The 1,153,433-nt window shown below is 38.1% G+C and overlaps 17 protein-coding genes and 2 long non-coding RNA genes across 21 annotated transcripts; 12 read left to right on the top strand and 7 right to left on the bottom strand.

The window, feature by feature from the left end:
* The first annotated feature begins 3,473 nt into the window (after positions 1 to 3,473).
* LOC125225176 (Down syndrome cell adhesion molecule-like protein Dscam2) lies at positions 3,474 to 167,270 on the top strand. Its single transcript, XM_048128757.1, has 7 exons — positions 3,474 to 3,537; positions 12,055 to 12,223; positions 106,988 to 107,130; positions 135,162 to 135,323; positions 162,075 to 162,224; positions 163,760 to 163,877; positions 167,105 to 167,270. The coding sequence occupies exons 1-7, from the start codon at positions 3,474 to 3,476 to the stop codon at positions 167,268 to 167,270; spliced, it is 972 nt and encodes a 323-aa protein (XP_047984714.1).
* Positions 167,271 to 167,679: 409 nt separating this feature from the next.
* LOC125225175 (Down syndrome cell adhesion molecule-like protein Dscam2) lies at positions 167,680 to 218,680 on the top strand. Its single transcript, XM_048128756.1, has 30 exons — positions 167,680 to 168,086; positions 169,012 to 169,222; positions 187,084 to 187,291; positions 202,991 to 203,144; positions 203,601 to 203,749; positions 204,096 to 204,186; positions 204,502 to 204,683; positions 204,767 to 204,912; positions 205,003 to 205,138; positions 205,246 to 205,365; positions 205,592 to 205,768; positions 205,903 to 206,047; positions 206,137 to 206,285; positions 206,476 to 206,683; positions 206,766 to 206,991; positions 207,153 to 207,387; positions 207,478 to 207,605; positions 207,682 to 207,850; positions 207,955 to 208,081; positions 208,417 to 208,589; positions 208,694 to 208,876; positions 209,171 to 209,350; positions 209,558 to 209,746; positions 209,878 to 210,162; positions 210,684 to 210,816; positions 212,556 to 212,698; positions 213,310 to 213,480; positions 214,410 to 214,538; positions 214,875 to 215,013; positions 217,914 to 218,680. Exons 1-30 carry the CDS (start codon positions 167,680 to 167,682, stop codon positions 217,963 to 217,965), a joined length of 5,145 nt encoding a protein of 1,714 aa, XP_047984713.1. The 3' UTR covers positions 217,966 to 218,680.
* Positions 218,681 to 220,241: 1,561 nt separating this feature from the next.
* LOC125225839 (integrator complex subunit 8-like) lies at positions 220,242 to 227,580 on the bottom strand. The gene is made up of 9 exons (XM_048129699.1): positions 227,306 to 227,580; positions 227,014 to 227,202; positions 225,706 to 225,803; positions 225,247 to 225,377; positions 223,449 to 225,033; positions 222,995 to 223,181; positions 222,256 to 222,595; positions 221,533 to 221,776; positions 220,242 to 220,976 (listed from the first exon to the last, which is right to left on the bottom strand). Exons 1-9 carry the CDS (start codon positions 227,424 to 227,426, stop codon positions 220,737 to 220,739), a joined length of 3,135 nt encoding a protein of 1,044 aa, XP_047985656.1. The 5' UTR covers positions 227,427 to 227,580; the 3' UTR covers positions 220,242 to 220,736.
* Positions 227,581 to 235,695: 8,115 nt separating this feature from the next.
* On the top strand, positions 235,696 to 485,467 carry LOC125225172 (Down syndrome cell adhesion molecule-like protein Dscam2). Its single transcript, XM_048128749.1, has 8 exons — positions 235,696 to 235,769; positions 272,569 to 272,669; positions 290,390 to 290,561; positions 342,350 to 342,492; positions 409,886 to 410,035; positions 411,306 to 411,426; positions 476,424 to 476,644; positions 485,346 to 485,467. Exons 2-8 carry the CDS (start codon positions 272,624 to 272,626, stop codon positions 485,465 to 485,467), a joined length of 975 nt encoding a protein of 324 aa, XP_047984706.1. The 5' UTR covers positions 235,696 to 235,769; positions 272,569 to 272,623.
* Positions 238,272 to 242,123, top strand: LOC125225609. The gene is made up of 2 exons (XM_048129396.1): positions 238,272 to 239,231; positions 242,007 to 242,123. The coding sequence occupies exons 1-2, from the start codon at positions 238,454 to 238,456 to the stop codon at positions 242,018 to 242,020; spliced, it is 792 nt and encodes a 263-aa protein (XP_047985353.1). The 5' UTR covers positions 238,272 to 238,453; the 3' UTR covers positions 242,021 to 242,123.
* A 4-nt stretch (positions 485,468 to 485,471) lies between the features above and the next one.
* Positions 485,472 to 535,586, top strand: LOC125225608 (Down syndrome cell adhesion molecule-like protein Dscam2). Its single transcript, XM_048129394.1, has 31 exons — positions 485,472 to 485,592; positions 490,791 to 490,944; positions 491,367 to 491,518; positions 491,671 to 491,761; positions 492,497 to 492,663; positions 494,487 to 494,632; positions 495,106 to 495,241; positions 503,189 to 503,308; positions 503,524 to 503,700; positions 504,512 to 504,656; positions 517,673 to 517,821; positions 518,202 to 518,421; positions 519,163 to 519,308; positions 520,877 to 521,045; positions 521,983 to 522,131; positions 522,474 to 522,620; positions 522,985 to 523,137; positions 523,325 to 523,454; positions 523,932 to 524,110; positions 524,521 to 524,700; positions 525,218 to 525,406; positions 525,794 to 525,982; positions 526,445 to 526,590; positions 527,462 to 527,603; positions 527,754 to 527,904; positions 528,573 to 528,724; positions 529,047 to 529,190; positions 530,069 to 530,209; positions 531,725 to 531,791; positions 533,732 to 533,806; positions 534,115 to 535,586. Exons 1-31 carry the CDS (start codon positions 485,472 to 485,474, stop codon positions 534,164 to 534,166), a joined length of 4,479 nt encoding a protein of 1,492 aa, XP_047985351.1. The 3' UTR covers positions 534,167 to 535,586.
* Positions 535,587 to 551,101: 15,515 nt separating this feature from the next.
* Positions 551,102 to 590,173, top strand: LOC125225489 (gamma-1-syntrophin). The gene is made up of 14 exons (XM_048129230.1): positions 551,102 to 551,541; positions 554,056 to 554,199; positions 554,776 to 554,935; positions 556,466 to 556,591; positions 557,433 to 557,551; positions 558,004 to 558,142; positions 558,334 to 558,404; positions 558,887 to 559,003; positions 570,055 to 570,213; positions 571,470 to 571,715; positions 583,735 to 583,850; positions 584,585 to 584,675; positions 586,423 to 586,543; positions 589,882 to 590,173. The coding sequence occupies exons 1-13, from the start codon at positions 551,506 to 551,508 to the stop codon at positions 586,534 to 586,536; spliced, it is 1,638 nt and encodes a 545-aa protein (XP_047985187.1). The 5' UTR covers positions 551,102 to 551,505; the 3' UTR covers positions 586,537 to 586,543; positions 589,882 to 590,173.
* Positions 579,401 to 581,099, bottom strand: LOC125225486 (potassium/sodium hyperpolarization-activated cyclic nucleotide-gated channel 1-like). The gene is made up of 4 exons (XM_048129228.1): positions 580,863 to 581,099; positions 580,513 to 580,599; positions 580,060 to 580,166; positions 579,401 to 579,587 (listed from the first exon to the last, which is right to left on the bottom strand). Exons 1-4 carry the CDS (start codon positions 581,031 to 581,033, stop codon positions 579,464 to 579,466), a joined length of 489 nt encoding a protein of 162 aa, XP_047985185.1. The 5' UTR covers positions 581,034 to 581,099; the 3' UTR covers positions 579,401 to 579,463.
* Positions 582,270 to 586,679, bottom strand: LOC125225488. Its single transcript, XM_048129229.1, has 3 exons — positions 586,666 to 586,679; positions 582,820 to 582,961; positions 582,270 to 582,660 (listed from the first exon to the last, which is right to left on the bottom strand). Exons 2-3 carry the CDS (start codon positions 582,909 to 582,911, stop codon positions 582,270 to 582,272), a joined length of 483 nt encoding a protein of 160 aa, XP_047985186.1. The 5' UTR covers positions 582,912 to 582,961; positions 586,666 to 586,679.
* Positions 590,174 to 604,168: 13,995 nt separating the features above from the next.
* LOC125225271 (atrial natriuretic peptide-converting enzyme) lies at positions 604,169 to 785,911 on the bottom strand. The gene is made up of 17 exons (XM_048128888.1): positions 785,786 to 785,911; positions 765,442 to 765,551; positions 736,211 to 736,289; positions 717,542 to 717,749; positions 716,712 to 717,359; positions 702,000 to 702,140; positions 682,953 to 683,147; positions 673,876 to 674,008; positions 672,381 to 672,533; positions 671,374 to 671,592; positions 669,732 to 669,879; positions 668,891 to 669,072; positions 611,990 to 612,170; positions 611,613 to 611,766; positions 611,278 to 611,401; positions 609,170 to 609,318; positions 604,169 to 606,829 (listed from the first exon to the last, which is right to left on the bottom strand). Exons 2-17 carry the CDS (start codon positions 765,455 to 765,457, stop codon positions 606,629 to 606,631), a joined length of 2,931 nt encoding a protein of 976 aa, XP_047984845.1. The 5' UTR covers positions 765,458 to 765,551; positions 785,786 to 785,911; the 3' UTR covers positions 604,169 to 606,628.
* Positions 785,912 to 955,921: 170,010 nt separating this feature from the next.
* On the top strand, positions 955,922 to 957,482 carry LOC125225693. Its single transcript, XM_048129525.1, has 2 exons — positions 955,922 to 956,944; positions 957,373 to 957,482. Coding segments are annotated over exons 1-2 (912 nt in total). The 5' UTR covers positions 955,922 to 956,034; the 3' UTR covers positions 957,375 to 957,482.
* Positions 957,483 to 960,234: 2,752 nt separating this feature from the next.
* On the bottom strand, positions 960,235 to 961,863 carry LOC125225171. The gene is made up of 2 exons (XM_048128748.1): positions 961,780 to 961,863; positions 960,235 to 961,657 (listed from the first exon to the last, which is right to left on the bottom strand). Exon 2 carries the CDS (start codon positions 961,615 to 961,617, stop codon positions 960,235 to 960,237), a length of 1,383 nt encoding a protein of 460 aa, XP_047984705.1. The 5' UTR covers positions 961,618 to 961,657; positions 961,780 to 961,863.
* Positions 961,864 to 961,928: 65 nt separating this feature from the next.
* LOC125225758 (sulfite oxidase, mitochondrial) lies at positions 961,929 to 975,518 on the top strand. Of its 3 annotated transcripts, none has more exons than XM_048129602.1 (11): positions 961,929 to 962,101; positions 962,903 to 963,054; positions 963,580 to 963,724; positions 966,908 to 967,086; positions 967,772 to 967,925; positions 968,744 to 968,933; positions 970,694 to 970,828; positions 971,653 to 971,845; positions 973,286 to 973,486; positions 974,375 to 974,538; positions 975,168 to 975,518. In XM_048129602.1, exons 1-11 carry the CDS (start codon positions 962,076 to 962,078, stop codon positions 975,291 to 975,293), a joined length of 1,665 nt encoding a protein of 554 aa, XP_047985559.1. In that variant the 5' UTR covers positions 961,929 to 962,075; the 3' UTR covers positions 975,294 to 975,518. The 3 variants fall into 3 exon arrangements, with proteins under 3 accessions (XP_047985559.1, XP_047985560.1, XP_047985558.1); XM_048129603.1 differs by lacking the exon at positions 970,694 to 970,828 and adding an exon at positions 970,401 to 970,532 and having other exon boundaries at positions 961,930 to 962,101; XM_048129601.1 differs by lacking the exon at positions 970,694 to 970,828 and adding an exon at positions 970,398 to 970,532 and having other exon boundaries at positions 961,931 to 962,101.
* Positions 975,519 to 981,375: 5,857 nt separating this feature from the next.
* Positions 981,376 to 982,864, top strand: LOC125225392 (gamma-butyrobetaine dioxygenase-like). Its single transcript, XM_048129094.1, has one exon. The coding sequence runs from the start codon at positions 981,521 to 981,523 to the stop codon at positions 982,754 to 982,756; it is 1,236 nt and encodes a 411-aa protein (XP_047985051.1). The 5' UTR covers positions 981,376 to 981,520; the 3' UTR covers positions 982,757 to 982,864.
* Positions 982,865 to 982,906: 42 nt separating this feature from the next.
* Positions 982,907 to 983,741, bottom strand: LOC125225393 (mitotic spindle assembly checkpoint protein MAD2B). Its single transcript, XM_048129095.1, has one exon. The coding sequence runs from the start codon at positions 983,510 to 983,512 to the stop codon at positions 982,928 to 982,930; it is 585 nt and encodes a 194-aa protein (XP_047985052.1). The 5' UTR covers positions 983,513 to 983,741; the 3' UTR covers positions 982,907 to 982,927.
* A 3,058-nt stretch (positions 983,742 to 986,799) lies between these two features.
* On the bottom strand, positions 986,800 to 988,273 carry LOC125225731. Its single transcript, XM_048129572.1, has 3 exons — positions 988,101 to 988,273; positions 987,357 to 987,443; positions 986,800 to 986,903 (listed from the first exon to the last, which is right to left on the bottom strand). Exons 1-3 carry the CDS (start codon positions 988,197 to 988,199, stop codon positions 986,877 to 986,879), a joined length of 213 nt encoding a protein of 70 aa, XP_047985529.1. The 5' UTR covers positions 988,200 to 988,273; the 3' UTR covers positions 986,800 to 986,876.
* A 949-nt stretch (positions 988,274 to 989,222) lies between these two features.
* Positions 989,223 to 1,020,483, top strand: LOC125225475 (tripeptidyl-peptidase 2). The gene is made up of 24 exons (XM_048129218.1): positions 989,223 to 989,398; positions 989,482 to 989,613; positions 989,756 to 989,942; positions 990,421 to 990,571; positions 991,653 to 991,816; positions 993,284 to 993,527; positions 993,730 to 993,860; positions 995,205 to 995,367; positions 996,197 to 996,267; positions 996,664 to 996,803; positions 997,401 to 997,578; positions 998,575 to 998,740; positions 1,000,276 to 1,000,436; positions 1,001,116 to 1,001,294; positions 1,007,494 to 1,007,711; positions 1,008,803 to 1,008,914; positions 1,011,329 to 1,011,451; positions 1,012,107 to 1,012,262; positions 1,014,416 to 1,014,504; positions 1,014,989 to 1,015,212; positions 1,016,060 to 1,016,171; positions 1,016,649 to 1,016,807; positions 1,018,442 to 1,018,613; positions 1,019,925 to 1,020,483. The coding sequence occupies exons 1-24, from the start codon at positions 989,234 to 989,236 to the stop codon at positions 1,020,132 to 1,020,134; spliced, it is 3,807 nt and encodes a 1,268-aa protein (XP_047985175.1). The 5' UTR covers positions 989,223 to 989,233; the 3' UTR covers positions 1,020,135 to 1,020,483.
* A 69,363-nt stretch (positions 1,020,484 to 1,089,846) lies between these two features.
* LOC125225604 lies at positions 1,089,847 to 1,090,999 on the top strand. Its single transcript, XR_007176998.1, has 2 exons — positions 1,089,847 to 1,090,457; positions 1,090,550 to 1,090,999. It is a non-coding gene; the product is annotated as an uncharacterized LOC125225604 (long non-coding RNA).
* Positions 1,091,000 to 1,094,694: 3,695 nt separating this feature from the next.
* Positions 1,094,695 to 1,097,693, top strand: LOC125225804. The gene is made up of 2 exons (XR_007177023.1): positions 1,094,695 to 1,097,151; positions 1,097,244 to 1,097,693. It is a non-coding gene; the product is annotated as an uncharacterized LOC125225804 (long non-coding RNA).
* Positions 1,097,694 to 1,153,433: the final 55,740 nt, after the last annotated feature.

Raw genomic sequence — 1,153,433 nt, 5'->3', positions numbered from 1 at the left:
AATATTTTCAGAAATAATCGCTCCTAAAGGAAAAAAAAGTGCGTCCCCCCCCCCTCTAACTTTTGAACCATATGTTTAAAAAATATGAAAAAAATCACAAAAGTAGAACTTTATAAAAACTTTCTAGGAAAATTGTTTTGAACTTGATAGGTTCAGTAGTTTTTGAAAAAAATACGGAAAACTACGGAACCCTACACTGAGCGTGGCCCGACACGCTCTTGGCCGGTTTTTATACAAGTACTTTTAATACCTACATGTTGATAGAAAATTATAACTTAATTTTACACATTATAAATAAAATAAAGCAAATGTATCGTTATTTCGAAGCTCGAAGATGGCAAACAAGGAAGATAACTAAACAGGGTGGCTTCCGTGAGTCTTTAATTACCTGCATGACCTTGTCACGGAAAAAAACATGCATTGCATGGAGAAAAGGAACGGCGCCCTCAAACGGCTCTGTTCCACATAGATCACTTTTGGAGCTTTCAGAGTCAGTGATGTTAATGTATTTATAGCTGTCAGTAGCAATATAAATTAAATCTATCTGCAGTCATAAATATGTTGCAGAATTTAAACTCGATTACTTTTGAGAAAATACTTATTTTTTTTATTATCTTCGCTCCACAAGTATAACTTAATTTAAAAAAAAAAAACTATCGTAGTACTACAGATAATTGTTATAAAAGTTGCCATTTTTGTCTTTAAAGTCATTAAGGGCAAGAGCTTTCAGCCGCTGTCACTTAAAGTGACGCCTCGAACGAGCTGTTATGATAAACAGTTTATCCCAGATTGGGGCGCCTTAAAACGTCTATTATTTTATAAGTATAAAATACGAGTAAGTATTTAGGATTTTTTGGCAAAAACGACCGTAGTAATTTTATTTTTAATTTAATAATGTGAATTTCTTGTACCGCCAGCTAAGAGGTTTCAGTTACAGACACAGAGTATTCATAGGAGATTGCTGATACATTTCCAAACTAATGCAATAATGAGCAATTTATGTGTCTATATGAAAATTTCAAAAATACCTTAGGTATGTATCTACTCTAAAATTGTACACAATACACGTGTGAAAAGGGTCTTCTCGACTCACTTCGATTTTAAACAGTTTCTCGGTCGCCACGTGATCGCCATACTTATCGAAATGAGTGCGTGTGTGAGAAATCACTAAAGTAGAACTTTATAAAGACTTGAACTTTATAAAACTTTATAAGGACTTGAAGTTTATAGAAACTTGAAGTTCAAAATAATTTTCCCAGGAAGTCTTAATAGAGTTGAACACTTTTTGAAAAACATACGTGAAACTACGGAACCCTACACCGAGCGTGACCCGACACGCTCTTGGCCAGTTTTCTACTTTTTCCTATTTGTAAAAGTACTAAATTCTGACACCGCGGACTGTCTCTATAACTAGGTATGCTAATAAATTCTCAGCGAAACACTGGAGATTATTTTAAGCGTCTAGTTGTCTTAGCGTTTCTAGGAGGTATTTTAATAGTTATTTGTTATACAAGGGGGCAAAGTTGTATTTTAACGCCGAGTGTGGAATTGAAAAACGAGCAAGTGAAAGGATTCTATAGTTGAACCACGAGCGAAGCGAGTGGTTCGAGAATAGAATCCTGAACTTGCGAGTTTTTTAACACACGAGAAGTAAAATACATTTGCACCCGAGTGTAACACAAAACTTTTCCCCTCACTATAGCGGAAACTACAACGCAAAAAATGCGTTTATCACTGCTTCCAGTAGTTCCACAGGTGGTAAATCATCTTTATTACTAGATTCACCTACTTTTATCAATTTTAAAGTAGTTAATTTGACCTTATTCAAGGTCAAATTACTTTACCCACTAGTGGATAAAGTAATTTGACTTTGATAAATGCGTTTTTACCCGCTGGTATTAAAGGACAAAACACGTGTTTCCGAGCTAGTGAGGGGAAAAGGTTTATTAAGCCGTTGATCCAGGATATTGTAGACTACGAAGCCACAATCCACTAGCAATTTTAAAATTCAACTTTAAATATAAGTACATAGATAATAGACATAATAGTACATTACGATACAAGATCGTAAAAAGGGAAGTTCAAAACGAGTGGCGATAAATTAAAACACGACCGAAGGGAATTTAAATCGACACGAGTTACGAAATTACTTTTCGCACGTGTATCGTACGTTTTTCAGTACAGATGGCTCGTGTCGATTTAAAACACTCCCTTCGGTCACTTCGGTCTTGTTTTAATTTATCGCCACTCGTTTCTACCTTCCTTTTTCTCGCACCTGTATCGTAATGTACTATTATTCCTATAATATGGTCTGAGCAAATATTGTTTAAGTATCATTGTACTTAGAGACAAACGAGAAAATAAATCGCATGATGGCAAGCGATTACCGTGTCCCATGTTATACTATAGAGGGGTTGTGCAAGACTTGTAAATAGAAAAAGGAGTAAGTGTTATACCATAATAAAGAATGTAGCTATATCAAATCTTCATCAAATAACCGAATTCATTCAGGTTGAAAACATATATCAAATGTATACTAATGATAAAGGGGTTTTTTAATAGGAATAAAATGGAATTTGAAACCCACAATCAAGGTCTAAATTGTATTACCCAAGAACAAGGGTATTCTCCAATCCTATTTGCTCACGAAGCCGAACAAGCTTTTGATCTGCGGCTATGAATTTCATTACATTAAGTACCTAGTCTTTGCTAAAACAAAGAAGATTTTTTCTTTTTTTGCAGAAAAATAGTGTTAGTAAATATATTGTGGTGCAATTGCATAGTTTACAGAGTTACCCCTTACCCCCCCTTATTCATAAACGTTCACTAAAGTTATCAATCCGATAAAAAATCGTTTATCCCTTTCGGACGTATTGCTGTAATAGAAAGGGACAAACTAACTTTATTGGCTTGATAACTTTATTGCACGTTTATGACTAAGGGGTTTAGCCTATAGGCTTTACCGCAAATATTTTCCAGTATTTGTAAAAGTGCAAGTTTAAACTAAATAAAATTAAGTTATTTATGAGAAATATATGTAAGTGGTCTTTAATTTAATTAAATAAATCGCATTCTAAAGCTACAAAACGCTTGTATATGGTGGTCAGACCACAAGTCACAACCGTCGACCGGTATAATAACAGCAAGACACCGAAATTTTTCTTGATAACGGTAGATTTTTTCGCATAATTGCGTATTTTCCTGCGTTGAACAGAAAACAGAGTATTCTGCTGAAAAACGGCAGCACTCCAAGTTGTAATTCATATAAACAGTACCACTAAACATTTGCAACGCAACCCTTTGAATATTAACACACCTATTGTACAACCCATAACAATTTCCAATAAATCCTTTCATCCGCCAAACACCCACTAGGCTCATCATCATCATCATGGGCCTTTGACATCAATTATATGATGTATTAAGCAGCGTCCGTAAGATTGCGGCATTTACGCAAATGACTGGTAAGTCCGATGCGAGAGCGGCAGCCGCGGCCGCACAACTGGCAGGAGAATATCATGCCAGATGACGAAGGTGGTAAATCAGCGCGTTGGTGTCTCAGTGTTCGCCTAGAGTGAAGGAGGTTGAACCATGCTTCATCGTGGGCAGCAACTCCGTGGCCCAGGGTTTTCCTCCAGTGGTCGCGGTCTTCTGCCTCCTTTTCCCAAGCGCTGGGATCGATCCGGAAGGATAACATGTCTCGTTTCGCACTATCCTTGAAACGAAGCATTGGTCTCCCAACCGGTCGTTTCCCGTGCGCTATTTCACTCAGGAGAGTCTTACGTGGCAAACGAGAGGGCTCCATCCTATGCACGTGTCCCAACCACCGCAGACGTCTCTGTTTTAAGACTGCTGCGATGCTAGGTAAACGTGCGATGCTAAGTACCCTCTCGTTTGTGACTCGATCTTTCCATGAGATGTTTAAAATGCGTCGAAGACAGCGCATATGGAAGTTGTTTAATTTTCTCTCCTGTTTAGCATACGACGTCCAAGTTTCAGAACCGTACAAGAGTATGGACAAAATACATGTTTGATAAACAATCACCTTCGTGTTTACTGTAAGATGTTTATTGTCCCATACTCTTGTACTGAGCCTCCCAAACATCGTGGATGCCTTACCAATACGGATGTTAATCTCTGCATCCAGTGACAGATTATTGGTCACGGTTGAACCCAGGTAGCAGAAACTTTCAACAACCTCCAGAGGCAGATCATCCAACTGTATGGTTGGGTCACGATTTGTGCCTTGAGCCATTATGACTGTCTTTTTGACGTTAATGGACATAGAAAAGAGACTGCACGCCGCATTGAATTTGTCTACCATACTCTGAAGCTCCTCCGGAGACGTAGCGACAAAGGCAGCGTCATCGGCAAATAGTAAACTGTCAACATACAATTCCTCGCGGTACCTCTTGGATTTTAAGAGTGAAATGTTGAACAGTTTACCATCCGCCCTGGTGTGTAGGTGTATGCCTTGAGTAGTATCTCCGAAGGCAACTTTCAGAAGTACGGAGAAAAATATCCCAAATAAAGTAGGCGCCAACACGCAACCCTGTCTAACTCCTCTACGCATTTCAAAAGGAACCGAGATGTTACCGTTGTAGACAACAGAGCCTTTCATACTAGGCTATATTGATCCTAACCACACATCCATTACTGGGTGGAGAGGGGATTAAAGTAAAGCTGCTCTTGTTAAGCAGCGGTGTGAGTGATCCAGTTCGGAAATTTCCTCGAAGGTGACCGCCGGGGAAAGGTGAACCTTGGTAAATTTCAATTTACGTCTCTCGTGAGCATGTCGCGCATACATATTGGCACATCAAAGGCATTATTCGGGCGGGCCAAGTTAAAGGAGTTGCATATTAATAATATGATCCTTAATACGTAATGACCGTGAGTGGTATTCAAAGGTATTCTCGGTATGTTTACTAACGAATAGTGAAGGGTATATCAGTGGTATGTTTTCACTTTTTTTTTATGGGATAGGAGGCAAACGAGCAGACAGGTCGCCTGTCACTGAGAGATATGTAATTTAACGTGTGTTTTAATCCTGTGTGGTGACGGGTTAAGAATTTCACCACCCCCTTTCTTCCCGTGGGTGTCGTAGAAGGCGACTATGGGATATGGGTTAAATTGTGGTGTAGGCGAGAGGCTGGCAACCTGTCACTTCAATGCCACAGTTTCGTTTTCTTTTAACCCCTTATTTGCCAAGAGTGGCCCTGAAGCTTTAGTAGTTTCATGTGCTCTGCCTACCCCTTTATCGGATACAGGCGTGATTGTATGTATGTATGTTTTAATATTGAATTTGGAACCTTCAACGTTGCACATCAAAACAGATCAAGGAAACCAATTAGATGACAGATGATAAATTTACTACAGTCATCTTCGTCTAATAATTTACGTTACATAAATTATAATGACATATTATTGTCATTTAAAAAATATGCCTATTTAGAAACAACAGCCTAAAATTAAACCTTGGTCTCCTGGCAAGGGGCACGTGGGCAGCATTCTTACAATGACCGTAATTAATTATACCACTCAGCCCCCCCCCCAACATCTAGCGACTCGCGAGCGTAGCGTCGGGCCAACTGTACGGCAAAAACGCGGCGTCTTTTTCCATACAGTTGGCCCGACGCTACGCTCGCGCGACGCTAGATGTGGGTCATCTTAAGTGACCGCGTGATAATTGTATAACTTCAGAAGGTTCCTCCTCACACAAATCACTTAGCTATTTGTGTTTATGTGACGATACGTTTATATGAATTATGGTAAATCACTCCTATAACTTGCAGCCCTATCCCGGAAGGGTTCAGTAACGCGCGTGTTTACGGGCGAAGGGTTAACAGGCCGGATAGTGTTTGAAGTTGCCCGGCGGCCCCAGGGTTATAAGACAGGTCTACACCGACTGATGTTATTCCACAGAACTTTATTTAGATAGAAGAAACAAGTTCATCTATTTGTATAGGGGCCGAGCGTGTCAAATTTTGTACTGAAGTTGTTTCTTGCCTGTAATTTTAAATATTATTATGTCTCAGGCTCTTGATTGTTCATAATAAATTGTTGTGTTGTTGCAATTGAATATCACGTAACGAGGCATTTTTTATGTTTTGATTGACTTCAACTTACAAAAATTGACGCCCGAAAGCTGCAAGCTGCGATTAAAGACGGACAACTCAGTGGATTTCACTGAGTTCATTTGACACGCTAAGTAGATACGTTTGCTTGATCTATGGTATATATGACATCTGTGTGTTATTCAGTGTGCGTAGCCGAATGCACAAACGCTCACGAAACGAAACGCTCGTAGATATATCTATTTCTTTCGCTCTTGCGTATTGGCGCGACAGAGCCAGACTACCTTTCGCGGCCTTTCGTTTTCGTTTCGCGTCGCAGAAATGCCAGTCGGCTACGGGGCCAGGTAAAAGTGATTGTTAAGTCATTTCTCTGTAAGCGTATTTTAATTTATTTATTTTTATTTATTTATTTATTTATACAAGGAATTCCAACAGCTATGAATGATACAATATACATTTAGAATAGCAATACAGAGCCAATTATAGGAACTCACAAATAGAGACTGGATGGATAGTTTTTACACAGTAATTTAAATTATGATACACAATACACATGCACATGTGATCGAGATACCTAGTACATGGATATCCTAAGTGGTATTAAGTAACTCGAAGTAAGAAACAAGATAGTTATAATTAATGAATACCTATTTGATACTAAGGTACATTAAGGTACATTACATTTCATACAGCACATAATTTCTTATACAGCCTGTTTTTATCGATTTCCATTAACTTTAAGGGAAGGTTCTTTAAGTCAATTACAATTATTGTGTTTAATAAACTAGTGTCTTAACTCTTACTGTTATTGAGTTAATTATATTTTGTATTTAAATACAATTTTAATACATTACAGTTTAAATCTAATTTACCTACAAATTCAATTAGCATCAGGTATGTATTTGTTAAGAAACTTGAGAGGAGTAAGACGCTCACATTTTCCTCACACCTCAAAAGGCTGTGACCAGTCACGTGTTCAGCAAATAATACTTTTTTTTTAATTACAAATTTAACTCTAAAACTCCATACTTAGTATATTCACAAAACTACGTTTCTGTGATAAATAGTGTGAAACTTGTCTATTTTGAACCTATTCATATGCTTTTGAAGCTTGCATTTTACATCCCATTGAGTCTCAGAGAGAGAGAGATTAATAGTTACATGCATGACTGACGTTACTAGGCTTCCTTTGTTGCTATCCTCTTGTAAATCCTGGTAAATATACCGGATTTATCCCGGTGACATCAACCGAATGTAGCGAGTTACTTTGTGCACACTTATATAATATGAATTGCGTTGCAACACGTGCCATTCTCAATATAACAATCCCAAGTGGTTTGTGTCAACCCTGAAATTGAGAAACTTACGTTTACTAAGTTATGCAGAACCCACCGGCTTATGAGACGACGTAGTTTGATAGTTCACGACTATAAAATACTTGAGTAAATTGCTAAGCAACTTCAAATAATATGAGGAAGCTAGAAAGAGAGGTGTATGTGTATAGAAATTACTTTCTACTAAAGTTTGCACATATTAAATCCCTAACAATTGCTGCTAATATATTATGTGTGTATGTGTAGTATGAAAAGGATTTCCTTCGGAAACGTTCGTATTTGTCATGCTAGTTCAGTCAATGTCAGTACATCTTGTACTGAGACTGACTGAAATAGCATGACACGTTCGTACGTTTCCGTAACAATACGAAGGCAATTCTTTTCGCACTACATCTGTACCTATACCTACGGCCTACTGTATACTACACGGCCTACAGTACCTGACTGTATACGGCGTGTGACAACCAGTGAAGCATATCTCCTTCCAGGCCCCGTAGCCGAATGGCATTTCTCCGACGCCAAACGAAAGCGATACGCCGCTGGCTCTGTCGCGCCAATACGCAAGCGCGATAGAGATAGATATCTACTAGCGCTTCGTTTCGTGAGCGTTTCGTGAGCGATTGTGCCATTCGGCTAGCCACCCTGGCCTCAATTATTATCCTTAGCAACAGAATTACATACATTGTGATGAAACTGATGATTATCAACTTACCTCGCTTCATTTCTGTTCTAAAAGTAGATAATATGTACAGTAAGCTGCAGAGAAAAGTATACTCCTTATATAGAATTGTCTCACAAGCTAAGCCAATAGGATTGCTGACTGTACCTATCAATACGACACAAAAATAAAAAAACAGAACGAAGACCTCTCAAGAAACACCCGTGACATTATATTCCCGTAATGAAATACAATATGCTATCTTCAGTTAATGTAGAAGGCATTAACTCTAAATGCCGCAATGAAACGTTTATCGGTAAAGTATCATCGGATGAAGAGATAAAGAAGTCGTATCATGTTGTTATATCGAGCACCTGCCAACTGGGGATATCAATTGAGGTGTACACTGCTACCGACTTATATAAGAACAACCGAAGGCCGAGGCTCTTATTTGGTTAAAATAAAAGGAGTAACAAACATAAACTTCTGCAAGATCTTTTGTTTTACAAGGGGGCAAAGTTAGCGTTAACCCGTTCGTGCTAATAATGTGGCGAACAACGAAAATAATATGCACACATGTGGATAAAATTTAACTCTTTCATACGTTTTTGAGGTATCAAGAGAAACGTTTACCACTAGAAGTAAATCGCTACAATTCATTCCATAGTCAGAATGTCTGCAGAAGAAAAATCCTCTTAAATCCCACAGTTGCCAACCATTTAGTACTATTTGTTTACTAGCATGTGCTAAAAGTAAGTCGACTAAACTGAGAATTAAAATAACTCCCAAAAACTTAACCAGTTTTCACTATCCCGGATTACAGAAGCAGCGTACATATAGCCTGAGCGCTATATTCGTCTGTTTTACGCGCCTAACGCAGCAAAATGCTGTTTTATAGTCCAGGAGGCGACGCCCGAATTTAAATGCCCATCGCGCGCTGCGTGTAATACCGTTTCATTAAGTTAACGCCGTAAGCAAGTTTACGCACGTGCCATTTGGTTAAGGAGTTGAGAGCATAAAGTTTGGTTATATAGGGAAATAAGGAAACATTTTGGGTCTCTTTATTTTCAGGAAAAAACTTGTGTTAAGAAATAAAATATATTAACTCAGTAGAACTTTAGAAACTAAAACTAGTCAATTACTTTCACCCGCTCAATACTTATACTGTTTTGATTATTTTCTTTTCTTTTTGACACTTTTGGAATATTCTGATTATACCATATTTTTATTTGAATAACTCAAAGAAATCATCATCAAATCTAGGTACGTTCTTATTTAACTCCTCGTTATTGACTTAATGAGTACAAAAAATCTGTATTTTTTTTTGTATTAGATACACACAAATTATTTCAGCCTTAGTAACAGACATGTAAAACGTAGAGAACCTGGCAGGTACCAATTATGTTGCTCCTAAAGCAAACCTTTAAGTTGTTCAAAGTTTTATATGTTTTAATAGCCCTTTCAAAGTCACAAAGTTCATTGAAGAAGCCGCACGAGCGTGACATTCACAATTCAGCGAAATTAGCAAAGTAAAACATGCTTTAAATGTTTATTTTCCATTTTCGTTACCCACAAAGCATATTTGCCGACGGAACAGAACAATTCGACTTCACGGAGTCAATTAGAGCACCTTTCATTATGCAAAACAAATTACACACGTTCCGCGTCTGCGTCGTTGGGTTCGGGAGTTCAGGCTGATTGGTTGTGAAACAATCTTACGGTTTTCGCCAATGGTTCATGAGGTATATTTTGCGAAAAGCACTCTTTATCAGTTTTGAAATCACAAAATATGCAAACCAATTAAACTACAATTATTAAAAGAATTGATATTAAATAACAAAAGCGAAAGATTCGTAGACTTTTATCGTAGTAGTGAAAGGATGGCAAAAAGCGCATGTGATAAGCAGAGATCGGACGGATTTGCGACATTCTTAGTGACTTACGTCATTTTAATGACTTTTAGTATGAGATGACGCACAAAAATCCGATCTCTGGTGATAAGGTACAGCGGGGCAAATCTCGACTGGGGGGCATTTGTAACTGATTATTTTTTTCCATTATTACACTATGATGTTGAGTTCTATATGTATCCACTGAACACGCCTACCATATATAAACCGGTGGACACTCTATTTAACACTGCAAAAAACATTGTAAGTGCGTTTTCACATTATCCGATCCGATATCGGATTTCGGACCGATATCCCATACATTACAGGCGCCATCTTGGATTTTTTCTATTGAAATCCTTCCGACATCCGATATCGGATCGGATAATGTGAAAACGGCCTAAAACATGGAAAAAATGGACCAGTTACATTTGCCCCCCAGTCGGGATTTGCCCCGTTGTTTCTTCTTAAAACAATAGAAAAAGGTACGATGTGACTCCGAAAGCTATGCAATAATAATTTAAAACATTCAAACATTCACTGTCCGTATGAGCTACGGCTTACGTTCTTAGTCGATAATACGTGAAAGCCTGTACGTAGGTACGAGGCAAAAAAGCCTACGAAAAAAACCCGCCCAGGAAGTTTCGGGATTAAATGTTAATAACCATAAACCCACTAAAAGCCGTGAATGTGAGTTACCTTAAATCTTAAAGAAAACCGTTCGTTTTTGACACGGCAACAGGCTGATATGTCTAACCGACTCCGCACTGTCGTCGTAATTAGCCTACAGCCTGCTTTATTGAAATTCCTGCGATCCGACGGTTTGTCGTCACCGGCTTGGTCGAGTGATGGCTGCGATTTCACACAGCTCGTTATCTGTGACAGCTGTTTGCTTTTAAATTTTTATTGCAATTTGGCTGAAAATTCTTTGGTAATTGAAATTCCTGCAAGTTTGTCGTTATCAAACTCAAGCCAAGACTTAAAGTGATGAATGCAATTTCGAGATACTTGTTACATAAACATTAACGTGTATGTAGCCATGACAATAAGCATAATATCAAATCTAGATCGACTCAAGAGTGATGCATACTAGTAACAATATAAGCGAGCGAGCTACAGATATGCTTATTTGCTACCGTTATTAAAAAAAGGTAATAAAGTACACCCTACTTCCTGGCACGCTCGCAGTCTATTTCCACCGCACTCATCCCTCCCGTGTGGAATCCGCTTTGAGCCGCTTTTGATCTTAGGCTAGGGTACCTAGTCAACGTCACAACCGCTTACGCTACATATTAGCTTTCTCTCCTATCGCTCTTCTTTAGTGGCGCGACAGACCAGAATCTGTTTCGGTAGCCATTTAGCCTTAACGATTGTCACTTCGGCTAAGCCGGCTGGCTCATACCTACTCTCACCGACATACGTGGGGGCAAATTCGAAGTTATGAAGAGTTATTAAACTAGTAATTGAAACCTAAACAAATGAAACCCGCAGTTTTGACAATTCAACCTATATCCTTTACAAATGAGTCTTAAGTTTATATTGCCCGCACAGAATTAAACAGAAGACTATTGTTCAAAGGTAAAAGTTAGTTTCAGCTTAAAGATCCCTTCTATTACAGTAGCAGTTACATTTAGCGAATTTAAGTTACAAACTTAGACGACGTTAATACTTAAGTTTTCACGTACTAGTATTACATTTACAAGCTAAGGATGTCTGTACAAAGTAGGTAAAAACATTTTTACCACATAAGCTCTTTTAAAAAGCGATGAAGTTACAAACTAACTATTTTGAGTTTCTGTCTCATGTTTGCGGGTGACAAATTTAAATAAATGTCATTAGTTCATTTCCTATGAGAATTCTTTGTATCTGGATTTGTTGGTAAAATGTACTTAGTAGATGTAGTAATTAATTATAACCATTGTATCAATTCCAATTTTACCTTATTTCCGTCGTTTCAACCAGGTAGCACTCGCTGTGTTCACCACCACACTGGCCTTCCGTGACTCTGTAAAAAGCAATCATAAAAGACCGTTTTACTATCCAGCGATTTATATAAATAACTACTATCACATCTAACCTCAGATTTTTCTTTGTTTCAGCCGCGCCCGTATATAGCCAGATAATGTTCCTGATGGAGCCGCCAGCTCGCCTGGCGTTCTCCAACAGCACGGGCGCCCGGGTCGCCTGCGCAGCACACGGCTCGCCCCCGCCTGTCATGTCCTGGCTAGGCGAAGATGGGGCGCCGCTCACTGACATCCCTGGCTTGAGGTAAGTGGACATAATATAATTACTCTTCATTGTCTTTCAGCAGAGGCGTTAGATGTTTGGTTCTCTTCTCTAGGTACTTGAGCTATTAAGTTTTGATCTTTATCAGTAACTGTGCTCCTTTATAGCCAGTTCATTATTCTGAAGGAGCCGCCAGCAGATTGGGTGCCTCTTAGTGACATCATGGCCCACGACATGATCGACCGGCAGCAACGGCACCGAAAACTATAGGTTGCAGCGAGACACAGCGATGGGACATGGGACCATCTGCTCGCCCCTATGGTCGCCAGTTTCCGTTGTCGCTTTAAATGAATATTCCGGCCAGCCTGTAACTTATTTTATCAACATAATATTATTATATCTTTTATAACGTTAATTATTTTTGAAGAAACAGCTTTTTAAATACTTAAGTAGGTACTCAAGTTTATATTCACATAGTAATACTTTCTGATACAAAGTGCTTGATACAACAGTTAATCGTAACAGCAAATTAAATAAATTTAAAACTTATTACATTTTTATTTGTTCAATAAATCTTAAACTTAACACTCATTCCTTATAGCAGGGGGAAATTAGCTAAAATTACGGCATAATTAATGGAAGGTTTTTTTAAATTGAAATATGTACGTTATAGACCGAAGTTATTTTTCATCAACCCTCCCCACTCCTCCCTCCTCTGCGTCACCCCTCTACCCTCCCTTAAAGTGCCGAAAATGCGGTTTTTCTCGATTTCTGACAAAACTGTTGAAGATACAGAAAAAGCGCGTAGTAACGAAGTAATTCTTAATAAATTTACTACAAATCATTCATTAACACTTTGGTTCTAGCACTTATAGTTTACGCGTGATCCGTCACGAAAGTTGGTCCTTTGCTGCAATCTTCTTTAGTGAATGTTAAGTTTTCGCCCAAAATGCATACGAAATCGTCGAAATTTGTTTGATATAACTAAAATATTGTAACTCATGACTAAAATAAAATTAAGGGGGAAAAATCACTACCATGGGTGGAATTTCCAATATGTCTTGGAATTCCAGTAACTATTTAAGACGTAATATTTTCACGGTAGTAGTCGCTAGGAGTACCATTGATCTATATAGTGTATCTATGACTGGGGATGAGCTTTTGGTAGCTGTTGGTAGAGCCCTGGAGTATCAATCCAGAAGCCGTGAGTTCAAGTCCCACCCATGGTAGTGATTTTTCCCCCTGAAATTCATTTTCAGTTTATATTATTTTAGTAATATCAAACAGATTTCGTAAGCAATTTGGGAGAAAACTTAACATTCACTAAAGAAAATTGCAGTAAAGGACCAACTTTCGTGATGGATCACGCGAAACCTATAAGTGCTAGAACCAAAGTTTCAATGAACGATTTGTAGTAAATTTATCAAGGATTACTTTTTTCCTACAAGCTTTTTCTGTATCTACAACGGTTTTGTCAGAAATCGCGAAAAACCGCATTTTCGGCTATTTAAGGGGGGGAAGAGGGGTGACGCAGAGGGGGGAGGGATGGGGAGGGTTGATGAAAAATTACTTCGGCCTGTAATGTACATATGCCAATCAAAAAAAATCTTCCATTAATTATGCCAACATTTTCATACATAACTTTCCAGAAGCAACGGACTATTAACCAATGGCTAAAGTGATAAATGCTCAGAAGTTCTAAGCGCGGGAGGCGAGTAACCCCCTACTGGGCTATTACCACTCGCAATACAAACACGAGTTCAGAACAGAAATAAGCAGGGGCAGTAAGCAAAAGTAAACTTTTAGTTGCAGTAACCTAATAATTGCAAAACTTTATAACGTCGTTGTGTAATGACGATGCGTAATTCCTATGGTAAGTACCTAGATGTCGCTAGCCGCAGGTCATAAGAAAAGATTAATTAAGGGCCAGTCGCATCAACCACATTTGACAGACACATTATCGTTACGCAGCAGACGACTATGGAACTTCCCATACAATAAAATTTAACTAACGCATTAACGGTGACAGACGGTTTGATGCAACCGGCGCTAAGTCTCCAAATCTCAATTGATTAGTGATCATCTGAGTGAAATTTTTTCACTTGTTTTTCTAAGAATTACAGGATCGTATGCGGATATATTAATTGGATAGTTGCATTTTTTAGCGTTTTATTATGAATCTAAATATGAAACTTTATAAACATATTTATAAACGCTACTAAAAATACTTTTTCTAACCTACACTTCTACTTGTAACATAAACAAGGTTAGAGAATATTTTGTTTATAAAATAGAGGTATAATAAGTACCTACGCATTTATTATGTTTATGAATAAATAAATGAAATGAAATTATGCTGATCCACAAAACTAGTATCCTTGTTCATAAATGGCTCTTTAAAAAAAGTGTTTTATTTTGCAAAAAGATTGCAGTACATACATTCACTCCTCTTGTATTTACGTACTGTTAACACTCCATCCACTGTTGAAGTAAGTCCAAGTGTTTAGCGCCGGACGAACACCGACTCCCGCGGCTGCGATTTATTCCGCAACTTTTACTGTGCATCTATAACCGCACCTTTTATTTTGCTTGCACTTGCTTTAAGCTTTTTATTGTGTACAAATTGCATTATAACTTTCGTGGTGATCCTTTATGTTTATATTGAATTAGTTTTTGACAAACAAGCGCTAGAGTAAAAGACTATTACAGCATACTAGCTGTAATAGTCTTTCGCTCGCGTTAGAAAGAGACAAAAAGTAGCCTATGTCACTCTCCATCCCTTCAACTATCTCCACTTAAAAAATCACGTCAATTCATCGCTCCGTTTTGCCGTGAAAGACGGACAAACAAACAGACACACACTTTTCCATTTATACTATTAGTATGGATATACATAGGTATAATACGACACTTTGTTATTTGCATCATCCGTACCAGGTCTAACTTGGTGCAACGTCAACAGATGGTTTATAAGTTTTATAACTAACTAATGTCAAAATATTACACTTAAAATGACGAATAAACGTAGTGTATTGACGAATACACTACGAATATAAAAAAAATAGTACTTATTCTTGTATTTTTAAATATAATTTAATATATCTTGTGTAGTTTTGTTTACATTTTCCAACAGATTCTGGGAAAAAGATAGCAGGTTTGAAAATCATATGGAATTTTCCCACTATGAAATTTAGGCTAGGCAACAAATGCTCAAAAAAGTTGTAAAAGGAAATTCGTGGAACGCATTTTTTTTAAGTTTATACTTTTTTTCTAGTTAAGAGGTTAACATGTAAAACTTTGGTCCGTGGGGATAAAAGCTTTCATTTTTCGGTTTTTTATTATATCTTGAACAAAAATTGAGTTCTAAGCACACCTTTCGAATCTTCCTTTTGTTACATACAACATAGACATACAGAGAAAATAGTAGCAGTAGTAAAACTCATATCCAATTGCAGATGTTATAACCAATTGGAACCCTAGGCCAGTGAAGTCTACAACCATGTCAAAATGACAAGCAGTAAGATATTCCTTACAATCTGATTTATAACGTCACTATGACATAGTTCTACAGTGGCCTATGGTTCCAATTGGTTGACTGTACGTTGGACTATTAATATTTAATGTATAATCAATCCCAATACGGTCCCAACAGTGGTGAAGTAAGTACGGCAATTACTCGTACTTACTTCACCACTGTCTGTATTTTTTGATTAAATAGTATAAATATGGCACCATATTTCAGTTAACACTCGTTATCACTTTTCTACATCAAACTAAGTACCACCCTACTACGATGAATTGCTCAAATGATCCTCCCAAAGTGCCTTATTCTCGTGCCGTCCAGTGACAAAAATTAATAGCGTCCCGTAGTCCGGCGAACGATAAAAGCACATCATTCATTCCGGACCACAGATCCATCTCCCGCCAGTGAACTCACAGAGATACAAGCTTTCGTTAAACTTGGGCGTTAACGACTTTGTTTTTATTTTTCAATTAAGAGCCGATTTATCTGGATTGTGGTTTGATTAAAGTTCAAAGAGTAATAAAAGTGTTAAAATTGGTATTTTACTTACAGTCTTGATTTTCATCGTCATCTGTGCGAACAGCGCCATCTAGTTTTAAGTCTAAAAACCCATACATTTCAGGGGTACGCATTTTTTGTATGGGCTTTGTCAGTCCAGTATTAAATCGTTCTTAATATTTACTTAAGTTTAAAATAAGGCTATAAATTGTTACATAGTTAATAAATCTAAATAATAAGAAAGTAAAAGAAGTGATGTAAGGATATTAGAAAAAGCTAAATTCTGCGAATGAAATCTAACTAGAAACAGGCGTGACTATTTTACGTACGAGTATGTTTATTATGACTAATTAATAAGATGAGATGTGTGATATTTAATAAGATGTAAGAAGCGCTTGGCATCCGTTAGCTCGTTGGGTGGACGACATCCGGGAAATTGCGGGTCACAACTGGATGAGACTAGCTCAGGACCGGGACAAGAGGCGTACTAGAAGAGAGGCCTATGCTCAGCAGTGGGCGATAAAGGGCTGATGATATGATGATGATGATGACTAATTGTCTGTTATTTGTGTGTCTGTGTTTAATATAAGTACTATTTATTAAAAAAGATTTCATACATACATACCTACATACAATCACGCCTGTATCCCATAAAGGGATAGGCAGAACACATGAAACTACTAAAGCTTCAGTGCCACTCTTGGCAAATAAGGGGTTGAAAGAAAACGAAAGTGTGACATTGCAGTGACAGGTTGCCAGCCTCTCGCCTACGCCACAATTTAACCCATATCCCATAGTCGCCTTCTACGACACCCACGGAAAAATATTTCATTACATTACAAAAACTAATATAAACTCTAAGAACGCCATAAAAGTGGAACTCGGGAGGAAGCCGGGACAGTTAATCTCTACGCGACGACAGGATTTACCGTCGAGGCGACTTGCGGCAAAAAAGCGAAAAATCTACCTTAATAGGGTTAATCCGCGATAATGAGGAAGACGGGCACACTTTCAAATTAGTGGGAGGAAATACAGGTATAGATTTTGCTGTTTACTTTTTCACGTCTGAAATGAGGGCGCGAAAGATATTGAAAATGTATTTTCTTATTACAACCGTCATTACTGTGTGATCCTCAACCTTACAGTGTAATTTGTTAAATATGTTTGAAAATTTGTCTACATTTTTTGGCCTCAGATTTTTTTTATTATCGATGCCCGAATATTGTAAGTTACCTATCGAAGTCTACCTACAGTATTGGGCCAATAGATGGTAAATATTTATTGCTTGTAGCTACTTATTTGTCGTGATTTAGCTTTATCACTTAAATACGAAATGCTTGAAATGAATGTCCTATATTATTTACTTATCTATTACGTAAATTAAGTGCGTATATCTATTCATCACGTTGTGTCCGTCGAAGTTAAGAGTAATAGATATTAAGTCATTATATCTACATTACACATCCCTGCCTACAAACATATTAATAACAGCCTGACAAGATATCAACACAAACTACTTGCTTCCCAAACTCGATCATCTACTGCTGGCCTAGCCGAAGTGACAGTCATTGACGGTAAGTAGCGATCGAAAAATACTCTGGCTCTGTCACGCCACTATAAACAAGCGATTGGGAGAGTTATCAACAAAGCGTAAGCGATTGTAACGTTGGCTAGCTACCCAGCCTTTCTTGAATAAGTTATAACTATAAGGTCGGTAGTCGACACCTTTTACAATACAGCTTAAGCGCCAACTCTTATCAAACAACTTTCGACTGTACTTGAAAGGGGGTAGGTCTTCAATATTATGTAATGAAATTAGTGGGTCCCAACTAATTGCCGTGTATACGTCAGTGCGGACCGGCGTAAGTGTATTGAAGGTAATTGATTACTGATCAAAAGTTATATCGTATGTATAGGTATAAAGGGGGAAGTTTAATCATTTAAACTTAGTTGATCTAGTTTATTACCTACTTTAAATTTGGAATAGTGAGGACTGAATGAAAATGTGACAAAAACTGAAAAAATTACGTTTGAGATGGTTTCAATCCGAAAAGAATGAGTGAAAGAAGGATGATAAAGAGAGTATATGAAGAAGGAGTAGAAGCAGGTGTCGGACAGGGTAGACCTCATCGGAATTTGTCTAGTGAAATTGGGGAAATCTCGGAGAAAAGCCAGATCAGGACCACTCTAAATCGGCGAGCGTGTATGAGAAATGCTATGGAAGTGATTACCTAGTAAAAGAATCAAAAGAAGTCCAGTTCCATCTGCTTTTAACATTTTGTGTGAATATTGTTTGTTCTACCTTATAACAATATAATAAGTTTCTACAGACGTATTCGGTACTCGTACTATAATACATAATGTTCATAAAACCTTTAACCTGAAACATGTGTAAAATCATTTGCTTTATGGGGTATAAACCCCATTTTGTCTAATTGGCACACGGTAAAACATACCCCAGTATAACGAAAACAGTTTTTCCACTAAGCCACAGAACAAACAGCAAATCAAATAAAAATACCAACAGGAATTCTCGTGATCCCCATTCACGATGCTCGATTGTCTTCATAATCATCTTAATTTGTTCCGTCTGAGTATTTTCTGCGCGGAGTTGAGCTTCGAAACCATAATGGCTCTAATCGCCTTACAATGCACAATGTTCCGAATTTATTATGTCTACAGGAGATATATAGTCTTTAAAAACAATATTAAATATGTATTTATAAGGCATTTTTGGTCTTTCAGAAATATAGGTAGGTACAACTTGAAAATGTGCGTTTGAAATACGGCAAGTTATGAAACTTTGTTTATTATAAAACTTATAAAAAGCCTATCGTTTTATGTAAGTAGGTAGTTCGGAAACAATTCAACATACATAAGAATTTTTATTCATAACTTTTCAAAACCCGATTTTGTTAGTCTTTAAAAACAATATTATCAAGTATAGTACAAGGAATATAGTCTTTAAAAACAATATTAAATATGTATTTATACGGCATTTTTGGTCTTTAAAAAAAAAAGGTACAACTTGAGAATGTGCCTTTGAAATACGGTAAGTAATGAAATTTTGTTTATGATAAAACTTAAAAAAAACCCCATCGTTTTATGTACGTAGGTAGTTCTTAAACAATCCAACACAAGAATTTTTATTGATAACTTTTCAAAACCTGATTTTGTTAGTAAATATATAACATCAACATAGTTCGCTAGTTCATACTTGTATTGAAGGTTTGTTTTTGTCTAATACCTACATTTTTTGGGTAGACACTGTATTGCATAGAGGCACATTATGTTTTCTTATCGACAGATAAATATTTAACATACACGACATAAAAATACAAGTTTTACTGATATAAAAAAATAAATGCAAGAAGCCGAATATTCTAAAAATACAAACGAGGAGCAAACGAGGAGTACCGACTACCGACTTTTCATGAGCATATATAATATTGTACATTGAAAAAGAGTGTAACCAAACGGACTTATTAAATTTTCTGTGAACTATTTCATAACAGAATATACCTACAAGGAAAAATATCCACAAACTTTTGTTTCAATGTAACAAGTCTTTGGCTACCCAGCCGTCTCAATGAAAATGTTTATTTAGGTAATTAAAACACCAAATGGACGTTTTCTTTTACCTTTTACTTGACCCAATGAAAATTCGATCCCATATGGAAGACGTTTATGTAAGATTGTTTTGATATGTTTTATTTATCTGTTAGTACAAGCAGAAAGGTTATTTCATTAATAAACAATGATATATTACCTAATTTGACCTTAATATACATTACATGTTATGATATGAATCGGACTACATGCGCATTGCAAGGGCTCAAGTATTTCTAAGGAAGTTAATAGGCCTTGCCTAGCACCGTCTGAAAATCAGGTTTTTGTAGTAACTATACTTGTTCCAGGTTTATAAATAATTTAGTTCTGTGAACCTAATGTATAATGTCCTAAATTTGTTTTCGAATTCAGTGTAATAGTTTAACTAGTTTTTATATTTATAAAGTCTGTATATCATATGTCAGTGTGTTACGGTTTTTTCACTCACGTCACTTTTATGCACTAGGATATTACGATATTACATATTACGCTAAGATATTACCTTCCATCCATGTTATATCTAATTAATATTCGACGTATATTTCAACCACTAAAATATCACAGGAACTAAACGTATATCCATATACCTTTAACAAAAACATATCCCTAATATCGGCCATTAAAACTTGGCACCAACACGAGGCCTACAAGTTTAAACCTATCATCAATCTTGTTGTCCCTTCCGCGCCATTGGCCCCGAATAATGCCCATTGCCCAGTGCCCACTGCCCACGCCCACGCTGCCCACTGGGTCGGCAATATCGTGGGCAACTAGCCGCGTGCTTAATAAGCGTGATATGGAACTTTATGAAAACTTTATATTTAGACAGTATGTTGAACGAAGGCCCGTGTGGTTGCAAAATTGAACATAATTGACAGATCAAAGGAACTGTTAGCAGGTTCAATTGTTAGCAGGTTGGTATTCTATAGATAGAGACAAGATAGTGCTTTTATTTACTCTTTTCCGAAACGTTTTTTTCGTCTTTTCCGAAAAGACATTAATTAAATTTTTATCAATTTTGTCAACTCAACATTCGCTCCAATAGGCAATCAGTTTAACCCGATATTCCTACACGGAGAGAAAATACAACCAGTTTTCATGTTAGTTCAACAAGTTTTTTGGTTAAAATAGCGCCTACGTGCTCTTTGGTTCAAACAACAAGCTACTTGTCATTTGAATCGGCAATATATTTGAATCAACAAGTCGATTTTATAAAAACAACCTGACACATATTGTTTTAAACATACGTTTGGCTGATTCAAACGGGTAAACCGCAACAAGTCGAACTTGTTAAATTCACAATGCAAATTTCTCTCAGTGTAAGTTTACACAATGCGTTATTACTTAATGTTTACAACGCTTCGAAGTATTTTAGACCCAGTAGTCTAGTTTTTTGTTCATAAACGATTTCCGCTAGGTACAGACCTACGCAGTACGCATTCCCCATGTTGTCGGCTACCCAGCTACGCTCGGAACGCGTAGCACGCACTAGTATATACTAACTAATAGTGATATTCTAATACGCACGAGTTTCATGAATTCTCGTGTGAATTATGAAGTGGTAATATGGAATAAACTTTACAATCAGGTCGCCACAATAACCCCCCTCATCCACACTGTCTCGTACAACGATTTAAATGATACCTATCCCAATTACCACGCTCATATTCTTCGTAGCCTAGTAACGATGCATGCGGACGGTGACGGAGCGTGGCGAATGCCGCGTCAGGAGGTTATTACGGTAACGAAGACAAACTGCGGACGGTACGCGAATATGAACCGCGCGAACGCCGGCCTAAATAATTAGATGGAGCGGGTGTCTTAAGAGGGGGTAGAGCAGGGAGAATTTTCAGAATCTGTCAAATTACCCCATTACACACACAAACACCCTTCACTCACACTACCTCAATTTACTGTGAAAGGTCAGTGACCCTTAATTTTTTTCAAGAGTGTTATTTTGAGTTTGTAGTCAACTACTGACCTCCTTTGAGAAATTAAAACTGTAAAAAGGTAGCATACAAGACAGAGAAAAAATACGCGTCATCTAGCTTTCCTTCTCTGTCCATGTCTCATGTGACTTTAATTTACCTAAATATGTAGATAACGTTCCTTACTCAGTTGATTGTTTACCTAGGTGTATTTCAAATTACTTTGCACTTCATTTTGCGTTACTTTTCTATACTTAGATTAAAAATCGTCAGCCTGCCTATCCCCGCAAACATTTTTCAAAGACGTGTGTGAAGGCCGATACCTCCAGGCAAACAATTATGGTCGCGTGCTAAATGATAAAACATCAGCCCTATCGCTTTATTTGTAAGTGCGATAGGGACGGCCCGATGTTTTATCATTTATCGCGCGACCATGATTGCCCTGCAGGTCTTCAGAGGCCTGAGCTGTGCATTACGTATATGCGGGTTGTATTAAAGACTATCAGATATTTTCTTTATTATTTTTGGTCGTTAGGTTTTTTTATCATTTAGTTTATACAAAAATAAAGCATGTGTATAAAATAAAAACCTAATGAATAGAGTACAGCTAGCAGCAGTCAAGTCAGAGACCCAAAGGAAGACAGGGAATATCGACGCATATCTTATCATATCCAATACCGCCATCGCTATCTGCATCAGACTCTTGATCTTACCCAATGTCCTAGTCTCTTCTCTTAATTTCAGTTTCTTGAGTTGAAAATGTTGAAACTCATACTTAGTATTAAATAAAACACAAATACATATAAAAATCACAATATAATTTTAAATTATGGCTTAGGCCCTGTACCAGTTGTAGTCGCCACGTCTGTAAAGCCACTTGTAGTTTCTTTTAAATGGCTAAATACCTAGATGTTATGTCATAAACATCTGTGACGTGACTGAAAATTAAAAAACATCGCTCAGAGATAAGGTTCAAATTAGCATGGCAAAAAATACAACAGTGCAGTCAAAATACCATCAAAATACGAAAAAGCAAATATCAATGTCGCCGTATTTCAGGCAATAAGGGATGTTTTCTCAAATATGAAAAAATCTCAAAAGCAGAACTTTATTAAGATTTTCTAGGAAAATTATTTTGAACTTGATAGGTAGAACAATTTATAAAAGTTTTACAGAAAAAAATTCTGAACTAAGTTTGTAACTATATGAAAAGCATTTTTTTATCTCAGATTGCATATTTTAGTATCGTAACGATTTTTCTTTCAAATAAAAAGAGAATTATTAGAAAAGGTTCACGGTGTCTGCCGTAAACTGGGGTTACATTGACCAATTTGGGAATTTAAACTTCTCTAGCTTCTACATTTAATAGGTATTTTTACCCATTAAATGTAGAAGTTAGAGAAGTATAAATTCCATAATTGGTCAATGTAACGTAACAAAGAAAGAAAAAAATGGGACCATCAACTTTTTTAGTCTTTTCCTGCTAAAAATCTAGAAAGGTAACAAAATAATGTACGCAAAAAAAAACGATGTTATCAAACTTAAACTGACATTGGGGTTACTTTGATACCTTATGTATTTTTTTAATGGTAATCGAATGTAATCCCTTACAAAAGTATTTTATTTCAAGAAAAGATAAAAAACGGTTCGCAGAGTCAAATATTACAACTCTTTAACACTATTTTGGGGTTACTTTGATTAAAAATAAAAATTACCATCTTCGAAAAACCAACTTTATTTGCAATTGTTTCAATATTTATCACAAGAAGAGATCAAATTATCAGTCTCAACAAGTACCGTGACATAATCAGACAATAATCAACTATGTGTCATTATGGTCAATGTTACCCCATGCAAGTGATCAAAGACACCCCACATAGTAAATAATTAGTAATAAATGCCTAGTTTGACTTTATGATACAACACTCAATACAATGGTATAGCTAAACACATGTCTGGCAAGCTAATATTCACTGTGAACCTTTTACTTTAATACCCACTACGTTAGTTTAGAAGTTATTTAAACATGAAAAATAGCAACAAACTATGCTTATATTTTGACACGTTATCCGCATTGCCCACGACCATACTTACTTGTTCACTGCATCAGAGCACCATATAACTATAAAGGTTGGTTTAGGGTTATCATATGTCTAGATTTCGATAAATTTATTTTATTAATACATTACCGACTACTCATAACATATTAGTTCCTTATTTTTTGATAAAATAAATATAATATGCTCGTGACAGGTCAAATTATTGATGAGTTACACAGGGGCCACTTAGGTATGAATAAAATGAAGGCAGAGGCTCGACTGCGGTTCTGGTGGCCCGGCATGGCGGCCGACATCGAGCGGCGCGCGGCCGGCTGCGCGCAATGCTCGCGCCCTGGCCATACCCACCAGAGGCGTTCCATCGCGTTCATATGGACATTTTGGGCCCTGCGCATGGGAAATACTTCCTAATCATCCGGTCAGGTTTTGTTCGTAATCCAAAAAAATCAACCCTAACACTTTTCCCTAATCACCCCCTTCCCAACCCTATTCACCCCAACGTTAGGGTGAGCGAAAATTACTAAATAAAACGACATATTTTCAAAGACAACCCGAAGTTCACACCGCTGGAAGATTTTTTGTATAAAAAATTAGCATAGCACATATAAAAAAAACTACTATCGACGTTCAAAAGTTGGTTTTGGCCCTATTCACCACAAATTAAGTTAGTTCATACCCGTTCCGACCCCATGAACCCAAAATCTTCAGAAAACGATGTACTAAGTAGCCCAAAGTACAGCGCCATCTCTAGGTGAATTGGGTTACTAATTTATGCAAACTACTTAAGTCGCAATAGATGTCATTTCATTTAGTATTTTGGAGGTAACTAGTAAAGGTAATTTAGTTTCACAATTGTGCGAAAATAGATTCTCATTTGGCCGGATTTTTTAACCGAATTCCAAAATTCAAAAAGTTATAAATGTATAGTTTTTTTTAAATATCACTCCTGGCCCAATTTAATATCCCACAAATATTAACGGCAAACTGATAATGACTTAAGTATTTTTGAAATAAATTTGTGACAAATGTGGGTAGTTTAGTAATTAGGCGCCGATTGATTGTGGGTAGGTTATATTTTCGCTCTCTGCTAATAAATCTTGTATGGAACGGACGTGTTTTCTTTGGTGCCTCTTCATCAGCGCTGATCTTCGGCTGGGAGCATACCTTACAAAATTGAATGCCGAAAAAAAGTTTATCAGCAAAAATTACTTACTTGAAAATAAAGTCATAACCGTTTTCATACTTATGCATTGAAATAGATATCACGCACGAAAGTAAGAATGACAAGGCCTCCTGGTAGTCCTGGTGGCTGAGCCGGGAATCGAACCCGCCATCTCTCTCGCTATACCCTAATCCTCTAAGTGCCACTTGCACCAACGAATATGGAGGGTTAACCTGAGGGTTAACCCACCATTTTACATGGAATTTGACAGTTGACAGCCCACTAACCCTGAGTTAGGTGGTTGGTGCAAAAGGGCCTTAAAGATTCATATACGAGGTGGTCAAAATGTGCCTATCAGAGATAACATACACTAGAGAAATTTCGTCGGGTACCACACGGCGGGCGGGTGGCCTAGTGGTAATGACGTTAGCTGCGTAAGCTGAAGACCCGGGTTCGATTCCCGGCTCGGCCACCAGTGGGCCTTGTCGTTTTTTCTTTCGTGTATGATATCTATTTCAATTTATGTATGTATGTATGTGAACACTTTATTGTACATAAGACAAGTTAGGACATAAAAATATTATATATCGTCGCTGCGCGTGCAAATTTCGCTATGTGTTTTTAACCTACTTTACAGGAGACACAAAAAACTGTTTATTTCGGCAATTATTTAACATAAATAAATCAATATTTTTATGGCATAAGTATTTTCACTTTTGCATACATTAAGAAATTACTTGAAATTATATTTTAGTTATTATAAGGTTAAAAAAATATTTTTTCATAAATATGTTACATAGCGATTATAATTTGAGTCGTAAATAATCGGTATGTGTCTTACAATCACATAACTAGATTTTATTCTTAAGGAACAAAATACAATTTGTGCACTTTATCGTCACATAGTTATTTAATCATATGATTTGAATTAACTATGTTGTTGTTTATTTGTAATTTATCAATTCATTTTCGAATAAATTATTTCAGAAAAACCACGATTTAATACTATAAGCTTAATACACAATACTATAATAAAAAACTCGATTTAATTAATATATTACTTTACTACCAATATATTACAACTAGAATAATATATTTATTCCATTAATTTTTATGAATGGAGGTTATTTCAGTTACAAAGTTGCTCAATGTGGTATTATGTAAACATTTACGCATTGAATAAGTTTTCATTATGCATGTTTAACTTGAAAAAACCGGATAATGCTAGTCTGGCTCGAACACCGAAGGTTACGTGTACATTTTACTATTTTTTTCTCACAACTATATATTAATAACCATGTACTGATGTATGGTGTAATACGATTTATTTTCCAAATTTTATAGTTTAGGTCAACCGGAAGTACCCTATTAATTTTGACTTCCTTGAGAGTGTAGATTTTTTTTCAACTCAATTAACCTATGTTGTATTTACTTAGAAATAAGGTTTTTTTACAGCTTCAAGGAACGGTACAGTACACTTGAGTATAGGGTTTTTCCGAAATAAAGAATATTGACAAATAGATAAACGGATAGACAAGAAAGTACATAATTGTATAAGGGTTCCATTTTTCCCTTTTGATCCGAAAAAGATAAAAAATCTTTGTCATTCAAAACTTTATGTGATTTCTCAATTCAGCTTTTTTTCATTTATTAAACATTTCATTTTCATTAATTTATTGTAAAATGTTTCCAGAAAGGATAGGTAGATCTTATCACACAAAATTTCATACAAAACGATGTCTTGCCACTTCAAGGCAATGATAAATCACTTGCTATTTTTTTGAGTTACTTAGCATAAATTTATCTTATTTCGATAGTTTGTAATATACGTTTACACACACTGAACCCTACACGAAATTTGTCAGTATACTAAACACTATAAATTTCTGACAGTTAATCTTAAAAATCAATTTGAAATGATTTATTTTTAACTAATATTAAAAAATAACTATTCGGTCAGAGTGAGTACTTTCAGACATAGTCTCAATAAAAAGGGAAACTACACTCTGTCTCATTTATAGAGGTTATACTTGACGACAAACCCAGCTACCATACACCATTTAAACAAGTTTTAAAAGATTTTTATAAGAAAAGCCTGCTATGTGACGCAAAACACACGATCTGGAAACATTCACGATTTCTACAAATAGTACTAAATTATCGCTATGTATGAGATTGTACAAATCGGGCACAAACATCTAACACATCTTATTATACAATATTTCCAAAAATATAGCTATGTGTCATAATTCACATAGCAGGCGCAATTCCAAAACTGCTGTTATAAGAAGATAATGTAGTTATGTGATTTATTGCAGTTAGCGATTATAGGAAGAACATTCAATGTATGGGCGTCACATACCTACTTTTGATAAAACCTGTAATACTGAAATAAGCTCGACGCTGTTTTTGGAGCATATGTATCTAGAAATAAGGTTTAAAATGGCATTGAAAACGAAAAATCGTTAAAAATCACATAGCGAATTTTGCACGCGCAGCGACGATATAAACCATTATAAAAATGAAAATATGTCTTATGATTTTCTGTTAAACATAAACTTTAGAAGTGTAGGTATACACTACATTCAAAAGGATAATGAACAAATTCTTAGCAAAATCTCACACAAAAACCGGCCAAGAGCGTGTCGGCCTGTCGGGCCACGCTCAGTGTAGGGTTCCGTAGTTTTCCGTATTTTTCTCAAAAACTACTGAACCTATCAAGTTCAAAACAATTTTCCTAGAAAGTGTTTATAAAGTTCTACTTTTGTGATTTTTTTCATATTTTTTAAACATATGGTTCAAAAGTTAGAGGGGGGGGACGCACTTTTTTTCCTTTAAGAGCGATTATTTCCGAAAATATTAATATTATCAAAAAACGATCTTAGTAAACCCTTATTCATTTTTAAATACCTATCCAACAATATATCACACGTTGGGGTTGGAATGAAAAAAAAAATCAGCCCCCACTTTACATGTAGGGGGGGTACCCTAATAAAACATTTTTTTCCATTTTTTATTTTTGCACTTTGTTGGCGTGATTGATATACATACTTGTACCAAATTTCAGCTTTCTAGTGCTTACGGTTACTGAGATTATCCGCGGACGGACGGACGGACGGACGGACGGACGGACAGACAGACATGGCGAAACTATAAGGGTTCCTAGTTGACTACGGAACCCTAAAAATGAAGTTAAAATGAGTAAAAAATCCAATAAATTTGAATGCCTACTTTGACAGACATTTTCATGTCTGTAAATATATTATTTACATAAATCATAAAATATAGTATTTAAATATAATAGCATTATATACCCCGGGAACCCTATTCACCCCAAATTACGGTATTTATTAAATTGTCAATATGTAAAATGTCGGAAACTACGGAACGGAACCCTACACTGACCGTGCTCCGATGCGCTCTTGGCCGGTTTTTCTTCTTAATGATATGTAGAGATAATATAAAAATTCACCTCCCAATTTATAATTATTAATATTATAATAATTAATTATAATTATAATTTATAATAAGTTTTAAAAAAATCATTTTTGGCACAGGCTTTACCTTAGCCGACTGTACCTTTCTTTCAAAAATCATCTATTGCTCTCCGAGATATTTCTAAATACCCCTTACTCAATGGGGATACGACGTTTCATAACAGAGTTCCTCTGACCACCTTTCTGCTCCATCATCAGATCACCTCCATGATACCAGAATATTGCATTGTCACGTGATTTACATAAGTGTGCAAAATTTCAGCTCAATCGCAAATCGGAAAGCGGGTCAAATATAGCTTCTACGTTTTGGCCCAAACTAAGATATCAGCAATTCCCGTCAACTTTGTACAAAAATTAAGGGAAAAGTTAATTTTTTTTTTATTAATTCCTATTTTGTTACCAAGATTTTGTTGATTAATTGAGATTTTATTAAGTTTTATTTCGTCATTAAGGTTCTCTAGTATCTATATTTTCTTAATTATAACAATTATCCTGTATATATCTAACGAAAGTTGAATTATATTACTAAATGATGGTAACAAAATAGGATCAATTAAAATTTGCTGACGTGGCATTGTACAAAGTTGACGGGAATTGCTGATATACTAACAAGGCAAGTTGAATAAAAGCTTGTAAAAAGGCTTCTGATATCAGATTTGTAATAAGTTTACTTGTCATAGTTTAACAACAGATGAGACAGACATATGCACTGACAATACTGCACGTGTTTCGTGAGTCTGATGTCAAATCACCTCATACAATTTACCGCTCTAAGGCAACTAAGGTAGGGTTTGTTATTGCACTTTAATTACATATTAATGATTTCTAGCCCGTAAGATATATATTTGCTTTAACAATGGATAGATATTTATGCGAGTGAGAGTGTAATTTAGATTTTTATTTATAAGGAATCAAATATTTTTAAGCTACCCGATCAGATATTTCTGCGGATAAGGACACTCCCCACATCTGCCGTCTAGCAATCGCAGCGTCGGGCCAACTGTATGGCTAAGCCGCGCCGACGCGGCGTCTTTTTCCATACAGTTGGCCCGACGCTACGCTCGCGAGACGCTAGAAAGAGAGACGATGTTTTTGCCGGTCACGGAGCATCACAAATTTTTGCCGGGAATATGTCGTCATATACTTATGGTCCCCTATAGAAAATTAGATATTTTTGCACGGCCGTTCATAGTCATATATGCTGGTGACTGTTCCATGAATATTTGGTCTAGTCTAGTTGAGTGGAGAAGTGCCATTCAAAACGAGCGTTAACTTTCTAAACAACAATATATTTACGTACTTTATAATTATTATTGTTTTCAACTTACGGTTACGTGTTCGTGATATGCACAGAGTAAATCTTTAATGAAATTGAGACATTTTTTTATATATACAATTAAATTTGAACTAGAAGCACTAAACCTATACCCGCTCGCATTCCCCTTTTTTCTATTCTAAGTAAGAATCAATTAATAAGTATCTGAATATATGTATGAATAAATTAAATTGTAATTGTTTACATACAACCTGTGAAGTTTGGTTGACAAAATTTGACGTAGGTGCTGTCATATATATTTTTAAAATGACGTACTGTTAATACCAGCGTAATGAAAATGTATTCCGATGAGTAAAAGAAAACATTAAACTTTTTTCAATTTAACCGAACTAGAATGAAATCATTTATACTCATTCGGTTGTGTTCGTTATTTTCTTTAATAATGTGATATATTTTTATTTATTTTTTATGCACAAGCCATGCACCTTTAAACTTTAAATGAGATTGGATCTCCACCTGACATTATTGATTTACCCTATTTATTTTGAGCACAGTTTTACACTGGTATGGTTTTTCGTGTACGTACACTATTTTCTGTCAAAATATTTGTCAAATTTAAACGTCAACGCGGAGCGACCGGCGACACGTCTGCCTCCGATGAGCCGCTCAGGGCGTCTAATCGAAAGGAGAATTCTGACAGCAATGGCGAATGTATGGAAATTTTACGATAGTTTAAATTTAAGGTAAAATTTCTTTGTTGCCTTTGAGAGGAAAAATATAAAAAACCTCAAAACCTGTAGTCCATTTATCTGGCTTTTAGAATCACTTAATGTTATAACTAAAATATTGAATTTTTTTAACAAAGTTTACTAAACGGCGACATACGTTTTTCTCATTTTAGGTCAACTTTGTGTGGGTTTAGTTATTACACCGCTAATAATTGGAGATTGTGAATAGTCAAAAGTTGTAGAGACACTCTTTAAGATAATAACTACATTTATTTTATTTCATTTAATTTAGAAATGTGAGCAGCATTTGTTAAACGCCGAATGCACTTTTCGAGGATTTCGTACGACCCCCTCTTAACCTTTCATCTGTAGCTTGTAAAACTTAAAAAGTGATCTGCTTACATTTTTTTTAATAGCGCAATGACAGACGTCCAATTTGAGTATTGCCTACAACTACTGGCCTCAAAAGCATCGCTTTTGGTAGCCAAACAGACATATGCGAGAGCGACATACTTTGCCACATAGCTGAAAGGAAGCTTGTAACCGATTGCTTCGTTTCTCTACACTGCCTTATTTTCCTTTTGTTCAGAATTTATCTAATTCGCGCCACGCACGCTGTCTGTTTGTACTGTTTGGGCGCTGTTCACTACCTCCATACAATTAATGTCATTTTCCGTCACGTTTAAGTACGCTAGTGAATAACGTATTAAAAACTCATAGTAGCCACAATGAAGAAGGAATTTCTTTGACTAAAAAATCCGTTCCAGTAAATGAACCTTGAAACAGATTCAGGAATAAATTTTACTTGTTCCCTTTTTGGGCAACTTCGATATAGGTAGTAGGTAACATGAAAACAGCCCGAAATCTTAATATCAGCCATTTAGTAAGGCCAAAGCTTAAAAATGAACCACTTACAACTGCCGCAGACGTAACAAAAACTGAAATTTCTATATTTTAAAACATTCGCAAACGATACAAAGAAACACTTCCTCGAGCTTTTTAAGCTTCTTTCCGAAGCTCCGCTGCCGCCCGTCCCGCAAAAGCTCCTCGCTTCCATATACATAATTTATCAATCATTTATCTCGCGTATTATACGCCCTATAATAGCGCCCCACGGAATTGTCTCTAGAATGAAATTCAATGGTGAAATTGACGACTTCATTACGAATTATGAGAAACATTGCGGTTACTTTGAATAATGTACCTAATTAAAAGGATTTAACAAGAATTTTCCCCATGTAGGAAACAAATCAAATTATTTTATTAAATATTTTTCGATTTGTTTTTTTTTTTAAGTAGTGACACTACCATATAAAAATTATTAACTGAAATAGATACCATACACTAAAGAAAAAGCGATCAAGCCCACTGGTGGCGAAGCTGGGAATCGAACCCGGGTCTCCAGCTATCGCGCTTGACGTGTTCGACCGCTACACCACATTACGTTACGTTGCGTTAGGCGGTCGGGGTGGTGTAGCGGTCGAACACGTCAGCTGCGATAGCTGGAGGGAGACCCGGGTTCGATTCCCGGCTTCGCCACCAGTGGGCTTGATCGATTTTTCTTTAGTGTATGGTATTTATTTCAGTTTATAAGAATTTTACTCAAATTTGTAAAATCACATTTTAGGGTTAAGATCTAGAAGGTGAAGAGGCTATTAATCACGCAGTCAGATCGGTTATATCTGTGACGTGAAAACTACCCCAACCTATGTGATTAGTTTCCAAGCAGATTCCAGACTCCCAAGAACGGCAACGCGCATGTGACACCCCTTGAGTTGCAGGCGTCCATAGGTTACGGTGACCGCTTTCCATCAGACGGACCGTATACCTGTTTGCCACCGACGTGGTATTAAAAAAACCGTGGCAGTAAGCGAGGATAACGGAAGGAAGATGATGATGGGTTCTCCTTCTACGCTCCCTCATGATTGAGAATTGTGACTACCTACTATTATGTACTACCTCCTTCCGTCACTTATGGTCAGCTGCCTCTTCAGTCGCTATCAGATATATCTGAGCGACCGGGGCGCGCAAAAATACCTAAACACGTCTTATCGCCTTGACAACCGAGGTGTGTTCAGATATTTTTGAGAACCTTGACTGCTCCGATATATGTGATGGCGGCTGTACTAGCAGCAGCGGCAGCTTGTTGGTCCGTTGGTCTTCTCTGATTCTATTAGACCTTCGTTGCGGACTCCGTCTTCTAGAACAAATTCCTAAGACGACTTATAAACATGTAACTACAGTTATAAGTGTTATAACTTTACACTTCCTCGTCCACATAACCCCTCCCGAGCCCCCGACACGACCCCCGGCTCCTGACGTGACCCCACTTTATTCCGGAACCGTCCGTCTTTATTACCCGCACATACGAACAACACTTTATCACGAATTCCCGTCAAACTCGAAAGGTCACTTAACACCTTTTCGCCGCCAGTAAATTTTCATTTAGTGACGGTTTCTGATATTAATATTTATATCAGTTTCAAACTTCATGCTTTCGTCTTATGGTCTTTGGGTTTTAGGCACCTGCAGTTGCAACTGAGCAAGTTTTCATTCACATTCTTGTAATTTGATTTTGACATTTTCTGCCAATGAGTAACCTAAATGTTATTTTTTCATGATTTTGTAGTTAGTGCCTCAAACAGGTAAAAATGGCTCAGTATAACATATATATTTATATAATTAGCTTCATAAATCATTGCAAATGTGTCAACACCTTGTATTAAATCCATTACCTCTTTCAAGCACAATCTTAAACACCATCTACTTGAATCTCAACTAAATGATTAACACACACACGGCCACATTTTTATTTATTTACATTTATAAATAATATGTTCTGTCAGTAGGTTAACACACACACACACATTTTCTCTAACATAGTTTCTGTATAAGTGATCATACGTTCTGTTTAGTTATAAGACCTAGTTATTAATTTTCTGGGTGCCCTGAAAACCAGTGCCGCGTCTATAAGACACGGTATTCGCTGAGTGGCATCCTATTTGGTGTACTAGTTATTAAGTATTATGTACTTGTTTTTATTATGTAGGTATCTGTATGCCAAATAAATATTTTCTATTTCTATTTCTATTTATTATTTCTTGAAACATCCTGGAAAAAACCGGCCAAGAGCGTGTAGGGCCACGCTCAGTGTAGGGTTCCGTAGTTTTCCGTAATTTTATCAAAAACTACTGAACCTATCAAGTTCAAAACAATTTTCCTAGAAAGTCTTTATAAAGTTCTACTTTTGTGATTTTTTTCATATTTTTACATTATGGTTCAAAAGTCAGAGGGGGGGACACACTTTTTTTTCCTTTAGGAGCGATTATTTCCGAAAATATTAATATTATCAAAAAACGATTTTAGTAAACCCTTATTCATTTTTAAATACCTATCCAACAATATATCACACGTTGGAGCTGGAATGAAAAAAAAACAGTCCCCACTTTACATGTAGGGGGGGTACCCTAACAAAACATTTTTTTCCACTTTTTATTTTACTACTTTGTCGGCGTGATTGATATACATATTGATACCAAATTTCAGCTTTCTAGTGCCAACGGTCACTGAGATTATCCGCGGACGGACGGACGGACGGACTCTCTAGTTGACTACGGAACCCTAAAAAGCGTAAAATAATATGTTATGACAGCAGATACTGGCAATTAGTTTTGTCCTCTCCATCGCTCCTTCAGTACAAAAGTACCCTGATTTCTCTTCAGTCTGTGAACTGTCTGCTTCCATTATGGTTGTTTTTATTTGTTTAACTCTGACTGAACAAAACCGCATCAAATGGTCATCATTGTGAATTGGATTTTAAAATCTTTCTTGCCTAAGCATCAGCTGCACAATCGTACCGCCATTTTGGATTTGTACCACTATTTGCACTCCACTGCACACCGAGAAGACGTCTAGTGTTTTTCAGTCAAAGTTGTACATAAACATTATATGGTCGATTGATCGTTGATCACACTTTAGAGCTATTAAAGAATTTGACGATATATATACAACGTGTTTCCGGTATCACTCAAAACCTCAGACACCCCAACTGATTTTTATTTTTTTAAACTCATCTAGAGTATTCTTCTTTTAGTTTGATGGTTACTTTTTTTAAAATTGAATTTTTAATTTTCTGTACAGATCTTTTTAGCTCTACACTCAATAAAATAATTGTTAACTACTATCATAAACCATAAAACTATTTATTTGTGTACGTTACTGCAACGACATAAGGTTTACCAATAGACAGCTAAGATGTCATTGTAAAACACTTTAAAGCTTTGTCACAGTAAACTTCAAATTGGACAGGTAATCGCAGTAAGCAAATTTAAACACAATATTCAAAATGACAAGGTTGTAATTAGGTACGAGTTCAATTTGTTATGACTTATGATAAACAGTAAGATTAAACTGACAAACAACGTCAAACTCGTAGCGGAAAAAATAATCGTCCAAGTAACCAGCCAGTATTTAAACCCCAAATAATGAAAAAGGTAAACAACGTATCAATGCGATATACACAATGTTGTATTACGAATACAATAGAATAGGCACATAAAAAATTACTAATAATACTAATCTAAACAAAAATATTACCCCCATCAAGATATAGCTCAATCGATTCTACTCTCGATTCTGAACAAACGGTTTGCAGGTTTTTAGTGTTAAGTGAAACACGGTGTATAACACCATCGGAGATCCATTTACATATATATACCACTTAATAATGAATTTCGAGATACCATGTTTTATTGGATTTAAAAACATTTTTGAAAGCTAGTTATTTTCACCCAAATAATTAAATTTGATTTTTATTCTTACCTTAGGATTTGTGGGTTATCCAATCTGAGTTAGTTGTATAAGGTATAGCGGGTCAAATCTCGACTCCCCAGTTGCAACTGGTCCATTTTTTCCATGTTTTACAATGTTTGCATTATTATATAGAGTGTCCATCGGTTATAAGTTATAATTTATAACCGATGGAACATACATACATACATACATACATACAATCACGCCTGTATCCCACAAAGGGGTAGGCAGAACACATGAAACTACTACAGCTTCAGTGCCACTCTTGGCAAATAAGGGGTTGAAAGAAAACGAATCTGACATTGCAGTGACAGGTTGCCAGCCTCTCGCCTACGCCACAATTTAACCCATAAATCCCATAGTCGCCTTCTACGACACCCACGGGAAGAAAGGGGGTGGTGAAATTCTTAACCCGTCACCACACAGGCAACAACACACACAGGCAGGCAATGGAACATTAACATTGTAAAACATGGAAAAAATGGACCAGTTACATTTGCCCCCAGTCGAGATTTATCCTGCTATACCTTTATCAAACTTAGAAGTGATTGACAAATTTAAAATCCGATTCTAGTTAATGTCATAGAATAGGCGACAGTTCTGAACTGAAAGAGGAATAAACTTTTCTCACGGAAATGTACTGATGCTCATAGACTATTATTATTGCTTCTATTTCTCAATTCTCTCTATAAATTGTGATAGACAAATTTAATATCGTTCGAATGTGGCAGCGGCCGGCCACGTACGGCGCTCGTTTGTCTTCGTTACCCCTCGGTTCTCTCCGCTCCGGCGATAATTGTGGATGATGTATCATTGTCTACCACCTTACTACCTATCACAACCTTACTACGGAACTCATAAGGTTTAAAGTTCAAATCTCAATTTGGCGCATATTATGCTAAATCAGGGGTAACGCTCGATAAATTCATTTTTTCGCCGAATTATGTACGTAATAGGGTACCTACCAGGGTGCGTTGCGGTTCAGTTTATTACGTTTCTTACTTCATTAAGTTTTTGACGGACGTAATTTATTTGGAAAATATTATCTTAGCCGCTGCTTCGTAACCTTTGATCGAGGTTTTTAAAGTCCTAATCTTGCTTTATAACGTAAGGCAACATTGTAAAACATTTTTTGAGCGAACGGGATGCATTGACGTTTGTTTAAACTGTGATAGTACAGTCATTAGTATTTTCTCATACTCGGCACCAATTTTTTCTTCTCTGCTTAGAAGATCATACTGTAGCATTAAGTCCGTCTTTTGTAACTATATATTATTTACTGCACATCATTCTCTTGCCCTTATCCCAGTCACTTGGGGTCGGCGCAGCATGTCTTTCTCTTCCATACATCTCTATCACTGCACATTAAAGTTTAAATAAATAAATAAAATTATTAGTATCATACTAAACGTTTCTGAATACGCCTGTAATAGCCTAATGACTTCAACGTCATGGCTGAAAGACAGCCATGTTACGGCTCATATTTTTACATTTCCTTCGTCAGTGAGCCGTGAATTCTGATAGCGCTGAGGTTTCCTGTATTGCTTCGACTGCAAGTCAGCGTTTTTTCGAATACAACTAATATACTCGTAGTTTATTCAATTCGCATGACAGCAGACATCGCAGACATATTTTATGGACAATGGCATTATAATTATATGTATCTGAATAAAATTTTGTTTTAGTTATTGTGCGATGTGCGTCTCACCCGCGCCATGACATGTGCAAACACGATAACTAAAGGACATCTATATTAAAAGTGACTTGTGAGCGTTTCCATTCTTTCTTTTTCCTATGTCTTATCACCAAGGTTCGCACAAATGCCCGTCATTTTGAAATAAAAACCCTAACTTAGGATCCATTTATGAGTCTTAAATTGTTCGTAATCTGTGATTAACTTTCTTCTTTCATTTTATGATTTATGGCATTGAAATAAAAGAGCTGTCCGTACGTACGTAACTCAAAAATTCAGCTGCGATGAAGCGGAAATTTAAAATGGTTCGAACCAGTGAGTTATGATTTGACCATTGGTTACACTTTACTTTTAAAAATTCTGGCCCCGTAGCCGAATGGCATTTCTCCGACGCCAAACGAAAGCGATACGCCGCTGGCTCTGTCGCGCCAATACGCAAGCGCGATAGAGATAGATATCTACTAGCGCTTCGTTTCGTGAGCGTTTCGTGAGCGATTGTGCCATTCGGCTAGCCACCCAGGTCGCATTTTTTTACTATAGACTCACCTTTGCGGTTGAATTTGTTTCATTTTTTAACCCCCGACGCAAAAGTGAAGGGTTGTTATAAGTTTGACGTGTCTGTCTGTGTGTGTGTGTGTGTCTGTCTGTGGCATCGTAGCTCCCGAACGGATGAACCGATTTAGATTTAGTTGTTTTTGTCTGAAAGCTGAGTTAGCCGGGAGTGTTCTTAGCCATGTTTCATGAAAATCGGTCTACTATGTCGCGGTCGGGGGTTTTTTCAAAATTTTAATTTTGTGGTTAGGTTATAAAACTTTAACAGTAATTCTCTATGTAGGCACTCAAATTTTGCCGGTTTTGTGTAGCTATTTTTAATGGTGGGCGGTTAAATTGCGTAAATAATTGTTGCTAGTTGTTACAGTAGGTACCTTGTTGAGGTTCCGAGCTGGAAGGCCCTCCCGTGTTCCGAGGGCCTTTAGCGCAGTAAGCTGCCTAAGCAGCCTTCGAGAAGGGCCCGCAAGGGCAACGCTGACGGGGTATCGGAGGCCTACAACCGAGTGCCCGAAACCCCGTCCAAACAGCGAGCGGCGGAACGCCCCAGGGGGTTTAGTCCGTGCGAGTCGGACATACCCACTGGCTTCTCCCGGGCCAGTGGGATCCATAATGGATTCCCCCTGGGTCATCAAAAAAAAAAAAAAAGGTACCTACTTGTAAAAGACAATATTTCAGATTTAGGAATTACTATAACAGCAGGACACGCCGGCGTCGGCATAAAGTAAAATAATGCATATTATCTTCATAACCATCAAAATAATATCTCAGATCAGCAGCGCTGGCTGCTCCGCTATAACTATATTATCAATGCTATGAGCATGCCAAGCGTTATCTTAATTCTGACATATCGAAGACGTCGGCACAATTGACTGGCCAGTAATTTAGAAATATGTCCATACTAGCTTTTGGCTTTTTTTTGGCGGCTTCGCTCGCGTAAGAAAGAGACAAAAAAGTATAATAGTCGTAGCTATTCCAAGTCCGATAAGAGAATCATTGCTATGGAAATCGGAGAGTTTCTGTTTTCTTCTAATACGAAACACATATTATGTGTTTTAGTGATAGGACGGCAGTATTGTTATTAACAATTATAATAGGCCCGTAATAACATAAACCGTCAATTGGAATGTATGCTCACAGCCTTTTTTATATCGTATGCTATAGTCTGGTGTTCTGACATAATTTCACAAAATTAAATTAAATAGTAATCTTGTTTATAATAATTATAATGAAAAATACAATTTATAAAATATAGTCTAGTATAACTTTACATTCTTAAGCTTTATGAAGTATTTTGTAATAAATCATGCCTTACAAATATTGTATCCAATATATAAAACATATAAACCGGGTAACTCACTTGTAAATAGTCTAAATTCACTCGGCATGTTTCGCTCAGCATTTTCAATTATTTAAATTGTGTCAAATACTTAGCTGTTAACAGAGAATCTGTCGAAAAAAATTCAAATTTCTTACTCACATCTTAGAAACATTGTTCTAATACAATATATCTAGTAAAATAAGTTAAGTTTAAGCTTAGGGTCCAAACATTTTCAAATACGTACTACACACTCAATATTTTACCCAGTGAGCATAGAAGCGTTTTAAGTCCATTCACAATCTACTTTTCACTTCGTAAACTAACATAACACTATTCTCTAGTCACAAAACGTCTTACTTGAATACGAAAGGGCTGTCGGATAAGACATTATGTGAATAGAAGTTGGAACTATCGGGCGAGCGCCAAGAAAGCAGCGGCGAAATGTAACAACGGAAAATGAGTCAAGTAAACGTTGAATGAAATGTTCACACAAACCTATCGCCTTGTGGCAGGCGGGCACAGACTTGGGTGAGAAGCTGAATCAAAATGAGTTCTTGTTTTTCTGCTTGGCTGGTTCACGGTTTGTCGACGGTGTGGAAATAGGAGGTTATTGTCGGAAATGTGTTTACATTCGAGTACTAAGTCATGAAAATTTAATGAATATTACTTAAATTTGCCATGACAAATACTCATAATGTAAAAACGGGGGATAAATAAATATAATTATAGTCATTTTATTTGTACGATCTCTTTATTATCTTTAATTGATACGCTAAAATATAAGTTTAATGAAGTAGCTGTATCTAAATCGGTACAGCATCACCAGGGTGCTCTTGCGGAAAAGTGTCTGGTGGGCGCTGTTGCCTTACTGTTCGTTGATTAATGGATTGACTATTAATTTGTTCGGGTTTTGATGGATTATGAAATTAGAATGTTCTGTACTGTAACTAGAAGATTAAATTGAAGGATACAAATAGGTTGAATTTTGCCATGGTAAAAGTAATTTTCTGATTGAGACTGACTGTGAGAAACAAGGAAGTTTTTCCAAACAGTCGGTTCGATTCAGACTTTTATGTACATTACGTGGAATATTAGATCTGGATCATAGATATAGGAATGATTTTATGCTCTGAGATCTTGATACAATATATGAATTGGACATGTCATTTAAATGTCACGCTACTTCAAACAACAAGGTCATCAAATGTCAGTGACGAAAATATTTTTCTCCTTAGAATAAATGCCACTTTAGACACTGTCAGATTAGAACACAACTTTGAAGTATCGTTTTAACACAGCAGAGCACGTTTCATTTAATTTCTTCCCACTGACTCATCTGCTCCCATCTGCAGCTGCTGACATCACAAGCGCATTCTTGCGGAAAAATGTCAAACCGATAGCGCCGGCCCTTGCAGGGCGCGCTGATTGATGTAACCCCGACCCGACTCGGGCTCGTCGTTGAGTTGTGACTAGATATGATTTGTAGGGATAGAATTGATTTGGTGTATCAACGACCCACGTCACATTCGGTATGTATTTCTTGCGCCGTATAAAGTGTTTGCTTTTATCAATTAGTTGGTTATATCAGCATTGTAGTGCGTCCGGCATGTTTGCCGAAGTGCGAACTGACGACTTTTTCGCAATCAGACGCAAGCGTGTTGGATCGTTGCTTAGGCGAGTGCGTGGCAGCAGCAATAGCCTCCTCAGAGTACTGTCTGGGAACTACGACTGCCCCATAATTAAATACTGGGTGGAAGTTGCCATCGGCAAGGCTAAGTAAGAGTGTGTGTGTGTGTGTGTAATGTGTGTGTGTTTTCTTGTGAGTGTGTATGATAATTATTATGAATCTAATAACATAGTTTGTAAGTTAAAATTGTTACTAATATATTCTATGGATCAGTGGTCTACAATAATTTTTTTTTTTATATCTTTTTCTTTTTTTCTTTATTACTGCAGCATGAATTTTTAAATGATAATGTGAAAAAAAAACATGTAAATCAATTTTAGAGTTACAGAATTAGAGAATTTTAGTTTAGAGATTGAAAAACAGTGGCGTTTTTGTTTGAAGACACGTCTCTTTTGATACTCGTAGATCAGTGTCGAATTGCAGTTATATCAGTCATATGTACCTAACCAAAGAGGATCGAGTATTATAGAGAGTTACTATCAAAGTAAAATGTGTAATCACAGTGCATAGACTGCCATCTCTCGACACAGGCTTAAAACTTTTGAACCTCAGTTTTGACAATTTGGCCCATATTCTTAGCTTGATATGTGTTAAAATGTCAAATATTAATATTAGCGCCATCTAGCCGAGCGTTCCCCAAAGGTGTATCGCCATCTAGGTCGCCGTACCTTTTTCGGTATGCTTTTGAGGTACGCTTTTTTCTTAAACTTTATCTATCTATACAGAGTTACATATGTCTTTGATGTAAATTACATATTACAATAATAAAATTATTAGTGTGACACATCAGTGGACAGGACACTTACTTTTAAAATGTCAAACCGATAGCGCAGACCTTTTGATAGTCCCGAGCCTGACAACGCGGACCGTGGAGTTGTGACGAGATATGATATGTGGCAATATCGATATCGATAGCATCGATTTGGTCGTATGCGTGTTTTCAATTCGGTCTGACCCACGTCAGGTCTGGAATATATTTCTTGCGAGAAGCTTTAATGTGATGATTTACTGTTGGCTTGAATTTGTTAGTAAGTTATGTTTACTTCAGCTTTAGTAGTTTCATGTGCTCTGCCTACCCCTTTATGGGATACAGGCGTGATTGTATGTATGTATGTTATGTCTACTTTTCTAGGAAATATTTTTCTTTGATACTTAAAAAAAACATTCTTAGTAATATTTTAGGGTCTATGGACAGGTTCAATATTCAATGTCATACGAGTAAATGTTTTTTCATGAGTACTAAAGTTAAATGAATGCGAAATAAACCAACTTACCAATTATATTTTTATGTAAATAATAAATCCTATTTTCCCCTCACTGGCTCGGAAACACGTGTTTTGTCCTTTAATACCAGCGGGTAAAAACGCATTTTATCCACTAGTGGGTAAAGTAATTTGACCTTGAATAAAGTCAAATTAACTGCTTTAAAATTGATAAAAGTAGGTGAATCAAGTAATAAAGATGATTTACCACCTGTGGAACTACTGGAAGCAGTAATAAACGCATTTTTTGCGTTCTAGTTTCCTCGCTATAGTGAGGGGAAAAGTTTTGTGTTACACTCGGGTGCAAATGTATTTTACTTCTCGTGTGTTAAAAAACTCGAAAGTTCAGGATTCTATTCTCGAACCACTCGCTTCGCTCGTGGTTCAACTATAGAATCCTTTCACTTGCTCGTTTTTCAATTCCACACTCGACGTTAAAATACAACTTTGCCCCCTTGTATAACAAATAACTATTATCAATTAATTTAACTAAAGTATTCCTTTCCCGACCGAGATCCTCCCGGATCACCCGACGAGGGATCCATAAATAAAAATAAAAAAGTGTTCTACCAAAAAAAAGTGAAAAGCTAGAGATATAACTTAGTATTACACCAATAATTATAATTCATTTAATTTTAATGTTATTCGAATCTTTTTCTATGAAAAATGCAATATCATTAATTAATATATAATGTAAAATAATAATAAATAATAATACACATAATATAAATAAGAACACAACAATTTATATGCAAGTAAAAAATAAAGCACGAAGAACAAAAAATGTCACTGAACTAAACGAATTAGCATGTAATTTCAAAGTTGGAATAATAAAGCCTTTTTTATTTTTATTTATATTCCTTTAGTTAAAAACTTAACTCATTAAGGCCTACTTGCACCAACTACTTAACTCGGGGTAAGTGGGCTGTCATCTGTCAAATTCCATATAAAATGATGGGTTAACCCTCCATTTTCGTTGGTGCAAGTGGCCCTAATTAGTATAATATTTTTAAATGTATGTAAGTACGTATTTTAATATTATAAGTTGGCAGGCCATTGGTGGCGGTGATAATAAGCGGACTGTATTTTTAAATTAATAAAATCTTCGTGATAGTAAAAAAATATTTTATTTACTTAGCACACGACTGATACATTAGGCGAATATATTTAGAAGAGAAAGATTATAGTTCCTATGGAAATAAATAAACAAAAAGATATTTGAATTCAGAACAAATCATTCTTTTGTTGATATTGTTGCCAACATAATTATAAGTAGGTACCTACATCATTACCGCTGAATCCGAAATTATCATAGAATATGCTAACAGCTTTTTTGCATTTACAAATCAATAGACTATAGGTATTAATTAGGAAAATATTGACACAAACAATAATATGTAGGTAAACACAATCTTAACCATCCATACATATACTTCCCCCTAATTCTCCCTCCCCATTCCCCAGATATCCCATTGTCACCGGTAATGTGTGGACACCTACGCTAATGTGTCTATTGATACAGCAAATATTCAATAACACGTCGTTAGCAACCTTTGTTCTGTCCGATGTTTGGATATTGTCGGTGCTAAGTAACTTTTGATAATACACGTGTAGGTACTTTGTCCCTTACCTGACAATAGTGTAGTACCTACTAATTTATATATTAATATGCATTTAAATAAATTACTCCATAGAAGGTGATTAGAAACTTCAAAGGGGTGAAAGAAATCACACATCTCGAGGGATAAACAACGCGAAAATTTCATTTATTTTCAAAAAATACGAAAATTTAGGTAAAATAAAATAAAAGAAAATTACGTATAATTATACTATTCGCCAACAGATCACTAACAGAGTATTTGTCACGACTCACTACTACTTCTTTCAACAAATGTTTACTAACTAGGTACTGCTAGTTAGTTTTACCTTGACCAGCCAGGCAATTATGGTCGCGCGATAAATGATAAAACATCTGGCCGTCCCTATCGCACTTACTAATAGTGCGATAGGGACGGCCTGATATTTTATCGTCTATCGTGCGACCATGCTACCCGTGCAGACCATATTGTAACTTTCTTAAAATCGTCACAGTTATATGTCATGACGTGTTTTTAGTTTTAATATTAAAGAAGGTTTCCGTTTTACAAACTAGACAAAATGCAAGCTTGTGTTACTCTTAGATAAACTAACCTTGTAACCTTGCTTGTGTAACTAACTGGTATTTGGAGTCGATCTCCACTCCTACAACTATAACGTCATAGCGTCATTGTTATTATGTACTAATTATGTAGGTAGGCTAATTAGTTAGTAAGTAGTATAATAAGTTGTCAAATTTAAACTAAAACAGTGTATATGTAATATTGTGTAGTACTGTCTAGTTCGTTAATTTTATTCAATGTACCTATTATATAGAGTTGTGATTTAATGTAATGTAACCTATAAATTACATGTTTGGTTTGGTGTGGAGTTTAAGTTGGTTGATAATAAATGAAAATGAAATGAACCTTTGAACCCGTGGCCTATTTCACAATAGTGACAATTGTCGCCCGACTTCTTCGCCGTTCATCGCCTGTTCAACAAGGACATGTAATGTTGATGCTGATTAACAATGTACTTATCAATCCAAAAATAGGCACAGAAAGTGGTCAAATAGCCCGCAGGCAAAGAGGATCGAGTATTATAGAGAGTTACTTTCGAAGTAAAATGTGTAATCGCAGTGCATAGACTGCCATCTCTTGACACATGCTAAAACTTTTGAACCTCAGTTTTGACAATTTGGCCCATATTCTTAGCTTGATATGTGTTAAAATGTCAAATATTAATATTAGCGCCATCTAGCTGAGCGTACCCCAAAGGTGTAATGCCATCTAGACCACCGTAACTTTTTCTGTATGGTACTGAGGTACGTTTCTTTCTTAGACTTTATCTGTCTATACGGAGTTATATATATATGTCTTTGCCGCAGGTGATATATTATATTTAACCAACAAACAAAGACAGTCAAAGTACGAGTAATACCATGTTTTTGTCAATTTCTCCCCATTGAACTGACAATAGTTTTATAAATAAGGTTTCTGTTTTGCACTAGCCGAGATGCAAGATTGTGTTAGTGCAGTTGACATAAGGCACCCGGTCCGTCCGTTTCGCTCGTTAGTTGCTATCGAGTTTGGAACGGGTCGTTCCCGGGGGAGTACTCAATGGTTTATCTAGTTTGATTACAGTGATTAGGATGCTTTAGTTTTACTATTTTGATTATTAGATATTCTTTGCAATTTTACATAAAACATGCAAACCCCAAAATATTAAAATACATCATGGCTGTTGTTTCGTGGTACCTGTTTAGACAACAATCTATTTTCTTTAAATAGGTACCTCCTATTTTAAACTTACTACTTAAAAAAACAAATCAATCAATCAATATTTAATAAAATAATTTGATTTGTTCCCTACATCAATATTTAGAGATTTTAATTATTAATTGTTTTCGTTACTATTATATTCTAATTATATTTCGTTTTATTAGAATTTAGTTAGGAACTAAACGAAATATCTTCAATTAACAGGCACTAATATTAGAACGTAGAATAGCTTATTACGTCTTCTGTTTAACTCGTAAGATCCTCAATAAAAAAAAATGCTTAAAAAACTTTGATACATTTTGTAAATGAACTACCTATAAATATAACATTTTTTATCATACGACATAAAAACTTTAAGTGAGCAAGTAGTTTTAAATAATTATTTACTCGCCAATCACAAGCATGCAGTGGCAGCAGACCGTCAGTTGGAAACTGAATTTCATATCAACCCCGGCCTAAAAAACAGTTTTTAGCGGGATGAATCCCGAAAATTCCTCATAAAATTAAAAAGCGTTTAGTCAGAAGCGACTGGCGATTTTGATTTAACATTTTTTTATCCGAAAACATGGTTTGAATTCAGAATACGCATGCATTAATATAAACAATATGTAGTAAGTGGCCAACATAGCCTATAGGTGCCTGATGTAATATCAATTTGGTTACATGCACATTGCCGACCCTCAAGTATTATTAAAAGCTGTATGGCCGTCGGGAAAAAACTTCCGCAGAAGGAATTTTGTCTAAAACAACATAAGGCGCAACTGTGGTATTAGGGCTTGAGGCCATAATGTAGAAAAGTTGTTCCGAACATATTAGGAGTAAATTGTTCTCAAAGTGACATCACACATCGGATGGCATTTCGTATAGCGCATCTTTCGGTCGATTCAAAGGATTATTGTATATATTTCCTTTGTTTATATAGGTACCTACACTGAGAGAATTGTGAATTTAACAAGTTCGACTTGTTGCCGGTGTATCCGTTTGAAACAAAAGTATTACGGAATAAATCACAATAATGATGGTATAAGTCGAATTTGTTCGAACAAAAAGGTCAAACTTGTTAAAAAATATTTGATTGAATCAGCCAAACATATGTTTAAAACAATACCTCTATGTGTCATGTTGATTTTATAAAATCGCCTTGTTGATTCAAATATATTAATGATTCAAATGACAAGTAACTTGTAGAATGAACTAGTTACACTTAACAAGATATAACTTGTTGTTTGAACCAAAGAGCACGTAGGCGCTATTTTAACCAAAAACTTTTTGAACGAACATGAAAACTTATAACGAACGAATATGAAAATTTTTGTTCATTATGATTACTGATTAGTTTTGTTCACTTTACACTTAAGCCTTCCGCTAACGCCAGCTTCCATAGTTGCTATATTATGCACTATCCTCACCAGTCTCGCCGCAACAAATGCTGACACGTTGGCAACTTGACAGGCGCAGCTGTATTTGTGACGTAATTATACTTGACTGTACTAAATGCACCTAATATTATGGTAGCAATGAGGTGTGGTAGCAATGAGCAATTGTGTATGAGCGTCTAACACATACATTTCGAAGTAAAATAATATAGATACAAGACTGCATCAAATCAAAATTTTTAATGATAGGTATTGTAGGCAAAACAGACGTATAACTGGCATGATGGTAAACGATTTCCTTCGCCCAAGTACAACTTAAACCCCCACTTTCTCTTAAAAGTTACAAATTTGTACCGGTCTAGAAAACCGGCAGTGACAATTTATTCCATATTTTAGGCATGCGGGAAGTTTCTAGAGAAATCACACATGAGCACTGTCATGAATAATAATGATACAATTTTTTTTGTTCTATTAAAATATACGATTCGATCTACAGTTTTATGGTAAGGTGTATAGGCACATTTAATTCTCAGTGCTTAGTAATACGTTAGTATTAAATGCTAGTAAAATATTTCGGACAGCATGTAGCGTGTTACAGACAGGCGTGATATTTCAGTTTACCGAAACAATACAAAATTCGAACCTTGATATTCGACATATAAATAAATGAATTGACTCTCGTAATATCCAACTTCAGTATTTACTAGAATCGACTGGTGCTGCCCTCGTGTTGTAAATTTCCGATGTTATATCTCATGAGTCATGAAGTCAAATTTGATGTATTCCAACGGCTACCACGAGCATTAAATTTCTACTCCGCCCTTCTCAGTAGAAAGTTCACTGGTAAAATAAGACTTAACCACACCTCGGACACTGGCCATCAAATAATTATATGAAAGAGGCGCGTTCCTAGCACACAGTCTAAGCTCGTGTAGGTGAACGCGTACTATGCTTGTATGAGTGAAATATGACAGGTCGACTGTTCGCGTTTTTACAGGCGGTAACTGTGAGGTAACCGAGAGGGGGTGGGCGGCACTTCCAGCGGGGAGCGAGAGTGGCCATACTGTACGATAGTACTCTTTATTGTACCGTGACTTAACTATCCGCGATATCATCGGTTTCCATATAAAACATCGTGAGGAAACCGGACAAATTGCAATAAGTTTTACTTTACCCTTCGGGTTGGAAGGTCAGATGGCAGTCACTTTCGTAAAAACTAGTACCTATGCCAAATCTTGGGATTAGTTGTCAAAGCGGACCCCAGGCTCTCATGAGCCGTGGCAAATGCCGGGATAACGCAAGGAGGATGATGAATAACTATCGCGCTAACCGAACACAATTAAGACTATAAATAAGTAGTAAGGTCAGTGTGGTGAAGACCGTCTACCCAGAAAGACCTTCTACTGACTATAACTTTTGTATTTATATATCTATCACTTCTTACACCTCCGAAGGTAAACCAGTTTTTCATCCTTAATCCATTGGTCTTCAATAGATATCCCTAGGACGAACACTAGTTAACAAAAAAAAGTGATTCGTGTTTCGAACTCGGCCATCGAGTTCAACAAGGTTAGGAAAAAAATTTAAATTAAATAGAATCAGTTGGAATATTTGTGCATTATGTATGTAACGTAATAATTTAATAATCGTTCTTCCTGTCTAGTACAATTAATGCTCTTAAAACGCGTTCAATTTATTGTTTTATGTCCTGAAATATGTAACTTCGAAATTGTGCCCAGTCGGAAAGACCGGCATATAAGAGTAAGGCACCTTTTTTAGGCTTTATGGGAAATAAGTCGAGTTTAAACGGGTGTTGTAAGTGAATTTTAATTATAAGTTTCGGCTTTGCTTTTGTCTGGACCTGAAAAAAGACGGTTATCAACCTCATCTACGGGACATATGACGGTCTTGCCTTATATAAGTAAATAGAGAAATGCTGATATGTTGAAAATATCAACGTTATTTGTTTTAATATCTATCACATTACTCCTTGTTATTACAGAATATAACAATGAACATGATTTTGATACTTATTTCCATAAGAAATTACGCGACAACGAGCACTAGACGGTCTTACTGTACTCAGCGCGTGGGGACGGTCAACCCTCCGAGCCTTAAAAAAAGTGATTTTTATCACATAAGTTTACTTTAATTCACCAAAGTATTACAAAAGCTGTGTATAATATAAAACTTTCTAGCCTATAGGACCATGCGGATCACTCCAGACTACTTTAATAGTCTAGTTTTATCCACTCAAACTTTATTTCAAATTATGCCGGTCTTGCCCGCACTGACCTTACTTATTTATTTATTTAATCATTATTGCATAAAAAAACATCGTACAAAAGGCGAACTTAATGCCGTAAGGCATTATCTCTACCAGTCAACCATTAAGCTAGGCAGAAAAGTTGTATGCGGTACTTATGTACATACTTGATGACAGTCGACCCCGCGACGGCTTACACGACAGGACGCCCAAGTCCGTGCAAAGCGTAGGTATGTACTTATAGTTTTTTAAAGAGTTACCCTAAAGTAAGTTTAAGTTGGAATTGTAGCCATTTGTCGTCCGTTGCACAGGAATGACGGCCATTCCCTGCCGGCAATACGTCTGTGGCGGTCATCGATCTCTGGCAGGCTTACGGCTGCAACGGATGGCTTGATTCTAACTTTAAGATACGTCAGATATGTGACTTTTCATTACAGACGGGTCTTTACACTATAAGAAATTATGGTAATTTCATATAAAATGTTCGTTATTGCAGATGAAGTATGAACCCTTTAGACATGGAACGTCACAATCGCCTGTACTTCGTAAGTTGCGCGACAGAGCCAGACTGCGTTTCGATTGTAACTCCGGGTTGATTATTAAAAAAAATACATATTTATTAATATATTTATAAAATATAGATTTACCCGAGTTTGAAGTTAAGAGACACAAGTACAAAGTGCATTTTTAGTGTAATTTCTCCGTTCCTTTTTTTAATGTGATATTTGTTTATTCCCATAAATTATGTGTGTATTTATTTAATTACTAGCGACCCGCCCCGGCTTCGCACGGGTACTATACCTACATGTAAACCTTCCTCTAAAATCACTCTATCTATTTAAAAAAACCGCATCAATATCCGTTGCGTAGTTTTAAAGATTTAAGCATACATAGGGACATAGGGACAGAGAAAGCGACTTTGTTTTATACTATGTAGTGATTTGTCTTTTTGGTACCTTGTTGTACATGTTGCCGCATTTGTCACCCTCATCTCTTTTTATCCTCTCATTCACTCAAAGGTTAACTGGAAGAAATCCCTCAAATGGATAAGTTCGCCTTTTTACTGTTCGTTACTGTAATTACTGTTATTTGTTATTAATTGTACAATAAAGAGTTTACTACTACTACTACCTACAACTTTTATAATTTGTTGGTAGAAATGTTGAACAACGCCGTAAATGTGTGAAAGGCGCAGAATCATACTACTGTATAGTGTATAAAGCTTCTTCTTGTAAACGGATCACGTAAAATAAAAATTTTGTTTGCCAATTCTTAGCCACTTCAAGTCGGAGAGGTGGCCCTAGAGCTAATATTTGACGTAACCTAAAGTTCGGATTGAGCCAAACGGCCCGTGGGCTTTACAGCCATGCAACGTGTAACAACGGTTTCGGCTTTATAGACATGAATGGTTTAAAACGTTTCTATTGTCAATGGAAATATATATTTGGTATTAGGCATTTGGGAGGTATTTTAAATGTAAAGATTTTTTGATTGGTTCATACAATATTCTATTGTAACGTATATACTTATACATCCACGAAAAATACTTTTTCAAAATAAAGAACGACTCCAAAAAAACGGAACGGGACGGAAAAACGGGCTGATGTAATGTCAATTTTACGATAAGTGTTGTCAAGTGACAGCCCGGAGATCCCGTTTGACCCCCCATATAACCATAATCGGTCGCCGTTCCTACGCAAATCCTCCTATTTTGTGTACACACAGGTCTTCGGGTCTCAATGCTTAGTCGCAGTACGGTCGACGTTTAGTCGCGGCGACCCAAATGGGGACGATTGGTAACAGGCACAAATGGTCACAGAAGTGACAGAAGTGTGCACTACGCGTGCACACATTGTTACCGTTTGGCGACTACTTTCCCAAAATCATTCGTTCATTTCATTCTTTTCAAATGGCGACTGTCAGAGACGTCAAAGTAAAAAAGAAATAAAATCATTTGACATTAAAATGTAGGTAATGGCGTAAGAATTTGTTAAAGATAAATATTGTTTGCATTTGTAATATAATGTGGGCTAATTACCATGGCCAATTAAATTGCTCGAGTGATTTCATAAAATAAGTCTAAATTTATCAACGCGCCATCAATTTACCTCAGTTTAACCAGTAATAATATTATTGACTACTCGGTGTTTGCGTGTTATGTATATTGAATGGTGAAGTTTTAGTGCTCCGGTGCATATACTATACTGAAATAATAAAAATAATGCCTAGAAAACCAATAAAGTTGTTAAAATATGGATTAAGACGGTAATATTCCATGTAAAAAACAGTCGCCAAACGGTCACCAAACGGTCGACAAACGGTCGCAAAATGGTCGCAGCGTACACGCGTGACCGAAAGCAGTGAATATTTATTATATTTTCAAAATGGCTTCTTGTATTTATTTTTTCCAGGTATCCTCAAACTTTATAAACAATTAAATATGCCGTCGTACTCAGTTGCCCTCACTAAAGAAGATTAAAAAAAAATTGTAACGTGCGTACCGAGCTGCTGGGTTGTAAAGGATCGGGGATCATATTATTATGGTCTTCTATAGAGCAACTAATATTTTGCGGCATTTCACAATTGACACTTGTTGAAGTAGTCTTCATTAATATTACTATCAACATTCATTTCAGCGATCTGTACTTCTTTTGCCAAGATTTTTGTATAGATAAGTGTCTACAAATTTGTAATGTTAAAGAGACATAAATAAAACGTAGTAGAGTAAATAATGTGTTTTTTTTGTAACCCAAACAAAATACTTGTAGATACGAGTGCGGAAAAGAGGAAAATCGATACGAGTAGCGATAAATTAATACACGAACGAAGGGAGTGTTTTAAATCGACACGAGTTGTGAATGTCCTTTTCGCACGTGTATCGTACGACGATTTTCAGTACCTAAATCTAAGCTAAGAGTTTCGACCAGACAAGAAATGAATCATTGCTTGATTTGCTCGCACTACTGCGTTAAAAAAAGGAGCATCTGTACTGAAAAAAACTATCATTGCGCAACAGAAATTCTATTAATATCACAGTAAATACTCTATTTCATTTGATTCCTACTTTTATTGTGTAAAGCAACACTACACTTCATTTTTATCAATAAGAATTAAAAATTATATATTTAATACATTAAGTAACTATAAAGTGCTTATCTATTTGTATTATCATTCTGCACTTTTCTTAACTTTCCCACATTTCTATAAAATGTCGAAGAGTGCTTAACACTTTCGAAACCGGGCTCTACGCGGCGCTACGACATTTTCGCTACATACGGGGAAACCCATGTAATCGGCTACGCTTCTACGAGCGGTGTGCCCGACAGTCGGGTTCTTGGTAGCGAAAGTGTTAAATGGTCGTCGTCGTTTATTATTATTTAATTCGCTCATATTTAAATGATTCAAAGCAACCAGTCCACAACTTCACAAGACAGTTTGAGAAACCTTCGTATTTCAGATTGTCATTTGCGGATACAGTGGTTTAGGAGCAGTTCGGTAATCAGACCTACACATGTGTGTACAAATTCTGTCAATGTCACTGTCAGAAACCGTTCTGACAGTGACAATGACAGCCACAAATTCGTCCACATGTTGTTACCGTTATGTGTGCAAACGTCGACTAATAAAGTGTCGTTAAAAGTCATTCTGACAGTGACATTGACAGCCACAAATTCGTACACATTTTGTTACCGTAACGAGTGCACACGACGACTACATTTTGTTATTGTATCAATACGGTCGCATTGTTTGCACGACGTTACCACGCGTTATGTCACATTTGACAGTTAGTTACTGATTTGAAGATTTTGCGACTGAAATGGTTGTATGGGGCCATTCTGTAGATATACATATACATCAGTCGGTCCCGTCCGGTTCCATTCCAGCGTAATCAATCCATAAAATACACATGAAATTAAAAAAAAACCCTTACCAAATAAGTACCCTTAATATACCCATTTGGTCAACTCTCCCAAAGAGAATATAAAATTGTAGCCCAATATGCTAGACTTCATGGATTCTTGTTTCAACTAGACTCATCAGTTCCTTGCGTTATCCCGGCATTCGCCACGGCTCATGGGAGCCTGGGGTCCGCTCTGACAACTAATTCCAAGATTTGGCCTAGGCACTAGTTTTACGAAAGCGACTGCCATCTGACCTTCCAACCTGAAGGGTAACTACAAATAGTCCGGTTTCCTCACGATGTTTTCCTTCACCGAAAAGTGACTGCCAAATATGAGCCGGGGTTCAAACCCGCGACCTCCGGATCGAAAGTCGCACGCTCTTACTGCTAGGCCACTAGCGCTTGTTTCAACTAGACTAAAAACTCTTTTCAGAGACGAAGACGAACTTTCAGAGCTATGAGAAAGCCCGTTTGACAGAGCAGAGGCGTCACCCGACGGCCATTCGTTAACGCGGCCAGCTATAAACAACGTCCCTGACAGAGACGCATGGCGCTCACAAACAATATATATTATTGTATTAATGCCAGCGATAATTGATGGAAACCGACTGGAACCGGTGACGGTTAAATTGGAAGCGAGGCTTTTTTGTAAATTACCGTGGGCCTTTTGACAGACGCAAACGAGCGGAAAAATACAATGGAGCCGCACGAAGCTCAAAGCTGTAATTCGACTTCGATTTGTAAATGCTCGTTTGCCTACAGTACGTTTCAACCATTTTTCTCACAGGTACCTTCTGGGACTTCGAGGAAGGAGTTGTTTTGTTTTAAAATTATTTTTTGCAAAGCTATTCGGGTAACATCCTTGGATACCTTCAAGTCGGCTATAAAAGCTTGTGCCAAAAATGAAATTTTTGCAAAAAATCTTATTATACACTGAAGAATTATCTTAGCTTACTATTAAATTTCTTTTCTTTAATAAGTTTACTAGACAAAATAGTATTTTTTAAGTATTCGGAAAACATATTATTCAAACAGATATTTAAAAAAAATTACTGTTGCTTGATATTGGTTCAGTTTTAGTTTCAAAATATAGCCCTGTAGGGTAAACTCACCTCATTCGGTGACACGCCTAATTCGGTGATACAAGTTTTGAATCACTATTCCGAAAGACGATTTTTGGTTGTTTCACCGAATTAGGCATGTCAACGAATGAGGCGAGTTTACCCTACAAGTGTACATTGGGCTGATTGCTTGACTCCAACTACAAAACCCAATTCGACACAAAATCAGCAATTCATTCGAAGAGGTGTGCCATTGCCGTGTTCATTTTCACAGAAAAGTATTTAATTTTAAAATTCATGAAAAAGTTCAAATAAGAATGATAGGTACTGAAATTATATCACCATCACGCTGATGCCAGTTGATATTCGCATTTGAATTGATTTCGGTTGATTGTTTGTTCCGAAATACATCAACGTTTCCTTGAACCTTGATTGCAACTGCCCCCATTGTTCTGAGAGCTACAACTACGAAACACAATTCAATCTCCACTGCGTACAAAATCAGTAGGTACAGTCGCGTTCATTTACATATACACTGGTACACGAAAACAAATATCTACGCACGCTTTAATGTTCACAATACTTCTACTGTGAATTTACCTGCTCAATTAAGAACACAGTCCATTTTTTGAAATTATTGAATGAAAAACCTGGATAAGTAGTCTAATGTTATAAGTACTGAACTTTATTTTTTATTTAAAACGCGATAGGAAGAAAAAAATGTTTTATTCATTAAATAACTTGTTTTAAATTTTAATAGCTCAAACTGTATATGGTTTTCAGGATGAGGGTAAAAATCGTGTTCAGATATTTATGTTTTCGTAACTGGCCCCGTAGCCGAACGACATTTGAAACACCGCAGAAAATTTAATGTAGTCTGGCTCTGTCGCGCCAATACTCAAGAGCGATAGAGATAGATAGCTACGAAAGAGATATTATCGAGAGCGTTTCGTGAGCGTTTGTGCATTCGGCTACGCACACTGTGTAGATGTAACTGAGCTCGACTGTAATTAATGTGAAGGAGTGAGTGTGCTATTGTCGTGCTCCACAAAGCGGAGTTGGGCAACACGACCAATTCTCAATGACCGAACTGTGATGGAGGCATTCCACGAGAATGTCGCTTACGACATGCAAATCTTCTAATACTTCTGAAGACTCAAAGAAAGCGAAGTTGTGTCTGACAACCTTTCATGACCAGTTTAACCAATTGGCAGTAATTTCTCTACTTTTACGGATTTTATTGATATAGCTGCCATACAAGGCAAAAGCATGTCGTAAGCGACTTTCTCGTGGAATGCCCCAATGGAGTGTCGCCTGTTGCCCTTTGAAACTGTTAGAGAATTCTTAATCACGATGATTGAAATCCTTTATGAAATAAGTAGGTACATTTGAAAACAATTTAGAACAATCGATGGAATCAGGCGTTACTTTGCGGAAATCCATGTTAATCGTAAACTAGAACTTTCCTTTGCTAATCCGCGAATAGATAACGTGCAAGTCAATCAGTGCTAACCTGTTATAATTACTTGCGTATTTTTTACATGCAATTAATTTTCCCACCCTCCCACCGCAAAAATAAAAATAAATACGCAAATAAATATAACAACCCACCACCAAAAATACAAAACTCGACACGTGTTTCGCCTCTCTACGAGGCATCCTCAGGAGCTGATGTTGACGGTCCGAAGTCCCGCAACTGACAACTGCAACCGCCACTGTCAGTTGCGGGACTTCGGACGTGTCGAGTTTTGTATTTTTGGTGGTGGGTTGTTATATTTATTTGCGTATTTATTTTTATTTTTGCGGTGGGAGGGTGGGGTGGGAAAATTAATTGCATGTAAAAAATACGCAAGTAATTATAACAGGTTAGCACTGATTGACTTGCACGTTATCTATTCGCGGATTAGCAAAGGAAAGTTCTAGTTTACGATCAATTTAGAACAGTTTTTTTATGATAATTATATATTTCGATAATTATAATTTTCGAGCTGAAACTTTTTAACAACTAAAATAATATCATTATCATATTTATCATGCTGCCAAGTGATATTCGCATTGCCATATAGGTTGAAAATGTTTAAGTTTAAAAATTCCTGACCACATACATACAATGCTTCACAAAATCAGTACCGTAATGAATTTGAAGGGGTGAGTGCCATTGTCGTGCTCCACAAAGGCGGAGTTGGTCAACACGACCAACTTTCAATGACCGAACTATAATGGAGTGTTGCCCTTTGAGACTGTTCGAGAGGAATTCTTAATTACGTTAATTGGAAGCCTTTATGGAATAGGCTACGAGTAGTTTTAATATCAACCTGTTTGTTCCACTTATTTTAATTTTAATATTGTAATGTAATATTAAATAAAGTCTTTCTATGTCTAAGTCTAAGTACACCAATATTTAAAAAAAAGTGAACCATATTATATTTTAATAGCTTTTGACTAGAAAGCGCAGGCCAGATGGCAATCTCTCTTTTTGGAGGCCAGGATTCATTTTGGATTATTGAGCCAAAATAGTTAGTTTTCATTTGACAAGAAATTGAAATAATCACGCTGCGACATAAAAATCACCACAAACTGAGAGTCGTTCGAGAATGTGCACCTTTGTAATTTATATTTGAACTTGCTTTTGCCTGCTGATTTTCTCACGTTACATACAAACTTCCGATTCCCATTTTATGGAAGTGGGGGGTTGGAAAAAGAGATTAAAATAACCACAAAATTAAATTTTGAAAAAAAATCCGACATAGTGACCGATTTTCATGAAACATGGCTAAGAACACTCCCGATTAACTCAGGTTTCAAACAAAAAAAAAAACTAAAATAAAATCGGTTCATCCCAAACGATGCCACAGACAGACACATACACAGACAAACAGACAGACAGACAGACAAACAGACAGACAGACACGTCAACCTTATAACACCCCGTCGTTTTAGCGTCGGGGGTTAAAAATCACGTCAATTCGTAGCTCCGGTTTGCTGTGATAGACGGAGAAACAAACAGACATACACTTTCTCACTTCTAATATGACTTAGTATGGATATTGTCCCATATAATATGTTAGTTTCCCTCTTCATAAGTGTTGGGTTATTGAAATTTCAAATGTTTGTTGTTTATTACTAAAGTTGGACGTAGATTAGTATTCCCTAGCTAGACCACCCGTCGACGTCAAAAGTTTCATGTTTACATTTCATATCAAAACTAAAGTCTATATTTCATTACACAATCAGAAACTAATTTAAACCTTATTATATGAAAAGCTCATCCGAGGGCTCACATTCTACATCTGTTTTCATATTAGCAGTATTTTCGGTTTTTTTATTTCTTTTGCAACTGCAAAACAATATTTTTCGAGCACCATTGTACGAGATGATTAGTTTGATACCCTTATTTAGTATATGAAGTGAAAAATAAATTTTAGAAAACTATTTGTTTCAGATAATTATTATCATTTTTATATACCTTTAATTAAAAGCCTTAAAAGTTCAAATAGGGAACAATAGTTATTTGTTTTACAAGGGGGAAAAGTTGTTGTTTAACCGCACGTGCCAAAGTTGATACCCGAGCAAGCGAAAGAATCTTGAGCGTTGCGAGGGTTTCAAGGCACGTAGGTTAAACAAAATTTGCCACCCAGTGAAACACAAAATTTTTCACCACACCAACACTATGAAAATATTAACTGTAAAACATCAAACTAAATCAAATCCATCAATTTATTTAACATTTATGATTCAAAATCAACATTTATACGTGAATTCCTACAGCCAGCTTTGGACATCAAGTTAAAATTTGTATGAAATTACTTTGCACTCTTGTGGATAAAATGCAATTTTGCTATCTGTTTTCGAATAGCAAAGAGTGCCTTTACCAGTTGGTGTGGTGAAAATAAAATTATTATCCCCAGCTCGGCCATCGATGGGCTTGGTTGCTTTTTTTCGCGTAGGTATAATATTATATTACTTCTTTATATTAATCTCAATTAAATTTCTTCAAAGTTTCCTATATACAAATGGAGTAATTTGTCTCATTTGTAGAATACGGATCTAATAATAAACACACATTTAGAATAAACAATTGTACACACACAATAAAAATTTAACATGCAACAAAAGACCCTAAAATAAATTTCAAAGATTTCACCAGCCTTCCTCCATACACATGGTTATACTTTTAACTGCGCATTTCTTGATTACCAAGCTCCGTAATACACTGTCTTTGTCCCACGGGCTCTTACAGACCCTTAAAACATGCGCTGCTGAGCGAGATCATAACCATGTATAGGACATTTTGGTTTCATATTGAAATATTTTTGAGGTTGACTTATTAACCTAACCACAACCAGTGGGCCTTGCCTTGCCGTTAGACGGGCGTGTGGGCTAGTGGTAAAGACGTTAGCCGCGTGAGCTGCAGACCCGGGTTCGATTCCCGGCTCGGCCACCAGTGGGCCTTGACGTTTTTTCTTTCGTGTCTGTGTCGTGTGACATCTATTTAAATTTATTATATATTTATATATAGTAGTATTGTAGTGTAATATATTCAATTAAATAATTTGATTTGTTCCCCAGTTCTAACCACAAAATTTAAATTTTGAAAAAAGAACCCTGACATAATCGACCGATTTGAATCAAACATGGCTAAAAACACTTCCGACTAATAAAATTCAGCCCTCAAACAACAAAAAAATCTAAATCTAAATCGGGTAATCCGTTCGGGAGCTACGATGCCACAGACAGACACACACACACAGACAGACAAACAGACAGACACGTCGAACTTATAACACCCCGTCGTTTTTGCGTCGGGGGTAAAAAAAAAAAAAAACATTTTCTCAGTTATGAACGTGGCCAGCCACGCTTCAATGGAACATGAAACACAGCCTACCTGGCTATTGTGCGACCACCAATTTTCCCGGAGTCGGCATTTCCCATTATGTGAGGATAAGGGCCACGATTATTTTAAATGTGTTTTAGGACAAGAATAAGCTCGGGTTTTTTTTTTGATATAGTGAAAATAGGGATAATATAATGCGGTGAATTTTAATATAAAAATCTTTTGGTTGAAAAAAATCTGCTTTATGAAGTAGGAATGAGTCTTCTTGCCTCGTTTTTTTCCGGCTGCGTGCGTAGCTAAGACACGCTATGTAGTGACCAAAACTTCCATGACTCTGTGTCAGTAATATTATAAGACATAGAAACATACATAATTGATAGAAAGATACTTCCATGTCGTTCACCAGGGAGCAAAAAATTGTCATCTTCATGTCATCACTAGGTACTCACTCTGGTGTTGTTAAAAAAAACTGTTTATTTCAGTTATTTTTTATAGAATTTTACAAACAAAACTCTTAATCTATTATTATTTAGATTCTTATTGAGAGGTCTAATTCACCTAAATAGTTTTTCATATAGTGATCAATATGCAACCCAGATTCAGCCATTTTGGTCGGAAAGATAAAAATACATTAAGAAATCACAAAGAGAAGAGTTTATGTATAACGCTATGCATCTAAAAATGTAGTGCGAAAAGATTTGCCTTCGTATTGTTACGGAAACGTACGAATGTGTCATGTTATTTCAGTCAGTCTAAGAGGTATACTCACATTGAGGAAACCCTTTTCCAAAGAGGATCAAGTATTATAGAGAGTTACTGTCAAAGTAAAATGTGTAATCACAGTGCATAGACTGCCATCTCTCGACACAAGCTTGAAACTTTTGAACCTCGTTTTTGACAATTTGACCCATATTCTTAGCTTGATATGTATTCACACACTATACAGTCTATACATAATATACAGTACAGCACATGAAACCCCTTGAGGTGTAGCAAATGATAAAATTAGAGAATATAAGTCAAGTAAGATTTATAGCGATACATAGAGTCAAAAAGAGAAGAAAAAAAAATATTTAAAAAAATATGGAAAAAAGTGTTGCAAAAATTTTTCTTACGTGTTGATAAACGAACCTGTCTATCCTCCTCAGTTTCATGCAAATTCTTAACAAATGACGTAAGAAGTACGAGTACATACAAACTAGGTAGTGTATTGTGTTAAAATGTCAAATATGAATATGAGCGCCATCTAGGCCACCGTACCTTTTTCTTTATGGTTTTTGAGGTACGTTTTTTTCTTAGACTTTATCTGTCTATACGGAGTTACATATGTTTTGCCTTTTTCGCTGTACGTATATCAAATTCACGAGTATCGTCCCTAATTAAGAGAGTTACTTAATAAGTTTTAATTTTGAGTTTAAGTTAAATTACAACACAAAATAAATAAACAGTGCATAAAACAAACCAAAAACGCTACAAACACGATTTAATATAAAACGAGTTTGTTTTAAACGAGAGTTAATTTTATTACGAAATTCATCTGCCTCAAACATAAACAGAGGGTCGCGCTCTAAGATTGGACTTTAATGGGTCGACACAAAGTTTTGTTTTGCGTTAACTTAAAACTGTCAAATATTTGTAATATAAATAAGTTTGTTGAAACTTTGTTCAAGCCAAAGCTTGTCTTGTAATATTACGTAGAAAGTAGGGGTAGGGGTAACGTATTAACCGATAAAATGATACAATATTATTCTTCGCTTGATTCAAAATGTTCACCAAGTAGGTTCATAGCTGACACGAAAGTGTATGAAAAGATAAGTTATTTTTAATTTTTTGCGTGACTTTTGTAGATATAGGATTACAAAAGCTATATGATAATTGATAAAATAATACAATTATATTTTTTACACAAATACTGCTATAGTGTGTCGAGATCCGCTGTCGTACCAAGATGCAAGAGGTAGGTTTCGTCATTATATTATAGCTTTTTATCTTCCATACATGTTATTGCGTATTTGGATGTTCATATGTATTTATATTATTGTATGGCCCCTTTCGGGTAGAATTACCAAACTAAAATGGAGTTGGGTGGGACGTGTCTAGGCAAAGGTGGACTAAAATTTTAACAAAATGTTGGCTGTAAGCACAGGCTGGGCGACATGGAAAATTGCGGGTCACAACTGGATGAGACTAGCTCGCGTACCTCCTAGAAGAAAGACCATTGCTCAGCAATGTCACAGTATAATAAAGAGTATCCTGTGTGTGCCATAAAGGTCTGATAATAATGATGGTGAGGATGATGAATGGAAGCGCCATATACTACATGCTTTCAAAATTGTTTAATTTATGGATGGATCCTGATTTTTTACTATACTTCACTCAATCTGGAAATAAATCTGTTTCTCCTATAATTAAACCTCTTTCTGCGAAATTCAACGTACTCAAAATGAATGCAAGTTTTCGACTGTGTCGTTTTCAGCGAGGTAAATAACAGGCCGGGCCATTTCACGCGCGAGCGACTCAAATTAGGGACGCGCGAACTTAAATTAAAGATGGCGTGAACTAACCGACTGTCAGCTGTAACTGGCTGATTATGAAGCAGTAGCAAATGTAATAAAAGACCGATGACTGGTAGTATTCTATTCTACTTTTGAAATACCTCGTCGTTTTATGCAAAAGAAACCAAAAGTCTATCTGCGCTTGCGTCACAACGTCACAAACTACATCAAATGTAATGTGTACATGTTATTTGTAATTATTTATAGAATTAACAGTTTAATTTTTTTTTTAATGGAAACAAAATGCAGATCTTAAAGAACGATATTATTCTCTATTTTGTGATGTATGGGCATGAACATAATGGTATGAAAATTGTGATGGGCATAAACTTTGCCTTCTTCCAACCGAACGGTTATCGTTAGCAAAGGTTCTCCGTGTTTACTCCCACAAGCACATTTATGTATTTGGTATATCCGTTTTCTAGGGATCGCAAAGTTTTAGTCTTCTCAATTGATTTTCGTGAAATTTTCGAAAGTCTATTTTTATCATAAATCATAATATCCATCCTATAAATCCTAGTTATAAAAAATGTGTTACGTTACATATTTTAGTCGACAAGCTCGCGGGCGAAAGCTAGTCAGTACAAATGTCGCACGGAACATCATAAAATGCAAGAAGTCGACCCGTAAATCAACGGACTTCAAATGGTGCGCACGAATAATTGTGCTCTGCCTTTGTCAGCAGAGGCAAGCTTATTCTGATTTACAATACGAGGGCTTCTATTGCTTCTAACCTTATTTGGAAGACCAGATTCCAGTGATTTAGTTATGTTTTCGTTCTGAAACTACAGTATATTATTTATTTCACATGTAAAATTTATTTACTCGTTATTATTTTCCATTAAATTTAAGTTTACCAGAGGTCAACGAAAGTGCGAAGTGATAGGGTCGGCAACGCTCATGTGACACTTTTGGAGTTGCAGGAGTCCAAAGGTTACGAAAACTGCTGACGATTAGGCAGGTCATATACATTTATTTTGATTTGGATGCCTCTTTTAAATATTACCTAGTACCTTACCTAATAGTTATTTATAAAATCTAAAATATCAAATTATATACATTTATTAGGAAAGCACGACAGACAATTGCCACCTAAAGCTCAATAAAATGCAAATTGAACATCGGAACCAGAATACGGCTGCAAAAGAATGCTTTTCCAAATGAGAGAACATGAAGGAATTGTAATCACAGACGTGATTACAGCTTTCGAAAAAGAGACGTTGCACAGTGCAACTCTTGGTGCGAGTATTTTACATTATGAAATTGGTGGGTAGGTACTATTATTGTAGGTATCTATTTGATTCATCATCATCATCATCATTTCAGCCATTAATCGCCCACTGCTGAGCATAGGCCTCCCTTCGTATACACCACTTATCCCGGTCCTGGCTAATCTCATCCAGAAGTCCGCAGTTTTTCGAATGTCGTCCACTAACGAGCCAACGGATGCCAGGCGCTTCTTACATCCGATAGCGGCCACCATTCGGTCAACATTTTGGTCCACCTGCCATCACTCTTCCTGGCAACATGCACCGCCCAATTCCATTTGAGTTTGGAAATGACGTCACCCACATCCCGCACCCTGGTGCGGCGTCGGATCTCGACATTCCTCACTCGATCTTGAAGCTTAATGCCGAGCATGGTGCGCTCCATCGCTCTCTGTGCTACCCGTATCTTATGCTATTTGATTAGTATCACTGTTGTGTCTAAAAGTTGGAACGAAAATGTTTATTTGAAAGCTATATCTATTATTTGCTACTCTGTAGTCAAATTAAACACGTGTTACGTACCTCATTACTAAAATCAAACCAAAATTTGAAATCCTGCATTTTGGTATTTATTGGGAGTTCGGTTTATTTCAGATCTAAAGTTTATCCCAAATATCCACGACCTTTACCTTAGACCCTAGAGCCTTTATATTTGGAAAGAAACGGTGATGAGCCATCAAAGCGAATGGTCCCCGCGTGGCCATTGAGGCGCATGTCAATGTGTGGTCTGAACTACGTGCGGGCAATGAAAGCGGACGCTACGCTCGGAGAAATGTTCGGTTTAAGTCATGGAAAGTAGCGGGAAAGGCATAAATGGCCGAGACAAATGTGGAAAGTTAATTTTAGTATAAAATAGACGTACAAAGGCAGGTTCTCGATTATTCAAAAACCCTTATACCATAACTATATTTTATCGAACAGACACGTCTTATGTATAACCTACAATTTTATTTTCCCCTCACTAGCTCGGAAACACGTGTTTTGTCCTTTAATACCAGCGGGTAAAAACGCATTTTATCCACTAGTGGGTAAAGTAATTTGACCTTGAATAAAGTCAAATTAACTGCTTTGAAATTGATAAAAGTAGGTGAATCTACTAATAAAGATGATTTACCACCTGTGGAACTACTGGAAGCAGTGATTAAACGCATTTTTTGCGTTGTAGTTTCCTCGCTTTAGTGAGGGGAAAAGTTTTGTGTTACACTCGGGTGCAAATGTATTTTACTTCTCGTGTGTTAAAAAACTCGCAAGTTCAGGATTCTATTCTCGAACCACTCGCTTCGCTCGTGGTTCAACTATAGAATCCTTTCACTTGCTCGTTTTTCAATTCCACACTCGGCGTTAAAATACAACTTTGCCCCCTTGTATAACAAATAACTATTTCTGAGTTCTAGAAGTCACACCTCCGGCAGAACTAGCTCCTGCGACCTTTTGAAGCAGCGGTAAAATCTGACCTCTAACCAATCGCACCAGGGACCGGAGGCCTACCAGATGATTGCAATTTTTATGCGACTTCTAAGTCTTCTAACCGACAGCGCGTAACACTCACGCCGTGTCTTGCGTGGGCGACTGTCGCGCGACCGTCGCCGTCGCGTCTCATACTTTCATATCGATAAGGTTTGATTTCGTATGCATCGCATCGCCGTCGCGCGACCATCGCGCGACCGTCGCCCACGCAAGCCACGGCGTAATTCAGTCTTACATTACGCAACGCCAAATCACTCATTCAATCTACTTGCATTGGCAGCACATGACACTTAAATTTGCACCCATTCGTATAAACCACGGTGGTCCAGTGGCATTCATGGTACATTCTTGCACTCACGCTAGCCATAGTTCTAGGTTCAATCCCCGACAAAACTTTGTATTTTTATTATTTCTTCTAGTTGCCCCTAGCTACCACTATTTTTTTATGCCTTCTCTGAATCCTTATAATGGCAGTAGTAAATTGTAACATCTACCTGTAAGAATTTTAGCTATCATCAAAACTAAAACCTAACCTAATAACCTAACCTAACCACAAAATTAAAATTTTGAAAAACCCCCGACCGCGACATAGTAGACTGATTTTCATGAAACATGGCTAAGAACACTCCCGACTAACTCAGCTTTCAGACAAAAAAAAACTAAATCTAAATCGGTTCATCCGTTCGGGAGCTACGATGCCACAGACAGACACACACACAGACACAGACAGACAGACAAACACACAGTTCGTTTTTGCGTCGGGGGTTAAAAAATAAAAATAAAACTGTAATAGTTTAATACTTGTACCTCACAACCCGTAACTGCACGCTGCCTTTACGAGCGAAGGGCAGGCATTGTCCGAGGACCGTTAGGGCCAGTGGCCAAATTGAATTGCTTAGCACCTTGCCTTACTTAGCTAATTGGCGATAGTGGCGAAGGCAGCCATGTAACTCGATTTCCATTGGATTGTTTATTCTGTTCTATGTGTTCTTAACACTGATTTAAACTTTCACGAATTACACTATAACTTTTAATTTCAATCGAGACGAAGGTTTTAATATTTCATCCACATGGAACCCGGTCATTAGTAAATGTAAGAAGAAACAAATATCGCAGGTTGAAAAACCGAATATCGTGAGTGTTGTGTGTCGACAAGGTGACATCCCTAGTGCACAAACTGTTCAAGTGGGTAGTCAGGACCAAGTGCGGGTAGTTCGAACCACTCGTACAGCTAGAAGATGTTGATGTCAACTTCAGCCAGTCTGCTCCGAGACTACGGGGACAGTGCCGTCCTTGAAACGTCGGAGGTTAGTGTTTAAAACAGTAAATACGCGACTATGTGTTCTTGTAGGGAAAAAAGGGAAAGAAAATTCTTCAAATTCTTACATCCAGAAAAGGTTTCTACAGTTAAGACCCCTTACTCCTTAGAGCGCTCATCAATTTCACGAAACGGCCATCGATAGATGGCGTTGGCGCTCGGTACGCGAGCACCGGCAACTCAACGCGCGTTTCAACGCAGACACGAATAATCTTGATAGTTTTGAATTAAATTGCTAATAACATAATTTTCAATTTTATATGGGGACTCTTTATTTAATTTCATATTCATAGTATGGTAGTAGTAAATAAGGTATATGAATGTAGTAAAAGTATAGTATTAGTCTACATGTACATATATAAATTCAGGTTTCCTAATTGATTGATTCAACAACCAACACCGCTGAGCCGAAACTACGAAAGCTAGAAAGTCGAAATTTGTATAGATTGCATTAACAAAATTTCGAAGAGATAAGAATCGATTATGAAAATTTACACCCCTAGTAGAGGGAAAAAGGGGGTGAAAGTTTGTAGCGGGATCAATTTGTTTTTTTTTATTAGGAAAATTTTAGTTAGGAACTTGAAATTAGAGAATAGTTTAATATTGATTTCTGTTTTTTAGGGTTCCGTAGTCAACTAGGAACTCTTATAGTTTCGCCATGTCTGTCTGTCCATCCGTCCGTCCGTCCGTCCGTCCGTCCGTCCGTCCGCGGATAATCTCAGTAACCGTAAGCACTAGAAAGCTGAAATTTAGTAACAATATGTATATCAATCACGTCAACAAAGTGCAAAAATGAAAAATGGAAAAAAATGTTTTATTAGTGTAAAGTGTAAAGTGGGGGCTGATTTTTTTTTTTTCATTCCAACCCCAACGTGTGATATATTTTTGGATAGGTATTTAAAAATGAATAAGGGTTTACTAAGATCGTTTTTTGATAATATTAATATTTTCGGAAATTATCACAGTTATACTGACTTTCATATTTTTATAAGAACAGCATGCACTTACGTCCAGAACAGTGACATTTGGTGCATTGGAACTGCTCATGATGTGTCACTTTTTAACCATCGCCTCAAATCTCTCAGATTCTCAATTCGTCTGTATGTTTATTTATTTTTTTCATTTTTTTATGTTTGTTCCTCGATATCTCCGTTGTTACTGGACCGATTAAAAAAAAAATATTGAATGTATATGAATACAGATTGGTCCCATTTTTCTCAGAACCCAGTTCTGATGATGGGATCCTGGAGTAATCGAGGGAACTCCTCGAATCTGAAAGGCATACGTATGGTGATTTTTGTGTTTTTAAAGGAACAGCATGCATTTAGGTACGGAACAGTGACATTTGGTGCAGTGGAACTGCTGATGATGGCCAGAACGGAACTTCTCAAATCTGAACGGCACGCTTATAGTGACTTTGGTATTTTTATAAGAACAGCATGCACTTTCGTCCAGAACAGTGACATTTGGTGCAGTGGAACTGCTGATGATGGTCAGATCAGAACCTCTTCTCAAATCTGAACGGAACACTTATAGTGACTTTGGTATTCTTATAAGAACATCATGCACTTACGTCCAGTCCAGAACAGTGATATTTGGTGCAGTGGAATTGCTGATGATGGTCAGAACACTCAGAACCAAACTCTTCAAATCTGAACGGCACGCTTATAGTGACTTTGGTATTTTTATAAGAACAGCATGCACTTACGTCCGGAACAGTGACATTTGGTGCAGTGGAACTGCTGATGATGGTCAGAACCGAACTCCTCAAATCTGAACGGCACACTCATAGTGACTTTGGTATTTTTGTAAGAAAAGCATGCATTTAAGTTCAGAACAGTGACATTTATTTAGCTATGTTTGTTAAGCATAATTATTGAGTTTTCAAGTCAAAGTTTGTCAAGCTTCGATTTCTTATAATCGGATTCATGAGGAATTGAGAAACTCTCAAACCTTAGCGTTATACGTATATTGATTTGTGTTGCCATCAAATAATTAAAGCATTAAAAGCAGTTTTAAAAAATACCTACACATTTCTACATAATCCAACATTCGCAAGTAGCTTTCACCACAACCCGAAAGGCGGCGGTTTTTTTTTCTTAAAAAATATTAAACGTTTTTTTATGGGATAGGAGGCAAACGAGCAGATAGGCTGCCTGATGGTAAGCGATCACTGCCGCCCATGGACACCAGAAGCACCAGAAGTGTTGGATGCGCGTTGCCGGCCTTTAAGATGGATGTACGCTCTTTTCTTGAAGGTTTGATGGTCGCATTGGTCCGGAAATACCGCTGGCGACAATTCATTCCACAGTTTAACTGTGCATGACGTGACCAAATTTGCAAAACGTTGCGTCTTAGAAACATTTTAAAGGGTGAAAATCAAAATATGTACACCGTGTACAATAAGTTTGAATACAGCACAAATAGCCAATAAAACAAAATGAACAAATAGTTACTACATTATTATTATATTTTATGAATGGCACTCTTATTTACTACATTCACAACAAATGTTTTGGAATAACTCCAGCATTAACTTGTTTACCAGCCTCAAACGCTTCTCAAACGGATCACACGCGGCACGCACCGTTTTCTTCACATTTCATCCCAAATACTCTCAATAATCTTTTTGAAATGATCTAGGTTTATGATTTTATAAAAATTTAGTCTTCAAAGCATGTATGACCATACAAAGTAGTCTAATACGCCTAAACCTGGAGGCCTGGGTGGCCACTCATGTTTCGGATAAAAAACTGCCAAATTAGTCTGAAACTACGCTAGAATACCATTTGCCGAATGTGCTGGAGGTGCGTCTTGTTGGGACACATGATACTCATTCCCAAGCATCCTTTTTAACTTTAAGGCATTTTTTTCTCCAAAACCTTGGTTTTAAAGAAAAAAACGTTGATTTTAACGCTTTTATCTGTAAGTACTGAAGGTAGTTTACCTCGCTTACATACTGCATCCCACACCTGGGCCGATGGTGAGCTCTGGAACCTAGGCACATTTTTCTAGTTGCCCGGAACGTTATCTATCCTCGGTACCCATAATAGTTTTTATGTTAGTATTTCATGAACTTTGTGCTTGTATTTTATTAAAAGGAATATACTCTTCAGTTTAAATAAGAATTTGATGGCCTGTGATCCCTATATCTTTAGAACTGAGGTAAAATGTGAGTATTCGGACTTATTGGACACGGTGTACATGTTCGTTCTAAAAGTAGCTGATCAAGCATCGTCGGTTTGGAAAGCCTGCGGTAAAATTTTTGCTCATTACTATACATATTCGATTTAAAGGGTTTTGAGATTTAGGAAATAAAACAACGCTTCATTAGATTTAATTTAATAGCATTATGTAATTATAATCTCAATGTAAGTGCAAGCAGTCTTATTTACAATAAACTTAAAAGCGGAAACAAATATATGCAGAAAGAAAAAAAAGAAGCTGTCAATACTGAATCCCCTAGGGTGGCTATGTATGAATAGCACAGAAAAGTATTAAAATAAAATAAAAACCGGCCAAAAGCGTGTCGGGCCACGCTCAGTGTAGGGTTCCGTAGTTTTCCGTATTTTTCTCAAAAACTAACCTATAAAGTTCAAAACAAATTTTCAAAGAAAGTCTTTGTAAAGTTCTACTTTTGTGATTTTTTTCATATTTTTAAACATATGGTTCAAAAGTTATAGCGATTATTTCCGAAAATATGAAAATTATCAAAAATCGATCTTAGTAAAACCTAATTCATTTTTAAATACCTATCTAACAATATATCACACGTTGGGGTTGAAATGAAAAAAAATATCTGCCCCCTCTTTACATGTAGGGGTACCCCCTAATAAAACATTTATTATTATTAACGACGAATTCCACATATGTATTTATAATGAGCCCAAACATGATGGGGTTATGATGAGGAGAATAACAGTTCTGTTGACCACCTCCTGACTCCATCATGAGAACTTGGACCTCGTCTAGTTCGATGGTGCTCGTCAGCCCAAATCGAATGAGCCCGAACATGATGGGGTTATGATGAGGAGAATAGCAGTTCTGTTGACCACCTCCTGACTCCATCATGAGACCTTGGACCTCATCTAGTTCGATGGTGCTCGTCAGCCCAAATCTAATGAGCCGGAACATGATGGGGTTATGATGAGGAGAATAGCAGTTCTGTTGGCCACCTCCTGACTCCATCATGAGACCCTGGACCTCATCTAGTTCGATGGTGCTCGTCAGCCCAAATCTAATGAGCCCAAACATGATGGGGTTATGATGAGGAGAATAGCAGTTCTGTTGACCACCTCCTGACTCCATCATGAGACCTTGGACCTCATCTAGTTCGATGGTGCTCATCAGCCCAAATCTAATGAGCCCAAACATGGTGGAGTTATGATAAGTAGAATAGCAGTTCTGTTGAACATCTCCTGCCTGACTCCATCATCATGAGAACCAGAACCTCATCCTGGTCCCAAAATATAATAATAATTCAAACTCTCAACAAACTTCACGTATAACTTAAAATCCAAAATCATATGAAAAGCATGTCGAATGCTAAAATTGCATAAGGTGTAAAAAGGATCAAGATTTGTTTAGTCGCAGTTTACGGCACTTCTCGGAACTATCGAGCTGCTTACGAAAGCTAGGTGCGCCGGACGATCAAACGCAGGTCCGTTGTCTTCGAGCGCTCGGCGCAGACTGAGCGGGCTCGGGTGGTGGTGAGTTGTCGTTCGACACCCCTGCTGGGGTGTGAGTGGCCCCTTCCGCGCTGGGCGCTGTGGGGGCTGTGTCGGGGCGCGCCCCATCCTTGTGGGGCGGTCTGACGCCGTCTTTGAGCGGGCTCGCGTTAGCACAGTGTCTTTTATTCGAATTTTAGGTGTTTTAAAAACATATCTATCGACAGAAAGGTATGTCTTATATGTATGATTTTTTTCTTATAGGTCAATAAGAAGTTCTAGTTTAGGATAATATTATTTAAGAGTTACAAAACATGCAGGAATCGCAGGAAAAATACATAATGTAAACCTCTTTTTATCGAAAAAATGGGGAGGATACGGAAGGTTATTTATCCACCATTTCAAGTAAATCTTAAAATGTCAAAGTATTAGCTAACTCGTACAGGATATAACAAATAGGATTGTGATCATTTATTACCCCAAATAACATTTTTAACAGCACAATCACGATTCTAAACGAGCTATCCCACTATGAAAATTGAAAACGTCTTCCGAAAAAACTGATTTTTCGGAAGTATAAAAAGACATATTTTGAAGTAGTACCAATTGACTTTCTAGCTTAAGATATGTACTTTTAGGAACATTATCATTTTTTTAATAATCATTTATAGTTTCTTTATAATTTTGAATGAAAAAGGTTCTATTTTGCAAAAAACGCTCGTCTTTAGGAATAAGGCCTCTTAACAGAAAAGGTTGCTAAGTTGTCCAACTTATGTGTTGTCAGTGTTTTGAGCTCTTCTGGATATCCAAAGTATACGTACCGTTCTTATACAACGTGTTTCCGGTATCACTCAAAACCTCAGACACCCCAACAGATTTTTATTTTTTTAAACTCATCTAGAGTATTCATCTTTTAATCTGGTGGTTACTTTTTTTTTAATTTAATTTTTAGATTTCTGTACAGCTCTACTTGACTTTTAGCTCTTCACTCAATAAAATAATTGCTAACTACCATCATAAACCATAAAACTAGTTATTTGTATACGTTACTGCAACGACATAAGGTTTACCAAGTAATTAGGTACGAGTTCAATTTGTTATGACTTATGATAAACATTAAGATCAAACTGACAAACAACGTCATCGTAGCGGAAAAAATAATCGCCCAAGTAACCAGCCAGTATTAATACCCCTAAATACTGAAAAAGGTAAACAACCTCTAGCAATGCGATATACACAATGTTGTATTACGAGTACAATAGAATAGGCACGTAAAAATAGTTATTTGTTATACAAGGGGGCAAAGTTGTATTTTAACGCCGAGTGTGGAATTGAAAAACGAGTAAGTGAAAGGATTCTATAGTTGAACCACGAGCGAAACGAGTGGTTCGAGAATAGAATCCTGAACTTGCGAGTTTTTTAACACACGAGAAGTAAAATACATTTGCACCCGAGTGTAACACAAAACTTTTCCCCTCACTATGGCGAGGAAACTACAACGCAAAAAATGCGTTTATCACTGCTTCCAGTAGTTCCACAGGTGGTAAATCATCTTTATTACTAGATTCACCTACTTTTAATAATTTTAAAGTAGTTAATTTGACTTTATTCAAGGTCAAATTACTTTACCCACTAGTGGATAAAATGCGTTTTTACCCGCTGGTATTAAAGGACAAAACACGTGTTTCCGAGCTAGTGTGGGGAAAAACAACTAATCATACTAATTTAAATAAAAATATTACCCCCATCAAGATATAGCTCAATCGATTCTACTCTCGATTCTGAACAAACGGTTTTCAGGTTTTTAGTGTTAAGTGAAACACGGTGTATATTAGGTAGGTTCTACTAGTATTCCTGATTGATATTTCTCAGCTATGAATATCATCACTATCATCAGTCAATTTGTCATCGACAGTACATTATCCTTGTTACTATTTATACTTACATAGGTGTTTAATTTTAAATATTTACTTATTCCCACGTGTAATTAGTACAGTCAACCAAATGGTACTCTAAACCACTGTAGAACTAGGTCATAGTAGCGTTATAAACCAGATCTCAGAAATCTCTTACTGTTTGCCATTTTGACATGGTTGTAGAGTGCCCTAGTGATTCCAATTGATTGACTGTACATAATTTTTTTTTCCATTAAGCACTTTTCAATAATTATACAACTAATTCAAACTTCCAGCTTCCTTTTCTCGGATTCCTTTACACTCCCCATCACCGCACAAATAGCCGTAAGGAGGTCAAAGTTTAATATTAACCTTTAAGGATTCTACATCCTCCTGTTTATGGGTCGCACTGTTAAATGTGACCTCCATAACTCTATCGCGTAATTAAACAACTTCCTAAGCCAGTGCTTAAGCTGTGTAATCTCAAACACAATAACCCTCACCTGGCTTCAACAAAAAGGGTTATTTTTATATGCAACGAAAATGTCAGTTTCGCCTTTCTAAAGCTTTTTCAAGATTATACTGTATTGTGAAAATGCCTTAACTGTGTACAAGAGTTTATTATATAAAATACCTTTTGAAACTGAGAAGGCAAGTCTACCTGACCCCGAGGATTACTAGTATAGAGGATTACTAGAGGAGTACGAATACTAGTATAATTATAATCGTTTATAGAAATAATACTTAATCACAAACGTCACTTTCTAAAAAAATGGATTAATCTAAGTTAAAACACACATACAACAAAAACATATAATCACGCCTGTAGCTCATAAAGGGATAGGCAGAGCACATGAACTACTCAAGTTTTAGTTGCAATCTAAGTTTCGTATTACATATATTATACACGTTAAACTTTCGTGAGACATATTCAAATAATTAATTGAAATACGGTTGTACTCACGTTATTATATCGCTATTGCTGCGACATGTTTCGGGCCAATTCGGAGGCCCCTCTTCAGGCATATAGGAGTTCACGCGACGGCTAAACTCTGCAGACTAACCGCGCCGCTCCTATATGCCTGAAGAGGGGCCTCCGAATTGGCCCGAAACATGTCGCAGCAATAGCGATATAATAACGTGAGTACAACCGTATTTCAATTAATTATTCGTATTATTGTCAAAATAAGGATTATTATTTCATTTTTTCAAACGTAGTGACATAGTTAATTAGTCCATGGGCCAGCTGGTCCAATTATGCCAAACGGTATAATTTGGGGGTACTAAGTTTCCTTTTTACAGCAGTTAGGTAGGCTGTAACGTAGTATATTTTCTTGGTCGTAATTAATATTTTTTTATAAATCTAAAATCGAAATTTCTTTAATTTTATTTTGTTTCAAATCCTCAATTAGTGCAAAAATACTTGCATCCACACATGTATGCACTTTTCTGCATAATCTGTGCATGGGTTGCCAGATAGCTAAAAATAACCCATTTTATGAGATTTTAAATTGTTACTCCAGTACATTTTGATAAATTAAATTAATATAATTATATAGAAATAATGCAGAAATTTATCTTAAATACATAACAAAATACTGTAATATTAATACTCTAAATAAGAGGCCTGTCTGGAGTGACAATCTTGCTATGTACATCATAGTAAATCTTTCATGACTCTGATGGAGTCTCAAATAAATATAATATATTAATTCGATATATTATGTCTTCCTGGGTTTGTCACCCTATGTCCTTGATTGCTCCATATGCAAATAGGTTAATGATCATGGGTGGTCCATTTCCTTTTTTGACCCTTTTGGGTGCACACGCACTTTCTCCACAAGATCATACCGCATGGTGGTCAAAACGGTGGAAGCAGAAGGCCTGCAATAATCCTCAGATTGAGTAAGTATCTGAATTGTTCTGATCAACTCCATAATGGCGTGAAACGTTGTGGGTTTGTTCCTAACCATGTCCTTGGTTATTCACAGGGATGATCTGTCTTCTGCTGTGGGATTGGGAGCGCTCCGCTAGGAAATTTCTTTGACCTTCAGCGGTGAGCTAATAAATCAGATTGTCTTCATTTTGTCATGCTGGTCTTGAGAGCATTAGACTAATGTATTTTTATGTCGCTTTCAGGAGCCGGGAAATATTAAAAATATTTATAGATATATATATATTATTAACTCTGGAAATCCTTGTGACCGGCGCAAGTTCTGAGTCCTGTTTGCTGGAAGACGGCCTGCCTCTGCCGCATTTGTCTCGGTGTCCACGTGGCACGCGTTCCGGGTTGAAAAGTCTCCGCAGTGCAGCCAACATTCCCCGGGAGGTCCCGTGTCACCTTCCACAGCTTTCCCGAAGGTTCACCATCTTAGAGGTCGGTCCAATTTATCCTTCTAATGGTCAGGGCAACTGCGTCAGCTGAAATTTAGTTAGATTAAATTCATAGAGTCAGTAATTTAGAGCAAGCAAATATTTTTGAGAACTGGTACCTAGGTATTTTAATAGTATAATTTCTAGTAAAGATTGAGATAACTTGTGTGAAAATTTACTTAGAACCCTTTTAAGCGACCTAGCTTCCCGCTGAGCTCTGTACATTGCATTGGTGTCGAACAAGAGAATTATAGGTCAGTTTTCACACGGTTAGCGCAGTAAGTAACTAAATTAAGAACCAACTGAACAAACACATTTTGGCAAGAATTTTCTTTATAAATAAATGTTATAAAATATACAAAATCTTAAATTATTTATCTCCACCATATACTTCCCCTAGCAAGCTTATTTCGACACCGGTTTTTATTATTTTCAGTTTTAGTATTTTTTTTCTATTATTATCACTTGTGTCCTTAATTTTGTACAGCCGGAGCTTTAAGTTTATTTAACAATAAGGCACCCTGTGATAATTGGCGCCCAAAGTTTTGAATTTAAAAGCTTGCTGAAGGAATTTTGTGGAATTTTGGTACCAGAGAAATATTTAGAAACTTTTTGTGACTCACCTTTTGTTTTTGCTGCTTGCTCTTAGACTATGAAATATTCCTTTTGTGTTATTATTGAAGTGCATTTCTGTTGATTTCCTGCACATTTTTTTATATATTTAGAAAGGAGAAAGTTTAGTGATTACATAATCATTTTGAGGTTATTCAAGTGTCAAAGAAAGTTGAACACGTGTTAGTGTGCATTGACTTCCATAGTTGGAAATTTGAATAATTTTGTGTGCATTTTCTATAATTTGTCGCCTTGAAACTTTTATTATTATTTTGAACGTTTTACAATATTTTTTGGAAAACTAAAAGTAAAGTGAGTGAGTGAAGTGAGTAAAGTGACGGTACATCTGTGTATAAAACGTGTTTGTGAATTAATAACTAGCGAATTATTTGGCGAAGAAATCCGCTGGCCCGATAATTGCAACGATATTCCTAGAAGGTTTATGGCATATAACATTCCCAGAATAGCTGGCATAGTTGACGGATCTCTCATACAAATGGATGCGCCTCGCCAAAATGAATCGGCGTTTGTTGACAGAAACGGAGATCACTCCATGAATGTCATGATCGTATGCGGACCTAATTTAGAAGTTTTTTATGCAAGTGCGAGATGGCCTGGTTCAGTTCATGATGCACGAGTGATGAGGTGTTCTTCGTTAGCACGGAAATGGGAAAGTGGATGGAGACCATTTCCCAATGCAATCATATTGGGAGATAGTGGATATAGTCTACAAAAATGGCTCATGACACCTAGAATTCCAGTACAAATACCAAGAACAGCAAGCCTAGAAAGATTTTTGCGTGCGTTTAGATCTACTCGGAGGATGGTGGAAAATGCACTAGGAATCATAAAAGAAAAATTTCCTTGTCTTAATTATATGAGATTACAGCCAATAATTGCTTCAAAAGTAATATTATCTTGCATTATTCTACATAATATAGAAAAACGACTAGGCTCGCAATTTTACGTTCCCTACGACGACAATGCGGTTCAAGGAAATAATTCAAACAGTAACAATGTTGTTGAACATGATAACGCTATGGTTGCAAGAGACGAGGAAGTAATTGAACCGGAAGCTATTGAAACATTGCAGTCATTAATACAACTGTTTGATTGAGTAACTTATATTTTCAGCTATTGATTGGTTACATAGTATTATTTAGCGCTTCCTGCAGAATATCATTAGTCCCTTCAACAGAATAAATAATATGAATATCCTTTTCTTGTTCCGCTGGTACAGAATCAGCAAAACTTACATTTTGTAAATATAAAGGAATTGTAAAATTAGATGGTTTTGTTATATTTAGTTCTTTTTCCATCCTCAGCAACTCCAAATCTAACTTATATTTTTCTCTTTTTGCTATTTCTACTTTTTCTTGTAAGAGCATGACCTCTAATTCCATTTTTTGTTTTTTTAATTCCATTAAATCATTTGGGGTGTCAGGCTCACAGGTTGATATTCTCGCCGATTTCCTTCTTGGCCGCTGATGCGGTATATGCGGGTGCGTACCATTATCTTGTTGAATAGAATCTGGAACAGATATTTCAGACTCTTGTGATCCTGATGATTCTGGCACCGGAAGACCATTTAGAACCGGAGAATTTTTTCCTATTATCTTAAAGATCAATTCATCGGAATCATCGTATTTGCACTTTTTTCCTCCTCCTGACCCAGTCTGCAATCGATTATCTCTCTTTTCCTAAAAACAGATCAAAAATAATTTATAAAAATACTCTCTAAGTAAGCTCACTCACTCACTCACAGGGCTAGGTCGATTTATATAAAATTGTCCTATGATATTTAATAAATTAATTTATTATTTATTACATCATAATCTCATTGTAGTCGTAGACATACATATATAAAGTACTTACAACTGTCCTTTTCCTCCAGTTTTGCCAGGTTGTGTCACGAAGATATTTCCAATCTTTGTTAAATACTCCCAATCCCTTCAATTGTTCTGTGATGCTCTTCCATTTATTTATTTTAATTTCGTGTGTTAAAGTATCACTAAATTTGCCAAATAAAACCTCTTTGTTTTCATAGATGAGCCCTAAAATTGTTAACTTCACGTCCATTTCAAATAGCAAACAAGTTGACATAAAAACGAAAGTTAAATTGTGGTAGGAACTTTTCTGATATTACCCTCATTTTGTCTCATATGTATGCCTCGATGTTGTGTTGTGACAAATATGTCGGAATTAGTGACAAATTTGTCATTGTCATGACAAATATGTCATAGGATATTTTCTAAGATACTTGACAGGTAAAACCTGACAATTGTCGTATTTATTAAACAGTTTTTTAGCCCGACAATTTTGTCAGTATTTACCTGTCACATTTGGACTTAATTGTCATCTTTATTAAACGCCACTTGTCACGACATTTCGACTAATTTGTCATAAAGTGACAAAAAAGTCGAATTGTCGCGATTATTAAATAGGCCCCTGCACTTGTAAGCAAAAGTTTACCAGGGTTTTGATTAAAAGTAGTTGCATTGACTTTCAAATTTGCCAGAGCTTTATCATTGTGTTACTAGATTTTATATTTAGCTTAGAGCCAGCAAGCATTTGGTTTTTGTTTTTTTTGTGGCTTGTAACTCTAAGACTGTTTAGGACACATATTTTTTTTGTTTTGTGTTTGGACTTTGGCAAGTTTAGAAAGAATATTAGATTTTGTCAGTCAGCTGACTGTTTTAAAAGGTAACTCAAATAAAACAAGGTTTGAATTTTTTAAAAGAAAATTTATAGTTTAAAGTACACACTTTTACATAATAGAGCATTGTAATACCAGTATTCTCAAGTATTAGATTCACATTTAGCAAAATGGAGAGAAATATTCAGTTTCACGCATTGTTGAAAGATGAGCTGACTTATGAGGTGAAAATTCGTTCTGAAACTCCCGCCAGTACAGTAGATGCTCTGAGGAAACAGCTTCGGGTTCTTGTTGTTGAGGCTCCAAGCGAAGACATTTTGGAAACTTCGCTAGCGGCTGACACGGAATTAGATATTGTGGCTAGGAAGATTGATGATTTGTCGTCCCTTGTCGCGAAGTATAGTGAGTCAAAGGAAAGGTATGCCTTGAGCCGAGCGAAGGCATTAGGGTACCATATTTATCATCGTCTTGCTAGGATCCAGCCCGAAGAGGATGACCAGGCATTGTTGCTTACGAAGTGCAGTTTGCAGTCCAGGTTGGAGAGTCTGCTGGCGGAAATTGAAGGTCCACTTGCGGGAACTACAGCACCAGTTTGTGCCGCTGAGGGTTCGAACCCAAGTGCTTCAGCTTCGGCCGGTAGTTCTGAAATGCCAACAGATAGTTTTAGAGAAATGCGTGTACAATGCTCAAGTGACTTGAACATTTCTAAATGGCAAGTCAAGTTTAATGGATTGACAGACCCGCGCTCATTTTTGGAGCGTGTGGAAGAATTAAAGGAGGCAAATGGTGTGTCAGATTCCAAATTATTTAAGGCAGCGCCTCACTTGTTTATTGATGGTGCTTTATTATGGTTCCGTGGTATTAAGAGTTCGGTTTCAAGCTGGCAAGAGTTAAAGTCACTCTTGCTAGATGAGTTTGTCCCTGGTGATTATGATTTTAGGTTGAAACAGGAAATTCAGGCTAGGACACAGGGCGAGAACGAGCCCATTCATTTGTATTTTGCAGTAATGTCAGGAATGTTTGCTAGATTAAAGTCAGACTTACCGGAGGAAGCGAAGCTTGACATCTTGTTGCACAACATTCGACCACATTTTACACAGCAGTTAGCATTGGTAGACATCCATTCTGTCGCCGAACTGAAGACTTATTGTCGAAAGGTTGAGTTTTCACAGCAAAGGGCGAAGTTATTTGTAGAACCGCCGAAGGTTAGTGAACATACACTTTGTCGCGATCATGTGTATCAGGCCTCCAGTTCCAAACATCAACAAGTAAACGCTATTGCTGAAAAACAAAGCTTCGCGAGGAAGTCTGACGGTTCGGTGCCACAGTGTAACACTTTGCAACAGAGAAAGCAACATTTTAAAACTAATGACTTTAATATTTCAAAGCCACAGCGGCCGGTGTGTTACAAATGCAACAAAACTAATCACAATTTCAGGCTTTGTAAACAAAGGCCTAAAAATGGTTCGTTTAAATGTTACGGTTGTGGCAAGCCTGACACTGTGCGGTCAAAGTGTGACATTTGTTGTCAAAAGGGTAACGTTCAGAAACCGATACCACAACAGTCAAAAAACGCCTAAGGCAGAATCGCAGCAAGTTAAATGGCCAAGTGAATCGATTAAATTTAGAATCGATTGCACAAAACAATAATTTAAGTTCGATTGCTACGATTCTGTTTACACCAAATAAAAATGATATTAGGCCGTATTTAAAAATAGGTGTAAATAATTTTGAGGTTTACGGTTTAGCCGATAGCGGCTCAGCATTGTCGGTTTTAGGTAACAATGCACATTTGGACTTTTTGAAATTCGGTTTTGTACTTCAAGAGGCACACTCCAAGTCGTGTAGTGTTGCGAATGGAGTCGATTGTGAGAAAATCGGGCATATTTTTGTCCCGGTTACTTTTTTGAATGCTACCAAGGTTATTAAATTTGTAGTTGTACCCTCTATTGTTAATCATGTTGTTTTGGGGGTAGATTTTTGGAAAGCATTCGATTTATTGCCTGACGTTTTAAAAAATGCGAAACGTATGACTCCACCTGAAAATTATTTTATGTGTAACGGTTTAAGTGCGGAACAAGTAAACACGATCCGGTCTTACGAACACTTAACTGCGGCCGAGAGGGAACTCGCGGATACCGTTGTAGGCAAATTTAAAAACATTTCGTTCGAGGAGAAGGGGCTTGGCAGAACCAGCTTAATGGAGCACACCATTGACACTGGCGACGCCATGCCCATCAAAACGAAACAATATCCTTTGTCTCCGGAAAAACGCGCTGCTTTAGCCTCCGAGTTAGACCGTATGTTGAAGTTGGACGTAGTTACGCCCTGTGAGAGTCCGTGGAATAATCCGGCTCTTTTAGTTAAAAAATCTAACGGTGATTGGCGATTTTGTTTAGATTGCAGGAAGTTAAATTCGATCACGAAAGGAGATTCGTATTCCATTCCGTACATTCCCCAGATTTTGGACAGTTTGAAGGAAGCGAAATACCTGACCACGATCGATTTAAGTTCCTCATTCTGGCAAATCCCGTTAGCTAAGGCCTCACAGGAGAAAACCAGTTTTTGCGTTCCCGGTCGTGGTATGTTTATGTTCAAGGTCATGCCCTTTGGCCTCTGCGGAGCGCCTGCGCGTCAGCAGAGGCTAATGGACAGCCTTATTGACCATAATATAACGAGCGACATCGAAAACGGTTTAGTTTTTTGTTACATCGATGACATCGTTATTTGTTCATCAGATTTTCAGACGCACATACGGTTGCTAAATCGTGTGTTGGCGAAGTTGGAAAAGGCGAACTTAACCATTAATTATGAGAAGTCTAAGTTCTTCAGGCAGTCTATAAAATACCTCGGTTACGTCGTAGACGAGTTCGGGTTGCGTACTGATCCTGACAAGATCTCTGCCGTTCTCAACTTCCCCACACCAACGAGCGCGCGTGACGTAAGGGCATTCTTAGGAACGTGCTCATGGTATCGACGGTTTATCCGAAATTTTGCATCGATAGCCGCTCCTCTGAATAAACTTACGTCACAGGGCAAGAAAGCGCCACCTTTCGAATGGTCTGTAGAAGCAGAGGAAGCATTCAAAACTTTAAAAAACGCTTTAGTTACGGCACCCATTTTGGCGGTACCGGATTTTAATAAACAATTTACAGTACATTGTGATGCGTCGTCCTACGGGATTGGCGGAATGCTTTCTCAGACCATCGACGGTGTTGAGCATCCTGTTGCATACGTTAGCCGCGCCTTAAATAAATGTGAGCGAAATTACAGCGCCACAGAAAGGAGGCTCTCGCGGTTTTATTTTCAGTGGAGAAATTTCAGGCATATTTAGGCTCGCGTAAATTTAAAGTGATCACTGATCACGCGTCACTCAAATGGTTCATGAACCTTGAAAATCCGTCAGGGAGGTTAGCTCGTTGGGGTTGCAGACTGTCTCAATTCGATTTTGAGATTGAGCACAGAAAGGGATCGCTTAACGTTGTGCCTGACGCACTTTCGAGACTTATGAAAGTTGACGCTATAAATGTTACGAATGATGACGCTGAGCCAGACGAATGGTATGACAAGATTGTAAATGGCTGTAGGTCATTTCCCGCGAATTTTCCGAATTTTTGTTTAAAAGACGGGAAACTTTTTAGACTTTCGAAGGCCAAGTATAATTTGTTGCGAGAGTTTGATTGGAAAGAAGTGGTGAAGAAGAGTGATCGAAAGAGAGTTTTGCAGCAAAACCATTGCGAAGCAACTGCAGCTCATTTAGGTGTTTTTAAAACTCATCGCCGGTTGGCGTTGACATACTTTTGGCCTGGTATGTACAAGGATGTAGTCGAGTTCGTAAAGGCTTGCGATGTCTGTGCAGCGTACAAGCACTCGCAGAAACCGACTGCAGGCCTCATGGGACAACCAAAGGTATGTCATCGACCATGGTTGGTAGTTAGTATCGATCTCGTCGGTCCGCTTCCGCGCTCTCGGGCAGGTTATACATTTTTGTTGGTTGTTACATGTTGCTTTTCGAAACATACACTGCTGTTTCCACTTCGCCGCGCTACTAGCGCTTTGGTGGCGAAGCATTTTGAAAACCATGTCATTTTGGAACATGGCGTACCTGAAACCGTGATTTCGGACAACGGAGCGCAATTCACGGGATCAGAGTTTAAGCAGTTATTGAAACGCTACAACGTACCTAACATTTTTTACAGTCCGCGCTATTCTCCGCACGTGAATTTGGTGGAACGTTATAACAAAATTGTAATGACCGCCGTAGCGTCTTACGTAAAGGAAAATCACCGTACATGGGACGAAAAACTGCACCAGATTAGGTTTGCCATAAACAGTGCAGTCAGCGAAACCACCGGGTATTCTCCTTTCTTTTTAGTGCACGCTAGGGAACCGGTCATTAACGGCTCCTTTTATAAAGATACCGATAAACAATATTGTGTAGGTATACCTAGAGAGGAGTATGCGGGCGAATTTGGTTGTTTGAAAGACATTTTTGAACAGGTTAGGGTACGTATGTTGCAAGCACATGAAACAAATGCCAAGTATTATAATATGAGACGCCGAGAGGCGAGATTTTCGGTTGGGGATATTGTTCAGAAGCGTACGTACACGCAAAGTGACGCTTCTAAGTTTTTTATGTCGAAGCTCGCACCTAAGTATGAACCGTGCAGAGTTAAGAAGGTTTTGTCCCCATTAGTTTATGAGCTCGAAAGGTTGGACGGTCAACCAATCGGGTCGTGGCATATTAAAGACTTTAAGTAGGTATTAACGGGAGTCAGGTTTTGAGGTGGAAGTCATCTCTGGACGCAAAGCCTCGAGCCTATAGGGCTTGTCGCTTTGCCGCCAGGGTTGACAACTGCTATCACCTAGCTCTCGTAACATAACATATGCGGTTGAAATCGTTAGTAGTGTTAAATATTCGGTAAATATTTAATTCACGAATTTTGTTCGGAACGTGACGAACAGGAAAGCTGCTTCGTTACTATGTTTGCATTGTGTGATGCATGTTAGGTATATAAATGCGTGATGTATGTTAGGCGCGATCGATACTGTGCTCAGTCTTAAATCGAATTGGGCTGTAGGTACTTATAGTTTGGTTAAGAGTTTGGAAGAGTTATCCTTGGACGCACGATCCCTCGTCTAGTACCTGTCGTCGTGCCGCCAAGGACGACAAACCACTCACCAGCTACTGTACCTCTCAACCTCAAGGTCAGAGCCGTCTTTAATATGACCAAATAGCAACATTTGTTGCAAAAATTTTGTCAGGTACTACCATACCGGACAAACATCGAAATAGTACGTTTTTTTTGTATTTTGTTAGCGTATCCTTTAGGTAACGCGTCGTTAGGCTAAATACCTAACGTTTTAGTTTAGGTACTATTTCGCATGTTGCCACGCCTTGTTTTTGTTTACGGTATACCATGTTTTGTGGGTGTTGTGCAACATGATTTTGGATGTTTCGTTTCCTCCGACGAGTAGTCGGGGACACGCTTTTGGAATATTTAGGAGTTCTAACTAGGAGGGATTAAAACTTAGATTTTGACGATTTTGTTTTGTTTGGAACTTAGGTTCTTTGGATTTCGGAGTCGGCCCATAGTTTATGGACTAGACATTTTCATTTTGCCCGGACAAGCAGAGTATATTTTAAGGAATGCTGATCAGCGGTCCTGGCGTTGGATATTGGCTTTCTTAGCACAAGGTGCTACATCGCGTTGTGCTGAGAACGCCAACGGTTCGTTCACTGGTTGTTAGGTATTACGGAGGTTTTTTCTATGTGTTGCGCGGTTGGCCTCATAGTTTTTTTTACCTGCCGTTATTGATTACGTGGGTTCGAGATTTTTTTAGTTTTGAGTTTTGTGGATATGGCCTTTCAGGCAAGTTGTTGAAAATGGTAGAATTGTTTAAAACTTAGGAAGCTTTGATGGGTTTGTGTAGACATTTTTTTGAAATAAAATCTCGAAGCCTCGTTTTGTTTTTCCCTTTTTCATTGTCCTTCTGGGATACTATTTCTTTTAGTATTATAGTTTAGTTTTCTTGCCTTAGGGTTGTTTGTTGCCTTGGTTCCTCACAGTTCAATGTGATGAAAGCCGCTGGGGACAGCGGGCGGTTCACCTACGTTGAACCTTTAAATCGGGGAGGAGGTATTGTAACGTAGTATATTTTCTTGGTCGTAATTAATATTTTTTTATAAATCTAAAATCGAAATTTCTTTAATTTTATTTTGTTTCAAATCCTCAATTAGTGCAAAAATACTTGCATCCACACATGTATGCACTTTTCTGCATAATCTGTGCATGGGTTGCCAGATAGCTAAAAATAACCCATTTTATGAGATTTTAAATTGTTACTCCAGTACATTTTGATAAATTAAATTAATATAATTATATAGAAATAATGCAGAAATTTATCTTAAATACATAACAAAATACTGTAATATTAATACTCTAAATAAGAGGCCTGTCTGGAGTGACAATCTTGCTATGTACATCATAGTAAATCTTTCATGACTCTGATGGAGTCTCAAATAAATATAATATATTAATTCGATATATTATGTCTTCCTGGGTTTGTCACCCTATGTCCTTGATTGCTCCATATGCAAATAGGTTAATGATCATGGGTGGTCCATTTCCTTTTTTGACCCTTTTGGGTGCACACGCACTTTCTCCACAAGATCATACCGCATGGTGGTCAAAACGGTGGAAGCAGAAGGCCTGCAATAATCCTCAGATTGAGTAAGTATCTGAATTGTTCTGATCAACTCCATAATGGCGTGAAACGTTGTGGGTTTGTTCCTAACCATGTCCTTGGTTATTCACAGGGATGATCTGTCTTCTGCTGTGGGATTGGGAGCGCTCCGCTAGGAAATTTCTTTGACCTTCAGCGGTGAGCTAATAAATCAGATTGTCTTCATTTTGTCATGCTGGTCTTGAGAGCATTAGACTAATGTATTTTTATGTCGCTTTCAGGAGCCGGGAAATATTAAAAATATTTATAGATATATATATATTATTAACTCTGGAAATCCTTGTGACCGGCGCAAGTTCTGAGTCCTGTTTGCTGGAAGACGGCCTGCCTCTGCCGCATTTGTCTCGGTGTCCACGTGGCACGCGTTCCGGGTTGAAAAGTCTCCGCAGTGCAGCCAACATTCCCCGGGAGGTCCCGTGTCACCTTCCACAGCTTTCCCGAAGGTTCACCATCTTAGAGGTCGGTCCAATTTATCCTTCTAATGGTCAGGGCAACTGCGTCAGCTGAAATTTAGTTAGATTAAATTCATAGAGTCAGTAATTTAGAGCAAGCAAATATTTTTGAGAACTGGTACCTAGGTATTTTAATAGTATAATTTCTAGTAAAGATTGAGATAACTTGTGTGAAAATTTACTTAGAACCCTTTTAAGCGACCTAGCTTCCCGCTGAGCTCTGTACATTGCATTGGTGTCGAACAAGAGAATTATAGGTCAGTTTTCACACGGTTAGCGCAGTAAGTAACTAAATTAAGAACCAACTGAACAAACACATTTTGGCAAGAATTTTCTTTATAAATAAATGTTATAAAATATACAAAATCTTAAATTATTTATCTCCACCATATACTTCCCCTAGCAAGCTTATTTCGACACCGGTTTTTATTATTTTCAGTTTTAGTATTTTTTTTCTATTATTATCACTTGTGTCCTTAATTTTGTACAGCCGGAGCTTTAAGTTTATTTAACAATAAGGCACCCTGTGATAAGGCTTATAAGGATGTTAAAAAACCATGATTGCCATCTCAAAATGGTAGCTAAACAAAATGGCCGCCAATCCAAGATGGCGGATATTGAGTTTTAAAAAATCGACCATAACTCCAAAAGTATTGGTCCGATTTCATTTTTCTATTTTTTAAACGAAAGCTCTTTTTGTGTACTTAAATACTTGTCATATTCTATGTTTCGCTAAATTCAACCATTAGTTAGTAATTAACGAAAAATGTAAAAAAAATATTTTTTTCTAAGACTTTCTGTCAAAAATCATGTTTCTACAAAATACCTTGCATATTCTAATAAATATTTAAATGCAGAAAAATAGTGCCATTAATCACCTTTGATTTGATATATAAAAGATACAGATTTAATTTACAAAAACACATAGAGGCTTAAATTTAAAGCTGCCTTCGTAGAAATTCACCGTTGTGCATACAGTACTAAAAGCTTCAGGTTGGAGTCACAGATCAATACAACAAGATGGCCCTTACAGGGCGACTCGCGGTCACCAAGCATACGACAAATCAGGTTTATAAAAGTTTGAACGCGTGCGACACCGATCAGTAGCGCCCAAGTATACGACCCGCTAACAGTGTCCGTGTCCGCTCGGGAAAAAATCTTAAATAATCAATTTTGGTTGCAAACAATGGTCTCTTACAGCATAAAGTGGTGTGGCAAGTCTTCTAACACTTCTACATGTAAAAAAGATGGAACAACATTCCACAGTTAAGTCGAATTAATTATTTTGTTGAATATTGTTTATTGTCCGCGGAGTTCATTTATACTGGTCAATATGGTTGTGCTGAGCGGCGCCGAGGCGCGTCCATCCCTCTTTACCGAGTTAACAATGTGATATGCTATCCCTTTCACGTAAACGACTAGGCATGGGGCCATGTTAGTTTATGTCTGTTGCGGGAACTTCGTACTGCCGTTCGTACCATGTGCTACCATTTTATGAAATATAAAAGAAAGCAGATTTGTAATAGTGAATAATTATCTAGAATCTGTAGAGTCTGTAGTGGTATTTAGTTCATTGATTAGTTTAGAATATTTAGTTGGTTATTTAACTTAGTAAACGTAAGTAAAAATGCACAGTTTAGTTATTAGTTACTAGAATGATTTTTATTGAGATGCTATCACAATTATCATCCTCCTTGCGTTATCCCGGCATCGGCATTCGCCACGGCTCATGGGAGCCTGGGGTCCGCTTTGGAAACTACTACCAAGATTTGGCGTAGGCACTAGTTTTATGAAAGCGACTGCCATCTGACCTTCCAACCCGAAGGGTAACTAGGCCTTATTATAATTTAATTATAATATTATAATTTGTTGCAAAACAAATTCACCACAGTACTGGTACCGGTACCATTGTCTATAATAGACATGTCCCATTCCCATCCCTACTGCTAATCATAAAGGCGCGCCATTATTTGAAACGACCAATGGCAGCACCGTGCGCGCCCGCCTCACCCCGCAAGGATTGGTGATTTGCGTCTCGAACAATATCGCTTGCATTTGGCTTCTAGTGGGGTGTTCTGTGGGTTGGAGTGCATAGAGTACTAAAAGATGTGTGCAGTTAGGCTGCATACAGTACTAAAAGATGTTGTAGAGTACAAATATGCTATTTTTAGTTTATTTTAGCAATTATACAATTATAATAATAGTATTGAACATGATAGTATCCATGAATTTGTGGGTATTCGATAGTACCTACTAGGATAAAATTTGTTTAGATACCATATGTGCAACACACCTCAATGATGAAAATTAAGTATTTAAGTGTACTAGGTATATGACGAACATGTGTCGAGACTGTCAAGATAGAACCATTAACCTTTTGACCGCCACGGACGGTCACGGTGACCAGTAAATTCTTGCCAAGGACGCCAATGATACGGACGCCAAATGCAATGAAATTGAGACTCCGTAATGCCTAATTTCGCTCATATATTCGCGAATTCGCAATGCAATTCTGTTTCGATTATGCTTGGGAGACGGAATACTCCGTCATCATCTTGCGTTTAAGGGTTAAGATCGTATTCCGGATTGAAAATCGTTCCGCATTCAAGGACTCTCAGATTTGAAAAAAAAAAACCTACGCACGAGCGGGTTAGTGAAGAGCACCCCCAGAATTCGGGCAAACTTTAGAAATGTTCTTTAGTACAGCATTAATAGATATTCCTTACCTATATTTTACCGATTGCTAAACAACGAAGCCGTGAAATACCGGTTGGACAAACTTTGAGACATTTATCACCGCTTAAAGTAGAGCCAAATATTATTAACATGTATTGTTGGTCATTACCGAACGAAAAATGTTAGACGTTAATAACAGACGTTTTAATTACCGTGAGTTGAATTTTCATAACAGGTGTACCAAAATGCGAATGTTTCTATGCAACCTGCTATTGAATCAGAAGAAAAGTTTGCACCCGTATCGACGAATCTCAATTATTAGAGAGGAACTCCGGGGTTATGCAATTTGGCCAAGTTTTTAAACAGGAAAGCATTTATAAAAGCCTCAATAGGGATGATAGATTATAAATGTATGCCTCAATTATCTTCGATATGCGGATAACATCGTCATCTTCAAAGAAGCACGTGTTCCCCGTCAGATGCTGGAGGAACTGTATGCCGTCGGTGAGTGTTGGGTTAAAGTAGTTAAACATATGTACAAATTGAAAGTTACGGCAAGGACAGGCTTATCCAAAGCTCCATATATCAGCCTTTATAACAAGTAACAGAGGACAAGTTATCCGGAACAACCAATAAAGCTTGGGTTAAGGAATCCCATAAACGACTAACAGAGGTAAGTCATAATAACAAAATCATCCTTCAATGGACCAAAGGACACAGTGGATCTCGAGGTGATGATGTGGTCTACGAGCTGGCCAGGCAGCTGGGGTCGACTGCCGATTCTCCTGATGCCCCTCAACAAGGTATGCTCAATAGGAAACTACACACAGCACACTGGCAAAACCAGATCAAATGCTGCTTTCAAACAAGCCAAGCCTAGCATCAATGGAAAACTCACAAAGACGCTGCTTCAACTAGGGAAAGTCCGCATGAGAATGGTAACCATCAATGTCAGAACAGGTCGTAGACTATTTAACAAACATATTTTCATAACAGATGCTATGAACATTCCCCTGTGACGAGGGTGCCTCTCACCTGGTGATGGAGTGAGTGGCTCCATACAGGAAAAAACATCTCGGATCCCCGAGAGACCTCTCCAAAGTTCTCCTACTCAACATTAAAGGTCTAATAGGATTTCTCGAGGAGATAAGCGGGCAGGACTAGCTAAATCCCCCACATCACGCAAAATAGGCACAAAACGTCGAGTTGTGGCGAACCATACACAATACAGAGACTTGGGTCGGCCTCGCTGCCGGCGGAGATCACAGGGAGGACTTGGATGCCTTTTCTAGGCTAAAGGACGTATTAAGGGCCAGAATACCAGTCACTGAAGACCAACATGTTTGATCAGTGTGTAACTGGGTACTTCTCACCGTGACATAAGCTTGCGAGACGTGGACACTAACAATGTACTAAATGAAGAGGCTAAAAGTTGCATATAGAGCACAACACGTTCGGTAATTCGGTATGTCTTTCTACGATGGAAGCGAAACGAGATGATGCTGATGCGGCGACGGGTCAGAGTTATAGAGATCGGATTGCTACTCTAAAATGGGCTTCGGCCGGGCCAGGGCACGCAAGTCGTGATTGGAGGGAGTCGTGTATTGTTTTGGAAGCATAGCCCAGAAACCAGAAACAAGACCTGCCATAAAAGTTCGAAAAATTAGGAGAAAATTAATCTGTTACCTGTGATTGTCTTGAAGGCTTGATATTAGTGATATTGGCTCTACAATCTACATTAGCGGTAATAAGTAATATATTTCTGTGCGTAGGTGAATTAAGGTTTATTCGGTAGGTACCTATATCACGTTGTTTATTAGTAGTCGGATACTTCATTGATATTATGCCTTATTAATGCATTATATATATTTTATATTTTTCTTTTGGGGTGTGTTCTTCACCTTTTGTATGCAAGGATTATTTTAACTAAATATAAGTTTTCTCGACACGGATCAGAGATCGCTTAACCTTTTAAACACCAAATAGTGAAAAAGAATATGTCGTGCCCCGGACACCAGACAGACGTGAATCGCGATTATTTGAGCAAAATTAGGCGTTAAGAAGGCCCGCATGGGTCCCAAATGTAATTGGCAAAACTGATGGCCATGGTTAGCGTCCTTAGGAAGCATTTCCAACGACGGCCATATCCCACCATGGTGGTCAAAAGAATAATGTGATGAGATAGGAACTCAACAATGTCTAGTTTATTTATTTTGTATTATCTCGGTTGGTTGGCGCTGCATAACTAAAGAAATTTTATACATATAATCAAATATCTAAAACTGTACTTTACGTCCTATGAGTCCTATGACGTATTTTATTATGTTCTGAAAGCTAATGGATTTCGGATACTATCATGTTCAGTTCTTTTCTTAATAAAATTGTAAGTACAATTGCAGAAATATCATATAAATATATATAATCATGTCTTTATTAGTGTTCTTTACATATCCCGCACCTTTTTTGGTCTTCTCTGTTTGGCCTAAAGGTTGACTGGTAGAGAATGCAATGTAGCATGAAGTCCGCCTTTTGTAACTGTATATTTTTACTGTGCAATAAAGTTTCAATAAATAAATAAATATACTAAAAACAGCATATTAGTAATCTACAACTTCGACCTGAAGCTTTTAGTACTGTATGCACAACGGTGAATTTCAACGAAGACAGAATTAAAATTAAGCCTCTATGTGTTTTTGTAAATTAAGTCTGTTTCTTTTATACATCAAATTAAAGGTGATTAATGGCACTATTTTTCTGCATTTAAATATTTATTAAAATATGCAAGATATTTTGTAGAAACATGATTTTTGACAAAAAGTCTTAGAAAAAAAGATATTTTTTTTTACATTTTTCGTTAATTACTAACTAATGGTTGAATTTATCGAAACAATGAATATGACAAGTATTTGAGTACATAAAAAGAGCTTTCGTTTGAAAAAAAGCAAATTGAAATCGGACCAATACTTCTGGCGTTATGGTCGATTTTTTAAAACTCAATATCCGCCATCTTGGATTGGCGGCCATTTTGTTTAGCTACCATTTTGAGATGGCAATCATGGTTTTTTAACATCCTTATAAGCCTACCTAACTGCTGTAAAAAGGAAACTTAGTACCCCCAAATTATACCGACTTCTTCACTGGCCCATGGACTAAATATGGTAAATATATATGAAATTAAGTAAAAATATTTTCCTTAATATCATCATTATCCAGAAAGAAACATGGGGACTACGTTTGTGTAGAAGCAGACGTTCCCTCTCCTCTAATTTATCAAACTCAAACACAGAGTTAAATTGTGTCTATAAAATTGAATTTCATTAATTATATTCTATGACTGATGGAAATTTAGTTGGTTTAAGACGTTATAAAAGTAATCACTTTGAAATCTTTTTGCCAGAAATTTATAGTAACGAATGTAAATTGGATCTAGATATTAGTATTACAATAAATACTAATACATTTCTGGAAATGGCACAGAAGCTGTGAAATATAAAAAAGGCATTCACATTTACAACTTAAATAAAATATTTTACTTTTATGTTCCAGTCAAAAAATTCTAATTTCTCTCAAGTAATCTCAGGTACCTACGGGTATACGAGTACATACTCATATTTTAGGGGCGTTTTTAGAAATTGGGACCCAAAATTAGTGTAAATGATGTGTGTGTGATTTAGAAAAATTACGTAGTCTTTATTTATTGGTGACGTTAGTTTAAAATAAGACAATGAGAAAGTTCTATTTAGGTATTCATATTGTAGGTAATTTATGACTCGTTTAGTATGCGATAATGCTGCCTATTCTGATACACTGGCCCATTAAGGAACTACACATATTAGGGCATTTTCAGAAATTGGGACCCAAAATTAGTGACAGTTGTTAACAAAAATTAACTCGATGTCAGTTTTGTGACGACAATTAAGAATAAAATTTGTCTAAAAACCAACTTCTTTCATGTTCTAAATGTAGATTATTGCTTATAGTTTATGTAATTAACACAAAAGCAATATTTTCATTGAAATTTCATGGTTAATTGTCTTCACAAAACTGACATCGAGTTAATTTTTGTTAACAACTTTCACTAATTTTGGGTTCCAATTTTTGAAAATGCCTTTAGCGGATGTAGGTAAGGTTATGTTCTGAAAACAAACTGCACTGACAGATCCGGATCTTGTCAACCACATCGTGTGACCACGTCAGTTACTAGCTTTAATACACATTCAATGGCAGCAGGGTAACATGAGGTCCACTATGGAACCCGAACTATAGAGGCTATTCTCCCAGTAATGGACAGGTGGGTTGATCGGAGGAAGGGCGCCCTGACTTATCGGGTCACGCAGATAGTGTCCGGACACGGGTGTTTCGGACACTATCTGCATAAAATACAGAGAGAACCGCGGCCTCAGTGCCACGAGTGCGGTGTAGCGGACGACACGGCCCAACACACTCTGGAAGAGTGCACTCGTTGGGCCGTGGAAAGAGCTACCCTCAGGGCAGAGACGGGAGCGGCGGACCTCTCGCTACGCGGCGTAGTAGAGACTATGCTGGGTAGCGAGAGAAAATGGAAGGCGGTGGCCTCCTTCTGCGAAGCAGTCATGTCGCGGAAGGAGGAAGCAGAGAGAGAGCGAGAGGCAGCTGTTGACGCTCCTCCGCTACGACGAAAGCGGCAGGGTCGAAGGCGGAGAGCGTACGCTCGCCTCGAGCCCTAGAGGGGCCATGCCCCATATGTGATGCCGGGAAGGGGGATCAAGCGTTTCCGATCCTCCTTTACGATGCGGGTGCCCTGGTCAGGGCTACCGGAGAGCGCAGTGGTGAAGTGAAACGTTCCGAACCCAGTGCGCTCTCACAACGGAAAAGAGGGTGAAATGCCGGAGTGGGTTTAGTGGGTAGGGCCGTTTCTCCCCTTCTCGTCAGGAGAAGGGAAAGCAACGGCGAGTCCCACACAGCGTGCGCAACAGCATTCCCACTCCGTGAAAAAAAAAAAAAAAAAAAAAAAAAGGGTAACATGAGGAAATGCGTAAACATATAGTGAAAATCAGAACAGGCCTAGAACCCGACTATCAGGTCACTGGCACTGGATGTGTAAACTTTGCAAAGATAAGTGGCACCTTTAAGATATCCTACTTTTCTTGTCTTACCATCTAAAATATATTAAGGGCGGAAGCAGCAGGCACCGAGTGTTTGGAATAAAATTATTGAAATTCTTCAATCACTTGAACAATTCCGAGCCGTCACCTCCCGGTATCAAAGGTTATTAATCAAAGCCTCTTTCAATTACAAGATGATTTTCGTTGGGTTCCGTAGATAAACATTTAAATGTTCGTTGAAAGGTGTAAAAAATTTTAGTGAAAGCTTTTAAAAAAATATGATTACTTGTGTAGCTGTTTCTATTGTAGATTTCGTCCAAATGGACAAAATTATTAATAAGGTTGTGAATATTTACTTCTTCTTCTTCTTCTTAGCATATTTGCGTCCACTGCTGACATATGCCTCTTTCATGCATTTCCATTCTTTTTATAAGCGGCGGTTCAGTACCAGGTCGGCCCTGCCGTCTTTTTGATGTCGTCCGATATCTGAATATTACTTATACTATCCATACTAATATTATAAAAACAAACAGATACACACATCTGTTTGTTTTTTCCTTCTTTCACGGCAAAACGGAGAGAGTTAGAGATAGTTGAAGGGATGAAGAGTGACATAGGCTACTTTTTGTCTCTTTCTTACCCAGCACATCCCTAAAATGGGGGGTGGAAGTTTGTATGGAGCATTCCGTAATTTTCGGATTTAACGCGAGCGAAGCCGCGGGCAAAAGCTAGTATAACATACAAATACAATCACTCAGACTATAATGTAAATGTCAGTAGTTTAGTTAGTATTATATACTTAACAAATCATATCCAAAACATACATACATGCATTAATATTTATTTCGTGATATTTCTGCCATTCACTGGCTGTGAACTAATTCATTACCTACCCCTCAGATTGTGTCAATGCATACATGTTAAATGTGCGTAAAATAGTTATCACTATAAAAAGATTTATGACAACAAAATGTATATATGTACAGAAAGCTGTTTTTCTCAAACATGCAATGAAATATTGTCTTTACGTTCCTTAAAATGGGCTGGGAAGTATCGCTTTTTGGGCGCAACAACTCGAGAGGACTGTAAAGGGATTTCATATTATTTTTCAGGCCTAGGCCTGCAAAGTAACTTTTTTTTATAAAATATTGTCCTTTAGAGCATTTTTTTTTATTTCATTGTATGTTTGAGAAAAGCACTATACATGCCTCGGCGTGAAAACGGATTCCCGGCCTCGTATCCCTATCCGGCCTCGCTCGCACGCTCGCTCGGCCGTATATACCCACTTGGCCGGAAATCCTCATTTTCCCGGCCTCTGATGTAATGTACTATTGTACTGTGTGAATTCACGTAAAAGTAACGTGAGTCACGAATTCATTGAGTGTCTATTTGAACTACAGCTGGAAATGTAAAGATGTATGCATGTATCGGGAAAGTAACACTTATTTGGAGATAAGTAGATTATCACTTGAACTCGCATCGTGAATAAATAGAAAATGCTATAAAATCGTGACTCATGTTACTCTTGCCGCGGATACAACTTTACATGCCGAACGTAAGTGCTAAGTAAAACATTTTCAGTAAATACGTATTACGTTTATTTCTGAGCGATACCATAAATCTGTTGGGTAAACTCAAACTAAAAAGCATTTTACTTCCATTTATCAAAGTGTTAAGTGTTAACAATATAAAAAGCAAACAATGTTAAACGTAAAGCACAGTAAAAAAGCCTAGTCATCTAATAGTCGGAGAACCCTCACCAGCCGTGGCCAGTTTTGGAATTCCAAATCGTTTTAATACAATCGCGAGAAAGATTAATGGTTGATTTTCGGTTTAGAATAAGCGGCTTTGAAGGGGCGAGCCCGGCCTTAGGCGGGAGGCTAGTGATGTGGGAAAGTTTTACAGATACATTGTAAATTGTAACATTAGACTTTCATTGAGAACTTATACCGCGGGTCCTACTAGATTAATTTAGTTTTTTTTATTTTTATCTAGCCTATAATGGTGTCCCACTGCTTTTTTTTTTATGGGATAGGAGGCAAACGAGCAGACAGGTCGCCTGATGGTAAGCGATCACCGCCGCCCATGGACACCCGAAACACCAGAGGTGTTGGAGGTGCGTTGCCGGCCTTTAAGATGGGTGTACGCTGCTGGGCAAAGGCCTCTCCCCTTAACCTCCATGACTCCCGGTTTAGTGCCTCTTCCGGCCAGTTGGTGAGGAAGGTGTCTAGGTCGTCCCTCCATCTTCTTCTGGGCCTACCGCGTCCGAGCTCTATTTGTGGCATCCACTTGGTGGCTATACTAGCCCATCTGTCAGGATGCATGCGGCAGACGTGACCAGCCCAGTCCCATTTGAGCCTGGCAGTCCTCTCGCCGACGTGGGCAATGCGGGTTTTTGAACGCAGCGTGGTGTTCCGGATACAATCGGTCTTCTTCACACCTAAAAAAATACTACGCTCAATAGCCCGTTGGCAAACCTTCAATTTAGTTTTATTAATTGCAATTTTAATTTTAATTTAATTTAGTTAATTTATTATGTTAATATTAGTAATAATCTATGAAATTTATTTCCGGCAATAAAATAATTTCATATATATATTTTTTTCTTTTTCTTTTATACTTAATATGATGTCGTTTCGAAACCAGCTTCGTACCTTTTGGAGACGAAGTTGTCACTGTGATCTCGGAGACGACTGTCTAAAATTTACATCTTCAGCTCTTCTAACAGCTACTCGAGTTGTTTGAACTACTTGCACTTGGTCTTGTTTATATACGATATACACATTAGTGAGTATTTCTTGAAAATATGTCCGTGTGGTATCAGAAATAATTTACACTTTACAGTTTAGTTGCTTTACAATCGTTATATGAAAATAAAATATCATAATTATAAAGAATTACAGTGCAAGAAGGTAGGTACAGTTAGAGAAAAAAAACATAATGAATGAACCAAACATTGTATAATTATAAAATATTGCAAATCAATATGTTGTTTTCATCTATTTAGAATACAACATTAAAAAATATGTGACACACCACTAGTTAGAACGCCGCCATTAATACACTGTCCAGCTGAAGATTTTATTTCCAGATTCTCTTTCAATGAAAGGGCTAAAAATATACATGAGATATTGTACTCTTTTCTTTGAAAGAAATAAATGACCTTGCTGGCATTTCATGTTTCATTCGGGTGTTCCTACTCGTAGGCTGGGTTAACGATAGCCAGCTGGATAAAAGATTTTTCTGTCAAGTTAGGTTTAATACGGTATTTCAAGAAAAGGGTTTTGTCGCGATTTATTTATTGAAATATTTTGTTTTATATTTCGTGTGACAATTTTTGTTCAAACTTTGAAAACATTGTCAGAATAATAATTCTTCAATTCGATGGATTCAATTTATGCCGCAATATTTTTTTTTACTAACCAATAAGTAAGGTGTGAAAAATTCCATCCATTTTTAGGGTTCCGTAGTCAACTAGGAACCCTTATAGTTTCGCCATGTCTGTCTGTCCGTCCGTCCGTCCGTCCGTCCGTCCGCGGATAATCTCAGTAACCGTAAGCACTAGAAAGCTGAAATTTGGTAACAATATGTATATCAATCACGCCAACAAAGTGCAAAAATAAAAAATGGAAAAAAATGTTTTATTAGGGTACCCCCCCTTCATGTAAAGTGGGGGCTGATATTTTTTTTCATTCCAACCCCAACGTGTGATATATTGTTGGATAGGTATTTAAAAATTAATAAGGGTTTACTAAGATCGTTTTTTGATAATATTAATATTTTCGGAAATAATCGCTCCTAAAGGAAAAAAAGTGCGTCCCCCCTCTAACTTTTGAACCATACGTTTAAAAAATATGAAAAAAATCACCAAAGTAGAACTTTATAAAGACTTTCTAGGAAAATTGTTTTGAACTTTATAGGTTCAGTAGTTTTTGAGAAAAATACGAAAAACTACGGAACCCTACACTGAGCGTGGCCCGACACGCTCTTGGCCGGTTTTTATAACATATTAATCCTATTCGCCTATAAGTATAAACTTCGTGAAGGTTTGCATTTACCATCATCAATATTATCACCATTTTTATAGTTTTCATTCAGTCGCTGTAATAACTATATGGCTCGAATTTTTCACACATATATTTCATTTTTGTCACACTATCCATTAATCACGTGTACTTACAGTGTATAACCTACATTCGTAACTACATTCAAAAATAATATACAGCAACGGGTCCGAAATTTTGTCGCATGTTTTTATAAATTTGGTCAACCACTGAGCACAGTTAAAATATTTTAATCTACGTGTCTGCAACCCTCGCTCCGCTCAAGTTCCACTTTCTGACCCACTCTTTAAGCACTATTTAATATTAGAATCTTTAGCTTGTGAGTTCTAATTTTGGCACGTGCGGTTAAACAGCAACTTTGGCCCTTGAAACAAATAACAATTATTATACTTACACTATATTCTTATTTAAGTTGACTATTGTAGTAATAACCTGCAAAGCGGCCAACAATTTCCTTACTTTACGACATACCTAGTTTCCCCAGCGATAATAAAATAGTAAGTTTATTTGAACAATCATGCGACTGAATAATGTATGAGTTACGTGATGACTTGGCAACTCGTTCTGTACAGCGTGCGTAGCCGCATGCACAAATGAAACGCTAACAATAATATATTTTTTGTAGCTATCTATCTCTATCGCTATTGCGTATTGGGGCATTTTCAGAAATTGGGACCCCCCAATTAGCGTAAGTTGTTAACAAAACCACTGCAATGTCACAGTTTCGTTTTCTGTCAACCCCTTATTTGCCAAGAGTGGCACTGAAACTTGAGTAGTTTCATGTGCTCTGCCTACCCCTTCAAGGGATACAGGCGTGATTGTATGTATGTATGTATGTATGTATGTTAACAAAAATGAACTCACTGTCAGTTTTGTGATGATACGAGGGTGCCTTTTAAGTTGTGTCGTTTGGAAAAACTAAAGACAGGTTTAGTGTTAAATGGTATTTATTGTTTTTCAAAGTAGTCACCGTGATACGCAATACACTTTTTCATTCGATCGAACCAATTTTCGAAACACTTATTCCATTCTGAAGTCGGGGTCTCCAAAATGGCGGTTTTATATGCCTCAACCCCTTCTTCAGGCGTCTGGTACCGTTGACCACGAAGTTTTTGTTTGATTTTTGGAAAAGTAAAGAAATCATTAGGGCTTAAGTCTGGACTGTAAGGCGGGTATTCCAGATTTTCGACGCTTTTCTCTTTTAAAAATGCAACTGTCTGCTGGGCGGTGTGTGAGCTCGCATTATCGTGGTGCAGTACTATACGACGCCTTGGGTTATTCGGAGCTCGCCGATAACTTCTGGCAAACAGACAGTGGTATACCAATTAGCGTTAACTGTTTTACGATCTGCTAGCACGATGGTGGCAACGTAGCCACTTTTCGCTACAAACGTGGCGACCATTTTTTTCGAAGTGCTCCGTGAGCGTATTACTTTGGTCGGTTTTAGCTCGTCTTGGAACACCCACACAGTCGACTGCTGTTTAGAATCCGGATCGTAAGCATATATCCAAGATTCGTCACCACTGACAATGTCATAAACGTGTTTAGAGTTTCCTCGGTTGAATTGCCGCAGCGTTTTGCGACACCATCTAACGCGAGCCGTTTTTTGGTCTTCACTAAGTAAATGTGGTATCCACAGATGTCATATATACCATAGATCAAGCAAACGTATCTACTTAGCGTGTCAAATGAACTCAGTGAAATCCACTGAGTTGTCCGTCTTTAATCGCAGCTTGCAGCTTTCGGGCGTCAATTTTTGTAAGTTGAAGTCAATCAAAACATAAAAAATGCCTCGTTACGTGATATTCAATTGCAACAACACAAAAATTATGAACAATCAAGAGCCTGAGACATATTTAAAATTACAGGCAAGAAACAACTTCAGTACAAAATTTGACACGCTCGGCCCCTATACAAATAGATGAACTTGTTTCTTCTATCTAGTTCTGTGGTAGTATCCAACGTGAGATAAATTTTTTTACGCCTAAGTGATCATGCAAAATTTTTTGAACACTTGTCCCTGAAATGCCTAGTGAAGCTTCTATCTCACGGTATGTCGCATGGCGATCTTCGGTGATCAGGGTCTGTACAGCATCAATATTCTCCTGGGTTACGGCTGTTTTTGGCCGACCTTCACGATGCCTATCACTAAGACTAGAGCAACCACGTTGAAATTCCAAATACCAACGTTCCACAGTCCGGAGACATGGTGCTTCATTATTAAAAACCGTAGTCAACTCTTCAAAGCATTGAAGACGTGTTAAACCCCTTTTGAAGTTGTAAAAAATTATCGCACGTAAATTTTCCTTCGAAATTTCCATTTTCACAACTGACTTGTAAACTTTGAATCGACGCTATTCTAAAACGGTTCGCCCGATCTCGAGTCATTCTTTTGTTTTCGAATTCTAAATTAAAATATTTTAAGTTGATATTAGTTTTTTTTTTTAATAATCACGGGAGGTTTGCAAACGACAGAACTTAAAAGGCAGCCCTCGTAATTAAGCGTGAATTTTTTATAAAAATATTGTTTTTGTGTTGATAACATAAACTTTAAGCGATAATCTACATTCAGAATGTGAAAAAGTTAATTTTTAGACAGATTTTATGCCTAATTGTCGTCACAAAACTGACAGCGAGTTAATTTTTGTTAACAACTTACGCTAATTGGGGGGTCCCAAATTCTGAAAATGCCCATTGGCGCGACAGAGCCAGACTATATTTATGCGGCGTTTCGATGGCATTTCGCGTCGCAGAAATAACATTCGGCTACGGAGTCAAGGTACCTGCCGACGTCACAATCGCGTACATTCGTAGGTAGGTTCTCCCTATCGCTCTTCTGTAGTGAAGCGACAGAGCCAGACTGTGTTTTGATCAGCACATAGCGTCAATGATTGCCACTTTGACCAGGCAGCTTGAAATGTTATTGGCGATCATACGCTTGCTGATCAAATAATGACACAATGCGAATTTTGTTTCGGAATATTACATGAAACACAGAACATTATTGATTACGGTGTGATATTACAGCTCTCTTTTGTAATTGGAGATGATAATTTAATTTCATTGTGTTTGTTGATAATTAATGATTGACGTGTGAATGAATCAATATAGAGAAACAGGGTAGGTAAATAGTAACTGAAAAAACAAAGAAGCATATATTATATTAAACATTCATTTTGCATAATAATTTCTACCATAGATATTGTTGTTACATGTCCTGTAGTACACACACAAGTAGGTATTTTAGCAAGATGATCATTGCTTGATGCACTGACCAGTCGGCTTTCCAAAGCGTCATTTGAATTGTCCCGACTTGCTCCGGCACTCACATGTGAAAACCTTCGTGCGGCATATTACGCATACGTAAATTAAATCCTTGCTTATGGCATTGACCTGTGGGGGCTAGCGGCTGATAGGGACAGGGTTTTCTTACTGCAGAAAAGAGCGGTTAGGATGTTGGCTGGGGTGCCGCCGTTTACTCCGACTGTAGGGCTTTTTCGTGAATTAAAAATTTTGACGGTGCCATGTTTATAAACATATTTGAGGTGGCAAAATATATGTATCGTCACAAGAATGAATATGTCCTACGTCGACCTGACCAGAGAAAGACTGATCGTGATATTAAATCTGTATTAGTCAGGCTCGCGAAATCATCAAACTCATTGGAGGTGGTGGGTATCAAAATATATAATAGTTTGAACCGTGACATTAAAGAAGCGGCTTCTTATGAGTTGTTTGTTAAAAAGCTGAATGACTTTTTAATTTACAAGGCATTTTTTACGGTACGTGAATTCTATAGTAAGTTTAATTTAAAATGATGAATGTGTGTTTTTTCTTTTGACATTTTTGTTTTAATTTCAATATGTTTATGGTTAGTATTTATCATTATTTTTGACTAAGTTGTTTAAGATTATTTTAATTTCTTATTTATTGTACATATGACATTAAAGGTTTTGAATTGAATTGAATTGAATTGAAAGCCGAGTAAATACTTATCTTTAGTCTTAATAAGGTTCTCAAAACTGTAGTATTGATAAGAAAGATGCGACTTTTGCGTAACTTTTTTCATCCGGTTGTGTGATAATAAGAACAATCTTACTGGACTTTTTTTATTTTTAACCCCCGACGCAAAAACGACGGGGTGTTATAAGTTTGACGTGTCTGTCTGTCTGTCTGTCTGTCTGTCTGTCTGTCTGTCTGTTTGTCTGTCTGTGGCAATCGTAGCTCCCGAACGGATGAACCGATTTAGATTTAGTTTTTTTTTTGTCTGAAAGGTGAGTTAGTCGGGAGTGTTCTCAGCCATGTTTCATGAAGATCGGTCTACTATGTCGCGGTCGGGGGTTTGTTCAAAATTTTAATTTTGTGGTTATCTCAAACGTTGTAACGTACAGTAAGTTCTAATAAATTATAAAAGTCTCCGCGAAACTTATAAAGGTTTTATGGTAGTCTGACAACTGAATATATTTTCTAAAGAAAATACAGTTCTCCAAATATGCCTGATACAATTTAAATAATTTAATATCAGCCCATAAAATAAATTCGTTCAATTAACTCTTAACAAGCACAAATCATGTTTGCCACTAATGCTTAACATTCAACACCACATACTCAAATTTCACCGCGTTCCCGAGTTCAGAAACAAAGGTTTTCATATTTGAACTAGCTAATTCCTGAGTATCAGTTTTCAACCTGTGGAATCCAGTTCCAATTAAACTCCGTCTTTTACTGTGATGTCAGCCCTTCAGTGCTACCGCCAATAACGGTCTGATTTGAGCTTTAATATATGTCAAATATTTGCTGTAAGGTACAACGGAACAAATCTCGACTAAGGGGCAATTGTTAACCGATCCATTTTTCCCATAATTACACTATGATGTTCAGTTCTACATGTATCCACTGAACACGCCTACTTTATATAGTGGACACTCTATTTAATAATGCAAACATTGTAAAACATGAAAAAAATGGACCAGTTACATTTGCCCTCCTTACCTTATTGCACCCTACAGTCACACCTCGGACACTGGCAATCAAATATATGAAAGAGGCGCGTTCCTAGCACACAGTCTAAGCTCGTGTATGAACGCGTACTATGCTTGTATGAGTGACATATAACAGGTCGATTGTTCGCGATTTTGACAGGCGATAACTGTGAGGTAGCCGAGAGGGGGTGGGCAGCACCTTTCAGCGGGGAGCGGGAGTGGCCATACTGTACGTTAGTACTCTTTATTATACTGTGCTACAGTGATATCTATGAAAACAAAACCTCTCTTAACAAATCTGATCCTTATCACATGATTAGGTAGTGTCACCAGAGTTTAGACCACGCTCAGCACATCTTACTCAATACTTCATGTATATAATCTATTTAATGGTATGGCATTCATGATTGCATGTGTAGGCAATAGAGTACAACTTTGAGACCATTAAGCCAGAAACTGCGTCGAATGTCAGTCATCCAAATCATCTGCTGTCATGTAACGACAACGGAATTTTGAAATTAAAGTCATATACCAGTAATCCTGATTGAGGAAAATTTTCATCTATCTGAAACATTTTCCATGTTTTAAATTATTAATTCGACTGCCGAATACGTGAGTATTCAGTGGATACATTAACTCTGTAGTACATCTAGACCAATTAATACCTATATCAAATTTGAAATCAGGCACAAACGCCTGCGTAGGTAAATTTGCTAATTGGTACTGTAATGAGAGACTAATGATAGAGCTTTGAGTAAAGTTAGCAGAGTTTGGAACTGTCATCATCATCATATTATTTAAGAGCCAGGCTCTTGTCTGTGGAGTAATCGCCATTCCGTTCTTTTCTCTGCCACTTTTTTGAGGTCCTGATACGTCACTACGTTGGTCTTCTCTTTAAGTTGGTCTAAAAACGCACGCCTCGGTCTTCCCCTGCCTTTCCTCTTTTCTATTGGAATTGTAACTGTAACTAAATTTAATTGTAATCGCAAGTAACATTTTGTTTATGTTATGGTAATAATACGTTTTATCAGCAGGGCTAGAATATGGTTGGCGCGACAGTATCTCGTCAAAAAATATCTAGATTATCTAGGCAGTCAGTCTATATTATCACATCACAGCGACATAACCACGAGCCCATCATACACTAGCCCTGATGGATACTTTGTGCTAAATCCAAAAAAAAAGGCCAATCGCATGTTTCGCAAGACCGTATTTAATATTGTGTTTTGTTTTAAAATAAATGTTTAGTTTTATTTTTCTACTAGCTTCTGCCCGCGGCTTCGCTCGCGTTAGAAAGAGACAAAAAGTAGCCTATGTCACTCTCCATCCCTTCAACTATCTCCACTTAAAAAATCACGTTAATACGTCCCTCCGTTTTGTCGTGAAAGACGGACAAACAAACAGACACAAACACTTTCCCATGTATAATATTAGTATGGATTATTAAGCTGCCATTTATAAAATATGACAGTCACATTCTGTGCTTTAGCAAATACTTAGAAATGTAGTTGTAATCCCTCAAGTAATTCTTGAATTGTGTAATTTCAGTCTCCATAGGGACGATGTCTCAAATAAGAACTATTTTACTCTGTATACGCGTTACCTTCGTTGATCTCTGGCAAACTTTAGCCATATTTACCCAACGTATTAAAGCTGATACAGACGGAGAGCGACTTCTGCAACGTTAAATTGTAGTTCCCGTCCAAGTTGCAGGTGGATTACAGTTTGTCTATACCGACTTTTATAATCTAAATATATAAAAGATGAAACTAACTATACTGACTGACTGGCATGTCAACGCACAGCCGCAACCGCAGGTCCTAGATATTCAAAATTTGGCACGTAGGTTCCTTATAAGGTGTAAATGAGCACTAGGATTTTTCAAAATTCACATCCTGAGGGTGAAATGGGGGTCCAAAGTTCAACATTTGAATAAGATTACTTTTAGTACGCGGGCCGAGCCGCGAAAAAAGCTAGTTATTTCATAAAAAAAATATCCATACATACAATCTAAGGGCCGAGTTACTACAATTTTCAAGCCCGGCTGAATTGGATGTAACCTCAATTAATAGCAAACTATTTCAAATCGCACACGATTTCACACCATCTAAACGAGCCTTAACACATTTATATCATAAATAGAGTAGCCACTTGTGGAAAGCGACTTGTATGATAATGCAGCCAAGTTCCGAAGTTCGCGGAGTTTCGCCGCCAAGTTTAATTACGTGCCGGATTATCTCTCACCACTCGCGGCCCGGGATTATTTCTGGGCAAGCACATAAGAAACGGTCTCTGGAAAGTTTTTTAACCGGTACTCAAAAAGGAGGATTTATATTCCGCTACACTGTCATTTTATGTAATTCGTCATCTGAAGGCATTTTATCTTATATACTTGTAAACGTTGCCGCTTCAAGTAAACACAGTCATATTTAAACGAGACAGTAACTCACATTACATTAAAATAATCTCTTAGTATTAATTTTCATATCATCATACATTTTTTTTAATACAGTTGCTCAAAAAGTGCCCGTTTTTTGGCTGTTTAGCGTGCGAGAAGTTGTATTTTACGAACTAGTGCGTAAAAAGTATATACGTTCCATTTTACGACTACTTACCGAGCTGTTTTCATATTAGTCTAGTTTACTAAGACAGAATAAAACTATAAACATACTATTAAGTGATTAATATTTAAAACGTTAATATTTCATATGTAATTGTTTACTTTTAGTCATACTAAACATAATATATAAAATGGTTTATACTTTGAAAAATCGGTCATAATGAGTCGTGTAAACAGAACATGATTGGAACGAAACTCGTCTTCTACTGTCAAAGTAGAGGCGTCTACCATGTTTTAACTTAATGCACGTTCAAAAAACCTCAATATGTTACGCGATTTGTCATAATTATTTTACGTTATTTGCAATACGTCGGGGCATAAATGGATCGATTAAATTAAAATGTAGTTGTACATTAAACAATCGTCCCAAATCGTAAATGTTTATGTTTTTATGGCACCCAATGAAATCAATTATGTTAGATGAATAGCAAACTCGAAAATATGCACGCAAGTTTAAAAGCTTCAAAAATACGCCTTTGAATTGTCAAATAATCCGTCAATGTCCATGGGAAAATTGATAGTTCGGATTGTTTTATTTCGTTGTAAGTAAGTAGTAATGTTTTTTCGCAACTGTATTAAAAAACATCGTTCGTCACACGTGCGAGAATGTCATTCTTCACTCGTCCCGAGATTTGCCACTCGCGTGCCGCTCGTGGCAAAATGTCTCGGGACTCGTGAAGTAATGACATACTTCTCGCACTTATAACGAAATGTACTATTATATAACTTGAATTTCGTCGAATTCGAACGACCACCAGTCTGATACAATTTATTAAAATATCTTATACTCTATCTAAATATATAAAAGAAGAAGCTGACTGACTGACATATCAACGCACAGCCGAAACCGCTGGTCCTAGAGATTTCAAATTTGGCACGTAGGTTCCTTATGTAGTGTAGAGGAGCACTAAGAAAGGATTTTCCAAAATTCACCTCCTAAGGGGGTCAAATGGGGGTTCAAAGTTTGTATGGGGAAACAAGATTAGTTTGACTATTTTATTCGAAACTTCACAGGAAGATTCCTTAAGACATATGACTGAATACGTGTTTCAGGTTTTTTGAAAATTTAACCCCTAAAAGGGTGATAAGGGGGTGATAAAGTCAAAAAATCAATATGGGTATCGTTTTTATGGTTTATCGGGTCGCTGATCACGATAAATACAACGTTTTTAAAATCTAACGAGGCGGAAGTGAAATACCTTCTCCCCTGTTGTGGTGCAATGGGGTTTAAATATCAAAAATATATATAAAAGAAGATATTAACTGACTGACTGACATATCAACGCATAGCCGAAACCGCTGGCCCTAAGAGATGTCAAATTTCCTTATATAGTGTAGAGGAGCACTAAGAAAGGATTTTTCAAAATTCGCCTCCTAAGGGGCTCAAATGGGGGTTCAAAGTTTGTATGGGGAAACAAGATTAGTTTGACTATTTTATACGAAACTTCACAGGAGGATTCCTAAAGACATATGACTAAATACATGTTTCAGGTTTTTTGAAAGGGGTGCAAAGGGGGTAAAGTCAAAAACTCTAATGAGGTGGAAAAGAAATTTTATCCCCTGTTGTACTGCAATAGGGTTAAAATATCCAAAATAGCCATAAGAGGAGCACTAAGAAAGGATTTTTCAAAGTTCACCTCCTAGCATGATAATTTGACAGGGGCAAGGACAGGGACAGGGATAGGGACAGGGACAGGAACGGGATAGGGTTACGGTTAGGGTTAGGGATAGGGATAGAAATAGGAATAGGGGACGGGGATAGGGATAGGGGAGGGACGGGGATAGGGATAGGTATAGGGATAGAAATAGGGATAGGAATAGGGGACGGAGACGGGGATAGGGATAGGGGAGGGACGGGGATAGGGATAGGGATAGAAATAGGGATAGAAATAGGAATAGGGGACGGGGACGGGGATAGGGATAAGGGAGGGACGGGGATAGGGATAGGGATAGGGATAGAAATAGGGATAGGAATAGGGGACGGGGATAGGGATAGGGGAGGGACGGGGATAGGGATAGGGATAGAAATAGGGATAGAAATAGGAATAGGGGACGGGGACGGGGATAAGAATAGGGATTGGGGTCGGAATAATCGGTCGGCAATCGATATCTAGGCAGTGTAAAATGCAGGTGGCTCAGTGGTAAGGGATTAAGTACGTAGGCATCGGCGAGTATCCTGCATCCGTGATAACTATTATATTCAATGTGCCGTAAGAAGATCGTTGTTTGCTTGCCTTTTATATGTTTACGTTTGCAATAAGTATAAGCAAAATGGAAAAAATTGTAAGCGATAATGCAAGGAAGTACTTTTTACCCTACCGATCATAGCGTCGAGATACTGGCTATGTGGGTTGTATGAAGTTTCCCCAGTATAAATATTTATATAGGTAAAATACATACATATTCGTACCTACTACCTACGCTGTGGTCGCTGTGTAACAATTCTACAATCATTGCAAGAATTTCTTTTAAAACAATAGTAATATGTGTAAGGTACAGTCAGCCAAAAAGCAGTGTAAGGTTCTTGGCTGACCGTACAGCAAATAGATCAGTTACAATGGCCCCCCAGTCGAGAATTGCCCCGCTTTACCTTAATCGAAATAATCGCGGACAGATGTACCTACAAAGAAACCTACGGATCCAAATGAAAATCTTATTTTTTGTAAACGTTTCAATAAGAATACTTTTATTACGCGGGCGAAGCCGCGGGTTAAAGCTAGTCTAAAATAAGCCTAAACTTTACCTTCAAATTAACCTATATATACCGATAGCAATCAAAAAGTAAACAATATGTTGATTGTTATAAACATATAACTAATAATTTTTATGTCAATATAGTTGAATTAAGGAAACTTTAAGTCTACAATATTATTACTTTTACATTGTAACAATTGTCACAATATGAGACTGTTTGTTTCTTAAGAAATAAAATAAACAAATAAGTTAAATCAACTTTTTTTTTCTTCAACAGAGGAGCTCTTCCAAACGGCACACTATGGCTGGGAGCATTCAGCGCAGCGCAATACCGCAGCGACGTCCACGCGGCGACATACCGCTGTCGCGCGGCGAGCAGCGTTGGTGCGATTTTGTCGCGAGACATGCGGGTTGAAGCAGGTAAGTTGCACCACTAACGTACGTATTCATGACTATAGGTACTTATGCTGACTCGGATCACCAAGCTAGGACTGGAGCGTTCTGCGCGCTGCAATACCGTAGCGACGTCCACGCGGCCACATAACGCTGATGCACGGCTAGCAGCGTCGGCGCGATTTTGTCGCGAAACATACGAGTTGAAGCAGGTAAGTTTTACCACTAAAGTATTCATGACTATACGTATGATGACTCGGGTAACCAAACTAGCGCTGGAGCGTTCTGCGTAATGCAATACCGCGGCGACGTCCACGTGGCGACATACCGCTGTCGCGCGGCAAACAGCGTTGGCGCAATTTTGTCGCGATACATGCGGGTGGAAGCGTGTAAGTGACGTCACTGTTTTATGATATAGACGGCAAACGAACGGACGATTTACCTATTCATTTAGTTACGCACGCTGTGGCTGAATCATTCAGCGCAGTGCAGCACAGCAACATACATACCACTACCGCGCCGCGATCAACGTCGGCGTAGTATTGTCGCCAGACATGGGTTGAAATGGGTTTGCGACGTCACTTATTTACTTGTGCTAACAATGGTACGTGGTAGCTGGATCGTTCAATACAGTACAGTAATAGTGACGTGCTGGTGGCAGCCTACCAGTTCCGCGCGACGATTAGCGGTGGCGTGAATCTGTCGCGAGACATGACTGTGGGCTGAATTAGTAAGCTAGCGCCGTTAACTACTGTAAAATATTCAAACTCAGGCACGGTATGATAAAGTTCGTACGACTTGATGATAGTATCCCAAACCTCCGTAGTATATCGCCAGATACCTTGTAGGTACCGTAGCGCGTTTATCCACACATTATACATTCCAGGGTTCCAATCAAACATTCAATAGTAACGTCGAATTCTCAGTAATCATAAGATACATCAAAACCTGATATAGTAGAGCGGCGAGAGGGTCTCGGAAAAAGTTAATGTGACTGGAGAGTATACTGCTGACAAGTGGTATAGTTGTGATCGGTAGACTTTACTGAGTACGAAATAATGACTTGTCGCATTCTCAGACTGTGGGGGGGTTAACTATGACGTCACAAAGATCGCGGTCCCGGGTTTCAATTTTTTGCCAATTTGTCTAGAACCCCTTATCCAATTTTGAAAAATGAGGTGTCGATTGAAAGCGTATAACATGCTAATTAAGATTTATTATATGGGAAAAGTATAGTTTTGTTAGTTATTTTTTAATTAACAATAATGCAAAAAATACTTTTTTTTTACTCTCTTTTTTGATTTTTGGGATTAAAAAAGGCAAGGAAAACGGCCACTTAGCTAAAAAATATGTTATATAAATCATTTAACTACATTATTAAGCTATCTGTTGCGTTTTAAATTTCTACGATCGGATAATAAATGAGCAAACTACAACCACATACCTGTAGGCGGGGAGTACCGCTTGACACGCGTTCCCATACATTCGGCGTCTACCAAATTACACCTCGCGCAAAATTCGTTTCAAGCAGATATACCTCTAATCTTATTCATCGTAACCTATCAATATTGATATCATTTGAAAGCACAATTAAAGTACTTTAAAAAACAATGTCAATCATTTTTTTTAAATCAATAATCGCCAGTCTGTGGTGGTTACAAAGGAAAAAAGTGGGTATGCAATTTGACTAGTTTCCTAGGTTTGATACCCTAGACGGGTTTAAAAGGGGAGGTAAAGGTGACATATGGGTTTTTCTCTGGCCTAAAAGCTACACAGAGGGCCAGGGGAGAAAAAACTAGGGTTTAAGTTTAGTTTTAAGTTATTTTTTCCTTTATTTGTTGATTTTATTGTGTTTAATTATTTTGTAATTTTATCAAGGATACACGTTGGTTTCTTTTGCTAAAAGTTACCTTTTTTATGAGAAATGTTATGAATTTTATGGCTTTTTCCGATAGAGACTAAAATTAACTTTCAAATAAGGCCACATAGTCATACTTTAACTTATATAATATTAAGGGTATGACTATGTATCAGTAGGCCACATAGTCATACTTTTACTTATATAATATTAAGGGTATGACTATGTATCAGTATGACTATGTGGCCTTATTTGAAAGTTAACTTTAGTCTCTATCGGAAAATGCCATGAAATTCATAACATTTCTCATAAAAAAGGAAATTTTCAGCAAAAGAAACCAACGTGTATCCTTGATAAAATTACAAAAAAATTAAACACAATAAAATCAACAAATAAAAGAAAAGATAACTTAAAACTAAACTTAAACCCTAGTTTTTTTCTCTTCTGACCCTCTGTATAGCTTTTAGGCCAGAGAACAACCCATATGTCACCTTTACCTCCCCTTTTAAACTCGTCTAGGGTATCAAACCTAGGAAACCAGTCAAATTGCATACCCACTTTTTTCCTTTGTAACCACCGCAGATTATTGATTTTAAGAAAATGATTGACATTGTTTCTTAAAGTACTTTAATTGTACTTTCAAATGATACCAATATTGATAGGTTACGATGAATAAGATTAGAGGTATATCTGCTTGAAACGAATTTTGCGCGAGGTGTAATTTGGTAGACGCCGAATGTATGGGAACGCGTGTCAAGCGGTACTCCCCGCCTACAGGTATGTGGTTGTAGTTTGCTTATTTATTATCCGATCGTAGAAATTTAAAAAGCAACAGATAGCTTAATAATGTAGTTAAATGATTTATATAACATATTTTTTAGCTAAGTGGCCGTTTTCATTGCCTTTTTGAGTCACAAAAATCAAAAAAGAGAGTAAAAAAAAAGTATTTTTTGCATTATTATTAATTAAAAAATAACTAACAAAACTATACTTTTCACATATAATTAATCTTAATCAGCATGTTATACGCTTTCAATCGACACCTCATTTTTCAAAATTGGATAAGGGGTTCTAGACAAATTGGCAAAAAATTGAAACCCGGGACCGCGATCTTTGTGACGTCATAGTTAACCCCCCCACAGTCTGAGAAAGCGACAAGTCATTATTTCGTACTCAGTAAAGTCTACCGATCACAACGATACCACTTGTCAGCAGTATACTCTCCAGTCACATCAACTTCAAAACTAGACGACTTTTTTCAATTCCGCCGCCTTACTAATATGGATTCTACATTTTCTTTACGGTTCCATTCTATAAACTAGTCGTGGCAGAGCTAAATAGCGGACTATTTCCAGTTATATTTGGGCACTTCTGTGAAATGTCGTACGTCCAAAATATGTGTTTTCAATCAGCAACACGACATTTTCGAAGATAAAAATCTCCCATATTTGGTACATTTCGTTGTGTTCATGACATAGGAACTGGGATCGTAAGAACTAGAGTTTATAAATGGAAATATTATTTAAAAAATAGTAAGTAGTAGGTATATACCTACACCTCAATAGAAATATTCACACCAATAAAAGAAAACGGTTATTAAAACCCCGAGTAAAAATATAATATGACGTCATAAAAGAACAAACATAAAAACTCTATGTACTTTTTTATACCAGACAAGGATCATAAGTCTCTTGTTCTTGTACTTTTTTCACTCACAAATCTGAGTGAAAAAAGTAAAAAAAATTAAGGACATGAACTGCAAGATAGTAATGCTTAATTGCTTACGCTAGAAAAGAAGAAAGAAAGAGTATCTATCTCTTCGAATCTTCGAATCATCTCTTCGACAAACATGTCCACTTTTTTCCTAATAGAATTGACACGCACCTGAAGTGACCAACAATTTAGTCTGCGACGATATAAAATAAAATTCTCAAAATATTTAAAATAATTATGCTGTGATTATATATTTTATAGGACATTAACGGACGGATTTTATAGGACGTGGCTTTGTGCCTGGGCGCGGAACTCGTGAGCAGATTTTTAACGTGCGCCAAATCATCGAGAGATGCCGCGAATGGAACAAGCCGCTGGTCCTGTGCTTTATTGATTATGCAAAGGCATTCGACTGCGTCAGATGGAAGAACATGCTGAATGTGCTGTCTGAGATGGGTGTTCCTGCCCATTTAGCGCATCTGATAGAAAACTTATATGCCGAAAGTACTGCCAGAGTCCGCATTGAGAATACGTTGTCAGACTAGTTCAAGCCGGAAAGAGGAGTGAGACAAGGCTGTATATTGTCTCCCAATCTCTTCAATATCTACGGCGAATATATTGTACGCAAGTCCACCGAGAACTGGGATGGCGGCATATCGATTGGCGGGAAGACAATATGCAATCTGCGCTATGCTGATGACACAACACTCTTGGCTTCCGATGAAGAGGAAATGAGTCGTATATTTAGACGAATAGAAGCGGAAAGCATCAAATTAGGACTTCACGTCAATCATGCTAAAACCAAGCTGATGTTTGTGTACCGGAAAGAACCTCCTCCGCGAAGCCTAGAACTAAAAGATCTTGATTGTGTCAGCACCTTCACCTATCTCGGCTCGCTAATATCTAGCAATGGTAACTGTGACGCGGATATTATTCGGAGGATCCAGATAGCAAAGGGTGCCATGGCTCGGCTTGATAAGATCTGGAAGGACCGTGGTATACTGCAGAAGACTAAAGTTAGACTTGTGCGTTCTCTGGTGTTCCCAATTTTTATGTATGGTTCGGAAACATGGACAATCCGAGCAAATTTGAAAAAGCGTATCGATGCGTTTGAGATGTGGTGTTGGCGCCGGCTTTTACGGATACCATGGACGGCATTGCGCACTAACCAGTCCATACTTGAGGAGTTACGCATAAAGCGCCGGCTGTCAACAATATGCCAGGACCAAATCCTTCGTTATTTCGGTCACATCTCCCGTCGCCCGCCAGATAGCCTGGAGAGAATCATTATGACGGGCAAAGTTGAAGGCACGAGACCTCAGGCTCCTCCCGCTACTAGATGGTGCATTCAAATTACTGCACCCATGCAATTAAAACTGCACGAGGCCATGCGCTTGGCGAGGAATAGATGCCTATGGAGGGACATAGTCTTCAACAGAATGACATGATGTCACGATCCTCAGCATTGAGGGACCGACTGAAGAAGAAGAGGACATTAAAAATTATAAACTAATAAGTTATAAAATGCAAGTTGGTGTTCTAACTTAAAAAAATACCCATTTTCCTCCCAATAGAATCGGCAGTTCCGCACGCATCTGGCCCCGTAGCCGAATGACATTTCTCCGACGCGAAACTCCGCGAAAGGTAGTCTGGCTCTGTCGCGCTAATACGCAAGAGCGATTGAGATAGATATCTACGAGCGTTTCGTGAGCGTTTGTGCCGTTCGGCTACGGGGCCTGAAGTGGCCGGCAATTTGGGCTGCGACGCGATTTGCACCTCGAGGCTCTTCTCTCCTAATCGCTCGAACAATGCGCTCTTGAGCTCGAGTGTGCCGGAGTTTTTGCGAGCGCTCGAGTTACTGAAGTTTTTTCATGCTTTTGACCGGAGTGAGATTATCTAAAAGATTCTGATCTTTGAAATACAATAATTACTCTACTATAACAGTTCCAGGACAAATGTAATGTAGTAGGTACTATAATACATACATACATACAACATACATACAATCACGCCTGTATCCCATACAGGGGTAGGCAGAACACATGAAACTACTAAAGCTTCAGTGCCACTCTTGGCAAATAAGGGATTGAAAGAAAACGAAACTACTACTACTAGGTACTATAATATTTGATTAAAATTCTAAAATCATTGTTCAATTGGGCTATACAGTGTGTTACCGACACCCGGCCATTTATTAAAACCAATAGTATTGTAATACATTCATTTAGCAATCGTTTGCGCATATAGTAGATCATAGTATTTAAATTAACGGAAAGAATAATTTTCCGAAATCCCAACATTGAGCTCATACTCATAGTCATTGCCCTCACTTGACAATCGTGTGTACATTGCTAGCGATATTTTTTTTGTTAGAAAGTTTATAAAGTCAAAAATTTTAATTGTTATATTGATTTAAACTAACACGGTCTTCACTCATATTATTAAACGTAAGTTTTACGCGATTAAGTCCCGTTTTAATTTAATAATTTTAATTGTTATTTAAATTAAGGGACATGGTTAAGTTAAATAAATACGTAATATTACGTCCTTTTTTAAAAATGACCACTCGTTGGTAACACACTGTATATGAAAGTAAACGTTGGTAAATTTTATGTTAACGTAAGTATCGAATAAGATTACTGAAAAGAATTACATGGTTCCTGAATGCAATCTCTACAACTTTTAGTCTCACGCCCTGCTCGCAATAAAACAACTTAAAAATTGTAGAGAGAGTAGTATTAACTTCCAAAAAATTGCTCATCAACAAGAAGAATCGCGACTGTGTAGCCCCTTGACACCAAAAGGCTAAAACCCACGGTTCTACGCTAATAATCCACGTACAAAGCCAAGAAAATGGCAAGTCAATGACCCAGTGAAACGTTTTGCTGACAACAGCTTCAACGAGCCGTGAGCGGTCTCGTAGCCTCGTAGACGTAGACTCGTAGCTCTCGTGGCGGCGTAGCACGTTGTCCTCGTAGCATGAGTGGTTTCACTTTTTATGCCTTTTTATTTTGCTACGCCGAAGTTCTTTTAGTTTTATGGAGTTATGATGCTTAATATTGACTGTTATACAGAGTGGGGCCTGTAACCAAAGTGAAGAATTGAACCCTAGGCTATTCTCCTTATACTGATCAACATTTGTTCGGCGACTTTTAAAAATAACTTGTATTTTGATTTTTATCACCCTTGAAAGTTTTTTCTAAGAGGTAATGTATTGCGAATTCTGTTAAGTCTAAAGTGTGACAGTTTGGTGACAGACAACGTCAATGACAACAATAATGGCGTACATTGAAGCTAATATTTATTTTGTATGAAAACTTAAAAATTTAAAGACTTCATAATTTTTAAAAGTCACTGAACAAATGTTGATCAGTATAAGGAGAATAGCCTACAGTTCAATTCTTCACCTTGGTTACAGGCCCCACTCTGTATTTATCATAATTTTTATTGTATGATATGCTATTGTACAAAAAATTGTCATCTGGTTCAAGTCTCTATAAGTACAAGGTGTTTCAATAATCGAAATAAGTGATTCCGGCTCTATTAACGACGAAGAATATAATGCACGTATCCAGGTCTTAAAATTCTGTGTATTTTTTTTCTAATTTTCTAACAAAATAAATAAATCCAATTCTCGAAGTGTGGTCACTTATTGTGACGTCATGGCATGTCTTGCTAGATATACGTCAGTTGTACCTGTGTCTTATCAGTTAAGAAGGTGTTGATTATTGTGACAAGTAACATGTCAGAATGCATTTTATTCATAAAACGTCAGTCTAGATAAACAAAAAGGTGAGTTTATACTACATAATTTTTAAGAAAAAAAAACCGTCGCCTTTCGGGTTCTGGTGAATGTTGGATTATGTAGAAATGTGTAAGTATTTTTTAAAACTGCTTTTAATGCTTTAATTATTAGATGGCAACACAAATGAATATACGTATAACGTTAAGGTTTGAGGAGTTTCCTCAATTCCTCATAAGAAATCGAAGCTTGACAAACTTTGACTTCAAACTTATGATCAACAAACATAACTAAATAAATGTCACTGTTCTGAACTTAAATGCATGCTTTTCTTACAAAAATACCAAAGTCACTATGAGTGTGCCGTTCAGGTTTGAGGAGTTTGGTTCTGGCCATCATCAGCAGTTCCACTGCACCAAATGTGACTGTTCTGGACGAAAGTGCATGCTGTTCTTATAAAAATACCAAAGTCACTATAAACGTGCCGTTCAGATTTGAGGAGTTCGGTTCTGACCATCATCAGAAATTCCACTGCACCAAATGTCACTGTTCTGGACGAAAGTGCATGCTGTTCTTATAAAAATGGCAAAGTCACTATAAGCGTGCCGTTCAGATTTGAGGAGTTTGGTTCTGGCCATCATCAGCAGTTCCACTGCACCAAATGTCACTGTTCTGGACGAAAGTGCATGCTGTTCTTATAAAAATACCAAAGTCACTATAAGCGTGCCGTTCAGATTTGAGGAGTTCGGTTCTGACCATCATCAGAAATTCCACTGCACCAAATGTCACTGTTCTGGACGAAAGTGCATGCTGTTCTTATAAAAATGGCAAAGTCACTATAAGCGTGCCGTTCAGATTTGAAGAGTTTGGTTCTGGCCATCATCAGCAGTTCCACTGCACCAAATGTCACTGTTCTGGACGAAAGTGCATGCTGTTCTTATAAAAATACCAAAGTCACTATAAGCGTGCCGTTCAGATTTGAGGAGTTCGGTTCTGACCATCATCAGAAATTCCACTGCACCAAATGTCACTGTTCTGGACGGAAGTGCATGCTGTTCGTATAAAAATACCAAAGTCACTATAAGCGTGCCGTTCAGATTTGAAGAGTTCCGTTCTGGCCATCATCAGCAGTTCCACTGCACCAAATGTCACTGTTCCGTACCTAAATGCATGCTGTTCTTTTAAAAACACAAAAATCACCATATGTATGCCTTTCAGATTTGAGGAGTTCCCTCGATTTCTCCAGGATCCCATCATCAGAACTGGGTTCTGAGAAAAATGGGACCAATCTGTATGCATATACATTCAATCAAAAAAAAATTTTTCAAAATCGGTCCAGTAACGACGGAGATATCGAGGAACAAACATAAAAAAAAAAAAAACATACAGACGACTTGATAACCGTCCTTCTTGAGATATGAGGCGACGGTTAAAAACTAGGTTCGAACTATTTTCTCTTAACAACCTAGGTAGGGTGACCATGTTGTGGCCAAAACAACAAGATTTAGGAAAACAATGATATGAATGATTATTAACTAGTTTAACAATACGCGACCTAACATAGTGTTTTAGCAATAGGAAAACGAGTTTGAAAAACATGTTTTGTATTACGTTCATTGTAACACCCTGTTTATTTAAATTCCACACGCGTTGCGCGGGTTGAAAATTTCACCACCGCCTTTCCTCCCGTGGGTGTCGTAAAAGACGTTGTAGGGGTTGAACTGTAGTGGTGGCGATGGGCTAGCAATTAAATGTCAAGAGTAGCAGTGAAATTCGATCAGTTTCATAGGGTATAGGTTAACCTATGAAACTGATCTTAGAGCCTACACCGTTTGCGAGTACTTGCGTAAGTTTATGTAGATGTATTATGTATGTAATTTGCACAGTACATGTGTGTTTGTCGCAAGTTGATCGAACTAATCCTCTGCCCTTTAGCTGTTTGTCACGTCGGTCGCGTGACCGGCCTGCTGATATTCTATAGACGTGGCTTGACTGAAGATCGCCCTGAAAGTTATTATTACGGTAAAAACTACTGGAAATACTACATTGGTTATTTGTACCTCTTTAATTTATTTTGGGGGTGAAAATCCATTGTTTAGTAAACCTCGATACGCTTTATATGAGCTTATTTAATCATTTTCGAGTGAGAGCATAGATGAGCATATAACATTGTCCATATTTTAGATTTTTACACTTTAGCCGATTATTTAAGACAAAATAGTTGCCATCTAGATGCGATTTGAGACTATTCTCATACGTACCTATTACCTATGTATCATAAATAAGGTTTTTATTTGTTGAAACGTTCTTTTTGAAACTGCCATATCCGATCCATATAGTACCTATCTAGAAGCAATACACGGTGTAATATGAGGAAACAGGAAGATTTTAATTACGCATTTCTGAGGACAAAATAAAATTAAATTGTTATATTACCTCAAGCAAATTTCGCCAAAAATTTTTTATTTGTTTTTTTGGATGTACTTATTTTCACTTAAAAAGTAAATTTTATTCGTAAAACTTTCACTAAAAAAAATTCTTTTTTTCAAAAAAAAAAAATAATAATTTGCAGTTACTACTTAGTTACTTTTGATATCTATCGACGAGGATAGTTAGATTATGTCCGATAACGGCATCATCGCCATCAAAACAGCGTCTTGTTCTGAGAAATAATAAGTAATTGTTATTTTGTCTAAGCGAAATCCGGAAAAGTTTATATGACATTTTACTCTTCTAATATGATGAAGAATACGCTGTTAAAATTATTCGGTTTCCTCCGGTTACACCTTGTAAATGTCTTTTTTAGGGTTCCGTAGTCAACTAGGAACCCTTATAGTTTCGCCATGTCTGTCTGTCCGTCCGTCCGTCCGTCCGTCCGTCCGTCCGTCCGCGGATAATCTCAGTAACTCACGCCAACAAAGTGCAAAAATAAAAAATGGAAAAAAAATGTTTTATTAGGGTACCCCCCCTACATGTAAAGTGGGGGCTGATATTTTTTTTCATTCTAACCCCAATGTGTGACATATTGTTGGATAGGTATTTAAAAATTAATAAGGGTTTCTTAAGATCGTTTTTTGATAATATTAATATTTTCGGAAATAATCGCTCCTAAAGGAAAAAAAAGTGCGTCCCCCCCCCTCTAACTTTTGAACCATATGTTTAAAAAATATGAAAAAAATCACAAATGTAGAACTTTATAAAGACTTTCTAGAAAAATTGTTTTGAACTTGATAGATTCAATAGTTTTTGAGAAAAATACGGAAAACTACGAAACCCTACACTGAGCGTGGCCCGACACGCTCTTGGCAGGTTTTTTTAATAGGAGTCGAGCTGATGACCTCCATTGAACATTATTGCGATCTCTTTATCTCAAATTACCCAATGATAAAAAATTTAACAATCTTCTTCAAAAAAATTCAACAACCACTGAGAAAGGCAAACAATGAAATCGAAGACTAACAGCTAGCTGTCACAATTTAGAGAATACATTTCAACAAATTGTTTTAAACAGGTAAAAAACCCGAATTCAATATACGTCGAAAACGATTTCACTCCAGCCTTACAAAGCATTGCCAGTGTTTAAGCCGAAGTGCAGCTTACTGGTTTCAGGTAAGGGTGGTTTTTGTTTGAGAAGTGTAACTCTTGACCCGCCGTATTGACATTTGGAAAGGCAAGTCTATCAGCCTAGCTGAAGTGACAACCGTCGATGCTACGTCGCGATCGAAAATCAGTCTCTCTTTATCACGCCACTACAAAAGAGCGATAGAGAGAGCTATCTACGAAACGCTTGCGAAGCTTAAGCGATTGCGCCGTTGGCTAGGTACCCTGGATCAATCTCGAGGCGAGAATGCAAATACGATTCTTTATTGGAGAAGGTCGGAGGGTCCAGATTGAGGTCCGGGCCTTTGTGGGGCCGTTAATGGAATAAACGCTTGATGGCGCGACCCGTGTGGGATATGCGGAATCCGTACATGTATACTTTATGATTTTCTGATGTTTTTATGTTACCGTCGACGGTAAGGGTATTTTTGGAATGTTGAAGACTTCTTGCTATGAAGCGGCGCTCCAGCTTTGGCTGTGATAAATAACAGAAAACAAATTTAATCATTTTAAAAACTGTTTTTGTTCCCCAAGGAAATATGGCAATTCGCAAAAACAAATGTCTACCGGGATATTTGCGTCAGGGGATTAAATGCATGTTTTGAAGATATCTTCTAAACTGAACATTTGCAACCATCTATGTTTTAAGTATGGTGAACCAATTTTACATTAATACCTACGGGTATCATGTACTCCGTTTAGGAGATAATTCAAAATACGCATTTACCCCACTGCACGCAAATGTCCCCGTTGACCTTAATCATAACGTATATAAAAGTATGTACTACTACTACTACTTACCATAGTCTGTATGACAACTTACGTGGGGGAAGGTTGCTATCATTGGACCACTTAGCTGCTCTATAATTTATAGATTTTACGTCAAAAAATAAAACTAGTTTGAGAAGTTTTAATTCTTGACATCTATTTATGAATTACCTTATTCACAATAAAAAAAGTATAATAAATTTAGAGAAAAATCGTGAAAAGGTTTTCATAAGCTGTTGCCTTCGTTGGACCAGAGTCGCCGTCATTGGACCACAAAGTCGCGATCAATGGACAGGAAATTTAGACCAATGGTCCAATCAAGGAAACTTATAGAAATCGACAAAGAATAAATTTTGTAATGAATTATATATGTTATGATTTATATATATTATGAATAATGCCTAGCTGTACTGGGCAAAGTGATTAATCATCACATTGCCCGGTCATTATGATAATGCTACGTGACCATTGGGCAAATTGATAATAAGTTTAACAAGATTGTCTAAACGCCATTTTTTATCACATTGGCCGGTCACTATGATACTGCTACGTGATCTTTGGGCAATTTGATAATAAGTTTAACAGGTTTATCTGAACGCCATTTTTTGTCATATTGCCCGGGCATTATGATACTGCTACGTGATTGTTGGGCAATTTGATAATATGTTTAACAAGTTTGCCTCAACGCTAAATTTTATCACATTGCCCGGGCATTATGATACTGCTACGTGATTGTTGGGCAATTTGATAATGTTTAACAAGTTTGCCTGAACGCCATTTTTTATCACATTGCCCGGGCATCATGATACTGCTACGTGATTTTTGGGAAATTTGATAGTAAGTTTAACAAGTTTGCCTGAACGCCAAATTTTATCACATTGCCCGGGCATTATGATACTGCTACGTGATTGTTGGGCAATTTGATAATAAGTTTAACAAGTTTGCCTGAACGCCAAATTTTATCACATTGCCCGGGCATTATAATACTGCTACGTGATTGATGGTCCCCGCCAGTTGCAAAGACTATTACACTTTTGTGCTACGATGGGAGCTCAAGTCATGGGTTATTGTTTTGTAAGTTGGATGAACTGGATAAAGGGCTATGGGAGGAGACTATCGGACACCTGCCGTGACAATAAGTCTCACAATTGTAAAAGACAGGAGGTGACTTGTCTTGCCAACTCATTGAGTGGGCCCTGCAAAACGGCCGCACACACGGTGCGACAACAGAGCAACACTTGAAGAGTGGCTGAAAGGTTGTCGAGAGGTGAGACTGCGGTAGCCAGATTCCGGTGATCCGTTCAGCAGGCCGCTGGCGTTATGACACTTTCCCATTTATAATATTAGTTTTTTTTTTTTAATAGCCTATAGTGTGTCCCACTGCTGGGTAAAGGCCTCCCCTGTTTTCCGCCACTCGTCACAGCTCTGTGCATGCTCTCGCCAGCCGCCACAAAATGAGTGCAGGTCTTTCCGCCATCTCATCTTTGGTCTACCTCGGCCTCTGGTAATTTGTGGCACCCATTCGGTCGCTACCTTGGCCCATCTCTCCGGATGCATCCGACAGACGTGTCCCGCCCAATCCCACTTCAGCTTGGCTGCCTTTACACCAACATCTGCGATACCTGTTTTGGAGCGCAGCTCCGTGTTCCTTATCCGATCGATTCCACGGACTCCAAGTATGCTGCGCTCCATTGCTCGCTGGCAAATCTTGAGTCGGGACTTTTGGGCTTCTGTCAATGACCAAGTTTGGGTGCCATAGGTTAGGATGGGCAGAATACACATGTCGACAAGTCTGCGTTTTAGCGCAATTGGAAGATTACCCTTCATTAACGCCTTCATGGACCAGAAGCTCTTCCAAGCATTCTTGATGCGTTGATCAATTTCCTTGGATTGCCTGTCCTCGAAGGATGCTATCTGGCCCAGGTATGTGTATTGGTCGACATATTGTAGATCCTGCCCATCTACCGTGACCCTATGTTTCATGCCATTGGTCATTAACTGGGTTTTTGCCCTGTTCATTTTGAGTCCGACTTCAATATTAGTATAAAATAAAAAATGTCTATAAAATGTCTATTCTTGGGCAAAATTCAGTTATTTGGTGTGTTATTATTACTTTGCCCAACAAAGGATGGGCACTATGTATATAATGCCCGGGCAAAATTCAGCTTTTCGGTATGTTATTATCACTTTGCCCGACAGAGGATGGGCATTATGTATAATGCCCGGGCAAAATTCAGCTATTCGGTGTGGTATTATTACTTGGCCGTACAGAGGATGGGCATTATGTATAATGCCCGGGCAAAATTCAGCTATTCGGTGTATTATTATTACTTTGCCCAACAGAGGATGGGCATTATGTATAATGCCCGGGCAAAATTCAGCTATTAGATGTGTTATTATTACTTTGCCCAACAGAGGATGGGCATTATGTATAATGCCCGGGCAATTTAATTATTTGAATAGTTATTATCAAACTGCCCACTCACAATGGGCATTATGTATATAATAGTGCCCGATTTATCACTTGGTCCATAACATATATAATATATACATTATTATTTTCATATGTACTAGTTTTTTCTTACATGCTGTGTATATTTGCGTACGGCTACAGTACTATTAAAAATTCTAAAAAAAAGTTGCCATGATTGGACCGGTCCGATGATAGTGACAGGTGGTCCATTGATAGCTAGGTATATTATCAGAAATATTTTTTTTTTAAATAGAGAAAACAAATGGCTGGAAACTGTTGTTTTAAATTTTCTTATTAATAAATGTTTAAGCATTATGCGTTAACACACAAATTCAATTGCAAATGTATTTATACTTTCGTGATTTTATTCCTTCGCGTAATTTAACTTCAACAGCGCTCGAAACACGGATGCATCTCTCTTTTCCGCGAAGCGAGGCGCGACTAAGGTTACAGGATGGCCCAAGGTGAGTCCTAAGGTCACCTTGTACCTTACTGGATTCCGTCTAGCACGATTAGATTTTTAAATATTTAAGTGGTCCAATCAAGGCTCTGGTCCAATAATCGCAACCTTCCCCTAAGTACAATATCAAAAAAAAATGAATAAAATAATGACGGCCGGATATATTTATCATGCATTTTTCGAAAATTTTCATGGTGAAAATAAGTCAACGTATGAAAATTTATCAGAATACAAAAACTTTAATATTAAGTCCAGGTACCCACCTGTCTATTTTTAATTTCATCACCAGTTTTTATGGGCGGGTATAAACTTCCCGTTTAAATCTGCCGGGCATTATGTAAAGCAGTGCATGGGGCTATGGCCGCACCAGCTGTTACCGTTCCGCCTAATTAACTTTTCCTCAAGGAAATATACCAAAAAACTACCTACATATTAAATTATGCTTAGGTACTATTTTTTTTAACAATTTTAACTTCTTTTTCCGACAGATCAGGTATCAATTTTCATTACGAACAAACTTTTTAATTTGATAATTACAGACATTAAAAAAGAGCTGTTCTCGTAAAGGACAGTACCAAAGTGATCCAAAGAGTTGTCTCATTTCATAGATCATTTTATTAACTATGTTTCATTATAAAGACATCTAGTCAAATTCCTATGAACAGTTCGTTAGTTATATTATAGTTCGGGCATTTTCCACAAGTCGACAACCATTGTGCCTACATTCCTATGAACAACTTTACTGTGAATTTTTAACTCTTTTTACGGCCATTTTAAAAACCTGCCGCGCATTATGTAAAGCAGTGCATGAGGCTATGGCAACTTGGCAACAGCTGCTGCCGTTCCGGCTAATTAACTTTTCCTCAAGGAAACACGCCAAAAAACTGCCCACATAAATTATCTCTACACGCTTTGAAAATGTAACGTTTTAATCTGCAGCGATTAACACAAAAAATTAAGGTCCGACCGAGATTCTCGGTAGCGAATAATTTGTATGAAGACTCATACAATTTATTCGCAGCCGAGAATCTCGGTCGGACCTTACAAAAAATGGAGTAGGTATTATACACGGCTGGAAGTAAATTTTGTTTTATTTCTGAGTGTTATTTAATATTACTAACCGCAACAGGCATAGAAAATCTGGTATTTGTACCACAAATATATTGACTAGAGCGATTCATAGATATTTAAATTATTTAAGTCTCAACATGATTCAATAATTGTATAATATACTGACTTCTTTTTATATACATTTTTTTTAATGTTTTCCTTTAAATAAGAATTTAATAACTGCGACTATTAAAATAACCTCTGTAATTTGTTTTCCAAGTTGTACATATTATAAGCTATAAACAATATAAAAAGTATTTCCAAACATGTCGGATGCAAATAAAATATTGCCTAAATTTGTTCCAATATCCAAATCTGTACCCCGTCAGCGGAAACACGTTTTTAATTTCGCACCAAACGCAGACGACAAACAGAACTTTATGATCCGCAAGTTCGGTTCTCCACACAAACGTACACTCGAGCAAAAAAGGCAACATTGTGGTGTCGGCTCGTCCCTACATACTTACTAATAAAATATACCTATTGTAATTTTAACTATAAAACTCCCGTGAGACTCATACATATTTAAAAATATTTTAAGCGGGTTACTCACGTATTAAGTCGATATAGCGTTCGACATGTTTCGGTTCAATTTCGAGAACCTTTCTCAAGAGTAGCGACCCCGCCTTTACATGTCGAGAGCGCGACGCATACTGCGGGCGCTTGCTCGGTGCGCGCGGCTGCTGAGGACGGGCGCAGGGGGGGTCGGCGGCGCGAGCGACGTCACCGTGGCGAGATCGGAGCTACCCACTATGTTACTTTTGTCAAAAGCAGGATTGTACACAACACTTATTACGTCACTTGTTAAGGGTGCGTTTACACTGGGCCTAGAACTGTTTTCCAACTAGGTGGCACCGACACCAACCACTGTCACGATTGAAATTAGGATGTCGACTAATTTCTATAGCTTCCCGTATTTTCCGCTGAACGAAGAACTTTTCTCGCGCCAGTACGGTTACCCTATCAAATCTTACATAGTGCGTCGTGTCCGAATCCAATACGTGTTCTGTCACCGCAGAGCTGTGGATGTCCCGGCCCTTCATACTACGTATGTGTTCAGAAAGCCTTGTCGAGATGTTCCGGCCGGTCTCTCCAATGTATGACTTCCCACAGGAACACGGGATCCTGTACACCCCGGGAACGTTTAAGGGCTCCTTGTCTTTTGGCGAACGCATCCATTTCCTGAGCTGCGTGTGAGGACGGAAAATCGTCTTGATGCTATATCTTCGGCGTAACAAGTGTCCGATCTTATCCGTCACTCCCTTGAACCGAAACATGTCGAACGCTATATCGACTTAATACGTGAGTAACCCGCTTAAAATATTTTTAAATATATACCTATTGTTTTGAAAAGAATGATAATAGAGTTGCCACATATTAATTTCTTCTCTTTTGGACAAATTGTAGCTTACATTCTCATTTAGCTAGATTGATCCATAACATTTTGCCTATAGAATATTCTTAGTGTTAGTTTGTTAATAAGCGTTAAGATAGTAAAAAGGTACAGTAAATGTAGATTGTAATAAAAAACTAGGTATATTGAATACCTCATGTCATTGCATGTATAAAGCTTTTTTAAGTAAATTAAAATCATATCGATGGTCAATCTTAGTTTAGCCTGACCGATCTAAATAATTCCTTTAGAAAATAAATACATCCTGTAAAATCCATACTAATATTATAAATGGGAAAGTGTATGTGTCTATTTGTTTGTCCGTCTTTCAAGGCAAAATGGAGCCAATTAACGTGTTTTTAAGTGGAGATAGTTGAAGAGATGGAAAGTGACATATGCTACTTTATGTCCCTTTCTCACCCCCACTTGCCTAAAATTGGGGGGTGGAAGTTTGTATGGAGCATTTCTTAATTTTCAAATTTAACGCTAACGAAGCCGCGGGCGATAGCTAAAGTGTATTAATAAGACAGAGGAAAAATAGTGTCGAAATGAGTATGTAACTCTACAGGGTGGCCCATTCAAATCGGTCAGTATGGGAAAGTCTGAAACTATAAGACATACGAAGATTTGTTCTTAGGAACCATGTCACCGATTTTGATAAAAAGAAAAACTGCATTCATACAATTAAAAAAAAAGTGTACCCAGCTGGGGAATCGAACCCGGTTGTTTTGAAAAAATAAACTTACACTATTTCTATTCAGATATCGTTTGTGTAGGTCTTAAGCAGTAAATATCTCTAAGAAACATAATGTCTAAAATGAATAAAATGCATTTTTTCACATACTTTAATTTATCATAGTAGGTGTTCAAAGTGACCACCGTCTTTTTCAATACAATATTCAACACGTCTAGGTAACGATCTTACTATTGCATTTTGTATCTTCATGTGGTGAATCTGCGTTAAAGTTGACTCTATGGCTACTTTTAGGTCTTCAACGGTGTTATAGCTATTTTTGTACACTGTTGTAAAGATGAAGTGAACTTGCTGAATATTGTAACGGTGGTCACTTTGAACACCTACTATGATAAATTAAAGTATGTGAAAAAAATGCATTTTATTCATTTTAGACATTATGTTTCTTAGAGATATTTACTGCTTAAGACCTACACAAACGATATCAGGGTGGCTAGCCGAATGGCACAATCGCTCACGAAACGCTCACGAAACGAAGCGCTAGTAGATACTTATCTATCTCTATCGCGCTTGCGTATTGGCGCGACAGAGCCAGCGGCGTATCGCTTTCGTTTGGCGTCGGAGAAATGCCATTCGGCTACGGGGCCTGAATAGAAATAGTGTAAGTTTATTTTTTCAAAACAACCGGGTTCGATTACCCAGCTGGGTACACTTTTTTTTAATTGTATGAATGCATCATTATTTTTAAAATCGGGACTTAATCGCGTATAACTACATATTAAACTGACCTCCAACGTTTCAAGGACGGCGTTGTCCCCGTGGTCTCGGAGAAGACTGGCTGAAATGACATCAACACCTTCTGACAGCCGCGCGAGTTTTTCGAACTACCCGCACTTGGTTTTGATTATCAACTTGAACTGTTTGCGCACTAGGGATGTTACTCTGTCGACATACAACACTGACGATATTTGATTTAACGACTGTCGATATTATTTTCGGCTTACACTTATTAATGACAGGATTCCATGTGGATGAGATCCTAAAACCTTCGTCCCGATTGAAATTGTATGTAGTTATACGCGATTAAGTCCCGATTTTAAAAATAATGATGTGTAATAATCGTGAAAGTTTAAATCAGTGTATGAATGCAGTTTTTCTTTTTATCAAAATCGGTGACATGGTTCCTAAGAACAAATCTTCGTATGTCTTACAGTTTCAGACTTTCCCATACTGACCGATTTGAATGGGCCACCCTGTATACGCCACCCCAAAGGCATGTATAAGTACATAAGGAAAGGAATGGAAAGATTTGCAAGAGTCCAGCATGGCTTCCGTAAATCAATTGGTTAAAAGTAGCTGCCCGCTCTGCAGATTATGCAAGTTCAAGTCCCGCCGGAAGCGTAAATTCATCCCCTTTATCCCTTGATATAATAATTTGAAGTCCGTTTGTATGGGAACGCGAAATCCGTCCAAGCTTGCCGAGACTCTTAAAAACAGAATTTATTGAGGCACTGGTTCCACCGCGAGCTAGTAAGCAACGAGTATGAGCTATCGGCTATAAAAACGAACAAAATATAAGCACTCCCGTGCAAATAAAAGAGACACGGCGATATTGATAGCTCACCACGTAACTCCAAACTTTTATTTACATGGGAGTGATTATCTTTTGTTCGTTTTTATAGCCGGTAGCTCATAGTTTACTAGCTCGCGGTGGGACCAGTACCTGAGTCTGCCGACCATCCGGCCGCCTCCCAAGTTACCCGGCAAATTAAGTTTGTAATATTTAATAGGTTAAGAACAAATCAATGCGATCCGATTCCGATTAGGGGAAAATGCAATCGTTTTTCAATTATATTTTCAATTTCTGGGCAAGGTCTCTCGAATTTCCCAATTTACTTTTGCGCTTTTTGTAGACTCACAGGTAAGCAAAGACGATAACGGTTATTTAATTAGTTCCAATTTTATTCCCTTAAGCAAATCTTCTAACTCACTATTAAATTAATTAAAGAAGGTAAATATTTTGTTTCTGTGAAAGTAACCTATTTTTAGGGTTCCGTACCAAAAAGGTACAACAGGAACCCTTATGGTGCGACTCTGTCCGTCTGTCTGTCCGTCTATCACATTCCTAAATATCTCGAGAACTACTAATGCTATCAACTTGAAATTTGGAATAGTTGTGAACATTGTAAACCTCTACAAACAGAAAGTATAATTTTGTTAAATATATTAATTTTAATTGTAGAAAATGGCCAAAATGAAAGGGGGGCAAACTGTAAATTTCAAGTTACTAGGTCAAGTGGGGTATCGTTGGAAAGAGCTCAAATTGAACGTAAATAAACTATTTTTTATAATTTTTTTGTTGTGGAAAAAAAAGAATTTTGAAGGAAAATGTAAAAAAAAATACCGTTCCCCCCCCCCTTATCTCCGAACTTTACCAACGAAAAATTATGAAAATTTAAGTAAACATTGGTTTTATGCTATATATTACAGGAAAAATATAATCGTGTTTGTATTTTGAATACTTTTTTTTAATTCACAAAAAACTTTTCAGATTTTTACTTTCAATTTACCCACCCTTGCGGATGTATATCGTACTTAAAATTAATACGAGATGTTACGTAAACCATCTTCTGTCCAATAAAGTAAAAACTGTTTAAATCGGTTAACATTATAAAGAATTATCCCTGAAAAACCAGGTCGCGCAAATTAGTAAGCAAATCGACCGGGAGATGGCGCTATACACTATAATACTCATAAGTGCCCATACTTTTGTCTTCTAGTCAAGTCATTAGAGTTATATGAAAATATGAGATTATTTTTACTAGGTAGTTTGAAAGAAAGTTTGTACGGAACCCTCTGTGGGCGAGTCCGACTCGCACTTGGCCGGTTTTTTTAAATAGAAGAATGAAACTAAACAGACATGCATATTGCTTTTTACATGTAATTAAGAAAAGCGTTGTAAATATTTAGTTTGGTATAAGATTAGTGAGTGAGCAAGATGATAATATTTAGTTTAGGTAATACCTAAACTAAATATTATCATCTTGCTAAACGAAAAAAGATTCCTCAGCGTAGTGAGGGATTCAATTCCCAGGTGTCAAGCGATTTTAGTGCCCAAAGAAGAAATAATTGACCCTACTCATAGTGTTGTGTTCCTGCCGGTGAGTAAGGCTGCTAGAGCTCAATGAGGGTGCGGTGTACTGGTGACGGAAGGATCTCCGGAACTAATTTGTTCCGTCTATTGTCCTTTGAGTCGTCGGCATCCCGAACCCTCCTTAGAGCTTGTGCACTACTTTTTGCTGTGTACTTAACACAGCAAAAAGGAGTGTACAATTTTCGATTGGGTTGGCAGCGCGCATGTGACACTCCTTGAGTTGCAGGCGTCCATAGGTTACGGTGACCGGTTTCCATCAGGCGGACCGTATGCTTGTTTGACAACGATGTAATCACTAGTTTGCTTTTACTTCACCTATCAGTAAATGTTTTTAACCATCTGAATTTGAAACATATCTGTGTAACGCCGTGGCTTGCGTGGGCAACGGTCGCGCGATGGTCGCGCGACGGCGATGCGACGCATACGAAATCAAACCTTATCGATATGGAAGTATGAGACGCGACAACGACGGTCGCGCGACGGTCGCGCGACCGTCGCCCACGCAAGACACGACGTAAGTATTTTTTTGTAATTGTAGTTACATAACTATGTATCATATTACTAAACTGAAATCAATTGAAAACTATTAATAGTGCCTAGCATGCTACCAAAACATTTAAGAAAAACCGGCCAAGTGCGAGTCGGGCTCGCGCACAAAGGGTTCCGTAGCAGCAAATATATAAACTTATTATGTCAATTTATACACCTGCCAAAATTACAGTTAAATCAACCTATCTCAAAAACTATAAGAGATACTTTGATCAAACCAAAAATCGTTGAAAGAGTTAATTAGCATGCATCACCTCTATTTTTTTTAGAATTTTATACCCCGTAGTTATAAAAATAGAGGGGGGGGGACATACTTTTTACGACTTTGAGAGCTGATATCTCAAAAATCGTTCACTTTAAGAAAAATGTTTTTTAGAAAACTTTATATCATTTTAAAAGACCTTTCCATTGATACCCCACACGGGTATGTACATCGAAAAAAAAATTTTCATCCCTCAGTTACATGTATGGGGGGCCCCACCCCCAATTCTTTTTTTTACTATTTAGTGTCATAATTTTGTAGCGGTTCATACAACACATATTCCCATCAAATTTCATCACTGTAGTACTTATAGTTTCCGAGTAAATCGGCTGTGACAGACGGACAGACGGACAGACGGACAGACGGACAGACGGACATGACGAAACTATAAGGGTTCCGTTTTTGCCATTTTGGCTACGGAACCCTAAAAAACTACTAAAACACCGCAGCGTTTAAGCAAAAACTACTAGAAACAATCGCAGCGCTACTATGATTCTTTTAAAAGTGGTTTTTGATCGATAGCAATTCCCGCCGCGGAACAATGCGCCTTTGTGACAACACTGAAGCACCTCTCACGCTATAAAAGAATCGAGGGCCCTCCGCAAGTGACTAGTTAAGGTTTATGCACCGATGATCTGATTACGTGCTGGGTCTTTTATCGGCGGAACGAGCCATTGTTTCGGCTTTGAGGACACTTAATGGTGTAACTACGGTCTGGATCGCACATGGGCATTGTCAGAATTTGGGACCCCCTAATTAACGTAAGTCGTTAACAAAAATTTACTTAGTTAGGTGACGATAATTAAGCATGATAATTTCTATAAAAATATTGTTTTTGTGTTAATTACATAAATTTTAAGCGATAATCTACATTCAGAATGTGAAAAAAGTAAATTTTTAGGCAGATTTTATGCTTAATTAGTCATCACAAAACTAACTAATAGCGAGTTAATTTTTGTTAACAACTTACACTAATTCTGAAAATGCCCACACAGGCGTAAACGTATTTGACACAAAATATTTTTATTTGTTCACATTACTATACACAACTACATAAATTACTAGTATAAACTGAAATAGATGACAATAATATGCATAGGCATATTCAAGAAAACGTGACTTTAAAAGCTTTAGTGGCCGGGCTAGTGCCTTAAACCAATAAATAAGAGATATTTTTTTATTTGTATTCTATATAATTATATATATATATATATATATATATATATATATAATAGTAATTGTTATACATATGCGTTCGTATTCGAACAGTACCTGCAAAATGTCACAATGATACGACAAAGTAACCTTCCTTCAATCAAAAACTTCGCCTTTGTTTTCTCACAGACGAATCAATACTGTTCTCTAGTTCGAATGAGCCTTTATGGACTAAGAGCCCAGAGCCACCAGACCTTCCCTATTTTCTCAAGGATGAAACTTTGGGGTAATATGGAGTTCGCATCGACGTTTAATATCTGCATTATTATTACCTAGTTCGGCCCGTCGGCCATTTTTTTGCTATAAGGTTTTAAATAAAACACTAACTTTCCTCAAATTCTCAAGGCTGATTTATAAATATACAGAATTCGTGAAACTAAGTGTGTTTTCACATTATCCGATCCGATATTGGATGTCGGACCGATATCCCATACATTACAGGCGCAATCTTGGATTTTTTCTATTGAAATTCTCCCGATATCCGACATCGGATCGGATAATGTGAAAACGCACTTAGTTTCACGAATTCTGTCAATTGCTAGTATGTGTACACGAGTAACATAAAATTACTTGAATATTCACTCAAAATTCAAGCACGTGCTTGAAATAATTTTGTCCTTTGAACAGTTTCAAAATTTCCAACGTTATACATCATGCCTTACCTTACCTACAAAGACGTTTTACAGCGTGTGTATTTCATACGGACGCATATCTTAATAAAGATTAGTATCGGACCTAAAGAGCCTAATTACATGGTTTTTTCTTTGAATAGATGAAAATTTTTTATACATAATAATCCAGCACGTAATGTACACCGTGATTTTTCTTGCTTTCCGTTAAATTCGACACGTCGTTAGGTTTGTTATCAGGGACCGGCCTGTATATCACTTTTAGTTAAATTCGCAAAAAAAAATTTTTCATCGTTTTCATATAATTAATTAATTAGTGTGAGAGACTCTTAAGAATAATATTCAAGTTAGTGTCAAGTGGTTGACGGCACATGTCAAAACAAATAATATTAAGAAGTGGTAAAGGCACACGTGTTCAGTAATTCTTTTTATTTTTTTGATAACTCAATATCCGTAAGAGATAAGACGCTAGTTTCTTAGATAAATTAAATGTATTTGATATAAAGAACCTTCCCTTAAAGTTAACGGAATTAAATAAAAACAGGTTGTATAACGTCCACATCAATTAGCCTACCTACCTAAATGTCATTACGACATGTCATTTATGTCATATCAAATTGAGTTGGACGGCGTACATTACCGCTTGGTCAGATTTCAAAAATGTATTACTCTAAATTAATAACACATTTTAACAAAATGATTATTAAAAACCGAAATAAGATATCATATATTAAAGAAAAAATGACGGACACTACCAGTGGCGAAGGCCGGATTCGAACCAGCGTCTTTAGCAATCCGGGCTAACGCCATGAACCCCTAGGCCACCCCGTCACAGCGGAAGTCGTCTAAATTTCACTTCTATATGACATCTTTGTAAGACTAGGCGTCTTTGACCAGCTCTAAGTGCAAGCAGTACATGCTTGCACCTCCTATACGAAACCTTTACAGGTTTAGGATATAGCTAGAGGCTGGTGCTGCCATCTATACGCAACTATGGAAACAAATCAAAGCCTAAAAATGATTATTCTATACGATTCGTATAATCAGCTTATACCATAACTGCATACATTATTCGCCCGTATGGAATCCACATCCTGTATAGAAGTCTATTACGCTTCATTATTACTGAATAGTGGACTTTAGCCGTATTAGTTACGTTTGAGTGAACAACATTCTGTAAAGGACAGTTCTGAGGAAGACCGAACTTTATTACTTTATCCAGGAACGGAGTTACACACGAAGAAAAGTTTTTGTGTGGAGTACTGAGGACAATAGTAACTAAAGTGATATAATAACTGACAAAAACTTTACATTAGAGCAAAACAATTAATTATACGTAGGTAGTATAATGTTTATATAACGACAATTTTGTATTAAATAAATATAAATAAATAAATATTGGGGACATCTTACAGAGATCAACTTAGCCCCAAACTAAGCAAAGCTTGTACTATGGGTGCTAAGCGACGATATAGATACATACATAGAAAACATCCATGACTCAGAAACAAATATCTGTGCTCATCACACAAATAAATGCCCTTACCTTAGGACCGTAGCAGGCAGGGTCACTACCGACAGTACCGACTGAGCCAGACCGGTCGTCAAACCAGACCAGACATCAGACCGTATTCCGTGTGATGACAGGTAAGAATATCACCATCCCCTTTCCTCCCATGGGTGTCGTAGAAGTCGACTGTGGAATACGGGTTCAATGGTGGTGTGGGCGATTCAACCTGTAACTGTAATATCACAATTTTATTTTCCTTTAACCCCTTAATTCCTTAAGACGATACAGGAGGGGTCAATTCTGCATACGAACGCTCTCGACTAAATATTTCCACCCTGGTTTTTTAAGATAGAGCAATGATTTTTTCAACACTTTTTTCAACTCAATGATTTTTTTGATATTCTTATTTTTAAAGACGCTAGAGCCCATGAAAAATTTCCAAAAAACGGCCTTATTGATTATGGCGCAAAAAAAGGTGTGGCATTCTAAATTCGTAAACAATTACTAGCCAAAAAAACTAAACGGTCCGACACATATTATTTCATTGTTATTCAGATTCTCCAATTTCGTTACGATTGATTAAGTTTTGAAGGAGGAAACAGTCAAAAGCGGAACCTCGATTTTAAAGATTTTTTCACAGTCTTTTAACTGAGTTGTTCTGAATGGACAGTTTTTTTTTCGATTAATCTTTTTTTTTTTATACCACGTCGGTGGCAAACAGGTATACGGCCCGCCTGATGGAAAGCGGTCACCGTAATTTTGATAATTTGAACACTTAGCAGACGTTTAAACTTAAAGCCAATAAGGTTTCTCAAGTAATTATTTATAACTTCTTGGTACATCCACAGTAATCTACACAGCTAACTGAACTGCTATGACCGCAAATATTACCAGTTTATGCTTCAATTTATCCTTCTTACAGCGTTATATTTATGAAATCATTAACCAGCCGTCTAGACACCGACCCAACTCTAAGAACAACATTAATTTTAACTGCCGTAACGATAAAAAATGCACTTATGATGTGGTATAAAATGAAGCGCTGAACGAGTGAAATAAAATATTGCGTAGTAAAAATATTGCGTTTTTATGTACCTAGAGAAGACCGTACGGTATTGTATATTTATTCACTACAGTAGCCAGAAATTGTGTTTTTATAACAAAGAGTCACACATACCTTCAGATGTTCGACCATATGCAAATAAAGAACTTGAACTTGAACTTGACCTGTTAGTTTTAGTAAAGCTCTTCTAATTTAACCTCACAAACCAATTTGGGTCGAGCACTGATATCAAAGTGATACAAAAGAGAGGTAAAGTACAGCGGGGCAAATTTTGACTGGGGGGCAAATGTAACTGGTCCATTTTTTCCACTTTTTACAATGTTTGCATTATTAAATAGAGTGTCCACCGGTTATAATTATATGGTAGGCGTGTTCAGTGGATACATGTAGAACTTAACATCGTAGTGTAATAATGGAAATGGATCAGTTACAATTGCCCCGTCGAGATTTGCCCCGCTGTACCTTACAAAGTGTTTCGTTTGCATAGCTCAAGCGATTGTTATCTTGTCTAGGATAGGATAGGCACTTAGGTAGTTAGCTATAATTCTCGCGTTCATTTCTCTCGATTTCTGTTGACTCCCGACTTCAATGTTGACAATCAGACATCAGTATACGAGCACGTCATGTCTAGGTTTTGAAGATTTAAGTATTAACATTTACCTACCGCTATTACTTGTATTTTACGGCACCCTAGCCATCCGTTTCGGCCATCGGCAACAGGGGAAATCAGAGTCCGACCGCTTATTATTCATGGCGCGGTGGATTTCATTATATCCACACTGTCACCTTTCACCTGATTAAAGTTGGACTTTTTTCACAGGTCATGCACCTGGCCACTGGGAATTGTGAGAAATGATTGTGTGTTGTTCGTTCGTCAGAAGGAATGGTGCTGAGAACCCTGATTCTCTTGAAAAAAAAAACGTTGACTGAATTTTACATTATGTGGCGCATACAATTTTTTTTATACTACGTCGATGGCAAACAAGCATACGGTCCGCCTGATGGAAAGCGGTCACCGTAACTTGTACTTACACTCCTTTTAGCTGTGTTAAGTACCTATTACACACACGTCACAAGTGCACGTCATTCCGAAGTTTGAGAGAGACAACGTATATCTCAGTAAGCCATATGCCCAATTAAATATTGACCGATTTCGTACGCAATTAAAAATGATTTCAGCCAACATATCTAGAAAAACCTATTACCTATGTGGAATATTTGAAATATTTTATACGAAAAATTTACTCAAATGTTAGGCAATTTTTATACCTAATTGCCTACTTATATTATGTAACGCGTTCTTTCTTAAAACTATTACTTTCCCGATTTACTTTCGCTGAAGCACTGTTACTTTTATATTGTAAACCAGGCAGTGCCCCAGCCCAGATCCCGATAATCAGGTCACTCGTCACGTGACGTGTTTCGGGACAGTGACACGCTAACGATGTTGCGTCACTGTTGCAATACTGCGGGACTGCTGGGAGTATAGTCATTGTTACGTAAGGCTTGCGTCTCAATATTTGACCAAACCGATGGTCAATTAGGTCAAAAGACTCAAAAAGATTAGAGATCATTTCTTCTAATGGTTATGTAGCGAGAGAAGACCTCAAATCAAATAGTTACCTAATGATATAAGAAACTTAGACATTCTGACTTTTCGAGCTCTCTAAAGCATTCTTGGCTAAAGGGAAACAGGCGAAATATATCAATTCACATCTGTCAAAATGAAAGCACCTAATCAAAGCAGCATAATATGAATAATCTTAGTATTCTTAGTATGTACATTGGTAAATATGTACACAAAAAATGAACAAAACCATGTACTTAAAGTATTATGTTATATGAGTTGTACACATTTGTTACAGTGATGGACGAATCCTGGGAAGTACGCGTGCAAGCGACGCACGGCGTGACCGGCGGCGCTGCGGTCCTAACCTGCGCGGCGTCTGTGCCGGTGCGCGCCCACGTCACGGTCACACGCTGGTACCGCGACGGGGTACCGCTGACGCACGTGTCGGCGGAGGCTGGTGAGTAACTAAATATAGATAAACTGAGGAGTTTTGGGAAGAGTAGCAAGAAGTGCGGGTCGAGAGGTGCTAACATGCGCGATGTCCGCGCCGGTACGCGTGCCCTTCACGGGGTATCTCTGACGCACATATCGGCAGAGGCTCACGTAGCGTCTCATGGAGAATAGACCTTTTCATGTTTTCGAGCTGTCCGTCAGTCACTACACGTACACACTATCCTGTCAGCAGCTTTCAGTTGAAAATAGTTCCCGCGATATTTTGTTTACCTGGACAGTCAGTGTCCCGCTCCATTTCCCTTTTCACGCCTACATACCTATCCTATTTTATGTTTTCCAAAGGTTTCTGAGTAAATTGAACTCTAAGTCACATTTATGGATGTGAGGAGACATGTGACAACGTTAATCGTTTCGTTCGTTGAACCAAACTACAGATCATACTCCGGAAAACTGATTTCATGCTGAGTTACGCAACCTAATAGCAAGAATCACAGATATACGAGTATTTGTGAATTTGTAATAATAAAATGGCGGTTTGAGCCCCTCCCTGATTCAAAATGTTACAAGGAACACTGCTGAATTGACATGCCGAACCTCGTAATGTTTTTGTGTTTCTTTAAAACGTCACTTTTGACACTAAACTTATATAGATGTGTAGAGTCAGGCCATAAGTTTAATATTACGATAGCCCGACCTGTGCAAGGATTTTAAATAAGAAGAAGCTGTTAAAATCGTTACCAACTAATCGTGGACTACATATGATTAGATTTTTTGATTTGATTTAATTTTGCATAATATATCATATCGCAGCGAGATCTATTTCACATCTTAGAAGAAGTATTGTTCAAATACGGCTATTTCAAAATCTAAATATTTAATTAACTCATGAATTAATGGAATGAACTCAATAACAACCGGTCAACCGCATATGTCATAATACGCAGCAAGTTCTGATGAGCGCAATGCATATCAACCAAGCTTCAAATCATGTCGCTCAACACACAAGTGATTGCACGAGTTTCCGTTTCTATTACTAGTTCGAGCAATAGTTCCGCGGACATACGCAAGCCAATTCAACCGTACGATATCAAAACGATATCCGAAAGATGTCATTCAGACATCGTGCGTCTCGATCGCGCCACGCCAATCAGGCACGAGCGAAATGCATGATATCCGATTTATAATACATCCTTCAAATGTCCTTATGACATCAGTGTAAGTTCGAATTGGCCTGTGGAAACTAGCTGAATATTGCATAGCAGCCAACTAGTTTAGAGTAATATGATTCGGAAACAAAGGAAACCTACAGATTGATGGTCGTAAAGCAGGTCCGATACTTTTAATCGATAATAGCTGCCGTCTGTTGCTTCTTAGTTAATTTGTTTTGTTCTAAAAATTGTCTAGGTCACATTTTATATTGTTAATATAATTGTATTGTTAATATAATTGTATTGTTATATTTTCTTCTGTGGACATGACAAAACTTCAGGATGTAAAGCAAATATTTAGGTTTTATTCTTACTAGCGGGAGACATTTTTTCAGCCTTTGAGACTCAAATAAGAATAACGTAGTCCACAGAAAAGTGACGAAATCTGTTAGACCCATTAATTTCTTACAATTTAAACAGACCTTGACTGCACGTCGCTGTCAACGTCTATGACGATACAGTTCCCGAAAGAGATTTAATTCGATCGAATTTGTGGCGCAAACTTCTTCAAATAATTCTATATCAAGTTTAAATTGGATCGCAGTCGAGCCTTTCCAATTACGTTTACTAAACATTGAAACATTTTATTATAACTTCGTTATTATCAAAGTATTTGCTTGGAATGCGAAATCATATTTCTTTAATTCCATTAGAGAATACTAAATTCAATTTAATAATAAGTTGGAACAAGACAACAAAGCGTTTCTCATATTTGGTAAAATCATTTAAATGAGATTCGATAATACGTTTCGTATCTCGACTGCGGGGCAATTGTAACTGGTCCATTTTTTCCATTTTTAGGGTTCCTTAGTCAACTAGGAACCCTTATAGTTTCGCCATGTCTGTCTGTCCGTCCGTCCGTCCGTCCGTCCGTCCGCGGATAATCTCAGTAACCGTTAGCACTAGAAAGCTGAAATTTGGTACCAATATGTATATCATTCACGCCAACAAAGTGCAAAAATAAAAAATGGAAAAAAATGTTTTATTAGGGTACCCCCCCTACATGTAAAGTGGGGGCTGATTTTTTTTTTCATTCCAACCCCAACGTGTGATATATTGTTGGATAGGTATTTAAAAATAAATAAGGGTTTATTAAAATTGTTTTTTGATAATATTAATATTTTCGGAAATAATCGCTCCTAAAGGAAAAAAACTGCGTCCCCCCCCTCTAATTTTTGAACCATATGTTTAAAAATTATGAAAAAAATCACGAAAGTAGAACTTTATAAAGACTTTCTAGGAAAATTGTTTTGAAGTTGATAGGTTTAGTAGTTTTGGAGAAAAATACGGAAAACTACGGAACCCTACACTGAGCGTGGCCCGACACGCTCTTGGCCGGTTTTTACACTATGATGTTGGATTCTACATAATGTATCCACTGAACACGCCTACCATATATTTAATAATGCAAACATTGCAAACATGGAAAAAATGGACTGGTTACATTTTCCTTCCAGTCGAGATTTGCCCTGCTGTACCTTACAATTAATTAGTGAACTTTTTTACATGTTTTTAGATTGCATTTATTGCTTTAAATTGTTAATATAAATTTTAATTAATATGTTGTATAACCTTTATTGTATAAACAGCAACGACGTAAGTAAATTGAATATCAATACTGATTAGACATATCTACTCTCCGAAAATGGAATTGATTATGAATTTACTTGAAGTTCAAAGCCTGATTTGAAATAGGATCCCCATTGCTAGTAAGTAATTTTATATCTCAAAGAATCCCTTCAGTTCTTAGCTTTCATAATTTCTAGAGTAAAAGTAGAAATGATTAGATCTGAGCGCAGCACAAATTGATTTAGATTCGGTGTCGAGTAGATCGGATCGCCGTAAAACGCCTTCCACGGTTGTTCTGGAGTGTTGCCAGTTCGCGCTGACTTTGTGAACACAATTCTTTTGGTCAGTATAACGGAGACTTCGTTTGTACTAAAAACTTAATGTACCTACTTATTGAATTTTAGAATTTCGCTGTAGTTAATTAAAACATAATACTTAAAATATTCCTCAATTTATTATTGTTTCACATGCTATTTATACTTAGAGTTTATCTTCATAGTTCACCACTTGTTTATTACTACGATGTGGAATTTTATTATATTGTTAAGTCCGGGAATTTCGTCCAAAGTGTAAAAATAATTGTTCTCAGTTAAAAGAAATAAGCATGAAACTAGCATCGCTTAGACTAAAACTACAAGTAATCTATTTCTCTAGAAAAATGTGTAAGCTGATTGCACGATTTCCCAAAGCAGCCAGGATTAAATTCCCGCCAAGACGCGAATTATTGTCGGCGAGCAAGGGTGAAGCGGCGAAAATAGAGGATTTTTACGACGGCGACAAAGCTGTCCCGGGCAGAAACAAGCGATTTCTTTATGAGTTCTAATTCTTCCAAGAGTCATAATCGCTTACGCATCGTAAGCGATTCGTAGCTCGCTCTCGCTATCGCTTTTCTGTAGCGGAAACAAAGCCAGACTGTGTTTTGATCGCCATGTAGCGTAACGATTGTAATATTGGCTAGACAGGCCGGGCAGAAACGAGCGATTTCTTTGTGAGCTCTAATTCTCGCCAGAAATTCGATTAACGTTTCATTTCGGGGAGGTTTCCTTTCTTTTTCGATTACGGGACACTTAATGAGTAATTAGAAATGTTCAATTTCAATTTGGCTCCTTTGTCGCGGAGGAATTGACCGAGTTTTATTTACACGCTTTGTAGATTGCTTTTGTTTTGGGGATATGCCGCTTCGGTTCGGTTCTCTTGAATTAGATACTTACTGCCATTTTAATAATTTACAGAGTCAACGCGTGATTAAAATTTTATGGGTCATTGACTTCATAAAATTAAAATATGTTGGTGTGACTTTGTAAAAGTTACTTAGTGTGATGTGTCCAATAATAAAGGTGGGTTATCTGATAGATCTATAGTAAATAAGTACGAGTATGAGATACTTGTGACTCTGCTTATTTCACAGTCCCTTATTGTTTATGCAAGTTAATAGATACAATTAAGGTTATTAATCCGGTAATATAATTGCAAACACAAACGTTTAAATGACCTATCGTGTTCCACCGAGCATTAATAAGCTTGTGAACTAATATACACTTAGAACTTAAATCCCCTAGACGTAATTAATGTCATTGTTTGTTCTGTAATCCAGTTTGAGTAATTATTAGAACATGTATTCAGGTGTGTTGTGTCTCATATAATCGGATGTGTATGGCTTATCTTATCAATAGCATGTATGTCTTAATTAATAGGGAGACTTACAGAGGTATCATGCCTCGATGGATGTGGCTACATACAATGGGATTAAAATGCCATGTTAATACAGATTGATCGATTAAGATTAAGGTTCCCATGCATAGTCTGCAATAGTAGTATATGCTACACAAGACTGTAAAAATTAGTGACTCCTTACGTATTACTTCGCCGTTTTTGTATTATGTGGATGTCTAATTGTCTACCGTCTCAAACTCTCCCTCAAATGCTCAAAAGGTTAACTGGAAGAGATCCCTTAAAGGGATAAGTTCGCCTTTGTACTGAAAGTTTTCATTTTAAGTATTACGTGCTGTATTCTTTTCTTGTACAATATTTGTTTCCTTACTTACTTTACTTCGTAAAGACAAAAATATTGAAGATCTCAGTTTTTGCGTCAAATATAATTACAGATAACCTCGTCAAATATACTTGCCTACTTTAGTATTTAGATTTTATTAAGTTAAGTTTTCTGTACCTACTTGCTAATTTGTTAATCTTGTTAATCCGTTTCTGTGGCAATAAAGTTTCAATTTCAATATAAGTACTTCTAAAGGCAGCATGGGGGCATCGGACAAGGTAGATCGAACTACGGTAAAAATGCAGACTTGGGGCAATAAATATTTATCGATATTCATACCTACTGAATGTGTATTAATACTAATTGATAATTTCAAATTAATATACCTACGCTTGATTGCAAACTCAACTATCCCAATAATTTTAATGGATATTTACTCTCATCGTTTATTTATTTTTGCCTACTGTTAATTTCGAAGTAGGTATTACACTAATTACATGCTCGAACACAAGTTTATCTAGCTCAATATATGTATGCATCGCTGTTCAATTACTTGCATTTCGAAGCAAAAGGGCTATTGTTTATTTTTATTCATAAATACATATGCAGTAACATGGTAAAAAAATTGTGAATAGGTAGGTACCTTCCTACCATTTCCTTAGCGACAAATTGTTTAAAGTATGGTTTTAGTTTAGAAAATTAAGCTGATAAGCGATATTATATGAGGTATATACAGCGCGTAAACCTAATAAGGGCTATAAATGAAACCAGGCATATAATTCAATATTGTTATCATTAATTAAGAGGTGTTTTTGAGTTACTCTTAATTTTCACCCCATAATGAATTTTTGAAAAAAATCCCAGCAGCAATGTACTGTAAACGTTGTTGCGATGACAATCAATGACAACTATCAACGAGCGTTAAACGCGAGTGTGTTTGCATTACGTTGCGGGCCGAATTAATTTGTATGGATAAAAAAAATATTTCAATTTTAAGTAAGAGTTATCTAATTCCATTTTTTATGTCATATGTACTCACCACCGTTAAGAGGTTCGCCCGTATTAGGTTTACACCCTGTAGGTATGTGCAAGCGATCTCTGAACTATGTGTCAAACTTGACTTTTCCATATTTCGATTTTGAAGCTCATCTCATACTTATTAAATAAATAGTACCTAAATAAATAATAATAAATATTGTAGGACATTTTTACAGATATTGACAGAGTCCCATGGTAAGCTCAAGAAGGCTTGCGTTGTGACTACTCAGACAGCGAGATACATACATTGGCCTCAGTACAAAATACATCAAACATCAGTGTGACATTAGTTGTCCGAATAGCAGTAGCACAACTTGTCTTGTCGCGCGCGAGTCCATACTTGAAGTCGCGCTTGATGTATGGACTCGCGCGCGACAAGGCAAGTAGTGCTAAAGGGGCTGAGCACATGATTGTCGCAACATTATGTCGCCACGAGATAGACTATTATTTAGGTAGCCGTTACAATCATGTGCTAGCCCTTGCTTCTCGATATCTTATCCTAACCATATCCACATGCCAAATGATTGTCTCAATAATCAAACTTGCGCTATATCTTAGCGCCTCATAACGAAAGATGGGTTGAATTATAATAGTGATATTGTTGACGAGGGTTGTTTCGATTGGACCCGTATTAAAATCACCCGACTGGATATTCTGTTATTCCCCTACAGAGTTATGTAGCTCTAAGCAAATAACATTGTTACCAGGATAAATGTTTGTCTTAAGTAATTGTCTGTTGATTCTTGATGATGATGAATTGTGGATAAATACCTAATAGAACGACTATGTATGTATGCTTTGAATGAAATTCATGGTAGACTTGATTCACATAAGAGTCCTTTGCAAGTATACCGTTAAAACTTAAATAAAGGTAAATTAAGTACCTCCGTATCATTCAAGCGTTAAAGTAGTTACAGTCAGTATCGAATAATCGGAATGCATCTTTATATGTGTATTACGATATATTTGGTGCCATTGTCATTCAATTCTGACTGTACCTATAACATAAAGTACTAGCTTTTGCCCGCGACTTCGCTCGCGTTAAATTCTAAAATTGCGGAATGTTTCATACAAATATTCACCCTCCATTTTATCGAAGTAGGGGGTCAGAAAGAGACAAAAAGTAACCTATGTCACTCTCCTTCCCTTCAACTATCTCCACTTAAAAAAATACGCTAATTCTCGCTCCGTTTTGCCGTGAAAGACAGACAAGCAAACAGACACACACACTTTCCCATTTATAATAATAATTCATAATAAATAATATGGATTTTCTTATGAATATTTTACATGTTAAAATGGCACAATTACCTCCTAAAAGCTTTAGAATACATTTTTCAAGTTACGATATTTATGAAAATAAAAGAAACGTTTTAATGTATTTAAATTTATGATAAAACATCGAAGAACTTGATGAAGCTTATGCAATATTCCAGAAAAAATATGCTGAATCGAATAAAGATCTTAAATCGCACGGCAAACTTCGCGCGGCCGCCGAACGAATGCAAAATTAAAAGTTTCAATAAAACTCCGAGCGTTAATGCAAGTTTAATGTCCGTCTTTGGTGCAGTTGCGAGAAATAGTGCCGCGGGGAACTGAGGACGTGGAAGAGCTAATTCGCCAGCGAGACAAAGTTTTATTTGTATTGTACGGTTATGAATTTCTGTGAAAACCTTTATTAGTTTTTATTCATTTTATTTACATGAACATATATTTCCCCACTCTCACCCAGTTCTCTGAATTTTATACTAAGTTATTTACCTACATAAATACACCATTGAGCGACATATTTTCTTGAAATTATATTCATATATTCCTTGGAAGTTTAAATTTCAATCTATAGGTAGTATTTGTAAATAAATTCTTGTTGTCAGTGTACTTAGTTATTTTCTTTTCTTACAAAGTGTGGATAAGAATTACTCGTAAATGTACGATTAGCAACAATAGCAACAGCATAGATAACTGTTTTTTACAAATTTTTAACAAACTACCTACCTAATAAGTAATTTGCTGAGGGCCCCGGGTAATCATTGTGTAATTATTGTTACAAACATTAAGATTTTTCTTTAAATTATTTAACTCGACATTGTCTAAACACTCACAATGAATCTTGAACATCAGTTTATCTCTGCCTCTTGATCTTCAGACTGTATGTAAGTATAGACAACGTTGCGAAAACTATTATGTTGGTCATGCGACGCACGACAAAGTGGACATTATCGTCGCAACGCAGACGCGAACACATTTTATGGGGAAGGTTCTGCAGGGCTAGCACGCGATTGCCGCGAGATTATCTCGCCGCGATATATCCGTGCTTGTGCCGTAGCCGAATGGCATTTCTACGACGCGAAACAAAAACGAAACGCCACGAAAGGTAGTCAGGCTCTGTCGCGCGAATACGCAAGAGCGATAGAGATAGATATCAACGAGCGTTTCGTTTCGTGAGCATTTCGTGAGCGTTTGTGCCATTCGGCTATGTACCATATGTCATATAGGTACAATTATAAAAAGACGTCTGACATGTCTCGGTGAGATACTATCGCGCTAATTAATAATATTTCAGCCATGCTGGCAATAATAGTTTTATACTTATTTTGGCACACATTTTAACAAATGAAAACGATAACAGATGAACTTGAGTAACAGTATAGCTACCATTAGCTTATAAAACGATACTCGATAACTAGAACGTCTGGGAAAATGTATGTAATGTTTGGCTTTAGTAAGTAGCCGACACGTTGCAACTCCTAATTAAATAGGGTATATGCACGATATTTTTATTAAATACAATTCTACTAGCTATTACATCACTAAAAAATAAAACACATCCAAAATATACCACTTTCCACCAATTCACGGACAGTGTAAAACTGTAAACACAGTCATTTTGACGCGTTCGATCTATTGGTAATTTGACGTCCCACGTCTGGTAGCAAAGATAATAGAATTAGTTTATGCCTGGTCGGCCGCACCGTATACACGAGTGAGAGCGAGAAAGAATTATTTTTTCTCGAGAAATAATTATTCTTTTCTCGAGAAAGAATTATTATTTCTCGAGAAAGAATTATTGGCACTTGGCACTTACAAGATAGTATCTACACGCACACAGTACAAATGATCATCACAGAGCTTGACGACCTTCTTTTACAACCAGTTGACAGTGTTGACAAAAGACGTCAAGTGTATCATGACGTCACATCGCGTTTTGAGAATTTGTGGCAGGAAAAAAGCCACTTTTTGAAAATTAAATTTAACTATTAAATTACGAAAAATTTTACGTAACCCCACGTGCATATTCCTCTATTGCTTTTTCACATTTTATACATGTATTAATTTGCAATATCTGGGCGACCGAGCTTCGCTCGGTTCTATTTTAATATATCACGTCTTTAGATAAAAAAAAACTCTTATAAATACAAAAACAAAAAAAAAGACAAAAAACAAAAACTTAATTTCTGGCCGGGATTCGAAACCCTGACACCTACGATCTATCTGCGTACATTAGACCGACCTCGTGCGACTGAGCTAAGCGGAATCGATGCGCGCGCGGCGAAACTAAGGACCATATTTTACGTTTACAAATGCGAAAGAAAAACTCATGAAAACTCGAAAATTCGCGTTTTCCGGGATCTAAGGCTACGCTAGATCGATTTTTCACCCCCGAAAACCCCCACAAAACAAATTTCAGCGAAATCGTTAGAGCGGTTTCCGAGATCGTCGGTATATATAAATAAATAAATAAATAAATAAATATTCAAGAATTGCTCGTTTAATAGTATAAGATATTGATGTTTTTGTGCATGCGGAATCATAAATTGTATTTTTATTGCCTTTAAAACGAAATACCTTTTTCATCACACCCGCACTTTAAATGTGCTATTGCGCGCAGGCGGAGCGTGAGTTATAGAAAAATCGTTCTCCCAAGGGAATAATGAAATTTCTTGTACCGTACTTAACTTTTTAACACGCTTTTATTAGGTCGTCGTGTATGTAACTAACTATGTAATGGAATCTGCGGAGGCTAATTTAACCATCTTCCAAGGATCGTAGCGTAATGAAAATTGGCAGCTATATGTAGTTCCGATGACAATACAATGATATGGTACTGTTGAGCTGATCTGATGATGGAGTCGGAAGATATGAACTGGAACTACATGATGGAACATCGTATCATAGCTGTTTTTGGGTTTCTTAGAAAAGTCTTGTAATGAACTTTGACTACGATTAGGTTTCAAGGTCTGATGATGGAGCCGGAAGATATGAACTGGAACTACATGATGGAACATCGTATCATAGCTGTTTTTGGGCTTCTTAGGAAAGTCTTGTAATGAACTTTGACTACAATTAGGTTTCAAGGTCCGATGATGGAGCCGGAAGATATGAGCTGGAACTACATGATGGAACATCGTGTCATAGCTGTTTTTGGGCTTCTTAGAAAAGTCTTGTAATGAACTTTGACTACGATTAGGTTTCAAGGTCTGATGATGGAGCCGGAAGATATGAACTGGAACTACATGATGGAACATTGTATCATAGCTGTTTTTGGGCTTCTTAGAAAAGTCTTGTAATGAACTTTGACTACGATTAAGTTTCAAGGTCTGATGATGGAGCCGGAAGATATGAACTGGAACTACATGATGGAACATCGTATCATAGCTGTTTTTGGGCTTCTTAGAAAAGTCTTGTAATGAACTATGACTACGATTAGGTTTCAAGGCCTGATGATGGTGCCGGAAGATAAGAACAGAAAAAGGGGGGAAGGGGGGGCTCGAGGGGGGAAGCATGAAAGAAAGATCAACGTAGTATTTAAAAAAAGTTGGGTTAGCGTTTTCTTGTGACCTTTCAGAGCAAACAAAGGGGGGCTCGGGGGGCGAAGCCCCCCGCATGAAAGAAAGATCAACGTAGTATTTAAGATAAGTTGAGTTAGCGTTTTCTTGTGATCTTTAAGAGCAAACAAAGGGGGGCTCGGGGGGCGAAGCCCCCCGCATAAAAGAAAGATTAACGTAGTATTTAAAATAAGTTGGGATTGCGATTTCTTGTGACCTTTCAGAGCGAACAAAGGGGGGTTCGGGGGCGAAGCCCCCCGCATGAAAGAAAGATCAACGTAGTATTTAAGATAAGTTGGGTTAGCGTTTTCTTGTGACCTTTAAGAGCAAACAAAGGGGGGGCTCGGGGGCGAAGCCCCCGCATAAAAGAAAGATTAACCTAGTATTTAAAATAAGTTGGGATAGCGTTTTCTTGTGACCTTTCAGAGCAAACAAAGGGGGGCTCGGGGGGCGAAGCCCACCGCATGAAAGAAAGATCAACGTAGTATTTAAGATAAGTTGGGTTAGCGTTTTCTTGTGACCTTTAAGAGCAAACAAAGGGGGGCTCGGGGGGCGAGGCCCCCCGCATAAAAGAAAGATCAACGTTGTATTTAAAATAAGTTGGGTTAAGTTTTCTTGTGATCCTTAAGAGTAAAGAAAAGGGGCCTCGGGGGCGAAGCCCCTCGAATGAAAGAAAGATCAACGAAGTATTTAGAATAAGTTGGGTTAGCGTTTTCTTGTGACCTTTAAGAGCAAACAAAGGGGGCTCGGGGGCGAAGCCCCCGCATGAAAGAAAGATCAACGTAGTATTTAAGATCAGTTGGGTTAGCGTTTTCTTGTGACCTTTAAGTGCAAACAAAGGGGGGCTCGGGGGGCGAAGCCCCCCGCATAAAAGAAAGATTAACGTAGTATTTAAAATAAGTTGGGTTAGCGTTTTCTTGTGACCTTTCAGAGCAAACAAAGGGGGGCTCGGGGGGCGAAGCCCCCCGCATGAAAGAAAGATCAACGTAGTATTTAAGATAAGTTGGGTTTGCGTTTTCTTGTGACCTTTAAGAGCAAACAAAGGGGGGCTCGGGGGCGAAGCCCCGCATAAAAGAAAGATTAACGTAGTATTTAAAATAAGTTGGGATAGCGTTTTTTTGTGACCTTTCAGAGCAAACAAAGGGGGGCTCGGGGGGCGAAGCCCACCGCATGAAAGAAAGATCAACGTAGTATTTAAGATAAGTTGGGTTAGCGTTTTCTTGTGACCTTTAAGAGCTAACAAAGGGGGGCTCGGGGGGCAAAGCCCCCCGCATAAAATAAAGATTAACGTAGTATTTAAAATAAGTTGGGATAGCGTTTTCTTGTGACCTTAAACAAAGGGGGGCTCGGGGGGCTAGGCCCCCCGCATAAAAGAAAGATCAACGTTGTATTTAAAATAAGTTGGGTTAAGTTTTCTTGTGATCCTTAAGAGTAAAGAAAAGGGGGCCTCGGGGGGCGAAGCCCCTCGAATGAAAGAAAGATCAACGAAGTATTTAGAATAAGTTGGGTTAGCGTTTTCTTGTGACCTTTAAGAGCAAACAAAGGGGGGCTCGGGGGGCGAAGCCCCCCGCATGAAAGAAAGATCAACGTAGTATTTAAGATCAGTTGGGTTAGCCTTTTCTTGTGACCTTTAAGTGCAAACAAAGGGGGGCTCGGGGGGCAAAGCCCCCCGCATAAAAGAAAGATTAACGTAGTATTTAAAATAAGTTGGGTTAGCGTTTTCTTGTGACCTTTCAGAGCAAACAAAGGGGGGCTCGGGGGGCGAAGCCCCCGCATAAAATACAGATTAACGTATGAGTAACGTATTTAAAATAAGTTGGGATAGCGTTTTCTTGTGACCTTTCAGAGCAAACAAAGGGAGGCTCGGGGGGCGAGGCCCCCCGCATAAAAGAAAGATCAACGTTGTATTTAAAATAAGTTGGGTTAAGTTTTCTTGTGATCCTTAAGAGTAAAGAAAAGGGGGCCTCGGAGGGCCAAGCCCCTCGAATGAAAGAAAGATCAACGAAGTATTTAGAACAAGTTGGGTTAGCGTTTTCTTGTGACCTTTAAGAGCAAACAAAGGGGGGCTCGGGGGGCGAAGCCCCCGCATGAAAGAAAGATCAACGTAGTATTTAAGATCAGTTGGGCTAGCGTTTTCTTGTGACCTTTAAGTGCAAACAAAGGGGGCTCGGGGGGCGAAGCCCCCCGCATAAAAGAAAGATTAACGTAGTATTTAAAATAAGTTGGGTTAGCGTTTTCTTGTGACCTTTAAGAGCAAACAAAGGGGGGCTCGGGGGGCGAAGCCCCCGCATGAAAGAAAGATCAACGAAGTATTTAGAATAAGTTGGGTTAGCGTTTTCTTGTGACCTTTAAGAGCAAACAAAGGGGGGCTCGGGGGGCGAAGCCCCCGCATGAAAGAAAGATCAACGTAGTATTTAAGATCAGTTGGGTTAGCGTTTTCTTGTGACCTTTAAGTGCAAACAAAGGGGGGCTCGGGGGGCGAAGCCCCCCGCATAAAAGAAAGATTAACGTAGTATTTAAAATAAGTTGGGTTAGCGTTTTCTTGTGACCTTTCAGAGCAAACAAAGGGGGCTCGGGGGCGAAGCCCCCGCATGAAAGAAAGATCAACGTAGTATTTAAGATAAGTTGGGTTTGCGTTTTCTTGTGACCTTTAAGAGCAAACAAAGGGGGGCTCGGGGGCGAAGCCCCCGCATAAAAGAAAGATTAACGTAGTATTTAAAATAAGTTGGGATAGCGTTTTTTGTGACCTTTCAGAGCAAACAAAGGGGGCTCGGGGGCGAAGCCCACCGCATGAAAGAAAAGATCAACGTAGTATTTAAGATAAGTTGGGTTAGCGTTTTCTTGTGACCTTTAAGAGCTAACAAAGGGGGCTCGGGGGGCAAAGCCCCCCGCATAAAATAAAGATTAACGTAGTATTTAAAATAAGTTGGGATAGCGTTTTCTTGTGACCTTAAACAAAGGGGGGCTCGGGGGGCTAGGCCCCCCGCATAAAAGAAAGATCAACGTTGTATTTAAAATAAGTTGGGTTAAGTTTTCTTGTGATCCTTAAGAGTAAAGAAAAGGGGGCCTCGGGGGGCGAAGCCCCTCGAATGAAAGAAAGATCAACGAAGTATTTAGAATAAGTTGGGTTAGCGTTTTCTTGTGACCTTTAAGAGCAAACAAAGGGGGGCTCGGGGGGCGAAGCCCCCGCATGAAAGAAAGATCAACGTAGTATTTAAGATCAGTTGGGTTAGCCTTTTCTTGTGACCTTTAAGTGCAAACAAAGGGGGGCTCGGGGGGCAAAGCCCCCCGCATAAAAGAAAGATTAACGTAGTATTTAAAATAAGTTGGGTTAGCGTTTTCTTGTGACCTTTCAGAGCAAACAAAGGGGGGCTCGGGGGGCGAAGCCCCCCGCATAAAATACAGATTAACGTATGAGTAACGTATTTAAAATAAGTTGGGATAGCGTTTTCTTGTGACCTTTCAGAGCAAACAAAGGGAGGCTCGGGGGCGAGGCCCCCCGCATAAAAGAAAGATCAACGTTGTATTTAAAATAAGTTGGGTTAAGTTTTCTTGTGATCCTTAAGAGTAAAGAAAGGGGGCCTCGGAGGGCGAAGCCCCTCGAATGAAAGAAAGATCAACGAAGTATTTAGAACAAGTTGGGTTAGCGTTTTCTTGTGACCTTTAAGAGCAAACAAAGGGGGGCTCGTGGGGCGAAGCCCCTCGCATGAAAGAAAAATCAACGTAGTATTTAAGATCAGTTGGGCTAGCGTTTTCTTGTGACCTTTAAGTGCAAACAAAAGGGGCTCGGGGGCGAAGCCCCCGCATAAAAGAAAGATTAACGTAGTATTTAAAATAAGTTGGGTTAGCGTTTTCTTGTGACCTTTCAGAGCAAACAAAGGGGGGCTCGGGGGCGAAGCCCCGCATGAAAGAAAGATCAACGTAGTATTTAAGATAAGTTGGGTTAGCGTTTTCTTGTGACCTTTAAGAGCAAACAAAGGGGGCTCGGGGGCGAAGCCCCCTCATAAAAGAAAGATTAACGTAGTATTTAAAATAAGTTGGATTAGCGTTTTCTTGTGACCTTTCAGAGCAAACAAAGGGGGGCTCGGGGGCGAAGCCCCCCGCATAAAAGATAGATCAACGTTGTATTTAAAATAAGTTGGGTTAAGGTTTTCTTGTGATCCTTAAGAGTAAAGAAAAGGGGGGCTCGGGGGGCGAAGCCCCCCGCATGAAAGAAAGATCAACGTAGTATTTAGAATAAGTTGGGTTAGCGTTTTCTTGTGACCTTTAAGAGCAAACAAAGGGGTGCTCGGGGGGCTTCCGCATAAAAGAAAGATAAACGTTGTATTTAAAATAAGTTGGGTTAGGGTTTTCTTGTCACCCTTAAGAGTAACGAAAAGGGGGCTCGGGGGGCGAAGCCCCCGCATAAAAGGAAGATTAACGTAGTATTTAAAATAAGTTGGGTTAGCGTTTTCTTGTGACCTTTAAGAGCAAACAAAGGGGGCTTGGGGGCGAAGCCCCCGCATAAAAGAAAGATCAACGTTGTATTTAAAATAAGTTGGGTAATGGTTTTCCTGTGACCCTTAAGAGCAAATAAAGGGGGGTTCGGCAAAAAAGAAATACTTAAATTTTGTTTGAATTAGTTGAAATGTGACAATATTTTCTAATCGAGTCAAACAAAATCCCACTAGCTGAGAGCTTCAAAACAATGTATGGCGAAAGTATGTCTCTCTAATGTCTTCAAAAAGTCCGCGATGGCACATGTCTATATTGTCTATCTTTTACGGATAACTTACTAGGTATAAACATTTTTATGATAATACCGTAATAAGAAGGTAGCCGCTAGTTATTATTAAGTAGCAATTAGCAATAAGTACACGTTAAGCCACAAATGGCATGTAAAATCCGCCTACTTGAAATAAATTTATGTATAAATGTTAAAAGTATTTCATTATTAATGACTAAAAAGTATAAAATAAATTAATAGTTTAAAAAACACTATAAAACACGCTTTTATAAATGCACGTAAAAGCCAAAAATAAATTATGGATCGTTCAAGTTGTCTCTATTTGTGAGCTGAAGTTTAAAAACTATGTGCTTTTAATTATAATATTTGATTGTAAAAGCGTGGGGCGCTGGAACAGGAAAGACTTTCTTGTAAACAAATACTAATCCGAACTTCCTGGCGAATGAAGTTGCATAAGAACATAACGTTTACATATGCCGCCTAAGGGTTACCAAAGAGAACCAAAGATATCTCGTCCACGAACAAGAACTCTGCATCCTGTCACTGTAGACACTTTCCCCTTTTGTACTTTGATTACTGTCGACTCTCCTCGCTACTAGCGCATATTTTGTCTGAGTTCGACAAACTGGTACCTACTTTGAACACTGACTTTTAATTGATTTGACTGTTTAAGAGCGTTATAACATTTCGGCGTCGGGCGAAATTAGGTATTTTACCCGCCGCGCGAGCCCAATATGCCGACCCTTTCTAGCACGTCTTATCACTCGCTCGCACTACAATAATGGACAAAACAATCTTGATCCTTTCTATGGAATTTTGATAACAACCACAATCTACTATCTCGATATAAACTTTTGGTTTCTAATAAACATTATTTTGTACGAAAATACGAGAATATAGCGCGAAATAATATCAATTATGTTATAATTTATTTAAAAAATTAAAGTAATAATTATAAAAGTAGATCCCATCCCAAATATTTGCTTTTGTTATATGATAAGTATTAGAGTAAAGTATATATTAATATGATGATAAAATAAGACAAATACAATTCTAATTACTTCAAGGTGGTGCTCAGGGTCTGATGATGGAGCCAGATGGTGGTCACCAATACCAATGAACAATATGACTATACAACTTCGTGGTTTACATGTCATTCTAGCATTTTCACTTTCACATTTCAAGTGCATATACCACGAGTATAGGTTTTCGGGTGTGCTGATTTAAAAATTAATGACCGATTTGGAATCTGACATTGCTGACTGTCACTTTGACACAAAAGTCATCATGGGTGTCGTAAAATAGGTTTTAGGGGGTGCTGATTCCAAAATTAATGACCAATGTGGAATCTGACATTGCTGACTGTCACTTTGACACAAAAGTCGTCATGGGTGTCGTCAAATAGGTTTGCGGGGGTGCTCCAAAATTAATGAACAATGTGGAATCTGACATTGCTGACTGTCACTTTGACACAAAAGTCGTCATGGGTGTCGTAAAATTGGTTTTAGGGGGTGCTGATTCCAAAATTAATGACCAATGTGGAATCTGACATTGCTGACTGTCACTTTGACACAAAAGTCGTCATGGGTGTCGTCAAATAGGTTTGCGGGGGTGCTGATTACAAAATTAATGAACAATGTGGAATCTGACATTGCTGACTGTCACTTTGACACAAAAGTCGTCATGGGTGTCGTAAAATAGGTTTTAGGGGGTGCTGATTCCAAAATTAATGACCAATGTGGAATCTGACATTGCTGACTGTCACTTTGACACAAAAGTCGTCATGGGTGTCGTCAAATAGGTTTGCGGGGGTGCTGATTCCAAAATTAATGAACAATGTGGAATCTGACATTGCTGACTGTCACTTTGACACAAAAGTCGTCATGGGTGTCGTAAAATAGGTTTTAGGGGGTGCTGATTCCAAAATTAATGACCAATGTGGAATCTGACATTGCTGACTGTCACTTTGACACAAAAGTCGTCATGGGTGTCGTCAAATAGGTTTGCGGGGGTGCTGATTCCAAAATTAATGAACAATGTGGAATCTGACATAGCTGACTGTCACTTTGACACAAAAGTCGTCATGGGTGTCGTAAAATTGGTTTTAGGGGGTGCTGATTCCAAAAATAATGACCAATGTGGAATCTAACATTGCTGACTGCCACTTTGACACAAAAGTCATCATGGGTGTCGTAAAATAGGTTTTAGGGGTGCTGATTCCAAAAATAATGACTAATGTGGAATCTAACATTGCTGACTGTCACTTTGACACAAAAGTCATCATGGGTGTCGTCAAATAGGTTTCCGGAGGTGCTGATTTGAAAATTAATGACCGATTTGGAATCTTGACATTGCTGACTGTCACTTTGACACAAAAGTCGTCATGGGTGTCGTCAAAAAGGTTTCCGGGGGTGCTGATTCCAAAATTAACGACTATTTTGGAATCTCACAGTGCTAATTGTCATTTTGACACAAAAGGAATCATGGGTGTAGTCAAATAGTTTTTAGGGGTACTGATTCCAAAATTAATGAAATGATTTAAAAAGTAATGACCGATTTGGAACCTGACATTGCACAGTACCCCTGGAAACCTATTTGACGACACCCATAACGACTTTTATGTCAAAGTGACAGTCAGCAATGTCAGATTCCAAATTGATCATTAATATTGAGATCAGTACCCATGAAAACCTATTTGAAGACACCCATGATCACTTTTGTGTCAAAGTGACAGTCAACAGTGTCCGATTCCAAATTGGTCATTAGTTTTCAAACACCTCCGGATACCTATTTGACGACACCCATGATGACTTATGTGTCAAAGTGACAGTCAGCAATGTCAGATTCCAAATTGGTCACTAATTTTGGAATCAGCACCCCCTAAAACCTATTTTACGACACCCATGACGACTTTTGTGTCAAAGTGACAGTCAGCAATGTCAGATTCCAAATTGGTCATTAATTTTGGAATCAGCACCCCCTAAAACCTATTTTACGACACCGTTGTGTAACGTTGTGGTGCTCAGGGTCTGATGATGGAGCCAGATGGTGGTCACCAATACCAATGAACAATATGACTATACAACTTCGTGGTTTACATGTCATTCTAGCATTTTCACTTTCACATTTCAAGTGCATATACCACGAGTATAGGTTTTCGGGTGTGCTGATTTAAAAATTAATGACCGATTTGGAATCTGACATTGCTGACTGTCACTTTGACACAAAAGTCATCATGGGTGTCGTAAAATAGGTTTTAGGGGTGCTGATTCCAAAATTAATGACCAATGTGGAATCTGACATTGCTGACTGTCACTTTGACACAAAAGTCGTCATGGGTGTCGTCAAATAGGTTTGCGGGGGTGCTCCAAAATTAATGAACAATGTGGAATCTGACATTGCTGACTGTCACTTTGACACAAAAGTCGTCATGGGTGTCGTAAAATTGGTTTTAGGGGTGCTGATTCCAAAATTAATGACCAATGTGGAATCTGACATTGCTGACTGTCACTTTGACACAAAAGTCGTCATGGGTGTCGTCAAATAGGTTTGCGGGGTGCTGATTACAAAATTAATGAACAATGTGGAATCTGACATTGCTGACTGTCACTTTGACACAAAAGTCGTCATGGGTGTCGTAAAATAGGTTTTAGGGGTGCTGATTCCAAAATTAATGACCAATGTGGAATCTGACATTGCTGACTGTCACTTTGACACAAAAGTCGTCATGGGTGTCGTCAAATAGGTTTGCGGGGGTGCTGATTCCAAAATTAATGAACAATGTGGAATCTGACATTGCTGACTGTCACTTTGACACAAAAGTCGTCATGGGTGTCGTAAAATTGGTTTTAGGGGTGCTGATTCCAAAATTAATGACCAATGTGGAATCTGACATTGCTGACTGTCACTTTGACACAAAAGTCGTCATGGGTGTCGTCAAATAGGTTTGCGGGGGTGCTGATTCCAAAATTAATGAACAATGTGGAATCTGACATAGCTGACTGTCACTTTGACACAAAAGTCGTCATGGGTGTCGTAAAATTGGTTTTAGGGGTGCTGATTCCAAAAATAATGACCAATGTGGAATCTAACATTGCTGACTGCCACTTTGACACAAAAGTCATCATGGGTGTCGTAAAATAGGTTTTAGGGGTGCTGATTCCAAAAATAATGACTAATGTGGAATCTAACATTGCTGACTGTCACTTTGACACAAAAGTCATCATGGGTGTCGTCAAATAGGTTTCCGGAGGTGCTGATTTGAAAATTAATGACCGATTTGGAATCTTGACATTGCTGACTGTCACTTTGACACAAAAGTCGTCATGGGTGTCGTCAAAAAGGTTTCCGGGGGTGCTGATTCCAAAATTAACGACTATTTTGGAATCTCACAGTGCTAATTGTCATTTTGACACAAAAGGAATCATGGGTGTAGTCAAATAGTTTTTAGGGGTACTGATTCCAAAATTAATGAAATGATTTAAAAAGTAATGACCGATTTGGAACCTGACATTGCACAGTACCCCTGGAAACCTATTTGACGACACCCATAACGACTTTTATGTCAAAGTGACAGTCAGCAATGTCAGATTCCAAATTGATCATTAATATTGAGATCAGTACCCATGAAAACCTATTTGAAGACACCCATGATCACTTTTGTGTCAAAGTGACAGTCAACAGTGTCCGATTCCAAATTGGTCATTAGTTTTCAAACACCTCCGGATACCTATTTGACGACACCCATGATGACTTATGTGTCAAAGTGACAGTCAGCAATGTCAGATTCCAAATTGGTCACTAATTTTGGAATCAGCACCCCCTAAAACCTATTTTACGACACCCATGACGACTTTTGTGTCAAAGTGACAGTCAGCAATGTCAGATTCCAAATTGGTCATTAATTTTGGAATCAGCACCCCCTAAAACCTATTTTACGACACCCATGACGACTTTTGTGTCAGAGTGACAGTCAGCAATGTCAGATTGAACATTGGTCATTAATTTTGGAATCAGCACCTCCTAAAACCTATTTTACGACACCCATGACGACTTTTGTGTCAAAGTGACAGTCAGCAATGTCAGATTTCACATTGGTTAATTTTGGAATCAGCACCCCCTAAAACCTATTTTACGACACCCATGACGACTTTTGTGTCAGAGTGACAGTCAGCAATGTCAGATTGAACATTGGTCATTAATTTTGGAATCAGCACCTCCTAAAACCTATTTTACGACACCCATGACGACTTTTGTGTCAAAGTGACAGTCAGCAATGTCAGATTCCAAATTGGTCATTAATTTTGGAATCAGCACCCCCTAAAACCTATTTTACGACACCCATGACGACTTTTGTGTCAGAGTGACAGTCAGCAATGTCAGATTGAACATTGGTCATTAATTTTGGAATCAGCACCTCCTAAAACCTATTTTACGACACCCATGACGACTTTTGTGTCAAAGCGACAGTCAGCAATGTCAGATTCCACATTGGTCATTAATTTTGGAATCAGCACCCCCTAAAACCTATTTTACGACACCCATGACGACTTTTGTGTCAAAGTGACAGTCAGCACTGTCAGATTCCAAATTGATCATTCATTTTGTAATCAGCACCCCCTAAAACCTATTTTACGACACCCATGACGACTTTTGTGTCAGAGTGACAGTCAGCAATGTCAGATTGAACATTGGTCATTAATTTTGGAATCAGCACCCCCTAAAACCTATTTTACGACACCCATGACGACTTTTGTGTCAGAGTGACAGTCAGCAATGTCAGATTGAACATTGGTCATTAATTTTGGAATCAGCACCTCCTAAAACCTATTTTACGACACCCATGACGACTTTTGTGTCAAAGCGACAGTCAGCAATGTCAGATTCCACATTGGTCATTAATTTTGGAATCAGCACCCCCTAAAACCTATTTTACGACACCCATGACGACTTTTGTGTCAAAGTGACAGTCAGCACTGTCAGATTCCAAATTGGTCATTCATTTTGTAATCAGCACCCCCTAAAACCTATTTTACGACACCCATGACGACTTTTGTGTCAGAGTGACAGTCAGCAATGTCAGATTGAACATTGGTCATTAATTTTGGAATCAGCACCCCTAAAACCTATTTTACGACACCCATGACGACTTTTGTGTCAAAGTGACAGTCAGCAATGTCAGATTCCACATTGGTCATTAATTTTGGAATCAGCACCCCTAAAACCTATTTTACGACACCCATGATGACTTTTGTGTCAGAGTGACAGTCAGCAATGTCAGATTGAACATTGGTCATTAATTTTGGAATCAGCACCCCCTAAAACCTATTTTACGACACCCATGACGACTTTTGTGTCAAAGTGACAGTCAGCAATGTCAGATTCCACATTGGTCATTAATTTTGGAATCAGCACCCCCTAAAACCTATTTTACGACACCCATGATGACTTTTGTGTCAAGTGACAGTCAGCAATCTGAGGTACTACATATTCGTAATCTGAAAGTAATCAAGTCAATAATTTCAGTTATTTTGAATCGACTATGATTCCGAATTATTGGTAATATTAATGATTGTATAGATGATTAGTGATTCCTTTACATGTAATGGTAATTTACCGTTTCACTTGATTACATTACAAGTAATCTGACACCCAGTAGTGTCAGATTACAAAGTAAAATCAAGTAATCGTGTAATCCGGAATCGATTACGATTTCCCCATCTCTGGGTTTAGTTATATGGTTCATTGGTACTGGTGACCACCATCTGGCTCCATCATCAGACCCTGAGTACCACCTCTTGTCAAAGGTCTTGTTGAGACGAACCCAACGAGCCTAAACACGAAGTCGTTTACTTACATGGTTCACTACCTTCTGGCTCCATCATCAGATCCCGAGTACCATCTTGATGTGTCTTATCATCTTGACCGTATTGTAATTTTCACATTTTTATCATCACAACGTTGTAATACTTTAACATTCAAACATAACAAAGTATTACAAAAGCAAATATTTACGGATCTAGGATCAAATTCGTTGGTCGCTGTTTACACACACACAATGCGAGGATAGCCCGTGTAGAAACAAGGCGTCCGACCCACACAACAATAAATATTCTCGACGTTTGCGATGAAAACTCGGAGACCAAAGCGACATACGTCTTACCTGCTCGAGCTCCGGCGCGGCACTGAAATCGCAGGCGTCCGTCGCCGGTAAAATAGCGACAGGAAGGCTAGTTTTCAAAAAATTGGCAAAAAATCATGATAAAATATTATAACGACAAATGGATAACAGCAGTTTAAGCACATTGTGCAGATTATTTATATACTAAAATAACTTCGATAACATGTAGATTTTCGGAGAAATGATCACTTGTTTCGATGTATTTTCAAGACAAAATTGAGTTCGTTTTACTTTCAATTTCTCAATTTCAAAGGATTAAATGATAAATATTGTTTAATGGGCCTTAAGTACAAGATATTTGGAACTTAAATTTACCTCATTTATGAGAGTGATCTTATCAAATTGTACATAATAAGAGCTCCGAATTCTGTGCTTCACGCGGTTTTTCCTAAACGAGCATCAGAAAAACAATCATTACTAATTGAAAAAGCTTTTTTTTTTCATATGTTTTTTATTTAACCGACAGTTAATAAGATGTTCTAACTGAAACAAGTACTTTCACTGTCTTTTAGTATGAGTAAAGTGTACAATTTTGTCGATAAATATTGTGCATTTTACAATATATCGCCTTTTTTTGTCATAGCGCTCTTAATGTAGAACCTACTAGTCATGCTGCAACTCCAGTTAGCGCGTCAATCTGTGTAACCTCCTTCCCGTAACATAGCATAATTTGATTTATCAGCAAATTATACAAAAAGTCTTTCCTGTTCCAGCGCCCCACGCTTTTACAATCAAATATTATAATTAAAAGCACATAGTTTTTAAACTTCAGCTCACAAATAGAGACAACTTGAACGATCCATAATTTATTTTTGGCTTTTACGTGCATTTATAAAAGCGTGTTTTATAGTGTTTTTTAAACTATTAATTTATTTACATCTATTTACATATTTTTTACATTATGAGTGTGATGAAAAACATTGTGTGTAACTCGGGGAGTATGAATATTACTCACTCGAGTCTTTAAATCGCTCCGGCAAGCCGTCGCGATTTAACTTACTCTCGTTAGTAATATTCAACTTCCTCCCCTTGTTGCACAATGTACTATTGTTTCATCACATTTGCAAAACAGATTTATTATTATCCTAAAACTTTTTCGTTTATTCCTGGAATATAAGTGGATCCCTAAACGAAGTGAGACGCAAGATGTCGTAGTAGCACATTTAGAATTCATTGAAAACTCGCGAGTGAAAGTTATCTGATCGTAAACCGGGGGTAGAAGAGCAAACAGCGAATAGCCCGAGACTTAGAGCATTCTGACCGGAGACGCCATGTCTGGAATCTTTTTATGTAACACCTAAAGTTTAAATAACATTTTTACTATTTTTGAGGCGATGAATCAGGTGTGGCTTTTATGTATGTAGATAAAGTTACGTAAGCAAATGTTCATAATTAGGCATTAAAACACACGTGTTATCTTATTACGAAACTTGCCTTTCGGGTCATATCATAAAACGACACTCGTGATATAATGTTACTCTTTTTAACACGTCACATTAAAAATATGTATCGATTTTTGCGGGGAAGGAGAATGTCGAATAAGCTAAGCCATGTCAGATAAACGCCAGTACATACAATACGTACTCGTATCACTATTAGCCACTTTTTGGTAGCTCTTATATTCCGAAAATAAATTATACAAATCATTGTAGTCTCGTCCCGTTTTGTTACATACAGCGTGTATATTCCATTCGGGTGAATAACTTAATAACAATTAACGAGCCTAATTGCATGGGTTTTTTTCAGTAGGTGAGATATTTTTTTTTCATACATAATAATTGTCCACATCAATAAAATTAGTGTACCTACTTAAACGTCATTACGACATGACGTTAATGTCATGTCAAATTAAGTTGGACGTCGTACATTGTTGCTTGGTCAGATTAAAAAAAAATTACTCTTAATAACACTTTTTAACAAAAATGATTATCCTATACGATTCGTATGATCAGATACTATAACTGGATACATTATTCGCCCGTATGGAATCCACATACTGTATATTGATTTAAAAGTGACATCACTACAGTGGTTATTTTATTTTTCTAACTATGAAGACAACTCCTGACTTCATGCTCAACGACCTGGGGGGCTACCATGAAGTGCTAAAGCCGTTCAGTTTAGGTTGAGAGAGAGGGACGGAGCTATGGAACTGCTATAGCTTCGTCCCTTTCTCTCAACCTAAACTGAACAGCTTTAGCACTTCATGGTAACCCCCCTGAGCTCAAGGCGGGCGCTTGGGAACAACTTTACTACCAAGTATTAAGTAGACTGTTTTATTGAGTATAAGAACGACGATCCATATTTTCTTTTATTTGTTTTTTCTACTCCCGTACTGTTATTCGTGAGTTACAAGGTCGTGCATAGAACTTTAAAACCCTACATAAAAGATGTCAGGACAAGTCTATCTAGTCTATACCCTGAAAACATTTAGTAGCAGTCGCACGATATAGCTGTTTTACAGTTCAGTAAATACATTGCTACTAACTTAACAAACCAATTCGCAGAGTCGAGACTCCTTCGTTTTCTGCTGCGTTCATTGGCGACGCGTCGAATCGCATTCAAATGTATAGAACTCGATTCAACTCGGCTCGATTCGTCTTAGTGGCCAGGCTTCAAAGAACCATACCATAGACAGTTTTATTTTCATGTTTTCACTCAAACTGCATAGGTATTCAAAATGGTAGGCGGTCCACCTAGATAACTAAGATGACTGAAAGTAGGTATTTGTTGAATTTATAATTTTCTTTCAAAATAAGTGCTTGGTCGTAGAAAAAGTATTGTATGCAACGGTGTTTAACTGAGTCAAAAAATGCTCGTGGCGTCTTTATTAACAATTTTCGGCTTCGCCTCAAATTGTTACCCACGCCACTCACCTTTTTTGACCTCTTTTAACCACCAATTGCATAAAATACTATTATGGCTGCCAGTTTGAAGGGGCATCGTTCTCGATGGGCGTTTTGAGGTTGTTCTGATCATACTTGACTAAAATTGAATATTCATGGTGTTTTATGTGGTTTTTTACAATAAAGTGTACTACTACTACTATAATACCGTTCCTTCATTTCCTTTCTTTCTTCTATTTAATTTAACTATTTACCATGCAAATGTACTGTTATCGCTAAAAGCTATTTGTGTTGCTTAGGTTCAAACTTGGGTAATTTATTCTGCTATAAGCTTGATTATCTTTCAGATCATAATGTATAATCAACCTTACAGCAGAATGGATTTACCCAAGTTTGAAGGTATGCGACCCATTTAGAAATATGTAAATAGGTTTCAGCCACGGACTGCTTTACATGCATGCAATGCAAGCAACCTCGATTTGGCGAAGCTATTCTGTTTATTCTGTTAATTGTTACCAACACAATCGCTTTTTATGGATAATTTATGTTAGTGCAGGTTTGCCAAGTTAAACCAGGCTGTCAATTGTGCTTCTAGTTTATTCGTCCAGTATAATAATATACATAATTAATGTGACACTGAAACGTGCAAAGTCAACAAAACTACAATATGACTTGACTAGTCGACACAGGCAAGCCTTATCATTTATTTGTATTAACCTTCGTGAAACATCTTTTCTAATGACTTGTTAGGCTAATGCGAGACTAATATATACGATGTTGGTGCCACTATCAACTGCAATATCACCACTGGAAATAATAAAATTCAGCTACTGATTATTCGGCGACCAGTCGTGTCTTTTTATCGACACCTAATCTCCAAGGCATGAGCACTTCCTAGTCCACTCTTGCACGTCTTAGACATTTTGTCTGCTCTTTCAAATGTATTTCAATGTAAGAATGTTAAGAAAAATGCGTTTGTATTACAGAAATTAATACATAATTATATAATATAATAATGGAAATCAACTAGAAAAATATCGAACAAAGCAATGAACTTTTTTTCCTGTTTATTGTCCCTTTTTAACCGCCACTCCAAATTTCAATGAAGGGGGTTCTCAATTCGTCTGTATTTTTTTTGTTTTATGTTTGTTATTCGATTTCTCCGTCGTTACTGGACTGATTTTGATTTTTTTTATTGAATGTATATGCCTACAGATTGGTCTCATTTTTATCAGAACCCAGTTCTGATGATGGGATGGTTGATTACGGAGATTTAAGCGAATATACTCATGTTAAAAATGTATCCTTACCCTTTTATAATACAAAGTATCTGAGAAGATTGTCAAAGAAAAATCTTGTCCTTGCCCAGGTGGTCGCTACATCGTCGCCGGTAGCAAAGGCGACGTCCTCGTGGTTCGAGACGCTAGACCTGACGACACCAGTGCATACTCCTGCGAAGCTCAACACACGTTGACGGGAGAGAAGAGACGGAGCGCTTCTGCTTTATTGGCTGTCTCACGTGAGTATTCAATGTAGTAAGAGCTTTTAACCGGGAATTACCCTTCCCTGACAGATATTTGTGAATAATACTTGCCATACTTGTCTTTTTGCATAATTATCCATTTTGGCACATTCTTTTATTTTAGTTAGGTTACGCGTTTTATTATGCGAAATGCCTTAGGTATGCCAATTTTTATCTGCTTGAAAATATTTTGATCATGTAATATAGCAATACAAAATTCTAATAAACAACTACATACTCGTATATATAAAGCCTTTAAACCACTATCAAATGTTAAAAACATTTTTTCAACTTACTTTCATATTATTTGATGCAGGAGCTCTTTATTATTTAGCCAAACATTGCAGCACTTAAATTTCAAAATTAAAACGATTCCCAAACGGGCCACTGCCGAGAGCGCCGATAACATAAACACATTACTCTTCGCTGACGTGTAAACCTGGGCTGCTATGCTGCAAAAAGATTTCATGCTGCTTTCCAATTCTCAGTCGTTTTCGTAACAAATCCCTATATTTTCCGTCCAATATTCGCTCGCAATACAGACCTGTTGCTCGATTTCTTTATCCAGCGCACTTTGCGGGCTCGTTGGGGACCAATTTTACATTTTATCGTCGGCATGGTAACTTGGAGAACACTTAAGTTTATACTTCGCTCGCTTCCTAGGTATTTTTTTTTATGGTTATCGAGTTATCGATTGGGTCAATTACGCATATTTCTCTACAAAAGTCCGTAAAGACGCAGTCAAGTACATTGTGATATTAAAGTCGCTTCATGACATGACATTCCATTCTTAAGAACATCCTCATTGTAATATTTTTGATCAACAACTCTTTTAACATTACCTGAAATATTTTCCTTGGCAACCAATTTTCTTTACATCGAATGAAACGGCTGCCGATTTCGTATCAACCTTTTGTTGCAATTTTGATCATGTTGATAGCAATTTAAAGAGCCTTAATAAGATTTTTAAGGGACGGTTTCTGATTAAACTATTTGTACTTTACTGAATTACAAGTCTAGGCCAACCTTGTGGTCTAGTCGTTTCATCTTAATTTATTCACGGAGTTAACTAGTTTGCGAAAAGGTAGAAAATTAATTAAAGGTATTATTTTAAATATGTCTCTTAATAATTATATTCTCAGTATTTATTTTCATTCTTAGGCTAGGTATTTTACAATATGTATAAAAAAATAAAATATAAAAACATTTACAGAACAATATAAAAACATATAAACATATTATAAAAAACCTAACCTAGGGTGCCGCCAGCAGCGGGGCAGGGCCCAAGCTGCCGCTGGTTAGGGCCGCAGAGATAGGAACCGTCGGACTATCCGCGCCGTGTCTATATGCCGTGACTATCCACTAAATTATATTATTATAATATTGTTAGCTTATTTATTTCAATTATTGTTAAACCTTTCTTTGTTTACATTGTCCACAAATTACATATATTTATTGATGGCGACTTTGGACGTCAACGGTCGGGAGACGTTACTGTGGGATGATCCTTACGATAAAATGTTTGTGCACAGATGCCTCCGGAAGCATGGCACCACGAATGCTGATGATATCAGAGGATGAGACCGTGGTGCAGGGAGGAGACATTCGACTAGTATGCTGCGCTATTGGAAGCCCACCTCCAACATACAGGTAAATTATCTCAAATGCTTAAAACTGCAAACAGGATTTATTCGCGTATAGCTAGCTGTTTTAAATTAACCTCTGACGTTTCAATGTCGCCGTTGTCTCCGTAGTCTCGAAAAGATTGGCTAAAGCCAATTATTAAGCCAAAAATTCGCACTTGGTCCTTATTATTCACTTGAACTTGAACATAATCTCAAATGTCAACGAGAACACTTCTGCAAATTGTTCATTTATTAACGCTTCAATTTTGTGACTTCATAAAACGATAGCTTTTGATGAGTTTTATTCAAATTGAACTTATAATTTAATCAATTTCCGACTGAATTCTTCCATAGATGTATTTATGTGGGTCGGAAATAAATTGATTTCCGTAAGAAGACGAGTTTAATTAAGCATCTGTTCGATGGGCCACTCAATTAATTCATCCAATATTGACAATTCGACAGTTTCATCAGTTGTACTTGACTGCTTGGCGGTTTTCTACATAAAACGTAGTTTATTATATTGGGTTGGCACAAAAGTAATGACACACTCTACAAAACTCTATACATTTCCTTTCTTAAGTTAATTGTTTTCGATAATATTCTAGTATGTTGTAGAACATTCTAGGTACTTCTAATGTGAGGGTATATAAAGCCGCCTTCGTGATTGGTTTAGTTACATTGAAATAAAATGGACGAGCGACAAGTTCGAACACTTTACTTATACGAGTACTTGTTAGACCACAGTGCGCGGGCTGCGGCTGACAATATCAACACTGCATTAGGCGCTGGAAGTACAAGCCATGCCACGGTGTCCAGATGGTTTGACCGTTTTAAATCAGGAGACAGGAACCTTGAAAGTCAGTCACGCTCAGGACGACCACCTGTATTCAATGATGACGATGCTACTACTCGTGAATTAGCGGAAGCACTTAACTGCAGTCACCACGCTGTGGAATACCATCTGCATGAGCTTGGGTATCGAAAAGTTTTGGCTCGATGGGTACCGCACATCCTTACCGACGCCAGTCGTACATTCCGTGTCGCTATCTGTCAATCATTTTTACTGCGACCCCGACGTAAAGAGTTTTTGACTGATCTGGTTACGGGAGATTAATCATGGATTTATTATGAGAACGATACACGTCGTGCATTTTGGCTGCCTCGAGAAGAAACGCCACCAACTCAACCGAAGCTGAGTCAAGAGAACCGCTTAAAAGTTTTGCTTTATTGTTTCTGGGACTCGCAAGGCATGCTGTTTCATGAACCACAATGAAACTGTAAACGCTAACAAATATTCAACACAGCTCACCAAACTATCTTCAGCTATCAAGTACAAGTATCGTACATTCGGAGAAGGCGAGAGCCAGCTTACTGCGGATTTGAGGAGCTTGGAGGCATACTTTCGGGAGTGGAGGCTTATTCCTAGCGCCAGAAAAACGGAAGTGTACTGCTTCCATTTAAGCAATCACTTAGCTAAGTACGAGCCATCCGTCACTTTGGGTGGTGAAAAGCTGCCATACAATCCTTCCCCAACGTACCTTGGCATTACTTTAGACAGGACCCTAAGTTACAAAGCACACCTTACCAAGCTCGCTCATAAAATATCGACCCGGAACAATATAATTCACAAGCTGTGTGGCACCTCATGGGGGGCATCTGCGGACTGTTTGCGCTCAACGGCCCTAGGACTAGTCTACTCGACGGCGGAGTACTGCGCCCCAGTATGGCAACAAAGTGCACACATACAGCTGGTAGACTCGAAGCTCAATGTCACCATGAGATGCATTACTGGAACAGTGAAATCTACACCGTGTCACTGGCTTCCTGCGCTCAGGCGAATCTTACCTCCACATCTGAGAAGGAAGCAAGCGCTGATAAGGGAAACTGAGAAAATCAAATCAGCTCCTTTCCTCCCAATGCATCAGGAGTTTGTCAACCCGCCTTTAACCAGACTTAAGTCCCGTCGCCCGGCTTACGCAGCTGCTGCAACACTCACACAAAGCTCCTTCGATGCACAGCAGCTTTGGAAACAAGAATGGATGAGGCAGGCTGACGGTACCCCAGCTGTGGTCATCGACCCGACATCCATGAACAAGGGAACCAACCTCTCCAGGAAACTATGGTGTCAATTAAACCGCCTAAGAACCGGGCACGGACGTTGCAACTTTTTTCGGCATAAGTGGGGATGGAGAGACTCCGCGCTATGCGACTGCGGCACCGAGGACCAGACCATGGAGCACATCATACAGCGGTGCCCACTTCGCGCATACTCGGGTAGCCCGCATGATCTGCTGGACTTGACGCCCAACGCTGTGCAGTGGTTGCAAGACTTGGATGTTGCCTTATAATCTTTTATTTTGCCTATTTGTACATATCGCCATACGATTAAATAAAGAAAAAACGACGAAGACGAGCTACTGTAATTTTACTACATGATAACGCTCGACCGCATGTCGCATCTACCGTTCGCCAACAGCTGCAGAACTTGGGCTGGGAGACGATACCCCACCCATCTTATTCTCCAGACCTCGCACCATCAGACTTTCATTTGTTTAGAGTCCTGAAACGATATTTGCGGGGTAAACAATTCAATGATTTCCATGATGTACAGTCAAGTGTTAAAATATGGGTGCGTACAACTTATCAAAAATATGTCCCATAGCACTTTATGTCGGCGGAATAAGGTCTCGGTACATATTTTTGAGCGGATAAAATCGATACGTATTTTTGCACTTGACTGTACAGGTGGAGTTGAACAACTTTTTCGAGGCACAGCCATCAGAGTTCTGGGCGAAAGGCATCCAAACTTTGCCGGATCGTTAGCAAGAAATCATAGATGCTAATGGTGATTACATCATCGACTAAGCTTTTTGTATTGTAATAATAATAAAAAATATAAAACGTAAACCAAGTGTCTCATTACTTTTCTGCCAACCCAATACATATACTATGAATATAGCTTCCATTATGCATGTAGGTAATTATACGCAATATTTTCATAAACGACTGATGATGTTATGCCTTCATCACATTATTGTCATTTGATCAGTCATACAAATATTTGAATGAATTATTTATACTTAATGAAACTACGAGTAAACGTTCAAATAAATAGCTAACTTAAATCTAAAAGAGAGCCTTGAAGAATCGTATCAAGGATGCTGTCGGAATTTCTTCGATGTATCGCAATTATTGCGAGGAAATCACCAGCTCTTTGACCTCCTACGTCATACTTGTATGTTTTTCCAGCTGGTTCCGTCACAGTAACGGCCGTCTTAGCCCCGTATCAAACAGCATCCGAATATCCGTGTCCGACCAAGTACTGATCATCCGTCGGGCGCAGCCGGCGGACGCTGGTGTGTGGACGTGCCGCGCCCACAATCAGTATGGGGAGCAGAAGCACTTTGGGTGGTGAAAAGCTGCCATACAATCCTTCCCCAACGTACCTTGGCATTACTTTAGACAGGACCCTAAGTTACAAAGCACACCTTACCAAGCTCGCTCATAAAATATCGACCCGGAACAATATAATTCACAAGCTGTGTGGCACCTCATGGGGGGCATCTGCGGACTGTTTGCGCTCAACGGCCCTAGGACTAGTCTACTCGACGGCGGAGTACTGCGCCCCAGTATGGCAACAAAGTGCACACATACAGCTGGTAGACTCGAAGCTCAATGTCACCATGAGATGCATTACTGGAACAGTGAAATCTACACCGTGTCACTGGCTTCCTGCGCTCAGGCGAATCTTACCTCCACATCTGAGAAGGAAGCAAGCGCTGATAAGGGAAACTGAGAAAATCAAATCAGCTCCTTTCCTCCCAATGCATCAGGAGTTTGTCAACCCGCCTTTAACCAGACTTAAGTCCCGTCGCCCGGCTTACGCAGCTGCTGCAACACTCACACAAAGCTCCTTCGATGCACAGCAGCTTTGGAAACAAGAATGGATGAGGCAGGCTGACGGTACCCCAGCTGTGGTCATCGACCCGACATCCATGAACAAGGGAACCAACCTCTCCAGGAAACTATGGTGTCAATTAAACCGCCTAAGAACCGGGCACGGACGTTGCAACTTTTTTCGGCATAAGTGGGGATGGAGAGACTCCGCGCTATGCGACTGCGGCACCGAGGACCAGACCATGGAGCACATCATACAGCGGTGCCCACTTCGCGCATACTCGGGTAGCCCGCATGATCTGCTGGACTTGACGCCCAACGCTGTGCAGTGGTTGCAAGACTTGGATGTTGCCTTATAATCTTTTATTTTGCCTATTTGTACATATCGCCATACGATTAAATAAAGAAAAACGACGAAGACGAGCTACTGTAATTTTACTACATGATAACGCTCGACCGCATGTCGCATCTACCGTTCGCCAACAGCTGCAGAACTTGGGCTGGGAGACGATACCCCACCCATCTTATTCTCCAGACCTCGCACCATCAGACTTTCATTTGTTTAGAGTCCTGAAACGATATTTGCGGGGTAAACAATTCAATGATTTCCATGATGTACAGTCAAGTGTTAAAATATGGGTGCGTACAACTTATCAAAAATATGTCCCATAGCACTTTATGTCGGCGGAATAAGGTCTCGGTACATATTTTTGAGCGGATAAAATCGATACGTATTTTTGCACTTGACTGTACAGGTGGAGTTGAACAACTTTTTCGAGGCACAGCCATCAGAGTTCTGGGCGAAAGGCATCCAAACTTTGCCGGATCGTTAGCAAGAAATCATAGATGCTAATGGTGATTACATCATCGACTAAGCTTTTTGTATTGTAATAATAATAAAAAATATAAAACGTAAACCAAGTGTCTCATTACTTTTCTGCCAACCCAATACATATACTATGAATATAGCTTCCATTATGCATGTAGGTAATTATACGCAATATTTTCATAAACGACTGATGATGTTATGCCTTCATCACATTATTGTCATTTGATCAGTCATACAAATATTTGAATGAATTATTTATACTTAATGAAACTACGAGTAAACGTTCAAATAAATAGCTAGCTTAAATCTAAAAGAGAGCCTTGAAGAATCGTATCAAGGATGCTGTCGGAATTTCTTCGATGTATCGCAATTATTGCGAGGAAATCACCAGCTCTTTGACCTCCTACGTCATACTTGTATGTTTTTCCAGCTGGTTCCGTCACAGTAACGGCCGTCTTAGCCCCGTATCAAACAGCATCCGAATATCCGTGTCCGACCAAGTACTGATCATCCGTCGGGCGCAGCCGGCGGACGCTGGTGTGTGGACGTGCCGCGCCCACAATCAGTATGGGGAGCAGAGACGTGATGCTCGGTTGACGGTCCGAGCGAGACTGGTGGCTTCTGTGCATCCTCAGCTTCAGGTGATGATTCTATATTCATGATTTTATTTTACAGTTACTTCTGTGTGTGTGTCTGACATAAGTATCTGACAACCTGAATAACTTACTTAAATATAGATACATTTTGTACAGTAAAGTTCTCGGTCAGAAATTTCTAAATTAAATGATTTATTCTATGTGTAGACACATCTCTTTTTATTTAGCGGTTACATAATGGGGTCTATAATCGTAGCTCACAGAACCAAGTAGTAAATAGTGTTTGTGGAAGGCTGAGCAGAGCATTTGGATTAGAACACAATTAATACAACATTAAATAAATTGGGGACACCTTACACAGATCAACTAACTAAGCAAAGCTTGTACTATGGGTGCTGGGCGACGATATACTTACTTATACAGATAAAACATACTTATATACATAGAAAACATCCATGACTCAGGAACAAATATCACACAAATAAATGCCCTTAGCGGGATTCGAACCCAGGACCGCGGCTTAACAGGCAAGGTCACTACCGACTGAGCCAGACCGGTCGTAACATTAGAATTAGTCCATCGAACCCATAAATGTATTGCAAGAAGTTAACGACGAGAAAATAACCAAGTACGTAATTTATATTTGCCATTCTTTACTATTTATTTATCATTAATAATTATGATCTATGATCCCACGCAGAAGCCTGTTGGGTTCTCGGCCCCCAGACGGGAATGGTCCCAGTTGAACAGGCTTAGAACGGAACATGGGCTCTGCGGAAACTACATGTTTAAGTGTGGCTGGAGAAACTCTCCGGCACTACGGAGCCTCTGTCCAGACAATGCAACACATAATTCATGACTGCCAAAAGAGGAAATACACAAGCCATTCCCTGGATTTGCTCAGCCCTGATGTGAACGCAGCCCGTTAGCTAGTTAGAAGCTAGATATAAAATTATAGTCCTGAAGTTGATAATATTTTGTTAGTAAGCGACCAGTTTATAGCCATACGATTAAATAAATAAGTTAAGAATTGGACATACCTTCATTAATATTCCAAGTCAGGTATCTAGTCAGTACCTTCCAAACAAATTAATCTCCGTAAGTAAAGTTAGACTCGAATTTTGAACATTCTAGACGTACCTATTCAAATTTAGTAAAGGACGAATAAATATCCTCGCAAACTTGGCTATTTAGTTAACCTTTCGCGAGGTGAAAGTTTAGACGTTTTGAGTTACTGAAAGTTGTTAAAAAATCTGTTCAAAATACCTAAAGACTTTTTAGAAAAGATAAGATTTAAGCGAACAAATGTGAGGTAAAAGTTTTAGATAACATATTTAGCATTCATTTTTCACTTGTAGTGTTATAAGTATTATGCCTAACTAGCCGTTTCAATTACTTCCCACATCGCACACTTTTTAAAACTGGTTGCATTTATTTTTAAAACAGCAGCCTTATCTTATCACAAGTCCCTGTCAGTGTCAATACTGTCAAATTGGCCAATATCTGCAATTGGCTACGTGCACGATAATTACGCCCTCTACCATGTGAACTTGAAGTGGAAAATGTCAAAAAATGACATGTAAACAAACATATATTTTAACGATTTTTAGTTAATTTTAAATAAATCGAATAACAAGAGCTACTATTTCAAGTGAAATTTAGGTAGATAGATTATAAAGACATGGATATAATAATAAAAATCAGTTTCCAAAGCATTACTCACGGTATAAACTTCCAACCCCAGACCACAGAAAGAGGCAATAAATTGGTGCTGGCAGGGTATATAAGGAATCTTGAAGAACATAGGAGTAATGGTAGAAGTTCTACGAGCGAGTGATATGGTATTCGCTAAACCTCCGTCCCGTTAATGCCATATCGCCGTGTGCCTGCTATACGGCCACAACTCAAAATTTTTAATTTTCTGGATTATTGCAGATTCGTATTCAAAATCGTTCAATTTACGACCTTACTTCGAGAGCCATAGCAAAATAGGTCCTTAAGAGCCTTTTTCTCACAAGTGGCTGTATGGAATTGACCATAAATTGTCAGAAGATTCCCTGCAATACGGCCACTTGCCAGTTTGTTCGCATGTAAACCGACGGCCGTTTTGAGTTGTGGCTGTATAGCACACATTTTAAATGTAAGTTTTGAGTTGCGTCCTAAAAACTTGAGTGATAATTGCAATAAATCCCTTTAAATATTGTGTCAAACAGTCAGTATCAAACATATTATTACAAAATTACCAGCCCGACGCCGAATCTACTACACAAAATGATTAAACAAATCTCAACTTTGTTTTCTTACAAGTGCAGTTCAATATGTCTCATTACTAAAGTCATAATTATTTTTACCAGTCAGTACACGTTGTTCTCTACTTAAATTATTAAAAAACTAGACTTAAGATATTCAACGGCATTTGTCGAAAGTGTCTTAGCTGTCACAGCGGACCCCAGGCTCCCATAAGCCATGGCAAATGCCGGGATAGCGCAAGGAGGATGATGATTTGTCGAAAGTGTCTTAAAATCTGCCCTTTTTCCGCTAAACATGGTTATGGGGCACTCGAAGGCTATATGGTGCACCGTCGGATCTGGGTGGCCACACTGTCACTCACAGACTCGCACCATCTCCATCTGCACCACAAAGATGAGCAGTTTCCGATGCCTGTCCTGATACGGTTCAGCCGACACCAAACCTGTCGAGGCTCCTTAAATCACACCGGTCGGGCCCCAGTATCGAACTCGTACAGCTCTGTAGGAAGAGCTCTGGCTATCCAGTCCATTATCCATGCCTCTAAGGGGCTTACTTGTAACCCACTTTAGTGGAATTCAATTTGGGGGGTAGTCGAGACCTCAGTCTGAGAGAATTTAGCGCGTCGAGGTCTCGATGGATGGGTAAACTTGTGTCTGCTCGAATCTTGGCGATTTCACGAAATAGGCACTTTTCTCGGCGGAAGTTTAGAGGTAAAATATGAGTCAGCACCGGCAACCAGTGTGTGGGAGTTGGTTTTAGGCAGCCTCTGATGAGTCGCATAGTGTGGTTCAGCTGGGCGTTACCGCGGTAGTATGGGTGCTGTTTAGCCACACCGCTGAGCAGTACTCGGCAGAGGAGTAGACTAGGGATAGTACGGTTGTCCGAACTGTTGCTGCGCTGGCACTCCAGGAAGTTCCAGTAAGCTTGTGAATGATGCTGTTCCGGGTCTTGAGCTTCGCAGAGAGGCTGGTCAGATGTTCCTTGAAATTCAGGCTTCTATCCAGGGTGACACCAAGATACGTAAGCTACAAAGTTTTATTTGTTTCAATTTTAAATAATTAATATTATTTGGTAATGACGTAATATAATGTTGATGATTATAAGCTACACATAATTATTGTTATCGTTACTGTCAAAGTTCGTAAATAAAATTGTTTTAACTATTTGATGTTTTTTCATATATATTTGCATGATACCTTTATCAAATAATATCGTTTAATTTTGGACGCATCTCAAAATCATAAAAAAATGTTTCTGCAATACAGCCATAACTCTAAATACCTGTCTTTCAGGCATTGTATCTTAAAAAAAAGATTTTTTTTGCGAAAAGTGTCGTGATCTTATGGAGGGTTATATCATTCCGAGTAAAAATAGCTAAATTTCAAATTCATAGACCTAAAACTCAAGAAGTAAGATCCTATTTAACAGCCTCAACTATACTCTCAAAACTTTGAGACGCGATTTCTCGAAAAAATGGTTTTTTGAATTGTGGCCGTATAGCAGGCACACGGCGATATAAAACAAATCTAAACGTAAGTACCTAGTCATGTCCGCGGCCGCAGAAATATCCGACACGGGCCTATTCCCAGGCTAGGCCTGAATCTTTAAGCATAATCTTTTATGGTAGGAAAAATACTAACAGCGTATTGAATAATATTAGGTAAACAAAGCTTAAATATAATTTATTATAATGTTTTGTTTTGGCATGTGTAGACAACCCTAGGGTTGCAAAAAAACGGTCTTTTTTCTGGCTTGAAAAAAACACATGAAAAAAAACCGTGAAAAAAAAACAGTTTTTTTTCTGGAGTATGTTTTTTTTCTAAAGTACGAAATCTCAAAATTTGAAAGTAGTTAATACTTTTATACGGTTTTTTAGACTTAATGTTAACTATTAAACGAATTTAATCGAATAACTTTAATTTCTGGTCTTATAAAAGTAACATTTACGAAATCTGTAGTTGGTAGTTATCACTTTTTACTGTTGGCAACACCACCGCCTCCCCACGCTACACGCAGCATCGGGGATTCCCCAACAAACGTTTGTATACTGAATGTTAATTGAATTAAAATTTACGTTATTGTTATTGAAACACGTTACAACTCACGAAAAACCGTTATTGTCGTACTATTTGTTCATCTGAAAAAAAACCATTTTTAGAAAAAAAACCAAGGTGCTCGGTTTTTTTTTCATGTTTTTTTTCACAATTCTGAAAAAAAAGCATTTGGTTTTTTTTCTATTTACAACCCTAGGCATGTCACTTACGTTTTCTTTTCACGGTAGCTATCCATTTAGTTCTTTGATCCAATTTCCAGTGTGCTTTAAGAAACGCATAGAACGTGCAATGATTATTTATGCCATTATTTTTACAATTAACAATGAAACAACATTGGTGCCCCATATCAAACATTACACATTGTATTGTATTTTATGAGTTTTGATAGATGACAAACCACAATCAGTGTCGATTTTGACCACCGCAAGCACTGCGATCGCTTTGCTTACCCCCTCCATGCACTTCGCAAGAAGCCAATACGTTTCGCTTGCACTACTGCTGGTATATCTCACTAAGAGTGAGACACTTACATAGTAAGTTGAGGACAGGTTTGCAAACATAATATATTAGTGTTTACAATGACGATTACTTTTGAACTTAAGGCTACAACGCTGTCTTTATTAACTGACATTTAAATGAACCGACGCCAAAAAAGAAGAAAATTAATAATCGGTTGAATTATAGTTTTCATGAGACATTAATATATACGAATAGACGCCAAGATTACCGTTTTATTTTTGTCGAGCTCCCGATATTTCTAAGCAGTTACACTTACATGCATCATGCATCGTGATCATAACGATGAGAACCATTCAAAACTCTTAAAGTTTTAATATTTTCAGAAGTTCATTTATTCGCAAATGCACACTTAATAATATAAGTGTGCGTTTGCGAATAAATGAACTTCTGAAAATATTAAAATTTTAAGAGTTTTGAATGGTCTATTTTATTCTATTCTATAAGGCTGTACCTAATAGATGACATTATTCTCCAGTATTTGAAAGCCGTACATAATACCAGTTAACAAGGCAGCAAGGCACAGGGCTCAGCCAGTCGGCAAAATGCGAGTTACTGTGGTTCAGTTAGCCTCAAAGGTTCGGTCTTTGAACCGTTTTGGCCACAGAGAGTCAAATAGGAGCTGGAATAATTAGGTAACTGCGTTTTATCTTCATTATCCCATAGGATATTTCACTGTTAGATCGCAGCAAAATGTGTCAAGAGTCAAAGTTTTACTGTGATGGTCCCATAGTAAACGTTGCAAACGTTGCTGAGTATAACCAAAACAGATTTGAAAAACAGTTTTACGTCAATTAAAATACTATAAACTTAAACTAATGAAGCGAAAAGCGACCAAATCTACTGATGTGGGAACCGACAATCGAACTGCTGGGAGTTCTGGGGTCGAAAAATGATAAAAATTTACTTGTTTCCTTAGTTTTACCAAAGACATAATGTAACTCCTCTTTGGTTTTACATGCTTACTATAGACAGAAACTGACAGTAAATCGACTTGATTATAATAAAATAAGTAATGAATATAAATAGTATTCAAAACCAGGATGAACTGTTTTTTTTCCATAATTTATTTAGAATATATTACATGAACGTCACGTTCTTATCACAATACATACACCTACACCGTACACTTTTCCGAAACTCGTGATAAAAATATAAAGCGTTCGAACACACTAAATTCAGATCACAACCCCCATCGTCTCGAGAAAATTGAAAAATAAATATTCAGAACGCATTCTTAGACGAAAGACACATCCGACCGATGTCATATGCTCGTCGGCGGAATATCTAGCAATTCGTCGGTGAAATGACGGAGTTTTTACTACATCTTCATAGGGCATATTTTCACATGGCTCAAAGATGCTCTGTGTACCAAGACAACGTCACAATTCGTAACGGTTTCGTAGCTAGCTTTCCTTATCGCTCTTCTGTAGTGGCGCGACAGAGCCAGACTGCGTTTCCATCGCACGTAACGTCATCGACTGTCACTTTGGCTAGACCCACTGGAGTGTGTAATGTGGACTGACACCTGACGAGTACGAATGGAATGCGAGATGAGAAGTGAACTGTAACACTGCGAAGTAAGGCTGCGAATAATAGATATACTATATATAGTGACTTGTGAAGCGGCACAAGCCACGAAAGATTGGAAGGACACCTTTTGTGGGACTTTAATAGAGATATATCGTAAATAAATGTTTGACACACCATATTTATCAATAATTATTGTTTGTAATGATGAGAAAAGCATTAAAGTTTATAAGTTCGTACTAATCAATATAAATAAAGTCGTAGTCGATGCTGCCTTTGACTGCGTCCCAGATCCATGAGGGAAGGCAAGCGGGAAGCATCCGCTCGCTCTACCCTTTTAGTTGCATTTAAAAAGTATCAAAATGGCATCTACGTTGGCTTCTTCTCAACATACGAATCCCAAAGGTCCAGATTACTATTGTTCCATGGTAGGAAAGACTTAGTTCCAGTTGCATCAACCACATTTGACAGACACATCATCGTCACGCAGCAGACGTCTATGGAACTTCCCATACAATAAAATTTAACGAACGCTTTAACAGTGACAGAAGGTTTGATGCAACCGGCCCTTACACTGACCATGGCTACAAATCTAAAACCGCAATACGGAGTTTAACTTAATGTCTAACCCCCTTATACATAAACGTATACTAAAGTTATCTAGCCGATAATGTTCGTTTGTCCCTTTCTATCACAGCAATACTTTTAAAGTAACGCTTCTGTTCATAGGGGTGTTATAGTATTATTTATCGTTACAAATTTACCTAAGCCTAGGCAGGTACGTACCTCAAATAAAATAGCTTGCATATTAAGGTAATACCTGTTCGGAATAACTTTCTTATAAAAAGGACTACGAAACTTGGAATTTCTTCATTTTGTCGAATTTGGTCTAAGGTTGTAAGTTCGTTAAAGTTCTCGGCGAGATTCAACAAACTTCTAATTAATTAGAAATAAATAATTAAGTATATGTGAGCTCATTCATTAGTATCTACTTTCCTTTAATTTGTAAATGTATCTATATTATTTATGATTCTCTTATTTATTTTATCTCTTAGGCTAGGCTATTTTATAATATGATTATAAAAGTAAAATACAAAACCACTTACAAAACAATACAAAATATATAAACACATAATAAAAAACATTTATAATTATTGTTATAAAACGACACATATATTGTTGAAATAAATATACTCTCCGTCAACTTTTACTTAATTTTGTGCCTGTTCTTATTGTATCTGGGACATTTGTTCATATTACAAAGAAAAGTGTAAGTTCAAACACTTTAGCCGATTTTTCAGACCTACGACATAAGTCGTAACCTTGAAATAAACATCGGAATATTGATAAAACTATGTAGAGTTACTGAATAGACATACTTACGTAATTAATCGTAAACAAAGATGGAAAACAATCTTGGGTAAAAGTTTAAGAACACCTCTGGTTCCGTAGCCGAATGGCATTTCTACGACGCGATACGAAAACGAAACGCCGCGAAAGGTAGTCTGGCTGTGTCGCGCCAATATGCAGGAGCGATAAAGATATCTACGAGCGTTTCGTTTCGTGAGCGTTTCGTGAGCGTTTGTGCCATTCGGCTTCGTACCCTTTGCGCAATGGCTACTTTAAAGGTTGAATTTATTCGTATCATATTCCATGCAATATTGGAGGTCGCTTGCCAGTAAGTATGGCTACCATAAGATTTTAATATTTTTGTTACTCGATAGAGTAAGCGCATGAACTGGCTCTGGTAGCAATGGCTACTTATATGATTTTATATCAATTATAATTCTATGCAATATTGGACTTTGTTGGCCAATAAGTAGTCCAAATGTTGATATATTGGGCCAACCCAGTAGTTACGTCACGTGCTGGCAGCTGAATAATGCATGGTGCGCGCCGATCGCCTGTCAAACCCGCGCGCCTTTGTTTGTGCCTGAGATGGCCCAGTGATTGGCTCCGGTTGGGCCAGTCGTTGTAATGAAATTTTTTTTCCGACTGATTGGTTGTGTCTCTGTCATACTGTCTGTATTATATTGTAATTTTATTAGACGACCGGTCTGAGCTACACCGGCAGTGAACCTGCCTGCTACGCCGCGGTCCCGGATTCGAATCCCGGCAAGGTCATTTATTTGTGCTATGAGCACAGATAATGTTCCTGAGTCATGGATATTTTCTATGTATTTGTATTGTATTACAATTTCTTGAGCTTACCGTGGGAGTCATGGGACTCAGTCAATCTGTGTAAAAAATGTACTAGGTATAATATTTAAAAAAAATTGGGTACTAGAACAAAGTGACACTGGTAAAATACCTACGCTACAGTTGCGTGTCTGATTTATGTTTCTGTGCCAACAGTGTGTGTCGTTATAGGTTGTTGACAAATTGTTATACATAAATAATATATTATATGAATTAGGTAATGTAATATATTTATAACAGAACCATTCCCAGCCGTGGTACGATTTATTGACCATGTCCGCCTATAGAGGTACTCGACTTTTTCGACTTTGGTATTCAGATTTAAGGTTAAAAATTAGATTGCAGTTTCGGAAAATTAATATGACTTGTCTCCAAATAAATCGTCAAAGCTGGCTTAATTGGAATATATTTTGATTTTTAGCAAAACCACAAGGTTTGGTGGTGGTAAGCAGAAAATATTAGACCACAAAATATATTATGTAATAAGTATTTGTCGTGAGTTTTGACACATTTTTATTCATAATATTAGGATTAATATTTGTCTTAACATGTTTACTTTTTAATTTTTCTTTTCATAAGTATGAAGATCATAATGTCCACCTCCCTCCTCCTCCTCCCTCCTCCTGCTTCCTCTGTTAAAAACGATAAACAATCGAAGCAAAAACATCGAAGCTCACAAAATAAAACGAGTATGAAAATGTTTTTATTCAGTTTAAAACGCCAGAGTTTATCTCATATCCGAGGATATTAGATAAACAACTAATAGACGATATGATCAAACAAACTTTAGCATCTTAAAAACTTAAGCATAATATCAAAGTTTCCCTGCACAAAGTTTTGTTTCCTCGGCAAACGAACCGTATCGCCTAAGTTATGATATGAGAGTTGATAAAAATGAAGATGAGAACAATTTGTCATATTTAAATTACTAATAATATTATTTCACAACAGAGACAACAATGTTAAACTATATAATTATCTTCCCCTACCCCTACCCCTTTATGGGATACAGGCGTGATTGTAGGTATGTATGTATAATTATCTTCATAAAATGTTTCAGAGTCGTCGAATATACATTTATCAGTACCTATATAGGTACTCGTATATTTCTCATATACTCGTATCTTAAAACTGATTGAAAATGAGATTCAATTAAACTGGTAGATTTGCTGTATACGTAGGTATACCTTTATTATTCAGTTTCGTAAAAGTATTCTTAAAATCTCGTTTCGTAAAATTTTCTGTTAAATGATTAAGAGGGGGTCGTACGAAATCCTCGAAAAGTGCATTCGGCGTTTAACAAATGCTGCTCACATTTCTAAATTAAATGAAATAAAATAAATGGAGTTATTATCTTAAAGAGTGTGTCTACAACTTTTGACTATTCAGAATCTCTAATTATTAAAGGTATAATAAATAAACCCACGCAAAGTTGACCTAAAATGAGAAAAACGTATGTCGCCGTTTAGTAAACTTTGTTAAAAAAATTCAATACTTTAGTTATAACATTAAGTGATTCTAAAAGCCAGATAAAAATGGACTAGAAGTTTTGAGGTTTTTTATATTTTTCCTCTCAAAGGCAACAAAGAAATTTTACCTTAAATTTAAACTATCGTAAAATTTCCATACATTCGCCATTGCTGTCAGAATTCTCCTTTCGATTAGATGCCGTGAGCGGCTCATCGGAGGCAGACGTGTCGCCGGTCGCTCCGCGTTGACAATTAAATTTGACAAATATTTTGACAGAAAATAGTGTACGTACACGAAAAACCATACCAGTGTAAAACTGTGCTCAAAATAAATAGGGTAAATCAAATATGTCAGGTGGAGATCCAATCTCATTTAAAATTTAAAGGTGCATGGCTTGTGCATAAAAAATAAATAAAAATATATCACATTATTAAAGAAAATAACGAACACAACCGAATGAGTATAAATGATTTCATTCTAGTTCGGTTAAATTTAAAAAAGTTTCATGTTTTGTTTTACTCATTGGAATACATTTTCATTACGCTGGTATTAACAGTACGTCATTTTAAAAATATATATGACAGTACCTACGTCAAATTTTGTCAACCAAACTTCACAGGTTGTATGTAAACAATTACAATTTAATTTATTCATACATATTCAGATACGTATTAATCGATTATTACTTAGAATAGAAAAAAGGGGAATGCGAGCGGGTATAGGTATAGTGCTTCTGGTTCAAATTTAATTGTGTATATAAAAAAAATGACTCAATTTCATTAAAGATTTACTCTGTGCATACCGCGAACACGTAACCGTAAGTTGAAAACAATAATAATTATAAATCACCTAAATACATCGTTGTTTACAAAGCGCTTGTTTTGAATGGCACTTCTCCACTCAACTCAACTAGACCAAATATTCATGGAACACCAGCTGGTGACCAGCATAAATGACTATGAACAGCCGTGCAAAAATATCTGATTTTCTATAGTGGGCCATAAGTATATGACGACATGATCCCGGCAAAAATTTGTGATGCTCCGTGACCGGCAAAAACATCGTCTCTCTTTCTAGCGTCTCGCGAGCGTATAGCGTCGGGCCAACTGTATGGAAAAAGACGCCGCGTCAGCGCGGCTTAGCCATACAGTTGGCCCGACGCTACGATCGCAAGACGGTAGATGTGGGAGGGATCCGCATACATATCTGATCGGGTCGCTTAAAAATATTTGATTCTTTATAAAAACCTAAATTACACTTTCACCTGCATAAATATCTATCCATTGTTAAAGCAAATATATATCTTACGGGCTAGAAATCATTAATATGTAATTAAAGTGCAATAATAAACCCTACCTGGTTGCCTTACAGCCGTAAATTGTATGAGGTGATTTGACAGTTCACGAAAACGGTATAGACTTGTGTCATTGGATATGTCTGTCTCATCTGTTCTTAAATTATGACAAGTAAACTTATTGCAAATCTAGTATCAGAAGCCTTTATAGGTACAAGCTTTTATTCAACTTGCCTTGTTAGTAGGTATGTTAGTTTGAGTCAAAACGTAGAAGCTAAATTTGACCCACTTTCCGGTTTCCAATTGAGCTGAAATTTTGCACACATATGTAAATCAAGTGACAATGCAATATTATGGTATCATGGATCTAATCTGATGATGGAGCAGAAAGGTGATCATAGGAACTCTGTTATGAAACGTCGTATACCCATTGAGTCACGAGTTTTTAAAAATGTCTCGGAGAGCAATAAATATTTTTTCTCAAACATGGTATGAAATATTGATGTTATGTGCCTTCTAATTGGCAGCGAAGTATGACGTTGCAGGTGCGGCTAGGACGATTGATAGATAATGGAATTTCATACAAACCTTGCAGGCCAAGGCGGGCAAAGTCTTCTTTTTTAATTTCCAAACACAAATAATTGTGACATAACATCCAGGTATTTAGCCAATTAAAAAAAAACTATAAGGGGCTTTATAGACGTGCCGACTGCAACTGGTACGGGCCCTAGACAATATTTGATTTTGGGTGCGTTTTCATACAAAAAAAATTTTTTTCGTTTTTTTTTTAAATTTTTTTTGAATTTTTTGTTTTTTTATATGCGTATACGTGGTGTTAAAGGGGAACGAAAATTCGATTATTTTTGCGCTACGACGCACCGTTTAGGAGATACAGCCATCCAAAGTTACTATTTTCAGTAGACTTTATTTATTTCATACCATGTTTGAGAAAAGCACTATACATACCTCGGCGGGAAATGGGTTAAACCCCATTTGTCCCGGCCTCTGTAGTAATGTACTATTTTTGCAAAAAAAACTTATTATAAATTGGGAGGTGTAATTTTTTATTATCTCTTACATAGCAATAAGAAGAAAAATCGACCAAGAGCGCGTCAGTGTAGGGTTCCGTAGTTTAATAAATACCGTACCGTTCCGTAGTTTAATAATGACAATTTAATAAATACCGTAATTTGGGGTGAAAAGGGTTCCGGGGGTATATAATGTTATTATAATAATAATTCTTGACATATTCCTTTTCCATTTCCGCAATCAAAGTAGGAAAATAATATATTATGTTTTTTTTATTATTATTATTATTGGTATTTAGGACAACAGCCGTAAATATTCAACTTACATAGGTATTTTTACATAGTCTTAGGCCAATAACAGTTATCTGTTGAGTGAAAAGTATTATACACAATATGTTACTAAAAAAAATGTGTTACATATTTAAAATTACAGTGAAAATGTGCAAGCCACACATTTTTATTTACAGTTTCATGTCTGTCAAAGTTGACGTTCAAATTTATTGGATTTTTACTCATTTTAATCGTTCATTATCCTTTTGAATGTGTATACACTTCTAAAGTTTATGTATGACAGAAAATCATAAGATATATTTTCATTTTTATAATGGTTTTCATGAAGAAAGCGATGCAACTGTGTTGGGGAATTTTTACGGGATGAATAAATATCCGCGGCCTGAGGGGTGACTGGGATCAGGAATGGGGGAATCGGGTCGCAAAGGGGGTGAATAGGTTTACGAAGGGGCTGATTAGGGTCGGAAGAGGGGTGAATTGGGATGTGTGGTCAATGCTTGTCACATTGTATAAAATATATATTATATAACTTACCTAAAGTGGTATTTTTATGAATGACCTCTCTGTATATGGACGCAATTTATACGTCAATGTATTGCTTCGTAGTTAGACTAGATACAAGAAATTAACACTTAGAAATGTTAATCACACTTCTGTCTACCTCCACGTTTCTACTTAAGTCCGCAAAAATCACCCATGGTTGCTATAATATAGACGGATTACTTTAAAATAAAAATCATAAGTATGAAAGTATACAACTAAGGAAGAAATAAAATTATTTTATTGAATCATTTTTGATTTGTTCTTTTTCAAGTTTATATAAATAATAAATTTTCAATTCGCTCAAAGGTTGGAAGAGATCCCTTATTGGGATAAGTTCGCCTTTGTACATCATAACTATACTGTATTTTTATGTCCTAACTTGTCTTATGTACAATAAAGTGTTCACATACATACATACATATTATTGAAATAGATATCATACACGAAAGAAAAAACGACAAGGCCCACGGTGGCTGAGCCGGGAATCGAACCCGGGTCTTCAGCTTACGCAGCTAACGTTATTACCAGTGGCCACCAGGCCAGGTTAAAAAAACCGGCCAAATGAGAATCTATTTTCGCACAATTGTAAAACTAAATTATTTTTACTAGTTACCTCCAAAATACCAAATAAAATTGGGCTACATAGTACATCGTTTTCTGAAGATTTTGGGTTCATGGGGTCGGAACGGGTATAAACTAACGTAATTTATGGTGAATAGGGCCAAAACCGACTTTTAAACGTCAATAGCAGTTTTTTTATATGTGCCATGCTAATTTTTTACACAAAAAATCTTCCGGCAGTGTGAACTTCGGTTTGTCTTTGAAAATATGTCGTTTTATTTAGTAATTTTCGCTCACCCTAACGTTGGAGTGAATAGGGTCGGGAAGGGGGTGAATAGGGAAAAGGGTTGACTCTTTCGGATTGCGAACAAAATATGACCTGTCACGAGCGTATTATATTTATTTTACCAAAAAATAAGGATTTAATATGTTATGAGTGGTCGGTAATGAAATCTACACATATTATGATAACCCTTAACCAACCTTTATAGTTAGATGGTGCTCTGACGCGGTGAATAAGTAAGTATGGTCGTGGGCAGTGCGGATAACGTGTCAAAATATAAGCATAGTTTGTTGCTATTTTTCATGTTTAAATAAACTTCTAAACTAACGTAGTGGGTATTAAAGTAAAAGGTTCACAGTGAATATTAGGTTGCCAGAAATGTGTTTAGCTATACCATTGTATTGAATTTTGTATCATAAAGTCAAACTAGGTATTTACTACTAATGATTTACTCTGTGGGGTGTCTTTGATCACTTGCATGGGGTAACATTGACCATAATGACACAGTTAATTATTGTCTGATTTTGTCACGGTACTTGTTGAGGCTGATAATTTGATCGCTTCTTGTGATAAATATTGAAATAATTGCAAATAAAGTTTTTCGAAGATGTTAATTTTTATTCTTGATCAAAGTAACCCCAAAATAGCGTTAAAGAGTTGTAATATTTGACTGCGAACCATTTTTTTTATCTTTTCTTGACATAAAATACTTTTGTAAGGGATTACATTCGATTATCATTAAAAAAAATATATAGTGTATCAAAGTAACCCCAATGTCAGTTTATGTTTGATCACATCGTTTTTTTTCTGCGTACATTATTTTATTTATTTATTTATTCCTTATTGCACATAAAAAAATAAGTACAAATGGTGGACATAATGCCTTAAGGCATTCTCTACCAGTCAACCACTGGGTTAAAAAGAAACATTTCATACGTGCAGGCAGCGTGACAGAAAACAATAATCCTGATATCACTTATTTTGTTACCTTTTTAGATTTTTAGCAGGAAAAGACTGAAAAAGTTGATGGTCCCATTTTTTTTCTTCCTTAGTTAAAATACCCATTAAATGTAGAAGCTAGAGAAGTTTAAATTCCCAAATTGGTCAATGTAACCCCAGTTTACGGAGACACCGTCAACCTATTCTAATAATTCTCTTTTTATTTGAAAGAAAATTCGTTACGATAATATGCATATAAAATATGCAATCTAAGATAAAAAATGCTTTTCATATAGTTACAAACTTAGTTCAGATTTTTTTTGTACAACTTTTAAAAATTGTTCTACCTATCAAGTTCAAAATAATTTTCCTAGAAAGTCTTTTTTCTACTCCCGAACTATTATTCGTCATTTACAGGGTCGTGCATAGATCTTTAAAACCCTACATAAAAGTCTATTCCCCAAAGCCAGTGTCCGCCGGCTTTCCGCGCATGCGCGCAGTATCGAAAAAACTGAAAACGCATTGTTTGGCTCTGTAACCATGGCATCGCCTTATAACGATACGGCGCGCGTGCGCGGGAAGGCTTTGGGCAGCTGAGCTGACAGTGCAAACCTTTGCGTCAAAATACAGGAAACAGTGTGAATTTCACGAAAGTTATTCAAGAAACTATTAAAAACTAAGTGCATGGTCGTAGAAAAAGTATTGTATGCAACGGTGTTTAACTGAGTCAAAAAATACTCGTGGCGTCTTAATAACAATTTTCGGCTTCGTCTCAAATTGTTACCCACGCCACTCGTCTTTTTTGATCTCCTTTAAACGCCTGTTGCATAAAATACTATTTAAAGTTCTGCTTTTGAGATTTTTTCATATTTGAGAAAACAGCCCTTATGGCCTGAAATACGGCATACGGCGGTGATATTGACATTGACATATGCTTTTTCGTATTTTGATGGTATTTTGACTGCACTAAATTTTTTGCCATGCTAATTTGAACCTTATCTCTGAGCGATGTTTTTTAATTTTCAGTTACATCACAGATGTGTATGACATGACATCTAGGTATTTAGCCATTTAAAAGAAACTACAAGGGGCTTTACAGACGTGGCGACTGCAACTGGTACAGGGCCTAAGCCATAATTTAAAATTATATTGTGATTTTTATATGTATTTGTGGTTTATTTAATACTAAGTATGAGTTTCAACATTTTCAACTCAAGGAACTGAAATTAAGAGAAGGGACTCGGAAATTGGGTAAGATCAAGAGTCTGATGCCGATGCCGATGGCAGTATTGGATAAGATAAGATATGCGTCGATATTCCCTGTCTTTCTTTGTGTCTCTGACATGACTGCTGCTAAATAGCTGTACTCTATTCATTAGGTTTTTATTTTATACACATACTTTATTTTTGTATCAAATTTAATACACCCCGCATATACGTAATGCACAGCACAGGCCTCCGAAGACCGGCAGGGCAATCATGGTCGCGCGATAAATGGTATAACATCGGGCCGTCCCTATCGCACTTACAAATAGTGTGATAGGGCTGATGTTTTATCATTTATCACGCGACCATAATTGTCTGCCTGGAGGTATCGGCCTTTAGCCCTTCACACACGTCTTTGAATAATGTTTGCGGGGATAGGCAGGCTGACGATTTTTAATCTAAGTATAGAAAAGTAACGCAAAATGAAGTGCAAAGTAATTTGAAATACACCTAGATAAACAATCAATTGAATAAGGAACGTTATCTACATATTTAGGTAAATTTAAAGGTGGAAACCCATTACACCATATCATGCTATGACCGTGCTATGAACGTGTCAGGCACGGAATGTAACGCGACACGGATGGCTATGCCCACTACAACGTGTGCACATCATTTCATATCCGGGCATAACGAGTTAAGTGACCGTAGTGTCCGCGTATCATCCCCGTAGCATAGACGAGTATAGTGACCGTAGTGTCCGCGTATCATCCCCGTAGCATAGGCGAGTATAGTGACTGAAAGAAGTATGACAACGCGTGTATAACGTGCTTCAAACGGTCACCATACGCGGTTATACCCCGTTTGACCGCCTGCACGCACCGTTCTATCGCCGTTGCGTGCCATTCACGGAGCGTTTCGACACCGGCAAAATATCCTCGCCGACAATATTTGACGGTCCGTGCATGGCACGCTACGGGTATGATCGGTGATGGAACGGGCTAGTATGCATAGCCTCATACTTTGTAATACAAAGAATATTTTTTTGTCTGACACGTTCATAGCACGGTCATAGCATGATATGGTGTAATGGGTTTCCACCTTAAGTCACATGAGACATGAACAGAGAAGGAAAGCTAGATGATGCGTATTTTTTCTCTGTCTTCTTGTATGCTACCTTTTTTACAGTTTTAATTTCTCAAAGGAGGTCAGTAGTTGACTACAAACTCAAAATAACACTCTTGAAAAAAATTTAGGGTCACTGACCTTTCACAGTAAATTGAGGTAGTGTGAGTGAAGGGTGTTTGTGTGTGTAATGGGGTAATTTGACAGATTCTGAAAATTCTCCCTGCTCTACCCCCTCTTAAGCCTGCTGTCTGCGTCGCATCACATACGACGCTCGCTTTCCTCATTTTACGCTAGCTTGCGGATTGCATGCATCCTGCGTAAAAAGAACAAAACTTTTCGACGAAGCGGCCCTGTCGCATTTGAGTATCGTCAATCTTACATTATAATCCACCTGCCATCACTCTGCCTAGCAACGTGTCCCACCCAACTCCACTTTAGTTATCTATTAAAAACATTGCTCAAATATAAATGCAAGCGTAATTTGTAGTTTCACGACGATAGGATGTTTCATGAAATAATATAATTTAAAATATTCCAAATATCCCTGTAAGTTGTGTTAAGATTTCAAGACTGCTTTAAGTTGTAAATGTGTAATGCGAACTTCTTACTTCCAGGTGGCTAACTCGGGGAGCTCAGTGATGTTCAACTGTTCCGTGGAGGGGGAAGCGCGGGTGCGGTGGTTGCACGACGGCGTGCCAGTTGGAGGGGGGGAGAGAACCCTACGAGTGCATGGAGTAGTACGAGCACACAGAGGGATGTACCAGTGTGTTGCTGAAAGAGATATGGATAGCGCTCAGGCGGCGGCTGAACTGAGGCTTGGAGGTAAGGTTATTGAATCAGGATTATCAGGAAGTTATGGGTTTAAGGAGCTCAGTGGCGTTCAACTGCTCCGTGGAGGATTATAGTTCGCTGCAGGATGGCGTGCCCGTGTGAGGCCCGGATACTGCGCGTGTATGGAGTGTATATAAAATTAGGCAAAATTTGCCGTTAATATTGTTAAAATATGTATCTAAATAATCTAAGTTAACTACTACTAGCGCCATCTGTTATCTATACTGTGTAACCTACACATGTCACTATCTGTGATGTTTTTAAAAAAATAAAAAATAGTCTCATTGCAACGGCTACTCGTTTCATTTCAGGTTATGGCCTAGTCCGTGTTTTTTAAAGTAAAATAGTAGTTTTTCTTAAAGTATTTCGTGTGTGATTGCCAAAATGTCGACATCAAGTTACATAGTTAATGTGCCTAAACTCAAAGGACGCGAAAACTATGATGATTGGGCGTTTGCGGTGAAAAACTTTATGCTGTTGGAGGGCGTTGATATTGACGCCATTGATGAGAAAATGTCTGAAAAAGATCAGCAAAAAGGCAAAGCTAAGTTAGTGATGACTATAGATCCTTCGTTATATGTGCATATCAAGACTGAGACCACTATAAGTGCTTTGTGGAAAAAGTTGAAGACATTGTTCGATGACAACGGATTTACACGAAAAATTAGTTTACTTCGGACCGATAATGGCGGTGAATATTGTTCGCAAGAGATGCAAAGTTATCTGAAGACGGCAGGTATCATTCATCAGAGAACTAACCCCTACACGCCAGAACAAAACGCAATCTCAGAGCGATATGTGAGATCGGCCACAGAAAAAGCAAGGTGTTTACTGTTTGAGGCTAATTTGGAGAAGAAGTTCTGGGCAGAGGCAGTGAATACGGCAGTGTACTTGAAGAACAGGTCGCCGGCCTCGGGCTTAGGAAATATGACACCATTTGAAAAGTGGACAGGAAGAAAACCAGATCTGAGCCATGTCAGGGTCTTCGGCAGTCCAGTGATGGTGCACATTCCCAAGGAAAAAAGATTAAAATGGGACAAGAAAGCAGAGAAACATATTTTACTTGGTTTCCCAGAAAATGTTAAGGGTTACAGGATATATAACCCAAGAACACAGCAGATAACTACGAGCAGAGATGTGTTTATTATGGAAAAAGAGACAGACACTGCTCAGATGATAGTGCAGGAAAATGTGGAGGAACCAGAGCTGCAGCCAGTGGAGGAGGAATCAGAAGTAGAGAGTACCTTCATAGACCCAAATGATTCGACTTATGTTGGGGAATCATTGCCTTCGGATACAGTGACATCAGATGACTCAGATTCCACCTTATGTCAAGATGAGAGTGATGTATCACAGTCAGCGGAAGACAGTCCCATAGTGAATAGCAAGAGAGTCAGAAAGCCAGTAGACAGATATGGTTTTTCAAACCTATGTGTGGTAGACGAGACATGTGGTGAAGAGATCACTTATGAGGATGCTATCAAAGGTCCAGAAAAAGAGATGTGGCAAGAAGCTATGCAAGAAGAGCTCAAGGCTTTTGCAGACAATCAAGCATGGGAAGTTGTTGATGTTCAAGAAGCAGATAGAGTGATACAGTGCAAGTGGGTGTTTAAGAAAAAGCTTGAAAGTGATAACAAAGTGAGATTTAGGGCTCGTTTAGTGGCAAAGGGTTTTACCCAGAAAGAAGGTGTGGACTATAAAGAAACATACTCACCAGTTCTAAGATATTCAACACTAAGACTGTTATTTGCTTTAAGTGTTAAATTAAATTTTAAAATTACCCATCTTGATGTAACAACAGCTTTTTTAAATGGCTATCTTGATGAAGATGTATACATGCAAGTGCCGCCAGAATTGAATTGTAAATCAAATTCAGTGCTCAAATTAAAGCGAGCTATATATGGCTTAAAACAATCTGCTAGAGCTTGGAATAAAAGGGTAAATGATTGTTTGTTGAGCTTAGGGTATGTGAAGTCAAAGCTTGAACCCTGTTTGTATAGTAAGCGTGTAAAAAATGAGCAGATTATTATAACTGTATTTGTAGATGATTTTTTCATATTCTCAAATAGTAAAGTGTTGACAGATGACTTAAAAAAGAATTTAATGTCAAACTTTAAAATTAAGGATTTGGGTCAGGTGAAAAAATGTTTAGGTATGAGGGTTAAAATGTATGATGATGGTAGTATTTCATTAGATCAAGAGCAATTTGTTAATCAAATTTTGATGAAATTTAACATGTCAAATTGCAATTCTGTGGATACTCCAATAGAAAATAATTTAAAACTAGAAAAATGTGAGGAAGTTTGTAAACAATACCCTTATCAACAGCTGATAGGAAGTTTAATGTACCTATCTGTACTTACTCGTCCAGACATTAGTTACAGTGTCAGTTATTTGAGCCAGTTTAACAATAGCTTTTCAGCAGTTCATTGGTCACATGCAAAAAGAATATTAAAATATTTGCAGAAAACTAAATCTTTTGGCTTGATATTTAAAAATGATAACAAAAATTTAGAAGGTTTTGTTGATGCTGACTGGGCTTCAAATAACATTGCATCTCTTGCGAACAATATTCACCGCCATTATCGGTCCGAAGCATCTTAATTTTATTTCCAGTTTGAGTTTCAGCCATGCTCCGAAATTCTTTAAAACACTGGAGAACTTGATTCTTCTCTTTTAGGAAATATACAAAGCACATACGGCTTGCATCGTCTATGAACAGTACAAAATATCTTGCCTGGCCAATTGATTTAGTCTCCATAGGTCCTGCCACATCGGAATGTACAACTTCTAATAAATTTTCTGACCTATGGTTGCCCAAAGGAAAAGGTAATCTCGCCTGTTTCCCTTCACAGCACACTTCACAATTAGACTTCTGCAAATCTGGCTTGTCTGTGTAAGATACACCAAGCACTGCACCATTCTTCATCTTCTCAAGGTCATTTGAGTTAATATGTCCCATTCTTTTATGCCACTGCCTTGAATCTGTTGTATGTATAGCTGCCGCTGCTATCACCTTCTCTGGCTTCACAGTATTCAGCCTGTAAACTCCATTTTCCAAATCTGCTACACCAATTAGCACATTCTGTTGATTACGGATATAACACGCTCTTTTTCCAAATGAAACTGCGTTTCCGCTTTCTATCAACTTGCTTATTGATAGTAAATTTGTAGTGAGTTCTGGAATGCACAAAACATTTCGCACAGGTATATCCATCTGATAGTCGTTCACTTTTGTTGTGACTTGCGTTTCACCGGCACAAACAACTGGCATGGTCGTTTTGTTTGCAACAACTATGTCTCCTATCTCGTTTGCTTGTCGTGTGTGCAATAAGCTTTCTTTCTTCGCTGTCATATGATAACTGGCCCCCGAATCCACGTACCAATCTTCTGTACTAAAGTTGCCGTTAAGAAATGCAACACTAAATGCACCAGCAACCTTTTTCTTCGCTTCTGGACATTGATTTTTATAATGACCCGGCTTTTGACAAGAATAACATTTTATTTGTTTTCCGTTTGACGTTTTGCTCGATGACAGCGATGACACTGACGTTTGCTTTGACTTATGATGGCTAGTGTTGCCAGTTTTCTGTCGCACACTCGAATAGAAAGCTGTTTCTGCTCCACTGCTGCCAACCTCAGAAGTCATATCGAGCAACTTCGTTTTAATGACGTCTGCACTTATGTTCAAACCAGAATGTTCGATCGCCATTATCATTGGCGCGAACTTTTCGGGTAGGCCGGCTAAAAGTAATGAACCGATCCACTCGTCGGTTATATTAAAGCCCGTTCCTTTTAATCGTTGCGCTGTATCCACCACTTGAGTCACATAACTTGTCATGGAATCACAATTGTCGAGACGAATAGATATTAAACTAAATCTTTTGGCTTGATATTTAAAAATGATAACAAAAATTTAGAAGGTTTTGTTGATGCTGACTGGGCTTCAAATAACATTGACAGAAAATCATACACTGGTTTCTGCTTTAAATTATCAGGTTCTGTGATTTCTTATGAGTGTAAAAAGCAGCAAACAGTGGCCTTAAGCTCGGTTGAATCGGAGTATATGGCTATTTCGGAAGCAGTCAAGGAGGCAATTTATTTAAAAAATTTGCTTTCAGAAATTGTCATATGTGACTATAAAATAGTTATATACAATGACAGCCAAGGAGCTCAAAAGTTGACTGAAAATCCTTTGTTCCATAAGAGGACAAAACATATAGATATTCGTCATCATTTTGTTCGAGAAGCTGTCGCTAACAATCTTGTTAAAATTGTTTATTTGTCAACATCTGAAATGCCCGCAGACATTTTAACTAAAGGTTTGAGCAGTGTAAAGCACAATTATTTTGTAAAAGCAATGGGCATTCAGAGCATTGTTTAGCATAGTTAGATATAATTTTTATTTTGTTTGTTTTTTGGAAACTGTGCTTAGATTATTTTGATAAGTGGAGGTGTTAAAATATGTATCTAAATAATCTAAGTTAACTACTACTAGCGCCATCTGTTATCTATACTGTGTAACCTACACATGTCACTATCTGTGATGTTTTTAAAAAAATAAAAAATAGTCTCATTGCAACGGCTACTCGTTTCATTTCAAATATAAAAATAGGTATTTCGTTTGACTAAAAAGCAAGATTTACTGACTCTCATACATAATTGAATTTTTGTACACCGGACCTTTCTTCAAAATAGGCATAGTTTGAGACTCCAATAAACGTGAAGATTAACAAAATCTAATCTGAAACTTTTTGAGTCGCCGGCAACAAAGGTTTCATTACGAATTAAAATATTCAGCCCTTTGGGAAGGCATTAAAAGGCGGGATTAAACGTAACGCCATCACTGTAAAGTGCCCCCGAAGTCTAGTTCCCTTTAATTGATTTTCTTTTCTTTTCTCAGCGTTGGGGCTTCATTTGATTTTATGGACACATTACCTTTTACTGTCTTTGGATTTTCGATTTTAAAGTTTATCGCGAGTTAATTTGCAAGTGAAGGCACGGTTAAGTAGAATTTAAGCTTATTGAAAACCATATTTTCACCGTTAACTGATAAAACGGATGGTACAGTCGCCATGAGTCTTTAATTCGGAATCGCCAAGGTGTTCGCAAATTTGTGAAGAAAACCTCCATATTTATTTTTATTGATAAGCCTCCATTATAAATAAGGTAACATGTGTTAATTTTGGGTGGGAGGAGGTTACCCAAACTGCTCAAGACCGGAGTAAATGGAGAAATATTATTCGAGGCCTACACCCCAGCAGAGGGTAACAGGATGCAAAGAAGACGGGTTAATATTGAAGGGATCGTCATTACTGGTAAGATAGAAAGCCGCTGTAGTGCTTCGTATTACGGAACATTTTTCATCTCACCCCTCAAGAAAATTCCTCCATTCCTACTCCATCTCACCTTAGCGCTTGTGAATATTTTAAATCACGATGTGCGTAAGCCTTCATTAAAATTATTGGAAATATCTTAGCCACTCGAATATACTTGAGCCTGACGATGTGAACCATCAATCTATTTTAAGCTTGATGTAAACAATATTTCATGATTGTCTGAGTCGAAATCAGATTCCCTTTAGGAGCGTAGGTTCGTATCCTACCGACTGCGCCATTTTTATCTATGTAAGGACACAGGGAACGGGAAGACGAGCGCTGCTTTCAGACTGATTTCTTGTTTTTATGCAACCACCCTCCACATAATAATGTATATGATATGATATGACAGAACTCTTAATAAGATTACCTACAAGACCTGCTTAAAATATTTTTAAATATGTATGAGTCTCACGGGAGTTTTATAGTTAAAACTAAGACCTACTCAAAGTCGCACGAGCGGACACGGACTGAAATGAACTTTGTACCTTTACTCCGTTACCTCTTTATCAACACAAAGTTGAGATAAGCTGCCCTACAACCTTGAAACTAAAGTCCGAAACCAGCGAATGGCTTCATAAAAAAAGCGGCAAATTCAAAAAATCTTTAGATTGTAACACAAAGTTTGATGTTTTAGTTTATGAATTATGTCCAAAGAGAAGCTGTCAACTTTTTGACAGTTGTTTCACACTTTTGACGGATAAAATTGTTGCTATACGAAAAATTCTGTAAAAATGCTTGTGCAAGCACTCACTGGTAAGACTCTAAAGCTAAGTATCAAACACGTTTGAACGTTCATCAATCACGTCGGAACGTATATTAAATCGTTACTCGACAAAAACCGGCGAGGTCAAAGCGACAAATAGAAATATCCTGTTAGTATCGAATGGTTTGCCTTTGACTTCGGGTTATTGCTTTGCCTTCGTTCGGGGATTTATCGGGGGCGTGCTAATTGTTCGGTTTTATGTTGTTTTTCTAATACTTATTTGTGAGTGTCTGGTTTATTGTTATTACTGATTAGGTATTGGGGTTGATTGTCTCTGGAATCGGTAAACTAATCAGTTGCTAAAAAACTGAATAAGTTGTAATGCTATTATTTTATATTCAAGAAGGCCAATAATTACTTATCATCAAAGCAAAAAGTCCAAAAAACGTTATGAAATGGCCTTCATCAAATCAAGGCCCCTACATTTTTTTAGGCCACCATTTTTGTTATGTAAGTATGTAACTTATTATCACAATTCAACGAAGCCTCATATGTCAAAAACTGCCGTTGGGACTATAGAATGTGCCAAAAAACTTTACATATTTACATAGTAGAAAAAGTCAAGGTAAAGAGCCAATATCACATCGTAAGCGTATCGCAGCTACCTATAGCTCTTGCTGTCTCTCTACTGTAGCGTTTCAATCGCCCGTAGCTTCGCATAGGCCGATTGACCAAAAATATATGATTATGGCATGCTGTTACTGCCGTGTGTCATATTTATGTACTGAAAAAAAAATCTAATGAAATTCCGCAACCATATTTAAAGTCACACACAGGTCGAACGCGATTAATTAACATAATTTTTACCTTTTTTCCCAACGTTTCGGCCAGGTTGCACTGGCCGTGGTCGCGGAAGACTGACGTCCCAGCAAAGTGTCACCGGAGATGTAAACAACACAAAACTACCCGATATTAATTTATATAAATGTTCGGGGTAGACAAATAAATATAATCTACACGCTTTTAGTTATTGTTTATTTCCCACCGCACGACACACAGCACTCACAACATCCGCGCACTGGTCCGAAGATAGATCTTTTGGTTTGAACATTTGAATCACTGGTCCCCATGTTGGCGATAATCTATACCCGTCTTCCCTGTTAAAGTTTTTAGGATATTTTTTAATTTCGATCGCCTCCCTCACAATCCGGGGATAATAGTGTCGCTCGGTGGAAAGAACTTTGGGTTTGTGTAGCTCAATCCAGTAATTCGTTTCCGCAGTAAGCAAGTGCTCGGCGATTGCAGATTTGTGTATATGGCGATTTTTAACTGCCGCTATGTGTTCCTTCACCCTCTCTTGAACGCTGCGCTTTGCTTGGCCAATATACGCACTTCCACAACTGCAATCTATCTTGTAGACACCCGGACTTTGGTACGGAATGACATCCTTAGGACTGCGTAAGAGACTCGCTACTTTAGATAACGGTGTGTATACAGTCTTAATGGAGACTTTTCTTAGTACTGATCCAACTTTATCCGTTATCCCTTTCACATACGGCAAAAAGGCTGGTTGCCTGTCAACCTGCGGATGTCTCTCCCTCTTCTTAGTCTTGCGCGGGATTGTCTGCAAATACCCATTTTTCCTCAGCACCTTCTGAACATGGGCTAACTCCTCGTCTAAGTGTTCAGAGTCACATAAGTCTCGAGCCCTGTTAACCAGGGATGTGACCACCGATTGCAGATGTCTCGGATGAAAAGGTAAAAATTATGTTAATTAATCGCGTTCGACCTGTGTGTGACTTTAAATATGTGTACAAAGCGCGAGAACTTAAAGTGTTATTCCGCAACCATGTTCATCATATCAGCCGAAAGACGTCCACTGCTGGACTTAGGCCTCCCCCAAAGATTGACACAATGACCTGTCCTGCGCCACCCGCATCCAGCGGACTCCTGCGACTTTCACCAGGTCATCAGTCCACCTACCCACACTTCGCCCTCCGGTACGCGGTCGCCACTCGAGAACCTTTCCGCCCCAACGGCCATCGGTTCTACGTGCTACGTGCAACCATGTTCATGTTTTGTAAATACATGTTTCTGGTCAGATTTTCCTAATTTTACACGTGTTACCTTCCAAAATATAAACGAATATAGATAAGCTACCTCATGTCAAAGCCAACATTTAATTTCGCTAAGCCCGTGTAAAATGTTGCGCGAGGCCTAAGCATGATTCTGACAATTACAGCGGAAATTGGATTTTAGAATGGCGAAATAAATAATTCTTATACGTATTTAACATTGTACATTACCTTGGTACAGCTCACTCGTGTAATCAAATTATATTAATAACATAGCCTAATAATAATGCCCGCCAAAGGTCAATAATGATGAGATTTGTCTGTTCTCTGCAGTGTTGTTCGAATAACTGTCTTTAAGTCATTATGCCAAGCGATTGTATTTTTAGTTTGGAAACCACACATCATTTCAAAAATCACCAGCCAGCCATGATAAGTATGAATCAATGGAATCACACTACGTTGCACTACGTTGAAACAAGGCTCAGTCTTTGTTCGAAATTGCTTCCCATTTTAGCATGCACAAAACCTACATACATACCTACATTTCGCGGAGGCAATTGTCGAAAATCATTAGCACTTATCAATCATTGCATAATTATTGTTTTAGCATGCAACAAAGGCTTGCATTCGGAATTTTGTCCCTCGAGAGGTAATCAACGAAAGTCATCACCACTTATCAATCAATGGAAGAACGACGTCGTCTTCTCAAAACAAGGCCCAATCGTTGTTTGAAATTACATATTGTTTTAGCATGCAACAAAGGTTTGCATTCGGAATTTTGTCCCTCCAGGGGAAATCAACGGAAATCATCACCACTTGTAGATCAATGGAAGAACGACGACGTCCTTTCAAAACAAGGCCCAGTCGTTGTTTATAATTGCATATTATTTTTAGCATGCAACAAAACGAAAATTATCACCACCTATAAATCAATGAAAGAACGACACCGTCCTGTCGAAACAAGGCGCAGCCTTAGTTGCAAATTGCATCCCATTTTAGCATACAAAGGCTTGCATTTGGTTTTTGTCTCTCGCACAGGCAATCAACGAAAATCATCAGCACTTATCAGTAAATGAAAGACATGCGACCTCCCGTCGAAACAAGGCCTAGCCTTTGTATGAATATCCTCCCATTTTAGCATGCAACAAAGGCGTGTATTTGGCATAACCCAGTGCGAAATGAGCCGGGCATTAATTACCCGTCGCGATTGACCGGCTCGCGGACCGGGTGGGGCTTTATTGATTAACGCAGCGGCAATAACCGGACAGGCCATGCATCACGTCGGTGTGACAAGTGTTGAGTGGTGCAGGCCATGAGAACAGGCGACGAAGGATTGAGATTTTGCCAAATATTATTCTAATCTCAGCAGGTCGTATTTAATAAGGGTATTGAAGTGATCTTTAAAATAGATTGTGACTCAGAAACGAAGCTTCAGTTGGAGTGGAACCCTTCCAGTAGCAGTCCCAATCTTGACGGTCATAAGAGTTAGAAGGCAAAATTGGGAACGGGGAGTTAAGAGGCAAAATTGCCTAATTATAATTATACATTGTTTACAGTAGTCAGTGATTCGCTAACTTATTAAGATCATAGTTTTTTCGTGCCGGTCACTATGCGAATTGATTTGTAGGTGCATCATCATGCATTAGTGAAATTAATAATTATCCATCCATACTAATATTATAAATGGGAAAGTGTGTGTGTCTGTTTGTTTGTCCGTCTTTGACGGCAAAAAGGAGTGACGAGTTGACGTGATTTTTTAAGTGGAGATGGGTGAAGGGATAGAAAGTGACATAGGCTACTTTTTGTCTCTTTCTAACACGAGAAAAGCCGCGGGCAAAAGCTAGTATCGTCATATATGGCCGCTACCCTGTCTTGCTCTCACTTCCCTAGATTACAAACGCGAGCATAGTGTGATTTGATTATGAGCTATGAACAATTTCGATAACAGAATGAAATTGATGTTGGGCTGGAACCTCATTAAATTTGCGATAATTTAGGACAACATTTTGAATATTACAATTTGATCAGAGGCCTGATAGCAAAATTGTAATCTTTCTGTCAATAGTTAATTAGTAAAAGCTTATACGGAACATGTAGCCTGAATATTTGTTTCGCAGTATTTGTTTAATGATGCGCAAACATTTATATTTTGTATAGTAGATTATGTTAAATTACCAATGCTTTTTTCATTATGATTGAAACCGTAACTCGATATACAGGGTGGCCCATTCAAATCGGTCAGTATGGGAAAGTCTGAAACTATAAGACATACGAAGATTTGTTCTTAGGAACCATGTCACCGATTTTGATAAAAAGAAAAACTGCATTCATACAATTAAAAAAAAAGTGTACCCAGCTGGGGAATCGAACCCGGTTGTTTTGAAAAAATAAACTTACACTATTTCTATTCAGATATCGTTTGTGTAGGTCTTAAGCAGTAAATATCTCTAAGTAACATAATGTCTAAAATGAATAAAATGCATTTTTTTCACATACTTTAATTTATCATAGTAGGTGGTCAAAGTGACCACCGTCTTTTTCAATACAATATTCAATGTATCGCTATTCGGCCAGTCACACCGACACGTTCCATTTTCAAATGAGGTTTAACACGTCTCTGTATCTACAATATCTACATACTTACTTTAAGTGGGCTTTTCAATTGATTGTTAGTGTTTGATTAATAGAAGTAAGCAGTTGCAATAATAGATAATAATATTACTGTAGATAACAAAACTTCCTTAAAGGTTTAATGCAATGCCAATGCCACATGATACATAACACGGTGTATGTAACAAGTAGAGAGGTACAAACAACCATAGAGACAATTTTACATGCCTGAACTTGCTGAATATTGTAACGGTGGTCACTTTGAACACCTACTATGATAAATTAAAGTATGTGAAAAAAATGCATTTTATTCATTTTAGACATTATGTTTCTTAGAGATATTTACTGCTTAAGACCTACACAAACGATATCTGAATAGAAATGGTGTAAGTTTATTTTTTCAAAACAACCGGGTTCGATTCCCCAGCTGGGTACACTTTTTTTTTAATTGTATGAATGCAGTTTTTCTTTTTATCAAAATCGGTGACATGGTTCCTATGAACAAATCTTCGTATGTCTTACAGTTTCAGACTTTCCCATACTGACCGATTTGAATGGGCCACCCTGTATATATACACACTATTATAACACTAGTCGAGTTGAGTTTAAGTTCGAGTGGTGTCCCCCAATATTTATTATAAATTATTTTCTGTCTATTTCAAAGAAACGTAATTCAATGATCTTTATTTCATTCAAGAAGTACCTACTTAAAAAGGTTATTTTCTTATTCATTCATTCTGCAGGTACAACAAAACGTTTACTGATTCCCCCTTCAAATCCTACCAACAATTAAATTAATTAAGAACGTTCCCCACAATACAAGAACATTTGAAAATACCGTCTTAGAGCCCTATTCAAATTTTCAAAACCGTTATAATTGCGATCTCGTTACGATATTTATTGGATAAGTCAAGGACAAAAGTAACGTTACTTTTGATATTTTGATTTTTGACGGATATATTTCTAATTGAGGCGTGTGATGTGTTTCGATCGCTACGCGTAATGGCCGCTGTACACACATGGCCAACAGTTCCACCAACCCCCTTGGCCATGTGTGTAGAGGGCTACTTGGCCGTAAGTTGGCAGTTGGCGCTTGCGCTTGCCGGCCAACCGATTCGTGTCGGTTTTTTGTCCACACATCAAAGGATCTTGGCGCCAATGGCCAACTGCGTTTACACGTTGGCGCTTCATTCAGTTGGTCGTCAGCCGTCAGAGAGGACAGTAGTGATATATTTACGAAAATAATAAGTTTATCTATGCCAATAATAGTGTAGATTTTAGGAAATAAAATAACCTTGCAAATGTTTAATGTATTTCCTAAAAAAGATAAATGTTCTTATCAGAATATTCAAAAAATTGTTAATATTGCAAATAATTTAATTTTACTACGGGGTTATTATTTTTTAATATTTTTTTTCTGACAACGTCTATGACCAAGAATTTCCTAGATTTTTTCATTACACGTCCATCTTTCATGAAGAGCCAATGCCAAGTGATTGGTTCGCCAATGTGTAAACAGCGGCTCTTATCTTGGCCAAGGGGTTTCACAAAGGGCTGGTGGAACCGTTGGCCATGTGTGTACAGGGGCCATAATATACAGAGCGTAATCGTTTGGCATATGAGTAGGTACTAGGCTTACATAAACCAGGTCCCGTAGCCGAATGGCATTTCTACGACGCGAAACGAAAACGAAACGCCGCGAAAGGTGGTCTGGCTCTGTCGCGCCAATACGCAAGAGCGATAGAGATAGATATCTACGAGCGTTACGTTTCGTGAGCGTTTGTGCATTCGGCTACGCACGCAGTTCCATCACTTCTCATGCGATCCATGCCGTATCAATATCACGATTTTGACGATTTGTCAAATTAGAATGCCTGTTAATCCTGTAAACAATGCTCGCAAACAGAAATAAACAAGCAAGTTAAAAGGAACCATTTCACTAAAGGGGTAGTCAACAATTACGCAATTAGTCCATCGGGGTGGAATATTTTGTTATTAATATAAAAGCTAACAATGCAGCGTAGTTGGCGTTGCGCCAAATATACAAAAACGGTTCAAGTAACAAGATAGGCTACTGTTCATAAACCTTTATTTTCATTCATACATTTAGTTCTTCGGTGAGTATTTTTTCATCACATTAAAAACTAGTCCACGTAACCCCAAGGAATACAGCTCGCATTAATAATCACATTCGTAATAAATATTTATTCTATATTAATCTTAACTTTACTTATTAGACCACTTTAACTTCGTTGATCAAATAATGCATTCTTCCGATACTTACGTTCACTAAAAAGTTATCAAGCTAATAAAGTTAGTTTGCCGCTTTCTCTGACACCAATACGTCGGAAAGGGACAAACGAACTTTACCGGCTTGATAACTTTAGTGAACGTTTGTGAATAAGGGGGTTAGTAGATAGATCTTATACATATTTCTGTATACTCAAACCCCGGGTACTTTATCTGAGAAGAAACTGTATCGTACTCATTCATAACCAGACAGATCCTTTGTAGTACGCTTGTCGACATGATTGTTTGGTAAATTGTCTTCATATACTTACAAAAAAATAATATGTCGATTTTCTCAGTGACGTTCATATCCAGCTTCAGCTTATGAACTTCGCCACACAGTAAAGTATCGCCTGTCGCAGCGTCCGGCGTCAGGCCGTGTAATAAAGACCTCACGACCGCTGCCCGCGCAATTTAGGGCCCATAACTTGCTGTCTGCATCTAATTGTTGCAGTGTGCGCTCCTTGAAGACACTCGTAATGTCAGATTAATTTGGCGGCGTGGAATCTTGATATAATGTACTTTAGTCTGTGGTATGTGAAATGGGAATACGCTAATAGCAATTTAATTAGACTAGTACAGTCCACGTCGAATATATTGTGACAGTTATTGCGCCAAAATCATAAAACTCGTGCCATAAAAATAAAGGTGTGTTCCAGAAGTAGGTAAATACTTATATTCGATACTAACTGCATAAGTAATAAAGATAAAATATTCAGAAAAAGATAATACACCTACGTAATTTAAACATCTAGCAGTAATTTTGCAATTTGTCAATTTATTCGTCGCGCTCGCGTCACTAAGCAAATCAAAAATCAGCAGACTGAAAAAAATAATAACGCAATTGAATATTTATTTACGTATGAAAAGTTCTAACTCGTTAACAGCTGCGTAAGTTTAATAAGATAAGATAAGATAATCGTTAATAATTGCGAACCATGGTTACAAAGTTGTTTTCATACATAGGATCACATGGAACCCTGGTAGGGTATGGCAATAAAGCTTCATGCTGTGCATTTCAGGTTTTATATGAATTAGGTCATTCTTGGGGATAGTTTAGGCATATATCTACTTAATTTGTTAAGGTTTTGAGTGAATTGGTTGAAATATGGCTAAGTTTGTTACTGTAGTCGGAAAAAATCACTCTGGCTAAGTTTTAAAAACGCTGCCTTAGCCGTTTCATTGACAACACAAGGTAATTAATGCTGAAAATGTATATTTTTTCTACACTAAAAGAACACAGTGGCACATCTTTATCTGCAAAACTTAGGTACCTACTACAGCCATATTATTATATCGCCCGTGCAAACCGGGGGCGGTTCGCTAGTAACTTTTAATAGGTATTTTCGTAACTGGTATCTAAATCGCTAGTGATGTTTGCGCTCACTGATTGGAATGTGTTTTCGTGTTGATTTATCTAACAATCCGTTGTTCGCAATCATACTGGCATGATATGATTGCTGTCACAGCAAAAATATACAGTAGGCAAACGGTGAGGTAATGAAAATAACTATAGTTATCGTCATCGTAGATTCATATTTATAATCAAGATGTACGTAGTACTTACCTCTTTTAAAGTTATAATATTCAGATAGGTACCTAATTACATAAAACAAACTTAACAATAAAATTACAAAATAAATATGAGTAACTCTATAACAGTAAGACTTAAGACACTAGTTTTTAAGAGAAATATTAATGGTAACTCACTTAGAGTGTTTTCCCTTAAAGTTAACGGAAGTCAATAAAAACACGGTGTACATATATCCATCTCCGTCCGTCGTACCAACAAATATGTTCTTACAATAAAAATGACAAATGGCTTCCTACTCATCACTAGATTGATAGACAGATTACTCAAAACCTAGCATGTGTATTTGTTTTCCTTATGGGACCAGTCAGTAAACATTATCGTCGTATGTTAGCCTAACATCAGTCTTATTGTTTTTCTTGGCGTTTTTCCGGTCATTTACGGGTGGCTTCCCGTAGTGGTTGGCTTAATGTTTGCGCCTATCTTGACTCATTAAGGGGATGAACTTTACTGATGTAATATTTATTTATGCCTGTAGTTATAGGGATTGGGATGAATAATGATAAGAGATTATGGGGTTAATAGTATCCGAAAACCATTTAACCATAGGAAGGCACGTATACCTATATATACGCAAGTCACTGTCGTGAGTTCAACCCCAGCGCTTGATTTATGATAGTTATTCAACTCTCATACAAATTTTACCGGAGGTTGTTTAAGTTGTGTCCATTAGGTACTAATTTGATAAAAGATAAGATAGAAAACTAGCTGATAATAAAACGAACTTTTATTTACACTTCAACCTTTACCACGACAATATTCAACTCTACAGACTGTTATTTAAATTCCAATTTCAACTAATATTTTATTTATTTCCTGCGGGAAGGGGATTAACGTTATTAGTACTAAAGTTTGGTCCTAGAGCTAACCCATTTTGATTAGTTTCAAATTTGAATTCAATATTTAAAAAATGTGAACAGTTCAATATGATTTAATACTTCTGTACATACATATATTACCAGACTATTAATAACAATCATAAATTTTGGCCGATCTTTTGACGATTTTCGGCGTTCATTAAACGGTAATTATTGTCCACAGACACAGCACCCGAGTTGCACTATACATTCATCGAGCAGGCATTGCACCCGGGACCGGCGCTGGCGATGCACTGCGCCGCATCAGGCTCGCCGCCACCACGGTTCACCTGGCTGCTGGATATGCAGCCTATAGAAGAGCTTAATACACCGCAAAGGTATATTCGCGGGGTGGTAGTAAGTGGAAGGTTTGAAAAGCCCTTCGATGACGAAAAAATTTGAAGGTCCAAGTGATGGACGGTATTTTGAAGGATGCAATTGTGTGTTTTGACGTCGGGAGTATTAAACAAATAAACACCGCCGACTTATAAATAATCATTGTGTTATCAAAAATACTCACCGCTCAGTACAGGTATGCTGTGACACGAGATCTATAAAAGCAGTAGCGGTATCCTGACCGTAAGCGAGACTCCACCATAATCATCTTCATCGCATTCTCCGGCATGCCTCCTTAGAGCTTGAAGTCCGCTGGATCACTAGCGGGTTTACCTTAAACCCTAAGGCACAGTAACAAATCTGGAAATGGCAGATGTAATTCTTTACGGGGAAATAGAGGCGGCTAGTGATTACTACAATGCATTGAATTAATTTTAACCACATTTCTATAATTACAGAACCATCACTCAATTCATGAGCGCCAACGGTGACGTGGTCAGCTACTTGAACATCTCGTCGGTTCGGCCAGAAGACGGTGGACGATACACTTGCCGCGCGCACAACTCGCGGGGTGCCGCTGAACATTCCACACGGCTCAACGTTTACGGTAAATATGGCTTATTTTGCCTCTTGCCAACGTTAAGACATTGGTAACATAACTAGCCAGTGATTTTGTCGGCAGTATAAGAGCATATTTGTTACATGCATGGATTCAACGCTCAGTAGATCGCATTAAAACAACAACTGCGCGCTAATTAGGTACAGTGGTAGATTAACGAAAACTATTATTTGGACAGTGATAGTTGCGTTTCGTTCGATTGGCGCGTCGGCTGACGCACCCAGACGTATTCATTTTCCTACACAGTGCTGTTTGTCTGGAATTTTATCCTATAAATTTAGTAACTTATAATATACAATGTAGTGACTGAACTAGATCTTGGCTTGGTTTCCAGGTCACCCATCAATCCGCAGCATTGGCCCGGTGCGCGTAGTCGCTGGCGTGAACACTACAGTCTACTGCCCCTACTCTGGATTTCCAATCAGGTTGATGGAGGTGCATTTGCTTAGTAAACTTATAAGTTTCATTTTATTTCCTTTTATCTTTTTAGTCGTTTGTTCTGTTACCCCTTACCTATGTGTTATCTTTACAGATTTCTGGTCCGAGTTAGTAATCAGATCTAGGTAATTTCTTATTCCTTTTTTGTATAATAGCGCTGAGCATACCTATTTCGCATGTTTAAACAAAACAAGCCTTGTCTATATTCATAGCGACAAGAAAAACAGCATTACAAGAACATGTTTACCCAAAAGTGGTCAAACGTGTGTCTGTAGACCCCCTTAAATAAAATTTTGTTCCAGTGAAATAGTCTGGCAGCGCGGTGGTATGGATCTGAACCCAAGCGGTGGGCGAGCTCTCTCAGGGATGGGAGGCGAGCTATTGCTGTGGCCGGCGGAACCCGCAGACGCAGGAGTCTACTCTTGTCGAGTCACAGCACCTTCGGGGCAGTATGCACAGAAAGATGTACAAATTTTTGTAAGAAGTAAGTCAAAAATGTGTGTTACAGTGTAACAGATTTCATTCTGTCAATTACACCAGAGTAAGCGATCTAAAAAAATGTTTCAGATCCTCCGAAGATTTCTGGATTTACATTCCCTCCTGACCTCGTTGAAGGGAGCTCCATACAAGTGCTGTGTGGAATTACGTCAGGTGATAAACCGGTATACTTCTCATGGTTAAAAGATGGACAGCATATCCCTTCCAATCTTCAGGTGAGTAAGTCGTGTGACTCATCTGTTTATTATGCTGAACAACATGATGTGATTCCATGTCCATCTTCTTAATGAATTTCTACGTTTCAGGTTCAAGAAAAGTCACTCGATGAGTTCAGCTTCCTAATCTTTTCACACGTGACCTCAAAACACAGCGGCGAATATACATGTGTTGCCACCAATTCTGCTGCAGAAGTGAACCACACTGCGAGACTCGCTGTCAAAGGTTTGTATTTTTCGTGACTTCTTGTGAATCAGCTTAGATAATTTTGTATATTTAGAAATTATTTTCTTTCACCGGTCTCTTTTCTTTATAGTTCTTTATTATTACAGTGGCGCCATCTTGGGTGTACGAGCCACAAGATGTTTCCGCTCTTCTTGGCACTCAGATACTGGCACACTGTGCTACTAAAGGCTACCCAGAACCTAGAATCACTTGGCTCAAAGGTCATGGTAAGCTATTTCTTAATCATTAACATACAGTCAACCAATTGGAACCCTAGGTCGCTGTAGAACTATCTCATAGTGACGATATAAATCAGATTGTAGGAAATCTCCTACTGCTTATCACTTTGACATGGTTGTAGAATATCCTAGGGTTCCAATTAGTTGACTGTACCTCTATATTGTCATGAAATATACCTGGTTTGTTCTTCATATTGTCGTTATCTTTCATCAGGTTCTGGTGTCAATGACTTCAGGCAAGTATCGAACTTGGACCTGCAGTTCTCAATTCTGTCCAATGGTTCGTTGTCAATATCTCCAGCAGCGCATCATCACGAGGGTCAATACATGTGCCGCGCTGAAAATGGCATTGGCAGAGGACTATCCAAGATCATCACTGTTTCTGTCAATGGTAAGATTACCGAAAATATTTTTACTGCTTAAATCAAACCAAATTCGAAGCTTCTGCTCCTTTTGTCTGATAATACAAATTATTTGGTCTTCACACCAAAAAAAAGTACCCAAAACTGTTTTTACTATATACAGAGCCAGCACACTTCGAGTTCTCATCAAGAAACATGACAGTAAAGCGTACGGGGCAAGCAACACTAGTATGCGAAGCGCGCGGCGACCCACCACTTGCATTACAATGGACACACAACATGAAACGTGTAGACTTAACCACATACAGGTAATATATATAAAATGGAAACAGCATTTAGAAGTAGCCATTGTAGTGTTTATCTAACTGTTAATTTGAAAACCGCACATTTGTTTCAGAGTATCTGTCTCCGAAAAGCGCTCAGACAGCGGTGTGAGTTCTCAACTAAACATCGCTCACGCCGAGAGACATGATTCAGGCGTGTACCGTTGTCGCGCTGAAAACGCTTACGGGAGAGACGAACTGCTCATCTACTTAGCTGTTCAAGGTACCCACACGACCAATTCTTTAAGAGGAATTTATGAAATCTCCTCATCGACTTCCATTATTTATCCGATTTTATTCTCAAAAGCTTATTTTGTTGGTTTTTAAATAAATTTGTGAATTTTGCATTAATTCCTTGGATGGTGCTCAAGAATATGCTCACTAACATACCTAATTGTAACATTTTCTCACAGAATTCCCTGAAGCACCCCGAGGGCTATTCGTGGCGCGTTCCGATACTCGTGGCGCCACCATCGCCTGGCGACGAGGGTACGACGGCAACGCACGAGTGCGAGTATACCGCCTGCAATACAGAGTCGTCGGTGACCGACACAGACCCGATAGTAATGACTGGACCGATGCGCCTACCAGGGAGGTACCAGCAGACAGAGTTTACGAGAAGTAAGTTTATTTAGGGAACATTACAAAAATTTTAGCTTACACAATCCAAGCAAGTGGTTTGATAAATCGTTTTCTGTTTTAGACAAGAGTCTTCAGACCCAAACGCAGAAATTACGCTGGAGTACCGTGTAGAGGGTCTTCGACCTGCTACTGCGTACGCGTTACGGCTCGCTGCAGTAAACGCTATTGGAGACAGCGACTACTCCGAGTCAGTTATTGTGCAGACTAAAGAAGAATCTCCTTCAGAGCCACCTCATAATGTCAACGTTCAAGCGACAGCTCCTGGAGAGCTACTCATTAAATGGGAGGTATGTCCAATTGTCCACAATCCAGTTTGACACTTTCTAACTGCCTGTTAATTTACAACGTCATCACCAGACTTGAAACTAAAATTCAGTTACCTATGTAATGGTGATTTTAAGAGTAGTTCCATTTATGTAAGTACTAAAGACCATACTTCTTACCTTAGGCACCACCTCAGGACTCATGGAACGGGCAGTTACTAGGCTACGTAGTGACGTGGCGCGAAGCAGGCGCTAGCGACAACGCGACAAGGGCGCTGACTATTTCGGGCTGGGGCGCGACAAGCGTCACGCTGGCTCCGCTGCGAACACACGCGCATTATGATGTTCGCGTTAGGGCTTTCAATGCTGTTGGTGCGGGACCGGCGAGTGCACCGCTCACGGCTACTACGTTGGAAGGAGGTAACAATCCATTATCCTGGTTATTTCAACTGTATGCTATAGTTGTGAAACAGCTCTTTCAGACACTCTAATATGGTTTTTTGCCCTTAGTGCCTGAAGCAGCACCGCAGCGTGTCCGATGCGAAGCTTTGTCAGCACAATCTCTACGCGTATGGTGGGAGCCTCCTCCACCGGCGCTACGAGGAGGAGTTCTTCTCGGCTATGAAGTTGTGTACGAGGTTAGGAGAAAAACTATAACGTATCTTAAAAATGCGTTGTGTCAAATGGCAATCTCACCTGATCATTTTGTTATAGGCAGTAGATGACCCATCAGGGCAGGTAGAGACGCGACGGGCAGGTGGTACCGAAGCTGTATTGCAGTCTCTACGCCGGGCAGCAAACTACTCGCTCGTACTTCGAGCTCGAACAGCTGCTGGACCTGGTCCACCTTCATCGCCAATCACTTGCACCACACATGAAGACAGTTAGTATGTTTAAGTACAGTATTCTGAAAAATTTGTGGTCAAGATCGCTCTTCGCTCTTCTTTAACTTAAAGTTTCTTCCTTACTCACCATTCTAACTATCAGTTCCAGGTGCCCCAGCAGACATAAAAGCGTTGGCAAACTCAGAGAGCGCGATCATTGTCAGCTGGCTACCGCCTGCGCAGCGCAATGGCCGAATCAAACACTACACCGTCTACAGCAGGCCGCAGCGGTAGGTCCGAAGAATACCTTGCTAGGCGGATTATTTGGCAAGCGGTGCGGTAACCATCGGCAAACAAAGGTCATTCTAATTTGCATTCGACCAGATGTACGGCTTTGATTTGCCGCTTGTCGTACCGTTTGCACCCAAATCTTTGTTCTAGACTACCTATCGCACTAGAGCCTTTACGACCAAATCAAATCAAACAACGTCATACACAGTAGACAACCAACAGGGATTTTATTTCTGACTCATGACTTCTGAGCATAATCGCTGCCAGCTTTCGATTACGCAGTGCAATAGTAAATTATGGATAGAATACATTACTTCGTAATGGTTCATTCCAGGGTCAGTCCGCATAACCATCTCATGGTGATTCACAAAGACGATGAAGAGGAGTTCTTCGCCGAAATACGTGGACTACAAGAGCACACGCTGTACGAGTTTTGGGTGACGGCCGCTACTGCTTCTGGAGAAGGAGAGATGAGCGCTATTGTTGCCAGAAAACCAACACCAAGAGGTTAGTTGACAACAAGGACTATCAGCAGTTACCTGTTTCTTGTCGCTCGTCCTTTGAATTGTTCGAGTACCTAAGTACTTAATCATTCTTCATAAAATTTCCAGCTCCAGCAAAGATCCTCTCGTTTGGCCGTCGCATCGTGGCAGCAGAAGGGTCACGCGTGCGACTTAGGTGTGCTGCTGCAGGCTCACCAACGCCGCTGCGTGTCTGGTCACGGGCGCGGCCGGCGCCACCTCTCGCTATCGACCCAAGGATAGTTGTGAAGGACCAGGTCATCATTATACAGAGTAAGTTCAGATACCGATCACAGCGTAGCTCAACCGTTCCTTTGTGGCGAGGCCAAAATCAGATGACATGTCATTGCGAAATTCTTGAAGGTCATAAATTGAAATAGGTACAATTTTTTGACAAAATGAAAGGTTATGGACACTAAACTATATAGTAAGGGATCTGTAATACATTACCTCTTTCTGCCTCGTCTGTTTTCAGTTATACTCAGTCAGTATATCTCTTTTCATTTTAACACAGCTCAGGCCTGCGTCGTTTACTTATTCAGCAAAGGCACTTTAAACCTATTTCAGAACTGGACCGCAGCTTAGCTGACAACTACACGTGTACAGTAAGCAACCCTTGGGGCGAGGAGCGGGTGACGTGGGAGGTTCGAGCGTTGAGTCCCGTCCCTCGCCCATCGATCAGGCTGGTCGGCGCTGCGCCAGCGCGGCTGTCCTTGGCTTGGGATGCGCCTCCTAGTCCTGTGCATAGTAAGCAGCTTATGGCAATATACACAAACGTATGTTAAAGAAGTTGTAGAAATACGTAAGAGTTCCGCGCTCTAAGTATCCTAGAAATTCGGCTAGACAGTTATAAATAAAAAAAAAAACAATTTTAATTCAGGCAAAAGACCCATATAAAAATAAAAGTGACAATACAGTGTAAAAAAGTATAAAAATATACATCCACATCCACAGGTTATACGCTAGAGTGGACGCGCACAAACGAAATCGGCTGGGCTGTAACGCGACTGCCGGGTGAAATACGCGCATATACGTTGGAACGACTCGCGTGTGGGGCTGCGTACAGAATACGACTGCGCGCTCACAACGCTGCCGGGCCCAGTGAGCCGAGCGATGAGCTTGTGCTATCTACGAAGGGTGGACGTGAGTACCTGTTCACACTTTTTTATCTCCTTTGTGAACTAAGCCGGCTGAGCTAATTCACGGCCATATGCTTTGATCAATCTAAGCATAATCGGAATTAAATTTATGTATGTTATTACCTGTGTTTCCAGCTTCAAAAGCGGCAGCAGAAAAAGACCTCATCACCACCAACAGCACCTGCGTCCGGCTGAACCTCCTAACATGGGACAGCAATGGTTGCCCCTTAAGCCAGCTTCAAGTCTCCATCCGCGGGTTCGACGAATCAGCGTGGCGGTCGGGCGCCGCAGGCCCGGCTGAACCGCTGGTGTGGTGCGACCTGAATCCTGGGACGTGGTATCATTTGAAAGTGGTGGCGACTAATTCCGCTGGGACTACTGTTGGGACGTATTATTTTTCGACGCTTACTGAGGAGGGTGGTAAGTTGCGAATTTTCAATGACTTCATAATCAATAAGATAGACGCTCCAGAATAGAGTTATTCTTGCGTAAATATTTATTATTTATTTATTACTTATTTATTTAAGGAGTACCAACAGCTTTTTAACACAGATAATACAACAAACATTAAAACAAAAAGCCAATTACAGGAACTCACAGGTAGTGATAGAACAAAAATAAAAAGATGTACACACATTCGTGTCACCGCACACGCGAACATAAGAAGAGAAAATGGGAAAAAAAAGTTTTAGCAGGAGAAATTAAATTTCACGATTTCGCCAACTTTAAAAAATACACTTTGTGAGATTCTTTGTGCAGGTACCTACCTATGTACTCGTAGTTAATTTATCGTTCACACTTTAACAAAGACTCAACGTCTTTTTTTTTTCCTCCTCTAAAGTTACTGGGTCCGAATTTTACCTAAGAAAAAGTCATAATTGTCGTAAAAATCGCTGACTACTGATGATACTGTCTGATTAAAATTTCGTCATGGATTGCAGAGCGCATCCCAGCACCAGCTCACTTCCCACCAGGCAGCGGTGGTGGGGAACACACCACCTTAGTCATGGCAGGCGCAGGTTGTGCCTTACTCACTGCGCTGCTGTTGCTGGCCATCCTTGCGTGGAGGAGAAGGTAACTATTGAAGTGGAATGTTGTGAAAATGTATGGTGTATCGAAACGTTAGACTTCACTTCCTTGCGACGCGTAGGTTTCAATTTCAAGAACAAAGTAACGACGTAGCACATAAATCATTTCTATCAGTCTAGACATGAAAAAAACAGTAATGGACACATGCATTCTACCTTGTCTGACATATGCCTGTCAAACCTGGGTGCACACTGACAAGAACAAAAGAAAAATTAGAACATGTCAACGGGGTATGGAAAGGAGCATCTTAAATATAAAACTAAAAGACAAAGTTAATAGCAAGCACATCAGATCAAAAACAAAGCTCATAGACGCATTAGAGTTCATACTGAAACAAAAATGGAGATGGGCTGGCCACATAGCGAGAATGACTGACGACAGATGGACTAGTAAAATCACCAAATGGCCAGGACCATATGGAAAGAGAAAACCTGGAAAACCAAAAACAAGATGGTCAAAAGACATTACAGAAATAGCGGGGGAGAGTTGGCCAGTTAAGGCCAAAGACCGAGATAAATGGAAAATCATGGAGGAGGCCTATACCCGACAGGGGTCCTTGATATAAACTAGAGATATATATTAAATCATACATGTAAACTCTGATAAGGAAATAAAAAGGCTTTATTATTATTATTTGTATGTCTTTCTCATCACGGAACAATGGTGTTCCGGACCTTTGGGAGGCGTGCGCGGGGCCGAAGCCAACACGTAGAGACCCTTTCGACACTTTAATGAAACGAAAATGTAAACGAAGGGGTACACCGAGCGGATGTTGACCTTGCCCGTATCATGGGACACACGCAGAGGCAACACCCGCCAGGGTGTAAGGACTATTTGAGAGTTAATGGAATCTAAAATGAACTGGTCTATTTTGATGAAAGTGATGGACTAATTACTGGGCTATGGATAAAAAACCGGACGCCTGCCTAATAAAACGGTATCCAATTTTATTTCCGGCAGACGGTGACTCGTCCCCACAAGATGGGCCCCCACAAAAAGCGACATCCAAGATGGCTCAAGGGCAACACCGGTGTCAGAACTCAAGGGTGTCGAGAGGTGTACACCGCTTTCTGCCCAGTGGCTGTTAAGCCACTGCACCAACTCGCGTCTTATGCAAATTTGCACCCCTGGGGCATATAGCCCTAACGACTCCACTCTGGACGGCCAGCCAAGGCAAGCCAGAGGTAGAGAGTACTGTCCCACCCACCCGCCTTACGGGTAACAGAACTCCCCAGGAGCACTCGGGTACGTGGGGTCGCTGTTCCCCAACAGCTCGCCACAAGCTGCCCTGCGTTGACTGATTGCACTGGTAAAACCAATGGGCGATGGGGTCGTCACATCCCTACGCCTTTATTATTATTATTACATAAATCATTTATACCTAAGTACATACATCCATCCATCCTGATCTCCATAGCGTAGGTAAGTACGCAATCAGACCAGGTGCCGCAGCCGAATGGCATTTCTGCGACGCGAAACGTAAACGAAACACCGCGAAAGGTAGTCTGGCTCTGTCACGCCAATACGCAAGAGCAATAGAGATAGATATCTACGAACGTTTCGTTTCGTGAGCGTTTGTGCCATTCGGCTACATGCCCAGTAGTGGAGATCTAGGCAGAAGTAAACTTAAGTTGTTTGTACCTGGAGTGACCTAGTTCAGATTAAAGTCGAGTATGAACTAGGCAGAAGTCTCTTTTAACTGACAGTGTGACATTTGATTGCAGTGAACCCGCATCTTGTTTACGCAAAGGCTACGAACCGGGCGAATCGGAGGACAAAGCTATCGAACCCCGAGATAATCGCCGAAACTGCCAGCAAGTTTATACGTCGTCCCCCGGCAAGCCGCCGCCATCGAAAGAGCAGCAAGGTAATCGTCAAATATTTCTTATAAGCTTTGGTATCCTAAGCGTAATGCATGACCGTTTTTGTCGCCATCAAGCAACTCAATATTAATTATACTTAAAATTCTACGAGTCTCGAACATGACAAAATACTTAGGTACCATGGCTGCGTGCTCTAACAGGTAGATCTAAGAATTGAGTGACCCACATCATTTTGATATGATGAAGCAAATCAATACCTTTAGAACCTCGACATTGGACGTACGATACAACCATAATAGTGATAGATCCCTAAACCAAATCTGTGACCTGTGTCGCTCCGATGCCACCTTTCCCTGGTCTACTTTCGTAGATATTTAAAAATATTTTAAGCGGGTTACTCACGTGTTAAGTCGATATAACGTTCGACATGTTTCGATCCATTTCCGAGGATCTTTCTCAAGAGTAGCGACCCCGCCTTTACGTGTCGAGAGCGCGACGCATACTCCGGGCGCTCGCTCTGCATGCGCGGTTGCTGAGGGCGTGCAGAGGGGGGGTCGGCGGCGCGGGAGACGTCACCGTACTTTCGTAGATACTCGTACCTACAACTTTCCAGATATGAAAGTTGACAAACATACCTTATATTACGCTATTACAGAAATGTACGAGATCAGCCCGTACGCGACGTTTAGCATGTCCGGAGGCGCGACGGGGCCGGCGCGCGGCGGCGCGGCGACGGGCGCCACGCTGCGCACGTTCGGCCGCGCCGAGCCCGCGCCGCTCGCCGCCGCGCCGCCGCCGAGCAAGCAGCGCTCGCTCACTAACGCAGGTGTGTGTGTGTGTGTGTGAATATTTAGCCTACTAAATATATCAGTGTTACTAGCCGTACGAGCACGTCTGTATATCAGCCACGATCAGCATGTCGGGAGGCGCGCCGCCGCCGAGCAAGCAGCGCTCGCTCACTAACGCAGGTGTGTGTGAATATCTAGCCTACTACATCAGTGATACTAGCCGTACGAGTGTCTATATCAGCCACGATCAGCATGTCCGGAGGCGCTACGAGGCCGCCGCGCCGCCGCCGAGCAAGCAGCGCTCGCTCACTAACGCAGGTGTGTGTGTGTGTGTGTGAATATCTAGCCTAATACATCTGTGTTACTAGCCGTACGAGTACTCAATATCAGCCACGTTCAGCATGTCGGGAGGCGCGACAGGGCGCTCGCTCAATAACGCAGGTGGGTCAAATATTCGATTCTCTACCCTACAGGCGATGGAGTTAGCCGTGGACCTCAACGCTTTGGGCAATGGAGCATAGTAAAAAAGTGACTACTTATTCGTTTGAGAAGGACAATAATTGTGTCGCGTATAGTTTCAAACTTGGGTAAATCCATTCTGCTTTAAGGTTGAATATGTAAAAAATATAATAAAATTCGAAAGATATTCAACATTATAGCAGAATAGATTTACCCAAGTTTGAAGTCAAGCGACACAAGTTCAAATAAAAGTTATGAGTCTTAAAAGATTCTCCAAACCAAAAAGGTATTTTTTCGCCCAATTCTACCTAACTACTACTAAATCCTCATATCACACGTAATTACGTATACCCACAGTCGGGTTAAACAGGCAAATTGAATTATTACGGGATCTACTAAGATTGAAAACCTCCGGGACAGGAATCCGGTAGCCATAATTGGTCTATTTGTCCATATAACTCATGGTATAAGCTACCGACATGTCTCTAAGCTTTATTTTCTCTTTCAGATGAATACACATTATCACGAGCCATGACGCTGCTGGTGCGGCGTTCGGAATCGGACTCCGATTCGAGCGGCTCGCCCTGCGCGGAGTGCACGTCTGGCTCGTACCGCATACCCCAAACTACACCTAAAGGTAGGTTTTGATAGAAGACCGATTTTCATGAAACATGGCTAAGAACACTCCCGACTAACTCAGCTTTCAGACAAAAAAAACTAAATCTAAATCGGTTCATCCGTTCGGGTGCTACGATGCCACAGACAGACACACACACACAGTTAGACTGACAAACAGACAGAGAGTCCCCGTCGTTTTTGCGTCGGGGGTTAAAAATATACTACAAAATACCAAAATTCGCTATACCGATATCCCATAAAAAAATCATTCAATTATTTTTTTATTATTCCTAACCCTCGCTTCTAAAACCAAATTACGTATACGTTCTCAAACAGTAGAACGTCTATATTCCAGTAGCAGAGGAGGTGTTCCGCGCCGTGACGGACTCTTCGGCGGAGTCGGCGTCGACGGGCGACGCGCGCTCGCTGTCGGCACGGGCGCACGACAAGGCGCGGCGGCGTCCGCGGCGACACCACGCGCCGCAGGCTACCAGGTGCGTGAGACAGTGTAGTTCAGTAGCAAAAAGTTACCTACTTCAAGCCTACGCCTAAGCCTAGTTACCTACTCAAGGTACCACATGTGTAAAAACACTATAGTTCAGTAGCAGAGTTCTGGGCTGTGATAGTCTCGGCGGAGTCGGCGTCGACAAGGCGCGGCGGCACCGCACCACGCGCCGCAGGCTATACCAGGTGTGTGACAACACTAGTTCAGTAGTACAGGTACGCGCCGTGACTGTCTCTTCAGTGGATATCACGCGCCTCAAGCTGCTATGTGTGGAAGAACAACTATAGTTCAGTAGCACGTAGCATAGCATAATTGTGGGGCCACTGTAGTCCTGTGAGGAGTTCCGTGCCGTAATTAACACTGCAGCGGAGTGCCGTCGGCGGTTGTATAGGATTGTATACCTACATACCATTTAAATATATGAACATAAACATAGTGCTACTTACTCGTAAATAATAAATAAGTAATAAATATTGGGGACACCTTACACAGATCAACTTAGCCCCTAACTAAGCAAAGCTTGTACTATGGGTGCTAAGCGACGATATACATACTTAAATAAATACATACTTATATACATAGAAAACATCCATGACTCAGGAACAAATATCTGTGCTCATCACACAAATAAATGATGCCCTTACCGGGATTCGAACCCAGAACCGCGGCTTAGCAGGCAGGCAGGTTCACTACCGACTGAGCCAGACCGGTCGTCAAACACACTTATTACATACGCTACAGTTGATGATAAAATTTATTTATTTTATTGGTATTCAGGATAACAACAGCCGTAAATATAACTAAGACATACTACTGCTTACGTATAAGAAGGCCAATAACAGTCATCCATTAAATTACATTTTGTAAGAATTAAATTAACTAAATGTTATATAAACAATCAAAATGTGCAATACACACAAATGCTCCAACGGCTTAAGTACATACAGGTTGTTGATTAAGTATTCTTATAATTACGTAACTTAAGGCTTCAATAGCTATCCACCTACTTAATTCATTAGAATACTAGTATAAATACCCATAAATACTCATAAGTCAGACACCAACAAAACTTACGTCAAGAATTTACAATTGGGACCGTGCGCGACGACACGCCACGTGACAGGTGACCATTATGGACAATATTGTCGCTGCTGTTAAGCGAGAAGTAAGTAAAAATTGTGAAAAAATTAATGAAATCTTGTGTTATTTTACTATATAAGACAATTTTGGACGATGGTGGTTACAACATTATCGCCAATAACATTAAAATTGTTGTTTTCAGTGAGAAATAAACAAACTGGTGACTAAAACGGGGTTTCGTGCCATCGCTCACGAAATCATTTTCCAACCTAAGACAATGAATAAAGACAAGAAATGGTGCTAGCTGGGCATTTTCTATAGATTGAAGACTTTTTTCCACCATTTGTACCTATGTGCAATAAAGTATAAAATAAATCATTGGTTTTTGAAATTGTTGATCAGTTCACTGCTATGCTATGTCATTTTCATAGGCTAACTATAGGTATTATAAATATCATTTACAGGGTACAGGTTTATTGTAAAATAAAAACAAACTAGCTATAATAACTTTTAATTATAGTATACATTACAAAAACTTGTTTCATTTACTTGAAAATATTGGAGGTTTAGCAGATATCACATCAAATATGTAATCATCAATGCGATGAAATAAGTTCTCAGGAATTTTATTTAAAATGTGATAAACCTTCAGCGGATGGACTACTTCTGCTTTTATTGTTCTCGTGCTCCTTCGTCCGATTGAAACGTCGATATTTACGCATTTTCGTCAATCCGTTTCGATTTGTACACATGAGCACACTTAAGGAAACAAATAAAATGATTTTGGAACATAACTGGGATTGGCTTCCACATCGGCTTTTCTACCTCCAATAAAATGTGCACTATGAATTCACCGTAAATTCAATGCAATACTTGTATCAAAAGATTACGCACTTTTAAGTAACACTTCAGAGGTTGGACGACACTTTTCTTCTTACGGCAATTATTCACTTAAACGGTGGTTTCGTTTTCACCACGGTCATGGAAATAGCTAAAATTTTGTCGATATTTTTCTTGGAGTTATTACAATTCACCATAACAAATTTTACTAGGCCCATATTAAATTTATCTCAAAAACTATATGAAAATGTTTACAGCAATATGGATTTGACAGCGTAAGTCAGCGACTAAGATGTCAATTTTGGCCGTAGTGTGCGCTGTGATCGTTTTAGCTACCCCCTCCACCCGCTTTGCACCCTGCCAATAGTACCATGGCCGATAAATAGCTTAGCATTCCCCTAGTACCCAGTAAAAGTTACGAAGCAATTAATATATAAAAGTAAAACTACCTATAACCTACTCTAATACTGATTTTATTTTATTTTTTGATTTTATTATTCATTTAAGTTTCATTAAAATTTTCGTTTTCACTGAGCAAAATAGCATAAATATCTTTTTTATATCTATGTTTCGACCCTATAAAAGGATCAGAAGAGGAAAATTCGGTGTTATACAAGTGAGGGATCCTAGATAGAACGGAGTTCGAACCATAGTTAGTAGTGTGAAAGGGAACATGAAAGAGAGTTGTGTGTCGGGTTCGCCGCCTTGGGAAATGGGAAATAATCAACTATAAAAACGAGTTGCATTGAGAAGAGCAAATCTCGTATGCCTTAGTCAAATTACTGCAACCACGACATCTATCGCCCATTCCCGAAACTAAGCACAGCGGGATATTACTATCTTTGTAAGAGAAAACTCATCCATCCCTACAACCCCTCTTGATGCCCTCTAGTTATGCCGCAACCTTCTCAGTTCCTACCACAAACGCTAGATGGCGCTAACATTAAAACAAAATATTTCTGTTTTCAGGTATCAACAGCGCCAAGAGCAAGAAAGGAGAGATTTTACGATACACGTTTAACATAAATGACAATAAAGACTGCTATAAGCAAAAATAATCAGAATTATAGAATGTTAATTAGATAGATATAAAGATACATTAAGTCTAAGACTGTAAATATTTCGAGTTTTGTAAATTTTATTACAAAAACCAAGGCCTATTTGGAATTAAAAATTAAGTCGGGACTCAAAGTATCATCGATAAAATGGAATTAATAACAAAATTCGAAAATTGTTTTGTTACGTAGTTTTTAAGTATTTGATACTATAGCGTATTTCATAAGATATCACAAAGCCCGGAGGTGAATACAATATGTATTATTTTTTCTTACAGTGTCATGTGTTTCACTGTCAAATCACATACATTTGTGAGTGTGTTTAGTAAAAGGTCCCACTTTGTCGGTTACCATTAAGGCAAGATTTACTTGCATCTTTATATGAATGAATGAAACTGACAAAGCGGCTTTATAGCAATCGACAAAGTGGGACGTTTTCCCGTGCACACTCACATTTTTCGAAGATGTATACATACAAATGCTGTACTCCGTACTTGCAGCAGTTGTGGTGGCGACATCTGTCTTAACTTTCATTTTGCCACCACATTCCATATTTGACGGTGATAACACTTCTGCATTTTATGTTATCAATTTCTCTAGATGGTTATGCCGTGTCTTGCGTGGGCGACGGTCGCGCGACCGACGCCGTCGCGTCTCATACTTCCATATCGATAAGGTTTGATTTCGTATGCGTCGCATCGCCGTCGCGCGACCATCGCGCGACCGTCGCCCACGCAAGCCACGGCGTTAGCTTGAACAAGCAACCTGGCCAGAAATATATCGTCACTACTTTTAAAAAATCTCGTATCTCACGCTGCTCCTCAAAGTTAAAACGCAGTAAGTCTATATGCATTCCATACATACTTACTACAATTTTCTTTTCATTGACAGACGAAGATACAAGTTTTTTTAAAAGGAGTGACGATATGACTACGCGCCATGTTGCGGAATTTTATTAGAACTATTTTCTTCATACTACTGAACTGTCACCGCATACATCAGAATAACAGCGCCCTCTTGACAATATCAATAGTCTTTTTTTTATTTTATTTTTTTATTATATACTGGCCAGTGATTGACCTTAGTCACACCTGATGGAAAGTGACGACAAGGCCGAGGTTGTAGCTCACTGGTTCAGTAATTATATTTCTGGCCAGGCTCTATACAGTTTCAGCCCGTCTAAGCTAAATCTGCAATGGAATACTTAATATACCAATGATTACCATAGACGACGGTCATTATCTGAAATGAATGCTGGTTTTGCCATATTTTTCAGCAGGTATCATCACAGACGGTTTCCGACGATGAATTAGGAAATTACATGAGACATGATCCGTTTTATTATGGAAAAGATAAGTAAAATTATAAAATACAATAAATTTAAGGAACTAAGTGAATTTTTAAAGACGGTCATGAACGCAAGGTTTGCTACTTAATTAAAAGGACAATATCTCTTTCGTAAGTAATATAAATATTTTTTTAAAGATTGTAAGTTTTTGATCAATCCCGACCACCAAAATTTTGTACATACAATTACATACCAACTTACATATCGTAACCACAGTTAAATCTGGCATTTGTAAATCGTAACATTTAAATAATTGTCCCTAACATATAGATAATAAAAATAAAAACTGGTGCAATGCAATGTTGCCGTAGTTATTTGAATCCAAAATTAACATAATTTTCCTGCCGTAATTTAATAGGTTTATTTTATTGATAACAATTTTACCACTTCTCTGACTGCCAAAAGACTAAAATATTATTATTATTTTAATAAGTATGACTTGACTGACAATTAGGAGTCAAACGAGAACACCCTTTAACATTCACTGCCTAGACGTTAAATATACAATTGTAAATATAGTTTGTAAGGAAGAACAAGTAAAAATGGCAATCAATAAATAATGAAGTTGATTATACATTATACGTTCGTTGTTTCATTTCATTCACCATACAAAATGGATCGTCTTAGGATATATGATTGAACCTGCACAAAACATAATAAGCCCTCCTTGCCGCCTTGCCGGAGGCTACATTTCCGAGCTCATTAACCCGGCAACCTTCAAATCAAAGGTAAACAGACATCTTCTGGGCGAGCTCACTCCATCGTAGGCCACGTCTTTGCCTTTGGCTAGTCTGTGGCCAAGAGTAAGCCCATTTATAATTACCTTTATTAAAAAAAAAAGGAATAAATGCATGAAGAAGAAAGATAATTATTAAATTCAATGGATTTTATTAATTGAATAGATAATCTTACATATTAATAAATAATAACACTGAATACATATATAGTTAGTGTTGCCATACGTAGAAAGCGTAATAAAATGATTTATAAAATGTTACAAAAGTGGTAGTAGTTTACTAGCCTTACTTCAAATAGTAGACTCCAAGGCAGTCACAGCACATGGCCAAGAAATCTAGCAAACGTATTACCTCCTGTTTAGTATGAACGCAAAGCAGGGTTCTCTTGCCGTCCAACAAATGTCCGCCTCTAGAATTCAATCCCGACAGCATAATTAAGCAGCACCGCAGCGCGTCGCTATGACAACATCGAGTATATAAGCAGCCATAGTATACGTCCAAGAAATCTAAGATACATACTGGTCAGTATGAGCGCGAAGCAGCCTCGCTAGTCGAACGGCAGTACCCTCTCGCCACCCTTCCTCACGGCGCCGCGCGTGCGTTGCTATGGCAACCGCAAGTACTGTCCTACAGCAGCCGTAGTACAAGGTATCTAACAGACATACTGATCAGTAAGAGCTCGAAGCAGCCGCGCTCGTCTAACCCCAGCAGCCTCTCGCTGTATCTCCTCACTGTTGTTAGCGTTCAGTTCAAGCGAGCCGATGGCGGTGATGGCGCGCGCTCGACGCCCTGCCTCGCCACGCCGTGTGTGCGTTGCTATGGCAACCTCGAGTAGCGTGCCGTCCCATAGGCACCCGTAGTACGCGTCCATGGAATCCGACACGTTGGTAATCTGAAATGAATATACAGTAAATGAGTATTTTCATTCATTTTGCAACAAAATTAAGGCAATTTTTTTATAAAATTAAGGCCACCAATAAATGCGACAAATATCAATTAAAAGTACGATCCACCCCAATCCCGACGACACTACACCAGCAAACTAAGGCCTAGGTTCGCTAGATAAGAGTTCATCACCCATCACACGTTTTTTGTACAGGACGCGAAAGTAAAGATATAGATGTATCGTATGTTAGGGTTGGTTGGTAGGTATGCTTTATCAGTGAGACACTTGAATACGCGCGTATAGTCAGGCTCCCTATAGACAATTGACAGAGCGCAGCAGCTTGCATCGAAGCAACCATCAGCGCCCGGTAACAGCTCACTAAACCACCTTGGCCGGACGCGTTAAGACGCTACAGGAGCGAAAATGCTAAAATGGAAAGCCCCCTTTTAATTTGGGAATTCTAGTTTAATATACTAGTGTTATGAACTAGATTTATCGAAAAAAATGTCCATTAAGAACAACTCAGTTAAAAGATATTGCAAAAAAAGTAGCAGGACTATACCTTCTCAGTGATGCACTTGAATGCACGCGTGTAGTCAATCTCCCTAGGCAGCTGGCATAAAGCGGCGGCCTGTGTCGGAGCAGCCAGCACTTGACAACAGCCCGCCGCTCGTTTCACTATGTCGTCCTCGTTACGCGCCTTCGAACTGAAGTATTCGGACCCGGCAGTCAGTGCGCATAGGTAGTGACGAAGCGCGGCGGCGTGGCGGCTTGCTGCTATCTCTGCGTCGCCGTACAGTCGTAACCTGTTACCGTTAATAAATTAATAATCTGTCAATGGATGTTGACCACGATCATGTAAAAATAGGTCGATCTAGGCTGCTGCCGATGTCTGCTGGCTGACACGGGTTCACGGGTACACACGTAAAATCCATCGCATCACGCTTCTGCAGCAGTTAGCGTTCCTTGGAATCCGCACGAATATCCGTGTAGAAATCGTCTTTTGTTTACCGTCAGTATATCAACATCCGATAACGACCTTCGCGGGTGGACATGCACACTTGAACACTGCGGGTGAGCAGGTTAACGAAAAATAGTACAGCATAGTTATGTTTGCTAGCGCCGACTGACGGAAAAGACGCTTTTTACAAGGGTTTTCGGGCGGATCAATATACGTTTTTTAACGTTTACTGGATTGAATCGATTTATTTATCTTTGAAATATATGTAGGACATCCTCCTGTCGATCCCTTTTAGTATCAAGTTACGAATCGCAAACAACTTACCACGAAGTATTGTAGGGGTAGAACTTCAAACTCCTCTCCAGCAGCTCAATCAGCGACTCCAAAACATCCTTAGGATTGTAACTATTGATATTTGCAATATGATTCGGCCAGAGATCTGTGTATTCCACAAGAAGTTCCGAGGAAGGGTCGTCAACAAGAACATTATATATTTTGGCGAGAAGTGATAGAAATACGCTGATTGCGAGCGGGTCTCTTAAACCTTGGGCGACGACTTGGTAGGGGCTGAGATTCTGGAAGCGGTTCGCGTAGTTTGGTATGTGACGGCTTGTGTATGTGAAACGCTTCCGCTGGCTGATAGAATTGTCGAATGTGTTCAGAACTGCAAAATATGAAAATAGGCTTTATAATAAAATTTATAAACACACGGCGATCCTACCACGTGTGGTTTTAGAATTTGAAATCGGGAAACCACATTCGCAATAATATTTATATCTGCTAGGTACAGTCAGCTTTAATAGTAGAGGATAAAACACTTTTCTAAATAAAAATAAATGTAAGTCAAGAAGTATCGTCTTCAAACTTTAGGTTTACAGTTCGACGTGATGTAAAACTGTAGAAATTATTTTATTATTTTTTGTACCTACATTTTTTATGGGTAATGACCGGGAGAAATCAGAGTTATTCCATATTTATTTCATAATATTAGCAGTAAAAAGTTTACGCTGTATTTAAAATTAATCAATGCCAATTGTGACTCCGTTAACAAAGTTGTACTTACCGAAGTCCCATAGCCGTCGCGGCAACTTGCGCGCACCCTTGCCTCGTTGCAGCTCAGCACACGCAATGCACAGCGCGGCAGCAACATCGGCGGCATTCGTCCCACCCGCCCTTTGACTTGCGCCTGGGCCTGTGACTTGTTGCCACACCCCCATGTTCAGCACACCTAGCCACGCTGCCAACACCACCTGCGACATAATCCCAGCTCAAAAATTTTGTTTGTTTACTAGAGAAGAGTACAAATTGGAAAGGCGCGGAAAATTTGGTTAGCCGATTTAGATATTCACAATCATACATTTTTAGAGTAATTTCAGTTCAAAGGCGAAATGCAGTTAACAATCTTTCTTATTAGGCAAGTTGATAAAGACCAAGGTTTTAATAGTTACAAAAAACTCACCTCTTGAAAATAACTTAAATTTCCCATCATTTTAAATGGTTGAAAAGATTTACAGTACCTGTGAGCTTGGAGCGTCCACATCCCTCTCAGCAGCGGAGATAGCCGCTTTGCACTCATTGGTCAGCAGAGTGGAGTTAACTCGATGGTGCGGCCATTCCGACAACATTACTTCGACCTCAAGCAGAAGCATCTCCCAGGCTATTTCACGACACAGCTTGAACAAAGCAGGATCGTTGCCAGCAGCAAGTTGATTACGCGTCTCGCTCTCGACTACTGACAAGAGCGAGAGAGCAGTACGAGCATCACCGGCTTCCCACCGCGCCCGCGCTGCACCAGACATTACCCCGATAAAATCCTGCAAGAACCCTCGCGGGAGTGCCTTTAATGGAACTTTCAGGTTTCCGATAGGCTTGCAATAGAGATTATGCTTCCATAACGGCAATGAAGGTGACAATGTCGCCAGCTTTACCAAAGACATTCGTACATCTTCCGTGCTGGACACCTCTAAGAGCCGCTTCTTCAGCCGCCCTATATCCAACACAGGCGCATTGTATACTAAATCAGCCACATCCCAATTGTTTGTCAGCAACTCGCTAGGTATGTCCATATTTTTGTCGTCACTATTAATCTGATCTCTTCTTAGAACTTCCAACTGCTTCTCGCTAATTAGCTTTGATCGAATTTCCAAAGCTCGATCACCAACATACTTCTCCAAATACTCGTCTATCCTATCTATAGGCAATCTACATTGATACGAAGTGGTTAAATGGAGAAAAAATATCCTCAACCTATTCAAGTCTTCTTCGGATAATCTTGACACCAAAACTGGAGTCAATGCCCAAAAGAGTATATCGAAAAACTGTTCACCTATGGTGTTGAATTTATTTAGAAAATCTGGTTGAGTGGATGGCAATCCACCATCAAGAGCATATCTAACTGCGTTTAATGCTGTCACACGAATCAGCAGGTCTTTGGGTACCGATATAGCACTGATCAAAGCAGCAGCTTGTATATCTAATTCTACAACCTGTCTATGGATCATTGGTATATCTCTAGATAAATTATCTGCTTGGAAAATAGCAATTATGTCTTTGTAATCATTAGAAATTGATTCTTGAAGCCTTTGTAACAAAGACCGCTCTTCATCCAACAAATCTTGGCCCAGATTGAGAGCTCTAATGTAACCAATAATTTCATCTTCTGAGAGACTTGCATAGTTTAAATTCCCCCATGAAATAGTATCATACTCTCCATTACCATAACCTTTACTTTTGATTTCAAATTCAAGAAGTTTCTGGTTTTTTCTGCAGCCCAAAATATGTTTCTTAGCTTCCTCAAGTTGTCCATAGAAAAAGTAATTGTAACAGAGATCAAAATGAATTTGCATTAAAAGCTCATACTGGGTGATACAAACACCAATATCCCAATTATGGGCCATGTTATGCATATCTTCAGTTGGATGTGTAAAAGTGTCCATAACTGGGACTCTGATTTGTAGTGCTTTGTTGCTGTTCCCTTGAGAATCATAATATGCAATGACTTTCTCTAAATATTTTCTGCTTTGAATGCAGTCATTTTCACTAATCCTCAATGATTTTACTTCTTTGGTTTGAGGGTACCCTATTTGAAGTGGAGTATTAGGGCTGTAAAAAGTACAATATATTTTATAAAATTATTAAATATAGGTAGCATTATTTTCACCAATATATTATTAGTGCGTTTTCACATTATCTGATCCAATATCAGATGTAGGACTGCTGTCCCATACATTTAAGCCACCTTTGATTTTTGCCTTTGAAATCTATCCGACATCCAATATCAGATTGGATAATGTGAAAAGCCAGGTCTCAACTTACATGCATGAAAAAGGAGGCTTCGCAAACTTTTCTTTAGAAGTTGCTTTTACAGGATATCTTAAGATCCATCTATGATGTAAAGTCAATGCAAACTGCATTTGTGGCTTCTGAATTATATCCATCGAGATCTCCTAAAATAATACACATACATGTAAAGAATATTTTGTGATAAGAGAAATTCCTACATTACATAGTCAGTAAACGTGCTACACTAACTACATTCATCATCCTCCTTGCATTATCCCAGCATTTTTGCCATGGCTCATGGAAGCCCGGGTTTGGCTTTTGACAACTACATTATGAGTTATTAAACTACAACCTAGATCAAACCTGACTGTAAAAATAAATATCGAAAATAGGTAACATATTAGGTTAATATATGGGTGGCTTTATATGTGATAAAGGTAAAGGGATGTACAAACTCTATACTTTAATAGTCAGAAACGATTTAAAAAATACCTGAGGGGGAACAGGGAACTTGCCATCAGATGCCATAAAAACCAAATCTTGCAGTAGCTTCTGTTGTATGGAAGGTGTTAGTTTAGTTTCAAAAGTATCTGAAAAAATATTTTTAAAATAAATAAGTAAATCCTACACATTTGTGATACCTGCTCTCAAGTTTAGAGTCTAATCATATGCTAAATGCATTCAACTGAAACTTAGAACTTGGAATATGTAAATTTAAAAAATTGGACAGTATTAATTAGAGATGGGCCGAATATGGACTATGCCGAATACGAATATTCGGCCGAACATTCGGTTCAGCTCTTACCGAACCGAACATTCGGCCGAATATTCGGCTACGCCATGTTTTAAAAGGGGATGTTCATTAAACTATTAAATGATTGATAATGGTTACATATGTTTCTACAACTATGTTTTTATGATTTAGTAGATAACTAAAACTTCGTTAAAAGTGTTAAAACCGCTCTAAACTCTCCTCAACTCTTAAACTAAGGTTTTTTATCTTTTTTACACAGCAATTGTATTTATATTTTGACGCATAGGTTTCTCTCTTTTTAGCAATTCCTTTAAAAGCTACTAAAATAGGAGCGTATTATCCAATGGAATACGTAGGATTTACATTAGTTATTTACTTTGTTTATTTGGTAAATATTCGGCAATGCAACCGAATTATTCGGCCGAATACGAACATTGAAAATCTTGCCGAATATGCCGAATACCGAATATTTACCGAATATTCGGCCCATCTCTAGTATTAATATATATTTCAAATTCTTTACCAGATCATGTATGCAAGTAACTACTTCATATAAGTACATAGATTGTTCCAATAATAATGAATAAATAGACTTGTGAACAAAACAACAATGTATTTTTATGAAGAAAATTCCAGTACTGCATACCTTATTATAAAAGACAATATCAATTAGAACCAGAATGCCGTATTGTACTTTAAAAATATTTTAGTACTTACAAAAATATTAAACAGTGAACATTTTAATTAATGAATCTAGGGTTGTACTCACGTTATTATATTGCTATTGCCACAACATGGGCCAATTTGGAGGCCCCTCTTCACTTCTTCTTGGGTCCACGGAGTTTAGCCGCCATGTGAACTCCTATATGCCTAAAGAGGGGCCTCCAATTTGGCCTGAAACATGTCGCAGCAATAGCGATATAATAACGTAAGTAGAACCATAGATTCATTAATTATTTGAATATGTCTCACAAAAGTTTAACATGTATAGTGAAGATTTTGCTTGGTAAATTATTAACCATTGAACATTTTGCTTGATAACTTACCTAATTTCCATTTAAGAGCCGAAGCAATTTTAAGGGCAAGTATTTTAAGTGCAAGCTGTTTTCTTGAAATATTTGGTTGACTATGCAACTTGGACATGGATGTGTGCTCCGAAGCGTTTGGACCGTCCTGAATGCCATTGCTTACATCCACTGTTAGAAATTCTGCTATTAAGTCCGTAGCAGAGGGCTCTGAAAGTTACTAATATGATTTAAATCTACTCATAATCAAACCAGAATGACACATAAACAGAAGTTACTTTTACGGGTTTTAAGATGTATAATATTCAAATACCTGGGTTAGGGTTTTGAAGATGCTCTTGCAAAAGTTTCTGATTCAATAAAAACTCAAACCATAGCATCTTGTCGGTGGATATTCCGGGCATTCCACCCGGTCGTAGCAAATCCACAACCATTATTGTAAGCTTAATACTAAGAGCAAAACTGTGACCCACAGCTTGAAGATATCACGAATTTTGTAGAGTGCAGTTTAGGTACTTGCGAAATAAGGACTTCGTTTCTATGTATATGGAAAGCGTATTAAAATTGCATTAAATTAAGAACGAAAACCATAACAAAATAAAACTGACAAGCCGGCCTAACCTAAACGGATGACATTGACATCTAGAACACATTGTCAAATATGTTCAGTTCAGAAACTAGTGCAAATATGAGCAATCTAGACGGGATGATCAAATCGACCAATTTGAACTCAAATTAAATTGGCGTCAATCTAAAGGTGCTAACGCACGGCCACACAAGCACCGTACCCAAAGAGTAGTATAATATATATGATGGGGCGCGTCTTACGTCCTTCCTATACAAAATGTACTGAGGAGACGTTTTTTGAATTACACTCAGGTGGCGTGGCGCGGACGTCCGTTGCGCGCCCCGAGACACGCAACGCTCTGATGTGGCCGGTCCCTAACAGACGTATGACTGTGCGTAGCCGAAAGCACATACAACAACAAAAAATATCTGTTTCGCAACTATCTATCTCTATCGCACTTGCATAATTGGCGCGACAGAGCTAGACTGCATTTCTGTCGGCGTCCGAGCCGTCCGGCATCGACGATTGCCATTCGGCAACGAAGGCAGGTCCTTTCAAAGTAGGGCTGCCATCCGTCCGGGTTTCCCCGGATTTGTCCTAGTTTGGAGGCCGTCCGGGGGCCGTCCGGGCGGGGAGTCAAGAAGTGTCCGGGGAAAACCCGGACACTTTTCACGTAACCACGTAACGTGCACCTCATTGGTTAACTATCTGTTTACATAATAAAAAAACCGGCCAAGAGCGTGTCGGGCCACGCTCAGTGTAGGGTTCCGTAGTTTTTCGTATTTTTCTCAAAAACTAATGAACCTATCAAGTTCAAAACAATTTTCCTAGAAAGTCTTTATAAAGTTCTACTTTTGTGATTTTTTTCATATTTTTTAAACATAATTATGGTTCAAAAGTTAGAGGGGGGGGGACGCACTTTTTTTTCCTTTAGGAGCGATTATTTCCAAAAATATTAATATTATCAAAAAACGATCTTAATAAACCCTTATTCATTTTTAAATACCTATCCAAAAATATCAAAAATATATCACACGTTGGGGTTGAAATGAAAAAAAATATCAGCTCCCACTTTACATGTAGGGGGGGTACCCTAATAAAACATTTTTTCCATTTTTTATTTTTGCACTTTGTTGGCGTGATTGATATACATATTGGTACCAAATTTCAGCTTTCTAGTGCTTACAGTTACTGAGATTATCCGCGGACGGACGGACGGACGGACAGACAGACATGGCGAAACTATAAGGGTTCCTAGGTGACTACAGAACCCTAAAAAGCGGCCAAGTGCGACTCGGACTCGCCCTCCGAGGGTTCCGTATTCGTACAAGCTTTCAATGGTTAAAACTAATGACTTGACTAGAAGTATAAGTGCTATTTCTCGGTGAATTATCTAACTAATTTACGCGACCTGTATTGTACGATGGTTTTTCAGGTATAATTCTTTATAATGTTAAATGATTTCGACAGTTTTTACTTTATTTGAAAGATAATGTTTTAGCCGTAGAGATGGGCCGAATATTCGGTAAATATTCGGTATTCGGCATATTCGGCAAATTTTCGAATAGTTCGGTTATCTTGCCGAATATTTACCGAATAAACAAAGTAAATAAATAGCGTAAGTTGTTTCGTAATTCGTCGGATAATGAGATCCTATTTCAGCATTCTAAGGAACTACCAAAGGGAGTTAAAAATGCGTTAAAATATAAAATACAATAATTTTGTAAAAAAGTAAAAATAACGTATCTTAAGAAACAAAAACCAAAATTTTCTTATGCACTAAATTATAGGAACATTAAGAGCCTTAGTAAGATATTTTGTATACCCATTACCAATCATTGAAAAGTTTTTAACTGTAAGCCAGAAATTAAAATATGGCTCAACCGAATATTCGGCCGAATGTTCGGTTCGGTAACAGATGAACCGAATGTTCGGCCGCATATTCGTATTCGGCAAAGTCCGTGTTCGGCCCATCTCTAGTTTTAGGTAAAATCTCGTATGATTTTGAAATATGATATGGAAGTATAATATGTATATGAAAGGGTGGTAAAATTAAAAGTTGAAATTGAAAAGTTTTTTATCAATTAAAAAAACAGTTTCCAAGATACACACTCGGTTTAATTTTTCCTGTAATATTTAGCATAAAGCCAATAATATGTTCCGTAAAATTTTCACAATTTTTCATTCGTAAACTTCGGAGATAAGGGGGGCGAGGGGAGAACGGTATTTTTTAACATTTTCCTTCAAAATTCTTTTTTTTTTCTCTAAAAAATTATAAGAAATTAGTTTTGATAATTATGTGCAATTTGAGCTCTTTCTCACGATACCCCCTTTTGACCTAGTAACTTAGTAACCTAAAAAAAGACAAATTATTATTTTTTGTACGAAAAATTGTTTTGTTATTGTTTATTGCAAATGGGCATTTTCGCGAAAAAAGATTCAAAAACTTTTTTGTAAAAGAGGTAAATTTAATGTTTTTCCTACTCAGAATCACGAGCCCTTTCGATCCTACTAGGTAAAAAAAGCGTTCCAAATTTAATTTTTCCACTTCGTTGCCATTTTTCAAACACTTTTTACAGCGGTTACAAAGTGGAAATTACGCAAAATAATAACAAATTTTGTGGCCACTTTTTTGTCTCCTAGGGTTTTTCCTAGATAGAAAGGGCTCGTGATTTTTAGTAGGAAAAACAAATTACACATTGTGTGAAATAAAAAAATAAATGGATGAAAATTAAAGGTCATGTTTTTTAAAAATAAATTCTGACTCGTCCGGGTAAAAAATGAGATTTACGCCATATGTCCGGGTTTTTTAGGGTTCCGTAGTCAACTAGGAACCCTTATAGTTTCGCCATGTCTGTCTGTCCGTCCGTCCGTCCGTCCGTCCGTCCGTCCGTCCGTCCGTCCGTCCGTCCGTCCGTCCGTCCGTCCGTCCGTCCGCGGATAATCTCAGTAACCGTTAGCACTAGAAAGCTGAAATTTGGTACCAATATGTAAATCAATCACGCCAACAAAGTGCAAAAATAAAAAGTGCAAAAATAAAAAACCATCGTACAATACAGGTCGCGTAAATTAGTTAGATAATTCACCGAGAAATAGCACTTATACTTCTAGTCAAGTCATTAGTTTTAACCATTGAAAGCTTGTACGAATACGGAACCCTCGGAGGGCGAGTCCGAGTCGCACTTGGCCGCTTTTTAGGGTTCCGTAGTCACCTAGGAACCCTTATAGTTTCGCCATGTCTGTCTGTCCGTCCGTCCGTCCGTCCGCGGATAATCTCAGTAACTGTAAGCACTAGAAAGCTGAAATTTGGTACCAATATGTATATCAATCACGCCAACAAAGTGCAAAAATAAAAAATGGAAAAAAATGTTTTATTAGGGTACCCCCCCTACATGTAAAGTGGGGGCTGATATTTTTTTTCAATCCAACCCCAACGTGTGATATATTGTTGGATAGATATCTAAAAATGAATAAGGGTTTACTAAGATCGTTTTTTGATAATATTAATATTTTCGGAAATAATCGCTCTTAAAGGAAAAAAAAGTGCGTCCCCCCCCTCTAACTTTTGAACCATATGTTTAAAAAATATGAAAAAAATCACAAAAGTAGAACTTTATAAATACTTTCTAGGAAAATTGCTTTGAACTTGATAGGTTTAGTAGTTTTTTAGAAAAATACGGAAAACTACGGAACCCTACACTGAGCGTGGCCCGACACGCTCTTGGCCGGTTTTTTGTATCTTTGTCCGGGTTTGGCGAAATTCGAGATGGCAGTCCTATTTCGAAGAATACAAATACCTACATGGGCATGGGATGTTGAAATCTATATATGCAGATTAGAGATGGGCCGAATATGGACTTTGCCGAATACGAATATTCGGCCGAACATTCGGTTCAGCTCTTACCGAACCGAACATTCTGCCGAATATTCAGTTACGCCATATTATTTAAGGGGATTCATTAAAACTATTAAATGATTGATAATCGTTACATACGTTACTACAACTATGTTTTTATGATTTAGTGGATGACTAAAACTTAGTTAAATAAAACAACTCTGAATTCTTCTCAACTCTTAAACCACGGTTTTTTAACTTTTATAAAAACAATTATATTTATATTCTAACGCATAGGTTTCTCTTTTTTTAGCAGTTCCTTAAAAAGCTATACTAAAATAAGAGCTTATTATCCAATGGAATTACGTAAGATCTTCATTAGTTATTTACTTTGTTTATTTGGTTAAATATTCGGCAATGCAACCGAATAATTCGGCCAAATACGACCAATTAAAAACTTGCCGAATATGCCGAATACCGAATATTTACCGAATATTCGGCCCATCTCTAATGCAGATCATACTGATCGGGTCTAGAGCCTTTGACTTGCTCGTCCTCGTCAAGACATTGAAAAGGCACACCGAGGCAGCTAGCCAACATCACAATCACATCGCTTCGTAGCTAGCTCTCCCTATGGCTGGTTTTAGTGTCACACGGACGGACCGAGCTAATATGTGTTAACTTCAGGGAGCGTTAGAGTGGCGCGGACGACAACATCAACTTCATTCAAATTGATCACGCTCATCGCTCCGCGCGGACGCTCCGCGTGACATTAAAAACAGCCTATGGGTCTCCCCAAACGTATCGACGCCGGTTCAACGTTCGGCTTTCGCCTACTAAAAATCGCTCGTTAATATAAACATGCGGGTTGCGTTCAACGGCGATGACGCATAAGCGACTTTATAATATAAAGAACATTCATATTATGAACAAGCGATTTTTGGTCGGCTATCGCCGATTCCTCGTCGATATTTTTGAGGAAACCCTAGTATTTCTCTTTTGTAGTGGCGCGAGAGAGTCAGACTGCTGCGTGTCAAATATTGTTACATTGGTTAAGCACGAAGCGCCGTAGATCACTCTAGGGAGTCTTAGAGGTTTGCGAAAGAAACTAAACTGTAATAAAGTCAGCTTAGATGTAATTGTGGTCTAAAGGTCGCGTTCAGGCCTCGTTCTAACTTAAACGCAAGTTCGGGGAGATGTGACGTAATCGTACATTTTACGTAGCGTACAAGCGTAGTGTGGGAAAAAGCAGACGTTTGACCATTTTGCAATGCAATTAAATATGCCGTGAAATAATAGGGGTAGTGCGGAAGAGTATCATATATCATAGCCTATGAATACTCTCAACCTTGAAATGTGTACTTTCTGAGCATTTATGCAGTGTACAGTCTGTGAAATTTCCAAAGAGCATTCGGTTTTTGGGTGAGATCGGGCCTCGGGCGTAGGTAATCGTAAAATCCACATTGATTTGTCTTATTCTCTTATCATCACTGAAATGCAAAATCTCACGCACTGCCAACTATTTTGCATTGATTAAAAAAAAATCTGCGACCTATTTAAAATAAACGTACTACGACATCAAATGATTTATATCTCTCACCTTTTAAATTAGTGCGACCAGTTGTGATGCATTTAATTTGTGTTACGATTAGCATGTAGACTAAACCGCACCTTGTTTAATGATAGGTATGCTTATTACAATCATTTGATATCCATTTGCCGGCAGGATTAGCACATGATTAGCGCGAAAATGTCACCGAGACTAACGTGTGATCTATGTCGTGGTGAGATATGGTGAGGTATCAAAACATCGTTAGAAAACGGCACTAATCTCAATAAGGCTTTTCCGTCTGGGATTTAATAAATGAGGATTTTACCATCTGCGTTGAACGGTCAGATGTCAAACGTTTTTCCACACTCCACAGTAAAGTCAATTTTCGGAATTAGTTTCTAATTTAAGGAGCTTCTAAACTGGCCATATTTTCACTGTAATATGTGGCCGGCAACTATTATTGTCTTTCTCTAATATACGAAGTCCGAAAGAGACACCCATAGTTGCCGACCGCATATTAGAAGTTCTTTTAGGTTTTTATGAAATCTAAATCGAAATTGTGGAAAAATCCCGATACAAATTGTAGGAAGATAATTGATAGTTCTTTTGTTTTACCCAATTTCCTCTTCACCGTCCAGATCTCAATGACAACCCATGTCGTCTGCAAAATCTCCAACTTTTATATGTCAAGATTTAAGCAAAATATGACCTTAACCCGTTCGCACAATGCTCAGACAGGTGCATAAATAATTTTGTACTTTTAGGCAACTTTTCCAATTGATATTCTGGGTAAAGGAATTACTAGCGTTTTGTTCCTGACGTTTTGAGATTGAAAAAAATCATATTATCAGTTTCGGTTATAAGCGAGTACTAACATTACTTAGTGCTTTGTACTTTATTTTCTGAGCAGAGCAGTATCATATTAACTGTGATAATTTAATAAGCAAAGGTGTTCGAATTGGACCTTATGCTTTCGTAATCGTTTCGTAGCTAGACTAGCTAGAGCTCTTCCTATCGCTGAATCTTATGTAGTAGCACGAGCCAAAAGGCGTTTGCGTTGCGTTTCGACCACGTAGCATCAACGATTGTCACTTCGGTTAAGCCGTCAGCAAACACTCACGGTACAATGCTACGGGTGCTACGCCGTAGCACGTATTACTATGGCTACGCCACGCCGCATTCGGAATATTCCGAAAACTTCATACAAATGACGCCCAACTGTTCGATCTCTGATTATTATTTATTGATTTAGTGCATAATGTCAAATATGTTTTTAACTAGGTTAAAAATCTTTAAAACTTGTATCACAGTAACTGCTTCTCAGTTTTCATTACTTTAAGTTAAGTGCATTCTTGCGTAGTAGCCTTTACTGGTGTTATCAATAGAGGCTGTTCTGCTATTCTCGCTGCTATCAACGCATGCGAGCTTTCGACTCCTGACAAACCTATGACTACATAATCCGTTTATACTCTGCATAAACTGGGATCATACCTTTTCTGGTTTGCTTCAAGCAAACACTCTTCCGGAGCGCATTAGGAGTAACAGCCCTGATCCGAGGCACCGAGAGTCCTTTACCTTCCTCAAGCGCCAACTTCAAAAGCGCGCCGCATCTTGAACCACAAACACATGTACCCTTCTCAAATCTATACACAACCTTAAGACGGTAAACACAAAGATGCCATTTCGATAACTTTGGTGCGCTACGCTTTGAAGGCTTCGCGCATGCGCGTCAGAAGCGGCAGCCATTTTCAGGGAACTAATACAAATAAACGCCGACGTCAGTACACGTACACGGGCACTTGTCACACACTAGCAAATGTAACAAATCAAGAAAGGATGCGGGCTTTTCGATGTGTGCGTGAGTATGTGTCTGTGTGAGAGGGATGCTGGGTAAGGCCTTGTTTACATTGAGTGGCTTTTGGGGTATAGTTGTTTGTTTTTCGGCTGAAGAGTAAAGAAACTCGTTTTGCTGTGATTGTCAATAAATAAGGAGTGACTGTTTAGAAAATATTAATAATGTTCAAAACAGCATAACTTTGTTGAAAATCAGTAGGTAGTTATACTCGTTTCAAAAGAGTTTAAAACTTTGTATAAAATATTTTACTTATTTTACGGTACCTACTCATATTATTCCTAGAGTTTTTTTTAAGAAGCTACAATACGTGTGAGATGTTGTTCGTAGTTCTTACGTAATGTGGTTACCTACTAATTGTAAAAAACGATCTCCTATCATCATAATAACTATTGAAGCTGAAAAGACCAGAACTGAAGCTGAGGATTAAAATTAACGTTTCAAAAAATATTTGGCGTTTATTAATGCTCGAACTAGTCAGAAGATAGATTTAACATCTTAATATTACTACTGTTACGTTTCATTAGTTACCTACTTCACTTAAATATTCGTTGTTTTAAAATAAGGCTAACTTCATTTTAACAACAAAGAATATAAAGGACTTGTACAGGTTAATTTATTCGTTTACTAAACTAGCGAGTAGGTAGCATATTACGACCTTACGAGCATATGTATTATTCCTGATCCCAGATATCAGTTTGGTTTTGCGCGCAGTACAATTCACCAGCACATCACAAAACATTGACCTTCTAAACCAATCAAACCCAATGAAACTAACCGTTCCTCCAAAATCACAAGACCCTCTTTAAACATTCATACAATTTATTATCCCTTGGTGAACACACCCGAACACCTGACCTGACCTGGAGAGGCACAGATTCTGATTTAGTCAGCCTCGCGTCGCCATCGCGCGCGGTCGTCACGACCCGTCTCGCAAACTGTAACTACCCGAGAACGGTGAAAAAACCGGGTACGTAATTAAGATTATGCGGTAGCTGTAGGGTTAAGGCCCTCTGGAGTGCGGTGCTTGTTTGTTGTGTGCGTCAGCTGTCGCTATCGATTATTATGACATCGGCTGAATGCACGTGTCAGCTTGCATTGCACTAGCGATAAGCTGAGTAAGTAGTTGTCAGAGTAACACGTGGACTAACCCAATCGCATTCGGAATTTCTTGGAGATTTTAGAGAAATGTACGCTGTGAATGAAGTATATATGTCGTCTGTCTACGTATGTAGGTTTATAATTTTGCGTGGATATTGAGGATTGTTTATTACGAAATATAAAAATGCAAATGTGTGTCTGTTAGGTGATAATTCACTTTGTTATTATTAATATCAAATAGATAAATCTAATATAATTACATAACTTTCATCTTGTGGCAGCCGAATAGTAATTGGAGTTTGCTAGGTATCGAATTATGCAAAATAAATTAATTATTGAGGCTGACGTTAAAAAAATGACCACTCTTACTTATAAGGCAAACGAAATTTGTATAAGTATGGCAGATTCGTTGAAAATAGAATACAGGTTTGAAGTGCCGCAATAGGAAGATATCAATATCATATCCCTAAGCTTAATGAAGGCTAAAGTTTAATAAGATCTTTCTTTTTCCTAGAAAATGCAAACATTTTTTATTTGCGTCAGTCATTTATTTTGATACAAATGCGGAAAAGGGGACTTCCCTTGATCGTGTTTTAATTTCTCGCCACTTATTTCTAATAACCTCTTCGCACGTGTACCTTTGCGCCCTAGAGCGGTAAAGTACCGCCATCTGGGTATTTTTATTTTGGTGTAAAGTAATATTATAGGTTAACAATTAGGCCTCTTTAGAATAGAAAGATATATAAACGGACCAGTTAACCGTATATGTAATTGGCCGAATCTGTACATCCTTTGAAATAGGTCACTTGTCGACTAACCGGCCTGGGACCGATATTAATTGGATCCGCAGGCTAATGGCATAATTTTGATTGCTAATATCGGGGCGCAATGCTGAACGTCAGATGTGATATCTATTTGCGATATAACAGAGCTTTTATCAGGAGTTTTTGACATTTTAGAAGACGTTACTCGACGTCACGGAAATTGTATGCAACCCTTTAGCACAACTTGCCTTGTCGCGCGCGAGTCCATACATCAAGCGCGACTTCAAGTATGAACTCGCGCGCGACAAGGCAAGTTGTGCTAGAGGGGCTGGTTTAAATATTCGTTGTAGGCGATGTTAACTTGCTACATACAATGAATGACATTTTCCCTGACACGATATCGAGTAGGTAACTCACCTATTCTAAATGTAAAATAAAAAAATCATGGTAGAGACAATAACCGGCCAAGAGCGTGTCGGGCCACGCTCAGTGTAGGGTTCCGTAGTTTTCCGTATTTATTTCAAAAACTGTTCAACCTATCAAGTTGAAAATAATTTTCCTAGAAAGTCTTTATAGTTCTAGAGGTACTTTTGTGATTTTTCACATATTTTGAAACTTACGGTTCAAAAGAGGAGGAGGAGGGGGCGACACACATTCTTTTTTCCTTTGGAGCTCTTATTTCCTAAAATATTAACAATATCAAAAAATGATTTTCATAAACCCTATTAATATATACTTAGTAGGTAATGCATATGAAAAACAAGTTTTATTTTTGATACAAATCGTAAAGGAAAAGTTTTTGTCGATTTCTGACTTTTCTTATCGGAATTAATAAAATAAAAGAAAAAAATTGGATCGATTGGCATACAAAATCGTGAGACCTTTTCTCACAACTTGTATTTTTCTTTTTTCCAAAATCTGTAACATACTATTTTTAACCGACTTCAAAAAAGGAGGAGGTTCTCAATTCGACTGAATGTTTTTTTTTGTTTTTTTTTTTTATTATTATTTTTTTTTTTGTATGTATGTTACATCTCCGAGAGTCGTGGACCGATTTTCAAATTTTTTTTTTTGATCGAACGGGTATAACTCCGAGATGGTCCCATTGGCACCAAGTCGGGGACTGATGATGGGATCTTGGAGAAAACGAGGGAACCCTTCAAATGTTATAGGCACATGTAATGTTTTTTGTGTATTTTTCAAAGGTACACCAGTATTTGCGCCTGGTGGTAATAATTTTATGTGGCTGAGCTGATGATGGAAGGTCAACTCCTCAACGGTTAGGAGTTAAAGGACAATTCTTTCACTACTGTACATATATTCGGACTGATACATATAATATCACTAGGAACCACTAAAAATCAACAAATAAATAAACTTTTTAACAAAAAAATAAAACCGCCTTCAAAAAAAGCGTGTTACAAAACACGGAGAAACTAAAAAGCCAAAAATAATAAACCTTCGAATTCAGATTTCTTATTGGATTGCAATAATCTAAACATCCAAATTATAAACAAATCAATTATTTTTGGAGTCGGGGCCAGCCTGCTGCGTATGGTTGGGTGGGGCAAACAGGAAATAGCAAGGCGACGAACAGGTCTTGTTGTATATGCATGCATAGGTATAGATAAGTACGCGCGGTGGCTGCGCCCACCCTGTTACCAATATAATAAAGCAGTTCGCTAATGGCTACCTGTCGTTTCACTCGTGTGCCTTCCCGACCCATATATCTATCAGTGGCGACGTTTCGATAATTACCTCACGTGTTAAACGCCGTGTACCGTGTATCATGGCAACTTCAAACTCGGTTGGCTTGTTTTCAAGTTTTAATCATCAACAGCAAGAATGGCTTACGTACAAAAATAGGCTAGAACAGTGGTTCATCGCAAACAACATCGATCAAGCAAGCGACAAAGCGGGTGTGAGAAGGCGCGCCATCTTGTTAAGTGCGCTTACGGAAAGTACCTATCAATTAGCAAGTAATCTTGCACTGCCTGATGTTCTTGAAACTAAAAGTTATAGTGAAGTGGTGGAGTTGTTGGATGCGCATTTTACTCCGAAGCGCTGCGTCTTCGCGGAGCGTTATCACTTCCATTCGGCTACGCAGAAGGTAGGCGAAACTTCGGCGCAGTGGGCCGCGCGGCTGCGCGGGCTCGCGGCGTATTGCCAGTTCAAGAACATTGAGGAGGCGCTTTTGGACAGATTCATCATGGGCATGCAGTCTGGAAAAGAGCGTGAAAAATTGTTTTCGAAGGAGCTCGGCGAACTCACCCTAGCGAAAGCAATAGACATCGCTGAAAGTGTGCGGTGCGCGCGCGCCGCAGCCAGCGCGACCTTGGCGGCCGCCGCGACGGCGGCGGTGCCCGGCGCTGAGAGCGTGTTAAAAATCGGCGAAACTACGGCGGGTCGCGGGAATAAGTGTTCTGTGTGCGGTCTAAGTAGTCATAAAGCTGAAAACTGTCGTTACGTAAATTACAAGTGCAAAAGGTGTAAAAAAAAGGGTCATTTACGTAAGATGTGTAACCTCAAATACGTTGAGTCGGAGGAGGTGAGCGAAGATGATGATGGTAAGTTTTTTAATATCCGTTCGGTGAAGGGTGAACCAATGTTAGAAACAGTAATTATTAACGGGTTATCGATAGAATGTGAGATAGACACCGGCTCCCCGATTACCGCCATTTCACAAAAAACTTACGAGTCTTTGTTTAAGGAAGTGCCATTATCCCCTAGTAACAAGAGGTTTACCGGTTATAATAAAACTCCGATACCAAGTACGGGATTTATACAATTACCGGTCACGTACATGGGCAAGACTTTTATTCTTGATGTACACGTCATACCTAAAGGGGGTCCGGTCATCCTTGGGAGAAATTTCATTTCCAAATTTAAGTTGGAGCTCACGCCTATTCTCTATTGTACAAAAACAAAGTCTGAAACTGACGAGGCGATAGACTTGATGTCGCGTTATCCAGAACTATTTTCGAATAAACTAGGTCGTTTCAAAACATATAAAATAAAATTAAAACTTAAGGAGGACGCTAAACCAGTTTTTTTCAAAGCCCGCCCCGTGGCATTTGCCTTAAAGGACAAAGTCGATAGTGAAATTAAACGGTTACAAAGTTTAGGTATTCTTGAGCAAATTGAATATTCAGATTACGCGTCGCCTATTGTACCAGTGCTCAAACGCGACGGATCAGTTAGGATCTGTGCCGATTATTCTCAAACAATAAACAAACAATTACTGATTGAGAAATATCCCCTGCCTACCATTGAAGAACTTTTTCGAAATTACACGGGGGGTACAGTTCACGAAGCTAGATATGTCCATGGCGTATAATCAATTTGAAATCGACGACCCCGATAATATCACGTGTATCAACACCAATCGGGGGTTATTTAAATATCGCCGCTTAATTTTTGGGCTCTCTAGCGCCCCAGCGGTTTTTCAACGCGCCCTAAATAATATTCTTGCCGATTTAGAGGGAGTATTATGCTTCCTGGATGACGTGCTCATCACGGGCCGGAGTAGGGAGGAGCACGTGGCGCGCCTGCACCAGGTGCTGCAGCGGTTCAGAGACGCGGGGCTGACGCTTCAGAAGGAAAAGTGTTCTTTTTTCCAGAATGAAATAACGTATCTAGGCCACGTTATTAACAAAGATGGTATAAGCAAATCTAAAACCAAGGTCAAAGCTATAGTCGAGGCACCTGTCCCTAAAAACATAAATCAACTTCAATCATTTCTAGGGTTGATCAATTATTATAGGAACTTTGTGCCCCGAGCTTCTACCATCTTGAGTCCACTTTACGATCTTTTAAAAAAGATGTAAGGTGGGAGTGGAAACCAGAACACGAAAAGGCTTTTACGGAAATTAAGAAAAAGTTAGCGTCAGATCAAGTCCTTGCACATTATAATCCGGACGCTAAACTTATTCTCACTTGTGATGCGTCTCCCCAAGGTCTTGGCGCAGTTTTATCCCAAATTGAGCCAGACGGATCTGAACGCCCCATTTCTTTTGCTTCCCGGACGTTAAATGCCGCAGAAAAAAAATACGCGCAAATACAAAAGGAAGCAACAAGTTTGATATTCGGAATAAAAAAATATCATCAATATTTATATGCACGTGCGGAACCATTCATTTTACGCACCGATCACCAACCATTGTTATCTATATTCGGACCGCATCGAGGAATACCAGAGATAACAGCAAACAGACTGCAAAGATATGCAATATTCTTATCTGCATATAATTACGTAATAGAATATGTACGTAGTGCCAATAATTGCGCCGATTTCTTATCTCGCGCGTCATTACCGGATGAGCCAGCCGCCCGCGCGGGGTCGCGGAGGCTGACAATGCTACATATGTAAACTTCGTATTAGAGGGCAGTTGTTTGCCTATTACTTTAGATCGGTTAAAGCAGGAGACGCATAATGATGCGACTCTAAAAAAAGTTGTTTACTTCGTGCAGAACGGCTGGCCGCGCAAAACTAGTGATAACGATATTCAGGCTTACCATCAATGTAGATTTCAGCTATCGGTTGAAAATGGTGTCTTAATGAGAGGCCATAAGGTCGTTATTCCTTTGAGCCTACAAAGTCAGGTGCTGGCAGAGTTACACGACGCACATTTAGGTATCGTTAAGAGTAAAGCGGAGGCGCGTTCGCGGCTGTGGTTCCCAGGCATCGATGCCGCCATCGAGAACCTGATCGGGGCCTGCGAGGTTTGCACTCGGTTGCGGCCAACTCCCCGCGCGTCCCACTTGCACCATGGAAAATTCCAGCACATGTATTTCAAAGAATACACATGGACTTTTTGGGCCCTATTAATGAACATTGGTACTTAGTCATAGTCGACGCTTACAGTAAATGGGTAGAATGCTATGATATGAAAAGCAATTCGTCATCAATCAATGTAGTTGATAAACTGTACGAATTCATGTCTAGGTACGGTATCCCTTGTACAGTAGTCAGTGATAACGGCACTTCTTTTGTAAGTCAATACTTTGAAGAATTTTGTGTTTTAAATGGCATACAACATCTAACATCACCGGTTTATCATCCATCCAGTAACGGATTCGCGGAGGCATATATTAAGGTGATTAAAAAGGGCCTAAAAGCCGCACTTATGTCAAACGCGAAAGGTAAAAGTGTGAATAACCAATTGTTAAAATACCTATTTCACTACAGGAATTCAAAACACACTACTACAGGGAAATCACCAGCACAGCTGGTATTTGGTAGACAATTGAGATCACGATTAGATTTGTTACGTGTTACATCAGAAAAGTCATCATCATCAACTCCGCTCACCACATCTGACTCTTTTGTTCACAATAAACAGTGCTCGCAGATTAAATATTACGGTGGAGTAAACAGATGTTCATTTATTACGAACGAGCCAGTTTTATATAAAAACTTTATAAATAAAAATCGTTTCACTTGGATCCAAGGGACTATAATCAAAAAAGTAGGTCGTGTGCTTTATCTCATAAAGGACAACAAAACAAACAAAATAGTGAAAAGACACATAAATCAAATTATTAAATATAAGGGCCAAGTCACACCGACAGCCGTGAGTCATCCCGAGTCCAGTCAAACACCGGCTGGAGACAGCGAGTTATCACCTCCTGACTTACCTCCCATTTTTGATTCCGGCCCACAGGCCGCCTTACCATCAATGGCACCGCCCGACATTTCAGCCGATGAATCAGAGGCAATGACCAGGCAATCCCCGTCTCACCAGCCTACAGGCCTCAATATCGAAGAGGAACTGACGGTGGAGGAGGAAGATACGACGCCTACAGAGAAGGAGTCAGTAGCTGCGGCAAGCCCGGCTACCGTGCCTGCGCCGGCGCTCGCCGCCGACCGCGCGGCGCCGGACAACGCGCCTCCCGGGACCGCGGACTCGTCCACGAGACTCAGACGTGCTCGACCGCGTTTTGATTATAAACAATATTTTTAGAATAATAAGGACGTGTTAGTTTTAGGTTAGAGTAAGGAACTATGGGGAAGGGATTGTTGTATATGCATGCATAGGTATAGATAAGTACGCGCGGTGGCTGCGCCCACCCTGTTACCAATATAATAAAGCAGTTCGCTAATGGCTACCTGTCGTTTCACTCGTGTGCCTTCCCGACCCATACCGACTACAAAAATAATTGATTTGTTTATAATTTGGATGTTTAGATTATTGCAATCCGATAAGAAATCTGAATTCGAAGGTTTATTATTTTTGGCTTTTTAGTTTCTCCGTGTTTTGTAACACGCTTTTTTTGAAGGCGGTTTTATATTACTTAAAGTTGTTACCATATGGAGCAGATCTGCACACGAGAGGTTAAGACAGTTTTCGTGTAGTAGCACGGAATCTGGTAGCTACTGGCAGAGACCCATTATAAATTCAGCCTGCATAATACCATAAATTAAATATAACAAGATCATACCATCCCATACATTAAAATGCGACCGCCTACGAACGCGCTTACACTCCACCACACATAGATGGCGCCACAAAAAATGCCTTGTTGCCACCGATTATTTGTAGATTGGCATTAAGTGTCAATTCCGAGCCGTATTTCTATGTCACAAGTGACACTTAACGCCATCTACAAGTATAATCGAAAGCTACATGACATTTTTTTCGTGGCGCCATCTATGTGTGGTGGAGTGTAAGCGCGGTCTTAGGCGGTCACATTTTAATGTATGGGATGGTATGATCTTGTTATACACTATGTAACATAATTGCCGAAGATAAATCCTACGGCTTATACATTACCTTCTATAGTACCTTTAATTTTCATGGTGTTTATTTTAAAAAAAGGAAGTGGTATTCGTAACCGCTATTCGATACCGGTTATGCTCTTAAATGGATCACCAGCATTAATACCTAACTTACCCATTGCCTCGTCTTAACAAGAGATTTTCGAGTCAGAAAATATCCAATATTCTCTGAATAAAAACCGTGAAATGTAGATACCTAATTCGATTAGTTACTTTCATGAACTTCAAAGTATGTAAATAAGTCCGTAGCAAACCCGACTCCACGCGAATGAAGACAAATCGCTTCGCGTCCTCAATTCCCAACGCTATACCTAAAAGAAGCACGAAAGCTTTAGGCAAATTCAATTTACAATATTATTAGGTAAGGTGTGGGTATGCTGGGATATTTGGGATGATTTCGTGAACAGGGTAGTTTCGAAAATTTTAGAGCGTTATTAGGTACTAAAGACTGTATCGTTAAGTATGAGGACAACTTTGAGTAGCCGTATTTATTTGCTATTATATTTTTTTCTTAAAACAAGACATAAGGCACATAATAAGGTTCACATTTTGTCCTAGAAACTCGACGTAAAGCAAGTGGTTTAGACAGTATTGACTTAATCCTCCCGAGTAACAATTACGATTCCGGACAAATGCTACTAGAAAATTCACAAAGTGCGTAAAAAACGATACGATTGCGAAAAAAAATTGTACTGTGTGAACCTCAACGACATATGATCCACAAAGCAGAATATCTGGACATAGTCTAGCCACGACAATCCGGAACGTTGCTCAAAATAGCGTTTTTTTTAATTATATAAATTCACCGCATTTATTCTGCAAGTACCCAATTGAAAAACCATGAAGAGGACTCTTAAAGAATATATTTTGGCAGCATATTAACCTTTGTTTGTTGAAATCGTACAAACAGTCATTGAAATATTCTCAAATTAAGCCAGATAGGGGTTGTCCGAAATTTATTTGCTAGACCTTAATGAAAGTACCATAAAGTCTCTAAAATAAAAATAAAATTAGGCCTTCTTATATCAAATAGTGCTTACCAATACCTTCAGATCATACTCTCGGAACATAATAATATAAAATTATGCACACGTCAACATTTAGACGAGGTTTGTTTTGTCCTTATACTTATCGATACAGTCCTTACATTAGTCTTCTTCTTCTTCCTTGACCTTTTTCCCAAGATCGGCCTTTCTTGTCCCTTTTCTAAGTACTAGTACAAGGTTAGTCTATCGCCATAATTTGTTTGATGAGAGCTTGATGCAGATTTCTCGTCCTGAAACAGTTCGGAGAAATTCCTATTCACCTTACCACCAAGTATTTTACTTGTGGAAAAATTTAATGCATCATTCATGTATTGAAAAAAGAAAAACTAAATAATAAAAATATATTCAATTGTATCTTACTCAGCGATATGTATAGGTACAAAACATTTTAAACAAATTACTACTCTACGTAATCAATATACGCTTAAAAATGTATGTGTTATTTTTGGGTGAAAGGTCACTCTACTGATTAAAAATATGACACTGAAATAAAAGCTATTAGAAGTCGTTATTTTTGTCGTCGATAATTATATTAAAATCTTCCTGAAATATCTCTGAAATAATAGGCCGTCCACCCGATTTGAATAATACGCTAAATATTTAGATCAAGATACGATATGAATGTGACATTTCATCGCCAGGAATGGTGTTTTTGAGAGAGGTTAGGTATCATAATTATAGCAGTGGCATTCTACTCACATCTTAAAAGATATTTTTCAAATACCTGTCGCCCCTCATTGTAATAATAAGGTCTGGCAAGTTTCAATAGATCAGCGACCAATCAATCGTCAGTCCCATTTGAGGGTCTCTACAGCCTTCGTATTCGGATTCTTGATAACCATTCAACCTTTCGGACGTGTGTGTATTACTAAAATTTTGGGTTCAAAGTTCAAGCCTCAGTCGTACATAAAAAAGAGTATTGTAATGAAATACTAGTTCAGGTTATTTATGCCGCTAAATTTTAAATGATGTCTTCTCCTTATTGACACATATTTCACACATTTTACATCTTTAAAAAACTGAATTGAAACAAACATTGATAATATTCAGGTACATTTTAACTCGACTGCCTGCAGATACCCGTAGGTATTTAAGTCAAAATTTCCATTCTTTTCTTCTTATGATTAATACGGCGAAGTTGTTTCAAAACTCGCAAATTAGGAACATTTATTTGCATGAAATATGAAGTGTTTTTCAGAAACAAACACGGTAGAGAGATCGTATGTAAATATTATTGGCGTTAAATTTAAATGAAGGCCGAAATTTCGCTCGTGCTGCGATCAGGCGATATTTCCACGATATCATAATGTATGGTTATGATTTTATACCATTTGATGCTACATCTACCATGAACTAAACAACTGACAGAGGAGCTTGTGGTGAACATAATATACTAGTACCTATAATGACTATGATATAATTATCGTGGGTGTCGTAGAAGTCGACTGTGGGATATGGTTTAAATTGTGGCCTAGGCGAGAGGCACTGCAATGTCGTTGTCTTTCAACCCCTTTTTGCCAAGAGTGGCCCTGAAACTTGAGTAGTTCATGTTCTCTGCCTACCCCTTAATGGGCTACAAGCGTGATTGTATGTATATATGGCATTGTTAAGGTATACTTGTAATTTGTAATCTTTCGAGAAGATAGTCAACTCTACCTAACGTACACACTGTTTACTTTGTTCGGGTTCCACGTACCCACCGTTCAAACTAACTAATCAACGTTAACGGCTCAGCCACGACATTGGTCTAAGCGCGACAGCGGCGAGCGGCGGCATACATTGAAGCGAGACACAGCGATGGGACTTTTCATTCGCACGTATGGCTGCCGCTCGCCGCTGCCGCGCTTAGACCAATGTCGTGGCTGGACCGTAAGGTGCGTCCAGAAAATTCCAAATGATGTAACAAATGCTTTACACGGCCTGCAAAGCAAAGATGCCCCCGTAATTGCTTTTTGTTTACGCAAACATCTTTGCTTCAGTTTCGAGCTTTAATAATATGTACCTACATATTGCAACATGGGTAAGTTAAATATTGCGAACAAGAGAATATTTTAAATCGTGACACTCAATTTCAATAATTGTGATTAGCTGATACACGCAAAAAAATTGTAATATCTCGTTATTATCGGTTTTAATAAATGCCTGCATTAATATGCAGTGTTGCCACTATGCAGAGCATAACGTAATTATTAGTCACTGACGTATCTTATACTATTAAACGAGCAATTCTTGTATATTTATTTATTTATTTATTTATTTATTTATTTATTTATTTATATATACCGACGATCTCGGAAACCGCTCTAACGATTTCGCTGAAATTTGTTTTGTGGGGGTTTTCGGGGGTGAAAAATCGATCTAGCGTAGCCTTAGATCCCGGAAAACGCGAATTTTCGAGTTTTCTTGAGTTTTTCTTTCGCATTTGTAAACGTAAAATATGGTCCTTAATTTCGCCGCGCGCGCATCGATTCCGCGTAGCTCAGTCGCACGAGGTCGGTCTAATGTACGCAGATAGATCGTAGGTGTCAGGGTTTCGAATCCCGGCCAGAAATTAAGTTTTTGTTTTTTGTCTTTTTTTTGTTTTTGTATTTATAAGTTTTTTTTTTTATCTAAAGACGTGATATATTAAAATAGAACCGAGCGAAGCTCGGTCGCCCAGATATTGTTACTTTAATAAAGACAGCCATGCAAGTAAATATAACACTTTAAGTTCTCGCGCTTTGTACACATATTTAAAGTCACATACAGGTCGAACGCGATTAATTAACATTATTTTTAATTTTTTTTTTGTAAATATATGCAAGTAAATGTTAATAAACTTCAACGGAGTTTTAGTTCAACTGGTTCTAACGTGGAGGCGAGCCAAGCTCGCCTGTCAAGTGACCGGGCTTTATCGCAGCGATATGTCTTCGTGCGCGTCAAACTGTATCTGATATACAAGTCACATTAATGCAAGTTACTAGCGTTGGCACTTATTTGGAATCTAGGATCGGAGCATAAACAGGGTGTTAGAGTTTTATTTGGTTGGCTAGTTGGCAGATCAGTACGGCAGGAGTAAATTATAATGAAAGTCCCATATATCCCATACTTCCCATAGCCAGGCCTGTCCCACTCGCGCGTGTAGGTATCTAATCGTAAGCACCCCTTGCAGGTGGCATTCAGTAGGGCCTCACGGGCGAGCGGTGACGCACGCGCGAGAGGTGTTCGTCGCGTACCTACGTACTGATTCGACCGCTGTCACAGAATTGATACGAGTATTAATAATCTGATAACAATGAACAAAAAAAGGCCAAAGAAATATTGTGCAGTGTTTAGCTGTCTTAACACGGATTGCGAACCAAATTTAACTTTATTTAAGCTCCCTAAGGACGATATAAGGTAAGAACTGTTTTTAAATTGAAATTATTATTATAGGTTTACATCCAAACATCCAATTACACATTACTTATCATTATATGATTATACTAAATAGGTTTAATACTTCTAGGTAAGTATAATACACGTATAATATATACTAGTTGGGTTACCAAAATAAGTAGGTAGGTACCTATATCAACGTAGGTAGGTAATAAAATAAGTACTGGGTTGGTGTTATTGAAATATTAAGATTATATTATTTTTTAAAAGGAGACTACCCTATATCGTCAGAAAAGGTACGATTTACGCGATAGAAAGAGAGCGCGCTTCTACGTCAATATAATTGTAGGCATTTAGCGTTGCGCGGTCGGAATTTCAACTTAATAGTATCGTAGCGCGAGTCGTTATTTCTTTAGATGGGCTGTTGGAGTGGGCTTTCTGTACTTGTACTAATATGTATTCTGTGCCATAGCCCATTGTGTTCCATTGCTTTTACCCAAAAGCCCAACTTATTTTAGATTATTTTCAGGTTTCAAATAGTCCTTACATCCTGGTGGGTGCTGCCTCTTCATTCATCCTACCTTACAGTTCATAGAAGTGACAAAAAAGATTAGGTGTAAATTGTAATACGTGTTGGTTTCAGTTCCGCGCTTGTGTCCCGAAGGTCCGGAACACTGTTTTTCCATGATAAGAAAGCTAAAATAAGTATTTAAGTAGTAAATAAAATACTAGTAGGTATAATTACTAATAATTAAGGTAACTTTTGAAATTTGAATGATGTAGTGAAACGAATACTTATTTATTCATTTTACTTAAGTATTTAAATTAGTGATAAATTATACCGTTTATTTATGAACTAGAAAAAGATATACAATATGTTATTTTAACCGTATAGGAACTATACTTAATCATAGTGATTAATGATGTTTTTGCTATGCGTGACATCAAGGGGCCGATTCGAATGTCAAAAATAATAATATGTATGTCAGTTTAATAACAATATTTCAAGAAATTCAAGATATGTGCATAGTAACAAAAAATATTTATGACAGTAATGTGTGCGTGTCAGTAAAAAATAATAATAGATTTTAAAACACAAATGCGGCGTCTTGGTAGGTCCAAGTATAGGTATTATTTTGTCCTTCCTTCTAATGAGTACGTGTAGTGGCTTACGTACATCTACGACTGTATAAATTGTACACACCTACATTTTTTTTTTATACTACGTCGGTGGCAAACAAGTATACGGCCCGCCTGATGTAAAGCGGTCACCGTAACCTATGGACGCCTGCAACTCAAACAGTGTCACATGCGCGTTGCCACCCCATTAGAAACTTGTACATTCCCTTTTGCTGTGTTAAGTACACAGCAAAAAGGAGTGTACAGGTTCTAAGGAGGGTTCGGGTTGCCGACGACTCAAAGGACAATAAACGGAACAAGTTAGTTCCGTAAGTCCGCCCGTCATCAGCACACCGCACCCTCGTTGAGCTCTGGCAGCCTTACTCACCGACAGGAACACAACACTATGCATACTACACTACACTACATATTCAATTCAATTCAATTCAATTCAATATTTATTGATAAAACTATAATTTTACACGTCATAATACATACATACATACTATACTACATTTTATAATATCAAAATAATGTTATTATATATTTCAATTTAGGTAGGTACCTACTCATTTGAGGGCCATTATCCCTCACAGTGAGTACCTATTCAAAGTTGAGGATAGACACGGGGAACAAAATAAGAGGGTCAAATGCGGTTCCTTTTATAACTATTTTCATTGTTGAGAATTTTAATCCACTTATTAGTAGGTAATTCATAACACATAAATAAGTGTTCAGGAACGTTATGATTGTGAAAGTGCGTGGAGCGAAAGTTTGTCAGGGCCGTAGCAAATGGAAATCCGTGATCTCTGCCTACCCCTCTGGGAAACATGCGTGAGTGTATAATAGTATTTTATACAATCGTGATATAATACAAAGCTTTTCAGTCGAGTACCATGTTCAGGCCACGAAGCTTGCTGAGTGGCCTAATAGTACGGTACGAGAGTGAAAAGCTTAATTATATCACTATTGTATACAATACTTTTTCTACGAGTTATCATCTTCATCATCAATTGACGGAAATATCATCATTCAAGTCAAAATGAATGTTAGTAGCGTCGTTCGCCGTTGTATCAACATCGAATTACCTAGCAACCAATTGTTTGTAATAAACGTCTCTGACTGGCCGATAACGCGACAGATAAAAAAAATGTGTTTCAGATGCAGAAAAATTTGCCAGGTATCGCAAATTAGTATAGAAATTGTATGAAGTTCTATTTTTGAAATTATTACAGTTTTAACTAAAGTCAACTATAATGAGATATTATAGTTGATTCGGAACTGCCATAGAGTATCCATCCAACACTGAAAAGTTAGCACTTATACGTTAGCTGGAGACCCGGGTTCGATTCCCGGCTTCGCCACCAGTGGGCTTGATCGCTTTTTCTTTAGTGTATGGTATCTATTTCAGTTTAGCACTTATAGTTTAGTCTGTGTTGTCCTAATTGACAAATTAAAGTTGACGAGTAGAAAAAAGTATTCATAACACAGTGACAACTCTAATTGTAATAAGAAAATAAAAGTTGCACCCTTAACTGTGTTAACACTTAACACCGATCTCGGCAAACTTCGTCACTCGTCGAACTTCTCCGAGTGTTTTCCAAACAAGCCTCTAACCTCATTATTATTTTATTGTGGCCTACGATACTCCTCAAACGAGCAGATAACTTCCTATTTACTTACTTATAACGGCTATATTTGCTTGAAGTAGAATGGAATCATAGGAAAGTAATGGGTACTTAGGTTTATGAGACCATGTCGATAAATTATCCTTATTTCAGTTATTTATAACTATTATATGAGGCTTGTTAACATGAACATTAATGTTGTTACATTTCTTGTAGAAGAATGGCTAACAATATATGAAAGAGTATTAAGAGATTGTGGTTGTACAAATTATTTAGTATTATTAAGTTTTATGCGAAATTAAAAGTTGTTATAAAACTCAAAACAAAGTTGACCACTTAGATTATTAAAATTAGCGTGTAAGCGCGCATATGATACCATAGTTATTGATTTCTTCACATATTAATCATATCATTCGAGTGTTATTCATTATTTTAATGCGTAGGTAGAGATTTTTTCAAAACAGTGTACGTTTAAACCGGGTGCATTAAAAAGTCGCATAACATTATGTATTGATATACCCTCGTGATTAAATGCCTCATGTTTGTTGGGGATATTACCAGGTTGATGATGAAAACTATTACTTGTACCATCACATTTACTTTATTCACTTATAACAAACATATTAACAACCAATTTACAATAAATAATTCAAGACTTCTTCACTACTACTCGTCTGTACTCGAACTGGCCACCGTCACTGCTTGTCCGCCATTTTTATAACATTCCAAGTCAATTGATATTCTTTAATACTTTCATCATAAATGACAGTAAGATAAATCAAAATAAGGCATTAATAAATAATTACTCTAACAGCTCGGCCATCCTGTTCGAGGCGAGACCCTTCGCCAAAACTTAATGTGAAATAATTCAAAAGAAAGACAATATCAGTTTATACAAGAAAGATTATAAAAGTGTAGTATAATATGCATTTGAAATAATTCTTAAACAATAGAAATACAAAACATCACTTCACTTCATACCGATACCTTTACCACATAATTACGATATGCTATAAAATGGATTTTTAAATATTTCCATAAATCTTATCAAGAAATATAGGCCCGTGAAAAATAAATATATGAATAACATTAACTTCGATACAATTAAATTAATTAAATTAATTACATCTAATTAAATTCATTACATCCAATTGAATTCATTACATCTAATTAAATTATGATAATTAAATTAATTTCACAAGTTATAAACATATTTAAGTAAACAATGCAACACTTCATTTCACACTTCACTCGCGAAACAAGCAAAAAGAACATATTTACACGGTTTTATGACATCACCACCTTATCACACGATTGAATGAAATTCCCGTGCCGCCACGGGCTTCGGCAACATGATGTACCCGTCCGCTGCAACAGCATCATGGGCCACCCAAGCTCTGTCAGCCTGGATAGTGCTGCCGATGCTGCTCATCACGGACGCCGGACATTGCGCCGCCAGACGCAAGCTCGCATACCATGCCAGCGTATGAGGACCCACGGTGGACGATCGAAACAGAGGTATCTTTACCCTGACCCTCTCACCTGGGCACTCCTGGGTCGGAAGTGAATCTACACCCCGACCCTCTCACCTGGGCACTCCTGGGTGGTAAACGAATACCAGACCCTGGCCCTTTCACCTGGACGCTCCTCGGTCCTTGATCTGAAACTTGCAACACTTTCTTTAGGAACATAATTTCGACTGTCTTCGAAATTATGGTAAAACGATTATGGTTCGGTAATCAATTCAATAAGTCATAATGTATCGATAGTCGTTATGATTAATTAAATTATTGTCATCGCCTATTAATATATCTACTGTTTATATATACTGAGTATATTCAAGATTTTTCAGATGTATATATCATACACATTTACAGAATCTTTAAATACTCAAATGACCTGTCAATAAAATATCGCGCCTAGTTAATATTTACCATTTGTAACGTAAACATATTATATTACGCAACCATTTAAGACTAATCGCAAGTACACGACTACGGTGTAGGTCCTTATTATTATTATTTTTATCCTGTTATTATTATTATTATTTTAGGTACTAGCTAAGATTGATGCAATAGTATGCCGAAATAGAAAAACTCTTTGTACATATACTATTTAGGTTACAGGTCAACAATAGCGACACCCGTCAGACATTATATACATAATCTCTTTTTTTTATATATACCGTGTCGTATGAAAAACCAAATACGATATCCGACGTATCTTTATTCGCGCTGATTACAAGCCGCAAGTGGTAAGCAATTCATTTAATTATCAAAAGATCTATTCACACATAAAGCAAGTATATATTTTCTTTTCATGAAGAGCTATCGCGAATTTAAAGACAAAAGATTATTAATGTTTGCTCTCTAGATTTCAAATTGCACATTTTCAATTTATTTCTTTTATCTATGAAAGGGAAACTAGTCGTTAGTAACGATTTTATTTTAAATCTAATAGGTCTCTTCATAACCGATACAAAGTTTAAGTACTTCACTTTTAATATTTTACGAGCTAAACCTGCTAGGTATTAAGTTTTATATGTTATCAATAAAGTCTCTTTTTTTGTTACTTTATTCTTGATCACCTAAGACTATAAAACATGTAAAGAACTGGATACACGTATTACAAGTAGCCAAAAGATAAATATGTAATTATTGCTGTACTGCTTTATCCAATCAAAAGTCGCAAATAATATACATTCTGATATTAAGGCACAGTCATTTATGTTGTACTTTTATATTAGAGAGTAGTTACTTTTATATTAGAGAGTAGTTATTAATGGAACTCATTCGGCGGGGTCCCCGGTAGCCCTCGGAGTGCCTCAAGGTTCAATTCTTGGTCCCTTCCTCTTTTTAGTATATATTAATGACCTACCCACTCTTGTTAAAGGCAGACATGATATAGTGTTATTTGCGGATGACACTTCTCTTATATTCAAAGTGGACAGGAAGGAAAATAGCTTCGACAGTATTAATGATGCCCTATCAACTATAGTTAACTGGTTTACGGCAAACAATCTACTTTTGAACGCCAAGAAAACCAAATGCATCAAGTTTGCGTTACCTAACGTCAAGCAGATAAATAACAGCAAAATCCAAATAAAAGGTGATACGCTGGAGTTTGAAGACCAAACTGTTTTCCTGGGAGTCACTTTAGACTCAAAACTGCAATGGCACGCACATATTGCTACTTTAGCTAACAAACTTAGTTCAGCTGCCTACGCAGTAAGGAGAATCAGACAGCTAACAAACGTAGAGACGGCCAGGCTGGTATACTTTGGTTACTTCCATAGTGTTATGTCGTATGGAATTCTGTTATGGGGTAAAGCCGCAGATATTCAGACGATATTTGTGCTGCAAAAGCGAGCTGTACGTTCCATATATGGACTGGGCGCTCGAGCTTCCCTAAGAGAGAAATTCAAAGAGGTGAACATTCTTACCGTTGCCTCTCAGTACATACTTGAGAATATTATGTATGCTAGGAAAAACATCCATGAATACAAGCTTAACAGTGATATCCATAACTATAACACTAGAAACAAACATAAACTTGCCGTGCCCTTCCACCGTCTCCGTAAGGTTAGTACGTCTTTCGTTGGGAACTGTACACGTTTTTATAACAAAATCCCCATTGATGTAGTGAACTTGCCACTCGGCAAATTTAAGTCACATGTTAAGCGCTGTTTGCTAGGTAAAGCTTACTATACGGTAAATGATTTTATAAATGATAAAAATGCCTTTAAGCCAGTAGCTTGATTATGGTAGCAGAAGTTTGTAATACAACCGTACTAGTATCCAGTAAAAATGACACAGCGTAATTTTTCTCATGTGATTGTATTGTATCATTAGTTATGTTAGTAGGACGCTTAGAGACCTTATACACCTCTAAGAATTTTGTTTTCATTATATAGCGTAGTTATATAAAATTTATTTAAAGTATGATAGTACACTGACCCTTAGAGACCTTTACATCTCTAAGTCACGTTGAGCATGTAATTAGTTATGTATAGCTATACTAGGCATTGTTGCCCTCTTTAATGTCACCTACAAGCTTAATGTCGTGTTTCACTGTGTCGATTTTTCTTTTTAACCGACTTCAAAAAAGGAGGAGGTTCTCAATTCGACTGAATGTTTTCAGTTATTTTTGGAGTCGGTACCAGCCTGTGTATGGTTGGGTGGGGCAAACAGGCAATAGCAAGGCGACGAACAGGTCTGGTACCGACTACAAAAATAATTGATTTGTTTATAATTTGGATGTTTAGCTTATTGCAATACGATAAGAAATCTGAATTGAAAGGTTTATTATTTTTGGCTTTTTAGTTTCTTCGTGTTTTGTAACGCGCTTATTTTTGAAGGCGGTTTTATTTTGTCAATTTGCTGTTAGCTTGAACATGTCATGCTCGCTTAAAAGTCTTTGCTTACGGTGGCGTGTTGATCGGGTCGCCACCTTCCCGAATGGAGGTTGAGGGAGGCGATGGCTGAGATACGCGTCATACTCGTGAACGGGTGCTGTTTGTGGAGACTGGTCTGTTCAAGCTTACCTGGGCCACATGTTTTGTTAGATTATTTAACTTTACTTTTGAGCGGATTGCGAGACACTACATTCGGTTCTTGTAAGAATTAAACTTAAGTAAGTAATGTCTTAAGGATGACACTAGAGACCATCACGTTGTCGTTTAATTTAGTTAATTTTAGCTTTTGGACACTTAGAGACTTTATACATCTCTGAGATTTTGATTATATTTTATTTTAAAATAGACTCCTCCTTACTTTAATGACCTTGTTGTCGTTTGATTAAGTTAATGTTAGTTTTTTGGACACTTAGAGACCTTATACATCTCTGAGATTTTGATTATATTTTTAAACTTAATTTGTAACCTTGATTGGCCCTTATTTGTAAACTTGATTTGTTCTTTAATGATTGACAACTAGAGACTTGTACATCTCTTGAAATGTGTAATTTAGCTGTTCATTTTCTGTATTTTTTATTTTTTTTTGTATTATTTGACAAAGGTTTTTACTTTTAAATATTTTAATTTTATAAAATTTTACTCTTGGAGACGCTATACATCTCCATGGATTATTTGATTAAGTATAATATTTTTACTTGTAATATTCAGTCTTTTACAACTATTGAAGTATTATAGATTTCTTTTATCTTTGTATCTGTTTGCACTTTCTTTATGTATTGATTATAGTTAGTAATAATATGACATTTAGAGACTTTATACATCTCTAATTCTATATCAGTGTATAGCTACTTTGCTTATGATTAATATTTTTAGTTAATATTTCTATTAATTTCATTTGTTTAACTTTAATGAATACTCTGTAATGTTGACATGTAAAAGTGCCCCCGTGGCCTATTTGCTGAATAAATGATTTTGTATTTTGTATTTTGTATTAATGTTTCATGTATTTATAAAGGTTGAAATGAAAGTCTTTCACGTTCATCAACGTGCTTAAATGTTATGCACGTATATCCACGCGCTTTGAATCTCGCACGTTCATCCACGCGCTTTAAATCTCGCACGTTCATCCACGCGCTCTAAATCCCGCACGTCCATCCGCGTGCGTCAACCATATTCCACAAGATACGATTCATTGTGGAATACCCTGGCTCAAGTCATTATTTTATACTGGGGCCAAAATACTCGAGTTTACGCGTACATATGACTCTATGACCTACATATGACTGACTCTACATATGACTGACTCTACATATGACTGACTCTACATATGACTGACTCTACATATGACTGACTCTACATATGACTGACTCTACATATGACTGACTCTACATATGACTGACTCTACATATGACTGACTCTACATATGACTCTACATATGACTCTACATATGACTCTACATATGACTCTACATATGACTCTACATATGACTCTACATATGACTCTACATATGACTCTACATATGACTACATGTGACCATCACCCGTCATGTCACATGCACCATAATATATAAGCATATCAAGATTGAATCGTTATTCTCAAGAAGCAAACAGATATTACTAATAGTCTGAAACATGTCTTAATGATATTTATTCACACCATAGATGTAATTTTTCGATTTCCCATCGAATTATCACCCATGATCACCATGGTAAAATGCGAAGAATTTTATTTTATACGTTACTTTGATTAAATAATTCTGCCATCACTGGCCATTATAAAATAGTATTCATAAATGTGGTAGCATACCGTCAACAATCAATATGAGATCAATCAGTCCAATTCGTGAAATAAAACGTTGAAAAACAACACATTTCAATTCGTTGAGTTTTAAAACTTTAAAACGCTAAACATTTTTATAACGAGTTATCATAAAATATCTGAAGATGATTAGAGATACAACTTACTCTCCATTATTCATACCAGGGGTTGGCAACCTTATTATCAAAGTTGTTTATTTAAATTCAGTACTTAACAGAATTAAACTACCCACAATTGCACAACTTCAATTTTAACGGTTAATATAATATGTTAAATTCACTATTAAATATGTATTTGCAAATGAACAGGAATCGTTTTTGTTCAAAATCGTACTTAAAGCATTAAATATCAAAATTAAGAACTGCATTATAATTCTCAGTTTGAATTGAGATCAACTTTTCATAAGTATACATAATTTTTACCAATCTTGTGTTACCGGACACGAGGGATTAAATTATTGAAGTACTTTATGAGAACATATTTTACACAGCGTATTTCATTCAGTATGAATGTTTAATTGTTTATCTGATCTGTATAACTTGATAAGCTCGAATATGTATAATTATATAACAGAATACAACAGCAGGACAATTGCCTCGTTGGAATAAATTACACCACTTTTCGGAAACAACATAAAATGGCTTGTGTTTAACAACTCGAGGCATCGTTAAATAAAGCAGTCGTTTAATCAGAACTTTATTTCTATTGATAAGATACAAATTTACTTTACTCATAATTCCACGATTTCCTTATGCCAATTAATTTATGAAATTTTACTGTCACAAACTGAATGACGTATCATATGACGGCGCTTATTGTGTATCCAGAATATACTAGTCATATAGTTATCAGATTTATGTGTTTCAATAACTAATGGGCAATGTAATGTTACACACCTTTTGTAAAAAGATTTTTAGGTACAAAAGTAAGTCATCTTTTAAATAAAACAATAATGAGAGCTCATCAATTTATACTGCCATGAGGGTAGATTATCAAACCAGTTTCAGAACATGAAGTTTAATTTTAAGAAATAAATATAATACATGTCTCACTTACCAAAGCAATTTAAATGCACGTTTCGTTAAATAAATCCGTTACATTATTTTGACTAAAAAAAAAAACCTTACACTTGTGCGGCGTGGCAAAAATCTTATCGATTTTTGTTTCGTCCAACTTCTGAACTGTTGGGGATATTACCAGGTTGACGATGAAAACTATTACTTGTACCATCACATTTACTTTATTCACTTATAACAAACATATTAACAACCAATTTACAATAAATAATTCAAGACTTCTTCACTACTACTCGTCTGTACTCGAACTGGCCACCGTCACTGCTTGTCCGCCATTTTTATAACATTCCAACATGGCGGAAACCCAGTGACTACTATTAGTCAATTGATATTCTTTAATACTTTCATCATAAATGACAGTAAGATAAATCAAAATAAGGCATTAATAAATAATTACTCTAACATGTTAAAGGAACCCAAATCTATGCCTCTTTGTAGTAATCGCAGTAATAAAATAAAAATGTTTTTAATTGGACTCAAACACAGCAGGCCTAGCACATGATGGCCGCGGGAGTAAGTCGCCGCGAGATAGACTACCTGACCTTATGTCATTAATACAATTAGACAAAGACGTGTCACCTATCTCGCGGCGACATACTCCCGCGGCCATCATGTGCTAGGCCTACAGAACTTAATATCGTCTAAGAGGCCTTTAATTATAATCCATACTCCACTACTATACAAGTTGTATTCCATTGCTAATACAAATCGATAGAACATAAAGCATTGGGTTCTGCCATTGTGAGTTGAGAGCCGAATCGCGTCTCCCTGAATAGGTCCACTCCATTATTAACCGCCGTACTGACCTGCATAATTGATCCCAGGCTTGCCAAAGGTATAACACCAGAACCTATTCTACCCATGCAATTCTAAGCCTTGTGGAAACGTAATATTGTCTAATATAATGGCACGGTTCTGTTGGATCATGGTAGAGAAATAGACAACATTTCGCAGGGAGATTGGCAAGGGAAGAAAAAATGTTTGGCGATCTAGGGCCACCGTGTAGGTGTTTTGTATTGCTCGTTTTTGTAATAGCTTGCTCTAGGGAATAAAGGCCATGCCTATGACGGATGTCAGTACTGTCAGTAGTGCTTTTAGTTCTTTCGTGATATATTGTGGTCCTGTGAGAATATTGTCAGTTGAAAATTGGAAGCATTCTGATTTGAAAAGAAGAGAACCAATCATTTATTCCAAAGAGTATCTTTTATCTTTTGCTGCAACTATTAATACCTTTTTGGCGTGTAACCCCTATATAAAAGTAAACTCACAGATGTCATATATACCATAGATCAAGCAAACGTATCTACTTAGCGTGTCAAATGAACTCAGTGAAATCCACTGAGTTGTCCGTCTTTACTCGCAGCTTGCAGCTTTCGGGCGTCAATTTTTGTAAGTTGAAGTCAACCAAAACATAAAAAATGCCTCGTTACGTGATATTCAATTGCAACAACACAAAAATTATGAACAATTAAGAGCCTGAGACATATTTAAAATTACAGGCAAGAATCAACTTCAGTACAAAATTTGACACGCTCGGCCCCTATACAAATATATGAATTTGATTCTTCTATCTAAATTAAGTTCTGTGAGTAAACTTAAAAATGAAGCATTGTCGACTGTGGTATACTAAATATATTTATTATTTAAATATTGCTTTATTATGATAAATAATTATTTACTTATAGCCTGACAAGTTTCTATTTGACCCTCGCCACGTTGCGGATTTTCAGTTGAACTAATTTCTTTTACTGTCAAGGATTACTATTTGACACCCATCGTCGAAAGTCATAAGTGATGTAAACAAGTAGTAAGCATTTTAAATTTTCTAACGGTTTTATCGTTAATGTGACCAAAATAATATGAAAAAAAAAGTGAAAATAATTATTCTGAACGTGATAAATTATATACAACAAAGAAGGATGAAGGATTTCACAATAATCACAATATTTCGATAACAATGTTCTGAAATCTGTTCTTGACAAGTCCGATACTGACAGTTTATAGTGTGGTTATCCTGTATTGGTTAGTTGGTTTCGATGAGCATTATATTCTTTTCTTTCGATTTAGCTTAATATATTTTTTGTTCTTATTTAAGGTGTCTGTAGCCCTGCCGTTAAAAATATTGATAGAAATGAGGCCGTTCCATCATTGCCTCCAGTACAAAACAAGGTCCCACGCAAAAACAAAATAAACATCGACGACTTCAATAAAGGCACATGATTCTTAAATCATGTGCCTGTGATTTTAGGCTATGCGGTAACAAGTAGCGAGTCTTAAACCTTGCTTATTAAATTTTGAATCTCTAAAACCATGTTTTTAATTTTTTACAAATAATAACGCGAAACCAGTACACTCTGTCCCCATTATATTATATATGACGTCCGCACATAATTGCCATATGAAAGCGGTTGTAGCGACACTCTTTCAGGGTCAAATAAAAACTTGTCAGGCTATAATTAACTAAAACATGTTATCTTTTTACTTGGCATATTTCTTTAAATAATTAATGAATCTACGGTTGTACTCACGTTATTACATCGCTACTGCTGCGACACGTAACGTCTATATAAGGTCCTAATTTATTAGTTGCAGATATTTTAACACATGATACTTTACATTAAAATAATTAACTTTAAATATAAATTAAGAAATCTTTTCATGTAACTTTTTTTATTTCATTTTCCTAACAAAAATATTAATTATAATTTCGTCTAAAAAAAATCATCATGTGCATTATCACATGTCACAATAACACTGTCTGTCATGTCAACAATTGTTTGTTGTAAATGTCGTAAAGGTTCGGCGGGAAAACTGCACATGTCATTGAAGTGGCCAGTTACAGTTAAAAGTGGTACGTAAAAGAGGTACTAGAATCTGTTCAATGAGTTTTCATTTAATAATCACATAAACAGGGTGTTTATTACGTAGTAAATTTGTTTTTCCGTTTTCTCCAAAAAAACATCGTAAAAGTTATAATGTTTCACGGTTTAATATACTCCAGAGACCGAGTACTATCAGCTTTAAAATTATCTGCATCTAATAAATTAGGAGTTAGGACCTTATATATATTTCTGTCTTCGTCGATTTGCTTTTTATTTACAGCAATACTAAACAACAATAATAAAAAAAATAGAATTCTCCTGATTTTCCAATAAACAATGTAAGTTACCAGCATCGATGCCACAGATTTACTGAAGTAAATTCTTGGTTTTGTATCAGATATATCATTTATCGGGAAAATGTTATTTCAAGTTTCAAATCAGTTTGTTATATTATATCGTATCGAATCTTGAAAACGTTACAGTTTCAGTTTATTTGTTTTCAGAAGTGGATTTATAAACAATACTAGCATTGGTCTGCTATAATTATTTATTTGAAGATTAAGGTAAAATTTTTATTAAGCGATATTAACATTGGCAATACCAGGATCATATTATGAAGGATACCTACATGGAAAGACTAGGTATGTCACTTTGACAACATTTTAAGAAATGATGTCATGAATAATTATACTTTTTCGTTAAAAGATGTGTTAAAAAACCGGCCAAGAGCGTGTCGGGCCACGCTCAGTGTAGGGTTCCGTAGTTTTTCGTATTTTTCTCAAAAACTACTGAACCTATCAAGTTCAAAACAATTTTCATATTTGATTTTTTTCATATTTTTTAAACATATGGTTCAAAAGTTAGAGGGGGGGGGGGACGCACTTTTTTTCCTTTAGGAGCGATTATTTCCGAAAATATTAATATTATCAAAAAACGATCTTAGTAAACCCTTATTTATTTTTAAATACCTATCCAACAATATATCACACGTTGGGGTTGGAAATAAAATAAATATCAGCCCCCACTTTACATGTAGGGGGGGTACCCTAATAAAACATTTTTTTCCATTTTTTATTTTTGCACTTTGTTGGCGTGCTTGATATACATATTAGTACCAAATTTCAGCTTTCTAGTGCTTACGGTTACTGAGATTATCCGCGGACGGACGGACGGACGGACAGACAGACATGGCGAAACTATAAGGGTTCCTAGTTGACTACGGAACCCTAAAAATGAGTCGTATTTATAAATGCAAAAACTATAAAAAATGTAACGAATAGTTAACTGCAAAAGGGTCATTCCAGCGAAACCGACACCACAGGCATAAAAATTAAATAACTTAATTTACATTTAAATCTACATCTAGAGAATAGAACATTATGCCTAATTTTATGAATCAATGAGTTTTTTCTTTTTATGACATTTTTTTGCATTTTATATGTGTCCAAACGTACCCCTAGCACCAGTTGTCTAAGGTGGCATATATATACCCTAAGTTGGCAGCGCTATTTCGCGCTTTTAATAAACATTATGGAGAAAGTGATATGTGTAAAAGAAAATATATTTAAAGCTGTTTAAACCAGTGGCAAGTAAATTTAAATTAAGTTTCATGGTTAGGATTTATTGGGCGTCTACACAATGCGTAACTCACGTCCCGCCCGTCACAATAAAACAAAGTTTTTTCTTGTTTACCCTAAAAGTATCTAAACTCTTGATGTCTTACTTTGTGAAAGTAACAATTAGGTTGAGGTTAGTTATTTTAGCTAAAAAACGCGTTGCTCTTGTGAATAAAAGTATACTTTTAACGCTTTTCAAAGTAGGTCCCACCCGTCACAGTGACGGGTGAGCAAAATGGGTTATCTGATAAAACTTGAGTTAATGAGTATAAAATCCTTCTTTTAAGTTTAGTTAAACCTAACTGGGTTATATTAAAGCAAATTATATGTCTAATATTGCTTAATTCGGTTGTGGTATTACTTTTTAGAACACAATGAATGCAATGAGGCCTATGAGTCAGGAAGAAGTCTTTTTCATTAAAACTGGTAAAATTTTTGACATTATTTCTGACCCACTGATAAAAGTATGTGGTAATAGACTGTTTGACAAGGTTTGACAATTTTCTGAACCTTTAAAAATTCAAGTTGAAAAAATATTTTTTTTGGTTTAATGCTCTAAGAAAACTACTGAAATTGTTACTTGTAACATTAAATAATTAATAAAAGAGCTGATTTAAAGTAAATACAAACGAACTGTCTTTATATTTTTCATATATTTGTATACTCAAATGTTACTCGTCCCACCCGTCACAAAGCGCTGTCCCACCCGTCACAAGCATTGAGAAGCAAAATTATTTTTGTTTTACGAGTTATTTGCGTAAATTATACTAATACCTAATCTATATAATATCAGGAATTAAATAAAAAATGGTTGTTTAACAAAAGTTTCGTAGTTTCTTACCAATTGCGAATTGTGTAAGTCAAGTCGGAGAGGAGAGGCACTTTGAAGTCCCACCCGTCACACTTCTTATACCATCAATTTCTCATAATAATAATGACATTTTCATATTTTTTTTGATGGTACAGTACGCATTGATTATTCAAGTAATTGATAATGTCATATTTAATACGCTAATTGTTGCCGTTTGGCAGAAATAAAGCAAAATGTAGGCAAAAAAGAGTATAAATATCCCACCCGTCACAATGGAATGACCCAAAAGCTATTCTTTTGAGATTAAGCTCATTTTTTGAAAAGAATTAAATAATACACATTTTTTTTTCATATACCATATTGCATATATGCATAATGCAATTTTGTCTATTAACTAAACTAATTAAGACTTTAATATTTTGATGAATAAGAGGGTAATCTATAAATAGTCCACTGAGTTAGTGAGTATTGACATACGCCTACGCTACGTACAATAAATTGAACGCGAAGATATTTCGCAGTTACCCATTAATTTATTTCTAAGAATCTGCTATTTCGGTTACATTGGTCAAGGGTCGGTGTATTCAATGAATGAGACTACTATTTAGGTATTTCGTATATTATTCTAGTTTTTAACAATACCTCCTTAACGCGCTTAGTCTGTGCCGAACGGCTGTGGTAGATTGACGTATCGCAATGAAAAATATTTCGTCTAAATAATGTGTAGTGAGGTACTGTACAAACTTCTCAGGAAAATCTAACTAAAGCCAAGGTATACGTGGTTAACTGCATTTTTGTTTAAACACGCTTACTGTATCAATATAAACTCATGCCGAAGCTTTTCGTTGAAACTAAAAAATGCAACAAAAGCAGACGTGACAAAAAGTTAGTTTAAGTTTCCTATCAACTTAAATTGATTATCGACGCAAAAAGGTTATTTAATTATTATTGTGACTATTCGGTCTATAATAGATTCTCAATACGCGTGTCGAATTTCATGGTATAAATGTAAGTGCATTTTGAATGAATTTAAGACGGTCACGAAATTCAAATTTTCTATGGGACGATAAACCCGCGCCCATACATACATGGATGTAGATAAAGTTATGTATGCGACTATACATAATTAGGCATTAAAACACTCATGTTATCTTATTAACACAACAAAAACAACACATGTTTTAATGCCTACCATTATGCAAATGTCACATAAATAACTAATATCCAGTTGCGGCTACACATGTACGCTTAGTCCGTATGCAGCTTTCTATGTGGGCATTTAAGAAAATTGGGACTCACAGAGTTAAGAAAAAGTTAAATCGCTGTCAGTTTTGCAACGATTAATTATCGCATTAAATTTAGCATGGAATTTCAATAAAAACATCGTCATTGTTTTAATTATGTAAATTATACTAAGCTATAATCTAAATTCAGAACGTGAAAAAAGTTTAGTTTTAAATACAGATTTCAAGCTTGATTGTCGTTACAAAACTAACAGCGATTTATGTTTTTTGTTAACAACTCACGCTAAATGTAAACCCATGTCGCTTCTATACTACGACTTCTAATCTATGCACTCTATGCAGGGCTCATTATCGCGATCGAAAGGTCGTAAGCGCCGAGTAAAATCGCAGCGCTTGCGACGTTACGGAAGCAGGCCATTGGTTCACACCCCGCCCCCTCGCCCCGCCTTCAGCTTGCAGGCTGTGACACGTTCGTTGTTTGCTATAGCTCCTCTATACCAGGGGCGGCTCACTCCGCGATTCTATCGCCGCGCTACAAGTACATGCCGGCGGCCGCGAGTTCGCGGCCTAATCAGGGGTGGCGCGCGTTCTCCCGGAACGCACGTTTGCACTTTCTAATTTTACTTTACGTCGCGAGTTTTTTTTTAAGGTTCATATGGGATGTCCGCGTGTGGAATGGCTAATAATGCTTAGTTAAATAGATAATATCATGAAGAAAATAAATACCACACATTTTTAAACAGATCTACTACTGATTAACTCCACCAAAAAGATTCAATAAGGCTTGTGATGTTGGAACTCAAACAACAATATATGTATATATACCTAGAAAGTACCCAAGACTTGAATATAATAGTGTAACATTTTACCTGAGTATTCGTTTTAGTCCATAGGCAACCCTATCGCCGGGCGCCGCGCACGTGCGGCTCGTTTCTTTGTAAGAATTTTGTAGGCATTTAAAAAGGCGGCATGTCGTGAACATCAAAGCAGTGGGTCTTCTGTACTTGTACTATTATATATTCTGTGTCTATACGAAGGAATAATTACTCAATGGACGTTATATCATTTATCACGCGACCGTGCTTGCCTTCCTGGTTGTGATAATCTCATCGGAATATCAGTTTAAATTACTGAGCCTTAAAACAACCGGAAGGAAAATTAAGATATCGAATGTTAAATTATGTACTCGAATGGTTTTTGTTGGGTTGGTATGAATTCGAATGGCTAGATTCAGGATATTGGAGCGAGAAATCAGCCCGTCTTTTAATGTACAGTCAACCAATCTGAATGGGCCACTGTAGAACCCTTTCACAGTCAAAGTCAAACTGACTTCTATAGCAAAAGCACGGTTTCGATACGACAGGTTTCTAGAGTGGCCTAGGATTCTTAATTGGTTGACTGTACTTATGTCGAAATTTAAAGGGTAGTAAATAATAAGTACAGTAGAATTGCATATTGTAGGTATGCCTATACATATGTGTTTTTTTTAATCAGAAGAACATTTACGAACGTACATTTAGATATTTAAGTAATGTTATCATTCGTGCTTGTACTTATATGTATAATGACAACAAAGAGTACCAAGACATAAAGAGTTTTGATGTCAACATCGTATTGATTTTCAGAGATTCCCAGTTCTTTATTTTTTATCACACATTTATTATCAACGTATTTTGTATCGTCAAAAACTTATAGTAAATAGAGGTCCTTACCAGTACCGTACCTATGGAAATATATATATATATATATATAGGTATATTATTATTAATATTTTTGCTAGGTACCTACTACAGCTAAAAATTACATTTTATGTAACGTTTACGTACAACGTATTTACATTTGAGTAACGTATGAATATTCTAAAACGTCAAATGTTCACGGTAGACCTATCTGCAGTATCATCACGGTCACTTGATATGGTCTATACTTAAAGGCATGCATATCAATATCATAGTATTGTGCTGAACTCGGGCCTCTAACTCTCTACAGCATATAGAAAGCAAAAAAATATTCAAAAAATAAATTGCGTCTGATATGGGTTGAGTCAAGTTGAGTGCACCGAATTTCCGCCGACATTTTGTTGGATATTCTACTTCCGTGCGACCGCTGGGCGGAGTTGATTGATTAAGTACTCACGGCCTAATGGTGTGATTCGATTTTTTTGTTTGACACTTTATGACTTTTTTTTATGCTTTAATAGCTCTGTTTAAACGGTAATTTTGTGAGGTAATGTGTTTTTAATATTGCTGAAGCGTGAATTTTAATATTTTACATTATTTTGGGTTCATCATAATCATGCTGTATTTGTTTTTCGATATAACTTGTTTGAAGCTATTACTTATTGATATTATGATTTTTAAATATAACTTTATTTATTTTGAATATATTTTCAAATTAAAATAAAGGAGGCGCAGGCGAGACGCAAGATGACTGTCCGACATTTTTGATATACGGCAGTGCCCTTATAGAACCAAGATCATTAAAACTTGATGTTTCTCTATATCGACTTAAGGCGAGATGATCTGTCAAATTAACCAATCCAAGGGGGTGAGGTGCGCGGCGTCCGGGCAGCCCCGCCCGCGCGGCTCTGTTCGCTTGTCGCACGCGGGAACTCAAATTCGCGCGGCAGCATGGCACAGACGGATCGCAGTATAATGATCGCCGTATTTTAACTGGGCTTTCTTAGTTTTTGCATGAAATAGGAGGCAAATGAGCAGCTGTATCGCCTGATGGTAAACGATCACCGCCTTTATTTTCTTTATTAGGTTTCATCATTTGTGTAAGTAATACTAATGATTTAAATGATAATGATAATGATAATGATATTTATTTTGCACGATTTTAGGTACGTAAGTACAATTGGGTGTTAAAACAAAAGAAGTGTCCTCTAAAATCTGCCGTTCATGGCATGCACAATTAATTCCTTATAAAATAAGTCTTAACATAATATCTTAAAGTAATATTTACAAAACATGCAATAGAATTAAAATAATATTTACAGTAAAATTAGGAACATTGATTACGGCATTGAATTAATTTAATAGGAACTATGTCAATAAAAAATAAGATTATTAAAACCATTCACTCAGTTTCAAATGAATCATTGAGATATTCCTTAGTACTATAATAACATTTATTTACTAACATTTTTGTTAACAAAGACTTAAATTTATTTAAATTGGCATCTTTTATTTCAATGGGTAGCTTGTTGTACAGTTTAGGTGCCATGACACATATACTGTGGCCCATTAATGCCGTTTGATATCTCTTTATAGCAATCATCGGCTCCCTGGGTCGTAAATTACCCATAGGATTGGGCTCAGTCATTTTAAATAAAGATGGATTATTTTTTACAAAACTACAGCATTCATAAATGTACAGACAAGGTAGCGTGAGAATCTTTTTAGACTTAAAATACGGTTGGCAGCTCTCCAGTTGATTAAGATTATAAATAGCTCTAATACAGCGCTTTTGGGCTTTAAACATCTGATCTTTATAGGTTGAGTTGCCCCAGAATATGACACCAAAGCGTAAGTTAGAGCTGACAAATCCATGATAGGCCGTCAATACGGTTTTCTGGTCAGAGATCTTCGCTAATTTACCTAACGCATATGAGAATGTGTATAGCCTTTTACATATTTCTAAGGAGTGTGCCTCCCAAGACATGTTGCTATCAATGAATATACCTAGAAATTTGGTGACAGAAGTTTTAGTTATTATCTCTCCGTTATACACCACGTCTAATTTTGGCACAGCTTTTCTCTGAGTGAACTGCATAACATTAGTTTTACTAATATTTATTTTTAAATTATTGTGGTCTAGCCAGCTTATTATATTTGTAATGGTAGAATTAACATTTTGTTCATAATTTGTATTAGTTTCAAGTTCTATAAAAACTGTGCTATCGTCAGCAAAGAGTATCATTGGGTATTGGCTACTTTTTACGATGTCATTGATGTAAATCAAGAACAACAGAGGTCCTAGTACACTCCCCTGAGGCACTCCATATTTTACGTGTCTACGTTCTGATTTATATGTCTTTTCTTCTCTGGAGGAGGTACAAATTTGCGTTAATTCTGTGTATTGTTGTATGTCATCTATGTAAGATTTTAATAAATAGTATGCATTTCCTCGGATACCATAGTATTCTAATTTTTTTAATAGCGTATTATGATCGACGTGATCAAATGCTTTCGTCATGTCCATAAATATGGCGCATGACGGATTTCTTGAGTCCAGATTGGTATAAATTTTGCTGACCAAGTCATATATTGCCATGTTAGTGGTGTTATTTTTCCTAAATCCTTTCTGTTCTTCTATTAATATTTTGTATTTATCAAGAAATGTATAAATTTTGTTGTAAATAATTTTCTCAAACACTTTAGCAAATATAGGTAACAACGTTATTGGTCGGTAGTCTTGCACATTTTGTTTGCACCCTTTCTTATGCAAGGGTTTTACAACTCCTATTTTAAGCTTATTTGGAAATACGCCAGTAGTAAAACTAAGATTAATTATGTGGCTTAATGGTAAGGAAATGGATGCAGCCACATATTTAACTACCTTGGTGCTTATACCATCAAAACCAACGCTATGACTGTTTTTTAAGTTTTTAATAGCGTTTAAAACGTCATTAGGCGAAGTCGGAGCAAGGAAGATAGTATATGGATTACTAGTTATATTGTGATTGTATTGTTGGGAAGCATAAACATTGTTTTGTATTTCATCAATGAAGTAGTCGTTAAATGCTTTTGCAATATTAGTTGGGTCTGTTATCTGTTCATTGTCTACTATTAGTTGATGTATTGGCTCTGGTGGTAAATTACTTTTACATTTATTTATAATTTGCCATGTAGCTTTTGACTTGTTTCTCGAGGTTTTTACATAGAAGTCATTTTGAGATTTTTGAGTAAGCTTAATAACTCTTTTGAGTCTGGCACTGTACGACCTTAAAATATGTAGTGACCTTGCTTTTTCGTTTTTTCCACTAGATCGGTAAGACCATAGCATTTGTCTTTTCTTTTTGCAACATAATTGGATTCCTTTTGACATCCACTTTGGTTTTGCATTCACCTTTTTTTTGAAGCTAAGGTACGGAAAACATAGATCGTATAATAGTTTAAAGGTATTTAAGAAGGAATCATATGCAGAGTTTACATGATTACAATTTTTCACATCGTCAAATGTAATGCTTTTTAGATGTCTACTGAACTTTTCAAGATTTTCTTGACTATAGCAACGGCGCGTGACACGCCAAGACTTAATCAGACATATTTTCTTTACAGGACACTTTAAGATTTGGGCTGCATGATCCGATAGAGCCAATTCCACGACTTCTCCCTGAGACCCCTTTATGTTATGTGCGAAATTATCTATGCAGGTTCCGCTACATAACCTTGTTGGTTGTTTAATTTCAAGTTTTAAATTTCGACTTAAAAGATGGTGTAAGAATTCGTGGCTTTTTGATGTGTTTTTTTGGATATATAAAAAAAAAACTGAAAATGAATATATGAAAAACTGAAGGGAGGAGGGGAAAGATTAACATCTCGGCGAGTTTTCTACTTCATGTAGAAGTTTTTTCTTATAAACATATTGTTAACAGAATACAGTAACCGTCAGCTTCTTTGACCATAGACTTTATGTAAAAAGATTATTATGTCATGCCACTGTTGTTTAAAAATACACATAAAATTTGTCAGTCGTGAATAAATAACGCTTTTTCATTTTCATATTGAAAGCTTTTAAGCTGTATACATGCCAAAGTTTCGAATTTTATTCTTGTTGTTTATGAACCTACTAAGAGCAGGTTACTTACTTGTATATTTTGATGATCATCATTCAAACATGATGAAATCACTCATCCAGTCACTGATGAAATCTATGCTATTTATATTAAGATATGAATAAAATCTAAAGTATGAAAACTATGCAATTGAAACTTTGTCTATTTAATAAAGTTGCTATTGAGTATTGATATCATATCCTGAAAATTATATTTATCTGGTTTAAATCAGACCCAAATTTCGAGGATTCAGAAGAACGACAAAATGCTTCAAGAAAACAGCTTTTCTCTTTGCTTGACTCGTGTTGGCGGGGGCATTACCGCCACTACCGTACCTCCAAATAAAATACAACCCAGCACAATACCATTACCATTACCAATCAATACCATTCTATGCCTACCTTGAATTCTCAAGTATATTCATATCAAGTATCAACTGTTGTCAAAGGAGTCAGAGAGCTTGTTGAAGGATTCATATAATCTTGCAAATTAGACAAATATCTGTAAATATAAAGTACCGTAATCATACCCACCAAATAAAAATAAAAAAATTGTCCAGCTTTATCAATGTATGATTATGGACTTTCATCAAAATTTATTGAGAAGTTAAAATACTGAAATCTCTTAACTATTGTGGAAAAATGGCGACAGTTGTCAAACAAAATTTCTGTCAGGCTGGCCACATGTTTGGCATAGACACAGAAAAAATATAGACGGAGGGTAGCACGATCTAATTAACCTTATACCAAATTTTGAAAGACAGAAATACCTACCCTACCTGATCTTCAATCAGTACTGTACCTACCGCCGCCTTTTCTTTCGAACAACTCAATATTTTTATGAGAAATTATACGTAAGTTTCTTCACTAGCTGGATATCAGTCATATATTTTCCAAGTGGAAAAGTTGTGCTGTAATGACGTCACAGACGCGTCATCTAGGGGTTTCTAAAATCTATGATGTTTAGATATCGTAAATGTCACTTGATAACATCATATGAAAATGAAATACTTACGAGTATATATAAATTATCATTTTCCTCCCTTTTCACAGTCTTTGATTAGAATTTTCTTTATTTTATTTGTTTTCTAGCACGCAATTATTTTTTCTGCCTCCTCAAAGCTTTGTTCCCCATTGTTTCAATGACACGTGACCACGCGGAGAAAACTGACACAGGTCCATCCTCTGAAAGCGCCGCCGCGCGACTGAAGAGGCCATAAGTGCCATCGAAAATGTTTTCAATTTCAAAAAATTTTTCAAAAAAATTTTTTTTTTGCAAAAACAGGATTAGTAACAGGTCTTAAAATTGGGTTCATAGTTGTTCCATCTTTCCTTTGCGGATTTGGTAGTATTTGGTAAATATTATATTATTTTAATGACGCTACCGGCACAAACTCATCAGATTCGTCTAGATAATCTTATTACCTATATATTGAAGTAAAAAACAAGTCAAAAAAGTTTTTATCCTAGCTATGGGAACGATTTATTGTTAAAAGAAGAGGTAACTTTGGAGTCATTTTCTATCGAGCGAAGTTGTAACATTCATGTTGTTCAACTCCATAACATACTCACCAGATCCTGAAATTTAACATATATCGTTTTCAGATTTTTCCATTGCGTTTTCCTATGTTTTTAACGGCTTCAAAAAACGAGTGCGCGCAGTGTCTACGGAAATATATCGCCTTAAAATTGCGTTTTATAACTGGGTCTTCAACCCCGCAGCTTCCTAACCCCCATCCGGAAGTGAGATACTTTATCAACGCCGTTACTTTAAAAACTCGTCGCGTTCATTTATTATCGGACAAGATTTATGCCAGCCAGGATTAATTGTTTTTTTAATTCTTTCGGCGTCCGTTATGATCCTTCTCTAGGGCCGATTTATGCAAATTTTTCAGACCTGGGAATAATAAATCAATATTATTTTTGAGCATTGTTTTCTGAGTTCTTTTGTAGACTATTTTTACAAGCCTTTGTTTGACTTGGTTGACCTACATGTTAATGTGTACTTTTCGATTTTCGTTTGAGATATGCACTATTGATTATGATTAATTGTAATCAAATTAGATACTCCGTGATAAATATCAGTATTTATAACGATTTAGCAAATATCCATACTAATATTATAAATGGGAAAGTGTGCGTGTCTGTTTGTTTGTCCGTCTTTCACGGCAAAACGGACCGACGAATGTGTTTTTTTAAGTGGAGATACTTGAAGGGGTGGAGAGTGACGTAGGCTACTTTTTGTCCCGTTATAACGCGAGCGAAGCCGCGGGCAAAAGCTAGTTCTACATAAATTTAATTAAGTTTTGTTGGTAAAATAAATTGCGTTACCTCATTTCTTATTTAAAATTGTACAAGTTATAGAATTGGGTATATACCTATTTTTTGTTGCAGATGCCCATGCTCCAGTTTGCCACTAATAGCGATGTGAGCAACCCGTGACGTCATCATGAGCTCGTGGGTGGTGTCCGCCCTGCTCATCCTATTTGCCATGGGTAAGAAATAATATTTTATATCGTGTACAGGATAGCCATTTTAGAATCAGACTTATGTTGACCGGGATATAGGCCGTGATTACCTTTTCGCGCACTGTCTACGCAACTTTGACATCCACCCACGTCATGATGCATGAAACTCCGTTGAAATATCGGGAGCTCGAAAAAAATCAAAAAGGTAATCACGGTATATATCCCGGTTAATATAAGTCTAATGAAAATAACCGTAAATCATTTAAAACTCTCATTTTAGAATCCTTCACTTGCTCGAGTATCAAAATATCTGCACTTGTCCCCTTATGATGCAACATTGTGTTTATAATTTTCAGTGTGGGAGCACCATTAAATAACAAATTTTAAGATTCTTGCTCAAGTGTATATGCATTCGCGTGCGAAGTTCTTTTTGGCATCACATAAGTTGTCGAGATGGTGACAAAGGAATTGCTCAAACTTTCGTTGGAGCTAGGTTTAATTAAGAAACTTGCAAATTCTTCTTTCAGTAACTTGTAGAAATATCTAGTTTTTACTACCAGCAATTTTCTTTTCCCACTTCGTTGTGTCCCGGAAGTCCCGGAACACGGCTCGCATACTTCAAAAAACACAGAATGTATGATAGCGCGTAAATCGTAAGGCGTGTATTCTGTACCTGCTGTGACAAGAATTCAACCATAATTCTCGATATAGGTCAATTTCGGCACGGTTCCGTAAACAATAGCACAACGCAACCACTATACCGAGGCGCACTCCATCAGCTTCATGCTTCACAGAGCAAAAGCCAGTCAATATTTTTACAACTCTAATCCTGGCACAACAAAGGCCAGATTTACATCGAAGCCCTGTCAATTAAAATGGAAATTGGGGCCTCGGGGCCCGGACGTGTACATAAAACATGCACAGATATCTCTTGTTTGCGGATTTTTATACGTGACTAATTGACTATGTATATTTGGTAAATATTCGACATCGTTATTTTATTTTTTGACGAATAACGCAGAGGTTATACACAAATAAAATATGTATTTCATATAATAATTTGTATGAGGTATCCATCCATCCTATCTACTCTTAATACTCTTAGATTCACCGGTTCTAATGGGGGTCAAAGATCCATCGACGGTCGGTCAATTCTAATGTATTTCACCCTCTTTGTAAAAATCATATTAAAATCACGTATTGAAAGCAACTATTTTTATAAGGCGGACAATTACGTCTATTTCATCTGAAATAAATATTATATTTGGATTCATTTATTAGTTTTAGTTATATACATAAATTTTGCAACTTTTTTGCTGATAAGGAACAAAACCTGTTTTTAAATTACCTACTTAGGTATTTACTTTTTCCCCTCACTAGCTCGGAAACACGTGTTTTGTCCTTTAATACCAGCGGGTAAAAACGCATTTTATCCACTAGTGGGTAAAGTAATTTGACCTTGAATAAAGTCAAATTAACTGCTTTAAAATTGATATAAGTAGGTGAATCTAGTAATAAAGATGATTTACCACCTGTGGAAGCAGTTATAAACGCATTTTTTGCGTTGTAGTTTCCTCGCTATAGTGAGGGGAAAAGGTTTGTGTTACACTCGGGTGCAAATGTATTTCTCGTGTGTTCCACATTCGGCGTTAAAATACAACTTTGCCCCCTTGTATAACAAATAACTATTTTTTATTCGTAACGTTACTTCTTAACAACCACTATAAACTTAAATTACTGCTCTGAAACTATCGTATCACAAAATAGAAGTTTCACATAATTGTGTAATGTGTATTTATTTTAAAACTGCTATCTACTCTTCCACTTATTAACTGTTCCCAAGTTCCTGGAGACTTGACCCGTCTAACGGAAAACTCGAACGAATTTCGTAACGCACCCGCTTGAAGCGATTTATTTCCAGGGAGTTGGAAAGTTTTTCTTTCTAAACTAGTTGCATCTCGTACGATGCAAGATTTTATGCTATTCGATAAAATAAGTCTCGTAAGTGCTATACTTTTATAATAGTTTATCGTTCTAAAATTATGCACATTTATATACAGCTCATTTCCATACTAAAACGATTAAGAAAATATACTCGTGATATGACAGTTATTAAATTAGGTTACCGCAAGCCAATTAAATATTAAAAGCAAAGTCCACTCCGTAACTAACGATGTGGTTGAAATATTTTAAGCTCTGAGTTATTGAAAGTATGTGCAAAATATGTCTATTTGGTTTCATTAGTGCATTAAATAAATATTTTAAATTAATAAATATTTAAAATAGGACATTCAAACACAATTTGACTTTACCTCACGGGTAAGTTCAAGAAAGCTCGTGTTGAAAGACCACGTTAAATATACATACAAGTACATAATTATCAAACACATCCAGGACTCAAGAACAAAATAAATCTGTGCTCTCCGCATTAGATATCCATGCTGAGATTCGAACCCAAGACCATCCTTAAGGAACGCCACTATCCAGATCAACTAGGCCAAACCAGTCGTCAAAATGAGCAATAACTTTTTGTATCGAAAAATTACAACAATTTTTTATTTTTATTTTATTTTATATATGAGTTATATGACGTACTTATCGCCTTTCGTCATTCGCCAAGGAGAAAAGTAAACATAGGTAGTCTAAGAAAAACTTAGTGATATTGTCTCTTATATTCTAGTCCGTTTTTAAAGTTAATTAGTATAACTATAAACGTTTAATAAACGGATTAATGGAAAAGTCTCGTAGCAACGAAAGGTTTTTCCACTCATTCAAGTTTTTCATGAATTTTATCATCTCATTAGCTTTCTTTTGTCTAGACGAAATTGAGTTTTTAGTGTTGTAAGAGAATTTCTAAATATGTAAGACCTCATTCGTATTGACATTTTTTTTTAATCAAGTTATAATAGATACCTACCGAGTACCGAACGGTTGAAAATAACTAAAACGCGACTGCATCGCACCGCGACCTTAAAACTTTCGCATAAGTGAGAGCGAGAAAAAAAAACTTTTTCGGTCTCACCACAGAATATATAAAAGTACAAGTACAGAAGGCTCACTGTCAACAACCTGTCAATGGACTGCATACGACATTGAGTTCTATTGCGCAGCGACAAGGTCGTCAAACTTTATGAGCCGCGAACTCGCGGCCGCCGGAATGTATGGAAGAAATGCGGAGTGAGCCGCCCCTGGTCTCACTTACAAGATAGTATGTGCTAGATGACCTATGCGCGGTGCGGTTGTGTGTTAGCACTTTAAACTCGACTGGTCTGGCATAGTTGGTAGTGGCCTACCAGCTAAACCGATCGGATGGTCCTGGGTTCGAATCCCGTTAAGAGCATTTATTTCTTTGATGAACACAGATATTTATTCCTAAGAATCCTGTCATGGGTTATTTCTATATATATGATTATATTTGTATTGATCTCTGTAAAAATGTATAATATCGTCGCCTAGCACACATTGTACAAGCTTTCCTTAGTTTGGGTCGTTTGGGACTAGGTTGATTTGTGTAAGGTAGTCCCAATATTTATTTACCCCCCACGCCAAAAGGCTTAATATTTATAAATCGTTATCGTTATCTTAACTATAAAACTCCCGTGAGACTCATACATATTTAACAATATTTTAAGCGGGTTACTCACGTATTAAGTCGATATAGCGTTCGACATGTTTAGCGTTATCGTTATCGTTTGAAATCGTAGTCGACACGTTTCAGGTCAATCTTTCTTTTATTCAAACACTGCTTAAACAATGACCAAACGAACTCAAGAAAGTCTAATTAACAGTAACTTCCCTTCCGTTTTCTTCGTTCCCTTTTAATGATAAACCTTAAACTGACGACCTCCGTCCTTCCCTTTCGCACCCTTCTTTACGACCCCTAATGAGTTCGCCAGCAGTTTCATTAAACGTCGCGAAAGACTTGTTGTCCCTTGTTTATATGCTAATGATTTTTGCGTGCAAGACGAAACTGTGTATCACCAAACTAAAGTCAACCTAAAGACAACGCTGCAGAGTTGCTGTTTCGTAAAATAAATATAATAATGAATTTATACAGAAGATCATAGGTTAGCGCTGAGTTTTTTGATGGATGTCTTATTTTAAAAATTATGGTTGTTGTTTAGGAAAGGTTGTTGTACCATCTTCAGGGACCGAAGTGAAAATTCATGTTAAATTTAAAATTATGTTCGGTACGTTTTGTAAGTTCAAAAGTTGGAATGAAATATTGTCTACCGCTACTAATACAATTATTGCAATGCAAGAGGGTACCATTTTGTACAATTTGGCGATGTCATGAAGTCCCAGCTCAGACAAGTTATTCACTGATGTCGCGAAGCGTTATTTTGGCGTAGCTGACCCTGTAGCCGAATGGCATTTCTACGACGCGGAACGAAAACGAAACGCCCGTGATTCTGTCGTGAGAGCCGTCGCAAGAGCGATAGAGATAGATATCTACGAGCGTTTCGTTTTGTAAGCGATTGTGCATTCGGCTACGCACGCTGGTGACTGAAGAGCTGGCGATATCTATCCTTGCACAACGTATTGCCATTAAGCGAACCGCTAACGTTCTTGGTACAATATCTCAATCAAGGGCCTAATTACTTAAGTTTTATGCTAAGCATTCGTTTCACTACGTTTTGTCCAAGTATAAAACCGGCTAAGAGCGTGTCGGGCCACGCTCAGTGTAGGGTTCCGTATTTTCCTAAAAAAACTAGTAAACCTATCAAGTTGAAAACAATTTTTCTAGAAAGTCTTTATAAAGTTCTACTTTTGTGATTTTTTTCATATTTTTTAAACATATGGTCCAAAAGTTACAGGCACAGAGACACTTTTTTTTCCTTTAGGAGCGATTATTTCCGAAAATATTAATATTATCAAAAAACGATTTTAGTAAACCCTTATTCATTTTTAAATACCTATCCAACAATATATTACACGTTGGGGTTGGAATGCTATGGATATGCTTTCTAGTGCTAACGGTCACTGAGATTATCCGCGGACGGACGGACGGACAGACAAACATGGCGAAACTATAAGGGTTCCTAGTTCACTACGGAACCCTAAAAACGTTATCAATATTGTATTGCCTGCCTCATATGTACGTAAGGTACAGCGGGACAAATCCCGACTGGGGGGCAATTGTAACTGATCCATTTTTCCCTTACTACACTATTATGTGGAACATGTATCCACTGAACACGCGTGCCATACATAACCAGTGGACACTCTAATTAATAATGTAAACATTGTAAAACATGGAAAAAATTGGATCAGTTGCATTTCCCCCCGTCGAAATTGCCCTGCCTGTGCCTTAATAAATATTTTTCACTTCTTAAATAACAACGGCTGGACACTAGATTCACCAGATTAGAGTATTAAGAGCTTACTTTAAGCTCGTGGTCGTAATCAAGCTCGCATTGACCGCGTATATCGGCGAATCCCAGATTTTGAGCTTAGTTAACTCGCTCTGACACTTCATTAATTCCTTTGAGCTGAATTTTCAATTTCGAAATGTCTATTAAACTTCACGTGCAATCTAATTGGCATTACTTGGTTATTTCACACCCAAAGTTACTCATTTCGATGAGAGTTAGGTTTAGTTTATTAGAATTGGATTTTGAAAAAGTGTGACTTGATCGATGAATCGATGGAATCAGGCGTTATTTTGAAGAAAATTATTTTGCTAATCCTTTGACTTCATGCCTGTGATTGACGCCTTAAAATTAAACACATACGGTGCATTGGGGTAATTTAGAATCACAGAAATGCTCGGGTAATTTCGAAAGGGAAATCTTGATGTGATAGAAATAATGGTGATTTTTATGTGACTTTCGAACTTAGACGGCTTACGAAATTACGAAATTGGCCGTTGTTATTGACATTCTGAGGACAACCAACTGTAGCTACGATGCAGCCGTAACGACACAACAGATGTGCAGTGTTTGCATGAATAACACACATCCCACTTTACATGTACTTATTTGAAATTGCAAACAGGACTATCGCGTATAATTACGTTTTTAAAACTAACCTTCTGGCCTTATTGGCTGTTAAAGACACTAAAATATTTCGTTTCACCCGGTTTTTAATTGAAATATTTAGTGATTTATAATCCTGTTCAGGCTATTAGGTTGCCCTCATAATGATAACTATAAACCCATTCTAGAAACCTTTATGCGACATACATCCGATCCACGTCAGATCACAGATGCCTCAGCCTTTCAACCCAATCGGATTACAGAAAAAAAGTACTAGCGTGGTGGAACAGGCTTCACATACGATATAGGTTTATTGTAGGTAGCTTTCGGATATCAATAAATGCCAATCCGAAGAAAAACTCGTAGGGTCACGTAATGAGAAAGTGTTGATATTTTTTCGAAACTAACTTGGAAGACAATATAACACGATTCATCTATAAATTATTGGAATTTATACGTATAAAACTAAATTATTCGAAAAATATACGTGCGACCTCTGTCGTGTAAAGTAAAACGGACTTAATTGACGGGACGAGACTGGTTTTAATATTAATAATATCTTTAAAAATATTTGAAATATCGTAAATTTTGACACTGACATATCACATCCATTTTGTTTCTGGCACTACGATTTGACGTATGATGTGTCTAAAATATTATCTTAAAGTTTCGAATCACACCGGAAGCATCATTCTAAGTTGTATAATAAAAGAGAAGATATTTATTGAAAATTTCACTCAACTCAAAGTTATTACCAAAATAGGAATCCTAAAAAACGTGAAGTCGCATACTAAATTTAACCCAATTTGATAAAAATATCCACGAGACGTGTTTTTTATTGAAAGCGCTCGCTCGATTCCATTACTCGGAAACCAGTCAAAATGGCTAAATGCTGTTTCTAAATTAAGAAAGAAAGAAATTGAAAATATTCTGATATTTACCACTAGTATTCATTTTCATTTCTATCAAAACAATTTAAATGCCCAGAAACTTTCAAAACGGAGGTAGCGGGTTCGAATCCTGACCGGATCGTACGAAATGCCATTTGAATCTAGACGCTTTTCGGTGAAGGAAACCATCACAAGAAATCCAAATAAGGGTAACTTACCCTTCGGGTTGGAAGGTCAAATGGCAGTGGCTTTCGTAAAAACTAGTGCCTACGCCAAATCTTGGGATTAGTTGTCAAAGCGAACCCCCAGGTTCCCATGAGCCTAGGCGAATGCCGGAATAACGCAAGGAGGATGACGAATTTAAATGCTTAGAAGATGAGATACAGAATGAAATAAAAAAAATCGAGTGATAAAAAATGGCGCAGAGTAGGTAATTTTAAGAGCGGAAAGCAAAAAAAACATAGCTATTGTTCAGTCCAGAATCCGCGCAGATCTCGAACAAAGCCTGCTGCCAAAAAAACCGGCCAAGTGCGAGTCGGGCTCGCGCACAAAGGGTTCCGTAGCAGCAAATATAATAAACCAATAACTTAACCAAAATTACAGTTAAATCAACCTATCTCAAAAACTATAAGAGATACTTTGATCAAACCAAAAATCGTTGAAAGAGTTAATTAGCATGCATCACCTCTATTTTTTTTAGAATTTTATACCCCGTAGTTATAAAAATAGAGGGGGGGGACATACTTTTTACGACTTTGAGAGCTGATATCTCAAAAACCGTTCACTTTAAGAAAAATGTTTTTAGAAAACTTTATATCATTTTAAAAGACCTTTCCATTGATACCCCACACGGGTATGTACATCGAAAAAAAATTTTCATCCCTCAGTTACATGTATGGGGGCCCCACCCCCAATTCTTTTTTTACTATTTAGTGTCATAATTTTGTAGCGGTTCATACAACACATATTCCCATCAAATTTCATCACTGTAGTACTTATAGTTTCCGAGTAAATCGGCTGTGACAGACGGACAGACGGACAGACGGACAGACGGACAGACGGACATGACGAAACTATAAGGGTTCCGTTTTGCCATTTTGGCTACGGAACCCTAAAAATTAAAACTTGCGCAATTGAGATTTTCATCAAGTTGAGAGTTGTAGCTGTTTCGCTGCTGACGTGACGGGTAGTTAAGATTAATGTGTCTTTGTTAAATTTTAATGGTTTTGTTAAAATACCCTTGCGATTTGATTTTGTGAAGCAAAAGGGTTTAAGATTTTATTTTAGTAAAGATTAAATTTGGGAGTAACTGTTACAGAAGTAACACAATACTTTCAGGTTTTACAATCTATACAATTTTAGTACATTTTTATCGGTGTGAGAACAGAGCCGCTGTTAGCCCAAGTTTAACGATCTAGGGCTCTACGGTCTACGCCGTTTTACGTCTATGAGCTACATGTTTGCTACAAGTTTGGTAGCAGTTATGACTTTGTACAAGTTTGTAGACGAAAATAAATCCATACTAATATTATAGAGATACATTATAAGTAAAACTCATAGAATTATTATTACTAATGATGTTAACCCTGGCAAAAGGAGTAAAGATCAGTCTGAAAATCAACGCTGGCTATTATAACCTAGCACATGTTGAGACCTGAATCCTTTTACCAAGCACGAAAAAAAATGTACTTAGCTCTTATTCTATGCTTAGCTTCAGTGAATTTGCATATTACTTTTTTATTTTTATTTTTTCCATTGCTGTACTCTTTTTGTGTTATGGTAATAAACGTATTTTTATTTTATTTATTTATTTTATTACAGATGGGAAAGTGTGTGTGTCTGTTTGTTTGTCTGTCTTTCACGGCAAAACGGAGCAACGAATTGACGTGATTTTTTTAAGTGGAGATAGTTGAAGGGATGGAAACTATGGAGTTTATTTTATTTTGTTTATTTTACAATTAGTACTAACAGTACAACCTTACGTACTAATCGGTGCTATAGGTACTACTTATGTCTATCATGCATACATATAAGCTTAATTAAGCAAATTTAAATTACAAAAGAGCATAACATAAGCTATTTTTTGTCTCTTTTCAACCCCCCACTTCCCTAAAATGGGGGATGGAAGTTTGTTTGGACAATTCCGTAATTTTCGAATTTAACGCGAGTTTTTGGTAATTTAGATGATAAAAGGCGAAAGCAAGTTAATGAGATGACGGGTGATTGAGATGTATGGAAGAGGATCACATGCTGCGCCGACCAGAAGTGACTGGGATAATGGCAAGCGAATGATGATTATAAGAATTTGGACTGGTGTATTTTCATAAAAAGTCAATGAGGGCAGCTATTAGACCCCGTGCTGCACATGAAAACTGTCCTAGTGATAACATGAAATCTCTCGATTACAAATCTATGAAGAGATCGGTGTAGATCGGACTATCCATTACCACATTTCTTACAAAATTAAACGACGAACAAGCGAATCCCGTAAAGTATTTTTGAAGCTTCAAGGCATTGCTCTGTTTAGAACGTTTTAGATAAAGAGAGCTCCTTGTTGTACTCTCTTCTATGTCGTATCGCGTAAAGAGTTATTTTTTTTATTTTAATGAAAAAAAAATTTTTTTTTTACTAAAAGCGTACAATAAAGTAGAACACGGTCCCATGTACACGGTGCGAGAACTGGCATTGTCATTGAATTAGAAAAACTGTACGCGGATATATTATGTTATGGTTTTAAAATGTAAAATGATGACAAAGAAATTCAAAATTCAAAAAGATAAAAAAATCCTGTGTAATCGCAAAAGTATTTTTTATGTGAAATAAAGGCATTTGGAAGGAAAAGGAAGGAAAGGGGCTTGATTTGGTAATTAGTTAATTATTAAGGTATCTGATAGCTTCCGTGAAATTTTGAATAATTAACGTTTTATAATTACCCCCTCGTACTGCCAGAATTCGTTTAGAATATATAATCTGCGCTTAGTGATAATGATAACTCGCTATTTGGGCTTAGATAAATAAAACAAGATTCAGAATATTTGAAGAATATGTCAACTGACCCAAAAATTATGAAACACAAACATCGTATTAGAAATATTCAGTCGTACACTATGTATGTGTTACCTAGTAGTAGGTTATGTACCTACAATACCTACATACTTAAGTTTAGTAAGTAATGTGGCATTCTAAGGAGTATATCTCTTACGGATGAGTATTAATTTTTCAAATTGTTGAGTAGGTATAGATTCTGTGTCGCGAGAATACCATTACTTATTCTATTACCTTATTAATAGACTTAATTTCCTACTAGTTTTCCTCCATAACAAACAATCTTATGCTTTGAATTATAGCACAGGCTCATTAATACCTATCTTAGTAGCTGTATTGGCACAAGCGTATAGTCAACCAATTAGAATACTAGGCCACTCTAGAACCCTGTTGTATTGACACCGTGCTTTATTTTCTATAGCAGTCACTTTGATTTTTATTGTGAAAGGGTTCTACAGTAGCCTAGGATTCAGATTGGTTGACTGTACTTACGATATAATTTTGTTGTCAGTATTGTCAGTGTAAATATGTTTCAAATGGCCTTACAGTGATCTTTCGTTGACAGTGCTCCACCTGTCGACGTACTGTCACTGAAAAAACATATACATACGATGTCCTTTCTGCGGCACTAGTTCGGCTCTCGACGTAGTGTCAGCGAATGAGTAAATAATGAGGAGGCACACTGACATTTTATCCCGCCAGGCGGCGCCTGTGCAAGTGCTTGGGCATGTCACAGTCATTCATATGTGAGAGAGAGAAAAAACATATCTTCTCGCTCTCACGTATGGAATTCTTTATCTGTGCAATGGACTAAATAATAGGGTGGCGCCATATGTTATAACCTTTGAGTGTGACTCCTCATTGTGGCTACTGTACGGTACGGCATTTTGAGATTAGGAAAAATGAAATATAAAGAAACTAGGCATAATTAGTATTTCAGATAATTTTACATAAAAAGGATGTTTAGCCTTAACATTCTTCGACTGAATATTTACTAAACTACAGAAGCACAGTACGGCAGACGTTGGATAGTTAATTTGCTGCAACATCGGGCAGCAATTGAATCACGAACTGAGTAACGTTTCTAGGCACAGATTGGTTTAGCTCTGCTCTGTAGGAGTTAGCTCTGTCATTTCTTGATTGCTGAGATTTTAGCATCTGGTTGTTATTCTCTCCCTCGATGTGACATAAATTGATATTTTTTTCTGTTGTCTGTGCGGAAACTGTGGACATTCGATCCATTGTATTAAACGAAGTTACCGTTTTCCATCACTGTCAGATAAGAAAATGGTATACAAATCTAAACGCAAATTTTCACCAAGATAACCAAAAGTCATGTTATCTATGATCTGCTTTTGTAATAGAAAACCGAAAGAGAAGGCAGCATTTCTTGAATGGCCTAATGCTGAAATAATGGTACATTCTTCAGTTTCTTAAAATTAATTGTCTGACCAGTAAATATACACTGAACTTAACGAACACGAGCGTTAAAGCAGCTACTTTGGTACATCTTCTTTGGAATAACTATTGAGATTTGAACCATCTACGTGGGAAACAGCGGCGTAATTAAAACCGACGTTTTGTTGCGTATTTGACGTTTTTCAAGGAACAAAATGCGCTTTCCTTCAAAGATTTCATAATCAGGATAAGGCAATTCCTGTCACTTCAACTGTGCGCCTTAGGGGGACAACGCGATTATTTGATGAGTTCGCTACCGCACGCGATTGGTCGCATAGACGGCACAATTGGCTCGCATTCATGGACATCGATGTTACGGAGACCGCTGTGTCACTATTTTTGGTGTCCGTATGCCACGTCCTTACGAATTTGTATATAAGTCAATGGCTTGCCCTAAGCACGTCGAATATTAAATTTGTTTAAGTCCAGCTGATCTGGATCATCCGAAGAGGATCATCCATTCATCTTGCTGGATTATCGTTCTGGGCTCCAACTTCTTAATTTATGAAAACAGTTATTGTTATAAACTAAACTCTTGGAAATTTATCAAATTATGCTTTCAGTTTATTTTGTGTTTCAGTATAACCTGAATCCATACTAATATTATAAATGGGAAAGTGTGTGTGTCTGTTTGTTTGTCCCTCTTTCACGGCAAAACGGAGCAAAGCAACGAATTGACGTGATTTTTTAAGCGGAGGTAGTTGAAGGGATGGAGAGTGACATAGGCTACTTTTTGTCTCTTTTTAACCCCCCCGCTTCCCTAAAATGGGGGGTGGAAGTTTGTATGGAGCATTCCGCAATTTTCGAATTTAACGCGAGCGAAGCCGCGGGCAAAAGCTATTACAAAATAAATGGTTGATGCCTGATTTCCAGTAAAGGAATTTTCCCGTTATTTCAGAAGTCACATTTTTTATTTACATCGTTCGTTCCTGGGTTTATAAATTACATTTATATTGACATAAAATACGAGTATGCAAGAGGAAGCTCTCTGGTGGTAGTTTTGACGAACTTTGTGCTCAGTTCTGTAAAAAGAACCCGTGCGCTTGAACCCCATGGCTCAGGGTCGCGACTCCAAGTTCCAGAACCTTTTCATAAGGCCCACAGTATGGACATTATACCTTTACTCGTAAGTTACTAGTTATATTATTTTTCTACTCCCGTGTTGTTATTCGTCATTTAGTGTCGTGCATAGATCGCTAAAACCCTACATAAAAGATGCCCGCCCCCGCCCGGCGCCCCGTGCACCCACGCATACGATATAGCTCTTAAAGCATTGTTAGGTAGCCTTTAAGGGATATAGCGGGCCGCGGGGCGCCGGGGGCTGGCGGCGGCGCGGGGGAGTGCGAGCGACAGGGTGAGTGCAGAAACAGAGGGGAGGCCGACGCGTATACAGTATACAGGAAACAGTGCGAATTTCACGAAAGTTATTCTAGAAAACTATTAAAAAGTAAGTGCATGGTCGTAGAAAAAGTATTGTATGCAACGTGTTTAACTGAGTCAAAAAATAGTCGTGGCGTCTTATAACAATTTTCGGCTTCGCCTCAAATTGTTACCCACGCCACTCGTCTTTTTTGACCTCCTTTAAATGCCTGTTGCATAAAATACTATTATGTGACTGGCGCATAAGCCAATAAAACTAAAGTGTTGTTTTATGAAACGAGCCGAAAAGCGAGCATTATATATGAGAATATGTGTTTTAGTCCTAATTATGTACAGTTTTATACATAACTCTATAATAAGTCTTCTTTTTTTGTTTAAAAAAAAGATATTTAGCAATATAAATAGCTGAAATTTACTTGAGTTCTTGAGATCTCTGGGAATTGGCAAAACTCAGCAAACTTCTAATTTATCTAATGTTAACTGTGATTTACTAAATCAGCATTTCTCGTCTTCTACTTGTTTTAGCGGTCCAAATAAGCTTAGTACCCTCCATCATTTGTCATCTTTGCCGAAACCTGATTACTCTTCTTTCTCTTTTTGCCAATTCACAGAGAACGATGTCAGGAAGGCAGTTTTAAGCATCACTTCCAATGCTATTGGTGTTGACTGTATTAGCCGTAGTATGATTCTCCCTCTTCTTGATTTGTTTGTTCCCATCCTCACTAGTATTTTAAATTTTTCCATAGCATCTAGCACCTTCCCGAGTTTATGGAAGGATGCCAATATTATACCATTGCCAAAAAAATCCAACCCCAGTTCTTATTCTGATTATCGTCCCATCTCCATTCTACCTTTCTTATCCAAAGTCCTTGAACGGCTAGTACATAGGCAGTTAACTTCCTTTCTGAATAGAAATGACCTATTAAATCCACTTCAGTCTGGTTTCCGTCCTGGCCACAGCACTACTACGGCTCTTGTCAAAATCACCGATGACATCCGAATGGGTATGAACGATAAGAAACTTACCGTTCTTACTCTCTTAGATTTTAGCAATGCCTTCAACACGGTTGATTTTGACATTATGCTCGCTTTGTTACGGTCTCTTAACATATCTGATACGGCGATTGACTGGTTTTTTAGTTATTTGGTTGGTCGTCGGCAAAGAATAAAGATTGATAACTCTTATTCTTCTTGGTGCAGCACGCTGGCTGGTGTTCCACAAGGCGGTGTGCTGTCCCCTCTCTTATTTTCTATATTTATTAACTCCATCACTCTTAATCTCTCTTCTTACTATCACCTTTATGCTGACGACCTTCAAATTTATTCGCAGGGAGTGTTCAATGAACTTGATTCAGTCATAGAGGGCACAAATCGTGACTTGAAACGCTTATCAGATTGGAGTCAGAATTATGGTCTTAAAGTAAATCCAGGGAAAACTCAAGTGATTGTGATTGGCAGCCCTAAACTGATTTCCCAAATCGATTTCGTTAAGCTTTCTCCGGTGGTGTTTGATGATGTCCAAATCCCTTATTCCAACCAGGTGAGAAATCTTGGCGTTATCATGGATAACTCTCTAACCTGGGTACCTCAAGTGAGCGAAGTGAGCAGGAAGATGTTTGCCGCTATAGGTTCCCTCAGGCGACTTCGTAACTTTCTACCTATTCCTACAAAGATTGCGCTTGCTCAGACATTACTTCATCCCATTCTTGATTATGCTGACATTTCTTATTTGGATATTACTGAGGATCAGCTAAGTAAGCTTGAACGTATTCAAAATGTCTGCATTCGGTTCATATTTGGGCTGCGCAAATACGACCATGTTTCCAGTTTTCGATCTCAACTAAAATGGCTCCCCATCCGTCGTCGTCGGAATTCTCACATAATTTCTCTTCTTTATTCTATACTTTTTAATCCAGCAACTCCCCGCTATCTCAAGGAGCGTTTCTCTTATCTTAATTCAATTAGATCCTCTCAAAATTTCCTTCTATCTGTGCCATCTTCATCTTCCAAATTTTATAATCGTTCATTTACTTTCCAAGCTATTCGACTGTGGAACTCTCTCCCTGTTGAGTTAAGACGTTCTCAATCTATTGCCTCGTTTAAATCAAACCTTAAAGAATACTATCTTTCCCTTCCTTAGATTTTATGAATGACACTGCTGTTTGTTTCTCTATGAATATAAACCTTTTTATATATATATTTATGTGTATGTTTATGTATGTTTATGGTTATACTTATTTATGTATGTCTATTTGAATGAGTGTTTTGTGTTGTTTGGTTGTATTTAAATTCTACTTCTCATATTTTTAGAGCCACCTACCATATATTCTGATTATATTAACTCCAGTACCCAAAGGTTGTCTGGAAGAGATCGCTCTTCAGCGATAAGACCGCCTGTTGTTACCTCTGTTTAATTTGTTTTGTTTCTTGTGTATTACTTGTAAACTATGTGAGGTGTGCAATAAAGAGTATTGTATTGTATTGTATTATATTTAGCCATAATCTCTCAAAAATCATACAAGTGAAGTGTTAAATGTTAAACCACATCCCTAATTGATAAATCAATATTCGCCCAGAAACTGACGAACCCGTCAATCGGTCCCGAGTTAGCTGCGATTCGCTGAATTAGCAGACGGACGGACATGCATAATACGACATTTGCATCTCTAACTTGGACGGGGAATTACTAATCCTTAGTATAAAAAAATATGTCTGTCTTGTCTGTAGGTTTGCCTGACTGGAAATTACTGATACATACTGTATGTCTGTCTATTTTCCTGTCTATCTATCTGTGTCTCCCTGTATGTCTATGTATTACTTCTTCACGTTTTCCTTAAAATTAGAAATGTTGAAAATACTGCTAAGTATTCAGTTTAACCCCATAATCTCTCAAAAATCGTACAAGTAACGTGGTTAAACCAGCATCCTTAATTGATAAATCAATATTCGCCCCAGAAACCGACGAACCCGTCAATCCGGTCCCGAGTTAGCCGCGATTCGCCGAATTAGCAGTCGGACGGACATGCATAATACGACATTTGCATCTCTAACTTGGACGGGGATTTACTAATCCTTAGTGTGAGAAAATGTGTCTCTCTGTTTGTCTGTCCTTATCAGACGTTTCGTTTGTCTCGAACATGCATATTTGATTAAGATTCAGATTCAATGGTTTATTCATGGTAAACACATTATTAACTACAAAATAGTATTTTAAAATTGCAAACATAAGATTACATACATACATACATATAATCACGCCTGTATCCTATAAAGGGGTAGGCAGAGCCACTCTTGGCAAAAAGGGGTTGAACGAAATCCAAATTGTGACATAAGATTAAATTTGCAAAAATCGTCATTTGCACCTTTTAATTAGGCGGGAAATGACTAGTCCTTAGTATGAGAAAATGTGTGTCTTATCTTGTCTGTAGGTCTGTCTGATCTGGTACGTCTGTCTGTTTGTGTCGGAGATGCCATCACATATTAATTCATTCATTGGGTCATTTACATTTTTCACTTGGTCTTGGTAATTTCCAACATTCATACTTTAAGAAAATGTGCCTGTCTGTTTAGCTTATATTACTCCTTCACACTTAATCCGCATTACCATTTTGTTGAAATTTGGTAAATGATTATGAACCTTCCCTTAACACAAAATTCATCCCTAAAAAGGCTAAAAATGATGTCACTTCTCTTCAAGTTAGATAATTGAGGCGTCGCCTGATAATAGATAAAAGCATTCCGCTAAAATTAGGTTATTGCCTTTTACTTTTATCAGGCGTTATAATTGTTTCTTAAATATAAAGTTGATGATGCAGGGAATCAATAAAGAATAGAATAAATACTATTTCCACTTAGGCGAAGTCAGGGAAAAAAAACTTGTTCTATTCTTGGTGTCGAATGTCTGTCAATGTTAATTTCGTATTCGTTCAAATTTTTTTATTTTATGCAAGTGATAAAGTCACTTTATTGTCCTTTTTAAATCTAAAGTTTTTAAATAAAATATAATGTTTAGATTGAAGCACAATTCATATGTAGGTATTATGTACATACTATATATATACATGTGACAAAAGCCTGGGCAAAGAAATAAATTCACTTCTGCTACCTAAACCTATTAAAAACTAATATACTCGATAAGTATCAACTAAATAAAATCCATTGTTTTAATTTTCCATTATTTTACTTTTTGACGAATAACGGAATGACTAATAACGGAGTTTGTATTCAGCTGACGAAGCCTGCGTTGCGGATTTAAGAATATGGTCTCGAAATAGATTGTCATTTCACTAAATAATATATATTTTAGACATCACCATTCAAAACATTTACTCTTTACTTATTCATTTTCATTCCATATTCATTATAAACAAAATAAAGTTAAAACTACTTTTAGTCGAGTCGAGTCGCGTAATAAAAATATGAATATGCATTTTTAAAACATTATTACATCAAATATGGTCACGGCGGATGTAGTACAAATTACATCGTGATAAATCCTGTAAAATATGTAATAATAGCTCTTATTTGGAAAGTAATAGGGAAAGTTTACTGATAGCGTAGTATAATACTAAGTCCGATAGTTTTATATAATGACTTTATTTGTAGTTAAGGAGAAGTATGCGAGGTAATTTACCCTGTACTTAGTAATTTTTTACACCATTTTTTAGGGTTCCGTACCAAAAAGGTACAACAGGAACCCTTATTAAGTAGAGAGTTGCAGTGGTGTCCACAGGTTATGGTGACTGCTTATAACAAAGCGGGCCACATACTTGGTTGGCACCGATGAAGTAAAAAAAGGGTTCTGAAAATGTTCCGGCTCAAGTAGGTTAAGTATTTAATGCATGTTTATAGACTTTGTGTGGTAATAGAAAAGTCACAAAATAGGACATCATAGATAAAACAAACACTAAATGAATATTGTGTTGTTAAAGTTGATATCTTCTGTCTTCTCGAATGGTTTGTATAGATGCGCAATAAACTGAAATTTTGTCCCCAGGTGGCGAGGGCCAAGAGCACGGGCCCGTGTTCCTGATGGAGCCGCCGGCCCGGCTGGTGTTCGCCAACAGCACCGGCGCGCAGGTGTCGTGCGCGGCACACGGCTTCCCACCGCCTCAGCTCGCGTGGCAAATGCCGGATGGCGCGCCGCTCGACGACGTGCCTGGCCTAAGGTGAGTGTGACTCAATGTGTATTAACAGACCAACGTGATAAGTATAAGTGGTCCATATTCCTGATCGATCTGTTGCGGTTGATGTTCGTCAACAATACTGAAACAGGTGTTGTGGACGGTACACGGTTTCTTACCACATCTCACCTCATCGTGGCTGGCTGACTTACCTCTGACCTGATGGCCGCTGTACACATGGGGCCAACGGTTGGGCCAACCCTTGGAGCACCCCCTTGGCCAAGATAAGAGTCGCTGTTTACACATTGGTGAACCAATCACTTGGCATTAGCCCTTTATAAAAGATGGACGTAGAATGGAAAAGGCTAGATAATTCTAGGTCATTAACGCTGTCAGCAAAATTTAATTAATAAATGTCCCCCTAAAAAACCTCGTGATAAAATTAAATTATCTGAAATATTAACAATTCATTGAATATTCTGATAAGCACATTTATCTTTTTTTGCCAATAAATTAATCATTTGTAAGGGTATTGTATTTCCTAAAATCAACACTATTATTGGTATAGATAATCTTATTATTTTCATAAATCTTTCATTACTGTCCTCTCTGACGGCTGACGACAAATTGAATGAGGCGCCAACGTGTGAACGCAGTTGGCCATTAGCGCCAAGATCCTTTGATATGTGAACAAAAAACCGACACCAGTCGGTTGGCTGGCCAGCGCTAGCGCCAACTGCCAACATACGGCCAAATAGCCCTCTACACGCTTGGCTAAGGCGTTCCACCAAGAGTTGATCCAACCGTTGGCCCCATGTGTACAGCGGCCTTGAAGTGAGTGTTGGCAACCAGCCAACCAGGGTTCCCAGAGCTGAGATTCTACGTGCATGATCTCGAAACCAACATGCATTTCTTGAAGGTCTACATGTAGTGTACTAGCAAGTAGGCTCGTTTAAAGGAGCATCATTTAACATAGTTATTTAACTAAAACATGCGTTTAATTTTATTAATTAATTTTATTAAGGTTAACACACTGTTTAAATACGTACGAGCAGATATTAGTTTGTTTTAAAATCACACAAACATGACTTTTTAATCTGAAAGAACGAACTAATGCCGAACTTGTAAATTATTATACAGTTATTATAACATTATTTAAAAGGATTACAGTTTACTGGAAGAACTAATTTAAAATAAGTTCACTCCTTTGAACTTTCACAAGATTAAGTACGTGACTTACAAAGTAACATGAAGAAAGTCAGCGTGAACCTAGAATATTTGCATGTAGTTTAAACTCCATAGCATCGCTTGAATAAACCAAACTGTACGTAGTGTTTGTGCTAGCTAGACTGGGACCATTCATAGCGTAAATGGCAGGATAAAGCAGTCCGTACGCACAGTGTAGACAAACCTTTTCTGCTTGATGAGTCGTTATTATTAAAGTCTTAGGATTTGCGTATACAGAAAAAACTTCTACGTTTTATATTTAATGGTTTTAAAAGTGTCTCCTTGCTGACACAATTCCTTTTTATCATAGAAAAAGTAAAACACAAAACCTGGCGTTATACATATTCTCCGTCATCATTGTGTACGTTGAAATGAAATATCTTTGTCAGTTTTCAAACGCAAAACAAAGGTACTCCAATTTCCAATTCTAAAATATATCCAAACACTTCCTGCGAATTTTCCGCGAACACCGAGCTTCTTGAATAAGTAAACCAAAAATCGAATTGACATTCACCGAGCTTTGAAAAACACCACGCGCCATACATTTATAAATATCTGGGCTCAGGTGCTGAGAACTCTTTATTAAGGAGATAGGCTACGTGCTTCTTGGCTGACATATTGCGCTTCCTACCGAATTTGGTTATACCCTGCCGAATTCCAAAGTTTACATGCAATAGGGAACTTGACTGTAGTTAAAATAAAATGTTTTTTACTATGCACGAAATAAGGCATCAGATAATTATACGAAAAACATGGACAGAAGTTATTTTTGAATCCAATTTCTATTTAATAAGTCAGGTAAAAATATATAAAGTAACTCAGTTGACCGTGACGTCACTCAATTCGATTTCATATAAATTCCATAAAAGCAAGTCGTTCAAATTCGTTTTGACAGTTCTTAAAAAGAAGCTGATTTGACTAGGAGGCAAGTAGCCTATTTTCCGCGGTTTATACCCGTAGGGATAGCACATGATTGGTAAAAAATTATCTCGTTGCGAGATAGACTACCCGTCCTTATGTCATTATTATCATATAGAAAAATAAATTGCGAAATATATCGCGGCGACATACTGTCGCGACAATTATGTACTTTATTTTGTGTGGTAGGTTTGTCTTCAACAACTAAACTTCCATCTAGAATTGCATTGCATGTTGTCGATCTCTCTAGGCATCGAACGACTGTTACCAGACTTACCAGTAATACATATTCAACGTCATCCGAGATCGAAACCTCTTTACCATACATTTTCCGCTCGAATGTATGAACTGCTTATTATTCAAACAGGAGTTCAGTGGTGGCGATAAATTCGTGTCACTAAAGGCCTAACTACATCTATTATTTATTTTATTACCCAAATATACTTACTTAGTACCTACTTTAAAACACGGTTGTTTTGTCGGCCTTACTATTTCTATGTAGGTCTTGTGTATACTCATACTCATACTCATACTCATACTCATACTCATACTCATACTCATTTATTTGTAAAGACATTTTACGCCATTTTTTTATATTTGAATTCTTTCCAATGGCTGCCATTCATCGCTTATTTAAACTGTGACATTCTCACCATCGTATCTCATTTTTTCACACATCTTGCTAGTAAGAACGGAAACATTAACTTTCATGAATTGAAAAGCATTGTCAATGTTTTTTGTTGTTTAAGAGTATAAGTTTCTTGAAGTTCTAAAACACAGAAGTTACATTGACTCGTACCGGTGATCAGTTTTTATTAAAACTTTCCAGCACTAAGTAACTTTGAAGTTCAAAGACAAAACTATTTGAAACGCCAGAAAAACTTGTCTAACTCAAACAGCTGCTTATGCATTCCGCCTTCAAATCCTCCAGCTACGCCGAGGATTGAAACTTACAAATTGTAAAAAGTTATCAAACAGAGGCGTATAAACGACCGCCGCATAGAATATGGATCAGGTGCTTTGCTTTGAATAGAGTGTATCGTAGAGACATAGACTGGTACCACGTTGATGATATACCTCATGTCGAATAGTCTGAATATTCTGCGTCACCGCACACTGCAAACTAATTGTGAAACGTATTTCAGTGTCCAAACCGATTTTTGCACCATGTACTGTACCTACTACAAAAATCTCCTGTCTCATCCCATCACGTCCTAGCCTGTCGCTGGCAAAAAAGTGAGAAGTGACAGCGCCAAATAATACCGGCCCCCCCGCCGTTGCCCCTTTTAAAAACGTCAGGGGCCTCTATTAAAATTTTAACTGGCGATGTCAGAATTGTTATGCCTCATTGGGTAGTACAGATCAGCCGGCCTAGCCGAAATGACAATCGTTGACGCTCTAGCTCTGTCGCGCTAATACGGAAGAGCGATAGAGATAGCTAGCTACGATAACAATATTATCGTGAGCGTTTGTGCATTTGGCTACGTACCCAGCGGTTCACTATGAATAGATGCGGGTATCGGTAACAGCCTAGCAATTATAAGACGCTGCAGTATGTACGGGAAATTCAGATAGGAAGTGAAACCTTGCAAGCCTTGTACCAATTAGACCGTGAAGTTTCGTTATATGCAAGAATGTTAGACTCCTGGGAAGAATATTTCGGTATTTCATTTCAAATGTTCTCGGAAATCGTGATTACAGTTCACGTACAAATTAAAATGTTTGTGGGTTCTGATTCAATTCAAGAACTTAATTTTTATAATTCTTATTCTTTGCGCTATCCCGGCATTACCATGGCTAATGAGAGCCTAGGGGCCGCATCGGCATTGCAACTAATCGCGAGAATTGGCTTAGGCACTAGTCTTTATGAAACCTCCAAACCCCCTGACCTTCCAAAGACCCTAAAGGTAAACTTGGCCTTATTGCAATAAGTCCGTTCCGGTTTTCCTTGACCGAAAACCGACTGGTAAATGTGAAATGACACTACTTGCTTAAGTTCCGAAAAACTTATTGGTACAAGCCGGGATTTTAACCAGAGATTTAAAGTCACACGGTCTTATTACTGGACCACCAGCGCTTCTAATTTATATATTTCTAGTAAACAATAGTATTTTATACAATCGTGATATAATACAAAGCTTTTCAGTCGAGTACCATGTTTAGGCCACGAAGCTTGCTAAGTCGCCTAATAGTACGGTACGAGAGTGAAAGGCTTAATTATATCACTATTGTATACAATACTTTTTCTACGAGTCATCATCTTCATCATCAATGGACGAAAAATATCATCATTTAAGTTAAAATTATTGTTAATAGCGTCATTCACCGTTGTATCAACAGCGAATTACCTAGAAACCAATTGTTTATAATAACCGTCTCTGATTGGCCGATAACGCGATCGATTAAAAAAAAATGTGTTTCAGATGCAGGATAATTTGCCAGGTATCGCAAATTAGTATAGAAATTGTATGAAGTTCTATTTTTGAAATTATTACAGTTAACTAAAGTCAACTATAATGAGATATTATAGTTGAGTCGGAACTGCCATAGAGTATTCATGCAAGTTAAAATTAATGTTAATAGAGTCGTTCACCGTTGTATCAACATCGAATTACCTAGCAACCAATTGTTTGTAATAACCGTCTCTGATTGGCCGATAACGCGATCGATTAAAAAAAAATGTGTTTCAGATGCAGGATAATTTGCCAGGTATCGCAAATTAGTATAGAAATTGTATGAAGTTCTATTTTTGAAATTATTACAGTTAACTAAAGTCAACTATAATGAGCTTATTATAATTGAGTCGGAACTGCCATAGAGTATCCAACACTGAAAAGTTAGCACTTATAGTTTAGTCTGTGGTGCCCTAATTGACAGATTACAGTCGACAAGTAGAAAAAACGATTTAATCCGTCTAGATTGTAAATAGACATGCCGCCCGTTTGCCGACATGCAGACTTCGATAAATGACCATTTCTAATACGAATACTAACACCAACACACCTTATGCCGGGCTTTCAAGAGCTACTATCGCGTGGATTCGCTTCCAATATCACCATGTCCGGGCCAACAACTAAACAGCACAGCACGTCCTGCCAAAGGTGCTTCAGCGAACGTTCAGAGCTTCCATTCGCCGAAATACCTTACTCGATGATTCTTGTCGCTTACCTAGCTTTAGGTAGTCAAACGGCACTGTTTAGTGTAACTTCGAGCTCGAAGTCTGCAAAAAAATCGAGCACGCTTACGCTGGTTCTTCTACGTCCATCTCGCTCGTGGTAAGCGTCTGTAACAAATAGGACGCATCTAAACGTCGGCACCTGATTCCGTGAACGTGTTCTGCGTGCCAAGTGAGGCTTTGCAACGGAGTTTTTCGAGTTTAGTGTGAGCCAGTTCCAATATTTTGAAGCGGTTAGTAGAGAATGGCTGATTGCATTAACCTTAAGGAACACAATTTCATATCTTTAAAGTTTTTGGTTCCATATTACGTATCGAATGCGTATCAATGAAAAGACGGTCGCTACTGGATATATACTCATACTCATACTCATACTCATTTATTTATAATATTGTTACATATTACACGTCACAATTGATTTAGGTACATAGTTATTATATGGTATATTAAAATTAAAATTATTATATTAGTATTCGTAGTTTGCTATGTCGAAATATGGTAATACATTTTTAAATTACATTATGGACCATTGAGCATTATATAATATTAGAATAGAATGGATACAATGTTTTGTGACTGTTAATTACATAGTTAATTATAGTATTTTATGCAACAGGCGTTTAAAGGAGGTCAAAAAAGACCGAGTGGCGTGGCGTTGAGGCGAAGCCGAAAATTGTTATTAAGACGCCACGAGTATTTTTTGACTCAGTTAAACACCGTTGCATACAATACTTTTTCTACGACCATGCACTTACTTTTGAATAGTTTTCTAGAATAACTTTCGTGAAATTCGCACTGTTTCCTATAAGTATTTTGACTTGTCCTCTGCAATGTTTCTGCACTCACCCTGTCGCTCGCACTCCCCCGCGCCGCCGCCCGCCCCCGGCCGGCGCCCCGCGGCCCGCTATATCCCTTAAAGGCTACTAACAATGCTGTAAGAGCTATATATCGTATGCGTGGGTGCGCGGGACGCCGGGCGGGGGCGGGCATCTTTTATGTAGGGTTTTAACGATCTATGCACGACACGGTAAATGACGAATAACAACACGGGAGTAGAAAAAATAATTTAAAAGATGTAGAATTCATTCATGTCATAAAAAGCGTGGGCGATAAGCCATTTTTTTAACGCTCGTGTGAATTGGTTCGAAGATTCTATACAGGTAATGTCTTTGGGAAGTTTGTTAAAAATCTTGGGACCTTGTACCTGCATAGTCTTGGAGGACTTAGTCAGACGACAACTGGGGAGGAGCAGGCGTTCTTTGCTTCTTAGACGGGTTCGTGTTAGCTTGCTTGTATTAAATGTGTGTCTGTGTGTGTGTACGTGTTTGGCGATGTTAAAAATGTATTGTGATGTGAGTGTTAAAATGTTGTCTTATAAAAAGTTGTTTTGCTGGTGATCCGGGGGGAGCGAAGGATATTATTCTTATCGCCCGTTTTTGTAAAATAAACACTCGATGCCATTCCGCTGCTGTTCCCCACAGTTCGAGGCCGTAGCACATGGTCGAGTGGAATAGGGAGAAGTAGCTGGAGCGTTAGTTGCTTCTGAGGTAGCACGTGAGCGAGCCTTCCTAGTGCAAAACACGCCCCTGAGAATTTGCCACATGTGACGTCTATGTGCTTGTCCCACTTAAGCGAAGAGTCCAGAATGACACCGAGAAATTTTGTGTTGTGTACTTGTCCGATGTTTGCGTCATCTATGCGAATATTTAGAGGTTTCGGAGGCTTTCCTCCCAGATTTATGTGCAAGAGTTGAGTTTTAACTAGGTTTAAGACTAGGCCGTTATTAGAGAACCAATTCTGCATTGTTCTTATATCAGTCCTTATAATTTCCTCTTGACCTCTGCATCAAGCGAAAGGTTGCTCGACACGGTCGACCCTAAGTAGCAGAACTTATCGACTACATCCAAGGGTACGCCTTCCAGCGAGATGGACGGCTGGAATGTGTAACTCTGCGCTAGAATTACTGTCTTCTTCGTATTTATGGACATGGAAAATAAGCCACAAGCGTAGGCAAATTTGTCCAGCAGGACTTGGAGCTCATGAGGTGTTTCGGCAACAAATGCTGCGTCATCGGCAAAAAGCATGCTATCAAGAAATAAATCTTCGTGGTTACGTCGAGCTTTCAGAAGTTGAGCATTCAGCAACTTACCGTCTGCTATAGTATGAAGGTGGATTCCCTGCAGAGTGTCACCAAAGGCAATCTTTAGTAACAGGGAAAAGAATATGCCGAATAACGTTGGCGCTAAAACGCAGCCCTGCCGAACCCCATCGCATCGGCAAGGCGGCCACGACGTTCGGTAGGCTGCGTGCAGGAGTATGGAACAACAAACACCTTACGACGAAGACCAAGATGACTGTCTACCAAACTTGTGTCTTAAGCGTGCTCTTGTACGGGGCCGAAACTTGGACGTCGTATGCTAATCAGGAACGAAGACTGAACACCTTCCACATGCGCTGTCTTCGGAGTATACTCGACATAACATGGAAAGATAGGGTCACCAACGAAAGTGTGCTGGACATCGCTCAGCTGCCTAGTATTACCGCGCTCCTAAAGCAGAGACGCTTGCGGTGGCTGGGCCATGTGCAGCGTATGGACAGTACTCGTTTGCCCAGACGGACTATGCTGTGCCAACTCGCATCAGGCAAGCGCAATGTAGGACGCCCACTCCTCCGCTTTAAGGACTGTGTAAAGCGCGATATGGTAGCTTTTAACATAGATTTTAACTCGTGGGAAGACCTAGCAGCAAACCGCGTCGAGTGGAGGGCCAGCCTTTTAAGAGGTCGTGAAACCCATGACAGGTCCTGGTTTCAAAACTTAGCCCGAAAACGGGCAATAAGGCATAACGAGGATCGCGCTCGTGTAGAGATAGAGACTAATTCTAGTTTTATTTGTGACAGATGTGGTAGGTTGTGCCGATCACGAATCGGGTTATATAGCCACAAGCGCCGCTGTCCCTAGATCTGAGACGCTGCTTGAATCATCTGTAAAGATGTACAAGGCCTGATGATGATGAATTTCCTCTAGGCTTTGTACGGAATCGGCAGATAAATACGTCGCATGCATCATCGGCGAATAAATACATGTCACCACGAACAATTGAGGGGAGGTCATTGACCGGTATCAGGAAGCATAAATTAGCTAAAGACGATCCCTGTGGGACTCCGATGTCGATGCCGCCTAAATGGGATTTTTCCTGGCCGTTGTCTAAGGCCACCACTTGCTGTCGGTCTTTTAGGAACTCCAACAGCAGTTGGTGGGCAGGACCACGGATACCTAAGTGGTGGATCTTTTTCCCTAGTACTTCGTGGTTACACAAATCGAAGGCGCGAGTCATGTCACATAACAAAATGGCAACATGAGACGATTTTTCTTTGGCAACCATGATTTTTTGGATTGTTTCGCGTATGACATTTATGCATGACCTGTTTTTCCTGTAGGCATATTGTTTGTCGCTAATTAAGCCAAAACGTTCAAGAAAAGATGTAAAGTTCAACGTTCAAGAAAAGTATAAAGACTGGACATAAAGATTGTCACAAGGAACGGTTCGGGCACTACCCTTATCTAATCACGGCAAAGATACCGGTATTACCGGCAAAATTTTCAAACCGATGTCATATAAAAATATTACCTATAGACATAAAAACTTTTTCATTTCGATTTCGTTACAAATCTTTTTTTTCCACAACTTTTCTACGAATATCCGATAATAAGACATCGAGTTTGTCAAAATTTGAGCTGAAATCACAATATACAAATACAACAAATACAAATACAAATAATTTATTAATAAAAACATAATTGTACAGTGATTGTTCTTAAAGGCTAAGAATTGTTATACATATAAGAGATGAATATACTTAACAAACATAACAAAGAGAACAAATCTCCTAACTAATAAATGTCGCTGTTCTGAACGTAAATGCATGCTGTTCTTATAAAAATACCAAAGTCACTATAAGTGTGCCGTTCTGATCATCATCATCCGCAGTTCCACTGCACCAAATGTTCCGCGCGGAAGAAATGAAACTTCGTCATGTGGAAATGAAAATATTTAAGAAAGGGTAGTTCAAAATTCGAGTTGGTGACACTGAGCGTTAAACGTTTAACGCTGCCAGTTAGCTGTCAGTTGGAATTAGCATTTGAAATTTCACTTCAAAAAATACGTATTATAAATTCTTAAGATTACAAACAGGAGATGAGACAACGATTATCAAAATTTTTATAGTAGGTAAGTCAAATTATCCAAGATACATTAAATACACGATCATTAATTAAAGAAGCTTTTTTATTCAACTCGTTAGTATGTTAGTGTGCGTCAAAACGTAGAAGCAAAATTTGACCCACTTCCCGGTTTCCGACTGAGATGAAATTTTGCACACATATGTAAATCACGTGACAATGCAATATTATGGTATCATGGAGCTGATCTGATGATGGAGCAGAAAGGTGGTCATAGGAACTCTGTTATGAAACGTCGTATCCCCATCGAGTATGGTAGCTGGGGAGTTTATTGCACAACCTTAAATTTTTTGACCAAAGCATGAAACTTGGCACAGTTGTTCCTTATATCAAAATAAGCCGATTAAGATCGGGAGCCTTCGGGAGCCTCCCCCCTGGGGCCCGGGAGGGGGGGTCAAAGTACCGCTTCACCCGGCTTGGTTTGAAAAATTCTAACTTACCCCGTTTAGTTAATACGTCATGTTTGGTATCGTTTTCGAGTAAATTAATAACGTAGAATTCGTTTTTAGTACTAAAATTATAATTTAATGGTAAATAAAATTAAAAAAAAATAAAAAATTTGAATTTTCTATAAATAAAAAATATGACATGATAGCCTATTTAGTATAGATTATAAAAAATATAACTTTTATCCACCTTTACTAACGTTAAGTTCCACAAAAAATTACTTTAAGACGCGCGGCGTCGGGACGCCGCGAGCGTAATTTTAAAATGCCTTTATTTTAGAAACTCTATTAGACCCTGTTTAGCTATTAGGTCATGTTTGATATCGTTTTCGAGTAAATCAATAACGTAGAATTCATTTTTGGTACTAAAATTATAATTTTATGGTAAGTAAAATTAAAAAAAATAAAAAAAATTGAAATTTTTCATCCATGATTTACAAATTCAAGTCATCATAAATGACAAACTGTTTGCTTTTTCTATAAATAAAAAATATGATATGAAAGCCTATTTAATATAGATTATAAAAAATATAACTTTTATCCACCTTCACAAACGTTAAGTTCCACAAAAAAATTACTTTAAGACGCGCGGCGTCGGGACGCCGCGAGCGTAATTTTAAAATACCTCTATTTTAAAAACTCTATTAAACCCGGTTTAGCTATTAGGTCATGTTTGATATAGTTTTCGAGTAAATTAATAACAAAGAATTTATTTTTGGTACTACAATTATAATTTAATGGTAAATAAATAAATAAAAATATTTATCTATGATTTGCAAATTCAAGTCAACAAAAATGTCAACTGTTTGCTTTTTCTTTAAATAAAAAATATGATGTAAAAGCCTATGCGTATGTCACCAAACACCCAGACAAGTTTGGTGGAAACTTCCTTCACGAACTGCTTGGTGTCTGATGACCATGGTCCAAATGTTTCAAATGCAATTGCCGCAAATATGTAGTTGTTTTTTAAAAATGCATATTTGCGCGTTTAAACTGGGCGTTTTGCAGCAGCAGTCCCTGGTTTCTGGGCCGAACGTTAGACGTTGGACGGAGCCAAGGTATCCACACAGGTCACGCCCCACGCCAAGGGTCGTCCCAGAAACCAAGGCAAAAGCGAGCAACCAGCAGGCCGCTTTCCGTCTGCTGCTGACAAGCCGACAGGTTCGAGGGTTGTCGGTATGTTCGCTGTGCGGAGAGCCTTGCGGATTAAATCGTTAAGTGCAGCGTGTCACAAAATTCGGCCAGCACTAGACTGGCAGTGGAGTCCGTGGTGTCCTAATGCGTCGGCAGCAAGGGTGTGGTTGGCATGTCTTTAGCCCCAGTCTTAGACAAATGGCAGTATATGATGAAGTAAGGCAGCCTCGGAAGGAGGTATGTTCTCCAAGTGTCGATCTTTTCTAGTAAAGAGGTTCTTCCGGCACTCATTCACTGCTGCGTAAGGACCCTTGATCTGAAACAATATGTGCATTGTCATTTTATTTAAACAGATTCTGCAACTATCAAATTACAACATTTTGGTGGATCACCTTCACTATTACACACTTACCTATCATACAAAATAATTACAAACTTTAGTAGAATCTGATTAGCCTATCTATGATATTGCTCCATCTCGTAATAGTTTGAAGCCTTGGGTGGCCAGGTTTCTCCCTTGTTGATCGTTTCAAGCTGCGTTTATCGTACCTATCCCATACTATGTCTAATCTAGAAACGTTTTCTTTTGGCTTTGAAGCTTAGCCAGGCCACCCAAGGTGTCAAACTATTACAAGATGGAGCAATATCAGAGGCAAATCAGATTCTACTAAAGTTTGTAATAATTTTGTATGATACGAGTACGTAACGTAAGTGGGTAATACTGAAGGTTACGTGATCCACCAAAAAATTGTAATTTGATAGTTGTAGACTCTAAAATGATAATGCACATATTGTTTCAGACCAAGTCGTTGCGTAACGGTGAATGAGTGGTCGAAGTACCTACCTCTTTAGGTACCAGAAAAGATCGACAATTGGAGAACATACCTCCTTCAGAGGCTGCCTTGTATCAGCATATACTGCGCACAGTGTACCAGGGGCCCATTTCTCGAAGCTACAAGTTACAATTTTCAACTGGTTGTCAATGTCTAATATGACAAGTTGCAAAGAGACTTCCGCTTGTAACTTGTAACTTTCAGTTTTGAGAAATGGGACTCAGGGCGTTCTTGTTTGGAGTCAGGCGTTGGTGCCACACCAAAATTTGCCAAGTCCGTCTTCTTGGGGATGGAAGGAAGAAGGAGACGAATGGGTAGTGTGGTATTCGTCTCCTTCTTCCTTCCATCCCAGTCAGGCAACACTGAAGTGGCCAGTATATGCTTAGAAGTTACAAGATGTAAATGTAAATCAGGTTGCAAACACCGATGCAACTGCATAAAGAGGGTAGAGCCTTCTTTATGCAGTTCCATATGTACCCAGCTATGTCTCTGTGAAGGGAATGTATAGTATGAGTATGAGTATGAGTATGAGTAATCTGTCAATTAGGACACCACAGACTAAACTATAAGTGCTAACTTTTCAGTGTTGGATACTCTATGGCAGTTCCGACTCAATTATAATAAGCTCATTATAATTGACTTTAGTTAACTATAATAATTTCAAAAATAGAACTTCATACAATTTCTATACTAATTTGCGATATCTGGCAAATTTTCCTGCATCTGAAACACATTTTTTTTATCTGTCGCGTTATCGGCCAATCAGAGACGGTTATTACAAACAATTGGTTGCTAGGTAATTCGATGTTGATACAATGGTGAACGACTCTATTGACATTAATTTTAACTTGCATGAATGGTGATATTTCCGTCCATTGATGATGAAGATGATGACTCGTAGAAAAAGTATTGTATACAATAGTGATATAATTAAGCTTTTCACGCTCGTACCGTACTACACATGGTACTCGACTGAAAAGTTTTGTATTATATCACGATTGTATAAAATACTATTATATAAATTTCTTACAGGATTCACTACAATGAATAAATAACAGGTACAGTCGGTCTTTAGATCGTGTGGTCCGACCCGAGTGTTGCCGTTGTCGACACCGGAGTCAATAATAATAAATCTTTTTCTATTTATGCATTAACACACCTCTGACACTGGCGATCAAATATATGAAAGAGGCGCGTTCCCCGCACACAGTCTAAGCTCGCGTAGGTGAACGCGTACTATCCTTTGTGAATAGGCTTTAATATCATATTTTTATATTTATAGAAAAAGCAAACCGTTTGACATTTATGGTGACTTGAATTTGCAACTCACAGATTTTTTTTTTTTAATTTCATTTAACATTAAATGGTCATTTTAGTACCAAAACTAAATTCTACGTTATTTATTTACTCGAAAACGATACTAAACATGACCTAATAGCTAAACGGGTTCTAATAGAGTTTTTTTTAAATAAAGGCATTTTAAAATTACGCTCGCGGCGTCCCGACGCCGCGCGGCTTAAAGGTTTTTTTTACAAAACTTAACGTTAGTAAAGGTGGGTAAAAGTTATATTATTCATAATCTATATTAAATAGGCTTTCATATCATATTTTTTATTTGTGGAAAAAGCAAACAGTTTTGACATTTATGATGACTTGAATTTGTAAATGATAGATGAAAATTTCAAACTTTTCATTTTTTTTTATTTTATTTACCATTAAATTATAATTTTAGTACCAAAATGAATTCTACGTTATTGATTTACTCGAAAATGATACCAAACATGACCTATGAACTAAACGGGGTATGTTAGAATTTTTCAAAGCAAGCCGGGTGAAGCGGTACTTTGACCCCCCTCCCGGGCCACGGGGGGAGGCTCCCGAAGGCTCCCGATCTTAATCGGCTTATTTTGATATAAGGAACAACTGTGCCAAGTTTCATGCTTTGGTCAAGAAAAAAAAGGTTTGGCCTCTTTTTGTCGATAAACGTCCCCACTAACTTATTTTAGGGCCGGTTGCATCAAACCATCTGTCACCGTTGAAGCGTTCGTTAAATTTTATTGTATGGGAAGTTCCATAGACGTCTGCTGCGTGACGATGATGTATCTGTCAAATGTGGTTGATGCAACTGGCCCTTATTGTAATATTCAATTAGCAATACCTTTTTACTGAAAAGTCACATACGTATGCCAATATAATACCAGTTTCTAAATTATTAATTTCAAGTAAAATAAGTCAAGTTTTAATAATTCTGGATTATCCTGCGTCCTGGGGCTGCGCAGCATCACATTGTTTTATTATATTTCTTTTGAATGAGATACGAGTATAAATGTTCTGCTATTTAATTAGTTCTATCGTGATGCTGTGTTTTCAGAAATAGTATTTTTAAATTCAAGAGTATTTTGCACCAGAAAATGACTTCTGCATTTCATCTGCCTGAGGCGTAGCGCCAACTACATTTTTATTAAAGCTTGTCTAGGATTGTATTTGTATTTTTTCCTTTTCTCAAAAGTGTATTTTTATTAGTTTTTTTTACTTTGATTTATATCAAAAACACCGAACATGAATTGTTAGTTAATTTCAAATTTTATAGAAATATTTCACAGCTTTTGAGCGAATTAAGAAAAAATTCACGGAATTCGCCTTATTTTTCACAACAAATCCACTAATAAGACAACGTCATTACGTCCTCTTGCAGTTACTGTCGTACGTTATCCCTATTTACTGTGTTTAGGTTCTTAACTAAAATTTACTTATTAAGACGACCGTTATTTAATCGGGTCCATAAGCATTGATTGCTTACGGTAGTGAATTTTACAGTCAGTACAGTAGCCGCCAGTTGGCCAAATAATTTGTGACACCATAAAATATAATTATAAATTTAGTATACCTATTGTTCTTCAATTTCTAGAACTGAGTTGCAAATTCCATTTAAAATCGTATTTTCATTTAAATAACGTTAGCGGAAAGCTAAATAAAGAACGATCGATGGCCGGGTACGTCTCTCTGGGAATTCTCCCATTAATGATTGCTTTAAAATTCACTACTCCGACTTACAGGCCGATTCAAACTTTCAAACTTATACTAACATAAGAACGATATCTAAAATATATAAACTTAAAGCCTGACAAAATTTAATTTGACCCTGAAAGAGTGTCGCTACAAACCGCTTTCATATGGCATTAATGTGCGGCGTCATATTATGTAACGGGGACAGCGTGTACTGGTTATCCGTTGATATTTGTAGAAAATTAAAACATGGTTTTCGATAATCAAAATTTAATAAGAAAGGTTTTCAGACTCGCTACTTCCTTCCGCACAGCCTAAAATCCATGAATCTTGTGCCTTAATCGAAGTCGTCGATGTTTATTTTCTTTTTGAGTGGGACCTTGTTTTGTACCGGTGGCAATTATGAAACGGCATCCTTATTTCTATAAATAATTTTTAAGGAAGAGCTGCAGACACCTTATATTAGGCTAAATCGAAACCAACTAACCAATACAGGAGAACTGCACTATAAACTGTCAGTACCGGACATGTCAACAACCGATTTTAGAACATTGTTATCAAAATGTTGTGAAATCCTTCATCCTTTTTTGGTGTAAGTTATATTTATAACGTTCAGTATAATTATTTTCACTTTTTTAAATATTATTTTGTTCATATTTGCGATGAAATCGTTAAAAAATTTAAAATATTTACTTCTTATTGACATCACTGACATTCAATGACTTTCGACGGCGGGTGTCTAATAGTAATCCTTGCCAGTAAAAGAAATTAGTTTAGATGAAAATCCGCAACGTGGCGAGGGTAAATAAAAACTTGTCAGGCTGCATACTTGTATTTACTAACACATCTAGAGATAAGATTAATTATTGTATACTAACAAATTGTATGAGTCTTGTTACTTGTGAAATAAAAATGAAATTGAAATTGAATTGAAATGAACTCAAGCATGTATGTATTTCCAGACGAGGTAAACAGAGTCCATGAAACGATGAAGTTTCAGTGTCACTCTTAGAAATTAAGGTGTTCGAAGAAAGTGAAAATTGTGATATTTCAATACAATCCCATAGTCAACTAATCGATAGGGGTTCAATCCACCCATCTCACGGTAGGAAAGGGGTAGTGATAAATTCTGAACCACACGTGTAAAGAATAATTAAGGTAATACGTAATAACTAATAATACATATGAGGTAACATGTGTACCTAAATAATTATTTAATTACCATATGTTTTTGAGAATTAAGCACTTTTGATGCGAACTTTTGGGAATTAAGCCCTTTTGTTGTGGCCTCGTAGCGTAAACGTTATTATTTTAAAATAGTTTTATTTAATTTTTGGATTTTGTATTAAGTTAGTTGATATCAATGTTGTTGTACTACATACATTGGTTTATCCACATAAATAATCATTACACATTTTTCAAAATGTGTTCTAAACTTTGATGTTACTCTTTTTTTTTAAAGATCAGGGCGAGACTTTTCGAGCTTTAATCTAATTTCAATTAAGTGTTGTATTACTGGCTAATCAATATTTCAAATTTATATTTCTTTTTACACAATATGTATTCCAACTGATGTTCTATGTCACTTCAATCAATAAAGTCAATAAACAACATACGTTATCAGCACGAATGCTTATATTTAATTGAGTTTACACGTTTAAAACTGCAAATTCTTCATTTAAAAGTGAATAGGCGAGTTTTAGCTATGTGCGCGTGTATAATTTATGAAAATCCGTGAAAAATAATAGTTCACAAATTTTCAATTCGAACATTTGTTGTTGTTGTGACGTTCGAAACAGCTGTGATTATGTCAAGCAGTAATTCTCTCGGTGCGATTAAACCACTAGTCAACAGAGATGGTTATTCGTCGTGGAAATTCAAAATCCGTATGTATCTCATACACGAGGAACTTTGGGAGACCATTGCTGGATACCCACCAGGTAACGATACCTCAGCTGAAAAGAAGCTGCGAAATGACCAAAAAGCATTGTCGAAAATATGCCTAACTTTAGACGGCATGGCCATCACGCACGTAAGGTCATGCAAAACAGCAAAGGAGGCATGGGACGCGCTGGCGTCCGCTTACGAAGACAAAGGCTTAGGACGACGCATAAGTCTTGAACGGAAGCTATACAGGTACTGCCTTGATGATTTTGAGTCCAATATAGAGATGTACATCAATGCTGTAATGACAACTGTACAAGATTTAGTCGATATAGGCAAAACCATAGAAGATGCTTCAATTGCTGCAATTCTTCTAGGAGGTTTAAGTCCTCAGTATGCACCTTTAGTAATGGCTTTGGAAAACTCCAATATAAACATTACCGTAGACCTGATTAAGACGAAGTTATTGAATGAACTGAACAAGCCTAACTTAGATAAGCCTGATTCTGCTCTTCAAACCAGAATGAACCAGACCAAACGTTCTCAATCAAGACAAAAGAAGCCCGTAGTATGCTATGATTGCATGGAACCAGGACATAAGCGGCCAGATTGTCCAAATAAGAAGGATAAGAAGAGAAAACCCGTTAATCACAGGAATTCTCTATGCGCGCTGAATGTCAATGACAGTTTTGAAGATAGCAAGTTCTATATAGACTCGGGAGCTTCGGCGCATATGTCGTCAAGAGTTGATTGGATGGAAAACGTGAGAGGTTCTTCAACTGGGACTGTGACAATTGCAAATGGAGAAAATTTACCCAGCGAAGGCGTTGGTGATATTTCTATTACCAGTTGCGGTCACAATACTGATGTAAAGAAGATTACGGATGTAGTTCACGTGCCGAACTTGAAATCTAATCTTATTTCAGTAAAGAAGGCTGTTGATAAAGGTTTTAGTGTAGTTTTTGATAAAACTGGTTGTAATTTTTATGATTCTGATGCTTTTTCTTGTAAAGGTGATGTAATTTTACATGGTTCTGTTTGTGGTGGACTGTATTCTTTAGATTGTACCGTCAACCCACCTCGTCAATTATCCGCATTTGAAGCAAACTCCGATGTTTCTAGCTTCAAGCTTTGGCATAGACGTTTAGGTCACCTGTGCCGCATCGGAATGGATCAACTAAAGAAAGGTCACGCTGTCGGCGTCGACTACACAGCGGTAGACAAGGAACCCTGCATCCCTTGCATTGAAGGTAAGCAAAGTCGCAAACCTTTTAAAAGCGTATCGCATAAGAGATCAACTTCAGTTTTAGAGCTTATTCATTCAGACGTCTGTGGTCCTCTGCCTGAAACCTCATTTCAAGGCAACAAATATATTTTATTTTTTATAGACGATTTTTCTCGTATGACTTTTGCGTACTTTATTTCTTCAAAAGCTGAAGTAAAGAAAATGTTTTGTATTTTCCAGTCTGCTGTGGAGCGGCAAACGGGAAACAAAATCAAGACGCTGAAAAGTGACAACGGGACGGAGTATGTTAATAATGAATTTTCAAGCTATTTACAAGGCCAAGGAATTCATCATCAAACAACAGCTCCGTATAGCCCCCAAATGAACTCAATCTCTGAAAGGACGAATCGTTCTATTATGGAGAAAGTCAGATCTATGCTCTCTGAAAGCTCTCTTTCTCCGGCCTATTGGCAAGATGCTGCAGAGGCAGCTGTGTATCTCAAGAACAGATCGCCTCACCGTGCTCTAGATGGCAAGACGGCGTACGAGATGTGGTATGGTAAGAAACCAAATTTGTCTCATCTACGAGTATTTGGATGTCGAGCTTTTATTCATGTCCCCGCATGTCATCGGAAGAAACTGGATATGAAAGCATCCGAACACATTTTCGTAGGATATTCAGATGATCCACGATGCTATTACTTTAGGGACTTTAGATATCCCAGAAGGATAGTGAAAAGCAGAGACGTGATTTTCTTCGAAAATCAATTTCAAGATTTGAAAGGTAAGTCTGGTAGTGATTCACCTGAACCAGCACTTATACCTCTTCTCTTAAGTTCAGAAGCGAACTCATCAAATAGTTCATCAGTCACCTCTGATAAACATGTTCAACCCGATATTACGCATGTATCAGACCCCGTGTACAACACTAGTACCGGAGCTGAGCAGGTTGATCCTGTTGCAGCACCTTCATCAGCTGAAGAACAATCTGATACGGAAATTGCAGAAGGTACGCGTTATAATTTGAGACCAAGAATACCTAAACCTGAAGCCAACTGCGTATGTATGCAATCTTTATCCCATAATCAAATGGATGAGCCTACATCTTATATACAGGCTATGAATGCAGAAGATAGTTATATGTGGCATCAAGCTATGCAAGATGAATATAAATCTTTGCATGAGAAGAATACTTGGGTTCTCGTTGACAGGCCAGATAAGAAGGTCATACCTTGCAAGTGGGTATACAAGCTGAAGAAAAATGCGGAGGGTGACGTAATTAAGTATAAAGCCAGGCTCGTAGCCAAAGGCTATAATCAAACATATGGCGTTGATTATTCTGAGACATTCTCTCCAGTCGTTCGGAATTCTTCTCTGCGAATGCTGTTCGCGCTAGCTGCAGAACAAGGTATGAAGATGCATCATTTAGATGTGGATACAGCGTTTTTAAACGGCGATTTGGAGGAGGAGGTGTACATGAGTCAGCCGGAAGGATTTGCTAAACCTGGGCAAGAAAGTAAAGTGTGCTTGCTAAAGCGTTCGCTTTACGGCCTTAAACAAGCGTCGAGGGCTTGGTTTAAGAAATTAAGCGAAATTTTACTTCGTATAGGTTTTAATCAAACTCCTTCTGAATCCTGCATTTACACTAAGAAGTTTGGTACCGAGGTTATAATACTCGCATTCCATGTCGATGACATTGTCATTTTCTATAAAGAAAATATAACTTTAGACAACGTCATAACTGACTTAAAGGAATATTTTAGCTTGAAAGTGCTAGGCCCGTTAAGTTACTATTTAGGTTTAAATGTAAATAGTAAACCTACTCGTAATGAGATTAAAATATCTCAAGGAACTTACATCAAGGATTTGCTGCGAAAGTTCAATATGTCGGATTGCAAGTCTGTGCCTACGCCATTAGAAATAAAAAAATTGCTGCCCTGTGAAGATGGTAATGTAAACAAATCTTCTATTTATCCATATCAGCAATTAATTGGCTCGTTAATGTTTTTGGCAGTAAATACCAGACCAGATATCGCTTACGCGACGTCGTATTTGAGTCAATTCAATACGAAATATGATAAAAGTCATTGGACTGCCGCAAAACGAGTGTTACAGTATCTGAAAGGTACTATCGATTTGGGTATTACTTACAGGAAAGGAGGTGGAAATCTACACGGCTATGCAGATGCAGATTGGGCCAACTGTCCTGTAGATCGTCGTTCTTATACTGGATTTTACTTCTCAATGTCCGGCGGAGCTATTTCGTGGCAGAGTAAGAAGCAATCCAGTACTGCCCTTTCATCAAGTGAAGCTGAATTCTTATGTTTGACGAGTGCGGCGAAGGATGCTGTGTTTTTGAGACGGTTGATGTTTGAAGTCACAGGTGAGTTGACTACTATACCGATTTATAATGACTCACAGTCTGCCCAAACGTTGGCTCTGAATCCAGTCCATCACAATAGAACCAAGCATATTGACACGCGTTTTTATTTTATACGCGATTTATTGAATGACAAAATTATTAATGTCATTTATACTCCTACTTCGGAGATGTGGGCTGATGTTCTCACTAAGCCTTTAGCGCGTATAAAGCATCAGGGTTGTGTAAAAGGGATAGGTTTAACTTTGTAATTTTTATTTTGATTACGGCGGAGTATGTTGTATTACTGGCTAATCAATATTTCAAATTTATATTTCTTTTTACACAATATGTATTCCAACTGATGTTCTATGTCACTTCAATCAATAAAGTCAATAAACAATAGATGAATTGGGCATTGTTTTCAGAGCCTTTGGTAGGATTGTTTGTATATGACTGTAATGTATTCCTTTATTTTATTGTATTTATGAGTAAGCTTTATGACCAAAAACTATCTGGATAAAGCATGCATATCGTCACTTTCACAGCCCATACAACCATTTCAGTCGCAAAATCTTCAAATCAGTAACTAACTGTCAAATGTGACATAACGCGTGGTAACGTCGTGCAAACAATGCGACCGTATTGATACAATAACAAAATGTAGTCGTCGTGTGCACTCGTTACGGTAACAAAATGTGTACGAATTTGTGGCTGTCAATGTCACTGTCAGAATGACTTTTAACGACACTTTATTAGTCGACGTTTGCACACATAACGGTAACAACATGTGGACGAATTTGTGGTTGTCATTGTCACTGTCAGAACGGTTTCTGACAGTGACATTGACAGAATTTGTACACACATGTGTAGGTCTGATTACCGAACTGCTCCTAAACCACTGTATCCGCAAATGACAATCTGAAATACGAAGGTTTCTCAAACTGTCTTGTGAAGTTGTGGACTGGTTGCTTTGAATCATTTAAATATGAGCGAATTAAATAATAATAAACAACGACGACCATTTAAGCACTCTTCGACATTTTATAGAAATGTGGGAAAGTTAAGAAAAGTGCAGAATGATTATACAAATAGATAAGCACTTTATAGTTACTTAATGTATTAAATATATAATTTTTAATTCTTATTGATAAAAATGAAGTGTAGTGTTGCTTTACACAATAAAAGTAGGAATCAAATGAAATAGAGTATTTACTGTGATATTAATTAATAGAATTTCTGTTGTGCAATGATAGTTTTTTTCAGTACAGATGCTGCTTTTTTTAACGCAGTAGTGCGAGCAAATCAAGCAATGATTCATTTCTTGTCTGGTCGAAACTCTTAGCTTAGATTTAGGTATTGAAAATCGTCGTACGATACACGTGCGAAAAGAACATTCACAACTCGTGTCGATTTAAAACACTCCCTTCGTTCGCGTATTAATTTATCGCTACTTGTATCGATTTTCCTCTTTTCCGCACTCGTATCTACAAGTATTTTGTTTGGGTTACAAAAAAAACACATTATTTACTCTACTACGTTTTATTTATGTCTCTTTAACATTACAAATTTGTGGACACTTATCTATACAAAAATCTTGACAAAAGAAGTACAGATCGCTGAAATTAATGTTGATAGTAATATTAATGACGACTACTTCAACAAGTCAAGTGTCAATTGTGAAATGCCGCAAAATACTAGTTGCTCTATAGAAGACCATAATAATATGATCCCCGATCCTTTACAACCCAGCAGCTCGGTACGCACGTTACAATTTTTTTTAAATCTTCTTTAGTGAGGACAACTGAGTACGACGGCATATTTAATTGTTTATAAAGTTTGAGGATACCTGGAAAAAATGAATACATTAGCCATTTTGAAAATCCAATAAATATTCACTGCTTTCGGTCACGCGTGTACGCTGCGACCATTTTGCGACCGTTTGTCGACCGTTTGGTGACCGTTTGGCGACTGTTTTTTACATGGAATATTACCGTCTTAATCCATATTTTAACAACTTTATTGGTTTTCTAGGCATTATTTTTATTATTTCAGTATAGTATATGCACCGGAGCACTAAAACTTCACCAATCAATATACATAACACGCAAACACCGAGTAGTCAATAATATTATTACTGGTTAAACTGAGGTAAATTGATGGCGCGTTGATAAATTTAGACTTATTTTATGAAATCACTCGAGCAATTTAATTGGCCATGGTAATTAGCCCACATTATATTACAAATGCAAACAATATTTATCTTTAACAAATTCTTACGCCATTACATTTTAATGTCAAATGATTTTATTTCTTTTTTACTTTGACGTCTCTGACAGTCGCCATTTGAAAAGAATGAAATGAACGAATGATTTTGGGAAAGTAGTCGCCAAACGGTAACAGTGTGTGCACGCGTAGTGCACACTTCTGTCACTTCTGTGACCATTTGTGCCTGTTACCAATCGTCCCCATTTGGGTCGCCGCGACTAAACGTCGACCGTACTGCGACTAAGCATTGAGACCCGAAGACCTGTGTGTACACAAAATAGGAGGATTTGCGTAGGAACGGCGACCGATTATGGTTATATGGGAGCGTTGTCAATCACTCATATTAAATACTATCATATTCATACTAATATTATAAATGGGAAAGTGTATGTGTGTATGTTTGTTTGTCCGTCTTTCGCGGTAAAACGGAGCGACGAATTGACGTGATGTTTTAGGTGGAGATACTTGAAGGGATGGAGAGTGACATATACTACTACTTTTTGTCTCTTTCTAACGCGAGCGAAGCCGTGGGCAAAAAAAGCTAGTCATATTTATACAACATAAAATAGACAATAAGTAAAAGCAATACTTTCCTCATTATAATGATACTTGTAGCCAGCTTAATAATACGTAGTAGAGTATAGTAGAAGATTAATTTTACCACAATTTTCATCGTCGGATCTTTTGTTCGAAAACTACGAATGTTTTTGTCGTAATTTGTGCATTACCGTCTCCATTATACTCTGTTTCCCGCTTCACTTGGTTAATGGTTTTTGTGCGTTTACGCTAAATGGTGCGTACAGTTAACCACAAAATTTTTAAGTTTTGAGGATATATCATAGCGTTAATGGTTCAGTCATTTGTTTTTATGAAAGCGATCTGAATATACCGTCTGTTATCACACGTAATTACCATTATTTCGTTTCCTTTCAACCCCTTAATTGCTAAGAGTAGGAACGAAACTTAAGCAGTATCATGTCCTTTGCTTAGGTAATAACATAGACATTAGTTTATGTATACATAACACGCAAAATGTAATCACAACAATTCAACATTCACAAAAGTCTATATCATGCGAGTTAAAAGCAATGACATGTCCATTTATAATCTCTCTAAGAAGGAACTTGTGGATCGAAACAAAAGCCACACAACGGAGCATTTCAATTTAGGCTAATACCCAAATCGTCCGGGCGTTCGTAATAAAACAATAACAGGGGAGGAAAATTGGAGCAAAAACCATAATATGATTAAACGCCAGTTAAGAAAAAAACAGAGGCAGCATGAAGCAAATAAAAATAAGTTTAGATTCCTCGCCGAAATCCCAAAAAGTGTCTGTATATTTAATGAAGTGTTTTATTTTGTATTTTTCTATTGAGGTTAGGTGTATTTTTTGATAATTATATAATAGAAGCCAAACTTAAAGATAAGAAGTAATTTGTACCTATTTCTAAGTAACAAGGAACCCTGAAACAGTATTAGAGTTGCTCCAGCCGGTGGTTCCGTAACTCACGAGCCGCACGTTTGTAATGCTCCCCGCGGACTTAGCACCGACGAAGCAATTTGGATAAAAAAGGAATCTTCGATTGTTGGTAGAGATAACACAAACGTTATGGTAAAGAGATTAGGGTAGGTGCCTTTGTTGGGACTTTACTAAGCTGTTTTGGCATGCAAAGTAAAATATCTTTCTTAAATTTTGTTCATGTTTACGATGTTGGTTTCTGATAAGTGTCAAAAACGAAATTCTACTCTTGTTTACTTCAAGAATAGACTGGACACTATTTTACATGATTAGGAATACGAAGCCTTTTAAATTGCATTAAATATAACTTTGATTAACTACATTCATTGCACAAAAATATTACTTTAATTTATACATACATAAACTCACTCCTTTATTCCCAAAAGGGGTAGGCAGAGCACATAAAACTGCTGCTGCTTCAGTATCACTTTTAGCAAGAAAACTAAATTGTGATATTACAGTGATAGGTTGTTAGACCATCGCCGGCATCGCCCACACCCCAATTGAACCTATATCCCACACTCAACTTCTACGACACCCACGAGAAAACTAGGTGGTGCAATTCTTAAATATTAACCCGTCTATACACAGGACAACAGACACTTTAATAGAGGCACACCTCGGACAGTGCGATCAGATATATGAAAGAGGCGCGTTCCTAGCACACAGTCTAACCTCGTGTAGTTGACTGGTGAACGCGTACCATGACTACCATGCTTGTATGAGTGAGATATGACAGGTCGACTGTTCGCGGTTTGGAAGGTAACCGAGAGGAGGTGGGCGGCACTTTCAGCGAGGAGCGGGAGTGGCCATACTGTACGATAGTACTCTTTACTATACTGTGATAGAGGTGAGAAAAAAGTAGCTACCTATTAGCTTAAAATCACGTTCACCTAAGTATGTACAAGTCCTACAACTTTGTTTAACCCCACGCTCCTTCTGCAGAAACAGTTTACGCTAAGTGAAAAATAAGTAAGTAGTCGTTAACTAAAATACTAGCCAGCCACAAAACAACACATAGACACAACATAGTACTTTACACATGAAGCTTTTATATTACATAATGCTTTAGCATTGTCATGACATTACACAAGTACTTTAGTTACTTGTATAACCTTATTTCAGTGCTGCTTTAAAGCTATCTCCTTTCCTGACCGCCATTTTGTGAGCTGTGCATCCGAAATTAAAACATAATGCAATAACACTACAGTTTGCCTGGCAAATATACTGAAACGCTATTCTGTGTAAACTCATCGCTCTTATATATGAAATAGGGATGTGACAAAATGGCCGAACGAAGTTGGACGAGTTCAATTTGAGAGTTACTAACGGTATCTTCTGGTTAAAAAAAATATTTGTAGATATTGGACAAGGCTTTTCTGAAAGCTCTCCAAGTATGTCCCTACATATATCGAAATCGGCAAATACCAATAGAAAGTAATAATACCGGGTGGGCCCTGTAACAAAAGCAAAAACTTAAACTGTAACCAACATTTGTCAGCGACTGGACCTGATTATAGAGCCATAACATCCAATTATTCTCTAAGGGCCACTTGCACCAGTTGCACCAACGAAAATGGAGGGTTAACCCACCATTTTATATGGAATTTGACAGTTGACAGCCCACTAACACTGAGTTAAGTTGTTGGTGCAAGTGGACCTAATTGGCAGAAGTTATATACTCGTAGTAGATTACTCATATGAGAGATAATTTCGACCTCAGCAACTGTGACCTGGGTGGCCAAGCGGAAACAGGCATCTGCCGCGATTGCAGGGTACGCTGGTTCGATTACAGTCTGGCATCAGGCCCCTTATCCGAATGGCATTTCTGCGACGCTAAAAACGCCACCGAAACGCCGCAGAAATGTAGTCTGGCTCTGTCGCGACAATACGCAAGAGCGATAGAGATATTGTCGTGAGCGTTTCGTGAGCGTTTAATGCATCCGGCTACGCACACTGACGTCACTTTACGGTTTTCATTTCAAAACTCATTGTGTTTGAGACTGTTTTGATTATTGCGTTAGTACCAGTCACATGAAAGAAAAGCACGATCAGTGATAAAAGCTTAAAAAAACTTATTACCGTTTCTACTCAAGTTGGATAACTCCTGAAATGTTGCAGGAACTTTAAAGAAATAATAAAAAATATAATAAACCTTTATAGTTATGGTACCTATAAACATCACACATATAAAACATCAAATGTAACGTTGAGGCTGTAAAATACATTGTAACATACGGTGAAAGTATTTTAATTGTAGTTACAAAAAATAAGGGAGACAATGCATTTCTAGCCAAAGCGCCTATTATTTGGGCTCCTTAGTGAACAAAACACCAATATCTCAATCGCACATACTTATATTTTATACATATACATGTTTAAAAGGACGGAGGACTACTCTGTGCGGAGCGTACCTAAATAATTGGTACTTAGGCTGGGCAAGTAGGCATTCTCAAGGTGGGGCTACTAATGGTCGCTGGGAAAGGAACCTCTATCTAGAGGTACACCATATTCGGAAGTGGATTATCTAACGGTTTCTATTATTGGCCCAAGAAAACATCCGCATTACCAAAATGTTACCAAGTATTCGGCTTTAGTGCTGGACAACAGTTCGCTTCACAATCGTCGCGGCGAGTTATGACGCCGGCACCGTCACGCTCGCTATCTGAATTATACTCGGTTGGACTTTACGGGTGGCTATTATTTTAGTGCCCACTACGTTTAATATAACTCCCATACCAATGTGTGTTATTTCGTTTTGCACCATATTCCAAAATAACTTTGATAACGGTCTCTGTTCCTGATCCGTCGATGGTGAAACTCTGCTTTAGAAGAATGGTACCAATATTCGTACTGATGGACAACAGTTCGCTGCAGAGAATCGTCGCGGCGAATCTGACTACGCTTAATAAAATCTCCCATGGAGTGATATTTCTTATTTTGGTGTATAAATATTAACTATATTACATGGTACATTTTCATTTAATAAAAGTGGGACAATTAAAATAACAATGTAAAATCGTGCATTTGCGTTAAATGGAAAGTAAATTTCACAATTAAAATGAATTTCTTTATGTTTTTATCTGTATAATAAATAAAATAGGTACAAACAAGAATACGAGTATTGTGTAATTCATGTTGCATAAACGACTGCTGGAAGAGATCCCTGATAAATTCATGTCATATTTGTTTGTAGTAATGACTAGTGTTTTTTTGTTGTTTTGTTTTAATATTATGTACGCAACGATACTACAACACGTTACTGAATAAGAGAACAAGTATTTTTTTATAATTTTATTAACTAAAGTATCTACCTGTTATATGATGTAAATAAAACTACTTAACAATGTTGCAAAATTATCAGTAACTATTTGCATCATTATCGCCGAGAAAATATAGTATTATATGAAATACGCTTCCGTGTATCACGAACCAGACAGGTACCGGTTCCGTAAAATCTTGTTTTGTTTCCCTTCATGCATATTCAGGAAATTATCGTGTGCCATCGCGTCTGTGTGTGTTGAGGAATGGCCCTCAGGTGTAACGATATATTACATGTACTGTGGGATTTACTTGTAGTAAGGGAGGCCTTTGCCCCGCAGTGGGACACAGTAGGCTCTGAATAATAATAATAAGCCCGCGGGGGCAGCTTGTGGCGAGCTGACGGTGAGTGGCGACACCGCGGACCCCTATTCCAGAGGGCCCTTTTTTATGGCCCTCGCCTCTGAGCTTGCCTTAATCGGCCGGCCAGAGTGGATTCGCAAGAGCGGGACCTATGCTCCAGGTTGGAAGTGTAAAATGTCATAACGCCGGCGGCCTGCTGAACGGATCACCGGGATCTGGCTACCGCAGTCTCACCTCTCGACAACCTCTTAGCCTCTCTTCAAGTGTTGCTCTGTTGTCGCACCGTGCGTGCGGCCGTTTTGCAGGGCCCACTCAATGAGTTGGCAAGTCACCGCCTGTCTTCTACAATTCCGAGACTAATTGTCACGGCAGGTGTCCGATAGTCTCCTCCCATAGCCCATTAACCAGTCCATCCAATTTGCAAAACAATAGCCTTATGACCTTAGTTCCCATCGCAATACAAAAGTGTTGCACTGCAATAGTCTTTGCACCTGGCGGGGACCATCTTCGGGTGTATCACATTGTGCGCTCGGGGATGGTATCCGCCACGTGTATCCCTTGCCTTTATATTAAAATGTCTTAAAGGGCCTCTGTGTTGTTGGCTTCGGCCCCACGCATGCCTCCCAAAGGTCCGGGACCCCATGGTCCCGAGATATGGAAAAGACAAACAAATAATAATAATAATGGCGTAGGGATGTGACGACCCCATCGCCCATTGGTTTTACCAGTGCAATCAGTCAACGCAGGGCAGCTTGTGGCGAGCTGTTGGGGAACAGCGACCCCACGTACCCGAGTGCTCCTGGGGAGTTCTGTTACCCGTAAGGCGGGTGGGTGGGACAGTACTCTCTACCTCTGGCTTGCCTTGGCTGGCCGTCCAGAGTGGAGTCGTTAGGGCTATATGCCCCAGGGGTGGAAGTGAAAATTTGCATAAGACGCGAGTTGGTGCAGCGGCTTAACAGCCACTGGGCAGAAAGCGGTGTACACCTCTCGACACCCTTGAGTTCTCACACCGGTGTTGCCCTTGAGCCATCTTGGATGTCGCTTTTTGTGGGGGCCCATCTTGTGGGGACGAGTTACCGTCTGCCGGAAATAAAATTGGATACCGTTTTATTAGGCAGGCGTCCGGTTTTTTATCCATAGCCCAGTAATTAGTCCATCACTTTCATCAAAATAGACCAGTTCATTTTAGATTCCATTAACTCTCAAATAGTCCTGGCGCCCTGGCGGGTGTTGCCTCTGCGTGTGTCCCATGATACGGGCAAGGGCAACATCCGCTCGGTGTACCCCTTACATTTCATTAAAGTGTCGAAAGGGCCTCTACGTGTTGGCTTCGGCCCCGCGCACGCCTCCCAAAGGTCCGGAACACCATTTGTTCCGTGATGGGAAAGACATAAAAATAATAATAAGGGAGTCCAGATTATTTTTGTAATACTCTCTGAGAAACATAACCTCAGTCTGTTGGTAGCTGGAGTGAAAAGTAGCCTATTACTGAAATAACCATATCTCTTACCTTTAGGTTAGCTCCATTGTACGCCCTGTCCTCAATTTCCATCAGGTATGGCTAGGATCAGTTGCCGATAAATTTTTCGTACCCTTACTACAGTAAGGGTCAGTTGGACTAAACCGTTATTACCTACCGAATTTAGCATCCGTAAATTTTATTTTTATGGGTATTTCCATACACATTGATTTTGATATGCCTGCATGTTAACTGTGGTTGATGCCTCTCCATTTTTCCATGTATCAAATATAAGTTGTTATGTACACGCTCGTCAGTAGGTATCAATGTCGGACTAGTACAAAGTGCATTATTGGTCTAAAGTTTAGTCAACATTATAGTTCCTAATATTATTTATAATGGTAAAATAATTTATCTCCGCATAATTCATTCACCGTTTGTCATTGGCAAAATAATATACCTAATTCTGAACTTGTTGTTTGTATATAAAAAAATATTTTCGTTCTGCAAAATTCATACACATATCTTTTTTCCTTTCTATATTATTTTTGCGTAAGTACAGCCACAAAAGTGCCTAATGGCATCAAGTTACACGAATTTAGAAGATGTTATCGGACGTGGGTCACTCCGCATTTAATTTTATCTACGTGAAGATCTTGCTTCAACTTAACAAGTTAGATTTAATTTGTTAGAGCAAGGGCAGTACTTACTACAAGTGCGTCCGGCGATAACAGGGATATAATATAGATTTAAATCAGTGTTCAGCCAAGTTGGTAATTGTTTAAGGTACAGCAGGGCAAATATCGACTGGGGGCAATTGTAACTGATCCATTTTTTCCATTATACAGCGTGTGGATTCCATACGGGCGAATAATGTATCCAGTTATAGTATCTGATCATACGAATTGTATAGGATAATCATTTTGTTAAAAAGTGTTATTAATTAAGAGTAATTATTTATTTAAATCTGACCAAGCAGCAATGTACGCCGTCTAACTTAATTTGACATGACATAAACGTCATGTCGTAATGACGTTTAAGTAGGTAAGCTAATTGATGTGGAGGTATTACATTGCGTGCTGAATTATTATGTATGAAAAATAATATCTAACCTATTAAAAAAAAAACCGGCCAAGAGCGTGTCGGGCCACGCTCAGTGTAGGGTTCCGTAGTTTTTCGTATTTTTCTCAAAAACTACTGAACCTATCAAGTTCAAAACAATTTTTCTAGAAAGTGTTTATAAAGTTCTACTTTTATGATTTTTTTCATATTTTTTAAACATATGGTTCAAAAGTTAGAGGGGGGGGGGGGACGCACTTTTTTTCCTTTAGGAGCAATTATTTCCGAATATATTAATATTATCAAAAAACGATCTTAGTAAACCCTTATTCATTTTTAAATACCCATCCAACAATATATCACTCGTCGGGGTTCGAATAAAAAAAAATATCAGCCCCCACTTTACATGTATGGGGGGTTCCCTAATAAAACATTTTTTTCCATTTTTTTATTTTTGCACTTTGTCAGCGTAATCGATATACATATTGGTGCCAAATTTCAGTTTTCTAGTGCTAACGGTTGCTGAGATTATCCGCGGACGGACGGATGGATGGACGGACAGACGGACGGACGGACGGACGGACGGACGGACGGACGGACAGACAGACAGACATGGCGAAACTATAAGGGTTCCTAGTTGACTACGGAACCCTAAAAAAACATGTAGTTAGGCTCCTTAGGTCCGATACTAATCGTTATTAAGATATTCGCCCGTATGGAATACACACGCTGTATGATTTTGAGTTCTACATGTATCTGTCGCAGTAAGATAGATAAATCCGTTATATAGTTATAACCCTAGGAATATAATTATACGTCGTAACATAGTTAAACAAAAGCGATTAATTGCTATCTTACTAGGAATATAACTATAATACGTTACTAGTTTAGTCATATAGTTATATGACTGGATTCAGTTTAGTGAAATGATTGTAGGCAGGAGTGCGGCGGTGCGGCGGAGTTATAGTTATAACCCTAGGGATATAATTATATGCCGTAACATAGCTAAACAAAAGCGATTACTATCTTACTTGGAATATAATTATAATACGGTATTTAAGGACTTAATCGCGTATTAATTACTATGTATTAAGTCCCGTTTGCAATTTTAAATAATTATGTGTAAAAATCGTGAAAGTTTAAAACAGTCTTTTATAATACGTATAGCGGGACGATTTGGAATAACAACACCGTCACTGACGTTAGAACAAAGTTTATTTTGTATCGAACATAGTACACAAGGTTTGGTTACTAAACAAACGAATTCCCGCATGCTCCCGGTATTTCCCGGTTCTTGATTTCCCGGGAAATCCCGGTAATTTTATGGTGGCGAAAGAACCGGGACAAAAATTTAGGAACCGGTCCTCCCGGTTCTTTTCAAAATATCCGATTTATTAGGGTTCCGTAGTCAACTAGGAACCCTTATAGTTTCGCCATGTCTGTCTGTCCGTCCGTCCGTCCGTCCGTCCGCGGATAATCTCAGTAACCGTTAGCACTAGAAAGCTGAAATTTGGTACCAATATGTATATCAATCACGCCAACAAAGTGCAAAAATAAAAAATGGAAAAAAATGTTTTATTAGGGTACCCCCCCCTACATGTACCTAAAGCGGAGGCTGATATTTTTTTTTATTCCAACCCCAACATGTGATATATTGTTGGATAGGTATTTAAAAATGAATAAGGGTTTGCTAAGATCGTTTTTTGATAATATTGATATTTTCGGAAATAATCGCTCCTAAAGGAAAAAAAAGTGCGTCCCTCTAACTTTTGAACCATATGTTTTAAAAATATGAAAAAAATCACAAACGTAGAACTTTATAAAGACTTTCTAGGAAAATTGTTTTGAACTTGATAGGTTCAGTAGTTTTTGAGAAAAATACGGAAAACTTAATCCAGTCATATAATTATATGACTAAACTAGTAACGTATTATAGTTATATTCCTAGTAAGATAGCAATTAATCGCTTTTGTTTAACTATGTTACGACATATAATTATATCCCTAGGGTTATAACTATATAACGGCTTTATCTATCTTACTGCGACATATCCACTGAACACGCTTACCATATAAAACCAGTGGACACTCTATTTAATAATGCAAACATTGTCAAACATGGAAAAATAGACCAGTTACATTTGCTCCCAGTCGAGATTTGCCCCGCTGCACCTTACTACTTATTAGGTACATATTTATATGTATATATATGAAATTGATCTAAACTAAATCATCAGTAACCCGAATATAAACATTTTTCTATCTTTTACAATTTAAGTTCCATATAATATATGTACTAGCTTTTACCCGCGGATTCGCTCGCGCTAGAAAGAACCAAAAAGTAGCCTGTCACTCTCCACCCCTTCAAGTACCTCCACTTAAAATCATCACGACAATGCGTCGCTCCATTTTGCCGTGAAAGATGGACACAAAAACAGACACACACACTTTCCCATTTATAATATAAATAAATATTAGTATGGATGTCCACTGAACAAGAGTGCCACATGTGAGCAGTGGACACTATTTAATAGTGTAAATTTCTAAAATATGAAAAAATCGATTAGTTGAAATTATCCACCATTCGAAGTTGTCTCTCTGTACCTTACTTGCGTTATTTTGACCTAACTCTCATTCGAAAATCTACATACATAAATAGGTACCGGGTGGGCCCTATAACAAAAGCAAAAAATTAAACTGTAGGATATAATGTGCAACGTAATATAAATAACTTATTCAACTCGTTCACGCCTAAAATTTTTGTCATCGTTCCGTTTTTTTATTTAATGATTTTAATGTTTTTAAAATGTTTATTGTTTATTTATGCTGTTGTCAACTTATTTTAAATTGTATATTTTTTTTCTATACGATTTAATTTCCTTTGTGATGTGTATACTTTCCGTGGTATCATTCGGCATGGCCCTGACGGAAGATCAGCGTTGGCCCTCCAGGCTAACACCATGCTGAGTCAGGACCATCTTCGTGGCAATTATGTGTACCTACTTAGCTTATTGTGATGTTATGTGTGTAAATAATTTTCTGTTGTTGATCTGTATTTATGTGTGTTTTTTTTTAAATTATTTTGCCATGAATAAAAAATATTTCTATTTCTATTTCTATAAATATTTCTATTACCTACTATTAACATAGCTAATGTGATGACGCCACTCAGTAAAATGCTTTCTAGTTTAAATATTAGGGCAGGGCTGTCACGCTAATAATCCCAGGGGTTTGCTGCGATTTACATAATTTAGGGTTGTCAAAGCGAGCGGGTTAAATACGTTTGCCGGGACGAACAAGGTTACTCTTCTAAGCGGGACAGTAATACGTTTTTTGCGAATTCAAAAGAGCTTCATAATCAAATTCTGGGACATAATTTTGTCTTTTAAAAATACGTAACAAGTTTCGGCAAAGTTGAGAGTTTTTCAATATATTCAGTGCCGTGAAAATGTTTTGCTTTGAGATTTATTTGTTTGATGTTTTAATGATAAAATGGAATAGACTTAAAAAATACACAAGATGATAATATTGATTTGATGTGAGCTATGTGTCTATAACCTAACCACAACATTTAAATTTCGAAAAAACCCCCGACCGCGACATAGTACACCGATTTTCATGAAACATGGCTAAGAACACTTGCTTTTATCTCGGCTTTCAGACAAAAAAAAACTAAATCTAAATCGATTCATCCGTTCGAGAGCTACGATGCCACAGACAGACAGACACACACACAGACAGACACGTCAAACTTATAACACCCCGTCGTTTTTGCGTCGGGGGTTAAAAAGTAAAATATAGCAAAAATATAGGTGACTGTACTAGATTTATTTTGGGGCTAGTCTGTATTCCCAAAAAGTAGGCACATGAAACTGCTCACATCTAATATAGACAAAAACAAATAATACAAGGAAAATCATTAGTTACCGGCTGTTAAAGGTAAACGAATGGCCGTAGCTAATGCTAGAGCACAGATCAAATAATACTAGTACAGATACCTAACCCCATACTAAAAATGGGCGCCGTCCTAAGTATTCTAGACCTGTGTACTAAATTTAATCCACACTCAAAGAGCTAGATGGCGCCAGTAGCCACGCGTGGCCAACAAAACTCTTATCAGTATCCTACGTCGAAATAGTCATCAAACTGCAACATCTTGCGACATCTGTTTTAGCTTTCACGCACTAAACATACAACGTCATGTGCACGTTTAAAGTCAGACATTACTAGATGGCGTTGTAGACATAGCCTACCAGTGGATTGTATGCCGCGCGGTTTGTATGTGTGCGTGCAGGTGGTGCGCAATGTACGTACGCGCTGGGTCCGCTCATCAGTGTGCGTAGTCGAATATTTGTTTCGTTGTATCTATCTACCTCTAATTATAGCTGTTGCGTACTTGCGCGACAGAGCTAGACTACATTTCTGTCGGCATATGGTGTCGACAATTGCCATTCGGCTACGCCGGCTGCTGAGTAAAATATAGCACGCACCTATTATTATTGGTATTATTTTTAACCGTCGCCTCATCTCTCAAGAAGGACGGTTATCAAGTCGTCTGTATGTTTTTTTTTTTTTTTTTATATGTTTGTTCCTCGATATCTCCGTCGCTTCTGGACCGATTTTGAAAAATTTTTTTTTGATTGAATGTATATGCATACAGATTGGTCCCATTTTTCTCAGAACTCAGTTCTGAAGATGGGATCCTGGAGAAATCGAGGGAACTCCTCGAATCTGAAAGGCATATATATGCTGATTTTTGTGTTTTTAAAGGAACAGCATGCATTTGGGTACGGAAAAGTGAATTTGGTGCAGTGGAACTGCTGATGATGGCCAGAACGGAACTCTTCAAATCTGAACGGCACGCTTATAGTGACTTTGGTATTTTTATAAGAACAGCATGCACTTTCGTCCAGAACAGTGACATTTGGTGCAGTGGAATTGCTGATGATGGTCAGAACCGAACTCCTCAAATCTGAACGGCACGCTTATAGTGACTTTGGTATTTTAATAAGAACAGCATGCACTTTCGTCCAGAACAGTGATATTTGGTGCAGTGGAACTGCTGATGATGGCCAGAACCTAAACTCCTCAAACCTGAACGGCACGCTTATAGTGACTTTGCCATTTTTAGGGTTCCGTAGTCAACTAGGAACCCTTATAGTTTCGCCATGTCTGTCTGTCCGTCCGTCCGTCCGTCCGCGGATAATCTCAGTAACCGTTAGCACTAGAAAGCTGAAATTTGGTACCAATATGTATATCAATCACGCCAACAAAGTGCAAAAATGAAAAATGGAATAAAAAATGTTTTATTAGGGTACCCCCCCCCCCCCTACATGTAAAGTGGGGGCTGATATTTTGTTGGATAGGTATTTAAAAATGAATAAGGGTTCACTAAGATCGTTTTTTGATAATATTAATATTTTCGGAAATAATCGCTCCTAAAGGAAAAACAAGTGCGTCCCCCCCCTCTAACTTTTGAACCATATGTTTAAAAAATATGAAAAAAATCACAAAAGTAGAACTTTATAAAGACTTTCTAGGAAAATTATTTTGATTTTGATAGGTTTAGTAGTTTTTGAGAAAAATACGGAAAACTACGGAACCCTACACTGAGCGTGGCCCGACACGCTCTTGGCCGATTTTTTATAAGAACAGCATGCGCTTACGTCTAGAACAGTGACATTTGGTACAGTAGAACTGCTGATGATGGTCAGAACCGAACTCCTCAAATCTGAACGGCACGCTTATAGTGACTTTGGTATTTTTATAAGAACAGCATGCACTTACGTCCAGAACAGTATCATTTGGTGCAGTGGAACTGCTGATGATAGTCAGAACCGAACTCCTCAAATCTGAACGGCACACTCATAGTGACTTTGGTATTTTTGGAAGAAAAGCTTGCATTTAAGTCCAAAACAGTGACATTTATTTAGTTATGTTTGTTAAGCATATTGAGTTTTCAAGTCAAAGTTTGTCAAGCTTCGATTTCTTATAATGTAATCGGATTCATGAGGAATTGAGGAAACTCCTCAAACCTTTACGTTATACGTATATTCATTTGTGTTGCCATCTAATAATTGAAGCATTAAAAGCAGTTTTAAAAAATACTTACACATTTCTACATAATCCAACATTCGCAAGTAGCTTTCACCAGAAACCGAAAGGCGACGGTTTTTTTTCTTAAAAATTATGTTGAGCCGTTTTATTATGAGTCCTGTGGCACATTGTTGTTTATATACCAAATGTTAAAACTCCAGTTTTAAGTAGGTAACATGAATAACAAATTATTTAGTTTCACTAATCAAATTGATTGCTCTATAAATTGATATAATCTGTCAAACAAGTCTAACAGTAAATAAGAACAAAGAAAACTATAGGTATCCTTTTCTATAGCACCCTAAAGAAAAGGACGCGTGGTGAGCTGGTGACGTCTTAGAAAAGTTACTTCGTTGGGTTAGTATCGACACAGATCGACTAGAGAGGTAGTTTATCGATACAATATGTTCGAGAACAGCATATTAATGCAAGTTAAAATAAATCATGTAAATAAAATTGTTATTTGTTATACACACTGTTTTTATTGAATTCTGTTAACTTTAAGGGAAGATCAAGTGAATTTAATGTCTCTAAGAAACTTAACTCTTACGGTTATCGAGTTATTAAAAAAATAAAGATAATTACTGAACATGTGTGTGACTGCCTTTACCAAAGATAATTACTGAACACGTGTGTGACCAATTCCTAATGTTTTTTGTTTTGACATGTGCAGTCAATCACTTGACACTAACTTGAATGTTATTCGTAAGGGTCTCTCACACTAATAAATTCATTTAGGTACATAGAGGCACACCTCGGACACTGGCGATTAAATATATGAAAGAGGCGCGTTCCTAGCACACAGTCTAAGCTCGTGTAGGTGAACGCGTACTATGCTTGTATGAGTGACATATGACAGGTCGACTGTTCGCGTTTTGACAGGCGGTAACTGTGAGGTAACCGAGAGGGGGTGGGCGGCACTTTCAGCGGGGAGCGGGAGTGGCCATACTGTATGATAATACCCTTTATTATACTGTGATAGAGGTATACATCAGGGTGGCAAACGGCCTCCGCGCGGTTAGTATGTGTGCTCGCCGCTTACGTACTCGCTCTATCCGCGACACATGCAAGTGGATGTGAATGAACAAGATAGTCGCGGCCCCGCGCCCCGCGCCCCTACCTACCTATACTAGTACCTATTCTACGCATCACATTTGCACTGACCTTGAGAGGCCCGAGCCCCCAATCAAAGAATGAGTTGGTTTATTAAAATTTAAAGCACTCGAAAGCAGGCGCGTAGTTAATTAGAAATGTGGGAAAAAAACCGTCGTCGGTGTCGTTTTTCCTTTCGTGTATGATATCTATTTCAATGTATAAATATGGAAATGTATATTATTAAGTAAACAAATACATGTACTTAATATAAAAAATAAAAGGTAATGTTGTCTTCGGTTACCGCGATAGTTACTCATGAAATAAAATTATGGAAACGGATTAATTAACGTTTCCATAGTTTTATTTCATTGTCTAGAGTAATTTTTACTCATGAAATTGAGAAAAACACCGAAATTTGTTATTTACTTAAACTTGACGTTCACATGTTCATTGTAATATGCCTACTTGAAAAATAAATATTTCATTTTCATTTCATTTCAACACATAATTACTATTATCTGTTATGGCCTTATGGCTGCCGGCCAGATGAGCCATTTTTTTTAAAGTTGTTCACTCCGGTTTTTTTGTTACATGGGTGTTTTTTACGCGATTCATAACTCAGAATCTCAAGGTCTTTCGATCCTGCCTGATAGGAAGTAAAAAAAATGTCTTAAGATATCCATAAATTTTTCAAACCTTCCATTCCGTTACTGCCATACAAAACGTATGAAAAAAAAACCGGCCAAGAGCGTGTCGGGCCACGCTCAGTGTAGGGTTCCGTAGTTTTCCGTATTTTTCTCAAAAACTACTGAACCTATCAAGTTCAAAACAATTTTCCTAGAAAGTCTTTATAAAGTTCTACTTTTGTAATTTTTTTCATAATTTTTAAACATATGGTTCAAAAGTCAGAGGGGGGGACGCACTTTTTTTTCCTTTAGGAGCGATTATTTCCGAAAATATTAATATTATCAAAAAACGATCTTAGTAAACCCTTATTCATTTTTAAATACCTATCCAACAATATATCACACGTTGGGGTTGGAATGAAAAAAAAATATCAGCCCCCACTTTACATATAGGGGGGTACCCTAATAAAACATTTTTTTCCATTTTTTATTTTTGCACTTTGTTGGCGTGATTGATATACATATTGGTACCAAATTTCAGCTTTCTAGTGCTTACGGTTACTGAGATTATCCGCGGACGGACGGACGGACGGACGGACGGACGGACGGACGGACGGACGGACAGACAGACATGGCGAAATTATAAAGGTTCCTAGTCGACTACGGAACTCTAAAAATGGTAACGGAATGGGAAAAAACTTGGGAGACTTTTTTTTCCTATTAGGAGTGAAAGAGCTCACGATTCTGAGTGGAAACCACATAAAAATTTCCAAATTCAAAAAAAGTCGGGTGGACGTACAACTTTGACAAAAATAAAAATGTCCCAGATAACAGTTCTAATCAACATTCAACAATTAAAATGATTTATTAATAATGAAGAACTAACACGATAAGGTAGGCAAGCACGAATTCAAATTTGTGATTTTTGTGTTTATTGCCATCGCGCAGTCGGGGGCGGTGCCGCTCGGTCGCATCAGAAGTCCGAAACTAGAGAAATATAGAGAGCGCTCGATCGCGAGTAGCTACTTGCGCCGGCGGCGGACGCGGTTGTGTGGCAGGGCCTCTCTGTGGGTTCCACTTCCACCCCCGTCAGCGCGACGGCGATAAAGACCTAAAAATCTCAAATTTGAATTCGTGCTTCGGTATCGTATCCTCTTAAGGGTTAATTCGCCTTCTGAATTTGTTATGAAAGTGCGTGCATTAGTGACGAATCGCTTAGTGGACGCCAGGCTTCACATATTGCTTTTCGTTTTACCAACAACGCCATTCATTCATAAGTTTCATTAACGATACCATGTGGTTACGGAGTGCACACGAGTTGAATACGGCTACGTAACCAGTCTAAAATGTGCCGTCCAGACGCGTAAGAAGATCATGGTTCCGGAGAGCGCCCTTACACTGGTTTTTTGAGCGTATGACTAGCCCGCACTCAAGTGGCTATTCTAATTATATCACGTACGTTATGCACAGTCACTCCATCTAGTGACGAGAGGTAATAATACTTAGACGACTCAATAACGTTCAATGCGAGTTTGCTGATGTTGTATTCAGTCGTGTAATAAATTTTAGATTCGAATTTTGAAAAATATTGCATTGAATTCGTGTTTGTGTGGATTTGTGTATTAAATTAATGATATTCTTAATGCATGAGACTAAAATAATACCTTTGAGACCTTTAAATTTATTGAATAAATAGGTCATAATGGCTAATCGTGGCACGTAGCGCCATCTATGATTTTGATTTGACATTAATTATACGATGTTCCGGATGAGACCCCATGGCTAGAGTAACCACGAGAAAACTGCGCAATAAACAACAACAATAATTATCCCTTCGAAGAAATCCTCGACTACCTTTGAAGGGAGATAAGTTGCCTTAAAGTAGGGAAGAACGTGGAGGATCTTAAAGGTACTTATAACAGTTTTTATGATTTTCCTTTGCTGTGGAATTTTCTGTGTAGCGACTTATCTTCTTTAAACTTTCGCTACTTACGTAGAATATTTATTCCATCTTAATATACGACCACGCATTTAATTACACCACGGCCACTTTTTACATTGTAACATAAATAACCTAACCACAAAATTAAAATTTTGAAAAAACCTCCGACCGCGACATAGTGGACCGATTTTCATGAAACTCACCTTTCAAACAAAAAAATAAATCTAAATCGTTCATCCGTCCGGGAGCTACGATGCCACAGACAGACACACACACACAGACAGACAGACAAACAGACAAATAGACAGACAGACACGTCAAACGTATAACACCCCGGCATTTTTGCGTCGGGGTTTAAAACACAAACGTGTTCCGTTAAATGGCTGTGGCCTGAGAATAGATATGAATTATTTTCAGCATTGGTATTTTGATATCGTTGTTAATCCGACCGTATCAGGCCCCGTAGCCGAATGGCATGTCTGCGATGCGAAACGCCGCAGAAATGCAAACTATCTCTATCGCTCTTGCGTATTAGTGCGACAAAGCGAGACTACATTTCTGCGGCGTTTCGCATCGCAGAAATGCCATTCGGCTACGAGGCCAGTTCCTTTAGCCAAACGGTTACATTCATTGACGTTCTGTGGTAAACGCTGCAATGGTTCTGTCGTACCAATACGGACGATAGAGTGAGAAAACTACAACGATTTCACGCTTGTCTAGCAGGCCAGGGTGGCTAGCCGAATGGCACAATCGCTCACGAAACGAAGCGCTAGTAGATATCTATCTCTATCGCGCTTGCGTATTGGCGCGACAGAGCCAGCGGCGTATCGCTTTCGTTTGGCGTCGGAGAAATGCCATTCGGCTACGGGGCCTGGTACAAGATCAAAAAATAACTAACCCAAATCAAACAACTATTAATTCAAAAACTCTTTATCACACACTCAACTTGGGTGCACTGGCACCTAAGTGTTACATAGGATGCCTCAAGTAAGCTGACAAGTACGTTTCGCCTCGCTCACCCCTCATGACAGTCGTCCTTCGTAAATTTTCGCGGGCCACTGCTCAAAGGATGCGGGATCATTAGGGAATGCTTCCTCGCTGAAGAGTGCTGAAAAAATCGCCAAGTGTTGATAGTGAGATGTTGGGATTAATTGGATCTTGTCTAGCCAGAATTGTTGAAGTGATTCATAGACATAACAAGGTCATTTAGATGGCGATTACTAAGATATCCGATTATCGAAGCTAAATAGAATGGAAACAATAAACGAATTTTTATATTGATTAGGTACACGTTTATACATGTAGGTATATCACTATACTAGTAATACATAACATCAGTGACAAACTGAAATAGATACCATACACTAAAGAAAAACTGGTCAAACCCACTGGTGGCGAAGTCGGAAATCGAACCCGGGTCATCGGGCCTCAATTTTTTTAATATAAAATTGATTTGTGCCCTTAAACTTAAAAATTTAGACCTATATACCTAGGTATAGGCAGGTTTTAAAGATTCGTTTAAAGTGAAGAATTTAGTAAAAACTTTCAAGTATTTTACCTTTATTATAGAAAGAAAGGTTAGAAGTTCTTAGAAGGAAAGGTTATAACTACTTTAAATACGACTTCTTTAAGAAAGCTCATGTTATGCTAACAAGATGTGGGCAGGTACTCATATAAAATAAAATCTAACTACGTCTGAGGCTTAATAAGTTCGCGGAACCTGCGCTTGCCTGACTTAAGGCCTATTTAGACGGTACGAGAACTCGTATACGAGTTTTATTACATTACGGTATTTGATGGCTGTGCAAAATTGTATGTACCCTCAACGGCCCGCAATGTAACTAAAATCGCATGCGAGTTCCCACGCCGTCTAAATCAGGCCTTAATGACAAGGGTGATGCGGCACTAGCGCCATTTCTGATATTCTCTTATCGAAATCATTAAAATTAGACATGGTTTTTATTTATGTTTCTCGATCGCTAAGGAAACACCTTTATAAATCACTGTACTGTACAATGGCTTGTTTATATAAAAACTACCACTATTACCTATGCACGTTTTTAGGGGTGGAAGGAAAATGGAGGGAAATTGTGTAGTAAAATGTACAGCGATTTACAAAACGGGTGTCTTTTAGCCACTGATGTGGAAACATAACTAAAATATATCAGCCTTCGCCTTTGGTAATTAAATTTGTGTTGTAGCTTGACTGACAACGGTTTAGCTTGTGTCTTCCTATGAAACAACATGTTTTCTTGTAACAAAGAGGATTTAGTATTATAGAGAGTTACTGTCAAAGTAAAATATGTAGTCACAGCGCTTTGAAGCCTCAATTTTGACAATTTGGCCCATATTAGCTTGATATGTGTTAAAATGTCAAATATTAATATTAGCGCCATCTAGCCGAGCGTCCCCCAAAGGTGTAACGCCATCTAGGCCACCGTACCTTTTCCTATATGGCTCTGAGGTACGTTTTTTTCGTAGACTGTAGCTGTCTATACGGAATTACATATGTCTTTGCTTGTAAGTAATCTTAATTTTGATCTTGGCATAATAGCGACCAACCAAACTCGGTAATCATAATCATAATAAATTTATTTGTGAGACTATTGGTCAAGTTTTTTTTTAAATATTATCTTTGGTTAACTGGAAAACATATAAGTACTCAGAAAGTTGATTGGTTTGCTTTCCTCTTCTTTCCTACCTCCATACAAACCTCAATGACAACTGTTCTTGTATCGCACGCACCGCAAATGTTTCCAACGAGTATCAGTGCATTAACGGACCAGGGTTCCTAGCCAACGTCACAGTCGCTCACGCTTCGTAGCTAACTCTCCCTATTGCTCTTCTGTAGTGGAGCGACAGAGCCAGACTGCGTTTCGATCGCCACGTAGCGTCAACGATTGTCACTCCGGCTAGTCTGGCCGGAGTGATCCGGGGCTGAAAGGCTCAAGCATTAGTCTAATGACTGGCCGAACTGGATGCCATTCACTTTGAATGTGGCTGGCGAATCAACACGCCCTGTAGTTACTACTGTCTGTGTATGTGCATGTGTAGAAATGTACAGGTACAGTCAGCAACCTGTGAATACAAAGTGCCAAAAATATGTATACACATCTTAATGTACAGGAAATGAAATTCTGTATACATATTTTTGGCACTTTGGCTGTATTCATAACTTTGTTGCTGACTGTACGTGTCTGCGAGTAGTTATGTGTAAGAGTTGCAGAATCTGTGTAATGTGTAGTATGTAGACGCAATTGTAACAAAATGAAATCATCAGAACACGGGTGTTTTAAAGCTTTATCTACAAATTAAATCCTCAAATTATTTTGTAATCAGGAGTTCGGGAACCGTATGGTATGATTATGTCTGCAATTGAGGTTTTCATAAGAATTATAACGTCAGCTTGAGTGTTGATAAAATTTAGATGAATTATTAATATTAGAGGTATTATCAATTTGCTCGGTCCCAAGCGATATCACGACAGTTTTTGCCGACACCGAGTTGACGGAGATATGCCTCTAACTAATCCACTCAATTATATCTTCAAAATCATTCACATTTCTTAGACTTACTAAACGACTTTGTTGCCATAAATTTCCACGTAGTGTCGTATTGAAATAGCTTGAAACTTTCACGTCACGTCAGTGGTTTGATCTGATGGAAAGTTTTCGGTCATTAACAATTCCTTCACCAACTTGTGTCAGGTGTTCGAAGTTTGATAGACAAACTGATCTTGCGCCAATTGACTCAAACTACCAGTTTCGTAAATGGATATTCTGATACTACGATGTAAAATTTTAATTGGATGTTATTTCAGTTTGGTGGGTATTTTCTGCTTCTGAAATTGAAGATTGATATTGCAACGAATTCTCGATTGTTTTCACGGTAAAATAATTTAGCTTCTGGTTTTGATTTCCTGTTTTTTGAAAAAATATTTAAATCGCACAATGTTGCTAACATAGGTAACTACATACTTGTTACATAATGGATCATAACCCACCTACCTTCCTACCTAGTTACCTACTTCTGTAGCCTCTAAAATTTGGCATATTGATTAGGTCAGATATATACAAACAGCGCATTTCCAAAAAACAAACAGCGTCTCTACTAAAAATTAACAGCGTAATAAGCGAAAACTCGAATTTGAGAAGTATACAAAACACAAGTGAAAATAATGTATTTTCCTTCACCTTTTCAAATTAGATATTAAAATTCTCAATTACACCTCAAAGTTGGCCAAAACAAAGTTTGAATCTCGTTAACAAAGAGGCCCCATAAGCGGCAACTCAAAAACAAAACTTAATGGCCCCTTATAAGCCAGCCGCTTAACTTTTGACATAAATTTTTATCATGGAGTTTAATGAGATAGCTGGGTCATGTGATTTAAAGGGACTAAGGGTTTTGTAAGGTTGGAATTAGTTGGCTTCTTTATTAGTGAGGTACTCGTATTCATTAGGAAGGTTAAATTAATAACAACGTACATAGTCAAAAACCGTTATTTATTTCCGTTTTGAGCTAAGCGAAGGCCAAGGATTGAGCAACCTAGGTAGGCTGTCTAATGTTTCCTAAAATGAAAAATTCCTATCACAAATGAATAAGCCACTTTAAGAATAAATGATGAAAAATAGTTATTTGTTTTACAAGGGGGCAAAGTTGTTGTTTAACCGCACGTGCCAATATTGATATTCGAGCAAGCGAAAGATTCCAATATTGAACCGCGAGCGAGGCGAGTGGTACAAAAAGTGGAATCTTGAGCGTTGCGAGGGTTTCAAGGCACGTAGGTCAAACAAACTTTGCCACCGAGTGAAACACAAAATTTTTCACCACATCAACACGAACAAAATATTGACTATAAAACATCAAACTAAATCAAATCCAGCAATCTAATCAATACTTTTGAATCAAAATAATTATTTGTAGGTAAATTCTACCAGCCAGCTCAAGGCATCAAGTTAAAATGTGTATGAAATTACTTGGCACTCTTGTGGATAAAATGCAATTTTGCTATCCGTTTTCGAATAGCAAAATTGATCTTTACCAGTTGGTGTGGTGAAAAAGTAAGGACTTACCTGCTTAGGTACTTACGAGTAATAAAATTGTTGGAGCCATATATTATTATGCCCAAAAATAGAAAAGCTGTTAGGTGGCTCCAGTTAGGGGATAAATCGACTTAGGAAATTTCCCTTGGGCATATTATATCAAAATTGTTATAAATTACATCTACATAATTATCTTTACGCATATTATATGTTATAAATAACCATAGATACTGTGTTTACTTCCTTAAAACGTGTAAAAAAATATTTATGAAATTTTTGAGCGATTTCCGAAGTTTTCAATCCCAGGTGGTGTTTCGGTAATAGGTATATTTTGAAGTAGGTCGCATCCTGGTCATAATTACGGATTGCAACAACTTGTAATGTAAATTATATACAATATATAAAACTTAATAATAACTGTACAAAACTAATTGAACTAAATACTTAAAAATAAACTTATAATAAATAAAAATGATACTAACAGTTAAATAAGGAGGTACTAAATAAGGGAAAAAAAAAGTCGTAGAAAGAAAATCCCGTCCAGTGAGTCCTCGTGCGGCATCGACCCCAGGACGCTGGCCGCATTACCTCTCCGGATTGCTAGCGATATACGCTGGGAGAGGTAAGCGCCAGCCCTTGGGTCGCCGGATGCGTCTATCAGCCGGGTCGACAGGGCACCCATGAAAGATTTCATGTCTGCCGACCAAGGGCCCATCGTCTCCACTGCAAGCGCCGCAAACTCGTAGTCTTGTAATAAAGACGAGTACTTGCGGCGCTTGAGTAGTTGGGCCTGGTCGGCAGCAGCGCCGGCCTGTAAACAGGTAGCTTGGATGTGGGACTGCGCAAATGTGTCCACACATGTGGCGTCCCACACCGGGGGTCTACCTAGTTTCCACGGCACTAGTGTTGCTCCGTCAGGTCGCTTGCCATCGTCTCTAGCCATGCCCGTGGGTTCAAGAATGGCAGGCACAGACACGGTGGCAAGCGAGCGACGGATTATCAGATTACGTCTATTACGGATGATCAGATGACTCAAGTAGTCATGAGTCTGTACTCATGACTCACCCGAAGTTGCTGCGGAACGCAAGCGCCATCTCTGTGGCGCTGTACGGAGTCTAGGATAAGGGACACAAAAATGGGGAGAGGTCATTTTTCCAGCAATTGTGAAGAACGCTAGTCTCTTAGGAACTGTACCGCGTTTCGTTAGCACTACCTAGGTTACCTAATCAGCAATAATTTGATTTGTGATTGGAATTGAGTTGTTATAAATGGATTAAAATAATAATCAGTGTTCACTTGAGTGTTAATTATGTCCGATAAACCCCTTGACCCTCCTGATCCGTCAAAGCATAAACACGCATTGAAAGTTTTTATTTCTTTCCACACTTTCACAAATTATGATTATAAAATATACCTTCAGTAGTACTTATTTTAAAATTGCAAACGTGACTTAAAAGCGTATTATTAAAAATCGAAATAAGATGTCTTATATTAAAGAAAAAGAAAAAAATATATAAAAAATAATATAAAAAAAAATATTTAATTTATATATAGTAATATATATAAATTTTAAGTAGTGTGACTACTTAAAAAACACAAATCAAAATATTTGTTAAAAATAATTTGATTTGTTCCCATAATAGCGTATTATTAACCGAAGAAGAGGTGGATGGACTGTGTGAGACATGATATGGAACTAAAACAAGTTAATGATGAGATGACGAGTGACAGAGATGTATGGAAGAGAAAGACATGCTGCGCCGACCCCAAGTGACTGGGATAAGGGCAAGAGAATGATGAATAGCGTATTATTACTTTAAATATGTGTAAAAATCGTGTAAGTTTCAATCAATGTTATTGTACTTGTAAGGGAGTACATTACACTTTTAGTACCTATTTTCGGACTGGATGAATGAGAGATTAGAAAATCATTGTTTGTGTTGTTCTAAAATACCGTAACAAAATAAAATTATTTCTTCTCCATTTTATGTAGCATGAGAACCATGGAACAAGAAAGTTCCCTAAGACCCTTATAAATTCATTTAGGGCATATAAAGGGAGCAAGCTAAACCCAACGCAGTTTGGAGAAGAAATATGGTCCGCGCAGTAACTTCAATAACTGCTAGCAAGTGTTACTCTGAGTTATTTTCAATTCATCTATCCTGGCATTTTATGACGCCATTGAACATTTATAAGTAGCCAGAAAACAGAGATAAACAGGCATAGTTTCAGGAAATTGCCTCTACGACCCATTTTCGCTACATACGGGGAGATCCAATTTATCGACTGCATTGTAGCGCTACAACCGTAGCTCAGCGGTGAATGTGTTAAATTAAATTAAATGAATTGTCAATTCAATCCAAAATTTTAAGGATAAGACTATGTACTCTAAATACTGATCCTGAGAGCTGTAAACCTTGGGAAAATAAATAATAACGTGTTAAAGAGTGAAATAATAATAATAAATAATTATCAAATAGTGAAGCCTACTCTAAATGTGATAAATTAATTGAGTAGCGGCCTGAGTTTTGAATTTCGAGCGATCGATTTCGTGTGATTGGTCTAATGTTATCGCCATTGAATTGAAAACCAGTAGTCAATTCCTAGGTTACTAATTCAAATTCATATCGCTCGTTTTCAATATACATAGCAATTCGTCATTTTCCATAAATCGAGAAAGCGACATAAAGTGAAATCGAATACTCGAAAGAAGAAATCAACCACAGACACCCGAAATGACATACGAAAGCGCTTTTCACGTAATTAATTGCTGCTTTCCAGATCATAGGATACCCTTTGCAGTTTCCGTGAATAGTACATTACATCAGAGGCCGGGAAAATGAGGATTTCCGGCCAAGTGGGTATATACGGCCGAGCGAGCGTGCGAGCGAGGCCGGATAGGGATACGAGGCCGGGAATCCGTTTTCACGCCGAGGCATGTATAGTGCTTTTCTCAAACATACAATGAAATAAAAAAAAATGCTCTAAAGGACAATATTTTATAAAAAAAAGTTACTTTGCAGGCCTAGGCCTGAAAAATAATATGAAATCCCTTTACAGTCCTCTCGAGTTGTTCCGCCCAAAAAGCGATACTTCCCAGCCCATTTTAAGGAACGTAAAGACAATATTTCATTGCATGTTTGAGAAAATACTGTTTGCTTTAGAAAGCTTTTACAAAACAATTTACAATCATACAACTCAAAGTTGATTTTCCCATTTTCCAGTAATCGGAAAACAATTACAATCAAAGGAAAGCGGCCCAGCGTTCAATTTTACGTAATGTTGCGAAAGGTTGGATTGCTTCGGGATTCGACGAATTGTAAATTAATTTTGAATTTTGTATTTCAGAAAGGCAGAAAATTAAACTGATTATGTATGATATAACTTGTTTGAAGTCAGTTACGACTTACGAATAGGTACATAGATAAATTCTGTGGCTCTATTGAAAAGTGGCGGAAGTCCTGAGTACCTCAGGACACTTATGCCCTTTTACACAGACTTTATTAATGCTATGACTAATACCAGCGAGTGAAGCACTGACGCGTGATATAGCCTATGGCATCAGTGCGTCCTTTTCGCACGTTTAGTAGGTGCCTGACCCGTAAATCATACAAATACTTATACATTATAGTCATACTTGTTATGGAGAATTTTTGGCCAAAAGCTGCACTTTTGGATGGAAGCAAGCCGCTTTGCATGGTGATAGTAGACATCATAGTAAACGGTTTTTTCCGAGGATATCGAAATTTCATCCCTTAGGAAGCCGAGCGTAGCGAGGTGTTTTATGAAAATTTAAAAAATTCTATCTTTTTATTGTATCGTCCGATTTTGACAAAACGTATCTCAAATGAAAGGTATTGATTTGTGTAATTTAAAAAAAAATACAAAGAAAAAAAAATTAGAAAGAAAAGTAAGAAAAAAATAAAAAAAGTAAATTTACGCCTCGCACTGAATAACTTCAAAGAATGACAGACAAAATGTACAATGTCGATATACGAGTTTTTTTTAATCGAAGACAGATAAATTTTTAGTTGAAAACTGAAGACCGCATCGAAATCAGATTAGCATTTTTTAAGATACAAGTTGCCAAAGTTGGGAAAGATCGCTTTATATGGCCACTTTGAAATTCCTTTGCCAGAAAGTCAGAAATAATATGTTTTTCTTACACAGAAAAATACATAGTAACAGTACACATCAAAATAAAATTAAAAATTCCGAGGATATTATAATTTCATCCCTTAGAACGACGAGCGTAGCGAGGTCGGTTACGAAAACCGAAAAAAAATCTCATTTTTTTGTACGTCGTCCAATTTTGACAAAACATGTTTCATTTGAAAGGTATTGCTTTATGTAACTTAAAAAAAAATATTGAAAAAAATTGGAAAAAAAATGTAAGATTTTTAAAAAAAAAACCTTAATTTTCGTATCACACTGAATAACCGCAATAAACGGTAGACACGGTGTATAATTTCAATATATGATTTTTTTAAATTAAAGACAAATAAATGCATGATTATAAACTAAAAACCGAATCGAAATCGAATCAGTAGTTTTTAAGATGCAAGTTGTCAAAGTTGGCTTAGTTTGTTTATATGGTCGCTTATAAATTCCTTAGCCAGAAAGTCAGAAACATTATATTTTTCTTACAGTTAAAAGTATGCAAAGGTAATAGACATCATTATAAACATTTTTTTACAAGGATATAAAAATTTCATTCCTTAGAAACCCTTAGAAAGACGATCCAATAAAAAAAAACTGCCTTTTTTTTGTTTTTCGTAACAGACATCGCTACGCTCGGCTTTCCTTGATTGGCTCGGATTACCTATGCATACTTTTAACTGTAAGAAAAATATAATGTTTCTGACTTTCTGGCTAAGGAATTTATAAGCGACCATATAAACAAACTAAGCCAACTTTGACAACTTGCATCTTAAAAACTACTGATTCGATTTCGATTCATTGTACATTTTGTCTGTCATTCTTTGAAGTTATTCAGTGCGAGACGTAAATTTACTTTTTTTATTTTTTTCTTACTTTTCTTTCAAATTTTTTTCTTTGTATTTTTTTTTAATTACACAAATTAATACCTTTCATATGAGATACGTTTTGTCAAAATCGGACTACACAATAAAAAGATAGAATTTTTTTAATTTTCATAAAACACCTCGCTACGCTCGGCTTCCTAAGGGATGAAATTTCGATATCCTCGGAAAAAATCGTTTACTATGATGTCTACTATCACCATGCAAAGCGGCTTGCTTCCATCCAAAAGTGCAGCTTTTTTTTCATAACTAGTATGACTATTATAAGTAAATATTTAATGTCTGAAAACATCTTCGCCAACTTCTTAGTTCCGCCTTTTTAAATATTCCGAGTTCCGACCAATCTCGGGGCGCGGTCCAGGCGCCAATTACATTCCTTCTTTTTTCTTTCCTTTAGAAAAATAAACAAGGCAATCTGCCCTTAATTCTGTCGCCTGCCAGTCCGCTGAGGAAATTAAAGTCGAACATTGGAATTTTATCACAATTGATGAGTTGGCAAATGTTTCGTGTTGCTGATTGTTTGTGATTACCCCTCGTAAGTGAATTACGGTTGTTTTCCGAACTTCCGTGTCTTTGTTGGAGGGAACTTAGTGATGGAGAACTTGATAAAACGATCTCGTGACCAAAAAGTAATGAATTCTTGGATAATGTTGTTTATTTAGATAATAGATTATAAGGTTTGTTATATAAACATTGTTAGAAACTAATATATTAGAACGTTGATTATACCTTGAGGTAGCATTTGGTCACCATCTTTAAGCTATAAGAAATTAGTGTAAGTTAGTATAAGTTACTTTTAAGAATTGCTATGCCCTTACGGGGCTCATGTATGAAACTTTTATTGTATAAGACCCAATATATGTACTAACTATATGAAAGCAAATAAATTACTTGATTACTTGAATAATATTATTAGACGAGATATTAAGGTTTCAATGAATTTTGCTTATTCGATGTATATCTTCTTAGACATTTTGATTTTAAAAAGACCTGGTCTACGCTCCCATTAGTAATTTTTTTGCTCAATTTCATCTCTTATAGCGGAATACACATTTTAATACCCATCATTTCCATAATTCATTCCATATTAGAAGATAATAATTTTAACAGTACTAAATAAGATTTTTAAGACTGATTTGACATAGTAGGTATGTTTATTTAGGAATGAGTGGATAAGCTATAGTTTGAATAGATATGAATGTTTGAAGTTTTTAATATTCTCTTAATTCACTCAGCTACTGAAATGGATATTTATCTCCACAGAAAGTAATAGCAAAAAATCTGGTGCTAGTTATTTTGTATTCATTTTTAGGAAAATAGTTCTTACTTTGAGTACAAATATTATAGTTTACTTGACTATCACGTATTATTTATCACATGGCCGACTTTCAGGAATCCAGAATTAATTAATACGGACAGTGTTTGGCAGAGCATTATTAATTTGTTCGGAAAAGTACTGTTTATGTTTTTATGGAATTTACCTTCGGCTCAAGATATTTGTCATCAAATTAATGAAATATGCACTCGGCCAGTGTCCTGGGAACAATGCCTCGGGCAACATAGCATTGTCCATTAAGATATAATATTTTAGTTTATATTTGTTACTTTGTTACAGGCAGGTGCTGGACAACGGCACGCTAGTGCTGTTACCATTCCCGGCCACACGCTACCGGCAGGATGTGCACGCTGCCGTGTACCGCTGCCGCGCGCACAACGCGCACGGTGCCGTAGTATCGCGTGACATGCGCGCGCAGGCAGGTCAGTCACGCTAGTCACAGGTTACTGCACGCTAGTGCTCCCGTTCACGGCCACACGCTACCGGCAGGACGTGCAGCCGCAAGCACAACGCGCACGGCGCCGTCGTGTCGTGTCGCGCAACCTACCAAAGGTATCATCGGTAATTCGGTACGCACGGTTCGGTGCTACTGTGCGCAATGAACCGGCAATCTGAAGATGCGAGTTCAAATCCATATTGCCCAGAAGTTGATCACTCATGATTTTTTTTTGTGATTGACATGTACATTTACCGTTTATGTATTTTCTAGAATTTAATTTAAAAAAAACTTAGGACTAGATAGTTTCGAACCATGATAAAAATAAAATAGAAATAAATAGAAAAGAAAAATAGAAATCGTGCCTTATACGGCCTAAATTTTATATTGTATTGCACAGTAGCCTTACCATGACTTTTTTGAGTTAAAAAATACGTTACGTTTTCAGTGAGAGTTACAGAAAATGTATGGAAAAACTGAATAGCGCTCCAAGCGGAAACGCTCACGTACTAAAATTTTCATCGGTACCATAAGTTATTAACGTGTTTACTCCGAGTTTTCAATACGTTCCTAACTTTACAGCTAAGGCGCTCTCTTTCTGATTGTATGAAGTCAATAGAACCAGAACTATTTGACAGTCTCTAGTGAAAACTCAATACTTTACGTGAGTAATCATTGACAGTCACTAGCGTAAAAGTAAACCACTAATTCACTGTGATGTGTCATTACTGTCAAATTATATAACAATCCCACAACATTTTCTCGATTATATTTGCAATTTTAAATACAATTATGACTAATATGTATTAATTTATAATATTACGTGAAATTCAAGAACAGCTTAAATGTAGCAGTTAGTCAGTAGTTCGATAAAAAGATAAACCAGTGATGAAACCAGTGTTTGATACTTTTACAAAGGTAATGAGTTATATTTATTCATCATTTTGTACTGTTTAGCTACAGTTGAGATGATTATATTATTATATTGCTTGCTTTCAGAAAAATAAGATATTATTGAAAACAATATTTCCATGCCAGCCGTATGGTATTCAGCAAACCCAACGTAGAAGATTGTTCAAATTGATAATGATAAGGAATGAGGCAGTTAAGAATCAACTGATTACCTACAGCAGCAGGCAGTACCAATTCATGGGCATGTTAGTTCCTACCACCATATCTCGTGGGTATATATTAAAAGTGAACCAAAGGAAAAAACTTCAAAAAAATTATCCTATTACTGAAATAAAGTATCTCATTCTGTGACTTTGTTTATTTTGTAATATTCTTGAGTAACAGGCTAAGTATTTAATAAATTGATGTGAAACGAAAACTAAAAACCTAAAATTCAGCGTTTTCGTACATATCAAACATCAATTACAACGACATCGACATAGGTAACGCTAACGACAAAGTCTAAGGTAAGGTATAGAACTTTTGAAGGCGATAAGCCATTATGGGGTGTATATGAAGATTATAATTTGATACAAAAGTGAGTAGAAAAAGCATTTTGAAACAAGTAAAAATTGTATCTAATTTTTTGGCAGGGCACGTAGCCAAATGCACAAACGATTATGATTAACATCGTTATCGTAGCTTAGCTATCTCTATCACTTTTCCGTATTGACATGACAGAGCTAGACTGAATTTCGATCGGCGTTTAGCGCATAGATTTAAAGTCCATGGTTCAGCGTCAACGATTGACATTTCAGCTAAGTCCTAGTGTCAAAGTTGACAAAGCTAATTTTTATTTTTATTTATTAGGAGCATTGGCAACTTGGCAATCAGCACAAACATACAATATTTAATACAACATAAACAATTACAATTACAGGAATAACAATTACTTTGTTAATCATAAAAGTAATATTGCACATATTGAAATGCTAAACTTATGACTATTTAGTAACTACACAATACAATGTTTTATGAATGAAAAGAAGTATTTTTGAACAATTACAAATTATTTACAAAGCGCCAATAGTGTGCATAATAAATTCATAAATTATAGGGTTTATGCCTACAGCCTTCAAGTTCATTTCCCGGTTCTTTGCTTGGCGGAAAATCCCAACAAACCCTAATAGGGATAGGGGTAGGGTTAGGGATAGGGATAGGGGTAATCGGTCGGCAATCGGTAATTGTAAGCGATAATGCGAGAAAGTACTTTTTACCCACCGACAATAGTGCTCAGATACGGAGCTATATGAGTTCTGTTGTACAATATGTAATTTCCTCAGTGTATATAGAATACATACCTACTCGTACCTACTACCTACGCTGTGGTTGCTGTGTAACATTTGTACAACCACTGCAAGCATTTCTTTTTTAAAAACAATAGTAATATGAGTAATTGAAAAAAACGCAGACAAACGTCTGCATAGAAACCAAATGAAAATTTTATTATTTGTATATGTTTGAATAAGAATTCTTTTAGTACGCGAGCGAAACCGCGGGCAAAAGCTAATTCTATATAAGATGCTATGTACCCTTTTTCTGTAAAAAATATTTCTATTTCTTTACTACTCAAGAACATCACAAATAAACAAAGTCAATTAATGAAATACTTTATTTTAGTAACAGGATTATTTTTTGGAGTTGAGGTTTTTTCCTTTATTGGAGCACTTCTATACATATAACTGTGATGATCATGGCCAATAATACCATTAAGTGCATCGCGGAACAAAAACACCTATAAATTGGTACTGCTCCCCTCTTCTGCTGCCCTAAGGTTTTGAGTAGCGTAACTGCCAGAGTGCCACAGTATTAATATCAATTGAACCATCTTCCATGTTGACTGAATACCATACGAGTTTGTTCGGAAATATTGATTTCAATCATAGCTTCCGTCATCCTTCTGAAACCAAAAACTGCTTTGAGCATTATAATCATCTCAATTGTAAATAGTACAATATGATGGCCAAAAATAACTCATTACCTTATTTGATTTGTTCACTGGTTTATCTTTTTATTCAATTTTAGCTAATCTTGAATTTCACGTAATATTATAGATTAATGCAATATGTTAGTCATAATTTTATTTAAAACTGCAAATATAATTGTGAAAATTCCGTGTGATTTTTGTATAACTTGACAGAAATGTCACGTCAGAATGACTTTGCCTATGGTTTGAGGCCTACTACCGAATACTGAAGTTATCGACATGTGGACATGAGTCTCTTTTACTCTTATCAGTATAAAGTGAAAGAGGAAGAATCCCTCAGTGCGTATGTTTCGAAATTTGCAGTAGACCCTGTATTGACAGATTTCGATAGGTAAATTACATTTACTTATGATTTTAGTTCCATCGCGTAAACACCAGAGGCGTAGCATTCGCCTATAGTTCTTTCTCCGTTTATTGATAAACTTAGAAAGGGATAGAAGCAGCTTCTTTGGCGTGAAGTTAGGCACAATATATTGTAAACAAACGTAAACTCACTTACTTTTTGAGTAAAGTAATACGGCTCTCACTTGGGCAGCCCATGGTAACGGTACAGTAGGTATGTACATACGTAGCCTTTTCTTTCGCACCGTTTACATTATTCGTTTCCATAATTCGACAGACAGATTTTTATTATCCGCAAGCGATTTTCTTTTATTTTCTTCTCTAATTTGGATGTCACAAATATATCATACATATTTATATTGGGGAAGTTTGGAAGGGAGCCAGTCTCGTTTGCGAAGCATTACAAACAAAGACGTAATCTAATCCTTCTTGGTTCAACCTTTTCGTTCAATATACATGGGATTTTATCTCACAAAAATATGACACGTGTATGATTTTAGTCACATAATCTAAAAGCTTAAACATGTATTCGAAAGAATTTTAGAAAATATTAATGTATTATCGAGTCAAGAATTTATAACGAACATGGATTTTCATTCACGTAAACTGTAATCCATACTAATATTCCTTCACGACAAAACGGAGCTTCGAATTGGCGTGATTTTTTAAATTGGAGATAGTTGTGATGGAGAGCGATATAGGCTACTTTTTTGTCTCTTTCTAATCCCTCACTTCGCTAAAATGGGGGTAGATTTTTTATGGAGTATTCCGCGAGCGAAGCTGGTGGGCAAAGGTTAGTTCCATAAAAGTTAAATGCCCATAATCTGTGAGTGTATAATTGCTGGCTAAAATTTTTAATATTATTTAAAACAAATTTAATGTTACGCAAGGTGAACGAATCCAGCGGCCTTCATAAATGTAGATGTGAGCGCTTCAGTCGAAAATTAAACAGTTTAATGGTCCAGGTCGAACGGCTGGCAAATAATAAGCATGCATTATTTATGCCGACGGCGGTGGTAGCGACATGATCTATAATAATTAGACTGAAAAGGAGCGGGCAGGCATATTTTAAATTTTGAGCGTAAATGTTATTGAAAAGGACATTCAATTGTATGTGAAAAGCGAACACAGCCCCCAAATGGTAACTTCCTAGAACCAAAAACACAAACATTTTCCATGCCATTTACATTATCGAGTAACGTATTCTTATGGTACTTAAAGGTTTTTTGGACAAGCCTTGACTTAGAACTGGGGTTTTTTCTCTTAGGTGCTTAAAAACTTAAAACTATAATAAAAATTGTTTAAAATTAACAAAACATATATTAGGGACCACATGTATGTATTTCGGTTTTATCGTATCACATAATTATATAAAATTAATGGCAAATGCAATGCAGGTGGACAGCTGGGTACGTAGCCGAATGGCACAAACGCTCACGAAACGAAACGCTCGTAGATATCTATCTCTATCGGTCTTGCGTATTGGCACGACAGAGCCGGACTACCTTTCGCGGCGTTTCATTTTCGTATCACGTTGTAGAAATGCTATTCGGCTACGGGGCCAGGTATCAACAATGGCTATCGCTATTACTATCAGGATGACGTTAACAGTCCGCTCGTGGGCAGTTACCTTGCCGCACTAATGAACGCTCCGCTACGATTTATTGTTTGCCGAAGGCTACATGTATTTCGACTTTTCACTATAATTGGGCCAATTGTTTCATGAGTTTGATATTTCCTTGGAAAGAAATAGGTTTAAAATTCGTTAAATAAAGGTTTTTATAAAGACAAAGGCAATGGATATAGAGGATTTTGTCAAAGAAACATTTGTAGTCAAATTGCATCTCAATACAGGATTAAAATAGTTTTGACAATTAAATTTAAGCCTCATTGTTTATGGGGCCACCTAACCGACCATCAACGAAAGATATGGAGCCGTTACTTATTTTAAACTTGCATATTTTTTCTTTTCAGACAAACAGTTGTATATTTTTAATTAGCCAGCCAGGAGAATCATTGTGAATACCTCTAAACAGAAGTATATGGACATCGGTAAATGAAAACTTCAATTAATTACTTAGCTTTCAACTTACCTTTATAGCCTTATTGATATAATTGGAACTCAGGTTTCGTTTATCTCGGTCAGTGTCTACTCAAAGGCTTTCTGAGAAATAAAATAAACCAAGAAATTTACAAACTACTGGAAAAAGAAACAGGTTACTTGGATTGATTTCTAGAATAATTATTTTAACTTCTCGCAAAAGTAAATTTTGGTATTTATTAATAGTTTCTTTTTTATCTTCATCTTCTACGAACCCTTTTTATACAAAAATGCATAAACTCTTATATTTTGTAAGCCACTCTTCAACCTGCTATGCGACCCTCATTAAACTGGAATAGATTTCAAAACGTACATATTTTGGATATTTCAATGTGGGTAAGGATAATTAATGTAGAGACGAGGGTCTGACGTGACTATTTCAGATATCCATGGCTGTATGTTTTATTTGCCGAATAAGACTACTAATTATTATATTATTCTGTTAACACGTACAGTCAACCAATTGGAACCCTAGGCCACTCTACAACCATGTCAAAATGACAAGCAGTAAGAGATTTCTTACAATCTGATTTATAACGTCACTATGACATAGTTCTACAGTGGCCTAGGGTTCCAATTGGTTGACTGTACTTGATGTAATGTTTAAACATAACATAAGATTCAAAGTCAGATAGTTCCTTTATAATAGACTAGCTTTTGCCCGCGGCTTCGCTCGCGTTAAATTCGAAAATTGCGGAATGCTCCATACAAACTTCCACCCCCCATTATAGGGAAGAGGGGCGTTAGAAAGAGACAAAAAGTAGCCTATGTCACTCTCCATCCCTTCAACTATCTCCACTTATAAAATTACGTCGATTCGTTACCGTTTGGCCGTGAAAGACGGACAAATAAACAGACACACACACTTTCCCATCTATAATATTATTAGTATGGATTACTTAGATATCTTATTGATCATTATGCTAAGAATTGAGTGAAGGTCTAATATTTTAAGAAGATAGCGAACTAAAATAAACAAACTGTGCTATAAAATCAAATGCAGAAGCATTAGCTATGATTAATTAATATGTATAAAAGTGTGCAAATATTAATTGAGAACTATGTTAATAAGAAAAGAAAACCGGTTCCAAGGACATAATTTAGTTTTTGTTTTTGTTTAAGTACTCGCGCTTTGTACACACATATTTAAACACACAGGTCGAAAGCGATTAATAACCATTATTTTACCTTTTTTACAACCTGCAACCTGGCCGAAACGTCGGAAAAAAGGTAAAATAATGTTAATTAATCGCTTTAGACCTGTATGTGACTTTAAATATTTGTTTAAATTCATATCCATTTAAGATTTCTATTTTGAAAAAGAAGATTTTTTGCATATATAAAATTGAAACGAATTAAAACGATTATAGGAATTCTTTACGAGTATTTCGGTCAACCACAACTGCATGTGTCCAATTAATCTCCATCCCAAACAGTGCACCATTGTCGTCCACGTCACATGAATATGCATTGTTAGCATTATTTTTGGACATAATCAACTTCTTTCTGCTTCAAGATATCAAGCTTCATTTTAAAACGACCTTAGTGATATAAACAGACGTCTTTGGGAGGGTTGAAATATTATTCCAATATTTTTCTAAAACACATGACATGATCATACAGAAAGTATAGACGTAGTGAATTTATTTCACACTTGTCCAAACGTTGAGATTGACACTGACGACGAGACGCACGATGGCTAAATAACATGATTCAAATATCAATTTTAATAGTGTAATTAGTGCTACGCTCGAATTAGCCTGGCAGAATTCGTCATTCGGATAAATAAAATCTCAACAAAAAAGTAAAGACTTAGCAATAATCTGACAATGTCTTTCGAGCAAACATCTACTAACGAAACTCACCTTATAATTAGTTGGAAGAACCACAACTTCTTTAATTTTTGACAGCCCTATTTGAAAAAGGTAGTGTCAAGCTTAAAAAGAGACAGCCAGATTCAACTCTGAACAGATGTCTCCCTTGTGTCATTTTGTTAGACTGTGTGCTTGCTGTTAGACTAATTCAATCTGCTCTTCCCATTGTTGTGAAGCTTTTGTTTCGTTTTCAATTGATGTTTAGCGACGGCTGGCGTACACCGCATCGACATCGACAGTGTTGTAGAGCTTCGAATAGATGCGAGTTCACAAATTCGCGCTGGATTTGAACAACGCTTCTAAGATATGAGTAAGATATCACTGCGATATGACACTGATAACAAAATCACATTTTTATCCATATCGTTCTTAAATCCAAACGCTGCAAATGTCATAGGGACTTTTATTAGCAGCACAGTGCATTTTTTTTCAGTAATGAGAACCTCCCTCATTATTAATTTAATAAATTTACTTGTCGTGGCCCTAGTAAAAACGTTATGTGTAAAATGATGTAAGTCTTGGCCCCGTAGCCGAATGGCATTTCCGCGACGCCAAACGCCGCAGAAATGCAGTCTGGCTCTGTTGCGCTAAAAGCAAGAGCGATAGAGATAGATTGCATTTCTGAGCTAGGCGAGACTTAGGTATTGTGTCTCCTACTTGGCATTAGGACCACTGTACCTTACTTGCCCACACATTGATGAAATATTGGTTTAACACTTTCGCTACCAAGAACCCGACTGTCGGGTACACCGCTCGTAGAAGCGTAGCCGATTACATGGGTTTCCCCGTATGTAGCGAAAATGTCGTAGCGCCGCGTAGAGCCCGGTTTCGAAAGTGTTAATTCTCGAAGAGGCTTTGCTCTGGTGCTTGACGTCATACTATTAATGATAGGTTGGATTTGACAAATCTACCCGTCATCATGAAAAAGTCGTACGATTGGTCGATGTGTAATTATATATCTATGAAATATTTCTAAAAAAACTTTGGGCAGTACACTATAGTTCACTGATAGCTACACAAATAAATTTTCTTGAGAGATGATCCATCATACCGAGTAATGTCTTACACAAAAGTTGAGCATTATCATTAGTGTAGATTGTGGAAAGTTTATTTTCTCAAGAGGTAAGTACGCATTATAAATTTAAGGTTAAAATTTCCGCTGGGATTATACAAATACATTGAAGCGATATTAGATTCTGACGGGCTTCTAAGATATTATCTTGGCAAGGCTATTCAAATTTGGCTCTGACATCTAAAGTAGGTAATACCTAGTTTCATCTCAATAAATTGTAAGCGTCATTTAAATATTTATGGGATGTGTTTTTGTCACCTTTGTCTGTTTGATTTTGGGATAGTGATCCCAAACGTCAAAACCGGCCAAGAGCGTGTCGGGCCACGCTCAGTGTAGGGTTCCGTAGTTTCCCGTATTTTTATTTCAAAAACTGTTTAACTTGTCAAGGTCAAAATAATGTTTCTAGAAAGTTTTTTTTTTTACTTTTTTTACTTTAGGACCGATTATTTCTGAAAATATGAGTTATCAAAAAATGGTTTTAGTAAACCCCTATTCATTTTTAAATACCTTTCCAACAATATTACTCGTTAGGGTTGAAATGAAAAAAAAACACTCCCCTCTTTACGTGTATGGGGGGTACCTTACTAAAACATTTTTTTCCACTTTTTATTATTGCACTTTGTCGGCGTGATTGATATTGGTACCAAATTTCTGCTTTCTAGTGCTAACGGTCACTGAGATTATCAACGGACGGACGGACGGACAGACAGACATGGCGAAACTATAAGGGTTCCTAGTTGACTACGGAACCCTAAACACGTATTTTGATGGTCATACTAGTCTACACAAGTGTTCCTGGGACAAATAATAATATATAATAATAACGGCTCGAAGTTAATAGACGAGACGTGTGGGCCCAGGAGTCGGCACATTTTTCATTATTTTTATATCGGTCTCATGGGACTGGTTGTGTAAGTATGACTATCTTAATAGGGGCAAGTGTTCAACCTGTGGACGCGTGTACCTTTGGACACTAACAGTATTTAAAAAACAAAAGGCCATAGACAAATATCGAGTACGTATTCAAATAGTATTTTTCTGATATGGCAACACTGGTCGGACGCCATTTTTATAAATGGAGGGAATTGTGTCTCGTGCGGCTGTTGAAAGTTTTTGTGCCAAAAAGTAAGTTTATACTTGCATTTTCAATGCGATTTTTGCAAATTATGTAATTAATACGACTGTTTTAGTGCTCACATATATAAATTTAATGTTTGATCATTGCTTTCTTTGGTTTTTACTTCCCGAAAGTAGTTTTAAAAATGATCGGTAACGGTTTAAAAATAAAAGTGTCGAATTTGTACCTGTGGACAGTTTCTTGAATGTACCTATGGACTGTCCACAAGTACAATATTGCTTGTTGTATCTGTGGACATTTCAAAATTATAAATATTTTTATTTTATTTCAGTGCCTCGTAGTAAAAGTGGACAAATATGTAGCAAGATATGCCCCGATACTTTAAGGGATGCAGTTCGGGAAGTAAATAATGGATGTTCTGTGCGGAAAACTGCTGAAAAATACAAAATTCCAAAGTCAACGATTTTTAAGTACCAAAAATTATATCTGGGCCAGAATCTCGACCAAAGTCGCTTGGACAGTTCAACGTGAAAGAAAACCTGGTAAAACAAGGATACTAACTGATACGCCAGTGAAACTCAATTCAGATGGAGGAATTAAAGCGAAAAATTAATAAAAGAAAGAACACTGCTAATAATAAAAAAGGAAATAAGAAAGAACTACATCAGTCAAGTACAAGTAAAATTAAACCAAAAAAAGCCATGAATCCTACCAAAGTTAAGCCTAAAAATGTGCAAGAATCACCTAATAAGGAAGACGTAGCAATACCTAATTGTACTAAGTCTGACCAGGCATCAGACACAAAAAAAGTTTGTATCTTAGAGAACACTAAGTTATCATACAAGATGTGTGTTGTATGTAAAAATATAGCAAAAAAGCTTTACTTGTGTGCAGCATTTGCAAGGCAGAATACCATGCAAAGTGCGTATCAAAAGCTCACAAGGACAATATAGATTCTGATGATGAATCTAGTTTCATTTGTCAAAAGTGTTACGTGCTGAATGATGATTCCGATGACTGTGTTGATCGTGGAAACTCATCCCACTCTGACGAGTTTGCTGAAGTTGTATCAAGAATATTGCAATGCCAAGAAGCAAAATGTCTATTAAAATATAACCGACGTGTTACTTAGTAACTTGATTATTATTTTATTTTGTTCATTAAGAGTTTAAGAAGAAAATATTTTGTTAAATCTATATTGTTGATTTTATGTCCTTAGGTACAGTGCCGTCCATAGGCAGGATGTCAAAGTCCACAGGTACAAACGCCTGATGTACATGTGGACAAAAACTGCATTTAAAAAAAAGAGCTCATATCTTTTGTTACTGTATAGCTAGCACTATAAAAGTCTGTGTTGATTAAAGACTGATTAGTTGTTCTTTGGAAAAAATAAAGAGTGTAATGATACTGTCAGTGGTGTTTCATTAAAATTAAAAAATATATCCAAATCTGGAAAGTGTCCACAGGTTGAACACTTGCCCCTACATTTTTATATTTATGAGGGTTATCGCCAAACTGGATAACCTTTAAAATGTAAATTCAAATCAATTTCAAATTTTTTATAGTAAAATTATTTAGTTTCAAGAGACCAGTATCAGATTTTTGATTACAATTATTGAGTTTTTATCCCGGTTCCAATAAACCAGTAGGGCTGAGATGGATGGTTGTTGTATACGACGTGTCATGTTCTAAACGTGTGCACTGTGCAAAGTAAACGCACGACATGACAAGTGACAAAAACACGCCCACCGCCTGCTTTGTTGTATTTAATCACTGTCAATGATAACACGTAACGCAAACCATATCGTCCAAATTTGTCGAGACCGGAACAAAACAAATGGACACAACTCCGTAATCGGTTTAAGAAGATTAATGAGCGCACTGCCGATCGGTGCGTCATCCGATACGGACAATACCTCATTTGTCAAACTACATCGGTATAGACGCGAATACACTGCCCCACTTTAGACTCCGCATTAGAAGAGTTGATAAAAATGAAGACCTCATGAGTTCAAGCGTCCTAAAATGCGAATTTCGTTCGAGCTCTGTAGCGCACTGGTAGCCAACTCTCTCAATCATTCATCGATATTAGTGTGACAGGGACAGGCTCGTTTCGTTCGCAACGTAGTTTTTTTCTCTCACTGTCACTTAAAGGTCCAGCAGTCCACTTACACAGTACAGCGTGTTTCCGGTATCACTCAAAACCTCAGACACCCCAACTGATTTTTATTTTTTTAAACTCATCTAGAGTATTCATCTTTTAATCTGATCGTTACTTTTTTTTAATTGAATTTTTAATTTTCTGTACAGCTCCACTTGACTTTTAGCTCTACACTCAATAAAATAATTGCTAACTACCATCATAAACCATAAGACTATTTATTTGTGTACGTTATTGCAACGACATAAGGTTTACCAATAGACAGCTAAGATATCACTGTAAAACACTTTAAAGCTTTATCACAGTAAACTTCAAATTGGACAGGTAATCGCAGTAAGCAAATTTAAACCCAATATTCAAAATGACAAGGTTGTAATTAGGTACGAGTTCAATTTGTTATGACTTATGATAAACATTCAGATTAAACTGACAAACAACGTCAAACTAGTAGCGGAAAAAATAATCGTCCAAGTAACCAGCCAGCATTAATACCCCTAAATACTGAAAAAGGTAAACAACCTCTAGCAATGCGATATACACAATGTTGTATTACGAGTACAATAGAATGGGCACGTAAAAAATAACTAATAATACTAATTTAAATAAAAATATTACCCCCATCAAGATATATCTCAATCGATTCTACTCTCGATTCTGACCAAACTGTTTTCAGGTTTTTAGTGTTAAGTGAAACACGGTGTATAGATAAATACATATTAAACATTCATGACTCAGCCCGCGTATTATGCTTCCTATTTTATCACTTATCCACGTGGATAAGACATCTGTTACTCTCACACTAACATACTTGCCAAAGCGTGACGGATGCTTTATCCACATAGATAAGTGATAAAATTAGAAGCATGATGCACCTGCAGGAACGAAATATCTGTCTTCATCACACAAAATGCCCTTAACGGAATACAAACTCAGAACCATCGCCTTATCCGGCAGAATCACTACCGACTGTGTGGTCGTGAAATGCTACATCTAGCGAGTCTTGATCTGTGCCAACGTGCTACGCAAGCCACATCTACGTCAAGATATATCGGAGTACTGGTATATATTGCTGTTTGGAACGGTATTGGTTACTCGGCGAATAAAGGTTTTTGTTTAGTGTTGTGGTTTCTTAGTTCAGGAAATATTTTGAGAATAGTACATTACTACAGAGGCCGGGACAATTTCACGACTATGATATTTCATACCATGTTTGAGAAAAGCACTATACATACCTCGGCGGGAAATGGGGTTGCCCGCCTCAGACCTATCCGGCCTCGCTTCGCTCGGCCGTCTATAAGTCTTCGGCCGGCAACCCCATTTCCCGCCGAGGTATGTATAGTGCTTTTCTCAAACATGGTATGAAATAAATAAAGTCTACTGAAAATAGTAACTTTGGATGGCTGTACGGCTAAACGGTGCGTCGTAGCGCAAAAATAATCGAATTTTCGTTCCCCTTTAATACGAAAAAATTTTTTTTTGTATGAAAACGCACCCAAAATCAAATTTTGTCTAGGGCCCGTACCAGTTGCAGTCGGCACGTCTATAAAGCCCCTTATAGTTTTTTTTTAATTGGCTAAATACCTGGATGTTATGTCACAATTATCTGTGTTTGGAAATTAAAAAATAAGACTTTGCCGGCCTTGGCCTGCAAGGTTTGTATGAAATTCCATTATCTATCAATCGTCCTAGCCGCACCTGCAACGTCATACTTCGCCGCCAATTATAAGGCACATAACATCAATATTTCATACCATGTTTGAGAAAAAACCTTTTGATTACATTTGAAATAGAAAGACTGCTGCACTTTTGCAATCCTTATTGTCTTAAACTTATACAGGGTGTTCCACGGCGATGCCACATGGAGGGAAAGTACCTTAAATATCATAGATAGCATATTTTGCTGAAAGAAGACTTTATTTTATTTTCAAAACTTAGTAAAAGTGCATTCAATTTTTTTTTAATTTTTACTATGAGGACTTATACAGGGTGTATTTTGATAGCGGGTCAGTAAGGGCAGCTATGAGATCCCGTTGTCCTACATGAAAATAGTCTAAGGGGACCATCCATCAATTTCAAATTGATGAAAAATGGCATTTACAGATTTTGGAAAAAACATACAGGGTGCGAGAAAAAGGGCATTTTTGACAAACTTTTTTTTTTGACGCCAATCGATCCCATTCCTATCCAGGATCAAAAGCTTGTATGAGACCAAAAAAAAATTCCGGCTAGAAAAGTCACAAATCACGAAAAACTTTTCCCATACAATTTGTATGAATTTTTTTTTTCCACATGGTATTTTTATGATGCCAATCGATTCCAATCCTAATCAGTATCAATAATTGCTTAGGGGTCAACTCACGACAATGCACCAAAAAAAAAAGTTTGTCAAAAATGCCCTTTTTCTCGCACCCTGTATGTGTTTTCCAAAATCTGTAAATGCCATTTTTCATCAATTTCAGATTGATGGATGGTCCCCTTAGACTATTTTCATGTAGGACTACGGGATCTCATAGCTGCCCTTACTGACCCGCTATCAAAATACACCCTGTATAAGTCCTCATAGTAAAAATTAAAAAAATTTGAATGCACTTTTACTAAGTTTTGAAAATAAAATGAAGTCTTCTTTCAGCAAAATATGCTATCTAAGATATTTAAGGTACTTTCCCTCCATGTGGCATCGCCGTGGGACACCCTGTATAGTATGCCTATGTATATCTATTATCTTTTTTCATGTCTTTCAGAAAAATGATTTCGCAAGAAGCATATTTTACATTTTTTTGCTTTTCAGTTTGTGGACGCAAACTATCACAATGACCCTTAAAAGACGAAATTAATCACATGGAATTGGCATTAATACTTAATACTGTATTCTGAAAGTAACACAATAAATTAATAAATTTTCATTATTCATCTGCAACAATCGTGTTTGTTGGACATGTAATATAAACTCAATCGTAAATATTTTAGCACTCGCCGTGGTTCCACGTATGACGTAATTAATTGCTTAAAACAATTATTATGATGCATTATTATTCGTTAATAAGGTTACCTATAAAATATGATGCATTATTATTCGTTAATAAGGTTACCTCATAATTGCATCAAGTTGATGCGCAAATTATTATAAATGGATGTAAAATCTACGATTTCAATACTCATTCACATTCCATGCAGCTACCAAAGGCAAATATTTTTTGGCTACGAACATGAGTCGTTGTAGCCTGTAGGGATACCTACAGTATAGCAACACCATACAATATATGCTACGTGATTCATACCAACTGGTTCGAATTTCAGATTAAATGTAATTTTTATGAACGGGTTTCAGATTTCATACTCTTCCCTCCCTCTTTTTTTTACCCTTGAGTGTTGTAGAAGTCGACTGCGGGATATGGGTTTACCTATGGTGTGTGAAGGGCTCTAGCAATCGTTTTCTTTTCCCTTTCCTTGCTAAGGGTGGCACTGAAATTTGAACAGTTTCATGTGCTTTGTCTACCCGTTATGGGAATACAGAGCTGATTAAATGTATGTATGTTTTTCAGATATCAAATGAAATAAGTTCTTGGTTCATCAGGATTTTTAAATTCCCAAAGACTTAAAAAAAACTACTACGGCCTACGGTTTTAGTCTATAAAATTCGTCTTTCAATGTCGACAATAAATCGACACCTCATTCACCAAAGGTAACGTTTCGGAATATAAATATGAAACTTGTATTCAACCTAAATTTACATATGTACATTAGACGTATCGTAGATATCAAAAGAATATCGATAACATATTTTGAGTGTGCGATCTATTGATGTATAAGTAAACAAGTTTATGTGGGTGGGTGGGACAGTGAAGTAAGAACATAATATTCTTATCAATATCATTTAAATAGGTATTTATTCTATACTCATACCATAGGCAGATATCATAAGGCTTTCCATTTGCTATGTTTCTGACAAACCACTTTTTATTCACTCACTTTCATTACGTTCCTCATTCATGCTCGTAAATTTCGGGTATTTCTGACCAGTGTGCGCAGCCCAATATACAAACGCTCACGATAATATCTCTTTCGTAGCTATCTATCTCAATCGCTCTTGCGTATTGGCGCGACAGAGTCAGACTACATTTCGGTGGCGTTTCGCGTCGCAGAAATGCCGTTCGGCTACGGGGCCTGGCCTTTTTGCAATATTTCCTCGATTTGGTCAAGAAAAGTTCTCCTAGGACTTCCACTTACAACTGATCCTTGCACTCGTTTTCCATGACATTTCTTCGTTACTTGCCCTCAAACGCTGTTTCTAATCCTATCTCTCAACTTCACACCACACATGCATCTTAGAGCTGTCATTTCTACTGCATTTCGGTATTTATTTTAGTTATTTAATACACTAATCCTAGATTGTCAGCAACATGCAAACACATTCAGAAACAACCCGCCCTAATATACCCGACGCCGGGATTATTTGATTGGTCAAAGCTCGTATGGCACCACAAATTGATTTAGCGACTGTCAAACGAGTTATGTGATTTATTCGACCCTTCGTCTGTGGTTTGGATATAATTATTATTCTATTTTTCTATGTCACATCGACACAGATAGAGTCAATTGAAAGGTTTCAAATAAACATACTATTGATAGTGCCAGGTAGGAAAAATTCCTTCAAGGTGAACCGAATTTCAGAGAATCTTTAAATCGGGAATTATAAGTTTAAATCCGACGTTTAACGACCGGTCTGGCTCAGTCGGTAGTGACCCTGCTAAGCCGCGGTCCTGGGTTCGAATCCCGGTAAGGGCATTTATTTGTGTGATGAGCACAGATATTTGTTCCTGAGTCATGGATGTTTTCTGTGTATATAAGTATGTATTTATCTATTTAAGTAAGTAAGGTACAGCAGGGCAAATCTCGACTGGGGGCAAATGTAACTGTCCATTTTTTCCATGTTTTACAATGTTTGAATTATTAATTAGAATTTGTTTGAAATATAGTGTCCACCGGTTATATATGGTATGCGTGTTCAGTGGATACATGTAGAACTCAACATCATAGTGGAAAAAATGGATCAGTTACAATTGCCCCCAGTCGAGATTTTCACCGCTGTACCTTATGTATATCGTCGCTTAGCACACATAGTACAAGCTTTGCTTAGTTTGGGGCTAAGTTGATCTGCGTAAGGTGTAACCAATATTTTTTTTTAATCCATTTTCTCCGAAAAGGCCTGTGTTCATTACGTGGGACATGCTTTGTCTAGGAAAGCCCACCAATTGGTCTCAATAACCGTAACTAGATTGCGAGTATAATAAACAATGGAAATACACTAGTCCAACTATGGTCGCAGCTAGAGTGTCAAATCGGTTACCATTTACCCCATGTACCGCGAGATAAAACGCTCGAATCGTATACGAAAACATCGGGGTGTGTATAAATCAAGTGGTATCGCGGGACAGCCCGGCCCATTAGTCCGGGCGCCAATAATTCAGCTCGGACAACTACATTAGACATTCCATTTAAACGTCCGGCTGGTGCAGTGATTTGGGGTCACCCTAGTGCTTAGGCTAGGTTTGAATAAATTGTGCTGAATTCGAGCTAGATTTGTAAGTGACCAAATTTGGGATGCTCACATTTTTAATGTAAGTCCCTGGCCTGTCTCTCTCTCTGGCAGAATGTAAGGATAATTTGTTCTAGATGTTTATATTCTGCTTTTGTGGTTTAGCATTACCTAATTACGATGGTATATGTAGTAAACTCATTCTGGATCGCGCCAGTTCCTGCAAAGTCCGCGTACTGAAACTAGCATTTAAGCGCCAAAATGCATTAAGAGCATTCTTTGATGCAAACGTAGAGTATATTCCCGATTTGAGCTTGAAGAAATATCACAAATCACAAGTTTAGTGACGATATTGCTTGAAGAAACGTCATTTTTACCACCGAAATATCGCATTTAATGCTAATATTTGACTAAAAATGTATAATGAACCTTTAGACCAGCGTTAACCTCATATTTCTTCTTCATTGCATACTCAACTTAGCTATAGTACTCTATCCTGTTTCTAAGTACAAATTTTAGGTTTATTAATCTGAAATACGCATCTCAAGATTAGTTAGCACGTTCATTTACATAGCAAGTGTGTATTCAAAATGTTTCCCACGTCGTGAATAAACTAAACCGGCCCAACCCGAACAAATCTTAACAACATTAAGAGGGTTGTAATGGCGCTATATTTTATGGGAAGATAACTGCTTAGCTTCCAGCTCTAATGAGCTTACTCCTATAGTGGCGGGGAACGCGGTTGATGTACTTCCGGTGTTTACAAACTCACTAAATACAAGTGCTAACAGTCCAATTCTAACATACACTAATATCATTAGGACATCTGAATCAAGTCATACAAACTTTCTAACCCCCCATTTCTCTAAAATGGGGTTAGAAAGAGACAAAATTAGCCTATGTCACTCCATCCCTTCAACTATCTCTACTTAAAAAATCACGTCAATTCGTCGGTCGGTTTTGCCGTGAAAAACGGACAAACAAACAGACACACACACTTTCCCATTTACAATATTAGTATGGATTTTCTATTAAGTAACTGTCCAATGTCATCAAAGCATAATCTATCAATACAGTTTAGGTATTGATAAAGACTGAGCTATCTACGAAGTTTAATGTGAAGGGGATGTAGAAGTGAGAAAACTTTCTCATCATACTTTACTGGACATAATGGATCATCTATCTTAGTACTTCTTCTAGAGTCGGTTCGGAAAGTCGTGGAATGTATGGGGTGCAATACATTCCACGAATTCCACGATTCACTTACATTTCGTACTGTTGCGTATGCATACAATTCATCTCAGCCATCAAATACCGCAATGTAATGAAATTCGCATGCGAGTTAACGCACTTTGTCTTATTTTTTAGCAAAGCTACCAGTACTTCCTCTAAACTAACAGAGCAAATTGAATGGAACGGCAGAACTGGCCAGGAAATGATGATTGTCAGTTTCTAAGAGTATTTTCTAACACGTGTACCTATAAAAATCGACCTTAAAAATTCAGGTATCAAAATCGGTTCATACTAGCTAATATACAGACATTAAACGTCGATACCATCTCTATATTATCCCATTTGTTTCATCTTTGATCAAAGTACAGTCAACAACACAGCTGTGTATACAGACAAAGTGCCAAAAATATGTAAACAGAACTTTATTACCTGTACATAAAGGTGTGTATACATATTTTTGACACTTTGTCTGTATACACAGCTGTGTTGTTGACTGTACAGTGTATAAGCTTAGTACTTAAATGCGAGTGAGTCGCCCGCACAAGGGACAGCTAATAAACTTAGCAATGACATTTTACAAATCGATTTGATGTCATTTTACGAAATCATTTTTTTTAGGAACAACTTTCTATAGTATTTTATTATTGTATAGAATTTACAGGTGTCATTAGTATAAAAAAACTTAACCTAAAACGAAGTACAAAACTAAAACTAATACTTACCTAAAAATAAAATAATATGAAATAGTATTTTATACAATCGTGATATAATACACAGCTTTTCAGTCGAGTACCATGTTTAGGTAACAGGTTTAGGCCTAATAGTACGGTACGAGAGTGAAAAGCTTAATTATATCACTATTGTATACAATACTTTTTCTACAAGTCATCATCTTTCAAATATCATCATTCAAGTTAAAATTAATGTCAATAGCGTCGTTCACCGTTGTATCAACATCGAATTACCTAGCAACCAATTGTTTGTAATAGTCGTCGCTGATTGGCCGATAACGCGACAGATAAAAAAAATGTGTTTCAGATGCAGAAAAATTGGCCAGGTATCGCAAATTAGTATAGAAATTGTATGAAGTTCTATTCATATTATTAAATTAAAACGGGACTTAATCGCGTAAAACTTACGTTTTATATTTATTACGTTTTATGTCCTGGTTCTAAAGGCGGATAAAGGGAACGCCACGGTGGTCATGGACTCGACAGATTACGACGACAAAATTCGGCTTTTACTGAATGATACGAATGTGTATAAGCCCGTTTCATATGACCCTACTGCCAGAGTTACGCGCCGGATAAGGGCTGTCATTAGGGACTACAGGGAGTTGTTCCAGGATGATGTCTTTGACCGTTTACACAGGCCTAGAATAGTGCAATCGCCGAAATTGTATGGGCTGCCGAAGGTACACAAAGCTAACGTGCCCTTGCGACCAATCGTAAGTCAAATTGCCTCACCTACTTACGACCTGGCAAAGCATGTAGCATCGGTGTTGCAGCCGCTTGTGGGTAAAACGTCGTCCTTTGTGAAAGATTCTCGTCACTTTGTGGACATTCTGAAGGATGTTAAGCTGGAACCAGATGACATAATGGTGAGTTTTGATGTCGAGTCGCTTTTCACCAATGTTCCAGTTAAGGAATGTCTTGAGGTAGTTAGGACAAGGCTAGCTGACAATGAGATACTGGAGTCGGTCATGGTGTTATTGCGAAACTGTCTAGAAGGGAGCTACTTTTTATATCGACGAAAGCATTATCTCCAGATTGACGGAGTTGCTATGGGCAGCCCGGTGGCGCCGGTTTTAGCAAATATCTGGATGGAGCATTTTGAGGCAAACATAGACCTGCAACCATGGGCAGTGAAGTTATGGAAGCGGTATGTCGATGATGTCTTTTGTATCATGAAGGGTGGCAAGCAAGAAGTTGAGCAATTACTCCAGTATCTCAATTCCATTCATCAGAAGGTGAAATTTACGTATGAATTGGAATCAGATCGAAGTTTGCCTTTTCTGGACATAAAAGTGATAGGTCGGATGGATGGATCCTTGGCGCACACTGTCTACAGGAAGCCTACTCACACAGATAGATACCTCAATGCTCAGTCTCACCACCACCCTCGTCACCTACTGTCCGTCGTTAATTCCCTAAAGAACAGAGCACATGACCTTTGTGACCCTGAATTTTTAGAGAGTGAGATGTCACACATTCAGGAGGTTCTTAGAAAGAATGGGTACAGGGTGGATTGTCGGCAACCAAGACGAAAGCCTGCGAAGAAGCATCCGAATGTTGCAAGACGACCGGCATTTATGCCCTATGTCAAGGGAGTGACAGACAAGGTTGGTAACCATACTAAAGAAGTATTCGATACAGACTGTGTACATGCCGTTGTCGAAGGTGGCGGGGCAACTAAGGTCAGCAAAGGATGTTATTCCATATCAGACGCCAGGCGTTTATAAGATTGACTGTAGCTGTGGTAGTTCTTATATTGGAGAAACCAAACGCACCATAGCGGAAAGGGTCAAAGAACATATCGCGGCGGTCAAAAAACGACAAATAAATAAGTCTGCGGTTGCCGAGCATTTGCTAGAGTCAGGACCGAACCACTGGATTGAACTGCATAATCCCAAAGTCCTTTCAACTGAACGTCTTTACTATAGCAGGAAAGTACGTGAAGCGATTGAAATCAGGAAACATCGTAATTTCAATCAAAATGAAGGGCAAGGGATTTCATCTTCGTGGAATCCAGTGATTAGCAAGTGTAAACGTGAGAAAACTTCCCGTCTCATACCATCGGATGTCGTGAGTGTTGTATGTAGGCAGAGTGGCAACCCTAGCGTAAAAGTGACTGATGACAATCAAGTGCGGGTAGTTCGAAAAACTCGTACAGCTAGAAGATGTTGATACAACTCCCAGCCAGTCTACCCGTGACCACGGACGTAATGTCATGTCCGAAACGTCGGGTTAAATATAAAACGTAAGTTTTACGCGATTAAGTCCCGTTTTAATTTAATAATATGAGTGAAGTTCTATTTCTGAAAGTCAACTATAATGAGATTATGCAACTGCCATAGAGTATCCAACACTGAAAAGTTAGCAGTTATAGTTTAGTCTGTGGTGTCCTAATTGACAGATTACAGACGACGATTGGAAAAATATTTTTTAAGTAACTCTTATAAATAGTAATTATTTTTATACTATTTGTCAGATATTATGATAAACCCAAATAAAAGAAACTGACACTAAGAAATAATGCTGCCTCTACAGACACTTTATTCAAATGAAACCTGATGCCAACAGTTCGCAGCCGCTGGCCGCACAGCATTTGCAATTCTTTTTCAAAGCCTTAATTCCCTTAATGTAGGTAATAGTCGGATCGTATTACGCAAGCCATAAGACCTAGTTTAATAAATCATTCTCTATCAAAGAGTCGTGGCCGTATATCATTTGTGGCAAAGACATTAGGCATTCCCCTGACTCAGCTCTGCAATGAATTATTTCTCTCTAGATCCGTTCTGGACATTATATTCTTTTTTACACAGAAATGAGAATGTTTGGGTCACAATTTTAAAACTTCCTGACGGCGCGAACAAAATGCAAAATGCACGGCGGCGACCTATTTTAAAGTTAATTTATTTTTTGTCAGCTGCTCTCGTATTTGTTAGCTGTTTTAGGTTCAAGTTTAAAACCGCTGGTTTAATATATTTTTTCGTTTTTCTGTTTGAAACAGAATACCGGTAGTACCAGAATAGGTAATATAATAGGCTACTAGACTCATATCGAATTTGGCACAATAAATGATTGCCGTCTGTAGTGTTTGACACAAAAAAACAATATTTATAGATTTTGGGTATAAAAGTGTATGATTACGTATTTTCGATTAAAAATGTGTATAATTTTTTATTTACTTTGGCTACCGAAAACGCTGTCAGCGATGTAGTGACGTCATCGAATTCGAACCTTACTGCATGTCAAAACAATCACTGACATATTGAACTTTATGCCTTCATACTTAAAAAGTCAGAAAATGAATGACCTGATGCATAGATAATCTCTATAGATTAACATGACTGTGTTATTTTCGCTTGATTACGTAAACTACGTATACTTCAAAAATATTTTTTGCTGTTTTTAAGTCATAATAAAATATGGTAATATTTTATTTCGGTTGATTGGACAGTACTTAATCATATAAGACAGACTTTAAAAAAACCGGCCAAGAGCGTGTCGGGCCACGCTCAGTGTAGGGTTCCGTAGTTTTCTGTATTTTTCTCAGAAACTATTGAACCTATAAAGTTCAAAACAATTTTCCTAGAAAGTCTTTATAAAGTTCTACTTTTGTGATTTTCATATTTCCGAAAATATTAATATTATCAAAAATCGATTTTAGTAAACCCTTATTCATTTTTAAATACCTATCCAACAATATATCACACGTTGGGGTTGGAATAAAAAAAAATATCAGTCCCCACTTTACATGTAGGGGGGGTACCCTAATAAAACATTTTTTCCATTTCTTATTTTTGCACTTTGTCGGCGTGATTGATATACATATTTGTACCACATTTCAGCTTTCTAGTGCTAACGGTTACTGAGATTATCCGCGGACGGGCGGACGGACAGATAGACATGGCGAAACTATAAGGGTTCCTAGTTGACTACGGAACCCTAAAAAGGGTCAAGTAGCCTATTGGTTTGTTTTATGAAAGACTGACGCTAGGACAGGACGGAATAGGACGAGTCTAATCTTGCTAGTGTGTCGTGATATCGGCCGACAATGCTATCAACACACTTGACACTGACATCGTTGGTGATAATTATTTTTAAAATCGGGACTTAATCGCGTATACTACATATTAAACTCCGAGACTACGGGGACAACGTCGTCCCTGAAACGTTGGAGGTCAGTTTAATATGTAGTCATACGCGATTAAGTCCCGATTTTAAAAAGAATTATGTGTAATAATCGTGAAAGTTTAAATGATTGGTGATAATTACATTGCTACAAAACTCAATAATCATGCTGGAAAATATAAGTAAGTTGCTTCTTTCTTTGCTCTTTGGTTCTGATTGTGTCACTGACAAACAAAATAAGACGGCATTCCCCTTACATCATACTCGTACTTATCCTGAACCAAAATAAAGTAATCTCTCTCATCAAAAAGAAGATACAATTTTTATGTTTCATAAATCTATTTCATGGTAAAAAAAGATTTATTGTCTGTGGATATATCTTGAATGATATATGATGTAAATCTCGATGGATGATATGTAAATTTCGTGATGGTTGGGTTACAAAAAATAGTAACTAACTTCAATTAAACACTGTTTTATTGACAAAGGTCAACATGTACCTACTTAGGATCTACATTTATTGTACTACTAAGTACAAAGCTGATCATCATCCTCCTTGCGTTATGCTTTTGCCACGGCTCATGGGAGCCTGGGGTCCGCTTTGACAACTAATCCCAAGATTTGGCGTAGGCACTAGTTTTACGAAAACGACTGCTATCTGACCTTCCAACCCGAAGGGTAACTAGGCCTTATTGGGATTAGTCCGGTTTCCTCACGACGTTTTCCTTCACCGAAAAGCGACTGGCAAATATCAAATGACATTTCGCACATATGTTCCGAAAAACTCATTGGTACGAGCCGGGGTTCGAACCCGCGACCTCCGGATTGAAAGTCGTACGCTCTTACCACTAGGCTACCAGCGCTTATTAAGTACAAAGTACAAAGCTGATCATCTGGGAGATATTTCGAGTCTACATTTTTACCAAAGATACTGTTTCCTGTTACTCTCTCATTATGTATAACAATTCTTAGTCTTTAAGAGCAATCACTGTTCAATTATGTTTTTATTAATAAATTAATTTTATTTGTTTACATCTCACAGCAACACTTTAGTCACGTTTGTAATTTGCGCACTCCCTTGCAGGTGACACGTGCTGTCAAGGGGATATAACGGAGCCCGGTCCGTTAGTACAAATGTTGTGTGAGGTGAATGGTTTCCTTCCATAAAGAAACTATATTATAAAAGGCAAAATATTCCATATTTACCCACCCACACCTTTTCGTTCTCTCGTTTTGTGTCCATGGTTGCACGAAAAACATATTCATTCATGGAATCTTGTTGAGGGGAACAAATTTAAGCTTTAAAAAAAACGTTATACCTATGTACTATGCACATCACTTTTTTGCCAATTGTTTCAAGAACACAATAATAATTAAGGTGGCTCGCTTTCCATACAAAAAACATCTACCATTTATTTAGTCACCGCACACTACAACTAAATTAAAATATGCGCATACATCTACTATACATTATCCGTCGTCGCGGTAGTGAATGAAATACATTGTTTGATACAGAAATCATGGACAAATTCATGTGAATTTTTTATTAATTTTACGTAAATGTGCGTGCCAAATTTTGTGTACAGACACAGAGCCGTCATATTTCGCGCATTTTTAGTTGACATTGTCATCAGTGACATTTGGCTCTTGACAAGTATTTATTTAAAGATATTGGTTTAGTTAACTCAAGCAGACTCAGAAATAATGACGCATTTTGTCAACAAAGATACATATCGTGTATTTCGACACTGCTAATGTAAATCGAAATGGCGTCTCGGTCAAACGACCGACTATGATGCAGAAGATCGTGGGTTCGAGTCCGAAGTTTTTTTAATCATTTGAACTTTTATGGATTTATTAAGTATTTTTTATTTTTTAATGGAATATTTGACTAACCACAACTTTTAATACCCTCGCTAAATATAATATTTTCTCGAAATTACTCCTTAGATAAAAAAGTCCACTTGAGTTTTAGCATTACGTTACTCAGTTAACTATTGCATTTTCATTTACTAATTTAAGATTTCAAAAGCGATTTGAATACCCTTGCTCCGTCGAAAATAAACAATTAGAAAAAAAATCATTCGAATCGTAGTTTAGAAACTAAAATTTATCTATACTTTTTGGAATTTTTTAAAATATCAGATTAGGATAATTATGTTAGAAATTCTGAGTTCGACGAACCCAAAAATTATTACCATGTAAGAGAATAGGTTTTTAATATTTTTTGTGGAAAACGCTCAGTACATATACATTTATGTATAAATAATAAAACAAAAAATAGTGTCTCATAGTGTTGTGTTCCTGCCGGTGAGTAAGGCTGCCAGAGCTCAACGAGGGTACGGGGTGCTGACGACGGGAGGACTTACGGAACTAATTTGTTCCGTCTATTGTCCTTTGAGTCGTCGGCAACCCAAACCCTCCTTTGAACTTGTACACTCCTTTTTGCTGTGCACACACAGCAAAGGGGAGTGTACAAGTTTCTAATGGGGCGGCAACGCGCATGCGACACTCTTTGAGTTGCAGGCGTCCATAGGTTACGGTGACCGCTTTCCATCAGGCGGACCGTATGCTTGTTTGCCACCGACGTAGTATTAAATAATTTTTAAGAAAAAAAACCGCCTTCCTTTGGGGTTCTGGTGATAAATACTTTCAAATGTTGGATTATGTTATCAATTCGTCTGTATATTTTTTAATGTTTGTTATTCGATATCTCCGTCATTTCTGAACCAATTTTGAAATCTGGATGATTCTGAAGTACTTACAGATGAGAATGATTATCAGAACGGAACTCTAACCAGAGGCGGCTCACTCTTCATCAGCAGTTCCACTGCACCAAATGTCAATGTTCTGGACGTAAGTGCATGCTGTTCTTATAAAAATAGCAAAGTCACTATAAGTGTGCCGTTCAGATTTGAGGAGTTCCGTTCTGACCATCATCAGCAGTTCCACTGCACCAAATGTCACTGTTCTGGACGTAAGTGCATGGTGTTCTTATAAAAATACCAAAGTCACTATAAGTGTGCCGTTCAGATTTGAGGAGTTCCATTCTGACCATCATCAGGAGTTCCACTGCACCAAATGTCACTGTTCCGTACGTAAATGCATGCTGTTCCTTTAAAAATACAAAAATAACCATATTTATGCCTTTCAGATTTGAGGAGTTCCCTCGATTTCTCCAGGATCCCATCATCAGAACTGGGTTCTGAGAAAAATGGGACCAATCTGTATGCATATACATTCAATCAAAAAAAAAATTTCTAAATCGGTCCAGTAACGACGGAGATATCAAGGAACAAATATTAAAAAAAATAAAAAATACAGACGAATTGAAAACCCCTTCCTTTGAGATTTGGAAGGCGGTTAAAAAAAAAAAGAGAAAAAGTCCTGGATTCGAACCCAGTACTTCCATGCAAATCATGCGATGGCACGTATTTACCGCAAGGCTATTTAAACAAGCTGTCGCCGCGTGAAATTATCGACTAGAAGGGATACAAAAACACTGTTTGTATGTGTGAGTGGTACTTAAAAATAGTGTAAAATAGTAAATTTTCTACATTGATGGGATTAACGTTACAATGAGAAGTTGAATGTTTGTTGTAATACGTCAATTTTAATATTAAATGTTCGCGAAGCATAATGGAAAGTATATTAATGCCTGTACGACTCCACAAAAAAAATAAGACCGGTAATTTGCAGATTAACGCCATCTAACGCAGCCTGAGCTTCGGGTAACCTAGGCGAGCCACCTTAACACTATTCTGATTTTTCTGAATCAGTATTAGATCTATTTAGTACAAAACCTGCGATGATATCTATGTACAAGACATTCAACGAATTCAAAAGGACACGAGATCAATTACAAACCCACCTAGGTATACCACTCTATTTATAACACATTTTTTCAATGGTCACTGCGTTTCCAATGTTTTATTCGATTTGGGATCTGGCGCAATATTCCTATCGCTTCTACAAATAAAACTGAATCATTGATTCGCGAGGCTTTCTCTTTGATTACAGAATAAACGTGTAAATAGAAATCGGTTCGTAGTTTATTTTTACGTCGGCTTTTACAGGTTTTTCGGTAGTTGCAAAATAAATGAGGAAAAATAGTTTAGAAAATATTTTTACTGCACATACGCTGCGTTCCGGGAAGCTTTTGGCCGTATTTGCCTTTCTATTAGTGTGGCAGAACTAATACGTTGTTAGATAGTTGGTCGATAGGGTAAAGTTCACGGTAAATGTATGTACCTAATTATTGGTTCTAACAAGTAACCGATTGGGAACACTTTTCACATTCTCCAGACAATTACATTTTTCGCGGCGTTTTCCCTATCGAATAACTCAATAAACATGCCTGCATGCATGTTTATTTTAACGAAACCTTAGGTGGATGAAGACTCTGTAATATGACGAAACCTGCGCTGTGGATCTGAACTTATTTTTAAATTATTACTTTTTTTAAATACATTATTTATTAAAACCGAAATAAATTACACATATGAAAGAAAAAGTGACCAAGTCCTCTGGTGCCTGAGGCTGGAATCGAACCAGCGTCTCGAGCTGTGTCGAAACCAACCTGAGTTTGGTTTACACGGAGGGCAAGAACCATACCGTTCTGCCCTAGGGGTGGACAGAGGGCGCTACGAGTCCTTGTATAGATTACTCATATGAGAGATAATTTCGACCTCGACAGCTGTGACCTGGGTGGCCGAGCGGATTAAGAGGCATTTCCCGCGATTGGAAAGTACGCTGGTTCGATTCCAGCCTCAGGCACCAGAGGACTTGGTCACTTTTTCTTTCATATGTGTAATTTATTTCGGTTTTAATTTATATACATAGTAGTGTGACTACTTTAAGACAGCACAAGTTGGAATATTTTCAATAGATTATAATTTAACTTGTGTTCATTAGGACATTATTTATTGTTTTATATATTATATATATCGCTGTCGGAGTACCCACAACACAAGCCTTCTTGAGCTTACCGTGGGCCTCAGTCAATCTGTGTAAGAATGTCCTATAATATTTATTTATTTTATTTATTATTTTATCGAATAACGCACTCCAAAAAGTCAAAGATAAATGCTTAGCTTTCTATGCGGCGGTAGGTTTTTTCTATTCCCGTTATTTTGTAGAAGAAATAACTGTAATACTGTTGATATTGCAAGTATGCTACTTAAATAATATTCGCGATATTTTTACGTATCGCATTTTGTACGTTGTAAATGTTGTAATAGTTTTCGGTTAAATGTTTCATTGGTGCGGCACGGGTACAATTTATCCGTAACCCAACACCCCGTACCTTACTGGAAGGCATGTACCCACATGGATATGCGGTAGCGCGATATATATGACAATTCATTAGTATCGAACGATAATACATAACTCAAGTGTGCGTGAAGTGTGTATAAGAAATATAGTAAGATTAGTAAGTACCTATTGTCTTCAAAATATTATCTACTCTAAAGATCTAATTTAATGTGTATTCCGTATTTGAAATAAAAGTAATTTCCTATTTAAAAAAAAATGTTTTTTGTTTTTGTTATTAAATGTGAATGAATAATACATTTGTTGTATTTGCCTGTATGTATCTAGAAGATAATAAATACATTGACAACTAAAAATAATTGTTTAGTATGCCAGTTACCCTTTATACATTATTAAGAGGGCTTTCGTGTGAAAAACAGTGAAATCGCAACCGAGCGCTTGATTATACCGTCTGTGGTATCAAATTAAAGGGCTTTGCAAGTAGTTTACAAATATATATCACATTATAGGACTTTTTCTACTTGGTCTAACAAAATATGAGAAAATGTCCAAAAGTGGTAATAATTTAATTGTACCGGTGTGAAGGCTCGTTTTCAAAAAATTGCCAAAAATAAATAATAGCAATTTATATAATCACTATGGCATAACAGCAATTAGTAAACGTTGCAGATTAATTAAGTTCAAAAATTACTTCGATGTAATGTAGATTTTCAAAGAAATTGTCACTTAATTTTAGGTAATTTCTAAAAAAAATTGAATTCGTCTTATCCTCGTTTACTCTTATTCAAAACCTTATAATAAAAATGTAGTCTGAGAAGATTGTAGTACAGAATATACGAATTATAAATTTATATCTTTTAGTATTCAAAATTGTCTATATTTTACAAATAAGATCGACTAATTCAGCTCTATACGTGAGTTTTTCTAAACGTGCATTATAGAAAAATTCATAATTAATTTTGTGAGTTAGTTTTCAAAAATCCCGTCTTATAAAAATCAAGATAATAAGATGATCTAATGAAACATGAATTAAATAAATCTATTGGATAACGGAAAGTGTAGTATTTCTCTGACTAAAACTATCAATTTTACATTTTTTTGACGTTTGAAAGCACCCTTAACCCTGTGCGACAAGGGAAATATTATATTCCCATTTAATTAAGTTAAAAAGTGTTCACACTAAAATCTAAGCATGTAAAGGAATTTTTATTACAAATTGAATTTAAGCGTCCGCAGCCAATTAATGTACCTACACTACGAGTTACACCGAAATATATAAATTATGGAATGCACATTTCCAAGTATAAGTTGTAACGAAAACAAAGCCGTTGTATTTTTAAAAGTTCTGCCTTCGCAAATACTATTTTCACGTTTCCAAATTGTTATCTGCAGAGGAAAATATCCGCCGAGCCCGCCACTCGCAGATATTCCCGGGAAATCTTCTTCGCGTCATTTTATTTCGGTATTTTCAAAGGAATTTAAAAATACATATACGGCCACGGATTTTTCTAATACAAAATAATAAAAATAAGAACATAAGTAGGAAAAAACTTTTGACGGCGATACTTTCTTCGTAACTGTGATATGTTTGACGTAAAAGTATGACATAGACATAGACATTTTATTAATAATATTATAAATATTACACGTTCATCAATAAAATTAATGTATGAACATAGCAACTTTTTTGCATAAATTTTTATAGTTGACGACCGATCTGGCCTAGCGCGTAGTGACCCTGCCTGCTACGCCGCGGTCCCGGGTTCGAATCCCGGTAAGGGCATTTATTTGTGTGATGAGCACAGATATTTGTTCCTGAGTCATGGATGTTTTCTATGTATATAAGTATTTGTATATTATGTATATCGTTGTCTGAGAAGGTATTCAACAACTTCTTGAGCTTACCGTAGCACTCAGTCAATCTGTGTAAGAATGTCCTATAATATTTATTATTATTTATTTATAGTACAATTACTTATAAGTTTTTGTCATGTTTATATTTTACTTATTGAACTCATATTTTTTCAGATTTAGAAATGTATTAACTTGACATTCCACATTTTTTAATATCATGCATGGTTGCGTTTAATTAAAGAGTGGAACTCACTTCCTGCATGTCTGATTGGAACTCATTTCCCGTTCACTATAATTTTGATCTTTTGAAATCAAGAGTGAAATAGACATTTTTGGGTAAACAATTAAACCGCTTGAGCCTAGACTACATCGGCTTTTTCCATCAGGTCAGACTGTGGTCAAGTTATTTACTTTTTTCATATAAAAAAGATATACATACATACATACATACAATCACGCCTGTATCCCATAAAGGGGTAGGCAGAACACATGAAACTACTAAAGCTTCTGTGCCACTCTTGGCAAATAAAGGGTTGAAAGAAAACGAAACTGTGACATTGCAGTGACAGGTTGCCAGCCTCTCGCCTACGCCACAATTTAACCCATTACCCCATAGTCGCCTTCTACGACACCCACGGGAAGAAAGGGGGTGGTGAAATTCTTAACCCGTCACCACACAGGCCATAAAAAAGATATATATTATAATTATAATCCTTTCTCTTAACTTTACTCAAACAAATCGTTTATTTTTTGAATATATGTAGGTAAGAACGATATAACGTGTATTTAGTGTAGATGCTCTATGCCGAATAAATTATATACAAGGTAGAACCCGTCGCTTCACACTACCGTTGCACTCTCTTTTCGTCAATTTAACACCCGCCTGGAGTAAAAGGCACGACCAAATTGCATCATGTGTTCTGCCTTTGCAGACTCCCTGCGTTGACGAGAGATATTACCATAGACACTGAATGAACTACTTTGTTAACTTACTGTTACTGTAACGACCGGTCTGGCGCAGTCGGTAGTGACCCTGCCTGCTACGCCGCGGTCCCGGGTTCGAATCCCGGTATGGGCATTTATTTGTGTGATGAGCACAGATATTTGTTCCTGAGTCATGGATGTTTTCTATGTATATAAGTATTTATATACTAGCTGCCCGGCGTACTTCGTATCGCCTTATACTTGGAGGCGCAAAACATGGGGCAAGGCAAAGAAGTGACCATTTTTACTTGACACAATTAAGTAGCTACATCATTAATTACATTATAGCGTACCTATTTAATATACACATACCATACCTATTGAAGAGATAAGATGACTTACCTTTTTCCTCTTGTGGCAATCATCCGGTTATTGCGTTGTTTTAGTTACTAACTGTAATACTTTAAATTGCTTTTGAAATCAATTTGGAGTTTTTTTACCATTCATTTAAAATACACCATTTAAGCTAGTTTATTCCAACTACAAAAATATACTATTTTTATTTTATCTCAAAACACAAATAGTACGTTGCTTCTGGAAAGTTATGTATGAAAATATTGGCATAATTAATGGAAGATTTTTTTGATTGGGATATGTACATTATAGGCCGAAGTTATTTTTCATCAACCCTCCCCATCTCTCCCCCTCTGCGTCACCCCTCTTCCCCCCCTTAAATAGCCGAAAATGCGGTTTTTCGCGATTTCTAACAAAACAGTTGAAGATATAGAAAAAGCGTGTAGAAACAAAGTAATCCTTAATAAATTTACTACAAATCATTCATTGAAACTTTGGTTCTAGCACTTACAGTTTTCGCGTGATCCATCACGAAAGTTGGTCCTTTGCTGCAATTTTCTTTAGTGAATGTTAAGTTTTCTCCCAAATTGCTTACGAAATCTGTTTGATATTACTAAAATATTATAAACTCAAAATGAATTTCAGGGGGAAAAATCACTACCATGGGTGGAACTTGAACTCACGGCTTCTGGATTGAAACTCCAGGGCTCTACCAACAGCTACCAAAAGCTCATCCCCAGTCATCGATATACTATATGGATCAATGGTACTCCTAGCGACTACTACTGTGAAAATATTACGTCTTAAATAGTTATTGGAATTCCAAGACATATTGGAAATTCCACTCATGGTAGTGATTTTTCCCCCTTAATTTTATTTTAGTCATGTGTTACAATATTTTAGTCATATCAAACAAATTTCGACGATTTCGTAAGCATTTGGGCGAAAACTTAACATTCAATAAAGAAAATTGCAGCAAAGGACCAACTTTCGTGACGGATCACGCGAAAACTATAAGTGCTAGAACCAAAGTGTTAATGAATGATTTGTAGTAAATTTATTAAGGATTACTTCGTTCCTATGCGCTTTTTCTGTATCTTCAACAGTTTTGTCAGAAATCGAGAAAAACCGCATTTTCGGTACTTTAAGGGAGGGTAGAGGGGTGACGCAGAGGGGGGAGGAGTGGGGAGGGTTGATGAAAAATAACTTCAGTCTATAACGTACATATTTCAATTAAAAAAAACCTTCCATTAATTATGCCGTAATTTTAGCTAATTTCCCCCTACTAAAATCACAGCAATAACAGTTGACAACGTCTAACAGATTTTTTTTCTGTTATGACAGCTCATTCTCATTCATTTCATTTCAAGCAATATTTTTTAGCCGCATTACCTGGCCGCTACATATTAAGGTGGATGATACACTGGCTCCGGTTGTGCGATGCGAATCGGAGCCAGTGTGACATCCACCTAATCAACTACTTGTTGCACGATTAGAGTGAGATGGAGCAATAGGTAGAGAAGGAGAAACATGTATTGCCTCACTCTATCGCTCTATCTCACTCTAATCGAGCAACCGATCGCCATGTGTGTAGAGATCTTGAGGATTGTGATCGTTTCGGTTTCCTTCGCCTAAGTTTTGCACGGAGCGAATGTAACTATTTATTTGCGATGGTACCGGTTCATCACTACTTTTGTGAAGTATAAAATTAATAGCTGTAACAAACTGTCAGATTTAGTTCGAGTCGGACAGCGGATTTAATTCGCTCCGAACCATATCCGGCCGTCTGTAGAGCACGCGGACCAAATCCGACCGGTCCGGCCCGAACCAAATCTAACCGTCTGTTACAGCTATTAGAGAAAATTTATAAATCTGGCAAGCAATTTGACAATGACAACTTCATAGACTACTTAAAATAGCTGTAACAGACGTGTGCGTTCGGATTTAGTATTATTTCTTATTTCTTTAACGGAATAATTACTAATTTTCACATTATTTTGCCATTCCTTATTTCTGTAATGGAATAATTACTAATTTTCACATTATTTTGCCAAGATAAATTAATAAAATCACAATGCGTTTGGAACGCATCCGTCATTAATGTAAGTTTGGAACGCACCTGTCATTAACGTCACGTCATTGTCAAGTTGTCAGGTAGGAACAATTTGTATGGGAAAAAAGAATCACTGTTTTCTAATTATCATCACAATATTTACGTGTTTTTACACTGCCTAAACCTTCTGCGGTCTAATACAAACATTTAAATACCAAAATTACGTAAATCGGTCCAGCCGTTCTCGAGTTTATAGGTAACTAACAAACGCATTTCATTTTTATATATATAGTTCTGTGTAAAGGAGTCTACGTGTCCTCATATTCACCCACTGTGGTAGTAGTAGTTATGTCTGAGACCGATTTATCGTGTTTCACGATCGCTGCACTCTCGTCAACCGGCTCCCTGAGCTAATTGGAATAGATTAAAGAGCGGGGGGTGCAGGGCCACTAGCCAAACGTCCAATCATTGACGCTCCGTTGCAAATGATACGGAACTGGCTCTCTCGCACCAATATCAAACAGCGATAGAGAGAGAAAACTACGAAATAGCAAGGTCGTTAACATAGTGCTCTGCCTATAAGCCCAGTTCTCGAGGAGATAAATAGTGCACTGTCGCCTGAAGCGTACTACGGCAGCGCTCGTTACACCGGGATCGCAGTATAATAAAGAATACTATCGTACAGTATGGCCACTCCCGCTCCTCGCTGAAAGTGCCGCCCACCCCCTCTCGGTTACCTCACAGTTACCACCTGTCAAAAATGCGAACAGTTGACCTGTCATATTTCACTCATACATAGTACGCGTTCACCTACACGAGCTTAGACTGTGTGCTAGGAACGCGCCTCTTTCATATATTTGATCGCCAGTGTCCGAGGTGTGCTGGGATCCTAGACGATTCCTTTAGTAATAACAAGTTATAAATATTGTAAGTGCCGATATAAACTGATGTAATATACAATTATTATGATGAAAATCAAAATTGCCATTGTACGAAATTCCTACAGATGCATGTCCTATGGTTAATTGGCCTATTTTTAGAATGCCGAAAGGACGGTACTGCTAATGTACGAAAATACTATCGACATTTTTCCTACGTTTAGTTTACGTTACGTTTAGTTACGTTTAGTTGACCTAAGTTTAAAATTTATTGATTACGTCGAAAGATGTTTGTCGTATGTCCAAGAAGTCAGTTGAAACATATTAAAAATACACCTTTATAAAGATTCTCAAGTTTTATTCTAAGCTATATCTTATGGGAAACTATTACCGAACCCTACAAGTTCCTACACTGAACATGAAGTAGACATGGTAATTCTCTTCGAAAAATAATCATTAGGATTTTAGAAAGTATTAATTTTAAGAACTAGATTTAACGACTTTCGAAGTATTGGTGTAAGGCATTTTGGACAAAGGAATATTGAATTTGCATATTTAGGAATTTCGTACATTAGCAATTTTGAGTTTCGATATCATGTCTTTCGGAAATTCGTACTTCGGACAAGTGATTTTCGACATTCTACTACGTACCCTTCTGTTGCAATTGCAGTACCTACTTACTGCCGTTAAACACATGACATGTCAGCAGTACTATTCACCATTAACAAAATGAGAGAAGTATAAACTCTTAGAATTAAATACTTAATACCAAGGATAATTTATATAGGACTAGCTTTTGCCCGCGGCTTCGCACGCGTTAGAAAGAGACAAAAAGTAGCCTATTTCACTCTCCATCCCTTCAACTATCTCCACTTAAAAAATCACGTCAATTCGTCGCTCCGTTTTGCCGTGAAAGACGGACAAATAAACAGACACACACACTTTCCCATTTATAATATTAGTATGGATTTACAGTCTCCAAACTAAGAATTATTGTACCTCATTGTTTTAGCGCCACCTATTAAATACTATCATAACTACACTGATGATGCCTACATTTTTTTTTTTCAAAATGTGTATTGACGTGATATCATGATATTAAAATAAAGAAGCATGTCAATTGTTGTTATAAAAAATAAGAACATGCAAAAATATTCCGGGAAAATATGATTTTGGCCACTTCCAGGCTGGCAAAAGCGCCATCTAGTTTTAAGCCGGTACGCTTTTTTGTATGGGCTTTATCTGTCCCGTATAATATGGCCTTTGAAAGTGTATTTCTTTCGTGTTATTTTCTCATAACTGGCTGCTCAAATGAATTTTAACAACAATCTAGACAGAGTAATAGCCTGTCGTCTCCGTATTGTCTAGAACATAGTGGTCATTTTTCATCCTCTACCCTTGAACGCAAAGCTGTAATCAGGGGAGGAATCATTAATCAACTGCTATCTCTTTCAGTATAAAAACTAAAAGGCATCCAGTATGAAAAGGGAGAGATTACGATTTTTATGACCTTAAGAGACGGGTAATCTCCAGCTACATTTTACCTTGCTTTTACAAAACAATGAAGACTATATTCTATTGTTTTGTACATTAAGATAGAGTTTCCAAAATACTTAAGTTCTGAATTTATACGCAAACCTTTATAATTTAAACAAATATGCAACGAAATTTACTGAGTCAATAATATATAAGTACAACATAGGTGAGACTATCATTTTATGGAATCTTTTAGTAATATGGATACGTACGTACACGTACGTACTTAAGTACAGTCGAGTTCATAATATTGCATAGAGTTAAGGTGAAGAAATGTACACATATTTATGAACTCGACTAAGTTACTGGTGCTTTTCTTGATGGAAATGAACTTAACCTATCAAGTCCAATGTCCATGTTAGAAGGTACCATTAACAAAACTGCAGCTTTATATTAATTTACAAAGGAGAAAAAAGGTTGTGTGAAATAAAACCTAAAATTTTCTACATTTTACTCACATTTTGGCTACATTATTGCACCTAGATAAGTACATAATTCGAAGCCCTTGCGTTGGATAACTCTATTTGCATTATTAATAGAATATAAAGTCAATAATTAGCTTTATGTGACCAGTAATTCACCAGTATTGAATTACAGCTATCATCGGTTCAGTATATTTAGCGATTCATGAAGCAGCAACATTCGTGCATCGAGCTTTTGATGAGTATGTCAATATACATTATCGTACTAGTACATCAATATACTAATATTATAAATGGGAAAGTGTGTGTGTCTGTTTGTTTGTCCGTCTTTCACGGCAACTTTTTGTATCTTTCTAACGCGAGCGAAGCCGCGGGTAAAAGCTAGTTATCTATATTCGTACTAGTACATAGATACATAAACTCAAGACTATATTCCTAAACGCGGGAGGTGCACATGAAACTGCTACATTTTCAATGCCAATGGAAAACGAAATTGTGATATTGCACTGACGGTTATCCTCATCATAAGGCCGCGTACATCTTGACAGATGATTTAAACAGCGTCTGAATGCGAGAGACAACGCCTCTCGTGACTATATAGACCTATCCGGGAGCGACATGTTCACGTTCGTCCGCATTTCTTACATTTAAATTCGATTGGGACTCAATTGAAAAGTGACGGTTATACATTTTATACATTCGCAGAAAAATCTTAAAATATGGCCTCCTTTATCCCTGGTAAATTTTTGTGCTTTTGAATTAGAACTTTCTTTTATTCCTGTAAATGTTCAAACCTTATGTACTCGTACGAGGTACTCCTGAACCCAGTAGAAAAGGAATGTATTTAAAAATCTACAAAAAATTATAACTTTACTAGCTTTTGCCCGCGGCTTCGCCTGCGTTAAATTCGGAAACCGCGGAATGCTCCATACAAACTTCCACTCCCCATTTTAGAGATGTGGGGGGTTAGAAAGAGACAAAAGGTAGCCTATGTCACTCTCCATCTCTTCAACTATCTCCACTTAAACAATCATGTCAATCCGTCGCTCCGTTTTGCCGTGAAAGACGGACAAACAAACAGACATACACACTTTCCCATTTATAATATTACTTAGTTAAATTGTGGCGTAGGCGAGGGGCTGGCAACCTGTCACTGCAATGTCACAGTTTCGTTTTCTTTCAACCCCTTATTTGTGTCGCTTAACTTCAAACCTGGGTAAATCCATTTTGTTTTAAGGTTGAATATATAAAAAATATAATATGATCTGAAAGATAATCAACCTTATAGCAGAATGGATTTACCGTTTTGAAGTTAAGCGACACATTTGCCAAGAGTGGCACTGAAGCTTTAGTAGTTTCATGTGTTCTGCCTACCCCTTTATGGGATACAGGCGTGATTGTATGTATGTATGTAATAATTATTACTTAGTACTTAGTATGCATAAATTTTGTTTTTATAAACGTCATGTGATCGTATATTTTTATCATTGTTTAATAAAACTTTGAAGTTGTTTCTACTATTAAATTCATTGGATTTTCTACCACTAACGCGATGGCGCAGGTAATCATATGTGAACGTATGTTTATAGTATATTTGAAGGCTGGTTGGTTTGTGAATTCTGCTGGATTACCAGCCGATAATGGGCGAGGCATATTGATTTACAGTGTCCAATATTAAGTCAACACTAGCTATGAATACAGTAACGTATAATACCTACATATATGTACAGTACGTACATAGGACACTTAAAACATATATTATTCTATGTACCTAAGTATTTGTTATTTTATAAATAATATAATCATTTCTATTTATTTATGACATTAGATAAACTCGTATTTGTCTCTCACATACAATTCATACAAATATCGCATTAAAGTAGATTTTTTTTGGAAGGGTATAATTGTTAAACGGAAAAAGTCCTAGAATTCATCTAATCTAACTTCCCCAACGCGAAAAGACTGTAATTTCCTCAAACATTTTACAAAAAAAGTATTAGAAAAGTAAATTTACTTTTAAGAAGTCATTCTGTACCTACTTAAAGGTGCGACCACACCGCTGCTTAAAAAACGGCGACGGTACGGAATCGCAGTGACGAATCGTATCCGTACCGTTTTTACCGCATGCTCCCCACACCGCTGCTCAAAAAACGGCGACGGGACGTTTAAGCAGCGGCTTGGTCGCGCCTTAAGAGTTTTTACTACTCTAACACGAATTTTGTTTTCCACGTTGAAGGGATAGGAACCATTTACCCGTAATACCCGTATAAAAGGTGTTTCGTGTCCTTGCCGTTATAGCCTATATTTGTGCCTATAGGGATTGGTCGGTATTCAATCAACCCAAAAAAGAAAATCACTTCCACGTGCTTTGAGACCAGTGTTATACAGCCCGACTACACTTAACAACTATCTTACTAACGATAGTGACGAAAATATAAGGAAATATTTATTCTACAGAATATTTATCATATCGAACAATACTGAGTATATTGAGCCTACGCCGAAAGAATGTATAGGTCCCAATTCTACTAAGTCTTTATTTTTTTAGGCTGCGTAAAAGACACAAATTTTAATCAATTTGAGGAAACTGCGAAATTCTGAATGAATGGGATGTCAGCTAGATAACCTAAACTTTTGACCACAGGGCCCTTGCACCACCCGCTTAACTCAGGGTAAGTGGGCTGTCATCTGTCAAATTCCATATAAAATGGTGAGTTAACCCTCCATTTTCGTTGGTGCAAGTGGCCCCAAGTGAATTGAACCGTTGGCGTTTTTTGATGTACATTAAAAAAATCGTTTATTCTCAAAATAAACCCTTTTTTGACAACATTAAATCTTCTGCCAAACTGCAGGACAGTTTGTTGGCAGAGGGGACTCCCTTACATAATATAAGTGGGTAGAACTATCGAAATAAAGTTTACGCTAGGTACAGTTTTGATGTATTGCTTACAGAAAGTTTTAACTTCAAATTATCTATGAAAAATAACTATCTAAGTGGATACATTATAGGTACAGCTTTGATGCTTTGTTATATATCGTACGATTTCATTTTACTGGATCAACCCCGGAATTCAGTCCACGTAAACTTCATTTCAAGTTATGAATACCCAAATCAACCTTGTGCGATCACGGTTTGACCCCAATGACAATGAGTTTGTTTAACTGTATTACTTTGATGAAGAGACATTTAGTTGATTAAATGGCATCATTATAAGAACTAGGTTTGGATGGGGGATGTGCGCTGAATAGAGCCCTCTAGAATACCTCGACGTGTCTTGCTAGGTGCAGTCGCTATGCTAAAAAGAACGTTGAAAGACCGATGCTATGCTTCAAAGACTGTGTTGAGCGAGACATGTCTGCATTTCAAATCGACCATTAAGCCTGGGAAACCTTAGCTGAAGACCTTGGTCAATGGCCAAAGCGTGTTGTGGAGGGGAGAAGGCTATGCGACGAAGCCTGGTTTAATATGTTAGATAGCAAAAGGTGTCGCAGAAAGCAAACCGAGACTGGAACCTCAGACTCTTTAGCACAACTTGCCTTGTCGCGCGCGAGTCCATACTTCAAGCGTGACTTCAAGTACGGCTCTGCAAAAAATGTGGCAGGTCGTGTCGCTCTCGAGTCGGCCTCCACAGTCACCAAACCCGTTGTCGAAACAGCAATGTGTAAATTGTGTAAATCGTCTGCAATAGACGCAAAGGCCTGTGATGAAGAACTAGATGTGAAATATGTTCCTGTCCTTTGAAGTCGATTATTTTCGGTCTACCATACAATCAATTCAATTCAAAAACTTTAATGTGAAAAACAACACATGTCAAAAATACAAAAAATAATAATACAATTAAATATAAGTATACATAGTAAATTTAAACTTATCTTAAATTAAAGATAAGTATTTAAATTAAAGATAAGTATATATTTACTATGTATCTATTTACTAAATTGTGATGGGCGCAATGACACAGCGCCTCGACCCGTGCATTCATTCATGCACTCGCGAATGTGAACATTATTGGGAGTGAATGTTTACCGCGGCGCGACATATTTAAATCAATCAGCGTGATGATGATTTTATACTTGTAAATACGTAGTTTTAAGACATTATTGTTGTATATTTTTAATATGTAATATAGTTTATTAGTAGTGTAGTATTTTTAGTTAGGTAATTTAGTAGTTTTAAAAGTTTATTTTTTAAGAATGTAACGTATTACGTTACATATACCCCCCTCTCCAGGAAAAGGGTTTTATTCTAAATGAAAACCCGATTAGGTTGCAATCAGTATTACGCTTTCATTCGATCATCTTACACAATAACCTTTTACACTTCATCTTATATCATAAAAGCAAATTCAACTTTTCAAAGCTGACAACGCGTCCTTTCATACAAAAGGCATCTGTGATATTATATTGCACATATGACTTATACCGATAGCAAGGTTTTAACTACAGGGCTTGTGCTTATCTAAGGTTGCTGGCCAACTTGATATCCTTAATATGCCATACCCCTAAATTCTTCCCATTCATGTCCTCTAAGACATAAACAAGAGGAGACTTTTTTTCGATTATACGACACTTAATGAATTTAGGCGCTAATTTTTTGCTAAAATATTTGTCTTTATCGCTTAAAATATAAGTTCGTTTTAAAACTATGTCTCCGATATTAAAATCAGCAGGTTTACGTCGTAAATTATACTGAGCCGTGTTTTTTACATGTGCCTGCCACAGTGAAGCTTGCACATCATCAAACACAGAAGCCAGACAACCACGGTTTTCTGCGTAAACTTCTCGAGGGAGAAATAATATCTCGTTATCCAGATCGTTGTCTGTATAATGAGATCCACATAGGACGAGTTCACGACCAAACACAAGAAATGAAGGTGTATAAGCATGAATCGACTCATTCGCAGAATTATTGATGGCAAACTTTATTTTGGGGATAAAAGTGTCCCACGTCCGGTGGTCGTTTTCAACAAACGTAGACAAACACGTGACTATTGTTTTGTTATAACGTTCCACCAAATTGATTTGCGGCGTATATCTTGGCGTAAAAAACACATTTGGAACGTTATACCGTTTAAAAAGAGTGTCTGTTGCCGAGCTCGTAAATTGACTCCATTATCAAGGAAAATAGTTTGGGGAACGCCATGGACCAAAAATATGTTTTCCTCTAAAATTTTTACCACTAAATCACTAGTCGCACGACGCAGTGGAAATATTTCGCAATATTTAGAGAAACAGCAAGTAATGACAAGAATGTAACTGTTTTGTTTGCGTGTAATAGGTAACGGGCCAATAAAATCTATAGAAATCATTTGGAAAGGGCGTGAACACTGCTTCGGACGTCCCATCTCTCCCAAGGTCGTATGATTTTGAGATTTGTACGATAAACAAACAGAACACGAGCCCACGAACTTGACGACATCTTGGTGCATGCCAGGCCAGAAATAATTTAGTGCTAACCGCCGATAAGTTTTAAAAATACCAAGATGTCCAGCTGTCGGTTCGGAATGATTTTCCTTAATTATTTGTTCGCGATATTCGTTTGGTACAACCTCTTTCCAATCGAATTCCGAAGTAAGTTGATCAAATTTAGATTTACAGAGCCGAAACAAAGAATTATTTTTTATAAGAAAATTAGGGTAATTGCTTTGAGAATTAATGCAACCGTTGTAAATCCGTTTATACCAATCGTCATTTGTGGAAACTATGGAATTAGACAAAGACATTGCACTAATTGGGACTGCGCGAGAAAGAGCGTCAGGTATAACATTATCGACTCCGCGGCGATGTTTAATTTCAAAATTGAACGCTGACAACCTTACTCCCCAACGCGCTAATCTGTCCGTGGGATTGTCTAGAGATAAGAACCATTTTAGCGCAAAATGGTCAGTGTACACTATAAAAGTCTTACCGTTCTCGAGGTAACAGCGCCAATACTCTAATGCTGTTAAGACACTAAGAGCTTCGCGTTCCGTGATGCTGTAATTCCTCTCGGCCGGGGATAAGGATCGACTCATATAAGCGATGGGGTGTTCTTTACCATTTAGAGTCTGTGTTAACATGGCGCCAACTCCATAATTACTAGCGTCACAGTGCACTTCGAACGGCAACGAGTAGTCCGGACAGGATAGAACTGGTGCGGAAACCAAGGATTCCTTTAAAGCGTTAAAAGCCGCATCAGCTTCCTGAGTCCATTCAAATTTCGGAGCCTTTTTGCGATTCGAAGTCAACTTGTTTAAGGGACCTGCTACAGTACTAAAGTTGGGCACGAAACGACGGTACCACGTGGCGGTTCCTAGAAAGCGCTGCAATTCCTTTTTATTAGTAGGAGTGGAAAAGTTAACTATGGCTTCAATTTTCCCGGGATCGGTGCGTAAACCACGACCGTCAACTACGTACCCGAGATATTTTAATTCACTCCTAAAGAATTTGCATTTCTCAAAATTTACCGTGAGATTTGCTTGTTTCAATTTGTCTAGAACTCGCAACAGACGTGACACGTGTTCTTCGAAAGTTGAGCTAACGATAATAATGTCGTCAAGGTAAGCAAACGTCTTAAACTCTGTGTGACCAAACAAGCTATCTACCAACCGTTGCTGTGTCGCAGGCGCATTAGTTAAGCCAAAGGCCGTGGTTTTAAAACGTAGAGTACCTCTACCAGGAATGTAAAAAGCTGTCTTGTCACGATCCTCAGGCGCGATAGGTATTTGCCAGAAGGCCTTAGATAAGTCTATGCTTGAAAGGTACTTAGCATCACGGAGGCTATCTAAGATTTCCGACACGTACGGCAAACAATAAGCGTCGCGCTTGGTGACCGCGTTCAATTTACGACTGTCAAGACAGAACCGTGGTTGTCCATTCTTCTTGTTCACTATACAGGAGACGACCAAGCGCTCTCACAAGGCTCTATCACATCTAGGGCCAACATCTCGTCTACTTGCTCCAACAAGATGCGCTGCTTCTCCGGAGACATCCTATAATAACGCTGTTTGATAGGCTGAGCGTCTCCGGTATCAATAGAATGTGTGATTACGCTAGTACGACCTAAACCCTTCTCCTCAGTGGATATGGATCGAAATTGTCCAATAACGGAATCAGCAATTACTTTCTGTGGCTGCGTCAAATTGTCATAAGAGAGAATAAAGGTCTCTTCAGTGCTAGTTTTAATTTCTGAGATGAGATTATTTGACAATGTGACACTACCAACATATTTTGGGCAAATACCGAATGCACGCCAAAAATCAACGCCGAGTAAAACAGGAGACTTAACTTGTGGTACAACATACGCCTTAATTATATGATATTGCCCTTCAAATGTAATGGGTAAATTCATGTACCGAATACAATTCATTATCTGACCGCCAGCTGTTTCCATATCATTGGAGCTCAGGTTGTCTTGATTGTGGTGCAAAGTGCAGTCGATTAACGACTTATGAGAATTACTACCTAATATTGTGACTGCAGCTCCACAATCTAACAAAGCGCAGGCGTCAATATCATTAATCTTAATATTAACATAAGGCCTATTGTCATGTTCAGGTTTGGATTGCAGAATTGTGGAAACTTTGTAAGAAGAGGTAAAGATTTTTATAAAATTAAGCCAGGTGTCCCAATCTTCCTTATTGAAGTTTCCACAACTCTGCCTAGCTAGTTTTTTTGTTCCTGTTTGCCTTTAGAACAAATTGGGCAATCAGGTGTCTTCACATCCTTCTTTCCGCACTTGAAACAAAAAATGTCACGACTAGCTTGACATTGACGAATGTGATGCGTATTATTACGGCATCTTGGGCAGTAAGGTTGATTTTTACTATTTGTTTGAACGCTATTGATATAATTTTGTTGTTGTGATTTTGACGTATTTTGACTATTTTGATTATTATGTTGTTGTTTGTAGTTATAGTTTTTATTGTAATTATTTGTGTTTATGAAATTTTGCCTATTAAAATTACTATTATACTTATTATTGTGCTTATTTGAATCTAAAGTGTAAGCAAATTCAGGTGCAACTGTGTTCGATGTAACTTTAGGTGGTTCTTGAAATTGTGACAGACGAGCTTGAACACTTTCATAATTTCGACACAATGTGCTCAAAGATTCTATGTCCGAAATAGAAGCCACTGATGCCAGAGTCCTTGCATAGCAAGGCCTTATATTGTGAAGAAGGATTCTCAACTTCTCAGCCTCTGAAGGAGGATTAGACAAACGTGATAACATGCCATCCATGATAGAGAGATAAATGGTGATGCTCTCACGTTCACCCTGAGTACGAGTACGAATCTCCTGGTCCAGTCTATAGTCATAATCTGACTGGTCAAAGTCCTTCCTCAATAGAGCCGCTAATTCGGACCAAGAATCTACCTTGTCCTTCACAGAACGGTACCAATGCAAGGCATTGTCTTGAAAAATCTCCGTTGAGTAATTTAAAACTTTACTAGAGGGAATATTACGCGCTTTAATAAACTCATCAACACGCTGAATAAAAGAGCGCACGCAAGTGGTGCCGTTAAATTTCAACTTCCCAAGGTCTGCCGAGGTTCGGTCGCATGTCACCGAAATCACGTTCTGCAACTCGGGAGCCGCAGGTCCAGATTCAAAAGAGCTGGTGGAGCCCACGCCGGAAGTACTCGCGAAAGGTTTATTTGCCTGAAGGGTCTTAAACTTTTTGTAAGAAGATCAAATTCCTTAACAACTTCGTCATACTCTTTTTTAATGTCGTCGCTACGTGTTATCCTCGCAATACGATTATATAAATGGTTCAGCATGTTTTGTGTTCTCATTAATATAGGAACTGTAGGATCAGGAACGTCCAAATTTGACTGAATTTTAGTGAGAACTTCGCAGCAGCCTTGAAGGTCCTGTCTAACTTCGAGTGGAGATTCTAAAATGTGCTCTGAAGGAAAATCCTTTGAAAGTTTAACAATTTGTTTGCGTAACTCCTCAACGGATGAAGCAGGAGTGGCACCTCTAATGCGCACTTCATACTCCAGCTCCGACTTTTGAAGAGACAAGTACTTCACGGACAGCATGATGAACCAGTTAAATATTTGGGTAAGTGGCGCAAATCAAAAGCAACTACTTAAAATTAAAATCAACTATTGTTCTCCGCACTGTTACAATGAAGAATGATGATGATGAACGTTTGGTTTTTATGATTGAAATTAGTAAAAATAAAAAATAAAATTGTTAGCACAAAAAAAGCAACGCTACTAATGTGTACTAGTTTATCGTCAGTCAAATAATACAATATTTTACAAAAAAATCACAATATAAAACAATTTATTCAGCTTCTGTGAGCAAGTTACAAGTAAAAAAGAATCGAGAAAAAAAAAATATGATTCAATAGTCACTAAAATAATAAAACTATATAATAAAATGTATAATGCTGAAACTTCGTACACCTCAGTAGCAGAAAAAACCAAGAAGAAAAGAAAAATAAGGCAAAATAAAAAAAACGTTTCACAAAAAAAAACCACAAACATACACTAACTACAAGGCACAAAGAAAAGCGGAATCCGATTAGTATAAACCACGTGTAAGGGCGCCAGTGTCGCGTTCTCTAGCGTTCTAACTCCTATCGTCTCGTTAGGTATGAGGAAATTTAAATGAGGAGTCAGAAGAACGGTAAAACAATATTTATTCCCATGAAGCTCAGCCGGTAAGATGGGTAAAAGTCGTGGTTCGTAAAAAATACTAGTCAAGATCGGATTCCGCTAGTCGATTGTAGCCACAGTACTCCCCTGACGATGCCGAGGTGGTAGGCGCCGTTTTTCTGATCGGCGCTGAGTTCAGCGCTGCTCGAATCTGCGTGGCGCTGAGTCGGGGAAAGGGGCCAGAAGCAATACGGCAGGCGGGCGGCAAGCAGGAAGCCAAAAGAAGTCACTCTGGACTTGGGACCCCAATTCGGGGTACACTATTAAGCATAATTAAAACACCACAATAATTTAACAAGTTGAGGAACACGTAGGGACGCAGTTAAATTCGATTACGAATTTCGATTGGTATCTGATCCGTAGCAGAGATCGATAATTAACGACGTGCGTTCCACTCAACTCCAAAGATAAAATGGACGAGTGAGTGATGGGCGCAATGACACAGCGCCTCGACCCGTGCATTCATTCATGCACTCGCGAATGTGAACATTATTGGGAGTGAACGTTTACCGCGGCGCGACATATTTAAATCAATCAGCGTGATGATGATTTTATACTTGTAAATACGTAGTTTTAAGACATTATTGTTGTATATTTTTAATATGTAATATAGTTTATTAGTAGTGTAGTATTTTTAGTTAAGTAATTTAATAGTTTTAAATGTTTATTTTTTAAGAATGTAACGTATTACGTTACAATGTATAATGTACTAGCTTTTACCCGCGGCTTCGCCCGCGTAATAAAAGTATTCATTAAGATTTTCATTTGGATCCGTAGGGACCGTAGGTTTCTCTGTAGGTATATTTATCTGCGATTATTTCGATTGCACATAATACTTTTGCTTGCAATGATTGTAGAAATATTACACATCGACCACAGCGTAGGAAATTCTATATACGCTGGGGAAACCTTTATAAACATCCCACATACCGACACTATGATCGGTGGGTAAAAAGTACTTTTTTCTATTATCCCTTACAATTTTTTACATTTTGCTTATACTTATCGCAAACGTAATCTTCAAGCAAGCAAACAACGATCGTCTTAGAGCACATTGATTGTAAGAGACCGCCGACCGATTATCCGTATCCCTCTAACGATACCCATATTATCCGTATCCGTATCGCTATCGCTATCCCTATCGCTATCCCTATCGCTATCCCTATCGCTTTCCCTATCGCTATCCCTATCCCTATCCCTTATCAAGATGTTTAATGATATAACACTAAGTTCTCGCGCTTTGTACACATATTTAAAGTCACATACAGGTCGAACGCGATTAATTAACATTATTTTTACCTTTTTTCCCAACGTTTCGGCCAGGTTGCACTGGCCGTGGTCGCGGAAGACTGACGTCCCAGCAAAATGTCACCGGAGATGTAAACAACACAAAACTACCCGATATTAATTTATATAAATGTTCGGGGTAGACAAATAAATATAATCTACCCGCTTTTAGTTAATGTTTATTTCCCACCATGTTTATTTTAAAGGTAAAAATAATGTTAATTAATCGCGTTCGACCTGTATGTGACTTTAAATATATGTTTAATGATTTCTTATCAAGTGCTAAAATATAAAGTTTCATGGTTTTATCATTTAAAATTAAGAAATCCCATACAAACTTTCAACCTCTTTTTCAACCCCTTCATCCCTTTTTTTCGAAATAAAAAGTAGCCTATGTTCTGTCTCAGGGTCTAAAGATTGTCTGTTCCAAATTTCATCAAAATCGGTTGCGTGGTTTAAGCGGGAAAGCGTAACAGACAGACAGACAGAGTTACTTTCGCATTTATAATATTAGTATGGATTTGTGCCCTGTGTAGTATTTATGTCCTTTAAAAACAGTTAATTTATCTAATGCCAAATGTAAATTGTGCTGTATCATGCATGTCCGTGTAAGTATACCTATTGACTGTCATAGTCACAACCATTTTACTTGCAAACTATAGATGACATTAACAATTATTTTTTTATTAAACAAAGAATAGTCTTTTTTTAATTTTATTTGCACCACGACGGCAACAAAGCTTAACTGCTTTTACAGCTACCTACGATTCGTTTTATTATATTTTGTAAGCGTCCCTTTTCGTTGAAATCTAGAAATAATTCCTTAATTTTATAATTTAATAATTATCCGCCATTGATTTTAGACTTTTGTTTTTGGAGAGCATTTACCTATTCTTCATAAAAAAAAATAAGTCGTAACGCCAACCTATATACTTAAATAGGTATACCCACAACATTTTCGCAGATTCGCTCTTTAATCCCGCCTAATACAATTTCACCTTATAAAAAGTCATATACGTCACTGAAATCCCAAGACTTTACAGCTTTTAAAGCAGCCAGCAAAGTATATTTTCCCTCCCGTGGATGTCAATATCGGAAGCACCGCCATCTTGTCTCCCAGGAGCATCCGGCGATAACTAGCCGCCCGAGGCGACGAACGAGAACTTTGTTATGCTAAATAAAATCTGATTAGCTTATACGTGTAGACTTGTGAGGCGACGGGTGTGGGAAATAAAATGAGATCTTGCACGGTAAAGCTTAAATTTAAGGTTACGTTATGTTGAAAAAAATATTGGAACATTAATGCTTACCGTGACTACCGTGAGGTTGAGCCCATCTATGTAAGAATGTCCTACTTATTGTATTTATTTAATATAAACATAATATAAAGTATGTAACGCCGCGTCTTGCGTGAGCGACGAACCCGCGACGGCGACGCGATGCGATGCGATGCGACGAAATCAAACCTTCTATCTCTATGGACTTGTCTTAGGTGGGCGACGGAACGCGACGGCGATGCGACGCGACGAACTAGCGATGAACATGCGAATGTTAAGCGACGCGATGCGACGCGATGCGATCAAACCGCTGTATTCATATGGGAGCGTCTTGCGTAAGCGACGGCCCGCGACGGCCCGCGACGGCGATGCGACGCGATGCGATGGCGATGGGCGCGCGATCAAGCTATTTGATTTTTAGAAGCAAATTCAATACGTAGAGAGGTCGGACTAGAGAAATAACGATTGATTACTAGTCTCACATTTCATTCTTTATATTTTCTTATAATAAAAATTCAAAATATTCAAATTAACATAAGTTGACCAAAGGAGTAATGTGCCTAAAAAGTAAGGAAATTACAACTTTTGTAACTTGTATTGACAGCCTTTGATTATGTGCACGGTGATACGAGATTGTCTGCGTAAAATATTAAAATTTAAGTGTGAACTAAAAATATGAAACACTAGTGCGATGACCTTACGATATATGTACTAGCACTTGACTTTGGTGAATAGGATCACAAAATTAACTAGTTATTACAACGGGCTCGTAGCCTAGCGGTTTCGACGTCTGGACGCCGCGCCAGCGGTGTGAGTTCGAACCTCGGCTGAGGCGTGCTTTTGCAGTTTTATTTTTGTTTCTTTTATTTTTTATTAATTGATTGTTTACTTTTTTCTTTCTGTAAGAATCTTCATTCTTATTTTTATTTTATTTTTAATAACTCCGGCTTTTATACTAACAAGGAAAGGTACCCATACAAAAAAAATATAATTAGACTACTCTTTAAGGGGCGTTCATTGTAATTCCTGCGATTCCTGCATTTATTGAGATATAATCCTAAACCAGAACTTCTTGTTGCCATATTAAAAAAAAATACATATAAGACATACATTTGTGTCGATAGATATTTTTCAGTACAGATGGTGTTTTTTTTACGCACTAGTGCGAGAAGTGGTTCATTATATGCCAGGTCGAAACTTTTGAGGCTCATCTGTACTGAAAAACGTCGTACGATACACGTGCGAAAAGGAAATTCGTAACTCGTGTCGATTTAAAACACTCCCTTCGGTCGTGTTTTAATTTATCGCCACTCGTTTCGAACTTCCTTTTTACGCACTTGTATCGTAATGTACTATTTTAAAGCACATAAAATTCGAATAAAATACACTGCTGACACGGGCCCGCTCACTGCTCAGTTCAGTCTGCGCTGCGCCCAGCGCTCATAGACAGTGGACCTACGTTCGATAGTCCGGCCACAGATCAAATAATACTAGTACAGATACCTAATCCCATACTAAAAATGGGCGCCGTCCTAAGTATTCTAGACCTGTAGGCTAAATTTAATCCACACTCAAAGAGCTAGATGGCGCCAGTAGCCACGCGTGGCCAACAAAACTCTTATCAGTATCCTACGTCGAAATAGTCATCAAACTGCAACATCTTGCGACATCTGTTTTAGCTTTCACGCACTAAACCTATAACGTCACATGGACGTTTAAAGTCGAACATTACTAGATGGCGTTGCCGTGCGGCTTGTATGTGTGCTCGCCGCGTACGTATAATATACTCGCTCTGTCCGCAACACATGCAAGCGGAATTGAATGAACGAGATCCGCGGCGCCCCACCCCGCGCCCCACGCCCCGCGCCCCGCGACCACGGCGCCGGCGACCTTGAGTTGAAAGGCCCCAGCCCCCGACCAAAGGATGCATTGATTTGTTAAAATTTAAAGCACTCTAAAGCAGGCGCGTAGTTAATTAGAAATATGGAAATGAATATTATTATGTAAGAAATACATAAGTATAATAGCTAAGAATGTACATGTAGTAAACATAATGAACAAAATGTAAAGTACGTATTTGATAAAACATTTTCGAGAGTAATATTTTTATTCATAAAATTGTGCAAACACTGCAAACTTAATTTAAACTCCGAAACTATTTATTTTCTGAAACATGGTATGAAATGTTGTCATTACGTCCTTTTAAGTTAAAATATGCTTCCCGGTACCACAACATAGTGTAATTTAAAAATACAGATATAAAATTAATACTTCGCAAATAAATTACGACTATAAACACATAAAATTATTAAAACACCAAGACCAGACAATTTAAGCCTGGCGTCCACTAGGCGCGCCGATCGAGCCTTGGTAACCCTTAGGCCGTTTTTACATTATCGTTTTTACATAAAAAAACCGGCCAAGTGCGAGTCGGACTCGCCCACCGAGGGTTCCGTACAAACTTTCTTTCAAACTACCTAGTAAAAATAATCTCATATTTTCATATAACTCTAATGACTTGACTAGAAGACAAAAGTATAGGCACTAATGAGTATTATAGTGTATAGCGCCATCTCCCGGTCAATTTGATAACTAATTTGCGCGACCTGGTTTTTCAGGGATAATTCTTTATAATGTTAAACGATTTAAACAGTTTTTACTTTATTGGACAGAATATGGTTTACGTAACATCTCCTATTAATTTGAAGTACGATATACATCCGCAAGGGTGGGTAAATTGAAAGTAAAAATTTGAAAAGTTTTTTGTGAATTAAAAAAAGTATTCAAAATACAAACACGATTATATTTTTCCTGTAATATTTAGCATAAAACCAATGTTTACTAAAATTTTCATAATTTTTCGTTGGTAAACTTCGGAGATAAGGGGGGGGGGGGGGAACGGTATTTTTTTTACATTTTCCTTCAAAATTCTTTTTTTTTTCCACAACAAAAAAATTATAAAAAATAGTTTATTTACGTTCAATTTGAGCTCTTTCCAACGATACCCCACTTGACCTAGTAACTTGAAATTTACAGTTTGCCCCCCTTTCATTTTGGCCATTTTTTACAATTAAAATTAATATATTTAAAAAAAATATACTTTCTATTTGTAGAGGTTTACAATGTTCACAACTATTCCAAATTTCAAGTTGATAGCATTTGTAGTTCTCGAGATATTTAGGAATGTGACAGACGGACAGACAGACGGACAGAGTCGCACCATAAGGGTTCCTGTTGTACCTTTTTGGTACGGAACCCTAAAAATCGTATTGTTTCTTACTACAAAAGGTCCTTTCTCATTGATAGATGTCGAAAAGTGAAAAGTAAAACCTTTGTTGAAAAATTTAGGTTTTTAGAAAAAAAAAACGTTTGAACTCTTTTTAAGTGCCAGTCTGAAAAAATATATTCAAAAATATAAAATACATAGTTATTTGTTATACAAGAGTGCAAAGTTGTATTTTAACGGCGAGTGTGGAATTGAAAAACGAGCAAGCGAAAGTATTCTATAGTTGAACCACGATACACAACAACATTTTCCCTCACTATAGCGAGGAAAGTACAACGCAAAAAACGAGTTTATCACTGCTTCCAGGAGTTCCACAGGTGGTAAAACATATCGTCATCACTAGATTCACTATATGACTATATTCAAGGTCAAATGACTTTATCCACTAGTGGGTTTTTACCTGCTGGTATTGAAGGACAAAACGCGTGTTTCCGACCTAGCGAGGGGAAAAATGCAAAAATGTAGTGTGTTTTGGTTTGGTTTGGTCGGGGGGGGGGGGGGGGGGGGATTTTAAAATGCTGTTGCGCTTCGCGCGACGCAAGTCGAGGTCTAGGCCCACTCCGCCGCAAATCGGCGACCGAGCGCGCATTCGTGTGCGTTCGGAAATCCTAGCCAGTCGGCAATCGTCGCGTCTCATACTTCCATATCGATAAGGTTTGATTTCGCATGCATCGCATCGGTCGTGCATGTAGCAAATGTCGGAAGGATTTCAAAGGCAAAAATCAAAGATGGCGGCTTCAATGTATGGGATATCGGTCCTACATCCGATATCGGATCGGATAATGTGAAAACGCACTAACGGTTAATGCTTAGGCCGTTTTCACATTATCCGATCCGATATCGGGTGTCAGATCGACATCCTACATCCGATAAACGCTTCCGATAGTGTCGGATGTACAGTCAACCAATTGGAACCCTAGGCCACTCTACAACCATGTCAAAATGACAAGCAGTAAGAGGTTTCTTACAATCTGATTTATAACGTTACTATGACATAGTTCTACAGTGGCCTAGGGTTCCAATTGGTTGACTGTAGGTCCGATAAAAAGCATTGTTCCAAATCAATGAAGTATGATTTTGTATCAAAAAGTATTTAAAAAATGTTTTATATTTAATAATTATAAGCACTATATTCCAAATATTATATTGTAAAATTAAAATAACGGCATAAAAAATACTCAAGAGTGTCAGGCAAAATAAATAATTTTACATTCAATTGTATCTACTAAAAGATGATAAAACTAGTATCCACAATTCGGACCGATGCATTACAAACTTTTTTTTTTTCAATGGAAATTGTTCAACTAATTTGATTGAATTTCGATCATTGGCAGCTGTTTAATAGAAATAGACGACATTTTTGTCACGCACACTACGACAAACGTATACCTACATTATTTAACAAACAAATATTATCGGCTGACAGCTGAATATTCTACGAACACGCGAGCGGGAGCGAGGCTGCACGATTTTGGTGACGCAATCATAGACTAAAAAGTTAACCGCGCAGATGTGCCATTTTCATTGTTCCTACTAATGTGTTTCACCTCTAATAGATTTGCGAAATATATTTATTTCAATTTGGAAAATTATTAGGTAACTACTTACTACTTTATGAATTATGTTACTATAATATAAAAAAAAAGTTAATTTGTTTATTGATTGTTAACAGTTATTGAGTAAAATTGTATTTTTAGCACGCTCACTTTTTGCTGTTTTCTTTGGCCTGGTCATGAAAAAAGAGAACAATGGATACCTACGCTTTGTCCAAAAAACTGACCGCACTATATATATATTATTATATATAAGTATATATTTGTATTTTAAAGAAGAAGATAAATCTTCAAGAAAAGAGCGTACATCCATCTTAAAGGCCGGCAACGCACCTCCAACACCCCTGGTGTTTCGGGTGTCCATGGGCGGCAGTGATCGCTTACTTTGTATTTTTTAAGTTGTAAATAAATAAATAAATAATTTTGACAGGCGGAATATAATAATGTGTCACATCTGATGGTGGACTTACTACTCTACGCGTAAATTACCGCTTCGCGCACTCCGCGCATTTGTCAGCTTGTGCAGAGTTTCCGTCTGGCAACGTCGCCTATAGTACGTAGTACATATATCTCAATGAACGGAACGCACACAATCGCACCGTTTCGTTGGCAGTATACTGTAGATAGTGACAGCTCCATCTAGTGACAATATGCAATAAAATTTAGGTAGCTCGATACTGTTGCGCGCAGGTTGTTCACGTTGTTGCGTCATAGTCAGTAGCAATATATTACGTGATATTATTTCTTTGAAAATTTCTAAAATAATGCATTAAATTTGTGTTGTCATCGATGTTTGTATTTAATTTATAATGTACTTAATTTATGACGCTTCAAGTACCTTTAAATCTATTTGATAAAAAAATAATAATCGTCAATCGTGACACTTAGCGCCATTTATGATTTCTATTTGTAAATAATTTTGCACTGTTCCGGATGAGACCCCATGCCGCGGGCAAAAGCTAGTAGAACATAAAAGAAAAAAAGTAAATAAAAATGCAAAAAGATTGCGTGAGCCGAGATTCGAACTCACGACACTCATGGCGCAAACGATTCCACCTAGAAGTCAAACCCGCTAGACCATTTGCACATTGTGAAAGACGGCGAATCTTGTGATTCTAATCACCAAAATGCTAGTGCCGAAGTTTCGCGCGATGGATACGCGATGACCTTGAGCCATCGCCGTCGCATCGCGTCGCATCGCGTCGCGTCGCGTCGCGTCGCCCGTCGCTCACGCAAGACGGAGCGTAAGGCGTGCGTGAAGGCTTGGCGCTGGTTGTCACACATACACGTACTAGGAATCTGTTGGTACAAAATATTTGATTCCACAATATTTAACATGGAAAGCCCACAAAAAGGTCAATGCCAATGTGCAATTCTGTCAGTGGGAAAATTATTGTATTTTTTAAATAAAACCAAATGAAACCAAAACCAAACCAAACCAAAACCAAATTATTATATTTTTTAATACGGCTTCAGAACCTCATTCAGCTAAAAACTGAAATTGTATAATTGCATGAGAAACAACAGTCTCGTTCTAGGAAGTGTATTCTCTGGACCTTTATTGTTGTGTAACAAAGAGTGCTATTAGTAAGTGTGTACGTAGTGTGCACACATTTAGCAACTAAAACAAAGGCTTTCGATCCGATTACGGAGAAACTATATAACTGTCATATTTTCGCAGAAATAGCTACAGGCTTTCGGCCTGAAGTAAATATCTAGTCACCGCAAAGCTCTGATTTCCTAGGAATGTTAGTGCTGCACTGAATTGATAACGACGATAAAATAATTGGACGTAGTTGTGCAGAAACGTTCCAATACATCTGAAATTTTCATTGAAATTAAAGACTTTTGTTTTCCTAGGAACATAGCGTAACAATATAGCGGTCGCTTGATATGGAAACACAAGATTTACAAATACAATTTTATTGAGAAATAGAAACTAAATAAAAGGGTAAACTATTTATCAACTAATCTCTACGCATTGTCCATGTATATCTAAATCAAAACAATAAACACTCAGTAAATAAAAATGAACCTAAAAACGTACCTGTCATGTGATTCATTTCCGTTTCAATTAACCTATGGGTAAAAATAGTGTAATTTATTTTTCAGTACAGATGGTCGTTTTTTTACGCACTAGTGCGAGAAGTGGTTCATTATATGCCAGGTCAAAACTTCGGAGGCTCATCTGTACTGAAAAACGTCGTACGATACACGTGCGAAAAGGAAATTCGGAACTCGTGTCGATTTAAAACACTCCATTCGGTCGTGTTTTAATCTATCGCCACTCGTTTCGAACTTCCTTTTTTATGCACTTGTATCGTAATGTACTATTAAATCAGTCAATATAAAAAATGAGATCGTTTTTAACAATCGTTTGCAAACTTTATAATATTTATCATGCACGCATTGCTCACAGGTGGCAATAATATCCTTAAACAACAACATGATAAAAAACACTTTGTTTTTTTGCAAAGGGACAAAGTTATTGTTTACCAACCGAGAGAGCTTACAGTGAAAGCCGAGCTAGCGATAGATCCAAAATTGAAGGCTTTCGCGGCTCAAGACCGAAAACAACATTGCTTTTGAAATTATTTTTGCCTTGTTACAAGAAAGCTAGGTGATAAAATTGATAAGGCTTGTAATATCAAATAAACCAAGGTTAATATAACTGCTACATATGTTTATAGGAGCTACTCACAAATTTCGCCATAACCAAGTAAATAGCCTCCCTAATATATTCATATTTAAACTCTTTGTCAGGTCTGTACTCTCATCATCATCATCATATCAGCTCTTCAGCCCACTGCTGAGCATAGGCCTCTCTTTTAGTACGCCACTTGTTCCGGTCCTGAGCCAGTCCCATCCAACTGCGACCCACAATCCTCTGAATGTCGTGTCGTCCACCCAACGAGCCAACGGATGCCAAGCGCTTCTTACATCTGTGATCGGCCACCATTCTGTTAACATTTTAATCAATCTGCAATCACTCTGCCTAGCAACATGTCCCGCCCAACTCCATTTTAGTTTGGTAATGACGAAACCCACTCTATGTACTTATTGCCTAACACAACACAAGCACATAATAAATATTTAATAAATATTTTTTTCTACTCGTCGACTGTAATCTGTCAATTAGGACACCACAGACTAAACTATAAGTGCTAACTTTTCAGTGTTGGATACTCTATGGCAGTTCCGACTCAACTATAATAATATATGTAATCTCATTATAGTTGACTTTAAGTTAACTGTAATAATTTCAAAAATAGAACATCATACAATTTCTATACTAATTTGCGATACCTGGCAAATTTTTCTGCATCTGAAATACATTTTTTTTTATTTGTCGCGTTATCGGCCAATCAGAGACGGTTATTACAAACAATTGGTTGCTAGGTAATTCGATGTTGATACAAAGGTGAACGACGCTATTAACATTAATTTTAACTTGCATGAATTATGATATTTCCGTCCATTGATGATGAAGATGATGACTCGTAGAAAAAGTATTGTATACAATAGTGATATAACTAAGCTTTTCACTCTCGTACCGTACTAATTAGGCCACTCAGCAAGCTTCGTGGCCTTATCATGGTACTCGACTGAAAAGCTTTGTATTATATCACGATTGTATAAAATACTATTAGAAGTTACATACCTTTACCTATCCTATCTATTCTATCTTCACACTCATATGACGTATGTATTTTACATAAAGAAGTGTATATACTTATATACGTGTTAATCAACTGAAACGCTGCAAATTTTACGGCTGTTATACGACTCATTTTTAATTGCTCGGGCGAACGCCAGGGGACTCGTAAAGGTGACTTTTGTTCAATTTTGCAGAAGAAAATAAATGAATTCGTTGGAAATACTGACATTTAGAGTTTTCAATTATTAAAACTTACTCAGAATGCGAACAAAGCCAATTAAATTGTAACTGAAAACCATCATAACCAATTAAGGTATTCTCGCTGTCCCAACGTTTGGTTATTATAAACCCTATTGGAAAAATATAAAAAGGAACAATTAATACACTTAGGATGTACTTTGTGTAAAATCGCCGTCAATAGAAATTGTCAACAATGTAAACAAACTATTATATAAAATATCAATATTTTAGCACAATTTTATTATTTTAAAGGTTGACGATCATAACGTGAGATGAATTGATTAAATAACACATGGATTTAGCCAGTATCTGATGAGTTAGAATGGAAATTAAGGACATTTTGACTACAAGGTTTGTTTACATTGTTCACCAATTCTATTGACGGCGACTTTACTGCATGTTATCTTCATTTGACTTTAAGATAGCTTAGTGTATCAACTTTTCTATAAAATGTCGTTGATCACATTCCAAGAAAAGGAGCCGGACGTAACCAAATACTTAAAATGTCAAAGTAAACTAAAATGGTCAACGCGAGCCACCCTAATGAGGTCTACTGACTTCACTTCGTCGGACGATATCGGCCTGTCTGTTGGAAGTAAAAACTGACAGCGCTGAATAACTAACACGTCGTTATTTTTCGTTCAACTGGTAGTCAGTGGATTCCTTTACACAATGGTACCTTGAAATATACCGCAAAAGCCCTCAATATGCAGCCGTTAAATTGTATATTCACATACCAAATTACATAAAGGCAGAGGAAAGGGACCCTATAATTATATGCTAATAAGTTGTATCGCTCCTCGCAGAAAAAGCATTATTATTCAGTCACAGATTTTCTGAATGACAGTTTTATTTAATAATACAGTGCCTATCTCATTTCCAAAAACTATTGTTAAGTGTATTTTATACTAACATAATTTAATAATTGATGAAACTTAGCTTAAGGAAATGTTTGCTATACCCTTATATAGGGTCCATGAGAAATTGCATGTACTACCTAATTGTAACATCTTTTTTATATTTACCATGGTGCAATAAATATTGAATTATTGATTGATTGATATCTAGATAGGTTCTAATGTCACAATCTAAAGACTCTAACGATCTTCAGTATTCGTGTGACGAACACAGTCGATGCCACGGCGACACGAGGATGCGTGGCGTGGGCAGTTTTTGCCACGTAGCTTCAAGCTGTAGCTTCGGTTAAGCCGGCAGGCATTCAAAATGTCTGGGGATACGTATGCTCTGTTGTACTGGGAACGTAGCCAAATGCATAAACGCTTAACGATCATATCGATATCGTAGGTAACCTATCGCTTTTCTGGATTGGCACGACAGTGAGAGAGTGTGTTTCAATCGCCACGTAGCGCCATAGCACAAGTGCTATGGGGCTATACAGTGGGCATAGCCAAAGTTTTGGCTATGCCCACTGTTTTGTTCTACCACAGAATATATAATAGTACAAGTACAGAAGGCCCACTGCTTTCATGTTCGCAGAATGCAGCCTTTTAAATGCCTACAAAATTCTAACAAAGAAACGAGCCGCAAGTGCGTAGCGTCGGACAATAGGGTTGCCAATGGATTAAAACGAATGAATACTCAGATAAAATGTTATACTATTATATTCCAGTCTTGGGTACTTTCTAGGTATATATACAGTATATACTCGTATATATATATTTTTGTTTAAGTCCCAACATCACAAGCCTTAATTGAACTTTTCCGTGGGACTTAATCAATAGTAGATCTGTGTAAGACTGTCCTATTTTATTCATGATGTCTATTTAACTAAGCATTATTAGCCATTCACACGCGGACATCGCATATAAAACTTAAAAAAAAAACTCACGACGTAAAGTAACAATAGAAAGTACGAACGTGCGTTCCGTGAGAACGCGCGCCACCCCTGATTAGGCCGCGAACTCGCGGCCGCCAGCATGTACTTGTAGCGCGGCGATAGAATCGCGGAGTGAGCCGCCCCTGGTTCTACTGTGTTTTTAAACCGTCCCGCTTAGTGCACTGTTCAAAATCACACTCTAATGAGGTTTTCAGGTGCCGTAGCTGAATGGCATTTCTGCGACGCGAAACGAAAACGAAACGCCGCGAAAGGTAGTCTGGCTCTGTCGCGCCAATACGCAAGAGCGATAGAGATAGATATCTACGAGCGTTTCGTGAGCGTTTGTGCCATTCGGCTACGCACCTAGTACACATGGCGCTACTTTATCGCACTAGTGCGAGAAGTGGTCTTTGTATGTTTATGTCAATTATGTCGAAACTTCGGAGAGCTACTATATTATTATGTACTGAAAAACATCTTACAATACACGTGCATAGAGGAAATTAGTAACTCGTGTCGATTATCTCTTCGGTCGTGTTTTAATTCGGTCAGTCGTGTTGTATCGCTACTCGTTTCAAATTTACTCTTTTCTGCACTTGTGTCGTAATGTAGGTACTATTATCGAATCGTTACGTTACGTGACGTTTTCGAATAAAATTTACATTCAAGGTACAATATTTTAAAGATTCATGAAAACTGTCACCACGGTTTTAGGACTGTTTTGCCAATATCCAGCTGACGGGCTGGAAATATATTTTGCTATTTATAATTTTCCATTTAGTCGACTCGTGCTTGGATATAAAAAAAAACTCATAATTTTGCTGTATTCAAATAAGTTAAGGTTAACTACATAGGGAAAAAAGTGTAAGTCACAAAGTTGTGACAAAACACATTTAGTTATTATAAAGGTCACTTCTGTGGACAATACCACCAATAATCAATATAATATTTAGGTACCTACTTTCCGTGGCTAAGTACGAATATTAATATTTATCAGGTTATATTTCATGAAGAAAACGTCTCATATTTGTCAGCACTTTAAAAACAAAAATAGTAGGTACTTATGTTTATATGTATACGTACGTAAAACATATCTACTGTACAACCATTATCTCTAGTCAAATGATTCTACTTAATTCTATTGAAATCCATACTAATATTATAAATGGGAAACTGTGTGTGTCTGTTTGTTTGTCCGTCCTTCACGGCAAAACGAAGCGACGAATTGTCGTGATTTTTTAAGTGGAGATAGTTGAAGGGAAGGAGAGTGACATAGCCTACTTTTTGTCTCTTTCTAACGCGAGCGAAGCCGCGGACAAAAGCTAGTATTTTTTAAACTATTAATATTCCATTTCAAAACTTCCACAAAATAAACCCATTATGCTAAACAATGGGGCAGAATTTTCTATCTACAGTTACGAAAACAATACATTTGTTTGAGCTTTGGGCCGTCCATTTGATCTGGGGTCAAACCTAAAATAACATCGACTATTTTATGTTTTGCTTATAAAACACTCGAGAATAATGTTTTGGTAATGGAATATCAATTGACACTTTACAAAATTGTTTTTCTACTTGTCGACTGTAATCTGTCAATTAGGGCACCACAGACTAAACTATAAGTGCTAACTTTTCAGTGTTGGATACTCTATGGCAGTTCCGACTCAATTATAATAAGCTCATTATAGTTGACTTTAGTTAACTGTAATAATTTCAAAAATAGAACTTCATACAATTTCTATACTAATTTGCGATACCTGGCAAATTTTCCTGCATCTGAAACACATTTTTATCTGTCGCGTTATCGACCAATCAGAGACGGTTATTACAAACAATTGGTTGCTAGGTAAGGTAATACAACGGTGAACGACTCTATTAACATTAATTTTAACTTGCATGAATGATGATATTTCCGTCCATTGATGATGAAGATGATGACTCGTAGAAAAAGTATTGTATACAATCTTATACTATTAAACGAGCAATTCTTGTATATTTATTTATTTATTTATTTATATATACCGACGATCTCGGAAACCGCTCTAACGATTTCGCTGAAATTTGTTTTGTGGGGGTTTTCGGGGGTGAAAAATCGATCTAGCGTAGCCTTAGATCCCGGAAAACGCGAATTTTCGAGTTTTCATGAGTTTTTCTTTCGCATTTGTAAACGTAAAATATGGTCCTTAATTTCGCCGCGCGCGCATCGATTCCGCGTAGCTCAGTCGCACGAGGTCGGTCTAATGTATGCAGATAGATCGTAGGTGTCAGGGTTTCGAATCCCGGCCAGAAATTAAGTTTTTGTTTTTTGTCTTTTTTTTTGTTTTTGTATTTATAAGAGTTTTTTTTTATCTAAAGACGTGATATATTAAAATAGAACCGAATTAGTAATATAATTAAGCGTACCGTACTATTAGGCCACTCAGCAAGCTTCGTGGCCTAAACATGGTACTCGACTGAATAGCTTTGTATTAAATATATCACGATTGTATAAAATATTATTATAGGTATTTGCTGTTCGTAGTATGAATTTTAAGTGAAAAGTGAACGAGATTTTAAAGTAATAAATTGAATTTAAAATCGTTGATGAGTGACTGAAATAACGTACACACGTTATTTGCACCCACACGGTATTTCACACGCCTAAGTTATGAATTGATAAAAAATACAGGACGAAGTACCTATTGTTAGAAACATTATATTATGGCAGCTATAATATTATACTTAATTTATAAGTAAGGTACAGCAGGGCAAATCTCGACTGGGGGGCAATTGTAACTAATCCATTTTTTCCATTATTACACTATGATGTTGAGTTCCACATGTATCCACTGAACGGCTCCTACCATAATTATATATACTTCTGAACATCTCTGTAAGTAAACATAAAGTAACTGTGAAGACAGCGGAGGTGAAAGGTCTAGTGCTATAGGCTACTAGACTTTATCGAATTCACAAGAAATGATTGTTTCCTGTAGTATTTGACATAAGAAACCAATTTTTATAGATTTTGGGTATTAAAAGTGTATGGTGGCTACGTATTTTCGATTAAAAATGTGTGTAATATTTTTTTAACTTTGGCCACCGAAAACGCTGTCAGACGTGTAGTGACGTCATAGAACCTAACTTAACTTAATGTCGAGTCAATCACTGACATGATGAACTTTATGCCTCATAACTTAAATGTCAGAAAATTTTGAGTTCAATTCGATTTACGTCATGCGCAGACAATCTATAGATTAACATGGCTAATGATGTTTTTGCCTAATTAAGTTAAAGTAAACTTTATAAATGTTTTTTGTGGTTTTCAAGTCGTAATAAAATATGGTAGTATTTTTTTTCGGTTAATTGGACAGTAATAAATAATATAAAATAGACTTTAAAAAAGGGTCAAGTAGCCTATTGAGTAGTTCATGTGCTCTGCCTACCCGTTTATGGGATACAGGCGTGATTGTATGTGTATGTGTATGTGTGTGATAAGTAACGTTGTTACTCGGCGTCAATATTTCCTTGTTGAACAGGCCATGAACGACGATGTGTCACTGTTGGGCGACAATTGTCACTATTGTGTAATAAGCCACTGGTGTCATTACTCGTATCACTACTAGTCATACTAGTTATGAAAAAAAAGCTGCACTTTTGGATGAAAGCAAGCCGCTTTGCATGGTGATAGTAGACATCATAGTAAACGATTTTTTCCGAGGATATCGAAATTTCATCCCTTAGGAAGCCGAGCGTAGCGAGGTGTTTTATGAAAATGAAAAAAATTCTATCTTTTTATTGTATCGTCCGATTTTGACAAAACGTATCTCAAATGATCCTTGTAAAAAAATGTTTATAATGATGTCTATTACCTTTGCATACTTTTAACTGTAAGAAAAATATAATGTTTCTGACTTTCTAGCTAAAGAATTTATAAGCGACCATATAAACAAACTAAGCCAACTTTGACAACTTGCATCTTATAAACTACTGATTCGATTTCGATTCGGTTTTTAGTTTATAATCATGAATTTATTTGTCTTTAATTTTAAAAAATCATATATCGAAATTATACACCGTGTCTACCGTTTTTTGCGGTTATTCAGTGTGATACGAAAATTAAGGTTTTTTTAAAAAAAAAATCTTACATTTTTTTTCCATTTTTTTAATATTTTTTTTTAAGTTACATAAAGCAATAGGTACCTTTCAAATAAAACATGTTTTGTCAAAATCGGACGACGTACAAAAACATGAGATTTTTTTTTCGGTTTCCGTAACCGACCTCGCTACGCTCGTCGTTCTAAGGGATAATAATATCCTCGGAATTTTTAATTTTATTTTGATGTGTACTGTTACTATGTATTTTTCTGTGTCAGAAAAACATATTATTTCTGACTTTCTGGCAAAGGAATTTCAAAGTGGCCATATAAAGCGATCTTTCCCAACTTTGGCAACTTGTATCTTAAAAAATGCTAATCTGATTTCGATGCGGTCTTCAGTTTTCAACTAAAAATGTATCTGTCTTCGATTAAAAAAAACTCGTATATCGACATTGTACATTTTGTCTGTCATTCTTTGAAGTTATTCAGTGCGAGACGTAAATTTACTTTTTTTATGTTTTTCTTACTTTTATTTCAAATTTTTTTTCTTTGTATTTTTTTTTAAATTACACAAATCAATACCTTTCATTTGAGATACGTTTTGTCAAAATCGGACGATACAATAAAAAGATAGAATTTTTTTCATTTTCATAAAACACCTCGCTACGCTCGGCTTCCTAAGGGATGAAATTTCGATATCCTCGGAAAAAATCGTTTACTATGGTCTACTATCACCATGCAAAGCGGCTTGCTTCCATCCAAAAGTGCAGCTTTTGGCCAAAAATTCTCCATAACAAGTATGACTATACAGCTAAAGTAGAAAGTTATCGACAACGAAGACATCTTGGCGCCTGTTTCTGAGATTCTCTGTAAGTAAGCATAACTGGGTGGCTAGCCGAATGGCACAATCGCTCACGAAACGCTCACGAAACGAAGCGCTAGTAGATATCTATCTCTATCGCGCTTGCGTATTGGCGCGACAGAGCCAGCGGCGTATCGCTTTTGTTTGGCGTCGGAGAAATGCCATTCGGCTACGGGGCCTGGCAGGCAAGCACGGTCGCGTGATAAACGATATCACGTCAGACCGACCTTTCCGCACTATTTGTAAGTGCGATATGGACACACCGATGCGATAATAAAAAAAATATAGGACATTCTTACACAGATTGATTGAGTCCCACGGTAAGCTCAAGATGGCTTGTGTTGCAGGTACTCTGACAACGATATATCCATACAAATATTATAAATGGGAAAGTGTGTGTGTCTGTTTGTTTGTCCGTCTCACGGCAAAACGGAGCGCCGAATTGACGTGATTTTTTAAGTGAAGATAGTTGCAAGGGATGGAGAGTGTCTAGTGCTACTTTTTGTCTCTTTCTAACGCGAGCGAAGCCGCGGGCAAAAGCTAGTAAAAGTATACAAATACTTAGAAAATAGAAATATATACACATAGAAAACATCCATTATATACATAGAAAACATCCATGACTCAGGAACAAATATCTGTGCTCATCCCACAAATAAATACCCTTACCGGGATTCGAACCCGGGACCGCGGCGTAGCAGGCATGGTCACTATGCGCAAGGCCAGACCGGTCGTCAAATAAAGCTTATCCAACTAGTCTGCTACGTCCGCTGGTGTCATTATGATAATTGTATTGCGATGGCCGCCTTAGTGCCGCGGCTTGGCAGGCAAGGCAAATATCAGGCTGTCCCTATCGCACTATTTGTAAGTTCGATAGGGACGGCCTGATGTTTTATCATTTATTGTGCGACCACGATTGCCTGCCTGATGTAGAAATTACGAGTACATCTTCTGTGTGACAAGAGCGGTGGGAGGCCCGACGCTACAATATTGACAAATTGCTGACACTGTAATGTTATCAACAAGTATAAAAATAGTTTTATACAAGTTTTTTACTAGTTTAGTTTTAATGGAGCAACTTTCCTATTACACTATAAAATTAAGTGTAATTTCAGTAAAACTAGGACAAAAGTTATTAATTTGTGTGGTACGACACGCGTTAGCTAGTTTTCCAAAAAATAATTGACCGACATCAATGTCATAGCATTCGATATAGGTTACTAAATTACTGATAGATTATATCTATATTTGGTCTTATTGTTGTTGTAATGTAATTGTATTTCTGGTTTTAGATATTTCCAACACGTATTTTAAATAAGTGGCATGGAACATGCCATTACCAAATTATCAGTAGGTAAATAATTTTCATTAAGAGTAGCTACGTCGAAACTCAATATCAATGTGGTAAGCGTTAGAGTCCTACGCTATTAATATTAGTTATACTTTAACTAATTAAAACACCACTATGAATATGTAAATACTTACTACAATGTTGAATTTGAAATATTGGGTTGGTAAGAAAGTAATGAGCGAATCATAACCAATATTGTAATTTTTATTTAATTTATTATTTTAATCATTTATTAAAAATATAACGGCCTTCGTTATCTACTACTTGTCTCCATCGTTCTGGTAAAGAATGAATAGCATCGGCGAAGAAGTTCTTAGGTTTAGATTCAAAAAACTCAGCTATGTACTGTCGTAGATGGGCTTGATCATCGAACTTTTTTTCATTCAAGGCATTGCTTAGCGATCTGAACAATGCGTAATCCGTAGGTACCAAGTCTGGAGAGTACGGTGGATGAGGTATCACTTTCCAACCTAGCTCCAATAGCTTTAGCCGAGTCACTTTTGCAATGTGTGGGCGAGCATTGTCGTGTAAGAAAAAACTTTAGCATGCTGTGGACGATTCTGACAGATTTTTTGGTTTAAATTTTCAAGCTGATTACAGTATACTGATGCGGTAACAGTCATTCCACTTGGTAGGAGTTCCCAGTGAATAATACCATGAATATCCCACCAAACGGACAGCATAACTTTTTTCGGGTGAGGCTCTGTTTTTGGTGCCTCTATTCCTTTTTCGTTTGGAGCTAGCCACTGACGTTTGCGTGTGTGATTTATATATAAGACCCATTTTCCATCTCCAGTGATAAGATGGTCCAACCAGTTGAATGTGCGGCGAAAAGACAGAAGTTGTATGCAGATATCGGCACGGCGGTTTAGTTGATCTCTATCAAGTTCGTGCGGTATCCAAACACTGTATTTGTAGTTTTTTCCCAACTCGTGTAAATGTGTTTCTATGGTGACATGAGAGCAGCCTAACTCGGTAGCAAGAGTACGACTCGTTAGCCTCGGATCTCCTTCAATTAAGGTTTTTAATTTGGCTACATCAATCTTCACCGGTCGACCAGACTTAGGTTGATCTGATAATGAAAAGTCACCACTACGAAACTGCTGGAACCATCGTTTCGCCGTGGCCTCAGACACAACTTCAGGAGCAACACGCTGACATATATTACGCACTGCTTCGGCGGCTGAATGGCCAGACTGAAATTCATATAGTAAGCAATGCCTTACATGCACTTTTAATTCGTCCATTTTCTTCCTTATATTAGCTCGGCGACAGCTAGTGAATGACTGACGAGAAACTGTGCGACTCGCCCTTTATATACTTTCGACCATAGAAGATTCTAGAACTCTCTCAAAAATTTTATGTGGAATTCAATCGATCGCTCATTACTTTCTTACCAACCCAATATTATTTCCATTGAGTGCTGATTATTGTTTTTTCCTTACTATGTCAATGACAAACAAGCATTATGTCCCATAATACAAGTTTCTCAATAGTGGAAACTCGTTTACTGATGTACCTCAACATCATCCCCTTTGCGTTATCCCGGCATTTGCCACGGTTCATGGGAGCCTGGGGTCCACTTTGACAATTAATCCCAAGATTTGGCGTAGGCACTAGTTTTTACGAAAGCAACTGCCATCTGACCTTCCAACCCGAAGGGTAAACTAGACCTTATTGAATTAGTCCGGTTTCCTCACGATGTTTTCCTTCACCGAAAAGCGACTGGCAAATATCAAATGACATTTCCCACATAAATTTCGAAAGACCTCCGGAACGAAAGTCGCACGTACTTACTAGGCTACTTTTTGTATCTTAGCTGGCTCGACGCTGCTAGTAGACGAAGGCTGGAAGCTGGTCGTCCGCTCGGTGCGAGCTGAGGACGCGCGAGCGCAGTTCTCCTGTTCGGTGCTCGATTCGCTCACCGGCGAGAGGCGCCGGAGCGCGCCCGTCAGCATCGACATTGCGCGTGAGTATCATTCAAACATTTATTTAAACTTACACAATTTTTACACATATTTAAAATTGCAAACGGGACTTAAGAGCGCATTATTATGATTTTAACACTGACCTCCGACTTTTCAACGACGGCATTGTCCCCCTGGTAGCAGATTGGCTTAAGTTGACATCTTCTCTCTTCTTGCTGTACAAGTTTTCCGAACTACCAGCACTTGGTCCTCACTACCCACTTAAACGTTTTGTGCACTAGGAATGTCACCTTGTCGACACACTCACGGTATTCGGTTTTTCAACCTGAGATGTTGTTTTCTTTTCGAATTTAACTATTAATGACTGGGTTCCATGTGGATGAGATAATCAAACCTCCGTCTCTATTGAAACTTTTATAATTCTTAATTTCAATGGCTTCACGTATTTTTCTACTAATAGAAACCACGATCTGTAGAGAGAGTTTTTGGGTTGTGAAGCTCAATCCAATGCCGTCCTTGAAACGTCGGAGGTCATGTTAAAAACATAATAATACGCGATTAAGTCCCGTTTGCAATTTTAAATATCATTCAAATATCTCATCTGCGGTAGCGCACGCAAAGGAACATCGTGTTCTACCAACCCTTAGTCTAACGGCCCAGCCACGACATTGGTCTAAGCGCGACAGCGGTGAGCGGCAGTTATATGTGCGAATGAAAAGTCCCATCGCTGTGTCTCGCTCCAATGTATGGCTGCCGCTCACCGCTGTCGCGCTTAGCCCAATGTCGCAGCTGAGCCTTAAGGCCTAAGTGCACGCTCATATAGGGCCTGCATTGGGGCGGGACGTGCGGCGTGCATGTCAAACAATTGAAGCTCATAAAAGTGTGCCTGTGTGCCTGTGTGTGCGTGCGTGCATGGTTGCGTGCGTGCGTGCGTGCGTGCGTGCGTGCGTGCGTGCGTGCGTGCGTGCGTGCGTGCGTGCGTGCGTGTGTGTGTGTGAAGCCTGTGTGGTGACGGGTTAAGAATTTCACCACCCCCTTTCTTCCCGTGGGTGTCGTAGAAGGCGACTATGGGATATGGGTTAAATTGTGGCGTAGGCGAGAGGCTGGCAACCTGTCACTGCAATGTCACAGTTTCGTTTTCTTTCAACCCCTTATTTGCCAAGAGTGGCACTGAAGCTTTAGTAGTTTCATGTGTTCTGCTTACCCCTTTATCGGATACAGGCGTGATTGTATGTAAAAGTGTCCTGAGTCGACGTTGCAAAGAGCAGCCCTATGCTTTTAAACAAAACACTAACGCACCGCCATTTTCAGCGTCAACCGGCGCGGCAGCTCCACGCGCGGTGTACCACGGTCAGTGGGAGACGAGCGTGCGACGCGGCGGCGACGTGGTCCTGCCGTGTCTGGTGCACGCCAACCCACCAGCGACTATCACGTGAGTCCCTTTATGAATCTTGCCATGCTAGAGCTTACGCCGTGTCTTGCGTGAGCGACGGTCGCGCGATGGTCGCGCGACGGCGATGCGACGCATACGAAATCAAACCTTATCGATATGGAAGTATGAGACGCGACGGCGACGGTCGCGCGACCGTTGCCCACGCAAGACACGGCGTTACTCGTAATATTAGTGATATCACTCTAATAAATTGATTAGATACGAATAAAAATATATTTTAATTGTAACGTGTTGGCAACTTGATCCGCCAATATGTGTGCAAAATACCAGCGACTTTCTATATAATTTACAATGGAATAAACCTTTCATATGTAGCCTGTCAATATTGTGTAAAAAATAGTAGAGAAGATAATTAAGTATGTCATACGTCTGATTCGGGTCTAGACGAAGGGCAAACTAGGGCTTAATACTAGTGATTAATTTTACTGATCTTGATAAACTGTATTGGATACTTAAGATACGACAGTCACGGCGCCGCACTGTTTTTGTCGTTACTGTGGTTCACTGCAATTCGCTAGCGACTATATTCTGAGTCCTTCATAGTTCATAGCACATCAGCGACAGAACCGGAGTTGACAGCAGTCACCTTGGCCGTTTTCGGCCGTATTATTATTCGTTTTCCCTTTAAAAATGAGTAATAACTTCAAATATTAGTGATTACAGGATATTTTGATTAAAGATGTAAATAAAATAGGACTGTAACTTGGCACAGAAACGAAACAAAAATGGATTTGATTCTGAACTAGGTTCTTGAAATGAAAGTGGGTTGTGTTGTAAGTGTATCGGCAGTATTTTTAATTTTGTAATCAATTTTGATTGTAAAAATTGTTATTTTCTAACGGTAACATTGTCAACATTAACTTGATAAAATTACAAGGTTGATTATGATAATCAATATTGACGTATCTCATGTACGTGGTCAATTTTAACCCCCGACGCAAAAACGAAGGGGTGTTATAAGTTTGACGTGTCTGTCTGTCTGTCTGTCTGTCTGTCTGTCCGTCTGTCCGTCTGTCTGTCTGTCTGTCTGTCTGTCTGTCTGTTTGTCGGCATCGTAGCTCCCGAACGGATGAACCGATTTTGATTTAGTTTTTTTTGTCTGAAAGCTGAGTTAGTCGGGAGTGTTCTTAGCCATGTTTCATGAAAATCGGTCCACTATGTCACGGTCGGGGTTTTTTTCAAAATTTTAATTTTGTGGTTAGGTTATTCTTCAAGTAAATCTGTCCTTTGCCAATTATACTTAATTCTGTAATATATTCTGCCACGCCAATACCCTTGACAATATTTGCCCTAGTGAACTATTCTAATATTACTTTATGTTACGTAATGCTCGTAGAGTGAATAAGTTTTATGTAAGTACGAGGAAAATCATTTCCCCTTTTATGGTTTACATGTTTATTATGTCCAAAATACAATACCAAATACTCTTCACGGCACATTTCAAAACGGAAAACATTCCCATGAATACAGCCATGCGCCATGGAACGGACTTAATATATTCATGCTGAAAGAACTTAAATGGTAAACAAGAAGCTGTCTTATGACTAGAAAGCTTTTTTCTTAGCAATCTTGAGGTAGCAAAATTTAATAAATTAATTAGATTAATAGCGAGACTTAATTAATTCTGTGTGGTATTAGTACCGGTTAAAAAAAAATGACGCGCTGCCTCCATTATCTCACTTTCGCGGTGTATGTGAGTTAATTTTTATCCTCTTAAGGGATAATTTCTGATATAAAAAATCCTATGCTCTTAAACTAAATTGATTCAGCCGTTTACGCATCAGGGGATAACACATATACAGATACCTAAACACGCTTTCGCATTTACCTGCATGTAATATTATTTATGGTTACTTATTCTATAGACCCATTTTATCCAGATTGACAGGACTACAAAAACGACAGGGTTGAGTGGAAGAAGCGAGGGGACACCTTTGCCCAGTACACTAAACCAGGCGAGTAAAAAAAAACATTCATTTTTTTGCCTGATTGGTGTAGGTTACCCTTAGGAGGCAGGATAGGCATAGTTACTCAGTGAGCATAGTAATTTATTTTTTCTATAAACTACTGCAAGTTTTAGGTCAAACGGCACCCGAGGGCCACATTCAGTAAATCGTAATGAACTGCTCTTAATTTGCACGCCTTTGAACTCGTTGATTACATAGATATTACCTCTTAACCAACATGCCAACTTACACTTTCAGCGTTGAACATCTAAAGGATATCATTCAAATATCGTGTATTTCGATGGTCTTTGCTCGTACCTGTGTTGGTGCGAGCAAGACGCGCCTACATCAATAGCAAAATTACTTTTAGATATCGTTCTAATGTCAATATAGTAGTAGTAGTAGTAGTAATCACTTTATTGTGTACAACAGTTTATATACAATTTGTAGGAATAGAGATACAAAAGCGAGCGAGGAGGCGAATATATGTTTGAATTGGCCGGATTGTCTATTTAAATGATGATGTACTTAGTTCATCGTCCGATTGCTACAGGTTAGCCCAGTCAGCATACCACTATTACTCTTTTTCTATAAACTGTTGCAACTTTTAGGTCAAATGGCACCCGAGGGCCACATTCAGCAAATCGCAAAGAAGCGCCCTTAATGTGCGCGCCTTTGAACTCGTTACATAGCTATCAGCGCTAAACTAAGTGTGCCATTAAATATGTTACATATACTAACTAAAGCATTATTAACTAAAAACCTGTTTGTTGCGAACTAGGAATACAAGTAACTAAACTAAAATTTGCAGTCTAATCGCGGATTAGAAAAATACCTACATATAATAAAAATCTATCTGTATTGTTATCAATCATGGGATTGCGGCGTAGATTATTCAAATGTCTTAACAAGAACGAAGGAGAAAGAATATTCCCTCCAAAAATTAAGTAAATATAAACGTTAACATGACTATATTAGAATTAATTGCTAATTTTACTTAAGCATATAAAGGTCACGGACTGATCAAGAGTTATTTGCACGTCTCCTACATCAATTTAAATTATTTGTCGTCTCGCCGGCTAAATTTAGTAAATTTCATTTAGTTGAAAAAGAAAAGGAAGGAAGGTAATTTGTAACTAAGAACATATAATTTCTAATTAATATAATGACCTCGCACTCGCAAGATCTAATTAAACACAATATCTGAAATGACAATCCTAATTAACAATACGACTGTTGTGTATTCGTGTTGAAATCGTTTCATGCAGGAAATTTTGATTAGCTATTCTACAATATCAGAATATTTATTCCATATATAATTTTGCGTAATATTTATTCCATATATTATTTACGCACTGAAAACGCCTGGAAGAGCTATTGGTCAATGAAACACCTAATGAAAGGAGACCTACCTCTGTCACTCAAACGTAGGCTCATGGACATGTGCGTACTTCCAGTTCTCACGTACCGTGCTCAAACCTGGTCTTTGACGAAAGCTCAGAAGTCCAAACTCGGGGTTTGCCAGAGAGCTATGGAGCGCAGCATATTAGGTGTAAAATTAAGGGATAGGATCCGGAACACCACGCTGCGCTCTAAGACTCAAATAATAGACGAAGCTCGGAAAGCGGCTAAGTTGAAGTGGGACTGGGCTGGCCATGTCTGCCGAATGCCGGACGACTTGTGGGCCAAGATAACCACGGAGTGGGAGCCCCACGAGTCAAACCGGGGATCCGGCAGACCACACCGGCGATGGCGGGATAACCTGGACTCATTTTTGATTGGCTGGCCAGAAATAGCACTAGACAGAGAAGATTGGAAAAAGAGGGGAGAGGCCTTTGCCCAGCAGTGGGACACAGTAGGCTCTGAATAAATAAATAAATAATAATATTATTTAACGTTTGCGTTATTTCGATTTAAAATATTTAGTTAAGAAATATCAAGTAACGTTATACTCTTAATTGTTTTCTAAAAAAAAAGCTCTTTATTTCAGACCATACAGTGAAGAATAATCTTTAAAAAGTTATTACACACACTGATGAAACTGATTAACATATGGATTTTTTTATACTTCCTCGCACCACCTTTTATTAGGTAATATTTGGTGAGGTGATGATGTAAACGGATGCCGGAAAATTCATAACGAAACCATCGTTAGGTGTAAACTTTTCATTTTTGTAAGTGGCGATTTTTATATGTAACTAGTAACGTAAATAGATTTGTATTACCTCAGAAATTCCCGTCAACTTTGTACAATGCGACGTCAGCAAATTTTAATTGATCCTATTTTGTTACCAACATTTATTATTATTATTATTATTTATTAGTAAAAACATGTTTACATGACATTACAGTAAAGCCTGTGTGGTGACGGGTTAAGACTTTCACCACCCCCTTTCTTCTCGTGGGTGTCGTAGAAGGCGACTATGGGATATGGGTTAAATTGTGGCGTAGGCGAGAGGCTGGCAACCTGTCACTGCAATGTCACAGTTTCGTTTTCTTTCAACCCCTTATTTGCCAAGAGTGGCACTGAAGCTTTAGTAGTTTCATGTGTTCTGCCTACCCCTTTATGGGATACAGGCGTGATTGTATGTATGATTGTATGTATGTATGTACAGTAAAACCAATGCGTCACGAAACTTAGATAACAAAAAAGAGAGAAAATAAAGAGAACAATAATAAAAATAAAATTAAACAATGGATTTGGGCGATGACGTCACAGCGTGGCTCCGTTGCGTCGTTTGCCCGGTTTCGTCGTTATTTAGTAATATAATTCGACTTTCGTAAGATATATACAGGATAATTGTTATAATTAAGAAAATATAAATACTAGAGAACCTTAATGACGAAATAAAACTTAATAAAATCTCAATTCATCAACAAAATCTTGGTAACAAAATAGGGATTAATAAAAACAAATTTAACTTTTCCCTTAATTTTTGTACAAAGTTGACGGGAATTGCTGACCTACACATTTCGAATGTGATGTCAGATGTGTCAGTCAATAATAAATTGATAAGTTACGCTTCATAACAAGAAGCTTCAAAGCTTTTCTTTCAAAAGAAATGTTGTAAAATCATGTAATTAATTTTTATATCAATATAAGACGATAAATCTCCAATTTTAATTCAAACTACGACCGGCTTACAAGGCAAGAAGTTAAAGTTTTTGAAGCTATAACTCAACGCTGTTACTTCAGAACTTGCGAACCATTTAACAACTGATACAACTCGAATACGCTGGTCACAGATTACACAGAAACCGCATTATGAAACGTGTGGCGCAGCCTTAACTTCCTACGTTGGCAAAGCGCGTGGTCACCAGACAATACAATTTTACTGGTAATTAAAATACCAGAAAGAGCAGCGCTATTGAGTAGCATCTTTCACCATTACATAAATAGTAGATATATAATTTTTAAGAAAAAAAAACTGCCGCCTTTGGGGTTCTGGTGAAAGCTACTTGCGAATGTTTGATTATGTAGAAATGTGTAGGTATTTTTTTATAATTTAAAAAAAAAACCGCCGCCTTTGGGGTTCTGGTGAAAGCTACTTGCGAATGTTGGATTATGTAGAAATGTGTAGGTATTTTTTAAACTGCTTTTAATGCTTTAATTATTTAATGGCAACAAAAATCAATTCCTCATGAATCCGATTCTAAGAAATCGAAGCTTGACAAAATTTGACTTGTAAAGTCAATATGCTTAACAAATATAACTAAATAAATGTTACTGTTCTGAACTTAAATGCATGCTGTTCTTATAAAAATACCAAAGTCACTATAAGTGTGCCGTTCAGATTTGAGGAGTTCGGTTCTAACCATCATCTGCAGTTCCACTGCACCATATATCATATCATATCTGCATCATATCAATTGTTTAGTTGTAAACTTTATTGTTTGTTTTTTTTCTCTTTTTCATGTTCTTATTTACTGCTTTTTTTTTTAAATTTAAGTTTCATGACGCATTGGATTTATCTGTAATGTCATTGAAATATGTTTTCAAATAAATAAATAAATAATAATACCAAAGTCACTATAAGCGTGCCGTTCAGATTTGAGGAGTTCCGTTTTGACCATCATCAGGAGTTCCACTGTACCAAATGTCACTGTTATGGACGTAAGTGCATGCTGTTCTTATAAAAATACCAAACACTGATTCAAACTTTCACGATTTTTACACATATTTAAAATTGCAAACGGGACTTACGGGAACGTCGGAGGTTAGTGTTTAAAACATAGTGTTTAAAACATAGTAAATACGCGATTAAGTCCCGTTTGCAATTTTAAAAATACCAAAGTCATAAAAATGCCAATAAGCGTGCCGTTCAGATTTGAGGAGTTCTGTTCTGACCATCATCAGCAGTTCCACTGCACCAAATGTCACTGTTCCGTACGTAAATGCATGCTGTTCCTTTAAAAACACAAAAATCGCCATATCGATACCTTTGGGTTCAATTGGCGTAAAGGACAAAATGCAGGTTTTCAGGAGAAGCAAAAAACAACTTTTTTTTTAGAAAAATGTTCATATCTTTTTTGTTTTTTGACCTATATTTGTAACGTATATAGAAAAATATGTAGATTTTTAATATCCTTAACCTAGTGTAGCACCTGTAGTGATAAACTAAACGGTTTAGAAGTTAGATGGTTGTAAAGGACATGTCAAAATGCTATGAACGACCTTTACACCCACGATTTTTTTGAACAATTAGAGTTGATAGGGTCGTAAATGACGGTCTTAGATGATTTTTATACAAATTCGGGGCGTAAATGTAACCGGAATGGTACAAATGGCAACTGTTTTTAGCTTAGTTTATAATTGAGAAACTTGAAAAATGTATCAAAACGTAGTTAATATGGCATAGAATAGCCACAATAGTGTTACAGTGTATATTTATCTAAATATTTAGCAAAGACAAAGAACAAGACTATTTTGTATCCAGTTTTGCAATAAAGAAACAACATTTGCTTAAAAACTATCTAGTATTTTGGAAAGTTATTATTTTAGTACTCGCCGCTGTCTCAATAAGTTACGCATTCAGTAGGTATTTAATTCTAGCAGGGAAACGCTTTCGTAGTTTAAGTAAATATAAAAACACTAATGGTAATCACGTAAACTTTAATCAGCAACTGTGAACAGTAGACTATATTAATACTAGGGCTTGCATTTTTTCCGATATTACAGTTCCGGAATTGAAACACATAATCTCGAAAATTCCGGAATTGAAAAAATATATATTTTTAGATAAAAACGTGTAATATCAGCCTGGTTATTTTACAAAATTACCACAGAATGTATAAGAAATATGTAAATTCATAAGTTAGACACTGCTCGGACTCAGGTAGTACCCTATTTTATGGCTAAAGGGGCTAGTTAGAGCGAGATAGTGTAATTTTAAATTTTAACCCGCTAATGGCGCTAATATTAACCATTGTCACTTTCTGATTTTGCGAACTTAAATTCAGATGCGAAACGTAGTATTTGGTATTACATTCATTCACAAGCATAACGTCGTAGTTACTTATACACTTTTCACAAAGACGTGTGCATATTTTACTAAACTGGTGGACTTTACTGCAATGTATGGAAAATGGTGGATATGAAAACTATGCTTTATTTTTTACAAGAATTCAAGGTCTATATGTACATGTACCTAGGTATAAATCAGGAAATCTGACTTTTTGGGCCTCGAGTCTGATACAGGTAATTCAATATTTATTTTATTACATTTATGTGAATAAGACGTTGTGCTATTGTTGTAAATTATTACTTTTACATTATTTCGGTGGACAATCGACCATTTAGTCGATCATTTATGCATTTAAAAGTTTTAAAACCTTTGTTTTTATTAGATTAAATTGATAAAACAATAATGTTGTCCTCGTCCATATTGCTGTAAATCCTCAAATATGAAATAAGTTCAGAAGGAAAACACTGTATTTGGGGTAGTTTTATTTAGTTTTTGTCTAAAATATGTAGTTTTTATTACTGATTGATGTGTCAAATACTATTAAATAATAATGCTAAATATATTTACTTTAATGTTAACTACTATCACAAAACTGGCACTAAAACCTCGTTTGTATCGTTTGTTGTTGTTCGAAATACTTAGCAAGACCGATTTTGACACAAAATGAAAATTGAAAATTGCAGTGTTATATGCCTTTTAGGTACGGAGTTATTGTCTTAAACGTCGATTAATAATAAATTATAATTTAAAATTGTATTATTTCATCAGAAATCCACCAGAAAACAAAACGAAAAAAAATTGTCCAATTCCGGAACTAGTTCCGGAATTCCGGAATTGAAGTCCAATCTCGAAAACCAGTTCCGGAATTGAAAATCGTCCGATATTGCAAGCCCTAATTAATACGACAGTAATTCTAAGTCTAAAGTAGAAAGAAGTTCTAAGAATAACTAAGAGTTAAGTACCTATTTATAAATGCAAGTTAGGACGCGTATACAAACTGTGACCAACTAATAAATAATAGTAACTATGTTGATTCATATTTTTGATAATTTTAAAACAGAAGATTGTTATTTAGTCTTTAACCTGTTAAATAAGAATAATCTTAATTATGAGTTCAATCCTAGGAATATTATAGTCAATGCTTTAAGTACCTGGGTACATAGCCAAGTCACCAAACGCTAACGCTCATTCGCTAGCGAAACGCACCTGTTATTATCGCACTAAATGTTAGTATAGTCTGCTGTTAAAGTTTACTGCCGGCGTAGCTGAATGGTAATCGTCGACGCCAGACGCCGACAAAAATGCAGTTTGGTGCAATACGCAAGAGCGATAAAGATATATAGCTACGAAATAGATATTATCGTGAGCGTTTGTGCATTTGGGTACGTACCCTGATTACCATAGTGTTTTTTTTAATTACCTACATCTCGCCGCAGTACAATAATACTACGAAAGCGTTTCCCTGCTAGAATTAAAGGCTGAATGCGTACCCTACTGACTATTCAACAGCGGCGAATACTAAAAAAATAACTTTGAGTTTGTTGCCAAAGTATAAGTAGATAGATTTTAAGCAAATATTGTTTCTTTATTACAAAACTGGATATAAATAAAATAGTCTTGTTCTTTTTTGTTGCTAAGATAGCTTAGATAAATAATACACTGCATTAAACTAATGTAGCTATTCTATGCCATATTAAGTACGTTTTGACACATTTTTCCAGTTTTTAATTGTAAACTTAGCACATCATTTGTACCATTTCGGTTACAATTACGCCCCGGTTTTGTATAAAAATCATCTAAGACCGTCATTTACGACCCTATCAAATCATGGGTGTAAAGGACGTTAATAGAATTTTGACGTGTCCTTTACAACCATCTATCGTCTAAACCGTTTAGTTTATCACTACGGTTGCTACACTAGGTTAAAGATACTCGTAATCTGCATATTTTTCTTATACACGTCACAAATATAGGTAAAAAAAACAAAAAAAGTGGGTTTATCTTTCTCTTGGAAACCTGCATTATATGTCCTTTACGACAATTGAACCCAAAGATATCGATTACAGTTGCGGATAAAATATTTTTAGTGCTGGTCGTAAAGGACGAAGAACAAAAAACTTGTCCTTTACGCCCAACTTTACCACACTACTATAGAAAGTGATCCTTAAAAAGTAAAGGCTTAAAGGGCAACAATATATATCAAGGTGACTTACGACTATATTTTTATTTGTAGATTTCCTTTACGACACAAATAATAATTTATAATTAATGACTTGATATTTACGCCCCTTCAGAAAAGCTATTTTTGCAAGTCCATAGTAGAAAATCTTGGTCGTAAAGGCAACTTTTTAAGAGATATCGAAATTTTAACTACACAGATCGATAGCGCTTGAAATTCTGAACAAAACTGTATATATAACTCATTTTCGCCAAAATGTCCTTTACGCCAATTGAACCCAGAGGTATCGATATGTATGCCTTTCAGATTTGAGGAGTTCCCTCGATTTCTCCAGGATCCCATCATCAGAACTGGGTTCTGAGAAAAATGGGACCAATCTGTATGCATATACATTCAATCAAAAAAAAATTTCAAAATCGGTCCAGTAACAACGAAGATATGAAGAACAAACATAAAAAAAAATACAGACGAATAGAGAACCACCTTCTTTTGAGTGATTTGAGGCGGCGGTTAAAAAGCTCGGGTTCAACCCTCATTTTTTGTAAATATTCCAAAATTACACGAGTGCTGGTTGTAAGCATTTACACAAATAGATCGAACGGTTTTGTTCCCATACTAAATTACTACGGTAGAACATGTGCATGTGCAATGTGCAATTGTGCATGGTGACTTTGAGTTGGTTTAAAACTTTTCACCACGCCAACTGATAAAGGCTTTCTTTGCTATTCGAAAACAGATAGCAAAATTTCATTTTATCCACAAGAGTGCAAAGTAATTTCATACAAATTTTAACTTGATGTCTAAAGCTGGGTGTTGTAATTCACGTATAAATAATGATTTTGAATCATACATGTTAAATAAATTGAAGTATTTTATTTATTTTGATGTTTTCCAGTTCATATTTTCATAGTGTTGGTGTGGTGAAAAATTTTTGTGTTTCACTCGGTGGCAAAGTTTGTTTAACCTTCGTGCCTTGATTACCCTCGCAACGTTCAAGATTCCACTCTTGGAATCTTTCGCTTGATCGGGTTTCAATATTGGCACGTGCGGTTAAACAACAACTTTGCCCCCTTGTAAAACAAATAACTGTTAACACGTTCGCTGCGGCAAGCCAAAACCTTAACCCAAAATCTAGTGCGTTACGAGGCCCAATCCGCCCCGTAATAGTTTACATCGTAGTGCGTTACGGGTATAAAAGTGCCCCGTACGCCTAAGTCTGTTAAAAGTGCTGTAAGTTCCTGAAATATTGGATTTTCCAATATTTTTTTCGACTAACTGTAAGAGTATGAAATTTCCTACGTCTCTTTATCCCCGCACGTGGATACGATAAAAACCTAGAAAATTATATAGAAAAGAAAATACGGGGTTATTTTATCCCCGTATCGTACTAAAATTGAAAAAATACGGGGTTTAGTACACCCCGTAACGCATGTAATGTATTAAGGTCGATAAATTAGTAGTGATGGGAAATAAAAAAATCGATGTATATGCTGTTTTAATAAAAAAATTACACATCAAAAATATGATACTTCGCACTCTTGTATTTTTGTGAAAGTAGTTAATATAATTAAGTAACAAAGATTAATAAAATAAGATAAACCACCACCGTTTTTACATATTAAAAACATATATTTAATTACCTGCCTGCAATTAGATGTCAATTTGTGGTGATTTTGACGTTTATTGTGTGGGATAACCTTTGTTTTTGGAATATAGTAGTTCTAACGTGTGGTTCGAGCGCTTCATGTTTAATTTGCCGATAACAAGTATTTCAGTAAGCACTGCACTAGCGATACTGTGCCCACAACCCCGTACGGGCCAGCAAATTCTTTTACGGGGCTCACGGAGACCCGTATCGCACTAGAAGGTAATTTTTGTCCCCTGGTCGGTACGGGGTTCCTGAGACCCCGTATATAATTAATATATGAATAAATAATACTTTTGAACAGAAATCCAAATGTATATTTGTCATTTTCGTAGTTGTAAAAATGACCAAAATACAGCTTCCGCACCAGCGGAGTGAACACGATTTTTCTCACCCGCACTGAGTGATGACAGCGTACGGGGTTCAAAAACCCCCGTAACGCAGTGAACGTGTTAAATGCTCCGTCTAGTAGTTGAGGTGGTCTGTAACGCCGGTTTAAGTTAAAGCATAAGTTGAATGAGCTAGCTTAACCATGGCAAATATTTATTGCACTTGTTATTATAGCTTAATGGCGAAAATGAGTTGCTCGGCTCTGCGCAAATGTTTGTCTGGTTTAAAAAGTTGTTAAGAGAAATGGGAGAAACGTTGGAGGTTTATTTCGTTGAGCTGGCGTTTCTTTATTTTTTCTTATGTTATTAATGGAGTTTACAGTTGAGACTGTACTGTGATAATACTTTCAATTTAATAGGTAGGCAATAGGTATGAAAACGAAGACAAAATGTGCTACATTAGACTTAAGAGTTTTGAATGATTCACGGTTATTTTCATTAGACTTATATTGACCGGAATATAAACCGTGATTACCTTTTTGATTTTTGTCAAGCTCTCGATATTTCGACGCAGTTGCATGCATCATGATCACGGAAAACTGACAAAGGCGGGTGGATGTCAAAGTTGCGTAGATCATGAAACAAGCAACTGCGTCGAAATATCGGGAGCTCGATAAAAATCAAAAAGGTAATCACGGTCTATATCCCGGTCAATATGTCTACATTTGTATGTAAACTATTAAAATTTTAATATGTGCACATATACGAGTACATACACTATTGCTATTAGAGTGCGTATTCAGATAGATTTTTGAGCACCTCTATGACTGAAGAACTAAAGGTGTTATTCCATATGTCCCATTATATTTGTGTCATTTTTGTATGAGAGGTTGAGTAGTTACGTTTCTTGTTTATGAAGTAAGAACTAGCAGCGAACGTGACAAATGTCTAAAGATTTAGGAGACAAAAAGCTAATGATCCCGAAATGGCCCGACTTGCTGGCCTTACAAAAACGACGATACACGCGACAGCTAACGAGCGGGCTTCATTACGGCCATTTCGAGGGCTGTACAAGTTTTTATTTGACCCGAAACATTGCTAAGGGCGCTAAGGTTTACTGGGCAGCCGCGGTTACAAGCTCAGGCTAACCAGTATAAGTTAGGCGCGAAACCGGTTTGAAAAATTGTCGTAAATACCGATTTATTTCAGCTTTAGTATAAACTTTTATGAGAACGCTAACGTCTTATAAACTTTATTGTAACTTAAATTAACCACTTCATTTGACAAGCGACGTTGTTCGACTGTCGTTGTGAAGATTTCCACATACGAAGAAACCGGTTTTTAAAGTTCTAACCCGGTTCATCGGAGCAGAACTTTATAGAACTATTTTCCTAAAACCGGTTTAAAAATAACCGAAATTATTGTTGTCCACCAGTGGCCCGTTTCTCGAAAGGTACAATAAGCCTTGTATTACAAGTGTGTTTCCATGACAACTCATACGATTTGACAGTTCGCGCACTTGTAATACAAGGCTTGTACCTTTCGAGAAACGGGCCCCTGGTATGTAGTTCTTTACCTACATATATGACTACGGTTTGGAAATGCAACCGGTTTTCGAGCCTTGGTGTTACGCTCAGTAATTAGACAGTTGCCAGGGACGTCAAAGGCACATAACTGGGGACGGCGTGAGAGCGATCCTTGCGAATTTACAAGGTGAAAATAAGAGCAATTGACAAATATGTCAAGGTGTATAATGAGTTGAGAAAAAAATACCTTTTTTTAATAAGTGTGTTCATGCTTTTATAAGTGTAAATTATTCAAGGAGGAGCATTATTCTTGAAATATGCGCCATTAATCAGCAGTAATATTTCAGCACGACGTTACTACTGCGTCTTGCAGTCAAAATAAGTTCTTTATTAAGTCTGGATATCTTAAGAAACGTGGTGAAAAATAACAGCAACTGATAACCGTGGGTACCTACCAAAAAGTGTTTTAATTAGTTAAATGCGTTTTACTTCGTGACTTGGCAACTTAAAATTAATTGCTTGAGCCACATTATCATAGCGACCTTATTATTAATGCATTTTACATTTATTGACGACTTTAATTTTTATACAGATATTTCCTATTTGTTTGTAGATACGTGTATACGTAGTTCTAATAATATGAAGAAAATGTTAGCTCTAGTAAACTAAAAAGTCGACAAAAAGATAAAAATAAATTGTCACAACAAACTAAGTTAACAACGATTTTGATAGCGCCCTTGTATATGTAAACAAGGGTTAAGTAAACGTCATAATTCCATACAAGTTTGACATTTAAAACAATATTTGCACCGGCGAGGCCAGTATATTTCAAACGACTAGTATTTAATTTTACTGTAAAACAAGCAAAGTGGATAAACAAACTGTATTTATTTTACGTCTACTATAACCTTCTCCCACAAAACCCTCGTACATTAGAGTCGCCTCATCGTAAACGCGCGTAATAAAACGTAAAGCGAACGTACGCGTTACGTTGCTGTTAAGGATTTAACGTTGTTAGCTGCTAATGCCTAGCAAGTTCATAAACCACGGTAGAGCAAAACTCGCGAGTAAACTAAAGCTTAGGGTGTGGCCTGTACCATCTGTATAGTAATACTGAAGACTAGAGGTTCAAACCGGTAGGTTTCTTTTTATATAAGAAATCGGTTTTTTTTTATGATAAGTACAGGCGTCAAACGAGCAGACGAGCCGCCTGTTGGGAAGCAGTAATTGCCGCCAATGGACATAAGCTACATCAGAGAAGCCACTTAAGCGTTGTCGACCTGTTATTTAAATTCTAATGGGAAAATATTGGGACCATCTGATAACACGAAGTTGTTGCCTAAATCAATGACAATTATATGTCAAGAGCTTGAGCAAGAACAATCCACAGCATTTTACTATTTCTTTTTTTTTTAAATAAATCAATGAATTTTGATCCTAATAGCAAATAGTCATGGAAAATAAATAATTCAGCAGATTTTATGAAATAAATTTATAGTTTAAAAAACACTAGTAGAACACGCTTTTATAAATGCACGTAAAAGCCAAAAATAAATTATGGATCGTTCAAGTTGTCTCTATTTCTGGGATGAAGAGTAAACTATGTGCTTTTAATTATAATATTTGATTGTAAATGCGTGGGGCGCTTCAGTCGTGCTGCAAGTCCTTAGCGCGCCAATCTGTGTAAACTGCTTCTTGTAACATAGCTTAACTTGATTTCTAAGCAAGTTATACAAAAAGTTTTTCCTCTTACAGCGCCCCACGCTTTTACAATCAAATATTATAATTAAAAGCACATAGTTTACTCTTCATCCCAGAAATAGAGACAACTTGAACGATCCATAATTTATTTTTGGCTTTTACGTGCATTTATAAAAGCGTGTTTTACTAGTGTTTTTTAAATATTACGTTGATCTTTCTTTTATGCGGGGGGCTTCGCCCCCCGAGGCCCCCTTTATTTGCTCTTAAGGGTCACAAGAAAACCCTATCTCAACTTATTTTAAATACTACGTTGATCCTCCTTTTTTGCGGGGGCTTCGCCCCCCGAGCCCCCCTTTATTTGCTCTGAAGGGTCACAAGAAAACCCTATCTCAACTTATTTTAAATACTACGTTGATCCTCCTTTTTTGCGGGGGCTTCGCTCCCCGAGCCCCCCTTTATTTGCTCTGAAGGGTCACAAGAAAACCCTAACCCATCTTATTTAAAATACTACGTTGATCTTTTTAGTAGTTCCAGTTCATATCTTCCGACTCCATCATCAGACCTTGAAACCTAATAGTAACTAGTCAAAGTTCATTACAAGACTTTTCTAAGAAACCTAAAAACAGCTATGATACGATGTTCCATCATGTAGTTCCAGTTGATATCTTCCAGCTCTATCATCAGACCTTGAAACCTTATCGTAGTCAAAGTTCATTACAAGACTTTTCTAAGAAACCTAAAAACAGCTATGATACGATGTTCCATCATGTAGTTCCAGTTGATATCTTCCAGCTCCATCATCAGACCTTGAAACCTAATTAATTGTAGTCAAAGTTCATTACAAGACTTTTCTAAGAAACCCAATAACAGCTATGATACGATTTTCCATCATGTAGTTCCAGTTCCTATCTTCCGGCTTCATCATCAGACCTTGAAACCTTATCGTAGTCAAAGTTCATTATAAGACTTTTCTAAGAAACCCAAAAACAGCTATGATACGATGTTCCATCATGTAGTTCCAGTTCATATCTTCCGGCTTCATCATCAGACCTCGAAACCTCATCGTAGCCGAAGTTCATTACAAGACTTTTCTAAGAAACCCAAAAACTGCTATGATACGATGTTCCATCATGTAGTTCCAGTTCATATCTTCCGGCTCCATCATCAGACCTTGAAACCTAATCGTAGTCAAAGTTCATTACAAGACTTTTCTTAGAAACCCAAAAACAGCTATGATACGATGTTCTATCATGTAGTAGTTCCAGTTCATATCTTCCGGCTTCATCATCAGACCTTGAAACCTTATCGTAGTCAAAGTTCATTACAAGACTTTTCTAAGAAACCCAAAAACTGCTATGATACGATGTTCCATCATGTAGTTCCAGTTCATATCTTCCGGCTCCATCATCAGATCAGTTAAACAGTACCATATTATTGTATACATACAGCTGCCAATTTTCATTACGCTACGATCCTTGGAAGATGGTTAAATTAGCCTCCTTAGATTCCATTACATAGTTAGTTACATACACGACGACCTAATAAAAGCGTGTTAAAAAAAGCTTCACACTTCATTTGTACTTAAAGTACCTACAGCGGGGTAGATCCTGACAGAGAGGCAATTGTCACTGATCCATTTTTTCCATTATTACACTGAGTTCCACATGTATCCACTGAACTGAACACGCGTGCCATACATAACAAGTGGACACTCTAATTAATAATGCAAACATTTGAAATTGCCCCGCTTTACCTGTTATTCTGTTATTTTACCATTTTCTTGAAATTAATGTAATCAATATTAACTTAAACTTATTCTTTTGTCATGGTTCGTTATCATAATATCCCAACGAAATATCCATAATCAATGATGTATCAATTTCAATCTTCCTAATGAAATTTCATTGAATCGCCTACTCGAATATTCGATCAAAGGCCGTGCGCTTACCACCTGTAGGTAGGATTCATAAGAATCCTATGTGTATTACCAATATGTTTGATTATATAATGATCAGACTATTTTTATTTTATTTTCAATGCCATCTCATGAGATGTTTATTTCCATTTTCCCTCTGCATTTACCTCCTAATTATGTTTACACAGTTGTAAACAAGGTACTGCAATCTAGTCCAGTGGTGGCTGGTGCAAATTACTGCGAGGCAACACTAAGCAAAAAGAAACCTACCTTATCATTAGGTGCTTTAGTAGTAATCAATTTTAGGCAAGCCGGTGGGAATCGGCTTGTATGGACCAGCCGCTGCTGCTGAATCTACGCTGTGAGCAATAAAATAAGTAAACTCTACATTGGAATAACGTAACCTTTAACATTTGCCTTAATTTGCTTATTGTTAGTGGCGTTCTAGCTCTAAAGGGTTTATCTGCAATGGGGACGAATTTCAGTTGGATTTCAGATGATCGGATCAAGAAATTCACCACCCCTTTTCCTCCTGTGGGTGTCGTAGTTAGTTAGAAGGTGACTGTGGTATATGGCCGATATGGCTCCCATTTTTGTGTGTGCGATGGGCTGGCAACCCGTCACTGCGTCACAATTTCGTTTTCTTTCAACCCCTCAATCGCCAAAAATTGCACTGAAACTTAAGCAGTTTGATATGCTCTGTTCACCTCGTTTAGGAATACAGGCGTGAGGTTATGTAGGTATGCACCTATATTATTTCAGATGAAAATGAAGCATAAGGACCCTTTGTAGGCTCCCATTTTTGTCTGTGCGTCGTATGACATTTCAAACAAGATATTAATGTGACAAGGTATAGAAATTATCACATGTTTATGCCGGTGACTTTATGCACCTATATATTTCAGATGAAAATGAAGCATAAAGACCCTGTGCACATAGAAAGCCACAAATGCTATTAAAAACGAAAATGCTCCGCAATTTTCTCAGTAGTGATTCTAAGTTACGATTCCTTAGTTAGATTAGAGAGGATTATACTCGTAGTTGCCTACGAGTAGTTGTAACGTAGTTGTGTGCATAAATGGAATTTTCTATTGAGATTAGGGTTACCTTAGTGAAATTCTAGGGTGGAATCACAATTTTAGTGCTCTCAAAAAATACTTGCCAAGTGCGAGTTGGTATCCCTCGGTTCGTTTTATTATATTTTTTCTGTACTAAGTATATTTGTAAAATTTTATAGTTCTAGGTAGAATGTAAAATATACCTACTAATTTACGTTTTTTGCAGCAGAAGCCTATTTTTTTCATGTTAATTTATAAATCTGGTTTTTTAGAATTTCAAGGGACTGTAGACTTGAATATTATCAGTGATCGGAACTATGGTAGTAAAACTTTAAGAGCTGACATATATTTAAAATAAAACCAAGATTATTATTGGTTGTCTGGTAGAGATTGCTCTATAGCGATAAGACCGCCTGTTGTCTGCCTCTATTTATAATCATTTGTTTGGTCTCCACTGTATCTTTTTTCTGAATCTTTTGCTGAGATGTGCCAATACAGAGATTCTATCTTTCTATTATTTTCAGATCAGTGTTAAATTTGATTCTATACCTGAATCCAAGAATTCCAATACATATTTCTACGAGGATATTAATATTTTCATGGCTGTAAGTACGCTAAAATGTCGACTTAGCAAGTTTTGTTATAGTTTTAGTCCCATAGTTCCGATCACTGAACATTATGAATTTAATTTCAACTCAATTCCTTTACCTACGCGTTGTTGAGATAATAGTTAAATAGTATCAAAGTAAATAATAGGTAGTACAGATAAACACTGTTAAGTTAAAAATCGGCGTAAATACAAAACTAGCAACTGCTAAAAAGGATTCACTTAGCTCATGGTGGCGGATCGGATTATGTATACAGGCATTATAAACTTTTATTATTATTACAAATAATTACGGCAAAGTACTTGCGTGACTTGCGCTTGATCAGCGATTACTTAAGAAAAACTACATTCTCAGATATTTTATTCGGTGTCTGATTGTAAAAAAAGTCTATGATGTGACATTATGTATTTTAGGATTTCAAAATATCACACAAATTAGGAAAGACGGACTAACGGACACACAATAGTTTATATAAAAACAACAATATAAAACTTAATTGTGATTTAGCGCTTATCTATCACACCCTTATCGCGCAAGTGAAGCCCGTAGGCGAAAAAAGTTACACAATCTAACATGGTTACAGCGCGACCTAACCTTCCCGGTTTCACATCAACAACACCCTAGTACATCGTCACTCACCCCACGCAAAAACAAGAGAAAAGCGCGTACAAACGGCGCGGGTCCGCGCTGTCAACATGACAAGAGGGCGGCCATGTTTTTTCCACCGTGATATCACGGGACGAGAATTAAGCCGCTTTATGCAAATAAAGCTTGAATGGGTAATGAATGTATATTTTTGCAATTTAGCCTCACCTCATATATTTTTGAGTGCTCTTTGAATATTTAAAATACCCGAATTATTATGTTGTTTATAAAATATTCTCCTCTAATCCCATAATAACATACTTTTTTGTGGGTTCCATATTTTTTTCAGTATCAGGTATTTAATATTTATACAGAGCGAAATTATTAAAAATAGACGTCAACAAAGTGATCATGAACCTTACTAAAAGTAGACTGCGATAACTCGTAGAAGGATAGTGATCCAATAAGGCTTCCGTTTTTTCAAGAACAGTAAAATTATATAGCTAAAAACGAATCCAATATAAAAGAGATGTATCAGTTGAGTCGTGAGTGTCGTGACTACACAATGCACAAACAATTTTTCAATTAAAATAGGTAGCACTCATATTTCGTCAAATTCGTCAAAAGTGATCCTCTGGAGAGTGAGCTAAATGCATCGTTTCTGTTTGAAAGCCCACAGGATTTCAAATAACTTTTTATCTCGTGTTACAATCGAATATTATACAGTCGTATTTCACATCACAAGCCACAAAACAATGCGTTTCAAAAGGAATATCCAGAACATAAGTTTTTAATACCTAGTAGAAATTTTACATTTGCGTTCCCTGCACTAGTAGATAGCAAGTTCGAACCGTCCGTAAAACTTGACAGTGACAATTCGTCATAGATTGCTACAAGCAGGTCCAATGCATGTCTAACTTAAACATATTAAGTATATGTTGTAGGTATGTATACAGCGCGTAAACCTAATAAGGGCGATAAATGAAACCAGGCATATAATTCAATATTGTTATCATTAATTAAGAGGTGTTTTTGAGTTACTCTTAATTTTCACCCCATAATGAATTTTTGAAAAAATTCCCAGCAGCAATGTACTGTAAACGTGGTTGCGATGACAATCAATGACAACTGTCAACGAGCGTTAAACGCGAGTGTGTTTGCATTACGTTGCGGGCCGAATTAAATTGTATGGATAAAAAAAATATTTCAATTTTAAGTAAAAGTTATCTAATTCCATTTTTTATGTCCTATACTCACCACCGTTAAGAGGTTCGCCCGTATTAGGTTTACACCCTGTATGTAGGTTAGGTATAGTTGTTACTTATCGATTCAGAAATAAACGATTGGGAAATAATCAGTGTTAAGTGTCAGTTGTCACCGCGGTGAAATACGTTCGCAACATGCTAGCTTTAACTTTTTCTTCAGACTAGATATTTTTTATTATTTGTCTGTATTATGTGTACCGACTCGTATTAATCCTTTGTTAGTGTTGGCTTTAGTAAAGTTTCAGTTTAACATTACTAGTCAAAAGTGTTTTAGCCTTATACATCATTATAATATATCGCGATATTTTATACCCATACATCAACCGGCTTAAATTTGTGGTGAAACAGGATCCTCGTTTATAAAAAGTTGGCCATAATCCTTAAATATGGCAACCCTAGCTTAGCCCTCATTAACCTCTGCGAAGTGCCTTCGGGTACCGTCGGCAGAGGCATAAATGTGACATTTAATGTGCATATGCTAAGTGCCATGGCCTAGTTTAATTATAACTTACTTGGCTTAGTGTCGTTAATAAATGTAACCTGGAATAGGTTAATAGGTACCGTCACCGACAGTTGATTTATTTTATACTAGCTTTTTCCCGCAGCTTCGCCCGCGTTCGTATTCCTGTTTTCCCATACAAACTTTGGACCCCCATTTCACCCCCTAAAGGTGAATTTTGAAAAATCCTTTCTAAGTGCTCCTCTACGCCTTATAAGGAACCTACGTGGCAATTTTGGAATCTCTAGGGCCAGCGGTTTCGGCTGTGCGTTGATTTGTTGATATGTCAGTCAGTCAGTCAATTTCTTCTTTTATATATTTAGGGCCGGTTGCACCAACCAACCCTCCTGTCACCGTTAAAGTGTTCGTTAAATTTTATTGTATGGGAAGTTCCATAGAACTCTGCTGCGTGGCGATGATGTGTCTGTCAAATGTGGTTGATGCCACTGATCCTTAGACATTTATTTTATACATATTCATAAACAAGAGGGATATGCTGAGCGCATGTAACTGTTCAAGTTTCAGTGCCACTGGGATGTGATGTGATGATTAAGGAGTGAAAGAAATAGTTATTTGTTTTACAAGGGGGCAAAGTTGTTGTTTAACCGCAGGTGCCAATATTGATACCCGATCAAGTGAAAGATTCCAATATTCAAAATGTGGAACCATAGGTAAAGGGTGCACGTAGGAACAAACTTTGCCACCGAGTGAAACACAACATTTTTCATCACACCAACACGAACAAAATAATGACTATAAAACATCAAACTAAATCAAATCCAGCATTCTATTCAATATTTATGATTCAAAATAATTTATTTGTATGTAAATTCTACCAGCCAGCTCAGGCATCAAGTTAAAATTTGTATGAAATTACTTTGCACTCTTGTGGATTAAATGCATTTTGGTTATCCGTTTTCGAATAGCAAAATTGACCTTTAACAGTTGGCGAGGTGAAAACGAAATTGCGATATTGCAGTGACAGGTTGCTAGCGCATCACCAACAACAATATTATATTGGTGTTTAAATTCTTAACCACTATACAAGTATAAACAGTTTTTACCGTATTAATTTTTAGAAAATCTATTTTTTAATTTAAAAAATGGCTTAACTAATGTTAGTAAATAAAGTATGATTACGGTTTAATTATTCGTTCGTGTTACAGAAAGTAACCGGTATGTGGTTAATTTGTTATAAATTTTCAATTAAATGTAAATTCAATTGACTATCCGCTTAACGCAGTACAGTTAGCTTTTCAATTACTAATTTAATTGTGGTTAAATCTTATTTATTTATATAAAAAGCATTTAGCTGTACATTAATTATCTTATACTTTTAAACGAGCAATTCTTGTATATTTATTTATTTATTTATTTATATATTTATTTACACTGACGATCTCGGAAACCGCTCTAACGATTTCGCTGAAATTTGTTATGTGGGGGTTTTTAGGGGTGAAAAATCGGTCTAACTTATCCTTAGGTCCCGGAAAACGCGAATTTTCGAGTTTTCATGCGTTTTTCTTCGCGCACCATCTCGTGTGCAGTAGTTGTACTGTTAAGACAGAATTCTTTCGGTCGATGTAAGTACTATTTATTGCAAACACTAGATGGCGACACAGGTCAAGGCTAAAACGAATAGAAAAATACACTATTTGAGTTTTTGTGGCGAAATGCGCGCCATCTCGTGTGGAGTAGTTGTGTTGTTAAGGCTGAGAATTCTTTCGCTCGATGTAGGTACTATTAATTTTTGAACTAGATGGCGACACATGTCAAGGATACGAAACAGAACCGAGCGAAGCTCGGTCGCCCAGATATTAATTTAATTAAACCTTACATACTCCACTGATAACAAGGCCGGTTTATATCCATAGATAAAAGCGGTCTGTTTCACCAAATTTAATTATTGTGACGAACAGAGAATGCCCATAATTTCATAGGAAGTTGATAATTTCACCTGAGCTACACACGTTGTTAACGCCGTGTCTTGCGTGGGCTATATCGATAAGGTTTGATTTCGTATGCGTCGCATCGCCGTCGCGCGACCATCGCGCGACCGTCGCCCACGCAAGCCACGGCGTAACTTTAGATGTACCTAAATAAGTATAAACGAATATATAGAGGACATACACAGATTGATTGACTCTAAATGCCTGGATCCGAAACCAGGACCGCGGATTAGCAGGCAGAGTCATACGGGAGCAATTCCCGTTAAGTTTGTACATTTAGATCACGTCTCCGATTTTGATTAAAAATTGGTAGGCTGATAGAGTCCATAATGCTGAGCAAGATCCACTAGGTTTCCCAAAATGTCCTAGGTTGATTGTATGAAACTTTCCTTTTTTTGTTACCGAAAATGCATAGAAATCTGGTAACAAAAAAAGGAAGGTTTCATACAAACTACATAGGACATTTTGGGAAACCTAGTGGGTCTTGCTCAGCATCATGGACTCTATCAGCCTACCAATTTTTATCAAAATCGGAGACGTGATCCAAATGTACAAACTTAACGGGAATTCACGGAAACTCATTCTACCCAATCGGACAGATATACTGTGACGTTACTCGATAAAGTGATTTAAGGCTCATCGAGACAGCCCCTGAACTCGAATGCGATTTCAGATGCATTACGGACTATAGAGGTCACATCCAATTAGCCAAGCTTATCAAACACGCATACGAGACCTTGTAACGTGTAAATCAGCCCTTAGAGTTGCTTGCCCACTACGTTTTTGTTAATTCCGTGACACGTCCGTCTGTTCTGCTAGCCGTGCTCGCAAAAACCGCGTAGTTACGAGTACAACTGCTCGCCCTCGTTTTATTATTTCCTTATTCAATTAGGAGTTCGTCCGCGTTTGAGTTATGGTCTCGAGTTAGGACATTCGCTAACCTCGTCAAAGGAGGGTTTATAGGTGTTCTCTCATGGTTCTTGAATTTTCTAGGCTTTGAGACGTAATCTCTAGGTTGAAATATGTATGTAGGAGGCCAAATGCGTATCGTTTGCCACGGAATGTCAAAAATTGTGTTCTTGGCGTGAAGTCATGAGATACGGTCGTAGGGTTACGTCGTAGACGATAACTTTTAACCAGTGTGTAGCAAAAATGATTCGTTAAGGCTAGACGAGAACATATCGTGATAAGCAATGAATGATTTCATATTTTCATCAGTTTATTCGGAATCCAGATCCTGACGTTACTGTATGTATTTGGTTGGTACTTCTTTCTTAGCTAAGAAGGATACCTAATGTTTTTCTTGAGATATAACTTTATTAATAATTTCTACCATTTTCGCTTGTCGATGCGTCACCTTATTCGTAATGTTATCTAATTAATATTCAGTAATTATATTTTCTTGTAAGTTATGAGATTTGAGTCAGTCTGTTAGGAAATAGGAGGAAACGATACAGATTAACTCTTATTTTTGAAAGAAGCAATGAAAACAAGATAAGCTCTTATTTTATACAGCTGCGCAATATTTTGTTGCTGTGCTTTACTAGTTTGCAGCAAAATTTAAAACCTAGCTAGCGAGTAAATGAAGCTTTATGTGTGCATCTTTGGTCCTAATCATTACTAATGATGTTCAGTGAACACTTAAATTACAGCAAAGTATGTTGGAGTTTCTTATATCCAAAGATTTTGGCTCTCTTTAAAACATTCAAGAATGTTTATGACACCATTTTGGAAAACCGCTATAGGTATAATTTATATGATAAAAGCTATCAGACGTTTTTCCAAAGTAGCTGTTAATGAAAACGTTTGTAAGATAGTTTTAATATTATTGATATAATATATGATGTGTATTATAACTCGCAGTGACTCGAGTGATTATACGGCGTAAAAATTAGCTTTGATTATTTGACACATAGGCATGCAAGAGAGTATCCTATATTTGCAATTCAAATAATAATATAATTTATTGTACATATAAATCGCTACTGCAAATTACATTCAGGCAATTCCAAGGAAAACATGAAACTACATCTCATAATCAAATTACGCATTACTAAGAATTGACTCCCGCAATTATTCCACGCAGTAACATTATGTGAACGCACGTACATCATCCGTGTGTGCTCACATGAGGGCCCTCATTACGCGACGCGCGTGCCGCGGCGGTTAAGTTTTAAGCGTGTGTGCACCCACGGTGTGATATGGCACCGAGCCTGTTTGACTTCCTCTCTTAGTTTGACTTTGGCATCGGCAATACTTAAAAGGACTTACGTACCTACTTCATTCATCATCTTGAATGACTTTAGCGGGTAGTTGCCTAACACGCTATTACAAACTCTTCGCTTTTGAATTCTGTGGTTGAAGATACGCATAGTTATGTGTGGAGTTCTACCGAAGATCGGTAGGTGAGAAGGAGCAAAACATTTCTTTTTGTATCCGATCAACGTACTTCGTCCAGTATATACCTACTTGACGCTTTAAAAATGTACTTTGCTCCGATCATCTTGCATGAATACAAGAGTCCTCACTCAACGAGACCTATTAGTCTCTCCAGCCCCGCGGCTAATTTTGGCGATACATCTGACAAATAAAAAAAATCACAGGTCACCAGTACATTCCGTACATTCAGTTACCTTTTCCAAAGTAAACACTAGCGCTTCCCAGTTCCGACGGTTTAACACTTTCGCTACCAAGAACCCGACTGTCGGGCACACCGCTCGTAGAAGCGTAGCCGATTACATGAGTTTCCCCGTATGTAGCGAAAATGTCGTAGCGCCGCGTAGAGCCCGGTTTCGAAAGTGTTAACCTCGTATGTTTTAATTGTGCGTAGCCGAAACTCCAAACGCTTCACGATTCGCTCACGATTCGTGAGCGTTTCGTGAAGCGTTTGTGCATTCGGCTACGCAGACAGGCATTGCTACTGACACAACAGGCAGTTTGACACTAATTTGACACGCGTTTTACTCTCCGTAATTTTATTTTATCTACCCCATTCGGTCTCCTACAACGTTTACGCGTGTGGATTACTAATTATGATACGGTGTAATTATTTTCGTAGTTGTGATTATCTTTTGTTTTCATATACATTTAATATATCCGAGAGCAGTTTAGCTCTAAATATGGTACCATCAGATAGAAATTATGATCTGACATGCGGTTAGCATACCAAGTAGAGCAAAATGGACGGTTGTGTATCATTTGTCACACGTCACATTCAAACAAGAAAGTAGGATGAAAGCAAGTACAAGTAGGTGTAGGTGTCTAAGCAAAATATGAAATGCTTCCAATTCTTATCGTTTTCGGTTTTTAGTATCTCATTATTTTGAGAGGAACGGTGAGATAAAGAAGGCGTGTGTAAGAATCCGTCAATCCTCTTTTATGTGTGCTTCACTTTCTTTTCTGTTAAGTACTTTCCATTGCATTTATCTTGAACTCTTTGTTCCATGTGGTGTGAGTACACATGCAATATTTGCATCATTAATTTCCTGATAAACACAAATTACATAACAAAATTATAATACTGTAATGTCAGAGTCAAATGCGAAAACTGTCGAACCATAATTTAGTTTGCCTCTAATGTACGAAGTTACTGATATGCAGCTGACATGCCTGAATCCGATGAACATGAATTTAATTTAAGTTACACGCATCTGCTATGTCGTGTCATTCACGACGGCGGTTGATATGTATTGTCATGCCATTAAAGGTTGGAATTGAATGCGCGCAATCGTGAGTGATGTTACGACTTATAACCTATTTATAGTGAAGCATGTAATGTATTGTTGTATGAGTTATTAAGAACGATGCGCATACCAAAACTTGAACTATTCTCTTCCAGCAGCATACGTAATCCATACTAATATTATAAATGGTTTCCCGTTTATAATATTAGTATGGATTACGTATGCTGCTGGCTTTCGTGTGTGTCTGATTGTTTGTCCGTCTTTCACGTCCAAACGGAACGACGAATTGACGTGTTTTTTTTAATTTGAGATAGTTGAAGGGATGGAGAATGACATAGGCTACTTTTTGTCTCTTTCTAAAGCGAGCGAAGCCGCGCTCAAAAGCTAGTTTAAGAATAAATTACTTTTATTTGAATTACTTATCGAATGTTGGATGTAATCTGTCGAGTGCCGACGACGGACTCGAAGGGTTCTAGGATTGGCAGGTGAAACCTTTCTATTCACGAGAATTCTTAATAAATCGTATTTTAGTATTTTTTTCATATCTTTAAAGTTAATCAAACTTTGGAATATCAATCCAGGAAAGTCTGGGCTGAAGATCAATAGTGTATCGTTTCCAGTTTTCTGATAAAAGAACTGAGATAGGTACGTTTTAAGATTCAATTATATTGGATGAATAAACGGCTGGATAATCATTATTACCAGTAAAGGAATGACATAAAACACTTCGACGCTCCAGGCCGTTGAAGGTGCGATTGAAACACGTTGCAGTTTTTTTCTTTGACAATTTCCATTTTATAATTTGCGGCTCGGGCCGCGTAGCCGAATGGCATTTCTGCGACGAGAAACGCCACCTAAATGCCGCAGAAATGTAGTCTGACTCCGTCGCGTCAATACCCAAGAGCGATAGAGATAAATAGCTACGAAAAAGATATTATCGTGAGCGTGGTCACCGGTTAGTGAACGTTCTCAACGATTGTTTCCTAGAGGTTTTTAATTTAAGAAAATTTTCTTCGAATATTTTGACGAACATCAGTCGATTATCATAATGTTTTGGCTATTTTGTAATGTTTTGCATGATAGGTAAGCCAAGGTACAACGTATGTCATTACTACTAACCGATACCTTGACACAAAATGAATGAAACTTAATTTATCGAACAGTGTCCAACTTGTTTTCTTCTTGTCCAAAAATTTTGTTATTCAATAAGTATTATTTGTAGTAAAGTATATAAGGATTTTCTTTCATACGCGACTAGGTATTCCTAAGCACTTTTGGGTTACAAGCACAAGCAAATTTCGGGTAACAATTTTGCATGGTAATCCCCACCTTGGTCTCAAACGCCTTTATGGGACAAGATCCTGAATTAATCTGACCTCCCGTTGCTAAGTCGGCGAATCTTCTCAAGCCTTGTCGCATTAGAGCCCCGGACAAATATGCATAAATTCGTGTTTGTGCTCATGAAACTTGTACAGGTAGTAATAAAGCTTTACGCGAGGCGAGGGAAACTAAACCTAGCTGCGATGTTGTGTACATTTAACAATTATAAGCTATGCTTATATTTCGCCATTTAACGTTACATTATTTGTACAATATACACGGGATACCCCCATTTGCCAGAATTTCATTTGCCATAATTTTATTTGCCATCCTATTCAACAATCATAATATTGTTTCTCATAACATCTTATGCCATAATCATTGTTTACTATATTAATCTAGTGCCAGAAACTTTGTTTCCCATAAAGTCAGTTTCCATAATGTCATTTGTCAGAATCATCGAAATCCGTAATTACCACATTCCATACCATCATTTGTCATATAAATTAGCGTCCAGAAAAGTCAATTTCCATAATTTGTTTTGGCAGAATCGAAAACTACTATAATAGGTACTAGAAGGACTAGAGAATGAAACTGCTATCAGAAAGTAGGTTAGGTTAGGTTAGAACTGTGACCCCCTGGAAAATGAAACTGCTATCAGAAAGTAGGTTAGGTTAGAACTGTGAACCTCTGGAAAAGGAAACTGCTTGAAAAGTAGGTTAGGTTAGGTTAGAACTGTAACCCCCCGGAATATGAAAATACTATCAGACAGTAGGTTAGATTAGGTTAGAACTGCGACCCCCTGGAAAATGAAACTGCTATCAGAAAGTAGGTTAGGTTAGGTTAGAACTGTGTCCCCCTGGAGAATGAAACTGCTGGAAAAGTAGGTTAGGTTAGGTTAGAACTGTGACCCCTGGAAAATGAAACTGCTATCAGAAAGTAGGTTAGGTTAGGTAATAATATGGGCAACAATTAATATAGCAATAATTGCTTATGGCGTTTGAATATTCTATGAAACCATATTATTGCACTTAATAATATGGCTAACAAATAGTATGGCATTGTATGATTATGGAAGGTAATATTCGGATAAACAACGAGTATGTCATATGATTTTTATGGTAAACAAATCATTCGGGCAAATGAAATTCAGGCAAGTTAGATTCGGGCAAATGAATATTATGTTAAATGACTGTCGGGCAAACAATAGACAACCAATATACACACTCACATGTACATTTCACTCATTTAACAACAGAAAATAATACGCAGGAGGGCACTAATTAAATGAGAGAGGATGAAAAGTAATTAAAAGGAAGATATGTAACAATTAAGATTTGTTGCTAAATGTAAGCATTATTAATTTTGCAGTTTTATTAATTTGGTACCAACTTTTACGTAGTTGTTGTCTTTATTAGATAACAAAAGATGTGCCTGCCAAATTTTACAAATACTTTATACAAAAATATCTACTAAGTATGAAGAGACAATTATGTACTTATTATTTTTAGTACAAAACATTATTAGTAAAATGTTCAATCTTCAGGATATTATCTAAAAAATTGTTCACTTAAAATAACCGAATAAGTCATATTTCAGAGTTTTCCACGCGGAACAATTTAATTACCCCCCACCGTCGCTACTCCGTAAAAGCGTGCCATTTACCGTGTCGTCAAGATTGACAGAGGCGTAATAAAAGGCTTAAAAGGGGCATATTTCTGGGAAACTCAAACGTGGCATAATTATGCTGCGCTAGCTGCGAAGTATTCATTCTGACAGCTCGGCTGTAGATGTATGCTACAAGTTAAAGATACGGACTATGCTTTATTTTAAACTAACTTCTGCCCGCGGCTTCGCTCGCATTAAATCCGAAAATCAACAAGAATATACCAAATTCCACCCCCCATTTTAGGGAAGGTGGGGTGTTAGAAAGAGACAAAAAGTAGCCTATGTCACTCTCCATCCCTTAAACTATCTCCACTTAAAAAATCACGTCAATCCGTCTCTCCTTTTCGCCGTGAAAGACGGACAAACAAACAGACACACACACTTTCCTATTTATAATATTAGTATGGATTGTAACTATCTACCACAATAAACATAATTAGAAGCTCACAACTGAACTGACTTGGTTAACTACATACCTACTAAAGTATGAGCACAAATTAATACACATTTAAAAGTATAAGTGTTTTTTGACAATCTTTACGAAAACGTTGATAAAATATTTCCTCTATCATGCACGTCCAGATTATTTCGTGCCCACACTCGAATATGTGTCATTAGGTCAAGTCAGGAAAAACGGTCATTATAACGGAACAAAAGATATGACCTGCCTCGCGGTACTTGACAGGACGGGACTTTTATTATAATTATAACATAACTAGCTTTTACCCGCGGCTTCGCCCGCGTAATAAAAGTATTCATTAAGATTTTCATTTGGATCCTTAGGTTTCTCTGTAGGTATATTTATCTGCGATTATTTCGATTGCACATAATACTTTTGCTTGCAATGATTGTAGAAATATTACACATCGACCACAGCGTAGGTAATTCTATATACGCTGGGGAAACCTTTATAAACATCCCACATAGCCGTATTTCGACACTATGATCGGTGGGTAAAAAGTACTTTTTTCTATTATCCCTTAAATTTTTTTACATTTTGCTTATACTTAGAGCACATTGATTGTAAGAGACCGCCGACCGATTATCCGTATCCCTCTAACGATACCCATATTATCCGTATCCGTATCCGTATCGCTATCGCTATCGCTATCGCTATCGCTATCCCTATCCCTATCCCAATCCCAATCCCAATCCCTATCCCTATCCCTATCCGTTATCAAGATGTTCAATGATTTCTTATCAAGTGCTAAAATATAAAGTTTCATGGTTTTATCTTTTAAAATTAAGAAATCCCATACAAACTTTCAACCTCTTTTTCAACCCCTTCATCCCTTTTTTTCGAAATAAAAAGTAGCCTATGTTCTGTCTCAGGGTCTAAAGATTGTCTGTTCCAAATTTCATCAAAATCTGTTGCGTGGTTTAAGCGGGAAAGCGTAACAGACAGACAGACAGACAGACAGACAGACAGAGTTACTTTCGCATTTATAATATTAGTATGGATGGATTTCTCTTAAGTTCTTTACTATGCCTTCTGCATGATATATTATGTAGTAGCATGATATCCAGTTGCAACTATTAGTTCAATGTACATACAAAAGTAACTAGATATTACCAGTGCAAACTGACCACCAGCAACCCAATTTCACCTATCGCGTTGCTCCAATTTCTCCTCAAACAAAGACAAGCCAAACCACATTACCCTCTAGAACAATTTCTAGTACCGCATATAATTTTTATGGTTCGGACGTTAAATTGTAAGTAACGCGGTAAAATTTTACTCGAGTTGTTAACTGTTTTACGAAGTTTCTGTTTTACGTTTAGAAATACCAAGTGTGAACTCTTTATACTCGTTATATTTTTAACAATGTATTAAGATTAAGAATAGTTTTTGTAAAATTAAATCACATTCGTTGGTACAATAGAAATTGTGAAAGAAACTGTTTGTGTTTTCTTTCAAAGTACATGTTGCTTTTATGTGAAACATAAATATTTGAATTCCCTTATGTTCTGCCAGACATAATGCAAGTAGCAATAATGAACAGAAAAAAAGTTCTTATTGCAGTTTCACGTCACTTGGGAGTCATTTTCAACAATAGAAAACAAGCTAACGGCAACTAAATAAGTAGTTATTTTTTATTAGACCTCGGCATTCAAATGTTGAGGTTCAACAATGATGTTTTTTTTTCAAAAATCTACTAATCAAGTAGCAGAAACCTAGATCCTACCCAACATAGCTATGTTGGGCTACAAATCTTCCAGATAGGTCTTTCAGTTTGCACAGATAAAATACATACATTATTGTTCTTATATTGTGTGATATGAGCGTATAAATCGTAGTAGCGTGGTTTATTGCACAACAATATTACTTTTATACCAGCTTATTTATTTTTCATTCGTGGGAGCACTTAATTTTCGGTAGACACGTGTAATGGTCGATCAATGAAAATTCCTGAGCTAAAATTATTAAAAGTTTGTTTAAGACAAATTTAATAGCATTGAGACTGTAGATCGATTTTTTAACTAGCGAGGGTTTTAAGCCGGAACGCTTATTGCATGCTCGTATCGACTTAACTAATTAGAAATTTAAATAATGTTTACTTACGTTACCTACATACCAGTGGCGGCTGGTGAAAATTTCTGCTAGGCAACACCGAGCAAAAAGAAACCTACCTTATATTAGGTACTTTACTAGTAGTAGTAGTAGTAGAATCGGCTTGTATGGACTGGCCGCTGCTGCTACATACATAGACTACATAGTTTGATTTGGTACCCCTTTAACATAGTTATTCATTGCCGGCGTGTGCTGCGTGCTACGAACGTAAGCAATAACATGGGCGAAGCTTGAAGCGAAAAACGCCTACGAACACAGAACCGTAATATCAGGGCAGCGGCACTGACTGTTTTCTTTTATTATTCGTAATTTATTTTGTGAAGTAAATAGTTATTGAATGAGTACTAAATCACAGAAACCCACACATTAGAAATAGGCAAAGGCTTTAACGTTGTCATTATATTGAGCACCTTGAATCTCTCCCACATCTTACATATTCCCATAATCGTATTACAGTTTTGCTTGGCCAGTCCCGAATCTACGGCGGGGTCCATTTACCAGACCGCCAGCCATTTGTCACGTGTCACTCATCCCGGCGGCCACTAATGGATCTTTCTCAGAATACACCCCAACGCCCTTTATTGCACAGTAACACAGAATATCTTGAAACTCTTAGAGGTTATAATTAAGTGAGAAGTTTATGCTAATTAGTGAGGTGGTTTTGTAACGAATTTCTTAATTTACTTGGACCTTTTATAATATCGATTACTTAGTAAATTTTACGCCTTGAATCCAAGGTCGGCAATAAAGTTGGTGGTCGTTTTCATTTTTTGGGAATGTATTTATTTGTTAATTTATTGTTGCACAAAAGACATACTTAATGTACAAAAGGCGAACATAATGCCACTAGGTATTCTCTACCAGTCAATCTTAAAGCAAAACAAAGAAAATTGCAGACAGTGCATTGGAAACCAAAGAACAAACAATGTATAAACAAGAACAAGAATGTATAAACAATTAAGAACCCTTATAGTGTCGCCGTATCCGTCGGTTTATTCAGATCTGTCTATCTGTACGCGGCTTCGCTAGAAAATGGATATGTAAATACATTATCGCAGACCGTAAAATAGAAAACAGAAAAATATTGGGTTGAGATTTTTTTTAAATGATTGCTCTGAAAGAAACTAAAAACTGTGCCAACTTAGCTGTAACTTTTGAATCATGGATTAAAAATGATGTGATGATGATGTCTGTTTTATGTAATATTTACATTATGAAATAAAAAATAAAATAAGAAAATTCTATGTAAAAAAACTACAAAAGATCACAGATGGTCAGAGCGATTGATACCTATACGAGTAAGAACTATTTGGCTGTTATCCAGCTGCCACAGTTCTGTGTTCTGTGAGTTTAGAAAACATGGGAACTGAGAAAACATGTTTGCGTCGAATTGATAAATTGTTTTAGGCTAAACGCTTTCTTGTGACACTTTTGCAAAAAAATCTCCCTTTGATCCCGTAAAGTATAACGGAATTTTCGTATTTGTAGAAATAGCGAGAAAGGCAAAGTATTTGTTGTGCGATAGTTCTGACAAAGAAAAACAACAATGCCTGATGGAAAATCGATTGCAGTCGTAACTTTTAGTTTCGGGGAACTTTACTATGAAGATATATACTTTACTTTTTTATGATTTAAACGTTGCCACTATGATAAAGCCGGTATTTGTTGTAAATTAAATATAAAATCATTATTATTTTAGGAACGCAGGCTTTGTCAGGTACAAAGAATTCGCGATCAGCTACATGCTTTGGTAGTTGTAAACCACTACAAAGGGAAAACTGATGATCATAAAACTAAACGCATTAAATGAATAGACCTTAACAGAATCATTTAAGATTTATAGGGTATTTTTTTTAATGTTTCTGTAAGCCTCATTTTGTATGGCGTTTTTGAACAGCGTGCCAAGTGGAACATTTTGGAAACACAATTTATCTAGGGGCCACGTCATAATATAGGCAAAGTAAGTAGGTAGGTACAGTCAACCAATTGGAACCCTAGGCCACTCTACAACCATGTCAAAATGACAATCAGTAAGAGATTTCGTACAATAGATTTATAACGTCACTATGACATAGTTCTACAGTGGCCTAGGGTTCCTATTGGTTGACTGTACACTGAGCCAGAGAATGAACAAGAAATGTTCAACAGTCGAACTGCGCACAACAGTCTACATCCGTCATAAATAACATAGAATGTGAATCTGAGGAACATGCGAATTTCACTCCAAACATTACCATAAGTAGGCAAAAATTGAGTAAGCTCTACGGGAACCAGATTACGCGGAACCGATTTTTACTATTGCATTTATCGATACACGTAAAATTCGTAAATTGACAGCGTGCTGGGTCGTTTTCTTTTATTTTATCATCATTCCAGAACATAATATCACTTTTTATCATTTACTAGATATAATACAACATTAATAGTAAGACATATAATGTGAAAAAAAAAATCGTTTCGTATATTTTGCTACTAGAAACTGCAGCTAACCGGGAAACGAGGAGTTGAAAAGTTTTCTTTTTAAACCGGGACTGCATCGGACGATACTTTTAATTGATTTTCAATGTTCAACTTGGCCTGTTTAGACTCAAAGTATTATTTCTTGAGCACTAAGTACATAAAAAATATACGGAATCGTGTGTCAAAGTTTATTAATTCTCCTATGTTACCATAGTTTTAATATTTTTTAAGCAACATAAAATTTGGCTGATGGCTGATTAACATACCATTGGAAGAGCTATACTGCCTTAATTCAGCGACAAACGTATAATCCATACGTATATAATATTATAATTAGGAAAGTGTGTGTGTCTGTTTGTTTGTCCGTCTTTCACGGCAAAACAAAGCGACGAATTGACGTCATTTTTTAAATGGAGATAGTTGAAGAGATGAAGAGTGACATAGCATAGGCTACCTTTTGTCTCTTTCTAACGCGAGCGAAGCCGTGGGAAAAAGCTAGTAATTTATAAAGATTATTGTGTATACAATACATAGGTATTTTATGATGACACATCAAATTATTTGCACAAAATAAACATTACAGTATACTTTAACAAAACATGTCTCGATTTTACAATGCGCAATTAAACTAGAACCCAATTATCAACATTGACGCATGCCTTGTTATCGCTGATTGGTGTAAATAAAATAGTTTTGATTTATTCCAATTGTCGTGCGAATCGCATGTGTATACAGCTCGAGGTTTAAATTGTGAACGGATTTTATAATATTTTAAACTGTAAAACAGAAGCGCGAGTTTAACAAAACCCATTTATTTTAAACTGTGAAACTACCTGATCGTATATCAAAGCGCGGAGAGCATTTCTTTCTCGTATAGTGAAGAGCTCTATTTTCATGGGTTATTAAGATAAAAACTTTTTCTGGTTAGATCTAAAGCTAAACAGAAGCACGCTTTGATAAATTCTTTGTATTAAGGTACAAGTTAATCTTATAAAAGTGACAACTTGGGATCTTTGACACATACAAACCGAAAATACTACGAAGCCTGCTGACAAAAGGTTGGCTAGTGCTGTTTGTTTCATCTTGCAGAATCAGGGTCGTGCCCTCTGATAAGTTCGCTTTTGTAGTAAACCGTTTTTTTTTACTGAAACCAATATTTTTCGTCCGACTTGCTTGAAAGCGTGGCACGTTTTTCTAGCTTGCGAAGTCGCTGCTTTTTGTAAAATGTTTTCAAACGAAAGGACTTATAAATAAGAAAGTATAATATATTAAATTTTAACTTCTGATTAGCAGAAACGTCTGCAATCGATGCCACTAGGCTTAGAATAAATTTAAAAGTGGAAAATGTCTGCCTTGGGTGAGACTTGAACTCAGAGATCTTGACTTGATCCAGAGGCCGTGAGTTCAAGTCTCACCCAAGGCAGACATTTTCCACCTTTAAATTTATTCTAAGCCTAGTGGCATCGATTGCAGACGTTTCTGCTAATCAGAAGTTAAAATTTAGCATGGTTAGCGCATCGTAACTGGTGAATTTCCAATATGACTTGGATGAAGTCTTGGTGGCTCAGTTGGCAGAGCGCTGGAATATTTATCCAGAGGCCGTGAGTTCAAGTCTCACCCAAGGCAGACATTTTGCACTTTTAAATTTATAATATAGTATGTTATGTAATTACTATATTATATATTTACTAGCTTTTACCCGCGGCTTCGCCCGCGTAATAAAAGTATTCTTATTCAAACGTTTACAAAAAATAAGATTTTCATTTGGATCCGTAGGTTTCTATGTAGGTACATTTGTCCGCAATTATTTCGATTAAGGTGCAGCGGGGCATTATACTTCTACATGTATCCACTGAACACGCTTACCATATATATTCCCCGTCCCCGTCCCTCCCCTATCCCTATTTCTATCCCTATCCCTATCCCTATCCCTATCCCTATCCCTATCCCTATCCCTATCCCTATCCCTATCCCTATCCCTATCCCTATCCCTATCCCTATCCCTATCCCTATCCCTATCCCTATCCCTATCCCTATCCCTATCCCTATCCCTATCCCTATCCCTATCCCTATCCCTATCCCTATCCCTATCCCTATCCCTATCCCTATCCCTATCCCTATCCCTATCCCTATCCCTATCCCTATCCCTATCCCTATCCCTATCCCTATCCCTATCCCTATCCCTATCCCTATCCCTATCCCTATCCCTATCCCTATCCCTATCCCTATCCCTATCCCTATCCCTATCCCTATCCCTATCCCTATCCCTATCCCTATCCCTATCCCTATCCCTATCCCTATCCCTATCCCTATCCCTATCCCTATCCCTATCCCTATCCCTATCCCTATCCCTATCCCTATCCCTATCCCTATCCCTATCCCTATCCCTATCCCTATCCCTATCCCTATCCCTATCCCTATCCCTATCCCTATCCCTATCCCTATCCCTATCCCTATCCCTATCCCTATCCCTATCCCTATCCCTATCCCTATCCCTATCCCTATCCCTATCCCTATCCCTATCCCTATCCCTATCCCTATCCCTATCCCTATCCCTATCCCTACCCCTACCCCTACCCCTACCCCTACCCCTACCCCTACCCCTACCCCTACCCCTACCCCTACCCCTACCCCTACCCCTACCCCTACCCCTACCCCTACCCCTACCCCTACCCCTACCCCTACCCCTACCCCTACCCCTACCCCTATCCCTATCCCTATCCCTATCCCTATCCCTATCCCTATCCCATTTTTTTTATATTTAAACCCCATTGCACCACAACAGGGGAGAAGGTATTTCACTTCCGCCTCGTTAGATTTAAAAAAACGTTGTATTTATCGTGATCAGCGACCCGATAAACCATAAAAACGATACCCATATTGGTTTTTTGACTTTATTAACCCCTTTTGACCCTTTTAGGGGTAAAATTTTCAAAAAATCTGAAACACGTATTAAGTCATATGTCTTAAGGAATTTTCCTGTGAAGTTTCGAATAAAATAGTCAAACTAATCTTGTTTCCCCATACAAACTTTGAACCCCCATGTGACCCCCTTAGGAGGTGAATTTTGGAAAATCCTTTCTTAGCGCTCCTCTACACTACATAAGGAACCTACGTGCCAAATTTAAAATCTCTAGGACCAGTGGTTTCGGCTGTGCTTTGATATGTCCGTCAGTCAATATATTTTTTTGATATTTAAACCCTTTTGCACCACAACAGAGGAGATGATATTTCACTTCCGCCTCATTAGATTTTTAAAACGTTGTATTTATCGTGATCAGCGACCCGATAAACCATAAAAACGATACCCATATTGATTTTTTTACTTTATCACCCCCTTTTCACCCTTTTAGGGGTTAAATTTTCAAAAAACCTGAAACACGTATTCAATCATATGTCTTAAGGAATCTTCCTGTGAAGTTTCGAATAAAATAGTCAAACTAATCTTGTTTCCCCATACAAACTTAGAACCCCCATTCGACCCCCTTAGGAGGTGAATTTTGGAAAATCCTTTCTTAGTGCTCCTCTACACTATATAAGGAACCTACGTGCCAAATTTGAAATCTCTAGGACCAGCGGTTTCGGCTGTGCGTTGATATGTCAGTCAGTCAGTCAGTCAGTCAGTCAGTCAGCTTCTTCTTTTATATATTTAGAAGAAGTACATATTACCGACCGTGGTTTAATTTTGACGACCGGTCTCGCCTAGCGGGTAGTGACCCTGCCTGCTAAGCCGCGGTCCCGGGTTCGAATCCCGGTAAGGGCATTTATTTGTGTGATGAACACAAATATTTGTTCCTGAGTCATGAAAATGAAAAAAATGAAAATGAAAAATATTTATTTCGATAATAAATGTTAACATTTTTAGTTATAGGTTGGAGCTTCCTTTTAAGTATAATATACCTGTATCAGGAGTCATAGATATTTTCTATGTATTTGTATATTATATATATCGTTGTCTGAGTACCCACAACACAAGCCTTCTTGAGCTTACCGTGGGACTCAGTCAATTTGTGTAAGAATGTCCTATAATATTTATTTATTTATTTATTTTATTTATTTATTATTACCAGTTAGTTAGGTGCTCAAATTCCACACAATACTTCCTTCCTACAGCCTCAGTCAAGTCATAATTTACGGTATCAAATCGTCCGTATGACATCGCGGGTCGTAAATGGCCAAGCAAGATGGATGAGCTTCATTACGACTGATGGGTGTTTGCATAGCTTAGGCTTTGCGGATACAGTGTGGATTTTAGACGCATCGCTCTTGTCGTTTAATTTCATCTATCATTTTATCAAATTATTTACAGGGCTCTAAATTCACTCGTTAAATTTTTGAACCTCTCTCTTGGAAAATTAACATTTTTTATAGGTGGTTTTGTTAATTACATACGATTCTCAGTTCCGAAGTTGTATTTAAGCTCATATGAGCAATTTTTTTGATCAAAAATGGGAATGCCACACGAATAGGATCCAATGAGTGCTACTTATAAGTTTTAAACTTAAAACTAAGCAATATTTAGACAATTTTGAATTCACCATCATAGGTTTCTGTGTTCATAATTTAAGTCCATAACTAGATGTACATTATTAATTGTCTTTTCCATCACGGAAATCATTGGTTATTCCGGACCTTTGACCTTTAGCGTGCATTATTAATATTATTGAATTAATGCATTATTAACATAGAAAACACAGTACCTACTTTTAAGTTTGGACTGAGGTCCTGTTAACACTGTTTGAACTTGTTTGGCAGTAGGTTGGTATATAATTAAGTATGTTTAGGTTTTTATTAAATAATTCTATTTTAATTTTTTCCTTGAAATAACCCGTTCTGCGTATTAAGCTCAAAATCATTTTATTGTTACCTAGTATTAAAAGCATTCCGTAAAATATTTTGTAAAATACCGAGCAGGAAAAAATGGATTACCAATTCAAATCACTAGTGGTGGTTTGAGGTTTTTCTTTCGGTCAGTAAACCAACGCTATTCAACCAACATGGCTAAACATGGCTAAGAACACTCCCGACTAACTCAGCTTTCAGACAAAAAAAAACTAAATCTAAATCGGTTCATCCGTTCGGGAGCTACGATGCTACAGACAGACACACACACAGATAGAGAGACAGACACGTCAAACTTATAACACCCCGACGTTTTTGATTTACCTTCCTTTACTTTATAAAATTGCGGCACATTTATCTGTATAATAATTCACCGATAATGTTTCCAATTAAAAAAGGAAATGAGCGGTTACACCAACAGTTCCGTTTTTTAAGCTTACGTTACTTATATATATCTAAAGTGGCAAAAACAACTTTGCTATGAAGAACTTTAGTTTCATTTTCCAGGAAACGAGTCGTAAGCCCGAGCTCAGAAAAATAATAGTTAATGAGGCAACTACGGAAAATCAAACGTCTCATTCCCCCATTATAGGGCAACGGGTCGCCAGAGTGGGCGGAACGTATAAATCGTTGGAACGTTTCCCGCTAGCGCATCCGCTGTCGCTACCGCTTCCGCTTGTTGGCTGCCAAACGTGTGACAGGATTTCTGGTACAGACGTTGAAAATAAGTTGGGCAAGATAAAATTTTATCTGTTTTCTTTTACATCTTACTTATTTTGCACTTTGATAATAAAGTCTTTGCAAAACGGAGACAATATTGCCACTAATAATGGGCTGACTGTGAGGGGATTTTTGTTGCTCACGATAAAGTCCTGATTTATGACCAATTGGCCGTAACAATTTACAGTTTTTGGTAGGTAAAATATAGATAAAGGATTCGAGATACACCAACGATGATTCTTAAGCTCTGGTTTCCTAGGAAAGCACTGCCGTTATTAAATAATAGAGCGGGTTACCATACTTCATAGTGTGGAGACGGCTCTGCTACCTATATGACGGCACCACATAGGAGGCGAGACGGTATAATAATAAATAAATAAATATTGGGGACACCTTACACAGATCAACTTAGCCCCAAACTAAGCATAGCTTGTACACTCACGGACTTTAACTGTTGAGCCATTCAGAGGCCACAATAATTTTGTCATGACAGTTAAACTGTGACGTGTCCAGTATAAAATGGGCTAGAAGTGAATCAACAATTAAAGTCCGTGACCATACCATGGGTGCTAAGCGACGATATACATACTTAAATAGATAAATACATACTTATATACATAGAAAACATCCATGACTCAGGAACAAATATCTGTGCTCATCACACAAATAAATGCCCTTACCGGGATTCGAACCCAGGACCGCGGCTTAGCAGGCAGGGTCATTACCGACTGAGCCAGACCGGTCGTCACGGACCGAGATACGTTCAACACGAGCGCTGGTATCATGTTGGCAGAAAAGATTTTCAATTTCAAGAGTTATTTCTAGTCATAGATATTTAATTATTCACAGAAAATATATCTTAGTAACGTCTTAGAAACCTTTTAGTCCGAGCAAAAACCCTTACCGCATTTGCTTCCCTGGGACGCTTTCTTCTCATGTATGTTAGAAGAATTTTATTATATCCAAGTCCAACATTTATGTTGACACAATTTTTTTTAACCCCCTAAGGCCCACTTGCACCAACCACTTAACTCAGGGTTAGTGGTCTGTCATCTGTCAAATTCCATATAAAATGGTGGGTTAACCTCTGGTTAACCCTCCATTTTCAGTGGTGCAAGTGACCCTAATAAGAGTGGCACTCAAATTTCAGAAGTTTCACGTGCCCAGCCTACCCCTTTTAAGAATAGGGGCATGAGTTTATGTATGTATTTCTGTTTATTTATTTATGTCTGTATTTCGTGCGAGTAAATAGGTCTAACAGTAGCACTTAAATGATAAGGTCTAAATATTTTTTTATAGACATCACGAGCATTGTTTGTACACCGTGTCCAATAAGTCCGAATACTCACATTTTACCTCAGTTCTAAAGATATAGGGATCACAGGCCATCAAATTCTTATTTAAACTGAAGAGTATATTCCTTTTAATAAAATACAAGCACAAAGTTCATGAAATTTCCGAAGTGTCTAAGAAAAACAAAGAGGTAAAGTGCCAACAAAATACTTGCTCGGCACGCAGGTGACGAGTTATTTTTTATAAGCAGAATCTGTATGTGATAAAACAGACGCCACGTGTCCAAAATAAACTATTATGGGTACCGAGGATAGATAACGTTCCGGGCAACTAGAAAAATGTGCCTAGGTTCCAGAGCTCACCATCGGCCCAGGTGTGGGATGCAGTATGTAAGCGAGGTAAACTAGTTACCTTCAGTACTTACAGATAAAAGCGTTAAAATCAACGTTTTTTTCTTTAAAACCAAGGTTTTAGAGAAAAAAATGCCTTAAAGTTAAAAAGGATGCTTGGGAATGAGTATCATGTGTCCCAACAAGACGCACCTCCAGCACATTCGGCAAATGGTATTCTAGCGTAGTTTCAGACTAATTTGGCAGTTTTTTATCCGAAACATGAGTGGCCACCCAGGCCTCCAGGTTTAGGCGTATTAGACTACTTTGTATGGTCATACATGCTTTGAAGACTAAATTTTTATAAAATCATAAACCTAGATCATTTCAAAAAGATTATTTCTCAATAATACTCTCGTATTTGGGATGAAATGTGAAGAAAACGGTGCGTGCCGCGTGTGATCCGTTTGAGAAGCGTTTGAGGCTGGTAAACAAGTTAATGCTGGAGTTATTCCAAAACATTTGTTGTGAATGTAGTAAATAAGAGTGCCATTCATAAAATATAATAATAATGTAGTAACTATTTGTTCATTTTGTTTTATTGGCTATTTGTGCTGTATTCAAACTTATTGGACACGGTGTACAGTCAACCAATTGGAACCCTAGGCTAGGCCACTCTACAACCATGTCAAAATGACAAGCAGTAAGAGATTTCTTACAATCTGATTAATAACGTCACTATGCCATAGTTCTACAGTGGCCTAGGGTTCCAATTGGTTGACTGTACTTCCCAGATACACTTTCTTCTCGTGCTAGGAGAATGTTATTAATCTCCAACATTTCTGTGTAGCTTGGGCATCAAATTGAATTTGAATAGATAATGAAGACGACTCGAATTGATTTATCGTACGTGTTCCGTTTTGGGGTTCCGTAATACGCTGTGAATATGAAATTCAGCTTCCTACAAAGATGAATGTTTGGATGTCGTTCCATTTAGTATACAATAATAGTAGCCCTCGGTTATAACTAAAGATCGTTATCAGCGTGCTGTATTGGTGGCAGAGTATGGTTGGCAAAAAAACAAATACACAAGTATTTAAAACATTATATAGGTACTTAACAAATTATGTAATATACACATATTTATAATTATTTTTCTAAATTACATTGAATAAATAACTAAAATTTGTTCAACAGATTTGGCTTCGTACACTACTTTTGACTTGAACTGGGTACTTGAATAACAATTCTAGATAGTCTTATCTAGAGTGCATTTGATTATTTGGATTAAAATAATATGTCTACACTTCGCGTAATGTATTTTTATGACATAATTAATGTCATTTACGTTCCAATATTATTTTCAAAATATATTATAGTTCATCGGAAAAGGCTTTGTACCGTAGAGGTGTAATCCTAAGAAGGTAAGTATTATTTTGTAGTTAAGAACAAAGTGAATATTTAAATGTAAGTATGTATTTGTTTTTTTTTTTCAACCGTACCGTTTGCCACGAAAAGTGCACCTTGATAACGATCTCTAGTTATAACATTTAGCCAAAGCGAACTTCCAAACTAAGCTTTATGAATTAGTGGGGTAGGGAGTGGTCTAATTTAGCGTTTAAAATACTTATTATGATATATAGATAACTGGTCATTAAGTATGTTCGCAAAGAATTGTATAGGAGAATGTATAGTCACAGAACAGTCCACAGTCCTATACAGTCCGTGACTCTACATATTTTTCTATACATTCTAAGAGTCTTGAAGGTCTTGATCATCACACGACTTTTCCCTCTCCCAACAGTCTCTAAAAGCGTCCACTTAGAAAGCGAAGTGAAGACCTGACAGGCGACCTGATCGTCACTATGGACGACAGTAACAATAACAACACCCGTGTATGTATGAGCTTATGCCCATTAACCATCTTCATCAATTTGTTACTGTACTTAATCGTGTTGGAAACTATACTCTGTCAAACAAGTCTGTCAGTAAATAAGAACTATATATATATATATATATATAGTCCTCCATGTCGTATCCGACAACGGCGACCTTTACAACTTTCTCTGATGAGCACGTATATGGCTCGCAAAACCGAACTTCGTTTTAAATATTCGGTCGCACTGTGCGCAATAAAGCTGCCCTTGGTCGTTATATGTATACGCGTGTTATATGCAACTTAAATGGAGCGGTCACGTTTGGCGTATGGATGACTGTAGACTCCCTAAATCTGTTTTCTATTCGGAACTTGAGTATGGAAAACGAAGCCACGGGGGACAGTTCCTGCGTTATAAAGACGTTTTGAAGCGCCATCTTAAGGCTTGCGACATCTCATGTGAACGTTGGGAGGAACTTGCGGTCCAAATAAGAACTAAGAAAACTATAGGTATCCTTTTCTCTAGCACCCTAAAGAAAAATATGCATTTAGTTTTCTTTGTTCTTATTTACTGACAGACTTGTTTGACAGATTATATGTAATTATCTTCTACTTTTCCTCCTAGGTATTATATTGTGTTAAGTGCAGTAGTATCTTCTTTTGCGCCTTCATTATTAGTGTACTTTCCTACACATGTCGTGCATAATTGTTTTCCATTATATTTTCTCGGATAGTCATGCTAGTTTGGTCAACGTTGGTATATCTTGTACTGAGAATGACTGAAGTAGCATGATACGTTTGCGAGTTTCCGTGAAAATACGAAGGAAAAACATTTTGCACTACATCTGTATTATATTTCACGCAAATATTTTCATTATTTTTATTGCTATTTTCCATTCGCTGCCAGGATCATGTTTCTAGAACGTCCGGCTTTAGTTTGCTCTATCTTGATGGGCTTCGCCGCTGTATAATCCCGACTTTGATCAATAATTAGCAATATCCGACATTCGTGCGTATTCAATCTAACCTCTACCATGAATTTTGGACGTTACTCCATCGTTTGAACATCAAGGAAAATACATGTATTTTTGGGGACGCTGTACACATCATACTTGTTTTTTTTTTTAATGGGATAGGAGGCAAACGAGCAGACAGGTCGCCTGATAGTAAGCGATCACTGCCGCCCATGGACACCAGAAACACCAGAGGTGTTGGAGGTGCATTGCCGGCCTTTAAGATAAATTTAACTTTCAGTGATGTTTACGCTACCGAATAACATATTCTATAATTTAAAAACTCATGGTAGCGGTTCCTGACTAGCCTAGTGGGTAGTTAACTAGTTACGCTGCAAGCGAAGTCGATAGTTTTGGGTTCAAATTCTGATGAAGACTTTTATTTGATGATCACAGATATTTTGTTCTTGAGCCATGGTTTTCATGTTTATAAGTAGGTATGTGCCATCGTCGTCTAGTACGCATAATCCATAATACAAGCTCTCTGTTTGGAGCTAGGTCGATGTATGCAAGGTGTAAACTTTACAAGTAGGTAGGTCACGGCATAGGCGAAAATATGAATATTTATTTGTTACGTACAAAATAGGCACGATTAAGCACTAAAACAGTTTAATAGTGAGTTTTCCGACGCGGTCCGTATATTATTAATATGAGCAACTTGTGTAATTTTACGCCGCTCCGGTCACGTTAGGCCGAGCAAGCTTCTCTAAATTGAACTAACGAGTCATAGTTCGCTTTGCTTGTAATTAGTTTATGTGGAATCGTGGGCCCACATGAAATCTCTGGAGAGCATTAAACGTACGAATTTAACAGAAGTTTATATATTTCAAAGGGAACTTCCAGGGTGGCTAGCCGAATGGCACAATCGCTCACGAAACGCTCACGAAACGAAGCGCTAGTAGATATCTATCTCTATCGCGCTTGCGTATTGGCGCGACAGAGCCAGCGGCGTATCGCTTTCGTTTGGCGTCGGAGAAATGCCATTCGGCTACGGGGCCAGGTATTTGATTTTACCTACTTCATCGAACGACTGTATTCTAATTTCTAACGTCATTAAAGGTAAATTTACTTTTTGTTTCAAATGGGAAATCCTTTACATTGCCAATTAAATAAATAAACTTTATTTTATATCATTTATACTGTATATCCATATGCCACTGAAACTTAGTAGTTCGTGTGCTCTGCCTACCCCGTTATGGGATACAGGCGTGATTATATGTATCCATTTGCCAAATAGTAGGTAAATATTACTCCGAACCCATTTCTGTAACAATATTGGCATAAGTATTATTAGTATTTAGTTATGAATACGTACCCATACAATTTGATAATTCGAAGACAGGCATTATTACTAGCCTAACATCGTATTAGTTAATTTTCATCTAACAAATAACTTTACATGTCTAAGAAGCAGGGTCTACCCAACTTCCTAGAAATATCTAACATCCGTCCACCATATTAGTGATACAGTGATGTCGCCAACATCGTACCTCACACTTTAACGAGAATCGATGCCCGCAAGCCATCCCCATAACATGGGGGCAACTTCATAATTCAGGAGTCGTAACATTTGATGTCGGTGTTTGAGCCTATCGCATGAAAACAACTTCAACTTGTAAATTTTGTGTGTTTACGACACGAGTATTTTGGTTCAAGTGATATGAAAACCAGTCATAGAGGTGTTTATAAACCTGGCTAATCATCCATGTACATATATTAAAAAAGAAAAATAGAAATTGCACTTATATTGATGACGCTCCATTGACAATAACCAAGATTATAAATGACGTGAAGATTAAACAGATCTATGATTGGCAAGGATCAACACTGGCATATAAGAACTATTATTCTTCTTCTAGTTTTGTTCCCTTTAGTCTTTGTCTCAATTTGTTCTATCGTCAGAAGTTGTCGACAATCTTTACAAGTGTTTAAACTAAGACCGGCCGAGTACGCGTAGGTACTCTTTGAATACCCGGGTAAGTCCAGTTTTCAATAAGTCAGTATGCAATAATCACAAGATTCATAACAAGATGAAAGAAAAGAGCAGTTTATACTGATTTGCGCACTCCTTCAAAGTAGCCGGCATCTTAGCGACTAGCTTGGCGTCCAAAGTTTTGTTAACCACTCAAACCTTGCTAAGAGAAGACTCGCGTTGCTGTCGACAATCGATTGTGTAAAGTTTGCTCATTACAAAGGGCTCAGTTTTAAAACAGTTTCAGAGTGTAAACATTCCAACTATCACATTGTTTTCTTAGCTTCGATAAAAACGGGTTCGATCAGACTGATCTTAAGGAATTAAACTTTTTCCCTGGACATGAAAAATATGTTTACAATATTTGATGTTTTTAATCACAAGCTTGTCTTATTATTATTATGTCTTAAACCTTTTCTTAGGTGTGTATATAAAAAACCAGCCCCCTTTCACCATAACCTACTTTGTACTTTGATCAGTTCGGTGTTTAACCTTCTGATTACGATTCGTTTTTTCGTTTCCTCTTAACCCGTTTCAATTTTCCTTTTGCCTTTTTATACAATCTTATAGAAATAAAGTCTTTGCTAACAAACAAAATCCGTATTCGCTTGAGGTTGGTCCATGTCAGTATTTTATTTATTTCATTTCATTACCTTCTGCCGTGAGGTAACCGCAGACCCGGCTTATTGCCTATCGAAGGTATCTCCGCCTTGATATCCCTCCGGGGTGCAACAGCCGTTTCGCATTACGCCTCGGGCGAGCCGACCATCTTTTGCTTTCAACACAACGGTTATTGGATACCCATGAAACTTCCACGTCCAAAGGTTTAACATGAAAAGATTCAAGAAGTTAAGGAATCCTTGCAAACTTTCCATTTAGAACGCCGACTAAATCGCATTCATTTCCTTATTCCATTTTCTCGCAAAGTTTGTTATTACGTTTTCCTTCAATCTTCAATTTCATTCAAGAGCATTTTGTCGCTTTCGAAATTATGAGGTTAGGGAGATGTATCTTCGCAATGAAATGGTACGTCGCAAAAACACGCGTTATGACTGTGTCGTATTCGGTAGAAGTAAACGAGGACATTCGTGGCGATGACATAAATAATATCGTTGGTTATTACAGTAAGGGGTTCTCTTATAAGTAACTGGCGGACAAGTACGTATGTTATTTCAGTTCATTTTATTTGTTTCTTAAAACTGGGTCTGTATTCTGTATTAGTACCTATTTAAAAGTAAACTCTACAATTAAAATAATGAAACATTATTTAGGTTTACAAATTTACATTGGCGGCTTAACTTGTTTCTTCCTTTTAAGAAGTGCAGTTCCAATCGTCATTCAAGGTTGTCTAAGTGTATACCCAAATAAAACAGAAGGCGTTAGGTATATTCATCTACATAATTTTAATGTCATAATTTTATATTTCAGTAAAGATTTGCCCACGCAATATAAAGATAATTTGAATGCTGCTCTTTTTTTTTTCAACTATAACATTGTTATAAAACGGATTATCCTGACATTTAAATGACTTATGACAATATATATTATTCACAAATCGCAACATTCAATAGCTTGGGCGCTCGCCAATTCCTCGCCCCGAGCGCCATATCATGCCGCTGAGCTCGCTCCCTCGGGGGCCCAGATTGACCAATAACGCGATAGCCAATCTGTTTCGATCTTTGCCATGTTCAAGGTCCGGGAAGCTTTTTTTAGATATGTTTGCGTAAATATTCAGTTATAGTTTCTTGTTGAACTCTGATTTGCATTTAGAGTTTGAGTCCCATTATGCCCGGGGTACAGAATATGCTATGGCTAAAAAAGCTTTCAACGCAAAAAAACACCTATTAAAACCAATATCCCAAAAAATTAGAAAGAGATTTGTGAGGACCTACGTCTGGAGTATAGCGTTATATGGAAGTGAGACGTGGACTAATACAGCGCGAGAGAGACAGACTGAACGCTTTTGAAATGTAGACGTGGAGAAGAATGGAAGGGATAAGCTGGAAAGAGAGAAAAACATATGAACTAGTATTGGAGCAAGTCGGGGAGAAGAGATCTCTGCTAACAACAATTGAAAATAGAAGAGGAAACATGTTGGAAGCACCTAATACGGCACGATACTTACATAAAATCAATAATCGAAGGGCGAATAGAAAAGAGGAGAGGCAGGGGAAGACCGAGGAGTGCGTTTTTAGACCAACTTAAAGAGCAGATTACTTTCATTTTCATCTGGCGTTACTAAGTAGTTCCACGAAGACAAAGTCGTAGGCGAAAGCTAGTTGATCTTAAATGTGAGTTTTTATCGTACCTATGGCTTTGTAAATTACCTTATTAGCATACCGACTAGTAGTAAATATAAATTCGGTTTCAGTAACAAATCAAGGAGTTCATTAAAAAATATGTTAACTTATATTATTTACCTATTGAAAAATCTATCGTCTAATTACTAGAATTATCCGTTAGTATCTAAGGCATCAATTTGACTCTCATGGGAATATAGAGAACGCTGCAGCTTGTAACTTATTTCACTCGTGGCCCGAAGCCGTATCCATCACATATCGCTGAGTGGTGTCTCAAGAGGCTGTCAACTTGGTGTGGCCAACGGTTTATCGACGATTTACAAAGGAAGAATATGACATGAGAGGAGACTATAATGTAATTCTAAACTTGGTAAGTATATGCTCTTTAAACCTAGCATGATTGTTAAATTTACTTACCATAAATACTTCATCCTACGCTGTATTTATAAGTTGTAACCGCTTGCTACACTTTTTCCATCATAACATCAGACTTCACTGCGAAAATTCTAGTCATGTTAGTGGCTAAACCTCCGAAATATGACTCTCAAAGTACTGTTGAGACTGGACTCTTGAAGCCGCTGCAGCTTGTAACTTGTTTGACTCGCGGCTCGAGGCCGTATCCATCTCATATCGCTGAGTAGAGTCTCAAGAGACTGACAACTTGGTTTGGCCAACGGTTGCGGTTCGACGCACTAAGTGTACAAACACTCAGCAGAAATTTAATTTATGACAGTTGATTAGAATTTGATACTAAACTAGGTAGGTATATGCAATTCCAATTTTGTACGTATTGAAATATTTCTCGCTCTAACAAAGATTGAATTGATATGTTTTTCTGGTTGAATAAAAATTACAAAAGCATTCGTAACATTTTCGATAATATTACTTATTTACAAATTTTATTTAAAAAATATTTTTCTACTCCAGCACTTAAATCTGTCAATTAGATTATTGTCAGCGGTATCCAAATTAAGTTCATTTGAGTAACGATGAGAAAGTCTATTTGTCTATAGGTTCATATGATGACTGCTAGCAGTAATCATATGAATATAGGAGTTCTGCTAATTTTTTTAAAAGCACAACTTCCATTTATCAGGTATGTTTTCATTTGCAGCAATAAGTAACTTTTAATAAATAATATAATATTTAGGTTCATAATTTAAATCAAGATGAAAAAATAAACTGAAATGCGTTTTTAATATGAGATATTGCAAAACAAAGGTAAAAATCATAAGTTTATCCAATAATTTTACATTCGATATTTAAATATTCTTGAACGCAACCATATTTTTCGTAATTGAAAACCGGCTTATTTTCTATTTCTCTTGTCTATGGTATGTTTGACATTTGTAAACTTTTGACGAAACTATTTGAACTACATATTTCGGTGTTGTGTAGTTTGTTTTAATTCGACGTTATTGTGCAAAATCTTAAGTGATTATGAGTGATTCTGGTGAACAATGTACTTCCGAAGAAATCAAGGCTATGGCGCTCAAAGTGACTGACAATTTGTTACCTGAAAAGTCACCAAAAATGTTATGATTGTTTTGACATGGAAATTGCAAAAAAATGTTTCAACTTTCTCTGAAACCGCGTTGTTGGCATATTTTGAAGAATTGTGCAACAAGTTCTCGCCATCAACATTGCGGACAGAATACCTAAGATCCGCACAAATGTTCCCATTCATGATATGAAGTACGTAAGTAGGTAACCCATTTTATTATTCTCGAATACGTATGTATTTGGCTGTCGTAGAAAAAGTATAGTATACAATCGTAACATTATGAAGGCTATAAAAGTCTCGTACCTTACTTAGGCCACTCGGCAAGCCTCGTGACCTAACCGCGGTACTCAACTTTTATAGCCTTCATAACGTTACCGTTATATAATATACTATTAACTAGTCAAAGTTACAAAGCAAATGGATTACTTTTAACACCTAGTGAATTAAAAAATAAAGCTTGCTAACTAGTTGTTCACTTGTTTGAATACAAAGAGAAATGATCAGTAAGAACTGATAAATAGCCGCTGCTGGTTTGTTGAAAGTTACATTCATTAGGAAGAGGATTCACAAACTTGTGTAGATATGGAGTTCTTAATGTGTTAGAAAATATATTACCTACAACATACGAGTAATATAATGCTTGCATTGCTTTTGAACTTCATTTCAAAGCTATAGGAATCAATTTTGTATTATTTGGACGCACGTTTTTTAAAGCGTTCGGTCGTCGGTTTACGGACGGTAGTTTGACGTGACAGCGTCCTTGCGGAACGGGACACGTTAACTTTTTCGTGCATGCACCCCGTAGTAACTAGTTATTAGACGTTGTCACGTCAAAATGAACAATAGTCTTTCCTCTTGACCTGTCTGTAACAAGACGTGACGTAGTCACGCCGCCGTGTTAGCGACATCGTCGCGACCCTCCTAATGAAGTTGGAAAGGGTACTAAACGGTTCAGCGAACATGAAATACTACGTTTATACTGGCCTTTATTCAATTTTCAGCTTTATTTGCCAGTACCTACATAATTTTACTCAGCTGGTCGACTTTATCTTGATTTCAATATTACGAGTCTCGCATTGAATTTGCTCTTTTCATCTGAAAACTTAGTATTTTCAAATATAAAGTAAAATTACGATGGTCGTGTAATAGAAAAAGTTTTAAAGCACTCACTGATTAAGCTATTAAATTAATAGTATATGTATATCCTTTCATTGCTCCTTTGAGCATTGGCCTATCTTTTGAAGTATTAAATAATTATAAATGATCGGTCTCGAAATTCGAAAGGCATTAAATATTCTTGTTATGAAAATATTTGAGACAGTTCGTACAAAATAGAAGGTAATGTGTTGTTTTCTCTTGTTTTTTTACTGAATTAAAGTAAATATTTGATAAGACTACTAAAGAGATTTAAAAATATTCAAACAATAAATAGTTAATGTTGATAGAGGTTGAAGATTTTAACAACGAATGTCTTCCTATATTATCAAAAAAATACTTTTCAGTTTTCATGTACGAGTATGCAACAAAATTATTACTAACTCATCATCCTCCTCCTTGCGTTATCCCGGCATTCGCCGCGGCTCATGGGAGCGTGGGGTCCACTTTGACAACTAATCGCAAGATTTGGCATAGGCAATAGTTTTACGAAAGCGAGTGACCTAATTCCAACCCGAAGGGTAACTAGGTATTATTAGAATTTTATTATAATGAAAATCATGACTAACTAATAAATTAAATCAAAAACGAATTCATCCAAAGCCGCAATGTGCCTTTCACGAAAGCAGCATTCCCGTGCTGTATTGCGATAGCGAATTCTAAAAATAATAATTCTTTATTGGTACCTAATTTACAAGGTGTAAGGTACAGCGGGGCAAATCTCGACTGGGGGTCAAATGTAACTGGTCCATTTATTCCATGATTTACAATGTTTGCATTAATATAGTGTCCACCGGTTATAATATGGTATAGGCGTGTTCAGTGGATATATGTAGAACTAAACATTATAGTGTAATAATGGAAAAAATGGATTACTTACAATTGCCCCCAGTCGAGAGTTGCCCCGCGCTACCTTGCTAATAACAATACCCTAATCAATAACAAAATTCCGTCTAAACGGCATAAAACAGCCCATTCGTATTCAGATCTCCTAAAAGCACCAAGGGATGCGAAGTTCGTAGTTGTGAAGTTGTTTGCTTACATTTAAATCCCTCGCCAGTTCTGCCGTGACGCCCGAGGCATTCCTACCGGTATCGTAAGAACCAATAGTCCCACTTAGGTCCTCTTTCTGCATACTGATAAGCGTTTAATTTTTAAGGTTATGTTTTAAATGAGACAAAGGAGGTAGTAGACATAGGTTAGATAATCTTAATTCTTTTGCGTAATTTTATTTACAACCTGTTTACGAGTAAAGAGGTATTTTCCTCTATTTTTTTATTGTAGTGTTAAAAGTTGTTAGTGGCTACATAAGAATTATGATAACTATGGATTCAAGACACGTCAATTATTTTTTTAAGAAGTCCTATAATACCTACTTGAAATCCTGAGGATGCTAAAAACTGAGCAACGTAAAGAAAATTGAATCAAAATTCGGACCCTGGCAGTAGGATGGGGAACCGCTGGGTAGAAAATGAAAATATTGTTTTTATTTAAACATCTGCCCCTTTAGCACAACTTGCCTTATCGCGCGCGAGTCCGTACTTGAAGTCGCGCTAGGATAGTTGTGCTAAAGGGGCTGTAGTACTCGTATATATTGTTCCAATAATTATAATATATTCTTTTGTTTTGTATATCGTATCATTTATTTGCACGCCGTGCGGAAAAATCCCTGACATAAAAGTGAAAAGGAGATCACAATTATAAAATGTTATATCTAAATACTGACTTGATCCATTCATCAGGAAAGTCGTTACTGAAAAAAGTGAACATTTACCAAATGTAGTCATGCTATAATGAATTTTATGTCGATAGAATAAAGGCTTTACAGTTACAAACCAATAGATGTATCCTTAATGAAACGATTGTCAAGGAAAATATCCAGTTATTATGCTGGAAATTAATTCAAATCTTCCTAATTTAATATTTTAACTTAAAAGTTCTTGAAAATTGAAATATTAAACAATTTCATTTCAAAGAGTAAAAGGTAAGTTTTTGTTCCATAAAAAGAAAATAATAAACGCGTGGAAGAAGATGAAGTGCGTAAGTCATAGGTACTTGACGCCTTTGGAGTTTTATATTTCATATTCACACACATATACAATTGTTTTTGAGATTTTCTGCGGTTATATAATATAAATCTGCAGGGTTCAGATTTCAGACTATTACGAGTAAGGCTCGCTACATATTCTAAAATATAAGTTGTAAACAATCTAAACAAAACATTCAATGAAGTATCCATAAATCAGAATCTAGAAAATTACTTTGCTAATCCCCGATCTTCTAGCGCTGTTGGATATAAACAATATGTTTCTCGAGCCATAAGACAAGTAACTTACCTACATTTCCTCTTCGATACGGAACGGTCTACAATAACCGTTAACAAGGAATTGTCACACTGAGACGGTCTGTATTTAAAATTGAGTTGCCTTCGACTCGTGGACAGAACATATCCCCCTCGTAAACCTGATCGACCCCCTCTTTATTACACGGTTTTATTACCAGATAGCTTTCGCACGACTTTGTCTACTTTGTAAACAGAGAGAGCTATGTAGATTGGTTTTAAGAAAATTGCTGCTGGAAGAAATATAACGTGAAAGAGAACTTAAATCGACTTGTGAGGTTATACCTCTCGCCTCGAAAGTAATCTAATGAAACCTAGTTCATATGACAATTCGTTCTTATGTGGAGTATTAAATTGATGACTTTGATTTCGTTTGAACTCTTACAATTATTGTTTTCCTCCTGTTGGTGTGGATAAATCTCTACTACTGTTTGACTCGATGGCAACATTTGTTTAACGTTCCCTTTTTTCTCATGATTCCACATTCTGAATCACTCTACGCTCGCGTTTCAATATTGTAGCTGTATTGTGCAATATTTTAGTTGTTTCAGTATTGTGAATATTGTGCTCCGGTATCAATATTTGCACGTGCGGTTAAACAACAACTTTGCCCCTTGTACCTAAAGCAAATAACTATTTCATACATGGTATACAGACAGACCCCACATATTCGAGTTAAGCAGACAAAGCAGCAATATTTCCCCAGTTTTAGCCATATTCTCGGGGTTTCTTCAAATCGTCTCGCCCGTTACCGAGTCTTACAAAGTGGCACATAACATATACTAGTATGTATTTACTGTATGTATTTTACTGGCTTTTGTACACGGCTTGCGGACTTTTCTACTACAGATTGATAAATCCGCTTATTTTTCAATTTGGTTGTGGGTTGTCCGACCGATAGCTACCAAATTAATTTGGCTGTTTGTATGCATAGGTATGTAAAAAGTAGATACTAGTTACAGGTACCCACCTACTGTTGGTGTATAAAATACACAAGGACTGTCGCAAAATAAAGTAGGTAGGTAATTACGTTAATGAATTAATGTGACATAAACTCCACTTTCAGAAAATTTATTTTGAGTCTACCTATAGAAAATATATATAGGATGTGACATTGTGATGTGATGGTTTTGTACTAGATATGAACTTAAAATCGTAGAGCTAATATTAATACATTAGTAATACCTATTAAACATTGGATTTGGGAAAAATCTGCGTATCATCGAGAATAGAATGAAACAAAGATAAGTTTTCATGACCTTTCTTAGATACTTACCTTTTCATGGAAATGCCGATGAATTTTGTAAAATCAATTTTCATTTTATGATTTTCTATACTTCATTAAACTTCTACTGTCAATATTGTTACAATTGATCGATACAGTCATGTTCATATTACATAGTTTCCAATAGTTATGTCAGCACGACGATGCCTCAAATTGGTAGTAAAACACAGAGAAAATGCACCCTTTGTGAAACTGAGCTCACTTGATGCCTAACCCCGACGTTGCGAGAAATTGCTGCACTCTTTTGTTATACAGCCCCTATTTTTAACCCTTGACGGGAGGTTTGTGCATGTACATACAATGTCTATACCTAGGTATTCTCTACTCGTACAAGTACCGTACCTTTTTAGGGTTCCGTAGTCAACTAGGAACCCTTATAGTTTCGCCATGTCTGTCTGTCCGTCCGTCCGTCCGCGGATAATCTCAGTAACCGTTAGCACTAGAAAGCTGAAATTTGGTAGCAATATGTATATCAATCACGCCGACAAAGTGCAAAAATAAAAAATGGAAAAAAATGTTTTATTAGGGTACCCCCCCCCTACATGTAAAGTGGGGGCTGATATTTTTTTTCAATACAACCCCAACGTGTGATATATTGTTGGATAGGTATTTAAAAATGAATAAGGGTTTACAAAGACCGTTTTTTGATAATATTAATATTTTCGGAAATAATCGCTCCTAAAGGAAAAAAAGTGCGTCCACCCCCTCTAACTTTTGAACCATATGTGTAAAAAATATGAAAAAAATCACAAAAGTAGAACTTTATAAAGACTTTCTAGGAAAATTGTTTTGAACTTGATAGGTTCAGTAGTTTTTGAGAAAAATACGGAAAACTACGGAACCCTACACTGAGCGTGGCCCGACACGCTCTTGGCCGGTTTTTATACGCATGTTACGCTTCACTTGAGGTATTTGGTCGTATTCTTATTGCAATAACAGGTCATGAATCTGAGCTGCATTTTTATGATGATGCAGCCTTTGTCAAAATATCCAATGCCTGCATTGTTTGTTGATATTAATACAGTTAAAGGGGCACCAGAGAGTGGAACGGCAGGACATGAACATTACCAATCAATAAAATAAATTTACATAAAAACTTAAAAGGAACTTTGAAAATCAGAAGTTTCTGAAGGCTCTTTCTCTAACTCTCTCTCTGAAACTGTCTTCAAAATCTGCGACAAGAGTATTCGTGCAAACCTAAACATTATCCAAACAATCACTACCCTGATTTTGTATTGAATCGGTTTTGTGTGCTTCAATTACATCAGCTGTTTATCGACCATGCTTAATAGTCGCGCTAGATGTGTGAAGTCGCGCGCAAGATCGTAACTCATTCTAGACAAACGTATAAAATAAATGGTATACCTACATGATCTTAACTTACTTAAGATAATAAAATAATCGGTAAGTATCGTAAAAATAACCAAACCAAACTATATAAAACTTTGTTTTTACCTTTAGGTATCTCTGCAGTAAAGGGAAGGCTTAAGACAGGTTCCAAATTAAATTATCCCACGGGCCTCCCAATGTAAAGCCGTCTAAATGCAAATAGAGGAATTTGAATTTTAAATTGTACGGCAAAGAAATAAGCTTATGACTAAAAAAGTTTTCAACTAAGGATATCTGTATTAGATAAATTATAGAGACGGAATTGTAAACTTAAATAAATGCAATTATAATACAAACACGGAAAGGTACCCAAGTGTCCAGCTCCGATTTGATTGATTTTTATTGATGTACATTTTCATGTGGTCGATTAGGCCGTTTTCACATTATCCGATCCGATATCGGATGTAGGAAGGATGTAAAATGTAAGATTTATGCGCTTCCAGGTCTTCATTTATGTATTTAATAGATCACTATTACTAAAAAACGATATAAAACGCAAAAATTGCGGATTTAATGCCGATGGCACTTTCCTACAACAGTTTTTGTCCGGGGCACCATCGAACTGCCGATATCGGCAGGACGCTTCCGACATTTTTTGGCATGCCGGACCCCCCGCCAGTTCTTGTCGGCCGATAATATTTGTTTGTGTGCGTATATAATGTATGTATACGTTTGTAGTAGTATGCGTGAAAAAATGGCGTCTATTAAACAGCTGCTAATGATCGAAATTCAAAATAGTTGACAATTTCTATGGAAAAAAGAAGGTTGTAATGCATCGGTCCGAATTGCGGATATAGTTTTTTCATCTTTTAGTAGATATAGTTGAATGTAAAATTATTTATTTTGCCTGACACTGAGTATTTTTTATGCTCGTTATTTTAATTTTACAATATATTATTTAGGATATAGTGCTTATAATTATTAAATATAAAACATTTTTTAAATATTTTTTGATACAAAATCATACTCCATTGATTTGGAACAATGCGTTTTATCGGACCGACATCCGACACTATCGGAAGCGTTTATCGGGTGTAGGATGTTGGTCCGACATCCGATATCGGATCGGATAATGTGAAAACGGCCAGTCTAAAATAACAGACACATATTTTTTATAGCGGCCCAAACTCATCCTGTTCTAGGAGAAATAAACCTTCAAAGTACTGAAAACTGACCAACTATAGTCATGTGCAAGTTCCGGAAACTTTCCAAAAAGAAAGAAAAAGAAATTCACGAAACAGGGGATCGATTTTTGAATTTCGAACGCACGAATTCGCCGTTCGAAAGTCTGTGGAAAACGACGTAATGCTATTTTTGAAAAAGGACGGCTAGTAATTTTAAAACTAGTGGTAATGACCACTCGTTTTCGATTCTGTTAGTAGAATTTAAATCGCTAGTAGTGGAGATATTATTGAACGAATTTCACGAAATCGAATGGCCGAGATTCAAAAATCGGTCTCCTGTCACGAAAAATAAAAGGAATTCAAATTTATGAAATGAAAAGTTTCCATTCATACAATTGTCCATACAAAATATGGAAAGTTTCCGAAGTGATCCTGTGTGAAAATTTCAGAATTTTGGAAAGTTTCCATCGGCACATCAGTAGACCAAACCTTCTAATTTCTAAAATAAAAACTATGTCTAGGACTTAGGACGATAAAGTGGCAAAACGTATTCCAAGTTTTAAGTAGGTACTTACCTTTTCAAAGTAAACAATCCCTGGGCCGGTCATTTGTTATTCAAATTGGAAAAGCTTACATATCGAAAAAGGTTTTTTTGCTTGTCCTAAAATATACAATTGAGGGCTAAAAATGCTTACCATACCGTTAAACGTGTTTGTCATTTAGAAAGGTTACCAGAATTTTAGTTTGCACTCTCTCACAATTTCCCACTCTTGAAACTAGCACACGCATGCCATTTCAAAACTGACAACACTGAATATGATTCAGGTTATATGAAATGCATGAATGGTTACGATTTTATATACAGGTTAGATCTAGAACGACAATATTCAGGCACTGGTCTGACTGGTCCCACCGCGAGCTAGTAAGCTATGAGTTATCAGCTATAAAAACCGGCCAAGAGCGTGTCGGGCCACGCTCAGTGTAGGGTTCCGTAGTTTTTCGTATTTTTCTCAAAAACTACTGAACCTATCAAGTTCAAAACAATTTTCCTAGAAAGTCTTTATAAAGTTCTACTTTTGTGATTTTTTTCATATTTTTTAAACATATGGTTCAAAAGTTAGAGGGGGGGGACGCACTTTTTTTTCCTTTAGGAGCGATTATTTCCGAAAATATTAACATTATCAAAAAACGATCTTAGTAAACCCTTATTCATTTTTAAATACCTATCCAACAATATATCACACGTTGGGGTTGGTATGAAAAAAAAATCAGCCCCCACTTTACAGGTAGGGGGAGTACCCTAATAAAACATTTTTTTCCATTTTTTATTTTTGCACTTCGTTGGCGTGATTGATATACATATTGGTACCAAATTTCAGCTTTCTAGTGCTAACGGTTACTGAGATTATCCGCGGACGGACGGACGGACGGACGGACGGACGGACGGACGGACGGACGGACGGACGGACGGACGGACGGACGGACGGACGGACAGACAGACATGGCGAAACTATAAGGGTTCCTAGTTGACTACGGAACCCTAAAATAGTTATTTGTTATACAAGGGGGCAAAGTTGTATTTTAACGTCGAGTGTGGAATTGAAAAACGAGCAAGTGAAAGGATTCTATAGTTGAACCACGAGCGAAGCGAGTGGTTCGAGAATAGAATCCTGAACTTGCGAGTTTTTTAACACACGAGAAGTAAAATACATTTGCACCCGAGTGTAACACAAAACTTTTCCCCTCACTACAGCGAGGAAACTACAACGCAAAAAATGCGTTTATCACTGCTACCAGTAGTTCCACAGGTGGTAAATCATCTTTATTACTAGATTCACCTACTTTTATCAATTTTAAAGCAGTTAATTTGACGTTATTCAAGGTCAAATTACTTTACCCACTAGTGGATAAAAATCGTTTTTACCCGCTGGTATTAAAGGACAAAACACGTGTTTCCGAGCTAGTGAGGGGAAAACGACCAAAAGATTAAGCACTCCCGTCAAAATAAAAGAGACACGGCGATATTGATTTGATAGCTCATCACTGGGCGAGTAACTATAAACATCGCCGTGTCTCTTTTATTTGGTCGGGGGTTCTTATCTTTTGTTCGTTTTTATAGCATAGCTCATAGCTTACTAGCTCGCGGTGGGGCCAGTGCCTTAAGCTACGTTTCCGCTTGTTACAAGTTAAATGGTGTCGTAAAGTCGCACGCATATGGATATGACTCGCATAATTTATTAGGTATGTTTTCTACACACAAAAAAATGTATCGGAACGGATGCTTTTGTGAATATCGGGCAAGAATTATGATGATTATACCTAAATAAAAAAAATGTTTGTTATTATTTTTTATTTTTTAAGTAAGAAGAACAACTTTAATATTAAGAAAATAAACTTCTATTACGACTCAAAAAAGAGAAAAATTAAAATAATTTGCTTCCTGTAGGTATACAAACTTCTTTTAGAATACAAAAACTTTTCTTTAAAAGTAGTTTGTTACAAAAATAGCATTAATTTAATCTAATTATTCAGCGAAGTTTGCGGTGTGCGATGTAATAATAATAGATTATAAAACCTTATTATAAACCATATGACATGTATTTAAAAAATTGCACTAGTCATATCCATATTAATATTTAAAACGCTACCGGAAACCCTCTAATTATGATACTGCGAGAAAATGCTGTCAGAATTCTTGTTACATTTCTACAATGACCAATTTTAGATTTAAGCAAGCTTAGCAAGCAATTTAGTCGTACGCTTGTTTCAAATTTTCATTTTCATATTTATCAAAACAACGGAAACCTGTTACTTATAACACATTTCAGAAATTCTAGACAAAGAGAATACGAGGGTCATGCCAAAAGAAGTTAGATACTCCATGGTCATTTGATCGATACTGGCCAGTTATACACCATTGTAAAGGTAGGTTATTTGCTTATAAATTTAAAAATGGAACACTTGGAAATTCTTAGGATTCTTTTTTTAATTTTTTTTTTCTAAATAATTTTGGCGGGAATTTTCCGCAACAATGGACCTTACTGGACGTGATTTTCGTGTTATGATATATTATGACTTTAAAAAAGGTTTAAAACCTCAAGAGTGTTTTGAACTTTTAGTCTCGACTTTTGGAGAGTCTGCGTGTTCACGTGCAACTGTTTTTAATTGGTTTGCTGAATTTAAAAGAGGACGGGAGAGCTTTAAAGATGAGGCGAAGACCGGACGGCCGCCAACCGCAGTCACTGAAGAAAATGTACAGGCTGTGGAAAAAAATATTCGTGCGAACCGACGAATTACATATGTAGAGCTCGAACGTGAACTGGGCTTTGGATCAGCAGCATTGCAAACTATAATTCATACTAAACTGTCTCTTCATAAGCGTTTTTCAAGATGGGTGCCGCACAAGCTCACCGATTTATAGAAACCCCGTCGCATGGATTGGTGCAAATTTATGATAGATAAATTCGACGCAGGCGAGAAAAAAAACGTATATGATATACTTACAGGTGACGAAACATGGCTATATAACTACGATCCCGAAACAAAGCGACAGTCCACAGTATGGTGTTTTGTAGATGAACCGACGCCAACAAAATGTCGCCGAACCCGAAGTACACAAAAACAAATGGTCGCCTCATTTTTCTGCAAGACGGGACATATTGCTACAATAGTGCTAGAAGATCAAAAGACAGTTAATTCAGAATGGTATGTGACAGTTTGTGCCCCAAGAGTACTGTCAGCTTGGTGTGACAAGCGGCCGAAGTCAGGAACCCGGCACCTGCTCTGGCACAACGACAACGCTGCCCCGCACACTTCCGCTAGAACACTTGACTATTTCAGCTCAAAAAACGTGACTATTCTGCCCCACCCCCCATATTCCCCTGACCTAGCCCCCTGTGATTTTTACCTTTTTCCTAAAATTAAAGAAAAAATAAAAGGAAAGAGATTTGAGAACAAAGAAGACGCCCTGGCTGCGTATAATTATGAAATTTCTGAGGTGTCTAAAGAAGAGTGGTCATCGGTATTTTCTAAGTGGTTTAGACGGATGGAAAAGTGTATACGTGTTCACGGTGAATACTTCGAAAAAAATAGATAGCTGTAATAAATAATAAAGTATGTAAATTTTGAGTATCTAATTTCTTTTGGCATGACCCTCGTAGATACTACATCGTTAAATGAAATGGCCAAGTTTTGAGCAAAACGAACAATAAAATTACAAATTGCACGCCACGGTAACATGTAGTGCAATCAACGGTAGTGCATCATTCTAGGAGTCTGTGTTTATGAAACCAGTTAAATTCGTCGCTGTTATGACTGTATTTTACAAACTTTTGTTTTAACTTACAGTGTATGGTCATGTCACTCATGTCTGTTGAAAGCCAAGTGATTTGTAAGCCAATATCACCACAGAGTACAGATGTAGTGCGAAAAGATTTGCCTTCGTATTGTTACGGAAACGTACGAACGTGTCATGCTATTTCAGTCAGTCTCAGTACAAGATGTACTGACATTGACTGAACTAGCATGACAAATACGAACGTTTCCGGAAAAATACGAAGGAAACCCTTTTCGCACTACATCTGTAGCAGCTCCACTCAAAGTATTGTATCAATTGGACAAATCACGTCAGTGACGGCGGGAGCAGTAAGGTTTCTTTACAGAAGTATAGCCGAAGACTGCACAAAACCAGGACGAATCGATAAATCGAGAAAGGAGTTCTTTCGGTAGGCAGTGGGATACTCTGCAATCATTAACGCTCCGTGGCGAACGATATGCAATGAGGAGGCACACTGACATTTAATCCCACCAGGCGGTGCCTGTGCCAGTGCCTAGGCATGTCATTGTCAATCATATGTGAGAGAGAGAAAAAAATATCATCTGCTCGCTCTCACGTATGAAATTCTTTATCTGTGGACTAATAAGGTGGCGCCATCTGTCATAACCTATGAGTGTGCCTCCGCATTGTCTGTGTCACTCCACTCGCATCAATATGGAAGAGCAATAAATACAGATAACCACGATACGCTACGGAAGATGAATGATGGTACGAGCTACGACTAGCTGCTACAGCTAGCTGGCTACGAGCTCAGCCGGTGTATCATGCTTCCAATTTCATTACTTATCTACTCGTGTGGATAAAGTATCCGTCACCCTTTGGCAAGTATGTCAGTGTGGATAAGTGATAAAATTGAAAGCATAATACGTCGGCTGGTTCTCAATTGTTAACGATTTCTTTGTTAAATATTTTGAGCACTTATTGAACTGCAAGTAGTCACCTCCTCCTAGTCTGTAGAAGACGTGCCGGGCCAACGAAATCCAAATAAATCTGTAAATAATTAAATGACGGAACTCTTAAACGTAACTAAACCTTGTTCTTTTTATTTTGCTCGTTTACTCGGTCTGCGTCCGACATCAAAGGCAGAATTATGCTCCATAATTACTTTGAATTAGACCCATCGCTTGAAACGTAAAAGAAATAATGTTTCAAAGGAATTTAACTGACAAATTTCCTTTAGGTCCAATTACCTGGAGTACTTAGTTTATTGATTATTACATTTTTATTGAAATTTGCTAAGCGTTTCCGTGATTTACACCCATACAATACAATCTTTTCCCCCTTTTACTAATTTCGATGATTCAGCGGCCCGAAGTGGATCTTGGCCTCCGACACTAGACTTCGCCATTTGCTCCTGTTCTGTGCGATTTATTTATCCCCTTTTAAATTACTATACTAAGCTTAATAATAGCAATCAAAAATTAAGTTAGTTTCCGTGATCATGTATGTGCAAATAGTCTAGTCTCGTTCATGCGAATAGTCTAGCCTGCCTATGAAACCAGCCTTTTTATAAGATGAACTTGGTTGGAACGATAAAGCGGGACTCACGCTTTATCGACCGAGTTTTTGAGACTTGATTACTAATCAGTGTGGTCAGCTGACATTAAATTAAACGTAATGATACATCCTCAAGTCGTGATCATTTTGTAACTCGCGAAATAATCAAATACACGTGGCTGAAAGCAAAACCTCAAATATTCATAGTATCACAACAGCCTTGACACTGATAAACAAGATAAGAATACATCATCTCTAGCTACTACCGAAACACGTGCAACTTACCGTTGCCTACATTCCATTTCTTACTGCTATCAGCATTACAATATCGTAATAATGTTGGCTACGTTATAATAGGGCAATATGATATCACAGCTTTATAATTCTACCAACATTACGTACGTAAGACACGTCTTAGGTAATAATGATAATAATTCATATTGAGCAAGAACGAGGAAATTGAGTGATTCATTAGAGACGCAACCTAAGCTGATGTTTTAAAATATTGGTTTATTTTCCTTATACGTATTATGTAGGTAGGTATCTATATCACGAACTGCAGAGCTCCATTAGACAGTCGCAGTAAATGCATTTTCGACAAGAATAGAATGCACTTCGATTCGACTTCGAAAGCAACTACTAGAATTAGCAACCATTAAAGGTCGATTGCACCTAATCGTCTGTCACTGAATTTTGCATTCGCCAAATTTTTTGTATGGGAATTTCCACACACTTCTGTTGCGTGACATTGATGTGTCTGCTGTGAATGATGCAACTGGCCCTAAGTGGTGTATCCGCTATAAACCGCTCAATTAAAAGGAAAGGGCATAGTCGTTCTTACAAATGTTAAACTAATCCTAACTCTTAATAATAGTCCAAAATTATGAAAAAATAACAATGAGGCGCAAAATATTTTCATTCACATAATGAAGACTCCGTTTGAATATAATAAAATAATTTTCGTAGCCCGTCCACTTCATCTTAAGCTTGCTGTCACTATTCGAAGCTTAAACAAAAGAGACGACACTTGCCAGGCTTCCGCCGTTTGAGGCGGAAGACGGCTCTCGATTCTAATGAAAGGATGTGGTGTGTTTTGTTCAATTTACCTATTTATTCTTTATTGTAAACCGAAGCGGAATCTCAAGCTTCGAGTTCCTTTTGTCTTAATAACTCGATTAAACTTGTATTCACAATAAAGTATTTCACAAGAAACTTTATTATCAAAGTTTTAGCTTTTCGTTAGGAAACCGTCTCTAATTATTTGATGTGTTTTGCGCGCTTACTGGCACTCATGCATATCTAATTGTTGGAGAGTGCTACGCACTGCAGTGCTGTAATAACGTATTAACAAATTTGGGTTATATGAGAGATACGCAGATTTCAGACCCAACAAGTTAATTTAAACGTACACTAACACCAGAACAATATCTGAAATATTTAATTTAGTTATATTAGTACGTCCGCCCGCGCCCATTGGCACAGCGAAGCACGTGTAAAATTCATCGATATTGGATATCCTTTACCTGTATACTGCCAATGATATTCACGTAGGTTCAAAATAGCCTGTTAAGTGCTGAATTGATTATTCTTAAAACAATATCCACAATAAAGTTTTCCTTGTCCACAGCTGGTACCGCGAGAGCGCCGGCGGCGTGCTGAGAGAACTCCGCGACGGCGAAGCGGGCGGGCGCTACACGCGCGCACGACGCGCTGGGCGTGCGCCGCGCCGACGTCCAAGATGGCGGCCGGTGGGCGTGTCGCGCGGCCAATGCGCACGGGCACATCACGCTGCGGCTGCAGCTCAACGTGCGCGCACACCTCACGACGCACGTGCAGCCACACACGCAGGTGAGGGTTAAACTTTTTGTATTTTTGGAAAACTCCCTAGCACTGCAGTGCTCTTTTACATACAGCAGTACTCAACCCTGTAGGATTCAAGCACGCACCTTAATACTGGACGCCTATGGTATTCTTCATACAGTAAGGTTAAGATCGCGCACAATTTGTACTTTTTTCTGGATTATAGCACTGACCTCAGGCAGTAATTAATTACATAGGCCCATTAGTTAATTATGTCTATTTATAAACAGCTTTTTTTTCTATTGAATACCTTCTCCGAGATGTCGTGGGATTTACACTCTCCAAACACTCACCAGATGGTAGTACGTTTCATGTGACTTTTGTAGCCTCTCTAAGAGCCTAGTCCCAATTTTTTTTAATAACGGTTACCAGTAAGCTACTCAGTGCATTCTTTATTCAGCACATTTCAGCACAAACAACGCAGACTGCACGTGCACACAACCTGCATTATTTGTAGAGGCTTCTATGATAAATTTTTGAGCAATCCGAATTTAAGCAAGCATTCTGTGTTGTCACACTGCTTGTCACTGGGAGCTAAAAGCATGTCGCCCGGGCACTTTTATGATTCAACTGGGTCTCGTGAGAGGAGAAACATCGCGAATTATCACGTAGGATTTGTAGGTAATACTTATACAAAATGGCCAAATATGATAGTATGTACTGTAAGTGTAGGTACAACTTGTCAAATGCTACGCTGCTACTATAGGATAATGACGCTTACAGTAAGCTTTATTTAATTAATGTAAAAAAATGCATTTTTTTTTATTTTGATAAGTATTTCACAGTTTCGTTTTCTTTCAACCCTTTATTTGCCAAGAGTGGCACTGAGACTTGAGTAGTTTCATGTGCTCTGCCTACCTCTTCATGGTATACAGGCGTGATTGTATGATAAGTATTTTTAGGGAATTTTAGGTCAATTGTATTCAGAATCACGAGCACTTTCAATCTCAATAGGAGACAAAAAGTGTTCCAGAATTTCCATACATTTTTGTTACTTTCCTCTTTTGTTACCCCACACAACATGTGCGGAAAATGGTACCTAAGAAAATAATAAAAAATCGTATGGGACAATTTTTTTACCTATTAGGATTGAAAAAGCTAGTGATTCTGAGTAGAAATAACATAATTTTTTTTTTCAGAATATAACATTTCATAAGTGGCGAAAAAAAGAACGCTCGTTTATGAGTGTATTTAATATTCCTACTTGAAATAGTTATTTGTTTTACAAGGGGGCAAAGTTGTATTTTCACGCCGAGTGTGGAATTGAAAAACGAGCAAGTGAAAGGATTCTATAGTTGAACCACGAGCGAAGCGAGTGGTTCGAGAATAGAATCCTGAACTTGAGAGTTTTTTAACACACGAGAAGTAAAATACATTTGCACCCGAGTGTAACACAAAACTTTTCCCCTCACTATAGCCACACCTCGGACACTGGCGATCAAATGTATGAAAGAGGCGCGTTCCCAGCACACATTCTAAGCTCGTGTAGGTGAACGCGTACCATACTTGTATGAGTGAGATATGACAGGTCGACTGTTCGCATATTTGACAGGCGGTAACTGTGAGGTAACCGAGAGGGGGTGGGCGGCATTTTCAGCGGGGAGCGGGAGTGGCCATACTGTACGATAGTACTCTTTATTATACTGTGCTATAGCGAGGAAACTACAACGCAAAAAATGCGTTTATCACTGCTTCCAGTTCCACAGGTGGTAAATCATCATTATTACTAGATTCACCTACTTTTATCAATTTTAAAGCAGTTAATTTGACTTTATTCAAGGTCAAATTACTTTACCCACTAGTGGATAAAATGCGTTTTTACCCGCTTTAAAGGACAAAACACGTGTTTCCGAGCTAGTGAGGGGAAAAATAAATTATCTTTATCATACAAATCCTAGCCAAAGTGACAATCGTTCACGCGCCTTTATGTATCGGTACGACAGAGCCAGTTGCGTACGTACTTCTCTTTGTTTCACTCATAATGAAATTTAGTTATATATATTGCTTGAAAGGTTCGTAAAAGCAGATTAGGGATAATGAATGAAAATACGGCTTAATGGATTATTCATTACATTAAATTCCAAATATACCCACGTAATTTAATATGTGTATCAAAGTAGTATTAAATTTACAGGTATTTTTCCTTCAATAAAATATTAATGTAATAATGTGGGTATGTAACATACATAACAAAATACGAATAATTTAGTTGAAGAGACAAAAAGCCTTTATCAACTCAATTTGCGTATTTTACGTATTAAAAGACAAGTCACATAACAATCTAATAACATTCATGAATAAAGGGATACTCGCACAAAAAGAGCAAAGCTACAAGAGAACTTAATAAAATTCTATCCCAAGCTAGCCTAGCCGAATTGACAATCATCGACACTGCATAGCAATTGAAACGCAGCCTGGCTCTATCGCGTTACTACAGAAGAGCGGTAGAGAGAGCTACGAAGCGTAAACGATTACGATCGTGTCGTTGGCTAGGTACTTTGAATCCTAAAGTGAAATAAATAAAAGTAAGTTTATATTGCTTTGAAGTTAACATAGCGAGGAAATAAGATAAGGGAAACAATATTGCTTTCGGCATTAGTAGGAAATCGTAATTTGAATGTTTTTTTTTCGTAATTCGTTTATCGAGATAAAATCTCTTTCGGGCAAGCTATTCGATTAGAAAATCAAATTAAATAAATGTGCCCACAAAGCGTGATGCTTTTATGCTGAATAAATTGTATAATTTTATATTGATATTTAATTCCTGACAACATTATTAAATCGATCAAAACAGTTTTTTTTTCAATAGTCACTAACGTAACAAAACAATGCTTCACACAAAGTTCTAGATGTCTAATACCATTATAAATTTATAATAATAGTTAAGTCACGTTTCCTTAAACAAAAACAACCTAATAATTGACTTATATCAAAGACATAATTATGTAACTCCGTATAGACGGATAAAGTCTAAGAAAAAAGCGTACCTCAGAACCATAATGAAAAAGGTACGCTGGCCAAGATGGCGTTACACCTTTGGGGAACGCTCGGCTAGATGGCGCTAATAAAAATATTTGACATTTTAACACATATCAAGCTAAGAATATGGGCCAAATAGTCAAAACTGAGGTTCAAAAGTTTTAAGCTTGTGTCGAGAGATGGCAGTCTATGCACTGTGATTACAAATTTTACTTTGACAGTAACTCTCTATAATACTCGATCCTCTTTGCTTATATTGACGTCCGAATTTGACGTAACATGGGTAACAGCTATTTTAAAAAAAGAATTACTATGCTCATAGCATCACAGCAGACAACCAAAATATAACTTTTTTATGCAATAAAAGGGTGCGGAAGGTCGCAGTAAGCAAACGTCCCCAGAGGTAACTAATATGTCCTTTCCGACCCGACTGGGTGTCTAGCCAACATCACAATCGCTTACGATCCGTAGCGTGTCGTAGCTAGCTCTCCCTATAACACTTCTGTGTGCGAGTGTGCGTAGCTGAATGCACAAACGTGGCACAAACGCTCACGATAATATCTCTTTCGTAGCTATCTATCTCTATCGCTCTTGCGTATTGGCGCGACAGAGTCAGGTACCGTAGCCGAATGGCATTTCTGCGACGCGAAACGAAAACGAAACGCCGCGAAACGCCTACGAGCGTTTCGTTTCGTGAGCGTTTGTGCCATTCGGCTACGTACCCAGATTACATTTCTGCGGCGATTCGATTTCGTTTTACGCCGCAGAACTACTTTTCGGCTACGCCTCCTGTAGTGGTGCGACAGAGCCAGACAGCGTTTCGACCGCCACGTAGCGTCAACGATTGTCACTTCGGCTATGCCGCCTGGCCGGTGGGGTCAAGGCATAATATATTTTCGTTCCTTACACGTGTTTTCGTCGTGAATTGTGTTACTATGACTGAATTAGCCGAAAATGTGACTGTAAGGACTTGTAATTGCTTTTATTTAAAAGAAAAGTAATCTTATCATTTAATTATATTTTTTTAAGAAAATTACATAATACAAGCTTCTTATAATATGTAGATAATACATGGAGTCTTGTATTTCACATGAACCCTTGTGTGAACATATGAAAGTTAAGGTGGGTATTTGATCCCCTTATCACAAATATGTAATTCATACACTTATTGTCACCTGCAATAATTTACAATGTGAATGTTTTTTTTATTTCGTTATAAGAAAAGAAAACTTACAATAAAGTTTTGTATTATGTCATAGGTAAGGTAAAGTCAAAAATATGTATCACTAATCAATGTAATATACACTACGATTAAGATGCTAAGGTACATATTTTTTCACCACACCAACTGGTAAAGGCTTTCTTTGCTGTTCGAAAACAGATAGCAAAATTGCATTTTATCCACAAGAGTGCAAAGTAATTTCATACAAATTTTAACTTATTTAAAATTGCAAACGGTCTGCTCCGAGACCACGGGGACAATGCCGTCCTTGAAAGGTCGGAGGTTAGTGTTTAAAACATAGTAAATACGCGATTAAGTCCCGTTTGCAATTTTAAATATGTGTAAAAATCGTGAAAGTTTGAATCAAATTTTAACTTGATGTCTAAAGCTGGGTGTTGGAATATACGTATAAATGATGATTTTGAATCATAAACGTTAAATAAATTGCAGTATTTTATTTATTTTGATGTTTTACAGTTCATATTTTCATAGTGGTGGTGTGGTGAAAAATTTTGTGTGGCAAAGTTTGTTTAACCTTCGTGCCATGATACCCTCGCAACGCTCAAGATGCCACTTTTTGAACCACTGGCTACGCCCGCGGTTCAATATTGGAATCTTTCTCTTGTTCGGGTATCAATATTGGCACGTGCGGTTAAACAACAACTTTTGCCTTGTAAAACAAATAACTATTATATGGGATTGCAAACTTTTAATATAACAAACCCCGAAAACACATAAAAAAGTATTTTCTAACCATACATAATCATCTCTCGCCTCGCTAAAGCCCGCTCAAGACTAAACGCGCGAATCACGGCGCTACGCCGCGAATGCTAGTGTGGAACTTTCTGCGTATCGAACCATAAACAGCCGAAAGTTCATATTTATTAGTCAATTGACATTTACTTCACAGTTTCGTTTTCTTTCAACCTCTTATTTGCCAAGAGTGGCACTGAAACTTTAGCAGTTTCATGTGCTCTGCCTACCCCTTTATGGAATACAGGCGTGATTGTATGTATGTATATATGACATTTACTTATAGGTTAACATTCATTTATTATTCACTATGGTACGAGTATCTATGTAAAGGGCTCTAAGCGGCTCTTACAAAAATATATATTTAAACTAGCCTTTGCCCGCGGCTTTGCTCACGTTAGAAAGAGACAGAAAGTAGCCTATGTCACTCTCCATCCCTTCAACTATCTCCAATTAAAAAATCACTTCAATTTGTCGCTCCGTTTTGCCGTGAAAGACCGACAAACTAACAGACACACACACTTTCTCATTTATAATATTAGTATGGATTAGTATGAATTAGAATGATAAATCAAGAAATACTGTTTTGATTGATGGAGTGTAACAAGGCCTGTCCTTGGCCAAGACTTAGTCTTGTGGTCTGAAGATGCCTAGATATGACCTGAAGGATTTCATTTAAAACCGAATAAATTAACGGCCAGGCAGGCAAGTGTGGTCGCGCGATAAATGATAAAACATCAGGCCGTCCCTATCGTACTTACAAATCGTGCGATAGGGACGGCCTGATGTTTTGTCATATATCACGCGACCGTGCTTGCCTGCCTGGAACTAGGTATTTTATTGCTATAGCTAAATTGTTTACCAACAACCTGCTACAGTTAATGCTTCTTTCCTTATGAATTAGATAAGCACTGCTTAAGTAGCTACTTAGATAAAAATTTAAATTAATACCTTTATTAAATAAAATACCTACAATGTAAACGAGCGACAACGGCGGCAGATATACCGTTAGCGGTTTTCGCTCGCTGTTCCAATGTAAACAAATAGTATACAAGTATTCTTAACCCCCGACGCAAAAACGACGGGGTGTTATAAGTTTGACGTGTCTGTCTGTCTGTCTGTTTGTCTGTCTGTCTGTGTGTGTGTCTGTCTGTGGCATCTTAGCTCCCGAACGGATGAACCGATTTAGATTTAGTTTTTTTTTGTCTGAAAGTTAAGTTAGTCGGGAGTGTTCTTAGCCATGTTTCATAAAAATCGATCTACTATGTCGCTGTCGAGGGTTTTTTTCAAAATTTTAATTTTGTAGTTAGGTTATTACATAAATAAATAAAATAAAAAAATGCGAAGCTTCCGACGGTATAAGGCTTAACCTTATTTGAGCTACTATACAATTTGGTGACAAACCAGTTGTTACTAAACTTCGAAGATTGATTCATATTAAGTACCATGACAAATAGGTATTTGTCATAATATGCCAAATGTGTCCACCGCAATTAAGTATAAACCAACATGTACGTTAACCCCAAAAATAATAGAGCCCGACCAAACTTGATGTGTTTTTATAATAAATTGTCGCGTTTTTCCATTTGGCGTTAAAGCTGCGGTTTGTGAAGTTATAGAATGCTTGCACAGGATTGGCCGATATGAAATCGATTCGAATGAGTGGCATAATATGAAATCGATTTTTGACGAAATCGTTTTAATTCGTGACAAAGGCATTTATTTTAACTTTAAAACTCCCGTGAGACTCATACATATTAAAAATATTTTAAGCGGGTTACTCACGTATTAGGTCGATATAGCGTTCGACATGTTTCAACATAGTGGGTAGCTCCGATCTCGCTGTATTTCGGACAATCGATATTCTGCAAGATAAAGGGAACCCGTCTATGTGTGTGTCATCGTCTGTCTGTGGCATCGTAGCTCCCAAACGGATGAACCGGTTTCGATTTAGTTTGTTTTGGGTTGAAAGCTGAGTTAGTCGGGAGTGTTCTTAGCCATGGTTCATAAAAATCGGTCCACTATGTCACCGTCGGGGGTTTTTTCAAAATTTTAATTTTGTGGTTATTAATTTCTACTCTTTTTGATCAGACTGTAATCGTCTACACCGCAACCGCTAAACAATTTTTGCTACTAATTGTACCTCCCGTCACTGTGAGATACATATATTATGAGCGATCAAGGTGCTCACAAATACCTACCTGAACGCATCTATTTTGAACACATCGAGCACTTCAAAATGTGATGGCATAGTACGTAAATACACACTCCTAATAAAATTGCCGAGTGTTTTGTCACACTTAAAATTCTTCACATGTTACAAATCTTCAGCTGAAGCAGCAGTAAGACCGAACGGTCCCTTTCTGATTGTTTCAATTGGGTCGGACGACGCAAACATTTGTTCGGGGTGCTCCTGACCCTTTAGGAACAAGGAATTGCAAATGAGATTGAAGAACGGTGGGCTATAGGTCACATTAATTTTTAAACAACCTCACCTTGATGAATAGTTTTGAATAAAACGGCTATTTTATTTGGGTAGCTCGTGATTTACATACATTGACTTAAGGATTTCCTTCACTTCGCTACCTAAATATATTGTATCATGGGCTTACCTTCTCTGACTCAGTGACCCAAGGTGTGTCTTAGCCTCTTTTTAAAGATTAAAGGGGTGTCCAAATTTCAATAATTACCCCCTTATTCATAAACGTTCACTAAAGTTATAAAGCCGATTAAGTTCGTTTGTCGCTTTTCAACGTATTGGTGTGATAGAAAGGGACAAACGAACTTTATCGGCTTGATAACTTTAGTGAACGTTTATGAATAAGGGGGTTAGGCTGTACGAAGAAATCGTTTTTAGGGTTCCGTACCTCAAAGAGGAAAAACGGAACCCTTATTTGCAATAGGAATCCATTGCGCATGCAGCTCTGTTTAAAGTCCTGGTGTCCAGGATTTCAGCAGAAAAAATATGATTCATAAGTGTGAAGCCTGGTCACTATCTTTGTATGAAGGTAGATCGCTCTTTAGCGATAAGACCGCCTCTCGTTTTACCTCTTAAGTTGTTGTTTATACTTGCTATGTTGTTTCGTGTATTGAGGTGTGCAATAAAGAGTATTTGTATTGTATTGTATTGTAGTTATACTGTATATTATCAGATATTACTGATATAGTTTTAACAAACTTCCACATTAAACTAGATTTATTAGATCCGTCGCTACGTCAATAATCCGAGCATGACTTTCGGTGGAGTTTTGATCACAATATTATCATAGCACAATGTAGACAGTGTATCTAGCGCTGCGAAAGTTTATGTGCGCTACAGGGGGCTTAGTGGCATAGACAAAGTTTTAGTCCATTAATGGCCACTCTAACTCTAATGTTGCGTTACTGGAGAACTTGGAAGTTTAATAGAAGCTCAACATGTGGACACTAATTTAGCTTTCAAACTTAACAGATGTTAATCCGTTAGGCTATTTTTTTTTATTCTTACTCTTCTCTCTCAATCTAAAAACTTCAACCCTTCTTGCAAGTTCAGCTACTATTTTAATCGATATTGTAACCTAAGTAAGTTTTGTAAAGGTCGGTGCATTATTCGGCCCGTCTAATTCATTTAAAAGAACAGTCTAAAGGTGAACTTGGGGAGAGGTTTTTTGCCTGCCTCACATTAGCTTCACATTTCCATAGCAATCCTAAAAAGTTATACACAGAACCCATTAAAATATCTTGATTCTTTTCTAGGTGGTGAACAGTGGTGGCACTGCCACCATCAACTGCTCATGGAGCGGTTGGCCTTCGCCGAGGCTAGAATGGCTCCACAACGGTGTTCCACTCGGGGCTGGCGTGTCGGGAGGTCGTGTTAGAATCATGGGACATGGGGAGCAGCTGGTCATATCGGCCGTCCACCGGGCGGATAAGGGCGTGTACCAGTGTATGGCGAGGAATGAGAGGGACTCGGCGCAAGCCAGCGCTGAGTTGCGGTTAGGAGGTTAGTCTGAGTTGCAATATTACCCCTCCCAGATCTTAAGAACTACTTAAAAAAACCATTGATGTTAAAGGCTTATTACAGAGTCGAGGACTATTTGACAGACAATCATGCATGGCTCGAACCAGAAACTACAAAAACCAGAAACTACAGTGTATTGAGCGGGGTCATTGACCCCTGCATAAGTGAAAAATAATGTCACCCAAAAAGACTTTAGTAAAATGCTCTAAATGTAATATTGTAATAAGTGAAGTGCTGTGTTTCGTGCAAAATAGGCTGGATGTTATGAATGATATAAACATTGTTCAAATCTGTACCTCGGCGTTTTCGGTGAAAGAGCTAGAAAATGCAAAAAGTCTCCTTTTTCAAGCTGTACCGGAGAGTAAAAGGCAGATAGTGAGAAAGAATGCGGGCAAAGAAATTAGAATTGTTGAAGATATTATCGAGTTGTTTAGAAATACAAACTCTCAGAGCTTGCCATTGTTTGTTGCTCGCGATTTAAAAAAGCTGCCCCCTGTTAACTTTGACCATGTTGATGTTACGCAAATACTTCGGGACTTAAACCAACTCAAATTCGAAATACAAACCGTTAAAGATAATTACGCGACTCAAACACAAGTGCAAAAACTGATAAATGACGTGGATATATTAAAAAGTAATTCTCAAGACAGGGAACGACGTGATAGTAATAATGTAAACAGACGGAGAGGAGCATACAGATTACAAGACAGTTTTAATAGTTATAATTTGGACAGCGGACCGGTAGGTATGCCGCACTTTACACCGGTTTTAAAAAGGTCGACGGTGGATATCACTAACGGCGAAGATAAGGATCAAGTGCAGTGCTCGCTCTCGCTTGCACCCGCGGGGTGCAGTACTTGTAGCGAATCAACTGTCGCGCCTCACTTGTCGAATGATACATTAGAAGAGCTCGGGTCAGAGTTCGTGGAGGCGAGCACCGCGGTTTCGAACGAGCCGAAATCGTCTCAGGCGCAGGTAATTGCGGCTGAGGTACCTGTGACGGAGCCGATAAGAAATGCGGCCGTTAATGACGTAGCGAATAGCGGGAAACAGGCAACCACCGATGCGACTGTGAGTGAATCGTGTAACTACAACTTAAATAATCAAAGTAATGGAGTTGTGAATGTTGCTCAGAGAACAATGGCGGATATAGTACGAGAGGGTGGTAGTTTTCATGACAATAAAGATGAAGGCTGGATTGCAGTACAAAGACATAGACTGAGAAATCGCTTTATGGCAAGTACAGGAAAGGCAAATAACAAATCGAGTGGGACTTTCAAGGCTGCCGTGACAAGGATTCCATTTTATATATATAACGTGGATAAGGATACATGTATCAAGGATATTGAAAGTTATGTATATAAGATGACGTCTGTGAGCATTGTGCCCGAGAAAATTCAAATGAGACAACCGAAAGATTATGTTGCATACAAGTTTTATATACCTAACAACAAACTTGCATTGTTTATGGATGAAAACCTATGGCCTGACGGAGTAGCGTTTAGGCAATATGTGAATTTCAGTAAAAGATATAGTCGTCCTGTTAGTTCTCCTGTTCAAGGCTAAGTTTGAAGTTGTAGCAAATATATTATAATATATGGATCAGAGCTCTCGGACTAAATTTATTACGTTTAACTGTAAGAGTATCAAACGATCGTGGGACTGTGTGAGATTGCTATGTAAACAAAATGATATCGTGGCACTGCAGGAGACTTGGCTTATGTCGCATGATTTGGAGATTTTAGGTAATATTGACCCTGACTTTGGTTTCACCGGGAAATCAGCGGTGGACTCTGCGGCTGGCATTATTCGAGGTAGGCCCTTTGGGGGAGTAGCTATATTGTGGCGTAAAAGTGTTTTTCGTCAAGTATCCGTTATACCCTGTAAAAGTGAACGAATTACGGCTATAAAAGTAGTTGTGCGTGATAGTCCGGTGTTGGTAGTCTGCGTCTATATGCCTACAGATTCTAGAGATAATCTTTTGGAGTTTAGTGAATGCTTGAGCGAAATTGCGGCTATTGTTGAACAGTGTGATGTGGGGCCAGTATTTATACTAGGAGACCTAAACGCTCATCCTGGCGAGTTATTCGGTGATGAAATGTTGAATTTTTGTAATGATCAAAAATGGTCGTGTGTTGACATGCAGTTTTTTGGGGAAAAATCTGATACTTATACTTTTATAAGCGAGGCCCACGGTTCTAGTCGATGGCTCGACCACTGCCTAGTGACTGATTCCGCTAGTAAATTGGTAGAAAATGTAAAAATTCTGCACGACATATTTTGGTCAGATCATTTTCCAATGGAGATACAATGTAATCTAGATATAATTCGACCTAGGAAATTAATGACATATATAATAAAAAACAATGTTATATGGGGAAATAGGAATTCACTTGAGATAGATAAGTATAAAAAATTATGTCAAAGGTCGCTTAAACAAATAGATTTTCCTCAGGAGCTTAGTAGCTGTTGCGATAAAATGTGTGACAACCCTGACCACAGGCAAGTGATAGATTTATTGTATGAAAGAATAATTATATCCCTGTCCCAGGCTGCTAGCGACGGTCGCGAACTGATACGAAATGTTCGGGGTAGAAATAGAGCTGGCTGGAATGACCACATAAAGGATGCCCACTCGGAGGCTCGTCGTAGCTTTCTCAAATGGGTAAATTACGGTAGGCCAACCACTGGTCCACTATATTGTGAAATGATTAAAACCAAAAAATGTTTTAAAAATAAACTCAGATTCCATCAGAATAACGAGGAACAAACAAAAATGGACAAACTCGTTAATTCTCATAAAGAAAAAGATTTTAAAATGTTTTGGAAAGAAACTAACAATTTGAAGCCCAAGGTGGGTATCCCAGTGTGCGTGGGTGGTTATGAAAACCAGAAAGATATAGCCAACTTGTTTCAAAACCATTTCTGTACAAAGCCCAGGCTGACCAGCGTTGAGCAGGATCTGGATGCTGCTGCTCAGTGTGCAAGCTTTCCTATTCTCATTACAGCTAAAGATGTTGCCTCTGTAATAAAGAAAATGACTCGGGGGAAATCTCCAGGGCACGATGGGCTAAGCATCGAGCACCTGCAACACGCTGGCCACCATATATACAGGCTGTTAGCTATGTTTTTTACTTTTGGATTAAGACACTCCTACTTACCGGATGCGCTTCTAAAAACTATTGTTGTACCGATATTAAAAAATAGAACAGGTGATGTGTCTGATATTAATAATTATAGACCAATCTCTTTGAGTACAATTATCGCAAAGGTTCTTGACGGTGTGCTGGAGCGTCACCTCAGGGGCTACGCAAATCTTGACGATAGACAGTTTGGGTTTCGAGCGGGTATGTCCACAGAGAGTGCTATTTTGGTTCTAAAGCACACCGTCAGGTACTACACTGACAGGAGAACACCCGTCTGCGCTGCGTTTCTTGATCTTTCGAAAGCTTTCGACCTGGTACTGTATGAAAAACTATGGGAGAAGTTGCGTAAGGCTGGTCTGCCTCAGGAACTTATTATGTTGTTAAAATATTGGTACAACTACCAGCATAATTTCGTTAAGTGGGGGGTGTCGGTCTCGGACGGGTATAAGGCTCAATGTGGAGTGAGACAAGGAGGTTTAACATCTCCATTGCTATTTAACATTTATGTTAATCAGCTGATCGTGGAGCTCAGCAGCACCATGGTTGGCTGTTCAATCGGAGGCAAAATGGTGAACAATATAAGTTACGCCGACGATATGGTGCTGCTGAGTCCTTCGATCAGTGCAATGAATAAACTGCTAAAGGTGTGTGATTCGTACGCTGAGTCTCACGGGCTCATCTATAATATTAAAAAAAGTGAAATGCTTATATTTCGAGCTGGTAACAAGACCCTACCTATAGTTGAGCCGGTGACACTTGGAGGTGTTGCTTTGGGCAGGGTGTCCAGTGTCAAGTACCTTGGACATATACTGACCGAAACTTTGAAGGATGATGCGGATATTGAAAGGGAGCGCAGGGCGCTGGCTGTGAGAGCAAATATGTTGATTCGCAGGTTCGCACGTTGTACAGTGGAGGTCAAGAAGACATTGTTTATGTCTTATTGTCAATCATTCTACACGTGCAGCCTGTGGATCAATTATACGAAGCGCGCTTACAGTGCCCTGCGTGTCCAATTCAACAATGGGTTTAGGATGTTGTTGGGGCTGTCACGCTTTTGCAGTGCCTCTGGCATGTTTGCGGAAGCACGCATGGACGATTTCTACGCCATAATGAGGAAAAGAGTCGCTTCTCAAACAAATCGCCTGCGGGATAGCTCCAACAGCTTGCTGGCCGATATCGCCAGTAGATTGGACAGTCCATTTGCTAGACACTGGGCGTCCCTTCATTGTCCTGTATACCAAGACCCAAAGTAGTAGGTAATAGTTTGTCAATAGGTTAATTAGGTTAGAATGTACTAACACTAGTCATGTAAGTCTGTAATTAACACTCTATGGGCAAATTGGCCTGAAATAAAGCATTATTATTATTATTATTATAAAAAACGAATAGCAATTAAAATAATTGTATTATGTGTAGAGGACACAGTAAGAAAGCACATCAAATATTTTATGTTGTGTAAAGTACATATTTAATGACATTCAGATTCAGATTCAGATCATTTATTCATAAAAGTAAAATATTTATACGTCAATTTATAATACATAGTATAGTCATATACATGCAGATCATTGAGATTTATGTTATCTTTTTCTTCTGTGACAATTTGATATGTTTTCTCTGAAGAAGAATGACGTATTATTAAGCTATAATATAATTTATTGAAAAGAATTTCCATAGAGTACCTAGTCTGTTAATATTTTTTTTGATGAAGACTTTTGCATGTTAAATTGTATCTTTTTATTTAATGCATGTTAATTATAAGATGTAATGTTTTGAAAAGAAGTGGCCCGCCGAGTTTCTTGGGGCGGTCCCATAGTGGGATACCCTCCTCCCAACTGAAGGGGGACTAAAATCTTCTCGAGGCTGAGGCGTAGGGTTAAAGCCAGCGTAGTTTTATTTGACGTTCATATGATGCGCATTGTACTACTTGAAAAGTAAATATTTCATTTTCATTTCATTAGCACTTCACTACTTACTTTGCTCAATCCTAACTCACTTTAAACTACTTAAAGTAAATATGTGTTTTTTCACCAGACACCGCACCAGAACTCCAGTACACATTCATAGAACAAGTCCTCAGGCCAGGGCAGGTGGTGACCCTCAAGTGCTCGGCCGCAGGATCGCCGCCCCCGCACTTTACTTGGATGCTGGACGGCCAGACCCTCAACACAATGGCTAAGGGACATCGGTAAGTCCATCGATCCTATTTTAGTCAGGTGAGAGCCAATATTCGCATCACATTGGACATGAAATTTCATACAACGCCATTAAAATAAATAAATATTATAGGACATTCTTACACAAATTGATTAAACAAACGAAATCTTTTGTGTTTGGGTCGCTCCAAAAAAATTGTAGTCCAGTTGAAATCAGTATTAAGAAAATTTACTAGCAGGCCAAAGGGCTCGTAATTAGGGTCATCGAGAAAGTTACATAAGTTTTTTTTTTATACCATGTCGGTGGCAACAGGTATACGGTCCGCCTGATGTAAAGCGGTCACCGTAACCTAATGGACGCATGCAACTCAAGGGGTGTCACATGCGCGTTGCCGACCCATTAGAAACTAGAAATTTCGAAACATACCTTATAATTATTTTTATCTGTGTCCAGTTACAGCGTAGAACAGTTTGCGACCAAAACCAATGACGTAGTGAGTTACCTTAACATCTCGGCGGTGAGGTCAGACGATGGCGGCCTCTACACATGCAAGGCGGCCAACTCTCTCGGCGAAGTCTCACACACCTCTAGGCTTAATATTTATGGTACGTTGTGGAAACTTAATATCTGTGTAGCTTATTACTGTTACCTTAGGCGACCTGATAACGTGACGATATAAATATTTCTGATAAGTGCGATGCGACGCGTACGATAAAATGTAACTATCAAGGAAGTTATGGTGTTATTTTTTTCCCAGGTCCACCATACGTCCGTTCCGTGGGCCCAATCAGAGCTGTAGCCGGCCGGGAGCTAGTAATGTACTGCCCTTACTCGGGTTATCCGATCAGGTACCTAAGAGCTTACTTTTGTTAGTAAGGTACAGCGGGGCAAATCTCGACTGGGGGGCAAATGTAACTGGTCCATTTTTCCATGTTTTACAATGTTTGCGTTATTAAATACAGTGTCCACCAACCGGTTATACATGGTAGGCGTGTTCAGTGGATACCTACATGTAGAACTCAACATAATAATGGAAAAAATGGATCAGTTACAATTGCCCCCCCAGTCGAGATTTGCCCCGCTGTACCTTATCTACATTTATAAATTCGTACCTATAGATCATGTCATTCACGAAGACAAGTGCCTTGATTGGATTGTCATTTTATTAACCCATGCAGTGCCAATCATGTCGCGCTGTCATTTTGACTCTGCGAGGCATTTACGCCGCATACATGAAAATCCATTTTATTCGGTTACGACGTAGTAATACGACTGTAGCTCAGCGGTAAATGTGTTAAAGGTGAGGTTTGCAACTCATCATGAATTACTCGATATTAGTTACTCCGTAGCACGTTGGTACTTACGATTACGATTGCACATCGGTTTTTCGTCTTCGTAGAGTGTTGTCTCTTTCTTGCTTATATGACGTTAATTGTCTGATTGTCTCTTTCCAAAGACCGATGTGCATTCTTTATCTCCGTTTACTGTACTCGTAGCATAGTCCCGTAGCAAGTCGGTGATGTAGCGCAATGCGTTCGTAGACCCGTGAATCCTGTAATGCTAATCCGTTATTCTTGTTACAGTTCAGTGAAATGGGAGCGGGACGGTAGCCCAGTAGAATGGGATGGTAATATGGAAGGGGCATTGCGTGTGTCGCGAGTAGATCCCTCACAGGCCGGCGCCTACATGTGCACTGTGACCGGCCCACATGGAGAGATAGCTCGCCGAGAGTTACAGCTTGTTGTTAGCAGTGAGTACAAGTACTACTGATAGATTACAGTCATCGGAACGAGAGGTAACTCCATTAAAATGGAAAAATCTTAGATCATGTCAGAATTAATATGACGAGAAATGTACCAGATGGTACAAAAAAATCCTCGGTAATTTGTATGTTGCTTAATTATTTAACTGTCATTTTGTAAAAAAATGGATTTCACTTTGGCTAGGAAATTAATAATGACTCGCAAACATACATACAACCATATGGATTAATTTGAACACCTTCTTTTTTGAAGTCGGTTAAAAATAAAACACCACCCATTAAGAAAGTTATAGTGAAATAATTGTTTTCCGCATTTTTACTTTACCTTCTAATTTTTGTTTCCCTACGTAATGTTCTGTGTCGTTTGTTGAAACAACTCTCAAAGCTGCAGATGATAAATTAAATAACTTAAAATTTGCACAACGTTCTAAAGCCTAAAATGTAGCTAGCCTGTATAATCCGCTTAGTGCAATATACAATAGAGTGCCTACTTAGCGTCGCTTCGTTATGAATTGGAAAGCAAGCTCTTTGTCATGATAATTCATAACTAATTAGACGTTGCTTGATTGTTGGACATGAATAGTCTGCTTGGAAAGCTACATTATATCCACGGGCACCATTCCAGCTTTATAAATTAGTTTTCATATTTAAAACTTGGATTGTTTTAAGTCATAAACTATTGGAAACGCCGAGGAGGCAAGTGAACATTTCAACGACTTCTATAATGTTCTGTGAAGTCACTTTGACATCTGTCCATGGCCACACCTCGGACACTGGCGATCAAATATATGAAAGAGGCGCGTTCCTAGCACACAGTCTAAGCTCGTGTAGGTGAACGCGTACTACACTGAGAGAAATTTGCATTGTGAATTTAACAAGTTCGACTTGTTGCGGTTTATCCGTTTGAATCAGCCAAACGTATGTTTAAAACAATATGTGTCAGGTTGTTTTTATAAAATCGACTTGTTGATTCAAATATATTGCCGATTCAAATGACAAGTAGCTTGTTGTTTGAACCAAAGAGCACGTAGGCGCTATTTTAACCAAAAAAACTTGTTGAACGAACATGAAAACTGGTTGTATTTTCTCTCAGTGTATGCTTGTATGAGTGACATATGACAGGTCGACTGTTCGCGTTTTTGACAGGCGGTAACTGTCAGGTAATCGAGAGGGGGTGGGCGGCACTTTCAGTGGGGAGCGGAAGTGGCCATACTGTATGATAATACTCTTTATACTGTGCCATGGCCATAACATTTTATAGTTGTAATGGTGACATGTGCCCGACTAGATACGACACTGATATTTAAATGTTAAAGGCACCGAAAGAAGCACAATAGAAATATGTGTACGGAGCGGGTGCCATGTAAAATCCGGGTGCAGGAAAAATATGTTTAGCCCATTGTTAGTGCGTTTGCGTTAAATTCGAAAATGGAAGAATGCTCCATACAAACTTCCATTTCACCCCCCATTTAAGGGAAGGATTAGGAAGACGAAAAGTATAGTAGATACGATACGTATGTCACTCTCCATCCCTTCAAAACCAACCATCTCCACTTAAAAAGTCGCGTCATTCGTAGTCGCGTCAACTATCTCCACTTAAAAAGCCGCGTCATTCGTCGCTCCGTAATATTGCCGTGAAAGACGGACAAATAAACAGACACACACACTTCCCATTTATAATATTAGTATGGATTATTGCGATGTAATACATTTCCATAGTATAATTTCAAGAATAACTATCACGGTAACCAAAGATATTCCTAATAATATTATGCAGGTAACTAAACTACTCGTAACCTCGTACTTTCCAGATCCACCAGAAATCGAGCCATTCTCGTTCTCAGCGAACCTGCAAGAAGGCAAACGCGCCCAGGTCAGCTGCAGCGTTACTTCTGGTGACATGCCGGTCCACTTCACCTGGCTGAAGGACAATGTGCCCATACCCTCATCTCTTCAGGTTAGCTCAATTTCTACGGACTTATCGCTGAATCCATGAATTCATGCAATTGAACATTATGCACTGTTTCATAATCAGTTAACTAATTCAACGTTGTGGAAATCACACTACCATATTATATATTTTCTAAGTTATAAACGGATCAACGATGGTGTAGCTTAGGGTTTCATGGGGTTAGACGCGGAAGCTACAGACGTCGGTTCGAATCCGACTTCAAGCACTGAAGTTTTTATATTCTTACATTACCAGTGACATCTATTTCTGTTAAAGAGTAACTTGTCATATGTCGTCCAAGGTAATCAATTTCATTAAGTAATCACATAACAACATCATTCGTTGTCGTTAGTGTTATTTATTTTATTATGTCAATACTTGTAATTACATCAGTGTGTCCTTTTTCAATTGATTGATTCGACCTACAAACATTTTCTACACGTGTATCCAAAATATGAACGGTAAAAATACTCACATAGGTGGAAGAGCGAGGCGCCGATTTCTTTAGCAACCTCGTATTCAAAGAGGTGTTCGCGCGACACAGCGGTCTATACACTTGCGTTGCCTCCAACTCTGCAGCCAAAGTCAATTATACCGCCGAACTGGTCGTCAAAGGTACCCCCCTTCAGCAAGCACATGAGCACTTGTCCACCCGAGCACTTGAGCACCCGAGCATCCAAGCACAAGCACTATCACGCTTAACGAGCACCGAGTTATGTTTGTAAAAGATTGGCGATGTTCACTTGTCATCTAGTTTTAAAACGTGCACTGTTTGGTATGTGTAAACTGAGTCTTGTTTCTAACGGAATAGAGTTCGGACTATGAATCAAAACTGCCTGTATTTGCAACATACAAAGTATTCATATATTATATTTAGCATTGACTGTACCTCGTTATTGCAGTCTTTTTTCTCCTTTATTAAAAGGAAATTTCCTTTATGTATTATAAACTTGTAGGTTTTGACCCAGATAAAAAGGAGTCAGTGTACACATAAACCACGCATTTTATAATAGAATAATGATACACCCTACAAAGAGCACTTCTATATTTAATGTTCACTTTTCACATGCAATGTTATAAAGTTGTATTTTATGTTTGTTTCGCTCAGCATTGGAATACAGACAGCTAGAGGAGTTGGTAATTTGACCTGTGAGTGTGTGAAAGGAGATACTGAATAGTCTATAAGTTTGGGGACGAAGTTCGCTCCACGCACCACGCATACATACGTATAATGATATCATGACTTCGAAACTTCTGTACCAAACTTTTTTACTAAGTTTTACTATAGCCTGTCAACCAAATTTTGGCAGTAGCAATGTACATCAAACTAAAGTATGGTATCCCTATGAAAGGAACAAAAACCAGCAATGTACGTCGAACAGCCACAGATATATTTTTTTCAAGGGGCTCGCTCCTTCCTTACGAATTAGATAATGTATTAAAAAGGGACGGATATGTGCTAGTTATTTCTCTTTTTGGTAGGGTGGAGATTTCCACAGATAAGATACAAATGACACGCGAATTTCCACCGATTTTCAAAACTAGTGTTGCTAGCCCGCGATTTTTCAAATTTGCCGCATTTTTCTAGTGACAAGATTTGGTTGACGGTCTATATGTTATCTTACAAGAAGTTTCGAAGTCTATTATTATTCGGATACTTGTGGTTTTATTACATGATTAGGTAGGTATGTGTGTAAATCTGAATAATTAATATCGTTATGCTTTAGAAATAATTACTTAGTCAGAAGTATTGTAGGTAGCTTTTGAAGATATTTTTGTGTGTTGGGAACAAAGGCTCTTGCGCCCTGTCGCCAACTGGGTACGGTGCGCGCACGCCTTGCGCACACGCAACCGATGAGAATGGCCCCCTTGTGGGCCTCTTGATTTGCAGCCTGCTCGTCCAGCTAGCTACGTGACGTCATGCTCCTCGCATGTTCCACTAAATGTTGCCGTCAAAGACTTACTCGCTTCGACGATCACCTTAACACATTGCTAGCACGCCGTGCGTGCTCGTCCACGATGACTCGGTCCCCTCGTGGTCCGCCGAGTAGGTCGCGTGCGCGCCCTGCGCACGCTGGTCTGATGAATGCCTGTCGCCTCGACTAGGCTCTGCTTTGGCCCGCCCTGGAGCCGGGAAGACGCCGCTTCAGGTTGCTGAATGACGGCGCACGCCTCGCGCCGTTTAGGTTAGGTGATTGAATGAAAAGCACTGACTCTCTATAAATTGTGTGTATTCGTTACACCAGGCTTTCACTTATCACTACTACACTGAGATTAAACTATAAACTACTTAACCAAGATAAAATAGACACCGCCCCGCGGTCTACATCTTTAGCCACGTGGGCCATGGCGGCTTCGGAGCCGCGATACGCACCGCGACGGTAACGCGACCGATCTATATCATGACCAGGAAGGAAGTGTGAGAGTCCTGGGGTCAACCATACAGCATTGAATGAATGAGAATGAGCGGTCACCTCATTGATCCGTTCATTCAGCGATGTCATTTGAGAAATATGAAATACCGTCGATTTGGCGTGAACATTCCTGCCCCGGGCAGCCAGGGGTTGACCCGAAGACCTGAGGTCATCAGCAGTAAGTCCTACTTACAATGATTAACATTGACATAGCCAGCAACGGCTGTATACAAAACAATAACACTAGCTACAGTGGTTAATAACTTAATGATAACAGTTGACCTATATACATAAGGTAGGTCAGTGACACGACATAGGTCAGTGACCTTATAATACACATTTCATAATGAGTTATACATACCAAGTAAAATTAAATCTAAGTACATACTACATAGTGTAGGTCAGGGACACATCATTGGCCAGTGACCCTACAACATTCATTCCCTAATGAATAACACACATGCATATATAAAATGAAACCTATGTACAGAATGTAGGTCAGTGACTCTCACAGGTCAGTGACCCTACGACAACCATTTTCTAATAAATTGCATATATCAAGGGACATGAATTAAATCTGCGTAAGCGACTTACATATTGTCCATGGGTCGGATAGTTTCTCCGACATAAACCTTCTATTCCACAAATTGACCTGATCCTGGCTACAGTTAAAAATCAAGATCTCTATGCCGGGCATAGTTAGATCACATTCATCCTTGATGAGAACTATATCAGTTAGTTTGAAATTACAACATGCTTTTACCATTAACTCTAATTTACAACTAATAGGTACATCAATTGCCATTTGATCAAAGTCTTATTATACTTATTGAATATTAACACAAATATTGAATAAATTGGAAACAAGACAGTTAACTTTCTAAGTGTCGTTCCTCGGATGCTCTGGTAACTACACCAGGGCCTGGGGTTGAATTCCCAACGGGTACCGTGACGACGAAATTCCTCTATAGGATCATTTCGCTATCAAGAAAGACTTGACTGGCCTCCGAGAGGTATGAGCTAATACTAGAAATTCGTACCTTAATCGCTCCGGCCGAGCCGGCGCCTACGTCGGCTGACAAACCTGGAGAAATCTGCATGACTGCCTCGATGCTCAGTGACGACATAAACTCGAGGTGTGCTGCTTCGTACCTAATTAACATATAAAATTACACAGGTAAGCTTTAACTAAGTAAGGCCAGCGAACTCAGTCGCTATTCTTGAAATACGATAAAATTAAATATGACATACAATCGCGATTGACGTGACAGACGTTTGATCTCGCTGCAGGTATCCAATACCTCTGACACTTAACATTGGTGACTGCGCTCCTTGACGTGATACAATGGGCTCAATGATAATGCTACATCAGCAATTGAGTCTACCTATGATCCTTATAGGTTTGGATTATGACTCCGACGAGCATTAAATGGTTTTCTTCTATGAAAACCCTGCGTTTGAAACAATCCTTTCGATCCTTTCTCGTTTCAACAATACAAATTCCTCTTTGCATGAATCCATTGTACATACTTGATCCAATGACTAGTAGCGTCGCCAGTCTCATCCAGTGTTACTGAATCGCAAAACCTGTGAGACATTGATGAATATTCTTGACATGTGACCAAGTGCTTCATAATCGCGCATGAATTCCTTGTATTTGCCTCTTTGGCTTCCAATGAAATGAGTCCGTGCATGACAAGCGTTCTTGTCCGCCCAGCCTGGGTCTGTCTGCCTTCCGTGGTAGACATACCATTGATCATGATATTTAATAATGGAAGAATACGACCTTGAGTATCCTATGTAGGTATTCTGGTTATTCCCGTTTCTTCGTCGGGGCTGCTCCGCCTTCCAGAACCTCTCCAGAACTCCTTGAGTCGCGTGGTGGAGACCGTAGTCCTCTACTGAAGTCTCTCTTGCTTGAACCAATGATGATGATGATGCGTGCATCTGCACCACTCCCATGATGACCTGCCTGACGCCCGTGTCTTAGGCCTCGACTCCTGGAATGTTAGTGAACATCTTTGAACCAGCGAGCATATATTTTATTACATCAAGTCCTTGCATGATGGCCATATATTGATCCTTGTTGAAATAACCTTTAGCTAACCGTAGCTTTGATGAACTTAAATGAACTTCTAATCCTTGGTTACAGTAGGGTATGTTTCCCATGACTTGATACATGGTTGTAGTCACCTCTTCAATGACTGGTACATTTACCCTAGGTCTGACTGAAATCCCTGTGACTGTGCCTGGCACATTCATCCCTGTATCATGAATATTATTTCCAATACACTGTTGTTGCAAGTGATATTTATCTACAAATGATTCCTCAACAACTGTACAATCCACTTCGGTGTCAATTAAAGCCCTCGCTTTCACATACTTACCATTGCCTGACCTGATCATGATCAAGGCCGTTTGAGTTTGAAGTAAATTGAGTTTATCGAAAAATGATCTCTTCACAACTATGCGTGTCATGCCTGACGCCCTCGGCATGGTCGGTGGCGATACCCGCACACTATGCACAGTTGACTCTCCTGTCATAGGTGTTCGCCTCACTGCACCTCCGTCGCATGGTGAGTCGTGCCCTGACGACTGACACTCTGAACTCGAGCAGTATGAGTAAAATAACTGAGGTACGTTCACCTGTTCATGGTTCTGTTCCACAGCTAGGACCTTCCTTGAAGAATGCCCCGCTGCTCCGGGTCGACCTCGGGCAGGGGCCGGGCCGCACTGCACGGTCCGCAGCTCCTCCGCTGCAGTTGGCACTGCTTGCCATCCTCTGCACTGCTTATCCAGCAGTTCCAGCAACTGCTTGGTCGTGGGCAGCACCTCCAGGTTCCTTCCATGCTGCTCCTTGAACAGTTTGTGGATCCAAGCCGATCGTTTCTGTAACATTGAGTTAATTATCAGATATGACCATGAACTGACTGGCTGGCTAAGCTTCTCCAGCGCTTGTAATGATTCCCGCGACGGGTCATAGTAGGCAGACCTCATATCGACACTCCAATGCTTCACTGATAGCAGACTGAGGGTCCGCTCGGTGTAGGTAACTATAAACAACCTACTGTCATAATATCTCTTGTGCAACAGTCCTAATGCTACACTATAACTAGCGCCGTCTAACGGCAGGTGCTGTATCACTGACAGCGCCTCACCTTGTGGTGACACACACACAATAATATTTTCCTGCATCAAATATACAAGCGTCTACAAGTGACGTAAATAACCTTTTACTTAAGGTGGGTAAACACACTGACGGTAATTTGATCTTACCTTGGTTTAACGTAGCAGTCCTTGCTGCCGCTGCCTCCTCCGTGGACGCACTTAACGCTTCATCGCGTTCGATGAGTGGCTCGTTGGTCTCGATGTAGTTTTCCCAAAACTCCAATCGTTGAACTCGCAATAGCTCCGAGAGCATTAGGTAGTTATCGCTAAACTGTACCTTTACCGCTTCCACGGCCATACTCACTTGGCATTCTATTGATTATCAATTTACAAGAAAACTGTTTCCAATCTATTCTTTTAATAAATAAATCAAATAATTATTTGATCCTATTCCAATATAAAGAACGTTAGGTATGACACTGAATTGACATTGACGTTTCTGAACGAATGAATGAATGAGTGAATGACTGACCAGTGACCACAGACACACTTAATAGTCTCTAACAGATGATTGAACCGAATTGTTCGATGAACGCTGAATGACCGGTGACCGAATGAACGAATAAGTGAACGAGTCGAGCTGCTGCGCTCCCGTCGTTCTCCACGTGATAACCTCGAAATTGTGCGATTCACTTCACTTCACAGTAAATCTACGAGTAATTGCCCATACGCGCACTGATTCTAAACTTAATGATTTTTAGCAAACACAGTCGTCGCCGCGCGTCGTGCTGCGCCAAGCGTTCTTCTTTCCCTGCTGTGCTGTGGTCCGTCGTACGCCGCCTCCGTCCCACGGAGCGCCGTATTTTCTTTCTTCTTTATCGTGCTTTGGTCCGACGCACGCCGCTTCCGTCCCACGGAGCGCCGCACTTCCCCTCTTTATCGTGCTTTAGTCCGACGCACGCCGCTTCCGTCTCACGAAGCACCGTACTCCCCTCATGGGATCCACCAAAAATGTTGGGAACAAAGGCTCTTGCGCCCTGTCGCCAACTGGGTACGGTGCGCGCACGCCTTGCGCACACGCAACCGATGAGAATGGCCCCCTTGTGGGCCTCTTGATTTGCAGCCTGCTCGTCCAGCTAGCTACGTGACGTCATGCTCCTCGCATGTTCCACTAAATGTTGCCGTCAAAGACTTACTCGCTTCGACGATCACCTTAACACATTGCTAGCACGCCGTGCGTGCTCGTCCACGATGACTCGGTCCCCTCGTGGTCCGCCGAGTAGGTCGCGTGCGCGCCCTGCGCACGCTGGTCTGATGAATGCCTGTCGCCTCGACTAGGCTCTGCTTTGGCCCGCCCTGGAGCCGGGAAGACGCCGCTTCAGGTTGCTGAATGACGGCGCACGCCTCGCGCCGTTTAGGTTAGGTGATTGAATGAAAAGCACTGACTCTCTATAAATTGTGTGTATTCGTTACACCAGGCTTTCACTTATCACTACTACACTGAGATTAAACTATAAACTACTTAACCAAGATAAAATAGACACCGCCCCGCGGTCTACATCTTTAGCCACGTGGGCCATGGCGGCTTCGGAGCCGCGATACGCACCGCGACGGTAACGCGACCGATCTATATCATGACCAGGAAGGAAGTGTGAGAGCAGTGTTGTCACATCTACCTATTTATAGGTAGATCTACCTATTTTGCCTCCCGTCTACCTGTCTACCTATTTCGGTCCTAAATCTACCTATTTTCTAAAATATTACTATTGTAGAAAATTCTCCATGCGTGTTACGAAATTAAGTTTTACCTGTCTTATAATTACAGCATTTTACTTGAATCGGAACGTGTTTAGTGAATAATCTGTGGGTGAGTCAGCAAAGTCTTGATGTTTGACAGTTTTGACACTGACAGCCTGGTAGTGACAGTGACAGTGTCATTTGACAATGACATGACACTGACACTTCTGACAGCCTGACAGTGGCAGCTCTCGGAGACGCTAGCTTGTGTTTAAAATATTTTAACAAAAACATGTATAAACACCATAAAGAACTCACCAAGTAAACCAATAAATATATTTTTAATAGTTTAGAAGCATTTTTAATCATTAAAACTGGACTTACCTTAGATGGTATTAAAACAGGTAGATCTACCTATTTTTCGTTTCTAATTCTACCAGTTTCTACCTATTTTTTCACCCTGGTCTACCATTTTGTTCAAATTGTATGTGACAACACTGTGTGAGAGTCCTGGGGTCAACCATACAGCATTGAATGAATGAGAATGAGCGGTCACCTCATTGATCCGTTCATTCAGCGATGTCATTTGAGAAATATGAAATACCGTCGATTTGGCGTGAACATTGTGAATTAATGATGTGCGTGATGCCTGTTTGAAAAATGGTTTTCGAGGAAAGATATACCTGTTTTACGTAAGATGAAGATTTTTTACCTACATTTAATGCTATATTATTGAAATAAGAATGAAGTAAGTTTTGTTTTATCAAATGGTGAAGAAATATTAATATTAATAGTTTTTGTGTATATTAAGGTTATGATTTTATAGATGAATAGAATTTGATTTTTTTAAGCAGCAGGATAAGGTAAAGTTATGTAGATGATAAAGTACCTACCAGATTTTGTTTTGTAATTATGAAATACTTAGGATAAGCTAGGTAATCACTTATCGTCAAAGCTGTGTACACGTAATCTTCGTACGCCCATTATTAAAGTTTCAATTAAGGGTAACTCTTTCTAGACCGGACCGAGTCTTTCTAGTACTCTTTCTAGAAGCTACCGGTGGTGCGCCGTTTTCTTTAAGAAGCATCACGTGTTCACCGACCAGTGGACATTGATAAGGGTGTGTAGATAGTCCGGTCGGTCTAATCTGAGTCATCCTTTAAACTTTAACTATATAAAATGTACCATCGCCTTCAAAATACGTTTTTGCACAATAATGAGGAACCCAAAAGCATGTCCAAACAACGGACGTAACCCAACACCATTTCATCGCCTAACGTTTTGCCTTTTTTACATGCTGCAGTGTCTCCAAAATGGATAACAGAACCAAAGGATGAAGCGATTCTGGCCGGGGAGCCAGTGGCTTTACATTGCCAGACCACAGGCTCGCCCAGTCCTCAAGTTACATGGATGAAACAGAGAGGTAAACATGAAACACTCTCTCTCTCTCTCTTTCTCTCCCCCCCCCCCTCTCTCTCTCTCTGTCTTATCAAACGGGCACGAACGTACCTATTTCTGCCCTATCACTTAAAAATTGGCTGTTTAATAAAGAGGTGACAGTCAAAACAGTTGATATCATACTCGCAAGTAATGCTTCATTCGTAACCCAGTAACTTTAAATTGTCATTCATAACCCAGGTCCTGCATCATCAGACTTCGTTCCACTAGTGAACCTCGGTGGGCGTTTCCAGTTCTACACCAACGGGACCCTGTGGATTGAGTCAGCGCTGCCCTACGATGAGGGGCAGTACATGTGCAAAGCTGAGAACGGGGTCGGTTCGCCCCTGTCTAAGACTATCAAGGTCGATGTCAATGGTATGTTATTCTTAGCATTATGCATTTTAATAATAATTTAGATTAATTTAGGACCTCGAAGAACTAACTCAATCGAAGTTTTTAGCATAAGCACAAGTCGCGAAATCGAAAAATGATTAGTGATTACTGTCTACATAGACCTTTGAAAGCTTGAGTTACGATTAAATGGTTATTGTTAGTAAATTGATGATTCCTTTTTTGTTTGTTCAATAAGCTGGCAGAAGTCTGATGTTGTTGTTACGCTTGAACATCTAGTGATAATCCTTGAAATCATACTGCTCAGATTGCCCGGCGAGAAGCAAAGCGTTCTCCTGTCAAAGCGCTTATTGTGGATGACGATCTGACGATTTATTGATATGAAAGAAAAGTAGATTTATATTTATTATCTTTAGTTGTGACATCTAGAGCCTCTTAGAACCATTTTACAACTCTAAAGTTATTTTAGTATTTTTTTATTTGTATCAGTTTGTTTTTTTTATCGTGTTTAATTTTTAAATGTACTTTGACATTAAGTCCCGCTTGCACCAACCACTTAACTCAGGGATAGTGGGCTCAAGGCTGTCATCTACCAAATTCCATATAAAATGGTGGGTTAACCCTCGGGTCATTTTCGTTGGTGCAAGTGGCTCTTGAGACTCTATACGCCTCTTATTAATTATAGTAACTTTGTACTTTCGTTGATTTCATTTTATTTAATTATTGTAACGTTGACATGTAGAATAAGTGCCCCTGTGACCTACTTGCTGAATTAATGTTTTTGATATTTGAATGAAAATCCATTGATTACCTAGCTTTCGTTATTTCTCTTCAGAGCCAGCGCGGTTCGAGTTGACATCGACCAACATGACGGCACGACGCGACTCGCCAGCCACGCTACTCTGCGATGTGCGCGGCGACAACCCCATACGCGTGCAGTGGTCGCATAACATGAACCATCTAGATCTTAATACTTATAGGTAAGCATGGAGCCAAAGCAAATGTTTTGATGCTTTTTTTGACGACTGGTCTGGCGCAGTCGGTAGTGAACCTGCCTGCTACGCCGCGGTCCCGGGTTCGAATCCCGGTAAGGGCATTTATTTGTGGGATGAGCACAGGTATTTTGTTCCTAAGTCATGGATGTTTTCTATGTATATAAGTATTTGTATATTATCAAAGAGAATATAGTCTTCTAGAGCGCTACGGTCTAAGTCAATTGTGTAACGGACTACGTGAATTGCTTGGCTGTCGCTAGATGACTCTAGCAGTTCTTTTTCATGGAGTTACGTCCTTTTGCCTCAAATCATTTTGAGTTTCTGCTGCTTTGACAGTTTCGGAATTCACAAGCATTCATTAAGTTGCGATAGCTTTATAGCCAACTAATTATTGTTAAAATGTCACATCAGATGGCGCTGGACTTGGGTTGTCGACAGATTTCATAGATTAAATAAGTTTTGTTCAATTTGACACAGTGACAATAATTGTCATTCTGGTTTTCAACTTGACATAAATTGTAAAAATGCCGTGTACATGTGCATACGTGAACTGCAAAAATCTATCCGGAGAAATTTTAGTGTTCCGATTCCCGGTTAACGAAGAAGATAGGTTGGCGTTATGGGTGGAAAATTCAGGTACCTACAGCTTCATAAAAAAAAAGATTAAGTTGGTAAGCAAATACTTAAATGGTTGAGCATGAAACCCGAAGCACTTCCTGTCTCGAGTCATTAGACGTGATACATTAGGGGCAGGTACCGGTGTTATTTTTAACATTTTATCAAGCGAGCGAGTGCTGAAGAACCATGTTTTTAAATTTGAATCACACGGCTAGGACGCCCAGCACTTCGATGTTTTAAGTTGAACTATAATATTAAATTAACATCTGAGGAAAGTTATATCCAGCAATAAGTTACGTTTCTTCTAATTCAAATAATTATAGTACACTTAATTCTGGAAATTTCATAATTTCAAACGGGTACAATGTTTAGTTTCAGTGTTTGTGTAGGTACACAAATGATTACGTGAATATCTAATAAGAAACTATTCCATAATTCAATAACTCAGTTTTTAGGGTTCCGTACCTCATAAAGGAAAAACGGAACCCTTATAGGATCACTCGTGCGTCTGTCTGTCCGTCTGTAACAGCTAATTTTCTCCAAAACTACTCAACCGATCAACTTGAAATTTTGGCACAGGTATGTTAACCTGTGAGCCAAAGATGGACATGTAATTTAAAAGTGAATATTAAAAACTGAAGTTTTTTGAAGTATACGTACCTATTGTGTTACATATCAAATGAAAGAGCATGAGCGAGATACTAAGTTTCAAAAATATGTTTTTAAATAATTTTTTAACCATTCGAGTCCCAGCGACATCATATGATGTCAGTAAAATATAAGTAAATAGGTACATATAGATGCTTGGGACTCGAAGGGGGAAGCCCTTCTTGTAGTGTACGGAACCCTTGCAACGCGAGTACAACTCGCACTAGGCCGTTTTTAGGGTTCCGTAGTCAACTAGGAACCCTTATAGTTTCGCCATGTCTGTCTGTCCGTCTGTCCGTCCGTCCGTCCGTCCGTCCGTCCGTCTGTCCGTCTGTCCGTCCGTCCGTCTGTCCGTCCGTCCGTCCGTCCGTCCATCCGTCCGTCCGCGGATAATCTCAGTAACCATTAGCACTAGAAAGCAGAAATTTGGTACTAATATGTATATCAATCATGCCAACAAAGTGCAAAAATAAAAAATGGAAAAAAATGTTTTATTAGGGTACCCCCCCCCCCCCTACACGTAAAGTGGGGGCTGTTATTTTTTTTCATTCCAACCCCAACGTGTGATATATCGTTGGATAGGTATTTAAAAATGAATAAGAGTTTACTAAGATCGTTTTTTTAAAATATTAATATTTTCGGAAATAATCGCTCCTAAAGGAAAAAAAGTGCGTCCCCCCTCTAACTTTTGAACCATAAGTTAAAAAAATATGAAAAAAATCACTAAAGTAGAACATTATAAAGACTTTCTAGGAAAATTGTTTTGAACTTGATAGGTTCATTAGTTTTTGAGAAAAATACGGAAAACTACGGAACCCTACACTGAGCGTGGCCCGACACGCTCTTGGCCGGTTTTTTTTAACATCTTAGGCACATTTAGACAAGATTCATTTATTTCATAATACAATTTTTTTTATACTACGTCGGTGGCAAACAAGCGTACGGTCCGCCTGATGGAAAGCGGTCATCATAACCTATGGACGCCTGCAACTCAAGTACATTCTTGTCACATGCGCGTTGCCACCCCATTAGAAACTTGTACATTCCCTTTTGCTGTGTTAAGTAGGTACACAGCAAAAAGGAGTGTATAAGTTCCAAGGAGGGTTCGGGTTGCCGACGACTCAAAGGACAATAGACGGAACAAGTTAGTTCCGTAAGTCCTCCCGTCATCCAGCACACCGCACCCTCGTTGAGCTCTGGCAGCCTTACTCACCGGCAGGCACTATGAGTAGGGTCTAGTGCTATTTGGCTGCGGACTTCTGTAAGGCGGAGGTACTACCCCAGATGGGCTCTGCTCTAGATTCGAGCGAGACGATATCCGCTGTGCTGTGCCCTAACACACAAAGCGGAATATCACTCGCTATGCCCTACCAGCCCTACCTCCTATGATAATTAGACTGTAAATTATTTATTCATAAGCAATACTACATTATGTTTTATACGGAAACTAAAATAAAATTTGCATGACAATCTACGATCGTTTAAGGAATTCATATTATGATCGTCAAGTATAGTACCTACGCTATGTTGTATGTGTTAAATCGTACAGTGACCTGCAAAATTGCATGGAAATATTATAAATTCGCCATCCACTTCTGCAGCTCACTGTGCATAGTTCTTAAAAGTAGGTAAATAATTACAATTCCATACCATTTCTAATAAATCTCCTGGAATGGATCGTCAAATTACAAAGGGTTTATTTATTGGATAAGGTTTCCTCAAACCTATTGGCAAAGCCGATTTCATGGCTTTCACCGACTAAAAATCGATGTCGCGAAAGCATCTATGAAGATGAACTAACGAGCGATTTTTGGTCGGCTAGAGCATATTTCGCGTCGATAGGTTTGGGGAGACCCTTACACATCAATTCACAATGACTACAGTGCTGGACAAAATGCTTCATACACCGGCATATAAAATAAACTTTCGATCATAAGTTACCTTACCTCTTTATACCTACATATATGTACAATTAATGACAAACAATTAATTTAAAAAGTAAAAAGTTACAAAGGTCATGGATTGACTGTGTCTCAAATACAGAGGTAAATTCCTATACCATTCTAAACAAACAATGAAGTGAATGTAATTAGGGTTCCGTACCTCAAAAGGAAAAAACGGAACCCTTATAGGATCACTTTGTTGTCCGTCTGTCCGTCCGTACGTCCGTCTGTCAAGACCCTTTTTCTCAGGAACGCGTGGAGGTATGAAGCTGAAATTTATATCAATTACTCAGGTCTACTGTCCCTTGAAGCTGTGAAAAAATCAAACTTCTAAGCCAACGCAATCAAAAGATACAGCCGTTTATGCCGCAAATTTTCGACACTTGCAAGGGAATCAAAACCTACAGGGTGCTTCCCGTGAACTCAGAATCTTGAAATTTGGTACGAAGCAACGTCTTATAGCATAGATAAAGGAAAAATTACGAAAACCATAAATTTTTAGTTACATCACATAATATATTTTTTTTTAATAATTGTAAACCTTGCAGGTTTGTACGGAACCCTCGGTGCGCGAGTCCGACTCGCACTTGGCCGGTTTTTTTTCAAATATAGTCTCATTAATAGATACCTCTATTACTGAGACTATATAAAAATACACTCTGTCTCACTAGTAGAGGTAAATGTGACTGTGCAGTCGAAAAAGCTTATCTCAGTTATAGAGGTCTTATTTGTCTCACTAATACAGGTAAAGCAGTGCACTTATAGTGACTTTGGTATTTTTATAAGAACAGCATGCACTTTCGTCCAGAACAGTGACATTTGGTGCAGTGGAACTGCTGATGATGGTTTGAACCGAACTCAAATCTGAACTGCACACTTAAAGTGACTTTGGTATTTTTATAAGAACAGCATGCACTTACGTCCAGAACAGTGACATTTGGTGCAGTGGAACCGCTGATGATGGTTTGAACCGAACTCAAATCTGAACTGCACACTTAAAGTGACTTTGGTATTTTTATAAGAACAGCATGCACTTTCGTCCAGAACAGTGACATTTGGTGCAATGGGACTGCTGATGATGGTCAGAACCGAACTCCTCAAATCTGAACGGCACGCTTATAGTGACTTTGGTATTTTTGTAAGAACATCATGCACTTACGTCCAGAACAGTGACATTTGGTGCAGTGGAACTGCTGATGATGGTCAGAACAGAACTCCTCAAATCTGAACGGCACACTCATAGTGACTTTGGTATTTTTATAAGAACAGCATGCACTTACGTCCAGAACAGTGACATTTGGTGCAGTGGAACTGCTGATGATGGTCAGAACAGAACTCCTCAAATCTGAACGGCACACTCATAGTGACTTTTGGTATTTTTATAGGAACAGCATGCACTTTCGTCCAGAACAGTGACATTTGGTGCAATGGGACTGCTGATGATGGTCAGAACCGAACTCCTCAAATCTGAACGGCACGCTTATAGTGACTTTGGTATTTTTGTAAGAAAAGCATGCACTTACGTCCAGAACAGTGACATTTGGTGCAGTGGAACTGCTGATGATGGTCACAACCGAACTCCTCAAATCTGAACGGCACGCTTATAGTGACTTTTGGTATTTTTATAGGAACAGCATGCACTTACGTCCAGAATAGTGACATTTGGTGCAGTGGAACTGCTGATGATGGTCAGAACCGAACTCCTCAAATCTAAACGGCACGCTTGTAGTTACTTTGGTATTTTTATAAGAACAGCATGCACTTACGTCCAGAATAGTGACATTTGGTGCAGTGGAACTGCTGATGATGGTCAGAACCGAACTCCTCAAATTTAAACGGCACGCTTGTAGTTACTTTGGTATTTTTATAAGAACAGCATGCACTTACGTCCAGAATAGTGACATTTGGTGCAGTGGAACTGCTGATGATGGTTAGAACCGAACTCCTCAAATCTAAATGGCACGCTTGTAGTTACTTTGGTATTTTTATAAGAACAGCATGCACTTTCGTCCAGAACAGTGACATTTGGTGCAGTGGAACTGCTGATGATGGTTTGAACCGAACTCAAATCTGAACGGCACACTTATAGTGACTTTGGTATTTTTATAAGAATAGCATGCACTTTCGTCCAGAACAGTGACATTTGGTGCAATGGGACTGCTGATGATGGTCAGAATCGAACTCCTGAAATCTGAACGGCACGCTTATAGTGACTTTGGTATTTTTATAGGAACAGCATGCACTTACGTCCAGAACAGTGACATTTGGTGCAGTGGAACTGCTGATGATGGTCACAACCGAACTCCTCAAATCTGAACGGCACGGTTGTAGTTACTTTGGTATTTTTATAAGAACAGCATGCACTTACGTCCAGAATAGTGACATTTGGTGCAGTGGAACTGCTGATGATGGTCAGAACCGAACTCCTCAAATCTAAACGGCACGCTTGTAGTTACTTTGGTATTTTTATAAGAACAGCATGCACTTACGTCTAGAACAGTGATATTTGGTGCAGTGGATTTTCTGATCATGGTCAGAACCAAACTCCTCAAATCTGAATGGCACACTTACAGTGACTTTGGTATTCTTATAAGAACAGCATGCACTTACGTCCAGAACAGCGATATTTGGTGCAGTAGAACTGCTGATGATGGTCAGAACCGAACTCCTAAAATCTGAACGGCACACTCATAGTGACTTTGGTATTTTTGTAAGAAAAGCATGCCTTTAAGTTCAGAACAGTGCATTTATTTAGTTATGTTTGTTAAGCATATTGAGTTTTCAAGTCAAAGTTTGTCAAGCTTCAATTTCTTATAATCGGATTCATGAGGAATTGAGGAAACTCCTCAAACCTTAACCCTTTATTTGATTTTGTTTATTGGGATATACACTGACGAAATATAAATCTACAAAGGTTATTAAGTACGTTAAATTATTTTTAATAGCAAATACTATTGACTCAATCTGCACATATTCGCTAGAAAATTATTACAAAGTTGTGGCAACACTTTTAACTGTCAGTTTTATCCAAAATGGCCGAATGACGGAAACTGCCGCCGTTTCGCAAGGTTTTTAATGCTTTTTTTCATGTTTTTAACAGTGTATATAGTTAAAAAATAGATCGAGCAGGTTGATAGACATATTTTTGTTTGTTTACTATGATTTGTATACCGATTGGATTGCTTTTTCATCGTCGGTGGCCGTTTAATTCTATTTGTATATCACAATATACAATGCCAAGTATACGGCCAACTACCATAATAGGTGTGTATTTACTGTGATAAACATTGCCAAGTTTGTGCAATTTTTGGAATTAGTTTCATTTTGATTTTTTTGCTTGTCAACAACATGTAGTCCAAATAAGATCTCCTAAAATATTAGCCCTAATTCCTAACAAAAATGCCCCTTCTGAGACAAGTGACAATTATGATGACGAAAGAGAGCTTGACTATCTTGGATGTTTTTTGTTGATGGATGTAGTTTGTGCAATTTTTGGAATTAGTTTCATTTTGATTTTTTTGCTTGTCAACAACATGTAGTCCAAATAAGATCTGCTAAAATATTAGCCCTAATTCCTAACAAAAATGCCCCTTCTGAGACAAGTGACAATTATGATGACGAAAGAGAGCTTGACTATCTTGGATGTTTTCTTCGTCAGAACTTTTCTCTTCAACGTCTTCTCTTGACTCTTCTTACGCCCAAAACCCAACATGCGAGGAACAAGAAAAACAAGGGCCAAGAAACAAATTGCACCACGGGGCCGATTTTTGAATCTCAGCCATTCGAGATCGTGAAATTCGTTCAACAATATCTCCACTACCAGCGATTTAAATTCTACTAACAGAATGGAAAACGAGTGGTCATTACCACTAGTTTTACAATTACTAGGCGTCCTTTTTCAAAAATAGCGTGACGTCGTTTTCCACAGACTTTCGAACGGCGAATTCGTCAAAAATCGATCCGCAGTTCCCTGTAGGCCGAAAAGACTGAAAAAGTTTGTCCTTAGTTACACATGGTCAAAAGCCCCATGGAGCTTCTGTTGAAGTAAAAGATGATTGGAAGATTTACCTGCAGACGATTCACCATGTTGGACATTTCATATTCACTGAAAATTACATAGGGTGCTGTGAAAATTGCCAAAAATTGACGATTGTTTTTTGCATTAAATTTTAGGGTGTTTTAGTTAAAGAGAAGAATCCCAGAAATTGTTTTTTGAGTGTCCATACAAAATAATGTACCTATGGTTTGGTTTTTGTATACTGCGATTTGATTTTTGGTATACAAATGAAATAAAAAGTGAATTTATTTATTTCTTTTTATTTAAATTCTACTGACCCATATTTGGAATTGTCTATCCTAATATACATTGCCGAACATACATAGCACTGCATTACTTTGGCACTGTATACTGTGATATACATCAGTTTTCATGAAAACTGAAAACGTTAGATTTTTTTTAGTAATTTTTACTAACCTATTTTTGACCCTACATTTCAGAAAATTTGTCAAATAAAGCAATTTGGACATTTTTTAGCCCTGCCAAATAAAGGGTTAACGTTATACGTATATTCATTTGTGTTGCCATCTAATAATTAAAGCATTCAAAGCAGTTTTAAAAAATACCTACACATTTCTACATAATCCAACATTCGCAAGTAGCTTTCACCAGAACCCGAAAGGCGACGGTTTTTTTTTTCTTAAAAATTATTTTATCTCTATAACGCGAACGAAGCCGCGGGCATAAGCTTGTCTTATATATAATTATTTGATTATATATTATACAAGCTTATGCCCTTTGTCAGCGTGATTGATTTACATATTGGTACCAAATTTCAGCTTTCTAGTGTTAACGGTCACTAAGATTATCCGCGGACGGACGGACGGACGTACAGACAGACATGGCGAAACTATAAGCGTTCCTAGTTGACTACGGAACCTTAAAAAGTGTCTGTTAAATCCATACTAATATTATAAATGTGAAAGTGTTGTGTCTGATTGTTTGTCAGTCTTTCAAGGTGAAGGACTGACGAAACGACGAATTGACGTGATTTTTTAAGTAGGTAGATATAGCTGAAAAGATGCAGGAGAGTGACATACTTGACTATACTATTGTATGAGAGCTTATGTAGGCTAACATTATAATGCAGATGGTTTAGTTGTAGTCTAATTTGAATCTATTTGTATGTGTGTTTATGTGAGTATACATCCCATCAAAAACATAAATGCGTGTGTGTGTGTGTGTGTGTGTGTGTGTGTGTGTGTGTGTGTGTGTGTGTGTGTGTGTGTGTGTGTGCGTGTGCGTGTGCGTGTGCGTGTGCGTGTGCGTGTGCGTGTGCGTGTGCGTGTGCGTGTGCGTGTGCGTGTGTGTGTGTGTGTGTGTGTGGATGAAGTGCCTTGATGTGACCATGTTAAAAGTGTTACTCGCACCGATAGCATGGTCGCGCGATTAACGGTAAAACATTAGGCCGTCCCTATCACACTTACAAAATAGTGCGACGGGGCGGCCTGATGTTATATCATTTTATTTTTATTTTTTATTAATCGCGTGAAAATGCTGCAAACGGAGACGGCAAAACTGCCGAATCTTGAAAAAATATTGTTGGTAATTAGAGATAAGAAAGTCTCTCCATAAGTTCCAACCATTCATTATTTATTCTTATTTATTGATCATATTTTTGTTTTTAGGAAATTCCGCCCTGCACTCCCTAACAAAAAGGAATTGAGCCATAGATTTCTATGTGCTGCTCATTTCCATCCTCTCCAAATAGCCAAAGGAAACGAGATGTGCCGCCTTCTTGGTCCACAATCTAAAGTCAAAAAGTTGTTGGGATAATGTTTATTGTGATTTACCCTGGACAATTCCTGACAATCTAAAATCAAAAAGTTGTTGGGATAATGTTTATTGTGATTTACCCTGGACAATTCCTGACAATCTAAAATCAAAAAGTTGTTGGGATAATGTTTATTGTGATTTACCCTGGACAATTCCTGACAATCTAAAATCAAAAAGTTGTTGGGATAATGTTTATTATGATTTACCCTGGACAATTCCTGACAATCTAAAATCAAAAAGTGGTTGGGATAATGTTTATTGTGATTTACCCTGGACAATTCCAGACAATCTAAAGTCAAAAAGTTGTTGGGATAATGTTTATTGTGATTTACCCTGGACAATTCCAGACAATCTAAAGTCAAAAAGTTGTTGGGATAATGTTTACTGTGATTTATCTTACAATACTCTTCTGAACAACTTTACAGCTCCAGAACACGCGACTCGCGAGGTTTTTTGAGGTTGGAGCCCGGGAAGACGGTTACTGGCTACATGCCCATCTCGCACCCAATACTGGTATTTTCTTGGATTCGACCTCCCTTATACTGGCGACTGGCTTGCGACTCGGAGTTTGGATGGGTATGCCCACAGATTCAAGAAAAATAATTTTTTGCTCTGAGTGTGTGCCATACATATGTATAAGTATGCTCTTGTGGCACAGACGTGGAACGTGGACCAACTGGGACATCATGGATTATCTTGTCAAAAAAGTGCAGGTTAATTTTTAGTCTTAGTTTCTATGGTAGCTATCTCTATCGTTCTTACGTATTGGCGCGACAGAGCCAGTCAACCTTTCGCGGCGTTTCGTTTTCATTTCGCGTTACAGAAATGCCATTCGGCTACGGCACCTGTTATTTGTCATTTACAAGGTCGTGCAAAGTTCTTCAAAACCCTACATTAAATATGCCACGATAAGTCTATAGTTAATTTCCCAAATACGTATTGTGTTTTTGGATTTTAACGTACCTATGAAGGACATTACATTGTAAATTGTGATCAACTTATTTAGATAGTAGGAATGTACTATGTTAGCTACGCTTTATATAATTGTTCTGTTGTTGTCTGTTTCATTTTGGTGGTACAATAAAGTGTTTAATTCCATACTTATTTACTTAAAAACCCAGGAACAAACATGTGAACCATAGACGTGTTTTTTCAAGCCGTCAAACTTTGTGTCAAAATGCAGGAGCAGTGTCGACTTCAAAGTTATTATAGTCTAGTTTACTAACCGGAGCTACAGTCCGGTGTGGCAGAAATAAACTAATTCGTGTTGCTATAATGGTCAATTATCTTATCTATTGATTAAAAAAGTAAAGATTACAATAAGTTTCATTTAGGTTCTTAATTTGTCAAATTGCATTAGGTACAGTTTGTTGGCAGCAAACAAGTTTACTCTCCCAAATACTCCTAAATACAATATCGGTAGTGGCAATTGGCGACTTTGATAGTGTGGGCCAAATGAGTACCTATATAATTATTTTGTTCGCCCTGCCTCTGCAATTTAAGGAATTGAATCGCATTTTGATGTTTAAATATCATTTTCATCGGCGAGGCTATCAAAATCGTTGCTAACTTACCTTGGACTGACTCTACCAACGCAGTTAAGTCAACAGCCAGCAAGAGTAGAAATTGAAAAATGGCAACATCGGTGTCGTCCCGTTTTCTTACTACTGATTTGAAATGGACGACACTATGATGTCGCCACATTTTAATATAACTTTTTTTGCCAACGTTTAATATCCATGCATGTTTGGATGTGATTCTTTCCTTCCTCAAACGTGACGTTAATTTTTGAAGAGAGAAGTCTACGAGTGGGTAGGTAATAAATACAATAAAATAAAGGCCCTCATTTTCAACAAACAGCGAACACAAGCAACAAATACGAACGTGTGGAATGTGTTTGTTGTTGTTTGTCGGTTTTTTTTTCATGAATGAAACTTGCACGTTCTCTAAGCGTGGAGAGTGAGGACGACGGTAATAAAATTATAAGGTAAAGTAAATTAATTGAATAGTGCAAGATTTTTTGTAAGTATTCAAAAAAATGCAGGTATCAAAACGAAATAGGTGTTATGGAACATAATGAGGAGGCACACTGACATTTTATCCCGCCAGGCGGTGCCTGTGCAAGTGTCTAGGCATGTCACTGTCATTCATATGTGTAAGAGAGAAAAAACATAATATATCGTCTTATCGCTCTCTCGTATGGTACTATGGTGGTATGGTAGACAGAGACAGACATAGACTAAGGATTATTCTATTATTTTCGGACTAATAGGGTGGCGCTATCTGTCATAACCTTTGAGTGTGCCTCCTCATTGGCTAAACCTAAAGATTTTTGAAGATAGGCAAATAATATTTATTTCTGATATAATACGTTATAACGATTACGCAAAGGTGGCTCTTATATTTCGTATTATTTATTTATTATCTTTTTTAAGTAACTGAAATAAAATGTAATAGCAGTTGAGGTGAAAATACGTGAATGCCTTTGCTCGTGTTGAATTGTAAGAAAAACAAACACTAGTGACAAAGCTGTCAGTGATGTGGTGATACTTAGCTCTAAGTGACACTGACAATTGGCATCGCTTTTTTTCTAATTTCATATATTGAGCACACGCAAAGGCATTGGTCACCTCATCTGCTATTAAATTTCGCAAAGGTCATTTCGGTCATGTAATAAGATAATAAATAAATGATACGAAATAATAATAAAAGAGCCACCTTTTCGTGATCGTTTAACGTGCTATCAGAAAAATATATTATTTGCCAATCTTCAAAAAAATTATCGGTAGTTAAATTTATAAACGTTAAAAAAACAGCTCATTTAAGTAGAGCTCTGATAGTTTGTCCCTTGTCTTAGTGCGTTTTCACATTATCCGTTTCAATATTGGATGTCGGACCAATATCCCATATATTTACGCCGCCATCTTTGATTTTTTTTCTTCGAAAACCTTCCTACATCCGATATCGAATCGGATAATGTAAAAACGCACTTACTCTCACCACTCAAACAATTCTAATTATATCGCTAACCTTTTTCTGTTTTCATACTTTTTAAAGACCACGATAAGAAACAGGTTATATACCTATAATATACTGATTGATTTAATTGCCATCTATCGACATTTTAATAATTACCACGACAGAGTTGTGCATTTATACAATTTACTGCCATCTATTGACACGGGGTTATAACTTTTAGCACGGTATGTAACCTAAAAATTTAGGTCAAACCCATGGCCTTAAACTGACATGTTTTAAGTCTCAACCAGAGTCGCCATCTAGGTGAGCGCACCCCAAAGGGTGTGGCGCCCTCTGGTTGAGCGTAGCTTTTAACCGGGGTACGTTTTTTTCTTAGACCTTGTACGTCTAGAAGCTATATAGGTCTTTGATATTATATATATCGTTGTCTGAGTACCAACAACACAAGCCTTCTTAAGCTTACCGTGTGCCTCAGTTAATCTGTGTAAGAATGTCCTATAATATTTATTTATTATTTATTTTCTTGTGATAGAATTTCCCGTAGTTTCAAGTTCATTCAATGTTCATTTCGTTCCGACTTTGCGTTCTTTTCAAAAGTTTTGAGAAGTGGCCCAAAAAATTAGTCACATAGAGAATGCAACGAATGAAGATTTCAAGCTTCAGCCGCGCTTAATTACATGCATTCTTTTATGTCCTGCCCAGCATGGTCACGCGATAAATTATACCCCTACCGCTATTTGTCCCTTTCGCACTAGTTTTATCTGCCAGATATTTATTCGCGAAGAGTCAATTTTAAAAGAGATGATCCATGGATTAACTTTATGTGGATCTATACATTTCGTGATTTTTCTTTTTCCGCACAGACTCAGGGATAATTTCAGTCGCATGAAATGCATATATGCAATAATGCATTTAAATTCCAAAGCTTACATCCTTCCTGTATGCATTTCATACTCAACCAATATATTTTTTTGTTTCAGGCTAAGTGTCTCCGAAGCAAAGACTGATAGTGGTTTAAGGTCCCAATTATACATCAGCAGAGCCGACAGACCGGACTCTGGGGTGTACAAGTGCCAAGCCGTCAACGCCTATGGTCATAGCGACCATTACATTTATTTATCCGTCCAAGGTAAGTCATTTTTAAACTTGCAATTCTTACTAAAATAGACGTAAGACGTATCGGAGTGGCGTTCTAAAATATCTGAACACGCCCTAACGCCTGGAGGCCTTGACAGAGGTGTGTTCAGATAGATTTGAGCACTTTGACTGCTCCAATAAATCTGATGGTGGCTGGACATGATCAACCTGCTTGAAGTCCAAATGTTCCTACCACTAGATTTTAAAATTATCTTCATTTACCGATTGCCACCGTCACGTGAATCGCTTATTCTCAGTTTCACCTAGTGCCATCTCATCATCATCATTTCAGCCATTAATCGCCCACTGCTGAGCATAGGCCTCCCTTCGTGCCATCTAATATTTGTTAACGTGTAATTTTTTGCTCCTCAGAGAAACCCGATACGCCCCACTCTCTATCCGTGACGGAGATCCTGAGCCGCGCAGTAAGGTTATCCTGGAGTCAGGGATTCGACGGCAACTCCCCGCTCCTGGGTTACACCATACAGCACTGTACTCTGAGTGCTGTGGGGGCAGTGCGTGTAGACCAGTGGCACGCCGCTGTCACTGTCAACGTCTCCGTCCACGGGGCGGCGCAGCAGCCACAAGTCGCGTAAGTAACTGTGACTCCTGTTGTTATGATGTCTAAGGCAACTCACCGCTCCTGGGTTACACCATACAGCACTGTACTCTGAGTGCTGTGGGGGCAGTGCGTGTACACCAGTGGCACGCCGCTGTCACTGTCAACGTCTCTGTCCACGGGGCGGCGCAGCAGCCACAAGTCGCGTAAGTAACTGTGACTCCTGTTGTTATGATGTCTAAGGCAACTCACCGCTTCTGGGTTACACCATACAGCACTGTAATCTGAGTGCTGTGGGGGGCAGTGCGTGTGGACCAGTGGCACGCCACTGTCACTGTTAACGTGTCCGTCCATGGGGCGGCGCAGCAGCCACAAGTCACGTGAGTATCCCCCTGCAGCCAGGGAAGGCAACGTTCTGTCAATTTCATTCATGGGTCTATGCAGCGCTACACTTAAAGTGATGTTGGGGCATCCACTGCCACTGTACGCGTGTCTATAGTTAGATAATTTTAGTTTCTGGTATTGATTTCAAATATACAGCATGAAACACCTTAGAGCACCGTGCTGACCGTGCGCAGAGCATACCATAGTTACACCATCAATCATAATTCAACTTTCACTTCAGTTACCACCACCAGTGTTACTCGAAAAGTTGTTAGGTTGGGAAAAATACTCAGGACGGTTAATACGTAGTCGATGCAGTAATTCCCTTCTGGTTACATTCTTTCTTCCCTTTTAGTTATATTTTGCAGTGAAATGATTATTCTGTTTCAGGCTGACTAAAAAAGGCGATATCCACTACGAGGCACTGCTCAGTGGACTGAAGCCACACACGGCCTACATGATTCGGTTAGCAGCCGTAAACCAAATCGACCGAAGTGCCTACACCGAACCCGTCGTCGTGAAGACGCAAGAAGAAGGCAAGTTATAGTTCATTTTGCCTATTTTAGGACGCGTGAAATCTGAAAGTTCAGAAGATTGAAAAGGGTTTCCTAACCCGACCTTCCAGTAGTACGGAAACGCGAACTTCCAGGTCTACACAATGCTGTCGTCTGAGAAATTTAAAAGCGGCACTTGAGGCAGTTAGAAACCTCCTCCTTCTTCTTGTCCTAAGCCTTATCCAGTCATCTGGGGTCAGTTCTCCTTGCCTGCCGTTTCCACTCCCGGTTCTGGGCTACTGTGTTGTCCACTCCTCTCTCTTTCAGGTCCTTTTGTGTCGTCGTCAACCAGGTCGCCAACTCAGGGCAACTCATACCATATGTTTTTCAGGGCGGCGGAGTATATGTGTATACCAACGTTAATTATTTAGAAACCCATTTATTTATTTAAACTTTATTGCACAGTAAAAAAAATGTACAAAAGGCGAACTTAATACCAAAAGGCATTCTCTATCAGCTAACCTTTGGGCCAAACAGAGATCAATAAGAGCTATCTTAATAAACCTAATAAATGGTTACGTACATATTGTTATACATCATACAAACGTTTATAAAAATAAAACTACATAATACGCGTATACCTACTTACAAATTTACATAAATATAGATAGATAAAGATAGATAAAGACAAAAATCATTTATTGTATAAACCATTCTACATATGGCGCCTTAACCTACGTTACAAGAACAACTTACTCTCTAAACATTTAAGGTACTAGATACTGATTACACCTAAAACCAGTTACACAAAGATAAACGCAAAAATAGATGGTGCATCAGTAGAACAAAAAAAAAAATAAACAGGGATTGTGGAAGAAACATTGGCGCCTGTGTAGTGGCAACAAAAGGACGCCACTCAGCATATGCTATGATATGAGTACCACAGCGCTGGTCTTCCGTAGCGCCCCGGGTTGAGGGGTAGCTTTAGAACTATTACCTAGGTAATGGCAAATCTATAATATTGCAGAGCACAAGAACACAGATATTGAGGGGAACAGTTGTAGTTGGAAATATGCATACACAAAGATACTAGTTATCGAAACAGTTAAGGGCAGGTTTATATAAATTTTGAGATACTGACGTGACGGTTAGGGTTTAACTTTTATGTACCATTATTATTATGTATAAAAGATATATTAAAATAATATATACTTACATATACTATACATATACATATATATATTTATTCTATACCTAGAAGCTTATAGAGGTACAATGCTGTTGTGAGTTGATATATTATGTAAGGTACAGCGGGGCAAATCTCGACGAGGCCAATTGTAACTGATCCATTTTTTCCATTATTACACTATGATGTTGAGTTCTACATGTATCCACTGATCACGTCTACCATTTTTTATATATTATAGGACATTCTTACACAGATTGACTGAGTCCCACGGTAAGCTCAAGAAATCTCGTGTTGTGGGTACTCAGACAACGATATATATAATTTGCAAATACTTATATACATAAAAAACATATACATAGAAAACATCCATGACTCAGGAACGGAATGGACACTCGATTAAATAATAATGTGATATTTTCAGCTCCCTCCGAGCCTCCCACGAACGTGCACGTGACGCCGGGCGGGCCGGGCGAGCTGCACGCGGCGTGGCGCCCGCCGCCGCGGGAGGCGTGGCACGGCGAGCTTCTGGGCTACACCGTCTCTTGTACTGAGATCAGCCCGGGAGGCACGCCTGTTAGGAACTCTACTAGGTACTACTTAGGATTTTGACAAATTAATGTTCATTACTAGCTTTAGTTGTTGCACTTTATATTATATTATACCGATTTTTTTTTATGTTTCTTCAAATATTATGCTTTGTTTTTGTGTGCCTAGATTTAAGATTCAAACACAATGTAATATTGTTATTGAATAAATAAATATGAATGAATATGAATAAATATGGTACCTAATAATAAAGAGGATCAAGTATTATAGAGTAAAATATGTAATAACAGAGCATAGACTACCATCTCTCGACACAAGCTTAAAACTTTTAAACCTCAGCTTTGATAATTTGGCCCATATTCTTAGCTTGATATGTGTTAAAATGAGGGTCCCCCAAAGGTGTAACGCCATCTAGGCCACCGTACCTTTTCTATATGGTTCTGAGGTACGTTTTTTTCTTAGACTGTAGCTGTCTATACGGAGTTATATATGTCTTTGGTAATACATATTAATCCTTCATCTACAATAAACGGGTGGGCTAAACCACCTGCATATCGCAAGATGCCCGCCTTCACGGGAATCTTTATTACTAAAGCCCTAAAAACACGTACGAATTTGCTATACCTAATTATTTTGTATTCTTTTTTTGTTTGTGTTTTTTTGTGTTTTTATACTTTTTTTTAGTTTCACAGTGCTTTGGTTTTTTACTGTTATACTGTGTAACTTATTTGAATAATAAATAAATAATACCAATACTATACGCTACAAGATGAGTAAAATTTGTGCTTTTTAGGCTCGGGATGGTAGTTTAAATAGACAATTATTGATACTTCTTACTAAGCGAAAATGAGTCTCGCTCAGTAAGAAGTCGTTACGAATATTTTTTGCCAGTGATTACAACACATAGTTACGGCTTTCTTTTAACGGATAAAATGATGTCGCTTCAGAGTAGTATAAAAAAAACCCCAAACATTATTCCAGGACACTAACAGTAAACGGGTGGTCAGCGACAGAGCTGAGCCTGTCAGCTTTAAGGAAGTTCACGCGGTACGAAGTGCGCGTGCGCGCGTTCAATGGCGTAGCCGCCGGCCCGCCGTCTGCGCCGGTCGCTGCCACTACTTTAGAAGGAGGTAATTAAGTACACCAAAAAATGAGATTACAAATCTTTACCCTGGAGCCTTATAGCCCATGGGCTCCACATGTTGTCCTATTTCTTGTGCTTCGTACTTGAGTTTGCTTCCAGTCTTCCTAATAGTCTTCACCTGTGCAATATCTGGAAATAGAAAAATTTTAAAGAAAAAAAATTACTTCAGATACTCACCTAATACCGCCACATTTTGGCATATGGTTCCCGTAGCTCTGTACCCAAACTAAAGAATAATCTAATAGCAGTAATCATAAGCTCTCGAATCTATACCATGAGTCATGACATATACATGTTTTAATTTTTACATGACTTATTTTTTTCTTAGTTCCCGAGTCACACCCGACAAGAGTGACTTGTTCTCCGCTCTCATCTTCAAGTATGAAGGTGGTGTGGACCCCACCACCTCTAGGTCAGCACGGCGGCCTTATCCAAGGATACAAAGTCATCTACTCACCGCTTACTAGTGACCATGGTAAATATTGTTCCATCCAAAGAAATAAAACAGAAAATTATAAGTATAATAACTTTAGCAGCCATATACGATTCGTAGTTCGTACCGTACCTAAAATGAGCCCTATGCCAAATGTAGTATAAGGCCGCACTGGCAAGGTCGCCATGTGGTTTTGGGTGTGCAAGGAAACAACTGGGTTCGAGTTTATTTATACGTAAATGACGCATAATAGAACTTCATCGACTATAGAAGTTTATATTTATTACAATCTAGATTTATATTTTTCCTCATTTTGGGATTTTATTCATTTGAAAGGCATATACACTAAACAACACTAATTATAATTAATTTAAATAAAGTTAATCATGCCTTTCTGTACCTTTAGCTGACGTGGGTGAAATCAAACGAGTGACAACGACCGACACGTACTTGCACACGTTACGCAAGTACACCAACTACTCCGTGCAAGTACTTGCGTTCACCAACGCAGGCGACGGCAAGCGGAGTCCGCCAGTATACTGCATGACTGAGGAAGACGGTAAGATTTGTGGGTGAAAATTTATCTGACGTTTTTGAAAGCAAGCATGTGACGTGGACTGACATGTTCTTGCTTTCAATCACATAAAACAGCATTTTTTAAATTCTTATGTCAGAGCTAAATAGGATAACTAGCTAGATAATTTTTGTTGAATATTTCTGCTTAAAAATTGTATTTTTTTTTTCAGTTCCATCAGCCCCTCAGAAGATCAAAGCGCTGGCGTACTCCAGCGACTCTGTCCTCGTGAGCTGGCTGCCGCCACTTCACCCAAACGGCATCATCTCACACTACACCGTTTACTACAGGGAAGCAGGCCGGTAAGTTACTCGTAAACTTGCAATCTTATCTTGTTAACAATCTCTGGGTATTGTCCTGTACTTCAAAGTTGGATGTACTCTGCCGATGTAGCGATTCCGACCTCGTAAGCTGGCACTCACCATTTCAGGTCGGTAAGTTACCTACTCCTAAATATCTAATAGTCTTTGGTCTTTAAAGGTCAATGTAGCCTTGACAAGAAGTCCACCAAACAAGGTGATCTTAAAACCATCTATAATAGTAGATTTAGGCTACTGCCTAAGGAATATATGTAGTTATTAAATTAAAGCTCCAAAGATGTCGACCCACTTCATTGGGTTATACTGAATTCCTTTTGAAAATCGTCAAGAATCTTAGCTCGTGATAGTAAACCACCTGTTGCCTTATTGGAGTGGCCTTTGATACATTAAAGATTCCATACAGATTTTACATTTTACTTCATTCCTCTTTATCAAACTTGAAACATCTCACGTTTTCAGGTTAGGCAAACACCAGAGCTACACGGTAACAGTGGACAAGGGAAAATCGGAGCTCGAGCTGATGTTTCCCGTCCGAAACCTGCAAGAGAGCCAACTGTACGAGTTCTGGGTCTCCGCTACCACGGGTTCGGGGGAGGGAGAGAGCACACTTGTGGTGGGACAAGGACCGAACGCTAGAAGTAAGCACATTTTAAAGATTCTGTCTGATTTGATGTCGCTGATTTCAATGGGACAGATCATTTATTGTATCGACAAATTACCCACAACATTTTCAACTCAAAGAGCATCATCAGATCAAAACTAACAGCATGGTGCACAAACATTTCAAACGACCGGAAAACTGCGTCCTTATAAATAAATAAATAATAATAAAAATCATTTATTTCAGACTCAGGGTCCATAGATGGTTAGTAGAACATTACAACTCTAAAGAGTTAATATTAGTGTTAGTAAGACATTTACCTAATGCTAAGACTTAAAAAACTTATACTATCACCCCGTCGACAAACCCTGTTCTAGAGAATGTTTGTAATCTCTGATCCAAGGCATGCTGTAAGTCAGTAATAACCGACTGATAATCTTCTTCCAGTTCCAGCACGAATAGCATCGTTCGGTGGCGTGGTCGTTCGCGGAGCGGGCCACGCCGCGCTACTAGCGTGCTCGTGCGTGGGACTGCCGGCGCCGCGCTCGCGCTGGACGCACGCGCGCACGCCCGTCACGCACCACGCCTTCTACCAGGTCACACCGCGCGGACACCTGCACATTAGAGGTACGTCCTATTGCACGGAACGGCAACGTCGCTCTGCTAGCGTTCTCGTGCGTATAGATAGGACTACCGGCGCCGCGCCTGCGCTGCAGCTGGACGCGCGCGCTCTCCTGTCCCCACCGTGCCTTCTACCAGGTGATACCCCAGGGACACCTGCACATCAGAGGTACATCTTTCTCGTACTGTGAGCTGTGGTAATATGCATCAACCACTATTAACAGACATGTCAACATCACGCAGCACAAGTCTATAAAAAATCCCGTACAAAAAGTCTCAATTCGGTAACGGACGGTTTGGTGCAAAAGATCCTTACAATAGTGTAGTTATGCCTCGGTATTTCTTGAGAATATGAAGTGATCGCTATGTGAAGTGATGCGGTCCTTAAATGCTTTGCAAACCAGCCTTGGTTCAGATATATAGAAGAGACAAATATTTTGAATAAGCAACTTAAAACAGTGATACTTATTTCATCCGAAATAGTTACGAGTCTGAGTTTCATATTATGTGTACATTTTTGCAGAAGTAAACGAGCAATCATCAGGCAACTTCACATGCACGGCCAGCAACACGCTAGGAGAGGACGCCATCACGTACAGCGTAATCGCGGTGCTCGCCCCAGGAGCGCCCGCTCTCACTTTACAGTACACCACAGCGTCTAGCGCGCGGCTACATTGGCTGCCGCCTGCTGACGGTGGCTCACCGCTCTTGGGTAAAGCATCTTCTTCATACCTTCATGTCGTTTTTAAGCTCCATCTTCGCCTCCAGCGCTCTTTCAGGTGACACAATGGGCCTTCGCTTCTACGAGGATCTCAACCTACGATTTTGTCTCCTTGACGCTTCGCTTATTAACACTGCGATCTGCAATGCACTGTTTCCGTTGGTTTGGCCAGCCAGTTCGGTTAAAGACAATTGGTTCTAGGCATCACTCTTACTTACAATAATTTACGTCTGACTGGCGGTGTATTAATCATGAACATTTTTAAAATTCTTTTAAGACTTATCCTAACTAGTTTTAAAGGTTCTCTACGCCCTATAAAGTAGGACTAAAGATCATGTAACCATGTAACTAATGAAATTAAATCTCGTGTCATTTCAGGCTACATTCTGCAATACAAGCAAGCGACCGACACCGATTGGCATACCGTGGAGCTGTCTTCAGAAGTAACATCATACACCATGGATATGCTGAAATGCGGGACCACATACAACGCAAGGATACAGGCTCGAAACAAAATCTCCATAGGACCACCATGCGAGATGCTGACTGCTACCACCAGGGGTGGAAGTAAGTCATAGGCTACATACAAACTAGCGGTTGACACTGTTGTTCGGGCCCAAGTTGTATAATGGACATATATGTATATTATACAATATACAATAGTGCGGCTGACAAGTGACAACTAACAAACAACTGACTATTACTTTTTGCTCATCTCGGACACTGGCGATCAAATATATGAAAGAGGCGCGTTCCTAGCACACATTCTAAGCTCATGTAGGTGAACGCGTGGCATGCTTGTATGAGTGAGATATGACAGGTCGACTGTTCGCGTTTTCGACAGGCGATAACTGTGAGGTAACCGAGCGGGGGTGCAGGGTGGCACTTTCAACGGAGAGCGGGAGTGGCCATACTGTACGATAGTACTCTTTATTATACTGTGCTTAGAGAATTATAAAACAAATAACTCCCTCCTCGCGCTTAGTTTGTATTGTTACTTAGGAATAACTTCCATTGCACTTTTTAAAGGGCCCAAGCCTCCGAAGCCCGAGGACCATGTCTACATGAACTCTACGGCGATAAAAATCAACTTCTACGCGTGGCGGGACGGCGGCTGTCCCATACTGGGCTTTCGAGTTTCGTATCGGAGAGCGGACACCGAGCACTGGATTAAGGTAATCATTAAAAAGTGTATCCCAATACCACAGCACTTCTCTGTATATTAGTGTATACATATAATTAAATGACTAAGTATCACGTTATTACCATTTTTTGAATCCTTGAGAGAAACTGTAGAGCCTTAACACCTTGGTGGATACTAGTATCTAGGCGTCTAGACGCCTGTAGGCGTAATCCCATTGTTCTTTGTATTGTGTCTGGTCTGTGTGCGTAGCCGAATGCACAAATGCTCACTAAACGATCACGATAATATCTCTTTCGTAGCTATCTATCTCTATCACTCTTGCGTATTGGCGCGACAGAGCCAGGCTACATTTCTGCGGCGTTTCGGTGGCGTTTCGCGTCGCAGAAATGCCATTCGGTTGTGTGAAAGAAATGTCATGTCCAGCAAGGTGTTACTCGCGTAAGTGACATCTGACGTTCCTTCATCGTCGTTGTCCCTACCCGACTGTCAAAAGATTCTTAAATCAGACTCTTAATCTTCTAAAATCAGGGTTATTAAACAGACATCCAAAAATGATACTTGATGTTTATATTTCACTAGCTTCGAGTTTTCGAGTTACTACTGTTTGCTGGCTTTGCAATGCTTTGCCCGAGCAATGATGATTGATTACAATGCATTGTGATTAATCAAATTAATCATTATTAATTTAATTTTTAATGTGACATGTATTAGTATTATTTATAGTTTTGTGGCTTTTCGATATATGTATGTAAGATAATTTGTTCGTTTAATAAAATTATGTAAGTTATTATTATTAATTAGCACGTAAGGTCTATCTGTAAGTGCTGACATGTAAATAAAAATAAACAAACATTATATTATCTTGTAGCATATTTCACCTACATACATACCTCCTTTTTCAGGTGGGCGACAGCCTTAGCTCGGCCAGCCACGTTCTAGGTGACCTGACGCCGGGAACTTGGTATGAGCTTGCCATTGAAGCTGTCAATGATGCTGGCACCGAAAGAGTGACGCTTTTGGCAGACACGCACACACTGGCTGGAGGTATGGGTCCATATATTACGTATATTGTGGTTGGAATAGTCAAACTGCGGCTTTGAAGTACATCCATTTAGAGTCCTATTTTATACCTTATGTATAATATTAACAATTGATCACCTACATATTAACACACAATTATTATAACCTTTCCAGGTCGTATACCTCCGACAAAACCGATGTCTCCCCTTTCGGGTGGAGACCGCCGCACCTCGCTACGTACAGTAGTACTGTCATGTATAGCGAGCGCCATTGTCATCGTGATCACCGTCGCGGCCATCATCTGCGTTGTGCAGGGCAAGCGCAAGTGAGTACACAGATGGAAGCTTGCATGAAACTATATCATTAAAATATTCATTTCGGTGCTATTAACTGCCCACTTCTGGTGGTCACCCAAAATATCGTTGGGCGGGTAGGTTGACCTCCGTGAGCTCGGCGACGGCGAAAGCTGACGCGATACCGCTCAAGACCGAGCAACGTGGTGTGATCTTGTTGGAGACCAAAACTCATTTTGGGTTATCGCGCTAGCTAAGTAAGTAAGAAACTGCCCACTTCTTTTTTAATTTGGTTGCGTCTTTACTAAAAACTATGTTCAGCGTGCGTGCAATGCACTCCTGCTGCTGTACCTATTCGTGTATCTACACAAGATGCAAAGCATTTTATTACTGCTGTGCCGCAACGACCTGACCAGGTCTTGACCTCTGAACAAATACCACTATGCTTCTCTGTCCAAAGTCGTTTCTGTCCAGTCGCTGTCAAAAAGTTCACTAAACTCTATTTGCACTTATGTTTTTAGTCAATTGGTTTTCCAAAGTTACTCTTCTCCGACTAAGAACCTGATATTTTTTGATGCTTTTGAAAGCTTCTACTGACTTGGACTAAACAAAAACTCCGAATTGCATCTTTAAAAAAAATATTATAATTCACGTATTACAGTAGATGATAAGTGAACATTCTTACACAAAATACTTTCAGATTCTTCTGTATATCCAGTGATCACTACATGCGAGACGACCGCAAGCTGAGCGAGAGCAACGAAGCTGAACGGGAGAAGCTTAGAGAGGGACAGAAGCTATACTCCTCCTCGTCTATCAACGGGAATGAGAAGTCCAATGACGACTCCTCTGGTAAGCATTATTCTTATATCAAAGACATAAGCAGTCATAAGAGTCGACCAGCCGCCGTCGCTCAGGAATCGCTAGCATTCTGTCGGCTATAAAAACGAACAAACACGATAACGAACAAAAGAGAGAGCGAGCGATTTGTAGTTCATAGCTCGGCTACGAGCTATAATAAACTATCATAGCGTCTCTTTTATTCAATCAAAATTCAACAATCTTTTGTTCGTTTTTATAGCCGATAGCTTAGTTTACTCTCTTATGGGACCTCTTAAGCGGCCCTATATCCTCTTTATGTATCGTCCCTGTACCTTATTCCTACCGTCCCCAGCAGAGCTGTACGAGATCAGCCCGTACGCGACGTTCGGCGTATCGGCGGCGCACTCGCTGCAGTTCCGCACGCTCGCGCGCCGCGACGACGACGCCGCGCCGCCGCACCGCCGCCGCCACCGCACCTGCGAGCACTACCGATACGGTAACAAAAAGAAAATCCTATTATTGTGTCACTCGCGATCACAAGAGCTGGCACAAATGGAACGAATGATTGTATGGAAACATGCTTAACCAATAAAATGGTGGCTCCTGGCTGTTAGGACTGAAGGTACCTATATCAATATACGTGTCACTCATGCAATCAAAGTCTTGTTTATTCCATTCGTACCAGCTTTCGTGAAACGATCTGTATGTACTGGTAACTAGGCAAACAGCTGACCTAGCTGAAGTGACAATCGTAGTTATCTCTCGCTATTGGTGCGACAGAGACAGTAGTAGCTTTTTGGTCGACACGGACGTGAACAATCGTAACTTCGGCTAGGCCGGCAGGTATGAATTTGTCATTGGCAAAGAGACAGAATTTAACCAAAGGTTTGGTCAGAATTAGACCGTTTTCACATTATCCGATCCGATATCGGATATCGGAAGGATTTCAATAGAAACAATCCAAGATGGCGTCTGTAATGTATGGGATATCGGTCCGACGTCCGATATCGGATCGGATAATGTGAAAACGCACTTACAGTGAGAGAACTTATTACTCGTCTTCAATTTGTGTAATGAAATCATACCTACACAATATTAGTTCCCTTCTAACTTACTTTTACGGTATAAGCCCAGATTTCTGTGTAGACAAGCCATTTCAAATGCTCGACAGTTGAAGCGAGGGACTGCATAATACGGTAGCCACGTCACGACACTGTTATTCTGACTAAAATTTGGTGTTTGTCTAAACGTTGTACCTATGATATGCAAGACAGTAGAAATTCCTATAGTAGCGATCAAAATTTCCCCCACACAAATTGGCTGGTAGTCTCCTTGTATCTCACCTCGAGGGTATGAGCACAGCTTTCTGCGTAGACGAATCGAGCCTGTCTAAATGCTCGACAGTGGAGGCGCGGCATCGGATGCGCGCCGCGTGCGCCGGCGCACAGGGCTGGCGGGACACGCACACCGACTCGGGAGATGACAGCGACAGTGCTGCTAATACTACTACAAAAGGTAATTATTTTAAAAAAATATGACTAAGGCTTCGGTCGCAGACAGCGTGTGACGGCACATCTCTCGCGGCGTCTGAATGCTATGTTTGAAAACGTTTAGGAGTGGTCGTTCTCACCCACTGCAAATACAGACGCCGCGGGCATACGGGCCGCTGAGTTTGCTTGATGTGCAGCTTACCATTTAAAAATCACACATGACAGTGAATGTGTTATGTATAATATTCGTATCAAAACGCTAAAAGGAATCTGATTAATCATGTGGCGCCCAGGCTTAGAGTAAAAGACATAAACGCAATTCTACGAGTATTCGTGCAAGCGTTGACAATGTCTTTTGTATAAAATTTTCATTTACTGAAATACGTACCTGCCTGGTTTTTTAGGGTTCCGTACCTCAAAAAGGAAAAACGGAACCCTTATAGGATCACTCGTGCGTCTGTCTGTCCGTGGTCACAGCCAATTTTCTCCGAAACTACTGAACCGATTAACTTGAAGTTTGGCACGCATATGTAAACCTGTGACCCAAAGACGGACATGTAATATAAATTAAGAAAATTTAATTATAGGGGCCACTTTTGGGGGGTAAAAGTGAAAATTAAAAATCAAAGTTTCTAGAACTATATTGTGTTACATATCAAATGAAAGAGGTTTTTATAAGTATTTCAAAAATAGTTTTTTAATAATTTTGGCAAAAAACTAAGGCAAAAATGACCATACCCCCCCCCCCCCTTATCTCCATAACTACTATGCGTTAAATTTAAAAAAAAATACACGAGATAGTTTTCAATCTATAGATTACAGGAAACCTATTAAAAATCTACAGTAAAGCGTAAGTCGGACTTACAAGAAAAAAACTCAAATTAAAAATTTCACTCACTGCCGCTGCAAGGAGTTACCAAATCTCTGGAAATTGTTTGAGCGCGTTTGAATATTACATATAAACTCATTTCTGTTTCGTTTTGTTCAAAATATCGATTATTCGCAAAAATGACTTATGTTCCTACTAAAAAGGAGGAGCTTAAGCCCTTCTTGTAGTGTACGGAACCCTTAGAACGCGAGTAGAACTCGCACTTGGCGGTTTTTTTTAATTGTTTAGGTTTTATAAAATTCGTAGAAAAACTATGTATGTTATATATTCAAGATTTTCAATGTAGTAGGTATTACTACTTTACCTCACTTAGGTCACATCTCAGTACAATGGCGATCAAATACATGAAGGCGCGTTCCTACGCACATAACCTAAGCTCGTGTAGCTGAACGCGTACGTTGCTTGTATGAGTGAGATATGATAGGTCGACTGACGCGTTTTTTAACAGGCGTTAACTGTAAAGTTAACCGAAAGCGGGTGGGCGGCACTTTCAGCGGGGGTCGGGAGTGGCCATACTGTACGATTATTATATTGTGCTTAGGTCAAACATGTCTGAAGTTTAGTATTTAACTCCAATTAAGAATATCCATTATAAAAAAAATTGTCATTGTGCAAACTCGGTGTAGTAATATTTTATTGACGATGACTTAGGTTCGGGCGGGTCGCCGGGCAGCGTGTACGGCAGCGGGCGGCGCAGCGCGGCGCGCACCACCAGCAGGTAGACTCAGGTACCTCCCCGCCCTCCCCCACACCGCACCTACACCGCACCCACACCGCACCCGCACCCACACGCACCCGCACCGCTATACGGCTGCTTCGTGAATAGCTCGATAGCATAGAGGAATAAGTACCTAAAGAAAGAGTTGTAACTCCTTACATCAGTAAATTGGAGTTATTTGTAGTGACATCTAGCGTCAAACGCGCGTTTCCTTTTCGTTTAGGAAAAGTCTAATGCTCAACAATTTTTAGCTAATAATATTACAATAGTATTAATCAGTATCCGGTTTTCAATTCCTTCAGCTTGTAACTTGTAATATATCGGGTGCCCGGTAATTAATGGGCAACCTTTTATCCACCAAGAGGGCACCTTATACTGGTCCAGAAAATCGACTTCAAGGTTTAGTAAAAGTCGCCTGGTTTTCGAGATTTTCACACTTCTTAAAATTTTTGGTAGTATTAAAATTTTAAAAATTGTGAAAATCTTGAAAACCAGGCGACTTTTACTAAACCTTAATGTCGATTTTCTGGACCAGTATAAGGTGCCCTCTAGGTGGTTAAAAGGTTGTCCATTAATTACCGGGCACCCTGTATATAGCTTGTAAACTCTTTTAATATTATTTTTTTGGAGAAAGAGACGCGACACTGTTGACGCCTAGCGTCGAGTAGTGGTACTGATAATTTACGCTATTTGACGCGTGTTTGACGCTAGATATCACTACGAATAACTCGAATTTACTGATGTAAGGTGTTACAACTCTTTCGCTACTTATTCCTCTATGGTTGATAGGGATACCGAGCTGATATGACTACGGCTTTGATAGACCTATATAATGAACCGAACCTCATGCGGGATTTTGAATAAGTGACATTTATTTAACCGATCACATCACCTTTAACATTGCCTTTAACAGATAGATCGGTATTGTACCGGTGTGAAAAAAAATACTTATATTTACACTTTTTTTACCTCATTAATTTACAACACGAAGCAACCGTATTCCGAATGATAAAAACGAGCACGTAAATATACTAACTTTAATTCAACACCAAAAACATAACTAATGTCGAAGTAATAACGCTATTAACTTATCGTAACGCTTAATCTGAGTAGTAGGTATACTTAGCTATAAACGCTAACTAAATAAGTACAACCTACGTATTTTAATCTCCCAAATAAGTACAACCTACGTATTTTAATTTCTCCGTCTCCTCCGTCTGAAAAATAACAAAACAGTATTTTTTCAACCTGACGCTTGGTGACAGTCGTGACCTCATAGGTAGGTTCTTCATACTTCATGTAGGATGGTTGCGGGAGTAAACCCCGGGTGAAAAAGCTTGTAATTTTTATTTATAATACCTAAATCGCTAGATAATGTTAATTAATTTAGACGACCGGTCTGACCGGCCTGGCTCAGTCGGTAGTGACCCTGCCTGCTGAGCCGCGGTCCTGGGTTCGAATCCCGGAAAGGGCATCTATTTGTGTTTTATATTTGTTCCTGAGTCATGGATGTTTTCTATGTATGTAAGTATATATTTATCTATTTAAGTATGTATATCGTTGCTTAGCACCCATATTACAAGCTTTGCTTAGTTTGGGGCTAAGTTGATCTGTGTAAGGTGTCCCCAATATTTTTTTTTTTATATGTCAGTATAGGTTGAGAAAACACTGTAGGTAATAAATATAAAAGATACTACCTAACTAAATAGGAATTACTGGGTCTACAACTACAGCCTTTAAACACCACTACTCGCATGGTTATAAAAATAGTCCAATAATTTAGCTACCAAATCATTTTTTGTAACGTTTTTCTTGTTTGATTTAAAAGTAAATCAAAAGTAGCTTAAGAATTAAATATAATCCCTGCACTGAATGCTCCAGGTAGAAGCACTCTGTATAAAGACTGTTGGTACAGAATATTTGACGGTATTTGTTCGCAGCGGGGGACCGAACGGGAGCGACGGACACTCTGTCTACGCGCCCGTGCCTGCCGATATATCATCTCTCATTGACAAGTGAGTACCTATACATTATACAAGGTGTCACCTGCTACTGGAAATCTCGTCATACTGTTTTTTTTACTACGGGACCAATACCCGAAGTCACTAAAACAATATATGGCTATTGAATATATTTCTCCTGTGGGCTAAAAGTGTTGAAGTCATCATCGAGATAGAGTAGGTAGACTTTATTCCGAGATTTTCTCCAAGGCACGTCTACATTGGACTTTCGCGACGTGCCTCGCTCTGTATGGATGGACCCGGCTATTATCGTACTTAATTACGTACTTATCACCAACTAATGCCAACCATTTTTTTTTCAGATATCAACAAAGGAAAGAACAAGAACGTCGAGAATGCACAATACACGTTTAACAGTAAACTGACCAATGACTGACTTACATACGCTAAAAAAATAATTAACCCGTGTTCGACATTTTTATAGCACTTAAATAAGTCTACTCTGTTAAAAAGCCAAAATCTGTTACAATTATTCCCTATTTTTAATAAAACAACATCAAGTCATGAATTGACAGACCTTCCTAAAAAAATTTAAGGGTGTCTGCTAGGTGGCATGGGTGAACTGGTTAACGAAAATAGTATTTTTGACAGTCGTTCATGCTCCATGGCGAACGAAACGCAACTGGCTCTGTCACACCGATACGGAAGAGCGATAGAGAAATAATTCCGGTACACTACCAATAAGCGTAAACGATTGGCATCTTGTCTACGCACCCTACTGATGCATGACGGATTTTAGTCTGCTAGCGGACGCCCTATAAACGCAAATATTTTTCCCAACTTTTGTTGTGAAGAACAATCCGATCAATTGATTGGTCCGTCCAACATTCAGATGCCGTTCGATTGAGAATACTTGCCTATTTCGCTCGTCCTCTTAGAAAACTTCAAATGAGATTGTGGTTTTTATCTGAAAAAGAGACTTATACAATTACTAAATGTCGACGTTTGGGCGTGTGATGTGCTTTTTTATACATTTGGTACTGTTATTGCTTGGTTTAGAATTATTTTGGACACTTATTTTGATACGCTACGCTATACGCTAAGATGTAATCTTTTATAATTTTATGTCGTAGTTTTGTTCAATGTAAATGGTTAAAGTATTTCTTATCTACGATATTTCTAAGGATTGAATTGTTCCGAGTACTTATTAATATTTCTAAATAATTTTTACACATTTCAAACTTCATCCTAATCATAATTCAAAATATTTTGTACTTAATTATGAGACCACTAGAGAATGTAATAAAATAAAGACCTAAATGTTAAATATAAAAACATACCCAATCAGAACGGATAGTTTTACGTCAGTTCCACGTCTGTGTACGTAAAAACTAATAATACATATAAAATAAATAACTATAAAACTGTTTAATTGTAATAAGTAGGTACCTAATACAGCTGCCAATTTTTGTTGAAAGATGTGGAGTGATTTTTAAAAGTGGTGATTTTAAAAATAAATTTGGAAATATTCTGCATGCTGCATGCCAGTAAAATCGTAGAGTAAGTACCTACATAGAAATTCGTAGGTACTACTCTCCTCTCGATTATTCGATGTCTACAAGAAATATAACGTAATTCTATCCGTTCTATGTAGGTAGTTTCTAAGTAATGGGCTAATATAATTGTGATGCGAACTCGCTACAGCAAATACCCCATAACTGTTAACGTTAATTGTTGCAGCAACTATTCGATACCGTGTTCTAAATAACGATGTTATTATATAATAATTTTGCTACTCTTGTCTTAAGCCCCAATTAGATGGTACGAGTTTCTCGCCTCGAACGTACGATTATCGAAGTACGAGAAAAAATATCGTATCATGTAAACTATGCGTACGATATCGCACGAGAGAGGGCGATAATCGCCTCGCCTTTGATATTTATATGTCTCCGTGTAAACAAAACACATATGCGAGAATCGTATACGAGTTTATGCGCTACTCAGTCGAAATGAATTCAGTAGAAATCATGTAAAACATGGTGTTTTTATATTTATAGCTGCCTCTCAGTAACTGCTAAAACCAAAAATAAATTCGGCTTATTAATATTATACAGTTAACACTTTCGAAACCGGGCTCTACGCGGCGCTACGACATTTTCGCTACATACGGGGAAACCCATGTAATCGGCTACGCTTCTACGAGCGGTGTACCCGACAGTCGGGTTCTTGGTAGCGAAAGTGTTAATGTTTACCTACTGACATTTTACCCCATATATCTATGGGGCAAAATGCCTACTATAATTTAAAAAAAATGTTTATATTCTATGTTTAATAATATCCTAAACCTAACCTGCGAGGCTATTTTCTCCATAAGGCAACTGCAGGAGAAATCTAGAGAACAAGGTCAGCCAATGTTTCTTTGTTTTGTTGACCTTGAAAAAGCTTTCGACAGCGTGCCTCGTGAAGCTTTATGGGTGGTTTTGGCGAAACTGGGATGCACGGAAAAGTTTGTTAGGATGGTCCGGCTGTTGCATGACAACATGCAGTGTTGCGTAAGTGTCAAGGGCGAACAATCAGAGTTTTTCTCTGTAAGTTGTGGCGTGAAGCAGGGGTGTGTGCTTGCGCCCACTCTGTTTGCTTTGTACTTCGCTGTAGCAGTTCGGGAGGCACTACAAATTTCTTCTGATGGCATCCGTATTCGCTATCGCACCGATGGTGGTATATTTAACTTAGCCCGGCTTAAAGCGCGCACTAAAGTGTCTCACGCAGTCATAACGGAAATGATGTATGCAGACGACTTGTGTTTTGTGGCCGACTCCCCAGGTGCTCTACAAGACCTTATGTCGAGTCTTGATGAGTCTTGTCAAAGATTTGGCCTTAAAATAAATGTGAAAAAGACCGAAGTCCTAGCTCTTGACACGTTTGCCAATCCCCAAGTAGACATAAAACTCGGCCGGGACTCGCTTAAGCAAGTAGAGCAATTCAAATACCTGGGTAGCACGATTACAGCTAAGTGCCACCTTGACAACGAAGTAAATTGCCGAATAGGTGCCGCTGCAGCAGCGTTCGGCAAACTTCGCTCAAAGGTGTTTCGGTCGCACGACATAAAACTCTCAACAAAAGTTGCTGTGTACATGGCTATTGTCCTACCAAACCTTCTCTATGCCTCTGAGACGTGGTGCCTCTATCGTAAGCATATTCGGTCTTTGGATAGCTTCCATCTTAGGTGCCTCCGCGACATTATGGGTGTCCACTGGTCCGACCGTGTTAGGAACACGGAGATCCTTAGGCGTGCCGATGTCGCCGGAATAGAGGCCTACCTTATGAGACGACAGCTACGATGGTGCGGTCACATCTCGCGCATGTCCCAAGACCGAGTCGCCAAACGCATCTTCTACAGCGAACTGCAAAATGGTAAGCGGAAGCAAGGCGGCCAATTTTTGCGGTTCAAAGATGTGTTGAAGCGACATATGAAGAGAGTTCATATAGAGCCAACGACTTGGGAGAGTCTGGCCAGTGATCGCCCACGGTGGAGGCATACCGTGCAGACACAGGTGCGTCAGTTTGAAGCTAGAAGGCAGACAGAACTCGACGCTAAGCGCGACGAGCTAAAAGCCAGACCACCTGTGGCTATTACCTACAATTATGTCGGAGGGGTGCTGACCTGCCGCGAGTGTGGTCGCACATTCGTAGCAAAAATTGGCTTCGTCAGTCACCTGAGGGCACACCAGCGACGCTCTCATCTATAAAACGCAGTCGCCGTAGCCGAAAACGGCTAGGAGGAGATGATGATGATGAAACCTAATCGCAAGTATCGCAACCAAGATTTTATTAGCTAGGTAACGCTACGGTCGAAATCATTATTTTCCCTATTGTATATTATTGAGACCTTCATAAATCATTTATAGTGTTTTTAATAATATTGGGTACTATTCATCTTAAATTAAAATAAATCCAAGGTAAATTATACCCAATATTATAAAAAAGCATATAAATAATTAGCAACTAGGCACGCAAGTTGACAGGCAAAACTCGTATGAAAATCAGTTCGCTCCGATTCGTGCGATAATCGCACGTTCGAGAAAAAATGTCATACGAGAACCGGTTTAGACGAGTCGAGAAATGTTATGGAAATATCTCCCGAAAATTCTACTCTCCGTCTAAACTATTTCGCCTGGCGATAATCGCCTGGCGAGTCTCGCATACGATACTCGTATGCGAGTTTTTATTTATCGCACTAATGTAAACGTTTTCGTACGATACTCGCCAGGCGATTATCGCATACGATAATGTCATACGAGTTTCTCGACCAAGACGGGCGAGAAACTCGTACCATCTAAATGGGGCTTTATGTGTATTGGTACTAAAATGGTAGGGACATTTTCTTACCTAAGAGAAGTGTCTACGTTTAAAAAACTTCTAGCCAGATGCAAAAAATGCGTAGAATGCGTAGAAAATGTTCCAACCAATGAACGATTTGGAAATCACCAGAGTTGACTAGAGTGGTGTTTAGATTTTTAATAGGTTGTAAGATTGTACAGTTAAAAAGTAACGTTTATGTAATTAGTTTGATCATTGGTAACAAACACTATCAATATCGAATATTTTTAAATCCCTAAGCGTTTGCGACGCTTGAAAAGTACATTGAGAAATGCCTGTCTTACTATGAGGACCTACAGATGTAGTGCGAAAAGGATTTCCTTCGTATTTTTCTGGAAACGTTCGTATTTGTCATGCTAGTTCAGTCGATGTCAGTACATCTTGTAGGCACTAGACTGACTGAAATAGCATGACACGTTCGTACGTTTCCGTAACAATACGAAGGCAGATCTTTTCTCACTACATCTGTATCTAAAAATACACGGCACGGGCATTATGCAAGGGCACGACATTAAAAGTGAACCTTCCACTCCATATTTTAATAACTAAGCCACAGCGACATATCTTGAGTTGTGAAGCACACTGTACTTAAATATTTGTTTTTTGAACTTTACGGTTTTCTGTCTAAAATCAAAAGAAGTTTGAAGTTCTACAGGGTTGGGATAAATTTATCATATAAATAAATAAATTCTGATGGGAGAGGATCGTGGTGTGAGAAAAGCATATGTGGGACACCCGGGTGGAAAACGTCCGCGGGGGCGTCCCAGATATCGCTGGTGCGAAGAAGCCCAAAGACCTGTCCGCTCTCGCTTTGCCCAACTGACGTGAAGTGGCTTAGGATAGGGTAGAATGGCGATCTCTTGTGTCGGGACAAGATCCTTTTTGGGTTACTGAGCCAGTGAAGTAAGTAAGTAATGTATCGCTTGTAATTAGAATCTTGAGGTCAGGAGTCAGCAAGTATGCCAAGTTGCGAAATAGGTACGAAATAACTATGATTAAATAATGATAACGATTTCTGTTTTTGTAATGAAAAGGCATTGATAGTGTTTGCTCCTTTTACAAGATTCGCGTCATATAATGTCGCGTAGTGATTTGTGAAATATTTGGCCTCTTTGAAGTTGTCAGACATTGTTTTGTTATTTGTAAATGGTAGTTTTTTACGAGATTACATTTACAAAGTAAAGCACTTAACTTATGATTAAATAAAATGGCTCATAATTATATAGTTGATTTCAAACTTATTGGAATGATTGGCAAAGTCGTAGATTAGGTATAGAATTGATCTTTCCTAAAAGTAATTGAAATCTGCTATAAAATTATAATGATGGTTCTGAATTTATAGCCAAATAGTTACTTTCTGTTTCTTCCTATTAATAACAAAATAGACAGAAACGGATGCTATTTGTATATTAAATTAAAGAGCTCCATTTAAAATATTTCATGTGCATTTGTGGTGATTGATACAAAAGTAAGTGTAGAGACCGCTTTATAAAACAAAATTAAATACCGACTAAAATGCAAATGTCTTGTTAAAATCATTTAGCCCACTAACGCGCAATAAGATTCAATGCCGCTCTACAATGATTAAAAACATTCAAACTTCATTTCAACTCAAGTAAAGTACCTATCAGCAGCTGCTGGTTCATACAAGCCGATTCCCGCCGGCTTGCCTAAAATTGATTAATAGTAAAGTACCTAATGTTAAGATAGGTTTCTTTTTGCTCAGTGTTGCCTAGCAGAAATTTTCACCAGCCGCCACTGGTACCTATATTTTCGATGCATTTGAGGTTTATGGAAACAGCTAAATGATAAATAAGGCTTTGTTTCTATAAGGCTAGCAAATAGCACAATAAATGCACATAAAGTGTTTCTATCAGAATGTAAGTTAATTATAAAATTAATTAAACTGTAACGATAAATTAATGTAAACGGCTGTTCCAAACTGCAAAAGATACATATCATTATAATAGACTGCCAATGTTTAAGTGATTCGTAATTATTTTACTTATTGTTGATTAATATAGTCAAATAGTATTAATTATACACTATTGTATAAAAATCTTTCTATATACATGTTGTGTAATATTAAAATTAAAAATATAATTAGTAACACGATGAAAGGAAATAAAGATGTGTGTTGTGGTATTTGGTGTTTTATTACTAGGTGCATAAACACCTATAAGTCTAGTCTGCTATAGTTAACAACATATACAATATAATTATGTACATAAGTAGTTTCACTTTTTTTTCTTAACAGATTCCGTTTACTCAACAACGATGCCATGAAATTAAACCATTGACATCGATCACTAAATAATTATAATACTTAAAGAAAAAAAACCACGGCTGACTAAGAGCAGTTGAAGCTGCTGTCCCCTATTTATTCCCAGTTGTAATTTTTTATAAGGTATCTTATACGTTACGACAAAGAGGATCGAGTATTATAGAGAGTTACTGTCAAAGTAAAATGTGTAATCACAGTGCAGACTGCCATCTCTTGACACAGGCTTAAAACTTTTTTCTCTATGGCTTTGAGGTACGTTTTTTTCTTAGACTATCCGTCTATACGGAGTTACATATGTCATTGGTTACGGTCATGGACTTTAATTGTTGATCCACTTCCACTTCTAGCTCATTTTATACTGGACATATCATAGTTAAACTATGAAGTTCCAATATAAAATGAGCTAGACGTGTATCAACAATTTTATTCATGTCCGTGACGTTACTGTAGATCTACCTAGACATGCTGTCGGCTTCCGGACCATAACTATACATTGTGTTACTACCACCCGGACCTTTATTACAACCAATAATAATACAGTCATTTAGCAATCATTTTGCGCATATATTATCAGTCAATCATAGTTATTTACATTGAAAAAAAAAACCGAAATCCCAACTTTCAATGTAACGCGTGCACTTCTTAATTGTCATTACTCACATCGCACCACGGAAGTATAACTGAAGCACATCGCACATACTTATGAGTTATGAGCTGTCATTGCCCTCACTTGACAAGTGTGTGTGCTGTATGGCTGGCAATAAAATTTTTGTTAGAAAGTTAATAATGTCAATTTTTTAAATTATTAATTAAACTAAGGGCATGGTTAAGTTAAATATCTATGCAAGGTTACATTCCTTTAAATAAGCCCACTTGTACCTAAAGTATTTCTAACTGCCTGTGCCTATATCTATTTCAGCGCGAATACTTAGTTCTTTCGAGCCGTACAAATAAGAATGGAGTAGGTAGGTATACTAGGCTCGCCGAATCGAATCTCAATAATTCGCCTTCCATGGCCTGGCAAAGTACTTAGAGAAGAAATTAAACTAACTTTTTTAAACAATCGTGCCTAAGGCATTCTAGCCCAGCCCAGCCCTTTAACATTAACAAACTTTAAACTTAACATATAGAAGGTCAACCAAATCTTGGCACTGGCTCTTATAATAGACTCATATCGATACCTTTGGGTTCAATTGGCGTAAAGGACAAAATGCAGGTTTTCAGGAGAAGCAAAAAACAACTTTTTTTTTAGAAAAATGTTTATATCTTTTTTGTTTTTTGACCTATATTTGTGACGTATATAGAAAAATATGTAGATTTTTAGTATCCTTAACCTAGTGTAGCACCTGTAGTGATAAACTAAACGGTTTAGAAGTTAGATGGTTGTAAAGGACATGTCAAAATGCTATGAACGTCCTTTACACCCACGATTTTTTTGAACAATTAGATAGGGTCGTAAATGACGGTCTTAGATGATTTTTATACAAATTCGGGGCGTAAATGTAGCCGGAATGGTACAAATGGCAACTGTTTTTAGCTTAGTTTACAATTGAAAAACTTGATAATGTATCAAAACGTAGTTAATATGCCATAGAATAGCCACAATAGTGTTACAGTGCATATTTATCTAAATATTTAGCAAAGACAAAGAACAAGACTATTTTATACCCAGTTTTGCAATAAAGAAACAACATTTGCTTAAAAACTATCTATTATTTTGGAAAGTTATTACTTTAGTACTCGCCGCTGTCTCAACTCTCAATAAGTTACGCATTCAGTATTTAATTCTAGCAGGGAAACGCTTTCGTAGTTTAAGTAAATATAAAAACACTAATGGTAATCACGTAAACTTTAATCAGCAACTGTGAACAGTAGACTATATTAATACGACAGTAATTTTAAGTCTAAAGTAGAAAGAAGTTCTAAGAATAACTAAGAGTTAAGTACCAATTTATAAACGCAAGTTAGGACGCGTATACAAACTGTGACCAACTAATAAATAATAGTAACTGTAGTCAAGACTACCTACTATGTTGATTTTTGATAATTTTAAAACAGAAGATTGTTATTTAGTCTTTAACCTGTTAAATAAGAATAATCTTAATTATGAGTTCAAACCTAGAAATATTCTAGTCAATGCTTTAAATACCTGTGGGTACATAGCCAAGTCACCAAACGCTAACGCTCATTCGCTAGCGAAACGCACCTGTTATTGTCGCACTAAATGTTAGTATCTTATCTTATCTTATCTTAAATCTGCGGGGGCCCTTACGGATACACTTCGACCCATCGGGATCTTTTGTGCAATTACCCCCTACGATCCTAAGATCCTTCAGCTATTCAGGAGCTTCTCGACCATCTCCACGTATCGGATGATGAGGCTCATGGGTAGCTCTCTGAAGTCCTTCGGTGCCAGGTAGCCTGCTCCAAAGTTCTTCATTCTTTGTCTGGCGAGGGCGTGACATTCACACATTAAATGTCTGACGGTCTCTTCCTCTTCGCCACACATGCGACAATCAGTGTTGTCGGCGTGTCCCATCTTGGCCAAAATTCCTTTGACCCCGTAATGGCCTGTGAACACCCCCGTTATAATTTGGAGTTGTCTTTTGCCTAGCTTCCCTAGCTTTTTGCTCCATCCAGAGTCTACCCTCTGCATAAAGAGCTTTGAATGCTTCAGACCAACCAGGGCATCCCACTCTTTTTGGTGACTAGCCTTTGTTTGGTCTTTCATAGCCATTCTGATGGTTCCTTGTGAAAGGCCCACATAAGGTTCCGGACCTATGAAGTTGTCTTCAGATCCGGCCTTGGCAAGTTCATCAGCGTTTTCATTGCCAATGAAGCCTTCGTGCCCCGGTATCCATACCAGTTGCACCTTGTTTTGCCTTCCAAGCTTGTTAAGAGCTTGGATGCCGTTTAAAACCAGTCTAGAGGTAACTCAAATGTTAGTATAGTCTACTGTTAAAGTTTACTGCCGGCGTAGCTGAATGGCAATCGTCGACGCCAAACGCCGACAAAAATGCAGTCTGGTGCAATACGCAAGAGCGATAAAGATATATAGCTACGAAATAGATATTATCGTGAGCGTTTGTGCATACGTTGTGGGTACGTACCCTGATTACCATAGTGTTTTTTTTTTAATTACCTACATCTCGTCGCAGTACTACGAAAGCGTTTCCCTGCTAGAATTAAAGGCTGAATGCGTAACCTACTGACTATTCAACAGCGGCGAATACTAAAAAAAAATAACTTTGAGCTTGTTGCCAAAGTATTAGTAGATCGTTTTTAAGCAAATGTTGTTTCTTTATTACAAAACTGGATATAAAATAGTCTTGTTCTTTTTTTGTTTCTAAGATAGCTTAGATAAATAAAACACTGCATTAAACTAATGTCTAATATATATTCTATGCCATATTAAGTACGTTTTGACACATTTTTCCAGTTTTTAATTGTAAACTTAGCACAACATTTGTACCATTTCGGTTACAATTACGCTCCGGTTTTGTATAAAAATCATCTAAGACCGTCATTTACGACCCTATCAAATCATGGGTGTAAAGGACGTTAATAGCTTTTGACGTGTCCTTTACAACCATCTATCTTCTAAATCGTTTAGTTTATCACTACGGTTGTTACACTAGGTTAAAGATACTCGTAATCTGCAAATTTTTCTTATACACGTCACAAATATAGGTAAAAAAAACAGAAAAGTGGGTTTATCTTTCTCTTGTAAACCTGCATTATATGTCCTTTACGACAATTGAACCCAATGATATCGATTACAGTTGCGGATAAAATATTTTTAGTGCTGGTCGTAAAGGACGAAGAACAAAAAACTTGTCCTTTACGCCCAACTTTACCACACTACTATAGAAAGTGATCCTTAAAAAGTAAGGGCTTAAAGGGCAACAATATATATCAAGGTGACTTACGACTATATTTTTATTTGTAGATTTCCTTTACGACACAAATAATAATTTATAATTAAGAGGCCTTATTCCTAAAGACGAGCGTTTTTGCAAAATAGAACCTTTTTCATTCAAAATTATAAAGAAACTATAAATGATTATTAAAAAAATGATAATGTTCCTAAAAGTACATATCTTAAGCTAGAAAGTCAATTGGTACTACTTTAAAATATGTCTTTTTATACTTCCGAAAAATCAGTTTTTTCGGAAGACGTTTTCAAATTTCGTAGTGGAATAGCTCGTTTAGAATCGTGATTGTGCTGTTAAAAATGTTATTTGGGGTAATAAATGATCACAATCCTATTTGTTATATCCTGTACGAGTTAGCTAATACGTTGACATTTTAAGATTTACTTGAAATGGTGGATAAATAACCTTCCGTATCCTCCCCATTTTTTCGATAAAAAGAGGTTTACATTATGTATTTTTCCTGCGATTCCTGCATTTTTTGTAACTCTTAAATAATATTATCCTAAACTAGAACTTCTTATTGACCTATAAAAAAAAATCATACATATAAGACATACCTTTCTGTCGATAGATATGTTTTTAAAACACCTAAAATTCGAATAAAAGACACTGTGCTAACGCGAGCCCGCTCAGTCTGCGCCGAGCGCTCGAAGACAACGGACCTGCGTTTGATCGTCCGGCGCACCTAGCTTTCGTAAGCAGCGCGATAGTTCCGAGAAGTGCCGTAAACTGCGACTAAACAAATCTTGATCCTTTTTACACCTTATGCAATTTTAGCATTCGACATGCTTTTCATATGATTTCGGATTTTAAGTCATACGTGAAGTTTGTTGAGAGTTTGAATTATTATTATATTTTGGGACCAGGATGAGGTTCTGGTTCTCATGATGATGGAGTCAGGCAAGAGATGTTCAACAGAACTGCTATTCTACTTATCATAACTCCACCATGTTTGGGCTCATTAGATTTGGGCTGATGAGCACCATCGATCTAGATGAGGTCCAAGGTCTCATGATGGAGTCAGGAGGTGGTCAACAGAACTGCTATTCTCCTCATCATAACCCCATCATGTTTGGGCTCATTAGATTTGGGCTGACGAGCACCATCGAACTAGATGAGGTCCAAGGTCTCATGACGGGGTCAGGAGGTGGCCAACAGAACTGCTATTCTCCTCATCATAACCCCATCATGTTCGGGCTCATTAGATTTGGGCTGACGAGCACCATCGAACTAGATGAGGTCCAAGGTCTCATGATGGAGTCAGAAGGTGGTCAACAGAACTGCTATTCTCCTCATCATCAGTAGCCGTAAGCACTAGAAAGCTGAAATTTAGTAACAATATGTATATCAATCACGTCAACAAAGTGCAAAAATAAAAAATGGAAAAAAAATGTTTTATTAGGGTACCCCCCCCCCCCTACATGTAAATATATACATGTTTACCCCTACCCCTACATGTTTTTTTTATTCCAACCCCAACGTGTGATATATTTTTGGATAGGTATTTAAAAATGAATAAGGGTTTACTAAGAGTTTTGAATGATTCACGGTTATTTTCATTAGACTTATATTGACCGGGATATAGACCGTGATTACCTTTTTGATTTTTGTCGAGCTCCCGATATTTCGATGCAGTTGCATGCATCATGATCACGGAAAACTGACGAAGGCGGGTGGATGTTAAAGTTGTATAGACAGCGCGCGATCTACCCTCCTTCGCGCGCGTCGGCTGCGTTCACTCTCAGCGTTACCACTGGTCGCGTTCACACTCGATGGTCTGTCCAAACACACTACACTCACAGTGTCACTACGTTTGTTCAATTCTGACTTCACCGGTTTTTTACACAAACAAATCACTGGATTCCATACATTAGATAGTTTGAAGCCATCCTCACGATTGAAATTTTTATATTTGTGAATCTCAATGGCTTCTCTGAATGGCTTCTTTGGCCGGTGAAGTCAGAATTGAACAAACGTAGTGACACTGTGAGTGTAGTGTGTTTGGACAGACCATCGAGTGTGAACGCGACCAGTGGTAACGCTGAAAGTGAACGCAGCAAACGCGCGCGAAGGAGGGTAGATCGCGCGCTGTCTATACAACTTTAACATCCACCCGCCTTCGTCAGTTTTCCGTGATCATGATGCATGCAACTGCGTCGAAATATCGGGAGCTCGACAAAAATCAAAAAGGTAATCACGGTCTATATCCCGGTCAATATAAGTCTAATGAAAATAACCGTGAATCATTCAAAACTCTTAGTAAACCCTTATTCATTTTTAAATACCTATCCAAAAATATATCACACGTTGGGGGTTGGAATAAAAAAAAATCAGCCCCCACTTTACATGTAGGGGGGGGGGGGGGTACCCTAATAAAACATTTTTTTTTCCATTTTTTATTTTTGCACTTTGTTGACGTGATTGATATACATATTGTTACTAAATTTCAGCTTTCTAGTGCTTACGACTACTGAGATTATCCGCGGACGGACGGACGGACGAACGGACGGACGGACGGACGGACGGATGGACAGACAGACATGGCGAAACTATAAGAGTTCCTAGTTGACTACGGAACCCTAAAAAACAGAAATCACTATTAAACTATTCTCTAATTTCAAGTTCCTAACTAAAATTTTCATAATAAAAAAAAAACAAATTGATCCCGCTACAAACTTTCACCCCCTTTTTCCCTCTACTAGGGGTGTAAATTTTCATAATCGATTCTTATCTCTTCGAAATTTTGTTAATGCAATCTATACAAATTTCGACTTTCTAGCTTTCGTAGTTTCGGCTCAGCGGTGTTGGTTGTTGAATCAATCAATTAGGAAACCTGAATTTATATATGTACATGTAGACTAATACTATACTTTTACTACATTCATATACCTTATTTACTACTACCATACCATGAATATGAAATTAAATAAAGAGTCCCCATATAAAATTGAAAATTATGTTATTAGCAATTTAATTCAAAACTATCAAGATCATTCGTGTCTGCGTTGAAACGCGCGTTGAGTTGCCGGTGCTCGCGTACCGAGCGCCAACGCCATCTATCGATGGCCGTTTCGTGAAATTGATGAGCGCTCTAAGGAATAAGGGGTCTTAATTAGGGATGTACCGACTAGTCGCCGACTAGTCGGGAAAGCCGACTATCCGGCCACTTTTGTAGTCGGCGATTAGTCGGCGACTAGTCGGCAAAAAGGCCGATTAGTCGGCACTTCATAAGTGATAGAAAAACAGTACAAAAATAAATCAACAGGTGATGTGGTTGTATTTTATGTACCAATTTGTTGTGGCTTACTTAGTCCAAACAACAAATATCTGTGATCATCACAGAAATAAATGTCCTTCTTAGGACTATCAATTTCATAAGCAGGATCACTAATTCACTACCTACTATGCCAAACCGGTTGTTAAAAATGAAAAATTCTTCTCATAGACCTTTGAACCTGTAAAAAAACTAAAAAGACATGAAAAGCGCGAACGAAGGACCAAAAATTACATTCAAAATGTGAATATAGTAGAAAAACCGTTTTGGCCGACTAGCCGACTAATCGGCCACCCCAGCGCCGACTAGTCGGTAGTCGGCCTAGTCGGCCAAATCAATAGTCGGTACATCCCTAGTCTTAATGACTTCATATTTACGCCCCTTCAGAAAAGCTATTTTTGCAAGTCGATAGTAGAAAATCTTGGTCGTAAAGGCAACTTTTTAAGAGATATCGAAATTTTAAATACACAGATCGATAGCGCTTGAAATTCTGAACAAAACTGTATATATAACTCATTTTCGCCAAAATGTCCTTTACGTCAATTGAACCCAGAGGTATCGATATGTGTCGATTAACTTCATACTCGGGTAAATCCATTCTGCTATGAGGTTGATTCTTTTTCAGATTATTTATATTTTTATACATAATCATTAATCAACCTTAAAACAGAATGGATTTACCCGAGTTTGAAGCTAAGCGACACATTATAGTGATATTGATATTATACAACAATAAATACCTGCATTAGATGTAGCCAATAACACAGATTTACATCAATAACGCGTCACAAAGCTTCAAATAACCCTTCAGATGGCGAAATCCGGGAGCCGACCGCACGTAAAGTGGCAGGTAACCGGGAGCCGGACTTGAAATAAAAAGCTGTTGAGTGGCAAGGATACCGATAAAATGACAGAAAAAGTTTACCCTTGAGTGGCGGGGCCCTCACGGGTGGTCATCGCGAATGTCACTTGTGTTACAAAAATTATAATTTCTCAAAAAGTGTAGGGATGTTGTGCATTAACCATATATCACTGGATTCATTATGAAACGGCTAAAATCATTCCATAGCAAAACAATACATTCCATTTATGTGAATTTTGCTAGACTCGATCAAATATCAGGTGGCTACGTTTTCCACTTCCATGTATTAAAGTAACTTTATTTAGGAAAACAAACAGTAAATTGTATAAAAAAGTAATTCAGGGACTTAAATATACATTTATTTACACTTATATCCCTTTTTTTAACATATTACAGTACAATTTTTGCAAAAAAGACGGTTTTTAAACACGTGTCTCAAATATGGCAGGCGGTTGGTCCAATCAAATTGGGTCATATTTCAAGCTGTTTTGAAGTTGAGGGTGTTGGACTTTTACTGAATGCCGTCCTTGTTTAGTGACGAATGGTTCGTGCAAGTGTGAGGAAGCTAGATACAGTTTTAGACGGTTTTATTTATATATTTAGGTATATCGTCGCACGGGGTCCGGGAGCCGGTCCCTGCCACTTATCGGCTTGTTTTTCCCAGAGTCCGGCTCCCGGCGCCTGCCACTTAACGGAATGTTTTATAAAACGACCGTGCCACTTATCCCCTATGCAACTTGTAGCTCCGCCACCTGAAGGGATAATAATTAAATGACTGTACATGATGAGAGAATAAGATTTTTTTTTCAAACTAAAAACAAAAGACGCGCGAAATTTCTCAGCGGCCAGTACGCGCGGTGGCTGCAATAAGTGTGCAATTCCCGTTAAGTTTGTACATTTGGATCACGTCTCCGATTTTGATAAAAATTAGTAGGGTGATAGAGTCCAAGATGCTGAGCAAGATCCACTAGGTTTCCCAAAATGTCCTTTGTAGTTTGTATGAAACCTTCCTTTTTTGTTACCAGATTTCTATACATTTTCGGTAACAAAAAAGGAAAGTTTCATACAATCAACCTAGGACATTTTGGGAAACCTAGTGGATCTTGCTCAGCATCATGGACTATCAGCCTACCAATTTTTATCACAATCGGAGACGTGATCCAAATGTACAAACTTAACGGGAATTGCTCAAGTACAGCATACAGGTTTGCCACGTTAACCCTGGGGACCCCGGTCTGAGTTTCTTAGTAAATGCAGAAGGCGAATTATTGTGATTTTGATTGAGCCTAGTGAAACGCTATCGCCAGCCTTCATACCAAAGAGTAGGTAGTATAATAAGTAATATAAATGAGACTTCATACCCGGACAACGCCATGTAATTTTTCTATCCCAGTACCAGAAGAGAGTGAGTATGAGTAAGACAAAAGAAAATTATATATGGAACTTCGGCTATTCGCGGTTTTTTTTAATTTCCCTCCGTTTTCAACTGACAAGCTTAGAACTTGGCAAAAAAAATAGTTGAAATAAGCTAGTTTCCTATATTTAAAATAAAATATTTTATCCAGTGCACGAAATAAAGCACCAAATAATTAGAAGAAAAATATGGACAGTAGTTATTTTTAAACATAATTTCTATTTAATAAGCCAAAGAGAAAGATATAAAGTAAATGTCACTCCTCAGTATTTCATAGTAATTCCATATTTAACAAATCGTTTGGACAGTTCATAAAAAGAAGCTGATTTGACTAGTAGGAAACTAGCCTATTAAAAAGTGGCAACATCATAGTAGTGTCATTCCGTTTTCGTGATTGCAGCATAGATTTAGAATTATTAAACTAGATTGTTTAGTTAGGTCAAAAAGTGTGTCCATATGAGAGGTAATTGTTTGGGCTGGTGTCCCTCTCGCACTTGCTGACAATGTCAACATTATTCAGTGACGTCATCACTGTCATAAATTGGGGATACCAGTCAATTTTCAAAGTTACTACTAAATCTACTAACACCCAATTGAAAGTATTTTTTAATTATACAAATCTTTGATTTACTGGCATCAAAATAATTACATTATAATTATTTTCTAATTTTTTGAAATATATCGAAACCCTAGTTTGAATATAACATTAAAATAAAATAAGAAGTTATAAAGTCAGGTAATATACAGATAAAAATACTACTAATATGGGAACCTCATTAACACTGGCAACACGTGCGAGAGGGACACCAGCCCAAACAATGCCCTCTCATGTGGACCGTTTTCGCTAGTCTGATACGATCGACTTTCTGTTTCAGTAATAAGGTTTAATTTCGTATGGCAAAAAATGTGATTGAGCTGTCCCCTGTAAAGGTCTTTGGATTGCAGTGATTGATTAGAAAGGGATGACATTACGATGTTGCCACTTTTTAATTTTCTACTCTTTTTTTTTACCGGACTGTATCGTGCCACACGGTGATGCCGTAGCATTATTTGTAAAAATTGTAAAGTTGTATACACATTGCGACGTGTTTCTGGTTAAAGTAATTTTAAAAACGCTTCAAGCCTACTCACACATTCATACAATGGTCATGCTAGTCTTGCTCGCTCCATCGCATTCGTATTGTAGAGTAGGGAATTCTAATTAAAAATAGGTCTTAATGATTGTTTTTACTTGGTAAACAATGTTTATCAGATCAACAATATCGTTACTAAACACCTAGAGTAAATCCATGATGATTTTTATGTGTCAAATATTTGGAAAACAGTGATTTATGTATTGTTTTGGTGCCAGTCACTTATATTGATTTATCGTAAGCCAGTGACCTGTTTTTCGTGTTATAAATGTGTTACTCGTAAATAATTAATGAAATCATTAGGAAAAGACCTGAAGATCATTGAAGATGACTTTCTGACAATAATTTCTACATATTACCTAGTTATATTTGGGAAGAAACCTATGAACATGGGTACGGAATCGAAATTCGGAAAACAGTGTTGATTTTTTCTAAATAATTGCTATTTTGTTATGGTGTTCTTGTTTTAACATGATGACACCAATAGAAGAAAATAAAGATGACAAGGTAAGTTCTAATTATCACTTATAGGTCAAAAATATAAACAAACTTGGTTGAAATAAACTTCACATAAAACAAAATATAAATTAAATTAAATGACAGCAGTACTAACTGTTAACTTACTAAGTGTTAACTTTTATTTAGTAAATTATTTGTGTATGAATACCTAGTTGAAAGTCAAAAGATAACTGGTATTATATTGTTATTCAATTTAAATTACATTATTTTATAGCATATTCTGCATAGGTATCTTGCTTCAATTTGCACAGCCTCATACAGTATCAGATAGAGATGGCCCGAATATGGACTTTGCCGAATACGAATATTCGGCCGAACATTCGGTTCAGCTCTTACCAAACCGAACATTCGGCCGAATATTCGGTTACGCCATGTTTTAAAAGGGGATGTTCATTAAAACTATATAATGGTTACATATGTTACTACAACTATGTTTTTATGATTTAGTAGATAACTAAAACTTAGTTAAAAGTGTTAAAACCGCTCTGAACTCTTCTCAACTCTTAAACTAAGGTTTTTTAACTTTTTTACAAAACAATTATATTTATATTTTGACGCATAGGTTTCTCTCTTTTTAGAAGTTCCTTAAAAAGCTACTAAAATAGGAGCTTATTATCCAATGGAATACGTAAGATTTTCAATAGTTATTTACTTTGTTTATTCGGTAAATATTCGGCAATGCAACCGAATTATTCGGCTGAATATGAACATTGAAAAACTTGCCGAATATGCCGAATACCGAATATTTACCGAATATTCGGCCCATCTCTAGTATCAGACTTTGCCAAGGCAGACACGCTAAACATGCTTAGTGACATAGTCAACATGAAAACTGATAATTTAATTAAGATAACTACTACTTTGAGTCAGCAGAGTTCTACTCTTTTTTGTTTTTTGTAGAATGTAAATTTGCTTCTCTACTTCTTATTTTCTGCTTCTGCAACCCTCATCCAAGCAAATTAATGTGTTTTGATGTTCTGTTATAAGGTTTAAAAAAATAACTGGTAACATAGCAAAAAGGTACTTTTTTTAGAAAAGAAAAAGTAAATTTTTATTTTAAGTGCCAGTTTTAAAAAATAACATTTACTTTTTATGTGAAAATGCACCCAAACTTAAAAAAAATTACACAAAAATATTTGTTTTTGGCGAAATTCGCTTGATGTCATATAACATTTTACCTTTAGTTTGCCCTCAGAAATGCGTAGTTAAAATCTTTCGGTTCCCTCATGTGACATTGTGTATATGACATTATGACTATTGTCAAGAGGGCGCTGTTAGTGCGTCTTCACATTATCCGATCCAATATCGGATGTCGGACCGATATCCCATACATTGCAGGCGCTATCTTGGATTTTCTCCATTGAAATCCTTCCGACATCCGATCGGATAATGTGAAAATGGACTTATTCTGATGTATGTGGTGAGAGTTGCGTATAGTATGAAGAAAATAGTATTAATGAAATTTTGTAACATGGCGCATAGTCATATATTATAACTGGTCACGCTTCAGAAAATATTTTGTAATATAGAAAAACTTTGCAAATTACCTATGTATTCTTAAGGATCTCAAGATAAAGAAACAAAATTGCACATACGCTGCAGACTCTAAAAGATCCCCAGAATAAGTGTTATTTTAATACCAACACTTCTTCAACAATATTTTTATGTAGTTATCTTTATAGGTCATGTTATCAGGAGACCTGCTGGATAAAAACACCAAGCTTCATTAAGACTCCCTTTTTAAAACTTTATTTTAAAAGGTAGTGAAGCGAGATAATGTCTAATGGTTTAACAATAAGTAATGGGTATAGTATTTAGCCAATGGCTGGTCTGTTCATATGACAAAGACTTAACTAAACAATAGCAGCTCTTATCAAAGAAGTATTTTTAAGCTATTGTGGTGTTACACATTCCAATATCAATTGTGAAAAAATACAATTGTAAATTGTTGGACATAGGATTCCAAATACATATACTGAAATAGAAGACCTTTTTCTAGACTTCTCAACAGTTGTTAATGTCATAATATTTATTTAGTTCAATTTATTGAGAAATTAATTTAAAAACATATGTTCAGATCCTCAGTGCAACGTCATACTAGAGTGTTCGGTTCGCCTAAGATTTCATCATAATAAAATTTAAAAAAATGCCCATTCATGATGTGAGAGACAAAAACACATAAGTGATATAAGGGTTTCAACTAAAAGTAGACCTCTGCCATGTTTACTCATCGATTTTTATGCAGTTTTCACAAGGTTAGTCCCATGACATTCAATGTCCTAACACTGGTACAAAATAACTCTAATGAAATTGAAATCCTAACCAAATGGAACAGATTGTTTTGATTTATAAACAAAAGAAATTAATCTCTTTTTTGCCAGAAAAGTTTATTCAAATAATGTGGCAATTTTCCTTGTAGCTAGGGGTTAAAGTGATTTTTGAGAAACTGGTGCAAAGCCAGAGCAGTCAACTGGTGATTAATAACATAAATCCTATTTTCAGATCCGTGTGGGCATGGTGCAAGTATCGGACGGCAAGTCGCGGCCGCGGCCTGCGCGTCTCGTGCTCAGTATGGATGCAGTTACCGTGCAGCGAGAAGTACCTGTAGTGGTACCCGTGCGGGACAAGAATGTGCCTCATGCTAGGGTTAGTTCTTGTATTCTGTACAGGCGTAGTGCAAAATATTTTTCCATTATATTTTTATGGAAATGCACAAACGCAGTACAAGAATAACAGAGAAATATGGAAAACTATTATGCACTAAAGCTTGACCAGAAATATATAACTTTTGTCAAGAGGGCGCTGTTACTCTCATGTATGCGGTGACAGTCCAGTTTAGTAAGAAGAAAATAGTTCTAATGGAATTCCGCAACATGGCGCGCGTAGACAGATTTCTTTTCAGCCTTTACAACCGTACCAGGTCGAGATAACTCTTCACAACTCACAGGCCGCGGACCCCATCAGCAATGAAAAAACTCAAATGTGAGCCCTTGTCAGAATACTTTTTGGAAATATCTCTTATTCCACATGTGAGCTCAGTTGCCCAATGAAACTTAAGCCTTAAGTTTGAGGGTTACACAAAAGTTAGATGAAAACTGGCATCAAAACAATAATATGGTATCAATTGGGGTGGGATGCAGCATTATTGCCTTTCAATTCTGAATAATTGTGATGACAGAATATTGGTAATTGCATAGTATTGATAATTTCTCTTCATTCCAGGAGCGTATGGTGCAAATAACCCGACAGAAGGTTGGCGGCCTTGGACTTAGTATAAAGGGTGGGGCCGAACACAAGCTGCCGATTCTTATATCCAAGATTTACAAGGACCAGGCGGCGGACCAGACGGGGCAGTTGTTTGTTGGCGATGCAGTTATAAAAGGTGAGGGTGATGTGTTTTATATAATTTACTAGCTTTTGCCCGCGGCTTCGCTCGCGTTAGAAAGACACAAAAAGTAGCCTATGTCACTCTCCATCTCTTCAACTATCTCCACTTAAAAAATCACGTCAATTCATCGCTCCGTTTGGCCGTAAAACACGGACAAACAAACAGACACACACACTTTCCCATTTATAATATTATATATAGTATGGACTAGCTCTCCGCCCCAGCTACGCACGGGGATTAAATCATAAAAATGTTAATAGTAACTTATTAGCACTAGCTTATATTGCACGCCAAAGAAAAAAATGCAGAGCTCGCCTTGCTGATTCCGAATATATATGTAATTTTATTTTAATAAAAACACGAGTTACTGCACTCTACACCCGCGTCTGATTTGCGTTCGAATCGCGTTTGTATTGATATGCATGCTTTTAGTAATAGTCCTGCAAATGCACGGTTTTAAACACTCGGTCTTATTGCGCTTAAAGTACAGAGAACAGCAACCGAACTTTTTTCAACTCAAACTCTCCAAACCTATCGTGATTATTTATAGAATTCCACTTATTCTCAAAGGCCACTCAATATTTCCATTAAAGCGAGTCTGCACTTTTTCTTGTCACCAACTTAATGAAAGTTTTAAGCCTTTCCAATTTCTACTATTATTATCCAATTCCCACTTTCCTAACAAGTTTAAACTGAGAAGCTCAGACTTTTCAAATGCAAATGGCCTAGTTTATTGAATTAGACAGGACGTCTGGCGTAATTGGGGGCAATCAAGCCAAGTCTTGAGCTAATTGCTCAACTAGTGCTCCTGCCCAAATGAGCACATAGTTTCGCTATTGTTACAGTGCGAGACAGGAATTTTAATGCCTTTTAACAGGCTGTTCTAGATTCAATTATTTTTATTCATAGGCACAAGTGTAATTTGGCGACGTGCCAAAAATAGGGTTAAAACTGTTAAAAGTAAAAATTTTGGAAATATGATTTAAATAAATGAATGTACGAATATAATATCTATATCTACATTCTACCGATAGGGTATGAGAATGATTATAACAAAAAAAAAAAAAAACATTTTAATTTAAATGAACCTTTAGGTAGATTTAGAACAATAGCAAGTACTTTGCTGTTCAGGTTTGTTAAAACCGTGTATTTTCACTTGTGCCTACAATAGGCTAGTTTCTACTAGTCAAATCAGCTTCTTTTTAAGAACTGTCAAAACGATTTGCTAATATGGAATTACTATGAAATACTGAGGAGTGACGTCACGGTCAATTCATTTACTTTATAGCTTTCTCTTTGACTTATTAAATATAAATTATGCTTTAACATAACTACTGTCCATATTTTTCTTCTAATTATGTGGTGCTTTATTTCGTGCATTGCATAAAATATTTTATTTTAAGTGTAGGAAACTAGCCTATTATATGTAGATATGCAATAGCCTTTGCGCTTAAAATTGTGTGTAATGAATTGTCATAGGTATACTCTAAACAAAACTAAAATATAGTTTTATTTATTATGTAGTAAACGGCGAGTACATCACAGCCTGCTCACACGACGATGCGGTCACCATACTACGAAACGCAGGCGATATTGTCGTCTTGACGGTCAAGCACTATCGCGCAGCCACGCCTTTTCTACAGAAACAAGGTATGCTACTTTCTTCTAATACTTTTCCCATGATTATAGTGCAATATCTGGGCTTTTTCCAAAATAAATCTTGAAAATCGAATTCACCAGATCTGGAAGAGTTTGGGGGCTCATTCTTCTCAGAATCACGAGCTGATTCGATCCCGACGATAAAAAAATGTGTACCAAATTTTTTATACAAAATTCGAGGTTCCAATACGTCACGCTCGTAGTAAGTTCATACTAATATCGTGACGTAAAGGAAGAAAAAAGAGGAAACATTTTTTGTCTGGTGAAATTCGATTTTCGAGATTTATTTTGGAAAATGCCCGTCTATGTCCTAGCTGGGTTACACGACGTTATCAAAGTACTTCGTAACGTCGAAGTAATTCACGACTTGACAATCCTATGATACCGACCAGTCGACCTTTCAAGGTTCAATAAGCACTGACATTACGTTAATGTCCTTAACACTTAACATTGTAAACCTTACGGTTTTGTACTAAAAGATGTTGTGACCCATACACGGGGACGTTGGAAAGTGAATGTATCAAAGCTTTCGTAGTTGATAACAAATTCAGACAGATCTAATCTGCCTAGTTGGTCACTGGAGATTTATTGTAATGGTTGGTGTTCCTTCGAAAGAAGAAAGCGTTAGCGGTACATATTGATGTATTGCGAAGAGATTTGCCTTCGTATTGCTACGGAATCTTATGAACGTGTCATGTTATTTCAGTCAGTGTCAGTACATCTCGTGCATGACAAATGATGACAAATACGAACCATTCCGGAAAAATACGAATGAAACCCTTTTCGCACTACATCTGTACTATGTTCCTAATGCTATGGCATCTATTTCTAGCGGACGGCGCGTCAGATACAGACAGTAGTACGGGCGACGAACACCCGTCCCTACACGGCAAGCCTGTCGACGCTAACTGCAATGAGAAGAGCGCGGAACAGACCAATGGCGGGTGGCAGGTATTTACCTATTTGTCGATCTGGTAGATGATCGCTTTATTGTTGCACTGTTTCTAGTTTCTGATTAAATTTTACGCGTTACGCACTGTACAATGTCTCCAATCAGCCACCAAACCATTAGGCACAGTTATAAAAAAGATTGCTTTATCGAAAAATTATTGAAGTGAAACTTCTAATGCGACTAAAATAAGGATGTATCGTAATTGCACAACGGTGCCACCGTGGCTTAGTTGTAAGTGGTCGGCTTCGTACTCTGGAGGCCGCAAGATCGAATCTCACAAAACCAACTGACAGCGTTAATCGTTAAACGTAATAAGTTTAACACTCAATGTTGCCAACTCGAATTTTGAAAAACAACACATTACGAAGTTTAACTTCTTCGGCGCAGAGGGGCTCGCACTATTTTTGTTTTGTATGTGAAGTAGATTTGAATTAAAATGACTGGTTTTCAGACTGCGTGGGGCGAGGAGGAAAACTCCAGGCCCGGCAGCGCGGCTGGCTCGCTCCGCTCTCGACCGTCATCCGTCGCTTCTGACAGACTCACCGCCGACCAAACGCAGGGAGCTAAAGAGTGGAAAGACGTAGTTTCAGGTATGTTTCACAAACGCTTCAGCTGATATAAGACACATTGGGTGTAATATTTTTGTCTTTACTAAATCTTGTAATTAAAGTACTATGACATATTTTTAAATTAACGGAAAAATGGAAAAATTGTGGCGGTGGTGGTTAGGGTGGTTAAGTACTATATATGAGTAACACTTATCATTGTGTTTTGTTTTCAGTACCTTTAATGATGGGATATGTTACAAGATACGTCTTTGGAACGGACAAGCTAAGGCCGGGCGCTTTCGAAGTAAGAAAATAAAATTAATCTCATACAGCACAGGGTTTTTACCTTTTCGCTCTACAGAGTGGGGCCTGTAACAAAGGCGAAGAATTGAACTGTAGGCTATTCTCCTTATACTGATCAACATTTGTTCAGTGACTTTTAAAAATTATGAAGTCTTTAAATTTTTTATTTTTCATACAAAATAAATATTCGCTTCAATGTACGCCATTATTGTTGTCATTGACGTTGTCTGTCACACTTTAGACTTAACAGAATTCGCAATACATTACCTCTTAGAAAAAACTTTCAAGGGTGATAAAAATCAAAATACAAGTTATTTTTAAAAGTCGCCGAACAAATGTTGATCAGTATAAGGAGAATAGCCTAGAGTTCAATTCTTCGCCTTTGTTACAGGCCCCACTCCTTCGCTCAGTTCCGAAGCTCCGCGTATTCTTCCTTAGAGTATATTTTTTGTCTGTGCTAAATTCCTATTGAATTTGTCGTAGGTCCGCGGAGCCCGGCCTCAGATAACGACGGGCGTCATACACGCGGAGGACCCCGCGGCACTGTCGCAGTGGCTTAAGAGCATATCGGACAACATTGTTGGACTCACCAATCTACAGGTTTACAATTTAGAACTTTCAAGTTTGATTTAATAATTATAAAGTCCAAATTACAAGTGGACAATATGTTATCAGCTTAGAATTGTTTACTGAGTGTGCTTTTGACACGCTAGCAGTACGAATTTATATTATACTAGCTTTTTCCCGCGGCTTCATAGGGCAGCTTCCGGGGGAGTCTCTTCCAAACAAAACTCAAAATTCAATTTACACCACTTATTTATTATACCGTTCAACACCACTAAATATTACAAGGATTTTAAGAGCTAATTAAACAGCTAGACGTTACTCACTAGACTAGACTAATTTTCTTAGATACATGCTTTTATAAAATAATGCAATGACGTAAACGATGCGGCGTAAGTAGTTCACACGTGTTACCTACATTCTAATGCTGGCGCTGCATATAACAGCCCCCCCGATAAGACGAAGCTTTATCTCAAATAGATGAAGCTGAGTACAAAGGAAACTTCTGTCGTTTCGATGGAGTTAACATTATTATGAGGTTTACTTTTGCTTTCATTATTACGCTGGTTAAATATTTGAATACAATAGTTAGATGCTGATGAACGCTTATAATTACCATTAATATAATAACACTTGAAACACTTAAATATAAAGCTTAGCATCATAAAACCAACTAAAGATAAGGTAACACTAGAATAGTATGTACCATATTTCATAGGGTGAGATTGCTGCTGTAAGTTATCTTTATCATTTTCTAAACTGTCTAGTTTATGAGATGCGGATTTTTAAGAGTCGAGATTTATATTACTGAGGGAGATGGGTGTTAGTACAGGTACTGTATTATTGAACTTTCCTTTCTTACCTTACAGCAGTCATCTTCTATGATATTGAAGTCTGATCGCATATTATTGGGATCAATACATTTTTAGATGTACTAGGTACTGATAGTTTTGGAGTATCCAATACAAATCTTATCTTAATTTTAAAATACCAGTGCCAAATATAGCATTTTTTTTATATTATCATTTATCATTACATTTTACATTAAGGTGAGGTTTTGGTTATATTAAATACTATTTATTGTTATTTAGGACATGCCAAATCAATTTAATAACAATTCGATCAATTTAGAATCACATTCTTTGGGTAAAGATTTCGATACTTCAGTAAAAAGTCGTATTTCACAACATGGGTTGTTTATGCTAGAGTAAATAGTTATTAAAGGGCAAATGGAATATTCGCTACTGACTGTGGTACATGTATCTAGATTTTCAAATAGTGCGTAATGTAACTTGTCATCGGTTATCGCCATGAAAGAGCTAAAAGGGTGTATGAGAGAGAAATTGTTAGGATTTTCTACTTCGTGAGGTATAGAATAGAATAGAATAGAATATCTTTATTGCGAACCATGGTACACGTAGAGTTGTTACATTTCATTAAAATATAGGCAGAGGGAGAGCTTTATAAACGGTGTATTTTTCGGGACAAATCAATGGGATACTTAAAACAGAAACTAGCTTTCGGTTATTTCGATTATAGTCATTGGAACAGGAAAATCCAAGTTATGATTAAAAATTGATATATTTTTTTAATAATTCCTTATATAAGTTAAAGGGTGAGAGGACTGAGGGGTGTAAAATATTCGTTTTGGAAAATAGAATTGCATTCAAGACAGAATCTAGGTAATTGGATGCCGCAATCAATGAACTCCATTACATTTACTAGGTTGTTGACGCGCGACATATAAGTCAGCTGTTCATTTATCATTGTAACTTGAGCCGGTAAGGCTCGGTTCATATGCTCGAGTTTAATGTTTATTTTAAATTCGTTTGCATTTAGAGTTGAATGTATTTATGCTGAGTAGAAGTGAGTTTAATTAGGGATGAGCGGGTTTTATTTCATTGACATGATACTTGGTATGACGGCGGTTAATACAAAGAGTGACGTTATGTTTGTTATTGATTTTGATTATTTTGTAAGGGCCTTTCCACACTGGGGATAGAGCCTTGCGTAGTCTAAGATGTTGTTTTAAATAGACAAGGTCACCAGTTTTATACGATATTTCACGAGATGGAGAGTCGTAATATTTTTTAGAAGTTTCTTTGCTTTTAAGGATATGCTCTAAGGCTTTTTCACGGCTAAAGCGCATACGATATTGAAGGGCTCGTACATACTCATTGTAAGTCAGATTATCACTTGTTTCATACATAGAATTAGGAATATGAGGTTTGTGTCCGTAGAGAAGTTCGTAAGGTGTGTATTGAGTTACACTATGAGGAGTGGTGTTGTAGCAAAGAATAGCTGTAAATATATAGCAGTGCCAATCATTCTGATTTTCATTCACAAACGATTTCAAATATTCTTTCAAGGTCCCGTTATTTCGTTCAAGGGCACCGTTTGTCTGTGGGTGATAGGGTGTAGAAAAAAGTGATTTTATCTTAAAGATATTGTTAATCTGTTTAAAAAGGTCAGAAGTGAAACAGGTGCCGAGATCGGTTAAAACCATTTTTGGGATACCGAATAGGGCCATGAAATGTACAAGGCTACGAGCTACTTCTTCACTTGTAGCTGTGACTTGTGGGTATGCGCATGAGAATTTGGTGAGATCATCTTGGATGGTTAAGATAAATTTGAATTTCTGAGGTCCAGCTTCCGGAAGGGGACCTACTATGTCGAGTGCTAATCGTTCAAATGGTTGTGTACTGGATGAAGTTATCACCATAGGAGCCTTATTGCATTTTCTTAGTGGCTTATTGATTTGACATAGTTTACAGGATTTAACGTAATTTTCGATGTCCATGCGCATTGTTTTCCAATAGTACGAGGCTTTTATTCGATTGAGCATACGGTTCATCCCGGGGTGTCCGGCGATGGTGGAATCGTGATTTTCTTTAAGAATTTGAGGGACTTCGGCTGGGGTAGGGTATATCGTTTTGTTTTTGTATATGTGTATTTTTATGTTTGTATTATGGAAGATAAAGGAAATCATGTTATATATTTTGCTGTAAGAGATTTTTGTGAATGGCTCTGTGAAATCTGATATCGCTAAGTCGGTGAGTGTGGGATTGTTTTGTAAAATGATATCTCGTAAGGACATGAGCAGGTTAAAAATAGATTTATAATTTGTTTCCTCGTAGTGATTTATTTTTGTGAATAAGAAATAGTAAGTCTTTTCGTTATTGGGAAATGGCAGTACAGTATAGGGTTCGCGTTCGGAGTTACGTAATTCGCCTTGGTTTGGTAAATTGTTTAATATTTCTTCGAGGTTCGGCATAGAGGGGTCAAAGTCTAGTGAGGTAGGACATGCGATTGAATTAATTTTAGACCGCAATAATTTTTCAGAATGCTCTTCAATTTTAGTGTTATTTTGCCCAGTAGCGTTAATAAATTGCTTTTTAGAATATTGTTCATAAGTATCTTGGTTAGGTGTGTTTGCAATTTGGTTTCGGGTTATAGCATGTACCGGGATGCGAGATAGGGCGTCAGCATTGGAATTAAGTTTGCCTTGCTTGTAAATAACTTCATAATTATATTCTTCTAATTTTAGCCTCCAGCGTATAAGTCTGCTTCCCGGATCTTTCACATTAAAAAGCCATGTGAGTGGTCGGTGATCGGTGACAATTTTGAATTTGTTTCCGTATAAATACGGACGGAAACATTTTACTGCAAAGATTATAGCTAAGAGTTCCTTTTCGGTAGTAGAGTAATTACATTCCGCCTTGTTCATCGTACGGGACGCATACGCGATGGGAAGGTCCTTTCCTATAGGACCTTGTGAAAGCACGGCACCGACTGAACTGTTACTTGCGTCAGTCGTAACTACAAAAGGTTGTGAAAAGTCAGGGTATTGGAGTAGAGGTGCTGTAGTCAGTTTTTCTTTGAGATGATTAAATGAAAGATCTTGTTCTGAAGTCCAATTAAATGTAACATCTTTCTTTAGAAGGGAGGTAAGTGGTTTAGTTATTTGAGAAAAGTTGTCTATAAATCTGCGGTAGTATCCAACTAATCCAAGAAAGGATTTTACTTCTTTAGCGTTTCGCGGAACAGGGAATTGAGTGACAGCCCTAACTTTATCGGGGTTAGGTTGCACGCCTTTGTCGGTGATTATATGACCTAAGTACGTCACTTCGCGTCGGAGAAATTCACACTTATCGGGTTGCAATTTTAGATTATATTCTCGGAATCTGTCGAAGACGAGATGAAGTTTTTGGATATGACTCTCGAGGTCATGTGAATATATGATACAGTCATCTAAGTATATGTAGCAGTGTAGGCCTTGTAGGCCTGAAAGGACGAGGTTCATAAGTCGTTGGAAGGTAGAAGGTGCGTTTTTGAGACCAAAGGGCATTCTATTAAATTGGAAATGGCCCGATATTCCACTGGGGTTGAGAATCGTAAAGCCTGTTTTCGCTGAGTCAGCAGGGTCCATTGGAATTTGGTGAAAACCGGAAACGAGGTCTAATGTCGAAAAGTATTTAGATTTTCCTAATTGATCAAGGATATCAGTTATAAGTGGAATTGGATAAACTTCGGTTACCGTGACGTCATTCAGGCGCCTGTAATCGATTACGATGCGCCATTTTCTTTGACCTGAGGCGTCGATTTTTTTAGGGACGATCCAGACTGGTGCACTCCAGGGAGATATAGAGGGTTTGATAATGTTTTGGTCTAGCATTTTCTTAATTTGCTTATCAACTTCTTGTCGATGACATTCTGGGAACCTGTAGGACTTAGCATTGATAGGCGCAGCGTTGCCTGTGTTAATGGAATGTTTCAGAGCTGGGGTATGAGTCAAGGAATCCCCTTCGAGGTAAAATATATCTGCGTATTTACTGCAACATTGTAGTAGTGATTTTCTCTCTTCTGGGTTCAAATGTTCGTGACGTATGAGGTCTAACACGCGCTGAATACGATTGGACTGACCTGAGGTTACATTGTTTACACAAGTAGTGTGTTCTGATGAGTCACTCATAAGAGCGGAGTAATCTATTGGAGTAATAGTGACATTACATTCTTTAATTTCGATGGAAGAGTCGGTAGTATTTAAAATAGATACGTTGGCGCGTTTGTTGCATTTTATAGTAACTATACAATTGGCTAAGTAAACACCGTCTTTGAGCTTGTGATCTAAAATGAGGCCCTCTTTGATACCCGCGAGTTCAGAATCTGGATTGGAAATAACACATTCTATTACGCCTTCGGATCGAGCTGGGATTATGTAAGATTGTTGATTAAAATGGATTTGTAAAGTGTGGCCCTGTAGGGACAGAGTGTTAGTTCTATAATCTATGTTGCATGTGAAGAATTTTAGGAAATCGTTACCTATAATGCCGTCATATTTGAGATTGACTTCGTCTTTAATGACGTGAAACTTGTATGAAATAGTATCATCTAGGAGAGGGAATTGTAATTGTGAGGACCCTAGTGTTTCACAATAAGAGTCTGTGTCGTTTATTCCTTTAAGTTTAATAATCTCAGAGGAAAGGCATGGTTTTTCTTTGAAACTGGAGTGTTTTATAATACTGACACTAGCGCCTGTGTCGATAAGGAAACAGAGAGGTTGTTCAGAGTCAGACATCGTCAAGTATGTGTAAGGCAAAGATATCCCCTTTTTCAATGAATGAATTTCGTAACATGGTATTGGATGGTGATAAGCAATAATGTGTCAACCCACACGCCAACCATTTTGAGAAAATGGCGTCTAAAGATTTTTTCTCATTTTTTTGTGTTTCTCTTAAAAAGATTGTTTTTTATATAGATTGTTGTGTTTTTCAGCTATAATACGTTCAGTAGTAGTGATTATTGTAGCTTAATTTCAAAACAAACGTCAATTTGACGAAATAATGCCCTTTTCTTTTATTGCGAATTGTTCGACGACGTCAAACTTTTTCAAGACTGTGTTATGATACTTAACCCACTTTTGCTAATTGTTTAAAAATATCTATGAGTCTTAAATAAACATGTTAAAGCACATAAATTGTTATTGTAAAATACTCTACCTATGCATATTTTTAACTTTATAAGTGTTAAGTAACATATCAGTCATGGTCACTTATGTTATTAGGTATAAATAATAAAATAATAATAAATATTATAGGACATTCTTACACAGATTGACTGAGACCCACGGTAAGCTCAAGAAGGCTTGTGTTGTGGGTACTCAGACAACGATATATATAATATATAAATACTTATATACATAGAAAACATCCATGACTCTTGACTCAGGAACAAATATCTGTGCTCATCACACAAATAAATGCCCTTACCGGGATTCGAACCCGGGACCGCGGCGTAGCAGGCAGGGTCACTACCGACTGCGCCAGACCGGTCGTCATGTAGGAATCAATACATTATTTATTAATCAAACCTTTTAATGATTTTTCTACTCCCGAACTGTTATTCGTCATTTACAGGATTGTGCCTATCGAAAAAACTGAAAACGCATTGTTTGGTTCTGTAATCATGGCAACGCATTGCATTAACGATACTGCGTGCGTGCGCGGGAAGGCTTTGGGCAGCTGAGCTGACAGTGCAAACCTTTGCAATACAGGAAACAGTGTGAATTTCGCAAGAATTATTTAAAAAAACTATTAAAAACTAAGTGCATGGTCGTTGTAAAAGTATTGTATGCAATGGTGTTTAACTGACTCCAAAATACTCGTGGAAAGTACGCCACTCATATTTCTTGACCTCCTTTAAACGCCTGTTGAATAAAATACTATAAATTAACTATTAGAGTAATGATCATTTCTAGACACATATTTAAATTATCTGTGCTTTTTCAACAAAAAATCGTTACAAAAACCAAATAATCATCTTTAAAAAAAAACAAACTACTTATCTAAAATATACAACAAAATATTTTTTACGCTAAGAAATAGACTAAGTCATTTAAATTATGAATAACTCATGACTTGTACAAGAACAAAACATAAAATATCTTTAACAAAATAATTAACTACCATTCAGTAAGTATTCAAAAATCAAACAATATTTTTATGCATACATTAACACGTCTTAATGTAATTAGTAATTATAAAAAAATAGTAGCTTATATTAAATTTTTATATAAACACGTACTTGTAAAAAATGTTTGCAAATTATAATAACGAATATGTATATTCATGACTTAAAATGTTCAATTTCGTACTGAATTTACCATTCATGTGCAAAAATATACTAATGGACTAAGTCATAACTTATTCAAACATAAATTAATATGAACAGTTATATTTTACAATATAGTGTCATGGTACTTACACCAAAAACGAACAATTTATGACCCGAATATAATTTAACAATAATGACTTATGTTTTATAACACGGGTCGTAGCATAAAACAACGAATAAAATATCATTTTGCAATAATCATTCAAGTCTCATAGTGGGTAACTATGTCATTTTTTGCGTTTTGCAAGAATGGGTCAAGTGTAAAAAAATCGTTGAGTCAACCCTCATAACACATTATTGTAATTTAAATATGTCTTCTGCCAATTACTATCATAAGTTAAGGTTCTTGACACATTAATGCAAAACAGGCAACACACGATATAGGATTTGTGTTAACCTATTTTTTTACTTTTGGGATAGTAAAAATTTTCAAAATGAAAAGGTCATTTTTGCAAATAGAAGTTTAAAAATCCAGCTATAACATGGCATTAAGATCTCATTTTTTTAGTTTTTGTGGGTTGACACATTATTGCTTATCACCATCCTTTCAGATACGGTATCGTGAAGAGCAGGGGCAGGTTCTTTCTTAGACTTGGTGGGCATTTTTGTGCTTGATTCAGTGAGAGATAATTTAGGTATTGATTCTAAAGATGAGGAAGGGCTTAGTTTGTTTACGTTAAGGTTCAATAGAGACTGGGAAGTAGGACTCCCTTTGGAAGGAGGTGTGAGATTGTCATGAGATTTAGAACGACTCAACTGCAGTCTGTGTGGTTGAGATGAACAAGGAATAGTAGGACTCCGAATTTGTGGAGATGTAAGCTTAGCATTGGATTTAGTAAGACTCAACTGCATTCTATGTGGTTGAGATGAATAAGGAATAGTAGGACTCCGAATTTGTGGAGATGTAGGCTTGGTATTGGATTTAGTAAGACTCAACTGCATTCTATGTGGTTGAGATGAATAAGGAATAGTAAGACTCCGATTTTCAGGAGATGTGAGATTGGTATACAAATTTGGGAAACAGCGAGAGACAGTGGTCGTGTCCTTTAATAAAGGTGATCTCGGCAGACACGCGACCGGGATCTTATTCAGTTTAAATGATCATCATAATTCGTTTCTAATTGCAATTCGCAATAATTCGTATTGACCTGGTTACCCGGTGTGTTTGAACTTTGAGCACCGGCATTAGCTGCTGACGCGGAATTTGAAGCGCCGCCGCCGTTAAGGCGCATATTATTAATATATTGTCTCTTGCGACACTCATTTATTGTATGTCCTACATTTTTACAATAGGCACAGACCTTTGTTTTATTTGGGAATTGGTTTGGAGGATAATCTGAGTTTGTAGGGGGCCTGTTGAAAGAATCGGGATGCTGACGAGGTTTTATGTAGTAGGAATAACGTTCCTTTTTAGAATGGAAACATTCAGATGAAGTATGGCCCGGTTTGCGACAGACGTTGCATGTTTTAGGTGTTTTAGGAGTGCTACGGTTAAGATTAAATATCTTTTCTTCCTCAATCGCGTAACTGATTCCTTCATTAAGGGTAGAAGGGTTTTGACTTCGGACAATGTGTGAGAAATCGGGGTTTAGACCGAGAAGGAAGGTATTAAGGGCAAGATCTTCCATGGCGGCTATGCGACCCGGCAGTTGTCTTGCATCTTGACAAGAGTATTGAATATCGGCTAAAATTCTAGTTAAACATGACTCGACACGCAGCGAATAATCTGTGACTGATTCAGTAATAAGTTGCTTACATTTTTGAAGTTCTAAAAGTAAATGTATGGAATGTTTCTTTTCACCAAATGTAGTTTTAAGAAAGGATTTTATTTCGGCCCATGATGTGAAGGTTTTTAGGCAACACGCTAGTTGAGCTTTGCCTTCTAATTGTGACACAATATATTTACATAATACATTCTGTTGTTCTGTACTGGCTAGGCTTATGGCGTTTTCACAATTTGTTAAAAACGCCGGAAGTGATTCGCGATCCCCGTTATAGGGTTTGATGAATTTGGTCAAAACAGATAGAGTTACTTTGTCACTCATTTTGATTTTGGAAATTTCTGGGACTTGTTTAATTTCGTTTTCGGTGTCAGATGAACTATCTGTGGAAAACGAACTCGATTTTTCAGACTTGAATTTGTCCTCAGATTGTTCTTCTTTCACTAATGACATTAAAGTTAGTTATGCATGTACAGGACAACAGGTGTAAGTCTTAAATTATAGATATAGGTATAAGTACTAATTAAATTATGTAAAATTAAGTTTAACGGCGAGTATACGTTGAGCACTTATTCACTTGAACTTGGTTTTCTTTTGAAACTTAAGTACTTTCACTGATAATAATGAAATTGACTCACAGGAAGATGATTAGGCGCAGGAACATCCTTGGCGATGTCAGTAACTGGATGCTTTGAGGTTTTGCCGTGAAGCGTTGCGTTAGGTGTGGTGCGGGCTCGTCTGTGTACGAGGCTGATCGTCGACCTGGTGTGGGCTGAACGGGGGTGTTCCGAATGCGGGCTCAGCAAGGATGCTGAGGCTGACCGTCGATCCGGGGCTGAGATGCGGGCTTGGCGGAGATGCTAAGGCTGACCGTCGATCTCGTTATGATGCGGGCTCAGCGAGAGGCTGAGACTAACCGTCGATCTGGAAGCTGGCCTTGGATTCGGAATAACGCGACTCTACGAGTTGTCTCTTTGCGTTATCCCACCGCTGCCACCAATTTGTTATAGGGCAGCTTCCGGGGAGTCTCTTCCAAACAAAACTCAAAATTCAATTTACACCACTTATTTATTATACCGTTCAACACCACTAAATATTACAAGGATTTTAAGAGCTAATTAAACAGCTAGACGTTACTCACTAGACTAGACTAATTTTCTTAGATACATGCTTTTATAAAATAATGCAATGACGTAAACGATGCGGCGTAAGTAGTTCACACGTGTTACCTACATTCTAATGCTGGCGCTGCATATAACAGCACGCGTTAGAAAGAGACAAAATGTAGCCTATGTCACTTTCCATCCCTTCAACTATCTCCACCTCAAAAATCACGTCAATTCGTCGTTCCGTTTGACCGTGAAAGACGGACAAACAAACAGACACACACACTTTCCCATTTATAATATTAGTATGGAATGGACTAAAGCAGGGTATAGTAGTAGTAGTGAAACACTTTATTGTACCAGAAAATAATAGACACACACAAGAAAAAGAGCTTATATAGGGTATAGTATAGTATAGTATAGTAGGGTATAGTCGTAGTAGTAGGGTGGGGTAGGGCTTAGAGGGTATAATAGTATGTAGGACTACGGCGGTTAAAGATATTTTTTTTTTATTGTACAGCAGATGCAAATTATTTGAACGGCACCCATATTATAGTCAGTGTTGGCCGTTTGTTTACATGGAACACTGATATTTCATAGCTGATTTACACTGGGCTGATACGGCACGGTACGAATTATCGTTTAAATAGCCCTAAATTAGCTATGGCATTTCGGGACCACACACTAGTGCTTCTGGCGGTGATTTCAATCGGCCTTATCGTGCGTTGCATTCAATGTTTCGATCTATGAGTTCATTTCATGACCGCACATCAAAATGATTATCTTCTAAGGCCCATTTGCACCAACCACCTCAGGGTTAGTGGGCTGTCATCTGTCATATTCCATATAAAATGGAGGGTTAACCCTCCATTTTCGTTAGTGCAAGTGGCCCTTATAGAACAAGGTCCAAATTCAGAATGGGAAAACTAGCTATGGTGAGCCTTACGAGGTTAACTAATGCAGGAAGAACGGTAGCTTATGTCGCGGCCGGATACTGTTGCGACCATCATGTGTTTACCTTGCTGATTGGTCCAAATGCGCTCTATGAGTTCACATCATGGACTCATATAAATGTGATTTGTCCTAGATGAAGCTGTTCAACCGTCAGCTAGCCGTCGGCGAGCGCATCGAGTACATGGGCTGGGTGCACGAGGGTGTGCTGTGCGGCGCGCAGCCGTGGCAGACCTACCGGCCCAAGTTCCTGCTGCTCAAGGGCACCGACGTCATGCTGTTCGACGTGCCCCCGGTGAGAAAGCAATAAAAGCTAGATGGGCCATTTTTTTCAAAGTTGTCCACCCCACTTTTTTTTTAGATTTGGAAATTTTTATATGTTTTCCACTCAGAATCGCGAGCTCTTTCAATCCTAATAGGAGAAAAAGGTTTTTTTCCCATTCCGTTACCACTTTTTCATACATTTTGTATGGCGGTAACAGAATGGAAAGTTCGAAAAAATGTATGGAAATCTTGGGACTTTTTTTTTCTCCTATCAGGATCGAAAGAGCTCTCGATTCTGAGTATGAATCGCGTAAAAAATACCCATGTTACAAAAAAGTGGGGTGAAACTTTGAAAAAAAAAATTGCCCAGATAATATTCAGTTGTAACATGGGTGAAAAAACTTTTTCTTGCCTGATATTGCCTTGGTTACGGTCCCCTGAGTCACGCTGGTTTTATGCAAAATTATGCTACTTAAATTATGCAAGCATGTAGTCCATGTTTGTAAGTGCCTAATTAAGGAAAGTGCATGTTAACACCAGAAAATGTATGTTTGCATAGATTAAGTAGCATAATTTTGCATAAAACCAGCGTGAATCAGGGGACCGTAACTAAGGCAATAACAGGCAAGAAAAAGTTGATTCACCGGTACACTAAACTTTCTTCCCGTGGGTGTCGTAAAAGTCTACTGTGGGATATGGGTTAAATTGTGACGTAGGCGAGAGGCTGACAGGTTGCCCTGTCACTGCAATGTCACAATTTGGGTTTCTTTCAACCCCTTTTTGCTAAGAGTGGCCCTGAAACTTAGTATTCATGTGCTCTGCCTACCCCTTTATGGGATACAGGCGTGATTAATATGTATGTATGTATGTATGTACACAAAAAGGGATAATATCACTCAAAGAAGTTGATATACCTTTATCCCGGTTATCCCGGCATTTGCCACGGCTCCCAAGCCTGGGGTCCGCTTTGACAACTAATCCCAAGATTTGACGTAGGAACTAGTTTTACGAAAGCGACTGCCATCTGACCTTCCAACCCGAAGGGTACCTAGTCCTTATTGGGATTAGTCCGGTTTTTTCACGATGTTTTCCTTCACCGAAAAGAGACTGGCAAATATGAAGTGACATTTCGCACATACGTTCCGAAAAACTCATTGGTAAGCCGGGGTTTGAACCCGCGACCTCCGGATTGAAAGTCGCACACGCTCTTACCGCTAGGCCTCCAGCGCTTTTTTAAAGAAGTTTATATAGAAAATGTCAAATTTACACCTACATTCTTGTCCACAGATGAACATCGCCGAGCTAGCAAAATGTCCAGAGACCCTCAAAGTGTACCAGACCATGTTCCGCACAGTGAAAGAGAGCGAAACAGTAGACTGGCGGCAACACTGCTTCCTCGTGCAGAGCAGCGGCGCCGGGCCCGGCGGCGGCGCGGCCGGACCCCGATACTTCAGCGCGGAAACCAGGAGGGAACTGCTCAGAGTCGAGGCGGCCTGGACCAGCAACATCGTCAACTCTGTCACCCGGCTACAGGTAGAGTGAGACAGCAGACTAGCGGCACTACTTCCTAGTATAGAGCAGTGGCGCTAGACCCGGCGGACCCCGATACTTCAGCGCGGAAACCAGGAGGGAACTGCTCAGAGTCGAGGCGGCCTGGACCAGCAACATCGTCAACTCTGTCACCCGGCTACAGGTAGAGTGAGACAGCAGACTAGCGGCACTACTTCCTAGTATAGAGCAGTGGCGCTAGACCCGGCGGACCCCGATACTTCAGCGCGGAAACCAGGAGGGAACTGCTCAGAGTCGAGGCGGCCTGGACCAGCAACATCGTCAACTCTGTCACCCGGCTACAGGTAGAGTGAGACAGCAGACTAGCGGCACTACTTCCTAGTATAGAGCAGTGGCGCTAGACCCGGCGGACCCCGATACTTCAGCGCGGAAACCAGGAGGGAACTGCTCAGAGTCGAGGCGGCCTGGACCAGCAACATCGTCAACTCTGTCACCCGGCTACAGGTAGAGTGAGACAGCAGACTAGCGGCACTACTTCCTAGTATAGAGCAGTGGCGCTAGACCCGGCGGACCCCGATACTTCAGCGCGGAAACCAGGAGGGAACTGCTCAGAGTCGAGGCGGCCTGGACCAGCAACATCGTCAACTCTGTCACCCGGCTACAGGTAGAGTGAGACAGCAGACTAGCGGCACTACTTCCTAGTATAGAGCAGTGGCGCTAGACCCGGCGGACCCCGATACTTCAGCGCGGAAACCAGGAGGGAACTGCTCAGAGTCGAGGCGGCCTGGACCAGCAACATCGTCAACTCTGTCACCCGGCTACAGGTAGAGTGAGACAGCAGACTAGCGGCACTACTTCCTAGTATAGAGCAGTGGCGCTAGACCCGGCGGACCCCGATACTTCAGCGCGGAAACCAGGAGGGAACTGCTCAGAGTCGAGGCGGCCTGGACCAGCAACATCGTCAACTCTGTCACCCGGCTACAGGTAGAGTGAGACAGCAGACTAGCGGCACTACTTCCTAGTATAGAGCAGTGGCGCTAGACCCGGCGGACCCCGATACTTCAGCGCGGAAACCAGGAGGGAACTGCTCAGAGTCGAGGCGGCCTGGACCAGCAACATCGTCAACTCTGTCACCCGGCTACAGGTAGAGTGAGACAGCAGACTAGCGGCACTACTTCCTAGTATAGAGCAGTGGCGCTAGACCCGGCGGACCCCGATACTTCAGCGCGGAAACCAGGAGGGAACTGCTCAGAGTCGAGGCGGCCTGGACCAGCAACATCGTCAACTCTGTCACCCGGCTACAGGTAGAGTGAGACAGCAGACTAGCGGCACTACTTCCTAGTATAGAGCAGTGGCGCTAGACCCGGCGGACCCCGATACTTCAGCGCGGAAACCAGGAGGGAACTGCTCAGAGTCGAGGCGGCCTGGACCAGCAACATCGTCAACTCTGTCACCCGGCTACAGGTAGAGTGAGACAGCAGACTAGCGGCACTACTTCCTAGTATAGAGCAGTGGCGCTAGACCCGGCGGACCCCGATACTTCAGCGCGGAAACCAGGAGGGAACTGCTCAGAGTCGAGGCGGCCTGGACCAGCAACATCGTCAACTCTGTCACCCGGCTACAGGTAGAGTGAGACAGCAGACTAGCGGCACTACTTCCTAGTATAGAGCAGTGGCGCTAGACCCGGCGGACCCCGATACTTCAGCGCGGAAACCAGGAGGGAACTGCTCAGAGTCGAGGCGGCCTGGACCAGCAACATCGTCAACTCTGTCACCCGGCTACAGGTAGAGTGAGACAGCAGACTAGCGGCACTACTTCCTAGTATAGAGCAGTGGCGCTAGACCCGGCGGACCCCGATACTTCAGCGCGGAAACCAGGAGGGAACTGCTCAGAGTCGAGGCGGCCTGGACCAGCAACATCGTCAACTCTGTCACCCGGCTACAGGTAGAGTGAGACAGCTGACTAGCGACACTACTTCCTAGTATAGAGCAGTGGCGCTAGACCCGGCGGACCCCGATACTTCAGCGCGGAAACCAGGAGGGAACTGCTCAGAGTCGAGGCGGCCTGGACCAGCAACATCGTCAACTCTGTCACCCGGCTACAGGTAGAGTGAGACAGCTGACTAGCGACACTACTTCCTAGTATAGAGCAGTGGCGCTAGACCCGGCGGACCCCGATACTTCAGCGCGGAAACCAGGAGGGAACTGCTCAGAGTCGAGGCGGCCTGGACCAGCAACATCGTCAACTCTGTCACCCGGCTACAGGTAGAGTGAGACAGCAGACTAGCGGCACTACTTCCTAGTATAGAGCAGTGGCGCTAGACCCGGCGGACCCCGATACTTCAGCGCGGAAACCAGGAGGGAACTGCTCAGAGTCGAGGCGGCCTGGACCAGCAACATCGTCAACTCTGTCACCCGGCTACAGGTAGAGTGAGACAGCTGACTAGCGACACTACTTCCTAGTATAGAGCAGTGGCGCTAGACCCGGCGGACCCCGATACTTCAGCGCGGAAACCAGGAGGGAACTGCTCAGAGTCGAGGCGGCCTGGACCAGCAACATCGTCAACTCTGTCACCCGGCTACAGGTAGAGTGAGACAGCTGACTAGCGACACTACTTCCTAGTATAGAGCAGTGGCGCTAGACCCGGCGGACCCCGATACTTCAGCGCGGAAACCAGGAGGGAACTGGTCAGAGTCGAGGCGGCCTGGACCAGCAACATCGTCAACTCTGTCACCCGGCTACAGGTAGAGTGAGACAGCTGACTAGCGACACTACTTCCTAGTATAGAGCAGTGGCGCTAGACCCGGTGGACCCCGATACTTCAGCGCGGAAACCAGGAGGGAACTGCTCAGAGTCGAGGCGGCCTGGACCAGCAACATCGTCAACTCTGTCACCCGGCTACAGGTAGAGTGAGACAGCTGACTAGCGACACTACTTCCTAGTATAGAGCAGTGGCGCTAGACCCGGCGGACCCCGATACTTCAGCGCGGAAACCAGGAGGGAACTGCTCAGAGTCGAGGCGGCCTGGACCAGCAACATCGTCAACTCTGTCACCCGGCTACAGGTAGAGTGAGACAGCTGACTAGCGACACTACTTCCTAGTATAGAGCAGTGGCGCTAGACCCGGCGGACCCCGATACTTCAGCGCGGAAACCAGGAGGGAACTGCTCAGAGTCGAGGCGGCCTGGACCAGCAACATCGTCAACTCTGTCACCCGGCTACAGGTAGAGTGAGACAGCTGACTAGCGACACTACTTCCTAGTATAGAGCAGTGGCGCTAGACCCGGCGGACCCCGATACTTCAGCGCGGAAACCAGGAGGGAACTGCTCAGAGTCGAGGCGGCCTGGACCAGCAACATCGTCAACTCTGTCACCCGGCTACAGGTAGAGTGAGACAGCTGACTAGCGACACTACTTCCTAGTATAGAGCAGTGGCGCTAGACCCGGCGGACCCCGATACTTCAGCGCGGAAACCAGGAGGGAACTGCTCAGAGTCGAGGCGGCCTGGACCAGCAACATCGTCAACTCTGTCACCCGGCTACAGGTAGAGTGAGACAGCTGACTAGCGACACTACTTCCTAGTATAGAGCAGTGGCGCTAGACCCGGCGGACCCCGATACTTCAGCGCGGAAACCAGGAGGGAACTGCTCAGAGTCGAGGCGGCCTGGACCAGCAACATCGTCAACTCTGTCACCCGGCTACAGGTAGAGTGAGACAGCTGACTAGCGACACTACTTCCTAGTATAGAGCAGTGGCGCTAGACCCGGTGGACCCCGATACTTCAGCGCGGAAACCAGGAGGGAACTGCTCAGAGTCGAGGCGGCCTGGACCAGCAACATCGTCAACTCTGTCACCCGGCTACAGGTAGAGTGAGACAGCTGACTAGCGACACTACTTCCTAGTATAGAGCAGTGGCGCTAGACCCGGCGGACCCCGATACTTCAGCGCGGAAACCAGGAGGGAACTGCTCAGAGTCGAGGCGGCCTGGACCAGCAACATCGTCAACTCTGTCACCCGGCTACAGGTAGAGTGAGACAGCTGACTAGCGACACTACTTCCTAGTATAGAGCAGTGGCGCTAGACCCGGCGGACCCCGATACTTCAGCGCGGAAACCAGGAGGGAACTGCTCAGAGTCGAGGCGGCCTGGACCAGCAACATCGTCAACTCTGTCACCCGGCTACAGGTAGAGTGAGACAGCTGACTAGCGACACTACTTCCTAGTATAGAGCAGTGGCGCTAGACCCGGCGGACCCCGATACTTCAGCGCGGAAACCAGGAGGGAACTGCTCAGAGTCGAGGCGGCCTGGACCAGCAACATCGTCAACTCTGTCACCCGGCTACAGGTAGAGTGAGACAGCAGACTAGCGACACTACTTCCTAGTATAGAGCAGTGGCGCTAGACCCGGCGGACCCCGATACTTCAGCGCGGAAACCAGGAGGGAACTGCTCAGAGTCGAGGCGGCCTGGACCAGCAACATCGTCAACTCTGTCACCCGGCTACAGGTAGAGTGAGACAGCAGACTAGCGACACTACTTCCTAGTATAGAGCAGTGGCGCTAGACCCGGCGGACCCCGATACTTCAGCGCGGAAACCAGGAGGGAAGTGCTCAGAGTCGAGGCGGCCTGGACCAGCAACATCGTCAACTCTGTCACCCGGCTACAGGTAGAGTGAGACAGCAGACTAGCGACACTACTTCCTAGTATAGAGCAGTGGCGCTAGACCCGGCGGACCCCGATACTTCAGCGCGGAAACCAGGAGGGAACTGCTCAGAGTCGAGGCGGCCTGGACCAGCAACATCGTCAACTCTGTCACCCGGCTACAGGTAGAGTGAGACAGCAGACTAGCGACACTACTTCCTAGTATAGAGCAGTGGCGCTAGACCCGGCGGACCCCGATACTTCAGCGCGGAAACCAGGAGGGAACTGCTCAGAGTCGAGGCGGCCTGGACCAGCAACATCGTCAACTCTGTCACCCGGCTACAGGTAGAGTGAGACAGCTGACTAGCGACACTACTTCCTAGTATAGAGCAGTGGCGCTAGACCCGGCGGACCCCGATACTTCAGCGCGGAAACCAGGAGGGAACTGCTCAGAGTCGAGGCGGCCTGGACCAGCAACATCGTCAACTCTGTCACCCGGCTACAGGTAGAGTGAGACAGCAGACTAGCGGCACTACTTCCTAGTATAGAGCAGTGGCGCTAGACCCGGCGGACCCCGATACTTCAGCGCGGAAACCAGGAGGGAACTGCTCAGAGTCGAGGCGGCCTGGACCAGCAACATCGTCAACTCTGTCACCCGGCTACAGGTAGAGTGAGACAGCAGACTAGCGACACTACTTCCTAGTATAGAGCAGTGGCGCTAGACCCGGCGGACCCCGATACTTCAGCGCGGAAACCAGGAGGGAACTGCTCAGAGTCGAGGCGGCCTGGACCAGCAACATCGTCAACTCTGTCACCCGGCTACAGGTAGAGTGAGACAGCTGACTAGCGACACTACTTCCTAGTATAGAGCAGTGGCGCTAGACCCGGCGGACCCCGATACTTCAGCGCGGAAACCAGGAGGGAACTGCTCAGAGTCGAGGCGGCCTGGACCAGCAACATCGTCAACTCTGTCACCCGGCTACAGGTAGAGTGAGACAGCAGACTAGCGGCACTACTTCCTAGTATAGAGCAGTGGCGCTAGACCCGGCGGACCCCGATACTTCAGCGCGGAAACCAGGAGGGAACTGCTCAGAGTCGAGGCGGCCTGGACCAGCAACATCGTCAACTCTGTCACCCGGCTACAGGTAGAGTGAGACAGCAGACTAGCGGCACTACTTCCTAGTATAGAGCAGTGGCGCTAGACCCGGCGGACCCCGATACTTCAGCGCGGAAACCAGGAGGGAACTGCTCAGAGTCGAGGCGGCCTGGACCAGCAACATCGTCAACTCTGTCACCCGGCTACAGGTAGAGTGAGACAGCAGACTAGCGGCACTACTTCCTAGTATAGAGCAGTGGCGCTAGACCCGGCGGACCCCGATACTTCAGCGCGGAAACCAGGAGGGAACTGCTCAGAGTCGAGGCGGCCTGGACCAGCAACATCGTCAACTCTGTCACCCGGCTACAGGTAGAGTGAGACAGCAGACTAGCGGCACTACTTCCTTGTATAGAGCAGTGGCGCTAGACCCGGCGGACCCCGATACTTCAGCGCGGAAACCAGGAGGGAACTGCTCAGAGTCGAGGCGGCCTGGACCAGCAACATCGTCAACTCTGTCACCCGGCTACAGGTAGAGTGAGACAGCAGACTAGCGGCACTACTTCCTAGTATAGAGCAGTGGCGCTAGACCCGGCGGACCCCGATACTTCAGCGCGGAAACCAGGAGGGAACTGCTCAGAGTCGAGGCGGCCTGGACCAGCAACATCGTCAACTCTGTCACCCGGCTACAGGTAGAGTGAGACAGCTGACTAGCGACACTACTTCCTAGTATAGAGCAGTGGCGCTAGACCCGGCGGACCCCGATACTTCAGCGCGGAAACCAGGAGGGAACTGCTCAGAGTCGAGGCGGCCTGGACCAGCAACATCGTCAACTCTGTCACCCGGCTACAGGTAGAGTGAGACAGCTGACTAGCGACACTACTTCCTAGTATAGAGCAGTGGCGCTAGACCCGGCGGACCCCGATACTTCAGCGCGGAAACCAGGAGGGAACTGCTCAGAGTCGAGGCGGCCTGGACCAGCAACATCGTCAACTCTGTCACCCGGCTACAGGTAGAGTGAGACAGCTGACTAGCGACACTACTTCCTAGTATAGAGCAGTGGCGCTAGACCCGGCGGACCCCGATACTTCAGCGCGGAAACCAGGAGGGAACTGCTCAGAGTCGAGGCGGCCTGGACCAGCAACATCGTCAACTCTGTCACCCGGCTACAGGTAGAGTGAGACAGCAGACTAGCGGCACTACTTCCTAGTACAGAACAGTGGTGCTATATCTGGCGGCGGCGCGGCCAGCCCGAGATACTTCAGCGCAGAAACTAGCAGGGAACTGCTGCGAGTTGAGGCGGCCTGGACCAGCAATATCGTCAACTCTGTCACAAAGCTACAGTTAGAGTGAGACAGTAGGCTAGTGGCACTGTTTCCTAGGCTAGCACTGCTCCTCGTGCTAATAAACCCAGATACTTTAAGGCGGACATATCGTCAACTCTGTCACGACACAAATTCAAAATCTTTCATGTAGCACCGGTCTCAAAATACCAAGTCCTTTTCTAACTGTATTAATTAGAGAGGGATGGGTAGTTATACTGTTTTATAAAGCGCATTTTATAAAACATTAAATGCAGAACCGAATAACATGATCCAAGAGCACCCTGCGTTTCGAAATCTAATTCTAAAGGTTTGAATTCAATTAAAAGTTTAAGATCTATTCTCCCGTAATATAGGCTTTATAATATAACATAAAAAAATAGTTAATCCAGTGTGCGACATGCGGCATGCATATGTAGATAAACGATCCATGCTGTATTAAACCACACCTCGGACTCTGGCGATCAAATATATGAAAGAGGCGCGTTCCTAGTACACAGTCTAAGCTCGTGTAGGTGAACGCGTACTATGCTGGTTTGAGTGAAATATCGACTGTTCGCGTTTTTGACAGACGGTAACTGTGAGGTAACCGAGAGGGGGTGGGCGACACTTTCAGCGGGGAAAGGGAGTATGGCCACACTGTACGATAGTACTCTTTATTATACTGTGTTTATTATAAAAATCTAAAGCTTGGAAAATAAATGTATACTTTAACTGATTAAGAGTTTGTCTGTCGTCGGCCGGGAAAGATTCGCCCCAGCGAGCGCCGTTGATTCTCCGACAAGCGTTCTTGTATGTGCGGGTAAAGCTCGACGCACGCGGTGAATTCTGCGTTCGATAAACTGAAATAACGAACAAAAAATACGGTTACGTAGTGGTAGTCGTATTTGTGGAGACTAAATGATACTTATGAGGGCTCATCCCTGTTATTGTTACTAAACAGTGCCAGATTAAGTCAGCACGGGGATTGTAGCAAAGAATTTGCTAGCGAAGATGACCTTAAAATCCACCATATACTACATGTAAAGGTGTTAAAATGTATGCTTAAACTTTTCCATTTTCTCCAAACTTTCAAGACTGCTTTGACTTTAAAATGACACTTGCACAGCATGTGCTAATAATATTGCTGCCAACTTGGGTTTGGCCAAATTTGCAATTTTCGTCCTATGATAAATCCGCGAATAACACAATGCGTTCAACACCTTAATTCTTTGCCTTTTGGAAATACAGGCATGAGTTTATGTATGGTTATCCGTTAATTACTGTTAGTAACCGAAGAATTCTCAAATCCTTTGCTAGCATTGGACTACTCACGTGTATATCTCGCTGATCTCCAGCGCTGTGACGGTGGTCGTTGCCGGCTCATTGGGTCGCAGTAGCGCTTCCTCGCCAAAATGTGCTCCGTCGTTCAAATATTGTACCTAAAACAGACAAGTCTAAACTTTACGGGCCGATTTAGGGCCGGTTACATAAAACCGTCTGTCACCATTAAAGCGTACGTAAAATTTTATTGTATGGGAAGTTCCATAGAAGTCTGCTGCGTGACTATGATGTGTACCTGTCAAATGTGGTTGATGCAACTGGCCCTAGACAGCGCCTGCTAAGGGTTAAGGTACGATTCAGCATATCAATCGAATGCCGCATTGTAATGAGAATGAGGCTCGCATGCGAGTTCTCGCTCCCTTGGTCGGTACGAGATTTCGCATGCGAGTATCATCACAATGAGGTATCTGATCGGCCAGGCGCTTTTTCATTAAACTTAGTTACCTCATTGCCTAGTTCATCTGTAAACGCCACAGTTCCATAATAAATGAAATACATTTTATCAATTCGATGTCCACGCTTTATCACCTCCTGAAAAGATAAATATAGTACAGAAGATGTAGTGCGAGATGTTTTTCCTTCGTATTTTCACGGAAACTATGAACTTGTCATGCTATTTCAGTCAGTCTCAGTGCAAGAAGTACCTTTCAACGTTGACTGAGCTAGCATGACAAAATAAATACGAACGTTTCAGAGAAATTACGATAGAAAACTATTAAGCATTACATATGTAAGACAAAATTGCCTTGAAAAAATTGTTAAGTACCAATTTGATCTACAAACAAGTGCACTACCTGATCTGGTATAAAGACTTCTTGCTTCAGTGCAAAGATGATGGTATTAATCAACATGATGGGAAACCCTTTAAACAGCGGTACAGTCACAACGAGTCGCCGGCAAGTATGCATGTTGATATCTTGCTTGATATGTTGGTTGATAGTATTCAGAATATATTTCTCATCCATGTAATTCCCGCCAAATTTATAATTGATGAACAACCTTATTTTATTCTGCAGGCTCTTTGGCAGGCGTTTGACGCTCATGTATTTCTCTAGGTCCTTCATTGCGCCGTCGAATATAAAATTTGATTGCGAACACAGAATGAGACGGATGACGATCATGAAGCAATATATTAAGAAAATAAGGCTGAAAACGTCCGTAATGCAATTTTGGACCATCTCCGGCATGACGTGGTCCCGTACCTCGGCCACGTAACCCGCGCCCAAACTTCTAGCAGAAACGTGGTATAGATTAGTCACGTATTTAGTGAATGGGTCCGCTCCAGGATACACGTTTAAACGCTCGAGCCACCGTTCTTCCCCCAGCGTTAAGTTATTAAGGTCGAAATAATGTACGCAGATCACTGGCACTTGGTACTGCCAATAAGTCATCCAATTAAAGAAAATTACGAGTCTATTGATAATTGTAAACATGACGGTGCAAAAATACGGGGCTTCGAGCTGCTCCATAACAGTTTCACGTATCTGTAGAAATGATCTATATCTGAGCAGTTTCGTCGGGAAGAAAACTGTATGCGAAGGATATCGACAACCTTCGAAAGGCTGGTAAAGCTGCCATGGAATGGCAGCAATCAAATCTAAGAAGAAATGGCCTTTGATATAGTTCCGCGCAATCTTTTTGGGCTCGAAAACAATTCGTTCGTTGTTCTCGTCATGGTAGCCCGAACAAAAGTGGACAATGATGTCGCATAATGTCAAGAAGTCAATAGTCAAGATGAATGGGTTTGCTGGATCTGGACCTAAAACAAAAAAAAAGTTTAATCCAGTTTTCACGAGGCGGACTCGCGCACCGAGGGTTCCATAAAAGTTTCAGATTGTACCTAAATACTCACGGTATTCGCAATTTTGCCATATATCAAGATTCTGAGTTGACGGGAAGTACCCAATAGGCTTTGATTTCCTTGCGAGTGTAGAAAGGGGCATACACAGCTGTATCTGTTGATTGCGTTGGCTTAGAAGTTTGATCTTTTGACATTGACAACTCCAAGACCTGAGTTAGACCTGAGTATCCATACTAATATTACAAATGGGAAAGTGTGTGTGTCTGTTTGTTTGTCCGTCTTTCACGGCAAAACGGAGCGACGAATTGACGTGATTTTTTGAGTGGAGATAGTTGAAGAGATGGAGAGTGACATAGGCTACTTTTTTTCTCTTTCTAACGCGAGCGAAGCCGCGGAAAAACTAGTTTGATATAACTTCCAGCTTGATACCTTCACGCGTTCCTGAGAAAAAGGGTCTTGAGTCAAGACCAAGACTCTTGACGGCCAACAAAGTTATCCTATTAGGGTTCCGTTTGTTCTTTTCGAGGCACGGAACCCTAAAAATAAACAAAGTGATTGAGTTCTTACAGTCAGCAAATACCTCCAACGGCACATAAAACTCGGTGAAAACGTTGACCACCCACAGAAAACACTCGAAGTAGAATTTAGCCGGACTGTACGGGTGCCAGATGTACCAATACCCTGAGGCGATCTGTCGCTGCCGCTCCATCTCGAGGGCCTTGCGGCTTCTCAGGAACACGAGGGTGCCGTAGTGCCAGTCGCAAGGCAACAGCGTGTTACGCATACGGATTCTGCGTGCAAATATATTGTATTTTTTATACGTTGGTACTTATTTTTGGGGGTTATATGTAAATCTAACTAAATTAAATAGTTGAAAAGTTGACTTATGTTTCCTTTGACTACTTTACGTTTTTCATGTTTAAACTTTAAATAGATGAATCAGTAACTACCTGATTTGTTCCCACCAGTGTGCCGTTGGGTGTACTTCGTCGCCATAACCCGCAGGTTTAGGCAGCATGCACGCATGCTTTGTGTGTTCCATGTTTCCACAACTTATTATTTTAGTTCGATATTTTCCTACAGCTGCAGAAACTGGAAAAAATTAAGAATGGTGACATCGTGGTGACATTGACATAACACTTCGTTTATGGTATGGAGATTAGAGGTTTCTGGTTTCGTCCCAACAGGATTGATAAACTTTTCAGAACTTCAAAATTCACATTTTTTGCTTGTAAAATATTTTTTTCGGTGTCTATGTTTCGAACGATCACGGTGACGCATGGGTGACGGACGCTTTGGATGCGATTTTACCAAGATTTTACCATGTACCATGTATTTACTGTTTTCCCTGTTTTTCTCTAAGTTGTCTTTAAAGTTTCTAGCAGTCATTTTTGCTATTGTCGCTTAGATAAAATACATCAAACGTTTTGAAGTATTAGTCTACCGGGCATGTGGTCATTGCCGCCAAGAGTTTAACAATTCCAATTGTTACTGAAACTCTTAATGGAACTGAGTATTTATTCCTACTTTGTTATAAATGTAAATATTTGACTCATATTAATATTTGACTTGATTGTGTAACTAGCTCTGTAACCTTAACTGTAACTGGTTCCCCACGATACAGGCACATAATAAAGAGTACTCTCGTACAGTATAGCCACTCCCGCTCACCGCTGCAAGTGCCGCCCACCCGCTAAACGCACCCGCACCCGCCAAACGCGAACAGTTGACCTGTCATATCTCACTCACAAGCATGGTACGATCGCCAGTGTCCGAGGTGTGATACAGGCGTGGCCTAGTGTACCCCTGGTACATTCTGTTGTAAACTTTATTGATGATAAACATATTCTTATTCTATTCCGCAGAAAAAGACGTTCACGGTGGTGCACGGCGGGCGGGCAGCGGGCCTGACGCTGGACTGGTCGTCGGGCTTTTCACTCAGCGAGGGCACGCCCGGCGCGCCGCCTGTCTGGGCGTACAGGTAAATATCACAATGAGGAGCCAAACTAACTGAGCTGGCATCGGCAATGCGGCGTCGCTTCACGGTCACGGCCCAGCCACGACATTGGTCTAAGCGCGACAGCGGTGAGCGGCAGCCATACGTGCGAATGAAAAGTCCCATCGCTGTGTCTCGCTCCAATGTATGCCGCTCACCTTGCGCTTAGACCATTGTCGTGGCTGAGCCGTTAGTATTCCGAAAATACGCACTAAGCGTTTCGCTTCAACATTTCTCTTGCGAACTGCCAAGGAGTAGAATACCCCGCCTGAGTCTGTGTTTCCGCATGACTACAATCCGTGTAATCGTGGTCACACGTCTACCTATTCAAACTAAAAAAATAAGCGTATACCTCGTGGTGTCAAGGTGGACATACTGAAAGTTCTTGGGTATAGAGGGGAGTTGAAGATAACTTTTCTCCGATTTTTGGTCATACCTTGAACATGAAAATGAGTAGCATTATGATTTCTTTTAATAAAAGTTTCAACAACAATTTTTTCTTATTTATTTTTACTTTACGATTATGTATAGTTTAGTATGTATGTATGTATATAACACACGACGCGTTTCTGTAATCAGGGTGTACATTACTTTTGACTGTCATTTAATATTTTTCTGAATCAAAATCGTTACCACTATTAAGCTCCGGGCACGACTTAGAAAACCAAAACTAAACCTCAGAACTTTGTGACCATAAAGTGACTATCTTTTTTGTTCAGGTTCTCTCAGTTGAGGGGGTCAAGTGACGATGGAAAGTCGAAACTAAAACTACATTTCCAAGATGCTGAGACCAAGGTCATAGAAACAAAGGTAAGAATTGTAAGAATGTTTAATTCGTATTTTATTTTGGTGAAATAATGATGCCATTAGCGCAAGTGGGTAGGGACTTAGGCGCCGAGCGTATAGCAGGGGGAAATTAGCTAAAATTACGGCATAATTAATGGAAGGTTTTTTTAAATTGAAATATGTACGTTATAGACCGAAGTTATTTTTCATCAACCCTCCCCACTCCTCCCTCCTCTGCGTCACCCCTCTACCCTCCCTTAACACTTTCTAAACCGGGCTCTACGCGGCGCTACGACATTTTCGCTACATACGGGGAAACCCATGTAATCGGCTACGCTTCTACGAGCGGTGTGCCCGACAGTCGGGTTCTTGGTAGCGAAAGTGTTAAAGTGCCGAAAATGCGGTTTTTCTCGATTTCTGACAAAACTGTTGAAGATATAGAAAAAGCGCGTAGGAACGAAGTAATCCTTAATAAATTTACTACAAATCATTCATTAACACTTTGGTTCTATCACTTATAGTTTACGCGTGATCCGTCACGAAAGTTGGTCCTTTGCTGCAATCTTCTTTAGTGAATGTTAAGTTTTCGCCCAAAATGCATACGAAATCGTCGAAATTTGTTTGATGTAACTAAAATATTGTAACTCATGACTAAAATAAAATTAAGGGGGAAAAATCACTACCATGGGTGGAATTTCCAATATGTCTTGGAATTCCAGTAACTATTTAAGACGTAATATTTTCACGGTAGTAGTCGCTAGGAGTACCATTGATCTATATAGTGTATCTATGACTGGGGATGAGCTTTTGGTAGCTGTTGGTAGAGCCCTGGAGTATCAATCCAGTAGCCGTGAGTTCAAGTCCTACCCATGGTAGTGATTTTTCCCCCTGAAATTCATTTTCAGTTTATAATATTTTAGTAATATCAAACAGATTTCGTAAGCAATTTGGGAGAAAACTTAACATTCACTAAAGAAAATTGCAGTAAAGGACCAACTTTCGTGATGGATCACGCGAAACCTATAAGTGCTAGAACCAAAGTGTCAATGAACGATTTGTACTAAATTTATCAAGGATTACTTTTTTCCTACACGTTTTTTCTGTATCTACAACAGTTTTGTCAGAAATCGCGAAAAACCGCATTTTCGGCTATTTAAGGGGGGGAAGAGGGGTGACGCAGAGGGGAGAGGGATGGGGAGGGTTGATGAAAAATAACTTCGGCCTGTAATGTACATATCCCAATCAAAAAAAATCTTCCATTAATTATGCCAACATTTTCATATATAACTTTCCAGAAGCAACGGACTAGTATTTGAACGTCACTATTCGCACAATTTAACCCTTAATAAACCCTAAATAAACGAATAACAATGTTAATGTTATGTATTAGAAAGGGACAACATATTACAACCCAAACCTGTCAAACTTCGGTTCGGTTCTTCGGGTGTATTGCTGTCAAACTTCGGTTTTGTAGGAATGGTATTTTTTGTACAGTAGGTCAAATAGTACTACTACTAATGCTGTGCCCATACACACAACAAGTTCTAAATTTTTTATTGACGATATATTATGTAAATATTTACAGCTTGGCAAAACAGAATAGACATGGAAGTATTTTTTTATCATAGCTGTTTTCATACTGCAAAGTTTTCATAGCAAAACGTTGCCACATGCAAAACGGTTCACATAAACGGTGGCACCCCTATTATTTTCTACTTTTTTGCCAGGCTGTAGTTGCATACAATAGTCTAACTTGTGGTATTATATCTAGGAGCTAGAATGCCAGATCCTGCAGAGCCTCCTGTTCTGCATGCACGCCTTCCTCACGGCCAAGGTGGCGTCTGTCGACCCCGCCTTCCTGGCCTCCATGCACCAGAACAATTGACACACGGGTGAGTACACATTACTCACCAACAGCCAATACGAAGTAGTTAGTATGTACAACTAGTAGACATGTAGTGAGGAGGAATGCTAGATCCTGCAGTCTGCTGTTTTGCATGCACGCCTTCCTCACCGCTAAGGTGGCGTCCTTCGACCCCGCCTTCCTGTAAGTAAAATCGCCGTCAATAGAATTTGTGAACGATGTAAACAAACCTTGTAGTCAAAATGTCTTTAATTTCCATTCTAAGTCATCAGATACTGGCTAATTCGATGTGTTATTTAATAAATTCATATCACATTATGAGCCTCAACCTTTTAAATAATAAACTTGTGCTAGAATATTGATATTTTATAGAATGTTTTGTTTACATTGTTGTTAAATTATATTGACGGCGATTTTAGTTAACCGTCGTCTGCTGTCGTCCCCACGACGCTAGCAACGCCTAAGTTGCTATGGCCAACGCTGTGAAGGCAATTATCCTGCTGGCAGTTAAGGTTTATTTTCGTTATTTACTAGTAGAGGTATTATGTTTCGAGTGTCAAAGCGTTCAAAAGGGCATTTTCAGAATTTGGGACTCCCCAATTAACGTAAGTTGTTAAAAAAATTAACTCGCTGTCAGTTTTGTGACGACAATTAAGCATAAATATGTCTACAAATTTACTTTTTTCACATTCTGAATGTAGATAATCGCTTAAAGTTTATGTAATTAATACAAAAACAATATTTTTATAGAAACTTCATGTTTAATTATCGTCACAAAACTGACAGTGAGTTAATTTTTGTTAACAACTTACGCTAGTTGGGGGGTCCCAAATTCTGAAAATGCCCAAAAGGTTAAGTACACATTACTGACACCAACCAATACGAACTAGTTAATGTGTACAACTAGTAGACAACGACTTGTAGAGGAGGAATGCTAGATACTGCTGATGTTTTGCATGCACGCGTTTCTCAAGGCCAAATGGCGTCCGCTGCGACACAACCGTAGAGTTCGGTCTACACTAGCACAGTATAATAAAGAGTACTATCGTACAGTATGGCCACTCCCGCTCCCCGCTGATAGCGCCGCCCACCCCCTCTCGGTTACCTCACAGTTACCGCCTGTCAACAACGCGAACAGTCGACCTGTCATATCTCACTCATACTAGCATAGTGCGCGTTCACCTACACGAGCTTAGGCTGTGTGCTAGGAACGCACCTCTTTCATATATTTGATCGCCAGTGTCCGAGGTGTGACACTAGTAAGGTGTAGTACGTATCCGTACGTTTTCGCTATTTAGAGTTCTTTTTTTATGCAATTAAAACACAATTAACTATAAACCACCTGAGCAAGAACATTTCGAGAATCAAAACATAATTGTACGATAAACTTTCGTGAGACATATTCAAGTATTTAGTCGATATAGGTTATTACGTTATTATACTGCGACTGTTGTCACATGTTTCGAGTAATTTAGGAGACCCGTCATCAGGCATGAGTGCTCGCGGCGGCTGCTGCACTCCGTACATAATAACGTGAGTACAACCGTATATTGATTAAATATTGGGTTGGTAAGAAAGTAATGAGCGATCGATTGAATTCCACATAAAATTTTTGAGAGAGTTCTAGAATCTTCTATGGTCGAAAGTATATAAAGGGCGAGTCGCACAGTTTCTCGTCAGTCATTCACTAGCTGTCGCCGAGCTAATATAAGGAAGAAAATGGACGAATTAAAAGTGCATGTAAGGCATTGCTTACTATATGAATTTCAGTCTGGCCATTCAGCCGCCGAAGCAGTGCGTAATATATGTCAGCGTGTTGCTCCTGAAGTTGTGTCTGAGGCCACGGCGAAACGATGGTTCCAGCGGTTTCGTAGTGGCGACTTTTCATTATCAGATCAACCTAAGTCTGGTCGACTGGTGAAGATTGATGTAGCCAAATTAAAAACCTTAATTGAAGGAGATCCGAGGCTAACGAGTCGTACTCTTGCTACCGAGTTAGGCTGCTCTCATGTCACCATAGAAACACATTTACACGAGTTGGGAAAAAACTACAAATACAGTGTTTGGATACCGCACGAACTTGATAGAGATCAACTAAACCGCCGTGCCGATATCTGCATACAACTTCTGTCTTTTCGCCGCACATTCAACTGGTTGGACCATCTTATCACTGGAGATGAAAAATGGGTCTTATATATAAATCACACACGCAAACGTCAGTGGCTAGCTCCAAACGAAAAAGGAATAGAGGCACCAAAAACAGAGCCTCACCCGAAAAAAGTTATGCTGTCCGTTTGGTGGGATATTCATGGTATTATTCACTGGGAACTCCTACCAAGTGGAATGACTTTTACCGCATCAGTATACTGTAATCAGCTTGAAAATTTAAACCAAAAAATCTGTCAAAATCGTCCACAGCATGCTAAAGTTTTTTTCTTACACGACAATGCTCGCCCACACATTGCAAAAGTGACTCGGCTAAAGCTATTGGAGCTAGGTTGGAAAGTGATACCTCATCCACCGTACTCTCCAGACTTGGCACCTACGGATTACGCATTGTTCAGATCGCTAAGCAATGCCTTGAATGAAAAAAAGTTCGATGATCAAGCCCATCTACGACAGTACATAGCTGAGTTTTTTGAATTTAAACCTAAGAACTTCTTCGCCGATGCTATTCATTCTTTACCAGAACGATGGAGACAAGTAGTAGATAACGAAGGCCGTTATATTTTTGATAAATGATTAAAATAATAAATTAAATAAAAATTACAATATTGGTTATGATTCGCTCATTACTTTCTTACTAACTTAATAACTTATATTAGAATAAAATAATAATTATGTATAAAATCAAATTAACAAATCTAAATGACATATCATATGTAATATAATCAATGAATGCATCTTTCAATTAAATATTCGAAATTATAACTAGACTGAAATTGTAATAATCTTAATTTAATTGCTGTTAAATAATTTTATTGATGAACGTGTAATATTTATAATATTATTAATAAAATGTCTATGTCTATGTCTATGTCTACCAACCCAATATTTATTTATTTTGACGACCGGTCTGGCCTAGCGCGTAGTGGCCCTGCCTGCTAAGCCGCGGTCCCGGGTTCGAATCCCGGTAAGGGCATTTATTTGTGTGATGAGCACAGATATTTGTTCCTCAGTCATGGATGTTTTCTATGTATATATCGTTGTCTGAGTACCAGCAACACAAGCTTTCTTGAGCTTACCGTTGGGACTCAGTCAATCTGTGTAAGAATGTCCTACAATATTTATTTATTTATTTATTTCATATTAAAATTCTACGCTTAGTTTGATAGTCAAATAACTGTCTTATTTCTCAATTTTCAGAGACTAACGACTAAACGCGTTCAGGACGTCTAGTCGTCGACAAGATCTTACTGAGGTAAAACTAAAACTCACTTTGCTTTACCCATTTTGTCTCGTTGAGGCGTTGTTTATCGTTACATTTTAAATTGTTTCAATTGTTAGTATTAAAGCGAATCTTTGACTATGGGGCGAACCTAGGATGATACGTGATTATATGTATATTACAGTACATCTGCTACTTTACAACACCAGACCTAGCACAACTTGCCTTGTCGCGCGCGAGTCCATACTTGAAGTCGCGCTTGACGCATGGACTCGCGCGCGACAAGGCAAGTTGTGCTAAAGGGTCTGGTGCTATGATAAGTATATTACGTAAGTACGATACACGAGCGAAATTAATATTATTCGCACTTGTATACTAACTAATTTAGCCACCACAATTTACAAAACAAAATTGTTTTATGTACATAAAAATTCGTATCAGCTAAAGTTTTCCCTATAAACCCATTAGGGTTGTAAGTCATGTTAATTCTGTCATAATGACAGGTAGTTTGTACTTTCAAGGTATCTAACATTTTCAATGGCTTAGTATTTTTCGAAACTTAGACAGCGAATCAGGAGACTACGTTTTCTACTGTAATTCTAGCGTCTTACGATTTAGTGTCCTGTTAATATGAAAGTAGCTTTCAAATTCAACTGAATCGGTAATAAATGTTGCAAACGATTTAAATAATTGCAGATATACTCTGTCAAACAAGTCTGTCAGTAAATAAGAACAAAGAAAACTATATGCATCCTTTTCTTTAGGGTGCTAGAGAAAAGAATACCTATAGTTTTCTTTGTTCTTATTTACTGACAGACTTGTTTGACAGAGTTTAGATCAAAAATAATATTCAATTGCATAGGACGAACGAATTCGGCATTTAATTAAATGTCATAAAACTCATAAACCTGAAATACATATAAAATAAAACTTATTATTTGAAGAAGAGATAACGTCAAATTATGGTGTTTAGCTCACTAACTGCCATATTTTTCGTTATTATTAGGTATGGATGAATATTGAATAGGTTATAGTGCATATTCATTTACCATGGTATTCTCACGGAAACGTACAAACGCACTATAAAGCTGACTGCGTTTCAGTGCAAAAGTTCTGGGGTTGACTGGTAGCACGACAAATACGAACTTTGACTAATGTCTAATAATACAGTTATGCACACCGGTTCAGATTAAATTTTCCTATGATATCAATATTGCGCGTCTTCCTTGCAATTCCCTCTAGACTCAAATCTATTTTATAAGTACTTTGATTCTTAATACTCTCAAGATCTAAGGTTTTTCTTAAGAACGAGTAGCATTATCTGAGTATGGGATAAAAAGTACTACAACCAAAGTTACAGCCACATCTAAACTCGGTTGACAAAGAAGTTTTCATGGAAAAAAAATTAATGAATGAAGAAATGATTGCAACATAAGAGTTGTTGAAGCAAATCTTTAGTTGTAGTACTGTAGAATAGAAGGAACTTTGAAAGAGTTACATTCAGTATTATTATTTATTCTTGCTTATTTTAAGACTCGATACAACATCTGTTAGACCGATTACTTTACTCTGGTTGGTTAGTGATGTAAAGATATGTAACGTATGTCGGTCACAAAGTCTAGCGGATCGTTTTAAAAGTGGACTTTCCGATACTAAATTATAAATCATCGAATTCATAGTTTTACGAAGTAGTTTTACGTATAATTACTATTAATTATCTAAGTATTTCTTTACTGATACTTTCTAGATATATGATTTCCTAGTTTTAATATAATATTAATTATTACCGATTATTTTTACCAAAGATATTAGCTGAAACTCAATTAAACCAAAACTATTACAACTGAAAGTAACGGCGATATTATACAATGATTTTTTTTACATGTTTGAAGCTGTCCTGTTTTAATTACATATAAAATACATATGTACGTATTATAAAAAGTTTGAAAGTATTGTTTGCTCGAGGCTATGATTTTGACTGAAACTCGAATTGTATTTAAGTGCTAGATTTTAACTAAGTTTAATTATTCATAGGAATACGCCTGTTATATATATTAGAAAATTTTGCGCTTGCGTCATATCATTAAATTTAAGTGAGAGTAAATATTGCTATATCAATTTTATTATATCTATGTTTAAATTTTATCTGACATAAATTCATCTCGTATAATTATTTGGTTGTTAAACGTTCATATATTTTATGGAAAGAACGATCGGCCGGTTAGAAAATGGCTTGAGAAATATAGTATTTTCAATATTATTGTATTAAAATAGTCTATTATATTATTTTGTCTGTAAAGGGGTATTTCCGAGGCCACTGTAATTTGCATCCAAAATGTATAAAAATAGTGTGTGAATCCATAGAATATTTTATATTGAGAAATAGTAACGCTAAGCAGCTGACAGTGATATTATAATATGAAGTAAAATTGTTTATTAAACTGACTTTACCATGTGTTAAACACTGCATATTCGCTAGCTAATGCGTTTATGGGCATTGTCAGAATTCGGGACCGCCCAAGTAGCGTAAGTTGTTAACAAAAATTAACTCACTGTCAGTTTTGTAACGTTAATTAAGCATGAAATTTCTATAAAAATATTGTTTTTGTGTTAATTACATAAACTTTAAGCTATTATCTACATTCAGAATGTGAAAAAAGTAAATTTTTAGACCGATTGTATGCTTAATTGTCACAAAACTGACAGCGAGGTAATTTTTGTTAACAACTTTCGCTAATTGGGGGGTCTCAAATTCTGAAAAGGCCCTTAGCCCCTTGTCATAGAATCTCGTATTGAAATTGGAGTAAGAGAAAGTACAGTCAACCAATTAGAATCCTAGGCTACTCTAGAACCCTGTCGTATTGACACCGTGCTTTATTTGCTATAGCAGTCACTTTAACTTTTACTGTGAAAGGGTTCTAGAGTGGCCTAGGATTCAGGTTGGTTGACTGTACTGCGTTTGAGTTAACGCTAGTATCGAATATGTGAATGTCAAACTCTTGGTAATGGTACAGGTTGGCCTACTGATCTTTCGATGCTAGTAGGTACTTAGTACTCTACCTGTATTTAGTTTTTAAGGAATTTCTTATGAATTGAATTGTTGACTATCGAGATTTTTGTGGGTGTTCGAAATTTTTATTACTGTATTTTAATCATCACAAAAAGTTATTATATGAAAGTGTTTATGTGAACGTGTCTTAAGATATGGACATAATTTGCTAGGTATTTTTTTTGGCAGTTACATGCTTATATTACTCTAGATCTGAAATATTTATGTAAGTAGTAGATTTAACTTATTTTCTTGTGCTAAACTGTTTGTTACAATGTATATACAATTATATGCGCCTTGTGTAAGGTCAATTCGTAGCAAAAATATTATTTACTTTAAATTAGCGAAGAAACGGGTTTTTAGCAAAATTATATACCATATAATCAATACTCGATATTATCAAGGTACGTGTTTATAAGAAATGATTTTTATCTGTAGATTTGATCCTATTTTGTGCTGTCAACAATAATGGATATCGTCGCTACTTTGAAAAAATCTCGTATCTCACGCTGCTTCTCAAAGTCAAAACGCAGTAAGTCTATATGCATTCCATACATACTTACTACAATTTTCTTTTCATTGACAGACGAAGATACAAGTTTTTTTATAAGTAGTGACGATATGATCTTGTTAAGTAACTTACTTCAGTTGACAACTGTTTGCAGTATTCATCACAAAGAATTCTACTGAACACATATGTGAGTGTGTTTAGTAAAACGTCCCACTTTGTCGGTTACCATTAAGGCGAGATTGATTTGTCTTTATATGAATAAACTGACAAAGCGGCTTTATTTTATAACAATCGACAAAGTGGGACGTTTTCCCGTGCACACTCACATATATTCCTGATAGAGCCAGACTAAGCTAAGTTAAGAGGTATTATTATAGGATAGACGCACTTTATATTATTAAATTAAAACGGGACTTAATCGCGTAAAACTCCAATCATCCGAATGTTGCAAGACGACCGGCATTTATGCCCTATGTCAAGGGAGTGACAGACAAGGTTGGTACCATACTAAAGAAGTATTCGATACAGACTGTGTACATGCCGTTGTCGAAGGTGGCGGGGCAACTAAGGTCAGCAAAGGATGTTATTCCATATCAGACGCCAGGCGTTTATAAGATTGACTGTAGCTGTGGTAGTTCTTATATTGGAGAAACCAAACGCACCATAGCGGAAAGGGTCAAAGAACATATCGCGGCGGTCAAAAAACGACAAATAAATAAGTCTGCGGTTGCCGAGCATTTGCTAGAGTCAGGACCGAACCACTGGATTGAACTGCATAATCCCAAAGTCCTTTCAACTGAACGTCTTTACTATAGCAGGAAAGTACGTGAAGCGATTGAAATCAGGAAACATCGTAATTTCAATCAAAATGAAGGGCAAGGGATTTCATCTTCGTGGAATCCAGTGATTAGCAAGTGTAAACGTGAGAAAACTTCCCGTCTCATACCATCGGATGTCGTGAGTGTTGTATGTAGGCAGAGTGGCAACCCTAGCGTAAAAGTGACTGATGACAATCAAGTGCGGGTAGTTCGAAAAACTCGTACAGCTAGAAGATGTTGATACAACTCCCAGCCAGTCTACCCGTGACCACGGACGTAATGTCATGTCCGAAACGTCGGGTTAAATATAAAACGTAAGTTTTACGCGATTAAGTCCCGTTTTAATTTAATAATATGAGTGAAGATCGTGTTAGTTTAAATCAATAGACGCACTTTACGTTATAATTTGATAGGTTTTAAGTTTTGTGCAATCTGTGGTATCAAAATTGTTTTTAACTTAGTTTGATTTGACTCTAATACTTGTATAATACATATGTACAAAGATGTAGGGGTGTATATTGGTTGTCAACTAAGATAAGTCTATAGTCTGTAACTTTAGGTATTTGAATAAATGTAAACAAAATCTACTCTTTAAAGCCTCCGCCACACTTGAAGCGTTTTGATGGCGTAGCGTTAGCATTCAGCGCGCATACCGCTCGCATTCCGCGCTCGTTAGTTCCCGCCGGCGTCCGTTGGGCGCAGCGCCACCGTTCGTCCGGCGCACCGCTATCATTGCGCTCCGCTGACGCTCCGCCTACGCTCTGTGTGGCCCAGCTTTAAAAACTCGCTAAACCATACGATCATACGACCAAATAAGAAAGTTAAAAACAGGTCGCTCAGTGACGGATCCGCTTGGTTTTATATCTGTGTATAAAAAATATTTGTTTCCTTTTTTTTAATACCTAAAAGTACAGTCTATAGCAGTTTGTTAGTGTACATTCTACGACCTGACTGGGTAGTCTTAGTAGGTTTTGGCTGTTTGAGGCTATCGATTATAAGTGATAGGTATGGCTTTGAACTCTACACTGGATTGTATGAGCTATATTAACTCGGTAGGATATATATTGCGCCTTCTGGCTGGTAAGCATCAACTAAGCACGATGGGCTATACGAAGTTGCCGCTTTCTGACTGCGTGAAACAGAAAATTGGTATGCAAGTAAGACAGTCACGCACATGCTAACTGTTGGCCGAAGTCGATACACATGAGATCCTTTTTCTCACCTGCCCTTGATATGTAATATTCTATTGTCAATTCAGAGATGTAATTAATGTCGATTAAGAATATCGTATACACCTAAATATATAAAAACCTTAATTTTAATGTTTGAAATATTGTAGACTAAAATCCAAAATACAACAAGGTGACAATATCTCGTCCGTGAAATGAATTACCCATCCCTCAAAGTGGCAACATTGTAGTATAGTCCCAATTTTCTACATTCTTAGATGTATTGATTTTTACCTCCTGACGACCGACTTTCAAAATTTGCCAGCTTCTCTGTCAAATTGACAAAGAGTCAAACCTTAGTCGGAGCCTATGTCTAGGACGATCTATAGGTTAAAAGGATGACACTCCATTGTTGCTATCGAACTGTAGAGGATCGTAGTCTATCTCACGTGAGATGTATTGTCGAGGCGCTTCTGTGGTAAGAAATTATAAAAAAAAAATACTTGCAGCGACAGTTTGTTGTCAACATTGTGATGTCAATGAACAATCCAGTGTACGTGTTGTGTGACACGTCACGGTTGAGTGACATGTGTCACAATTGACTTGTCTAGATAATAATTAGCTTCGAGTGTCTGCGGATTCGCTACTGAGAGAAAAGGTTATAGTATAACAACAACGAATATAACTCTAGGAAGTAGTGTGATGTTACCTGTAAAGTTAAATCGCATGCGATTTGTCACGTATTTTTTAAAACTTCTTTAAAATATTGTTTGAGAATAAATTATAAGAAATAACCAGATAGATTATACATATTTCAAACTTACTTCTTCATATATATAGTATCAATGAAAAATATACTTAAAGTATAATATGTTTTAAATTCATAATTTGAGGGTAAACGAAATAATGATGGAGGTGATTAATTCTTTCAAATGTAACAGTCTGTGCATTTCGTATTTAAGCCAATTCTATGTATTCTTCAGCGATCTTTACTCTACATTGTGACTTTTCATTTTCGCACGAAATTCTACACCGAAATAAATAAACCAATAAGCAATAACCAATTTTGTTGATATGACGAGTTAATACGTGACAAGCCGCATACGGTAATTTGACCAATCGAAATCCTGCATAATAATCGCCACTTACCAGTTGGCCCGTCCACTTTATACCCGGGTACCTATCTCGACTTTTTTAATCTTTTAAAAAATTACGTAGACTGAGTGGTAGTTTTATTACTTTGTACTACGATAAAATTAAAACTACGTAATAAACTAGAAATTTTATATAATATTAAATCATATGAGCTTTTCTTTCACTATCGAATAATGATCAGTAACCTAGTTTAATCCCTACTACGTAAATGCGAGTGAACAACAGCATGTGCCCGCGCGATGAAAACTTATAAAGTCTGCACTCGTTTTAAGCGACTTATATCGATTTTTTTGTCGCTCGAGTGAAAATGAAGAGCTTACTTTCCAAACGGGCCTAGCTGCATAAAAGTTACAAGTTTACCCGACAAACAATATAACGAAATTACTATTTAAATTCTGATAACTAACTAATGAAACGGTTTGAACTCGGCTACCACTGGTAATAGACACAATATAGTACCTAATCTATTTATGCAATGGGCTACTAATTCTTCATGCGGTTTTTCCACTGAGGCGGAGTACAGCATTTGCACTTGAAACTCGGCTCACATTGGTTGTAATACTTGTAATCCAGCCGGAGAAATGATATGCCCGAATTTCTCAGTGGAAATACGGCCACAAACAAATCAAGTCATAGTCGTATATACTAGTATATCCTTGTGAGTACGCGGGCATTAGCTGAAAGTTATATGGGAATCGATTAGTCAATTTAGAGAGTATATTCAAGACTGAACTGAATCAATGTCATTCGCAGTTTCTTTTGCCCTTTCTTCGTAACGGGTCAAAAGCATCGAGACGCTTACTAAATCTTGAAATTATTGATAAAATGACTGACATTCGTGACTGCTTTACTGCTGTGAATCACGTGCGTTAAAGTAATGTAGTTGCCGTCGCTATTTAGATCTCATTTTTAAAAGGAAAAATAAAAACCGACAGGCTATTCTTATTTGATTTGGAATTTCACCTCTGTATTTAAACTTATTTTCTTACTCTAAGCAAGCGTCTCAATGTTTTTAAAATGTAACTTTTGGGAACCTGCCTGTTGGCATCTGGCTCTGGCATTTCACTATTCCCATATTATGTTTCTTCAACGGTACACTTGCAGTGCAATATTTATTTGGTTGCACTATGTCTGTTTTTCCCTTGACTGTATGTATATAAAGCGTTATTTGATTTTAATGACAGGTTATGATAGGTAATATTTGGATTATTTATACCTATGATCAGTCTTACTTATTCATCAAGTGTTATTGGTTTATGAAATATCAGATCCCATCCATAATTCGTTTATAAATATCATGTTATTAAAATCGGATAAGGTACAGCGGGGCAAATCTCGACTGGGGGTCAATTGTAACTAATCCATTTTTTCCATTATTACACCATGAGTTGAGTTCTACATGTATCTACTAAATACTCCTACCATATATACAAACCCTACCTACCATATATATTTAATCATTCAAACATTGTAAAACATGGAAAAAATGGATCAGTTACATTTGTCCCCCAGTCGAGATTTGTCTTGCTGTACCTTACGTTACGTCTGTTAATTGCTCAGAGCAATGTGCGCCTTTATCAATACGGCCTTAGTGTACACCGTCAGATAAAATAGAATCTAGTTACCACCACTCATTTTATTTCAACTAGACATTGTACGTTTTTTATAATAATTTAAATTAAAAATTGATCTAAGGTGTACGGAATCGGGTAGACCTACGAATCTTCTCAAATATTTGTTCAACTGCTGCTCAGTAAAGGGGTTATTCTCAGATTACAAGACTGCGTAATACTACTTCGTCAAACTACGCACATACAGGTTGTATGGAAAGTTTGACGGGGTTGAGTCTAATCGCAGTCATACATATAATTTGAGGACGACATCGACACAGAATTACCCAAATCTTGAGATGTTTAGTAGGTGCTCCCTGTACGTCGTTGGAATCGAAGCGTTGTATACCTGTTCGTGGGAACCACCATATTAGATGTGGTAACCTAGTTATTTATACATATTGTTGACATGTAACTATATTGTAACCATTAGTGAAAATAAACATTTCGTAACTAATTTTGTTTTTGGCAATATACCCATTATGATTTAGAGCCCATTTAATACAAGGTACGATTATAAGTTACATTTCGTACTGGTGGAGGTTAAATACAAGTCAGAGCACACCAATACAACACCGCTATGTAATACATACTCGCATATCGAAGTGAGACCTGATAAGTTGAGCAAAATGGTTTTTGAAAATTCGAACTAAGGTACAGCGGAGCAAATCTCGACTGGGGGGCAATTGTAACTACTTAATCAATTTTTTTCCATTATTATGACCATGATGTTGAGTTCTACGTGTATCCACTGAACACGCCTACCATATAAATATAACAGGTGGACACTATTTAATAATAATAACATTGTAAAACATGGAAAAAATGGACCAGTTACATTTGCCCCCCAGTCGAGATTTGCCCCGCTGTACCTTTTGTGTAATTTCCACAATGTTCTTATTTCAAGGACAAATCATCTCGATTTATCGGGTTTCACCAGTAATCCCTCGATATGTGAGTTCTTGGTACGTGTCATTGAGCCCTTTCAGCTCACCCTGACGGCGTGTGAACTCGCGTGCGATAATTGTAATTGTGTTGTTGACGACCGGTCTGGCTCAGTCGGTAGTGACCCTGCCTGCTAAGCCGCGGTCCTGGGTTCGAATCCCGGTAAGGGCATTTATTTGTGTGATGAGCACTGATATTTGTTCCTGAGTCATGGATGTTTTCTATGTATATAAGTATGTATTTATCTATTTAAGTATGTATATGTGTGGTGACGGGTTAAGAATTTCACCACCCCCTTTCTTCCCGTGGGTGTCGTAGAAGGCGACTATGGGATATGGGTTAAATTGTGGCGTAAGGCGAGAGGCTGGCAACCTGTCACTGCAATGTCACAGTTTCGTTTTCTTTCAACCCTTTGTTTGCCAAGAGTGGCACTGAAGCTTTAGTAGTTTCATGTGCTCTGCCTACCCCTTTATGGGATACAGGCGTGATTGTATGTATGTATGTATGTATGTATATCGTCGCTTAGCACCCATAGTACAAGCTTTGCTTAGTTTGGGGCTAAGTTGATCTGTGTAAGGTGTCTCCAATATTTATTTATTTATTTATATATTACAGACTATATTATATGCCTGTTATGTGGGAACCTCTCCACATTGGCCATAGTCGACCACCCGATTCAATACTTAGAAATAAATCTAAGTTAGTAACTCATGCAAGTACTCTCGATGAAGGAGTCTTTTAGTAGAGATATCGGAATGGAGAATAGCAAGGCTCACGAATAAAAGACGCATTTTACTGTAATATTTAATCCAAGCTTGAGGAACAAAGTAAATCTACACAATAAAAACTATCATAAGCGGTATCGGTTGGGCACCAAACTATTGACGCTATGGACTGGAAACCAACGTCATCCAAACCGCGTGCAACTATACTTCTTTACGGTAACATATAACAGTATTTTTATTATTTTTTGGCATATGATGAACCCAGATCAATAAGGTATTTGCAAGTAACCCTGTACAGTCGCCATCAGAAGTGCTCAGAAATTGATGCCTTGACATTGACACCTGTCGCCGACTGTACAGTCAAAATGGTAACACAAGTTGCATAAAATCTATTGTGATATTAATCTCTGGACAATTAAGGAAAAATATTCCGGCACCCTTCTTAAGCACGTTAAAACAGTTTAAATACATAAAGACATTGACCTGAATTCGTAAAATATAAATACCTACAAGCAAAATACAAAGCGTTTTTAGAAAAATATCTCTGGACAATCGATCCTAATCTTAAATAAGCTATGAAGTCCGCCACATGAAATGCATGATCCGATATGTAGGTAATTAATATGATAAAAATACGTCCTCCGAAGTTATTGTCTTATTAGCGACAACCGTCACATTCAAAACATATAAAATGGATGAAGATCACTTTCATATATATTTTTTTTACATTTTCTGTAAATTTCATATAAAATCGCGAAGTATAAACAGGCTCTGGAAGCAACACTGCGTCTACGACATAGGTACAACATCAATATAATAAATATCGGTATATAACGGAAAGATCTATTTTAGTGGCTCCACAGTACATAATTCCTTGTGCGTATCTATTACGTGTCTACAATCCTTACACTAAATGTTTGTATTCATAAGTAACACATTCTAAAGGAAATAAGTGATATTCGGGCCCTAGTTGTGCCCAATCACTCCATGCTTTGATATCGCCAAAAATCGTTTTTCGCGTACACAGTGACTAGGCCGATTAAGACGGACGGAAACGCAACTGTAACTTGTCTACTTTTCTATACAAAGTCTAATGTGGTGCTCATAGATTCAGTAATTACAGTAAACGGCCATAAAGAATGCACATCGGTTTTTCGTCTTCGTAGAGCGTTGTCTCTTTCTTGTTTAATGTGACGTTAATTGTCTCTTTCCAAAGACCGATCGCTGTGCATTCTATATGGCCGTTTACTGTAATAGCCGAGGAACATCGATGGTTTAGAATTCCATTGTTATATAAGGTTGCAGTCCGTCTGTGATCGGTCCTAGGGACCACAGAGAAAGTTGATAACCACCAAGGTAAAACTAGAACAAGGTAAAACAAATAATTGATAAAACTAGAACTGCTACCATTTACAAATCGATCCGAGCTTTAGCGAATTCTCTACCATTTACATAAGGTACCTACTCTTTGAAAAATATAGGTTTACATAAAAATTAAGCTAAAGTTTTATTTATTGTCGTGAATTTGTCTGTATTTGGCATTATTTCCATTAATTTAAATTAGGAAGAATTTGAGGCATAATGTTTCATTTTTTAATATTTTTCATAAATTATAACATCTACTTAGTGTATAATATGTAAATCGTGTAACAACACGGTATTGTCAATGTCAATATAATTATTTTCAGTGTAACTTTAGAATAAAGGTCCTATAAAACTTCATAAATTATTGTCAAGTTTTCATTGAGCTTTATCATCTAGGACTTTTGAATAGTTACTCGTACATATTTGCTAAAATCGTTGAAGGCCTGAAATTATAAGTATAATATATTTATTTCTAGGTAGTATGTAATATGTTTCTACGTCCAACATTCAATATGGGCCAGTACTAACACAGATTTATAACAGACACAGCTAAACATGTATGACACAACCTTTATGTTAGACTGATTGGATATGACTTTCTAAAGTAACATAGTAGGTATATAATTTACTTAATCTGCCTTATTGATTTAAGTTTGACGCTCGAATTGGCTTGTTAATGTCGTAGATTCTGGCCTCAATATACACGCATAGGAATAGTTAGGTACTATTGCACGAAGGTTAAACAAATTTTACTACCGAGTGAAACAACATTTGTCACCACACTAACACGCCTTGAAACCCTCGCAACGCTCAAGGTTCAACTTTTTGAACCAAATTTTGATATTGGGGTCTTTCGCTTCTTCGACATGGCACGTGCGGTTAAACAACAACTTTGCCCCCTTCTAAAACAAATAACTATAGCACTCTTGTGTACGTTCATCATCATTTTACCAGTTGGTGTGATGAAAAACAATATACAGTGTGTGAGCTTTCAGAGGGGCCTTATTACACCCGAGGCTCTTTTGAAATGTCACGCTTCGTGTGTTATGTGCAGAACTGTCGTAGGTAGAGTCTGTTCGGAAAGTGAAGAGTTGTGGATTGTATTGGATTTCACGAATCTTCACTTTCCGAACAGACTCTAGGTACATAACTTATTTATTGTAATTTGTAAGCGACTACCTTTTCTTACATTTGAAAACGTTTTACAGATTTTGCTCATTACCTTCTAAATAGAACATCTATAATAAATAAGAATCTCTTGAACAAAATGTAAGACTTAGATTAAATTTTAATACAGTAGAAATGTTCATTTTCGTTCATACAAAAACATTATTGTCTCTAATTTACGCTAGGAGTGACCCCGCGGGCTCAAGACCTGAACACTTAACTTTGTCTACTTAGACTCTGAACAGCAATATTCTACTAATCATTTGCTTAGTTATACTCGAAAGACGCTCTAAATACACTATTTCCTCATTTAACAAAATACCATTAAACAGAGATATTTTGTCGTTTATTAATGTTCGTTGCATTTATTAAAGAGCTATTAAATCATACTCGTAGTTCGCAAAATCCTAGGAGGTGTGAAATTTTTTGGGAGCCTTAGGCCTGATTTAGACGGCGTGCAAACTCGCATGCGATTTTAGTTACATTGCGGGCTGTTAAGGGTGCATACGATTTTGCACAGCCATCAAATACCGCAATGTAATAAAACTCGTATGCGAGTTCTCGAACCGTCTAAATGGGCCCTTAAGAGATATTTTTCTTTGGATAATATTCGTAAATTACAATATTCATAAAAAAAACCCGCCATGAACTATAATTACTACCAACGTCGAACCAGGGAAGTTTCTTTCCAACTTGTCATATTAGACATTGACTACCACTTGTAAATTGTAACTTGAAGCTTCGAGAAATGGGCCCGAGGTCTGGAGGAACAAACATAATGACGCGTGTTTTAAGATTTTAACATGATCGTATTAAAAGTGAAGAACTTTAAACTTTTGAATAGCTGACTACGAATTCGTAAGGTAAGACATTTTGGATACCTAGATATTGTAAATTAAAAAAAAATAGCATACCGCCTGGGATTTCACAAATTTGAATACACCACATTAAGGAACAAATAGAGGCATTAAAAGGATTTCCATATAGATGGAAATTTATTGATTTAGCAACGACTTTCAAATATACCCAAGAAAATGCTATATTTATAGTATACAAGTAGGTACATTACAAACGACTTGTATTACTTGTCTACGGTCGTATTCTATACTTAAGAGTTGTAGTGCATTATACTACACATGTTCTATGATAAAGCCAAATACCAATGCATTTCTTTTATGTTATTTATAAAGTTTAGGTATCATTTTTAGTTGTAAATAATTCTATTCCGTTTCTAGTAATATACAATTTAACATAACGAGGGTTTTCCGGATAAAACTTTTTGGACATTACTTACAGGTTTTAAAAAAATCTTCAGACTAAAACTGTTTTTATTTGGTTATTATCATATTGTCTTTAATTCTTTACGTTTCTTTATTTATGAATCTAATATTTAGTTATTGACATATTTTGTAAATAACGGGTTTCTGCCATATAAGGCTACAAGACCACTTTTGTGATTTTTTTTATTAGAATATTTCAAACTGTCATTTTTATTTAAAATTCCAAAAACATCAAATTGACTTCTAATTGTAACACGGTAAAAGTTGACTTTTCAGATAACTTTCTATTATAACCAATCAAGTATGAATATGTATACACAGTGTTCGTGAGCATTGCGAGAGATTTTAACCAAGTATTCCTGAGGACAAAAGAAAGAAAAAAAAAATACAGATGAGGATGCCAATATATTTTTTTTGTATTTTTTTTACTATTATTGAATGTATTTTCACATAAAAAGTAGGTAACACTAGGTAGGTGGCACTTAAAATGAGTTTTAAGGTATTTTTTTTTCTAAAAAACTAAATTTGTAAAGTTTTAATTCTCATTTTTTGACATCTATCAATGAGGATAGTGAGACTATTTGTAAGCGAGGCCGTTAAATAAGCCTTTTGTACTGAGTAACAATAAGAAAATATATTTTTTCCAATTGGTAATAACTCTGAAATTAGGCGAAATCCAGAAAAGTATAAATTGGATCAGGAATAGGTAAGCTGTTAAAATCTCTCGCAATGCTCACGGGCACCGTGTATAGGTACTCAATAGATCTCTGTCTAGACGTTACGATGACTTTTTTTATAAGAAAGTTGGTACTTGTTTTTAAACTTATTGTCATTTTTTTTCAAGATGTTGAACAGTTTGTGGAAGATTTTGAAGTACAAAAGTCATAAGTTTCACTTACGATTGACATTAAATTCTATCTTAACCTACTTTATTAGAATTTGACTAGATTGAAAAATTAAACACTGATTTTACTTTGATTTTAAAGACCAAAGTTTGGTCTCTTGACAAGTTGTAGAAGTATTGTAAAACTTTAAATACTCGTCGAAACATTTGAAAGAAAGATTTGATATTTATCTGTTTTATATGTGGACTCCTTAAAGGATATCTTTCCTTCTGTACGAGGAGGAGTGATTTTTCTAAATATTTATTTATAAAAAAAACTTAAACGTTGTACCATCCGATCGTTTCCACCCTTGTTTCCGTAGATTAAATCTTTTATTTTTCTTTAAAATGATCATTAAATTCTCTTCCATTAATATAATTATTATGTTTGTTATTTAGATATTTCATATAAAAATTTTCAATTTTAACAATTCTAGGAGAAAGCTCGAATAAGAAGAAGACTCATAAGAGGTCGACAACCATACTTCCATTACAGTTAGGGTAAATTACAGTAACTAGCTAAGTCTCTTTTATATACGGTAATTGATATAAATTTTCACAGTCTAGATAATAATTTTATTTATTGCTAATCTGTTAATAGATTTTTCACTAAGTATATAGGTAGGTACATAATCTTACGATGTGGCTATAGCTAGTTACTGAAACATTACCTACTTACCTAATTAGTTTATCTATATCGCAAGGCTGCCAACTGAACCATTAAACATAACACTACAAAAATCTTTCAGAGCTGTTAATGTAGGTAATCTATGACCAATATACAAGACGGGTAGTAATCAAAATCATAGACAGCCCTGCTAGTTACATCAACGTTGAGCATAGCTTCTCCTACACACAAAGGAATGTTACCACGCGGTCCTGAAACCTCCTGCAGAACTTCTAATTTAAAACAAAAAATAGTTACTACTAGGCAACTACGAAATTTACTGTTTTGCCTTATACAAATCCTGCTACCTACACTAGCTACTTCTGTTAGCATCTAAAGTTATTATTCTTATGGACTATTAAAGCTATTTTACTAATTTCTTATGAATACCAGTATCTTCATTTTATAAAATGTCACTACCTAACTACTAAACAGTTAAAATAAATTTTGTAAATAGTATTTAAATATCAGATTTCCAAATTATGCCTGTAACTACTAGGAGAATGTACAGTTCGTTACCGCTAAAACTAAGTTTTGTAAATATATTGTCGAAAAATTAATGTATTGTCATTATTTCAAGGATATTATTGTCGATTAATATTACATTATAAACACCATATATAGTACGAGGGAAGTGCGCTTGAAGTAACACGTGACTTATGTCAATTCATCTATGTAGCCACATTACGTGGAAGGTACGGTACACATAGAGTCTGCTATGGCGAACAACAGGAGAGATCTACTCGAGGATCTACCTATTACATCAGACTACTATCATTAAATCAAAATTACACTTACTTCCAATCTATAAAAGCACTTTTCCCTAGACTACTAACACCAAACATCAAACAAACAGACACTCAATTTATAATCGAGACTAAACGTCCAACAACACTGAATAGAAATGAAAAAATCAAGGGCCATATAAAATCCTTTCAAAGATTAGGCTAAAGCTTTACGAGCCTACTTGACCGTAAGCTGCAGGTGACATCCAACACTCACATTAATCAATATATGTATATCTAGGACTTACTTAAGACTTATAACCCCGAGAAAAAGTATCGAGAGTTTAAAAGAGCAGACATCATGAGTAAACGTTGAATACAATACGATAGGTCTCATTCACAATACACGGCTTATTATCACAGCTTCAGATTTACCTCACACGATAATCGAGTGATATGTAAAAATAATTAGCCATTTCATTCTTGTCGAAAATTATTGTCAACAGTATTATTTTATTGTCGTAGTTCACGAGCGCCGTGCGGCGCTTTATAAAACTTCTATCAATTTATAGTGAATACTTTGGTTAGCGTAAGGTCAGAATCCGGCTGATGTGGTTGGAGTCTTCCCTCTTGTGCGAGTGGGGGCGTCGTGTTACTCAAATGTCCTCGGAGCGCGCGGAGTCGTCATTGTAGAGCTGCATCTGGCGCTGTATCCAGGAGATGTACTTGGGCACGTAGGCGTAGACGCCGGGCAGGCGCGGGTGCGCGCACTTGATGCCCCAGGACACGATGCCACCCACGTACCAGCGCGACGAGTCGCTCGGGTCCTTGCACAGCAATGGACCCCCAGAGTCTCCCTGCAATTCATCAAAACACAATCAAACCTGGATTTTATTGCCATGTGGAACGATTTTTTTTAACCAGCTGATCATATCCGATCCGGCGGTATTTATAGGAAATCCCAACATTTTTCGCGGACATTAGTTTAATTTCAAAGTTTTTCGTATGACCTATTACATCCGCACGCGTTCAGAAACCTTTCTCATAAAAGATCGCGGGCATCCTTAACTCCACCAATAAGGTACATCTACCAAGAATGATCTGACGGAATTTAGTTCCAGACATATTTGAGTTCTCCCTGCGCAAAAATTTGGTCTGACCGCATTTTAGAGCACAATCTACGTTTCGAGTTGGTACGCAAAAATATACCGTTAAAGTTTGCAGGTCGTATTATTTTGCAATTTAAATAAGAATCCTTTCTCCGTCTCCATGCCTTAATCCATAGTGAACATTTGTTTCTACCTAATCTGCGTAGATACCTTCCTATAGAGGTAAATGACATTCTTCTTAGACAATAATTCATTACAAAATCTGTCCTCATGAAACTTGAGAGGATGGATTTATCACAGTCAGCTTCACTTTACCTGAACCACTACCATGAGTTTTTCACGTTATAAAATCGTTACTCGATTGCGAAAACGCCACTGAATATGTATTTTTTGGTTTTAGTATGTAACTTTGGGGCACTGTTCACTTTCTTCATACAGTAACTGTGATCCGTGACGATGGCACTATCGAGTAATTCGAGTAACGTACCTAATTACCTATTCTAATAAAACGTCAAAAATATCCTAGTAGAGGTTCTGGTATCGATTCGGCGACTGTTTGCGGGATGCGACTACAAACGATTGCGTAATCTCTAAAGAAACGGGATGTTCTAAGCAAACATTGTCGAGGTTTTTTACCGAGGTTATTGGATATCGAAGATTACATACACTTTTGCGTTTAGGGCGGACCCTTGTCAGCCCTTCAGCTCGAACATGTAGTAAAGATTCCCACTAAAAGGCCGTGTCAGAGGTAAACGATTTTTAGGGGTTTTACCCGGAAAAAATTGGGAGTTACAAATATTTTCCATTTAAATACATATACTCCTTTTAAAAGCCAATCAGATAACTTAGGTATGTTTAATATGCGTCTTAGAACACTTTTCTTTCTGCGATTCAATCACAGTTGATTGGGAACGTATTCCAAAGGATTATTCATCCGCTACTACAGTGTGTTACCAGCACCGTACGAGCATTTATTAAGACTGATAAAAACAATTATCATCCATTTGCAGTCGTTTGGGTGAATCCATGTAAAAGTAACGTGAGTCACGACTTCATTGCATTTAAATTATGATACACAATACACTGCACTTAGCACACAATTATCACTACAGCTGCAAATTAAAGGATCTATGCACATATTGAGAAAGTAACACTTATTTAGAGATAGATTATCATTTGAACTTGCGTCGTGAATAAATGGAATATGTCATAAAATCGTGACTCGTGTTACTCTTGCCACGTTAGCAAACTAGTTATTTTAATTAAAAGGTGAATTATTTTTAATCCGCCCATTCCATCTACTGCGTGTACTTTGTAGATTGTCCTTGCCTACTCACATCGCCTATACTCACGACCGCCACTGTAGGTACTAACTTGACCATTTACTGTGCCGTCCATTGTTGGCAGTAACATTTTTGTTAGGGCCAATTGCACCAACGAAAATGGAGGGTTAACACGAGGGTTAACCCACCATTTTATATAGAATTTGACAGATGACAGCCAACTAACCCTGAGTTAAGTGGTTGGTGCAGTGGGCATTATATAGTTTATAACGTATTGTTTATTTGTTAGATAAACGAAGAACATGGTTAAATAACTATGTTAGATTACGTTACCTTAAAAAAAATCCACTTGTTGGTAACACACATAAATCCAATACAACCGCTGTACCGGTCAATTTCGACTGGGGGACAAATGCAACTAATCCATTTTTGCAATACAACCGCTGTACCGGTCAATTTAGACTGGGGGACAAATGCAACTAATCCATTTTTGCAATACAACCGCTGTACCGGACAATTTAGACTGGGGGACAAATGCAACTAATCCATTTTTGCAATACAACCGCTGTACCGGTCAATTTAGACTGGGGGACAAATGCAACTAATCCATTTTTTTCCATGTTTTACAATATTTGCATTATTAATTAGTGTCAACTGGTTAGGTATATATGATATGCGTGTTCAGTGGATACATGTGGAACTCAATAATGTAATAATGGAAAAATGGGTCAGTTACAATTGTCCCCAATAATCGGGATTTGCCCCGCTGTACCTTACTCGTGTAAAATTGGATATGGTTAGAGACCTGACAAGCGTCCTTGCCCCCCTCGGGGTAGCCCGCGCAGATCATGCCCTCGGTGACGTTGAGGTCGCGGTGCTCCAGCCACTGGTTGCACAGGTCGCGGTTCAGCACCGGCACCTCCACCTCGTTCACTGCCGGCTCGTACTCCGACACTGAATACGCAAATTAAATAATATGAGATAAATATAAAATTAAAAAAAAAAAAAAAACATTTATTTCAGATAAAGAAATCCATATAAGCTTTACACAAATTTACTAATAAATTGTAAGCGCATCAGGTAGGTAAGCATGGTCGCGCGATAAATGATAAAACATTAGGCCGTCCCTATCGCACTATTTGTAAGTGCGGTAGCGACGGCCAGATGTTTCATCATGTGTCGCGCGACCATACTTGCCTGGCAGATGACAATATGTAATATACATACATCCATACTAATATTATAAATGGGAAAGTGTGTGTGTGTTTGTTTGTCCGTCTTTCACGGCAAAACGGAGCGACGAATTGACTTGATTTTTTAAGTGGAGATAGTTGAAGGGATGGAGAGTGACATAGGCTACTTTTTGTCTCGTTCTATCGCGAGCGAAGCCGCGGGCAAAAGCTAGAAGTACATATATAAATAAAGGTACTTATAAAACACAATATATCTCGAAAACTGTTCTCCCAGGGCTCCGTAGACATGGTGACTACCGATTGTTCATCAAAATATTTTAATTCAAATTAGGTATTACATTACTTAGGGAATATATACATATAAATAACCTGAAACGACAAGCTGATTCTGCCTCTATTATGTAAATTTTCTGATGCCTTACAAACTCTTATAAACAGTGATCGGAACTATGCGAGCAAAACTTTAACAAAACCTTAGAGCTGACATAAATTTAAAATAAAACCAAGATTATTATTTTCAGATCAGTGTTAAATTTGATTCTATATCTGAATCGAAAATTTCTAATACATTGCTACAAGGATATTAATATTTTCATGGCTGTAAGTACTCTAAAATGTCCACTTAGCAAGTTTTATTAAAGTTTTGCTCCCATAGTCCCGATCACTGCTTATAAAAAACCTAAAGGAACTGTTCTATGTGGAACGTAGGTACTAAATTCCTTTTCTTTAATTACAACAAGTCAATGGTATGCCACCTAGACTACCTAGCCATTTATTCTGTTATAAAATGAATTGTCTCCAGATCTTGAGACTAATTATAAAGATATTAAATTAAGTGTCTTAATTAAAATACAAATACTTAATTAATAAATAGTCTAATGATTTTTCGATGTTCATCATCCGACATCCGATATTAGACGATAGACTGGAAACAGGTGTCTGTTTTTGTCATCCCGCTTGCCCCAGCCGATGACAGTGCAGTAATTTCCCGGTAGCAACACGCGGTCCGTTGGTGGGAGACATATGGGCATCATGTACTCCACGTAACACACCAGATGTAGTCTACTCACTGTCTTTGTCATCCCGCTTGCCCCAGCCGATGACAGTGCAGTAAGTGCCCGGCGGCAACACGCGGTCCGCTGGTGGGAGACATATAGGCATCATGTACTCCACGTAACACACCAGATGTAGTCTACTCACTGTCTTTGTCATCCCGCTTGCCCCAGCCGATGACAGTGCAGTAAGTGCCCGGCGGCAACACGCGGTCCGCTGGTGGGAGACATATAGGCATCATGTACTCCACGTAACACACCAGATGTAGTCTACTCACTGTCTTTGTCATCCCGCTTGCCCCAGCCGATGACAGTGCAGTAAGTGCCCGGCGGCAACACGCGGTCCGCTGGTGGGAGACATATAGGCATCATGTACTCCACGTAACACACCAGATGTAGTCTACTCACTGTCTTTGTCATCCCGCTTGCCCCAGCCGATGACAGTGCAGTAAGTGCCCGGCGGCAACACGCGGTCCGCTGGTGGGAGACATATAGGCATCATGTACTCCACGTAACACACCAGATGTAGTCTACTCACTGTCTTTGTCATCCCGCTTGCCCCAGCCGATGACAGTGCAGTAAGTGCCCGGCGGCAACACGCGGTCCGCTGGTGGGAGACATATAGGCATCATGTACTCCACGTAACACACCAGATGTAGTCTACTCACTGTCTTTGTCATCCCGCTTGCCCCAGCCGATGACAGTGCAGGAAGTGCCCGACGGCAACACGCGGTCCGCTGGTGGGAGACAGACCGGAGACAAGTGCTCGTGGTAACGTACTCGGACTGCCAGCTGTTATTCATACCAAATATTATATTAATTCATCATCGATGGTTTATTAAAAAAAATACATACATTCACGCTTGTATCCCATAAAGGGGTAGACAGAGCACATGAAACTGCTAAAAGTCTCAGTGCCACTCTTGGCAAAATATAAAGAAAGATATTGCTGACATAGTATTAAATTCCGAACTAAAAATGATAATATTTGAACAAAAGTTACTTGAAATAAGGCGATGTCGTTGTCATGAGCGACACCGACGTTGTACAGCGGATGCGGCACGACGCGGCGCACTTTCACTTTCTGGCCGTAGTAGGCGTGCGAGCGGCGCCGGGTGATGCCCAGCTGGATCGTCCACCCGTTCACGTCCGAGTGGCTGGGAACAAATCACTTGCTAAACTTGGGTAGGTGCGCCGACAGTGAAGGCCACTTAAATATTGACAATTAGCACTTTAAGTCACTGAGCATTCTTACTCCGCCATCTCTTATTATTCTTTCTTAATATGACAAATGGCGTGGCATCGTATGGCAACGCAGGCATGAGGCCTACAATGCGCTCTCTGCCTGCTTCTACCGGACAAGTTACACAGAACACTCACTTGCCCACGCAGTGGCTAGCGGTAAGCACCCACTGGTCAGCTACCAGGACTCCGGCGCAGTAGAACACCTCTTCAGGTCCGCCGAGGATGGCCGCGAGGAACGGCCAGTCGCCCGGAGTAGCCTCCACTCCTCCCACGATGCGCTTTGTGCCCTTCGGCGGCGTACGGCGGCGACCGCATTCTGAGGACAATTATTTATAATATAGTATCTTACAACAAGCCAACGTTTCAATAACATATTATGTAAAAATGTGTGTGTGTGTGGTTTGCAGCATCAGATTTTTTTATGAAGTGACACCGTGAATAAACAAATTTAATATATCTACATACATAGAAAATGACCCACTGTTTTGTAAGCAGTGATTTAAACAGTGATCGGCAGTGCATAAAAACAATCTACTTACTAGAAGCTAGACGCTTTTAATTTGTTTTTCCCCTCACTAGCTCGGAAACACGTGTTTTGTCCTTTAATACCAGCGGCTAAAAACGCATTTTATCCACTAGTGGGTAAAGTAATTTGACCTTGAATAAAGTCAAATTAACTGCTTTAAAATTTATAATAAAAGTAGGTGAATCTAGTAATAAAGATGATTTACCACCTGTGGAACTACTGGAAGCAGTGATAAACGCACAGAACTATATTTAGATAGAAGAAACAAGTTCATCTATTTGTATAGGGGCCGAGCGTGTCAAATTTTGTACTGAAGTTGTTTCTTGCCTGTAATTTTAAATATGTCTCAGGCTCTTGATTGTTCATAATTTTTGTGTTGTTGCAATTGAATATCACGTAACGAGGCATTTTTTATGTTTTGATTGACTTCAACTTACAAAAATTGACGCCCGAAAGCTGCAAGCTGCGATTAAAGACGGACAACTCAGTGGAATTCACTGAGTTCATTTGACACGCTAAGTAGATACGTTTGCTTGATCTATGGTATATATGACATCTGTGGATAAACGCATTTTTTGCGTTGTAGTTTCCTCGCTATAGTGAGGGGAAAAGTTTTGTGTTACACTCGGGTGCAAATGTATTTTACTTTTCGTGTGTTAAAAAACTCGCAAGTTCAGGATTCTATTCACGAACCACTCGCTTCGCTCGTGGTTCAACTATAGAATCCTTTCACTTGCTCGTTTTTCAACTCCACACTCTGCGTTAAAATACAACTTTGCCCCCTTGTATAACAAATAACTATTAACACACTAACACAGAATATTATAATAGTACAAGTACAGAAGGCCCACTGCTTTGATGTTCACGAAATGCCGCCTTTAAATGCCTACAAAATTCTTACAAAGAAAAGAGCCGCACGTACGCAGCGTCCGACGCCAGGATTGTCTATGGATTAAAACGAACTAATACTCAGATAAAATGTTGTAATATTCAAATCTTGGGTACTTTCTAGGTATATTATATATAACAGAATTGATATATTTTTGTTTAAGTTCCAACATCACAAGCCTTATTGAACTTTTCCGTGGGACTTAATCAATAGTAGATCTGTGTAAGAATGTCCTATGGTATTTATTTTATTCATGTCTATTTAACATATCATTATTAGGTATTCTACACGCGGATATCGCATATGAACCTTAAAAAAAACTTTCGACGTAAAGTAACAATAGAAAGTGCGAACGTGCGTTCCGTGAGAACGCGCGCCACCCCTGATTGGGCCGCGAACTCGCGGCCGCCAGCATGTACTTGTAGCGCGGCGATAGAATCGCGGAGTGAGCCGCCCCTGACACTACTACAACGTGTTTCCGGTATCACTCAAAACCTCAGACACCCCAACTGATTTTTATTTTTTAAACTCATCTAGAGTATTCATCTTTCAATCTGATGGTTACTTTTTTTTAAATTGAATTTTTAATTTTCTGTACAGCTCTACTTGACTTTTAGCTCTACACTTAATAAAATAATTGCTAACTACCATCATAAACCATAAAACTATTTATTTGTGGACGTTACTGCAACGACATAAGGTTTACCAATAGACAGCTAAGATGTCACTGTAAAACACTTTAAAGCTTTGTCACAGTAAACTTCAAATTGGACAGGTAATCGCAGTAAGCAAATTTAAACCCAATATTCAAAATGACAAGGTTGTAATTAGGTACGAGTTCAATTTGTTATGACTTATGATAAACATTAAGATTAAACTGAAAAACAACGTCAAACTTGCAGCGGAAAAAATAATCGTCCAAGTAACCAGCCAGTATTAATACCCCCAAATACTGAAAAAGGTATACAACCTCTAGCAATGCGATATACACAATGTAGTATTACGAATACAATAGAATAGGCACATAAAAAATAACTAATAATACTAATTTAAATAAAAATATTACCCCCATCAAGATGTAGCTCAATCGATTCTACTCTCGATTCTGAACAAACGGTTTTCAGGTTTTTAGTGTTAAGTGAAACACGGTGTATACTTAGGTCCTCAAAACCCAAAAACGGCTTAATATTTTATTCCTGTTTGTGTAGGTAATAAATAGGTATGAGTCACTCGGAAACCCCAACTGATCAGTGGGCTCAAAGGCTCAACGGACGTCAAGTAACTTTACAAGTTGAAGAAATGTGCTTGGATGTTCAAGCGCAAAATTTATGTCAGTTCCTACACATACATTTTAGAATTCCTACCTAAACCTATTCTGATTACGGTCAAGGACTTCCCACCATCCACCATATTGATAGGTAGAAAGGCTTTCTATATTCCTCGTGATTCCTACTTTATTGTAGTACTTAACCCTGAAGTCTATATTTGAATATTGTGCCTGTTTTCCGTCTACACGTGTAAATAAAATTATATCTTATTCTCATATTGTAGGCTTCCAAGAAGACGAGCTGCGATATAAGATAAATTCAATGTTCCTTTTTTCTAATACTGGCGATAACGAATTTAATATACACTCGCGAAATGTGTAAGCGAAGTCCGGTACCGTCTTGCCTCTTCATCTGCCACTTAATTTGCCCTAGTGTATCCTTGACTTTGTTACCTAAGTAGTCTAGACTTGTTTATATATCGAAACAAGCTTTAAGTGTAGGTAGCTTGGTGTAGTAGTAAGTAGTAGCTTACACACGAGTACGTTTCTATTCCATTGTACCATTCTTATAATAGGTGTACGTTTACAAATACCTTCAACACATTTGCGCTTCCGCAGCGAAGTCAATCCCAGCTTTATAGAAAGCTAGCTTTGTACATCGAGAAGTATTTTTAAATCTGTAGTACTTAAGTTTACAAACTGTTTAAATTCTAAAGGGGGCTAAACAGCACGGGAAAATAGGTACAGGTACCCAATTATAATGGCTTCTATTAAACAAATGAGGGGACAAAAATGAAACCTCTCGTCGGAATGAGTTCGCTATTCAGCCGGAGCGGCGTTCGGAGGGTAATTGAAAATAAAAAACCCTTTCTGTAGTACGGTAAACAAATTATAATGTCCCAAGTTACACGACTCTTACCTTTTGTAAAGCTAAAGAGATTTCGTTTTACTCTATGTTAGGTATGGTTTTTAGTTTAGGTATTTATTAATATTTTTCTATGTATATAAGTATGTATTTATCTATTTCAGTATGTATATCATCGCTTAGCACCCATAGTACAAGCTTTGCTTAGTTTGGGGCTAAGTTGATCTGTGTAAGTCGTCCCCAATATTTACTTATTTATTTAATATCTCTCAGGTGCATAATTATTGGTTTTATAACAGATTTTGAATTTGATCTGGATGACTTAAAGAACAAAGCAAGAGAAAAATTATGTTAGCTTAGAGGGCAAAATTATATAATGTAAATTTGCATGTGTGGTCGAACGCATATTACAGAAACTAAAAATATACACTACCGTCAAAAAGTTTAAGACCAAACACGATATATGCAAATAATCAACATTTCATGAAGTTCCTATGAGAATATTACTTTTCAGTACCTACAACCGACAAAATAAAGCGTATAACAATTTTTAAAAAGGGATCATAATAAGAAATAAAAGCTAAACGTTTTTCTCATCGAAAAATCCTCCTCGACGCTTTTTCACTTCCGAGCAGATTCTTGGCATTCTTGCTACTATAAGTTTGTGTAGCGTTTCTTGGCTAATGGATTTCCACTCGTACTGCAGTATCTCCCATAGACCTGTTGCAGATGTCGGACATTATTGTCTTCGGACTCTACGGTCGAGTTCATCCCATAAAAGTTCGATCGGGTTAAGGTCTGGGGAGTGGCCAAATCATATTTTTTAACACACCTTGGCGTTCTTTATTGATTGTGTAGCTTCTACAGATCTTTGCTGAGTGTTTGGGATCGTTATCTTCTTGCAGAACAAATGGGTTGCCGATCAATATAATAAGATTACGTTGTTATTGATTACAAATTTAGTTTGATGATTTTTAGAAGGGTTTATAACAATGACACTGAACATTGTGTTTGGTCTTAAACTTTTTGACGGTAGTGTAAATGTATAGAGATGTCTTAAGTATTGTGTTAAATTAATCCTCATTTTTAGAACGCGGTTGAGAGGTTATTCTGCATGATGTAATAATAATAAAAACTCATTTCACATTACATTCAGATTAAACTGTTCTAAAGGGCCTCTGCGCTGTTGGCTTCGGCCCCACGCATGCCTTCCAAAAGCCCGGGACTCCATGGCCCCGAGATATGTAAAGAATAAAAACTGAGGAAGAAAATTAAAACATTTGAATATGAAACATTAATTTGACTTCCAGGCGCTACGAGGCTTTCGGTTCGCGTGGCATTTATAACAGATGGGCACTTCCCTTCTTCTGCTACGGTGTAGAACTGAGTTTACCCTTCATGCTTCGGTACAGGCTCATTGTCTCTGCAGTACATAGTCTTGATTTGACTTTGTAAATGAAATAAGAAAATGTCATCCGGGTTAGGTCACTTCACTTGGATTAACTACATATTTTAAAGATACACTTCTAAGGCCCACTTGCACCAACCACTTAACTCAGGGTTAATGGGCTGTCATCTGTCAAATTCCATATAAAATGTGTGGGTTAACCCTCCATTTTCATTGGTGCAAGTGGCCCTTAACGGCACAATATATTAAAAATATTACCTATACAATTGTAACCCTCTATGTATGCTCAACATCCTGTAAGTTACGTTTCTAAGGTATCTTCAAGAGACGCATTAATTAACTATAAGTAAACTAATGGGCGTTCTTTGTTAGTTCCAACGTATAAAATTTATCGTGATTGCATAAATTTAATATTATAGGGCATTATTACACAAACTGACCTAATCCCACGGCAAGCTCAAGAAGGCTTGTGTTGTGGGTGATTGACGATTGCATTGGAGTCAATCTTCATTCAGCCGTAGGTAATCAATTCTCCACAAACGATTAACTTTACCCCGCTTTCGCTATTAACTTAAGCAAGAACCGCACACCTGACGGCCATTGTTGGTCTCGACAAAAACATAATTAGAAAAGTTCCAGTAATCGCCCCCGTCAGCATTTATATTAAGAAAAATGACCCTGCCACTTGGGACCCCGACTACTTAAAGGTCTTAAAGCAATTTCGCTTTAAGCCTTTTGATAAACACAACTTTGTTTCTGATTAAGTTATGCATTTGATTTTAAAAATTTACAAACTTTTTGACTCATCGTGTAATCGCAGCACAATAAAGTTTGGATTTGCTCAAAGATGGCTGGTAAAAATTAAATTAAAGTAAATATTTTGTTATTGGTTATCAAAAAGTCTTAAGAATAAATTAATAGTTTAAAAAACACTATGAAACACGCTTTTATAAGTGCACGTAAAAGCCAAAAATAAATTATGGATCGTTCAAGTTGTCTCTATTTGTGAGCTGAAGTTTAAAAACTATGTGCTTTTAATTATAATATTTGATTGTAAAAGCGTGGGGCGCTGGAACAGGAAAGACTTTTTGTATAATTTGCTGATAAATCAAATTATGCTATGTTACGGGAAGGAGGTTACACAGATTGACGCGCTAACTGGAGTTGCAGCATGACTAGTAGGTTCTACATTAAACAGTCAAATCAATTAAAAGTCAGTGTTCAAAGTAGGTACCAGTTTGTCGAACTCAGACAAAATATGCGCTAGTAGCGAGGAGAGTCGACAGTAATCAAAGTACAAAAGGGGAAAGTGTCTACAGTGACAGGATGCAGAGTTCTTGTTCGTGGACGAGATATCTTTGGTTCTCTTTGGTAACCCTTAGGCGGCATATGTAAACGTTATGTTCTTATGCAACTTCATTCGCCAGGAAGTTCGGATTAGTATTTGTTTACAAGAAAGTCTTTCCTGTTCCAGCGCCCCACGCTTTTACAATCAAATATTATAATTAAAAGCACATAGTTTTTAAACTTCAGCTCACAAATAGAGACAAATTGAACGATCCATAATTTATTTTTGGCTTTTACGTGCACTTATAAAAGCGTGTTTCATAGTGTTTTTTAAACTATTAATTTATTTTATACTTTTTAGTCATTAATAATGAAATACTTTTAACATTTATACATAAATTTATTTCAAGTAGGCGGATTTTACATGCCATTTGTGGCTTAATGTGTACTTATTGCTAATTGCTACTTAATAATAACTAGCGGCTACCTTCTTATTACGGTATTATCATAAAAATGTTTATACCTAGTAAGTTATCCGTAAAAGATAGACAATATAGACATGTGCCATCGCAGACTTTTTGAAGACATTAGAGAGACATACTTTCGCCATACATTGTTTTGAAGCTCTCAGCTAGTGGGATTTTGTTTGACTCGATTAGAAAATATTGTCACATTTCAACTAATTCAAACAAAATTTAAGTATTTCTTTTTTGCCGAACCCCCCTTTATTTGCTCTTAAGGGTCACAGGAAAACCATTACCCAACTTATTTTAAATACAACGTTGATCTTTCTTTTATGCGGGGGCTTCGCCCCCCAAGCCCCCCTTTGTTTGCTCTTAAAGGTCACAAGAAAACGCTAACCCAACTTATTTTAAATACTACGTTAATCTTCCTTTTATGCGGGGGGCTTCGCCCCCCGAGCCCCCCTTTTCGTTACTCTTAAGGGTGACAAGAAAACCCTAACCCAACTTATTTTAAATACAACGTTTATCTTTCTTTTATGCGGAAGCCCCGCGAGCACCCCTTTGTTTGCTCTTAAAGGTCACAAGAAAACGCTAACCCACCTTATTCTAAATACTACGTTGATCTTTCTTTCATGCGGGGGCTTCGCCCCCGAGCCCCCTTTTTTTACTCTTAAGGATCACAAGAAAACCTTAACCCAACTTATTTTAAATACAACGTTGATCTATCTTTTATGCGGGGGCTTCGCCCCGAGCCCCCTTTGTTTGCTCTGAAAGGTCACAAGAAAACGCTAACCCAACTTATTTTAAATACTACGTTAATCTATCTTTTATGCGGGGGCTTCGCCCCCCGAGCCCCCCTTTGTTTGCTCTTAAAGGTCACAAGAAAACGCTAACCCAACTTATCTTAAATACTACGTTGATCTTTCTTTCATGCGGGGGGCTTCGCCCCCCGAGCCCCCCTTTGTTTGCTCTGAAAGGTCACAAGAAAACGCTAACCCGACTTATTTTAATACTACGTTAATCTTTCTTTTATGCGGGGGCTTCGCCCCCCGAGCCCCCCTTTGTTTGCACTTAAAGGTCACAAGAAAACGCTAGCCCAACTGATCTTAAATACTACGTTGATCTTTCTTTCATGCGGGGGGCTTCGCCCCCCGAGCCCCTCTTTGTTTGCTCTTAAAGGTCACAAGAAAACGCTAACCCAACTTGTTCTAAATACTTCGTTGATCTTTCTTTCATTCGAGGGGCTTCGCCCCCCGAGGCCCCCTTTTCTTCTTATTCTTAAGGATCACAAGAAAACTTAACCCAACTTATTTTAAATACAACGTTGATCTTTCTTTTATGCGGGGGGCCTCGCCCCCCGAGCCCCCCTTTGTTTGCTCTGAAAGGTCACAAGAAAACGCTATCCCAACTTATTTTAAATACTACGTCAATCTTTATTTTATGCGGGGGGCTTCGCCCCCCGAGCCCCCCTTTGTTTGCTCTTAAAGGTCACAAGAAAACGCTAACCCAACTTATCTTAAATACTACGTTGATCTTTCTTTCATGCGGGGGGCTTCGCCCCCCGAGCCCCCCATTGTTTGCTCTGAAAGGTCACAAGAAAACGCTAACCCAACTTATTTTAAATACTACGTTAATCTTTCTTTAATGCGGGGGGCTTTGCCCCCCGAGCCCCCCTTTGTTTGCACTTAAAGGTCACAAGAAAACGCTAACCCAACTGATCTTAAATACTACGTTGATCTTTCTTTCATGCGGGGGCTTCGCCCCCGAGCCCCCCTTTGTTTGCTCTTAAAGGTCACAAGAAAACGCTAACCCAACTTGTTTTAAATACTACGTTAATCTTTCTTTTATGCGGGGGGCTTCGCCCCCCGAGCCCCCCTTTGTTTGCTCTTAAAGGTCACAAGAAAACCCTAACCCAACTTATTCTAAATACTTCGTTGATCTTTCTTTCATTCGAGGGGCTTCGCCCCCCGAGCCTCCCTTTGTTTGCACTTAAAGGTCACAAGAAAACGCTAACCCAACTGATCTTAAATACTACGTTGATCTTTCATTCATGCGGGGGGCTTCGCCCCCCGAGCCCCCCTTTGTTTGCTCTTAAAGTCACAAGAAAACGCTAACCCAACTTATTCTAAATACTTCGTTGATCTTTCTTTCATTCGAGGGGTTTCGCCCCCCGAGGCCCCCTTTTCTTTACTCTTAAGGATCACAAGAAAACTTAACCCAACTTATTTTAAATACAACGTTGATCTTTCTTTTATGCGGGGCCCGAGCCCCCGAGCCCCCTTTGTTTGCTCTGAAAGGTCACAAGAAAACGCTAACCCAACTTATCTTAAATACTACGTTGATCTTTCTTTCATGCGGGGGCTTCGCCCCCGAGCCCCCTTTGTTTGCTCTTAAAGGTCACAAGAAAACGCTAACCCAACTTATCTTAAATACTACGTTGATCTTTCTTTCATGCGGTGGGCTTCGCCCCCGAGCCCCCTTTGTTTGCTCTGAAAGGTCACAAGAAAACGATATCCCAACTTATTTTAAATACTAGGTTAATCTTTCTTTTATGCGGGGGCTTCGCCCCCGAGCCCCCTTTGTTTGCTCTTAAAGGTCACAAGAAAACGCTAACCCAACTTATCTTAAATACTACGTTGATCTTTCTTTCATGCGGGGGCTTCGCCCCCGAGCCCCCTTTGTTCGCTCTGAAAGGTCACAAGAAAACGCAATCCCAACTTATTTTAAATACTATGTTAATCTTTCTTTTATGCGGGGGCTTCGCCCCCGAGCCCCCTTTATTTGCTCTTAAAGATCACAAGAAAACGCTAACCCAACTTATCTTAAATACTACGTTGATCTTTCTTTCATGCGGGGGCTTCGCCCCCGAGCCCCCTTTGTTTGCTCTGAAAGGTCACAAGAAAACGCTAACCCAACTTTTTTTAAATACTACGTTGATCTTTCTTTCATGCTTCCCCCTCGAGCCCCCCTCCCCCTTTTTCTGTTCTTATCTTCCGGCACCATCATCAGGCCTTGAAACCTAATCGTAGTCATAGTTCATTACAAGACTTTTCTAAGAAGCCCAAAAACAGCTATGATACGATGTTCCATCATGTAGTTCCAGTTCATATCTTCCGGCTCCATCATCAGACCTTGAAACCTAATCGTAGTCAAAGTTCATTACAAGACTTTTCTAAGAAGCCCAAAAACAGCTATGACACGATGTTCCATCATGTAGTTCCAGCTCATATCTTCCGGCTCCATCATCAGACCTTGAAACCTAATCGTAGTCAAAGTTCATTACAAGACTTTTCTAAGAAACCCAAAAACAGCTATGATACGATGTTCCATCATGTAGTTCCAGTTCATATCTTTCGGCTTCATCATCAGACCTTGAAACCTAATTGTAGTCAAAGTTCATTACAAGACTTTTCTAAGAAACCCAAAAACGGCTATGATACGATGTTCCATCATGTAGTTCCAGTTCATATCTTCCGACTCCATCATCAGATCAGCTCAACAGTACCATATTATTGTATTGTCATCGGAACTACATATAGCTGCCAATTTTCATTACGCTACGATCCTTGGAAGATGGTTAAATTAGCCTCCGCAGATTCCATTACATAGTTAGTTACATACACGACGACCTAATAAAAGCGTGTTAAAAAAAAAGGTTTTTATGTTAAATGAAGTAAGTATTTAGGGTTCTCAAAGGTCGGCTACGCATAAGTGGCTCCCCTGATGTTGCATACTTTTATGTTCATGGGCAGCGATGACAGCGTTTGCTGCCTATATCATAAAAAAAGTTTTCTTGGCAATAAAAATCGGAATAATCATTTAGCGCGATAACGATATTATGGTAGCTTAATTTGTTGCATAAGAAATAAAATAAACGTAGCACCATATATCTGTTGACGTAGTATGTGTGTGTGTAGAAACCAACAGTTCACTCAGGCATGGGTTTTACTAAAAAAGAAAACTGTAAAAATAAACATTCAGTCGAATTGAGAACCTCCTCCTTTTTTGAAGTCGGTTAAAAAGCAGTCAATGTTCAAGTAGTTTCTCAGTTGGTATAATAGAATAACTTCCCAGAAGCGCCAACATATTGAGGCATTTATTACGTCATCCTATTGTCGTAGATCTAGCAAATCTTCCTTTATACTGTCAGACGCAAAGATTTACTCCCAATTTATTAGTAAAAGCGTACTGACGGAGACTGATGGTGATGGCACATCGAGACGAATGTTGGTAAACATACGACGTTTATGTTAAATTTCCGCGATAAATTGAAGCGCTCAGAAACTCATAAAACATGGGACAAAACTGTAAAAAAATTAAATAAACAATATAAGCCGACCGTTACAACGTAAGTGGATCCCATAGTCAATGGGCACTTATTCAGGAATATTATTTGTTAAGATTATAATATATGTCACATTTTGCCTTAGCTGGGGCAAGTGAATAGATAAATATTTTTGAACAAGGCATTAAGATGTAGTTGCGCTTTCTGAATGTTTCTTATAAGATTACTCTTGAGTAGACTTCATCATCATTGGATGAAGTATAAACACGTGGCGTGGCAGTTTTTGTGCAGAGCTTTTGTGTACCATGCTTGCAATTTAGAGAATAGCCGGTACACGTGTCCCGTCCCCATTGCTTGCCAACCACAGGTAAGATTCGTCTCATGTCATCTAATATAACCTAATCTATCTAATGTATGGATGCTTTTTGAAGAACATTGTAGGTGATCGAGAATGATTGAAAGTAAAGAAAATCTTAAATAACAAACAAAGGGCAGTTTTTGTCAAGAGCGGATATAATACCTGAAGGTAAATGTGGAGATCGATAAATTATAAATATTGATGAAATAGCCGTGGAAATCTACCAGAAACTCTCGCTTTTATTTTGCATAGATTAGGATAATTAGGATTAATCTGTCTAGAGATTTGACCTACAAAAGAAAGTAAACAGCTCGTGTTACTTCTATTGAGCAGGTCTATAATTTATTATTTAATTTAAGTAGGTAAGTATTTCAAATTAGTATTAGTATTTTTTGCAGTTTGGCAGTAGGGTGTCTGCTCGAGAGTCTCGAACTCGAGACTTCTCGAGAATTTCGGCTTCATTCGAGACGAGAAAAAAATGACAGGTACTCGAGACGTCTCGAGTCCCGAATGTAAAGTACGACCTGAAGTGAAATGCAACTTTTTACCTTCTGCCCGGTCTCATCGCGAGGCGGTGGGGACGGTGTCGAACGGCGGCCATAAATTATAACGAGATAAAGCGATCTAACTTCTCATTCCAACGTAAGCTGGCAGCGACTTTGGCTAGTTTTGACAGCCTCGTGTTATTTAAAAACCGACCGTTACAACGTAAGTGGATCCCATAGTCAATGGGCACTTATTCAGGAATATTATTTGTTAAGATTATAATATATGTCACATTTTGCCTTAGCTGGGGCAAGTGAATAGATAAATATTTTTGAACAAGGCATTAAGATGTAGTTGCGCTTTCTGAATGTTTCTTATAAGATTACTCTTGAGTAGACTTCATCATCATTGGATGAAGTATAAACACGTGGCGTGGCAGTTTTTGTGCAGAGCTTTTGTGTACCATGCTTGCAATTTAGAGAATAGCCGGTACACGTGTCCCGTCCCCATTGCTTGCCAACCACAGGTAAGATTCGTCTCATGTCATCTAATATAACCTAATCTATCTAATGTATGGATGCTTTTTGAAGAACATTGTAGGTGATCGAGAATGATTGAAAGTAAAGAAAATCTTAAATAACAAACAAAGGGCAGTTTTTGTCAAGAGCGGATATAATACCTGAAGGTAAATGTGGAGATCGATAAATTATAAATATTGATGAAATAGCCGTGGAAATCTACCAGAAACTCTCGCTTTTATTTTGCATAGATTAGGATAATTAGGATTAATCTGTCTAGAGATTTGACCTACAAAAGAAAGTAAACAGCTCGTGTTACTTCTATTGAGCAGGTCTATAATTTATTATTTAATTTAAGTAGGTAAGTATTTCAAATTAGTATTAGTATTTTTTGCAGTTTGGCAGTAGGGTGTCTGCTCGAGAGTCTCGAACTCGAGACTTCTCGAGAATTTCGGCTTCATTCGAGACGAGAAAAAAATGACAGGTACTCGAGACGTCTCGAGTCCCGAATGTAAAGTACGACCTGAAGTGAAATGCAACTTTTTACCTTCTGCCCGGTCTCATCGCGAGGTGGTGGGGACGGTGTCGAACGGCGGCCATAAATTATAACGAGATAAAGCGATCTAACTTCTCATTCCAACGTAAGCTGGCAGCGACTTTGGCTAGTTTTGACAGCCTCGTGTTATTTAAAAGCAATTCGTCATTAAGTACGAAAAAGTCAGCGCGTTTATGTGTCTTGGGTCATTGATAACCGATAAGCGAAGAGTACGTCAAAATAAAGTGCGATTATTTCGATCTCTTGTCTTCTCGATAATCTCGATATTTATGTTTGGTGCCGAAACTTGGACCCTGAAAAGTTTTGGTGTGGCTAAGATTGACGCTATTGAGATGTGGTGCTGGCGAAGACTGCTACGAGTATAACTTGAAAAGCTAGAAGAACTAACAAACATCTCTATTTTGCAAGAACTAAATATCACCACACGGCTTTCCAAAATATGCCGAGAGCGACCCTCAGATTTTTCGGACACATTATGAGAGCACCAATGCATAATATGGCGAATTAATGGTAAACATTCTTGGGTTGGGGCTCGTAAGAGATGGTCTGACTGTGTGAAGAAATCGTGTGGCGATAGCGTATTCTGTGCAGTCCACATGGCTTATGACCGCGTTCAATGGAGACACGCTACTTGTGGTCGCGATCCTCGGCAATGAGGAAACGAGGAAGAAGAAGAAGTTATTTTAAACGTTTAATTTCAATGACATTATGATTTAATACAAGACATTTTAATTTACTTAACCCGTGCACAGGCGGGGAAGTTAAAGGATTAGGTATTATTTTCAAGACAATAATTGTAGTTTTCTTGTTAAAATTTGATTTATGTTTATTTCAAAGAAGATTTTTATTGCTCTTACGCATTTTTTATAATAGTGTGGTGCAATAAAAACTACTAATCATATTGTTGTTTACTATTTTATCAAACTTTTACCATTTATAAAAAAAGACTCGAGACTTTGGGCTCGAGATTTCTCGAAACTCGAGACTTCTAATAGGTCGAGAAATCAGAAACCCTATTTGGCAGAGAAGTTAAAAACTTTACTGTAAGTTTCTTTTCTTATAATAAAAAAAAAGTTAAAATAGGTATGTATATTTGTGTAAGAATGTAAAGGTAAAATACGAAACTAAACACAAAACAATACTAAAACACTAAAAAAAAGCTAACCTACGGTGCTGCCGGCAGCGAGGAAGGGCTCAAAATGAATCAACATCCACATGGCGACCGTCGTAGCGTACCTACGGATATGTGGGTGGCTTTCCGGACAGAGCGGGCAATGGAGTCGCCTAAGTACATTTTATGATTAAATGAATAACGATTGAATGATTTATCTAAAACATAAGTATTACACTTTTTTTTACAAAGGATCCGGTGAAATAGTCTCAAATTAAGCCCGATAGGCTTGTCTGTAATACATTTTGCTCTACGATATTAAAAGCACCATATAAACTGCCTTAATACAAACAAATATCAGACCTTCTTGTATCAGATATTGCTTAACAATACTCTCAGATCATACTCTCGTAAGATAATAATACAAAATTATGCTCATGTCAAATTTAGACCAAGTTTTCGGTGTCTTTAGAATTAACGATACAATCTTTAAATGTGAAAGAGCAAGAGAAATAGATTTGAAAGTAATAATATTATAAAATAAAAAAAATATTAAATCACAAGAAAGTTACTAGATAATAACGACTCCATTGCCCGCTCTGTCCAGAATGCCACCACATGTCCGTACGCTAGATGAGCCAAATCCCGGCTTTCACGAAATTCTCATCATCGAATCACCGATCGTTCGATGATGCGATCGATTCGTATTTAATATTGTTATATAAAATACAAATATTTACAGGATATAAAAAAGATCATCGTCAAAAAGTTGCTGTACCTAGATTCTGGAGTGGATCGCATATTATGTTATGATACCTACATGAAGATTTTTGGTGGATTCAAGACGCGGACTGGATTTCCGCCGGAAGCGTAGATTTTGCGTTTATTAATAAAATATATTTATATTTATTATGTGTGTCGAAAAGGTTAGATGTGGATAAGTCACGAATCTGATCTGCGTCAGTACCAAATGTGACCTTTAATATTGTCGCATTAGTCCACAACTTATTTAGACATATTGTTTAACCTGTTGTTAAAAGCCAAACACGCCTGTGTCATAACCACGCAATATAACAAACAAGGTTCCAAGTCGCCATGTTTATTGGCACCGTCGCTGTTTGCATGTTTATTGTCATTGTCATTTGTATTCGGCGGTTACGTGGATAAACTATCGTAGACGAGGTAACTTAGCGTTTGCGTTAGCGTTCGAGACGCGTTGGCAATTTATTCCCTGTCAAAACCGCCCTTTGTCCTGAAGGAATTTAATAAAACTTGACATTAATCTAAGCTTTATCCGGTGATGGTAGAATAATGGCGGGTGGGGTTTGTAAGCAAATGTGCTTATAATACGCAGGTAGATTTTCCGTAGCCAACTTTATACAAGGGATTTGAAAATATTATCTACTCTACTCTAAATGCGTGGGGGAAATATAAAGCTTTTTATCGCAATAAAAAAGGCAAGGGTGAGAAAAAAGTAATATCGTATTATGCCTAAGTAGGTAAATAGTAATACGACGCTTTTCTGTTATAATATTGTAAAATCACATCAAATAGCAACATTCGTACTAAACATATTTTTACAATTTTTTATTCAATAAAGCAATAAGGTCAATAAGAGTAAGTGTGTTATAAGGAGAAGTGTTGGCCTTCACATTTTGACCATTTTATTCATTGTCACAGGTGTTTTTGCAAGTTCATACTTTTGCTACTTGCTACTCATGATTAGTGATAAACGTATGAACTCTCAAACTGATTATTGGTATTGACCTTACCTACATCAATATCAAAACAATAAAAAAATACTTAACTAAACTTAATCTAACATATCTACAAAAAGAAAATATATATAATAATACTGTAGTTTTTGTTTAGTGTTTGATTTTGATTAAGTTTTGTTTGGATTGATTTTTTTTTACTGACATTTAACACAAAAAAGTGTCAGTTTCATGAGTGTAACAAACTGTAACTGTTACATGTGAACATTATACACCATTTTTAGGGTTCCGTAGTCAACTAGGAACCCTTATAGTTTCGCCATGTCTGTCTGTCCGTCCGTCCGTCCGTCCGTCCGTCCGTCCGTCCGTCCGTCCGTCCGTCCGTCCGTCCGTCCGCGGATAATCTCAGTAACCGTTAGCACTAGAAAGCTGAAATTTGGTACCAATATGTATATCAATCACGCCAACAAAGTGCGAAAACAAAAAGTGGAAAAAAATGTTTTATTAGGGTACCCCCCTACATGTAAAGTGGGGGCTGATATTTTTTTCATTCCAACCCCAACGTGTGATATATTGTTGGATAGGTATTTAAAAATGAATAAGGGTTTGCTAAGATTGTTTTTTGATAATATTAATATTTTCGGAAATAATCGCTCCTAAAGGAAAAAAAAGTGCGTCCCCCCCCTCTAACTTTTGAACCATATGTTTAAAAAATATGAAAAAAATCACAAAAGTAGAACTTTATAAGGACTTCCTAGGAAAATTATTTTGAACTTGATAGGTTCAGTAGTTTTTGAGAAAAAAACGGAAAACTACGGAACCCTACACTGAGCGTGGCCCGACACGCTCTTGGCCGGTTTTTATAGTTGGAAGTAGGAAAGATCATAGTACAACTGTTCCTCACAGTGTATAGCGGAATATCCTTTACGAGCTTATCTTTCAATAGAAGCTCACTGCAGGTTTCAACCATAGTTAAAAGAGAAGAGTATCTCTGAAAAAACATAGTTTAGTATATTAAAATTTACATATCAGCTTATATTACTATTACTATTGGTATAATGATCGTTACAAATTTTAATGAAATAAAAAAGTTAAAATTACAGTTAAAAGGGAAACAATTAGTGCGAACAAAAAATAATTAAAATATCAGTATGGTAAAACTAAAATAAATACATTAAATTGTACTAAATTTAATGTATTTATTTTATTTTTATTTTTGCCATGTAGATAGTACAAATCAAAAATAAACAATGTCAATAATACAATAGAATAATGAAAAATAATAATAATTACGGAAATGGGTAAAGTTGTAAGTAGTACCTACTATAATTAGTACGTATCAATGTCAATAATCAAATTATAATAGGAAATAATTCATGCCAAATAAAAATCGTCCATAATTTATAATCGTTCATATATTCAAATATAACGCGGACATACATTTGGCACTTATTCATTATTAAAAAAAAAAATAGTTAAATTGTGTTCCATTTTTTCGCAAATACAAAAGTCAACATGACAGATAAAAGCAAACGATTATTAGCTAATTCAGGTTTATGCGGGTCGCCATAACTGATTAAATAGCCTCTTCTTGCAAGGCACCAAATAGCAAACTGTTAAAAATATTACTAAATAGCTTTGCCCGCGGCTTCGCTCGCGTTAGAAAGAGACAAAAAGTAGCATATGTCACTCTCCATCCCTTCAACTATCTCCACTTTAAAAATCACGTCAATTCGTCGCTCCGTTTTGCCGTGAATGACGGACAAGCAAACGGACACACACACTTTCCCATTTATAATTTATTTATTAAAGAAAGAAACAAATGGTCTTTTACAAAAATATTAGTACTTACTTAGTATTTTTAAAATCTAAACCTAGAGTTTTATTTATGTTTTAAATATAATGCAGTGCAAAACAGTGAGTAACACATTTTACCTTGTAAATCTATTACACTAAGATAACAATAACTTTAGTGATGCTTATACAATTCATTTATCTAAAATAAATGTGCTTAAAAAAATCGGTAGCTTGAAGGAATATCAGATGATGTTTTTTATGATGATGTTGTTTAAATATCATAATTTAAACAACATCATCTGAAAGCACGTTTAAGGGAGACAACAATACAGTTGAATTGAATATATCAATTTCTTGAAGTCTTACATTATCATTAAATAGTCTACACGCGCGTCTTATAAAAACATTTTGTGCGTAACAAGTGCGGCTTTTTGATATTGAGAACAAAACTTTTTTTCTACATTGGCGCTGACGAGTTCGAGGGATTTTAATTTGAATTTGATGGAGCAGTGAGGGAACGTCTATTATGCTATGTAAGACTTTAAATAACATGACAGAGTAGCAATTATAATATTAGTATGGATTAGGGCTTGCATTCCGGAATTCCGGAATCTCGAAATTCCGGAATTTCGGACAATTTTTCCGATATTACAGTTCCGGAATTGAAACACATAATCTCGAAAATTCCGGAGTTGAAAAAAGATATATTTTTGGACGAAACGTGTAATATCAGCCTGGTTATTTTACAAAACTACGACCGCGTCTATAAAAGATATGTAAATTCATTAAGTTAGACACTGCTCGGATTCAGGTAGTGCCTATTTTATGACCAAAGGGTTGCATCCAGGGCTAGTTAGAGCGAGATAGTGTAGTTTTAACCCGCTAATATTATACCATTGTTACTTTCTGGTTTTGCTCTCAATTGTTTTAGCTAATAAGTGAAATATATAATCAGTTTAAAGTAAATATTTGTTGTAGAAAGTTGTGTTTTGTGATAATTTAAAATGACTAGCCAGGAGTTGAGTGTTATGCTCGAATACTGAAGGAAAATTAAATATAAATAAATAACATTAGGTACATTATTATTTTATTAGCGTTATTTATGCTCAATTTATTAGATCGAACTTAAATTTCAGTAATAATCTAAATTAATCGGTATTCTCAAAATCTATAAACTCAAAATTTTACTTCTTTTCTCATAGCACTGAATATTTTAGGCATAAAGTCTTAAGTTCAGACGCAAATCGTAGTATTTGGTATTACATTCATTCACAAGCATAACGTCGTAGTTACTTTATACATTTTTCACAAAGACGTGTGCATATTTTACTAAACTCTATCTAAGTCTATTACCACTTACCACAAAATCAAAAGATTTGAGAAGCAAATGTATGGAAAATTATGAATATGAAAAGAATGATTTATTTCTTTACAAAAAATTAAGGTGTACATGTAGGTACCTAGGAATAAATCATAAAATATGTCTTTTTGGGCTAGCTTGGATATATTTTGTCCCTACTCGAATCTGATAAAGGTAATTCAATATTTCTTTTATTACAGTTAAATGAACAAGACGTTATGCCATTCTTGTAAATTATTACTTTTATATTATTTCGATGGTCAATGGATAAAAAAATAACTGTAACGTTGACCACTATCAGAAAACTGGCACTGAAACCTCGTTTGTATCGTTAACTGTAGTTCGAAATACCTTGCAAGACCGATTTTGACACAAAATGAGCTTTCCTGTAAAATTACTAAAATGAAAATTTCAGTGTTATATGCCTTTCAGCTACGGAGTTATTGTCTTAAACGTCGATTTATAATAAATTTCAATTTAAAATTGTATTATTTCATCAAAAACCCACCAGAAAACCAAACCAAAAAAAATTGTTCAATTCCGGAACTAGTTCCGGAATTCCGGAATTGAAGTCCAATCTCGAAAACCAGTTCCGGAATTGAAAATCGTCCGATATTGCAAGCCCTAGTAGTAATCGCCCCGCCGTGTATCAAAGCCACATATGACGTGATTATCCTCACAGACGCCGTCTGAACGTGTATAATCCCCGAAAGACGGTCGGAACCACCTAGACAACAGGTCTATGAGAAAAATAAGGCAGTCGGATTTGCCTAAATGTATCCATTACTACCTACAGTAGGGGTGGCATACTTCAACTGTATGTTATATTCAGGATAATATCTCCAAGAGCTTATCACTAATATCATTATATGTAACACTAACATATATAATAACAAGATAATGAGTCAATTATGGTGTGAGCGATAAGATAGCAACCTGTGCCTGATAATTTGTTTTTTTTTTTGTGGGTAGTTTCACGTGCTCTGCCTACTCTTACAGACAGACATTTTTTTGTGGCGCCATCTATGTATGTGTGGTGGAGTGTAAGCGCGGTCTTAGGCGGTCGCATTTTAATGTATGGGATGGTATTATCTTGTTATATTTAATTTATGAGGTAACTGAAGTGAGTAACTCTAGTAGGTACGTAATAAACCCAAAATCTAAACATACCTAGCCAATGTAAAACAAATTGAAAACCAAATCCTCAACACTTTATAGCGAAGCGTAACATTTATGCGACATCTTTTATTCTAGCTCGTAAAAACCGCGACGGGCCTGTATGAGCGATGGCCGATTGAATTAAATCGGCCAAACTTATGGCCGGCCGTTACGCGTAATGAGACCACTGGGGCCACCCCGCCAAGGAAACAACCTTGACCCCCAGGCTGTAAGTCCCATTTTGGTTAACGAGAAAATCTTATCGTTTTTACGGCTGCGTAGAAGTAAAAAGTCTAAGGTAATGAGAAACGTAATACCTGGCTAATTTACTCGTCCATCAAAGATTGTTTTACGCGTGTCTTTGCTTAAATTAAGTTTTGAGTGCGACGTTGTCAAAGTGTGTACCTCGTTTTTTTTATTTTCGCTAAGTGCTGCGGCGCTATGCCTTAGAGAGTTAAATGTAAGTCGTTGAAAGTTTTTCAGTAGGTACCTACGTACTTTTTTCGCTTTTATATATTTTACTTTGGTACGTACTTTTAGTTTATTTTGATAATATATTTAAGCAGTAATTGGTTGCAATTTAAACGAGTATAGTAATAGAACAGTTAACTACGTTGAATTTTCTGCTTTATTAAGTACACGGTGTATAAGCTAGCTCGTAACAACGCCACTTACCCCTAAGTCTAAGTTAAACACTGTGCACTGCCTTAGACTTAACTGTTTGAACCACAGACATATACCTAGGTAGTCATCCTAAGATAAGTAACTACAAAAGGACTTAAAGGACTCATATACCTATGTAGGTAATTAATAACCTAAGTATATAAGTCCTTTAATTTTAAAATCAGACAAATCCACTCTACCTTTCATACCATACCCTATTCAATGCTTTCTAACTCTAAACTTGCTAAAAAATATTACAGTTGGGTGTATCCATATTTGAAATTAAGCCAGATATGGAAAAATCCTGATAAGTAAGGTAAAAAAATTAAATAGTACCTGACGCAAGCAAATAACAAGGAACACGATGAAGCAAAAAATATATATTATTCAAGATTAGCCATAACACAATAAAAGCAAAATTAAAATGATTCATGTCCTTTAATTAATGAAGATAGGAAGAACATGTAGCGCGTCTGAAAGATCGCAAATAGACAAAACTCAAGTGAGTCCCTTTCCCTTAGATTTTTTGTTTTATTTGTTTTACATCGCCGCACAAGTAGATATGCGACAGAAAAATGAAAGCAGGCGGGCAAGTATGATGGTGCGATAAATGATAAAACATCAAGCCGTCCCTATCGCACTATTTGTAAGTGCGATAGGGCGCGCGACCATGCTTGCCTGCCTGGATGTAAGGACGAAATCCTTTGCAATCGCTTACGAAGTGTATGCGAATATGACATTGCATTGGGTAGATACCCATTAATAAACATTGGCAATATACCTACACGGTACTCTTTAGCATTCCGAGAGATTTTAGCATATTCCTGATTCCATTTTAAGACTAAAATGTCATATATATCTTTTTTTGGATTTCGCCTACTTTAAGAGTTATTACCGACTGAAAAAAAAATGTCTTATTGTTACTCAGTACAAAAGGCATTTTTAACGACGTTGATGCCATTATAGAGAATAGTCTTACTATCCTCATTGAAAGATGTCGAAAAGTGAGAAGTAAAACCTTTCAAAAATTAGGTTTTTAGAAAAAAACGACCAAACTCATTTTCAGTTTCATGAGTAACATTTACTTTTTATGTGAAAATACATTCAACATTAAAAAATACATATAATTTTTTTTAAAGTTTCCTCATCTGTTTTTTTTTTTTTTTGGCCTTATAAATGCGTGGTTAAAATCTCTCGCAATGCTCACGAGCACCGTGTATTTATTTGAATACGGTGTTCGCGCCCTTTTCATTCATTATCATTCATATCGTCCATCCCGCTCGCTCTTCCTTATGATAGGTTCAACCTCATTTTTAATTGTCATGTCACCCGCCTCTTTGCCAAACTTCTTAAAAAATATAAAATACGTCAAGTGTCAATCCGCAAAAAGAAAGTCGTTGTCAATGGTGAATAAAAATATCCGCAACGAATTAAGTTATTAATTAATTATATTATAATAGAACGATTCGCGAGTGTGCAGTGCAAGGAAAGAGAGAACCAAGCTTTGCAAGGGTGGCCACCCGATAAACTCTCGAGACGACAACATCGGTGAGTTTGGCTCCCCATCAATCTCCATAATTTTATTTTCCGTTTTGTTTTATTTTATTACAATAGTTCGTTAGGAACTTCGTATCCGCAGGTCCTTCAACATTTCTGGTCTTCGAACCTGATTCTCTTCCCTGTTCCCCTATTTTCTCCTCATACATTCATTGCGAATCGTTCTCCTCCCGCACCGCCCGTATAAATATTACCTAAATTATTCTTACTTACTCGCTCCCGCAGTTTAGGTATTTATTTATACGTGTATAACTTTATTCGTCGCTCCGCCCTTATAAATTATTTACCTAAATATATATTATTAACCGCACCCGCAATTTAGGTATACGTTTATAAGAGTTTATCCTTCATAGGAACATAAATTGATTTACCGCATATTTAACCCTTCTCATGCAATATGGCAAAAGAAACAAAAGCCGAAAGCGTTGACAGCTGGTGTTATGAAGACGAGTTGTCAATGCTTGAAGCAAAACGCAACGTCTTCTTTGAACTCGTCCAGGGTATTTATAAAAAGTCGCTAGTTGCCGATACAGATGCAGTGAGTCGCGAAAGTTTTCTTGACGCTGCTGACACTATTGACGAACTTCGGACGGAGTTCAAAGAAGTGGTAAATGAGTACAACCGCACGCTACTGAGGACTAAGACGGCTGCTGTCCCTAACTATCAGCCGCTCATAGCCTTTGAAGATTTGTACTGCCGCATCAGGAGAGTGGTCAAGCGACTGCAACCAGCCGCACCGCCGGCCTCTTCGCCGCCTTTATCGGTGGAGAGAGCTAGACCTTCTTTGCCAACGATGGAACTGGTAGCGTTTGATGGAGACATACGTAACTGGCCGCTGTTCTACGCTAGTTTTAAATCGAGAGTGCACGACAATCTGTCACTTACCGACGAGGAGAAGCTGTTTTATTTAATTGGGAAATTGTCACCAAAAGCTCAAGCCGTCTTTGCAGGTATAACTCCGAGCGCTGACAATTATCAGCTTATTCTAGATAGTCTACTTGACAGATTTCAAGATAAGCGCACTCTTGCCTCGACTTACATGGATCAAATGCTCAATTTGAAGATTAATGGTCCCGCTTCCTCGTCTAACTTCCAGACATTCATTGATAAGTTTGTGACAGCTGCGAATGCGCTTAAATCGCTTAAGCTGGATGATTTAAGCGATTTTATGCTTATGCATATAGCTTTAAAGAAGTTAGACCAGGAAACTCTTCGAGCATTTGAGATGCTGCATCGAAATACGAAGTTGCCTACATTTCGCGATCTGTCAGATTTCATGAAAAGTCAGTTTAGGATTTATCAAAACTCGCAACCATGTACCGCCGTCTCCGCCGCCGTAAATCCATCGCGCGAAAAAGGTGTTAAGTCGATTCAACCGCGTAGTGCCGCACCTAAACTACAAAGCTACGTTGCTTGCGCGAGCACTACTAAATGTATTTGTGACAATATTGTCCATGAACATTTATTCAAATGTCCTTCTTTCAACGACTTAACGTCTTCTGATCGCTTCAAACGCGCTAAAGAGCTTAAAGCATGTATTAACTGCTTAAGCATTAAACACCGCACCCGCGAGTGCAATTCCGAGGTGAAGTGTCGAGTTTGTCATCAAAAGCATCATACTCTGTTGCATTTTGACAAGAACAAGGATGAAAAAGCTACGACCTCTGATGAGTCAAATGCATCTACGAGCAACGCAGCTATTAAAACATCCTCGCCGCCGGAAGGCACGTCCTGTAACACGTCTATCGTGACGCAAGCACTTGCTGCCTCTAACAATAAAATGTCAAATCAAGACTCAGCATCTTCGTGTGACACGGTTTTGCTGTCCACCGCAAAGGTCATCGTTCGCGACAGTAAGGGTGAAACGCAGGTTATCAAATGTCTGCTTGACACCGCGTCACAAAGTAACTTCATTACTGAAGAATGTTGTAGGCGCTTAGGTTTAACTTTTGATAGGAAACCAAGCTCTGTATTTGGCATTGGAAAAACCAAGAAAATTGTTAAGGGGAACGCAAACGTAAAAGTATTTTCGCGATTCGACGATAATGTCAACTTCGACGTTTCGAGTTTGGTGGTCGATCGCATCACCGACGACCTGCCGTCAGTGCCCGTGGACATGTCAGCACTGACACATGTTCATGGTCTCCCTCTAGCTGACGACACGTTGGATACGCCCGTCGCCATTGATGTACTGGTGGGTGCAACTATATTTCCACATTTGCTGCTGCCGCACATCGTCAAAAGCGAAGTGGACTATATGCCACCAGCTATACAGACGGTACTGGGGTATATTTTAATGGGTTCGGTGCCTGCTTTACAGCCACCGCGTAAATATACTTCAGCTTGTTGTACTTCCGTGGATTCCATGGACCACCTCCTCAAAAAGTTCTGGGAACTTGAGGAAGTATCCGCTCCGCCCGCTCAAAGCCAGGATGACTTTGAATGCGAGGAATATTTCCGCGCCACCACTACGCGCGACGCTAGTGGTAGATATACTGTGGCATTGCCTTTCCGAGATGACGTGTTCAAGCTCGGAGAGTCGCATTCGGCTGCTAAGAGGCGCTTTCTTTGTCTTGAAAGAAAGCTAGAGTCATCGAGTGTGTTACGTGCCGCCTATGACGATATAATTCGTGAATACGTCAGTAAGGGTTATATATCGGACGTGACTAACTCTCTCAACGCGAACACCTCTTCAGCCCTCGCATACATAATTCCTCATCATGCTGTCGTGCGTGAGGATAAGACCACTACCAAAGTTCGTATGGTCCTGGACTCGAGTAGCAAGACAACTACAGGCCTGTCGCTGAATGATGTCTTGCACTCAGGGCCCAATCTTCAAGGGGATTTATTTTCAATCCTCTTGAACTTTCGCTTATTCAAAATAGCGCTTTCAGCCGATTGTCGCCAAATGTTTTTACAGATTGGTGTTCGCGAATCGGACCGCCAGTTTCAACGAATCTTATATAGATTCCGCCCGGCAGATCCCATTTCGACATACGAATTTAACCGTGTGTGTTTTGGTATGAAGTCGAGCCCATATCACGCGCTCCGCGTCGTTCGCCAGCTGATTGCAGACGACGGAAATAAGTTTCCAATGGCAGCAGCGATCGCATCGTCCTGCACATACATGGATGACGTATGCTTCAGCATTATGTCAGATGATTCGCAACAGCAGGATGAATCTGTTGCTATCGCTGCGGCTAAGGAGCTTATTGACCTATTCAAATGCGGTCAATTTGATCTTGTCAAATGGACCTGCAACTCAGAGACCGTGCTACGTGAGATACCTGCTTCTCATAGGGCTTCCGTAGACTTGGAAATAGACCCAGGAGTCTCGCAAAAGGTCCTTGGCTTGTGTTGGAATAAATCTGGCGATTATTTCCATTTCAAGGTGACAGAGCCAGATCCAACGTGCACTAAAAGGACAATCTTGTCTGCAGTGGCTCGCCTATGGGATAACGTCGGCTTAGTAGCTCCAGTTGTCCTTTACGCAAAACTCCTCATACAGGAGCTTTGGTTGATCAAATGCGACTGGGATGAGACTCCCCCGACCCATATTGTAAATTTATGGGAACGATTTTGTTCTGAGTTGCCAAAATTGAATGAAATTCATATACCGCGTCATCTCGGGGTAGTACAAGGTTGTACTATAAACCTCTTAGGCTTCGGTGATGCTTCCGAGCGGGCATATGGAGGTGTAGTTTATCTTCAGGTCATAAACGGGAATGAAGTGACAGTTCGATTGGTGTGTTCCAAGTCGAAGGTCTCTCCCTTGAAGACAGTCTCTGTAGCGAGATTAGAGCTGTGTGCTGCTGTCCTCCTGGCAAAGCTCATGCGGAAGGTGCAAGATAATTTCGAGCCCCGTTACAACATTAACGAGATCTACGCCTTTACCGACTCGAAAGTTGCGCTCTGCTGGATTCAGTCATCACCACACCGCTGGCAAACATTCGTTGCCAATCGCGTTGTTAAGATAATTGAAGCTGTACCGGCCAGCTGCTTCCATCATGTGGCGGGCTTAGAAAATCCCGCGGATTGCTTGTCGCGTGGCCTGACGCCTGCTAAGCTTGTGGATCATCCTTTGTGGTTTACAGGACCGGCTTGGGCATCCAAGCATCCATCAGAATGGCCTTTAAGGGAGCTCGATCGAGAGTCCATCGGAGAAGTGCCGGAGCTTAAGCCTCTTGCACACGCTACTACTACGGATGTGTCAGAGTCACCACTTTATTCCCTCGCGCAGCGGATATCGTCGTGGTCTCGATTACTGCGCATCGTCGTATACGTGTACCGCATCCTTAATCCGAAACCGCTCCCCACGGCCCTTACCCGATCCGACTTAGAGTTTGCTGAAGGCAAAATTCTCTCATCGTTGCAAAACGAACATTTTTGTGACGATATTGAGAAAATTAAGAGCAAGAAATATTGCTCACCTGCTTTACAAAAGCTCAAACCGTTCTTAGACAAAGACGGTCTAATTCGTGTTGGAGGCAGGTTGACAAATACAGACTTGCAGTATTCTCAGAAGCACCCAATTGTGCTCCCGCGACGTGATCATGTAGTCAATATGATCGTTGACTACGTTCACAGAAAGCATTTGCATGCTGGTCCCGAGTCAATGATGACTATACTTAGGCTTCAGTATTGGATTCTGTCGGCTCGTCGTGTCATTCGCGACCGCATTGCCAAATGCAACACTTGTTTCAGAGCGAATCCACAATCGTCTTTTCCGCTCATGGCAGACTTACCGGGCTGTCGCGTGAATCAAGTGGATAAACCGTTTACGCATACAGGGTGTGATTATGCAGGCCCTCTGCAATATACGCCTACTCGTGGCAGAGGAGTGAAGAGTCGCAAGGCTTGGTTATGTATTTTCACTTGCCTCACTACGCGCTGTCTTCACATTGAGATAGCGACGGAATTGAGTACCGCCAACTTCATGGCTGCATTAAAGCGCTTTTTGGCACGCCGTGGTCCCGTCCAATGCATGTATTCGGACAATGGAACCAATTTCGTTGGCGCCAATTCTTATATGCGTGACCTCTACAAGTTCTTGGATGCTCATCGTCCACTTATAGAGATGGAACTAGCGGAGAACCGCATTGATTGGAAGTTCATCCCTCCTGCTTCTGCTCATTTTGGAGGCGCATGGGAGTCTATGGTGAAAATAGTAAAAAATCACCTTTTCAAGGTGATCGGTACGCAAATACTGACGTACGAAGAACTTCTAACGACGCTTGCTCAGATAGAAGCGCTCGTTAATTCCCGGCCTCTAACAGCCTTGAGCAGTGACCCCGCTGAGCCATCAGCTCTTACTCCTGCTCATTTTCTCCATACTGCTCCACTGTTGTCGTTACCTACTCCATTGGTCGAGTCAGGTAACTTACGTGAACGACATGCCCTCCTAGATAGGATAGTGCAGTCTTTCTGGCAACGATGGCGAGCAGAGTATCTGCATCAGTTGCAATCTCGAGCTAAATGGACAACGCCATCAGTTCCCATCGCAATTGGCACAGTAGTCGTCATTAAAGTAGATAATGCGCCGCCATTCTCATGGCCATTGGGTGTTGTAGACGCAGTGCATCCTTCAAAGGACGGCTCAACCCGCGTTGTTACTGTCAGGACAAGTAAAGGAAGTTTCGTCCGTCCTGTCGTGCGGTTGTGTCCTTTGCCTAACCAGTAATGGAATGGGTATTATGTTAGAATAATATTATTTTTTTTCGCTATTATTTTACTCGAAGAAAAGGGTCATTATTTATTTATTTTATTTAGTACTTCTTTCCTTTAAAGGAACCCTTTAAAGCCGGGGAGAAATGTTCGCGCCCTTTTCATTCATTATCATTCATATCGTCCATCCCGCTCGCTCTTCCTTATGATAGGTTCAACCTCATTTTTAATTGTCATGTCACCCGCCTCTTTGCCAAACTTCTTAAAAAATATAAAATACGTCAAGTGTCAATCCGCAAAAAGAAAGTCGTTGTCAATGGTGAATAAAAATATCCGCAACGAATTAAGTTATTAATTAATTATATTATAATAGAACGATTCGCGAGTGTGCAGTGCAAGGAAAGAGAGAACCAAGCTTTGCAAGGGTGGCCACCCGATAAACTCTCGAGACGACAACATCGGTGAGTTTGGCTCCCCATCAATCTCCATAATTTTATTTTCCGTTTTGTTTTATTTTATTACAATAGTTCGTTAGGAACTTCGTATCCGCAGGTCCTTCAACAGACATGGTTGTAGAGTGGCCTGGGGTTCCAATTGGTTGACTGTACCTGATAACATGGAAAAATGGGCATGTAGCGGTAAACACCTACGGACAAAGGAACCGATATCTGGTCAGCGGCACTGAATGTCTTGAATAAAATAACATTATGCCACTATGGACAAATCTATATAATTTAGACGTTATTTATGACAATTTTATCATTTATTAAACGGACACTGAAATAATTAAACCATAACAAGTCAAAAACTTTATCTGATTTATCGTTACCTACACCTATTTGACAACCTATGATGTCATCCACATCATCGGAGAATCAACATGAAAATTGGCCGAGTCATTGTTTAAATAGACTGTACATTGAAAGGAAGTGAAAGGGAGTCAAGCGGTCAAATTGTATTTAAATTCATAAATGCGTTTTGGTTGAATTGGGGCGGCGGCTCACCGACAGAGGCCATGACCCTCGTTCCGGGTCTTTTCTGATGCAAAGGCTGTCTATCCCAATTCAGCGTGGGGACGCATCGAGTGTGATGGGCACCTTTGCATCTGAGAGGGCCCGGAACGAGTTTTGTGAATAGGGTTTAGTTTTATAGTAATGTTAGTTTTAATAGAGTAGTATTATTTTAATTAGTATTTTTAAGTTAGTTTTACATGTACCGAGATCTTTTGAATAAAGTTGTTTTTACTTTAAGGTTCGTTCTCAAAAAAGTGGCACCGTCAGGGTAAAGTGAATGAAAAAAAATGAAAATGGTTTTTTGTACCTTTTTGGATTTAAATATGTTTTTGAGTGCATCAATGATACGGAATTTGCAGGAGGGAACGAAATAGTCGTAAAAACGTAGAACTTATAGCGAGTTGAAATTTTAGACATACAGGAGAAAGTGAATAGACAGGGTAGCAGGGAAAAAGTGGCAGGATAAAGAGAGTTTGAATAAAAAAACAAGTTTACCACTAATAATTCAACGTATATCGACTATTATGATTTCGTTAGGATTCAATTTTTTTTCTTTAAGTAGAAACAAAAGCAAAAAAAGGTATTTTTTTAAACAATATCCATTATTTTTTATTCAAAACAGTTGAAGTACAGTAAGTGATATCTGATTATTATTTTCAGTCACGATGCCTGCAGTTTTTGACTGGTAGAGAATGCCTTAAGGCATTATGTACACCATTTTGTACTTTTTTATGTGCAATAAAGAATAAATAAATAATTTAAGTACCTACAATCACAGTCTTGTAAAACAACAAAGTACATATCATGATTCACAATGTGAGTTGTACTTGTGCATGTAATGCCTGCAATGGCTGCCCCAGTGGAAGAGTTGGTTCGTCTCCTTGATGTCTCCTTGGTAACAGATGTCGAGATAATGAGGTCAGTATTTAAAATGAGGGCCACTCTAGGGCCGGACGGTGTGCCTTGGCTCTTTAAACATCTTGGAAGTAGATTACGTGGCCACATTGACGACTGCCTCCGAGAGAGTATAAATTCTCGTTGGAAGGTGGGCAGACTGTGCCTTTCGAAAAAAGGGTAGTCCAGCTGACTGTCCCTTAGGATACCGTCCCATTGCCCTCCTAGATGAAACTGACACGATGTTGAGCGCATCATCGTAAGTCTCATCTACTGCTGTGCACGCATTTTGAAAGACACGTGCCCAAACATCAGAGATCGGGTTCTGGGAGGAGCGATAGACGCAATTGATGCGCTGCATAAATACAGCGGTCTGGTAGCAGAGAAAAGGCAGGGAGCTATCTCAGTATCTCTTGACATTGCCAATTACTTCGGCTTTCTTCCTTATGTGGTAATAAAATAGGCGCATTGCTTCCACGATGCGCCTTTCTATTTGAAGATCATCATTCACCATAGGGCATTACCTAGATAGAGTACTGCTCAATGAATCAGGAGGAAGATGCCTAGAAAGGCGAATGGAGTGTGGTGTTCCTACCGGCTGCGCCATATAAACGTATAGGGACAGGTCAATGAGACTACGTGCTCAAATCAAGACTGACTTCTTTATTCTTCTTCTTACCCACATGCATATTCATAATAATCATAACCTACCCACAGTTTTCCACAGGGGTCGGTACTGGGCGCCTGCTCTGGAGCATTGGCTTTGACTTGGCTATCAGAGTAGTCCAACTTCTCCGCATGATCACCATTTGTTATGCCGATGACACAATAGTAGCCGTGAGGGGAAGAAAGTACCAGGATAATAAGGAGAGCCACAGTGGCAACTGAGCTCACAGTTAGGCGCATTAATTTGTTTAGGCTTGCGGTGTTACTTGCCACGACCGATGACGTGGTTTTCGAAGGAAAGGTTGGCTTCTGCCTGAAGAAAGTGATTGCTGCCGACCTAGCCAAAATGATAATTGTTGACGCTATACGCCGATCGAAATGCAATCTGGTTCTGTAATGCCTATATGCAAGAGCGATAGGGATGTTGCCTTGCCTATTGGCGGTGAGGCGGTCCCTCTTACGCCCCAAATTAAGTACTTGGGCTTAAATTCAAACCAAAATTGGTACTCCGAGGAACATTTTATCAAATTGGTTCCTAGCCTCGTCGGGACTGCTTCGGCGCTGAGCAGACTATAGCCCAATATCGAAGGACCCAATGCCCCATATCGGCGCTTATATGCGAACGTCATCCGCAGCGTGTATACAAAATTTCAGCTCAGTCGGTTGAATATTTCTGCTTCAAATTGGGTTGCAAGATTTGACCTCAACATACATACAAACATACATACATACATACATTGCAAGTTAGTAAAAACCATGTCAAAATAGCTTTTTTTACTTGTGTTTCTTTATCCTGTCAACAGTCACTTTACCCTGCAGAGTGATGGCAGGATAAAGTTACACAGGGTGTAGTGAAAATCCGATTAACTAGATATTATCTCCGAAACTGTTGATAATACAACTGTCATAATTTTAATATACATAGTTATACTTTAATACAACATTAAAATGTTATTGGTAAAAAAACTGCCGTATTAATATTTTAAAATAATCATGCCAGAATAAAGTGGACATACCTGTTACAAACTCCGAACGTCACACTTTGAAAACTTCTAACCACAAGACCGCAGCACCTCACACACAAACCTTTACACCGGCGGCTAGAACCATACTGGCTACGTGTTTTACGTATATTAGGGCCTCAATAAGACTTTCTGTGTGTGAGTGAGGTGCAATACCGCGGACGCACAGGATATGGAGAAAATATCGATGGACAAACTTTGAAGGTGAAAATTAGTGTTCAAAAGTAATCGAAACATCCCGTGCAACGTATATTTAAGAATATAGTAGTCTATTCTCTACAAAAAACGATATTTTATTATCATAAAACTGCAATTTAATAATCTATAGAGCGAAAACTTGAGCAGTGTCGCGTTGTGACAAGGCAGGGTACAGTAGAAAACGGTCTTCTTTATTTTTTTTACAAAAGTATTATATTTATAGAAAAAATATGTGTTGGCCTCGATGTGTCACGTTAATGCCTACTTATGAAAATTTTAATTATATGTGAAAATTATATATTTCGCATACTTTCTATTCAAAAACGTGATGGCAGGGTACGATGCCACTATTTTGAGAATTACCCTTAAATAGATACAAACTCAAATGTAAATGTAACATTCGAGATTAAAGTCTACTTGATGTCTCGCACTAGGTACATTTATTTATTTATTTATCTATATGTGTATTTTATTCATATATATGTATTATTATGCTAATATATATGTAGGTTTACTTATTGTATTTGTGTATGTTTATTTTATAATAGTAGGTATCGACTTGTATTTAATCGTTACAATCTCATACTGGCTTTATAATCTTGTGCACCAAACTAACTATTTCTGTTTTGCCCAATGGTTGACTGGTAGAGAATGCCATAAGGCGTTAAGTCCGCCATTTGTACTTTTTATTGATAATTTGTGCAATAAAGTTAAAATAAATAAAATAAATAAATAAATGCTTTATAAATGCTGATCTAAGTTCTCTTTAATGGGTATTATAAGACTTGGTGTAAGTAAAGTTTACTGAACTCCAACCAACGTTGGTTCAAGCCGTAAATCCTGTGCAAGCAAAAATCTCCCGCATATCAGGGATTATCACAAGTGGCGTAGGCCCATAATTCATAATTCATAATTCTTTATTCGCATTTAAAAAGTGTTAACATGATAGGTCTTACATAAATTGTGTGTACCAACTTTTTAGCTGTGTTTTGGCAGCATGCAAATTATACAATAACTAAAACTACATTAAAAATTAACTTAATTACTTAACTTATTATTAAACTAAGGTATACAATATGTACAATATTTACAGCATATCTTACTCTGTTGATACTTCCCCATTACTATCCACAAATTCTTTAATCGAGTAGAACAGTTTTGCCATTAGCCATTTGAATAGTGCATTTTTAAATTTATTGCATGGTAGGTCTGTTATATCCTGTGGTAACTTATTATAAATCGTGACACACATAGAATAACAGTTACTTTTAAAAGCGGCAGTTCTTTGTTGTTTAGGTACAACAAGTCTGTTGGTATTCCTAGTATTTCTAGGGAACACTTCCTTGGCAGTCTTAAACAAGTTTACATTTAATTTCACAAATTTACATACTTCAAAAATATAGAGACAAGGCCCAGGCCGTTGAACTCCATACTCGTTAGTGGCACCATTCAGCGTGCGTAGCCGAATGGCATTTCTCCGACGCCAAACGAAAACGAAACGCCGCGCCAGTTCGTCCGGCTCTGTCGCGCCAATACGCACGAGCGATAGAGATAGATATCTACTAGCGTTTCGTTTCGTGAGCGTTTCGTGAGCGTTAGTGCCATTCGGCTACGCACCTTGATTTGGGTACCTAGCCAACGTTACAATCACATTCGCTTTGTAAGAGTTTCGTAGCCAGCTCTTCTTACCACTCTTCTGTAGCAACAAGGCTGACCTGCGTTTTGCAGGGCATGTTCAGAATTTGGGTCCCCCCAATTAGCAAAAGTTGGTAACAAAAATTAAGTCGTTGTCAGTTTTGTGACGACAATTAAGCATTAAGTCTGTCTAAAAATTTACTTTTTATCACATTCTGAATGTAAATTATCGCTTAAAGTTTATGTAATTAAAACAAAAACAATATTTTTATTGAAATTTCATTCTTAATTATCGTCACAAAACTGACAGTGAGTTATTTTTTGTTAACAACTTTCGCTAATTGGGGGGTCCCAAATTCTGAAAATGCCCTTCAATCTCCACGTCGACGATTGTCACTTCGGCTAGGCCGCCTGATTAAAGGCAATCAGTGTAACATTTTGAGTGATAGTTAGACGTATACAATTTTATTGTACCTATTTGAAAATTATTTTAGTAAGCAAATTTATTTACGCATATTAAATGCCGCCTAACTCAGTATATGGAAGAGCTATAACTACGGTCGCTACGGATTGCGTAGCCCCTTGGAACCTAAGTTAAGCGCTGTAAATAATAAATATATGGCAGGAATGCCAAAGACGTGACATTGATCAAACTTGATATATTTTTTCGCCAGGCGCAAAACTTCAATGACAATAATTCAGCAGATCTAATCAGCAAACAGTAATAGTTATTTATAGATTAGCGTGTACCTATTATTGTTAAAGCTCTTGAGGTCACATTATACAGAGTGGGGCCTGTAACAAAGGCGAAGAATTGAACTCTAGGCTATTCTCCTTATACTGATCAACATTTGTTCGGCGACTTTTAAAAATAACTTGTATTTTGATTTTTATCACCCTTGAAAGTTTTTTCTAAGAGGTAATGTATTGCGAATTCTGTTAAGTCTAAAGTGTGACAGACAACGTCAATGACATAACAACAATAATGGCGTACATTGAAGCTAATATTTATTTTGTATGAAAAATTAAAAATTTAAAGACTTCATCATTTTTAAAAGTCACTGAACAAATGTTGATCAGTATAAGGAGAATAGCCTACAGTTCAATTCTTCGCCTTTGTTACAGGCCCCACTCTGTATTGGCCTGCTACAAAATCCTCATTGTTCGCGGCAGCCCTACCAATATCGCTCCCGGTCGGATCTTGTAAAAAGCTATTTCATCGGCTAGACACGTGGAATATTGGTACGATAATTTAGACGTAGTTTCTAGCTGTATTGAAAAAGATTGGTAAAATAAAATGTATGTAAGTCATAGTCATAGTACTTTATTCATAAACAATAATAGCATTGTGTCTGAATTTATAAAATAGTACATACATGAAAAGAAAGAGGAACAAAACACTTCCGAATCTAGGTATAACTATACAAAAAGTATATTCAAAGAAAAACAATACTTAAAACTACACAAAAACAGACAAATCAACACTTAAGACATATTAAAATCAAATATTTCCTCTATGGAATAAAAACACGCCCTCTCAATAAAAACGGTAGTAGAGAACTTGCTGAAGTGGGGCGCCCTACACGGCTCAGATACCCAATGCTCATGTGGGACGGCTCCACAAACGATGGAGCACATGCTGTCCAGGGTGGCTAGCCGAATGGCACAATCGCTCACGAAACGCTCACGAAACGAAGCGCTAGTAGATATCTATCTCTATCGCGCTTGCGTATTGGCGCGACAGAGCCAGCGGCGTATCGCTTTCGTTTGGCGTCGGAGAAATGCCATTCGGCTACGGGGCCTCTCCAGCGTGCCCATTCGCCTGCTCTCAACAGGACCTCCGTGATGCGACAGACAGGGCGTTAAATGTCGCTACCTTTTGGGCCCGCACAGTCTGAGACCATCGACACGAGAAGAAGAAGAAGAATAAAAACGGTTTCAAGTATATATATTATATAATATATGCATGTTCCCGTATAAGTATGCATGTTCCCGTTGCTCGGGAGATATAACATCTGGGAAAACTTGTCAACAAACTGGTGCAGTTAGCATTGGATGGTAGTATACTAAGTACCTTCGAATATTTCTCCAAATGAAGATTATATTTATGACTATAACTTAAGTAAATATTAGTAAAAACCGCGTTGAGAATTTTAGTAGCATTGTACAGGGAGTAAAAACAATCGTAGCCGGGATGTTAAAAACTGGGAAGTTCGTATGCGTTTCTAGTCTATAGAGATAAGATTAAAATAGTTGTATCCTAAAATGTAATTAAACTCAGGTCTACAAAAGGTGGGCATTGTCTGAAAGTACTAAATCAGGGTTCAGCTCACATTTGCGTAATGAACAAACCGCAAGGGCGCGTGGGTTCGATCCTTATTCAATATCAAAGTTTGTTATCACGATTATACTCTGGGTTTAAAACGTTTGGTGAATGAAAATGATTTAGTTAGCGAGAGGGTAAAGGTTTCACGGTTCGAGTAAAATTTAAGGGCTAAGGTAGAGTATATAGCGACATATAAATCATACCAAAGACCCAAAGACATATATATGTAACTTCGTATAGACAGATAAAGTCTAAGAAAAAAACGTACCTCAAAACCATACAGAAAAAGGTACGGTATGAAATGAAATGAAATGAAATGAAATGAAATGAAATATTTATTTATAACAATGGTTACAAGTCAGCTTATAAGTACAGGAGTTTAGTTGAACTAAACTTTTACAGTTTACATAATATACACATATCTAAATAATTAGTTTATAATTGCACATCCATCAAGTAGTACCCACTACATGTAAAATAATGGGCGATATTACATCACTTAGCATTATAAGGTAAGTGGCATGTCAAAGAACTCTTTATATTCGTAAAACATGTTATTAAGGAGCCACTTGTTTAATTTCGTTTTAAAACTGGCGGCAGAAGTTGCATTTCTGATACATTCCGGTAGGCGGTTGAATACTGATGGCCCGAGACAATAGACCGATTTTGCCGACTTCGCCAACCTGTGGTGCTCCGCTACTAGTCTATCCGCGTGTTTATTACTGCGTAATGGGTAATTAGTATTAATACCTCTGCATTTGAATTGTAGGCGGTTGACGTATGTGAATACAGATACCTGTTGTATAAATATACACGGTAGGGGCATGATTTTGTATTCCACAAAGAGATCGCGAGCGGGGGCGTCATTAGGTTTGCCGGCCATACTACGAAGAGCTAGCTTCTGTAAGGAAAAAACACGGTACCAGTCGGCAGCCCGAGCACACAGCTCCGTACCGTAGGTTAGCAGTGAGTGGACCGTCGCGAAGTAGCACTCCCGCACCGCGGCCCGGCCAGCTGTTCGCGCCAGGCGGCGCAGAGCGAAGCACGCCTTACCTAGCCGGCTGCATAGCTAGTCTATGTGTTGCTCCCATGTGAAGGCGGTGTCGAGGAGGGACCCAAGCAGCGGGTGCTGGACACCTGCTCTATGGGGGAATCGTCTACACTCACGCGTAGGCTTTCGCTCGGGTGGCCGTTAAGTTTCACTGCCATGAAGCAGGTTTTGGTTTTGTTAAGGAAAAGTTACTCCCTGAATTAATTATGATTTTTTTCCTGACGCTAGTTTAAGAAAACCCGCAAATAGTGCTCACGTTTGAGTGAGCTGAGCTCAATTTTGTATACTTTAGGCTGCTAAAATTGATGCTGTCGCATTACTTATATCCTAAACTAAAAATTCAGTAGTTTACATGTGTGTTATCATGCTACTAAAATACAGTAAATGGAAGTTAAACGACATCAATATTTGTCTATAAATACTTCGAATCAAATGGCAATTACTTCGAAAACCTTTTAGGCAAACAAAAGGCTTTCTTGTTAATTATAAACTTTAAGTATGTGTATGCAAAATAGTGTGTAATACAAATCAGGAAACACTTCCAATTTTAGATACATACTTACTTAAAGTTGTAACTAAAATGCGGTCGGCCCCTGTCGGCATCTTCATAAATTTGAATATGTACGACCGTGTTTTAGTTTTAAAATAATGTTATTTTATAAGCTAGATAACTGGACTACAGAATTATTACCTTTTCATATTTTTCCTTACAAAGAGAACGAATAAAATCAATGTTGAATATAAACTTTCGTAAATTTTCCATACAAACGTCAAAACTGCGAACAGATTCTATTGAGTCAGACCGGTCAGACGCCCGATCGGGCTCGTTCGGAGCGGACGTGTCGCCAAATTTGCTCCAATGACATTTGTTTTTGACACTGGAAATCATATACGGATACAAAAAGATTGCCAGTGCTATGAATGTATTCAAAAGTAATAAGGTAAATAAATATGGTCACGTCTAAAAGAGTCTCAGTTTAAAATCGTTTTTTTTGTGTTGTTTACTACTTATTATTGTTGAGAAATAAAAAAATATATGTAACTTTAATACAATGATAAGAAATATAGGTATTTTTTGTCTTCTAAACTTTATTAAAATGAAAGAGTTTTAAAAATAATTTTAACTCGTTGGACTTTATTTTCATTATACTGGTCACATTATTTAGTGTGTCAGTGTGTGTAACATTCTCTTTCGCGAAGAGACATTCAGTGTGGCGTATGAAAAAACTAACAGAACTAATCATTATAATTATATTCTATAAACGATTATTTACGTAAATGGCGAAATTATTAATTAGAATAATATATTATCTTATCACAAAATTGTTCTGTATGACTTACCTTCTTACGTTCAATATAATTTTTAAATGGTGTTTGCACACGGGGCACGTAACCTTAGATTCAGACAACTTTAACTAAATTTTGAAAATTATTATTTTAATGAAGAATTCTATATATGGCAACAATTTTACATGTAAACTGACTGTCAACCTCTGTTCATACATAACCTCAACCTTTGTCTCAGTGCATTTATAACGGATGTTATAACATGTGGCTAAACCGATCAGGAACAGTGAATTATTTTAATTCATTCGGAAAAAGGTTTAACCATTTATAATTAGAATAAACGAAGCACTGTTTTTTACACCAGAGTTGTTTTGATTTTATATGGTGTATGCACAAATTTATTTTGAAAAATAATCGGAGTCAATTCGTGTGAGATGGTAACACTAAATTGACACTGTCCGCAATCTAAACACGCGGCAGCGTGTCAAGCCAAGTTCAAGTAACCGAACTGGCAGACAACATCGTGTGTAATATTACACGAACTATTTGGAGCCTCTATGGGCGTCCTCACAACAAAAACTATTTCACATAAACGTCTTAAATCTGGCTCTTATATTGATATTTATGACATACATATGTGCCTGTCGTGATTGTTTCACCGGATGGTCTGATCGGAAGATTAGACCATTTCGTTGGATCTCCTTCTTGTTTATGTCTTATTATTTGTAACGTTTATTTTGTGTGTGTGTGTTAACGAATAAATTAATTATATTCTATTCTATTCTATTATAAAAGTTATAAGAAATGATATTTTATGTCATCAATTGTCATAAAACATTTTGAGGACTGCCATTGAACTTGGCACCCGTTTAGATCTCACTGCTTTTGTCGTTGACGCCAACAACCAAGGCATATATAATATTGAACTTGGCTCATATTTCCCTTTTTTGGTTTTGATGGGATTTTAACGTTACAACTGATCTTCAGTGAAACTATAGACCTGTCTTAAGTTCCTCTCACTTAGGTCACTGACCTCTTCCAGTAAATTGCGGTAGTGTGCGAAAAGTATGTTGGTGAGTGTGACGTGCGTTAGTGTGTGTAAATGGGGTAATTTGACAGATACTGAATTTTTACCCATCGTGACGGGCTCTTAAGTTGTAGTACTACGCAGTTCACCGCGGCGCCTAGTTCATTTTTCGTGGGCGTACTTACAACTGCCGTGACGTCGTCGGCGTACATGTACGTATCCGCGCCTTTTATTGCCAGCGGCAAGTCGTTAAGCAGGATGCTGAACAGGGTGTTTGAGAGACATGACCCCTGCGGGACTCCCAATAGGTTTTGGCGCTCTGACGATGTGACACTGCCACATCCTCCGACAACCACTTGTGCTCTGCCGGTCATAAACGAGAGCAACAGCTTAAGTGCTGGACCACGGATCCCATAGTGCTCAAGCTTATCTGCCACGAGCCCGTGGTCGGCAGTGTCGAAGGCGCGTGAGAGGTCACAACAAACTATAGCCACATGGCGTCCCGCCTCGCGGGCGCGTAGTGCACAGTGTGTCACCTCCCTTATTAGGTCGGTGGTCGAACGACCCTGGCGGTAGGCGTATTGGCTGTCCGAAAGTACGTTCCTAGTCAACCAAAATGACAGTAACCTCTTGTTTAAGCCCACCTCGAGGCACTTGCTGAGGGCCGGTACTAACGCAATGGGACGGTACGATTTTGGGTCAGTTTTGCTTCCTTTGCCTTTATATAATGGACAGACCTTAACTTTCTTTAGCTGGTTCGGGTATATTCCTAAACGCATACAATTATTAAATAGTTGGGAAAGTATGAAACACAATACAGGACTGGCGTGTTTTAATAAATTTGCGGATATACCATATATGTCAGTACTGTTTTTTGCCGCTATAGATGACGATATGATTGTATTAACCTCGCTCGGTGTGAAAGAAGAAAGTCTCAGTGAGCTATCGCTATGTGACGTGTGGCAGTGTATAGACGTTAGGCACCGCGCACGATTGGCGGCAGGTGCGCCGCACGCGGTCGGTAACCTAGATGGCGATACACCTTTGGGGGACGCTCGGCTAGATGGCGCTAACATTAATATTTGATATTTTAACACATATTAAGCTAAGAATATGGGCCAAATTGTCAAAACTGAGGTTCAAAAGTTTTCAGCTTGTGTCGACAGATGGCAGTCTATGCACTGTGATTACACATTTTACTTTGACAGTAACTCTCTATAATACTCGATCCTCTTTGATCATACTAATGGGTAAGTTGCCGTCTTTAAGCATTTTACGACATCAATGTGATAGTTACAAAGAAAATCGGCACTTTTATTTGCTGTAATTCTATTGGGCCCTGTAGCCAACTACTTATTTTAATACTTCCTCCCCCCCAGCTTTTAGCCACGTCTTACGGAAGTGTAGTTGTCGTTTGGCGACTTACCCAAGAATCAGCTTAGGTGCCAGTATACGAAACCTAAGATGACCTCTGAATCCAAGTGAAACTAAACCTTATCGAGATTATAAGTTCACTCATCGGTGTCCACACGATTTTCCTTTACGTACGGTAAAACAGCCAGTCAATCTAATACCTTTAAATGAGCAAGAGCGAGAGAGAGAAATTCTTGTAAGTATATTTATTTATTTTTCCCCTCACTAGCTCGGAAACACGTGTTTTGTCCTTTAATACCAGCGGGTAAAAACGCATTTTTCCCCTCACTAGCTCGGAAACACGTGTTTTGTCCTTTAATACCAGCGGGTAAAAACGCATTTTATCCACTAGTGGGTAAAGTTATTTGACCTTGAATAAAGTCAAATTAACTGCTTTAAAATTGATAAAAGTAGGTGAATCTAGTAATAAAGATGATTTACCACCTGTGGAACTACTGGAAGCAGTGATAAACGCATTTTTTGCGTTGTAGTTTCCTCGCTATAGTGAGGGGAAAAGTTTTGTGTTACACTCGGGTGCAAATGTATTTTACTTCTCGTGTGTTAAAAAACTCGCAAGTTCAGGATTCTATTCTCGAACCACTCGCTTCGCTCGTGGTTCAACTATAGAATCCTTTCACTTGCTCGTTTTTCAATTCCACACTCGGCGTTAAAATACAACTTTGCCCCCTTGTATAACAAATAACTATTATCCACTAGTGGGTAAAGTAATTTGACCTTGAATAAAGTCAAATTAACTGCTTTAAAATTGATAAAAGTATTTGAATCTAGTAATAAAGATGATTTACCACCTGTGGACATACTGGAAGCAGTGATGAACGCATTTTTTGCGTTGTAGTTTCCTCGCCATAGTCAGGGGAAAAGTTTTGTGTTACACTCGGGTGCAAATATATTTTACTTCTCGTGTGTTAAAAAACTCGCAAGTTCAGGATTCCATTCTCGAACCACTCGCTTCGCTCATGGTTCAACTATAGAATCCTTTCACTTGCTCGTTTTTCAATTCCACACTCGTCGTTAATATACAACTTTGCACCCTTGTATAACAAATAACTGACCATTCCGCTGAAAGTTGTGTGGGGGTTTTCAGGGGTAAAAAATCGATTTAGCTTGGTCTTAGGTCCCAAGAAACGCGTTTTTTTGAGTTTTCGTGCGTTTTCTTTTATAATAAAATAGAACTCCGAGCGAAGCTCGGTTGCACAGGTACTATCAAATAATTTACCATAAATAATTAATGAATAAGAGTTTGAATTAAGTTTTTTCATTATATGTGGATAGGTTCTCGTACCTTCTAGGAACTATATTTTCTCAAACATGCAATGAAATATTGTCTTTACGTTCCTTAAAATAGGCTGGGAAGGATCGCTTTTTGGGCGCAACAACTCGAGAGGACTGTAAAGGGATTTCATATTATTTTTTAGGCCTAGGCCTGCAAAGTAACTTTTTTTTATAAAATATTGTCCTTTAGAGCATTTTTTTATTATTTCATTGTATGTTTGAGAAAAGCACTATACATGCCTCGGCGTGAAAACGGATTCCCGGCCTCGTATCCCTATCCGGCCGGTATATACCCACTTGGCCGGAAATCCTCATTTTCCCGGCCTCTGATGTAATGTACTATTACAACACAATCTGCGTTGACCACTTAATACACATTCCGCTTTATTTTTCACTTCACCTTTCCAAGAAGGAGTGTCGCTAGAAAACTAATTTACTACATGTAATCAAAAAAGCCTCTGTTGTGTATTTTTGATATTGGTTCACTGGAATATTATAGATATGGTTTGTCAAACGCATGGGTTGTAAGTGCCACTACCCCAATTAAATTCTGTGGATTGCTTAATACTGCAATAATAACTCAATATTATTGCACGCAACATCACTCATATGCCAATGTAACGTATATATTGTCATACTATACACCGTGTTTTTATTGACTTCCGTTAACTTCGGCATATAGTTAGGTCCATTATAGGAAACAGAATGGCAGAGTTAGTTTTCTTAAACACATTTTTTTTTTTCAAAAAAAAAAAGCATATACACGCGATAGATGTGACATCAATTGCTCTGTTGAGAAACAGGCTTTACAATTAACTCACACTAATAAGTGTCAAAACTATGAAATAACAATCTCATATCGAACACACAAAGTCCGTTTCTTAACAGCAATTATTGATGTAGCATCTATCGCAGGTGTAGGTATAGAGTTTTTCAGAAAAACGTTACGAAATAAAATAAAACTAACTACGCTATTATGGACCTAACTATATGCCGAAGTTAACCGAATTCAATAAAAAAATGGTGTATATCAATTGGATTTTCGTCCATACGTAAGTAGGATGGATAGACAACCACTACAAGGTAAGTTGCTCGACTTCAACAGCCAGTACCCAATTATTTAGATACGGGCTCCATCACCATACGCATAATTTTGAATTTCTATGATTACAACAACAAATTCTTAAATATTTTTGTTTGAATGTGTCCATTGTATCACCTATCCGGTGTTATTAAATCACTAACTGCAAATTGAAACCTAAACGAGGGATTTAATGGGCGGCGCGGCGTTTACAGCCCGCAGACCGTTCGATCGCCATTAGCCGGGCCGGACGAATCGCTCACTCGGAGCCATTACGGGTCACGAACCGGCAACCATTTTTATATACACACTAGCTTTTGGCCGCAGCTTCGCTTGCGTTAAATTCGAAAATTGCGGAATGCTCCATACAAACTTCCACCCCCCATTTTTGGGAAGTGGGGGGTTAGAAAGAGACAAAAAGTAGCCTATGTCACTCTCCATCCCTTCAACTATCGCCACTTAAAAAATCGCGTCAATACGTCGCTCAGTTTTGCCGTGAAAGACGGACAAACAAACAGATAGACACACTTTCCTATTCATAATATTATAAGTATGGATGGTTATATGTGCTTCTTGTTACTGGTTTAAACTTTCACGGTTTTTACATATTATGACCTTGTAACGCGGGACTTTATCGATTAAGTATAGGTAACTACATTTAGAAACGGTTTGAAGACTACACTACATCCATATTATAAGTTCTAAAGGAGCGATAAACAAAAGGTAAAACTAGCGTATAGTCAGGTGAAATCCACAAAATAACTTTTTCCCCTCACTAGCTCGGAAACACGTGTTTTGTCCTTTAATACCAGCGGGTAAAAACGCATTTTATCCACTAGTGGGTAAAGTAATTTGACCTTGAATAAAGTCAAATTAACTGCTTTAAAATTGATAAAAGTAGGTTAATCTAGTAATAAAGATGATTTGCCACCTGTGGAACTACTGGAAGCAGTGATAAACGCATTTTTTGCGCTGTGGTTTCCTCGTTATAGTGAGGGGAAAAGTTTTGTGTTACACTCGGGTGCAAATGTATTTTACTTCTCGTGTGTTAAAAAACTCGCAAGTTTAGGATTCTATTCTCGAACCACTCGCTTCGCTCGTGGTTCAACTATAGAATCCTTTCACTTGCTCGTTTTTCAATTCCACACTCGGCGTTAAAATACAACTTTGCACCCTTGTATGTATAACAAATAACTATAGCACAATTACAATTACACACATACAAAATTATAGCGACATGATCAGAATTAGTCTAAGGCACTTATCAGTTCCAACTTGCGTATTGTAAACTTCGGTCGCATAGTTGTTCCAATATGTATTGAAACTTGAGAGCAATATAACTATTGATTTCCACAAGAGCCGCAACTATGTACAATATGTACATAAATGGCGGAGTAGCGGCATTCTGCGGGCGGCCGGTAATATTTGATTCAAAGCGCAGCCAGGGGCGGCTCACTCCGCGATTCTATCGCAGCGCTACAAGTACATGCCGGCGGACGCGAGTTCGCGGCCTAATCAGGGGTGGCGCGCGTTCTCACGGAACGCATGTTCGCACTTTCTATTGTTACTTTACGTCGCGAGTTTTTTTTAGGTTCATATGTGATGTCTTCGTGTGAATGGCAAATAATATTTAGTTAAATAGACATTATGAATAGAATCGAACAATCTTACACAGATCTAATATTGATTAAGTCCCACGGAAAAGTTCAACTAGGCTTGTGATGTTGGGACTTAAACAAAAATATATAAATACTGCATGGATATATATATATGTATACCTAGAAAGTACCTAAGACTTGAATATAATAGTATAACATTTTATATGAGTATTAATTCGTTTTAATCCATAGGCAACCCTATCGTCCGACGCTGCGTACGTGCGGCTCGTTTCTTTGTTAGAATTTTGTAGGTATTTAAAAGACGGCATTTTGTGAACATCAAAGCAGTGGGCCTTCTGTACTTGTACTATTATATATTCTGTGGCGCAGCGCACGAGCCGCTTCTGCCGCTTAAGGCGCTGTAGAATCAGAGGCTATACTCGACATGAGAGAACAGACTTTTCGTGTTGATTACGTTAGATATGCTGTTGAAATAACCTCGACTAATTTAATAACTAAATTTTAATCAATGCTCAAGTTTAAGAAATAGTGTCCCTTAAGCCACAAATATGTTACTCAAAATGTTGAAGTGACTAGACAGTCATGTTGTTTACATTTACAGTCGAGTTCATAAATATATGCACATTTCGTCACTTTATGCAATAAGGGGAAAAATTGTAGACATATTTATTAACTCGACTGTAGCCCTTCTACGAGTATGTTTTAATTATTTTCCCCTCATTAGCTCGGAAACACGTGTTTTGTCCTTTAATACCAGCGGGTAAAAACATATTTTATCCACTAGTGGATAAAGTAATTTGACCTTGAATATAGTTAAATTTTCTGCTTTAAAACTGATAAAAGTGGATGTATTTAGTGATGAAGATGATTTACCACCTGTGGAATTACTGGAAGCAGTGATAAACGCGTTTTTTTGCGTTGTAATTTCCTCGCTATAGTGAGGGGAAAAGTTTTGTGCTATACACACGGGTGCAAATGTATTTTACTTCTCGTGTGTTGAAAAACTCGCCAAGTTCAGGGTTTTATTCTCGAACCACTCGCTTCGCTCGTGGTTCAACTATAGAATCCTTTCACTTGCTCGTTTTTCAATTGCACACTCGGCGTTAAATAGATAACTTTGCCCACTTGTATAACAAATAACTATTACTCGTGTTACATGAAACACCCGGTATATTTGTATATGTGAATTCCAGCGTTACCCGATGCCCCTTAAGCGTCCATGCAATAACGTGCTTGCCTATTTTTATTTGCATTGTACGAGTATAAACGTTCTACGCGCTGTTCCACCGCCAAATTTCTGGCATTTATGTTCCACTTTATACACGAGCCGTGTGGATTTTGTAAAAAATATTGTGCAAAAATAAAAAAGATTGTTTTAGCCTTTAATGGTATTTCATTTTCTATTACTTATTATTTATATGACGTGAATAGAGCTGTGGACGTTGTGGTGTTTTACATCATACTATATTATACATATACGTACATAAAGGTTGAACACAGGAAGGGGATTAGTATAATTTGGTATAATAAATGATTTGCTAATATGGAGTTCATAAATTGAGTGACATCGCGGTCAACTCAATTACTTTTTTATATTTCTATCTGTGGCCCATTTCTTATGAGCTGAAAGTTACAAGAGGAAGTCTCTTTCCAACTTGTCATATTAGACATTGACTACCTACCACTTGTAAATTGTAACTTGTAGCTTCGAGAAATGGGCCACTGATCTATAAATCAATAAAAATTGGATTTAAAAATAACTACATACATACTATCCATGTTTTTCTTATAATTATCTCATGCTTTACACTTAGCAGCAGGCACTTCCTAGTAAAGTGATGATAAGATAAGTAAGTATAGTCTCTTGGCTCCTAACCATTTCAGAATAAGAATTCTGAAATGGTTAGGAGCCAACACAATCCATCTTCAATTAAACAATCGCCCAAATCGGATATGTAAAATCAAAACGTAATAAACACCCGAGGTGCGACTCTGAAACCTTCGATAAAGTAAAGCTGATCTGATTCGATTTACCTTTCGCGGAAACTTAAGAAAATAACGACCGATCCACTCGGGAAGATAGCAAACCCGGGAACATTTCACTCAGCGCCAGGTGTCGCCTAACAGCGCCTTTGCGGCCTATATAACAGGGTCCATTTTCACCCGGCGCTGAACTCGTAATGGAGATCGCTCGATAGAATACAATTATGATCTGTGATTTCGTTTTTATTGGATTTATAATGGAATAAAAACGTTTATTGTTGATTTAACGCGAAAAGCGGTCTAATTTAATTTGGTGGAGTTGATTATTGTCGGTTGTTGTTTTTTGAGGGTTTTGGAATAAGCCTTTATTGATTGAGCGCGGGCGCCCGCGGCGGTGTCCGGCTCATATTATACCATACACGTATAAAGGATTTACCAAACTTTAATAACATAATGGATTGTCTGCAAACAGAGCATTGTTTTAGCAAATTAAATTTCCTACAATACGATCTCAATAATACGCTGATCATTTTGAAAAACCAACAAGGAATATCATTAAGACGCAACGCAACGTATATTTTAGCGGCAGATATACCAATGTATCTCAGTAATTACACAACCCATCAGAATATTGAGCTACAAACCTGCTATTGAGGATATTTACTACATTATTGTAATCGTCGTTACACGATTATTTAACCTTCATAGCAGAGATTTTCGGCTCAAAGATGACTCTTTTTTAACAAAGATTTGGTTGGTACATACAAATGAAACCTTTAAACTTACCATGTAGATTAGTCGCAACACACACTTCAATAATATCACTGTGATTTATCGAATAATTTCTGTTTTCTTTACTATAAACGGTAAAAACCGTTTTTCCGCATACGTCATTATAGAATAAGCTAGCGTTCGGGAATTTTTGTATGAAATCTGACCCCCTCATTTCACTTCGAGCGGCCGTCAGGCCCAGACGCTTTTCGATTTTACTGCAGTACTTGTATAGCATGAAAACCTTATCCGTGAGACAAACACTGTATAAAAAGGGCAAAAAAGCAGTCAAACCCAGTAAAAGCTTAAGAAAAGCTAGCAATGTAACAATAATGTTATGAAAATGTGACTTGAGCATTACAGTCTTAGGTCTGCAATATTCTATGAAAATCTATTACATATCATCCTCACTCAACGAACCAGATACGTAGTACCTACTTCCCGAAAGTTTGAGAAAAATAAATTATGCAAAACCAGACTAATAAGAATAAATAATTTCGGAGTAGTGCGTGGACAAACATATCTTAAGATTAAAATAAATAAATATTATAGGACATTCTTACACAGTGGTAAGAAAGCTTGTAAATATTTTGAGCACTCCGACAACGATAGGTATGCATAATATACATAGAAAACATTCATCACTCAGGAGCTCGCAGTGCTCATCACACAAAAAAAAAACACTTACCGGGATTCCAACCCCGGACCGCGGCTTAGTAGGCAGGGTAACTCCCGACTAGGCCAGGCCGGTCGTCAAAATTATCATTATTATGAATACAATGCGCTCCTACTAATTAGGTACATGGCACATACAGATACCTACGTGACGAATTCATTTTACTCGTACTTGACATGATGATGATGGTCTTGATTTGAAGTCAGAAAAAATAAACAAACACAGAATAATATAGAGGTAAGTGGAATGACGACTCCATGTCTATGTCCTAATGCTACGCTCGCTGCACGCTGATAACATTGATAATGTGTGTCACAACGTACAACCGCTTAAAAAGCGCGCGCACGGATGATGACTGCGGGGGGAGCATGAGGGGAAGCGCGGGTTGCGGGGTGCAGTCAGCGCATTTTTCCGATTTTATTGTTCATCGCTTCCTCGCCTTAATTGAGAAAATGACTTCCGTTAGTATACTTTTCTATAGTAAAGGAAGGTTCAATTAGAAAGACATTCTGTGCCACAGCAATAGCATCCTATCATTTCATTTTTCGCTTACTCGAGTATCAACAATAACTTTGCCTCGTAATAAATAATTACTGATTACTTTTCCGATTTTCTGGATTTATTATATTTTGTTAACACACTCGGCGCAATTGTTAAATAAATACTTATGACATTGATTTTATTTTTGTAGGTACTAGGTAGGTATGTGAATTGTTTTGGTCGACATGTAGGTATTTACAAGTTTTACAACAATACTCTTGACAGATTACTTTTCTGCTTTTGTTGCTTCTGCTTTTACGTTAAACTACAAATATCATAATTTATAATCATCAATACTTATTTCAAGAAGTTATTACAAAACTTGAGTAAATTCATACATGCATTTCGTTTCGTAACGTAACACTGAAAGTGTATAACAGGAAACAGCCAAAACGCTACTGTTTATAGTTAACTGACTGGCATACAGAAATGCTAGGCTGCCGAAAGCCCGGGGCCAGACAGCTGCCAGCGGACGAACAACAGGCCAAGAGTTCCCACTGGTACCGATAAGGCAGGCGGGACCACTTTTTAATAACCAAGGTAATATGACCTCGTGGACTGAATGTCTACTGCAAACATCGAAATTTATAAGTTGGGTACTTTCCTCTCCTTTCTTATTACGCCTTCCCTAGATATTGACATCATTAGAAATATTGTTAAACAATTTGATTGATCATGGGTAAAAAATTAGGTGCGTATTTCGTACAAGTTTTTAAACGCTATAACGAATACTCGCAATAATCCAACAAAACGAGCAAACGCACGGGCAAAGATATTTGACCGCAGCGAAGCAAGGGCTACGTTTTAACTCAAGCAATTTGCTTTTGTATGTCCGGATGTCTCGCTCTACAGCTCGCATTTCCCAACCGATTCGCGTGAAATTTTGTGACCAGTTTCTATGACTCAACAAAATTTTTTTGTCGTCCCAGATTTTGGAAATTGTTAAAAATGACAGAGTCATGGGGCCTCACGCCTTAACTTTTAGCCGTATCGATATCTTAAAAGTCTTGTCTTTTAGATGCATGTATGTCGAGTGCTTGGCAAAAAAATCAGACGTTTTAGAACACAGGTTTAGACGGTAGATGTAAAAATATGTAATTTAGAATGAGAATAAGCATTTTAATTTCGCCAATCTACGTATGTGTTAGGGTGGCTCAGTGGTAAGTCACCGTGCTTTTTTTCAAATTTCTAATCACCAAGTTCTGCGTTCGAATCCTCCAGGTGCCATAATTTTTGTATTTTTTTTTGCATTTGAATTTTATATTAATAATTATATTTTAACCAACTAAGCGATATATACATTTAATATACTTATAATCATTTTTTTTTCAGTAGAAAGTAAAATCCTGTTTGCTTGTTGATCGAAATTTGCATTTTTATGTCCGTATATTTTCCTCTATTCAACCGATTCTCGTACAATTTAATTATGTAACGAGACTATTTATATTTATTTTTTACGATCCAGTGTTTAATAATTTTGAAGTACAAAAAAAACTTATTATTTATAAATAAATGTACTTAGTGCCGAAGATGGCAAAAATAAGAACTAACCAATTTGATATAGAAAGGATGAGCTGAAATAATTACGATGCCTCTCCTACAACGTCACGCCACAATATTCTCACAGATGGCGTTAAACAGAAGATAAAAACTTACCTCGGAAAAATCAACAAAATTGTGTTTGACTAAATAAAACGGAGTGGAGTCCCTCCGCGCGGCATAAGTGAAACTTCGTAACATAATTATGATAGCTGTTGGCAACAAGAAGAAAAATAATAAAAATAAAAATACAAAAAGTTTTGCAAATGCCGGGAATCGAACCTAGAAATATGACTAGCGGGCAAAAATGTACCATGAATGACACTGCACCAGCGTGGTTTATACTACACGGTGCGAATTTAAGTGTTATGTGCTGCCAACTTTCAAGTAGATTTCATGAATTAGTGAGTTGGCGATGCATCGTAGTATTTAAAATAGTTGGGTTAGGGTTTTCTTGTGACCCTTAAAAGCGAAAATAGGAAACCCACTTCCCGGGCTAGCGTCGACACGTTTACTTTTGTTTTGTAAACGTTGATAACTAAACGAAAATGGACGACGAGGGGCGAAGCACCCACAAGGGGGCTCGGAGGCGAAGCCCACCGCCGTCAAAAAGCCAACGTAGTACGTATTGAAAATAAGTTAGGTTAGGGTCTTTTTTACGACCCTTAAGAGTGAAAATAAGGGGGGGCTCGGGGGGCGTAGCCCCCGCAAAATTGAAATACCGATTAAGTATCCAAACTAAGTAAGGTTAGGGTTTTCTTGTGACCCTGAAAAGCGAAAATAGGCAGCCCACTTCGCGGGCCAGCGTCGACACCCTTAGAAATCAAAAATTGATAACAAAACCAAAATGGACGACGAGGGGCGAAGCACCTACAAGGGGGGCTCGGGGGCGAAGCCCCCGCCAAAAAGAAATACCAACGTAGTACGTATTGAAAATAAGTTAGGTAAAAGGGTCTTTTTTACGACGCTTAAGAGCGAAGATAAGGGGGGGCTCGGGGGGCGCAGCCCTCCGCAAAAAAGAAAGATCAATTAAGTATCCAAACTAAGTAAGGTTAAAGTTTTCTTGCGACCCTTAAGAGGGAAAATAAGGGGGGGCTCGGGGGGCGTAGCCCCCCGCAAAATTGAAATACCAATTAAGTATCCAAACTAAGTAAGGTTAGGGTTTTCTTGTGACCCTGAAAAGCGAAAATAGGCAGCCCACTTCGCGGGCCAGCGTCGACACCCTTAGAAATCAAAAATTGATAACAAAACCAAAATGGACGACGAGGGGCGAAGCACCTACAAGGGGGGCTCGGGGGGCGAAGCCCCTCGCCAAAAAGAAATACCAACGTAGTACGTATTGAAAATAAGTTAGGTAAGGGTCTTTTTTACGACGCTTAAGAGCGAAGATAAGGGGGGGGGGGGCTCGGGGGGCGCAGCCCCCGCAAAAAAGAAAAATCAATTAAGTATCCAAACTAAGTAAGTTTAAAGTTTTCTTGCGACCCTTAAGAGGGAAAATAAGGGGGGGCTCGGGGGGCGTAGCCCCCCGCAAAATTGAAATACCGATTAAGTATCCAAACTAAGTAAGGTTAGGGTTTTCTTGTGACCCTGAAAAGCGAAAATAGGCAGCCCACTTCGCGGGCCAGCGTCGACACCCTTAGAAATCAAAAATTGATAACAAAACCAAAATGGACGACGAGGGGCGAAGCACCTACAAGGGGGGCTCGGGGGGCGAAGCCCCTCGCCAAAAAGAAATACCAACGTAGTACGTATTGAAAATAAGTTAGGTAAGGGTCTTTTTTACGACGCTTAAGAGCGAAGATAAGGGGGGGGGCTCGGGGGCGCAGCCCCCCGCAAAAAAGAAAGATCAATTAAGTATCCAAACTAAGTAAGGTTAAAGTTTTCTTGCGACCCTTAAGAGGGAAAATAAGGGGGGGGGGCTCGGGGGGCGTAGCCCCCCGCAAAATTGAAATACCGATTAAGTATCCAAACTAAGTAAGGTTAGGGTTTTCTTGTGACCCTGAAAAGCGAAAATAGGCAGCCCACTTCGCGGGCCAGCGTCGACACCCTTAGAAATCAAAATTGATAACAAAACCAAAATGGACGACGAGGGGCGAAGCACCTACAAGGGGGCTCGGGGGCGAAGCCCCCCGCCAAAAAGAAAAACCGCTTAGTACGTATTGAACATAAGTTAGGTTAGGGTTTTCTTGCGAAGTTTAAGATCGAAAATAAGGGGGGGTTCGGGGGGCGCAGCCCCCCGCAAAATAAAAATACCGATTAAGTATCCAAACAAAGTAAGGTTAGGGTTTTCTTGTGACCCTGAAAAGCGAAAATAGGCAGCCCACTTCGCGGGCTAGCGTCGACACCCTTAGAAATCGAAAATTGATAACAAAACGAAAATGGACGATGAGGGGCGAAGCACCCACAAAGGGGGCTCGGGGGGCGAAGCCCCCCGCCAAAAAGAAATACCACGTAGTACGTATTGAAAATAAGTTAGGTTAGGGTTTTCTTGCGAAGTTTAAGATCGAAAATAAGGGGCTCGGGGGGCGCAGCCCCCCGCAAAATAGGAGTACCGATTAAGTATCCAAACTAAGTAAGGTTAGGGTTTTCTTGTGACCCTGAAAAGCGAAAATAGGCAGCCCACTTCGCGGGCTAGCGTCGACACCCTTACAAATCGAAAATATCGAAAATTGATAACAAAACCAAAATGGACGACGAGAGGCGAAGCAGCCACAAGAGGGGCTCGGGGGCGAAGCCCCCGCCAAAAAGAAATACCACGTAGTACGTATTTAAAATAAGTTAGGTTAGGGTTTACTTGCGAAGTTTAAGATCGAAAATAAGGGGGGGCTGGGGGGGCGCAGCCCCCCGCAAAATAGAAACACCAATTAAGTATCCAAACTATGTAAGGCTAGGGTGTTCTTGTGACCCTGAAAAACGAAAATAGGCAACTCACTTCGCGGGCTAGCATCGACACGCTTACAAATCGAAAATTGATAAATAATCCAAAATGGACGACGAGGGGCGAAGAAAGAAATACCAACGTTGTACGTATGGAAAAGATGTTAGGGTTTTCTTGCGGCGAAACACCCACCTGTGGGGGCTCGGGGAGGGGGTGGGGGGGTAGCCCCCACGAAATACCAACGTAAAACCTATTGAAAATAAGTTAGTTTAAGGTTTTCTTGCGACGAACAAGAGTGAAAATAAGGGCGGGGGGGCTTTGGGGGCCCAGCCCCCGAAAAAAGAAAGACCTGTTAAATATCCAAACTAAGTTAGGTTAGGATTTTCTTGTGACGCTTAGAAGCGACAAGCCCACTTTGCGGGCTAGCGTCGACACGATTACAAAACAAAAGTTGATAACAAAACCAAGGGCAGGACTATGATGCTTGCCATTTTCTCACTTATCTACACGGATAAAGCATCCGTCACGTTGTGGCAAGTTAGTCAGTGTGAGATTGACATATGTCTTATCCACATTGATAAGTTATAAAAGTGCAAGCATGATAGCCCCACAGTTTTTATATGTTAAATGCAGAAATTGCCGTTAAGGGCTTGAGTTGAGTGCCTATAGCGTACGAGTATATGTCGCTTGAAACTGTTGCTGTCATGTGTCTGTTGCGATAATCACTAATTAGCTTTCAGTTTTGCGTTCTCTAAGCATTTCGCGAAGGTCTACAGCTCCCAGAGCCACTAGTTTTAAAATACATCAGATTGTGTAAAAATATTTTCCATAATGTAATGTTAATACCCAGGTAAGAAATTGAGGATATTTGTATGGAGAATAGATCGTCTCATATCCTCTTAATTGTGCTACCACATTACAATGGAATGCAATACCGGTCCGTACGGAATAGATATGGTCGAGTCCATGCAGCGTTGCAACGTGGCTGCAGCGACGCCGATATTCCGGCGCGGCATTCAGCGGGCGGCTCGCTGACAACAGCGAATCAGCGTTGCATTTTCCGACTGCCAGAAAATGTGAAATTGTGGGTGTCAAAGCGAGGCGCGCGGACATTTTGATAGTTCCGAATTTTTAACTAGCGGAATTTATAACTGAGTCGTCGATTATAACGAAAACTTGGCAAATAAAATACGACACGTCTAACTGAACTTTAAAAGATAGAATTGAGTCAAGTCTCTATTACTAAACACATTAAAGAAATATTAAATATGTAAAATCGGATAACTCACGTAAAATTGTCGAAGGTTGTGGAAATTAAAGAAATAAGGTCAGTGTGGCGAAGACCGTCTACCCAGAAAGACCGTCTACTGAATATAAGTTTTGTATTTATATATCTATCACTTATTACACCTCTGAAGGTATACCAGTTTTTCATCCTTAGTCCATTGGTCTTCAATAGATATCCCTAGGACGAACACTAGTTAACAAATAACTTGATTCTTGTTTCGAACTCGACCATCGAGTTCAACATGATTGATTACGCAAAAAATTAAAATAAAATAGAAGCAGTTGGAATATTTATACATTATGTATGTAACGTGTTAATTTAATAATCGGTGTTCCTGTCTAGTGCAATTAATGCTCTTAAAACGCGTTCAATTTATTATTTTATGTCCTGAAATATGTAACATCGAAATTGTGCCTAGTCGGAAAGACTGGCGTATAAGAGTAAGGCACCTTTATGGGAAATAAGTCGAGTTTAAACGGGTGTTGTAGGTTAATTTTAATTATAAGTTTCGGCTTTACTTTTGTCTGGACCTGAATAAAGAAGGTTATCAACCTCATTTACCGGACATATGACGGTCTTGCCTTATAAATAGAAAATTGCTGATATGTTGAAAATATCAACGTTATTTGTTTTAATATCTATCACATTACTCCCTGTTATTACAAAATATATAAATGAACATGGTTTTGATACTTATTTCCATATGAAATTACGCGACAACGAGCACTAGACGGTCTGTCTGTACTCAGCGCGTGGGGACGGCCAACCCGCCGAGCCTTAAAAAAAGTAATTTTTATCACATATGTTTACTTTAATTCACCAAAGTATTATAAAAGCTGTTTAGAATATAAAATTTGCTAGCCCATAGGACCATGCGGATCACTCCAGACTACTTTAATAGTCTAGTTTTATCCACTCAAACTTTATTTCAAATAAAGTATGCCGGTCTTGCCCGCACTGACCTTAGCCCGTTAGTTACTTTAACAAAAGTGAAATTAACTACAAAAGTCTAAATCCAGGACAAATCACGTTGTTCTATGGGACTATCCTTTTGTCCCTAATTAAATCAAGAAAACCACTATTATGGTACGTAGGTATGAAGAATTTTACTTAAATTCAAACATACTGAAAAACACACTCTTTTCTCGCTCCCGAAGAAGTATTTCATTAAAGTTGTATTATGAAACCCTCAAAAATATATGTAATAAGTAAAAAATCTACACCACATACATTTGTTCGTCGAAAAGTTTATTATGCTAAAGTTTATAACTACTACCAAGATTAGGTATAGTCGACCAAGTTAAAGTTCGTTTGAACGTCATGAGACAACAAGGGCGATTTCCGCTTGCAATAATCTTATGTCAGTGACAATTGCTCTGTCTATATTTGATATTTACGTCATGCCATGTGTCAAGTTAACCTTAGCGATCGTTAGAGCTCACAGAAACTTTTGTCAAAGGTAGACCACTTCCTTGGCCCACTGTACCTATAAAAATAAATTTTATGGAGCGGCGTAAAATAGCTCGTTTTAAACTTTAGTACCCATAGCATCTAGAGGTAAAATTATTAAAATTGAAGTTTGGTACCTATACCAACGAGCTAAACCGTGCGTGGTTACGACTTAGAGCATAGAACAACTGGAATAATCTATGTAAATAATTAGAATAGAAACGTCTCGTCTTGCTAAATATAAGATTGACAACGTATCGGGACACATCATACTATTATATGATTTATATGGCACAATCCCATTCAACTATTGATTGATGTTTCTCGAAAATTTAATAGGTAATAATTTTATCTGCGGTTATGCATGCATAAGAACGCCAAGTTGCAGGACTTGTAGTAGTTACAGCAAAATTAAGGATTTTAATTGTCCATAGCAAAAGCCCTAAGTTTCCTCTGCTAAAAGACTTCTTCTATTCATAAACGTACTCTAAAGTTATCAAGCCGCTAAAGTTCGATTGCCCCTTTCCGACGTACTGATGTGTTAGAAAGGGACAAACGAACTTTATCGGCTTGATAACTTTAGTGATCGTTTATGATTAAGGGGGTAAAAGGGGTAAAAGTTTACAAACGGAGGACTCTGGTTGGATACCAGTTTTGGAGTCTGGACTCTGGAGGCATTGGGTATTTTTCTTAGTATATTACATTTGTTTCTGATTATACTTTAAAAATTAGTGTGTCGACTTAAAAATGCAAATTTAAATATATTATCATACAAAATACTTTAATTTATTCCTAGTGGGCTATTCCATGATGGTGTTCTCTAAGGGCTACGGCCATTTTGGCGTGGCCGCAGCGCGCTCGCCAGGGCTTCATTTCACGCCCGATCTGCTCCCGCGCGCCATTACCGCGATACAAACTGTTGTCCCGTTTATTTGATCGCGGAATTTTGCTGGAAACACAATGGGTTTCAGGGATTTCATCGCTTTGTGGATATTGCGTAGTTTGCACTGTTAGGACGGTGGTTACTTTGAAATTGTTTCGTTTGTATGTGTAATTTGTGTGGTTGATTGGCTGGCCTTATTTGGTGTACGGACGAGGAATTGGATTCTGTAGTAGCTCACGGATAACTTTTCTATGTTGAGAGATCTTGGTATAAGTATATCCAACAAAATTGGACCATTCATAGTTAAATAGTCGATTTTGTTCTCGGGCGTGTGACTAAGTTGAGTGACCGAAGTTAGTTTTTGTTGTTCACTTTTACTTGTTAGCCTAATCCAAAAAAATATCGGAAAGGTCTTACTTTTATAGAGGTCTTATACGCTGGTTATAAAAAGGGTTAATGTGAATGATGTCTACAATGACGCAGCTCGCGAAGCAATCCGCCTTCACTGCGCAGTAACCAGTTGTACTTCTGCGCCGGTTACTGCCTGATTTTATTACAAGAGGGACTGACCGTATTGGTCGCAGACGAGCTTGACGTGCGCGGTGTCTTGCCCACACTCGCGCAGTTCTCGTAGCAGGCCGCCTTCACTGCGCAGGAACGAGTTGTACTGCCGCGCCGCGCCTGTGTAGGCGCCGTGCATGCGACCCGCGCGCGGTCCGGCGCCGGCTACGGTCGCGCTGCTGTTCATGTGCCTAAAGGTATTCAATGTTTTAATACACACCAATTGGTAAAAGGACAAAAATTTGGTATGTCGTCGGGTAATGTTGTCTCGGAAAAACTAATATAATACAATTTGATATAACATAACATATTGAAGAGAAATCGGGTGGTCAATTATTTAAATACTAGCTTTTGCCCGAGGCTTCACCCGCGTACTAAACTCATATATTATATGTTTCAGAATACCCCAGTAAAGTTTCGAATAAAATAAAAAAATCTTGTCCTCAAACTAAAACTTTGGGCCCCCATTTCACCCTCCCAGGAGGTGAATTTTGAAAAATTATTTATGAGTGCTCCTCTACACCTTATAAGAAACCTACGTACCAAATGTGGAGTCTCTAGGACCAGCGGTTTCGGCTGTGCGTTGATATGTCAGTCAGTCAGTTTCTTCTTTTATATATTTAGATGAGGAATTCTACTACTTAGGATCAAACTATAAAATTTTAATGCGAAAGCACGAGCACCGCTTATTAAAAAACATGGCCGACCCGATTTAAATTTTATGATACGAAAAATATTAGCTGTAGATAGTCAACTGTAGCGAAAAAAAAATGTGGCAATAAAATCCTTCAAGTGATGAACGGGTGGTCGAACAAGTTAGGTAATAGAATAACTTTTGTATGGATCTTACGAATATCCCAGCATGGAGCAGAGTTTGGTGGCCGTGCCCTCGTCGAGCGTGCGCGGGCTGAGGCAGGCCGGGAACCAGGACTGGTTGGCGGCGCGGAACACCTGCAGCTCGCCTCGGCCCACGTCGCCATTCATCTCGCTTAGTCGCACTATAACAAGCCATTGACAACAATCCATTTAAAAAATAATAACAAAACTAATGTGAGACACTGGCATATTAATTATCATATTAAACATATAAACCGAGTCACTCACGTGTAAACAGGACGTCGCACGAGACGGACGAGCTCAATAAAAATGCTCCTCGTCACAAGTAGAGCGATCTACTAACTATCAGACTATTTACACGTGCGAATTCGAACTATCGCGAGTCATATCTATTAGTTGTAAATAACACTGTATAAGCACTATAAGCAAATAGTAAGGGAGACGTGACAATTCAATTCTAAGCACTCCTGCTTGAAAATTGAGTTCTAGGCTCTCTGAAATATGTCGAGCGTACACAAAATCGTATTTAGGTAACTACTTCCTTGTGCAATTTACATAATTAGGTATACGGGGCTTCCTCGTACCTACATCGTATTAGCATTGCGATGTGATGAGGAAATGCCACCAGCATACTTGATACAATGGCCCAGAATCTTACTTTAGACTTCGTTCACATTACCGTATTCAATTTCATCCGTACATAGGTAGAGTCCAACAAAACAGTATGCGACATTTGAAAACAAAAGGCCGTAAATGAATGCTTTAGACATACATTTCTGTAGGCACCTAATTAAAAGAAAATCCACAAATAAAACCCGCATTGCGAACTCACAAATCAATCCGGCATTCATCGTTTAAAATTTTGGAATTGTGTAGGGAGCCAATGATACGGGCCAATTTATCAATATCTACGCAATTACGGGCTTGAAAGGAATCCCCAAAACGGTCGTCAAAAGAATGTTTTGTGGCAGTCTATTCAATGCCGATAATTATGGAGGAAATATAATGTTTACAGTACAATATGCCATGGTATTACCACCTATTAGGTTTCAGGCACGGCACAGACCACCCAAATCCATAATAATATAAATCCATTTAATGTATTTAGTACCTACCAAATTTTCCGCCAATTTTAATTTGTTAACATATTAAAGATATACCTACCTATGTATCTACACCAAGAACTTTATTACAACTGTGTAAACTGTGTTTTCACATTGTACTTACTGAAGTACAATGTGAAAATACAGTACAGTACAATATCGAAATCGTTCTACTTACGGCAGTTCCTCTCATCCTGTTCACAGCATTATAGCTCTGAAAGATACAGTGATTATTCCCGCAGTGCACATCGCCGTTCTTATTGCACGTGCGGCAGTTGAGCTCGTCGTACCACCAGCCGTACGGGTTGCAGTGCTTTACGTCATAACACATGTTATTGAAGGGTACTCACAGCAGTTCCTCTCATCCTGTCCCCAGGGGCAGTCAGAATGTCCGTCGCACATGTGGCTCTGGGAGATACCCACATCTGTCTGGGATATTCCCGCAGTGCACATCGCCGTTATTCTTGCACGTGCGGCAGTTGAGATCATCGTACCACCAGCCGTACGGGTTGGTGCTATACGTCATAACACATGTTATTGAAAGGTACTCACAGCAGTTCCTCTCATCCTGTCCCCAGGGGCAATCGGAGTGTCCGTCGCACATGTGGCTCTGGGAGATGCAGTGGTTGTTCCCGCAGTGCACATCGCCGTTCTTCTTGCACGTGCGGCAGTTGAGCTCGTCTGAACGGTCGAGGCAGTCCACGTGCCCGTCGCAGCGCCAGTCGTGTGGGATGCAGCGCTTCACGTCGCATTGGAAGCCGGTGGGGCATACTAAAGGAAAAAAATGTTATAAAGCAGAATTTACGAAGGAATTATGTAATGATAATAAACAAGTAGTTAGTTGTAGTCCGAAAGAAGAAACATCAACTCTTTGTCCAACTAGTTAGAGGCCAGCGCCAGCGTCGATAGGATAAAGATAATCTTGCATTGAAAATTCGTGGACAATGGGACGTAATATGCATTTGGTCTTATTAGTCTAGGACTATCTAACTGCTTTATAATTTCACCGCGTTTAGGTCTAGAATGAAATATGTACTCTGAAAGTTCATTACATAATACATTCGACCGCAGAAGAATGTATTAGTAGGTTCTACGGCGAAAAAAAAACATAATTGGAATTTCTTGCATAATTATTTTAGATATACCTAGAGAAACAGATAGAGATTTTTCTGTAATTCATCTGTTAGATAAATCAGATACAAAAGGCTATACCTTACCTGGGCCATTTTTTTCAAAGTTTTTTCCCCACCCCACTTTTTTTTGTAACATGGGTATTTTTTACGCGATTCATACTCAGAATCGAGAGGTCTTTCGATCCTGATAGGAGAAAAAAAAATATTTCCATACATTTTGCAAACCTTCCATTCCGTTACCACCATACAAAATGTATGAAAAAATGGTAACGGAATGGGAAAAAAACCTTGGGACACTTTTCTCCTATTAGGATTGAAAGAGCTCGCGATTCTGAGTGGAAAACACATAAAAATTTCCAAATACAAAAAAAGTGGGGTGGACAACTTTGAAAAAAATGGCCCACCTATTTTGTAACCTCCACTTACCAGGTTTAGCAGCGCGGAACTTCGCTTCTTTGACCTCGCGGTTGCCGAGGCAGACGTCGGTGTCGGTGGACTCCGGGAAGATCTCGCACTGGAGGTAGTCGGGCATGGACAGCCCGAATACCTCGAGGAAGAACCCGCAGCGACGCATCGTTTCTGTACAAAAAGCCAAAAAAAATTACAAATGTGAAAAATCACGTTCTTGGCTAAAGTACACGTCCTAAAATCAATAACACACAGTGAAGTCATTTTTGAAGTCGTTGGAGTATCACCAGATTTGAGATGGTAAAATAGTACATTACGATAACTCATGTCGACAATCTGTACTGAAAAAGTAATTTGAGGTTTATACGTAATACTAATACCTACTAGTGCTTTTGCTCGAGTAAGCTTTATACATTGAATTAAAACTCATAAAACACTGTATTAAAAGATTGAAACTAAACTGAATTAAAATCCGTTTCGTAAGTTTTGAGTTTATCGCAATCTTGCAGACAAATGGACGCGACGGGCTACGTTGTTTTATTACATAGCAAAGTAGATGTTGTATAGTCGCGTTTAGTGATACTTATTATAATATACACAGTTTCAGGAACAAAAATATCTGAATACGCTTTTATACACTGTGAAATAAAAAGGATCGTTCAAATTTTGCATAATGGCTTTTGAGGTAATAATAAACAAAACTTAAGGACCAATGACGAAATCGCAAAAAATAATTTGGACTGTCATGATGCCACTCATTTCTATGGAAAAGCCAATTTTTTTTTCGCGATTTCAACATTAGTCCCATAATAAAAGTTGTTCATTATGACTTCTTGTGTTGATAGCTACTTACTTTGTTTTATATGCCGATTCGATTTTATATACCGATGCACTTTAGCTGTGTTTGTCTACCATTTCCTATTTTCCTCTCTCAGTCATTCTAAGGTTAGCTGGAAGAGATCCCTTAAAGGGATAAGCTCGCCTTTGTACATAACCATTATAATTATTCACTGTACTTGTAGGTTATTTGTTCTGTGCAATAAAGTTTTTACTACTACTACTACTTCAAAAGTCACTATGCAAAGTTTGAATGGTCCTCTTTATTTCACCCTGTATAGATGTAATAAAATTATCGTAAGTGTAATAAAATAGTTATTTGTTTTACAAGGCAGCAAGCGAAAGATTCCAATATTGAACCGCGAGTGTAGTGAGAGGTTCAAAAAGTGGAATCTTGAGCGTTGCGAGGGTTTCAGGTTAGGTTTAGGTTAGGAGCATGCAGGTTAAACAAACTTTGCCACCGAGTGAAACACAAAATTTTTCACCACACGCACACACAAATATTTATGATTCAAAATAATTATTTGTAGGTAAATTCCAGCCAGCTCAAGGCATCAAGTTAAAATTTGTATGAAATTACTTTGCACTCTTGTGGATAAAATGCAATTTTGCTATCTGTTTTCGAATAGCAAAGAGAGCCTTTATCAGTTGGGGTGGTGAAAAGTAAATTTCTAACCTTGACAAAGGCTCCTGCAAGGGCGCACCATGTGCCCGAGAGGCCCGCATTTGGGCACGAACAGCGAGCAGAGGAACAGCGCCGTCAGCTCATAGCACCGCACGTCCACCACTGCGTCGTATATCTCCAGGTCCTGGTAACAAATACCTCTACATATAAGAAATATAACAGTTCGGTTATTAGTGGTTTGTTAGTGGTTGGTGTTGGTGGTTAAAATAAGTCAAAGAGTGAAGTTAAAAAAGGTTATCAGTGTAATGTTGCGGAGGAGTGCCGAAACGTGCCTGCGACCTCGTCCAATAAGCCCTGAGGCGGCAATAGAGGGGTTTTAGTGGGTACACCATGGGTCTCATTAGCCTATATGGGAGTCCCTCATAACCATCCCAGGCCGTCCCTGCGCCTGGAATGGTATGCGTAACGCATTTCCCCTCGTAAAAAAAAAAGAGGTTATCAGTGTAATAATCACAGTCTATATCCCGGGAAATATAAGTTTCATGAATGTAATAACCGTGAATCATTTAAAACTTTTAGTAACTAGTTAGATATTTATCTACGAACCATGATATTTATCAAATCATAATTCATCATCATCGTTCACCTGCCCTTATCCCAGTCATTTGGGGTCGGCGCAGCATGTTCTTCTCTTCTATACCTCTCTATCAACTCGCCCGTAATTTCATCATTCCTTATCATACCATCTTTCACACAGCTCACTACCTTTTCCTCGGTTTTCCTCTCTCTATATATTTTTATTAAAAAAAAATAGCTGATAACATTTTGATGACAAAGTTTGACTCGTCATCTAGGTCAGGTTGTGTGATGTGAAAGATCTGATTTAGGTACCCACATTGTCGATCAAGGTAATGAATTATTTTTATTGGACATAAAACTTATGTAACAAATAAATAATACATATCTAACTCTAAAAATGATAATAATAAAATAACTTATAATTAAATTAAAAACTAAACTAAACTAAAATATAAGTATCTTTAAACGTAGAGTGAATAGGCTATTACTGAATCGGTGAGCTCCATCTTAGACTCTGTCTTCACTTCCCATCAAGTGTGACTAGGGTCAATCGCCAATCAGTCCATAATAAAAAAAAAAAAAAAAGTACGTCTAAATATGGCCCCCGCGGCATGGTGCCAAAGATGCTGGCAGCATTCCCTCGCTGAATAGCAAAGCTAATGCGTTGCGAGAGAAAGCTGCCAGCTCTCTGGTCACCGGTAGTTTCTTTGAGCTTTGCGCTCAGCTCTTTAAAGGTAATGAATACTTCCATGTTTTTCCATTTCCATTTTTATTTTATTCCGATAGCTGTATTCGAGATAAATATGACCTAAATTTATTTGCAACTTTAATTTCACGGAACGGAAGCACTTTTAATTTTAAGATAACATTAACAATGATTAAACTCATTCCATTCGGTAATATCAAGGTAGAAATGACAGAGAGAAAAACAAACACAATGGACAAAATACAGAAGGTTTACTTCAGAGAGATCCTTCTAAAATTATGGTAGGTAGGCAGATTAAGAGGCGAGACCTACATTTCAAAAACGAGATAAATCCTGAAATAATAGTAAAATTATCTGTGCGGAACTATTTAAAAAAAAATGTACCTATTGCAAAAGAAAATATGGCTTAGCCACGGAGGAATCAATCTAGTAGGTTATAAAAGGAAATGATAAGTCCTAATGATTTTTAACAAGCAATAGGTTCACTATTCAGAGTTATGAACTCATGAAGTCTAATACAAACGCGTATTAAAATACAAAAGGTAACTTGTATACACACCTAGAATAGGTAGGTAGGTGTTCATTCCGCATGAAATAAAGCTTTCAACTTTGGTTTTATAATCACAAACGAACAAGTTGCGGACGACTTTTCACAACTTTGTTGATTATTAAACGGGAAAATTTTGCTAATTCTTGTTATTGCCGAGATATTGTAAACAAAGGTTTACTTATAAGATTGTTTTCGCTTCTCTTTGTTTGAGGGTAGCGATGCTTTTGTTTAGAGGGATCTGCTTACACGCCTCATCCTATAGGCACGTAGGGATTCGCACAAACATTTTAATTTGTTTTAAGAAGGCTGTATTCATAACTCATTGCTGCGGAGAGAAAATGGCTAAAACTTTTGCTATGGTTCTTTCCTGGCCCCGTCGTAGCCGAATGGCATTTCTACAAGGCGAAACGAAAACGAAACGCCGCGAAAGGTAGTCTGGCTCTGTCGCGCCAATACGCAAGAGCGATAGAGATAGATGTCTACGAGCGTTTCGTTTCGTGAGCGTTTGTGCATTCGGCTACGCATGCTGGTCCGCCAGTATTTTTGCGTTTGGTCAGGTGAGTATGTCGTAATTACATGTCTTGTGTGAATGTCATGGCCTAGAGGGCTGCATGACGTTAGCATAATGAATTTAATCAAAAACGATATCGTCACTACTTTAAAAAAAACTTGTATCTTCGTCTGTCAATGAAAAGAAAATTGTAGTATGTATGTATGGAATGCATATAGACTAACTGCGTTTTAACTTTGAGGAGCAGCGTGAGATACGAGATGTTTTCAAAGTAGTGACGATATACCAGATAGCTTCTGTTTACCTTTCGTCAGTCTACAATAAGGCGTTAGACTCTCAACATTTATATCAGCACTACGAGTACTAATGATTTATGACATATTTTTGACTGTTAAGTCTATACGAATTCAAGAAAAAAAAACATAGTGTATCTGTATATAGAAGTGTGACTATTTAAAAAGACACAAATCAAAATAAGTATTTGATTAAATAACTTGATTTGTTCCAAAGTTGAGCAGATCTTGTTTGAAGTTGTTCCAGAGATCGGCTCATTTTATATTGCAAACCTTACAAGGCCTGATGAATGTTGCTTCAGATTCATCCCGTCGGGGTACAAGTCGTTGCCCTGCTGCAATCTGGCGCGAGCATTCCTTGCCATCCCTGTATTCATGATTCATATGAACAACGCGAGCGCGGGCGCGACCAATGTAGGGGAACCACATCTAAGGCGATACAAATGCTCTCGACTATTTCCTCCCTGGTGTCGTAGCCGAGTGGCATTTCTGCGACGCGAAACGAAAACGAAACGCCGCAAAAGGTAGTCTGGCTCTGTCGCGCCAATACGCACGAGCGATAGAGATAGACATCTACGAGCGTTTCGTTTCGTGAGCGTTTCTGCCATTCGGCTACGTACCCAGGTTTTTGAAGATAGCAATGATTTTTTCAACGCAGATTATTATAATTTTTATCTGTGTATCCATTTAGATTTTTTTGATATTCTTATTTTTAAAGACGCTAGAGCCCATCAAACATTTCCAAAAACTCCTTATTGATTGTGGCGTAAAAAAAGGTGTAGTATTCAAAATTGGTAGCAAAAAAGCTAAATGGTCCGACACAGATTATTTCATTGTTATTCAGATTCTCAAATTTCGTTACGATTGATTAAGTTTTGAAGGAGGAAACAGTGGAGAGACCTCGATTTTAAAGACTTTTTCGCAATATATTTCAACTGAGTTGTTCTGAATGGGCATTTTTTTTTTCGATAAATCTAGTTAATAACACTAGTATATTTAACTAAAATTACCAAATTGAAAGCGGGGCTCCTTTCCATTTTAGTATTTTCGCTCCTGTAGCGTCTTAAGCTAATATTGTTAGCGTAGCTAACTCTTTGTGTGGCGCCAAATACGGAAACGCGATAGAGAGAGATTTCACAATAAAAACAAAATAATACGAAGAGAAAAAGTCTATAAGAAAAACCCATTATTTGATGTTTTTTTTTCACCGGCAGAGGGCTATCTTACCTACAAATACTAAAAAAAATTCTGCAGTTAAAACGTGAATGTGATATTATTGGCCGGACGTAGCAAGTTGATGTTTGCATAACAATTATAGTCCAAGAGCGAACTTGAACTGCTCCGCTAGTCTTCATTCTACTCGCCAACTCGCCACGATTCTGTAAAAGGTGCTTCAGGACGGGAATGTCGACATTCTACGCTACATGACGGGCAAAGGTTGCACCTAATGAAAATATATGAAAGTGCCAGCTTTCCTAAGAGTTTCTTTATAAATTTTCCGTATTATCTTAGCAACTCTAGAAATATTTTCAATAGAGAACTTCTATTAGGTGTTTGCGTAGTTAGTTACGCACCCTGTAGATTTTAATTTTTCAAATCTAACGTTTAATGGTACGACAATACGAAAAAAGGCACACGTCAACGGCTTTTATACAATAAGGCACTAATATTGTTTTAAATACATGGTGATATGAAAAGGAGCGTTCAAACTTTGCATAGTCACTTTTGACGTCATAATTAATAACTTTTATTATGGGACCGTTGCTGAAATCGCGAAACTAAATTTTGCTATTCCATAGAAATGAGCGGCATCATAACAGTCGAAAATGTCGAAATGTAATAAACAGGCAATTTTTTTTGCGATTTCAGTATTGGTCCCATAATAAAAGTTGTTCATTATGACCTCAAAAGTCACTATGCAAAGTTTGAACGGTCCTTCTTATTTCACCCTGTATTTTTTTTATCTTGTCGTTGATAATTTACTCACGTTAACGTATGATGTATTGTGTCTTATAAGATATGTTGTATAGGTATACCATTACAAAAAAAGACCAATTAGTTATAAAATCGACGTCGTGCTGAATGCCCAAAATATGCCTGTAAAACATCTGTAAATATTTTAACAAAGCAAGCTGTCCAAGTAAATGCCGGGGTAACGATTCGTTTAAAATTGTAAAGCCTTCCCACCTGTCAATTATAAGCAGTATTCTAAAGACTCCGTCACAATACCGAACGATCATTAAGGGAATCAATCTTTGTCAGAGGACAATCGGCTGTGTTTCAAAGATTTCAAAGGTAAGGTAAAGGATAAGACAATTCATATAATTTCTTTTTTCTTGGTTGATTGGTTGATGAGTACGTATCGCGCGTGTGATTGGTCGCATGGACAGCCGCTTGGCTCGCATTCATACAAGGACCTCAATTATACCACTGTACTGGCACTATTTATTGTGCCCGTACGTCACGTCCTTATCCTTACAAAGTAATATGTATGTCAATGCTGTGTTTAGAATGTTCCTGAACATCGAACACCGGGATAATGAGTCCTTCGGTTGTTTTTGTTTCTCATTGGTGTTTCGGTAATTTTGAAGTTCGCTTAGGGTTTGAAGGTAAGAGTTCAATAACAGGAAAAGGTCTGACCAAATTGTTACTAGATGGAAAATGCCAACATTAATGTTACGCGTAACTATGTCGTTTCAAAAAGGCCATTACTAACATTTGATAGAGCAAAGTACAAGCATAATAGATAAATGAATTAAAATAGGCCATTTTCATTAGTTAGAGTTGAGTCATTTTCAATTTAGTAAGCTCAAAAAATGCCATATACTAAACAAATACAGACAAAATTTATGACTCAGGAACCAGTGTATGTGTCATACACTTATAGAAATCAGTTCAGAATCAGGAATCAGTTTCATAGGCAGTGATAGTGACACCTGCCCACTTGGCCAACAAGTGTAAAGCTGCATTTTCCTGAAATTATTGCGTAACTGTTGCCAAAAGATTAATTCCAAGATTATTTGGAAACTAGTCATCTCATTAAACATGAAGCACCTACCTATAAAGCAGCTAGAAGATGCTCAGTAATTACATATATCTTCATCCCATTAATTAAAATTGTTCATTATAAATGGGCTTACTCTTGGTCACAGACCAGCCAAAGGCAAAGACGTGGAGTGAGCTCGCCCAGAAGATGCCTGTTCAGTTGTTCACCCTTCATTTGAAGATGTTGGTGATTAAATAAACATTATCAATACCAAAGACATAAGTAACTCCGTATATTAGACGGATAAAATCTAAGAAAAAAACGAACCTCAAAGCCATAGAGAAAAAGGTACGGTGGCCTAGATGGCGTTACACCTTTAGGGAACGCTCGGCTAGATGGCGCTAATATTAATATATGACATTTTACCAAATATCAAGCTAATAATGTGAGCCAAATTGTCAAACCTGAAGTTCAAAAGTTTTAGGCTTGTGTCGAGAGATGGCAGACTGTGGACTGTGATTACACATTTTACTTTGACTGTAACTCTCTATAATACTCGATCCTCTCTGTCACTACCAACAGTGTAGACATCTACCTGGAAACAACCCACGAACGTCTGCGTAACTGTTGCCAACAGATTAATTCCAAGATTATCTGAAGCGTGCCAACCTATCCAGTCATCTCATTTAGCACGCAGCGCCGATCGACCACAGATAATTAATCGAGCGCCGCTAAGCCGTGAGAGCGTCCCGCGGGCACGCGCCTCCGCCTATCCCAAATTTGATGCCGCCACGTTATCTTTGCTTGTAAAAGCATCTAATATATCGTGTCATTCACGTAGACGTGCGTCATGACTTTTATTATCATGTTACTAGCGACCCCTAGGCCCACTTGCACCAACCACTTAACTCAGGGTCATCTGTCAAATTCCATATAAAATGGTTGGTTAACCCTCGGGCCCTAAGGGCCACTAAACCAACCAACGAAAATAAGGGCCAACAAAAATGGAGGGTTACTTACTTACTTCACTGGCTCAGCGACCCAAAGAGGATCTTGGCCTCCGACACAAGAGATCGCCACTCTGCCCTATCCTGCGCCACTTCACGCCAGTTGGGTAAACCAAGTGCGGACAGGTCTTTCAGGGCTTCCTCGCACCAGCGATATCTGGGACCCCCACGCGGACGTTTTCCACCTGGGCGTCCCACATATGCTCTTCTCACACCACGATCCTCTCCCATCCTTTCCAGGTGGCCAAGCCAGCGGAGTCGTGTGGCTTTGATCTCGCCAATTATATTAGGCACCGCCATTAGCTCTTCCAGCTCTCTATTTCTCCTGCGCCTCCAGGTTCCATCTCCCTCTTTGATTGGCCCTAGAATCTTCCGCCAGATTTTCCTTTCCGCCACTAAAAGCTTGTTCTCTTCTTTCTGTGTCAGTGTCCAAGCTTCACACCCATACATCAAAATTGGTCTAATAACAGTCTTGTAGACTCGAATTTTGGTTGGTCTACTGATCAGCTTGGACACTAACACTCGGTGGAGCGCTGCCGAGCATCTTAGGGCGTTCTGGATCCGAATATCTAAATGGAGGGTTAACCCACCATTTTATATGGAATTTGGCAGTTGATAGCCCACTAACCCTGAGTTAAGTGGTTGGTGCAAGTGGGCCTTATTGAATTAAAACGTAGTTTTAAAGATCTAAGCGTATGCTTGCACCGAATACCGCTACCCCTCATATTATTAAATGAACACGAGACTTATACACTTACAGGAAAGCAGACGCACTCTCTCCTTTCCTGTGACCTTGCCTCTCTATCTGCTTGTAACCACGGACGTCATGTCACGTCCGAAACGGCGGGCTGAACATAAGCTTAGTTTTACACGATTAAATCCCATGTTAATTTAATATTACGAGTGAATTATATTATTTTAACTCAATATACCCTTACCCGATCTATTTGTCCCTGTGTAATGGGACAGAATGCGGGAAGCTTTGTTTTAATACTATGTAGTGAGTGATTACTGATTAAATGTTAAATTTGACAGATTTGTCAGATTTCTGCGCGTCATCGTCAATGACACCGAGTACACCTACAGAACGCAGCCCTCAAACGTGTCTGTCTACTGTTTTCAAGTTTAAGAGCACAAGCCGTAAGTACTTACAATTATTCAAATGTCAACCTACGTCAAGCAGGGTCAACCGCTGCGCTGTCCAGATTATTCAAATGGAAAGACATAATACATCAGGATAAATTCCCTATACATATAGGTAATTATGACAGAGCGCTGTTACTTTAAAAATATAAGCGAATTCAATAAAGCAAACAACAAAAAAAGTAAGCATTACCACGGTCCGAATATACTTTGTTGGTTCTTGTATAAAAGACGTTTTAAAGAATATCTGCTTCACAAAAAGTTGTAGCATCATAAAAAGCTTGTAAACTTAAAACACTGACATTAAGCATTAAAAGTATTAAAACTGTCTAGTTCGTACTACCTAATTAAAATAGGGCTAACAAACGTTTGAAGCCTTATTAATTAATATTATTATTTGATATTTTACGAAAACATTGTTAATTGTTAATAAGCTTCTTGTTTTTGAGTTGATTATTTATTCTGTGAGTGTTATAGATGATTTTCATTAAGCTTAACTGTTTGTAGGAGGGATTTGTTAATTTCGTAAGCCTTTTGTTTAATATTTTGCGAAACGAAATACGAATTTAGAGAACGGAAGCCAACGCTCGGGTGTGTACTATGGTGCGCGTGTTTTTGCTTATAACACATTTCAAATTATAATATTTTATAACAATATTTGACTGCTTACGTAAATCTAGTTGCTCTTAAGCATATTACTTAATGTTCTTTGCTTTTTTAGTTGACTAGACACCCAAACATAAATAATATATGGGTCAAAAACTTGATTCGAAAAACTATTAACGTTCAAGGTTGCCATACTGTGCAGCGTATTTTAATTTTAATAAAAGATTCTAAACTAAATCTAAATGGATATGCTGTGTCAAAAGCAGTATTATGATCTTTTGACATTGACAAATCTATATCCATAACTACCTGCCTGTCATTAAAATATGAAAGCTATGTTAGCCCATATAACGTATAAGCGATCGCTGGCCTTGTCCTCTATACCTTGGACGATGAGGATACGTTTCTGTAGAGTCCAAGAAAATCTCTTTTCTATTTAAAACCGTGACTAACAGGCGGAGTTGTATTGAGATGACTGCGTAATCCTTAACAGATAAACCACTAGTAACCATGACCGCCAAGCTTAATGTCAAACGAGAACAACTGAGATGGAAAAATTCTCATACATAAGCATCATCATCCTTGCGTTGCGTTATCCCGGCATTTGTTCACCCGGTATCTGGGGTTCATTTGTTTAATTTACCTGTTACCAATGACGGGGAGACCCAAGCCGGGCGCCGGGGTCCGGGACCCAGGCGGTTCTGTTAGCGCGGGGAACGTCACTACGGAGCTGCGGTTCACATTTACCTGCTGTGCGTCCCTCTGTCCAAAATGGCCGATGTAATTCGGAAAGACGGTGAAGTTGTAGGAGACGCGGTGCTGCTGGCAGAAGCTGACGATGACGGGGAGACACACGCCGGGCGCCGGGTTCCGGGAGCCGGGTGGTTCTGTCGGGGTTGGGAACGTCACCACGGAGCTGCGGTTCACCACTTGCGACACGTACTGGAAAGAAGATATCTTGTGAGATATGGTTTTTAAGTACTAGGATTGGTTAAAAAAGTATTCATAAATTAATGTGTTATAGTATCTCTCTTTAACCATTAATTAAATATTAAAGTAACTGATGTGTGCACAGAGTACCTACTCCAAGGTTAATATACTTTTCTCTTTGCGGTTGTAAAATATTTGAGAACTAAATTCAATAACATTTATTGTACAAAAACCTATAATTGAACTTTAAAAGAACAACCCAAAAATATACCTAATACCCAAAAAGGAAAACTCTTCTATTTAAATCCATGCCTAAAACTAGTCCACCGAAACCTTAATGGAGCTAAAAATGTACGCAGAATTAATTTGAATAGCCCCGAGCGGCGGCTAAACTCGATACGGGCATTCCGGCGCAAGAATGGCCGTCCCTAAGCAAAAATTTTGTTAGATATGCGGTGATTAAGGGTCCTCGGCGCCTTTTTAAGCGCGTCTTATTATTACGGTTTTAGGCAGAGTGTATGTAATCTATGTATGTACCTACTCGTGTTTTTTTGTACGTGACCGGCTGTTGCCGTTATAAAGCCGGGGATAGACTAGGGACAATTGTTTCAGGACACGTGTGGCCAGCACCGCCCTGTCTTTCGCGAGGCAATTTTTCCAAGTGTATTGTAAGTAAGCACCGCACATTGGCCTAGCCGAGTCTATGCCGGACTGACAATCATTGACGCTACATGGCGAACGAGACACAGTCTGGCTCTATCGCGCCACTAACAGAAGAGTGATAGGGAGAGGTTACGATACGCTTACGAAGCGAGCGATTGTGACTTTGGGTAGCCAAGGTAAGAATGATTCTAGAAATTTCTTACGGTACCTTGAGGCCGTGTAATATTTGACGCGGTAAACGCAGATGCACTGTATCATTGTCATTTTATTAATTACTTTATTGCGATGGAATACACAATACGCGCATCAAATTAATGCACTCTAAACAATTAGGTATTTAGTTATGTGTCCATTCTAATACCTACCCGAAGAACTATAAACGGAACCCCTTAATAAAAGCAAATACGAACAATCGGAGTGGTTACCGGCTACATCCCCGTAAGCCCCGTGTTAATACTGGGGAGACGGTAAATATTCCACTCAGCATAATGCGGCAAGCACTGGTTTTCAATTACCCGCCGTCCTGCTGAGTAGTCCACTTGACTATAAAGTGCTTTCCCTTTTTTAATCTGCTCACTACTACGTGAACAGTCAACTGAGGTTTTACACTTTTGTCCAATTACAGGGAGGTTGATATGCATACATACATACATACATATGCATTACGTATAATTAAACGTAATAAATCTAATAAAAATACGTGCGAGCCGGACACACCACACTCTTCAAGGGTACGGTGTAAACTTAAATATTTTGTTTACTTTATTCTCAGACTTGTAAAGTAAAACGATTACTTGTCCAATTCTACTAAAATCTACCTTACGAATTTAGGTTATTCATAAGTGTAAAATTATGGTTTCAACTCTCCTCCTCTAGTCGGCGAGTTTCTAAGCTAAAGAAAAGATCTTAGTGGCACTCTTGACTTGAGAGACGGGCGGACAAAAAAGGTATTCTTTTGATGTATCCTATTATACATTATATTTACCTATATAAAAATAGGCTTTTCAGACCTCTACAATTCCCCTTGACCACAACTGGTTAAGAATTCAACCACCCCTTTTCCTCCCGGGAGATGGGTTCAATTGTGGTATGAGCTTTAGCGAAATTTCATTGTGATCCAACTCCTTAATTGATAAACGTGTCACTGAAACCTAAGTAGCTTCTTGTGTTCTGCGTATTCCTTTTGGGAAGACAGGCTTGAATTTATGTATGTAAATGTGAAAAGTTCCCTTCTATGTCTTCATTTTTAACCCCCGACGCAAACACGACGGGGTGTTATAAGTTTGACGTGTCTGTCTGTCTGTTTGTCTGCGTGTGTCTGTCTGTGGCATCGTAGCTCTCGAAAGAACGAACCGATTTAGATTTAGTTTTTTTTTTTGTTTGAAAGCTGAATTAGTCTCCCGACTAGCCATGTGTTCTTAGCCATGTTTCATGGAAATCGGTCCACTACGTCAGGGATTAGTCAGGGGTTACGTCAGGGGTTAATTTTAATTTTGTGGTTAGGTTATTGTCAGCTACATTTGACTTGTAAGAAGATTATCAAGCCAATTTCATGTAATTACAGAGCTGTGCGTCAGCAGGTGATGGATCAGTCTGCGGGTAACGTTACGCCGACGTCGATACTGTATTGACGTGGTAATCCAATGTGGCGCGGTCGGGTAGACCATCGCTCGTATAATCACTACATAGTATAAAACAAAGTCGCTTTCTCTGTCCCTATGTCCCTATGTATGCTTAAATCTTTAAAACTACGCAACGGATTTTGATGCGGTTTTTTTTAATAGATAGAGTGATTCTAGAGGAAGGTTTAAATGTAGGTATAGTACCCGTGCGAAGCCGGGGCGGGTCGCTAGTAAAGTAATAAAATAACATATAAAGGCAATTACTGAACCAGTGAGCTACATCTTCGACGTTGTCATCACTTTCCATCAGGTGCGACTAAGGTCAATCATAGGCCAGTTTATAATAAAAAAAAACGGTCAAGTGCGAGTCGGACTCGCTCACCGAGGGTTCCGTACAAACTTTCAATAGTTGAATCATCAAAATGTTATTCATAGAACTCTACAGATTTGACTAAATACCTCAAGACTCAATTTCCCACATAACAAGTAATATTTTAATATACAATTTTATTGTTAGACGACGTCCAAATAAAATCAAGACTATTCGACTTCAATAGTTTACGACTTACGACATGTCGCAAGGACGCTCCTGAACCGACCTCATTATATCAGGAAAAACGCGATGTAGGAAATGAGCGTTCAACGTACAGCGACATCTATCGGCAAATTGAGTAAGCTAATGCGCGCGAGCTAGTTATGGAAGATGATTTTTATGGAAAATTGTTTATTGCGTGAATCGATTTTAACCATTTTGCCTCTATTTGAAAGCAGGTAATTTCATTGTTATTTTGTTAAAAAATACAGGTACAATAAACACCCGCAAGGGCGTTGAAATTGAAAATGTAAATCTGAAAGGTTTTTTATAAATAAAAAAAAAAGTTTTCAAGATACGTGTACGATTTTATTTTTCCTGTAATATTCATTATAATAGCCATGTTTGGTGAAAATTTCACAAATTTATGTTAGTAAACTTCGGAGATAAGGGGGGGGGGGGGCGGTATTTTTTTAAATTTTCCTTCAAAAAACATTTTTTTTCCACAACCAAAAAATTATAAAAAATGGTTTTGATATGTACAATTTGAGCTCTTTCCAACGATACCCCACTTGATCTAGTTACTTGAAATTTTCAGTTTGCCCCCCTTTAATTTTGGCCATTTTCTATCATTTATATTAATTAATTTAAAATAAATATACTTTCAACTTGTAGAGGTTCACAATGTTTATAACTATTCCAAATTTCATATCGATAGCATAAGTAGTTCTCGAGATATTTAACAATGTGACAGACGGACAGACAGACGGACAGAGTCGCACCATAAGGGATCCTGTTGTACCTTTTTGGTACGGAACCCTAAAAATGAAACCTATTATACAGTAACTTTCTTAAATCCTGTAATATGCCTGCGATGGGCTGTGAGAAATGAATGCTTGAGGTTCTGTGAGGTGATGGATGCGAAACCTACCACTGTGAGAGTCTGATAATTTATTCATAACTTATAATTATTTACAGTTTGTAATAATTATTATGTTTTATTTAAGTTTTATGGCGCATTGGATTGTCTGTCAAGCCATGTAAACATGTTTTTCAAAAAATAAAAAAGTATTATAGTGTTTGAATGTATCAGCTGAGTATACCTAATGAGCAAAATTTGCTGTGTAGTAAAAAATCTGTATGTCGTTTTTTTATCAGATAGAAGGCAAATGAGCAGACAGGTCATTCTGATGGTAAGCGATCACTGCAGGCTATACGAGTACACCTGCAACAGCAGGTGTGATCGTTTTATAGACTCTTAGGGCCCATTTAGATGGTACGAGAACTTGCATACGAGTTTTATTACATTGCGGTATTTGATGGCTGTGGCAAAATTGTATGTAACCTCAACAGCCCGCAATGAGACTAAAATCACATGCCATCTAAATCAGGCTTTAAAATGCCCAACCACCTTCAGTGCCCTATCCCTCAAAACTTACAACTACAATTTTACAAGTGTAAAGTTACAAGTTTGTAGTAGTACAAGTGTGCGTACCACAAAATACATACATTACAAAATTGTAGCGGAAAATTCTGACAAATATGTAAATTGTATCGACAAGTTTACAATTCATTGTATCACAAAACTTTACAAACGATACACATATTTTCCGGAAAACGTACAAATTTGTAGCTGACAATTGTTTTGTGCTACATTAAATTGTGGTAACAGTTTTACATATATGTATAATTGTACGTACAAGTCAACAATTCTCTAAACGAGTGTCACACCCTCTTACAAATTTACGAATAGACACATTGCGGTATATTTTATCATATTCACTAATATTCAGCGATTTCAACCCTTAATTTGTACCACGAAATGTTTAGTGCAAGTAGCAGTGATAGTGAAGAAGAATTCATTGTAAGACGTCCAAGGACATATAGGGAAAGAATAAATTTAACTTTGACCATGACGGATTTTACATTTAATCAAAGGTTCAGAGTGAGTAAATCTACCGTCGAATATCTATTGCAAACTATTGGTGGAAACCTTAGACATCCGACAAGAAGAAGTCATGCTCTTGATCCTAAACAACAGTTACTGACTGCTTTAAGATGGTTGGGCTCAGGATCCCAATATCACATCACTGGCGATGCTCATGGTGTTTCCAAAATGACAAATTTGCCAAAAAGAATGTTTTTGTTTTCGTGAATGTGGTTTAAGATGGTCATTTTGTCTTGTAAGTCCATTGTAATTAAATATAATCAATCTAATTCCTTCGTAAGTATTGCGTAAAAAGTGAAACTACCTTCAATATCAAGAAGCTAAATAAATTGTTACATATTTGTAGTTGTAACATTACAATTTTTCGCTTGTATATTTTACAATTCACAGTCCTACAATTTTATAGGTGTCATGACATACCCTTATTCTTTGTGATACGCTTTCACAAAAGTGACTTATTTGTACACTGCACACTTGTAGCGAACACATATTTGTAATTATTGTGGTACATTATTATGTTTACAACTCAACAATTTTGTCGAATTGTACGCTTGTAAATTTTTGTGGGATAGGGCACTGTGCCTGATAGGGATAGGGTACATAATTTTCTGCTACATGAAAATTCCAAATCACAAACATTAAACAAAGCAATTTCCTCTAACTATTAGATTGGCGGCCCGCGATGGATCAGCCTGTGGCACGTTGCGGGGATGTCGACAATGTATTCGCGTGGTAATCCGGTGGGCACCACATAGGCCGTCACGGCATTGTCGTTTGTGAAATGAAAGCTAATATTCAGCGTCCCCAGTGTCAGGCCTACGTCACTCGTTCCGTTCGCGGTCGCGCGTCAAATACCTACCTGCTAGCATTTGCCAGGCCCCGTAGCCGAATGGCATTTCTCCGACGCCAAACGAAAGCGATACGCCGCTGGCTCTGTCGCGCCAATACGCAAGCGCGATAGAGATAGATATCTACTAGCGCTTCGTTTCGTGAGCGTTTCGTGAGCGATTGTGCCATTCGGCTAGCCACCCTGGAGGTAACAAGTGGCCGAGGGGCACCACGCGCCCGCCTGTGTAGTCGTGTAGCGCGTACCTACTGTTCTTCTGAGTTTTACGTAATAACTTATTAGTATTAGTTAAATAAAGCGTAGGCATTTGTCGTTTTGCGGGCAAGTGAAGGATCTGTTACGTTAGTAACTTATTAATAATCTGTGCCAGTGTGTTTTTTTTTTTATGAGGAACAGGTAAACCATTTGACCGCAATCTCACCTGATGGAAAGTGCCGATGCAGTCTAGGATGAAGCATGTTTACCCAAAAAATGCAGGAAATAGACATGCAGGAAGTGAGTTCCCTCAAAAACATAACTCTCGTTTGCAGACGTTTCTGCATGTTAAAAAAAACCGGCTGTGCGAGTCGGACTCGCCCACCGAGGGTTCCGTACGAAGTTTCTTTCAAACTACCTAGTTAAAATAATCTCATGTTTCTCTTATTAACTCTAATGACTTGACTAGAAGACTAGAAGCTAGAAGTACTAATGAACATTATTGTGTATAGCGCCATCTCTGTATAGTATGTTGGGTTTTCAGGGATAATTCTTTATAATGTTAACCGATTTAAACAGTTTTTACTTTATTTGAAAGTAGATGGTTAAATTGAAAGTAAAAATCTGAAATAGTATTTTATACAATCGTGATATAATACAAAGCTTTTCAGTCGAGTACCATGTTTAGGCCACGAAGCTTGCTGAGTGGCCTAATAGTACGGTACGAGAGTGAAAAGCTTAATTATATCACTATTGTATACAATACTTTTTCTATGAGTCATCATTTTCATCATCAATGGACGAAAAATATCATCATTCAAGTTAAAATTAATGTTAATAGCGTCGTTCACCGTTGTATCAACATCGAATTACCTAGCAACCAATTGTTTATAATAACCGTCTCTGATTGGCCGATAACGCGACAGATAAAAAAAATGTGTTTCAAATGCAGAAAAATTTGCCAGGTATCGCAAATTAGTATAGAAATTGTATGAAATTCTATTTTTGAAATTATTACAGTTAACTAAAAGTCAACTATAATGAGATTATTGACCGCAGCGAAGCAAGGGCTACGTTTTAACTCAAGCAATTTGCTTTTGTATGTCCGGATGTCTCGCTCTACAGCTCGCATTTCCCAACCGATTCGCGTGAAATTTTGTGACCAGATTCTATGACTCAATATAATTTTTTTGTCGTCCCAGATTTTGGAAATTGTTAAAAATGACAAAGTCATGGGGCCTCACGCCTTAACTTTTAGCCATATCGATATCTTAAAAGTCTTGTCTTTTAGATGCATGTATATAGAGTGCTTGGCAAAAAAATCAGACGTTTTAGAACACAGGTTTAGACGGTAGATGTAAAAATATGTAATTTTGCAACAGAATAAGCATTTTAATTTCACCAATCTACGTATGTGTTATGGTGGCTCAGTGGTAAGTCACCGTGCTTTTTTTCAAATTTCTAATCACCAATTCACCAAGTTCTGCGTTCGAATCCTCCAGGTGCCATAATTTTTGTATTTTTTTTGCATTTGAATTTTATATTAATAATTATATTTTAACCAACTAAAGCGATAAATACATTTTATATACTTATAATCATTTTTTTTTCAGTAGAAAGTAAAATCCTGTTTGCTTGTTGATCGAAATTTACATTTTTATGTCCGTATATTTCCCTCTATTCAACCGATTCTCGTAAAATTTAATTATGAAACTATTTATATTTATTTTTTATGATCCAGTGTTTAATAATTTTGAAGTACGAAAAAAAATTATTATTTATAAATTATAAATAAATGTAATGCCGAAGATGGCAAAAATAAGTACTAACCAATTTGATTATAGAAAGGATGAGCTAAGATAATTATGATGCCTCTCCTCACGTCACAACGTCACGCCACAATATTCTCACAGATGGCGTTAAACAGAAGATAAAAACTTACCTCGGAAAAATCAACAAAATTGTGTTTGACTAAAGAAAACGGAGTGGATTCCCTCCGCGCGGCATAAGCGAAACTTCGTAACATAAATTATGATAGCTGTTGGCAACAAGAAGAAAAATAATAAAAATACAAAAAGTTTTGCATTTGCCGGGAATCGAACCTAGAAATATGACTAGCGTGAGGGCAAAAATGTAACATGAATGACACTGCACCACCGCGGTTTATACTAAACGGTGCGAATTTAAGTGTTATGTGCTGCCAACTTTCAAGTAGATTGAATTAGTGAGTTGGTGATGCATCGTAGTATTTAAAATAGTTGGGTTAGAGTTTTCTTGTGACCCTTAAAAGCGAAAATAGGAAACCCACTTCGCGGGCTAGCGTTGACACGTTTACAAAACAAAACTTGATAACTAAACGAAAATGGACGACGAGGGGCGAAGCACCCACAAGGGGGCTCGGAGGCGAAGCCCACCGTCAAAAAGCCAACGTAGTACGTATTGAAAATAAGTTAGGTTAGGGTCTTTTTTACGACCCTTAAGAGCGAAAATAAGGGGGGGCTCGGGGGGCGCAGCCCTCGCAAAAAAGAACGACCAATTAAGTTTCCAAACTAAGTAAAGTTAAGGTTTTCTTGTGACCTTGAAAAGCGAAAATAGGCAACACACTTCGCGGGCTAGCGTCGACACGCTTACAAATCCAAAATTGATAAGAAAAACAAAACGGACCACGAGGGGCGAAGCCCCCCGCCAAAAAGAAATACCAACGTAGTACGTATTGAAAATAAGTTAGGGAAGGGTCTTTTTTACGACGCTTAAGAGCGAATATAGGGGGGGGGGGGGGGGCTCGGGGGCCGTAGCCCCCCGCAAAAAAGAAAGATCAATTCAGTATCCAAACTAAGTACGGTTAAAGTTTTCTTGCGATCCTTAAGAGGGAAAATAAGGGGGGGACAAAATAGAAATACCCATTAAGTATCCAAACTAAGTAAGGTTAGGGTTTTCTTGTGACCCTGAAAAGGGAAAATAGGCAGCCCACTTCGCGGGCTAGCGTCGACACCCTTACAAATCGAAAATTGATAACAAAACCAAAATGGCCGACGAGGGGCAAAGCACCCACAAAGGGGGCTCGGGGGGCGAAGCCCCCCGCCAAAAAGAAATACCACGTAGTACGTATTGAAAATAAGTTAGGTTGGAATTTTCTTGCGAAGTTTAAGATCGAAAATAAGGTGTGTAAGTATCCAAACTAAGTAAGATTAGGGTTTTGTTGTGACCCTGAAAAGCGAAAATAGGCAGCCCACTTTGCGGGATAGCGTCGACACGATTACAAAACAAAAGATAACAAAACCAAGGGCAGGACTATGATGCTTGCCATTTTATGACTTATCTACGCGGATAAAGCATCCGTCACGTTGTGGCAAGTTAGTCAGTGTGATATTGACATATATGTTATCCACATTGATAAGTGATAAAAGTGCAAGCATGATAGCCGCACAGTTTTTATATGTTAAATGCAGAAATTGCCGTTAAGGGCTTGAGTTGAGTGCCTAACTGCCTATGCGTACGAGTATATGTCGCTTGAAACTGTTGCTGTCATGAGGTCATGACTTGACTGCGATAATCACTAATTAACTTTCAGTTTTGCGTTCTCTAAGTATTTCGCGAAGGTCTACAGCTCCCAGAGCCACTAGTTATAGTTGAGTTGGAACTGCCATAGAGTATCCAACACTGAAAAGTTAGCACTTATAGTTTAGTCTGTGGTGTCCTAATTGACAGATTACAGTCGACGAGTAGAAAAAGTTTTTTTGTGAATTAATCAAACTTTCTACTTGTAGAGGTTTACAATCACAACTATACCAAATTTCAAGTTGATAGCATTAGTAGTTCTCGAGATATTTAGTAATGTGACAGACGGACAGAGACGGGCCATAAGGGTTCCTGTTGTACCTTTTGGTACGGAACCCTAAAAACAAACATTTTTTTTTTATAAATAAGCATTGTTTATTAACTCATTCAACAACACTACCCACAACCGCGTCTGTCATTAAAAAGCATTCCCGCTACGGCTCGTAGCACTACGTCGTAGCCAATATCACGGCTCGCTCGATACCTAGCCTACGGTCGTAGCTAAGCTGTGACTGCGTAAAGAAACAGGTAGGCACCCTGTGAAGAGAAGGGGACTATCGCTAGCGATATCAAAACGCTTTTTGGGTCTCTCTATCATTTTTCTACTTTTTTCCATGTTAGCGGGATAGTGACAGTTGCGTTTCGATCTCTTAGCGTTTGTGACTTTAGGAAAAACATTTTCGCTCGACCCGTACTTAAATATATGTCGGAAATTTGCTTTGATCTCTCCTACCATTTAAAAATATAAAAAAATCTTCAACTTTAAAATTGCAAGGCAATTTTGTCGCTGGCAACAAACATGTCGATAACGACGCGGTAATCCAATGACGCTGTCGGTAGTAATGCCACCTTGGTAACTAGGTATGTATAGGTAGTTCCACGGGAGTAGAGGTGAATGATCAATTGATCACACACAGCTACATGAAGTCCTGGGGCCCATTTCTCAAAAGTGAAAGTTACAGGTGCAAGTCTCTTTCCATCTTGTCATATTAGACATTGACTAACGGTTGTAAATTGTAAAGTGTAGCTTCGAGAAAAGGGCTGATTTTATTATAATGAATGAATGAAATGAGTGAGTAAGTGAGTCGCTTAACTTCAAAGTTGGGTGAATCCATTCTGCTTTAAGGGTGGTTAAATAAAAAATTATTGATACCGAAATATAACCAAACCAACCCAATAGATTTACCCAAGTTTGAAGTTAAGCGACACAAATTTAAATAAAATTGTTTAATAGTACATTACTACAGAGGCCGGGACAAAGGGGTTGCCGGCCGAAGACATTCGCGAGGCCGGATAGGTCTGAGGCGGGCAACCCCATTTCCCGCCGAGGTATGTATAGTGCTTTTCTCAAACATGGTATGAAATAAATAAAGTCTACTGAAAATAGTAACTTTGGATGGCTGTATCTCCTAAACGGTGCGTCGTAGCGCAAAAATAATCGAATTTTCGTTCCCCTTTGTTACCCCGTATACGCTTATAAAAAAACAAAAAGTTAAAATAAATTCAAAAAAAAACGAAAAAAATTTTTTTTGTATGAAAACGCACCCAAAATCAAATATTGTCTAGGGCCCGTACCAGTTGCAGTCGGCACGTCTATAAAGCCCCTTATAGTTTTTTTTTTTAATTGGCTAAATACCTGGATGTTATGTCACAGTTATCTGTGTTTGGAAATTAAAAAAGAGGACTTTGCCGGTCTTGGCCTGCAAGGTTTGTATGAAATTCCATTATCTATCAATCGTCCTTGCCGCACCTGCAATGTCATACTTCGCTGCCATTTATAAGGCACATAACATCAATATTTCATACCATGTTTGAGAAAATAAACTTTTTAATATTTCTTGCAACTCACTGCTTAACTTGCTATCGGTACAATAAAAACAACATTCATTTTAAAACCTCGCTGTCATTACCTGACAGTGTTGTGCGCGTGGCCTAATACATGTCTGATGAAACATTTTATAGGTCAGTTTATTGCTAGGAAACAATTTCTAATGAAACCTTATTTTATTTGAATGGGTATTATATAGGTGGCGTTGTTTCCTGGATGTTTGTTTAAACAAAGACATTACTTATTTCTGTTTTATAATAAATACAAAAAAAACAGCGAAATTTTTCTTGATTTCATATAACATTTCATCTTTCTTTTGGCCTCAGAAATTCGTTGTTAAAATCTTTTGGTCCCTAATGTTACACCGTGTATTTATTGTCGACTGACAAGTAGAGGCCAAGGTAGACCGAGTATTAGCCGGTAACTAATACTGCACGGGAAGCATGGTCGCGCGATAGACGATAAAATAGCAGGCCGTCCCTATCGCGCTATTTGTAAGTGCGATAGGGACGGCCTGATATTTTATCGTCTATCGCGCGACCATGCTTCCCGTGCTGGTAAATCCGCCGCCTTGTCGATCGCGACAAGTTAATCCGGTGTCCTATCATGTGGCCAGAGGGGCTACCGCCTGCACTGATTTTTTTAAATACCGGGCATATCTCTCTCGGCCACTCTCATCCTCCTTGCGTTATCACGGCATTTGCCACGGCTCATGAGAGCCTGGGTCCGCTTTGACAACTAATCCCAAGATTTGGCGTAGGCACTAGTTTAAAGAAAGTGACTGCCATCTGACCTTTCAACCCGAAGAGTAGCTAGACTTTATTGGAATTAGTCCGGTTTCCTCACGATGTTTTCCGTCACCGAAAAGCGACTGGCAAATATCAAATGACATTTCGCACATTTCGACCTCCGGAACGAAAGTCACACGCACTTACCGCTATAGGCTACCAGCGCTTCGCTCTCTCGGTCACTCTATTTACGCAAAAGGGAAAGGTGCAAGCATTTTACGAAATTCGGTATACGCGGTAGGCCTCTAGGTATCTAAGTTCGTTTCTAGGCATGTATAATATCGCTTGTATCTTAATCGAATTAGCTTCTTTCCTTAGATTGGCCTCGTGGGCTAACTTGTAGGAACTTATTGGGCATTCAATACGTATTGTCCAGGTAACAAAGTATTTAAATAGCACAAATCGCGAATTTCTGTTTGGCCCTATGGTTGACTGGTAGAGAATGTCTTAAGGCATTAAGTCCGCCATTTGTATTTTTTTTCAATTGTGCAATAAAGTTTTAAAAAAAATCCCGACTCGCAAATGTCATTGATCCATTTTTTTCCATGATTTACAATGTTTGCATTGTCAAATAGAGTGTCCACCTGTTATATTGGGGTGTCCCAGAAGTAAAGAGACAATAATAAATTGATTTTTTAAATAAAATAACTGATCAAAGTAAATAAGTTACGTATAATAAAAATTAAAAATATAATAAAATTAAACATTTTATATCAAATTTGCACCAACGACGCCTTTGTACCCAATTTTTCTCAGATTAATTGCTGCTCGCCGCATGACAGCTTTTCCTGACTTAGCTGCCACATTTTTTGCCAATCTGGTCCACCGATGTTTGAAAGCTGTTATTGATTTGGGCTTATCTGTTCGTTTTTTATATTCTTTCTTACATAACGCCCAAAACATTTCAATTCCTCGAGCTTGGGGCACATTTGGAGCATTATTACGCTTGAGTATATACTCAATCCCTGTGGACTCCAAGTACTGGGTGACTTCAGACGCGTAGTGACAAGTCGCCATGTCCGGCCAAAACACAACATCTTCCGTGCGATGATATTTGTTTATAAACGGAATCAATCGTTTAATTATGCACTCCTTGAGATAAACCTTTGAGTTCATAGATCCAGTACAAATATAAGGTTCAGATATATTGCCGTTTTGGTCAATCGCTTGCCAAACGAGATATTTGTTAAAAAATTTAGCCTTTGGCAAGACTCTTTGCGTGTAATCCACAGCGTCTCGAGTGGTTGAGTGGAAATATTGCTTTCCAGGCACATCGCTCGGGTCCACCGGTACATATGTCTCATCATCAATAATAAGGATTTTTTTCAATGTTTTCGCGTAGACTTTACGACATCCTTTTTTAGCACGCACCTCCTGGTCTTTAATGTACTTGGGAGCAGATAGCTTTGCATAGGCTTTCATATTTAGGTCGTGCCTTTTAATTCTAGATACACTAGACTTGGATATTTTTAATTTATCCGCCACGGCTCTGACAGATATCGAGGGAGCCTGGTTAAACGCCTTTTTTACCTTATTTAAGTTTCGAGCCGTCGAAACTACACGTGGTCTTCCCGGTAGGCTTTTGAAATTTTGCTCTTCTGTTTCTTCAAAACGTTTAATTATTCGATATAAGCTCGTTCTTCTCGATCCCTCTTGTGTAAAATGGTGTATTGTGTCTATTTTACCATGACACTCGTAATATTGAATAACTCGCTTCGCGAATAGCTCATATACAGCTCGTTTCATTTTCGAAAATCTTATGAAACCAATACGCAAATGCCGAATAATTTGACGTATTTGCTCATGTCAGTCGCCATGACAGTTTTTTTTCTTTTTTTGAAAAATCTGTTTTCGGCCAGTACGACATTAAAAAGTTGTCTCTTTACTTCTGGGACACCCTTTATATGGTAGGCGTGTTCAGTGTCATGTAGAACTCAACATTATAGTGTAATAAATAATGGAAAAAATGGATCAGTTACAATTGCCCCCAGTCGAGATGTGTCCCGCTGTACCTTATAAATATTGCAGAAGGTATAAAGAATGCACCATTGATATATTCAATAGAATAGTATTTTATTTTTCTGTATAGGATAGATTATATATGTCTTTGGTAATACATACTGAATTTTTATGAGTTCTTTATTCACTCTTCTTAATAAGCACAGTACCTACACGTTATATTTTAGTATACTTACAAATAATTTATTTTTCCCCTCACTAGCTCGGAAACACGTGTTTTGTCCTTTAATGGCAACGGGTAAAAACGCATTTTATCCACTAGTGGGTAAAGTAATTTGACCTTGAATAAAGTCAAATTAACTGCTTTAAAATTGGTTAAAGTAGGTGAATCTAGTAATAAAGATGATTTACCACCTGTGGAACTACTGGAAGCGGTGATAAACGCATCTTTTGCGTTGTAGTTTCCTCGCTATAGTGAGGGGAAAAGTTTTGTGTTACACTCGGGTGCAAATGTATTTTACTTCTCGTGTGTTAAAAAACTCGCAAGTTCAGGATTCTATTTCGAACCACTCGCTTCGCTCGTGGTTCAACTATAGAATCCTTTCACTTGCTCGTTTTTCAATTCCACACTCGGCGTTAAAATACAACTTTGCCCCCTTGTATAACAAATAACTATTGTCTATTCTTTTTATTATTCTAAATAGGATAATTTGGCCACAGACTAGTCAAGGCGAAAATGTGGACTACGATGGAGCGAACTCACCCAGAAGATTGTCTGTACAACCCTGATTTGAATGTTTGCTGGGTTATATGAGCTCGGAAATAAATGTTACATGAAGTATTATGTTTCTTAGACTACATCTGTCTATTCGGAGTTGTATAGGTCTTTGCTTATAACATTTGTAACATTTAACCTACCCACCTACAATATAGTATAACGTGAAAAAATAAACAAGACTAAAGCCCAGTTTTTCGCAATCATGTTTACTCCTTGGGACATTTTCGGTTCAGAAACCATGCGGGTTCGGGCACGACGAAACATCGGCCTTTGAAATAAAGGTCGAACGTATAAGTATATTGACTCGTTCGGGCGGGGCCTAGACTATCCCCCAGAGACTCCTTGATTCGATAATATGCCATCATTATATCTCTACCACACATAAGATATTGACGTGATTTTTGCAACCCAGAATGCCCGAAATTGATATAGCCTAGCCAAAATAAGTCGGGCCTCGTCTATCAAAATCGTCTGCAAGAGTTAATTAAAAGTAATTATTTCATCAGTTTGACGTTTAAAATAACATTTGCCGCTGATTTTGGACTGACTCTAGTTATCCGGCATTTGAAAGAAAAATCACGATAAGACTTTGAACCACTGTCAAACTGTTTTGTAGAAAGTGTGTATAGCTGTACGGCGGTACATACTATACTGTGATGTGTCTTCATACAAAAACGTAATTCTTGGCACTGTCATATCCAATCCATATTATATCGTACCTATTTGATGTAGATATATTAAAGTTTGTTAGGGAATACGAATGCACAATAAGGCTATGTTAAATGCAATTGTGTCAAAATGACAGTGCAAAGTAGTATGTTAGTGACAATGTCTCTATCATTCCACAGTGTTTTAAAATATGTCACTTATGCACTATCAGCTGCAAAAGTGCATGGCGAATTTATCAATGAATTCATTTATAAGTTCTCCATGAACTTTTGCAGCTGATAGTACGCGGATAAAACATTAACCATAAAGTTAGTTGTGCTTAAATGAATGCATCGTTAGGTTTTCCCACTTGTGCCTCAAAGTCTGGGGAAAACCCAAGCGTTGCTCCGTCTAACTACTAGATAAGTGATCTATAAACCGGGAATTCCTACGTCGCCAAGATTACACTACGAAAACGATACATGTTACGTATTATCCATACGACATACGACGTTTTAATAAGGGAGCTACTGCTGTAAGTATGGGTTTCCTAACGGTTGTTTTTTAATCTCTTCGTGTACTCTCAAAGTAACAAGTCTTATCCGATTAGCTTTCATTTCGCGGACATGAGGATAACTTAGTCGAAAAAGATGGGAAGCCTATTGAGCCAATAAATTAAGTCTTTCAGTGGCTGGATCAGTGAGTCTGTAACATAAAATCAAATATCCGATTGCGATCCGAAATTCCGATTGAGATAACATTGAACATGAAGTTTGCAAATGTACAAAATTCCTTAAGATGCATGTCTTACTACACTTTTAATCGAATGATCACATTTTGGAACGACTCCTTTGTTCAAAATGGGTTATACCAATACTTTGAAAGTCAATACATATATCTAGAGGTACAATTACACAAACAATCTGCAGTTTCGTTTATACGTTGGACACGACACGAACGTTTGACTTGACAACTTAGTGATTGGACTTTATGAACGAACCAAAAAAGATAAAATGAAACTAGGATGACAGGATGTACTAATTGAAAGGGCACCATAACCACATTTCATTATACATAGGTTATATACTTCTTAACTTTTACTCACGGCTATACTTAATTACATCCGGCAAAACATTACTTTTTGGAATAATGAACTACTTACAAATCCGCAAGCGCTCTCTCATTGTACCACGAATTACCTAATTAACTACGACTTCACAAGAAGGCTTTTGCGTAAGGGATTTGATTGGCCGCTGTAAAGAATAATTTTAATAACCTGCAATATTTTTTCAGCCTAAAGTTCAGTAGAGCGAATTGTCACCATAAAAGTTCTAGTTTGACGCTGCTTTAACATAGAAATGTGAAATAATGTGTAAAAAATTGAATTCGGTGGGGCAAATTGATTACATAATTTCGGTGATTTTAAAATGTCAGATTTCTTACGAACTATAAGGTTCTAATGGAGGCCTCCACCACCAATATTTTTTATATTTAGGCTAGATTTTAGTAAATTGACTGACATATTAATAAAGTAGTAAATAAAAATCAGCACCGAAATCAGGCACCGAACGTCATCCCTGAGAATCGCCCATATTGCATGTACGTACGTATATTATAGATTGTAGAAACCCTAGAAGATGGCTTTATCATGTCATCGTGCCACTACGTCACTTTCCACTACGACAATACAAGTATATGACAGATAGTTAGTGTGACAGTGTAAGTAAGCTGTATCATGACGGTACTGATTGATAGCTAACTATACCTGTTTCTACGGTATGTTTCATGAGAGTGTACAGTGTATATAGGGTAACAAGATTATTTACTTCCTGTTCATAACCTTCTATGTTTTTCTATGTCTATGGCCTTTATGTATTTCTATAAGTTAGTAATTAAGTAGGCAATGGATTAAAGACGTTGACATGATGATTTGCGCCAGTAAGGGATAAAACATACAAAATGCCTGACACTTCGAGACAGAATTAAGAACCAATCTTTGAGCATTTTAACAAAAAAAATTGTCTATTTATGGTATGTCACTGATACATGTAAAAATATTACCGTTAAGTGTGTTATATAATTAGATAAATCTATTTTTTTTTAAGTTGAAATTTATAATGCAGCAATGAGACATATTTGAAACACAGCGTACATAAATTCAGCTGAAATTAAAACGTATGTAACATTTTTGAAGAAATTACATTATAGCCACTGTTCACAATTTAAACGCACACGAAACACAAATAACTCTAGGCTACATTTCCCCAAGAAGCGTCACTTTATAAAGGTCTTAGTCTATTTTACATATTTGTACGATGTGTATAATTTTCACACTTAGCATTCTCTTCACATGAAATGGAAACAAAGGCACAAAGAAGCCCTGGCGCCAAGAATTTGTCAAGAGGCGACGGCAATAATTCAGCCTTTGTACCGCTGCGGGCTCTGCTTACAAAAAAAAAACTTCTGCAATACAATCTACAACAAAAACGATTGTACAGCTAAATTTTTGTAAAGCGTAAAGCGTTTATATAACGTACCTTTAGAATGCTTTCAAAAAGTTTTCAGGTTGTTTTTAAATTCCATGGCTAAATTGGTTGCCAAATATTTCAACATACTTAATATAGAAATATAGCTTTCGTCACACAAGATATATATGTCTATCTAGCTAGATTTTGGACTTTTACTAACTGTTTTAGCCAATAAAATCTAATTAAAATATTAGTTTCGTTTGTATTCCTCACAAGTGTGTTGAAAAACGTCGTATGAAACACGTGTCCAAGGCACACATTTCGCCTCGTGTCATCATCATCCTCCTTGCGTTATCCCGGCATTTTGCCACGGCTCATGGGAGCCTGGGGTCCGCTTTGACAACAAATCCCAAGATTTGGCGTAGGCACTAGTTTTTACGAAAGCGACTGCCATCTGACCTTTCGACCCGAAGGGTAAACTACTTTAGACCTTATTGGAATTAGTCCGGTTTCCTCGCGATGTTTTCCTTCACCGAAAAGCGAAGTAATGATCATTGATCAACCTAGGACTCGTGTCATAATTTACTCATTTTGAACACTGTATTTTGGGCCAGTTTTTTGCCGAATATTGCTGTTATCTGTAATAACGAAATAAATACGTTTGATAGATCCTTCAAAGCCTGTTGTTTTGTATGGATCTGAATGCTGGGCGACGAAGGTGGAGGATGAAAGAAGAGTGCACGCAGCGGAAATGAGAATGGTGAGATGGATGTGTGGAGTGACCAGAATGGATCGGATCAAGAATGAACATGGAAAGTTTGGTTGGCGTGGTACGGTCATATAATGAGGAGGGATGAATGGCAGATTAATTTTGATGGATGAAGAGGAGGGTAAACCCAAACAACGATGGATGGATTGTGTGAAAGAGGATATGAAAAAGAAAGATGTAAGTGTTGAGATGACGAAACATAGAGGAGAATGTAAGAGGAAGACGAAGGAAGAAGAAGAAGAGATTGTTTGATTGACATACCTGCACAGCGGGGTTGGCCCTGAAGTACGCGAACAGCGCCCCAGTGATGGCGAGCAGAGCGACGGCGTTGAGCGCCAGCTGCATCACGCGGAACTTGTGCGGTGAGCCCTCGTTGCTCACGCCCCGCATGTCGCGTAGCATCTGTTCACATATAGGTACTGCTTTCATTTGTTTTCATCATTACTTCATTACTAAGCTTAGAGATATATTACAAAGGAAAGAGACTTCTGGGTGGGACTTGAAATTACCTACGGGGCTAGCAATCCAGTAGTCGCTATACTATGCTAACAATACACCATAAATGAAATTAAATATAGATATTAGGATATCATAATATGAAATATAGATAGGTAAGGTGGATTAGGGTACTTACGAATGACAAAAAAGCTCTGGTAATTCCGAAAGGGGAATCTTGATATGATGGAAATAATGGTGATTTTTATGCGACTTTCGCAATTAGACGACTTTCGGAATTACCCTAATGCACCTAATATGGTATTTATTGTAAGAGTATTAACCCTCTGAAACAGGAGTCACATGGGAAATTCACCAGCAACGATGCATTATCCACTACATTCATTTTGAATCAAGCGTAAGTTACAATGGTTTTTATAATTATACATATTGGTAGTTCTTATTGTGTATGTGTACCTACTTATTGGTAGTTCATTAGACCTATACAAAAACTAGGTTTTTCTTTTTCGAATCTCCTTCGAATACGCCTCTTATTTATGGCAAAATGATGAAAAGAAACAAAAAGCCTTTCATAAAACAAACATCTGGCAAGAAACCAGGGAGGCTCGCTAGCTTGTTTGACAAGTATTAATTAACTTTTTTGTAATAACAACATCTCAAATTAATAAAATAATATTCTAGCTGTTTTACTGCATGATTTCTCAGTATGATTACAGAAATATTATAGAAGGATTACATTCCTAATGAAACTTCATAAAATTCATATTTTGATTTATTCTTACTAAAACGGTAGGTAGATAAAAATTATTTTACTTTGAAGAAACCTTTCTGAAAGACTACTTAAATATGTGCCTTTGTACACCATAACTATACTGTATTTCTATGTCCTAACTTGTCTTATGTACAATAAAGTGTTTACATACATACATACATATGTGTACAAGGTTTTAATTTAAGGCAATAGAGTGTATACAGTGTGTGTGCACTGGTCACGTTAGTCGCAGGACAGACTCAGCCGAAAGGTTCTCGAGTGGAGACCGCGATTCGGCACACGTGGTGTAGGACGCCGTGTGACAAGATAGAGAGACGACATCCGCAAGTTAGCTGGTGCGGGCTAGATGAGATTAACTGAAGATCGGGAGCAGTGGCGTGCATTGGGGGAGGCCTATGTCCAGCAATGGACGAAGATAGGCTGCTAACGATGAGAGTGTATACCAGTGGCAGCTGGTGAAAATTTCTGCTAGGCAACACTGAGCAAAAAGAAACCTACTTACATTAGGTACTTTACTAGTAATCAAACCTGTGGGAATCGGCTTGTATGGATCAGCCGCTGCTGGTGTATACATATTCTTGACACTTCAAACACTTATATATTTTTATTGCTAACCGTAGAGCAGTAGCCATGTCCATGCAAACACGTGCTCAAACACTGAGAGAAATTTGCATTGTGAATTTAACAAGTTCGATTTGTTGCGGTTTATCCGTTTGAATCAGCCAAACGTATGTTTAAAACAATATGTGTCAGGTTGTTTTTATAAAATCGACTTGTTGATTCAAATATATTGCCGATTCAAATGACAAGTAGCTTGTTGTTTGAACCAAAGAGCACGTATACGCGCTATTTTAACCAAAAAACTTGTTGAACGAACATGAAAACTGGTTGTATTTTCTCTCAGTGAACAGACGCACACTCCAGCACTTACTGAATCCGTTTGATTACGATCACGGACGAGCAGGACCCAATGTTTGCAGTTCAAAGCCTGTACTAAGAACCAATTTACCAGGGACTAGTAAATACTTCCGTCGAATGGCGATTTACCCAAAATGTATATTTCCATGAATTTGTAGTTAGGATGGGGTTTCAAATTGATCGCGATATAAGTTAAATAATAAGGAAGAAGAATAAAACATGTAATAGTATCCGCACTAGCACAGTATAATAAAAAGTACTATTGTACAGTATGGCCACTCCCGCTTCCCGCTGAAAGTGTCGCCCACCCCCTCTCGGTTACCTCACAGTTACCACCTGTCAAAAACGCTACCAGTCGATCTGACATATCTCACTCACACAAGCATGGTACGCGTTCACCTATACGAGCTTAGACTGTGTGCTAGGAACGCGCCTCTTTCATATATTTGATCGCCAGTGTCCGAAGTGTGGCACTAGCCTGTTTCTGAGTTGCGGGGAGTCGGATTTACCTGGCGTACGTTGAAGATAATATTAAATTTGTACATAAGAGAAATCTTCATAATTATTGAAAGTATCGTTAGGAGTACAATCTACGTTCCTATTTGCTCGTGTTACAAGAAACACCCGTTATACATACACGGTGAATAAATAAAAACAGTTTATTTAACCTCTGGGCCCAAAGCTGTAGGTACTCACTCGTATTTAGCTCCACTGATCGACATCCGTGAAGGGTGTTCTAATGAGTTCTGTTCGCCCCCAATCAGAGGCAAAACGGACCAATGTGGCAAATACGAAACTATTTCCCGCAATAGGAAACTAAGTGTGTCGCTAAATTTCAAACTTGGGTAAATCCGTTCAACATTAAGATTGATTATGTATAAAAACATATAAAATCTAAAAAATAATCAACTTTATAGCAGAATGGATTAACCCGAGTTTGAAGTTAAGTGACATAAATATCGAACAACGAATACGGTATCTGACTAACATTCTAATCAATTTGAATTTTTTGAACTGCCAAAACGAATTGTTGCTATGGTTTTATATGAAATACATATAATGTAACGATCTACTGACATTTATGAAGTTCTATTTTCGAATTTATTACAGGTAGTTGCCTAAACCGTATCGAAAAAATCATAATAGTTGAGTAGGAAGTGCCATAGACATGGAAAAGAGTAATGTTACAGTATAGCCTTAATACACAACACATAGGTATCAAAAAATATATAAAAAAATGTTGAATAGGTAACTTATAATAAAATAAATAAATAAATATTATAGGACATTCTTACACAGATTGACTGAGGCCCACGGTAAGCTCAAGAAGGCTTTGTGTTGTGGGTACTCAGATAACGATATATATAATATATAAATACTTATATAGAATACATCCATGACTCAGAAACAAGTATCTGTGCTCATCACACAAATAAATGCCCTTACCGGGATTCTAACCCGGGACCGCGGCGTAGCAGGCAGGGTTATACTACCGACTGCGCCAGACTAGTACTAGTAGACGAATAAAAAAATCTCCTTTATAGGTGACCCTTTGCATATCTTAGTTAAGGGTTAGATGTGGAACATGACTGTCTTGGATGACACTTGACCTCAAAGACCCTGCATCGCTGCTCTTGACGACGTATTATGAGGTCTGGTGGCTCAGGTAGTCGAGAAAAGAGGTCTTGTGCTCGAGTGCTACCTACAAAAGTTTATTTTTCCATTTTAAAAGTAAAAAAATGCGATCATGGAGCCCTCGGACATAATAAATACGATAATCTAAAAAGACCGGCAGCAGATAGATAGATAGATAGAATACTCTTTAAAGGCACACCTCAGCAAAAGATACAGTGGAGACAAAACAAATGATTATAAATAGAAGCAGACAACAGGCGGTCTTATTAAATATTTTCCTACAAGAAGATTTGCAGTTTCTAGATATTTTTTACAGAAAAGGCCACTTCTAAGTACAAGTAATTAAATATATGACATGAATTTAATTGTATTTTATTTTTAATGATTAATATAATGTTTTAGCCTTATTATGTAAATATATGACATTTAAAATTTTATATGTAGCCTTATAACAATGATATGCCCATTGATATTATTAAATGACGTAGGTATTTCAAATTAAAATAACCCGTCATTTAGCAAATATATGCCTCCAGAAAAAATGTGTAGGTATAGATTAGGCTAACGGAAATTAATAGTATTTTATGCAACTGGCGTTTAAGTGAGGTCATAAAAGACGAGTGGCGTGAGTAACAATTTGAGGCCAAGCCGAAAATTGTTAATAAAGGCGCCACGAGTATTTTTGACTCAATTAAACACCGTTGCATACAATACTTTTTCTACGACCATGCACTTACTTTTTAATAGTTTTTCTGGAATAACTTTCGTGAAATTCGCACTGTTTCCTGTATTTTGACGCGGCCTCCGCTATATTCCTGCACTCACCCTGTCGCTCGCACACCCCCGCGCCGCCGCCAGCCCCCGGCGCCCCGCACACCCCCGCTATATCCAATAAAGGCTTCCTATCAATACTTTAAGAGCTATATCGTATGCGTGGGTGCGCGGGGCGCCGGGCACTGGCAGGCATCTTTTATGTAGGGTTTTAAAGATCTATGCACGACACTATAAATGACGAATAACACTACAGGAGTAGAAAAAATATTTATCGGATAACGTAGAGTAGATCTAAGTAAGGTAATGTAGTTATTAAAATCCATCATTATCTTAGAATATTTCGATTTCTTATATTTCTCGTAGAATCTATTGAAATATTAGTTTATTTGCAAATATGCCATAAAATGGAGTAATACCTATTTTTATGAGACGAAAACGAATATCCGCGTTACGTAAGTCTGTAAAATATTTTTTCTACTCCCGAACTGTTATTCGTCATTTACAGAGTCGTGCGTAGATCTTTAAAACCCTACATAAAAGCCTATTACCCAAAGCCAGCGTTTGCCGGCTTTCCGCGCATGCGTGCAGTAACGAAAAAATTCAAAAAACGCAATGTTTGGCTCTGTAAACATGGCAACGAATTGTTATAACGATACTGCGCGTGTGCGCGGGATGGCTTTGGGCAGCTGGGCGGACAGTGAAAACCTTTGCGTCAAAATACAGGATAGAGTTTGAATTTCACGAAAATTATTCTAGAAAACTATTAAAAACTAATTGCATGGTCGAGGAAAAAGTATTGTATGCAACGGTGTTTAACTGAGTCAAAAAATACTCGTGGCGTCTTTATTAACAATTTTCGGCTACCCACGCCACTATTAATAGTCTTTTTTGACCTCCTTTAAACGCCTGTTGCATAAACTACTATTAGCCTCGATTTTTTTTTCTCAAAACAATTTAAGACCTTTTTTGTAACACAATAATATTTCAAAACAGATTTGAAAATATGTACAAACATTTGCACCCAGGGACTAAGAGGATAAAATCCATCGTTTTCTGAGAATATTTCGATATCTTCAATCGCCTGTTTACATGTTTGCTTCACGTAAGATGCTTTAGGGCACGTCGACATAGTCGGGACCACGGTACGCGTACATCTCCATATTGCTGTTTACTCGGGATGGGTTTGTCGTGTGTACAGCGGTTTAGTTTTTAATAATGCTGGTTGCGACGTTAACTTTTGTTTAGATTCTAAACTTTGGGACAATCTTTAGTAGGTAGTACCAATTTACTAGAGGGCTGATGATGTATTGTTATAAGGCTTGCAGTAGAATTTAATTAATCTGTTCTAAAGGACACTGTAGTAATGTATGTATGTATTCTTTATTTGCTAGAATCATGGTACAGCTATTACAGATGTCGTGTATATAAAATTATTAGATCCCGCACAATTCTGCCACTTGTGGCGTGCAAATTTTACAATAATTACTTACAATCTAACATGCATCTATTCTATAAATATTTACAATCATGGATTTGATGAATATGTACCTACTTTAATTAGTAACAAAATCATGTTCTGATATAAACCTATTTAATTCGTTAAGAAAAGATCTCCATCAACTAAAATAATGAATACTATACCTATCTATAGTATGGTGACTTGGTGTGTAAATTTTGTTTACAATGTAGCTAGTTTATATAAACCGAATTGAAGCACATTCCAATTTACAACATTAAAGAATGTCTGTAAAGTTAGTTATTTGAATAAGGTAAATCCTTTAGGACTTCAATATAATTGAAGTAAACCCTTAAAGTTAACAAAATACAATAGTCACTAAATGTCTGTAACGTCATTCAAAAGCGATAAAGAAATTCCGAACTCGAGCGATAATTAAGCCCCAGAGTACCTAGCCAACGTCACAATAGCTTACGCTTCCAAAACGTATCGTAGCATTCGTAGCTAACTCTCCTTATCGCTCTACTGCAATGGTGCAAGGGTGCAACAGAGCTAGACTGCGTTTCAGCGATTGTCCCTCGGGTAGGCCGGCAGACACTCGGGAGAACATTTAAACAGAAACAAAACTCGTCTGTTTTAATTCCAGCTCAATACTTCTTTCATCAGATATTCTAATTGATAGAACTTACAAAGTGCTCTATAAAGTAGGGATTACTAATCGTTTGAAGGGCTGGCACGTCCTCGTTTTACTGCTAAAGTGTTTAAAAACCTTCGCGGGAACATTGTTCGACTTTATTTACTTCAAGTTAGCTTAGAGTTCAAGGTTCTTTTAATTATCTTACAAGTATCTCTAGGTATCTAACTTCAAGATTACTTCGGGAAACACTTGATGGTTCTTCAAATCGGTACTCAGACAGTTTCTTTTAAACTAATTGTTTTATTTTATTAGTTAATACTTACAGATAAAGTTTAAAGGAACTTCAGATTCATTCTCATTAGAAAATAGTCATTCAGACGTCAAACGTATTCAGTTGCGGCAGTGATAACAAATGCCAATAGCATAGATAGTACCAAGAAGAAACTCGTCTGTATAAAAAGTACCCTGTACGATATAAAACATCAGGTAATTATAAGAAAATCATGACCTAAGTTATTTTATAGCGTATTGCAACGTAAAGAGACGTCTCCTCGACTTAGTTTTGAGGTAAATTAGTTTAGTTTAGTTCTATAGCCGCTATTTTTACTTCCCCATAAGCAACTAGTTAGTAATCAGTTTTGCCCGCGGAGGGGAACATAAAACTTATACTTACTCGACGTGTACGTTGCTGCCCATCCCTGTGTGCGTAGCCGAATGCACAAAAGCACACGACACGCTCACGATAATATCTCTTTCGTAGCTATCTCTATCACACGTATTGACGCGACAGAGCCAGAATACATTTCTGCGGCGTTTCGCGTCGCAGTAATGCCATTCGGCTACGGGGCCTGGCCCCGTAGCCGAATGGCATTTCTCCGACGGCAAACGAAAGCGATACGCCGCTGGCTCTGTCGCGCCAATACGCAAGCGCGATAGAGATAGATATCTACTAGCGCTTCGTTTCGTGAGCGTTTCGTGAGCGATTGTGCCATTCGGCTAGCCACCCGGTACTCGTACTCTGATGAGTGCACGGAATTGAATTTATATCTAAATATGTAAGTGAAAACGAAAAGAGTTGTATTTCCTTAATCTCTCAGTTACAGTTGACACTGAAAAATCGGGTCTATATTATATACAGATCTAATTTTTAGGGTTATTAAAACTATGTAAGATACGCTTGTTTGTGCCTGTAAACTGTGAGTTAGAGAGACCCAGCAGTAGACTTATTTACTTTAGTCTGAGATAGCTTGATCTCGTTAGCCAACATAACGGCAAGAAACAAACTTCAAACTTTGTGTCAGTCACATCAGTTGTAAAATTAATTATGTCAGTGAACAGCGAACTTTCTAACGTAAATCATACTCGTAAATCATGTTTAGACGAACCTTGAAACAACACAAGTGGATCTACCTGAAGGAGTAATAAATGTAAGTTACAACGTTCTAGCCTAAACTTTAAAGGAGAAAGTTTTCTGACAAATATGTTTTTTATTATGGAAAAGCTATATTTTTGGTGTTTCTCATTCCATACAGAAACCTAAATCGATACTTCTATTCGTTTTATTGAGTTTTTCTAACTATTACTACATCAATATGTGCGTATTTATCTACTAATAAACATTCAGCCAAATTGAGAACCTCCTCTTTTTTTTGAAGTCAGATAAAATACTTATGAAATGACTTTGTTTCATACCGACATTATGGAAGAAATATAATGAGGGGGCACGCTCAAAGGTTATGACAGATGGCGCCACCCTATTAGTCCATACGTGAGAGCGAGAAGATGATATGTTTTTTCTCTCTCTCACATATGAATGACAGTGACATGCAGAAACTTGCCCCCGGGCGGGATAAAATGTCAGTGTGCCTCCTCATTCTAACAATTAACATGAAGGTGTTGTTTCTCCGTGTTTATGTGGTTTTGAAAATAGATAATTTTTAAGAAAAAAAAAACCGTCCCCTTTCGGGTTCTGGTGAAAGCTACTTGCGAATGTTGGATTATGTAGAAATGTGTAAGTATTTTTTAAAACTGCTTTTAATGCTTTAATTATTAGATGGCAACACAAATGAATATACGTATAACGTTAAAGTTTGAGGAGTTTCCTCAATTCCTCATGAATCCGATTATATTATAAGAAATCGAAGCTTGACAAACTTTGACTTGAAAACTCAATATGCTTAACAAACATAACTAAATAAATGTCACTGTTCTGAACTTAAATGCATGCTTTTCTTACAAAAATACCAAAGTCACTATGAGTGTGCCGTTCAGATTTGAGGAGTACGGTTCTGACTATCATCAGCAGTTCCACTGCACCAAATGTCACTGTTCTGGACGTAAGTGCATGCTGTTCTTATAAAAATACCAAATTCACTATAAGCGTGCCGTTCAGATTTGAGGAGTTCGGTTCTGACTATCATCAGCAGTTCCACTGTACCAAATGTCACTGTTCTAGACGTAAGCGCATGCTGTTCTTATAAAAATGGCAAAGTCACTATGAGCGTGCCGTTCAGATTTGAGGAGTTTGGTTCTGGCCATCATCAGCAGTTCCACTGCACCAAATGTCACTGTTCTGGAAGAAAGTGCATGCTGTTCTTATAAAAATACCAAAGTCACTATAAGCGTGCCGTTCAGATTTGAGGAGTTCGGTTCTGACCATCATCAGCAATTCCACTGCACCAAATGTCACTGTTCTGGACGAAAGTGCATGCTATTCTTATAAAAATACCAAAGTCACTATAAGCATGCCGTTCAGATTTGAAGAGTTCCGTTCTGGCCATCATCAGCAGTTCCACTGCACCAAATGTCACTGTTCCATATCTAAATGCATGCTGTTCCTTTAAAAACACAAAAATCACCATATGTATGCCTTTCAGATTCGAGGAGTTCCCTCGATTTCTCCAGGATTCCATCATCAGAACTGGGTTCTGAGAAAAATGGGACCAATCTGTATGCATATACATTCAATCAAAAAAAAATTTTCAAAATCGGTCCAGTAACGACGGAGATATCGAGGAACAAACATAAAAAAAAAAAACATACAGACGACTTGATAACCGTCCTTCTTGAGAGATATGTAATGAGGCGACGGTTAAAAATGTATCCAAAACCTTATTAATTGTCCTATTCAAAAGTAAAGCTGTACAGAGACACATCAAGAACCTTTTAACTAACGGACGAGTGGTGTGGAAATCCGAACTCACGAAGAAATTGAAACGAACACCGACATCAGAACGATATCATTCAGTGACCGTGCGTCTCGCTGTGCCAGAACCGCCACGGGAAAGCATGAGAGATGTAGACGATATCTAAATAACATCCTTCAGATGTCCTAATGATATCAGTGGAAGGTGGAATTGGCCTGTTAATGTCGGGAGCCGAGAGCCAATTGCGAAATTAAGTGTTCGCAACCGTTGAGAGCGCCGTGAGATTTAGAGTGATTTTCGGCCAATACTTACACTCGCGGTCAAATAATACTAGGCATTGATGAAAACCTTTATAGTTTTCAAACTTATAGCTGTGTTTGCATGGAGCTAATTCTGTATTAAAGAGAAATAAAATTGTATTTAATTCAACCTTCAATATTCTTTCTACATGAAAACCGGAAGAAATTTGAAAAAAAAAAAATTCTATTTTTTTCTCACTTTTGTTTTCAATCTGTCATATAACAATGATAATAGGCAGTCATTGTTTTATTTTATCCTTATCATTGTTTTATTTTATTGATATCGCTAACACAAGATGAATGGACTCGTATCATCACTTGGCGACAGCTCCGAGAAGCTAATTTCAGCCCACATAGAACGGTAAATGTCGCAGACCTTGAAAGAGCAAGAAGACTGATGATGATCAAACGATGATGGGGTGACGAAGAACAGGCAAAAATTTGGTTTCCAGACAGCAAAATGGCCGTTGGAAGCTATAATGTCAGGGCAGAATCGGTAGCCTAGCGGTAAGTACGCGCGACTTTCGTTCCGGAGGGGGGTTCAAACCCCGGCTCGCACCAATGAGTTTTTCGAAATTTATGTGCGAAATGTCATTTGATATTTGCCAGTCGCTTTTCGGTGAAGGAAAACATTGTGAGGAAACCGGACTAATTCCAATAAGGTCTAGTTTACCCTTCGGGTTGGAAGGTCTGATGGCAGTCGCTTTCGTAAAAATTAGTGCCTCCAAATCTTGGGATTAGTTGTCAAAGTAGACTCCAGGCTCCCATGAGCCGTGGCAAATGCCGGGATAACGCAAGGAGGATGAATGTGAGGGCAGAATCAGGAGTACAATAGCGAATATCGTTCTATTTAAAATTAAGTATGACGTGGTATGACAAGAGCATCTCCAGAGTAACAGTAACCTACTGCCCGTGGCCACGCACCACTGAGCGTGACATTCGATTACCGCGAGGTATGTCTCCGTGCTCGAGTGCTCGTGTATTTAAAATCTAATAACTTAGGAATATTTTCAATTTCATTTTATTATTGGCGTTTTCCTCTGTTGATACCACATTCCGAGCTTTGGATGTGTATGCTGTCAGTTTAAGGCTGAATAAAAATTAAAAAAAAAAAACAATTAGTTGATGCATTTACTTTACATATGTATATCTAACAAATGATCCCTCTTAACTGTCTTATACGTCGAATATAGCTGAGGCTCTAGTGAAAAAGGGTACAAAAAGTCTAGCGGAGCGCAGGTGAAAAAGGGTGTATGTCCCAAATATGACTTATACCGTTTTTCACCTGCGCTCCGCAAGACTTGTACCATTTTTCCCACAGTTCTGCATTGTAATATGCCTACTTGAAAAATAAATATTTCATTTTCATTTCATTTTTCGTTTCACTAGAGCCACAGACAGGTACCTAAGCGTTAACTCCACTTTGATATTCCGCACCTTCGCTCGAAAGGGTTAAAAATTCGAAAGTAGGTAAGCTTCTACACATGGGTCACAAATGGCTTTTAACCTCTCAATCGCCTTGTTCCAGATCTGTCCCAGGCAATTTAAACTGTAATTAACAGATTGAAAGTTATTAATTCAGTAGCAAATTTTTGACAACGGCGTTCCAGGGGTTAAGCAATACTTAAAAAATACCCTTTGAAACTTTTTCTCCTTCCGAACTTTTATTTGTCATTTACGAGTCGTGTCGTGCACATATCTTTAAGACCCCGCCTTATGTATGTAAATAAAATAATATAAAATAAATGTCACATAGTATTCCCCAAAAACGCAATTGTGCATACATTCAGTATATCTTTGGCACCTAAAAACGTACTGCATGTAAAGACCACTTTATAACTATCATCATCATCCTCCTTGCGTTATCCTGGCATTTGCCACGGCTCATGGGAGCCTGGGGTCCGCTTTGACAACTAATCCCAAGATTTGGCGTAGGCACTAGTTTTTACGAAAGCGACTGCCATCTGACCTTCCAACCCGAGGGGTAACTAGGCCTTATTGGAATTAGTCCGGTTTCCTCAGGATGTTTTCCTTCACCGAAAAGCGACTGGCAAATATCAAATGACATTTCGCACATAAGTTTCGAAAAACTCATTGGTACGAGCCGGGGTTCGAACCCGCGACCTCCGGATCGTAAGTCGCACGCTCTTACCGCTAGGCCACTTTATAACTATAACACATGAAAATGCAATAAAAAAAAAGAAATGTCATCAGTGAACCATAGACTTGTTTTTGTTGGTTGTGTGGTATAAGAACTTTTTATCATAAAGTACCAGTAAATCTAGAAAACTATTTACCTCTTTTTTGCTCGACTTGGCGGGGCCAGATAAGTAAGTGCATGATCGTAGGAAATGTATTGTACCGCAAACATTGTACGTTGTTTTTTTTTTATTTAAGCCAAAAAAAGACTTGTGGCGTTATTAACAATATAACTTTTCCAGCCAGATTCCAGCTCAGAACATTTGGAGGCCTTGGTCACTTTTTCTTTGTATATGAAATTTATTTAATGTTTATAACTTTTCCAGTTTCAATGCCGACAACTTTCTGTAAGTGCAAAAAGGAGGCACCGACGCGATAGGCCATACCACGCTACCGTGCTTGCCCGCCAGGTCTGAAATATAGTGGAACCCCCTCGATAACTCGAACCTCGTAAGTACAAAAACTTCCTAACTCAAAATAAATACCTTTTTAATGTTAAACGACAAACGAGCTATGTCTCTCTTAGCGACTATCCAGTACAATATTTACACTGAGAGAAATTTGCATTGTGAATTTAACAAGTTCGACTTGTTGCGGTTTATCCGTTTGAATCAGCCAAACGTATGTTTAAAACAATATGTATCAGGTTGTTTTTATAGAATCGACTTGTTGATTCAAATATATTGCCGATTCAAATGACAAGTAGCTTGTTGTTTGAACCAAAGAGCACGTAGGCGCTATTTTAACCAAAAAACTTGTTGAACGAACATGAAAACTGGTTGTATTTTCTCTCAGTGTACCTATACATAAATAAATATATTTCTGGTCAGGCTTTAAATTTAAGAAAATAACTACTATTACTACTACTGACCAGGGACCAATAATGTATATACACATAACCTTATAGTTACAATAAAGAATATTTTATTTTTATTTACTGAACATTGCACGTTTTTAACATGTGCATTGTGCGTCTGTAAGGTAAAGACTCGCTAACCCAAAATTTCAAAGTTCATTTTATCGAGGTTTCACTGTAGGTATATCTCAGCAATGGCCTTTGCAGAACGATATTACGAGTAAATACTTTGAATCGCGATGGGTTCTGGCAAATTGTTCGTCCCATTTAACGCAAATAATGCAAACTATTTCTAAAGACCCGAGTTTGTGAAGTGTCGTAATGGCAAGTTGGGTATCACCGAGTTAACTTGGGACAGATTCCCGGGTTTTACAGGGGAGTTTCGTATTTAATGTTTGTACAAATTATACATAATATTGTCTTCGGTAATACCGCGATAGTTACTCATGGAATAAAACCATGGAAACGGATTAATATCGCGTATAACCGTTTTCATTGCTTTTTTTTTGTTTTATTTAGTAACGTTAATGTTGAGATGAAAATACAATAATTAGTCGAGTAACGAGAATCATTCGAGTTTCTCATGAATACAGTGTAAATATCACTAAAATATAGCTTGTAGTGTGTAAAAATGCTGGAATACCTACACGAACGGATATAGCAACATTATGAATATACAAGAGTTGTATTTTGCTCTTGCGAATAATATTGTCCATACAAACGAACCGCAGGTAAATTCAATTTAGCTTATATGGCCATACAATCATGTGAATCTTTAGCAGGGGCGGCTCACTCTGCGATTCTATCGCCGCGCTACAAGTACATGCTGGCGGCCGCGAGTTCGCGGCCTAATCAGGGGTGGCGCGCGTTCTCACGGAACGCACGTTCGCACTTTCTATTGTTACTTTACGTCGCGAGTTTTTTTTAAGGTTCATATGCGATGTCCACGTGTGGAATGGCTAATAATGCTTAGTTAAATAGACATCATGAATAAAATAGGACAATCTTACACAGATCTTATTGATTAAGTCCCACGTAAATGTTCAATAAGGCTTGTGATGCTGAAGGCTTAAACAAAAATATATAAATACTGTATATATACCTAGAAAGTAGTCAAGACTTGAATAAATAGTATAACATTTTATCTGAGAATTAATTCGTTTTAATCCATAGGCAACCCTATCATCCGACGCTGCGCACGTGCGGCTCGTTTCTTTGTTAGAATTTTGTAGGCATTTAAAAAGGCGGCATTTCGTGAACATCAAAGCAGTGGGCCTTCTGTACTTGTACTATTATATATTCTGTGTCTTTAGTAGCGAATAGGGAACTACTAAGACGTACATGCCATGCAATCTGCCAAACGAAGTTTGATCAAAGCTAAAACCAATTAACTGACGCAAAGGATATTTCCACTGCCCAATACCCCGCAACGACCCAGTGTAAAATAGATATAGATTCGAGAATTCCCATTAATAATGAAACTCCATTTCCGTATACCGGTTATAACTAGTAATACATTTCATTGTAAACAAAAGACTGAAGCATTGCATTGTGACGATTCCATTAGTGCATTCAATAGAGGCATTCCCGGGACGGACGTCGTTTAATCAAGATGTACGAGTGACAAACCTAATCAGAATTCAACATTCGCTATATTTCAACTCAGACGTAAGTAGGTTATGTGGCGAAATGACGATTCGACAGGACCTTGCAAGTGAAGAAGCCAAGGATTATCTAATAAATAGAAGGTGAACTTTCTTTCCAGCATATATTGTGGAGTAAATATGAGTGTATTAATGGGCTGATAAGATAATATTGGACTTACCCGGTGTTGTAGCGACATGTTGCTGCCATTCTGGAAGCGAACTATTGTCTGCAGCGACGCAGGAGTCGACATGCTCTTGGTTATAGACGAGTTACCCGCCTCTTTCTCCTGCTGTTCTTTCAACATTAAACCTCTCGCTATCTTAGCATTTAAGCTTTTGTTTACATGTTGGTGAGGTAGCAAAGGAGCTTCCATCGTCTTCGTCGTATAAGACGGTGACGAGGTTTGGCTGAACGAGTCCGAGGATACATTCGAATCTTGTCTAACACTTATATTCGATCCTGAACTGGGAGATCTTTTCATCGTCTGATTTTGCGTAGGGATCGGGGCAGGTGTTGGCGTGTACGGTGTGTCCGGTAGACTTTTTAATGGTCTTCTCGGGACTTGTGGTTGAGGGTTGCGATTGCAATCTAGTCGCGGCTGAGGTGAAACGGATGCAGTTCGCTTGTTGCCGTTTGGGTCCGTGGCTGGACTGGTGGGCGCAGGTCTGGGCGGCGTGGGGGGCGGCAGGCGGCGCGGGGGCTGCGGGGAGGAGCGGCGCGGCGGCGCGGGCGGCGGCACCGGCAGAGGCGCCGGCGGCGCCGTGCGCTGCGGCACCGGCGGGGGCGGGACTGCCACAGGTTGAATAATTTGTGGAGGTGGTTGTAACTGGAGACATGGAAAAAAAAAGAATATACAATTATTTTCGATAGGTGTTTCCTATAGGACAATAAAAATACAAGAAAATATCAAATAAAAAAAGTACTGACACCGTCAAATCCGCTACGCGTAAGCTACGTCTTTATGAATTATGAAATAATATATATGTGTCAGTGTCTATTACTCTATACCTTGAGTACAGGCCGGGACGGCGCGATCCGCGACGGCGGGCAATAGGGCAGCGCGTCAGACGGGCAGTAGACGAAGCCCGAGGGCCGCGGGGGCTGCGCCGGCGCGCACGCGGCCGTGGAGTGCCGCCGCGGCGCGCCGGCGCTCGGCCGCAGCAGCTCCAGCAGCTTCTCGCCAGGTGTTGCGGCGAGGCTGCCGGCACGACCGCATCTGTCAAATGAACATAACGTTTAGTTACGTTGATCTCCAGCCTCTTGTATGTCACTTGTTAAATTTTATAATTGAAAGTGACCTTGACATTTGCAAATTTGCAATTTTTGCGTAATATTCCCTATTCAAAAGTATTTTGACCACGGAATATAAGTCAATGTATTTTTTTTGACGACTTCAAAGTCAACATTTTTTCAATATTACCTAGGTACCTATGGATTTTTGCCAAAAAACCTTTTGGATTCTCAAATAGGTTTTAATTTCCAACATGAAAAATAATTATATAGGTAATAATTTACAACATAAAATATATTCAAGATGCAGGCCGTTTTTACAAAGATGAATACCAAATCTTATTCGGGGCTCTATTTAAATTATACTTACCAAAATTCAGTAAAGAGGCCTTTCAAATATTCAGCTTAGTTAAAAATTATAACTATACCGAATTGAGAACGAAGTTTATTCATTATGAAAAGTTACTAGTACCAACTAGTACCTACTTGTAATTAGGTACCTACAATGGGATATTTAATTAAATCTACTTAATAACCTAAAACAATATAATTTTCTACGCGAACTTATCGTAATCCATAAGTTTTTTTCTTATTAATAAAGTTTAAAACTCAATTTTGCAGAGTTCTTGTTGTAATAAAATATTCTGCTTAATTAAGTTTTGCGGTCGAGGATGCTGGAATTTAACAAACCTGTCTAACAAGTTTTGTTTCATTTATTTGTATCGCAATTGTACTTACGTACCTACGTACTTGTTTGGGAAGACCGAACCTTGCTCGGAAAACATACTAAAACTCAATAAAGATATTAGACCTAGCTAGATCTATTTTTTGTTTATAGATGTCGCTATATGTCCAATCTTTTAGCTGATTTGCCGTTTTATAACATATTAATAATTCACTACGCGCGACTTAAATTTTATTATTATAATAGTACATTACGATACAAGTGCGTAAAAAAGGAAGTTCGATACGAGTGGCGATAAATTAAAACACGACAGAAGGGAGTATTTTAAATCGACACGAGTTACGAATTTCCTTTTCACATGTGTATCGTACGACGTTTTTCAGTACAGATGACCCTCCGAAGTTTCGACCTGGCATATAATGAACCACTTCTCGCACTAGTGCGTAAAAAAACACCATCTGTACTGAAAAACTTTTTTCAATTTATGACTCATTAAATTTTAACAGCGATAGACCGCAATCAATCCCCGTCGTGTCAAAAACAAGCCAAATTAACAAAAACAATAACGTTAGCTGAAAGTCAAATACTCGTAATAAATAGGATTTTCACGTTGGTACGGCTTTAGACTAATCTGCGAGTGCTGAACGCTGACAGCGACGAAGTTCGGTTTCCGATGTTTACCGAAACCTGCCGAACGCTGCTGGGAATCACCCGGATTAATCCAGTTAGACAATATTATGGTGGTATGGTCTTGGATCATCCCATACGTTTTTTTGTCGACTAATTCGTCACAAGCCAATCATGTAAATTCAAAATTATATCTCCCACTTTGTGGCTTGCCGTAAAGACGTTTTGACCAGTTAGTCGTATAAAGATACAAACAAATATCGGTCTTATGATAAGCGACAAAGTGGGATGTTTTACTAAACTTCCACACAATGTGTTGTGTACACTGTACACACAACAAACGTAATATGGAGTCGATACACTGAATCACCTGAAACCCCTCCCCTCCCTCCTCCTTTTTGCTGTGTACTTAACACAGCAAAAGGGAATGTACAAGTTTCTAATGGGGTGGCAACGCGCATGTGACACTGTTTAAGTTGCAGGCGTCCATAGGTTACGGTGACCGCTTTACATCAGGCGGGCCGTATACTTGTTTGCCACCGACGTAGTATAAAAAAAAAAAAAAACCCCTTAATGCTGTATTCGAACAATGCTTTTAAAATGTAAGATGTCACTGCGATATGATAACATTTATCATGTTATGATTAGAGACCGGATTTCAGGTAGCGATTTAAATATTATTATGGATATGACTGGCATAATTATATTTATTTCAACACACAAAAAAATGTATCGAAACATAAAACTAAAAACCTTTTTGGGTGCATTTGTGAATAGGTATTGGGCAAAAATTATGAATGATGAAAAAAAAAATGTTTATTTCCTTAAATAATTTATTTATATAAGTTCTTTTTCTTTAATATTTCTTCAGTATTTTGCACAGTAAAAACTTTTATTACCACTCAAAGTATTAAAATAAATGAACAAACCTTTTTTTAACATCATAATTTTTTCCCAATATTCACAAAAGCACCCGGATCCCGGGTTTTACTTTTATGTTCCGATACATTTTCTTTGTTTCTAGAAAAAATAACAAATTATGCCAGTCATATCCATATGAATATTTAAATCGCTAATTGAAATCCGCTCTCTAATGGCAACATCATCAAGTCGAACAAAAACGCAATTTTTTTTTACTGAAATATTATCTTTACGTATTGAGATGGCAACCCGTATTCCACATACGTGAATACGTGCTTTACTAAGTAGTTATAAATAGGTGATTAAAATTGCCATCGGTTAAAAGTAATAAATCTAAAATGGCTAGCCGAAAAAAAAAAAGGGCGGCAATAAAAATAGAAAGCAGGCAGTTTCCCATTCTCGGATTACCCAATATTTTAGTTAAAAGATATTCTATAGAATTTTAAAAACAAAACCCATTATAAGATTTATTTATGAGTTTACTGGAACAACAGAAAAACCGCTATCGCACAATGCACAGTACGCCAAACCTATAACGTAATTATACTCTAATATGGTATATTATTCCATACAAAGTCTACTCTCCTTGGTAAACTGTTTCCAGGACATCTGGAGCCCATGTGTCGAGGCATTTGACCATGACCGTACCCTTCGTTGCAAAAGTGACAGCGGGGGGTTCCTATGAAGACCCGACCACGCCGAACGAGACAACGTGCACCGCTGCAGTAAGAGAGAGCGAGACAGCGCACAAATCAGAGCCTTGGAAGGGATAAGATCCCATAGAGAAAGCGTGGGCGCAATTGGATAATTGTAGCGACGAAATCCTTATATCATTGTTAATAAAGTTGATATTAGCGTAACTAGAAATAAGTTGGGGTTGCAGGGACTCCAGTTAGGATGAAGGCCGGGAGTTGAGGACACTCTGATTTTAGACTCCAAGAAAGACCCAAGTCTTTCCAGCTTTGTTTCAATTTGTTCCCTGATCATGTATAATTGTAATAATTGTTAAAGATTAATTTAGTACTTCTTTATAGTAGAAAATAGATAAAGCCAGTGGTTCCGGATCCGGCGATAAACGAGCTAAGTACCTCTTTTATCAAAACAGCGTCTCAAGTTGTATTTTAAGTAACACAACATATTTTAATTATCTTTGTTCAAGTGCAAGGCAAGTTCAATTCTTGCGTTATAATCTGGATTTATTGTTGGGACAAATTCTATAACCTCGTAATGGTTAATTAGTATTTTAAAGTAACTGTATAGTGTTTCTTCAGCTTTGTGTTACATATCTTGTATGACATTTTATTGATGAATATTAGTGCGAGTTCGAGCCTCGCCACCATGTTAAATATATTCCATATATATTTGTTGAAACCAGGATTCGAGTTCCTGAGATATCTAATTTTCCTAAATACATTTCGTAAAGGATTGAAACGAGACGACCGATATTATATTGTTATATCCTACAGATTAAACAACATGTGCATTTATTATAACTCAAACTGTGTTTAGAGTAAACTGTCTTGGAAATTCTGTTATTACAATTCCTAATGAATTATTGTATTGTTGTATTAAATAGAGCATAATTATAGACGTTATGTAGACATTGTATGTAGACGTTACATTAATAAGGCGAAGTAAGGGTTTTAGCGGGTTTTCCTTACTTCATGAGCCATTGATTTAATATATTGTCCCCGCAAAGGTATGGGCTTGACTTGTATTGTATACACTTTTGTCTTATAATTTATATAAATATTTCAAGTGATAAAGGCCTAAACTGTTTTCCTCAAGTACGTATTTCTGTAGTGTATTCAAGTTCGCATTCATAGATTTTTGATTTCATTTTATATAACGAATGCCTTATAGATTTCTTTGATAGGAACGCCCTATACCTTAATAAATTTGCGATAATATATTTCAATTTTATAAATCGCCATGTGCCTTTCCTTACAACTACCCCATATAGTAGCTCAGACTCCTTAGATTCATCTACACCTTAATCAATCTAATTTATTTAATTCTCTAAAGCCTTCAGCATGGTATTTTAGGTCCCCCAATACCATTACACGTGGCGCTAGTGACGCAGGATCTAGTGCTTGTGTCTAAAATCATTTACAAAAAGACACAACTAGAAAAAGAACTTCTAACTTTTAAAAATTAAACACAACGTAGGAAACCTTAAATTTTATAAACTTAATATGACGATCACTTCGATTACTTATACATACCTATGAAGAGTCTGAGAGGGGTGTTAGGTTGCTCTATAAAGTGCTATAATAATTTGCATTGTTAACAATATTTGTGTATGCAGGTTGCTGTAATATTTTAACTATTATCAGAAATTCCAAGACAGTGTACCTACTTTTATTCTATTGAATTTTATTGCGTGTGTTTTGTGTGCAATGGCGTGTTTTGTGCTGATATTTAAATAGCAATAGTCAGTTGTAACATAAACGTATTGTTCCCGCGATTTATGTAACTTAAAATCAGTGTTGTAGTATCAGTTTTAGAACCGTGTTGTACAAAATATAAATGATGGTCAATAATCGGAATAGAGTGTGACCTGGGCAATTCGAAATTTAATAGCAGCTTACCGTAGAACAAAGCGTTTTGTTGTAGAAAATTAGAAATATTGACCACATGGCAGAATACAATAATATTATCGTATTTTTGACTATACTGGCGTGGTATATTATTTTCACTCTTAGTAATACGGATTACGATTTAACATTGACGATTAATATTAAAATAAAAATAGCTTGCAGTTAGTTCAATCGAATAAGCTACATAAGCAGATAGATGCATTAGAGATTAGCAGATAAACGTATCGTACGTTGTTTTGTATTGTTGTATTTTATGAAGGTGTGCAATAAAGAGTATTGTATTGTATTGTATTGTATTGTACTTGTAGTTCAGTTAAAGGAAAATTTGATGATATTGTGAAGGCTTGCGGTAAAGAGAATGTCAAATGATTTTGTGATGATACACAGATAATTACCAAAGTAGATTTCTAGTACATTTAATATATATCAGAAGGGGTGCTCCTCGAATATTATACCATAAATCGTCTGCAATAGACGTTAACGCCAATGATGATGATGATTATGATAATATATAGACGTCATAGTAACATTCAAATGTTGTTGCTTTTATTAAAGTTGGGAGAAACTAAATATATTCGGTTACGAATCTAGGTTTGATGATTTATAATTTCAGTTGCAGTCTATAAATTACTAGGTTTTGCCCGCGGCTTCGCTCGCGTTAAAAAGAGACAAAAAGTAGCCTATGTCATTTTCCATCCCTTCACTTCAACTATCTCCACTTAAAAAAAAATACGACAATTAGTCACTCCGTTTTGCTGTGAAGGACGGACAAACAAACAGACACACTTTCCCATTTATAATATTAGTATGGATCCCAGCGATGTAAAATGTAGTAGGTATAAATGTGTTTCGCATGGATATATAAATATGAAGTTATTTCAGACATAAAGGATGTAGTATGTATGTATGTCTAAATATTTTGTGAGTCGAATACACGTTATTAATCTGCTTAAATCACCAGTCACTGATATAGTTTGTCGATACTAGTTAACGTTGAAGTGAAGCATCTTACGAAGCAGGTAGAATATTATATAATCATACATTTATCACAATAGATAAAACAAGAATGAAAAAAGAACATGTGTCTGAATTCCATATTGCTTACCTTAGTTTGAAAGTTAAAGCTACTACTCGATTTTCGGTTATTATTGTTATCATAAAGGAACTTACGTGACCGATCTAATAATAGAAGCTTTAAACCTTATAATTCTCTATTACTTACCCTAGTATTTTGTAATTTTATGTTGTTATTATAATACATTTACTATCATTAGCCTTAAACTATTGGTGTTATTATAACTAAAACTTATTTAGAATAATAAAGATTACGTTTCAGTGAATTACCTATACTTAAAGTCATACATATAAACCCAGTTTAACGGTTTATTACACAGCTCAAGTAACGAAAGTATAAATTAAATTTGCGATTAATACATACATGGATAAGCGGTTGAAGTAGAAGTCTAAAACGTTATTACACAATAGGTAATTTGTGTCAAGTTTTGTTGTATTTCTGGCCGAATGCGTTTTGATAATAAGGAGGACAATTCCTATAACTACCTACATGATTATGTCTATTTTAATAAATCAATGTGTGTTTAATAACAACACTAATAATATTAATGTTTTGCATCTTAGACTCCTAAATATTAATTGCCTTATTGACATGATGAAAAGCAAGCAGTATACCTAAATTGGACAGACAACAGGGTATTTAATTAAAAGTTAATACCTGGCATACCCTACGTACCTGGCTTTAATAGGCGACTAGAACTGATGCCACGGCACCAAAGCTTCGATGTGTATTGGCAGTTTTGACGCGAACTTGTAAGGGATCCACCTGACTGGGGTGAACTTGTAAGTACGCTATCACTGGGTTGTTCATAGCGATATGCTTAGAACAGGAACGCCATTATCAATTATAAATAACTGTAATTAGATTACCTTTGGGTTAACGACGTTCATTCGTCAAACGGGCATAGGGAATCGATTAATTGCCAAAACACATCGAGGTTATACGGCTTGCGTGGAATAACCTGACTTCACTTGAACTGAGGCGCCGGGGTTAGCCGCAGTGATCACTCACAAGTAGTGTCAAAGGTATACCGTTTAACATCTGACACCAAATCATTACAAATGAATGCCCTACCATGCGCTTGCGCATTCGCTAACCCCCCTACGATACTTTGATACGTAGCCTCACGTTTTGAGTACTTCAGTCCTCGTAAGTATTACAGACGGGGTCAGTTTTAGAAGCTTTGGCACCCAGGGCTGCCCTGAGTAGTACATCTCACTTACGCTTAGGAAGGACTGTTTCTACGCCTCCGCTCACGCTGGACGCAGTGTGACCCGAGAATTAATTCTCTCGTCTCAGACGAACGCGTTTTATAGTAGATCAGGCCCTGTCCGTGAGGAAGTGACTCTGAGGTGTGTGGCTGAGGTATTTGTCTGTCCAAACTTTACTAAATAGGGTCATAATACCATTACATGACGTATGGTCAGGCCATTGTCTGTTCAAATCATTTTTTCATAACAAAAGTTCAATTGCATCACTTATTAACAAAAGTTAAAGTGAATTTTCATTTAGCTGGCATCACTATCATAATACTATCTAAATACCCTAAAGAACAGAGATGACAAAGGGTTTTATTTTATGACAGCTATACTCAACAAATTTAATGATGTAAATAAATGTCCCTAAATAGAAAATAGACATTTATTATGCCACAATATAAATTATATGACACAAAATTATTTTGATCAGTGTAATTTGAGATGCGAGATCTCTTGACGACAACATAGGTGTTATTTACATATGTAATAATCTACTACAAGCTATCAAGTATTATTGAAAGTTGATTGTAAATTGTAATCAATAAACTAGAGGTCTTATGTGTGAACTTTGTGTGGAAAATCCCTGGCCAGGGTAATGCGTGGTTGTGAAAGGAGATGTGTGATTGCAACTTAGTATCTTGGGAAGGTGACGATGTGTGAATTTCGAAGATAGTATGGTGATGTATGAGTCAAGAGATCTTGTTAACACAAACTGTAGTGTACTTGGTTAACGTGAACTATAGATAATTATATGAAAACGCATAAAGCTTGAAATACAAGATACAAAATTAATTAAATTTCATTAGCACTTCCAAATAACGCTCTAAGATAGGATGTCGTTTGTGCAAAGAGACATATGGTTAATCGTTAGAGGCAGTAATTGTAACGGTCTAAGTGCAAACAATAAGATACTATAAAAATTGTTATATTTTAAAATATTAAATTCATTATTATTTTATTATCCGTGCCCAAACGTCAGGTAGTTCCTTCAGAAGTATAGGCGCCGGCGCTAAGATATTATTGTTATTGGTTTATTGCCCATTACAAGTCTCATAGTGTGGTTTTGTTAGAGAAGAAAGAAGCATAATTAACTTGTTTAAAGCTACCTTTCGTTTTGTAAACATTGGGACAAAGACGCGAGTAGCAGGATAGCATTGATTGACAAGCGCGCTACCTTTTCGCGGATTAATAAAGTAGTTTTCTAGATTTGAGTATTGTGGACGTGCACAAAGTAACGCCAGATTCCATCGCTAATTAAGTAATTATTAAGATATAAATAAAAAGTGTTTACATTTTTTCCAAGTTCTCGTATTCATGTTATATAAGTTACGTGGAAGACAGGGTAATTTTGTTCGACTAACCAGAGAGGGGCGTGAGATGGCAACCCGTATTCCACATACGTGAATACGTGCTTTACTAAGTAGTTATAAATAGGTGATTAAAATTGCCATCGGTTAAAAGTAATAAATCTAAAATGGCTAGCCGAAAAAAAAAAAGGGCGGCAATAAAAATAGAAAGCAGGCAGTTTCCCATTCTCGGATTACCCAATATTTTAGTTAAAAGATATTCTATAGAATTTTAAAAACAAAACCCATTATAAGATTTATTTATGAGTTTACTGGAACAACAGAAAAACCGCTATCGCACAATGCACAGTACGCCAAACCTATAACGTAATTATACTCTAATATGGTATATTATTCCATACAAAGTCTACTCTCCTTGGTAAACTGTTTCCAGGACATCTGGAGCCCATGTGTCGAGGCATTTGACCATGACCGTACCCTTCGTTGCAAAAGTGACAGCGGGGGGTTCCTATGAAGACCCGACCACGCCGAACGAGACAACGTGCACCGCTGCAGTAAGAGAGAGCGAGACAGCGCACAAATCAGAGCCTTGGAAGGGATAAGATCCCATAGAGAAAGCGTGGGCGCAATTGGATAATTGTAGCGACGAAATCCTTATATCATTGTTAATAAAGTTGATATTAGCGTAACTAGAAATAAGTTGGGGTTGCAGGGACTCCAGTTAGGATGAAGGCCGGGAGTTGAGGACACTCTGATTTTAGACTCCAAGAAAGACCCAAGTCTTTCCAGCTTTGTTTCAATTTGTTCCCTGATCATGTATAATTGTAATAATTGTTAAAGATTAATTTAGTACTTCTTTATAGTAGAAAATAGATAAAGCCAGTGGTTCCGGATCCGGCGATAAACGAGCTAAGTACCTCTTTTATCAAAACAGCGTCTCAAGTTGTATTTTAAGTAACACAACATATTTTAATTATCTTTGTTCAAGTGCAAGGCAAGTTCAATTCTTGCGTTATAATCTGGATTTATTGTTGGGACAAATTCTATAACCTCGTAATGGTTAATTAGTATTTTAAAGTAACTGTATAGTGTTTCTTCAGCTTTGTGTTACATATCTTGTATGACATTTTATTGATGAATATTAGTGCGAGTTCGAGCCTCGCCACTATGTTAAATATATTCCATATATATTTGTTGAAACCAGGATTCGAGTTCCTGAGATATCTAATTTTCCTAAATACATTTCGTAAAGGATTGAAACGAGACGACCGATATTATATTGTTATATCCTACAGATTAAACAACATGTGCATTTATTATAACTCAAACTGTGTTTAGAGTAAACTGTCTTGGAAATTCTGTTATTACAATTCCTAATGAATTATTGTATTGTTGTATTAAATAGAGCATAATTATAGACGTTATGTAGACATTGTATGTAGACGTTACATTAATAAGGCGAAGTAAGGGTTTTAGCGGGTTTTCCCTTACTTCATGAGCCATTGATTTAATATATTGTCCCCGCAAAGGTATGGGCTTGACTTGTATTGTATACACTTTTGTCTTATAATTTATATAAATATTTCAAGTGATAAAGGCCTAAACTGTTTTCCTCAAGTACGTATTTCTGTAGTGTATTCAAGTTCGCATTCATAGATTTTTGATTTCATTTTATATAACGAATGCCTTATAGATTTCTTTGATAGGAACGCCCTATACCTTAATAAATTTGCGATAATATATTTCAATTTTATAAATCGCCATGTGCCTTTCCTTACAACTACCCCATATAGTAGCTCAGACTCCTTAGATTCATCTACACCTTAATCAATCTAATTTATTTAATTCTCTAAAGCCTTCAGCATGGTATTTTAGGTCCCCCAATACCATTACAGTATCTAGTCCGAATGGGGGCTTTGGTTCGATTACGGCACACATCACGTAGCAACAATTTGTGCAAGGGCACGCATAAAGCGATACAGTCATTTTGTGGTTAGTCTGTACCGTGGCCTTGTTTTCTTCTCCTTAATAAGATTTTTTTTTTCAATTACGCTATTTGCATATGTTTATTCAGTATTTCAAATGAGATTACGGCCTTTAGTTACAGATGGTTTGCTGTCATAAAGTGAGGTTCAAAGAAATAGAAAGTGTTTTGCAACCGCTCGTGCCAGTATTAATACCCGAGCAAGCGAAATATTGAACCACGAGCATAGCAAGTGGTTCGAGAAGTGAAATCTTGAGTGTTGCGAGGGTTTCAAGGCACGAAGGTTAAACAAACTTCGCCGTCGAGGGAAACAAAACATTTTTCACCACATCAACACGAACAAAATACTGACTAGAAAACATCAAACTGAATTAAATCTATCAAATGATTCAATATTTTTGATTCAAAATCATCATTTATAGATAAACTAGCTTTTACCCGCGGCTTCGCCCGCGTAATAAAAGTATTCATTAAGATTTTCATTTGGATCCGTAGGGACCGTAGGTTTCTCTGTAGGTATATTTATCTGCGATTATTTCGATTGCACATAATACTTTTGCTTGCAATGATTGTAGAAATATTACACATCGACCACAGCGTAGGTAATTCTATATACGCTGGGGAAACCTTTATAAACATCCCACATAGCCCGTATTTCGACACTATGATCGGTGGGTAAAAAGTACTTTTTTCTATTATCCCTTACAATTTTTTACATTTTGCTTATACTTATCGCAAACGTAATCTTCAAGCAAGCAAACAACGATCGTCTTAGAGCACATTGATTGTAAGAGACCGCCGACCGATTATCCGTATCCCGCTAACGATACCCATATTATCCGTATCCGTATCCGTATCGCTATCGCTGTCGCTATCGCTATCGCTATCGCTATCGCTATCCCTATCGCTATCCCTATCGCTATCCCTATCGCTTTCCCTATTGCTATCCCTATCGCTATCCCTATCCCTATCCCTATCCCTTATCAAGATGTTTAATGATATAACACTTTAAGTTCTCGCGCTTTGTACACATATTTAAAGTCACATACAGGTCGAACGCGATTAATTAACATTATTTTTACCTTTTTTCCCAACGTTTCGGCCAGGTTGCACTGGCCGTGGTCGCGGAAGACTGACGTCCCAGCAAAATGTCACCGGAGATGTAAGCAACACAAAACTACCCGATATTAATTTATATAAATGTTCGGGGTAGACAAATAAATATAATCTACCCGCTTTTAGTTAATGTTTATTTCGCACCATGTTTGTTTTAAAGGTAAAAATAATGTTAATTAATCGCGTTCGACCTGTATGTGACTTTAAATATATGTTTAATGATTTCTTATCAAGTGCTAAAATATAAAGTTGCATGGTTTTATCTTTTAAAATTAAGAAATCCCATACAAACTTTCAACCTCTTTTTCAACCCCTTCATCCCTTTTTTTCGAAATAAAAAGTAGCCTATGTTCTGTCTCAGGGTCTAAAGATTGTCTGTTCCAAATTTTATCAAAATCGGTTGCGTGGTTTAAGCGGGAAAGCGTAACAGACAGACAGACAGAGTTACTTTCGCATTTATAATATTAGTATGGATGGATTCTACCAGCCAGCTCAAGGTTTCAAGTAAAATTTTTTATGAAATTACTTTGCAGTCTTGTGGATAAAATGCAATTATGCTATATGTTTTCGAATAGCAAAGTAAGCCTTTACCAGTTGGTGTGGTGAAAACAAAATTGTAATGTTGTAGTGACAGGTTGCTAATCCATCGCCTCCGCCACAAAATAAAACGATAAGCCGCACTCGACTTCTACGACAGCGGGAGGAAAAGGGGTGGTGAGCTTACCACCATAGGGCACTTTGTGTGTAAAAGAGCCACTAAAACTAAACCGGTTTCTTTTTTCTGCCTATACGTTGAATATAGGTATAATGGCACTTACATTTACATTTTACACCTATTTGTATGAATGTACCTATGTCTTTACAAGTCTATTGTGTTCCTGGCTAGGTGTCTAGTACTTAATATTGTGTTCGGTTACCGCGATAGTTACTCATGAAATAAAACTGGGGACACGGATTATATCGCGTATAATTTACAATTCATCCCGGCGTTTCGAACACTTTACTTCATTCGTGGTCAACGGGTGACTGAGGAAAAAATGTGCAAAATATTCATGACATATAAATGCAACACTGGTCTCCCGCGGTACAGGCCTAGCCTAGTGCGGGGACCCCTGGAAACTTGTGTTAATAATAATTAGGATATGCACAAATGGATGTAACCTTATCCCTCAACAATTGTATTTGTGTTTATGTGCAATAAACGAATTTTTATATTTTATCTTATCTTATCCTTAAGAAACCCACATATACAAGAAATATTAAAGAACCATAAATAATATAGATTTTTAAGGCTGCTTTACACCATCATCATCATCAGCCTATCGCAGTCTACTGCTGGACATAGGCCTCCCCAATTTCACGCCACCGTTTCCGATCTTCGGCTGCTCGCATCCAGCTGCTGCCAGCCATCCTGCGCAAATCGTCGCCCCACCTTGCCTGAGGCCGTCCTACACTACGCTTTACACACTGTTTACACACTGTTAATAAATTAGCACTGTTAATTGTAAATTCAATATACGCGACATAATCCATTTCCATAGTTTTATTTATTTCATGTCTAGTACTTAGTTGGCGCATTAATACCTACTGTTGAAACAAAAGGCCAACGGAGGGAACTCTGAACACAAACGCAACTTGAATAGCTGTCAGTGGTGAGTGGATTGGTGTCGTCATGTCGGTGATTAAACTGATTAGTCGTGTAATGAATGGCCATCCGAATACAACTGCTATTATGTCCATCAGGCTGTATCGTCGCTGAAGTTTCATTATCAGTAAGGACTTTTTGCTTCTGAGCGGTGGCTTGTGTGCGTCGCTGTGAGCAGATGTGATTAGTATCAGATTGGCTGTTTGGTATGTGGTTTACAGGAAATTGATTTTCTTGCTTCAGCGCCGACAGATGGACGAATTGAAAATAAAGTAGATAATACAAGTACCTAAATTATTTATATGATTACACAATTTAAAAAAAGTCTCAAAATTTTCTTTGAAATATTTACGTAAGTAAACAGATATCATTTATATAATATAAATATTGATAGACTATTTTTAAACTTGATTTTGTAGCAATAGGCTCGATAGAAAATAATTATAAGTAAATTATCTTTCATTACCATTATTGTATCTGCTTTTTCGTAATATTCATGTTATTTTTATGATCAAGGCCAGTAAATATCGATAAGTACTAAGTCATTAATTAGTAAGCAGACAGTTCGATTTATAGATATAACCAAGGTCAATATGCATAAATGTGTCATAAGGAGAAGTGTGTCTAGCTTTCAAATTTAGTGGGTACCGTGGGTAGCACGTTGCAAAAGCGTGAACTCGCAAAAACACATGTGACTATGAGTAAAAAGGAGGAATGTGAAGGCCAGACACACTTTGCCTTATGACACACTTAAGCTAGGAACATACTACGCGGACGTCCGTCGTAAAACGACCGCGACCGCGACCTATCAGTGTGCACGGAACAAAACATCCAGAGAGCCAGATTTCGATCGGACGTCCGTGCGCTCAAGGCCACGTCCGCGTCCGTCGACCGATAGTTTGCACGGTTATGTGTATATCCATTGTCCAGATTCCCGTCCGCGGTCGATTTACGACGGACGTCCGCGTAGTGTGTTCCTAGCTTTAGCCGTATTTGACCTTACAGACTTTATGTAGAAGTCATGTACCTGTCATGACTTCTACATAAAGTCTGTAAGGTCAAATACGGCTAAGTGTGTCATAAGGCAAAGTGTGTCTGGCCTTCACATTCCTCCTTTCATCAATTGTATTTAAGCACCTGTCAATCTGCAACTGGCTTTAATTTACCATAGGGACACGAAATCGGCCATCGGCCCGCGGCGCCGGTCTATAGTTGTAATCTATAAATCGAAGGGCGCAGCTAATGAAGTTGGATCTATGCCAGCGCGCCAAGGACTCTGTTTAAGGACTCGATGTAGTTTTTACTTTTCATTTACTTAGTTACTTAGTTTAGGTATTGGCGTAAAATAATATTATGTTGACCTGCTTAAAATTTTTGCATACAAGACTTTTTTGTTATTTATGTCTTTCTAAACCATGTTTGTACCTATATTTATAGTTTTTAAGCATTATTTAAGAGAATTGTGATTGTTTTAATTTTAGATATTTTTCTATGAAATAAATTTTATCTTATCTTATCTTATCTTATCTTATTTATAGACACAAAACTTAATAACCTAACCACAAAATTAAAATTTTGAAAAAACCCCCGACTGCGACATAGTAGACCGATTTTCATGAAACATGGCTAAGAACTCTCCCGACTAACTCAGCTTTCAGACAAAGAAAACTAAATCTAAATCGGTTCATCCGTTCGGGAGCTACGATGTCACAGACAGACACACACACACAAACAGACAGACAGACAGACAGACACGTCAAACTTATAACACCCCGTCGTTTTTGCGTTGGGGGTTAAAAAATATATATATATTTACTTACAAGTATAAATTCCACTTAATTAAAGTCGAAATTGCAATCTTGATGCTGTATGGATAGGATGTTAGTATTATCAATTACCATTGTGTTTTCTGCAATCAAAAACATTACTGACAAATACGGCTCCTACATACGGCTAGTATTAAAAATGTAGGTTGCTATCAACTCGTGATTAAGTTGAAAAGGCGCAAAATTAAAATTTTCTATTGAGTGGCCTCGTTGTTTTTTTTAACTTTGCCGATTTAATATTTATTAAATAATTCAATAATAACCACAAAATTAAAATTTTGAAAAAACCCCCGACCGCGACATAGCGGACCGATTTTTATAAAACATGGCTAAGAACTCTCCCGACTAACTCAGCTTTCAGACAAAGAAAACTAAATCTAAATCGGTTCATCCATTCGGGAGCTACGATGTCACAGACAGACACACACACACAAACAGACAGACAGACAGACAGACACGTCAAACTTATAACACCCCGTCGTTTTTGCGTTGGGGGTTAAAAAAAAAATATATTTACTTACAAGTATAAATTCCACTTAATTAAAGTCGAAATTGCAATCTTGATGCTGTATGGATAGGATGTTAGTATTATCAATTACCATTGTGTTTTCTGCAATCAAAAACATTACTGACAAATACGGCTCCTACATACGGCTAGTATTAAAAATGTAGGTTGCTATCAACTCGTGATTAAGTTGAAAAGGCGCAAAATTAAAATTTTCTATTGAGTGGCCTCGTTGTTTTTTTTAACTTTGCCGATTTTATATTTATTAAATAATTAAATAAAAAAGGAATTTTGCGAATAAAAACATAGCCAATCATCTGTGCAGCCAAACACACTTAGCCAATCCACTAAGTGTGTTGGCTTATTTTAGGTTAGTTATTTATTTTATCTCCACGTTAATTAAATGCTACTTGTATACTAAAATAATAACATAACGGAGTAGGTATTTAATTACTTTCGGATTAAGTGAAACAATTAAAGGCTTTCTCAGAGCCGAGGTAAGTTTTGTTTTTCTACAACGTTAACTTTTCACTATTTGTATTAACTTTTCATAGCTATGTTGTTTTTCTCACCGCATGTAATTAAATGTTCGTAGATTTTTTATTGGCTAAGCGGCAGACTCTGCGTCTACATACTAATTAAGTAGTATACTTACAGCAGCGGCTGGTCCATACAAGCCGATTCCCACCGGCTTGCCTAAAATTGATTACTAGTAAAGTACCTAATGTTAAGGTAGGTTTCTTTTTGCTCAGTGTTGCCTAGCAGAAATTTGCACCAGCCGCCACTGATACTTAAATATCTAGTATTATTTAGGGCTGCAAACCTAAATATGTATACATAGGTATATCTACAACTACCTTCATAATTATAATATAATATTAACAATATTCAGAATGAAACAGACCTTTCGAATATACAATTAGCCTGAAAACTGGAGAATCTACCTAAGATTTTTTGAATTGCATTTTGCAAGATTTAAGAGGACATTTTCTAACCCATAATTAAAAATACAATGAATTATATAAGCTAGATGTCAATAATACATTTAATATATGTACCTAAACATGTACTTACGCAGTGTCTTGTCGGGCGACCGTCGCCGTCGCGTCTCATACTTCCATATCGATAAGGTTTGATTTCGTATGCGTAGCATCGCCGTCGTGCGACCATCGAGCGACCGTCGCCCACGCAAGCCACGGCGTTACACAGTTTGAACTCATATTAGACATAGACATAGACATAGACATCATTTATTGGTAATAACATATTACAGGTCACAATTGGTACTTATTTCTACATATCTTATATCTACTGTACAATTATTGCATCAATTAAATATTAAATTTATTATTATTACATATTATTCCACTTTATGTCGTAAGGACTAAAAATTTACCATTAACTTAACTTTCGATCGATGTTTCTGGTATTTAGACGTCGAACTGTTGTAATATAAATTAAATTACACAACCCACCTTCAAAACACTCAGTTAAATACCATTTATAATTCAAAATTCCCTAAATAACTCTCACTAGAATGTCAATAATTCAAAATCTAGCTTCCGAAACGGAATTTGAATAATTAAAGTATAATTGTGTTCGAAAATACTTATCTTTAATTAATTCTAAATTATATTTGTTGAGAATACTGAGAATATTCCGTGAACGAATCCAATCGGGAAATCTCTAACAACGGTATTCCGAGATTTCTTGTAACTAAAATAAGAAATTCTTATAAACTCTCACTCTCACTTTGCCATGTGCATTCACGCCCACATAATTGTATTTATATGTATGAGATATTTTTATTCACATGGTTATATCGGTTCATTCGGAAAAAGCAAAAATGCCCATTTTATTTGCCTTTTAACTATTATCTTAAAGTAATAAACGAATTAAATTGATTGTACAAAATTTGTAAGAAAAAAAGTGAAACGTCTATAATTTTAATTTTAAGCAAATACCGTATTTTTACCGGAGGATTTACTGTCCCTTCTTACTACGGTAAAGTAGCAGATCCTACACCTCTGTACTTCAGAAACACTTTAACATTATAGCTTTATAATAAACATGAAATCGCTTCGAATATTTTCGTCACCGCAAGTGACTCGTAATCTGTAGTGATTGGCGGCAACCCGTGGCGTAAGACGTGTACGACGGGACGAAAAGCCTGACATGCCTACTTTATTTTCTTTTAGTGGAAACGCCAGCTTAATATACTGGAGGCCTATCCAAGTTTTTGTAGCATGATAGTAACTTGACGTACATTAATACTTAAATACGTCGCGCTATTTTTTATGCAAACCGTAGGTACAATAAGAGGTTAAGCATTACTTTCAAGTTTCAACTTTGCAATTGGGTAGCAGCAGTCCTTCGTACTTTTTTTCAGTTGCAAGCCAATTCGACTGTAAGTTTTAATTGCCAATTGACGTACGTATGAACAAGCTAAAATCATGATAACTTATGTATGTTCAAATTGGACCGTCGGGCAGTCAATTTAGTCTCATTTCATTGCCAACATGCCACTTCGTCTCATACATGAAAACATTATGTCCCATTATTTTGCATGAAAAAATTATGTCAGTGCGTCGCGTTTATGCAAGTAAAAAATCTTCCATAGAAAAAAGGCTCGATTGAGAAAGAACGCTTTCGGGACACGTTTTTTACGTGTAAGGCCTGAAAGTATATAGTCCTCCTCATCGGTTTCGATATCGGCGACCTCAGCAGATTATGAATTATTTTGCCTGTTATGGGCTCTTATGTGGCTGGCCAGGCCGAACTTGGTCTTAAAGACTCTTTTGTAGGCCTGAAAGTACAAATGGTTCTGAGAACAATGAGCCTAAAAAGTGAATATTTTGAAGGCGAGAGTGTAATGTACAATTTTACAGATGGCTCACCTGGCTTTCATGTCTGCGTCGTCTCCCGCTCCAGGTTGCAGTTGCATGCCGCCTTGCGCCCACGTCACCGTTAGCCAGTCTGTAACAACACATACAATAGCTTAGTATACTATACTCGTAGGTCATTTTTGATACTCCGTATTGACAAAATACGCGCACATAATACTGTCAGAATGGCTTGCTTTCAGCTTTGGCTGATCAGTGTGAACAGGCGCGGCTTTTAAATTTACTAAGATCTAACATTTGGTCTGTGGTCAAGGAATGTGGCTAACAAGCAGGGTGAAATTATGAGTCACTATTTTCTTAACGCAAAAAAATACCATTAAAATGCAATTATAGTCTGTTCAAAGACTCTTGTCTTTCCGAACAGACTCTAGACAGAATCTTGCTTACAGGACATTTTCCATATATCTCTTAAGTAAGTTATACCAAGCTTAGTTAACATCCACTTTGATAACCCTGCAAATGCAAAATTAAACAAGAATAAATCTTTAAACCGATAACGCTTACTTAATCCTGGCCTGGCACTGGCGGGGCTATCAAAACCGTTTTTTAATTTAGTTTCGTACGACTGTAGTTTTCAGAAACAATATTTAACATTCTAAAAGTCATATCTTTATGGATGAAAGACTCATGCTATGAAGATCCAAGCTCAGGCCGAGACACATTAAGTTTCCTATTGATACGCTTTGAGCGTCTAGTTGCACCTTGTTCGTAGGAATCAGCAACCGCTACCCACGGCCCCCAAGGTGGTGTTAGAAGTGCGATCAACTTTTAGAATCAGATCTTCTGAGTAAAGTAACGTACCTATATTATGGCTTGTGACCTACAAACCTATATTATTTAAATATAAAATAACAACATACAAAAATAGGGCACACATTTAAATCTTTAATACATATGTATTCATAAGAAACATCAAGATTTACCTACCTTATTAGTTATGTCGCTCGTTTTCTTTGAAGAGACTCAACAGAAATTTAAGCCCCCGCAGAAATACCTACGGTAGCACTTCAGTAGCTACGTAAATCCCATGAAAAATAAATCATGAAAAATATGTTTATTCGTCTTGACCATTATAGTTACCACGGTGACCGAAAATTCTTGTGATAACGAATAAGAAGTTTCTAACGAAATAAATAAGAGTTGTAACTCCATATATCAGTTAATGCAAGTTTGACGACCGGTCTGGCGCAGTCGGTATAGTGACCCTGCCTGCTGCGCCGCGGTCCTGGGTTCAGGGCAGTTCTGGGGTAAGGGCATTTATTTGTGTGATGAGCACAGACATTTGTTCCTGAGTCATGGATGTTTTCTATGTATATAAGTATTTATATATTATATATATCGTTGTCTGAGTACCCACAACACAAGCCTTCTTGAGCTTACCGTGGGCCTCAGTCAATATTTAAGAATGTCCTATAATATTTATAAAAAAAAAAGTTATTTTTAGTGACATCTAGCGTCAACCACGCGTCACAAATAACTTGCATTTACTGATGTAATGGAGTTACAACTCTTTCCTAACTTATTCCTATATGCCAAATACTAAAATGCCTAGACGTAAATGGCACGATTTTTTATAACTTGATATGTGTGGAGGGTTAGCCAATTTAGGCCCATTTCTCAAAACTGAAAGTTACAAGTTGCAAGCGAAAGTCTCTTTCCAACTTGTCATATTAGACATTAGATTAGATTAGATTTCATTTATTCACAAGAAATTATGGTACATAAGATGTTACAAATGAAGATACAGAGCCTTAATACTTTTGGCCGTTAGGCATGTGAAAATTGGTGTAGGCATAGCCTGCTTATTCTAGTGCATGCATATATTACTATTGATAATTATAATTATTATGTCATTCAGTCATAACCATCACTACTATATTGACTACCACTTGTAATTTGTAACTTGTAGCTTCAAGAAATGGGCCCCTATTCCTTATAAAAATATATTATTAAAAAAATATATTCTAGGTGTAAAACCGGCCAAGAGCGTGTCGGGCCACGCTCAGTGTAGGGTTCCGTAGTTTTCCGTATTTTTCTCAAAAACTACTAAACCTATCAAGTTCAAAATAATTTTCCTAGAAAGTCTTTATAAAGTTCTACTTTTGTGATTTTTTTCATATTTTTTAAACATATGGGTCAAAAGTTAGAGGGGGGGGGGGACACAATTTTTTTTCCTTTAGGAGCGATTATTTCCGAAAATATTAATATTATCAAAAAACACTCTTAGTAACCCCTTATTCATTTTTAAATACCTATCCAACAATATATCACACGTTGGGGTTGGAATGAAAAAAAATATCAGCCCCCACTTTACATGTAGGTAGGGGGGGTACCCTAATAAAACATTTTTTCCATTTTTCATTTTTGCACTTTGTTGGCGTGATTGATATACATATTGATACCAAATTTCAGCTTCCTAGTGCTAACGGTTACTGAGATTATCCGCGGACGGACGGACGGACGGACGGACGGACAGACAGACATGGCGAAACTATAAGGGTTCCTAGTTGACTACGGAACCCTAATAAAAACAGTGGGAGTCCGTTTAAGGGAACATTCGGAATCGTATATATGGGTCATTACTCTTCCTGACATAGGTACGTAAACTTATTATTAACATGCAGGCAATTTAACTCATAAACTGGCTATTTTCCGTTCATTTTATCCATCCATACTTCCATACTAATATTATAAATGGGAAAGTGTGTGTGTCTGTTTGTTTGTCCGTCTTTCACGGCAAAACGGAGCGACGAATTGTCGTGATTTTTTAAGTGGAGATAGTTGAAGGGATGGAGAGTGACATAGGCTACTTTTTGTCTCTTTCTAACGCGAGCGAAGCCGCGGGCAAAAGCTAGTTAGGTATAAATGGGAAAGTGTGTGTGTCTGTTTGTTTGTCCGTCTTTCACGGCAAAACGGAGCGACGAATTGTCATGATTTTTTAAGTGCAGATAGTTGAAGGGATGGAGAGTGACTAAGGCTACTTTTTGTCTCTTTCTATCGCGAGCGAAGCTGCGAGCAAAAGCTAGTTTAAATATAACTTAGTCAGAGTCTCTTCAGAAATACGTAAAGCATAAGAAATTCGTAACAAACGTTTCACTAAATTCGGTTTCCAATCTCCAATATTTATAATCCTATATTTAGAAGTTTGAAGAAGCGTTTGGTTCGATTTCTTATTACGTTTTAGATTACACGTAGAGATAGCTAATTCCGATTCCTCGAGATCTGTATCAATCACTACCGTGAGTTTTTGACGTTTTTTCATACAATACCTGATAGCGTAAATGTAGTCAATAGTAGGTATATAAAGCCTGACTGGAAATACACAGTGGCCACAGTTCCTATTTACTTCAGAGTACTAGTTCGCATTCGCAGCATTTCAGTAACTTTTCGCTCACTATACTTACAGCAAATGTAAAGCAGATACTTTTGAGCAACAGTATTACTTAAAAAAGTTCTTTTTTTCAGTTCAAGTTCGAAAAACTCAAACATTTTTCTTCAACATGAGGTACTTTTAGAACTTGGAGTGTATTTCAGCAACGGAGGACAGTATGAACCTTTTTTAACAAACAAACGGCCCGTCTTAGGCACTGGTCCCACCGCGAGCTAGAAAGCTATGAGCTATCGGCTATAAAAACGAACAAAAGATAAGCACTCTCGTGCAAATAAAAGAGACACGGCGATATTGATAGCTCACCGCTGGGCGAGTAACTATAAACATCACCGTGTCTCTTTTATTTACACGGGAGTGATTATCTTTTGTTCGTTTTTATAGCCTAGCTCATAGTTTACTAGCTCGCGGTGGGACCAGTGCCTTAAGACCTCCGAATGTACTTTGATTTTATTCCGAGCAAGGACGATATAATACGGGACAGACAAACCCTTACAAAAACGCGTACCCCTGAAATGTATGGGCCTTTTAGACTTAAAACTAGATGGCGCTGCTTCGCAGCTTGGAAGTGGCTAAAATCATATTTTCTCCAAATATTTTTGTGTTTTTATTTTTTATAAGAACAAATGGCATGCTTCTTCATTTTAATATCATGATATCACGTCAATAGTCAATACACATTTTGAAAAAAATAAATTTGTAGATATCGTCAGTGTTAGTTATGATAGTATTTAATAGGTGGCGCTAAAAAATCGAGGTACGATTCTTAGTATGAAGATTGTACCTAAATCCTATATAAATTATCCTTGATTCCGAGTAAATTTGGATGCTGATAAGCAACAATGTGTCAACCCACACGCCAACCATTTTGAGAAAATGGCGTCTAAAGATTTTTTCTCATTTTTTTTGTGTTTCTCTTAAAAAAAATTGTTTTTATATAGATTGTTGTGTTTTTCAGCTATAATACGTTCAGTAGTAGTGATTATTGTAGCTTAATTTCAAAACAAACTTCAATTTGACGAAATAATGCCCTTTTCTTTTATTGCGAATTGTTCGACGACGTCAAACTTTTTCAAGACTGTGTTATGATACTTAACCCACTTTTGCTAATTGTTTAAAAATATCTATGAGTCTTAAATAAACATGTTAAAGCACATAAATTGTTATTGTAAAATACTCTACCTATGCATATTTTTAACTTTATAAGTGTTAAGTAACATATCAGTCATGGTCACTTATGTTATTAGGTATGTAGGAATCAATACATTATTTATTAATCAAACCTTTTAATGATTTTTCTACTCCCGAACTGTTATTCGTCATTCACAGGATTGTGCGTATCGAAAAAACTGAAAACGCATTGTTTGGTTCTGTAATCATGGCAACGCATTGCATTAACGATACTGCGTGCGTGCGCGGAAAGGCTTTGGGCAGCTGAGCTGACAGTGCAAACCTTTGCAATACAGGAAACAGTGTGAATTTCGCGAGAATTATTAAAAAAAACTATTAAAAACCAAGTGCATGGTCTTTGTAAAAGTATTGTATGCAATGGTGTTTAACTGACTCCAAAATACTCGTGGAAAGTACGCCACTCATATTTCTTGACCTCCTTTAAACGCCTGTTGAATAAAATACTATAAATTAACTATTAGAGTAATGATCATTTCTAGACACATATTTAAATTATCTGTGCTTTTTCAACAAAAAATCGTTACAAAAACCAAATAATCATCTTTAAAAAAAATAAACTACTTATCTAAAATATACAACAAAATATTTTTTGACGCTAAGAAATAGACTAAGTCATTTAAATTATGAATAACTTATGACTTGTACAAGAACAAAACATAAAATATATTTAACAAAATAATAAACTACCATTCAGTAACTATTCAAAAATCAAACAATATTTTTATGCATACATTAACACGTCTTAATGTAATTAGTAATTATAAAAAAATAGTAGCTTATATTAGATTTTTATATAAACACGTACTTGTAAAGAATGTTTGCAAATTATAATAACGAACATGTATATTCATAACTTAAAATGTTCAATTTCGTACTGAATTTACCATTCATGTGCAAAAATATACTAATGGACTAAGTCATAACTTATTCAAACATAAATTAATATTAAAAGTTATATTTTACAATATAGTGTCATGGTACTTATACACCAAAAACGAACAATTTATGACCCGAATATAATTTAACAATAATGACTTATGTTTTATAACACGGGTCGTAGCATAAAACAACGAATAAAATATCATTTTGCAATAATCATTCAAGTCTCATAGTGGGTAACTATGTCATTTTTTACGTTTTGCAAGAATGAGTCAAGTGTAAAAAAATCGTTGAGTCAACCCTCATAACACATTATTGTAATTTAAATATGTCTTCTGCCAATTACTATAATAAGTTAAGGTTCTTGACACATTAATGCAAAACAGGCAACACGCGATAAAGGATTTGTGTTAACCTATTTTTTTACTTTTGGGATAGTAAAAATTTTCAAAATGAAAAGGTCATTTTTGCAAATAGAAGTTTAAAAATCCAGCTATAACATGGCATTAAAATCTCATTTTTTTAGTTTTTGTGGGTTGACACATTATTGCTTATCACCATCCATTTAATACAGTAGTCGAGACAGACGGAAGGGATTTTCCCATCAGTACCCGCTTTTACGTCTCTCCTTCATCATGACATGGATTATACAAGTAGTCGCATCTTCAGTAAATTGTGGATTATGAAAATTCAAGGTTATTATGACAAATATACTGAATATATTGATTTAAACTAACACGATCTTCACTCATATTATTAAATTAAAACGGGACTTAATCGCGTAAAACTTTCGGTCATATACCATCGGATGTCGTGAGTGTTCTATGTAGGCAAAGTGGCAACCCTAGCGTAAAAGTGGCTAATGACAATCAAGTGCGGGTAGTTCGAAAAACAGTCCCGTTTTAATTTAAAAAAAAATATTCTGAACTTGGGTAAATTATAGTGTAAATTTTTAAACAACTACCTCAAGCAAGGACGTATCGTATATGGCTGTTAAGGGGGTTCCGCTTCATCACCATCCTTATCATAATCAACTTATCCGGAAGACGTCCAGTGTTGGACAAAGGCCTTCTTAAAAATTGTGTTAAGGTACAGCGGGACAAATCTCGACTCGGGGCAATGGTAACTGATCCATTTTTTCCATTATTACACTATGATGTTGAGTTCTACATGTATCCACTGAACACGCCTACCATATATAACCAGTGGACACTCTATTTAATAATGCAAACATTGTAAAACATGGAAAAAATGGACCAGTTACACTTGCCCGCGGTCGAGATTTGCCTCGCTGTACCTTATTACTTTATTGTTATGTGTGTATCCTGAGCGTATTTATTTATTATGAGCAAAACATTGATTAGAAATGTCTCAACAAGGTTTGAAGGTCATCATTACCACAGTGATCAGCATCATTGCCATTTTACTGCGGCAACGTTGAAAGGGTTGCACTTTTGTCATTGCGACATCACATCACGTAATGAGATCAAAACAATTCATCAAGAAAATTGACAGAGAAGTCACCTGCACTGTATCGCAACAACGGCTGCAGAGCAAGTACATGCACTGTACTATAATCCGTAGTCGCCTTGAGTCAGTCGGTAACAAATATCGTGTCGCATCTAAGCGCATATCCGAAAAGTAAAGGTACCCTATAAAACTCCGGTATTACGTCATACCGTTTCATATCAGTTGGATTTCTGTAGTAAAAGTTATATTTCTGTAGAGGAATAGGTATAAACCAGTAAGGTCAATACGGGTAAGTGTGTCATGAGGAGAAGTGTGTCTGGCCTCCACATTTGGCCTTTTTATTCATTGTTACAGGTGGTTATGCGAGTTCATACCTTTGCTACTGGCTACTCACGATTATTGGTTAACGTATTGAACGCTCAATAAACAATGATCATTGTTTAAACATACCAAATGTGAAGGCCAGACACACTTCTCCTTATGACACACTTACCCGTATTGATCTTATAGTTCGACATTAGAATTAATTACTATCGAAAAATAATGTCTATTCAGTACTGCACCGTTTTTGTTGTGCTGGCAACGTGCACAGGTCTCGTGAGGAAGTTCCCTTATTAGTTAGGTACCGTGCTGAAATCAGACAGTCAATCGGGTTCTCGAATCTTTAACATAATGCTCATTTTCAAGGGCTTAAGTAGACTAAACACCCATTAATGCGGTAACATCGTTACAAATATTTAGGCTCCCATAAGGCCAAGTTCAAAAGTGTAGGTCATTACTCAGAGCAATTAAGGCAACTCAAACATCACACGATAACTCAAGTGTGGTGGCAACTTGTCGTAAGTTCCACCATGATACCTTACAGTGGCACATTGTATCTACCCAACCACCCATAACGACGGTGGCTTCGACTATTATGTACCTTCTTCTCATGAACCCTTGAGTGTAAATTTCAATCAAATCCTACAACCTGACGACCGTACTGTCTTCTGACCTCACAGTTCTAATTAATACACACCATACGATAAATAAACTCGAAATTTTGACTGTAGCCGGCCAACCAGCAATAAATTAAATAAATTACAAAGAAAATTAGCCTCTCTAATCAGCCTCTACGTGTTGGCTTTGGTTCCGCGCTCGCTTCCCAAAGGTCCGGAATATCCTATGGTTTTCGAGATGGGAAATACATACCAATAAATAAACACTAGTATGACCAAAATACCGCAAATTTTCAACATTAGTGTAACCAAGTGTACGCTATATCACATCGTGCAGACGTAAGCATAAGGGGCATTTTCAAAAATTGGGACCCAAAATTAGTGAAAGTTGTTAACAAAAATTATTGCATTTGGACGTAGTTACGCAGAAACGTTCCAATCCACATGAATTTGTCATTAAGTTTTAGACCTTGTATGAAAAACAAAAGTCTTCTATTTCAATGACAATTTCAGATGGATTATTAGAACGTTTCTGCGTAACTACGTCCAATTAAGCATGAAATTTCAATAAAAATATTGCTTTTGTGTTAATAATAACATAAACTATTACCAATAATCTACATTTAGAACATGAAAAAAGTTCGTTTTTAGACAAATGTTATTCTTAATTTGTAGTCACAAAATCGAGTTAATTTTTGTTAACAGCTGTCACTAATTTTGGGTCCCAATGTCTGATATGTGTAGTTTCTTAATGGGCCAGTGTATCTAGTCATAAATTACCTATGATATGAATAGGTACCTAGTGGGTACCTAAATAGAACTTTCTCGTCATCTTATTTTAAACTAACGTCACCAATAAATAAAGACTAGGTACTATGACAGAAATACCGTAATTTTTCTACATTAGTGTCCTGAAGTGTACGCCATATCGCACGGCACCACGCAGACGGTAAGCATAATGTGTGTAGTTTCGTAGCTCGCCAGTGTACCAGAATAAGCAGTATTATAGCGCTAATCACACAATGCTCCTAAGTGATATCATTAGCACCTAAAGTGTTATGTAACACTCGAGGAAACGTTAAACATATATGAGATGGAATACATTGTTTCATATTTACAAGCTGTAGGTATATCCTGCTTAGAATAGTTATTTAGAAGACATGGCATACTTAACAATTTATTCCACATTAGTAAAGAAATACCAAAACGATGCGCCTAAGCGCTGGTAGCCTAGCGGTAAGTGTATGCGACTTTCGTTCCGGAGGTCGCGGGTTCAAACCCCGGCTCGCACCAATGAGTTTTTCGGAACCTATGTGCGAAATGTCATTTGACATTTTGCCAGTCGCTTTTCGGTGAAGGAAAACATCGTGAGGAAACCGGACTAATTCCAATAAGGTCTAGTTACCCTTCGGCTTGAATGGTCAGATAGCAGTCGCTTTCGTAAAAAAACTAGTGCCTACGCCAAATCTTGGGATTAGTTGTCAAAACGGACCCCAGGCTCCCATGAGCCGTGTTAAATGCCAGGATAACGCAAGGAGGATGATGAGTACGTAAATATGTATAAAGTTACTGGATTGCCATCCTGAGATGTTGAGACTTCGACCATTCGATTTCATGTACTTCGTTGAATAATGTCTCCACAATTAATTAAGTTTCACTACGAGATTTCCGATTTGAGAATATTTAGGTATTTGTTTTACGTATTTGCCAAAATAGATACCCAAGCAAGCATAATAATATTTTATTTAAAATACAAAAAAAAATGTTCATTAGAAAAATAGACCCCAAACTAGGCTGAGCCTGGGGTCCTGATAGGTGACTAAATAAAGCAGATTTCTTGCAAACAGATTTATATAACAATAACAAAAACGTCCCCACGGAGGCAGCTTGTGGCGAGCTGACGGTGAGTGGCGACACCGCGGACCCCTATTCCAGAGGGCCCTTTTATATGGCCCTCGCCTCTGCGCTTGCTTTAACCGGCCGGCCAGAGTGGATTCGCAAGAGCGGGACCTATGCTCCAGGTTGGAAGTGTAAAATGTCATAACGCCGGCGGCCTGCTGAATGGAACACCAGGAACCAAGCTACCGCAGACTCACCTCTCGACAACCTTTTAGCCACTCTCAAGTGTTGCTCTGTTGTCGCACCGTGCGTGCGGCCGTTTTGCAGGGCCCACTCAATGAGTTGGCGAGTCACCGCCTGCCTTTTACAATCCTGAGACTAGTTGTCATGGCAGGTGTCCGATAGTCTCTCCCAATAGACCATTATCCAGTCCATCCAACTTGCACAACAATAGCCTAATGACCTTAGTTCCCATCGCAGCACAAAAGTGCTGCACTGAAATAATAGTCCTTACACCTGGCGGGGACCATCTCCGGATGTACCATATTATGCACTCGGGGATGGTATCCGCCAAGTGTGTAATTGTGTATCCCTTGCCTTTAGATTAAAGTGTCTAAAAGGGCCTCTGTGCTGTTGGCTTCGGCCCCACACATGCCTCCTAAAAGTCCGGGACCCCATGGTCCCGAGATATGGTAAGACATGCAAAAACATAATGCATATATTTAGTAAATCTAAAACAATTTTACGAGTCGCGAAACTATTTCTAATATCCCGGGTGCTTCTCAATATTTCATCTAGTAACATGAGTGGACCTGTTTCTATTAAATATGGCGGGTTTCTAACAAAAACCCAAGCGGGAACTCGCACATTGTTTCGTAATAAATCCCACTAATTATAATGCTGCTACATATTTCGGCCGAAGGTCGAGAGAACAAAGTCATTGTGAACGTATAGTAGGTATTTAATCTTTACAAAGACATACACAACCTGTATGTCTGTGTGTGTGGGTGGCTGGCAACCTGTCACTGCAATGTCACAGTTTCATTTTCTTTCAAACCCTTACTTGCCAAGAGTGGCACTGAAGCTTTAGTAGTTTCATGTGCTCTGCCTACCCCTTTATGGGATACAGGCGTGATTGTATGTATGTACAAAGACATACACGAAAGAACATACACACAAAGAGTCCAAAAATTACCTAAAGCATAGCGATATGTATAATTTAGTCTACCTTACGGCAAATGTTTTTTTTTTTTTTAAGTATAATATAAGTATTTTTAAAGATAACAACACTCAAGTCCCAAGTTAGGTACAGTGAGCTGCAAAATTGCATGGAGAAATTATAATTAATTGATAACTTCGCCATGCACTTTTGCAGCTGATAATACCATCAAACACTGCTAACCGATACTAAATATTTTTAAATCACATACTTATTTTGAATTACTTCTTTTAAGAGTAAATTTTAAATCATAAAGAATAGAAGTTAAAAATATGATGTATAATATCCATAGGTACCTACTTAATATTATAAATGGGAAAGTGTGTGTGTCTGTTTGTTTGTCCAACTTTCACGGCAAAACGGAGCGACGAATTGACGTGATTTTTTAAGTGGAGATATTTGAAGGGATGGAGAGTAACATACTATGTTACTCTCCATTATTAGGCTGTTAGGCTACTTTTTGTCTCTTTCTAACGCGAGCGAAGCCGCGGGCAAAAGCTAGTATAAGTATTAATATTCGTCTCTTAAAATGATTTAAGAAAATTGGTTTCAATACAATAATTTACTTACATATTAAAACCCCGACCTACCCTGACCTTTTCAACCCTTTCGATAAAAGCGGGGACTGATGTAGTCCGAACGCATAATACACAAGGGATAAACGTACATACATTAAACCTTTCAGGGATTATGGCCAGGTTAGAGTGACAGAGGTTCCAGATTCAATAGCACTTAGCTCTGGAAATGTACTTAATCTTAAAACCTATATGGTCTTTAGTTAGATGTAACTGTGTGCCTGAGCTCGGATAGAATGTAACGTATTAATTATAATCAATGGATTCAGGCAATACTTTGCGGAAATCCACTACAATTAAAAACTAGAAAACTACTTTTTACAGAAAGATTCTAGTCGGAAACGAAGGTTAGGTATTACCTAATTATACTTAAATACTTAACGCTTTGACCTGTCTATGTAAACAAATTGCTTACAAGTCTAGGCGTAGCGTAGGAAACGTTTGTTCTTTTGCTATCGTATATTAATTGTGTTTGTTTATTTTTTTTTCTTTAACAAGTACAATTCATCTTCTAAACAACTAATTCTTTTAATTTCCAATTCGACGAAATTCTACGTAACATATACATATGTAGTCGGTTGTGTAGATCTAGAAATGGCGTGTGACGTGAACAAGAGATTTCCTTTAGTAGAATTGATCCTTAAGACCCAAGGTTGGATTTAAGAAATGAGCATTTCTTTATTTTTTTTTGCCAATAAAAATTTTTTGATTGTTTTAAGGAATTTTAAGTCAAATGTACTCAGAATCACGAGTACTTTAAATCTCACTGGGAGACAAAAAGTGTCCCAGAATTTCCATACATTTTTGTTACTTTCCTCTTTTGTTACCCCATACAACATCCTACGGAAAATGGTAACAAAATAAGAAAAAATCGTATGGGACAATTTTTTTAACTACTAGGATTGAAAAAGCTAGTAATTCTGAGTAGAAATAGCATTTTTTTTTTAATATCACACTTCATAAAAGTGGCAAAAAAAAGAAATGCTCAAATAATGGTTCCTCTTAAAAATTGTGTCGCTTAACTTCAAATCTGGATAAATCCATTCTGATTTAAGGTTGATTAAGTATATAAAAATACAGTATTATCTCAAAGATAATCAACCTTATAGCAGAATGGGTTTACCCGAGTTTGAAGTTAAGACACACAATTATCTTTGCTAATTCACGCTAGTCAATCAGTGCGAGCACCAAAAATATCTGGGTGCCTCAACTTCTTTAAATACTCGTACATCTAAGGAACACAAAAATATTTTTTGTGCCAAAGTACACCCTTTGTTCATTTAACCCCGTGGTTGAACTTTTTTTTAACTAATACCAATGAAGTGCAAACAATAGGTGGGCTAAACAAAAAAAAAACAGCTTTGTTTTTTATTACTCCCACTTGCTCTGTTTTACTTTGTTCTTTGTAATTGAAAGCTTTTAACGTTTGTTGTCCGAACATCAGAAATCATATTAAATTCTGTTATGTACTCGTAGAATGTGGCAAAAGCGCTGGTGGCCTAGCGGTAACAGCGTGCGACTTTCAATCCCACCCCGGCTCGTACCAATGGGTTTTTCAGAACTTATGTGCGAAATGTCATTTGATATTTGCCAGTCGCTTTTCGGTGAAGGAAAACATCGTGAGGAAACCGGACTAATTCCAATAAGGAATAGTTACCCTTTGGGTTGGAAGACTTGGAAGGTCAGATGGCAGTCGATTTCATAAAACTGTTGCCTACGCCAAATCTTGGGATTAGTTGTCACAGCGGACCCCAGGCTCCCATGAGCCGCGGCAAATGCCGGGATAACGCAAGGAGGATGATGAGTCGTAGAATGTGGCCGGATCCAGATATTGGCTGTTGTATTTATTTGTGAACGTTTATCATATTTTGTAAACGAATGTATCTTTAATGTTTTGTGCATAGTTACTTGTAAAAGTGCCCATGTGGCCATGTTTATTTCTTGCAGAATAAATTCTGTATTTGTTACTCGACAGCGAGAAAACCACAGAAAATGTACCTATGCAATTTTTGGTTCTGACCTGGCGTTAGACTACCTACGATTATTAAAAAAATATACCTACTTAGATTTATAAACAAACATAAGTATTTTTAATTACGCGGATTATTCAGGATAGGTAATGAGATTACTTAACAGTTACAAGACTCGCCTAGCAACAAAACTTAGGCTTTTTAACACGCTTTTATTAGGTCGTCGTGTATGTAACTAACTATGTAATGGAATCTGCGGAGGCTAATTTAACCATCTTCCAAGGATCGTAGCGTAATGAAAATTGGCAGCTATATGTAGTTCCGATGACAATACAATAATATGGTACTGTTGAGCTGATCTGATGATGGAGTCGGAAGATATGAACTGGAACTACATGATGGAACATCGTATCATAGCCGTTTTTGGGTTTCTTAGAAAAGTCTTGTAATGAACTTTGACTACAATTAGGTTTCAAGGTCTGATGATGAAGCCGAAAGATATGAACTGGAACTACATGATGGAACATCGTATCATAGCTATTTTTGGGTTTCTTAGAAAAGTCTTGTAATGAACTTTGACTACGATTAGGTTTCAAGGTCTGATGATGGAGCCGGAAGATATGAACTGGAACTACATGATGGAACATCGTATCATAGCTGTTTTTGGGCTTCTTAGGAAAGTCTTGTAATGAACTTTGACTACAATTAGGTTTCAAGGTCTGATGATGGAGCCGGAAGATATGAGCTGGAACTACATGATGGAACATCGTGTCATAGCTGTTTTTGGGCTTCTTAGAAAAGTCTTGTAATGAACTTTGACTACGATTAGGTTTCAAGGTCTGATGATGGAGCCGGAAGATATGAACTGGAACTACATGATGGAACATTGTATCATAGCTGTTTTTGGGCTTCTTAGAAAAGTCTTGTAATGAACTTTGACTACGATTAGGTTTCAAGGTCTGATGATGGAGCCGGAAGATATGAACTGGAACTACATGATGGAACATCGTATCATAGCTGTTTTTGGGCTTCTTAGAAAAGTCTTGTAATGAACTATGACTACGATTAGGTTTCAAGGCCTGATGATGGTGCCGGAAGACAAGAACAGAAAAAGGGGGGAGGGGGGGCTCGAGAGGGGAAGCATGAAAGAAAGATCAACGTAGTATTTAAAAAAAGTTGGGTTAGCGTTTTCTTGTGACCTTTCAGAGCAAACAAAGGGGGGCTCGGGGGGCGAAGCCCCCCGCATGAAAGAAAGATCAACGTAGTATTTAAGATAAGTTGGGTTAGCTTTTTCTTGTGATCTTTAAGAGCAAACAAAGGGGGGCTCGGGGGGCTAAGCCCCCCGCATAAAAGAAAGATTAACGTAGTATTTAAAATAAGTTGGGATTGCGTTTTCTTGTGACCTTTCAGAGCAAACAAAGGGGGGATCGGGGGGCGAAGCCCACCGCATGAAAGAAAGATCAACGTAGTATTTAAGATAAGTTGGGTTAGCGTTTTCTTGTGACCTTTCAGAGCAAACAAAGGGGGGCTCGGGGGCGCAGCCCCCGCATGAAAGAAAGATCAACGTAGTATTTAAGATAAGTTGGGTTAGCGTTTTCTTGTGACCTTTAAGAGCAAACAAAGGGGGCTCGGGGGCGAAGCCCCCGCATAAAATAAAGATTAACGTAGTATTTAAAATAAGTTGGGATAGCGTTTTCTTGTGACCTTTCAGAGCAAACAAAGGGGGCTCGGGGGCGAGGCCCCCGCATAAAAGAAAGATCAACGTTGTATTTAAAATAAGTTGGGTTAAGTTTTCTTGTGATCCTTAAGAGTAAAGAAAAGGGGGCCTCGGGGGCGAAGCCCCTCGAATGAAAGAAAGATCAACGAAGTATTTAGAATAAGTTGGGTTAGCGTTTTCTTGTGACCTTTAAGAGCAAACAAAGGGGGGCTCGGGGGCGAAGCCCCCGCATGAAAGAAAGATCAACGTAGTATTTAAGATCAGTTGGGTTAGCGTTTTCTTGTGACCTTTAAGTGCAAACAAAGGGAGGCTCGGGGGGCGAAGCCCCTCGAATGAAAAAAAGATCAACGAAGTATTTAGAATAAGTTGGGTTAGCGTTTTCTTGTGACCTTTAAGAGCAAACAAAGGGGGGCTCGGGGGGCGAAGCCCCCCGCATGAAAGAAAGATCAACGTAGTATTTAAGATCAGTTGGGTTAGCGTTTTCTTGTGACCTTTAAGTGCAAACAAAGGGGGTCTCGGGGGGCGGAGCCCCCCGCATAAAAGAAAGATTAACGTAGTACTTAAAATAAGTTGGGTTAGCGTTTTCTTGTGACCTTTCAGAGGAAACAAAGGGGGGCTCAGGGGGCGAAGCCCCCGCATGAAAGAAAGATCAACGTAGTATTTAAGATAAGTTGGGTTAGCGTTTTCTTGTGACCTTTAAGAGCAAACAAAGGGGGGCTCGGGGGGCGAAGCCCCCCGCATAAAAGAAAGATTAACGTAGTATTTAAAATAAGTTGGGATAGCGTTTTCTTGTGACCTTTCAGAGCAAACAAAGGGGGGCTCGGGGGGCGAAGCCCACCGCACGAAAGAAATATCAACGTAGTATTTAAGATAAGTTGGGTTAGCGTTTTCTTGTGACCTTTAAGAGCAAACAAAGGGGGGGCTCGGGGGGCGAGGCCCCCCGCATAAAAGAAAGATCAACGTTGTATTTAAAATAAGTCGGGTTAAGTTTTCTTGTGATCCTTAAGAGTAAAGAAAAGATGGCCTCGGGGGGCGAAGCCCTTCGAATGAAAGAAAGATCAACGAAGTATTTAGAATAAGTTGGGTTAGCGTTTTCTTGTGACCTTTAAGAGCAAACAAAGGGGGGCTCGGGGGGCGAAGCCCCCGCATGAAAGAAAGATCAACGTAGTATTTAAGATCAGTTGGGTTAGCGTTTTCTTGTGACCTTTAAGTGCAAACAAAGGGGGGCTCGGGGGGCAAAGCCCCCTGCATAAAATACAGATTAACGTAGTATTTAAAATAAGTTGGGATAGCGTTTTCTTGTGACCTTTCAGAGCAAACAAAGGGGGGCTCGGGGGGCCAAGCCCCCCGCATGAAAGAAAGATCAACGTAGTATTTAAGATAAGTTGGGTTAGCGTTTTCTTGTGACCTTTAAGAGCAAACAAAGGGGGGCTCGGGGGGCGAGGCCCCCATATAAAAGAAAGATCAACGTTGTATTTAAAATAAGTTGGGTTAAGTTTTCTTGTGATCCTTAAGAGTAAAGAAAAGGGGGCCTCGGGGGGCGAAGCCCCTCGAATGAAAGAAAGATCAACGAAGTATTTAGAACAAGTTGGGTTAGCGTTTTCTTGTGACCTTTAAGAGCAAACAAAGGGGGGCTCGGGGGGCGAAGCCCCCTGCATAAAAGAAAGATTAACGTAGTATTTAAAATAAGTTGGGTTAGCGTTTTCTTGTGACCTTTCAGAGCAAACAAAGGGGGGCTCGGGGGGCGAAGCCCCCGCATGAAAGAAAGATCAACGTAGTATTTAAGATAAGTTGGGTTAGCGTTTTCTTGTGACCTTTAAGAGCAAACAAAGGGGGCTCGGGGGCGAAGCCCCCATATAAAAGAAAGATTAACGTAGTATTTAAAATAAGTTGGGTTAGCGTTTTCTTGTGACCTTTCAGAGCAAACAAAGGGGGGCTCGGGGGCGAAGCCCCACGCATAAAAGATAGATCAACGTTGTATTTAAAATAAGTTGGGTTAAGGTTTTCTTGTGATCCTTAAGAGCCCCCCGCATGAAAGAAAGATCAACGTAGTATTTAGAATAAGTTGGGTTAGCGTTTTCTTGTGACCTTTAAGAGCAAACAAAGGGGTGCTCGGGGGGCTTCCGCATAAAAGAAAGATAAACGTTGTATTTAAAATAAGTTGGGTTAGGGTTTTCTTGTCACCCTTAAGAGCAACGAAAAGGGGGGCTCGGGGGGCGAAGCCCCCCGCATAAAAGGAAGATTAACGTAGTATTTAAAATAAGTTGGGTTAGCGTTTTCTTGTGACCTTTAAGAGCAAACAAAGGGGGGCTTGGGGGGCGAAGCCCCCCGCATAAAAGAAAGATCAACGTTGTATTTAAAATAAGTTGGGTAATGGTTTTCCTGTGACCCTTAAGAGCAAATAAAGGGGGGTTCGGCAAAAAAGAAATACTTAAATTTTGTTTGAATTAGTTGAAATGTGACAATATTTTCTAATCGAGTCAAACAAAATCCCACTAGCTGAGAGCTTCAAAACAATGTATGGCGAAAGTATGTCTCTCTAATGTCTTCAAAAAGTCCGCGATGGCACATGTCTATACTGTCTATCTTTTACGGATAACTTACTAGGTATAAACATTTTTATGATAGTACCGTAATAAGAAGGTAGCCGCTAGTTATTATTAAGTAGCAATTAGCAATAAGTTCACGTTAAGCCACAAATGGCATGTAAAATCCGCCTACTTGAAATAAATTTATGTATAAATGTTAAAAGTATTTCATTATTAATGACTAAAAAGTATAAAATAAATTAATAGTTTAAAAAACACTATAAAACACGCTTTTATAAATGCACGTAAAAGCCAAAAATAAATTATGGATCGTTCAAGTTGTCTCTATTTGTGAGCTGAAGTTTAAAAACTATGTGCTTTTAATTATAATATTTGATTGTAAAAGCGTGGGGCGCTGGAACAGGAAAGACTTTCTTGTAAACAAATACTAATCCGAACTTCCTGGCGAATGAAGTTGCATAAGAACATAACGTTTACATATGCCGCCTAAGGGTTACCAAAGAGAACCAAATATATCTCGTCCACGAACAAGAACTCTGCATCCTGTCACTGTAGACACTTTCCCCTTTTGTACTTTGATTACTGTCGACTCTCCTCGCTACTAGCGCATATTTTGTCTGAGTTCGACAAACTGGTACCTACTTTGAACACTGACTTTTAATTGATTTGACTGTTTAATGTAGAACCTACTAGTCATGCTGCAACTCCAGTTAGCGCATCAATCTGTGTAACCTCCTTCCCGTAACATAGCATAATTTGATTTATCAGCAAATTATACAAATAGTCTTTCCTGTTCCAGCGCCCCACGCTTTTACAATCAAATATTATAATTAAAAGCACATAGTTTTTAAACTTCAGCTCACAAATAGAGACAACTTGAACGATCCATAATTTATTTTTGGCTTTTACGTGCATTTATAAAAGCGTGTTTTATAGTGTTTTTTAAACTATTAATTTATTTTATTTATTTATTTTATTGATCTATGACTTCCGAGTCCAGTCCCCGCGAATGATACGGGCGGCTGAATTCAATAAATCTTTTTTTTTTTTTTTCCGTATTCATAGGTAATCTATCTGTATTAGTTGATGAAATTTGTGGAATAATGTAGTGATGAAAATGATGAATAAATGAGCGATAATGAGTTATGTACCGTTGAATTTTTTGAGTTTGTTGACTATATAAGTGATAAATTTACAGAATGATTCCAAAGTTGAGTTTTTTGTAATGATTTCCAAAAGGTTATAAGGGTCAATTTTGAGGTTTTGACAGATAATTTCGTGGTCTAGACGTGGGTTCATAAATTTAGGGCAATATTTGAGGAGATGATCTATGGATTGTGGGGTGGTTTGGTCGGCTTAGGCTTCTATTCAATATTTTAATGATTATTTTGGCTTAAAATATAATCCAAACCTTCATAACAATCGCACCACATTACTTTCGCCCCAACAACAAAAGAAAGAAATACTGAAAACATTTCTCTACCCAACACATGGTAATCAGCTGGCCTAGCCGAAGTGACAACCGTTGATGCTACGTGGCGAACGAAAAACAGTTTGGGAGTGCGATGAAATGGTGGCTGTAACATTAAACAACAACCGTGTATGGAATATAAACTTGTTTATTACGGATTATGTCTACAATCTTAATTGGACAAACTTTATAATAAACGTGTTCTTATCGTTCTGCAGTTTTTACCACGAGTGTCAACAGGTCAGCCCAGTCAAGAAGCGCTGGTACCCTAGCGGTAAGTACGTGCGACTTTCGTTCCGGAGGTCGCGGGTTCGAACCCCGGCTCGCACCAATGAGTTTTTCGGAATGTATGTCGTCACTACTTTTAAAAAAACTTGTATCTTCGTCTGTCAATGAAAAGAAAATTGTAGTAAGTATGTATGGAATGCATATAGACTTACTGCGTTTTAACTTTGAGGAGCAGCGTGAGATACGTGATTTTTTCAAAGTAGTGACGATGTGCGAACTGTCAATTGATATTTGCCAGTCGCTTTTCGGTGAAGGAAAACATCGTGAGGAAACCGGACTAATTCCAATAAGGTCTAGTTTACCCTTCGGGTTGGAAGGTCAGATGGCAGTCGCTTTCGTAAAAACTAGTGCCTACGCCAAATCTTAGGATTAGTTGTCAAAGCGGACCCCAGGCTCCCATGAGCCGTGGCAAATGCCGGGATAACGCAAGGAGGATGATGAGGATGTCAACAGGATAGCCCAGTGTTGCTGTCGTATTTTATAAAGGCGGCTATACACTAATGTAAATGGTCGCCACAACAGTTTGGTTTGGCCCTGTCGCGGCACTACAGAAGAGCGATAGGGAGATTACGAGTACGAATCGTTTACGAAGCGTAAGTGATTGCGACGTTGGCTAGGTATCCTGTTCATGCCATTAGGGGATGATTGTTTCTCGCGATTGTACAGATTCGCACCGAACACGTACATCTAAACAAAGTTGCCAACTTCGTTTCATTAAGTGGGAGTTAAAACTTTGTTATCTGGAGTTCGGGGCTTGACGACACTTTCCTGCGTGCGTTACACTTAGTTTAAAATTTAATTATCTACACCTAATGTTGAGTGACAAACCTGGCAATCCATACTAATTATTATGAATGCAAAATTCTGTCTGTGTACATATATGTACCTCTTAACATTTAACCACTTAACCGATTTCGTTCAAAATTGGTACTTACAGAAATCTTTCTCGTCTCAGGGAAGGACATACGTCACTACTTTTAAAAAATCTCGTATCTCACACTGCTCCTCAAAGACAAAACGTAGTAAGTATATACGCATTCCATACATACTTAATACATTTTTCTCTTCATTTACAGAAGAAGATACAAGTTTTTTTTAAAGTAGTGCTGATATGATGGAATGGTTTTTAAACCCTGAAATCATCACTTAAGTGGGTAAAAAGATTCTCACTTCTACCAGTTCCACCCCAGAAGTGAAATAATTTAAACATTCAAATTCAAAGGGAAAATCAACCAGTGTTGTCACATACAATTTGAACAAAATGGTAGACCAGGGTGAAAAAATAGGTAGAAACTGGTAGAATTAGAAACGAAAAATAGGTAGATCTACCTGTTTTAATACCATCTAAGGTAAGTTCAGTTTTAATTATTAAAAATGCTTCTAAACTATTAAAAATATATTTATTGGTTTACTTGGTGAGTTCTTTATGGTGTTTATACATGTTTTTGTTAAAATATTTTAAACACAAGCTAACGTCTCCGAGAGCTGCCACTGTCAGGCTGTCAGAAGTGTCAGTGTCATGTCATTGTCAAATGACACTGTCACTGTCACTACCAGGCTGTCAGTGTCAAAACTGTCAAACATCAAGACTTTCAAGCTGACAGCCACAGATTATTCACTAAACACGTTCCGATTTAAGTAAAATGCTGTAATTATAAGACAGGTAAAACTTAATTTCGTAACACGCATGGAGAATTTTCTACAATAGTAATATTTTAGAAAATAGGTAGATTTAGGACCGAAATAGGTAGACAGGTAGACGGGAGGCAAAATAGGTAGATCTACCTATAAATAGGTAGATGTGACAACACTGAAATCAACTTCAACAAAGGATGTAGAATATAAATTATCCTATAGAGGTAGTATTATAGATACGTTTTATCCCTAGCAACCATAAGACTGATTGCAGAGGTATCCATAGTTATTAATATTATAAATTGGAAAGCGCGTGTGTCTGTTTGTTTGTCCGTCTTTCACGGCAAAACGGAGCGACGCATTGACGTGATTTTTTAAGTGGAGATAGTTGAAGGGATGGAGAGTGACATAGGCTACTTTTTGTCTCTCTCTAACCCCCCACTTTCCTAAAATGGGGGGGGTGGGGGTGGAAGGTTGTATGGTGCATTCCACAATTCGATAATTTAACGCGAGCGAAGCCGCGGGCTAAAGCTAGTAATAATATAAGCATTAATAGTTATTTGTTATACAAGGGGGCAAAGTTGTATTTTAACACACGAGAAGTAAAATACATTTGCACCCGAGTGTAACACGAAACTTTTCCCCTCACTACAGCGAAGAAACTACAACGCAAAAAATGCGTTTATTTCTGCTTCCAGTAGTTCCACAGGTGGTAAATCATCTTAATTACTAGATTCACCTACTTTTGACAATTTTAAAGCAGTCAATTTGACTTTATCCAAGGTCAAATTACTTTACCCACTAGTGGATAAAATGCGTTTTTACCCGCTGGTATTAAAGGACAAAACACGTGTTTCCGAGCTAGTGAGGGGAAAACGATTTTATCCACGGATTCCCATTCAGCAACCACCAGGGCAACCCGGTGGGCTTATTCACCTACACAACCATGTCACAATGTTTACGCTCCGTTGCGTACGACACGCCAACAACTAATAAGTATAGAGGTACTATCAGCTGCAAAAGTGCATGGAGAAATTACGAATGAATTCATTGATAAACTCTCCATGCACTTTTGCAGCTGATAGTACATACACATACATTACATACACAAATTCACGCGTGATATCAAAAAATCGAATACAAATAGTACAAAAAACATCAACATAAACGGTGTAACATGAGGAAACTGAAAGATTTTAACTACGCATTTCTGAGCGCAAAATAAAGATAAAATGTTATATGGCATCGAGCAGATTTCGCAAAAAAAAATATTTTTGTGTATTTTTTAGTTTTTTTGGATGTATTTTCACATAAAAAGTAAATGTTGTTTGTAAAACTGGCACTTAAAATAGATTAGATTTAGATTTCTTTATTTCATGATAAAAATTACTCTATAAATTTGTTACATGCCAAAGTTATGTCTATCTTCTCATCATGATCGTCAAAAATTACATTATAAATTGAAAATAATAAAATTAATAGTTTCTCCCAATAAGGATCGTCATTTACAAAGAGAAATACACAAAGCACAATAAAATTAATAAATGAAATAAAATCTGAAGTCAGTGTAATCAAATGCATGCTATCACAAATTCAATTCCATGTATAACACTTTAAGTTCTCGCGCTTTGTACACATATTTAAAGTCACACACAGGTTGGGAAAAAAGGTAAAAATAATGTTAATTAATCGCGTTCGACCTGTGTGTGTCAATTCCATGTACTCAATAAAAAATTACATTTATTTTCTAAAAAAATATTCTTTTGCAACGAGTCACTGTTAACTTTTTGATATCTATCAACGAGGATAGTTAGGTTATGTCCGATAACGGCATCATCGCCATCAAAACAGCGTTTTGTTCTGAGAAATAAATAAGTAATTGTTTTTTTTTTTTTAATGCTTATAACTCTGGAAGTAGGCGAAATACAGTAAAACTTTATATGACATTTTACTCTTCTAATATGATGAGGAATACGCTGTAAAAATTATTCGGTTTCCTCATGTACACCGTATATATTATAGGAGACACTTCTCAAAGATTGATCTAACCCAAAACTAAAAACCAGCCAAGAGCGTGTCGGGCCACGCTCAGTGTAGGGTTCCGCAGTTTTCCGTATTTTTCTCAAAAACTACTGAACCTAAGTATCAAGTTCAAGACAATTTTCCTAGAAAGTCTTTATAAAGTTCTACTTTTGTGATTTTTTTCATATTTTTTAAACATATTATGGTTCAAAAGTTAGAGGGGGGGGGACACACTTTTTTTTCCTTTATAAAAAAAAAGAAAATATTAATATTATCAAAAAACGATATTATTAAACCCTTATTCATTTTTAAATACCTATCCAACAATATATCACACGTTGGGGTTGGAATGAAAAAAAAAACAGTCCCCACTTTATATGTAGGGGGGGTACCCTAACAAAACATTTTTTTCCACTTTTTATTTTACTACTTTGTCGGCGTGATTGATATACATATTGATACCAAATTTCAGCTTTCTAGTGCTAACGGTCACTGAGATTATCCGCGGTCGGACGGACGGACAGACAGACATGGCGAAACTATAAGGATTCCTAGTTGACTACGGAACCCTAAAAATGCCTTATACTAAGTTTGGGGGTGACATGGAAGAGTGATAAAAAGAATATGTTTAATCTACGAAGCGTAAACAATTGGCTTAAAGGACAGACTGGCTAAGCAACTATGATTATTAAATGTACGGTCGCCAACCCCTGAGCCGCTAAGTTAACTAAGGTTTCATATCCGATATAACGTAATACAAGAATAGGAACTGTTTGAATATTACTTCCTGCAGTGGTATATGAAAAACACAGATTCTTAATACATTTATCCAAGGCTGTATATCGTGACTACTTTTAAAAAATCTCGTATCTCACGCTGTTCCTCAAAGTTAAGACGCAGTAAGTCTATATGCATTCCATACATACTTACTACAATTTTCTTTTCATTGACAGACGAAGATACAAGTTTTTTTAAAAGTAGTGACGATATTTGTTGCAGGTTGGGATAATAAATGGATTCAAAAGGTTTTCCGTTCGTGAGGCTTTTAGACGGCCATTTTTCATCGCTAGCGATGTCTCTTTCCGAATTGTAACTTTTTACAGTACGCGAGTTTTTATTTTACAGTATTTCATCCATACTTTAAATTAATTGTATAGACACGTCGTATTTTTCAGGGTACGTAACACAATATGTATATGTGATATAGTAGTCATCATCCTCCTTGCGTTATCCCGGCATTTGCCATGGCTCATGGGAGCCTGGGGTCCGCTTTGACAACTAATCCCAAGATTTGGCGAAGGCACTAGTTTTACGAAAGCGACTGCCATCTGACCTTCCAACCCGATGGGTAACTAGGCCTTATTGGAATTAGTCCGGTTTCCTTCACCGAAAAGCGACTGACAAATATCAAATGACATTTCGCACATAAGTTCCGAAAAACTCATTGGTACGAGCCGGGGTTTGAACCCGCGACCTCCGGATCGAAAGTCACACGCTCTTACCGCTAGGCCACCAGCGCTTTCACATATGTAATATAGTAGTACGCAACGATATTTAAAAAAAGCAAGGGTGATTTATGTTTAAACATAAAAGAAAGACGTTAGCAACTAAATAGCTATATATGTAGGTGACAAGTGTGACAAACAACACATTAACAGTAAGTGCTAGTAACAAACACATTTTTGTTACATTAGTTCCTTAATTAATACGTTTTGGTTGTACAGTTTATCGAATCAATAAGGTCAATACGGATAAGTGTGTCATAAGCAGTGATCGGATATTTGGATGCCACACTGAGGGATGTCAAGTAGAAACAGTAATATGGATACGCCGTCTGGCCCGTGATATTTTTTTTTTTTGTCATAGACGTCATAGTAGACAATAATTAGACGGATCGCCTGATCGTAAGCAACTACCGTCGCTCATGAACAATGAGGTTACAAGTAAGCTGTAAATTAAACTGATCAAAAAAGAAACGCTATTCCCGTGCAAGTATTATATTTATAAAATTAACGATGTTGAAAAGCAAGCGTTGGTTACGGTATTGCAAATATAGTACATTACATCAGAGGCCGGGAAAATGAGGATTTCCGGCCAAGTGGGTATATAGGGATACGAGGCCGGGAATCCGTTTTCACGCCGAAGCATGTATAGGGCTTTTCTCAAACATACAATGAAATAAAAAAAAAATGCTCTAAAGGACAATATTTTATAAAAAAAGTTACTTTGCAGGCCTAGGCCTGAAAAATTATATGAAATCCCTTTACAGTCCTCTCGAGTTGTTGCGCCCAAAAAGCGATACTTCCCAGCCCATTTTAAGGAACGTAAAGACAATATTTCATTGCATGTTTGAGAAAAAGTGATTTTTATAGTTATAAATCACATATTTTATTGTAAGTGAGGCCTGTACTACACTAATTAAGAAAAAATAATTCAGCAGTAATAACATTGATGATTAATATTTTTAATTACTATTAGGTATCAGAAAAAGGTACATTTATAATAGTTACAAGTGCCCTACAAAACGGTTTACAAAGTTTGACTGTGGGATCAGAGTGATTATTTGATGTCGCATTTAAAACATTGACCCGTAATAGCAAGATATTGACTATCAATGTGTAATATAATGGTAATATTATGATAAAAAAACTGTCCTTTATCTAACCACGTAAAGCCCGGAATACCGCGGCATATCCATACTAGCATAATGATTGAGGTCATTCACCCCGTGTGGCATCCAAATCCCCGATCACTTGTCATAAGGCTGTGTCTGGCCTTCACATTTGGCCAGTTTAAACCAATTACCAGTATTTATCGAGAATCGATACGTCAAACGGTCAAATGCGATCCTTATGACACACTTACCCGTATTGACCTTCGGTACTTTATGGAAACAACATGGGATGAAATCAACTTCAGCATGCATGACGAATAAGGCTAGGTTACTCAGTCTCTCAACGATAACAGTTGTTTCCACGGTGTTGTTATCTCTTCACAGACTGCCGCTCTTATATCGAATGCATTCTCCTGGAAAAGTGACAAGCGCTGTGTCTCGACTGCATGTGACTGACGCGCTGACGCCGAAACCGACCGAATACCAAACTAGAGAAGACACAAAATTAATTGACGTCTACGCCAAGGAACTGTCATGTCACATGTTATATTAATGCGATACGAGACGCAAATTGATATAGCAAGTTGGCTTCAAATTACATGTTGGTTAAACTTTACTATGATTCTCTCAGGGTAGTTTATTCGTAACTATGAACGAAAGTTATAATTTTGCTTGGCTAATCAGTGAAAACAAGTTATTAGTCAAAAAGTTTTACTCGGTATACTTAATTAACTACGTGGTATTTTCATGAAATTGTTGTAATAGACAACGGTTATTTCTTGATGTAAAGAGGGTTTGATGGCTCTTGTATTGTATCTGAAAACATCCTGTAGTTTTACACTTTAGAATACCGCGGCATAGTAGAAGTTACATATAATAGAATAGAAGTTGGCAAAAATCTTTTCTACGTTTTCTACACAGTAGGTAAATATTTTTGTCCTAAACATTACAACTATATATTTTTATAATTTATCGCTGGCTCATTCGGTAGTGACCCTGCCTGCTAAGCCGCGGTCCTAGGTTCGAATCCTGGTAAGGGCATTCATTTGTTTGATGAGCAATTGAGCACAGATATTTGTTCCTGTCATGGATGTTTTCTATGTATATAAGTATGTACTTACCTTCTAAGTATGTATATCTTTGCTTAGCACCCATAGTACAAGCTTTGCTTAGTTTGGAGCTAAGTTGATCTGTGTAAGGTATCCCCAATATTTATTTATTTATTTATTTATCGCTCCCCTTTGTTGAGGAAATTTAAAATAAAATCTTTACATTACGAGTAGTCGATATGTTTTATGTACGTATATATTATGAAACTCAATTGAATAAAGCTCCGTTTGCACGACTTGAGTACCTATCTCAGTAAGAAAAGTGCGACGAAATAAATACACTGATAATTTATCCGAAAATTGAGGGTCAAACGAAACCAGATTCTCAAGTAATTAATTAAATTTCCCATAAAAGTCGAACCACTTTGATGAGATTATGTACAAATTGATTCAGAGTTCATTATATTAGGGATGGAATTAAGAAAGGGCACAATCGCCTGGAAAGCGGTGTCTCATACTAACGTTTTGTTTTTCTCCCTGGAAAATGGCATTATAATGGGCTTTTTTGTCCTCGGGGGGAAAACGAAAAATTTCCGGCCGCTGCGCTAAACGATATTACCGCTACTCGGCTCCTTCGAACAAATCGATGAAACATACAAATCTTTAAATCATGTTCTAAACGAGAGATCTTTAAACCTGGCCCCGCGGGCCAAATTTGACCCGCTAACTAAACAAATATGAGAAAATCGAACAAGCACCAAAATTAAATTAAAAATACACCAAATCGTGAAATAATACATTAGGTACGATACAAGTGCGGAAAATATGAAGTTCAAAACCAGTGGCGATAAATTGAAACACGACCAAAAGGAGTATTTTAATTCGACACGAGTTACAAATTTCCTTTACGCACGTGTATCGTAAGACGTTCTTCAGTAAAAGATGGCCCTCTGAAGTTTCTTCTTCCTTTCTTCGGTCGAGTTTTAATTTATCGCCACTCGTTTTCAAGTTCCTTTTTTTCGCACTTTTATCGTAATTTAAGGACTATTTTTTCATAATGTCAAAACCCAGGGAGAAAAATTAGGACTACATTTGTACGGCGGACCGTTACTCTCTATGCTTTTAATGAATAAAATTCTTTACAGTGAATTATTTCTTGGTAATATTTATCGGTAATGGCCTATTTCGAAAGGGTTCTGCTTATTTTTTTTTCTTTTTTTTTTATTATGAATAAATAGGCTTACTCTTGACCACAGACTAGCCAAAGGCAAAGTCGTGGCCTACGATGGAGTGAGCTCGCCCAGAAGATGCCTGTTCACCCTTTATTTGAAGAACCCTTGGTTTTGATGATGTTGACGTTCTTAGTTTTCTAAGGCTAGTAGGCAACATGCCAATTGCCCCGTGTGGTGACGGGTTAACAATTTCACCACACCCTTTCTTCCCGTGGGTGTCGTCGAAGTCGACTGTGGGATATGGGTTAAATTGTGGCGTAGGCGAGAGGCTGGCAACCTATCACTGCAATGTCACAATTTAGATTTCTTTCAATCCCTTTTTGCCAAGAGTGGCACTGAAACTTAGTAGTTCATGTGCTCTGCTTACCCCTTTATGGGATCCAGGCGTGATTATATGTATGTATTAAATTTAATTAAGGTAACAAAATCGTTTTATAAGACTGTCTCATTAAAAAAAACAGTGTGTGGAATCCCTCCGCGCGGAAGAAGTGAAACTTCCTAACATAACCTCAAAAACATTTAGTCAAGTGACCATCACGTTTTTGCGTTTAGTTACGTCCATCTTTTTACTGTTTTAAATGTTTTACATATCTATTTGCTCAAATGATTTTGCGCTCGATCTAAATATAAAACACACACACAAACGGGCCTACAGTTAATGAGTAAAACAAATGAATTATTCAGGAGGCGAGACCGCTAAGATGGCGGTCGAACCAGACGTTCCACATTCCAACCATTTTGTCACATGACCATCACGTTTTCGCGTTTAGTTACGTCTATCTAAATATAAAACACACACATTCCAACCAACCATTTCACCATTCAAAACCATTTTGGGCATTCTGTTCTGTCACTGACTGAGTGAATGAATGGAATGAGTGAGTCGCGTTGAGCGCAATGACATTGGCAGAATGTTACGCGCTGAGTGAGCGGCGTTTCACGCAACGTAACAATGACTGAGTGTTATGCGCCGCCGTCGGAAGTCGCATTCAAAGTTTCACTTCAATAAAACAATAAACCAAAGAACGTAATAATATCGGTATTTTTGTATGAGGAATAAACCGGTTCCGAGCTTTGTAAGTACGCATGTACTCGTATGCTTGTTACAAACTCTAGCTTGTCTGTTAATAATGATGAATACTGACAGATTTTATGAAAGTAATTAAGCAACACACTCACCTTTGAATGAGGCCATGTTGGTGGGTCGGCGCGTCGGTTCTCATTTAAGGATTAATCGCCCAATGTGTCGCAGTCTTAATTACAGGCGGTGTCACTCGCGATGGCTTTACCTGGAAATAAAAAAAGGTTTTACTGACTAAAAAATACAGGAATATTAAGCGGCAATTACACTGAGTCGTTCGCCGCATGAAAACAATGTCTGTTGCCTGGCAACCCCATACTTTTCATGCGGTGAACGACGCAGTGTAATTGCACTCTTAAACTTTCACAATTATTAAATGTCATAATTTGGTGAGTGTGTATGAGAATATCCACCATTTCCACCATGTACCGTAAACAAAACTACAACAAAAGTTGTACTTAAAAAAGTATTATACATTTGGAAAATTAAAATAACGATTGGGCATTTCAGGCTACGTAGCCGAATGGCACAAACGCTCACGAAACAAAACGCTCGTAGATATCTACCTCTATCGCTCCTGCGTATTGGCGCGACAGGGCCAGACTACCTTTCGCGGTTTTTCGTTTTCGTTTCGCGGCGCAGAAATGCCATTCGGCTGCGGCACCAGGAGCTGATACCTTACATCAGCAAATGCCAAAAGAAAAATTAAAATATATCGGGAAGATATAATTTTGTAGGTTTTTGGTTTTACATAATATACATGTATGGTATTATAGTACCAAATAACAATTTAGTGCGTGGTTTTGGACTCGGTTTCGTGCGGGGTTTCGGACTCTGTTTCATGCGGGGTTTAGGACTCAGTTTCGTGCGATTTAATAAATATACATACATAGAACATACAATCACGCCTGTATCCCATAAAGGGGTAGGTAGGCCACATGATACTACTCAAGTTTCAGTGCCACTCTTGGCAAATAAGGGGTTGCAAGAAAACAAAAATTGTGACATTGCAGTGACGGGTTGCCAGCCTCCCGCCTATGCCGAAATTTAACCCGTACCTATCCCATAGTTGACTTCTACGACACCTACGGGAAGAAAGGGGGTGGTGAAATTCTTACCCCGTCACCACACGGGAAAAATATACTTATTACTAATTCTGAATTACCTTGTGTGATTGTAATTAATCACATTTCCCTTAGCAAGGCAAATTAATTTCAAATGATATCATTTTGTACGAAAATAAGTCTTGTACTATAGTTACGCGTGTAGGGGAGATAGGCGCAATTGGCACCCCCACCCTCAACGCTTTTAAACCTCCGTTCTACAATTACAGGTTTAATTACATTAGGTGTCGCGAAGCATTGTACGTGCGCTTTCGTTAGCAAATGGCAGAAAATTTGGTTAAGCATTATGTAAGCTACGTACACGAAATTAATGGCAGGTTTGTATAAGACGGAATTTAATGTACAAGCTCAAATGAGACGGCGCGCAATTACTTTAAATAGCTATGAAATTACGGCTAAAATCTACATTCGCAGATCTTTAGGCCCAGTAGGTCTATGTTCTTTGGTTTCATTGAGCGTAAGAGTTATAGAGAGATATGACCGTTTCGTCCACTGCGAAGAAATCGATTATTACGAGTATTTAAGTTTTACTCCTAAAATGTTTTGATCAAAATAAATAAAGTAAAAAGTTCCGTGAATAATGTCAATATTTGGCTGCTAATGGTACTTTCCTGGAATACCTGGGGGCCGATTTTTGAATCTCACGGCGTTCGAATTCAGAAAATTGTCACCGAAATTGCCTACTATTTTCAGTGACAATTTTCTGAATTCGAACGCCGTGAGATTCAAAAATCGGCCCCCTGAAGGTTATTTAATTTATTTATAACCGAAGACGAATAATACGTAAGCAAAGGACACGTTCCAGGCAGTTCCCGAGTGGGAGGAAAGGGAATTGTTTATTTTTTGCGAATTTTACAAACTAGTATCAAAATATCCTCGGTTTTTTTACATAAAAATCTAAAAGATAAATAATTTCATGTACTTTATTAATTGTACATTTTGTCAAATATTATATTGAATCCAAACCAAATAAAAGGATCCTATAATTGAATCTTAAAGCGTAGCGAGGCATTCTAAAATAGGGTCCAGTGTCTAGTGAGAGATTCAAGCGTGGACGCCCAAGGTGAAAATTATATATTTTGTTACCATGTGGCACATCTATTTACATCACCTATGAGAATATTCAAACAATTATTAAGTATTTATTAATTATGGTATCATGAACATACTACTTTGGTCCCTCCTAAGAGGGAAGTAAAGTGCCCTTTCCGAATGGGTGATGTGGAATAGTTATTGGTTTTACAAGGTTTGAACAACAACGTTGGCCGCGTTGTTGTTTAACCCCGAGGTGCCAGCCAAAGATTCCAATACAAGTCTTGCGAGTGGTTCGAAAAGTGGAACCTTGAGCAAGGTTAAATAAATTTTGACACCGTGTGAAACATTTTTTTTACCACATGAATATCAGCAAAATTTTTTACTGTAAAAGTAAATCATCAAACTAAATCAAACCCATCAATTTATTAATCATTTTATTATCACTATAAATGTGCACTAAAACTGCTGTCGTTCCAAATAGTACTTGGATTGTAAGTTATCCGATTAAACATAAATAAATAATAAATATATACGCACTCATTTTCAAAATCTTTTGCAATGAAAATTAAGAAATGACATCAGTTTCAATCTGTCAATCATTGTATTTTAATTTGGTCGCGCGAACCGGACCAAGGAAATGAATTTTCCGTGTAGTCAACTTAAAATATACATACAGTTTTCGAATATTTTAAAGTGGAATATGCTCATACAGTATAGTTATTAATTAATAGAATTTTAGGATTGTACAGTTAGAAGCTTGACCCTACTTAAGATCCAAAAACTTTTTGACAGCCTTGTTTTATGAACTGGCAAAATTTTACATGACGATGTTTTTGGTGGGATGTCATATTTCGTTAATATGTAAAGCCTTCGCTTAAGAAAATAATAAACTCTGTTTGGACCTATATACAATATATGTAAAAGTTTTAATACGAAATCTAATCTAATGAATCTAAAAATTCCCCTCCGCTAGAGACTGCGTAAAGCGTAGAATCGTAGAATGTATTTTCCAGTCTTCTCTTTCCGGACAGGCTCCATAATAAATGAAAAGCGACCACATCTAAATGATTGACCCAATTAGGATGAGAGGTACAGTTTTCTTTATAAATAGGAACATTAGTAGCCCCTCTGTTTCCACAACAATCTTATTTATTCGAGAGCAGGGTTTACCTACTCACTAATTATTTTTCTACGAATACAGTACTTAGTTTTGTAACACGATTCTGCGAAAATAAAATAAGTATAAACAAGTCGCTATTACTAAGATTACTATGCTTTACATAATGATGTATGTTTCGTCACGAGCTTGCTGCTTTAATTACCTACATAAACATTATTGCCTAAAACGTTTCACTGATAATTGATTTAAATAAAAATACTATAGCGCCTGAGAACCCGCTACACAGAAAAAAACGAGTATTTTGTAATTAAATACTTAATTACAAAATACGTATTTTGGAAACGTCTATGTTCGCAGTTGGTAAGGCATCAGCATCAACAGATAAGATTGAAGCTAGATAAGCTACGTACAATACTAAATAAAATTATACAATCACTATACACGTGAAACACATGAATTTTACCCTGCCCTACATATGGTAGTCAAACATGGTCAATAACAAGAGACTACATTAAGCAAATTCAAGAATGTCAAAGATCCATAGAGAGAAGTGTCCTAAACATAAAGTTAATCGACAGAGTCAAAAACACAGAGATTAGAAGAAGACCAAACTTTCCAGACGCGGCACGACATATATTAAAACAAAAATACAACTGGGCAGGGCACATAGCCAGAATGAGGAACAACAGATGGACAAAAATTGCAACATACTGGAACCCAAAAATTGGCAAGAGAAAGAAGGGGAAACCCAAAACAAGATGGGAAAAAGACATCATAGAGAAAATTGGAAAAACCTGGGCAGAAATAGCCACAGACAGGCAAAAATGGAAAGAAATGCTAGATAAATACCTAACCATATTAGATTCGAAAGAGGCCTAGGTCAAAAGACCATTAGGTACGAACATGAACAGAAGAATATACATATATTAAGAATAAAAACAAATGAAACTAGTTCGTGAAAAGAAAGGCTTTAATAATAAGTACATTTATGAGTCCTCGTTACTTGAAATAAATGAATTTTAATTTTTTTAAAATAATAATAACACACGTGAAATATTTCGCACATAAATTCCAATGAGTTTTCCGGTATTTATGTGCGAAATGTACCTAATTTGATATTTGCCAGTCGCTTTTCAGCGAAGGAAAACATCGCGAGGAGACCGGACTAATTCCAATAAGGTCTAGTTTACCCTTCGGGTTGGAAGGTCAGACGGCAGTCACTTTCGTAAAAACTAGTGCCTACGCCAAATCTTGGGATTAGTTGTCAAAGCGGACCCCAGGCTCCCATGAGCCGTGGCAAATGCCGGGATAACGCAAGAAGGATGATGACTATACACGTGAAACTGAGAAAGATAGGTAGGTAGAGATGTCTGGCTGTTTTATTTCCTAGGCAGTTTAATTTCCTGTGTCACGGAATATTTGAAGCTGAAAAAGTTGGCAGACTGCCGGGAACTTAAAGTCGTTTAATGATTTTTTTGTATTTATAACTGAACTAAAATAGTATTTTGTACAATCGTGATATAATATAAAGCTTTTCAGTCGAGTACCATGTTTAGGCCACGAAGCTTGCTGAGTGGCCTAATAGTACGGTACGAATGTGAAAAGCTTAATTATATCACTAGTGTAAACAACACTTTTTCTATGAGTCATCATTTTTATCATCAATGGACGAAAAGTATCATCATTCAAGTTAAAATTAATGTTAATGGCGTCGTTCACCGTTGTATCAACATCGAATTACCTAGCAACCAATTGTTTGTAATAAATAATACTTACGACAATAGTTTTTTTGTTTTACAAGGAGGCAAACTTGTTAAACCGCACGTGCCAATATTGACACCCGAGCAAGCGAAAGAACCCAATATTGAACCGCGAGCGAGTGGTTCAAAAAGTGGAATCTTGAGCATTGCGAGGGTTTCAAGGCATGAAGGTTTGCCCCCAAACTTTGTTCGGCAATCTTTGCCCCCGAGTGAAACACAAAACCTTTCACCACACCAACAAGAACAAAATACTGATTATAAAGCATTAAACTGAATCAAATCTATCAATTTATTAACTATTCATGATTCAAAATCATCATTTATAGGTAAATTCTACCAGCCAGCTCAAGATATCAAAATTTGTATGAAATTTTACTTTGCACTCTTGTGGATCAAATGCAATTTTGCTATCTGTTTTCGAATAGCAAAGTAAGTCTTTATCAGTGGGTGCAGTGAAAATTAATATTTCAACTACAAATTAATACTTACATGAATTCATTGATGCTTGGATGTTTCCTAGGTCGTATAAAGCTGGTTTGTCCACGCAATCTGCTCGACGATTTAGGAAACAAACAATTCACGACAAGGAACAGGGGCGTGGCAAATGGATCGGCAAATAAAGATCGAACATTCTCGAAACAATGCCCAAAGCCTTCGCAAGCAACGGTCGCGGTTGAGAGAAAAGTTCAAAGAGAACTACAGCTTGGAGGAAACAACTGCCGGCTTAGACGAAGTGACAATCGTTGACGCTTCGAAGCGATCGAAACGCAGGCTGGCTCTGTCGCTGCACTGCAGAAGAGCGATACGGAGTGCTAGCTACGACACGCTCACGAAACGTAAGCGACTGTGATGATGGCTAAGTACCATGGCGCGAAGCCATTTGCACGGCTTATTGTAGACGTTGGTATAATAATACATCGACCAAGATAAAAGTTTAAAGTTTTTCTCAGACGCTGGTATTCTTGATCATCATCCTCATCTTTCCTTATGTTATCCCGGCATTTGCCGCGGCTCAAGAGAGCCTGAGGGTCCGCTATGACAATGGTATTGGTATTTTTGATAATGTACTATAAACCTAAAAAAACGTTTTTAATGCATGCGTAAATACGAAATACTTTTGAAACCTTTTTTGAGCGCCCCAATAACATAGGAGAGCTGTTTTAACAAATGTTTTAAGTTCTCAAATCGTATAAATCTTAAATAAAACTGTATAAATGCAGAGTCAAATGACATGACTAATAGATTTCGTGCGATATCGACACCAAAGCTCCAAGTTTTTTTAGTTTTTGTTTTTTCAATGTCACTTTTTTTTCAGTTTAACCATTTTTTTGTGTAATGTTTGGACTATTTTGGCAGTTTTTTTTATCAGATACAACATACCTACGAGTACATATGAAAAATAAAACAACTAAATATCACTATTTAAACGTTCACACTTTTTACACGTCATTCAAATTTAGGACGTTTATTCTCGATCGTTCTTTGATTATGTATGTACATTTAGTTCGACGGTTAACGAGAATGAAAAATAATAGCAAAATCTTCACCATAAAACCTACGGAAGTTAACTTACAGCATTTTCGAAGGCCTCTAAAGGCTCATAAATATGATTTATGTGAGCCAAACCGGCTTATAAGGTACGATATACTCAGCCTCAGCATATAAACATCGGCCATCCATTATTCTTCAACAGGTTAAATTGACTATGAATTTGGGAAAATATTTTTTCCGCGGACAATAAATCATTCTCTTCTGTCTTTTTTAATTAGGTAAGTAAAATAAAAGTGTTTTAGGTTAAAAATTACTATCTTTCGTGGTAGGTATTGCTACCTTCCCATTGTTGTATCGCTGTAAGTAGGGATTGCAATCCAGCAGTGTTTTCAATCCAGCTGGATTTTTGCTGGATCGGCGCCAATCCAGCTGGATCCAGCGCGGATCCAGCAGGTAGAAAAAATGCCAAAAAAAAATTACATTTTGCTCTACTATAGGGCTCTTATTACTAAAATTATTTGAAATAGTGAAGGGAAGGATGAAAACGCGCAATTTTGTAATAAAAAAAAAAACTTAAAACGGTTCTCTTATTTATCTCTGAAAATTGTATGACCGAATATCACTTCCCAACGCACGTTTCGCGGAATTTTATTCCGCCGAATGTTCATTTCCCAATTATCTTTTTTTTTTTTTTTAATTTGCCAACCTTGCATTTACCTACCAACTTAAAGTTTGGCCGTTTTTAGGGTTTTTCAAAAGGCCTTTTTTTAAAAACCAAACTTACATGTTATCTAATTTTTTACTTGACGTAATATACAACTAGTTGTTTATTGTATGTTTTATTGAACACCGATAATATCTATGGCGTATTTCGAAAAATATGCAATACTGAGACTCCTATGAACTTCTAAATTTATTGACAGGGATGCAATTACGTATTTTACTTACGTATTTTTTTTAAATAGTTACCTACTTCCTTTTTTTGGAAGAATATTGTTTAATTTATTGTTATTACATTTCAAAAGTTTTTTTCGGTTTGCTCACAGTCAACCTAACACGCCCCTCCTAGTTTCGCTCGTCGTCGCCCCTAACTGAACTCTGTCATATATGATTATACTGCCAACATAGTCCGTGAACAGAAAACTGCTACTTTGCTCCCTCCTAACAGGGAAAAAACTTAAAATTTAGTTGTAAAAAGTTGGCATTACTTTTTGTAATCATTTTTATCCTTATAGCAATCTACATAAATAAAAAATGTCATTAAGAGTGTAACAACGATGAAGCGAAGGTACTACAATAAGTAGGTACATAAATACTGCTATCAACCAGAGTAGACATGGCCTGCTTTTTTGCCACAACATTTGGGCATTCACTAGTTCATATTGAAAATTACTAATTTACTTACTAGTACTTAGTTTAACTTACTTAATATTTATGAAAAAATAAACCTCTAATTAGGTATATTATACGTAGACAAACATCAATCAATATTCTGATCTAAACATAAGTTGAAACTCAAAAGAAATTTTGCGGTAGGTAAGTAAATAATTAAATACTATAAATACATTTTGAGATTTCAGTAGTTATACAGTTTCAAACTACTTACGTTTTTGAAAAAAACATACAATTGTAGCGAAATAGAATTATTTTGTGCTAAGAGGCCACAGGCTACGCGCGGGAACGCGGAACCGTTTTAAACATGACGTAAAATAAGTTTACTGAAGTTAATTACGCATTTTATTGCAGATTTTTTTATTTGCGGATCCGCAGCGCTGGATCCAGCGTTGGCTGCTGGATCCAGCAGACCGAAAAATGCGCTGGATCCAGCTGGATTGCTGGATGCTGGATCCAGCAATTGCAATCCCTAGCTGTAAGACATATGTAGGTTCTTATGTGTACGTTTCCTATTCGTATTACCATCACTCTTTATTGCCTTCTAACAAAAGCTGTGAAATAGCATTCATTTTATCAATATACAGTCAGCGCGTTTTCAAACTAACCGTTTTGAGAGAGCTGCTAAGCCGACGAGCTTGGATTTTAATCCCGTGAACGTGAGTCATTGATATTTATATGTATTTGTATACCATATGTATCGTTATTATTATTATAGCCTCATTTATTCCTTAGGTAATACATTCACATTCAAATAATGTACAGATCATAATTAATTTCACATGCATTTTTTTCATAGCTATTTCATATTAAATTTTTAAAATTAACTAATTTAAATTTACTCGTTTATAAATTAAACCATTACTATTAAGAATTTATTAATTTTTCTCAATAATTTCATGCGAATTAAGATATTTATAATTAATTTATTTTATCATTTTTTCTTATTACTTAAGGACCTCTCTTCGAGTGAAGGCCTCCTCCATATTATTCCATACATCTCTATTGTTGGCTTTCGACATCCAGTCTTTACCAGCTACTGTATTTATTTCATCTACCCATCTTGGTCTTGCTTTTTTTCACTTATGTTGTGGTCCTGGCTAGATAGTCGCTTTGTACGTCCATTTCTCTTTATTCATACGTGCTACATGACCAGCCCATCTCCATTTCTGTTTTTTGCTATATTCCAAAGCGTCTATTACATTTGTGTTTTTTCTGATATCTGCATTGCGTTTCCTGTCATTTTTTCTGATATTAAGGATACTTCGTTCCATAGCTCTTTGGCATACCTGTAATTTATTTTTTATGCTATTACTAAAGATCCAAGTTTGACTGCCATGTGAGAGACAAGGGAGTATACAAGTATCAAGTACTTTTTTCTTTAGTTTAATAGGTAGGTTTGACTTCAATACTTCTTTGTAGCTCCAGAATTTACTCCATGCATGTATCGTTATATGGGCACTTATAACAGAAGCCTTCTTAAGGTTACCTTGAACCTTAGTAAATCTGTGTAAAAATATAAGCAAGTGTGACAGAACCTTAAAAAGACATTGGAGAAACCTGGCAATAAATGTTATCGCTGTTCATAACAAAATAAACTGGGAACTACAACAAAGAATCGGGAATGGATGTTAACTACCTTCATAAAAACCGAGTCAAATAACGACAATAAAAAACGGGATTTCGCTCTAATTCAATTACAGAGTGAAACTTCTAAATAAGTTCCCAAAAAGTTGTCAATGTTTGCAAATATGCCTAACTTTGCAGAGGGATCAGAATTTGATATTAAGTTTTGTTCAGAAAAAACTGGGATTGTTAGGCGGGACATAAATTGAGTTGGAAGAAAGATTACACCGTTATAAAACTTCAAAACAGCCTTAAGTTATGCCAGAATATATGTAAAATGCTACGCAGATAGAAGCAAAACAGAAAAGCACTGTGAGTTTTATTAGCAGACCAAATACAAACTTAGTTTTCAAAATATCAAAAAAAAATGTATAAGGAGAATTTACCAATAAGTAAATGGCCATTTGTAGTGAGGCCTTAAATAGTACCTATTGTAATAAAATTATTGATGACCGACTATTATTTGATTGGTTATTTTTAATTTCGTAGTTAAACTATTGATGTTATTTCACCAAAATTATATATTTGAAAAATTTGTAAAATTTATCGTTATTACTAGTAATGTAAGATGTTTGTAAACAATGTTTTTCTACACCCTTTCCAGGGTCCATTATCTACATATGCCCATGTAACATATTGGAATGTAAATAAAGATCTATCTATCTACCTATAAAGCAAACAGATACATATAGTGCATAATAGTTTTCCATCGTATTTTTTCAAAAACGTTCGTATTTGTCATGCCGGTTCAGACTATATCAGTAGGTATTTAAGTATGTACAATACCCACAGCTGGAATAGGCCTCCCGGCCGCATTTAAAAAGATTCCACGGCGTGCAACCGACAAATTGCGATTTCTGCTTCAAGTAACTTTTATTACTTTTTCCTATCGTGGGTATAAGGCAGAAACTTGCCAAAGATCATAATTACGTTTGTGTGTTCACATTGAACGCATCTTTTTGCTTTGTTTTACCCTGGAGTTCAGCTCATGCTCTGAAAGTGGATTAGTCATCTAAAAAGTTGATGTTAATATTACTTAGTCCCTATTTTATATGAGCAACAAATTGTAAAAACTGGAAAAACGTTATATTGTCTTCGGTTACCGCGATAGTTACTCATGAAATAAAACTATGGAAACGGATTAAATCGCGTATAAAGAATTTAAAATACATCCCGACGTTTCGAACTCTTTATTGAAACGTCGGGATGTATTTTAAATTCATTATACGCGATTTAATCCGTTTCCATAGTTTTATTTCATGGAAAAACGTTATTCGTGAAATAAATTACCTTACAATAAATCAGTGGTTATCAGCTGCGGAACATAGTATGCTCTGAATAATTTCAAACAATATGAGATGAGAGTAGTGAGCACCTAACGTGCTGAGCAAAGGTGTCAAAATGTTTCCAAATTACTTAAGTATCAAAAAAGAGATATAATATATACCATCAAACTGTAAGAGATCCCTTTTCATGGAAACTGTAGAGATTTATTAGAATTGAAAGCTATTTGAAGGTATTCTGGGCGGCAGATAGTTTTGGTTCCATATTCCTTCCGTTACCGGCACTATACTCTGGGCCCAGTGTGCAGTGAGCTACACAAGTGCATGGAGAAATTATGAATGAATTCATTGATAAATTCACCATGCACTTTTGCAGCTCACTGTACAACATATAGTAAATACCAAAGGTTATAGGCTACTTTCCTACACTTAAAATAATAGTACATAGTGCAACAAGGGGAGGAAGTTGAATTATAATATTACTAACGAGAGTAAGTTAAATCGCGACGACTTGCTCGAGTTAGTAATATTCATACTCCCCGAGTTACACACAATGTTTTTCATCACACTCGCAATGTAAAAAATATGTAAATAGATGTAAAACAGATAAGTACGGTACAAGAAATTTCATTATTCCCTTGGGAGAACGATTTTTCTGTAACTCACGCTCCGCCTGCGTGCAATAGCACATTTAAAGTGCGGGTGTCATGTGATGAAAAATATTTTTCACTACAGATGGTATTTTTTTTACGCATTAGTGCGAGAAGTGGTTCATTATATGCCAGGTCGAAACATTGGAGGCTCATATGTACTGAAAAACGTCGTACGATACACGTGCGAAAAGGAAATTCGGAACTCGTGTCGATTTAAAACACGACCGAAGCGAGTGGAGTGTTTTATGAATCTATCGCCACTCGTTTCGAACTTCCTTTTTTACGCACTTGTATCGTAATGTACTATTATGCAGTGCACGAAATAAAGCACCACATAATTAGAAGAAAAATATGGACCGTAGTTATTTTGAAACATAATTTCTATTTAATAAGTCAAAGAGAAAGATATAAAGTAAATGAATTGACCGTGACGTCACTCTTCAGTATCTCATAGTAATAGCACAGTATAATAAAGAGTACTATCGTACAGTATGGCCACTCCCGCTCCCCTCTGAAAGTGCCACCCATCCCCTCTCGGTTACCTCACAGTTACCGCCTGTCAAAAACGCGAACAGTCGACCTGTCATATGTCACTCATACAAGCATAGTACGCGTTCACCTACACGAGCTTAGACTGTGTGCTAGGAACGGTCCTCTTTCATATATTTGATCGCCATCAGTGTCCGAGGTGGTAATAGCAAATCGTTTTGACAGTTCTTAAAAAGCAGCTGATTTGACAACTAGGAATCTAGCCTATAAATACCTTCCTATTTCCAAACGAGAGCACCATACATTCACCACTTTATTTGCCATTAAAACTTCGAGCTCCGTACGCCCGAGCGTAGCCTGCTTGCCGCATAACTATTCGCATTTCGCCAAAAAGTTTGCCGTGTTTCCCAGAAATGTTGAATTTAGTCAGAAGCCTGTATGTTTATTGTTTCGCCTAATATTATTTTAGTATAAGTAGATGCAGGTAACTGAATATATTATTAAATTAACAGGATTTAATTATACAGTGCATTAAAGTAATACGTACGAGTAGGAAGTGTTTCAAAACTAGCTTGAACAGCGGTAACAATTTAAATGGCTTGGGTCTTTTTTATATAAGATAAAATAATGCAATGCAATACTGCCTGCTGCGCCGCGGTCCCGGGTTCGAATCCCGGTAAGGGCATTTATTTGTGTGATGAGCACAGATATTTTTTCCTGAGTCATGGATGTTTTCTATGTATATAAGTATTTATATATATATATATTATATATATCGTTGTCTGAGTACCCACAACACAAGCCTTCTTGAGCTTACCGTGGGCCTCAGTCAATCTGTATAAGAATGTCCTATAATATTAAAAAAAATATATACGTGTAGTATATAGGAATATGTATTTTTGTTTGTTTTTAATTTAGTAAGGGAAGTAAGAGAGCATCAACAAGAAAGTGTGGCGACATAAATGAGCATAATGTTTTCTTTATGGTTCCGAGAAACTTTTATTTCTCACACTTCATTTATTTTAAACGGAGTTATAATATCTTTGATTTACATACCCAAGCTGTGTTTCCCTAACGTCCCGCCTTAGGCGTCATCCATATATTACGTCACAGTGTAAGGGGGAGGGGGGGGGGGGGTCATACTAAATGTGACAAGCCCTGTTAAAGGGATACAAAAAAGCGTGACATAGGGGGGGGAGGGGTCCAAAAACCTGAAATTTGGTGTGACGTAATATGTGGATGATCCCTATGCGCTGTTCAAAATTCCATACAAAAGGAGACACCAAAACATTTACCTCAACTCCACGTTTTCGAATGAAGTTTACACTATTACAATATCCTGTTTCCGTTCTTTTCTTTTACACTCACACTAATGCAATGCACATTTACACAAAATCAACACTCATTTATTATTATAGTGTATGCTTAGAAACTGTCTTTAGTTTAGAAATCGTACTAAAAATGTACATATTAATTAGCTTTTATAAAATGGTATAGTTCCAAATCGTTAGCTTTTGTTACATTTAGCATTTCATTTTTGATTTTCCTTTTTAATGTATGTCAATAGCCGAATCATTTTTGTTAAACTATCTTAAGTAACCGGACTTCCGCGATACAGGCTTTGCCTAGTGTGGAAGTCACAGTAAATGATAAAATTGTCGCTATTCCTTTTCTTGGTAAATAAATTATTCTTATATAATAAAGGAGAAAGACAAAGTTAAGTTATTTCTTATCTTATGATAATTATGGTGTGTTCTAATAAACTAATTTTATTTTTCTAGAATCTTAATTAAATTTTGCTTTTATCTGAAACTTTGTACCCTACCCTTAATACGTGCCAAAAAATAACTCAGGTGCGATTAAAGCATTAAGTTAGAGCCTTCATGGGCAATAAAATTTAATAATCCAATTCGCAAGTCCAAGCGTGATTGGCACAACTTTCACAATATCCCCAAGGTATCCCGACCCTTTATTGATCTTCGTACTTCAACAGAGGTGAACTCCAGTTGTTTGAAAAAAAAAATGTTTTGTCATGTGACTTTTTATAAAAAGAGTCAAATTGTATATTGAGTAGGTATCTAATTAATCTACTTTTAACTATTACTTAGTGTGGCCATTTTTTGGTAGCATTAATATCTCTTGAATATATAAATATGTATGTTGCAAGCAAAAATGTTGAATTATTTACATTTCACACTAAATTTAGCATGAAGCTACTGTATTTCAACATTCTCAGAAGCACTGTACCTGCAGTTACTCGTTATGTTTAGCAATAATATTTTAAAATATTAAATCAAGACAATTTTAATCAACGAATCGAAACATTATTAAAACAGAAGTGTGTTCAAAGACAAAAATTATGTAAATATGTACTTATTTCCGCGACGTACTCGGAACGTCCCCATACAAACATAACCGATATTTATTAGTCAAGTTGTCGCATTAATTTGGCATCCCCATCTGCTGGCCTACCCAAAGTGTCAATCGTTGACGCTACGAGGCGATCGAAAAGCAGTTTGGCTCTGTCGCGTCATTACAGAAGAGCGATAGGGTGAGAGATACTTGAGAGGAGCTTAAGCGATTGTGACTTTGGGTAAGGCACCCTGGTCTGAACTTGACCTAGTTCGGTCAAGGGTCTTCTTTCGCGATTATCTGCGAGTGGGAAAGAGAGGGGAGGCGTCTTGAAGGTTCGTGTAAGGCTGATGTTATGAAGGGTTGGTGTAGTGACTTTGATGTGCCGGGTGGTTTAGCGTTGAATATCATTCTACCACGTGAAGCTGTTTAAACATTCTATTAGAGGGGGTAATTGACCTTTCTTGACTTGTAGTTAGAAGGTAGGTAACGATTTTCAGTTTGAATAGGTAGACCTAATATGATAATATGATATCTCCTAGATACTTGACAGAGTTTGCAAACTGATTTGTAAATTTCGAAGGTCGCTTTCGCAGAGACTATTTCTCCACAGCAGCTGTCACGATCCTTGCCATGTGCGGGGAAAGATCCACTTTCCTTGTTCGAAATACCCGAAAGCAAATACAAATATTGACTTCATTTTCCTTGTCAATCTATGGCGTGGCTACGCCGCGGACCTACGCCACACCTCGGACACTGGCGATTAAATATATGAAAGAGGCGCGTTCCTAGCACACAGTCTAAGCTCGTGTAGGTGAACGCGTACTATGCTTGTATGAGTGACATATGACAGGTCGACTGTTCGCGTTTTTGACAGACGGTAACTGTGAGGTAACCGAGAGGGGGTGGGCGGCACTTTCAGCGGGGAGCGGGAGTGGCCATACTGTATGATAATACTCTTTATTATACTGTGCCTACGCCGTAGAATCTTCGATAAAGATATATTGCATGGAGCCGATTTGTACTTACTGGAGGCAGTTTCTGATTTTGAGTTTGGATGTCTAAATTATAACTACATCATAGATCGTATTCCTATTTACCTATATCGATTTTGCTCTAAATTGGGTATAGATTGGACTTTAGAGTCAGCAAAAATTTTGTTAGCAGAAAAGTCTGTTTTGTGTTAAGATTAATTAGCATCATCGTATCTTTTCGTACACGACGCGCGATGTATGTGTTGACGCGAGCAAGACGCACATAGATATAAAAATTTAAGTCTGAATTGGCCTCCAGGTTTATGACAATTTAATCTCATTTTTATGCTCTGCCGTCCCTCTCCTTTTATGTATCTTCAATTACTACATGGTATTTATTAAAATAAAATTGCAAATCAATATCAGGTTTTGTAAGATTAAAATAATGTTGTGATTATTCAAACGCGGTAGAAAAACGGTGCAGTGGAAGTGTTTAAATACTGTTCGTTCGTACTATGTTTAAATTCGATAAACGTAGACTACACCTGAACATTCTTCAAAAATTATACGTGAAAACCACGTGAAAATCCGATCAGTAATCAAACTAACAAACAGACACACAGAGATTTTCATCAATAATTGTAATTACGAACGGATGACATCAAAAACTCCTGACATTACGAAGTCTAAATTGTCTATGAGTCATTATGTTGGAATGACAACTTATCGTTATGAACGATCGATATGAACGTTTGAGTTTGTATAGCTTTGAAAAAGTGCGTTGATATTAATTACAATAATTTATCAGATTTTTTACCGACTTCTTTACGTTTTATTTCCTACCTCTTTACAATAAATATTTTACTATCAGTATATTTTCTGTTGTATTAATGTTAATGTTAGGTACTATAAAATTAATACTGTACTAGCCTTTTCCATAGGATTGTTGCAAATGTGACGAAACCTAACAAAATTTAGTTTTTACACAAATATTGTGTGACGTAAAATTGAAAATCCTCTGATGACGTTAGCAGCGTTTATTTACAAATTATCGTTACATCATTTTATTGACATTTCCAATCACTAATAATTGTCTTTGATCATATTTGACGTTTCGTTTGTTTACATGATAGGACAAGTAAAGATGAACTGACTGTAGACTCACCCAGATCCCACAGTCAAACTGTGTAAACAGTTTTGGGGGACATTGTATTTACATTTAAGTTTCTATGTAAGATGTTTTATTAAATAAAATAAATAATAAAAAAAAATGTAAAGACAGACACGGCGGGCAACTTCATTTTATCAGGCGTAGTCATGGCGTACAAGCCACTCACAGCGTCAGGGCAACAAATTACGAATAATAGGTATCCATTATAAACTCCGTCAATAAACAAAACATTAATATTATTTAGGTATTTTCGTAAAGGAATTTTATGATTAAATTTATTACTACTAGCCCCGATGCATATGGTTTCGTCTAGTTAGACCATTTTTTGAGGTTCTCCTTTTTGTACACAAATAAAGTCTTAGTTCAAAAATCATTAATGTTTAATACTAATACTAATCTAGTTTATTTTTTATGGTAGTATTGTACAATAACTAAATCTAAATACAAGAAATATCATTGATACTGAAAGGAAAAAAAATACGATTTTTATTTTATCTTTTATCGATGGGTATTATAATACATGACTGATGTAAGGCGGCCCAAGGAAACTAACTAAGTTCTGCTAATAAACTAAAAACAAATCTTAAAGCCTATGCATGCAGAACTGTTATAGGAGACGAGAACGTGATTAAGACAACATTTTTTTAAAGTTTTGGTTTTAACAATACAAATCACATGCAACTTTATTTTACAATCAAAATAAACTATATTAGAGTACTTTTACAATTCTCACTACTGGGTCGTGATATACCTACATGTGTAAACGTTATTAGAATAAACAGAATATTTCTGTATTACTAGACGAACTCTTCTGCATCGGGGCTAGTAGTGGAGTTCGTATTTCAAAATATTGTACTCAATAAGAGTAACGATAAATAAATCATATAATTTTCTGACGGATGTGCAATTTTCTGGATAACCTGCGGGTATCATTTGGGGAAGTCATTCAACATTCTTTTAATAATTCGTAACATTTACAAATTTGTAAGGTACGGGGGCAATTTTGACTGGCAAATTATAAAGTACAACTTTGACTACCTACCGACAAATTAATTTTACTGGCATTTATATTAAAGATTAATTAACTACTTAGGTATTTTTTATAGTCACAAGTCAAACAAATGCCTTTTTTATGCATATAAAAAGGTAATAAGAGTTTGTTTCAATTAGCCAGACGACAAGCAATTTACTATTGAAAAGTCTCATTACAAAAAACTTAAAACGGCAAACCTGAGATAATGAAGTTTATCGTGATTTAAGGAAACAAAATGTAATGAGAAATGAAAACACTAAAAGGTGTCAAAAAACAAAAAATCTGAATATTGCTATAAATTTATTTTAACAGATTTCACGTTATAAGTTTTCCAAGTGATTCAGAGACACACTTCACCGGTGTTTACGGATGAGCTAGCCCCATAGGCTAAGTAATAAGATTCCTGACTGTGGCACCCCTTTAGACAAGAACAATACATCGTCCGATTTTAAAAGTCATTCCCTAATCCGGAAGAAAAGAGTGGAAATGAGAGCAACTTTAAGACTGGAAAAACTGTTGCAACTGCTTGCAATTCGTCCAGGCAAGTCAAACAAGTATATCACAAAAAATTATAATTCAGTCAAATCCAATTCAAAAGTAATTAATTTTAAGATTCCCTAGTGTGCCATTGCTCCAAACCATATTTCCATTTCTTTTTTTAATTATATATGGGCCTAACTCATCGCCACAGGCTAGCTGAGGCAAAGACGTGGCGTACGATGGAGCGAGGCTTCTGTCCGTAATTATTAGTACTAGAAATCTGCAATTGTGCAGGCACATACAGGTATTAATTAGGAATGCTGATAGAATAGTAAAATATCCATACTAATATTATAAATGGGAAAGTGCGTATCTGTTTGTTTGTCCGTTTTTCACGGCAAAACGGAGCGACGAATTGACGTGATTTTTTATGTGGAGATAGTTGAAGGGATGGAAAGTGACATAGACTACATTTTGTATCTTTCTAACGCGAGCGAAGCCGCTGACAAAAGCTAGTATTATCAGGGGCGGCTCACTCCGCGATTCTATCGCCGCGCTACAAGTACATGCCGGCGGCCGCGAGTTCGCGGCTTCTTCACTGGTGACGACCTTCACGCGGTGCAATAGAATTCAATGTCGGCTGCTCGCGTGCGGTCCGTTTGTTAATGTAGGTAAGAATTTGTGGCGGCATTTTGTGAACATCAAAGGAGTGAGCCTTCTGTACTTGTACTATTATATATTCTGTGGTATTATTATATTTTATATAGAATCTGCCTCTAGTAAAACAAAAGTGATGGTGATTTATTTCTTTTTAACCCCATTAATGAGGAGTGGTATTGGAAGTTTTTACTAACTAATATGAGTTAACTAGAAGCATTTTTATACTCGGATGCGATAGCTCTGAAAGATAAAAAGAACTTTCAAATATTGCATGGAAAGAAAGTGTGGTTGGAGCAGCTTATGAGTTAACTAAAAAACCTTTTTTTATGTGTGCCTTGATCATTATACTGCAACTACCTACTGGTATTTTATAATTATTGTTTTAAGTATAAATTTCCTTTTTCTATCTTATTATATTTTTACCAATGCCTACAGAAAGAAAAAATATTTAACTACGTACCTCCTATAATTACTAAAGATATTTTTAATATTAATTACTTAACATATAATTTAGTCTGTGTCTGTCTCAATCCCCACACCCCTGTGCCACATCCGTAACTCTTAAATTATATTTTTTTTCGTCATCAACGTTAGAAAACGATTTCGGTATTTCAAAAAAAAATTACAGCTATTCTTTTTATCAAAAGGAACAGGTATGGAATAAAATAGGCTTATTTCAAATTAAAAAGCGTAATACTTATCGTAGCACCGTTAATTACATAAGAAACAAATAAAGTCTACGGAAGCGTGTACCTACTATCTACTATAGAACATGACATGACAAATGGGGTCTTCTATCAAATGTATTTTAAACGCATCTGTTAGCGCCTAATGGCAAGTCAACTCGATAAAAACGATTATAAATTAACAGGATCCTTTTTTAGCAACCCGATTGAATATTTATTAATGTATAACAATACTAATATTATAAATGGTAAACTGTGTGTGTCTGTCTGATTGTCCGTCTTTCACGGCCAAACGGAACGACGAATTAACGTGATTTTTTAAGTGGAGATAGTTGAAGGGATGGAGAGTGACATGGGCTACTTTTTGTCTCTTTCTAACGCGTGCGAAGCCGCGGGCAAAAGCTACTAACAATATATACGGAGAATAATTTCAAACATAGGACAAGTAGATCCGTTTCCTACCAGGTTTACCAATAAAATCTAGTCTGAATTAGGAATGAGAAAAGAAACATGAAAAGTACGTAAGTAGCTAATTAACTACCTCCCAAACATAATTATGACAACTGCAGTACCTAGTCTCCTATTAAAATACCTATTTTTAAACCAAATGTAATCACAGTTCTATCTGCAAGTCGCCGAAACCGGTTGAATTAACATTTGTTGGCTAATCAATTATTTCCGGGAAATAATTGTTCACGTTAGGAATTTGAGAATATCAAGAATTTGAGGTTGTCAAGTAGAATCTTCTAATCTCAATCTGTACAAAAGCAAACGAATCGAAGTGCTTTGCCACTTCTCTACCGAACTCATCTATCGTTGAAAACTTGCAATATAAAATATTATATTCTTCACGTCAACAATTTGAGAATATTAAAAAGTCGAGATTGTCAAGTAGAATCTTCTATCAAATTTATTATTCTCATCACAGTTCAGTTCGTAGCCAATAATAGCGAATTTAAATTAGTTACGGGAAAAAAATCATGAAAAGTATCTACAGAACTAAGTGCTTCCAAACATATGACAACTATAGAAGTCTCTCAAATTTATTTTTAAACGCATCTGTGATCGTGAAGCGGCGTACCGATTTTATATTAGCGGATTAGTGAGACTTACCTCATGGCTTGATCGGGTCGTGTTCGTGCCAAGAGGCGCCGCGGGAGGCGCCGGGCGCACGGCCCGGCCGCGCTGAGAGCTGTGCGCACCAGGCGTGACACGTCCGCGCCGTCGAGCGTGGGCGGCCGTCTGCCGCGCCCCGCGCCTCCCGGCCTGACCCTCTACCATGAGCAGGGTTTTGGATGCCACACCGCGGTATATCAACTTATAAAGTAAACCTTTCATACGGGGATACCTTTAAAACTACTAAAATATAGTGCTATTGATATGTAGGTAATGTTTATTCTAACATTTAATCATAAGCAATAATACATTATGTCTTATATAGAAACTAAAAAAAAAACATTAACTTAATAAAAACAATATGCGGTATTATGTACAGCTTAAAACTAATTAAAGATATATTTACAAATAAAAAATGCTCCCCAGGTCTTCGTGGGCGGTAATGGTGCCCAGTAGGCTGGCAGCGTTGCCTTTTTAAATGGCCAAGCTTAATCGCTGGCCAAAGTAGCTGCCAGCCCTCTGGTCACCAAATGCGTCAACCAGGCGTTGGGAAATTTCCTTAAATATGATTTTAGCACTCGAGCCCCACGGTCCAAGTGCCTCGACCCCAAAAGGTGCAAATTTAATCTTTATTACATAATGAAAATACAATTTTACACAAGGCGGACTTACTGCTATAAGGCATTCTCTAGCAGTCAACCTTGCTATGCCCTTGCAGGGCTCATGTTTGAAACATTCATTGTCATAATTTTATACCTATTTATACAACATATAAAGAACAAATAAAGAACTTGAACTTGAACTTTCGAGCAAAACAGAAAAATTATAGGCGGTGCAACTTTAAATAAATCATATTAAGAACAAAATCGACATCGACTTTTTTTTTTTAACAGAGTGGCAACCAAAACCCTCATCATTGACCGTGAGTGAAATATTGTAAACCGAGGGCCAATTATGTGGTTCGCGAAATCGGCGATTTTAGTTACATTGCGGACTGTCGAGCTGACATACAAATCAGCATACCAATCAAATGCCGCAATGCAATGAAACTCTCACGCGAGTTTTCACACTGTGTAAATTGGCCCTCTAATAGTGAATAAAAGCTGTACAGTTGACTATAAAGAGATGTATCCACTTTTTCACCTTATTGCATTGCAATAATGTGAAAAACTGCATACATCTCTTTGTAGTCGACTATACCAATATATAAGCGAAGTAAAGTAAAAGATATAATTTCATTTGGCATTTTAAATCGCCCATTGCCAACTTAGCGTGGTAAGATTCTAACATAGTTTTAAAACTGACCTTGGACGTTTTGAGGACAGCGTTGCCTCCGTCGTCTCGGATAAGTCTTTTCTTTTGTGAATATTTATACCAGTTTTCGAAGCGCTAGTATTAGCCTTAGCGGTAAGCGAAGCCCTGGTATCCTAGCGGTAAGTACAAGTGGCACGCACTTACCGCTCGTTCCGGAAGTCGCGGGTTCGAATCTCGGCTCGCACCAATGACTTTTTCGGAACTTATGTGCGAAATGTTATTTGATATTGTTAAGGAAAACATCGTGACGTGAGGAAACTGGACTATCCAATAAGGTCTAGTTTCGTAAAACTAGTGCCTACGATAATCTTGGGATTAGTTAGATCAAAGCGGATAACGCAAGGAGGATGATGAATGTTTATATCAGTTTTCCTATACCATATTTACTCAATAGTGTAAAGGTTACCAAAAATGTAGGATTTTTTTATTCCAGTAAACTACCAATCAGGGGGCAATTTTTACAACTCGCATACGGGATTTTGTCACTAAAATACCGGTTGAAAACGGTGACTTGCTTATTATTTTCAGTGACAATTTTCTGAATTCGAACGCGTGAGACTCAAAAATCGGCCCCCTGATGAGAAAGTGAAACTTTCTTAATGCAACGAATGCCATTTCCCGTGATGCTTGCGCTATTGAGTAACGGATTCCAAAAACCCATGGTAGATGCTCTGGGACTACTTCATATGGAATTTTGAGTTTAATGTTTCTTTTAGTACATTTCGGGGTTTTTACAGATTTATTGGAATGCGAGGATTAAAAATATTGCAATTTTTCAACGATAGATGAGTTTGGTAGAAAATTAGAAAAGCACTTCGATTGGATTGCTTTTATGTCGGTTCGAACTTTAAAATACTCCAAATGGTAAACGATACGTTCTTTATCAAATGTGTAACCACCAATGTTTCTAAACAAGAGTTATCCTCCTGATAATTCAAACTTATTTTGTTTTCCTTAACTACTGTAGTGGATATCGTATCTAGAGGTAATATTTGATGTATTTTAAAGCTCGAATCAGGCCCTAAATTAGTGAAAGAGTACCGAGAACTGCTGGTACAGTCAACCAATTGGAACCCTAGGCCACTCTAGAACTATGTCATAGTGACGTTATAAAAATAAATAAATAAATAAAATAAAAAGCTTTTATTTCAGGCATAATGATCCCATAGGTTACAACTAGCTTAAAACTAAATATAATAAAAATCAAATTAAGTGTCTTGACCCTTTAAAGGGGTGCTACTCATTTAAAAATTTAAAATTAATAATAATATAGCACTAGATCAGTGCTGTGTCAGTGCTGTGTCAGTGCTGTGTCAGTGCTGTGTCAGTGCTGTGTCAGTGCTGTGTCAGTGCTGTGTCAGTGCTGTGTCAGTGCTGTGTAGTCAGTCGAGTACCATGTAGGCCACGATGCTTGCTGAGTGGCCTTATAGTACGGTACGAGAGTGAAAAGCTTAATTATGTCACTATTGTATACAATACTTTCTATGAGTCATTATCTTCATCATATGGACGAACAATATCATCATTCAAGTCATCTACAGTATTAACATTGTCATCGAATTTCCTGGAAACCAATTGTTTGTAATATCTGTCTCTGATTAGTCTATATCGCGATAGATAAAAAAATGTGTTTCAGATGCAGAAAAAATTACCACGTATCGCAAATTAGTATAGAACTTCTATGAGGTTCTATTTTTGAAATTATTACAGTTAACTAAAGTGAACTGTAATGAAATATTATAGTTGACTGAGTGTCAAAGACTATCCAACACTGAAAAGTCAGCACTTATAGTTTAGTCTGTGGTGTCCTAATTGACAGATTAAAGTCGACGAGTAAAAAAAACATTTTTATAGCACAAAACCCTACGTGTCCATTCAATTTGGAGGTAGGTATGTATTTCTACAAGTTGAGTCTGTGGCGTCTAGTCTGTTAATGCCAAAGGTGTGCCACAATAATATAATAGATGGCGCTTAACAACTGCTAGTAGGCCAGTGCGGAAAGTTGTATCAATTCTACCACTAACGAAGTTCCGAAGGACTGACTTTCGGGACATATAGGTAGAACTTCTGTCAATCTCTATACGGGCTTCGGCCTCAGAGAGTACTCTCTATTGTCATCCATCGTCATTTTTCCCACAAGTCTAAGAATAAACAAATAATATTTTATACTTACCTACCTACGTACTAGTTATAATATTTTGCAACTGGGATAAGTACTGTGACACTTGAATTCTGAATTACGCATTACAATGTTCGCAAAATATTGTTGAAGAATAATTTATATTTTGACGTAAAATATTTATGTATTTAATTAATCGTATGGCACGAAAATAGGCAAATAACAGGTTTTATACAATAAAACCAGTCAGTAAGAATACAAATCTAAAAGCTATAGGTCAACATTTAGACAATTAAGCCACTCTGCTGCGTCTGGTGCTGGTCTGGCATAATCTAGTATGCATATAAAAAGTCGTATGATAGACATGCCAAGTGGTAATTCGTAACGTGCCACAGGTTTTAAATGTCCTTTGATGTGAGATTTGTAGGCTCTCTAGCCCCGGTGTATAGCCCGGGTGGGGGACGAATGTTACTCGCGTCCGCAAGAGATATGTACCTACCTACCACAACCCTGCACGCGTACCCTGGCTGGTGGTAAAGAGTGACAAACCAAGAGTAGACTAAATAGACATAAAATATTGATAAATATATAAAAAGTATAACTTTTAATAAGGTACAGCGGGGCAAATCTCGACTGGGGGCCAAATGTAACTGGTCCATTTTTTCCATGTTTTACAATGATTGCGTTATTAAATAGAGTGTCCACCGGTTATATATGGTAGGCGTGTTCAGTGGATACATGTAGAACTCAACATCATGGTTCATTATTGTCAGTGTTTATTAAATAGATTCGAAAAAAACGTCTTATAATATCCCAGTCGAAAATAGTAGGTATAGTAACTGTAGTAGGTCTTACTGAACAAACATTTGATTACTCGATTTAGTTCGTAGGCACGTGAAAGGATTAGGATTAAATACAGGATCACAGGGCACACATATCGTTATAATCGTCTTCTAGACAACCTTGAGATACATTATATTTTATGAAAAACCTTTTTCTGAAGTTTACAGTAATCAGGGTATATTTGATCTTTAAATAAATAATGATAGTGAGTTATGAATGCCAACATAAAGGGACTAATGCGGGCTCACAGTTTGATATCCAAATGATGTTATTTTTTTCACAATTTATCTCCTTATTCTTAAAAAAATAAAGTTTCCAAAATACTAATATAAAAATGTTATAAAAATGATGTATAGAGTTAGTTCGGATATAGGAAACCCTTTTTTCATCACATTAGCTGTTTAAAGGTCTCATTGCGTCTACGTGTACTGAAGCATAATGTACTATTTTATTCCCAAGGGAATAATGGATTTAGTTTTAAAAATTAATAGAATACGTATAATACTTCAGGCAAAGGATGTTTCAATCAGCCAAGGATTTTTGTTGCACAACCAAAATTTGACTATTAAGCTACAAAAGATATTATACGATATGAAAAATGCAATTTATTTATGTTTTAGAATTATTTCAGTGTGTTTTGCATTTATTTCGTAAATTTAACTCAGATACATCGTTATAATTTACAATCTGACAATATGTTCTCGACTCGCGCTTGACCGCGTGCCAGCGCGAGGCGCCCACCGTTGCCTAGCAACGGAGAGTACAACAGATCAAACTTAATGAATGAATGATAAATAAGTAAAAATTTAGTTCAATTATGTGATAATTGAATTATATGCTTTTTTGAACATTGCATTTAATTTATATGCGGGATTTTTGTGTTTGTGTTCGTTCAAATAGTGTTTGGTATCAAAAACAATGGAATTTAATGTGAATAATCTGATACAGATGAAGATACACTACTGGTCTTTGCGTCGTCGTTGCATTGAAGGTTTTGCCTTATGACTTTTTTTTGTATTTTTCTCTCAAATGTGATGAAAAACATTGTGTGTAACTCAGGAGGTAAAGATATTAAATACTCGTGTCTATATTTACTCCAGCCCGCGGCTGTCGTGAATATATCAGGTCACTCGTATTTAATGACCCCCTTACCTCCCTTGTTGCACAATGTACTATTTTGCATTTCCACACAATCAATGTTGTAATGTAACCTATGTCGCACAATGTTATACAGCATTTTAATAACAGACTGTATTGGACTGGGTCAAATATTGGAAACAATATTTGAGCCATTATACACCTACGTTACTTTAATGCCTATCGAATTAAAAAATAATAAAACTCGCTCGCTAAGTGCGTAAATTGCTAATTTATGTGCTTATATCGAAACTTCAAAGGGCCATACGTACTAATATTATAAATGAGAAAGTGTGTGTGTCTGTTTGTTTGTCCGTCTTTCACGGCAGAACGGAGCGACAAATTGACGTGATTTATTTGGTGGAGATAGTTGAAAGGATGGATAGTGACATAGGCTACTTTTTATCTCTTTCTAACTGCTTACTTCTTAAAATAGGGGGGGGTAGAAATTTATATGGAGCATTCCGTAATTTTAGAATTTATCGCGAGCAAAGCCGCGGGCATAAGCTAGTATGCATATAAAAAGTCGTATGATAGACATGCCAAGTGGTAATTCGTAACGTTCCACAGGTTTTAAATGTCCTTTTTTCCGCACTTGTAACGTAATTTACCATTTCATGCTTAATGATTTAAATTCGACAAAAAAATTTGACGCTTTTCGTGATTAGATACTGAAAAGCTCTTCAAACTGATGGGAAAGCTCTATCTCGCTGGAGCTACTTAGCAACTAAAAGCTTGTCTTTTACCACGAAAAGAGGCTTTAAATAATAAATACTTCGCCTCGTAGATACATTAAATTTACAAAGGTACGCAAAATGTGAAATAGTAAGAAATATTTTACAGATTTCTAATAGAAGGTTCTTTGTTCGGCTCGTTAGTGCAATTAGTATTCAAACAAATATTTAAATAGAAAAATGGATTTATTCAGATGAAAGCTCTTCATATAAACAATACTAGGGATTTTGATTAAAATAAGGCATTATATCAATAATTATAACAAAAACATGGACAGCAAGTAAGGTAACGGACCCAATCATGGACAGTTTAAGGAAAATTTTCGCCTGTTTTTGATATTTCACTCATAAATGTAAAAATTCTACCGCTAAGCGTGTTAAATCTTGAATTTCCTATCCTTCTTTTACATTTCAAGCGTATTGCAGAATGGTTACTCCTAATAGTTTCTTCATACTTAACAAATTAAAACTAGGTGTTTTTTCTCCAATTATGGACGGCAGTTCTCCAGTAATGGATCCCCCATTATGGACAGTGAAATAAGTGTAAAATTTTACTTTTAAAGCCAACTGATACTCAATGAGTTAATTTTATATACCATAAATACAATTATTTTGAGTTATTTTAACATAGGATTGTTTCTAGTAAATTTTGGTTTTGTAAATTGTTCCTTGTCCATCATAGGAGGTACGCAGTTTTTCGGTTCCAGTAATGGACACTCGCAAAATAACGCCATTTCTTTATATCTTTGGAGCAACAAACTAGTATGTTTTATACCTTACCTCATGCTTAATGCAGTAAGTAAAACGCATTCAAGTTTACACCGAGTATTATTTTTTTATTATTTTATACATGAACTCAACTCTCTTAGCAACATTACTAAGAATTCGTCTTGATATTTTTTTCAGTAAACTAATGAATTTTATCTTGTCGCCAAATATTTCAGAAATAACCGAATTAATTGAAACTTCAAAATGAAACAGCTCTACAACTCTAGTTTATGGTACATAGCCGTCAGTTTTTAGAAACTAATTTTAGATACTTATTTTTAAGGATTTGTGTTTTTTTGTCCATAATGGCATCACCGTCCATTATGGGCTATTTCACCTTAGGTATCTTTTAAACCCAATTTATATTTAATAAGTCGAATAAAAATATACAAAGTAAATGAGTAGACCGTGAAGTCACTCGTCTAGGTTTCATATTAATTCCATATTAGCAAAGAGTTCAAGTTTGTTTTGAGATTTTTTTTAAAGCAGCTGATTTGAGGGCAAGTAGCGTATTAGAAAGTGGGAACGTATTTAAATAGATTTGAAAGGGATGACTAAAAGTGATAATTCCCTATTTTATTTTGAATATGAAACGCCAAAATGTAATACCTTGAAAACGCACAAAAAGTTCATACTTTATTTAGGATAGCAAAAACAGTAATATAGGTATACTAAAAATATGACTAAATAATTAAAACTATAAAATGTTCATTGATTCGCTGCGCTTTAATACATATTAAAATAATGAGAAAGGAGGCCGCCTCACTTGGCCTCATCTAGGCGAGCCTGGAGGAAGAATCGTGAGATCTTAGGCGATCGAAATCCCTTCCGCGAACCCTTACTGAGGGAGTCCCTACTGAGGAATAACAGTATATCAGAATCATTATTTATCACCATGATTTATGGATTCTTAGTTTCGTATTCAATGTGTTAATACCATGCGGACATTTATCAAAACTAATAATAATCGAGTGGTGACGGGTTAAGAATTTCACCACCCCCTTTCTTCCCGTGGATGTCGTAGAAGTCGACTGTGGGATATGGGTTAAATTGTGGCGTAGGCGAGAGGCTGGCAACCTGTCACTGCAATGCCACAATTTGGATTTCTTTCAACAACTTTTGCCAAGAGGCCCTGAAACTTAGTAGTTCATGTGCTCTGCCTACCCCTTTATGGGATACAGGCGTGATTATATGTATGTATGTAATAATAATATGATCCATTAGCAATCGTTTGCGTAAATTTATTTTTTTATTTATGAAATTAAAGACATTGTTAAATTAAATAACTATGCTATATTACGCTTCTAAAAAAAAATACAATTCTGGAATAGTTTCTAATCCGAAATGTGTTTTATCCGAAATGTGGCGCAATTTTTTATTGTTAAAAAAACATTGTATTTACTTTTCTATAGACATATTTCGGTGAAGGAGAACATCTACGATATTAAAGGTCTTACCCTTCACGTCTCAATAGTCCTGGAACGTCCCGTATATTACAAACATACTTAAATAATTTTTAAGAAAAAAAAAACCGTCGCCTTTCGGGTTCTGGTGAAAGCTACTTGCGAATGTTGGATTATGTAGAAATGTGTAAGTATTTTTTAAAACTGCTTTTAATGCTTTAATTATTAGATGGAAACACAAATGAATATATGTATAACGTTAAGGTTTGAGGAGTTTCCTCAATTCCTCATGAATCCGATTATATTATAAGAAATCGAAGCTTGACAAACTTTGACTTCAAAACATATGCTTAACAAACATAACTAAATAAATGTCACTGTTCTGAACTTAAATGCATGCTTTTCTTACAAAAATACCAAAGTCACTATGAGTGTGCCGTTCAGGTTTGAGGAGTTTGGTTCTGGCCATCATCAGCAGTTCCACTGCACCAAATGTCACTGTTCTGGACGAAAGTGCATGCTGTTCTTATAAAAATACCAAAGTCACTATAAGTATGCCGTTCAGATTTGAGGAGTTCGGTTCTGACCATCATCAGAAATTCCACTGCACCAAATGTCACTGTTCTGGATGAAAGTGCATGCTGTTCTTATAAAAATGGCAAAGTCACTATAAGCGTGCCGTTCAGATTTGAGGAGTTTGGTTCTGGCCATCATCAGCAGTTCCACTGCACCAAATGTCACTGTTCTGAACGAAAGTGCATGATGTTCTTATAAAAATACCAAAGTCACTATAAGCGTGCCGTTCAGATTTGAGGAGTTCGGTTCTGACCATCATCAAAAATTCCACTGCACCAAATGTCACTGTTCTGGACGAAAGTGCATGCTGTTCTTATAAAAATGGCAAAGTAACTATAAGCGTGCCGTTCAGATTTGAGGAGTTTGGTTCTGGCCATCATCAGCAGTTCCACTGCACCAAATGTCACTGTTCTGGACGAAAGTGCATGCTGTTCTTATAAAAATACCAAAGTCACTATAAGCGTGCCGTTCAGATTTGAGGAGTTCGGTTCTGACCATCATCAGAAATTCCACTGCACCAAATGTCACTGTTCTGTACGAAAGTGCATGCTGTTCGTATAAAAATACCCAAGTCACTATAAGCGTGCCGTTCAGATTTGAAGAGTTCCGTTCTGGCCATCATCAGCAGTTCCACTGCACCAAATGTCACTGTTCCGTACCTAAATGCATGCTGTTCCTTTATTAACACAAATATCACCATATGTATGCCTTTCAGATTTGAGGAGTTCCCTCGATTTCTCCAGGATCCCATCATCAGAACTGGGTTCTGAGAAAAATGGGACCAATCTGTATGTATATACATTCAATAAAAAAAAAAAATTTCAAAATCGGTCCAGGAACGACGGAGATATCGAGGAACAAACATAAAAAATAAAAAAAAACATACAGACGACTTGATAACCGTCCTTCTTGAGATATGAGGCGACGGTTAATAAACTAAAAAATAATTTTCTCGGTTTTACTCGAAAGTGGGTTTCTTCCAGTTACTTACAATTAAGCAATTAAGAGCGCTATGACAAAAAAAGGCGATATATTGTAAAATGTACAATATTTATCGGCAAAATTGTACACTTTACTCATACTAAAAGACAGTAAAAGTACTTGTTTCAGTTAGAAAATCTAATTAACTGTCGGTTCATTAAAAAACATATGGAAGAAAAAGCTTTTTCAATTAGTAATGATTTTTTTTCTGATGCTCGTTTCGGAGCTCTTATTATGTACAATTTGATAAGCTCACTCTCATAAATGCGGTAAATTTAAATTCCTAATATCTTGTACTTTAGGCCCATTAATAGTTATTTGTTATACAAGGGGGCAAAGTTGTATTTTAACGCCGAGTGTTGAATTGAAAAACGAGCAAGTGAAAGGATTCTATAGTTGAACCACGAGCGAAGCGAGTGGTTCGAGAATAGAATCCTGAACTTGCGAGTTTTTTAACACACGAGAAGTAAAATACATTTGCACCCGAGTGTAACACAAAACTTTTCCCCTCACTATAGCGAGGAAACTACAACGCAAAAAATGCGTTTATCACTGATTCCAGTAGTTCCACAGGTGGTAAATCATCTTTATTACTAGATTTACCTACTTTTATCAATTTTAAAACAGTTAATTTGACTATATTCAAGGTCAAATTACTTTACCCACTAGTGGATAAAATGCGTTTTTACCCGCTGCTATTAAAGGACAAAACACGTGTTTCCGAGCTAGGGAGGGGAAAACAATATTTATCATTTAATCCTTTGAAATTGAGAAATTGAAAGTAAAACGAACTCAATTTTGTCTTGAAAAGTTTCATGAAAATCGGTCCACTAGGTCGCGGTCGGGGGTTTTTTCAAAATTTTAATTTTGTGGTTAGGTTAGTTCATTATGTCGTTTACCACTGACTTTCGAACGGCGTTCGAAAGTCAAAAATCGATCCCCTGATGCTTTTCGTAAGAAATCTCCTTGTAATATGCGGGTTTCGGAAACTTGTTGTTTCGGAATTAGTAAGTTAGACATCCTTTTTAACCCCCGACGCAAAAACGAAGGGGTGTTATAAGTTTGACGTGTCTGTCCGTCTGTCTGTCTGTCTGTCTATCTGTTTGTCTGTCTATCTGTGTGTGTGTCTGTCTGTGGCATCGTAGCTGCCGAACGAATTTTTTTTTTTTTTTTTTTTTATACTACGTCGGCGGCAAACAAGTATACGGTCCGCCTGATGGAAAGCGGTCACCATAACCTATGGACGCCTGCAACTCAAACAGTGTCACATGCGCGTTGCCACCCATTAGAAACTTGTACATTCCCTTTTGCTGTGTTAAGTAAGTACACAGCAAAAAGGAGTGTACAAGTTCCAAGGAGGGTTCGGGTTGCCGACGACTCAAAGGACAATAGACGGAACAAGTTAGTCCCGTAAGTCCTCCCGAATGAACCGATTTCGATTTAGTTTTTTTTGTTTGAAAGCTGAGTTAGTCAGGAGTGTTCTTAGCCATGTTTCATGAAAATCGGTCAACTATGTCGCGGTCGGGGGTTTTTTCAAAATTATAATTTTTTATATTAACACTTTTAACTGCGAGGAGAATAAAATGCAGGACAACTTGTATACTGATGCGTAAACCCATTTTTTTGCCAAAAAAAAATAGCAATAAGCTTATTCTTTACGATTTTTTTGCATAAATCTCGGTGCAACAAGCGCTGACGTTACAAAGTGCTGGTTTTTATAGTAGGGGGAAATTAGCTAAAATTACGGCATAATTAATGGAAGGTTTTTTTAAATTGAAATATGTACGTTATAGACTGAAGTTATTTTTCATCAACCCTCCCCACTCCTCCCCCCTCTGCGTCACCCCTCTACCCTCCCTTAAAGTGCCGAAAATGCGGTTTTTCTCGATTTCTGACAAAACTGTTGAAGATACAGAAAAAGCGCGTAGGAACGAAGTAATCCTTAATAAATTTACTACAAATCATTCATAAACACTTTGGTTCTAGCACTTATAGTTTTCGCGTGATCCGTCACGAAAGTTGGTCCTTTGCTGCAATTTTCTTTAATGAATGTTAAGTTTTCGCCCAAAATTCTTACGAAATCGTCGAAATTTGTTTGATATGACTAAAATATTGTAACCCATGACTAAAATAAAATTAAGGGGGAAAAATCACTACCATGGGTAGAATTTCCAATATGTCTTGGAATTCCAGTAACTATTTAAGACGTAATATTTTCACGGTAGTAGTCGCTAGGAGTACCATTGATCCATATAGTATATCGATGACTGGGGATGAGCTTTTGGTAGCTGTTGGTAGAGCCCTGGAGTTTCAATCCAGTAGCCGTGAGTTCAAGTTCCACCCATGGTAGTGATTTTTCCCCCATAAATTCATTTTCAGTTTATAATATTTTAGTAATATCAAACAGATTTCGTAAGCAATTTGGGAGAAAACTTAACATTCACTAAAGAAAATTGCAGCAAAGGACCAACTTTCGTGATGGATCACGCGAAAACTATAAGTGCTAGAACCAAAGTGTCAATGAATGATTTGTAGTAAATTTATTAAGGATTACTTTGTTCCTACACGTTTTTTCTGTATCTTCAACGGTTTTGTCAGAAATCGCGAAAAACCGCATTTTCGGCTATTTAAGGGGGGGAAGAGGGGTGACGCAGAGGGGGGAGAGATGGGGAGGGTTGATGAAAAATAACTTCGGCCTATAATGTTCATATCCTAATCAAAAAAAATCTTCCATTAATTATGCCAATATTTTCATACATAACTTTCCAGAAGCAACGTACTATTTAGGGTTCCGTAGCCAAATGGCAAAACGAAACCCGTAGTTTCAAAAACGAAATTTACGATATTTAAACCGTTTGAACGAGATCCTCTTGGTATATCTATAAATGATATACTTAGGTACGAAAGTTCAGGTTCGGATGGGCCCGTCACTAACCATCGTCCTTAATAATTAGTTTTGCGCCCTAGTGATATGAACTAGGCTTGCAACACAAAACGTAAACAAGTCTATTTACCCAGCCAGCTGATCGCCCGCCACAACAGTAGCGTACTACGGCGTAGCGGCGCTACGCCCACGCGTAGCTCGTAGCAGTCTCGCGTAGACCAATTAAGGTCACCCTCCAACTTTATAGTGCTCCTATTGTACGGGTGTTTCTGAAGAATGGGTTGATTTAAGATTTTCAATAGATGTTGAAAACCGGTCGGATTTTGATATTTGCCAGTCGCTTTTCGGTGAAGGAAAACATCGTGAGGAAACCGGACTAATTCGAATAAGGCCTAGTTACCCTTCGGGTTGGAAGGTCAGATGGCAGTCGCTTTCGTAAAAACTAGTGCCTACGCCAAATCTTGGAATTAGTTGTCAAAGCGGACCCCAGGCTCCCATGAGCCGTGGCAAATGCCGGGATAACGCAAGGAGGATGATGATGATGTTGAAAACCGGTCTGACCTAGTGGGTAGCCCTACCTGCGACACCAAAGAAGCTCTGTTCGAATCCCGATAAATGTATAAATTTATACCTGTGTGATGAGTGAGGAATGCAAATATTTGTGGCCGTGTTTATAGAGATAATTTGAGAAATACTTCAAATTTCGAATAGTAGCCAGTCATTTTAAACAATAATTTAAACAATTTTAAACAATGTATTCTATAACCACAAAACTAAAATTTGAAAAACCCCCGACTGCGACATAGTAGACTGATTTTCATGAAACATGGCTAAGAACACTCCCGACTAACTCAACTTTCAGACAAAAAAACTAAATCTTAATCGGTTCATCCGTTTGGGAGCTACGGTGCCACAGACAGACACACACACATCCAGACAGACAGACAGACACGTCAAACTTATAACACCCCGTCGTTTTTGCGTCGGGGGTTAAAAACAGTGTAGCAAACAGAAAGCAGAGCAGAATACGTGTAAAACATTTATTCAAACAAACATTTTCAGCTGTAACGTCAGAGTTTATTAAAATTCCCGCCGCGTTTCCGCCTGCAATTCCGCGGATACCTTTACTATCCCACCATGAGTTCATACTTTACTCGATTGCCAACATGTCACGGAAAATGTATGTTATTTTTGGTTCTTGTCGTTGCGTTATACCTAATTAGTAACTTTAATTAGTTATACTCTCACTCAACATTCTGTATATTTATAACATGTAAAATGGTGCAATAAAGAATATTTACTTACTTACTTAATTCTGATTTATGGGCAGTGCCCGACAACTTTGTAGATAGCCACGTCAGCAAATTTTAATTGATCCTATTTTGTTACTAACGTTTAGTAATATTTTCGAGATTTTCACACTTTTTAAAATTTTAATACTACCTAAAATTTTAAAAAGTGTGAAAATCTCGAAAACCAGGCGACTTTTACTAAACCTTAATGTCGATTTTCTGGACCAGTATAAGGTGCCCTCTTGGTGGTTAAAAGGTTGTTCATTAATTACCGGGCACCCGCTATACAGGATAATTGTTGTAATTAAAAAAATATAGATACTAGAGAACCTTGATGACGAAATAAAACTTACTAAAATCTCAATTCATCAAAAAAATCTTGGTAACAAAATAGGAATAATAAACTTTTCGAGAACTGTTGTTATATTACATTAGGACACTTTGTTCGAATCTCGTTTATTTCCTTTCTTTTAGTGAATATTTTAATTATATGATTTTGACTCTTGGAGACCCTATACATCTCTAAGGAGAATTAGATTAAGTATACATTTTATCTTTGTTTGTGACATTTAGAGTCATTTGCACCTCTAAAGTAATTTTAGACTTTTTTTGTATCTGTACTTTCTAGTGTAGTTCTTAGTTGTAATTCATTTGATATTTAGAGACCTTATACATCTCTAATTAATTGTAGAAGAGTTATATTTTAGTTAGAACAGAATTAGTAGTATCAATTGTAATTTCAATTCAATTTTCCATCTTTTCTAAACATATACATGTGACGTGTACAAGTGCCCCTGTGGCCTATTTGCTGAATAAATTATTTTGATTTTTTTAAATTTGATTTCTTGTAATCGGTTATTGCGCTGTTCACTTCCACCATAATAATTATTTTATACAATCGTGATCTGAGTGGCCTAATAGTACGGTACGAGAGTGAAAAGCTTGATTATATCACTATTGTATACAATACTTTTTCTATGAGTCAATCAAGAGTCATCAGAGTGATGGCAGATGGACTAAAATGTTAACAGAATGGTGGCCGCTCACAGATATAAGAAGCGCTTGGCATCCGTTAGCTCGTTGGGTGGACGACATCCGGAAAATTGCGGGTCACAACTGGATGAGACTAGGTCAGGACCGGGACAAGTGGCGCACTAGAAGAGAGGCCTATGCCCAGCAGTGGGCGATAAAGGGCTGATATGATGATGATGATAACGAACAATATTATTATCATCATTCAAGTTATAGTTAATCTTAAATGATAAAAAAATGTGTTTCAAATGCAGAAAGTATTGCCAGGTGTCGCAAAATAGTATAGAACTTATATGAAGTTCTATTTTTGAAATTATTATATTTGTCTACGGAAAATTATAATGAAATATTATAGTTGTCAAGTGTCATAGACTATCTAACACTGATAAGTTAGCACTTATAGTTTAGTCTGTGCCGTATGGTGTCCTAATTGACAAATTAAAGTCGACGAGTAGAAAAACTACGTTCTTGATATCTAGTCACAGACCATCTCAACTATATACTAGACGCAACATTCAAGCCAACTCAAAGTCACCACCAATATGATTTTCCGTAGTAATTTAGAATGTCAAGGATCCCAAACTTACAGGCGGTATTGAACCCTTAAGTTTAAAGAGAAACTTCGCCTCCTTATGTGTGTACAATGGGTTGTGTTCTGAGGAACTGTTTGACATGATGCCAACGTCCACTTTTCATCATCGCACCGCTCGCCATCGACAGGGCGCTCATCCACACACATTGCAACCTAAGTGGTCGCGTACCGTGCGGTTTCAGAGGAATTTCCTCCCTCGAACGCTCCGGCTGTGGAAGTGGAATGAGCTCCCTGCCGAGGTATTCCCGATGAACTAAGGTATGGGGTTCTTCAAAAAAGGAGTATACAAGTTTCTAATGGGTCGGCAACGCGCATGTGACACCCCTTGAGGTGCAGGCGTCCATAGATTACGGTGACCGCTTTCCATCAGGCGGACTGTATACCTACCTGTTTGCCACCGACGACGTGGTATAAAAAAAAGTATGGCGGCGCAATCGGTTGATCCGGTTGTGTCAACGTTCACAACCAGAACTCGTGTAATTTAGGAATATTTTATTAAAAATGTGTTTTATGGTTGAAGCTGGGTTGTTCTACACCCTGTTTTTATTGAATTCCGTTAACTTTAAGGGATGGTTCTTTAGATCAAATACAATTAATTTATCTAAGAAATTAGCATCTTAACGCTTACGGTTATCGAGTTATTAAAAAAATAAAAATAATTACTGAACACGTGTGTGACAGGCTGACAGCATTTAACACTTCCCTTCCCAATGTTATTTGTTTTGACATGTGCCGTCAATCACTTGACACTAACTTGAATATTATTCTTAAGGGTCTGTCACACTAATTAAATAAAACTAAAAGTGATATAAGGTGCATTAGGTTAATTCCGAATGACAAAAATGCTCTGGTAATTCCGAAAGGGGAATCTTAATATGATGGAAATAATGGTGATTTTTGTGCGACTTTCAAAATTAGACGACTTTCGGAATTACCCAAGTGCACCTTACAGGATGGTTCCTGATAACGAACCTAACGACATCGACATCGAAGTCGAATTTAACGGAAAACAAAAAAAAACACGGTGTATACAGGTACTATGTAATGGTGTAAGATGCTACTCAATAGGCTAATTGATTCTTTCTTTAAAGTTTGTCTTATATTATTAATTATTGTCCAATTAACCGAAAAAAATATCACCATATTTTATTATGACTTGTAAACCGCAAAAAACATTTTTAATGTATACTTTTACGTAATCTGTCAAAACAACATCAGCCATGTCATCTATAGATTATCTGTGAATGAAGTCATTCAGTACGAAAACAACACTTTGTGACATTTAATTACACTTTAAGTACGAGGCATAAAGGTCATTATGTCAGTGATTGATTCGACATAAAGTTGGTTCGTTTACTATGACGTCACTACACGACCGACAGCGTTTTCTGTGACCAAAATTTAAAATTAAAAATACGAGGTAATTTCAAATTGTTTAATGCTGTGAAATATCAATTAAATAGTGTATTGCGTAATGTCAGAATGAGAGATTACATCGTGCTCATTATCATAATGCTAAGGGATTAATTCTATGTTTACGCCAATATGCTTTGAATTCGTGTGTAATATCCGTAATATCAAACACGTGTCTGAGAGATATTCATTACGAATTACAAGACTGATGTTTTAGAATATCTTAGCCTAGACCTAGAGTAAATGTCACGGAACATTCATTGTACATTATGGTTTAACTGAACAGCGCCCCCAAACGAATTATACATCAACTTTTGACGACCGGTCTGGCTCAGTCGGTAGTGACCCTGCCTGATAAGCTGCCGGTCCTGGGTTCGAATCCCGGTAAGGGCATTTATTTGTGTGTTATTTGTGTGATGAGCACAGATATTTGTTCCTGAGTCATGGATGTTTTCTATGTATATAAGTATGTATTCATCTATTTAAGTATGTATATCGTCGCTTAGCACCCATAGTACAAGCTATGCTTAAGTCCACAGCATATCATAGCAGCTATCTCTCTCTGCCGCAGTAATCAAGAAGAGAGATAAAAAGAGATAACTGTGTATTACATTACATTTTTACAACACATATAGTTCTACTTTACCGCCCTAGAGTGGTATTTAGTAATTGCCGTGCCTATGTCGTAAATTAAAAAGGTAATATACGTACAAACATCGGTGAATAGTGGCAATATATTCGTAAAACAGCAATTCCCGTCAACTTTGTACAAAAATTAAGGGAAAAGTTAAATTTGTTTTTATTAATTCCTATTTTGTTACCAAGATTTTGTTGATGAATTGAGATTTTATTAAGTTTTATTTCGTCATTAAGGTTCTCTAGTATCTATATTTTCTTAATTATAACAATTATCCTGTAAATATCTTACGAAAGTCGAATTATATTACTAAATGTTGGTAACAAAATAGGATCAATTAAAATTTGCTGACGTGGCATTGTACAAAGTTGACGGGAATTGCTGAAAAAATAAAATAACGAAAACAAAGCAATGAGATTATTTTCACTCAGTCACCTACTCCTACCCTCTTATACATAAACGTTCACTAAAGTTATCAAGCCGATAAAGTTCGTTTGTCCCTTTCTACACACATACGTAAGAAAGGGACAAACGAACTTTATCGGCTTGATAGCTTTAGAGAACGTTTATGAATAAGGGGGTAAATGTTGAGCTCATATATTACGTACTGTAAAACTTAAGTGATACACGTGCCAATAGATAACGGCGAAACTCGTGTCAATTTACACATATTAGTCCCTTTGTCGAGGCTGTTTTGTGGTTTATAAGCGGCGTCTTACGTTTGTGAATTCGATGTAACGCGAATCAGTCGAATTGTGACACCCATTATAACCCGGGAGACATACAAACCAATTTTATTTTAAGTACAGTCAAGTTCATAAGAATGTGCACAATTTATTCAAATATTCGGTCCACAATGTCGCGGTCGGGGGTTTATTCAAAATTTTAATTTTGTGGTTAGGTTATTTAGACTTAGCTAGTCGATGCGGCTCGAGCCGCAGTAATCCTGCGCACGCGCTACGGGTCTCGTACCTTCGCGGGGGTTCTATGATGGGGTTTGAGCTCACTTCATCACGCACATTATTTGTTACCATCTGTAATATTAAGAGTGATCACACACTGTCTGTATGTAATTATTCTATTTTAACTCCCGTGTGGTGACGGGATAAGAATTTCACCACTCCCTTTCCTCCCGTGAGCGTCGTAGAAGTCGAATGTGGGATATGGGTTATGTTGTGGTGTGGGCGATGAATGGCAATCTCTCACTGTTATATCATAATCCTTTTTTTTGCCGAGCGAGTAAGCGAACATAAAGTACATAATAACTTCTGTTAAATGGGAGCACCTGTAATATTAAATTGCTTCGCCAGGAATCTCAAAACCGACTAGATTATAATACGAATAACTTTAACCATAGCAAATACGTTTTGCAGACAAGTTGTCCGATCATTAGCCAGGTTCCGCTTCGGAATCGTCGCTATTCGAACTTATAATGCAGTTGTCGGATTCTGTTACACCTTACGATGCTTCTGTAATAAATGGAGGGTTTCTAACTGTGAGCTATTGTACCATTTGCAATCCATGCGTTTTTATAAGTTATGTTCTTCCTTTAAACACACCCCAGAGGCCCATTTCTCGAAGCTACAAGTTTTTTTTTTTATTATAAATGGGCTTACTCTTGACCACAGACTAGCCAAAGTTACAATTTACAAGTGATTGTCAATGTCTAATATAAAAAGTTGGAAAAGTCAAAACTGAAAGTTACAAGTTACAAGCGGAAGTCTCTTTCCAACTTGTCATATTAGACATTGACAACCAATTGTAAATTGTAACTTGTAGCTTCGAGAAATGGGCCCAAGGTCTTAGCTTATATGTATACACTAAAACGCTCATGGAGATTCCACAAAGGAAACGAAATCAAGGCTGCCAGTTTTTTTGGAGACGACTTTTGTCTCTCCACTTCAATCAGCCAGGTTGCTGTTCTGATAGGAAAACGTTCATCTTGTTTGGTTTGGCTACCCGATGTCACATTTCGATGTCGCAAAGAGTCGTACAACGAAGGTATTTGATCAATTTGATCTATGAAATCCTGAAGAAAAGCCAGGCGACATAGGGACCACATTAAACCAGTGAGCTCAGGAATGTTATGAAAGTAAAAGAAGCGAAAGAGGTATGTCAGGATTCTCAAGATCGTAGCAAGTGGAAATCGGGGGCCTTCCCTTCCGAGAACAGGCGCGTGTTTTCAATAAGTGGTTATGTTTGTACGGATTTCATAGAAAAATAAGCTATAGTGCAAAGAAAATCCGACGTCGCTTGTTGTAAACAGTATTGCCGACCAGTGCCGGTGTATCGGGGCAGAGGATTAAGTTTTAATCGTCCGGACGGCCGACTTACTGTGCGCTACGAATGCAGTCGAGAGTAAGTAATTGGAACAAAACAAATTTTCAGGACTTTTATTAAATGTTGAGTATTTATTAGTTTAATTTTTAAATCAAACGTGACATGACGTGAGACTAGTTAAGACTACATACTTGATACGTGTTAATTAATGAATAATTTACTATTTAATAATTTATCTTTAACCATCATAAAATATCTTTAACCGTTATGTTTGTATGTTTGATATATATATATATATATATATATATATATATATATATATATATATATATATATATATATTGTCCTCCTTTCGGCCGTTGTTGATCAGGCTAAAATCCGCATCAATTGTTGATCTGCCTTTACGGGCCTGTTACTAAGGAAGTTTTGATTTTATCGTGCTAATATTAGTATATATTAATTCTCCTCCTTGCGACGCTGTGCCTAAGTGTGCCACAAAGCCTCTAACTCGTCACGCACTGGCACGGCGGTTGTTGATCTTGTAACCGCCTTTTTTTTTACACATAATAATACTTTGTTGATCAATGTAAACATTTCTTGATCAACATTTACTGCGGAATCTAGTATTTTTAAAACGGCGCGGCGCAACGGCAACGTCGCAAAAATGAAACGGAAGTATATTGAAGTGCGATGGGGCTACGTACGCAAGTTTACTGCGCTTTCTGACTTGGTCTGTCATTAGTCTATTTTCGTGCAGTGGATATGTTTTGCAGTTGGATTTGGGTTGGTTAGAAAAATGGAAGACACAACAAGTAAGTAACTTTAATTTGAATTAAAGTACTATACATATTTTATTGAATGTTAGCTTTATTTTTAACCGACTTCAAAAAAGGAGGAGGTTCTCAATTCGACTGAATGTTTTTATTTTTTATTTTTTTTGTATGTATGTTATTCGATATCTCCGAGAATCATGGACCGATTTTCAAAATTTATTTTTCATTCGATCAGGTATAACCCCGAGATGGTCCCATTGGCACCAAGTCGAGGTCTGATGATGGGATCTTGGAGAAATCGAGGGAACTCTTCAAATGTTATAGGCACATGTAATGTTTTTAGTGTATTTTTCAAAGGTACACCAGTATCTACGCCTGATGGTGATAACTTTATGTGGCTGAGCTGATGATGGAAGGTCAACTCCTCAATGGTTAGGAGTTAAAGGATAATTCTTTCACTACTGTACATATATTCGGACTGATACATAGAATATCAATAGGAACCACTAAAAATCAACAAATAAATAAACTTTTTAACAAAAAATAAAACCGCCTTCAAAAATAAGCGCGTTACAAAACACGGAGAAACTAAAAAGCAAAAAATAATAAACCTTTGAATTCCGATTTCTTATCGGATTGCAATAATCTAAACATCCAAATTATAAACAAATCAATTATTTTTGGAGTCGGTGCCAGCCTGCGTATGGTTGGGTGGTGCAAACAGGAAATAGCAAGGCGATGAACAGGTCTGGTACCGACTACAAAAATAATTGATTTGTTTATAATTTGGATGTTTAGATTATTGCAATCCGATAAGAAATCTGAATTCAAAGTTTATTATTTTTTGCTTTTTAGTTTCTCCGTGTTTTGTAACGCGCTTATTTTTGAAGGCGGTTTTATTTTTTGTTAAAAAGTTTATTTTCGTAATTTACGAATACAACAACCAAACACCGTCGTGTTTGGGTTTTTTAGAATTGCCTCAATTATTATAAGTTGACCATGGGAAGGAAAGTACAGTCAGCCAAAAAGCTTGTGTCAAAAATGAAATTTCTGTTAGAAAGCTTACTTGTTGTATGAAATGTCTAATTTTTAACCCCCGACGCAAAAACAACGGTTTGTTATAAGTGTGACGTGTCTGACTGTCTGTCTGTCTGTCTGTTTGTCTGTCTGTCTGTCTGTGGCATCGTAGCTCCTGAACGGATGAACCGATTTAGATTTCGTTTTTTTTTTTGTTTGAAAGCTGAGTTAGTCGGGAGTATTCTTAGCCATGTTTCATGAAAATCGGTCCACTATGTCGCGGTCGGGGGTTTTTTCAAATTTTTAATTGTGTGGTTATAATCGCTGTTGCTTTATAATCCTCTTCACAATCGATTCGAGGTTAAAGATAGGCTTAAATTTTTGCACCTTTATGTAATGGAATAAGATGAAAAAATGTAAACATTTATCTTTGATCAAAAATATGTAGGTACCATGTACACTGCCTATTCGCAATTTCCGACTTATTAAACAGACTAAAACCATTCACTTTTTCTAGGTGCCTGTTCAAATACCAGGATTATGTCACCAATATTAGACCCTGATTCACTATCTGAAACATCTTCGATAGTGCCAATTGCGAAGGAAATTAAAATAAATACCTAATATAGATATACTACGTGATTACGCAATGATTCGGGATTCTGAATCTGAAACTGATGTCGATATGCAGGTGGGTACTACCTATTTATGCTAAGTAACCTCTTAAAAGTAGGCACAATGCTATGTACAGTTAGTTTGAAGACTAACAATTTTAAAGTCAACAAAAATGCACGCGTTACTTATTAGACAACTGGCGATGGCGCCAAAAGTTTTGTATGGTGCCATTTGCCTACTTGGCTTGGACTAACAATTTTAAACCCGACTTAAATGCGCGCTACTTGGTTCGGGAGAATAGATCACAGGCACTGTAAAGCCTGGCAGGCCTATGCAGTTAGGCATCAGGGTCTGTGAAATGCGTAATGTTGGCGCGTGAGCGGCGGCGGTGCTGCGCTGCTTCTGTGATTGACTTCGTTTTTATGTTTTCAGTTACTTGTTGAGCTTATATTATTGTCATTATTGAGTGATTAGATAAATAAGTTAAATAAATGTTACAATTGAAGAATGACGTTTTTATTAACGGGGAAAGGGTACGTCAAAGTTGGTATTTTTACCAAAACCAACGCCTGACTTGACTTCCTGGATATTTCTTATATAATTAAGTCACACAAAATACAGTCTCAAAGATCGATGCACAAAACACATTCGTTGTACTTACAGTCTTCATCAGATATATCAGGCCCCGTAGCCAAATGGCATTTCTCCGACGCCAAACGAAAACGAAACGTAGTCCGGCTCTGTCTCGCCAATATGCAAGAGCGATAGGGATAGATATCTACTAGCGTTTCGTTTCGTGAGCGTTTCGTAAGCGTTTGTGCCATTCGGCTACGCAACCAGAGATGCAAAGGCCCTCATAAGACTCTAAGGCAGCGTCCACGCTCATGAGACGCATGTCTTGCGACGCGGAACGGACGTCTCCGCCACGCCGCCCGAATGTAATTCAAAAAACGTCTCCTCAGTACATTTTGTATAGGAAGGACGTAAGACGCGTCCCAGGCGGCGTGGCGGCGGCCTGGCGTGCGCCGCACCGCCGCAAGACTTGCGTTTCATGAGTGTGAATGGTCCCTAACGCCTTGGTAATAGAGGCGTGTTCAGATATTTGTGAGCGCCTTCACAGCTCTGATATATCTGATGGCGACTGTAGGTTATTCTCATACAATAAATTATATTGTTAGTGCTAGGCTTGTATTGTAGGTACATACATATTGTACTTGTAGCATACCTACTGTGTACTTTGTTAAACTAGCCAGTCCACACTAACACCGGTTGGTGCACATTACACATTATGAAGAGAAAAAATTAAGTAATTATAATGAATAACAAAACGATTTTTAGGGTTCTATACCTACCAAAGGGTAAAACGGGAATCTATTACTAACACTACGCAGTCCGTCCGTCTGTCACTAGGCTGTTGTATCTCATGATCCATGATAATTAGTCAGTTGAAATGTTCACAGATGATGTACTTTTGTTGCTGCTAAAACAACAAGTACTAAACAGATAATAAAATCAATATTTAAGGGGTTCCATAAAAAAACCATTTGTTTTTTTCGCTGTACTGAAAACATAAGAAAATTTATAATTAAAGGGTCTTCCATACAATAAACATAATTTTATTGCCGTTTTTGTAGATAATGGCACGCAACTCTTCGTGCGCGAGTCCGACTCGCACTTGGCCGGTTTTATTTTTATTATTGTGGCTCAGAAATACGAAGCTATATCTTTAGGCTAGCCTTTTTAGGCAACCCTAGGCACGCCACGTAAATATTAACATAATGTTCGATTTCGGTTCGATTCGGATTCGAACTGAGGAGCTTCAGCTTCATAGACAGCGTCACTACCCACTAAGCTAACCGGTCGTCTAACCCAATTGTTCTTTACTCGTTCATATACCGGACGCTCTCTCTGTCGGTTCATACTTAAAATCCAGCGGGAGAACAACAATTTTAATGTAGTTTCTTTTACAGACAAGTTCGCAAAATGAGAGCAACGTAAATATAATCTCTAATATAAAGATTTCAGGATTATCAATATTTCTAAATTTAGGCGAAGTTTCTGACAATAAAGTAGTCTCCATATCAGATTTAAATTCAATCGACCCTGTGCGCCTTGACCAGGTAAAAAATATTTTATTATTAGGTATTACCTATCCTAGACATAACATGGCATAGCAATAAAAAGTCTAGTAATTTAAAAGTGTACTAATACCTACATAGTAATAAATGGTGATTTTGATTTTCAGGGGACAGAGGATTATCCGGAATTATTAAACAAAGAGAAGAAACCAAGAAAAAAGCGAAGAAGGGCATGTCGCAACTTAACTTTAACCCAAAACCTCGATTCCGAAACTGATACACAAGATTTTTCTCCCAGTGATGGCTCAGATTTTGCCCCGGATTCAGCCAGTCGATTTAGTGATGACTCAATGCAATTTACTATTACTTAGCAATATGCATTTGTATGAGAACAACTCCTCGAACTGCTGCATGACACTTGCAGTCGAGGGTACCTTGCAAATGCATACTGTTGAGTGACACCGTCTGCCGTTCCCGCCTGCCGCTGCCATTGCTGTCTTATGTGTTTAAACGTGTTATGCTTAAGTCCATGTAACTACCACTATCCACCGCCCTACTCGGCTGTCAATGTTGGTATAATTAAGACCTCAGATTACAACAAAGTTTTTTTCTTGCATGTCACTCGGAATGCGTTAGCAGTGGACTAAAGCAAAACACTTCAACATCTACAATGGTAACGATATGGCGGTTAAAAACACTATTTTTACATTTTTCTGTGAAAAGGGTGTCTTATTCATCTACATAGTGAAATAATAAAAAGCACTTTTAAAATTGTGTCGCTAACTTCAAACTCGGTAAATCCATTCTGCTTTAAGGTTGATTATGTATAAAAATATTTATATAGGTACCTAATCTGAAAAAGAATCAACCTTATTATAGCAGAATGGATTTACCAAAGTTTGAAGTTAAGCGACACAATTCTCATCCATTCCCTACTAGTAATAAATAAATACATCTCTGAATAAATATTGGGTTATACTTACGTTTGTAATCAATAAAATTGTCTCGGTTGAATTGAAATTCTAATAAATTAGTAAACAATGAGTAACAAAATTTGTTTTATTAACCAAGGGCCCATTTCTCGAAGCTACAAGTTACAATTTACAAACGGTTGTCAATGTCTAACATGACAAGTTGGAAAGAGATCCGACTTCCGCTTGTAAGCTTGTAACGTGTAACTTTCTGTTTTGAGAAATGGGCCCCAGTGGTCTTCATGTCTAGGTATCTTAACTGTAGACGTAGGGCCAGTCACTGATTAATGTTAAATATGGCGGGGTAGCTCTCACTCCTAAGAGAACAGTCAAAACCATCTATACGATGAATAATTACAATTACAGACGGTTTGATGCAACGTACCCTTAGGGTGAGTAGCACCAAACTGTAAAAACTTCTCATACACGAATGAAAAGTTTTGACAGTTCTATACGGGATGACAGCTGCCGCGCCATATTTGACATTGATCAGTGTGTTAAAGTGTGTTGGTATATACAACTCGCCCTTATTGAGTCATCGTTCGTCATTCCGCCGCCGATTTCGTTGCTCATTGTTGGGCTATCCATCGTTATAGCAGGCTCGTTGCTCGGCGAAGAGATCGGCCTTTTGCTGGGCTAGCTTGGAATGAGAATGCGCATAGTCGGTCGCCCTGTTGCCCGGGCGGGCGCGACGCAGGGCGGCGGTTGCTCAGTTTCCTGGGTGGGCTCGTTGAACAATTCAATGATTTTAGGGTTTCGTAGTGAGAATGGGCAAGAACGGAAACTTATAGTTTTGTCATGTCCGTCCGTCTGTCCGTATTTCACAGCCGCTTTACTCAGTAACCATAAAGCCTACGTTGATCAATTTTTACACGAAGGTGTGTTTTGAGTGCCGCTACTAGGATTTGTAGATAAATAATGAAAAAAAATTAGGGGAGAGGGGGCACTTCATACATGTAACTAAGTAATTTTTTTATTTAGCAAATATCCTAGTGTGGTAGGTACCTACTTTATTAAATAATCGCTCTTTTTATGCCAAAACTCAAATTACGATGACAATAATTTAGTTTATTTTTTCGTAATGATCACTCATTCAACCTATAAAGGTTCAATGACCTCGCCGAGAAATATTAATCCTGTCAACAAATGTTGATCAGATGGGTTGTGACATCAGGTAATGGTTGATCCGTTGGCAACAGTTAATATGAACAGTTTTTGTTGATCTGATGTATGACTGACTCTGCATACAGATGATGCTCGATCAGATCTGATATCTGATCAACAATAGTTGTCCCTTCTGGTTAGGTTACGTTAAGTCCAAATAGGAGGAGGTAGGGCATAGCGAATGATATTCCGCTTTGTGTGGTAGGGCACAGCACAGCGGATATTGTCTCGCTCGAATCTAGAGCAGAGCCCAACTGGGGAAGTACCTCCGCCTTACAGAAGACCGCAGCCATATAGCACTAGACCCTACTCATAGTGTTGTGTTCCTGCCCCGGTGAGTAAGGTTGCCAGAGCTCAACGAGGGTGCGGGGTGCTGACGACGGGAGGACTTACGGAACTAATTTGTTCCGTCTATTGTCCTTTGAGTCGTCGGCAACCCAAACCCTCCTTTGAACTTGTACACTCCTTTTTGCTGTGCACACACAGCAAAGGGGAGTGTACAAGTTTCTAATGGGGTGCACACTCTTTGAGTTGCAGGCGTCCATAGGTTACGGTGACCGCTTTTTATCAGGCGGACCGTATGCTTGTTTGCCACCGACGTAGTATAGAAAAAAAATAAGATTCACCTTTTTAACACGTATCACATGTCTTTTTATTTTAAAAATAGTATTTTTTACAGTTTAAAATCCTAGCTAAAAAGTTTTATTGTAAATATGACAAATAAGCCTGCGGCCTCACGTGCTTGGGAGCTTCTCAGAGACGCTCCAGGCCTTCGGCCCTATGCGGAGCTCGGCTTCCGGCCCTCGCTGGGTTTCGAAGCTCAGCGTTGGGCCTCCGGCCCGCCGCTTCGCTTTTCAGACACTTTTATTATTGTTCTGCGTGGGAGCACTTGTAGTTGTCCGTCCGGAGCTCGGCCTACGGCCTCGCGTGCTTGGGAGGCTTGATATATTGTTGGATAGGTATTTAAAAAGGAAAAGGGGTTTACCGAAATCATTTTTTGATATTGTTAATATTTTCGGAAATAATTGCTCCAAAAGTAAAAAAATGGGTGTCTGCCCGCTAAGACTTATATGTATTCTGTGGTTCCATTTATAATTTGCGGTTGTGTAGAATCTCTGCTACAACTATTGCTAGGGTTCCGTAAGCCAAGATGGCAAAAACGGAACCTTTATAGTTTCGCCATGTCTGTCTGTCTCTATCTGTTTGTCTGTCCGAGGGTAATTTCAGAGACCGTTTGCACTAGAAAGCTGTTATTTGGCATGAATATACAAATGTGAGTCTATTTTAGTAAAACGTCCCACTTTGCCGTTTACCATTAAGGCGAGATTTACTTGTATTTTAATATGAATAAACTGACCAAGCGGCTTTATAGCAATCGACAAAGAGGGACGTTTTGCTGTGCACACTAGGGCTCCCAAATACCGGACCTTATCCAATACCGGTATTCATTCCGGTATTGGCGATTTCAATACCGGGATCCCGGTATTGAAATCGGTAAAATATAAAAACCAAGTAATTTGCTTAAAATAACAAATTTTATTCAAAATTTCGTTGGTTACTTTTCATGCGTGTTATAATACAGCGGAATCTTGCCAATCCGACTTATAAATGGGTCAAATCGATTAAATTTCCAACTTTAAAAGTTTTGATTTCAACCCAAAACGGTTCGCAAACTTATGTGGCCAAGTCGGATCAATTTTTATTGTTTTTAAGTATACATAATAGTTCAAAAGGCTATGCTTTTTATTTTTTTTTATGAGTATTAAAGAGGACGCAGTATAAAAGCAAGCGGGAAAGAGCGCCAGATCTACTCAGGTGATTCTGTAAGTTAGATATCGCCGCCAGATCGGACATTTTGCAAGAAGACGCGGCCATAGCAAACCATGTTTTCTGCCAAATCGATCTTTTTAAGCTCGTGCGGAATAGAACCTTTTACATTTTAATAATCACAGGCCTTTGCATCTATAACAGACGATTCAAGCAGCATCCTAGCGTCACTTACATTCGTGGCTGTATAGCCCAATTCGAGAGAGGATCCCTCGTCCGCACACACGGCAGGTATATGCTCCCCCAGATGGGCGGGGGTTAGAGGCCTGCTCGTGACGCCTCATGCGTTTATCATTCAAGGAGGAGAACCAGGCGTTGGCGTGCTTAGATTGACCGTCATGGACAACACGGCGCCACGTGGGTCGGTCTCTGGCCAGTCGCTGCCACTGGTTGCATGGAATATCAAATGTGACCATGTCACGCTTCACGCAATCTTTAAAGCGCAGCATTGGCCGTCCGACCGGTCTCTTTGCATCTGCAACCTCTCCCAGCAGGATTTAACGTGGCAAATGAGTCCGCTCCATTCGATACACATGCCCGAGCCACCTCAGTCGCCTCTTCTTTAGTATGGTTGTGATCTTGTGATACTAGGAAGCTGTGTCTCATTCATTCTGTGTTACATTTTATAGTTAATGTTAATGGTGTAATTGTACTGTAGATTTAACTTTAATATCACTTTATTAAATAACAATAATTAAGAGCATTTCTCTATTACACACACTCTATAGTTTCAGTGGTATTTTTGTTTTTCGTAGCGCTAGAGGCGCTAAAGCAGTAATAAAATAAATCCGCCAAATCATTGAACAATTAGCCAAGAAAGCTAAACTGTCCGACATAGATTATTAAAAATAACATTAAGAAATAATGTATGGAATCACAAATCTTGCGGAAATCCATGATAATCAAAATCAAAAAGGAACACTTAATTTACGGATAAGAAAAGTAATTTTCATCATTTTGATAGTTGAGTAGTGAGTTCCCAATTTCGTTACTGTAGGAAATGTTACGGCAAAATTTTGAGCTAGAGTTCAACACACTAACGCACACGTACAGTAAAAATAGAGTAGCTACGGTATACGGTATACGTTAGTTCATATGCATTAACCAATTTTTTGACAAGTTATATTTATGATATAAATGCATCAAGGCGATTTGTTTACAGAGGATCTGTGGCCTGTTGCAACTACGTTTGACGTGTTGCTTCTCTGTCACACTTACGTACAAATTCACAAGTGCGACAAATGTGTCAAAAAATGTTCGCGGCAGACCCTCCTCAATGAATGCTTTTGACACGTATCTTTAATTCTTTATCTAGGTAATCATCGAAAAAAACTACCATTTTCTTACAAATATTGCAAAAACACCAAACAGAGAATGTGTCAAATCGAAAAACGAGAGCAAGAAGCAAGATTTACGCGTGTAGTGACCATCGTGATGCAGAAATTTAACGTTTTTGATGAGTAATTTTCGTTCATTTGGCATAATTTGTTAGTTTCTAAAAATACCGGGATCCCGGTATTGCTAAATTAAATACCGGTATTGAAAAGTGCCCAAAAAAAGGCGGGATCCCGGGATCCCGAGATACCGGGATCCCAGTATTGGAAGCCCTAGTGCACACTCACAAATAATTATTAGTTATTAGGTATGTGACTAACATAATAAAGGGCATTAAAACTAGGCTTGTGCCGTTTCGTTCGTTGATCGGAGCGCTCCGATCTCTTTCAATCGCTCCCACGAACTAGTTCGCTCTTTTAGGTCTTTCGCTCATTTAGTTCAGCCAGACCAGCGACCATTGCGGTCGGAAAGATCAGAACGAATGGGACCGAATAGTGTCAAAATGATACTAATAGTCCACAGAGAGTAACATTCCGGGCCCAAAGGTTGTAAGTAACCGAACTTTAATATCAAAAATTTGACGTTTTTTTTGTTGCTCTGCTAAGTAGCTCTCGCTCTCAGTCGGCGCAGTCACACATTCGTTCTCGATCCAAACCGCTCGCGCTCGCCGATCCTATACTGAACTAAATGAGCAAAGACCGAATCTTGGAGCCTGGAAAGATTCAGTTCATTTCGGTCATTGATGGGATTTTATTCCTAATAGTTCATAGTTCGTGAACGACACAAGCCTAATTAAAACACGAGTGCGGTTTTATGAAACGAGCTGTATTAGGTGAGTTTCATAATAAGATCACACTATTGTTTTAAAACCTAATTATGTGCAATATACAATTGTATACATAACTTTATCCATATAAATAATATTATAATATCTAAAAATATATAGGCTCCATTTATTTGTTTACGGTCTCTCAAAACAAATGACGCGCGCCTGTGCTGAGGCGCGCACGGCCTCCGGGTGATAATTAGGGTTCCGTACTTAAGGGTAAAACGGGACCCTATCACTAAGTCTTCGCTCTCCGTCTGTCTGTCACCAGGCTGTATCTCATGAACCGTGATAGTTAGACAATTGAATTCTTTACGGATAATGTATTTATGTTGTTATAACAACAAATACTAAAAACATAATAAAGTGAATATCAAAACGGATAATGGTACGGAACGCACTTGGCCGGTTTTATTACTGTACGATATCGGCACAGAATAAGTAATAATACTACATAATATGGGCATCGGTTGCTGACAGCGTGATAGTAGAGATTACATACCTAGGCCGTTTAAGTGGGAAATGTCTCGGATACCATGTAATTGTCGGCTGAGGCGAAGCCGAGGTGGACTAGCATGTGATTCGAAGCTTTCCCATTTACCGACCGAAGTTTGTATAGGTACTATTTTTCTGTAAATCCGCCAAACGATGCGAGCTGTAGAGAATACCTACTCGATCAGCTGATCGTAAAAACCGGCTCCATATTGGAGTGACAAGGCCTAGGCCGGGAAAGTTGTACGAAATTCCATTACAAGTCCTCTTCTATTGCCACGCTCTAAATGGGCACGTATGACATTTCTCTGCATACTTGAGAATAAGTTATTTTCCCCTCACTAGCTCGGAAACACGTGTTTTGTCCTTTAATATCAGCGGGTAAAAACGCATTTTATCCACTAGTGGATAAAGTAATTTGACCTTGAATAGAGGCAAATTTTCTGTTTTAAAATTGATAAAAGTGGGTTAATCTAGTTATGAAGATGTTTTACCACCTGTGGAACTATTGGAAGCAGTGATAAACGCGTTTTTTGCGTTGTACTTTCCTCGCTATAGTGGAAAAAGTTTTTCCCCTGACTACCTTGGAAACACGTGTTTTGTCCTTTAATACCAGCGGGTAAAAACGCATTTTATCCATTAGTGGGTAAAGTAATTTTGCATTGAATAAAGTCAAATTAACTGCTTTGGAATTGATAAAAGTAGGTGAATCTAGTAATAAAGATGATTTACCACCTGTGGAACTACTGGAAGCAGTGATAAACGCATTTTTTTGCGTTGTAGTTTCCTCGCTATAGTGAGGGGAAAAGTTTTGTGTTACACTCGGGTGCAAATGTATTTTACTTCTCGTGTTTTAAAAAACTCACAAGTTCAGGATTCTATTCAACTATAGAATCCTTTCACTTGCTCGTTTTTCAATTCCACACTCGGCGTTAAAATACAATTTTGCCCCCTTGTATAACAAATAACGTGTTACACACGAGTGCAATGTATTTTACTTCTCGTGTAAAATGTATTTTAATTCCACACTCGGCGTTAAAATACAACTTTGCACTCTTGTATAATAAATAACTATTTCACCACCCCAACTGGTAAAGGCTTTCTTTGCTATTCGAAAACAGATAGCAAAATTTCATTTAATCCACAAGAGTGCAAAGTAATTTCATACAAATTTTAACTTTATGCCTTAAGTGGGCTGGTAGATTTTACTTATAAATGATGATTTTGAATCATAAATATTGAATTATTCAATGGATTTGATTTAGTTTCATGTTTTATACTCAGTACTTTGTTCGTGTTGGTGTGGTGAAAAAGTTTGTGTTTCACTCGGTGGCAAAGTTTGTTTAACCTTCGTACCTTGAAATCCTCGCAACGCTCAAGATTCCACTTTTTGAATCTTTAATCTTTAATCTCTTAATATTGGAATCTTTCGCTTGCTAATATTGGCACGTGCGGTTTTTTTCATATGGTTTATTGTTATTTATCGTAAGTTTTAGTATTTAATTGTTAATAATTTTAAGCCTGTTTGGATGCAGACCAATACATCAGCCACTGGCAGTACGTCTACGTCGTTACAAGCGTTTCCTTGCGATCAGTGCGACAAATCGTTCTCTACAACTCGTGGTCTAAATATTCATATAGGAAAATGCCACAAAATTGTAAATCCGCCTATCATCGCCACATGTCCACTCATAATAGGACACCAACCCAGCCCTCTAACACCTGACATCGATGTAAATAACTTAATTCCTCCTCCACCTCAGCTATCTCAAAAATAATTTTCCTGTAATCAAAAGAATACCGCGTGGAGCAAGGATCACCGTAGCTAGTCGACTAACCGACGTTATCAATACCTGCGTAGAAAGCAACAGCACTGATTCTTGGAAACACTTACTAACCTTTTCCTTTTCCACTCTTCATGCGACTTCTGATAATAGATGACTGTCACTCACACAAAAAATAAAAAACAACTGTGCCCACCCCCTTAATCACAACCCTTCCGTTAATCAGAAAAACAGCTGTTCACCATACCGTTCTAGCAACAATTTAAAAAAGACTGTTGAGGGAAAAGTAAGCAATGGCGACCTTAAAGGAGCCGCACGCTTGCTTTTTTCAACCGACGTGCTGTCTGTGGACTCACCTGAGACTTTATCGGCTTTGCGCGACAAGCACTCGTCTGGCCCAGCAAATCCATACTTTTTAGATCCGCCTACAGAACCTAATGTGTGTCTTCAAGTACAAGAAAAAGACACAATAAATGCAATTTTCACATTCAAAACGGGTTCGGCAGCAGGTCTTGATGGAATTTCTCCACAATACTTAAAAGACCTAACCTCACACTGCGTCGGCGATGCTGGCAAACGCCTCGTTATCACTCTTACTAAATTAACCAACTTCATGCTGTCTGGAAAAGTAAACCCCCTCTTTGTACCCATTATTTATGGCCCAAATCTTATTACCCTTACGAAAAAAGATGAGGGTATATTAGGCCCATTGCCGTTGGTTCAACTTTTAGTCGTTTAACATCCAAAATTTCTGTGCGACATATACCTACTTACAAAATTACAGAAAGAATTCGAACCTGTACAACTCGGCTTTGGCACTAGGGGTGGGTGTGAAGCGGCAGTACACGCTCTCCGCACCTGCCTTATCAATGACCAGTGTGAGGTAGTGCTTAAACTGGATGTCAAAAATGCATTTAACTCGCTCAATAGGGACGCCCTGCTTGCAGAAGTCAATAACCACACTTCAGAACTCTACAACTATTTATTAAATTGCTACGCAAATCCCTCAAAATTGGTATACAAAACCCATGAACTCTCCTCTGAAGTAGGCTGCCAGCAGGGCGATCCTCTCGGACCAACCGTTTTTAGTCTAGCCATAAATCCTATTATTCAAAATCTAAATTCAAAATTTAACGTATGGTACTTAGATGACGGTACCCTAGGAGGTGATGCTAACACAGTATTAGCTGACCTATTGGAAATAAAAAATAAATTTCAACGAATTGGACTTGAATTAAATTCCGATTAATGCGAATTACCTATATCTCAACAGTTTTAATCCCGACACCATTCAAAAATTTCAAGCAATTACGCCTAACATTAAATTTGTCAACAAGGACTCATTAAACCTCCTAGGGTCACCTATCTTCGAAGAAGCCATTCCTAACGTCATTACAAACGCGACTTCCTAATTCAAAAACTTGCGCTGATCGCTTACTCGAGATAAATTCTCATTCCGCTCTGACTATTTTAAAATTCTGCCTTTTTGTACCAAAATTTACTTATTTGCTTCGCTGCTGCCCTTTTTGGAAGCACCAAAATTTATTATCACCTATTGACGACCTCATTAGATCTTCTTTAGAGTCAATTTTAAACATTCAGCTCAGCGAGCGTTCCTGGAACCAGGCGTCCCTTCCCATCAGATTCGGCGGGTTGGGTACGCGCAAAATTTCTAGTGTTGCTTTGCCGTCGTTTCTATCACCTGTCCACGGCACGTCCGCCCTCGTAGGTAAAATATTAAGGGCCTGCCCTTTAAACTTCGAGACGGCGTGCCTGACGGACGCTAGAAACGCCTGGCTGACGGCTTGTCCGAGTCAAATTTTTCCTAAAAAATTACATATCCAACGTTGCTGGGACGACACTATTTGTACCTTCGACGAACTCCTTTCCAGTCCTGGTACCACTGCCACAATGCGGGCGCGGCTGTTAGCAGCCGCAGAAAAGGAATCCGGCCAGTGGCTGCACGCTTACCCTTCGCCTCCCAGTGGTCTAGAGCCTGATACCCTGCGCCTAGCCGTGAGCCTCAGGCTCGGAGTAAAGGTCTGCACCCCTCATAGGTGCCCCTGCGGCACAACCGTCGACGAGCTTGGACACCATGGCCTTTCTTGTCAACTCAGCCCTATTTAGATTTATTTTAGTTTAGATTAGTTTTTAATTTAATTTTAAGTTGTTTTATTATTTTTTTAGAGTTAGCTTGTTATTTATTTGTTACTTAAGTTTTATTACCTTAATAAATCTCTGTAGTACATATTAGAAGGTTACTTAGTATGTACAATAGAAGGATATTGATTGCAGAGAACAGTGGCAACAGCGCACAATAGCAAACAACCAATCGTGGAGAAGGTGTTCCCTGATTGGTCCATTTGAATCAGATCAACAATTGACGGAGCGGATTTGTATAAAAAATGCTATGAATAGTTCGTAATTTTGCCGGCAGATGAACAGCAGTTGTTGATCCGGTCGGAGCCACATTTGTATGCAGAGTCATACATTAGATCAACAAAAACTGTTGTGATCAACAATTGCCAACGGATCAACAATTAACTGATGCCAAAACCCGTCTGATCAACATTGACCGAGTGGAGATATCTATATATATATATATATATATATATATATATATATATATATATATATATATATATATATATATATATATATATATATATATATATATATATATATATATATATATATATATATATATATATATATATATATATATACGACGTGACGTTTAAAAGTGCCTCTGTGGCCTATTTGCTGAATAAATTATTTTGATTTTGATTTTTTGCCAACACAAAGTCGTATGGTTTTCTGTATAAGTATAAAATGTACACAATCATAATCACATACGCAGTTAAATGAGCAGCGTATATGTACTATGAGGGTAAAGTTAGAAGGCAAAATAAACGTTATTAAGCACGAAATGAAAAGTTTATGCGTATGGCACGTGCTGCTTTGACGTGAAAATCAAATAAATGTGACTAAATCGTAATAATTTTCTGCCCCAGGCAGAGCAACTATAAACTTTAACTTATATTAAAAACCTAACAGGTCAATTTGATACCACTCTTGAGCCTTGATATTGTATTTAAATTACGACATAGTATCTATTTCACATATTACATAAGGTAATTTCGTTTTATTCCAACGCCTTAATTGCCTTAATGTACGACACAAGTAATGGATATAGTAGGATTGATATAATACCTACACTTGTAAATACATACCCTATGTCGAGTGGTTATTTATTTACTTATTCTCAATTCTTGTATGAGGTGCTGTTTTTTTTTATATTTTTCTACTCCCGTACTGATTCGTGAGCTACAAGGTCGTGCATAGAACTTTAAAACCCTACATAAAAGATGTCAAGACAAGTCTATCTAGTCTATACCCTGAAAACATTTTGTAGCAGTAGCAAGTTATAGCTGTTAAAGTTCTGTAAAACATTGCTACCAACTTAACAAACCACTCACAAACAAATTAAAATATTGTATGAAATACATTGTTGCAAACCTTAGAATGTCAGATAAAGCCTGGCATTCGCAGAGTCGAGTCTCGTTCGTTTTCTGCTGCGTTCATTGGCGACGCGTCAAATCGCATTCAAATGTGTGAGAACTCGATTCGACGCGGCTCGATTCGTCTTAGTGGCCAGGTTTCAGAGAACCATACCATAGACAGTTTTATTTTCATGTTTGCACTCAAACTGCATATTCAAAATGGTAGGTGGTCCACTAGATAACTAAGATGACTGGAAGTAGGTATTTGTTGAATTTATAATTTTCTTTCAAAGTAAGAGCTTAGTCGTAAAAAAAGTATTGTATGCAACGGTGTTTAACTGAGTCAAAAAATGCTCGTGGCATCTTTATAAACAATTTTCGGCTTCGCCTCAAATTGTTACCTACGCCACTCACCTTTTTTGACCTCGTTTAACCACCAGTTGCGTAAAATACTATTTCAGAGATTGGATTTAGAAATTTCTTTAAAATTGACAAATTTTCCAGTCTTGTCCTATTTTAGCGTAATCCATCCTTTCAGTTTCTAAATAAACGCTGTTTTTACCTCTCCAAAGAGCAGTTGATCGTTTCGTAGCTCTCTTATTTACAGATGCATTTGAGTATTTATTTTAACGCAAGCCGGACAATTCACTACGTTTTTTTACTCTTTCCCCGTTAAAGTAATGGAAAATCAATAGTGATTCAGCTGGGAGTAGAGGACTGGGCCAACCTATATAACCGTATTTAATTCTCGGTCTACCAGTATTAATAAACTTCGACCTACGTAGGTTATAAGGAAAAATACCCAAAATGTATACTCATAATTACACTTAATTAAAGATGGAGATGTTAGTATGGTATTTCAGTTTGGTTATGACTTTTGTTTTTATTATATTATTTTTAACCATTAAAGATTTATTAATACTTTCACTTAAATGTTTTAAAACAAATTAGGTGTTTGATGATATATGTAAGCGCCATTTTCCTGGATAAACGAATGAAATCATCTCAACAGTTCTTATAAAAATTCTCAATACACGTGTAATAGACCTATTTCACAGTCGTACAAAACCTGAAGAGTCTCCATAATAATGTAGAAATTTCGAAGTTTTAAAACGGCTGATTTGTTAGCTGCTAATATTGAAATGTCTAACTTTAAGTCAAGGTAACTTCCATTCCATACGTCTACAAACACGATTTAGTCGTTTATTACACACCAAATAAAAACCTCTCGACGTGCTTAATACTCTATCAAGGCGAAAAATACCTCTGTTCACGGGGCACCGCGCGCAAACACCGATACATTACGAAGGAACAAACTCATTTCTGCCAATCGGTAGACATATGCGGCGAAACACGCAGATTCAAGCTTTAAGACCATGCTTTAAAACCTTGTCCGATCGCAAACATAAGCAAGTTATTTTTGTCATGGGAAAGTTCAGACAAAATTAGGTTCTTTTTCCTGGCGAAAAGGTTGGTTTAAGGTTAGTTTTTACCCGTGTTAGGTATATCCACGTGTCGTATGAGTGCAGAAGGTAGTTTACGGATTTCACATAGAGCGATGCTCGGTCTAGAGCAAAGTGTCAATAACAATATGGTGATGAGGGGCACTTGTAGCATTATTCTTTGTATTGTAGGTTTGGAGAATTGTGGACTTACGCGTCCGCCACGTGTAGCCGCTGAAATAATAAATTGTTTCCGATTTGAATATGGAGACAGGGTGAACCGAGAGCTCAAAATATGGGTTTTGAGGAATTCATATATGACTTGAACATATATGTATTTAATACAAGATTGTATTATGTTTCAGAATTTGCTTTATTTCATAATTAGATTAATTAGTACCTACTTATACAAAAGAAAATTCAGTTATATCACACAGAAATTGAGTAAAATCTATTTCTATCGGGACAGGAGTGTACATAGGTATTTACAAATAAAATAGCTTTATATTTTGGCTAATATCAAAAGCACTGATAAGATAATATTTTGCTGCTGATTTTATTCACAAAGTCAAGTCCTATTTGACATTGGTGCGATTAAATTAAAGTGAAACATTGAGTTTGCTGACGGCCCGGCCACGACATTGGTCTAAGCGCGTTAGCGGTGAGCGGCAGCCATACGTGCGAATGAAAAGTCCCATCGCTGTGTCTCGCTCCAACGTGTGACCGCCGCTCACCGCTGTCGCGGTTAGACCAATGTCGTGGCCGGGCCGTGAGAGTGAGCAGAGTGTATGCCACGAAGTCTCCTTATATTTCAGTAGGTACATAATATGCAATGAAAACGTTGCGCGTTCACAGCGAATTTGCTGCGCATCCGCGGCGAACTCGTTGCGCACCCGCCTCGTTTTTGCTCGCTTTGGCGGTGACCGCTTTCCATCGGGCGGACCGTATGTTTGTTTGCCACCGACGTAGTATAAAAAAAAATCTTGCCAGTGTGAAAACGCTATTACTAGCAAACGGCAAAGTAACGTTTTATGACAAGAAGGGCGGAAGTTCGATCGACCCTTGTCACATTCTCATGTCAGTTTCGGAGTTGATACTACAGACAAGTTAAAAACAAGGATTGTATATATTTCTCATCATCATCAACTCGTTCTTTTAAGAGATTTACTTAATAGGTACACAAATTGTGTATAATTTTAGTGTTTTATTTAATTTAATGTTATAATTATAGAAATGATTTGTAATGAGTTAATACACAAATCAACATAGCTAGTGGTTTTTTTTTCTACTCCCGAACTGTTATTCGTCATTTACAGGGTCGTGCATAGATCTTTAAAACCCTACATAAAAGTCTATTCCCAAAGCCAGCGTCCGCCGGCTTTCAGCGCTGGCGCGCAGTATCGAAAAAGCTGAAAACGCATTGTTTGGCTCTGTAACCATGGCAACGCATTGTTATAACGATACTGCGCGCGTGCGCGGGATGGCTTTGGGCAAAAAAGTTATTCTAAAAAACTATTAAAAACTAAGTGTCGTAGAAAAAGTATTGTATGCAACGGTGTTTAACTGAGTCGAACAATACTCGTGGCGTCTTTATTAACAATTTTCGGCTTTGCCTCAAATTGTTACCCACGCCACTCGTCTTTTTTGACCTCCTTTAAACGCCTGTTGCATAAAATACTATATTTGGAAAGCAAACAAAACAAAACATTCTCTTATTTCCTAAACAGCTCTCACTAAAAACATTTAAGTATATGTTCAATTAAAAAGTCACCTACGACCATTTACGAGGTAGGTAAGTACAGTCAACAACACAGAATGTGAATACAAAGTTCCAAAAAGATGTATACACACCTTAATTTTAATTTAATAGAACACATATACATGACATTACAGTGACAAACTAATGCGCCATGCGGACAATAATAATGACATAATTTAAATTACAAATACAACAACATTCAATACAATAAAAATAGGATCAGATAAATATGAAAAATTACAATTTAAAGAATTATAGTATGATTAACATACCAAAATACAATTCAATTCAATAAAATACAATTCACATTTTTTTTTTTAATAATTTAAATATTTTTTAAATAGAATACAATTCCATTCAATAATGTGATTACAGTACAATAATGTGATTAATGTACAGGCAATAAAGTTCTGGATACATCTTTTTTGCACTTAGTATTGACAGCTGTGTTGTTGACTGTACCTACGACCTGTAACGCGAGAAAAATTAAACTGTAAGCTATATTACTTGAACTGACCAACAATTATACAGCGACTTTTAGAAATAGCTATTATTCAGATTTTAGCATACTTATTTAAGTTTATCAATCAATCAATATTTATTGCACCATGGTAAATATACAAAAGATGTTACAATTAGGTAATACATGCAGTCTCTCATGGACCCTAATATAAGGGTGTAGCAAACATTTCCTTAAGCTAAGTTTAATCAATTATTAAATTATGTTAGTATATAATACACTTAACAATAGTTTTTGGAAATGATATAGGCACTGTGTTATTAAATAAAACTGTCATTCAGAAAATCTGTGACTGAATAATATGCTTTTTCTGCGGGGAGCGATTTCAACTTATTTTAGCATATATAGGGTCCCTTTCCTCTGCCTTTATGTAACTTGGTATGTGATTATACAATTTTTATTCTAAGATGCAGTGTATGAAAATTTGAAACGCTGAGAAAAGCATAGTTTTTTGGACATTACTATAAGTTTTTATTTTTGACTCGTCTATATTTATACGAAAGAGGTCTATACATTCGATAGTGTTCTAACAAAAGAAGGCAACTGGGAGCACACGGAAAATTCTATTCAGATCGATAACCACAAATAAAAAAGAGGTTCTCATAGAGTTAGAAAAAAAGAGAATAATGCAAATAGTGTCAATGGTATTTAAAAAATGTATGGAACTAACCTATCGATTCTATTTTTTAACAATATTTTTTTTTAATACCAAATGATGTTATTTTTTCAAAATTAAAATTTCAAAATCCACAGGAAGAAATAAGGAGTATGTTTACCTATATAAAAATCCTATTTTGGGGCGGGCATCCCTTTCGTCGTCAAAATTAGCGTTCAGTAACAAAATACAAACAAAACCTTTAATATTCAAAATACGAATTGATTATCTCGGGACAGTCCTTTAAATAAATAAGTTGGGGCAGTACATAAAGATCCTAAAAGGTCCCATTCATGTGGACATCGATTTGGGGCACTTAAGGGTGGGTCCCTTGCCCGCAAGTGGCTCTATTAGAGGTCGCCAGATGGAGCAACCTCGGCTGTGTAACTTTGATTCTATTTTTAACCGAGACAATGAAAGTCAAATGAGAAAGTTTAAAGGTTAGATTATATATTCGTCTGTCACATAAGACGTATTTGGCTTATTCTAAGAAGGTCCGAATGGTTCCAAAAAAGAACCCGCCTATTAGAATTTTATTAATAATACACAATTACATCATCCTCCGTGCTTCCCGGCATTTGCCACGGCTTGTGGGAGCCTGGGGTCCGCTTTGACAACTAATCCCAAGATTTAGCGAAAGCACTAGTTTTACGAAAGCGACTGCCATCTGACCTTCCAACCCGAATGGTAACTAGGCCTTATTGGAATTAGTCCGGTTTCCTCACGATGTTTTCCTTCACCGAACAGCGACTAGCAAATATCAAATGAAATTTCGCACATTAGTTCCGAAAAACCCACACAGAGTTTACACAATTCTATCTATCTATCTATAGCAGCCTCTAAAGCGCCCGTCTTCGGACATAGGCCTCCTCTCCATTCCTCCACGCTTGTCGGTCCATTGCCATCCGCATCCAGTTATCGCCAGCTAGTTGGCAGATGTCGTCTCTCCATCTAAGGGGGGGCTTGCCGCGACCGCGGGTGTTAGCGGGCTTCCACACCATAGTTCGTCTCGCCCAGCGACTATGGTCCATCTTGGCAATGTGCCCAGCCCATCTCCATTTTCTGTGTCCAATTTCCTCCACCACGTTTACACAATTACATTTCACAAAAACTTTTTTCGCATTTCAGGCTACAGCTTGGCAAAAAGAGTCGAAATGAAAAAGTGGCACGAAAAGAACGAATTTTTACTAAAACGCTCGCCCGCCTCGCTGCACGCCCCGCTGAACGGTCCGCTCCGAGCGTCCACTCAGGCCGTAGAGTCAACCAATTGGACCCCTAGGCCACTGTAGAACCACAGTATAATAAAGAGTACTATCGTACAGTATGGCCACTCCCGCTCCCCGCTGAAAGTGCCGCCCACCCCCTCTCGGTTACCTTACAGTTACCGCCTGTCAAAAACGCGAAGAGTCGACCTGTAATATTTCACTCATACAAGCATAGTACGCGTTCACCTATACGAGCTTAGACTGTGTGCTAGGAACGCGCCTCTTTCATATATTTGATCACCAGTGTCCGAGGTGTGGTAGAACTATGTCATAGTGACGTTATAAATCAGTCCTAAGCCCTACACATACACCTATGACGCAAATGGTGATCTGTACTGCATGACTTGCGACCGGAAGATAAAAACAAAACTCGGCTTTGTAAGTCACGTTCGAGCCCATTCACGTCAGAATTGATTAAATACCTGATAAATGTCCAGATGTCGTCGTCGATGGATACGTCTGGGAGGACATCATCATCATCATCGTCATAAATCAGTACCAGTACTAGTATTATTACACTATGATGTTGATTTCTACATGTATCCACTGAACACGCCTACCATATATAACCAGTGGACACTCTATTTAATAATGCAAACATTGTAAAACATGGAAAAAGTGGACCAGGTACATTTGCCCCCCCAGTCGAAATTTGACCCGCTAATAAAAATAAAATAAATGAATAAATAAATAGAGAGAGAGAGACAGAGTCCCACGGTAAGCTCAAGAAGGCTTGTGTTGCAGGTACTCAGACAACGATATATATATAATATACAAATACTTATGTCTTATATACATAGAAAACATCCATGACTCGGGAACAAATATCTGTGCTCAGCACACAAATAAAGGCCCTTACCGGGATTCGAACCCGGGACCGCGGCTTAGCAGGCAGGGCAGGGGGCAGGCTTAAATCAGATTGTCAGAAATCTTACTGCTTGACATTTTGACATGGATGTAGAGTGGCCTAGGGTTCCAATTGGTTGACTGTACAACTAAGGATAGTAAAATATACTGCAAGACTGCAAGTATATGTCAATATTTCTGCCACTTTTCAATTTGTGTCGTGATCGTCCAACAAATAAAACTGCAGCCGACACAAGTCTGTAAAGCCCCTGACTCTGACAACCCGGCGCAATAGGACTACCAAGAGAACAACTACGAAGTAACGAGTAGCTATTAAGCTGCCCGCAAGCGAAAGCTTTTGAGGAAATCATCATGACGCTAACAAAATCTTGTATTGGGGCATTCCACGATAAAGTCGCTTACGACATGCTTTTGCCTTGTATGGCAGCTATTTGAATCAAATACGTAAAGCTCGAGAAAATACCGCCAATATGTTAACCAAGTCATGAAAGATTGTCGGACGCGACTTCGCTTTCTTAGCGTCTTCAGAAGTATTAGAAGAAGTACATGTCGTAAACGACATTTTCGTAGAATGCTCCTATTTAATCGAACTTGTTGCGGGCTCGTGGCAAACACGTCGCGCACACGCGGCAAAGTCGCTGCGCTCTCGCTGAAAACTCGCTTCGCGCTCGCCTCGCTTTCAACTCGCCTAATGTGGAAGCGACCTAATAATTAGTAACTGGCAGGCACGCTCTCGTTTCATAGTCCCATGACTCTTTTGTATATTATCATTGAGCCAAAACAGTTAGTCACTGTTATCACACAATTAGTCTAGTTCTCCTAACCGGGAATCCTACTTATTTTATTTGGTTAAGCTACGTTAAGTGACTTTTTTTTACAGGAATTGACTGTTGAAACTTTGGTATCGTATCGCTCTGACATATGTAAATCATAGAAAATCGCCGTATAACATAAGAATGAGTCGTCTGCAGATGACCTAACGTACACAAGCTATAAGACGAATTGATAGGAAATTGAATTCTAGTTGGAGATTTTCCTTGGCAAAATAAACAAAATGTGACATCTAGACTATTGTTATTTGTTTTCATGACCTGCGCAACTAGGGCAGACCCAGACCTATTAAAGTGAACAGTACTATGGCATTCAACTATTATGGAACCTAAAGTATTTACTACTGTGCGTTTAAAGCATTACTGTCAAATTTGACGACCTGTCTGGCTTAGCGGGTAGTGACCCTACCTGCTAAGTCGCGGTCCCGGGTTCGAAACTCGGTAAGGGCATTTATTTGAGTGATGAGCAGAGATATTTGTTCCTGAGTCATGGATGTTTTCTATGTATATAAGTATTTGTATTATATATATCGTTGTCTGAGTACCCACATCACAAGCCTTCTTGAGCATACCGTGGGGCTCAGTCAATATGTGTAAGAATGTCCTATAATATTTATTTATTTATTTGATTCACTCTTCCACAAATATGAACAGATTTTTTTTTTTGTTTTTACCCGAGGCAAAATAAGACAAAATCAAAATATTGATTATGGTACGCGGATTTACTTACTAGAACCAAAAACTACATAGGCACGTTTTACGCTATCGGCCAATGACTTTTACGCTATCGAACATCTCAAGGTAGCCACACTAATTACAATCAATCACTCAATTGAAGAACACAATTGTCTGTTCGAAGAAGCTACCCCTTAACATTCAATGCCATGGCGTGATTGCGATACAGACTTTAAACTCAATTTAATTTAAATAAACATCTGCATATCAACAAATTTAGGAAATTGCATTCATATCATGTCGTAAGTCGTATCTATAAGGTTCAACTTAGCAAAGATGTTGGGTGAAAGTAAAATTGCCAAGTCTGTTTAATTTGAAAAGTTTCTATCATAGATGCTATCAACGATAGATAGATTTTACGAAATGATATAGATACGAGAATTTATTAATTTATTTTCTTAATGTTTATTACTATGTGCAACATACTACATTGTTGTACAGTGAGCTGTAAAATTACATTGAGAAATCATTTTGAATTCATTGATAAATTTGCCATGCACTTTTGCAGCTCACTGTACATTGATAATTATTGTAATTCAAAAGAATTATATACGAAAATGATGATTATTCTTAACTTCATACAAAATAACTCAAGAAAAATTAACTAATACATACTATAAAAATAGCAATGACAAATGTTTGGGTTGGATTGAAAATAATTTTTTCTCAAACATGCTGTGAAATATTGTCTTTACGTTCCTTAAAATGGGCTGGGAAGTATCGCTTTTTGGGCGCAACAACTCGAGAGGACTGTAAAGGGATTTCATATTATTTTTTAGGCCTAGGCCTGCAAAGTAACTTTTTTTTATAAAATATTGTCCTTTAGAGCATTTTTTTTTATTTCATTGTATGTTTGAGAAAAGCACTATACATGCCTCGGCATGAAAACGGATTCCCGGCCTCGTATCCCTATCCGGCCTCGCTCGCACGCTCGCTCGGCTGTATATACCCACTTGGCCAGAAATCCTCATTTTCCCGGCCTCTGATGTAATGTACTATTACTTTTAAATGCCCAATTAAGACACAAAATATGTTGGTATATAAATAGACTAGCTTTTGCCCGCGGCTTCGCTCGCGTTAAATTCAAAAGTTGCGGAATGCTCCATACAAACTTCCACCCTCCATTTTAGGGAAGTGGGGGGTCAGAAAGAGACAAAAAGAAGCCTATGTCACTCTCCATCCCTTCAACTATCTCCTCTTAAAAATCACGTCAATTTGTCGCTCTGTTTTGCCGTGAAAGACGGACAAACAAACAGACACACACACTTTCCCATTTATAATATTAGTATGGATTGCATTTTTTCACGTTACACAAAAAGGTAAGCATTCAGTACCTAAATGAAATAAAGCAATATTTAAAGATAAACGAGTCTCATTTACCATGAATCTATCTTCGGTTTGAATTTACTTATACTTGAACACCGTTTGACTATCCTTTGATGGCTGATTGAGATTTAGATTCCCCTTTGAATTTGGAATAACTTTTATTTATTAATTAAACATAAACAGTGGTTTCACGATACTTAGAATCTCCTTTGGTTGATTCAGAGGACTATTACTAATTGAAATTGAATTTGTAATTTGGATAGTAATTATATATCAACACTAAACATTATATAACTTGGACTCCTTTTTGAAAGATTGGCCAGATGTTGCTCCACTGTTTGGAGTGAGTGAGTGGAAAAAGAGGGGGGAGGCCTTTGCCCAGCAGTGGGACACATTAGGCTCTAAATAATAATAATAAACATTATAAGGACTAAGTCAACAAAGTATAGTTTTGACGAGCTTCCTATCCAATGAGTTACTTACTTACATTTAATTTAAGCACGTACTTAATGTATTGTATTGTTATTAGAACATGTATTTGAATGTATTTTGACCTGTAACTCGATGTTATAAATAAAGTATTGTATTGTATTGTATTACTTTTTATCGGTTATTATGTTTACGATTTTAGATATTAACATTAGTTTTTAACGTATACCTGAGGTCAATCTGTGTAAGAACGTCCTATAATATTTATTTATTTTATTTATGTATACAGTCTTTAAGTATTCAAGTAAAATAACTTTACAAGATGTTATCAATTTTATTTGAATAGACAAATGTTCGTTATTATAAATGCACATTTTACTCTTCAATCAAGGCTAAATCATCCTTGTTACATGGCTCTGAATAATCGCATCCCTCAGACAGTTGACCTTTTCAATCGTGACGTCACTTAGCACTTTACTTCAGGAATGCGAACTTACTTTTTCTCGAGTTTCACACTTTTCTCATTCTAAAATAGCCCTTTATTCCTACAACAGAAGGTTGGAGTTTTCAGATGAAATGTGTTGAAATTTCGCTCTTTTAGTGCTCGCGCCGGTTAAGTTCTTTTTTTTAATTAAAAGTCGAATGCCTTCTCCCCCAGTTATTACTGAAGTTCCCAGTTTTTCACATTTTCTGCATTTCTTCTGAATTGGTTCTCAATCGAATATGAAATATTAAATATTTCACGTCTAATTGATTTTGAGAATTTATTTAAAGTGTTAAGACTTAGAGACGGGCAGTTTCCATAAATGGGCCAAAACAAGGAATATAGTCAGGAAAATTAAATATCTTCTATTTTTACCGTTGCATACTGCTGCATTACGTACATACGAGTATAAGGATGGCCTCTTACTAACTTCTTTAGACGAAATGCATGGATAAGCACTCAGCACTACCAGTACAACCTGTTTTTAGTGATATCCGTTAACCTATTGTATTGTGTTGTGTCTACTCTTACTTATATTATAGCATAAACTTGATGAAGCATTTGATGTTATTAACCACGACTTACTATTAACCAAACTAAGCATGTACGGTATTACAGATTCTGCTCTTAAATTGTTCGCGTCATTCCTGTCGGACCGTAAGCAGGTGGTGAAACTGACCACGAATGGGAAAATACTCTCCTCGGATATGGGTCATGCACGGGTCATGTCAACTTGGGTATTCCCCAGGGCTCTGCGATTGGCAATACGTTATATTTGCTATTTATTAATGATCTGCCTTCAGCAATAACGAGCGGCATTCCTATACTCTTTGCGGATGACACGACAGTTGTAGTGAGGACCCAATTTTTTTTTAAACGAACAGTTGGCTGAAAGAATTAGTGAGGCATGTGAACAGCTTCAGGCGTGATTCTCATCGAATGGTTTGCTCCTGAACGTCGCGAAGTCAAGTGTGATGTTTTTTCGGCCCGTAGTACTGAAGCACCTTCATGTATTGAAAACGGTCCAATGCCATTGTGTTTCGAAAGCAAATTCCTGGGTTTTACGGACGACTCGAATCTTAACTGGAAGTGCCATGTTAACAAGTTATGCAACAAGGTAAGTGCTGTCTTCGCAATTAAGAAGCTTCAGCCACTTATATCGAGAAAAGCACTGTAGGCTGTATATTTCTCAAATTTTCACTCGCTAATATCTTACGGGACGTTGATTTGGGGAAATTCCACGGATGCGAAGTGAGTTTAAATCATTCAAAAACGTGCGGTACGACTACTAACCGGAGTACAAACTAGACATCCGTGCAGGGAGCTCTTCAAACAGAATGGTATAATGACACATTACTTACTCACTTTACCTCTTCCAAGTATTAATGTTTGTGAGAAATAATTTTTCGATGTTCAAGCGCGTTGCAGTTTCCGGGAAACAAATTCGATCCACAGGGAGATTGCGAACAGTGCCTCGTCGCATGGCGCTTTCAGTAAAGAACCCGAGAGTGATTGGACCGACATACTACGAACGACTACCCGCGAAATTGTGAACAGAAACATCTGACGAAACTTTTGAACGCCTATTGAAAATCTTTTTATTGGAAAATCCATTATGAGTATATGGAAATGACATGTAATATTAATTGACTGTAATCCATTATTGTATTTATTTTATTCGTATTTTAATTTTAGCTTGACGATCATTATGAGATGAACCTTGTTTTTTTTTTTCCTTTTTATGTAAAAATTGATATTGTGATTATTCATAATTCATTATTATTTTTTAAATAAGTATCAAATTGTAATTGACATTTCTATATAAATCATACTTGACGATCATAATATAAATTCGTATAGATTAAGGTAGAATAATTTATAATGTAATTTTATTATATAGGTAATAATTATTATAAAATAAATCATAATATAGTAAAATATAACGAAATCACGGTGTCAGCGTGCATACGCTGACGTCACTGCCGGCCGGTCTACTGCAACTAGCCGGGTCAATGCACCAACTACAAAGGGATGTGAAGTACGGGCACCTGCCAAGGAAAATACTTCCCGCACCAATGTGGATGAAGAGGGGTTCACATTGGTGGAAAAGAAGAGCAAGGCGCGCAGAGCGGCTCGCAAGACTATGTGTGGCTCTGCGGAACCGGTGAATTCTTGGTCTACGGATTGCCACACCGAGTAGGGCGCTCTACGTGTCTCGCCTGCATTACTCCGCCATGTCCGACGAGGTGGTGGACTACGTTCGCCGGAAGACTGGCTACACGCTGAGGGTGCAACAGCTGCAGTCGCGTCACTACGTGCACTTCAGCTCGTTCGTTGTGCGCGTGCCGCGGCCGCTGCAGGACACCATCGCGAGCGCAGACTTCTGGCCGAAAGGTGTGGTTTTTCGGCGGTTCCGGGGCAACCTGCCAAATCCCACACCGGGGCAAACGACGCAACGGAGCCACGCTGTGACGTCATCGCCCAAATCAATTGTTTAATTTTATTTTTAATTTTGTTTTCTTTATTTTCCTTTGAGTAATTATGTTAACTAGAGCGGGCACCTCAACTTGATTTTGTGTAACAACACTTAGAGCTGATCAGCACAAACGCGCTTAGTCTGAGCCAAACGGATGTGGTAGATTGACGTATCGCAATGAAAAATATTTCGTCTAAATAATGCCGTCATGTGTAGTGAGGTACTGTACAAACTGCTCAGGAAAATCTAACAAAAGCCAAGGAGTGACTTTTCATACGTAGGTTTACTGCATCTTTGTTTAAACACGCTTACTTTTAAAAAAATGTATCAATATAAACTCATGCCGAAGCGCCATGTTGCGGCGGCCATGTTTCGTTGAAACCAAAGAGTAAAAAATGCAACAAAAGCAGACGTGACAATATCGCAAGTTAGTTCAAGTCTCCTATCATACATTAAATTATATATATTTATCGACGCAAAAAAGGTTATTTAATTATTATTGTCAGAATTGCACAGTTTTCCGACATGTCCGTCTATAACAGATTCTCAATACGCGTGTCGAATTTCATGTGACTATGTAAATGTAAGTGCAGTACCTAACCTGCCTGAATGAATTTGGGTAGGTAGACGGTCAAGCAAATTATGAGAGTATAATAACGCGCGAAATTCAAATTTTTATGGGACGATAAACCCGCGCCCATACATAATACATGGATGTAGATAAAGTTATGTGTGCGACTATACATAATTAGGCATTAAAACACTCATGTTATCTTATTAACACAACAAAAACAACACTCATGTTTTAATGCCTACCATTATGCAAATGTCACATAAATAACTAATATCCAGTTGCGGCTACGTGTACACATGTACGATCAGTCCGTATGCAGCTTTAAAAAATGTGGGCATTTAAAAAAATTATGACTCACAGAGTTGTTAAAAAAAGTTAAATCGCTGTCAGTTTTGCAACGATGCATGGAATTTCAATAAAAACATCGTGAATTATACTCAAGCGCGGATCCAGCTTCGTGCCCAGGGGGGGGTCACGTGGTATAAAGACACAGGCCCCAGGGGAGGTCACGTGGTCTATTTGTATGGCCAACCTAGGCTCCAGGGGGGGGGTCATGACCCCTATGACCCCCCCCTGGATCCGCGCATGATTATACTAAGCTATAATCTAAATTCAGAACGTGAAAAAAGTTTAGTTTTAAATACAGATTTTCAAGCTTGATTATCATTACAAAACTAACAGCGATTTATGTTTTTTGTTAACAACTCACGCTAATTGAGAGTCATAATTTTAAAAAAATGCCCATGTAAACCCATGTCACTTCTATACTACGACTTCTAATCTATGCACTCTATGCAGGGCTCATCATCGCGACCGAAAAGTCGTAAGCGCCGAGTAAAATCGTAGCGCTTGCGACGTTACGAAAGCAGGCCAATGGTTCACACCCCGCCCCCTCGCCCCGCCTTCAGCTTACAGGCTGTGACACGTTCGTTGTTTGCTATAGCTCCTCTATACGAAGTAATAATTACTCAATGTTATTTTCTGTGTTTTTTGTTATCTAAGTTTCGTGACGCATTGGTTTTACTGTAAGGTCATGTAAACATGTTTTTACTAATAAATAAATAACAGATACATGTACAAGAGCGCACCGCCAACAAACTGTTATACAGTTTGGCGGTTACTTGTAACTTTAAATCTTAACACATTCGTGGACACGTATGCTATAGCATACGCGTAGTCATTTGTTTCCTTTGGTCTATGACAGAATAGATGACGTCACTAGCCGTCCGTGAACGTGTTAAACGTGTGAAACAAACTAATCTAAATTGGTTCATCCATTCGAAAGCGATGCCTTAGACAGACAGTAAAACTTATTGATAGCTAGCGGGGTTGTGGACTGTTATTATTGACGTGAAATGATGAAAACATGTAATAAATGCACTAATTTTAATTATTGGTAAACAAACACAAGCTTAGTTTCGTGACAGAAGGCAGACTGAACACCGATTGATTATATTTCATAACATGAGGACAGTTTTTGAAAGTGACATAATTTTAAACTATGAAGGAGGTCGCGCACCAGCCAGTCGCCAACATACCGGACCCCCAGTGGAACACTAACCACTGGTGGCTACTGGCTGGGTCGCGGCTTCCTAGGTAAACTTTTGTTACCCTTCCTAGTGGCTACAAACCACGAGGAAGCGTAGGGTCAGCGACCAACACCACATCACCCTCACCAATTTGTCATACAGGGAGCGTAGTAGTCCACGGGAGGCGCCGACGAAGTTGGTCCCGCTGTCGGAAAACATACTTAGTGGTAGGCGATCCTCGGCGAACAATCAAGTGCCTGAGGCTCATGCGCTATCTGCAGTGAGTGAGTGCACAATTTCCAGGTGAAGCGCTCTGGTTGTGAGACATGTGTATAAGGCAACGTATCGTTTCTCGCGCCGTCTGTATAGCGTTACCAGAATAGGGCCAAAGTAATCAAGGCCGACGTGGGTAAATGGTCTTTTATGATGATCTAGGCGTTCTAGAGGTAAGTTACCAATCTGAGGTTGCATAGGTTTCGTGTTCCATCTCTTGCATTTTAGACAGGAGCTTGCTACGCTGCGAATGGTTCCTCTGGCTCTTGAGATCGAAAACCTTTGTCGAAGTTCATTTAGAACGAGCTCATTAAACTGATGTGAGGCTTTTACATGTTCGTGAAAGATGATGAGTCTTGAGATGTAATGGCGGCCGTCAAGAATCATGGGGATTTTGTCTCGTTATTCACTCCTGGTGCGGAAATAATGCGTGTGTCTTGACGCATGAGGCCTTCTTCATCAAGTATAGGGGCGAGTTTCTTAATCCGACTGTCCTTGGGCACTGGCTTCGAGGATCGCAGGTTTGTCAATTCCTCTGGGAAACTCTCTCTCTGGGCTTGCCGACGTGGGTAAATGGTCTTTTATGATGATCTAGGCGTTCTAGAGGTAAGTTACCAATCTGAGGTTGCATAGGTTTCGTGTTCCATCTCTTGCATTTTAGACAGGAGCTTGCTACGCTGCGAATGGTTCCTCTGGCTCTTGAGATCGAAAACCTTTGTCGAAGTTCATTTAGAACGAGCTCATTAAACTGATGTGAGGCTTTTACATGTTCGTGAAAGATGATGAGTCTTGAGATGTAATGGCGGCCGTCAAGAATCATGGGGGATTTTGTCTCGTTATTCACTCCTGGTGCGGAAATAATGCGTGTGTCTTGACGCATGGGGCACTGGCTTCGAGGATCGCAGGTTTGTCAATTCCTCTGGGAAACTCTCTCTCTGGGCTTGCCGAACCAACATCTTCTCCGCTTCTATGATGTCCGCTGCGTGAACCTGGTGGGGAGATGTGGTGTGGTCAATATACAATTTAGAATTTGGGTGTATTGGTCGAGAGAGTTTAAGCCGGAAAAGTCGTGCGCCCTGGAGAACGCGGGCGGTGGCGCGAAGTAAACGCAGCCATGAGTTAAAACGCGTCGGATCAGGTACCGAATATGGAAGTGGGATATCAAGGAGCAGAATCAACAGATTTGATTTTAGCTCGGGGTCTGGTTAGGTCTCTTCCTCGTTGATGTGTCGCTCGGTTGGCCAAGCGGACGTCGGTTCAACAAGAAACTGTGGACCAGTGAACCACCGATGAGATGCTGTAAAATCAGTTCTTTTTGGTTTTGTCGCATCGTCGGCGACGTTGAGAGAGGTAGGGATCCACCTCCAATCGGATGGATTAGTGGTTTCCAATATCTCTCCCAACCGGTGTGTGACGAACGGTTTAAAAGCGCGCGCGTCACTCCGGATCCACTTTAGAACAGTAGTTGAGTCGGTCCAGAAAGTGGTTGCGGAGGGTTCAAAACGATGAGCTTGCAAAATAGTCTGTGCGAAACGCGACGCGATGAGTGCAGCTTGTAATTCCGATCTTGGGATCGAAATCGGTTTCAGGGGACTGACTCGGGCCTTGCTGCCGACGAGGGCTGTCGACACGGAGTCATCGCTGTAAGTAAAACGCCAATAGGCAACGCAGGCGTAGGCTTGTTCGCCACCGTCAGCGATTAAGTGCAGCTGAACGTCTGACAAGTCTGACCTGACCATGTACCAGCGCGGGATTTTTATATCGGCTGCGATCCGTAGCTGTGCAAACCAGTCTTTGGATTCGCTTACGTACATCTCAGGTAAGTCTGTGTCCCAGCCAATGCCTGCCCGCCATAATCTTTGAATTATAATACGACCCCAGATCACGACTGGCATCAATAGACCTAAAGGGTCATAGACTTTCATGACATTTGATAACAGGATACGTTTTGTCAAGGTGCCGGTCGGTATCTGGGGTACGGCACGAAAACCTAAACAGTCTAGGCGTGGGTTCCATTTAACACCCAAGACGCCGACATCACTACTGGGAGGCAGGTAAACGTCAGATGTGGCGTCGCTTCGCAGTTCTTTGGGGACGAGAGACAACGCCTCTGGGTGGTTGGAGGTCCACGATCGCATTTCGAAACCACAAGATTTGTGAACTGTGACAACATCGGCGGCCATTTGAGCTGCGTCAGCAACGTTGGTGTGGCTTCCTAGGTAGTCGTCCATGTAGTGGTCTTCGATGATTGCTTTGCAGGCGGCGGTGAAGTTGACTTCGAACATCTTCGCGTTCTTGTTTTTGATGTGGAGAGCAATGAAGGGACTTGAAACTGCGCCGAAAATCATTGACGACATGCGGTATTCCTTGAGGTCGTTGTTCTTGTCGCGCCAGAGAAAACGTTGGGCGTCTCTGTCTCTTGTGGCGATTTTAATTTGGGGGAACATCTCTCTAATGTCGCCGTTCAAGGCTACTGCACCTTCTCTGAAGCGGAAAAGAACGTCGAGTAGGGGAGACAATAGGTCAGGGCCTTGCAGAAGCATGCTGTTGAGGCTTACGCCTTTCGTCGTGGCAGCCGCGTCATGAACTGCTCTCAGCTTTTTCTTTTGAGGATGAAATACACCGAAAATGGGCAGGTACCAGCGAATGGAGCCATCTGGGTTTACACAAGAGGTATTTGCTGCAGGCCGATGGTGATAGGTCTTCGGATCGCACTCTTCGGCGTATCCCTTGCTGATGATGTCATCAATGAACTGTTGAAAAGCTGCGGCAAACGACGAGTCCTTTGACATCTGTCGCTCGAGGGCCTTGAAGCGTGAGAGTGCCTGTGGGTAACTATCAGGTATTATTTTAGGTAGTTCCTCCTTCCAAGGTAGGCCTACTTCGTAGTGGCCATCGTCAAGTTGGCGAGCGGATAACTCAATAATGTCTACGGCTCGTTGGTCTTCACTGTTTTGACGTGGCGGGTATTTTGTGATACCCAGGGCGTCAATGTCGTATTGTCGTTTTACAAGTGTGTCCAAATCTTCTGTAACGTGATGTATAAAATCGATTGGTTTTGACGACAATGAGTGTGCACCATGGAGTACCCAACCTAACAATGTTTTAGAAGCGACAGGGTCATTCTTCTTCCCGCACCGCACTTCCCGGCTCAAAGATAGATGCCAGTCAGGCGCGCCGATCAGGACGGTGGGATAAGCATCCGTATTTGAAAGTTCTTTTGTTAGACTCGATAAATGATCGTAATCCGTTAAATTAATCGTGTTTGGATATCGTGCGCGAAGTCCTAGAGGTTTCACGGCTCGTGCGTTTTCGATTAGGTAACGATCAGGGTGGTTTCGACCGCGTACATAAAAATCAACATAACTTACGTCGAGTTCCGTTGACATATTACTAACACCTTCGATGCGAAGACGCTCCGGACTCGTCGGCTTCGCTCCGATGCGTGCTGCTACGTCGGCGTCGATAAGCGTTGAGATGCTGCCATCGTCGAGTAGCGCTGTTGTCTCGAACGCGCCGCCAGGGCCCTCGAGTACGATCGGGACTACTTTCAGCAGGCCTCGGGGACGTCGTGGAAGTGAAGTCGATGGGGAAGATCCTGTTGCATTAATGGAGCAGTCAATAGTATTCGCAATTTTAGCGGATGTAATATCGTTATCGGTGTTATTTATGATGACAGGGCGTATAGAATTCTCAGAGGATGTTTGAAGATTAATGCCCTGATCTCTAGGAGCCGTGCCGGAGTTAGTCTCGGTTGTCCCTGTGCCGTGGAGAAGCGCATTGTGGCGTCTAGGGCATCCGTCGACACCGCAGCGTTTTGCGCGGCAATTGTTCCACGTGTGTGGGTTAGGCTTCAGGCAGCGATAGCATATTTTAGTTTCTCGAACCCAGCGCCATCTGTCTTCTACGATTAGTTTTAAAAACTCTTACATGTTTTTATCTTATGAGACCCTTGTTTACAATACGCACAATGTTCAGAGGTTGTCTCGTTAGACACCGTAGTATGTATTGTTTCCTTTTTTAATGGAAATTTCGGAGCATTATTTCGTGATACGTTTGAGTACGCTGGTGGCGTTGGCGCCTTGACAGTACTGTCAGCAACAAAATTAAATTTTAATTGTTTGTCAGCCTCAATCAAAAGGAAACGTGACAATAATTCAAGTTTTGTAACACTCTGTTGCTCTGGCGTGTGAGCAGTTGCATAATCTGTAAAGCGCGACCTAGTGTGCTCACTCATTTTTACCAAGATGCACCGAAAAAGCTCCGGGGAGGATAAATACTCCGTTTGTTTGAGTATTGTGAGCGTAGTAACAAAATTTCGTAATTTGTTCGCTAACGTATTTAAATCCTGAGCAGAACTTAGCTTTTGCGTGTTCCGTAGGTCGGCGACTTCGCGGGCGACCAGCAGCTCCGGGCGCGCGTACGTCTGCTCGAGCGCCTGTACGACGTCGTCGGGCGAGCCGCAGGTCCACATGAGGGACGCGACGGACTGGTACGCTTGTCCGCGGACGGCGACGTTCAGGCGATCTAGGTTCTCTGAAGGGGAAAAGTTGATTTTACTTCTCTCATAACTACTTTTAAAGGCCATCCATTGACCGACATCACCTGAGAATGTAACTAGCTCGGGTTTCTTTGGTCTGTTTGAAAGTGCGTTTATAGCCTGAGAAAGTTTTGTTATAGGGTCTATTGTGGAATGTTCAGATGGTGGTACTGGTAGTCTTGGTGCCACGGTTCCGTAGTTATTTTCTAAAAGGGCTTGAGTAGGTTTCGAGAATGTTGCTCGGTTGACAGTTGGCACTTTGAAAGATACCGAGTTGGCTGCGGCGGCCGGCTGTAAAAGAAGTCCTGGAGCGTCGCTCGAGGTGACAATCGGTGCCTCACCAGGTATGTTTTCATGGAATGCTACAGTCATGTTAGCATTTTGTTCCGAAACCCAAGTCGTAGTGCGCCTTTCAGCGTTATGATCAGAAAAATACGAACTACGTGAATTGACAGACTTATCTGAAGCTTCCAGAGCGGCGAGTCTTGCTTGCAGCTCCATTTGTTCTGCTTCGGACTCGAGGCCTGCGAGCTCGCGCTCGCGCTGTGCCTCTGCCTCGGCTTGTTTCCGTGCGAGTACGGCTTGCTGACGCGCGAGTTCGAACTCGAGCTCCGCCTGTTGCCGCTCGCGGTCCGCTTGTTGACGCGCAAGCTCACGTTCACGCTCCACCTGACGCCGCATAGCTTCTGCTTCGAGAGCAAGTTTCTGTGCGCGGACGGTTGCCGCAGAACGCGAAGAATGTGTGCGCTCGGTGCGCGCAGTATTACTGTGAATACTAGAAACAGGTTTAGACGGTCGTGCTTTGACATCGCCTTCGTTTTGCGAGCTAGTTCGAGCATCCAGGCGTTCAGCGTCGTGGCTAGGTTGTGCCACGTCGCCTCGTATGCTTGAACTGCTTGGCAATGCCGAAGCACCGTCGTCCGTCGCAGCCAAACCCGGCCGGGCGCTGCGCGGTGAACGTTGACGACGTTCGCGCTGCACCCGGACGGATTCCGTAGCCGCGGGTCTGCCCTCGTCTTACTACGTGTTTCCATCGTAAATAATGTAGAGTAATGTAACTAGATAAATGACAATGAAACTACAATGACTTACGTGAAAATAAAAAATTGAAATTTAATTTCGACGGAATGGTAAAACTACGGCGAGAATGGACCAAAATGATAGCTAGCGGGGTTGTGGACTGTTATTATTGACGTGAAATGATGAAAACATGTAATAAATGCACTAATTTTAATTATTGGTAAACAAACACAAGCTTAGTTTCGTGACAGAAGGCAGACTGAACACCGATTGATTATATTTCATAACATGAGGACAGTTTTTGAAAGTGACATAATTTTAAACTATGAAGGAGGTCGCGCACCAGCCAGTCGCCAACACTTATAACACCCTGTCATTATATCGTACAATATAGTTATACCTTAAACATCATATTTCCCATCCCACCCCAACCCATCAAAACATTGCCAATTATAAAAAATACACTCTGTATAAGCATCTATCAAAACGATATGTGCATTTATATATTTATGTAAACAATATTTTTAATTCGTTTTTACATTATGCTATTTATGCTTCAACAACATGGACTTTAAAGGTATCCCGTAATTACGTACAACGACTCCCGGAATTGAAGCCATACCAAGATTGTATCCCGGAATAATGGGCAAACTAAGGGTTAAGTAAAACAACGGTAATTTCTATAAATTAGAAGTTACGATGCAAAATAGTGTCTTAAATCCATCGTAGAAGACTTATCCTTAAAATAAAATAATTAACACGACTAGAAACTTCACATATTTTTTACAATCCTCACTCAAAGTACGAAACGTCTTAAGTTCCCGTAATATGGGACAGTTACCTTAGCCTAAAATAAAAGTACAACGTAAAAAGAGTACCTCATTTAGTCATGAGTCAGCCAAAACACCACTAACAGTAGCCGCAGCGATTTAAAATCATGATAATGCAAGTTTTTTTATAAAAGTACTTACCGAGAAAAAACATGTTTTAATTCATTTTTATATTAAAGGAAAAAATGGAAAAATTTACGCTTCCGGCGGGACTTGAACCCGCACCATTTTTGCAATCCGTGCAATGCTCTTACCAATTGAGCTACGGAAGCCACGCCGGACTTCGCAAATCTTTCCATGCCTATCCTTTTGTACACACGTCTTGGGGTGACGCACAGATGTCATATATACCATAGATCAAGCAAACGTATCTACTTAGCGTGTCAAATGAACTCAGTGAAATCCACTGAGTTGTCCGTCTTTACTCGCAGCTTGCAGCTTTCGGGCGTCAATTTTTGTAAGTTGAAGTCAACCAAAACATAAAAAATGCCTCGTTACGTGATATTCAATTGCAACAACACAAAAATTATGAACAATCAAGAGCCTGAAACATATTTAAAATTACAGGCAAGAATCAACTTCAGTACAAAATTTGACACGCTCGGCCCCTATACAAATATATGAATTTGTTTCTTCTATCTAAATTAAGTTCTGTGGGGTGACGTCTTGAGAAGAGATTTGCGAAGTCCGGCGTGGCTTCCGTAGCTCAATTGGTAAGAGCATTGCACGGATTGCAAAAATGGTGCGGGTTCAAGTCCCGCCGGAAGCGTAAATTTTTCCATTTTTTCCTTTAATATAAAAATGTTTAGAATCGTTAGCAGACGTTTCTGCTTAATAAAAATTAATTTATGTTTTAATTCGTTTTCTTTGTTTTCTACATCAAATGAAAATGTCAATCTATTAAAAAATCTTTATTTACCAATTTATCTCTAAATAATATACATGTAAGTCGAAAATACCGAAATAATTTAAAACTGTGGCAATTTTTTCAGTATCCTTTTTTCGTTTTTGTTTGATTTCTCATAAACCCCGAATGATAGACGATCCACGCTAATACGGGTGACACAGCTTAACTACCGGTGACAGTACATATTTCCATTCATAAGTAATTGTTTGCAAATAAAATCCATTTGAATAATTGTATTATGTTAAATTAAAAAATTCAGGTAAGTTAAATAGGTACCAGTACCGTTACCATGGGCTGCCCAAGTGAGAGCCGTATTACTTTACTCAGAAAGTAAGTGAGTTTACGTTTGTTTACAATATATTGTGCCTAACTTCACGCCAAAGAAGCTGCTTCTATCCCTTTCTAAGTTTATCAATAAACGGAGAAAGAACTATAGGCGAATGCTACGCCTCTGGTGTTTACGCGATGGAACTAAAATCATAAGTAAATTTAATTTACCTATCGAAATCTGTCAATATAAGGTCTACTGCAAATTTCGAAACATACGCACTGAGGGATTCTTCCTCTTTCACTTTATACTGATAAGAGTAAAAGAGACGCATGTCCACATTTCGATAACTTCGGTATTCGGAAGTAGGCCTCAAACCATAGGCCAAGTCATTCTGACGTGACATTTCTGTCAAGTTATACAAAAATCACACGGAATTTTCACGATTATATTTGCAGTTTTAAATAAAATTATGACTAACATATTGCATTAATTTATAATATTACGTGAAATTCAAGATTAGCTAAAATTGAATAAAAAGATAAACCAGTGAACAAATCAAATAAGGTAATGGTTATTTTTGGCCATCATATTGTACTATTTACAATTGAGATGATTATAATGCTCAAAGCAGTTTTTGGTTTCAGAAAGATGACGGAAGCTATGATTGAAATCAATATTTCCGAACAAACTCGTATGGTATTTAGTCAACATGGAAGATGGTTCAATTGATATTAATACTGTGGCACTCTGGCAGTTACGCTACTCAAAACCTTAGGGCAGCAGAGGGGAGCAGTACCAATTTATAGGTGTTTTTCTTCCGCGATGCACTTAATGGTATTATTGGCCATGATCATCACAGGTATATGTATAGAAGTGCTCCAATAAAGGAAAAAACCTCAACTCCAAAAAATAATCCTGTTACTAAAATAAAGTATTTCATTAATTGACTTTGTTTATTTGTGATGTTCTCGAGTAGTAAAGAAATAGAAATATTTTTTACAGAAAAAGGGTACATAGCATCTTATATAGAATTAGCTTTTGCCCGCGGTGTCGCTCGCTTACTAAAAGAATTCTTATTCAAACATATACAAATAATAAAATTTTCATTTGGATCCGTAGGTTTCTATGCAGACGTTTGTCAGCGTTTTTTTCGATTACTCATATTACTATTGTTTTTAAAAAGAAATGCTTGCAGTGGTTGTACAAATGTTACACAGCGACCACAGCGTAGGTAGTAGGTACGAGTAGGTATGTATTCTATATACACTGAGGAAACTACATATTGTATACAACAGAACTCACATAGGTCCGTATCTCGGCACTATTGTCGGTGGGTAAAAAGTACTTTCTCGCATTATCGCTTACAATTACCGATTGCCGACCGATTACCCCTATCCCTATCCCTAACCCTACCCCTATCCCTATCCCTATTAGCGTTTGCTCCCGGGAAATACCGGTACCGAAAGTTCCGGGAATTCCCGGGATTTTCAGCCAAGCAAAGAACCGGGAAATGAACTTGAAGGCTGTTATAATAAACCCTTATCAATTTATGAATTTATTATGCACACTATTGGCGCTTTGTAAATAATTTGTAATTGTTCAAAAATACTTCTTTTCATTCATAAAACATTGTATTGTGTAGTTACTAAATAGTCATAAGTTTAGCATTTCAATATGTGCAATATTACTTTTATGATTTACAAAGTAATTGTTATTCCTGTAATTGTTTCTTCTGCTGTATGTTGTATTAAATATTGTATGTTTGCGCTGATGGCCAAGTTGCCAATGCTCCCAATAAATTAAAAAAAAGATTAGCTTTGTCAATTTTGACACAAGGACTCAGCTGAAATGTCAATCGTTGACGCTTAACCATGGACTTTAAATCTATGCGCTAAACGCCGAACGAAATTCAGTCTAGCTCTGTCATGTTAATACGGAAAAGTGATAGAGATAGCTAAGCTACGATAACGATGTTAATCATAATCGTTTGTGCATTTGGCTACGTGCCCTGCCAAAAAATTAGATACAATTTTTACTTGTTTCAAAATGCTTTTTCTATACTCACTTTTGTATCAAATTATAATCTTCATATACACCCCATAATGGCCTAATCGCCTTCAAAAGTTCTATACCTTACCTTAAACTTTGTCGTTACCTATGTCGATGTCGTTGTAATTGATGTTTGATATGTACGTAAACGCTGAATTTTAGGTTTTTAGTTTTCGTTTCACGTCAATTTATTAAATACTTAGCCTGTTACTCAAGAATATTACAAAATAAACAAAGTCACAGAATGAGATATTTTATTTCAGTAATAGGATAATTTTTTTGAAGTTTTTTCCTTTGGTTCACTTCTAATATATACCCACGAGTTATGGTGACTATAAGTACAAGTATTGTGCATTGAGGAACTAACATGCCCATGAATTGGTACTGCCTGCTGCTGTAGGTAATCAGTTGATTCTTAACTGCCTCATTCATTATCAATTTGAACAATCTTCTACGTTGGATTTGCTGAATACCATACGGCTGGCATGGAAATATTGTTTTCAATAATATCTTCTTTTTCTGAAAGCAACCAATATAATCATCTCAACTGTAGCTAAACAGTACAAAATGATGAATAATAAACCTAACTCATTACCTTTGTAAAAGTATCAAGCACTCGTTTCATCACTGGTTTATCTTTTTATCGAACTACTGACTAACTGCTACCGTAAGTACATTTAAGCTGTTCTTTAATTTCACGTAATATTATACGTTAATACATATTAGTCATAATTGCATTTAAAATTGCAAATATAATCGTGAAAATGTTGTGGGATTGTTATATAATTTGACAGTAATGACACATCAGAGTGAATTGGTGGTTTACTTTTACGTTAGTGACTGTCATGATTACTCACGTAAAGTATTGAGTTTTCACTAGAGACTGTCAAATAGTTCTGGTTCTATTGACTTCATACAATCAGAAAGAGAGCGCCTTAGCTGTAAAGTTAGGAACGTATTAAAAACTCGGAGTAAACACGTTAATAACTTATGGTACCGATGAAAATTTTAGTACGTGAGCATTTCCGCTTGGAGCGCTGTTCAGTTTTTCCATACATTTTCCGTAACTCTCACTGAAAACGTAACGTATTTTTTCACTTAAAAAAGTCATGGTAAGGCTACTGGTACCTACTAATTATGTACCTATGATATTATGTACTGACCCTGCCTGCTGAGCGACGACCGGTCTGGCTCAGTCGGTAGTGACCCTGCCTGCTGAGCCGCGGTCCTGGGTTCGAATCCCGGTAAGGGCATTTATTTGTGTGATGAGCACAGATATTTGTTCCTGAGTCATGGGTGTTTTCTATGTATATAAGTATGTATTTATCTATTTAAGTATGTATATCGTCGCTTAGCACCCATAGTACAAGCTTTGCTTAGTTTGGGGCTAAGTTGATCTGTGTAAGGTGTCCCCCAATATTTATTTATTTATTTATTTAAATGCCAGTAAGTAAGCTAATATGAGAAATAAGTAGGTACTTGGTAAATAACAGAACATTGTTATGTTTCATTAATTCTCATTGTTCCAGTCATCATCATTCCAAAAGTGATATATGAATATACACGAGCCCACCTACTACTTACGCTTATCGCTATCGCGTATATATTTTAGCGTACGAAACTTGCTTGTAGCTGGGCCATTTTTTTTAAAGTTGTCCCACCCCACTTATTTTTATTTGGAAATTATTATGTGGTTTCCATTCAAAATCGCGAGCTCTTTCAATCCTAATAGGAGAAAAAAGTGTCCCAAGGTTTTTTCCCATTCCATTACCATTTTTTCATACATTTTGTATGGCAGTAACGAAATGGAAGGTTTGAAAAATGTATGGAAGTCTTGGGACATTTTTCCACCTATCAGGCACCGTAGCTGAATGGCTTTTCTGATAGATATCTACGAGCGTTTCGTTTCGTGAGCGTTTCGTGAGCATTTGTGCCATTCGACTACGTACATGGTCCCTGACTAGACCCAGTGGTCTGACTGCGACTATGTTAGCTGCAGCGTCAATCAATCTCGATGACAGAGCGCGTTTGCCGGCCAGCCGCACCGATATTAAACTGCATAATGTGAAATTCTAGTAGCCAACGCGTTAGGTAGGGCGCCTGGGTTAGACCTAAGTGAACTGACTGAGACTATGCTAGTTGCAGCGTCAATCAGTCTCTATGACGCAGCGCTTTTGCCGGCCGGCCACCATTATTAAATTGCACAATGTAGTACCTACCTACCTAAAGATTTTACGTAGGTGTATATTTTGTAAAATGTGCTAATTTTAATTTAACTGGCTATAACTATGAGTCATTTTTGTTACTCGAAATATTTTTTTTAAATTTTTATAAATAAACCTACCTACCTAAAGATTTTACGTAGGTGTATATTTTGTAAAATGTGCTAATTTTAATTTAACTGGCTATAACTATGAGTCATTTTTGTTACTCGAAATATTTTTTTTAAATTTTTATAAATAAATATAAGACTCGTATAGTTCATAGAAAATGCAAGCCATACTAATATTATAAATGGAAATGTGTGTGTGTCTGTTTGTTTGTCCGTCTTTCACGGCTAAACGGAGCGAGGAATTGACGTGATTTTTAAGTTGGAGATAGTTGAAGAGATGGAGAGTGACATAGGCTACTTTTTGTCTCTTTCTAACCTCTCACTTCCCTAAAATAGGGGTAGAAGTTTGTATCGTGTTCGAATTTAACGCGAGCAGCGGGCAAAAGCTAGTTTTAAATAAAACGAAAGTCCTTTGTGTAACTGCGACCTTGAAGACTACTCAGCACAATGTTGAGGTATGTCGAAATAAATGAAAACTATGTCAAGACAGTCCAGAGGACCTCAATACCAGTCTGATAATAGTGTCAGATGTTATCTGACACTATTGGGTGGTTGCATTGCCTGGATGATTGCTGAACTGATGTTGACTTAATAGTTATTTGTTATACAAGGGGGCAAAGTTGTATTTTAAAGCCGAGTGTGGAATTGAAAAACGAGCAAGTGAAAGGATTCTATAGTTGAACCACGAGCGAAGCGAGTGGTTCGAGAATAGAATCCTGAACTTGCGAGTTTTTTAACACACGAGAAGTAAAATACATTTGCACCCGAGTGTAACACAAAACTTTTCCCCTCACTATAGCGAGGAAACTACAACGCAAAAAATGCGTTTATCACTGATTCCAGTAGTTCCACAGGTGGTAAATCATCTTTATTACTAGATTTACCTACTTTTATCAATTTTAAAACAGTTAATTTGACTATATTCAAGGTCAAATTACTTTACCCACTAGTGGATAAAATGCGTTTTTACCCGCTGCTATTAAAGGACAAAACACGTGTTTCCGAGCTAGGGAGGGGAAAAATACTTTGTGCTTATTGAGTCAATCTATATTGTCACGCCATAAGAATAAATATGTATATAATAACATACTCTTGTGATCTCCGCATATGAAAATCTGGGTGCCCTGAAAACCAGTGCCGCGTCTATTAGACACGGTATTCGCTGAGTGGCATCCTATTTGGTGTACTAGTTATTATGTATTATGTACTTGTTTTTATAATGTATCTGTATGCCAAACAAATATTTTCTATTCTATTCTATTCTAAAATGGTTTCTATTCATGTTTATAACCGTTGTGACTTTCAACTACAATTTCCTAAACTAGTCGATGGGATAAGTACTTAGTGTAGCTGTAGTTGTTATTTGTATCCCTTTATGTTACACACGGGACTGTTTTCCATCTTACTCTTCGAAATCGATACATGTTACGGTCATAAGTTATAAAAAATCGGACCTTATTTTCTTACATATATAAAATGACCAGGCCCCGTAGCCGAATGGCATTTCTCCGACGCCAAACGAAAGCGATACGCCGCTGGCTCTGTCGCGCCAATACGCAAGCGCGATAGAGATAGATATCTACTAGCGCTTCGTTTCGTGAGCGTTTCGTGAGCGATTGTGCCATTCGGCTAGCCACCCTGTAATTTGAGACGATGTCAAAAGAATATGCGTGAATTCGTTATTCGTTCCATTGCCATTTTGTCGCAATCCCATTACCTCTCAATGTCTCTTACAACATTGTGGCCCTGCAGCAACAGATCAGCTCGTATTTAAGCAAGTAACCTTCAAATCAAGGGTGAACAGGCATCCTCTGGGCAAGCTCACTCCATTGTAGGCCACGTCTTTGCCTTTGACTAGTCTGTGACCAAGAGTAAGCCTATTTATAATTTAAAAAAACTGGCCAAGAGCGTGTCGGGCCACGCTCAGTGTAGGGTTCCGTAGTTTTCCGTATTTTTCTCAAAAACTACTGAACCTATCAAGTTCAAAACAATTTTCCTAGAAAGTCTTTATAAAGTTCTACTTTTTTGATTTTTTCATATTTTTTAAACATATGGTTCAAAAGTAAGGGGGGGGGGGGCGCACTTTTTTTCCTTTAGGAGTGATTATTTCCTAAAATATTAATATTATCAAAAAACGATCTTAGTAAACCCTTATTCATTTTTAAATACCTTTCAACAATATATCACACGTTGGGGTTGGAATGAAAAAAAAATATCAGTCCCCACTTTACATGTAGGGTACCCTAATAAAACATTTTTTCCATTTTTTATTTTTGCACTTTGTTGGCGTGATTACTGATACATATTGGTACCAAATTTCAGCTTTCTAGTGCTAACGGTTACTGAGATTATCCGCAGACGGACGGACGGACGGACAGACATGGCGAAACTATAAGGGTTCCTAATCGACTACGGAACCCTAAAAAAGGTGTGAATCCAGCATGGGCTCAAAGCAAAATGTATATAGGCAGAGCCGTGTGCCTTTCCAGGCGGTCCAGCACAATTTGAGTTCTTGCGCACGACTTGTGGCATGGACTCGCACGCGAAAGCGCTAGGTATTTGTGATAAACCGCCAGCTCAATCATGAAGTAGATTAAGAGGTAAGTGAAGTGAAAATCCTGCGGTTCTCAAAGTTTGGCGCAACGTTATCCCGTGTGTTTTCAATCTCGTTCCTTAGCAACAAGGCGGTCCGCGAGCCAATTTGTCGGTGTCCCGTTGCCTCGCTACGGTCCGTCTTGGGTTTAAACGAGCCTGAACCTTTTGGTCGCAAATACTCATCTAACAGTTACGTAAACGCCTGTTTACAATACATTTTTTGATGGTATTATGTTTTTCTCAAAGTATTAGGAACAATAACAAAAATTCGAAAACCCTAAAACTTCCCACCTAAATAACTACAGACTACAGACATAAAAAATCACTACGCATATTCATATCCAATATTATAGAATAATCGTACACACAATTGTAGTTCCAATTTAAAAACCTATATAAAACAAAAGAAAAGACCTTCAGGTTATGGTTTCTCAGTGACCTGAATACAACATGTCTGTCTATTCTTATTATTATTGCCTCGATACTTGTTGCCAAGTAGGTAATAATCAGTACCTAAGATTATTTTAAGCTCTTCTCAATATCGCGCAAGTAATATAAGTAATTGGAAATAAGTTCAGGGCCACAATGTTGGATGTTAACTCGACAAGAGTCTTGGTTCAGATTTATGAACATGGTACTAACAAAATCAAGGGTAAACAGGCACTTTCTGGCATTGAATTACTATGTACTAATGCTTTCAGGTCACTTATTTGCCTCGGCTAGTCTGTGGTCATAAGTAGACCTAAGTAGGGTAAAAGCACCAGTGCCCAGCCGTGCGCCAGTGGTCAGCCTTTTTTGTACATTTCGGGCTGTAATTATTAAAGTTTTTGTCAAATTCGTGTAAAAATTTGATAAAAAGGAGTGTACAAGTTTCTAATGGGTCGGCAACGCGCACGTGACACCCCTTGAGTTGCGGGCGTCCATAGGTTGCGGTGACCGCTTTCCATCAGGCGGGCCGTATACCTGTTTGCCACCGACGTGGTATAAAAAAAAAAAATCATAGATTGATTAAATGGTAATTGTAAAATATCTCAAGATTTACAATTGATTTCAAGAATTAAGCACAAACAAATTTCAAAGAGGTGCAGTCTTCTGACATGAAGCATTATGTATTATGCTTTCGCCATTTTTTTTTAGAATGTCACATGGTATTTTGCTATGATTTCTTGGTTAAAGAAGAAGAACTTTTTCGCTTAATTAATACTTAAACTATCTGAATAAAGTAAAAAAATAATAAAAATGTATGTGAAAACCAGATTTTTAAGGGGGCTGGTTATTGGAAACTACTTTTTTACACAAAATCTAATAGTCAGCCACCTGCGGCTGACCACTGGGTTCAAGGAAATACGTCACAATTCCAGAAGTCAGCCTCCCCGGCTGACTATAGGATTTAAGACTTCTTTTTGTTTTCAAATTGTACCTAAGTCTATAAATCAATGACCCTTAAATATTTATGCACTTATTTGCTTGACATACATAAAATATCCGGTAGTCAGCCCATGGTTGACCACTGGGTACTGAGGTCACGGAACACAGAACCCACTAGTCAGCCGAGGGCTGGGAACTGGATACTTAGTGGGCTGTATATTGGTGCTCAGGGGGCTGAGTACTGGCAAAAACGCCCTTTTATTATATTTAACGAAATATTTCTAAAACAAACAATAAGGTTTATTCTTTTCAAAAATTAAACTTAATTAAATTCTTGAACTATAAAAACATGAATCATTCAAATCGGTCTACTGGAGACCAAATTAGACGGCTTTGAAAATAGAATTTTCGATTTGAGGCTGACTACTGATGCCTTTACCCTACTTATAATTAAAAAAAACATCTTTATACTCGTATATATACATATATACGAATACTTATATACAGAAAACATCCATGACTCAGGAACAAATATCTGTGCTCATTACACAAATAAATGCCCTTACCGGGATTCGAAGTTGTTGTTGTAGGTATTCAGGGTTGTAAGTATTTCATAGTTAAAATTTCATCACTTTTGGACTACACCAATTTCCAAAAACTAACCATGCAAACATTATGAACCTCTCTTCTTCAGTTGGGTTAGGACTAGGACGATCCCCCCGCAGGTTGCTCACCTTGTCGTGGTGGAGGGGCTTAGTAACCGTGGCTTGGTCACCCACGGTGAAGCGAAGAGGCAACCAGGGCCGGCTTGTTGTTGGGCGAGCTGGCCCGAGGAGGATTCTCCAAGTGGGCTTCATAAGCCCGCTTGTGACGCATTGGTGGAGGACCGTCGAGGAAGAGGAGTGTCGGTATTGCGGTGAGCCGTTCTCCCTGTCCTCGGCGGCCGAGGTGGGATCGCAGGGGGAGAGGCGTGATGATATAGCGGTGCGCCACTCTCCCTACCCCCTGTGACCTTGGCGGGGCCGCTCCGCTGTAGCGGCTTTGGTGGGGCCGCAAGGGAAGAGGAGTGCCGGTATTACGGTGCGCCGTTCTCCCTATCCCTTGCGGCCGACTTGGTTAGCGGTGGAACCAAAGACCATTTCCACCGCCGGGCGCCGGAACTCTTCTGGCGCCCATGGCCTCTTTGTAGCGGACTCGAGGGGGTCCGTCACTGTACTTGTAAGCGGCCGAGGAGGAAGGTGCGCCCTGTCATCTGGCGCACTCGTTGTGGAGGGCCTTTGGGCATCCGCGGAGAAGCCGCACGTGTGCGGCTGCCGCCAGCGGGGTTGCCGATGTGAGCGCAAGTGTACCGGTAACCTCGCCAACAAGGCGGCGAGGTGGCATGTGGGTGGGTTTTTAGTGGGTATACCGTGGCCTCATTAGCCAATACGGGAGTCCCACATAACCGCTCGGGTCCCCCCTCGCACCCGAGTGGTATGCGGAACGCATTTTCCCCCCCCTAAACAAAAAAAAAGGACTAGGACGATTAATATTACTTTAGCTCCGGCAGTTACTGATTAAAACGGTGTTTTTGACGTGAACCATTTATTTTATTTGCCCAAGACGCTGGTAACCTTGACCCGCTGTCCCTCCTTACTACGTGCGTTGCATCCACTAGCGGTATCTAATACCAAGGATGATTTATATAGGATTGACAATCTTCATACTAAGAATCGTACCTCAATTTTTTGGCGCCACCTATTAAGTAGGTACTATCATAACTACACTGATCTGATGATGAATAAAAATTTTTTTTAATGTGTATTGACCTGCTATCATGATATTAAAATAAAGAATTATTATGTCATTTGTTCTTATAAAAAACCGGCCAAGAGCGTGTCGGGTCACGCTCAGTGTAGGGTTCCGTAGTTTTCAGTATTTTTCTCAAAAACTACTGAACCTATCAAGTTCAAAATAATTTTCCTAGAAAGTTTTTATAAAGTTCTAGTTTTGTGATTTTTTTCATATTTTTTAAACATATGGTTCAAAAGTTAGAGGGGGGGGACGCACTTTTTTTTCCTTTAGGAGCGATTATTTCCGAAAATATTAATATTATCAAAAAACGATCTTAGTAAACCCCTATTCATTTTTAAATACCTATCCAACAATATATCACACGTTGGGATTGGAATGAAAAAAAATATCAGCCCTCACTTTACATGTAGGGGGGGTACCCTAATAAAACATTTTTTTCCATTTCTTATTTTTGCACTTTGTCGGCGTGATTGATATACATGTTGATACCAAATTTCAGCTTTCTAGTGCTAACGGTTACTGAGATTATCCGCGGACGGACGGACGGACGGACGGACGGACGGACGGACGGACGGACAGACAGACATGGCGAAACTATAAGGGTTCCTAGTTGACTACGGAACCCTAAAAAGTGAATGAATGAATGAATATTTTTATTTCTCGTGTAACCATAGACACATGCTATTAGTAGAACTTACAAACTAAGGGGTTAGTGCATACAATCTTAAATTTAAAACAACACAACACTCATTGGGGAATGCAATCCCTCGCAGTGCGCTAAATAGGGACAGTCAACCCTGTCCGCTATCATTTGTAGGATGCTGTTGGGGCTGCCAAAATAAAAACACGCAAAAATATTTGGGGAAAATATGATTTTTGCCACTTCCAGGCTGCTAAACAGCGCCATCTAGTTTTATCCCTGAAAGGCCCATACATTTCAGGGGTACACTTATTTGTATGGGCTTTGTCAGTTCCGGTCGTGTATCGTCCTTGCTAATACCCTACCCTGATCGTACTTACTTAGTTTAGCAAGAGCCTCTGCCATGACTTAGAATATGTTACTCGATGGAGTACATGTCACGGAGAATTGCATTCATTGTTTGGAGAAAGTAAACAGCGTGCTTTCTAAATTTATTTTTCTCACTGCACCCACATTCGCGAATAACTGTTTGGCCTTATGGTTGACTGGTAGAGAATGCCTTAAGGCATTAAGTCCGCCATTTGTACTTTTTTTTTCCAATTGTGCAATAAAGTTTTAAATAAATAAATAAACAGCGCCACCAAACGGTTACTTACTATTTAGAACCAAATATTATACATACCGTGTTTTTTTTTATTTTCCGTTAAATTCATACATAATAAATTAATTCATTAGTGTGAGAGACCCATAAGAATAATATTCAAGTTAGTGTCAAGTGATTGACGGCACATGTCAAAACAAATAACATTAGGAAGTGGTAAAGGCTGTCACACACGTGTTCAGTAATTATTACTATTTTTTTAATAACTCAATAACCGTAAGAGTTAAGACGCTAGTTTCTTAGAGAAATTAATTGTATTTGATAAATCTGCGAAGAAATATGTGCGTTAGTTTTCAACAAAACACCAAATTCCCTGTCAACCTAAAACCTAAGCGCGTTAATGAGACTTCCCACTCCTTGAACAGATGCTCCATAGACTTTGCGACGAAGTTTATTAAAGCTTAAGCATTAAAACGTCGTAAGGTTGGTACTGGAAAGTTCTGGAAACGTTCAAACTGTCGTTGGCCGTGACGGCGTGCATCCATCACACCCGGCAAATGAGTCTGCTGCTTACAGCTGATGTAACGGACAACGTAGGGTAGAACAGCCCAGCCATTTTAGATTTTTAAAATGTCATTAAATTCATATAAATCAACGCATTCCTTGTTACCTCCCATTAATTTTAAACCCTTTGAGTAATTTAATTATAAGTGAGCCTACCCGGATTTCGAAATTAGTGTCAAGAGCTTTTAAAAAAACCGGCCAAGTGCGAGTGGGACTACCCAACTAACAAAAATTAGTCTTATAGTGGCTTATAATGCCAAAAATAGTACTCTTATAATAACCTTGTAAACCCTTTACAAGAGGGCATTTGGGCACACCTTATAAGGCCAAAAACCTTATATCCCCCTTGTAGTTGCTATATTATTAGCTTTCTTATCTTGTACGTGCTTTATTATGGCATGCAATAAGAAAGTTAACCTTATAATGGCAAGAAAAGTGCTTTTAAAAGGCTAATGTACTAATAAGAATCATATTTAAAGCTTTAATAAAGGTAATTATACTTGTAAGAATCATATTTAAAGCTTTAATAAGGGCAATAGCTCTTGTACACGTTTTGTGATCATCAGATATAAGGGAGTAAAACTCATAACGGCGAAAAAGGATGCTGTTTTAAAAGTTTATTGTGCTTTTCGTAGTGATTTATGTGTACATCATCATCGTCATCCATTTTGCAAGTTAGTAAACGGTAAGTTAACTTTTACATATTACAATTATTTGCTTATTTATTATGAAAACTGTGTGGGAATCCAATTTCATGGTGAAATGTGATATAAAATGTGTTGTATTATTAATGCGCCCTTGTATTTCAACGGTTTTGTACTAAAAATGCGGTTAATTAATTTTGACATGTCTTGAGCAAGGCTGTTATAAGAGTAAAAGCAGTAAGCACATCATTTACAAATACTCTATAAGAGTAAAAACTTTATAATAGCCACCGGTGTTACTTAAGATTCGCCATTTTATATATCTTTAGGGTTCCTTCTCACAATTAGTGAAATCCCGAACCTTACCATCTAGTTAAATATTTGTAACGGATACCAGTTAAAAATTCATAACGTTATCGTTAGAGAGCAGATTTCAGGTAGCGATTTAAATATTAATATGAATATGACTCGCATACAATATTTATTATTTTTTCTACACACGAAAAAATGTATGGGAACATAAAAGTAAAACCCTTTTTGGATGCTTTTGTGAATATTGGGCAAAAATTATAATGATAATAAATAAAAATAAAAAAATATTTATTTATACTTATTTCTTTAATATTTCTTCTGCGCATTGCACAGTAAAAACTTCTATTATGGCTCAAAGAATATAAAAATGAAAATAATTCGCTTATTATATATATTTAAATTGAAAGTCCATTATTTAGAATAAAATACTTTTTTTTAAATGTAGTTTGTTGAAAAAATAACATTAATTTAATCTAATTATTCAGTGAAGTTTGTGGTGTGCGATGTAGGTAATAATAATAGATTATAAACCACATGACATGTATTTAAAAAATTGCACTAGTCATATCCATATTAATATTTAAATCGCTACCTGAAATCCGCTGTCTAGTTATCATGTACTTGGCGCAAACCTTTGAAATTGCATTTTTGTTCGAAAGACCGTTCTTTTTAAACCGGTATTTTGGGGAACGCTTTGATAAAGGTTTGGTTCGATTAACCGGCATAGAACAAAATAAAACCGTGTAGTCCGCAGCATGTCAGGTAATACTGATATTTTCAATATTTCATTAGGAAGTTATACCTAGAATTTTCAATTTAAAACAAACTTGTGCTTCGGAATATTTAATCTTTTGGTGCCTTATTTTATTACTTCCTATTGATTTATTGTAAATGCTGAGTCAAATACTCTATTTGATATTTATTATTATGGTTATTGTTACAGAATCTGTGAATGAGATACATAGTCAGCCGTTTTTAGTGACATGAAGATGACAACTCTTCTCCTCCTCTTAGTAAGTAAGTGCTATTAAAAACCACAGACGATTTCAGTACCGCCATCACAATGGACTTTGTGTCGATAACTATAAACAGCCTAGCCTAAGACTTCAAATAAATATTTTTTTTTAAATTACAGATGAACTACAAAACGGCACATATTCTGATGGAGAAAATCAGTCACAATCATTACTTACACCCAAAAATAAGCCCGGAGTGGTGGATCAAAAAACATGCAAAATGGAAGAGGACGCAGGAAATAGTTTAGGTTGTAAGAAAATCACACCAAGCAAAGATGGCGCTGATAATTCAAAACAAGAAAACGAAAATCAATATATCTTTTATGAATTTGATGAAGACCTCGATAAAAGAAACTACTTATTATTTTGGAAATTTACTGATAGGTTAATTACAATTTCTACCACCGTGTAGGCGCTCTGAAGAATATATTAATATTTTGAAGTATGTAGACTCATTGAAACAGCAACATCGTGAGCAATAGAACTGAAAATATTAATCTTATAAAGTTACTTGTATCGGTTTGGTTTCGTTGCACATAAATAAATATCTTAAAAACAGTTTGTCTTTATTTGTCCTCAATTTTAATCTGTCTTAGTCCCAAAAGGACTACATATAAAATCGGTTTCTTCTTAAAATAGCCGAACATTGTATTCACTTATTCAGATCGTCCAACATTCACAATGATAATCCGCAATAAAAGATTTTTTTTATTTCAGACCAAAGTCCATAAAGTAAGGAATACACTTTTGGAACTTATTCTAATAAAGTTAATCTTAAAAATTAATATGAGTAGGTACTGATGGATAAAAAAACTGAGTGCCTTGGTAATAGTCTCTTATACGCTTAGTTATGTATAATTGGCCATCTCCGAGTGCATGCTAGTCTGGTATAACCGGTGGACACTCTATTTAATAATGTAAACATTGTAAAACATGGAAACAATGGACCAGTTACATTTGCCCTCCAGTCGAGATCTGCCCCGCGGCCCCGCTGTAAATACCTTAACATTTTTCACCGCAGAACTACAGACACCTTAAATAAGAACAAAAAATATAATTATTAAGCTAAATCCAAACTCAATTCATCATTTAACGATATACCTGTATTACGTCACTGCTGCTTGCCTGCATATTCTTATAATTATTCCATAATGGCATCCTCTACGGAACCACTAATCGATAAGTTGGGATCAGATTGTTCACATTCGCTGGATTTTCAAAATGACGAATCAAGTTTTATAAAAACTTTTAATACGACACTTTCAAGAATAATGCCTTTATAATTATTGTATAAGAGAAAATGTATTGCTTTAATTCTTTTAAACACTTTATAAAATGCTATAATTTGTTTGCTGGATATAATATGCTCCTATGAGGCATAAAGCATCATAGTTATCTTATGCATTACTTTTATAAGAATAATTGGCCATAACAAAAGCTTTTATAGTGCTTTGAATATTATACAGCGAAAAGGCATTTTAAATGGCTTCTATAAGAATACATATTTTTAAACCCTTATTGCAGTCATATAAATTGGACTTATTAACGTGTACATGGCCAAGTTATAAGAGTAAATGTACTATTGGCCAAATCCTCTTATAATGAGCTACTATAAGAGTAAATATTTTTAAACCCTTATTGCAGTCATATAAATTGGACTTATTAACGTGTACATGGCCAAGTTATAAGAGTAAATGTACTATTGGCCAAATCCTCTTATAATGAGCTACTATAAGAGTAAATATTTTTAAACCCTTATTGCAGTCATATAAATTTGACTTATTAACGTGTACATGGCCAAATTATAAGAGTAAATATACTATTGGCCAAATCCTCTTATAATGAGCTACTATAAGAGTAAATATTTTTAAACCCTTATTGCAGTCATATAAATTTGACTTATTAACGTGTACATGGCCAAATTATAAGAGTAAATGTACTATTAGGCCAAATTCTCTTATAATGAGCCGCTATAAGGAACTCTGGCATAATGAATGCTATTTTAAAACTACTATGAGTGTTTAGCCCTTATAGATTGATTTTATAAGGATATTTTGTTTGTTGGGAATAATCTCATGTTTCTTAATATAATTTAAAAGACGTGATAGTATAGTATAGGTATAGCGCCATCTCTCGGTGAATTTACTAACTAATTTGCGCGACCTGTATGGTTATGTTGGTTTTTCAGGGATAATTCTTTATAATGGATAGGGACAGGGATAATTATTCATTCACCTGTCAAGCGATTCGGCTGTGGAATGCGCTCCCCTTGCCTATCAGACAATCTCAGAACAAACTAATTTTAAAACCAAGTTGCGTAAGCATTTATTTGAAAACATTCGGGACTAAGTATCTATGTTGTGTCTCACACTAGGTACAAAATTATTATATATATATGTTTATTTATATATTCAATATATGTAATACATATTTTAACCTGACCATATATATATATATATATATATATATATATATATATATATACATATATATATATATATATATATATATATATATTCCTTTATTTATTTATTTATATATATATTTATTATTATGTCTATTATATATAAGTATGTATATCGCTATTGCAATTTTGACCTAAGTTTTCATTTTTAATTTTAAAATCGTGCACCAAACTAACTGTTTCTGTTTAGCCCGATGGTTGACTGGTAGAGAATGCCTCAAGGCGTTAAGTCCGCCATTTGTACTCTTTTTTTGTAAATTTGTGCAATAAAGTTTAAATAAATAAATAATGTTAACCGATTTCGACATCTTTTACTTTAGACTTATATTGACCGGGATATAGACCGTGATTACCTTTTTGATTTTTGTCGAGCTCCCGATATTTCGACGCAGTTGCATGCATCATGATCACGGAAAACTGACGAAGGCGGGTGGATGTTAAAGTTGCATAGACAGCGCGCGATCTACCCTCCTTCGCGCGCGTCGGCTGCGTTCACTTTCAGCGTTACCACTGGCCGCATTCACACTCGATGGTCTGTCCAAACACACTACACTCACAGTGTCACTACGTTTGTTCAATTCTGACTTCACCGGTTTTTTACACAAACAAATCACTGGATTCCATACATTAGATAGTTTGAAGCCATCCTCACGATTGAAATTTTTATATTTGTGAATCTCAATGGCTTCTCTTACCAATCTCGGTATGTAGTGGCGTTCCGTCGAAATTACCTTAGGACTATGCAACTCGATCCAATGACTTTTACTTTATTTGAAAGATAATATTTTACGTAAAATTTCGTATTAATTTGAAGTACGATATAATTATATCTGCAAGGGTGATTAAATTAAAAGTTAAAATCTGAAAAGTTTTTTTTTATTAAAAAAAAGTTTTCAAGATACAGACACGACTTTACTTGGACGGTGTTATGGAATAGCGAACTAAGCGCCAAAATCCGAAAAAAAAGTTATGAATGCAGTTCGGATATAAATGTGATAATCTATAGTATTGACTATTTCTTTGTTGTAAAATCATGCTTACAGCCTTATTTTAAGGGGTAGAATCAAGCGACACGATAAAATTTGTATGGCCCTGTGTACTAAGTCGTTACGTAAAAACGAATTGAACGCCAAATTTACTTTTACAAATTATAATAAGCGTATATTCTAAATCGCAAAATCGAGTTAAACGCCATAAAGATGTTATTAATTCGTTTTGGTTTAAAGTTTTGATGATTTATAAACGCAATATCGATTTAACCGCCCTAATGGTGTCGTTTAATTCGTTGTTACATATTTGAAATTGCAGGATATTTCGCTTAATGAGAACTAAGTATCAAGCGGTTTTGTTATATCATAATATCTTATGTGTGTAATCCTGGCTAGTACTAATGAATTATTATTAGTTACAATGCCAATTTTGCCATATATGCTGATTTTTTTGACATTTATTAAAAAAAGTTGATTGCACAACAAAACTAAATTGTTAGACGGATTAGTCCTAATCATTGTGGAGGAAAACATTGTTGTTGATTTATTTACAATAGCACTATTTACTCAAATATATGGAATTTTATTTTATTCCAGTATTCACTTTACCTCTAACAATTTGCATTAAAGAATCAAGCGACAAAATATGTCTCATAGTACGCTACGGCGAAATAAATTAACCTCATCGCAGTATTAGTTCAATAAAGAATCAAGCGGAAAAACGTTAATAACTTCGAAACTAGAATAGGTATGGTGTTATTTTTTTTTCAATTTAAATTATGAACACTTTTATAGGTTCAATGTCAAAATTAACTTTTTTGCTTTATAAATGAACTTACAACAACTGATTCAAATTTCAAATCTTTCTAGCTCATTTTCTCGATTTCAACTAACTGTCGCTTGATCGCTTATTCCATAACACTGTCCACTTTTCCTGTAATATTTGCCATAAAACCAATGTTTCGTAAAATTTTCATAATTTTTCGTTGGTGAACTTAGGAGATAAGGGGGGCGGTATTTTTTTTTACATTTTCCTTCGTAATTCTTTTTTTCCACTACAAAAAACAGTACAGTTAAATATATGTACAGTTTGAGCTCTTTCTAATAACGATACCCGACTTGACCTATAGTAACTTCACATTTACAGTTTTCCCCCCTTATATATTAGCGATTTTCTATAATTAATATTATTAAATTAAAAAAAAATACATTCATTTTGTAGAGGTTAACAATGTTCATGACTATTCCAAATTTCAAGTCGATAGCATAAGTAAGTTCACGAGATATTTAGGAATATGACAGACGGACAGAGTCGCACCATAAGGGTTCCTTTTGTACCTTTTTGGTACGGAACCCTAAAAATGGAAACTACTTAAAGAAATACCTAACTTAACGTTTGATATGTTTATAACATTTTAGGTATAGGTCGTTTTTATTTATTTACCAAAAAAAAAACATTTTTAATGATTTGACAACCTCACTTAAAATTCACTGAAAAACTTCAATATCTCGCAATACTTAGTACTGCGAATGTAACTAATAACATTTTGCAATTGTTAATCACAAATCAAGAAAAGCTTTTTTTCTACTCCCGTACTGTTATTCGTGAGTTACAAGGTCGTGCATAGAACTTTAAAACCCTACATAAAAGATGTCAGGACAAGTCTATCTAGTCTATACCCTGAAAACATTTAGTAGCAGTAGCACGATATAGCTGTTACAGTTCAGTAAATACATTGCTACCAACTTAACAAACCAATTCGCAGAGTCGAGACTCCTTCGTTTTCTGCTGCGTTCATTGGGGACGCGTCGAATCGCATTCAGAAAATGTATGAGAACTCGATTCAACTCGGCTCGATTCGTCTTAGTGGCCAGGCTTCAAAGAACCATACCATAGACAGTTTTATTTTCATGTTTGCACTCAAACTGCATATTCAAAATGATAGGCGGTCCACTAGATAACTAAGATGACTGAAAGTAGGTATTTGTTGAATTTATAATTTTCTTTCAAAATAAGTGCTTGGTCGTAGAAAAAGTATTGTATGCAACGGTGTTTAACTGAGTCAAAAAATGCTCGTGGCGTCTTTATTAACAATTTTCGGCTTCGCCTCAAATTGTTACCCACGCCACTCACCTTTTTTGACCTCTTTTAACCACCAGTTGCATAAAATACTATAAATGAATACTCAACAAACCTTCGTTTTATTTATTTCCAAAGCAATATTTCTTCCGCTGCTTTTGTAACTAAAAGCTTTTGAATCCATCCGCGGCGGTCACGGATAAGACCACCCTTAACGCCGGACGCCGTAATGCCCTTAATAGGCTTTTGAAGCACATAAACAGTGCCATAAAAACGGTCGATCAGTTCGATCATACATATTATAATGGTACCTATCTAAACGCTTATGGTTCAAGGACAGTCTTGGACCGCAATTGTAGCATTGAAAACCGTAGCGATGTCTAAATTTCTTACCTACTTACTGCGTTGCTATTAAGAAATGAATATTTTCTGGATCAAAGACGTATATGTATTGGCACCGCAGTTTTAATGCCAATGACCAATTTATTTGCCACAGACTACAGAGCAACATACTTAGAATACGTACGTGCAATCGTGCATATGTATATTTAGAGGAAGTTGAAAGTCAACTAATACTATAAACCATTCGACTATGGCGGTGGGTATTAGAGATAGGTAAAACTCTTACGACTAAATACATTATTATAGTATTGTATGTTTATCAAAATGAGTTTCGCATCTATTATTGATTGCTTGTATTTAATATCTCATTTCTAAACTCTCAAATCGTTTTTGCTCCCGCGATAATGACGTATTGAAAAACGTAAGAGGAACCCTTATAGTTTCGCCACGTCTGTCCGTCCGTCCGTCCGCGGATAATCTCAGTGACCGTTTAACACTAGAATGCTGAAATTTGGTACCAATACTCCTGTGTATATCAATCACGCCGAAAAAGTGGTAAAAAATGTTTTGTTGGAGTACCCCCCCCCCCATATGTAAAGTGGGGACAGATTTTTTTTTTTCATTCCAACCCCAACGTGTGACATATTGTTGTATAGGTATTTGTAAATGAATAGGGGTTTACTAAAATCGTTTTTTGATAAAATCATATTTTCGGAAATATTCGCCACTTTAAGTAAAAAAAAGTGTGTCCCCCCCCCCCCCCCCCCTCTCTAACTTTTGAACCATATGTTTGAAAAATATGAAAAAAATCACAAAAGTAGAACTGTATAAAGACTTTCTAGGAAAATTATTTTGAACTTCATAGGTTGGGTAGTTTTTGAGAAAAATACGGGAAACTACGGAACCCTACACTGAGCGTGGCCTGACACGCTCTTGGCTGGTTTTTCTGTTATTTCACTGTACTGCCAGAATTTACTCAAGTGAGACCTCTGTTCTGTCGCTGTGTAAAAAGGCTTTGTTTGTTGTCGACAGCAGCCGGCACTTATTAATCAACTCGTCGTGTGAGCCGGCAGCCCATTTGGCTAAGTAACCAACTAAACTTTAAACTGTTGCGTTTTATATCTCACGAAGAAAGCGTGCGCAAGGTTGACAGACTAATGCCACAGATTATTAATAAGTTACTAACGTAACAGATCCTTCACTTGCCCGCAAAACGACAAATCGTCACTACTTTGAAAAAATCTCGTATCTCACGCTGCTCCTCAAAGTTAAAACGCAGTAAGTCTATATACATTCCATACATACTTACTACAATTTTCTTTTCATAGACAGACGAAGATACAAGTTTTTTAAATGTAGTGACGAAATACCTGCGCTTTATTTAACTAATACTAATAAGTTGCTACGTAATACTCAGAAGAATAGTAGGTACGTGCCATGCGACTACACAGGCGGGCGCGTGGGGCCTCTCGGCCACTTTGTTACCTCGAGGCAACTGCTAGCGGGTAGGTACCTACTTAACGCGCGACCGCGAGCGAGTAACGTAGGCCTGGCCCCAATTTCATATAGGTGACAGGTGCGACAATTGTCACAAAATATTACATAATTATGTAGAATTATTGGTTTCACCACGCTGACAGGTACGACAATTGTAGAATACAATTGTCACGACTAACCATAGGGACAAATGTATCAAATTATTATTAAAACCATAGGGACAAATGACTCAAATGGCAATAAGTAAATTTATATAATGGATATTTTTATGTTTATTGGCTGACTATAAATGTAAATGCCTTTGTTAACTTCGATAAAACTTATTTAAAACTATTCATTACCTAAATCCTCTCCCACCATTATATAATTTTCTTCGGTAACATTATTTATGTGTATCAAGTAGGCATTAGTTATGTGTTAGTATTTTGCTTCAAAAACAATATTGCAGTATGGATATAATAAGAAAGATGACTATCTTAAAATTGATTTCCGACCGCAAATTCGTGTTATTTGATAAATTTGATAACAAATTAACATCCGCAATGAAAGTTAATACTTAAATATAAAGGAATAGCTCACCGTTTGAATGAAACGGGTGTATGACAAAGAAATAGAAATATCTAAGATATATACCTAACTTGGCACTATAGATACTCAGTATTTAATAAGTTTAAATTATTAATTATCTAAATATATAAAAGAAGAAGCTGACTGACTGACTGACTGACTGACTGACTGACATATCAACGCACAGCCGAAACCGCTGGTCCTAGAGATTTCAAATTTGGCAAGTAGGTTCCTTATATAGTGTAGAGGAGCACTAAGAAAGGATTTTTCAAAATTCACCTCCTAAGGGGGTCAAATGGGGGTTCAAAGTTTGTATGGGGAAACAAGATTAGTTTGACTATTTTATTCGAAACTTCACAGGAAGATTCCTTAAGACATATGTCTGAATACGTGTTTCAGGTTTTTTGAAAATTTAACCCCTAAAATGGTGAAAAGGGGGTGATAAAGTCAAAAAATCAATATGAGTATCGTTTTTATGGTTTATCGGGTCGCTGATCACAATAAATACAACGTTTTTAAAATCTAACGAGGCGGAAGTGAAATACCTTCTCCCCTGTTGTGGTGCAATGGGGTTTAAATATCAAAAAAATATATAAAAGAAGATATTGACTGACTGACTGACATATCAACACACAGCCGAAACCGCTGGTCCTAGAGATTTCAAATTTGGCACGTAGGTTCCTTATATGGTGTAGAGGAGCACTAAGAAAGGATTTTTCCAAAATTCACCTCCTAATGGGGTCAAGTGGGGGTTCAAAGTTTGTATGGGGAAACAAGATTAGTTTGACTATTTTATTCGAAACTTCACAGGAAGATTCCTTAAGACATATGACTGAATACGTATTTCAGGTTTTTTGAAAATTTAACCCCTAAAAGGGTGAAAAGGGGGTGATAAAGTCAAAAAATCAATATGGGTATCGTTTTTACGGTTTATCGGGTCGCTGATCACGATAAATACAACGTTTTTAAAATCTAACGAGGCGGAAGTGAAATACCTTCTCCCCTGTTGTGGTGCAATGGGGTTTAAATATATAAAAGAAGATATTGACTGACTGATTGATATATCAACACACAGCCGAAACCATGGGTTCCTTATATGGCGTAGAGGAGCACTAAGAAAGGATTTTTCAAAATTTTCCTCTTAAAAGGGTGAAATGGGGGTTCAAAGTTTGTATGGGGAAACAAGATTAGTTTGACTATTTTATTCGAAACTTCACAGGAGGATTCCTAAAGACATATTATGACTAAATACATGTTTCAGGTTTTTTGAAAATTTGACCCCTAAAGGGGTGCAAAGGGGGTAAAGTCAAAAACACAATATGGGTATCGTTTTTATGGTTTATCGGGTCGCTGATCACGACAAATACAACGATTTTAAAATCTAATGAGGTGGAAAAGAAATTTTCTCCCCTGTTGTTGTTAAATGGGGTTAAAATATCCAAAATAGCCATAAGTATAGCTTTAGTTTTTATCTTTACTTCTGGTTCAAGAGATTTCAAATTGACACGGAAGTTCCTTAGAGGAGCAGAGCACTAAGAAAGGATTTTTCAAAGTTCACCTCCTAGCATGATAATTTGACAGGGGCAAGGACAGGGACAGGGCCAGGGACAGGGACAGGGACAGGAACGGGATAGGGTTAGGGATAGGGATAGGGATAGGGATTGGGGTTGGGATTGGGATTGGGATTGGGATTGGGATTGGGATAGGGATAGGGATATGGATAGGGATAGGGATAGGGGTAGGGGTAGTGGTAGGGGTAGGGGTGGGGGTGGTAGGGGTGGGGATAGGGATAGGGATCTGGATCGGGATCGGGATCGGGATAGGGATAGGGATAGGGATAGGGATAGGGATAGGGGTAGGGGTGGGGGTGGGGATAGGGGTAGGGATAGGGATAGGGATCTGCATCGGGATCGGGATCGGGATAGGGATAGGGGTAGGGGTAGAGGTAGTGGTAGGGGTAGGGGTGGGGGTGGGGGTAGGGGTGGGGGTAGGGGTGGGGATAGGGATAGGGATCGGGATCGGGATCGGGATAGGGATAGGGATAGGGATAGAAATATGGATAAAAATAGGGGACGGGGACGGGGATAGGGATAGGGGAGGGACGGGGACAGAGACGGGACGGGAACGGGGACGGGGACAAAGATAGAGATAGGGACGGGGATAAGAATAGGGATTGGGGTCGGAATAATCGGTCGGCAATCGATATCTAGGCAGTGTAAAATGCAGGTGGCTCAGTGGGAAGGTATTAGTAAGTAGGCATCGGCGAGTATCCTGCATCCGTAATAACTATTACATTCAATGTGCTGTAAGAAGATCGTTGTTTGCTTTCCTTTTATATGTTTACGTTTGCAATAAGTATAAGCAAAATGGAAAAATTTGTAAGCGATAATGCAAGGAAGTACTTTTTACCCTACCGACCATTAGCGTCGAGATACTGGCTATGTGGGTTGTATGAAGTTTCCCCAGTATAAATATTTATAAAGGTAAAATACATACATATTCGTACCTACTACCTACGCTGTGGTCGCTGTGTAACAATTCTACAATCATTGCAAGAATTTCTTTAAAAACAATAGGTGTAAGGTACAGTCAGCCAAAACCGTACAGCAAATAGATCAGTTACAATGGCCCTCCAGTCGAGAATTGCCCCGCTTTACCTTAATCGAAATAATCGCGGACAGATGTACCTACAAAGAAACCTACGGATCCAAATGAAAATCTTATTTTTTGTAAACGTTTCAATAAGAATACTTTTATTACGCGGGCGAAGCCGCGGGTAAAAGCTAGTTAAGATATATAAAATTTGTTTCTTATAAACGTGAATAAAAGAAGAAAAAGTAAAAACATTAACCATTACTACAATAAAAATATACAAATAACAAATAAAACAAATTAAAACTATTCTAAACTAATAGTTAAAATGCTTAACTAAACTAAAAATATTTGAATTTGGAATTCGGTGTACCTAAATACGAAGGTAACTCGTTCATTTAAAAACGCTCAAATTAATTTGAGGGTATTTGTATAAAATTATATTAATGATAGCTATTTAGGTACATGTATTTAGTATTTTTTATGATATATAAGTTTAAAAACACAATTTAGTATACATATAACGCAGAGAAATCTCAAAAATATACCTAAGTACTAATAATGTTACGAAGGGGCCAATAGCGTTTACTAACAGCAACACTCTTAACTAATCATCGGTAGGCTTTATGCCCTTGTAATAAGGTAGTAACATTGCTGCCGATGGTACAATGATAAAAATAAATTGAGATAATCCGTAGTTTGCTACAAATTTAATTTCATATTTACGCAGCATTATTGAAACTTATATCGACGGCGAAGTAACAGGAACTCCTAACTAAGTACAAAAACCTAAGTATATAAGTAGGAATTACTGTCACTATCACTAATAGTGTCACTATACTACTCACATTGGCAGCCATTTTGAACAACGCGTATGTCAACCGCAAATTACTCAAAGGTTAGCTGGAAGAAATCCCTTAAAGGGATAAGTTCGCCTTTGTACTGTCTATCCTGTGTCATATTTGTGTTTTGTGTTTTGTACAGTAAAAAGTTTATACATACATACATACATTACTACAATTGTCACACAATTCGACACATCTTAATCCTCCTGTCGAGATTCACCGACAATTCTACAAATATGTCGCCTAGAAATAATAATTATTGTTTCACAACATCGTTGTAATACATACAATTGTAGCAATATGCCTGTCATGTTTGCAAGCAATTCTATAGAAAATATTTTATAAAATTGTAATTTGTCACCTGTCATCGACAATTGTCGCTCGACATATGTCACTGACAATTGTAGCCTTTTTGAAACAGGGGCCGCTAGTGCTGAATAAGTGACACTCTTCTGTCACATTTATTGACAATGACATGCTTGCTGATAAACTGTCGAACACTTTTACCTTTATTAAATGTAACAGTAGTCTAGTAGGCTGTATACTAAACCACAGTATAATAAAGAGTACTATCGTACAGTATGGCCACTCCCGCTCCCCGCTGAAAGCGCCGCCCACCCCCTCTCGGTTACCTCACAGTTACCGGCTGTCAAAAACGCGAACAGTCGACCTGTCATATTTCACTCATATAAGCATGGTACGCGTTCACCTACACGAGCTTAGACTGTGTGCTAGGAACGCGCCTCTTTCATATATTTGATCGCCAGTGTCCGAGGTGTGACTAAACGCTGATGGCTTTGTATACAAGTAAATCTTCCCGTACCTGCCTCCCGTTAAGGATATGGCGGGTTGTCGCGGTTGCTTAGAGGGCATAGTGAGTATCCATACTTAGTAAATGGGAAAGTGTGTGTGTCTGTTGGTTTGTCAGTCTTTCACGGCAAAACGGAGCAATGAATTGTCGTGATTTTTTAAGTGGAGATAGTTGAAGGGATGGAGAGTGACATAGGCTACTTTTTGTCTCTTTCTGACGCGAGCGAAGCAGCGGGCAAAAGCTGGTCCATACTAATATTATAAATGGGAAGGTGTGTGTGTCTGTTTGTTTGTCCGTCTTTCACGGAAAAAAGGAGCTACGAATTGTCGTGATTTTTTAAGTGGATATAGTTGAAGGGATGGAAAGTTACATAGGCTACTTTTTGTTTCTTTCTGACGCGAGCGAAGCCGCGGGCAAAAGCTAGTACTTAGTAAATGGGAAAGTGTGTGTGTCTGTTTGTTTGTCCGTCTTTCACGGCAAAACGGAGTAATGAATTGACGTGATTTTTTATGTGGAGATAGTTAAAGGGATGGAGAGTGACATAGGCTACTTTTGTCTCTTTCTATGTGTCTCTTGTATATGGGTAGAGTTTTGCACATTGTAATTTTTCCTCAGTCACCCGTTGACCACGAACGCTGTAAAGTTTTCGAAACGTCGGGATGAATTGTTAATTCATTACACGATATAATCCGTTTCCATAGTTTTATTTCATAACTATCGCGGTAACCGAAGACAATATTAGGTAGGAAAGGTTATCATACACTTGCTCAGTAAATAATTACGTACAAGAGTTAAATCGAACTTCAAAGAATTCAATAATAACAGGTTGTATTGTTATCGAGTTTACGCAGTCGCTAAAATAAACACCACATCTATAAATGGTCTTAAAAACATCAGGCAATAACAAAGTACCGTCATAAACATGTTTTGAAACACGTTTTTGCTTTAATAGGTAATGTATCTTACTCGAGCCTTTCATAATGAGCCAAAAGTCGATCTACCTCAGAAAAGTATAAACCGTGTTTTATTGAATTCCGTTAACTTCGGCATATACTTAGGTCCATTATAGGAAACAGTACCGTTACCATGGGCTGCCCAAGTGAGAGCCGTATTACTTTACTCAGAAAGTAAGTGAGTTTACGTTTGTTTACAATATATTGTGCCTAACTTCACGCCAAAGAAGCTGCTTCTATCCCTTTCTAAGTTTATCAATAAACGGAGAAAGAACTATAGGCGAATGCTACGCCTCTGGTGTTTACGCGATGGAACTAAAATCATAAGTAAATGTAATTTACCTATCGAAATCTGTCAATATAGGGTCTACTGCAAATTTCGAAACATACGCACTGAGGGATTCTTCCTCTTTCACTTTATACTGATAAGAGTAAAAGAGACGCATGTCCACATTTCGATAACTTCGGTATTCGGTAGTAGGCCTCAAACCATAGGCCACGTCATTCTAACATGACATTTCTGTCAAGTTATACAAAAATCACACGGAATTTTCACAATTATATTTGCAGTTTTAAATAAAATTATGACTAACATATTGCATTAATTTATAATATTACGTGAAATTCAAGATTAGCTAAAATTGAATAAAAAGATAAACCAGTAAACAAATCAAATAAGGTAATGAGTTATTTTTGGCCATCATATTGTACTATTTACAATTGAGATGATTATTATAATGCTCAAAGCAGTTTTTGGTTTCAGAAAGATGACGGAAGCTATGATTGAAATCAATATTTCCGAACAAACCCGTATGGTATTCAGTCAACGTGGAAGATGGTTCAATTGATATTAATACTGTGGCACTCTGGCAGTTACGCTACTCAAAACCTTAGGGCAGCAGAGGGAGCAGTACCAATTTATAGGTGTTTTTGTTCCGCGATACACTTAATGGTATTATTGGCCATGATCATCACAGGTATATGTATAGAAGTGCTCCAATAAAGGAAAAAACCTCAACTCCAAAAAATAATTCTGTTACTAAAATAAAGTATTTCATTAATTGACTTTGTTTATTTGTGATGTTCTTGAGTAGTAAAGAAATAGAAATATTTTTTACAGAAAAAGGGTTCATAGCATCTTATATAGAATTAGCTTTTGCCCGCGGTTTCGCTCGCGTACTAAAAGAATTCTTATTCAAACATATACAAATAATAAAATTTTCATTTGGATCCGTAGGTTTCTATGCAGACGTTTGCGTTTTTTTCAATTACTCATATTACTATTGTTTTTAAAAAAGAAATGCTTGCAGTGGTTGTACAAATGTTACACAGCAACCACAGCGTAGGTAGTAGGTACGAGTAGGTATGTATTCTATATACACTGAGGAAATTACATATTGTACAACAGAACTCACATAGCTCCGTATCTGGGCACTATTGTCAGTGGGTAAAAAGTACTTTCTCGCATTATCGCTTACAATTACCGATTGCCGACCGATTACCCCTATCCCTAACCTTACCCCTATCCCTATTAGGGTTTGTTGGGATTTTCCGCCAAGCAAAGAACCGGGAAATGAACTTGAAGGCTGTAGGCATAAACCCTATAATTTATGAATTGCACACTATTGGCGCTTTGTAAATAATTTGTAATTGTTCAAAAATACTTCTTTTCATTCATAAAACATTGTATTGTGTAGTTACTAAATAGTCATAAGTTTAGCATTTCAATATGTGCAATATTACTTTTATGATTAACAAAGTAATTGTTATTCCTGTAATTTTTTCTTCTGCTGTATGTTGTATTAAATATTGTATGTTTGTGCTGATTGCCAAGTTGCCAATGCTCCCAATAAATTAAAAAAAAAATAACTTTGTCAACTTTGACACTAGGACTTAGCTGAAATATCAATCGTTGACGCTGAACCATGGACTTTAAATCTATGCGCTAAACGCCGATCGAAATTCAGTCTAGCTCTGTCATGTCAATACGGAAAAGTGATAGAGATAGCTAAGCTACGATAACGATATTAATCATAATCGTTTGTGCATTTGGCTACGTGCCCTGCCAAAAAATTAGATACAATTTTTACTTGTTTCAAAATGCTTTTTCTACTCACTTTTGTATCAAATTATAATCTTCATATACACCCCATAATGGCTTATCGCCTTCAAAAGTTCTATACCTTACCTTAGACTGTCGTTACCTATGTCGATGTCGTTGTAATTGATGTTTGATATGTACGAAAACGCTGAATTTTAGGTTTTTAGTTTTCGTTTCACATCAATTTATTAAATACTTAGCCAGTTACTCAAGAATATTACAAATTAAACAAAGTCACAGAATGAGATACTTTATTTCAGTAATAGGATAATTTTTTTGAAGTTTTTTCCTTTGGTTCACTTCTAATATATACCCACGAGATATGGTGTTATGGTGACTACAGGTACAAGTATTGTGCATTGAGGAACTAACATGCCCATGAATTGGTACTGCCTGCTGCTGTAGGTAATCAGTTGATTCTTAACTGCCTCAATCATTATCAATTTGAACAATCTTCTACGTTCGGTTTGCTGAATACCATACGGCTGGCATGGAAATATTGTTTTCAATAATATCTTCTTTTTCTGAAAGCAACCAATATAATCATCTCAACTGTAGCTAAACAGTACAAAATGATGAATAAATATAACACATTACCTTTGTAAAAGTATCAAACACTGGTTTCATCACTGGTTTATCTTTTTATCGAACTACTGACTAACTGGTACATGTAAGCTGTTCTTGAATTACACGTAATATTATAAATTAATACATATTAGTCATAATTGTATTTAAAATTGCAAATATAAACGAGAAAATGTTGTGGGATTTAGCCTAAGAACGGTGCGATATTTTTGAAAATAATTCTACAACAGTAGTTTTTTTTCATATACAGCGTTTAATCGCAATTTAAAAAACCTATATTTGCGAATCCACCAATAGTTTGGAATGGAAGATATTAAAAAAAACTACGCCCAAAAAATAAGCGTTTTCTTTCGGCAAAATACCTCACAGTAATTTAATGGTGGACACATGTAAAAAATAATCAGTTTTAAGGTTTACAACCCGAAGCCACCAAAATATATGACGGGAAATAAGACTTTTTTAATGATATAGAATTTTTGAATTTTTTCTAACGTGCTCTAGAGCAAATATAACAACAGATATTTTTAAGCAGAAATGAATAGCACATAATATTTCAGATATTTAGCATATAAAAACCACCAATATATTTATATGGAAATAAAAAAATCTAAATATTTGACCGGGCAAATTAGGAACAGATAATAGTAGGAGGTTGACTTTTACTGTCCCTATTTAACAATATTAACAGCATGATAATCCACCCAATAAGTTTGACCTTTATTTAATACTTTAATTTAATAATATATTTACATTTTTTGCGTGGTTTGGTTTGGACCTTAGTGTCTTACATTTAGGAATTCATATGGCAAACCACCACGCCAGTGGAACTGGGCCGAGAGTAGGTGATGAGCCGTGTCGCATGCTTTTTATTCTGTTCTTCTATTACACATTAACGTAAATGAGGAGGCACACTGACATTTTACCCCGCCAGGCGGCGCCTATGCAAGAGTCTAGGCATGTCACTGTCATTCATATGTGAGAGAGAGAGAAAAAACATAATTATCAGCTTCTCGCTCTCACGTCTCACGGACTAATAGGGTGGCGCCATCTGTCGTATCCTTTGAGTGTTCCTCCTCATTACATGCCTATTTCTACATAAGTAATATTTTAGGTAGATTAAAAACAGACGTTTCCCACCGATAATAAAGTCCAAAGTAATTTAAAAAATTACATATTTATTTTAGGCATGCGATTTGACAGTCGTCGAAAAGAGTATATACTTGTCAGTACATACATCTATCTCACGTTTTTCTCTTCTACCATTTGACAGATCTCCGTCATCTTGTGAAATGTATTCTTCCATTCTTCAGAATCGTTGAAGCAACGCTTGTTACAAACACGCGAAAGCTATGCAAAGTCTAATTTCGACCCATATATCACGGCCAGGTATAGCCCCGGCGATTATCGTTAGACTTACAAGCCACAGGTCACGGGTTCAAATCTCAGTCGTCGCATACGTAGGTGCGGATATTACAGCTTTTTTAATTCATTTTTTTTATGTTTTATTTATATTATAAGTTGATAAGTACAAGCTACTGCAATGACATTAAATACAAGGACGCACAATTCATAACAAAAATGTTTTAAAAATCTGGGTCTAAATTGCATTTATACCATTCTTGTTGATGCTAATAACGTTAATTTCTTATCTGCTTAGGAAAAAAATCGTTTATGCCATAACTAACTTAGTGTATAAAGACCTAAGTATCAAAATTGCAAATAGAACTGTGACACACTAAAAACTCTTTATCAAAATACCTTTTGTCATAATATGCTCAAATGACTTAAATGTCAAAATGAATTGCGAACGAATATTGAACGAATGGAGCCGCTACCAATATATAATAATTATAGAAATACCTAAAAAAGGCCGCAATTTTACTTCTTCATTACATAAACTTTAAAAATACCCTACTGTATCATCTTTATCTTGGTCACTTGTACTACGTTTATTACAATAAATGTATGTAATGTATGTATGTGTAAATTTCCTGACATGTCATATCTAGTTGTCACAAAGAAAAATTTACAGGGCTTCCAAGGATCTCGAGCTGGAAGGATACAAATTAAAATATTTTCTATGAAAATAATTAAATTCGACAGCAGACAACCCAAAGGTTAATCGGATTTATTTATTATAGGCATTTATTTTAAATTAAATACCAGTGGCTCTGATCTGATAGTGGGATATTCTTTAAGAGGGCTTTCGTGTGAAAAACAGTGGAATCGCAACCGAGCGCTTGATCATACCGTGTGTGGTATCAAATTAAAGGGCTTTGCGAGTAGTTTACAAATATATATCACATTATAGGACTTTTTCTACTTGGTCTAACAAAATATGAGAAAATGTCCAAAAGTGGTAATAATTGTACCGGTGAAGGCTCGTTTTCAAAATTTTGCCAAAAATAAATAATAGCAATTTATAATCACTAAGGCATACCAGCAATTTAAGTGAACGTTACAGATTAATTAAGTACAAAAATTATTTCGATGTGATTTAGATTTTCAAAGAAATTGTCACTTAAATTTAGGTAATTTCTGAAAAAAATATATTTCGTCTTAGCCTCGTTTACTCTTTTTTAAAACCTTATAATCAAAATGTAGTCTGAGAAGTTTGTAGTACAGGGTATACGAATTATAAATTTACCTGTTTTAGTAATCAAAATCGTTCAAATTTTACAAATAAGATCGACTGATTCAGCTCTATACGTGAGTTTTTCTAAACGTGCATTAGAGAAAAAATCATAATTAATTTAGTGACTTGGTTTTAAAAAATCCAGTCTTATAAAAATCAAGATGATAAGATGCTCTAACTGAAATTTGAATTAAATAAATCTATTGGATAACGCAAAGTGTAGTATTTCACCGACTAAAACTATCAATTTTACATTATTTTGACGTTTTTTTTGAAAGCAGCCTTAAAATTTATTTTCAAAAGGAGATTTCACGTTGGTAATGCCATTCAAATAATATTTGTTTATTTATTTATTTGTTTATTTGTTTATTTTACAATTAGTACTAACAGTAAAACCTTACGTACTAATCGGTGCTATAGGTACTACTTATGTCTATCATGCATACATATAAGCACTTAATTAAGCAAATTTAAATTACAATTGTGTCAGAAAGAAATAATTAGGTACAATAAAAATCACAATGTCAAAAAAAATTACTACAATTTCGTTACTTTATACAATAGAGCTTTTTGTAACCATGGATTCGAGGTAACGGCTGGCTGCTGTGAGAAACTGATTCTCAGAGGTGTAAAAAATGTCAAGTTGGCTATTGCTTATTAAGATACCATTCAAGAGAGTCATTGCTTGATGTAAAGGAGAAAAAGAGAGCCCGCGAGATCTGGTCGACGGGACAGCAAAAAATCCGTGATTGCGAGCGCGTAATTGCTTAAAGGAGATTCGAGGAACCCGAATTGCTAACAGAGAGAGTAAAGCTGGGTTGGTTAGTGTTCCCCGAATAAGTCGAAGAAAATATTTAATTAGGTAGATATTCCTTCGGGCTTCAAGCGATGTCTGGTCTACCATACCAAGAATAAAAAGGGTAGGGTATAAGTAAGGATAGTAGCCGTATAGTTGTTTGTATAGGAATCGCGCGTATGATTTTTGTACCCGTTCCAGGAGGAGTATATAATGCTGTTCGTGGGGATTCCAGACTATAGCATTCGTTTCTAGCTTGCTACGTACAAAAGCGTTGTACAAAATAGTGATAGCGTGCCTGTTTGTAAACAACTTTGCCTGTCGTATGACAAAACCCAGGCATCTTCTGGCCTCATTGCAGATCTTTACTATATGTTGGTTGAAAGTGAGCTGGGGATCGAACCATGTACCTAAATCTTTCATCTCACTGACTTTTTCAGTGGTTTTCCTTCGATTTGGTATGGGCACTGTACCGGGTGGCGCGCTCTAGTATAAGACATCACGGTACATTTTTCTTCATTAAGGCTGAGACTGTTATTTTTGCCCAGGTGTGAACGGCATCAATATCGGACTGTAGCATACTGGTATCGTTAGAGTTTTCAATTGGCAAAGCTAATTTCAAATCGTCAGCAAATAGCAAGCATGTTGAGAATTTAATCGCTGCTGGCAGGTCATTAACAAGAATGAGAAATAGTAGAGGCCCAAGATTACTGCCCTGTCCAATACCCGAAGCAACCAAAAAGGGAGTTGATCTAGCATCCTTATAGCATACATATTGCTGTCTGTTTGAGAGGTAGTTCGACATAAACATAAGCAAGTTGAGAGAAAAACCTCTCATAGCAAGTTTTTTCAGTAGGATATCGCAATCAACTCGGTCGAATGCTTTGCGGAAGTCAAAATACGCTACGTCTACTTGCCGCTTTTGATCTAAATTATTCGCTATCATTGAAACAATATTGAGCAGGTTTGATGTAGTTGATCGCTTCGGTAGGAACCCATGTTGTTCATCGCAGAACCAACCGTTCAACTGTTTAAATATTTTCGAGTATATGATTGACTCGAAAACCTTACCGAAGATGCATAGCACAGCAATAGGCCTGTAGTTTTGAACATCCGATTTTGTTCCTGACTTATGAATTGGTAAAACTTTGGTTGTCTTCCAAGCTGATGGGTAAATTCTGTTTTTTAAAGCTAAGTTAAATATGCACGTGAGAGGTTGGACAAATGCTTCACAGCAATCCTTAACGATGTACTGAGGAATTTCATCTGGTCCTTGCGTGTGTTTTGGCCGCAAGTGATTTATAGTTCGAACATCATCGTCACTAATGTGGTCAAGAGTTATACGCCGGTCACTACAGTTGGGTATTTCAGAGCTGGCCTTATGACAAGCTGCCGTTACGTCAAGCGTGGGGGTATTTTTAGAAATACGTCTTTAAAAAAGTTGCAAATGAGTCGGCTACATCTTGCGACGACATATTGCCGAAAGTCGCAGGTTGATTCGACACTCTGTTTCGTTTTATATATTTCCAGAAGGTGGCAGGGTCTCGAATTATATTGCCTTGTAAATTAAGAGAGAATATTAGAAGTGTCTACGCGAGTGTCCGAATTTAATTATAGGATAGCACATATTGAAAGTACTGTAATATGGGTACAGAAGCCTGCCTATTGAAATATAAAATACATAGCAAAAAGTATAGAAAGAACCTACTACTTTTCGACTTTTTATTTACACTACATACCGACCATACAACTGACTCTAATTAATCTTGGTTTTCAAAAGTGTAAAATGTAGACCTAAGTGCGTTTTCGCATTATCCGAACCGATATCGGATGTCGGACCGATATCCCATACATTACAGGCGGAATCTTGGATTCATCCTTCCGACATCCGTTATCGGATCGGATAATGTGAAAACGGTCTAATAGCGACTCAATTAGTTTTTGTTCCTTGACGGTCATTAATTTGAACTAATAAAATTATTTATTTAAATCTATACAATTACAACGAGTATTATACATTCATTTTGTAATGTAATCCAACGAAATAACTTATAGAAATATATTCTACCCTTTTTGCTTGTTTTCCAATTACTATTTAGCCAATTTTTCATTGAGTCATACCATGGACTTTCAATAGGGACTGAGCTCACACTTTTTTTGCCATAATAAATTGAACTTTATCACCGGTGCAGAAAAACGTTCTTATTAGGATAGTAAAAGTGTATCCACATGAGAGGGTCAAAGTTGGGGCTGGTGTCCCTCTCGCACGTGTGACCAGTGTTAAAGAGATTACTATAGTAGTAGTGTTTTTACCTGTATGATAACTAAGTTAATAAACTTCTTAAATTATTTTTGTATTATATCGAGGCAAGGATATTAATACCTTGTAGCGAATTGGTAAGTCATTATTATGAAGCCATAAAACCAAAGATTTGCGCAATTAAAAAACCTTTAATTTCGGTATTAGTAGATTTGGTAGTAACTTTGAATATTGACTGGTATCCCCAAATAATGACAGTGATGATGTCATTCAAATAATTTTGACAGTGGCAATAAGTGCGAGAGGGACACCAGCCCCAACTTTACCCTCTCATGTGGACACACTTTTTGGCCTAACAACTCAATCTAGCTTAATAATATATAAATCTATGAGTCATACCGGACAACTGTCACTGTACATTTGTAATCCTTATTACAAGGGCATAACGTCTAGCGATGGTTAGCTAAGACAGAGTATTGCGGTTGCGGGGAGGAACGATGTTGAACCTTAGGTTACCTTCAATCAATACTAATACTGAAATACAGTTTTCGACCTTATTGTGTGTCTAATAACATTTTAAAATGGCTAGGGAATTAAATATCTTGACTGTACCTAAATTACTCACAGCATTAAATAAAATGTTATATACAACAAAAAAAACAATATTTTAAATAAAGGGGGTAAAAAGGCGGTAAAAGAAAAATAAAATAAAAATAAAAACCAAAAAAGTTCATTTCGACTGCCGGGGATCGAACCCACGATATCAGGACCGTCCGTCATTTTACGTTACGCTAGTACAACCTGAGCTATTTAAGCGATAGTAGTGGCGACGAAATATATTATTATACCATGATGTAATGAAAATGCGGTTGAACACATGAGTCACTTTTGAAATAATGCAGGAAATGACATCGTCAATCGTAGAGTAGCCTAAGAACGGTGCGATATTTTTGAAAATAATTCTACAACAGTAGTTTTTTTTCATATACAGCGTTTAATCGCAATTTAAAAAACCTATATTTGCGAATCCACCAATAGTTTGGAATGGAAGATATTAAAAAAAACTACGCCCAAAAAATAAGCGTTTTCTTTCGGCAAAATACCTCACAGTAATTTAATGGTGGACACATGTAAAAAATAATCAGTTTTAAGGTTTACAACCCGAAGCCACCAAAATATATGACGGGAAATAAGACTTTTTTTAATGATATAGAATTTTTGAATTTTTCTAACGTGCTCTAGAGCAAATATAACAACAGATATTTTTAAGCAGAAATGAATAGCACATAATATTTCAGATATTTAGCATATAAAAACCACCAATATATTTATATGGAAATAAAAAAATCTAAATATTTGACCGGGCAAATTAGGAACAGATAATAGTAGGAGGTTGACTTTTACTGTCCCTATTTAACAATATTAACAGCATGATAATCCACCCAATAAGTTTGACCTTTATTTAATACTTTAATTTAATAATATATTTACATTTTTTGCGTGGTTTGGTTTGGACCTTAGTGTCTTACATTTAGGAATTCATATGGCAAACCACCACGCCAGTGGAACTGGGCCGAGAGTAGGTGATGAGCCGTGTCGCATGCTTTTTATTCTGTTCTTCTATTACACATTAACGTAAATGAGGAGGCACACTGACATTTTACCCCGCCAGGCGGCGCCTATGCAAGAGTCTAGGCATGTCACTGTCATTCATATGTGAGAGAGAGAGAAAAAAAACATAATTATCAGCTTCTCGCTCTCACGTCTCACGGACTAATAGGGTGGCGCCATCTGTCGTATCCTTTGAGTGTTCCTCCTCATTACATGCCTATTTCTACATAAGTAATATTTTAGGTAGATTAAAAACAGACGTTTCCCACCGATAATAAAGTCCAAAGTAATTTAAAAAATTACATATTTATTTTAGGCATGCGATTTGACAGTCGTCGAAAAGAGTATATACTTGTCAGTACATACATCTATCTCACGTTTTTCTCTTCTACCATTTGACAGATCTCCGTCATCTTGTGAAATGTATTCTTCCATTCTTCAGAATCGTTGAAGCAACGCTTGTTACAAACACGCGAAAGCTATGCAAAGTCTAATTTCGACCCATATATCACGGCCAGGTATAGCCCCGGCGATTATCGTTAGACTTACAAGCCACAGGTCACGGGTTCAAATCTCAGTCGTCGCATACGTAGGTGCGGATATTACAGCTTTTTTAATTCATTTTTTTATGTTTTATTTATATTATAAGTTGATAAGTACAAGCTACTGCAATGACATTAAATACAAGGACGCACAATTCATAACAAAAATGTTTTAAAAATCTGGGTCTAAATTGCATTTATACCATTCTTGTTGATGCTAATAACGTTAATTTCTTATCTGCTTAGGAAAAAAATCGTTTATGCCATAACTAACTTAGTGTATAAAGACCTAAGTATCAAAATTGCAAATAGAACTGTGACACACTAAAAACTCTTTATCAAAATACCTTTTGTCATAATATGCTCAAATGACTTAAATGTCAAAATGAATTGCGAACGAATATTGAACGAATGGAGCCGCTACCAATATATAATAATTATAGAAATACCTAAAAAAGGCCGCAATTTTACTTCTTCATTACATAAACTTTAAAAATACCCTACTGTATCATCTTTATCTTGGTCACTTGTACTACGTTTATTACAATAAATGTATGTAATGTATGTATGTGTAAATTTCCTGACATGTCATATCTAGTTGTCACAAAGAAAAATTTACAGGGCTTCCAAGGATCTCGAGCTGGAAGGATACAAATTAAAATATTTTCTATGAAAATAATTAAATTCGACAGCAGACAACCCAAAGGTTAATCGGATTTATTTATTATAGGCATTTATTTTAAATTAAATACCAGTGGCTCTGATCTGATAGTGGGATATTCTTTAAGAGGGCTTTCGTGTGAAAAACAGTGGAATCGCAACCGAGCGCTTGATCATACCGTGTGTGGTATCAAATTAAAGGGCTTTGCGAGTAGTTTACAAATATATATCACATTATAGGACTTTTTCTACTTGGTCTAACAAAATATGAGAAAATGTCCAAAAGTGGTAATAATTGTACCGGTGAAGGCTCGTTTTCAAAATTTTGCCAAAAATAAATAATAGCAATTTATAATCACTAAGGCATACCAGCAATTTAAGTGAACGTTACAGATTAATTAAGTACAAAAATTATTTCGATGTGATTTAGATTTTCAAAGAAATTGTCACTTAAATTTAGGTAATTTCTGAAAAAAATATATTTCGTCTTAGCCTCGTTTACTCTTTTTTAAAACCTTATAATCAAAATGTAGTCTGAGAAGTTTGTAGTACAGGGTATACGAATTATAAATTTACCTGTTTTAGTAATCAAAATCGTTCAAATTTTACAAATAAGATCGACTGATTCAGCTCTATACGTGAGTTTTTCTAAACGTGCATTAGAGAAAAAATCATAATTAATTTAGTGACTTGGTTTTAAAAAATCCAGTCTTATAAAAATCAAGATGATAAGATGCTCTAACTGAAATTTGAATTAAATAAATCTATTGGATAACGCAAAGTGTAGTATTTCACCGACTAAAACTATCAATTTTACATTATTTTGACGTTTTTTTTGAAAGCAGCCTTAAAATTTATTTTCAAAAGGAGATTTCACGTTGGTAATGCCATTCAAATAATATTTGTTTATTTATTTATTTGTTTATTTGTTTATTTTACAATTAGTACTAACAGTAAAACCTTACGTACTAATCGGTGCTATAGGTACTACTTATGTCTATCATGCATACATATAAGCACTTAATTAAGCAAATTTAAATTACAATTGTGTCAGAAAGAAATAATTAGGTACAATAAAAATCACAATGTCAAAAAAATTACTACAATTTCGTTACTTTATACAATAGAGCTTTTTGTAACCATGGATTCGAGGTAACGGCTGGCTGCTGTGAGAAACTGATTCTCAGAGGTGTAAAAAATGTCAAGTTGGCTATTGCTTATTAAGATACCATTCAAGAGAGTCATTGCTTGATGTAAAGGAGAAAAAGAGAGCCCGCGAGATCTGGTCGACGGGACAGCAAAAAATCCGTGATTGCGAGCGCGTAATTGCTTAAAGGAGATTCGAGGAACCCGAATTGCTAACAGAGAGAGTAAAGCTGGGTTGGTTAGTGTTCCCCGAATAAGTCGAAGAAAATATTTAATTAGGTAGATATTCCTTCGGGCTTCAAGCGATGTCTGGTCTACCATACCAAGAATAAAAAGGGTAGGGTATAAGTAAGGATAGTAGCCGTATAGTTGTTTGTATAGGAATCGCGCGTATGATTTTTGTACCCGTTCCAGGAGGAGTATATAATGCTGTTCGTGGGGATTCCAGACTATAGCATTCGTTTCTAGCTTGCTACGTACAAAAGCGTTGTACAAAATAGTGATAGCGTGCCTGTTTGTAAACAACTTTGCCTGTCGTATGACAAAACCCAGGCATCTTCTGGCCTCATTGCAGATCTTTACTATATGTTGGTTGAAAGTGAGCTGGGGATCGAACCATGTACCTAAATCTTTCATCTCACTGACTTTTTCAGTGGTTTTCCTTCGATTTGGTATGGGCACTGTACCGGGTGGCGCGCTCTAGTATAAGACATCACGGTACATTTTTCTTCATTAAGGCTGAGACTATTATTTTTTGCCCAGGTGTGAACGGCATCAATATCGGACTGTAGCATACTGGTATCGTTAGAGTTTTCAATTGGCAAAGCTAATTTCAAATCGTCAGCAAATAGCAAGCATGTTGAGAATTTAATCGCTGCTGGCAGGTCATTAACAAGAATGAGAAATAGTAGAGGCCCAAGATTACTGCCCTGTCCAATACCCGAAGCAACCAAAAAGGGAGTTGATCTAGCATCCTTATAGCATACATATTGCTGTCTGTTTGAGAGGTAGTTCGACATAAACATAAGCAAGTTGAGAGAAAAACCTCTCATAGCAAGTTTTTTCAGTAGGATATCGCAATCAACTCGGTCGAATGCTTTGCGGAAGTCAAAATACGCTACGTCTACTTGCCGCTTTTGATCTAAATTATTCGCTATCATTGAAACAATATTGAGCAGGTTTGATGTAGTTGATCGCTTCGGTAGGAACCCATGTTGTTCATCGCAGAACCAACCGTTCAACTGTTTAAATATTTTCGAGTATATGATTGACTCGAAAACCTTACCGAAGATGCATAGCACAGCAATAGGCCTGTAGTTTTGAACATCCGATTTTGTTCCTGACTTATGAATTGGTAAAACTTTGGTTGTCTTCCAAGCTGATGGGTAAATTCTGTTTTTTAAAGCTAAGTTAAATATGCACGTGAGAGGTTGGACAAATGCTTCACAGCAATCCTTAACGATGTACTGAGGAATTTCATCTGGTCCTTGCGTGTGTTTTGGCCGCAAGTGATTTATTGCAGTTCGAACATCATCGTCACTAATGTGGTCAAGAGTTATACGCCGGTCACTACAGTTGGGTATTTCAGAGCTGGCCTTATGACAAGCTGCCGTTACGTCAAGCGTGGGGGTATTTTTTAGAAATACGTCTTTAAAAAAAGTTGCAAATGAGTCGGCTACATCTTGCGACGACATATTGCCGAAAGTCGCAGGTTGATTCGACACTCTGTTTCGTTTTATATATTTCCAGAAGGTGGCAGGGTCTCGAATTATATTGCCTTGTAAATTAAGAGAGAATATTAGAAGTGTCTACGCGAGTGTCCGAATTTAATTATAGGATAGCACATATTGAAAGTACTGTAATATGGGTACAGAAGCCTGCCTATTGAAATATAAAATACATAGCAAAAAGTATAGAAAGAACCTACTACTTTTCGACTTTTTATTTACACTACATACCGACCATACAACTGACTCTAATTAATCTTGGTTTTCAAAAGTGTAAAATGTAGACCTAAGTGCGTTTTCGCATTATCCGAACCGATATCGGATGTCGGACCGATATCCCATACATTACAGGCGGAATCTTGGATTCATCCTTCCGACATCCGTTATCGGATCGGATAATGTGAAAACGGTCTAATAGCGACTCAATTAGTTTTTGTTCCTTGACGGTCATTAATTTGAACTAATAAAATTATTTATTTAAATCTATACAATTACAACGAGTATTATACATTCATTTTGTAATGTAATCCAACGAAATAACTTATAGAAATATATTCTACCCTTTTTGCTTGTTTTCCAATTACTATTTAGCCAATTTTTCATTGAGTCATACCATGGACTTTCAATAGGGACTGAGCTCACACTTTTTTTGCCATAATAAATTGAACTTTATCACCGGTGCAGAAAAACGTTCTTATTAGGATAGTAAAAGTGTATCCACATGAGAGGGTCAAAGTTGGGGCTGGTGTCCCTCTCGCACGTGTGACCAGTGTTAAAGAGATTACTATAGTAGTAGTGTTTTTACCTGTATGATAACTAAGTTAATAAACTTCTTAAATTATTTTTGTATTATATCGAGGCAAGGATATTAATACCTTGTAGCGAATTGGTAAGTCATTATTATGAAGCCATAAAACCAAAGATTTGCGCAATTAAAAAACCTTTAATTTCGGTATTAGTAGATTTGGTAGTAACTTTGAATATTGACTGGTATCCCCAAATAATGACAGTGATGATGTCATTCAAATAATTTTGACAGTGGCAATAAGTGCGAGAGGGACACCAGCCCCAACTTTACCCTCTCATGTGGACACACTTTTTGGCCTAACAACTCAATCTAGCTTAATAATATATAAATCTATGAGTCATACCGGACAACTGTCACTGTACATTTGTAATCCTTATTACAAGGGCATAACGTCTAGCGATGGTTAGCTAAGACAGAGTATTGCGGTTGCGGGGAGGAACGATGTTGAACCTTAGGTTACCTTCAATCAATACTAATACTGAAATACAGTTTTCGACCTTATTGTGTGTCTAATAACATTTTAAAATGGCTAGGGAATTAAATATCTTGACTGTACCTAAATTACTCACAGCATTAAATAAAATGTTATATACAACAAAAAAAAAACAATATTTTAAATAAAGGGGGTAAAAAGGCGGTAAAAGAAAAATAAAATAAAAATAAAAACCAAAAAAAGTTAATTTCGACTGCCGGGGATCGAACCCACGATATCAGGACCGTCCGTCATTTTACGTTACGCTAGTACAACCTGAGCTATTTAAGCGATAGTAGTGGCGACGAAATATATTATTATACCATGATGTAATGAAAATGCGGTTGAACACATGAGTCACTTTTGAAATAATGCAGGAAATGACATCGTCAATCGTAGAGTAGCCTAAGAACGGTGCGATATTTTTGAAAATAATTCTACAACAGTAGTTTTTTTTCATATACAGCGTTTAATCGCAATTTAAAAAACCTATATTTGCGAATCCACCAATAGTTTGGAATGGAAGATATTAAAAAAAACTACGCCCAAAAAATAAGCGTTTTCTTTCGGCAAAATACCTCACAGTAATTTAATGGTGGACACATGTAAAAAATAATCAGTTTTAAGGTTTACAACCCGAAGCCACCAAAATATATGACGGGAAATAAGACTTTTTTTAATGATATAGAATTTTTGAATTTTTTCTAACGTGCTCTAGAGCAAATATAACAACAGATATTTTTAAGCAGAAATGAATAGCACATAATATTTCAGATATTTAGCATATAAAAACCACCAATATATTTATATGGAAATAAAAAAATCTAAATATTTGACCGGGCAAATTAGGAACAGATAATAGTAGGAGGTTGACTTTTACTGTCCCTATTTAACAATATTAACAGCATGATAATCCACCCAATAAGTTTGACCTTTATTTAATACTTTAATTTAATAATATATTTACATTTTTTGCGTGGTTTGGTTTGGACCTTAGTGTCTTACATTTAGGAATTCATATGGCAAACCACCACGCCAGTGGAACTGGGCCGAGAGTAGGTGATGAGCCGTGTCGCATGCTTTTTATTCTGTTCTTCTATTACACATTAACGTAAATGAGGAGGCACACTGACATTTTACCCCGCCAGGCGGCGCCTATGCAAGAGTCTAGGCATGTCACTGTCATTCATATGTGAGAGAGAGAGAAAAAACATAATTATCAGCTTCTCGCTCTCACGTCTCACGGACTAATAGGGTGGCGCCATCTGTCGTATCCTTTGAGTGTTCCTCCTCATTACATGCCTATTTCTACATAAGTAATATTTTAGGTAGATTAAAAACAGACGTTTCCCACCGATAATAAAGTCCAAAGTAATTTAAAAAATTACATATTTATTTTAGGCATGCGATTTGACAGTCGTCGAAAAGAGTATATACTTGTCAGTACATACATCTATCTCACGTTTTTCTCTTCTACCATTTGACAGATCTCCGTCATCTTGTGAAATGTATTCTTCCATTCTTCAGAATCGTTGAAGCAACGCTTGTTACAAACACGCGAAAGCTATGCAAAGTCTAATTTCGACCCATATATCACGGCCAGGTATAGCCCCGGCGATTATCGTTAGACTTACAAGCCACAGGTCACGGGTTCAAATCTCAGTCGTCGCATACGTAGGTGCGGATATTACAGCTTTTTTAATTCATTTTTTTTATGTTTTATTTATATTATAAGTTGATAAGTACAAGCTACTGCAATGACATTAAATACAAGGACGCACAATTCATAACAAAAATGTTTTAAAAATCTGGGTCTAAATTGCATTTATACCATTCTTGTTGATGCTAATAACGTTAATTTCTTATCTGCTTAGGAAAAAAATCGTTTATGCCATAACTAACTTAGTGTATAAAGACCTAAGTATCAAAATTGCAAATAGAACTGTGACACACTAAAAACTCTTTATCAAAATACCTTTTGTCATAATATGCTCAAATGACTTAAATGTCAAAATGAATTGCGAACGAATATTGAACGAATGGAGCCGCTACCAATATATAATAATTATAGAAATACCTAAAAAAGGCCGCAATTTTACTTCTTCATTACATAAACTTTAAAAATACCCTACTGTATCATCTTTATCTTGGTCACTTGTACTACGTTTATTACAATAAATGTATGTAATGTATGTATGTGTAAATTTCCTGACATGTCATATCTAGTTGTCACAAAGAAAAATTTACAGGGCTTCCAAGGATCTCGAGCTGGAAGGATACAAATTAAAATATTTTCTATGAAAATAATTAAATTCGACAGCAGACAACCCAAAGGTTAATCGGATTTATTTATTATAGGCATTTATTTTAAATTAAATACCAGTGGCTCTGATCTGATAGTGGGATATTCTTTAAGAGGGCTTTCGTGTGAAAAACAGTGGAATCGCAACCGAGCGCTTGATCATACCGTGTGTGGTATCAAATTAAAGGGCTTTGCGAGTAGTTTACAAATATATATCACATTATAGGACTTTTTCTACTTGGTCTAACAAAATATGAGAAAATGTCCAAAAGTGGTAATAATTGTACCGGTGAAGGCTCGTTTTCAAAATTTTGCCAAAAATAAATAATAGCAATTTATAATCACTAAGGCATACCAGCAATTTAAGTGAACGTTACAGATTAATTAAGTACAAAAATTATTTCGATGTGATTTAGATTTTCAAAGAAATTGTCACTTAAATTTAGGTAATTTCTGAAAAAAATATATTTCGTCTTAGCCTCGTTTACTCTTTTTTAAAACCTTATAATCAAAATGTAGTCTGAGAAGTTTGTAGTACAGGGTATACGAATTATAAATTTACCTGTTTTAGTAATCAAAATCGTTCAAATTTTACAAATAAGATCGACTGATTCAGCTCTATACGTGAGTTTTTCTAAACGTGCATTAGAGAAAAAATCATAATTAATTTAGTGACTTGGTTTTAAAAAATCCAGTCTTATAAAAATCAAGATGATAAGATGCTCTAACTGAAATTTGAATTAAATAAATCTATTGGATAACGCAAAGTGTAGTATTTCACCGACTAAAACTATCAATTTTACATTATTTTGACGTTTTTTTTGAAAGCAGCCTTAAAATTTATTTTCAAAAGGAGATTTCACGTTGGTAATGCCATTCAAATAATATTTGTTTATTTATTTATTTGTTTATTTGTTTATTTTACAATTAGTACTAACAGTAAAACCTTACGTACTAATCGGTGCTATAGGTACTACTTATGTCTATCATGCATACATATAAGCACTTAATTAAGCAAATTTAAATTACAATTGTGTCAGAAAGAAATAATTAGGTACAATAAAAATCACAATGTCAAAAAAATTACTACAATTTCGTTACTTTATACAATAGAGCTTTTTGTAACCATGGATTCGAGGTAACGGCTGGCTGCTGTGAGAAACTGATTCTCAGAGGTGTAAAAAATGTCAAGTTGGCTATTGCTTATTAAGATACCATTCAAGAGAGTCATTGCTTGATGTAAAGGAGAAAAAGAGAGCCCGCGAGATCTGGTCGACGGGACAGCAAAAAATCCGTGATTGCGAGCGCGTAATTGCTTAAAGGAGATTCGAGGAACCCGAATTGCTAACAGAGAGAGTAAAGCTGGGTTGGTTAGTGTTCCCCGAATAAGTCGAAGAAAATATTTAATTAGGTAGATATTCCTTCGGGCTTCAAGCGATGTCTGGTCTACCATACCAAGAATAAAAAGGGTAGGGTATAAGTAAGGATAGTAGCCGTATAGTTGTTTGTATAGGAATCGCGCGTATGATTTTTGTACCCGTTCCAGGAGGAGTATATAATGCTGTTCGTGGGGATTCCAGACTATAGCATTCGTTTCTAGCTTGCTACGTACAAAAGCGTTGTACAAAATAGTGATAGCGTGCCTGTTTGTAAACAACTTTGCCTGTCGTATGACAAAACCCAGGCATCTTCTGGCCTCATTGCAGATCTTTACTATATGTTGGTTGAAAGTGAGCTGGGGATCGAACCATGTACCTAAATCTTTCATCTCACTGACTTTTTCAGTGGTTTTCCTTCGATTTGGTATGGGCACTGTACCGGGTGGCGCGCTCTAGTATAAGACATCACGGTACATTTTTCTTCATTAAGGCTGAGACTATTATTTTTTGCCCAGGTGTGAACGGCATCAATATCGGACTGTAGCATACTGGTATCGTTAGAGTTTTCAATTGGCAAAGCTAATTTCAAATCGTCAGCAAATAGCAAGCATGTTGAGAATTTAATCGCTGCTGGCAGGTCATTAACAAGAATGAGAAATAGTAGAGGCCCAAGATTACTGCCCTGTCCAATACCCGAAGCAACCAAAAAGGGAGTTGATCTAGCATCCTTATAGCATACATATTGCTGTCTGTTTGAGAGGTAGTTCGACATAAACATAAGCAAGTTGAGAGAAAACCTCTCATAGCAAGTTTTTTCAGTAGGATATCGCAATCAACTCGGTCGAATGCTTTGCGGAAGTCAAAATACGCTACGTCTACTTGCCGCTTTTGATCTAAATTATTCGCTATCATTGAAACAATATTGAGCAGGTTTGATGTAGTTGATCGCTTCGGTAGGAACCCATGTTGTTCATCGCAGAACCAACCGTTCAACTGTTTAAATATTTTCGAGTATATGATTGACTCGAAAACCTTACCGAAGATGCATAGCACAGCAATAGGCCTGTAGTTTTGAACATCCGATTTTGTTCCTGACTTATGAATTGGTAAAACTTTGGTTGTCTTCCAAGCTGATGGGTAAATTCTGTTTTTTAAAGCTAAGTTAAATATGCACGTGAGAGGTTGGACAAATGCTTCACAGCAATCCTTAACGATGTACTGAGGAATTTCATCTGGTCCTTGCGTGTGTTTTGGCCGCAAGTGATTTATTGCAGTTCGAACATCATCGTCACTAATGTGGTCAAGAGTTATACGCCGGTCACTACAGTTGGGTATTTCAGAGCTGGCCTTATGACAAGCTGCCGTTACGTCAAGCGTGGGGGTATTTTTTAGAAATACGTCTTTAAAAAAAGTTGCAAATGAGTCGGCTACATCTTGCGACGACATATTGCCGAAAGTCGCAGGTTGATTCGACACTCTGTTTCGTTTTATATATTTCCAGAAGGTGGCAGGGTCTCGAATTATATTGCCTTGTAAATTAAGAGAGAATATTAGAAGTGTCTACGCGAGTGTCCGAATTTAATTATAGGATAGCACATATTGAAAGTACTGTAATATGGGTACAGAAGCCTGCCTATTGAAATATAAAATACATAGCAAAAAGTATAGAAAGAACCTACTACTTTTCGACTTTTTATTTACACTACATACCGACCATACAACTGACTCTAATTAATCTTGGTTTTCAAAAGTGTAAAATGTAGACCTAAGTGCGTTTTCGCATTATCCGAACCGATATCGGATGTCGGACCGATATCCCATACATTACAGGCGGAATCTTGGATTCATCCTTCCGACATCCGTTATCGGATCGGATAATGTGAAAACGGTCTAATAGCGACTCAATTAGTTTTTGTTCCTTGACGGTCATTAATTTGAACTAATAAAATTATTTATTTAAATCTATACAATTACAACGAGTATTATACATTCATTTTGTAATGTAATCCAACGAAATAACTTATAGAAATATATTCTACCCTTTTTGCTTGTTTTCCAATTACTATTTAGCCAATTTTTCATTGAGTCATACCATGGACTTTCAATAGGGACTGAGCTCACACTTTTTTTGCCATAATAAATTGAACTTTATCACCGGTGCAGAAAAACGTTCTTATTAGGATAGTAAAAGTGTATCCACATGAGAGGGTCAAAGTTGGGGCTGGTGTCCCTCTCGCACGTGTGACCAGTGTTAAAGAGATTACTATAGTAGTAGTGTTTTTACCTGTATGATAACTAAGTTAATAAACTTCTTAAATTATTTTTGTATTATATCGAGGCAAGGATATTAATACCTTGTAGCGAATTGGTAAGTCATTATTATGAAGCCATAAAACCAAAGATTTGCGCAATTAAAAAACCTTTAATTTCGGTATTAGTAGATTTGGTAGTAACTTTGAATATTGACTGGTATCCCCAAATAATGACAGTGATGATGTCATTCAAATAATTTTGACAGTGGCAATAAGTGCGAGAGGGACACCAGCCCCAACTTTACCCTCTCATGTGGACACACTTTTTGGCCTAACAACTCAATCTAGCTTAATAATATATAAATCTATGAGTCATACCGGACAACTGTCACTGTACATTTGTAATCCTTATTACAAGGGCATAACGTCTAGCGATGGTTAGCTAAGACAGAGTATTGCGGTTGCGGGGAGGAACGATGTTGAACCTTAGGTTACCTTCAATCAATACTAATACTGAAATACAGTTTTCGACCTTATTGTGTGTCTAATAACATTTTAAAATGGCTAGGGAATTAAATATCTTGACTGTACCTAAATTACTCACAGCATTAAATAAAATGTTATATACAACAAAAAAAAAACAATATTTTAAATAAAGGGGGTAAAAAGGCGGTAAAAGAAAAATAAAATAAAAATAAAAACCAAAAAAAGTTAATTTCGACTGCCGGGGATCGAACCCACGATATCAGGACCGTCCGTCATTTTACGTTACGCTAGTACAACCTGAGCTATTTAAGCGATAGTAGTGGCGACGAAATATATTATTATACCATGATGTAATGAAAATGCGGTTGAACACATGAGTCACTTTTGAAATAATGCAGGAAATGACATCGTCAATCGTAGAGAGTTTGTAGGCAAGAAGAATATGAAAATACTTATTTCAGTACGTACGTATGTGGTTTTAGCGCTTCTTGGCGAGCATTTAAAGGTGGGTTAATTTTTATTCTTCTTTATTATGATCCTAACGAAAAGTCTGTTCCAATTTTTTTGCTTATGTAATTTTTGCCATGAATGTTATTCCGAGCTAGTAAAATATTGAACATCCGTCTTGTTTTTGGGGTGGTTTAAGTTTTCATAGTGTTTCAACACATAATGTATATACAAAACAACTATAACTTCACTTGTCCTTTTATTGCTTGTGTCATAACTGATTTAATTAGTCCGCTTTTTGCTACTACGAAGTATCATTCACAAAAATAGGTGGTTTCTTAATGTGTTATAAAGGTCATAAATTAAAGTAGTCGAATTTAAAACAAAAGTCCTGATTCCATTTTCGCCTGATTTTTAGTGAATTAAAATAATTTTTTTTTTATTCTATTATACGTTTTTTGTCACAAATTTTGGTGGCTTAACTAAAAAAACTATTTCAAATTACCAAACTTAATTTTTGGTGACATAAAAAGTACTGTTATAGAATTAAGTTATTTTCCCAGTAGTAGCAAGACCGGATGGTTCCTAGGCTATAACGAGACAATTTATGATCCAGTGTTTAATAATTTTGAAGTACAAAAAAAAACTTATTATTTATAAATCAATTATAAATAAATGTAGTGCCGAAGATGGCAAAAATAAGTACTAACCAATTTGATATAGAAAGGATGAGCTGAAATAATTACGATGCCTCTCCTACAACGTCACGCCACAATATTCTCACAGATGGCGTTAAACAGAAGATAAAAACTTACCTCGGAAAAATCAACAAAATTGTGTTTGACTAAATAAAACGGAGTGGAGTCCCTCCGCGCGGCATAAGTGAAACTTCGTAACATAATTATGATAGCTGTTGGCAACAAGAAAAAAAAAATAAAAATAAAAATACAAAAAGTTTTGCATTTGCCGGGAATCGAACCTAGAAATATGACTAGCGTGAGGGCAAAAATGTACTATGAATGACACTGCACCACCGTGGTTTATACGAGGGCGGGATGATATGTAACTAGCCTTAGCCATTTAAAAAGTTAGAATTAAAAAAAAAACTGCCTCATTTTTATTACCGTGTCTCTGGCTATCTGTGTTCGAAATTTGAATTTGTTGGCGCGGATATTTTATTATTTTTCTATTATTTGAAAATTTATTGTGTCGCTTGTTTTCAACATGGACAAAAATGAACAAAGAGTTGTGATAAAGTTTCTTTATATGAAGGGTATGAAGGGGATGGATATACATGAAGAGTTAAAGAATGTTTTGGGTGAATGTGCACTTTCTTACGCCACCGTAAAAAACTGGGTGGCTGAATTTAAACGCGGTCGTACAAGTGTCGAAGACGAAGCCCGCCCTGGACGGCCGAAAACCGTTACGAGTCCGGAAATGGTCTCCAAAGTACATGACTTGGTTTTGGCCGATCGGCGATTAAAGCTATCTGAAATAGCTGACACTACAGGTATGTCAAAAGAACGGGTACATCATATCCTGAGTGAAAAATTAAACATGAAAAAGTTATCCGCCCGTTGGGTGCCGCGATTGCTTACACACGATCAAAAAAGAATTCGGGTGCAAAATTCGAAGGAATGTTTGAGTCGTTTTCAAGGGAATAAAGCAGATTTTTTGCGTCGATTTGTTACAACCGATGAAACGTGGGTTCACCACTACACGCCAGAATCAAAAATCCAATCAAAACAGTGGACAGAATCTGGGTGTTCAGCTCCTAAAAAGGCTATGTCTGTAAAGTCAGCTGGAAAAGTGATGGCTTCCGTCTTTTGGGATGCAAATGGAATTTTAATGATAGATTACCTTCCCAAAGGTCAAACTATAAATGGAGAATACTACGCAAATCTTTTAGATAAGCTTCATGAAAGTATTCAGCAAAAACGACCAGGCTTATCCAAGAAAAAAATAATTTTTCATCAAGACAACGCCAGGGTTCACACATGTGTTAAAGCTATGGCAAAAATCAACGAACTCAAGTACGATTTGTTGCCCCATCCGCCTTATTCGCCTGATCTCGCACCGTCAGACTTTCACCTATTCCCTAAGCTCAAAACTTTTTTGGGTGGACAGAAGTTTGCCTCCAATGATGACGTCATAGCCGCTGTAGAGGAGTATTTTGCAGGCCTCGAAAGAAGTCATTTTAAGGAGGGCATTGCAGCTTTAGAACGAAGATGGAATAAGTGCATTGAGCTACAAGGAGACTACGTCGAAAAATAAAATATTTTTTTTTACACTTTTATACCCTTTTATTTATTAGGCTAGTTATTTATCATCCCGCCCTCGTACTACACGGTGCGAATTTAAGTGTTATGTGCTGCCAACTTTCAAGTAGATTGAATTAGTGAGTTGGCGATGCATCCTAGTATTTAAAATAGTTGGGTTAAGGTTTTCTTGTGACCCTTAAAAGCGAAAATAGGAAACCTACTTCGCGGGCTAGCGTCGACACGTTTACAAAACAAAAATTGATAACTAAACGAAAATGGACAACGAGGGGCGAACCACCCACAAGGGGGCTCGGGGGCGAAGTCCACCGTAAAAAAGCCAACGTAGTACGTATTGAAAATAAGTTAGGTTAGGGTCTTTTTTACGACCCTTAAGAGTGAAAATAAGGGGGGCTCGGGGGCGTAGCCCCCGCAAAATAGAAAGACCAATTAAGTTTCCAAACTAAGTAAGGTTAGGGGTTTCTTGTGACCCTGAAAAGCGAAAATAGGCAACCCACTTCGCGGGCTAGCGTCGACACGCTTACAAATCCAAAATTGATAAGAAAAACAAAATGGATCACGAGGGGCGAAGCATCCACAAGGGGGCTCGGGGGCAAAGCCCCCCGCCAAAAAGAAACACCAACGTAGTACGTATTGAAAATAAGTTAGGTTAGGGTCTTTTTTACGACGCTTAAAAGCGAAGATAAGGGGGGGGCTCGGGGGCGCAGCCCCCGCAAAAAAGAAAGATCAATTAAGTATCCAAACTAAGTAAGGTTAAAGTTTTCTTGCGACCTTTAAGAGGGAAAATAAGGGGGGGCTCGGGGGGCGCAGCCTCCCGCAAAATAGAAATACTGATTAAGTATCCAAACTAAGTAAGGTTAGGGTTTTCTTGTTACCATGAAAAGCGAAAATAGGCAGCCCACTTCGCGGGCTAGCGTCGACACCCTTAGAAATCGAAAATTGATAACAAAACCAAAATGGAGGACGAGGGGCGAAGCACCCACAAGGGGGGCTCGGGGGGTGAAGCCCCCCCACCAAAAATAAATACCACGTAGTACGTATTGAAAATAAGTTAGGTTAGGGTTTTCTTGCGAAGCTTAAGATCGAAAATAAGGGGGGGCTCGAGGGGCGCAGCCCCCCGCAAAATAGAAATACCGGTTAAGTATCCAAACTAAGTAAGGTTAGGTTTTTCTTGTGACCCTGAAAAGCGAAAATAGGCAACCTACTTCGCGGGCTAGCGTCGACACGCTTACAAATCCAAAATTGATAAGCAAAACAAAATGGACCACGAGGGGCGAAGCATCCACAAGGGGAGAACGAAAAGGAATACCAACGTAGTACGTATTGAAAATAAGTTAGGTTAGGGTCTTTTTTACGACGCTTAAGAGCGAAGATAAGGGGGGGGGCTCGGGGGGCGCAGCCCCCCGCAAAATAGAAATACCGATTAAGTATCCAAACTAAGTAAGGTTAGGGTTTTCTTGTTACCATGAAAAGCGAAAATAGGCAGCCCACTCCGCGGGCTAGCGTCGACACCCTTAGAAATCGAAAATTGATAACAAAACCAAAATGGACGAGGGGCCAAGCACCCACAAGGGGGGCTCGGGGGGCGAAGCCCCCGCCAAAAAGAAATAACACGTAGTACGTATTGAAAATAAGTTAGGTTAGGGATTACTTGCGAAGTTTAAGATCGAAAATAATGGGGGGCTCAGAAACACTAATTAAGTATCCAAACTAAGTAAGGTTAGGGTGTTCTTGTGACCCTGAAAAGCGAAAATAGGCAACCCACTTCGCGGGCTAGCGTCGCCACGCTTACAAATCGAAAATTGATAAGAAAAACAAAATGGACCACGAGGGGCGTAGCATTCACAAGGGGGGCTCGGGGGGCGAAGCCCCCGCCAAAAAGAAATACCGCGTAGTACGTATTGAAAATAAGTTTGGTTAGGGTTTACTTGCGAACTTTAAGATCGAAAATTAGGGGGGGCTCAGAAACACCAATTAAGTATCTAAACTAAGTATGGTTAGGGTGTTCTTATGACCCTGAAAAGCGAAAATAGGCAACCCACTTCGCGGGCTAGCGTCGACACGCTTACAAATCGAAAATTGATAAATAAACCAAAATGGACGACGAGGGGCGAAGAAAGAAATACGAAATACCAACGTAATACCTATTGAAAATAAGTTAGTTTAAGGTTTTCTTGCGACGAAAAAGAGTGAAAATAAGGGGGGGGGCTTGGGGGGCCCAGTCCCCGAAAAAAGAAAGACCTATTAAATATCCAAACTAAGTTAGGTTAGGATTTTCTTGTGACGCTTAGAAGCGAAAAGCCCACTTTGCGGGCTAGCGTCGACACGATTACAAAACAAAAGTTGATAACAAAACCAAGGGCAGGACTATGATGCTTGCCATTTTATCACTTATCTACGCGGATAAAACATCCGTCACGTTGTGGCAAGTTAGTCAGTGTGAGATTGACATTATGTCTTATCCACATTGATAAGTGATACAAGTGCAAGCATGATAGCCCCACAGTTTTTATATGTTAAATGCAGAAATTGCCGTTAAGGGCTTGAGTTGAGTGCCTATAGCGTACGAGTTTATGTCGCTTGAAACTGTTGCTGTCATGAGGTCATGACTTGACTGCGATAATCACTAATTAGCTTTCAGTTTTGCGTTCTCTAAGCATTTCGCGAAGGTCTACAGCTCCCAGAGCCACTAGTTTAATACTGTTTATTCCACACCTCTCATAGTAAAGTACACGGCTTTTATTGCTTTGGATTCTATAATAATGCAATAATGTAATAATGCATAGTGTGTAATGTAATAGTGCATTAGCAATAATGCTTTTATAATTTAATATTTAATTTTGTAAACAACAACTTTGTTACCTACTGTTTATTTAACACCTTGTATGAAGGAGCGAATTCCTCCTAACACAAGAAACCATGTTTGATAATATTTACGAGAACACGTGTCTTGGTTCGTATTGTCATGAAATTAAAACACAACAAGAGAGGTCATTTCATCAAAAATTCCCTGGTTTTCAAAACTTACTTAGGTATAGAAATTTGGATTTTAAAATTTTTAAACATGGCCAAAAACTGCCTTATTCACTTTGTAACAAAGAAAGCGTGATACTCGTATTCAAAACTGATATCAAATCAGACAAAAAAAAACCGGCCAAGAGCGTGTCGGGCCACGCTAAGTGTAGGGTTCCGTAGTTTTCCGTATTTTTCTCAAAAACTACTGAATCTATCAAGTTCAAAACAATTTTTCTAGAAAGTCTTTATAAAGTTCTACTTTTGTGATTTTTTTCATATTTTTTGAACATATGGTTCAAAAGTTAGAGGGGGGGGACGCACTTTTTTTTCCTTTAGGAGCGATTATTTCCGAAAATATTAATATTATCAAAAAACGATCTTAGCAAACCCTTATTCATTTTTAAATACCTATGCAACAATATATCACACGTTGGGGTTGGAATAAAAAAAATATCAGCCCCCACTTTACATGTAGGGGGGGTACCCTAATAAAACATTTTTTTCCATTTTTTATTTTTGCACTTTGTTGGCGTGATTGATATACATATTGGTACCAAATTTCAGCTTTCTAGTGCTAACGGTTACTGAGATTATCCGCGGACGGACGAACGGACGGACGGACGGACGGACGGACAGACAGACATGGCGAAACTATAAGGGTTCCTAGTTGACTACGGAACCCTAAAAAGCGTATAAAGAATCTATATACTTGCATTAAAAGATCCTTGGCCAGAGTCACAGTACTCACAGTTTAAGGAAAAAACCTAGGAAAAATTGCGAAACGGGTTCGGGTTCAGTTAGCAAATGAAGAAATATGGCCGCGAGGGGATCAATTAGTGTGACGCATCTTTCCGCTGGGAATATAATGGTTTCCATGGAGCAGTACTTTTTCTACTCAAAGCACCTAGCCAATGTCAAAATCGGTTACGCTTCGTAAGCATATCGTACCTCTCCTTATCGCTCTCCTGAAGTGGCACAACAGAGCTAGGCTGCGTTTCGATCACCACATGGCGTCAACGATTGGTACTTTGGCTATGCCCTCAATTACTTGGGAAATAACACCTGCTACCTAAAATAATAGGTCAAAATTCCCACCCCCGAATCCGAGTCTAAGCATACGAAGGGTGAAGGTGAAGTAAGCTCTGTATTTTTCCCTCTTACCACGAGTAAGCGCAGCGCGAACATCATGTTTTTGATTTTAGATCTTTGTACGTTTAAATAAAAGAAAGTAATCGATCGAGTTTTAGAAGCAATTTTCATATTTTTAGCCTATGTTCATTGTGATACATATAACTATTCAACAAAGCTATTAAGACAAAAAAAGATTTGTATGAAATTACGTTGCCGGTGACTGTTAAAGAATCTGCACTTTCACAGAATGTACAGTAAAGAAACTATATTTGTATCTAAGACGCCCGCACAGGGAATAAAGTCTTCCACTCTTTGTATATTTACCGGGGACTTCACACTACACGCTGCTAATGTACGTGCTATTTGAGTAACAGCTTAAGTTGAAGATGCGAACCCGTTATGGTAAGTTGTCAAACAGATTGTATAGTCCCTATAGTTCATTGGTTAATATCCTTTCTGCGAACATGACAAAAGCTAATGATATCTTCGAGTAGGTACGTCAGTTTTGTCCTGAACCTGAGCTAGTGTCAAGAAGAGAGGCCTATGCTTAGCAGTGGGCGATAAAAGGCTGAAATGGTGATGAATGACATCTTATGATGACTTGATGAGATATGGATTTAGTAGATACGTATGTGACAAAAGTACATGCGACTTTCGTTCCGGAGGTCGCGAGTTCGAACCCCGGCTCGCACCAATGAGTTGATCGGAATTTATGTGCGAAATATCAAATGATATTTGCCAGTCGCTTTTCGGTGAAGGAAAACATCGTGAGGAAACCGGACTAATTCCAATAAAGTCTTGTTTACCCTTCGGGTTGGAAGGTCAGGTGGCAGTCGCTTTCGTAAAAACTAGTGCCTACGCCAAATCTTGGGATTAGTTGTCAGAGCGGACCCCAGGACCCCATTTGCCAGGCTCCCATGAGCCGTGGCAAATGCCGGGATAACGCAAGGAGGAGGAAGAGGATGATGTATATGTGACAAAAGTTGATTCGATTTTTCTTCTTCAAACAATTACATAAGGTACCTATACTATAGGTTACTAAGAGTTAAGACGGCCCGGTTATTGAACTATCCACTTTCAAATCTCAGTTGATTTTGGTAGCTCTAGTTACCAGCTGTCACCTTTATTTTACTTGACAATAGAGGCCATTGAAAATTTTAGAGCAATTGAGTGGATATTTATGTAACTGATTGAATCCGGTCAGTATTCCATTTGTCCGCACAAAACGATTTGCCTCATCCTTTGTGCGCTCCCACCATCTGTGTTCCCAGATAAATACGACCTCGGTCTCTTTAAAGCAAGAGTGAAGGCTATTACTGAATCGGTGAACTCCATCTTCGACTCTGTCTTCACTTTTCATCAGGTGTGACTAGGGTCAATCGCTGATCAGTCTTACATAAAAAAAAACTGTGCTTGCTTAAAATGTGCCCAAGTCCGGTACTGCCAATAACAAACCTGCAAGTTTATAATAATATGAGAATGAGTGCGTGCGTGCGTCCGTGAGTGCGTCGCCTGATGTATGTAGATACTACATTGAGAGAAATTTGCAATGGGAATTTAACCAGTTCGACTTGTTGCGGATTTATCCGTTTGAAACAAAAGTATTTTAGTAAAAGGAATAACTCACAATATTGATGATACAAGTCGAATTTGTACGAACAACAACATAAAACTTTTTAAAAGATATTTGATTGAATCAGCCAAACATATGTTTAAAACAATATGTGTCATGTTGCTTTTATAAAATCGACGTGTTGATTCAAATATATTGTTGATTCAAATGACAAGGAACTTGTAGAATGTACTAGTTACACTTAACAGAATCTAACCTGTTGTTTGAACCAAAGAGCATAAGTCGCTATTTTAACCAAAAAAACTTGTTGAACGAACATGAAAACTGATTGTTTTTTCTCTCAGTGTACACATCTAAACAGGAAATAGATTAGATTCTACTATTTTAGCAAATATTTCCAGTGAAACGGAGGATACAGCGACGGCCCTTAAGTATTCCAAAACAAAAGAAGTCGTCATCTTGATTCAGTTGCTCCAAACCAGGCCCCGTAGCCGAATGGCATTTCTCCGACGCCAAACGAAAGCGATACGCCGCTGGCTCTGTCGCGCCAATACGCAAGCGCGATAGAGATAGATATCTACTAGCGCTTCGTTTCGTGAGCGTTTCGTGAGCGATTGTGCCATTCGGCTAGCCACCCTGAAGTGTATTGATAGCCGTCCCGCAGAATAAATGCTTATTGGGAAAGAGATTAGATAAGCTCTATATTAAGCGAGCCCGAGCCGAGATGAAATAATGCTTTTTACTCAGTTGGAGACTGGTTAAGAAGAAAAGGAACACGTTGTCCTGATTTTCCTCTCTGGACAAAGAAAAAAATACAGTCATTGTCCGTTTATTGACCCTTACGTTCGACTTTTTTCGATTTCAAAAGAATTCTGAGGTGTTCCGCTTGCGCTATGACATCCCCATGTCACAAGAAGCAGGTATTTAGGGTTCTTAAAGGTCGGCAACGCATAAGTCACTCCTCTGATGTTGCTTCCTTATGTCCATGGGCGGCTATGACTGCTTTCTATGAGGCGGCTCGTCTGCTCGTTTGCTGCCTATTTCATAAAAAAAAATTAGGAACAACAACATTATTTTGAAATTCTTATTTTTATAGATGCTCCAAAAAAATCTAAAAAGTAAAAAAAATAGAAAAAAAAATTCTAAGGGATGTAGTCTATATACATCTACTTGTAATTCTGTACAAATATTTTTTCAATAATGTTAACAACAAGGAAAACGAATGCTTATTGGGAAGAAGATTAAGTAATACCTTTATTAAGCGAGCTCGTAGCTTAAATGAAATAATGTTTTTTATTACATTGGAGACTGTCTAAGGACGCAGGTGATATTTTGCTTGAAACGTCTTTGAGATTTATAACATACATAAGTTTGTATCGAAAAAACACAAGGAAAGAAAATTCTCCATAAATGAAATAAAATAAACAGGACACCTACAATACCTAGCCAACGTCACAATCGCTTACGCTTAGCTATAGGTCTTCTGTAGTGACGCGACATTTCTTTTATTACTTCGATCAGGCCGTCAGGCCTCGTAGCCGAATGGCATTTCTGCGATGCGAAACGCCGCAGAAATGCAAGCTATCTCTATCGCTCTTGCGTATTGGCGCGACAGAGCCAGACTGCATTTCTGTGGCGTTTCGCACCGCAGAAATGCCATTCGGCTACGGTTCCTGGCCTATTTTATTTACTCATTCACCGCTAAGCTACGGTCGTAGTGCTACACCGTAGCGGATAACATTGATTTCCCTGTATGTGGCGAAAAACCATCGTAGAGGCAGAACGAGTCGTGATTAGCACTGAATAGAAGTGATCTGGAAGGCGCCATAACTTGTGTGTGTGCGACTGTGCGTGCATGCGTGCGGGCTTGTGTATGTGTGTGGGTGTGTGTGGTGTGTGCTTGCGTGCGTGCGTGTCAACTCCGTCACTCCTAGGCTTGTGCCGTTTCGTTCGTTGATCGGAGCGCTCCGATCTCGTTCGATCGCTCCCACGAACTAGTTCGCTCTTTTAGGTCTTTTGCTCATTTAGTTCAGCCAGACCAGCGACCACTACGGTCGGAAAGATCAGAACGAATGGGACCAAATAGTGTCAAATGATACGAATAGTCCACAGATAATAACAATTCCGAGCCGAAAGGTTGTAAGTAATCGAAGCTTAATATGAAAACTTGACGTTTTTGTGTTGCTCTGCTAAATAACTCGCTCTCGGTCGGCGCAGTCACACACTCGTTCCCGATCCAAACCGCTCGCGCTCGCCGATCCTATACTGAACTACTAGCCCCGATGCATATGTTTTCGTCTAGTTAGACCATTTTTTGAGGTTCTCCTTTTTGTACACAAATAAAGACTTAGTTCAAAAATCATTAATGTTTAATACTAATACTAATCTAGTTTATTTTTTATGGTAGTATTGTACAATAACTAAATCTAAATACAAGAAATATCATTGATACTGAAAGGAAAAAAAATACGATTTTTATTTTATCTTTTATCGATGGGTATTATAATACATGACTGATGTAAGGCGGCCCAAGGAAACTAACTAAGTTCTGCTAATAAACTAAAAACAAATCTTAAAGCCTATGCATGCAGAACTGTTATAGGAGACGAGAACGTGATTAAGACAACATTTTTTTAAAGTTTTGGTTTTAACAATACAAATCACATGCAACTTTATTTTACAATCAAAATAAACTATATTAGAGTACTTTTACAATTCTCACTACTGGGTCGTGATATACCTACATGTGTAAACGTTATTAGAATAAACAGAATATTTCTGTATTACTAGACGAACTCTTCTGCATCGGGGCTAGTAAATGAGCAAAGACCGATTCACAGAGCACGGAAAGATTCAGTTCATTTCGGTCATTGATGGGATTTTATTCCTAACAGTTCATAGTTCGTGAACGACACAAGTCTAGTCACTCCTTCATCAAGGCGATTGGCTTACAGCTTGCTTTCTTGTAACTCAACTGAATGACGAATTAAAGCTAATGAGTTACAGGTCTCGGCAGAAAACTAATTGGGAATGAAGAGGCATTATTAATGAACACCAGGCAATCCTACAAGACAAATTAATTTGAATTTAACTTTCATATGCAAGACGCATATTGCTAAATTAATATACCTGTCAGTAGCTGGGCGTCTTTATGTTATTTAATGTCTATCGCTAGTTTAATTGAGGCCATTAAACCACATCAACCTCATGGCTTTAAAGAAAAGTGTACAAAAACGCAATATGTCTACCTACCTATAAGATTTGAGGTATTCCCTCGACTAATCGTGATTTCCGTCATCAGAACTAAACTTGGTATTAGGACCTATAGGTATACCTATTTATTATTTACTATATTTTGCTCGCGGTTTCGCTCGCGTTAGAAAGAGACAAAAAGTAGCCTATGTCACTCTCCATCCCTTCAACTATCTCCACTTAAAATATCACGTCATCTTGTCGCTCCGTTTTGCCTTGAAAGACGTACAAACAAACAAACAAACACGACAAACTTTCCCATTTAAAATATTAGTATGGATTGAACGGGGCTGAAATATAATTTTCTATTCTATCGAACACAATGATCCAAATTAAAAATCTATGCCTGACATAAACGACATTACAATTGTAATCATGAAAGTTAATTTATGTAAATAAAAGTACAGTATCCAGTTTGTTTCCAAATTATACCGCAACTGCAGTTAACGCTGGCAGAGTGGAATAAATCAAACCGGACTGCAGACACGAATTGTAAATGAACGTTTAATGGTAAGCATCCAAGTTAATTATCATCGAAACTTTCTGGGTACTTACAAATGCAGTTTTGCACCAGTTTCTCGAGTTTTTCATCGCAAAACAAGCCAAGCGTATCTTTGACGCACCGTAGCATATACCTAGTACTTATTCTTATTATTATTTTTGGGTTACCTATTAGGTTTGGGGACCAAGCAGTGATCTAGTGTCTGTCTACTGATCTAGTGTGTGTATAATGTTAAATATTTTTTTTAATACTACGTTGGTGGCAAACAAGCATACGGTACGCCTAATGGAAAGCGGTCACCGTAACCTATGGACGCCTGCAACTCAAGGAGTGTCACATGTGCGTTGCCAACCCATTAGAGACTTGTACACTGCCTTTTGCTGTGTTCAGTACACAGAAAAAAAAATTGTACAAGTTCTAAGAAGGATTCGGGTTGCCGACGACTGAAAGGACAATAGACGGAACAAATTAGTTCCGTAGGTCCTTTCGTCGCCAGCACGCCGCACCCTCGTCGTTGGTGTTGAATTGCTTGAAGTACAGTTTTCTTCGCCGTAGGTACAGTTATTTGGTGCAAATTTTGTGACTATTCAGACATCTCTCACGCCATCCTGACAGACACGTAATCTATTGTGACGGGCCTGTAAGCTTAAATACCCTTGCTTATTCCCGTTGAATCCCAGAAGTTCCAAATTTTTTGGGCTGTAAGGTCTCATCGGATTGCAATACATGCCGCCCTAAGTAGGTACTTCTTTTTAACATTAGTCGCCCGAAGTACTTTCGAAAGCTAGTACTTAAATCATTTTAACAATGACTTGCGAATGACGTAGTGAGTGTAGTGTGCAACCCAACAAATGACAATTGTGCCGAAAGTGAGGGTAGTTTCGCACCGTCCCTGCCGCCGCCGAACCCCGCGCCGAGTGTCGGTCGCAGCGAGCTGCGGCCAGTAGTCTGAATCGCGATACCAACGGCATCGCGCGTGCTCAATGAAAATGCTCCTCGTTACGGGGCGAAACATGTCGAGCGATCTTCGACAATTTTACGTGGGTTACCCGATTTTACATGTTTAATATGCTAGTAAATCATGTTTATTAAACAATACCTATATGTCAAATCAGCTGTTGAATACACTCAGTAACCTACTATAATCACCGGCAATAACATCGCACAAAAATAAGGACTTACACAATCTTATTTTTAAAGTTACAGGAAAGGCGCCTAGTCTTATCTGGCCCCGTAGCCGAATAGCATTTCTACGACGCCAAACGAAAGCGATACGCCGCTGGCTCTGTCGCGCCAATACGCAAGCGCGATAGAGATAGATATCTATCTACTAGCGCTTCGTTTCGTGAGCGTTTCGTGAGCGATTGTGCCATTCGGCTAGCCACCCTGGATAACATACACTAGAGAAATTTCGTCGGCTACCACTGCGGGCGAGTGGTCTATTAGTAATGATGTTAGCCGCGTAAGCTGAAGACCCGGGTTCGATTCCCGCCTCGACCACCAGTGAGCCTTGTCGTTTTTTCTTTCGTGTATGATATCTATAAAACAGTACTATTATAAAAAACCTAACCTAGGGTGCCGCCAGCAGCGGGGCAGGGCCCAAGCTGCCGGTGGTTAGGGCTGCAGAGAGAGGAACCGTCGGACTATCCGCGCTGTGTCCAAAATCACCGCCTTCTGCATCTGGCCCTTGATCCAACCACCGAGCGAGAGTCTCTTAAGATGTTGGTCGAGACTCTTCGCTATGAGACCGTTCGCTGAAACGACTATCGGGACAATGATCGTTGAATCAACATCCCACATGGTGGTTATCTCGTGAGCCAAGTCTAGGTACTTACTGGACTTGTCCTTCTCGGCTTTCACGAGATTCTCATCATGGGGGATGGTGATGTCAACGAGCACAGCCCGGCGTTGCGGTCGATCTATTATCACAATGTCAGGCTTATTGGCTACAATAGTCCTGTCAGTGATAATAGATCGATCCCAATAGAGCGTGGCACGGCCATTTTCAAGAACTGGCGCAGGTAAGTACTTGTAGTACGGTACTTCGCGGTCCACAAGGCCGTATTGAAGAGCAAGCTGCTGGTGAATGATCCGGGCTACGAGATTATGCCTGTGCAAGTACTCACCGTTAGCAAGATGAGAACAACCGGAAATGATATGCCTGAGTGATTCTCCGGGACGGCGGCATGCCCGACAAATGTCGACCGTGCCGTCCTTCAGGATATATTTCCGGTAGTTGTTCGTCATCATTACTTCGTCCGCAATTGCACAGGCAAAACCTTCGGTTTCTCCGAAGAGGTCCCCGAATCGTAACCAGTTCACCGATGCGAGCAGGTCTACATCGGGTCCCGTGAGGGCCTTGTAGAACCGCCCATGTAGCTGCTTGCTCTCCCATACCGCCTTGCGGTCCGCAGTACTAAGTACCACAGGTTTGCGCCAGTTCTCTTTCGCCAAGGAGAGCGGCGTGAGGTTTCCGTCTACTGCCACCACATCACGATGCATCCCACGCTCGTTGTTAAGGAAGTAATTCCTGAGATTGTACACCTCACGGTTGTGGAGATTTTTGGCGTTTAGGAAGCCTCGACCTCCGCACTTCCGTGGGATGTACAATCTCATAACAGAAGAGCGCGGGTGTAACATACGGTGTGTGGTAAGCAGTAACCGGACCCTCCGATCCAGGGCGTCCAGCTCGGTCTGGGTCCACCTTAGTATGCCAAAGGAGTATGTGAGTAGAGGCATTACCCAGGCGTTAAAGGCGCGCACTTTATTGCCTCCTGACAAAAGACTGTTAAGGACTTATATTTTTTATTATTATTACAATACAAAAAGCTTAGTCGATTATGTAATCACCATTAGCATATATGACTTCTTGCCAACGATCCGGCAAAGTTTGGATGCCTTTCGCCCAGAACTCTAATGGCTGTGCCTCGAAAAAGTTCAACTCCACCTGTACATCATGGAAATCATTGAATTGTTTACCCCGCAAATGTCGTTTCAGGGCTCTAAACAAATGAAAGTCTGATGGTGCAAGGTCTGGAGAATAAGGTGGGTGGGGTATCGTCTCCCAGCCCAAGTTCTGCAGCTGTTGGCGAACGGTACATGCGACATGAGGTCGAGTGTTATCATGTAGTAAAATACAGTGGCTCGTCTTCGTCGTTTTTTCTTGATAGCAGAAGATAGTTCGGTGAGCTGTGTTGAATATTTGTTAGCGTTCACAGTTTCATTGTGTAATAGTTCATGAAACAGCATGCCTTGCGAGTCCCAGAAACAACAAAGCAAAACTTTTAAGCGGTTCTTTTGACTCAGCTTCGGTTGAGTTGGTGGCGTTTCTTCTCGAGGCAGCCAAAAAGCACGACGTGTATCGTTCTCATAATAAATCCATGATTCATCTCCCGTAACCAGATCAGTCAAAAACTCTTTACGTCGGGGTCGCAGCAAAAGTGGTTGACAGATGGCGACACGGACTGCACGACTGGCGTCGGTAAGGATGTGCGGTACCCATCGAGCCAAAACTTTTCGATACCCAAGCTCATGCAGATGGTATTCCACAGCGTGGTGACTGCAGTTAAGTGCTTCCGCTAATTCACGAGTAGTAGCATCAGGATTCGACTGTAGTTCGCGGCGTAAATCGTCATCATTGAATGCAGGTGGTCGCCCTGAGCGTGACTGACTTTCAAGGCTCCTGTCTCCTGATTTAAAACGGTCAAACCATCTGGCCACCGTGGCATGGCTTGTACTTCCAGCGCCCAATGTAGTGTTGATATTGTCAGCCGCAGCCCGCGCACTGTGGCCTAACAAGTACTCGTATAAGTAAAGTGTTCGAACTTGTCGCTCGTCCATTTTATTTCAATCTAACTAAACCAATCACGAGGGCGGCTTTATATACCCTCACATTAGAAGTACCTAGAATGTTCTACAACATACTAGAATATTATCGAAAACAATTAACTTAAGAAAGGAAATGTATAGAGTTTTGTAGAGTGTGTCATTACTTTTGTGCCAACCCAATACGATTATTACCGGTGACTATTAATACTAAATCCCAAAAGGAGGAGAGTACGTTATCAATTCGATGGTATACATTTTTAAAAAATAATTAAATAAAATGTTTGCACTCAATATTACTGATGTGCCGACGGAAAGTTTCCAAATTTCTGAAATTTTGATATAGAAAAACTTCGGAAACATTGCATTCTTTGTATGAACAATTGTAATGATGGAAACTTTACATTTCATTAATTTAAATTCCCTTTATTTTTCGCGAAACTTTCGTGAATTTTTCATGAAATTTAAGATTTTTTTTGGAAAGGTTCCGCAACTTGCTCATCACTTAGATACTTATAAAACAAACCGACGTTGAAGCATTTGTTATTGGCCCTCTCAATTACCTGCCGTAAGCGCCTGTTAATTGGTCAAAATCCTTCAAGGTAAGGAGAATCCTTCTGAACCAGCAAAATAACCCTTCACGTCAGTAAAGAAGGTACATAACTGTTTGACTATGACACTGTAATGGCTGGTTTAGAGGATTTGCTTAAGATGCAGGATTATTAGCAGAGTAGGCAGAGCGAAAGTATGGCGATTTAAAATGATCATTAAAGAAGTACTTGAATGTGCACAAGCTATTCAGATTCTTTAATTAGTCTGTTCTTCTGTACCTACTTGCTACGGTTAGATTTTGAAAAAGGGCAGTACTTAACGTTAAATGAAGCTTATAGGTTTAATTTTAGAGGTAGAATAATTTTACATTTATTTAGTTTAATTTTATTTTAATATTTATTTATTTAAGTTGTTCCGCTGTACCTTACATAATATGAAGGTACAGCGGGACAATTTCGACTAGGGGACAAGTGCAACCATCCATCGTTTTCCATGTTTTACAATGTTTGCATTATTAATTAGAGTATCCACTGGTTATATATGGCACGCGAGTTGAGTGGATATGGATACATATGGAACTCAACTTAATAGTGTACTAATGGAAAAAATGCATCAGTTACAATTGCCCTCCAGTCGAGATTTGTCCCGGTGTCCCTTACCTACATTATAAAAATAAATTCGTTTCATAAAAAATCAAATTTTTAATAGAGAAATGCGTAAGCAAATTGAAGTTCTCAAATTGCGGGCATCCTTATATTTTATTTCAAATTAAGATACAAATAGAATGACAAAGAAAGATGACGATAGGGCATCTGACATGGTCTCTCTTAGCAACTGAATGGTTGTAAGAAATCGGCCGGAATCATGTAGTTTATAAAAAACCGGCCAAGAGCGTGTAGGGCCACGCTCAGTGTAGGGTTCCGTAGTTTTTCGTATTTTTCTCAAAAACTACTAAACCTATCAAGTTCAAAACAATTTTCCTAGAAAGTCTTTATAAAGTTCTACTTTTGTGATTTTTTTTCATATTTTTTAAACATATGGTTCCAAAGTTAGAGGGGGGGGCGCACTTTTTTTTCCTTTAGGAGCGATTATTTCCGAAAATATTAATATCATCAAAAAACAATCTTAGAAAACCCTTATTCATTTTTAAATACCTATCCAACAATATATCACACGTTGGGGTTAGAATGAAAAAAAATATCAGCCCCCACTTTACATTGGGGGCTGATATTTTTTACCATAATAAGACATTTTTTTCCATTTTTTATTTTTGCACTTTGTTGGCGTGATTGATATACATATTGGTACCAAATTTCAGCTTTCTAGTGCTAACGGTTACTGAGATTATCCGCGGATGGACGGACGGACGGACGGACAGATAGACATGGCGAAACTATAAGGGTTCCTAGTTAACTACGGAACCCTAAAAAGCAGAAAAGTAATTTCGCAGAACTAGAGATTGCGTGAAAAAGTAACGCCCATCTCAGAAGCCCCATTAAAACGATACCCCCGTTAAGAACCTGTCAAATAAACGCTCGAGGAACAATAATAAGTATGGACTAGTCAATTTCCATAAGAAAATAAAAATTGTTTTCTTAGGTATGTCGCGCCACTGCTATTGTATTTGTTTGGTTAGGAATTTTGGGGCATTTTCGCGAGAAGACTCACCAAAAAAGAAAATGTTTTCACCACACCAGCGGGTAAAGGCTTACTTTGCTATTCGAAAACAGATAGCAAAATTTCTGCCTAGTAGGATAGAAAGGGCTCGTGATTTTGAGTAGGAAAAATATTAAATTTAATTATTTTGGAAAAAAAAGATATTGAATCTTTTTTCACGAAAATACCCGTTGCTGGAAATTTAATATTAAACTACTGTGAATCACAGTGTAGATATAATTTATTATATATAATTAGAAGAATACTAAATGAATTGCACGTAGAAAATGAAAAAAATAGTTTTAAATTAGGAAGAAGCCAACACTTCTGAAGTTTCTGTCTACACCGACTCGATCCAATTGCCTTGCTTCTTGACTACCGATTGTCCATCTGAAGTGTTTTTACTTTTTAATTAATTTTAGTGCAGACTTTTCAGGCAGGCACGTTCCTAGTACACATTCTAAGCTCGTGTAGGTGAACGCGTACCATGATTTTTTGAGTGAGATATGACAGGTCGACTGTTCGCGTTTGACAGGCGGTAACTGTGAGGTAACTGAGAGGGGGTGGGCGACACTTTCAGCGGGGAGCGGGAGTGGCCATACTGTACGATAGTACTCTTTATTATACTGTGCTATCGGTCCGTTTCAAACTGTGACATTACTCTAACAACAGTACCTAAATCCATCGTAGCATACAGCACATGCAGGTTTCCAACAAATTCCTACAAAATAATTTTTAAGAAAAAAAAACCGCCTTCCTTTGGGGTTCTGGTGATAAATACTTTCAAATGTTGGATTATGTTATCAATTCGTCTGTGTATTTTTTAATGTTTGTTATTCGATATCTCCGTCATTTCTGAACCAATTTTGAAATTTGGATGATTCTGAAGTACTTACAGATGAGAATGATTATCAGAACGGAACTCTAACCAGGGGCGGCTCACTCTTCATCAGCAGTTCCACTGCACCAAATGTCACTATTCTGGACGTAAGTGCATGCTGTTCTTATAAAAATACCAAAGTCACTATAAGTGTGCCGTTCAGATTTGAGGAGTTCCGTTCTGACCATCATCAGCAGTTCCACTGCACCAAATGTCACTGTTCTGGACGTAAGTGCATGCTGTTCTTATAAAAATACCAAAGTCACTATAAGTGTGCCGTTCAGATTTGAGGAGTTCCATTCTGACCATCATCAGGAGCTCCACTGCACCAAATGTCACTGTTCCGTAAATGCATGCTGTTCCTTTAAAAACACAAAAATCACCATATGTATGCCTTTCAGATTTGAGGAGTTCCCTCGATTTCTCCAGGATCCCATCATCAGAACTGGGTTCTGAGAAAAATGGAACCAATCTGTATGCATATACAGTCAATCAAAAAAAAAATTTTCAAAATCGGTCCAGTAAAGACGGAGATATCGGGGAACAAACATTAAAAAAACAAAATACAGACGAATTGAGAACCCCTTCCTTTGAGATTTGGAAGGCGGTTAAAAACTTTCTTGAAATTGCTCCCCATTTCGCAGTTCTGAAACATACAGCGCTCAATTAAAATCAGCATTCTTGGCAGTAAGATACCTACTTATTATTTACTAGCTTTTGCCCGCGGCTTCGCTCGCGTTAAATTCGAAAATTGGGCAACGCACCATACAAACTTTCACCCCCCGTTTTAGAGAAGTGGGGGGTTAGAAAGAGACAAAAAATAGCCTATGTCACTCTCCATCCCTTCAACTATCTCCACTTAAAAAATCTCGTCAATTCGTCGTTCCGTTTTACCGTGAAAGACGGACAAACAAACAGACACACACACTTTCCCATTTATAATATTAGTATGGATGCTTTAGTGTGCTGGTTTTTAGCGATAAGGCTTAAAACAGGATTGGCGTAACCTTAAGCTATTCACATTAACATTTTATTTGCAAAACCGACGCAGAGGTAAATAGGCACGCTCAGTTGGCCTAGCCGAAGTGATGATTTTTGACGCTACACGGCGATCAAAACGCAATCTGGCTCTGTCGCGCTATTAATCAAGAGTGAACAGGCATCTTCTGGGCGAGCTCACTCCATCGTAGGCCACGTCTTTGCCTTCGGCTAGTCTGTGGCCAAGAGTAAGCCCATTTATAATTAAAAAAATAAAAATAAAAACTACAGAAATACCGATAGTGAGAGCGTATAGCGTTAGCTACTTTGGCTCTAACCATTTTGGGTTTCGTATTTGGTAATTACCATCCGTCACAACAGACGGAGTAGGTATAAGTCAATCAATTTGTTAAGAAAACTCATTTCAACGCAGACAAACTACTACTATCCGGTCCTACTAGTTAGTTGTCCTAGTAGCAACTTTCATTTCGCTGAAGTCCGGTGTTTGCTAAAGAGTTGAGTCGTTTCGCCGGGTGACTCGCGTTGCGGGTGTTAGACGAGTCTTTTATCAATAACTATGTGGCTTTTTATTACGGAAGGATGTGTATAATATCTAAGGTACAGCGGGGCTAATCTCGACTGGGGGGCAAATGTAACTGGTCCATTTTTTCCATGTTTTACAATGTTTGTATTATTAAATAGAGTGTCCACCGGTTACATATGGTAGGCGTCTTCAGTGGATACATGTAGAACTCAACACCATAGTGTAATATTGGAAAAAATTGATTAGTTACAAGTCGAGATTTGCCCCGCTGTACCTTAAACATGACTCTAATACTATGAACATCAAAGGCGTGTTTAAATGTTTTTCTTCGTGCAACTGTGTGTAAGTACATGAATTGTAACTGAACCCGGCTGTAAATACTTCTGCAAAATGTAGGGAACAAATCAAATTATTTTATTAAATATTTTGTTTGATTTGTTTTACCACCGATACCATGGTATCTATTTCAGTTTATAACTTCTGTAAAATCTCACGTTAACCATGAACGAGGACCGTTGTCTTTATGGTTCATATGAATTAAGAGTTTCAGGTTAAAAAAAACCCGTACTATATTGAATTATCAAATGAGACCGACGACCGGTTTGGCCTAGTGCGTAGTGACCCTGTCTGCTACGCCGTCCTGGGTTCGAATCCCGGTAAGGGCATTTAGGATGTTTGTTCCTGAGTCATGGATGTTTTCTATGTATATATAAGTATTTGTATATTATATATATCATTGTCTGAGTACCTGCAATACAAGCCTTGTTGAGCTTACCGTACGACTCAGTCGATCTGTGTAAGAGTGTCCTATAATATTTATTTAAAATGTTGGAGACGAATCGCCTTAACGGTCAGAGCGCGCCGCACCCGACGGCACACGTGTTGATTTAACGAGCCTGCGACACCGCCTCTAGCATCTAATGACTTTGCTCATACTCTCGAGTCCTCTAGACCGTCTTGTACGCATTCCTGAAACATACTGGTTTCTACTCTTTTGATTTGTGACAATTTTAAGGAGTTTTGGTTAAAATTTGTTGATATTTTTACCATGATTCAACTTTGGCACCCGTTTTTAACCCCCGACGCAAAAACGACGGGGTGTTATAAGTTTGACGTGTCTGTCTGTCTGTCTATCTGTCTGCCTGTCTGTCTGTCTGTTTGTTTGTCTGTCTGTCTGTGTGTGTGTATGTCTGTGGCATCGTAGCTCCCAAACGGATGAACCAATTTCGATTTAGTTTTTTTGTTTGAAAGCTGAATTAATCGGGAGTGTTCTTAGCCATGTTTCATGAAAATCGGTCCACTACGGGTTTTTTTCAAAATTTTAATTTTGTGGTTAGGTTATTTAGTATCAATAGAGCCTTTACCAGTTGGTGTGGTGAAAAATAAAGTATTCCTGCGGTTTAATAACGTGGCGCTAGAAAAATATAAACTACCGACGCATAATTAATTCGAAAAGCTGCGCGGGATTAACAGAATTTACTGTTAGTGGCTTAACGTCCAAACTACGGCCGTTAACTAAACTCAGCACTGCATGCCATATAGCTCCTATTTACTGCCCCATAAAGTCTGAAATAAGGTTATCACAACACTAACTGCAACTGCGTCTATAAACTACAAGTAAATTACTGCATAGAATTGCGTTTGCCATAGCTATTATGTGTAATGTAGTAAGCTTGAGAGTTCAGGTTTGTGGGTGTGTTTCATGTAGTTTTACTTGTTGCATTTTCCGAGTTTTAATAAGCTTTACTAGTCGTGGCGTGGCAAATTAATTGGAGCATGGGATGTATGTGATTAGAGTGGCATTTATTTATATGTAATTTAGTTTCAATTACATACAGATAAAATTGACTTGGGTTAGCGCGATACACCTTAAAATAAATCTATGGAAACAGACCCTGTCGCCGAACGGCATTTCTAGGACGCGAAACGAAAACGAAACGCCGCGAAAGGTAGTCCGGCACTGTCGCGCCAATACGCAAGAGCGATAGAGACAGATAGCTACGAACGTTTCGTTTCGTGAGCGTTTGTGCATTCGGCTACGCTGCACGCAGATATCGCCACCACCCTGACGCTTCGGACCCTTTACAGCGTTCGTGGTTAACGGGTAACTTATACATATACATATAATCACGCCTGTATCCCATAAGGGTAGGCAGAGCACATGAACTACTAAGTTTCAGTGCCACTCTTGGCAAAAAGGGGTTGAAAGAAATCCAACTTGTGACAATAGAGTAACAGGTTGCCAACCTCTCGCCTTCGCCACAATTTAACTAACCCATATCCCACAGTCGACTTCTACGACACCCACGGGAGGAAAGGGGTTGGTGAAATTCTTAACCCGTCACCACACGGGGCAACTTATACAAATATTTATTAAGTACTTAAGCCTTTTTAAAACTTTATTTGACATAAAGAAGACAAAAAGTACATAAAAAAAGTGGGGGGACTTGGAATAAAGTTAGAATTGGACAGATTTACTCATTAGGTAACTAATATGTAGCGCGACTAACACCTCTCTGCTTGTGAACAGGCATTAGGCGAGCCGTATGCTTGTTTGCCACTACCGTACCTACTATTAATACATCACGACAGGGTTCAGTCAAATCAGTTAACCGATTCGTTGCGTGTTCCATTTTCGAAAACTTTACACTGTGGCGGCGAACAACTTTTGCCGATTTTAAAATGACATGCCTCGCGTGTCATACACCACACGTCAAAAACCTTGATGACACGCCTCTCGTGTCAAACGCACAGAAACGGTTAAATTTCATCGCATGCAGGGCTTAGCACACGAATGATGCGACAGGATCTCGCCACGACATCCTAAGTAGCGACATGGATAGTTTATGTCTCGGCGACATAATCTCGCGCCAAGCATTGTTAGTCCTGTGAGCGTAGCCGAATGCACAAACGCTTACAATAAAATAAAGCCTCCGCCACACATAAAGCGTTTTGATAGCGTAGCGTCAGCGGAGCGTTAGCTGAGCGCAATGATAGCGGTGCGCCGGCGGCAATCCGCGCGCATTCCGCTTGCAATCCGCGCTCGTTAGATCCCGCCGGCGTCCGCTGGGCGCAACGCCAGCGTTCGTCCGGCGCACCGCTATTGTTGCGCTCCGCTAACGCTCCGCTACCGCTCCGCCTGCGCTATCAAAACCCGCATGTGTGGCCGAGCTTTAAATCTCTTTCATTAGCTATCTATCTCTATCGCTCCTGCGTATTGGCGCGACAGAACGAGCGGCCTTTCGACCGACGTCTGGCGTCGCAGATTTGCCATTCGGCTAGCAGGCCTGCTGTCTACATTATTATACAGACAACAGGCCTTTTTTTGACGGAGTGGGAAATGGGAATGCAGTTACGCACGATGTGTGGGACTCACCGTTTGTTTCTTTCCTCTCCCCTAGGGATAACAGACAACAGGCCTGCTAAGGTATCTTAGGCCTTATTTATTTAAATAACTAAGTTACAAAGATTTCGGTAGGAATTCTGAAGGTGAAATTTCTAGTCTTAGCCAGTACATATTGATGTATAGTCTACTGAAGTATAGCCCTATCCTATTTGAGTTAGGAATCGGAGATTATTTGGCACTTATTGTAAAAGTTGAGGCAATCGCCGGGGAGCGTCTATGAATAATGTTTTGCAAATAGAGATTCTGCCAGCGTTTGAAAGGAAATTCTACTTATCTTCTGTGTTTATTTAATTTTATTACGTAGGTAGGGTAGGTATATTTAAAACTAAATTTCAATTGCATTTCCTAAAAGCCGTAGCGTAGCGTATCGTAGCGTAACATATTACGTTCTTAAAAACTATACCACATTATTTATTATAGGCATAGCCAAGATTATCCAGTTTAAAATGTAAACTTTAATACTCCTATTTAGCTGTGTTTTACATGCGTCGGAAAGATAACTTAAAAAGTATGACGCATTTGTGATCTTCTGCATAATCAATCGCGGAGATTGGCTGTATTATGCGTGGCGTGAAGGCGTGATCCATCATGACAATCACGGCGAATCATCTGCGGGGCACGTTGACCTTGATAGCTTCAGACACGCGGAAAATCTTCGGGTTTTTCGTACTATGCAGTGTTTGGAACGCCTTCATTCAAGTTCGTTTACAAACATGCGGGGTGTATTTTAACCCCCGACGTAAAAACGACGGGGTGTTATAAGTTTGTCTGTCTGTCTGTTTGTCTGTCTCTGTGTCTGTGTGTCTGTCTGTGGCATCGTGGCTCCCGAATGGATGAACCGATTTGGATTTAGTTTTTTTTTGTCTGAAAGCTGAGTAAGTCGGGAGTGTTATTAGCCATGTTTCATGAAAATCGATCTACTATGTCGCGATCGGGGGTTTTTTCAAAATTTTAATTTTGTGGTTAGGTTATTGATATTATTTACCTCATATTTAAAGATTTATTGGTATAAGGCCTACGGAGCATATTTTCATATGATTTAATTAAGAAATACTAGTTTTATTTTTTCATACAAAATAAATCAGCACGCAATGAATGCTGACAGACAAACAGACAGACAGACAGACAGACAGACAAACAGATAGACAGACACGTCAAACTAACTATAACACCCCGTCGTTTTTGCGTCGGGGGATAAAAACAGATTAAATATGTTACTAAGTAACAACAGAAACCTCGCAATATGAACATAATTCAAGTTTTACCGCTTGGTAATCCTTTTTAACAATACAAGTTGAAAAGTAGCCCTAAGTAAAAAAACCATGTTAGCTGAACCTATGTAAACTTTGCTTAGCTAATATATCTACATAGTTAGGCCAGTACGATAGTACTCTTTATTATACTGTGGTTAGGCTAACATATATTTAAAGGATTAATAGCTATACAAATCAGAATCATCGGAGACTACTTGATTTTCTTAAGCTAGTGGACTGTAGGATACAAATGGCGGGTGTAATGTAGCGTGCAATTGGTACTCGCGAAGGTTGGCGATGAGATATGGCCGTCTTCTACAAAATGCCTTGCTGTAGGGGAGCTAGTATCATGACAGGCAGACAGAAAATTATCTTTTCTGAACCCAGAAGTTCAATAGTCATTTGTTATACAAGGGGGCAGAGTTGTATTTTAACGCCGAGTGTGGAATTGAAAAACGAGAATAGAATCCTGAACTTGCGAGTTTTTCAATACACGAGAAGTAAAATACATTTGCACTCGTGTGTAACACAAAACTTTTCCCCTCACTGTAGCGAGGAAAGTACAACGCAAAAAACTCGTTTTCCCCTCACTAGCTCGGAAACACGTGTTTTGTCCTTTAATACCAGCGGGTAAAAACGCATTTTATCCACTAGTGGGTAAAGTGATTTGACCTTGAATAAAGTCAAATTAACTGCTTTAAAATTGATAAAAGTAGGTGAATCTAGTAATAAAGATGATTTACCACCTGTGGAACTACTGGAAGCAGTGATAAACGCATTTTTTGCGTTGTAGTTTCCTCGCTACAGTGAGGGGAAAAGTTTTGTGTTACACTCGGGTGCAAATGTATTTTACTTCTCGTGTGTTAAAAAACTCGCAAGTTCTGGATTCTATTCTCGAACCACTCGCTTCGCTCGTGGTTCAACTATAGAATCCTTTCACTTGCTCGTTTTTCAATTCCACACTCGGCGTTAAAATACAACTTTGCCCCCTTGTATAACAAATAACTATTATCACTGCTTCCAATAGTTCTACAAGTGGTAAATCATCTTTATTACTTGAGTCACTTACTTTTATCAATTTTAAAGCAGTTGATTTGAGTATTCAAGGTCAAATTACTTTATCCACTAGTCGATAAAATGCGTTTTTACCCGCTGGTATTAAAGGACAAAACACGTGTTTACGTCCTAGTGAGGAGAAAATTTCTTTTCTGAACCTAGAAGTTCAAAATAAATTAAATATGTATTGCATATTTGATGATCATAGCTGGGCATTAACTCGTTAATCCGTTAATCGTTAATTAACGAAGTTAACATTTCGATTAACGGATTAACTTTTAAGTTAACTTGAAAAAATGTTAACGGACTCGTTAACTTCCGTTATATTTCTCCCGAGTCCGTTAATCGTTAATCTAGTAGGGCAGAGGCGCCATCTGCGCTGCGAAAAACACGTTCTGAACGCTACTATAAGAGCCCGAAGTACGGCAAATCCTATGATTTGCCGGTAAATCCTAGGTTTTACCGATGTCGATTGCTAAAAGTCCGAAATATTACCTAAAAAGTATTCTTCACGTGGATTTGCTTTTACTAACTTTGATTCGGTGAATCCTAAGCTTTACCATGGCGACTGTTGTAGTGATAGGGTAGCAAATTCGAGCTCTATTTAAGACCACATTCGCTTCCCTAGCCTCTACCGCCCAAAGTGCCACAACAGTCCCCTCACCGCCAGCATCTCAACTGACACAGCTCTTGGCAGTAGCTCAGGCGATCACTGCCTTCCACGTGCAGCCTAGAGTTCAATAGGCTAGCTGTACTTCGGCCTTTTACAGAAATATAATACGTTATAGTGGATACTGATGCAACTAAATATTTAAAGAAAAGTTCATTTTTTTTCACATGTTAACGGATTAACGACTAACTTTAACTTACGTTAAAGAGCGTAGCCGTGTTTGCATAGAAAATCGGCCCTTTCGCCAAATGTTCACTGTAATTTTTTTTTAAAGAGCTCTCGTGACAAATATTATTTACTGTAAGTTTGAGGTTTCTATCTTTTTTATTTTCTGAGATATGATTTTTTTATTAATTTACATAATATCCATTTTTTTTCAACATTGGCTAATGCGATTCACTTGAACTTTTGGGACAATAATATACATGTAATGACTCACATGTTCTAGCAATAATATTTAATAGTGCCGAAAAAAATCTTGGCTTAAAGTAGGAAACAAATCTTCAGTATTTTTTTTCTCGCTTTTTAGAAAAGCGACACCTATAGTTCTTTGTCAAGTAATTGCTTATATAAAGGCCCGCAATATATATTTTTTTCAAAATAATCCAGGAGGTACTTCATACTAGAAAATGGAATAATAAAGGATACTACCCATACCGCAAACGAGCTACACAGTAAATAGGTGAATTTTAGTCGCAAACCTCTTTATTATTAACAATATTGGTACTGGAAGATTGCATTCATAAAGGTATTACGACTAAAATTCACCTATTTACTGTGTAGCTCGTTTGCGGTATGGGTAGTATCCTTTATTATTCCATTTTCTAGTATGAAGTACCTACTGGATTATTTTGAAAAAAAATATATGTTGCAGGCCTTTATATAAGCAATTACTTGACAAAGAACTGTAGGTGTCGCTTTTCTAAAAAGCAAGAAAAAAAAATACTGAAGTTTTGTTTCCTACTTTAAGCCAAGATTTTTTTCGGCACTATTAAATATTATTGCTAGAACATGTGAGTCATTACATGTATATTATTGTCCCAAAAGTTCAAGTGAATCGCATTACCCAATGTTGAAAAAAATGGATATTATGTAAATTAATAAAAAAATCATATCTCAGAAAATAAAAAAGATAGAAACCTCAAACTTACAGTAAATAATATTTGTCATGAGAGCTCTTTAAAAAAAAATTACAGTGAACATTTGGCGAAAGGGCCGATTTTCTATGCAAACACGGCTACGCTCTTTGTCGAAATGTATCGCTTTAACGATTAACGAAGCTAACTTTTTTAGTAACGGATTAGCGATTAACGAAGTTAACTTTTTGATTAACGGTGCCCAGCTATGTTGATGATGTATCCGAGAATAAGATTGAGTGTCGTAAGACTCGTAAGAAATGGCAGTTGTTTCTCTCAATTTTGTTGCCTATCTACTTCCATGAGCCCGCCATCTTATGATTCTTTTGTGATTGTTCGGAATAATCCCTGCCGCTTCTTTCCGTTACCGCCCTACGCGACAACATTTCCATCTCCATCATTTAGATGGCTGGCAGTCCTCAACTGTGCGTTTCTCCAGAAACTTCCTGCCCGCACACCTAAACTGTGGAATGAATTGTCGCCTGCGGTATTTCCGGACCGATACGACCTTCAAACCTTCAAGAAAAGAGCGTATACCCATCTTAAAGGCCGGCAACGCACCTCCAACACTTCTGGTGTTTCGGGTGTCCATAGGCGGCAGTGATCGCTTACCATCAGGCGACCTGTCTGCTCGTTTGCCTCCTATCCCATAAAAAAATGAAAAAGGTATAAAATATTAATTACGAATATTTATATAGGCTTGTTTAAGATTTATAATTTCTAGTATGCACATACTTGATTTCTGCACATTTATGCAATATCACAGATACAAGTATCTATAAAGTGTCGAATAATATTGCCGAACCAAATTGCGGTTTGTGAGGCACTCCGCACAGAATGTACGTACATTATATTGGCCAATCGTACCACGAAGCCAATATTCTGCTCTTGAGAGGGGAATGAAAATTCAAATTGAATTCTGGGTATTCGAAATATTCTATCGTCCAGTGGTTTAGGTATTATAACTTTATAAGCTAAAATGTTTAATTAAAGAATAATACGCGAATACTTAATATTTGCGTATAATGAATATTAAAATCGAAAACTTTGCCTCATTTTACATAAACCACTAAAAAGCAGGAGAGAAGAAGGGCCCATTATTTAGATGGTACGAGAACTCGCATACGAGTTTTATTACATTACGGTATTTGATGGTTGTGCAAAATTATATGTAACCTCAACAGCCCGCAATGTAACTTATGTAACTAAAATCGCATGCGAGTTCGCACGCTGTCTAAATCAGGCCGAAGGCATTTATTTGTGGGCTTATAATTGTCATTAAAATGTTGTAAAAATAATATAAAAAGGTGAGCTCGGGTCATTCACGAAAACACGCTCTCCTTTTGTTAATGTTAAGACGCTACGGGAGCGAAAATGCTAAAATAGAAAAGAGTCCCCCTTTCAATTTGGGAATTTCAGTTAAATATTGTTATTAACTAGATTTATCGAAAAAAAAATGTCCATTAAGAACAACTCAGTTTAAAGATATTGCGAAAAAATCTTTAAAATCGAGGTTCCGCTCTCGACTGTTTTCTCCTTCAAAACTTATTTAAACGGAACGAAATTTGAGAATCTGAATAACAATGAAATAATCTGTGTCGCACCGTTTAGATTTTTTGGCTAATTGTTACCGATCTTGAGTATCACACCTTTTTTTGAGCCATATTTAAAAAGGCCGTTTTTAGAAATTTTTGATTGGCTCTAGCGTCTTTTAAAATAAAAGTAGCAAAAAAATCAAAACGGTCCGACACAGATAATAGTATTTTATGCAACTGGTGGTTAAAAGAGGTCAAAAAAGGTGAGTGGCGTGGGTAACAATTTGAGGCGAAGCCGAAAATTGTTAATAAAGACGCCACGAGCATTTTTTGACTCAGTTAAACACCGTTGCATACAATACTTTTTCTACGACCAAGCACTTATTTTGAAAGAAAATTATAAATCAACAAATACCTACTTTCAGTCATCTTCAAGAATATTATATACCATGGATATTGCGTGCCGAACATTACGTTGAAGCCAGAAAATTTGACCTTGAATTACGTCACGCCGGTCTTGCATCTCTTTCTTTAGGGTGTCCATGATTAAGCATACATTAGGGATATCCCGCGGAATTTGACGTATTACGTTTATACGACTGATTAATTTTGTAACTTATTAAATTCAAATCCGATCAATCGTTTTATCACGAAAGTGAACATCCATCCTCACAAACTCAAAAAGTAAGGTACATTAGGGCAATTCCGAAAGTCGTCTAATTAGGAAAGTCGCATAGAAATCACCATTATTTCCGTCATATCAAGATTCCCCTTTCGGAATTATCTGAACATTTCTGTCATTCGGAATTACTCTAATGCACCTTACTAATTTGTCAACCGCCAATAAGGTCCATTTCTATACCACTCTGCAGTTACTTTGCCTTACGCCACAAAATACGGTACAGTTTTTACCAGTGGTAAACTACTGGGATTTTTTTTTCAGAACCGTTCCAGAATAAGAGCGTGGTGAGTGTTGCAACACGAGGCTTAAAATATAACTTTTCTTTTACTGACACCTGTATTTATTAAAAAATGTTTCAGTCACTTTAAACTATCACAATAATATTTTGGTAGTAACTACTGGGAAAACTAATCCCAGTAGCTACCAACCCCCGGTGTGGTAATTAACAATGTGGGGAAAATCCCAGTAGTTAGGACAGGTAAAAACTTGGTGGTAACTAGTGGGAATAGCCACAAAAATATAAGGGAAGTATTTGTCAATGGGGAAATAATGAAATACTAGGACGTTTTAAAACAGTATCTTTATTTTTAAGCGCCGCCCCAAATCTCAAGGAAGGTGGTTCTCAATTCGTACGTATTTCAATTCTCTTCGCATGTATATATATATATATATATATATATATATGTATCTCAATTTAATGTTTATGCCACGATATCTCCGTCGTTACTGGACCGATTTTTAAAATTTCTTTCTGTGTCATAATCTTCAGGCTTAAAGTGCAAATCTGCAAATTGTCGAACGCTCTGAAACATTTCCTTTTATCGGTACAATCGACAGCCAACGCTGCCTCCTTCCTTCATCTTTTGGAACACTGAAAAGTTTAATATTATTCATGTTAATTGTAAAGACATAAACAATAAAGTTGGTATTATTATACTGTGATATGAACTATGAACATAGAAACCGTACCAAGTTGATAGATTTAGCTCCATTCAATAAGAGTAAATACCATGCAAGAAAAAAGATTGGTCACCCTAGTCGTAAAACCACACATAGCATTATTTTTCTTTAAAGGTCATATTTATCGTTCTAAACCTATTCGTGGGAATTTTGATATAATTTGAGACAATGAAAACAATATAATGATAAGAACTAACCAAGATTACAAGCAAAATAGCAGAAAATTTATTGCCAGCGAGGTTTATGAACATTTTGGTAAAATAAGTACTTACTTGTGAAATTTTACGTCGGATTTCGGTTTCCATTTACTTCCACAATGGTTCACTATGCAATACATAGCGCAGAACTTAAGTAAATCGTCGAAAAACGTTTATTTCGCAAAATAAATATCTGAATCGGTGAATGACTTTTGACAATTCTGACATATCGGGCATATTTTTTTATTATTAGTGTTCCCATAGTACGCAGGAGGTAAATACCGGAGAAATAAGGTTTTTGATTGAGTTTTTTTTCGTATAATACAAAGAAAAGTAAGTCAATTTGATTGAAGAATGTTTTATACGTTTTTTTTAGTAACTAATCTGGCAATACATCACAGTGTCGGAAAGAGATAGAACATAGGAGTAAAGGTGAATGAACCTGGCTTCAACTCATTGGTCGGCACGCAATATCCATGGTATATAATATTCTTGGTCATCTTAGTTATCTAGTGGACCGCCTACCATTTTGAATATGCAGTTTGAGTGCAAACATGAAAATAAAACTGTCTATGGTATGGTTCTTTGAAGCCTGGCCACTAAGACGAATCGAGCCGAGTTGAATCGAGTTCTCATACATTTGAATGCGATTCGACGCGTCGCCAATGAACGCAGCAGAAAACGAAGGAGTCTCGACTCTGCGAATTGGTTTGTTAAGTTGGTAGCAATGTATTTACTGAACTGTAACAGCTATATCGTGCTACCGCTACTAAATGTTTTCAGGGTATAGACTAGATAGACTTGTCCTGACATCTTTTATGTAGGGTTTTAAAGTTCTATGCACGACCTTTTAACTCACGAATAACAGTACGGGAGTAGAAAAAAATAATAATAATCTGTGTTGAAAAAAATCATTGCTCTATCTTCAAAAACCAGGGAGAAAATAGTCGAGAGCGTTTGTATGGAGAATTGACCTGTATCGTATCGTCTTAAATGCTTGTAATACAGTCACAACACTACCTGCATGTATAAAATACGCAAGTAAGTATAACGGGTTAGCACTGATTGACTAGCACGTTATCTACCTCTATTCGTGAATTAGTAATCTTCTAGATTAAGATTCAAAATTAATTATCTATATCCTATTCAAATAATTATGAGGGGGCGAGATTTTGTATAGGTATTTATAAAGTATTGGGTTGGCACAAAAGTAATGAGACACTTGGTTTACGTTTTATATTTTTTATTATTATTACAATACAAAAACCGGCCAAGAGCGTGTCGGGCCACGCTCAGTGTAGGGTTCCGTAGTTTTCCGTATTTTTCTCAAAAACTACTGAACCTATCAAGTTCAAAATAATTTTCCTAGAAAGTCTTTATAAAGTTCTACTTTTGTGATTTTTTTCATATTTTTTAAACATATGGTTCAAAAGTTAGAGGGGGGGGACGCATTTTTTTTTCCTTTAGGAGCGATTATTTCCGAAAATATTAATATTATCAAAAAACGATCTTAGTAAACCCTTATTCATTTTTAAATACCTATCCAACAATATATCACACGTTGGGGTTGGAATGAAAAAAAATATCAGCCCCCACTTTACATGTAGGGGGGGTACCCTAATAAAACCGTTTTTCCATTTTTTATTTTTGCACTTTGTCGGCGTAATTGATATACATATTGGTACCAAATTTCAGCTTTCTAGTGCTAACGGTTGCGGAGATTATCCGCGGACGGACGGACGGACGGACGGACGGACAGACAGACATGACGAAACTATAAGGGTTCCTAGTTGACTACGGAACCCTAAAAAGCTTAGTCGATGTTGCAATGTTTTTTTTTAATAAATTAAATACGTGAACGTAATCGATAGCAGTTCTGGCCCCGTAGCCGAATGGCATTTCTCCGACGCCAAACGAAAGCGATACGCCGCTGGCTCTGTCGCGCCAATACGCAAGCGCGATAGAGATAGATATCTACTAGGGCTTCGTTTCGTGAGCGTTTCGTGAGCGATTGTGCCATTCGGCTAGCCACCCTGGTGCCGTTCCGAATGGTATTTCTGCGACGCCAAACGAAAACGAAACGCCGCGAAAGGTAGTCTGGCTCTATCGCGCCAATACGCAAGAGCGATAGAGATAGATATCTACTAGCGTTTCGTTTCGTGAGCGTTGTGCCATTCCGCTATGTACTCTGGAGTATTTGGAATAAATGCGAGTTGTACAGTCAAATTCATAAATATGTGTACGTTTCGTCACCTTAACAACTCGTTGCAAAAAGGTGAATAAATGTACACATATTTATGAACTCGACTGTAATACTGGTCAAAAGTCAAAAGCACAACATGTGTAGACTGTAGAGTATGCGAAAAAGTAGTTCTATGTACGTGTTGAAATCTCGTTATCCATCTATATACTTAAGCGAGTGACTTTATTGTAGTTTTGTATCCAGAGAGTAAAATGGAGCGTATCCATTTCGAGCTGCTTGGGTGGAATCGATACCAAGTCCGTAATGTGTCGAATTAAAGCCAGTGCTAACACAGAATATATAATAGTACAAGTACAGAAGGCTCACTGCTTTGATGTTCACGAAATGCCGCCTTTTAAAATGCCTACAAAATTCTAACAAAGAAACGAGCCGCACGTGCGCAGCGTCGGATGATAGGGTTGCCTATGGATTAAAACGAATTTATTCTCAGATAAAATGTTATACTATTTATTCAAGTCTTGACTACTTTCTAGGTATATATACAGTATTTATATATTTTTGTTTAAGCCTTCAGCATCAAAAGCCTTATTGAACATTTACGTGGGACTTAATCAATAAGATATGTGTAAGATTGTCTTATTTTATTCATGATGTCTATTTAACTAAGTATTATTAGCCATTCCACACGTGGACATCGCATATGAACCTTAAAAAAAACTCGCGACGTAAAGTAACAATAGAAAGTGCGAACGTGCGTTCCGTGAGAACACGCGCCACCCCTGATTAGGCCGCGAACTCGCGGCCGCTAGCATGTACTTGTAGCGCGGCGATAGAATCGCGGAGTGAGCCGCCCCTGGTGCTAATACCGGCCAAAAGGACCACAGGATTGCATGTGTTCAAATATCGAATTAGATAATATCTTACTAGGTATTCGAATATGCAAGAGTGATTTTATTGAAGTTTCATCACAAAATTAAGCTTATCCAATAATTCCGAGCTCCTCGTACGGAATCGATAGTACGTCTGGAATGTTTGGAATGAAAGCGAGTGGTAATACCGGCCAAATGGACCACACGTGCCGAGCGCGACAAAGTCGTGCAATGCATGTGTAAAGCTAGCTATGCACTTTAAGGATTTTGTTCGTAAACAAAGTTTCGTTGAAAATATAGATTCACAACGTTGTTTGTAAACAAAATTTATATTCGTATCTCAATTCGCTTGTTTACCCACTATTTTACATCTATAGTCTGTCATTTATTCAAATAAAACTATTATAATAGAACGAGATTAAATTTGTTTAATCTTGTTCAATATTAAGATTCAATAGCTTTTATGGTGACGCTTTAAGAATTTTACCCTTTTGCCCTTTCCTCCCATGGATGTCGGCTTCTACGCGATCGTGGGATATGGCTTTATGGGTATTGTGAGCGATGACCCAGCAACATAATACTGTAATTTCACCATTTCGTTTACATTCAACCCCTTGATTGCTAAAAGTGATACTTTAATTTGATCAGTTTCATGCTCTGCCTACCTCTAGTGGGAATACAGGCTCGTAATATAAGTATAGTAATAACTATTAGACTTGTACTAAGTGTTTTGTGCTAGCGATAGCAATAATTGGTCTCATGTAATTGTTTTATTTTTTATGATTGCTCTAGCTTCAAAAACCACAAATATTAGTTTCATTGCATGGAGAAACGACCACTCCCTAACTTCTCTATTGACTTAAAAATTTAATTTATTTATTAATTCACTTATTATTTCATTATCTCTTTTGTTTGTTGTTATTGTTTTGTTACTTACCTTTTTATTGTTGACTATTTATAATGTATAATTGTATTTGCATGGCTTTCGTGTCTATATTAGCAAATAAAGAACTGAAACTGAAACTGAAACTCCTGTTAGACCCGTTGCTTCCACGAGGAGTCACCAAAAAATCATTTCCGCAAACCTAGTAAGAAAAGTATAAGAAATTTCAAACATCGCTCCCCAAAATATATAAAGTAGCGCAATTGTTGGAAACCTAATAATTACTTTGGGTAAGAAAGTGAAAATCACACGATTAATTAATTATCGGGTCTTAGGGTTGTGCTTATACGAAAAGTTCGTTAAGTTCTTAATAAGTTAATTAAGCTTTGGAATTTATTTTCTGGCTTTTTCTTCGTACTTTTATTATTAATACATATACAATTATACATATAATATACCTATAGTCCCCGTGTCCCGGAGCTGTAATTTCACATTTTTGATACATTTGTTTTGAAGTATGTTGCGATGTGGCTAAAACGTATCGTTTGCCAAATCTAGCGGTTATTTACGAATTGGTTGAATCGATTAGGCCCTATGTACAAGGAGGCGCTTAAACAAATATACGATTTCTATCAACTTACTGAAATGTCATTTGAATCGAAATAACAGACTCTGCCACAGCACTAGTTTAAAAATAAAAATGAATGATAAATGACATAATAAATAAATCCTGCGTGATAAATAAATATTGTAAAATACTCATTAACGATGATCCGCAAAAATGTAACATGTGTTAGATTATGTTTGAAGTAAGCGAAATATTGTTTTTAAGTACTTGATTTTTTCAAATATTATTATAGGATTTTATTTAAAATTTCATTAGGTCGCGCGAGTTTAAGTTTTGTGGATGCTGTCATGTGTCAAAAATGTGAACTTACAGCTCCGGGACAATACCTATATTTTTTTGTTTCTAGTGAACACTTAATTGTATCAAATTATGATTATTTTTTGTCAAAATAAATAATGTTATCTATCATGGTCTGGTGACATAAATTTTCATGTTTTTAATTATAGTGCAGTTTTAATAATATTTAATAATCAAGAATAAATTGTATAGGTACATGGTAACTCTACATTAATTTTATTATATGTGGTAACTTTGTTTTCCAATTTATTCGGCTAGGCCACCGGTGGACTAGGTCACGTTTTCTTTCGTGCGAAGTTTTTATTACTTATCTAAGTATTAGGTATGATTAGTCTTCAAAATAGTAGGCACATCTGCGTTATTTCGTCCGCTCCTTTTGGTCCTGACTGTAGGTACAGTCAACCAATTGGAACCCTATAGGCCACTCTACGACCATGTCAAAATGACAAGCAGTAAGAGATTTCTTACAATCTGATTTATAACGTCACTATTACATAGTTCTACAGTGGCCTAGGGTTCCAAGTGATTGACTGTACTTAAAAGTGTTTTCCGCTTGTGCCACTTCATAAAAACGTCCCAAGCTCAAACCCCCAGGGCCACGAAATTCCAACTGGTTTGTAAGTCGTTCCGGATCTCGTAAAAGTTATTTATTTCTCAACTAGTTTTTATGGAAGACTAGTTTCTCCGAACGTCTTTGTTCGTTTTCACAATTTACAACTGGCTGACTTCTTTGGTCACGCCCATTAAGAAAGATTTGTGTATATTCAAAATTATTATAGTAAAAAGCCAGATTTGCTTACGGTGAATTTACCGCAAGATAGCTGGCTTTTTTACGATAATAATAAGCAACGCTTATTTCTTCGTATAGTTAAACTTTCATTTTAACACATTCATTGCCAGTGCCGTAGGAGCTATATAGCTCAGGGTAAGTAGCCGAATACACAAACGCTCACGATAATATCTGTGGCGTAGCTATCTATCTCTATCGCTCTTGCGTATTGGCGCGACAGAGCCAGACTGCATTTCTGTAAGCGTCTGCCGTCGACGATTGCCATTCGGCTACGCCGGCAGATAGCTCTGTCCGTAGGAGCTTTTCGCTATACAGCGCGTAAACCTAATAAGGGCGATAAATGAAACCAGGCATATAATTCAATATTGTTATCATTAATTAAGAGGTGTTTTTGAGTTACTTTTAATTTTCACCCCATAATGAATTTTTGAAAAATTTCCCAGCAGCAATGTACTGTAAACGTGGTTACGATGACAATCAATGACAACTGTCAACGAGCGGTTAACGAGTGTGTTTGCATTACGTTGCGGGCCGAATTATTATGTATGGATAAAAAAAATATTTCAATTTAAGTAAAAGTTATCTAATTCCATTTTTTATGTCTATACTCACCACCGTTAAGAGGTTCGCCCGTATTAGGTTTATACCCTGTATAGGTAATATTATGCAATTGGCGTTTTCCATGTTATCGGCTACGCTCGTAGCGCATAGCGTAGCACATGCTGACACTGGACGAGTAACGACAAGATAAATTGCTCTGAAACTTTATATTTACAATGTGATACATACTAGCCCCGATGCAGAAGAGTTCGTCTAGTAATACAGAAATATTCTGTTTATTCTAATAACGTTTACACATGTAGGTATATCACGACCCAGTAGTGAGAATTGTAAAAGTACTCTAATATAGTTTATTTTGATTGTAAAATAAAGTTGCATGTGATTTGTATTGTTAAAACCAAAACTTTAAAAAAATGTTGTCTTAATCACGTTCTCGTCTCCTATAACAGTTCTGCATGCATAGGCTTTAAGATTTGTTTTTAGTTTATTAGCAGAACTTAGTTAGTTTCCTTGGGCCGCCTTAACCCATCGATAAAAGATAAAATAAAAATCATATTTTTTTTCCTTTCAGTATCAATGATATTTCTTGTATTTAGATTTAGTTATTGTACAATACTACCATAAAAAATAAACTAGATTAGTATTAGTATTAAACATTAATGATTTTTGAACTAAGACTTTATTTGTGTACAAAAAGGAGAACCTCAAAAAATGGTCTAACTAGACGAAAACATATGCATCGGGGCTAGTATTACCTATATCACCTGGTGATCGCAGGAGTCCGCTGGATGCGGGTGGCGCAGGACAGGTCATTGTGGCAATCTTTGGGGGAGGCCTATGTCCAGCAGTGGACGTCTTTCGGCTGATATGATGATGATGATTATAGATTTAATTTAATTATATTGATTTAAGCAGTTTATGTAGCTTTATAGATAGAATAGTTAAAAAATATAGTAAATTTAGGGTTTTTTATACGAAAATTGTTTTGGCACTGTTTAGCTTGCTTTAATAAGCTGGACCTATATTGACCAAATACAGACAGATATAACTTATGTCAGTGTACGCTTAAAGTTTCATTTATATAATCCAACACGTAGTTATGAAAATTGTAAATGAAAACAAAGTTATGTACTAAAAATTGCGAGCTTACTGCGGCGACCTCTTGACGCGAAACAAACTATACATCACACATTCCTCTGTTATGACTTGTGTTATCGCCAATCAGGTCTAATTTAAATATTTATATGAAAACATTAAAAGACAACATAAGAAGGTCTCTGTCTCTACCGTAAAATATGGAAATCAAGATTTCGTTACCTGTCTCTCTTCCATATTCGTGTCATAAAGAGGCGTGTAGCAAAATTGAATTAAAAGGATTCGACCATAGCTGTACCTAAACAAAAATGATGAAGATTGATTATATTCCATTGTGGCTATTTGCGCGCCTCCCGGACTATATGTGCTGGCTCATTACACTTTACCAAAGAGGATCGAGTATTATAGAGAGTTACTGTCGAAGTAAAATGTGTAATCACAGTGCATAGACTGCCATCTCATGACACAGGCTTGAAACTTTTGAACCTCAGTTTTGACAATTTGGCCCATATTGTTAGCTTGATATGTTTTAAAATGTCAAATATTAATATTAGCGCCATCTACATAGCTGAGCGTACCCCGAAGGTGTAATGCCATCTAGGCCACCGTACCTTTTTCTGTATGGTACTGAGGTACAGTCAGCCAAAAAAGTGGTTTACCACTTTTCGACTCTATTTCAAACACATAAGGTCAAAAAGTGGTAAACCACGTTTTTGGCTGACTGTACGTTTTTTCCTAAGACTTTATCTGTCTATACGGAGTTATATATGTCTTTGCACTTTACTGACCACCTTTTCCCCAATGTAACAACTATTTAGCTCAGGAGTTCGATTTGAATTTATTCTTCTTGATCTCATTGTTATATTTATTATGCATCAAGTTGCATTTACCAATGATATGCTTAGAACATACAGTCACGCTTTTTTCCCGGTGAAGTAGGCAGAGAATACGGATATCCACTAGTAACACTCCTGCCATACAGCCTGTATTGCTTCGTTCACTTTCATATTCCTAACATTGTAATACTCTTCATGCTCGCAGGTTTAAGGTGCTCCCGGCCTGTCAATATAAGCCATGAAAGTTATAGATGTATTTTAAAAATTAAGTTCAGTTGTATTGGCCACTGGGCCAGTGGGCCGGGGCTGTTACGTGATTGACATGTAATAAATACAAAAGCTTTTCTTTTCGGAGCCTTAAAGAAAGACGCCACCCGTCCTTTACAATCCGCCGTCTGAGACCATGACCTCCCTGGCGCTACTGACCTTAGGGTAACTACGCTACTGTTGAAGATTACTGTTGCCTTTTGGTTCCAAATGAAGTACTATCACTTTATATCGGACGTACAGGCATTAAAACCGTATCAATCAAGATTCAATGAGTAAAAACCAGTAAGTTTAACGAAATGCTATTTGTCTCTATCGCTCTGCCTTGATATTTTTACCTCACTGTCTGTGTCTGGTAAAGGCTTTCTTGATAGGTAGGTACGTGAAAACTGAAAAAATCATAAATTGATGGTATATTGATTTATAGTCTATATTTTCCTCGTGGTGTTGTTGTGAAAAATGTTGTGTTCACTAGGTGGCATAATTTGTTTATTTAACCAAAGTGCCTTCAAACCATCGCCACGCTCAAGATTCACATTGTGAACCACTCGATACGCTCGCGGTTCAATATTGGAATCTTTCGCTTGCTCGGTTATCATTTATTAATATCGGCACGCACAGTTAAACAACAACTTTGCTCCCTTGTAAATAAATAACTAAGGTGCAGCGGGGCAAATCTCGACAGGGGGGCAATTGTAACTGATCCATTTTTTCGATTATTACACTATGATGTCGAGTTCTACATGTATCCACTGAACACGCCTACTATATATAACCGGTGGACACTCTTTTTAACAATGCAAACATTGTAAAACACGGAAAAAATGGACCAGTTACATTTGTCCCCTAGTCGTTATTTGCCCCGCTGTATCTTACCTATTACATTTTCGATGGACAAGCTTGAACTTAATATGTAGAAACTAGCCGCCCCATCCCAAGGCAAGGAGTTCCAATCCGATCTTATAATAAATGTTCCGGTAAGAAAACTGTTCCCAACAAAGGAATATCAATTCTCAGAAGGCAAATAATCGTTCCTTAAAATAGCGCAAGCCACACAATCTCACTGTTTTCATACCACAATTTTGTATACTTTTAGCCACTGCCAACGAGCATAAGTATTGTTATTCTTTCCTTTCGGTGCTATTATATTTTCGAAAGAACTTACATAACCAAAAAAACGATGTTTCTTCTGAAAGAGCTATTTAAAAACCGCGTCATAGAGCTTAAAATATCCTAACAATAATTATTTTAATTATTTATAACAAAAGAATACTTAAGTGGGAAGTACCCAATTTTTTTCGGGAATAATGCGCTCTAAAATAACAAAACCAAGTGGGTGATGAGACTGATGAGTATATCCCCATCTACTTACATATTAAACTAAACTACGAACGTGAACAAATAAATAACAACACCCTCAGATGACCATCAGTGGATCCTATGCCTTTGCAATAGGGTCCACTAACGGGCCGCTAATAGTGTAATTACCACAGTCTGGGGCCCATTTCTCAAAACTGAAAGTTACAAGTTACAAGCGGAAGTCTCTTCCCAACTTGTCATATTAGACATTGACAACCACTTGTAAATTGTAACTTGTAGCTTCGAGAAATGGGAACTTGAATGAAACTTTCAATTTTGAGAAATGGCCCCTGGTCTACAGTACAGGTACTAAGTTCGAATCTTGGCAAGAGCATTTAATTTGTGCGATAAACATTTGTTAATACAAGTCATGGTTGTTCTCTATTTATGTTTTACAACACTGAGAGAAAATACAACCAGTTTTCATGTTCGTTCAACAAGTTTTTTGGTTAAAATAGCGCCTACGTGCTCTTTGGTTCAAACAACAAGCTACTTGTCATTTGAATCGGCAATATATTTGAATCAACAAGTCGATTTTATAAAAACAACCTGACACATATTATTTTAAACATACGTTTGGCTGATTCAAACGGATAAACCGCAACAAGTCGAACTTGTTAAATTCACAATGCAAATTTCTCTCAGTGAATGATTGTTTTACGAACGGTTTGGAGGCAGCAACCTTTAGCCATAAAGGTCTTATAATTACTATTAGCCGTTATACATTATTGTTGATATTAAACCATTTTATATCTTAAGCGAAATTCCTCACGAAAATGTTACGAGATATTAAATTATAATGACGGGGGCCACATATTTATTACCCTCAAGGTTGGAAGGGCCGTGCAAAAAGTCGGCCCGTGACGGAGGCAGTTTTTGTCAGAGCTTACGACGACAAAGCGGGAGATACGTGAAGTTGAATATTATGGTTTAGTTACTTGCGTGCTACTGTTATATATACTGTCCATATATTTGTATGTCCAATTACTCACTGCCCATGCCATAAACATATAAATAAAGCGAATAATGAGCATCGCAATAAAACTTTTACGCATCAACAGAAGTAACAGAACTATTTTATTATTATACTATTAAACGAGCAATTCTTGTATATTTATTTATTTATTTATTTATATATACCGACGATCTCGGAAACCGCTCTAACGATTTCGCTGAAATTTGTTATGTGGGGGTTTTCGGGGGTGAAAAATCGATCTAGCGTAGCCTTAGATCCCGGAAAACGCGAATTTTCGAGTTTTCATGAGTTTTTCTTTCGCGTTTGTAAACGTAAAATATGGTCCTTAATTTCGCCGCGCGCGCATCGATTCCACTTAGCTCAGTCGTATGAGGTCGGTCTAATGTACGCAGATAGATCTTAGGTGTCAGGGTTTCGAATCCCGGCCAGAAATTAAGTTTTTGTTTTTTGTCTTTTTTTGTTTTTGTATTTATAAGAGTTTTTTTTTTATCTAAAGACGTGATATATTAAAATAGAACCGAGCGAAGCTCGGTCGCCCAGATTGTGTTATTATCTACCTAAAAAACAGTTAAACTGCAACTAGGTAGGTAAGTAATATAATTTTCCGATCCGATGCTCAAATGGCAGACTTTTCAGGTAACAAAATACCAAAAAACGATCGAGTTGTAGGTATCTTTTGGAAATCTAAGATGAGGTATTTTGTTCGCTACGACATTGTAACAAAATATTACCTACCTACGACCTTGAACGCTAATGTAGACCTTACAATTTTATATGAGAAGGGTCGGCTGATAGCATTTTCTCTCGTGAAAACGTCACGATTAGGGTTGGACGAGTATACATATTACATATCATAACTTTAGTGTTGGTTTCGTCAGCCAAATTTTGTTTTTGTTGTTCATGTAGTATCAGAAATTTTATCCTAATAAACTCTTAATTTAACCATCCATAGTCTGTGGTCAAGAGTAAGCCCATTTATAAAAAAAAAAAAAAAAAAAAATCCATCCAAGAATTCCATCATAAGAATTTTACCATCCATTTTTCTCCCGAGGGTGTCGTATTTGTTGCCTGTGCATGAGTTTAATAAATAAAATTAAAATTAAATTCATTTTCAGCACAGATGTCGTTTTTTACGCACTAGTGCGAGAAGTGGTTCATTATTTCATGCATAAAGGTTATTCGCCGAATGGTTTTTATGCATAAATTAGTTCTGCACATGGTTTAGTCGAAATTCACCACGCAGAATTTTTATCATAGGCATACTACTATATTAATGTTGCAGTTCTAACCTAACAGAAATTCTTGACAAAATGTTGTATTTGTTGATAGCCTAAGAACGGTGCGATATTTTTGAAAATAATTCTACAACAGTAGTTTTTTTTTTCATATACAGCGTTTAATCGCAATTTAAAAAACCTATATTTTCGAATCCACCAATAGTTTGGAATGGAAGATATTAAGAAAACTACGCCCAAAAAATAAGCGATTTCTTTCAGCAAAATACCTCACAGTAATTTAATGGTGGACACATGTAAAAAAAAATCAGTTTTAAGGTTTACAAGCCGAAGCCACCTAAATATATGACGGGAGATAAGACTTTTTTTAATGATATAGAATTTTTGAATTTTTTCTAACGTGCTCTAGAGCAAATATTACAACAGATATTTTTAAGCAGAAATGAATAGCACATAATATTTCAGATATTTAGCATAAAAAAACCACCAATATATTTATATGGAAATAAAAAAATCTAAATATTTGACCGGGCAAATTAGGAACAGATAATAGTACGAGGTTGACTTTTACTGTCCCTATTTAACAATATTAACAGCATGATAATCCACCCAATAAGTTTGACCTTTATTTAATACTTTAATTTAATAATATATTTACATTTTTTGCGTGGTTTGGTTTGGACCTTAGTGTCTTACATTTAGGAATCCATATGGCAAACCACCACGCCAGTGGAGCTGGGCCGAGAGTAGGTGATGAGCCGTGTCGCATGCTTTTTATTCTGTTCTTCTATTACACATTAACGTAAATGAGGAGGCACACTGACATTTTACCCCGCCAGGCGGCGCCTATGCAAGAGTCTAGGCATGTCACTGGCATTCATATGTGAGAGAGAGAGAAAAAAACATAATTATCAGCTTCTCGCTCTCACGTCTCACGGACTAATAGGGTGGCGCCATCTGTCGTATCCTTTGAGTGTTCCTCCTCATTACATGCCTATTTCTACATAAGTAATATTTTAGGTAGATTAAAAACAGACGTTTCCCACCGATAATAAAGTCCAAAGTAATTTAAAAAATTACATATTTATTTTAGGCATGCGATTTGACAGTCGTCGAAAAGAGTATATACTTGTCAGTACATACATCTATCTCACGTTTTTCTCTTCTACCATTTGACAGATCTCCGTCATCTTGTGAAATGTATTCTTCCATTCTTCAGAATCGTTGAAGCAACGCTTGTTACAAACACGCGAAAGCTATGCAAAGTCTAATTTCGACCCATATGTCACGGCCAGGTATAGCCCCGGCGATTATCGTTAGACTTACAAGCTACAGGTCACGGGTTCAAATCTCAGTCGTCGCATACGTAGGTCGTAGATATTACAGCTTTTTTAATTCATTTTTTTATGTTTTATTTATATTATAAGTTGATAAGTACAAGCTACTGCAATGACATTAAATAAAAGGACGCACAATTCATAACAAAAATGTTTTAAAAATCTGGGTCTAAATTGCATTTATAACATTCTTGTTGATGCTAATAAAGTTAACTTCTTATCTGCTTAGAAAAAAAATCGTTCATGCCATAACCAACTTAGTGTATAAAGACCTAAGTATCAAAATTGCAAATGGAACTGTGACACACTAAAAACTCTTTATCAAAATACCTTAATTTGTCATAATATGCTCAAATGACTTAAATGTCAAAATGAATGCGAACGAATATTGAACGAATGGAGCCGCTACCAATATATAATAAGTATGTAGGTATTAGATATTTCCAATTTATTCCATAAATAGAAATACCTAAAAAAGGCCGCAATTTTACTTCTTCATTACATAAACTTTAAAAATACCCTACTGTATCATCTTTATCTTGGTCACTTGTACTACGTTTATTACAATAAATGTATGTAATGTATGTATGTGTAAATTTCCTGACATGTCATATCTTGTTGTCACAAAGAAAAATTTACAGGGCTTCCAAGAATCTCGAGCTGGAAGGATACAAATTAAAATATTTTCTATGAAAATAATTAAATTCGACAGCAGACAACCCAAAGGTTAATCGGATTTATTTATTATAGGCATTTGTTTTAAATTAAATACCAGTGGCTCTGATCTGATAGTGGGATATTCTTTAAAATTTATTTTCAAAAGGAGATTTAATGTTGGTAATGCCATTCAAATAATATTAGAAGTGTCTACGCGAGTGTCCGAATTTAATTATAGGATAGCACATATTGAAAGAACTGTAATATGGGTACAGAAGCCTGCCTATTGAAATATAAAATACATAGCAAAAAGTATAGAAAGAACCTACTACTTTTCGACTTTTTATTTACACTACATACCGACCATACAACTGACTCTAATTAATCTTGGTTTTCAAAAGTGTAAAATGTAGACCTAAGTGCGTTTTGGCATTATCCGATCCGATATCGGATGTCGGACCGATATCCCATACATTACAGGCGAAATCTTGGATTCATCTATTGATATCCTTCCGACATCCGTTATCGGATCGGATAATGTGAAAACGGTCTAATAGCGACCCAATTAGTTTTTGTTCCTTGACGGTCATTAATTTGAATTAATAAAATTATTTATTTAAATCTATACAATTACAACGAGTATTATAATGTATTATACATTCATTTTGTAATGTAATCCAACGAAATAACTTATAGAAATATATTCTACCCTTTTTGCTTGTTTTCCGATTACTATTTAGCCAATTTTTTATTGAGTCATACCATGGACTTTCAATAGGGACTGAGCTCACACTTTTTTTGCCATAATAAATTGAACTTTATCACCGGTGCAGAAAAACGTTCTTATTAGGATAGTAAAAGTGTATCCACATGAGAGGGTCAAAGTTGGGGCTGGTGTCCCTCTCGCACGTGTGACCAGTGTTAAAGAGATTACTATAGTAGTAGTGTTTTTACCTGTATGATAACTAAGTTAATAAACTTCTTAAATGATTTTTGTATTATATCGAGGCAAGGATATTAATACCTTGTAGCGAATTGGTAAGTCATTACATATTATGAAGCCATAAAACCAAAGATTTGCGCAATTAAAAAAAAACCTTTAACACTTTCGAAACCGGGCTCTACGCGGCGCTACGACATTTTCGCTACATACGGGTTTCCCCATGTAATCGGCTACGCTTCTACGAGCGGTGTGCCCGACAGTCGGGTTCTTGGTAGCGAAAGTGTTAATTCGGTAGTAGTAGATTTGGTAGTAACTTTGAATATTGACTGGTATCCCCAAATAATGACAGTGATGACGTCATTCAAATAATTTTGACAGTGGCAATAAGTGCGAGAGGGACACCAGCCCCAACTTTACCCTCTCATGTGGACACACTTTTTGGCCTAACAACTCAATCTAGCTTAATAATATATAAATCTATGAGTCATACCGGACAACTGTCACTGTACATTTGTAATCCTTATTACAAGGGCATAACGTCTAGCGATGGTTAGCTAAGACAGAGTATTGCGGTTGCGGGGAGGAACGATGTTGAACCTTAGGTTACCTTCAATCAATACTAATACTGAAATACAGTTTTCGACCTTATTGCATTACATGTGTCTAATAACATTTTAAAATGGCTAGGGAATTAAATATCTTGACTGTACCTAAATTACTCACAGCATTAAATAAAATGTTATATACAACAAAAATATTTTAAATAAAGGGGGTAAAAAGGCGGTAAAAGAAAAATAAAATAAAAATAATAACCAAAAAAAGTTCATTTCGACTGCCGGGGATCGAACCCACGACATCAGGGTGGCTAGCCGAATGGCACAATCGCTCACGAAACGAAGCGCTAGTAGATATCTATCTCTATCGCGCTTGCGTATTGGCGCGACAGAGCCAGCGGTGTATCGCTTTCGTTTGGCGTCGGAGAAATGCCATTCGGCTACGGGGCCAGGACCGTCCGTCATCTTACGTTACGCTAGTACAACCTGAGCTATTTAAGCGATAGTAGTACCGACGAAATATATTATTATACCATGATGTAATGAAAATGCGGTTGAACACATGAGTCACTTTTGAAATAATGCAGGAAATTACATCGTCAATGGTAGAGAGTTTGTAGGTAAGAAGAATATGAAAATACTTATTTCAGTACGTACGTATGTGGTTTTAGCGCTTCTTGGCGAGTATTTAAAGGTGGATTAATTTTTATTCTTCTTTATTATGATCCTAACGAAAAGTCTGTTCCAATTTTTTTGCTTATAATAAATAAATAATAATAAATAAGTATAAATAAATATTATACAGGACATTCTTACACAGATTGACTGAGCCCCACGGTAAGCTCAAGACGGCTTGTGTTGTGGGTACTCAGACAACGATATATATAATATATAAATACTTATATACATAGAAAACATCCATGACTCAGGAACAAATATCTGTGCTCATCACACAAATAAGTGCCCTTACCGGGATTCGAACCCGGGACCGCTGCGTAGCAGGCAGGGTCACTACCGACTACGCCAAACCGGTCGTCAAATGTAATTTTTGCCGTGAATGTTATTCCGAGCTAGTAAAATATTGAACATCCGTCTTGTTTTTGGGGTGGTTTCAGTTTTCATAGTGTTTCAACACATAATGTATATACAAAACAACCATAACTTCACTTGTCCTTTTATTGCTTGTGTCATAACATAACTGATTTAATTAATCCGCTTTTTGCTACTACGAAGTATCATTCACAAAAATAGGTGGTTTCTTAATGTGTTATAAAGGTCATAAATTAAAGTAGTCGAATTTAAAACAAAAGTCCTGATTCCATTTTCGCCTGATTTTTAGTGAATTAAAATAATATTTTTTTTATTCTATTATACGTTTTTTGTCACAAATTTTAGTGGCTTAACTAAAAAAACTATTTCAAATTATCAAACTTAATTTTTGGTGACATAAAAAGTACTGTTATAGAATTAAGTTATTTTCCCAGTAGTAGCAAGACCGGATGGTTCCTAGGCTATGAGGTCACAGTTCTAACCTAACCAAACCGACTCTCTTGACAGTATTTGGTATGGGTGGATATTCTTATTTTAAGAAATATGCCAAATACAATTATGCGAAATAATTTTATTCATAAATACAATCGACGTAAACAGAATTATGCGAAATTCTTTTCGGACAAAGTAATATTCGTATTATTTTAGATTATGACAAATAAGTTTTCTGCCAAATTAACATTCAGCGAAAATCGACTATGCGAAGTCTATGCGAAAATCGTTTCGTACAATTATTAAGTTATGCCAAATAGAGGGAACCCGTCAGGTACATCTCTAGTTATTTCACACCGGTTGCTTCCCGTCAATAGACAATTTTCCCGCTTAATTTTTTGTTACCTTTCACAGAGTATGGCAAGATTGAAGCCGAACTATTTACAAAGGCTTATCATCGAAATAAAAGTAATAGAGGTTTTTATGTAGCAGTTCCCGAGAAAATACCCGGTAAATGTTGTTTTTGGAGAGTTAAGCAAAAGGTAACAATTTCAAAGCTGTACTATTGATAGGTTTCTTTTCCTCTTTGTATTCTGTAATAACAGGTTATAATAGTTATTTATTATACAAGGGGGCAAAGTTGTATTTTAACGCCGAGTGTGGAATTGAAAAACGAGCAAGTGAAAGGATTCTATAATTGAACCACGAGCGAAGCGAGTGGTTCGAGAATAGAATCCTGAACTTGCGAGTTTTTTAACACACGAGAAGTAAAATACATTTGCACCCGAGTGTAACACAAAACTTTTCCTCTCACTATAGCGAGGAAACTACAACGCAAAAAATGCGTTTATCACTACTTCCAGTAGTTCCACAGGTGGTAAATCATCGTTATTACTAGATTCACCTAATTTTATCAATTTTAAAGCAGTTAATTTGACTTTATTCAAGGTCAAATTACTTTACCCACTAGTGGATAAAATGCGTTTTTACTCGCTGGTATTTATTTATTTATTTATTTATTTAAACTTTATTGCACAATTAAAAAAAGTACAAATGGCGGACTTAATGCTAGCAGGCATTCTCTACCAGTCAACCATGGTATTAAAGGACAAAACACGTGTTTCCGGGCTAGTGAGGGGAAAAATTATATATAAAATCTTGGTGGTTTTCCAAGAACAACATTGAAGAATTTGTGATGTTTTTCGATTACCGGTATAATTTACGATAGGCCATACTACCTATGACGACGATGGTACCTACAGTCACCGGCATAAATAAGTGATGATTTCTGTACTTTGTCGCTTTTAATCGTTTGACAATTTCGTATGACATTTCAAACAAGACGTTAATGTGACAAGGTATAGAAATCATCACATATTTATGCTGGTGAAGTGGTGACTGTTGTAGTGGGTTCGAAGGGCGTGGCAAGACTCGGTGTGGTCTAGTAATATATTTGGTTCATTTTCATACGTAGCTATAGTATGTTTATATCGTCGCCTAGTTTTATTCTAGGCTTCTTAGTTTAGGCCTATGTCGGTTTCTGTTTATTATATTTCTTTTTATGCTCATCGTATCGCAATCATTGATCAATTTGTCTTAGTAGCACGGTCATAAAAGATACATAACTCTAAAAAATGAGACGGATAATATGGGCAGAGTGATTCTGGTCACGTTTTTTACTTTATTATTGACCGTGGCCACCCCTCGCCCGTGACGACGACAACACCTCCCACTCCCCCCTTAAAAGGTACACGTCTTCATAAATATAATGGAAAACAATAAAAATCACGTTTATATGAACAAATTGTAGGGCTATTATTTTCAATGAAGAAGTTGCGCAGTAATGTTTTGGCGTAGGTTGATGAATTAAGAGTTTAAAACTGGTTTAATAATATATGTAGCTTTGCCTGAAATTTGTTAGCGTAGAGTGATGATTGATGAATACTTAATAATATACAAATGTCTATGCTCATCACACATATAAATGACCATACTGGGATTCGAACCCAGGACCATCGGCTTAGTAGACAGGGTTATTACCGACTTGTCCAGACCGGTCGTCAATTACTTTAAAATATATATTTGTTTCCCTCATTCAGCGTCCAGAGTGATTAATAACCTAACCAAAAAAATATTTTTTTTTTGAAAACCCCAACATAGTGGACCGATTTTCATGAAACATGGGTATAAAACACTCCCGCTTTCAAACAAAAGAAAAAACTAAATCTAAATTGGTTCATCCGTTCGGGAGCGATGCCACAGACAGACACACATACAGACAGAAACACACCGATCGCAACAAATCTTTATCTAGTAAAAACGCAATTTTGAGTAGGGTTTTTATTAAGAAAGATACTTTTTAAATAACAAAATCAAGTAAGGTTGACATGATCCGGGATAAAGCATTGTTCAAAATAACACCGACCACGTTTTCTATAGAGAAACATGGTACATACCAAATTTAGGTACGAGAATATGATCCTTGTGTTTGATCTAACCCATCTATTCTCTAATTGGTATTAACGAGATGTTAATCTGATTAAAGGATGAACAGAATCTTCTGTAAGCCAGGTATTTAACCAGGTATTAATTAATATGTATCATATCTCGGTAATGTTGCCGACTGACAAGCTGACATCTTACAATATCTGAAAGATTTTTCCAATCAATCAATCAATCAATCAAAATATTTATTCGTAATAAACTTAAAAACTACACATTATGCATAAAGTATGACTAAAACTACAAATGTACATGGGATGGATAAGTTTATCACGAAATGGTCCCGTCTCAGCATAATGCCGACCCGGAGGTCAGCGCTGGGGCCTTACCATGATCTCTTAACGCGATTCAGTTTAGGACCTAAACTGAACTGCGTCGCTATTTCCTACCACGACGTTGTTATTGCGATCAAATTTCGACCGAGCGAGCGATAAGCGTCCCAGCCGTTTCATTCACTCATCTCAAGTGTATTTCGTACCATGACATGCCACTTGAGCCTAAACTGAATCGCAGGAATGTCAAATTTAGCGATTCATAAAAAGTTACTCACTTACCGCATTATTCTGAATCGCTTTGTTGTAACACTAGCGATACTAAATAGTTTTGTGTTTTTATAAGGAGTAGGAGATGGAAAATATAACTAAAGCTAGTTTCATCACCTGATTAATTTATTATTTTGGTTTTTCGATCCTTACCGATTCGATAATAAAATATAAAGTTTTATGATTTTGTTTAGTAATATTTACGGACCAACTATTCCAACTAACTACACGTTTTTACATTTTTAGAGTGCCCTATGATCTCGCAACTTTCGCAAAAACGCAAATCAAAAAGAGCGAGAAAAAGTCTGATCCTTTTTTAGTCGATATGCAAGGAGTCATGTTAACACTTGCGACAAACTATGCCTAGGATGGCTAAGGAATCAACTAGGTCTAGCATAACTTAGCGATATACATTAAATTTAGACACGAGTGAGCTACCTACAAATACTAATGACTTACGTATTTGTTAAAATATCATCCAAACACTGCGAGTTCTATAGCCGAGCACAGCACTTCAAATATAGGTAGTTTCAACTCAGTTGAGGCCACGCACACTATAACACTGTCATGTAATGACAACGAGATTTTGAAATTAGTGTTCTTACCGTGTACCGACTGCAGATTCAACAGTGAATTGCAAGAAAGACCAAAAAGTTTCTATTTACTATTTTGTTAAGAATTACGTCTATAGAACAATTTTCAAACTAAACAGAAAATAAAATATCTCGTATGTGATTAATTAATTGTCAGATTATGATTTTAATATTAATTGTAGTAATCAAAGATAATATGTAATAAATTGCCTTATTTTATCATCGTAGCTGTTAAAATGGTGTTTACTTATTTTTCCCCTCACTAGCTCGGAAACACGTGTTTTGTCCTTTAATACCAGCGGGTAAAAACGCATTTTATCCACTAGTGGGTAAAGTAATTTGACCTTGAATAAAGTCAAATTAACTGCTTTAAAATTGATAAAAGTAAGTGAATCTAGTAATAAAGAGGATTTACCACCTGTGGAAATAGTGGAAGCAGTGATAAACGCATTTTTTGCGTTGTAGTTTCCTCGCTATAGTAAGGGGAAAAGTTTTGTGTTACACTCGGGGGCAAATGTATTTTACTTCTCGTGTGTTAAAAAACTCGCAAGTTCAGGATTCTATTCTCGAACCACTCGCTTCGCTCGTGGTTCAACTATAGAATCCTTTTACTTGCTCGTTTTTCAATTCCACACTCGGCGTTAAAATACAACTTTGCCCCCTTGTATAACAAATAACTATTTTCATTACTTATTAGCAGACATAGAAGTCGCGGTAGCAATAACGTCAATTAACATAGGGACATCCTTCCGATATAAAATATATCGATAGCTGAATACTTATTTGGAAGTGAAATTTCATATGAGCTATAAAGTTCACCGGATAATTTAATTTAATAAAATGATATCGTTTGACCTTAGCAAAATTTTATTCGTGCCACCGCGACATCCAGCTAGTAATACTGAGTTCACATTTAATAGCGTCATGAGAAAATTAAACGAAGAAATAGCAGCACTTGATAAAGAAACGTTTCACAGTATTTTCAGAAAAACCCAAGAAAACGAAAAAAGATATAGGGAAAGGGAACCTATGATAGATGATTTAACCGAAAACCCAAACCTTATAATCAATCCTAACGAATCAGATGAAGATATACCAAGTGAAGGTAGTTTATATAAGGATTTGTTCATTATTTTTTACTGCTTTTCATACCATTAATGATAAGTATATCAATAAATAATAATGTTTTTCAAAAATATATTAATCGTTTTTTTTACATTCACTCACTCATTTCATTCATTCATTTTTTTGCAATCAGTACTAATCTTCATTTAGCTGTGTGTGTTATCATTCACTTCAACCTCCGTGGAATTACCTATACATAAATAAAAACTTTATTATTAATTACCTACTAGTCAAGGGCGCGATGTTCTAAACATAAGCTTTAACGAACTGTCATTATATATATATTTATCATTTATTTATAGTTTTGTTCAAAAAGACACGATATTTTACACAAAATCATTGTAATTATTGTGAATTTTACATTTAAATATTTTAAATGTTTCTTTTTCCAGTTTTAAGAATAAAATAAAATTAAAAATTAGTAATCGTTCCTGGTTGTACGCGGTTCAGTTTCGACTATGGAATGTAGAAGTTAAAGGAAGCCTAACTGTTTTAAAAAGAAGTAGAACAGTCGCAAAAAAGTGACCGGCTGTCAGTGTTAAACTGAAGTTACAAATCTCTCCGCTAGGAGCGCATATGTCACTCAATGGACAGGAACATAACATGACATTAGACGTTATTTTCTGTAGGCTGATTTCGTCAAGTTGTACATGTCAAGACGTAGTCCCATGGTAGTGCGCTTGCTTCGTATGCAGATGTTATCAGGTTCGATCCTGACAGCGGTCTTTTTGTTATTATTTTTTTTATTTTATTTAAATTCTCTTTTTGTGTATTTTAATTGTGTTTAGTTACTGTTTTATTTATGATATGTCTATTTACATTGTTTGCCCCATCCAAGGTAATGTTGTAAGTCTTTCGAATGAAATTTCCTTTATTTTCGCATAAATTTAATTTTAATGTTGTAACAAAATTTATGGATAATAAAATAAGGAAAAAATATATGTAGAAAAACATATAAAAAACCCTCATCAGGATTTGAACCCGGGACCTCTTGCTCCGTAGGCGGGGTTACTACCGAGAAGGCTAAGAGATTGTCAAATCCTTATGTACCAGCGATTGCCGCGCCACCTATCTCCTCTTTTATACGTGCACATTTGATACTTAAAGATATCGCTCCTCCCTCTAATCTCCATAATTTTGTCTATTCCATCAATTGACATTTGCATGATTTGCATTACTTACAACATGGCCATACCGTACAGCACAATAATAATTTACATTACGCTATGACATAGATAGTTCAAGGGCGAGCTCACTCCATCGTAGGCCACGTCTTTGCCTTTGGCTAGAATGTGGTCAAGAGTAAGCCCATTTATAATTAAAAAAAAAAAAGGAAACGAAAACGAAACGCCGCGAAAGGTATCTACGAGCCTTTCGTTTCGTGAGCGTTTGTGCCATTCAGCTACGTAGCCGAATGGCATTTCTCCGACGCCAAACGAAAGCGATACGCCGCTGGCTCTGTCGCGCCAATACGCAAGCGCGATAGAGATAGATATCTACTAGCGCTTCGTTTCGTGAGCGTTTCGTGAGCGATTGTGCCATACGGTCCGCTGTCCATTTGGGCCGCTGGTCCGTTACGTTATATCGTTATTCTAATACCTTAATTACCTGAGAAATATGTCTCGAAAAACATCGCCGAATTGAAAATGTATTTATTTATTTATTATAATTGTAAATATTGGCTTCCAAGGTTTCAAAAGTGTTAAAAAAGTATCACGTAATTACTTTATTTACACTCTTTAGTCCAAGTTCCCCCACTTTTTAGGGTTCCGTAGTCAACGTACTTAGTAACCCAAGTTTCGCCATGTATGTCTTTACTAAAATCGTTTTTTTGATAATATTAATATTTTCGGAAATAATCGCTCCTAAAAGAAAAAAAGTGTCCCCCCCCCCTCTAACTTTTGAACCATATGTTTAAAAAATATGAATAAAGTCACAAAAGTAGAACTTTATAAACACTTTCTAGGAAAATTGTGTTGAACTTGATAGGTTCAGTAGTTTTCGAGAAAAATACGGAAAACTACGGAACCCTACACTGAGCGTGGCCCGACACGCTCTTGGCCGGTTTTTTTATGTACATTTTGTCTTTTTAGGGGATCTGAAGGACATGACTTAAAAATCATTCATTTTGCTCGTGCTTGCTCGCAGCTGCATTGGTGCGAGTGAGATGTAGGATAACTATTCTGATTTCAGTGTACATTTGAATTCATCTAATTATCTCAATTAAAGTTTAAGACGCCATAATGGTGCTTATGTTTGCTCCCTACACTATTACATGAAAGTGTTCTGAAATGCAAGTTTGTTAAAAATGTATTTAATAAATCGTACGTAGCACCGTACTGACTACAAGCAAGAACTAATGTGTAAGGTCTTTAAAAACTCATTAGGTAAAAAGAAATTCAAGCCACAGATGTTACCTACGTAAAACTATAACTCAAGGGGTCAATTGAATTTTAGAATAAGTACTCAAGATAAAGTCAAACTGTGCAAAGTTTTGGGTGACATTGCATTTATATTTAAGTTTTCATGTAAGAGGTTTTATTAAATAAATAATAATAAAAGTAAAAACTACTTGACGAAATACCTGCTGGCCTAGTTGACGAAATTATTCTATACTTTTCAACACACTCCCACAGTAAATATGGAAAAATCGTTCTTCCTCCCTAGGAAAATACATCTCCCTAGTTATGTAATATCTAGTACCGTATTTAATTTTTTTATTTATATTGCAAGTGTGATGAAAAACTTTTGTACGCAACTCGGAATGCTCCAGGGTCGCGATTTAACTTACGTATGCAATATTCCGCGCCACGTTGCACAATATCTATTGCAAAGAGAATTATTTATTAAAGAGGATTTTTGTCGAAGAAAAATGTGTATAGTCAATTGCATGACTGCCATCTCTCGACAACCTAAATAGATCCTATAGGTACCTGTTAATATGTATAGGTATTCTGTAGTAGGTATTGTTAAATGTAGGTATTAATATTAACGCCATCTAACCGATCATCAATCATCATCATCAGAGGTGTGGCGCCATTTAAACAAGCGTAGGTACATTTTTTATGGTTCTGAGAAATGATATTTCCGTGCGTCTTTGGTAGCCAACATTTCGTAACCGGCAACAAACCGGGAATCTTACTTAATTCTCATTTTGTAGCCAGTTACGTATGGGGCCAGAGTAGTGCCGTTTGGTAAGTATGTTTTTTAACTGGCTACAAATTGTGAATCAAGATTCCCGGTCTGTAGCCGGTTACGTATTGGGCCAGCGTGGTACCGTTTGGTAACAAAGTTTTGTAACTGGCTACAGAACGGCCAGAACGGGAATACAAAATTCGCTGTTTGTAGCTGGTTACGTATTGGGCCCGAGTTATTTGATCGGAGTTTCCACCAAATCGAAGCTTGGACGGTATAAATACGGACAGACGGACAGAGCGAAACTATAAGGTTCCTAGTCAACCTAGTTGACAGTAGAGCGAGGCATATCGCGAGGCCATTGTGCTCACGCGGCAAATGTTAAAATGTAGACGTACCTCCGTTGAGGCGGATTGCCCCGACTGAGCCAAACGTGCGTGCTGATTCGGCCCGGCCAAAGCACGTCTACCCCGCTAATCGGTTAAATAATAATGAGGACCTACTTTTCTGTTCAGTATTTAAGACTTATATCTTTAAGACTTACCAATTATAATCTCGGAATCTTGTCGTTGTTTTGGTTTAATTACGTTTAGATTTTCTCGTTTTAACCGCGTGCAGATGAACAACCATTACTGCACATCACATCACACTAGAATATATTCAAACGGCACAAAGTTTCCTATTAGTTTAGTGTCCATAAATTCCATAATAATTCCTATAACTTTATTGCACTGGAACAAGCTAAACTTTACTTAACGAAACATAATATTAACAAGAAATTCTCTACCTATTCGCGACGAAATAAAAACAGTTTTTTAAGTTTGTTTCTCAAATTATAGCGGCGGTTGGCACAAGTTAGACAAAATGATTGCCACTGTCATCAAGTAGAGGTACGAGGATAAGTATGTATATGTATATGGCCAGTGCTTTTGCTACTTCCGATATTGCCAACAGACTACTGCAGCACACTAATCCCTTGAGTGAGAGCGAGAAAGAAATGTACACCCCGTTTTTACTAAATTCCGTTAACTTTAAGGGAAGATTCTTTAGTTCAAATACAATCGATTTCTCTAACGCCGTGGCTTGCGTGGGCGACGGTCGCGCGACTGACTTTAATATATACGTAGTATCTTCTTAGTAGTTTGTGACATGTTATGATTAAGGTCCTCTCACACTAATTAATCCATTTATTATGTATGGAAACGAAAAAAAAATCTAATTTAACAAAAAGCGATATACAGTGTGGTTTCTAATGATAAACCTAACTGCGTGTCGAATTTAACGGAAAACAAAAAAAACACGGTGTATATTATTTTTCTCGTTTTCACCAAAGAGCATTGAATCACTACGTGGTGCGGGACTTTTCGCGGGGATAGGCCAGACCCTAAAACAAATCCAAGGCACCGAAAATTTTTATTTTTATTCGAGAAAGTGTCCTTGATAATTCATTTTCATACGATAATTTAATCAACTTGTGCGAGCACTGTCGACACTCATCCGAAGATGTGTAACGGGCATAATACACACTTCCGGGTTTTTTTTTTTTTTTTTTTTTTTTTTTTGGCTTTTACTCCCTGCCAATTTGCACAGGGTGAATTTGCCAATGTCAGTGTTGGCTTGGTGTTATCGTAGCTTTGACTTTCACACGTGAGGAGAATGTTCGGTATTTTTATTTTTTATGAAGGATGTGAAGGGAAAACCTAAAACAAAACATTTGTTATGAACGTCACTGACAAACACATGACAACACTTACACAAATTGATTAGCGAAGAAGCGGGAAGCGGATGACAGAATGTTAGTAATGCCAACATGAGGGAAATGAAAGAAAAGAAAACCATATTACATGTATAATAGGAATAAATGAAGTAATAGAATATTATAGACGAGAGTGAGAATGAATTTACGTTATTTATAGTTTAATGTTATTTGTTTGTAAATATTTAATTAGGATAGAAGTTAAGGTCGAATCCATGTAACAAAGTAGCGAGCTAAAGCATATAGGTCGTGGTACACTTTCGGGCAATACATCGTACAGTGAGTAGCTACACATTGAACAAGAAAAGAAGATGTGATCCAAGTTACCCTCCTCTTGCCCGCATTGGCATAATGAGTTCGCGCGGACACCAATCATAGCCAGAAATAACGGAGTGCATACTTTTCCCAATCGCAACCGGCAAATTGTGGATATAACCCATTTAGGAGAATTACGAAAACGATAGAACCACGGCTTCCGAGTGATACGAGGTTGCACACATCCATAGTGCTTGCCCGTCTGCAATTTCGAGATATCCCATTGCTCCTGCCATGTGGCAAACATGTCTGCGAGTGCGCCACTCAAAAGGTCAGTACTGTAAATTACCGATTTCACTGAACCAATGTCGATAGCTTGCCTTGCCCATGTATCAACCATCTCATTGCCATTAATGCCACAGTGGCTAGGAATCCAACTCAGAACTATGGTTAGACCCTTTGACTCACACCTGCGAAGTACGGTTTTGATTTCTAAAATCAAAGGGAACTTTATTTTCATTTTAAATTGGTTGCCAATAATAGCCTGCAGGCAACTTTTACTATCAGTAAAAATAATAGCTTTACTAATGTTGTGTGTCTCTGCATATTTGACAGCCTCAAGGATAGCAACTGCTTCGCCTGTAAAAATTGAAGATTGTGGAGGACATTTAAATGGGAGAGCTATATTGTATCGAGGAATCCACACTGCTGCTCCCACGCAACTGGTCGCATCCATCTTGGAAGCGTCAGTAAACATCGGTAAGTAATTTGACCATTTTTCTAAAAATTTATTGAATTTATTGTTTGCTCCTGGATCATTTTTGAAAATGCCTATATCTAATATTACTTTAGGAGTATATATAAGGGTTTCAAATGCTACTTCAAATATGGGATTAGTACCGGATTTATATAAATTGGGGTAGATATTAATTAATTTGGAAAAAGATATTACTGTTCTTGGGAAAACTTTAAAAGTCCAATATCTGTTTTCAGTGACCTCCAGCGCCAGCGGCCACAAGCGTGGAAGCATCAAGTGGCTATAGTATGAGCTGCTCTTGATTAAGAATCTGTCCGCAAGATACTGTCTGCGGAGAGCCAGTGGGGGGTCAACACTTTCTACCTGCATGCCATTCTTCGGAGAACACCTCATAGCGCCAAGTATAATCCTCAAGCATTTTGCCTGGATGAGGTCTAGTTTGTCAAGGCCATCCTTATTGCAAGGTTCCATTAAAAGTGACCCATAATCTATATGACTGCGTATGATGGCATTATATAGTAACTTCTGGCAATAAGGATGAGAACCCCACCACACCCCGGACAGTGCTCGTAGTATGTTGATATTTTTTTCACATTTACCTATTATGTATTTGTGGTGCAGAGTGCCAGACATTTTATGGTCCAAAATAACACCTAGAAACTTTACAGACTCCTTACTCGGAATTCTGACACCGTCATAGTATACATCAGTTGTTGGCATGTTCCTTCTGCGGCTAAATGTAACAGTACAACTCTTTGTCGGAGATAGAGTAAGCCCATGGTCACCAAGCCAATCCCCAAGGTAACCCAGAGCCGTGTTCAGACTAGCAGTTGCTTTATCCATTGACTTTGCCATCGTATATAAGACAAGATCATCAGCGTACTGCAAGATGTTACAGAAGGATAAGACAGATTGTTCTAAGTCATATGTGTATATGTTGTAAAGAAGGGGGCTGAGTACCGATCCTTGAGGGAGACCTCTCCACAAAGTCCGAGGAGGACAATAGGAGTTGCCTTGTCTAATTTTGATAGACCTGCCCATGAATAGCGAGGTGACAATGTGTACAATCTTCGCGGGAATGCTCAGTTGTAGCATTTTAGCCCTGAGCACCGGAAGAAGCACATTGTCATATGCAGCAGAGATGTCGAGGAAACATCCCAGCAGATATTCGTTTTTTGATAAAGTAAGTCTAATATCACTCGTTAAAATGTTTAGGCTATCCATAGTGCTACGCCCCTTTCGGAAACCAAACTGTGTGTCTGCTAAAATTCCATTGTTTTCCACAAACCATTCAAGCCTATTTTTAACCAAGTGTTCTAATATCTTTCCCATTGTTGCAGAAAGAGCGATTGGTCGATAGGAATTAGCCTCGTCTGGGTTTTTAGACGGCTTTAGGATAGGAATGACTACCTGGGACTTCCAATCTGCTGGAACCTCTCCTGTGTTAAAGGCATGGTTTATGATGCCAAGCAGATATTCCTGTCCGGGAGTATTTAGCTTAGACAGGAAACAATATGGGATCCCATCCTCTCCAGGTGAAGTATTCCTTAAACCATTAATTACCAGGTTAAGCTCTGAAAATGAGAAGGGCTGGTCGAGAGAACAGGAGGAACGCGGCAGCGGGGGGATATCAAACAGGACGCCTCAGGGACAGTTGGCGGGGCAAGCCTATCTGCGAATTCTGCCATCCAGGGGGAATCTATTGTTGGTTTAGATTCTGGATTAAATGAACCCCTAAATCTCTTAATATTTCGCCATACAAGAGATGGAGGGGTTCTAGGAGATAGGCTCTCGCAGAACCCCTTCCAGCCCCTCTTTTTAGCCTTTGCTAAGAAACGTTTTGTATGAGCCGAAACTTTTTTAAAAGTAATGTAATCGTCCAAATTACCGGATTCATTGAAGAGGCGCTCCGCATCGTTTCTTTTTTGATGGCAGTCGTGCAATCTGCGTTCCACCATGGGGGGGGAAGGAATTTTAACCCTGGCAGGCTTCTTTTTCGGGATAAATTTGTCGGCAGCTTGCAAAATGATATTTTTGAAGTACGTATACTTTCCCTCTTGGTCCATCTCAGTGGGGTTCCTCTCTTTGATACTCTCTTCGACAAAAAAAGCATAATTGGGCCAGTCTGCTGACTGTATTTTGTATTTCAGCAGCGGCTCTGGCGGTGGTGAAGGGAGGATCGACGTTGGTTTAGTGATAATTATCGGAAAATGATCACTACCATATGATTGGTGCAAAACCCTCCACGATAACAAGGACGATAGGTTCGGCGAACATACAGTCAGATCCAGAACAGATTGGGGGTTCTGACCTGGGTAAACCCGATGCGTGGGGGTACCGTCGTTAATGACTCCCACGTTAATGTCATCAAATAAATCCAGCAGAGCTGTTGAAAAAGCATCGGAATGGTATGATCCCCAAGAGATATTGTGGCAATTGAAGTCTCCTAGAATTACCAGAGGGTGTGGTACAGATGAGAGAATAGAATGCAATTCGTCTATATCAACTACCTCAGTATGGGGTATATATACAGAGATGAAATTAATGCCCATAACCTTTGCAGCTACGGCATTAATCCCATCCGAGTGGGGAGGGATAGAAATTTGAGAAAACGGGTAACAATGTTTAATCAATAACGCACATCCAGCACGTCCGTCACTACGGTCCTCCCGGAGGCACGAGAACCCCGGTACTCTAAAAAGAGCCCCGGGACGTAACCATGTCTCCGAGATGGCCGCAGCGGACACAGCATGATCATTGATCAACTGGGTAAGTTCTGGTTTCTTTGGGATGATACTCCGACTATTCCATTGTAAAAAGTTGACCTGGTGACCTATTATGAAAGGTAAGTCGCTCTGCAAGTGTGACCATTAAAGGCGCAACGTCGTTCGGTAGAATGTCGCTCCATTTGGCGATGATATTTGTTAGTAACTTCAAACACAGCTCCATTAGGTCCTCCTGAGGGGTGACTCTATTGTAAGCACTGTTACGTTATCTATGGTTCTAGTTTATGGTACAATTCGTATTTTGAATCAGTCGAATAAATAATGGCTTGACAATCATTGTCTTATTATTTTATATAAATATTCATAGTGATTAAACATGGTGTCAGAAGTATAAATACTATAGATAGACATAACAATGGGTGAGTCGAGCAAAGATACTATTATTCCTACTATTCCCCAATCCCCACCCCGTCCACAATACTCACAGCGGCATGCCTTCCTCCGACCCCTGGAATTTACGGAATCCATGGAGGAGAATTGGAAACTATGGGTCCAAAAATTTAAAATATATCTTCTTGCCGAGGACCTGGAAACAGTTTCCGACGATCGTAAGGTCGCATTATTACTCCACAACATGGGTGATAAAGGAGTAGAGATATATAACTCATTTAATTTAGATACAAAACAAACCTTCGATGAGGTCCTAAAGAAATTCAATTCTTATTTCATCCCAAAAGTTAATATTACCATGCAGCGCCACAAATTCTTCACGAGGGCACAAGGACCTACCGAGTCGTTTGATGAATTTCTTACTGACCTTCAAAATAAAAGCATGACATGCAACTTTAGTGATAAGAGGGAAGAACTCGTGCGGGATGTCATAGTAATAGGATTAGCCAATTCCGCTATGAAGGAGAGGCTACTGCGCACGGAAGATCTAACCCTCCAAAAGGCAATCACTATGTGCAGAGCGGCCGAATTATCCCAAAAACAAGTCGCAGAACTAACGAACGAGATACCTGCAACCTCCGTGCTCAACGTCAGCTCAACGCCGATTCACGACGTCAAACACGTCAATCCTGTCAACACGTCAAGAACAAGAAGCATCAAGATGAGAAAATGCTATCGTTGTGGCAATAACTGGGATCGTACTCATCAATGCCCAGCCATGGGTTGCAAATGCCAGAAGTGTGGCATCCCTAATCACTTTGCAAAAGTCTGCAGGAACAGACAAGTTGCAGCGATAGTGCAACAACCAAGTGAGGACGTCGACATGGACAGCGAGGAGACTTACTTCGTAGGCTGCATCAATAGCGAGTGTGAATGTGAGTGGATTGAGACATTCATTATTAATAATAAAAATATAAATGTTAAACTAGATACAGGCGCCCAAGTAAACTGCATGTCCTTAGCTACATACAAGTCTCTCAATCTTGATGAAAAATTCATAGTTAGTAAGCGCATTAAATTAGTGACACTTCATGATAAATGCATACCTGTCAAAGGTGTGTGCACTATTAAATCTTACCTCAAAAATGGAAAGTATGATAATATTCAATTTGTTATTGTGAATACAGAATGCATGACTATCCTAGGTCTACGATCATGCGTGAAATTGAAATTAGTTACTAGGAACATGGTCGACACTATTCGTGTGTCGGATAACACCGACACAAATAAAATTATGTCGAAATATACTGATTTGTTCAATGGCATTGGCTGTTTTAAAAAACCTTATAAAATTGTATTACAGGAAAATGCAATTCCCAGAGCCGATCCACCTCGTCGGGTCCCTATAGCACTAAGACAAAACCTTAAAGAAGAGTTGGAAAATATGGTGAGACAACAAATAATTACCAAAAATGAGGATCCGATGGAGTGGGTCAACTCTACTGTTGTAACCAAAAAGAAGAACAATAAAATTCGCGTATGTATTGATCCCCGGTATTTAAATAAGTTTATTATAAGAACGCATAAACAGTTGCCAACTGTCGATGACATACTAGATAAGTTATCAGGATCTAAGTATTTTTCCAAATTCGACTGTAGCAGTGGATTTTGGACCGTACAGCTTGACCCGGAGAGTTCAAAGTTGTGCACGTTTTCTACTCCATTTGGAAATTACTCCTATAAAAGATTGCCATTTGGACTTTCCGTGTCAACGGAAGCGTTTCAGGAACGTATGGAAGAGACGTTCAGTGACATCGACAATGTACAATTTTATGTGGATGATTTAATTATTTACGCTAACACCGTGGAAGAACATAATAAAGTGTTACTAAATGTATTGAAAAGAGCTCAGGAATGTAATGTCAAATTCAACAGGGAGAAATCTCAAATTCTGCGTAAAGAAATTTCATTTCTAGGTATGATTGTAAGTGACCAAGGGGTTAAACCCGACCCAATGAAAGTAATGGCTATCTCTGAACTGAAATGCATTCATGACAAGAAAGAACTTGAAAGATTTCTAGGAATGACAAATTACCTGTCAAAATTTATCAATAACTATTCGACTATTACAAGCCCGTTACGTGAGCTTCTCAAAAAAGATATATTATTTAAATGGCTTCCTTCTCATGAAAGTGCATTTAATAAGCTTAAGGACGCATTAACGAATGCTCCGACACTTAAACTATTTAATAGCAATAAAGATATTGTTGTATCAGTAGATTGCAGCTCAGAAGGGGTAGGCGCTTGCCTTTTACAAGACAGACAGCCTGTTGCATACGCTTCAAAGGCACTAACCGAATGTCAGAAGGGATATGCACAGGTTGAACGTGAGATGTTTGCTATTGTGTTTGGATGCATTAAATTCCATAAGTATATTTTAGGAAAACATGTCTTAGTTGAAACCGATCATTCTGCCTTAGAAATTTTATTTAAAAAACCTCTGTCTTTAGTTCCTGTAAGATTACAGAGAATGATGCTTAAAATACAAGGATATGACATTACTGTCAAGTACGTGCCCGGAAAACAAATGTACATATCAGACTTTCTCAGTCGCTCATTTCTAAACGATAAAAATGATGAAACAAAACAACTTGATGAAGACTTTAATAAGGAAATAATTTGTCATGTAGAGATTATGATGGATTTGCTGCCTATTTCTAGCGAAAAGAGACAGCTCATTGCGATGAAAACTACTGAGGATCCTACACTATCTTGTTTAAAAAACTATATTCATCATGGTTGGCCAATTTCTAAAAATAATTTGAATGACTCAGTAAAACCTTTTTGGAATTTTCGCAATGAATTGTCTGTAGTTGACGATATTATTTTAAGAAATAATCTGGTTGTGATACCATTGACATTACAGAAAATGATGTTAGAAATTATACATGAGGGTCACTTAGGATTAAATACATGTCTTAGAAGAGCTAAAAATGTTATGTTTTGGCCTGGATTGACAAGTCAAATTAAAGAACTCTGCAATAACTGTCAAACATGTGCCGTGTTTAGAAAAAATAATACCAAAGAACCAATACATTTTCATGAGATACCCAGACATCCTTGGTTAAAGCTAGGCACGGATCTTTTCGAATTTAATAAGCAATATTTTTTGATAGTTGTGGATTACTACAGCAAATTTATTGAAGTGGTTCGAATAAATGACTTGTCTTCCAAAACCATTATCAATCACATCAAGTCTATGATAGCTCGACATGGGTGTCCATTAGAGGTTGTAAGTGACAATGGCCCGCAATATTCTTGTAAAGAGTTTAAAGAATTTGCAGATGCATATGGATTTAAGCATATTACTTCATCTCCTGACTATCCAAAGTCTAACGGATTAGCAGAATCGTGTGTCAAAATTGTGAAATCTTTATTCAAAAAGTGTAAAGAGGATAACACAGATCCTTACATAGCTTTATTAAATTTTAGAAATAGTCCTAAGGAAAATAGCCCTTCTCCAGCTAATCTTCTGTTTAATAGAAACCTTAATGATCGTTGTCCTGTGTCTGCAAATTATTTAAAACCTAAAATATATACTAGAAACTATCACATAGATAAAACTTTGCAACATAAGGTAGGATACCATTATAATAAAGCAGCTAAAATACTGAAAGAATTAGAAGTAGGACAGAGTATCATGTTTAAAAAAAGGTTTTCAGATGACCGCTGGCAAAAAGGCACTATTGTAAATAAGGCAAATTTTCCTCGTTCTTACATTGTAGAGGACGAACAAGGTCGCCAATACAGGAGGAACAGGCAATTTCTGCGTAGCATAAACGGCTTTGAACATGCTAATTCTACTCAAAACGAGTCTGTTAACCCTAACCCTTATGCTATAAATTATGACAGTGATGACAGTGAGTCTGATTCTTTTTATGAAGCAGAGGAAAGGGATGCTGATGATCAGGAGATCATAAATACAAGCGATGTAAGCCAAAACAACACTGAAATCATTGTTGCTCCGGAAAGAAATCCTGATCTGTATAAAACTAGGTCTGGGCGAATAGTTAAGCCTCCATCGAGGCTAATTGAATCTTTGTAGTTTGTGTTTGTTATAATTTTATTAAGGAGAGGAATGTTACGTTATCTATGGTTCTAGTTTATGGTACAATTCGTATTTTGAATCAGTCGAATAAATAATGGCTTGACAATCATTGTCTTATTATTTTATATAAATATTCATAGTGATTAAACAAGCACCATTCAGGGCCTGGCCATTGGGGAGCTGTGGTGGGGGAGTACGAACAATATTATTGTGGGCCTCTCTGTCATAACCTGGGGAGAGGGGGACCCTCGCCCGGGGCGCCCGATAAATGGTCTTACGATAAGATGTCGTAGGCGGGGATGTTGGCATAAACGTATGGCAGGGTGACTCGGACGATCTAGAAGAGTCTGGAATCTGCTCAAACATGACTCTCGCTACGTCAGAGTATGGGCGGCGTACTGATGAGAACTGAGCAGCTGCCTCTGCATACGAAATACTCTGTTCAGACATAGCCAGTTTGATGGCTTTCTGCCGACCAAATTCGTTACATGTCTTGTCAGTCGCATAGTGTCTGCCGGAACAGAATATACATCTAACATGTTCAGGAGCAATGTTACATCCATCCCCAGGGTGTTTTTGTGAACATTTGTAGCACCTAGCATCAGACCGGCACTGTGCTTGGATGTGACCAAACCTGAGGCACTTCCTACATTGGATTATTGGCAGCTGATACACGTCCACAACTAATGAGGTGTAGTATGCAAAAATTTTGGCAGGCAAGCTTTGACCCTCAAAAGTTACTACTACCGATTGAGTCGGAACCCAAGACGGGGAGCCATCATCTTTAAGTATCTTCCGTTGAAGTCGACGAGCTTTAAGGATCTTCCCTTTACCTTCTCTAAGGGACGTTCCATTGACCAATTCCTCCATAGTCCAGTCTGAAGGAACTCCTCGCACCACTCCCATTCGAGATACATGATATGAAGGGATATCAGCTATAAACTTATTTTCGCCTAGAAGCGGGTGCTTCAGGAAGTTATTTGCATCCGCAGCTGTGGAGAAAGTGACCGCTACTCTGTTGCGACCCACCGATTTAATGCCACCGTCCTTCTGGATGTTATTGACGTTTGCCTGAGTTAGTAAAAGGCCTACATTTATGGGTTTTAGAGTGGCACTGGAGGAAGGGGCGGCCTCTCTAGAGACATGCACTATGAAAGGTCCATCATCGTTGGCACCATACTCTCGTGATTTGCTGTCTAGACTGGGGTGTTTGTATAGATGCGGGTTAAATTCAGTTGAGTTACTTTTGTTTATTTCAACTGACTCTTTTTGACTGTTCGCATGAGACTCGACCATCCTACTAGTACCGGGCTCCTCAACTGCACTATTTGTATTACCCGACTGCTTTTCGGACTCTGCCGGGTCAATTACAATTTTTTTGGGGGAAGGCTCCAGCTTGGTTGGTGATAAATCCAAGTTACGCTTGCGCGTGTATTTCTCCCAGTCCATACCGTTATCACCATCCTCGTCTGGAGGCTTCTCCTTCTCGTTGCCGTCCATCTAAACTAACCTTTGGTTTTATGTATTAATAAACCACCACCTGGGGCCTATTGCATAACAATTTACAACTTGTATTACAAGTGGAACTCTCTTTCTTATAAAATGAATTGGAGGGGGACTACCGCTTGTAATATGAGTTGTAACTTGTTATGCAATAGGCCCCTGATTAGAAAATAAGGAAAGTTGTTTTATTTACGGGAATATAACCTAAAAATCGAACCACTCACACAACGCGCTACTCCTCAATCCCCACTTCCGGTTAATACTTTTTAAAAACGTCTTTGTGCTGTCACTGTCATTGTCAAAATCACTGTCATATCAAGGTCAGAGGAATGCCGAGAAAATTAGTCGAAAAACAGAATAAACAGATGTTTGTGACGAATTCTTCGATAATACAGTACTCGATAAGGTCTGCTACAGTAGGCGTGTAGTGGAATGATGTAATAAATGCCGTCAACATGGCTCTGAAAACATTTGTGTTTCGGTAAGTTTATAGTTTCGCGGAATAAATTAAATTCCATACATAATTTATGTAACTTTCCTCCATGAATATAACGGTTAATTATGCTTATTTTGTTATTGGATTCTTATGTTCATTTCTCTGTATATATTTGCTACGAGGTCAGGGATACTTAGGCACAGAAAACCTGATAAAGAAAATTCGAAGATGTTATATGTTATGTGAAAATTTGAAGTGTTACACTTATTAGATGTTTTTTTTTTTTAGAAGTCTTCACTAATTCACGTGTAATAATTATGTTAATATCTTAAATTATAATCGGTATTATTTTAGGAAGCTGTTAGTAATTCAAACCTAGTTTTAGACGGCTTAAGCAGTTGGTAAGAAGTTATTGGGTCAGATTTTAGACAACTACACGGGAAGCATGGTCGCGCGATAGACGATAAAATATCAGGCCGTCCCTACCGCACTTACAAATAGTGCGATAGGGACGGCCTGCTATTTTATCGTCTATCGCGCGACCATGCTTCCCGTGCTAGAGCTGATTGGAGGCTTGGATATTTATGTTGTAATATAGCCTAATTTCACACAGAAACATCAGCTACATCGAAGAAAATCACCGTTTTTTTTTCTTAAAATAAGTGATAGCAGCACTATATTCTATAGTTTCATTCTTAAGAAAATCATGTCATACTACATAACTATATGTAGTATGTAAATAACAAGATAAGTTATCTTCTTATAAAAATGATAAGAGAAAACATTAACTTGTTTTTCAACTATTAGAATGAAGTAAAATTAAGTTTTTATAACTGACTATTTCAGATTGGTGCAACAAAAGAAACTAATAGTAAATTATGCCCCAATAATATACCAATGTGGAAAATACCATAATCATAGTGAAGAGAGGCGGGGCTTCAGAAAAAAACTCGCCGTATTGTTATTTGGATCAGTACTTGTTGGAAAATCTCTAGCTGGTAAGTTTTAGTTCGTTTAGTTACCATTCATACACCTAAATAGGTATCTCTAAAACATATGTCTTTGTTTTACCCAATGGTTGAATGGTCGAGATGAATCAATGCCTTTTGGCATTAAGTCTGCCATTTGTATGTCTCTCTTTAGTTGTGCAATAAATAAATGGAACAAACATTATGGAGGCCCTACATACTATTTGTTTAATTTATTGCAGGCTACGTCAACTTCATCTGCTTAACTATAATTAATTTAATATATATCATTTTCATAAGCACATACCCGCTAAACCATAATGATTTAATGGCCTGTAAACAATGATATGAAATAGTTTTCAGATTCAATAGTTTATTCATGGTAACCACATAAATTATTTACATAAGTAATTTCATAATTACAAAAAAAAAAATAAGCCAAGAAAAAAATTTTTAAACTGGCTGTTTCTATACTACATCCTAATTAGATAATGGATATGAAATTTATTCTGTTTTAAATACATAATAATTAACAAATACCACTTTATATTTCAGATGATTTCATTAAATCACAACACAACATCAGTCAGACAGGGAAGAAAGATAGTACTGAGGATAAAGATGGAGTCTTTGAGGCAGGAGCTAACAAGCCAGGTTTGCCTGTGTATAGTGCGGAGGAAGTCAGCAAACATGATTCCACGTTAGTACATTCTCTCTTTTTTTTTCATTCATGGCTTTTACTCCTCACTAATTTAAGCAAGGTTAATTCTGCCAATGTCGAGGTGAAGACTTTTTTAAATGAGTGTTTGGTGAAAATATGATATAATTTTTGGAAGGATAGGCACATTCTCTCTTTAGCTGATGTCTACCATAGGTTTGGCATTTTACTCCAAATACGCAATGGCTAAGTACCAACATGTTCGATGTCTTTATGGCGTAACAAACACTAGATTACCATAAAGCCATAAATTACTTTGGTAAATAGGTATTAGAAACTAGTAGCTTTATAATACCTATTTAGTTACTTGAATGTTACAGATTATTCAACACTTACAATAGTATTTTATACAATCGTGATATAATACAAAGCTTTTCAGTCGAGTACCATGTTTAGGCCACGAAGCTTGCTGAGTGGTCTAATAGTACGGTACGAGATTGAAAAGCTTAATTATATCACTATTGTATTGTATACAATACTTTTTCTATGAGTCATCCTCTATGGACGAAAAACATCATCATTCAAGTTAAAATGAATGTTAATAAGGACTGTCCACGATAAAAAGTGGTCATACATAACATGAGAAATCTTTCTTCCTGAATGCACATTTTGAAGCAATTTTATATTTTGATAAATCTATATACATAAAACTATATAATAATTAAAGCTATTTCTTATAATTATTTATTTATTTATTATTTATTTATTCATAATAAACAATTACACTTATGCTGTACAATTAATGCGCCAAACGGGAATAACCAGTTTGTTGGCGCTGCGCTCAGTTCTAACTTTAATCCTTACTGGTTGATAGGTAACTGTTTACATGTTGTGTCTTATGTGAATACTATTGTTAGTAGAGATAAAGCATGCAACTATGTTAGGACAATATTTTGAACTAAAGTGTTTATAGCTACTAATACCTATTTATTAGTTACATATTTCGCTTAAAGTTATTAATTTATTAACTAACTGGTTGATAGGTAACTGTTTACATGTTGTGTCTTATGTGAATACTATTGTTAGTAGAGATAAAGCATGCAACTATGTTAGGACAATATTTTGAACTAAAGTGTTTATAGCTACTAATACCTATTAGTTACATATTTCGCTTAAGGTTATTAATTATTAACGTTTAAGACTTTTAAGGTACATTTCCAACATTTGGTCTTTTAATTTCCTTTTAAAGGCTGCTTTGGTACTATTTTCGTCTACAGGTAAAGATCGTATACTATTATATATCCGAGGAATGATATAGTGTAATGTTCTTTCTCCATAATAATTACAACTCTGAGGTTCGAGGTATTGAGATCGGTTATCATCTCTCAACGGCCTATTGTTTATACGCTTAGGTATCTTATTTCGCCGAATGTATACCATCAAGCATTTAATTTCTTATACAGCGTTTTTTAACAAACTTCACACGCTTCCTAGCACAATTTTATATTTTATAAGCTGTTTTACACACATTAGAATGACATCTTAGCAAAAAAAAATACTTTTTGAAATTTATTTCGACTTTTGGGAGTTAGGAAGACTTTCTACTCCAAGCACTGACAGTTGTTTTAGTATGGAGAGCCAAAAAGTGTCAAAAAGTCGAATTCAGCAAAGTTAGAAAATCTCAGTACTTTCTTAATCTGATTACAATCAGAAAAATGATTACTATTGTAAAATCAGTATGTAATAGGGTATATTTTGGCTACTATAATTAAACATTAAAAAATATTTTTGTCAGGAAAACTTAGTAAAGACTGCAAGAAGACACTGTACAAAAAAATATTGTTATCATGAGATACATACTGCTAAAATTCATAGGCCACCTAAAGTTTATAACTTGTTTGTATTTTTATAATGTAGTTTGATATCTACAAATTATTTGACAAACATACTGCTTATAAATTCTCATTGTATCAAAAGATTTACCATGTTATATATGACCACTTTTTATCGTGGACAGTCTTTATCGTCGTTCACCGTTGTATCAACATCGAATTACCGGCAACCAATTGTTTGTAATAACCCACAGATGTCATATATACCATAGATCAAGCAAACGTATCTACTTAGCGTGTCAAATGAACTCAGTGAAATCCACTGAGTTGTCCGTCTTTACTCGCAGCTTGCAGCTTTCGGGCGTCAATTTTTGTAAGTTGAAGTCAACCAAAACATAAAAAATGCCTCGTTACGTGATATTCAATTGCAACAACACAAAAATTATGAACAATCAAGAGCCTGAGACATATTTAAAATTACAGGCAAGAATCAACTTCAGTACAAAATTTGACACGCTCGGCCCCTATACAAATATATGAATTTGTTTCTTCTATCTAAATTAAGTTCTGTGTAATAACCGTCTCTGATTGGTCGATAACGCGATAGATAAAAAAAATGTGTTTCAGATGCAGAAAAATATGCCAGGTTGTATGTGAACTTGTATGAAGTTCTATTTTTGAAATTTTTTCAGTTAAGTAAAGTGAAGTATAATGAAATATTATAGTTGACTAAGGCACTGGTCCCATCGCGAGCTAGTAAGCTATGGGCTATAAAAATGAACAAAAGATAAGCACTCCCGTGCGAATAAGAGACAAGGCGATTTTGATAGCTCACCGCTGGGCGAGTAACTATAAACATCGCCGTGTCTCTTTTATTTGCACGGGAGCGACTATATTTTGTTCGTTTTTATAGCCGATAGCTCATAGCTTACTAGCTCGCGGTGGGACCAGTGCCTAAGTGTCAAAGACTATACAACACTGAAAAGTCAGCACGTATAGTTTAGTCTGTGGTGTCCTAGTTGACAGATTAAAGTCGACGAGTAGAAAAAAGTGTTAATGGCGGTAAAGCCTGACCAGAAATATGACTACGCGCCATGTTGCGGAATTTCATTACAACTATTTTCTTCATACTAAACTGTCACGCCATACAGCGCCCTCTTGACAATAGTCATATATTTCTGGTCAGGGGGCCGATTTTTGAGTCTCACTGTCACTAAAATACCGGTTGACAATTTTCTGAATTCGAACGCCGTGAGACTCAAAAATCGGCTTTAAAAGGCTAGATGCCGTTGATTCAAGAGCGTCGATTTGCGCTAACATTTTATTGACGATGTTATTATAATATATAAAAACAGAAAATAATATTTATAATCGTATTGTAATACTTTTTCAGCGACAGCTTTTGGGTGACATACAAACATGGCGTCTATGACGTCACATCGTTCCTCCCCTCCCACCCTGGGGGTGCGCAAATCCTCAACGCGGCCGGCCTTAGTATAGAACCCTTCTGGAACGTCTATGGGATGCATAAGACTAAGGAGATATATACTCTGCTCGAGTCGTACAGGATAGGTGAGCATTTCTTTTTTTTTTGCCAATATTTTTTTTTTATTGTTTTAAGGAATTTTAGGTCAATTGTACTCAGAATCACGAGTACTTTCAATCTCACTCGGAGACAAAAAGTGTCCCAGAATTTCCATACATTTTTGTTACTTTCCTCTTTTGTTACTCCATACAACATGTACGGAAAATGGTAACAAAATAAGAAAAAATTGTATGGGACAATTTTTTTTACTACTAGGATTGAAAAGGCTAGTAATTCTGAGTAGAAATAGAATTTTTTTTTTTAATATCACACTTCATAAAAGTGGCAAAAAAAAAAGAAATGCTCAGGTAAGCATTGATCAGCTTTTTTATGATTTTCATTTTAAAATCGTGCAATTTAAATTTAAATACCAGATAAACCTTAACTTTCTAACTGTAAACTACACCTTATTACCTATGTTTCTTTTCTATTATCTGGTAAGATTCCATACAGAAATAAGGTTACCTTTGTTGTATTTTACTATCTGCGTATCTTGTATTGGTATCTTGATTTAAAGTAACACAATTTTTACTCTTCATTTTGCACTCAATCCTCGAGCCAAATAAAAATGTCGAGGGTTCCCCTTTCAGTTTTAAAATGGTGTTTCTCGTGATTCTTTTTCTTAATATAATGAAACCATGAAGGTACATAATACCCCTATCTGTTCCTTAGGTAATCTTCGAGACGAGGATGTAGTAGACCATACGGATGACGAGATGTGGGTAAAGGAGCCAGTTCGCGACCGCAGACTCATTATCAAAACAGCCAAGCCATTCAACGCCGAGATACCCATGAAGTTACAAGTGCAACATTTCGACACGCCCAAGTAAGACCAATTCTCGTAGTTTATTTTGTTAAATGTACATACCTACATACGCAAACCATAAGATATTGTGAATATCGCCTATTTTAATTTAGAATTCTTATCTTCGTACTTTATTAGCTTTGTTTATTATTTACCTAGGCGGGTTCTCTTTAAGAGAGATCTCGTGAGGCAATTTCCTCGCTCGGAAAAGTTCCATTGTAGACGTGCTACGGCCGAGGCAGACCGCATATTTTCCTCGGACGAGCGCAGACTCTGCTCTCGGCGCTTACTGTTGATTTTTCGGCAGCTCGAAAATCGCTGTGTTCATTTTATCTATGGTCGGGGATTCCCGTTAAAATGAACTACATGCAGTGCACCGATTGGACACTCTGTTCCATTCTAGTGTTGCCAACGTAACGAATTTTGGGATTTTACTAGTAAGGATAGGCCTCGCTCAATTAGTGATCGAGCCCTGCTCTAACGCCGGCCTTGAAAATCGGTACGTGTTAGTTTAACGAAAAGGTTCGATCTGTGGACACGTCTACTGAAGAATATATTTTTCATCACAGTATTTGTGAGGAATTTAATAGTTAGTTTATAAAAACGTACCTAATTGTGAGACACAAATATGTAACACTAAAATATGCTCTAAATCACTAAACCCCTATATTCATAAACGTTCACTAAAGGTATCAAGCCGATAAAGTTCGTTTGTCCCTTTCCGACCTATTTGTGTGATTGAAAAAGACAAACGAACTTTATCGGGCTGATAACTTTAGTGAACGTTTATGAATAAGGGGGTAAGTACCTAGATTACCTATTTTTCATTTTCCCACCAGCGAACTATTCTACGTCCGTCAACACATGCCCGTGCCCGAAGTGGAAGCCGAGACGCACACACTCCGCATCAACATCGCGGGTCGCGACAGTTCAGTCGCGTTCACACTACAGGACCTCGCCAAGTTCCGGCAGGCGAGCGTGCGGGCCGCGCTTATGTGCGCGGGGAATCGAAGAAGCGAGATGAATAAGGTTTCTTTCTTTTTTGACTTGACTTTTACATGTAAATTGTTTATTTTGGGGGCTTATATTGTACGTGAGCAGTCATTGAGTCATCGTCTTGAGTGGGAAAGAAGCATGAATATTTTGTCTCATTGAGGCGATCCAGTCACAATCACACTACAAGACCTGGCCAAGTTCCGGCAGGCAAGCGTGCGAGCCGCTCTTTTGTGAGCAGGGAATCGAGGGTTTTTTTTATTTTGATGTTTGGCGCGTAGTTTGTGACTGTCTTAAACATTCATTGAGGCACATAACGGCGAATGATATCATGAAAATTATGTTATACTTAGACAATTCAGTTCCGTTCACACTACAAGATCTACAAGGGCTAAGTTCCGGCAAAAGAGCGTGCGAACCGCGCTTATGTAAGCGGGGATTGGAGGTGTAAGAAGAATAAGGTTTCAGTCTTTTTTGTCTAATCTCTTTCAATCAACTGAGCTACCGAAACTTACCAAAAGCGTGTGAATTGCTACATTCTCTCCTTAATTAATATACCTTGGGTTGGCAATAATCATATTTCCTATATTCTTATGTGGGTGTGGTGTACTTAAATGGTATAAATTGTAAAAGATGCTTTTACGCATGTTTTGTTGCAGGTCTATCACAAACATGGCTTTATGTAAGCAGTTGCATTTGTGTATTATACTAACTAGTGCTAAAATATAACTAGAACAATATAGATACTTAGGTAAAATATCATTCATTTTTGAATTGTTTTGTTTGTTTTTTGTTATTTTCGTTTGTTTTATTTAGTTTCATATGTTTCGCATATTAACAATAACTAATCTCATTTCATACCCTCTGCTTATCGTATCAGTTACACACAGACAGACACCGTGGTATAGGCTTGTATGAAGTGTTCCAATTCCAAATGTTAAAAAAAATTTTAAGGGCACAAATCTTGCACCGTCAATGTTTCGCATGTTTTACTTATACCTTTGTATTAAAATGCAGATCATCAATCTCAAAGCCGCATAAGCTTATAAAACACAATGTGCCGATATCTTTTACTTAGACTAGCATAGTATTATCAGATTATCACCTCAAAACAAAAATAAGATGTTTTTGCTACTAGCAAAGTTGTTTGGGAAGACTATATACGCTAGAATGTTTTCGATTTGATATTTTCCGATCGCATGCAAATAATTCAAACTGATATCGCATGATAGCCAAATAAATCCTAGTTTTTGCTCCCATTTACGAGTTACGATACTTACGATCACCCTTTGACCACCACAGCTGATAACATCACAGTAATAAAATGAACTTTAATTAATTCAAATAATCTATTGCAAAACATCGAAAACTATGCCATATTCTTGACATAATGTGTTGTGTTGATGGCGTTTTTAAGTAAACAAATAGTATTTTGTGGCGGTCAAAAGATTTAAAAAATATGTTATTAACTTGTCTAATTTTGCTGTGCTCTGCGTAAAGCAGGTGAAGCCAGTGAAAGGTCTGAGTTGGCAGGGCGGCGCCATTAGCAACGCTGTGTGGAGCGGCGTTTACTTGCGCGACGTGCTCAAACACTGCGGAGTTGATATGGAGGACACGCAAGGGAAGCATATCATAGTAAGTCATAAAGCAGGTGAAGCCAGTGAAAGGTCTGAGTTGGCAGGGCGGCGCCATCAGTAACGCTGTGTGGAGCGGCGTTTACTTGCGAGACGTGCTCAAACACTGCGGAGTTGATATGGAGGACACGCAAGGGAAGCATATCATAGTAAGTAATACAGCAGGTGAAGCCAGTGAAAGGTCTGAGTTGGCAGGGCGGCGCCATCAGCAACGCTGTGTGGAGTGGCGTTTACTTGCGAGACGTGCTCAAACACTGCGGAGTTGATATGGAGGACACGCAAGGGAAGCATATCATAGTAAGTCATAAAGCAGGTGAAGCCAGTGAAAGGTCTGAGTTGGCAGGGCGGTGCCATTAGCAACGCTGTATGGAGCGGCGTTCACTTGCGAGACGTGCTCAAACACTGCGGAGTTGATATGGAGGACACGCAAGGGAAGCATATCATAGTAAGTAATAAAGCAGGTGCAGCCAGTGAAAGGTCTGAGTTGGCAGGGCGGCGCCATCAGCAACGCTGTATGGAGCGGCATTTACTTGCGCGACGTGCTCAAACACTGCGGAGTTGATATGGAGGACACGCAAGGGAAGCATATCATAGTAAGTCATAATGGAGGTCAGTATGTTGAGTAGGGCTAAGTATGGTGTCATCTGCAAGTTGCGAGACGTGCTTATAACAGGGGGGTTACCATGACGTGCTAAAGCCGTTCAGTTTAGGTTGAGAGAGAGGGACGGAGCTATGTAACTGCTATAGCTGTGTCCCTTTCTCTCAACCTAAACTGAACGTGTTTAGTACGTCATGGTAACCCCCCAGGTCCAAGTAACAGGTACGTAAGACTTAGTAGGCACTGTAGGCTGGGTGCCTGTGCATCTGCGAGAAATATATATTTTAGCAGAGCGCCTTAAGCAATAAGTGGCGTGTACCTACTAGCGAGAGGTTCTCAAGTTGAATTTAGCAAACACACAAGGAAAGCATAGTAGATAAGAGTTTTTCTCAACACTTTCAGTACTTAAAATAACGTGTTACTAAAATAGTTTTATGCCACCAATACAAAATCAAAGCTTTAACATTTTTTAAAGCCATGTTTATTCAAAACCCGAATGTTAAATATCTAAACTAACTCACAGTTCACAGGTTCAGACATAGACGCGACCGGCCACAACTTCAGCACATCCATCCCTCTCCACATGGCCGTGGACCCCAGCTCACGGATATTACTAGCTACACACATGAATGGGTCCGTGTTACCGCCGGACCACGGGTACCCGCTGCGGGTAGTGGTACCCGGGGCGCCCGCGGTACGCAGCGTCAAATGGCTTGGTTAGTACAGTACATCATATAGCCGTGCTTGTCTCTTGTGAATATTACTAGCTACACACATGAATGGGCCCGTGTTACCGCCAGATCACGGGTATCCTCTACGTGTAGTGGTACCCCGGGGCGCCCGCGGTAGGCAGTGTCATATGGCTCGGTTAGTACAGTACATCATAGCCGTGCTTGTCTCTTGTGAATATTACTAGCTACACACATGAATGGGTCCGTGTTACCGCCAGATCACGGGTATCCCCTACGTGTAGTGGTACCCGGGGCGCCCGCGGTTTGCAGCGTCAAATGGCTTGGTTAGTACAGTACATCATATAGCCGTGCTTGTCTCTTGTGAATATTACTAGCTACACATATGAACGGGGCCGTGTTACCGCCAGATCACGGGTATCCCCTACGTGTAGTGGTACCCGGGGCGCCCGCGGTACGCAGCGTCAAATGGCTTGGTTAGTACAGTACATCATAGCCGTGCTTGTCTCTTGTGAATATTACTAGCTACACACATGAATGGGTTAGTGTTACCGCCGGACCACGGGTACCTACCTCCTGCGTGTAGTGGTACCCAGGGCGCCCGCGGTAGGCAGCGTCTTATGGCTCGGTTAGTACAGTACATCTTATAGCCGTGCTTGTCTCTTGTGAATATTACTAGCTACACACATGAATGGGTCCGTGTTACCGCCAGATCACGGGTACCCCCTACGTGTAGTGGTTCCCCGGGGCGCCCGCGGTAGGCAGCGTCATATGGCTCGGTTAATAAAGTACATCTTATAGCCGTGCTTGTCTCTTGTGAATATTACTAGCTACACACATGAATGGGTCCGTGTTACCGCCAGATCACGGGTACCCCCTACTTGTAGTGGTACACGGGGCGTCCGCGGTACGCAGCGTCAAATGGCTCGGTTAGTACATAGTATATCTGTGGACCGCTCGTGTATATTACTGGCTACATACTTGTACCTACATAAACGGCTCCGTGTAGCCGGACCACGGGTATCCGCTTCGGGCGGTGACCCCGGAGACACAGGCCACAACAGCAACAAAAGCCTTTGTTTCTATTATTCGCCGCGGTTAGCTCCCGTTTCCACAGCACGTGCTAAAGTCTCAGTGTAGTTAAAAAGCAACTATCATGATAGCAATAAGGTTCAAATTTATTAAACAGTTTTGCAGTGTGCAGGTAACTTTTTTTGAAGATGACAAAACGTGTTATCTCCGAAAGGGCTTTTTATGGATTTGAACCTTATTGCTATCATGGTAGTTACTTTTTAACTACACTGAGACTTTAGCACGTGCTGTGGAAACGGGAGCTAACCGCGGCGAATAATAGAAACAAAGGCTTTTGTTTAACAGATTAGGGCAAAACCGAAAAGTGCATCTCAGAAAATTCATACTATACATTTCAAACGAACAAGTTTACCAAATAACAATCTTCTGTTTCAGAATCCATAACGATAGGCAATGACGAGAGCTCATCCCACTGGCACAAGCAAGATTACCGCTCATTCAACCCGTCCAAAACTTGGGAGACCGCAGACTTTTCCACCGCTCCACCTGTGTATAGTCTACCCGTGACGTCGGCGATATGCGACCCGGCGGACGGAGAGAGGGTTAAGATGAAGAACGGCTGTATAGAAATTAGAGGTCAGTCATTGTTATTCTCAATTCAAAAATTTGGTCGTAATCTCTCGGCTAAGGTTGGGTCAGCCGTGGCAAATGCCGGGATAACGCAAGGAGGATGATGATGAGACTTGAGAGAGAGGGGGGTTTTTGTACCAACACCGTCAGGTGTACAACGAGTCTACATTGCGAAAGTTAACACTTTCGCTACCAAGAACCCGACTGTCGGGTACACCGCTCGTAGAAGCGTAGCCGATTACATGGGTTTCCCCGTATGTAGCGAAAATGTCGTAGCGCCGCGTAGAGCCCGGTTTCGAAAGTGTTAAGAGAGAGTTAGAGTTTATTCGTACTCACACTTGGTCGTTTTTATTTTCGAAACAATCTCCAGATTCTCCCTCTGGACCGCATCCAACGACAAGCTACTCGAATGGACGTAGTTACGCAATAACGTTCCAATCCACATGAAATTGTCATTAAGTCAACTGCCAGCATGTCTCTGATCGGCTTGACCCCTTGGCGCTGCGTAGATATGTGGCCTCGCTCTGCATTTTCTATCGCATGTATAACGGGGAGTGCTCGGAGGAATTGTTCGGATTAATCCCTACCGCGTCTTTCCGCCATCGCCCTACGCGACAACATTTCCATCTCCATCATTTAGATGGCTGGCAGTCCTCAACTGTGCGTTTCTCCAGAAACTTCCTGCCCCGCACAGCTAAATGATGCGGTATTTCCGGACCGATGAGACCTTCAAATCTTCAAGAAAAGAGCGTACACCCATCTTAAAGGCCGGCAACGCACCTCTGGTGTTTAGGGTGTCCATGGGCGGCAGTGATCGTTTACCATCAGGCGACCTCTCTGCTCGTTTGCCTCCTATCCCATAAAAAAAATCTCTTTTTAATCCTTTTGGTGCAGGTTACGCATACTCAGGCGGCGGCGCGAAGATCCTCAGAGTGGACTTGAGCACGGACCGAGGCCAATCATGGGTGGAGGCGGAATGTACGACGAGTGACGATGCGCCACCGTATCATTACTCTTGGGCGCTTTGGACGGCGCGACTTCCAGCTCAGAAGGGAGAGGTAAAAAGTACTCTATTTAAGTACGCCTGTATTGGAGTAAAAAATAAAGAAACTCTCAATTTGTTAACTTCGGCGATCGAGGTAAGCACTTGTAGGATTCAAACATAGGCGGAGGCTGAATATGTGACAAGTTTACTAAGGGCCACTTGCACCAAAGATAATGGAGGGTTAACCCTCTATTTTATATGGAATTTGACAGCCCACTAAGCATTGGTTAAGTGGTTTGTGCAAGTGGGCCTAAGAGATCGAGAGAGAGAGACTTGGTTTAAGAAGTCAGTTTGAGTATACGGCAGCGTCGTTAACATGTAGGTATAATGAAAACGTTGCGTGCTCCCACTCTTTGCACTGGTCCCACATCGAGCTAGTAAACTATGAGCTATCGGTTATAAAAACGAGCAAAAGATAAACACTCCCTTGTAAATAAAAGAGACACGGCGATGTTTATAGTTACACGCCCAGTGGTGAGCTATCAATATCGCCGTGTCTCTTTTATTTGCACGGGAGTGCTTATCTTTTGTTCGTTTTTATAGGCGATAGCTCATAGCTTACTAGCTCGCGATAGGACCAGTGCCTAACTTTCACTGCTCGCAACCTATTCACCCCATTTTAAATTGTAATTTTGTTACTAGGTGGAGCTATGGGTGAAAGCGACCGACAGCAATTTCAACACACAACCAGAAAAGTTCGATGACATTTGGAACATCCGTGGCATCTTAAGCAATGCCTACCACAAGATTAAGATACAAGTAGACTGATAACCTTATTGTTTTTGAAAAAAAAATGTATACCTCATAGATGAAGTTTATTATCATAATTAGGTAACTACAACTCTTAGGTATTGTATAGTGACCTCCTTGAAGCATTGTTTGATAAAATTCAAAATTACAGTCAGCCAAAATATTGTTTTCCCCTCACTAGCTCGGAAACACGTGTTTTATCCTTTAATACCAGCAGGTAAAAACGCATTTTATCCACTAGTGGGTAAAGTAATTTGACCTTGAATAAAGTCAAATTAACTGCTTTAAAATTGATAAAAGTAGGTGAAACTAGTAATAAAGATGATTTACCACCTGTGGAACTACTGGAAGCAGTGATAAACGCATTTTTTGCGTTGTAGTTTCCTCGCTACAGTGAGGGGAAAAGTTTTGTGTTACACTCGGGTGCAAATGTATTTTACTTCTCGTGTGTTAAAAAACTCGCAAGTTGAGGATTCTATTCTAGAACCACTCGCTTCGCTCGTGGTTCAACTATAGAATCCTTTCACTTGCTCGTTTTTCAATTCCACACTCGGCGTTAAAATACAACTTTGCCCCCTTGTATAACAAATAACTATTTACCACTTTTCGACCTTATCCATACTAATATTATAAATGCGAAAGTAACTCTGTCTGTCTGTCTGTCTGTTACGCTTTCCCGCTTAAACCACGCAACCGATTTTGATGAAATTTGGAACAGACAATCTTTAGACCCTGAGACAGAACATAGGCTACTTTTTATTTCGAAAAAAAGGGACGAAGGGGTTGAAAAAGAGGTTGAAAGTTTGTATGGGATTTCTTAATTTTAAATGATAAAACCATGAAACTTTATATTTTAGCACTTGATAAGAAATCATTAAACATATATTTAAAGTCACATACAGGTCGAACGCGATTAATTAACATTATTTTTACCTTTAAAATAAACATGATGGGAAATAAACATTAACTAAAAGCGGGTAGATTATATTTATTTGTCTACCCCGAACATTTATATAAATTAATATCGGGTAGTTTTGTGTTGTTTACATCTCCGGTGACATTTTGCTGAGACGTCAGTCTTCCGCGACCACGACCAGTGCAACCTGGCCGAAACGTTGGGAAAAAAGGTAAAAATAATGTTAATTAATCGCGTTCGACCTGTATGTGACTTTAAATATGTGTACAAAGCGCGAGAACTTAAAGTGTTATATCATTAAACATCTTGATAAGGGATAGGGATAGCGATAGGGATAGCGATAGGGAAAGCGATAGGGATAGCGATAGGGATAGCGATAGGGATATCGATAGGGATAGCGATAGCGATAGCGATAGTGATACGGATACGGATAATATGGGTATCGTTAGCGGGATACGGATAATCGGTCGGCGGTCTCTTACAATCAATGTGCTCTAAGACGATCGTTGTTTGCTTGCTTGAAGATTACGTTTGCGATAAGTATAAGCAAAATGTAAAAAATTGTAAGGGATAATAGAAAAAAGTACTTTTTACCCACCGATCATAGTGTCGAAATACGGGCTATGTGGGATGTTTATAAAGGTTTCCCCAGCGTATATAGAATTACCTACGCTGTGGTCGATGTGTAATATTTCTACAATCATTGCAAGCAAAAGTATTATGTGCAATCGAAATAATCGCAGATAAATATACCTACAGAGAAACCTACGGTCCCTACGGATCCAAATGAGAATCTTATTGAATACTTTTATTACGCGGGCGAAGCCGCGGGTAAAAGCTAGTGTTTAAATAAAATAGAGTCGAAAAGTGGTAAACCACTTTCTTGGCTGACCGTACCTACACTATAGGTATTTTCAATGTTGTGCGTTTATTTAATACATGACATATTTTAGAAAGTTATCCCATACCAATACACCTAACTCTGCCCTACACCTACCTACTGAAGTAATTCATAATAGTATACTCATGCATAGATTTAAGGAATAATTTCCTACAATGATTATTAACTTTACTTCATAGTGATAGAGCTCAACTTTGCATAATATTAGACACCATAATGTTTGTTAACCCCTCAAGCGCCTTGAATGAATGAATGAATGAATGAAAGTTTATTCACAAAAACATATGGTGCGTTACAGTAGATGTTATAAAGTGTTTACATTGGAGATCCTTAATATGCTCTGGCACAGGGCATGTGAAAATTTCCATGTTCACTACATGTCAAAGCTATGTATGTGAATATTAATTGCGTACATGCAATGTCTTCCTTACAAACTAAGAATATTAGACTAAAAACACCGAATGCTTAGTGCTATATAATAAATGTTGAAAGGCATGCATGGGGGCGTCCATTAATCGCGTCATACGTTTTTGGCTTATTTTAGACCCCCCCCTCCCCCATGGTGATCTTTGGTGATATTTTCAGGACCCCCTCCCCCCTGGCCAATATGACGTGTAATTTTTTGGCAACTTAAGTAGACTTTTTTCCAACTCACGAATCAACCAAATCTTGGCGCGAAATTCAAATTTTCTATGAGAATTAAACCTTTGCCCCCTCATATTTAAGGTTCCGTACCTCAAAAAGGAAACCACTGAACCGATTAACTTGTTTGGCACACATTTGTAAACTTGTGACCCAAAGACGGGCATGTAATTTAAATAAAATAAAAAAACAACTATAGGGGCCTCTTTTGGGGGGTAAAAGTGAAAATTAGTAATCAAAGTTTTTTGAAATAGTTTTTTAGCTCTTTCATTTGATATGTACAAAATGAAAGAGCGTTAATTGGGCCCCACTTTTTTTATTTGGAATCTTTCACGCGCTTTCCACTCAGAATCGCGAGCTCCTTCAATCCTAACAGGAGTAAAAAAGTGTCCCAAGGTTTTTCTCCATTCCGTTACCATTTTTTTCAGTATGGCGGTAACGGAATGGAAGGTCTAAAAAAAAATATGGAAATCTTGGAACATTTTTTTTCAACACCTCAAAAGACCTCGCGATTCTGAATATGAATCGCGTAAAAAATACCCATGTTACAAAAAAAGTGGGGTGGACAACTTTGAAAAAAAAAATGGCCCTTATACGTATTTCAAAAATATATGTTTTTAATAATTTTCAGTCAAGTAATTTAAGAAAACAGGCAAAAATTACCATTCCCTATCTCCGAAACTAATTAGCTTAAAATTTTCAAAAAAATACCCGAGATAGCCTTTAATGTATAGATTACAAGAAAACCTATATATAAGAAATATATAGTCAAGCCTAAATTTGACTTAAAAGAAAAAAACGCAAATTACGAATTTCACTCACTGGGGCTGCAAGGAGTTACCAAATCTTTTGAAAGTGTTGAGTGCGTTTGAATATTACATGTACATTCATTTTTGTTTCGTCTTTTTAGGATTCCGTAGTCAACGTCCGTCCGTCCGTCCTTCCGCGGGTAATCTCAGTGACCGTTAGCACTAGAAAGCTAAAATTTGGTACCAATATGTATATCAATCACGCTAACAAAGTGGTAAAATAAAAAGTGGAAAAAAATTGTTTTGTTAGGGTACCCCCCCTACATGTAAAGTGGGGACTGATTTTTTTTTCATTCCAACCCCAATGTGTGATATATTGTTGAATAGGTATTTAAAAATGAATAAGGGTTTACTAAAATCGTTTTTTGATAATATTAATATTTTCGGAAATAATCGCTGCTAAAGGAAAATAGTGTCCCCCCACCCCTCTAACTTTTAAACCGTATGTTTAAAAAACCACAAAAGTAGAACTTTATAAAGACTTTCTAAGAAAATTGTTTTGAACTTGATAGGTTAAGTAGTTTTTTAGAAAAATACGGAAAACTACGGAACCCTACACTGAGCGTGGCCCGACACGCTCTTGGCCGGTTTCTTATAAATTGTTCAAAATATCGATTATTTTATTTTCAAAAATGACTTAGCGCCTCCATAAGGCGCTTAAGCTCTTCTTGTGATGTAAGGAACCCTTGCAACACGAGTCCAACTCACACTTGGCCGGTTTTTGTGTTATGGCTCGTCTATGATTCCGCCAACGTCAAGGTTTAGGAAGGCACGCGTTTTTTGAAGACAGTTGGCTGGTGAGCTCACATCACAACTAAAAAAATCTTTGAGAATTAAAAATAACCGACTGCACACAGCTCTTTTTTTCTCACTTGATGGTCTCATCGGAAGATCAGCGCTTGGAAGTCACCAGCAACACGCTGAAATGAGGCCCTTTCGTGGCACTTCATTCCTTTCTGTTTGTGTTGTAATGTGTAATTAATCTTGACTGTGTTCACGAATAAATTATATTCTATTATATTCTGTTCTCTTTGCACTGCACAACGCAAGTTCTGACTGTAAAAGTTGATATAAAAATAGCTCAGAAATATGTTTTTTCTTTACGTTAGTGTAAAAAAAAAAATACACGTGATATGTTCCTAACCCCCCCACCCCCCATGGTGATATTTGGTGATTTTTTCATGACCCCCTCCCCCCTATACAGTATGACGCGATTAATGGACGCCCCCATGTTATCGTGACAATTATATTTAAATCATAAATTTATACTTAGTATTGAATGTCAAAGGATGTAAATTTCAAATGTTATCAACTAAAACTTATAATTAAAATATTCGTCAATCGTGTAGAAGCATGCATTACATAATATGTTTTTAAACTTGTTCTTAAACTCGGCATCGGAAAGTGTCTTAATAGCAGCGGGAATGTGATTGAAAATTCTTATACACATATAGTATGCACTTTTTCTTCTTATTTTTAGCTTACATGGTGGTACTTGTTCCATGTCCCAGGCAATTTAAACTGTAATTAACAGATTGAAATGTATTAATTCGGTAGAAAATTTTTGACAACGGCGTTCCAGGGGTTAAGCGTGGTTTAGACGAAACCAGGAACCAGCAGTAACTTTACTAACTTTTATAAGCTTTGATTTAATGTTTTATTCCTGACAGTGATAGCATTCAGCTATACAGGGTGGAAAAATCGAATGCCACATGGATGGCAACTACCTTAAATATTGTAAATAGCACATTTTGTGCAAGGGAGACTTTCCTTTGTTTTTAAAAACAATAAATTCTGCATTTCAGGATTTATGAAAAATCGCTTACCTCAGTCGGGACTCGAACCGGTCAAATGTGACAAATAATAACGTGCCTAATTTTCATAGCTTTTCGTTATTCTCGATTGTATTTGTTATTTAGAGAAAAATTAACCTTATCAGTAACCCTTTCAATCTGCATCATAAAATGCGGCACGTTATTTTTTGTCACATTTGACCGGTTCGAGTCCCGACTGAGGCAAGCGATTTTTCATAAATCCTTAAATGCAGAATTTATTGTTTTTAAAAACAAAGGAAAGTCTCCCTTACACAAAATGTGTTATTTACAATATTTAAGGTAGTTGCCATTGATGTGGCATTCGATTTTTCCACATTGTAGATAATAATAAGACAGTGCTCACTGGAAGCCAGCCTAGCCTTAAATGAATAGTAAATACCATTGTTCATAAAGAGTAAAGATAGACAGGGGACACAGTCATTATGTTTGTTAATCAGAATCGAGGACAAGGCAGCTGTCTGTCTCTATAAATATGACTTGACTATTACTAAGTACATATGTAATTGTATAATAATTATGAACTATTTACTCTACGATTAAAACATGTTATCATAATAATACAATGCATAATCTTGACTATGTTTGAACAATAATGGTTGTTTAGTGGTTGTTATGTTCTTGAGTACAATTTTTTCAATGTAAATAAAGGTTTCAATCAATATTTAATAAATGGTTTTATTCCATTCTTCCACTTTTTCTCGGTATTTTGCCACGGCAGGATACTTCAGCAAGAAGAAGCCAGCTAGACAATTTATCCCAAGAATTTGCACAGGTACTAATTTGTACTACTTAAGTGACTCTGACCAGAGTGACCAGTACATACTCGACTTACCTAACCAGAAGAAAGCCTACTACTTCAGCGCAATTTTCAACCTTATAGCAATGCGCGTAGGTTGATAATCCCTCTTTCCATTAAAAGCTAAGTTATCATTCGTAAATCGTATCCCATTTGCCATGGAACAATGAATTGCGTAATAAACGGGTTTTCGTTCTGATACAAAACCGGATTTGATGAGGAAAGTTCATCAAACAGTTATTGACCTTACACAATTAGGTAATTATAAAGTTTAATTACCCACTATCACAATGGCTTGTGTCAACTAACTTATCTCTTATCACTTAGTATTGTACAAGAGAGCAAAATGCTCGCGTTCAGAAAACTCTGCTCAAATAAGCTAATATCTAATGTATTAAAAAGTAGTGTTACTCAAATTCACACACAGAATGTGCTTTTAAAACAAAGTGATATATTAAAGCTGGTTATAAGTGGCCAATCTTTACAGTTTCCTTATGTGTGGTTGAGAGATAACTGCCAGTGCGAACAGTGTTTCCACCGATCTGCGAAAAGCCGGACAGTTGACTGGAGCAAATTCGACTTAAACGTTAAGGCGAAAGATGTACAGAAGGGTGAAAATTCTGTGAAGCTTACCTGGGATGATGGACATATATCGGAGTTTGACTTTAAGTGGCTGATGTTCAGAAACTTTACTGCAGAGAACAAGAAGCTTTATGACAGTGCTATTTACAAACCTGCCAAAATTTCTTGGGATGGTAAGGATTTTCAGGAGATCTGTGCCAAACATGATTACAATGAAATTTTGAACTCAAACAAGGCTTTGTACAACTGGTTACACAGTCTATCAGTTTATGGAGTAGCTTTGATTCAAAATACACCAAACTCTGCTGCAGCTGTAGACAAAATCGTGGACACCATTGGATTCACGCGGAGAACACATTATGGTGTAAAATTCGTAGTACAAAATGTACCTAACACCAGTAATGTTGCATATCTAAACACCAATCTACAAGTGCATATTGACTTGCCCTATTATGAATACTGCCCAGGAGTTAATATGTTGCACTGTTTAGAGCAAACTCAAAGTAAAGGTGGAGAGAATATTCTATCTGATGCTCACTATGTGGCTTCATATATAAAACAAAACCATCCAGAGCAGTTCAAGCTTCTAACGGATGTTGAAATTGAATGGAGTGACATTGGAACTGAAGATGGTAATGAATTTTTCAAACTTCACAGATCTCCAGTTATATGCCTGGATAAACATGGAGAAATAATGAGAATAAATTTCTCTGTTCCACAAAGAGGAAACTACTTTCCGGGGCCTGTAGAACTTGTTCAACCTTGGTATGAAGCATGGGCCCTATTTCTGAATTTAAATCATAAGTTCTCAGCTAAATTCAAGACGAAAGCTGGGGATATATTGACTTTTGATAACATAAGGTTGCTGCATGGACGGAATGCATATGAAGACAGCTCGAATAATGTACGTAAATTGATTGGTGCCTATGTGGATTGGGACGAAATATACTCACGGTGGAGATGTTTAAAAGTTAAATTGGAGAATATGGATGGAGTTTGATTGAGTGGCAGTAGATATTGTAAATTGAAACACTTAATAATCTGGCAATACATAAATATGTTTACTTAATTTAAAATGTACATAAAAGGTATTTTTATTTGTGTTTTTCTCACATATTCTTTTAGTGTAGATTTAACTTAATTGCTATTGTAAGTTACAACAAAAGCATTTTCATTTAATTTCTATATAGGTGTCAATATTATAAGATCTTAAATTAAATCTCCTTAATGGTATAATATTATTTATCTCCTCTGCAGCACCCTCAGCTTCAACAAAAGGAAAGTCCTCCAATTCAGGATTATTTGCCAATGCCACAGCATTAGATTCATTTGTGTGTATAAATATTGTGAAGCTACAGTCATCAGGGACTAAGAACTTCTCACTATTGCTGACCAAATTCAAACAAAAAGCTCGCAGATTTTGCTCAGCTTGAATCAAATAAGCATCTGAATTTTCATCAGACTGTCTTTGTTTCTCAAAATCGAAAACAAAATTGATCACAGGTTTGTACTTTTCATCTGTAACGGAAAACTGTGCGCGTCTCAATTGCTCACTCTTCAAGCATTCTGCAAGATTTTTGAGGCACAGGTCGAGGTATTGATTGACTTCTGGGTGTATGCAGCGGTAAACAACGACGCTATACTTCTTTCTGGTTTCGAAGACACTTTTCGGATAAACAGAGGCGTAATACAGAATGTTGTGGAAGGCAACGGCTAGAAATTCAATCGTAATATCCACGAAACAATTATCAGTCATCGTAAATGGATTGATAAGACAGATTCAGTCATTACAACGCGATCCCTTTCCCGCTCATTTGATAAAGTGATTCAGCTGAACAATTATAGTATATCTGTATAATTAGGTTATCCTTTATTATTCTGAATATACTGTACAACTGTTTTGAACACAGAAATATGAATAGGATTGAATATGAACAAATAAACTATGGAATAAACAATTGTTCTACAAACAGCGCGCAGCAGGGGCCGGGCCATGTGTATATGACATAATGACATTGACAATATTGACATTTGTCAAAATTTTTTTTACATAGCGACGTTTCCGGTCTGAATCACGCAGAATTTAAAAATATGAAAGCAGAGCATTTTAATTACTTCAGTTTTCTAAAATTATGATAAAACTGACTAACGTTGACGTTACCTTAAATGGCCGCTGTACACATGTGGCCAACGGTTCCACCAACCCTTTGTGAAACCCCTTGGCCAAGATAAGAACCGCTGTTTACACATTGGCGAACCAATCACTTGGCATTGGCTCTTCATGAAAGATGGACGTGGAATGGAAAAGGCTAGGAAATTCTAGGTCATTTACGTTGTCAGCAAAATTTGATTAAAAAATAATAACCCCGTAGTAAAATTAAATTATTTGAAATATTAACAATTTTTTGAATATTCTGATAAGCACATTTATCTTTTTTAGGCAATACATTAAACATTTGCAAGGTTATTTTATTTCCTAAAATCAACACTATTATTGGCATAGATAAACTTATTATTTTCGTAAATATTTCACTACTGTCCTCTCTGACGGCTGACGACAAACTGAATGAAGCGCCAACGTGTAAACGCAGTTGGCCATTGGCGCCAAGATCCTTTGATGTGTGGACAAAAAACCGACACCAATCGGTTGGCCGGCCAGCGCTAGCGCCAACTGCCAACTTACGGCCAAGTAGCCCTCTACACACTTATTATTATTGTTTGTTATAGTGGGCCTTTGTGTGTCACGTCGACCAAGAGAGATCTATTGTGACGGCCCTTTGTGGTTAGATATCCTTACTTATGCCCGTTGAATCCAGGAAATTCCAGATTCTTTGGGCTGTAAGGTCTTGTACCTCATAGGGTTGCAGTACCTGCCGCCCTAAGTAGATACTTCTCTTTGACATTAGTGGACCGCAGGAACAAAGGATGTGCATTGCAGTCTCCTCCGTTTCCTGGCAGAACCTGCATGTCGCCTCTTGTTTCAACCCCAATTGAAACATGTGTTTGTTCAGCTTGCAGTGTCCAGTCAATATTCTGGATACCGCGCAGATTTTGTGTCTTTTGAGCCCTATGAGCTCTTTAGCATATCTGCTGTTGAACGGTTTTATTAGGGCTTTCGAGTGTTCTTGTCCTCTCACGAACTTCCACCCATCGATTGCCCTTCTTTTTCCAGGTTATTTAGCAGAGAATATGCTTCTCGTTTTGTGATTCCACAAAACGGTTCGGGGCCGATCAGGGGTGTGTCTGCGCCCTTTCTAGCGAGTTCGTCTGCTTCGTCGTTTCCGGTAATGTCGGAGTGCCCTGGTACCCATCTAAGTGTGACTTTGTTGGAGTTGGCCAGTGCGTTTAGGTTTGTTTTACAGTTCTGGACTAGCTTTGAGTTGGACTCTAGAGAATCTAGTGCCAGCAGAGCAGCTTGGCTGTCTGAGTTGATGTAGATATGTTGGTGTCTTAGGTTTCTATCCAGGTTAATCTCCACACATTTGTTAATGGCGAAGACTTCTGCCTGGAAGATTGAGGCCTGTCTGCCCATGCTGACGCTAGCCCTGAGCTTGGGTCTCTCACCATAGATCCCACATCCTACATCATTTCCTTTTTTGGAACCATCCGTGTACCATATGTGGCTTCCCTCTTCGACGTACATTTGGTCGTTAGTCCATTTGTCTCGAGGAGGTATTTCCACCGTGTACAGTTTGGTAAAGTTGCACTCTGTGTATGTGTCATCGGTGGGCATGCTAAGTGTTTTATTTGCAAATACTCAGGCCTTGAGTTTGGCTAGTGCTTGGGAGCGCCATTTTGGCCTATTTAGAGTGCATATCCTGTAGACACACTGCTTGGACTCCTTTTGCACTTGCAGGGGGAGTGATAAAATGTCAAGCAGTGCATCGAGGGCCGCCCCCGGTGTCGAGGAGAAGGCACCTGTTGCTGTAATGCAAGCAGTGCGTTGCAGGCTGTTCAAAGCTTGTATTGCTGTCGTTTGGTTGGTTTTGTCCCACCATACTGGCCACTCTACACACTTGGCCAAGGGGGTTGGTGGAACCGTTGGCCATATGTGTACAGCGGCCATAACACCAAACTTTTTCTTCTCTGTTATTGCCATGGTTACGGTCCCCTGAGACACGCTGGTTTTATGCAAAATTATGCTACTGAAATTATGCAAACATTTGTAGGTGGTAAAATAAGGAAAGGGCTTGTTAACACCAGAAAAATGCATGTTTGCATAGTTTAAGTAGCCTCATTTTGCATAAAACCAGCGTGATTCAGGAGACCGTAACCATGGCAATAACAGACAAGAAACACTTGATTCACCCATATGGAGATTAGAGGTCATCTAGAATTGATCATAATAGAAATATAATACAACAGTCCATCTAGAATTGATCATAATAGAAATATAATACAACTTCTCTTCGCCATTGCACACCTCAGTATATGCAACATTTTATTGAATGCTTACAAATCTACATTAGGTATAGATCTTTATATTGCGATGTGTGAATTGGTTTCTGTAGCTAAGATCCCTATCAAAATTGGATTATTCTTTATTTCCCTAGCCTTATACGCAAACTACCTATCTAAGGTTAGTATACCGGGTGCCCGGTAATTAATGGACAACCTTTTAACCACCAAGAGGGCACCTTATACTGGTCCAGAAAATCGACTTTTAGATCTAGTAAAAGTCGCCTGGTTTTCGAGATTTTCACACTTTTTAAAATTTTGGGTAGGTAGTATTAAAATTTTAAAAATTGTGAAAATCTCGAAAACCAGGCGACTTTTACTAAACCTTAATGTCGATTTTCTGGATCAGTATAAGGTGCCCTCTTGGTGGTTAAAAGGCCTGTCGCCTGGTTTTCGAGATTTTCACACTTTTTTAAATTTTAATACCACCTAAAATTTTAAAGTGTGAAAATCTCGAAAACCAGGCGACTTTTACTAAACCTTAAAGTCGATTTTCTGGACCAGTATAAGGTGCCCTCTTGGTGGATAAAAGGTTGTCCATTAATTACCGGGCACTCTGTAAATATGATGATAATAAACAAAAAACAACTTAAAAATGATCTTTATTTACCATAATTTATGTATTTTACACTACAAGCAACACCGTGGACTTTCTTCTGTCTTTATTTATCTGGAATATCATCAAGCCCCTGAAAAAAGAAAAATATTATTATAAATAGTCAGTAGTTTCTACCTAAACTAATAATATTCCAAGTCAATCAAAACTTAACCCCATCGTCACGTCCTTTAGGGTCATTATTGGCATAATAACTTTCCTATTCCACACAAGCCAATATTACTTCCTGATATCTGCACGAAGCTCTTTGCTTCTTCTTTTCTTATGCAGACTGCCAAGGAGTGGAATTCCTTGCCGGCGGCTATATTTCCGAGCTCATACATATAACCCGGCACCTTCAAATCAAGAGTGAACAGGCATCTTCTGGGTGAGCTCACTCCATCGTAGGCCACGTCCCATTTATAATAAAAAAAAACATATATATATTTTAGGGTGCAGCAACTTTATTAGAGTTTCATTTTTGAAAATCCTAATCATGTAAGTGGATAATGGCATTTGCTGTACAAGAGGAGAAGATAGTACTTACATTTACTTTGTAGGGGTTGCCAGTTAGCCGCATATCACGTTGGTAAGTATGGCGGTCCCACCTATCAAGTAAAGAGCGCCTGAAATGCTGAAACAATAAGGACAAGTTGATACTCAGTTCAAACAAAACATATAGCTGTAATGTGGTAGTACTTTGTAAAAATTGTCACATATCTTCAGCAAAAAAAAATCTTCTACAGTATGAGTATGAGTTTTAGGTGGTTTAGATTGTTTCTATTATTCTAAATAATTATATGAGTTTAATTGTTACTTTTTAGTTCATGATAGTCGTCTCATTTTACTACTAACTAATGCACATCTAACAGTAGGTAATCATATGATTGATTAGACATCTTTTAACTTATATTTCATACAAATTTACTAAAATAGAATTAACTGAAGTATGATCATATTTTCTAAGGCAAATATAATAATATTAATAATTTTTAGTTAAAGAGAAATATTTAGGCACAGAGATAAACGTCAGTTGAACTCCCCCCACTCTAACTTCAGTCAACCAATAACCTGATTGAACCCAGTTTTTAGGTATATCTAGTGCTTTACTTTAGGCCAAAATAGTGGCAGAATAACCAAAAAATAATAATGGAGAATATAATTAACTAAATTACTATCTCAAATAAGTTAAAAACTTAGGCATAGTGACTGAATAGATAGTGTGCATTTAACTTTACTAATCATTACAATCAAAGTGTTACCTAACAGGTTGTTTTGGTGCAGTACTTACGTTGCCTAAGATAAGGTTGTGGCAATGATATAAGCCCCAACCAGGCAAGCCCAGGGCTGCTGTAATAATGCAGAAACTAGGCAGAATTTCGTACCACATTTTATTGAGCCGTCCAGCAAAATATTACAGAAATACTGTACTCGTTCGTGAAGTGACAGTAGACTGTGTGTTGCCAGTTAATTTATTTGAATCGAAGAAGAAAACTGCAGAAAACCGTAAGTAGAGATAGGCAAAAAAAGAGAAGTTATTAAAAAGTGGTCATATCGTCGAGTCATCTCTTTGATCTCTTTCTTTTTTATCATATCAATACTTATGAGAAACCTTTTTTTATTTCTACCATTTTTCGCGAGATTTTAATAAAAAACAGTCCACATCACATGTTTTGCTCTTTGTAATACTGCTAAATATACCTTATTCTCGCTCTCGACTATGGAATAATGTTGGCACAGCCTGGTAGATGGATAAGGCTGATGTAAGGGTGAGCGATTGTTCGAAAACAAGGGCCAAAGGTCCAAAAAATAACATAGTCGCGCTGCTTCCCTTATTTCTAGAAAGTGATTATTTTACTATTTACTGCTTTTATGTACAGTCAGTCAGCACCAGTAGTAGCGGATGAAACAACGCATCCAAAGTATTTCAAGTATTTGACATCCTGAATAACTTTTCTACTATATCTGTACACTTCGTCATCAAACGTATCATATTCTAATTATTCTGTAGGTATATATTTAGCGATTACAAAAAGAAGCGCTGCTTGATCCATTAGTTCTTATGCTGACTGTATGGGTTAATATTATAACTAGCTTTTCCTCTTACATTTCCATTAACCAAGTAATGCGCCCACCACAATCCATAGCCAGGCAAAGCTAGGGATGCAAAAATTATAAAATAACCCGGTAGAATATTAAACCACATCTTATATGACTAATAGCTTATTTTCAAAATGACTTTGACGGGTAATGAAATGTGTGATGTGTGTATATTTTTAAATGCCATTTTATCTTCATGGCCAGTCTCTCCGTACCTCAAACTTGTTTCGGTGCTTCAGTGAAGATCAAGTAGGAATGTAATCTAATAAAATATAGTATTTTATTTTCTTCTTCATGGCAACACTAGGTATCGGGTCATCAAAAATGGCAGACGCACCGATCGACTGTGAATTCCCTGTTTGGGGATTATTGCCGAAAAAAGAGACCGGAGTTGTCTCGTTTTTGAATAAAAATCCTCTCTACGACGGCCGAGACACCATTATTGCAATTTTTGATTCAGGTGTCGACCCGGCAGCGTCTGGTCTTCAGGTAAAAAGTTGTCTCGTCATGGTTTGTTTCGTTCGTATTTTAGTAGATTTTTAATTATAGTTGTGACTGTTTCTGTTTTTTAGGTGACAAGCACGGGGGAGACGAAGGTTATTGAGAGGTTTGACTGCAGTGGCTGCGGTGATGTGGACACTAGTACGGTTATACGTAAAGTTGTTGACGGATGTATTACCGGCCTTACGGGGCGCAAATTGAAGGCAAGTTTTCATTCATGACCTAATTATTTATTATAAACAGTTTCCTATTACCTTGTTCTTTAAGAATTATTTTTCATGTCACAAATAGGTGTAATTTTACTACTAACCTGAATGATACATTGTTTACAAAATTAATGTTTAGATTCCAGAATCTTGGAAGAACCCTTCGGGTGATTGGAGGGTGGGTGTTCTTTACCCATTCAGCTTGTATCCGTCTAAGCTAAAGGAGCGCATACAGGAGCACAGGAAGGAGCACTTGTGGGATGTTGGACACAAGCCAGCTTATGCCGAATCTAATAAACAGCTCCAAGATTTTGAAAGTGATGTTGGTTAGTACTTGATAATGAGGAGTTAATCTGTCAGTTTTTTTAATCTTACGTTAATGTCGTCTGTTCTTATGGCCTTGAATACACTTGTAAGTTTTACTTTTGTAAATAGACAAAAAGCTATTTCCTGGAATGAAATAACATCATTTGTTATAGCTGTGTCCATCCGTAAGTAACACTTAAAATAAAAATTAAGAAAATGTAGACCTCTTCCAATTTCTTCCATTTGGCCTGATCTTGGGCCTGCCATATCCTGTTTGGCCTGGCTATTTTTATCAGCCCAGTGAGCGAAAAACCTTTTTTTTTAATAGGAAATATCTATATTTGGATCATACATAATAGAAAACAACTATATTCCAGCAGGATTTCACACCTGCAGCAATATGTTCACAATACTATCAACCATACCTCCATTGGTTTGGAGAGATCCAATGCAGGAGCGAATGTATTAATCAATTTTCCTTTATATTTATTTCAACAGTATCAAAGAACCCAACGCTCAGCCCGGAAGACAAGTTGCTCAAGGAGGAGTTGGAAACCCGGGTGGAAGTGCTACAAGCAGCAGAGAAGAAGTACTCGGACCTTGGGCCTACTTATGACTGTGTGTTGTTCCATGATGGGACTTCTTGGAGGTGAGAATTTGATCTGTATCATGTGGATTAGCTTTTTTTTAGGTGCAGTCTGATTTACAGGCATTTTATCAAAATGAATGGTTAATTTGAAGAGTATGAAATATATTATCTCATTGTAAAGATCCAAAATGCTGAGGGAAGACCTTTTCAGTGACGACCTATTAATGTGTATCATAGACATAAGGAATTTTGTTAACATCCTGAATAAAATTATTTTCTTTCTTTCTTCTTCCTTACATGGATAATTTAAAGATTTATATATTTTTTTGATTAGTGATAAAAAACTGGGGAAAAGAAGGCAGTTATAATCAAAATTAATGTTACATTTATTAGGGTTCGGTAGTCAACTAGGAACCCTTATAGTTTCGCCATGTCTGTCTGTCCGTCCGTCCGTCCGCGGATAATCTCAGTAACCGTTAGCACTAGAAAGCTGAAATTTGGTACCAATATGTATATCAATCACGCCAACAAAGTGCAAAAATAAAAAATCGAAAAAAAGGTTTTATTAGGGTACCCCCTCTACATGTAAAGTGGAGGCTGATATTTTTTTTTATTCCAACCCCAACGTGTGATATATTGTTGGATAGGTATTTAAAAATGAATAAGGGCTTACTAAGATTATTTTTTGATAATATTAATATTTTCGGAAATAATCGCTCCTAAAGGAAAAAAAAGTGCATCCCCCCCCTCTAACTTTTGAACCATATGTTTACAAAATATGAAAAAATCACAAAAGTAGACTTTCTAGGAAAATTGTTTGGAACTTGATAGGTTCAGTAGTTTTTGAGAAAAATACGGAAAACTACGGAACCCTACACTGAGCGTGGCCCGACATGCTCTTGGCCGGTTTTTTTTAATTAGTTGCTGACTTTGGTACAGTCAACCAATTGGAACCTTAGGCCACTCTACAACCATGTCAAAGTGACAAGCAGTAAGAGATTTCTAGGAAATCATCTGATTTATAATGTCACTGTGACATAGTTCTACAGTGGCCTAGTCCAATTGGTTGACTGTACATTGTTTCATCAAACACATGAACCAGCTAGGATCCATCTTTTCAACTTGTATTTTTTGTCCTCAGAGCATGCATAGACACATCGGAGAGTGGAGACTTGGCCTTCGGTCCGTGTTTGGGCGAGTACAGTATTACCCACGAGCACTCGCACTTGACAGAGCTGGATGAGATGACGGTCTCCATCAATGTGCATGATGAGGGACGCACGCTCGAGGTCGTCGCTATGTGCTGTGAGTCATATTTCACTCTTAATAGATATGAGCAGGGCCCACAGACCAATACAACAAGACGGCCCTTACAGGGCGACTCGCGGTTACCAAGCATACGACAAATCAGGTTTATAAAAGTTTGAACGCGTGCGACACCGATCAGTAGCGCCCAAGTATACGACCCGCTAACAGTGTTCGTGTCTGCTCGGGAAAAAATCTTAAATAATCAAATTTGGTTGCAAACAATGGTCTCTTGCAGCATAAAGTGGTGTGGCAAGTCTTCTAACACTTCTACATATAAAAAAGATGGAATAACATTCCACAGTTAAGTCAAATTAATTATTTTGTTGAATATTGTTTATTATCCGCGGAGTTCATTTATACTGGTCAATATGGTTGTACTGAGCGGCGCCGAGGCGCGTCCATCCCTTTTTGCCTAGTTAACAATGCGATATGCTATCCCTTTCACGTAAACGACTAGGGATGGGGCCATGTTAGTTTGTTTGTTGCGGGAACTTCGTACTGCCGTTCGTACCATGTGCTACCATTTTATGAAATATAAAAGAAAGCAGATTTGTAATTGTGAATAATTATCTAGAATCTGTAGAGTCTGTAGTGTTATTTAGTTGATTGATTAGTTTAGAATATTTAGTTGGTAATTTAACTTAGTAAACGTAAGTAAAAATGCACAGTTTAGTTATTAGTTACTAGAATGATTTTTATTGAGGTGCTATCACAATCATCATCCTCCTTGCGTTATCCCGGCATCGGCATTCGCCACGGCTCATGGGAGCCTGGGGTCCGCTTTGGAAACTAATCCCAAGATTTGGCGTAGGCACTAGTTTTATGAAAGCGACTGCCATCTGACCTTCCAACCCGAAGGGTAACTAGGCCTTATTATAATTTAATTACAATATTATAATTTGTTGCAAAACAAATTCACCACAGTACTGGTACCGGTACCATTGTCTATAATAGACATGTCCCATTCCCATCCCTACTGCTAATCGTAAAGGCGCGCCACTATTTGAAACGACCAATGGCAGCACCGTGCGCGCCCGCCTCACCCCGCAAGGATTGGTGATTTGCGTCTCGAACAATATCGCTTGCAATAGGCTTCTACTGGGGTGTTCTGTGGCAGGGCCAGATGGGTGCAACAGTATCTTTGTCATGAGATAAGATGGGTATCTTCTTCTAACTGTATTCATGAGAGTAGGAGGGTAGTCTTTCTTGCGGGATGTCACCCTGTCATGTGGTTGCCCTGCTGAGACAGTAGAGTAGAGAGGGTGTTTATGTCTCATCTAGGCTGTACGCTGTGCGTTTTGGTTAAGTCTGTTGAGCAAAGCTCCTTTCATAACTGTGAGTTAGCTGAAATAACATTTTTGTAGCTGATGCTTGTATAAATTTCCTGCAAATAAGATGATACTGTATGGGATATACATTTTTGTTTAACAAAATCAACACTGCAACAATGCTCACTGTTTACAGCGACCCACGGCACCCACGTAGCAGCCATTGCAGCTGGCTACTTCCCCGATGAACCAGACAAGAATGGAGTGGCTCCCGGAGCTAAAATTATCTCGTTGACCATTGGAGATAGTAGACTGGTTTCTATGGAAACCGGCACAGCGCTGGTCAGAGCGTGCATTAAAGTCATGGAGCTTAGTAAAAAGATGAAGATTGATGTAATTAATATGAGTTATGGGGAGCATGCTCATTGGTGCAATACAGGGTAAGCTGGTAGACTTTTTTGTGTTTGTATTGTCATAATATTAGGCAACATGTAATGTATGCCACGTACGTTATTTTACCTGCATTACTTCATCGCTTTTAATGTTGCTAATGCTGGGTATTTTAGAATTAGTATTTTTTTTACTAAACAAATTACGTCTGTGCTCGAGCGAAGTAAATTTTAATATTTTTTCCCAATACAGGCGAGTTGGTGACATAATCTGCGAGGTGGTGAACCGTTATGGCGTATCATGGGTAGTGTCGGCGGGCAACCACGGCCCGGCGCTTTGCACCGTCGGCGCGCCTCCAGACATCGCTCAGCCCGTGCTTATCGGTACGTATCACGTGTAGATTGCCTACGTTCAGGCGGGAAGGTATTATCTGCGGGGTGGTGAAACGCTATGGCGTGTCGTGAAGCAACCACAGCCCACCATTATGCACCGTCGACGCATCCCCAGACATCGCACAGCTGGTGGTCATCGGTACGTATCATGCACAGACCAACCCCTATAGACATCTATTACAAGACGACTCGCGGTGGCCAGCCTTCCTAGTATTTGCACTGATATAAGCGCGGGCGCTCGCCGTGCCCGATCAGTATCGACCAAGTAACAGACCCGAAAGCAGCGCGTGTTTTTCGCACAAAAAAATTGGAAAAGGGTATTTTGATGCCTTAAAGATGTCCACCTGTAGTGTGAAATGGTGTGGAAAGGTAACAAGAAGCTCAAATTTAAAAACAGACGGCATTACATTCCACAAATAAGTCATATTTATAATTTATTCAGAGCCGGCATAGGTCAACTTACATTGGCCACTTACGCGTCAGTAGCGGGACAGTCATACTTCTGTCCCTTTTCATCTGGCGCGACTGCCCGCCGTCCTTGAAACGGCCAATCACAGCGCGCTTAACACATTCCCCGCCCGCTCCTCGCACCCCAAACAGTGGTGACTCGTATCGCGAACCAAATATACAAGACTGCCACTCTATAGGAGGTTCTCTGTGGTATCATGTGAAGAGTGCGTAGACACGCAAGTGATGACGTAATTTGCGAGGTGGTGAATCACTACGGCGTATCTTGATTAGTGTTGGCGGGAAACCACAGCCCAGCACTGCACCGTCGGCGTGCCTCCAGATATCGGTATGGTGGTATGTATCATGTGTAGATTGCCTAGTGTACGTAGCGCCACGTAAGTTTAGCGCCGAGTGAAATGTGGAGGGGATAGTTGCGCATGGGAACGCATACCCTTCGCAACCTGTAACCCTCTAAGAGACCTGTTTTTGACTTCCAATAACGGTCAACGCTAGGGTTTCCTGCCGCTACTTGTATAGGTTCTCACCTGCTCAAGCACTTCTCAGTGATATAATCTGCTAGATGGCGCAAAACGCTACGGCGTGTCCTGAGGCAACCGCGACCCAGCACTTACTCTCCAGTTTCTAGATAGGTACTAGTACCACTAGTACAAGTAAGTACTCCCCACCTTGACAATTTCCTTTAGAATAAGCTGTTTGACTAAGGCTAGGCCATCTTGCTATTCCTGCTTAGCTTTTACTAACAGAATTATAAATAGTTTACGTAGACTAATTTCAAGGAGCTGTTGGGGTGCTTTTTTCTATAAATACCTTCTAAATTGCTATTACATCCTACATGAGCGATCTATAATTGTACATCCTCTTCAGGTGTGGGAGCTTACGTGTCACCAGACATGACGTCAGCGGCATACTCCATGCGCGCCAAGGTGGCTGGCGGCGCGTTCTCGTGGAGCTCGCGCGGGCCGTGCGCGGACGGCGCGCCCGGCGTCACCACGTGCGCGCCCGGCGGCGCAGTGGCCTCCGTAGCTAGGTAAGGTAGTGGGGACTATACTCTATCGTTAAAATGACCGATGGGTCTTGAGAAGCTCGCGAGGACCGTGCGCGGGCACGTACGTGTCACCAAACATTACATCACCAGCATACTCCATGCGCGCCAAGGTTGCCGGCGGCGCTTTCTTATGGAGCTCGCGCGGACCGTGCGCGGACGGTGTCACCATGCGCGCCCGACTGTGCAGTGGCCTCCGTAGCTAGGTAACCGTATAGTGTGACTATACTACTCCATAGATAGTGGCTGATGTGAGATATCTCTCATCGAGATTGCTAGTGCCCTGGGGTGACACACAACAGTCAACACGCCCGGCGGTGCAGTGGTCTCTGTGGCTAAGTAATAGGCTACTTGCCTCCTAGTCAAATCTGCTTGTATTTAAGAACTGTCAAAACGAATTTGAACGACTTTCTGATATGGAATTTATGTGAAATCGAATTGAGTGACGTCACGGTCAACTCAGTTACTATATATATTTATACCTAATCTATTAAATATAAATTGGATTGACAAATAACTTCTGTCCATGTTTTTCTTATAATTATCTGATGGTTTATTTCGTGCATGGTATAAAATATTTTATTTTAACTACAGTCAAGTACCCTATGGCTAGGTTGCCTATATTCCCAAAAGAGGTAGGCAACTCAAGTTTCAGTGCCGCTATTATCAATTGAGGGGTTGAAAGCAAGAGAAACTGTGATTTTGTAGTGACAGCCCATCAAGCCCATCGCTCACGCAACCCACAGTCTACTTTTATTTTTGAATTTTTTTTTTGTTGTATGTATATGTATTAATGTTCCCTTATTTGTCGTAGGTTTACTTTAAAGAACTGTCAACTAATGAATGGCACATCAATGGCAGCCCCTCACGTCGCTGGCATTGTCGGTAAGTGGAATTCTAAATATAGTATTATAACCTTTATAGGTTTCACAAGGAGCCAATATAAGGCTACTGGATTTACATACATCACGTTTCTAGCAAACAGTTCTATACACGGTGAAATAAAAAGGACCGTCAAACTTTGTATAGTGACTTGAGGTCATAATGAACAACTTTTATTATGGAACCAATGCTGAAATCGCAAAATAAAATTGTCTGTTTCATTTCGATTGTCATGATGCCGCAGATTTCTATGGAACACCCAATTTTTTTTTCGCGATTTCAGCATGGGCCCCATAATAAAAGTTCATTATGATCTCAAAAGTCACTAAGCGAAGTTTAACGGTCCTTTTTATTTCGCCATGTATTGTTTATTTAAAATTTAATCTGTTTTTATTTCAGCGGCTCTTATATCTGGTCTGAAAGCTAAAGACTTGCCATACTCCCCTTACTCGATAAAGAGAGCCATAGAGAATTCCGCTACATTCCTCAACAGTGTCGAGCCGTGGGCGCAGGGCTGTGGACTGATCAATATAGAAAAGGTAAAATAGTCTTGTAATCTATACATTTAGTAGTAGTAAAACACTTTATTGTACCAGAAAATAATACAACACACAAGAAAGAGCTTATCACTAGTACAAAGGCGAACTTATCCCTTTAAGGGATCTCTTCCAGTTAACCTTTGAGCAATTGAAGGAAAATTGGAAATGGTAGGCATACAGTACAAACGGCGCAGAAAACGGAATCAAGATAATAATAGATTATAACTTACACTGACTTACTTAGGAAGAAGGTGGCGGTAAATCTAAGAAATGAATTCTTGATCTTGACGAGTTGTCTTCCTATTTGTAGATATTTCGTGCCTTTTTTGCTACTGACAAAATGGATTAGCGATAATATTATTGCAGAGTGGCTATGCTACATAGCTTGATATATATTTAATATCAGGGTATTATTGTTATCATCTATTTCAGATATTTTCGAACGCCATGACCACACTGATATATATTTAACTTCAAATCACGGGCTCAAGACTGCGAGTTCAAGTCTCACACAAGATATTTTGCAATTTTAAATGTATATTAAGCTTAATAACATCGTTTTCAGATTGTAATTACAAAAACTGTTTTATTTGTCAGACTTTTGATCACCTGTCAACCTACCACGGTGAGCCCGAGCGTGACGTCACATTCAGCGTACAGTGCAGCCCCAACAACGGCAAGGGCATCCTGCTGAGACCCAAACTCAACGATGTGGCCAAGGACGTAGGGATCACTATACAACCACAGTTCCTACAGAACCATCTGGATATGGAGAGTGAGTACCAAATAATTCATTTACTTTATTTTAGCTTTTTTATGTGAAAAGGTTAAACATTCACCACAATCTGACCAGCACATGATGGGAGCGACAGTTAGCCCGCGAGATAGACTACCTGTCCCACTCGTATCCTACAGTAAGACAAGGATGGGTAGTCTATTGAACAGCAGTGAAATAGCGAATAGTGATCAACTATTCTCTCTTGCATACAATTTTGTAGATTTACATCCAGATCACACACAGTGTGAACAATATAATACCTAATCTACTTCTATGAAGAAAAAAGATTAACATGCATAAAAACTAGCTTTACTTCTGCCGTTTAGACAACTGCCTTTACCATAACTCCCTTCCCTTTTTTCCACCCTCCATAATAATTTTATTAGGCGGTGTAACGAAACAGAAATAACCAACCTTAGGATATATGCAATATTTCCAGACCTAAGCGAAATGGGCAAATAATCAGATTTACAATTTACTTTCGCTGAATATGTACCTATTTCTTATTCCCCTTAGGCCCAGCAAAAGAATATGACATGTGTTGTTCAGATGCTGTTTTCGTATTACAACGGTTCTTTGACGGTATGTTTTTTGTTTAGTTATTCTTAGCTAGTGTAGATGTCCAAAACCTTTTGGATTTAGTAAATCAATATTGACCGTCATGAAGAAGCCTTAGCATCCTGAAACAGCAAAAACGTAGTCAACGAGGCTTAATACAGAGATAATATTAACAGTATAATCATAGTGGAGAGATGTCTGAAGTCATAGTTCCCAAAGTTGAACTCCGACCCAGCAAAAAAAAAAGTGTTTAGAGCTAAACTTCTGGCCGTCTTCAAAGGGAGCAGAATTATTATAGATATAAAATTTCTTAGTAGTTTCAGAGGCCACACTGCTGCTGCGCAGAAACCTACCAAACTACCTTCCTTTTTTTTAATCCGATGCATTAGAGTAACAAACAGATACACCAAAAGCTATATAGCCTGACATTTGCAGACAAGACGCTGATACCGCGGCAGATCGACTTCTCCATGAACCTGGCTCTGTCATGCAACGCCGAATGGGTCTCTGCCCCCGCTTTCCTGTCCTTAGCGAATACTCCGAGACCTGTGGGGGTGAGGATACACACAGCTTCCTTACCGTCTGGACCTCATTTCACAAGGTAAATGCTAAAACTAGACGCTGTCTTCACTATGAAACTGGACCTGTGGTCCAACGCCGTGTGGGTCTCTGCCCCCGCTTTCCTGTCCTTAAGGAATACTCCACGACCTGTGTCTGTGAAGATACAGGCAGCTTCATTACCATCCGGGCCTCATTTCACAAGGTAAGTACCAAAAGTCACTTTTCATCAAGCTCACTACGTTCAATTACGCTGAATGGGTCTCGGCCCTCGCTTTCCTGTCCTTAGCGAATACTCCGCGGCCCGTGTCTGTGAGGATACAGACAGCTTCGTTACCATCTAGACCACATTTCGCAAGGTAAATGCTAAAACCAGGCACTGTCTTCACTATGAATCTGGACCTGCGTGCGTAGCCGAATGCAGAAACGCTCACGAAACGAAACGCTTGTGGATATCTATCTCTATCGCTCTTGCGTATTGGCGCGACAGAGCAAGACTATACAACGTGTTTCCGGTAACACTCAAAACCTCAGACACCCCAACTGATTTTCATTTTTTTAAACTCATCTAGAGTATTCATCTTTTAATCTGATGGTTACTTTTTTTTAATTGAATTTTTAATTTTCTGTACAGCTCTACTTGACTTTTAGCTCTACACTCAATAAAATAATTGCTAACTTCCACCATAAACCATAAAACTATTTATTTGTGTACGTTACTGCAACAACATAAGGTTTAACAATAGACAGCTAAGATGTCACTGTAAAACACTTTAAAGCTTTGTCACAGTAAACTTCAAATTGGACAGGTAATCGCAGTAAGCAAATTTAAACCCAATATTCAAAAGGTACGAGTTCAATTTGTTATGACTTATGATAAACATTAAGATTAAACTGACAAACAACGTCAAACTCGTAGCGGAAAAAATAATCGTCCAAGTAACCAGCCAGTATTAATACCCCTAAATACTGAAAAAGGTAAACAACCTCTAGCAATGCGATATACACAATGTTGTCTTACGAGTACAATAGAATAGGCACGTAAAAAATAACTAATAAAATAATACAAATTTAAATAAAAATATTACCCCCATCAAGATATAGCTCAATCGATTCTACTCTCGATTCTGAACAAACTGTTTTCAGGTTTTTAGTGTTAAGTGAAACACGGTGTATACCTTTCGCGGAGTTCCGTTTTCGCGTCGTATAAATGCCATTCGGCTACGGGGCCTGTAATCTAACGCCGTGAGGGTTTCTGCCCCCGCTTTCCTGTCCTTAGCGAATACTGCACGGCATGTGTCATTGAGGATGCAGATTGTTGCGTTCCCTCCGGACCGTTACTTTAGAGTTTTCCGAAGCATGTGAAGAATCTAACAAGAAGTGTATATCTTCACGAGTAACAAATATCTAAAAGACGAATCTGATTTTAGACTATTGTTTTTGGTTACTGTTGATAATTTTTTTCGTTCGCAACTGAGACTAAGACCATGCTGCTTTGCCCTCGACAAGACAAACACAAAATCAAACATTGCAAACTTTTGCTCAATTAATTACTATAACGACACATATTTGTTCCAGCATCGACGCGTACGACACTAACTGCATAGAGAAAGGGCCAGTGTTCAGGATACCTATAACTGTGCTGCAAGCCGGAGCGGCGCAGCCGGATTCTAAAGGCTTGCTCCTGTCCGAGTCAGCTGTTTTCGCGCCGCATACTATCAAGAGGCACTTTATTATACGTAAGTTTGCTTACAGACGTGTATATACACGTGCATATACTGTATATTGAGTGTATTCAGCACCTTAGACACCGGATAATACATAAGTGTGTCAGAAATTACGCAATTTCTTTTGAAATGAAACTCATAGCCGATGGCAAAATATACCTTTTACGTTTAACTAAGTCGCGAAAACATTTTTGCAATATATAGGGAGTCTGCGAAACTTCGTGACGCCATCTCTCGCTATTCAAGGGAAGTAAATGAAGCCATCAAAAATGTTCCCCAAATTCATATTCATACTTTCATACTATACTAATATTATAGATGGGAAAGTGTGTGTGCCTGTTTGTCCATCTTTCACGGCAAAGCGGAGCGACGAATTGACGTGATTTTTTAAGTGGAGATAGTTGAAGGGATGGAGAGTGACATAGGCTACTTTTTGTCTCTGTCTAACCTAACCCCCCACTTCCCTAAAACGGGGAGTGGAAGTTAGTATGGAGCATTCCGTAATTTTCGAATTCAACCCGAGCGAAGCCGCGGGCAAAAGCTATCCTATAATAATGCGTGGATTAGGACTATTTGTGATATTTATCTAAATAAATGTCCATACATTCGAAGTCGAACAGGGATCCCGACCCCTGCTAGTAAATGATAAAATTTAATTACCTATGTAGTAAATAATTATGTTTATTCGCAGCGCCACTGGAAGCGACGTGGGGCGTCCTGAAGCTCACAACCAAAGACAAGGAGCTGACAGGTCGCTTCCTCATACACACCATGCAACTGTTGCCACACGAGAGTTGCCGTGCGCACGAAACGCAGAAGATGATCTCAGTCTCGGCCGAGTCGCCTGCCATACACCCCTTCGCTGTTGTGGTAAGTTTGCCAGCACTCATTCTACGAGTAGACTTCTCTCAGAGAGAGTCAGTAACAAGCGATCAACCAAAGACAAGGAGCTGATAGGTCGCTTCCTCATACACACCATGCAACTGTTGCCACACGAGAGTTGCCGTGCGCACGAAACGCAGAAGATGATCTCAGTCTCGGCCGAGTCGCCTGCCATACACCCCTTCGCTGTTGTGGTAAGTTTGCCAGCACTCATTCTACGAGTAGACTTCTCTCAGAGAGAGTCAGTAACAAGCGATCAACCAAAGACAAGGAGCTGATAGGTCGCTTCCTCATACACACCATGCAACTGTTGCCACACGAGAGTTGCCGTGCGCACGAAACGCAGAAGATGATCTCAGTCTCGGCCGAGTCGCCTGCCATACACCCCTTCGCTGTTGTGGTAAGTTTGCCAGCACTAAAATACTTCTACGTTGAGACATCTCTCAGAGAGAGTCAGTAACACAGAAATGAATATACACTAGAAGAAGCAAATGTATCTACTTCGCGTGTCCGAACTCAGTGGCAGCCACTGAGATGGCCATTTCTAATGACAGTCCACATACGTCAGCTGTTGCATCCGCACGTAAGAAAAAAAATACAAAATGCCTCATTGCATGATAATTAACTGCACCAGCCCAAATATTTCCAGCGCACAAAAACAAAAACATATTTCCCATCACACGTAAGTAATTTTTAAATAACATTGTGCGTGAATTCATTTTTAATCATTTTTTCCGTATTTTTATTTATGCGTCCAAGGATGTACCTAAGTAACTATAGAATTACGTTACAAACCGGCGTTTACATTGCATTGCTGCGTTTGCTTTAAGCGTTTGATCGACCATGTGTGTTAAAGAGATGATGAATATGAGACTAGCGATACTCTCGCGTATCGCTTCGACTTCGTAGTACAGCCCATTTCTCATTCGTCCGTCAAATTTAGCGACTAGTGTTGTTCGTTCTACAATAAATATCAATAATCGTTTGTAATCGATAATCGAACAGACGAATGATAAACACTATTGTCTATTACAAAACACAATTTAGTAGTTATTAATAAAAATATACTCGTGTTCTAATTTTAATAAAATAGTTACGTATTTGTTTTACAAGGAGCAAAGTTGTTGTTTAACCGCACGTGCCAATATTGATACTCGAGCAAGCGAAACATTCCAATATTAAACCGCGAAGTGGTGGTTCGAGAAGTGGAATCTTGAGCATTGTGAGGGTTTCAAGGCACGAAGGTTGAACAAACTTTGCCACCGAGTAAAACACAATTATTTTTCACTACACCAACACGAATTGAATCGAATTACTCACTATGAAATATCAAATTACTTAAATAAAATCCATCAATTTATTCAATATGTATGATTCAAAATTATCATTTACATATTAGTAAATTCTACCAGCTAGCTTATGACATCAAGTTACATTTTTTTTAAATACTTTGCACTCTTGTGGATAAAATGAAATTTTTGCTATCCGTTTTCAAATAATCAAGAGTTTTTATCAGTTGGTGTGGTGAAAATATTATAATTTTAATCATATACAACATAAGTATAACGTTTAAAAACACTCTTTCTTATAGTTTCCCACATGATCCGGTCGTAAAAGAAAAATGGATTGCAGCCACGGGAAGGAAAAACTGGTTTTTCATGACGTATTCGGCTAGCTTTTCTTTTGGCTTCAAAAATGTCTTCCTGGTTTTCTTTTGAGACTTTGCTGTTTCCATAGCCTACAAAAAGTTAAATATGATTCTGCTTGCTTACAAAGTTAAAACTGATACTGTATAGGTACCTAACCTATACTGTAAACATATAGGAAAAGTATAAGATAAAACCGCTTTTCGACTAAATAAATGTATTTCTGAAATTTAATTCAAAAATTATTCAATCACTCCGTTGAAAATCATTCGTCTGTCAGAAAATCGATACCATTCATGTTAATCGATTTGCGATTTTTAGGTTATCTGAATTGATTATGTCTCTTACTATGCGTTTCAATGGTAACAATCTTTCTTGTTTCTGGGCGTTTTCCAAATTAAATATTTGAGTCAAATTTCGCTGTCCTACAACTTTAGCCTAACTTTTTTTCATGAAAAAATGCCATGAGAGAAATATTGTCTATATAAAAAGTATAAAGCAAGTAATTATCTATTTAGTCATAGTAAATAAAATGTTTCAAAACCTACATGAAAGAAAAACAAATACTAAAACCAAAAAAAAAGTACGAATTTTTGGGTGTCCCATGCATACCTCGCGAACTTTGGAGCAAAATATTTGTATATTCTGTCTCCTTCTGGCCCAGACATGGCTGTTATTTTGATAAGATCTTTTATGCCCAAGTGAATTATAACGTTATTACTTAGCTTGTAGAGTACAAAATTAAACAAATTTTAATTTATTTGTTGTCCTTCAATATCGGCGTTGTGGAATTTTCCGTATACGTCACGGTGTTTTTAACAATTTGGTAGAAATAAAATACTATATTGAGTTGAATTTTATACCGTGGCAACATTACGATCCCGATATTGGGCGTTTAATGTTTTAAAACGTCAGTTACGTTCGAAAAGAGCGAGGTGTTTGTCGCGCGTCACGCTGTTCGATTTTTATTCTTCCACTACGAACTGGACAAGCTCGAGGTAAGAAGCCACTTTTTGACTTATTTTTTATGAATACGTATAGGGTGATATGTGTAGTTATTCAAAAAATAATTTCCAGTATAGAAAATTCAAGGGATTATACCGCTATTTCGGTTTATTTCCTAACTCGCATACCTACGTCACGTCCATTACGCCACATCACAAAACGTGTTGTATAAGGGAACCCAAAAACGTGACGTATGGAACAAAAAAGCATGGTTTACATGCCGGTGGCTTTGAACAAATACGCTATGGCTGATTCTGATCCTTTATGGGTAATTCCGAACCTTTAACATTGGTTTTTGACAATTCAAAGCTTATTATGCATGTATGCATGATTTTTCCATTTAGAATAAAAGTAGCATGAAACGTATTGTTAAAAACACCTACATCAATACATACCAACTAGCTGATTAATAACTACCGGCAACATTTTAAATCTTTTCTCACCATCGATGGACCTTTTGCCATTGGAATAAGGTTCACAACTTGATCAAGTTGTAATAAGGTTTCTGTATGTAACCTGTCCAGCTATATGTCAGTAAAATTCAAGAGTTACCTATTCACACGTGTATCGTACTATGTTTTTCAGTACATTTGACGACCGGTCTGGCGCAGTCGGTAGTAACCCTGCCTGCTGCGCCGCGGTCCCGGGTTCGAATCCCGGTAAGGGCATTTATTTGTGTGATAAGCACAGATATTTGTTCCTGAGTCATGGATGTTTTCTATGTATATAAGTATTTATATATTATATATATCGTTGTCTGAGTACCCACAACACAAGCCTTCTTGAGCTTACCGTTGGTCTCATTCAATCTGTGTAAGAATGTCCTTTAATATTTATTTATTATTATTATTCTCTTTATTTATCTTTCTTCTTAAGTTAGGCTACTTATAATATGATTATAAAAGTAAAATACAAAACCACATACAAAACAATACAAAATATATAAACACATTATAAAAAACCTAACCTAGGGTGCCGCCAGCAGCGGGGCAGGGCCCAAGCTGCCGGTGGTTAGGGCTGCAGAGAGAGGAACCGTCGGACTATCCGCGCTGTGTCCAAGATCACTGCCTTCTGCATCTGGCCCTTGATCCATCCACCTAGCGAGAGTCTCTCGAGATGTTGGTCGAGACTCTTCGCTATGAGACCGTTCGCTGAAACGACTATCGGGACAATGATATTATTATTATTTATTATTTGTTTTTTTGATGAGACACGCACAGTGTTCTAAACCGCACTAGGGAGGTAAATTAGCACCATGTGTACTAATTTTATTTTTTTATTTTGTTCATCTAACAAGAACACCAAATTTAAAATATTGTGATTTCAACTTTCACAAGTTTTTTGTTTAAAATTCCAATGCCTTAGTTTTTTTTTAAATTTCTAACTTTTTTCTGAAAACTACTATACACCTGTGCGATAGAAATTATTAAGAAACGGGCTTTGTGTGTTCGATATGCGATTGACATGTCATAGTTTTGACACTTTACTTAGTGTTAGTTAATTGTAAGCCCGTTTCTCTACAACAATCGAAGTTAACATCTATCGCAGATGTATGGTTTTTTTTCTAGACAAAAAAAATACGAATTAAAAAAAACTAACTTGCCATTTGGTTTCTTATACACTTAACTATACGCCGACGTTAACGGAATTCAATAAAAACATGGTGTACATATAATACCTACTGAGGGCCAATTTAAGTGTCTATTTTCGGCACATGTAAACCTTTCATGTAGTTCCTAAACGTGATATTCCGTTCCATTACGTCACTTTGTCCTATTGTTGCTGTGATAGATTTAAAAAAAATATATAACAATTATAAGGATAAAACATAATACTTTAGATCTCATTTATTTAAGATATTAAGTGTTAATTGGGAAGCGTGACGTCTGTAGATTTTTTATCTTGTATGTGAGGCTAAGACGATTGTAAAGCAGTCTTAAAAACCAAAGTGTAGCGTATTGGACAAATAATAGTCAATGGCTTTATTATGATACATGTTATAACAAGTATTATTAGTTTTTATAAGATTGTTTATGTTTTTTATTACGCTAAATAAAGAATACTTCACATAAAACTCTCTGATCTTTACTTTAAATGTACCTCAAAGTTGTAGCGTAATGGATCTTCACACTGGGGCGTCATCAGTTTAATGTATGTTTTTATCAATATATAATGTTATTTGTGGAACTTAAGTTGTATTTACATAAAATAGAGTAATAAAGCAGTCAATTTAAAGCATTTCTAACAAAAAACTTTAAAAAAAATCGGGGTGGAATTCCATTACGTGATGGAACAAAATTTGAAAAAGGCCCTTCTATAAAATGTCAACAAATATATTTAAAATACTCACTTGATATTAATATTACGCGAAGGTATCCAAAAGCGTGGACAGAATGAAACCGCTTAATAGCGTGACGTGAGCGTGACCTCCCTCTTTGAATCTTTTTGTCATACTACTCGATTTTTGGGATAGTTTGCAGGGGAGCGGGGAGTGAGCGAGCGAGCCCACAGATATAAAATCTATGTGTACGAGAGAGACGGCTGCATTGTTGCGGGGCGGAGGGGCATTGGTGTCTTTGAATCGTTTAGGTTTTCCCATCACTAAATGCCGACCGTGACGTCTCAGTGACAGCTAAAAAGTCGGCACGCTTGGTTCCCATACAAATGGTGCTATTTACTTCATCTACTGAATATCTAAATCTGTGGTCAGTAACAAGCGATTGGTTGAAGGCAAAGAACAGACAGGTCGCCTCCGCAGCCAGACTGTGAAGACACAGTATACAAAAGAGTACTATCGTACAGTATGGCCACTCCCGCTCCCCGCTGAAACTGCCGCCCACCCCCCTCTCAGTTATCTCACAGTTATCGCCTGTCAAAAACGCGAACAGTCGACCTGTCATATCTCACTCATACAAGCATAGTACGCGTTCACCTACACGAGCTTAGACTGTGTGCTAGGAACGCGCCTCTTTCATATATTTGATCGCAAGTGTCCGGGGTGTGGTGAAGAGGTAGCTTTTGTGAAATGACCTATGCAAATATGAAATAACATTATTTTTCTCAGACTTGCACTGAAATGTTGTCATGACGTAGGTACTTCAAATTTGGTCGGGAACTAGGTACTACGTATGTATACGGTGCGCTGAGTGAGGATGATATGTAAAGGAATTTCATATTACATTTCACACCTAAGCCAGTAAAGCACCCTTCATTTGTTTCTAAAAGTCAAATTCTTGACACTACGCTACATTTCGTAGTCAGAATTAAAAAAGCAGAATTAATGCACCTGAATGCCACCGTTTAATAGGTTACCTCAAACATATTTAAAAAAAAAGTTTGGATGGTAGGCGTTTTTAGCTTGTGTAAACCTACGATTCTTGTAAATAAAATTGATTTAACTGACTACATTTTTTTCATTTCATTGCAAGTTTGAGAAAAGCTCTATTCTGTTACTTGAACTTGGCTTGACACGCTGCCGCGTGTCTAGATACTACTTCTTTCCCGGCATCTGACGCAATGTACTATATCCTTTACAGGGCGGAGTAACCCTAGAAGTAGTAATAGCAAAATACTGGGCGAACATAGGATCACTAGAAACCGACTACACCATTGAATTGCACGGTCTCAAGCCGAGCTGTGGCCCAAAGCTGCGATTATTAGCGTCGGAAGGCCCTCGAGGGACATCGCTGACGTCACTGCGAATGCAAGATGCTCAGCCTAACGCTAGTCTGAAATACAGCGAACCGGTTGTCAGGTAAGAAACAGTATAAAGATCTTTACAAGGGAAGAGGCACTAGGAAAACATGAGGCCGCTTAAGAGGGACTATATCAGTGAGCTGCCCGTCTCAAGCCGAGCTGTGGCCCAAAGCTGCGATTATTAGCTTCAGTAGGCCGTCGAGAGACATCGCTAACGTCACTACGAATGCAAGACGCTCAGCCTAACGCTAGTCTGAAATATAGCGAACCGGTCGTCAGGTAAGGAACAATATAACGATATTTACAAGGAAAGAAGCACTAGGCGATTATAAGGCCGCTTAAGTGGAATTATACCGAACCGGTTGTCAGGTAAGAAACAGCATAAGAATTAAGCATGAAGTACTAGGTGAACATAAGGCCACGAAAGAGGGAATATACCATCGCGCAACGCGGTATATGGCCTAGTTTTGGCCCATAACAATGACACTGCTGGCACTGATGCTGAAAATACGCTGAGGCACTATAAATGATTCGTAAACTACATTACGGTCTTACAAGAGACCACGTCGATCCACCCACCCATGTTACTCGCTGCATTTACAGTGGATTTTAAAAGCAGTGTATCGTCTATCCTATATTACGTAACTCTTCAAGTAGATGACCATGATTATTTAACAGCTACACTTATTTTATATGTTGTGCTCTGTTGGTAAGGCTCGATATAAACGCTTGATGCATACCAAAGACATATGTAACTCCGTATAGACGGATAAAGTCTAAGAAAAAAACGTACCTCAAAGACCTAGAGAAGAGGTGGCCTAGATGGCGTTACACCTTTGGGGAACGCTCGGCTAGATGGCGCTAATATTAATATTTGACATTTTAGCACATCATGCTAACAGTATGGGCCAAATTGTTAAAACTGAGGATCAAAAGTTTTAAGCTTGTGTCGGGAGATGGCAGTCTATGCACTGTGATTACTGATTACACATTTTACTTTGACAGTAACTCTCTATAATACTCGATCCTCTTTGATGCATACTAACATCGGTGTACAGCTCTCATGCAAGTTGGAGTTTGGTTACACTCCGCCTGTATCGGCCCTAGAATGCAAAAAACTCAAAATTTTTATTTATTATCTTTATTCAGGCCGTCGGAATCAAAATTGTCGCCGCTAACATCGAGAGATGTAGTACCTCCAAGCAGGCAGATCTACCAACTTATCAACACTTACAACTTCCACATCGCAAAGGCTACCGAGGTAACTATTTAGCACATAAATTTCACATTTAAAAATATTTTAAGCGGGTTACTCACGTATTAAGTCGATATAACGCTCACACGCTCACGACATGTTTCGATCCATTTCCGAGAATCTTTTTCAAGAGTAGAGAGTAAGTAAGTAAGTATGTCTAAAGGTGGTTTTCCACCGGCAGGGCGTGAATGGGCAGAGCGGGGAGGGAATTGAAATCGCCCGGACCCTTTTCCACTAAAAATTGCCATTAATAGCCATCGCGGGCCTGCGCGAGCCCGCGCGTGCCTGCGCGTGCCTGCCGCAGATTGTAGGTTTCATACGATACTCTATGTCGAAAGCAATACGGTACATTTCTACACTAATAAATATCTCAATTCAAGTCTCGCACATCCTCTTCAATCCGCGCCTCGCCATGTCTCGTCGCGCTCTGCCGATAGAATACCACCTTCGAGTTAATGTACACTCTAAATAGAAAGCAATACGTTTAATTTTTACACTAACTAATATTTCAATTCACGTCCCGCACATCCACGTCAATCCACTCCTCTCCACGCTAAGCCACTTTTCGTCTCGCTCTGCCGGTGGGAAACTAACATCAGAGTTAATTTATACTTTAAGTCGGAAGCAATACAGTTCATTTTTTCACTAACAAATATCTCAATTAAAGTCCCGCACATCCAAGTCAATCTTTACTATTTCCACCAAAGATGCGCTGGGCGAGAATTTAATATTCGCCATACAAATTTCAATTCCCTCTCCGCTCTGCCCATTCACGCTCTCCCGGTGGAAAACCACCTTTAGTCTCACAGGAGTTTAATGGTTAACATCATAAATTTCATTTTCAAATGTCCTATCGACAAAGAGCACATAAACCCCCTTATTCATAAACGTTCACTAAAGTTATCAAGTCGATAAAGTTCGTTTATCCCTTTCTATCACACCAATACGTCGGAAAGGGACAAACGAACTTTATCGGCTTGATAACTTTAGTGAACGTTTATAAATAAGAGGGTAAGTCTTTACATGATGTGGAGGGTAGGTCTTTACCTAAAGTTGTAAGACAGCATTTGTGTTGTGTGTTTTGACTCACATATTTTATTCATGCAAAGAAATAACACAGATTTAGTGAGAAAAGATTTGCCTTCGTATTGTTACGGAAACGTACGAACGTGTCATGCTATTTCAGTCAGTCTCAGTACAAGATGTACTGACATTGACTGAACTAGCATGACAAATACGAACGTTTCCGGAAAAATACGAAGGAAACCTTTTTCGCACTGTATGACAGTACATAAAACTAAGGCACTGTGAATTTTAAATAAACCTTACAATAGGCTAGTTTCCTATACTTAAAATAAAATATTTTATGCAGTGCACGAAATAAACCACCACATAATTAGGAGAAAAATATCTTATACTATTAAACGAGCAATTCTTGTATATTTATTTATTTATTTATTTATTTATTTATTTATATATACCGACGATCTTGGAAACCGCTCTAACGATTTCGCTGAAATTTGTTTTGTGGGGGTTTTCGGGGGTGAAAAATCGATCTAGCGTAGCCTTAGATCCCGGAAAACGCGAATTTTCGAGTTTTCATGAGTTTTTCTTTCGCATTTGTAAACGTAAAATATGGTCCTTAATTTCGCCGCGCGGGCATCGATTCCGCTTAGCTCAGTCGCACGAGGTCGGTCTAATGTACGCAGATAGATCGTAGGTGTCAGGGTTTCGAATCCCGGTCAGAAATTAAGTTTTTGTTTTTTGTCTTTTTTTTTGTTTTTGTATTAATAAGAGTTTTTTTTTTATCTAAAGACGTGATATATTAAAATAGAACCGAGCGAAGCTCGGTCGCCCAGATATTGGTCAGTAGTTATGTCTAAACATATTTCTATTTAATAAGTCAAAGAGAAAGATATAAAGTAAATTAATTGATCGTGACGTCACTCCTCAGTATTTCATAGTAATTCCGTATTAGCAAACCGTTTTGACAGTTCTTAAAAAGAAGCTGATTTGACTAGTAGGAAACTAGCCTATTGTGTCGCTTAACTTCAAACTTGGGTAAATCCATGATCCTCTGGACAATAGCTTCTTCTTCTTATTTAAGAGCTAATGTAGCTCTTGTCGGTGGAGTATGCGCCATATTTCCCTATTCTCCGCTCTCCTCTTTAGTTCTTGATACGACATGACACCGGCCTTCTCCTTGAGCTGGTCAACAAAACTCCTCCTGGGTCTTCCGCGCCCTCTTCTTCCTTTCACCTTTCCTTCTAGGATATTTTTAAAGAAGGTATCATGTCGTATCAAGTGACCAATCATTTTGCCTCTTCTGTTTTCTATTTCCTTAATTAGTCTTCTTTTAGCAACCCGTATTATTTAATTGATTTCAAAACCACGTCGATATACTTTGTGTTTATTTGCAGGTATCACCAATAGTGTCTCCACTGTGCGATATGCTGTACGAATCAGAGTTTGAAGCGCAGATGTGGATGTTATACAACAGTTGTAAGCAGCTGATGTTTGTAGGGGATGCGTATCCGTCCAAGGTAAGCAGTTTTTTTATCTTTAGTAACTAATACATTATGTTTTACTTGTTTGAATGCCTAAAACATCTAATAAAGACGTAGTAAGAGCTCGTATTCGTAGTAGTCGTACGTATTTTTGACACCTGTCTAGCCCAGGGAATCTAACCTAGCTAGGTTATTTGAAAAGACCGATAACATAGTGAAGAGGAATGCCTTACAGTTCCCCTATTTACTACCTACGGCCCCCAAGCACAGTGTAATAAAGAGTACTGTCGTACAGTATGGCCACTCCCGCTCCCCGCTGAAAGTGCCGCCCACCCCCTCTCGGTTACCTCACAGTTACCGCCTGTCAAAAACGCGAACAGTCGACCTGTCATATTTCACTCATACAAGCATAGTACGCGTTCACCTACACGAGCTTAGACTGTGTGCTAGGAACGCGCCTCTTTCATATAATTGATCGCCAGTGTCCGAGGTGTGCCCAAGGGCAGTTTGGGAACCCTTGGTCTAGCTAGTCACTGATCCCGTATGAAGACGGCATTGGTCCTGAGTTCGAATCTCGGTAAGGACGTTTACTTTTGTGATGGGCAGAGAATTTTGCTCCTGTATTAAGCATTTAAGAGCTTACCATAGGAAGTAGTCAAAGATTGTCCTATAATATGTATGTACATTTCAGTATTCAGTGAAACTCGAGAAAGGTGACTACGTGCTGCGATTGAACGTTCGTCACGAGAACAGAGCGTTGCTAGACAAGTTGCAAGAGATGCCGGTGGCGATACAGCAGCGGTTACCGCAGCCGATCACATTGGACGCCTACTGTACGAGAGCTCAGGTTAGTTGATTACTTTATATGGTATACCTTGTGAATATTCACAGTAGTCCAGTGAAACTCTAGAAGGGCGACTACGTTGCGATCGGCTTGAGAACAAAGCGTTGTTAGAAAATTTTCAAGGCTTCTAACTGGACACTTAACTGTGCTAGCTCAGGTTAGTCGAACTTAATAAGAACTTTAACCTTAATTGAAGACGGCTCGAAGACACTACGCCTTAATTATTGTTATCGTTCATTAATAGTACATTGTGCAACAAGGGGAGGAAGTTGAATATTACTAACGAGAGTAAGTTAAATCGCGACGGCTTGCCTGAGCGATTTAAAGACTCGAGTTAGTAATATTCATACTCCCCGAGTTAGACACAATGTTTTTCATCACATTTGAGAGAAAAATACAGAGGAAACAGTTATAAGGCAAAACCTTCAACCGGCGGCGTTGCGACCAGTAGGGTATCTTGATTTAAATCAGATTATTCATATTATATCCATTGTTTTTGATAACAAACACTTTTTGAACGAAACAAACTCGAAAATACTGCGTATAAATTAAATGCAATGTTCAAAAAAGCAGATAAATCATACGATTGAACTAAAATTCCACTTATCTTTCATTCAGTTCAATATTTTTGATCTGTTGTACTCTCCGTTGCTAGGCAACGGTGGGTGCCTCGCGTACGCACGCGGTCAAGCGCGAGTAGAGAGCATGTTGGCAGATTATAAATTATAACAATTTATCTCAGTTAAGTTTACGAAATAAATGCAAAACACACTGAGATAAGTGTAAAGCATAAAAAAAATGCATTTTTCATACCTTATATTAAATTTTTAACCGTCGCCTCATATCTCAAGAAGGACGGTTATCAAGTCGTCTGTATGTTTTTTTTTTTATTTTTTTTAATGTTTGTTCCGCGATATCTCCGTCGTTACTGGACCGATTTTGAATTTTTTTTTTTTAATTGAATGTATATGCATACAGATTGGTCCCATTTTTCTCAGAACCCAGTTCTGATGATGGGATCCTGGAGAAATCGAGGGAACTCCTCGAATCTGAAAGGCATACATATAGTGATTTTTGTGTTTTTAAAGGAACAGCATGCATTTAGGTACGGAACAGTGACATTTGGTGCAGTGGAACTGCTGATGATGGCCAGAATAGAACTCTTCAAATCTGAACGGCACGCTTATAGTGACTTTGGTATTTTTATAAGAACAGCATGCACTTTCATCCAGAACAGTGACATTTGGTGCAGCGGAATTGCTGATGATGGTCAGAACCGAACTCCTCAAATCTGAACGGCACGCTTATAGTGACTTTGCCATTTTTATAAGAACAGCATGCGCTTACGTCTAGAACAGTGACATTTGGTACAGTGGAACTGCTGATGGTCAGAACCGAACTCCTCAAATCTGAACGGCACGCTTATAGTGACTTTGGTATTTTTATAAGAACAGCATGCACTTGCGTCCAGAACAGTGACATTTGGTGCAGTGGAACTGCTGATGATAGTCAGAACCGTACTCCTCAAATCTGAACGGCACACTCATAAGTGACTTTGGTATTTTTGCAAGAAAAGCATGCATTTAAGTTCAGAACTGTGACATTTATTTATTTAGTAATGTTTGTTAAGCATATTGAGTTTTCAAGTCAAAGTTTGTCAAGCTTCGATTTCTTATAATATAATATCGGATTCATGAGGAATTGAGGAAACTCCTCAAACCTTAACGTTATACGTATATTCATTTATGTTGCCATCTAATAATTAAAGCATTAAAAGCAGTTTTAAAAAATACCTACACATTTCTACATAATCCAACATTCGCAAGTAACTTTCACCAGAACCCGAAAGGCGACGGTTTTTTTTTCTTAAAAATTATATAGCTTAATAGACAAATTTTGGCTGTGCAATAAAAATCCTTGGCAGATTGAAACATCCTTTGCCTGAAGTATTGTACGGATTGTATTCATTTTTAAAACTAAATCCATTATTCCCTTGGGAATAAAATGGTACATTATGCTTCAGTACACGTAGACGTAATGATGCCTTTAAACAGCAAATGTGATGAAAAATGTCTACCATGTGTGCCAGTTTTGTTGCTTATGTAAATTACTTGAAATACTTCACTTTTCTGCAATAATTACGATATTGATTTTAGGCTTTGACCAGCGGCAAGAAATTCAGCTCAGCGTCCGTCCCTAGCGGAGCCATTCTACCGGTGTACTTCGCGCCAGTGCCTTCCGACAAGTAAGATGAAATACCAATACCATATGTTACGAGGTTTTAATTAACTTGCAATGGGTCAAAACTACAAGTTAAATTTCACTTACTTCGCATTTATAGACGAAGCTGAAATTTTGCATAAGTATGTGACTCGGATGATGGACGGCATTAGCCATTGAGCTGATCTGAAGTTGGAGACAGGAGATACCCGTACGCACTATGTGATAAAACAACTTACCGTAATTGTGTTTGGGGTTTTTGAAATATTATTGATAAGTTTTAGTTGCATATGAAAAAAAAGGAAAATACAACCGAAAGAGAGAAGCTTGTACAAAAAAAAAAATCTTGCTAAAAACTTATTATTTTATTTGGTCTTGTGTATGTCATTTACAGAGGTCGGCGGGGGTAAGCTTTTTTCCTACTAATTTGACATGTCTGACATCATATTAGTATGAAAATAGCTCACCCTCGCCGACCTCTGGTTATTTAACTGTTATTCCTCTTCCAGAATCAGCCGTTCCAACTTAACCATAGGCCACACACTAACCGGCACAGTAACGTTTGCCAAAGACGAGCTGGGCCGCAAGGTAGACTCCTACGACTTGCAATATGTGGTCTGTGAGCCCCCTAAGAGGACCACCAATAACAATAGGGAGAAGGAGAAGACCAAACCGAGCGACGACTATATGGACGCCAGTAAGGAGTTCATGACCAACTGGCTGACTAAATTAGGTGAGTTGTATATTGATTTAAACTAACACGATTTGCACATAATTTTAGTACTAGACGGGACTTAATCGCGTAAACTAAATCGCGTTTGACGACCGGTCCGCCCCTGCCTGCTACGCCGCGGTCCCGGGTTCGAATCCCGGTAAGGGCATTTATTTGTGTGATGAGCACAGATATTTGTTCCTGAGTCATGGATGTTTTCTATGTATATAAGTATTTATATATTATATATATCGTTGTCTGAGTCGTTGTTGACTGTCACAACACGAGCCTTTTTGAGCTTATCGTGAACCTCAGTCAATCTGTGTAAGAATGTTAAAAAAAAAAACACATTTATTTTTATTTTTGGCCCGACGTTTCGAACATCACTTTATGTTCGTAGTCACGGCTAGACTGGCGAGGAATTGCTTCAACATCTTCTAGCCGCGCGAGTTTTTCCAACTACCCGCACTTGTTCTTGATTATTCACTTTTGCTCTAGGGTTGTCACTTTGCCTACACACAACACTCACGATTAAGTCTCACGCGATTAAGTCCCGTTTAGTACTAAAATTATAGGTGAGTTGTATCTTCACTAACTGTTTCATAGCGTGTTTGCGTGAGATTTTACCGGACTTTTAGAATTTTCACGTCTGGCGTTCTAATATGATAGGAGTTAATCAGAAACCAGTGTTCCCATTTGATTTGTCTAAATATTAAGTAGTTGAATTGAAACAAACAAGTACCATATTCTTACCCCGTTAAAAGGGTGTAAAGACAACTAGGACTACTTTTGAAGGAGAATAAGGAGAATGCGCACTGAAATATGGCTGAGTGGTCAAAAACCCTATTAACATATATTTTTATTGTAGAGGGTGACAAATTAGAGCAAGTGTATGAAGAAGTATTAGAAAAGTTCCCGGGATATCTCGGGGCACATATTGCGTATTTACACGGCATCGACTCTCCTACGGATCCTAAAAAGTAAGTATATAAACTGTACAATCTCTTAACATATACAATGTTTTTTTGTAAACTAGAATCTGATTATTAAGTGGGTAACAAATATTATTATTCGAGTAATAAATAAAGGTGTGAATTTAGACCCCAGGTCAATGAAATAATAACTGATGATCGCTGACTGTCTATAGTGTATAAATTGCTAGTAAATTTGACAGCAGAGAAATCGCGAAAAAATCTGATAGACTGACAAAAAAAATTGGTTATAATGTTGCTTATTACATCATATGGCAAAATAGCCATGAATAAGGTATGGCTGATTTTCAATATAAACTTGCAGTTTTGTTTATGGGACTAACGACGTGGACACGTATTTTAAGCTCACTCACACTTACAAAAGTATGACATTTTGAAAGCAGGCTAGCTTAAGAACCGACCCATCTTAAGCGTCAGTACCTAATTCCTATCGCGACACCACTAAATAGACATTTCCTTGAACAGACTCCCCAACGCCGACGAAGAGACGGACGTGACGACGGCGTGGTGCGAGCAGCTCATCGCCACCGCGGACAAGGTCATCAAGCAGATAGACCAAGAGAAGCTGCTCGCGTATCTCGGCATGAAGAACGACACTAGAAGCGACGCCACGAAGATCAAACAGTAAGTACTGAAACTCTGATTCCTTGTGGTATGGGATCATATTCATTCATTACCAACGCGGATGAGGCGATCGAGTTGATTGACCAGGAGAAGCTGCTCGCGTATCTCGGCAAGAAGAATGATCTAGAAGCGACGCAACGAAAATTAAGTAGTAAGTACCTACTAAAACTATTGAGGCATCAGATCATATTCATCGCCACCACGGACAGTTACCAAGCTGATCGAACTGGAGAAGCTTTACGCGTATCTCGCTTTGAAAAATGATACTAGAAGCGACACCACAAAAATCAAACGGTAAGTACTAAATATGGGTCGCATTCAAGCGAAAACCCCACTTTGTCGCTTGCCATACGGGCGCCAAGCTTGCCAAGATGCTTTGACAAGTTGCCAGGATTCGCTTTAGACTTCGACACATAACTCCTTGAGATTTGGGATCCTACTGGTCGTCACCGTCGATATGGTGTTCAGCTAGACCAAAAGCTGCTGGCCAAATCGAAATTTCGAGGCACATATCTAATCCCCCTTAATCTTTAACCTAATGGCATAAAATATATAATTATTTTTTGTATAGACAAATGAAAATTATAATTGTATGGTGTTGGGTTAATTGTTCGATATTTTTCTAAATAACAGCATTATTTTGACGACCGGTTTGGCTCAGTCGGTAGTGACCCTGCCTGCTAAGCCGCGGTCCTGGGTTCGAATCCCGGTAAGGGCATTTATTTGGGTGATGACCACAGATATTTGTTCCTGAGCACAGAGAACCTCCTATAGAGTACCAATATTGTTAATTTTGTTCGCGGTGCGAATCACCAATGCTTGGGGCGCGGGGAGCGGGCGGGGAATGTGTTAAGCGCGCTGCGATTGGTCGTTTTAAGGACGGCGGGCAGTCGCGCCAGATGAAAAGGGACAGAAGTATGACTGTCTCTCTACTGTCGCGTAAGTGGCTAGTGTAAGTTGACCTATGCCGGCTCTGAATAAATTATAAATATGACTTATTTGTGTAATGTAATGCCGTCTGTTTTTAAATTTGAGCTTCTTGTTACCTTTCCACACCATTTCACACTACAGGTGCACATCTTTAAGGCATCAAAATACGCTTTTTAAATTTATTTATTGCGAAAAACACGCGCTGATTTTGGGTCTGTTACTTGGTCACAACTGAACGGGCACGGCGAGCGCCCGCGCTTATATCAGTGCAAATTTAAGGCTGGTGACCGCGAGTCGTCTTATCATCATGTCATCATCATGTCAGCCCTTTATCGCCCACTGCTGAGCATAGGCCTCTCTTCTAGTACGCCATGTATCCCGGTCCTGAGCTAGTCTCATCCAGTTGTGACCCGCAACCTTGCGGATGTCGTCCACCCAACGAGCTAACGGATGCCAAGCGCTTCTTACGTCTGTAAGCGGCCACCATTCCGTTAACATTTTAGTCATCAGTCGTCTTATAATGGATGTCTATAGGGGTTGGTCTGTGTTCCTGAGTCATGGATGTTTTATATGTATTTGTATATTATGTATATCGTTGTCTGAGTACCCACAACACAAGCCTCCTTGAGCTTACCGTGGGGCTCAGTCAATCTGTGTAAGAATGTCCTATAATATTTAATATTTATTTATTTATTTTCTTCCAGGGAGCACGAAAAACAACGCGGCTACTTGATCGACGCGCTCTGCAGAAAAGGCACCGCGCTATGCCGCCTCAAGGCCCTAGCACAAAGCCCTGCCGCCAAGGACAAGCTACTGGCACAGCTCACTGCCAACATGGCCGACTTGCTCAAGTTCACTGACCTCACTGATGCTAAGGTGAGTAGCGTTTCGCGAGCAGCAAACTGTAATATTTATCGAAAACAAACAAAAGGTGACAGATTTATTTATTGAAAACAAAACGGTAATGGAAAAGAACAGGATCCCTCCGCGCAGTGACATTGGGCAAGTGTGAATGTTAAGTCAACACTAAAACGATTTAGGGTATGAATTTTCTGTAGAGTGTCGCAATTATTCACAAATCTAACGCACAGGGTGGCCTCTATTCGTTATATACATATGTATACAGAAATGCCTGGTACTACTCTAGCGCCACTGCGCATCCATCCCATGCCATAACACAATTTGGGTCACTACCCAAATTGTGTTATGGCATGGAGGTATGGCCTCCGACGACTGTTCTCCACTGGACCCAATCCCTAGCAGGTTCTCTCCAGTTTTCAACCTGGAGCTCGTGCAGATCCTCACCCACAGCATCCTCCCATTGATATTTACGGCCCAGCCACGACATTGGTCTAAGCGCGATAGCGGTGAGCGGCAGCCATACGTGCGAATGGAAAGTCCCACCGCTGTGTCTCGCTCCAATGTATAGCCGCCGCTCACCGCTGTCGCGCTTAGACCAATGTCGTGGCTGAGCCGTTAGGCCTACCGGCCGGGCGGCGTATTCAATTATTCATACGTCTTTAAAAAGATAAAAAATATAAAAATCATTTATATTTATTCCACATGTGGCGCCTTAATCTACGTTGCTAGAAATAACTTACTCTGTAAACATTTAAAGCACTAAATACTGATTGAAAAACAACATGTTACACAAAGAAAAACACAAAAATAGATGGTGCATCAGTAGGCTAAAATAAAAATAAAACAGGGATTGTAAAAGGACGCCACTCAGCATATGCTATGATATGAATACCACAGCGCTGGTCTTTCGTAGCGCCCCGGGTTTAGGCGTAGCTTTAGAACTATTACCTAGGTAATGATAAATCTGTAATATCGCAGTGCACAAAAACACATATCAACGGGGGCAGTCGTAGTACGAAATATGCATATACAATCAAAATATGCATATGCAAAAACTACGAGGTATTTTAGCTTGATAAGTGTATGGGAGCCTCGTCTGCCAACAAACCACAAAGTGGTTTGGCAGAAGATATGTAATAGGGTTAAGCTTTACGTTCTGAATAAACGTTTTTTTTTTTTTTTATCAGTTAAGGGCAGATTTATGTACCTAAATAAACCGACGGTTAGGGTTTAATATTCATGCAAGTTTATTATGTATAAAATACATATTAAAATAAGATTTAATAATATTGAAACAATGGTTTCTAATTTGTATTCCTACCTCAGGCGATCCACTACGGCGTATGGCACTGCTTCACGCTCAAGCACTGGGGCCGCGCGATCAAGCTGCTCACGAAGATCCAAGAAGACCGGCCCTCGCGCGAAATCGAAGAGCGCCTCATCCAGGCGTACAAACAACTAGGCTGGGACTACCTCGTCAAGTACTCACAGTTGTCTATACCCATCAAGTACCCTAGTACCTACCGTCCGTTCTAATCATATATACTGATGTCCATGGGCCGGTTGCACCAAATCGTACGTTAAAGCGTTCGCTAATTTTGATGATATGGGAAGTTCCATAGATCTCTGCTACGTGTCGACTTGTGTTTGATGACTGTGAATGATGCAACTGGCCCTAAATGGAGGTATATTTGCAGATAGGAGATATTTTGAAAATCGAACCTTAGTGCTTAAACAGTAACCCCCTTATTCATAAACGTTCACTAAAGTTATCAAGCCGATAAAATTCGTTTGTCCCTTTCTGACGTATTGGTGTGATATGTACTGGACAAATTAATGAATTTTATCGGCTTGATAACTAGGCTTGTGCCGTTTCGTTCGTTGATCGGAGCGCTCCGATCTCGTTCAGTCGCTCCCACGAACTAGTTCGCTTTTTTAGGTCTTTTGCTCATTTAGTTCAGCCAGACCAGCGACCACTGCGGTCGGAAAGATCAGAACGAATGGGACCGAATAGTGTCAAAATGATACGAATAGTCCACAGATAGTAACATTCCGGGCCGAAAGGTTGTAAGTAACCAAAGTTTAATATGAAAACTTGACTTTTTTTGTTGCTCTGCTAAGTAGCTCTCGCTCTCGGTCGGCGCAGTCACACATTCGTTCTCGATCCCAACCGCTCGCGCTCGCCGATCCTATACTGAACTAAATGAGCAAAGACCGATTCTCAGACCACGGTAAGATTCAGTTCATTTCGGTCATTGATGGGATTTTATTCCTAACAGTTCATAGTTCGTGAACGACACAAGCCTATTGATAACTTTAGTGAACGTTTATGAATAAGGGGGTAATTCTATGCCGATTCCCTACGGCTATCTTCCAGATTGTCATTTAATTAAAGATTAGTCTCAATTTCATTATAAGAGTCAAAACTGACATATAATAATCATGTTTTATTACGTACTTTGGTTTTTAAATCCCCTGTTAATAATGTTTGAAAATTCAAAGTAAATCTTCAATTTATGAATTTACAATTTTCGCCATTGCAAATAAACGCACAAAAATAATATAGCAAGCTAAAGTTCGTTTTGAAATATAGTAATTGTAAAATATAACTAGCATTATATTACATGTATTGTACATTTTCTATAGTAAAGGAAGTGATGAAAGCACATTTCAGTGCTTAATACTCGGAGGTAAATAATCTATATCCGTTTGATTTTGTATGTCTATATGTATTTTATGCAACACATCTACAATGTTAATGATATTTACTGTTATTTTTGAAATATTTATATTTAATATGTTATTAAAATAAAAATCCCGAGTATTATGCATTGTCTTTTAATGAAATATTAATGTACCCTATTTTTCGTATACATATAAACAATCTTGAAATAGTACATACATACATAGTAACTTGTTGCACGCTGCATATATATTTTTAAAGACAAACCTATATATAAAAACACATGACAAAAAGCAAAGTAATACACTAGAAATAGCATTGTATGCTTGATACCAATATTGTAGGTTAGTTATGAAAGTACATGTTTTCATTGAAGTGTTCAGATTAAGCGCATTAGTATATAGATATGACTTACCATCAAAGAAGGGTGCTTATGCTTCAGTGCGAAGATGTTTCTCTCTGAATCTTTACTAGAAATTCTGTTAGTAACGTCCTGATTGGGCATGAATAAGTACTCCCTAGTTGCTGGAACGCCACAAGTTATCGAAACTTATCCATGTTATCTCTTCACTGCCTTGCATTGCAACATTTTGCAACTAAGGGCCGGTTGCATCAAACCGTCTGTCACCGTTAAAGCGTTCGTAAAATTTTATTGTATGGGAAGTTTCATAGACGTCTGCTGCGTGACGATGATGTGTCTGTCAAATGTGGTTGATGCAACTGGCCCTTAATAATCGACTAGACTTCTTACTGTGGGACTTAGTCAAGAATGTCCCAGAATATTATATATCTATATAATTTATGCATTTGTATTATGTTACCAAAAGGTCATTAATTGTAGAAGTAGGGGTCTTTACCCCCCGTCATTGTGCTGTTTTTTTTAAGCTCAGACACTATTATTTGTAAACAATAATTATGTTTATTTATGTAAGATTATTTTTAACGACGTTAATATCATTGTTCGTAGGAAAACTTGCCAGTATTGTGAAGAAGGTAATCTTAATATTTCTTCATCATAATGTATTTTAGTTTCATTTACAGTACATTTAGTACATATTTTCTGTGCATATAAATGTTGAATGAATGACCATATATTTCACAAGTCACTTTTGCCTGTGCAATGTAATTTGAACCTTACATCGTAATGTAAAATTTGATAATGGCAGATACAATGTGGTCCGTAAATTCTACTATGCCTAGAAAAGGGTTAAGTTTTATTTTATTGCCGAAATTGTAAAAACGAATGACCTCACTAGTGTAATAGACGTTTATATTATTACACCGAATCGAAAATTAAGCAATATTTTACATAGTATAAGGCGGGTTTATGGCTGCCAACATGATCACGCTTTTAATCGTTCAATATTGGACCTTATAAATAGTGTGTAGAATTTTTGTGGTCCCTATTAATCTGAAGAAGTGTATAGAAATGAGTTCAAATTTACGACTTTTTAATGTCCAAGAAAATAAATTAAAAGTTGTCCAGAATAGGTACATGTGACCACATGGTCGATGTTCGACTTGTACGTAAGTAGTTGAGTTCATAGTTACGTTATTATGTAATAAAGTATCGCCTTCCAGTCATATAAGGTGCTTACCATATAGTCAATCACAGGTTTTATTTAGTTTAGCAATGGAATGTTACGGCTGGCGACCACTAGGCTCGCCGAATCGACTCGCGAATATTCGCCTTCTACATTCACTATGAATGGTGAATTCGATACGACGCAGTTTCATAGTAAATGTAGTAGGCGAATTATTGAGATTAGATTCGGCGAGCCTAGTGGACGCCCGCCTTTATAGGAATCGTGCGTGTTGAAACTGCCACTGCCATCTTGTGGCTAATATTGGAATCATAAACTTGTCACACCTCATGTTAAAATAGGTGCTGCCCCCTACTGTTCACGCACACCACCTTGCGCGTTGTTCTGCTATCTTATGGGGTAAATTACAAACAAGACTTAGTACTGTTTGGGCTAATAAAGGCTCCTATTCTGCCCGTACAGTTCATGTATGCTCCATACACAGTCGAGTTCGTTTACATCTACACCTACGTGAAAAAAAAAACTGAGATTTAGAGACAAATGGCGGGAACTGGGAACTCGTAAGCTGGCAAACCTGACGAAACTGGCATTTTTAATTGTTAATCTGTCACGAATGCTATTCTAAACTAAAACCTATTAGATGGATATCAATGGGAGTCCTTCTGAATCTCCCCAAGTTTAGGAGATTTTTATACAATAATGTAGTTAATATTGTGCTGCGCGATTATGATAGGCAATGTTTTTTTTAATGAATTGTTGATAAGCAGAAATAAAGCATTTTATGATTAATTCGTAGTCTTTTACTTCTTTTTAACCTTAACAGTAGCAAATAGTAGTTAATAAGTGTATGAAAACTTTATTGTGACATTTAAACGAATGCGCACTGAATTGGCGCCACCTTTCGTAAAAGTTTTACACTATTTGCTAAACTGCAAAGATCACAGCGCTGGGAAGTATTATGTTTTACATTTTACGGATCTTTCACGATCAGGCTTATTTGTAGTGGCAGGAGTTAGCAATAGATGGCACTGGACGAATAAATATTGGTATTTCATATCTAAAATCGCCGTCAATAGAAATTGTCCACAATGTAAACAAACCATTCTATAAAAAATCAATATTCTAGCACAACTTTATTATTTTAAGGGTTGTGGGTCATAAATGCGAGATGAATTTATGACCGAGATAACACATGGATTTAGCCAGTGTCTGATGAGTTAGAATGGAAATTAAAGACATTTTGACTACAAGGTTTGTTTACATTGTTCACAAATTCTATTGACGGCAACTTTTAGTGAAGGAGATTGCTTGACAAACTTTACAAATAATGATTAATACAAGTTATTCCCTAGGGATAGTTAAATCTAGGGGTGAAAAAGAATTTTCTCTTTAGAAAACTGCATGAAATATGTAGGTAGTGGTTATCAATGAGGAAAAATAAACCCATCCATTTCAGAACCAGGTAAGCTAAGAAGAAAAAGAAATTCGTAGAAACTGCATACTATAATGGTTTTGTATGAGGAAAAAAAATCCCATTTCATAACCGGGTAAGCTAAGAAGAAAAAAGATTCTTCATAGAAAACTGCATAAAATAATGGTTTTCTACGAGGAAAAATAAATTCTTGTTTCCAAACCGGGTAAGCAAAGAAGAAAATAAATTCTTCGTAGAAAACTGCAAAAAATAAAGGTTTTCTACGAGAAAAAATAAATTCTTGTTTCCAAACCGGGTAAGCAAAGAAAAATATTTTTTCTCAAACATGCAATGAAATATTGTCTTTACGTTCCTTAAAATGGGCTGGGAAGTATCGCTTTTTGGGCGCAACAACTCGAGAGGACTGTAAAGGGATTTCATATTATTTTTCAGGCCTAGGCCTGCAAAGTAACTTTTTTTTATAAAATATTGTCCTTTAGAGCATTTTTTTTTATTTCATTGTATGTTTGAGAAAAGCACTATACATGCCTCGGCGTGAAAACGGATTCCCGGCCTCGTATCCCTATCCGGCCTCGCTCGCACGCTCGCTCGGCCGTATATACCCACTTGGCCGGAAATCCTCATTTTCCCGGCCTCTGATGTAATGTACTATTTCCTCATACAAAGCCAGTTATCAAACTTGGTTATCTACGAGGAACAAGGGGTTAAATCTAAGTGCTACGAGTAATATACTTGTACGAACAACATTTTCTCTTCTGTTTTATTACGAAGGGCAGTAGACATGATACTTAAAGCTTTTCTAAGGTATATTCTGAAGTAGAAATGTATTTTTTTATCAATGAGTAAGTACCTACATAAATCTTACTGATTCGTACCGTTATTTAGTATCAGGAGGATGGGCGATTTGCCATTCATCGAATGGCCGTATTAATCCACAAAAGAGGCAAATCTAATACTTACTCTAAATTTTCTTTCGAGGTGTGTGCGATTTAACAAATAGAAGTATTTTCAGTAAAATTTGTGGCGAATGGCCAATAATAAACAAATAAGCACTGCATGCATGAAAAGTTATCATTAGTAATCTTTAAGAGTAAGTTACTCTCGTTAATAATATTCATACTCCCCGAGTTACACTTACACACAATGTTTTTCATCACACTCGCAATGTAAAATGATGTAAAAAAGTTAAGTACGGTCGTATTCCGGTAAAAGAAATTTCATTATTCCCTTGGGAGAACGATTTTTCTATAACTCACGCTCCGCCTGCGTGCAATAGCACATTTAAAGTGCGGGTGTGACGAAAAATTATTTTCTTACTTATTTATTATTTGTAAATGTAATTTCCGTCCCGTATGTTAACTGTGGGTTAATTTTACCAGCCCATTTCCTCCTAATGGGAGTCGTAGAAGTCGACTATGGGATATGGGTTTAATTTTGTTGTGGGCGGTGGACTAGTAATAAAGTGTCCCTGAAATATCGCTATTTTCGTTTGTTACATGTGTTCTGCCCACCCCTTTTGGGAATACTGACGTGATTATTAAGTATGTAATCTATTTGGATATCGGGGGGCCGATTTTTGAATCTCGGCCATTCGATTTCGTGAAATTCGTTCAATAATACCTCCACTAGGTACCAGCGGTTTATCTAGCGTCTCGCGAGCGTCGCGTCGGGCCAACTGTATGGAAAAAGAGACTTTGCTCATACAGTTGGCCCGACACTGACGCTCGCGAGACGCTAGGTGTGGGGGGACCCTAAATTCTACTAACAGAATCGAAACGAATAATCGAAATAATCGAAAACAAGTGGTCATTACCACTAGTTTTAAAATTACTAACCGTCCTTTTTCAAAAATAGCATTAGGTACGTCGTTTTCCACAGACTTTCGAACGGCGAATTCGTGCGTTCGAAATTCAAAAATCGATCCCCTGTGGTTGTTCATATTGACGCCGAACCACCAAAGTGCATACAGATTGTCAATTTACGAAGTTTGCTGTCGTGAGCTAAATGCATTAACGTCTCAAACAGTTTAACAAAGCCATCCATTTAGCCGGATGGCTGGCGACAGAACAGGGACTATTCGACACATTTTAATAGCAGCTTTACAATATGTCAGCATATTCCACCAATCCGCACGAAGAGCTTTGCCTTTTCTTTTCTTATGCGCATTTCTGAGGAGTGGATTTCCTTGCCGGTGTCAATTTTTCCGAGAACTCATGCTCGAGCCCGGCAATATTCAAATGAAGGGTACATTCTGGGCGAATTCGCAAATTCTGCGGGTGGGTTTCGAATGAATTGAATTCCACACTGAGTACGTACTGAATGCGATAATTCGAGGGCTTATTGGGCAAATTGGACGTCATCCGGCTCATATGAACTGACGGTTAATGAATCACGCTCTCAGCCGGCCTAGCAAAGGTGACGGTCGCTACGATACGCTTCATGTGTCGCTCTTCGTCTCGTTCGCCACGCGTTAACGATTAGCGTTAGCTACGCGGCCTGGCCCCGTAGCCGAATGGCATTTCTGCAATGCGAAACGCCACCGAAACGCCACAAAAATGGTAGTCCTGGCTCTGTCGCGCCAATACGCAAGAGCGATAAAGGTAGATAGCTACGAAAGAGATAATATTATCGTGAATATTTGTGCATTCGGCTACGCACACTGGTCTCTTGTACATAGTTAAGCGAAATACGATTCCAATTAGTTACTGAGAGATCAGATCATGAATCATTTGCATTTCTCATTTGATAAATCTGAAATTAAATTATTCGTCGTCGTAATATTGCCAAAAGTTCTACCAACATCTTCTTTACAATAATTGGTCTTGATAATTTTTTAAGGCTTTGTTAAAAATAAAATACTGTATGTGTAATGCTATGACTGCTATGAGCCTTTTAAGGACCTTTTTGTAATGGAAAAGTAAATATTATGACGTGCGCTTGCTCACAAATTAAAAGCTATTAATAGTTATTTGTTATACAAGGGTGCAAAGTTACATTTTAACGCCGTGTGGAATTGAAAAACGAGTAAGCGAAAGGAACGAGTGGTTCGAGAATAGAATCCTGAACTTGGCGATTTTTTCAACACACGAGTACTACTTCTCGTGTGTTGAAAAACTCGCCAAGTTCAAACTAAGTAAGGTTAAAGTTTTCTTGCGACCCTTAAGAGGGAAAATAAGGGGGGGCTCGGGGGGCGCAGCCCCCCAAAATAGAAATACCGATTAAGTATCCAAACTAAGTAAGGTTAGGGTTTTCTTGTTACCATGAAAAGCGAAAATAGGCAGCCCACTCCACGGGCTAGCGTCGACACCCTTAGAAATCGAAAATTGATAACAAAACCAAAATGGACGAGGGGCCAAGCACCCACAAGGGGCTCGGGGGCGAAGCCCCCTCAAAAAGAAATAACACGTAGTACGTATTGAAAATAAGTTAGGTTAGGGTTTACTTGCGAAGTTTAAGATCGAAAATAATGGGGGCTCAGAAACACTAATTAAGTATCCAAACTAAGTAAGGTTAGGTGTTCTTGTGACCCTGAAAAGCGAAAATAGGCAACCCACTTCGCGGGCTAGCGTCGCCACGCTTACAAATCGAAAATTGATAAGAAAAACAAAATGGACCACGAGGGGCGTAGCATCCACAAGGGGGGCTCGGGGGGCGAAGCCCCCCGCCAAAAAGAAATACCAACGTAGTACGTATTGAAAATAAGTTAGGTTATGGTCTTTTTTACGACGCTTAAGAGCGAAGATAAGGGGGGGCTCGGGGGGCGCAGCCCCCCGCAAAAAAGAATGATCAATTAAGTATCCAAACTAAGTAAGGTTAAAGTTTTCTTGCGACTCTTAAGAGAGAAAATAAGGGGGGGCTCGGGGGGCGCAGCCTCCCGCAAAATAGAAATACCGATTAAGTATCCAAACTAAGTAAGGTTAGGGTCTTGGTCTTCTTGTGACCCTGAAAAGCGAAAATAGGCAGCCCACTTCGCGGGCTAGCGTCGACACCCTTAGAAATCGAAAATTGATAACAAAACCAAAATGGACGACGAGGGGCGAAGCACCCACAAGGGGGGCTCGGGGGGCGAAGCCCCCAGCCAAAAAGAAATACCGCGTAGTACGTATTGAAAATAAGTTTGGTTAGGGTTTACTTGCGATGTTTAAGATCGAAAATTAGGGGGGGCTCAGAAACACCAATTAAGTATCCAAACTAAGTAAGGTTAGGGTGTTCTTGTGACCCTGAAAAGCGAAAATAGGCAACCCACTTCGCGGGCTAGCGTCGACACGCTTACAAATCGAAAATTGATAAATAAACCAAAATGGACGACGAGGGGCGAAGAAAGAAATACCAACGTTGTACGTATTGAAAAAAAGTTAGTGTTTTTGCGGCGAAACACCCACCCGGAGGGCTCGGGGGGGGGGGGGGGGGGGGCTGCACGAAATACCAACGTAATACCTATTGAAAATAAGTTAGTTTAAGGTTTTCTTGCGACGAAAAAGAGTGAAAATAAGGGGGGGGGGGCTTGGGGGGCCCAGTCCCCGAAAAAAGAAAGACCTATTAAATATCCAAACTAAATTAGGTTAGGATTTTCTTGTGACGCTTAGAAGCGAAAAGCCCACTTTGCGGGCTAGCGTCGACACGATTACAAAACAAAAGTTGATAACAAAACCAAGGGCAGGACTATGATGCTTGCCATTTTATCACTTATCTACGCGGATAAAACATCCGTCACGTTGTGGCAAGTTAGTCAGTGTGAGATTGACATTATGTCTTATCCACATTGATAAGTGATACAAGTGCAAGCATGATAGCCCCGGCACAGTTTTTATATGTTAAATGCAGAAATTGCCGTTAAGGGCTTGAGTTGAGTGCCTATAGCGTACGAGTTTATGTCGCTTGAAACTGTTGCTGTCATGAGGTCATGACTTGACTGCGATAATCACTAATTAGCTTTCAGTTTTGCGTTCTCTATGCATTTCGCGAAGGTCTACAGCTCCCAGAGCCACTAGTTTTATTAAGAAGGGCAGTAGACATGATAAAGCTTTTCTAAGGTATATTCTGAAGTAGAAATGTATTTTTTTATCAATGAGTAAGTACCTACATAAATCTTACTGATTCGTACCGTTATTTAGTATCAGGAGGATGGGCGATTTGCCATTCATCGAATGGCCGTATTAATCCACAAAAGAGGCAAATCTATTACTTACTCTAAATTTTCTTTCGAGGTGTGTGCGATTTAACAAATAGAAGTATTTTCAGTAAAATTTGTGGCGAATGGCCAATAATAAACAAATAAGCACTGCATGCATGAAAAGTTATCATTGGTAATCTTTTACGGGAGGATAATATAGTACATTGTGCAACAAGGGGAGGAAGTTGAATATTAGGTACTAACGAGAGCTCAGTCAAGCCGTCGCGATTTAACTTACTCTCGTTAGTAATATTCATACTCCCCGAGTTACACACAATGTTTTTCATCACACTCGCAATGTAAAAAATATGTAAATAGATGTAAAAAAGTTAAGTACGGTACAAGAAATTTCATTATTCCCTTGGGAGAACGATTTTTCTATAACTCACGCTCCGCCTGCGTGCAATAGCACATTTAAAGTGCGGGTGTGACGAAAAATTATTTTCTTACTTATTTATTATTTGTAAATGTAATTTCCGTCCCGTATGTTAACTGTGGGTTAATTTTACCAGCCCATTTCCTCCTAATGGGAGTCGTAGAAGTCGACTATGGGATACATACATACATACATACAATCACGCCTGTATCCCATAAAGGGGTAGGCAAAACACATGAAACTACTAAAGCTTCAGTGCCACTCTTGGCAAATAAGGGGTTGAAAGAAAACTGTGACATTGCAGTGACAGGTTGCCAGCCTCTCGCCTACGCCACAATTTAACCCGTATCCCATAGTCGCCTTCTACGACACCCACGGGAAGAAAGGGGGTGGTGAAATTCTTAACCCGTCACCACACAGGCTATGACACAGACTATGGGATATGGGTTTAATTTTGTTGTGGGCGGTGGACTAGTAATAAAGTGTCCCTGCAATATCGCTATTTTCGTTTGTTACGTGTGTTCTGCCCACCCCTTTTGGGAATACCGACGTGATATATTATTAAGTATGTAATCTATCTGGATATCAGGGAGCCGATTTTTGAATCTCGGCCATTCGATTTCGTGAAATTCGTTCAATAATACCTCCACTAGGTACTAGCGGTTTAAATTCTACTAACAGAATCGAAAACGAGTGGTCATTACCACTAATTTTAAAATTACTAACCGTCCTTTTTCAAAAATAGTATTACGTCGTTTTCCTCATGGCCGCTGTACACATATGGCCAACGGTTCCACCAACCCCCTTGGCCAAGCGTGTAGAGGGCTACTTGGCCGTAAGTTGGCAGTTGGCGCTTGCGCTTGCCGGCCAACCGATTGGTGTCGGTTTTTTGTCCACACATCAAAGGATCTTGGCGCCAATGGCCAACTGCGTTTACACGTTGGCGCTTCATTCAGTTGGTCGTCAGCCGTCAGAGAGGACAGTAGTGAAATATTTACGAAAATAATAAGTTTATCTATGCCAATAATAGTGTAGATTTCAGGAAATAAAACAACCTTGCAAATGTTTAATGTATTTCCTAAAAAAGATAAATGTTCTTATCATAATATTCAAAAAATTGTTAATATTTCAAATAATTTAATTTTACTACGGGGTTATTATTTTTTAATCAAAATTTTCTGTCAACGTCTATGACCTAGAATTTCCTAGACTTTTCCATTCCACGTCCATCTTTCATGAAGAGCCAATGCCAAGTGATTGGTTCGCCAATGTGTAAACAGCGGCTCTTATCTTGGCCAAGGGGTTTCACAAAGGGTTGGTGGAACCGTTGGCCATATGTGTACAGCGGCCATCAGACTTTCGAACGGTAAATTCGTGCGTTCGAAATTCAAAAATCGATCCCTTGTGGTTGTTGTTCATATTGACATTATTGACGCCGAACCACCAAAGCACAGTATAATAAAGAGAACTATCGTACAGTATGGCCACTCCCGCTCCCCACAGAAAGTGCCGCCCACACCAAGTCGGTTACCTCACAGTTACCGCCTGTCAACAACGCGAACAGTCGACCTGTCATATCTTACTAATGCAAGCATAGTACGCGTTCACCTACACGAGCTTAGACTGTGTGCTAGGAACGCGCCTCTTTCATATATTTGATCATTTTGATCGCCATATTCCGAGGTGTGACTAAAGTGCATACAGATTGCCAATTTACGAAGTTTGCTATCGTCAGCTAAAGGCATTAACGTCTCAAACAGTTTAACAAAGCCATCCATTTGGCCGGATGGCTGGCGACAGAACAGGGGTAGTATTCGACACATTTTAATAGCAGCTTTACAAGTCAGGATATTCCACCAATCCGCACGAAGAGCTTTGCCTCTTCTTATGCGCATTTCTGAGGAGTGGATTTCCTTGCCGGTGTCAATTTTTCCGAGAACTCATGCTCGAGCCCGGCAACATTCAAATGAAGGGTACATTCTGGGCGAACTCGCAAATTCTGCGGGTGGGTTTCGAATGAATTGAATTCCACACTGAGTACGTACTGAATGCGATAATTCGAGGGCTTATTGGGCAAATTGGACGTCATCCGGCTCATATGAACTGACGGTTAATGAATCACGCTCTCAGCCGGCCTAGCAAAGGTGACGGTCGCTACGATAGGCTTCATGTGTCGCTCTTCGTCTCGTTCGCCACGCGTTAACGATTAGCGTTAGCTACGCGGCCTGGCCCCGTAGCCGAATGGCATTTCTGCAATGCGAAACGCCACCGAAACGCCACAAAATGGTAGTTCTGGCTCTGTCGCGCCAATGCGCAAGAGCGATAGAGGTAGATAGCTACGAAAGAGATATTATCGTGAGCGTTTGTGCATTCGGCTACGCACACTGGTCTCTTGTACATAGTTAAGCGAAATACGATTCCAATTAGTTACTGAGAGATCAGATCATGAATCATTTGCATTTCTCATTTGATAAATCTGAAATTAAATTATTCGTCGTCGTAGTATTGCCAAAAGTTCTACCAACATCTTCTTTACAATAATTGGTCTTGATTATGACTGCTATGAGCATATTGAGGACCTTTTTGTAATGGAGAAGTAAATATTATGACGTGCGCTTTCTACGAATTAAAAGCTATTAATAGTTATTTGTTATACAAGGGTGCAAAGTTACATTTTAACGCCGTGTGGAATTGAAAAACGAGTAAGCGAAAGGAACGAGTGGTTCGAGAATAGAATCCTGAACTTGGCGAGTTTTTCAACACACGAGTACTACTTCTCGTGTGTTGAAAAACTCGCCAAGTTCAGGATTCTATTCTTGTATAACAAATAACTATTAATAGCTTTTAATTTGTATTATGTATTTTATATTATAATTCTATTCTACTACTACTACTAGTGGATACAATTCGTTTTTATCCGCTGTCATTAAAGGATATTAACACGTGTTTCCGACCTAGTGAGGGGAAAATGTTATATGTAAAATAGATACGTGTTAAAAGCACTGACACTAGAATGTGATAAAGAAATTAGGAGTATATTTATTTCAATGAAGTGTGTTAAAAAGGCGTTATTTCTCTAAGATTTTATACAAAATCCCCTTCTGAAAAGACACTTCTGTAACCAAACCGACATTATTTACTGTCACTTATATTGAAAACGGTTTGAATGCGGTCCCAAGTGTAAATCAGCGGAAGAGGCAATCGCCAGTGGCTGGATCACGCGAATTAAATTAAGACTAGCGGCTGCATTTGCATTTCAGAACGTCGAGGCGGGTTGTTACGGAGTGTGCTTCAAAGTTGCAGTCGCACCTTCAAGCTTTATGTGTCGTTCTTATACTGTGCCTTCGTTGCGCCGCCATTTACATAATACCCCTCCAGGACCACCAAGTTGAATTCCTACCTTTACCTTATACCACAGTATAATAAAGAGTACTATCGTACAGTGTGGCCACTCCCGCTCCCCACTGAAAGTGCCGCCCACCCCCGCTCGGTTACCTCACAGTTACCGCCTGTCAAAAACGCGAACAGTCGACCTGTCATATCTCACTCATACAAGCAAGGTACGCGTTCACGTACATGAGCTTAGAATGTGTGCTGAGAACGCGCCTCTTTCATATATTTGATTGTTAGGCCTGATTTAGACGGCGTGCGAACTCGCATGCGATTTTAGTTACATTGCGGGCTGTTGGTTACATACAATTTTGCACAGCCACCAAATATCGCAATGTAATAAAACTCGTATGCGAGTTCTCGTACCGTCTAAATGGGCCCTTAGTGTCCGAGATGTGCTATACTGTAAGCATCACAATGAATAACATTCTGTATGTGGCCATATACTGATCGTAGCAGCTCATCTGTGTATGGGCTTAACAAATGTCAACAGTAAATATCAGATTTGGCGGCACTTCACTTTTAGGTTATAATAGTTTTTTGTACGGATTGTGACTACTGATTAATTGATGTTAATATTCCTGATTATTAATTGACACTGTAATTGAAACAATCAATGTAATAAAGCAAATGTAGCTGAAATCTGTGGTTTAAATGATAAACCCCTATACCGGAGCTCGAGGGCCATATGATAAACATGCCCTCATATGAAACTGGAAGCAGTGGATTAAATGATGGACTCCTATAACTGAGCTCTTTAGCCTTGGCTTGGCTCACAATACCAACTCATACTTATTCCGTGATACAAGCAATTAGTTTTTCCCCTCACTAGCTCGGAAACACGTGTTTTGTCCTTTAATACCAGCGGGTAAAAACGCATTTTATCCACTAGTGGGTAAAGTAATTTGACCTTGAATAAAGTCAAATTAACTGTTTTAAAATTGATAAAAGTAGGTGAATCTAGTAATAAAGATGATTTACCACCTGTGGAACTACTGGAAGCAGTGATAAACGCATTTTTTGCGTTGTAGTTTCCTCGCTATAGTGAGGGGAAAAGTTTTGTGTTACACTCGGGTGCAAATGTATTTTACTTCTCGTGTGTTAAAAAACTCGCAAGTTCAGGATTCTATTCTGGAACCACTCGCTTCGCTCGTGGTTCAACTATAGATTCCTTTCACTTGCTCGTTTTTCAATTCCACACTCGGCGTTAAAATACAACTTTGCCCCCTTGTATAACAAATAACTATTATTTAGGCTCGTCATATATGTACGTCTTATGAATAGGTACGTTAATAATAAAACTGTACCAATTAGATGGTACCATGAGTTTTTATAAGTTACTCGAAGGGAAATGTAATCATCTCATTTATATATATCTATATTATACTATCCAACGTCCCGTCATCTTATGGTTGCATACGATACGCAGTAGAAGGAACTCCCGCGTACCTAAATGCTGCTATAAAACTTACAAGCATGGATCGTAGCAACCCTTTGGCCGAGAGCCCAGTTGGACAATTCGGCCATTTTGCATGTTCGCTGCAGCCTCTTATTACCGACGCTCAGATAATGGCTTTCTTAGCTGAAGTCCGAGCGGAATTAGCTCTATAGTCTTTATAAAGTTTATAGGGCATTAAAGTGCCTAACTTGGCACTGTTGGTGTACTTGTTTTTCATTATAAGACGCAAGTAAGGTTAATCGTAGTAAATACCTATTTATTTATTCGTTATTTGACAGTCAATATGAAATAAAACTAAATATATTACAGTAAGGTCAATACGGATAAGTTTTGTCCGTTTTATCTAATGCCACTGGTGTTTTAAAGAGTTATTACATATGCAACTGCAACTCGCGTTTAGAGGGATGTATTATGAACTCTTGCACTTATCATTGTTTAAACAGGCAAAGGTGAAGGTTAGATACACGTCTTCGTAGTCACTCGTTGACTTAACGCCAAGTTTTTATAGAAAATAAATAAAAATATAAATCTCCACAATATATCTTTGTCTTTCTAGCACCCAAATACTCGTACTATCCTAACGTACCTACCCAGAGAGCTGGCTTTGAAGAATAGACAAATCAATTTGGATTACCTATATAACATTTTCAATATGATAACATACCTACATTTTATAATAAGGTAAGAGGGAATATTAAAAGGGTTTTTCTTGAGGGATAAGATATGTTCCTCATAATGATACACTACAGGCGGCTTTCTATCCTATCCCGTATGAAAAATCTTTCAATTTTCTCCCACCTTAAGACCCCTTATTCCTTAGAGCGCTCATCAATTTCACGAAACGGCCATCGATAGATGGCGTTGGCGCTCGGTACGCGAGCACCGGCAACTCAACGCGCGTTTCAACGCAGACACGAATAATCTTGATAGTTTTGAATTAAATTGCTAATAACATAATTTTCAATTTTATATGGGGACTCTTTATTTAATTTCATATTCATGGTATGGTAGTAGTAAATAAGGTATATGAATGTAGTAAAAGTATAGTATTAGTCTACATGTACATATATAAATTCAGGTTTCCTAATTGATTGATTCAACAACCAACACCGCTGAGCCGAAACTACGAAAGCTAGAAAGTCGAAATTTGTATAGATTGCATTAACAAAATTTCGAAGAGATAAGAATCGATTATGAAAATTTACACCCCTAGTAGAGGGAAAAAGGGGGTGAAAGTTTGTAGCGGGATCAATTTGTTTTTTTTTATTAGGAAAATTTTAGTTAGGAACTTGAAATTAGAGAATAGTTTAATAGTGATTTCTGTTTTTTAGGGTTCCGTAGTCAACTAGGAACTCTTATAGTTTCGCCATGTCTGTCTGTCCATCCGTCCGTCCGTCCGTCCGCGGATAATCTCAGTAGCCGTAAGCACTACAAAGCTGAAATTTAGTAACAATATGTATATCAATCACGTCAACAAAGTGCAAAAATAAAAAATGGAAAAAAATGTTTTATTAGGGTACCCCCCCCCCTACATGTAAAGTGGGGGCTGATATTTTTTTTCATTCCAACCCCAACGTGTGATATATTTTTGGATAGGTATTTAAAAATGAATAAGGGTTTACTAAGAGTTTTGAATGATTCACGGTTATTTTCATTAGACTTATATTGACCGGGATATAGACCGTGATTACCTTTTTGATTTTTGTCGAGCTCCCGATATTTCGACGCAGTTGCATGCATCATGATCACGGAAAACTGACGAAGGCGGGTGGATGTTAAAGTTGTATAGACAGCGCGCGATCTACCCTCCTTCGCGCGCGTCGGCTGCGTTCACTTTCAGCGTGTCGCGTGTCGTTTCACTGGTCGCGTTCACACTCGATGGTCTGTCCAAACACACTACACTCACAGTGTCACTACGTTTGTTCAATTCTGACTTCACCGGTTTTTTACACAAACAAATCACTGGATTCCATACATTAGATAGTTTGAAGCCATCCTCACGATTGAAATTTTTATATTTGTGAATCTCAATGGCTTCTCTGAATGGCTTCTTTGGCCGGTGAAGTCAGAATTGAACAAACGTAGTGACACTGTGAGTGTAGTGTGTTTGGACAGACCATCGAGTGTGAACGCGACCAGTGGTACTGGTAACGCTGAAAGTGAACGCAGCAAACGCGCGCGAAGGAGGGTAGATCGCGCGCTGTCTATACAACTTTAACATCCACCCGCCTTCGTCAGTTTTCCGTGATCATGATGCATGCAACTGCGTCGAAATATCGGGAGCTCGACAAAAATCAAAAAGGTAATCACGGTCTATATCCCGGTCAATATAAGTCTAAGGGTTTACTAAGATCGTTTTTTGATAATATTAATATTTTCGGAAATTATCACAGTTATAGTGACTTTCATATTTTTATAAGAACAGCATGCACTTACGTCCAGAACAGTGACATTTGGAGCATTGGAACTGCTCATGATGTGTCACTTTTTAACCGTCGCCTCAAATCTGAGGCGAGGTTCTCAATTCGTCTGTATGTTTATTTATTTTTTTAATTTTTTTATCTTTGTTCCTCGATATCTCCGTTGTTACTGGACCGATTAAAAAAAAATTATTGAATGTAGGTATATGAATACAGATAAAAAAAAGTAGTAGATAAAAAAAAAATATCTGTCCCCTCTTTACATGTAGGGGTACCCTAATAAAACATTTATTATTATTAACGACCTTCCACATATTTATAATGAGCCCAAACATGATGGGGTTATGATGAGGAGAATAGCAGTTCTGTTGACCACCTCCTGACTCCATCATGAGAACTTGGACCTCGTCTAGTTCGATGGTGCTCGTCAGCCCAAATCTAATGAGCCCGAACATGATGGGGTTATGATGAGGAGAATAGCAGTTCTGTTGCCCACCTCCTGACTCCATCATGAGACCCTGGACCTCATCTAGTTCGATGGTGCTCGTCAGCCCAAATCTAATGAGCCCAAACATGATGAGGTTATGATGAGGAGAATAGCAGTTCTGTTGACCACCTCCTGACTCCATCATGAGACCTTGGACCTCATCTAGTTCGATGGTGCTCGTCAGCCCAAATCTAATGAGCCCGAACATGATGGGGTTATGATGAGGAGAATAGCAGTTCTGTTGGCCACCTCCTGACCCCGTCATGAGACCTTGGACCTCATCTAGTTCGATGGTGCTCGTCAGCCCAAATCTAATCAGCCCAAACATGATGGGGTTATGATGAGGAGAATAGCAGTTCTGTTGACCACCTCCTGACTCCATCATGAGACCTTGGACCTCATCTAGTTCGATGGTACTCGTCAGCCCAAATCTAATCAGCCCAAACATGATGGGGTTATGATGAGGAGAATAGCAGTTCTGTTGACCACCTCCTGACTCCACCATGAGACCCTGGACCTCATCTAGTTCGATGGTGCTCGTCAGCCCAAATCTAATGAGCCCAAACATGATGGGATTATGATGAGGAGAATAGCAGTTCTGTTGGCCACCTCCTGACCCCGTCATGAGACCTTGGACCTCATCTAGTTCGATGGTGCTCGTCAGCCCAAATCTAATGAGCCCAAACATGATGGGGTTATGATGAGGAGAATAGCAGTTCTGTTGACCACCTCCTGACTCCATCATGAGACCCTGGACCTCACCTAGTTCGATGGTGCTCGTCAGCCCAAATCTAATGAGCCCAAACATGATGGGGTTATGATGAGGAGAATAGCAGTTCTGTTGACCACCTCCTGACTCCATCATGAGACCTTGGACCTCATCTAGTTCGATGGTGCTCGTCAGCCCAAATCTAATGAGCCCGAACATGATGGGGTTATGATGAGGAGAATAGCAGTTCTGTTGGCCACCTCCTGACCCCGTCATGAGACCTTGGACCTCATCTAGTTCGATGGTGCTCGTCAGCCCAAATCCAATGAGCCCAAACATGATGGGGTTATGATGAGGCGAATAGAAGTTCTGTTGACCACCTCCTGACTCCATCATGAGACCTTGGACCTCATCTAGATCGATGGTGCTCATCAGCCCAAATCTAATGAGCCCAAACATGGTGGAGTTATGATAAGTAGAATAGCAGTTCTGTTGAACATCTCCTGCCTGACTCCATTCATCATGAGAACCAGAACCTCATCCTGGTCCCAAAATATAATAATAATTCAAACTCTCAACAAACTTCACGTATAACTTAAAATCCAAAATCATATGAAAAGCATGTCGAATGCTAAAATTGCATAAGGTGTAAAAAGGATCAAGATTTGTTTAGTCGCAGTTTACGGCACTTCTCGGAACTATCGCGCTGCTTACGAAAGCTAGGTGCGCCGGACGATCAAACGCAGGTCCGCTGTCTTCGAGCGCTCGGCGCAGACTGAGCGGGCTCGCGTTAGCACAGTGTCTTTTATTCGAATTTTAGGTGTTTTAAAAACATATCTATCGACAGAAAGGTATGTCTTATATGTATGATTTTTTTTTTATAGGTCAATAAGAAGTTCTAGTTTAGGATAATATTATTTAAGAGTTACAAAAAATGCAGGAATCGCAGGAAAAATACATAATGTAAACCTCTTTTTATCGAAAAAATGGGGAGGATACGGAAGGTTATTTATCCACCATTTCAAGTAAATCTTAAAATGTCAAAGTATTAGCTAACTCGTACAGGATATAACAAATAGGATTGTGATCATTTATTACCCCAAATAACATTTTTAACAGCACAATCACGATTCTAAACGAGCTATTCCACTACGAAATTTGAAAACGTCTTCCGAAAAAACTGATTTTTCGGAAGTATAAAAAGACATATTTTAAAGTAGTACCAATTGACTTTCTAGCTTAAGATATGTACTTTTAGGAACATTATCATTTTTTTAATAATCATTTATAGTTTCTTTATAATTTTGAATGAAAAAGGTTCTATTTTGCAAAAAAACGCTCGTCTTTAGGAATAAGGCCTCTTAATGTTATGTAGTAGTATGTACCTAGTAGTATACACTTTATTGCACAGAACAAATTAAAAGTACAGTGAATAATTATAATGGTTATGTACAAAGGCGAGCTTATCCCTTTAAGGGATCTCTTCCAGCTAACCTTAGAATAACTGTGAGAGGAAAATAGTAGATGGTAAACAAACACAATTAAAGTGCATCGGCATATATACAAAAATACCTTATACATACAACATATCTTTACACATAATAGACATCCCTACTCTAAAAATGTAACTTATACTCTGTCAACCAAGTCTGTCAGTAAATAAGAACAAAGAAAACTATATGCATCCTTTTCTTTAGGGTGCTAGAGAAAAGGATACCTATAGTTTTCCTAGTTCTTATTTACTGACAGACTTGTTTGACAGAATATAACTCTTATGGCACCCTAAGAATTATATAATCAACATTTCGCTCGATCAAACATTACAATGACTAGTATTTGACTGACGTTATCTACCGTTGCTTTATATTTCTGTTCGTTTGTTGTATTGTTATTATACCCTCTAGCCAAGACTGCATTGATTGATTCGCCGTATCGCATCGTAATTAGTTATCTCTCTCTATCGATCTTCCGTTTCGGTACGACAGAGCCAGTTGTGTATCTTTCTAACGGGAACTGGGTACGTAGCCGAATGGCACAAACACTCACGAAACGCTCACGAAACGAATCGCTCGTAGATATCTATCTCTATCGCTCGTGCGTATTGGCCAGAGCCAGACTACCTTTCGCGGCGTTTCCTTTTCGTCGCAGAAATGCCATTCGGCTACGGCACCTGAAATCAAACTTATATTAAACTTACCAGTAACTCGCCACGCCCGAGCAAGCGAAAGCTTATTGAGGCACGAAGGTAAAACAAAAGTTGCCACCGAGTGAAACACAATTTTTTTTTCTACTTGTCGACTGTAATCTGTCAATTAGGACACCACAGACTAAACTATAAGTGCTAACTTTTCAGTGTTGGATACTCTATGGCAGTTCCGACTCAATTATAATAAGCTCATTATAGTTGACTTTAGTTAACTGTAATAATTTCAAAAATAGAACTTCATACAATTTCTATACTATTTTGCGATACCTGGCAAATTTTCCTGCATCTGAAACACATTTTTTTATATCTGTCGCGTCATCGGCCAATCAGAGACGGTTATTACAAACAATTGGTTGCTAGGTAATTCGATGTTGATACAGCGGTGAACGACTCTATTAACATTAATTTTAACTTGCATGAATGATGCTATTTCCGTCCATTGATGATGATTGATGAAGATGATGACTCGTAGAAAAAGTATTGTATACAATAGTGATATAATTAAGCTTTTCACTCTCGTACCGTACTATTAGGCCACTCAGCAAGCTTCGTGGCCTAAACATGGTACTCGACTGAAAAGCTTTGTATTATATCACGATTGTATAAAATACTATTATCACACCAACACCATGATAGACATTAGAACTCCAAGGAGCCAAAACGCTATTAGAAAAAGTGGTTATGGTTAGATTAGAACTGCGGGTGACGGTCTAAAAGACTGACGAATAGCATAATTTCTATTATGTATAGTACCTACCTAGTTATACTATATTTTTTCTGTTAAATGCAATGCTCGTAAAAAAAACCTTACCCTCGTTCGGTAAACACCGGCGGCCCACCGCACATAAATATTTACACATTTGCCCGAATAGCTGGGACGCTATTGCACAACACCCTGCATTTTATGATTAAGCACTGAGACTTGGCACAGGTTGTTCCTTGGGTGGCCCTGAGTAGATAAAGATCGGGAGGCATCGAGAGCCCCCTTAATTTAGGAGGGAGGAGGGGGGGGAAGGCTGGCGCCTCCGCGCTTCCTTTGAAACCATATTTCTCTAAAACTATACAAAATAGGGCATTCGATATATCATTTTCGGATAAATGAAGGACGAGGAATTCATTTTTGGAACAAAACAAATGTACTTCAGAACAAAAATACAAAAAAAATGGGAAAATCTTAAAACGAGATTTTTTTTTTATACATATTACTGCACGTTTTATAAAAACCGTAAAAGTTATTTTAATATAAAAAATACTATTTAATAGCTACATTTATCTAGTTTTAGAAAATGTAAAATTTGTTTTAGAAATATATTATAGGACGAGTGATAAAAAATAATTTACATCGCCCGATAGGGTGATTTGAATGCTCATTTCAATAAGTTTTGTCAATGGTTTCAGGTATAATCACTATTTTTAACACACGAAAGCCGTAATCATTGTAGTTTATGGCTATTTTAGTAATTAATGTACTTAAAATTAAAAAAAGTACAAAAATTTAAAAAAATATTAAAAATGTGATAATTTTTTTTAACATTATCCTATTTTGTTCTTTCTACACAATATATATCTAAAAGCAATAAATATCAATAAAAAGCCACATTTATGCAGTTTATAAAAATATATAGTTTGTTATATAAATATATTACGAAACGCGAGATAAAAAATAATGAAAATGAAAATTTTAATGTACGGGTCAGCTTGCATTATTCGATGAGGTGAGGTAAAGGGACTACCCGCTGTGCAGTGGAGTTCGTCTAGTAATAAAGAAATATACTTATTCTAATAACGTTTACACATGTAGGTATATCACGACCCAGTACAGAAAATTGTAAAAGTCCTATAATATAGTTTGTTTTGATTGTAAAATAAAATTGCATGTGACTTATAATGTAAAAGAAAAATTGTCTTAATCACGTTCTCCTCTCCTAAAGCAGTTCTGCATGCATAGGCTTGAAGATTTTTTAGTTTACTAGCAGAACTTAGTTACTTCCTTTGGGCCCCCTTAAATCGGTTTTACCCATCCATAAAAGATAAAATAAAAATCGTCATATTCTTCCTTTCAGTATCAATGATAGTTAGTTATTGCGCAATAGTGCCATAAAAAATAAACTAGATTCGTATTAGCATTAAACATTAATGATTTTTGAACTAAGACATTGCTTTTGTACACAGGAGAACCTCAAAAAATGGTCTGACTATACGAAAACATGTGTATCGGGGCTAGTACTCAAGGCTCTCAAAAAGTGTAGCTATTTTGAGTTATTCAAATAAAACAACATGAATAGTCTGAATTTAATTATGTATATATCACAACACCCACTGCATAAGCACATCAGCTACGAACATTTAATTTAAAAAGTCTTTTTTTACGGTTGCACCTTACGCGGCACTGTTTTTTACACCTGCATCCGACAATTTCGAGGCATGTTTCTGCAGCAACAGGCAACGTTGCGGGTAAGTAGGCTCCCAAATCCCAATTGTTACAGACTTTCGTCCAGCCACAAGTGGCAAATAATGGCAAATTTTGAATTGTGTTTAGTAACTAAAGGTCAACTGTTGACCCCATACATGGACACCTTGATATACCTATAACCCTTACAAAAATGGTGTAAGGCAGCTTTTGTCGGTGAAATGCTGTTAATTTGGCGGTCTTTTTTGGGTAATAACTATTTTCGGCACTCGTTAACCAAAGTACAGGACGCAGATCTGGAATAATAAATATGTCAAGTAAGAATTATCCATAAATTATGCAAATCATATAGATATCTACTATTTCACAAGATGTATTAGGATCAGATGTATATATCTGACCTATCATATCAATCGATCATTTCATGTGATATCAATAGTTAAATTCAGACTATATAGGAGTATGTTGTTTAATTTGAAGTACTCTAAATAACTACACTTTTTGAGAGCTTTGAGTGCCTTTACCTCACCTCATCGAATCATACAAGCTGACCCTTACCGTACATCACGATCGCCCTGCCACGTCACTTTCATTATTTTTTATCTCGCGTTTCGTAATATATTTATATAACAAACTATATATTTTTATAAACTACATAAATATGGCTTTTCACTGATATTTATTGCTTTTAGATATATTATTATATTGTATAGAAAGAACAAAATAGGATAATGTTATAAAAAAGTTATCACATTTTCATATTTTTTTTAATTTTTGTATTTTTTATTATTTTAAGTACATTAATCACTAAAATAGCCATAAACTACAATGATTACGGCTTTCGTGTATTAAAAATAGTGATTATACCTGAAATCATTGACAAAACTTATTAAAATGAGCATTCAAATCACCCTACCGGGCGATGTAAATTATTTTTTATCACTCGTCCTATAATATATTTCTAAAGCAAATTATACATTTTCTAAAACTAGATAAATGTAGCTATTAAATAATAATTTTTATAAAAAAAAAACCATTACAGTTTTCATAAAATGTGCAATAATATGTATAAAAAAAAAACTCGATTTTAAATTTTCCCATTTTATTTTGTATTTTTGTTCTAAAATACATTTTTTTTGTTCCAAAAATGAATTCCTCGTCCTTCATTTATCTGAAAATGATATATCGCATGCCCTATTTTGTATAGTTTTAGAGAAATATGGTTTCAAAGGAAGCGCGGAGGCGCCAGCCTTCCCCCCCTCCTCCCTCCTAAATTAAGGGGGGCTCTCGATGCCTCCCGATCTTTATCTACTCAGGGCCACCCAATGAACAACTGTGCCAAGTCTCAGTGCTTAATCATAAAATGCAGGGCTCCCATACAAGACATAGCAATAGCGTCCCCAGTAGAACAACCACTTGTTAATTTGTTGCTCCATTCGTCCAGCTCCCGCGGCTTTGATTTTTATAGCACAGCGGCAATCTTAGTAGGAAACTTCTAATGAATTCCTTTGTTTACTTGCAGGTAAAAGTAATAATTTTCTCCTTTGCTTGCTTTGTTGGGTACTTTATTTAATATAATATATTTTATGCAATTAATAAGTAATTGAATAGGTTCGCGGAGCTTCCTTGAAGGCATTCTATGCCACTGAAAAGGATTAAATACGATGTTCAGTGTTAGGTAATAACTTATTATATACATAATGTTGCTTGTGCTACTTTGCCGCACTAGTTGCGCAAATTAGTATTTTACTTGCTTATGTTACTTTAAATAGTTTTAGATAGATAGACAGATAGAATACTCTTAATTGGCACACCTCAGCAAGAGATACAGAAAAAAGTTTTAATTTGATGTTCAAAGCTGGCTGATAAAATTTACAATTAACCCTTAAATGCATGACTTTGACAAAGATTTATTCAAATTTGAATTTTGACACACTGTCAATAGAGTCAAAAGTGCATGATGCATCACTATGCATTTAAGGGTTAAATGATAAATTTAAATAATAAATGTTTAGTTAATTGATGATTTTTATTTGTCTAATGGTTTATGTATAGTTTATATTTTCCTCCGTGTTGGTGTGGTGAACAATTTGTGTTTTACTCGGTAGCAAATTTTGTTTAACCTCACGTAAGTCACACAGCCGGCGTATCATGCTTCCAATTTTATCACTTGTCCACGTGGATAAGACAACTGTCACTCTCACACTGACATACTTGCCAAAGCGTGACGGATGCTTTATCCACGTGGATAAATGATAAAATTGGAATCATAATACGCCGGCTGGTCGCTTGGTCGGGTATCAATATTGGCACGTGCGGTTAAACAACAACTTTGCCCCTGTAAAACAAACAAGTATTATTAAAAATGAAATAAAATCAAGCAACAAGTGATGGGTACTCAAATGTTAACCTTGATGATGATGATATTATCCTTTTATCCCTCATCAGGGAATCTTTAACTGACTGTTAACCTTAGAAGTATTATTTGATTTCTTGACTCCACAGTAAAACTTATACCGTAGTTTTGTGGAGCACTGTATATTTATACTATAGTTACCTTTGATTGTAATAATTAAATAAATAAATAATAATAAATAATGCAGTAAATTTTTCGTCTACTATACAAATTCATATACTTATTACTTAGTCGGGTCGTCTGTTTCAGAAGCAAAATTTCTTGACTATGTTGGTATGAGGATTTTCATTTCAGTCCCGCAGGTTCATTAAGGTTCTGTAAGTTTAAAGCGAGTCCAATTTTAGTGAAAACACCGTTGGGTTCGCTGGCATGTCTGCTTGCAATGCTAATTAGAGAAACATGCAAGTATTTTCATGAAGAGCGAAATCTGCTACAAATAAATATATATTCAGTTAATTTTAGTTAAAAATCCCCCTTGCGAACAAAATTTTATTCAGGTAATTCGCTCGCAAAATTAGTCCCTTTAAAATTTATTAAAAATATTGGGGATGATTATTTGACAGTTCTCCTGGACATTGACACGGGCAAGGGCTGCATCCGCTCGGTGTAGGCCAACTCGGACACTGATGATCAAATATATGAGGCGCGTTCCTAACACAAAGTCTGCTCGTGTAGGTGAACGCGTATTATGCTAGTATGAGTGAGATATGACAGGTCGACTGTTCGCGTTTTTGACAGGCGGTATCTGTGAGGTAACCGAGAGGGGGTGGGTGGCACTTTCAGCGGGGAGCGGGAGTGGCCATACTATACGATAGTACACTTTATTATACTGTGGTCTAGGTACCCCTAACGTTCATTGAAGTGTCAAAAGGGGATTTACATGTTGACTTCGGCTCCACGCACGCTTCCCGAAGGAACACCATTGTTACGTAATGGGTCAAAGTAAATAATAAGGAAAGTGTGCAGCAATAAGCACAGGTAAAGACTTTACAGTTCAAATTAGCTTTTAGTGGGATTTTATTTCAAAAAATTTATTCAACTTTGAAATGTTGAGTGTAGGTATGTTAATTAAATACTCCGAAAATATTTTGTTAAGCACTTACTGGGCAAAAAATGAGTTAGTTCATCGTTATTTGTTTGTTTCCTTGTTTATTATTTGTATTTAGCTGAGGTAACGTCTTTTTTTGAAATGTCACCAAAACAACTTCAATTTTCCAGATTAGCAGAAATTCGAACTGTTAGCTATTCAGTGGCCGAGCTCGTTATACTTATTAAATAATTACAAGTTGGAGAAAACGTGCCAAACAAGATTAGTATTCACTCTACGTTCGTCTTGCGGTGCTCTATGTAGAGTATTGTAGAGTCACAGATGTTTTCGTTATAGAAAAGGCACGCATATCTTGCGTAAAAAAAAATATTTTTTTTCTTGATTACACATTTTACCAAGTGTGTATTCAGTATCATTATATCATATCATATTTTGCTTTCAAATGAACGTAATGGATCAGGATCTCTAGAAGAGTAGTGTCGTATGTATACATACAGAGTGGGGCCTGTAACAAAGGCGAAGAATTGAACTGTAGGCTATTCTCCTTATACTGATCAACATTTGTTCAGTGACTTATAAAAATTATGAAGTCTTTAAATTTTTAATTTTTCATACAAAATAAATATTAGCTTCAATGTACGCCATTATTGTTGTCATTGGCGTTGTCTGTCAAACTTTAGACTTAACAGAATTCGCAATACATTACCTCTTAGAAAAAACTTTCAATGGTGATAAAAATTAAAATACAAGTTATTTTTAAAAGTCGCCGAACAAATGTTGATCAGTATAAGGAGGATAGCCTAGAGTTCAATTCTTCGCCTTTATTACAGGCCCCACTCTGTATATGTAATGCGATTCTTGATATATCTGTGAGCGTAGGCGTCAGTAATCCTATAGAACTACTGGAAGCCGTGATAAATTCGCTATAGTGAGGGGAAAAGTTTTGTGTTACACACGGATGCAAATGTATTTTACTTCTCGTGTGTTGAAAAACGAGCAAGCGAAAGGATTCTCTTTAAACCACGAGCGAAGCGAGTGATTCGAGAATAGAATCCTGAGCTTGGCGAGTTCCACACTCGGCGTTAAAATACAACTTTGCACCCTTGTATAAGATGAAATTACGTTGTCGTTATAATCCTATCTGTATACAAAGCTATATTGTACCATTAAAAGTTAAAAATTAAGTATATATACGTCCCAGTGCTGGACTCATGCCTCTTCTGGGTATAAACCCCACGCTAGCCCAACGCGGATTAACATATACCTTCGAATTCCTTCCCAGATTTTAAAGGATTCCTTTAGTTTTCATCACCAACAAGCTAATATTAAATATGAAATGATATTTTTTAGGACATAAGTTCCAAGTACGAGCCAGAATTTTAACTTCTGACACTAATCAGTGTAACAACCCCATAATTGGCAAGAGTGGCACTGAAGCTTGAGTTTCATGTGTTTTCCCTGCCCGTTTGGGAATCCAGGCCCGAGTTTATGTAAGCCAAATGTATGTATGTTATTTACACATTCATTCTCGATGTGTTGTTATAGATTAAATTCTAATAAGCTGCCAGTAAAGATTAGAATCCGCATTTTTTTATCTGAGTCTATTTGGATTTCGACCATTTAAATAAACAGTGAAAAAAATATTTAAAATATATATATATAAAAGTACCTACAGTCCTGTCTCTTTAGTGAGAGAGATACTATAAAGATCATAGTTACCTATAGTAAATCATCTAAAGCATAAAAATATGGACCAAAATAAATTGTCGCCGCCGTTTTCCTCTAAAAGGTAATAAATTACGGGATTTTGTTGTGTTGACAGGTTAAGGAAAACATCCTTTGAAGTGGGTGGCAGCCTATAGAATCACACACTTTTTCTATATGGTACTTACAGTGACCGACATAAATATGTGATGATTTCTGTTCCATGCAGTGGCGGTTGGTGAAAATTTCTGCTAGGCTACACCGAGCAAAAAGAAACCTCTTAACATTAGGTACTTTACTAAGTAGTAATCAATTTTAGGCAAGCCGGTGGGAATCGGCTTGTATGGACCAGCCGCTGCTGATTCCTTGTCACATTAACGTCTTATTTGAAATGTCATACGAAATTGTTAAATGATTTAAAGCGACAAGGTACAGAAATCATCACTTATTTATGCCGGTGACTGTACAGAGGGGCTTCGACTGGCAGGTGATTTCGATAATCGAATTATTTTATATGTTTGACATCATTAACTACCTACGTAGAGTGCCATAATTGTCCACTAAACAAACACATGTGCAATATGTGACCAGTGGACAGCTCTCTATCGTCCGATATTGTTCCCCTGTAAGGTACAGTCTAAGGGCCGGGCCGGTAGCATCAAACCATCTGTCACTGTTAAAGCGTTCGTTAAATTTTATTGTAAGTTCCATAAACATCTGCTGCGTGACGATGATGTGTCTGTCAAATGTGGTTGATGCAACTGGCCCTAAATGTAGCAGCCCTTACCACAACCAATGTCCAATGTGTGTTAAGAATTATAAGAACTTGGTGATTCTTAACATTAAACGCTCATTTTAGAAGGTAAGCTGAAAATAACAATAGTTACATAAAGTTTGATATGAATATTAACTCAATTTCGCACCTTGTTAAATACTTCCGGTTATAAAAATTACAGCCTGTATAATTTTGGTGACTAAAGATTTTTTCTTCAGATTTTTTATAGTTTTGTTTAGTATTAGCTTTAAATTAAAAAGTAAGTTAGTTATTTGGATATTATTTAAGTTTTTCTGTAGAAAGTCAAGTAAAAATGTACCAATTTCAAAGAAGCAGCGAAGATTTAATACGGGATTGACAAAGCCAATACAAAAAAGCGTGCCTCTGAAATGTATGGGCTTTTTAGGCTTAAGAGGCCTTATTCCTAAAGACGAGCGTTTTTTGCAAAATAGAACCTTTTTCATTCAAAATTATAAAGAAACTATAAATGATTATTAAAAAAATGATAATGTTCCTAAAAGTACATATCTTAAGCTAGAAAGTCAATTGGTACTACTTTAAAATATGTCTTTTTATACTTCCGAAAAATCAGTTTTTTCGGAAGACGTTTTCAAATTTCGTAGTGGAATAGCTCGTTTAGAATCGTGATTGTGCTGTTAAAAATGTTATTTGGGGTAATAAATGATCACAATCCTATTTGTTATATCCTGTACGAGTTAGCTAATACTTTGACATTTTAAGATTTACTTGAAATGGTGGATAAATAACCTTCCGTATCCTCCCCATTTTTTCGATAAAAAGAGGTTTACATTATGTATTTTTCCTGCGATTCCTGCATTTTTGTAACTCTTAAATAATATTATCCTAAACTAGAACTTCTTATTGACCTATAAGAAAAAAATCATACATATAAGACATACCTTTCTGTCGATAGATATGTTTTTAAAACACCTAAAATTCGAATAAAAGACACTGTGCTAACGCGAGCCCGCTCAGTCTGCGCCGAGCGCTCGAAGACAGCGGACCTGCGTTTGATCGTCCGGCGCACCTAGCTTTCGTAAGCAGCGCGATAGTTCCGAGAAGTGCCGTAAACTGCGACTAAACAAATCTTGATCCTTTTTACACCTTATGCAATTTTAGCATTCGACATGCTTTTCATATGATTTTGGATTTTAAGTTATACGTGAAGTTTGTTGAGAGTTTGAATTATTATTATATTTTGGGACCAGGATGAGGTTCTGGTTCTCATGATGAATGGAGTCAGGCAGGAGATGTTCAACAGAACTGCTATTCTACTTATCATAACTCCACCATGTTTGGGCTCATTAGATTTGGGCTGATGAGCACCATCGATCTAGATGAGGTCCAAGGTCTCATGATGGAGTCAGGAGGTGGTCAACAGAACTTCTATTCGCCTCATCATAACCCCATCATGTTTGGGCTCATTGGATTTGGGCTGACGAGCACCATCGAACTAGATGAGGTCCAAGGTCTCATGACGGGGTCAGGAGGTGGCCAACAGAACTGCTATTCTCCTCATCATAACCCCATCATGTTCGGGCTCATTAGATTTGGGCTGACGAGCACCATCGAACTAGATGAGGTCCAAGGTCTCATGATGGAGTCAGGAGGTGGTCAACAGAACTGCTATTCTCCTCATCATAACCCCATCATGTTTGGGCTCATTAGATTTGGGCTGACGAGCACCATCGAACTAGGTGAGGTCCAGGGTCTCATGATGGAGTCAGGAGGTGGTCAACAGAACTGCTATTCTCCTCATCATAACCCCATCATGTTTGGGCTCATTAGATTTGGGCTGACGAGCACCATCGAACTAGATGAGGTCCAAGGTCTCATGACGGGGTCAGGAGGTGGCCAACAGAACTGCTATTCTCCTCATCATAATCCCATCATGTTTGGGCTCATTAGATTTGGGCTGACGAGCACCATCGAACTAGATGAGGTCCAGGGTCTCATGGTGGAGTCAGGAGGTGGTCAACAGAACTGCTATTCTCCTCATCATAACCCCATCATGTTTGGGCTGATTAGATTTGGGCTGACGAGTACCATCGAACTAGATGAGGTCCAAGGTCTCATGATGGAGTCAGGAGGTGGTCAACAGAACTGCTATTCTCCTCATCATAACCCCATCATGTTTGGGCTGATTAGATTTGGGCTGACGAGCACCATCGAACTAGATGAGGTCCAAGGTCTCATGACGGGGTCAGGAGGTGGCCAACAGAACTGCTATTCTCCTCATCATAACCCCATCATGTTCGGGCTCATTAGATTTGGGCTGACGAGCACCATCGAACTAGATGAGGTCCAAGGTCTCATGATGGAGTCAGGAGGTGGTCAACAGAACTGCTATTCTCCTCATCATAACCTCATCATGTTTGGGCTCATTAGATTTGGGCTGACGAGCACCATCGAACTAGATGAGGTCCAGGGTCTCATGATGGAGTCAGGAGGTGGGCAACAGAACTGCTATTCTCCTCATCATAACCCCATCATGTTCGGGCTCATTAGATTTGGGCTGACGAGCACCATCGAACTAGACGAGGTCCAAGTTCTCATGATGGAGTCAGGAGGTGGTCAACAGAACTGCTATTCTCCTCATCATAACCCCATCATGTTTGGGCTCATTATAAATATGTGGAAGGTCGTTAATAATAATAAATGTTTTATTAGGGTACCCCTACATGTAAAGAGGGGACAGATATTTTTTTTATCTACTACTTTTTTTATCTGTATTCATATACCTACATTCAATAATTTTTTTTTAATCGGTCCAGTAACAACGGAGATATCGAGGAACAAAGATAAAAAAATTAAAAAAATAAATAAACATACAGACGAATTGAGAACCTCGCCTCAGATTTGAGGCGACGGTTAAAAAGTGACACATCATGAGCAGTTCCAATGCTCCAAATGTCACTGTTCTGGACGTAAGTGCATGCTGTTCTTATAAAAATATGAAAGTCACTATAACTGTGATAATTTCCGAAAATATTAATATTATCAAAAAACGATCTTAGTAAACCCTTAGACTTATATTGACCGGGATATAGACCGTGATTACCTTTTTGATTTTTGTCGAGCTCCCGATATTTCGACGCAGTTGCATGCATCATGATCACGGAAAACTGACGAAGGCGGGTGGATGTTAAAGTTGTATAGACAGCGCGCGATCTACCCTCCTTCGCGCGCGTTTGCTGCGTTCACTTTCAGCGTTACCAGTACCACTGGTCGCGTTCACACTCGATGGTCTGTCCAAACACACTACACTCACAGTGTCACTACGTTTGTTCAATTCTGACTTCACCGGCCAAAGAAGCCATTCAGAGAAGCCATTGAGATTCACAAATATAAAAATTTCAATCGTGAGGATGGCTTCAAACTATCTAATGTATGGAATCCAGTGATTTGTTTGTGTAAAAAACCGGTGAAGTCAGAATTGAACAAACGTAGTGACACTGTGAGTGTAGTGTGTTTGGACAGACCATCGAGTGTGAACGCGACCAGTGAAACGACACGCGACACGCTGAAAGTGAACGCAGCCGACGCGCGCGAAGGAGGGTAGATCGCGCGCTGTCTATACAACTTTAACATCCACCCGCCTTCGTCAGTTTTCCGTGATCATGATGCATGCAACTGCGTCGAAATATCGGGAGCTCGACAAAATCAAAAAGGTAATCACGGTCTATATCCCGGTCAATATAAGTCTAATGAAAATAACCGTGAATCATTCAAAACTCTTAGTAAACCCTTATTCATTTTTAAATACCTATCCAAAAATATATCACACGTTGGGGTTGGAATGAAAAAAAATATCAGCCCCCACTTTACATGTAGGGGGGGTACCCTAATAAAACATTTTTTTCCATTTTTTATTTTTGCACTTTGTTGACGTGATTGATATACATATTGTTACTAAATTTCAGCTTTGTAGTGCTTACGGCTACTGAGATTATCCGCGGACGGACGGACGGACGGATGGACAGACAGACATGGCGAAACTATAAGAGTTCCTAGTTGACTACGGAACCCTAAAAAACAGAAATCACTATTAAACTATTCTCTAATTTCAAGTTCCTAACTAAAATTTTCCTAATAAAAAAAAAACAAATTGATCCCGCTACAAACTTTCACCCCCTTTTTCCCTCTACTAGGGGTGTAAATTTTCATAATCGATTCTTATCTCTTCGAAATTTTGTTAATGCAATCTATACAAATTTCGACTTTCTAGCTTTCGTAGTTTCGGCTCAGCGGTGTTGGTTGTTGAATCAATCAATTAGGAAACCTGAATTTATATATGTACATGTAGACTAATACTATACTTTTACTACATTCATATACCTTATTTACTACTACCATACCATGAATATGAAATTAAATAAAGAGTCCCCATATAAAATTGAAAATTATGTTATTAGCAATTTAATTCAAAACTATCAAGATTATTCGTGTCTGCGTTGAAACGCGCGTTGAGTTGCCGGTGCTCGCGTACCGAGCGCCAACGCCATCTATCGATGGCCGTTTCGTGAAATTGATGAGCGCTCTAAGGAATAAGGGGTCTTAAAACTAGATTATGATTAGGCCAAAATCATATTTTCCCCAAATATTTTTGAGAGTTTTTATTTTTAACAACGCTTTTATTAGGTCGTCGTGTATGTAACTAACTATGTAATGGAATCTGCGGAGGCTAATTTAACCATCTTCCAAGGATCGTAGCGTAATGAAAATTGGCAGCTATATGTAGTTCCGATGACAATACAATAATATGGTACTGTTGAGCTAATCTGATGATGGAGTCGGAAGATATGAACTGGAACTACATGATGGAACATCGTATCATAGCCGTTTTTGGGTTTCTTAGAAAAGTCTTGTAATGAACTTTGACTACAATTAGGTTTCAAGGTCTGATGATGAAGCCGAAAGATATGAACTGGAACTACATGATGGAACATCGTATCATAGCTGTTTTTGGGTTTCTTAGAAAAGTCTTGTAATGAACTTTGACTACGATTAGGTTTCAAGGTCTGATGATGGAGCCGGAAAATATGAACTGGAACTACATGATGGAACATCGTATCATAGCTGTTTTTGGGCTTCTTAGGAAAGTCTTGTAATGAACTTTGACTACAATTAGGTTTCAAGGTCTGATGATGGAGCCGGAAGATATGAGCTGGAACTACATGATAGAACATCGTATCATAGCTGTTTTTGGGTTTCTTAGAAAAGTCTTGTAATGAACTTTGACTACAATTAGGTTTCAAGGTCTGATGATGGAGCCGGAAGATATGAGCTGGAACTACATGATGGAACATCGTGTCATAGCTGTTTTTGGGCTTCTTAGAAAAGTCTTGTAATGAACTTTGACTACGATTAGGTTTCAAGGTCTGATGATGGAGCCGGAAGATATGAACTGGAACTACATGATGGAACATTGTATCATAGCTATTTTTGGGCTTCTTAGAAAAGTCTTGTAATGAACTTTGACTACGATTAGGTTTCAAGGTCTGATGATGGAGCCGGAAGATATGAACTGGAACTACATGATGGAACATCGTATCATAGCTGTTTTTGGGCTTCTTAGAAAAGTCTTGTAATGAACTATGACTACGATTAGGTTTCAAGGCCTGATGATGGTGCCGAAAGACAAGAACAGAAAAAGGGGGGGAGGGGGGGCTCGAGGGGGGAAGCATGAAAGAAAGATCAACGTAGTATTTAAAAAAAGTTGGGTTAGCGTTTTCTTGTGACCTTTCAGAGCAAACAAAGGGGGGCTCGGGGGGCGAAGCCCCCCGCATGAAACAAAGATCAACGTAGTATTTAAGATAAGTTGGGTTAGCGTTTTCTTGTGATCTTTAAGAGCAAACAAAGGGGGCTCGGGGGCGAAGCCCCCGCATAAAAGAAAGATTAACGTAGTATTTAAAATAAGTTGGGATAGCGTTTTCTTGTGAACTTTCAGAGAAAACAAAGGGGGGCTCGGGGGCGAAGCCCACCGCATGAAAGAAAGATCAACGTAGTATTTAAGATAAGTTGGGTTAGCGTTTTCTTGTGACCTTTAAGAGCAAACAAAGGGGGCTCGGGGGCGAAGCCCCCGCATGAAAGAAAGATCAACGTAGTATTTAAGATAAGTTGGGTTAGCGTTTTCTTGTGACCTTTAAGAGCAAACAAAGGGGGCTCGGGGGCGAAGCCCCCGCATAAAATAAAGATTAACGTAGTATTTAAAATAAGTTGGGATAGCGTTTTCTTGTGACCTTTCAGAGCAAACAAAGGGGGGCTCGGGGGGCGAGGCCCCCCGCATAAAAGAAAGATCAACGTTGTATTTAAAATAAGTTGGGTTAAGTTTTCTTGTGATCCTTAAGAGTAAAGAAAAGGGGGCCTCGGGGGGCGAAGCCCCTCGAATGAAAGAAAGATCAACGAAGTATTTAGAATAAGTTGGGTTAGCGTTTTCTTGTGACCTTTAAGAGCAAACAAAGGGGGGCTCGGGGGCGAAGCCCCCGCATGAAAGAAAGATCAACGTAGTATTTAAGATCAGTTGGGTTAGCGTTTTCTTGTGACCTTTAAGTGCAAACAAAGGGAGGCTCGGGGGGCGAAGCCCCTCGAATGAAAGAAAGATCAACGAAGTATTTCGAATAAGTTGGGTTAGCGTTTTCTTGTGACCTTTAAGAGCAAACAAAGGGGGCTCGGGGGCGAAGCCCCCGCATGAAAGAAAGATCAACGTAGTATTTAAGATCAGTTGGGTTAGCGTTTTCTTGTGACCTTTAAATGCAAACAAAGGGGGGCTCGGGGGGCAAAGCCCCCCGCATAAAAGAAAGATTAACGTAGTATTTAAAACAAGTTGGGTTAGCGTTTTCTTGTGACCTTTCAGAGCAAACAAAGGGGGGCTCGGGGGGCGAAGCCCCCGCATGAAAGAAAGATCAACGTAGTATTTAAGATAAGTTGGGTTAGCGTTTTCTTGTGACCTTTAAGAGCAAACAAAGGGCATAAAATAAAGATTAACGTAGTATTTAAAATAAGTTGGGATAGCGTTTTCTTGTGACCTTTCAGAGCAAACAAAGGGGGGCTCGGGGGGCGAGGCCCCCGCATAAAATAAAGATCAACGTTGTATTTAAAATAAGTTGGGTTAAGTTTTCTTGTGATCCTTAAGAGTAAAGAAAAGGGGGCCTCGGGGGGCGAAGCACCTCGAATGAAAGAAAGATCAACGAAGTATTTAGAACAAGTTGGGTTAGCGTTTTCTTGTGACCTTTAAGAGCAAACAAAGGAGGGCTCGGGGGGCGAAGCCCCCCGCATAAAAGAAAGATTAACGTAGTATTTAAAATAAGTTGGGTTAGCGTTTTCTTGTGACCTTTCAGAGCAAACAAAGGGGGGCTCGGGGGGCGAAGCCCCCCGCATGAAAGAAAGATCAACGTAGTATTTAAGATAAGTTGGGTTAGCGTTTTCTTGTGACCTTTCAGAGCAAACAAAGGGGGCTCGGGGGGCGAAGCCCCCGCATAAAAGAAAGATCAACGTTGTATTTAAAATAAGTTGGGTTAAGGTTTTCTTGTGATCCTTAAGAGTAAAGAAAAGGGGGGCTCGGGGGCGAAGCCCCCGCATGAAAGAAAGATCAACGTAGTATTTAGAATAAGTTGGGTTAGCGTTTTCTTGTGACCTTTAAGAGCAAACAAAGGGGTGCTCGGGGGGCTTCCGCATAAAAGAAAGATAAACGTTGTATTTAAAATAAGTTGGGTTAGGGTTTTCTTGTCACCCTTAAGAGTAACGAAAAGGGGGGCTCGGTAGTAGCAATTAGCAATAAGTACACGTTAAGCCACAAATGGCATGTAAAATCCGCCTACTTGAAATAAATTTATGTATAAATGTTAAAAGTATTTCATTATTAATGACTAAAAAGTATAAAATAAATTAATAGTTTAAAAAACACTATAAAACACGCTTTTATAAATGCACGTAAAAGCCAAAAATAAATTATGGATCGTTCAAGTTGTCTCTATTTGTGAGCTGAAGTTTAAAAACTATGTGCTTTTAATTATAATATTTGATTGTAAAAGCGTGGGGCGCTGGAACAGGAAAGACTTTCTTGTAAACAAATACTAATCCGAACTTCCTGGCGAATGAAGTTGCATAAGAACATAACGTTTACATATGCCGCCTAAGGGTTACCAAAGAGAACCAAAGATATCTCGTCCACGAACAAGAACTCTGCATCCTGTCACTGTAGACACTTTCCCCTTTTGTACTTTGATTACTGTCGACTCTCCTCGCTACTAGCGCATATTTTGTCTGAGTTCGACAAACTGGTACCTACTTTGAACACTGACTTTTAATTGATTTGACTGTTTAATGTAGAACCTACTAGTCATGCTGCAACTCCAGTTAGCGCGTCAATCTGTGTAACCTCCTTCCCGTAACATAGCATAATTTGATTTATCAGCAAATTATACAAAAAGTCTTTCCTGTTCCAGCGCCCCACGCTTTTACAATCAAATATTATAATTAAAAGCACATAGTTTTTAAACTTCAGCTCACAAATAGAGACAACTTGAACGATCCATAATTTATTTTTGGCTTTTACGTGCATTTATAAAAGCGTGTTTTATAGTGTTTTTTAAACTATTAATTTATTTATAAGAATACTCGTAAATGCCATATTTCTTTATTTAATTATCATGATATTACGTCAATACCCATTTAAAAAAAATGCAGGCATCTTCAGTGTAGTTATGATAGTATTTAATAGGTGGCGCTAAAAAAAATATGTATGATTTTTAGTATGAAGATTGCAAATCCTGTATAAATCATCCTTGCTAAGAACACTGAGAGAAAATACAACCAGTTTTCATGTTCGTTCAACAAGTTTTTTGGTTAAAATAGCGCCTACGTGCTCTTTGGTTCAAACAACAAGCTACTTGTCATTTGAATCGGCAATATATTTGAATCAACAAGTCGATTTTATAAAAACGACCTGACACATATTGTTTTAAACATACGTTTGGCTGATTCAAACGGATAAACCGCAACAAGTCGAACTTGTTAAATTCACAATGCAAATTTCTCTCAGTGAAGGTACCAAATATTCTCCTGACGCCTTTAATAGTGATTAAGCAATTTTGGCTTACAGATATTTAAATTTCTAAAAGCAAAATGTATTATATTCAAATGCCTTAATTGGAAACATTTAAATTCTATAGAGTATTGAACAGGCAGGCAATTATGGTCGCGCGATAAGTGATAAAATAGCAGGCCATCCCTATCGCACTATTAGTAAGTGCGATAGGGACGGCCTGATATTTTATCGTCTATCGCGCGACCATGCTTCCCGTGCAGAATATTAATAGGATAAAGCGAACAATAAAGTTCTTATCGTCGATATTAGAATGGGTAATAAATGTTACTCTAATAGTTATTTGTTATACAAGGGGGCAAAGTTGTATTTTAACGCCGAGTGTGGAATTGAAAAACGAGCAAGTGAAAGGATTCTATAGTTGAACCACGAGCGAAGCGAGTAGTTCGAGAATAGAATCCTGAACTTGCGAGTTTTTTAACACACGAGAAGTAAAATACATTTGCACCCGAGTGTATCACAAAACTTTTCCTCTCACTATAGCGAGGAAACTACAACGCAAAAAATGCGTTTATCACTACTTCCAGTAGTTCCACAGGTGATAAATCATCGTTATTACTAGATTCACCTAATTTTATCTATTTTAAAGCAGTTAATTTGACTTTATTCAAGGTCTAATTACTTTACCCACTAGTGGATAAAATGCGTTTTTACCCGCTGGTATTACAAAACACAACACGCTGTTACAAAACACGTGTTTCCGAGCTAGTGAGGGGAAAATGTTGTTGTAGGTCTAAGAGCCGAATTAAATAATAGTTATTTGTTTTATAAGGGGGCAAAGTGGTTGTTTAACAGCACGTGCCAATATTGATACCCGAGCAAGCGAAAGAACCTTGAGCGTTGCGAGGGTTTCAAGGTACGAAGGTTAAACAAACTTTGCCGCCGAGTGAAACACAAAATTTTTCACCACACCAACACGAACAAAATACTGACTATAAAACATCGAACTAAATTAAATCTATCAATTTATTCAATATTTATGATTTGAAATCATCATTTATAGGTAAATTCTACCAGCCAGCTCAAGTTGTCAAGTTAAAATTTGTATGAAATTACTTTGCACTCTTGTGGATAAAATGCTCTAATATTCTAACCAGCGACTCGCCCGACTTAGTACGGGGAATAAGAATCTCCACAAACCTACTAACGCGGCATCGGCAGCTGACCAAAAATCGCTCAGTATGAACTTACGCATGCGTACAGCTTTAAGACGATACAGGAGGGGTCAATCCTCCATACAAACGCTCTCGACTATTTCCTCCCTGGTTTTTGAAGATAGAGCAATTATTTTTTCAACACAGATTATTATTATTTTTATCTGAGTCGGACCGTTTTGATATTTTTGATATTCTTAGTCCGTTTTCACATTATCCGATCCGATATCGGATGTCGGAAGGATTTCAATGGAAAAATCCAAGATGGCGCCTGTAATGTATGGGATATCGGTCCGACATCCGATATCGGATCGGATAATGTGAAAACGCACTTATTTTTAAAGACGCTAGAGCCCATCAAAATTTTCCAATAATGGCCTTTTTCATTATGGTGTAAAAAAAGGTGTGATACTCAAGATTGGTAACAATTAGCCAAAAAAACTAAACGATCCGACACAGATTACTTTATTGTTATTCACATTCTCAAATTTCGTTCCGATTGATTAAGTTTTGAAGGAGGAAAGAGTCGAGAGCGTAACCTCGATTATAAGATTTTTTTGAAATAACTTTTGACTGAGTTGTTCTTAATGGACAATTTTTTTTTCGATTTAAATTTAGTTAATAACACTTGTATACCTACTTAACTAAAATTCCCAAGTTAAAAGGGGGGCTCCTTTCCATTTCAGCATTTTCGCTACCGTATCCTCTTAATATTTAATAGTAGTATATTTAATTAAAATTCCCAAATTGAAAGGGGGGCTCCTTTCCATTTTAGCATTTTCGCTCCTGTAGCGTCTTAAGTAAGCGTTTTCATGCTAACAAGCGATTTCTCACACCTAACATGCGAATCAATGCGAATAGATGTGGCAACACTCTAAAGCAGATTATTCAAAATATATTCGTAAGTATAGGCAAAGAGGATCGAGTATTATAGAGAGTTACTGTCGAAGTAAAATGTGTAATCACAATGCATAGACTGCCATCTCTTGACACAGGCTTAAAACTTTTGCGTTTACGGCTTAAAACCTCAGTTTTGACACTTTGGCCCATATTCTTAACTTGATATGTGTTAAAATGTCAAATATTAAGAGCGTACCCCAAAGGTGTAATGCCATCTAGGCCACCGTACCTTTTTCTGTATGGTACTGAGGTACGTTTTTTTCTTAGACTTTATCTGTCTATACGGAGTTATATATGTCTTTGGTATAGGGTAATCAGACTGTTCTAACTATTCTGTTGGGCGTAGTGTTTATCTAAACGAGCATAATTTTATTTTCTTAATGGTTGCGAGGTACTGTTTTTTTTCTTAGACTTTATTTGTCTTTTACTGTCTTACATAATTATATTTGTTTTTGGTGTTAACTAATTAGGTTAGGTTACGTTCCCTATAAACTTGACTGTAGTTAGAATAAAATATTTCATACCATGCACGAAATAAAGCATCACATAATTATAAGAAAAACATGGACAGATTTTTTTTTAAATCCAATTTTTATTTAATAAGTCAGGTAGAAATATATAAAGTAACTGAGTTGACCGTGACGTCTCAATTAGATTTCATATAAATTCCTAAAATTCCATATTATACTCTGTCAAACAAGTCTGTCAGTAAATAAGAACAAAGAAAACTATAGGTATCCTTTTCTCTAGCACCCTAAAGAAAAGGATGCATATAGTTTTCTTTGTTCTTATTTACTGACAGACTTGTTTGACAGAGTATAGCAAGTCGTTCAAATTCGTTTTGACAGTTCTTAAAAAGAAGCTGATTTGACTAGGATGCAAGTAGCCTAGATATTAATCCGCGTAGATTCACCGGTAGAAGTCACATTGAATTTCAAAGCCTTGAAAATACTTCTAATAAGCGTTTAAATTAGGTTCGATAAGTCGTACAATAAAATCCATTAAAACTGCCAACAAACTTATTAAAAACTGCTCGCCTTGCTCAAACTAGTAGTGTTAATTATTTAATACTCAGAACTTCATGATTTTTTTTATAACTACGAACTATCGGGCTTTTGAAATTTCAATTGAATATTGAAGTTAATTTTACTAGTTAGGAACTAAGAATCATTATGCAATGTAGGTATAGGTAATGTATATAACCATAGATTAAATATAACAAGATCATACCATCCCATACATTAAAATGCGACCGCCTACGAACGCGCTTACACTCCACCACACATAGATGGCGCCACAAAAAATGCCTTGTTGCCACCGATTATTTGTAGATTGGCATTAAAAGTGTCAATTCCGATTATCTATTAATCAAAAACCTTCGTTACAGCAAAAGTGGCATGGGCTTATCCCTAATCTACATCCATGTCCCTAAAGTACCCGGAAACGTCCCTAAATTACCGACGAAGCGGCGTATTGACGACAGGGGACCTACCGAATTCGAAATACTGCCTTTGGTAGGAGTCATCTCATTTAGGTTCATCTCATGGTAGCCGTACCCCAAGTCGTTGATTGCCGGCCGAGCGTATGAAAACTACCGGAGTGAAAGCGACATTTTTTTAAATTATTTTAAGCGAACATATGAATACGGAGGAGTTTGCCTCGCTGAAGTCCTCACCGTCACAATAGCCTCGCGTTGTATTCAGACTCTTTACCGAGAACGGGTGATTTCCATTTTATAAAAATTGTTATTAAAATATCAAATTAGTTGTTTTCTTTTAGGCTTTGGACGGCACTAAAGTAATCTATAGGGCCTAATTTTCTTCAGATGCTCCGAATGGTTCGTGTAAAGACGGCCGCTGTCTCGCCAGCTCTCTTTTATGAACTTGGCTTGACTCGATGCCTCGTGTCTAGATAGTAACGGCTTCTCCATGTAGACACAGATCCCATTTTATATTGTGTAATAATATGATGTTGTGCGAGCAAACTGAAAGCGATCACCAATACACACGTGTTTCATGCGACTTTTTAACGTTTCGGACTGGTTTCGGACATTTCAGTAAGTGTCAAAAATCTGACAAGCTGCAAATCAGTAGGAGGTAGGGCATAGCGAATGATATTCCGCTTTGTGTGGTAGGGCACAGCACAGCGGATATCGTCTCGTTCGAATCTAGAGCAGAGCCCAACTGGGGTAGTACCTCCGCCTTACAGAAGACCGCAGCCAAATAGCACTAGACCCTACTCATAGTGTTGTGTTCCTGTCGGTGAGTAAGGTTGCCAGAGCTCAACGAGGGTGCGGTGTGCTGATGACGGGAGGACTTACGGAACTAACTTGTTCCGTTTATTGTCCTTTGAGTCGTCGGCAACCCGAACCCTCCTTGGAACTTGTACACTCCTTTTTGCTGTGTACTTAACACAGCAAAAGGGAATGTACAAGTTTCTAATGGGGTGGCAACGCGCATGTGACACTGTTTGAGTTGCAGGCGTCCATAGGTTACGGTGACCGCTTTACATCAGGCGGGCCGTATACTTGTTTGCCACCGACGTAGTATAAAAAAAAAAAAAATCTGTCTGAATAAGTTTCAGTCTCTATACTCTATGGGATTATCATCCATTACCGCACAAGTTCGATAGTAAAAATTCACGAGTGTGTAATTGTTTAACTTAAAATGAGCCTAAAAGAGGTTCAGTGACATCCATGTTACGAGCAAATGTGTTGAAAAATCTGTTAAATTGGTCAGCGAGAAACATGTCTCGCCAGTTCTCGTACCACCAATCAGAATCCTGAGCTGACTACTCTGAAATTTAATTAAACCTGGAAAAGCCGCAACCGCTCACCGAAACTCCAACCTAGGTGTCCGTTGCAATATGCATTTAAATAAAAAAACTATTTGTCTGGAGGTTCTGGAATCCTCGCTCAGAATGACTTGCTTAATTTTATTGGAACTGTTGCACGGAATTAAATAAAACCGTTTATATTTCCTGTAAAAATACACACAGGGTTTATTTTAATATCTTGCAAATTTGGAAGCTATTCTGTAGGTAAATATGCCTATGGATGCCACCAACACCCAAGGGGATGAAATAGGAGCGTTGCCGCCGTTTACATAATGTAATTTACTTATCTAATCTTTTTTTTGAACTGGTACCTACGCCTTTTTGAAGACCCTCATTATAATGTATCATCACGAAAAATCCTCGAGCTGATTACAGGCACTCCACAACTTAATGTTGACGCTGAGTAACAATCTGTTACTTATCGACGCAGATTATCACAAAATTGTCAGTATAGTGTCAATATTAAGTGAAACAGGCCACTGGATTAACCGATTTCTATCTAAATAAAGCTAAAATATCGGACGTATCTTACACAGTTTTCGCCGAATAAACTTAGACCAAGTCATAACGTCTTGTCAACACACGCTATCCATTCTTGTAACAGTAAACATCTCCGCGAAATAGCCGGGCAGGGCGAGGTTAATTCACCGAGATATGAGCGAAGTGAATCTCGGCGCTGGAACGCACCCAGAATTTGTAAACGAGATAAACCTACGTGTCTGGGAATATATGGGACGGGGTTACCAAGGAAACTCGCGCATGAGCGTACTTATAAGTTAAATGGAAGAGATCCCTCTTAGGGATAGAATAACTTTTGTAGGTACCTCTTGTTTATTTAACATTTGTTTGTTGTTTTGATGGTACAGTCAACAAAGACATGAATACAGCCAAAGAGTCGGTTTCCTTAATTAGACCGTGGATGTCTCTCTAAACTTGTGTATAAGCAAACAACAAATTAATACGTACAAATGTCTGTTATATAAATTACCAAGGAAATAATATACCTATAAGTAGTCTCTTAAACATGTAAAATAAGGTAACTCACGTAAAATTATCGAAGGCCGCTCGACATGTTTCGCTTCGTAACGTGGACCATTTTCATTGAGCACGCGCGAAACGATGCCGATGGTATCCCGACGCAGACTGCGGGCCGCAGCTCGCTGCGACCGTTGGCTCGATGCGGGGGTCGGCGGCGGCAGGGGCGGTGCGAAACTACCCTCACTTTCGGCATAATTGTCATTTGTAGGGTTGCACACTACACTCACTACGTCATTCGCTAAGGGCTCATCCACACGGACTACCGGCGTAGTACGTAATACCGTCTTCCAGCTAGGGGGCACTGACCATTTGACCAGTCACAATCATGATTAAAATGCGACTAAAATCGCGCGTGCTCAATGAAAATGCTCCTCGTTAAACTTACAGAGCGAAACATGTCGAGTGACCTTCGACAATTTTACGCGAGTTACCCGATTTTACATACTTAATATGTCAGTGTCTCACGGTAGTTTTATTATTAAGTAGTCTTTGCTGGTCACGCCGCGCGTAAATTAATACTTTAAAAAATCCTTCATAAAAGGATATCAATGAAAGTTTTTTTTTAATAAAAAACAAGGCGTCAGAAAAATATTTGATGCGATAAGTAAACAACATTTAATTTATTTCCAGCTCCACCAGTGTGGATTTTGTTCGATGAGTAATTGCCCAGCACTTTTAACTTTGATTGCCCTTTTTCGAAAGTAAATTCAGTGATTCGAATTCTCATTCATTATTGGTCGCGAAAATTAAATACAATAACGATGAGATGTTGTAAATGCAAGTTATAAAAGATAAATGAAAATAATTTCGTGTGTAGGTACACAAGCATCAATAATGAGCTGTGCAATAATTAGGTATTATCAAATTACTTTGAAGATTGTGTGATGTGGTTGCACATTAATAAATTGTAAAAAAAAAATGCAAAATTGTATATAAGTATATAACTTAGTTTAAGTTAGTTAAGATTAAATAGAATTTTCAACAACACTATATAATATGTTATGACACTTATGACCAAAAAGGAGATGGCGGGACGACCTTGTGGCCCGTTTCTCGAAAGGTACAAGCCTTGTATTACAAGTGTGTTTCCATGACAACCCATACGATTTGACAGTTCGCGCACTTGTAATACAAGGCTTGTACCTTTCGAGAAATGGGCCCCTGACGCATTCTACCCAAAATGGTGGGAAAATGCCAACACTGTTGGTCGAGTGGAGAAAGCGAGGGGAGGCCTTTGCCCAGCAGTGGGACACAAAAGAGGCTATTTAAAAACAAAAAAAATGTTAATAGTTAAATAGGGAAGAGCGGCGTTACCCAACACGGGCATTTGTTGCTTACAGGGTAGCACCATCCTCTGTATCATATTCCATGTGTATTTTTTGAAATAAACAATTTTGATTTTTTTTTATGAATATACGTGATAAGTACATGGGCCCGATGCAATAAATATAAAATCGAATACTAGCTAATAAATGTCCTACGAGTAGATACCCTTTTACTTTTCGATTTTTATATCTAGATTCCGGAATGCCCTTGAGGCTGAAGGTAGTGCTGGCGATATAGGTAGACGTTTGATCGTAAGCATAATTATATTCAATTCAACATAATAAAACATAAAAAAAAACATAAGGCTTCTTTCCCCTACAATCAAACTCACTGATACTTACTTATATAGTAAACTAGCTTTTGCGCGGCTTCGTCGCATTAGAAAGAGACAAAAAGTAGCCTATGTCACTCTCCATCCCTTCACCTATCTCCACTTTCAAAATCACGTCGATTCGTCGCTCCGTTTTGCCGTGAAAGACGGACAAACAAACAAACACACACACTTTCCCATTTACAATATTAAGTCTGGATTACGATACAAGTGCGTAAAAAAAACCGGCCAAGAGCGTGTCGGGCCACGCTCAGTGTAGGGTTCCGTAGTTTTCCGTATTTTTCTCAAAAACTACGAAACCTATCAAGTTCAAAACAATTTTCCTAGAAAGTCTTTATAAAGTTCTACTTTTGTGATTTTTTTTATATTTTTTAAACATATGGTTCAAAAGTTAGAGGGGGGGGGGGGACGCACTTTTTTTCCTTTTTGAGCGATTATTTCCGAATCTATTAATATTATCAAAAAACGATCTTTAAATACCTATCCAACAATATATTACACGTTGTGGTTGGAATGAAAAAAAAATCTGCCCCCACTTTACATGTAGGGGGGGGGTACCCTAATAAAACATTTTTTCCATTTTTTATTTTTGCACTTTGTTGGCGTGATTGATATACATATTGGTACCAAATTTCAGCTTTCTAGTGCTAACGGTTACTGAGATTATCCGCGGACGGACGGACGGACAGACAGACATGGCGAAACTATAAGGGTTCCTAGTTGACTACGGAACCCTAAAAAGGAAGTTTGGAACGAGTGGCGATAAATTGAAACACGACCGAAGGGAGTGTTTTAAATCCACACGGGTTTTTTACGCACTAGTGCGAGAAGTGGTTCATTATATGCCAGGTCGAAACTTCGGAGGGTTATCTGTATTACTGAAAAACGTCGTACGATACACGTGCGAAAAGGAAATTCGTAACTCATGTCGATTTAAAACACTCCCTTCGGTCGTGTTTTAATTTATCGCCACTCGTTTCGAACTTCCTTTTTTACGCACTTGTATCGTAACGTTATGTACTATTTTGGTCTCTGGCAAATACTTTTTCCCCTCACTAGCTCGGAAACACGTGTTTTGCCCTTTAATACCAGCGGGTAAAAACGCATTTTATCCACTAGTGGGTAAACTAATTTGACCTTGAATAAAGTCAAATTAACTGCTTTAAAATTGATAAAAGTAGGTGAATCTAGTAATAAAGATGATTTACCACCTGTGGAACTACTGGAAGCAGTGATAAACGCATTTTTTGCGTTGTAGTTTCCTCGCTATAGTGAGGGGAAAAGTTTTGTGTTACACTCGGGTGCAAATGTATTTTACTTCTCGTGTGTTAAAAAACTCGCAAGTTCAGGATTCTATTCTCGAACAGTTTCTATTCTTCAACTATAGAATCCTTTCACTTGCTCGACTCTCAATTCCACACTCGGCGTTAAAATACAACTTTGCCTCCTTGTATAACAAATAACTATTAACCATCTGGCTACCCAAAATATAAAGAGAATGTATCTCCATCTCCAATGTCTTGAGAATTTATGTTCCCTGAGAACACCTAAAAGCTAGCTTTGCATGCAATATGGGGCAAATATCTTGCGGTGCAGTGCAGGCTACCCGCGGGAAATATCGCTTTCGTTGTATATTTGAACAGGTTGCTTCTAAATAATGTGGCCGGCCTACACTACACCTGTGTGAAGAATATTTATGTACAATAAAGTTTCTGTAAAATTATTTCTAGGCACTTATTAGCTTTTTTTTTATTATTGAAAACAAAGCAATTGAAACTGTAACTGTATATAACTTATAAGTTAGAGCATACGGGCTAGGCGGGTATTTGAAATGCTGGACCATGCGCCATGTTGCGGAATTTCATTACTAGGTAGCAAGAACGATTATATACCGGACTGACAAAGCCCATACAAAAAAGCGTACCCGAGCATTTCTTTTTTTCTTTGCCACTTTTATGAAGTGTGATATTTTTGAAAAAATAAAAATGCTTTTTCTACTCAGAATTACTAGCCTTTTCAATCCTAGTAGTTAAAAAAATTGTCCCATACGATTTTTTCTTATTTTGTTACCATTTTCCGTACATGTTGTATGGGGTAACAAAAGAGGAAAGTAAAAAAAATGTATGGAAATTCTGGGGCACTTTTTGTCTCCCAGTGAGATTGAAAGTAGGTACTCGTGATTCTGAGTACAATTGACCTAAAATTCCCTAAAACAATAAAAAAAAAATATTGGCAAAAAAAAAAGAAATGCTCACCCCTGAAATGTATGGGCTTTTTAGGCTTAAAACTAGACGGTCCTATTCGCAGCCTAGAAGTGCCCAAAATCATATTTTCCTCAAATTGCGAGTTGTACTAGAAATAATACACGGAGATAACTTTCCACTGGTTTATTATGGAATAAACACAAATTAATGCAACTCGCGACATGCGATGGCCATGATCGAACGAAGAAGGAAGAAAATGTTGCCATGTTAAGAAACATAAAATTGGCCATAGATAAATTGTCACAAATAGACTTTTTGTTCTTGAACACGTGTTTTTAGGGTTCCGTAGTCAACTAGGAACCCTTATAGTTTCGCCATGTCTGTCTGTCCGTCCGTCCGTCCGTCCGTCCGTCCGTCCGTCCGTCCGTCCGTCCGTCCGCGGATAATCTCAGTAACCGTCAGCACTAGAAAGATGAAATTTGGTACGAATATGTATATCAATCACGCCAACAAAGTGCAAAAATAAAAAATGGAAAAAAATGTTTTATTAGGGTACCCCCCCTACATGTAAAGTGGGGGCTGATATTTTTTTTCATTTCAACCCCAACGTGTGATATATTTTTGGATAGGTATTTGAAAATGAATAAGGGTTTACAAAGATCGTTTTTTGATAATATTAATATTTTCGGAAATAATCGCTCCTAAAGAAAAAAAAAGTGCGTCCCCCCCCCTCTAACTTTTGAACCATATGTTTAAAAAATATGAAAAAAATCACAAAAGTAGAACTTTATAAAGACTTTCTAGGAAAATTGTTTTGAACTTGATAGGTTCAGTAGTTTTTGAGAAAAATACGGAAAACTACGGAACCCTACACTGAGCGTGGCCCGACACGCTCTTGGCCGGTTTTTATGTTTTATAAGAACAAATGACATGTTTCTTTATTTTAACCTCGTAAAGGCCCAATGTTCATATTGTTGCAATCGAATTTGAATCTTTCATGAACCAAACAAAGTAGAATTTCCATTGATACATTGATTTTTGAAACAAACGAAATTCGTACCAATTTACTTATAGAACAAGGTTCAAATTCAAAATGGGAAATCTAACTATGGTTATAATCATGATATCACGTCAATTACAATTTAAAAAAAAAAAATGTAGGCATCATCAGTGTAGTTATGATAGTATTAATATAGATAGTAAAAATCGAGGTACGGTTCTTAGTATGAAGTATGTAAATCCTATATAAATAATCCTTGCTAGGTAGTGTAGGTATGTTAGCTATCAAAATCTCATTCTAAATTTTTCCTACGAATTTTTTTCATCTGAAAAACTTATGAAAGTCTAACCTACGTCAGTCCGAAGTTGAAACTCGGAACAACGCACAAACACTTCTCGTAATAAGATTTGCGCCACCCTATTAGCGAAGTTCGCGTCATCGTCATGGCCGCGACGGGCGGAGATCAAAGCGTCAAGTTAGACGCCACCGCAGGCGCAGACGACCGTGACAGGCAGTTCATTTGCAAATATTAATGCTATTCGTTGAACGACTGGTGCTGCCACAGGACTATATTTTGAACTATATAGAAGAAATAAGTTAACATAATTGTATAGGGCCCGAGCGTGTCACATTTTCACATTAATATAATAAAATTATGTTTCTGGCACATGCGTTAATAAGTTTGGTGTGGTTGCAATTAAATATCACGTAATGAGGCATGCGAGGATTCTAACTTCAATTTGATGTCTCCACGCGTTCCTGAGGTAAAGGATCCTGACTTGACAGACAGACGAGTCAAAGTGATCCTAAAAGTGTTCCGTTTTTCCTTTTTAGGTAAGGGACCCTAATAATTAAACCCTTGTAAAAATTGTAACAAAACTCTAAACAGTGTAAATATTATTCACTGCGCATACTTGTCTTGGCACACCGGTTATGTTAAGTATCATTCCCTGGGAAAAACCACCTCACCGCCATGTTTTATTTCTAGCTACGACCGAAGCGTTCATATTATTGTTATTTATTTGACCACACGAAGTCCAGAATATTGTTGCAATAAAGTAACCTCAACATCCTAGGCTTTAAATTCTGGGAACCGTGCCAAGGAGCCGTGCCTGCCATTTCAATGAATCTGAGCGAGACGTGAGCCTCCACAGGTACCTATATTTTTGTAAGAATGTTCTTGCATGTTCTTGTGATTCTTAACTCATTCAACTAAGTATGTAGTGCTATATTTTTTTTATTTATCTTTCTTCTTAAGTTAGGCTATTTTATAATATGATTATAAGTAAAATACAAAACCACTTACAAAACAATACAAAATATATAGGTAAACACATTATAAAAAAACCTAATCTAGGGTGCCGCCAGCAGCGGGGCAGAGCCCAAGCTGCCGTGCCGGTGGTTAGGGCTGCAGAGAGAGGAACCGTCGGACTATACTTGCCGTGTCCAAGATCACCGCCTTCTGCATCTGACTCTTGATCCAGCCACCTAGCGAGAGTCTCTTAAGATGTTGGTCGAGCCTCTTCGCTATGAGACCGTTCGTTGAAACGACTATCGGAACAATGATCGTCGAATCGACATCCCACATGGCGGTTATCTCGTGAGCCAAGTCTAGGTACTTACTGGACTTGTACTTCTCGGCTTTCACGAGATTCTCATCATGGGGGATGGTGATGTCAACGGTGCTATATTTATTATTATATTTTAAATAACCTCCTTGTTGAAAAAAATAGCTCATTACTGAAATTTCTCTTCGATCAAGACAAGACTAAATATGAAGCCCAATTCCAATGGTAGATGTGCCGTTTAAGTAGAAAGTAAAGGGCTGTTTAAATTCAATCAAATTCAAAATTATACCTGAGCTGTGTACGTCTCATAATGCCTACCCTATTACAATGCCATGTTTTATTTATTTTATACAGATGCTAGCTTTTGCCCGCGGCTTCGCTCGCGTTAAATTCTAAAATTACGGAATGCTCCATACAAACTTCCACCCCCCATTTCAGGGTTGGGGGGGGGGAACCCTCGTTAGTAATATTCAATTTCCTCCCCTTGTTGCACAATGTACTATAATTACAAAACATGACTAATAAATGAACCTAATGAACCTAATGTTAAGAAAGCAAAATAATATGTGTAGTTCATATCGTGTAGCTGACTCATGAAAATATTTACCAAGTACTTAGTATACACCCAATTTTAAACTCCGATAATGAATATCCCACCCTACCTCATGGGTCTATTCTTCGAAATAATCAGTTATTATTTTTTATCAAAGTTAAGTAACTTTTATCGGAATTAATAACTGTAATTATTTCGAAGAATACACTCAAGGCCTTCAGACTATCTTGAAGAGAAGACGAATGAGTTTTTATTCTGCTTTCTCGTTACATCAGTACGTATTACAGGCGATCCATCTGTCGGTTTGCTTCCAATCTCATAATAAAAAGCTCCCTTCTATCAAGTTCTCACTATAATATAGAATTTATAGATATTCCAAAAGCAGCAATGGATACAAATATGAAATCCATGACAGCACGCTACAGCAGCGTCCCGGTTTAGATTGGTATACATTAAGAATTGTACAATACTATACCAATTTATACAATACCACATAATATAATATATACAATATGTACTAGTAGATACAATATGTACTCGTAGATTAAGTGTGTGGAGTGCAGGACTGCGCTCGTTGACCGGTGTAGAAGCTGTTGACGCGCTGACTGGAACCTCGTACCAATTATACCAATACCATCACCAAGGCTACCAGGGTTACCAGGGCTACCAGGGTTAGTAAGGTAAAGACGTTGATGAGTGTTATGCTCGTGAGCGTAGTGAGCGGAATGAGGGAGCGCAGCAGTGGGTGTCGTCTCAATACCCCCTCGGGGGTTTGGGGATGCTGCTCGGGGCATCGGCCCCTTTCAGCGGTTTCTTCCGCCAGCCATAAATATGAATAGAATAGAATAGAATAGAAAACGTTTATTTGGTGAAAATATACAAGTAAAACAACAATAGCCTTAATCTATATACATCTTAAACTAAAGTCACCAAAAAGGATGCCACTCAGCATATGCCAATGGCTAATTGGTATTAGCCACGGCGCTGGTTTTCAGGGCAACCAAGAAAACAGGGTGGGATTTCAATATTTTTAAAATTAACATATGGTGGACGAGGTCGCAATAAATAAATATGGCTGGGTCCTTGGGGGGGAGCGGTTGCTCCGGTGGGGTCTTGTCCGGTGTTCTTCTCACACCGGCGAGCTCAAGCCAGCTGGGTGGGACCCCGTTGGGGGAGGCCCGGCTAGCGAGCATCAGCCGGTGTCAGGGTGATGTCATGTCCGAGGTGGTCAATCCGGTGTGACAGGGGCCGCGGGCGCGAGCTCGCGCGGCAGGCCCCTGTGGTCGGGCGGGCGTGCGTGGTAGGGCGCTATGTCACGTAAGTGACCAAAGCGCGACTGGTCCGCACGCTCGAACATCCGACCCGTCAGGCGAGCTACGAAGTCTCGTAGCGGCTCCACTTTCAGGTCCCGGGCTATCACGTCGTTTCGCACATAGCGAGGGGCTCCAACGACGGCGCGTAAGGATAGCGACTGCTGGGAATCGAGTCGCTTCCTATTGCACTCTCCCACCAGCGCATACCACGCGGGGGCTGCATAGGTTAGGCGTGACCGGACGTATGTCTTGTATACGCCCAACTTTACGCGGAGGGATAGCCGGGACTGTAGTACCGGGCCAAGGAGGGTGTGAGCGGCACGCGTCTGGGCAATCACGTTGCGCACGTGAGGGGCCATGGTGAGGCGGCGGTCGATGGTCACCCCTAGGTATTTAACCGTGGGGGTCCACTCGACGGCCTGCCCCAGGAGCGTGAGACGCGGCGGCATCAGCACCTTCCGGGAAATGGCGATCGCCTGGGTCTTCGCAACGTTGACTGACAGCCTCCACTGCTTCAGCCAAGGGGGGAGGGCCTCTAGCGCACACTGGGCCTTGTGCGCTGCGTGTGACAGGCGGATGGACGACGTGATGAAGGCGGCGTCGTCGGCGTATAGCGCGAGTGTAACGCCCTCGCTCGCCGGGATGTCGTCGGTATAACGCCCGTAGCACACGGGCGAGAGGCAACTCCCTTGGGGCACGCCGGTGAGAATAGGCCGGTCGGTTGACACGGCGTCTTCTACCGCCACGTGGAAGCGGCGGTTCTCCAGGAAGGTGGCCACGATCTTGACTATTCGACGAGGAGTAGTAGACGTGGACAGCTTGTAGAGGAGGCCGGGGTGCCATACGCGATCGAACGCCTTCTCCATGTCCAGGAAGACTGCGACCGTGTGCTCCTTCTTGTTAAAGGCGGCTGCAGCTTGGTGCAGCACGCGGGCAAGCTGGAGCGTCGTCGAGTGTTCTGGACGGAAGCCGAACTGTTCGTCGCGTGGCTGAATGTGGGGCGTCAGATGAGGCAGAAGCAGCTTCTCGAAGACTTTCGAGACGGTGGGCAGCAGGGTTATGGGTCTATAGCTCTCGGGACGAAGGATATTCTTCCCTGGCTTGGGGATCATGATGACGCGACCCTGCTTCCAGGGGCGCGGGAAGTGGCCAGTTCGCAAGACTCCGTTGAAGAGCCGCGCCAACGCCGCGATGGCTCGCGGGGGCAAGTGGCGCAGCGCCTCGTTCGGGATGCGGTCGGGGCCAGGTGCCTTCTTCAGCGGGGTGCGTCGTATCATCCTCTGGACTTGGCCCGGGGAGAGGACGATAGGGTCTTCATCGGGAGCTATAGACGTGGCGAAGTAGTCCGCCAGGTGCTGCTCAACAGCTGCTTCATGCTCAGTGTCCTCGGACGGATTCGGCCTGAACTGCGTCTCCAGGTGGTCAGCGAAAATCTCCGCGCGGTCTTCTGCTCTGTAACGTGGGGTACCGTCACTAGCAAGAAGAGGGCGGATGGGCGCTGGTCTTCCTGACAGCTTGCGGCACAAGCGGTGGATGTCGCTCCAGTTCTCACCAGCTGACTCGACGTACTCAAGCCAAGAGCTCTCAGCGTGGGCCGCGAGGCTCTGCGAGATCTTCTCGGCGAGTGAGTTCAGCTGGGACTTCATGGTGGGACATCGTGTGCGCTGGTATTGTCGACGCAGTTTCCTCTTCCTCTCGATGAGAGACAGGATGGATGCGGGGATCTTCTGCTGGTGGCGCGCCTGACGGGCGCCGGGCTCGACGGTGGAGTCGGTCAGGGCGGCAGTGATACAGGAGGCGAACTCCTCTGCGAGGAGGTCAACTTCCTCCGGGGTAGACACGGGGAAGGACGGAGTGTGTTCGCTCATGTAGGTCGCATATCGATCCCAATCCTGTCGTCGGCGAGGTGGAGGCGGCACCGTCCGAGTGGGTGTCAAGTCCAGTGTTGCCAAGACGGGCTGGTGGTCGGAGCGGAGGTGGTCATCCAAGACTTCCAGGACGTCCTGCGCGGGCCATGAGGGCAGGCCGCGTACTACCATAAGGTCGATGACGTCCGGGGTGTAGGCTGCTTGGTACGGGTAGTGCGTCGGGACCTCTGGTCCTAGCACCTCGTATCCTTGGGCCTCTGCGTCGGAGTGGAGTCGTTGTCCATCAGGACAGTCTCTCATGGAGTTCCATGCAGTGTGTTTGCAGTTAAAGTCGCCGGCCACAATCGTGGGCAGCGGCGAGTCCAGCAGATCGTGGACGTCAGCTACTGCAAGTCGACAGGTGGGCGGCTTGTAAAACGCAAACACACGCAGAGGGTGGCGGTCGACGCAGATTTCCACGCCGAGGGCATACGATGAACGGAGAGTCGTTGGTAGTGGCAGCGGTTGATGGATGACCTGGCGCTTGACGAGGACAACCAGTCCCCTGTAGGGTTGTCCTAGTGCGTTCAGCTCCTCCTTCCTGTAGGCAACGTAGCCTGATATGTTAAGGCGGTCCCCCGCCTTAAGATGGGTCTCCGAGATCAGGGCTACGTCTACCTTCTTCTCGGCAAGAAGTTGTCGCAGCAGGGTGATCTTGGCTCGGGTGAGCCCGTCGGCATTCCAGTGTAGGATCCTCAGTTGACTAGTGAATTGTATAGAGATCCGCTAGCCTTCTGAGGATGATCGGGACAGGGCTCTGTCCCGACTGGACGGCGACGAGGAGCTCCTGCAGGATCTCCACGAGCATAGTGATAGCCTCGGTCCGGCTATCTGTGGCTCCCGCTCCGGACTTCGCCTTCTTCCCCTGGGGTGGGGCGGCGACCGTAGGGGGCGGGCCAGTTGGGGGCTGCGGCTGTGGCGCTGCGGTGGTCGAAGCGGTCGAGGGCTGCTCAGGCTGCTGCTGCGACGCGGGGGTAGGGTTGGGGCCCGTCTTGGCCTTCTTCTTCCCCCCGCGCTTGCGTCTTCGGGCTGGCGGACGCTTCCCGTCATTGGCGGCTGCCATGAGGGACTGTGGCGCGTTGTCCGTGTCCACCGTGGGCTGCGTTGAGGCTGGTAGGGGGGCGCCAGTGCGCGCCGCCACTCCGGCCTTCTTGTTGCGTGCCTCCCGCTTATAGACCGGACAGTCGGTGCTATTAGCGGGGTGCGGGCCTTGGCAATTTTTGCAAGTGGCTGGCTCCTTCCTGTCCCGCTCACACTGGCTGGCGGGGTGTGGTTCGGCGCAACGGACGCAGGCTTGGGGGCGGTGGCAGTTGACCGATGAGTGCCGGAACCCCTGGCACCTGTGGCACTGCGCTGGCCCCTTCCTGCCGCGCCAGGCCTCAATAATAACTCCTGGCATGCCCAGGAGTTCAGTGAGGCCGTATATTGCCGGCGTTGTCCCCGCGGTGCGCTGCAGCTGGGCGTGGAAGATACACCCAGGACGGCCGCTGCGCGCGCGGATCTGGCGGACGAATTCAGGCAGGAACCCCTTCTCCCTCAGGTCCTGCTCTATATCTGCTGGCGCGGTGTTCGCCGGCAGGCCGCGGATGGCCACCTTGAGGCTCCGCTCTGCGGGGAGGCCATAACAGAACCAGACTAGCCCGTTGGTCCTGTTCTGCTCCCCAAGGTAGCGCTGCACGACGCGGTACTCCTCTTCGTCGCGCGGGGTGAAAATAATCCCCTTGCTGAGGGGGCGGGCGTTGACGTGATGGCCCAGCAACGTCCGCAGTTTGCGGAAGTGCGTGGGCCAGTCTGGCATCTCCTCCACTATGAGGGGAGGGTATCGTTTCCCGCTCTTGGTAGCGGGAAGGGGCGCTGCTCCGTCGTTCGGCGAAGTGGGCGTCGTGGGGCGAGTAGTTGCGACCAGTGGGGGGGACGCCGCCGAGGCGGTGTCCATCGGCGACAGGTCGAGCCTCGGCAAGGAGTGGGGCGGTGGGGTAGCTCCGCCCTGCCTCTTCATCGCGGCGCTGGGGGCGGCGGAGAAGGGCGGGTTTAAATTTGTCGGCGGCGGAAAGCGCGACGGCGATGGGACTCGTAGCAGGGGGGTCCCCGGTGTGGTGGCGGTGGTGGGCGCTGGCGCGACAGTGCTGGGCGGAGGCGCAGACACTGTGGCGCTGTACGCGGGCGCAGGCGCGGCAGCGCGGGGCGCGTGCACGGGTGCGGCATCGCGGGTGGCGGGCGCAGACGCGGCAGCGCGGGGCGCGGGGGCGGGGGCGGGCGCGCGGGGCGCGGGCGCGCGAGGCGCGGTCGCGGTCGCGCGGGGCGCTGAGACGACAGCGCTGTACGCGGGCGCGGGCGTGGTGGCGCGGGGCGCGGGGGGACGGGTCGCGGGCGCAGACGCGGCAGCGCTTGACGAAGGTGTAGGCGCGGCCGCGCGGGCGGCGCGGGCGGCGGCGGCGGCGGCGACTTTCGACGTCGCCTCTGGTTTGCGCGGCGCTTTTGGCTGGCGCTGCGGCTTAGGTGCACCCGGTGGGGTGGTTGGTGGTACGCCGGGAGTGGTGGGCGGCGTGGTCTGGGATGCGGCGGCGTCTGCGGCGAAAAAGGCCGCGGCGGGGTCCCTGGACGGGCCGGGCCGCGTCGCGGGCGGGGGGCGGCGGGAGGTGAAATTGCTCCAGCACGCGCAATGCCGAGGACTCGGGGGCGGCGTATAGAGCCTCGCCAGCTCCCTCGTAGGTGGGCGTTGGCGCGCGGAGCGCCTCTTGTCCGGCGGCGCGCAAGATGTGAAAAGCACGCGCGACCGCCGCGATGTCTTCGGGTCGCCGTCTAGGGCCAGCTAGCCGGGGGCGGGTGGCCTTTCGGACGGCGGGGTCGGTGCGATGAGGCGTCGGAGGCATTTCGGCCAACTTCGGGGACCTTCGTGAGTCTTCGGGTCCCCTCGGCTGGACTCGGCGCGGGGAGGCGGGGCGGGTGTACCCTAGGGTAGATCGCTCCGCCGATTTTTCGATCTACCCCCGCCTATGCTGACGCACTGGCGGGGGTGTCGGGGGGGCCGGAACTCCGGCTTGTGGGTGTAGAAAGCTTTTTCTCTCAGAGCGCAGAAAGCTCGCGATCGCGGCTGCGCTAGCCACGTTCCGCTAACGCTGAGGCCAAGGGCGGTGAGACCCGCTTGTGGGAGGCCGTCCCTGACAACAGCGGCAACGTTCGGCGGCTAGTGCGGTTAGTTAGGTAGGCGATCCGGGCAAGGTCGGGAGACTTCGGAGGGCTCGAACCGACAAGACTGAGCGGCTATCCGGGAGCGCAGGCGGCGTGGGTGCGCTTATGTAACAGCGCGCCCCTCCATGCCGTGTAGCTCCGCCCCTTTCACTTCGCGCGCTACACATCGCGAATGTATTTATTAATCCAAATAACCAATCATGTTACAGTGTTAGTTTTATGGTTTAGTACAAAATGATTAACTTATTCTATGTTATTAAAATTAGTAGCATGCCAAAAAGACATTACAACAGACACAAAAATACAACACATAAGCAAAAATATAACACGAAGTAGACAAAATAAAACATACGAAACCTATTCTATATACAGCTACCTTAACCTATTCGCGACAAAGAAAGAGAAAAGTGAAAAATTCAAACAAGCACACTTTATTACAAAAATAAATCATAATTATAGTATTTTATGCAACTGGTGGTTAAAAGAGGTCAAAAAAGGTGAGTGGCGTGGGTAACAATTTGAGGCGAAGCCGAAAATTGTTAATAAAGACGCCACGAGCATTTTTTGACTCAGTTAAACACCGTTGCATACAATACTTTTTCTACGACCAAGCACTTATTTTGAAAGAAAATTATAAATCAACAAATACCTACTTTCAGTCATCTTAGTTATCTAGTGGACCGCCTACCATTTTGAATATGCAGTTTGAGTGCAAATATGAAAATAAAACTGTCTATGGTATGGTTCTTTGAAGCCTGGCCACTAAGACGAATCGAGCCGAGTTGAATCGAGTTCTCATACATTTGAATGCGATTCGACGCGTCGCCAATGAACGCAGCAGAAAACGAAGGAGTCTCGACTCTGCGAATTGGTTTGTTAAGTTGGTAGCAATGTATTTACTGAACTGTAACAGCTATATCGTGCTACTGCTACTAAATGTTTTCAGGGTATAGACTAGATAGACTTGTCCTGACATCTTTTATGTAGGGTTTTAAAGTTCTATGCACGACCTTGTAACTCAGGAATAACAGTACGGGAGTAGAAAAAATTTATAACACCATGCGCCGTGACAGTGAAAAAGCACTGGCTCAGCATGGTGATGCTGGTGCCAGTACCTTAGCTTCATCAGGAACTTTTTATAACATCAGTTTTAGTGCGTTTTCACATTATGCGATCCGATATCGGATGTAGGATCGATATCCCATATATTTAATCCGCCATCTTTGAAAAGCCTTTGAAATTTTTCCTACATCCGATATCGGATGGGATAATGTGAAAACGCACTTACGGTGTTTCATATTATTTGTATCAATGCCATTTTTTTCAAAGTTGTCCACCCCATTTTTTTGCATTTGGAAATTTTTATGTTTGTATCAGGATCGAAAGACCCCGCGATTCTGAGTATGAATCGCGTAAAAAATACCCATGGTACAAAAAAAGTGGGGTGGAAGACTTAAAAAAAAATGGCCCTATAGTTAATTATGGGATAGGAATAAAATGAGAATCATATTTTAGGACACTGAACACGGTCCTCTAGTTAGAAGTGAAACTAAATACCAATTACTATCAGCACTGCAGTTGCGGTGCAATGCGGTCGTGCATATTTCATAAGTAACTATGTAAACTATGTATAATACAACAATTTATAGTACTTACTAACGTCGTTTTACTCATTCAGTTCTAGTTGAGGCAACAAGGAAAGGATTGATTTTAATATGTATTTGTATACTGTCTAATAACAGACACGTATTTTTTTTACGTGTCCATAACTCTGTCTGCCGCGTTCGTCTGTGTCGTGTTTGTGTATGTGTTCGCGATAAACTCTGCAAAAACTATTAAACAGATTTTTATGCGGTTTCCACCCATCAGTAGAATGATTCTTGAGGCTATATATACATATTATAAGATTGGTAATAATATTTTATTATCCTAGTTTTAAATAAGCTCGTAGACAAAGACTGTCCAGTTAGACTATTGCTCTAAAAGTCGTATTTGCCGAATGTATCTCGCTGAAACAGGTCATTTACTTCGATGAGGGTATTTGTCATTGGGAATTGTAAGTCTGGTGAAATATGGCCCTCCGATGTCTAGGGCAAGGCACGTAGGGTTTTATGTTTAGAAACGAGAACGTGAGGTGATATTGGGAGTGAAGGATTTTCATGTTTTCCCTTTTTGCGGGGAAAAAGTGCATAGTTTATGAAGAGGGCATTTTTCCTTTTCATCGTTCAACTACACAGTATACGTGTATCATGTTACTAATATTATAAATACCTACTTACATTATAAATGGGAAAGTGTGTGTGTCTGTTTGTTTGCCCGTCTTTCACGGCTAAGCGGAGCGACGAATTGACGTGATTAGTTGAAGGAATGGAGACTGACATAGGCTACTTTTTAGAACGAATGTCGTTATGTTTGTTTTCAACCGGTAAAGGCACTCTTAATTCTTCAAAAACGTTTCATACAAACTTTAACCAAGGGCGGCTCACTCCGCGATTCTATCGCCGCGCTACAAGTACATGCCGGCGGCCGCGAGTTCGCGGCCTAATCAGGGGTGGCGCGCGTTCTCACGGAACGCACGTTCGCACTTTCTAATGTTACTTTACGTCGCGAGTTTTTTTTAAGGTTCATATGCGATGTCCGCGTGTGGAATGGCTAATAATGCTTAGTTAAATAGATATCATGAATAAAATAAATACCATGGGACATGTTTACACAGATCTACTATTGATTAAGGCCCCGAAAAGATTCAATAAGGCTTGTGATATTGGAACTTAAACAAAAATTTATAAATACTATATATTTATACCTAGAAAGTACCCACGACTTGAATATAATAGTATAACATTTTATCTGAGTATTAAATCGTTTTAATCCGTAGGGAACCCTATCGCTGGGCGTCGCGCACGTGCGGCTCGTTTCTTTGTTAGAATTTTGTAGGCATTTTAAAAGGCGGCATGTCGTGAACATCAAAGCAGTGGGCCTTCTGTACTTGTACTATTATATATTCTGTGCTTTAACTTGATGTCCTCAAGGACTCAAGTGTAGAAATCACTTTTAATGATGATTTTGGATCATAAATGTGTAATGAATTGATAATATTTGATTTAGTTTCACGTTTTACATTTCAATGGTATTTTTTCCTTAGGTATGTTGGTGTCGTAAAAAAAAATGTGTTTTTACTCGGTAACAATATATGTGTGTGTGCACGGGAAAACGTCCCACTTTGTCGATTGCTATAAAGCCGCTTTGTCAGTTTATTCATATAAAGTTACAAGTAAATCGACGGTAACCGACAAAGTGGGACGTTTTACTAAACACACTCACATATTTATTTGACCTTCGTGCTTTGAAATCCTCGCAACGCTCAAGATTCCACTTTTCGAACCACTCCACTTATCAAGGGGATCACCAATAGTAACATCTTGTCAGAGTGTAATAACATCTTTGTCATCATACCCGCACTTTAAATGTGCTATTGCACGCAGGCAGAGCGTGAGTTATAGAAAAATCGTTCTCCCAAGGGAATAATGAAATTTCTTGTACCGTACTTAACTTTTTAACCGCCTTCCAAATCTCAAGGGAAAGGGTTCTCAATTCGTCTGTATTTTTTATTTTTTTTAATGTTTTTTCCTCGATATCTCCGTCGTTACTGGACCGATTTTGAAAATTTTTTTTTGATTGAATGTATACGCATACAGATTGGTCCCATTTTTCTCAGAACCCAGTTCTGGTGGTGGGATCCTGGAGAAATCGAGGGAACTCCTCAAATCTGAAAGGCATACATATGGTGATTTTTGTGTTCTTAAAGGAACAGCATGCATTTACGTACGGAACAGTGACATTTGGTGCAGTGGAACTCCTGATGATGGTCAGAACGGAACTCCTCAAATCTGAACGCCACGCTTATAGTGACTTTGATATTTTTATAAGAACAGCATGCACTTACGTCCAGAACAGTGACATTTGGTGTAGTGGAACTGCTGATGATGGTTAGAACCGAACTCCTCAAATCTGAACGGCACGCTTATAGTGACTTTGGTATTTTTATAAGAACAGCATGCACTTACGTCCAGAACAGTGACATTTAGTGCATTGGAACTGCTGATGAAGAGTGAGCCACCCCTGGTTAGAGTTCCGTTCTGATAATAATTCTCATCTGTAAGTACTTCAGAATCATCCAAATTTCAAAATTGGTTCAGAAATGACGGAGATATCGAATAACAAACATTAAAAAATATACAGACGAATTGATAACATAATCCAACATTTGAAAGTATTTATCACCAGAACCCCAAAGGAAGGCGGTTTTTTTTCTTAAACATAATTTTACATCTATTTACATATTTTTTACATTGCGAGTGTGATGAAAAACATTATGTGTAACTCGGGGAGTATGAATATTACTAACTCGAGTCTTTAAATCGCTCCGTCAAGCTGTCGCGATTTAACTTACTCTCGTTAGTAATATTCCACTTCCTCCCCTTGTTGCACAATGTACGTCAACCAATTGGAACCCTAGGCCACTCTACAACCATGTCAGATTAACAAGCAGTAAGAGATTTTTTACAGTCTGATTTATAACGTCACTATGACATAGCTCTACAGTGCTAGGTTCCAATTGGTTGACTATACTATTTTATGAGGTCCAGAAAAACAAGTAATTTGCCAGACGTGCACTTATACTGATATAAAATACTTTTATGTATTCAATTACGTTCTCTGATTAAGTCTTATTGTCCTCTTTTATGTGCCCGTTAATTTATTGTTTGTTACAAAGAAAACTCTGTTATTGCCTTACTTTTAATATTATGTCGTAATGGCATTTGCCACGGCTCATGGGAGCCTGGGGTCCGCTTTGACAACGAATCCTAAGATTTGGCGTACGCATTAGTTTTTTACGAAAGCGACTGCCATCTGACCTTCCAACCCGAAGAGTAAGCTAGACATTATTCTTCTTCTTCGTCGAAACCTCATGACTGAGGGTCGTGACCACCATAAGTGCGTTTTCACATTATCCGATCCGATATCGGATGTCGGACCGATATCCCATACATTACAGGCGCCATCTTGAATTTTTTCTATTGATATCCTTCCGACATCCGATATCGGATCGGATAATGTGAAAACGCACTAAGTCGCTGTACGTTGCAGTGACGCCTTCTCAAGGCTGTCAGGATCTCGTCTGGCCAAATGGCCAAAGAAGCCTATAATTCTCTCCCCGCAGATAGCAGAGAGGCGAGTCTTGACATTAAGCTCTTGTAGAATAGATACGTTAGTGCGACGTGCTGTCCATGAAATTCCCAACATTTTACGCCAACACCACATTTTGAACGCATCTATTCTGGCCACCGTTTGCTCTTTTAATGTCCAAGTTTCCGCTGCATAGAGGAATATGGAGAAAACTAGTGTGAGCATGAAGCGTACTTTTGTACTGCGTTTGATGTTGCGGTTCCTCCATAATTTCTCCAGACGCTTAACAGCTGATTTGGCCATTTGTCCTCGCCTTACAACTTAGACATTATTGGAATTAGTACGGTTTACTCACGATGTTTTCCTTCACCGAATAGAGACTGGCAAATATCAAATGACACATAAATTCCGAAAAATTCATTGGTGAGAGCCGGGGTTCGAACCCGCGACCTCCGGAACGAAAGTCGCCGCTAGGCTACCAGCGCTTCCTTATTATGTCGTAATGATAATAAAATTGTACCTAATATGGAATAGTACATTACGATACAAGTGCGTAAAAAAGGAAGCTCGAAACGAGTGGCGATAAATTAAAACACGACCGAAGGGAGTGTTTTAAATCGACACGAGTTACGAATTTCCTTTTCGCACGTGTATCGTACGACATTTTTCTGTGCGTAAAAAAGGAAGCTCGAAACGAGTGGCGATAAATTAAAACACGACCGAAGGGAGTGTTTTAAATCGACACGAGTTACGAATTTCCTTTTCGCACGTGTATCGTACGACATTTTTCAGTACAGATGAGCCTCCGAAGTTTCGACCTGGCACATAATAAACCACTTCTCGCACTAGTGCATATAAAAATCACCATCTGTACTGAAAAAATATAAATCCCACCGGATACGTATTTTTTTTCACTATCTGCTAGTTTAAAATTGGTCTTATACTTTTTTACTCACAGCCCCAAGGAGCCTTAAAAATAAAAGAGACTAATTACGACGGCCTGTATAATTTCATCGTTCCAAAATAAATTCTCACCAAACTTAATTTGAATTAATAAGTAGGGATTATTAAACAATTGGCTCTATGAATATTCGCGGCTTTGTAAAAGTTTTCGAAGGAGTTGATGAGTTTATAGAGTTTGAAGTCGAGTTCCGATAAGTTGGCTTTAGGGTTCGAATCAGGTTCTGGTGTCTAAAGGCACAGTATAATAAAGAGTACTATCGTACAATTCGTACAGTATGGCCACTCCCGCTCCCCCCTGAAAGTGCCGCCCACCCGCTCTCGGTTACCTCACAGTTACCGCCCGTCAAGACGCGACCAGTCGACCTGTCATAATTACCTCACTCAATAAGCATGGCACGCGTTCACCAAGGTACACGAGCTTAGACTGTGCGTAGGAACGCGCCCCTTCCGTATAATACATACATATTCGATCGCCATTGTCCGAGGCAATGATGATAAAAATCATTTAATAATATTGGAACTTAAGACGCTATGGGAGCGAAAATGCTAAAATGGAAAGGAGTCCCCCTTTCAATTTGGGAATTTCAGTTAAATATACTAGTGTTATTAACCAGATTTATCGAAAAAAAATGTCCATTAAGAACAACTCAGTTAAAAGATATTGCGAAAAAATGTTTAAAATCGAGGTTCCGCTCTCGACTGTTTCCTCCTTCAAAACTTATTTAAACGGAACGAAATTTGAGAATCTGAAAAACAATGAAATAATCTGTGTCGGACCGTTTAGATTTTTTGGCTAATTGTTACCGATCTTGAGTATCACACCTTTTTTAGAGCCACATTGAAAAAGGCCGTTTTTAGAAATTTTTGATAGGCTCTAGCGTCTTTTAAAATAAAAATAGCAAAAAAATCAAAACGGTCCGACACAGATAAAAATAATAATAATCTGTGTCAAAAAAATCATTGCTATATCTTCAAAAACCAGGGAGGAAATAGTCGAGAGCGTTTGTATGGAGAATTGACCAGTATCGTATCGTCTTAACCTAGAATGTATTTTATACTAGTAAACTAACGTGCCAAAATGTTCGGATGTCAACTGCAGTCGCATTACCGTTGTAAAACGTTACTTCACTATCACTATCACTACATAGTATAAAACAAAGTCGCTTTCTCTGTCCCTATGTCCCTATGTATGCTTAATCTTTAAAACTACGTAACGGATTTTGATGCGGTTTTTTTAGGGTTCCGTAGTCAACTAGGAACCCTTATAGTTTCGCCATGTCTGTCTGTCCGTCCGTCCGTCCGTCCGTCCGTCCGTCCGTCCGTCCGTCCGTCCGCGGATAATCTCAGTAACCGTAAGCACTAGAAAGCTGAAATTTGATACCAATATGTATATCAATTACGCCAACAAAGTGCAAAAATAAAAAATGGAAAAAAATGTTTTGTTAGGGTACCCCCCATACAAGTAAAGTGGGGGCTGATTTTTTTTTTTCATTCCAACCCCAACGTGTGATATATTGTTGGATAGGTATTTAAAAATGAATAAGGGTTTACTAAGATCGTTTTTTGATGATATTAATATTTTCGGAAATAATCGCTCCTAAAGGAAAAAAAAGTGCGTCCCCCCCCTCTAACTTTTGAACCATATGTTTAAAAAATATGAAAAAAATCACAAAAGTAGAACTTTACTAAGAATTTCTAGGAAAATTGTTTTGAACTTGATAGGTTCAGTAGTTTTTGAGAAAAATACGAAAAACTACGGAACCCTACACTGAGCGTGGCCCGACACGCTCTTGGCCGGTTTTTTAATAGATAGAGTGATTGTAGAGGAAGGTTTACCATGTAGGTATAGTACCCGTGCGAAGCCGGGGCAGGTCGCTAGTGATATATAATTGACGAGTGTAGTGATTGTTTTCGTTAATGAGACATTTTTCGCTTTGAAACTTGAGCTTCTGGTAACTAAATATCATGAGGCTACCTTTGAAGAGCCTAATTAACCTCGATAATTTGACGATGTCAAAAAGATTTCAGGCAGGCAAGTATGGTCGTGCGATAAATTATAAAACATCTGGCCGTCCCTATCGCACTTACAAATAGTGCATGCAGCATGGTCGCGCGCACGCTTACCTGCCCGGTGTCCATTCAACGCAAAATATCCGCGTTCCCCAGGACATGCAAATTTACATAATCGTTTGATTATTTTGCGAGTTACGAGTGTTCTGACGCGCCCTATTAAACTCCAAATTGCTTCATGGCTGTTCTAATCGATTTTAGCTTCAATATCTCCGAACGTCGATATAATGGGCTATTGTAAAACTTCAACTCTCGACAATTGAGTTTAGTGCAATGGAAAATGTTTTAAATTGACTATTTTAGTTCAGTCGTCCAAATAAAAGTAAAGCCTCTTGTCTGGCAGATCCGCTGCCACGTTGTCCTCCCAGCGATATATGGGGTCCCATATCATACACATATATCGGTTCAATTGTGAAGTAGTAGGTCTGAATGGGTTCCCATAAAGTCTTAAGTTATAATACATCGTTTGTCTACATTTTTGTTAGTCATAATTTGGTTTTTCTTAGAAACGCGTAACTTTTCAGGTTTGTCATAAAACAAACCTAACCTAACCCAACCTACCTACATATAGATCACCTTAATGAAAAAAAACCATGAAACGTAAAACGTTTCAGAATTATGACTAACTAGCTTTTGCCCGCGGCTTCACTCGCATTAGAAAGAGACAAAAAGTAACCTATGTCAATCTCCATTCCTTCAACTATCTCCGCTTAAAAAATCACGTCAATACGTCACTCCGTTTTGCCGTGAAAGACGGACAAACAAACAGACACACACACACACTTGTTCAGGCGTATAACTAGCTTTTCACTTAAACTCAATTTATATATCCTTTATCAAGCCTTACGTATAACAACGTAGTTTTCTTCCGTTAGCGATTCTTTTATATAAGGTGGGTCATCGTAAATACCCTTAACGAAGATTTGTGCTGCCCATGTGTCGCTACCAATTTATTTTATGGCCCTAGGGCGTACAAGTTGATTAAATTTTGCTCCAAGCAATATTTAATTGATATTCTAAGCGTGTAAAAGCTATAATTAAACTATGTTGTAAGTAATGTAATTAGAGTAGAGATCTCGAGAATGTTTATTAACGGAATGGGATATTGTTGTTTCGAGAAAATATTAAATTGGTGTAAATCTTATGGTGCTCTTAAACGAGTACACGACATACATACAATACAATTCCATCTACATACCATTGCTGCGTTTGTTCTATTACGCACCAACTAATAACGAAGCCCGTGTAAGAGCACCATTTAAGTTGCATTTAAAAAAGTACCCATTTAAGGGGCGTTCCCTGCGCCAATGAATGACCTTCGATTTGAATCCCTTGATATTACGATAGTTTCTAAAGCCTACTATATTAACAGCATCGTCTTTAAACAAAATATTATCTCATAATTACTTCACAGTTTACAATTTCTGTGATATTTGGCATCAAAGTTGAACAATTTTAGGGCCAAGAACTGTTTTTTTTAGTCATAAATTTGGTTTTAATTAATTTAAAATTAGAATCTCTCTTGAATTTTTAGAAAAGTCAAAGTTAAATTCAAATATGTCGATTTCATGTATGTAACACACCCTTCACTAAACTTAAATTTCGATAAAAGTGTTTTTTTAAACCATGTTTAAAAAATCATAAAAAAATAAGTACGATTTGTTTTTCAAAATATGGCTCTTACGAATAGAGATGAAAGATTGAGGAACCGATGGCCGTTGGTCTTATAATTAAGGGCCAGTTGAATCAACCACATTTGACAGACACATCATCGTCACGCAACAGACGACTATGGAACTTCCCATACAATAAAATTTAACGAACGCTTTAACGGTGACAGACGGTTTGATGCAACCGGCCCTTAATTTGTAGTGCAACTTTTGGACTTTCAACTTAAAACTTGTCAAAAATCGATGAAAACCGTGTGGAGCCCCTTAATTCAAAACATGTAGGAACTTAAATAGCTTAATATTTTAACGTAAAATAAATGACAGATTAGTCAATTAGTCATGTTAACTAGGGCAGAAGATTTTGGAAATTCTCCAGGCAGTCTCGATAGTAAGAAGCGTTTGACAAATGTAAATTTAATTAGCCAAGTCTCGGTTCAGTTCAAGTCATGAATATGGAGCCCATTTCTAGCAAATCTTGGAGATAAATTATGAGAATCCGTCGTGGGCTGCCAAGTCGTTATTTAAGTTGGAACGTATCCGAAGGGACGATGTAACGTATTTACGTATTTATGTAGAAGAAAGAACGATTTAATACTGGACTGACAAAGCCCATACAAAAAAGCGTACCCCTGAAATGTATGGGCCTTTTAGGCTTAAAACTAGATGGCGCTGTTCGCAGCCTATAAGTGGCCAAAATCATATTTTCCCCAAATATTTTTGCGTGTTTTTATTTTTTATAAGAACAAATGACATTATTCCTTTATTTTAAAATCATGATATTATCACGTCAACACACATTTTGAAAAAAATAAATTTTCACCACACCAACTGGTAATGAAAGATAAGGAGTGGCAGGTTGGCGTGGTTCGGTCATGTAATGAGGAGGGATGAATGTCATATAGGCAAAAGAATGTTGGAGATGAAGGTTGATGGATGGAGAGGGAGGGGTAAACCCAAACAACGCTGGATGGATTGTGTGAAAGAGGATATGAGGAAGAAAGATGTGAGTGTTGAGATGACGAAAGATAGAGGAGAATGGAAGAGGAAGACGTGTTGTACCGACCCCACATAACGTGGGATAAGGGTAGGAGGAAGAAGAAGACCAACTGGTAATGACTTACTTTGCTATTCGAAAACAGATAGCAAAATTGCATTTTATCCACAAGAGTGCAAAGTAATTTCATACAAATTTTAACTTTATGTCTTAAGCTGGCTGGTAGAATTTACTAATAAATGATGATTTTGAATCATAAATATTGAATAGATTGCTGGATTTGATTTAGCTTATTGTTTTATAGTCAGTATTTTGTTTGTGTTGGTGTGGTGAAAAATTTTGTGTTTCAATCGGTGGCAAAGTTTGTTTAACCTTCGTGCCTTGAAACCCTCGCAACGCTCAAAATTTATCCCATAAAGGGGTAGGCAGAGCACATGAACTACTAAAGTTACAGTGCCATTCTTGGCAAAAAGGGGTTGATAGAAATCGAAATTGTGCTATTGCAGTGACAGGTTGCCAGCCTCTCGCCAACGCCACAATTTAACCCATATCCCACAGTCGACTTCTACGACACCCTCGGGAAGAAAGGGGGTGGTGAAATTCTTAACCCGTCACCACACGGGATAACTAACATCGATACTATATTATTATTAATTATTATAAATGGGACAGTGTGAGTTGAAGGGATAGAGAGTAACATAGGCTACCTTTTGTCTCTTTCTAACTCCTCACTTCCCTAAAATGAGGGGTGGAATGGAAGTTTGTATGAAGCAAATGATGGCAAAAACTAGTATGTCATTTTTTTACAATATCTATGCTAGTTTTATGGTATACTCCTAGGTCATTAGTTAGCCTGTAATAGAGTCATCTCACAATATCGGACCTCGGCATAGCAGCCCGTTCTCTCCAGAGGTCGGAAGCGTTGGCGAGTGAAAAATTGTCCGAATACCCCTCACGTAATAGAGGCCGGGATTGAAATTAAAGAACCAGCCAAGCGTGTGCCTGGTTTTGACAGAGCGGTTCTTGTTTATATGCGGTATTAAGTAATATTGATCATTCAGTATTAAAAATAAAATGGGTCAAGGGTCAATCGCAGAAAATTTGTACCTTTTGGATTTCGCAATGAAACTGATGAATTTGTAACGCAACTGATAAAATAAAAGCGTCTATCAGTAGGTATGGAAAAAGCTAATTCTTAGTTTCGTTACGTAACGAAACTTAGAAATTTATCTGAGAATTTTTCACATAGGTACATGAATTATTGCCCTCAAACGTGTAATGAATTGATCTAAAACTGTATAGATTTGGATTTTGGAGTAAAACCAAATTTTTAAAATAAACGCTATGTAAAAAGTGCAATATTTACTGAAGGAATTCGCCGTAACTAATTCTGAGTATTATTTTGGTTTTGCTACACTACTCGAAGGGCGAACCTAATCCTGAAACACAAATGGATATCGACTTGTATAGGAATTTGACAGGTGCCTAATCATTGTTAAATAAATAAAATAAATAAATATTATAGGACCTTCTTACACATATTGACTGAGGCCCACGGTAAGCTCAAGAAGGCTTGTATTGTGGGTACTCAGACAACGATATATCCATACTACTAATACTACTATACTATTATAAATGCGAAAGTAACTCTGTCTGTCTGTCTGTCTGTGTCTGTTGTAACAATATTTTTTCAAACCTCGTAGGTATATTTTTATTTAGCTGATATTATACTCAAGTAACTATTGGTTTCGTACAGGCAGAGCCATCTATCGGCAGGATTGTATTGATAACCCAGTTTGCTGTTAGCTAGAATGACAAAAGATGGCGTGTCGATCGTCGTTAATTTATTTCCTTCCAAAATCCCTTTTGAATTTTCATTTATTGAAAATAAAACTCAATTTATTATTGTATTGTTAGTTTTCGTTCCTTTTTGGAAATATTTTATTACCCTCTTTAAGACAGAAGTTAAAGTTGTTGTCTATAGGCGAATGCATCTCGTCACGTATCTGTGGGCCGAGCTGTCAGCCGACACTTTGCATATTGGAAAGGATGTAGACGGGTGGTTTTCAAATTCTTCAGGGCCAATGCGCCACATTCTAATTTTTAAATCGCGAATTAATCGCATAATCGTAAGTATTTTCTTCCATATTCGAATGCAGTTTGTTGTGTTACGTTCAGTGCTAATTCTTGTGTCCATTATTTTCAGATGATTTTATTTTTATAAAATTACTGAGGACCCCTTCCATTGACATGATTGCACGGAACCACAAGCCGGCTTCTTTTCTGGAATGGGTACGTTTCACATTCGTTCGAGTAATATTTTAACCCTCGCTAAGGGTTGGTGGAAGCCTCAGGGTCATTGTTTTTTTTTAAACCTATTTCAGGTCCTCAGATTTGGAGGTTAACGTTCGAAGACAGAGCAGAGCTGATGCTTCCCGAGCCTGGACCGGTGGACAGGAGGCTGTGGCGATCGGTATGGAAGAGCTCCCATTCCGTGGCTGCAGCGGCCACCTCTCCTCAATTCGGTTAGACGTCCCCCAAGGTCAGAGCGTTCCTCGTTTATTTTTTTAAAAAAGGCGCCCAACATAAATTAATTTTTTAATTAATAATTTACCTTTTACCCGGTCTTCCAGTACCAGAACTACTGACTCACCCCTATGCTCTAAATTTTAGGTATTTGTTTTTTTTTTTAAGTAAATAGACTGAGCTAGCGATATAATTTATAATAAGGGTAGTTTCATTGCCTACCAGTTAGGCGTTACTAAGTAGTGTATTATTACTTTCGAAATTATTTTCAAAAAGTAAGTTAATTAAAAAGTTATTTTCTATATAAATACCTAGTTTACTTTATTTACCCTTAGGTAATCCCCAAAATTGTAACATTGGCAGCCCTACGTGTGGCTTTAGAGAGTTCATAGTCTAGAGCCAATTTGGCCACAAGTCGTCTCCTTCACGATTTTCGTCGACATCTCTTCTAAATACCTAAAACAGGTATGGATATGTTCCTCGTTCTCTCCAGATTACGAATTGACCTGTTTTAGTTTAAGGAGGGGGGGACGGGTCGAGAAAAAGGGGGGGAAAGATGGCGACCGACCATCATAGATATTTATTCACATCTTGAGTCCTATGGCATCAATCTGTTCGTGCAAGGTGTCATTTGAAAGCTTATTAAACCTCCTTTAATTATTTTTAAATAACTATACTCATAAAAGTAACCGTTTACGAAATATTTAAAAATATGTGCTTTTTTTTCGCGCATGAATTGCACAAGTACTAGTAAAAAATGCGTCTAACTCAATAAACAATAACTTTACCGCAATTGATGTTATTATAAAATTTTCGCGTCTATTCATGCTCTTTCTAAAAATATAAGTTTCATTGGTATATGATAATATATAACCATGTAATTAAGAATTTTGTTTGGCAGGGGTTATCCTCCAGGTCGCATAAACGGGCGCTGACCGTAGTAAAGTATTAAATATTTTTGAGGTCTTATTTTACGGATCCATATGTGAGAGGTATCGTTTGAAAGATAATTAAACCTACTATAATTGTTTACACATAACTATAGTCATAAAGGTAGCTGTTTACAAAATATTTGAAAATATGTGTTTTTTATCGAGCATGAATCGCACAAGTACTGGTAAAAAATGCTTCTAAGTCAATAAACAATAACGTTACCGCAATTGATGTTATTATAAAATTTACGCGACTATTCATGAGCTTTCTAAGAATATAAGTTTTATTGGTAAGTGATAATATAACCATGAAATTACGAATTTTGTTTCGTAGTGGTCACTCTGCCGGTCGCATAAATGAGCGCTGACCGTAGTAAAGTATTCAATATTTTTAAGTTCCTATTTTACGGATCCATATGTAAGAGGTATCATTTGAAAGCAAATTAAACCTTCTATAATTATTTTTGAATAACTATAGTTATAAAGGTAGCTGTTTACAAAATATTTGAAAACATGAGTTTTTGTTTCGAGCATGAGTTGCACATATACAGATAAAAAATGCTTCTAACTTAATAAACCATAACTTTACTGCAATTAATGTTATTATAAAATTTACGCGAAATTTCATGCGCTTTCTAAAAATGTAAGTTTTATTGATGTATGATAATATATGACCAAGTAATACGAATTTGGTTTAGCAGGGGTCACTGCGGCCTGTCACGATATTGGGTGCTGACTGACCGTCGCAAAATTTTCTACATTACTCAGATCCTATTTTACTGATAAATTTGTGAGAGGTATCATTTGAAAGCATATTATAAGTACTATCTTTATTTTTAATACTTCAAGTCGAAACTGTAGAAGTTTACAAAATATTTGATTAGTAATATGTGTATTTTACTGTGCAAAAATAGCATTGGCATTGATAAGACACGCTTCTAGGTCAAAAAATTATAGTTTTCCGCAATTGATATAATAACAAAATAAACGGAAAATTACTTACACAAAAAATAAGTTTGGTTTGTATTGCATAAATAATTAATTTTAATTTGTTCAGCTCACCTACTGCGCACCATCATATAAATGGATGTCCACCGTCGTTACCTTTTTTCATGATTTTTCAGATTTTATTTCACTGATCTATATTTACAATAAATATACCCAATTTATCACGTATCGAATATAAAATCTGTAAAATGATGAAAAAATTAAGGCAACGGCGGTGGACATCCGTTTATATGACGATTGACCGTGCGCAGTGGGTATGGTGGACAAATTAACATTAAATATTTAAGCAAAATTAACAAAACTCATTTTTTGTAAAGACCATACATTTTGCGATTCATTTCGTTATTATATCAATTGCGGAAAAATATAATTTATCGAGCTAGAAGCATGTTTCACTCGTATCAGTGCGAATGCTATTCATATACAGTAAAAATACACTTTTTGTCAAATATTTTGTAAACTTGTACAATTACGACTAAAATTATTAAAAAGTAACGATAGTACGTAAAATATTCTTTCGAATGATACCTGTCACAAATGGATCGCTAAAATAGGATCTGAGAAATACATAAAATTAGGCGACGGTTAGCACCTATTTACGTCACGGTCACGGGGGTGCAGTGACACCTGCTAAACCAAATTCGTTATTACTTGGTTGTATAATATCATACATCAATAAAACTTATATTTTTAGAAAGCACATGAAATGTCCTGTAAATCTTATAATATCATTATTTGCGGTAAAGTTATTGTTTATTGGTCATGCGTCATGCACTAAGATACAATCTTAAAAATTATGAAAACGGCAACGAAAATGGTCATCCATGTATATAACGGTGTGCAGTGAGTATGATGGATAAATTAACATTAATTGTTTATGCAATACTGACAAAACTTATTATTTGAAAAGGTTTAAGGTAATTTTGGCGTTTATTTTGTTAGTATATCAATTGCGGAAAAATATAATTCATTGAGCTAGAAGCATGTTTTACTCACATCGGTTCCAATGCATATTTTCAAATATTTTGTTAGCTACTACAGTTACAACTAAAATTATTGAGAAATAATGATAGTACGCATAATATACTTTCAAAAGATTCCTGTTCAATAAAATAGGATCTGAAAAATATAGAAAATTTGGCGACGGTCAGCATTCATACGTGGCCGGGCGCTGTGGCTCCTACTTAACCAAATTTGTAATTACTTGGTTATATAATATCATACACCAATAATACTTATGTTATTAGAAAGCGCATGAAATTCCACGTAAATTATATACTAACATCAATTCTGGAAAAGTTGTTGTTTATGGATTAAGAAGCATTTATTACCAGTAGGTACTTGTGCGACTCATGGTCTATAAAACACATATTTTCAAATATTTTCTAAACAGCTACCTTAATGACTATAGTTATTTATAAAAAAATATAGTAGATTTAATTAGCTTTAAAACGATACCACTCGCATATGGATCCGTAAAATAGGACCTCAAAAATATTGAATACTTTACTACGGTCAGCGCCCATTTCTGCGACCGGGCAGAGTGATTCCTGCTACACCAAATTCGTAATTACATGGTTATATATTATCATATACCAATGAAACTTATATTTTTAGAAAGAGCATGAATAGATGCAAAAAATTTATAATAACATCAATTGCGGTAAAGTTATTGTTTATTGAGTTAGACGCATTTTTTACTAGTACTTGTGCAATTCATGCGCGATAAAAAACACATATTTTAAAATATTTCGTAAACGGTTACTTTTATGAGTATAGTTATTTAAAAACAATTAAAGTAGGTTTAATAAGCTTTCAAATGACACCTCGCACGAACAGATTGGTGCCATAGGACTCGAGATGTGAATAAATATCTATGATGGTCGGCCGCCATCTTTCTTCCCCCTTTTTCTCAACCCGTCCCCCCCTCCTTAAACTAAAACAGGTCAATTCGTAATCTGGACAGAACGAGGAACACATCCAGACCTGTTTTAGGTATTTAGAAGAGATGTCGACGACTTTTTGCAAAAGAGGTCGTTTGGTCCCTGACTATCAGGCTGGAAGACCGTTAGTTGCTTACCTATTTAATAATTTTCTTAAACATAGTATTAGAGATTATTTACATACCTACCTAAGATTGTTGGCAAAATCAATGTTAAACATTACTTTAAATAACAAATTCCTTACTAAAAATAAAGGAAAGGTTTCCGTATTTACTTTCGTTCCGTACTTTCTTTGTGTGTTAAATGTATAGTACCATATAGATAATTATTACCTCTTGTTAGTTGGTGGGTACCAAATCTGGTTATTTTTATTCATTGCCAACAGTACTATATATACCTACAAAACCATTTTGTCTCTTTATTTTAGTGAAAAGTAAGAAGTTATGCTTGTATTTAATTCTAAATAGTACCACACGCTTGGTACCTACTGCATTTTGTAATTCGTAAATGAGGATTTTTTTTTACATTTTGATGTGAAAGGTGTGATTAGCAAATTAAATTTATTTTACATTGTATTTAACTAGACTACATACCTACTCTTTTTCTAGAAGGTGGTTAATTTTAATTGTTCATAGTTCTTACCTAATGATAATAGTTGAAGTAATTTAAAGTACCTACAGCCAGTCGTAAGAATTGGTGTCTTGTTTTCTAAATTACCTATTTTATTCTTCCTTCCTTAACGATATTGAAGTTTGATGTTGTAAATTTAGTACAAATATTTATGTAGGTATTTTAATTGAGTTTTACTACATAAAGTTAAACATGTAAAGAGCATACAGGGTGATTCTAAAAAATGTTAAAAATAATAATTTAACCTAACTTTTATATTTAAATAATTGGGTGATCGTTTGGACCTTTTATTGTTTAAATTAGTCCAGCGTGCACATTTAATATTATTCGTGGGTTTCCTTTGTGGTTGAGAATACTTTAGAATAAATATTTTGTTGTGAAAGTGATCGTGATCTAAGTTGTTTACGAGGCGTTATCTTTATTACCTACTTTCCGGTGGGTTAGATTTAACACAAGTTTTTCCATATTGTTGTTACGTTAAGGAGTAGGTATTCATTTATTAGCAGTTATCGGTGATAGGTAGTTTTTTTGTTTTGATGTATAGTAGGCGTTTTCTTTATGTGTTTGAAGTGGGAGTTAAGTACATTGTGTCCGGATGGTACTAATACGTCCGTACACAAGTATTACCTTTTCGATGTTTGGTGGTGAGTGGACGATTTAAAAGTTCTCTTCACGTAGTTTTCTGGGTGCTGGCGTTTTAAACCAGCATTTCAGCTTCACTGGCTGGTCGGATTCTTGCGGATTTAAACGGAGAATTCTTAATAGCAGTGTTGTACCCTTGTTGATGCTTTGCGATATGACTTAAATCATATGCGTGAACGTTGGCGTTCTTTTGTGTTGTCGGACCGACAGACTTGCGTCGCCTGAGACGCGGTCTGTACAGTCAACCCTTGTACTTATGTCTAATGTTGTGTCGAAACGTTCCGTCTTGTGTCGTACATAGACGCAGCCGGTATATACGCTTCGTTGTTCTGGTGTTATTGTCTGTTCTTTGTATTCTTAGCTGTCACCGATATTTGTTAGGGAAATTTCATTTAGCTATAAGCCGTCTTCCGTTATATCGCTTGGACGTACAGCCCGCTGTCTGGTATAGCTCGCTGTGCCGCCAAGAAATATAGACGATGCGACGTAATGTAGTAATTTACCTAAAAAAAAAAAAGGGGCTATTCTTATCTGGTTTAGTGCGTGGGTTCGATTTGGATGGTTTTTTTGTTATCGATTATAGATTTCGAGTTGTAGCTGTTATATTACCCATATTTCCTGTAGTTTGGAGCTGGGGACCAGCTCAAAATTTTGCCTGCGTCAAAATTTTCTCTGGGGAGGGGAGTACTGTAACAATATTTTTTCAAACCTCGTAGGTATATTTTTATTTAGCTGATATTATACTCAAGTAACTATTGGTTTCGTACAGGCAGAGCCATCTATCGGCAGGATTGTATTGATAACCCAGTTTGCTGTTAGCTAGAATGACAAAAGATGGCGTGTCGATCGTCGTTAATTTATTTCCTTCCAAAATCCCTTTTGAATTTTCATTTATTGAAAATAAAACTCAATTTATTATTGTATTGTTAGTTTTCGTTCCTTTTTGGAAATATTTTATTACCCTCTTTAAGACAGAAGTTAAAGTTGTTGTCTATAGGCGAATGCATCTCGTCACGTATCTGTGGGCCGAGCTGTCAGCCGACACTTTGCATATTGGAAAGGATGTAGACGGGTGGTTTTCAAATTCTTCAGGGCCAATGCGCCACATTCTAATTTTTAAATCGCGAATTAATCGCATAATCGTAAGTATTTTCTTCCATATTCGAATGCAGTTTGTTGTGTTACGTTCAGTGCTAATTCTTGTGTCCATTATTTTCAGATGATTTTATTTTTATAAAATTACTGAGGACCCCTTCCATTGACATGATTGCACGGAACCACAAGCCGGCTTCTTTTCTGGAATGGGTACGTTTCACATTCGTTCGAGTAATATTTTAACCCTCGCTAAGGGTTGGTGGAAGCCTCAGGGTCATTGTTTTTTTTTAAACCTATTTCAGGTCCTCAGATTTGGAGGTTAACGTTCGAAGACAGAGCAGAGCTGATGCTTCCCGAGCCTGGACCGGTGGACAGGAGGCTGTGGCGATCGGTATGGAAGAGCTCCCATTCCGTGGCTGCAGCGGCCACCTCTCCTCAATTCGGTTAGACGTCCCCCAAGGTCAGAGCGTTCCTCGTTTATTTTTTAAAAAAGGCGCCCAACATAAATTAATTTTTTAATTAATAATTTACCTTTTACCCGGTCTTCCAGTACCAGAACTACTGACTCACCCCTATGCTCTAAATTTTAGGTATTTGTTTTTTTTTTTTAAGTAAATAGACTGAGCTAGCGATATAATTTATAATAAGGGTAGTTTCATTGCCTACCAGTTAGGCGTTACTAAGTAGTGTATTATTACTTTCGAAATTATTTTCAAAAAGTAAGTTAATTAAAAAGTTATTTTCTATATAAATACCTAGTTTACTTTATTTACCCTTAGGTAATCCCCAAAATTGTAACACTGTTACGCTTTCCCGCTTAAACCACGCAACCGATTTTGATGAAATTTGGAACAGACAATCTTTAGACCCTGAGACAGAACATAGGCTACTTTTTATTTCGAAAAAAAGGGATGAAGGGGTTGAAAAAGAGGTTGAAAGTTTGTATGGGATTTCTTAATTTTACATGATAAAACCATGAAACTTTATATTTTAGCACTTGATAAGAAATCATAAAACATATATTTAAAGTCACATACAGGTCGAACGCGATTAATTAACATTATTTTTACCTTTAAAATAAACATGGTGGGAAATAAACATTAACTAAAAGCGGGTAGATTATATTTATTTGTCTACCCCGAACATTTATATAAATTAATATCGGGTAGTTTTGTGTTGTTTACATCTCCGGTGACATTTTGCTGGGACGTCAGTCTTCCGCGACCACGGCCAGTGCAACCTGGCCGAAACGTTGGGAAAAAAGGTAAAAATAATGTTAATTAATCGCGTTCGACCTGTATGTGACTTTAAATATGTGTACAAAGCGCGAGAACTTAAAGTGTTATATCATTAAACATCTTGATAAGGGATAGGGATAGGGATAGGGATAGCGATAAGGATAGCGATAGAGAAAGCGATAGGGATAGCGATAGGGATAGGGATAGCGATAGCGATACGGATACGGATAATATGGGTATCGTTAGCGGGATACGGATAATCGGTCGGCGGTCTCTTACAATCAATGTGCTCTAAGACGATCGTTGTTTGCTTGCTTGAAGATTACGTTTGCGATAAGTATAAGCAAAATGTAAAAAATTGTAAGGGATAATAGAAAAAAGTACTTTTTACCCACCGATCATAGTGTCGAAATACGGGCTATGTGGGATGTTTATAAAGGTTTCCCCAGCGTATATAGAATTACCTACGCTGTGGTCGATGTGTAATATTTCTACAATCATTGCAAGCAAAAGTATTATGTGCAATCGAAATAATCGCAGATAAATATACCTACAGAGAAGTCTACGGTCCCTACGGATCCAAATGAAAATCTTAATGAATACTTTTATTACGCGGGCGAAGCCGCGGGTAAAAGCTAGTAATATTATAAATGCGAAAGTAACTCTGTCTGTCTGTCTGTCTGTTACGCTTTCCCGCTTAAACCACGCAACCGATTTTGATGAAATTTGGAACAGACAATCTTTAGACCCTGAGACAGAACATAGGCTACTTTTTATTTCGAAAAAAAGGGATGAAGGGGTTGAAAAAGAGGTTGAAAGTTTGTATGGGATTTCTTAATTTTACATGATAAAACCATGAAACTTTATATTTTAGCACTTGATAAGAAATCATAAAACATATATTTAAAGTCACATACAGGTCGAACGCGATTAATTAACATTATTTTTACCGTAAACTAGAACTTTCCTTTGCTAATCCGCGAATAGATAACGTGCAAGTCAATCAGTGCTAACCTGTTATAATTACTTGCGTATTTTTTACATGCAATTAATTTTCCCACCCTCCCACCGCAAAAATAAAAATAAATACGCAAATAAATATAACAACCCACCACCAAAAATACAAAACTCGACACGTGTTTCGCCTCTCTACGAGGCATCCTCAGGAGCTGATGTTGACGGTCCGAAGTCCCGCAACTGACTGATCGTCCCCAGAATGGTCGGCCATATTTATACTTTGTCCACCCCCCCTACCAAGCAAGTTAGATGGAAAAATTCAAACAAACAACAACAAAACACAAAAAAACAACAAACAAACAAACAACACACATATACAAACCATACCATAATGGTCGGCCATATTTATACAAAGTATAAATATGGCCGACCATTCTGGGGACGATCAGTCAGTTGCGGGACTTCGGACCGTCAACATCAGCTCCTGAGGATGCCTCGTAGAGAGGCGAAACACGTGTCGAGTTTTGTATTTTTGGTGGTGGGTTGTTATATTTATTTGCGTATTTATTTTTATTTTTGCGGTGGGAGGGTGGGAAAATTAATTGCATGTAAAAAATACGCAAGTAATTATAACAGGTTAGCACTGATTGACTTGCACGTTATCTATTCGCGGATTAGCAAAGGAAAGTTCTAGTTTACGATTAACATGGATTTCCGCAAAGTAACGCCTGATTCCATCGATTATTATTTTTACCTTTAAAATAAACATGGTGGGAAATAAACATTAACTAAAAGCGGGTAGATTATATTTATTTGTCTATCCCGAACATTTATATAAATTAATATCGGGTAGTTTTGTGTTGTTTACATCTCCGGTGACATTTTGCTGGGACGTCAGTCTTCCGCGACCACGGCCAGTGCAACCTGGCCGAAACGTTGGGAAAAAAGGTGAAAATAATGTTAATTAATCGCGTTCGACCTGTATGTGACTTTAAATATGTGTACAAAGCGCGAGAACTTAAAGTGTTATATCATTAAACATCTTGATAAGGGATAGGGATAGCGATAGGGATAGCGATAGGGAAAGCGATAGGGATAGCGATAGGGATAGCGATAGGGATAGCGATAGGGATAGCGATAGGGATAGCGATAGCGATAGCGATAGCGATAGCGATAGCGATAGCGATACGGATACGGATACGGATACGGATACGGATACGGATACGGATACGGATACGGATACGGATACGGATATGGATACGGATACGGATACGGATAATATGGGTATCGTTAGAGGGATACGGATAATCGGTCGGCGGTCTCTTACAATCAATGTGCTCTAAGACGATCGTTGTTTGCTTGCTTGAAGATTACGTTTGCGATAAGTATAAGCAAAATGTAAAAAATTGTAAGGGATAATAGAAAAAAGTACTTTTTACCCACCAATCATAGTGTCGAAATACGGGCTATGTGGGATGTTTATAAAGGTTTCCCCAGCGTATATAGAATTACCTACGCTGTGGTCGATGTGTAATATTTCTACAATCATTGCAAGCAAAAGTATTATGTGCAATCGAAATAATCGCAGATAAATATACCTACAGAGAAACCTACGGTCCCTACGGATCCAAATGAAAATATTAATGAATACTTTTATTATGCGGGCGAAGCCGCGGGTAAAAGCTAGTATAATAAATAAATGCTTATATACTTACATAGATGTTCGATTAATAAAAAGTATTTCTATTAAGAACTGAAAAAAAATTTGGGGATTTAATGCCCCGTAACGAAACCTGAGTAGGTAACGAAAGTTCAAAAAAGCTGGACTTGCTAATCAACATTAAAATTTTAAAGTTTAATTATATCTATTATATAATTCTTAATAAAACACCTACAGAACTCAAAGAAGAATATTATATGACTAAGTAACTTACTGGTTGAAACCAATTTTTGCTTGTCATTCTTTGACACCATGATACCAAAAATATCACGTTCATGTCATATACGACACAAATCAGCAGGCAGGCAAACATAACATTTTAATTACATGTCTTGTTAATGGTTTAATATTGTTCATCAGGATATAATAAATGTAAACTGTTATCTGATCTTAAAAATAAATAAGCTCTTTACAAAATAAATTCTACGTGTAACTGAAATTAATAATTAATAATGGTTAGGATAGGTATAATATTATACTTTGCCGTTAGCAACAAGTTCCCAATCGATCGGTTTAAGTTCCAAATCGGTTCATCCGTTTAGGAGCTAGCTAGCGATGCGGAGTAACTGCTTGGTCAGCAGAGCCTGTACTTTTATGCCGATGACATCATTTTGACGTCACAAATAGGTGATCCCAAATAGTTTTATTATGTATAATTAATAATCATTCGTCGTCAATCATTTTAATAGTATAATTTAAAAGTATCTCACAATATCATCACGATATCCTCCCTTGTTTTTAAAAGAATTACGGCCTGGCCACGACATTGGTCTAAGCGCGACAGCGGTGAGAGGCGGCCATACATTGGAGCGAGATAGAGCGATGGTACTTTTCATTCGCACGTATGGCTGCCGCTCACCGTTGTCGCGCTTAGACCAATGTCGTGGTCGGGCCGTTCAAGTGCTACCGCTCCGCAACATGAAACATAAACTGGAATAAATGTCATAGGGTTCCTGTTCCTACACAAAATAACAAAGGGACGAAACTCGGCAGCGGGCGAGCCAGGAATTGAACCCAGGTCTCTAGCTTTCGGGACTAACGTCTTTTTCACTAGACTATTTATCTATTATTTAATATTTCATTCATATTTTGTAGGTATTAAGAATGTGAATTGTTTTTGTGACTTCTTACGGTATGCTAAAAAGTCATTTGGGAGAATCTTTTGCAAAATTTAAGTCAGAGCGTAGCAGGTAAAATAATTACGAAGTGAGTGGCGAAGACTTAAATATAGCTGTGAAATTTAATTTTGACTTGTCCTTTTTACTTGTGCTATTTTTATTCGAATTGGAAGTGTAAGGTTTCGAATTTAGTTTAAGATAAGGATAAATAAATTTAACGTTATATTTACGTTTCGTTATTCTACAGGAAATTTAAACAAAAACTAATTTAAATATTACTTTTTTAGGAATTTGCTTTGTGCAAAACAAAATAAATGCACGAAACGCAATACGCTAATTAATTTGAAAACGGAATGTATATTGGACGGTAGTCAAATAACAATAATTAAAATATTTTTGTAATTCACGTAAACTTCATACTGTAAAATTTAACACTTTCGCTACCAAGAACCCGACTGTCGGGCACACCGCTCGTAGAAGCGTAGCCGATTACATGGGTTTCCCCGTATGTAGCGAAAATGTCGTAGCGCCGCGTAGAGCCCGGTTTCGAAAGTGTTAAAAAAACAAAAGCCCACCGACCTAGCCGTAGTGACAATCATTGACACTACATGGCTATTGAAACGCAGTGGCTCTGTCAAGCCACTTTAAGCTGGGTCCACACTTGTGACAATTTACCGAACATTATCCCGTGACCGTATCACGAACACGTGTCAGTACCGTTAATGTGGACGTCTTTTGTTACGCGAACAATTTGTTACAAGCAGTACGGCACAATCCATTCCGAACACTGGAAGAAACTCCCGGACACAGGATAACTGTCAGGACAACGTATGAGGTTACGATCTACTAATAGTCAGGGACCAAACGACCTCTTTTACAAAAAGTCGTCGACATCTCTTCTAAATACCTAAAACAGGTATCGATGTGTTCCTCGTTATCTCCAGATTACGAATTGACCTGTTTTAGTTTAAGGAGGGGGGGACGGGTTGAGAAAAAGGGGGGAGAAAGATGGCGGCCGACCATCATAGATATTTATTCACATCTCGAGTCCTATGGCACCAATCTGTTCGTGCAAGGTGTCGTTTGAAAGCTTATTAAACCTACTTTAATTATTTATAAATAACTATACTCATAAACCTAACCGTTTACGAAATATTTGAATATATGTATTTTTTTATCGCGCATGAATTGCACAACTACTAGTAAAAAATGCGTCTAACTCAATAAACAATAACTTTACCGCAATTGATGTTATTATAACATTTTCGCGTCTATTTATGCTCTTTCTAAAAATATAAGTTTCATTGGTATATGATAATATATAACCATGTAATTATGAATTTGGTTTAGCAGGAGTCACTCTGCCCGGTCGCAGAAATGGGCGCTGACCGTAGTAAAGTATTCAATATTTTTGAGGTCCTATTTTACGGATCCATATGCGAGAGGTATCGTTTCAAAGCTAATTAAACCTACTATATTTTTTTATAAACAACTATAATCATAAAGGTAGCTGTTTAGAAAATATTTGAAAATATGTGTTTTATAGACCATGAGTCGCACAAGTACCTACTGGTAAAAAATGCTTCTTAATCAATAAACAACAACTTTTCCGAAATTGATGTTAGATTTACGCTATATAATAAGATTTACGCGGAATTTTGTGCGCTTTCTAATAACATAAGTTTTATTGGTGTATGATATTATATAACCAAGCAATTACAAATATGGTTAAGTAGGGGCCACAGCGCCCGGTCACGTATGGATGCTGACCGTCGCCACATTTTCTATATTTTTCAGATCCTATTTTATTTAACAGGAATCTTTTGAAAGCATATTATGCGTACTATCATTAGTTCTCAATAATTTTAGTTGTAACTGTAGTAGCTAACAAAATATTTGAAAATATGCATTGGAACCGATGTGAGTAAAACATGCTTCTAGCTCAATGAATTATATTTTTTCCGCAATTGATATAATAACAAAATAAACGGCGAAATGTATGACCTTTTCAAATAATAAGTTTTGTCAGTATTGCATAAACAATTAATGTTAATTTATCCATCATACTCACTGCGCACCGTCATATACATGGATGACCATTTTCGTTGCCGTTTTCATAATTTTTTAGATTGTATCTTGGTGCATGACCAATAAACAATAACTTTACCGCAAATAATGTTATGATAAGATTTACAGGACATTTCATATGCTTTCTAAAAATGTAAGTTTTATTGATGTATGATATTATACAACCAAGTAATTACGAATTTGGTTTAGCAGGTGTCACTGCACCCCGTGACGTAAATAGGTGCTAACCATCGCCTAATTTTATGTATTTCTCAGATCCTATTTTAGCGATCAATTTGTGAGAGGTATCATTTGAAAGCATATTATGCGTACTATCGTTACTTTTTAATAATTTTAGTCGTAATTGTAGAAGTTTACAAAATATTTGACAATATGTGTATTTTTACTGTATATGAATAGCATTCGCACAGATACGAGTGAAACATGCTTCTAGCTCAATAAATTATATTTTTCCGCAATTGATATAATAACGAAATGAACCGCAAAATGTATGGGCTTTACAAAAAATTAGTTTTGTTAGTTTTGCTTAAACAATTAATGTTAATTTGTCCACCATACCCACTGCGCACGGTCAATCGTCATATAAACGGATGACCACCGCCGTTGCCTTCATGTTTTCATCATTTTACAGATTTTATTTTACTGATCAATTAAGTAGATAAGTAAATTCGATACGTGATAGATTATATTTATTATGAATATACGATTAGTGAAATAAAATCTGAAAAATCATGAAAAAAGGCAACGACGGTGGACATCCATTTATATGATGGTGCGCAGTAGGTGAGCTGAACAAATTCAAACTATAATTTATTGAGCTAGAAGCGTGTCTTATCAATGCCAATGCTATTCATGCACAGTAAAATATATTACTAATCAAATATTTTGTAAACTTCTACAGTTTCGACTTGAAATATTAGAAATAAAGATAGTACGCATAATATGCTTTCAAATGATACCTCTCACAAATTTATCAGTAAAATAGGATCTGAGTAACGTAGAAAATTTGGCGACGGTCAGTCAGCACCCAATATCGTGACAGGGCGCAGTGACCCCTGCTAAACCAAATTCGTAATTACTTGGTCATATATTATCATACACCAATAAAACTTATATTTTTAGAAAGCGCATGAAATTTCGCGTAAATTTTATAATAACATTAATTGCGGTAAAGTTATGGTTTATTAAGTTAGAAGCATTTTTTAACTGCATATGTGCAACTCGTGCTCGAAAAAAAAACTCATGTTTTCAAATATTTTGTAAACAGCTACCTTTATGACTATAGTTATTCAAAAATAATTATAGTAGGTTTAATTTGCTTTCAAATGATACCTCTTACATAAGGATCCGTAAAATAAGAACTTAAAAATATTGAATACTTTACTACGGTCAGCGCTCATTTTTATGCGACCGGCGGAGTGACCACTACGAAACAAAATTCGTAATTTAATGGTTATATTATCACTTACCAATAAAACTTATATTTTTAGAAAGCTCATGAATAGTCGTGTAAATTTTATAATAACATCAATTGCGGTAACGTTATTGTTTATTGACTTAGAAGCATTTTTTACCAGTACTTATGCTATTCATGCTCGATAAAAAACACATATTTTCAAATATTATGTAAACAGCTACCTTTAATACTATAGTTATGTGTAAACAATTATAGTACGTTTAATTATCTTTCAAACGATACCTCTCACATATGGAGCCGTAAAATAAGACCTCAAAAATATTGAATACTTTACTACGGTCAGCGCCCGTTTATGCGACCTGGAGGATAACCCCTGCCAAACAAAATTCTTAATTACATGGTTATATATTATCATATACCAATGAAACTTATATTTTTAGAAAGAGCATGAATAGACGCGAAAATGTTATAATAACATCAATTGCTGTAAAGTTATTGTTTATTGAGTTAGACGCATTTTTTACTAGTACTTGTGAAATTCATGCGCGATAAAAAAACACATATTTTCAAATATTTCCTAAACGGTTACTTTTATGAGCATAGTTATTTGAAAATAATTAAAGTAGGTTTAATAAGCTTTCAAATGACACCTCGCACGAACAGATTGGTGCCATAGGACTCGAGATGTGAATAAATATCTATGATGGTCGGTCGCCATCTTTCCCCCCCTTTTTCTCGACCCGTCCCCCTCTCCTTAAACTAAAACAGGTCAATTGGTAATCTGGAGAGAACGAGGAACATATCCATACCTGTTTTAGGTATTTAGAAGAGATGTCGACGAAAATCGTGAAGGAGACGACTTGTGGCCAAATTGGCTCTAGACTATAACTAGTCCCAATGTGGACGCTGATCTGTGTACTGTCACGCATTAAAGTTACGTGTTTCGAGCCGATCCATCGAAAGTCGGTTTTTTCAAAGGATGTTCGCTATTGTCCGCGTGACCAGGACACGTCCACACTTGCATTTTTACACGTATCGAAGTACGCCAGATGACACAGACATGGGACAGACACGGGATAGAAGTGGATCACGTCAAGACGTGTCCTGGCGGTGGGTCCACTACGTCCCAAGCAATTATTGGAAGGAAGAATAGCAATCGCGCGTAACGTTTCGTCGTATCGTGTCAGCACAACTTAGATCGTCCACATTTAGCGTAACATGTCCTGTTCGATGCCACGTAGTCCGGTCCGTCGCCATGTCACAAGTGTGGACCCAGCTTACGAGGAGCAACAGGGGGAGTCGTAGCTAGACGAAGCGTAATCGATTATGACTTTGGCAGGCTACCCTGAACTTGGCCGAAGCTCGTTAGCTTTTGTAGCTGAACTAGTAACTTGTTTAAACTAAACACGCGAAGGCTATTCGAAATTAACCCATAGCCTCGAAAGTTCAATTTATAATTCATTCATTTTTAATATGTTCTTGTTTCAGGTCAGGCCCTGAAACGCCGCAGAAATGTAGTCTGGCTCTGTCGCACCAACACGCAAGAGCAATAGAGATAGATAGCTACGAAAGAGATATTATCGTGAACTTTTGTGCATTCGGGTACGCACACTGAAGTATTCGAAACAGACTAGCATGTATGAGGAAAGTTGTGGGAATTAGTGAAGCGAAAGTGGTTTCATTCGTGACTTTTGTGAGTTTCCGTGAAAACATTTCGCACTACAACTGTGGGTTATTGGCTATTAAGATTCGATTAGACTGATTGTAATATAACCTAGCCACAAAATTAATTTTTTGAAAAGAAAAAAAAACCCCGACATAGTGGACCGATTTTCATGAAACATGGCTAAGAACACTCCCGACTAACTCAGCTTTCAAACAAAAAAAAACTAAATCTAAATCACAGACAGACACACACACACACATACAGACAGACAGACACGTCAAACTTATAATACCCCGACGTTTTGATCACAGTGAAGAAGATTATAGTAGAATAAAATACTACGCAAACAGTAGTGCGTCAACAAAAAATGACATAAAAATAAAATAAGTACGACTTTCAAATAGGTATTCTTATCCTATAGGGTTGCAGCGCACCTTTATTATCTGTCAACCTTTCTGATATTGCGGATGTCCATGGACGACGGTTATCGCTTACCATTCTTAGGGCCTGTCACCGTTAAAGCGTTCGTTAAATGTTATTGTATGGGAAGTTCCATAGAAGTCCGCTGCGTGACGATGATTTGTCTGTCAAATGTGGTTGATGCAACTGGCCCTTAGACGATTCAACTGCTCGTTTGCATCCTACATTAAATGAAAACCCTCACTAAGTACTTACGCCAGATGATGAAAAACGTCGGCCCAATACAAAAATAATGGACTTAAGACGCTACAGGAGCGAAAATGCTAAAATGGAAAGGAGCCCCCCTTTCAATTTGGGAATTTTAGTTAAATATATTGGGTTGGCACAAAAGTAATGACACACTCTACAAAACTCTATACATTTCCTTTCTTAACTTAATTGTTTTCGATAATATTCTAGTATGTTGTAGAACATTCTAGGTACTTCTAATGTGAGGGTACCTATATAAAGCCGCCCTCGTGATTGGTTTAGTTAGATTGAAATAAAATGGACGAGCGACAAGTTCGAACACTTTACTTATACGAGTACTTATTAGGCTACAGTGCGCGGGCTGCGGCTGACAATATCAACACTGCATTGGCCGCTGGAAGTACAAGCCATGCCACGGTGTCCAGATGGTTTGACCGTTTTAAATCAGGAGACAGGAGCCTTGAAAGTCAGTCACGCTCAGGGCGACCACCTGCATTCAATGATGACGATTTACGCCGCGAACTACAGTCGAATCCTGATGCTACTACTCGTGAATTAGCGGAAGCACTTAACTGCAGTCACCACGCTATGGAATACCATCTGCATGAGCTTGGGTATCGAAAAGTTTTGGCTCGATGGGTACCGCACATCCTTACCGACGCCAGTCGTGCAGTCCGTGTCGCCATCTGTCAATCACTTTTGCTGCGACCCCGACGTAAAGAGTTTTTGACTGATCTGATTACGGGAGATGAATCATGGATTTATTATGAGAACGATACACGTCATGCTTTTTGGCTGCCTCGAGAAGAAACGCCACCAACTCAATCGAAGCTGAGTCAAAAGAACCGCTTAAAAGTTTTGATTTGTTGTTTCTGGGACTCGCAAGGCATGCTGTTTCATGAACTATTACACAATGAAACTGTAAGGGCGGTTCTCAGGGATGACGTTCGGTGCCTGATTTCGGTGGTGATTTTTATTTACTATTTATTGATATGTCAGTCAATTTACTAAAATCTAGCCTAAATATAAAAAATATTGGTGGTGGAGGCCTCCATTAAAACCTTATAGTTTGTAAGAAATCTGACATTTTAAAATCACCGAAATTATGTATGGGCACTGTTATCAATTTGCCCCACCGAATTCAATTTTTTACACATTATTCCACATTTCAACTTAATATATAAATTATTATTCAATTTATTGATATTTTTCATTTTAATTCGATGACAGGTCATGTAAAAAGGCTCATAATCGCGCAATTTTACAAAATTTAACATGGTAATATGCTAGTCATTATCGAGTAGAGAATTTTGTACCCATAGAGTGGCTTAATTTGCTTAGAAACATAGTTCTATGTTTTTACAAGGTATATCCTACTATTTAAGTATGAAATATTAGAAAATAATGAACATTTAATCAGTTTTCAACGTGGCAATCGAAGTCGGTGGTCACTTTTTTTGATATCGGTGGTCAAAAAATCCACCGAAACCACGGAAATCAATCCACTGATATCAAATTTTATAGCTTTTTAGGGTTCCGTAGTCAACTAGGAACCCTTATAGTTTCGCCATGTCTGTCTGTCCGTCCGTCCGTCCGTCCGTCCGTCCGTCCGTCCGTCCGTCCGTCCGCGGATAATCTCAGTAACCGTAAGCACTAGAAAGCTGAAATTTGGTACCAATATGTATATCAATCACGCCAACAAAGTGCAAAAATAAAAAATGGAAAAAAATGTTTTATTAGGGTACCCCGCCTACATGTAAAGTGGGGGCTGATATTTTTTTTCATTCCAACCCCAACGTGTGATATATTTTTGGATGGGTATTTAAAAATGAATAAGGGTTTACTAAGATCGTTTTTTGATAATATTAATATTTTCGGAAATAATTGCTCCTAAAGGAAAAAAAAGTGCGTCCCCCCCCTCTAACTTTTGAACCATATGTTTAAAAAATATGAAAAAAATCACAAATGTAGAACTTTATAAAGACTTTCTAGGAAAATTCTTTTGAACTTGATAGGTTCAGTAGTTTTTGAGAAAAATACGGAAAACTACGGAACCCTACACTGAGCGTGGCCCGACACGCTCTTGGCCGGTTTTATTTGGAGATAACTGCAATAGCATGAATGATACAGAGGAGATGTTATAATGACGTAATAACATACTTTCAAGGATTTGTTAGTACCTTACATAACGACAAATGGACCTAAACTGTGGGAGTAAATTGATCCACCGAATCTTAAAAAACATGGGACCAAACCCAGCGAACGACTGAGAAACCTTCAAAAAGTCCCCTTTATAAAACGGTACTGCATCTCCTCTACACTGAACGGTTAAACCATAGCTAAAACTAACTATATTTGTGCTACTACGTCCCTGATCTACTAATTTGTAAGATTAATGTCATGTTTAAAAAATTACACCGAAATCAGTCACTAGCCCGGGACACATGGTAAATTTGTCTTTACTCGATGAGTTTAGCTAACATATTATTTTTATACAGAAAATATGATGGGTTAACTAATACCTTATACGTGAATATCTATAACAACTGCGATCAACAACTCCATTTTGAGTTATGATTTTTTGTTTTGCAAATTCTGAGTGCGGGACACGCCCACCGACGGTCATTTTTCGCATTTAATATTTTATTACTCATATCATACAAATAATAAATAAATAATGTTAAGGTGTACCAAATAGAACAGAGGCTAAAGATTATGCCTAATTTAATTCAGATTTTTAGAACAGTCCGTTCTGACTTTTTTGCCTCGGACACGTAAAAACGCGCCTCCTGAGAAATGCCCGTAAACGCTAACAAATATTCAACACAGCTCACCGAACTATCTTCTGCTATCAAGAAAAAACGACGAAGACGAGCCACTGTAATTTTACTACATGATAACGCTCGACCTCATGTCGCATCTACCGTTCGCCAACAGCTGCAGAACTTGGGCTGGGAGACGATACCCCACCCACCTTATTCTCCAGACCTCGCACCATCAGACTTTCATTTGTTTAGAGCCCTGAAGCGACATTTGCGGGGTAAACAATTCAATGATTTCCATGATGTACAGGTGGAGTTGAACAACTTTTTCGAGGCACAGCCATCAGAGTTCTGGGCGAAAGGCATCCAAACTTTGCCGGATCGTTGGCAAGAAGTCATAGATGCTAATGGTGATTACATCATCGACTAAGCTTTTTGTATTGTAATAATAATAAAAAATATAAAACGTAAACCAAGTGTCTCATTACTTTTGTGCCAACCCAATACAAGTGTTATTAACTAGATTTATCGAAAAAAAATGTCCATTAAGAACAACCCAGTTAAAAGATATCGCGAAAAAATCTTTAAAATCGAGGTTCCGCTCTCGACTGTTTCCTCCTTCAAAACTTAATCAATCGGAACGTTTGAGAATCTGAATAACAATGAAGTAAGTAATCTGTGTCGGACCGTTTAGTTTTTTTGCCTAATTGTTACCAATCTTGAGTATCACACCTTTTTTTACGCCATAATGAAAAGGCCGTTTTAGGAAATTTTTGATAGGCTCTAGCGTCTTTAAAAATTAGACTATCAAAAAAATCGATCGGCCCGACACAGATACAAATAATAATAATCGGTGTTGAAAACAATCTTTTCTCTATCTTCAAAAACCAGGGAGGAAATAGTCGAAAATGAAAATGAAATGAAATGAAAATGAAAATGAAAATGAAATGAAAATGAAAATGAAATGAAAATGAAATGAAAATGAAATATTTATTTTTCAAGTAGGCATATTACAATGCGCATATGAACGTCAAATAAAGCTACGCCGGCTCTAACCCTACGCCTCAGCCTCGAGAAGATTTCAGTCCCCCCTCAGTTGGGAGGGGGGTATCCACTATGGGACCGGCAAGAAACTCGGCGGGCAACTTCTTTTCAAAACATTACATCTTATAATTAACATGCATTAAATAACAACATACAATTTAACATGCAAAAGTATTCATCAAAGAATATGAACAGACTAGGTACTCTATGGAAATCAATTTCAATAAATTATATTATTGCTTAATAATACGTCGTTCTTCTTCAGAGAAAACATATCAAATTGTCATAGAAGAAAAAGATAATATGAATCTCAATATCATTAAATATGTAATTTACCTACACAACATAAAATATAAAATATTTGATGTGCTTTCTTATCTGAACTGTGTCCTCTATACATAATACAATTATTTTAATTGCTATTCGTTTTTTGTAGTTTCTGGTTCGGGCCATGCATGTTTGTCTGTCAAATAGTCCTCGACTCTGTAATAAGCCTTTAACATCAATGATTTTTTTAAGTAGTTCTTAAGAGCTGGGAGGGGTAATCTCAAAGCAGTGTCAGGTAACTTATTATAAAAATGAATGCATTGCCCAACAAATGACTTCTGTACTTTACGGACACGAAACTTCTTTATGGCAAGCTTATTTTTGTTTCTAGTGTTATAATTATGGATATCAGAATTCTTAGTGAAACAGTCTAAATTCTTAACAACATAAATTATACTATCATAAATGTATTGGGAAGCTACAGTTAAGATATTAATTTCTTTGAAGAGTTCTCTTACTGATTCACGTGTTCCTAAGTTGTAAATAGAACGAATGGCTCTCTTTTGTAATACAAAGATAGTCTGTATGTCAGCTGCTTTGCCCCAAACCAGAATACCGTATGACATTACACTGTGAAAATAACTATGATACACTAGGCGAGCTGTCTCAACATTAGTCAGTTGCCTGATTCTCCTAACGGCGTATGCGGCTGAACTTAATTTGCTTGCTAGTTTCTTTATATGAGGACTCCATTGTAGATTTTTGTCCAATGTTAAACCAAGAAACAGTGTTGTATCTACCATCTCTAAGCATTCATCATTCAAAAGTATTTTTGTATCGATTGGTTTAACATTCGGCAGAGAAAATCGAATACATTTGGTTTTCTTAGAATTAAGAAGTAAATTGTTGACAGTAAACCACTGCAGTACATCAGCTAACGTGCTATTAATTACATTGTAATCCGTAGATTTTCGGTCAACATTAAAAAGCAGTGATGTATCATCAGCAAAAAGTACTATTTCACAAAAGTTTTTCACTATACATGGCAAATCATTTATATAAACCAAAAACAGGAATGGACCTAAAATTGAGCCTTGTGGCACTCCTAATTGGACTACAGTCCCGCTAGAGCGAGTTTTGTTAACAACTACTGTTTGTGTTCTATTGCTAAGGTAAGAAGACATAAAGTTTAGGGCATTTATAGACAAACCATAGTGTTCTAATTTCAAAATGAGCGTTCCATGATCCACACAATCAAAGGCTTTTGAAAGATCACAAAATATGCCAATTGCATCACAAGAATTTTCCCAAAAATTATATATATGTTTAATGAGTACCGAAGCAGCATCGGTCGTGGAACGGCCCCTTGTGAAACCGAACTGTTTGCTTGTAAGTAATCTATGTCTGTTGAAGTGTCCCAGTAGATCATTTAACATTAGCTTCTCAAAGACTTTACTTAGTACAGGAAGTATTGATATGGGACGGAAATTGGTTATATCACTCGAATCACCCGATTTAAAAAGCGGTATGACTTTGCTACATTTCATAAGATCTGGAAAGGTGCCTTGTGAAATTGAAATATTATATATTACGGCCAAGTAAGGTGCTATTATATCTATGACATGACTAATTACTTTAACTGATGTTCCCCATAAGTCTTCCGTTTTCTTTAAATTGAGTGACTTGAATGTTTTAACAATATTTACAGAGTCTACTTGACTAAATTCAAATGAATTATTACATTTCTTAACATTAGCACAAAGTAATGAATGGGCTTGAGCCGCAGAAGAATGTAAACATTTTGTGGTGTTAACGGCTATATTTGAGAAATAATCTTCGAATGCCGAGGCAACATCGCTGTTCGACACTATTTGTTGATTATCTGATACAATGTTGACTTGACAATCGCGTGATTTACATTTACCAGCTTCTTTATTTATAATACTCCAAGTTGTTTTCACTTTGTTGTCCGACACTTTCAATTTAGAACTAATAAAGTTTTTCTTGGCAGTTAAACACACTTTCTTGAAGATTCTTGAGTAGTTTCTTACATAGTCCAGGAATTCTGAATTCTTGTTCAGCTCTCTCTCACCATAAAGTTCATAAAGTCTTTTTCTACTTTTGTGAATACCTACAGTAGCCCATTCACTAAACTTTGTTTTAACTTTTGACCCACTAATAGATTTCACTTTGAAATTGTTATTAAATTGATTAAGAATTACATTGAAAACATCTTGATACAAATGATTACAGTCATAATGCGAAAATGGTATTATAGACAAACTATGTAGAATTTCATTTTTGAATGATTCCAAGCGAGATCCAGTAATGGGTCTATATGTTATTGTTTGTGGAGTATCATGAATAACGTTTAAGAAAGCTGCCCTTTGGCCGCTGTGATCGGAATGAAAACAGTTAAATAATTTCTTATCTATACATTCACAGTTACAAAAAATATTATCTAGGCATGTTGCACTAGTCACACCTACCCGGGTAGGTTCAAGAAATAAATTAAATAAATTAAATGATTTAAACAAACAGAACATTTTAACAGTATTACTAGATGACTCGAGCAAGTTAACATTAAAATCTCCACATACAATAACATGTTTTTGGCCCTTGCATACTAAATTCAGAACATTTTCCATTGTAGATTCAAATATGCTGAAGTCAGCTGATGGTGGTCTATAAACACATACAATAATATATCTGTCTAATTCAACACATGAAATTTCTATAGTTCTTTCTATGGAATATTTTACAACATCTTTGCGCTCTTTACACTTCATACAATTTTTAACAATAATAAGGGAGCCACCATGAGCAGCAGATTTTCTGGCAAAAAAACTAGCTAATTTAAAATTAACATAATCAAATATCAACTGTTCTTGTTTCAACCAATGTTCAGTAATACACATAACTTCAACATTATTACTATCTAAAAATAATCCTACTTCTAATTCTTTGCTGGAAAAACCCTGAATATTCTGGTGAACAACGTTCATATTCAGGTGTTTTTCCGCTGTCTTACAATCTAGTTTAAATGAGGCATGGGGTCCTTGGCTTTGTCAGCTGACTGAGACTTATATATAACACTATTACATCTATTTGGCTCAATATTGAAGGCCAATAACTCCACTAAATATACAAATAATTTCTTTGGCAAAAATACCTTCCGTGGAGCTAGCATGAAGCGCTCAATGAATTTATTTAAGTCAAAGAAATGGTACTTTTTATTAACAGCTATGGCATGGTACATTAAAGAATTATAGTAAGCTATCTTACAATTATAGTCATATGATACATTTTCTGCATAAGGTAGTGCACATAATATAATTTTCCCCACACCAGATTTTTCAATAACATTTAGTGTGGACATCAATTTATCTATGCTAAGCTTATCTACATTAAGACTATTTCCTAATAAAATTACTAATGTAGTACTGCTATCATAACATCCCTTTGAAATAAGGTCACATAAATGAGACAAAGTAATGTTTTGATAACAGTAATTTGTCACTTGTTGCTCTAACTGGTAGCTTAATAATGGGCCCATTCCTAACCCAATCTGATCTGAAAAAACAACAGTCTTACTGACTGCTCTAGGGGGCTGTTTAACTACTGCCGCATGCCTAGTTGTGTCGTGGGCCACATCGGCTTGAATAATCTTTGCTGGTGGCATTTGGCCACAATTACAATGTTTTCCATTTAATAATGCCTTACACCGGAGAGCGTTAGGAGCGAAAAAATAGCACTTTGTCTGACGTCAATTACAAATTGCAAACCTAATAGTTATCAATCAATGCATTTTACCTCAGTTAGTTTTATAACTATGAAGCCTTTGTAAAAATTTTCAGCTTTTTAAATCATCATTTCTGCCTCCGCATTAGGGTTAAAATTTTGAAAATCTCATAGAAACCTAAAAATTCAACTTTCAGATAAAAAAAAAAACTCGGCAGTATTATATTTAGTATATGTTATTGATATATATCATTATGAGAAACTACAAAAAGTTGCGAAAATAGCGTCAAGAATCGCCAAAGTTTGTCTAGTTTCAGTACATTCGCCAAAATAGCTGCTAAAATACTGAAAATTGGCGATTTTAAACGCTATTTTCGAAATTTTTGGTAGTTTCTTGTAATAATATGTATCAATAATGTATACTGAACATAATACTGCCGAAAAATATTTTTTATCTAAAAGTTGAATTTTCGGGTATGTATGAGATTTCCAAAATTTCAAACCTAATGCGGAGGCAGAAGATGTTGATTTAAAAAGCTGAAAATTTGCACAAAGGCTTCATAGACTAAGGGGCATTGGTTGATAACTATTAGGTTTGCTAATTCCAGAAAAGTGTTTTTTCGCTCCACCCTAGTGATTAGAGAATATTTTTGTTTTGTTTAGCACCTGAGTTTTGCAACTGCAGTGAGAAACATAAATCCAGTATAAACTCTTAAGTAAACTTAGACAATTTCCACTTTTTGCGTTTAATTTTTGTAGCTGACTTCTTGTATTTCGAGGTGCCGTAGAAGAATGGCATTTTTCCGACGCGAAACGAAAACGAAACGCCGCGAAAGGTAGTCTGGCTTTGTCGCGCCAATACGCAAGAGCGATAGAGACAGATATCTACGAGCGTTTCGTTTCGTGAGCGTTTGTGCCATTCAGCTACGCACCCAGGTTCTTTTGAGTGGGGTCGATTTGAAAACCTTTAGTCGAGCGATTCTCAAATAGTTTCAAAAGTATAATTATGTACAGTCAGCTGCAGGGAAAAGGAGACCTCCTGCCATATAAATTTGTAAGCAAGGGAGTCTACTTTTCTCTGCAGCTGACTGTGCTATTATATGTAAATTCATATATTTTGGCGATCTCAGATTTTTTTAAAGAAATTTCAGGGATGTGTACCTATCGTAGTATTGTTTGTAAAAACGTCGCTAACCTTGTACTTCAAATATTCACATATAAATTGAAATTGATATCATACACGAAAGAAAAAAAACAACAAGGCCCACTGGTGGCCGAGCCGGGAATCGAACCCGAGTCTTCAGCTTACGCGGCTAACGTCATTACCACTAGACCACCCGCCCGCCGTGGTACCCGACGAAATTTCTCTAGTGTATGCTGTCTCTGATAAGGCTAGGAGCCTTTTGAGCGATTTGTACTTGCACCTCCTACTCGTACATGAATCCTTTAGAGGATTACGGTATAGCGAGAGAGATGGTGCTGCCATCTATAAAATAATTTGTTCCCTAGTTGTATCGTCACATATACTTTTGAAATGTGCCTACGATTATTGCTATTTATTAATCTATCTATCTATCTGTCTATAGCAGCCTTTAAAGCGCCTGTCTTCGGACATAGGCCTCCTCTCCATTCCTCCACGCTTGTCGGTCCATTGCCATCCGCATCCAGTTATCGCCAGCTAGCTGGCAGATGTCATTTCATCTAAGGGGCGGCTTGCCACGACCGCGGGTGTTAACGGGCTTCCACACCATAGTTCGTCTTGCCCAGCGACTATGGTCCATCGTGGCAATGTGCCCATTTTATTAATCTAATGAGCTATAATATATTCTGTTTGTATTCTATCGAACAGTAATGGAATCAAAAAATAAGTACTCGCCCAATTACCCAATTCCCGAAAATACTATAAATTATGATCATAAGTGGCATCTTGAAAATGAAAGAGCCTTAATAATAATATGATCATAATTGTTATCGAGTTCTTCGACATGTAGACTGACTTCTTTGACATTTACGGTGAAAATTCTGTGATACTGAAAAATATACTCAAGTATGTAATTGTAATAAAATGATTATTTTCATGTTTCCACTTCAGCAATTAGGTTAAATTCGATGCTTTAAAAAGCATGTTTGATAAGTTTATGTCTCACAAAATATAATTATGTTATTTGAAAGCGTATGAAATTAAATTAAACACCCACTCCCCCCACCCCACTCCCACTCGATTACACTACTTAATTATAAGTAATTATTTTTGTTAACTATACCTTTTGTTAATTTTGTTTTAAATTTAATTACGAAGTTCAATTTGTTTGTAATTATGGTTGCATTAATTTCATTCAATGGTAAATAAAATCGAGGAGGCCGCGCTGGGCCGCGAATAATGGCAATCCTTCTGAAAGCCATATGTCCCTGAGGAGGGATAACAGGATATCATCATCATCATCATCATCATCATCATCATCATCATCATCATCAATGCTAAATTAAAATGTAATTTGAAATCTAACTACTCATACTTAAAGACCTGTCATAAGCAAGCAAACATTTCCTGTTTTTAAACATACACAATGGCATAAAAAGCGTACCTAATAACAAGAATACATATGAGATCAAAGTAAACCTGGTGAGATATTATGCCCTCCCAACCTATTATTACTCCATATTTTGTCGTAAAAGCTATTAGGTAACATACAAAAGACGCGTATATAATAAAGTCTGTCGTACAAATTGGCTTTCACGCAACTCAAGAACGCTCATCAGTATTGTGTTAGGCTACAAGGATTTAAAACGTATTATTAACTCCGAGTAAGTTTGAAATAAGTACATAGGACTTTTGGTAAAAACCAGTTTTGGCAGAATAATAGTTAGAGATTCCTTATTATTGTAACACAGCCCTAATACCAAGTGTATTTAAAAAAAAAATCGAAGTTCGTTTTCACATTATCCGATCCGATATCGGGTGTCGGACCGATATCCCATACAGTACAGACGCCATCTTGGATTTTTTCTATTGAAATCCTTCCGACATCCGATATCCGGTCCAAAAGGTATTTTTGAAGTTTTTGTACAAAAAAATGTATGGGTATTACCCATTTCTATACCCCACGAAATGCTTATTGGGCACTCTCGGTTATAACTCATTAGAGGTAAGGCGAAATTACACTCTGTTGACCACTGCGTGTCGCATCCTGCGCGGTGAGTCGGACTGTCCTGAGTTAGTCAGCCGTGTGGTGCAATTATTTGTCCCTGACGTCCCCAGGATAGCCCTCAGGCCCCGGCGACGTGACCTGTTGGCAGTGCCGACGGTGCGCACCGTGTCACGCAGAAATTCGCCACTTCTTCGTGCCCTAACACAACTGAATGCGCTCCTGACATCAGCACCCGAGTGTGATGTGTTTGCGTGGGGATGGGCACCTGTGTGCAAGGAATGTCTGCGATTTTGTGAAGGGATGGATAATAGGTGCTCCACTGTAGAAATGTAATTTATTTATCAAATGTTAATTTATTTAAATTGTATTGTAATCACATTATTGAATGGAATTGTATTCTATTTAAAAAATATTTAAATTATTAAAAAAAAAATGTGAATTGTATTTTATTGAATTGAATTGTATTTTGGTATGTTAATCATGCTATAATTCTTTAAATTGTAATTTTTCATATTTATCTGATCTTATTTTTATTGTATTGAATGTTATTGTATTTGTAATTTAAATTATGTCATTATTATTGTCTGCATGGCGCATTAGTTTGTCACTGTAATGTCATGTATATGTGTTCTATTAAATAAATTAAATAAATTAAATATCGGATCGGATAATGTGAAAACGCACGCTATTTTTACAAAAGATAAAACATTAGCTAATGTCTATGTATTTATCGCTCTTTACTCTTAAAGCTATACTTAGATATCAAAATGTTATTTTAATCATGTTATTTAGACGTTGAAATGGTATTGTGATATCACTTTACTAAATACAACAGCTGAGACATGCTAAATGTGACAAGTTAGCGTCTCTCCTTCGTCACCGAATACGACATTGTCCCACCAGTTATGCTCGTTTAGCAGTCATTTGCGTAGGTGCCGCAATTTAATGGACGTTGCCTAGACAATACACCAAAATTGTAACGTTTATAAATTGTAGTACATTGTTGCTTACCACACCACATGTACAAAATTTGCTAGTATCTTTATACAAATTAGTCTTAGAGCATCCTTATACTAAAGAAATATTGTAGGACATTTTTTACACAGATTGACGGAGTCCCACGGTATTAAGCTCAAGAAGGCTTGTTTTGTACTCATTGTGATAATTTTTGCTTAAAATCGATAAAGAATATTTAAAAATATTTTAAGCGGGTTACTCACATATTAAGTCGATATAGCGTTCGACATGTTTCGGCTCAATTTCGAGAGCCTTTCTCAAGAGTAGCGACACCCCGCCTTTACATGTCGAGAGCGCGACGCATACTGCGGGCGCTTGCTCGGTGCGCGCGGCTGCTGAGGACAGGCGCAGGGGGGGTCGGCGGCGCGGGCGACGTCACCGTGGCGAGATCGGAGCTACCCACTATGTTACTTTTGTCAAAAGCAGGATTGCACACAACACTTATTACGTCACTTGTTAAGGGTGCGTTTACACTGGGGACCGACGTAGTGCCTAGAACTGTTTTCCAACTTGGTGGCACCGACCAACCACTGTCACGATTGAAATTAGGATGACGACTAATTTCTATACCGTACTGGCGCGAGAAAAGTTCTTCGTTCAGCGGAAAATACGGGAAGCTATAGAAATTAGTCGTCATCCTAATTTCAATCGTGACAGTGGTTGGTCGGTGCCACCAAGTTGGAAAACAGTTCTAGGCACTACGTCGGTCCCCAGTGTAAACGCACCCTTAACAAGTGACGTAATAAGTGTTGTGTGCAATCCTGCTTTTGACAAAAGTAACATAGTGGGTAGCTCCGATCTCGCCACGGTGACGTCGCCCGCGCCGCCGACCCCCCCTGCGCCTGTCCTCAGCAGCCGCGCGCACCGAGCAAGCGCCCGCAGTATGCGTCGCGCTCTCGACATGTAAAGGCGGGGTGTCGCTACTCTTGAGAAAGGCTCTCGAAATTGAGCCGAAACATGTCGAACGCTATATCGACTTAATACGTGAGTAACCCGCTTAAAATATTTTTAAATATGTATGAGTCTCACGGGAGTTTTATAGTTAAAATCGATAAAGAATATAATTTTATTGATGACAGGCGAATGAAAATGACAAGAGTGATGATCAGTGGAGGCAGGGTAAACTCACGCCCATATTCTCAAGCGCGGTTGGCTATCCTCCTGTTCACCCTTGCGACACCGACGGAAGGAGAAGGGGTGATGAAATTTTTGAACCGTCACCACACAGGACTATTCATGTCATGCCATATCTTATTTTTGATATGTCTCTGGTGTAGATCCCAGCATTCCAATGTTACGCCAGGAATAAAGCTAAAAAGGCGTTCCTAACTACACTTTCATCCTCTGATTTTTTTCCTTTATAACTTGTGATTTACGGTCATATGCCACGAATGGGTAGTAATTGCAAGGGTTTCTTTATTTTCCATTAATTTTATTACGCCAACGATTAAATTACCCGTGTTACGACAGCTAAATGTAAATGTAACGATATTTTATGACGCCACATATGTTTCTGAAGATGTGTAATATTCCCAGTTAAGTTGATATGACGTAACTCAGTTACAAAAGGAAGCATTTACAGCGTTTTGAGCGGCAAGCATATTTTGCGCGTTGCGACTGAAATGGTTACAAGTCTATGAAACATCACAAGGACTTACATCGTTTTTATGTAGAGGAAACCGGGTCGCGAAGTGCTTTAATAAAGTAAGAATGTTATTAATGCTTCTGCAGCGCAAATAAACATTTATGAGTTTATTTATTTGAATCTGTGTGATGCGTAGTTTTGAATATTGCTGTTTCTAAAACATTAAACTTGGTTCGGTTAGATTGATCGTTAGTAATTCTAACTATATTCGCTATTTATGACAAGCGGTCTACAGTATCCTTATGGCTACTAAATAATTATGACTATGTGCGTTTCCATCATATAAAGGAATAGAATAGAAAGGTGTTTATTTCTCTAGTTAATATGTTTTACAATTATGTCCATCAGGTCGGTTGTGTGTTCGGCCTGTGGGTGTGTCAGCTACTTACAATCTATACTTATGTTCGTCTGGAAGATCTGTATAAGTGTCATGTTGTGTGTGCTGTGTGCTTGTTAGTGTGTGCGTACAGAATAAATTTATATAAATTTAAATGTAGTTTCATGTTGTCCTATCCTACCTTAATACTATTTTTACAACTTATAACTAATTTCCTATAATCTATGGGGACGTGGAGCGGTCGCTCGCTTGCTGAGCTGCCGACTCCTGTCTTTTTTTGGCACATAATTAATTTCTCCTAATCTAGTGTTAGTTAGTAGAGGGTTGTATTGCTCGTGTCTGATGTAGGTGTTACCAGGGGTATCTAGATCCGCAATGTGCATTTCGCGGAATCGGCTCAGCATGTCCTCATTTAAATCTTGTGCGCGGAGATGCCATGGATCCCAGTCGAGCATCTCCCACAGTACTGAAGTATCTAGGCGTTTTGGGAACTGTCCACTAGTCTTAAGTGCCATTCGATATTGACGTTCAATTTTGAGTAGGTTGTTCTTACTGTAGCGTGAGAGTAATTGTACCACGCCATAATCCAGTATTGGGAGTAGACAGGCCTGAATGACAGCGAGTTTCACCGTCAAATCCGTCTTAGCGTGCCAGCCTATAATGGGAGCTAGAGCACCGCGCGCCCGTCGTGCTTTCTGCACTACGTAGTCCGTATGTTTACTCATGGTCATGGTCCTGTCTAGGTGTACACCCAAATATTTTATGCTGTTTTTATATTCAATTACCTCGTGTTTGATGCGAATGGTTCTGCGGTACTTCCGCTTGTGAGTAAACATAGCACACTCGGTTTTCTCTATATTGCACTTTAGTCCCCAACGATGGTAGTAATCGATGACAGCTTCGGTGGCCCAGCCCGCTCGGGTCGTCGCACTGTCTGGTTCGGGAGACCTGTTGAGTATACACAGGTCATCGGCGTATTGAGAAAGCATTAGTCCGCGGATCCGGTTTTGTTCGTCCCAAACGTCATGTACATACATGTTAAAGATTATTGGGCCCAGTATAGAGCCCTGTGGGACTCCGTGTGGCACCGCTTTCTCTTCGCCGTTGGTGGTTCTGAAACGTCCATAGGTTTTTCGACCGCTCAGGTAATTTTCTATCATTTTGATGATGTTATTTGGAACGTTTGCTGTTTGAAGTTTCTTCGTCAGACCCTCGTGGTTTATGGAGTCAAAGGCTTTCGAAAGATCAGTCGATACTAAGGCCACGCTTTCCTGTGCTTCTAGGGCATCCGTTATGAACTTTCCGGTACGAAGTATTTGCGTGCCTGTTCCTCTATTTTTAGTAAAACCATGCTGGAACGGCGGTTGGAGTCTGTCAGTCGTTTGTCGCAGGCGTGAAAGAAGTAAGCGCTCGTACAATTTACCCATGATGTTAAGAAGGGTAATGGGCCGATATGATTTGGCGTCGCGGTGGTTCTTCCCAGCTTTATGCAAGAAGATGCATTCTCCGATTTTCCACCTTTTGGGATAGTACCCTGTCAGTAACAGGTAATCGGCTATAACTTTGTACCGGATGAGAAAGGGGTTGCCTCCGAGTTTCAGAGCATCTGCCTTGATTTTGTCCGGACCTGGGGCCTTCTTATTTTTAAAACGTCTTAGAGCTATCTTAATCTCCTCTGTAGATGTAGCGTCGAGAGGCTGAAAGGGCGTGGTTTTCTCTGTGCTCTTGTCCTTATTATCTATTTCGGCTTCTGTTACGATCGCTGCGTCGACTAAAGTGTCGATAGTCTCTCTCTCACTGTTGCATCCCTGGATGTGGGGGAGTCTTTGAGCTGGTGCTTTCAGGTTGCGTTGGATTCGCCACATCTGAACTCTATTGTGTCGTGGGTCATTTACCATTCTCACCCATTTCTGATCATTATACTCCTGGAGCGCCTGTTTGACCAGGCGTTTCAGACGGTTGTAGGTCGTTCTTTGTTCCATTATTCTGTCCTGGTTAAAGCGTAGTCGCCACGCTTTACTTTTTGCTTTGTTTCTTTCGTCTATTAATTTATTAATCTCATCTGGAAGTTGATCTCGTCTGTTGTACTCATGCAGTGGCGCATACTCATCCAGAGATTCAGTAATAGCATTTTCTAGTTGTTTTATGTATTCCTCGCATTCTGAATCAGATGTGATTTCTTTTGGTAGCTGAGTGGTTTTGAGCCATAAAGTTTGTTGAAATTGTTGTCTGGTTTCTTCGTTACTTGCGATAGTACGGGTGTTTCTTATCATATTTTTCTCTCTATCCACCAATATATTTATATCTAGTAGCCACGGCATGTGGTCTGAGCCAACACATGATATTTGTCGGCATGTTACTGTATCGAAGGCTTCCATTTCGTGTGAGATTATTGCTGCATCAAGAATGCCATAGCCCGCACTGTTTGGTCGTGAAGGTAGGCCTGTGTGGTGTATAGTGCAGACGTCAGAGTTACAGAGATCACGGATGAGTATTCCCGCTCCTTCGTCTCTCGTTTGGTTTAGTGCGGTCATTTTGAGATTGAGGTCTCCTATGGTTATGTTCGGGGCTTCGGTAACAATATCTTCTAACTCGTCCTTGAGTGCTGTGGCGTCAATGTGTTCAGATCTGTGCGGTATGTATATTCCTTTTATTTTCAGGTAATCTCCAGTTACGTGATCGTAGGTAAGGTTGATGGCGACGCCTTCGATGAGGCGGTCTTCTGATTCTGTACCTGGAGTGACGTCGGTCTGGCTCCAACGTAAACCTCGCATCACGTAAAGGGCTGTGGTTAGATGCGATGCGATCGAGTGAGTGATCTTGTCATAGTTCGAGAGATTCATGTGGGTTTTGGAAAAGTCCACACGACATTCGTTGACTATGATTATATGTGGCTTGTGGCGATCAGCTAGAGATTTTAACTCGAGAAATTTACCTTTGAGTCCTTGCGCATTTAGGTGCATTATACGCAGCTTGTGATATTGATGTCTGCGATTACTTGTTGAGAATTTTTATTATTTCCATCATATAAAGGGCCTTTTGCTTCACTCTGTAGATTGAATTTCTGTAGGACTTCCGGAGAACGCGCTTTTTGCACATGAAGATTACGACTTGTTATTTGAAGGTAGAATAGTATTTTATGCAACAGGCGTTTAAAGGAGGTCAAAAAAGACGAGTGGCGTGGGTAACAATTTGAGGCGAAGCCGAAAATTGTTATTAAGACGCCACGAGTATTTTTTGACTCAGTTAAACACCGTTGCATACAATACTTTTTCTACGACCATGCACTTACTTTTTAATAGTTTTCTAGAATAACTTTCGTGAAATTCGCACTGTTCCCTGTATTTTGACTTGTCCTCTGTAATGATAATGCACTCACCCTGTCGCTCGCACTCCCCCGCGCCGCCGCAACCCCCGGCGCCCCGCGCACCCACGCTATATCTCTTAAAGGCTACCTAACAATACTTTAAGAGCTATATCGTATGCGCGGGTGCGCGGGACGCCGGGCGGGGGCGGGCATCTTTTATGTAGGGTTTTCACGGTCTATGCTCGACCCTGTAAATGACGAATAACAGTTCGGGAGTAGAAAAAATATTTATTTGATAGGTAAACACAATTCCAACTATAGGCGGTGCAAGCACAAATTGCTCGCCCTTAGAGTTGGCCAAAAGGCGCCTAGCCTTGTCAGAGGAGATAACATACACTAGAGAAATTCCGTCGGGTACCACGGCGGGCGGGTGGTCTAGTGGTAATGACGTTAGCCGCGTAAGCTGAAGACCCGGGTGCGACAGCTCGGCCACCAGTGGGCCTTGTCGTTTTTTCTTTTGTGTATGTTATCTATTTAAATTTATAAACACAATTCATTTCAAAGTAAAATTTAATTAACACGCTTTTATTAGGTCGTCGTGTATGTAACTAACTATGTAATGGAATCTGCGGAGGCTAATTTAACCATCTTCCAAGGATCGTAGCGTAATGAAAATTGGCAGCTATATGTAGTTCCGATGACAATACAATAATATGGTACTGTTGAGCTGATCTGATGATGGAGTCGGAAGATATGAACTGGAACTACATGATGGAACATCGTATCATAGCCGTTTTTGGGTTTCTTAGAAAAGTCTTGTAATGAACTTTGACTACAATTAGGTTTCAAGGTCTGATGATGAAGCCGAAAGATATGAACTGGAACTACATGATGGAACATCGTATCATAGCTGTTTTTGGGTTTCTTAGAAAGTCTTGTAATGAACTTTGACTACGATTAGGTTTCAAGGTCTGATGATGGAGCCGGAAGATATGAACTGGAACTACATGATGGAACATCGTATCATAGCTGTTTTTGGGCTTCTTAGGAAAGTCTTGTAATGAACTTTGACTACAATTAGGTTTCAAGGTCTGATGATGGAGCCGGAAGATATGAGCTGGAACTACATGATGGAACATCGTGTCATAGCTGTTTTTGGGCTTCTTAGAAAAGTCTTGTAATGAACTTTGACTACGATTAGGTTTCAAGGTCTGATGATGGAGCCGGAAGATATGAACTGGAACTACATGATGGAACATTGTATCATAGCTGTTTTTGGGCTTCTTAGAAAAGTCTTGTAATGAACTTTGACTAGTTACGATTAGGTTTCAAGGTCTGATGATGGAGCCGGAAGATATGAACTGGAACTACATGATGGAACATCGTATCATAGCTGTTTTTGGGCTTCTTAGAAAAGTCTTGTAATGAACTATGACTACGATTAGGTTTCAAGGCCTCATGATGGTGCCGGAAGACAAGAACAGAAAAAGGGGGGGAGGGGGGCTCGAGGGGGGAAGCATGAAAGAAAGATCAATGTAGTATTTAAAAAAAGTTGGGTTAGCGTTTTCTTGTGACCTTTCAGAGCAAACAAAGGGGGGCTCGGGGGCGAAGCCCCCGCATGAAAGAAAGATCAACGTAGTATTTAAGATAAGTTGGGTTAGCGTTTTCTTGTGATCTTTAAGAGCAAACAAAGGGGGCTCGGGGGCGAAGCCCCCGCATAAAAGAAAGATTAACGTAGTATTTAAAATAAGTTGGGATTGCGTTTTCTTGTGACCTTTCAGAGCGAACAAAGGGGGGCTCGGGGGGCGAAGCCCCCCGCATGAAAGAAAGATCAACGTAGTATTTAAGATAAGTTGGGTTAGCGTTTTCTTGTGACCTTTAAGAGCAAACAAAGGGGGGCTCGGGGGGCGAAGCCCCCGCATAAAAGAAAGATTAACCTAGTATTTAAAATAAGTTGGGATAGCGTTTTCTTGTGACCTTTCAGAGAAAACAAAGGGGGGCTCGGGGGGCGAAGCCCACCGCATGAAAGAAAGATCAACGTAGTATTTAAGATAAGTTGGGTTAGCGTTTTCTTGTGACCTTTAAGAGCAAACAAAGGGGGCTCGGGGGCGAAGCCCCCGCATGAAAGAAAGATCAACGTAGTATTTAAGATCAGTTGGGTTAGCGTTTTCTTGTGACCTTTAAGCGCAAACAAAGGGGGGCTCGGGGGGCGAAGCCCCCCGCATAAAAGAAAGATTAACGTAGTATTTAAAATAAGTTGGGTTAGCGTTTTCTTGTGACCTTTCAGAGCAAACAAAGGGGGGCTCGGGGGCGAAGCCCCCGCATGAAAGAAAGATCAACGTAGTATTTAAGATAAGTTGGGTTAGCGTTTTCTTGTGATCTTTAAGAGCAAACAAAGGGGGCTCGGGGGCGAAGCCCCCGCATAAAATAAAGATTAACGTAGTATTTAAAATAAGTTGGGATAGCGTTTTCTTGTGACCTTTCAGAGCAAACAAAGGGGGCTCGGGGGCGAGGCCCCCGCATAAAAGAAAGATCAACGTTGTATTTAAAATAAGTTGGGTTAAGTTTTCTTGTGATCCTTAAGAGTAAAGAAAAGGGGGCCTCGGGGGCGAAGCCCCTCGAATGAAAGAAAGATCAACGAAGTATTTAGAATAAGTTGGGTTAGCGTTTTCTTGTGACCTTTAAGAGCAAACAAAGGGGGCTCGGGGGCGAAGCCCCCGCATGAAAGAAAGATCAACGTAGTATTTAAGATCAGTTGGGTTAGCGTTTTCTTGTGACCTTTAAGTGCAAACAAAGGGAGGCTCGGGGGGCGAAGCCCCTCAAATGAAAGAAAGATCAACGCAGTATTTAGAATAAGTTGGGTTAGCGTTTTCTTGTGACCTTTAAGAGCAAACAAAGGGGGGCTCGGGGGCGAAGCCCCCGCATGAAAGAAAGATCAACGTAGTATTTAAGGTCAGTTGGGTTAGCGTTTTCTTGTGACCTTTAAGTGCAAACAAAGGGGGGGCTCGGGGGCGAAGCCCCCGCATAAAAGAAAGATTAACGTAGTATTTAAAATAAGTTAGGTTAGCGTTTTCTTGTGACCTTTCAGAGGAAACAAAGGGGGGCTCGGGGGGCGAAGCCCCTCGCATGAAAGAAAGATCAACGTAGTATTTAAGATAAGTTGGGTTAGCGTTTTCTTGTGACCTTTAAGAGCAAACAAAGTGGGGCTCGGGGGGCGAAGCCCCCCGCATAAAATAAAGATTAACCTAGTATTTAAAATAAGTTGGGATAGCGTTTTCTTGTGACCTTTCAGAGAAAACAAAGGGGGGCTCGGGGGGCGAAGCCCACCGCATGAAAGAAAGATCAACGTAGTATTTAAGATAAGTTGGGTTAGCGTTTTCTTGTGACCTTTAAGAGCAAACAAAGGGGGGCTCGGGGGGCGAAGCCCCCCGCATGAAAGAAAGATCAACGTAGTATTTAAGATAAGTTGGGTTAGCGTTTTCTTGTTATCTTTAAGAGCAAACAAAGGGGGGCTCGGGGGGCGAGGCCCCCGGCATAAAAGAAAGATCAACGTTGTATTTAAAATAAGTTGGGTTAAGTTTTCTTGTGATCCTTAAGAGTAAAGAAAAGGGGGCCTCGGGGGGCGAAGCCCCTCGAATGAAAGAAAGATCAACGAAGTATTTAGAATAAGTTGGGTTAGCGTTTTCTTGTGACCTTTAAGAGCAAACAAAGGGGGGCTCGGGGGCGAAGCCCCCGCATCAAAGAAAGATCAACGTAGTATTTAAGATCAGTTGGGTTAGCGTTTTCTTGTGACCTTTAAGTGCAAACAAAGGGAGGCTCGGGGGGCGACGCCCCTCGAATGAAAGAAAGATCAACGAAGTATTTAGAATAAGTTGGGTTAGCGTTTTCTTGTGACCTTTAAGAGCAAAGGGGGGCTCGGGGGGCGAAGCCCCCGCATGAAAGAAAGATCAACGTAGTATTTAAGATCAGTTGGGTTAGCGTTTTCTTGTGACCTTTAAGTGCAAACAAAGGGGGGCTCGGGGGGCGAAGCCCCCCGCATAAAAGAAAGATTAACGTAGTATTTAAAATAAGTTGGGTTAGCGTTTTCTTGTGACCTTTCAGAGGAAACAAAGGGGGGCTCGGGGGGCGAAGCCCCCCGCATGAAAGAAAGATCAACGTAGTATTTAAGATAAGTTGGGTTAGCGTTTTCTTGTGACCTTTAAGAGCAAACAAAGGGGGGCTCGGGGGGCGAAGCCCCCTGCATAAAAGATAGATCAACGTTGTATTTGAAAGAAAGATCAACGTAGTATTTAAGATCAGTTGGGTTAGCGTTTTCTTGTGACCTTTAAGTGCAAACAAAGGGAGGCTCGGGGGGCGAAGCCCCTCGAATGAAAGAAAGATCAACGAAGTATTTAGAATAAGTTGGGTTAGCGTTTTCTTGTGACCTTTAAGAGCAAACAAAGGGGGCTCGGGGGCGAAGCCCCCGCATGAAAGAAAGATCAACGTAGTATTTAAGATCAGTTGGGTTAGCGTTTTCTTGTGACCTTTAAGTGCAAACAAAGGGAGGCTCGGGGGGCGAAGCCCCCCGCATAAAAGATAGATCAACGTTGTATTTGAAAGAAAGATCAACGTAGTATTTAAGATCAGTTGGGTTAGCGTTTTCTTGTGACCTTTAAGTGCAAACAAAGGGAGGCTCGGGGGGCGAAGCCCCTCGAATGAAAGAAAGATCAACGAAGTATTTAGAATAAGTTGGGTTAGCGTTTTCTTGTGACCTTTCAGAGGAAACAAAGGGGGCTCGGGGGCGAAGCCCCCGCATGAAAGAAAGATCAACGTAGTATTTAAGATAAGTTGGGTTAGCGTTTTCTTGTGACCTTTAAGAGCAAACAAAGGGGGGCTCGGGGGGCGAAGCCCCCCGCATAAAAGATAGATCAACGTTGTATTTGAAAGAAAGATCAACGTAGTATTTAAGATCAGTTGGGTTAGCGTTTTCTTGTGACCTTTAAGTGCAAACAAAGGGAGGCTCGGGGGGCGAAGCCCCTCGAATGAAAGAAAGATCAACGAAGTATTTAGAATAAGTTGGGTTAGCGTTTTCTTGTGACCTTTCAGAGCAAACAAAGGGGGGCTCGGGGGCGAAGCCCCCCGCATAAAAGATAGATCAACGTTGTATTTAAAATAAGTTGGGTTAAGGTTTTCTTGTGATCCTTAAGAGTAAAGAAAAGGGGGGCTCGGGGGGCGAAGCCCCCGCATGAAAGAAAGACCAACGTAGTATTTAGAATAAGTTGGGTTAGCGTTTTCTTGTGACCTTTAAGAGCAAACAAAGGGGTGCTCGGGGGGCTTCCGCATAAAAGAAAGATAAACGTTGTATTTAAAATAAGTTGGGTTAGGGTTTTCTTGTCACCCTTAAGAGTAACGAAAAGGGGGGCTCGGGGGGCGAATCCCCCCGCATAAAAGGAAGATTAACGTAGTATTTAAAATAAGTTGGGTTAGCGTTTTCTTGTGACCTTTAAGTGCAAACAAAGGGAGGCTCGGGGGGCGAAGCCCCTCGAATGAAAGAAAGATCAACGAAGTATTTAGAATAAGTTGGGTTAGCGTTTTCTTGTGACCTTTCAGAGGAAACAAAGGGGGGCTCGGGGGGCGAAGCCCCCCGCATGAAAGAAAGATCAACGTAGTATTTAAGATAAGTTGGGTTAGCGTTTTCTTGTGACCTTTAAGAGCAAACAAAGGGGGGCTCGGGGGGCGAAGCCCCCGCATAAAAGATAGATCAACGTTGTATTTGAAAGAAAGATCAACGTAGTATTTAAGATCAGTTGGGTTAGCGTTTTCTTGTGACCTTTAAGTGCAAACAAAGGGAGGCTCGGGGGGCGAAGCCCCTCGAATGAAAGAAAGATCAACGTAGTATTTAGAATAAGTTGGGTTAGCGTTTTCTTGTGACCTTTAAGAGCAAACAAAGGGGTGCTCGGGGGGCTTCCGCATAAAAGAAAGATAAACGTTGTATTTAAAATAAGTTGGGTTAGGGTTTTCTTGTCACCCTTAAGAGTAACGAAAAGGGGGCTCGGGGGCGAATCCCCCGCATAAAAGGAAGATTAACGTAGTATTTAAAATAAGTTGGGTTAGCGTTTTCTTGTGACCTTTAAGAGCAAACAAAGGGGGCTTGGGGGCGAAGCCCCCGCATAAAAGAAAGATCAACGTTGTATTTAAAATAAGTTGGGTAATGGTTTTCCTGTGACCCTTAAGAGCAAATAAAGGGGGGTTCGGCAAAAAAGAAATACTTAAATTTTGTTTGAATTAGTTGAAATGTGACAATATTTTCTAATCGAGTCAAACAAAATCCCACTAGCTGAGGGCTTCAAAACAATGTATGGCGAAAGTATGTCTCTCTAATGTCTTCAAAAAGTCCGCGATGGCACATGTCTATACTGTCTATCTTTTACGGATAACTTACTAGGTATAAACATTTTTATGATAGTACCGTAATAAGAAGGTAGCCGCTAGTTATTATTAAGTAGCAATTAGCAATAAGTACACGTTAAGCCACAAATGGCATGTAAAATCCGCCTACTTGAAATAAATTTATGTATAAATGTTAAAAGTATTTCATTATTAATGACTAAAAAGTATAAAATAAATTAATAGTTTAAAAAACACTATAAAACACGCTTTTATAAATGCACGTAAAAGCCAAAAATAAATTATGGATCGTTCAAGTTGTCTCTATTTGTGAGCTGAAGTTTAAAAACTATGTGCTTTTAATTATAATATTTGATTGTAAAAGCGTGGGGCGCTGGAACAGGAAAGACTTTCTTGTAAACAAATACTAATCCGAACTTCCTGGCGAATGAAGTTGCATAAGAACATAACGTTTACATATGCCGCCTAAGGGTTACCAAAGAGAACCAAAGATATCTCGTCCACGAACAAGAACTCTGCATCCTGTCACTGTAGACACTTTCCCCTTTTGTACTTTGATTACTGTCGACTCTCCTCGCTACTAGCGCATATTTTGTCTGAGTTCGACAAACTGGTACCTACTTTGAACACTGACTTTTAATTGATTTGACTGTTTAATGTAGAACCTACTAGTCATGCTGCAACTCCAGTTAGCGCGTCAATCTGTGTAACCTCCTTCCCGTAACATAGCATAATTTGATTTATCAGCAAATTATACAAAAAGTCTTTCCTGTTCCAGCGCCCCACGCTTTTACAATCAAATATTATAATTAAAAGCACATAGTTTTTAAACTTCAGCTCACAAATAGAGACAACTTGAACGATCCATAATTTATTTTTGGCTTTTACGTGCATTTATAAAAGCGTGTTTTATAGTGTTTTTTAAACTATTAATTTATTTTGGTATGAGACAAAAAATCAACGCCCAATTTCTATGTAAGAATTTTGCTGTTTGCGTAGTTTGTGGTAACGTGAAATATCTAAAAAGGCACATTAATTTGAGTGATAATCAATTTAAACTGTACATTTTCCAAAAATTAAAATCCCTGTAAAAAAAAACAATGTCCGTCCGTTTTCAAAATGAAGACATAGTAAGCACCTAAACATGTTGCTCGTTTACTTCCCGAATGATAGATTGTAATTGTACACGTCGTGTAGTATAATGAATGTCTACACGACGAAACTAATTATGATACTAACTTGAAATCGTGCAAGAACATTTAGACTGTACCTAATAGATTAGCAGAGTTTGGTGGCGAACCCAAACAAGATGAAGTGTCTGTGGCACAGAAGTTGCACAGAAGTAACAGTTCACCATATTTTTGGAGGGGGCTTAAAGCCAGGAAATCAGAACGAAATATACCTAATATTTTTGCAGAGGCCGGAAAAGAGCAATGTATGGATGAATTTAGCTTCGCTTGCTTGTTTAAATAAATAAATATTATAGGACATTCTTACACAGATTGACTGAGGCCCACAGTAAGCTCAAGAAGGCTTGTGTTGTGGGTACTCAGACAACGATATATATAATATATAAATACTTATATACATAGAAAACATCCATGACTCAGGAACAAATATTGTGGTCGTCACACAAATACATGCCCTTACCGGGATTAGAACCCGGGACCGCGGCGTAGCAGGCAGGGTCACTACTGACTGCGCCAGTCCGGTCGTCAAAGTCGTTGTAGCCGAATGGCATTTCCAATATGCAAGAGCGGTAGAGATAGATATCTACGAGCGTTTCATAAGCGTTTGTGCATTCGGCTACGCACCCTGGTGTTTTTTTTGCTGATGTGATTTTGCTTTACAGGTACTTATACTTATATAACTATCTTTTTCTACTCCCGTACTGTTATTCGTGAGTTACAAGGTCGTGCATAGAACTTTAAAACCCTACATAAAAGATGTCAGGACAAGTCTATCTAGTCTATACCCTGAAAACATATAGTAGCAGTAGCACGATATAGCTGTTAAAGTTCTGTAAATACATTGCTACCAACTTAACAAACCAATCACTTCATCGTAGAAAATTAAAATATCGTATGAAATACATTGTTGCCAACCTTAGAATGTCAGATAAAGCCTGGCATTCGCAGAGTCGAGACTCGTTCGTTTTCTGCTACGATCATTGGCGACGCGTCGAATCGCATTCAAATGTATGAGAACTTGATTCAACTCGGCTCGATTCGTCTTAGTGGCCAGGCTTCAAATAACCATACCATAGACAGTTTTATTTTCATGTTTGTACTCAAACTGCATATTCAAAATGGTAGGCGGTCCACTAGATAACTAAGTAAGATGACTGAAAGTAGGTGTTTGTTGAATTTATAATTTTCTTTCAAAGTAAGTGCTTGGTCGTAGAAAAAGTATTGTATGCAACGGTGTTTAACTGAGTCAAAAAATGCTCGTGGCGTCTTTATTAACAATTTTCGGCTTCGCCTCAAATTGTTACCTACGCCACTCATCTTTTTTGACCTCTTTTAATCACCAGTTGCATAAAATACACCTACTATTCGTCCTGAGGTACTAAGTTAGAATCTCGACACAATAAGAATTAATATAAACTCCTTCGTGGTGAGAGCTCCGGCATAAAGTCTAGCAATCTATACCAAGCCTCACCAAGGAGAAGTTTTGTTTCCAGGGTGTCAAGTTCCGGCTGTCCCGGGGCCCGTTTCTCGAAAGGTACAAGGGTTGTACTACAAGTGCCCGAACTAACAAATCGTATGGGTTGTCATGGAAACACACTTGTAATAAAAGGCTTGTACCTTTCGAGAAACGGGCCCCCGGTGGCAGTTCTCCGACACTGTAGGGCTGAGTAAGGTGAGTTACTCAGTCACAGTTTAAGGTAAGCTATTAGTAGCCAGAAATGAATATTCTCTTTTGATTTAAGTACAGTCAGAGCTCTGACTGATTCTCGCTTAGTTTCAGTAAACTAAAATCCATAATCCTACGGACCAAATTGACAAGTAAGTGTGAACAAATGTTGCCACAGTTTGGCCAGTGTCGTTCTTATCGATATTCAAATTATTATTACACCGTAGATTTAAGGTGCACCCAGACGATACAATCAAATTGGCAATTTGATATTTTAATCAATATACCAACTTTTTTTGTGATTTCGACAGATCGAAAGGTCTGTAGATCCCTAATTAGATATAAAATGTTAATTTCAAACCAGCAATAATGTAAATGAAATTTATATATTTATTATGATAGTTTATTGAATCTTTACAAATGAATTATTACAATAATTATTGTGTTACAGCCGAAAGATGAAAAGATTGTGTAAATCACATAATAAAAACCGAGGACAAAATGTTACAACTCGACCATTTAGTGTACAATGTCTCGGATCGTTTTATTATAAATGTAACTGATGATGATGATGATGATGAAGATGACGAAATAACGGAGCTTGGAAATGAATAATATTTTATAATAAAGACTACTCATTGTCGGACAACATATTTTTTTTACTTACTGGTTCGGATACCTTTTTATGCTATAAAACTAGTGGGTAAAAACGCATTTTATCCATCCACTACCTCGAAAACCGAACAAACCAAAATGTTTACCTTGTATTTAAAAGTAACATTCGTATTTTTTTGATTTAAACTAGTCTGTTATTTGTAGTTTACAACTTGTCGATATATTGTTATCGACATATACCCTTCACTATTTTTATTTCACTGTTCCTGGTAACATTTCATATGTCAGTCATTTGTCAATTTAGTCCGCAGAATTGTGAATTTTAGTTTAGGCTTTAATTGACAGTAACTAACGTATTCTTTTGTTTTTTTTTCGAGATCCCGATATTTCTCCTCAGTTGTATGTAGGTACCTTAATGGTGGAATGGTGGGTAAGTGAAGACAGGGGTACTCGTAATCATGGTTTTTATCCCATTCAATAAAACATAAGGGTTGACAGAAACCGAAACTGACATTGCAGTGACAGGTTGTCAGCCTCTCGCCTACGCCACAATTTAACCCATATCCCACAGTCGCCTTTTACGACACCCACGGGAAGAAAGGGGGTGGTGAAATTCTTAACCCGTCACCACACGGGCTGCCAAGAGTGGCACTGATACTTTAGTAGTTTCATGTGCTCTGCCTACCCCTTCATGGGATACAGGCGTGATTGTGTGATTGTGTGTGTCAATAAAACATTTTCGGTCGTTTTACAATATAACATTCCACATCACACCACATCAAATTTTCATCGTGTACATGATAATTGATAACTAACAACCCCGTCATATATCAATAAGTGAGTAGGAAATGGATTAAAATTTAATGTCAATTTTGACATGGCTATCTCACAAATCGCAATATCCGATTGCAACACGGTAATCCAATCCAATCACATTAAAGCATTCGCATAATACAGATTCATTGTGAAACATGTTCCGACAGTTACAAGCGGATCTATCATTTAATATTTACTGGATTAACATCATGTAAATAGTTGCAGGTATTCAATTGCAACATGATGTTACAATTGTCAGTATGGTAAGGGGGAATAAAATACAGAGATGAGAAGGAATGTATGTTTTGAAGCGCTGGTAGCCTAGCGGTAAGTACCTGCGACTTTCGTTTCGAAAGTCGCGGGTTCGAACCCCGGCTCGCACCAATGAGTTTTTCGGAATTTATGTGCGAAATGTCATTTGATATTTGCCAGTCGCTTTTCGGTGAAGGAAAACATCGTAAGGAAACCGGACTAATTCCAATAAGGTCTAATTTACCCTTCGGGTTGGAAGGTCAGATGGCAGTCGCTTTCGTAAAAACTAGTGCCTACGCCAAATCTTGGGATTAGTTGTTAAAGCGGACCCCAGGATATGAGCCGTGGCGAATGCCGGGATAACGCAAGGAGGATGATGATGAGAAGGAATGTATGAAGCTTTAAGTAGAAGTAAGGCACAGCGGGGCAAATCTCGACTGGGGGACAAATATAACTGGTCCATTTTTTCCATGTTTTACAATGTTTGCATTATTAAATAGAGTGTCCACCGGTTATATAATATGGTAGGCGTGTTCAGTGGATACATGTAGAACTCAACATTATAGTGTATAATAATGGAAAAAATGGATTAGTTACATTGTCCCCCAGTCGAGATTTGACCCGCTGTACCTAACTATTGTTTGTCCTTCTCGTATTGTGATGTTTCCTTTCTGCATTCTTCTTTTTCGGTCTGGCGTAGCAATGCACGGTCGAGAAGTTTCCAAAGTTGCAGAACATTCCTCATGAGAATTTTCGGTAACTTCTGAGAATGTTCTCGAGAACGAGAATTTATCAGAATACTTAGTAACTTCGTAGTTTATACCATAATTTCGTCGAACTCAGCAAGTCAAGACGTAGTCCCGTGGTAGTGCGCTGGCTTCGTATGCCGATGTTCTCAGGTTCGATCCTGACAGCGATCTTTTTTTTTTTTGTATAAACATATATTGGCATGAACAAAAACAGGCATCAAGAAATAATAGTTCGGTACCTAATTTAAAAAAGTCAGGACTAAAACTGTGAAGTCTGAAAGTCGAAATGTTCCCTGAAGTATAGTGAGAATTTAAGCAACTTATAGTGAGAATTTAGGTAACTTATCACTTATCAACAAAATAGCTAACTGTAATAGACAATATGATACCTATAATAACATATAGTTTTATATTATGCCCATTTAAACATTATTTCAAGTATATTCTCTTATTTAAATAATAAATTGCATGTTGCGGGAATGTTCTGCGAACATTATCAAGAATGTTTCCGCTTTTTGGGAATGTTCTGCAATTTCTACATAACTAGTCTGGCGTAGTTGGTAGTGAGGTAGTGACCCTGCCTGCTAAGCCGCGGTCCCGGGTTCGAATCCCGATAAGGGCATTTATTTGTGTGATGAACACAGATATTTGTTACTGAGTCATGGATGTTTTCTATGTATATAAGTATTTATATATTATATATATCGTTGTCTGAGTACCCACAACACAAGCCTTCTTGAGCTTACCGTGGGCCTCAGTCAATCTGTGTAAGAATGTCCTATAATATTTATTTATTTATTTATTTATATTTGTTCCTGAGTCATGGATGTTTTCTATGTATAGAGGTATGTATTTATCTATATAAGTATATATATCGTCACCTAGTACCCATAGTACAAGCTTTGCTTAGTTTGGGGCTAGGTTGACCCGTGTAAAGTGTTCCCTAATATCATCGATAGAGACGACCTTTTTTATGAGGTAAAAGAGCAGACAGGTCGCCTGATGGTAAGCGATCACTGACGCCCATGGACACCCAAAGCACCAGAAGTGGAGGTGTGTGGCTGGCCTTTAAAATGGGTACGCTCTTTTCTTGAAGGTTTGAAGACATTAAGTATACCAAACTGTATGTCGCTTGCTTACATAATACTAAGTTAATTTATAAATTGCTATGTATATTATTGACATGTAAAATATTGTGTTTTATGAATAAAGATCTGAATCTGAATCTGGTCGTATTGGTCCGGAAACACTTCAGGCATTCACTCCACAGTTTAGCTGTGCAGGGCAGGAAGTTTCTGGAGAAACGTACAGTTGAGGACTGCCAGCTATCTATATATAGCTTATGTTTGCATTCCAGCTCCAGCAGTAAATAGAAAATTCTTATCTGCCACTAACGATTAAAAATGCATCATTTTCGCTAGTGCACGGCATCTTCTCCCGCCGATCTTAAAATGTTGATTTTACTTAGTGCCTGGGCAGCATTATCTGAAAAGGCAAATGGCAATGAATCCTCTGTTACTAGGCTGTGTCTCCATTAACGGTTTCTCGCAAAAAGCATCTTGATGCTAAGCTGTTCCGAACAGTTCGCGAAACTCAGCACGTGTCGCAGCCGGCAGAAGGTATAAATAAATATCTCAAACTTGGTATCTAACTTTTGACACTTGTAGTTGGTTGACAAAAAGAGATTTATTTTAGCGGAATTGGTCCTTAGAACCTATACACGGATTTAAGAAGTGGTGATACCAAAATTTTTGATATGAATTTTGAGGGAAGGTCACTCCCAACTTTTCATGATATCTTTAACATGAAAGCCACTAGGACAAGTTTGGTATCGTTTTCTTATTACTCGAGAATGCTTTTATTTCTAGAATTACATAATATATTGACACCATTATGAAGTATAACCTAATAACCACAAAATTAAAATTTTGAAAAAAACCCCCGACCGCGATTAGTGGACCGATTTTCATGAAACATGGCTAAGAACACTCCCGACTAACTCAGCTTTCAGACAAAAAAAAAATAAATCTAAATCGGTTCATTCATTCGGGAGCTACGATGCCACAGACAGACACACACACAGACAGACAGACAAACCGACAGACAGACAGACACGTCAAACTTATAACACCCCGTCGTTTTTGGGTCGGGGGTTAAAAATAGGCAAAATTTATCAAGATTCGTATTTAAATACTACATACACATTTTGTCAAGTTATCGTGTCGTGTGACAAGTATTACACTCAGTTGCTTAGAAACATCGAGTTACCAGCATTTGCTCCCAGCCGGCTGAGCTGCGTGAAGTTGAATGTATTTAAAAACTTATCAATCTTATCATCGCTACGTTCGAAAAGGACGTACGCGACATTATGAGTTCACGACCTATTTATTTCAAGCTGATAAATGTGCAAGCTTTTGTTACATTTGAATTTCACTGCTTCCTCGTCCTTATAAAGATCAATTGAAATAAATTGTTTTTTTGACGTGAAAAACCGCCTGAAATTATTCAAATGACACAAGCACAGGCACGCTGTTTCATCTTTTTTTAGATTATTTAGATTAAGCCATAAGTCCCCATCAACACGACACAAACCATCTCGGGCTATACCCGCATAATCGGTTTTTGTAAGCGGCTCAGCCCGCAAGGAAATAAGCGTGGCATCTCTAAATTATGCAGCACTCATAAACCAAGGGAAAGTAAGACGGCTTACGCATCGGCGAAAGCCACGGTCGTTAGCGGAATATCAGACATACATAGATTCACATCTATGTTCACACACGGGGCTGCCTACCTCGTATAGGCATACAGTGAGAACAAAAGTGCAAGCCTTCGAAGAACAGAGACGAGTGGAACTTGACGCCAAGCGCGACGAGATAAAGACCACCTGCAGCCATTAACTATAAGTAATTTCATTGAAGGGGTGCTGGCATGCAGTGAGTGTGGTCGTACATTCACTTCAAAAAATAGGCTACATCAGTCACCTGAGAGCTCACGACCGTCGCTCTCTATAATAAGCCAAAACCCAGTCACTGAGGCCGAAACCGGCCGGGACAGGATGATGATGATGATGATGAGGCAGAGCACATGCAACTGCTCAAGTTTCAGTGCTAATCGTGGCAAAATTGAAGGAAATTGAAATTCTGATATTGCAGCGTCAGATTACCATTACACCGCCCACACCATGAAACCCTTATCCCATAGTCTACTTCTACAACACCCACGGGAGGAACGACTTGTCTAACACCCGGTGCAGTGTTCATTGTCAAACTTCGGACATTTTTTCCCGATTGTAGGCCATGATGAGACAGTTCTCAATAGTGTTCGGGATTACAAAACAGTACAACGCCCTCCGTGTACAGTACAACAATGCCTTCAGGATGCTGATGGGACTGCCCCGCTACTGCAGTGCATCAGGTATGTTTGCTAATGCTAGAGTAGACTGTTTCTACACCACGATGCGGAAGCGGTGCACATCCCTGGCGCGTAGGGTGCGGGACAGCTCTAGCGGCCTCCTGAGGGTATTTGCGTCAAGGTTTGACTGTCAGTACATCAATCATTGCCATATGATTCATGTACTGACAGGCAAGCCTATATACTGTACATAAATGTGTCTTTTATGTTATGTCCTGTCCTGTTTTATATCTACTAACCATAGCTGCTATAATTATTTATTACTAATTACTAACACATGTTTTGTTTTGTAAATTTTGTGAATTTTTTGTATATTTTAAATGTATATGGACCTGGTCTGAAATAAATGATTATTATTATTATTATTATTATTACTTATTTACTTTAGTTATTTGGTCAGTCTATTAAGATAGTTTTCACGCGATTTTTTCCGTTTTATTGGGCATCAATTTCAATTTCAATTTATTTCTTCATAACAAAAGTTACATGTCAATACATATTTACAAAAAATACAATTATGTCCATCTTAGTAACACTCACGTTTTTACGCACTGAACTATCAAGGTATAGGATTTTAAGAAGAAGCACATTTCATACTTTGGCTATAAGTGTATGGAGCGACACAAACTCTCTAAACTAGAATTTTCTTAACATTTTTTGCAAATGAAATACGTATATCAAATATATCTCCAGTGCATAGTGTCATAAATTGATAACGCTGAAACCTCTTTCTTTGAGCCTAAGAAAACATCATCTTGAAACAAAATTTAACTAAAGAACTTTGTAGCTACCATTAGTATTTAAAACGTTTCTAGATCGTGAAAAAGTCTAGGAAAATGACGTGTAGTCATGTGGTAATTATATCGCATCCGGCCATAATTACGGAATAGCAAATGACTCAAAACATTCATCAGCAGTTCTCGAAAAGTTTGTACAAAAATTAAGGAAAAAGGTAAATTTGTTTTTTTTTTTTAATATTCATTTTTTGTTACCAAGATTTATTTCATAAATTGAGATTTTAGTAAGTTTAATTTGGTCATTAAGGTTCTCTAGTATCTATATTTCCTTAATTATAACAATTATCCTGTATATATCTTACGAAAGTCGACTTATATCACTAAATGTTGGTAACAAAATAGGTTCAATTAAAATTTGCTGACGTATCTATGTACAAACTTTTTGAGAACTGCTGTCATCACACTCATCAGTCTGTACTCATGCCTCATCAGTTGCAGCGGAACGCAAACGCCTTCAGTGGCGCTGTACGGAGTCTAAGAGAAAGGTCACGAGAATGAACTCCAGGCCCCGTAGCCGAATGGCATTTCTCTGACGCCAAACGAAAGCGATACGCCGCTGGCTCTGTCGCGCCAATACGCAAGCGCGATAGAGATAGATATCTACTAGCGCTTCGTTTCGTGAGCGTTTCGTGAGCGATTGTGCCATTCGGCTAGCCACCCTGGGTAGCGACAGAGCCAGCGGCGTATCGCTTTCGTTTGGCGTCGGAGAAATGCCTTTCGGCTACGGAGCCTGATCTGTCAAAGACAAAAAAAAAATAGTTGAGATGAAAACAACCAAGCTCGTACCCATAACTTGGGCCATTTCTACATACGACGGTGGCCTGTTGCCGGGAGTTATAGTTTGTGTTATTACGTTTTTGCTTGCGGACCACGGATTTATTATATCGTGTTTATTAAATGACTATACACAATATACACATGGCATAGTGAGTTAGCTACCATTTACCCTCGTCACTTTTCAAGGGCTTCCGCCAGAGAGAAAGAGAGTCTTTTATAGAAAAAGTTGAGTGAGATGCAAAAATATTAGATAAACAAATACATTGTGTCCATACGTTATGAAGAAATGATTTCAGGAGAAATTAATTTGAACTGGAATCTTGTCAGCCCCGTCCCGTATTGGTTACAAATTGTGAATAATTTTTTTACATAACGCTCCTTGAAAAACATAGTGACACTATCCAAAAAACATAGGTTTTTAGTTAACAACGCCATCTAGGTCGCGCGTTCATAACGAACGCAATGCAAAGACACCTATCGATTTAGCTCGCTTAGAAGCGACAGGGGGCGCTAATGTCACTATGGCGAATAGTGGGAATAGACGCGTGGCGGACGGGAACAATGTCATGTTTGCATTAATGACCTGGACGCCGATCAAAATGTAGTGAACTCTAAGACGAAAGTTGTCATTTTGTGTATAGTGACGGTGTTCCGCGAGATTGAATGGTAAGTATGACAATTTTCTTATGGAACATTGTATCAATCCTTAAAGTGTCACTTTGAACTTGTAAAAACTATTCAATATTGAGTTTCATTTTAAAGTAACAGTGTCATTTTTGCTATAATGACACTAATACTTTAACAATTCTAAACGTTTTGAGATAGGTATAGTGACACTGTGCACGTAATGACGGTTTGGCTTTAAACTATTAGGCTTAATGCAGGTTAAAAATAAAGTTGTACTGTACTTTTACTTAAAATGACGTTATGGTCTTAACTCGCTAAAAATAATTTGCATGAATGAATCGTCATTATCTCTTTAATGTCATTTTTGATTGTATGAATTACCATAATTACGCTTGTAAAGAAATGGAATACCGCTGTTATGAGTTTAAAGCCACTTTAACTGGTAATGGTAGCTTTAAGCGCGTTGACTGATTATTGTCACTTTAAGTTTTATGTCATGCTTTGCGGTAATTAAAATTACAAAACAGTTAATGATGAATTACCTTCTAGACATATTACGTTTAATACCATTGTTCCATTTAAGTTTAACACATAAACCTACACAATTTTGATGAAATTCTATGAAAAAGACATTTTACTCTATTTTTTTGTAAAATACCTATAAACAGCGCTAATAAAGGTTATTTTTTGTATAATTATTTTTTACGAAGTAATTGCTATTTTTGTGATCTACAAGACACAATTACTAATTTAAGATACCTATACAATATAAAAACTATGATTGCTAGTGGATAAATTTCTTGTGCATTAATATAACTAAATTATTAGCCATAAATAAGTATATTTGTTTGTTACAGTAAAAAATGGCTCAACGATATTCAAGGCTCAAAAATTCAAAGCAATCATCAATAGTATAAACACACCAGCATCTACAGATCACCTATTTGCTACATCGCCACGAGCATGCACATTTCAAGCGGCCGACTAAATTTCGCATAAGTTAGGGTATACCACGTCGTCAAAAAAAAATCGCACCTCGCGCAAAATCGTTTCAAGCAAAAATATCTCTAATCTTATTGACTGTAATCTATCAATATTTGTATCATTTCAAAGTACAATTAAAGCCCTTTAAGAAAAAAAAAGTTGTACAACTTTCTTAAAAACAATAATCGCCAATCCGCCGTGGTTTAAAACAAAAGGTATTGATGCGATTTTAATGGGACTCTAGGTGTGCTACCCCAGACGGTTTTAGAAGGAGCTGAAAAGGTGTCATGATGGTGGTGTCGTCCTCGGTGACTTTTGCACTCCAAAAGTCACCGAGGACGAACGCCTGCAGAAAAAAAGCCTTGAAGGCAATAGGGGTAAAACACCAGAAAAAGCAGCTCAAGTGGTGGTACTGCTCCTAAACGGACTACGGCAGTAGCAAGTTGCTGAACGCCTAAGCATAATCCGTTTCCGGGTGCGATGAGTCTTGTTGTGGTTTCTGGAGACCAGTAGCTACATCAGGAGGCCAGGATCTGAGAGAAGACGCTACACCACCGCTAGAGACAACCGGTACATTGTATCTGCCTCTTTGCGGAACCGCTTTCTTATCGCTCCTGAGCTGCAGATACTGCTTAGAACAGCTCGAAGAACTGTAGTGAGTGTCTCCATGATCAGAAGAAGATTGAGGGAGAAGAAAATGTTACCCCGAAGAGCTGACAGAGGCTACCAATTGAAGCCAGAGCCAATACCCCAATCGAATTGCTATAAGGCTTAAGGATTGGACGTTGCAGCAATAGAGGAAAGTTCCCCAACGAGACGAAGGAGATCATTTACACCATCTATAGACGCAAAAGGGTGTACAGGAGTCAAGGAGAGCAGTTTACACCAGTCTTCACCGAAGAAACAGTCAGTTACGGGAGCGGCTCGTGCATGTTCTGGGGCGGCATTTCTATCGACGGCAAAACGGATCCTTAACTACAGGCAGTAATATTATGGAGATCTTAGAAGAACGTATGGTCTCGTACGCTGAGTTTTTTGGACGTGATTTCCAATTCATGCACGTCTACGCCCGTTGCCATACTGCCTTGATAGTGCGGGACTCCCTGATGCATGAGATCGGAATGCACCGTAATGGAGTGGCCAGCAACAAGCCCTGACCTGAAGCCCATCGAACATCTCTGGGATGAGTTAAAACGGCTTGTTTGGTCACGGGATCCTGTTCCAGCCACCCTCAACGAGCTGGAAGCCGTAGTTATTGAGGAATGGGAAAATATTCCTCAAAAACTGATCGTAACACTGATCAGGTCCATAACTGATCGCGTGGAAGCTACAGGAAGGGCCAGAGGGAGGAACACTGGGTTTTAAGGTTAATTATAAGTCATTTTTTTCGATATTTGTTGATTTTATTGCGTTTGTTTTTTTTTTTTTTAATTTTAACCTGAATGCACTTTGGTTACTTTTTCCTGACAATTTTAATTTTTTGTATAAAATGTCATGAATTTTATGGATATTAAAATAAATGTTGTATTACTAACGCAAATGTAAAGACTGAAAGTGATTTGTGTTTCTAATATATTTTTATTTATATTTTATTGTTTAAGAGGGCAAGCCAGGAGTGTTTACACTAGTTTTTAAGGGCAGTAATGCTAAATAGATACAGGGTTTGAGACCGAATGTCATTTAATTCAATAAATTTTAATGTATATACATAAAATGAGGTTTGATTGCTAATTATTCATTGAAATAAAAGGTAAATTTCATAAAAAAATGGCTATAGTGTCATTTTTCCACAAAGTAAAACGAAAATATAAAATTGTCATGTGTCCCTAAACAAAAATAAATGGAAAAGTGTCACTACCATTTTGTTTAAGCTTAATTATCTTAGAAACAAAATAAAAAAAATACAATTTACTATTATATCTATCAGGTTTAGTCACAAAACTAACAAGATCTGCCAAAAAATTACAAGTTTGTTGTAAAAATGGCAATTTTTGACAATTCAAAAATTTCAAAACTTTAAACCACTGTACCCAAAAAAGACGTTTTTCATTTAATGACACTATGTTTTTCAAGGAGCGATAATATATTATAGCAATAGGCTAAATTGAACGTATACTTAATAGTAGGTACATAGTTATGTTTATTATAAATATTATAATATTGGGCTGGTAAGAAAGTAATGAGCGATCGATAGAATTCCACATAAAATTTTTGAGAGAGTTCTAGAATCTTCTATGGTCGAAAGTATATAAAGGGCGAGTCGCACAGTTTCTCGTCAGTCATTCACTAGCTGTCGCCGAGCTAATATAAGGAAGAAAATGGACGAATTAAAAGTGCATGTAAGGCATTGCTTACTATATGAATTTCAGTCTGGCCATTCAGCCGCCGAAGCAGTGCGTAATATATGTCAGCGTGTTGCTCCTGAAGTTGTGTCTGAGGCCACGGCAAAACGATGGTTCCAGCGGTTTCGTAGTGGCGACTTTTCATTATCAGATCAACCTAAGTCTGGTCGACCGGTGAAGATTGATGTAGCCAAATTAAAAACCTTAATTGAAGGAGATCCGAGGCTAACGAGTCGTACTCTTGCTACCGAGTTAGGCTGCTCTCATGTCACCATAGAAACACATTTACACGAGTTGGGAAAAAACTACAAATACAGTGTTTGGATACCGCACGAACTTGATAGAGATCAACTAAACCGCCGTGCCGATATCTGCATACAACTTCTGTCTTTTCGCCGCACATTCAACTGGTTGGACCATCTTATTACTGGAGATGAAAAATGGGTTTTATATATAAATCACACACGCAAACGTTATTGGCTAGCTCCAAACGAAAAAGGAATAGAGGCACCAAAAACATAGCCTCACCCGAAAAAAGTTATGCTGTCCGTTTGGTGGGATATTCATGGTATTATTCACTGGGAACTCCTACCAAGTGGAATGACTGTTACCGCATCAGTATACTGTAATCAGCTTGAAAATTTAAACCAAAAAATCTGTCAGAATCGTCCACAGCATGCTAAAGTTTTTTTCTTACACGACAATGCTCGCCCACACATTGCAAAAGTGACTCGGCTAAAGCTATTGGAGCTAGGTTGGAAAGTGATACCTCATCCACCGTACTCTCCAGACTTGGCACCTACGGATTACGCATTGTTCAGATCGCTAAGCAATGCCTTGAATGAAAAAAAGTTCGATGATCAAGCCCATCTACGACAGTACATAGCTGAGTTTTTTGAATCTAAACCTAAGAACTTCTTCGCCGATGCTATTCATTCTTTACCAGAACGATGGAGACAAGTAGTAGATAACGAAGGCCGTTATATTTTTGATAAATGATTAAAATAATAAATAAAATAAAAATTACAATATTGGTTATGATTCGCTCATTACTTTCTTACCAACCCAATACAATGAAACGAATTAATTATGATGAATTTAATATTTAAGTCGTTTTCATCATTTAACGAGAAAATTGCAGTTGGCTATAATTCCGTTGAAATTAATTAATTAAAATAACAGCGCTTGATAAAATGTAGTTTTTGAAAATCAGTCTAGATATGACAGCACCACAGAAATAGGATTAAAATAAACTTGGTACGTCAACCGGGGTGGCTTTAGGAAAATTTGGGGCTACTTTGATGGTATTTGAACGGCTTTAAAATTAACATTATTCATTATGTACTGTAACTAGTTAGATAAATAAATGTTCTTGTTAATCTACCATAGAAAATCGCGAATTTACTTGACTTTAAAACTAAATTTTCAAAGTCGCCCCTGCATTTTAAAGCCACCCCGGTTGACCGTACTTAAAATGTTCTACTATAATTATATTATACGCAGTAAATGTAACCGTTTGTTTAAGGTTAATCCATACTAATATTATAAACTTTGTGTGTTTTTCTTTGCCCCTCTTTCACGGCAAAACGGAGCGACGAATTGACGTGATTTTTTAAGTGGAGATAGTTGAAGGGATGGGGAGTGACATAGGCTACTTTTTGTCTCTTTCTAACGCGAGCGAAGGCGCGGGCAAAAGCTAGTACATTATATTCCAACAATTAAATTCATATCACTACCAAATTATTAACGTTATATTTATAGGCGAATGTCTTGAATAATATTGAGAATATTGAGGTAAGTATTGCGACATTTGGTGCCATCTTTATTAATAACCTTTTCCCCTCACTAGCTCGGAAACACGTGTTTTGTCCTTTAATACCAGCGGGTAAAAACGCATTTTATCCACTAGTGGATAAAGTTATTTGACCTTGAATAGAGGCAAATTTTCTGATTTAAAATTGATAAAAGTGGGTTAATCTAGTGATGAAGATGTTTTACCACCTGTGGAACTACTGGAAGCAGTGATAAAAGCGTTTTTGGCGTTGTACTTTCCTCGCTATAGTGAGGGGAAAAGTTTTGTGTTACACACGAGTGCAAAAGTATTTTACTTCTCGTGTGTTGAAAAACTCGCAAGCTCAGGATTCTATTCTCGAACCACTCGCTTCGCTCGTGGTTCAACTATAGAATCCTTTCGCTTGCTCGTTTTTCAATTCCACACTCGGCGTTAAAATACAACTTTGCACTCTTGTATAACAAATAACTATTTCTGAAACAAGTTACGGCCTAGCCAATGCAGCCCAGTAGTAGATAGTTATGTATTGAGTTTTATAGAAAACGTTAGTACTTTTAATGCTACTTCATCTTCATCTATACTTTGAGTCATCTATGGCCATCAGTCATATTCCTCGTAATGTGTAAAAGTGTGCTTGTGTGCTTTGATGACGTCACATACCCGTCAGCTAGGGATTTTTACAGTCTGTGCCGTCTGTGGTGTTGCATGACCTTGACAAAGATTTATTCAAATTTGAATTTTGTCATGCTGTTGATAGAGTCAAAAATGCATGATGCTTATATGTTACATCACTGTGCACTTAAGGGTTAATAATTTCCAATACTGTTAATATCTACTCGTAAGTTGGCATGAAAAACTGGTTTCGTTTCTATTTTGGCTTCCAAAATTCCGGCTTCTTTCACTACTATGTACTAGCCAAATGTGACTGTCAACCGCAACAAATCACGAATAGATACGAACCCTTTTCAGATAGCCTTCGGCCGTCGAGGGTTTCCTCTTATCTCGGATGATTTCTTTGGAAAATTGTATAAACGACGTCATTATTTGTTAATAAGGCCTTCCAATAGTTCCAATAAAATGTGACGTAACAAAATGCAAAGTAGTAAACTTTTCTTCATCATCTTCCTTGCCTTATGCCGGCATTTCACAATTATTGGAAGCCAATCAGCCTTGGTCTAATGCCGATAATGAGGAGGCACACTCAAAGGTTATGACAGATGGCGCCACCCTATTAGTCCATTGTACAGTCAACCAATTGGAACCCTAGGCCACTGTAGAACCATGTCATAGTGACGTTATACATCAGACTGTAAGAAATCTCTTACTGCTTGTCATTTTGACATGGTTGTAGAGTGGCCTAGGGTTCCAATTGGTTGACTGTACAGACAAAGAATTTCATACGTGAGATATGTTTTTTCTCTCTCTCTCACATATGAATGAGAGTGACATGCCTAGAGAATGCACAGGCGCCGCCTGGCGGGATAAAATGTCAGTGTGCCTCCTCATTGTTGTAAAATAAATGCATTGGACGTAAAAAAATGTTTTACGCGAGCGTAGTGAGTTCTTCCAAATGTGGTCTTTTGAGCGTTACGAGGGTTTCAAGGCATGTAGGTGTTCAATTATAAATGTTTAAGGGCCACTTGCACCAACGAAAATGGAGGGTTAACCCTTATATGGAATTTGACAGGTGACAACCCACTAACCCTGAGTTAAGTGGTTGGTGCAAGCGGGCCTCATAGATTGACGAATTTGATTTAGTTTGATGTTTTACAGTAATATTTTCCTCGTATTGCTGTGGTGAAAAATTTTGTGTTTCACTCGGCGGCCTTGAAACCTCTGAACCACTCGCTATGCTCACGGTTCAAAATTGGAATCTTTCGCTTACTCGGGTATCAATATTAGCTCGGATAGCACGTGAGGTTAAACAACAAATTTGCCCCCTTTTAAGGCACTGGTCCCACCGCGAGTTAGTAAGCTATGAGCTGTCGGCTATAAAAACGAACAAAAGATAAGCACTCCCGTGCAAATAATAGAGACACGGCGATATTGATAGCTCACCACTGGGCAAGTAACTATAAACATCGCCGTGTCTCCTTTATTTACGCGGGAGTGATTATCTTTTGTTCGTTTTTATAGCCGATAGTTCATAGCTTACTAGCTCGCGGTGGAACCAGCGCCTTAAACAAATAACTATTGTCTCTTATTTAACAGTAAGTAATTGTAATTGTGGCAATTAATAAATAATCTAAGTAAACCTTTTAAGGCCAGAGTAAATATCTAAATTAAAGACGGAGATTGAACTCGACCCTGAGATTTGTATTCTGTGATTTTATCGTGATAAAATCCGGATGTGGGGATAAAGATCCGTCACGTATTTTGTCAGTGTGAGAATGACACATGTCTAATAGTGATAGTGTCATTTCCAATCAAAAGAGTACTTATTGTTATTGAATATAATGATAATGAGATATTCGATAGAATCGAGTTGTGCCTAAGAGGCCACAGTACTGGCTGTTGAAGGAATACTGTCATATTTTGTATTTGGTATAGCAACCGATTCTTTGATGTTTGTTTACGTTTTGTAAGTCAGTTGGTCAATAACAGTTCTCATGTAAACATTGAATAAATTCCTGGTGTACACTTTCTTGGTTTCCTTGTGCTATAGTACTCTGCTATATAGTGTTAGACCTGTGGGATATCCCCCACAATTGTCGGTTGTCAAGACTTTATTTCTGTAGTATGAAATCGATCTTATATGGTACTAGCTTTTTGCCCGCGTTAGAAAGAGATAAAAAGTAGCCTATGGCACTCTCCATCCCTTGAAATATAACCAGTTAAAAAATCACTTCAATTAATCGCTCCGTTTTGCCGTGAAGGACGGACAAACAAACAGATACACACGCTTTCCCATTTAAAATATTACTATGGATTTTCTCGACCCCATAATTTATGAAACCATTAATTCTTGTGTCAAGATTTCTATGAATTTTCGCTTCTGATTAAAAAATAATTAGTTTGGGTACTAAGGTCAAAGGTGGCGGATAATAATATAAAAAAAAGGCGTTCCACGCCGTGATGCGGAAGCGGCTGGCGTCTCTGTGCGAAAAGTTCTCGAAAAGTTTGTCCCAAAATTAAGAAGTTTTTTTCATTCTTTTTTTGTTACCAATATTTATTTCATGAATTGAGATTTTAGTAAGTTTTATTTGGTCATTAAAGTTCTCTAGTATCTATATTTTCTTATTTATAACAACTATCCTATATATATCTTACGAAAGACGGCTTATATCACTAAATGTTGGTAACAAAATAGGATCAATTAAAATTTGCTGACGTGGCTATGTACAAACTTTTTGAAAACTGCTGAGCAACACTCCTGGGAGCCGATTTTTAAATCTCGGTCATTCGATATCGTGAAATTCGTTTAATTATATCTCCACTACTAGCGATTTGAATTCTACTAACAAAATCGAAAACTAGTGGTCATTACCACTAGTTTTAAAATTACTAGCAGTCCTTTTTCAAAAATAGCATTACATCGTTTTCCACAGACTTCCGAACAGTGAATTCGTTCGTTCGAAATTCAAAAATCGATCACCTGAAGGTGATTGCTGAGAGGATGTACAGCCCTATCCTCACTCACTGTAAGTCCTTGCATGTTCAGTCGAATGATTATATTTTCTACTAACGTATATTTAGTTTCGTTTTGAAGTTATTAGTAACATAACATGGATGTATTTTTGCCCGAAATAAATGATTTCATTTCAATAATCTAGTACCAAGGATGATTTCTATAGGATTGATAATCTTCATGACTCAGAATCATACCTCAATTTTTTTGCGCCACACATTAAATACTATCATAACTACACTGATGATGCCTACAATTTTTTTTCCAAAATGTGTATTGCCGTGATATCAAGTATTAAAATAAAGAAATAGGTATGTATGTCATTAGTTTTTATAATAAATAAAAACACGCAAAAATATTGGGGAACAATATGATTTTTGTCAGTTCCAGGCTACGAAACAGCGCCATCTAGTGTTATCCCTAAAAGGCCCAAGGGGTACACTTTTTTGATATATCGTCCTTGCTAGTACTGTTTTTTTTTTGTGATATAAGCAGCAAACGAGCAGACGATGGAAAGCCTACCTGCCTGATGGAAAGCAGTAATCGCCGCCCATGGACATAAGCAACGTCAGGGGAATCACATGCGTTGCCGACCTTTGGGAACCCTAAATACCAGCTTCTTTAGTCAAATATTTGCGTTTCATATTCTTTTCAGTAAATATTTCACGTTTCTGTATTCAAAGTCTTGAGAAAATTGTTTAATTAAAGTAATGAAATTACTTCTTTGTAAAAGTTTGTTTATTAAAACCGTTCTAGAACTACGAGAAGTTGAAGGCAGAATTTTAAGTCCGAAGTGTCTGAGTCTTGACTTTATTATGAGACCGAAGTGTATCTAATTAACGTTTATTAATATTAGCAATCGACAGCGAAAACACAAATATTTAAATACTTAAGAAACTGTCTTTGAAATGGAAGAAAGTCTTTATTAGTTTCCTAGGCGGACGTCCGTTGCATTTTTTAAACCAATAATTATTGACCGCAGCGAAGCAAGGGCTACGTTTTAACTCAAGCAATTTGCTTTTGTATGTCCGGATGTCTCGCTCTACAGCTCGCATTTCCCAACCGATTCGCGTGAAATTTTGTGACCAGATTCTATGACTCAATAAAATTTTTTTGTCGTCCCAGATTTTGGAAATTGTTAAAAATGACAAAGACATGGGGCCTCACGCCTTAACTTTTAGCCGTATCGATATCTTAAAAGTCTTGTCTTTTAGATGCATGTATATAGAGTGCTTGGCAAAAAAATCAGACGTTTTAGAACACAGGTTTAGACGGTAGATGTAAAAATATGTAATTTTGCATGAGAATAAGCATTTTAATTTCGCCAATCTACGTATGTGTTAGCGTGGCTCAGTGGTAAGTCACCGTGCTTTTTTTCAAATTTCTAATCACCAAGTTCTGCGTTCGAATCCTCCAGGTGCCATAATTTGTGTATTTTTTTTGCATTTGAATTTTATATTAATAATTATATTTTAACCAACTAAGCGATATATACATATTATATACATATAATCATTTTTTTTCAGTAGAAAGTAAAATCCTGTTTGCTTGTTGATCGAAATTTGCATTTTTATGTCCGTATATTTTCCTCTATTCAACCGATTCTCGTAAAATTTAATTATGTAACGAGACAATTTATGATCCAGTGTTTAATAATTTTGAAGTACAAAAAAAAACTTATTATTTATAAATCAATTATAAATAAATGTAGTGCCGAAGATGGCAAAAATAAGTACTAACCAATTTGATATAGAAAGGATGAGCTGAAATAATTACGATGCCTCTCCTACAACGTCACGCCACAATATTCTCACAGATGGCGTTAAACAGAAGATAAAAACTTACCTCGGAAAAATCAACAAAATTGTGTTTGACTAAAGAAAACGGAGTGGAGTCCCTCCGCGCGGCATAAGTGAAACTTCGTAACATAATTATGATAGCTGTTGGCAACAAGAAGAAAAATAATAAAAATAAAAATACAAAAAGTTTTGCATTTGCCGGGAATCGAACCTAGAAATATGACTAGCGTGAGGGCAAAAATGTACTATGAATGACACTGCACCACCGTGGTTTATACTACACGGTGCGAATTTAAGTGCTATGTGCTGCCAACTTTCAAGTAGATTGAATTAGTGAGTTGGCGATGCATCCTAGTATTTAAAATAGCTGGGTTAAGGTTTTCTTGTGACCCTTAAAAGCGAAAATAGGAAACCCACTTCGCGGGCTAGCGTCGACACGTTTACAAAACAAAAATTGATAACTAAACGAAAATGGACAACGAGGGGCGAACCACCACAAGGGGGCTCGGGGGCGAAGT

The sequence above is a fragment of the Leguminivora glycinivorella genome, chromosome 4 (assembly GCF_023078275.1).
Source record: "Leguminivora glycinivorella isolate SPB_JAAS2020 chromosome 4, LegGlyc_1.1, whole genome shotgun sequence".
Classification (NCBI taxonomy): Eukaryota; Metazoa; Arthropoda; class Insecta; order Lepidoptera; family Tortricidae; genus Leguminivora; species Leguminivora glycinivorella.
This window is presented reverse-complemented; position numbering and strand designations above follow the sequence as displayed.

Excerpts from the sequence above, each read along its gene's own strand:
- LOC125225176 (XM_048128757.1), top strand. The coding sequence starts at position 3,474 with ATGCGAGAGCGGCAGCCGCGGCCGCACAACTGGCAGGAGAATATCATG. Across the intron at positions 3,538-12,054 it reads CATGCCAGATGACGAAGGTG|CCGCGCCCGTATATAGCCAG; the intron begins GTAAATCAGCGC and ends TCTTTGTTTCAG. Across the intron at positions 163,878-167,104 it reads AGCCCACCTCCAACATACAG|CTGGTTCCGTCACAGTAACG; the intron begins GTAAATTATCTC and ends ATGTTTTTCCAG.
- LOC125225175 (XM_048128756.1), top strand. The coding sequence starts at position 167,680 with ATGCATCAGGAGTTTGTCAACCCGCCTTTAACCAGACTTAAGTCCCGT. Across the intron at positions 204,913-205,002 it reads ATATCCCTTCCAATCTTCAG|GTTCAAGAAAAGTCACTCGA; the intron begins GTGAGTAAGTCG and ends TCTACGTTTCAG. Across the intron at positions 207,388-207,477 it reads GGCTACTACGTTGGAAGGAG|TGCCTGAAGCAGCACCGCAG; the intron begins GTAACAATCCAT and ends TTTTGCCCTTAG.
- LOC125225839 (XM_048129699.1), bottom strand. The coding sequence starts at position 227,426 with ATGGTTGTGGATTTGCTACGACCGGGTGGAATGCCCGGAATATCCACC. Across the intron at positions 227,203-227,305 it reads TCTTCAAAACCCTAACCCAG|AGCCCTCTGCTACGGACTTA; the intron begins GTATTTGAATAT and ends AGTAACTTTCAG. Across the intron at positions 225,378-225,705 it reads AGTTCCCTGTTCCCCCTCAG|GAGATCTCGATGGATATAAT; the intron begins GTATTTTTTAAA and ends GTATTATTTTAG.
- LOC125225609 (XM_048129396.1), top strand. The coding sequence starts at position 238,454 with ATGGCAACTTCAAACTCGGTTGGCTTGTTTTCAAGTTTTAATCATCAA.
- LOC125225172 (XM_048128749.1), top strand. The coding sequence starts at position 272,624 with ATGAGCTCGTGGGTGGTGTCCGCCCTGCTCATCCTATTTGCCATGG. Across the intron at positions 272,670-290,389 it reads GCTCATCCTATTTGCCATGG|GTGGCGAGGGCCAAGAGCAC; the intron begins GTAAGAAATAAT and ends TTTTGTCCCCAG. Across the intron at positions 290,562-342,349 it reads GACGACGTGCCTGGCCTAAG|GCAGGTGCTGGACAACGGCA; the intron begins GTGAGTGTGACT and ends ACTTTGTTACAG.
- LOC125225608 (XM_048129394.1), top strand. The coding sequence starts at position 485,472 with ATGGGACATGGGGAGCAGCTGGTCATATCGGCCGTCCACCGGGCGGAT. Across the intron at positions 519,309-520,876 it reads CGTGAAGACGCAAGAAGAAG|CTCCCTCCGAGCCTCCCACG; the intron begins GCAAGTTATAGT and ends TGATATTTTCAG. Across the intron at positions 526,591-527,461 it reads ACACCGAGCACTGGATTAAG|GTGGGCGACAGCCTTAGCTC; the intron begins GTAATCATTAAA and ends CTCCTTTTTCAG.
- LOC125225489 (XM_048129230.1), top strand. The coding sequence starts at position 551,506 with ATGATGACACCAATAGAAGAAAATAAAGATGACAAG. Across the intron at positions 551,542-554,055 it reads AAGAAAATAAAGATGACAAG|ATCCGTGTGGGCATGGTGCA; the intron begins GTAAGTTCTAAT and ends TCCTATTTTCAG. Across the intron at positions 584,676-586,422 it reads CCAAGGTCATAGAAACAAAG|GAGCTAGAATGCCAGATCCT; the intron begins GTAAGAATTGTA and ends TATTATATCTAG.
- LOC125225486 (XM_048129228.1), bottom strand. The coding sequence starts at position 581,033 with ATGGATGAGAAATATATTCTGAATACTATCAACCAACATATCAAGCAA. Across the intron at positions 580,600-580,862 it reads AAGTCTTTATACCAGATCAG|GAGGTGATAAAGCGTGGACA; the intron begins GTAGTGCACTTG and ends TTATCTTTTCAG. Across the intron at positions 580,167-580,512 it reads CAGATGAACTAGGCAATGAG|GTACAATATTTGAACGACGG; the intron begins GTAACTAAGTTT and ends TGTCTGTTTTAG.
- LOC125225488 (XM_048129229.1), bottom strand. The coding sequence starts at position 582,911 with ATGGAACACACAAAGCATGCGTGCATGCTGCCTAAACCTGCGGGTTAT. Across the intron at positions 582,661-582,819 it reads CACTGGTGGGAACAAATCAG|AATCCGTATGCGTAACACGC; the intron begins GTAGTTACTGAT and ends ATTTGCACGCAG.
- LOC125225271 (XM_048128888.1), bottom strand. Across the intron at positions 669,073-669,731 it reads TGCTCCATGCTGGGATATTC|GCACATGAACAGCAGCGCGA; the intron begins GTAAGATCCATA and ends GAATACCTTTAG. Across the intron at positions 611,402-611,612 it reads ACGACATCGCCTTATTTCAA|CTGGCAGTCCGAGTACGTTA; the intron begins GTAACTTTTGTT and ends TATGAATAACAG.
- LOC125225693 (XM_048129525.1), top strand. The coding sequence starts at position 956,035 with ATGGGTGAGTCGAGCAAAGATACTATTATTCCTACTATTCCCCAATCC.
- LOC125225171 (XM_048128748.1), bottom strand. The coding sequence starts at position 961,617 with ATGGACGGCAACGAGAAGGAGAAGCCTCCAGACGAGGATGGTGATAAC.
- LOC125225758 (XM_048129602.1), top strand. The coding sequence starts at position 962,076 with ATGGCTCTGAAAACATTTGTGTTTCG. Across the intron at positions 967,926-968,743 it reads CAACATTTCGACACGCCCAA|CGAACTATTCTACGTCCGTC; the intron begins GTAAGACCAATT and ends TTTTCCCACCAG. Across the intron at positions 974,539-975,167 it reads TTCCAGCTCAGAAGGGAGAG|GTGGAGCTATGGGTGAAAGC; the intron begins GTAAAAAGTACT and ends TTTTGTTACTAG.
- LOC125225392 (XM_048129094.1), top strand. The coding sequence starts at position 981,521 with ATGCTCGCGTTCAGAAAACTCTGCTCAAATAAGCTAATATCTAATGTA.
- LOC125225393 (XM_048129095.1), bottom strand. The coding sequence starts at position 983,512 with ATGACTGATAATTGTTTCGTGGATATTACGATTGAATTTCTAGCCGTT.
- LOC125225731 (XM_048129572.1), bottom strand. The coding sequence starts at position 988,199 with ATGTGGTACGAAATTCTGCCTAGTTTCTGCATTATTACAGCAGCCCTG. Across the intron at positions 987,444-988,100 it reads ACAACCTTATCTTAGGCAAC|CATTTCAGGCGCTCTTTACT; the intron begins GTAAGTACTGCA and ends TTATTGTTTCAG. Across the intron at positions 986,904-987,356 it reads GCAACCCCTACAAAGTAAAT|GGGCTTGATGATATTCCAGA; the intron begins GTAAGTACTATC and ends TTCTTTTTTCAG.
- LOC125225475 (XM_048129218.1), top strand. The coding sequence starts at position 989,234 with ATGGCAGACGCACCGATCGACTGTGAATTCCCTGTTTGGGGATTATTG. Across the intron at positions 1,007,712-1,008,802 it reads TACAGCGAACCGGTTGTCAG|GCCGTCGGAATCAAAATTGT; the intron begins GTAAGAAACAGT and ends ATCTTTATTCAG. Across the intron at positions 1,011,452-1,012,106 it reads GGGATGCGTATCCGTCCAAG|TATTCAGTGAAACTCGAGAA; the intron begins GTAAGCAGTTTT and ends TGTACATTTCAG.